Below are 1,007,210 nucleotides of genomic sequence, written 5' to 3' on the forward strand. Positions count from 1 at the left end.
TGATCAGATGCCTATGTTGGGGCTCCTTGGCAGCCGGACAATGGAAACTTCCTTGACCAGCACTCAACTGCCGGCATCCTGAGCTTCTCTTGTGATTACCGGGCCTCCGTAACATCAGGACTTTGCATATGGCCTAGTCACCATATGACACCATGATGTTGTAGGGACCTGGTGATCATAACAGGTGATGTCGGCATTCAAGTGTCGGTCAAGGAAGTTCACACTACCCTGCCATGGAAATCCAATGTGGATGCCAAACAAGGGTCCTGCAAGTCCTTTTGATCATCTTTAATTAGGATGTTTCTTAGATATTTTGGGGGGATGTTATTGATATTGTTATGGGTAGGCTTTTTGTTTTATCATATGGCTAGTGAGGTAGGGAAAGAAGTTCAGTACTAGGTGCCTTTCCCCCCGGTTTCATACCAGCCATGTACTCTGCCAGGTAAAAAGCTAAATTGGGCCATGCATGCCATCATTTGAAACACAACACAGAGCTGTTATGGGGGCCGTGAGTTAGATGTAGATGCTGAATGGTCCACCCATACCTAGCATCTGCCTCCCTTTCTAAGGGTGGTCCTATCTTCCCAGCCTCGGCATCCCTTGTGACCAGATATATCAGCACATTTAGCTAGCAAATAAGAGAGATGTCTTTGTACTGGTTAGCCAAGTCTTCTGACATTTTGGCTATCTTTACTTGTGACTGTGTGTTAACACTAAGACCCCACCTGACCCACAGGTTAAGGCTACTTTCACACTAGCGTCGTACGACGCACGACGAATTGTGTCGTTGCGACGTACCGACGCAAGCAGTGGAAGCGCCGCACAATGGGGGCAGCGGATGCTGTTTTTCAACGCATCCGCTGCCCCATTGTGAGGTGCGGGGAGGCGGGGGCGGAGTTCCGGCCACGCATGCGCGGTCGGAAAAGACGGGCACAACGCACCAAAAAACGTTACATGCAACGTTTTTTTGGTGGCGACGGTCCGACGCAACCGTCGCACGACGGTTGCGACGTGTGGCAATGCGTCGCACTGCATTGCTAATGCAACTCTATGTAGAAAAAACGCATCCTGCAAGCACTTTTGCAGGATGCGTTTTTTCTACAAAACGACGCATAGCGACGTGCAGTGCACGACGCTAGTGTGAAAGTAGTGTGAAAGTCCACTCCATGCCTGGCATAAGTCTTCAATGATTTGCCCATACTTAATGGCCTTTGGTCTGCCCTTGATGGGGTAAATATAATATGATGATATCATCTAACTTCTCCTATCTTCTTGTTTTATTGATTTTTAACCTTTACTACAGTCAATTACACACATCTTAAACCAGTTTTCAATATTTTTTGTCTTAATGTCTACCATACCGTGCACTCCCAGGATAATTGTGATATACTGTTTACATAGTGCAGTCTGTACGGCAATCGGCCTTTATGGTGCAGGGATTTATGGCTTGTTCTTCTCATGCACGGCCCATCCCATAAAGGTAAAGTCATAGGAAGTAAAGTATTTTGTGTGGGTGAGACATGTAGGACACAGATCATGTGCCGATCTGAGTAATGCCGAGTCACACACAGCCTTCTGCACCAATACGTCACTTTTTTATGGAGTACAGTACTGATTTTTTTTGCCCTATGAAATGAAAACTATATTTGAAGCAGCTCCATGGGACACAATGAAAAAAATCTGACCCGCTATTTTTTACATAAAATCTGATAAATGAGAACTTGCATGCTGCACTGAGTGAATGGTTTTCTTTACGCTAAGTAGCTGTCTGCTAAATCTGCTGGATTTGATAAAAGTGGACAATCGTGTTTCTGGTTCTATAATCGTGTAATGTGTGTGGCATAATTGCCACAATTTGGGGCATTAAACTCCCTACCAAACCCTTGATCCTTCTAGGAATTCCCCCATGCCAGAATGGCCACTTTGGGGAGTGTTTACACAAGCCCTGTCCCCTTTCGGCCAAGGTGTCCAGAGAAATCCACTCTGGTTGCAAAGTATGGAGTGGGGGTCTCCTGACTCTCCTCAAACAACAGAATGAGAAAAAGAAGGGTCAGGCTTAATTTCAACATGATTGATCTTTTTGTCCACAACTGGAATAAGCGGAGGTCTCTGGCAGAAGCTTTCTTCCCGAATGAGCATTTCTGTCCCGAGCTTCCTAAGGATAAGGGCCACCTGATTTTCATGGAGAATCTACTGAATATAAAATATACTTGCCAACTTTTATTGTGGAACTTCTGGCAAGATTTATTAGTGCTGGCCAATTATACCCCAGGCCGTGCCCCTTTATTCTTTTCCTGTTTCTCGATCCTAAATTAGCAAATTGGGGGGCTCCTTCAGACAATAGAGCAACCAGAAACTGCAGCAGCGCTGGGAGAGTTGGCAACTCTCCCCAAGAGTCAAGAAGGTCCTCCTATTTTCAATGAGCCTCCTGGCGTTCCAAGAAACAAAGACATGAATATCCTTAATGAGGCTTAAGGATAGAGGGACTTGGCTTTGGTATTGATGGAGGGGGGTTATTTTTGATTTTTCTGGACACGCTCTTTCACCTTTCATTGCTTAGGAGTACTGGTGCCTCCAGCCATCAGGCATTCTCAAAACAGTTCAGTTTCTTGCACACTATTTTGTTGTGCTTTTTCAATGCCAGCACTGGTGAAAATTAAGGGGTCATCTTAGCGCTTGATGATTGGTACCAGTAATCAGGAAGAACCACCATCTTAACGACCCTGATCTGTATGAAGAATCATACAGCTTGCGCCTTTTGAGGTCTTCTAGTGTGGATTTTGAAGTGTGTTAATGATCATTATCCCTTTGTAGAAGCCATCCTCTTTTCAACTTCAGCTTTTTTACAGATGGTGTTATGTTTGCATCAAGAATTTGTTCAAATTTCATTCAATCCATTCTTACACCTGTAAAATGTTCCCAGTGACAGTGGCTGCAACACAACCTAAAAGCATGATTGATTCATCCCATGCTTAACCTCTTTCTGACCTCGGACGGATAGTACGTCCGAGGTCAGATACCGCGCTTTGATGCAGGGCTCCGGCGGTGAGCCCGCATCAAAGCCGGGACATGTCAGCTGTTTTGAACAGCTGACATGTGCCCGCAATAGCGGCGGGTGAAATCGTTAAATGCCGCTGTCAAACGCTGACAGCGGCATTTAACGGGTGCTTCCTGCCGGGCGGCCGGAAATGAGCGCATCGCCAACCCCCATCACATGATCGGGGGTCAGCGATGCGTCAGAATGGTAACCATAGAGGTTAAGTCACCCCCTTTTCACCCCATTCAAAATAAATCAATAAAAAAAAATCAAACCTACACATATTTGGTATTGCCGCGTTCAGAATCGCCCGATCTATCAAAAAAAAAAGCATTAACCTGACAGCTAAACGGCGTAGCGAGAAAAAAAATCAAAACGCCAGAATTACTTTTTTTGGTCGTCGTGACATTGCATTAAAATGCAATAACGGGCGATCAAAAGAACGTATCTACACCAAAATGGTATCATTAAAAACTCCAGCTCAGCATGCAAAAAATAAGCCCTCACCCGACCACAGATCATGAAAATGGAGACGCTACAGGTATCGGAAAATGGCGCAATTTTTTTTTTTTTTTTAAGCAAAGTTTGGAATTTTTTTTCACTACCTAGATAAAAGAGAACCTATACATATTTGGTGTCTATGAACTCGTAATGACCTGGAGAATCATAATGGCAGGTCAGTTTTAGCATTTAGTGAACCTAGTAAAAAAGCCAATCAAAAAACAAGTGTGGGATTGCACTTTTTTTGCAATTTCACCGCACTTAGAATTTTTTGTTCCCGTTTTCTAGTACACGTCATGCTAAAACCAATGATGTCGTTCAAAAGTACAACTTGTTTCGCAAAAAATAAGCCCTCACATGGCCATATTGACGGAAAAATAAAAAAGTTATGGCTCTGGGAAGAAGGGGAGCAAAAAACGAACACGGAAAAATGGAAAATCCCAAGGTCATGAAGGGGTTAATGGTTGGTGAGATGTTCTTTTCTTGAAATTATATGCCTTTTTTTCTCCACACATGCCAGTGATCATTGTGGCCAAAGAATTCTGTTTTAACCTCATCAGTACACAGCACTTGTTTCTAAAATGCATCAGGCTTATTTAGATGTTCTTTTGCATACTTCTGATGTTGAATTTTATGGTGAATGACGCAGGAGAGGTTTTCTTCTGATGACTCTTCCATGAAGGCCATATTTGTGGAGGTGTCTCTGAACAGTAGAACAATGTACCACAACTCGAATCTGCTAAATCTTTCTGAAGGTGTTTTGCAGTCAAGCAGGGATTCTAATTTGCCTCTCTAGCAATCCTACAAGCAGCTCTCACTGAAACTTTGCTTGGTCTTCTAGACCTTATCTTGACCACCATTGTTCCTGTTAGCTGCCATTTTATAATTATATTTCGAACTGAGGAAAGGACAACTTGAAAACACTTTGCTATCTTCTTATGGCCTTCCCCTGCCTTGTGGGCCTCAACCATTTTCATTTTCAGAGTACTAGAGAGCTGCTTAGAAGAACCCATGGCTGCTCTTCTTTGTCACAAGGTTATAGGTGGCTGGGTTTTTATAAAGCTGGGAAATCTGCATCACCCGGCCTTTCCTAACGATGATGGTAAACAAGCCATAACCCTAACAGACTAATTAAGGTCTGAAACCTTGGTCAAAGTTATCTGACACGCAAATCTCCAAGGGTGCCCACACTTTGGTAATTCCCTTTTTGTAATTTTTAAAATGCAAAAAGTTACAATATATTTTCTTTTTTGCCTAAAATAAGTAGCGTAGCTACTGGGGGGGCAGAGGGGGCCATTGCCCCAGGCCCAGTCACCTGAAGGGGCCCACCGGGAGATCCACTGCCGAGTCTGAGGTGTCAGGGAGAGAGCAGCACAATGCCGGCTGCAGAGCCTCCCTCCGTGCAGAGTGCAGTGTGGTCTCACCCGAGGAATCTCTTCCGGGCTGGCAGCAGCAGCTGCTGTTCCTTTCTGGCTGTGCAGTGTGTGACTGTGTGCACGCTTGGTTTGGCTGAGGCACGCTGGGTCCTAGTGCCCTCCTTGCATCTATCTGGACACTTCCTGGTTCTCCTCACTGTCTGCCTGAAAACTTCATCAGTAAGTGGGGATGGAATTTATTAGAGTAATTCGATTTAGGCATATCATGGTCACTGTGGGGGTGAATGTGAGAGGATTGTGGTATTGTAGGGGCTGAAGTGGGAGAGGAGGACAGGGCACTGTTGGTAAATGTGAAACAATGGGGGTTATTGTGGGTGTGCAGGGGGACAGGGCACTGTGGGGGTGAATGAGAGAGGATGGTGGTATTGTGGGAGGGGGACAGGGCACTGTGGGGGTGAATGAGAGGATGGTGGTATTGTGGGAGGGGGACAGGGTACTGGGGGTGAATGGAAGAGTTTGAGGGTATTGTGAGGGCTGGGTGAGGGGGCACTGGGGGACTGATTATTATTATACTGTTTAATGTTATGAGATATTCACTCCATCATATGTGAGGGTATGTGTCCTCGAGGTGTATTGGCAGCACTTTGGACCGCCCAAAGCGCTGCCACCTGTTGTACGCGCGGTGATTCTGCATATATTCATTGAACACAGGTGGATTCACCGCATCCTATTAATAGAATGCTTTATTTATCTTGTGGAGACAGAGCATCTCCACAAGATAAATAGACACGCTGCTGTCTAGAAAGACGCGCTACATGTCCGGTTACGCATGTCTGCCACCTGCGTCTATGTACGCATAGTGGAGATGGGATTTCATAAAATCCCCTCCACTATGCTGTAACATCTGGAAGCTGCGGTTTCCCCAGCAAAAACCCAAGCAATACGCCCCTTGGAAACATACCCTAAGGGCTCATTTCCACATGCGAGGCACACGTCCGTATCTCGCATGTGGAAACCAAGCTCTGGTGCCGGCACTTGGGAGCGGAGCGTGCGGACGCATAGGAACACATGGAGCCGCACGCTCCGCTCTGGAGTGCCGGCCCCACAGCTTGGTTTCCACATGCGAGATACGGACGTGTGCCTCGCATGTGGAAATGAGCCCTTATAGTTGCTGTCTTGGGGGCTGGAGATGGGGAGGTCGGGGGCTTTTTATTATTGCGAGCTGGGTCTTTTATAAGTATTAGTAAAAATCAAGCATAGCAAAGAAGGTTAATATTACTATAACAAGGATAAGTATTAACATAAGGGCGCAGACAGACACTGTATAACTCATGCGACGATCGCATTGCAATCCTCGGACTGGCCCTGACACCTCTCCTGACATAAGCTTGACAGCGTGATAAATTACTATGCAACTGTCAGCCTCAGGTCAGGAGAGCCGACAGTCAGTCCGAGGATTGCGATGCGATCATCACATGAGAAATACGTCCGTCTGTCTGCCCCCTAAGGGTATGACTCCACGATCAGGATGGCCGGCGGTATCGCCGCAGCGGCGAAGCCGCTCGGTGCTAAGCCCCGCCCCCTTTCTGGGACGCGATCATGCCGGATGTGTTAACTCTTCACATCCGGGATGATCGCGCTCTCCCATAGGGCCCTGTGATATGCCTTGCGGGGACGCTGCGTCCCCGCAAGGTGTATGGACATGCTGCGATCTGAAAAGACGTGCAGCATGTCCGTAGTCGCAGGGCCGCCGCGTGCGGGTTTCCACGCATAGTGGACACGGGGTTTCATAAAATCCCCTCCACTATGCTGGAACATCTGGACGCTGCTTGTTTGACGCTGCAGCTCTGCGCAGCGTCAAAAAAGCAGCGTTTCCTGACCGTGGAAACATACCCTGACAAGTATAACAATACAGTAACCACGGGCTGCATTCTATGTTATAAGAATACATTGCTTACAATTAAATTATTAAAGGCAACCTGTCACCCCCCCCCCCCCCAGGGCCTATTAAGGTAATAGAGCCCCACCTTCAGCAGCACTAAGGCTGCATTCTGTGAATGTGGCTCTTATGTTTTTGATCCCTAATAACCCTGAAATGTTCACTTTTATAAATTGAATGCCATACCTGTATTGAGTCTGGGGGGTACGTCTTTTGTCCCTGGACACAACCGCCTCCCAGCCGTCCATCATCCCACCGAGCGCCGATGCCTGGGCTCTGATTTTTCGGGGATGCGCTGTGTGCGCTGCCCTGGAACTCACATCAGCTGATGTACTGATATCGCGCCCTCATGTAGCGGAGGACCGAGATCCCGCCCCACAGTGTGGTATGATTTATTCACACTGCGGGGCTGGGAATCTGGCGCTGTGCACAGGTGCGATCACTTACATCACTTGACATAAGTTCCAGGGCAGCACGCACTGCACATGCCCGAGAAATAATTGCAGAGCGTCAGTGACGGCACAAGACAGAAAGGAGGCGGTGCTCGGTGGGATGATGAACGGCTGCGAGGCGGCTGAGTCAGGGGGAGAAAACGTACCCCCCGGACTCAATTCAGGTATGGCGCACAATTTATAAAAGTGAATATTTCAGCGTTATTAGGGATAAAAACATAAGAGCCACCTTCACAGAATGCAGCCTTAGTGCTGAAGAAGGTAGCTCTTTTTACCTTAATAGGCCCTGGGGGGGTGACAGGTTCCCTTTAAGTTATTAAAGGCTTGGGATAATTGTCTGCAGTCACTCTACAGACTGCCAAATCATGATGGGGTGCACCTGCCGTCATGAGACCCCAAGACCACTGGTGTGATCAGGTGGTCATGCGACCACGTTTGCTATTTGCACGTGTTGACTAGACAAGTTTGACTTCTCTCAATAGAAGAAAATCGTCACATGACCTCCTGCTCTCATCAGCGATGCTGGGGCCATTATTACTGTACATAGGGGACTCCTAAATATTAAGTAGGCACTTATGAAGCATTGAAGCCTAACTACTGGGTGGCAGATAGTGATTAAACTTAAAAAGAAAAAAAGCGATGACAAATGGTCACACACAATACATGGAGATACTATAAACTTTATTGGTAATATATAACAACATTAAGAACAGGTGAAAGGAGGGAAGGTAGTAGCAGCACAGAAACCACTGTTAAAGAGTTAACAGGAAGGGCGCCACCAGAAATAACAGTCCTCCAGGCTTATATATTATCAGAGTAGAAAAAATAAGCAAAAGTAGGAAAACCAAATAGTAAAAAACTGAATAAACCACAAAATAATAATAACTGGATCCTACTGCAGGCAGGAATACCGAGCAAATAGCAACCGTTCACAGCATATGAGATAGGTAAATACAAGGGCCGCTGTATTGCTATCCTAATTATAGTCCCATGGCCTATCAAACAAACATAATAAATACTATTAAAGCAGGGTACCCACCGCACGGAGGACTGTAGTACTGGAGGCGCGCTTCCACCCCAACGCGCGTTTCGGCGATCACACCTTCATCAGACTGCCAAATCATGATGGGGTGCACCTGCCGTCATGAGACCCCAAGACCACTGGTGTGATCAGGCGGTCATGCGACCACGTTTGCTATTTGCACGTGTTGACTAGACAAGTTTGACTTCTCTCAATAGAAGAAAATCGTCACATGACCTCCTGCTCTCATCAGCGATGCTGGGGCCATTATTACTGTACATAGGGGACTCCTAAATATTAAGTAGGCACTTATGAAGCATTGAAGCCTAACTACTGGGTGGCAGATAGTGCTGTACCGGCTGTCAGTCTGTCCCGGGGCATCAGTTACAGCCGCCACTCTCTATACACAGAGCGGTGACTGAAAAATGTTGAAGTAATAGTATACACAGTTTGTCAGTCTGGGCCAGGTGGAAAAGATGGGAAAAGTGAATGGCTCCACCGGAAAGAACGTCCTCTGTAAGTCACCATCTATAACTGTACTGTGATCTCTCTATGTCATGCAGGACTGGTATCTACCACTATATGGTATTACCGTATGGCGGTAATATCAGTGCTGGTTATTGTATAGAGATTTATTTTCAATAACAGTGCGGTCATCTCCTGAGGTTCCCCTATACCCACTGTAGTTATGGAGTGCCCCCACCGCCGCAGGGCCGAGGGGCACCCGGTACCGGGCCTCTGTGTCTCAGTCCTGGGGTTGTCACGGTGGCTAGGCCCGGTCCGTGACCCTGCTGAGGGGCGTCCAGTGAAAGTTGAGAATGTGATGATGTTATGGTGCGGTGCAGGTCGCGGTAAATAACGAGGACACCAGGTTGCAGTCTCTTTACTGAAGGCTTCAGGATCCTCAGTCCGGAATACGGTCAACCGGGCTACCGGAGTCCGGCCGGTCCGATGGCACCTCCAGAGTTCCCTTTGCAGGTGGAAATCTGTGCCTACCTTCTAGCGCTTGTGTGTTGCAGTCCTTCCCTGCTGTGCTTACGGGATAGTCCCCACAACTGTTGTGTCTGTTTCTGAAGTTCCCTCACAACTCGATGATGATGTTCTTCTTCGTCCCCCCAGATGATATAGCTAGGACGCACCCGTATGACGGGTAGGCTCGGAGCTCTTCCGGGACCCTAGAGTCGCCCCTCTCCAAATGTTGCCCCCTGTGTCTGCTTAGGTGATTTTGGGTGAGACAGCCCGCCTAGAACTGACTGTCCTGCTGTAGGTTTGAAGTAAGGCCTGGAGCTCAATACTTCCTCGGCGTTTCCGGCCACCGGCTACGCGCCTCAGTAGGATGTTGCCTCGTCTTACAGCACGACTCCTACTGGTGTTTCTCCTTGTTGCCTTGATCTCGTTTCTCACTCAGCACAACAAACCTTGCTTCTTGTCCTTTCTTCGGGTACCGCCGCGATGAAGTGCAGGCGTGGTCCCGTAACGTTCTTTCTGTTCGCTAGGCCTCTGTCAGGATCCCACCCCTGACAGGGACCCCTCCGAATCTTCCCCTGCAACACCCTCTGCCACAGGATGTTGCCTGGTTCCAACCCAGTCAGCTTCTGTCTAACTTTCTATCCAACCCCCAGTTTTACCAGATTGTGAGGCGTGGCCTAATACATAGCACCCTTAGCTCCCCCTGGAGGCCAGACTGTGAAGTGTATTGGTGTCTGTCATACCTGGTCAGGTGAACTCCTTCAGTGCCATCAGACGTACCATAGCCCCCCTTAGCGGCAGAGCATCAGTACTGCAACGACCAGGACTCTGGGGCGCTGCACTTACAATCATGGTTCCCTGGTTAAGGGCCACAGGTGGACACAGACAGAAAAGGGCCCATGTGCAAGAACAATATATGGGCCCTTTGCAGCCCAAGAACTTCTAAAAATACAAAATTGCACCTAATTTAGAGGTAGAAATGGGCCCCCTTAACTCTTGGGCCCATGTGCTGCCGCATAGTTTGCACTAATGATATGTCCGCCTGTTAGGGGCCCACTCACATGTTTCGCCCCCCCTGAGCTGAACCCCTAGCTGCGCCTCTGCCTAAAATACAAAGTAAATTTGACATCTGTAACTTTAGGCCTTTTAGAGATCATTTCATCTATAATTTGCTTAAATGTTCACAATAGCAGTAATTTTGACCAGGTTGCCAAAACTTTTACATGCCATTATAAGCAAAGCATAATAAATAAATATAGGGTAATTGCATTCCCAGAATTTATTATATAGAGCCCATATTTTTGCAAACAGACTTTAGAGCTTTCTATACTTTGCTGCTTCGTAGTGTTCAAAAATTTTAGATTGAGCCCATAAACAGAAAATTATTGCCAGTGACCAGAGTGTCTTTTTTTTCACTACAAATAGTGAATTATTTTGCCCATTTTGTGCCTATGGTCAGATAATTACCCTATTAAAAAGTTGTCATCGCTTGTAATAGGCTGCCCTCTGTTGACAACAGGTGGAAAAACAGGTATTGTCTCATGGACATCAGTAGTTTTTCGATAACCTCAGGTTTGGCCTCTGGCAGAACAAAGATTCTGGAGACTTGGAAGGGAGGAATCAGGTATAGTAAGTATATTTAACACTTAAGTCGCCAAATATATCAGCTACAGATCATTAAACCACAATATCCTACAATGGTTATTATCTTTCAGCTTAAAAGAGGACCAATAAAAAATAAAAACAATAAACTTGCCATTTTATTACTTGTTGTAAATGCCAGGTTCTCCTGAATCCAACAATGTTTTTCTTGTGTTCCTGCACCTCTCCTTTCCTGAGATATGGCCCATTCTTCCCAGTATATAAATCTAGTTCTTTTATCCAAGTGGGCGTAGTCCTCAATTATTCTGTGGGCGTTGTCTTGGTGACCTCACCCAGTTGGATAAAAAGACTAAATTTATGTACAGGGAAGAAGGGGCCATATCTCGGGAATGGAAAGGCGCATGAACAAGAGAAAAACAGCACCGAATTCAGGAGAACAGCTGCATTTTCAGCAGATAAAAAATGTTACATATTCAAGGCAAGTGACAGTTCCTCTTTAAGTCACCCTAGACCATCAGGATTCTATCATTAACCTCTAAACCACCCAAGACCACTAAAAATATTACCGTTTACCCCTTAGCCACCACAGACCATTAATTATACTATCATTCATCTTTAAGGCACTATATAGAATGCAGTCATAGCAGCTCGCACCTGTTCACACTTGCTTTAGGCTTCTTTCACACTAGCGTCGGGCTCGGCCCGTCGCCGTGCGTCGGGCCGAGGTCCCCGACGCTAGCGTTGTCCCTGCCGCACAACGGGGGCAGCGGATGCATTTTTCCAGCGCATCCGCTGCCCCATTGTGAGGTGTGGGGAAGTGCGGGGAGGTGGGGGCGGAGTTCCGGCCGCGCATGCGCGGTCGGAAAAAGCGGACCGTCGTGAGCAAAAAACGTTACATGTAGCGTTTTTTGCTCCCGACGGTCCGCCACTGCACGACGCATTCGTCGCACGACGGGTGCGACGTGTAGCAATCCGTCACAATGCGTCGCTTCATGTTAATCAATGGCGAAAAAACGCATCCTGCAAACACTTTTGCAGGATGCGTTTTTTCGGCAAAACGACGCATTGTGACGGAATGCAGTTAACGCTATCTGGTCAGTTTTTAGTTTTTTAAAGGTATAAGATATAAAACACATAGGAAGGTGAGTATATTGGGGAGGCACTTTTTTGGCATCTTTGCTGTGAAAAACAACAATCACAGCCCTGTCGACATGGGACAGATACCCATTTTTCGAGTAATTAAAAAATGTATCCGGGTCACATGACCTGATAAATAATGATCATGACGCTAGTGTAAGGAGAAGGAACGACCGGGCGTACCTTTTCCGTGACGGATCCGGAACTGTCGAGGCTGTCACCCATGTTACACGGGGGAAAGCTTAAAATCCTGGACCGACCTTTGCACTAAGTGACAGGGGGCGCGGCTAAGCTTAAAAAGACAGAGCGCGTGGGAAACAGGGCAGACTTGGCGGGAACATGAAACGCGCAGGAGGTCAGTGTGAGTGCTCCAATCTCTGAGCATGGGGATGGAGCAGGCCCAAGCCATAAGGACCCCAGTTACTCACACAGAGTCTGCCAACAGAGACCCATGAAGTGCCCGCTGACACCAGTGACCGGTAGTAACAGGATCTCCCGTCAGGGCATAGGCACACGCGCGCTGAGACAGAGAAACCGGGTGACCCGCTGTGAACGGAAACCTGATTCACCCATAAGCAGCTGCCGAGTAACGTTCATCTCCAGCAGTGATAAAGACTGTATCCGTCCCTGCACTTCAGCTTCTGGACCCAGGACCCCCGTCAGGACAACGAGGATCCACCACCGCCACCATCAGGAACTGGAACGCCATTTTCTTCAGGACCACGCCGGACCCTTCATGCACCACAGTCTTGGTGCCACCACTTGAACCCAGGAGTCCACGCTCTGTCGTCGTCGGACTGATAAGTTTAACGCTACTGAACTTTCCCCTTAAATCCATCGCACCTATCTTATCCCAGTTTGTATATCCCTGTCCATTCCCGTTTTGTTGCTCTATCTTCTCCCTGCCTGGAGTATTCCCTGTCAAAAGTAAACCTCACGTTAACCCTTGCTCTGCCTCCTGTCCGTTACTGCAACCTGCTCGCTCTAGAATGACCAGTGCTTTCTTCTATTGTATGGAGCTATGGTATCAGATTGCTCTACGTCAGCCTGGACACGTACATACTTTCTACTGGCTGCTCACCGGCAAGACACCAACAAGTGTCAGTCTGTGCCCAGGAATTTTTGGCAGTGTGCACTGGGGCTAGACAAAAACAGTAGTTTTACAAGACACACGAGTAACCCATTGTGATCAGTCTGGCACATGTTCTAATTATTTATGTGGAAACGATTAAGCGGCAGGCTGGAGGGGTTCAAGACCTTTCCCTGAAATATACGTTTATTGTGTGTTTGATGCTTGGATTGAAGGAAATACTGTATATTTACAATAGGTTTTTGTTATAATATACTTTTTTTAAATGTTCAACTTTTATTCATTTTTATGTGACTGTGCTTAAAAAAACTTGAAATCTTTCAGTTTTCGTACTGGTCACTAGAGCAGTAGCAATGTGCCAATGCTTCTTGTTTTGTGTAGCTCACTTGTCTGCTGTGCTGTATAGACTGGATAGGATGAGTAGAGTCATCTCAACAGGAATAGCGAGGTCTATTGTACTCTTGGAGGTCTACATAAAGCAGGACAGCAGCACTATACATGACACAGCCCGATACGGCTCTGCATACAGCTCCCCTTTCAGGCCTTATATAACTTGTATCCTGTATTTTTCACTATTTTTTTCCTGTACAGGCTCTGTCTCTATTTTTTTTGTTGCTTCTAAGCTAGTGGATCGGGCACAATCTGGCGAATTTTGAAAAAAACGGATCCTTTTTTTTTCCGCCGGATCCATTTTTTTCTCATAAACTTGTATTAGTGCCGGATTGCTCCAGATGACCTTACGTTTCGTCCGGTTTTCACCGGATCCGGCAAAAATGGCGTTTCCGCCATCTGGAAAAAATGTACACAGTAACGTTTTTTGTCTCCGGCGAAAAAAGCCGGAAGCGCCGGATCTGGCGCTTCTGGCTTTTTGCTAGAATGGAAGCCTATGGGAGCCGGAATGTGCCGGATCCGGAAAATGACGGATTCCGGCGCTGGATTCCGTTTTTTTAAACTGAACATGCTCCAATTTTTTTTAAATCCAATTATCTGGATATGCTAGTCGGATCTGTTGAAAAAAACGGATCCGTTGCATCAGTTTTTCACAATCTGCGACGGATCCGTTTTTTTCAATATTCGACGGATTGTGCCTGAAGGCAAAAACCTGCTGTGTGAAAATAGCCTTAATGGCCACAGGGAGCCCATGGGGCAACCCAAATTGGACTATTGCTGTGAGGGTCTCAAATTTCTAAGTATGTCCCCGCCATCAATGTTTATTAGCCGGCAGCATTTTCCGCATAATCCAGAAACATGGAAATCTTGCAGTGAACACAGTAGTAAATGTCCTCCTGACCAGCTCCCTCTTAGGTTGGTTTCTAGGTGTAGCTTTGCCCGCTTAGCCAAGAACTGAGCAAGAACTTATCAATCTTTTGTCCTACCGCAGAAAGAGCACAGGGGAGAGGCTCCTGCTGCAGCCACACAGGACAGTGAGGTATATAGCTGATCTCCTGAGACACAGGGAAGACTTCTTTAGATGTAAGACAAAATAGGATCAAAGAAGAAGAGGAGATTAAGTGATAAATTACTTGGATATTGTTTAATTATTGTGTAATTTCTGTGGTTTTTGTTCTTTTTAGCCCTTGAAGGTGAATGTGAATGAAGGCTGTGTGGGTGTCCCTATAAAACAGAATGCTCTGTGATGACATACATACGATTCCTAAAGCCACATGCGTATGGAAAAGTATTTATTGCCTGGGGCATTTACTTTGCATCACGCCCTCCATGATATATTCTCTCTAACATGCGATGCACAACCTGACTGAAGAATAACGTACCGCATGAAACGATCCCTTGTACGAGCCTGGATTACACAATGAGAGTTACCTCACATGGTCTCCAGGCCACCGCCAAGCCTGACTCCGATTCTCCATCTTCCTCCCCCTGATCCTACTGTATTTTACACTCAAGGTCACTGCAGGTAAAACTAGAAGAAAATCACATACAGATCCTATGAGTTCAGACTCCCCCATGGTGACGCCTCTTGATCTGTTGCCCACCTAAAAACTTTTCGAAGCAAAAAAATAAAAAAACAAGATTCATTGCCAGTAAAGCTTATCTTTTCTGAGAGGGAGTCCAGCTTTGGTTCAGTAATCGCGTGAGGAAATTATGGCTACATAAAACTGTGCTTGTAAAGTCATCACAGGCATATATATCCAGAAACTACTGTCTTAAGGCTCATCCGCACGCCCGAGCACATCGGTCCGAGGTTGGACCGCTAATGCAGAGATTGGCCTCAGCTCTCCTGCCTCGAGCAGGACAGCCTCATAGAAATATATGAAGCTATCACACTTGGCTTGGGAGACCGCGGCAAGACCATGCATTAGTGGTCTGATCTCGGACTGATGTGCATGGGCGTGCGGATGAGCCTTAAGACAGTAATTTCTGTATATACTGTACATGCATATATATATATATATATATATATATATATCGTCTGGGATTAATACCACTTTGAGTATTTTTTTTTCATGATATTTTGTTGGCTGCAAAGCTCCAGCTGAGAAAAAGACTATGTTTGAAATCACGGTTATCCACTCATCCTTAGTAGTCATATTATATAGTACACACGTAAAGGGGTTGTCCAGTCTAAAATGAAAAGTCTGCAGTCATTCTGTGTGACTGCAGACTTGTGGATCCTCCCACCGCACACACTGTATGCCGCAAGGATTCGCCGCTGTTTGCCCTGAGAACGGCGGTCAAGTATTAAGAATGGCCCATAAACCCAGGCCCTTTCTCCACCCTCGGTAACAAGTCCTATCTGCCTCGGATAGCCAACTTTTGAGTGAGGTTTGCATAAATCCCATCCACTTTTGGTCTAGGAGTACCAGGAAATTTGGGATAGTTGAGAAATATGCATACGAAACCATGGCATATCGACTATAAGTCCGATATCCGATCATTGAGGGACTGATCAAACTCTTTGAATACTATCAGCTGAGCCATTACCATCCTAATCACCACTGTTATTTTTTGGCCTTTTGTTTCCTTTATCACATACAGAGGGATTTGTCCAGGGTGCAGATCTGCTGGGGCACCAACATGATACTTTGCCTTGACCAAATACAAAGCTGGAGGCAACAAGTTGAAGCTTGGGTAAAAGAAAGGCTAGATCCAACTCTTCATCGGTTTGGTTCACTTCAGTTGTACCTTCGCCAAACAGACATTGATGTTGGATTTAATTCATATACCAAAATGAGCTGGTGCGAAACCATTCACTGGTTCATCGACCACATCAGTATTCTGTTGGCACTAGATAGGAGCCAAGAGAACCATTTCCTACCTGACGGCATCTCGTTCTCCTCTATTGATTGGCCAGCCTGCCATAATGTCATCATCGCGCCAGTGCAGCTGATCAAAAGAAGAGTCGCAGATGTCGGGAGGTAGAAGGTGGTTCACAGATGGACCAATTCACACCAACTCTAGTACCAAGAGTCTTATAAATTATCAGATTTTACCAGTATGTCGGAAACTCTTTTATTACATGGCAGACTCGCAGTCAATAGGAGACCTGGACAGCTCATGTCAATTCTCAGCTCAAGCCATCAAATATTATCTAGGCCCGAGAAGTCACAGACTGGCAGTGCAAAGCTTGTCCGGTTAAAGAATAATCCCATTGATTTTCCCTAAATAAATATCAGCACTTCCTTATTGGAGAGTCGCCGCAGTCTCTCCGCTGTGTCTCCTACTGAGCGGCTCTAGGTGTGTGTGACGCCCGGCCATTTTTATCATCACCTGATCCTAGGTGAGATCATTTTGTGCCAAGAGTAGATATTCCCATTCACCAACAATGCTTGGATTTAGTGAAGTAATGCACGTCATTGTGAATATTTTTGTATTTTTTTGTTTGAAAGCTCTTTATTTATTTTACTTGAGAGGTGGTTATTATTAATTAATTGAACGTTTTTCCTGCAGGGTCAAAACTACAGCCCAATACAGAAAATAATGCATCCCACTACTTGAATGAGTAATGTAAAAAACACAGCATACAGCTGTCACATCTCAACCAGAACCTGCTCCTGCGACTTCTGCTTCTGTCGACAGGCGCCGCTATATTCCCTCTGTGGGTGCCGCTGGTGATAGAAATGTCAGAACCAAAAAGCTCTGAATGGCAGGCTTTGTCCAACCACTAAGGTTAGAGTGGCTGGGACCTGTAGTGCCATCCAGTCTGGCAGTATGGGTGTGTGTGTTACCAGATGGAGTTATCAGTTCCTTGCTCCAGCCAGTTGGAAAGCACCATGCCCTACTAAAGCTTCCAGCTTACTGCTGGAAGCTGCTATTTGTGTTTTCCTAGCTGGATGTGTGTCTTCTGCTCCTGTTTTGTTTAGTGCATTCCTGTTTTGACCCCGGCTTGTTTCTGACTATTCTAATGGATTCTTATTCTGTCCTTGGTGTGACGTCTCAACTCTGACCCCGCCTGGGGACCATTCCTACCTCTGGACAGCAGCCCTTCTTTGGTAGCATTCCACTGGCTCCTATTGTAAAACTAATCCCGGTACAATGATTAAAATTATTGGGATTTCTATGGAGTCTGCCAGATGGAGTGGCTTGTGCCAAGTCTGTCTGAGAAAGCCTTTTAAGCCTGTGGCCTCAGGCAGACATTACAGCAGATAGCTCTTTAGCTCCCCCCAGAGGCAGCAAGTAAGCCCAAATTGTCCAATTTAAAAAGCACCTTTTTGTTTCAATTAAGCTGGATAAGTTAATAGTCCAAGCAAAGAATATTTGTAATGCGCCTTATTACAGGAAAATGCTTCTGTTTCCACTTATCTCATCTCCATTTAACTCTTGATTCCTGCACTGAACACCACTGGTAAAATTATCTTCAAAGAGGAAGAGATGGATTTATAGTATTAGATCATTGAGAGATTAGGTTACAGCTACTGCCTTTAGTAGTCTATGGACAGGAAAGAGGAGAAGCAGCTGTAAAGAGACAAAAATGCACAGAGATGATGTTGCAGCTTGCAGTAACCGTCCTAGCTTACCCCAGTGCTGGAGCCACAGCTACACTGCTCAGTACTGCTGTATTATGTCCTCCATACTGATGTTTGTGTGCGTGAGAGAGACTAAGATGGGGAGCAGGATCTCTATGTATGAAAGACATTGTAGCAGTTACTAGCAGTTAATAAAGCATGATATCACCAATACTGAACTACAGGTTCGGAATCTAACAATCCATCGTTAGGCTGCAGCTCCAATGCAACTCCCTATCTAGAGATTTGATCTTGTGTAAGATTTGATTTTTGCCCATGACTTATCACTGGGAAGCACTGGCTTTTAGTTCATCTCAGACGCACCTCTCGCAGATATGCTTTGCACAGACTGCTGATTTTAAAGAATGCCATGTAATGCTCCATTTCCCCTCCAGGGGCACTATAGGAAAACTGCACACCTTCACTCAGGATCCCCCACAGATAATAGCTGATAACTGGGATGCCCACCCGTGGGACTTGCTGACCAGATTAGCATCCTTTCTTACAAAAGGGAACAGTCCAAATGGGCATGGTTTTGAATACAATTATTTTCTTGGGGTCCCATTAAGCATTGTGGCTGTGCACTGGTGACGACATTACCACTAATTGCCATGCTGCATCTGTATTTGCAACTTGAAAATGTGTAATAGCAGCTTTTAAGGAGATTTCCTAGGAAACACAAGGGGCCCGATTTATTGGGATCGGTGCTGTAAATGCACATCGTAATGAAGCGGCGTTTTGAAGACATTTTTTAAAAAGCGCACTCCACTTAATGAATTTGGCGAATCTTCTCATCAGAAATGCTACTTACATTTTAGCCAAAATGTAACATGTTCAACTAATACACCTTTTTGCAACAGACTTGGAGTGCTGCCTCCTTCCTCCAGTATTTCTGCTCTGGTACTGTGGTCAGTCTGGGACTATCCACCACGGGACGCTCACCCTGATTAATGTCTCACAAGTCAGGACTTTTGTACTGCTACCTTTCTGAAATCAGAAGACCCCGCGCCCTTGAGGTATGTATTAAGACGGCAAAACGCGGATGTGTGAATCCGGCCTTAGAAGCACAGTATGAGCACAATGTAAGAACCCCCCTTAAGACATGACATGTAGCCCCTAGTGCACTCATACCACATGCATAAAGTGCAAATATATATACAAAAGACTGACCCGTATGGTGCAGTATAGTCCGATAGACCTCTGGGTGGATATACACTTATTATTCCCTCCGGGTGGACATATACTTATTATTCCCTCCGGTTGGACATATTCTTATTATTCCCTCCAGGTGGACATATACTTATTATTCCCTCCGGGTGGACATATCCTTATTATTCCCTCCGGGTGGACATATCCTTATTATTTCCTCCGGGTGGACATATACTTATTATTCCCTCCGGGTGGACATATCCTTATTATTCCCTCCGGGTGGCCATACACTTATTATTCCCTCCGGGTGGACATATCCTTATTATTTCCTCCGGGTGGACATATACTTATTATTCCCTCCGGGTGGACATATCCTTATTATTCCCTCCAGGTGGCCATATCCTTATTATTCCCTCCGGGTAGACATATCCTTATTATTCCCTCCGGGTGGCCATACACTTATTATTCCCTCCGGGTGGACATATCCTTATTATTCCCTCCGGGTGGACATACACTTATTATTCCCTCCGGGTGGACATACACTTATTATTCCCTCCGGGTGGACATATCCTTATTATTCCCTCCGGGTGGCCATATCCTTATTATTCCCTCCGGGTAGACATATCCTTATTATTCCCTCCGGGTGGCCATACACTTATTATTCCCTCCGGGTGGACATATCCTTATTATTCCCTCCGGGTGGACATACACTTATTATTACCTCCGGGTGGACATATACTTATTATTCCCTCCAGGTGGACATATACTAATTATTCCCTCCTGGTGGACAGACACTTATTATTCCCTCCGGGTGGACATACACTTATTATTCCCTCCGGGTGGACATACACTTATTATTACCTCCTGGAGGACATATCCTTATTATTCCCTCCGGGTGGACATATACTAATTATTCCCTCTGGGTGGACATATACTAATTATTCCCTCCGGGTGGACATATCCTTATTCCCTCTGGGTGGACATATACTTATTATTCCCTCCTGAATTAGGTCAGTTTACATCTAAAGTATCCTTGGGACCATAGGTACATTTCGATATGCAGGACTCCATTACTCCAGTGCTTGACTTGCGACACAACAATCCACGAGGCCCGGTTGCCTACAACCTCACGGCCTCCGTGACGGTATAAAGGCCTCCTCTGCAATCCCGTCCTGATATGAGCTACTTTATCTGCAGTTGCATAACTTTTCCCGCGGGTATGACGGATACTGATGACTTTGTGTAAAGATTACCTTATTTGCAGCTTCGGAGCGTAAAACGAATTCCCCCCTTCCGGAGGCGATCAACTCCAAAATCTCCCATAATAAAGTGATATTAGGATCCTCATTGGAAAAGTTTCGGAGCGGTGGCTGCTTCTGTAGCAATGAGCTGTTTTCGCAGTGAGAGTTTGTCAGCGTCTGTTATCTCTCGCCTTGGCTGGGTTATGGATTGTTGGTGAAAATCTTTGCCTGGTACAGTTGTGTTCTCTCTTTGCTTTCCAGGCCAGGAATTTTTCATTGAATAATTTTTAACTAAGGCTTTTGGGAGGGGAGCCGGGGTCTTCCTACAGTCACCGCTCAGCTATGTAGGGAGAACCTGTGAAAGATCCTTTAACTTTCTAAAGTTAGCTTCTGAAATAAAGCTAATCATCCCCCCCCTCCTGGAGGGTAATCTGCAGCAGATATCAGACCCCCATGTAGGTAAATAATATGTGTGTTTAGTTGTCATGAGCCTCAATTTGCTGTGATCTGTAGTTCCACTGCAGGTACATATAGATAGTATAGTTCAATGCATTTTAATTTCAATTTTATATACTCATAATATAAAAATGTATCATTTAGGCTGAGTTCACACGAGCTTATACAAAAATTCTACAAATTTAATCCAGAAAATTCAAGCAATTTTTGTTTCTCATTTGTTATCTCTGTGCCATCCGCTGTTATACAGCAGCAGTTATTAAAGGGAAACTCTTTTTGCTGTGTAATCCGTGAGACCCTGATTCCAACGATGGGTCACTTACTCGGCTGCTTGTTGTAGTTTCAATAAAATCAGTGTTTTATCAGCAGGAGATTATTATCACTAGAGGACTAGTTGTCTCGTGCCATGTAGTCCTCCTGCTCTGTATAACCACGCCCCTGTCACTTATTGGCAGCTAAGGTGTATGGGGCGGGGTTATGCAGACTAAATATTTTAGAGAACTGAGCAGAGAAAACAGTGATTTTATCAAAACTACATCAAACAGCCCAATAAGTCATACATCGTTGGAATCAGGATCTCTGTCCCTACATTATGCTGCTCTCAGATTGCATTGAAAAACCTGGTGACAGATTCCCTTTAAAAATTTACAAGACTAAATACAGTTTCCTATGTTAAAAAATTGCAATGTATTTGTAGAAATCAGATATTATACTGTGGCTCTGTATGGACCTATAGACGTCAACAGGAAAGTCTCATCCATTTCACGGGAAAAAAAATGAGTGTAATCTATGATTCTTTAATCGTAGTCAGATTGCATTTTTTGGGGGGAAGGCAATTCAATTGCACCGTAGTTGCCACCATTTCTGGGGATAATTAAGTCCCACTGCAACCCTCCTAGATCACTGAACTTACCTTGACTTTCTACTTTGGGTTAGGAAAATCAAGGGGTAACTTGAGACAGTTGACAAGTATGCTGAACCTTGTGAGAACACACTCAAGGTTTATGTTGAAAACCTTGTATTAATAACTAGAGATCAGCAATTTGATTTGATGAAAATCTAATTTGTGCCATATTTTTAGAAATTGGCTGAACCAGGCAAATTCAAACAATTTGTCAAAATTGCTGACAAAATTTGACAAATCGAAAAAGATTGTATCAGCCAGTAAAGGCTCACATGACATCGGACAGGTGGCTTCTCCAACTGCCACATCACATGGTACAGTGTAGCCAAACATAAAGGATTATGATAGCCTGTATAAAAGCCCAGGCAGGAAATACAGCGGCCATTTCGTGGTGAATCTGAATAGTGAGAAGACATCACGGCTCACAACTTAGCTATAGACATAAGGAGAGAAAGACATAAAGCACTGAGGGAACTGTACGGATAGAGTGCGACAACACAACAGTTAAGAACAGTTACCATCTGTTTACCTGTAGGTTTATATGGTGAGGTCACTTTTTTATTAGTAAGGCTGAGTTTGAATAAAGAACTTGAAATGAGTTGGATGCAGTCCTAGGAGGCCAAAGAGTGTTACGTGGCTTTTCTGCTCTCTGCTCCTAAGCACTCAGCCCCCCGCTCTGCAACATTACTGAGTTGGGGCTGGATGTAATACACCTGGGAAAATTGGGCTGGATTTTAAACAATGAGAGAAATGGGGCAGGATGGTATACACCAAGGAAAATGGGTCTGGAGGTTATATATTGGGGCAATGGGGTTGGATGTTATACACTGGGGGAAATGGGGCTGGATGTTATATACCGGGGGAAATGGGGCAGGATGTTATACACTGGGGGGAAATGAGGTAGGTTGTTATACACCAGGGAAAATGGGGCTGGAGGTTATATATTGGAGGCAATGGGGCTAGATGTTATACACCGGGGGGAAATGAGGCAAGTTGTTATACACCAGGGGAAATGAGGCAAGTTGTTATACACCAGGGGAAATGGAGCCAGATGTTATCCACCAGGGGAAATGGGGCAGGTTGTTATACACCGGGGGAAATGGGGTGGGATGTTATACACCAGGGACAATGGGACAGAAAGAAAAACCTAAATTCAATCATTGTGTGCTGTGTACAATATTTCAGAGCAAAAAAAATGCATGAACCCCCCCAACAATGTGTCGCCTCACACAGTCTGCACCTGAAGCGCAGGTCATCAAAATGAGATTAGTGGATTTCCAACTTCCGGCAGCCCCAGCTGATACTTAGTGCTTAGCCCTCTCCTACAAGATATCACCACACTCTATCCCATAGTGTAATAATTATAGGGGATAACTCAGGAGACTCTTTGCATGGAACAAGACAACTACAGGACACAGTTTTATAAGTGGTAAAGTCTATATTATCACACGGTGATTCAAACAGGTGCAGAGAGAAACTCAAGTCCACAACACTTGGTGTAAATATTAAACGCAGCTTAGCAGTCTATAGGAAACTTCAGAGGAAAATGCAATCACGCAGAAAGTCTATGAAGCACAATTATTCTTGAGGATACTTGACACGAATAAGTCCTTATTTTAGTCCAAACACAGATAGATATGCTTATAAGGCAGTTCAAATAATATCTTAGCTCAACCAGGGAGGCCTGGGTAAAAGTCTCAGGTTTTTGCAGAGCAGCAACAGCTTACATGTCCAGCAAATGCAGATGGAAGTAAACATGAGCAGCAGATGAAGGAGGATTACTGGAAACTGGTGTATGCAGCAGGAACTCAGAGCAGAGTAGCAGGATCACCACACAGGTTCACAGGAGCAGGTATATAGCCAGGGAGTCACCAGAGTCAGGAGCTGGATGCAAGGCAGAATACTCTAGCACAGACTGAAGGCTGGGGTGGAGTTTTATAGCAGGAAGACACAGTGCACATGTGACCAAAGACGCCATCTTGGAAAAGGGCAGTAATGCACAAAAGGTAATAAAAATGTTCAGAGTCCTTACACATAGCCAGCACCAGGCTACCCCTATAACTGACACCAAGAAGACTTTTATTCCTTTGTCCAGTCTGACCATCACATATACAATGGCATCTCAGGGCGCTCACACCCGTCCTCCAACAGTCCTGTAAAATAAAACACATTCATTGCAACATAACAGCATAATCAGTAACATTCAAGAGTTCATGCTGTTTGCTCTTCAAAGATGAAAATGCTGGGGAAAGCAAGAAAACCAAGGGAAAAGTAGCCAATGTATGGCCTCCTGGTTACTGCATTAATGCATGGTGGACGCTGCTACAGAGCAGCTTACAATTCTGTTGCACACATATGTGTCCTAGATGGTGGACTCCCTCTATGATGTCCGTTACAATGGATCGGCAGTGTGCCCGCTCGACTGCTGCTCCATTCATTTCCTATGGGGCTACGGTAAAAAAAAAAAAAATCGGACTTGTGTCATCCGTCGTCTTGACCGATAGGGCTCATCCCCATGTTATTCTATGAGGCCGTGCATGAGTTGGTCCAAGGAAAAAAATTGCAGCAGCACTAGTTGCATCCAATTAGCGGATTAGCACTCGGCCATTCATGTCTATCGGTCTGTGAAAAGAATCGGAGTGACTTTGGATGGCATCAGAGTGTGGTGCAATTTTCATGGACTGACAGAATGGACAAGGTGGAAAAATTGTTCTTCGACATCTGAGAAAATCGGATCACAATCTGATCAGAATATGATTAGAGAAAAATGGTTGTCCGACCGTAGCCTTATTCCAAGTAAGTGTGCCATTTTTTTTTAACACAAGCCCTAATTTAAAGGGATCAGACTTCCTTTAATACGTCATACAACTTTATTTACATTTGTGTGAGCAGGTATCAGGATGCAGTAATGGTCGGATGCAGAACAAGGGTTAACGGGTTTTTAACGGAACAGCGTTACTCCACGCAGGGAGAGGGTAAATGAGGGAGATAAGGATACTAAAACGGTGTTTGGTGGACGTAAGTATAGGAGGCGCAATAGAGGGTTGAGGAAAGTACAAAGGTATCAAACTTATCAGTCCGGCAGTGTTGAGGATCAGTCTCTATGAAGATAGCAGTGGCGTTCCGGCCTGAACACTTGAAGAATCTGGCGGCATCCTGGTCGGAGATGAGTCCTGGGTTCTGGTGTCGGCGAGGGTCCTGGAATGTCCTTTCGTGGGTCCTGGTTCCACGATGGGTCACGATGCTGAGAGGACAGTCCTTTCTTTTTAAGCGTCATCACAACGCTAATACGGGCGGGAGAGTCTACGTACGACGGCCGCACTCGATTTACGGTCAGGATCTCGAGTCTCGAACGGCGCCCCCTGTGGTCTGGCCATGGGGAGGGCTCACACTCCGTGACACTGCGGGAGTGGATGTCAAGTTTCTTAGGAGACGTCTCTTCCTACAGTCTCCGGTAAGTCCGTAGGCCTCTCTGACTTAAGCCCACTGTGTCCTGACTGTTCAGCTTCCCGCCAACCGAGTCCCTGTTCCTGAGTACTGTTCCCCTCTTATACCCTTCACGCCCCCTTATCTCAAGTTCAAAGGTCTGTCCGGGGCACTAAAGTCTCCCCCCTGCAACTTGGGTGACTGCACCGATGGTTCCGGACAAGGCACGCCGAGGCTGGCTCTCCTCCTTACATATGTACTAAATCATAGGTAAAAAAAAATATCCTTGATGCTCCAGGTGTAGATCCCCTGAATCCCACCTGTTCCTTTATACAGGTCCTAATCTTCTACCTACAAAGCTTTAAAAACCAGCTGTCCAATGGCGGCGGTCTGACCCCGGGCTCCTGCGCTTGTTATCGTACTGTTATCATTGCTAGGAGTATGCACAGCACTGGGACGAGCAAACATTTTTACTTGGGGTATTATTAGATGTCAAAGGGCAATCTTAGCATCCTGCAGAGTAAACACAGGCTGAATGCTCGCGGTGTGCATCTGCTTTTTGAACTTTGCTTTTTACTGAAAAACCTAATGAGCGCAGACAATGGCCCCCGAAGAACAGAGGAGTCCGAAAACACTGCACGCTCTGTGCCTGTTGTGTTGTTGGAAACTGACACCAAGCAACGCCGGGGCTGTGGTCTTTGTGCTGTACGTCTGTAATGTCCTCCCAACGTTTATTACATGGCCGCGGTGGATTATAAACCATTCATACAAGTTTGTGCAAACAAGGAGCCAAAAGGAAACTAAAACGGTCACCGCGAGAAAGTGAACAAAACACCTTCACTTTTTAGGGCATCACGAAATCCAGCCCTGAAATGTTCACCTTACTTTACAGCACGCTGTGACATTTCACAGTGAGATTGGGCAACCATCTAATATGTATGGGGGTCTCCCGACTCTCCCCCGATGCATGATTTCATTTTTGGCTCCACCAAGATGGCGCATTACAATAGATTTTACTGCGCAGGTGCCATTTTGCTAGAGAAAAAAATGGCTCCATCAAAATGGCGCCGTGCAGTAGCATCTATTGCTGACAGATGCTACTGCACAGGCGCCACTGCTGGCGCCATTTTGAAACCCCGCCCACAGCATCACCAACAGCCCCGCCCACAGCATCACCCACAGCCCCGCCCACAGCATCAGCCAGTATAATCAGTATAACGACGCCGACCCGACACTGTAGGTTACTGTGCACAATCCTGCTGACAGGATCCCTTTAATCACTTCAAGAACTTGGTCTTCGGTCTGTGTTGCCTCAGGGGTTTAGCGGTCAGCATTACTCTACAAAGAAAATAAACTGACCAGCAGCTGCTAGACAAATTAAAGACATTTAAAGGGGCAGGTTTCTGTGAGCGAATTGTTATAGCAAACACGCTCTGTATGAACCTGGAATGTAGGAATTGCGGATTGCATTACTGCTAGACTTATACATTTGAGGTTCTTAGTGCACATTTTGATCAAACTGTGTGAGCCCATCTGCGACAAGGTGGCATCTTCAGATGACATATACATTAACCAATAGATTTAAAGGGCAGGTGGGAGGGATCCAATATTAATTAAAAAAAACAGCCTTTCTTAGATTGAAGGAGTGCTCTATTAAAGGGAATCTGTCACCAGGTTTTTTCCCCCTAATCTGAGAGCAGAATAATATAGAGACAGAGACCCTGATTCCAGCGGTGTCACTTACTGGGCTCCTTGCTGTAGTGTTGATAAAATCCCTGTTTTATCAGCAGAATATTATCAATAGAGGACTAGGAAACCTGCTGCCTTATAGTCCAACCCTGCCGACAACACTGATTGGCTGCTTCTTGCTTATGCACTATGTACACAGAAAGCAGCCAATCAATGGTGTGGGCGGAGTTACACAGAACTCCGAATTCAGAGAACTGGAAGATCTACAGCAGAGAAAACTGTGATTTTATCCAAACTGCAGCAAGCAGCCCAGTAATTAATATATTACTGGACTCACTGTCTCTGCCCCTACATTGTGCTGCTCTCAGATGGGGTAGATAAAAAGAAAAACAGATCCCCTTTAAGAATCTTCTTTATATTCTTTCCTGAAAGTTTAATATATATATATATATATATATATATATATATATATATATATATATATATATATATACACACATATATATATATATATATATATATATATATATATATATATATATATATATTTCAGGTAGCTAGTAATATATTGATACATCTGCCCATAATAGTTGTCTGAGTGTCATTCTGTTAGAAATGTTTTTCAAAATTTGGGATCTTTTTTTCTAAATCTTTCCAAACAAAGGAAGGAAAAGGTTTGGCGACCCATCACATATCTGACAATTGGTTTCAGCTTCCCTCCGCTTTGCTTGGTCACTAAATTAAGAATATGGATGTCCTCTTGTGCCAAGCCTGGAGTGATGAGACCATCACCCCCCTCCCCCCATACATCCTGGTGACCCCCATACAGTACTTAGCACATATTGGTCACACACATGTCCGTCACTGACAGATAGATGGTTACAAAGATTTATTTGCTTGCTATGCAAAACTAAAATCCTCCTGCTGACGCATTTCAGGTCGATGACTGCCTGCAGCTGTGTGATAGGTATCACAATATTTGTATGAAAACTTGCATTGCTTTTGCAAGTGATCCCGCGTGACGTGTGCCTGGGAGGACTCGGTGTCAGTGCTTTCATATCCTGCTGGATGAAACGCGTGAACTGACAGAACTGTCACCAGCAGAGGCGGCTTATCCCTTGTATGCACAGCGCTAGGTTTATAGAGTTGTCTGAGCCATGCAGAATACTAATGAGATAAAGTTCCTGGAAGTGGCATGACTACAGCACAGAGGAGCTGTAAAAATACTAAAGAATAGAGCTTACGTGATATGATAAAAAATGGAGTCCTTTTTTTACAGAAACAGCGCCCCTTATTTCCGTAGGTTGCATCTGGTATTGCAGGTTATTTATGTTCAAGTGAACAGCTTGCTGCCCATTGATCTGTGGCACCCGACCATCAGTGCTTTCTGCTTGGCAGTGGATCCAAAAAGAGGGCATTGGTCAGGGGCCATCTGGCTGAAACAATTAAAGAGGTTGAAGTTATCAGTTATCCGAAGGATCAGTGATAACTAATAGATTGATGGGGGGGTCTGGTTTCTTAGATCCCCACCAACTATTGGGGCATTTTTTGGTTTTTGGTACTAAAGAGAAACGCTCAACAGCTATAGCGTCCATTTGTTGTTGGGGCACTGTTCTTGGGGGAATTTCTGGCTTGTGTACAATATATTTGGTGGAGGGGTTTTATATGTACTAATTATGGGGCACACGCAACTACTAAGAATGTGGCAACCTTTTGTAGGCAATGTGTGACAATCAGTGTATATGGGAGACAGCCACAGTCACTGTATAAGGGAGCAATCTTTAGTAGTCACTGCCTAACCCCATGTTGGGAGAACATCTCTTGTAGGTCATTTAGTTTTTTACATTTTCCTTAATTTAAAGTTCAGTATCACAACACAGTCTTTAGATCAAAAAAAGTTTTCTTCCACATTATAGAACATTCAAGAGTCTACCCTCGTGTCAGACAGCCTAGCTTCCTAACAGTTAATACTAGGGTAATGCTGATGGTTTCATCAGAAGAACCTGGAACCATAAGTTTTATGAGGACATAGTGCCATGTTTCAACACATCCCAGTTTATTTTCAAAGCTTCAAAACAAAAATAGAGAAATATGAGGCTCTGTTCATACTGTATGTACATGTGTACAAAATACATACAACAATGTATAAGAAGTATATATAAATATTTACAAATGTTCAAATGAGTCTCGGGATGCCTATAGCAAATAACAAGTCCCCTGAGTCTTGCAGTATTATTTGCTGTAAGCATCCCATGGCTCATACATTATGACACCCCACACCGTAATCCTGGAAATTGTACCGGTGTGACGTTCCATCGCAATAGCCTCTTCATTATGTTGCCCATGTGGCCTCCATACGGAGACTGGAGGCTGTAATGGAGGTCTATCCTCTTTAGCGATGACTCCCGCTTTTGTCTTGGATGTAATGATAGCTGGAGATTGGTCCATTAATTATCTAATTAATAGTAGCCAATTGATGTAAGAGCAAGGATTTCTGCACGTGGTGCCCATTTTTTTAATACCAAATTAATTGAGATGTTTAGAAAATGTTTCCATTTTTACATCTTTTGCATATCATTAACATGTCTATCTATCCTGCAATTTCCATAATTCCATGACTTTTCCTTCTTGATTTTGCAGTTTCAATGTTGAGGAGAGTTGAGTTCATCATGCAGCAATGTCCAAGTTTCATCTTGCTGCACTATATCGACCTGGGTCGTCCTAAGCCTACACAGCTCCACCATTACTCAGGTCATGAAGATGATGCTGAGGCAGGTTTAACCCTATACTGACTGTATCACCAACACATTTCAACTTCAGCAAGTCTCAGTAGGGGACGGTTTGCCAATTCCGGACCTTGAGGGGATGCAAGTCTACAATAACATGCAATTAGCGTATACGAAGATGCTCGTATATAGCTTCTCTATTCACCAGCAGAATAATTATGGCTTCGTCTTTAGTTATGAATATTTCTCCTCCTATAGTCTACAGGACATCTGATATCTCCCCATGAGACCAACTAAATAATCCGGCAGCAGACTCGGATCATGTTACTTAAATGGGGCCTCGGACCCCCCAACGGTTGTAATCATTCTCTGATTGTCATCCATATGTCAGACCAGACCTCAGCATTTTATTATGCACAGAACGGGCGATCCAGCCACGGTTTGCAAAAACTATGGAAGCTCTAAATTAATCTGCATGGGCCAATTTGGTCTGAGAATATGAGGGCATCTTTGAATCCAGGAAGTAGGAAAGTCTTGAAGTCCAACCAGAAGTTTTTGATTTCTGAAATAAGATTTACTTTGCCTTCTATCAAGTTGTGTATAGGAAGGTGCTAAGGGTTTTTTCACACCTCGTCATACTTGCCAGCAGTCCTGATTTTTCCTCAGCATATCCATAAAACATCTAGTTGTTTGGAGTTGTTCCTCAGGGGCGGAGCATAAATGTTCTAAAATTTGTTGTGTACCTGTTAGAGGCTGTGATGTCAGGACAGTTATTGACCATTTGGATGGTCGATTATCCCATATAAATGAATGTTCCAGGGAAAACTGAGATGGCGCTTACTACTCAATATCTGCATGCTCATTCGCTGGACACTTACAAAGCGAACCTGAAGATTGCAGCCAGGTATGTTTTCTCTGAAATCTTGCAGTGTTTCACAAAAATGTCCTTAGAAAGGCCGACCAGGGACTACGTGTCTTGGATGACTAGTCCCATCCACGGTAGCTTCTCTCTGCCCAACTCCATGCACTGACAGATCTCTTCCTATGTACACACATAGGAGACACCTGTCAATCAAAGAATTAGGGACTCGCCTGAGACTGGTTAGCCAAGACACGTAGTCCCCCGCCGGCCTTTCAGTCTGCTATTTCTGAAATACCGCAGCATCTCAGAGTAAAATATACCTTGATGAAAATGCGCTACCAGGGTCTGACCCATGATACCCAAGGTTCGGGCAGCATGAAGGTTCACTTTAAGCTTCGTCTTCAGTGTGCCCCAGGTTGGGGTCCATAGGAGACCAATATTCCAGTTTTTAGTGAAAAACATGAAGTATGGTATTATACTGTAGATCGCAGGTTCAAGTTCACTATGGGGACTAAAAAAATACAATGTAAAGTCAAAACAAATGTAAATATTAGGAAAATAAAAAAGCTGAAAAATTCAATTTCCCCATTTCAAAGACAAAACGAAAAAAATACAAATATTATGTACTGCCTCATACATAAAAGTCTGATCTATGAAAAGGTCAAATTAAATAAATAAGGATAAAACTATATAAACAAAAATACAAACCATTTTTTAGTTTCCTCCTCCAACTAAAAAAAAAACAAGCGCCGATATGGTTATGTTGATGGAAAAATAAAAAAAAGTTAGGACTTTTGGAAGAGGAGTATAGAAAAAATGGGGGCACCACGGTCAGTGGGATTCACACCAAGACCTATTAGGAAACCAATATTAAAGTATAGAGGAACAAGGTAGGTCTTATAAATGGGGATCACCACACAAATAAGAGTAGAAAAATAGAACACAGCTTTATTTCAAAATGAATACACATAAGGCAAAACACAAACATTTAAAACCATTTAAAAGAAGGGGAAATACAAAGTAACCCCATGTACACAACAGCCCCTAGTAAGGCAAAAAAGCCCACACATAACTCAAGGGTACAAAGTAAACATGCCCACCAATGAATAGCCTATATAGACAGCATGACCATCAAGTGTATGAAATGAGTGTGGCTAGCCCAAGTACCTGTGCAAATAACAAAACAGATACCACACAGCATAATAGCATACATCCGCTAAGATGAAAAAAAAGGAATGAATAACGCAGTGTTAAATGGTGAAAAATACTCTGTAAAAAGAACACCAAGATATAACTCCTAAATAGACAGACAGGGCTAGTAATGCCACCATACAAGACATATAATAATGTCAAATACACACCCAAAATTAGACCTGGCGACTGGAAAGAATAAGGTGCGAGAGCGGCAAACCTGCCTTAAGTAATAACCCTTCCGTAGCCGGCCATGGGCAGAACCATGTGAGCATGAAGACCCTAATGAGTTAAAGTGCGGGCTATGCGGGAGCCCAACGCGTATCGCCACAAACTTGTGGCTTCGTCAGGGGTAGTAACCGCAATGCCAGCCTGATGCTTAAATAAGAGATAATCAGTATACATTACCATAAACAGCTGTGTCTGAGACAAATTCGCAGCATGCCGAGCCCGGCGTGTGTCCTAGTGCGCATGCGCCGGCGTCTCAGAGCGGAAATGCGTCATCCGCTCAGGGTTGCCTTGACAGCGTGCACGCACTTTTGGAAGAGGGGGAGGAAAAATTTTAAGTTTCAAACACAAAATTTGGCTGCGTCCTCAAAGTTGAACCAGTCACCTGCTATTTACGTGCAGATATAGGGTTAATCTGGGGGTAAATAACATTACACTGATGTCCTACTGCCTTACCGAAAGAGCAGCTACCAGAGGAAAATGAACTTATTTCCTCCCAGGAGCCGACGACTTTCAGCCACGAAAGCTACAAGCGCCGCCAGTGAGCAGCGGTTGTGAGCACATCCCGGCACTGTGATTGACAGCTGGTTGTGCACAGATGCGCTGCAGAGATAGCTGCCAATCAAAGTGACCTAAAACTGCTGCTAACGCCCTCATGACTGACAGATGGAGGCTCCAGGGAGGAACAAGCTTCATTTTCTCCCAGTAGCTGCACTTTCATTAAAGCGGCTGTGCAGCAGTGTAATGTTATTGATCTGTACATTAACCCTATATCTGCTGGAAAATAGCTTTTTCTGATATGACAAGTTCCCATTATGAGAGAGTTGTCCAGGATTAGGAATAAAGGTTTGCTTTGCGTCTAGATCAGCAGTATTGTCAATGGGTTTTGTCCGGCACAGCAACTCCATTCAAGTAATAGGGATAAGCTGCAATAAACTGTAAAATATGTACAGACATATTTGAGACAAGCAGCCGCGGGGACTGGAACACATTTTTCGAGCACGCCGAAGATACTGGGTTAGGACATGAGCATGCTCAGATAACACCTTATCCCAGCACGTTCGCTCATCACTAGCAACTATATATTGCTACCAACTATTGTAATATAAGGAAAGCCTAGCTCTAACAATATATAACAATGCCGTGTATAAATCTGCCAAATTAATGTTTTTATAGATGACTAATGCAAAGTAAAGGGAAGCCTCAGACTATCACGGGAGATTCGAACGCGATCTGGAAAAGATTTACAAGAAGAGCTGTAAATCATAGAATGTAAACACGGCAATTAAATCACTAAATGTAATTACAGGTATTTAATGGTATGGGATATAATGAGGACACACCTTTGGCCATACGGCTGAGGCTGGGGTCACACATGGCGTAAGACAATACGCCACGTATTATACGTCCGTACTACGCGTTCAATACGCCAAAATGTCTCCGTAATCGACTTCCGTAGTTACTGCGTTGCTTAGGTGTGGTCGCGTATTTTGCGCATGTGCTTGTGCGTGTGTAATCCGTATGTGATCCGTATGGCGTATTTATCACGCACCATGACAAAATGGACATTTAACGGTTTTCAGGCCTGCAAATCATTTAAACCATCATTAACCACACTATTTAAGCCCTCTACACCAGGTGTAGCCCTCCCATCTGCCCTATATGTTCTCTAGCATATTTTGGCTGTGTTGCTTTGAGATTACAAACATGTCTGACCCTGTGTATTTAAGCACAACTCAGCGGGTGTTGCTTCACTGGGTGTTGTCTCGTCGCTTTGGCCAGCCATATCAGGTCAATGTGGATCCGCGAAGGAGGAGACAAAGATTGTGGGTACATCCTATATTGTCCCAACGCCAGAGTAAAGGCCATTTCCCGAGACTATATTCAGCTTTGAGGGCACATCCAGACAAGTTTTACCAGTATACTCGTATGTCCATCCGGACTTTTGACATGTTGTTGGAGATCTTACGTCCTGGCCTCACCTTTCAGGACACCTGGATGAGAAAAGCCATCTCTGCTGAGGAGCGTCTGCTCCTAACCTTACGGTAGGTATTCCACATTTGCAAATACGGTTTTTGGTATTTTTGGGGGTTCAAAATGTGTGGTGTCCTACTAGGTTTCATTAACTTCACTTGGACATGAAGCCACAAGCACATATAAAAGAATGTTGTCAAGCTTCAAGTCGATTTAGATTTTCTATTGAAACTTTTTATACTGTAAATAATTGAATAGTAAATGAAATATACACTTGTGCTTATTCCTTTTTTCGTCGTCCTCATGTTTTTTTTTTCCCCTTTTTGTTGTATTGCAGCTTCCTGGCCACAGGCTTGTCCTATGCGGGTCTACACCTGGAGTTTCTGATTGGGCGGTCGACCATTTCAGGCATTGTTAGGACAACCTGTTCCCAAATCTGGCAGAAACTACATGAAGCTGTGTTGCCTGAGCCAAAACAGGACGATTGGATTCAAATCGCCACAGGTTTCAGAAATAATTGTGACTTCCCTAATTGCATTGGAGCTGTGGATGGGAAACATATCAGGGTGCGTAAGCCGCCGAACTCTGGTTCCCAATTCTACAATTACAAGCAGTTTTTCTCTGTAGTTCTGTTAGCAGTTGCTGACAGTAACTACAGGTTTATAATTGTAGACATTGGGGCCTATGGGCGAACTGGAGACTCTAGGGTCTTCAATTCGTCCATAATGGGTCGGCGGCTACGTGACAACCAGTTGAACCTCCCACCACCACAACAACTCCCAGGCTCAAATGCGGAAGCAGTGCCTTTTGTTTTGGTTGGAGATGAGGCCTTCCAACTGTCGAGGCACGTCATGAGGCCTTACCCCAGGCGCAACCTTGACCACCGGCGGAGGGTGTTTAATTTGAGACTTGCCAGGGCACGGAGACTGGTTGAGTGCGCCTTTGGGATTCTTGTTGCCAAATGGCGTGTTCTTCAGTCTGCCATCCAGCTGAGTGAGGCTTCAATCAACGAAGTGATAAAAGCCTGTGTAATTCTACATAATTTCACAAGAATACATGATTGTTCCTCGCCAAATTTTGAAGATAACCTCATGAACAATGTTAGTAGGCCTACCCCATATGTCCCTCCTCCGCGTCGTCCACTTTCTGGTCTTAAAGTTCGTGATATCTTTACAAATTATTTTTTGACTCCTGAAGGTGCTACTCCCTGGCAAGACTATTCCTTTTTGCATGTGTAATTAATTAGCTCTATAAAGTATGTGTTAACCAAGTTTAAAACTCTGTGTGTTGTAATTTATTTTTTCACATATGGTTATCAGCATATCATGTGTGTGTGATTGAAGAATGAATACAGCGCATCCAGACGGTGATTGGTAATAATCAAACGTTTTACTGTATAACTTTTTGAAATGTCTAGGTTATTATTTTGTCCTAACCTTTTTTTTAGCCTAAGAAAGGCCTATTTTTGTTGTCATCCAAAACTTGGTACTACATCCACAATAAACAATGCTCTGTAGGGACAATACAAATGAAAGTTGTGTCTAAAAATCATATTAACAAAAAATTTAAAAAAAAGTTTAAAGAAACATAAAAAAACAAAAAAACAAAAAACAAAAAAATTACAAGTCCTGGTAGGTTGGTGCAGGAGAAGTAGCTTGCTCAGTGTCTGCATCAGGTGGCACTTGTAGGCCCAATTGTCCAGCACCCTGTGCAGATGTTGTAGTGGCCTGAGGGACATTAGCCCAGCTATGATGCTGGGAACTTGGAAGAGTGGGGCGTGGATTTTGGAGATACCCCTGCTGGGGATGACCATATGGCCGGGAATCATAACCCAAACCAAAATGACCATATTGTCCATACCCAGGTTGGGACCAGCCTCCAGCACTGGGTGTGGACAAGTGGCCATATTGGGATGTTTGATGATATCCCGCCATATGTTGCTGAGGTGGCCATTGTGTGTTTGTTGTGGGTTGGGGCTGAGGTGTTGGCTGACGTGGAGGGGGTGCTTCAGATCCTTGTGGAGCTGCCAGGCCTTGTAATCTCTGAGGCCGCAGAACATTTTCAGGTGACATCTGCCACTGTTCAATCATCAGCATGAGATTGTATGGGTTATTTGGGGGGGTGCATGCGTCCACAAGGATCTGAAAACAGCCTCTCACACGAAGCCTTAACTCCCGCTCTATGGACCTTAAGTACTGGGCAAGGCTCCTGGTAAAACCCTCCTCCCCATCATCGTCTCGGACACGTGCCAAATAGCTCATGACCCCAGCATCCACGTTTTGGCGGCTTTGGATCAGCTGTCTTCTGCGGCGTGCACGCTGTGGTCTTACTGCAGCCTGTGGGGATGGATCCAGGGCAACAGTCGGGCTGCTGCTATTTCCAGGGTCATCCTGGCTAGGTGGTGGTGCTGCTGATGATGCTGCGGCGGAAGAGGCAAACTGTGGGTCCTCTTGGTGTGGTATGGATGCAGATGGAGCTGCCTGACCAGATGAGAGGGATCCAGGAGGGATGGAGCCAGAGGGAGCAGCAGATGGACCAGCCACCTCTTCACCTTCACCAACTGGGTCAATGACCAGTTCCGAGTCAGACCCTGTCTCCCTGTCAGTGAGGTTAGACTGAGTTCTGAAAAAGAACAATGTTTTAGGTACAAAATTTTGCCCCAAAAAAATTACACTAAAAAAGATATTAAAAAAATTAATTGAGGTGGTTACTTACGGCCTGAGGTCCATGCTGGGATTCAGAAAGTTGAGCCGGTCAAAATAGATGTATTTCTTTTTTTTGGGAGGTGCCCCGGCTCCACTTCTCTCCCGCTGCTGCCTCTCCCTCCTGTACTGATCGCGGATACTCCGCCACCTTGTTGTAACATCACCCACTGAAACCACAAAAAATACACACATTCATTAGCCCATTAAGCAGAGAGCTCACAAAAGGTGTAACTGACTAGACACATTTAAGTGGAGCATCCAAATAGGCATTTGGGGAGCACATTTAATATAAAATTAAAAAAAAAAGCAAGCAAGGCCACAAGGCCAGAGTCCAATAACCTCCATCACAGAAAGGACAAATAATGGGAAACACTGTGTAGTAAAAGGGCCACCGATTGTAATTATTAATGAAAACCGGTTATCATGTACAACACCATGTATCTACTAGTGGGCTTTCTATTTCCTTCATGAAGATTTCTGCCATTCTTGATGAGAAAATCAAAGTAGTAAGCGCCTGATGATTCCCAATAAAATTACATTTCAAACATGGGTGTACTTACTTATCTGTCGCTGTGCCGCACGTGGCTGCTGGTCATAATGTGGGAAGAGGGCCACACAAACGCTCCTCCATGCTGCCTCTTTTAGTGCCCTGTTGGCATAATTTGGGTCTCTTTGGTCCCAGATGACAGGCCTCTCTTGTACCAAAATGATAAGCATGTCCGCGTTCACAATGTTGGCCATGCTGAATATCACTCCGTGGAGGCATGCAGCAGACTTCCGGGTTCACTGTCTGGCTTTTTCAGCTAATTAGCATGTCTCACCTGCCTGATTGAGGCCTTTGGACGTTTCAGGACATCTGCCAGTAAGTTGCGTATTTCTCGCAAGGCACACGCATGGTCCGTAAGCATTCCGTATTATACGCTCTCCCATAGACTTTCATTGGCGTATTTTTTGCGCGATACGCTGACAAACGCAGCATGCTGCGATTTTCTACGCCCGTACAATGCCGTATATTACGGATCCGTAATATACGCCTGATAGGACTAGACCCATTGAGAAGCATTGTGCCGTATGTAATGCGTGTTTTACGGACGTAGTTTCTGCGCTCTTACGTCCGTAAAACACGCATGTGTGACCCCAGCCTTAGAGCGGGATTTTTTGTTCCTGCAGAGATAAGGGACCCCGCCTGATGATCATTAGACAGCTTTTACTAAGACCCCATCTGTTTCCTGGCTGGGTGCTAATAGAGACACGCGGGTTACCACGTCTTCCATGTAAATCCCGACTTCTATCAATTGTACATGATGTATGAATTGTGCATATGGCGGGTCAATAGAGGAGCTATTTATTAGAAGGTCTGCAAATGATTCCAGTCATTTTCCAGACCATCTAAGACTATGTTCACATGTCCAGTTATCATCCGTTAGAACGGATCTAGCAGCAATCTGTTGGCAAAAAAGTTGGTTAGACACCGGCTAAAAAAAAATGATTCCATCTTGATCATTTTTTTTAACATTCAAGTCTATGGAAAATGGATCCATTAAATAGCCATTAGTGATATAACTTTAATGAATGCAAAGGTGGACAGATTTGATGCTATCTGGGCTCCCTGGGACTATTTCTGAGCTCAAACCAAAAGCTAGGACCTTTTTGGACTACTGTACCCTTTTTCCCACTCTTTCCCACTCCTCCCTCTTACCTAAGCTTCTTAAATAAAAGGGCTGATATTCGCAGAATGGAATACATGACAACTTTAATGAATGGGAAGGTGGACAGATTTGATGCTATCTGGGCTCCCTGGGACTATTTCTGAGCTCAAACCAATAGCTAGGACCTTTTTGGACTACTGTACCCTTTTCCCCACCCTTTAATGTTTGTGTCCTGTCTTCTGTTTGTCAATTGTTAAATAATACATTTTAATATAATAAGTGGATGGGGTTTGGTTTATTACAGCATCAGGTGTAATTAATATATAAAGTTTCTTTATTTGGAACTTGAGTCTTTTATTGTCTTATCTTGCAATATGTTTTGATGCCACTAAAGTGATATGTTTTCCATCAGTTAAACTTTATTGTATCCTATCCTCATTGATTCTCTACTTTGTCTATTTTGCTAAAATCTAAATATTTTGTGTTTATTTTGATTGTTAAAATTGTATAAAACTTAATAAAAATTACAGTTACAAAAAAAAGTCACCCTGTAATGTTTTGTTTCACCTGTAGTGGCGCTGCAGGAGCATGGAACATTTGCTACAGATCACACCTGACCACTGGGGGTGTCGCAGGATTATTTTCAGAGCAATCGACTAAGGGCAAATGCAGATGTCCGGGTAAATCGGTCTGATTTCGGACTGCAATGCACGGACCGGCCACTAGTCTCCCAACCGGAGCATTACAGCTGTCACGATCGGGTCAGGAGACTCATGGCCAGTCCGTGCACTGCAGTCTGAAATCAGACCGATGTGCCCGGACATCTACATTAGCCCTAACAATGGTTTGCCGGAAAAGAATAACCCCTTTATCAACTTCATGCCCAACATCCACGGCAGCTGTGACGACGTTACCAATCCATTTTCCTGCTCTGAGCCTGACTCTGGATGGCCATAAGAGATTCTAGAAAGAAAGAAAAAAAATACATTATTAAAGGGAATCTGTCAGCAGGTTTCTGCTATTTAATCTGAGCGCAGCATAATATAGAGCACTAGATGGTGGCCCGATTCTAACGTATCGGGTATTCTAGAATATGCATGCCCACGTAGTATATTGCCCAGCCACGTAGCATATTGGCCAGTCACGTAGTATATTGCCCAGCCACGTAGTATATTGCACAGTGACGTAGTATATTGCCCAGCCATGTAGTATATTGCCCAGTAACGTAGTATATTGCCCAGTGACGTAGTATACAGCACAGAGCCACGTAGTATATTGCACAGCGACGTAGTATACAGCACAGAGTATATTGCCCAGCCACGTAGCATATTGGCCAGTCAAGCAATATATTGCCCAGCTACGTAGTATATTGCCCAGCCACATAGTATATTGCCCAACCACGTAGTATATTGCCCAGCGACGTAGTATATTGCCCAGCCACGTAGTATATTGCCCAACCACGTAGTATATTGCCCAGTGACATAGTATACAGCACAGAGCCACGTAGTATATTGCCCAGTGACGTAGTATATTGCCCAGTGACGTAGTATATTGCCCAGTGACGTAGTATATTGCCCAGCCACGTATGTCACAGGTTAAAAAATAAACATATACTCACCTTCCAGGGCCCCTTGTAGTCCTGTCGCCTCCTCTCGCAGGCGTGCAGGAAATGTGATGACGTCGCGGTCACATGACTGTGACGTCATGGCAGGTCCTTCTCGCAGACCATCGTTGCCAACCTGCCGCTTGCATGGAGCGGTCACCGGAGCATCGCAAGGAGCGGGAAAGGCGGCGGAAGGTGAGTATATAATGATTATTTATTTTTTTTATTATTTTTAACATTAGATGTTTTTACTATTGACGCTGCATAGGCAGCATCAATAGTAAAAACTTGGTCACACAGGGTTAATAGCGGCGGTAACGGAGTGAGTTACCCGCGGCATAACGCGGTCCGTTACCGCTGGCATTAACCCTGTGTGAGCGGTGACTGGAGGGGAGTATGGAGCGGGTGCCAGGCACTGACTGCAGGGGAGTAGGGAGGGACTAATCGGACTGTGGCCGTCGCTGATTGGTTGCAACAGCCATGACAGGCAGCTGGCGAGTCCAATCAGTGACTTGGATTCCATGACAGACAGACCAATGAATATCCGTGACAGAAAGAAGGACAGAAAGACAGAAGTGACCCTTAGACAATTATATAGTAGATGAGAGCCTGATTCCAGTGATGTGTCACTTACTTGGCTGCTTGCTGCAGTTTCAATACAATCAGTATCTTATCAGCAGCAGATTATCACTGCAGGACTAAGTGTCAGGTGCCAGGCAGTCAAGCTGATCCGTGTAACCTCACCCCCACCACTGATTGGCAGCTTGATGGCAATGCACACAGGAAGCTGCCAATCAGGGGTGTAGGCGGGGTTATACACAACTGCTACAGCAGAGAAAACAGGGATTCTATCAAAACTGCTCCAAGCATCCCAGCAAGTGATAAATCGCTGCAATCAGGGTCTCTGCCCCTACACCATGCTGCTGTCAGACTACATGGCAAAAATCTGGAGACAGATTCCCTTTAAGGTGGTGAGATTAAAATGTTTTCCTTTTGCAATCTTCTGTGTGTTAGGCTACTTCCACACTAGCGTCGTGCACTGCACGTCGCTATGCGTCGCTGCGGCACACCGACGCTAGCTGTGAATGCGCCGCACAACGGGGGCAGCAGATGCAGTTTTCCAACGCATCCGCTGCCCCATTGTGAGGTGCGGGGAGGGGGGGCGGAGTTCGGGCCGAGCATGCGCGGTCGGAAATGCTGCAGACGACGCACCAAAAAACGTTACAAGCAACGTTTTTTGGTGGCGACGGTACGACGCAACACGACGGTTGCGATGTGTGGCAATGCGTCGCACTGCATCGCTAATAAAAGTCTATGGAGAAAAAACGCATCCTGCAAGCACTTTTGCAGGATGCTTTTTATCTGCAAAATGACGCATAGCGACGTGCAGTGCACGACGCTAGTGTGAAAGTAGCTTAGCAGAACTTTTCTCCTATCATTTGCCTTAATCTCTTGAATGATCAAGGCCTGTGTTTATATACTGGACACATTTCAGTTATGTAAACAGTACACATTTTTTTCATAAATCAATGGTACACATGAAAATAAGGAGCTTTGTAATATATCTTATCAGAAAAATCCACGTCTCTCTCCTCCTGGACTGATCATTCACTCTCAAAATTCATGGGTAAAATGTGTCTTCGTTGAATACAGACTTTCCCATTACTGAGATAGGAGATGACAGTTAGTGCTTATAAAGTTCTATGGAGAAATGTAACTGTCTTTATAATCCCTTTCCGACATCGGGAGTAAGGCTGCGGTCACACTAGCAGTATTTGGTCAGTATTTTACATCAGTATTTGTAAGCCAAAACCAGGAGTGGGTGATAAATGCAGAAGTGGTGCATATGTTTCTATTACACTTTTCCTCTAAGGCCGGAGACACACTGGTGCGAGATACGGCCGAGTCTCGCTGGTTAAAAGCAAGCTGTGGCACCGGCATTCCGGAGCGGAGCGTCGGTGCCACAGCTTGCTTTTAACCACCGAGACTCGGCCGTATCTCGCACCAGTGTGTCTCCGGCCTAATTGTTCCACTCCTGATTTTGGCTTAAAAATACTGATGTAAAATACTGACCAAATACTGCTAGTGTGACCGCAGCCTAAGGCCGGCGTCACACATGCGAGTTTTACGGACGTAAGAGCGCAGAAACTACGTCCGTAAAACTCGCATTACATACGGCACAATTATTCTCAATGGGGCTGCTCCTATTAGCCGTATATTATGGTTCAGTATTATACGGCTTTCTAGGCCGTACAAAATCGCAGCATGCTGCGTTTGTCAGCGTATTGCGCAAAAAAATCGCTAATGAAAGTCTATGGGGGCGATAAAAATACGGATTCCACACGGACCAGCAGTGTGACTTGCGAGAAATACGCAGCGGTGTTAGTGAAAAGTCGGTAATTCAATTGCCGGCTTTTCATTTCTCCTGCACAAACCCGACAGGATATGAGACATGGTTTACATACAGTAAACCATCTCATATCCCCTTTTTTTTTTGCATATTCCACACTACTAATGTTAGTAGTGTGTATGTGCAAAATTTCAGCGCTGTAGCTGCTAAAATAAAGGGTTAAATGGCGGAAAAAATTGGCGTGGGCTCCCGCGCAATTTTCTCCGCCAGAATGGTAAAGCCAGTGACTGAGGGCAGATATTAATAGCCAGGAGAGGGTCCATGGTTATTGGCCCCCCGTGGCTAAAAACATCTGCCCCCAGCCACCCCAGAAAAGGCACATCTGGAAGATGCGCCTATTCTGGCACTTGGCCACTCTCTTCTCACTCCCTGTAGCGGTGGGATATGAGGTAATGAAGGGTTAATGTCACCTTGCTATTGTAAGGTGACATTAAGCCAGATTAATAATGGAGAGGCGTTAATTATGACACCTATCCATTATTAATCCAATTGTTGGAAAGGGTTAAAAAACACACACACACATGATTTAAAAGTAGTTTAATGAAATAAACACAGCGGTTGTTGTAATATTTTATTGCTCTCTCAATCCATCAGGAACACCCTCGCTTGGCAAAATAATAAACGCACAAGATACATACCTTCTGATGTCAGATCACGTCCCACGAAGTAATCTATCTGAAGGGGTTAACTAATATTACAGGCAGGAGCCCTGCTAAATGCAGCGGTGCTCGTGCTTGTAATCCCCCGGCGAATGAATGAAATGTAGGTCATTGACCTACATTTCCTTCAGTCGCGGTGATGCGCCCCCTGGTGGATGTCCTCATATGACCTGGAGCGTGGGAAAAAGTTCCCAGGCTGCAGTTCATGAGAACATCCAGCAGGGGCGCCTCACCGCGACTCAATGTAAGTACAGATCCTGCTTTCCTTTCAGCACCCGGGGATTACAGGCACGAGCGAGTGGTTTATCGCAGCTCGTGCCTGTAATATTAGTTAACCCCTTCAGATGGATTACTTCGTGGGACGTGATCTGACATCAGAAGGTATGTATCTTGTGCGTTTATTATTTTGCCAAGCGAGGGCCTGCAAATGGATTGAGAGAGCAATAAATTATTAAAACAACCGCTGTGTTTATTTCATTAAACTACTTTTAAATCATGTGTGTGTGTGTTTTTTAACCCTTTCCAACAATTGGATTAATAATGGATAGGTGTCATAATTGACGCCTCTCCATTATTAATCTGGCTTAATGTCACCTTACAATAGCAAGGTGGCATTAACCCTTCATTACCCCATATCCCACCACTACAGGGAGTGGGAAGAGAGTGGCCAAGTGCCAGAATAGGCGCATCTTCCAGATGTGCCTTTTCTGGGGTGGCTGGGGGCAGATGTTTTTAGCCACGGGGGGGCCAATAACCATGGACCCTCTCCTGGCTATTAATATCTGCCCTCAGTCACTGGCTTTACCATTCTGGCGGAGAAAATTGCGCGGGAGCCCACGCCAATTTTTTCCGCCATTTAACCCATTATTTTAGCAGCTACAGCGCCCAAATTTTGCACATACTCACTACTAACATTAGTAGTGTGAATATACAAAAAAAAGGGGATATGAGATGGTTTACTGTATGTAAACCATGTCTCATATCCTGTCGGGTTTGTGCAGGAGAAATGAAAAGCCGGCAATTGAATTACCGGCTTTTCACAGATATCGCGCTGAATGAAATCTAAATACAGAATATATATATATATGTGTCTCAATGACATATATATATATATATATATATATATATATATATATATATATATATATATATATATATATATATATATATATACTGTATATATGTTTTCCCTAACATTTGAGCACATAAATCCATTAGATGTCGGTTTTGCAAGCCTGCGCGAAAATCTCGCAGTACGGATGCCATACGGATTACATACGGAGGATGCCATGCGCAAAATACGCTGACACACCCTGACTACGGATCAATATTTTGGGAACATTTCTCAGTATTACGGCCGTAGTACGGACGTATAATACGTGGCGTATTGTCTTACGCCAAGTGTGACCCCAGCCTAATAGTACGCCAATGTCGGACTCCCCCTCTTTGGTGCCGGCTCCCACACTGACCCGCACCTTTCCGGGCACATGACAGCTGACATGTGCCCACAACAGCCACGGGTGGAATCTTGATCCACCCACGGCTGTTAACTAGTTAAATGCCACTGTCAATCTGTGACAGCGGGATTTAACTCGCGCTTACCGGAAGCTCGTCACTAAACCTGCTCATCGGTGACCCCGTCACGTGATTGCGGGTCACCGATGGGTTGGCATGACAACCAGAGGTCTCCAGCAGACCTCCATGGTTGTCATAGCCAGATTGCTATGAGCGCCACCCGGTGGTCGGCGCTCATAGCAAGTGAGCATTTCTGCTACACACAGGCGATGTGATTACTGTCTGTGTGTAGTAGGGGCGATTGAAGTACTGCAGCTTCTAGTCTCCCATGGAAACTATTGAAGCATGCAAAAAGTAAAAAAAAACATGTTTTTAATAATATTTTAAAAATTTAAAAAATATAAAAGTTCAAATCACCCCTCTTTCGCCCCATTCAAAATAAAATAATAAAAAAATGAAACCTACACATATTTGGTATCGCCGCGATCAGAATCGACCAATCTCTCAATAAAAAAAGAATTCGCCCAATTGCTAAACGGCGTAACTAGAAAAAAAAAGAAAAACATCAGAATTACGTTTTTTTGGTTGCCGCAACATTGCATTAAAATGCAATAACGGGCGATCAAAAGAACGTATCTGCACCAAAATGGTATCATAAAAACGCCAGCTCGGTGTGCAAAAAATAAGCCCTCACCCGACCCCAGATCACGAAAAATGGAGACGCTACGGGTATCGGAAAATTACGCAATTTTTTTATTTTTTTTAACAAACTTTGGAATTTTTTTTCACCACTTAGATAAAAAAGAACCTAGACATGTTTGGGAAACAAAATGCAAAACCGAAAAAAGCTCCGGGGGTTAAGGGGTTAAGGAGAACTTTCCGCTAAATGACTGCATCTCTAGCTCCTCCCTCTTCCATAGAATTTTAAAAGCACCAACTGTCATCTCCGATCTCGTTAATAAGGGGGATCTGTGATCACTGAATGCAGATTTTACCTATGAATTGGGGGTGAAAGATCCATCCAGGAGGAGAAAAAAGCAGGGTTCTCTGATAACATATATGACAAAGTTGCTTATTTTCATCACGCTAGTGGGGGTGCACGCGTCACAGAAGCAAAGCGTCACGGAAGATAAGCGTCGTGATACCGCAGTTATTTCATGGCACAGAACTAACATCCATCTTCTCTCTTCACACAGGTATAGCTTCCCACCTCTGCTTGCTGTCTCATGTCTCATCTGCTGCAATAGACTCTAATGGTATAGCTTCCCACCTCTGCTTGCTGTCTCATGTCTCATCTGCTGCAATAGACTCTAATGGTATAGCTTCCCACCTCTGCTTGCTGTCTGCTGTCTGTCATCTGCCACTGTACCATCTATCAACTTATTTTAATGTGCCTGCGTAATGTTTGGTATAATTCATTGGTTGTATTGTAGGATGTACTCACTGTTTGATGTATATCCATTACTGTGGCCACTCTAGATACAATCAGGTGAAGGTGTTATAGCATGTTGCCAGCCACAATGCCTTTGATCATTTAACCACCCCCTGGTGTGCTGGCCCCAGCTGCCAAATTATCCCCACCCTGGTCCCACAATCCATCTCTTCTGACCCATCACTGGACTATAAATGTAGAACCATCCTTAGGGGGGCACGCTAGTGGGGGTGCACGCGTCACAGAAGATAAGTGTCGTGATACTGCAGTTATTTCATGGCACAGAACTAACATCCATCTTCTCTCTTCACACAGGTATAGCTTCCCACCTCTGCTTGCTGTCTCATGTCTCATCTGCTGCAATAGACTCTAATGGTATAGCTTCCCACCTCTGCTTGCTGTCTCATGTCTCATCTGCTGCAATAGACTCTAATGGTATAGCTTCCCACCTCTGCTTGCTGTCTGCTGTCATGGGGGGCACGCTAGTGGGGGTGCACGCGTCACAGAAGCAAAGCGTCGTGATACCGCAGTTATTTCATGGCAGTTAGTCAGGTAACCCACACTCTGCTCTCTCTTCTATCCATGTGCTTCATTCCTATCCTCCTATGTTCCCTTGCAATGCACATTCACCGCCCAATCCCCCCTCCACCACGACTCATACACATCAGCTCCTCACTGCTTCCATCTCCCATGTACAGCTCCCATGCACTTCTCACCTTCCTGAAAAACCTCAGCCCATCTTACCCAAACACACTGCACAAAAAAACTTCAAACATTTCAAAACACTACTTGCTTTTTATCTTGTTACTCCTACTGATTTCGGGGGACATATCCCCCAACCCCGGTCCCCCATCCCCTCAACCGCTACCCTACCTCATATCAAAACCATACTAACCTTATTAATATTACTTGCACTCCCTCACCTCTCCCTTTCAATTGTGCCCTTTGGAATCCACGGTCTGTATGTAACAAGCTCCCTTTCCTGCACAACTACTTTGTGAACAACTCTCTGAATCTGTTGGCCCTCACTGAAACCTGGATCCAAGACTCTGACACTGTCTCCCCTGCTGCCATTTCCCACGGTGGCTTACAATTCTCCCATTCCCCAAGACCCACTAACAGACCTGGTGGTGGAGTCGGCATACTCTTGTCCCCCCAATGCACGTTCCAGGTTATACCCCCAGTTCCTTCACTTTCATTCCCTTCTTTTGAGGTCCACACCATCAGGCTCTTCCGTCCCCTCTCCCTCAGAGTAGCGGTCATATACCGGCCCCCAAGCTCACCCACCCACTTTCTGGACCACTTCTCAGCCTGTCTGCCGCACTTCATGTCCTCAGAACTACCAACCCTTATCCTGGGAGACTTCAAAATTCCCATTAACAGCCCCACTTCCACATCTGCATCCCAGCTTCTATCACTAACCACTTCCCTAGGCCTCTCACAGCTCTCAACCTCTGAAACACACAAAGATGGTAACACCCTGGACCTGGTCTTTGCTCGACTCTGTTCAATCTCTTACCTAGATAACTCACCACTTCCCCTCTCTGACCACAACATTCTCTCCTTCACACTCACAACTCCTCGCCCACGCCAGCACCCTCCTACCTACCACACATTCAGAAATCTACATACCATTAACCCTCATACACTTTCAGACTCCTTACACTCATCACTGTCCCCAATCTCCTCTTTTTCATGTCCTGATCTGGCGGTACATCACTACAACGACACTCTTAGAAGCACCCTAGACCAAGTAGCTCCCCTCACCCTCAGAACCTCCAAACACAGAGTGAAACAGCCCTGGCTCACATCGCAAACCCGATTTCTCCAGCGATGCTCCAGGTGTGCTGAACGCTTATGGAGGAAAACTCACACCCCAGAAGACTTCATACACTTAAAATTTATGTTAAGGACCTATAACTCTGCCCTTCACCTTGCCAAACAGACCTACTTCACCACTCTGATCTCATCACTATCCAACAACCCCAAGAAACTTTTTGACACCTTTCACTCCCTCCTCAGGCCAAAAGCACAAGCCCCTATCACAGACATTTGTGCTGATGACCTGGCCTCCCACTTTATAGAGAAAATAGACAATATCCGTCAGGAAATCCGCTCCCAGACACCAAGTGCAATGACTCCCATTCCTCCCTGCATCTCCCCTGGCTCACTCTCCACATTCAATCCCATCACAGAAGAAGAAGTCTCCAAGCTCCTCTCCTCTTCTCTTCCAACTATATGCACCACCGACCCCATTCCCTCACACCTCCTCCAGTCTCTCTCTCCAGTCGTCACAACTCACCTAACTACAATCTTTAATCTCTCCCTCTCCTCTGGCATTTTTCCCTCCTCCTTCAAACACTCTATCATTACTCCATTACTAAAAAAACCCACCCTTGACCCATCATGCGCAAACAACTACAGACCGGTCTCCAATCTCCCCTTCATCTCAAAACTCCTGGAGCGCCTAGTCTACTCCCGCCTTACCCGTTACCTCTCCACTCATTCCCTCCTAGACCCTTCACAGTCCGGGTTCCGCCCCCTACATTCAACAGAAACTGCACTCATCAAGGTGACCAATGACCTTCTGACAGCAAAATGTAACGGTGACCACTCTGCTCATTCTCCTCGATCTTTCTGCAGCTTTCGACACTGTTGACCACCCTCTCCTACTCTCTAGGCTCCAGTCACTAGGCATTAAGGACACTGCTCTCTCCTGGTTCTCTTCCTATCTTTCTGAATGCTCCTTCAGTGTTCTGTTCTCCGGCTCCACTTCATCTCCTCTTCCTCTCACTGTCGGGGTACCTCAGGGCTCAGTCCTTGGCCCCCTTCTCTTCTCCCTCTACACGGCCCCAATTGGACAGACCATCAGCAGATTTGGCTTTCAGTACCATCTTTACGCTGATGACACACAACTATACACGTCAGCCCCTGACCTTACCCCAGCTGTACTACAGAACGCCACTGACTGTCTGTCTGCAGTCTCTAACATCATGTCCGCTCTCTATCTGAAACTCAACCTCTCCAAAACTGAACTACTTCTGCTCCCGCCTTCTACTAGCCTCCCTAAATCTGACATTTCCCTCTCCGTGGGTGGCACCATAATAACGCCTAGGCAGCAGGCACGCTGTCTGGGTGTTATGTTTGACTCCGATCTCTCCTTCACCTCCCACATACAATCTCTTGCCCGCTCGTGCCGCTTACACCTAAAAAACATCTCTAGAATCCGCCCTTTTCTCACCATGGAGACCACAAAAACTCTCACTGTCGCCCTAATCCACTCCCGTCTGGACTACTGCAACGCTCTATTAATTGGCCTCCCCCTCACGTGACTTTCCCCTCTCCAGTCTATCCTTAATGCAGCAGCTAGGGTCGTCCATCTGGCTAATCGTTACTCGGACGTGTCCGCTCTTCGCCAGTCATTACACTGGCTGCCCATTCACTACAGGATACAATTCAAAGTACTTGTTCTCACCCACAAAGCTCTCCACAGTGCGGCACCCCCTTACATCTCCTCCCTCATTTCTGTCTATCGGCCTAGCCGACCGCTGCGCTCTGCAAACGACTTTCGACTAACCTCTGCACTAATCCGTACCTCCCACTCCCGACTCCAAGACTTCTCCCGTGCTGCGCCAATCCTCTGGAATGCTCTACCCCAAGATATTAGGACCATCCACAACTTGCATAGTTTTAGGCGCTCGCTCAAAACTCATTTGTTCAGAGCGGCCTATCACGTTCCCTAATCAGTCATTTTATGTTTGCGTGTGTGTGTGTAGCCCATTCACTACTTCCATCTATCCCCCACCCCCTGAAGATGGCTGGACCATCATTGTAAATACATCATTGTAAATACGCACCTGTACTTTGTATCTCCCCACCTCATTGTAGATTGTAAGCTCTCACGAGCAGGGTCGTCTTATATCGTCTTATTTTGCTTTATTACTGTATTGTTAATATTGTTACCTATGACTGTTGTGTTTGAAACTGTTAAACTGTAAAGCGCTGCGGAATATGTTGGCGCTATATAAATAAAGATTATTATTATTATTAATATATATAACACAGACCTAATAACGAGAAATACAGTTAAAGTTCATTTTTCTATAAAACTCCCCGAGCTCCGGGGTAATTACAGCCAGACAGATAAAAGGCCTGTATTCCGTGTGTGTATTCCGCCGTACGGTCACTCTACACCTGTCGTGCTTTATTCCTGTACCGTCTGATGTAAATGAGAGCGCGTAATGTTCCCCCGGCTGCAGCCTTTGTTCTGCGCCGTCAGCCCGCGGCCCCTAATGATTCCTTTTCATGTGACGTCCTAAGTGTTTTTCCTTTTTAATGCCGAAATGTCAGTTATTGTACGTGTGACATTTTGCGGCCATCTTTTAAGTTAAGATATGGCATTTGACTCAATTATTCTAAAAGCCACCTATCCGGAGCATGAAAGGATGGTCTCTCACTTACATGTGTTGTCTGCCTCTGTCCAAATATCACAATGATAGGCGATCAGAGACAAGCCAGGGAGTCAGTAACGGTCATGAGGGACAGGGAAATGTTTATTGAGACATGATTATCACTGATATTCCTTCCTTGCTAGGCAAATATTCCTCCGGGGAATATCATCCTCGCTATAATTTCTAGCTGGATTTTATAATTCAACTTCTAAGCACATGGCTTATATTTATTTAATACTTTTTCTCCTTTAAAGGGGGCTTATCACTGGAATTTTTCAATTTAAACTGAGTGCCTCTTCCAATTGCCGCTTCCCCACTGATTCTGGAACAGTTTTTCTTTTTCTTCTGTGCCCCTCCGTTCCAAAGTTATGCCCCTTGGTAATAATGATGGAAATTTTCCCTTCGACGAACTGAGCGTGTGCCACGGAACTTCCTCTGTTGACGTTTAGTTTTCCTCCAATCAAAACACAGCCACGCCCACAGAAGTATTCTATGGTTAGATGAAGAGAACATTTCCATCTTCATTATCAAGGGGCATAACTTTGGACCGGAGAGGCGCAGAAAGAAAACAAAAACTGTTCCGGAATCAATAGAGCCATGGCAATTGAAGGAAGAACTGAAAAAATGCATTGAAAGGTTCCCTTTAAATTGTTTAAATGGTTCAGCCTATAGACATTAATACATTAGTAAAGGGCTGGTCTGTTATGTTTTTTATTTTTTCCAAGACTCTATGGGTTTGGGATTGTCATGTATCGGGCAAGCTCTAGAGGACCTGGGATGGTGACCTTTTACATGGACCACTCATTGATTTGGTGTAATGCTCTAATTCTCCTGTGATGGCGCTGCAGAAGAACTGAACACTAGCTGGTTTTCACGGATAGCACTTGCATCTGTAATTGCCTATGATACTGAGGCTGAGAGATGCCCAGAAATCACGGGGAAATGTCTGATTTTTTACAAGGGTCGGTTCAAAATCGGCAAAACAAGTCTATGGGTCAGTGAAAAAAATCAGACAGCACTCGGATGACATCAGAGTGCAGTCTGATTTTCAAGGACTGTCAGAAAGGAAAAGTTGGGGAACTTTTTTTTTTCCATGTATGAAAAACTGACATCTGAATTTTTTTAAATCAGCTTGTACAAGAGACAATAAGGGTAAGTTCACACTGGGCGTTTTTTTTTCTGCAGCAAAATCTAACCTCTTGGCGCGTGTCCTGCCTCCCGTGACGTCCCGGCTTGTGATTGGTCGCGTCGCCCATGTGACCGCGACGCGACCAATCACAAGCCAGAACGTAATTTTAAAAATCCTGAAGGACCTGAAATTACGTCACGGCTTGCTGTGATTGGTCGCGTCGCGGCCACATGGGCGGCACGCGACCAATCACAAGCCGGGACTTCACGGAAGGAAGTAAACTCGCGAATTTTAAGCAAAGAACGCTGCCGGTTCCCTCGGTGAGGTGAGTATAGCAATATTTTTTATTTTAATTCTTTCTTTTACACATTAATATGGATCCCAGGGCCTGAAGGAGAGTTTCCTCTCCTTCAGACCCTGGGAACCATCAGGGATACCGTCCGATACTTGAGTCCCATTGACTTGTATTGGTATCGGGTATCGGTATCGGATTGGATCCGATACTTTGCCGGTATCGGCCGATACTTTCCGATACCGATACTTTCAAGTATCGGACGGTATCGCTCAACACTACTTATGACTACTGTCTATGGTGGAGCTGCTCAGCAGTGTGCAATGTTATACCCACACCTGCAGCAGCCTCTCGTGGCCTGATATGAAAGTGCGCTTAATGAGCATATTTTAACCTATTGCTGCAAGTTCTTTTTCTTTTTTTCGTGTTTTTCCATCCCCGCCTTCCAAGATCCATAACCTTTTTATTCTTCCGTCATCATATCCATTATTAGGGCTTTTTTTTTGTTTGTACTTAAAAATTCCAAGTAAGATGCAATGGTGACAAAAACAGGAATCTGCCATTTGATTCTCCAGATCAGTATAATTATGGGGGGTACTAAACTATTTTTTAATACATATATGTTAGTGGTTCAAAAAATCATATTATATATATATATATATATATATATATATATATATATATATATATATATATATATATATATATATATATATATATATATATATATATATATGTGTATATATATGTGTGTGTGTGTGTGTATATATATATATATATATATTTTATTATTTGCAATATATTACATATTATACATATATAATATAATATATATGTACATACATACATATTTATTTTTATTTTATTTTTTACTTTTTGGGTTAAATAATTTTTACAATTTGATATCTTGGACTTTTGCGGAAGTCGCAATGCCAAATATTTATTTATTTATTTTTAAAACGTCTTTTTGTTTTTGTATTAGAAGTAATTCAAACTTTTATGCTTGTTTGTTCTTTTTTACTTTTTTTTCTGTTTTTTTTTTTTTTATAACAGTATCACTTTTTGCTTTTACTTTTGAGTCAATATGGCAACACATAGAAGAAATAGGAAGCCCGGCCTGTACAAAGAGTCCGCAGGTGGCTGTGACAAAAGCATGCAAAACAACGAAAAATGGCTTCATCTTAAAGGGGTTAAAGGCTCAAGAGACCTTTACCAGAATAAATCTATGGCAGAAGTCTATGTCTAACGCTGTCAGGGCAGGCTGGGAGTTGCAGTTTGACAACAGTTGCAGTGCAGCAGGTTGCTGATCCCTGATCTTTCTCCATCAGTTCAGCTATAACTTTCCACCTCCTTTGCTGCACTTCTCTCCAGTGACCACTAGATGGCACTCATTAGCTTTCAGATGGCTGTACAGTATTATCAGCCATTGGAGGTTTCTTTTTCCAGGTATTCTGCTATTCAGCCTTATGTTTTTGGTGTTTATCCTCATTTTTTCCCCTAAAAGTAGTTTTGCTTTACCATCTGCACTATGTTTTGTCTAATTTAGACAAAAGCCTGAGCTAAATGCGGCTCCGACGTGTTGACATCTGCCTGTAAAGCTGAGAATGCCAAGCAAATGTCATTTTTTCTCCCGCAATAACCTAGCTCCCCAAGGTGTTTGTGTACCCAGACGCGGCACTCGCTACACTCCGGGGCTTAAAGACGGCTGTCGAAAAGAACGGTGGATGTAGCTTCAGCTGCTGTAGCGAAAGCTTGGGAAATAAAAATCCACTGTAGGAGAATTAGGCTGCAAAGATCTGTAGGATCAAAGAGTTTTTTCACCCATAGACATGAATGGGTGGTAAAAAAAAAACGTACCAAAAACGCAGGTATCCGGTTTTGCTGCGTTTCTTATGCCAAAACCTGATTCTATAGAATAGGACTTTTTTTCCAACACTAAACATTATTAGCATGCACAATAGACAAATCTAGTATGCCAAAACCGCAGCAAAAAAGCATCAAAAACGACGCGAAAAACAGAGGAAAAACTCCTTTTTTCCTGCCAAGAGGTTAGATTTTGCTGCAGAAAAAAAAACGCCCAGTGTGAACTTACCCTTATTGTCTCTTGTACAAGCTGATTTAAAAAAATTCAGATGTCAGTTTTTCATACATGGAAAAAAAAAAGTTCCCCAACTTTTCCTTTCTGACAGTCCTTGAAAATCAGACTGCACTCTGATGTCATCCGAGTGCTGTCTGATTTTTTTAACTGACCCATAGACTTGTTTTGCCGATTTTGAACCGACCCTTGTAAAAAATCAGACATTTCTCCGTGATTTCTGGGCATCTCTCAGCCTCAGTATCATAGGCAATTACAGATGCAAGTGCTATCCGTGAAAACCAGCTAGTGTTCAGTTCTTCTGCAGCGCCATCACAGGAGAATTAGAGCATTACACCAAATCAATGAGTGGTCCATGTAAAAGGTCACCATCCCAGGTCCTCTAGAGCTTGCCCGATACATGACAATCCCAAACCCATAGAGTCTTGGAAAAAATAAAAAACATAACAGACCAGCCCTTTACTAATGTATTAATGTCTATAGGCTGAACCATTTAAACAATTTAAAGGGAACCTTTCAATGCATTTTTTCAGTTCTTCCTTCAATTGCCATGGCTCTATTGATTCCGGAACAGTTTTTGTTTTCTTTTTGCGCCTCTCCGGTCCAAAGTTATGCCCCTTGATAATGAAGATGGAAATGTTCTCTTCATCTAACCATAGAATACTTCTGTGGGCGTGGCTGTGTTTTGATTGGAGGAAAACTAAACGTCAACAGAGGAAGTTCCGTGGCACACGCTCAGTTCGTCGAAGGGAAAATTTCCATCATTATTACCAAGGGGCATAACTTTGGAACGGAGGGGCACAGAAGAAAAAGAAAAACTGTTCCAGAATCAGTGGGGAAGCGGCAATTGGAAGAGGCACTCAGTTTAAATTGAAAAATTCCAGTGATAAGCCCCCTTTAAAGGAGAAAAAGTATTAAATAAATATAAGCCATGTGCTTAGAAGTTGAATTATAAAATCCAGCTAGAAATTATAGCGAGGATGATATTCCCCGGAGGAATATTTGCCTAGCAAGGAAGGAATATCAGTGATAATCATGTCTCAATAAACATTTCCCTGTCCCTCATGACCGTTACTGACTCCCTGGCTTGTCTCTGATCGCCTATCATTGTGATATTTGGACAGAGGCAGACAACACATGTAAGTGAGAGACCATCCTTTCATGCTCCGGATAGGTGGCTTTTAGAATAATTGAGTCAAATGCCATATCTTAACTTAAAAGATGGCCGCAAAATGTCACACGTACAATAACTGACATTTCGGCATTAAAAAGGAAAAACACTTAGGACGTCACATGAAAAGGAATCATTAGGGGCCGCGGGCTGACGGCGCAGAACAAAGGCTGCAGCCGGGGGAACATTACGCGCTCTCATTTACATCAGACGGTACAGGAATAAAGCACGACAGGTGTAGAGTGACCGTACGGCGGAATACACACACGGAATACAGGCCTTTTATCTGTCTGGCTGTAATTACCCCGGAGCTCGGGGAGTTTTATAGAAAAATGAACTTTAACTGTATTTCTCGTTATTAGGTCTGTGTCGTATATTGAAATGAATAGGGTTTGCTTTGTCGGCCCCTAAGGTGCGAGATTACGGTCCAGTAGTTGCAGGATAACCTTTTAATATTCAATGAATTGAGGACCTAGGATACTAATGACCTTTCTTTGGGATGGGTCATATCAGCGGAGATCTGACCCACCCCGAACAGATGTAGACAGCACTGCGTAGTGGCCGTTCCCTAGTACTGCGGCTCATCTACTATTGACGTGAAGAGTAGCTGAGCCGCAGTTCTCTACGCAGTGTGCCGCTCTGGCTCTTTAGGCTATGTGCACACGTTGTGGATTTTGCTGTGGATCCGCAGCGGATTTGACGCTGCGGATCCGCAGCAGTTTTCCATGCGGTGTACAGTACAATGTTAACCTATGGAAAACAAAATCCGCAGTGCACATGCTGCGGAAAATTCAGCGCGGAAACAAAGAAGTAGCATGTCACTTCTTTCTGCGGATTCCGCAGCGGTTTTAAACCTGCACCAATAGGAAAGTGCAGTTGAAAACCCGCAGAGGAATCCGCAGAAGAAACCGCGTGAAAATCCGCAGTGAAAACCGCAGTGGTTTTGCACTGCGGATTTTCCAAATCCGCTGCGGAAAAATCCGCAGCAAAGTCCGCAACGTGTGCACATAGCCTTATAGGTATGCATTGCACGGCGAATAAGCCTCCTTACCTTGACAAGCCAGCTGGTATGTCACTCTCCATAAGGAGAAACGTTACCCCTTAGACCCCAGTCCAGAGCCTCTCACCTAGCCGAATCAGTTCTCATGCTTCGCACTGACGAGGGCCAACAGCCCGAAACACCGTGTCTGCGAATTGAGATACTGATTTGGCTTTTATCCTAAGTCATATTGCACGACTCGTTAAAGGGTTGATTGTGACTTGTAGGATCGCTACTTCCAACAGGTGGCGCTATAGAGTTAAGTCCTCTTTTTCTCAGAAGAGGCAATTTGCATAGCCTTATAGTGTTTTTATCAGGCTGCCATTGGAGCCATTTACAGCAGATCGGTGGGGGGTGCTGATTGTCGGACCCCCACCGATCTTACATTGATGACATCCTATTTGCTGACAGTTTGGGATCCAATCACCGGTAGACGGACATGAGCACCTGTGCCCCATCCATTTTCTATAGGACTGCCGGAGATGGCGGAGTACGGTGATGGGAAAGTATGAAGACAGATTTTACCTGTGAATTTGGAATTGTATATATTTATGATCAGTCCAAGAGAAGAAAGGAGCAGATTTCTCTGATAAGATATAATAAAAAGTTGCTTATTTTTATGTGTACTATTGATTTACTTAAAAAAAATTAAAGCAACAGTTACTTTTTAAAGAAAAAGATGCATCTGTAGCATAAACGGCATGTTACTTACTAATAGCATGAGCATACCACTAGGGGGCACTGCAGTAGCACATATTAAGAGACCAGTATTGCATGCCACGGGATTGGCGTATACTAGGGGGCTCATCCAGATTGGTATAAGCTGATTGGTCGATGCATTTCCGCATTTAAAAAAATGCAAATATGATGTCACAGGAGCAGGAAAGACTGCAAAAAAAGGTATATGAAAAAATGCTTTGGAAAAAGAACACAAAAAAAAGACGTCAAAACATAATTCAGCAACAAAGAACCTGACAATCAGCACAGATATGACTTTATCCTCAATCACAAATTTCTATAGTAATAAACTTTGTAGATTATTAAATGAATAAGACGCCGTCTATGTCTGTATATAGAGAATCAAATGTATTGTGCCAAGTACTGCTCATATAAGCGGCCCACCAGAGCATTCCCCGGTTCTCCGGAGGGCCAGTCCGAGCTTGCACCCAGCTCATAGTCACACTATGGGTGCACCGAAGCCCCTCATTTCCATATGGATTAAAAGCTATTTTCACAAGCACAGTACCAATAACAGATCCAGGGTTAGTACGATTTTTATAGGGGTGAAGCCCCCTAAATCACTGAATACTTAAAAGGCATCTTGTGGCTGACAGATTCCCTTTAAACACACAGTGGGCGTCTGTTTTCATGAAATCACTGCTAAACACAGAGAATTTTACGGCACAAAAAAAAACACGGAGGGAAAAGCAGAGCATTTACGCTATTTGGGAACATGACCTTTAAGGTGCAGACTTTAATGGTGGATCCGCATTTTTATAAAGCATATCAGCTTCATGTCAGGTATACAATTGTACAACCATTATACTCCGTGCCAATTACTGCAACGTTAGAAGCAGCGGAGGGCGAAGCGAACAATCCACACTGACAAGGAACGCATCAAAGTGACGGCTCTCACCTGTCTGATCCCATATTCCCCTCTTTTCAGCTCTTTCGGCGTTTTTTTATCTTTACAACGATGCGGCAAAATTCTTTCCAAATGTCTAAAAAAGTGACTGTGAGAAGTGAGAACGGCACCACCCAATACCTCTAGGTACGTTCATGTCAGATATCATGTGCACAATGTGAGCCACCTTCAGAAGAGTTTTGTACTCCCACTGACAATGTCGGAGCGTATATCCGTCCAAAAATAAAAACTTGCCCTCATGTACGGTAAACGTGTGCAGTCATTCTCTTCTCTTTCGTTTCGAGTTTGGCGGTAACCATTTTCAGCCATAAAAGTTTTCAATAAGAGCCAGGATCAGCATGAAGCTGGTAAGTACACCGCCAACTTTCAGGAATCCCTCCTTCTTGTCTGTAATTATGAAGGATCAGTCTTGGCAGCAGGCAGTGGACAGCAGCTCCAAAGGTAAACACACAGTAACCATAACTTTAGAGTAATATCTTACTTTACTGTGGCTATACTGCTATGGTTACTGGCACATTTTAAAGCCTAGAAAGTAGAACTTTAGAGGAATTTTCCACTTTAAATGCAACATGAAAATATATTCGCAGTGGATTTTTTGTTGCTATAGTACATGACAATGCAAGTCACATGTAACTACTTCTCGTGTGTGTGACCAATCTGCTATTTGGTTATTCTTCTAGAACTGTCAGCCTAGAGTCATCGCAAGGTGCAAGCGTTGACCAATAACAACACTTATTACTGAGTCAGTCCAGGGGAAAAAAGACTTTCCAGAAGTTTTGAAGTTCTTGGGCTTAAAGATGGATCCTTTAAGCCCAAGTCCGGGTAGGCACATGGATCTCGGGTATTTATGCAACAAGCTGGAAGGACAGCGAGGAATTGGCACACTCAGGAACAGGACTAATGACGTGCAACCCAGCAGGGATGGAAGCAAGTAAAGCACAGTATGCATAAAGTGGAGCACCCCACTAGGACTAGAATCTCAATTCCAAGACTGGTCTTAAATAGGTCTTGGGAGATGATGACTGATCCACTCCAGGCAACTTGTAAAACCTGATGTGGAGCACAGCAGAGGCAGCGGACCCAGGGGAAGGAAGCGGAGCCCAGAAATACCTGAGATAAGTGTGTAACAGTTCTCATCTATCTCCAGGACGGAATACCTGGGATATGTTCTCATCTAACTCCTGGAACCATAAGTGTTCATTCACTCATCTTCAGAATTTGATGAGGATTTTGTCTCAGATTAACATTTCACTTCCATTGCCCAGGAATATTGTTTCTGTAACCACATTAATGGGCACTGGAAATTTTTCAGGATCGTTATCCTTAGAGCGAGTTTAGAACCCTGAATAACCAAACCATCTTAACTCATTAACGCATATAAGAAAAGATAATACTCTCTTCATTGCTTTTGTTTTACAAGAACCGAGCAATCCAGTGTTTGAAAAATGAGCTACGACACATCAATAGAGCCAGGAAATAGTGATTCATGAACTGAAGACAATGATTAAATCTGCTGTTTACAGCAGTAATAATTAAATTTCATTTCAGATGGCTTAGAATTTTTTACAACTTTATCACAATTTATCTTTATCATAAATGAAATTCATCCAGTCATTGACATATCGAATTGAAGAACATAAACCAACTTTCTGTCACAGATTGCAGTCTCAAAGACACTTTTTCCACTATTTGGATGCCATTCTTCGAGAATGGAAGCTGGATATCATTCCACTGAAAATGACAATAAGGGCACTCCTCGTTAGTCATGGTATCTGGATGGCGCTCCACTCACAATGACAACCGGAGGTCACCTAGGACTCCTAGTCAGAAGCAATGGCTCTCATCTTCTTGCTCACCAAGACTGACAACCAACACTTCTCATTCACAACAGCCGTCCTTCTTCACTCTAGGAAGTAGAGCAATGACCAGACCCTATTGGTGGTGGCATCACCCAGTCCAGAAGTCAATGAAGTGAGGGGACAGGGTCCAGCTGTTAAAGATAAAGGCTGTTAGGGAGAGAAGGGACCAGACCCTATTAGTGGTGGCATCTCCCAAAGAAGAGGTCACAGAAGTGAGGGGACAAGGTCCAGCAGTTAAAGATACAGGCTTGGAAGGAGAACAGTGACCAGACCCTATTGGCAGCAGCATCACCCAGTCCAGAGGTCAGAGCAGTGAGTGGACATAGTCCAGCGGTAAAGGTAGAGGCCAGGGAGGGAGAGCATTGACCAGAACCTATTGGTGGTGGCATATCCAAGAACATAGGTCCGAACAGTGAGGGTACCGGGTCTAGCGAGTAAAGGCAAAGGAAGAAGAGCAATGACCAGTCTCTTGTCGGCAGCATCACCCAGTCCAGAGGTCAGAGCAGTGAGAAGACATTGTCCAGCGGTAATGGTAAAGGCCAGGGAGGGAGAACATTGATCAGAACCATCTTCAAGAACAGAGGTTAAAACAGTGAGGGTACAAGGTCTAGCGATTAAAGGTAAAGGCCGGGGAAGAAGAGCAATGACCAGCCTCTATTGGCGGCAGCATCACCCAGTCCAGAGGTCAGAGCAGTGAGAGGACATTGTCCAGCGGTAAAGGTTGAGGCCAGGGAGGGAGAGCATTGACCAGAACCTATTGGTGGTGGCATATCCAAGAACATAGGTCCGAACAGTGAGGGTACCGGGTCTAGTGAGTAAAGAAGGTAAAGGCAAAGGAAGAAGAGCAATGACCAGTCTCTTGTCGGCAGCATCACCCAGTCCAGAGGTCAGAGCAGTGAGTGGACATAGTCCAGCGGTAAAGGTAAAGGCCAGGGAGGGAGAGCATTGACCAGAACCTATTGGTGGTGGCATATCCAAGAACATAGGTCCGAACAGTGAGGGTACCGGGTCTAGTGAGTAAAGAAGGTAAAGGCAAAGGAAGAAGAGCAATGACCAGTCTCTTGTCGGCAGCATCACCCAGTCCAGAGGTCAGAGCAGTGAGTGGACATAGTCCAGCGGTAATGGTAAAGGCCAGGGAGGGAGAGCATTGATCAGAACCATCTTCAAGAACAGAGGTTAAAACAGTGAGGGTACAAGGTCTAGCTATTAAAGGTAAAGGCCAGGGAAGAAGAGCAATGACCAGCCTCTATTGGCTGCAGCATCACCCAGTCCAGAGGTCAGAGCAGTGAGAGGACATTGTCCAGCGGTAAAGGTTGAGGCCAGGGAGGGAGAGCATTGACCAGAACCTATTGGTGGTGGCTTCTCCAAGAACAGAGGTCAAAACAGTGAGGGTACAAGGTCTAGCGATTAAAGGTAGAGGCCGGGGAAGAAGAGCAGTGACCAGTCTCTATTGGCGGTGGCATCACCCAGCCCAGAAGTCAGAGAACTGAGGGGACAGAGTGCAGCTGTTAAAGGTACATGCTCAGAAGGAGAGAAGAGACGGGACCCTATTAGTGGTGACCTCTCCCAGAACAGAGGTTTCAGAGTCCAGAGGTCAGAGCACTGAGGAGACAGAGTCGAGCAGTTAAAGGTAGAGCCCAGGGAGGGGAAAGCAATGACAAGACCCTATTAGAGGTTGTATCTCCCAGAATAGAGGTCAGAGCAGTGAGTGTACAGGGTCCAGCAATTAAAGGTAATGGATTGGAGGGAGAGAATGGACCAGACCTGGGTAATAATCGTGGCTTCTGCCTCATTGGGCATCTCTGACCAGTAGGAACATATATCTAATCTGTTGCAGTGGCATATAGATATTGGGGGGGGGGTGCAGAGATCACTACACCCCCACTATGCATCTCTGACACTTTGGCATTAGCGCCTGGATAATAGGAAAACGCCATTTTGAAATTTCCTCTGAAAAAATTGCTTTGTGTAGAGTGTTGATCCTAAAAATGATATTGAGCGAAAAGCAAGAGCTTCATTTTCAGAAGGTCCAGCAGCATTTGGTCTCACTTAGACCTTTCTGTAGATTCCTTTTACTTCCTCATCCCGGTTATTATGGGGAAGTGTCTCTGAAGCGTGACATGGCTCCGAGAATATATTCTTCTATTAATGATTGCACATGTTCCCGCTACAGAATATTTCCGTCTATGAGGCATAATTAAAGATTCTTATCAGCTCGCCAACTTCTGCTTTCACCACACATAGCACAAAACGCTCCTTGTTCTTCTGACTCTATACCCTAGAAGACTAAGGAGGAGTAACTAGACCTTTGGTAGTAGTTTTTATATTTCGTTGTCTTTTTAATCGGAAGCAGATCAGTGGGTTTCCAGGTCCTAAGACCCCCAGCCAACGTTTAAAAACTCCCCGAAAAATGCACAACTCTGGGACAGGAGCGCACAGTTACTGCCTGAGCGCAGCGGAGTACAGATCTATAGGCTTTCTATTGTGTCTGTGCGCACTCAGGCAGCAGCTGTGCTCTCCTGTCTCCAAAGGTTTGCACTTGGAGGGGAGTTTTCGAGCAATTGGTGGCGGTCTCAAGAATTGCGGACCAACAACTAGCTATTTCCAGATAAAAGGACATTGAAATGTTAAAAATCATAACATAGGTTTATGGAATCTGTCACCAGGTTTTTGCTACCCAATTTTAAAGTAGCATAATGTAGGGGCAAAGACCCTGATTCCAGTGATGTATCACTTACTGGGCTTCTTGCTGCAGCTTTGATAAAATCCCGGCTTTCTCAGCAGAGCTCTGATTGCTGTGCTCCGTGTAACCCAGCCCACACCACTGATTGGCTGCTTTCTGTGTACATTGTAAATAAGAAGAAAACTGCCAATCAGTGGTGGGGGCGTGGTTAGACTACCTGGCAGCAGGTTTACTAGTCCACTAGTGATAATCTCCTGCTGATAAAACACTTATTTTATTAAAAAAACCAACCACACTATGTACCTAGGTTAGTGACACATCATTGGAATCAGGGTCCCTGTTTGAACATTACGCTGCTCTCAGATTAGGTGGCAAAGACATAGTGATAGATTCCCTTAAAGCAAGGTTTTTAAGACTACTGAAAATGAATGTGCTTATTAAAGAGGAGTAGGGGTCAGATGAATGTCATGCAAAAGTTGGATGGCACAGAGGTGATACATGGTATACAAAGGGCGGGGGTAGAAGTCTTTAAAGGGGTTGTCTGGTCAAAGCCGATAATTCTGCAGTCACTCTGTGTGAATCCCCCACAGAGGACGCACGCACAGGGAGTTGCCGGTCTCAGACTAGGGGACAGAGGGCATGTATGAGTTATACATACCCCCAATTAATAGGCACGGCGTCACTCTCCAAAAACTAGTATGAAGCGACGCGGCACCCACTGGCTGGAGGTGTGTATAACTCATACATACCGTCTGTTCCTGGGTCTGAAACTGACGAATCCCTGCAGCCCACAGTGCATGCTCTGGGGAGATTTAAAAGTCTCCAGTCACACAGCGTGACTGCAGAATTATTGGATTTGCCCGGATAACCCCTTTAATCCGCATTTTCGACTAACATAGCGAATAGGGCACAGCACTGCCAAACTGGGATGTGGCCCATGGGCAAGAGTGGCACTGTTCCGCAGTCTCTTTTTTTTTTGCTTTAGTCAACCCCTCTGGAACAAACCTTCAGTCACTGCATGTGACTCGTGTCGTTATATGTTGTGTAAAAGTTATTGGTCACATGCTTATATATAATAAAAGAAACAATTAGAGACGTCTTATAATGAAATGTGTAAGGAACCTTCTGGTATTACCACTGTTCTTGATTTTTATACTGGGAGAATTCAGAACTTGTCTGTCATTGAGAAACCCTGGGAGAAAATGTGACATTCAGTCCCCCATACGGCATAATAACATGTAAATGAGACCTTCTCCATGACTGCAATTACGGCAGTAATGTTTTTATGTTTACACATTCCCCCGCAGTGCCCAGACACGTCCTCTCTATGGAATTCATTGCTTATGTATCAGATAGCCATTAATTATGCTCCTAATTGAGGCTGTGCTAATAAAGACATGAATAGTTAATTGATCTGCATTTGTCACCAAGAACTTAGCGCATTCACATTTCCTTGCGCTTAAAACAAATCTTTCAGCTTGTTTTTAAAAACCCCTTCCCGACATGTGACGGAATAGTACGTCACATGTCGGGACCCCCGCTTTGATGTGCGCTCCGGCGGTGAGCGCACATCAAAGTCGCGACATGTCAGCTGTTTTTTACAGCTGACATGTGCGCGCAATAGCGGCGGGTGAAATCGCGATCACCCGCCGCTATTAACTAGTTAAATGCCGCTGTCAAACGCAGACAGCGGCATTTAACTACCGCATCCGGCCGTGCGGCCGGATATGAGCGCATCGCCGACCCCCGTCACATGATCGGGGGTCGGCGATGCTCCTCCATTGTAACCATAGAGGTCCTTGAGACCTCTATGGTTACTGATTGCCGGTGGCTGTGAGCGCCCCCCTGTGGTCGGCGCTCACAGCACACCTGCATTTTAGCTACATAACAGCGATCTGATGATCGCTGTTATGTAGCAGAGCCGATCGGGCTGTGCCTGCTTCTAGCCTCCCATGGAGGCTATAGAAGCATGGCAAAAGTAAAAAAAAAAAGTTTTTAAAAATGTGAAAAAAATAAAAAAAATATAAAAGTTTAAATCACCCCCCTTTCGCCCCAATCAAAATAAATCAATAAAAAAAAACCTCAACCTACACATATTTGGTATCGCCGCGTTCAGAATCGCCCGATCTATCAATAAAAAAAAGCATTAACCTGATCGCTAAATGGCGTAATGAGAAAAAAATTCGAAACGCCAGATTTACGTTTTTTTGGTCGCCACGACATTGCATTAAAATGCAATAACGGGCGATCAAAAGAACGTATCTACACCAAAATGCCATCATTAAAAACGCCAGCTCGGCACGCAAAAAATAAGCCCTCACCTGACCCCAGATCACGAAAAATGGAGACGCTACGAGTATCGGAAAATGGCGCAATTTTGTTTTGTTTTGTTTTTTGCAAAGTTTGGAATTTTTTTTCACCACTTAGGTGAAAAATAACCTAGTCATGTTAGGTGTCTATGAACTCGTAGTGACCTGGAGAATCATAATGGCAGGTCAGTTTTAGCATTTAGTGAACCTAGCAAAATAGGCAAGCAAAAAACAAGTGTGGGATTGCACTTTTTTTGCAATTTCACTGCACTTGGAATTTTTTTCCCGTTTTCTAGTACATGACATGCTAAAACCAATTATGTCGTTCAAAAGTACAACTCGTCCCGCAAAAAATAAGCCCTCACATGGCCAAATTGACGGAAAAATAAAAAAGTTATGGCTCTGGGAAGAAGGGGAGCGAAAAACGAAAACGGAAAAACGGAAAAAGCTCCGGGGGTATGGAAGTAATGGTATGGTTTCTTATCCCCTGCTAATAAAAATTAGACTTTTTTTTATATATAGATCTGATGTGCCAGTCAGGGGAAACCTAGTGCAGAAGCCATATGTAAATCAGCCTGGAAGTGAACTGGGGGCAGGAAGAACCGTACAAGTGAACTCACACACCCCCATTGCATTCCCAGGCTGATTTGCATATATATCCTACACTAGATTTCTCATTAGGCCGGGATCACACATACGCGAGATATGGCCAAGTCTGGCAGGTGAAAACCCAGCTCTGACGCCGGCACTCCGGAGCAGAGCATGCAGCCGCACAGCAATACATGGAGCTGCACGCTCCGCTCCAGAGTGCCGGCGCCAGAGCTGGGTTTTCACCTGGGTTTTCACCTTACTCAGTTATCGGAACTCTAGAGAAAAGGCAGCATACCGTACCATCTGTGATCTCTGGACACGTCTCTTCTTCTGTCACCTCTCGGTACCTGATACAACACACCTCTCTGCTCTGGCTCACACACAGGAGCCCATCTTCTAAAAAGCACTAACCCTAAGGAAATACTCCCCTTGGAGACCGGCTCTTTATCTGTTCACCCCCTTCTCTAGGCTACACGCACCTATACTCCATGTGTTTTGGCCTTACTTATAATTAGTGAATGTCTAACAGGGAGTCTGTCAGTGTTATCTGAGCATGCTCTGCTACTAACCAAGTGTATTCAGCGTGCTCGAATAATATGTTCGAGTCCACGCGGCTGCATGTCTAGCGGCTGTTCGACAACCACAACACACGCAGGGATATCCTGTTTGTTAGGCTAGCTCAGTTAGCACCCGAGCATGCTGAGATAACACTTTATCCGAGAACGTTCGCTCATCACTAACAGTTAGATGTCTGGTATATATGTTTTCCAATCTTTAAAAATTTTGAGCTAATGATTTATAATATATGACACAATGCATATCTCCTCTGCTCCTGCCCCCTGGTTCTTCCATTCACTCTCTGTCTCTATAGGGACTGTGTTTCTCATGCTGGGCAGCAGAAAGTGCAGCATCCACCGAGCAACAGAGCAATGTGTCAGTAACAGAGTTATATTCGGACAGGAATCATGTCAACAGTAATCCAGAGTAATCCTGCCCAAAGAAAATAAAGGCAGTGTTATAACAGAGGTGATTTACAGATAAGAAGGATATGATCGTGAAAACGAAAAATTAATTTAAAAAAAATGCGGTACCTTATTTAAAACTACTAGTGAGCATTCAGACACACATTTGAAAACCCCTTTTATGCAATTGGTTTCTACATCGATAGAGGTTATATGACTCTTTCTTTTTCTTGTTCTTGGGATATTGCACCATTGCTCCATGTAATGTGAGAAGTTGAGGTATGATATGGAAGAACAAGGAATAATTCAAGGTATAACAAAAGGCACGGAAGAAAAAGAAGTGCAAGGGCAGCCTCCACCATTGTTCAGCGGATTTCTTTCATTGTGGAGTAAAAATAATATGCTGAATGGATTTTACCCCCCAAAATATAGTATTTTTTTATGTTATACTAGTTTTAAAAAATAAAAGCTTAATAAGAGAAAATGTGATTTGTATCAGCATATTGTGAGGACCTATAATGCGGGTGTATGAGGACTTGCTGTTTGTGGAGTTAAACCCCCCATACACATTAGATGGCCGCTCAACGACAGAGGGTTATCTCACGCATACATAGGAGGGCTCCCTCGGCCAAGCGCCCCTGTGTTGTTTTTGTTAGACTACTGCCAAACATGTCTATCGCCTCCTCATCCTGCTTCATGGACTCCTTTGCCTGAGTCACATAGTATAGAGGCTGTCGATCAAGCAGGAAGAGGCGGCGAATAGAGCTGGAGTGACAGAGGCTTCAGATCTACCATAGCCATTTTCTTATCAGAGTTATTAACCTGGCCTGAACTTTATTCCTCCCGCAGAGTTCCAATTTCAGTCACGGGGACGGCGCCGGCGTGGTTCCAGTCACCGGTCTGAGTATACAGAGTGACAGCTGTAACCGCGCCCTCAGCCCTGACTGATACTCGCTCTGCATTGTGGCCGGCTGTTAGTCAGGGCCTGGGACGCGGTTACAGCTGCTAGTCTGTGACTGAACCCGTGACCGCGCCGCCCCCCGTGACTGAAACCGGAACGCTGCTTTGGGAATAAAGTTCATTTTCTCCCTGCAGCGTTCAGCTTCACAAAGGCGTCGGGCAGGTTTGTAACGCTATAAACCTGCAGATTAGCCCCATATCTGCAGGTTAATAGCATTTTTTCTGGTGACAGGTTCCCTTTAATTCCACCATCTATCAATTGTCTGTGTGTCCCATACACATTAGATTGTCGGACAAACTCATTATTGATGGCTTTGACCAACATTAGGTAAATGTGTATGGGGGGGCTTAAAGGTGTTGCAGACTTGGGGTACAAGTCTTCAGTCACTCTGTGAGACTGCAGACTTGTGAAGCCTAACAGTGCGCACAGTGTGTGCTGTCAGGATTCACCAGTACCAGCGATTTGCATACTTCTGGCCACATGCCGACTAGACATGTCTGGCCTCACACGTTTAGTTGGCATGTGACTGGATGCCGGTACCAGAGAATTCTGCCAGTGCATACACTGCGCCCCTGTGAGGATTGACAAGTCTACAGTGACTGCAGACTTCAACCCCAAGCCTGGACAACCCCTTTTAAGCAGGAGTATTTCTTGTTTTTATTATAATACCATTTGATTGTATTTTTTTGGAAAGGCTAAGTGACCAAAAAACTGAAATTTTCCTTTATGGCGTTCACTTTACAGGATAATTAATGCTATATTTTAAAGGTTTGGACTTTTTAGGGATGCAGTGATTTTAAAAATAAGTTTTTTTCAGATTTTTTTTTTTTTTAGAATTGCCAGAGGGGTACAATGGCACGATAGAAGGCTCGCCCATCTGGCTAATCGTTTAGATGCCACAGTTGCTATAGAACGTTCTATGTAAGAAGTTGACAATGGATGGCGATACGTTACACAAAGGTATAATACCTCGTGCAAATGATGTCAGACCGACTCTAATTGTCATGTGATGACGACGCCTGCTTGAATCTTTGATTGACGGTAATAGCCATGTGAACATACCACAGGTGTTTAGGATTTAGCAGGTAATCTTCCTGGTCGGCTAATTGAGAATAATTAGATGGCTGAAATCAGAGGAAAGTAATGTCACGCTCCAAGCGATTCAAAAAGCCATCATTAATTAGCCATCCTAATAACTGATGCATTTGTCTTATGAATCGCACCGGATTACTTTAGAACGGAGACGTTCAAAACAAAACACATTGGTTTGATAAATCGCCTCCCTGTCAAGATGAGAGAAAATCATTATGAAACCGTTTTGTGCATTACGGAATTATATTATGTGTGACTAATTAATTCCATTGCCTTGTGGTGTTTTTTTCTGCTTGGATTGCAAAAAAGAAAGAAAAAATAGATTTATTTTCTTTGTGAACTTTATTTTGAACATCATGTTAACGGTTTATGAATAGCGATGAGAGAACGTGCTGGGATAAAGTGCTATCTGAGCATGCTCGGGTGCTAACTGAATGACTTCGGAGTGCTCGAATAATATGTTCGAGTCCCCGCGGCTTCATGTCTCGCCGCTGTTTGATAGGCGTAATACATGCAAGGATTGCCTAACAAACACGTAATCCCTGCATGTATTGCAGCTGTCAAATAGCTTGAGAATCCCAGTGTATGCTGGGATAGCCAAACGAATCATCAACAGGGGGCTGAGGCTGCGGTCACTGCGACAGCCTTTATCTCCTCCCTCCAAGGTTGCATTGGTTGAAAATTCCGACATATGCTTAGTGACAGTGCGCTCGCTTTCTCGCTTTCCAGCTCTGATCAAAAGTGAAGAGCTGAGAAGTGAGCGCACTGTTAGTGCATTGTAAGAAGAATACCTAGTGTGCAGGAAATTGGGCCCCTTGTCAAAGGTTTAAAGTGGGGTCCTAAATGCTAACATATTGCACATTACAATAAAACATTTTGGTTGCATTTACATGCTCTGAGTTCAGATAGTTAAATGAGTGCAACAATAGTGAAGTCATTCGACGCTTGTTTCCCGGCCTCTTTGCAGCACCTGAGGAAGAATGTTGGGCACAGAACAATCACTAGTAGATCAATCTGTCCCCATACAGCATCATGTTATCAGTGGTTTAATCCGGTTGATATACAGGATAGCTGTCACACTGAGTGACTGTGTCACGACACAGCTGTCTCCTTTCCTTTCCTGGCCCTAATACTAGGGGGCGACCTAGCTCACCCTTTTCCCAGGGATACTTCAGATGGTGAAGACGCTGGTGCCTCCACCCTTGCCTTATCTCATAAGTTAGCCCTTCGTCTGTCCCCTTCCCCCACCTAGAGAAGCGGGAGTGCTACTGTGCACCACAGTACACCAACCTGACAAACAGGGCAACAAAGACAAGGGGAAGCTGAAATCTCCAGGCAGACAAAATACTCACATATAACAGAGGAATCCACCAGGGTGTCCAGGAAGGGGAAGGATAAGGAATTACCAAGCATACAAACCAAACAACAGTTGCTTTTTACTCCGCCAGCTCTCCTTCTCAAACCAATTTCTCTCCCTCCTGTTGTCATGAAGCAAGTGTTAACACTGACAAGGACCGGACCAATATAATAATAATAGAGCCCAGATTTTATAGGGAAAATGAGTGGCTAACCGAACACAGCTGAACACAGGAATTTCCAACGTGGCCAATTAACCTCTGTTCTGCTGGAAGAAATAAACACATTTAATAAAACGGAGAAGTGCTTCTTCTCAGCGGTGGAGTAGGAGCAACCAGATGCTGCGCTCCTCCAGTTGCGGTAATCCGGTGACAGACTGTCAGGGGCTTATGCATGAGCGCTTGGCCAAATGTCAGGAGGGATCACTGTCATCGATATGTGCTTTCGGCTGACAGCTATATACAAGTGTATGGCCATCTGAAGACTACACCAAGTTTGTACTCGTCACTTTTTACCTTAAAAAATTATATAAAATACCGCCGCATCCTGATCTCGCATCCAGTGCAAATATAACCATGCCATCTGCTATACCGCTCCTAAAAAATATTTTTTCTACAGATTTTTAAAAAATCACCGTAATTGCTGCAAATCTAGACACACCTTATAGATTTACTTTTTGTCACATCAAAGCAACTTCTTCGAAGATTTTCCATTTTATTGTTGAAACTCAGTCAATTATTTTTAAACCCGTAACAATGAGCCGAAGTAATGCATTTATGGAGGTGAAGAAGATCGGCTTTATCCATTATTCAAGAGGAGCATTAAACAGAAAAGTACGGTAATGGCGAGATTTACAAAACAATTTAATCTCTAACTGCACACGGGTGTCAGGGTGGCAGGAAAGTGCTGTATATTACAGAGAGAATATCATTTCTGTAGTTCGCTGATCGAATGTAAAGGGAAATCTCTGCTGTCAAACCGTCCATATTCTCCTAGGAAGGCAGCGGCGTGACAATGCTTGTAATCCCCGGGAAAGAGTAAAAATTCTTAAGAGGAATTTTTTTTTTTTTATTATATTGCATCGAAAATGTAACAACTTGGCAGATAGTCTTTAACATCTTCTGTTATTTTGTCTCTATAGCTCCTATGAAGTTCTATACGTCTCCATGGTAACAGACTACAAATAATCTCTTAATAAATAACATAAATCCCAATTGTTTGAATACCTCAACAGTATATGATAAGACAAGATTTCCCTTGGGTGCATAGGGAAATAAAGGTATATACACTATGATTAAAATTGGAAAGCTTTATTAAATACAATATATAAAAAACATCAGACAGAAATAAACAAATAGGGAACCTATAAAAACCAAGGCAACTATAATGCCAATGGAGCGCCCCCACACCGCCGCAGGGCCTAGGGGTACCCGGAGCCGGGCCTCTGGGTCTCAGTCCTGGGGTTGTCACGGTGGCTGGACCCGGTCCGTGGACCTGTCCGTCAGTGGGGGACGTCCGGTGCAATAAGTGATGATGATGGTGCAGTAACGGTGGTGTAGCGGTGCAGTTGTGGGGTGCAGGTCGCGGTAAATAACGAGGACACCAGGTTGCAGTCTCTTTACCTCTTTACTGGAGATCTCTCAGTCCGCAGTCCAGAATACGGTTCCCCAGGCTGCGCAAGTCCGGTCGGTCCGATGGCACTTCCAGAGTTCTCCTCACAGGTGGAAATCAGTGCCCTCCTTCTTAGCGCTATGTGTTGTAGTCCTTCCCTGCTGTGCTCACGGAAAGTACCCCACAACTGTCGTGTCTGTTTCTTAAGTTCCCTCACAACTCGATTCACTGATGTTCCTCTCGTATTCCATCCCTCCCTGTTATTCAGGTTGGAACGGCACCCGTTTGTCAGGTAGGCCTGGAGTTCTTCCGGGACCCTAGAGACGCCCCTCTCCCGCAATTGCCCCCCAAGACTTCATAGGTGATATGTGGTAGACAGCCTGCCTTAAACTGACTGTCCTGCCGCTGTTTGGAGTATGGCTTGAAGCTGTATGCTATTCCACTCCCTCGGCGTTCCGGCCACCGGTAATGCGCCTCAGTAGGATGTTGCTCCGGTCCTACAGCATGACCCCTACTGGTATTCTCCTTTTTGCTTGATCTCGTTTCTCACTCAGCACAATCTATCTCGCTTCTAGTCCTTTCTTGGGCACCGCCGCTATGCTGAGCAGGCACGGTCCCGTTACGTTCTTTCCAATGCCAAGCCTCTGTCAGGATCCCACCCCTGACAGAGGCCCTACTGTCTCTTCCTCCACAACACCCTCTGCCACAAGGTGTTGCTTCGTTCAATCCAGTCAGCTTTCTCCTCTAACTTCCTGCCTGACCCCCAGTTTACCCACTATGGTGGGGAGTGGCCTAATAAATAGCACCCTTAGCTCCCCCCGGAGGCCCTGCTGTGAAACATATTGGTGTCTGTGATACCTGGTCAGATGAACTCCTTCAGTGCCATCGAACGCACCATGGCTCCCCATAGTGGCGGATCCACAGTACTGCAACGACCAGAACTCTGGGGCGCTGCACTCCCCCCTGGTTAAACACAGTACTCCGGGACTGGGAAGAAAACAACAATACAGGTTAGCAAAAAGACATACAATTTTGTTGAGTGCAAAACAATAAGCATACTTGAACAAGCTTCCCTTTATGGGAGGTGAGGACACTTTAACGTTACAAACATAATTAAATATCATAGCAACAGGCTACAATTAACTCTCATTACCCAACCGGGTATTCTACTAGGTGCAAACATTATTGACCAATAATTTAACTTTGCCTTTAAGGATATACACTCTTAATCCGCTAAAGACCTTCCTATAATCACATTATAAGGTATTTTAACTTTGCATTCTCCTACTTTGAACCTGCAGGACCGCCTGTCCTAACGGCACCAGACCTACTGCCTCTCCTTTCTATTACAGGACCGCCCCGTTCAGCCAGGGCCTACTGCCTTTCGCTACTATACATGGTATAGACATAACATTCCTTTCAATTAGAGAACATTGAGCCAGCTCTATTTGGCTCCTATTAGGACTCACTTTCTAACCCCTACGGGTTCACTCTCTGTCCTTAGTAACGAACGAACTTTCTATGGGGACTCAGGGTTTACCTTCTATCCTCACCTTCATTACTACTTTCTTTACTTTCAACTAAGCAGAACTCTAAATCTACCCCTACGGGCTTTCTGCATCTTTCCTTTTAAAGAACATTATCTAGGTTTCACTCTTTAAACAAATTAAACACACATAACTTTTCTTCATGCAAAACAGTTACATTTCTTTCCAGAGCATCATCATCAGTATTTCTTCACATTTAACTAGTTAAAACACATACAACTTTTCTTGTTCAAACATTATCATTGCATTACTGTTCTAAAACAGTATCTTCTCATAAGTACGCTGTTGGACATCCCCTTTAAAAGAGAATCAAGTCTTTCTGAGGTAGCTCGTCTTCTCAGCCTACCAGTCTTTGCTCAGCAAAGGTTCCAGAACGGTATCTTCGCAAAGAGTCTTTAAATAAAACCAGTAGGAAGCGCCTTTAATAAGGTGCAAACTATTTACAAGAAAGTTTGGATCATGCACTGTTCATGATTTCTCAGTTTGTAAAACTTGTGCAAAACTGGTAGGAAAAGCAAACAATAGGGATCCCGGGTCAACTAAGGGATCCATAAGGAGTTAACCCTGGACGGGTTTAGCAGCAAACAGTTCACAAACAGTTAACTAGAAAACTATTTACATTTTCAGGTTTCCGAGGTTTACTCTTGTTCAGGTGGCTGGGGGTCCGGGCCCCCGGCTGCTGTGGCGCCGGTGCTCGTGGCCCGAACGTGAAGGTGAACTCGGCTGGCCAACTCGGTGGCGGCTACCAGGCGCACCGTTGCGATGGTGACAAGGTCGGGTGCTCCTGGGACCAGGTCCGGAGTGGTGAGTGTCACGGCTCCAGACATACACCGCCGAACGTTCCGTGCATACCACCCAAGCGGGTTCTGGTGGCGGTTGTAGGTCACCTGATCCCCCTTTTTCAACGGTTCTCCACCTCGGCCACAGCAGGGAGTCCTTACGTTACAGTGCGCAACAAAAACATCAGTATCCAATCCCGGCTCATGTATGAGGCCCCATCCCCTCTTTTCATGGTAGGCCAACACAGTTCCCCGCCTGACCGCGTCTCGGTCATCCCATGCCGGAGGGGATTGTTGTACTTTCAATGGACCCATCAACTCGATCTCTTTCCGTCCTTCCCAATGTAGGATCAAGCACTGTCTATATTGCTCCCACGTAAGCACCGCAAGAGTGAATCCGTTCTCCCGGGATCCATCTGTCCCAACCCAGGGGTTGTCCCACCGAAGAACTACCCCATCTGGGCTCACATCCACGGGTTCCCCCATTCTAGTCGGCAGCGGTGGCACCATCCTTCCCAGGGCATCGGGAGGTAATACAATTAACCCCGCCGAGAAGCGTCGACCCTCACTGAGATGGGGGCGGATCGTGGGAGCGGGCCCGTGGGGGGAAGCAGGGGCGCTTTCCGTACCTGCGCCTGACGTGGTTCCATCGATGCCGACCTGGTCCATTAACAAGGGTGCTGGAATCGGCCGCAGCCCGGACCGCGGCTCCTCCGATGCGGTCCTCGAACGCTGTTCCGCTCGCTGTGGTTCCTCCTCCGCTGACTCCGAGGCCAGGATTGGGGGACTCGGCTCCGCTATCTGTTCCACAGGCTTCGGATCCGCCGGCTGTAGAGGACACGGGTCCACCTCTAATGAACGAGGGTAAGCCGGGACTGCTCCTTCCCCATCCCGGCACTCGCTGTTCTTCATCATGATCTGCTGATCGGTGGCAATGCATGCATCTGACTCCGCCATTTCTCCGAGGTCGAGCTTCTCCGTCACCCGCTTCCCGCCGTTGCAAATCAGGGGGTTGTCCTCTGCTTTGGGGCAGGTCATCTCCTTGCAGCCAGAAGCGCAGGGGGCGGTATCCATTTCTCGCGCCATTCTGGTAGTCTCCTCCCATAGCACGCCCTCCTTCCTCGCTGGCGTAGCAATGGCGGCGGCTTTTGGCGGGAACTTCTCTTGGTCAATGGCAATATACAGTCTCTCGATAAAGTACAGTTCAAGCACAATAAATCACAGTCTCTAGGCACACATGACCTGATTCTTCAGGCTTAAGTAGATCCTGTTCGTGACGCCAAGTTGGAGCGCCCCCACACCGCCGCAGGGCCTAGGGGTACCCGGAGCCGGGCCTCTGGGTCTCAGTCCTGGGGTTGTCACGGTGGCTGGACCCAGTCCGTGGCCCTGTCCGTCAGTGGGGGACGTCCGGTGCAATAAGTGATGATGATGGTGCAGTAACGGTGGTGTAGCGGTGCAGTTGTGGGGTGCAGGTCGCGGTAAATAACGAGGACACCAGGTTGCAGTCTCTTTACCTCTTTACTGGAGATCTCTCAGTCCGCAGTCCAGAATACGGTTCCCCAGGCTGCGCAAGTCCGGTCGGTCCGATGGCACTTCCAGAGTTCTCCTCACAGGTGGAAATCAGTGCCCTCCTTCTTAGCGCTATGTGTTGTAGTCCTTCCCTGCTGTGCTCACGGAAAGTACCCCACAACTGTCGTGTCTGTTTCTTAAGTTCCCTCACAACTCGATTCACTGATGTTCCTCTCGTATTCCATCCCTCCCTGTTATTCAGGTTGGAACGGCACCCGTTTGTCAGGTAGGCCTGGAGTTCTTCCGGGACCCTAGAGACGCCCCTCTCCCGCAATTGCCCCCCAAGACTTCATAGGTGATATGTGGTAGACAGCCTGCCTTAAACTGACTGTCCTGCCGCTGTTTGGAGTATGGCTTGAAGCTGTATGCTATTCCACTCCCTCGGCGTTCCGGCCACCGGTAATGCGCCTCAGTAGGATGTTGCTCCGGTCCTACAGCATGACCCCTACTGGTGTTCTCCTTTTTGCTTGATCTCGTTTCTCACTCAGCACAATCTATCTCGCTTCTAGTCCTTTCTTGGGCACCGCCGCTATGCTGAGCAGGCACGGTCCCGTTACGTTCTTTCCAATGCCAAGCCTCTGTCAGGATCCCACCCCTGACAGAGGCCCTACTGTCTCTTCCTCCACAACACCCTCTGCCACAAGGTGTTGCTTCGTTCAATCCAGTCAGCTTTCTCCTCTAACTTCCTGCCTGACCCCCAGTTTACCCACTATGGTGGGGAGTGGCCTAATGAATAGCACCCTTAGCTCCCCCCGGAGGCCCTGCTGTGAAACATATTGGTGTCTGTGATACCTGGTCAGATGAACTCCTTCAGTGCCATCGAACGCACCATGGCTCCCCATAGTGGCGGATCCACAGTACTGCAACGACCAGAACTCTGGGGCGCTGCACCAACACTGCAAGCATACAGTACTATTACATGTGAATGTACAATACGACATCCGAAAAGTACTGAGCCATGGAAACGGTATGTGATTGCAAATGCAATGCCCCGTGTCTATGAATTGGATATAACTGGACTAAATATTGCACTAAAAACAGACCTTTGTCACAAATGGATAAATATAAAGTGCAAGTGTGCTACAGGCTCCTGGTCAGGGAAGTTTATGGGCCACAATACAGGCCTCATATGCCACAAGCATACTGCTATAGTCCTAACCAAAATGAAACAAAATATACATAGAAACAACAGGCTATAAGCGTTTCTGAATGCCGACTTACATGTGAGATGCAAGCGTGCTGAGTCTCTTTGTTGCCACCCCGACAGCGCCGTTTCGCCACTAGGGCTACTAGAAGCCCTAGTGGCGAAACGGCGCTGTCGGGGTGGCAACAAAGATACTCAGCACGCTTGCATCTCACATGTAAGTCGGCATTCAGAAACGCTTATAGCCTGTTGTTTCTATGTATATTTTGTTTCATTTTGGTTAGGACTATAGCAGTATGCTTGTGGCATATGAGGCCTGTATTGTGGCCCATAAACTTCCCTGACCAGGAGCCTGTAGCACACTTGCACTTTATATTTATCCATTTGTGACAAAGGTCTGTTTTTAGTGCAATATTTAGTCCAGTTATATCCAATTCATAGACACGGGGCATTGCATTTGCAATCACATAGCGTTTCCATGGCTCAGTACTTTTCGGATGTCGTATTGTACATTCACATGTAATAGTACTGTATGCTTGCAGTGTTGGCATTATAATTGCCTTGGTTTTTATAGGTTCCCTATTTGTTTATTTCTGTCTGATGTTTTTTATATATTGTATTTAATAAAGCTTTCCAATTTTAATCATAGTGTATATACCTTTATTTCCCTATGCACCCAAGGGAAATCTTGTCTACAAATAATCTCTGTGTAGTCTGGTCCAGTAGTGGTAATTTTTTTTTTAGAGCTCGAGAACTGTGCTCTAAACTTGAGTGCGCTTAAAAAAGTAACGCAAAAAGAACACTGGGATATGGTCAATCGTAGCCCTCTCCAATAGGAGAAAGACCTCCAATAAACCTATCCCCGTCTCTCCAAGCCAGAAAGCCACAGCCAGGGTCAGGGACTAGTAGCCTCCCCTAGCTAAAACCATGGGAGACCCAATCTTGCTTCTACCATCTACTTGGGCTCCAACCCAAGCAAATTAAGAGCCATCTAAGTCAGCTCCCTTCCCGAGAGAGGAGAACCAGTGGTCGGGGGGAGTGGAACCTGATGGCGATACGCTCCCCCCTAGACCTATCAGAAGGGAACTGCATCCTGAGAAATCCTAGTGACAAAGGCACATGTGCAAATGGTGACACACAAGTGATAACAATTAGTTGAATAATGAAGATTTTTCTTTTTCTTCGACCAGGAATTTAAAAATTTCCCACTCTCGTCAAAAGGCCTGGAAAGGCCTGGTTTGTGCTGCAAAAAGAGGTGAAGTGCAGAGCAAATCTGGCAAAACTCTAGTGGGTTTTCCCAAGCCCAATGAGTTAGGCTGCTGTCACACTATCAGTATTTGGTCAGTATTTTACATCAGTATGTGTAAGGCCGGTTTCACACGTCAGTGACTCCGGTACGTGAGGTGACAGTTTGCTGCATAGAAGATCTGAATAATAGTGTTTAAAAGAAAGATCTATCTGTCCGACGCCCTCCCACCCCCTGTGCGCCCCCCCGCTGTTCTGAAAATACTCACCCGCTTCCCTCGTTGGCTGTCGATGCTTCCTGGTCTGGCCGCCCCTTCTACTGTATGCGGTCACGTGGGGCCGCAGATTAGAGTCATGAATATGTGGCTCCACCTCCCATAGGGGTGGAGCCGCCTATTCATGACTGTAAATGAGCGGCCCCACGTGACCGCATACAGGAGAAGATGGGGCCAGACCAGGAATCATCGACAGCCAACGAGGGAAGCGGGTGAGTATTTTCAGAACAGCGGGGGGGGCGCACAGGGGGTGGGAGGGCGCACAGGGGGTGGGAGGGCGGCGGACAGATAGATCTTTATTTTAAACACTATTATTCATATCTTCTATGCAGCAAACGCTGCTGCACAGAAGATATGAATCGCGGCTTCAGCACGCTCCGTGTGGTACCCACTTGGCACACGGGCGGCACACGGGTGCCGCACGTATGGCCTACGTGAGTTCACGGGCACACGGACACGGATAACTCCGGTACCGATTTTTTCCGGTACCGGAATTATCTGGACGTGTGGGACAGCCCTAAGCCAAAACCAGGAGAGGAACAATTAGAGGAAAGGTATAATAGAAACATATGCACCACTTCTGCACTTATCACCCACTCCTGGTTTTGGCTTACAAATACTGATGTAAAATACTGACCAAATACTGCTAGCGTGACAGCAGCCTTAGGCTTCTTTCTCATTTCCGTTGTTTTGTATCCGTCACAATGCATCGTTTTGGGAAAAAAGCGCATCCTGCAAATTTGCCCGCAGGATGCGTTTTTTTCCCCATAGACTCGTATTGCCGACGGATCGCGACGTATGGCCACACGTTGCGTCCGTCGTGCACTGGTTGCGTCGAATTTTAGCGGCCCGTCGTCATGAAAAAATGTTCAAGGGAATGTTTTTCTGTGCGTTGCATCCTGTATTTCCGTCTGCGCATTCCCGGCAGGAAATCTCACTCTCTGACTCTTTCCTGCCTGGGACTGCAGACAGAAATGTGAAAGCAAGCACATCCGTCGGTACGTCGTGCCGACGCTTTGTGACTGGTGACTACCGACAGAAATGTGAAAGTAGCCTTAGGGCACCCCGTAGTCACCACTCCTGGGGCAATACCCAACCTAATGGCTTTTGGTCCTGGAGGGCCAGGGTTTCCACCAGGTGAGTATATGAGTCGCTCGGCGTAGTTCCTAGCTCACTGTGCCCAGTGCATATGATGCATCGATCTACTAGGGCGGCCCAAGCCAAAGTCGCCTTTACAAACAATTTTTGTACTTTGTACAAACAGTAATGAGGCCCTCCTTTTTTCGAGCCAGGAATTTCAGGTTCAGGTTTTTCCTACTAAACGGCCATAATGCTCTTACACGTTGCATGTGTACCAACTTATCCTCCTGCTCGTTTCTTTGCTTGTGTTGTGAAATCCAATGACGGATCGGCATTAAGACAAAAAATCTGTTTTACAGTATTGTCACAGTACAGAATGTTATACTGGTAGGTTTTACAATGTATTCCTGCACGATCCACCGTCCCCTTCATAATAAAGTTTTATTGCAGCACATTATATTCTGACATGTCTGTGCTGTGTACTCCGCTATCGCTTTACAATAGCAGTTACGAAAGTCCAGAATCGCTCACCTTCTTATCGGAGATGTTTCATCACAAGATACAAATCATTTCCTCCGTCTCTGTATGTTTTCACATTTACCTGCTATTAGCACAGACTGACTCATCTTCACGACTACGTGCCCTCATTTACATACGACATACCGGAATTTACACCAACAACGAGCTGAGCCGCTGCGTCATACTAGCCGCATGTTATAGGGCAGAACAAGCCGAGATGATTGATATAAAGTTTTATGGGAAAAGAATCAGCATAACGTTTAGTTTATTCATGTAAGTTAGTGATGAGTGAACATTCTCAGATAAGGTGTTATCTAAGCATGCTCATGTGTCCAAGTCCCCGCGGCTCCATGTCTCATGCTGTTTGACAGCCACAACACATCCAGGGATTGCCTAACAAGCATGTGTTGTGGCTGTCGAACAGCCGCGGAGACTCGAAAATATTATTAGAGCACCCCGATGTCACTCGGTAAGGACCCGAGCATGCTCAGATAACACCTTGTCCCAGCACATTCGCTCAGCATTAATGTATATCCCTGCTCTTTGTATACCTACCCATAGAGCAGAGATTTGTATACAGTGATCGACAGCCTCCCCTTTATGACTGTGCATACAGCGCTGGCACTAACAAAGTAGGACCGCCCACTGGACTCATAGTTATTGTGTAGAAAACACCTTTTAGTGCAGGACCGCCCACTGGACTTAGTTATGGTGGAGAAAACTGATAGTTATTGTGGGGAAAACACCTTTTTGGGTAGGACCACCCACATGACTGATAGTTATTGTGGGGAAAACACCTTTTTGGGTAGGACCACCCACATGACTGATAGTTATTGGGGGAAAACACCTTTTTGGGTAGGACCGCCCACATGACTGATAGTTATTGTGGGGAAAACACCTTTTTGGGTAGGACCACCCACATGACTGATAGTTATTATGGGAAAAACACCTTTTAGTGCAGGACCGCCCACTGGACTTAGTTACTGTGGAGAAAACTGATAGTTATTATGCGGAAAACACCTTTTTGGGTAGGACCACCTACATGACTGATAGTTATTGTGAGGAAAACACCTTTTTGGGTAGGACCGCCCACATGACTGATGGTTATTGTGGGGAAAACACCTTTTTGTGTAGGACCACCCACATAACCGATTGTTACTGTGGGGAAAACACCTTTTTAGGTAGGACCGCCCATATGACTGATATTTATTGTGGGAAAACACCTTTTTGGGTAGGACCTCCCACATGACTGATAGGTATTGTGGGGAAAACACCTTTTTGGGTAGGACTGCCCACATGACTGGTAGTTATTATGGGGAAAACACCTCTTTGTGTAGGACCGCACACATGACTGATAGTTATTATGGGAAAAACACCTTTTTGGGTAGGACCGCCCACATGACTGATAGTTATTATGGGAAAAACACCTTTTTGGGTAGGACCGCCCACATGACTGTTAGTTATTGTGGGGAAAACACCTTTTTGTGTAGGACCACCCACATGACTGATAGTTGTTGTGGGGAAAACACCTTTTTGGTAGGACCGCCCACATGACTGATAGGTATTGTGGGGAAAACACCTTTTTGGGTAGGACCGCCCACATGACTGATAGGTATTGTGGGGAAAACACCTTTTTGGGTAGGACCGCCCACATGACTGGTAGTTATTATGGGGAAAACACCTCTTTGTGTAGGACCGCACACATGACAGATAGTTATTATGGGAAAAACACCTTTTTGGGTAGGACCGCCCACATGACTGATAGGTATTGTGAGGAAAACACCTTTTTGGGCAGGACCGCCCACATGACTGATAGTTATTGTGGGGAAAACACCTTTTTGGGTAGGACCGTCCACATGACTGATAGTTATTGTGGGGAAAACACCTTTTTGGGTAGGACCGCCCACATGACTGATAGATATTGTGAGGAAAACACCTTTTTGGGCAGGACCACCCACATGACTGATAGGTATTATGGGGAAAACACCTTTTTGGGTAGGACCGCCCACATGACTGATAGGTATTGTGAGGAAAACACCTTTTTGGGCAGGACCTCCCACATGACTGATAGTTGTTGTGGGGAAAACACCTTTTTGGTAGGACCGCCCACATGGCTGATAGATATTGTGAGGAAAACACCTTTTTGGGCAGGACCACCCACATGACTGATAGGTATTATGGGGAAAACACCTTTTTGGGTAGGACCGCCCACATGACTGATAGGTATTGTGAGGAAAACACCTTTTTGGGCAGGACCGCCCACATGACTGATAGTTATTGTGGGGAAAACACCTTTTTGGGTAGGACCGCCCATATGACTGATATTTATTGTGGGAAAACACCTTTTTGGGTAGGACCTCCCACATGACTGATAGGTATTGTGGGGAAAACACCTTTTTGGGTAGGACTGCCCACATGACTGGTAGTTATTATGGGGAAAACACCTCTTTGTGTAGGACGCACACATGACTGATAGTTATTATGGGAAAAACACCTTTTTGGGTAGGACCGCCCACATGACTGATAGTTATTATGGGAAAAACACCTTTTTGGGTAGGACCGCCCACATGACTGATAGTTATTGTGGGGAAAACACCTTTTTGTGTAGGACCACCCACATGACTGATAGTTGTTGTGGGGAAAACACCTTTTTGGTAGGACCGCCCACATGACTGATAGGTATTGTGGGGAAAACACCTTTTTGGGTAGGACCGCCCACATGACTGATAGGTATTGTGGGGAAAACACCTTTTTGGGTAGGACCGCCCACATGACTGGTAGTTGTTATGGGGAAAACACCTCTTTGTGTAGGACCGCACACATGACAGATAGTTATTATGGGAAAAACACCTTTTTGGGTAGGACCGCCCACATGACTGATAGGTATTGTGGGGAAAACACCTTTTTGTGTAGGACCACCCACATGACTGATAGGTATTGTGAGGAAAACACCTTTTTGGGCAGGACCGCCCACATGACTGATAGTTATTGTGGGGAAAACACCTTTTTGGGTAGGACCGTCCACATGACTGATAGTTATTGTGGGGAAAACACCTTTTTGGGTAGGACCGCCCACATGACTGATAGATATTGTGAGGAAAACACCTTTTTGGGCAGGACCACCCACATGACTGATAGGTATTATGGGGAAAACACCTTTTTGGGTAGGACCGCCCACATGACTGATAGGTATTGTGAGGAAAACACCTTTTTGGGCAGGACCTCCCACATGACTGATAGTTGTTGTGGGGAAAACACCTTTTTGGTAGGACCGCCCACATGGCTGATAGATATTGTGAGGAAAACACCTTTTTGGGCAGGACCACCCACATGACTGATAGGTATTATGGGGAAAACACCTTTTTGGGTAGGACCGCCCACATGACTGATAGTTATTGTGGGGAAAACACCTTTTTGGGTAGGACCGCCCATATGACTGATATTTATTGTGGGAAAACACCTTTTTGGGTAGGACCTCCCACATGACTGATAGGTATTGTGGGGAAAACACCTTTTTGGGTAGGACTGCCCACATGACTGGTAGTTGTTGTGGGGAAAACACCTTTTTGGTAGGACCGCCCACATGACTGATAGTTATTTTGGGAAAAACACCTTTTTGGGTAGGACCGCCCACATGACTGATAGTTATTATGGGAAAAACACCCTTTTGGGTAGGACCGCCCACATGACTGATAGTTATTGTGGGGAAAACACCTTTTTGTGTAGGACCGCCCACATGACTGATAGATGTTGTGGGGAAAACACTTTCTAGTATAGAACTGACTATTGGTGGGTGCGACCATCCATTTGACTAAGGCCGGCGTCACACTGGCTTATTGCGTCCGATGCGAGATCATCGGATGCAATATGGTAATGACCCTCGGCTCCTGGTCGCAGCAGAGCAGGAGCCGTGTGTCATGCGTCTGTACTCTGATTCTCTCGCACAGGGAGGATCGGAGTCCAGCTGCGGAGGAGGCGGAGAAATGAATTTCTCCATCTCCTCCATTGCTGGGGTCCACTTATAACGCACAGCACTCGGATGATATCCGAGTGGTGTGCGCTGTCTCACTCGCACCCATAGGCTTATATGGCATGCTGCGATTGTCTCGGACCGAGGAAAACGGCTGACAAAAAGTCGGCTGGTGGGAGCTGCCCCATAGCTTAACATTGGTCCGAGTGCCATGTGATTTTTTATCGCAATGCACTCGGCCGTTTAAAACGCCAGTGTGACGCCGCCCTAATAATTATTGTGGGAAAACACCTTTCAAAGTACGACCACCAAGAAAGACAGATAAAAGAGTTGCAAACTCCCTGATGGATTCTCAGTTAGCTCTTTTTACTTCCAACAATGTGCATAGAGGCAATAAGCCTATAATACATGCATATAGGTAAAAAAAATAAATAAATACCCAAAAATGTTGAAAACTTTTAATAACTTTGCAGTAAGCTGCTCAGGCGGTAAAATCACTGCTACAAATCACAGTCGCTATAATTTGGGGACTAATGGAGCATACTGGTTGGGCATGTCCAGTCTATTAAGATTAATGACTTACATTTTAGAGCTTTGCTGCAAGAAGAGGTTGACATTATGTATTGGCTGAACTGGAGCACGGCACGCGGCCAAGGTCGAAATTAAGAGCTGCTCTGGATAGGAGTGTCTGTTTTCGGAGTCCATCGCCGTTACTCATTGACCCCTCCCGTATTTGTTCGTACAGGCCGCGATAGGACACAAGCAAATAAAGCAGTAAATTGGGATAAGGATATAATAATGGAATGTTATCATAACAGATAGTCTACGGAGACGACCGTACAGCATTTCCATTTCCATTTGTGCTAAGATCTAGCAATAGATTGAAAGCGCCAATCAAAAGCGGAGCAAACGATCGACGTGATGCAAAAAAAAAAAAAGACCTTTTTCCGAAGGCTGACGCTCTGCAGACTGGCATTGATAAGGCAAAATGTCAAATAAAGATCTGGAAGTTCATTTGTCTGCGCTGCAAAAATCGAGCATCAGACGTAAAATCTTGTTCTAAGGGCAGAGACAGACTGCCGTATTTCTCGTGCATCGTAAACCTCGCACTGGCTGTCTGCTCTCCTGACCTGAGATTGACAGCTGCATAGTAATCCATCATGCTGCCTTGCTCAGGTCAGGAGAGGTGCCGGCCAGTCCGTGCAGTGCGACGCGATCCTCGCACGAGTTATACGGCAGTCTGTCTCTGCCCTAACAGTGAAAATAGCAGTACGGGCTCATTCAGACATCAGTGGGTCTATCCATATTTTTCACGGTTAGCACTCGCTTCTCTGATAGCCTATGGAGTAGTTCACACGTCCGATTTTTTTCCTAAATGTCCGCACAAAATCATGGAGACATGACACGAATCGGTTCAAACTCGGCAATGAAAGTCTATGGGTCTGTGAAAAACTCAGATGCCATCTGATTTCTGTCCGTTTTTCACAGACTGATAGGTAGGAGAGAGTGGAGAAACTTTTTCCGATTTTTTTTTTTTCATGAACCCATAGACTTTGATCTCAATTTTGATCTGATACTCGTCAATATCGATCAATATCGACGTCTCCTCAATTTCGGACAGCCCCAGAGACTTGAAAAACGCAGATAGAACTCGTCAATGAAAAATGGACGTTTGAATCAGCCCTAAGATGAAGGCCTCATTGAGACGTCCGTTTTTCCCACGTACGAGGAAAACTGACCCATTGTTTTGATCAGAGCTTGGTCTGACTGTCATCAGTTGTTCTCGTACGTGGAGAGAAAAAAAAGTTTCTCCACCTTCTCCTTTCTGACAGTCCGTGAAAATCAGACTGCACTCGGATGTCATCAGAGTGAGATCCGATTTTTTTTTAATGGACACTTGGATCAAAATTGGACATTTCCATGATCAGTCGGCGAAAAATCATAGACATGTGAATGGGCCCTTAGATAAATGATGTTACATCCACATGAAACAAATGCCAAGATGATTCCTTCTGGTCTGCGACACGTGAAGCTGCTGCCACAATGGTGATTGATCCCAGGGCCGCTCGCTCCGACCCTCTGCCTTCATATTTCACATTCCACATGTAACACAATGAGAGGAACTGCCTGCGTGAATATTTGGCCGTATCATCGCCCCGAGACCTGGGTGGGGTCACACCAGAGGCTTTTATTCTTTACAAACTTCTCCGGTTGCGATCATATAAGTATTTCTTCATGGTTGGGAAACATAAAAGGGATATATATGTCAAGCACAAGCCTGTGGAATAAAGAAAAAAAAATGGTGTTACCAAATAAAATATCAAAACAATTAATCCATAAATGTACATTTATTGTTATGCTTATTTATATACGAAAAGGTTAAAAAAAATCTAGCAAAAGCATCCTTAAAATCCATCCATTATTGCTAGAAGCCACAGACGCGTTTCAGACGACTCCGATTCATTGTGTAAGGCTATGTGCACACGTTGCGGATTTTGCTGTGGATCCGCAGCAGTTTTCCATGCGATTTACAGTACCATGTAAACCTATGGAAAACAAAATCCGCAGTGCACATGCTGCGGAAAAAACGCGCGGAAATGCTGAGTTGTATTTTCCACAGCATGTCAATTCTTTGTGCGGATTCCGCAGCGTTTTACACCTGCTCCATAATAGGAATCCACAGGTGTAAAAAAGCAGTGGAATCCGCACAGAAAACGCAGGAATTCTGCAGTAAATCTGCAGGTAAAACGCAGTGGATTTTGTTTGTTTTTTTTAAATCTGCACACGAATCCGCAACGTGGGCACATAGCCTAAGTATGTAGTGTGAAACACGCCTGCGGTTTCTAGCGGTGATGGATGGAGTTTAGAACATGAGAAGAAAAAAGGATTTTCCTGCACTTCTATCCATAAGATCAATCTTTTTATTAGAGATTACTCTAAAAACAGGGGGATCCATCATGAGAATAATATCTTAACGCGTTTCTGGGGTGCGCTACACCCTTAAGGTATGTTTCCACGTTCAGGAAACGCTGCGTTTTTGACGCTGCGTTTGTCCGCAGCGTCAAAAACGCAGCGTCCAGATGTTACAGCATAGTGGAGGGGATTTCATGAAATCACAACTCCACTATGCGTTAAAAAACGCATGCGTTTTTGCCGCGAAAACGCATGCGTGGTGCGTTTTTTCAAAACGCAGCATGTTGCTACAATGAGCAAAACACGCAGGAACACCGCAGGTGACCTGCCAGTGACCTCAGGTGCAGTTTTGGTCAGGATTTTACCTGCATAAAATCCTGACCAAAGCCTGAAGCAAACCTGAACGTGGACACAGGGATTCAATTAACATAGATTTCAAGGATCTTTTATCTGAATTTTTTCCCTTTTTGGATTAGATGACTTGTCACATACTACTGGACGGGATCAGTACATTTGGGAGTACCTTTCCTTGGGTCAGCTGATTACTCTCTTCTGTTTTGGGCTTATTTATATAGGGCCATCATATTCTGCAACACTTTATGGATACTGTCATCTCTGTCCCCATTGGGGGTCACAATCTAGAATCCCTATTAGTATGTCTTTGGAATGTGGGAGGAACAGGAGAACCCGGAGGAAACCCACGCAAACATGGGGAAAACATACAAACTCCTTGTAGATGCTGTCCTTGGTGGGATTTAAACCCAGAACTCAGCGCCTCGAGACAAAAGTTCTACCTACTGAGCCACCCAGAAGCCCAGCGCTGCAAGACAGTAGTGCTACCCACTGAGCCACCCAAGACCGCTGTCGCTCCCTCTCCCATCATTCCCCGCTCTGCCTCGATCTGACACTGCGGGTGCACAATGACGTCATATCATCGCGTACCTGCTGTGTGACCGGGCAGACTGCAGCTACTGAGACCGCAGCCGGGACCATCGCTTGGCAAGAGGAGAGGTGAGGAGAGTGTTTTTTTTTTTTTTTTTAATATATCAATGAGTGATAACTGCATTGTGGGGCAATTGGGAGGGGGGCTGTATTACATTCTAAGGGGGGGCTTTATTACATTCTATGGGGGCTGGCTGCATTACATTCTATTGGGGCTGGCTGCATTACATTGCTGTATTACATTCTATTGGGGGGGCTTTATTACATTCTATGGGGGCTGGCTGCATTACATTGCTGTATTACATTCTATTGGGGGGGCTTTATTACATTCTATGGGGGCTGGCTGCATTAAATTCTATGGGGCTTGGCGGCATTAGGCTGGGGGCTGTATTATATTCTATGAGGGGTGATTGCATCATACTCTATGAGGAGGCTACCTTATATTCTATGGGGAGCTGCTTTATACTATATGAGGAGGGATGTATTGTATTCTATGGAGGGGCTACATTATATTCTATGGGGGGCCGCATTATGCTCTATGAGGAGGCTACCATATATATGCAAGGGCTGCATTATAATATATGAGGGGGCTGCATTATATTCTTTGGGGGTTACATTATACTCAGGTGGCTACAATATATTCTGTGGGGTGGCTGCATTATACTCAGGAGTGGCATCATTATACTATATGTGGGCTGCAGTATACTGTATCAAGGACTATGCGGAATATATTATACTATGTGAAGAACTATGGGGTGCAATATACTATGGGAAGTGAATTGTACTACATGGATAACAATGGCGGGGCATTATACTATATGGAGCACTATGAGGAGTGTATTATACTATTTGGAGGACTGTGGCAGTACATTATACTATATGGAGGACTGGGGAGTGTATTATACTATTTGGAGGACTGAGAAGTGTATTATACCATATGGAAGACTGAGGAGTGTATTTTAATATATGGAGGACTATGAGGAGTGTATTATACTATATGCAGCACTGAGGAGTGTATTATACTATATGGAGGACTGAGGAGTGTATTATACTATTTGGAGGACTGAGAAGTGTATTATACTATATGGAGGACTGAGGAGTGTATTATACTATATGGAGGACTGAGGAGTGTATTATACTATATGGAGGACTGAGGAGTGGATTATACTATATGGAGGACTGAGGAGTGTATTATACTATATGGAGAACTGAGGAGTGTAGTGTATTATACTATATGGAGGACTGAGAAGTGTATTATACTATATGGAGGACTGAGGAGTGGATTATACTATATGGAGGACTGAGGAGTGTATTATACTATATGGAGGACTGAGGAGTGTATTATACTATATGGAGGACTGAGGAGTGTATTATACTATATGGAGTACTGAGGAGTGTATTATACTATATGGAGGACTGAGGAGTGTATTATACTATATGGAAGACTGAGGTGCACATTATAATATATGGAGGACTATGGGGTGTATTATACTAAACAAGCAAAATTATGTCTATTCATCGAGTGATTGGATTGTTTATGTGGGAACAGAAATCCTTGTTCTCAGCAGCACATCGCCGGTGTAAACTGTAGTTGGGCTGCTGATAACATGATACTGTATGGGGACAGATTGATCTAATTGTGATTGTTCTGTCCCCTTCATTCTTTCTCAGTTGGTGTAAAGAGGCCAGGAAACAAGCGTCCAACGACTTCAGTATTGTCAATTACACTTGTTTAGAGGCCTGAGATCAGCGCATGTAAACACAACAGAAATGCTTGGCAGGGAGACCAGGCAAGGATGATGACAGTTGTAGTTAGCACCCGGCTCCTGGGAATAGCGCTAACTCTACTGCTTTTCCCAGCCGCCAGAGCATTTAATTCTGGTATGTGTAATGATTTTTAGGGTTGATGTCAGCTGCTTAATGTCAGCTGCTATCAATCCCTGGTGTAAGTAATGGAGAGGTGTCTATCAGACACCCCCAGTACTAGCCTAGACCTGGCGAGACCCAGTGACTCTGAAGAGCGGTGATGGTAGTAACAATACCGCTCTTCACAGTCGCCGAGCACAGCGGAAGACCTGGAATATCTGAAGAGCGGTGACGTTACTGATGTCACCGCTCTTCAGAGTCACCGGGTCTCGTGCTGCGCAGCGGAACCAAAAGTGGCTGTAGGCAAAGTTTATGGAGCATCAGAATGAGGTTTCACAATCCCTTCATTATCTACAAGATCCAGTTATGTAGGTAAAGTAGCGGCTTTTCTTGGTACTGCAACTAAAAGCAATAAATAGGACCGAGCTGTAATGCTGGATACAGCTGTGATTATATGTTACATAGTCGTGTTACACTCCCCTCACTTCTTGTAACCTACAAGTGTACAAAGATATTATACAGTCACCATGTGACAAGTGGGCCTGTGTAACTTCAAATGCCAGGGCTGAATTTTAGTCCCAGTCCGGCCCTGCTGCAAAGCAACAGTGCAAATCACTGAGCCACCCAGGACCCCAGCTCTGCAAGATGACAGTGATACACACTGAGCCATCATGCTGCCCAACATGAAGGAAAAAAACATCACATCACGAGAACTGCCATTTTCCCATCATTGCCCCTACCGCCAAAACGTACGCCAAATGAACAAAACGTCTTGTGTACCCAAAAATGGCGTCAATAAAACCTATAGCTGCACAGAAACAAACAAAAAAAATCTCACTACTTCTTTGAGGTAAAATAGTAAAAAAAAGGGACAAAAAAAGCATTTTTTTAGTTCAGAATTGTATATTTACCACAGAAATAATAATAAAAGAAACTTCAAACAAGTTTGGTATCGCCATAATCATAGCGCCCTAGAAAATCCCATTGTTGGGTCATTTCTACCTCACAAAGGACGGAAGGAAGAAGGAAGCAAAAAATAATAATGGCTGAATGGCGTTGTTTTTACTATTTCACCACACTTCAGTACATTATATGGTAAAATAAAAGGTGACATTCAAAACTACAACTTGTATTAAAAAAAAAGGACTGTGTTGAAGGAAAGATAAAAAAAAAGTTTTGGCTCTTGGAAAAGGGGAGGAAAAAGTGAGAGTGTAAAAATACAAACACATATATATCATATATATATACATTAGTTATTTATTCGTGTATTTACTTGTGTGCATTTTTCTGTGTGTTACAAGCACGTTTTTCGGAGGAAAAAAAGCGTCGTGGTTTCTTAGCAACGACAATATCGTGCGCGCCGACTAGTTCTTTCTGTCTTAACGCAATGAACCACGGGAATTCGAGTTCTACGCTGCCGTGCAAAAGCCTTCCCTATACAACTTAAAACTACAATTCCCATCGGCCCCCGGGCACGTTCGCCCATTCTCTCTACAAAGGCGGAGAAGAGAATGAAAGCGGCTTTGTTACCTGGCGCGCACACAGGCACAGGTGAGGCGAAGGAGCCGTGCAGGATTCTGGGAGGCGTAGTTTTTCCAGCTTGTCTTTGACGTTGGCGGTTAATGAGGTCTGAAGCTGGCGGAACTACAAGTCCCAGGAGGAGGAAGACTGTAAAGATGAAACGGAGCTTTCAGGTGTGAGGGCTGGGAGTGACTTCTCATTGCGGAGGTAAGAGACAGAAGATGCCGGGCGCTGTCAGCGCGTGGTTTATGTGGGTGTTTTTCTGTTAGGTTTCTCATTACTGGTGTTTGGCTCTGGGGTGATCAGTGGCTGGAAGTTCTCAATCAATAAAACTTTATTAGTCACAGTCTGGACACTGGCACGTTCATATAAAGTGTCATGTTGGCAAAAGTGGTGCAGGTCTTCTCAGACGGTACAGTTACTACAGTAACATCACCGCCCACGTGGTAACGAATAATGGCAGACTTAATACATTTTAGAAGAAAATCACGTGCGATTTGAGGGACCCTGCGCTATGGGGTGGCCTTGTGCGGTGAGGAATCCCTGCACCGTGAGGGGACCCCTGCGCTATGAAGTGACCTTGCGTGGTGAGGAACTTCTGCGCTGAGGGACTCGTGCTTTGTAAGGGACCCCTGCACGGTGAGGGACTCGTACTTTGTAAGGGACCCCTGCGCGGTGAGGGATTCGTGCTTTGTAAGGGACCCCTGCGCGGTGAGGGACTACTGCTTTGTAAGGGACTCCTGCGCGGTGGGGAACACCCTGCGTGGTGAGGGACCCCTGTGCTGTGGGGAACACCCTGTGTGGTGAGGGACTCCTGCTTTGTAAGGGACTCCTGTGCGGTGGGGTACACCCTGTGTGTTGAGGGACTCCTGCTTTGTAAGGGACTCCTGTGCTGTGGGGAACACCCTGTGTGGTGAGGGACTCCTGCTTTGTAAGGGACTCCTGTGCGGTGGGGTACACCCTGTGTGGTGAGGGACTACTGCTTTGTAAGGGACTCCTGCGCGGTGGGGAACACCCTGCGTGGTGAGGGACTCCTGCTTTGTAAGGGACTCCTGTGCGGTGGGGTACACCCTGTGTGTTGAGGGACTCCTGCTTGCAGGGGAACACCCTGCGTGGTGAGGGACTCCTGCTTTGTAAGGGACTCCTGTGCGGTGGGGTACACCCTGTGTGTTGAGGGACTCCTGCTTGCAGGGGAACACCCTGCGTGGTGAGGGACTCCTGCTTTGTAAGGGACTCCTGTGCGGTGGGGTACACCCTGTGTGTTGAGGGACTCCTGCTTTGTAAGGGACTCCTGTGCGGTGGGGTACACCCTGTGTGTTGAGGGACTCCTGCATGGTGGGGAACCCATTGTGCGGTAGAGGACCCTTGCATTGCAGGGAACCCCTGAGCACTGAGTGACTCCTGCTTTGTGAGGGACCCCTGCATGGCGGGATGAACTGTGCAGAGAGGGGCCCTGCAGAGCAGACCCTCGCTGTTCCCTCTGGCTGTGCTTGCTATTGTATTTATCGGCTCTAACATCTGCCAGTTTAGCCATTGCTCGCCGTTGCAGCCCCTGCCTACGTGCGTTGACCCCACCTGCTGCCAGTTTTGACTTCTCTATGGTATGAGAGCCCTCCATCGTGCCTATATGCCCTAATAATAAGACTTCTGCTATAAGAATCCTAGTAAAGTAGAAGCTCTGTCCTTGCTCGCAGGGTCCGCGGATCAGCTGCTTTCCTGTGGGTTTTCCTCACTATTTGGACATGTTGCGAATTGTGGTTGTACAATCCATCGTGTCGTGTCCTAACATTACTTCTCTATACGGGAAACACACAAGGCTCGCAATATCGCGGGTCTATTTCCCGGACCTGTAGGAACTCCCTTTCACTATCATGTGGGTCCTGTCCCCATGGTTTCATGATGAGCAGCCGCAGAAACGATAGTCTACGAAATGCTCCTTTAAGTCTGTTGCCTCTGAAAGTACACGAGCCGGAGAAGTAAACATCACAATTACCATGAATATAATTATTCCTTCTGGGATATGCGGGTCCCGTGAGAAGACGCACACCTGACGAGCCGCATTACCTGAGAACGGGGTCACGGACATACACATAGATATGGGAGCAGTTACAGAGAGATTTTGGGAAAGTGACAACCACAAGTGCTGCCATATTGGTCGTCGCCATTGATACATTTTGAGCATTCAAAGGTGACCACCAGTATGGCTGCATTTCCTCTGTCACTTCTTGGAAAAATTGGTTTGAGCAGCCAAACAAGTCTCCAACCAACAAGGCAGTAAAATGAGGAAATGTTCCCTACGACTCACCGATTCCCCACTGTGACTGTACGATGTGATGCCACCTGCCTGTTCATTGCTGCGGACAGTGTGTGCTGACTACCTGCCCTTACGTGTGGTCACGGCTCTGCTCTGAGGCACAGCTCAATGCCAGAAAGCTCCGGTAACGGTAAAGCCTCCCAGTTTACAGATGCAGATGTCTGTTCTATGCACCACAGAAACCCGACTGATTTCCTCACATCTTTTAGGAAGGAAGTGCACAGTGACAGGACTTCCCGGCACACGTCTCGCGTCACCGAGAGCTTTCCACCAGGTAAATGTTTTTTTGAGATTGTTCAAAATCTGTGCTGCTTTCTCCTTAATGGTTCATAAAACAGCACCAGCCTTAACTTCTAAAGGGTCATTGCTATCTTTAGAAGTTATCATCTATCAGGATAGGTGACAACTGATCAGTGGGGTCCGGTCACTATACTCGGCTGTCTCCAGCAGTCCCATAGAGAAGGAATCCGGCCACCCCTCCATTCAGATGTAGCTGCTCCATAGCCCCATTTTTGGGATCGATGTGGGTCCTAGTGATCTGCCCCTCCACAATTGGCAAGTTATCACCTATCCATAGCATAGGTGATAACTTCTAAACATGGGATTAACCCTTTATCATGTATCAAGGGATAGGAGACCACTTGCTGATGATGCGACGTCAGACCTCTGGGATCCACACCAATCCTGAGGACAAGAGTAGTGTTACCTCTGCCGATAGAATTTGTTGGTGAGATCGGCCAACATTATTTTGTCAGGGAGTGAGGCTTGCTCTCAACTATGTACATATCTGACCTGAAAAAATACGTGTGTTGTTGGGAAAATCAGCATGGTTATCCCATGTTTGTGGTCCACTAGTGGAAAATATACTGAGCGCCATTTTTGTTTTCCTGTATCCTGGTGGCAGAGCTCACAAGGTTCGTCAGCGCGTGTCCTTAGATGTGGAAACAAGCTCGGGCTTTTGTGCTCACCCATGTGTTGTCTTATGGACACATGGATTCTAATCAATATGACCGGCTGTGTCTGGTGGTCCGGCCATTGTCGAGGAAGCTCCAGAAGTTTGGTGTTTTTTTTTTTTTTTGTTTTTTTTTACATATCCATCGGCCTTTACATATTGCTCCACTTCACGTAGTAGGTTCATGTCGGGATGATATCTTGCCGTACCTCCGGTGGAAGGATGGGCCTTGTTCCGGTGCACCGACAGACCGGCGCTGATTAGCCCACAACGTAAAGATCTTTTATTACTTCATATTAAATAGTGTCCGACCAAGCACAGAAGGACACCCTTATGGCCTACGGATATGTTTGATGATCTTCAGGAGCATTTCTTGGCACATTCACCATGGTGTGACTGCTGTCGCTCCTCAGTCGCATCTCTTATTTCTCCTTTCTTGCAATGTCTATCGTATGCTACTTTTACGTATGTGGTTTTTTTTTTTACTGTTCTTTTTATTTTTTTTCCCCACCCTCTCCACTTGGTAAGAGATACACTGTATGCCAATTGCTCAGTAAGCCACAGTTGCTGCCACCGCCCCACCAGGGCTGTCATAACCAGGCCCAGGATTCATAATAGGTGAACATCCCAGGATTCCCATCTTCAGTCTTCTACTTTAATAATAATTATTGTCTGTAAAACCTATTTGACTCTCTTACCTAGTATGCGATTGTCTCATCACCCTAGGGAGCAGGAGTTTACATCTCATTGGGGCAGTTGCACAGGGGCTCAAGGAATAAGGGGGCTCATTACAACCATCGAAACCGCTTCTGCCACAAGTGCAAGATCCGCATGAGCTGTTGAACAACAGAGGGCCCATATACTGTTCTTGCACAGGGCCCTCGTCTTTCTGCCCCTATAGGGAGGGTTAAACATGGCCACCTATCAAGTGGTGGACACACATTGGTTGCCACCTCTGACCAGTCCACCCATGATAGCGATATAGCCGCAGCCCTGACGCTGCTATACTCACTCTGACCCTGTTCAGACGTCCGAGTACAGGATGTGATTTCTGACCCGGCCGTGGGACTCCTGACCTAAAATCTTTACTTTGATCAGCATATACAAGATCAGGAGACCTGCGTCCGATTATGAAATCACTGTTCATATTTGGTCCATGCAAATTGTCTCTTCGAAGAGGACTAGAACTCTAGTGCCACCTATTGGAATCGGAGACCCAATCTAAAAGAGTTGATATTGACTTTTAGGATCGTCGTTTCCAGTAGGTGGCGCTAGAGTTCTAGTCCTCTTCCTCCTGAAGAGACAATTTGCATATTTAAAGGGAACCTGTCACCCCCAAAATCGAGGGTGAGCTAAGGCCACCGCCATCAGGGGCTTATCTACAGCATTCTGTAATGCTGTAGATAAGCCCCCGATGTATCCTAAAAGATAAGAGAAAAAAGGTTAGATTATACTTACCCAGGGGCGGTCCCGGTCCGGTCCGATGGGTGTTGCGGTCCGGTCCGGCGCCTCCCATCTTCATCAGATGATGTCCTCTTCTGGTCTTAACGCTGCGGCTCCGGCACAGGTGTACTTTTGTCTGCTCTGTTGAGGGCAGAGCAAAGTACTGCAGTGCGCAGTCGCCGGGAAAGGTCAGAGAGGCGCAGCACCTGCACGCTGCAGTACTTTGCTCTGCCCTCAACAGAGCAGACAAAAGTACACCTGTGCCGGAGCCGCAGCGTGAAGACCAGAAGAGGACGTCATCCTATGAAGATGGGAGGCGCCGCGACTCCCACCCGATCAGACCGCCCGCCCAGGTGAGTATAATCTAACCTTTTTCTCATCTTTTAGGATACCTTGGGGGCTTATCTACAGCATTACAGAACGCTGTAGATAAGCCCCTGATGGCGGTGGCCTTAGCTCACCCTCGATTTTGGGGGTGACAGGTTCCCTTTAATTTCCCAGAGCAGCATGCATGGCTTATAAGTCTCCTCACTCTAAGGGTATGTGCACACGTATCTGTGAGGGCTGCAGATTTTTCCGCAGCGGATTTGATAAATCCGCAGTGCAAAACCTCTGCATTTTTTCCTGCGGATTTATCGTGGTTTCTATTGCGGATTCCGCTGCGGGTTTTCACCTGCAGATTTCTATTGGAGAAGGTGTAAAACCGCTGTGGATTCCGCACAAAGAATTGACATGCTGCGGAAAATAAACCGCTGCGTTTCTGCGCGTTTTTTTTCCGCAGCATGTGCACTGCGGATTGCATTTCCCATAGGTTTACATGGAACTGTAAATGCATGGGAAACCGCTGCAGACCCGCAGCTGCGGAAACGTAGCAAAATCCGCAGCGTGTGCACATACCCTTACATGTCAGTCTTGGTTTGTCACTCTCCACAAGGAGAAACGTTTCCCTTACATCCCAGTCCAGAGCCTCTCACCTAGCCAAATCACATATACTTTGCTCTGATGAGGGGCAACACTCTGGAACACGGAATCTGCAAATTGAGATTCTGATTGGGCTTTTATCCGAAGTCATATTGCAAGGCTCGTTAAAGGGTTAGGATCACTGCTTCCAGTAGGTGGTGCTATAGAGTTCTTAGTCCTCTTTGAGACAATTTGCATATTTAATTTCCCAGAGGAGCATGCATGGCTTTAAGTCTCCTCACTGTGACATACCAGGCTTGGCTTGTCACTCTCTACAAGGAGAAATGTTACCCCTTAGATCTCATACTTGGTCTGTCAAACAGAAATGTTGGAATTCAGCTCTTCCCAAAAGCCTGAAGGGAGTTTATAGTTCAACTTCTCTCTCATCCGAAGCTTTGGTTACAACCTTGTCCATCCCATGCCGGACAGTGAATGGTCAAAGACCCATAGCAGTGGCGCTGTACAGGGCAAATCCTCCCAATGTGATGTGCATAGACCCTTAATATGGCCCTATATACTGGCAGGGCCACGCCAGCTGCTGGAGACAAGGTAATGCGTGAAATGCTCAAGGATGGATGAAATCGCCAGCACGTTCGGCCGCCCTCGTCTGCGCACTACATAACTCCTCCTCTAGAGGGCAGTAGGAGCACCTGCATTTTTGGACGTTCTGCTGCATATAGTACAGATCACTTTCTGTCCTAAACCATCGAAAACTTTCCCCAGTTTTGCTGCTTTATCCAAACTTTAGCATTAAGAAATCCGTTTTGTATTTAATCGACCTAAGTAAAAATAAAAAAAATTAAAACCAATCCTTAGGTTTTGTAATCTGAAGAGTAGAGGCCGATTGTCTGCAGTGTATCGGCGTGTGCCGGAGGGAGGGCGTCTCTGCGTGATTGCGATGTGTGCAGTCACTACCCAGGCGGCCCATCTCCCTGCCACTTGCTGACAGCGTGCCACCGGGATTTCCACTCCTTATTATCAGCTCTTTTTTTTTTCTTTTTAATACCAGGTCCTTTCATGTGAAACACATCCAGACGCTGAGAGATAACGTCCCTGGTTACATAACAACCCATCCATCCAAGGGAAGAAAAAAAAATATCACCTGTCGGGAAGATGCACAGGTAGAAAAGTTCTTGGCTGTAATTCCAAGGTGAGTAGTTGGTAGTATAGGATGCCACATAGTGCTGGCTTGTGTATACGGTTGCTATAGTGTATGGTTCTGACCCCAGTTTTCTCGTGCTAGGATGGCCATGGCCTGCCTCGTCATCATGGGCAGGTTTATCATGGATTCTGTTGGAGAACCGATCAACTCCTTGGTACGTATGCTGATCATCACGAGTTGCGCATGCACATACACATGGTCTTGAATCTAGGGTGGCCTGACACCTATCTTAGCGGGGGTAAACATTCAGATTGAGAAGGTGCTGTTCTAGTAGTGGACAACTCCCTTTAAGTCTGACACTGAAGCGCTCTACTCAGATATCATGACAAGCGCCATAGACTTTGAATTAAGCTGCAGGACGCTCGGGCAACCTGATGCCCCATTTAACTCTTCTTGGCCACGACCTTGCAGATCGAAGAATGGAGGATACAAGGCTCCTATTCTGGGGATCAGTGGAAGTCCTAGTGGCACCCCTCCCCGAAATAAGTCATCACTTATCCAGTGGATAGGCGATAATTTTATCTGCAGCAAGATGGGACTTGGGTGTGGCGACTGTCTGCAGCAGGATGGGATGCATTCTCTACCTGGATGTGGCGACTGTCTGCAGCAGGATGGGATTCGTTCTCCACCCGGATGTGGCGACTGTCTGCAGCAGAATGGGATTCGTTCTCCACACGGATGTGGCGACTGTCTGCAGCAGGATGGGATTCGTTCTCCACACGGATGTGGCGACTGTCTGCAGCAGAATGGGATTCGTTCTCCACACGGATGTGGCGACTGTCTGCAGCAGAATGGGATTCGTTCTCCACACGGATGTGGCGACTGTCTGCAGCAGAATGGGATTCGTTCTCCACACGGATGTGGCGACTGTCTGCAGCAGGATGGGATTCGTTCTCCACACGGATGTGGCGACTGTCTGCAGCAGAATGGGATTCGTTCTCCACACGGATGTGGCGACTGTCTGCAGCAGGATGGGATTTGTTCTCCACCCGGATGTGGCGACTGTCTGCAGCAGAATGGGATTTGTTCTCCACCCGGATGTGGTGACTGTCTGCAGCAGGATGGGATTCGTTCTCCACCCGGATGTGGCAACTGTCTGCAGCAGGATGGGATTCGTTCTCCACCCGGATGTGGCGACTGTCTGCAGCACTATCTCACCAGAAGTTTCTACGTCCTATGAACCTCCGCTTTACGACTGTGCAGAAGAGTCAAGGAGAAGACAGGCGTGTCACTAGTAAGACCCTCACTCCCTCCCCCCCCCCCCCCCCCCCAACACCTCTGCAATTCCTCCTAAGTGATGGGGGCCTATAGCAGGAAGGTGTAACTCAGGTAACCCGATGCAAACGCCATGTACAGCCAAGTAAACCCCAGTTACGTTGGGTGGAAATGGCACCATGCGGGCTGTGTTGTGTCTTTGCACCTTACTGTGCAATGATGTACAGTAAGGTGAAACGTGACTTGGATCCGTTGCCAGATCTGCCGCAGAAATGCTCTGCCACGTGGAGACACAGCCTCCAGGCTTCTGAACAATATGTCCATTCACTTGTCTTAAGGACATCCCCAAGGTGTAGCTGTAATAATACAGATTTATTAGCAGGTTACTAATAATAGGTTTCTCTTATGTAATGTAACGAGATTCACTTTTAAGGTTCGTTAAGGTCCTTTCGGAGTATAGTTTACATAAACTTGTACTGGAAAAGTGCAAATACTGGAGTGTGAAACCACAATGTAGAGGAACAAAACACAAGAAGCCTGGATAAAAGGGACTGAAGGCTGAACCTCATGCTACAAGTCACACACCGTTTAGAAAATCATCAGACCTCCATGAATATGAATTTCAGGTTGAAATTCATGATTTTTTTTTTTTTTTTTTTTTTTTTTTTAGAATTGATATATTAGTTGTCAATGGAAACCAAAATGATCAAATAATTGAGATCTGGATAACAAATGGCTCCAAGAATCAGTTATTTCTTCACGGCAGCTAATAATCTGGCTCTGTAGGGTGTACGGCCCCCATGGGCCCTTATGCTCTCCTGCTGATGCCTGGGATGTTTCTCATGAGCTGGTGGATGGTGTCCGGGAAGATCGCCAGACCTGGAACTCTGTGGCTCAACTTGGCAGCATCGGATAAACTGATCCATAAATGTGAGGGCCAAACAATGGCGTCAGTGCCGGCATCATCCAGGTTGGTTAATGCCAATCAAGCCACTGGGAGAGCGCCAGTCCCAGTACAGTACATCGTGTCCTCATGGATTCTGACAGTTTGGTGATGGACACCCGTAGTCGCTGCAGATTATTTTGTAGGGCTCTGGTGGTCTTCCTGCCGTTGGGTGATGTCCGGTTCTCCTCATGTAACTACCCATGTCCTGGTGTCTGCTCCATGCTCTTTAGATCGTGGTGGAAGACGCAGCGAACCTTTTGACAGCACTTATGGATGTGCCAACCTGAGGGAGGTGGACAACCTGTGCAGCCTGAGTTGGCTGCAGGTACCATCTTGTGCTACCTGTAATGACTAAAGCCGGCCAGACACATAGGATGGTTAACGGCTGAACGGTGCTTCAGTCATTCGTTCGGCTGACAACCATGTCTCCCATGCTCAGGAGCACTCATTCACCCAAGCACTTTAGGGGCTCATGCCGATAAATGAGATGAAGAAAAGGAAAGTTTATTCACCCCCAAAGGTTCCTAAAGTCCACAGTGGGTTTTTATGCAGCTCGTGGTTGTGGCTGATCAGACCACTATGCTCCAGTGTGTGTGCATTCAGTGTTGGACTGGGGTGCCACCAAGGGCCCATCGGTAACCATCTCCAGGACCCCACTTCTCAGCTACATGTAACTGTGACAAAGGCCTCAATCTCAAATGATAGATGAATATGATGATGCCTTTATCTGCACATAGTGATTCAAGTACTGCTCATCTAAGAGGGTGGTGACCACTCCTGCACAGCGGCCCACCGGAGGATTCTCCTGTTGTCCCGTGGGCCAGTCCAAGGCAGTGTGCACTGCTATTATAAAAACATGGAATCTTTCAGAAGCCGCGCGCTTCTTGTCTGTGCGCCATGACTGGTACATCAGCTCCTGTGAAAGTAACCGTAGGCACTACTATACGTTTGTGGTGCTCAAGTAGGTGCCCAAACCGTACAGAGTTATAGATAAACTTGGCACACATGTGGTCAGATGCAAGTGAATTTAATATAAAGAGAGTACATACAGTATGACGTTTCGGTCATAGATTAGACCTTCATCAATGTACCTCATATGTGTGTCAGGACGAGCGGTGGATACCGCGTCCCACAATCGCTGCACTCGCGATATATCCCTTCAACTGACCCTGGCTTATAGTGGGATTATTCCCCTGTTGACCCAATTAAACCATGAAATACTCTGAGAGGTACATTGATGAAGGTCTAATCTATGACCGAAACATCATACTGTATGTACTCTCTTTATATTAAATTCACTTGCATCTGACCACGTGGTACCTCAGCTCCGTCCATTTGTGGAAACCGCGTCGGGGCGCAACATATGTGCAAATTATTTCTGTAAGGGAGCAGCCATAATTTTATAATCTCATGCAAACGCATAATTAAAAAAAAATCTGTACTTTAGTTTTGCTTTTTCCGCTTTTTATTTGCTTCTTCTGTTTGTTTGTTTTTGGTTTTTTTTCATTTTCATAAATCAGGCCACTAGAGACTTTTGATTAGATCCAGGAGACACCGCTGTAGGTTTCATCAGCCGCTTCTCTCAATGTCTTCTACACCAGACTTGGCGTCGCCTCTTTCGCCATTTAACCCTTTCTCCTCTTTACTTGCATCAGGTCTCCTCCGACTGCTGCAGCGAGCGGCTGATCGTAAACGACTCCTGCCCGGCGGATCAGAGGTGCAGGCCAGGTAATTGTGAGCACGTTGGCTGCCGTCCACTGTGCGCTGCCCGGTAATTGCTGTGGTGTTAATGATGGGCTGATTACATAAGCTGCCATGTGTAGTGTTCATGCAGCTGATCAGCAGATTACAATGCTGCAGTAAATGTGGCTAATGCTGGGATATCCTTCCTCATGGCCTATCCCCATAATGCCTCGTGTTCTGTGCCGTAGCCTCGTGTTCACATTGACTATTGGGTTTTGTCAGTGGCGCTTTGTAGGATGGCAGACAATTCTGCTCCACATGGTACTGCGCTCTGCACTATTATAACATTGATGCTCATTGTAGCGCCACCGCTTGTCTTCAGGTAGAATCTGGTATTGCAGTTCAGATCTTTAGGAATGAATGGTGCAGTGGGGGAGGGAGCTGTTTGTGGAAGGAAGCAGCAATATTTTTTTCTAATTCTGGATGCCCCCCCCATGAGGCTTTCCTCTTTTTTTTTTTTTCCCCCCTTTATATCAGGTTATAAAATGACAATGGCGTCTCCTACTCCGGGATTCCAGAATATAAATAGTGAAGGCTGAGACCTGTTATTCTTCATGTGACCGGACGGTTGTGTCGCCCTAATAGCATCTGTCCTGAGTGCGGGTCACACCCTAAATCCCTCCTGAGCACACAATCTCCAGGGCTCGCTGACTGAGGAGCGGGGTGGGATTCTGCTTGGTATGGTGGGTGTATGCTGAAGAAAAAAAAAAAAACTGGAAACACTGCATATCTTACCACGCAATGTAAATCTTACAGATATATATTATATATATATATATATATATATATATATATATATATATATATATATATATATATATATAATCTCTATCTCATGATATTTGTATTAATATAATATATATTTTATTAATTCAATATATATTTATTAACACAATATATATTATTTATTATTATTAGTTTTTATTATTAATATAATATAAATTTAATAATATAATTTTTTTTTTCCCCTGGAAGGGTGCCACACCTGTCTCGGGATCGTCTCTGTTACTGCATCTCGGCTCGTTAATGAGAACAGGTCTGAGCTGTCAACCCGAAAACAGGCGTGGCGCTGGTTATGGGAGAAAGTAGCCATGTTTTTTTTCAAGCCATGCACGCAATGCTGTATAATAAAACTTTTTTACAATATTTTCACACAGGCTTTATAAAACATGTGACCACAACATTTAAAAAAAAAAAAATAATAATAATAATTTTAATTGAGGCTAAAGTTTACATGGATGGGCTATTTTTGGGGTTTCCTTATGGGATATATATAATTATTTATTTTTGCCCTCCAGGATGTTATCGGGTCTGGACTAATAATGGCAGCGTTTCCTGTTTACAGTGTACTAATGAAAGCGTCTGGGATGCGCCTCTGAACTGGACGGCGTGCAGCGATGGTGAGTGTCTTTGTGAAATACAAAAATATTTATATATATTTTTCTCCACCTTTTAGCCCCAGTCCATCATCGCCCCATGTGTCATCGGGGGCACAGAACGGTTGGTGCAGCTGTTGTATTGTGTAACATGTGGCTGCAGGAGCCGGGCGTCCAGCCAGACGGGAGAGGCGACATTCAGCACCACTGCGTCACTCACTGCCTCCTGCACTCTGACAAGTCGCCTCTCGTCCACCTGACAAAGGAAGCGGACGATGCGTGCAGACCCGGTCACACTGGTTTATCACTGCCTGACTATTCCGACCAGTCACATAAAAATACCAAGGCACGGCTTTAAAAATATTGGAATTTGTGATTTGAAGGCTAAAAGGAGGCAGATTTCTGTACTCGGGCATGAAGCGGTGCCAATCCACAGCTGTGCATGGGTCGTGTCCTGCACCTTAGCCTTATTCATTGGATTTGAATAGGAATCGGCTGCAATACCAGACACAGCCATTGCGCACAAGTGGCGCTAGTCCTGGGTAAAGGCAAACTTTTTTCTTTTTTTTTCTCCCGCTTTACTGTATTTTACGATCACAGAAGTTATCAAAAACCTTGCACTTATGGAATTCAGGTGCAAGACCACTCATAATTCTTCCCCATAAGCCTTACTTCTCTGTGATGGAGAGAAATGTTCACCCTTTGTAATGCAGAGAGTGAACTGTGCAGAACATCCAATTTTTTTTTTTTTTTTTTTAATGGAAGCAGTGTAATACTCTATTTCCCCTGCGGAGGCACTGCAGCTAAATTGATCAGTGGTGGTCCCAGCAGCAGCTCAACACTGATTTTCAAGGCACTCCTCTAACAGTAAAAAAGGATGTGAAGTGCAGAAAACCCTTGTAATAAGGCATCTGCAGCAAGCGGTCGGGCTACTCCACATGCTGCGTGGCGGTCACTGGTGGAGCAATGCGGGTGTAACAGGTGGGGTCGGCACTATTCCTGTATTTTCTGATCATTCGCACATCGGTATTGTCACAATGTTATTGTTTCTAGAAAACGTTTGCATATCTGAGGAACCAGTCCAGGTCGCTTCATGTGAATTCTTGGCGTTTATCCCGTGAGTCACCATGTGTTGTCCTAGCAGTAATGCTGCACGTGTGAGAAATCAACATCACTCAACTCGTGGGCTTTTTTTTTTTTTTTTTTTTTTTTTTTTTAAGGCTTCAGCCATTACTAGATGCAGAAAAATGTCCGAAGTCATCTGTGATTTCAGGCCTTTTTAATGGAGCAGGAAAAATATCGGATAGAAGAAAGATCCAAATCGGGACTCTCAGAGTAGCGGGAAATGCTGTTGTGGGGTTGGGGACCGTCCCGATCACTGCAGCACATTCATAGAGGATGTAGAAGGCTGCAGACTATCCACACGGCAAATAATCACTGCACGAGGACCACGCCATGCCACTGATTGAGTGAAACTTGCAAAATATTTTAACCCATTAGGGATTTTTTTTTTTTTTTTAATATTATTAGATGTGAGGTGACAGTACAGAAAGTAAATAGATTTCCCCTCCCCCTCTCAAATTTACACCTTATATATTTCCTTATATATTAATTTTTTTCAAAATTAATTTAATTATTCTAATGCCATCCGATTCCTGACTTCATTCCAGCATTATTTCTGTTTTGTTTTTACCATGTGTCAGTAACCACTCAAGTATCGGAAATCCACATGAATATCAGCACAACTCCATCTGTTCCTCATCATCTGAGTAAGTGTCCACCATTTGTTTCCTCACTGAATTCCCAATCAGTGTTTTCATGTTTGTTGCTGAATATATAGGTGGGGAGGTTTGGGATGCAAAAAAAGGGATGGTGGACGCGCACCGAGCCATAGACCGCTGAAGTCCATTTTACGCGGGACCATTAACGAGCGCCTATTGACTATATACAAGTCTATCTGATTCTGACCATTTCATCCAACCATTATGTAAAAAAGCATACGTAAACGATAGTCTGCCATCAGCCTTTAAAAAGTATCTGAAAAGTGTTTGCAGTGTTGGATTTCTGTTGTCAGGTGAACTAGATGACTGGCTTGTCGGGGACGATCATTCACGACTTGGAAGGGGTTTTCAGAAAAGTTTGTCGAAAGTAGGAGACCTTGTCAAATTAAAGAGATGCCCATTTATTTATTTAATGGACTTCATGGATGAATGATCTGTAGGAAGATGGATTTTGTACAGGTCTAGAGAGGTCCACCAGGGTCTTCTCTGCCGTTAACTTGATAGTACCGGGCCATCAGTTGCTGGTCGTCTTCTTCGCCTTGTTCCTTCTATTCTTCCCAACATGTTGTCCTTCTCGCTTAAGGTACCGTCACATTTAGCGACGCTGCAGCGATCTAGACAACGATCCCGATCGCTGCAGCGTCGATGTGTGGTCGCTGGAGAGTTGTCACACAGACAGCTCTCCAGCTACCAACGATGCGAAGTCCCCTGGTAACCAGGGTAAACATCAGGTTACTAAGCGCAGGGCCGCGCTTAGTAACCCGATGTTTACCCTGGTTACCAGCGTAAACGTAAAAAAACCAAACACTACATACTCACATTCCGGTGTCTGTCCCCCGGCGCTGTGCTTCTCTGCACTGTGTAAGCGCCCTGCTTTCCGGCCGGCTGGCGCTGACAGTGCAGAGAAGCACAGCGCCGGGGGACACCGGAATGTGAGTATGTAGTTTGGTTTTTTTAACGTTTACGCTGGTAACCAGGGTAAACATCGGGTTACTAAGCGCGGCCCTGCGCTTAGTAACCCGATGTTTACCCTGGTTACCAGTGAAGACATCGCTGGATCGGTGTCACACACACCGATTCAGCGATGTCTACGGGAGATCCAGCAACGAAATAAGGTGCTGGCCTCCTAGCTCCGACCAACGATGGCACAGCAGGATCCTGATCGCTGCTGCCTGTCAAACTCACCGATATCGCTAGCCAGGACGCTGCAACGTCACGGATCGCTAGCGATATCGTTCAGTGTGAAGGTACCTTTAGTTGTCTCAACTTGGTCTGCAGAGATTATCTCCCATCAGATAGTTTCAAAAGCTCACTTCAGCCGATATTAGACGGTAGTTATCACATGCTGTACATGCCAAGTCCACCTCATGGTAGGCCCCATGAGGATCACCGTAGAAGCGTGGAATTCGACAGGTAACTTGCGAACACTCCTTACACTTTGCATTTCACGTCCAACCCATGCATTAAAACAACAAAAAAGAGTTGTTAAAGTGATAACAATTTGCACCTTGTTTACATTGGAAACTTTTTTTTTTTCTCGTGTAGGGTGAATGCATTTGGGGTGTATCATTATTTGGGGCCGTTTAATGGGACAAGAGTCTGGAACGTTCTTGTAGCATGCATCTTAGTGCATACAAGGACACATGGTAGGGTTACATCAGGAGCTTCTACTGGAGAATGGTTTATCTAAGATACTGCCCACTTTCCAAATATAAAAAGGACCGTCACGTATCTTCTTAATGTTATTTTTAGGGCAGACCGCCTCGAATCTGGGGTATGGTCGCCTGATTGATAGTGCTGTTAGTATCAGAGTTGGACACCTATCCCCCATTCACCCACCTCCAAAAGCAGTCTCCCTCCTTCTATATACATGAGTTTCCATATTGTAAAACGTGTCTCTGGACATGATCGTTTCCAGCATCTGCACGTGACCTGGAAGAAGGGAGGCAAAACAAAAAATCCCGGGAACATTGTGCTACTCGGATCACTTGTGAGACCTAATGATTAAACTAAGATCAATACAGTTATCATACTGTGATATGCAAATCAAACGAGGTATAAAGACAAGCTAATGCTGCCACATGTTCAGTGTGCAGCCAAAACAACTCGGATCCTGGGGCTACGATTACGTCACATACTGAAAACGGATGGACCATCGAGATCTCCTCCGAGACCCCCCCCATCCATTACGTAAGAAGCTTCATTTTCTAATACGTCAATCTCGTTGCCTAAATGTTACCGTTTCCTCGACATGAGCAGTTGAATACATATTGCTCTGGTCAGGCATCCAGACCGGTCTCTGGCCGCCAGTCTTCACTTCTTTGTCCTACATCTTTGGCACCTCTTGTACCTTCAAGGCCCCAAAATGTCATAATGTCGTGCTGCAGTACCTCTGATGGGCCTACTAGGTGCCGAGACCAGGGCAGCATGAATAATTTACTTTTCTCTAGTCCTTGCACTATTCCTAATGGACAGTTGGGATGTGTGTAGATGCCCTACAGGGGTCAACTGTGACTGGATAATGCCTTAAATTCTGCAATACCATTGATCGCCCTGCAAATGTTCCTATGGATTGGGGACTACAGACTGTAGGGTAGTAAGTAGAGTGGCATTAAATGGGATGGAATAGTATTTGTCTGCAAAACATGGGGCCATGGTTCCTCGGGTCTGATACCTTGCAGACCCATAGATTTGCACAGGAGATTTGTATATCACATTACTTAGTCTTTGTTCAAAAGTTTCTTCGGGAGAAGGCCTGGGACCGCTAACTGTTGGGCAAAGCACAAATTTGCCTTAAATATGGAGCGTCACCAAAAAGTGGCTATAGTAAATGTAGTCTCGTTGTTCCGTCCAGGTAATCCAGGGGTGGCGGCATCTCTCCTGCTGGGAACGCTCTTCATCAGCCTCTTCCTTGTCCTCTCTGTGGCCTCATTCTTCTACCTCAAACGCTCGCGCATGCTGCCCAAAGTCTTCTACAGAAGGAATAAAGGTATGTGACAAGTGTCAGGTGTGAAAGACGTGTTCTAGTAGATTTTGTATGCGCTATAAAGGTATGCGGCACCCCCAGTTCCTGCGTTTTTACCTCCAATGTCCTCTCCTAAGCAGATATCTTCTGTAACGTAGTGTTCATCCTTGGTATGTAGGGGAACTTCTTATATTAAGGGCGCTGTGCTCCTATGCAACCCCATTTATTAATCCATTGTAATAAAATGAGAATGGTGTTTAATAAAATATATTTTTTATAAAAAAAATATACATATATTTATATTTTATTTATTTTAATATATATTTTTTTTTTATAGATCTGAATAAAAGGTTATACATATTACATAATTTTTAAAAATTAAACCATTTTATTATTATACAATATATTATATATAATTTTTTTTTTTTTTTAATGCAAACCTATATGTATCTATGGTTACATGCTACAAAAACTCATCTGTCGTCATTATTACTCGTTTCCATCGGCCCTTTCTTGTACAGTCTGTCGGGAGTAAGTAGAGTGAAGCTTAATGGGATGGAATAATATTTGACTGCAAATTCCGGCTACATGGGGCATGTTTCTCAGGTCTGACATCTTGCAGACACATAGATTTTGCATAGAAGCTTTAAATACAAAATGACTTAATCTTGGTTCAAAAGTTTCATAGACCTGGTTGGAAGTTATTTTTTTTATGACTTGTATCCTTCAATTTCACCAATTTTTCCCTCGGCAGGCTTGCCTTTAACTTTCAGTGGTCTCTGAGCTAGTGAGTGAAGACTAGTTACTTTGACTCCCACACGCGGGAACCCTTCTCTTTTGTATCCATGTAGCAAATGTTCAGAAGCAGCAGCACCAGGGAGGATAGTAACTGCATTACTGAGCAGTGTAGCTGTGAAATCATCACTAATTTGAGAGAAACCTCTTCCTAGAATGCTGTAGCATGTTTTGTAGCAAATGTTCAGAAGTTGCAGCACCACAGAGGATAGTAATAGCAGTACTGAGCAGTGTAGCTGTGAAATTATCACTAATGTGAGAGAAACCACTTTCTAGAAGGCGCTTTTGTGTGTCTGCCTCTGTTTCTCCCTTCTGTTTAGACTTCCCAGTGTTTTCCTCTTTTGGAGAAGAAGGTGAGCGTTACAATGACATTATTGCAGCATATGCTGTGATGCAGCAGCCTCATCTCCTGTGTTGTGGGGATGTCTGTCACCCTTATTGTAACATATGGGAAAATGGAAGTGACAAATAACATATATCATCTATATCAATCTTTTATTAGGATGTATAACATGACAATCGGAGCAAAGACTGTGTATGGCTGCCTTGTTCTCAAGACGGTCCGTAAAGCCTTGTCGGTGAAGGCTGGGAATAAGATGTAGTTTCATACATCCAGTAAATCCTAGGAACTATTACATCACAGGAATAAGAAAATATATATGCTCGAGTATAAGCCGACCTCCCCCCCCCCCCCCTAATTTTGCCACAAAAAACTGGGAAAACTTATTGACTCGAGTATAAGCCTAGGGTGGAAAATGCAGCAGCTACCGGTGAATTTCAAAAATTAAAAATAGATGCTCCATACCGTTCATTATGGCCCCATAGATGCTCCATATAAAGCTGTGCCATGTATAATGCTCTGCACCGTTCATTATGGCCCCATAGATGCTCCACATAAAGCTGTGCCATATATAATGCTCTGCACCGTTCATTATGGCCCCATAGATGCTCCACATAAAGCTGTGCCATATATAATGCTCTGCACCGTTCATTATGGTCCCATAGATGCTCCATATAAAGCTGTGCCATATATAATGCTCTGCACCGTTCATTATGGCCCCATAGATGCTCCATATAAAGCTGTGCCCCATATATAATGCTCTGCACCGTTCATTATGGCCCGATAGATGCTCCACATAAAGCTGTGCCATATATAATGCTCTGCACCGTTCATTATGGCCCAATAGATGCTCCACATAAAGCTGTGCCATATATAATGCTCTGCACCGTTCATTATGGCCCCATAGATGCTCCACATAAAGCTGTGCCATATATAATGCTCTGCACCGTTCATTATGGCCCCATAGATGCTCCATATAAATCTGTGCCATATATAATGCTGCTGCATTAAAAAAAATGACATACTCACCTCTCTTGCTGCCCACAGCTCCTCAGCGTCCCGTCTCGGCGTCTCTCCGCAGTGACTGTTCAGGCAGAGGGCGGCACGCAGATTAGTACGTCATCGCGCCCTCTGACCTGAACAGTCAGAGCAAGAGGACGGGAAGACGGAGCGGCGCCCGGCGTGTGGAACGTGGACATGTAACTATGGCATACTTACCTGCTCCCGGCGTCCCTGGCTCCTTATCCCAGAAAGCTGGTCTCCGGGTGCCGCAGCCTCTTCCTTTGTCAGCGGTCACCGTTACCGCTGATTAGAGAAATGAATATGCGGCTCCACGCCTATGGGAGTGGAGTCCATATTCATAACTTTAATGAGCAGTCCCACGTGACCGCTGAACAGGGGACGAGCTGCGGCACCGAAGACCGTGGGACGGGCAGGGGGAGCGCCGGGACTAGGTGAGTATGCGACAGTCCTCTCTCCCCCTCACCCGCCGACCCCACCGCCGATCATGACTCGAGTATAAGCCGAGAGGGGCACTTTCAGCCCAAAAATTTGGGCTGAAAATCTCAGCTTATACTTGAGTATATACGGTATATATATTTTGCAGAATTACAAATTATTTTTTTTATATGTATTTTTCTTCTATTTCAGCATCTATCTTACAGCCCAGTGAAATGGTAAGAAGTTTGTGTTTACATATATATTTATATAGCTCTTTGGGAGATGGTTTACTATTCCTTCTAACTTATTGATTTAATTCTTCTACTACTTATGAGCAGAGATCAACAAACCCAAGAGAGACAGAGACCCTTTTACAGCACCAGCATTCGGGTCTCCATTGACTTCTATGGGGTTCAAGTTTTGGTAGAGTTCTGGTACCCGAACCGAACTTTGTTCACATTCGTCCGAACTTTAGTCCATTCACGGCTCCGCTCATCCCTGCTCATGTGTCCAAATATTTCTATACCCCAGCTTTCAACGACTCATTGGCACGACGCTCTGGACTCTGAAGCCCAGAGTTTGCACTTTTTTTTTTTTTACTATCTAATGAACACCTATTATAACAAATATTTGGAGCAATTTTGTTTAAAAAATAAAAAAAAATAAAAAAAATAATAAAAATATATCTGTGTAATGTATGTGTCATTATAGTATGACTTCATTATAAGAATATTTACAGTTTTAATTTACCGTATATACTCGAGTATAAGCCGACCCCCCCCCCTAATTTTGCCACAAAAAACTGGGAAAACTTGTTGACTCGAGTATAAGCCTAGGGTGGAAAATGCAGCAGCTACCTGTAAATGTCAAAAATAAAAATGGATACCAATAAAAGTAAAATTAATTGAGACATCAGTAGGTTAAGTGTTTTTGAATATCCATATTGAATCAGGAGCCCCATATAATGCTCCATACAGTTCATGATGGGCCCCATAAGATGCTCCATACAAAAATATGCCCCAAATAATGCTGCACAAAGGTTAATGATGGCCCCATAAGATGCTCCATACAAAATACGCCCCATATAATGCTCCATATTAAAATATACCCCATATAATGCTGCACAAAGGTTAATAATGGCCCCATAAGATGCTCCATAGAAACATTTGCCCCATATAAGGCTGCATAAAGGTTGATGGCCCAATAAGATACTCCATACATTATGGCCCCATAAGATGCTCCATATATTATAGCCCCATAGGATGCTCCATACATTATGGCCCCATGAGATGCCCCATACATTGTGGCTCCATACATTGTGGCCCCATACATTGTGGCCCCATAAGATGCTCCACACATTTGCCCCATTTGCTGTTGCTGCGATTAAAATAAAAACAATCGCATACTCATCTCTCTTCGCTCAGGCCCCCGGCACTTGCGATAGTCACCTTCCTCGTTCCACGCACCACTCTGTCTTCCATCCTCTGCACTGACTGTTCAGGCAGAGGGCGGCGCGCGCACACTAATCGCGTCATCGCACCCTCTGACTTGAACAGTCACTGCTAGAGGACGGAAGACAGAGCAGCGTGCAGCGGTGGAGCAAGGAAGGTGACTATTGCGCAATGCTCACCTCCCCCGATATACTCACCTGCTCCCGGCGCGGTCCCTGGCAGCGTCTCACTGTCAGATGGTCTCCGGGAGCCGGCAGCATCTTCCTGTGTTCAGCGGTCACGCACCGCTCATTACAGTAATGAATATGCGTGCATATTCATTACTTTAATGAGCGGTACCACGTGACTGCTGAACACAGGAAGAGCTGCCCGGAGACCATGGGACATGCAGGAAAAGCGCCAGGAGCAGGTGAGTATGTGACAGCCGCCGCTCCCCCTCACCCGCCGACACTGACTCGAGTATAAGCCGAGAGGGTCACTTTCAGCCCGAAAAAGTGGGCTGAAAGTCTCGGCTTATACTCGAGTATATACGGTAATTTATTTATTTATTTTTTTTTTTTTCAGGCGTTGATGATCCCAGAACCAAATCGTTCAGGTAACTCCAAAACTATTTTGTGTATCCCAGAAATTGTCACTTGGGGATGTAGAAATTTGTTTGTGTATCTAATTTGCAAAACTTGGATCGGTGTTTTGTAGGGTGAGAAATGGTGTTGAACTATCTTTCTTGGATAAGGTGTTACCTGAGCATGCTCGGGTCCTAACAGTGTCTCCGGCGTGCTCGAATAATATGTTAGAGTCCCCGCAGCTGTTCGACAGCCACAACACATGCAGGGATTGCGTGTTTGTTAGACAATTCCTGCATGTGTTGCGCTTGTCGAACAGCCGTGGGGATTCTAACATATTATTCGAGCACGCCGGAGACACTGTTAGGACCCGAGCATGCTTAGATAACACCGTATCCCAGCACGTTCGCTCAACACTAGTGAAAAATGGCGCTTTGTAACCCTCAGTTTTGCAATTTTTCACAAAAAAAAAAAAAGTTTACATCAAAATACCTGAAACACTAATGGAAACCTAATGTGAAAAGAACCTTTGGTCTTTATAGGACGGAAACCAAGATATGTCAGACGGGAGCGAACGCACAAAGCCTCGTCGGCCCCAGTGATCCTGGATCCTTCTGCCGATATCCAAGTCAGCCATGTATGATGTGAGGTCGGGGAAGGGGACAGCCGGCAATCTTCCAGAATCTCCTCCCTGCGTCACTGTCGAGCAGAAGAAGTGGATAATGAAGTAATGGACTCCGCTGTGAAGAAGCCGAGGAACTGATGACCTCTCTTTAGCAAGTGACTGATATTTTTTCTTTTTTAATTAGCAATATAATTGCACCACGGGGAAACCGTCACTGCTCATCCGATATCCAAAAAAATGAACAATATTCTATTTTTTTATAATGTATTTTTTTTTTTTTTGCACTGAATTTCTATGTAATAGGAGAAACCACAGTCTGGTGTTTTTAATGAATTTCCTTTTTGTTTTTGTATTTTTTAATAGACTACAATGGCTTTAATAAATGAAGGAAAACTTTTTTATTTTGGGGAAGCGCTTGAAGTGTTCAGGGTATGCACACTTATAAAGATGGCGATGGTAAAGCTTTGTTCACACCTTTACATTTTTAAGTAACGCTCAAGGCTTCCACGTCCCCTTTGACATTAAAGGGGTTATTTTTTTTAATTATTATTTGAAGTGGGATTTCATACATGCAGAAGGCAGCACACGTACCCCTATAAGTATGCCCTGCTTGAGCCATTCTCCTCTCCGGTGCTGCCGCTCCGCCGGACCACTCGCCTAACCCTGCAGCCTATCTGTGCTTGTGAAGGCTCCCCTCTGGTCCTGGGGGCACATGGCAGAATTTGCTTTTTTGAAACATTAATAGTGAGAAGCCATGTTTGTAAAAGAAGGAGCGGAAGAGTGGAAAAACCCTTTTAGTGGCTGCTGACTGAAAAGTTGGTTAAATGCTAACATTAAGAATAACTGTTTTTGCAAAAGAAAATCCCAGTCTCTTCATAGGCTGCTGTAGATCTGTATTACATGTAGTAAGGTGAGAAGCTGCAGCTTCATCTCCCTCCTACCCCCCTCTGCCTCCATATATCTTCTTTATGGTTTCACACTAGATACTTTGACAATTCCGGTAATTACTCGTCGCTCCGTGACTACACACAATCCAGTGAGGCCATGTGCCATTGTTATGGCCCCCACTGCCGCTCCAATTAGTGTTCCCGGATTTCTACGTGGAACCTTTATGGGAGCTTATCTGTATGGGAACCAAAACACATCCTCGGGGGTTATCATCCAGATGTATATCTATAGACTTTCAGGCTATTTCAGATGTCCCTGGTGGTCTACAGTAGTGTATGGGTTTATGTCATCCCTAGTGGTCTTTGATAGTTGAGAAGATTAATGGCATCATCTGTGGTGATGTAGAATAGTATGGGTTTAAGGGGTACTCCCGTCTCCAAGATCCTATCCCAGTGTGTAGTAGGTGTAGTAATATTATCAAAGGCCTCCAATTAGAAATGTATGGTTCCCCTGATTCGCTATGTTAGTTATCTCATGTGCAGGGCATAGCAGTAGCTTAGGTATCCATGGTTACGACCACTAACAGCTAATTGTCACTATGGTTGTAACCATGGATACCTAAGCTACTGCAATGGCCTGCAGATGGGGTAACTGACATAGAGAATCAGAAGAACTATACTACATTTATAATTGGAGGTATTTGCTAATATTACTACTACACCTACTACATGTTGGGATAGGATCTTGGATTATGGGAATACCTCTTTAACCCTGGGACTGAAACGTTACGAAATGTTTCTCGTGTATAGTCACCCTACATGTGGCGCTCTGTTGGCCTCCTTTGCACATATCCATGTTCCGGTTCGCCTTTGTTCAAGATGACGGCTACAGCGGCATGGATACCGTGATTGTAAGTCTAACCCGGGCCTTCCTTACCTGTATGATTATATTTACTGGATTACCCATGCCTCTTTATGGCCATGATGGAAGCAGGAGGAATGGAGCGCACCAGGTACGACAACAATGCCTGGGAACTTTATAGTTATAAAACCATTCTTCTACCCCTGACATCAGGTCGTCTAGGGTCTAAGAGGCGCTGCCACAACCTACTTAGTCATTCTTTCTCATGCCCGATCCGATATTGGGAGGTGACTACAAATCGTAAAAGTTAATAGTGATGAGCGAAGGTGCTGGGATAAGTGTTATCTGAGCATGCTCGGGTGCTAACCGAGTGACTTCCGTGTGCTCGAAAAATATGTTCAAGTCCCTGCTCCTACATGTCTCGTGGCTGTTCGACAGGCGCAACACATGCAGGGACTGCCTGCTTCTAACATATTTTTCGAGCACACCGAAGTCACAGGGTTAGCACCCGAGCATGCTCAGATAACACCTTATCACTGCACGTTCGCTCATCACTAATAATTAACCCTTTGATTGTGCACCTTTTTGGTGGAGTGCTCTTAGGACACCTCATTGGAGCTAGACCCTCTAGACTCCATAATCCTCCGCTTCTCTTCCTGCCGGTGCCGACCTTAGAGATCGGTGCCGGGCAGCGACAGAGGGCGCTCCTAGTCCCACAGTCCCGTCAGTTGAAACCCTTTTACCTACAGATTTACTTTGTGCTCGTCGATCATTAAGTCATCGGCCGTGCATCAGCTTTATCGCAATAGTCACACTTGACATCGATAAGTTGGAGTCGGTGCAAAGGTTAAAACGAATCAATCAATGTGGACGTGAGTCTCCTACTAATAACGCCTACCTGCTTTGGCCAGTTTATAACTATTGATTTTTTTTTTTCTCGCTCCTAAATACAGAGTTGATGTTTATTGCTGGTTTCCATAGGTGTGATCATCAGACGGGGCTTTCTGTGCGCTATGGTTAGCATTAAAATGCTGTTCACTTCTATGGGGTTTAAAAGGGAAGGAAAACAAGTCCTCATATTATACACAGCTACCGGTAGGTGATGAAAGGTATATATTGGATGGGGTCCGATCGCCGGGACCCCACGGATTAGCAGAAAGGGATACTTCATCCCTTAAGGCCATGTGCAAATTGAGTCTATTTAAGTAACCTGAACACACTGCCTCATTAGGTCAATGAGGAACTTTGCACAAGTGAGTAGAGCCACGGTTGGGCTGGGATTTGCAGTCCAAGTACCGACTTGTGAATCCACCAATAAGGCGCCCATACATCTTCTAGAAGTATCAGCCAAGTGAGTGTTCACCTAAGGCCACGTTCACACGTTCTGTTTTTTACATCGGTACATCGGAGTCGGTGAAAAATGCAGAAGTGGGGCACTTTCTAGCTGATAATATCTTTGTAAAGCTGGGCTCAGATGGCCGTATTTCATGGTTGGAAAATATTATTATTAATGGCCTTCAGCTTGATTTCGAACAATGGTGACTTGATTGATGAGCGATCTTTAGGAAGATGGATCTTGGTCAACCCTAGAGAGGTCCACCAGGGTCTTCTCCGCCATTATCTTGATAGTATCAAGCCATCGCTTGCTGGTCTTCCTCTTCGCCTTGCACCTTCTATTCTTCTGACCATGATGTCCTTCTCCAGTGATTGCTCGCTTTATATGATGGGTCCAAGCTTAGCTTGGTGATCCTTGCTTCCGGTGACACGTCTGGCTTGATTTGTTCCGATTTATTTGTTCTTTTTGTCATCCAATGTATTGATAACATCCTTCTCCAGCACCACATATCAAAGGCTTCGATTCTTCTGTGTTTTTTTTTATCATCCAAGTATTACGGGTCTGCAATCCAAACTGTTTTGAATTGCTTGAAATTTTGCAAAATTGGCATTTTTAGTAGGATGGACCAAGAATACTCAGCAAGTTCATGAAAAATAACAAACTATTATTTGTTATTATTATTTATATAGCACCATTAATTCCATGGTGTTGTACATGAGAAAGGTGTGAAAATGTGTGTTTATTCAGTATGGTCACATATTTTTTTTTTTTTTTTTGCTACGTAGCCATACTTCTACACTCTTGGAAGTACAGTATGTGTTCACTGTAGGTTTGGCAGTTGCAGCCTGTGAAGTTTCTTCTCCTTGTGTTTTTCTGACCCCAAGTCATAAAATTGATTTTGCAATATAAATGTTGAACTAAATGCAATGTAAAGCTTCTTGGCAAATGGCTCAGATATTTTTATATAGCCTTTGTGTGAGCAGGTGAGGTTCTAATACCTGGGTGGAAGTGACTTCGCCAGCCAATTCTGATAATCCATTTATTTCCTGATGTCACAGCCACTTATGTGAGACTGATGAATAAGTTCTCACCGTCCAAAGACTTGTTATCAAGGCAATGCTTTTATTAATGTAATAAAAATATTTCTGTCTCTAGCCTATGATCAGAACCAGCTAAAATGGAGCTGTGTAGCTGTGAATTCAGCACAGAGGTGAGATAAAAACACTAGAAGGCTGCAGTATGATGTTTCTTTCTGATTTTAGGCAGATGTAACCTTATGTGAGCTAGCATTCTATCCTGATTTTAACTGTGTCGTTTCCAAGTGAATGAAGAGTTCAGGAGGCAGGGCAGGTTAAGAAGTGGCTCATAAGTGGAGAAATGTATTACAAAGTTCCTTTTTTGGTTGGTCCTTTGATATATTCATCTGTTTTTCGCTTAAAAGATTTCTACTGATAAGAACAAACACCTGTTTTGTAGTACAGTGTATTTTGTACATTTTATCTTTTGAGCTTATTGCATGCATCTAACTTGTGTGGTCTCTGCTTTTGATCTGGGATGCACGCTCTGCATCCTTTTCTATCGGCGATATTACATATTGCCCTATTAATCTGCAATCTTTCTGCCTACGGACGTCACAACAGAACTACTTTTTTTTTTTTTCCGTTCTGTGGCGCCCGACTGCTTCCTCCTGCTTAATTACTAATCTCCGAGCCAGGCCATAGCTTTACAGCAGGAAGATTGGCACAGATATTGGAACATTACCAGTCATTATCATTAGAAATGAAGACAGCCTCTAGGCATTTTAAGGGAACCTGTGACATTGAATGTGCAGTTTAATATGTGGGCAAAACTATAAAGCCAGAGATTCTCAATGTTGTATAATTTTACAGAAAACTTTTTTTTTTTTTTGTTCTGTGCTTTGGAGTCCTGTGGGTGGTCCTGCTTGATTAGGACCGTCCACTTTCTGCTCTATTAAAAAAAAAAACTGTCTTTTGTTTTAAACGAACCTGTTGCAATTAACATGAAGAAACAAGAATATAAAGATTTCTCCATTATTATTATTCTAATTGTTCCATGTGCAAAAGACAAAGCGAAGGAAGAACAGAAGGTTCATCCTCCCCAGAAAATACTATACACATGTGCTGAGTCAGTACTGGTGTATGTGGTACTGTTACTGCGGTGGCCACCCTGGGAGTTTAATAGTAGAGCACAATGCCAATGTAAGGCAGAACAAGCAGGAATGATTTATGGGTGTCTGTATTTTGGGACATGACCTTTTAAGTGGTAAAGCAATTCTAGGCCTGACCGTATAGCATATCTCAGGTTTGGCTAACCATTCCATTTTTGAGTCTCTTATGAGATGGATAACATGGTTGATGTGATGCACCCCGAAAACTCTCGGTCGGCACACGAGTATGCTCCGATAACACCCTATAAGAGCACATTCACTCATCACTAGAAGAGACCTTAGCAAATTTTCGGTTGACGATTTGGTCCTCGAATTCCAGTCTTGGTCGCACTTATAAAATTCAAAGGACTATTCGTAAGGATACATTATATTTGCAAGAAAGTGTAAGTGAACTCCTTACCTGAATTTTTGCATTAAGTGTGGTCTGATTCTGTATTCTGAGTCATAACGGTTAGGCAAATACAGTTGAACGAAGTTAAATGGCCAAAAATACTAGTACAGTGAATATCTTTAATTAATCACATAAAGCAAGCCTTCACAGTGTACCGGGGGAAAAAAATAAGCGAACCTCCGTTTTTGGTGTTTAAGCAGAGGAGATCGGCAGTGCGGGGTTTCACAAGTGTTTTGTCGGTAACCAGGCTTTGTGTGTCTTTATGTAATGCTAATTGGATCATGGAATTCGTATGGCTTCCTACACGTGGTGGTAGAGTTTTTCTTACCTTATGGCTGGAAGTAATTCTTACCCCTGACCAGTCTTTCTTTAGAAGAACAGATTTGTCGGTATCCAGGCTTTGTGTGTCTTTACGTAATGCCCATTGGATCTTGGCACACAAAGCCTAGTTACCGACAAATCTGATTCTTCTCAAGAAAGATTGGTCAAGGGGAAGAATCAGATTTGTCGGAAACCAGACTTTGTGTGCCATGATCCAATGGGCATTTCGTAAAGATACACTTAGCCGGGTTACCAACAAATCTGTTCTTCTCAAGAAAGATTGGTCACGGGGAAGAATTACTTCCAGCCATAACGAATGGAAAACTCTACCACAACGTGTAGGAAGGCATTTGAATTCCATGATCCAATGAGCATTACGTAAAGACACACAAAGCCGGGTGGCCGACAAATCTGTTCTTCACAAGAAAGAATGGTCACGGGGAAGAATTACTTCCAGCCATAGCGTATGGAAAACTCTACCACCACCACCATGTGTAGGATGCCTTACGAATGCCTTGTGGATCCATATTTCACGCACTCCTACACTATGAAGGATTTTCTAATCCTAAGACCTTCCCTGAATGTAAGCAATTGACCGAACCTCAACTAGACGACGGGAAGATACAAGCTGAAAGTTCTTCATAAATCTAATCGGTTTCTATAGTGGATGGTATACAGCTTGTTTGTTACTGCCTGAGTATTGATCACTTTTATGTGCGCACAACGAACTTTGTTCCATGATAAATGATAGTTTTGTTTATTATCGATTGTCTTTACATATTTAGGTTATGCAGTAATTGCTACAATCAATCATACTCATATTGTTATGTATAAATCGACCTTAGCGTGAATGTCCATCCTTGAACACTGTTGTTTTTACAGTCTCAATAGAACTTTGTACCTATTGATTTCTTAATATATTTTAGGGTACATTCCCATGTGAAAAAAAAAATTTCCTCTACTGCTTTTTTATGTAAATTTGTCCACCGTTTAGAAAGCGTTTTCCCCTAATCATGGCAGAACTGTGCTTAGATATTTTTATACAGGACTCTTAAGATCTCTGTATTAGACAAAAATTTCAGCAGCCGAAGACACTCGATTAGCACCTGAGCATGCTCGGATAACACCTTATCTGAGAACGTTTGCTCAACACTACTACTAAAAAAAAATAAAAAAAAAATAGTTAAAAAATGGACAGTAAGTGCACACGACGTCTTTTTCAGGTAGAATCCTCGCTGAAAAACTGTTACAAAGAATAAACGACGCACAGTGATGTTGAAAGACTTGCTGCACGTAGCCTCAGTCTTTTGTTTCTTCTTTTAACTTTTAGGCTATGTGCACACGTCAGGATTTTGTCAGGCTTTTTCATCAGGTTTTGTAGCCAAAACCAGGAGTGGGTTTCTAAATGCAGAAGTGGTGCATATGTTTCTATTATACTTTTCCTCTAATTGTTCCACTCCTGGTTTTGGCTACAAATCCTGAGGAAAAATCCTGACAAAATCCTGACGTGTGCACATAGCCTAAGGGTTTGAAAGTTTTACAACTTTAAAAAAAAAAAAAATCTCATTCATGCTTCCCTCCCCTCCAAAGAAAAAAAAATCACCACAAACCATTACCCAGTTATCATATATAAAGGAAATACTGAATATACTTTTAAATGACGTGAAAGTTTGAGATTATTGTTTATTTGCTGTTCTGTTTACTGAAGATTAAAATCTGGGAACATTTCTTATCTGATTGTTCTAGAAATGTTTTTTTTTATAAATTGGAGCCATAGATGAGGCATACAAATGAGCGCCTGAGCTTAAGGGGTGTTTCAGGGTCTCAATATTGGATAGGTTTGGGTCCAAGTCTCGGAACCCTCTTCCCAATGAAAAGTTCTGCATCCTCTCCAGTGCAACCTCTGTCTACTTCGTGGTGGTTGTGAAGGTCCTTGGAGTGTTACCGCAATAGAGTAAACGGGATAGTGCTGTAATACACAGCGCTACTAAAGTGAATGGCATGCAGGTAGCACAGTATACAGAGTGAAGACTCGGCTCCAGCCCTCACACATGCCACTGCTCCTTCGAACTGTTGAGCAGCGTAAGTGTTGAGTCAGACTGCCCACGAATCTCGTATTGATGGCTTAGTCTAAGAAACAAATCCAGTGTTTTTGTTTTTTTTTAACAAAAACCTGTTGTTCAGTGGTGTCGTAAGGTTGCATTAAAACACAGGACGATGTGCTGCCTACTATAGTGAATCCTAAGCTAGCATAAGGGGGTTGTCCACTTCTCGGTCAACTCCTTCTCATTTTCTTTTTTTTTTTTTTTGCATTATTCTACTAGAGGCAAACATATGGACTGAGAACAGGCGCTCCAAGCGTAATACCCTCAATATAAGACACATCAGTCGCTAGAGAATTATATGGGCACAGAATGGAACATCATACTTGTCCACAGCTCATGGTGATTGGATTGTTTAGGTCAATAAAATCTTCATCGGCAGCATATCGGCAAACGAACAAGGGGTTATCTCCTTAGTCGCGTGCGGGATAATCCACCAATGAGTCTGCAAATGAATGCTCGTTCCTGATTTATTGTCTCTTATAAGTGGGCCTCTGTAACTGCCTCTACCAGCGATGATGGATCCACAAAAGTAAAAGTAATTACCCCCTTAATTCTTTAATCCACTGGCCTGAAACTAGCGCATATCCAGAAAGTGCTCATCTCCCTGAGAACTAACGCATCGGGCATTGACCTCCAGATGGTTTTATGCCTCTTGGCTAAATTTTAGTCTTTTCCCCCCCCCCCCCCCCCCTTTATTTCCTTATTACACCAAATAATAAAGCGTTTCCTTGTAAACCCATTCAGATAACTGTTACTTCAGATAATCTTATACAGCAGATGCCACAGATATTTGAGATCTCATACTTATCTTATCAGAGTCTCCTGGCTGAGGCCGCCGATGAGGTACGTGCTCTCTGGGCCCTTTCCCATCAAGGTTGACTTTATGGCTTTTTTTTAAACTTCTTGTGGCATGACAGCTTGTGTCCATATAGAAATTAAAAGGCAGACGTGTATATGTCTTCCAAAACCCCCCTTTTTTTTAATTTTAATTTTTATTTTAATAAAAATATATTAGTGAAAATTCTTCTGCCGCTGTCGCCATTTTCTGAGACCCATAACGCCTTATTTTGTGAGTAGCGAGCTGATTTATTGCTACCATTTTGTGGTAGATTTTACTGTTTAATTGCCTCTCGTTGCACCCACCTACAGAGCTGTGGCAGCTGAAAAACGGTCATGCCAGTAATGTATTTTATTTATTTTTTTCTTGTTACAGCTTTTACATATCGGGTTAATTTATAATTTGAGGCTCTGACTTTTATGGAGGTGGAAATACCATGTGTATCTTTTTTTTTTTTAGAAAAATATTTAGAATTGAGAGTCCTCAGTGGTTGATACCTTTTAATGGCTAACTGAAAAGATGGTAACAAATTGCAAGCTTTCGAGACTACATACGTCTCTTCATCAGGCATAGACTAAAACAAATTCTGAAGAATCACATATTTATGCACAACATAGTATAGAGAAAAAAAAAATAAGGGGGAAAAAAACCATGGATAAGCTAGGTGACATGAAGCAGAATTACCATGGGTGATAAACAGTTACCGTATTTTTCGGACTACAAGATGCACTTTTTCCCCCCCAAAAAAGGGGGAAAAATGGGGGGTGCGTCTAATAGTCGCAATGCAGGCTTACCGTGGCGGCAGAGGTGCGGCGGCAGAGGTGCGGGGATGAGGAGGAACAGTGAGCGGGGTCCCTTTCCCCGGTGAGGTGATGCAGCAGCCCGGTAATGCAGCAGAGCCGGGTGAATCCTGTTGTTACCGGTGGTGGCGGCCGTCTTCCTGAGGCCGCGCGTGCGCAGATGGAGCGCTCTGCTGCCCGGGGCTTCAGGAAAATGGCCGCGGGATGCCGCGCGTGCGCAGATGGGGATCGCGGCGGCCATTTTCCTGAAGCCGAGATGCGAACTCTGCTTCAGGAAAATGGCCGCCGCGATCCCCATCTGCGCACGCGCGGCATCCCGCGGCCATTTTCCTGAAGCCCCGGGCAGCAGAGCGCTCCATCTGCGCACGCGCGGCCTCAGGAAGATGGCCGCCACCACCGGTAACAACAGGATTCACCCGGCTCTGCTGCATTACCGGGCTGCTGCATCACGTCACCGGGGAAAGGGACCCCTCTCACGCCATACCTCTCACTGCTCCTCATCCCAGCACCTGTGCCGGTAACCACTGCTGCAACCCTCCCATGGACACCAGGCCGTGGCGTCGCCCACCTAAGCAGGAAGGGACCCTGCTCAGGTGCACGCCGTACCGCATCACCCCACCTCTGCCGACACCATGCCTCTTGTGACCCTGCTCTGCCACCGCCAGCCCCCAGGTAAGATACTGTAAATTCGGACAATAAGACGGACCCCCATCTTATAAAAAATCTTTTTTTCTGCAATTTTCACCCCAAATTTGGGGTGCGCCTTATGGTCCGATGCGTCTTATAGTCCGAAAAATACGGTACGTCCATAAATATTGGGCCAATTCTTAGATAAGGATTGTTTTATTGTCCTGTGATTAGGGTCTGGTTCTGTTGTGATGACCCCACATGGTCTGATGGGCAAGTTCCTTAGTTAATGTAAAAAGACATAAATCCGTGTGACACATTCATTCCTGCAGTTAGTGTCAAAGGTCGTCATCAGTTTATATTCCCAGACTCTCCTGTCTTTCTGCGATTTTTTTTTTTTTTTTTTTTCCTATCTACATGCAAAAAGGAGAATCTAATTCCCAAAGGACTCTGGATTACAAACCCAATTCTTCATACCTACAACACCCATTATGCACAGAACCTGTGTCACAGGACTTCTGAGAGATTAAGGAATCATCTTTTGCATGTCTGCTACAGCATAAAGAGTAAAGTCCAAGGGCAGTTTGAAACCCTGAGGAAAACACTTACAGAAGACACAGAGCAAAAATTACAACAATATTACAACAAACTACGGACCCATCTAATTCATAACAAGGAAAAGAAACTGCACAGATTGCGCCTCAATTCAGGACTCTATGCAAACAGATACAAAACAAAGCCAAAACCTGACAACTTGGACAACCACTCCATTCCAGGCACAAATAACTGTGTCATTAATCTCTCAGATTATAAACCCAACAAAGTGGAGCGGTCCGTGCTTTCCAGAGGACTCTCATTTTGTCCTACTAAGGCCCTGGATAAAACTGAACTCTGCAGTGATATGGAACATTTTTTCAGGAGACTGCGCATGAGGGAATATTTCAATGATACCGACGATTCAGAACCCACCTGGACTGAAGAAAAAGGGATCCTAACAACAAAGAAAAAGTCAGACTGGACACCTCCACCGGGACGCAACCCTTATTTAGATAACTATATAGACTCCTTCAGACATTTGATAAAATCCACCATCATAGATACTAACAGGAGGCAAGCATCCAACATCAGTGCCCAGGAGGGAAAGGCCATACAGTCTCTGAAAACCAACAAAGAAATCATCATCAAACCTGCTGACAAGGGAGGTGCAATAGTCATGATGAACACATCAGACTACATGAAGGAAGCAAACAGACAACTTATGGACACACGCTACTACAAAAAGTTGGAGTCGGATCCTACATAGGACTATTACAAGGAACTAAACAAGTTAGTATCTTGTCTGCCCGACGTATCCATAAGTGCCAATGACCTGATACCAGAAATTCCAAGAACAGGGACATTCTACAGTACATGCTTCCCAAAATCCACAAATCTGGAAACCCAGGAAGACCAATTATTTCATGTGTGGGCACCCTTACTGAGCAGGTATCTGGATGGGTAGAGGGTATTCTTAAACCCCTGGTAAAAGATACACCCAGCTTCATTCAGGACACAACTGACCTATTGAATAAACTATCAGCAATAGGGTCCTCTACCAGAAGGAACCATCCTGGCCACCATGGATGTGGAATCTTTGTACTCCAATATCCCACACCAGGATGGATTAAATGCCTGCAAATTCTTCCTGGAAAACACAGGGACTGATGAAAATTCTGTGGTGAAACTTATAAAATTCATCCTCACCCACAATTACTTTGAATTTGACAAGAAGATCTATCTACAGGAGACTGGCACAGCAATGGGAAGTAAAATGGCCCCACAGTATGCAAATCTTTTCATGGCCAAGCTTGAAAGCGACTTTTTGTCCATGTCCCACCAGGCCTCTGGCGTACTACCGCTACATTGATGACATTTTAATCATCTGGACGGAGTCTGAGCCACAGCTAAAGACGTTCCATGAATAGTTTAATCAATTTCATCCTACCATCAACTTGACACTCAACTACTCCTGTACTGAAATTAACTTTTTGGACACCATCATTAAGCTGCAGAACAATAAAATAGAGACATCCCTGTATCAGAAGCCAATCGACCATCCAACATACCTTAAATGGGACACTTTCCATCCAAAACACATAAAAAACTCTACTGTCTACAGCCAAGCCATCAGATACAATCGTATATGTTCCAACCCAATGGACAGAGATGAACACCTTGGTCGCCTCAGAAAGACCTTTTTGAATCAGGGCTACCATCCAAGAACAATTGAAAATCAGATCACAAGAGCCACCAGAATATCAAGGAATCACCTGCTACATTACAAAACTAAAGAAGAAAATAGCCGGGTACCTCTAGTAGTTACCTACAATCCAAATCTGGAGGTGCTAAGGGGAGCTGCACAGAAATTACAACCTTTACTGCAAAAACATGCCCGCTTACAATCCATTTTTCCAGACCCCCCACTACTGTGTTTTAGGCAGCCCCCAAATCTAAGAAGCATCATTGTCAAGAGCTCCATGTCCTCTCCAACAGCTGCAGGTACCTTTCCTTGCAACCAGAAAAAATGTAAAACCTGTCCATTTATAATGACCACGGACAAGATAAAGATCCCCAATTCACATCAGGACTACACGATCCCAGGTACTTTCAGCTGCAACACTTCTAATGTGGTGTACCTAATTATTTGTACTAAATGTCCAACTGGGGGTCTGTATGTGGGGGAGACAGGGCAGAAACTGAGAACAAGGATGAACGCTCACCGCCATACAATAAGAGAAAAAAGAATGGATCTACCTGTGGCAATACATTTCTGTCTCCCAAATCATAACATTATGGACATTAAATTACTTGTACTTAAAGGTAACTTCAAATCGCAGAAAGACAGGAGAGTCTGGGAATATAAACTGATGACGACCTTTGACACTCTAACTGCAGGAATGAATGTGTCACACGGATTTATGTCTTTTTACATTAACTAAGGAACTTGCCCATCAGACCATGTGGGGTCATCACAACAGAACCAGACCCTAATCACAGGACAATAAAACAATCCTTATCTAAGAATTGGCCCAATATTAATGGACGTAACTGTTTATCACCCATGGTAATTCTGCTTCATGTCACCTGGCTTATCCATGGTTTTTTTCCCCTCCTTTTTTTTTTTTTTCTATACTATGTTGTGCATAAATATGTGATTCTTCAGAATTTGTTTTAGTCTATGCCTGATGAAGAGACGTATGTAGTCTCGAAAGCTTGCAATTTGTTACCATCTTTTCAGTTAGCCATTAAAAGGTATCAACCACTGAGGACTCTCAATTCTAAATATTTTTCTATCTACTGGCTAACACGGTACCAAGATATATTTCTTTCCTGTATTTTTTTTTTTTATGGAGGTAAGGTGGGGTGATTCAAGTTTATATTTATTTTCATATTTTTAAAACTATTTTTATGACTGTTAATCCTCTTGGGGTACTTAAACTTGCAATTGAATTGCCTGCTTGCTTGTACTTTATACAGCAATAACACAGTATTACAGTATATATGAATATAAGCCACAGGCTTCAGGGAAGCACCGACAGATCTAGGAGTTTTCAGCAGACCTCTGACTGTCATGTCAATCCATCGAAACCCTATTGAGTCAAGTGGGGGTGGGGTGCTTAGATCTGCATTTTCCCAAGGCGTATGCTGTAAATGCCACTGTCTGAAACGGACAATGGCATTTAACATTAACAGCCGTGTATGGAGCTCAGGTCCACCCACAGCTGTAAGAGGCAGATGATGGCTGAATAACAGCCATCATCTGCTGAGAATGATGAGGCTCAGGTACTGAGCCTACATTAAAGAACAAGACCCTGCCTTGGACGTAGAACCTGTCACCTCTCCTGACATTTCTGCCATAGTAAATCCTTGTTTTATTTATAAAAATGTTGTGCTCTTCTGCTGTTGCTCCACCTAGAAATTTATAAATTGCCAATTGGGTGTTACCAGTTCAGGTCATGTTCTTATGCAGTCTGACTCTGTCCATTTGGAGCGGCTGGTATTGGAGTGTATAGGGACACGCCTTTTAGACAAGGGGAATGTTAACAACCCCTTTCATTTCCAAAATGGACTCATCAGGGAGAAGTCAATATGTTCTACCAATAGTTATGTTGTGATAAGCAGCTATGATGGCTGACTAACACACTTGATCGTGTTAGAAGTTTAACCCAGAAGATGGGAGGAAAAAAACCTAATAGTTAAATATAGGAACTGATAAAAAGGTTGAGAAACAACCTAATATTGAGAAAGTGGTGGCTCAGTTGTTGTCTTGCTGCATTTTAGAGGTAACATGTACAGTTGTGCTCAAAAGTTTGCTTTCTTTGCCTTTTTTCAGAGAATATGAATGATAACAAAACATTATCTCCACTCATGGTTGGTGGTTGGGTGAAGCCATTTATTATCAAACTGTGTTTTCTCTATTTAAATCATATTGACAAACTAAAACATCCAAATGACCCTGATCAAAAGTTCACATACCCTGGTGATTTAGGCCTGATAACATGCACAGAAGTTGACACAAATGGGTTTGAATGGCTACTAAAGGTAATATCCTCACCTGTGACCTGTTTGCTTGTAATTAGTGTGTGTGCGCGCGCATAAAATCTGAGTGAATTTCTGGGATCCAAACAGACTCTTGCATCTTTCATCGAGCCACTGACATTTCTGGATTGTGAGTCATGAGGAAAGCAAAAGAATTGTCAATGGATCTACGGGAAAAGCTAGTTGAACTGTATAAAACAGGAAAGGGATACAAAAAGATATCCAAGGAATTGATCATGTCAGTCAGCAGCGTTCAAACTGTGATTAACAAATGGAAAATCAGGGGATCTGATTTTGCCAGGAAAATTGTTCGGGATGCAAAGAAAAACCCACAAATGACATCAGATGAAATACAGGACTCTCTGAAAACTAGCAGTGTGACTGTTTCAAGATAAGGAGGCACTTGAAGAAAAATGGGCTGCATGGTCGAGTCGCCAGAAGAAAGCCATTACTGTGCAAATGCCACAAAGTATCTAGCCTACAATACACATAACAGCACAGAGACAAGCCTCAAAACTTCTGGAACAAGGTAATTGGAATGATGAGACCAAAACTGAGCTTTTTGGCCACAACCATAAACGTTATGTTTGGAGAGAGGTCAACAAGGCATATGCTGAAAGGAACACCATTCCTACTGTCAAGCACGGAGGTGGATCGCTAATGTTTTGGGGATATGTGGGCTAGAAAGGCACAGGAAACTTGGTCAAAGTTGAAGGAAAGATGAGTGCAGCATGTTATCAGCAAATACTGGAGGCAAATTTGAACTCATTGGCTCGGAAGCACTGCATGGGATGTACTTGGCCGTTCCAGCATGAGAATGATCCAAAACACATGGCCAAGTCGATCTGTCATTGGCTACAGCAGAACAGAGTGAAGGTTCTGGAGTGGCCATTACAGTCTACTGACCTCAATATCAATGAGGAACTCTGGGGAGATCTCAAGAGCGCAGTTCATGCTACACAGCCCAGGAATTTACAGGAACTGGAGGTTTTTGCCAAGAAGAGTGGGCAGCTTTACCATCTGAGACAATTTCTCCAAAGGAGATACTCTGATTTGGACTATTCAAAGTAAGTACACCAGCTTCATCAAATCTTAGATCTGTACGTGTCATTTTGTAAAAATTCTTTCTATTGGCATGTTTACGTTCATATCGCAATGCTGCTCTTCTTGTTTTTGTACATACTTTTCACGGTTGCGTAATTTTGAATGCTATGAAAGCCAAAAACTCTCTGTGCCAGCATTATACATGGTAAGGTCGGATAAACTGGTTCTGCATGCAGACAATCACGTACCAGCACATTCCCTTTTGGGAACAGGTTAACGAATCTCATTCTAAAAATACCTTTCTTGATTTCTAAATAGTCAAGGTCAATTAATAGCGAAGAACACAACATCAACCTTAGATTAAAGCACCGTAGATTAGGAAACCATATAATCAGCCGCTTCCAAATATATCATAATTATACAATGGCTTTATTAAATCTACTTCTAAAAATAATTTACAGGGAGACTTGGTGTTAAGTCTTTGTTAACGTTCTATGTGAACCCTTCCCCAAAATGCCATCGTCGCCTGAGGGGTGAGTACACACACACATATATATATATATATATATATATATATATATATATATATATATATATATATATATATATATATATATATATATATATATATATATATATATATATATATATATACACACACTCACTGGCCACTTTATTAGGTACACCTGTCCAACTTCTTGTTAACACTTAATTTCTAATCAGCCAATCACATGGCGGCAACTCAGTGCATTTAGGCATGTAGACATGGTCAAGACAATCTCCTGCAGTTCAAACCGAGCATCAGTATGGGGAAGAAAGGTGATTTGAGTGCCTTTGAACGTGGCATGGTTGTTGGTGCCAGAAGGGCTGGTCTGAGTATTTCAGAAACTGCTGATCTACTGGGATTTTCACGCACAACCATCTCTAGGGTTTACAGAGAATGGTCCGAAAAAGAAAAAAAATCCAGTGAGCGGCAGTTCTGTGGGCGGAAATGCCTTGTTGATGCCAGAGGTCAGAGGAGAATGGGCAGACTGGTTCGAGCTGATAGAAAGGCAACAGTGACTCAAATCGCCACCCGTTACAACCAAGGTAGGCCTAAGAGCATCTCTGAACGCACAGTGCGTCGAACTTTGAGGCAGATGGGCTACAGCAGCAGAAGACCACACCGGGTACCACTCCTTTCAGCTAAGAACAGGAAACTGAGGCTACAATTTGTACAAGCTCATCGAAATTGGACAGTAGAAGATTGGAAAAACGTTGCTTGGTCTGATGAGTCTCGATTTCTGCTGCGACATTCGGATGGTAGGGTCAGAATTTGGCGTAAACAACATGAAAGCATGGATCCATCCTGCCTTGTATGGAGCATCTTTGGGATGTGCAGCCGACAAATCTGCGGCAACTGTGTGATGCCATCATGTCAATATGGACCAAAATCTCTGAGGAATGCTTCCAGCACCTTGTTGAATCTATGCCACGAAGAATTGAGGCAGTTCTGAAGGCAAAAGGGGTCCAACCCGTTACTAGCATGGTGTACCTAATAAAGTGGCCGGTGAGTGTATATATATATATATATATATATATATATATATATATATATATATATATATATATATATATATATATATATATATATATATATATATATATATATATATATATATATATATATAATATATTAATGGTGGCCACCATAGATGTACATGAACTATAGATTCAATGTATCTTTGAGTGTTCGTAGAAGGCGTGTATAGGAACAATCAAGCTACATTTGGAAAGCCATGAAAGCTCTCATGTACACATTATCCTGACTGCTGTGGGGAGGGTTAGAGAGGTTGACCACTACTAGGACAACCCCTTAAACTAAATTTTCGGCCCCGATAAAATAATAAAGTCTATACTCCCCTCCTGTGCTGACGCCATTCTGCGATGTTGGCACTCTCCATGGGGCTGTGAGGCGGTGTTGTGACAGGTGATACAGGCGCCCCTGTCTCCGCCTTTGGACAAATCAAACAGGAAGAGGAAGTCCGGGCTGCAGCTGATCTCGGACTTCCTGTTCAATTCGACAGGAGGCGGGGACAGTGACTCCAGATCTGATTGGGCACCGGGTACAACGTGTCACATATGATTTTGTAATGTAAACACATGGCTGTAATACTGATTACATTGATACCTTTGGTGAAGAAATCCACTTTGCTCTTCTCCTTTTGAAGTTTTCTGCTAATTATATTTCGGTGCACAGGGGCCGGACAGTGCACTCTGTCTCCTCCCTGCCCGTGATTCCCCAGCCCGTTTTGTCTCCAATCTGACAGGTTACTGCTGAGATTTCAGGCAGGTGGAGGGTCTTGGGAATAACGCACAGGGAGAAGAAGACCCGGTGCACCGTAGTCCGATTATTAGAAAACTTCAAACGGTGATTAAAGAAGAACCACAACGCCGATTTCTTCACCAAAAGTATCAATGTGACCATTATTACAGCACTATCACAGCCATGTGTTTACCTTACACAATTGTGCTGACAGGTTCTCTTTAACTGGATGAGCACACTGCAGGTTATGCTTATCTTTACAGTAATGACCCATGAATTCTAGAGTAAACTGAGAAGTATGTGTGATATATACACATGAATGTGCACAGTGCTGGCTGGTATGAGTAAAGCACCTCAGCTGATGACTATTTCTATGTGTGTAATGTACAAAATACCTATTAGTAAGGGAGTCATTGCCAGACACACTTATCCTACTTACTGCCTCATCTCAATGCATCTTCTTGCTAGCAGCAATTAGGACAATGCCTCCATAACATGCCACAACTCTTCAGCAGACTAGGGTAGCGGTGGGATCCAGCAGTTACCCAATGAATTGTCAGTAGAATACAGGCCACCCTTTACAGCAGCCCATATTCTGCCCACAGGAGGAGGATCACTATGCCATCCCAAATGCGAGGAACTTAGGTAACCTTTCTAAGCTCTGCTCATAAAGACTATCCCAAGTTTCCACTGTATGTAGCACACCCCCAGGACGAAATTCCCATTAGACGTGTAGCTGTCCAATGTCCCGTTTGACACTTGCAGCCCTACATCCGGCTCATTTCTCCTAATGGTGCTACTTACACAGAGAGATTAAGGGGAAATGTATCCAGACGGGCATTTCATAGGTCAGTCTCAACCAAAAAGGCCACTTGAGTAAGATGCACCAGATTTATTAATCTTAATAAATCTGGATCAACTTTTGGGTTTTCTGTGCACCAGAAAATAAAGCTTGGCGTAAAGTTTATAGTGCTGTAGATGAATACATCCCTGTCTATCTATGCCTCCCACTTTTTAACAAGGGAAACATTTGTTTTCTTAAAAAAACTTACACAAATACACTAAATTTGAAATTTTACAACTTTACCCCATAGAACTGGTGTAGAGGAAGTGATGAATCTTCTCCCAAAGTTTACATCACCTATTGGTTAGGCTAACTTGGAACCAACAATTTTTTGGTGCACTGCACAGTGTGGCACTTTAAGCCATTCCCCTTTCCCCAAGTCCTGGCCTTTTACATCTAGTCCACACCATTTAGTTAATTGAGTTCAAAATGGTAACAACCAAGCACCCTAAATTTACAGCAATTGGGTTTGAGCTTTAAAGAGGTTGTTTACTACTTGATCATTGATGGACCTATACTTAAGATAGGTCACCAATGTCTGATCGGTCGGGGACAGACACCCGGCGCCCCTGCCGAACAGCTGTTCCCGGTCAATCGGAAATGCTCAGTGTCTTCTGGTAGTGGCCGCCGCCGGATACTGCACATCTGCCTCCTATTCAAATCAATAAGAGGCGGATGTGAAGTATCTGGCCGCGACCACTATCAGAAGACGGAGCAGCTCCGCCACTGAGCTGACGGACACAGACACCGAGAACAGCTGATCGGCGGGGGGGCCGGGTGGCAGACCCCAACCAACCAGACATTGATGACCTATTCTAAGGATGTCATCAATGATAAATTAGTAGACAACCTCTTTAATCCTGCACCATAGTAAACTTACAGCACAGGGTTAAAGCTCCTGTTTCTGCAATCTGGTAGGAGGAGGTCAAGTCTCCATCTGTCAGATCTCCAACTGGAAATCTTGTAAAGAAGACAGACGTGGCTTATTACCACTTCTGCCTTCTCCATTTCACTATGCAGTGAACAGAACCATCAGCATGGTCTATGTTTTCTGTAAGAAATGGGTGTCAGGATATTTCATTTCTGTAGGCTTGGGGTTTTGTTTTTTTTAATGTTTTTTGCTATCTGCAAACAAAATAAAACACATACCGCTGGGGGTGTAACTACAACAGGTGCAGGGATTGTAATCACATCGGGGCCCTGGAGCCTAGGGGGCCCTAAAAGTCCCTTTGCCCTATAAAGACTATTGCTCTTTTGGGGGCCCCATTGGAGCTTTTGCATCGGGGCCCATGAGTTTCAAATTACGCCACTGCATACCGCTGAAATCCGTACCGCTCCCTGTTTGTCCTCATTGGAAGCATACTACAGTCTCTTTTCAATTGCAGTTACAATACAGGGATGGCACCAAGACGCCAATAAAAGTGAGCTATGTGTCAGTCTGTGCCAAAGAGCTGGAGATCCATTATTTCAGCTTGTATAACGTCTTCCTTATCTCCGGCTGATAGCTTTATGTCACATTACACAGTGGCTTCCTCCGCAATACGTTTACGTCAATGTCCCTTGTAAAATTCGTTTTCCTGAAATTTTACAGCCGGTTTCTTGTTTGGAGTATGGCAGATGCCCTACATTGTGCCATCAGTTCATTTTAATGGGCGAGTGAATAAAAAGGCGTCTCGTCTTGAGTTTTTTTTTTTTGCTCCAGCGGCTATCATCTCACGTTCTGTATTCTTTGAATAATCGTAATAACATCTCAGAAAAATGATGTATAACCTTGAATCATATGCTGGATCATTGGCTGCTCTCTGTACAGTTATATGGGTTATTAAAGGGGTGTCGTGTGTCGCGTCATCCTGGGAGATCTGGGGGTAGAAGATCACTACATATTGTGAATCGCAGGTCTTCCATTTAGCCTGTGTGTTTGTGTCCCATATTAAATGGATTTGGTTTCCTTTGGTGCTGAAGAAGTTAACGACCATTTAGATGCTGGTCAGAAACTTGCAGCTCCATTTTCATCTGCTTCTGATCTTGTCATTACCTCTCCCTATAAAACCTGTCTAGACCTTCTGCCTTGCCAGTGAAAGCTTTGCTTCCTTGCTCCTTGTGCTGAATAGAAGTTTGTTGTTACTACTGGAGATTTGTCTTTCTGTGCTGTGTGCTAAAGCTAAGTGACTGAAGTGGAGTTGTTGTAGTAGTGACCTTTAGTTTTCTGTAGTACGTGCACATTTATCTCCTGGTCCCTATTACCATTTGGTTGGTACATTCCTATCCTTCCCTATATACATCTTTACATTTGGTGAGTGTTTGTATGTTTGTTGCTTTCTGTTATCCCTGTTTGTCTTTGTGTCTTGTTTACCCTACATTTCTGTCCCATGCCTCCTGTTGTGGGGGAGGGAACAGATCAGGGGATAACAGAAGCATAGTAAGGTCTGTGACTCAGGCCTCTCTACCTTCAAGAGTACCCCCGAGTCAGAGATAGTTAGGATCCCAGTTTCAGAGACAGTTTGAGGTCCCCCTTCCTTATCGAAGACCGTCATAGCGTGACATGGGGTTAGCTGTGGAGCGCCCCCACGTAAGGGCAATGGGGTACTCAGCACCAGGTCCTTCGGTTCGGTAAGGATGTCACAGTGGCCCGACCCGGTCCGTGGCCCTTTGAGGGACGTCCAATAAAAGGGAAAGTTTGTATGGGATAATGTTCGTGACGCCACCTGTGGTATTCGGTCAGGGTGACCGACGCTGCTTAGGTGATGTGATGGCAGCTAGATGGTATACCTTCCCACAGGTGAAGTGTACCCCCAGGGCTTCCCAGAAAGGTAGATGGTGATGGTGGGTGATGTAAGGTGCAGATAATAACGAGGACACAAGGTTGCAGTCTCTACCTTTTACTGGAGGCTTCAGCATCCACAGTCCAGGGTACAGACCACAGGGTAGGCAGAGTCCGGCCGGTCCGAAGGCAAATCCAGAGTCCCCTTATCCAGGTGGAAATCAGTAGCCTTCCTACTAGCACCTGTGTGTTGTAGTACCTCCCTGCTGAGCTTCCCGGTAAGGTTCTCACAACTCTTGTAGATGTTCTAGATGTTATTTCTTTCTCTCTGTCCCCCAGATGGTGTGGATAGGACAAACCCGTATGACTGATGGCCTGAGGCTTGTTTATAGGGACCCTAGAGATGCCCCGACCCCCACAAGTTGCCACTGTGTCTTCTTAGGTATTAAGGTCGGGCAGCCAACTTGGAATTGACTGTCCTCCCGGTCTCTGAAGTAAAGCGTAGAGACAATTACGCCCACGGTGTTCCAGCCACCGGCTACGCGCCTCAGAAGGAGGCAGCCTATTTAAGGGCAGAACTCCTCCTGGTGTTTTCTCCTTGTGCTGTGACTTCGTTTCTCACCCTCTACAATACAGTTCTCTTCGTGTCCTTTCTTAGGATGCTGCCGCACGTGGGGCAGGTGCAGCTCCGTAGCTTTCTGTCCCGCTAGGCCTCTGTCAGGATCCCACCCCTGACAAGGACCCTCTGTCTGCAGCTCAGATGATCCTCCTTTCCCCCTGTCTGCCTGACAGGTGTTGCCTGGGCAAAGCCCAGCCAGCTTCTCTCTAAGGGTATGTGTCCACGGTCAGTTAACGCTGCGTGTTTGACGCTGCGTGGGGCCACAGCGTCAAACACGCAGCGTCCAGATGTTCCAGCATAGTGGAGGGGATTTTTTGAAATCCCGTGTCCACTATGCGTGGAAACACGCACGCGGCGGCCCTGCGACTCCGGACATGCTGCGCGTCTTTTCAGATCGTCCGTGCGATGATCCCGGATGTGTACAGTTAACACATCCGGCATCATCGCGTCCCAGAAGGGGGCGGGGCTTAGCGCCGAGCGGCTTAGCCGCTCCGACGATACCGCCGGCCATCCTGAACGTGGACACGCACCCTAACTTTCCATCCAGCCCACCAGTTTTACCCTTCTGTGAGGAGTGCCCTAGTAGATAGGAGCAAGGCTCCCCCTGGTGGTCTGGAGTGTGAAGTGTAGTGTATGGTTTGTGATACCTGGTAGGAAGATCTCCTTTATTGCCATCAGACGTAATATCACTCCCCCTGGTGGAAGAATGAATCACTGCAATGACCAGGACTCTGGGGCGCTGCAGCTGCTTTCTGAAAACCGCTTATTTTTTGGATGGATGTAGCTAATACATGGGACCGGTAGAAAAGGACTGTGATCATACAATGAGTGTAAATGAACATATTACTGTAAATTCACCAGTCTGCTATTATCACCTGGATAAACTGAAGTTGAACTTAAAGGGGTTATTACATAATATCCACAGAATAGGTGATAAATGTTTAAACGCGACTCCTAGATCCCCCCCCAAAACATAACAGGACTTCCAAAATCCCCTGTTAGAAAGGAGTATTACAGAGCATGTGCAACCACTGCTCCAATCACTGTCTATGGGAGCGGTGTTCGCACATGCTCATTACTGCTCCATTCACAGAGGGGACTTTGAGACCTCCTGCTCTCCATCTCACAGCCTGCAAACAAGTTATCAAGCCTTTCTACATTTTAATTTTGTCCCGTTATATGGATGGACCAGGTCTGCCAGATCCATGGTTAGGGCTCAGGTAGACGGCTGTATAAATTGGACCACAATTCTCCGACTGACCCTCAGCTCTCCCGAGCGTGACCGCTTCACACATTTCTGTGCAGCAGTCAAGCTTGGGTTGGGAAAGCCACCGGCCAGTCTGTACATTACGTTCCAATCTCGCTCCGATCATATGACTGATTCCTCATGACAAATTCAGACGTCCCTGAAACACTATTTGAAGACTTTTTTTTTTTCTTGGGCGCTAACAGAGTGACTTCGGCATACTCGAAAAATATGTTCGAGTCTCCGTGGCTGCATGTCTTTAACAAATAGGCAATCCCTGCAGGTGCCTGTCGAACAGCCGCGAGACATGCAGCCATGGGGACTCAAACATATTATTCGAGCATGCCGAAGACACTCGGTTAGCACACGAGCATGCTCAGATAACACCTTATCCGAACACGTTCACTCATCACTAGTGATTTTCCTCCATATCCATCCAATGGAGACACCAGCACTCTGATCCTCCCACCCTTGCATTTCTATGCTTTTTCCACTGTCGTAAATGTGCTTTACTGCTCCGTCCCAAACAATGCAATTGGCGCTATATATCCTTATCGTCAATGCCTCCTCCATTGCTGATCTGTAGCTGTAATAAAAATCAGTCACTAGCACAGCCAATAAAGAAGAATCCGGCTCAGGCCGAGGCGGTGCAGTCCTGAACAAAGCACAATATAAGCAAGACAATTTTTTTTTGTCCTTAATGGTTATGATTAAACGAAGTATTAAAAGCTTAAGTGCCATAAACCTACAGATGCGCTAGTATTTTTTCCTTATAATATAATTATATTACATGGAGAATGGATCAAAATTTTATACCGTTCCATTGTTTAAAACTCAAATAAAAACATTAATTACACTAAGTTCTGAAGCACAGACCAGTAATATACATATACAACCGCTATAATATGCTGCAGCATTATTGGTAATTACATTAATAATAATCTTGAATGGAGCTGTGCAAACCTGCTAAACCTCCATCCTGGACTGGCAGCCTTCCTGTGATGTCTATGTTGTACCCAGGGCTGACACCTGGAATTTTGGGGCCCCATATTGGCTACATTTTCAGGCCCCCCTCGAGACTCCACCCAGGCTCCACCCTAGCCCCGCCTCCACCTCTCAAACCTCCCACAGTCCCATCAACCTCTCTTTAATAAACTCCATCTTTTGCACCACATCCTCACCTATCACACATTAACAGTTCCCATCCCCAGATCACATACATAGCCAGCAGCTTTTGTAGACTCTTTTGGCCGGGCTCAACTCTACTGTAACTTATTAAACATTTGTTAAAATATACAATACTCTTTGGGTATATTTTTATTTTTCAATTTTTAAAATGACTAGTATCACATACAAGGAACACATACCACCGCACCATGACCAGATCACATATTACCACCATAGTGACCGAATACTACAATACTCATCATCAATAAAAAAAACCACAATACTAATATCACCATAAGTGACATTGTACATAGGAGCTCTGTATATAGTGTCAGTGTACAAGTAATACAGTGATCACTGGTGACATTGTACACAGGAGCTCTGTATACAGTGTATAATGTACAGGTAATACAGGGATCACCAGTGACGTTATACACAGGAACTCTGTATATAGTGTCAGTGTACAGGTAATACAGGGATCACCAGTGATTTTATACACAGGAGCTCTGTATATAGTGTCAGTGTACAGGTAATACAGGGATCACCAGTGACGTTATACACAGGAGCTCTGTATATAGTGTCAGTATACAGGTAATACAGGGATCACCAGTGACGCTATACACAGCTCTGTATATAGTGTCAGAGTACAGGTAATACAGGGATCACCAGTGACATTATACCCAGGAGCTCTCTCTCTCTCTATCTATCTATATAATTTATATATTATGTCAGTGTACAGGTAGTACAGGGATCACCAGTGACATTATACTCAGGAGCTCTGTATATAGTGTATAGCGTGTAGTGTGCATGAACATCTAATACACTGACTCACCAGTGATGTCTGTAATTGAAGTCCTTCATCTTCGCTTTTCATCTTCATCCAGAACAGACCGCCATCACTTCTTCCAGCCAGGACTCGTCTCTGCAGGAAATAACAGTTATCTAGAGCACCACTTCCAGAGCACATTACTTATTTTATTTTCCAACTTCTACACGCCACCAGATGAAGAAATAAATGGCGACATAGTGTCGCTCTGCATAGCAACAGGACCCCCCATATTGAAAACAGTATTTTCAAAAATAAAATATATCACTGCAATAATAATATCCCTTAATTAGCCCCTAGAGTAATAATATTCCCCATCCTCGCCCCCTTGTGTCTCATTCCTGGCTCCAGCCATATAGTCTCCAATCCTGGCCCCATGATCCTGCACCATGTGTCTCCACCCTGCCCCATGATCCTGCCTCATCTGTCTGCTTCCTGCCCCATCTGTCTCCATCCTGCCCCTGCACCATCTGTCTCCATCCTGCCCCATAATCCTGCACCATCTGTCTCCACCTTGCCCCATGATCCTACACCATGTGTCTCCATCCTGCCCCATGATCCTACACCATGTGTCTCCATCCTCCCCATGATCCTGCAACATGTGTCTCCATCCTGCCCCATGATCCTGCTCAATCTGTCTCCATTCTGCCACGTCTCCATCCTGCTCCATGATCCTGCCCCATGTTTACATCCTGCTCAATGATCCTGCCCAATCTTTCTCCATCCTGCCCCATGTTCCTGCACCATTTGCCTTCATCCTGCCCCATCTGTCTCCATCCTGCCCCATCCTGCACCATGTGTCTCCATCCTGCCGCCCAAACATATTGTGGCTTGCCGCTTTCAATAATAAAAAAAAAAAAAAACTTTCTCCTTATCTGGCCACAGTCCAGTGTCAATGTCCCCTCCATGCATTTCAAGGGCATACTCGCCGGCAAATGACAATGACGTTATGCGATGCGCGTGCTTCCAGCTTCCGATTGGCTGGGCGCTTTTCATTGTGGAACTGTGAAGGCTGCAGGCCATCAACAGCTGGTGATAGGTTACAGAGCTCACATGATATAACAATACCCTGTGCATGCATGCCCAGCGGCTGTTACAAAGTGGTAATCCCTGCATGTGTTGCCTCCATCGAACAGCCGCCAGACGTGCAGATGTGGGGACTCAAACATATTTTTCAAGGACGCCGAAGTCACTCGGTTAGCATCGAAGCATGCACGGATAACACCTTATCTGAGCACGTTCACTCATCAATAGTATAAAGTCATTGATGTTGCCGATGCCTCAAACAGTTTTCCCAAGAGTTGCGGTATAAACTTATGAAATCTTGCAACATTTTTGTGCTAAATTTCTGCTACTTTTGAAAAGTGGGCACAACTAGATCAAATAGGGGTCATGGCCGAATGCAGAAGACAAAAAGCTTAAATTTTCATGCCAACTCTATGCCGTTTAAGCCACTGATAGATGAGGACGATGTCCCCAAAGTCGTCCAAACAGCCTCTACATCTGCACTGTGCACACACCAAGAATCACTTTACAATGGGCAGTGGAAATTATGTAGACGCCAATCCTCGGATCAATTAAATTTACAGGCTGTGTGGATGACGTCAATCAGAAGCAAAGGTACAAAGTTAGCAGGGTGCTGAGAATGGCCTGGAGACACCTACCCGACCACTTGACCCTACTTAAACTGCATGGGACAAATTAAAGAAAACCTTTCATCTTTATATGCATGCCACTAGTTTGGAATATAAAATCCTGATGGCTGGCTCTCTCTAAATGAAATCTGGCGGTAGGATCAACCCTCTAAAGCCGTCTATATGGGTATGTAAGTTATAGGAACTTGAATAAAATAATACATTGATATCTTCAATCCGATCTCTTATTCCTGAAAAATTTCACGTTTTTCTTAATATGTAAGTGAGCTGTTAAGATCTATGGGCTGGACATAGATCTCCCCGAGAATCTGCCTTCAGAGCTTAGAGGAGGTGTTGCTAGTGTGAAACATGTAATGACTGACAGTCCGCTCTCCTGATCTACATGTCTCACACTGGTATAACTTCCTTTTATTTATAATAAGCTCTAGAGGCAGATTCTCGGGGAGATCTATGTCCTGCCCATAGATCTTAACTCATTTACATATTTAAAAAACGTAGATTTCTCTGGAATAAGACATCGGATTGCAGATATCAAGGTATCATTTTATTCAGCTTTCTATGATGTGCAGGACCATATAAACGGCTTAGAAGGGTGGATCCTACTTATAGATTCCATTTAAAGCTGTTTTACCAGTTATATTAGGCGGCAGGTGTGCCATTGATGGCTGGTAGAGAGGTAAAAGGAAAAAAAATGGGGAAGTAAAAGGTTAATAAAGTAGTGGTTCAAGTTTACAAAAAGAAACCTAATAACAGGTTTGTTTTAAGGAGTGCCAATTACCTCTCCTGATATAACAACGAATTGTAAATTTATTCATACATTTCTAGGAGGAATAACAGAGGGATGGCGCTATGCAGGGTTATAAGAAAAGATGCAAAATAATTATTTTATGGGCAAATGCAATGATTGACTGAGACAGACATATCAGGAGAGGTGATGAGTCGGTTGCCTTCATGTCCGTTGTAGAAAGTTGACCATACATAGTAATCATTTTCTAAAATCCTTCCCTTATCTAGGAAAGAAAATCAATTAATAACAAGGACATCTTAACAGCGCCCCAAATAAAGTCCACCTCAATTAGAGTCAAGAATAGCAAAGAGACTCAGCAATGTTTCGTACATTTTCATTTTTGGGACAATATATTTTAAGGGCTGCACATAGTAACAAGAGCACGCAATCCTCAAAAAGAGATGGTAGGAGTGGCTGGTGCTACTGGCAGTACAAGATCAAAGAAGTCATCTTGTTCCAGGAATGTAGCACAGTTGGCTTCCACTTTCCAGATATATATATGTTCCTATTAATTATAAATATACAACACTCCACCCTGATTAATTTATTAGCCTCACAGAATCAGGCTTGTTATTTGGCCGCCATTTTCAGTCTCCTGAACCTCCCGTATTACGTTGCTGTATTTAACATAAATATTTAATAGGCCCGGCAATGCATATATTATTTCTACTATGCAAGGTCCAAAGTGGTCAATATCTTCTCACTAGTGATGAGTGAGTGTACTCGTTGCTCAGGTTTTCCCGAGCACGCTCGGGTGGTCTCCGAGTATTTGTTAGTGTTCGGAGATTTAGTTTTAGTCGCAGCAGCTGCATGATTTGCGACTGTTAGACAGCTTGATTACATGTGGGGATTACCTAGCAACCAGGCAACCCCCACATGTACTCAGGCTGATTAGTAGCTGTAAATCATACAGCTGCGGCAACAAAAACTAAATCTCCGAACACTAACAAATACTCGGAGATGACCCGAGCATGCTCAGGGAAACCCGAGCAACGAGTACACTCGCTCATAACTACTTCTCATGTTTTAGGACCCAGTTATGATACAAATCCCATAAAGGAGCAGTTACTTCAGAGTGGCCTGCACATTGGAAATTCTTTGAGTGCGTAGTCACTGAATTAGATTAACATCCAGTGTTCCTCCATTGCTTGTTGGTGCAAAGTGGAGCTTCTTTTTAGGTTAGTAAACTACCACGTGTGGGCCTCTACAATGGTTGCAAATTGGGGCCCACTACCTATTTACAAAATTACTATCCGGTATTTAAGAGCCAATTGGTTAATGGTAAGCTATCACCAGGTTTCCCAATATAAACTACGGCCACCACCTTTAAGGCCTCTTTTGCCGTATTCTAGTAAGCCGTATGCAAATCTCCAACCCCCTCTGCATAGCACAACAAATAACTATCATTTTATCCCTCATATGGAACGGTCTTGTCCGATGGGTGTCGCTGGTCTTACGTTTGACCTTCTCTGTCGTGGCAAGCACCGTGTACCCACTTGCTTTATGTTGATGACATGTCCTACATCATCCACACAGTGCTCTTGTGCAAAGTACTGTAGTGTGAACGTGGCGGGAGAGGCCAAAGAGAGCAGATGACACGAAAGTAAAGTCGGCACATATGCACTTCAGTACTTTGCTCGGCCCTCAGCCTGCGCAGGAGGATGACTGGGGGTCTCCGTGTGGATGACGTAGCACGTGTAATCCACATGAAGCAAGCAGGAGCATGGTGATTGCAATGAGAGAAGAGGCGGTGCTAAGCAAGACCAGCGACGACCATCCAACCGGACCATATTGTCTTTTTTGTGCCTTGCCTAGGGGATTGGGGGCTTACGAACAGCTTCCTAGAATAATGTAAAAGAGGCCATAAAGGTTGTGGCCAAACTTTATATTGGGAAAACCTCCTGACAAGTTCCCTTTAAGTTGTTGGTGACTATAATTCTAGTGTTGTTTGTATTATTCTTATTTTCTGTAATATATCATCAATGCGCAGGCATGGGTTATTTACTTGCCAACCACAAGTGCTTTTTCTCAGAAAACGTGAGCATTGTGCGGACGGCTTGTTTACGCATCACCACTACACAAATGTTCTTGGCACTTGGCATTTGGTACACGCAGGACGAGTTTCCAACTCTATTCCAGATCCTACCAACAGCAGCCTCAGCTTTACATCTCTGTCAGGTGTCATTGACCTTGAGGAATTCCCATTTTGGTCACCCCTTCGAATGAATTGCATTGTTTTTGTAGCAAACAGAAGATTTTATTGTTTGTCTCCCGGCTGTTGTTGGCCAATTGTCTACTTCGCTTACATCATTTTGTCACCTTTACACCTACTACGTTCCTGTGCTGATAACATACCGGTTATATCCTGCCCCACGAGTCTCATCCACACCGCAGTAAACGCTTCCTGACGTCTCTGCGATTGCTTGGTCACGTGGCTACAATGTGAAGGGCTTGTTTTGAGCTTTCTTGCATTTTTTTTTTCCCCATATTTTTACATTTAGTAATCTCTGAAAATCTAAGCAAACAGCTGACACTTGGCATCTATGATTGAGGTCGGAGAATTGTACCCCGTGCCATGTCCGCACTGTGCTCCGTATTCATCACAATACCCTGAAGTATGACGCATACCCCACTCAATTAAGAAATATATATATATATTGCCCCTTTGAAAATTGAAGATTTCGCACATAGGTACATAACCTAAAAGTCATTTCTCTGAATTATGTGGGGGTTTTTTGTGCTGATTTAATTGAGGATTTCACAGTAAATCTGCAGCAAAATCAACATGTAACGTTCGGATTTAGCTGCGAATGTGCTGCAGAAAAAGCCACAGCAAATGTTACGTGTGAACACCTACACACTTCTACAAAATAAGGAGTAACTATCCTAAGGGGCACAGAAATCCAATAAGATCTTCATTCCTGAAGCCTCTTCGGAGACTTATTGGATATGTTACAAAGAGTGGAGACTCCGGTTTCCCGTCTTTCAGTAGAGGTGTGCCCGGGATGCAGCATCAGATGGCTTGCAATCTTGGCTGGAAGAAATAGCCATCAATTACTACGGAAGTGGAGCACAATTAAAACAAACCAGATCCGGTGCACAGCTTATCTGGTTTCATAATATCTAGAATTTATTATTAAATATTAATATTCATCATACTCCTGATAAGCCAGATTAATCTCTATATTAACATACTACCAACATGCACCAATGACTGAAAGACCTGTGAGATTATATACAATTTCCAATCCTGTTACCCTCAGTGATCAGCTGTAATTTGTGGGGGAACGTGCAGCAAGTGTTCAATATCCAACACTGATTAAATCAATGATTACAAATTTCCTATGGAAATTGTTGGGTTGTCTGCATAATACAAGCGCACGTGCAAACTAAGCTCCTTGCTTAATATTTCAAAAACTAAACTTCTTGTTACACTGAACAAAAGTATAAACTCAACACTCGTTTTTGCTTCCATTTTTCATGAGCTGAACACAACGATCTAAGACTTTTTCTATGGACACAAAAGGCCATTTTCTCTCAAATATTGTTCACAAATTAGTCTAAATCTTTGTTAGTGAGATCTTCTCCTTTGCCAAGATAACCCATCCATCTTTCAGGTGTGGGATATCCAGATGCTGAGTAGGCACATGGTTATTGCACGGTTGGTCCTAAGGCTGTCCACAATCAAAGACCATTCTACAATGTGCAGTTTTACGGTTTCGGGATCATATATCCAGTCTAGGGTTGAGCGACTTTCATTTTTTTAAGATCGAGTCGGGTTTTGTGAAACCCGACTTAGTCCAGAGTCGAGTCGAGTGCAGTCGGCCGATTATCGCTAAAAGTCGGGGATCGACCGAAACACGAAACACAATGCAAGTCAATGGGGAAGCATAGTCGGCAGTGAGTGGAGGCCAGGAAAACACCTACAGTGCCCATTTTAATGCCAAAAACATCCATTCTTGTTTTCTGAAGCTTGTCAATCTTAATTAACTTTATAATAATAGTTGGGCACTGGAAATTGGGGGTCATTTGGCAAAAGTTGTGGGGGGTAGGGCTGGTTCAAGGTTTTAGTGGGCCCAGGAAACGTGGACTACGTCACGGCGGTGGAGCAGGGAGAGGTAAGTATTTCAACGTTGCAAGTGCTGTGATCCTGAGCAAGCGGGGGGGGGGGGGCACTCGTTCGCATTGGCACTGGCACAGGGCCCCTCAAAGTACAGCGATGTGTGTTTGCATGGCGGGGGCGCCTCCCATTAGCAGAGACACTTTTGCGTACTCTGAGGGGCCCTGTGCCAGTGACATCGCCAACGAGTATGCCCCCCCCACCTGATGAAGGAACCTGCACTTTCATCTGCACCTTCCTCTTTGTCCCTGTGTAAGGTGGTATAACATGCGGGAAGGGGAACCTGACTTTCAGCAGGGTCAGATTCTGGCTGTGTAGAGTGCAAGGGGAATGTAGTGGTCTAGGTCAATGTACCAGCAGACTCATCTAGCAGTGGCTGGGCAGTGGGCAGGATGAGGAGGAAACAGATATAGGGCCAAAGAATAAAGTAGGCTAAATGCAGTTCAAAATTGGTAACAGGACTAAACAGGCGGCATTGCTTTGTTGAGTGGAGTAGCAAACCCAGGAGCAGCAGACACTGTTTTAAGGGCCCAAACACACTAATAGGCCAAATGCAGTTTAATATCTGCTACTGTAGGCCAAAAGCCAGAAGGTTGAAGCTCAGCTTTATTCAGTTGAGGACAAACACCACGCAGGGGCAGACACCGTTAGTAGGCCGGAACCAAAGTTGAAGGCCAAATGCAGTTTAATATCTGATACTATAGGCCGAAAGCCAGAAGGTTGAAGCTCAGCTTTTTTTAGTTGAGGACAAACACCAGGGAGGAGCAAACAGAGCTATTAGGCCCCATCCAGCAATTTAAAAAAAAAAAGAAAAAAAAAAAGAGCCAGAAGGTGGAAACTCAGCTTTGTTCAGTGGAGGACAACACCAGGCAGGGGCAGACACCGTTAGTAGGCCCTAAACATTATTATTTTTTTTTTAAATCTTAATCAGGAACAGAAGGTTGAAGCACAGCTTTATTCAGTTGAGGACAACACCAGGGAGGGGCAGACACCGTTAGTAGGCCGGAACCACCAATCTTTTAAAAAACAGCAGTTAATAAGAGCCAGAAGGTTGAAGCACAGCTTTATTCAGTTGAGGACAACACCAGGGAGGGGCAGACACCGTTAGTAGGCCGGAACCACCAATCTTTTAAAAAACAGCAGTTAATAAGAGCCAGAAGGTTGAAGCACAGCTTTATTCAGTTGAGGACAACACCAGGGAGGGGCAGACACCGTTAGTAGGCCCTAAACACCCAATTTCTTTTTTAAAAATCTTAATTTGGAACAGAAGGTTGAAGCACAGCTTTATTCAGTTGAGGACAACACCAGGGAGGGGCAGACACCGTTAGTAGGCCGGAACCACCAATCTTTTAAAAAACAGCAGTTAATAAGAGCCAGAAGGTTGAAGCACAGCTTTATTCAGTTGAGGACAACACCAGGGAGGGGCAGACACCGTTAGTAGGCCCTAAACACCCAATTTCTTTTTTAAAAATCTTAATTTGGAACAGAAGGTTGAAGCACAGCTTTATTCAGTTGAGGACAACACCAGGGAGGGGCAGACACCGTTAGTAGGCCGGAACCACCAATCTTTTAAAAAACAGCAGTTAATAAGAGCCAGAAGGTTGAAGCACAGCTTTGTTCAGTGGAGGACAACACCAGGGAGGGGCAGACACCGTTAGTAGGCCCTAAACACCCAATTTCTTTTTTAAAAATCTTAATTTGGAACAGAAGGTTGAAGCACAGCTTTATTCAGTTGAGGACAACACCTGGGAGGGGCAGACACCGTTAGTAGGCCGGAACCACCAATCTTTTAAAAAACAGCAGTTAATAAGAGCCAGAAGGTTGAAGCACAGCTTTATTCAGTTGAGGACAACACCAGGGAGGGGCAGACACCGTTAGTAGGCCCTAAACACCCAATTTCTTTTTTAAAAATCTTAATTTGGAACAGAAGGTTGAAGCACAGCTTTATTCAGTTGAGGACAACACCAGGGAGGGGCAGACACCGTTAGTAGGCCGGAACCACCAATCTTTTAAAAAACAGCAGTTAATAAGAGCCAGAAGGTTGAAGCACAGCTTTGTTCAGTGGAGGACAACACCAGGCAGGGGCAGACACTGTTAGTAGGCCCTAAACACCCAATTTTTTTTAAAAAAATCTTAATTTGGAACAGAAGGTTGAAGCACAGCTTTATTCAGTTGAGGACAACACCAGGGAGGGGCAGACACCGTTAGTAGGCCGGAACCACCAATCTTTTAAAAAACAGCAGTTAATAAGAGCCAGAAGGTTGAAGCACAGCTTTATTCAGTTGAGGACAACACCAGGGAGGGGCAGACACCGTTAGTAGGCCCTAAACACCCAATTTCTTTTTTAAAAATCTTAATTTGGAACAGAAGGTTGAAGCACAGCTTTATTCAGTTGAGGACAACACCAGGGAGGGGCAGACACCGTTAGTAGGCCGGAACCACCAATCTTTTAAAAACCAGCAGTTAATAAGAGCCAGAAGGTTGAAGCACAGCTTTGTTCAGTGGAGGACAACACCAGGGAGGGGCAGACACCGTTAGTAGGCCCTAAACACCCAATTTCTTTTTTAAAAATCTTAATTTGGAACAGAAGGTTGAAGCACAGCTTTATTCAGTTGAGGACAACACCAGGGAGGGGCAGACACCGTTAGTAGGCCGGAACCACCAATCTTTTAAAAAACAGCAGTTAATAAGAGCCAGAAGGTTGAAGCACAGCTTTGTTCAGTGAAGGACAACACCAGGCAGGGGCAGACACCGTTAGTAGGCCCTAAACACCCAATTTTTTTAAAAAAAATCTTAATTTGGAACAGAAGGTTGAAGCACAGCTTTATTCAGTTGAGGACAACACCAGGGAGGGGCAGACACCGTTAGTAGGCCGTAACCAAAGTTGAAGGCCAAATGCAGTTTAATATCTGATACTATAGGCCGAAAGCCATAAGGTTGAAGCACAGCTTTATTCAGTTGCAGCTTCTTGGCAATAATATAAAGAAGACGCGACAGGACAACACTCGGTGGATGCCATATCTGTGTTTTCAACTGAAAAAAACCTTTCAGTTAACTACTTGCAGGAGAAAGTTTTTGTATCTGGTGGCCAATTTTTGTACTGTACCAGTTTTTTGTTGTATGTGTTTTTGTTTTTAATGTTAAAATGTCTGCATTTGATATCTCTCCAGTATTTTCTTTTTTATAAGCAAAATACTTATTTTTATATTTTCTGATGTTTTATACCGGAGTGTTCCTCGAGACACGCTTATAAAGTGTCTTATATATGTGTTTCTAATGAGTCACATTATATATTTTTTGTAATTGTGGCTCTAAGAGATCTCAAAGATTTCATGGTTTGGAAATGATTGTTATGCCTTTACTGTTATATATAATAAAAACTGAATGGACACGTGTCAGCTCTTCTCAGGTGAAATGTTATCAAGTTCCGTCTGTTGGGCCATTATTCTAGGTCATACCCCCAGATCTGTGAACTGAGCAGTAAGGAAAATTAGCTGGTCTAAGAAGCATATCCATCTTTCCTACTTAAACACTTTCTTCATTGCTACTTAATGTGTTATATTTTAAAGCCATTGCAAGATTTTATAGAAGGAACTGATTGTAATTATCACCATAGGTATCATCACCTTTTAAGGACAGTGGGCAATCATTCAGCACTTTTTTGTAGGCATACATCCTCTCCCCAGCAACCTGTATGCATTTGACATGACATTATTTGTTCCTTTTATTGCATTACTTTCTTCATTGATTCCTTTTGCATAATTTATATGTAGTTTTAGTGCTGGTTTTGTACTCTGAGCTTGTTGCCCTGTGCACAATATTTTAAGACAGACTGAAATGTCAAGTTTGTTCTGTCAAAAGCAGTAGTGTTTCAAAATAGATAAAAAACAACATAAAGACAACATTCTAGAGCTGCTGTTATACTTATAAAGACAGTAAAATGTGATAACAACTATTAGCAGGTCATCTTTAGTATGTAGGTTTGATGAATCGGTGAGTGGTTGTATTGTATTGTGTGTGGTATTGTTATTAGTATTGTGAATTTTATTAAAATGTTTGCCTTCTGATTCAGTGTTTACTTTTCTTAATTTCCAAAATGCATGATTTCTTTGAAGGTTGTGTCTTCTGTCTTTACACACTTCTTTCTTAACCCCTTCCCAACATGCGCCATATATGTACAGTGCTGTGGGATCATATGAGCTCACACAAAGCACTGTCACGATCAAATGTGGGTGTCAACTCAATATGAGAGGTGACACCCTGCTAGCATTGATCGTGGGCGTTTAGCCCCTCTGATGCTGCTGTCAATATGGGGAGAACTACGTCCATGCATAGACTACTGGGGTCTTAACGCCATCACTTAAGAATAAGTATCCTTTGCCCTTGATATCTGAGCTCTTTGATAGACTCTGTAATGCCCCAGCCGTTTTCCAAGACTTTGTGAACGACATCTTCCGGGTGATGCTCACCACCTCGGTCGTAGTCTATCTGGATGATATTCTCATCTACTCTACAGATATTGACTCCAATCAGAGAGATGTTTGCAAAGTTTTTGACCTCTTACGGGCAAACTGAAGTGTGTGTTTGAGCAGGAGTCTATGCCTTTCCTTGGCTATATCATCTCTGACCAGGGATTGGCTATGGATCCTGCCAAGCTACAGGCTGTAATGGACTGGCAAGAACCCCATTCTCTTAAAGCAGTGCAGCGCTTTATGGGGTTCATTAATTACTATCGCCAGTTCATCCCACACTTCTCATCTTTGGTAGCTCCCTTGGTTGCCCTCACCAAGAAGGGAGCAAATCCCAAGTTGTGGTCGGAGGAGGTCTCCAAGGCCCTACTCACTATTAAGTCACACTTCGCTAGTGCTCCCATCCTACATCGCCCCGATGTAGATAAGCCATTTATAATAGAGGTGGATGCCTCATCCGTTGGTGCTGGAGCAGTCCTCTTCCAAAAGGATGCTCAAGGTCGGAAGCATCCTTGCTTCTTCTCCAAGACCTTCTCACCAGCGGAGAGGAATTATTCCATCGTGGACAGGGAGTTGCTAGCCATGAAGTTGGCTTTCTCAGAGTGGAGACACCTCCTAAAGTTTTTACAGACCAAAAAATTTTTGTGTACTAATAGACAGCTGTTATGACTCCAATGGCGAGGGTCTCAGAGGAACGTGGAAGTCTGCAGAATACAAAAATCCAGCTCATAGGGCAGTGGTAACTGGGTTGACCATATATCTACTCCTAACGCCAACACTAGAAGTAGCCGGGGATCATTCCTACGTTGATTCTAGATGACACGCGCCAGCCGGAGAATCTAGCTACCCCTAGTAGAGGAAAACAAAGACCTTTCTTGCCTCCAGAGAAGGGGACCCCAAAGCTGGATAGAAGCCCCCCACAAATAATGACGGTGAGGTAAGAGGAAATGACAAACACAGAAATGAACCAGGTTTAGCACAGAGAGGCCCGCTTACTGATAGCAGAATAAAGAAAGGTAACTTATATGGTCAACAAAAACCCTATCAAAATCCACACTGGAAATTCAAGAACCCCCGAACCGTCTAACGGTCCGGGGGGAGAACACCAGCCCCCTAGAGCTTCCAGCAAAGGTCAGGATATAGATATGGAACAAGCTGGACAAAAATACAAAACCAAAACAAATAGCAAAAAGCAAAAGGCAGACTTAGCTGATATAACTGGAACCAGGATCAGTAGACAAGAGCACAGCAGACTAGCTCTGATAACTACGTTGCCAGGCATTGAACTGAACGTCCAGGGAGCTTATATAGCAACACCCCTAACTAACGACCCAGGTGCGGATAAAAGGAATGACAGAAAAACCAGAGTCAAAAAACTAGTAACCACTAGAGGGAGCAAAAAGCAAATTCACAACAGTACCCCCCCCTTAGTGAGGGGTCACCGAACCCTCACCACGACCACCAGGGCGATCAGGATGAGCGGCATGAAAGGCACGAACTAAATCGGCCGCATGAACATCAGAGGCGACCACCCAGGAATTATCCTCCTGACCATAGCCCTTCCACTTGACCAGGTACTGAAGCCTCCGCCTGGAGAGGCGAGAATCCAAGATCTTCTCCACCACGTACTCCAACTCGCCCTCAACCAACACCGGAGCAGGAGGCTCAGCAGAAGGAACTACAGGCACAATGTACCGCCGCAACAAGGACCTATGAAATACATTGTGAATAGCAAACGACACAGGAAGATCCAGACGAAAAGATACAGGATTAAGGATTTCCAATATCTTGTAAGGCCCAATAAAACGAGGTTTAAATTTGGGAGAGGAGACCTTCATAGGAACAAAGCGGGAAGAAAGCCACACCAAATCCCCAACGCGTAGTCGGGGACCCACACCGCGGCGGCGGTTGGCAAAGCGCTGAGCCTTCTCCTGTGACAACTTCAAGTTGTCCACCACATGATTCCAGATCTGCTGCAACCTATCCACCACAGAATCCACCCCAGGACAGTCAGAAGGCTCCACATGACCCGAAGAAAAGCGAGGATGGAAACCAGAGTTGCAGAAAAAAGGCGAAACCAAGGTGGCGGAACTAGCCCGATTATTAAGGGCAAACTCAGCCAACGGCAAGAATGTCACCCAATCGTCCTGATCAGCAGAGACAAAACACCTCAAATAAGCCTCCAAAGTCTGATTGGTTCGCTCCGTCTGTCCATTAGTCTGAGGATGGAAAGCAGACGAAAACGACAAATCAATGCCCATCCTACTACAAAAGGATCGCCAGAACCTGGAAACGAACTGGGATCCTCTGTCTGACACAATATTCTCAGGGATGCCGTGCAAACGAACCACGTTCTGGAAAAACACAGGAACCAGATCGGAAGAGGAAGGCAGCTTAGGCAAAGGAACCAAATGGACCATCTTGGAGAAGCGATCACATATCACCCAGATAACGGACATGCCCTGAGATAGCGGAAGATCAGAAATGAAATCCATGGAGATATGTGTCCAAGGTCTCTTCGGGACAGGCAAGGGCAAGAGCAAACCGCTGGCACGAGAACAGCAAGGCTTAGCTCGAGCACAAGTCCCACAGGACTGCACAAATGACCGCACATCCCTTGACAAGGAAGGCCACCAAAAGGACCTGGCCACCAGATCTCTGGTGCCAAAAATTCCCGGGTGACCTGCCAACACCGAGGAATGAACCTCGGAAATGACTCTGCTGGTCCACTTATCCGGGACAAACAGTCTGTCAGGTGGACAAGACTCAGGCCTATCAGCCTGAAATCTCTGCAACACACGTCGCAGATCCGGAGAAATAGCTGACAAGATAACTCCATCTTTAAGAATACCAACAGGATCAGCGACTCCAGGAGCATCAGGCACAAAGCTCCTAGAAAGAGCATCGGCCTTCACATTCTTTGAACCTGGTAAATACGAGACAACAAAATCAAAGCGGGAGAAAAACAATGACCAGCGGGCCTGTCTCGGATTAAGGCGTTTAGCAGACTCGAGATACATCAGATTTTTGTGATCAGTCAAGACCACCACACGATGCTTAGCACCCTCGAGCCAATGACGCCACTCCTCAAATGCCCATTTCATGGCCAACAACTCCCGATTGCCCACATCATAATTTCGCTCAGCAGGCGAAAACTTCCTAGAGAAAAAGGCACAAGGTTTCATAACAGAGCAACCAGGGCCTCTCTGCGACAAAACGGCCCCTGCCCCAATCTCCGAAGCATCCACCTCAACCTGAAAGGGAAGTGAGACGTCAGGCTGGCACAAAACAGGCGCCGAAGTAAACCGGCGTTTCAACTCCTGGAAAGCCTCCACGGCAGCAGGAGCCCAGTTAGCTACATCGGAGCCCTTCTTGGTCATATCCGTCAAAGGTTTCACAATGCTAGAAAAATTAGCGATAAAACGACGGTAGAAGTTAGCGAAGCCCAAGAACTTCTGAAGACTCTTAACTGACGAGGGCTGAGTCCAATCAAGAATAGCTCGGACCTTGACTGGGTCCATCTCCACAGCAGAAGGGGAAAAAATGAACCCCAAAAAGGGAACCTTCTGTACACCAAAGAGACACTTTGAGCCCTTGACAAACAAAGAATTTTCACGCAAAATTTTAAAGACCAACCTGACCTGCTCCACATGCGAATCCCAATTATCAGAAAAAACCAAAATATCATCCAGATAAACAATCAAAAATTTATCCAGATACTTCCGGAAAATGTCATGCATAAAGGACTGAAAAACTGAAGGCGCATTGGAGAGCCCAAAAGGCATCACCAAGTACTCAAAATGACCTTCGGGCGTATTGAATGCGGTTTTCCATTCATCACCTTGCTTAATGCGCACAAGGTTGTACGCACCACGAAGGTCTATCTTGGTGAACCACTTGGCACCCTTAATCCGGGCAAACAAGTCAGACAACAGCGGTAAAGGATACTGAAATTTGACAGTGATCTTATTTAAAAGCCGATAATCAATACAAGGTCTCAAAGATCCGTCCTTTTTTGCCACAAAAAAGAATCCCGCACCAAGAGGGGAAGAAGACGGACGAATATGTCCTTTTTCCAGAGACTCCTTGATATATGAACGCATAGCGGTATGTTCAGGTACCGACAGATTAAACAGTCTTCCCTTAGGAAATTTACTGCCTGGGATCAAATCTATAGCACAGTCACAGTCCCTATGAGGAGGCAGTGCACTGGACTCAGACTCACTGAAGACATCCTGATAATCAGACAAATACTCCGGAACTTCCGAAGGCGTAGAAGAAGCAATAGACACAGGCAGGGAATCCTCATGAATACCACGACAGCCCCAACTTGAGACTGACATAGCCTTCCAGTCCAGGACTGGATTATGGGTCTGTAACCATGGCAGCCCTAAAACGACCAAATCATGCATTTTATGTAAAACCAGGAAACGTATCACCTCGCGGTGTTCAGGAGTCATGCACATGGTAACCTGTGTCCAATACTGCGGTTTATTTGCTGCCAATGGTGTAGCATCAATACCCCTAAGAGGAATAGGATTTTCTAATGGTTCAAGAGTAAATCCACAGCGCTTAGCAAATGAGAGATCCATGAGACTCAGGGCAGCACCTGAATCTACAAACGCCATGACAGGATAAGATGACAGTGAGCAAATCAAAGTTACAGACAGAATAAATTTAGGTTGCAAATTACCAACGGTGACAGGACTAACAACCTTAGCTATACGTTTAGAGCATGCTGAGATAACATGTGTAGAATCACCACAGTAGTAGCACAAGCCATTCCGGCGTCTATGAATTTTCCGCTCATTTCTAGTCAGGATTCTATCACATTGCATTAAATCAGGTGTCTGTTCAGACAACACCATGAGGGAATTTGCGGTTTTGCGCTCCCGCAACCGCCGGTCAATTTGAATAGCCAGTGCCATAGTATCATTCAGACCTGTGGGAATGGGAAAACCCACCATAACATTCTTAATGGCTTCAGAAAGGCCATTTCTAAAATTAGCGGCCAGTGCACACTCGTTCCAATGTGTCAGCACGGACCATTTCCGAAATTTTTGGCAATACACTTCAGCCTCGTCCTGCCCCTGAGACATAGACAGCAAGGCCTTTTCTGCCTGAATCTCAAGATTGGGTTCCTCATAAAGTAAACCGAGCGCCAGAAAAAACGCATCAAGATCAGCCAATGCCGGATCTCCTGGCGCCAGCGAAAAAGCCCAATCCTGAGGGTCGCCCCGTAAGAACGAAATAACAATTTTTACTTGCTGAGCAGAATCTCCTGATGAACAGGGTCTCAGGGACAAAAACAATTTACAATTATTCACGAAATTCCTAAACTTAAACCTGTCTCCGGAAAACAGTTCAGGAATCGGTATTTTAGGTTCTGACCTAGGATTTCTGATAACATAGTCTTGTATGCCCTGCACACGAGTAGCCAGCTGGTCCACACTTGTAATCAAGGTCTGGACATTCATGTCTGCAGCAAGCATAGCCACTCTGAGGTAAAGGGGAAGGAGAAAAAAAAAACTCAGAATCTTCTTTCTTATAATCCCTCTTCTGCAATGCATTAAACATTTAATACTGGCCTGGCAAACTGTTATGACTCCAATGGCGAGGGTCTCAGAGGAACGTGGAAGTCTGCAGAATACAAAAATCCAGCTCATAGGGCAGTGGTAACTGGGTTGACCATATATCTACTCCTAACGCCAACACTAGAAGTAGCCGGGGATCATTCCTACGTTGATTCCAGATGACACGCGCCAGCCGGAGAATCTAGCTACCCCTAGTAGAGGAAAACAAAGACCTTTCTTGCCTCCAGAGAAGGGGACCCCAAAGCTGGATAGAAGCCCCCCACAAATAATGACGGTGAGGTAAGAGGAAATGACAAACACAGAAATGAACCAGGTTTAGCACAGAGAGGCCCGCTTACTGATAGCAGAATAAAGAAAGGTAACTTATATGGTCAACAAAAACCCTATCAAAATCCACACTGGAAATTCAAGAACCCCCGAACCGTCTAACGGTCCGGGGGGAGAACACCAGCCCCCTAGAGCTTCCAGCAAAGGTCAGGATATAGATATGGAACAAGCTGGACAAAAATACAAAACCAAAACAAATAGCAAAAAGCAAAAGGCAGACTTAGCTGATATAACTGGAACCAGGATCAGTAGACAAGAGCACAGCAGACTAGCTCTGATAACTACGTTGCCAGGCATTGAACTGAACGTCCAGGGAGCTTATATAGCAACACCCCTAACTAACGACCCAGGTGCGGATAAAAGGAATGACAGAAAAACCAGAGTCAAAAAACTAGTAACCACTAGAGGGAGCAAAAAGCAAATTCACAACAGACAGCCCAGCGGCAAAATTCTCGCCAGGCCAGATGGTCCCTGTTCTTCTCCCGGTTCCATTTCACCCTAACTTTTTTCTCCAGGTTGAAGAACATTCGTGCCGACGCTCTCTCCCGCTCCGTAGTGTCATCAGAGGAGGAGGAGCTTTGGCTTATTGTCCCTTCTGAGAGCCTGAGAACCGTGGCTCCGGATTCACTAGAGTCTGTTCCCCCGGGCAAGACTTTTGTACCATCAAATTTGCGACCAGAGTTTCTCTGTTGGGCTCCTTTGTCCAAGGAGGGTACACATTTCGGGATCAAGAGGACATTTGAGCTTCTGGCGAGAACATACTGGTGGCCGCATATGGCTCGTGACATCGGGGATAATATTCGGGCATGTGTCTCCTGCGCCAAGAATCGGTCTACTCGGCAACGGCCTGCTGGGCTACTTTACCCCCTGCCAGTGGCAGACAGGCCCTGGGAGATGGTCGGGATGGACTTCGTGGTGGGCTTACTTAAGTGTCGTAGCTGCACCGTTATCTGGGTAGTCACCAATCAAAGTACAGCGGTGTGTTTGCACGGCGGGGGCGCCTCCCACCGGTAGCAACACTTTTGCGTACTATGAGGGGCCCTGTGGCAGTGACGTCGCCAACGAGTATTCCTCCCCCCACCTGATGAAGGAACCTGCACCTTCATCTGCACCTTCCTCTTTGTCCCCGTGTAAGGTGGTATTTTATGCGGGAAGGGGGACCTGACTTTCAGCAGGGTCACAATCTTGCAATGTAGCGTGCACGGGGAATGTTGCATTATGGGTCAATGTACCAGCAGACTCATCTATCACTGGCTGGGCAATGGGCAGGATGAGGGGGAAACAGATATGGGCCCAAAGAATAAAGTGGGCTAAATGCAGTTCAAAATTGGTAACAGGACTAAACAGGCGGCATTGCTTTGTTCAGTGGAGTAGCAAACCCAGGAGCAGCAGACACTGTTTTAAGGGCCCAAACACACTAATAGGCCAAATGCAGTTTAATATCTGCTACTGTAGGCCAAAAGCCAGAAGGTTGAAGCTCAGCTTTATACAGTTGAGGACAACACCAGGGAGCGGCAGAAACCGTTAGTAGGCCCTAACCACCATTTTGTTTTTTAAAAAACACTTAATGAGAGCCAGAAGGTTGAAGCTCAGCTGTATTCAGTTGAGGACAACACCAGGGAGGGGCAGAAACCGTTAGTAGGCCCTAAACACCATTTTGTTTTTTTAAAAAAACACCAGTTAATGAGAGGCAGAAGGTTGAAGCTCAGCTGTATTCAGTTGAGGGCAACACCAGGGAGGGGCAGAAACCGTTGGTAGGCCCTAAACACCATTTTGTTTTTTAAAAAAACACCAGTTAATGAGAGGCAGAAGGTTGAAGCTCAGCTGTATTCAGTTGAGGGCAACACCAGGTAGGGGCAGAAACCGTTAGTAGGCCCTAAACACCATTTTTTTTAAAAAAAAAACAGCAGTTAATGAGAGGCAGAAGGTTGAAGCTCAGCTGTATTCAGTTGAGGGCAACACCAGGGAGGGGCAGAAACCATTAGTAGGCCCTAAACACCATTTTTTTTTAAAAAAAACAGCAGTTAATGAGAGGCAGAAGGTTGAAGCTCAGCTGTATTCAGTTGAGGGCAACACCAGGGAGGGGCAGAAACCGTTAGTAGGCCCTAAACACCATTTTTTTTTAAAAAAAACAGCAGTTAATGAGAGGCAGAAGGTTGAAGCTCAGCTGTATTCAGTTGAGGACAACACCAGGGAGGGGCAGACACCGTTAGTAGGCCGGAACCACCATTTTTTTTTAAAAACAGCAGTTAATCAAAGCCAGAAGGTAGAAGCTCAGCTTTATTCAGTTGAGGACAACAGAAGGCAGGGGCAGACACCGTTAGTAGGCCAGAACCACCAATGTGTTTAAAAACTGCAGTTAATCAGAGCCGGAAGGTAGAAGCTCAGCTTTATTCAGTTGAGGACAACAGAAGGCAGGGGCAGACACCGTTAGTAGGCCGGAACCACCAATGTGTTTAAAAACAGCAGTTAATCAGAGCCGGAAGGTAGAAGCTCAGCTTTGACTGCAGACAGAATTAGCAGGCTGTCCCCTGTGTGGACCATGCATCCAATACATTAACCCATTGAGCCACAAAGGACACGTAACCTTCCGTGGCCATGCCTACAGGTCCATGTGTCTGTTGTCAGGTGTACCTTTGTCAGTGTAGGCCTAGTGGAAGGAGGGACCGCAGACAGGCTTCGAAGGCCTAACACAATAAAATGGGCTGGCTGTAGGCACTTTATAATTGGTTCCAGGGTTACACGGGCAGCAGTGGTCTGGTCAGTGGAGGCCTAGTGGAAGGAGGGACCGCAGACAGGCTTCGAAGGCCTAACACAATAAAATGGGCTGGCTGTAGGCACTTTATAATTGGTTCCAGGGTTACACGGGCAGCAGTGGTCTGGTCAGTGGAGGCCTAGTGGAAGGAGGGACCGCAGACAGGCTTCGAAGGCCTAACACAATAAAATGGGCTGGCTGTAGGCACTTTATAATTGGTTCCAGGGTTACACGGGCAGCAGTGGTCTGGTCAGTGGAGGCCTAGTGGAAGGAGGGACCGCAGACAGGCTTCGAAGGCCTAACACAATAAAATGGGCTGGCTGTAGGCACTTTAAAATTGGTTCCAGGGGTACACGGGCAGCAGTGGTCTGGTCAGTGTAGGCCTAGTGGAAGGAGGGACCGCAGACAGGCTTCGAAGGCCTAACACAATAAAATGGGCTGGCTGTAGGCACTTTATAATTGGTTCCAGGGGTACAGGGGCAGCAGAGGTCTGGTCAACGGAGGCCGATTGTAATGAGTGTCTGCCAGTTAGTAGTCAAAAACAACAATTAAATGTGAATGCCTCGCACTAAAACAAAACAAAAACACTAAAGGGTGCAATCATTAGGTTCAGGGGTGGGATCCTCTGCGTTGTTTCAGACCTACTAATTTAGCGCAAAGTATTTACTGTGGTAAATAGAGGACACTGCCCCTGACTATGTTAAGTACCATCATACATGTCAACACAATGGTATTGTCAGTGGCAGGTGTGGAAGGATGTCATCGCATAGACTAAACATTGGTGGAAGTGTGAGAGATAACTGTGGAAGTGGTAGAGCAATGTTTGACCTGGGGGTGGGTGAACTCTCTTGTGGCCGGCGGTACAGGCCCAGGGCCCCTCATGTTACAACAGTGTGTCTGACGTTGGGTGCGCACCACCACCGCCAGAGACACTTTATTGTACTATGAGGGACCCAGTAGCAATGCCGTCGACCAAAAGCGAGCACACCCACCTCTTCAGACAAACAGCAGTCTCACGGGTGCTTGCGCCAATTCGCGATACCACGGCCCCGTGTGGGGAGTTTGGCCATTTAGGGAGGTGTAAACATGTCGTATGCTGGACAATCAGCTGCAGAAAATTAGACATTAGAAAAGTAATTCACAGTAGTCCACAGGCAAGAGCTTTTCATAGGAAAGCTAGGTGTCGGCCGGGCAAGGTGGGGCAAAAGATTTCGAAATCCAGTTGTGGTTCATTTTAATGAATGTTAGATCGTCAACATTTTGGGTAGCCAGACGAGTCCTTTTTTCAGTTAATATTGAACCTGCAGCACTGAATACTCTTTCTGATAGGATACTTGCTGCCGGGCAAGCAAGCTCCTGCAATGCATATTCTGCCAATTCTGGCCAGGTGTCTAATTTTGATGCCCAGTAATCAAATGGGAATGACGGTTGAGGGATAACATCGATAATGGATGAAAAATAGTTAGTAACCATACTGGACAAATGTTGTCGCCTGTCACTTTCAATTGATGCAGCAGTACCTGTCCTGTCTGCGGTCATAGCAAAATCACTCCACAACCTGGTCAGAAAACCCCTCTGTCCAACGCCACTTCTGATGTGTGCACCCCTAACACTCCTAGTCTGCTGCCCCCTGGAGCTCGTGTGAGAACGATCACGTGCGCTGTGTGCTGGGAATGCCTGAAGCAAACGGTCAACAAGAGTTGATTGTTTGGTTGCTAATATTAGTTCCAAGTTCTCATGTGGCATAATATTTCGCAATTTGCCTTTATAGCGTGGATCAAGGAGGCAGGCCAACCAGTAATCGTCATCGTTCATCATTTTCGTAATGCGTGTGTCCCTTTTTAGGATACGTAAGGCATAATCCGCCATGTGGGCCAAAGTTCCAGTTGTCAAATCTCCGGTTGTGATTGGTTGAGGGGCAGTTTCAGGCAAATCTACGTCACTTGTGTCCCTCAAAAAACCAGAACCCGGCCTTGCCACGCAACCAATTTCCAGTGCCCCCGGGAAAGCTTCCGCATTAAAAATATACTCATCCCCATCATCCTCCTCGTCCTCCACCTCCTCTTCACCCGCTACCTCGTCCTGTACACTGCCCTAACCAGACAATGGCTGACTGTCATCAAGGCTTTCCTCTTCCTCTGGTGCAGACGCCTGATCCTTTATGTGCGTCAAACTTTGCATCAGCAGACGCATTAGGGGGATGCTCATGCTTATTATGGCGTTGTCTGCACTAACTAGCCGTGTGCATTCCTCAAAACACTGAAGGACTTGACACATGTCTTGTATCTTCGACCACTGCACACCTGACAACTCCATGTCTGCCATCCTACTGCCTGCCCGTGTATGTGTATCCTCCCACAAAAACATAACAGCCCACCTCTGTTGGCACAGTCTCTGAAGCATGTGCAGTGTTGAGTTCCACCTTGTTGCAACGTCTATGATTAGGCGATGCTGGGGAAGGTTCAAAGACCGCTGATAGGTCTGCATACGGCTGGAGTGTACAGGCGAACGTCGGATATGTGAGCAAAGTCCACGCACTTTGAGGAGCAGGTCGGAGAAACCAGGATAAGTTTTCAATAAGCACTGCACCACCAGGTTTAAGGTGTGAGCCAGGCAAGGAATGTGTTTCAGTTGGGAAAGGGAGATGGCAGCCATGAAATTCCTTCCGTTATCACTCACTACCTTGCCTGCCTCAAGATCTACTGTGCCCAGCCACGACTGCGTTTCTTGTTGCAAGAACTCGGACAGAACTTCCGCGGTGTGTCTGTTGTCGCCCAAACACTTCATAGCCAATACAGCCTGCTGACGCTTGCCAGTAGCTGGCCCATAATGGGACAACTGGTGTGCAACAGTGTCATCTGCCGATGGAGTGGTTGGCCGACTGCGGTCTGTGGAAGAGCTGTAGCTTCTGCAGGAGGACGAGGAGGAGGAGGAGGAGGGGGTGCGAACGCCTACAGCCAACTGTTTCCTAGACCGTGGGCTAGGCACAACTGTCCCGAAATTGATGTCCCCTGTGGACCCTGCATCCACCACATTCACCCAGTGTGCCGTGATGGACACATAACGTCCCTGGCCATGCCTACTGGTCCATGCATCTGTAGTCAGGTGCACCTTTGTACTCACAGATTGCCTGAGTGCATGGACGATGCGCTGTTTAACATGCTGGTGCAGGGCTGGGATGGCTTTTCTGGAAAAAAGTGTCGACTGGGTAGCTCGTATCGTGGTTCAGCGTACTCCATCAGGGCTTTGAAAGCTTCGCTTTCAACTAACCGGTAGGGCATCATCTCTAACGAGATTAGTCTAGCTATGTGGGCGTTAAAACCCTGTGTACGCGGATGCGAGGATAAGTACTTCCTTTTTCTAACCAGAGTCTCATGTAGGGTGAGCTGGACTGGAGAGCTGGAGATCGTGGAACTTTCGGGTGTGCCGGTGTACATGGCAGACTGAGAGACGGTTGGAGACGGTATTGTTTCCGCCGGTGCCCTAGATGCAATATTTCCTCCTACAAAACTGGTGATTCCCTGACCCTGACTGCTTTTGGCTGGCAAAGAAACCTGCACAGATACTGCCGGTGGTGCGGAAAATGGTGGCCTTACAGTGACGGAAGGGATGTTGCGTTGCTGACTAGCTTCATTGGCCGAGGGTGCTACAACCTTAAGGGACGTTTGGTAGTTAGTCCAGGCTTGAAAATGCATGGTGGTTAAGTGTCTATGCATGCAACTAGTATTTAGACTTTTCAGATTCTGACCTCTGCTTAAGCTAGTTGAACATTTTTGACAGATGACTTTGCGCTGATCAATTGGATGTTGTTTAAAAAAATGCCAGACTGCACTCTTCCTAGCATCGGATCCCTTTTCAGGGATTGCAGACTGAGCTTTAACCGGATGGCCACGCTGTCCTCCAACAGGTTTTGGCTTTGACACGCGTTTTGGGCCAGATACGGGCCCGGCCGATGGAACCTGTTGCGATGTTGATGCCTGCTGCGGCCCCTCCTCCACCTCCGCTTCTGAACTACTGCCGCCTGCACCCTGTTCCCCCAATGGCTGCCAATCGGGGTCAACAACTGGGTCATCTATTACCTCCTCTTCGAGCTCGTGTGCAACTTCGTCTGTGTCACTGTGTCGGTCGGTGGTATAGCGTTCGTGGCGGGGCAACATAGTCTCATCAGGGTCTGATTGTGGATCAGTACCCTGAGAGGGCAATGTGGTGGTCTGAGTCAAAGGAGCAGCATAGTACTCTGGCTGTGGCTGTGCATCAGTGCACTCCATGTCAGAATCTACTTGTAATGGGCATGGCCTGTTAAGTGTTTCACTTTCTAAGCCAGGGACGGTATGTGTAAAGAGCTCCATGGAGTAACCCGTTGTGTCGCCTGCTGCATCCTTCTCGCTTGTTGTAGTTTTTGCTGAAGAGGACAAGGAAGCGACTTGTCCCTGACCGTGAACATCCACAAGCGACGCGCTGCTTTTACATTTACCAGTTTCAGAAGAGGAGGCAAAAGAGCTAGAGGCTGAGTCTGCAATGTAAGCCAAAACTTGCTGTTGCTGCTCCGCCTTTAAAAGCGGTTTTCATACTCCCAGAAAAGAGAGCGTTCGAGGCCTTGTGTAGCCAGACGACGAAACTGGCTCCACAGCTCCAGACTTAGGTGGAATATTTTTATCCCCACGACCACCTGATGCTCCACTACCACTACCATCATTACCAGCTGACAATGAACGCCCACGACGACCTCTTGCACCAGACTTCCTCATTGTTTTAAAATCTTAACCAAAGTAACTTTATTTGTTGCTGTCAAACAACTTACACGGTGAGCTATAACTTCAGTATGATTTCAATATCCCTTAACAGGTTGGTGAGACCTCAAGGAAAATCAGTCACAATGTTACACACTCTGTTTTCTGTGGCACCAAATCACAGAGATGCCACACACGCAGGACTGTCACTCAAGCACAAATGTCAATATTAATCTCCCACTGTTTTCTTTTTTTTTTTCTTTTTCAGGGAGACTTTAGAAACAAAATAATAAAAAATTAATAGGCTTTCTATGGCCCACTGAGTGAGAGATGGCACACACAGGAGTCAGGAGTGGCACACAAGCAGAAAGGGCAATATTAATCTCCCACTGTTTTCTTTTTTTTTTCTTTTTCAGGGAGACTTTAGAAACCAAATAATAAAAAATTAATAGGCTTTCTATGGCCCACTGAGTGAGAGATGGCACACACAGGAGTCAGGAGTGGCACACAAGCCCTGACTGAGGCCAATATTTTTCTCCCACCGATTGATGTAGTGTTTTTTTTTTTTTTCAGGTAGATTTTAGAACCCAAATCAAGCAAAAAAATTAATAGGCTTTCTATGGCCCACTGAGTGAGAGATGGCACACACAGGAGTCAGGAGTGGCACACAAGCAGAAAGGGCAATATTAATCTCCCACTGATTGATGTAGTGGTTTTTTTTTCAGGTAGATTTTAGAACCCAAATCAAGCAAAAAAAAAAATAGGCTTTCTATGGCCCACTGAGTGAGAGATGGCACACACAGGAGTCAGGAGTGGCACACAAGCCCTGAGGCCAATATTTTTCTCCCACTGATTGATGTAGTGATTTTTTTTCAGGTAGATTTTAGAACCCAAATCAAGCAAAAAAATTAATAGGCTTTCTATGGCCCACTGAGTGAGAGATGGCACACACAGGAGTCAGGAGTGGCACATAAGCCCTGACTGAGCCCAATATTTTTCTCCCACTGATTGATGTAGTGATTTTTTTTCAGGTAGATTTTAGAACCCAAATCAAGCAAAAAAATGAATAGGCTTTCTATGGCCCACTGAGTGAGAGATGGCACACACAGGAGTCAGGAGTGGCACACAAGCCCTGACTGAGGCCAATATTTTTCTCCCACCGATTGATGTAGTATTTTTTTTCAGGTAGATTTTAGAACCCAAATCAAGCAAAAAAATTAATAGGCTTTCTATGGCCCACTGAGTGAGAGATGGCACACACAGGAGTCAGGAGTGGCTGTTATGACCCCAGTGGACAGGGTCTCAGAGGAACGTGTAAGTCTGCGAGATTCAAAAATCCAGCTCATAGGGCTGTGGTAACTGGGTTGACCAAATAGCTACTCCTAACGCCAACACTAGAAGTAGCCGGGGATCATGCCTACGGTGATCGCTAGATGACTCGCGCCAGCCGGAGAATCTAACTACCCCTAGGAGAAGAAAACAAAGACCTCTCTTGCCTCCAGAGAAAGGGACCCCAAAGCAAGATACAAGCCCCCCACAAATAATAACGGTGAGGTAAGAGGAAATGACAAACACAGAAATGAACCAGGTTCAGCAAAGAGAGGCCAGCTTACTAATAGCAGAATATAGCAAGATAACGTATCTGGTCAACAAAAACCCTATAAAAATCCACGCTGGAGATTCAAGAACCCCCGAACCGTCTAACGGTCCGGGGGGAGAACACCAGCCCCCTAGAGCTTCCAGCAAAGGTCAGGATACAGATTGGAACAAGCTGGACAAAAATACCAAACAAAACAAAAGCAAAAAGCAAGGAAACAGACTTAGCTTGAAATACAGGAACCAGGATCATAGGACAAGAGCACAACAGATTAGCTCTGATTTCAACGATGCCAGGCATTGAACTGAAGGTCCAGGGAGCTTATATAGCAACGCCCCTGAACTAACGGCCCAGGTGAGGATATAGGAAAAGACAGAAGCTCCAGAGTCAAATCACTAATGACCACTAGAGGGAGCAAAAAGCAAAATCACAACAGTACCCCCCCCCTTAGTGAGGGGTCACCGAACCCTCACCACGACCACCAGGGCGATCAGGACGAGCGGTGTGAAAGGAACGAACTAAATCGGCCGCATGAACATCAGAGGCGACCACCCAGGAATTATCTTCCTGACCATAGCCCTTCCACTTGACCAGGTACTGAAGCCTCCGCCTGGAGAGACGAGAATCCAAGATCTTCTCCACCACGTACTCCAACTCGCCCTCGACCAACACCGGAGCAGGAGGCTCAGCAGAAGGAACCACAGGCACAACGTACCGCCGCAACAAGGACCTATGAAACACGTTGTGGATAGCAAACGACACAGGAAGATCCAGGCGAAAGGATACAGGATTAAGGATTTCCAATATCTTGTAAGGACCAATAAAACGAGGTTTAAATTTGGGAGAGGAAACCTTCATAGGAACAAAGCGGGAAGAAAGCCACACCAAATCCCCAACACGTAGTCGGGGACCCACACCGCGGCGGCGGTTTGCAAAGCGCTGAGCCCTCTCCTGTGACAACTTCAAGTTGTCCACCACAAGATTCCAGATCCGCTGCAACCTATCCACCACGGAATCCACCCCAGGGCAGTCAGAAGGTTCCACATGACCCGAAGAAAAACGACGGTGGAAACCAGAGTTGCAGAAAAACGGCGAAACCAAGGTGGCGGAACTAGCCCGATTATTAAGGGCAAACTCAGCCAACGGCAAGAAGGTCACCCAATCGTCCTGATCAGCAGAGACAAAACACCTCAAATAAGCCTCCAAAGTCTGATTAGTTCGCTCCGTCTGTCCATTAGTCTGAGGATGGAAAGCAGACGAAAACGACAAGTCAATGCCCATCCTACTACAAAAGGATCGCCAGAATCTGGAAACGAACTGGGATCCTCTGTCTGACACAATATTCTCAGGGATGCCGTGCAAACGAACCACGTTCTGGAAAAACACAGGAACCAGATCGGAAGAGGAAGGCAGCTTAGGCAAAGGAACCAAATGGACCATCTTGGAGAAGCGATCACATATCACCCAGATAACATACATGCCTTGAGACACCGGAAGATCAGAAATGAAATCCATGGAGATATGTGTCCAAGGTCTCTTAGGGACAGGCAAGGGCAAGAGCAACCCGCTGGCACGAGAACAGCAAGGCTTAGCTCGAGCACAAGTCCCACAGGACTGTACAAATGACCGCACATCCCTAGACAAGGAAGGCCACCAAAAGGATCTGGCCACCAGATCTCTGGTGCCAAAAATTCCTGGGTGACCTGCCAACACCGAGGAATGAACCTCGGAAATGACTCTGCTGGTCCATTTATCAGGCACAAACAGTCTGTCAGGTGGACAAGAATCAGGCCTATCAGCCTGAAATCTCTGCAACACACGTCGCAGATCTGGAGAAATAGCTGACAAGATAATACCATCCTTAAGAATACCAACAGGTTCAGCGACTCCAGGAGCATCAGGCACAAAGCTCCTGGAAAGAGCATCGGCCTTCACATTTTTTGAACCTGGTAAATACGAGACAACAAAGTCAAAACGGGAGAAAAACAATGACCAGCGGGCCTGTCTAGGATTCAGGCGTTTAGCAGACTCGAGATACATCAGATTTTTGTGATCAGTCAAGACCACCACACGATGCTTAGCACCCTCGAGCCAATGACGCCACTCCTCAAATGCCCATTTCATGGCCAACAACTCCCGATTGCCCACATCATAATTTCGCTCCGCAGGCGAAAACTTCCTAGAGAAAAAGGCGCAAGGTCTCATAACAGAGCAACCAGGGCCTCTCTGCGACAAAACGGCCCCTGCTCCAATCTCTGAAGCATCCACCTCAACCTGAAAGGGAAGCGAGACATCAGGCTGGCACAAAACAGGCGCCGAAGTAAACCGACGTTTCAACTCCTGGAAAGCCTCCACGGCAGCAGGAGCCCAATTAACCACATCGGAGCCCTTCTTGGTCATATCCGTCAAAGGTTTCACAATGCTAGAAAAGTTAGCGATAAAACGACGGTAGAAGTTAGCGAAACCCAAGAACTTCTGAAGACTCTTAACTGACGAGGGCTGAGTCCAATCAAGAATAGCTCGGACCTTGACTGGGTCCATCTCCACAGCAGAAGGGGAAAAAATGAACCCCAAAAAGGGAACCTTCTGTACACCAAAAAGACACTTTGAGCCCTTGACAAACAAAGAATTTTCACGCAAAATTTTAAAGACCATCCTGACCTGCTCCACATGCGAGTCCCAATTATCAGAAAAAACCAGAATATCATCCAGATAAACGATCAGAAATTTATCCAGATAGTTCCGGAAAATGTCATGCATAAAGGACTGAAAAACTGAAGGGGCATTAGAGAGCCCAAAAGGCATCACCAAGTACTCAAAATGACCTTCGGGCGTATTGAATGCGGTTTTCCATTCATCCCCTTGCTTAATGCGCACAAGGTTGTACGCACCACGAAGGTCTATCTTGGTAAACCACTTGGCACCTTTAATCCGGGCAAACAAGTCAGACAACAGCGGCAAAGGATACTGAAATTTGACAGTGATCTTATTTAAAAGCCGATAGTCAATACAAGGCCTCAAAGATCCGTCCTTTTTAGCCACAAAAAAGAATCCCGCACCAAGAGGGGAAGAAGACGGACGGATGTGTCCTTTCTCCAGAGACTCCTTGATATATGAACGCATAGCGGTATGTTCAGGTATCGACAGATTAAACAGTCTTCCCTTAGGAAATTTACTGCCTGGAATCAAATCTATTGCACAGTCACATTCCCTATGAGGAGGCAATGCACTGGACCTGGACTCGCTAAAGACATCCTGATAGTCAGACAAATACTCCGGAACTTCCGAAGGCGTAGAAGAAGCAATAGACACAGGCAGGGAATCCTCATGAATACCACGACAGCCCCAACTAGACACTGACATAGCCTTCCAGTCAAGGACTGGATTATGGGTCTGTAACCATGGCAGCCCCAAAACAACCAAATCATGCATTTTATGTAGAACGAGAAAACGTATCACCTCGCGGTGTTCAGGAGTCATGCACATGGTAACCTGTGCCCAATACTGCGGTTTATTTTCTGCTAATGGCGTAGCATCAATACCCCTAAGAGGGATAGGATTTTCTAATGGTTCAAGAATAAAACCACAGCGCTTAGCAAATGAGAGATCCATAAGACTCAGGGCAGCACCTGAATCTACAAACGCCATGACAGGATAAGATGACAGTGAGCAAATCAAAGTTACAGACAGAATAAACTTAGGATGCAAATTACCAACGGTGACAGGACTAACAACCTTAGATATACGTTTAGAGCATGCTGAGATAACATGTGTAGAATCACCACAGTAGTAGCACAAGCCATTCCGGCGTCTATGAATTTTCCTCTCATTTCTAGTCAGGATTCTATCATATTGCATCAAATCAGGTGTCCGTTCAGACAACACCATGAGGGAATTTGCGGTTTTTCTATCACATTGCATCACATCAGGTGTCTGTTCAGACAACAACATGAGGGAATTTGCGGTTTTGCGCTCCCGCAACCGCCGGTCAATTTGAATAGCCAGGGACATGGTATCATTCAGACCTGTGGGAATGGGAAAACCCACCATAACATTCTTAATGGCCTCAGAAAGGCCATTTCTAAAATTAGCGGCCAGTGCACACTCGTTCCAATGTGTCAGCACGGACCATTTCCGAAATTTTTGGCAATACACCTCAGCCTCGTCCTGGCCCTGAGACATAGCCAGCAAGGCTTTCTCTGCCTGAATCTCAAGATTGGGTTCCTCATAAAGTAAACCGAGCGCCAGAAAAAACGCATCAATATCAGCCAATGCCGGATCTCCTGGCGCCAACGAAAAAGCCCAATCTTGAGGGTCACCCCGTAAGAATGAAATAACAATTTTTACTTGTTGAGCAGAGTCTCCAGACGAACAAGGTTTCAGGGACAAAAACAATTTACAATTATTCCTGAAATTCCTAAACTTAAATGGGTCTCCTGAAAACAGTTCAGGAATCGGAATCTTGGGTTCAGACCTAGGATTTCTGGTAACATAATCTTGTATACCCTGCACACGAGCGGCAAGCTGGTCCACACTTGTAATCAAGGTCTGGACATTCATGTCTGCAGCAAGCTTAAGCCACTCTGAGGTAAAGGGGAAAAGAAAAAAAAAAAAAAAAAAAAAAAAATGAGAGAGGGAAAAAAAAAAACTCAAAATTTTCTCTCTTATAATCCCACTTCTGCAATGCATTAAACATTTAATACTGGCCTGGCATACTGTTATGACCCCAGTGGACAGGGTCTCAGAGGAACGTGTAAGTCTGCGAGATTCAAAAATCCAGCTCATAGGGCTGTGGTAACTGGGTTGACCAAATAGCTACTCCTAACGCCAACACTAGAAGTAGCCGGGGATCATGCCTACGGTGATCGCTAGATGACTCGCGCCAGCCGGAGAATCTAACTACCCCTAGGAGAAGAAAACAAAGACCTCTCTTGCCTCCAGAGAAAGGGACCCCAAAGCAAGATACAAGCCCCCCACAAATAATAACGGTGAGGTAAGAGGAAATGACAAACACAGAAATGAACCAGGTTCAGCAAAGAGAGGCCAGCTTACTAATAGCAGAATATAGCAAGATAACTTATCTGGTCAACAAAAACCCTATAAAAATCCACGCTGGAGATTCAAGAACCCCCGAACCGTCTAACGGTCCGGGGGGAGAACACCAGCCCCCTAGAGCTTCCAGCAAAGGTCAGGATACAGATTGGAACAAGCTGGACAAAAATACCAAACAAAACAAAAGCAAAAAGCAAGGAAACAGACTTAGCTTGAAATACAGGAACCAGGATCATAGGACAAGAGCACAACAGATTAGCTCTGATTTCAATGATGCCAGGCATTGAACTGAAGGTCCAGGGAGCTTATATAGCAACGCCCCTGAACTAACGGCCCAGGTGAGGATATAGGAAAAGACAGAAGCTCCAGAGTCAAATCACTAATGACCACTAGAGGGAGCAAAAAGCAAAATCACAACAAGTGGCACACAAGCCCTGACTGAGGCCGATATTTTTCTCCCACCGATTGATGTAGTGTTTTTTTTTCAGGTAGATTTTAGAACCCAAATCAAGCAAAAAAATTAATAGGCTTTCTATGGCCCACTGAGTGAGAGATGGCACACACAGGAGTCAGGAGTGGCACACAAGCCCTGACTGAGGCCAATATTTTTCTCCCACCGATTGATGTAGTGTTTTTTTTTCAGGTAGATTTTAGAACCCAAATCAAGCAAAAAAATTAATAGGCTTTCTATGGCCCACTGAGTGAGAGATGGCACACACAGGAGTCAGGAGTGGCACACAAGCCCTGACTGAGGCCAATATTTTTCTCCCACCGATTGATGTAGTGTTTTTTTTTCAGGTAGATTTTAGAACCCAAATCAAGCAAAAAAATTAATAGGCTTTCTATGGCCCACTGAGTGAGAGATGGCACACACAGGAGTCAGGAGTGGCACACAAGCCCTGACTGAGGCCAATATTTTTCTCCCACCGATTGATGTAGTGTTTTTTTTTCAGGTAGATTTTAGAACCCAAATCAAGCAAAAAAATTAATAGGCTTTCTATGGCCCACTGAGTGAGAGATGGCACACACAGGAGTCAGGAGTGGCACACAAGCCCTGACTGAGGCCAATATTTTTCTCCCACTGATTGATGTAGTGTTTTTTTCAGGTAGATTTTAGAACCCAAATCAAGCAAAAAAATTAATAGGCTTTCTATGGCCCACTGAGTGAGAGATGGCACACACAGGAGTCAGGAGTGGCACACAAGCAGAAAGGGCAATATTAATCTCCTACTGTTTGATTTTTTTTTTTTTTCAGGGAGACTTTAGAAACCAAATAATAAAAAAAACAAAGGCTTTCTATGGCCCACTGAGTGAGAGATGGCACACACAGGAGTCAGGAGTGGCACACAAGCAGAAAGGGCAATATTAATCTCCTACTGTTTGATTATTTTTTTTTTTTCAGGGAGACTTTAGAAACCAAATAATAAAAAAAAAAAAGGCTTTCTATGGCCCACTGAGTGAGAGATGGCACACACAGGAGTCAGGAGTGGCAGACAAGCAGAAAGGGCAATATTAATCTCCTACTGTTTGAATTTTTTTTTTTTTTCAGGGAGACTTTAGAAACCAAATAATAAAAAAAACAAAGGCTTTCTATGGCCCACTGAGTGAGAGATGGCACACACAGGAGTCAGGAGTGGCACACAAGCAGAAAGGGCAATATTAATCTCCTACTGTTTGATTATTTTTTTTTTTTCAGGGAGACTTTAGAAGCCAAATAATAAAAAAAACAAAGGCTTTCTATGGCCCACTGAGTGAGAGATGGCACCAGGGCCGGACTGGCCATTTGGCAATTCTGGCAAATGCCAGAAGGGCCTGACTGGTTGTGGGCTGCCTTGTCTGCAATATGTTAACAGAATGTGTTCTCAAGACATCCATACTGCTAAGAATTGTGATGGAGCACAAAGTCGCTGACTCCATCACTTACTCCAGCAGGCCACGGGGATCATTAGTATAATATTTGTCTTGTAGTAAATCTTACTTTCCTCCATCCAGGGAAATATTAGTATATTGGTGCTTGGGGACGGGGACAACATGGGCCTGTGTGATTTCAAATGCCAGGGCTGAATTTCAGCCCCAGTCCGTACCTGGATGGCACACACAGGAGTCAGGAGTGGCACACAAGCAGAAAGGGCAATATTAATCTCCCACTGTTTTAATTTTTTTTTTTTTTTCAGGGAGACTTTAGAAACCAAATAATAATAAAAAAAAGGCTTTCTATGGCCCACTGAGTGAGAGATGGCACACACAGGGATGGCACTCTAGCAGAAATGCCAATCTTAATCTCCCACAAAAAAAAAACAAAAAAAAAAACAGGGACTGTCCTACAATTACTATCTCCCTGCAGTAATCTCAGCCAGGTATGGCAGGCAGCAATAAGGAGTGGACTGATGCACAAATTAAATAAAAAGTGTGGACAAACAAAAAAGATAGCTGTGCAGAAAGGAAGGAACAAGAGGATTTGTGCTTTGAAAAAAGCAGTTGGTTTGCACAGAGTCGTACACACACAGGCACAGCAACGCAGCTATCAGGGTCAGGGAGCCTTCTAGGGCAGCCCAATGAGCGACAGCGCTGAGGAAAAAAAAATGTAGCTTCCACTGTCCCTGCAAACAAAAGGTGGTGTTGGACAGTGGAAATCGCTACAGCACAAGCGGTTTGCAGCTTTATGTACCCTGCCTATCACTATCCCTGCTTCTGAAGAAGCGGCAGCAACCTCTCCCTACGCTCAGATCAGCAGCAGTAAGATGGCGGTCGGCGGGAACGCCCCTTTATAGCCCCTGTGACGCCGCAGAAAGCAAGCCAATCACTGCAATGCCCTTCTCTAAGATGGTGGGGACTGAGATCTATGTCATCAAGCTGCCCACACTCTGCGTTCACCTTCATTGGCTGAGAAATGGCGCTTTTCGCGTCATTGAAACGCGACTTTGGCGCGAAAGTCGCGTACCGCATGGCCGATGCAACGCTGGGATCGGCTCGGTTTCATGAGACGCCGACTTTGCCAAAAGTCGGCGACTTTTGAAAATGAACGACCCGTTTCGCTCAACCCTAATCCAGTCCGTACCTGGTGCGACCACCATTTGACTCTCGCTGTGCTGGAGTGTTGGAGTGCTGGAGTGTTGGTCCTCTCCTCTTCAATAGCTACTTCAATTAGTTAATATCATCAGAAATTGATATGGATCATTTGCTGCTGGATTTGTTATTCCTTTTGATCATTTCATTGGTAGTCCTTTGGTCAGTAGAAGAAGATATTCTAGTAGAAGGGGCCAGGGCCAAACAGTAGATCTTCTAATAGGCCAATCCAGCTTATGAGGACTACTACGTTGATTAACTTGCGTTGGGTCTGTCCAAACTGAGAAGACTTGTCTTGAAACACCTTGTAACTTAGGTTTTGAAACATGCTATAACTTAGCACTTGGTACTCTTGCTACTCAAGTCATTAAGTCAACTGATGTGCCTGTCCGTCAAAACATCAAACCAAAGTGTGTACTTTGCAGGTTACTAATGAGTTACTCAGCCAACATACATCCTGCACTGTAGATAAGATCAGTACATTAAGTAATATAGGATTATCATTCTAGAAAGCACAACCGCTGGAGCCAAGTATGTACAGTAATGTGTAGGTGCATTATTGGCAAATAACTACGTAACATGTAAATTATATAGCTGGATCACAAGCATGTAGAAGTTATGCAATGGACTCCTGCAATATTACAAACATGCATGACTCTGGGAAAAAGAGAAGAAAAAAATTGAAAGGACAAAAATTAAAATTGGCCCCAGTGTATGGCCCTCATGCTTGTAAATGTAGAGAGTATAAACTTCTCAGTTTCCTGTAAGTTGTACATTTAGTGCTAATGATGGCAGTGGGTGGCACATCTATGGGCCATGACCACACATAAGTCACCTTCATTACCCCCAAGGAGGGCATCTCTAATGACCACCAGCACAGTCCAAACAAGTCAGTGATTGCACATCCGGCAATGAAGCAAGCAAGGCAAACACGGACATCTGTAGGTGTTATCCAGCAATTAATCACTATTAACAAGGAAGGTCGGGGTCAGAAAAGAAGTGTCTTCAAGTCATAGCATGACTCATAAAATAATGTCATGGAGACAATCCTAAAGCATTTTTTAAACATCAATTCTTATTATTCAATTCATATCACAACCTGATAAATCATTAACTTGCCCTGTAGTAATACCCAACACCGGTATATGGCAACTGCACGAGTATTGATCCATTGCCAACAAGCCGGAAAAGGCTTCACTAAGAATTTGATTCATAAGACACTTGTCAGAGTACATTAAAATTCTTCCGTCTTCCTCCACTTTCTAATGACCCACCAATGATTCATCATACATCAGGCAAGTCGTCAACTATACACAACCCCCATCGTGGTAGCATGCGATTGTCAGAAAAGTTTGATTTGCCAACACCCAGCTTTAATGCATTGAGATGAATGGACCATTATGTTTTGTCTAGATGGTGGCCCGATTCTAACGCATCGGGTATTCTAGAATATGTATGTATGTATGTATGTATGTATGTATGTATGTATGTATATAGCAGCCACATAGTATATAGCACAGGCCACGTAGTATATAGGAGTCATGTAGTATATAGCAGACACGCAGTATATAACACAGGGTACGCAGTATATAACACAGGCCACGCAGTATATAACACAGCCCATGCAGTATATAACACAGCCACGCAGTATATAACACTGCCCATGTAGTATATAACACAGCCCACGTAATATATAGCACAGCCCATGCAGTATATAACACAGCCCACATAGTATATAACACTGCCCACATAGTATATAGCAGCCACGCAGTATATAACACAGCCCATGTAATATATAGCACAGCCCACGCAGTATATAACACAGCCCACATAGTATATAACACTGCCCACGTAGTATATAGCAACCACGCAGTATATAACACAGCCCACGTAATATATAGAACAGCCCACGCAGTATATAACAGCCCACATAGTATATAACACAGCCCACACAGTGTATAACACAGCCCATGCAGTATGTAACACTGGCCACCCAATATATAGCAGCCACGCAGTATATAACACAGCCCACGTAGTATATAGCAGTGTGGGCACCATATCCCTGTTAAAAAAAAATTATTAAAATAAAAGATAGTTATATACTCACCCGCCGGCGTCCACCGAAGCTGTCCCAATGCGCGCGCTGCTGCTGCCAGCTTCCGTTCCCAGCGATGCATTGCGAAATTACCCAGATGACTTAGCGGCCTCGCGAGACCGCTAAGTCTTCTGGGTAATTTCGCAATGCATCTCTAGAAACAGAAGCTGGAGGCAGCTGCACGCACATCGGCAGACGACGGAAGGTGAGAATAGCAGGTTTTTGTTTTTTTTAAATTATTTTTAACATTAGATGGTCACACAGGGTTAATAGCAGTGCTAAAGGAGTGCGTTATCCGTGGCATAACGCGGTCTGTTAATGCTGCCATTAACCCTGTGTCAGCGCTGACTGGAGGGGAGTATGGAGCGGGCGTCGGGCACTGACTAGACAAAAGTAGGGAGGGACTAATTCTTGGCCGGGCTGTGCCCATCGCTGATTGGTCGCGGCCTGGCGGCCATTACCAATCAGCGCCGTGGGATTTCCGTTACAGACAGACAGACAGAAATACCCCTTAGACAATTATATATATAGATATCGAAACGCTCCTCTGAAAACATGGTCAACTCAAAAATGGGCTCCAACATGGAGAGATCTGTTTAACTACATTTTTTCAGTAACCAAAAAGTTAACAGAACAGACTTCCATTAACTACAAATAATCATATATGAGGGTGCAGATGTAATGGGGTCCTTGTGAAAAAAACCCATGGCATTTAAGACTCAACTGCAGGTTCACAATGGTTCACCATGTCAGTCGGGAGTCTGCTGAAGGTCACTGTCCTCCCCACCTAGGTGATTCCTGGCTTAGCTGCATTTACTATATGCAGTTATTTAATCGCAAGGTCAATTCACCTGGGGGAGATTAAAATATAAAATGAAAAAGATTGAATAGCCCAAATTAAATAAAAAAAAGTATGTATGTATCACCTTGTCTGTAAAAGTCTGAGCTATCAAGATATAAAACTGCTGCTCAACACGCACAAAACTAAGCTCCATCAAAAGAAAGGAAAGTTAAGTTCAGAAAGTTTTTAAGAAATTAATTTAAAACACTAATCTGATTTTATATATGTTACTGTAAAAGTCAGAAGGACGGTAAAACCTAGGATTTACCGGTCAATCTGGACATTCACCGAGGCTATCGGTAAAAGCTCAAAATGAAAAGTAAAATTGGACTTTTACCGGTGAAGTCTTGGTAAATGTTAACATTTCTCAACAGCGTTGGTAAAAGTCAGAAATATCTGGTGTGAAGATGGAACATCTGACTTTAACCAAGCGCCGTTGGTAAATGTGCACATTTACCACGGCTTCTTGGTAAATGTAGCTGAGAAGGGTGTAATAAAAAGTGTAAGCCACTGCGGGCGAGGAAATGGAGGACAGTGGGAAAGGTGTCTGATTAGGCAGATACGGCGAGGAAATGGAGGACACAGTGTTCAAAGTTCTTATAAATGTAATAAGAGTAAATGGGGAAAATATGGTAATAACAATGAACAAAATCTGAATAAGGCCTTCATCAGAGTCGGAAATTGCGTTTAGTTAACTTTTACAACCATCATCTGCTGGTCAGAGTCAGAATTCTGTGACTCAAAGTTACTTTTACCAACACATGCTGGTAAATGTAAAGATTTACCAAATCGCCCAGGTAAAAGTCCAAAATCGTTCACCAGTAAAAGTCCAATTTTACTTTTCATTTTGAGCTTTTACCGACGGCCTCGGTGAATGTCCAGATTGACCGGTAAATCCTAGGTGTTACCGTCCTTCTGACTTTTACAGTAACATACATTGCTCAAAAAAATAAAGGGAACACTTAAACAACACAGTGGAACTCCAAGTGAATCACACTTCTGTGAAATCAACCTGTCCAGTTATGAAGCAACACTGATTGTGAATGAATTTCTCCTGCTGTTGTGCAAATAGAAAACATAATAAGTAGAAATTATAGGCAATTAGTAAGACAACTCCTATAAAGGAGTGGTTTTGCAGGGGGTGACCACAGACCATTTGTTTGTTTTCATCCTTTTTGGCTGTTGTTTTGGTCACTTTTGCATTTTGTCATTCCTCTCACCCCTACAGATACTATACAGTAGCATGAGGCAGTGTCTACATCCCACGGAAGTTGCTCAGGTAGTGCAGCTCATCCAGGATGGCACGTCAATGCGAGCTGTGGCAAGAAGAGTAGCTGTGTCTGTCAGCACAGTGTCCAGATCATGGAGCAGATATCAGGAGACAAACCAGTATACCAGGAGACGTGGAGGGACCTGTAGGAGGGCAACAAATCTGCAATAGCTACCTGTACCTCCTCCTTTCTGCAAGGAGGAACAGGAGGAGCAGTACACAAAAAAGTTGCACTGTGTAGTGCTAAAGCATGTCAATATGAAATATGAATAGCAATACTGCATCTGGATAGTAGGAAAAAAAAACAGACGCTTAGCCCATAATTTGGCTAATTCATGCATGCCCAGCAGCCAACGCCAAGGTGGTCTCAGATCTGGAGGAGGAACAGTACCAGAGCCCGGTAAAATGACCTCCAGCAGGCCACTAACATCTATGTGTCTGCTCAAATGGTCAGAAACAGAGTCCATGATTGTGGTAAAAGGGCCTGACATCCACAAGTGAGTGTTGTGCTTACACCCCAACACCATGTAGGGCGATTGGCATTTGCCAGAGAAAATGAAGATTGGCAGACTTGATATTGGCTCACTGTGATCTTCACAGATGACAGCAGGTTCACACAGAGTACGAAACAGATGTGACAGAGTCTGGAGATGCCGTGGAGAATGTTCTGCTGCCTGCAACATCCTCCAGCATGACCGGTTTGGCAGTGGGTCAGTAATGGTGTGGGGAGGCATTTCTTTAGAGGGCTGCACCGCCCTCCATGTGCTAACCAGACAGGGATGCCATCAGGGCATTACTGCCCACTGGGCCCGCATCAGGCCCCATCTCTTTTGCTCAATGGGCCCGGGCCCCAGCGGCAGGCGGCTTCTAGCGGTAACTGAACCTGCGTCCAAGACTGGAGACACAGGGGGCAGAATGGAGACACAGGGGGCAGAATGGAGACACGGGCAGAATGGAGACATGGGGCAGAATGAAGACACGGGGCAGAATGGAGACAGATCGGCAGGAATATGGGGCAGGATGAAGATAGATGGGGCAGGATCATGGGACAGATGGTGCAGGATCATGGGGCAGGATGGGGAGATCATACTATGCCGCCCTTACATAGGGATCCTGTGCCCATACTGCGCCGCTCTTACACATAGGGAACCTGTCCCCATACTATGCCGCCCTTACATAGGGAACCCGGCCCCATACTACACCGCCCTTACATAGGGAACCCGTCCCTACTACACCGCCCTTACATAGGGAACCCGTCCCCATACTACGCTGCCCTTACATAGGTAACCCGTCCCCATACTACGCCCTTACATAGGGAACCCATCCCCATACTATGCCGCCCTTACATAGGGAACCCGTCCCCATACTATGCCGCCCTTACATAGGGAACCTGTGCCCATACTATGCCGCCCTGACATAGGGAATCCGTCCCCATACTACGCCACCCTTACATAGGGAACCCGTCCCCATACTATGCCGCCCTTACATAGGGAACCTGTCCCCATACTATGCCGCCCTTACATAGGGAACCTGTGCCCATACTACGCCACCCTTACATAGGGAACCCGTCCCCATACTATGCCGCCCTTACATAGGGAACCTGTGCCCATACTACGACGCCCTTACATAGGGAACCTGCCCCCATACTACGCCACCCTTACATAGGGAACCCGTCACCATACTACGCCGCCCTTACATAGGGAACCCGCCGCCCTTACATAGGGAACCCGTCCCCATACTACGCCGCCCTTACATAGGGAACTCGTCCCCATACTATGCCGCCCTTCCATAGGGAACCTGTCCCCATACTACGCCGCCCTTACATAGGGAACCCGTTCCCATACTATGCCGCCCTTCCATAGGGAACCTGTCCCCATACTACGCTGCCCTTACATAGGGAACCACAGTCTGATTACAGATCCACTTTGAACAGTGTTTTTCGGAAAAATGCCTTTTTTTAACGTATGACACACTCTTCATAAATGTATACAGGACAGTTTTTGCTGTGAATAGCACCGAGTGCAGTCAATATTACATTCTACCTACAGAAGAGGGAAGGTCTGGATTCTCAGAGAAAACAGTTCTATACTATGCCTGAAACAGAAGGTAAACAGGTCGAGGCCATTTTCCGTCACTTAGACGCTTGTATAGAGTGGGGCAGAGGAATAATCACTGGACCAGATTTATTAAAAATGCCACAAAAGAAAAATTGCCTTGGTAGCCAACCAATCACAGCATAGCTTTCATGTTGCCAGAGCAGTTTCAGAAATGAAAGCTGCGCTTTGATTGGTTGCTTTGGACAATTTTTCTTTTAGACACTTTCATGAATTTCTCACAATTTTTCGCACATATGACTGGATACAAATGTGGTCACAAACTACAGACGAAAGTGTTAACATAGCTCTGTGTGAATGTCTGGGGATAGAATTAATGTTCTACTCACACAGGGAAAGTTCCTGACACACATGTCTAAAATATATCCATACCCCCCTTCATTTACTAATAGAGCTTCCTACTGCCTTTCATTAAGCTGGTATATACTGTACCTTAGGCATACCACAAAAGATACTGTTCGGTGTTGTTTGGCATACATTGATGCGTTCCATTAAAAGTATGGGCAGCACGGTGGCTCAGTGATTAGGACTGTACTATGCATAGGGCAGCACGGTGGCACAGTGGTTAGCATCTTGCAGTGCTGGAGTCCTGGGTTCAAATCCCACCAAGGACAACATCTGCAAAGAGTTTGTATGTTCTGTCCGTGTTTGTGTGAGTTTCTTCTGGGTTCTCCGGTTTCCTCCCGCATTCCAAAGACATACTGATAGGGAATGTAGATTGTGAGCCCCAATGGGGACAGCGATGATAATGTGGGCAAACTGTAAAGCGCTGTGGAATATGTTGGCGCTATAAAAAAATTAAGATTATTATTATTAAAGTATACTCCTTAGAGGGGGTTGTCTAGTGAAACAAAGTTATTTCCCATGTACAGGATAGGTGATAGCTTACTGATCGGTGAGGATCTGAGTACTAGGATGCACACTGGTAAAACAGAGATATATTCTCCCACAGAACACTTATAGCGACAAAATGGATCGGCAGGTTGGACGCCAGACTGTGAGGCAGCTGTAAAAAGTCGAGCACAGCGCTTGGCGGCCCGGTCGTGAATACAGCAGCGATCAAGCATGTGCACTACTGCTCGAATCTAACAAGGATAAAATTGCCAAAATAGTGTGACCTATTCATGTGGGTCCCAGCCGTCGGACCCCTATCAATCACTAAGTTACCTCCTAGCCTGTGAATTAGGTGATAACTTGTTTTCACCGGACAATTGATTCAAATCAAGTTTCAAATCTTTCAGACCTTAATGAATTATTTGACCCTTTCCGGTTTCAGGATGTGGTGTCCACACTTACCCCAATTGGTTCCTATAAGCAGTGCAACACTGGTGGTTCTGGACCAAGGGCCAGGCTTACCCTGAAGGGACATAACTACGTGACTATCTGGTTTTCACTAGGTCCTTTAGTGGTGAGGATAGGCTTGGCTGCAGGTAGTCACCAGGTGTCACTCCAGGGCAGTCCCCGGGACTTCAGCAGCTGACCCAAGGGTCAGAGCAGGTATGTGAGGTACTGAGGCACGAGACAGAAGCATAGTCAGATAGATGGAGAGATCAGAATAGACAAGTAGACAAGACGGGTCTATAATATAGGAGACTAATCAGTTACACCTTGACAGGAAGCTTGCCACTCATCCCTATAGCCAGGTGGAAACTCATCAGCAAGAAAGAGACTGTAGCAGTTCTAGAATGTTGCAAGAGGCTGCACAGAGAAATGGACTAACACTGGGAGGAGCAGTGCAGTAACCGCAATGAGTAGAATGGCGCTTCCCCACAGTGCGAGAGACCGGCGTGTCAAGCAGTTGATCTGAACATAAAGATATCAGGCTTGTTCAGATATCCATTTTTCATGGATTGAACACATATCCATTGTAGTCTATGGGGCTGCTCACGTCTATGGTTTACAGTTTTTCTCATACAACAAAAACAGTTGCTACACCAATGCTAAAAATTCCCACAAAGATTGCCTGTAAATCAAAGCCAGCACATAGCATTCTGGAAAATATGTCTACCATTGTTGTGTACTTGCCAACTTTTCACAACGCAAAGTCCTGTAAAAGATACAAAATCTTTCTCAAAATGCAGCGCTACTGGGCAGTTTCTTGAACGGTGTTGATCTGGTGTCTGATCGCACATCCGGAGGATAGGAAAAGGGGTGTACAGAAAAGTGATCTGTAGAAGTGGATGGTGGCTATGAAAAAAATGTCAACAGCCCATTTTGAGCATCACATTTCCACTCCTCCGGGAAGGCCATCACGCAAAGTTGTCAAATGTGCCATGTAGTTGTGATGTAGAGGACCACTGTGCCGTGTTGCTTTCACAAATATGATCTGATTGCTTTGTAACGTGTACATGAGGTCCACCTTGGCAAATATCTGATCCCTGTACCTCCAACCTAAAGGAGCACAAAGGCCTCTCCAACATAGGAAGACTTCAGCGTTATAAGTGATGGTAAGTGAGGGCTTTGTTCAACAGTGGCACAACTTGAAATTCACTGGCCTGAAGGCTAAACCTTCAATATGGCCCCCCAACTATCATGGGTCTTTAATGGTATTGGTTTCTTGTATGGGTCCAAGAGAGCTTTTTGGGCCTTCAACTGCAATTCTTTAACCCACTATACACCCATGGTTACAGACTTTGCAATCAATGCCTCAAATACTAGACAACTGCATACCTGCCATTGTGTAAAGCTCCTAAAATGCCCTGGAGATGGCCTCATATTAGTTTGGTATCATACCCATCACCCAGGGATCATGTAAACCTTCTGATGACCACCACTCTCCAACAACACAATAAGTATTACAAATTTAGAGAGCGAGGAAAGGACTTTGAGACCATGGTGTGATTCTCTTCTAAAGAACATGGAGAGGGGGCAAACAAGCTTAGTCCCTTTTGGCCCAGGAAGTGGTTTTCTTTCTTTTCCTGAAATGTTTTGAAATAATTGGTGTAGCCGTTATGGGTCCCACCATCTGCCTGCTGACGACCTTAGCCTCCAGCCAAAAAAGAAAATAGATATGAAAAATATCCATGTATTGCTACAGCTTACACATCTGACAAGAAGAACAAACATCGCCTTTGTTTTCGGGCTGCACCTTAAGAACTAAATGGACACTCATTAACATACAGAAGAACACAAACAACAAGCTCTCCTCCAATAAGCAAGTCCAGCTTCTTAGAAAGCACATCCTCCGTCACAGGTATGAGAGGAACACCCTCCCTGACTCACCTGGCTCTATGAAGCTACATAAGCACCTGACATTGGAGGAGTTACCAGTCTAGTGCAGTCCAACCTGCACACTGCTGAATGACAGAAGAACTGGCAGGGATTGGAAAGTGAGAAACCACAGCAGAGCAGCAGAGCGCCTGCAGCCTGGCTGAGCAGCTATCCAGCTGTGGGAATACAAACTACACCACTGCAGCACCTGGGGGAAACTTCTGGTAAGTTTAAAAGAAAGTTTTAGAAAAGTAGCCGGGCAGAGACCATCATAGGACGCAAATCTTCATATTGTAAAGTATTACTGGATATGTGGAATCAAAGGTTCTACATTATCTTCAGCTAAGAGACTTGGATGCAGAAGTGACTCCAGTGAGGAACAAGACAGGTTCAGCCTCGGATACTTCTGTATATCTGGACTGTACTAGTTGGAAGCTTCTTTGTACATTCTTTGTTTTTACTTCTATATTACAATCTACAGACATACAGAAAATAAGAAAAATAGTAATCATCAAACTTGGTGATTAAAGTAAAATGTAGGAAACAAAGCGCAGATTTTTAGTAATATATGTACAGTATATAGTACACACACACACACCTATGTTGTAAACCTAATATTGCATTCAACATTTATTTTATACTAACTTATATTTTTCATATATTAAATTATATTTAGAAATATTCAAGAATATACACACATATATAAATATATACACTATTATAGCACTATTTATTCCATGGCGCTTTACGTGTGTTTGTGTATATATATCTCAATATATAGATATAGATACACACACACACACACACACACACACACACACACAATATATATTTACGCATACATATACACACAATTATATACTTACACATAAACACACACACATATATATATATATATATATATATATATATATACACACGCACACACACACACACACACACACACGTTATATATACATACACACTACTTTTATGACTTTTTACTTCTTACATATTACGCCTTTGTAAAACACAAATTTTCACGTTTCACTTTTTGATCTTATTTTCTGAAATGTTTGAAGCTAACATTCTCAAACTCTTCCACAATAATCGATAGCGGGACATATATATATAGGTTTTTAATAGCTTTACTTGTTTGAGATTTCGCCCACGCATCTGGTGTTGATTTCATTCTAGAACTGCCACAAACTTGCCTTGCAAAGAATGACATCTATAGTGATAATCAACAGAATAAATTGACATTGCAGATTTCAAATCTAAAGTGCAGGTCGGATTCTGGAGGAAAGCGGTCCTGTGTGAATCAGACCCTTCTACAATTGCTGTTGACAATGGGCTGCTGCCAGCTGATATGAAACAAGCATTGCACAGTTTAAGGAATATACGTTTATGCTGTGCCTTACTATTCTTCAGTGTATCATACTGCCTCACTTTTTTTTTTTTTTTTTTTTTAAACACTGCCGCCTTTTTTTTGCATCCAGATGAAGATCCACCATTGGATTCAGTTGATTTCCCATACATTTAAATCCACTTGTGGCTTTGACGTGAAAAACTGCAGTGACATTTAAAAAGAACAGTTGTGCAATCGTCATTTAAAGGGCATCTGTTTGGAATGAAAGGTCCTGCGGTACCCTAGATCAGCAATGATGTATGAGTATTATTTGCTGGAATCCACATTCTTCCTCCATGCCGGCATGGTGTCATAATATGTGTACATCATACACAAGGAATGGCAGGACAACAGTTAGTGCAGATTTTCGGAGATGACAGATCTATGCGTTTCTTAGTCATTGTTGCACTAGAGAAGAAGTTGCTTGTCAGAGTTTGTGTATTCTGCTAGCTGATATTTGCGGAGTGTTGTACTCGCCCCTTCGCCAGCGGGAATGTTTCGCCGATCCTATTTAGCACAGTCCATGTGATGTGTGTTTTATTTCTGGGGTGTGTGTGAAGTTTTATCTGAGGTGTGGTACAGTGTATAGATACACATGGGACTGTAATAAATCCTGCCTTGTTTGGGTTCTCTAGGAATGCGCTTCGTATAGTTAGATGGAAAGCTTTTAAAAGTTGCAACGCTATTAAGTTGTGCATCAAGCTGGGCGGTTTTTTATTGATCGGCCCAAATTCACTTAATGAGCCTCGGACAGATCTTTCATGTACAATATATAAATATAGGTAATATACAATGTAAATCTCATCGGAATAAAAAAAATAAAAAGTAGCATACTGACAAGGACCTCATGATGGAAATCCAATGGACCCTTTTAGAGTCAGTGGTGCCCATCGTGTATTGGATCTGGCAATGTCGTTAAGTTTGATGTCTCCATTTCTATAATGAAATCGAAAAATGGAAATTTAAAACCATAATAAACCATAAGTGCAAACTAGGAATCGAGATGTCAAGGACCCCGGTCAACTTGGAGATCGTGTATATACAAACATTACCCGACACCCGTAGAGCGTGGCATGCGGTAGAAGGTGCGCTTGCCTACGTGCCTTATGGGGTCAAAAGTCCCTTTCCCATTCAAGGTACCATTATTCCACATGGTACATTTTTCTTCAAAGTTATGCATCTAGCAATAGACATTGGCAATGACTACAGTAATTATTCCAGTATTCCTATAACTATCAAACAATGAGGACAAAAGGTTAATTTTTACACAATTCGAAACGTTCGTTCCAGATCATCTTCCCATTCAAGAGATGTTGTCGATCATGTTCATTCATCCGATGACTGGATCATTTAGGTCTATATGAATATCAGTTATCGGTAGCATATCACCATGCGAAAGGATGTGCTGCCTATAATATGTAGTGTATCATGATTGTATTAGTGATCCTTCTGTCCCTATACTATTTGGCTCAATCTGTAAGAACTGGGCTATAAAAAAAAGGGACCAATTGACATGTATATAGTTGATCAGTACTCCCAGGTACACGTTAATATGTTCTACTTCTATTATACATCCTGTGGATCAGTGGTGGTCAGGAGACTATGACCTCCACTGATCTCTTTAAAAAAAAAAGTTGCTTTGCTGAGTGGTGTACTGGCTTATAGACTTTCTATTGATCCTTCAATGGTAATCCGCCATCTTGTAAGGTGTGACTTGGTGGATGTGGCCTGTGTTGAGTGGTTGACACAGATTACGCAGGACTCAAAGTCTTCATAGCAGGAGTATAATCACGTAATACCTAATAATACGTAATATAATCAGTGCATGTTCGAGCAGGAGCGATGGAGAAGGGATGGTCAGGTCCGGACTAATCTGGATTGTTTATATATACTCAAAAGTGCAATTAACTTAATAGTTCGGGAGGGTTCCGGTTCAAATCCAGAGCAGCCTTTTGTGTTCATTTTAATTTGGAATTTTTTTAATTGGTCTGTAAAACATTTCAAGTAATATATTATACAGTCCCATCTTATTTTTACAAAAATCTAGTTAAAGAACCATTCCCATAAATTATATATATATATATATATATATATATATATATATATACATACATACATATACACACACACACACACAGTATATATAGCGTGTATATTAATATACTCATCTGCCGCTGCCTTGTCCAGGATCCAGTGCCGGTCTTCTCTTCTCATTAACGGCACCGAACTTCAGACTTTCCAGGTCACTCTATGCGCTATGAATGTGACTGAAGTCTCGTTTATGCCTTGTTCCCACCTTCAGTATTTGGTCAGCATTTCACATCAGTATTTGTAGGTAAAACTAGGAGTGGGTGATAAATCCAGAAATAGTGACGTGTTTCTATTATACTTTTCCTCTGATTGTTCCACTCCTGGTTTTGGCTTACACATACTGATGTAAAATACTGACCAAATACTGAATGTGTGAACGTGCAACTAACAATGTAAGTCTATGATCAATCAGATGCTCAATAGGCTTACATTGTATATAAAAAAAAGAAAAGGGATGTTCTGTCATGCAGGGCACAGCGTGACCCCACTGGAAAAAGGAGACGAACGGCGCTGGATACTGGAGAAGGCGGCAGTATGAGTATATTATTACACTACATTATATGCACATATCTTCCGTAGAACCAGGATGAGATGAGGGATCTGTGTGTTTGGCCGAATTCACACATCCGGGACATACGAGTACGAATTGTGATGTTCCGACCAGTCATAAGTCTCCTGACCGAAACCTAACAGACTTATAAGCTGCCGGCCTTTTCGGACACCACTGGCCGTACTCTGACAGTTTCACGGATGTCTGAATCCGGCCTCTTTAGCTTTGAGCAGAACAGTTCCTTTCAGAAGGACCGGTTGCTATGGCTATACTGCCTAGTTACCAGTCTTTTACAAAAGGGTTTTCTGGCCTTGTGTCACTTGGCAACCAATATGTCAAATTCTTCTTCTTTACACTTAAATTTTAATAATAATCAGTCCGTACTTGTTAACCTTTTAGTTATTTTTAGATTATAAAGCAAGATGAGATGAGGGATCCCAGCGTGTCACGGATGTCTGAATTTGGTGAAACACAGTCCGAGTACGGATCGTGATGTTCAGACCGGCCAGACGTCCCCTGCACCCAACCGAGCAGCCTCATAAGCTGCCGGCCGTACTCCGACAGGGTCTCACAGACATCCAAGTTCGGCCTTAGTCTGGTCGCTATGGCTCCACTGCATAGCAACCAGTCTTTTATATAGGATTATCAGGGTTTGTGTCACTTGGCAGCCAGCGTCATAGCTTCATCTTACGGGAAGGTTTCCTTCGACACATCTTTTTCTTTGTTACGTCACAATAGGTCATTGATTGGCTTTTGCATCCCTTTTTAAGCTCAGGGGCCCATATTATTCTGAGGCTTAGGTGTGTCTTCCCTTATAGGGTTAACTCTAGTCAGTCGGTACTTTAACCATAGCCTCCATTAAAATAAACGTCAAACACACACATACTATCAGCTACCATCAGCTTTTGTGACTGTGGAATGAACATTTCAGAACCAGTTTCGACGAGAAGTCTACTAGTTTCTATTACCGACCGGGTGGCATTCAGCTGGTTTACGAACATATCGAGAATGCCAAAACATCCAATTTAACGGTTACTAATTTTTAAAAGGACTTTCAATTATCATCGTCTCAGTCAAAGTCAATAACACTGACCAGACTGGTTGTAGTCTGCATCCCTAGCCTTGGGCGAGGCAGCGTGGTCGATGGCACCCTATTATAGCCAGCACACAGGGCACGTATGGATGGTGCCAAAAGCGACTATATTTTAGTCTCCATTTCATCTCCCAGTTTACAGAACTCACATATTGTAATCACCGTTCTCATCCAGTCCTGATAATATAACCATTCATTAGAAAATTCATATTACAACCAGCCAGTAGCGTAGCTACTGGGGGGCAGAGGGGGCCATCGCCCCGGGCCTTGTCACATGAAGGGGCCCACTGGGAGCCAGGGCCACTTCTGTGACGAGGCAGAACACCACATAGGAGGAGAGCAGTATAATGTCTGCTCCCATCTGACAAGCTGCACGCTGGCTATTAGCACAGTGGCGGCTGCTGTCTCCCCCCTGCAGTGAATGGTTTCGCCCGTCTGACCTGATCATGAAGCTTTTCCTGGCTGCAGTTTTCTTCACTCTGTGCACGCTGGGATTGGCTCAGGCACGCTGGGTCCTAGTGCCCACACTCTGCATTTCACTCACACTTCCTGGTCCTGCCTGCAAACGTTATCAGTAAGTGCTGGGGATGGGACTTATTAGGTTTATTAAATTCAGGTATGTCACTGTGAGACCGTAGGGGTATTGTGGGGGCGGAAAGTGAGTGAGGGGGGACAGGGTACTGGGGGTGAATGTGAGACCATGGGGGTGTTGTGAGGGCAGAAGGTGGGTGAGGTGGGACAGGGCACTGAGGGGGTGGATGTGAGATGATGGGGTATTGGGGCTGAAGTGGGGGAGGGGAGACAGGGCACTGGGGGCTGAACATTATAATGTTTAGTTATGATATTATATGTGCTCCATCACACGTAATATTTGCTGTCTGGGGAGGCTGGAGATGGAGGGGGGGGGGCTTTTGATACGTACCACCTGGGCCTTTTATGAGTATTAGTATAAAGAGCCTCCATACAGTAACCAAGAGCTGCATCACATTTACAGCACCACTGCAGCATTATTATTTATTTCACTGCTGGAGCGGTGCTGATAATCCGCGTCCCCTGTCTGATACTCACCTTCTGGCGTTTTCATCTGTTTTGTCTCCGCTCGGCTCCGTCTCCTGCAGTTTGTGGCCTGTCCGAGGCTCCAGTGTTTCATGGAGCAGCGCAGAGGTCACTAATCAGTGTGAGTCTATGGGAGCCTTGTTCTGGCCTCGTTCTCACTCTCAGGCCATGTGCACACGGTGCGGATTCGCAGCAGTTTTCCATCTGGTTTACAGTGCGATGTAAACCTATGGAAATCCAAATCCGCAGTGCACATGGTGCGGAAAATACTGCGCGGAAACGCTGCGTTGTATTTTCCGCAGCATGTAAATTCTTTTTGCGGATTCCGCAGCGTTTTACACCTGCTCCTGTATAGGAATCCACAGGTGGTAAAACGCAGGTGAAATCTGCACAAAAAACGCGGTAAATCCGCAACAAGTGCATATAGCCACATAGTGGCCTGTCAGAAGCTGCGCTCACAAGTTTGAGCAGCGACACTGCAGCAGTGCCACAAAATAGTGAATTCGCCGGAGGATGAGTAAATGACCGGGACATCCAAATCATTACAGGGAGCTGTGAGTCCATCATACTGTGTATAAGGGAGCTGCGGGCCCATCATACTGTATATAAGGGAGCTGTGGGCCCATCACACTGTGTATAAGGGAGCTGCGGTCCCATCATACTGTATATAAGGGAGCTGCAGTCCCATCATACTGTGTATAAGGGAGCTGCGGGCCCATCATACTGTGTATAAGGGAGCTGCGGGCCCATCATACTGTGTATAAGGGAGCTGCGGGCCCATCATACTATGTATAAGGGAGCTGCGGGCCCATCATACTGTGTATAAGGAAGCTGCGGGCCCATCATACTGTGTATAAGGGAGCTGTGGGCCCATCATACTGTGTATAAGGGAGCTGCGGGTCCATCATACTGTGTATAAGGAAGCTGCAGGCCCATCATACTGTGTATAAGGGAGCTGCGGGCCCATCATACTGTGTATAGGGGAACTGCGGGGGACATCATACTCTTTGACAGGAGCTGCGGGCCAATCATTCTGTGTATAGGGAACTGTGAAGGCATATTGTGCATATGGGAGCTGTTGGCCCATTACACTGTATATAGGGGAGCTCTGGGGGGCATTATACTTTTTATAGTGGAGTTCTGTCAGCATTATACTGTATATAGGGGAGTAGTGGGATCATACTGTGTAGAGAGGAGCAGTGGGAACATCATACTGTGTAAAGGGGAGCAGTGGGATCATACTGTGTAAAGGGGAGCAGTGGGAACATCATAAGGTGTATAGGGGAGTTTTAGAATCATCATACTGTGTATAGGGAGCTGTGGGGGCCTTATACTGTATATATGGAAGCTTTGAGCTCACCATACTGTGTATAATGCAGCAGTACATGGGGGAACTCAGGGGACATTATTAAATGTTAAGGGGGCACTTAAGCATTATTGTTATAGGGGCACTCAGAGTATTGTGACCATCAAAGTTGCATATGGTCTCAATATGGCGGTAAAGTCAATGTTCTTTTTGTATATAGACTTATTTTCAATAACAGTGCGGTCATATTCTGAGGTTCCCCTATATTCACAATTAGAGTGCGCAACCGTAGCTGTAATCAGGGTTAGCTGGTTAGGGGCCACTCAGATGTTTCGCCCCCCCTAAGTTGAAACCCTAGCTACGCCTCTGCAACCAGCGCATGCCTGGTACCCATTACCGGAGATCTCACCAGCAATTTATTGTGCACAAAGGGTTAACGAAGACCATTAATATGTCTGTAGATCTTACACATTCTGACTATTTTACAGGGCACTTCTTTACACATACCTACCAAATGACCGTCATGTTAGGCCTCGTTCACACGTTCAGTATTTGGTCAGCATTTTAAATCCGTATATGTAAGCCAAAATCTGGAGAGGAACAATCAGAGGAAACATAATAGAAACACATCACCACATCAGTATTTGTAAGCCAAAACCAGGAGTGGGTGGAAAATACAGATGTGAAATACTGACCAAATACTGAGTGTGAACGTGGCCTCAGTGTCCCCAGTGTGAGGGGATAAAAATTGTCAGTTTGGTTCCTTATCCATAAAGTATATTTATTACCAGATAAACTACCAAGTATCACTTAGGAACGTTTTACATAAAAAAAAGAAATTCTGAAGACGAGAACATACAACAAACACCCTCTGCTGGCAAGACTAACACTGGATGGATGAGGGAGACAGAGCGGGAGATATAGAACACCGACAAATGAATTTTGATAGACAGAAAAAAAGATAGATGAGAGCGAGTGATATATATGAGATATACAGACAGGTGCAAATACCATATGAAAAGAAATGTATTGGTCTTAACCACAACCAAAATATTGCTGGGGGACCATGATCAAATATAGGTGGCATCTACAGTATGACTGTGAAATTTATAGCAATGATCTCAATGCAAGGGATCTCTAGGACCCCCTTAGACTCCAGGACCTGGGAGCAATCACAACCTCGTCAAGAGCTATAGTGGTTCCACCTTCTCACCCAAGACCATTTCCATTCGCTACCAATATATCCAGACACGAGAGGCCCAGAAGAGTTAGAGGTTGTTGTGGCCATCATCATGTGACTGTGACCCTCAGGACTCCATTCATCGCTCTGAAGGAACAAGAGCATGTATTCTATATTTGGGGACATGAATGCCCCTTTGTCATCAGATGCTGAGGTCACAGTCTGGACCTGCAGTATGCTCCTCTCCCCCTGCTGATCGTGATGAGGTTGTGTTGAGAGATGCTGAGACACAATAATGAGCGATCACATGAGTGCGCTGACACAAGCACACGCTTCCACATGCCTTTATCCAGGAATCCAATTAATGCTTATGTAAGAAACTCACCGCATTAATAAGCCAAAGATGTCATCCCGCTGAAGACTCATTACACATTCATGATTAAGTTATGCCAGGGTTAAATGGCCGTGCAATGTGCCTAGATACGTGCGCAATGTCAGGCTAACGAGGTGCACGCTCGTGGAATATTAATTTTTGTTCTTGTTCAATGTCATCCTCCCTGCTTCTTCAGGATCTACACCCACATAGCCTGCCAGTTCCTCAATGTCCTCCTCCTTGCTGCTGCTGAATCTACACCCACCTTGCCTATGACAGCTCCTCAATGTCTTCCTCCCTGCTGCTGCTGTATCTACAACCACCTAGCTTATTTGACAGTTCAGGTGACCCTCCTCCCTGCTGAGCTCTCACACTGCTCAGTACAAGCTGCAACTGCCAGTCAGACCAGGTAATTGGAGATTGAATACGCTGGGCCACATAAGCTCTCACGCTTTAGCTAAACTCCTAAAATGCTCACGATTAAAGAATTTGAAAATTTGTCAGAAAATAAGTACACCAAACTCATCAGGACCAAGATCTATTTAATAACATATTCCACTTGCATTGTGAAATATGACAACATGGGTACCACTAAAAGTTTTAATTTCCTTTTTGCAAATTGAGAACCCCACTAATTACAAGAGCGGGGGTCTCAAGTCCCCTTACAACTGGTGTATAGCATATTAGGGGTCCTAGTATCTTTATTCCCATCTGAAGCAATACACAATATAGACGAGGTAGTTGGGTAATGGGACAATTCATAGAGCAGCTCTTCCCAGCCGGCTGTAGCCCTCTGGAGATGCAGCGCTAGAAGCAAGCATTGTGTTCCACACCTTCCATCACGGTAATACGCATCTGACCTCCAGGCACCAGCTAAAAATAAAGACAGATTAAAAGTGACAAAGATTATAAAACCAGCTTACTCCGAGCACGTTGGATATCCCGTGATGAGACGCGCGGTATTATACAGCTCGTATAAACAGCACAATTTAATGACGGCGGATGTAAGAGGAGGACACAAGCCAAGCTGTAACAATATATACTGCACCGTAATGTATAAAATAGGACGTCCATTTGAGAAAATGGTGAAAGTTTTAAAACCACATAAAAAAAAAAAAGAGAAAAAATCCCCATGCAAATCACGATCTTACATTGCACTTCCCCAAGCAGCCGTGGTATCTGTTGTAATATAAGGAGATGATTACTAATTCAAGGAAATCAGTTGCTGGGAAAATACCTGGATGTCGTTTCGTTGGCCATCATGACATTGCATTTTACGGTTTCTATATTTGGACTTGGGGAGTGTAATAATACGACATTAGGTTATACATTTTCCAAACCCCCCCCCCCCCCCATTTACAGCTTGAGCAACGATTCTTTATAAAGGGTAAGGAGCAGTTGAATCATTGTACAACCATGATAGAAGAAGAGGCAGGAACGGGTAGGTTCATGCAGATGTATATTGGAGGCTGGTCATAGACAATAGCTAGATGTCGGGTGGAAGTTTGCTCCTTCTGAACCCCTATACAGATACACACTCAGTTTCCGTGAGCATGCATGTGTTCTCAATGGGAGAGAGGAGAGGAAGGAGCTGCAAAAACAACTCTGAAGCAACATATCTCCCCTGGGTGAAAGGAAAGTCAACAGATGTAATCCTTCTGTGGCTTCGGCCATCTGTTGTGAAGTGGTGAGTCGAGGAGCACCCCATAAACAAAAGTTAATAGTTTTGCGTGGACGACTAATGTGCATAGCCAGATCAACATTTTTCATTGAGGTGGTGAATAGGTGAAAGAATGGTAAGATTCAATTAAGGGGCCGATGGGAATTTAGGCAATAAGGGTGCTTGGTTTCCACCAAGATCATGCCAGCCTTGCTCATGGGTTGTGTTCAGGATTGCGGCTCTTCCCCATTCAAGCCTGAGCCGTAATAAGTAGTGATGAGCGAATGTGCTCGGAAAAGGTGTTATAACTTCGGTGTGCTCGAATAATACGTTAGAAACAGACAATCCCTGCATGTCTTGCAACGGTCATGCAGCCGCGGGGACTTGAACATATTTTTCGAGCACACTGAAGACACTCTTTGCATCCAAGCATGGCTGATAAAACCTTACCCGATCACGCTCCCTCATCACTAGTAATAACAAACCTATCCTATGGTGAAATGTTAGCAGATTTATATTAAAATAAAATTGGGGTAAAACTGTTTAAAATGTTTGAAAAATTTTGTGTAATTCAAAAGTTGTGCAAAAATGTCCACATTTTCCACAAGTCTTTGCCACCTGCACCAGCTTTCTGAAAAGTGGAATAGCTTGGAGGAAAAATAATTTACAGCACAAAATTGGCATAATCAAAATATACGACAGTCCCCAATTGGTATACGTTTGGCATTGGTGGACGGCTTATGAAACATCCCCCTAAAGTGCCGTACTTCATAAAATTATGGCCATTAGGATTAGGTAATTGTGCCACCAGTGAACATCTTTTACATGGTTCTCTTTGTCTTGAACAGGTCCAGCCATGGATACAGGTCCAGAAGTCTGGCATACACAGATGGAGCAAGAGGAAAACGTGGACAGTAGACCCGAGTGCTCCATCTGTTTCACCAGCTATGACAACATATTCAAGACTCCCAAGGTTCTGCAGTGTTCACACACCTTCTGCCTGGAGTGTGTGGCAAGATTGGTGGCTGCACTACCAACAGACAGCCAAAACGACAAGGTCATGTGCCCCTTCTGTCGACAGCCTACCCAAATCCCACAGCAGGGTGTCCCGGGCTTACAAACAAGTAAAGATCTGTTGTCTAACCTACCTCCACATTTACAACATGAAGAGCCAGTTTGGATCGAGGGGACCAAGCTTTGCTATAAGCAGGAGCCACAGTCCGATTCTAATCAAACGAACACGTGCATTTGCGTTGACATTGGGTTGACTAAAAAAGAGGAACCACCAACCCCAGTACCACGGAATGGACTCCATAGATTCTTTTGTGGGTGCAGCGACTGGAAAAGACTCTTACTCATTGCTTTCATGGTGATCATACTGTTCTGCATCCTTTTGTGGCCGGTTCAGTGTATCCTGAAGACTGGAAACCTACGTTGTACCACCGAATCCACACCAACCAAGGTGCCACACTCTTCTTTGCTTGTAACAAAAAGCTTATGGGAGGGACACTAGAAGGACTACGCTCATGTAAGGACTGATATGGGTGGAAATTTGCAAGTCTTCTGTAGACTGTTCTTAACATTGTCCAACAGAGACACCAAACAGAAGACATCATGACTGCATTGTGATCTCCTTTTAGTGCATACTCAAAGGTAGAACTTCTAAAGAAGTTTCGGAACGGTCATAGGCACTTGATGTGACTGTGGGCAGTTGATACATGCAGGTGTCAAAAAAAGTTGGGTTGTGCTTTCAAACATCAGAAAATCAGTATTACTTGAAGGCAATGCACTGACACAAAGTCTGGTCTTTGGCACATGCAAGGGATGGTTTATCAGTGTTCAGAAGTGAAATGTGTCACAGTTTCTACACTATTTAATATGTAAATGAAATCGCATTTATATGGTCTATAGCCATGGTGTAGATCAAATCTTTTTTGCACTATGGGGATTATTAATTCTATTTAAAAACATTAGCCACTGATCAGTGCTAATCGGTGTTGATGTCCGACATACACAACCTGGCCGTACTTCTCCTATTCATCCATACCTTCACAAGGAATATACACAGAAGTATTGATATAATCTCCATGAAAGACAAGGTTTACTCTGGGCTGGATGGTTGAGGGGGCCTTAAGTATTCAGTCTTTACAAATATTGGGTGATGTCAAAGAAGCTGGTCCTACATACCAGATCAGTGTCGAGAAAACCCACCAATTTGTGGCTGGACTGGCTGAACATCTACGGCATGTGGAGGTGCACTGACTGACGGTAGATGTCAGGAAGGATCAAGCCAGCTGGATTCCAACAATCCAGATCTCAAAGGAAATAAGCCATTGCCAGCTGTAGATAACTGTTGGCCGAACGATCGTTTGTCCAGCAGCCACCTTGTCCGAATCTCCCATACACAGGAACATCTGCTCAGCCAAGCGCTTCCTTGTTCTCAGAGAGCCACTGTCAGACATATCTGGCAGCAGCTTATATGTAAAAAACGAAAATCGGACATGTGGGATCCTTAAGCCCCCCAGCCTCCATACACATTAGACCATCATCTGAACCATCAAAATTGGCAGGTTCAGTCAACATTAGCTTAATGTGTAAGGACACCTTCACTCCGTTTTTCCATTACTTAACTCATGAACAAGTTTAGTTGGGGTCAGTAGGAATAGGAGTCAGCTGAAAAGTCTATCTAGACTCTTTCAGGTGGCCATGTCAGCACAATGACTGTTCAAACCAACCACAGGGGCTTGGGTGCACCCTTGTCATAGCCAAACAGTTCAGTGCACCCTCCCAACTACTTGTTTTCATGCTCTCTACCCTCCTTTTCTTTGATTGACAGCTTTGGCTTTAAAGAAGGAGGAAGAGATGTATGAAAGGAACATAGGACTGAAAGTGCACTGAACTGCTTGACCACGACCAGGTGCACCAAGCTTCCTTTAAAGATTATTGCAGCATAATGCTTATGCTGCAATAAGCATTAAGTTTACTTTGGGCAGTGGTTACCTACCACAGTTAACGCAAGCCAGGCATATGAACAATCTCTATGATAGACTGCTTGCTCGGACTCGGAGTTAGGCCATTTAGAAGGATATTACTTATTTTTGCTACATATTGTAAAATATACTATAAAGCCATTGGGCTTCACTATAAAGGATGAGAGTTACTCTACTGACCAATAACCTTTTATAAGCATTCAGTAATCCTATTTAGCCTTTGCCATTTTCTACCATCAGTATCCGCAGACTAATCCCTGAAACTAAATTTCCCAACGGCGGATGTGAAATTACAACACATTTAGGATATAAAAGGCTCGAGTACGAGGTTGGTGTACAGCAGAGGTGGGGGGGAAACCAGTTGGATTTTATTTGCTACAAATAACCTAAAATCGGTGGAATAAAAAAAATCATTAAAGAGAGGAATTGGATTTTTATGCTTCTAAAATGCCAGGTTCCACAGCGAAGCTGAATCAGAAATAATGGACCTGTAAACAAGCATTTACTGCCATCAAGCACATTAAGGGACCGCCGTGGCTTTAAAATAGAGGTCACAGCTCTGAGAGGCGAAAAAGTTTGAGCGTAAAAAAAGGAACGAGTTCATATATTGGTTTAAAATAGTATTTTAAAGAGAACTGATCACTCGCCATAAATATGTAGTTTTGTTACCTGATAAACGCCGCTGTTCTCCGGCTGTGTTTTTCTTTTGTTCCTGCGCCTCTCCATTCCGGAGATATGGCCCTCTCTTCCTTGTATATAAATCTTGTCTTGTTACCAAGTGGGTGTGATCTGCAACTCTTAAAAACCCTGCCCACTTGGCTAAAGACTAGATTTACATACTGGAAAAAGAAGGTCGTCTCTCGGGAACGGAGAGGCGGAGGAAGAAAAGAAAAACATTGCTGGATTCAGGAGAACAGAGGTATTTATACTAAGTAACACATTGAGTAGTTCTAAAAAGTTACAAGTCCTCTTTAAAGGGATTGTCTGGTTTAGGAAGTTATGTTAAAATACCCTATTAAGACATTTTGGGATTATTAGAGTTACATCTTCTAAAGTAGAGAATGTGAAAAAGTAGCTCTCCTTCTGGAAGCGCAACCACGGCCGGAAGCCTAACCACGGCCGGAAGCCTTACCACGGCCGGAAGCCTTACCACGGCCGGAAGCCTTACCACGGCCGGAAGCCTTACCACGGCCGGAAGCCTTACCACGGCCGGAAGCCTTACCACGGCCGGAAGCCTAACCATGTATAGTATCCTAGGGGTAGCTATTGCACAGCGTCTCATTTTAACCTTTCCCCCTGGAACCAGGGCATTGCCTCAAATATAACCAGACATTTCCGTCTGCTGCACTGGACTGAAGGACCCCCACTCCCCCATTGCTTTCTGGCTGCTATACAGTCGGTTGGACTATGGATGAATTTAGGTGGCCTCCTTATGTATTACTTATTCATTCTCTACCACCTGTATTTTTTTTTGCACTGGCTCAATGAAATGTGAAAATTCTTCATGTTTGAGAGCAAATTGAGAAACACAGGGGCTTAAAAATCTGATGATTATACACCGCGGTGTTGACAGAAATTGTTAAATCAGTTTTACATACGGCTGTCATTCTGCCATTATCATGGTTTCTCAGTATTTTGTTTACGACTGTGTATTTTTCCAAGAAAACTAATAAAATATTTCTTCATTGTTTTTATACGAGTCAAGAGTGTGTATGTGCATAAAGGCAAAAAGAGCGAAGAAAGGAGACCCAGCACCTAGTGTGGGGAGATGACCGAAAAGAATGGGGGGCAAACCAGCACAAATCCTCCTGTCACAGACATTAGGAGTATGGAGAGGTTGAAGGTGACGTCCAACTTGGCACAAATTTGTTTGTTTATTTATTTTCTTACTAAATGCAAATTTTAGCAACTTTCTAAGTAGTCTTTATGAAAAAATGTTCAGCCATTTTGCTGCTGCCAGGTGTTAAAGCATTCGGCTAGATAAATGACTTCAGAAAAAGAAATGTTACATATCAGTGTTACTGATCCTCGCTCTGCCAGCTGTCTGCTCTTCACCTCCCTGTTTTCGAGAAAGGAGGACGTAGTAGGGGGTTGTACAGAAGATCTGTAGTGGAGAGGGAAGAAAGTATCTCATGGAGGAAAGCATAGAGAGCAAATAAGAGCAGGATAGAAGCTGTGCTGACAAAATAGTGATGACAGCAAGACATCCAAACTGTATTACTGGGAGAGACACCCCCATAAGAGTGGATCACGCTGAAAACTGAATATCAGGGGTCTGATAATGAAACTTCGTTATTAAAATGGTACAGAGGTAACAAAAAAAAGGTAGTGGGTTTTTTTTTGGGTTTTTTTTTTTTTAAGGTGTCCATAGCCTTTAAAGGAGACCTGTTCCCATCTTATGCTGCTCTCACATATAGAAGCCCAATTTGAGTACACCAAACTAGGGTTCCATTTTAATCTTTGCTATGGTGCTTTTTAAGGACATCCTTCAGAAACAGGTATAGACTGGATTTGAGATGCAATAATTTCCACTCTTTGGGTTTCTCGTTGTCTGCTCCATTTGATCAATCCTCCACTATCTTTAGCTGCCAAGAATGCAATGATCAAGAAAAAAAAATGCCTGCAGATCATCTGGTTGTGGGGTGGAGGGTGAGTGTAGAGACAGTAAAATGGTGACTTCAAGTGAAGCGAATGTCCACTTATGGGGTCTGATTTAATTAAATGCATGCAATTGGGACTAAAGCCTTTTTGCAATTAGGTTTCATTAAAAACGTTGCTTTATTAATGCAGGAAATCAGATCCTGTAAAAGCCATTCAACATTCTTGAGGTCTGTGGTCATAAATCAGCTGAGAGGTGCTCAGAAACAGAAAAAAAAAACCTTACAAACTTCATCAGAACATCATAGCGGCTCACTGACAGATTCTCGGTTAACTCACTTTACAGCCAGCACTAGACAGAGCAGCATCGAAGCAACAGAAGGCAAAAAAGGTAGGAAGAGAAAAAAAAAAATTCAGAAAAATGGACAATCCCTTTAAAACATTTTCCAAGATCTGTACGGTATGGACTAAATTACATTTACCAAGAGAACCTACACTTACCCAATACACCCGCCGTCACTACATCGACGACGTTCTGTCTCATGTCCTCGGCAGGGGATGGCGCAATATAGCCGAGGACAGGGATTGGCCACAGAGGTCATGTGGACAGACATTACTGCAGCAGAGTAAGGAGTGATGGCGCTGTAAGGGTAGCACTTTTATCAGTAGAGTATAGATTCTATTATTTTCAGCCACTTAAAAGGGAGTTTACTAAATGGAGTAAGCAAACTTTCACAAAACTTTTGACAATACTAGAAGTTTTGATCCGTGGGTTTCAGTACAATGAACCTCATCGGTAAATATCAGAAGCATTTAGCTGATAGCGGCTTTTCTTGTAGATAGAAGACGAAACATTTTTTTTTTCATGTAGGACCAACATTTTATTATACATTTTTACAAAACAAAGAGTAAAACAAAGTTGACAAATAAAAATATCTAAAACTCAGTGGCTTCTCGTAGGCACTTAAATAAATACTTTGCCAAAAAACACTGAGGCACAATATTTATAAAAAAAAATAAAAATAAAAATTGTTCGGTCATAATAAGTTACTGTGCATGTGCTCTCCCTCAGAGGTGCGCGCCGCGCTCACGTGTCTCTCGTCATTCACTTGTGTACCTCCGTCTGGAGCCGGCACAGGAGCGAGGCAGGGGTAAGCTGCAGAACTGAGGACAACTCCAGACAGCCATGGCCGGGGAAATGGAGACAAAAAAGTGCAGTCCTGCAAGAGATCGCAAAGCACAAGATTAGGAGGCCCATCCAGAAAGGACTATTTAGCAAGAGGCGAACTAATCTGAAAAGGGTATTCACATCTTAAAGCGAGCAGTCACTATCTTATATTATACTAGCTGTACTACCCGGCTTCGCCCGGGTTAATGACTGCTGTTAGCAAAATAGAATGTGTTAACAAAAATTTATTCTGCACACAAAAACCACAAAACAAATAGATAGAAATGTAATTATTAAAAGGCAAAAACTAAGCAAATAGAAGCATTTCACAACATATATTAGCTTTGTTATACTGAGAATGTCTTTGTTGCCTATATTAACCAATCAGAGCTCAGGTTAATTAACTGTAGCAAAATAGAAGCTGAGCTGTGATTGGTTGCTATTGGCAGCCTGATAAATCCCCAGCCAACAGGAAGCCCTCCCCCCTGGCAGTATATATTAGCTCACACATACACATAATAGACAGGTCATGTGACTGACAGCTGCCGTATTTCCTATATGGTACATTTGTTGCTCTTGTAGTTTGCTTATTAATCAGATTTTTATTTTTGAAGGACAATACCAGACTTGTGTGTGTTTTAGGGCGAGTTTTATGTGTCAAGTTGTGTGTGTTGAGTTGCGTGTGGCGACATGCATGTAGCGACTTTTGTGAGATGAGTTTTGTGTGGCGACATGCGTGTAGCAACATTTTGTGTGTTGAGTTGCATGTGACAGGTTAGTGTAGCAAGTTGTGTGCAGCAAGATTTGTGCATGGCGAGTTTTGCGCGTGGCGAGTTTTATGTGTGGTGCATTTTGAGTATGTGCAAGTTTTGTGTGAGGCAACTTTTGCATGTGGTGCAACTTTTGTACATGTGGCAATTTTTCTGTGTGTGCAAGTTTTGCATGAGGTGAGTTTTCCATGAGGTGAGTTTTGCACGTGTGGCGAGTTTTGCGTGAGCCTAGTTTTGCATATGGCGAGTTTTGCATGTAGCGAGTTTTGAGTGGTGACTTTTGTGTTTCGACTTTTATGTGGCGAGGTTGGTGTGTGTGTGTGGTGAAATGTGTGCTGAGGGTGGTATATGTGTTCAAGCACGTGGTAGTGTGTGGCGCATTTTGTGTTTGTGTTCATATCCCCGTGTGTGGTGAGTATCCCATGTCGGGGCCCCACCTTAGCAACTGTACGGTATATACTCTTTGTCGCCATCGCTCTCATTCTTTAAGTCCTCATTGTTCACATCTGGCAGCTGTCAATTTTCCTCCAACACTTTTCCCTTCACTTTTTCCCCATTATGTAGATAGGAGCAAAATTGTTTGGTGAATTGGAACGCGCGGGGTTAAAATTTCACCTCACAACATAGCCTATGACGCTCTCGGGGTCCAGACGTGTGACTGTGCAAAATTTTGTGGCTGTAGCTGCGACGGTACAGATGCCAATCCCGGACATACACACATACATACATACACACATTCAGCTTTATATATTAGATATACCTGTATGTAATCTCCTGTATATAGTATATACCTGTGTGTCATCTCACCTATATATAGTATATATCTGTGTGTCATCTCCTGTATATAGTATATACCTGTATGTCATCTCCTCCTATACATAGCATATACCTGTGTCATCTCCTCCTGTATATACTATATACCTGTAGGTAATCTGCTCCTGTATATAGTATATACCTGTGTGTCATCTCCTCCTGTATATAGTATATACCTGTATGTCATCTCCTCCTGTATGTAGTATGTACCTGTATGTCATCTCCTCCTCTATATAGTATATACCTGTGTGTCATCTCTCCTGTATATAGTATATATCTGTGTGTCATCTCCTCCTGTATATAGTATATACCTGTGTGTCATCTCCCCTGTAAATAGTATATACCTGTGTGTCATCTCCTGTATATAGTATATAGCTGTATGCCATCTCCTCCTGTATTAGCCCTCGTTCACACGTTATTTGGTCAGTATTTTTACCTCAGTATTTGTAAGCTAAAATGGCAGCCTGATAAATCCCCAGCCAACAGTAAGCCCACCCCCTGGCAGTATATATTAGCTCACACATACACATAATAGACTGGTCATGTGACTGACAGCTGCCGGATTCCTATATGGTACATTTGTTGCTCTTGTAGTTTGTCTGCTTATTAATCAGATTTTTATTTTTGAAGGATACCAGACTTGTGTGTGTTTTAGGGCGAGTTTCGTGTGTCAAGTTGTGTGTGTTGAGTTGCGTGTGGCGACATGCATGTAGGGACTTTTGTGAGATGAGTTTTGTGTGGCGACATGCGTGTAGCAACTTTTTGTGTGTCGAGTTGCATGTGACAGGTTAGTGTAGCAAGTTGTGTGCAGCAAGTTTTGCGCATGGCGAGTTTTGCGCGTGGCGAGTTTTATGTGTGGTGCCTTTTGAGTATGTGCAAGTTTTGTGTGAGGCAACTTTTGCATGTGTTGCAACTTTTGTGCATGTGGCAATTTTTCTGCGTGTGGCAATTTTTCTGCGTGTGCAACTTTTGCGTGTGGCGAGTTTTGCACGTGTGGCGAGTTTTGCATGTGGAGAGTTTTGCGCGTGGCGAGTTTTGAGCGGCGACTTTTGTGTTTCTACTTTTATGTGGCGAGGTTGGTGTATGTGTGGTGAAATGTGCGCTGAGGGTGGTATATGTGTTCGAGCACGTGGTAGTGTGTGGCGCATTTTGTGTGTGTGTTCATATCCCCGTGGTGGTGTGGTGATTATCCCATGTTGGGGCCCCACCTTAGCAACTGTACAGTATATACTCTTTGGTGCCATCGCTGTCATTCTTTAAGTCCCCCTTGTTCACATCTGGCAGCTGTTAATTTGCCTCCAACACTTTTCCTTTCATTTTTTCCCCATTATGTAGATAGGGGCAAAATTGTTTGGTGACTTGGAAAGCGCGGGGTTAAAATTTCACCTCACAATATAGCTTTGACGCTCTCAGGGTCCAGACGTGTGACTGTGCAAAATTTTGTGCCTGTAGCTGCGACGCCTCCAACACTTTTCCTTTCACTTTTTCCCCATTATGTAGATAGGGGCAAAATTGTTTGGTGAATTGGAAAGCGCGGGGTTAAAATTTCACCTCACAACATAGCCTATGACGCTCTCGGGGTCCAGACGTGTGACTGTGCAAAATTTTGTGGCTGTAGCTGCTACGGTTCAGATGCCAATCCCGGACATACATACATACATACATACATACACACACACACACATTCAGCTTTATATATTAGATATAAGATCAGAATACCCCCTTTTAACCTGCCCATACAAATACAGTAGCTATTTGCCACAAATTCTCTGTATATCAGTTATTCCTCCCAGTTCCTATATAAAAGGCACAATGGGCTGATCACAAGCGTTTTCAAGGAGGAAAGGGGGTACAAGTCGGCCGCCGCGGGCGGCAGTCAAGCCGATTTTTTTTATTTAGATGAACCATGGGGCAATAAACAAGGGGTTGCCCAGTAGAGTATAAGCCTTTAATCATGCTCAGACTAGGCAGTGTTAGTCCCCAGTAAGAGAAAGCTTTTTCTGCCAAGATATCCACCAGTTTCTAATTTAATTACTTAAAAGGGAGCAGACATTGTAATTACCAGGGTATCTTTTGCTTCAACAACGAAGGCAAGATTGCCTCCAAGGTGTGTGGACATTTCTATTTTCTGAGGGATCTTAGAGAAATAACAGAAGAGCACATTGGGTGGGGGAGTCCTCGCACCGTGTAAGAGGAATTCACTGAAGCCTATTCATGGGTATGCTGATACTCCAGACCACCACGTAGGCAATACATTATATGCAGATTGGAGCAAAAACTCAAAACAATTTTGATTTTTTTTTTCTTGCAATACCATGCCTGACCAGTTGGTGAGCTGTTAAGACACAAATAGAATATGCTACACTACCATCTAGTGGCAGCAATATGAATAGCAGTAATTCACAACTGTTTAACACCACTATGATGCATATTAGTAACACTGCTGCAAACAAGCAGAATATTTATTAAAAGCAAAATTATAATTCTGTCATTGGTAAAAGGTTTTGTGCAATCATCCTCAACTACTGAACATAACACTATTCAGTCTGTACATGAACAGTAAAGGAGAAGGCTCTTACTCATTTAGTATCAGTGCATCTGGAAAGTCCATGGATTATCTGCCGGCATTACTAGTACTTGATTTGTGCGTGCTCCTAATATTCAGATTCTGATAGACACAGGTGGAATCATCGCTGACTCTGCAAACACAAGAATATGAAATATGCACATTAAAGTCATTATTTTACACCATCTGGTCAGCAGTACGTCTACCAGAAATGGAAAAACCCTCAGCTTCTGTTAGGGGTTACTCACGACCAGATGAGACTAAAGAGCCCATTAGAAGGTGCCCAATGTAGTCAATGGGACTCTCACAGCAAAGGGCTATACCAAACAATGATCCTCATTATCAAACGAAGGGTCCCTATTTTCGAGATCTAAGATTTCCCAACAAGATCTATAACAAAACACCACCTTCATTATATAATAATGTTCTCCCATTTATTGGAAGTGCTCCTCCAGCTACGTAGGACTAATATTGTTAGTCACTGACCTTATCTGAAGATTTTACGTTATATTTTTAGAGCATTGTTGTCTCAATTACACTAGATAAAAACCCTACTCCTTAACCCCTTCATGACCCAGCCTATTTTGACCTTAATGACCTGGCCATTTTTTGCAATTCTGACCAGTGTCCCTTTATGAGGTAATAACTCAGGAACGCTTCAACGGATCCTAGCGATTCTGAGATTGTTTTTTCGTGACATATTGGGCTTCATGATAGTGGTAAATTTAGGTCGATAATTTCTGCGTTTATTTGTGAAAAAAACGGAAATTTGGCGAAAATTTTGAACATTTCGCAATTTTCACAATTTGAATTTTTATTCTGTTAAACCAGAGAGATATGTGACACAAAATGGTTAATAAATAACATTTCCCACATGTCTACTTTACATCAGCACAATTTTGGAAACATATTTTTTGCTAGGAAGTTATAAGGGTTAAAATTTGACCAGTGATTTCTCATTTTTACAATAAAATTTACAAAACCATTTTTTTTTAGGGACCACCTCACATTTGAAGTCAGTTTGAGGGTTCTATATGGCTGAAAATACCCAAAAGTGACACCATTCTAAAAACTGCACCCCTCAAGGTGCTCAAAACCACATTCAAGAAGTTTGTTAACCCTTCAGGTGTTTCACAGCAGCAGAAGCAACATGGAAGGAAACAATGAACATTTAACTTTTTAGTCACAAAAATGATCTTTTAGCAACAATTTTTTTATTTTCCCAAGGGCTAAAGGAGAAACTGGACCACGAAAGTGGTTGTCCAATTTGTCCTGAGTACGCGGACACCTCATATGTGGGGGTAAACCACTGTTTGGGCGCACGGCAGAGCTCGGAAGGGAAGGAGCGCCATTTGACTTTTGAATAAAAAATTGGCTCCAATCTTTAGGGACACCATGTCGCGTTTGGAGAGCCCCTGTGTGCCTAAACATTGGAGCTCCCCCACAAGTGACCCCATTTTGGAAACTACACGCCCTAAGGAACTTTTCTAGATGCATAGTGAGCACTTTAAACCCCCAGGTGCTTCACAAATTGATCCGTAAAAGTGAAAAAGTACTTTTTTTGTTTTTTTTCACAAAAAAATTTTTTAGCCTCAATTTTTTCATTTTCACATGGGCAACAGGATAAAATGGATCCTAAAATTTGTTAGGAAATTTCTCCTGAGTACACCGATACCTCATATGTGGGGGTAAACCACTGTTTGGGCACATGGTAAAGGCCCCGTCTCACATAGCGAGATCGCTGCTGAGTCACAAGTTTTGTGACGCAACAGCGACCTCAGTAGCGATCTCGCTATGTGTGACATGTACCAGCGATCAGGCCCCTGCTGCGAGATCGCTGGTCGTGTCAGAATGGCCTGGACCTTTTTTTGGTCGTTGAGGTCCCGCTGACATCGCTGAATCGGTGTGTGTGACACCGATCCAGCGATGTCTTCACTGGTAACCAGGGTAAACATCGGGTTACTAAGCGCAGGGCCGCGCTTAGTAACCCGATGTTTACCCTGGTTACCAGCGTAAATGTAAAAAAAAAAACAAAAAACAGTACATACTCACCATCTGTTGCCCGTCAGGTCCCTTGGCGTCTGCTTCCTGCTCTGACTGAGCCGCCGTAAAGTGAGAGCACAGCAGTGACGTCACCGCTGCGCTCTGCTCTCACTGTACGGCGGCTCAGTCAGAGCAGGAAGCAGACGCCAAGGGACCTGACGGGCAACAGATGGTGAGTATGTACTGTTTGTTTTTTTACATTTACGCTGGTAACCAGGGTAAACATCGGGTTACTAAGCGCGGCCCTGCGCTTAGTAACCCGATGTTTACCCTGGTTACCCTGGTGCTGCAGGGGGACTTCGGCATCGTTGAAGACAGTTTCAACGATGCCGAAGTCGTTCCCCTGATCGTTGGTCGCTGGAGAGAGCTGTCTGTGTGACAGCTCCCCAGCGACCACACAGCGACGCTGCAGCGATCAGCATCGTTGTCTGTATCGCTGCAGCGTCGCTGTGTGAGACGGGGCCTTTAGGCTCGGAAGGGAAGGAGCGCCATTTGACTTTTTGAATGAAAAATTATCTACATCGTTAGCGGACACCATGTCGCGTTTGGAGAGCCCCTGTGTGCCTAAACATTGGAGCTCCCCCACAAGTGACCCCATTTGGGAAACTAGACCCCCCAAGGAACTTATCTAGATGCATAGTGAGCACTTCTAACCCCCCAGGTGCTTCACAGAAGTTTATAACGCAGAGCCGTGAAAATAAAAAATAATTTTTCTTTCCTCAAAAATGATTTTTTAGCCCGGAGTTTTTTATTTTCCCAAGGGTAACAGGAGAAATTGGACCCCAAATGTTGTTGTCCAGTTTGTCCTTAGTACGCTGATACCCCATATGTGGGGGTAAACCACTGTTTGGGCGCACGGCAGGGCTCGGAAGGGAAGGCACGCCATTTGGCTTTTTGAATGGAAAATTAGCTCCAATCATTAGCAGACACCATGTCGCGTTTGGAGAGCCCCTGATGTGCCTAAACAGTAGAAACTCCCCACAAGTGACCCCATTTTGGAAACTAGACCCCCAAAGAAACTAATCTAGATGTGTGGTGAGCACTTTGAACCCCCAAGTGCTTCACAGAAGTTTATAACGCAGAGCCGTGAAAATAATAAATCAGTTTTCTTTCCTCAAAAATAATTTTTTTTAGCCCGCAATTTTTTATTTTCCCCAAGGGTTACAGGAGAAATTGGACCCCAAAAGTTGTTGTCCAGTTTCTCCTGAGTACGCTGGTACCCCATATGTGGGGGTAAACCACTGTTTGGGCACACGTCGGGGCTCGGAAGGGAGAGAGCACTATTTTACTTTTTCAACGCAAGATTGGCTGGAATCAATGGTGGTGCCATGTTGCGTTTGGAGACCCCCTGATGTGCCTAAACAGTGGAAACCCCTCAATTCTAACTCCAACACTAACCCCAACACACCCCTAACCCTAATCCCAACCCTAACCCCAACACACCCCTAACCCTAGTCTTAACCCTAATTCCAACCCTAAGGCTATGTGCCCACGTTGCGGATTTGTGTGCGGATTTTTCCGCACCGTTTTTGAAACATCTGCAGGTAAAACCGCGGATTTACCGCGGATTTCCAGTGTTTTTTTGTGTGGATTTCACCTGCGGATTCCTTTTATGGAGCAGGTGTAAAACGCTGCGGAATCCGCACAAAGAATTGACATGCTGCGGAAAATACAACGCAGCGTTTCCGTGCTGTATTTTCCGCACCATGGGCACAGCGGATTTGGTTTTCCATAGGTTTACGTGGTACTGTAAACGTAATGGAAAACTGCTACGAATCCGCAGCGACCAATCCGCTGCGGATCCGCAGCCAAATCCGCACCGTATGCACCTAGCCTAATTCCAACCCTAATTCCAACCCTAATTCCAGCCCTAAGTGCAACCCTAGCCCTAAGTGCAACCCTAGCCCTAAGTGCAACCCTAGCCCTAAGTGCAACCCTAGCCCTAAGTGCAACCCTAGCCCTAAGTGCAACCCTAGCCCTAAGTGCAACCCTAGCCCTAAGTGCAACCCTAGCCCTAAGTGCAACCCTAGCCCTAAGTGCAACCCTAGCCCTAAGTGCAATCCTAGCCCTAAGTGCAACCCTAGCCCTAAGTGCAACCCTAGCCCTAAGTGCAAAACAAAAATAAATATATTTTCTGTATTTTATTATTGTCTTTATCTATGGGGGTGATAAGGGGGGGGGGGGTTATTTACTATTTTTTTATTTTGATCGCTGTGATAGAACCTATCACAGCGATCAAAATGTACAGGGAGCGAATCGGCCGATTCGGCGGGCGCACTGCGCATGCGCCTGCCATTTTCAAAGATGGCGGCGCCCATGCGAGAAGACCGAGGACACCGGGACTAGGCAAGTGTGGGGGGGTGCGATCGGACAGCGGGGGGGCGGAGGGGAAGGCGCTTTGGACAGGACGGAGGGGTAGGGAACACTGACGGCGGCTGCAGATCGCCGCCGTCAGTCGGTGGGGGGGCCAGATCGGGGTCTCCAGCCATGGCCGATGCTATTACAGCATCGGCCATGGCTGGATTGTAATATTTCACCAATTTTCATAGGTGAAATATTACAGATTGCTCTGATTGGCTGTTGAAAGTGAAACAGCCAATCAGAGCGATCGTAGCCACGGGGGAGCGAAGCCACCCCCCCTGGGCTGAAGTACCACTCCCCCTGTCCCTGTAGGTCGGGTGAAATTGGAGTTAACCCTTTCACCCGATCTGCAGGAAGGCGATCATTCTGTGACACAGCATATGCGTCACAGGTCGGATTGGCACAGACTTTCATGACGCATACGCTGTGTCACAGGTCGGGAAGGGGTTAAAGGGGGATCCATCTTCAAGTCAAAAGTCTCCAATTTGTGCCCTTCTGTTATTCTCGCTGTTATCCTGAGTATTCTACTCTTTTTAAAATCCGCCATGCCGTTCCAGAGATATGGGCCTTTTAATTAAGTGCTAATTTTTATGGCATTTACAAGGGGGTGTGGCTCACAGGGTAGCTATGCAGAGCAGCCTGAAAACACACCCCCAAAGTTAGTGCGAGCCACGCCCTCTTAGTAAAGACCATAAAAATTAACACCAAATTAAAAGGCCGGTATCTCTGCAACCATACGGTGGAATTTAAAAAGAAAACCAACGCAGTGCTCGGGTCAGCAGCGGGAATAAAATAAGAACAAAAACTGTCCACTTTTGACCTAGTGACAGGTCCCCTTTAAATGGCTTGTTCCCATTTACTAATACTTCGGAAAAGCATTTGTAAGGGATTAAACAACTAAGAGCAGATTTTCCTTCCAGAAAGGTGGACGATGTTCAGTATTGCGGTTCATCAGCATACAAGGGAATCGGCCAAGACTAAAACGGACAAAAGAGGAGTTTCTGCACAAAAACAGATGCCTCTTGAGATGCGGAGCCCATCCCGGATCCTTGCCCGCACTTACCTAGGTTGACTAGGTGCTGCTGCTGAAGGTGCTTTGGCATTCAACTTTGCCCCAATGGGGTAATGAATGTTACTATATTCCCGTTCCATTGTTCTTCCTCGCTGTGTAGGAGAAAAAAAAAAAAAGATACATATAAAAACATATATAGATTTGCCACCTAAAAACCTCGAGAAACCATGAGCATTTAGGTGCCAAATCTGCAGATTATGGCAAGGCCAGTGACTGGAAGGAAAATTAAAGATGGTCTCCTGACACAAGATGGTCAACCATTCTCATCGAAATCTGCAGGTTCGCCATCTAAATGCCGATGGTTTCTCAAAGCTCTTAACAGTGTGTGTAAGGAGGGTTGGGTGGCGGAACTAATGAACTCCTCGCTGGCTCGGTCTACTCCATAACCCTTTAGCACATGTCCCATACCTAAGCCTACATCTGTAGCCACAAGGTGGCGCTCTGCTAGGACATCACAGGAGGCAAATCTTTATCATGGTCAGGTTTTTGGATCTACAGAACACATATATATACATATATATATACATATACATATATATATATATATATATATATATATATACAGTGACAATTTCATACAGCGAGACACGGCAGAAACGCAGCTATAGAAAGTCTTTTCCCAGGTTTCCTGAAGGCGGAGGTCAAAACGAGAGACACCGAAAAGCAGCATTTCCAATGGATGAACGTTTAACCTCCAATATAAAAGAACATAAAAGCCATTTCACACAGTAAATGGCGCCGTTTCCATGAATCCTATACAAGGTTAACGCCAACCAAGTGTCATTCTTATTTACAGAGCTCGGTTGCCGGCGAGGTTTACCGGCCATTTACCTCCATCGATTCCGCTTTTTTGCAAGATACGGCGCTCACCTGCTCGTCCTCCAGATACTTCTTCCTGCTCTCGATATATTTCTGCACGGCCATGTAGATGAATTTATACTGCGCCTCGGTCTGCACCATCCCCGAGCGCTGCTGTCTCACCATCTGAATGGTCTTGGGGATGTCAATGTCACAGTCCAAACCTGGATATGGGGGAAGACATGGGGTAAACGTCATGTGACAAAGTACAGGGGTATTCTATCTTAAAGGGGTGTTCTCAAGTTTGGAAGTTATACTTCCTGACCGCGGGGGGTCCAACCACCGAGACACCCCCCATCAATCCCCAAAACTAGGATTCTGTTCTAGTCACACAGTGATGTTCTGCCTCATATGACTATGCATTTGCTTGCAGCGCCCACTGCAGGTGAAATGTGGCATAACACACAAATGACTAGCCTTCAAAGTAATGCTTAGAATCAGAGGGGACTGGCTTATAAAGGAGGGTCGTGGGCACAGGACCACCCTCTAGCATCCATATACCCAAGTAATATACATACAAATTTATCATTTCTGGAACTACCTTGTCTGTTGATCACGTCGACCAGAAGATCAATAACTATAATGGTTCCGGTGCGACCAATTCCAGCACTGAGAGGAAAGAAATGTAATACGGCATCAGAGGAGAGGACATCCTGACCACCCCTGCCCCATCCGACGACCCATACCTGCAGTGCACAACTATAGGGCCGGAGCCTGGAATACTCTGCTGTGCTGCATTAATTTCTCCTAGGAAGCTCAGAACACCCCCGGGTTCATTCGGGACCCCATGGTCGGGCCAGCTCAAATACTGATAATGCCAGATACGTCTTGGAGGTTCCTCCTAGGAGAGGAAACATTGTGTAAATATTAAAAAAAAGTCTTCATCAGGTTTCTGCATTCAGTTCTCGCAGTTATTTCACAGATGAGATTTTTTTGACACCTTACTGAGGTACAGATAATTGGGGTAACGTTCTCCTGGAGTCACCAAACCCAGACTCATCTATCAGACATAGAAGTGTGATCCGTCACTGCACAGAACATGACTCCTCCAGAGCCCAGTGGTGGTGGCTTTACACTACTCTATCCGACGTTCGGCATTGTGCTTGGTGACGTAAGGCTGCATGCACCTGCTCAGCCATGAAGCTCCCAGCAGGGGGCGCAGTGTTTGTGCTGATGTTACACCAGAGGAGATCTGGACTCTGCAGTTATGGAGTCAGCAGAGCATTGGTGACTTTTCTGCCTTCCAAGGCTCAGCACTTGGCCCGCCGCTCTGTAATATTACGGGGTTTCCAATAGCGCACAGGTGATGGGGGACGAAATGTCATGAACGGACATGCTACCCTCCTATTACAGAACCGTGCTGTATCAGTCAGCTCTGCACCACCAGCCAGGTTAGTAAAGGCAGATGTCATACACCAAGACCTGAGGTTATGCACTGGTGGGTGGGTGGGAGCGAGGGGTCAGAGGTTATGCACTGGTGGGTGGGGGGGCGAGGGGTCAGAGGTTATGCACTGGTGGGTGGGGGGGGGGGGGCGAGGGGTCAAAGGTTATGCACCGGGACTGAAGGAGAAACAGGACTCATCCTAAGCACTGAATTCCTATCACAATTGTCCGTATAGAGTATCACATACATACGGATCCAGCGATGTACTGTGTCCCTCTCATGGAATATCCTTAGGCAGATGTGCCAAGCCAGACATCTTTCTAGCTCTTCTACCTCTTAGACACCAGCCTCCTCAGGTATAAATGATCTTTCTTTTAAATAACATACAATTTGGACTGTGAAATCTTTTAAGCAACAGCGTCGACCCATGTGCTGATGCTCTCCGCGACTCCATGGACATCCTACTGAAGAGGCCAACTGCACAGAGACCCTCTAAGCGTACCAAAGCCAGACTTGACTTTCCTTGTGCCTTTCTGGGGGCAGAACCTTTAGTGTCACAGCCACATTCGCCCTCAGCGGTGGCACAGCGCAATCATTGGAAGCGTGACAGGCTGCAGCCAAAGTCATGATTTAGCCCCAGTCTAAGTGTTCCGTTTCGCAGAGCCCCTGCTCTATCATCCATGGGCGGTGCTCAGCACCCCGACCTCCACCAAGGTATAAAAAAAAAAAAAAAAGTTTTCTACAAGTGCATTTACACTTTATGGGTTAGCACCGGGTACATGTCTAATGGTGCATATTACAGGCTTATATAAAGTGACAGGGTGTGCGTCAATTAGCCTTTACCCATTTCAAAGATTCAGGTTTTTGCTTTGTTTTTACAGAAAAAAAAAATAATAATGGATTTTGATGGTTTCAGTCTACAGTGACATAAGGGTTAACACGCACCTTCTTACAATACGCCAACCCTGGCAGCCCCTTCTACTCCCCCATACCGCTGTAATTACAGAAATATCGGAGCTGTCGGCAGCAGGTCCCGGCTCCTGTGATCTGACGAGAAGCGGACCCAGATGGGTTTATTACCCGATTACACACGGGTGAACGCTGCTACAGAGGAGCTGTCACTATCTGCGATCTCGAGAAAACTGATCAGCTACACGTGTCACAACACTGAACGGAGAACTAGTCATTATGTGCAAATATTTCAAGAAAAATGTAAAAAAATTAAATTAAATCCTAGAAGTGTCAAGTCCGATTTTCATGATGATTTCTCTTCACGTTTACCGAGGCCATAATAAATGTACATTTTCAGCGGTTGAGGTTTTACTCTACCAAGATTGTGGTTTTGCCTTTTTCCTTCATTTACAGGGTTAAAAAAGTGTTTATTGTAGAAGGGATCAAACCATTGCACGTCTACATTCCCCATTAGTGATGAGCGAAGGTGTTATCTGAGCATGCTCGGGTGCTAACCGACTGTCTTTAGCGTACTCGAATAATATGTTCGAGTCCCCTCGGCTGTTCAACAGCCGCAACACATGCAGGGATCGTCTGTTTGTAGGATCACCTTTTACACACTTCTGGTCCAAACCTTTAAATCTCCTGCATAAATGTATGATGAAATAAAAATATTCAGCCAGCCACCACTAGAGGGAGCCCTCTGCATACTGTTTATACACGGAGCTTAATAATAGGTCAGAAAGCAGTAAACTCCCCCTAGTGGTGATTACAGGCAGTCAAAACTTTTTTTCCCAAATAAACAATTATTGCCTGTCCACAGCATCTGATCTCTGTCCACAGCATCTGATCTCAGAGAACAGGGAATAAGTCTTCTTTAATGACTAGAGCATGGAAGAGGAAATGTGTATAGGGCAGACTGAAGCCTCTGAGGGCTGAACTGGTCTATTTCTGCCAGTCTGCGCATGCTCATCCACCACTCCATTCACACAAAAGGAAATAAGTGTTGCACTTTGCAGCATCAATGCTAATAAGCAGCCAGTAAAGTCTTACCCTGTCTGTGTGCGACAGCTGTAATTCTCGCAGAATGTAATCCTTCTCTTCATGCAAGGCCAGGCCCAATACTCGGATGCAGCCATAGTCCTTGGAGCAGTTTTCGTTAGGCCAATAACAAAAACATTTTTTCTGTAATGTCAGAGACACAAGGTTTAGAGGAGGCGTCAAAGGGATGGATGATTGTGTTTGGCTCCCAACTTATTATGCTCCCCCTCCCCCCAAAAAAACAAGCACATTATGGGCCCCAAAAATGTTGATTAAGAGAGGAGCATTCTTCTTGCACTTATGTGAACAGAAGAGGTTTCTGATATAATTTCTAACATTGTGCCTTCAAGTAAGAAAATGGAGGAGCGCGGAGGAGGGAGCGCCGAGAAGGGAGTGCCGAGAAGGGAGCGCCGAGAAGGGAGCGCCGAGAAGGGAGCGCCACTGTTGCAGCAGTAAGTGACCAGCAAGAGAAACAGGCCACTATAGGCCTAGCCATTGTTAAAAGTGGACAATCCCTTTACAGGGCACGGTTCAGCTGTCTGTAACTGAAATGCATGTATCTGGAGACGGATATACTTTGATATTTAGAATAAAAGTGTCCAGTCTTCCGTTATCTGCTTCCTGATCTTCATAGCTATCAGCGGACACAAACTTCCAAAACCGGTGGTTTTATCAAGCCTTTACAGCAGGCCTGCCGTCCCTCCTGACGTCTGTTTTAGACAATACGGATACTGATGATGTAATTAAAATCCTGGAGCCTCTTGATCTTGTTTCTCTGTAAATCTTCCAGGAAACTTACAAAACAAGCTAATAAGTGGGTGTTCCCCGTCCCTGTATCGGTACACAGCGTGACAACGCGTGTGCGGCGCAGAGAAAGGTGGCCGCCGGTTATCGATTTCCAGGAATAACACTGCACCATGTACAATTCTAAGAAGACGCTCCAGCACTGTCATGTCACAGAGAACACGGGTATTTACTAAAAACAGAGTGTCAACCAGCGACGGCCAGACTATGATTATGTCTGTGAGGGGGTGAAGAGGTAATTAATTGTTTATGTTAATGGCTTCTAGATGTTATGTAACAAAGGTCTGAGGAGGAAATCTAGATGTTCTGAAAGAAAAAAAAAACCAAGAAAACCTACACATCAGCACCATAATATCCAGCAATACCAGCCAGGCCCCGGCCACTTACCCTGGAGCGCTCCATCTCTTTGGTAGTCATGACTATAACGTGGGTGTTCTCCTGATAGACCATGGACCAGAAGTCACACACCGTGTTCTGCAGGCATCCCTGAGTGGCTATATACACTTTATAGGGCTGGTTCCCGCGGGTTTCATCCACTGTACTCTATGGATATATACAGATAGGAGAGAAAAGATCGTACACAAACTACTGTACATCAGGAGAAGGTGTAGAAAATGGGAACATGTGGATATTCCAAGAAGGAACAATAAGCAATGAACGGCTACAATCAGAGCACCTGATGAATCGATGGGAAAAAAAAAAATCCAAAAACAGGAGTAAGAGGAGCGGTAAGAGTAACAAGAGGATTACAAAAGATCTATACATATTATATTTTATATACTGATTTAAAATATACTACACCTTTCTAAACCAATCAGGTTTCTTCAGGCATGATCAGTTTGGAAATGGATAGTATGATATATATATATATATATATATATATTCAAAAAAACACACCACAACAAAAGTATGTATGTATGTATGTATGTATGTATGTATGTATGTATGTATGTATGTATATCTCTATCTCAATCTTTAAAAAAGGAGCCGTACCCTCTGTTGAATACTCATCAGCACCTCAGCTACCCTGAATTCCCATAATACAGTAAGTACAGGGCGATGGAGGTTATGACTTGACATTATCGAAGCATTGTCGGTATTGCGGTGCTCACCCTACACATTGCCAGGAGGTGAGCAAGCAATGTACAGTGCTACTTTTTCCATCAATTTCCCGGAATACACCATGGACGGACTTGATTTTTTCCTTCTTGGAAATCTTCCAACAGACCCCTTCTAACCCTGGACAACCCCCTTTAGGACATGGTACATTTACATGAGGACACTTGTATTCTCCATTGATCGTAGTCTACAGCTGGTGGATCTCCTACCCCACCCCCGTTATTTACCTGCTACCCGCGATATTACTTGGAAGGTCGTTACCTTGATGTAGTTGGCATTGATATAATCGGAGCCTGGAATGCTGTCATCTGTATCTCTCAGCGCCACCCTCGTGGTATCAACTGCACAGAAGGCCGAGAAGAAGAAGACGACGAAGTGTTACTTTACTTTTAGGCCTTGTCCCACTTCATATTGTCCCCGTTTGCTCAGCGGGTGACGCAGCGGAGCTGTGACCTTAAGAGAATGCGAAACTGACTGGCGCCCTCTGCAGAAGATACAGGGGATGACCACCTGTATCTGTTCCATGTCCAGGTGATGCTCAGGGGCGGAGCTTTGTCGAGAGGACGGTGCTTATTGATTGCGGCCTATTGCAGGCCAGACAGGGAAGGGGAGAGGCTCCTGCTGCAGTCAGTCATCTTACATATATAACTAGGATTATGTGAGGAAAAGGGAGGCCATGGCAGAGTTCTTAAGACACAGATTTCCTTAAAAAGGGGTTGGATAAGGCTACAGTCCCCTACTATAAAAAACAAGCCATCATACTCACAGGGCAGAATATTCTTGTATCTGTTCTTGCTCTTGTTCTCGGGCCTCTGTCCCTCTTTCCTGGGGTAAAGCAATTTACATTCTTGCTGCTGCAGCATCTGCCCATGGGAAATAAGATTTTCTATTAATACATACTCCCATACAGGCAAATTCTCAGATAATAAGCAACCAATACATCTCCCATCCGCCCCCCCAACGAAAAAACGGAAAATGCTGGCAGCAACATTTCACCTGCCCCTCCCCCATAACATTCATAGCACCTTCAATTTCACAAGGTTTAGCACGTTCGAGGCATTTTCTGACATGTGCCAGGTACTTTTCACGCTATATTTATAGTGCTGTGACATTTCACTGCAACAACAGTTTGATTCGACATCAAATTAGCCAATTCAGTGTCATCACAGTCTGGGCTGGTGCATCAGGAGATGAGAGTTGGAGAATCCCTTTAAATCTTCATGATTAGGCTGGGGTTTTTAGCTCCAAAAGTCTGAGTAAATTAATTTTAACATTTTTATAGTTGTCTGATATCAATTTATTTTTTTTGCAAAGCTCCAATCCCCTGTATAGACAGATGTCAAAGAGAACAAGCTGGTTCTCTGCAACTGCCACTAGAGGGAGCACAAAAGCAACTGCATACAGTGTGACCATTCAGTTCAACGTATACACTATGCAGTCAGCGCCCTCTAGTGGCAGCTGTGGAAAGACGGAATTTTAACCTTTATGTTCCTGATATATAAATAATCGTAAATTAAAACTTATTAGAAAGCAAAATTGAAAGCCTATTTTTTCATTGGTAGGAACAAGACAAAAATTCTGCTGACTGGAGAGTTTTTCTTCATTGTTTACCAGACATCACTCCACACTTGTTGGTGACATTGGCAACTGCAATTCACTTAACACTAGAACTACTGAACTCATGACCCCCACTAGAACTACTGAATGTAGTCATTTTGACTACTGACTTGTTTTCGTTTATTTTTTGAGTTTTATTTGTGCTTATTTATTAATATTTTGAATGTATTATTATTGTGAGATCCAACAGTAATGCTTTGGAATGTTTTTTTTCTGATTTTTCATATTTTTCTACAGGAAATAACAAAAGTAAACTAAGTAAAACAATAATAATGGACGTATAATGTTCGTTCATTTTTGACTGGACCTATAAAAGTCTTGATGTTTTAGCTAATTTATACATTTTTTCGCAGAATTATACTGTATGTGAACATGGTTGATCATAAACAAAAGAAAAATGAAAAAAAAACGTAATTTTTATCGTTTTCGCGTCATAAACCATTACATTGCATTATTGCTATATTCATGCATATTGCCCATTTGCAGATAAAAAAAATTCTTTCTAGCTGTAAACTATAACTAATAACATCAAGCTGTATGCAAATATAGTTTTTCCCCCAAAAAAATTGCTGCTTCACACTATACAGTACAAAATAATCGAATAATATGACAATAAAATGTTGTATCTGCTATATACTTGTATGAGTTTTTTGAGCTCTTATGTCTGCATGTGTTCTCTTTGTCTCTTCAGCTGAAAAGAAAGTAAACTTACTATCCAGACTACTGTCTACTGCTAGGAACACCCTTCTTTAGCATATGAGCCTACAGTATTTCAAACAAGCTCTTTTCAGTTCAGCATTACACAGTATGCATGAGACAGGGATTGGATTATAACCAAATTGGATTATGTTTCCCATGCTTTACACTACACCTCTTCTCTCTGAGGTCAGTGCTATGGTAGGTGACATTGGATAAGGCTACTTTCACACTTGCGTCGTTCGACGCACATCGCTATGCGTCATTTTGGAGAAAAAACACATCCTGCAAAGTAGCCCACAGGATGCGTTTTTTCTCCATAGACTTTCATTAGCGGCGCATTGCGACGGATTGCCACACGTCGCATCCGTCGTGTGACGGAAGCGTCGTGTTTTGGCGGACCGTCGGCACAAAAAAAGTTCCATGTAACTTTTTTGTGCGTTGTGTCGGCCATTTTCGACCATGCACGGCTGAAACTCCACCCCCTCCTTCCCACAACTTACAATGGGGCAGCGGATGCATTGAAAAACTGCATCCGCTGCCCCGTTGTGATTTTATTTCACAGGATGCGTTGGTACGTCGGCCTCACACACTGCAACGGGTCCATACTGACACTAGTGTGAAAGTACCCTAACACAAGGAAAATGTGAAAAGTTGCCATCTGAATTGAACTACATCTATATGAACATCAGGGTAAATAAGATACAGTGAAAAAATTATGCACAAAACTTTACAGTAACATTTAGTGACAAAAGGACAGCACAATATAGTAGGTAGTCAAAATGACTACCTTTAGTAGTTAAGGTAAATTTTGAAAAAAATGCGCAATTTTTTCACCAAAATTATTTATTGTCACAAAATCTTTTTTAACATCCTATTTTAGGAAAAGTCACCGAGTCTCAAGCCGGAATTCCGAAAAATGTAGTCACAGAAGAGAAATAAAAAATGAAAATAGTCAAAATGACTACCAGTAGTTCTAGTGTTAAATGGGACAGATCTGTACTGAAATGCAATACCAGTCACTGCCATTACCAAACATAAGGAGCTATGCTTTGTAAGCAATGGGGCACCACAGCAGTTTTGGTGAATGGAAAGGGTGGGGTGTCCAGTATTGGTCCACCACCCTTCCATCTTAAGAATAGGCCATCAATATTGTTACCCTAGGAAACCAATTTAGTGCTCAATTTTTTGGACCCATTTGGATCATACCAGGTAACAATGCCAAAACATCCAGGAGGCTCCCCAAAAAAGGGAGACCTTCGACTTAAGTTGGCAAAAAAGAAGAGCACTAAAACTCCTGTGGTGAACTATAACTCCCAGCATGCCGTAGGAGTTGCAGGACATACCGGAAGTTCTAGTTCTCCTCAAAGGTAAAAGAATAATGGTCAAACACTTGACATAAATGGTACCTATGCAATCTTTAAAGGGGAACTGTCTGCTGATACAGGCTGTCCGATCCACATGCAGAGTATCAGGTACTGGCCGTACGGCTTCAGCCATGTAGGTTTTACCCTGAAATGCCGCATTTATACAGTCATGGATAAAAGTGTTGGCACCCTTGGAATTGTTCGAGAAAATGAAGTATTTCTCCAAGAAAATTATTGCAGTTTCACAAGAGAAAGAAAAGGCAAGTTGGACATAATTTCACACAAAACACTAAAAATGGGCAGCACAAAATTGTTGGTACCCTCAACTTATTTATTCCAAAGGGCGTGCAACCAAATATTAACTGCAATCAATCCCTTCCTATAACCAACAAGCTTCTTACACCTCAGCTGAAGTTTTGGATGACTGTTCTTTTGCAAACTGCCCCAGGTCTCTTACCGGAAGGCGCCTTCTCCCAACAGCAACAGATCCGGACTCAGTGCTGGTCTGCTGGTCACTTCAGAACTCTCCAGTACTTTGTTTCCATCCATTTCTGGGGTGTTCATGCAGGAAAATTTACTCCAAACATTCTTCAAGAAGTCCCATGACTTAGGAGGCAAACCCAACTGAGCACTACACTGCAACCCAAAATCGTTGGTAATCTTCAGATTTCATGATGTCTTGCACACAGTAAAGTCACCCAGAGGCAGAAGAACAACCCCAAACCATCTTTGGATCTCCACCATATTTGATTGTAGGTACGGTGTTATTTTCTTTGTAGGCCTCATTCTATTTTTGGTAAACCGTAGAATGATGTGCTTTACCAAAAAGCTCTATCTTGGTCTCATCTGTCTAGCAGATGCGTTCCAAGGATTTTGGCTTACATACATTTTGGCAAACAGCAGTTTAGCTCTTTTATGTCTGTCAGCAGTGGAGTCCTCATGGGTCTCCTGCCATAGCGTTTAATTTCATTCACATGTGGACGGTTAGTTCACACTGACACTGATGCACGCTAAGCCTGCAGGACAGCTTGAATTTCTTGGAACAGGAATGGGGCTGCTTATTCATCATCCGGGCTATCCTGCGTTGCAACCTTTTATCAATTTTTCTCTGCCGTCCACATCAAGGGAGATTAGCTACAGTGCCATGGATAGTAAACGTTTTGATTATGTTGCACACCGTGGACAAATATCAAGATCTCTGGAGATGGACTTGTAACCTTTATTGTCGATATTTTTCAAAAATTTTGATTTGAGTTGTCAGACAGTTCTCTTCTCTTCCTGTTCTCCATACTTATTGTGGTACATGCAGACAATGCAAAGATTGAGTCTACGTCTCCCCTTTTTATCTGGTTTCAAGTGTGATTATCATATTTCCTACACGTGTTACTTGCCACAGGCGAGTTTGAACCAGCATCACAGGACTGAAACAAAGTTATTTACCCACAATTTCAGAAAGGTGCCAACAATTGTGTCCGCGTTATTTTTAGGGGTTATGTGTGAAATATCCAATTTGCCCTTTCTCCTTAGGTTTATTTATTTTGCTTGTATTGGAACAGCACAAAAAAAAAAAAAAAAAAAAAAACAGTGCGCCTTTGCAATAATTTTCTGGGAGCAATGCCTCATTTCACTGGAACAATTAAAGGTGCCAACATTTTTGGCCATGATACACACATATATATATATATATATATACATACATACATACATATATACACACACACACACACACACACACACACACACACACATATACATATATACACACACACACACAAATCGATAAAAGGACTGAGATAAAAGTTATATTAGGGACTACAGCAACTCAAAAGAATCTCCAGAAGAGACAAAGTTTTCGTAAATCACCTCAAACTCCTCCCAGAAGCCTTGCTTGGCCTTCTCGGTGTTGTCGGCCATTTTGTTCAGCTCGCGTACTCTAGATTCTATGTTGGCGGCATTGATCCGCGTTGCGTTGAATGGCTGGAAACAAACGACACTCAAACCTTTGTGCATCAGGACAGACACTACATGGCGTAACCATTAATTGTACATCCTCTGTACCTGCTTCAGATGCACCACCGCTCCAGACTTCTCCACCATTGGGTTCTTCTTGTAGTGCTCTAATAGATCGGTCAATGTATCGAAGCGCTCCCCTCCGCCTACATCATATTTACCGTCCGGCTGAAATGTGGAGTCAGATGAGACTGAATCAATAAATCTATGTAAACTACAAACTTAAAAAAAAAAAAAAAAATTAATTTGTAACCTTGTCATTACCTGGAACCGGATCATCACATGAGTGACGCGAGATTTGCGTTCTCCGTTCTCCAGCTTCTCCTCGCTTGTTAGGACGGACAGCACAAAGTCCCCCGGCTTGCTCTGACTTTCCCGTACTAGAAAACTTCCAGGTTTTCCCTTTTCCAGCAAGAGCTTCTCGGCTTCCTTTCCAGAAAGATGCCCATGGTACCACCTAAAAAGTAACAAGAAAATAATAATTAAAAAAAAAAAAAGAGCTGTAAGAATGACCATGACAGTTTATTGAAAATATTCTTGATTCAGCAAAAAGTAGTAAAAAAAAAAAAAAAAAGTGACAAAATTTGAAAGGTCAGAAAATATTAACCCCTTCATGACCCAGCCTATTTTGGCCTTAATGACCTTGCCGTTTTTTGCAATTCTGACCAGTGTCCCTTTATGAGGTAATAACTCCGGAACGCTTCAACGGATCCTAGCGATTCTGAGGTTGTTTTTTCGTGACATATTGGGCTTCATGTTAGTGGTAAATTTAGGTCGATAATTTTTGAGTTTATTTGTGAAAAAAATGGAAATTTGGCAAAAAATTTGAAAATTTCGCAATTTTCACATTTTGAATTTTTATTCTGTTAAACCAGAGAGTTATGTGACACAAAATAGTTAATAAATAATGTTTCCCACATGTCTACTTTACATCAGCACAATTTTGGAAACAATTTTTTTTTTTGCTAGGAAGTTATAAGGGTTAAAATTTGACCAGTGATTTCTCATTTTTACAACAAAATTTACAAAACCATTTTTTTTAGGGACCACCTCACATTTGAAGTCATTTTGAGGGTTCTATATGGCTGAAAATACCCAAAAGTGACACCATTCTAAAAACTGCACCCCTCAAGGTCCTCAAAACCACATTCAAGAAGTTTATTAACCCTTCAGGTGTTTCACAGCAGCAGAAGCAACATGGAAGTAAAAAATGAACATTTAACTTTTTAGTCACAAAAATGATCTTTTAGCAACAATTTTTTTATTTTCCCAGTGGTAAAAGGAGAAACTGGACCACGGACGTTGTTGTCCAATTTGTCCTGAGTACGCTGATACCTCATATGTGGGGGTAAACCACTGTTTGGGCGCACGGCAGGGCTCGGAAGGGAAGGAGCGCCATTTGACTTTTTGAATGAAAAATTGGCTCCAATCTTTAGCGGACACCATGTCACGTTTGGAGAGCCCCCGTGTGCCTAAACATTGGAGCTCCCCCACAAGTGACCCCATTTTGGAAACTAGACCCCCCAAGGAACTTATCTAGAAGCATAGTGAGCACTTTAAACCCCCAGGTGCTTCACAAATTGATCCGTAAAAATGAAAAAGTACTTTTTTTTTTCACAAAAAAATTATTTTAGCCTCAATTTTTTCATTTTCACATGGGCAACAGGATAAAATGGATCCTAAATTTTGTTGGGCAATTTCTCCTGAGTACACCAATACCTCACATGTGGGGGTAAACCACTGTTTGGGCACATGGTAAGGCTCGGAAGGGAAGGAGCGCCATTTGACTTTTTGAATGAAAAATTATCTCCATCGTTAGCGGACACCATGTCACGTTTGGAAAGCCCCTGTGTGCCTAAACATTGGAGCTCCTCCACAAGTGACCCCATTTTGGAAACTAGACCCCCCAAGGAACTCATCTAGAGGCATAGTGAGCACTTTAAACCCCCAGGTGCTTCACAAATTGATCCGCAAAAATGAAAAAGTACTTTTTTTTCACACAAAATTTCTTTTAGCCTCAATTCTTTCATTTTCACATGGGCAACAGGATAAAATGGATCCTAAAATTTGTTGGGCAATTTCTCCTGAGTATGCCGATACCTCATATGTGGGGGTAAACCACTGTTTGGGTGCACGGCAAGGCTCGGAAGGGGAGGCGTGCCATTTGACTTTTTGAATGGAAAATTAGCTCCAATCGTTAGCGGACACCATGTCGCGTTTGGAGAGCCCCTGTGTGCCTAAACATTGGAGCTCCCCTACAAGTGACCCCATTTTGGAAACTAGACCCCCCAAGGAACTTATCTAGATGCATAGTGAGCACTTACAACCCCCAGGTGCTTCACAGAAGTTTATAACGCAGAGCCGTGAAAATAAAAAAATAATTTTTCTTTCCTCAAAAATTATTTTTAGCCCAGAATTTTTTATTTTCCCAAGGATAATAGGAGAAATTGGACCCCAAATGTTGTTGTACAGTTTGTCCTGAGTACGATGATACCCCATATGTGGGGGTAAACCACTGTTTGGGCGCACGGCAGGGCTCGGAAGGGAAGGCACGCCATTTGGCTTTTTGAATGGAAAATTAGCTCCAATCATTAGCGGACACCATGTCGCGTTTGGAGAGCCCCTGTGTGCCTAAACATTAGAGCTCCAGCACAAGTGACCCCATTTTGGAAACTAGACCTCCAAAGGAACTAATCTAGATGTGTGGTGAGCACTTTGAACCCCCAAGTGCTTCACAGAAGTTTATAACGCAGAGCCATGAAAATAAAAAATAATTTTTCTTTTCTCAAAAATGATTTTTTAGCCCACAATTTTTTATTTTCCCAAGGGTAACAGGAGAAATTGGACCCCAAAAGTTGTTGTCCAGTTTCTCCTGAGTACGCTGATACCCCATATGTGGGGGTAAACCACTGTTTGGGCACATGCCGGGGCTCGGAAGGGAAGTAGTGACGTTTTGGAATGCAGACTTTGATGGAATGGTCTGCGGGCATCATGTTACGTTTGCAGAGCCCCTGATATGCCTAAACAGTAGAAACCCCCCACAAGTGACCCCATTTTGGAAACTAGACCCCCCAAGGAACTTATCTAGATGTGTGATGAGCACATTCAACCCCCAAGTGCTTCACAGAAGTTTACAACGCAGAGCCGTGAAAATAAAAAATCATTTTTCTTTCCTCAAAAAAGATGTTTTAGCAAGCAATTTTTTATTTTCACAAGGGTAACAGGAGAAATTGGGCCCCAATGTTTGTTGCCCAGTTTGTTGTGAGTACAGTGATACCCCATATGTGGGGGTAAACCACTGTTTGGGCGCACGTCAGGGCTCGGAAGGGAAGTAGTGACATTTGAAATGCAGACTTTGATGGAATGGTCTGCGGGCGTCACGTTGCATTTGCAGAGCCCCTGATGTGCCTAAACAGTAGAAACACCCCACAAGTGACCCCATTTTGGAAACTAGACCCCCCAAGGAACTTATCTAGATGTGTGGTGAGCACGTTCAACCCCCAAGTGCTTCACAGAAGTTTACAACGCAGAGCCGTGAAAATAAAAAATCATTCTTCTTTCCTCAAAAATTATGTCTTAGCAAGTAATTTTTTATTTTTGCAAGGGTAACAGGAGAAATTGGACCCCAACAGTTGTTGCCCAGTTTGTCCTGAGTACGCTGGTACCCCAAATGTGGGGGTAAACCACTGTTTGGGCACACGTCGGGGCTTGGAAGGGAGGGAGCACCATTTGACTTTTTGAATGCAAGATTGGCTGGAATCAATGGTGGCGCCATGTTGCGTTTGGAGACCCCTGATGTGCCTAAACAGTGGAAACCCCTCATTTCTAACTTCAACACTAACCCCAACACACCCCTAACCCTAATCCCAACTGTAGCCATAACCCTAATCCCAACCCTAACCCCAACACACCCCTAACCACAACCCTAACCCCAACACACCCGTAACCCTAATTCCAACCCTAGCCCTAATTCCAACCCTAACCCTAAGGGTATGTGCCCACGTAGCGGATTCGTGTGAGATTTTTCCGCACGACTTTTGAAAAATCTGCAAGTAAAAGGCACTGCGTTTTACCTGCGGATTTACAGCAGATTTCCAGTGTTTTTTTGTGCGGATTTCACCTGCGGATTCCTATTGAGGAACAGGTGTAAAACGCTGCGGAATCCGCACAAAGAATTGACATGCTGTGGAAAATACAACGCAGCGTTTCTGCACGGAATTTTCCGCATTATGGGCACAGCGGATTTGGTTTTCCATAGGTGTACACGGTACTGTAAACCTGATGGAAAACTGCTACGAATTCGCAGCGGCCAATCCGCTGCGGATCCGCGGCCGATCCGCTGCGGATCCGCGGCCGATCCGCTGCGGATCCGCGGCCGATCCGCTGCGGATCCGCTGCCAAATCCGCACATGCCATAACCCTAACCCTACCCGTAACCCTAACCCTAGTTCTAACCCTAACCCTAACCCTAGTGGAAAAAAAAAATATATATATTTTCTTTATTTTATTATTGTCCCTATCTATGGGGGTGATAAAGGGGGGGGGTTTATTTATTATTTTTTTTATTTTGATCGCTGTGGTAGAACCTACCACAGCGATCAAAATGTACCTGTAAGGAATCTGCCGGCCGGCGGGCGTACTGAGCATGCGCCCGCCATTTTGGAAGATGGCGGCGCCCAGCGAGGAGACGGCCGGACACCGGGAGGATCGGTAAGTATGAAGGGGTGGTGGGGGGGTGGATCTGAGCACAGGGGGGGTGATCGGAGGACGGGGGGAGCGGACAGCAGGACGGGGGAGCGGGCAGGAGCACGGGGCAGCGGAGCACAGGACGGAGGGGACCGGACCACGCACCGGAGCACTGGGGGGGCGATCGGTGGGGTGGGGGGTGGTCACTTCAGGTTTTCCAGCCATGGCCGATGATATTGCAGCATCGGCCATGGCTGGATTGTAATATTTCACCTGTTTTTTAGGTGAAATATTACAAATCGCTCTGATTGGCAGTTTCACTTTCAACAGCCAATCAGAGCGATCGTAGCCACGGGGGGGTGAAGCCACCCCCCCTGGGCTGAAGCACCACTCCCCCTGTCTCTGCAGATCGGGTAAAATGGGAGTTAACCCCTTCACCCGATCTGCAGGGACGCGATCCCTCCATGACGCATACGCTGCGTCATAGGTCGGGAAGGCACAGACTTTCATGACGCAGCGTATGCGTCAAAGGTCGGGAAGGGGTTAAAGATACAGATAAAAAGAGGTCATCAAAAGCCTTGGTCTAGAGAGCCTGACGCCCATTAGATGTATGATCACACAGGATTCATCATTCACAGTAGATATCACAATAACTGATAACACCTCTATATACAGTAGATAACACAGGATCCACCATTGACAATAGGTGATGTCACAGCTCACCTCCTCCTCCTGTACAATGACTGATAACACCTCTATATACAGTAGATAACACAAGATTCATCATTCACAATAGGTGGTCACAGCTCACCTCCTCCTGTACAATGACTGATAACACCTCTATATACAGTAGATAACACAGGATCCACCACTCACAATAGGTGATGTCACAGCTCACCTCCTCCTCCTGTACAATGACTGATAACACCTCTATATACAGTAGATAACACAGGATCCACCATTCACAATAGGTGATGTCACAGCTCACCTCCTCCTCCTGTACAATGACTGATAACACCTCTATATACAGTAGATAATACAGGATCCACCATTCACAACAGGTGATGTCACAGCTCACCTCCTCCTCCTGTACAATGACTGATAACACCTCTATATACAGTAGATAACGCAGGATCCACCATTCACAACAGGTGATGTCACAGCTCACCTCCTCCTGTACAATGACCTCCGCACAGCTCACCTCCACCTCTTCCTGTACAGTGACCTCCGCACAGCTCACAGGGCACACTGACAACATTCTGCCATGGAAGTCAATGATTCAGAGCCTGTTTATTGCTTCCTATAGTCCATGTGCCCTATTTAAAATGCTGCTAACAGAAGTTAAAAGGCAAGATGACTGCCCCATATTCACTTACAAAAAAATAAAACAAATCCTTAATCACAGGATAAAAATGGATGAAGCCCGATAAACAAAATACACAATATGTTTCCTTTAATTTTATATTATGGAATTGCCATTTAACCGATTGCCTAGAAGTAAAATTTCCTCTAAAGCAGTAGATGCACTTATTAATCAATTCAGCATCCATAAACTAAAACCAACGTGAACAACCGCCCCCACAGTTACTAACAGAGCGTAGCACCTTTTTCAATAGAAAATGAACATTTTCACATCCAAATGAATTGTATAACCGGCCTATGTTGCTGGATGCTTTCAATTCCATTAAGTAACGTGCTGCAAATTAATTGAATACAATGACTTTGTAAAAAAAAAATTACAAAAAAAAAAACCATTAAATGCTGTTTATATAATATTCCCCAAGGATGCCAAAAACCGGTGAGTGGATTAAGCCCACGCTGCTCTTACGGGGAAGTCTCTATTGTAACAGAAAATCAAAACAAGCAGAAGTGAAGAACGAGCGGCCGGTAAATCGCTCCCCACGTAATCCGGCAGCAACCGACGAGACTTTCCCCGGATTAACCAGCGGTGCTTCCATTTACCAGAGTGGTTGAACGGCCTTGTTGACGGCCATTTGCGGGTTTTATTATTTGGAGGCATATGATAATGCCGGCGCTTTGGTCTCAATAAATTACAGAAAATGCTGCAGAGGACACACGGCAAGAAAGTCAATCTAACGGCTGCCGTAACATTTCGGAATATGTTGGGGAAATTACTTTGTGGCACATACTACTATTTATTAGTAAGTGCCACAAAATCATAAGTTTTACAGGCTCTCCTCCCCCAGGCTGCACAGTTCTCCTTCTCCTCCCCCAGGCTGCACGGCACCCCAGTGCACAGAATTTAAGCTGATGGAGGAAAATGTGATCAGACCGTTCTATCAGACTTGTAAAGAGAGTTAGTGGACAATATCCTGTGCGGCCGAAAGAATGGAGACATATATCCCAATATGGCGAGTAAGATGATGGTTTATTTCAATGCGTTCCAAGTATATGACAACTTCTTCAGGAAAACCCATCATCTTACTCAGACTGTTCTATCGGCATCTGCAAATTGAAAAAACCCTCTTCATGGGAGAGCAGTTTTTCCATTGGAGGACCAAACCTGTCCCATCAGCCTCCTCCATCCGCAGCATATATATATATATATATATATATATATATATATATATATATATATATATATATATATATATTTATTTTTTTCACAGGAAGCCAGTTCAGTCTGATGAAGGACACGGAGGACAACATTTAAGGCTACTTTCACACTAGCGTTAACTGCAATCCGCCACAATGCGTCGTTTTGCAGAAAAAACACATCCTGCAAAAGTGCTTGCAGGATGCGTTTTTTCTCCATTGACTAACATTAGCGACGCATTGCGACGGATTGCCACACGTCGCAACCGTTGTGAGACGGTTGCGCCATGTTGTGGCGGTCCGCCGGGAGCAAAAAACGTTACATGTAACGTTTTTTGCTCCCGACGGTCCGCTTTTTCTGACAGCGCATGCGCAGCCGGAACTCCGCCCCCACCTCCCCGCACCTCACAATGGGGCAGCGGATGCGCTGGAAAAATGCATCCGCTACCCCCGTTGTGCAGTGGAGACAACGCTAGCATCGGTGACCTCGGCCCGACGCTAGTGTGAAAGTAGCCCAAAACGTATTATTTTCTGGGACTGGCTAATAATTGTTAGTAAGTGCCAGAAAATCACAAGCAAGTGCCACAATATAATGTTACCAACAAATCTATTTAAAAAAAACAAAAAAAACAAACCACACAACTGATTATTACAGTGACAACATTTTAATACTTCAATAAAGGAGATAAGTAAAATCATCTTGATCCAATTTTCATCCATTTTTGGGCCAGAGTTCCATTTTTACCAACGTTTATTTTTTTTTTTCCCCTTTAGATTAAATGAGAAAAAAAACACAAGACTTATTCTACACCAACAATCAAAAGGACATGAATGGCTGTTTGCTGGCCATTTTTATTTTAACACAGACCATGATCTGAATTTTAGTTAGTGACTACGACAAAAAAAAAAAAAGAAAAAAAAAAAAAAAAGGGGGGGGGGGGGGGGGGCGGTGGCAAGTCTTTGTTACAGATATTGTCTGCAAACATTAAACACGCAGAAGGTCCATAATCTGCAATGGGACTGTTTTTGTCAAATTCGGAGCACACTAATGACTGGAGTCACAAATTCCTATTTGATCTTATTGATGGTAACACTATGCCCAAAACTATTGGTCGCCTTGCACATCACACCTGCATGAGCTTGTATCACGTCCGGACTTCCATAGATAGCATTAAGCTACTTATGGGTAGCGGCATTTCTCGGAGGCCCATGACAGCACGACGAGAGGGGGGATCCGCCCATTAGGAACAGGAAACCTACAGATACAAAAGGGCGGCACCTCTCCCCTGCATCAGTTGTATTTCAGAGCCTTGAGAGGACTACCGCGGTTAGTGGCACACAAAAATATACTTTATATACAATTTATATACAAAATTTTAACCAATATATTGGAACTGGGTATCATACGTGAGATATATACAATATAGGAAGTGCAACCCCCACGTGAAATAGGGAGGGAACTAAGGGTGCTGTCATGGGCCTCCGAGAAATGCCGCTACCCGTAAGTAGCTTAATGCTTTACTCGGACTCCCATGACAGCACGACGAGAGAATTACAGAGATGTAACACTACCTTAGGGAGGGACTATAGCTTGCAGCACCCTTAACCCGAAGGCGAGATCAGAGGAGGCCCCTAAATCCAACCTATAGTGTTTAAAGAAGGTGGACGGGGATGACCATGTGGCCGCCTTACATATCTGGTCGATTGATACTCCAGATTTCTCCGCCCAGGATGCGGCCATGGCTCTGGTGGAATGCGCCCTCAGATTCTGCGGAGTCGGACCCCCACCTGCAGTATAAGCCAAAGAGATAGCCTCCCTAATCCACTTCGCTAGTGTGTACTTTGATACCCTGAGTCCCTTTCCAAGATTTTGGAAAGATAAAAATAACGCATTATCTTTCTTCCATGTATCGGTAACAGATGTATTCTAACAGGCATCTCCTAACGTCTAGCGTATGGAGTAGTTCTTCCTTAGGGTTGGAGGGGTTAGGAAGGAAAGATGGTAACACTATCTCCTGTGACCTGTGAAACCGAGATGATACTTTTGGTAAATAGGCCGGGTCCGGTCTGAGGACTACCCTATCTGGCAGAAACTCTGTATAAGGGGAAATTCTGGAGAGAGCTTGTATGTCTCCTACCCTACGGGCAGATGTTATCGCTACCAGAAATGCTGTCTTAAGGCCCCGTCTCACATAGCGAGATCGCTGCTGAGTCACTAGTTTTGTGACGCAACAGCGACCTCAGTAGCGATCTCGCTATGTGTGACACGTACCAGCGACCAGGCCCCTGCTGCGAGATCGCTGGTCGTGTCGGAATGGCCTGGACCTTTTTTTGGTCGTTGAGGTCCCGCTGACATCGCTGAATCGGTGTGTGTGTGACACCGATCCAGCGATGTCTTCACTGGTAACCAGGGTAAACATCGGGTTACTAAGCGCAGGGCCGCGCTTAGTAACCCGATGTTTACACCCTGGTTACCAGCGTAAATGTAAAAAAAAAAAAAAAAACCGTACATACTCACCATCTGATGTCCGTCAGGTCCCTTGCCGTCTGCTTCCTGCTCTGACTGCCGGCCGGAAAGTGAGAGCAGATCACAGCAGTGACGTCACCGCTGCGCTCTGCTCTCACTGTACGGCGGCTCAGTCAGAGCAGGAAGCAGACGGCAAGGGACCTGACGGACACCGAAATGCGAGTATGTAGTGTTTGTTTTTTTTTTGTAACCAGGGTAAACATCGGGTTACTAAGCGTGGCCCTGCGCTTAGTAACCCGATGTTTACCCTGGTTACCCGGGTGCTGCAGGGGGACTTCGGCATCGTTGAAGACAGTTTCAACGATGCCGAAGTCGTTCCCCTGATCGTTGGTCGCTGGAGAGAGCTGTCTGTGTGACAGCTCCCCAGCGACCACACAGCGACTTACCAACGATCACGGCCAGTTCGTATCGCTGGTCGTGATAGTTGGTAAATCGCTATGTGAGACGGGGCCTTTAAGGGATAAGGCCTTAATTGAAGCTGATTGTAATGGTTCAAACGGCTCTAGTCAATGCTGACAGGACTAGATTAAGATCCCAAGGCATAGATCTATCCTTATGTATGGGTCTAGCCCTACTAGAAGCTTTAATGAACCTTGAGATCCAATAATTATTGGCGATGTTACAGGAAAACAAGGCCCCTAGGGCCGAGACTTGTACCTTTAGGGTACTAGTGGATAGATCTAGCTCTAAGCCCCTTTGCAGGAATTCTAAGATCTGTTTTATAGGTATTCCCTCTTCTAAATTAAAATCAGAAGAGGCCAGGAATTTCCGCCAGGTTCTAGCGTAGATTGTTGTCGTAATCTGCTTTCTACTTTTCATAAGGGTTTCAATCAAATTTGGGGAGAACCCTTTGTCCTTCAGTAACGCCCTCTCAAACTCCATGCCGTTAAATGGAGATTCTTTAGCCGATGGCTGATCGGACCCTGGTAGAGTAAATCTGGAATGTCCGGAAGCACCCAGGGGTCTTCCACTGACATGATCCTGAGCCAGGTGAACCAGGCCCTTCTGGGCCAGAATGGGGCAATCAAAATAACTCTTGCCCGATCCTCTCTTATCTTCCTGATTACCAGAGGTATCAGGGCCAGCGGGGGGAACGCATAAGCCAGCCGAAAGTCCCAACTGATCAGAAAGGCGTCTACCGCCAGAGGATTCTCCCTGGGATTTAGGGAACAGAATTTTATTGTCTTTCGATTGTCCCTGGTGGCAAATAAATCCACCTCTGGATGTCCCCATTTGTGGGCAATCTGGTTGAACACGAGACCGTTTAGAGACCACTCCCCTTGTCTCAGGGTGTTGCGGCTTAGAAAGTCCGCTTTCACATTTTCTTTTCCTCTTATATGCAGTGCGGTTAAAGATAGAAAATGGTTTTCCGCAGTCTGGAATAGACGATCTGTCACTCTCATTAGTGATTCGGAATGAGTTCCACCCCGGTGATTTATGTACGCGACCGCCACCTGGTTTTCCGAGAGGATCTTGACGTGGTGACCCTGCAGATATACGAGTAATTTTTTAACTGAAAGTTCAATTGCCATTAACTCTTTTTGGTTGGAGGAGGCTGATGTTAGGGGGTTCCATAGACCCTGAACTATCATGTCATCCATGTGTGCTCCCCAACCTGAAGGGCTAGCGTCTGTCGTTACAATACGTGTCGCCTGTGTCACCCAGGGAACTCCTGCCGATAAATTGTCATTGATTAGCCACCATCTAAGAGATGTCAGTGCTTCTGGACCCAAAGTAATCTGACTTTGCAAGGACCCTTGTAAGATTCTATCATTAACCAGTACCTCGGATTGTAAAGGTCTGGTGTGAAATTGGGCCCAACGGACAGCGGGAATGCACGAGGTTAGAGATCCTAACAGTGACATAGCTTGTCTAAGTGTCATGGATGGATTATCAGTTGCTCTAGACACCTGTTGTTGGATGTGTAACAACTTGTCGGGCGGAAGACAACAGTTGGGTTTCTGAATTTAACAACAGTCCTAAGAATCTCTGTATTTTCTGGGGCTGTAATCGGGATTTTTCATAATTCACAATCCACCCCAGATGCTCAAGTTTGGTTGTGGTTACCTTTAGCTGAGAGAGGCAATGGTCTGCCGAACTCCCAACTATAAGGAAATCATCCAAATAGGGGACAATCAAGATGTCAGACTCTCGTAAGTGCGCCATGACTTCGGCCACTAACTTGGTAAACACCCTAGGAGCCGCTGATAAGCCAAAGGGAAGAGCTCTAAACTGGAAATGACTAATTTGTCCCCCCATTGACACAGCTACCCTCAGGAATCTCTGGAAATCTTCATGTATTGGGACATGATCGTATGCATCCTTTAAATCTACAACTACCATGAAGCAGTGTTTAAACAACATTTTTATTGCTGAACCAATTGATTCCATTTTGAACGATTCATTGGTCAGAAATTTATTAAGGCCTTAGAGATTTATGATCGTTCTAAACGATCCGTCTGGCTTCTTGATCAGAAACAGAGGAGAGTAAAATCCCCTCCCTCTTTCTGATACTTGATTTCAATCAAAACATTCTTGGAGCATAAGTTCGTGACTTCTGCTTCCAAGGCTGCTTGCTCAAGGGGGGAGGAATGTTAAGGGGTTAATTTAAATTTATCTCGAGGCCAGTGATCGAAGTCAAGTCTTAGACCTTTTGCTATAATGCCTTGGACCCATTTACTGTTCGTAATGTCAAACCAAGCTGAGGAGAATGCTGACAGTCTACCCCCTACAGGGATTGCTAGTCATTGGTCCGGTTTTTTCTGTTCTTTCGAGGAACGGCGAAACATATAGCCCGTACCTCTTCCGCGTCTATCCTCCCATCTAAAACTCTCTCTAGAGGGTGAGGATCCGTGTTTTTTCCCGCGACCAAATCTCCTCTTATTGAAGGGCCGGCGGTAGGATGCTGAAGACGGATTAGGAAATTTCTTCTTATCATCCCCCGCCTTTTCCAGCAACTCATCCAGAGTTGGTCCAAAGAGATATTCTCCTTTACACGGGATGGCGCAGAGCTTAGTTCTGGATTGAATGTCGCCTGACCAGCACTTCAACCATAAAGCCCTACGAGCCGCGTTGGAGAGTCCTGCCGCTCTAGCCGCCATCCTGACTGAGTCCACAGATGCGTCTGACAGAAAGGCCGCAGCATTCTGCATTGTTGGTAAAGCCTTCAGAATGGAATCTCTGGAAGCCCCGTCCTTGAGCTGGGACTCTAACTGATCCAGCCAGACCATTAAAGACCTGGCTGTACACGTCGCAGCAACTGCTGGTCTTAGAGATCCCGCCTCCATCTCCCAGGTTCCTTTAAGGAAAGTATCTGCCTTTCTGTCAAGGGGGTCCTTGAGGGTCCCCATATCCTCAAATGGCAATGAGGCTTTCTTTGACGCTTTTGCCACCGCCGCATCCAGCTTAGGGGCTTTATCCCATGTTTCCACAACCGGATCATCAAAAGGGTACCTGCGTTTCAATGCTGGCGGTAAGGAACCCTTTTTCTCGGGTTTCTTCCATTCTCGGAGAATCAAGTCTTGGATCTTTTTGTTCACCGGAAAAGATCTATATTTTTTACGATCCAATCCGCTGAACATCATATCCTGTTTTGAGGGCTGCGGCTTGGGCTCTTCTATACCCATTGTGCCTCTAACAGACTTGACGACTTTGTCAATTCTATCCAGGGGTAGACAGTATCGTCCAGACTCCTCATCTGAAGAAGAGGAGGAAGGACTTGAGTGATAGGCACCCTCTTCTCTTTCTTCCTCCGAAGAATTAGAGTCCAGGGGGGTCCTATGTTTTGAACCTCCCGCTTGGGATAGGGACCGTAGGGATTCCCTTACTTCCAAACGGATCATTTCCTTCAGGTTAGCCGCACTCACAGATTCTTCCGCTACCTAGGGGAGGACAATATAGGTGATAACTACTATCTGACCTAATGTCACTTCCACCCAACCACTCCTGTAGACCTCACCGTCTGTTGTATACAGGGGGCACATAATTTTTTGGGACAAGAATCAGGTAAGGGGACCCCACAGAGGGCACATTCCTTATGCTTTGACTTGTCCGTGCTTTTCTTCCCCGGAATACGAGGGGGTTCTTTCCTAGCCGAAGCTCTGGATCCTTTTGCGGATGAGCTTCTTCGACTGGACTGGTCGCTTCTGTCCTTGTCCTTGGGCTTTTGACGCACCTCATCCAGCAGCTGCTGCTGCTGCTCACCACCACTCTCCATTACGACTTGCGACCAAAAGCAGGGCTCTGCAGTCGTCACCTGCTTAAATCCCCCTTGGATCCGGTCAGCAGATAGGCCAGCGCTACCCTATTGGCTCAGGATACAGCAGGGAGGGCAGGAAACCTTGTGGGAAAAGCCGGCATTCAGGATGCGATGGGCGCCGCCATCTTGGATTGACTGCGCATGCGCAGACACCCGGCGACCCGGAAGCGGCTACTAACTCCGCCCCCTTTCGTCACCGCACCCGGAAATGCTCCAGCACACGCTGAGAGCGGTGCAGGACGCCGGGGACGGACCGCAGCGCTCCGGGTGTTCACCCACACAGTCCTGACGTCGGCACCCCATATTCACCGCACCGCTGCACCACCAATGGGATATACTTACCGGCGCTGATGCTGATGGAGGCAGGAAAATCCTCTGGACTCCGCTCCCTGCTGCGAACGCCACCGCGTGCAGTCCAGCCAGGACCACCGTGGCGTCTCCAGGGTTCTCCGCACCGGCCGAGGTAGGAGACCCCCCCCGCTACCAGATTCGGTCCGGCCGGCCTGGGCTCCTTAAGATCAATCTGTAGGCACCCATCCCTTTAGGAACAGGAAACCAACTGATGCAGGGGAGAGGTGCCGCCCTTTTGTATCTGTAGGTTTCCTGTTCCTAATGGGCGGATCCCCTCTCTCGTCGTGCTGTCATGGGAGTCCGAGTAAATTAAATATTGAGTTAAAAATGAGCTCCCGCTTTTCTGGGAAGGTTTTCTACAACATTTTGGAGACAAATTAGGACATTTTTGCCCCTTCATCCAGAAGAGAGTTTGTGAGGGCAGACACTGATGTTCCAGGAAAGGAGCAGGCTCACAATCTCTATTCTAGGTGTTGGATGGGGTTGAGGTCCACCAATCTGGGCTCTGTTCAGCTAGCTAGTCATTTTCTTTTACACCAAACTCCCCCCAGCTATAGATGTATGTAAAACTTGTCCACTGGGAACAGTAATGGGGAACAGAAAAAAGCCTCTTTCCCAAAAAGTTACAATTGTGTAAAATGTCTAGATAAGCTGGAGGTGGGTCGAAGGGCTTTCATATTATGGAGGACCCCAATTTGCGATGGGGAGATAAAGGGCCACTCAATGCTCCCCCCTGGGATATTAACTATGTAAGATACCTCTTCACAAAAAAAAAAGCAGGGTTTTCAGTGCCAACCGTAGGAATTACCAACCCTAAAAGTCAATATGAACCCTTTTTCAGAGACTTGCCATATGACTTCGGCTTTGAAACTTAAGTCGTGTATGAAGGCTCTTTGGAGAGTCTCCAGAGTTAGTCATTTTGGCCAAAACTCCTACACTTCCATCCTACAAGATCCCTCTATTGAGCTTTACAAACAGAAGCCCTCATTCCACAGTTCGTAAGAGACTTTCCATATCCATCGGCGACTGACCATAAAACAACTCTACTTAAAACGTGTAACATCTAACAATCGTGAGGATTAATTTTTGGAGAACCATGTGTTCCTACTCAGCATGGACTGGGCAGCTGTGTCCTTGCAGACAAAATCTGGAGTAAAAGTTCTTACCATCAAAGGAGACAATTATACAACTAATTACCAACACTCATCAAACCGCAAATCTGAGATGGCCTTCAAGATAGAACATGGTTTCTGGAGCAGGATCTGACGCGAGATCCCAGTCCCTTTGGGCATTTATTCCATGCACATGTCTTGCTTGTACAGGTTTGTGCTCGGGTCCCGTTGTGAAGTCCATGTCGTGCCAAGGGCTCTGCTGCCCCAGAAATACGCTCTTTTACAGGATGGATACAGCAGATGCTGTGATCCTCTGACGAGCCATTTTGATCCTTTTCAACCAGTAAAATCCTATTTTAATCATCAAGCTTGACTCTGTACAATAATGGCACGGAGGACAACAATCCACCACTATAAATACCACCGGAGAGGAAGTGGTAGGATGCTTTTGCCTTTTTACAAGTAGAAAGCCTGTGCATTTTCAGACCTACACGCGTTCAGCCAAGATCAGTCCGGTCTGTAATACGATCACATATGGGAGAAGACGGAAAGACATCCTAAGCCTCTCGAAATCCTGCGCAATGTGTTTACAGCGTGCTAGGCAACAACGCAGGAGGTAAAAAAAAACAAAACAGGGCAAACCAAGAGGGCACTCCAAGAATATAAATTTCTAGTTTATGCAAACTTTTGCAAAATTAAATTTTTTTTGAAATTCTAATCGTTTCCCCATTTTAAAGATCTCTGCATACTCTTAAAGGGAATTTAGACCCCAAATGCACCATTCTTGTCCTCTTCGTCTGCACCGGAAACCACCAGGTAAAGCAAGTTTGCACTGCGATAAGGCTGAGGCTGTGGAGAAGTCACTAAACATGTACACATGATTTGCCATCTCCTTGCTCCTTTTATTTATATATAACATGTTACTTGCCAAACCACCTTTTTGATTGGCATAAATGGGAAGCCACTCCCATAATGAGGAAGGAACCTTCCCTGCCCACGAGGACCTTTGAAACTAGGCGGAATGGTGGTAACATCACCGAGATGTGGAGCACAATGGCGCTGGATGTGGAGGCAAAATGAGCAATTGTAAGGCCATATCATATGATGACTGCAATATATCAAGAGGGTACATATTTTGATGGGAGAAGTTAGAGACCCCAATCTGGGGACAGGTACAGCTGGCGTGATTTCAAATGCCGGAGCTGAATTTTAGGCCCAGTCTGTCCCGGACATGCATAAATATACCCACTGAGCCAAATATATCGCTGCCCCAGGAGATAAAAAGGGCATAAAACTAACTCCGGGTTAATTCACCCGAGAATGCCAAAAAAAAACAGTCATATGAAAAAGTTTGGGCACCCCTATTAATCTTAAGCTTAATGTTATATAAAAATGGTTTTTTTTGTAACAGCTATTTCAGTTTCGTATATCTAATAACTGTTGGACACAGTAATGTTTCTGCCTTGAAATGAGGTTTATTGTACGAACAGAAAATGTGCAATCTGCATTCAAACAAAATTTGACAGGTGCATATGTATGGGCACCCTTATCATTTTCTTGTTTAAAATACTCCTACCTACTTTTTACTGACTTACTAAAGCACTTTTTTTGGTTTTGTAACCTCATTGAGCTTTGAACTTCATAGCCAGGTGTATGCAATCATGAGAAAAGCTACTTAAAGTGGCCACTTGCAAGTTGTTCTCCTGTTTGAATCTCCTCTGAAGAGTGGCATCATGGGCTCCTCAAAACAGATTATTCAACAAAGCTGTTCAGGGGAAGGATACAAAAAGCTGTCTCAGAGATTTAACCTGTCAATTTCCACTGTGAGGAACATAGCAAGGAAATGGAAGAACACAGGTACAGTTCTTGTTAAGGCCAGAAGTGGCAGGTCAAGAAAAACATCAGAAAGGCAGAGAAGAAGAATGGTGCGATCAGTCAAGGACAATCCTCAGACCACCTCCAGAGATCTACAGCATCAACTTGCTGCAGTTGGTGTCACTGTGCATCGGTCAACTATACAACGCACTTTGCACAAGGAGAAGCTGTATGGGAGAGTGATGCGAAAGAAGCAGTTTATGCAAGCACGCCACAAACAGAGTCAGCTGAGGTATGCAAAAGCACATTTGGAGAAGCCAATTTCTTTTTGGAAGAAGGTCCTGTGGACTCATGAAACCAAGATTGAGTTGTTTGGTAATACAAAAAGGCGTTATGCATGGCGGCAAAAAAACTGTGCGTTGTATAGTTGACCGATGCACAGTGACACCATCTGCAGCAAGTTGATGCTGCAGCTCTCTGGAGATGGTCTGAGGATTGTCCTTGACTGATCTCACCATTCTTCTTCTCTGCCTTTCTGATGTTTTTCTTGGCCTGCCACTTCTGGCCTTAACAAGAACTGTACCTGTGTACTTCCATTTCCTTACTATGTTCCTCACAGTGGAAATTGACAGGTTAAATCTCTGAGACAGCTTTTTGTATCCTTCCCCTGAACAACTATGTTGAATCTTTGTTTTCAGATCATTTGACAGTTGTTTTGAGGAGCCCATGATGCCACTCTTCAGAGGAGATTCAAACAGGAGAACAACTTGCAAGTGGCCACTTTAAGTAGCTTTTCTCATGATTGCATACACCTAGCTATGAAGTTCAAAACTCAATGAGGTTACAAAACAAAAAAAAGTGCTTTAGTAAGTCATTAAAAAGTAGGTAGGAGTATTTAAAACAAGAAAATGATAAGGGTGCCCATACTTATGCACCTGTCAAATTTTGTGTGAATGCAGATTGCACATTTTGTTAGTAATGTTTCTGCCTTGAAATGAGGTTTATTGTACTGTGTCCAACAGTTATTAGATATATGAAACTGAAATAGCTGTTGCAAAATAAACCATTTTTATAAAACATTAAGCTTAAGATTAATAGGGGTGCCCAAACTTTTTCATATGACTGTATATAAGTGTAGAACTCTTGTACATCAGGGGAAGATGGAGGAGGATCGCTTTTACATTACTCCATGGGGAAAGCGGAGAAACAATGTGCGGAAATCTGCTGCGCTCAATATTTAACAAGTAAAATTAAATCCTAAGTGACGGCTCTTTCCATCGCACATTTACATTATTTCTACCCAGAAAGCACTCAGAAGCGCATTAAGTCAAAGGTTTCCTCCAGAAATATTATTGACCATTGATCGCCGGGTTCGCGTTGCTCCTTTCTGGCACAATAGGACGGCGTGGTGACGACCACTTCAGGATCAACAACAAGGTTTATTTTATGACTTTCGTGCAATTGTTGTAATGTTTTATTTATTCGTCAGGAAGGGAGAAAAAAATAATTATATACAAAAAAGATGGTGAAAGAGTCAGGGCGTGATGGATGAGTCTCCGGTGAAGACCGCACCATTCGCTCCTGCCGCCAGACAACACGACCAAGGACAATTCACGCCCATACCACCGCAACCTGAAGGCGCTACATAAAAATATAATATAACCCACAGGGGTAAAATCTGAAATGCCGGACATGAGGACTTAACTGAGAACAGGCCATACGATGGAATCTGTTACTGGGACGAGCAAAATCTCAAAATTAAAGATTATCCAGGATTGGGAAATCATAAACACCTTTTTGGATTCAGATTGTGTCTGGTATTGTAACTCAGCTACATTGAAGTAACAAAAAAAAAAAAAATATATAGAGCTGAGATGTAATACCACACACAACCTGTAAACAAGAGTGGCGCTGTTTTGCATTTGCGCTTTTGTTTTATTTTTTACCGCTTTTTAAGAGCCATAACTTTATATATACTTTTCTGCCGACAGCTGTATGACGTCTTGATTTTTACAGGACAATTTGTAGTTTTGAGCAACACCATTGATTTAATCATAAATGTAGTTTAACGTTTTGCAGGGGAAAAAAAAAAAAAAAAAAAAAAAAAAGTCAAGCAAGAAAAAAAACAAAAACAAAAAAAACCTAACAGATAATAGAAAAATAAATAATGAATTAATAAAATAGGGGGGAATAAGTATAGGCAATTGAAATATGGCAAGCCTCTCTTCCCCCCCACCACAACTTTTACAGAACATTACATAATTTGATAAATTACTCTTTACATGTTTGGTGATGCCAAATATGAAATTTGTTTTACTTTTTTTTATATAGAGAATGGAGGGGGAGGGTGAGGGTTGATACACATTAATTAAAATAAAATAAAAATTGAAAAAATATTTTAAAATAAAATGTCACTTTATTCTTCATTACCTCTATGGGACTTGAACCTGCGATCATTTGCATTACGGTATATACTATATTATGCAAAAAAAAAAAAATCTGATTCCAGTTGAAAAATTGCCATTATATTTTCTTTGGCTCACTAGGATATTGGAATGCTTAGTCACAGTACTAGCCCTTTAAATCAACCACATAAATGACGCCTCCTGCGACAATCGGGAGAGTCCGAGGTAGCAGTCACTCTCAGGCATTAGACTGGTTCTCAGTCACCGCTCTCTTCCGCAATGGAAGAATGTGATGCCGATTGGGTTACGACCCAATCACCCGCAGAGATGAGGGCACCATCGGCAGATATCGTGCATGTGACCGGTCATTAGGCTAGGACACAGATACGATACCCGCTGATAGTGAGAACATCTCCTGGCACAGGACCAATACCAGTCATGACCCACAGATGGCAGCAGTGTGGCAGAAGAGCGGCGCCCGCAGCTCTCACCTCTCCGATGTGGGATCCTGCGAGTTCAGCGGGTACTTGAGCTCGATCACGTCTCCGTTCTTCTCTCGCAGAAGACCCTGCTGCTCCGTGTAATACTGCACCAGCTCAGCCAACGTGGCAAACGTTTCTCCTCCGTACAAGTCATAGAAATCACCCGTATTCTGGATTTTAATATGTGTGACTTCATCATGTCTCCTGCAAAAAAAAAAAAAAAAAAAAAAAGTGTCAAACAACAGCAAAGCCTACATTTATTAAGTCCTGCTGCAGCATTCACTCCTATTAACTGATATATAAAAGTAAGAGGCCCATTTTACATTTCAGAGCTGTATTCATAATTCTGCAGGATTCGGTGCCGAGATCTTAAAACCTTGCCAACTGTTTCCCATGAAGTTACAGACATTAAATCAAGCAGCTTCATGAAAAGTGAATCATCCCACAGTATTGTATAGGAATTACTGAGCTGTTAAAGGGAGTGTGTCAGCCCAAACTGACAGTATAAACTAAGCATACAAGCTTCTAGGGTATTCCACCTCTATAAAAATTGTACTTTTATTGCTCTAATCGCTGCCTCCATTCAGCAGATCGTGAAAAATCATCAAATATACCACTTTGGGTATTTGGTGCACCCCGGGTGTAACTAAGAGGCTTGATACATTGTTCTGCCCACTGGATTTGCATAACTCAGCCTCGCTCAGTGGTGAGTGACAGTGCTGGTTCACCTGGAGAGACAAGGTAAAGCAAGTAGATATTGTCAAACACCAAAGAGGGAAGTGGGTCAAGTGAGAAGGGCGCAGGGAGCCTCTTTGTCACACCCAGTGTGCACCAAACACCGTAATTAGCATATTTGAATACTTTACCATCTGTAGATTGGAGGCAGCGATTAAAGTGCTAAAAGTGCCATATTTATAGGAGCTATATCACCTACGAGGCTGTGCGTTTAGTTTATACTGTCAAGTTTGTTTCTTCAAACTCCTTTTAAGGGAGTGGGAAACTGCAGCAAACTTACTTACTGTTTCCAATAACATGTAGCACTGCAACTGCAGATCCTGGCTAGAATATTTGCCAACTTTGAATTAAATAATTAGAATTTTTGGTATGTAGAAAACAGGAAAAAAAACAAACAAGCATATTAGGCCGGCGTCACACTAGGCGTATGAAAATACGGTCCGTTTTTTTACGGCCATAATACGCAGAAATGTTCCCAAAATAGTGATCCGTATGTCATCCGTAGGCAGGGTGTGGCAGCGTAATTTATGCATGTCATCCTCCGTATGTAATCCGTATTGCGATATTTTCTCGCAGACTTGCAAAACTGACATACAATGGATCCATGGCCTCAAATACTCATTAAAATTATATATATACTAGATGGCAGCCCGATTCTAAAGAATCGGGAGTCTAGAATCCATATATACTTTATTTATTCAAATGTAAGAATAATACAATTAATAAATAATAGTAAGAAAGAACAAAAAATGGCTGCACTCACCAGCTCTTGACAATTCTTGACAGTATGGCACATTTCTGATTGGTCGCTCGCGGCAGGCGGCGACCAATCAGAAAAGTGCCGCGCACCACGAAGGCATATATCTTTGTCCACCCTGAGCGGGTGTAGGACGCTGGTGACGTCACTTATCTCCGGACATTATCTCCGGACAAAGCCACGGAAGTTGGCACAAATTGCCGGAAGTAGTATTCTAGGCAATTATATATTAGATTTTAATGTTATCAGTGTTTACCTTTGAACGTTTATATTGTATTGTCCTGTCACCAGCCATGTGTACGATTATCGGCCGAAAGCCTCTCTGGAACCAATAATCACCCCATGTAAAGGTATCTTTATAAGTTAAAGATTCAGAATACTATGACTTTTATCATATCCTGAACAGTCAAGTTTTTTATGAACCGTTAAGGTTTTCTGGTTGAAGTAAAAAAAACTCTGAGTGTTTACAGTTTGAAACCATAAAATGTTGAAAAATTATGTCATTCTTGAGTATATCACTCAATGGTGCTCATAAACGTGTCAAATTTGATCTATAATATACTTTAATATACGTTACTTTAATCTTTAATATACTTAAGAACAGGGCCCCAGACATCACACAGGGGGTCTGAAACACCGCACTGTGCTCTGCCTGGGGCCACTGTGCTCTGCCTGGGGCCACTGTGCTCTGCCTGGGGCCACTGTGCTCTGCCTGGGGCCACTGTGCTCTGCCTGGGGCCACTGTGCTCTGCCTGGGGCCACTGTGCTCTGCCTGGGGCCACTGTGCTCTGCCTGGGGCCACTGTGCACTGCCTGGGGCCACTGTGCTCTGCCTGGGGCCACTGTGCTCTGCCTGGGGCCACTGTGCTCTGCCTGGGGCCACTGTGCTCTGCCTGGGGCCACTGTGCTCTGCCTGGGGCCACTGTGCTCTGCCTGGGGCCACTGTGCTCTGCCTGGGGCCACTGTGCTCTGCCTGGGGCCACTGTGCTCTGCCTGGGGCCACTGTGCTCTGCCTGGGGCCACTGTGCTCTGCCTGGGGCCACTGTGCTCTGCCTGGGGCCACTGTGCTCTGCCTGGGGCCACTGTGCTCTGCCTGGGGCCACTGTGCTCTGCCTGGGGCCACTGTGCTCTGCCTGGGGCCACTGTGCTCTGCCTGGGGCCACTGTGCTCTGCCTGGGGCCACTGTGCTCTGCCTGGGGCCCCATATGCTGCCTGGGGCCACTGTGCTCTGCCTGGGGCCACTGTGCTCTGCCTGGGGCCACTGTGCTCTGCCTGGGGCCACTGTGCTCTGCCTGGGGCCACTGTGCTCTGCCTGGGGCCCCATATGCTGCCTGGGGCCCCTGTGCTCTGCCTGGGTGTAGGACACTGGTGACGTCACTTAGCTCCGGACATTAGCTCCAGACAAAGCCACGGAAGTTGGCACAAATTGCAGGAAGTAGTATTCTAGGCAATTATATATTAGATATATATTGTAGCATGGCTAAAGGGTGTGTAGTCGACGGGAGGTATGTGCCACATAAGTGCCTTGTTGCTGTAATGTAGCACGGAGTATTTCTTTGTTGTATATAACCATGTATATATGTGTGTTCCAGGACCTGTGGGGATGTCAGACCACATGGCTAATCATGTGATGGGTTACTGGGTGTGGTTAGCTCTATATAAGACAGGCAAATGCTTAACACAAGGGACATGTGTGGAGGTGAAACCCTCCTGAGTGTGTTAACGCTACAGGACTGAGCCTGGTGGACTGGACACTGTTTTGCTTTTCCTGAACTTAAGGCTATTTTGTTTGCTGTTATTTTTCCATGTGACGAAAGTCTTATTGAATGTCCTGGGTCAAGTCTGTTGTAAGCCAGCCGGGGAAAATGGAGGAACTGCTGAAACACTTGGTCCAGTTGCAATCACAGCAGGAGCAACGGCAGCAGGTACAGTAAGAGACCAACAGGCTGTTGATGCAGCAGATACAACAGAGCCAGCAGGAGCAACGGCAGAGCCAGCAGGAGCAACAGCAGCAGATGCAACAGAACCAGCAGGAGCAGCTTCTGGCAACCGCCATCCAGGGCAAGACGAGTGCCCCAACCCCAGGTGTGGCTGATGACACCAACGTCCGGAAGACGGTAAGATGCGCATTGCAGAAAATGACCCCCGGGGATGATGTTGAGGCCTTCCTGACGGTGTTTGAGAGGGTCGCTGAGAGGGAAAAACTCCCGCCAGAGCAGTGGGCAGAGGTACTGGCGCCATACCTGACGGGAGAACCCCAGAAGGCGTACTATGATTTGACCTTGCAGGATGCCAAAGAGTATCACAAATTGAAAGTCGAGATTCTTGCACGTTTGGGGGTGACACTGACTGTCAGGGCGCAGAGAGTTCACAGCTGGGCCTATCACCGGGACAAACCGCCTCGCTCTCAAATGTTTGATCTGTTGCACCTGGTCCAGAAATGGCTGCAGCCAGAGTCATGTACACCTGCACAGATGGTGGAACGAGTGATGGATCGGTTTGTGCATTCCCTCCCGAGGTCCATACAGACTTGGGTTGCCCAGTGTGATCCCCAGAATGCCGACGAACTGATCGGACTGGTCGAGAGATACCAAGGGATGGAAGGCTGCTTTGGGAGGCAGCCCGTGCCGTACTGGGGGTCCCAGAAAGCTGCGGAGTCCCAAAAAGGGGTGGCGCGTCCAAGGTCACAAAGGGCGGGGGAGGTGGTGCCCAAGGTCCCTACGGGTGATATTTGCTGGAGGTGCCACGGGCCAGGACATAGCTGCCCGTTGTTCCCAGACCACTGAGCAGATGGACTGCAGCATGGGACGCCGTTGTTCATACTATGCGTATCCAGCCTGCAGTGTGAACTCTCCGCCCAACGAGGGACCTCAAGCGTGTCCCGTAAGGGTGAACGGTCGAGCAGCAACGGCGCTGTTAGACTCAGGGAGCTTAGTGACCCTGGTCCCGGGAAAGGTTGGTGTGCGGTGCATACATGGTGATGCTAAGGACTACCCTTTGGCCAGGGTGGACATTGAAACGGCATGTGGCACTGAGTCCCACATAGTTGGCGTCGTGCAGGACTTGTTGCACCCTATAATTATTGGCCGGGATTTCTGTCTGTTTTGGGATTTGTGGGGAAAAGGTTCTGAGCTCCCTAGCAAGAGTAGGGAACCAGTGAAACCTGGAAGGGTGTCACCACACCCAGAGACAGACAGGTTTCCTTTTTGTGTGCTGGTTGGGGATAAGGAGGAAGTATCCCCTGCATCTGACACTATGGAGTTAGAGGTAACCGGTGAAAATTTTGGGACTGCCCAACATAGGGACCCCACTCTGAGGGAAGCCTTTAATAATGTCACAGTTATTGACGGGGTGGTACAGGAGCCGGGGGCAGACACAAGATTTCCCCATTTTCTGATGAGTGGGGAGTTGTTGTACCGGGTCACGAAAATAAGGGAGGAGTTGGTAGAGCAGTTGCTAGTGCCGGGTCCATATAGACGGAAGGTGTTGGACATGGCCCATTCACACATCTTGGGTGGACACCTAGGGGTGGAAAAAACGCAGGAACGGGTTGTGCAGAGGTTCTATTGGCCTGGGTGTCACCGAGAAATAGTGAACTACTGCAGGTCCTGCCCTACATGTCAGCTAACTGCTCCCACTCCTCATTTCCGGAACCCCCTTGTGCCCCTGCCCATTATTGAGGTGCCGTTCGAGAGAATTGCCATGGTCGGTCCCTTAGTTAAATCAGCCCGGGGCCATCAGTATATATTAGTCATCCTGGACTATGCCACACGCTATCCTGAGGCAATTCCTCTAAGAAATTCTTCCTCGAAGAGTATAGCCCGCGAGTTGGTCCATGTCTTTTCCCGGACAGGTCTGCCAAAGGAGATCCTGACTGACCAGGGGACACCTTTCATGAGCAAAGTGATGAGGGAGTTGTGCAAAGCCCTGAAAATCTCCCAGTTGAGGACCTCGGTGTACCATCCCCAGTCAGATGGCCTTGTTGAGAGATTTAACAAGACACTGAAGAGCATGCTGAGAAAAGCTATAGAGAAAGATGGTAGAGACTGGGATTGTCTCTTACCCTACCTGATGTTTTCCATTCGTGAAGTTCCACAGGCCTCCACAGGATTCTCACCGTTTGAGCTTCTATATGGCCGACATCCACGAGGACTCCTGGATATAGCCAAGGAAACCTGGGAAGCCGAAGTCACGCTTCACAGAAGCGTCATTGAGCATGTGGCCCTGATGCAGCAGAGGATTGCAAAGGTGATGCCTATTGTGAAAGAACACCTACTCCAGGCACAAGAAGCTCAGGCCAGAGTCTACAACCGGTCTGCAAGAGTGAGGCAGTTCAATCCGGGAGACCGAGTTCTTGTGCTAGTTCCGACGGTGGAGAGCAAGTTCTTGGCCAAATGGCAAGGGCCATATGAGGTTGTCGAGAAACTTGGTGAAGTAAATTATAAAATTCACCAACCAGGAAGACGGAAACCATTCCAAGTATACCATGTCAACCTTATCAAGCCTTGGCAAGATAGAGAGCCAACAGTATCTCCATCGTTGTTAAGCAACCCAGAAGGTGAGGTTGGAGCGGTTACTATAGCGGAGACGCTATCGAAGTCCCAGAAACAGCAGTGCCGGGAGTTACTCCAGAAAAACAGGGACCTGTTTTCAGAGTTGCCAGGACACATGAAGGTCATAGAGCACGAGGTCCTAACAGAGCCACATGTGCGGGTGAACGTGAAGCCCTATCGTATTCCTGAGGCTCGTCGAGAAGTTATCTCCAAGGAAGTGGAGCGTATGTTGAAGCTTGGAGTCATTGAGGAATCCAAGAGCGGTTGGTCGAGCCCAATTGTCCTGGTCCCAAAACCTGATGGAGAATGGAGGTTTTGCAACGACTATCGGAAGTTGAATGAGGTCTCCAAGTTTGACGCTTATCCCATGCCCCGCGTTGATGAGCTCATCGAAAGGCTTGGGCACGCCAGATATATATCCACCTTGGACTTGACAAAGGGGTATTGGCAGATCCCCATGGCACAAGAAGCCAAGGAAAAGACGGCCTTTTCGACACCTGATGGATGCTTCCAGTATGTCCGGATGCCGTTTGGCCTACAGGGAGCTCCGGCGACCTTCCAGAGGGCTATGGATAGAGTCCTTGCACCCCATAAGGCTTACGCTGCTGCGTACCTAGATGATATCGTCATCTTTAGCCCGGACTGGGAGAGTCATCTGGAGAAAGTCCAAGCGGTGTTTGATGCTTTAAGAGAGGCGGGGTTTACAATAAACCCGAAGAAGTGTGCCTTGGGTAAGGAAGAAGCTAAATACCTAGGCTATATAGTGGGTCGTGGAGAAATAAAACCCCAAATCAGGAAAGTGGAGGCAATCCAAACATGGCCGAAACCACTCTCCAAAAAGCAAGTTAAAGCCTTTCTGGGAATCGTGGGATATTACAGGAGGTTCATCCCGAACTTCGCCACAGTGGCTGCGCCTCTGACGGATCTGCTAAAGGGGACAAAATCAGTGATGGTTAAATGGTCCGAAGAGACAGACTCAGCCTTCCAAGAGTTGAAAGGGGCTCTATGTAAGCAGCCCGTTCTGATGGCCCCAGACTTTAAGAATTTATTCTTCAGACAGATGCCTCAGATGTTGAGGTAGGAGCAGTCCTTTCCCAAGAGCTACATGGGGAGGAGCATTCTGTCCTCTATCTGAGTAGAAAGCTGTCCTCATCTGAGAAGAACTACTCAGTCGTGGAAAAAGGGTGTTTGGCCATAAAGTGGGCGGTAGACACGTTACGGTACTATCTGCTGGGTCGTAAATTCAGATTGATATCTGACCATGCCCCACTAAGATGGATGAGGGAAACAAAGGGTAGAAATGCTAGGGTCACCCGTTGGTTCTTAGCCCTGCAGGACTTCAGTTTCCATGTGGAACATAGGGCCGGAAAGCTGCACGGTAATGCGGATGCCCTATCAAGAATCCCTTGTTTAGTGGGGAAAAGTGCCAAGCCCCACGGCTTTAGGCAGAGGAGGGAGGTATGTAGCATGGCTAAAGGGTGTGTAGTCGACGGGAGGTATGTGCCACATAAGTGCCTTGTTGCTGTAATGTAGCCCGGAGTATTTCTTTGTTGTATATAACCATGTATATATGTGTGTTCCAGGACCTGTGGGGATGTCAGACCACATGGCTAATCATGTGATGGGTTACTGGGTGTGGTTAGCTCTATATAAGACAGGCAAATGCTTAACACAGGGGACATGTGTGGAGGTGAAACCCTCCTGAGTGTGTTAACGCTACAGGACTGAGCCTGGTGGACTGGACACTGTTTTGCTTTTCCTGAACTTAAGGCTATTTTGTTTGCTGTTATTTTTCCATGTGGTTTATGACGTAATAAACCCTGTGAACTTTAAAGGAACGTGCCTCCTGAGTGTCAGCCGTCGCACCTGAGTGAGTGAAAATATATATTTCAGCGCTGGATTGCAGAAAAGCCAGTAATTCAATTGCCGGCTTTTCCTATCTCCTTCTCAAACCTGACATGATATGGGACGTGGTTTACATACAGTAAACCATCTCATATCCCTTCTTTTATTACATATTCCTCTTTACTAGCCTGGGAAAATATTCTGAAAAGTTCCCAGGCTCGAGTTCATATGAGTTCATCCAGCAGAGGGTGCATCACCACGACTCGAGGCAACTACAGTACATTCCCCTGCATTCTAATCATTCACCAAGTTTTACAGACAGGAGCACAGCTGCATTAGCAGAGCTCCTGGGTGTAAAATGATTTAACCCCTTCAGATGGATTTACAGTGTGGGACAAGACTGAACGACGGAAGGTATGAGATATTGTTGTTTGTTTTGGTTAACTTTATTTCAGGTGACAAAGGTCTTCAGGTGGATTAAGACTATAATAAAATATTAAAACAACGTGTCTATTTCATTAAAATACTTTTTAATAATGTGTGTGTTTTATTAACCATTTCGTACTATTGGATTAACAATGGATAGGTGTCATAATTGACGCCTCTCCATTGTTAACGTGGCTTAATGTCACCTTACAATAGCAAGGTGACATTAACCCTTCATTACCCCATATCCCACCGCTACACGGGAGTGGGAAGAGAGTGGCCAAGTGCCAGAATAGGCGCATCTTCCAGATGTGCCTTTTCTGCTTTTCTGGGGTGGCTGGGGGCAGATGTTTTTAGCCAGGGGGGCCAATAACCATGGACCCTCTCTAGGCTATTAATATCTGCCCTCAGTCACTGGCTTTCCCATTCTGGCGGAGAAAATTGCGCGGGAGCCCACGCCAATTTTTTCCGGGATTTAACCCTTTAATTTAATAGCTAGAGACCCCAAATTTTTCACAGAGACACTTACATTAGTAAAGAGGAATATGTGATAACAGAAGGGATATGAGATGGTTTACTGTATGTCTCATATCCTGTCGGGTTTGTGAAGGAGAAATGAAAAGCCGGCAATTGAATTACCGGCTTTTCTGCTATCTAGTGCCTTGGAGTCATCCATGCCCGCTGCCTTGGAGTCATCCTTGATTCCGAGCTTTCATTCACCCCCCACATCCGATCACTGGCTCGCTCTTCTTATCTGCATCTCAAAAACATTTCCAGAATTCGCCCTTTTCTTACTTTCGACTCTGCAAAAACTCTTACTGTCTCACTTATTCATTCTCGTCTGGACTATTGTAACTCTCTACTAATTGGCCTACCTTTTACCAGACTCTCCCCGCTCCAATCTGTCCTGAATGCTGCTGCCAGGATCATATTCCTCGCCAACCGTTACACCGATGCCTCTACCTTGTGCCAGTCATTACACTGGCTACCCATCCAATCCAGAATCCAGTACAAAACTACTACCCTCATCCACAAAGCACTCCATGGCTCAGCACCACCCTACATCTCCTCTCTGGTCTCAGTCTACCAACCTACCCGTGCCCTCCGCTCTGCTAATGACCTCAGGTTAGCATCCTCAATAATCAGAACCTCCCACTCCCGTCTCCAAGACTTTACACGTGCGGCGCCGATTCTTTGGAATGCACTACCTAGGTTAATACAATTAATCCCCAATCCCCACAGTTTTAAGCGTGCACTAAAAACTCATTTGTTCAGATTGGCCTACCGCCTCAACGCATTAACCTAATTATCCCTGTTTGGCCTATTAATAAAAAACAACAACATAATCACGTTCCTCCATCATGTTCTCATACACTTTATGCAGTTAATAGCCTCTGTGTCTGTACTGTTACATACTTAGGCAGTTAACTGGTTCATGCAGCTTTACATGAACACCCGAGCCTTACACTATGGCTGGTCCAAATAACTAAAGCAATTGTTACCATCCACCTCTTGTGTCTCCCCTTTTCCTCATAGATTGTAAGCTTGCGAGCAGCAGGGCCCTCATTCCTCCTGGTATCTGTTTTGAACTGTGATTTCTGTTATGCTGTAATGTCTGTTGTCTGTATAAGTCCCCTCTATAAGTTGTAAAGCGCTGCGGAATATGTTGGCGCTATATAAATAAAATTATTATTATTATTATTATCTAGTGCTGAATATCAAAAAAAGAAAATCAGCACAGAAGCAAAATAAAAAAGGTGGACTTTATTGCCTGAATGGCGTGGCAATGTTTCGGATACAAAAATCCTTTTTCAAGCAGTGAACACGAGTGAAACAGCCATTTATACAAAACACATACATATCCAATTATAAAATTCATTATGTGTAATATTATAATTATTAATAAACTGTATCCATTAACAGTCCATAAAAAAGTGCATCCATGTGAATATCGGTAACCTTACTAAATTCATTATCAGTGAACATAATAAGGACAAGGACATTGTAACAAATAGATGACAAACTGAGTGACTCAGAGTTTGTCATCTATTTGTTACAATGTCCTCGTTCCTTATGGTATGTCGGTGAGACTACATGTAGTTTTAAGACAAGAATGAACCAACACCGACATACCATAAGGAAGAAACGTATGGATTTGCCGGTTTCCAAGCATTTTGTTTAAAAATCTCACACGGAGAGGGAGTTACGGTTCCGTATTATTGATACGGTACCGATTCAAAGAAGAGGGGGTGATCGTGTGCGTTTATTGAAGAGAAAAGAACTAGAATGGATAAGATTAAATACTTTGAAGCCATATGGCCTTAATGTAGACTTTAAACTCAGCCAGGTTATGTAACTTACAGTGTTAGTTTTATTCTTTCTCCGTATATATTGATTCAAAATTTGTTGAATTTTGGATAAAAATAGTAATTTTCTCTTTCCTTTTTTTCAGGTGTCCCTTCCTTGAACGGAATGAATATTGTTCCCCCAAAAAAATTTTTTGAGTGTCGTGAAGGGACTGATCTCCATATTTCTATATATATATTCCATTTTATGGATTTAATGTTTTTCCATTTTCTGCATCTCTTGATCCTTTGGCCACATATTTATATTCATTATAAGTAAATACATATAAATAACACAAATGTATAAATAAAGAATATTAAATCTTGAATATTGGGAGTAATATTTTTTTGATTTTATTTTAAATATCTCTTTGGGGTTGTGTGTGATTTTGCTAAGGATATGGGTCATGCTGTGTCATTAATTGGATTGAAGAAGGTCTCCATATCCATACTGAGGAATGGGATGCCCTACTTGGAAGTGGGGGGTTCCCAAACCCTTTGACCTATCGGGCTTATGCCCTAGCCCTTTAAATCCGGCGACACACACGCCCTTTTCAGGAATAGAATGAGATTAGAATAATGCCAGAGTTCTTTTTTTGTTTGTTTTTTTGTTAAGTTTATTATTTAGTGGCTGTTGAATCTGGAGATGCAGGACGGATTTTTTTTGTTTAATTTTTATGTAATATTTATGGATATGGAGATCCGTCGCCTGCTGTGGCACTTCTCCCTTTAGCAATATGGCGCCTCGGTCTTCATGGCGGTTCTGCGCAATTGCGCACCTGTGCATTGTGGGTCTTTGACGTGGATGTCATGGACATGCGCAGTTAGCGCAGAAGGACGCCGAGGACCGAGGTGTGCATGGCAGAGTTATGCATGTGTAAGTCTTTTGTAATCATGATTTCGGGGATAGGGACATCTGATTTTTTTAAATTATTAATTGCTCATTAAATATATTTTAAGGAATAGTCACGGTATATGCAACATATGTTCACTGATAATGAATTTAGTAAGGTTACCGATATTCACATGGATGCACTTATTTATGGACTGTTAACGGATAGTTTATTAATAATTATAATATTACACATAATGAATTTTATAATTGGATATGTATGTGTTTTGTATAAATGGCTGTTTGACTCATGTGTTCACTGCTTGAAAAAGGATTTTTGTTTCCGAAACGTCGCCACGCCGTTCAGGCAATAAAGTCCACCTTTTTATTTTGTTTCTGTGCTGTGTATGTGTATAATATATATATATATACACACACACATATACATACATATATACACACATATATACATACACCTGTTCTATGTGTACACATTTATTCCACCTATCCTATTCCGTCAGTGTGATTTTACACACCAGTGTGACGCCGGCCTTATACACAAAAAATACACTTGAGAAAGTATTCACTCCTTTGGCTTTGACTATTTTGTTACATAACCTGTGTTTAAATATGTTTGTAATCCAATTTGTGTGTGACGTATCAGCACTAGTCTAAGTTGGTAACATGAAGTCTAGACAAATTATGCATAGACTAATGTGCGTATGTATTCACCCTTTTGCGATAAAGCCCCTATAATTTTTTGGTGCAAGAAATTCTCTTTGTAAGTCCCATGCTTAGTGACAGGACGTCCACCTGTGTCCGATCCAAGTGTCACACGTCTGACAGTATACACACACCCCATTAATGAAAGGCCAAAGAGGCTGCAACACCAAGAGGTACGACTAACCAAACACCAACATCAAGACCAAGGATATCTCCAAACACCATGAAGACCAAGGAGATCTTCAAACAAGTCAGGGACAAAGTTGTTGAGAAGTACAAGTCAGGGTTGGGTTATTAAAAAAAAAAAAAAAAATCCCAGTAGCCAGTGAACCCCCGGAGCACCATCAAATCCATTGTCATTGAATGGAAAGAACATTGTACCACAACAAATCTGCCAATAGAGGGCGCCCACCAAAACTCAGGATGGGCAAGGAGGGTATTATTCAGAAAGGCAGAACAGAGACCAACAGTAACCCTGAAGGAGCTGCAGAGTTTCCAAGCAGAGATTTGAGAATCTGTCCATACGACCACTATAAGCCATATACTCCATAGATGTGGTCTCTGTGTTAGAGTGGGCAGGAAAAAAAGCCTTTTACCTACACATACAAATTGTAATGCTCATTTTGAACTTGCCAAAAGACATGTGGGATACTCCCCAAATGTATGAAGGAAGGTGCTGTGGTCAGATGAGACCAAAATTGATGTTTTTGGCCACCAAGGTAAACGCTGTCTGGCACCAAACCGATCACCTCAAGAACACCATGCCCACAGTGAAACATGGTGGTGGCAGCATCATGCAGTGGGGATTTTTTTTTTCAGCAGCAGGAACAAAGAAAATGATCCGAGCCGAGGGGGAAGATGGATGATGCGAAATACAGGGATATTCCTGATCAAAACCTGTTTCAGTCTGTCAGTGATTTGAGACTGGGACGGAGGTTCACCTTCAAACAAGGCAATGACCCAAAGGATACTGCTAAGTAATCAAATCATTTAAGGGAAACGTGTAAATGTTTTAGAGCAGCCCAGTCCAAGCCCAGATCTTAATCCAATTGTGAATCGGTGGTCAGACTGGAAGATTACTGTTCACTAGAGGAAACTAACTTGAAGGCACTGGAGCAGTTTTGCCTTGAGAAATGGGCAAAAATCCCCATGACAAGAGGAGGAAAGCTCAGTAACTTATCCAAAGAGACATGCAGCTGTGCTGCAAAAGGAGGTCATGCCAAGTACTAACTTTAGGGGCGAATAGTTATGCACACTAAGCTTCTCAGTTATGTTGTCCCATTTGTGGTTTGCTTCACAATAAAAAGAAAAAAAAACAAAACAATTTGTTAAGAATTGATACATGCAAAAGAAAAGAAAAAGTGAAATTCCAGGTCATGAGGCAGCAAAACACGAAAAGTGCCAAGGGGGGGGGGGGGGAGATGAATACTTTCACAAGCCACTGTATGTACAGTTGTGTGAAAAAGTGTTTGCCCACTTCCCGATTTCCTTTTGCACGTTTGACACTCAAATTTTTCAGATCACCAAACAAATGTAAAATATTAGACAAAGATAAAATGCAATTTTTTAAAAAAGGTATTCAAGAGAAAAAAGAAATCCAAACCTACAGGGTCCTGTGTGAAAAAGCGATGGTTCTCCACGTTTTAAACAAACTACAATTAATTTATCACATCTTTGGGAAGCTCAATTCAAATTCCCTAGCCACATCCAGGCCTGATTACTGCCACACCTGTTCCCAATCAAGAAATCACTTAAACCTGCCTGACAAAGTGAAGTAGACCAAAAGCTCCTCAGACGCTAGATATTATCCCTCACTCCAAAGAAATTATGGAACAAATTAGAACCAAAGTAATTGAGATCGATTAGTCTGGAAAAGGTTATAAAGCCATTTCTAAATCTTTGGGACTCCAGTGAACCACAGTGAGAGCATTTATCCATAAATGACAAAAACAAGGAACAGTGATGAACCTTCCCAAAAGTGACTGGCCAACCAAACTTAACCCAAGAACTCAGATGAATCATCCAAGAGGTCACAAAAAAAAACCCACAATATCCAAAGAACTACAGGCCTCACTTGCCTCAGTTAAAGTCAGTGTTCATGATTCCACCATAATAAAGACTGGGCAATAATGGTCTGCATAGCAGAATTCCAAGACGAAAACCACTGCTGAGCAGTAAGAATATAAAGGCTCCTCTCAGTTTTGCCAGAAAACATCTTGATCCCTAAGACTTGGCAGAATATTCTGTGGACTGACGAGACAAAAGTTGAACTTTTTGGATGGTGTATGTCCTATGACATCTGGCATAGAAGTAACAGTATTTTCATAAAAAACATCATACCAACAGTAAAATATGGTGGTAGTGTGACAGTCTGGGGCTGTTTTGCCTTTTCAGGACCTGGAAGACTTGCAGTGGGAAATGGAACCATGAATTCTGCTGTCAAACAAAAAATCCTGAAGGAGAATGTCCTGATTGTGATCTCAAGCTGAAGCACACTTGGGTTATGCAGCAGAACAAGGATTCCAAACACCAGCAAGTCCAATGCATTTTGTGATTTCTCGTGTTACTCGTTTGTCTAATATTGGCATTGTTTGATCCGATACATTTAAATCTAACAAACATGCAAAAGAATAGGAAATCAGGAAGGGGGAAAGAAAAAAAGTAAAGAAAAAAAGAAGGAAAAAAAAAAAAAAAAAAAAAGAATGTCCCACAACATGTAATGAAATAATGTTAGTAAATATTATAGATTGGTGTTGTCCAGATGCCGCCTGATAAATTAATATTTTATATATTTTTCTACTAATGGTAGAGGATAATCAGTACACGCAGGGTGTGGGTGCCATGAATGATGTAGTAAAAGGGACCACAAAGTGAAGATTATGAAGAAACAACAAAAATCACCTAAAAAGGAGAACAAAACAAAACAATGAAATTGTGTATATAGGACTGAGGCTACTTTCACACTAGCGTCGTGCACTGCACGTCGCTATGCGTCGTTTTGTTGAAAAAACGCATCATGCAAAATTGCTTGCAGGATGCGTTTTTTCTCCATTGACTTACATTAGCGACGCGGTGCGACGCATTGCCACACGTCGCAACAGTCATGCGACGTTGCGTCAGACCGTTGCCACCAAAAAACGTTGCTTGTAACTTTTTGGGTGCGTCGTTCCCGTCTTTTACGACCACACATGCGCGGCCGGAACTCCGCCCCCGCCTCCCCGCACCTCACCGTTGTGCGGCGCATTCACTGCTAGCGTCGGTACGTCGCAATTCGTCGTGCGTCGTCCGACGCTAGTGTGAAAGTAGCCTCAGGATCCAGGGATCTGGAGAAAAGACTTTGTGATCCACCTCAGTCATAGGGAAGAGATACAAGAATTTCCATGGACCAAGTTTCCAGCCTCCTCAAGGAACAACCAATTTTTTTTTTTATTTTTTTTTTGTACTCCGATTATAACAACCATTGGGCTGAACCATAATACCGCAGTTTTAATGTTCAAACATAATAAACTTCAGCAAGGATACGACAGTTCAGCACCTTCGCTTCAGTTTGGTAATTTAGTAAAATTTGCAAGTTTTGTTTTGGTTTTTTTTCAAAGCCCTAAGGGGGGATCACTCGCCAGATTTCTCAATTCTAACTGTGTACCTTAATAAATCTAGACCCGACAAGGATGATTTCCTTGCTTTGGAAATCCATCCATTCAAAATCAGCAGCTAATGAGACAGAGCTCCTGGGTCCCAGTGTGATCAGTCTGCGCCCACCCAGCTTAACTGACAACTGCAGCTTGTACCGAGCACTGAGAGTTCTCAGCAGGAAGGAGGGACACTGAAGAACAATCATTCATGATTGTTAGAGACTGGTATTAAAATTGTCAAAAACGGAATTACACTGCCATTCTGACGTGGATTTTCACAGCAAACACATCAGCTCCATCAGGTCTCAAATGAATGCTTGCAGCGTTAGTAGTGTTGTTGCTATTATAATGAACCCCCAACCCGACAGTTTGCCCCAAGAACTGATCATTTTAGATGTCTAATCAAGTGGGCCCCAAATCCATTAAACTTGGCCACAGTTATGGTTCTACTTAAGTACTGGTCTTTGACAATACAGTATATAAAAATGTGTGATCCAGCTCTTATATCTTCCCTAGTTTTTTTTTATTTATTTATTTTTTTTTAAATTATACTACTTGGTTCTTCAGTTTCTTAAAACCCCAATATAAAACGACTAAGAATAAGCATAAGACATAATGGATATTGCAGAATACAGCTCTGGTTTTAGATCAATCAATATCGTAAATGGCTACACTATTCGCATCTGCCAGAAGAAGAAGTCGGAGAGAGGTCCATGGAGCCATTTATTCTGTAAAAGAAAAAATGGCCAGACATCAAGACTACAACATATACTGGAATCTTAAAAGAAAAGCTTTTTAGAAAAAAAAAAAATAATAAAAATAAGTCTTGGATTCTGGTGATTTTCATTCTCACACTTTTTTGTTCAAAATAGTTGACAAGTACATCAAGTGCAGTGTAATGCGTCTAGGAAATGCCCAGTTTCTCTTGCTTTAACTTTTCATGTAGCAGATTCCTCTTCATCTGTATTCTACCAGTACTATAGGTACAGGAACCTTCATTCCGTCACTTGAGTGTGCATGCCTCTATTTATTCGATTTACATAGTAACAAAAAATAAATAAATAAATAAATAAAGAAAAGGACCTGAATCCATATCCTGTAGAGACAAAGCCCCGCCATACTTCCTTTACCGGCACTTTGGAGTGATTTTTGGGGACCAAGACAACATTTTTGGATAAAAATCAAATAGGATTGGGTCGTCAAACTGCAGGGACCATTCAAAACCATTTGTGCAAAGCAAACAAATCCTGATGAAGGACATGTGTTGGTGACATTGTGTTGGATCATAAATGGAGAGCATGGATGTCCAATTCTCCAAAGGGAACCAGATGAGGAACAAATGTCCCTGATACTGCTTTGGTTACTTATTAATATTTATCGACCCAACCCTACTTTTGTCACTTCATAATCTTGAACAGACGGTCACAAGTTTTGCATCCAATTTCAGGAGCAGCCCTCTTCTATTTCAGCTATTTGGACTTCTGACAGTGGGATCCCTGAATAGTCTTGGTCTGTAAACCGTGCAGAAGTAATATAATATTTCAATTCCTTATATAGTGCCAACATATTCCATAGTGCTGTACAGAGTCACTCAATAGCCCCAGTCAGAAGTGGGGGTTCGCAATCTTTTTTCAAAAATGGGGAGAACATACAAAGTCCAATCGAAAGTTGCTCTTGGTCAGATAGGAACGTCAAAAGTTCGAACCTCTGGGACAACATTGAATGTTATAATTTTTCAACAATATAGTGGAGGTTTGACTGCTGGGACTCCCTCCAGCTCTGAGATATTGCTATTACTGTACTTAAGGGCCTTCAACTCAATCTCGAGCCATTGCGACTATGGATGAACGATCTGTAGAAAGATTTGATTTTGTGGAAGCCTAGGGTTTTCCTCGCAGTTGTCTTGATTGTATCAAGCCATCGAGTTGGTGGTCTTTCTTCTATTCTTCTGACCATGATGTCCTTCTCCAATGATGTGTCCACAGTAGGCAAGTCGTAGGTTGATGACCCTTGCTTCGAGTGACATGTCTGGCTTTGTTACAAAATTGATTTATTCTTCTTACCATCCACGATATGGATAACATCCTGCTCTAGAACCACATATCAAAGGGGTCGATTCTTCTGTCTTGCATCTTTATCATACACGTTTTGCATCAATTTGTTACCCCATAGAAGACAAAACTATGTATGAGCTGTGTCTTTGTCGCCAGTGAATTGTTCTGCGATTTGAAGACATTGTCCCGCGATTTGAGTTTTGATTTGCCTATAGCTATTCTATTGACTTTCGATGTTGTTGCTGCATCTTGAGTGATCATCGAACTTCCAAGATGTTCCACCGAGGTGAAGCGGTGGTTTCGCACATGCGTCATTCATAGGACATTGCTGGAGATAGCCGAGTACCGTACTCTGCATTTCAAATCCCATCCTCAAAACTCAGTAGTGGTCCCAGCGGTCAGATGACCACTGATGAGAAAGTTATACTATTTTTCAATGTTCATAACCTTTCACTCATGCCCCATTTAACATCGCTGATTATGCCAAGAGGATACAGTTAGTGCATTTCTTCCCTAAATCCTAAAAAGGGGTTGTGATCATGAAGACATCACCTGCCCATATACCCTATTGTAGCATACAAGGGGGACCCATACTCTAAAGATCTGGCTCCATGGATTTTTTTGATGACCTGCCCATACAGTTCCTTGACATTGAAATGTACTGAAGAGTTTCCCTGGTAAAACTTATTGTTGGGTAGAAAGATTCATCTAGGGGAAAGAAAAAAGGGTTGGTCATTACAATCTTGACCAACCTTTTGATATGGAGTTGTTCACGTGACGAGCTGCCAACATTTATAGGTAGCGGTAACCAAGTTGTATAACCCATTTGTGTCAGTTATTGAAAATGAACTATATATTAAGGGGGCCCAACAAGCCTTACATAAGAGAAATATTTCCCCTTTAAATCCTTCCGTAACTGGTTGGAATTGTGTAACTTTAGAAGAAAAACCAAGCGCATACAAATGAAATATTAATCCCTTTGTTGAGAACTGCCCAAACCGGTTTGTGGTATGCCCCAGGTTATATATCTTTCACCGATTCATTTCTCTAATCAGACATCACGTTCTCCAAAGCGCCGGCTTAAACAACAAGACATTCTCAAGGTTACAACTTCCTCCGATGGAAACTATGCCCCAGCGTTGCCTTCCGCCACCCACAGAATTCACAACTGGTGATGAAACCAATAAAATGATAATCATTGAATGAGTATTGGGTGTAGCATGAAGACCACCCCTTCAAGAAAACGCCAAGTGATCGGCTTATTTCTGAAGGTACATCTACTAAGTGGTCTAAGGCCACAAGTATCAAAGTACTGTGGTTGGGATTGCTACCTCCACCACCCCCTAATATGAAGACTGCAGTGTCACCAAGTAGAATCCCATCACAAAGAGGCATCCGAAGACTCGAAACCGTTTCCTCAAATGAAACCATCCCAAGTCAACATTAAGTGTCCCAAAGTGTGGTCCTACAAAAGTGGTCCTACACCACCATTAATTCTTCTAAAAAAGCGATTTTAGGCCTGACTGCTTTAGTCAACCATCCCCATAAGTCAGTCAGCAAGCGACATGGCACATGTCTAGCCGCCGTGACATTCATACGTGGAAAATGGCCTCTTACCTCCATCAGTGGTGCTCTCCATGGTAAAATACTGGTCACCTATCCTGCGGTAAAGTGATTAGTTTTTATACCTAAAAATACCCAATTAAAATGGATTGCAATATAAAAAAAAAAAAAAAAAACTACCGTAACTATTTAGGACCTGTTATGACTCCAGTTTTCCATATCATCCACATTAAAAGTAAAATAAAAATGCAATATTCTCATAGGGGGTTGAGTCCTTTTCCTAGGATCTCACACCACCTGTTCTGTACAGAGGGCTTTTCAGCAGCCTCATTATCATCACAGACAGGTTTACAATTAAAACTCTATATATAGGGATCTATAGTTCACAATAAGTGATTTCACAGTTCACATCACCCCCACCTCCCGATTTAGAAGACTTGTATAGAAGCCTTATCTGAGGATTCTCTAATCTGGGCAAACAGGGTCTCAGTCTAGTGTTACTTACGTCCATGTACCCAACAGAAAGGAGTGTTAAGACTCCTTAAAAAAAAAAAAAAGAAAGAAATTCTTGCAATTTCTTTTAAATATAGATATGAAAAGGAAAAAAAAAAAATATTGAAAGATATAAATACATTTAATATAGTTTTTTATGATGGGAAAAACCCAAAAACATAATATATATAAATATAAATATATATATATATATATATATATATATATATATATATATATATATATATATATATATATATATATATATATATATATATATATATATATATATATATACACACACATACATATATATATATATATATATATATATATATATATATATATATATATATATATATATACACATACATACATACATACATATATATACATACATACACACACACACACACACACACACACATACATATATACATACGCATACACACACACCTCCTTTGGTCTCTAATGTAGAATCACATGAGGCAGAATAGAGACATCAGCCCTGTAATTCAGCGTGCGCAATAGTCTTATGGATAAAGATTTTCATTTACTTTCTAAAGATTTTGACTGGACCTAAAATCATGGCTCCTTCATAAATCCTTATAAGAATATAACGGGTATAGATTTAATTTTATTTTTTTCATATTTGGCAGCTTTATCTTTTCCATTATTCTTTCCTGCCTACATAATAAATCTAATGAGCAAAGCTTAATGACACATTATGGAGTACGATTTCATTGTAATAGGATTTCTACTAAAGCTTATCATAGTTATCAGAAGGGCAGAAAAGCGGAATTTTAGTAAGTATATATACCCCCCCACCCCCGCCCCCCCAAAAAAGGACCAAACTGAACATTCACATTACATTCAGCTGGGTGATCAGCTACAAACCACTTACAATGTACTAGTCACATGGCAAACAGATGCTCTGGACATGGCTCGGTGTGTAAATCAGGATTTTATTTATAATAAAAATTGTATTTTTTTAATTTTACAATAAATAAAAAAAAAAAAAAAAAAAAAAAAAAACACACTTAGGCCAAAGTCTAATATTAGACTCCCATTTCTTGTTTTTAACATAGACATTAGCAGCAATAGTCTGATAACACATCTATATACAGATGTCAGTCATTGTACAGGAGGAGGAGGTGAGCTGTGACATCACCTATTGTGAATGGTGAATCCTGTGTTATCTACTGTATATAGAGTTATCAGTCATTGTACAGGGGGAGGAGGTGAGCTGGGACATCACCTATTGTGAATGATGGATCCTGTGTTATCTACTGTATATAGAGGTGTTATCAGTCAGTCTTTGTACAGGAGAGGGAGGAGGTGAGCCGTCACCGCCTATTGTGAATGGCGCTTCACAGGACCCCGAGTCCAGCAGCCATGTCAGTAGTCTGCAGTTGTCAAACAAGAGCCTTGTTAAACGACTCCTGCCTACCGCCATTCCTGGCTCTCCTTGACCAAATTAGGAGCATAGGTTGCCAGAGGGTAGGAGGCAGTTTGTAGGGCTCTGGTTGCACATCAACGAATGACGACACTGGACAATGTCTGGCAAAAAGTATTCACCCACTTCTAGTCGACTGGTGATACTGTACATCAAGAGTTTTTTTTTTTTCCCCCCAAATCTGGTCTCTAATGATTAGCCGGATTACTTACGGTAATGCTCTTTTAATGAGTCCATGACAGCACCCACTGGAGAGATAGGGATCCGCCCCAAGGAACAGGAAACCTACAGAGACATAAAAGGGGGCGGTCCCCCTCTCCTCCTCAGTTTAATTTCAGAGTACCCGGAGGACCGCCAGTGTTAGTCAATCACCACAATGTATCATCAGAATATAAACTTCATAGAAGTAATTACATTGGCTTTTATTAGGGAGGGATGTGACTGGGTGCTGTCATGGACTCATTAAAAGAGCATTACCGTAAGTAATCCGGCTATTTACCCTTCGCCATGACAGCACCCACTGGAGAGATTTCCAGAGACCAACACCTAGGGGGGGACCACCGTGCTGAGGATAGTCCTGCCAAAGTGTAGGTCAGAGTCAGAAGACAGGTCGAGCCTGTAGTGATTATAGAAAGTGGAAGGAGCCAACCAAGTTGCAGCCTTACATATATCTTCGATTGGCACGTTCCCTTTTTCGGCCCAGGAAGAAGCCATGGCTCTGGTGGAATGTGCTTTGATGCCCTCCGGAGGTTCTTCGTTTTTCATGGAATAGGCCAACCGGATAGCGTCTCTTATCCACCTGGATAATGTTGCTCTTGTGACTCCATATCCTTTCTTTTTGCCCTGGAAGGATATGAACAGAGCCCTACTCTGCCTCCAACTACTAGTTTTCTCAATATATTGCAAAACTACTCTCCTGACGTCTAGAGTATGGAATTTTTGTTCTTCAGGAGTAGAGGGATCTTTAAAGAAAGTAGGAAGATGTATCTCCTGTGACCTGTGGAACTTCCCTGCTACCTTAGGAAGGTATAGGGGGTCCGGTTTTAAGATTAGTCTGTCATGAAATGTGAGAAGGTAAGGTTGATCTATCGACAAGGCCTGAATGTCGCTGACTCTTCTAGCCGATGTTAAGGCTACTAAGAAGGCTGTTTTTAACGACAAGTGTTTTAAAGATGCTGTGTCTATAGGCTCAAATGGGGATTCTGTTAGAGAGTCTAAGACTAGATTTAGATCCCACGGAGCTACTCTAGGTATGTGGACAGGAGTAACTCGTTCACAGGCCGTGATGAAGCGGGATACCCATTTATTACCAGCAATATTATGGCCATAGAGGGCACCCAGAGCGGACACCTGGACCTTTAGTGTGTTAACTGACAGACCTAACTCTTTCCCTTTCTGTAGAAATTCTAGTATAGATTTTATTGGGACTTCAGAGGGGTTTGAACTAGTATGGAACTGAAGAAACTTCTTCCATACTTTGGTGTAAATTTTTGTTGTAGATGGTTTCCTGCTAAGCAGGAGTGTATCAATTAGGCCTTTTGAAAACCCCCTGGAATTTAATATCTGCCTTTCAAATTCCAGGCCGTCAGGTGGAGGCTGTCCACCTGAGGGTGGAAGAAAGGTCCCTGGGAGAGAAGGTTTGGGATTGAGGGAAGGACCCAAGGATCCGTCACCGACATCGACCGCAGGCACGAGAACCATGGTCTCTTGGGCCAGAATGGCGCTATTAGTATTATCCTGGCCTGCTCTTCCCTGATTTTCCGTATTACTTGTGGAAGCAGAATTATCGGAGGGAAAGCATACGCCAGCTTGAATTGCCAGGGTGTTTGAAGAGCATCTAGAATGTCCGGGTGATCTGCACGGGACCGAGATGCGAATTTCTGGACTTGTTTGTTTTGTTTTGTAGCGAACAGGTCTATTTGGGGTTTGCCCCATAACAATGTTATCTTGTGGAAAATGTGAGGATTGAGACACCACCATTCTCCTTGATGAAGAGTGTGTCGACTTAGGAAGTCCGCTTGTTGATTGTCCTCTCCTTTGATGTGGACTGCCGAGAGGGACAACAGATGCTTTTCGGCCAGGATTAAGGTACTGTTTGCGGAAGACATTAGAGCGTCTGATCTTGTGCCGCCTTGTTTGTTTAAATACGCCACTGTCGTAGTGTTGTCTGAACAGATTCGGACGTGGCTTCCTCGTAGCTGTGGGAGAAATTGACGCAGTGCATAGTTTACCGCATTCAATTCTTTTAGGTTTGATGAATATAAATCCTCATTCTTATCCCAGGTTCCCTGGCAGAATCTATCTCCCATGTGTGCGCCCCACCCGTGGGGACTAGCGTCCGTAGTTATCGTGTGGGATGGTGATATTACCCAAGGGACACCCCCCGCTAGGTTGTCTTTATTTAGCCACCATTCTAAGGAGGATAAGACTTTCTCGGATAAAGTTATTTTCGATTCAAGGTGCCCCAGAAATTTTCTCTGTTCCCGAAGTATCTGATGTTGTAATGTTCGGGTATGAAGTTGTGCCCACTGAACGGCTGGAGTACAGGAGGAGAGGGATCCTAGCAAGGACATTCCTGCTCTCAGGGACATTTGAGGTTTGTGAATGGCCGCCACAACTTTACCCTCTATAAGAGATATTTTTTCTTGGGGAAGTAGACATTTTTGCTTTATGGAATCTAGACTAAATCCCAAAAATGTCTGAAGAGAAAGTGGGGTGAGTCTGGATTTTTTATAGTTGACGATCCAGCCCAGGCTTTCTAAGGACGAGACAGTGTCAGCTAATCGTTCCGCACACTGAAGGGATGAGTTTCCTACAACTAAAAAATCATCTAAGTAGGGAATGATTAATGTGTCTCTCTGGCGAAGGTAGGCCATTACTTCTAACATTACCTTCGTGAAGATCCTGGGTGCCGTGGAGAGACCGAAGGGCATGGCTGTATACTGGAAATGATGAATCTCCCCCTCAAGAGTTACTGCCACTCTTAAGTATTTTTGATACCTACTATGGATAGGGAGATGGTAGTAGGCATCTTTTAAATCAATGCCGCCCATTCTACAATTTGGAAAAAGGAGCTTAATGGCCGATCTAATAGACTCCATTTTAAACGTATAATTTTTAATAAACGTATTGAGTTTTTTAAGATTTATAATTGTTCGAAATGAACCATCGGGTTTAGGGATTAAAAATAACGGAGAGTAGAACCCTTTACCCTCTTGTCCCTTTGGCACCCTAACTAAAACATTTTTAACTATAAGACTTCTAATTTCCAGTTCAAGGGCCTTCTGTTGCACTGGTGAGGAAAGGGCTGTTAAAATAAAGGAATCATGGGGAATTTGGAGGAATTCTATTTTCATTCCTTCCTTAATAATATTTAGCACCCAGGAACTTGACGTGATTTTTCGCCATTGGGGAAAGAAAAATTTTAACCTGCCCCCTACTGGGGTGTCTGGTGTTTCAGAATTTGTTGTCTCTACGGAAGGGGGGGCCTTTGAACATAGTGCCACCCTGTTTTCCCTCTCTTGTGGCCCATCGTGACGATCTTTCATTTTGTGTTCTTTTCCCGAACGGCCTCTTCCTAAAGGTCTTCCTATAGAAAGGAATTGAGGGGTCAGGGAAGGCTTTTTTCCTCTCTTTTGCTTTTTTGAGGATCTCGTCTAATGCTTTCCCAAACAAAAACTCACCCTCACACGGAATAGCGCAGATCTTAGCCTTTGACTGCGTATCCCCCTTCCAGCTCTTCATCCATAACGCACGTCTGGCATTATTAATTAGACCGGCTGACCTTGCTGCAAGGCGAAGAGAGTCAGCTGAAGCATCGGCCATGAATGCTGCTGCACCTCTAATTAGTGGTATCGCATCCCGCAATTTTTGTCTGGAGACCCCCTGTTCGATTTGTTGATCCAGCTGATCAATCCACACAAGCATGGATCTAGCTGTGCACGTGCTGGCAATTGATGGCTTAAATATGCCCGTGGAAGCCTCCCATGATCGTTTCAGTGACGATTCTGCCTTCCGATCTAAAGGATCAGAAAGTAGGCCCGCATCCTCGACTGGTAGGGCTGACTGTTTTGAGGTGGAGGCGACTGCAGCGTCCACCTTAGGGATTTTAGTCCATGAAATTAACTCCTCATCATTAAAGGGGTACTTCCTTTTGGAGGCTGACGGGAGAAAACCTCTCTGGTCCTGTTTCTCCCACTCCCTCTTTATCAGAGCCTTAACCGCAGGAATTACTGGGAATGCTCTTCTCTTCCTCTCCGCCAACCCTGCAAACATGATGTCTTGTGCAGTTTGGTCGTCTTTTGTATCCTCACAACCTATAGTATTCCTGATGGACTTTACTAGGTTGTCCACCCCATCAAGAGGAAAACAAGCTCGACCCTCAATGTCGGAATGTGTTGAGGAAGAGGATGACGCCTGCGAGGAGTCTGAGTGGATAACGCCTTCCTCCTCGGACTCAGAGCTGGATATAGCCTTTTCTTTCCCGGATTTTTTAGGGGGGGTACTGGCTTGTGAGATGGCCTGTAATTCCTCTCTAATTATGGCCCGTATATCTGTGACCGACATAGATGGACTCTGCATTGTTTCCGCCATACACTGATTGCAGAGTTTTTTGGGGTGGGAATCTGGGAGAGGCTCGTCACATAACGCACATTGCTTGTGCTTAGATTTCTGTCTCTTTTTGGCCTGGGAGAAGAAGACATTTGTGGAAAAGGGTGTCAGCTTTATAGGCAGAGGGGAAATCACACTCACCCAGTGAAGCTGTACGGTACCGAAATAGGAGGCTGCGACTTTCTGGATCTTGAATCCTTGGTCTTACTCCTGTGGCTGGCATCTGAGGACCTTCTGCTGGCTGGCTCACCTGCTGGGTCCACAGTCTTGCCTGGGGACGACATGTTGCATCGCCTGTGCGTTTGCAACTTCCCCCTTTTTATAGGCCAGGATCCGGTCAGTAAGCTTTTTTTTTTTTTTTTTTTTTTTTTCTCTGCAGCGGTGCACTGCGCATGCGCGAAACCGCGCTTTTCCCTCCACCGCTGTGTGAGTGACCCGGAAGTGCTCCTCTACTTCCGGGTCATTCTGGGGATTCTTACACCGCTCCACGCATGTGCGGCCGCCATTATCCCGGCCTGCGCTATGGAGCGGTGTACCGGCTGCCGCTGCAGCTGTGCCGCAGATCCCGGACCCTTTTACCTGGTGGTCCGCGTCTGGAGCCTGTTCAAGCCGCACCTCTGCAGCGCTGCTCCTGTGGAATCGGCGTCATCTCTCCCGGACTCAGCCATCCCACATGCCGGCCAGACGAGGGGGGAGCCGTCTAACGGAATCTCCCCCGACGCTGCATCTGGACTGCATCCCCTGCCGTTCGCGCAGAAACCGCACAGGCGGATGCTCCTAGCCCAGGTATGATTTCTGTAGTCTTCAGAGATCCTGTCCCCTGGGAACAGGAAACCTAAACTGAGGAGGAGAGGGGGACCGCCCCCTTTTATGTCTCTGTAGGTTTCCTGTTCCTTGGGGCGGATCCCTATCTCTCCAGTGGGTGCTGTCATGGCGAAGGGTAAAAATGAGACTGCTGAAAAGTCTCCTGTGAAGAACAGGTGTGTAATATTAACTTTAGTGGTTAGTGTGAATAAGTTTGGTTTGATACAAAAACCTGATTTAAACAATAGGTCCCTTCCTTAGAAGCCGTGAGATCTGATCCATCAAGTCACAAAATAATCACGAAAAATGTAGCAATTTATTTTTTTTTATTCAGGAAAAAACGTTTTGACCATGGCGCTGAGTATTTCTAGTATTTGTGTGTTCACAATGAAGCATTACTCTGGGTCTACAAATCACGGCTTGTAAAGTGTTACTTAGGCAGAGCGCTGGACTTATGTTTGGCTCCCTGCCATCCTCTTCAGCACTTGGATAGATTGGTTAATATTAGACAGCGGGCTGCCAGACTTGTCATCTGCTGTTAAATCCAGGGTTCTGCCAGACACGTCAGCTGCTATTTGATCCTTATTACAAATGATCTTGCAACACCTGGATTGGGTCTCCCCCGACTTATGACTAACTTTCTGTAAAGTAATGAAAGATCTGGATCTATTTACACAGCACATAAAATATAGGGAATAGAGAAAAATAGTCAAATCCCAAAAAGGGACTGCTTTGGTTTTTTGTTTTTTTTTGCAAAAACAGAACCAGTCCAGACTATGATTTTTATTGGATATTGCAGTTCACCTCCATTCGAGTGATTGGGACTGAGCTTCAATACGCGACACAGACTCATGACGCAGACTCGTGAAAAAAAAAAAAAAAGCAATTGTCCAAAAGTCTACGACCGGAGACAAGACGTCCAAGTACGTCAGATGAGCACACTGCATGTATGAAGCGGACCTGGCTCCTGAGCCCATGCCAGATGGTGCTCGCTTGGTCATACAGACAGCACTGAGCCCACCTCTGATCTTAGCAGCCTAACCGCTTAGATGCCACAGTCAATATTGACAGCAGCATCTAAGAGGTTGCAAATAGCAAAAGTGGTCTCTTCTCTTAGCCATCACCCAACATGACTGCAGGGTTCCAATGGAATCATCATGGCATCCAGGGAGGCTAGTAGAGACCACCCTTGATATCAACCAGGTCTGTCGGAGAACGTTGGACGAGACAATGTGGATATCACCAGTCCATTCAGCCTTTCCAGCCCGCGCAACAATTTGAAAGTTGCAGCCAGAACCAAAAGTTTCATTTGTGCCGCATCACTCTAAAATCGAAAGCCTATAAATGAAGTGAAGAAGAAATGACACAAGGTTCAGTACGTGCCACTAAGGGCCAAGCTATTTTTGGGGCTTGGAGAGTCCGTCTGCTCAGAAGCCAGAGCAGCCGTGGTGGTAAAGAAGCCGAGATGTGAGCTTTCCCCCTCACCAAGTCTAAGTTCATTGCTCCGGATGGCATTGCCGGAGGCTTTTGGCATGAAGAGAATCCCTCTTTGTGCCCAGACAAAAGCCGCGATTGTGGAGGACTCTGACATACGCAGACAGTTGCTTTAGTGATGAAGAGGTTAAGGGCACAAAGGGGAATACGACAAGACAGGGAAAGCTTTGTGCAACGTCTGGATTTAGAGGCGGCAAGTTCAGACCACTCGTAATAAAAAAGTCTTAAAGGAACTCGAAATGTGGAAAATGTACAAAAAGGTCCAAGCAAGTCCTCTGCCCGTAGGATCCCAATAAGCCTCAATCCAAAATAGGCAAAATATATATAAACAGGGGCGCAGACTTGTGTCTTCCTGTCCCTTCTTTTAATGTAACGCAACTTCCGGCAGCATGAGCCCATCCACTTCTGTAAAACGAAGCCGGGCATAAGCTCCTCCTTACCATTGGCCCGCTACACTAGAGGGGATGCTGCAATGTCACGTTTGACATTTCTAGGTGTAGGGTACCATGCAGCGGTCAGTCTATCACATACCCATTACAGACCATATTAGAAAAATGCAGATAAAACATGTATTAAGTACTACATATTCACGTATACATGTACTGTGGCACTGTTCACATGCCGGGCTTTCTTTGGGGACCAAGGGTGTGTCAAAAACAGAAGTATTGGGACAAAGATCTTGAATTCAAATTTTTCATTTACTCCCCCCTCACCTCTGTTGCATAATCTCTGACTCCATTGCCCCCCCGGGTGTATATTAGATGTGCTTTTTCTGGGGCGACTGCGGGCTGCTATATTTAGCCCCTTACCAGCCTGAAAATACAACCCCCAGCTGTCTTCTGTAGCTTGGCTGGTTGTCAAAAAAAGTTAAGGGAACCCCCCCCCCCCAACCCTTTTTTTTTTTTTTTAATCATTTATATAATTAAAAAATACATTGTGGGGATTGGACCCCTCTATTTTTCATAACTAGCCATAATCAAGCTGACGGCTGAGGGTTGCAGCCCGCAGCTGTCAGTTTTTGCCATGCTGGTTATCAAAAATAGAAAGCCACATTTAAAAAAAAAAAAAAAAAAAATCTTTTTATAGCGCAGGCACTGGCTGATGAATACTCCCATCAGCCGCGCCTGCTCTCACTGTTATTAAAGGCGTTGGCTGATTGGAGTAATACTCTCAGCCGACAAACTTTTTACCGCCGGTCACAGCTGCTGGCTCATGCTGTCACCTGACAGCATGGGAACCACAGGTCTCTGACAGGCGGTAATCTTCCCATGATCAAAGACCGCATCTTCCGCACTGTCATGCAAATGGCTGCGTAGCAAACTGATGTTTGGGCTCCTCATTCATCTGAATGGGGTCCGAGTTTAGGTAATGTTCTGGTACCCCAATCAAACTTTTTAAGTGTTCGGCTGAACCCGCAGGACTTCAACATCAAGGGGTCCGCCCTATCGGTAGTCATGACATTTCCTCACTCCTGAATTGTCCCTCATCATCTATGAGTGATATTATTAAGAAGTGAAAGGAACTGCAGAGACTCAGCGACAAAGTGGAGACCCTGTAACATTACAGAGTTGGGGGCCGAGTGCTGAAGAGTTGAGGGCAGGAAAGTCACCAACGCTCTGCTAACTTCCTAACTGCAGGGTCCAAACCTTCTCTTGTATTAAACATCAGCCCAAACACTGAGCCCTCACTAGGAGCTTCATACCGAGCAGCTGCTACAGCATTACATCACCAAGCACAATGCTGTGTCGGATGGAGTGGTGTAAAGCCTTCACCACTGGCCTCTGGAGGAAATGTGTTCTGTGCAGTGACGGATCGCACGTCTCTATCTGCGTCTGATCGACTAGTCTGGGTTTAGCGATTTCAGGAGGATGTTACCCCCTAACTGCACTGTGCCCACTATACAGATGGTGGTGGAGGGATAAAGCAATCGGCTGTTATCCAGGAGTCGGCCCCAGCTCCTTAGTCCCAGTGAAGGGAAACCTTAATTCTTCAGCACAAGACATTTTAGACACTTGTAGCTCCCATCTGTGTGGGAACAGTTTGGGGTTCACCCTTTCCTGTTCCCCATGATTGTGCCCAGTGCACAAGGTCCATATAGACATTTAGGAAGGGGAACATGACCGGCAGCACACAGCCTGACCCTCAGCCAAATCCAACACCTCTGGAATGGGATATAATGGAGATTTGGAGATTGTGAGCCTGATCTCTCCAACATTCAGGGTCTCCTCTTACAAATTATCTTCTGGTGAAGGGGCAAAAACTCCAACAGACGCCTCCAAAATCTTACAAAAATCCTTTCCAGAAGAGCGGAGCCGTTCTATCTGCAAGGGACCAATTCCATGTTAACATTTATGGATTTAGGTGGTCAGAAAAGCTCGTATAGGTGCAATTTGCAGGCGTCCCAGTACTTTTTCCCATAGTTGGGCTGATCACAAATGACACCACCCTGAGCTACACGCGTCTATCTAAAAATCCTAAATGTTAAAAGTGTAAATATCTAGTAAAAGCAAAGCCACAAAAGTAAAGTCTGATTAAAAAGTAAATGTCAAGTTAATGACTAAGAGGAAATCTGTAGCGAGATTTTATGTGATACAACCAGAGGTGGCAAAAAACAAAACCTGATACAAGAAGAAGATACCGAAAAACAAACACGGATAACATGTCTGATGAATCAGGGGCTTGTGAGGTCTAATGAACCTGGTCAACTTAGTTTTAGCCATGACTACCAGGAGATATTTCTTGGTAGTTTGCCTTAAGCTGCATTCTGCCAGCACTACATGTGCTGGAACATACCTTTTCCTCAATGGTGAACCTTTAAACATTTTTTCTTTTTCTGTACAGAAAAATGTTCGGCAGTCTCATTATATTTCACTGGAAATCCTGTCTGTGACAACACCTTAGTATAAAATACAGGATCCATCATAGACAACAGGACAAGTCACAGCTCACCTCCTCTGCCTCTATTCCCAATGAGCTTTGCCCAGATTAGAGCATGCTCAGTTTATACTTCTACACAAATAAATAGGATCTGCGAGAGTCTATTGCTTGGAACTTCAATATGAAGAACAAAAGGCAGGAGTCTGATTAATACATTGTAAAAACTAGAGGCCAGTGCAAACATAAATCAGGATTTTTGGTCCTGAGAAATTGATCTAAAATCATAAAGATAAGTAAATGTAAATGCAGACGACCTTTCAGTTGCAGATCTGGGAAAAACATGTAACATCCTGGATTATTCTTATTTGTAGAGTTTACAAAGAAATGGTTAAAAGCTGCATTCTTCAAGTATTAACTGACAGGAAAACCACCCCCGTAAACACACGCGAGGCCGCGCCAAACAGTTGTGTCTGCAGAACGGAGAGGAAATTTATCAACGAAAGATCTACAGAAGAGTCGTACGACTTCCCACAGATACCTGTGCCCTCGTTCCTCCAACATCTCACATGCAACACAATATTTGTCTCGTGAAATTGAATTATTATTTTTTTTTTAATCTTATTTCATACACAAATGGGAACACTGTAAAGCTGTAATTTTTCCAAAATTAAAGTAAAACGCACACAGTCTTATTTTCATTATTCCCCACAATATGGTAAAACTAGTCTGGTGCACAAACCAGTATAGAATGTATAGGAACTGTCCTGATTGTCTATAAACCTGCCATTAACTATCAGCATTCTGCCAGCATTATAGGTGCTGGACTACACCCTCATTTACCAGAACGCATTGCCTCTGCAAATGTATACAATTTAAATTAAATGTTAATAAAAAAAACAGTCTCTAATCTACAGACAATAATTATATAAAATATCTAATTATATTGGTTATTTTAGATTATAGTATCTTAGAAAATGAAAGCATCTTTTTTAACTTTATTTCATTTTAATACACTGGTAGAGAGTGCATGCAGACCAATGGGAGAGTAGTCCAGCACCTATAATGCTGGCAGAATGCTGATTGTAAGTAGCCATCAACTATCAGCATTATAGGTGCTGGACTATTCCTTCACTTCCCAGCATGCATTGCTTGTGCCACTGTATAAAAACAAAATCAAAGTTTAAATGAGGCTCTACAGGAAATTTCCTGAAAATCCCCTCTATAATATACAGCCAAGATATAAATCCTCTATATGTAAAATATATTATCGACAGGATTTTCAGAAAATTATTTTCTGTAGAGCCTCTTTTTTAAACTTTACTTCATTTGTATGTAGAGGAAATGCATGCTGTAAAGCAAGGTAATAGTCCAGCACATAGAATGCTGTCAGAATGAGGATTCTAATATACATATAAATAGAGAGTATTTTCAGAAAGTTATTGGCTGTAGAGCAGTTTGGTTTTTTTTAACCATTTCTTTTTTACACACTGTCAGAGACAATGCATGCTGGAAAGCGAGGGAATAGTCCAGCACCTATAATGCTGGCAGAGTGCTGATAGAATTGATGGCACGTTATAAACGTAATATAACCTTCCTCTTCTCCAGTTCCAGTATCTGCAGCAGGGGTGAACATACCACAGCAGACGGTCAGGATGCCGGGAGCTTAACCCCCATTGATCAGATATTCATGGCCAAAAGCAAATTAATTACATCTACACCCAAATGGATTAAAGTTGGGAAATCCTTATTCCCTTAGGGTACCGTCACACAGTGCCATTTTGATCGCTACGACGGTACGATTCGTGACGTTCTAGCGATATCGTTACGATATCGCAGTGTCTGACACGCAGCAGCGATCAGGGACCCTGCTGAGAATCGTACGTCGTAGCAGATCGTTTGGAACTTTCTTTCGTCGCTTGATCACCCGCTGACATCGCTGGATCGTTGTGTGTGACACCGATCCAGCGATGTGTTCGCTTGTAACCAGGGTAAACATCGGGTAACTAAGCGCAGGGCCACGCTTAGTAACCCGATGTTTACCCTGGTTACCAGCGTAAACGTAAAAAAAAAAAAACAGTACATACTTACATTCCGGTGTCTGTCCTCCGGCGTCTCAGCTTCTCTGCACTGTGAGCGCCGGCCAGCCAGAAAGCGAGCACAGCGGTGACGTCTGACGTCACCGCTGTGCTTTCCGGCCGCTGTGCTTACACAGTGGAGAGAAGCTGAGACGCCGGGGGACAGACACCGGAATGTGAGTATGTACGGTTTGTTTTTTTTACGTTTACGCTGGTAACCAGGGTAAACATCGGGTTACTAAGCGCGGCCCTGCGCTTAGTAACCCGATGTTTACCCTGGTTACCCGGGGACTTCTGCATCGCTCCAGCGCCGTGATTGCAACGTGTGACCGCAGTCTACGACGCTGGAGCGATAATCATACGATCGCTGCGACGTCACGGATCGTGCCGTCGTAGCGATCAAAATGGTACTGTGTGACGGTACCCTTAGTCAAAGAAATCTTTCTTCAGCCTCTTCCTGTGAACATGCTTGTGTAAAATATAAATCTACAAAAACAAGTCTGGACCTAATAAAGGTAGAAACAACCGGAAGACACAAATCTAACGATGATCACACGCGAGGAGCAGGAACTCAGGAGGCGTCCACCATAGACGGGCCGTCAGGGCAGACGAGGTTCCTCGGGGAGATCTGGAGCGATATTTTGAGCGCGGTGAGATGTTCCTCATTTATAAACTTATCTGTTTGGTTAGGAAGTTCACATGTCGTGTAGTCAGTCGGAGGGCATGACGGTGCATGTATTTTAGGAGATAGAGACGTCCCGGAAAGTGCCGAACTAAGCACGTTCTCCAAGATCTGGTGGTGGCCAAGATTAGGTGGAGATCCACAAGCTGCAGACAGGGTGGTGGTCAATGAGGGGAGGTCACGCCTGAATTACACCTGCACGATAAGTGCTTGTGTCCAACACGTATGTATATAGGGATGATATCCACACCCATGTGTAAGGGGCAACACCAAAAGTCAAGGGAGGATCTCAACTGGATTTTCAGGCATATATACATTCTAGATATTTTGTTATATGTAAAAAAAAAAATCTAAATATAATATAATATATACACACACGTATGTATGTGTGTATGTTTGTATGTGTGTATGTGTGTGCTCTTCAATATTGAGGATTGCAGAAAAATAAAAAAAAGGATGATGTTTTCCTTGATTCTTCTTTTTCCATTTTTGTCCCAATAACGAGGGGACTTTTTTTGCGGTGATCCGATGACCAAGTCATGAGAAATGTGGTGTGGAAGACGTATGCAAATTAATCTGGCAGTGCACTGGGGTTTGTCAATGCACTTGTAAGGGTCTAAGTGCACAGACACGCCCCCAGTGCACCTCCAGCCTGCTTAGATTATAAGCTAGATTTCTCCCAGCTGGCACATCGGATCTCAGTAATAAAATAGAAAAAAAAAGGGAGATTTTTTTTTTTTTACTGAGCCAGAAACGCCTACCCAGACATAATACATGCACTTCAAGTTAGAAAATTACTATAAAACCGTATAGACACATTACCTGACAGATAGCGTGAAGTCGCCAGGGTTGCTCTTGCTTGGCCGAGCCAAAAAACTTCCATGTACCCCATGTGTTAGGAGCAGAGTTTCAGCTTCTAATCCATTGATGTTTGGGTGAAACCATCTGGCAAGAAAACAAAAAAAATAATAAAAAAAAATATTAAATATGAATTTATACTATATGACAAATATGCAACCCCCCAAAAATTGTTTCCATAACAAGAGAAGCGAACTGGAAATTAATCAACTCCGGCAGAGGAGAGACATTTGTACACAATATGCAAAATTTTGCAACTTTTTGCACCAGCCACAAACCTTTTGAAAAATTAGGTTCAGAGGGCATCATTGTCAGGGTCGACCGCAACCCAAAAGATTTACTATCATTTAAGTCAGAAACTAACATGAAATAGTGGAATTTTACATCGGCTCATAGCTGGGGGCAGATTCTGGTTTGTTGCACAAAAATGTGGCAAATTTATAAAGGGGTAAAGTTTCACCTTGCGGACAGTGACATGTCAAGCCTGACATGCCAAGGTGAGGAGAGTTACGCCACAATGCTCCTCTGGGAAATATGCAAATTGTCTCTTCAGAGAGGAAGAGGACTAGAACTCTAGGTCCACCTATAGGAAGTAGCAATCCTAACAGTCAATAACGACCCTTTAAACGAGCCTTGTCTCATGACTTAGGATAAAGTCAAATAAGAACTACATGATCCGCTGTAGGGAAAACGCTGAGGTGACACATACAGAAACTACTGACCAAGTAAGAGTGTCAGCGAAAATGGTTATTTTCCATCTGTACTTGAAGATTTCAGTTTCTACGACTTTTTTTTTTACTTTATGCAGGATGCAGACAAAAAACCATGCAAAAAAAGATGTATCTAATACATGAGGTATTTGTCGATATTTTGGCCAAAAAACACGAACTGGAAACCCACGGCAAGGGTCATTTTTATTATGCTGCCTGTAATTCGTCTTATACTTATCAGCCACAGTCTTCATCTTTTATCAGCGTCAGTCCAGTTGGATTTCTGCAGGTTGTGACATGCCAGATCACTCCAATGTGTCTGCTGGGTAATCCAGAGGTCACAACTCAATGGAAGACTAAGACAGAATGAGGCTTTACATAGAGTTTGTGACTTACATCCGACTTCTGGACAGTCAGAAGATGCAGTTACAAGATGGCGGCACAGGGCTGCAGTGGCGCCAAGACGAGCTGAAGACCAGCTGGTAAATATAAAACTAGGGACAGAGAACGCAATTAGTATCACCACTACAGCGCTGAAATAAAAACAATTAACAAAAACTAGAGTGGTGCTTAAACCCAATGTGAACACAGAACAGTAGGAACTTGTGACTCAATCTTCACAGGTGGTGGAGTATGCGGGACAGACATGGAACCTGGGTGCTATGGGGGAAAAGGAGCACCTCTTTGGTCAAGGAATACAGATACAATAGCCTTTAACACCTGCTGGAATCTTATAGTTTTGGATACCATTAGTACAGGTGCATTTTAATAAGGGGCTGTTAATGACAAGAGATCAGAAATTATTGCAAAAAAAAGGAGTTCTAAAAAGCAAGAAACTTGTACTAATCCAGATATTGATGTTCCTTGATAATACTGAAGCTATACAGCAATATAAAATATATACAATTGTAAAAAAATATGGGAAATATGCAGCTGTATGAGAACACCTAGCTCAGCAGGGGGGGGTAAGCCTCCAATGCTGTGAGTGACAGATCTCATACATGGAATCAGCTCCGAGCAGGACAAAGGCTGCTTGCAATATATAGTCATGCTGAAGTTGCCAAAAGAATATTCTAGAAACATGATCCAATAAGGAGTCATGGAGATACTATACGTCCTAGCTGTACCTTGTGTATATTTCCAAGATCCCCAGAACATGACAAATGCCCTTCAGGGGCTCGATCCGTTCTAACACCCCAGGGAGGGGAGATATGTAGAATGGCTAATAGTAACCAGAAAGCCAAGATGTGTTTAGTCTGAATGCATAGCAGGGGCCCAGCCGTATCTGATCACACCAAAACCGCCTCCCTAGGACTGTCCATTGAACAGCTATGACTCATCTTAGGTTTTGGAGTTTTTAGCCGCTAGAAGCAAGGGGAGGGGATTTGGGTTCAGCTCAGAGGACAGGAGGGGAGTGACCCAAAGGGAATAAAAAGCTAATGTAAGGCCATATGGTCCCTCTCTGGTATGCTTGCTGGTCACTTCGAAAGTGGGGGCCGCGACAACATACTGAGAAGAGACCAAGGAGACAGCTGGCAGCCCATGCCCCTTATGGCCCAGTACACACACGGTCAAACATCAACCCGGTAATTGACATGATCCATCTGCTTATATATCTTTTGTCCTACCACTATTATATTTACATATCTGACCATTGTATATGTATAACCATTGTTTATATAGTGTATTGTCTAGTGTGCCCTTAAGATGACTAAATATATAATTTAACCTTAGGATGCTCTATTATCTCGATCTAACAGTCTACACGTCTATCTCTCGGTTTATCTTTCCATGCTACCGGGACTGGTTTCTGGCCTGATACAAGCCTGTTCTGTTATCTGGATTATATCCAACAAGGAACTGGTAGCAGTTATATGGGGCTGGCAGTGTTCTGTTTCACTGGTACTAGTGAAAGGCGTCTTTCAGCCCGTCAGGGTTGTGAGCGAGTGTGGTGCCACATCTGTGACTACGTGGGCCACTTCACTGAAATAAGGGGTGCTCACTTCCTCCATAGTGCCTCCCTGGGCCTGTGTCGATAGGGGGCGTCTGTAAACCTGTGCCAAGCTGACCTTACGTGTCCTCAGGGGGTGCAGAATGTCACATTGGTGGAAGTGAGGAGACCACATTACGTGATCCATCTGATGTAATAGGGACATCAGGTTGAGTGGAGAGGTGCAGGTTCATCACAACAATACAATAATAAAGGTTGTAAACTTCACTCCAGAAAAAATAAATAAGTGCAAACCTAGTATCTCTCCTGCCAGCATGTACAAAGAAAAAAAAAGCAAATCAAGCATCGGAAAAATAAGAAGCTATAAATGCACATCCTACGCAGCTCTCCAGTAGTCATGTGGACAATATGCTGAAGCTTCAATTTTCTATAAAGAGGGACTCTTCAGTCTATCTATTCTTAACTGGTTATATCTTGCTAGTGTTAATAAATGAAAAATATATATTTTTTTTAAATAAAAAGTGCACCCTTCTAAATCCCCCAAACCCTCTACTTTTACTGTATCAAGTCTTGGCTATGCTGACTCTGCTCAATGCACCTCCTACCAAATATCAAAATAATGGAATGATTGCTTTTGGTCTAAGCCAGCAGGAAGATGCATTTCCTAATGTTTTGGAGCGTTCAGACTGTTCTGAACCACCCACGAGAATTCCTAATGCCAGCTCTGTGCAGAAAGCATTGAAAAGCAAGTGTAATATCATCCCTTTAAAGCACCCTATACACTTTAGATAACTATCCATAGTCTTCAAGTACATCCTATGTTTCTCCATGTGGGGAGTGGCAAGCCAAGCATGGCAGAGTGAGGAGACTTATAAGCCATGCATGCTCCTCTGGGAAAATATGTACATTTCAGATTGCACCTTTCAATGGGTAGCGCTAGAATTCCAGTCATCCGTCTCTGAAGAGACAGTTTGCATTTTTAAATTTCCCAGAGATGCATGCATGGCTTATAAGTCTCCTCACTCTGACATGTCAGGCTTGGCTTGTCACTCCCCATACGGAGAGACATAGGATGTCCTTGAAGACTAAGTCATTCGGCTTTAGCTGCCCATGGTCTGGAGCTGCCTTACACCCAAAGGGTGTCCTAGAACACAACAATCTTCGGTGGACAGATATCAAGCACATTCAAATACATTTTTGTGCCTTGTTTTAAGGGGTTGCCAACTTTTACTAATCGAAAACTCCAATTTCAATTGCCCAGCTAGCAGATACAGTACATACTGGCTAACACTGATAGGATGGGCTTCGTAGTAGATGTAGTCCACCAGCTATAGCGTCTTATCTGTTTATCACTTTTAGGGTCAACATTTTGTACTTGTTATACAGCTGCTTCTCACTAAATTAGATCATCATCAAAAAGTTAATTTCAGTTCATCAATACAAAAAAAAGTTAAACTCATTAGTCACTACAAACCGTATTTGTACACTTGCATTTCAAGTGTTTATTTCTGTTAATGTTGATTATGCCTTAGCCAATGAAAACCCAAAATTAATTATCTTAGTAAATTAGAATAATTAACAGAAAACACCTGCAAATGCTCCCGAAGCATTTTAAAAAGGTCCCTTAGTCTGTTTTACAATCATGGGGAAGACTGCCGACTTGACCGATGTCCAGAAGGCAGTCACTGACACTCCACAAGGAGGGTAAGCCACAAAAGGTCAATCAACATTAACAAATAATACACTTGAAATAGATCACTGTAATGACTATATAATATGAGCTTCACTTTTTGTATTGGAAATCTGAAATAAATTAACTTTGATATTCTAATTGCGAGAAACGCTTGTATTTGTGTAATATTTATTTTCTGACTGCTTATGTGCCCTATGGCCAAGTTTTGCATTTTTTCTTAATAAATCAGACCCCCTTTATGGACTCAACGAAAAGCTTGGTGACAAACCCCAAGGGAGATACGGTGGAGGCCATGGTGATCCCCCATTACCATCCGGCTTTACTTGAACAGATACAAAGAAACCACTGGAAAGTTCTTCTAGTCTGCCACCATCGGGACTAGACAATTATCGATAATTCAGAATAATTATCAATCTTGCAGTCATAGAAAAAAACCTCACATTTACATATTGAAATAAAATGCAGAACAAAGATCTGCTGCTACAAAATTCTTTTTTCTTTCTTCTTTTGATTGTTTTCATAAGTCCTAATCCGTTCCCTTTACTTTGTGAAACTCCTTAAAATTGGGGCAGGGGTGGGATCTACCACTAGATTAATAACATATGCAGTTTTCTCTGTGTAAAGAGATCTTTTATACCCGATAAGACTGCTGTCATTACTTAGAATATTGTAGAGCCATTCAGACATGAAGGTTCAAATTAAAAATCAGCACTTGATAAAAAATGCTCCATTTAATATTGGGAAGGAGACCCTTGACAAAAAAAAAAAAAAAAAAAAAGACCCAATACATTTCTACATCCATTCTGGTAATTTGAAATCTAAGTACACCAGCCTCATTAGGTCAAACAAAGCCATTTGCCCATATAAGCAATTTAAGGTCTACCTGTGGCCAGATCTTGCACTTTAAAGTGCTAGTTCACAGTTTTAGACAATGCAAAAATCTATAGTGCTACCACGGGTCCCCTCCTCATCACTACTTGAGATGGCATGTAACATATGCCAGCAATCAGTGGAAGCCACAGGTCATTTGTTCTAGCCTTTATATATAAAAAAAAAAACCCCACAAACTATTTTATAGCTGTATGTTGTTAAATAAAGTTACAATATTTGAAGAACGTCAAATGCCAGGTTAGTAGGAGTGGGATGGTTATTTGAGGGCAGCGGTCAATCAACGTCTGCAGCCTCCACATTCTGTCTGAATATATACAAAAAGTTATTTATTTATACACACACACACACACACACACACACACACACACACACACACACACACACACACACACACACACATAAAAATAAAAAAATAGCATAAATAATATCATCATCATAATACCCCAAAGCCAAACAAGTTTGAGTTAAATCATAATGGAAAATCCCTTAAAACAAAAATTCAAGTTTTACATGTATATCTTACATTATATTATTTTTCACATTATTAATTTATAATGGTTGAAAGGCTGAAAATAGTTACGGTATACTGAAAAAAAAAAAAAAAAAAAATAATTATCTGGACACATCTGCGAGCCTCGGCTCAGCCCGGTTGCAGCCGGATTATACCACAAAGCGAGGGAACAGGATACGTCTTCCATGCTCCGGCCAGAACATTGTGCAGAGCTATAACAATAATGTCTGTGGCCGTGTAACTAAATATGTGCGCGTTCTTCATCACGCCACCACGGACATGTCCGCCCTGCAGACACACACAGATAAATAGAAAGCAGAGTCACATCACAGTGACCCGTGTCATGCTCCAGTCTTGTCACCATGCCAGACCGCACCGGGCCCTGCAGGATGATATAACATCGCGGCTAATTAACGCCAGGCTATTTTGGGTGCAGGCAGCGTGTCAGGGCAGAATTTAGCCCTTGATGGGGCTCGTGCCTCTGATGCTTTGCCAGGGTTATTTTCGCCGCTTGCACATCAGAGAAAGCGAGGCAGAAATAAAACCTCTGTGTGCTGTATTTAGCAGGTCCACAGCTGTGGAGGTTTCTGTGCGTCCCAAGAGCCGTGATGGTTACTGGCAATGATCCAGGACCTCAAACCTCATAGTATGGTCTAAAGCCAAGTGGAGAGCCCCAGGACGGGACATGAAATTAACCAGGAGGATTCTTGCACAAAGAAAAAAAAAAATTAAAATAAAACAAAAAATTGCAAGTCACTGTACACAAACTTGGGCAATTATTGGCTAGCTTCAGTTGAAGAATACTAACTTTATAAAAATAAAGAAGCTTGTATTGAGATAAGAAAAGTAATAACCTTTAAAGATAAGCCAGCCATAAGGTAATTACATTAAAAAAATAACTACATTCCAGAGCATTTACATTATGCGGCTCCAGAGCATTTACATTATGCGGTTCCTCTGTAAATCCTCCTGTCAATAGGATCTAACCATGCAAAGTCTGACATATGTCAGAGTATGGGGACACTACCCATTTACAACGGAGAATGGCAAAGCCTAGTTCCCAATTTATTCATTTTCAGGGGGGACTTGACTTGGCACTGTCCTCCAACTGCTCCTAGAAATAATCTGAAGGCTCATTTGTTCCTATGAAGGATGGTATGAGCGGCCGCCTTTACCTTGGTACCACCTGTCTTGTGTAAACAGATCAGATTGATTTGGAATTTCAACCGATTTCCTCAGATTGTGGCCACTACCGGGATTGTGGAAGTGGGTCCATGTACAAGACTATGTGGACCCTTTTCTGTCCAATAGATCATCATAATGCACAGTTGCACTTGCTTTGGATGTAGTAGTGGCCCTCATACCTCTTGGGCTCCTGGGTGGTTGCACCAATGATATGAGCATGCCTGGGGTACCCTGCCAGTCAATGGTTACACAAGTTATAGGCAGAATTCACTGACAAATGTATGTATTGGTGGCTTCTGGTCTTCTGCTAAAGGAGCTGTCCACAACTGACAGATGACTCATTCTCTGGATAGTTCACGACTATTCGATTGATGGGGGGGGGCCGACCCCTTGCACCTCCGCTGATTAGCAGCTACATGTAAACATACGGAAGATCTTGTAGTGCCCGGTATAGAGCTGTGCTGTTTAGCTCTGTACAACGATGGCATCCAGAAGGTGGTACTGCCGATAGTTGGGGGGGTGCCAAGTCCTTGGGGTCCGACCGAGCGGATATTGATGATCTAGGTCTTTAAAATATATCTTGTGGACAAACCTTCAGCAGGATTTCCCAGTAGATGAAGGATATTGATACACTGGAGCAAAAGTATTAATATATTTCCCCTTATCTACCACAGTTGTAAATGTTGCCACGTGCCATTACGTCGCAAAAACGCTGCCATTTTTTACATTGGCTTACGGATCCTTTAGCTAAAAGCAACTTATTTAAAAAGTTTCAGAAAGGAATGCAGTTGGACAATGTTTTATATTTGAAGATGCAGCAAATTTATCAAACAACTAGATGGTGGCCCGATTCTAACGCATCGGGTATTCTAAAGTATGTATGTATGTATGTATGTATGTATGTATGTATGTATGTATGTATGTATGTATGTATGTATGTATGTATGTATGTATGTAGCGCTGTGAGTGGGGGTTAAATTCCGTGCCAATATCGCTGATTGGTTGCGCCCGGCTGGCCGATCAGCGAAACGTGGTTCAAAACTGGCACCAATTCGCAGCCAGACTGCACCTGTCCCTGATTGGTTGCGGCCAGCTGGGCATGACCAATGACCGAAGCGGTGTTTAAATACCGCGCCAATATCGCTGATTGGTCGCGGCCGGCTGCGACCAATCAGTGAAGCGTGGTTTAAATCCCGCGTCCATTCGCGTCTGGACTGCGTCTGTGATTGGTCGCAGGATGTCAGGGGTTAGGGGGTGCAGGATATAACTCTGCCCACACAGTATATAACACTGCCCACACAGTATATAACACTGCCCACACAGTATATATCAGTCACGCAGTATACAACAGTCCACGTAGTAAAAAGCAGTGCGGGCACCATATCTGTAAAGAAGTAGGAATTAGTCCTACCGGTAAGTATGTTTCCAGGAGTCCCTCCTGACAGCACCACCAGGAGGTTGTCCTTCTTATCCTTGATAGGGACAGGAAACACAGAAGAGGTTAAAAAGCCCCTCCCCACCTCCATCCCTCAGTGATTTTTCCAAGTACCACACCAGGATGGATGCAACTCTATTTTATTGAAATTCCTTCTACACATGTTTATATCACATATCAGACAGGAACTCAAGGGAGGGAATATAAGGGGGTGCTTTCATGATGGACTCCTGGAAACATACTTACCGGTAGGACTAATTCCTACTTTCCAGGACGTCCCTCCTGACAGCACCACCAGGAGAAATACCAAATAACTCATTTTTTAGGGCGGGATCACAGCCTGGAGGACTTTCCTCTCAAATGTAGTCAGTTGATTCACAGTTACATCTAACTTATAATGTCTACAAAAGGTATTTGACCTCAACCATGTTGCAGCTTTGCATATTTGGTCCATAGAAGCCCCAGCGCTTTCTGCCCATGAGGCTGAGATTGCTCTCAACAAATGCGCTTTGAGGCTTTCCGGAGGAGTTCTTCCTGCCAAGATATAGGCTGCCGTGATGGTAGATTTAATCCATCTTGCTAGAGTAGCTTTGGATGCTTTTTTCCCCTTTGTTCTTTCCGGCCATCTGGATGAAGAGGTTAGAGTCAATTCTCCAACTATCTGTAATCTCCAAGTAGTGTAGAATTGTCCTTTTTACATCTAGAGCGTGAATAAACCGCTCCTTGTCATTACTGAAGTTCTGGCAGAACGTAGGCAGAACAATTTCTTGACTTCTGTAGAAGTCTGTAACCACTTTAGGAAGGAACCCGGGATTAAGTTTAAAGGATGATACAGTCATCCTGGACCTTCAAGTATGGATGTTGAATAGAGAAAGATTGGAACTCACCAACGCGACGCAACGTTATTGCCACAAGGAAGAGAGCCTTAAATGTTACGGCTCTTAGGTCTGCTTGAGCTAATGGCTCATAAGGTTCCTTGCAAAGTTCATTTAGCACTAAGTTTAGGTCCCAGGGAGGCACTGAACTGTGAATTGTAGGTCTAAGTCTCTGAAAGGCCTTGACGAACCTCACTATCCATGGATGGGAGGCTAGCTGGAAGTCATAGAAGGAACTGAGGGCCGAGATCTGTACCTTCAGTGTACTAGGCCTTAGTCCTTCATCGAATCCCGATTGGAGAAAGTCTAGAATTTTTGGAATATTTGGACCGTGAGAGACCGATACGGGAACTGTACTCTGAGAACAGAACTTTTTCCATATCTTCCTGTATATTTCGGCAGTTACCGGTTTCCTACTGTTTTGAATAGTAGCAATGACTGGTTCCGAGAGGCCTTTTGATCTTAGGATCTCTTTTTCAGGATCCATGCTGCTAACTGTAGAAGGCCCGGGTTTTGATGGACTAGGGGCCCTTGAGACAGAAGGTCCGGTACCGCTGGTAGATGGATTGGATCCTCCCAGGACATCTTTAGTAGAGGAAACAGCTCCTTTTGGGCCAGTAAGGGGCTATTAAGATAACTGATGTCTGGCTCTCCTGAATCTTCCTCAATACTCTCGGTATTCGGGCAAATGGAGGAAAAGCGTAAGCCAACTTCATGTCCCAGTTCTGAGCCAGTGCATCTATTCCTGATGGCCTGTCTCCTGGGTTTAGTGAGAAGAATCTTTCTGTCTTTGCGTTCTTCCCTGAGGCAAATAGATCTACTTCTGGGAAGCCCCAACGTTGCGTTATTTGGAGGAAGATTTGTTCGTTTAAGGACCATTCTGTAGGACAGTTTCTGTCTGCTTAGGAAGTCGGCTACCTGGTTCTGGGTTCCTTTCAGGTGCACTGCCGTTATTGATCTGACTGTCTGCTCTGCCCAAGAGAATATTGTGTCTGATAGGTCCTGTAAGTGAAGATGCTTTGGACCTCCTTGGTGAAGTAGAAAGGCTACTGTAGTCGAATTGTCTGAAAAGACACGGATGTGTTGGTCTTTTAACCTTCCCTGGAATGCCTTTAAGGCCTCCCAGACTGCCCCGAGTTCTCTAATTCGAAGACCTGCTTTGTACTGATACAGGCCAAGTCCCCTGGGAGTAATTCTCTTCTATGTGGGCTCCCCAGCCACTGTGACTTGCATCTGTAGTGATGTTTACACACGGAGATGTTTTCCAAGGCCTTCCTTTCTCGAGATTTTTTGTTATGGTCCACCATGACAGTTAACCTTTTGTATCTAGGGATAATCGTATTTTGTTGTCCAGGGTTACGTCCCTGCCGTCCCAAAGTGAGAGGATCTCTTGCTGCAGGGGTCTTGAGTAATATTGGCTCCACTGGATGCTGGAAATGCAAGAGGTCATCAAGCCCAATACCCGCATGGCCTTTCTTATGGATGTTTGCTTCTGCTTTTGTAATTTTTGGATTTCTTTCCTGAATGACTCCTGCTTGTGATGTGGGAGGTACGCATATTCCTGAACTGAGTTCCAGGATTACCCCAAGAAATGTTTTTCTTGTTTCGGGTTTGAGGCTTGACTTTTTGAAGTTTATTAGCCATCCTAGCTTTTCCAGGAGTGAAATAGTTGTTGATAAGTTCTCTTCCATCTGTTGTGGAGAGTCTGCTATGAGTAGGATGTCGTCAAGATAAGGGACGGTAAGTATCCCTTTTTCTCTCAAGAACGCCATCACTTCTGCCATGAGTTTGGTGAATACTCTGGGAGCAGACGAGATGCCGAATGGCAGACATGTGAACTGATAGTGCAGAATTTGGCCCTGGTCTTTTATGGCGAATCTAAGATACTGTTGGTGTGAGGCGGAGATGGGAACCTGATAATAGGCACTTTTTAGATCTAATGTGCTCATTACTGATCCTTTCTGGATCAGAGGTATTGCAGATTTGAGGGATTCCATTTTGAATCGTTTGTAAGTAACTGACCGATTCAGAGGTTTTAGGTTTATAATCGTACGGAATTCTCCGCTTGTTTTTTATGGAGAATAGACTCGAATAGTGTCCTCTGAACCTCTGGGCATGGGGTACCAGAATGATGGCTTTTATCTGGATAAGCTCCTGAATATCCTTTAGAAGCCTTTGCTGAACCGATAAAGACTGGGTCTGAGTTAGGCAAAATCTTTTGGGAGGTGTTTGGCTGAACTCTATTTTGTATCCTCGTTCTATCAAACTTAGGATCCATGGGTTCTGAGTGATGTTTTGCCAACCCTGTAGGAAGTACTGAAGCCTTCCCCCGCTAGGTTGGCGTCATTGTTTATTAGTTTTTGATTCTGAAAGGTACCCCTGCCTCTACCACTTTTCGGGTAGCTCCATCTTCCACCCTTCCCTTTCCCTCTATAGTCTTGCCTGGGATGGAAACGAGACCTACGAAAGGACGGCGTGTTTTTTGGTTTTTCTTCTGGGAAACCCTTTTTCTTATCCGCTGCTTTTTCAAGCAATTCGTCCAATACTGGACCGAAGACATGAAGGCCAGAGAAGGGTATTGAACACAGTTTATTCTTTGTCTGTGTATCGCCGGACCATGATCTGAGCCATAGAGCTCTTCTTGCTGCATTAGATAAGGCATTGTTTCTTGCAGCAAACCGCACTGACTCTGCTGAAGCATCGGCCATAAAGTCCGTTGCCATCTTCAGGAGTGGTAAAGATTTTAGGATCTCGTCTCTAGGCGTTTTATTATTAATCTGGGTCTCTAGTTTCTCTACCCACAGAGACATTGACCTGGCAACTGAGGTGGCCGCAATATTGGTCTTCATGATAGCGGCCGAAGCTTCCCAGGCCTTTTTGAGGAGATCTTCAGATCTTTTGTCCATAGGATCTTTGAGACCCGAGGAATCCTCAAAAGGGATGGCGGTCTTTGAGACCTTGGCTACAGGTATATCCACTTTAGGAATGGATTCCCAGATTTTGGTCTCCTCTGGATCAAAGGGCAGACGATATTTGAAATCTCTTGGGACTATCAGTATTTTCCCTACATCACCCCATTCTTCCAAGATCATTTCTTGAATATGGCGATTTACGGGAAACACTCTGCTTCTACGAGCTCTGAGCCCCCCAAACATTTCATCTTGGATTGTAATGGGTTCCGTGGCCTCCTCTACCCTCATGGTATCTGACGGCCTGTAGTAATGTCTCTGTGTGTTCAGAAGAAAATAGATCTCTCTTCTTTTCCTCTGGGAGGATATTTGAAGAGCATTCTCCCTCCATAGAATCGGATACGGAGTAAGCTAAGCTGAAAGCTCCCCTTCTTCTGAACTAAGATCCTGCTCCCACCTAGGTCTCTTAGGGCGGGGAGATTCGACTGGCAACAGCGCTGAAACTGTGGACTGTACTTCCTCTCTGATCATAGTTTTTATACTATCCAGAAGGGAAGCCTGTTCTCCTTTAAGCAGTCCTGCCATACATTTATCACACACTTTCTTCCTATGTCCCTCTGGTAGCCTATTGGAGCACAGAGGGCATTTACTCGTTCTGCGCTTTTGGCCTGACGCTGGGCGCTTGGAAGCCTCCTTATCCTGCAATAGATACAGAGAGGCCCTATAGCTTGTGTTGTAATATGTGATACAGACCCCCTATGTATAACTTACATGATCGGGGGCGAGCTCTGAGGACAGGATCTCTGGACGATCTGCACCCTCCATCTCTCTAGGATCAGTGTGCAGTCAGATGTTCGTGATTAAATAGGAACTCTTACCTGTCTTCAAATCATCTGATTCGTCCTCCTTCTGAGCTCAGCTGCTGGTGATCACTGCGGGTCTCTGACGCCCACTGCTGCTGGGCGGGAATTCTGTTCTTCAGCTGTATGATACAGCCCGACGCCAACTTCCGGCATCCCCGAGGCCACGAGCTGCCCAGGAACGCCACCGGAAGCTCCCATAGGTGGTTACAGCGCCCCGATGACGCGGCGCGCCCCGATGACGCGGCGCGCCCACTGAGCACCGATCCAAGGCACAACCCGGCGCGCTCCCTGGCGTGTGTTGGGAGGATCACCGCCGGTATCCAGGTGCAGCAAAGAGGTGCAGAGCCCTCTGAAGAGGGATGCACCGGAGTCAGGAGCACAGCTCAACCGGCGCTGAGGGACCTCCAGCGGTGTCAGCGCTATTATGCGGAGTCCTGCTCCGCCTGCTCAGAGCCCTCGGGAGAGGGATGAGGCCGCTCCGGGAGCCCTGCTCGACCGGTTATCTGGAATCTTCAGCACGGTAAGCCGTGCCAACTCCTCTGTGTCTGGCCCTGATAGTGACAGGAAAAACACTGAGGGGTGGAGGGGCTATTTAACCTCTTTTGTGTTTCCTGTCCCTATCAAGGATAAGAAGGACAACCTCCTGCTGGTGCTGTCAGGAGGGACGTCCTGGAAAAAAAGAATTAAAATAAAAAATTATATACTCCCCCTCAGGGGTCCACCGAGGCGCGCAAGCTGCCGCCAGCTTCCGTTCCCAGAGATGCATTACGTAATTACCCAGATGACTAAGCAGTCTTGGGAGTATGGAGGGGGCACTGACTGCAGGGGAGTAGGGAGCGGCCATTTCGCGGCCGGACTGTGCCCGTCGCTGATTGGTCACGGCCGGCGGCTGTGACCAATCAGCGACTTAGGATTTCCGTGACATACAGACAGACAGACAGACAGACAGTGCCCCTTAGACGATTATATATAGATGTGCGGCACATATGATTTGCTACAAAATTCCATAGCAATGCAGCCAAAGGAAAGGTGATGTACATTTTTGCCACATGACTCCTGCAGGGTGTATGGAGCAGGGTTACGAGGTGATCAAGCAGCAACCAGAGCTTGCTCCGATCTCTGCAGATTGAAGATTTAAATGTCACCCTCATTCACAGACAACAGAAAATGTCCGAAAACAAACTGGAGAAACAAGCACTGCCAGCAGTCAGCAATGCCCAAGTAAAGCGAGGTGCATTAAATTCATTCCAGGACAAGGAGTTCTGAAAACGTTATGTTCTCGAAATTAGAACAAACTGTTTTCCAAATGCGTCGTCCTGTAACATTTTATGCACCTTATCTGGAAGTTTCAGACTGCTGGCAGCACCCTGGAAGTAGAGGGTTTTCCATATATTCTGTGCTATTATGGTGCAAGTTGAGGATTGGTGCAGCCCTACGAAATACCTACATTAGTGTTGTGCTCAAGTATGCAGAAATATATACAGTATAGACCAAAAGTTTGGACACCTTCTCATTTAAAGATTTTTCTGTATTTTCACGACCATGAAAATTGTACATTCACACTGAAGGCATCAAAACTATGAATTAACACATGTGGAATTATATACTTAACAAAAAAAGTGTGAAACAACTGAAAATATGTCCTATATTCTAGGTTCTTCAAAGTAGCCACCTTTTGCTTTGATGACTGCTTTGCACACTCTTGGCATTCTCTTGATGAGCTTCAAGAGGTAGTCACCGGAAATGGTTTTCACGTCAAAGATGTGCCCTGTCAGGTTTAATATGTGGGATTTCTTGCCTTCTAAATGGGGTTGGGACCATCAGTTCTGTTGAGCAGAAGTCTGGTGGATACACAGCTCATAGTCCTACTGAATAGACTGTTAGACTTTGTATTATGGCAAGAAAAAAAGCAGCTAAGTAAAGAAAAACGAGTGGCCATCATTACTTTAAGAAATGAAGGTCAGTCAGTCCGAAAAATTGGGAAAACTTTTGAAAGTGTCCAAGTGTAGTTGCAAAAACCATCAAGCGCTACAAAGAAACTGGCTCAAATGAGGACTGCCCCAGGAAAGGAAGACCAAGAGTCATCTCTGCTTCTGAGGATAAGTTTATCCCAGTCACCAGCCTCAGAAATCGCAGGTTAACAACAGCTCAGATTAGAGACCAGGTCAATGCCACACAGAGTTCTAGCAGCAGACACATCTCTACAACAACTATTAAGAGGAGACTTTGTGCAGCAGGCCTTCACGGTAAAAAAGGTGCTAGGAAACCACTGCTAAGGACAGGCAACAAGCAGAAGAGACTTGTTTGGGCTAAAGAACACAAGGAATGGACATTAGACCAGTGGAAATCTGTGCTTTGGTCTGATGAGAATAAATTTGAGATCTTTGGTTCCAACCACCATGTCATTGTGCAACGCAGAAAATGTAAACGGATGGACTCTACACATTCCTGGTTCCCATCGTGAAGCATAGAGGAGGAGGTGTGATGGTGTGGGGGTGCTTTGCTGGTGGTGACACTGTTGGGGATTTATTCAAAATTGAAGGCATACTGACCCAGAATGGCTACCACTGCATTTTGAAGTGGCATGCTATTCCATCTGGTTTGCGTTTAGTTGGACCATCATTTATTTTTCAACAGGACAATGACCCCAAACACACCTCCAGGCAGTGTAAGGGCTATTTGACCAAGAAGGAGAGTGATGGGGTGCTACGCCAGATGACCTGGCCTCCACAGTCACCAGACCTGAACCCAATCGAGATGGTTTGGGGTGAGCTGGACCGCAGAGTGAAGGCAAAAGGGCCAACAAGTGCTAAGCATCTCTGGGAACTCCTTCAAGATTGTTGGAAGACCATTTCTGGTGACTACCTCTTGAAGCTCATCAAGAGAATGCCAAGAGGGTGCAAAGCAGTAATCAAAGCAAAAGGTGGCTACTTTGAAGAACCAGAATATAAGACATATTTTCAGTTGTTTCACACTTTTTTGTTAAGTATATAATTCCACATGTGTTACTTCATAGTTTTGATGCCTTCAGTGTGAATTTACAATTTTCATAGTCATGAAAATATAGAAACATTTTTTAATGAGAAGGTGTGTCCAAACTTTCGGTCTGTACTGTATCTCTCCCTCTCTCTCCACACACACACACACACACACACACACACACACACACACCTACTATATAATTGTCTAAGGGTCACTTCCGTCTGTCTGTCCTTCTGTCTGTCTGGGATATTCATTGGTCGCGGTCTCTGTCTGTCATGGAAATTCAAGTCGCTGATTGGTCATGGCTGTTTTGCCGTGACCAATTAGCGACGGGCAGAGTCCGGCGGAAAAATGGCCGCTCCTTCCTCCCTGCAGTCTGTGCCCGCTCCATAATCCCCTCCAGTCAGCACTCACCCAGGGTTAATGGCAGCGCTAACGGACCGCGTTATGCCGCGGTGTAACACACTCCATTAACGCTGCTATTAACCCTGTGTGACCAACTTTTTTACTATTGATGCTGCCTTGCGCGGCATTACGCGGTGTAAGGAAGTCAGTTAATGCTGCCATTAACCCTCTGTGTGACCAACTTTTTACTATTGATGCTGCTTATGCAGGATCAATAGTAAAAACATAATGTTAAAAATAAAACAAATTATATACTCACGCTCCGACGGCCCCCGGATCCAGCCCAGGCCTTTCCCGCTCTTTGCGCACCGCTCCGGTCCCCAGAATGCATTGCGGCAATGACTGGAGATGACATAGCGGTCTTGCGAGACCGCTACATCATCACGTTTTATTGCCGCTTGGGACCGGAGCGGCGAGCGGGAAAGGCCTGGGCTGGATCCAGGGACGAGTATATACCGTAACTTTTTTTTTTTTTAACAGGGATATGGTGCCCACATTGCTATATAGTATGTGGGCTGTGCTATATACACACAGTACGTGGGCTGTGCTATATACACACTACGTGGACAGCCACGAACAATCAGTGACAGGCGCACTCCGGCCGCGAACTGGCAAGGGATTTGAACCACGCTTCGCTAAATGGACACGCCCGGCCAGCCGAATTCTGTGTATTCATTGTATTATTCTAAAATCTTCATAAATAAACTACATACATATTCTAGAATAACTGATGCGTTAGAATCGGGCCACCATCTAGTATACATAACACACACACACTCTCGAGTATAAGCCGAGATTTTCAGCCCAAAAAATGGGCTGAAAGTGGCCCTCTCGGCTTATACTCGAGTCATGGTCGGCGGGTGAGGAGGAGCGACAACTGTCAAATACTCACCTGCTCCCGACGCGGTCTTTCCATGTCCCACGGTCCCCGGCATCTTCTTCCCCTCTTCAGCGGTCACTGGTACCGCTCATTAAAGTAATGAATATGGACTCCACTCCCATAGGGGTGGAATCGCATATTCATTACCGTAATGAGTGGTACCATGTGACCGCTCACTACAGGAAGAAGCTGCCGTGCCCAGAGACCATGGGACATGCAGGGACCGCGCCGGGAGCAGGTGAGTTTCATATTCACCGTTCCACCGACGCTCAGTCTTCCTCTGCAGTGACTGTTCAGGTCAGAGGGCGCGATAACATTAGTGTGCGCGCCGCCCTCTGCCTGAACAGTTACTGCGGAGAGACTGGACGCTGAGGAGCAGCGACGAGAGGAGAGTATGCCATTTTTTTTTCTAGTGCAGCAGCATTACATGTGGCACAATGTTATATGGAGCATCTTATGGGGCCATAAAGAACTGGATGGAGCATTATCTGGCGCATATTATAATATGGAGCATCTTATGGGGCCCATCATGAACTGTATGGAGCATTATATGGGGCGTATTTTAATATGGAGCATCTTATTGGGCCCATCATGAACTGTATGGAGCATTATATGGGGCGTATTTTATTATGGAGCATCTTATGGGGCCCATCATCAACTGTATGGAGCATCTCATTGGGCCATCATGAACTGTATGGAGCATTATATGGGGCTCCTGATTCAATATGGATATTCAAAAACACTTAACCTATTGATGTCTCAATTTTACTTTTATTGGTATCTATTTTTATTTTTGAAATTTACCAGTAGCTGCTGCATTTTCCACCGTAGGCTTATACTTGAGTCATTAAGTTTTCCCAGTTTTTTGTGGCAAAATTAGGGGGGGTCGGCTTATACTCGGGTCAGCTTATACTCTAGTATATACGATTATTAAATTTACACTGAGGAGTTTGATGTAACTACAGTTTGGTACAATTATTACGTTTTGCCATTGAGGGCATTCTGTCGCTCGCTTATTATCTCCATTATTTTACAGTAATGTGTTCATTACTTGAGAATTTGATAACTTCAAGAACGTGTTCAGTGTCAACGAAAAAGGTGGTCGGAAATCCTATTAATTTGTATGGAAATTCCAACCACCTCCTCTTGAGATACATGCGGGTCCCGTTTGCCACGGATGTAGAGGAATAAAAGACAATTCACATAGTGTGCTTACTCACTGCAGAGTGAAAAGTTAGAGAAGATTTTAATAAACTTTTCATTCATTTTCCCCCAACCTCAGCTTTGCACCTTTGGATTTATTGTATTGTACGGTGATTTCTTAGACCAAGTTTCATGGTACAAGGTAAAATTCTATTGGAACATTCTACAAAATGATACATTGTAACAGAGTCAAGATGTTAAAATACAATTCTCTGTAAAAGCGGAAGAGGGGAAAGCCTGAAAATATGCATGTACATTTCCTGGATAACACCAAGTAAGACATACAGGAAGCCTGTACAGAGGTGATTACCTTCAACTGGAACGTAACAAGAATGACAACGCGGCTGCGACTAGGGAGAAAGATCTCGGAGGAAACACAACCAGCTGCATTTCACACCACACACCATATGCTACAAGTTAAAGGGGATCTGTCAGTAGGATCAACCCTCCTAAGCCGTCTATATGGGCATGTAGGTCATAGGAAGATGAAAAAAAGGATACCAAGATATCTGCAATCCGATGTCTTATTCCAGAGAAAGCCACGTTTTTCTTAATATGTAAATGAGCTGTTAAGATCTACGGGCTGGACATAGATCTCCCCGAGAATCTGCCTCCAGAGCTTATTATAAATGAAAGTAGGCGTTACCAGTGTGAGACATGTAGATCAGGAGAGCGGACTGTCAGTCATTAGCTAGTCTACAGCAGTAGCTCAGAGACAACTGAAAACCCAAAGTTAGAGCATGCAGAGGGTAAAAGTGAAGAAAACTATGATAGCATAATGATCAGAAATCGTGGCGTTTCTTGGGTACACGCGACAACGGATTCTAAAAAGATGTTACCGTAATTAAAATCGGGACATAAAAAAGAAAACTTTTTACAGTTTAAAGGGATAATGAGGCATTCAGGATTTTTATTTTGCCTTTTAAATATTTATACAGAGACTATATAAAATCGATTTCTTTTATTGTGGCTTCCATATGACCTTCTGATACTAGTCGTGGTTCAGCTTGTACTGTAGATAGAGTGAAGCAATGGCATGTATGGGTTTAGTGAATAGGAAAAAAAAAAAAAAAAAAAAGATACAAGATTTTTATGCAAAAAAATAGAAAAATAAAAAAAATAAGAAAATAAAATACAAAAGTAAAGTTAAAATGATTACTAAGGCTGTGTGCACACGTTGCAGATTTTTCGCGTTTTTGCTATAAAACGTGAAAAAAACGCGTACATTATGCATCCCATCATTTAGAATGCATTCCGCAATTTTTGTGCACATGATGCATTTTTTCCGGGAAAAAAACGCATCGTGGTAAAAAAAAAACACAGCATGTTAATTTTGCTTTTTTTTTTGCGGATTTCCCACTATTATTGCATTGGGAACCTCTGGAAAAATCAGCAAAAAAAGCGGTAAAAACGCATGCGGATTTCTTGCAGAAAATGTCCTGTTTTGCTCAGGAAATTTCTGCAAGAAATCCTGAACGTATGCACATAGCCTAAATGTCAGAATTGTGTTCAAACGACAACCCTGGGGGCGGCCGCTATCACCTCTTTCCTCCCAGACGCTGCCAATCACGGCTGAGCAGCTAAACTGTCATTGGCTGCATCTGGGATGGAGGAGCAGAAGTACACACCCCTGGAGAAGACTGAAGAAACGCCCAGTTGGACTGCAAGTAGAGATTTCACATACTGCACTCCAAAAGCAACACATGCATAAAAAAAAATAAATAAAAAATCTCCACAATAGGCTGTCCACGAAATTCACACATGCAGTCCGATGTGTGACACGCACCCATAGACTTGTATGGGTGCACATAGTCCGACTCTCAGATGCACCCGCAGCATGCCCATAGCAGAACACCAGTCAGACTGCTATGCGGTAAAACATCGGAAAGCACTCACCCGTGTTAAATGCTATTGGGAGCAAGCTAAGTTAATACTGTCAGACGGAGCTCACTGACTGATTCTTTGTTAACTCATTCCGCAGCCAGCAAGAGACAATGCAGCACAGAGGATATAGAAGGCAAAAGGCTTAATGGAATCTAACTGCAAAAATAATCTGTAGCCCAAAATACATGTATTTAGGAAAAATAAAATCTATACACTATAGCCAGTCGTGCTGATGGTTTGGCAGCCGTCATGTGACCATTTACAGCATGTGACATTCATCGGTGTGTATTTAATAACACTTGTTTAAGTCGCTGACCCACAACTTTAGCTGTTTAATCTGGAAACAACCCTTTGATGTTGTTCGGCCAAATTGGACACGATTCTAAACAGAGACCGGATTGTTTCACCTTCAAAGACGTGACACGCCCGAACACAAGCAGCGGCAAATCGGCTCATTTAGATTAGGAAAACATTAGTGATCTTTTCTGAAGTCAAAATGACATTTTATTAACGCCTGATGCGGCTTTAAAGGGGGATCCCAATTACAAGAAGTCATCACTATAAGCGACAGCTTCTTTAGATTGGTGGGATCTGCATACCATTCCCCTGGTTAATGGGCTGTCACCACACTGACATGTCAGATGTCACAAGGCTAGAACCTTAATGACAGGAGGAATTACAGAGGAACAGCAGAATGTAAATGCTCCGGAACATAAATGTAAATGCTCTGGAATGATTATTTTGTAATGTAAGTATTTTATGTCTGGCTCCTCTTTAAAAATGGTTGTGACTTTTCTCCTCATTACAAGTTTTTTTTTTTTAATTGAATATTCTTCAACTGAAGCTTGGCAATGAGAGATATATATATATATATATATATATATATATATATATATATATATATATATATATATATATATATATATATATATATATATATATATATATATATATATATATATATATATATATATATATATATATATATATATTACACATACACACTACTTTTTTTTTTTCAGCGCGATATAGCATTAAAGCCGGTAATTCAATTGCCAGCTTTTCATTTCTCCTTCCCAAACCCGACCGGATGTGAGACATGGTTTACATACAGTAAGCCATCTCATATCCCTTATTTTTTTGCATATTCCACACTACTAATGTTAGTAGTGTGTATGTGCAAAATTTTGGCGCTGTAGCTGCTAAAATAAAGGGTTAAACGGCGGAAAAAATTGGCGTGGGCTCCCACGCAATTTTCTTTGCCAGAGTGGTAAAGCCAGTGACTGAGGGCAGATATTAATAGCCTAGGGAGGTACCATGGTTATTGGCCCCCCCTGGCTACAAACATCTGCCCCCAGCCACCCCAGAAAAGGCACATCTGGAAGATGTGCCTATTCTGGCACTTGGCCACTCTTCCCACTCCCCTGTAGCGGTGGGATATGGGGTAATGAAGGGTTAATGTCACCTTGCTATTGTAAGGTGACATTAAGCCAGGTTAATAATGGAGAGGCATCAATTATGACACCTATCCCTTATTAATCCAATAGTACGAAATGGTTAATAAAACACACATAATTACAAAGTCCTTTAATGAAATAAAGACACATGTTGTTGTAATATTTTATTAGACTCTTAATCCACCTGAAGACCCTTGTCACCTGGAACAAAATTACTAAAAAACAAACAATATTCCATACCTTCCGTTGTTCTGTCCCACGTTGTAAATCCATCTGAAAGGGTTAACTAACTTTACAAGCAGAAGCCTGTTAATGCAGCCGCCCCTGCCTGTAAAAACCCAGGGAATGAATGGATTGCACGGGACTGACCTGTAGTTACCTTGAGTTGCGGTGAGGCACCCTCTGCTGGATGTCCTCATGAACTGGAGCCTTGGAAAAGTTCCCATGCTAGAGTTCATATGAGGACATCCAGCAGAGGGCGCCTCAACGCGACTCAAGGTAACTATAGGTCAGTCCCGTGCAATCCATTCATTACCTGGGTTTTTACAGGCAGGGGCGGCTGCATTAACAGGCTTCTACTTGTAAAATTAGTTAACCCTTTCAGATGGATTTACAACATGGGACAGAACGACGGAAGGTATGGAATATTGTTTGTTTTTTAGTAATTTTGTTCCAGGTGACAAGGGTCTTCAGGTGGATTAACCCCTTAGTGACAGAGCCAATTTGGTACTTAATGACCGAGCCAATTTTTACAATTCTGACTAGTGTCACTTTAAGAGGTTATAACTCTGGAACGCTTTATCGGATCCCGCTGATTCTGAGATTATTTTTTCGTGACATGTTGTACTTCAAGTTAGTGGTAACATTTCTTCGATATTACTTGCGATTATTTATGAAAAAAATGGAAATTGGCGAAAATTTTTAAAATTTTGCAATTTTCAAACTTTGTATTTTTATGCCCTTAAAATCATAGAGAGATATGTCACAAAAAATAGTTAATAAATAACATTTCTCACATGTCTACTTTACATCAGCACAATTTTGGAAACAATTTTTTTTTTGTTAGGGAGTTATAAGGGTTAAAAGTTGACCAGCAATTTCTCATTTTTACAACACCATGTTTTTTTTAGGGACCACATCACCTTTGAAGTGATTTTGAGGGGTCTATATGATAGAAAATAACCAAGTGTGACACCATTCTAAAAACTGCACCCCTCAAACTGCTCAAAACCACATTCAAGAAGTTTATTAACCCTTTACGTACTTCACAGGAACTACAATGTGGAAGAAAAAAAATGAACATTTAACTTTTTTTTGCAAACATTTTACTTCAGAACCATTTTTTTTAATTTTCACAAGTGTAAAAACAGAAATTTAACCACAAATTTTGTTGTGCAATTTTTCCTGAGTACGCCGATACCCCATATGTGGAGGTAAACCACTGTTTGGGCGCACCGCAGAGCTTGGAATTGAAGGAGCACCGTTTGACTGTTTCAATGCAGAATTGGCTGGAATTGAGATCGGATGCCATGTCGCGTTTGGAGAGCCGCTGATGTGCCTAAACAGTGGAGACCCCCCACATGTGACACCATTTTGGAAACTAGACCCCTTAAGGAACTTATCTAGATGTGTGGTGAGCACTTTAAACCCCCAGGTGCTTCACAGAAGTTTATAACGTAGAGCCGTGAAAATAAAAAAAAATCGCATTTGTTTTCACAAAAATGATTTTTTCGCACACAAATTCTTATTTTCACAAGGGTAACAGGAGAAATTAGACCACAAAAGTTGTTGTGCAATTTCTCCTGAGTACGTCGATACCCCATATGTGGAGGTAAACCACTGTTTGGGCGCACCGCAGAGCTTGGAAGAGAAGGAGTGTCGTTTTACTTTTTCAATGTAGAATTGGCTGGAATTGAGATCGGACGCCATGTCACGTTTGGAGAGCCGCTGATGTGCCTAAACAGTGGAGACCCCCCACATATGACACCATTTTGGAAACTAGACCCCTTAAGGAACTTATCTAGATGTGTGGTGAGCACTTTAAACCCCCAGGTGCTTCACAGAAGTTTATAACGTAGAGCCGTGAAAATAAAAAAATCGCATTTGTTTTCACAAAAATGATTTTTTCGCACACAAATTCTTATTTTCACAAGGGTAACAGGAGAAATTAGACCACAAAAGTTGTTGTGCAATTTCTCCTGAGTACGTCGATACCCCATATGTGGAGGTAAACCACTGTTTGGGCGCACCGCAGAGCTTGGAAGAGAAGGAGTGTCGTTTTACTTTTTCAATGTAGAATTGGCTGGAATTGAGATCGGACGCCATGTCACGTTTGGAGAGCCGCTGATGTGCCTAAACAGTGGAGACCCCCCACATATGACACCATTTTGGAAACTAGACCCCTTAAGGAACTTATCTAGATGTGTGGTGAGCACTTTAAACCCCCAGGTGCTTCACAGAAGTTTATAACGTAGAGTCGTGAAGAAAAAAAAAAAAAAAAAAAAAAAAAAAAAAAAATCGCATTTTTTCTACAAAAATGATCTTTTTGCCTCCAAATTTTTATTTTACCAAGGGTAACAGGAGAAAATGGACCCCAGAAGTTGTTGTACAATTTGTCTTGAGTACGCCGACACCCCATATGTGGGGGTAAACCACTGTTTGGGCGTATGGCTGAGCTCGGAAGCAAAGGAGCGCCATTTGACTTTTCAATGCAAAATTGACTGGAATTGAGATCGGACGCCATGTCGCGTTTGGAGAGCCCCTGATGTGCCTAAACAGTAGAAACCCAAAAAAAGTGACCCCATTTTGGAAACTAGACCCCCCATGGAACTTATCTAGATGTGTAGTGAGAACTTTGAATGCCCAAGTGCATCACAGAAGTTTATAATGCAGAGTCGTGAAAATAAAAAATATTTTTTAACATTAAAGATTTTTTAGCCCCCAAGTTTTTATTTTCACAAGGGTAACAAGAGAAATTGGACCCCAAAAGTTGTTGTCCAATTTGTCCCGAGTATGCTGGTACCCCATATGTGGGGGTAAACCACTGTTTGGGCGCACAGCAGAGCTCGGAAGGGAAGGAGCGCCATTTTGAAATGCAGGCTTTGATAGAATGGTCTGCAGGCGTTATGTTGCGTTTGCAGAGCCACTGATGTGGGGGTTTCTACTGTTTAGGTACAAGTGACCAAATTTTGGAAACTAGACCCCCTAAGGAACTTATCTAGATATGTGGTGAGAACTTTGAATGCTCAAGTGCTTCACTGGAAGTTTATAATGCAGAGTAGTGAAAATAAAAAAATATTTTTTTTTCCCACAAAAAAGATTTTTAGCCCCCCAAGTTTTTATTTTCACAAGGGTAACAAGAGAAATTGGACCCCAAAAGTTATTTTCCAATTTATCCCGAGTACGCTGATGCCCCATATGTGGGGGTAAACCACTGTTTGGGCGCACGGCAGAGCTCAGAAGGGAGGGAGCACCATTTGACTTTTTTAGCGCAAAATTGGCTGTCGTGTTTGGAGACCCCCTGATGTACCTAAACAGTGGAAACCCCCAAATTATAACTCCAACCCTAACTCCAACACACCCCTAACCCTAATCTCAACCCGATCCATAATCCTAATCACAACCCTAACGATAATCACAACCCTAACCCCAAAACAGCCCTAATCTCAACCCTAACCATAACCCTAATCAAAACCCTAAATCCAACACACCCCTAACCCTAATCCCAACCCTAACCCTAATCCAAACCCTAATCCCAAACGTAACCCTAATCCCAAACGTAACCCTAAAATCCCAACCCTAATCCCAACCCTAACCCTAACTTTAGCCCCAACCCTAACCATAACTTTAGCCCCCGTCGTCACAAAAAAAGTTCAATGTAACCTTTTTTTTGTACGTCGCGTCCGCCATTTCCGCGCATGCGTGGCCGTAACTCTGCCCCCTCCTCCCCAGGACATAGACTGGGCAGCGGATGCGTTGAAAGACTGCATCCGCTGCCCACGTTGTGCACAATTTTCACAACGTGCGTCGGTACGTCGGGCCGACACATTGCGACCGCCCCGTACCGACGCAAGTGTGAAAGAAGCCTAAGGCTACTTTCACACTAGCGTCGTACTCGGCCCATCGCAGTGTGTCGGGCCGACGTACCGACGCTAGCGTTGTAAGCGCCGCACAACGGGTGCAGCGGATGCTGTTTTTTCAACGCATCCGCTGCCCCATTGTGAGGTGCGGGGAGGCGGGGGCGGAGTTCCGGCCGCGTATGCGCGGTCGGAAATGGCGGACACGTCGCACAAAAAAGTTACATGTAGCTTTTTTTGTGCCGACGGTCCGCCAAAGCATGATGCATCCGTCGCACGACGGATGCGACGTGTGGCAATGCGTCGCTAATGCAAGCCAATGGAGAAAAAACGCATCCTGCAAGCACTTTTGCAGGATGCGTTTTTTCTCCAACGACGCATTGCGACAGAAGCCAAAAAACGCTAGTGTGAAAGTAGCCTAACCCTAACCCTAGCCCCAACCCTAACCCTAAATTTAGCCCCAACCCTAACCCTAAATTTAGCCCCAACCCTAAATTTAGCCCCAACCCTAAATTTAGCCCCAACCCTAAATTTAGCCCCAACCCTAACCCTAATTTTAGCCCCAACTCGTTTCTCCTGCCGGCCGGCCGGCCGGCCGATGGCAGCAGATGGCGGGCGCACTGCGCATGCGCCCGCCATGAGGAAAAAGCCGGCCGGCAGGAGAAGACAGAAGAGGACCCAGGGACACCGGGTGAGTAGGTTAGGGTCCCCGAATCCCCCTATTTCTCTGTCCTCTGATGTGCGATCACATCAGAGGACAGAGAATTACAGATCGCTTTTTTTTTTTTTGCGGTCGCCGGTAAACTGTTAATTACTGGCGATCGCAAAACAGGGGTCGGTGCAAACCGACCCCGATCATGTTCTTTGGGGTCTCGGCTACCCCTGGCAGCCAAGACCCCAAAGATCTTCCGGGTGCCGGGCGGCGGGCGCACTGCGCGTGCGCCCGCCATTTTTTCCCAGTAAAAAGATGGCGGCGCCCATCGGTAGCAACGAGGAGCACCGGGGGAGATAGGTGAGTATTGGGGGGCTATTGGGGGACATCGGGGACACTATTTCTCTGTCCTCCGATGTGCGATCACATCGGAGGAAAGAGAAATTAAAAGGCAAATTGCGGTTTGTTTGTTTTTGTTGCGACCGCCGGTAAACGGTTAATTACCAGCGATCGCAACTCGGGGATTGGTAAAAACCCCCCGAATCATGTTCTCTGGGGTCTCGGCTACCCTCGGCAACCTAGACCCCAGAGAAAATCCGACTCTGGGGGGCGCTATTCACTTTTTCCACAGCACCGTTAATTAACGGCGCTGTGGTTTAAGTACCCTTAGCGGCCGCCGTTAAAAGGCGTATCGGCGGTCGTTAAGGGGTTAAGAGTCTAATAAAATATTACAACAACATGTGTCTATTTCATTAAAGGACTTTGTAATTGTGTGTTTTATTAACCATTTCGTACTATTGGATTAATAATGGATAGGTGTCATAATTGACGCCTCTCCATTATTAACCTGCCTTAATGTCACCTTACAATAGCAAGGTGACATTAACCCTTCATTACCCCATATCCCACTGCTACAGGGGAGTGGGAAGAGTGGCCAAGTGCCAGAATAGGCACATCTTCCAGATGTGCCTTTTCTGGGGTGGATGGGGGCAGATGTTTTTAGCCACGGGGGGGGCCAATAACCATAGACCCTCTCCTGGCTATTAATATCTGCCCTCAGTCACTGGCTTTACCACTCTGGCAAAGAAAATTGCGCAGGAGCCCACGCCAATTTTTTCCGCTGTTTAACCCTTTATTTTAGCAGCTACAGCGCCAAAATTTTGCACATACACACTAACATTAGTAGTGTGGAATATGCAAAAAAAGGGGGATATGAGATGGTTTACTGTATGTAAACCATGTCTCATATCATGTCGGGTTTGTGAAGGAGAAATGAAAAGCCGGCAATTGAATTACAGACTTTTCACTAACACCGCTGCGTATTTCTCGCAAGTCACACTGCTGGTCCGTGTGTAATCCGTATTTTTCTCGCCCCCAGAGACTTTCATTGGCGTATTTTTTGCGCAATACGGTGACAAACGCAGCATGCTGCGATTTTCTACGGCCGTACAAGACCGTATATTACGGATGCGTAATATACGGCAGATAGGAGCTGCCCCATAGAGATTCATTGGGCCATGTGTAATGCGTATTTTACGGACGTAGTTTATGCGCTCATACGTCCATAAAACTCGCTAGTGTGACGCCGGTCTAATAGGTGGCACTAGAGTTCTAGTCCTCTTCCTCTCTGAAGTGACAAATTGCATATTTAAATTTCCCAGAGGAGCATGCATGGCTTATAAGTCTCCTCACTCTGACATGCCAGGCTTATCACTCTCCAAGGAGAATGGTTACCCGGCTTAGACCAAAATAGAAGATAATCTATCTCTAAATAGGATTAATCGTAGTAAAGACGTATCTGGAACAGCCTCCATGACTAGGCAGAATAAAACTGAGCGAGATGAAACAGATGATTCCTGATGTCAAAATATGCTTCTAGAATGAAGAGGCGGCATGCTACAAAGAAATAAAAAATAAATAAGGGTTGTCCGGAAAAAAAAAAAAAAAAAAATCACCTACCCACACAATAGTTGGTAACATGTTGGTCGATGGGGGTCCGATCGTTGAGACTTGACCCAATTGGGGACGAGTCCCCTTTTCTGCCATGGCGGGGCTCTGTGGTCGGTTCACCTGGTCGCTGCTCCATTAATTCCTTATGGGACTGCCGAGTGCTGCAATCCTTTCCCAGCAGCCTCAGATAATTACTAGAGGTGTGATGGGGCTTCCGACCTGCTGCTCCATTTTGTAAGGGGGATAAAAGTTTACCATATTGGTGCTGATCCTAGCGGTCAGACCCCCACCGATAAGTAGACCATCACCTATGCTTTGGATAAATGATTGATAACCCCTTTAAGTCGCGGTCTTGGTACAACCCCTTTAAGCAATTTATCACCATATTCCGATGATGATCCTGTGATCGAACATGTTTCTAAAACTGGAAATTACAACTGCGGCATACTGGAAGCGGCATCTGCCAGAGCATCACTCCAGCCGCAGCAGAGCCTGTTTCAGGCAGTGACAACCGCCGCGCTGCGCCACTTCCCTGCCTGCACTTGTCTACGGGATTTTAAGCTGTTGACTTTGTACTCTCTGGTGTCCCCATCCTTCACTGGTATGGAACGGCCAGATGCGGTTCTGCAGAGCTTGGAAAGGTAAATCACTTTTCCCTTCAGAACAATTGGAAATTGCAACCACATTTCGGAAGAAAAGGGGGGGGGGGGAACGATTTCCAGGGCTCAGTACTGTAAACTGCAGGTATAAAGCTGTTTTACTACCCGGCAGGGGTCCACAACCCAGGACCCTCCAGCTGCTGTAAAACTATGACATATGTGGCCACCATCATAAAGCATGCAACAGCTGGCAAGCCACTGGCAAAATTGAGGGATGTGCTGCCAACAAAAAATACTGTATGGAAACAATAGATTTCATCGGTATGAAGCATCCCAACTGATCCTGGGGGGTTAGGATATGGTTTTAACTAGTATGTATGCAGGTTTATCCAAGTAGGAAGAATAGAAGAAACTACAATCAAGAAAAAGGAGGATGGGGCATGTCGAATTTTAACATGCCCCATCCTTACCCCAAATTTTCTAGAATTTACAAGGAGTGTTTTAAAAAATACTCGGCACTTTCGGCTAAGGTGTGACATATTTAGTGCGACATTGAGATTGCAGTGACACATTGAATATAATGATTTTATATGGTGTGTTTCCAAAAGGTGTTGAATTGTCTGACACTGGTTGCACCTTACCATAGACTTCAACCCGAGTCGTACACAAAGGCAACTGGGCTGCAATTTTGCTTTTTTTTTTTTTTTTTTTTTTTTTTTTTTTAAATCAGAATTCTAAAATAATCACGTGACAGCAAGTTACACAAAATGTTTTTGTCGTGAGACTTCTTCTCCAAAAACAGCTGGAACCTTGTAAGATTTAAAGAGCCAGCATTGTTTTAATTTTTATTGCACAAATCAAATCGGTCACATGAAAATAAATTTTATAATATATATCTTAGAGTCAGAAATCTGTTTCTTTCCTCTTATTCTCAAAATTCTACTTAAATCCGTATTCAGTGAAGACAGAAGGAATCTTCATAGCAAAAGTCGTCTGCTACACAATGGGGAGGGCGGAGGTGAGAGGAGGAGCGAGAGGCAGAACTCTTCCCTCCGTCCAGGTGTACTATTTATTTATTAAATAAAAGTTCCATCCCAGCAGAGCAGGTTTAGAACACTTGGGCTGTGTGCACACGTTCAGGATTTTTCGTGTTTTTTCGCTATAAAAACACTTTAAAAAAACCGCATATACACTCACCGGCCACTTTATTAGGTACACCTGTCCAACTTCTTGTTAACACTTAATTTCTAATCAGCCAATCACATGGCGGCAACTCAGTGCATTTAGGCATGTAGACATGGTCAAGACAATCTCCTGCAGTTCAAACCGAGCATCAGTATGGGGAAGAAAGGTGATTTGAGTGCCTTTGAACGTGGCATGGTTGTTGGTGCCAGAAGGGCTGGTCTGAGTATTTCAGAAACTGCTGATCTACTGGGATTTTCACGCACAACCATCTCTAGGGTTTACAGAGAATGGTCCGAAAAAGAAAAAAAATCCAGTGAGCGGCAGTTCTGTGGGCGGAAATGCCTTGTTGATGCCAGAGGTCAGAGGAGAATGGGCAGACTGGTTCGGGCTGATAGAAAGGCAACAGTGACTCAAATCGCCACCCGTTACAACCAAGGTAGGCCTAAGAGCATCTCTGAACGCACAGTGCGTCGAACTTTGAGGCAGATGGGCTACAGCAGCAGAAGACCACACCGGGTACCACTCCTTTCAGCTAAGAACAGGAAACTGAGGCTACAATTTGTACAAGCTCATCGAAATTGGACAGTAGAAGATTGGAAAAACGTTGCTTGGTCTGATGAGTCTCGATTTCTGCTGCGACATTCGGATGGTAGGGTCAGAATTTGGCGTAAACATGAAAGCATGGATCCATCCTGCCTTGTATGGAGCATCTTTGGGATGTGCAGCCGACAAATCTGCGGCAACTGTGTGATGCCATCATGTCAATATGGACCAAAATCTCTGAGGAATGCTTCCAGCACCTTGTTGAATCTATGCCACGAAGAATTGAGGCAGTTCTGAAGGCAAAAGGGGGTCCAACCCGTTACTAGCATGGTGTACCTAATAAAGTGGCCGGTGAGTGTATATGCATCCTATCATTTATAGTGCATTCCGCAATTTTTGTGCACATTGCGGTAAAAAACGCAGCATGTTCATTAATTTTGCAGATTTTTCACGTTTTTACCGCTATTTATTGCATTGGTAAAGCTCCGAAAAAAAAAAAAAACGCATGCGGATTTCGTGCAGAAAAAGTCTGGTTTTGTTCAGGAAAATTCTGCCGAAAATCCTGACGTGCGCACATAGCCTTACTGCTGATTTACCCCATATCTGCAAGTCTATACGGTTAGGGGTCTTTTTTCCCCCCTTCTTTCCAGGTGACAGGTTCCCTTTAAATAATCTTACGATTCCAAAATGACAGGAACTGCCCCTGCTCCGTTCTTTAAGGAAATAAAATCAAACATTCCGCAGCAAATTTAAGTTTAGGGGGAATTCAAATATTTACTAAAACAAAAAAAAAAACAAAAAAAGACACCAGGAGAGGTGACCAATTCTTTTCAAAGGGGGTTTTCCTGCATCACAAAAAGACCGGTCACAAGGACAAATGTGGCCGTTTTTGCTTTAAATTTTATCCCTTCTGCTTTTCATTTTTAACCTGCTGTACAGTTCCAGAGAACTGGACATTTTTCTTTGTTTTTATGGTTTTTACAATGAGGCGTGGCTCAGTTTTATGGAGATGAGTCCTTAGACTGCACTAAATAACCCACGAGCCAAACCTCCTTGGTAGTGACCATAAAAATTAGCACCAAGTAGAAAAAAATAAAACAAAAAATAAAAATACAAAAACACTCAGGGGAGCAGAAGGAATAAACTAAAATACCAGCAAGAACTGTCCACTTTTGAACTAGCCTCTGCTTTACATTTTTTTTGTTAAACATGAAATAAGATGCATGTATTTGGGCCAAAATTCATTTTTTTACGGCCATGTTTTATTTAAAAAAAAAAAAAAAAAAATTATATATATATATCTCCACACTATCACGGTTTTAAGCAGATTTGATGCTGCAGATTCGCAGCAGGTTTCCTTGCGGCATACAGTACAATGTAAACCTATGGAAAACCAAATCCGCTGTGCACACGCTACGGAAAATACCACATGGAAACGCGAATCCCCAGGTGTAAAAACGCAGGCAAATTCCACACAAAATCCATGGTAAATCCGCAGGTAAAACGCAGGATCTGAGCGGAAAAATCTGCAAACGAATAGGCAACGTGTGCACATACCCTTAGAAAAGCATGATCACATCAAGTTCATTTTTTTTTTTTTGCTGAGTTTTTGCAGCAGAAACCCTCCAAAAAGCTACAAATTTTGGATTGGAAAGTGGAGTTTCTGCTCAAAAAAACCTATAAAAAACAAACAAACAAAACATCAGTATAGAAGTGTTAAAAGTGTCAAACATTCCCCATCACTGATGGATTCTCAGTTAACCCATTATGCAGCCAGTGCAAAAAAAAAAAAAAGACAAAAAAAGTGCAACATTTTTAAAGAAAACCGAACTGTAAAATATTACACACGTGACTGAAAAAGGATAAAAAAAAAAAATTTGACAATTTGTTAAAAACAAAATTTTTTCCAGACACCACCTTTACATATGGAATTGGCAGTTGTGCAACTCTCATTCTGCAGCACGTGCCCGTACATCATCTTTTACAAAAAAAAAACCCTCTATTTTCTAAACAGTAACAGTCATTCCTACATGTGCTGCGGATTGTTCTGGTCGTCACCGGAGCTAACACTCTAGGTTTCCTTTATTACATATATTTTTAGCAGTTTCTGGCTCTTTCCTCCTGAGCTGGGAGGGATATCCTGTTCACAGGCGTCTTCCCCGCTTCGCTCCCACCCTTTATTGTCCTCTCCTAGCAAAACCAACCTGCAGGAAACCATCGGTTTAATGTTTATTAAAAAAAAAAAAGAAAAAAAGACTTTCACTTAGAAGCGAATATTTGGCTGGGGTAAGGTCAAAGAACGAGGAGGAGGTTCTGAGTGTTCTACATAAGCTAAAAGAAAATGCTAGAAAAGGTGAATGATAAAAAAATGGATTTTGAGAATGGCCAAATGAATGCATCAGTGGCTACTGTCCTATAAAGTGTGGTCAGTATGGACACCAAGTCTTAGGTTCCTCAATAGAATGGGGCTCTAGATAATTTGGTTCCTAAACTTTTAGGAAACAGTAAAAGCCTCGAACCCTGCACATTTATATAGCGAGGCCATGACCCACCGAGCGAGGACCAGTAAATCATGGTGGACACCAAAATTTACTGTTAAGCCACAAGTCTACGTTCTTGGAAGGTTCGTATTTAGATGTCAGTCACCGCCACCATGTATTTACCGGTGCGGGTCTCCTATGACGGCATAAAACAGTTGCCCCAGCTACCATTAAAAGGGAATCTGTTATGTAAAAATGAAATATTTAAGTAAGACTTGTCACTTGCTATAATATATATATATATATATATATATATATATATATATATATATATATATATATATATTTTTTTTTTTTTTACTTGGTATAAATGCCGCCTTTCTGAATCTGGCGAGGTTTTCCTTTTGTCCCTGCGCCTCTCTGTTCTGGAGATATGGCTTCCTCTAGAAATTGAATATTTAAGCAGGATGGGTGTGGTTCTCGTGAAGGCTCCCACAGAAGAGCCGATGACCACACCCACTTAGATACAAAGAAGATTTTTATTAATGAAAGATTTGGGCATACTTGAAGAACAGAGAGGCACAACAACAAGAGAGAAAGACATTGCCAGATTAAGGAGAACATCGACTCATGGATTAGAAGGCCTCGGGCATCTCAGCACTGCAGACGAACCAAACGATCCACTCTCTGCATTATATCTCAAGACCATAAAAAGAGAAGATTAACGCCGTTAGGGCTAGCGGAACGCACCGAGTAAATATAGATATTTATTATTATTAATGCGTTCGCAGCCCGGGGTCCACCGTGCAGGGGAACCTGCTACTGGTAAATGGTGGCACTATTTGGCGGTATAGACTAGCTCTGTTACCTCACAGAGTAGCCGTGAAAGGAAAGCTCTGCGCCCTGTTAGACGTCACAGGAGCACAGGCTAACTGCCCATCAGAGAGCAGTCAGTGGTCATGCATGCACACAATCCCCTCACCGGAGGTTCCGGTATTCTAGGGGCTTATTTCAGTCAGGTCCCTGAATACAATCTCACATAACCACACTGGCACAAAGCACATAACTCAGAAAGATACTAGCGCATGGCCGTGCGGTCATGCGCACCTTTTATAGCTGCAGCAACTACAGGACCTTCCCAGAAGGACCAATGGGAAGCTGCCACAGAACTTGAGCAACTTCAGGACCTTCCTAGAGTACCAATGGGAATAGCTGCAGTACCTGAGCATGTGACCCTTAATCTCCAATGAGAGATCTTACCCTGGGCATGCTCAGAAGGGGAAAAGTAGGACTAGTCCCAAAGGCGTCTGCTCGCCGTTGACCAGTACTGGCTACAATGGCAGAAGCTGGAAAAGCAGCAGTAACCCTTTGCACAGTGTCAGACTGAGCATGACGCTGGGACAGACACCTCCGCTGAGCAGTCTCCACTGCGGTAGGAGAGGAATGGGAGACTGCAGCAGACATGGCCCGAGATTCCCCCTGTGCAGAGGCGGGAACTCAACCTTTAACAAACGCTAACCGATGCCAGAAGTGAAATCTCACTGCAACTGTTCCTATTCGTGGACACTAATTTTTCCTCTTCATCGTACCAAGAGACGCCTCAGCTCCAAATGTGCATAACTAATATATTGTGCTAAAAGCTAATCTAATTTCTTGACTCTGGGACACAAGGAACAATAATATAAAGCTTCTCTTTATAAAAACACAAAACAACTAGGTCATCCTCTTCTTCTTGGAATCAGCGCTACGACCTGTGGTTAAGGCCTTGTTCACACCATCCTTTTTTTTCTGCGGATTTTTCAGGTCCTGATTTGAGAAAACCCGCAGTGCAAAACCGCGGTGGATTTCCTTGCGGTTTTCTGTGCGGTTTCTCCTGCGGGTTTCCAACTGCACTTTCCTATTGGTGCAGGTGGAAAACAGTTGCGGAATCCGCAGAAAGAAGTGACATGCTACTTCTTTTTTTCCACAGAAAATCAGCGCGGATTTTCAGGCGGAAAAAAGGAAAGTGGGCACAGCAGATTTGGTTTTCCATAGGGTAACATTGTACTGTACCCGGCATGGAAAACGTCTGCGGATCCGCAGCAAAAACCGCAGCATGTGAACATAGCCTAAGGCTGGAGACGTGTAGACCGTTGGCCTGAGGTCTGTGATAAAGGTCTAAAATACGACCTCCGATTCAGCAGAGGCGGCCCACTCAGATTGGCAAACACGCGACACTCACCAGTGTCTTATTTTACAGCCGACCTTCAATAATTGTAAATGAGACTTATAAAAGCAAAAAAATAAAAAAATAGTGAGGTTTTCTTTGAAATATTCCAGATGAGAAAACTCCATGGTGAGCCACACGCTTAAAGGGCATCTGTCGGTAGGATGCGCCCTTCTAAGCAGTCTATATGGGCACGTAGGTCATAGGAAAATGAATAAAAGGATACCTTGACAGCATAGAATGTTAGAGTTGGAAGGGATCTTCAGAGTCGTGTCCAACCCCCTGCTCAATGCAGGAATCACTAAACCATCTCACACATCTGTTTGAAGACTTCCATTGAAGGAGAACTCACCACCTCTCATGGCAGCCTATTCCACTCATTGATCACCCTCACTGTCAAAAAGTTTTCTAATAACTAATCTATCTTCTCCCATTCAGTTTCATCCCATTGCTTCTCGTGTTTCCATGTGCAAATGAGAATGATGATCCCTCTACACTGTGACAGATATTTGTAGACAGCTATTAAGTCTCCTCTTCGCCTTTTTTGCAAGCTAAACATTCCTGGATCCTTTAACCGTTCCCTGTAAGACATAGTTTGCAGTCCGCCTCACCATCCTGATAGCTCTTCTCAGAACTTGCTTCAGTTTTTCAATGTCTTAAAATGTGGAACTGGGCACAGTATTCCAGTGTCAGTGTGAGACATGTGATGACTGACATTCTGCTCTCCTGATCTACATGTCTCAAACTTAACACCTCGTTTCAGTTGTAATGAGCTCTGGAGGCAGATTCTCAGGGAGATCTTTGTCCGGCCTATAGATCTTAACAGCTCATTTATACATTAAGAAAAATATGGATTTCTTAAGAACCATTTACCAGATCACAGGCATCATTTTATTCAGCTTTCTATGACCTGCCATGCAGATGGCTAAGGAGTGTTGATAATTAGTGATAACTAGGGATGAGTGTAAGTGTTCGTATCCGGTGTTTTCCGAGCATGCTCGTATCCGGTGTTATCCGAGCATGCTCGTATCCGGTGTTATCCGAGCATGCTCGTATGCTAACCAAGTGACTCCGGCGTGTTTGAATACTAGGCTCTAGTCCCCGCAGCTGCTACATCTCGTTCCTGTTCAACAGCCACAACAGATGCAGGGACTCACTAACAGACAATACTCACATGTGTTGCGGGTGTCCAACAGGAACGAGACGTAGCAGCCGCGGGGACTAGAACATATTATTCCAACACCAAACCACCACGCACCTTACCATTCCAAAGCCCCATTCCCAGAAGCAGCTGCATCTCCACCAACCATCTCTCCTGTGGATTGACGATTGTGTGCAGAGTTGGGAACAATATTTTAACGACTCTTCAGTAAGACGTGAACGAGTTTCATCAGGGTGTCCTTCATCCTTATTTGCATGCTTCAAGCACTATAGTCAAAAAAAGGCTCCAAAACCAAAAAACGAACAAGCTGAGCAGATGGTCGATCTAAACATTTACTCAGAAAAGGACCAAAACCACAAAGATGTCTAAACACAGTCCTCATCATATTTCTAGTGAAATCTTACATTATTTTTTTGCATCCTGTTGCAAAATCAGTGTCCCAATGTGTCAGCGGTGGCCTGTAACACCAATAACCAAGTACATAGCGGGTACAAGACTGACGCACGTGTACCTTAGAGTCACACTACATAAAGTACTAGCAGGAAATGTTTCTGAAGTTTCTGATGGGGATTACAATGTTGATAAACAGGTCATTAAAGTTTATTCTAATAAGGTCACAAGTGCCAAGTGGGAGGTCTTCAGCCAGACAAGCGCTACTAGAATGCGCCCCCCCCCCCCGGTCTCCATCGATGATGCCTCCAAAACCAGGATGTCCAAATAGAGAAAAGTGAACTCCGTGCCCCCTTCCAGTTCCTTTTTTCTGATTTGGGGACGTGCAGACTTTTGGCGTCTGGTGTCTAAATATTATGTGTTCCACATTAATTCTATAATACATAATTTATTTTTTATTTTTTTTTATTTTTTGGGGGGAGGGGAGAATTACTTCATATTAGTCACTGATTGGTATAGTTATAATGATTTATGGTGGCTCTATAGTATGTGGACTATTGCTAGGGTAAAGGCTCAGATGGCAGAAGGGTCCTCGGCAAAAATCAGCAGCCACTTTCAGGAGGGGGTTATTTTCTTATGAAAAACCCCTTTAATGCTGGGTACTGTCAGAAAGCTAAGGCTGAGTAACAGTAGGATTTATCAGACCCTACGCTAAAGGGGTTGGAGAAGGGCAGGATGGATAATCAAACTTCTTTCTAAAACACGCACACTCCCCTTGGAAAAAGCTTAAACGCGAAACGCGCGTCGGGGGTGCCACGGTCACTTAAAAGTACAGTACTTGTTTATCTCCACTTCCATCTTTAAGGTTCCTTATCCCTGTTCCTCACCATCATGCCCCCTTTTCATGAATTGTTTGCTGCACATGTCACAATTAGGCATTAATTGAAAACCTTTTCATTTTGTGGCTGAATCGTGTGGAGGCAATTACTAATATATTGATTAATTATGGGATATGTATAAAGATGTCACAGGCATTGTTATGGGGCTTGATATGTTTTGACAGCTTTACTATGTATGATATATATATAAAAAAAATTGGGGGGGGGGGAAGCTTCATTGCTCCACAAATGTATAAATATATAATTATTATTCTAAATCTAGTAACGGCTCCATTCTTAAAGGTGACGATTCACCTGTAATTTGTGTACCTTTTTTTGGCTTTTGTTTTTGCATATTGTTGTCCCCATATTAACAGATTTTACCTTTAATCTTTTAATATTGTATCAATAAAAATCCTTGTGTAATTTTATGGCATATAGCTTCCCGTTTATTTTTTGACCTACGCTAAAGAGGTTGGACAAGGGCAGGATGGACAAACACACACACAAGCTTGTAAATGGGCTAATGCTAAAAGTTTATTATACTTTTAGTAGGTTTATCGGATGGATAATAAAACTATTGTTCTGAAAAGGAAGAACGTACAGGAATTTGCATAACTAAACAAGCTTTAAAAAAAATAAATAAATAAATAAAAATAAAAACACATTGTAGAGCACCAATTCCTGTGTAAGCAAAAGTCAATTTTGGAAATGTAACTATACTGAAAAGGTCTAAAAATAAATAAATGTAAAGTATTCATGGGGTAAAATTGGTTTCGGAAAAAAAAAAAACCTTGATTGTCAGCAGCGCATAGTCTGGTGTAAACAGGACCTGTGCTGCAGAGATCAATGGCAGCCTATTCGCACTGAGCGATCGGTTACGGACTGCACCGCGTGCATCTGAAGAGGGGGTCGACAACGGTATATGGTCTATTAAATGACCACCGACCTTAATACAAGTTGCCGATCGGTGGATTAGTGCTAGGTTGTGTATCCCGTGCTCCCCAGGTTTCAGGAAATCTGCGACTGTCGAAAATATAACAGTTGTGTATATAAACAGCATAAGCACTTAGTAGATGTTATGGAAGGAGGTTACCACCTCGTGACGTGCTGCACAAAGTATTCTTACCGTGGAGTTTCAATTCCCACACACTATCAGAGTAAAAAAAAAAAAAAGCAGAGTCCGGTATCAGGCGACAGTTTCAACTATAAAGTTTTCTTAGTGCAAATGGTTATACCCAGAAACTGTGTGACAACCACCAAGTGCAAAAAGCTCTAAAACAAGTGAAAAAAAAAGTCTTAAAGCCAAAAAACCGTTGTTTAAAGTTGTCTGAAGCCTACGCTCCTCTTACTGACAAAGTCCTGGGAGTGAAGGATCGGGCGGTTGGAGCCATTTTTCGTCATTCAGAGAAGCCGCTACCGGACAAGTCTGGCAACGGATTACTCCACTCCCACCATTGAGAAAACATTAATGCTTCCTGAGCTTAAATGTTCACCAATTTTGGGGGAGTCAGGAGCGATCACTAAATCTTAGGCTTTGTTCACACAGTGCGTAAAAAGGTTTTTTGTGGTCAAGTTGATCCACCCCAAAACACTTGGAAAACGTATCCTATTTATTTCTTTGAGAAATCCATTTTGCTTCTCCTATAATTAGTATTTTTGGTTTGGAATTACTTGAGTAAAAAAAAAAAAAAAAAAAAAAAAAAAAAAAAAAAAAAAAACACATCACTTTGAAACTGATCCTGTATGAATCTACTCCAAACTAAGCAACGTCCAAAAAAAACAAAAAAGACAAACAAGTTAAAAAAAAAAAAATGCAGAAAAATAAAAATATATGAATAAATATTCCAGACACTCAAAGCAGTTTCTGCTTGAAACAAATTCTTTTTTGGAGTTAAGAGGAAAAAACAAACAAAAAAACACATATGCGAGATAGGATGGATGGAAATGAGCAGCCTCTGCAGACATCAGTCCTCTCTAGTAACTGTGGTACAGGTGGAAGACAGATCGCTGAATTTGGTTAATGTGTTACACGAGCTGGGGCACCCAAAAAAAAAAATCAAATCTGGGACACCACATACCCAAGGTGCTAAAAATGTCACGGCCCTCCCCCCACTCTTACACAAAACGTCTTGTGTATATGCCACATGTCCCAGTTTATTTTTTATTTTAGTTTTTTGGAAGAAACCTACTGAAAAATAAAAATTATATACAAGAGCTGGACTTCATATTATAAAGGGATAATGTCTATAACTGGTGAATTTCCATAAATATGTTTTTGATACTATTTCCCCTGGTGTAAACGCCGCTGTTCTCCTGAATCTGGCAATGTTTTTCGTTAGTTCTTGCGCCTCTCTGTTCCTGAGATATGGCCCCATCTTCCTTGTATATAAATCGTCTTTTTCACCAAGTGGGTGTGATCCGCAACTCCGCTGGCATCTTGGAGTTCACACCCAGTTGGAAAAAATAAAAAATAAATAAGCAAGCAGAGACAATATCTCAGGAACGGAGAGGCGCAGGAACAAAAGAAAAACATCGCCGGATTCAGGAGAACAGCAGCATTTATACCAGGTAACAAATAAATTACTTATTTATGCTAAGTTTGCGTCGAACACTTTATACCGTAAGCACCGATTAACTTTTTCTATCAATAGGTAGAAATTTGCTTGTGTAAACCGGCCTTTAAAACAAGTCCAAGCAGTGTCAATACCATGGCAGCCTGGGAATGAAAAGCCAGGTAAGACGTTATATGATAGGAAAATGATAACATAGGTCTTCCCATGTATCCAGGCTGATGGGACCAACCAAAGCCAGCAGGAGATACTTTCCAGGATGAGAAAGTGGCAGCTCAGTGATGTATGCAGGGCCGGCGGCGGATGAGCAGCTCCACTCCTTCCTCCCACTCGTGCCGAGCTGTAATAACCGTTCTCAAGAGACTGGAGACCACGGCCTCCAGTGTGTGGAGTAAGAAGACTTCCTTCAATTTTATTTTAATCAGGGATGGTCCACCTTTGGCAGCGCTTTAGAAAATTCCTTTAAAACCTAAAAATCTAATCGGTTGGAGGGTTCCCCAGCAGGAGACCCCCATGCTGTGTTCATAAGTTTGATTTTTTTTTTTTTAACGAGGGTTTGGGCGAGTCTACTAGATACTTTAGTGCAATATCGTCTGGTTACAGTGTAGGTCCTACAATGCGCTTAGCTGACCAGCTTACTCTGGGCACAACGACAATAATCCAGACATACTGGGGTCCTCTCCCGTTTCTTAACCAGAGTGGAGTCGGCAGCAGTTAGGCCGGAAGCTTCAAAATTAACTTTCTATTGGAAACCAATTCTTAATACTCGAAAGAAGGGTGAAGCACTGAGTCCTTATAATCCGCTTCCATTATACAGTAACCAACACGTTTCAATCCCTCATTATGGGGTATCTTGCGTTTCAACATAGACACCATAATAAAGGCTTCCAGGAACTACCTCTAAAACGGATTTTAATCAACAAGCTAAGTTCTTTCAAACCTTTACTATGGTGTATAGGATTAGACCAAGAGATACATCCTGCCGTCAGTTAACCAAAGCCTAATGTTTGGGTCTCCAACAGAGGATCTCTGAGGAACCATTGCCATCCATCGTCTGTCCATCTTTGGCTACTACTTGCTGGCACGGACAGAACCTAAAACAGTCAAATCCACTAATTAGAAGGACTGTCCATATAATTTTGGCCACAGTTTTGACTAAACCAAAGCTTAGGAAAGTTAAGTTAACCAAACAAAAGGGTCTCCTCCCACTATCACTTCTCAAAATGAACCCTTCTGCCCTACCCACGACAGGCAATACTACAACCCCTCTGGCTTTGAGCTGAAAGGGTACAGTAAGCCAGTGGCCCGATGGTGCAGATTAGAGATGAGTGACCGTGCTGGGATAAGCGGTTATCTGAGCATGCTCGGGTGCTAACCAAGTGTCTTCAGCGTGCTCGAATACCATGTTCCAGATCCCGCGGCTGCATGTCCCGAGACTGTTAGACAATCCTTGCATGTGTTGCGGCTGTCAAACCACAACGAGACATGCAGCCGCGGGGACTGGAACAGTGTTAGAGAACGCTGAAGACAATCGGTTAGCACCTGAGCATGGCATGATAACACCTTATCTGAACACGATCACCCAACACTAGTGATTGATGGTAGCAAACGGAGGGTCCGCACAGCGCCTAACCCCAAAATCTGCAGAACAGCATAGCCGAGTGCCAGCATATATAACAAGGCAGAATTGAAAAACCCAACGCTGCCACAGAAGTATTACAAGTGCTCGTTATGGAACTGATCATACGGGGTTGGGTAATGTTCACATGTTCAGTAAGATTCAGGAAAAGAGGAGTTGCCGACAACTTTTAGTCCATTATTCACAAACTGATCTCTGCCGGATCCATTTTTTTTCTTTTTAAACATTGGAGTAAATGGATCTGTTAACACGGCATCCGTATTTGTCCATTTCTAACGGATCTGACAAGAAAAAGCCGGATTACTCACCGGTAATGCTCTTTTAATGAGTCCACGACAGCACCCCACATGAGAGAGAGGGATCCGCCCCATAGGAACAGGAAACCTACAGAATAAAAGGAGGCGGTCCCCTCTCCTCCTCAGTTTAGTTTACAGAGTACAAAAAGGGAACCGCAAAAAGCTTTAGTATTAGTTCTTATTCAGCAACATAAATATCTTAAACTCTATACAACCATTATTTGTGAATTTAAAAGGAAGAGCTGTGCATAACTTAGGGAGGGTAGTAAATGGGTGCTGTCGTGGACTCATTAAAAGCATTACCGGTGAGTAATCCGGCTTTTTACCCTTCGCCACGACAGCACCCCACATGAGAGATTTTCAGAGAGTCATTATTTGGGTGGGATTACTGTATTAAGAACAGCTCTACCAAAGGTCAGATCAGAAGATGTAGATAGATCAAGTCTATAATGGTTGTAAAAGGTAGAAGGTGTAGACCAAGTTGCGGCCTTACATATTAAATGGATCGGTACATCTGCTTGTTCCGCCCAGGAGGAAGCCATGGCTCGTGTTGAGTGCGCTTTAATACCCGCTGGAGGAATCTCGCCTTTTGACGTATAGGCCAAGCAGATAGCATCTCTGATCCATCGAGATATGGTAGCTCTCGTGACCCCATGTCCTTTCTTGTGGCCCTGAAAGGAGATAAACAGAGCCCTACTCTCCCTCCATGTCTGACACCTTTCTATATAAGTCAGGATGGCTCTTCTGACATCTAAGGTGTGGAACTTATGCTGTTCTGGAGTTACAGGTGAATCAAAAAAGGAAGGGAGAAATATCTCTTGTGACCTGTGGTAGGTGGACGCTACCTTAGGGAGGTATGAGGGGTCTGGTTTTAGGACTATCCGATCATGGAATATCAGTAAGAAGGGTGAGTCTACTGATAGGGCCTGGATGTCGCTAACCCGTCTAGCTGAGGTTAGGGCTACCAAGAGGGCTACTTTATATGTCAGGATTTTTAAAGGTATTGAATCTAGTGGCTCAAATGGGGAGCTGCTTAAAGCCTCTAGCACTAGATTTAAATCCCACGGAGGTAGACGGGGAATATGGACCGGTTTACTACGTTCACAAGATTTTATGAATCTGGAGATCCACCCATTAGCTGCTATATTGCATCCATATAGGGCTCCTAACGCCGAGACCTGAACTCTTAAGGTATTTACAGATAACCCCAACTCTCGGCCTTTTTGCAAGAACTCTAGAATAGGTGTGACTGGAACTTGCTTAGTGAACGGTACCGTGTAAAAGTCTAAAAATTTATTCCATACCCTACTATAGATTAGGGTGGTAGATCTTTTCCTGCTCAATAAGAGGATGTTTACTAGTTCTGCTGAGAACCCTCTTGAACTTAATAGTTGCCTCTCAAATTCCACGCCGTCAAGTGAAGACCTTTCACTTGCGGGTGGAAAAAGGGGCCCTGGGACAGCAGCTTCTTCATGAGAATCCATGGATCGCATAGGCACATGGTCTGGAGACAAGAGAACCATGGTCTTTTCGGCCAGAATGGTGCAATGAGGATCACTCTTGCTTGTTCCCTCCTGATTTTTCTGATCACTAGAGGAATCAGACATTGGAGGAAAGGCGTATGCCAGCTGGAACCTCCAAGGATGGTGGAGAGAGTCCAACATATCTGGGTGATCCATGGCGTTCAGGGAAGCGAATCTTTCTACTTGCCGGTTGTCTCTTGTGGCAAATAGGTCGATTTGTGGTATTCCCCATGATTCTGTTATCATTTGGAATATGTATTTGCTTAAGGTCCATTCCCCTTGACGTAACTCGTTTCGACTGAGGTAGTCTGCCCTGATGTTCTCTACACCTCTGATGTGCAGGGCTGTTAGGGATGTTAGATGAGTCTCTGCCAGCTGGAAGAGGTCTGCCGCTACGGTCATTAGACTTCCTGACCTTGTACCACCCTGATGGTTCACATATGCCACTGTGGTGGAATTGTCCGAGTAAATCCTTACATTTGCTCCTTGAATCTGCGGAAGAAAATGATTTAAGGCATATTCTACCGCTTTTAACTCCTTCCAATTGGAGGAACACGACAATTCTGCCTGGTCCCAAGTATCTTGGGCCAGACTGTCTTTCATATGTGCTCCCCACCCAATAGGGCTGGCGTCGGTGGTAATTATTTTAGACGGGTCTATTATCCATGGCACACCCTCTGAGAGGTGGTCCATGTCTAGCCACCAGGATAGTGATTCTAAGACATCTTTGGAAAGAGTTATTCTGCTTTCTAGATGTCCGTTTTTTCCCTGAGCCGACAATACCTCATACTGTAATTGAAGAGTATGAAATTGTGCCCATGGTACAGCAGGGATACATGATGATAATGACCCCAGTAAAGACATGCCCTTCCTTAGTGTCATGTAGGGGTTGCGTATTGCGTCTGATACCCTTGATTGTATAGTCAGTTTTTTTCCCTGGGGGAGGAAGCATCTGACTTATGGAGTCTAGCTGGATTCCTAGAAATGTCTGAACGGTTTCTGGATTCAGCCGGGAAGTTGACGATCCAACCTAACTCCTGTAGGGACGAGATCGTATTAGATAGACGAGTTTTACACTGAAGCATAGGGTTTCCCACCACTAGAAAGTCATCTAGGTAGGGTATTATCAAGGTATCTCGTTGACGTAGATGAGCCATCACTTCTAATATCACCTTAGTGAATATGCGGGGAGCCATAGAAAGCCCAAATGGCATTGCAACATACTGAAAGTGACGAACCTGTCCTTCCAGGGTGACTGCTACCCTTAGGTACTTCTGATGTTCGGCATGTATGGGAAGATGATAATAGGCATCCTTTAAGTCTATTCCGGCCATGACACACCTAGGAAACAAGAGTTTTATGGTTGAACTAATGGATTCCATTTTGAAGGTATGATTACGCAGGAAGGCGTTTAATCTCTTGAGAATTATGATGGTTCTAAATGAACCATCAGGCTTATTGATCAAGAATAAAGGGGAATAGAACCCCTTCCCTTCTTGATCCTGGGGAACTTCTATCAGGACTTTTTTAGACAGAAGAGATAGGATCTCAGATTCCAGAGCCCTTTGTTGGTCTTGACCATTTGGAGATGTTACTATAAAGGAATCTCACGGGATTCGGTCAAATTCCAATTTTAGGCCGTATTGCACAATGTCCAGAATCCACTGGCTGGATGTTATTTGTTCCCATCTGGGGAAGAAGAATTTTAATCTGCCGCCCACTTCCTGGTTAGCGGTATTTGCGTTTCGGGTTATGGGACCCGCTAAAAAAAGGCACCTTTTTGCTTCGGGTCCTTCGACTCCCATCGCTCCCTTTGTTCGAACGGCTTGTTCCTGGTAAAGGGGCGTCTTCTGAAGGCTCTCCTGTAAGATGGAAGATATTGGTTAGTGAAGCCTTTTTTCCCCTTTCTCCTGCTTTACTCAGGAGTTCATCCAGCGCTTTTCCGAAAAGGAACTCACCCTGGCAGGGGATCGCACAAAGTTTTGCTTTGGCCTGTGCGTCCCCTTTCCAGTTCTTTAGCCAGAGTGCTCGCCGGGCTGTGTTCACTAGGCCGGCTGACCTGGCTGCTAGGCGTAGCGAATCCACGGAAGCATCAGCCAGGAATGCTACTGCTTCCTTGATTAGAGGGAATTTCGGCAGGATTGACTCTCTCGAAGTTCTACCTCTAATCTGTTCCTCCAGTTGCTCCATCCACACTAGTAGTGACCTCGCAGTGCAGGTACTAGATATGGCGGGCCTGAACGCCCCCGTGTTGGCTTCCCACGACCTTTTTAGTAAAGCTTCTGCTTTACGGTCCAGCAGGTCTGTCAGGACTTTTGAATCCTCCACCGGTAGGACCGACTGTTTGGTTGTGGAGGCTACAGCGGCATCAACCTTCGGCACCTTTGACCAGGTATTTAGCTCCTCGTCGCTGAAGGGATAGCGTCTTTTAGAGGATGATGGTAGAAAACCTCTATTTTGCTTATCCCACTCTTTTTTTACGATTTCTTTAATAGTTTTTATGACGGGGAAGGACCTACGTTTCCTCTGTCCTAACCCCGCGAACATGATGTCCTGAGCCGATTTACTTTCTTTCTCATCTGAGCACCCCATCGTGCTTCTGACAGATTTTATTAAATTGTCCACACTGCTGTTGGGAAGACAAAGTCCCCCTTCAGTCTCGGATGAGCTCGGCTGGGATTCCGCTTCGCCTGAGGATATACGTACATCCTCTGACTGAACTGACTGGAGATTTGGACCTACTAAGCTGACGGGTACTGGTGCTACTTGTCTGCGCCAACCCCTGCATTTCTTCCCGGATTATAGCTCTGACATCTGATGGAGTCATTATATTTTCCTGCCGTAAGGTTTGCATGATACACTCCGAACACAGTTTAACGTAATCATCCGGGAGGGGCTGCGTACATAAAGCACACTCCTTGTGCTTGGACTTGTGTGTCCTTTTCTTAGTCTAGAGGAAGGATACAGGAGGAACATATATCAGCATATAGGAAGAGACTCTTTCAAAAACTCACCCAGTGAAGCTGACAGGTACCGGTTCTGGAGGCGGATTTCGTTTGGTGGTAGAACCCTTTTCTGGAGGTCGACCACCACTCTTTGTGCTGCTCCTAGCGCTTCTCTCCTTGCTGGGAGAACACTGTTGCACTGCGGGCAAGTGCGCATCGTCGGCCGGTGAAGCCATCTTACACACACCGGCCCGACGGTAGCGCTGCATTTTAAAATCTGCCGCCCATTCTCCTGCCTCCCCGGACCAACCCGGAAGTGCTCCAGCGACTTCCGGGTTAGACGCGCCGCTCTCAGTAACCATGCGGCGGCCAGGGATATTAAGCCGGCCGCTGCAGCGCGCGTGTCCTCACGGTGCCGGGCGGACCCACGGTGACCGGACCGTGGATGCTTGGCCAGACGAGGGGGGAGGCTGCAAGCAGGGGCTCCCCCGCCACTGCTTCTGGAACCGCAGCCCCTGCCGTTCCCTCAGATACCGACGCAGGCGGGTGCATGGCCCAGGGATCCTCTTCATCTGTAGGTAAGACAGGTCCCTGTAGGAACAGGAAACCTAAACTGAGGAGGAGAGGGGACCGCCTCCTTTTATTCTGTAGGTTTCCTGTTCCTATGGGGCGGATCCCTCTCTCTCATGTGGGGTGCTGTCGTGGCGAAGGGTAAAAGCACGAGCGCGAAACGGCCGTCGTCTTCTTTCCTCCTCTTGCTCCGTGACCCTCACCAGTCGCCTCTCCACATTGCGCTAATGTCTGTACATTTTGAATAAAGGACATCGTTTCACAGCCATAACTGGGTGAGTGCCACGTTCTTTCCTTCATTTTCTTGGATTTGGATTACTACTATTGTTGAGCACCTCCCAAGGCTGTTGTCGATTGCATGCCCTAAGTGGTTCATAATAGAATCCTGCATCTGAATGTTGCAATGGTGAAAACCCACGCCGCACAACATATCACCGATTTATTTATGACTTGACGTTCCTACGGTGAACTTGCTGTTGTTGAATGTCTGCCTAGTGCCATTCTATCTCCACATTTTGGTTTTTGCTATTAAGAAAAGCCTTTAATTAAGCCATAATAGTATTGTAAGTTGGGAACCCTATAGGTATCACCACCTGACAAAACGGTCACATCAGTGACTTAGAGGGGAAACCCCATTAGGGTTACTAAAGACAAAGGTTCTCTCATCTGTGAGCTAAAGATAAGACGGACACCAGGAAGGAAGACATTGTTCCACACACATTACACTTCCTGTCACCCGTGTATCATTAGAGCACAGGAGTCTTTGAAATGTCCAAAAATTGCTGATAGAAGCACCGCAAATAATGGTTGCACAACAGATCGAGACTCACCAGTAACATAGGAAACCGGCTCTCGACACTTACTGCTCATTTCCATCTTTTTTTTTTTTCATACATCTCTACTAATCATACAGGGATTGTAAAAACTAAATTCTAAAAGCTACTCCAAAAACAACAAGATATCCCATATTCATAGGATAGGAAATATCCTTCTCATTACTTGTGGTCCGACTGCTCCGACGCACGTGCGCGACCTAAACTCCCGTCAGGACTGAGCTGCAGCGCCTCCATCTCAGGATTCCAGAGTCCTGCTTTCAAGGGGTCCCAGAGGTGGGATCCTCAGCAATCACCAGGATATTACGTCACATGGATATATATTTTTTTTTTATTTGAGAAGAATTCTTGAAATAGCGATAATCTCAACAAGTTTTGATTTAATAGTAAACGCAAATATAAGAAACTTAGCAACATATCTGATCAGAGCGATATGCCGCTTTGCTTTTGAGTCACTTCTGCTAGCGCTTCATGAACTGATCATTCACTCAAAAATCCTGTCAAAGGGGTTGTCTGACATTTTTCTAGGCATGCATGGCATTACAACAAACAGTGGCATACTTAACTTCCATTGCCCCTCTAGACGAAGCGCCAGCGGCGCACACTCAGAAGGCATGTATACCTCTGCTTATTGTTTTAAAACTATCCAAAGCTAGAGAAAAAAAAAACCAAACAAAAAAAAAAAAAAAACAGTGATGGGCGACTCGTTTATCATCCATTTTGATCTGAGCGATTAGATTACCGCTGCCTCTTAAAACCTAATGAAAATAGGGAAGGGGAGGATTAGAGTAAGACAAGCAAATAGAAAGCAGCAGAACTCACTAGAGCTGGATTCTCAGCTACACTGCTCAGTATAACTAACGTCCTCCTTGCTGCTGCTTCTAAACATGGCCTACAAGAAGACAGGATTTCTCATGTCCTTCTCTAGTATAATACAGCCTGCAGAGAGGAAAAAACTAGTGAAAAACTCAGTTTACAATCATAAAATGGGAGGAAGAGGAGGTAGTTATTCTGCATGCGCATGCACAACACTTGAAAATCCAAAGAGTCACCTGAAATTCTTTTAATGTCTCCGGGACCCTAAGAAAGTGTGAGCCGAGGTCTATACTAGTGAAGGCAATCGGCCTGTCATACCAACAAGATAAAGTGCAGCCAGGATCAGTTTTTGGAATATACGGTACTTGACCAGCTTGAACCACAAGTATAACAAACGTACCAGTCGTTTTAGCAGTGCTCGTTGTTTAGAACCTTGAAGATATTCCTTCTAAAAAGGAACCATCTGAAATAAAATCGCATACAATAAGACCACTCAGACCGAAGAGTCATTTAAGAACAACTGCTTTAAGAGCACTAAGCGCCCTGACCAGACGCAGAGCGTATCCTTCTAGCCGTTCTGCAGCCAAGACCAGTTTAGCTCTGCAATTAGATTTCCAAGTTGCAGCGCAGCTGCCAAATATTTACCCTGGCATGAGCCAACTCACTTCCAACTATCCAAAGAATATTCAGCCCCGGACAGACAGGGATTCTGCACTCACTGCTGCAGATTTAACCAACTTTACACGCTTACGCTCTATGGGAAAAAAAAAAAAAAAAACCACAAGAACCCTTTGCATCACAGTTATTTACTTGTAACCCTCAAAACTAATGTAGAGAAAAATGTAAAATAAACGATTGTAAAAATAAGGGAATTATTGTAATAGAATTGTCCATATTGCTTTGTAAAATACTTCATTGGAGAGTAAAATGGTATAAAACTTCCTAATATATCATGTAAGAAAGCCGAAGAACTAGTGCAGGGCACAGATATAGGAAGAGCAATCGATAAGATCGCCCTAGAGATAGCAATGCTTTACTGAGACGTTGCAACAGTGGCTCAGTGGTTAACACTACAGAACTGGAGTCCTGGGTCCAAATCCCACCAAGAACACATCTGCAAGGAGTTTCTATGTTCTCCCAGAGTTTCCTCATGGTTTTCCGGTTTCTTCCCACACACTGATAGGGAATGTAGATTGTAAGCCCCGATGGGGGCAGTGAGGATATCTAATATGCTCTGGAATTAATAACGCTATAAAAAGGGAGTAAAAAAATAAATACATTTTTTGCAGGGTCTTGTGGTTTGTAAAAGTTAAGAAAACTTTCTACATTACAATTAAGTTGCTAAGAAAAGAAAAAAAAAAAAAGTCTCAGTGGAACTAAGCCAAGTCAAGAAACACAAAAAAATAAAAAAATGTTCCAACAGGCAACTTCTTATTTATACTTTACTCAATGTTTAATTTGTGCCTTTAAGTTATCTTTACTTTGTTTGCTCCCAAAGAAGAGCAGCAAAACGCGCGTCGGGGCAGAGGGACGCCATTGTATCCGCCAGAATTAGAGAAATACAGGTACAATATACTCCAAAATTGTCATGGATATCTTTACACTTCCAGTTCTTGTTCAACGTTGTCAGCTAGCTGTATAATACTATGTTGAAGTAATGTGTCTAAAGTATATTTTTCAGGCTTTGTCCGTATCTAACCTAACTTGGCATATCAATACAGCAGCTACTCCAATACCCTGTATATTCACCTGTTCTATTTTTATTAACTATGTATGTGCCTGTCTTTTTGCACAACAATTCCCATCACCTTCTGGTATTTGCATTTATCTTTGTCCTGGGTATAGGAAGTGGCATTTTTTTTTTATTGATTTCTCTGGCATGCTTTGAGCAGCATTTACAGTTATCTAGTAACTCCATAGCCTCTCTACCTTAGACTATTTGCAAATATATATTTTTTTATTTGAATTTTGAAGGTGTTGATTCATCTCGTGCGGTTTACCATATAATTACGTCCCTCTTTTTATACCTTTTTTTCTAACACCTTAGTTTGTTCTTATTTCCAATATTAAAAGTAAGTTTCCTATTTCAATTTGTACTTTTTTTTTACCTCGATATTAATTTATTATAGGTAAATTGGGTGATTAATTATTTTGCTCATAGCTCTGGTACTTCCAACTATCAGCCCAGAGGTGGGACTCCCATCTTTCCTCGATTAAAGTCCCCGTCCTACGGTGACCGGAGAGGTAAATGCACGTGCGCAGCTCCCTCCATTTTCTTCTAAAATTCCTGAAACAAGCTTATCCTGTAGATACAAAAACTCAAAGTGTCCATGTTACACATAAATACCAGAACTGAGTTTTCGAAGTCCCTGGAGAAGAAGAAAAATAAAAAAAAAGTGAAGATCTGGACCCCGGTGGCCACGTGCAGAGTTTAACCGGTGAGGAGCTGAAGGATCTACGTGTAGCGCACAGCCCGGGATGTAACGTCCTGTATACGGACAGTGCGGTTCTCTCTTCTATACATTCTTTCCATGTGAGGACAACGGTTTTAGAATGTTCCTACAATAATTTGGCCTGGGGTTCATTATTCTACATCCTCTATACAGAAACTATGCATAAACGTCAAATAGATGTAGAAAAACCTAACATGTTCTCCCAAGTTCCAAGACAAGAGGAGCCATAAAAAAAAAAAAAAACTAAAACCTTCCGCTATGCATGGGGGCATCCAGAATTTTTTTAATTTTGCTCTCCCAGAAAACAAGCAGCTGGCAAAGGCGCCTGGCAGTGGCTTACTCATTTTCTACCATTTAACACATGTAAACCCAGAGAAAACAGCGGGTCTATATGTATGGGGTGGGGACAAAGATAGTTCACTCCCCCACAAATTCTAGGGCTTCATGGGTTATATTTTTGCATCAACATTATTTTGGGAACTTGAATAATCAGTTTTATAATACCCCATGGTAAGAGGACCCCCTTAAGGCAGATGTACCCTTCAACCAGTATAAGGGGCTCACTGGCAGATGACAGGCACAGAATGGCTCCAGTGTCCATGCTGTACATCCCCCCCTACAGATAAAGTCAGTAATCCCCATATTGGTTCACGACCTCTGTATACCAGGTTTACAGATTCTAGGAAATAGGGACAAATCTGTCGACTTTTCCTAATTTCAGTGTCCAGATTCCAACATCACTAAAAAGCTAAGCGGTATTTCCCATAAACCTATGACAAAAATAAATAATCAGCGGAGAGACTGGAGGAAGACAAAAAGTTCCCTTGTGTTTCCCATAAATAAATTGTTTTATGAGGAAAAAAAAAAAAAAGTCTGCACAACTTTTCATCCATAAAATAAGTAAAACAAAAAGAGCAACTGGATCTGCAATAATCAACATAAAAGTCTATTAGAAACGGATACAAAGTTACCGTTCCAAAATGGAAACTTTGCTCTGGGTTTGTATCAATCTTTTTTCACAGGTTCGTATCCCCCCTCCCCCCCACACACATTGGATCCGTTACAAACAGATCCCGTACAGATATCTGATCCAAAGCCAATAAGTGATCTGCTCTGCCCCGTCCAATACCCAGTATATGAATATTTCCCTCACCCAGATACAACGACAACGCTGCCCACCGCGACAGATTGAGTGTGAGTGTGTCACATTATATACATACACACATACATGTAACATAAGCATACACATTGTATATACATGCACACATACATGTAACATAAGCATACACATTGTATATACATGCACACATACATGTAACATAAGCATACACATTGTATATACATACACACGTACATGCAACATAAGCATACACATTGTATATACATGTAACATAAGCATACACATTGTATATACAGACATGTAACATAAGCATACATATTGTATATACACACATACATGTAACATAAGCATACACATTGTATATACACACACATACATGTAACATAAGCACACACATTGTATATACACACACATACATGTAACATAAGCACACACATTGTATATACATACACACAGACATGTAACAGAAGCATACACATTGTATAAACACACGGACATGTAACACACACATATATATATACACACACACACACACACACACAACATAAGTATGCACACAATGGTCCGGCTGTGCTCACCTGCGGGACGTCATGTCAGCAGCCTGCCCGGCCTGGGCAGGAGGCGGCGGTCTCCGTGCTGCGCTCCCCCGGCCGCCCGGCTCGCACTGCTCCGCTCCCTCCTGCAGCCTCGTCAGTCTCATACAGATCCGGTCACCCCCAACCTGCTGCTCCTGTAACTCCGTGCGTCCATGGCTCCTCCCACCGTCACACCCACCGTGACCACAGAGCGCGCCGCAACCCCGCCCACACACCAGAAAAGCACACGCCCTTTAAAATTTGCTGATCAATGGCGCGCTGCGGTGGGCGGGACTCGTGAAGTTCTGCCTGCCTGATTGGCTGCCTGAATGGAGTACGTCAGATTTAGGAGGCGGGTCCTCCATAGAGGCGGGGCTGTGACCCGGCAGCCTTCAGTCCGGCGTTCGCCCGCGGCTTCGGGAGACGTCGCCTGATTTGCTCCTGTATGTGGGAATGCTGTGCTGCGGTAACGTTGGCTTCAGTCACCTTTCCTCACGGTGCAGCCTGCAGGAAACTCCCTCCACCATGTCTTGTCTGTATGTGTTGCGGTACCGCACCAGCACTGTCTGCTCTGAATTGCGTCCTATTGCACGGTGCAGACCTTGCTCCTGTGTCGGTAACACCTGGCAGCAGCACTTTGTGTTGCTCTGTGACTCCTCCTGGGAATGTGGGCAGACATCCTGGTGCCAGTAATAAAACCCTCTGTTGCCCAGTGTGATATTCTCCCCCACAGCTGTACCATATACTGACACACTGCAGAGGTCACGCCGCAGGCCTTGTGCGTTTGCGCTGACGGTGTGGTTTAGGCTACGTTCACACTAGCGTTGTGCGCCGTTGCGTCGGCGACGCAACGCACAATGCACGCAAAAACGCGTCAAAACGCACGCAAAAACGCTGCGTTTTGCGACGCATGCGTCGGTTTTTGCCGAAAATCGGACGCAAGAAAAATGCAACTTGTTGCGTTTTCTTGGTCTGACGCTTGCGGCAAAAAAGACGCATGTGTTGCACAACGCAACAAAAAAAACCGCATGCGTCCCCCATGTTAAGTATAGGGGGCGCATGACGCATGCGTCGCCGCTGCGTCGCCGACGCAAACCCGACGCACATTAGCTTAACGCTAATGTGAACGTAGCCTTACACCGTGCGCACGACGGTTCTTAAAAATGCCGTAAATCGGAGCAGATTGTTCACAAGCGAATACACCGAAGAAAACCCCTAGAATAATAATGAAAATCTGCCCGGAAATGGGGACCGTGACGGACCTGTGTCTGATTCTGGGAGCAGGTGCTGAGCCCGCACTCTACAGGACAATTTGGCAAAATGTATTATAAAAGTCTGGGAATATAAACTGATGATGACCTTTGACTGTCTTAGTGGTGGAATGAATGTGTCGCATGGATTTATGTCTTTTTACATCAACTAAGGAACTTGCCCCTCAGACTATGAGGGGTCATCACAAGAGAGACCCCAATCAGAGGACAATAAAACATTCCTTATCTAAGAACTGGCCCAACATTTATGGACATAACTGTTTATCACTCATGGTAATTCTGCTTCATGCCACCTGTCTTATCCATGTTTTTTTTTTTTTTCTGTGCTATGTTGTGCATAAATATGTGATTCTTCAGAATTTGTATTAGTCTATGCCTGATGAAGACACCTGTGTAGTCTCGAAAGCTTGCAATTTGTTACCATCTTTTCAGTTAGCCATTAAAAGGTATCAGCCACTGAGGACTCTCGATTCTAAACATTTTTATAAAAGGGCAAAATTTGTAATTTCCACACTGGCCACTGAGAATTTTTTTACACATATAATTCTTGTCCTTTCAGGAAGACTTTTCCGGGGTTTCCTTATCATGAGGCAGGGCTGCAACAATTGATAACATTCTATAAACCGCCAATAACAGAGGATCCGCTAATGTCACGGCTGACCCTGCTACCCCTGCCTTTAGATACATCAATACAAAAGATGTGGTCTGAGTGTTTTCACTTGTCAGTGATGCTTGTTTCAGGGTCTGTGCGAAGTGCACAATGGCAGTTCACTCGGTGGCTCAGATCAGCAGTAACGAGCCGTGCACTGTCAGTGTGCATTGTAAGACGAATACCTGGTTTACAGAAACCTACGCCGCCCCCCGATAGGGGTGTCACTTGCTGGGAAATGCTGGTGTCAGCAAGCCGGGTATTAATTTTACAATGACTCCTCACTACTAATCTGAGCTGACGAGAGTGCACTGTCATTGTGCAGGGAGTAACCTAGTCCCTGACAGAGTGTCATTGATGACGTTTCAAGGAGGGGCAGAGGCTGCAGCAGTGACATCAGCCTCTGCCCCCTGATGATGCTTCATTTAAAGGGAACCTGTCAGCAGGATTGTGCTCAGCAAACTACAGACAGTATCAGGTCGGCGCCGTTATACTGATTAATGATACCTTGTTTGAAGAAATCCATCTTGTGGCTGTTATATAATATTGTTGGCTTTGAAAAAAAAATTAAATTCAGCAAAATGGCAGTGGCGCGAGACCCTCCACAGGCTGCCCCATAGCGCCAGAATCTCATTAACTAAAAACTACAATACAGATTAAACAACAGCCACAAGATGGATTTCATCAACCAAGGTATCATTGTAATCTGTATAACGTCGCCGACCTGACACTGTAGGTTACTGTGCGCAATCCTGCTGACGGGAACCCTTTAGTTATCCTAGCATGCACTGGGGATTCTCAAACAAAGCTTCATCAAAAAGAAAATGGGAAATACAAAAAAAAGCAGTTATAGAGAGTAGTGAGGGAATGGCAGGGAATTTTTAATTCCGGTATATTAAAGAATAAATGACTGCATTAAGTAAATGGGGATTTAGGATGAAAATAATTTGTAATTCCGACAACTCCTTTAAAGGGAACCTGTCACCCCAAAATGGAAGTTGAGCTAAGCCCACTGGCATCAGGGGCTTATCTACAGCATTCTGTAATGCATTCTGGAATGCTGTAGATGTATCCTAAAAGATGAGAAAAAGAGGTTAGATTATACTCACCCAGGGGCGGTCCCGCTGCGGCGCCGTCCGATGGGCGTCGCGGTCCGGTCCGGGGCCTCCCATCTTCATACGATGACGTCCTCTTCTTGTAGTCACGCTGCGGTCCGGTCCGGGGCCTCCCATCGTCATAGGATGACGTCCTCTTTTTGTCTTCAGGCTGCGGCTCCGGCGTACTTTGCCCTGTTGAGGGCAGAGCAAAGTACTGCAGTGCGCCGGACCTCTGACCTTTCCCGACACCTGCGCACTGCAGTACTTTGCTCTGCCCTCAACAGACAAAGTACGCCGGAGCCGCAGCCTGAAGACAAAAAGAGGACGTCATCTGATGAAGATAGGAGGCGCCGGACCGCGATGCCCATCGGACCGGACCGCCCCTGGGTGAGTATAATCTAACCTCTTTTTCTTATCTTTCAGGATACATCGGGGGCTTATCCACAGCATTCCAGAATGCTGTAGACAAGCCCCTGATGCCGGTGGGCTTAGCTATCTTCCATTTTGGGGGTGACAGGTTCCCTTTAAAGTTCAAAAAAAGTGGCCAGTGTGAGAATTACAGGATGTCTAAATTTTATTTTTAATACAGAAGATGAAATGGAAAAAAAAGCATAATTGGCAAAAGCTTAAAAACAAGTTGATTTAAACAATGTCATTTTCTGATGACGCATTTCCTTTAAGATGTAATTTGTTGTAATGTTTATCTGAGTGTAGATTTTTTCCATAGTGATATTACAATAGTCACTATCTTCATTTTCCACTTTGCAGACCTTATAATTTTTAAGATCTGGACCCCAGAAGGACGTGTAAGTCTGATTATTTGTACTTATATATATTATTGTTAATTATTATCAATATATTAATATTATCAATTAGTATATTCTAATTATTATATATTTCTTGTGCATTTTACTTCTCTCCCAATCAATCATTGCTTGAGCACAGAACACTGTCCAAAGTTGGAAAAGTCTCTTAACGGGAGCGCTTTCATTTTAAATATTACTAAATTAAAATTTTATCCCTCAAGTCAAAAATATAAACAAAAATAAGAAACCTTATACTATATATCTTATTAGAAAAAATGCCTTGTTCTTCACTCCCTGCCTGCTGCCCTGATCATTCTCTCTGTATTCGGTGATTAAATCCGTATTAAGAAATCCATACACTGAGAGATCAGGTTACATCTGCTGCCCATGGAAGTCTATGAATCAGAAGGGGGCAGTTGCAGAGGGAATAATGCAAAGACATCTAGTACTTGTTCTATCTTGCCACACTGCTGGATTAACAGCTACATTGCTCAGTACTGTTGTATAATGTTTTTCATGACTCTGCTGTTTTATGTGTGTTATGTATGTTAGCAATGAGGGACCGGGATCAGGTCTTCTCTGCAGTACAGACCAAAAGTTTGGACACACCTTCTCATTTAAAGATTTTTCTGTATTGTCATGGCTATGAAAATTGTACATTCACACTGAAGGCATCTAAACTATGAATTCATTTCTTAAAGTAATGATGGCCACTTGTTTTTCTTTACTTAGCTGCTTTTTACTTGCCATAATACAAATTCTAACAGTCTATTCAGTAGGACTATCAAAATGGGACAAGTTGTGTTAAAATGTGAAGAAAACAAGGATGCAATGATCTGGAAATCTCTTCTAGTCATATTGTATTGTACAGATCAGAAGGTGAACATTGGGCACTTTCCAGTTTAGTTGAAAAAAATTAACTAATTTAGAAACTGATGAGAGAAACACATCTAAAAAAAAATGGACCCCGCCATGTCTGCCATCATGTAGCATCTCCTCTTCTAATTGTCTGGGATGTGAGGAGAACAATTTCTGGAGGATCGTTGTCCTATTCTTCTCTGATGTAGGATTCCGGCTGCTCAATAGTCCGGGGTCTTTGATGGATTTTTCGTTTCATAATGTGACAAACATTTCCTATTGGTGAAAGGTCTGGACTGCAGGCGGCCGGTTCATCACCCGAACTCTTCTTCATGCACAGCCATGTTGTTGCGATGGATGCTTTATGTGGTTTAGCATTGTCTTGCTAAAATGTACAAGACCTTCCCTGAAATAGACGTTGTCAGGATGAAGCAGATGTTATTCTAACACCTCAGTATAATGTTCAGCATCAATAGCGCCTTTAATCATGTGTAAACTTCCCCTGCCATAGGCAATAATCCAGACTATCAGAGATGCTGGAACTGTGCACTGTTAACAAGCTGGATGGGTCTCTTCTCTTGAGTCCGAAGATGACGTCCCTGGTTTCTATAAAGAATTTCACATTTTGATCCATCCGACCACAGAACAGTTTTCCACTTTGCCTCAGTCTCCATTTCAAATGAGTTTTGCCCGAGAGAGGACGGCAGTATTTCTGGATTATGTTGATGTATGGATTCTTCTTTGCATGATAGAGGTTTAATTTACACTTGTGGATGACTATACTCACAGACAATGATTTCTGAAAGTATTCCTGAGCCCACGCACTGATTAGCATGACTGAATCATGTGTTTCTAATGCAGTGCCGCCTTAGCGCCTGTAGATTGCGGGTATCCGATATTGACTGTCAGGCTTGTCCCTTGCACACATGGATTTTCTCCAGAATCTCTTGATGATAATATGTACTGTAAATGTTTGGGATAGTCAAAGGGCCCAATTCATCAAGACTGATGTTGCTCACACCGGAGGAACCTTGCTGGAGTCAGACGTGAAGAGGTGCACTCCTTTTTCATGAATCAGGAGCGTCTGACGGGTGGCGTGCACCTCCGTGTACAGTGTCAGGAATCTTACCCCAGTCAAGTACTGGAATGAGATTTCTGGTATACGGAATGATACAGATTGCCATGAATCAGACGAGCTATCGCATTGGGCCCTTTGTGGGAGAAACTTCGGTGAAAATGTCAAGAGAGAATTAAAAAGCCAAAATTTAGCAATTTTTTTATTTTAATTTTTACTCCAAACTTCTGGTGTGAAAGCTTTAATGAATCGAGCACAAAGTCTTTTTACTTTGAGAAACATTTTTCTGTTTTTTTCCCAGTTTTTACACTCAGTTGTTCAAATTGGTGAATCTCCGACCATCTTTGCTTCCAAGAGACTCTGCCTCTCTAACATGCAGCACTCTCTCTTTTGCTTCCTCTCCTGCCGAGGAGATGTGGTATGATCAGAGCATGTCCATGTACAGTCAGAAACAGCCATTACACGGTACACAGCAGGTGCACACTTCTAAGATTATCTTAGAACAGGAACATTGTTTAACACATCCAACTGTGGATCCAACATCTATTTTTATAGGATTATCCCCATCATTATAATGTATACCCCATAATTAGAACTCTAAGGGAGCTTTCTCATTGTGTTCAGTCACCTGTTCCGTGCAAAACGGTATTCGGATGTATGCGCCGACAGCTTGAACATGCGCTCTGCTGTGCATAATTTTTGAGCCTATTGGAGGTGAAAGCCAGACACAATCTACTATATCTGAGTGTCCGCCTCCAATAGGCACACACACCCGAAAATGACGCCCAGCAGAGCTCACACTCGCACTGTCTGCACCACCATCATCTATGGCCCCATCGGCGCATATGTCCGAATCCCATTTTGCAGGTGGCAGGGGAGGACGTATGCCTTGATGGGGCCATTAAACGGGTTCCTAAGCGCAATGTGAAAGCTCTTAACTGATCCAAGACTCTGACTCTGAAATGCTCCTGTGCTCTCAGGTTTTTTTTTCCGGCAGTCGATAATGGAGTATCTCAGAGCCCTTTTCTTGGTATTGGTTTCACCCCCGCCGACCAGAAAGTTATCACCTAAGGATAGTTATTAACTTTCATTGTCGTTGAGAATATCCCTTATCTTCATTATTTAAGGGGCCAATCAGAAGCTTCATTATTCTTTGTGGAGTGGAATGGGGAAAAAACTCACTTCAGCCCTTGTTAATCGTGTTTATGGAATTCATTGTCTGGTGCAAGTGACCCGGTGACTTTATTCTGAAGGTCTGTTCAGTTATGGCAATACCCTGTTTAGACTTTGTTTATGTATTTTAGTTGTTATTTTTTATTTATATATAGTTTTTGCTCTTTTTTTCTACAAAAATAGAATAATAAAAAAATACTGTTAAAATGTGTTTTCTATCATCATTTTTTTTTTATGTGTCTGGGCTTATTTTTTCTGGGGTGGAGCGTTCTGATTTTTTGGGGGGGGTTTTTGTACCAATTCGAGCCGCATTTGACATTTTGAACACCTTTCTGTGTCTAATCTTCACAGGAGGACATAATGTCCGATATTGGGGCATTCAGTAGGCCCGTAGCTGCCAGCATCCTACGATCACCATGATGTGATTGACGGCTTCACCGTATCACACCACTGAGATGCCGGCGTTGTAACTGACCGCGGCATTTAAGGGGTTGGACGTGTTATGTCGGGAAGGGGTCTATGATGCAATTTCTTAGGACTCCTTCATGATATTTTTTTAAATGTTTATTTTAAACTGTATTTTGTTTATTTTATTTTTAATATTCTTTTGTGATTTATTTTACCTTTTTTTTATGTAAGTAGAATAGAGAGACCATATGCCGTCCCTTAAAGTTGCGGATGCCCAATTTTCTACATATTAGAAAGAGAAAGCTGGAGCTGCCAGTGATTTTAGGTTTTAGCGCTGGATTGCTCTACGACTTGGCGAATGATGATAAATGATGAGAGATCACTTTTTAATAGAAGCGATGCTGCATTATCTCCTTCTGTTTGGCCCATTAGGGCGCAACCTGTCAGCTTCCTGCAGAACAGCAATTTATGACAGAAAATCATTGGACTCTATAGAGTTCTCCCGGCGTTTTGACAGACACAAATCTGCTTGCACAACACCGGCGCTCCGACCTCTGCTTTTAACAATTTCTGAATGTGTTACAGGGGAGTTCATTAGGACGTAGAAAATGCCTGGCAGGCAGAAAGGCCGTAACGATTAGCTCCTGAGGTCAGAAAATACAACGTGTGCAGCACGCCCGTCCTGACACCGCGCGCGCTCTGCTCGATGCGCGGACAATGCGGGATCTCCTGCTGCGACGCTCTGCTTACTTACCCTTGTATTTTTTTTTTCTTTCCGTTTTTGCGCTTTAGTTAAATCCTCCTCTTATTCTAAAAGCCATATTTTATTATTATTATTTTTTTCCCGTCGACATACCCCTGTTTTTTGCGAGATTAATTTTAGATGTGAATGGCGTCCCTCAATTTACCACTTAATGCTCGAAAAGATGAGAGCAAAAATTCCGATTGTGATGAAAAAAAAAGCAATTCTACCATTGTTTTTTTTTTTTCTGTAGTTTAGTTTTTACAGCTTTCATTGTATAACTTTCCCGGTAATGTCATTTACCAGACAACATGTAGATTTTTTTTATGGGAGGTTCAGCGAATTAAAAAATGTACATTCTCTTGTTTTTTTTCCCCCCTTTACATTATTTATTATTCAATTTAATTCCTTTATATTTCGATAGATGGTTCATCTATGGATGTGGCGATGCCAAATTATATTTATTCTTTATAATGCTTTATTTTTTATTTTGGAAAAGGGGAGTGATTCAAATTTTTATTTTTTATTTTTTTTTAGTCCCCTTTGGGGAATTGAACCTGCAGGCGCTTGATTGTTTATTCCACATCCGGCAACACTACAGTCTTTGTCTATATAGCAAAAATTATGTTCTTCTATGAAGTCCAGCCTTTCTTCACAGGAGTACCAAGACGGTAGCCATGGGGGGCCTTCAGCTGGCACCCAGCTGCCATGGCAACCAATTGGCATCCCACCTCAGGGGATAGACCGATAGGTCCCTGAAATGGCACAATACCAAAATTGTGCTCCTTAAATGCTGCTGTCTGAGATTGACTGCGGCGATAAAGGGTTAAACAGCAAAGTCGTCTGCGAGCAGTATAATACAGACAGCATCTCTTGTGTTTGGCCCACGCCATACAATGACACACCACTTGTGACATTTGTGTACATCAGAATGGTCTGCAAAGGGATCTTTAATGATTTGAAGGCAAAACATGTGGGTGATAAAACTGCTATGTTTTCAGAGAAAATCCATTGTCCAATATGTGTTTTTAAGCATTTTTGGTATAAGCCTTGTGCACCTCAGACATCATTGTAGGAAATAGCTAAGTACTTCCCTGCCAGGACCTTCTTTCTTAATGAAATCATTGTAGGACTACATCTCTACTTGAATGGGATTGAGAGAGAATACCAGACACTGAATCAGTGGTCAATTAATATAGTAACCGCCTGAAAACAGACAAGAGTCCTTCCAGGTCAGCCTAATGTCCTACAGTGTTGATCTTGAGGAATACAAGATGCCATATTCTTCATCTTATGGCAAAAAAAATTACTTCTCATCTCCTATTGTTGCACTAAGGGCTCATACCCATCAACGTGAAAAAAACGGTTACATTTTGGTTGAGAAAAGTGGGATGAGTGTCATGCAAGTGCCACGCGAGTATAATCCGATTTTTAACACTTAGTATCCGATTTACATGCAAATGTGATCCAATTGTAATGCGATTTTAAAATGAGTGTTTACATAGGGCAATTCTCTGTCTTTTATACAGTTTTCAAAGGAAATATTTTTCAATATATACCGTATATGGCGAGAGAGATTAGATATACAAAAAGATCTATATAAATATGTGAGTGAGATATATAAACGGTGTATGTGTAGTTTGTGTAGTTTACTGTACTTTTTTTTTTAAGTAAATACCGTATATACTCGAGTATAAGCCGACCCCCCTAATTTTGCCACAAAAAACTGGGAAAACTTAATGACTCGAGCATAAGCCTAGGTAGGGTGGGAAATGCAGCAGCTACTGGTAAATGTCAAAAGTAAAAAATAGATACCAATAAAAGTAAAATTAATTGAGACATCAGTAGGTTAAGTGTTTTTGAATATTGATATTGAATCAAGAGCCCCATATAATGCTCCATAAAGTTTATGATGGGCCCCATAAGATGCTCCATATTAAAATATGCCCCACATAATCCTGCATAAAGGTTAATAATGGCCCCATAAGATGCTCCATAGACACATTTGCCCCATATAGTGCTGCACAAACGTTGATTATGGCCCCATAAGATGCTCCATAAAGATATTTGCCCCATTCAGTGCTGCACAAACGTTAATTATGGCCCCATAAGATACTCCATATAGACACTTGCCCCATATAATGCTGTTAATTATGGCCCCATAAGATGCTGCATACAGATATTTGCCCCATTTGCTGTTGCTGCCATAAAAAAGAAAAAAAATCACATAACTCTCGTCGCTCAGGCCCCCGGCACTTGCTATATTCACCTTTCCTCGTTCCGGTGCCGCTCCGTCTTCAGCATCTTCTGCACAGATGTTCAGGCAGAGGGCACGCACTAACCACATCATCGCGCTCTGACCTGAGCGTCACTGCAGAAAACGCTGAAGACGGAGCGGCGGCCGGAACGAGGAGAGGTGAATATCGTGCAGCGCTCCCCTTCCCCATTATACTCACCTGCTCCTGGCGCGGTCCCTGCAGGTCCCTAGTTCCCCCGACGCCGCAGCTACTTCCTGTATTGAGCGGTCACCGTTACCACTCATTACAGTAATGAATATGCATATTCATTACTGTAATGAGCGGTACCATGTGACCGCGCCGGGAGCAGGTGAGTATAATTAGACAGCCCCCGCTCCCCCTCCACTGCCGACCCCTGGGTATGAGTATAAGCCGAGAGGGGGACTTTCAGCCCCAAAAAATGGGCTGAAAATCTCGGCTTATACTCGAGTATATACGGTAAATTCCTTTTGGGGAAAAAAATGGTGTGGATCCTCTGACATTTTACTAACCAGTAGAGGGAAAGCTTACAGCTGGGGGCTGATGTTTATAACCTGGGAAGAGAGTAATACCCATGTAGCTATTAATATCAGCTCACAACTGTATACTTATCCTTTCCTTTTTTTTTAAATGGGGGAAACCCCCAAAAAATGATGTAGGGTCCCCCTATAGTAACCAGCAAAGGCTTGACAGACAGCTGCGGGCTGATATTAATAGACTAGGAAGGAAGAGGCTATGGATATTTGCGCCGCCCCAGACTAAAAACATCAGCTCTCAGCCGCCCCATAAATGGCGCATCCATAAGATGCGCCAGTTCTGGCACTTAACCTTGCTCTTCTCACTTGCCCTGGAGGGTTGGCAAATGGGGTGATATTTGGGGGCATTGATGTAATCTTTGTATTGTCAGGTGACATCAAGCCCAGAGGTTAGTAATGGAGAGGCGACTAAAAGACGCCCCCATTACTAACTCCATAGTCATATTGTATAAAAAAACACCCAGAATAAAGTCACTTAATTGAAATAATGACACAGACTCCTTTAATGAATATAAATTAAACCAAACCAAGATGGTGCAAAATTACAGAGTTTCACACTTCTTCTGATTCACTGGATTAAGAGCAGCTGTGAATTCAGAGCTTCCAGGGCCGACTAGCCCACCTGTGGCATGCACAGAGATGAGGTAATGACAAGCTTAGGAAGATGACAGTCCATTGAGGTACAAGGCAAGTTGACCAGAGGGTCACAACCTGCCCTCTCCGAACATCTCCATGGAGCCAGGCATTCCTGGCCCCCACAAACGTATCCAGGCAACCGGTGGGTCCAAATCCTGACTACCCCAAACATGTATCCATGCAATCGTGATGGTTAATGGAGCAGATCTGTATTCTTTCAGCCGGGGCCGTGGGCCCTAAGCTGGCATACTGTAGAATGACAAATCTGTGTCCCTCGTGATAGAGCCATGATGTCTTGGCTGCTCTTCTGTAGAGAGTCTCTGGTTCTTTTGGCTGTCTAGATATCTTGGCCGAATCTCTGTATATGGAAGTATGTATACTTTTTATAGTTAACAAATGTCCTTCAAGCCAGCATTCACAGGTAAAGGGGAAGAGTGGTGATGAGACCAACTCGCATTGTTAAATTATGTAATCTGTTTGCATAGTTTTTCCTCCTCTGTTTTGCAGGTCAGCAAACTAGCTGGCCTGGATAATGTGTAATCAGCATATCTGCAAACATCACTAGTCATCCAAGATAACCTCACAATATGTTACATCAAATGTCAACTTACAAGTCAATATTTCTGGCTTGTACAGAAAAAAGTGTTTTCTTGACCAACCAGAAAGAAACACATACATTAAAAAGTTAACATATAGATAACAGTCTATTCCTCCTGGCTTGCTGAAAAGAGGCATCTGGTTAATTAAGATACAATGCTGTGTCATCACAATGAGTATTAGAATAACTCCTGGAATTTCTGTGGTGGGTAACCCCTGTCTATTGTGTCTTCTATTTTTGAAGCCTTGATAAAAGAAAATTCCAAGAACGTCTGGATAATCTGAGCTGCTTACGTCACATTTAGGGTCCAGACTAAAAAAAACTAAAAAAATAATTTTGGAATCACTCATTGGATGTTAAAAATGATAATCAAATAAAAAAAATTCCAATTAGTACATTATTTCTCATTGTTGTTTTTTTATTGAATCCTGAATGATTAGATATGTAGAACTCTCTAGTGGTAAACATTGGGAATGATTTGCTAAAACTGATGCAATGTTTGTCAAACGAGATTTGTTACACTCCCATTTCCTTTCCAATCACTTTCTGATTCCTTGTTGATTATGTAAAAAAAAAGAGTCTAAAAACGCATCATAAATTACGCGTCAAATATAGTTTTTTGGCCCAAGTCAAATGGGTTAACAAATACTTTGATATTAGTTCCTTGTTCTTAGAATAGGTCAATATCAGATTGGTGCAGCGGCAGACACTTGGTGCCACCAACCGATCAGCTGTCAGATGTACACAGTGTACAGGGCAGAACATCGCAGCTCTATCTTCTGGTTAGTGGCCATTCCCGGGTACTGCAGATCAGCTTTTCTGTATGTAAATCCTATTTTATTTTGCCGTTTCTTTAATATACAAGCATTGGTGATGACTCATTAAGACTGGCGTAGGGCATGGCAAACAATTTTCATGACGCATTACTTCAGCCATTTCAAGACTATTTTTCCTCATTTATAAAAATATCACAATGTATTCAAAGCAGCCAGCTACTTTTTTTTTACATTTATTCCCATTTTTTTTATAGGAACTGTAAGGCTATGTCCCAAATGCCAAATTCTCAGCAAATTTTCAACAGTGTAAGTGCCTTAATGAAATCTGCAAAGTTAAATACTGCAATGTAGAAGGTGCAGCTTTTACACACGTCACCCTATACATTGACATCCGCATAATAACATGACATGCTGTATATTTCAAAACAGAATTTTTTCCATGGGTGGAAGACCCATCTACAAGTGCCTTGCGAAAGTATTCGGCACCCTTGAACTTTTCATCCTTTTCCCACATATCATACTTCAAACATAAAGATAACAAATGTAATTTTTTGGTGAAGAATCGACAACAAGTGGAACACAATTGTGAAGGTGAGCTAAATTTATTGGTTATTTTAAATTTTTGTGGAAATTCAAAATCTGAAAAGTGGGGCGTGCAATATTATTCGGCCCCTTTACTTTCAGTGCAGCAAACTCACTCCAGAAGTTCATTGTGGACCTCTGAATGATCCAATGTCCTAAATGCCTGTAATAATTATAGGGGATAACTCAGGAGACTCTTTTCGTGGAACAAGACAACTACAGGACACAGTTTTATAAGTGGTAAAGTCTATATTATCACACACTGATTCAAACAGGTGCAGAGAGAAACTCAAGTCCACAACACTTGGTGTAAATATTAAATGCAGCTTAGCAGTCTATAGGAAACTTCAGAGGAAAATGCAATCACGCAGAAAGTCTATGAAGCACAATTATTCTTGAGGATACTTGACACGAATAAGTCCTTGCTTAGTCCAAAACACAGATAGCTATGCTTATAAGGCAGTTCAAATAATATCTTAGCTCAACCAGGGAGGCCTGGGTAATAGTCTCAGGTTCTTGCAGAGCAGAAACAGCTTACATGTCCAGCAAATGCAGATGGAAGTAAACACGAGCAGCAGATGAAGGAGGATTACTGGAACTGGTGTATGAAGCAGGTACTCAGAGCAGAGTAGCAGGATAACCGCACAGGTTCACAGGAGCAGGTATATAGCCAGGGAGTCACCAGAGGTCAGGAGCTGGATGCAAGGCAGAATACTCTAGCACAGACTGAAGGCTGGGGTGGAGTTTTATAGCAGGAAGACACAGTGCACATGAGACCAAAGACGCCATCTTGGAAAAGGGCAGTAATGCACAAAAGGTAATAAAAAATGTTCAGAGTCCTGACATTACTCCCTCCTTAGAAGCGGCCTCAGGACGATCCTGGACCTGGTTTCTCAGGGAATCTTTGATGAAAACGAGAAATGTTCTTTTGGGCATTGATGTTTTCCACAGGTTCCCAAGAGTCTTCCTCAGGGGGATATCCCTGCCATCTTATCAGATATTGGAGCCGATTCCAGCGAATCCTGGAATCAACAATTTCCTCCACCACAAATTGTTCTTGCCCATCAATTACCACAGGCTGCGGAGGTGGCACAACACGTCCCTGGAAGGTATTAGGAGATACAGGCTTTAGTAAAGATACATGAAAAACTGGGTGTACCTTCATAGTCCTAGGCAGCTTCAGCCGGCTTGCCACAGAGCTCACAATACCGTTGATCTTGAAAGGGCCAATGAATTTCTGTCCAAGTTTTTGTGAAGGAACGTTTAACTTCAGATTCTTAGTTTCTAACCACACGGAATCTCCAACCTTGATCATGGGTGCAGGTTTACGGAATCTATCAGCCGATCTCTTATAACGTTCTTGAGCTGTGGTCAGGGATTCCTTCAGAACCTCCAGATTTTGCCTCATCGCAGTCAGCCTTTCCTCCACTGCCGGAACCGGAGAATTAATTGGAGACCTAGGTAAGATACACGGATGATAACCCAGATTGGCAAAGAAAGGTGTAAATTTAGTGGAGGCGCTCTGAGAATTGTTATATGAAAATTCGGCTAACGGCAGCAACTCCAACCAATCATCCTGGAGATGGCTGACATAGCATCTTAGATATTGCTCCAGCGTCTGGTTGGTACGCTCAGTCTGACCATTTGTCTGGGGATGGTAAGCGGAAGAGAGACAGACATTAATATTGAGTGCAGAGCAAAACCCCTTCCAGAATCTTGAAGTGAACTGCACTCCACAGTCAGAGATGATCTCATCCGGAACCCCATGCAACCGAAAGACATTCTGTATAACCAAGTTCACTGTATGTGCATGGAACAAAATGAGCAGCTTTAGTCAGGCGATCAACTACCACCATGATTGTATTCATGCCCCCGATGTAGGCAGCTCCACAATAAAGTCCATTGATATAGACCCCCAAGGGCGGGACAGAACAGGTAATGGTTGTAGAAGACCCGTAGGTGCCACATAAGGAATCTTGTAACGAGCACATACCTCCCAAGAGAGAACATAGTCCTTGGTATCCTTCAGGCAAGTTGGCCACCAGAAGAATCGGCTCAGGAACTCTTGTGTCTTCTGTACCCCCCTGTGACCAGCCAACTTGGAGTCATGTACCAACTTGAGGATCTGCAGACGGACGACCTCAGGGACGTAGATACATCGAACTCTGAACCACATGCCACCCTTAAAGACAAGATTAATATCCACAGGTGGATTGGCCAGAAATACATCACCGTCATAGGCCTCCCTGCACTCCTTCCACAAGTCCTGATCATGGATAACTCCGATGAAATTGGCATCAGATAGAATGGTCTTGGACGGGGCTCCAGGTACGGAATCCGCAGCATGGATTCGGGATAAGGCATCAGCCTTCCCATTACGAGAACCTGGACAGTATGAGATAACAAAGTTAAATTGATTTAAAAATAAGTTCCAACGAGCTTGATGAGGAGAAAGACATCTGGCGGATCTAAGGAACTCTAAATTGCCATGGTCAGTTAGCACTATGATCTGTTGTGCAGCTCCTTGCAGATGATGCCTCCATTCTTTGAAAGCCGCAATAATAGCCAGCAATTCCTTGTCTCCCACGTCGAAATTCTTCTCTGCTGAGGTTAGTCTACGGGAAAAGAAAGCACAAGGATGTAGCAGACCCTTCTCTCCAGTTCTTTGGGAGAGAATAGCCCCCAAAGCATTATGAGAAGCATCCACCTCCACAATGAAAGAAAGTGTTGGATCTGGGTGTATCAACAGCGGTGCTGATGTGAAACAGATCTTAAGCCGATCAAAAGCTTCTTGAGCCTGTGATGACCACTTAAAGGGCTTTTCCTTCTTTGTCAAGGAAGTAACGGGACGGACAATATCAGAAAAATTTCGAATGAAGCGTCTGTAGAAATTTGCAAAACCAATAAAACGTTGGACCTCCTTAACGTTCTTGGGTACCGGCCAGTCAAGGATAGCCTGAATCTTACCAGATTCCATGTTCAGCCCCTGGGGAGAGATGATATAAGCTAAGAACTGTATCTCAGAACGATGGAACTCGCATTTCTCTGGCTTAATATACAGATGGTTCTCTTTCAGAAGTCTTAAAACAGTTTTCACATGTTCTTCATGTTCCTGTAGAGAGTCAGAAAAGATTAGTATATCGTCCAAATAGATCACTACAAACTGGTCCAACAAATCTCTGAAAATGTCATTAGCAAGGTGTTGAAACGTTGCAGGGGCGTTACAAAGCCCGAAGGGCATCACAAGAGATTCAAAGTGTCCATACTGGCATCTGAATGCTGTCTTCCACTCATCCCCTGGACGAATACGCACCAAATTATAAGCCCCACGAAGATCCAGTTTAGAGAACACCTTAGCATGGCGGACTCTTTCCAGTAATTTGGGAATCAGAGGCAAAGGGTAACAGTTTCGTACGGTTATCTTATTGAGTTCCCGATAGTCAACACAGGGTCTCAGGGTCCCATCCTTCTTCTTTACAAAAAAGATAGGTGCCCCTGCTGGTGAGGAAGAAGGACGTATGAAGCCTTTGGCCAGATTTTCATCAATAAACTCATTAAAGGCTTGAAGCTCAGGTGCCACCAAAGGGTATACGTTACCAAAAGGAATAGCTGCCCCAGGAAGCAACTCAATGGGACAGTCATAATGCCTGTGTGGAGGAAGCTGATCTGCATTCTTCTTGTCACAGATGTCAGAGAACTCTTTATATGCTGGAGGTAAAGAAAATACCTGTACACGTGGTTCCATAGCCGTGGACTCGGACAGCTTCTGTTAACGCTGAGTTGCTCCTTGTTGGAAAGATAATCTCCTTTGTCTCCCAGTTGATAATTGGGTTCTGAGAACGCAACCAAGGAATGCCTAAAATCACAGGAAAATGAGGAGAAGAAATTAGCAAGAAAGAAAGTTGCACCTGATGATTAGGCTCCAACAAAATTTCAAGGGGTACGGTCTCCTGATCCACAGGCCCAGAGATTAAAGGTGACCCATCCACTATTTCCATGGTAATTGGAGAGGCTCTTTGCTGAAGTTCAATACCATGTTCCTTGGCAAATGCGATATCCATGAAATTGCCACCTGCACCAGAGTCAATCATAGCTGCACTGGAAATCCACTGTCCTGAACACAGGATCTTAATAGGGAGAGAACAGTGAGAGTTCTTTTCCTTAAGCTCCTTGGGGGATGAAGTCATAGAAAGTGAATGGAATACAGCGTTTAAAGGCAGGCTACATTCAGAGATGTCAGATTCATCATCACAGTTGTCATACTCCCCTACTGCTGCTAGCACCTTGTTAGGCCGTCTAGGACACTTAGGACAATTGATCAAAAAGTGGTCAGACTGGCCGCAGTAGAAACATAGACTTTCACGAAGGTGATGCTCCTGGCGCTCATTGATCTCGCGCCTCTGACCGGAATCAATTTGCATGGGCACCTCCTCCACCTCCCGAGATGTTTTACCTGCAGGCTCTTTGGAAGGAAGGGAAAAGTTAGAAATACGATTATATGCAGCAAACTTCTCCTGCCTACGCTCAGTAAGGCGAATGTCAATGCGCACACAATGCTGTATAAATGTCTCTAGCTCTTGTGGTGACTCAGAGCGAGCTAGTTCATCTTTTACAATACTAGACAGACCCCTTTTAAAAATAGGCAATTGTGCATAACTGTCCCAATTGGTATCTACCGCTAATCTCCTGAATTCCGTAGCATACTCAATATCAGAACGTTTTGCCTGGTGTAAAGACAATAAAGCAGATTCAGCAGTTGCACGGCGATTAAGATCATAAAACATTAATGCCATAGTGGCCAAGAAATCATCCAAGTTATTTAACCGTGGGTCACGAGACTCAATCATCGGATTCGCCCAGGCGAGTGCTCGTGCGGTCAGCAGCATTATTACACATAATACTTTGGATCTATCATTAGGAAAACGGTCAGCATGCACATCAAAATATAGCATACATTGATTCACAAAGCCACAAAATTTTTCGCGATCACCATTAAATCTGTTTGGGGGCAACTTAGGTGGGCTAGCTGGTGGCGGTTGCCCAGAGGGAAAAGTCGCTTGTGCAGCTATTTGCAAGCTTATGTCCTGAAAAGCCCGTCCATAGTGGGACTCTATGCCAGCAAGTTTGTTTTCCTGGGCTGCCATGCGGGTACTTAAGTCCTGCAAAGTCTGTGCAAACACTTGTTGATTGTGGTCAAAGCTGCCAAACTTCTTTTGCAGACCTTCCACATCTTTCTGCGGTGATCTAATTATGGAAAACACCTGCTCTAGTCTGCTTTCTGCAGTCATTGTTCCAACAGTCTCCTTTTTTTTTAGGCTAGAGTATCCTGTAATAATTATCGGGGATCACTCAGGAGACTCTTTTCGTGGAACAAGACAACTACAGGACACAGTTTTATAAGTGGTAAAGTCTATATTATCACAAAGTGATTCAAACAGTTGCGGAGACAAACTCAAGTCCACAACACTTGGTGTAAATATTAACTGCAGCTTAGCAGTCTATAGGAAACTTCAGAGGAAAATGCAATCACGCAGAAAGTCTATGAAGCACAATTATTCTTGAGGATACTTGACACGAATAAGTCCTTGCTTAGTCCAAAACACAGATAGATATGCTTATAAGGCAGTTCAAATAATATCTTAGCTCAACCAGGGAGGTCTCGGTAATAGTCTCAGGTTCTTGCAGAGCAGAAACAGCTTACATGTCCAGCAAATGCAGATGGAAGTAAACACGAGCAGCAGATGAAGGAGGATTACTGGAACTGGTGTATGAAGCAGGAACTCAGAGCAGAGTAAGCAGGATAACCCCACAGGTTCACAGGAGCAGGTACAGTCATATGAAAAAGTTTGGGCACCCCTATTAATCTTAAGCTTAATGTTTTATAAAAATTGTTTTTTTTGCAACAGCTATTTCAGTTTCATATATCTAATAACTGTTGGACACAGTAATGTTTCTGCCTGGAAATGAGGTTTATTGTACTAACAGAAAATGTGCAATCTGCATTCAAACAAAATTTGACAGGTGCATAAGTATGGGCACCCTTATCATTTTCTTGTTTTAAATACTCCTACTTACTTTTTACTGACTTACTAAAGCACTTTTTTTGGTTTTGTAACCTCATTGAGCTTTGAACTTCATTGCCAGGTGTATGCAATCATGAGAAAAGCTACTTAAAGTAGCCACTTGCAAGTTGTTCTCCTGTTTGAATCTCCTCTGAAGAGTGGCATGATGGGCTCCTCAAAACAACTGTCAAATGATCTGAAATCAAAGATTATTCAACATAGTTGTTCAGGGGAAGGATACAAAAAGCTGTCTCAGAGATTTAACCTGTCAGTTTCCACTGTGAGGAACATAGTAAGGAAATGGAAGAACACAGGTACAGTTCTTGTTAAGGCCAGAAGTGGCAGGCCAAGAAAAACATCAGAAAGGCAGAGAAGAATAATGGTGAGATCAGTCAAGGACAATCCTCAGACCACCTCCAGAGAGCTGCAGCATCAACTTGCTGCAGATGGTGTCACTGTGCATCTGTCAACTATACAACGCACTGTGTTTTTTTGCCGCCATGCATAATGCCTTTTTGTATGACCAAACAACTCAATCTTGGTGTCATCAGTCCACAGGACCTTCTTCCAAAAAGAAATTGGCTTCTCCACATGTGCTTTTGCATACCTCAGCCGACTGTTTGTGGCGTGCTTGCAGAAACGGCTTCTTTCGCATCACTCTCCCATACAGCTTCTCCTTGTGCAAAGTGCGTTGTATAGTTGACCGATGCACAGTGACACCATCTGCAGCAAGTTGATGCTGCAGCTCTCTGGAGGTGGTCTGAGGATTGTCCTTGACTGATCTCACCATTCTTCTTCTCTGCCTTTCTGATGTTTTTCTTGGCCTGCTACTTGTGGCCTTAACAAGAACTGTACCTGTGTTCTTCCATTTCCTTACTATGTTCCTCACAGTGGAAAGTGACAGGTTAAATCTCTGAGACAGCTTTTTGTATCCTTCCCCTGAGCAACTATGTTGAATAATCTTTGTTTTCAGATCATTTGACAGTTGTTTTGAGGAGCCCATGATGCCACTCGTCAGAGGAGATTCAAACAGGAGAACAACTTGCAAGTGGCCGCTTTAAGTAGCTTTTCTCATGATTGCATACACCTGGCTATGAGGTTCAAAGCTCAATGAGGATAAAAAACCAAAAAAAGTGCTTTAGTAAGTCAGTAAAAAGTAGGTAGGAGTATTTTAAACAAGAAACTGATAAGGGTGCCCATACTTATGCACCTGTCAAATTTTGTTTGAATGCAGATTGCACATTTTCTGTTAGCACAATAAACCTCATTTCAAGGCAGAAACATTACTGTGTCCAACAGTTATTAGATATATGAAACTGAAATAGCTGTTGCAAAAAAAAAACAATTTTCATAAAACATTAAGCTTAAGATTAATAGGGGTGCCCAAACTTTTTCATATGACTGTATATAGCCAGGGAGTCACCAGAGGTCAGGAGCTGGATGCAAGGCAGAATACTCTAGCACAGACTGAAGGCTGGGGTGGAGTTTTATAGCAGGAAGACACAGTGCACATGAAACCAAAGACGCCATCTTGGAAAAGGGCAGTAATGCACAAAAGGTAATAAAAAATGTTCAGAGTCCTGACAATGTCTAATGATGATAAATATAATCCACCTGTGTGTAATCAAGTCTCCGTATAAATGCACCTGCTCTGTGATAGTCTCAGGGTTCTTTTTGAAGCACAGAGAGCATCATGAAGACCAAGGAACACAACAGGCAGGTCCTTGATACTGTTGTGGAGAAGTTTAAAGCAGGATTTGACCACAAAATGATTTCCAAAACTTTAAACATCCCAAGGAGCACTGTGCAAGCGATCTTATTGAAGTGGAAGGAGCGTCACACCACTGCAAATCTACCAAGACCCAGCCGTCCCTCTAAACTTTCATCTCAAACAAGGAGAAGACTGATCAGAGATGCAGCCAATAGGCCCATGATCACTCTGGATGAACTGCAGAGATCTACAGCTGAGGTGGGATAGCCTGTCCATAAGACAACAACCAGTCCTACACTGCACAAATCTGGCCTTTATGGGAGAGTGGCACGAAGAAAGCCATTTCTCAAAGATATCTATAAAAAGTGTTGTTTAAAGTTTGCAACAAGCCACCTGGGAGACTCACCAAACATGTGGAAGGAGGTGCTCTGGTCAGATGAAACCAAAATCAAACTTTTTGGCAACAATGCCAAACGATATGTTTGGCGTAAAGGCAACACAGCTCATCACCCTGAACACACCATCCCCACTGTCAAACATGGTGGTGGCAGCATCATGGTTTGGGCCTGCTTTTCTTCAGCAGGGACAGGGAAGATAGTTAAAATTGATGGGAAGATGGATGGAGCCAAATACAGGACCATTCTTGAAGAAAACCTGTTGGAGTCTGCAAAAGACCTGAGACTGGGACGGAGATTTGTCTTCCAACAAGACAATGATTACATAACATAAAGCAAAATCTACAATGGAATGGTTCACAAATAAACGTATATAGGTGTTAGAATGGCCAGACCTCAATCCAATCGAGAATCTGTGGAAAGAGCTGAAAACTGCTGTTCACAAACGATCTCCATCACACCTCACTGAGCTCGAGCTGTTTGCCAAGGAAGAATGAGCAAGAATTTCAGTCTCTCAATGTACAAAACTGATTAGAGACAGACCCCAAGGGACTTGCAGCTGTAAGCGCAGCAAAAGGTGGCGCAACAAAGAATTAAATTAAAGGGGCCGAATAATATTGCACGCCCCACTTTTCAGGATTTGAATTTCCACAAAAATTTAAAATAACCAATAAATTTCATTCAACTTCACAATTGTGTTCCACTTGTTGTTGATTCTTCACCAAAAATTTGCATTTCGTATCTTTGTTTGAAGCATGATATGTGGGAAAAGGTTGAAAAGTTCAAGGGGGACGAATACTTTCGCAAGGCACTGTATATAGTCATTTTTTTCACTCTATTGGTTGAAAAAACAATGGGGGAAAAAAGTTTTATTTTTTGCATTTTTTTATTGCTCAAAGTGCCACTAAAGTATGTTTTTAGTTGCATTACCTGTCACAGGCATATTGCAACGGAGAGTGGTCAGAATAGTGCGGCGTCTGGTTACTTGAACTCCTGCACTTGTTAGAACTCCGTCACCATTTTATTAAATAGTGCAGGTTTTTCCTTGCTCTGCAATTGCAATGGTTTCCCTTCTGGTATACAGTACAGACCAAAGGTTTGGACACACCTTCCCATTTAAAGATTTTTCTGCATTTTCATGACTATGAAAATTGTACATTCACACTGAAGGCATCAAAACTATGAATTAGCACATGTGGAATTATATACTTAAAAAAAAATTTGTGTAACAACTGAAAATGTCTTATATTCTAGGTTCTTCAAAATAGCTACCTTTTGCTTTGATGACTGCTTTGTACACTCTTGGCATTCTCTTGATAAGCTTCAAGAGATAGTTACCGGAAATGGTCTTCCAACAATCTTGAAGGATTTCCCAGAGATGCTTAGCACTTGTTGGCCCTTTTGCCTTCACTCTGCGGTCCAGCTCACCCCAAACCATCTCGATTGGGTTCAGGTCTGGTGACAGTGGAGGCCAGGTCAAATAGCACCTAACACAGCCTGGAGGTGTGTTTGAGGTCATTGTTCAGTTGATAAATAAATGATGGTCCAACTAAACACAAACCGGATGGAATAGCATGTCGCTGCAAGATGCTGTGGTAGCCATGCTGGTTCAGTATGACATAAATTTTGAATAAATCCCCAACAGTGTCACCAGCAAAGCACCCCTACACCATCACACCACCTCTTCCATGCTTCACGGTGGGAACCAGGCAAGTAGAGTCGATCCGTTCACCTTTTCTGCATCGCACAAAGACACGGTGGTTGGAACCAAAGATCTCAAATTTGGACTCATCAGACCAAAGCACAGATTTCCACTGGTCTAATGTCCATTCCTTGTGTTCTTTAGCCCAAACAAGTCTCTTATGCTTGTTGCCTGTCCTTAGCAGTCGTTTCCTAGCATCTATTTTAACATGAAGGCCTGCTGCACAAAGTCTCCTCTTAACAGTTGTTGAAGATATGTGTCTGCTGCTAGAACTCTGTGTGGCATTGACGTGGACTCTAATCTGAGCTGCTGTTAACCTGTGATTTCTGAGATTGGTGACTCGGAAAAACGTACCCTCAGAAGCAGAGGTGACTCTTGGTCTTCCTTTCCTGGGGCGGTCCTCATGTGAGCCAGTTTCTTTGTAGCGCTTGATGGTTTTTGCCACTGCACTTGGGGAAACTTTCAAAGTTTGCCCAATTTTTCAAACTGACTGACCTTCATTTCTTAAAGTAATGATGGCCACTCGTTTTTCTTTACTTAGCTGCTTTATTCTTGCCATAATACAAATTCTAACAGTCTGTTCAGTAGGACTATCAGCTGTGTATCCACCAGACTTCTGCTCAACACAACTGATGGTCCCAACCCCATTTATAAGGCAAGAATTCCCACATATTAAACCTGACAGGGCACATCTTTGACGTGAAAACCATTTCCGGTGACTACCTCTTGAAGCTCATCAAGAGAATGCCAAGAGTGTGCAAAGCAGTCATCAAAGAAAAAGGTGGCTACTTTGAAGAACCTAGATTATAAGATATATTTTCAGTTGTTTCACACTTTTTTGTTAAGTATATAATTCCACATGTGTTAATTCATAGTTTTGATGCCTTCAGTGTGAATTTACAATATTCATAGTCATGAAAATACAGAAAAATCTTTAAATGAGAAGTAGAAAGTTCAGTGTTTGGAGTTGGCGGTTGGAGAGTCTTTCTGGAGACTGCTTCACGGAGCTGGATTGTGTGTTTATACTTAACCTTTCACAATTTTTTTCCCATTCTGTTGTTTTGTGATTGTATTTGTGTAATTGTAGTTTTCTTTTATCCCTGTCTGATTAGTGTTTTCCCATACACTTAGGTCCCTCACCTCCCTGGGAGGGATCAGCTAAGGGTTAAGTTAGGAGCATAACTAGGTACGAAACCCTGGGTTCTCCACCATCGGGTACTCCAGGGGAAAGAGAGAGACTAGGGGTCTAGATAAAGACACCTCTATTTTTGGGTGGGTCAGGGGTCAATAGAGCCTAGGGCTGAGTCTACAGAGGAACCCATGCAGTTGGGGCAATGACTCATGTTACCGGTCCTCCTATAGTTCGGTGCAGCAACTGTGTTTTTTCTGTGGTAAGCAGGCTCATTTTGTTGGCACTTGTCCATCTACACATAACTGCAAACAGCTGCCAGAAAGCCATGGTTGATGACCAGTCCTTGTCGTAATACCTATCTGATGTTGAGGATGTGTTATCAGAACAGGGATGTCCAGAACTTCCTCATCATCATCATCATCATCCTTATGACTGCACCATTAATTTAATTCCTGGAACCTAATTGCCTAAGAGCAGGTTTTATATTATTTCAAATCCAGAGAGGCAGGCCATGAAGGACTATAACTGAGAAAGTTTTGCTAAGGGTCATATCAGGCCTTGTCTCTCTTTGCAGCAGGGTTTTTCTTTAAAAAAAAAAGACTGGGGGTTACGCCCTTGCCTGGATTTTTGTGAAAAAATTTGGATCACATTTCAGGAATCTTATCTTCACCCTCTCATTCCTGACCTCTTGGAGCTGAGTGATTTTCTAAACCGGACCTCAGGGGGTCATATCATCCGTATAAAGGAAGGAGAGTAGTGGAAGACTGCTTTTAATACACCAGAGGGACACTACAAAAACCTTGTAATGCTATTTGGGTTGACTAATGTTTTCGCCATTTTTCAGTACTTTATAAATGACATTTTTTGTCGTCTGGCAGGTAGATTTGTGGTAGTCCATCTGCACGACATACTGATTTATTCGCCGGACCTCGAGTCACATCTGATACATACCAGCCAGGTCTTACAAATATTTAGGGACAATAAATTATATGTATGTTTTCGGTACAGGAGATCTTTTTTCTGGGATATTCCTTATCGTCCACCAGTTTTCGCATAGATCCAGCAAAAGTCCGGGTGGTACTGGAATGGGATCTTCCTTAAGACTTAAAAGCTTTATTTTTGGGGTTTGCCAATTATTGGCATAAGTTCATTAAGAACTTTTCGCTAGTGGCCAAACCACTGACTGATATGACCAAGAAAGAGATGGACTTTTTTTAAATGGTCCAGTCTGGCCAGTGAGGCATTTGCTACTTTAAAGAGATGTTTTGCTTCTGCGATGATTCTTATACAGCCTGACATCACTGAGCAATTCATTGTAGAGGTTGACACGTCAGAGGTGAGGGTTGGGGCTGAATTGTCTCAGGGTTTGTCTCCAAGTAAAAGGTATCCGTGTTACATACTGTCGTCCGCTGAGTGAAACTATGACATTGGTAATAGGGAACTCTTGGCAATAAAGTGAGCCTTTGAGGAGTGGCATCGTTTTTTGGAAGGGGCAGTTCATCCGGTCATGGATCATAAAAAATCTTTTGTATTTGGAATCTGCCAAATGTCTGACACCTATATAGGCAAGATTGTCTTTGTTTTTTTACCAGATTCAACATTTATGTGACTTATAGGCCAGGGGATAAGAACTTTAAGACAGATGCTTTATCTTGTTGTTTTCGGGGGAGGAAGTAATTTTGAGCTGGTTCCTATATTACAGAAATGTTTAGTTATTGCTACTAAATGTTCTGATCTGGAGAAGGAGGTCATAGAGGCTCAAGGCAATACCCCTGCTGCCTGTTCTTCAGGTAAATGTTCGTCCCGGTGAACCCCCTTCTTAAAATTATGAGTGAACATCATGATTAGGTCTATGATGCACCAGTATGTTTGGGAATATGTAGCTGCCTGCAGTACTTGTGCATGTTCTAAGACCTCCACATACTCGTCTGTCCCGAGCTCTTCAACCTTTGGCGATTCCATGTAGGCCATGGACTCATTTGTGCGTAGATTTCATCACCATTCTACCCATATCAGCAGGAAACACTGTAATATTGGAGGTGGTGGATAGATACAGCAAGAAGGCTCATTTAATTGCTTTACCAAATGCCAAGACTTTGGCGCAAATTTTTACTAAAGAAATAGTGAAATTACATAAGTTTCCATGTGATATTGTTTCCGACCAGGAGGTTCAAATTATTTCCAAATTTTGCAAAGTATTTTGTGCTTGCTTAGGGATTCCTCTTTCATTTTCATGTACCTTTCATTCATAGTCTAATGGGCAAACTGAACGAGTAAACCAGAATCTTGAAACATATGTTAGATGCTTTGTGTCCTAGAATCAGGAGGACTGGGTTTTTTTATTTAGCTCTAAATGAGTTTGCTGTGAATAACCGTTGTCATTAATCTATTGGTAAGTCCCTGTTATTGGGGGAATATGGTTTTCATCCACAATTCTGCTCCTTCAATAGGAATCGTCCTTAAGGAGTACCTGAGGAGAAACTGTTTTATTTGTCTATTACATCAACGTGGAAAGGTTTTCCTAATAATTTGAGAAAGATGAGATCCAAATATGAGTATGGCTGATCGAAGACGCTTGGTGGGTCCGGACCTGTGTGTTGGTGATTTGGTGTGTTTGTCCTCAAAGATCATTAAGTTGAAGGTTCCTTTGTGTAAACTGGGACCCAGATTCATCGGCTCCTATAAATTAGTTGCCGTTGTTAATCCTGTAGCTTTTTGCCTTGCTTTGCCACCCACTTTTAAGATTTATAATGTGTTTCAACAATCACTTCTCTACCACCTTCCCCAGTCATTGTTGATTGGAATTTGCAATTCCAGATAGCGAAGATTATTGATTCTCTCTTGGTACACCGGTCTCTTGAATTCTTGGAATGGATACGGTCCTGAGAAGAGAATGTGGGTACCAGGGTCTGACGTTCATGCGATCAGATTGGTTCAACCCTGATTCTATGCTTCTTTAGGTTCCTCTTAGGAGGGGGGTACTGTCACGGGGAAACTGCAATAGAGAGGGGACAGAAGACTGTGGCGTCTGGTTGCACAAACTCCTGCACTTATTTGAACTGCTTCACTATCTTATTAAACAGTGCAAGTTTACCTTGCTCTGTCATGGCAAGGGTTAATAAGTTCAGTTGATCTCCTGGAGCTCTCCATCCTGAATTGCCACAGCTGTTCTGTGTTTGCCACTCCCATCTGGTATATGCTTGTCACTTGAGAGTTAGCAGTGATAATTCTACTTCCTGGTTTGGTGGTGAAGGAGAAAATTCAGTGTTTGGAGTTGGCGGTTGGAGAGTTTTTCTGGAGATTGCTGCGTGGAGTTGATTTTTAAATTCATCCTTATTCCCTCACATTTGGTTTCCCCTTCCTATACCTCCCCTATTTCCCACTCTATTGTTTTGTGAGTGTATTTGTATGATTGTAGTTTTGTTTTATCCCTGTCTGTTTACCCCTGTCTGTATGGTTAGTGTTTTCTTGTACAATTCAGCGCCTCACCTCCCTGGGTAGGGGAGTAATCAAATAAGGGTTAAGAGCTTAGCTAGGTACAAGACCCCAGCGTCTACACCATGCGGGGTAACCAGGGGACAGGGATAGACTTGGGTGCCCTAGTTCAAGGGATCAGGTAGGTGCCCAGAGTCCCTTGTCACTACGTGACATTACCTTTTTTTTGTTACTCCCATTTTTATGTTTATATTATATTTTTATATATTTTTTACTATAAAGAACCATTAATTCCATGATGCTGTACATGTGAAGAAGGTTTACACTCATAAAACATATATGTAAAATATAAGTACAATAAACATAAGCTCACAGTGACAGACTGGTACAGCGGGGGAGAGGACCCTTCCATCTTTGGCTTACAATATGCAGGGTAAGCGAGACAGAGACAGTAAGTCATGGGGTTGCAGCAGCTCCAGTGTTGGTGAGGTTGCTCATCTGAGGGCGGCTCGTTGGGTTACTCATCGGAGCACGGCTCGTTGGGTTGCTCATTGGAGGGCGGCTCGTTGGGTTGCTCATCAGAGGATGGCTTGTTGGGTTCTCATTGGCAGGTGGGCTCGTTGGGGTGCTCATCGGAGGGTGGCTCGTTGGGGTGCTCATCGGAGGGTGGCTCGTTGGGTTGCTCATCGGATGGTAGGCTTGTTGGGTTGCTCATCAGAGGGTGGGCTCGTTGGGTTGCCCATTATCATCATTGTTTTACATTTTCTCTGAAAATCGTAGTCATTTATATTTCCTTTTAGAGAAATACTTAGTGAGTCCGTAGACCAGTGAGCATGCTAATAGAGTGTTCAGAGAATTGCCTCTGTATGCAGATCAATAAGACTTGGTTACTGTAAGAAATCAAAATCTGCTTGCAACCTTTGCATTCACTCCTTAGTTTTTAAAGGTCAAATGCGCTAATGTGTCACGCTCCATATATAATCCTGTACGTGGCAAGCTTGTAAAGCAAAAAGCACGTCAAAATTCATCATATTAGAAACCGGCGTATTGTCAAGTGGTCAAATTGATGAGAACAAAACAGGAATATCTTCTTCGCGCTTGTGTCATGTATCAGACCATTGTCCGGCATTGGCGTAAACTGGATTGAAAGGTCACAATGACTTTATTATATTTTATTCGGCTTTCAGGACAAAGTAAATGCCTGCACTCTTAGCCTTAATGCTCATTAACTATATTAACTTTCTAGACTAACCGCAATGCTGACTTTATCAATGATTAATTTCTGCATCTAGTACCAGGAAAATCCCGAGAACGCTGATATGTATAGTAATGGGTTTTGTTCGCACAACCATCATAGCTTTGATTCCTAAAAAGGCAAAAAACCTCAGCATCAAAATGATAGAGAACAAAGATTTTGTTGCAATAAGTAATTATTTTATCAAGTCATAAAATAATTTGTGCTGGTTAGATATGCAATGTAATGGATACAGCGGCAAGAAGACCTAGTGACAAAGTGCGAGCAAGATGTAACAGTGATTGCAGCAATGGTACTACTAGCTACCAGAAATTCACAGACCCCTATGGAAAAAAATGTGAGCAGACAGGGATTTACCTGAGGATGCTGTGTGAGGGTCCGTGCTGCTTAAGATGTTGTAGTGCATAAATTCTTGTTGGCTTGTTCCTGCAGGGTTAGCCAGACGCAGTGGTTGTTGCTGCCTACAGCCGTGTCTTAGGCTGTAAAGCTTAGGGAAGTTGAAGCGCTGTCCCGGCCAGTGACAGGCGCTAGTGTACAGAGTCCGGCGGTGCTCGTGCAAGCGTATGCGTGCTTGCAGGACCTTCAGGACCTGCGTGATGTTCGTGGTTACATGGTATGATGCGGCTGAGTACGGTGAGCAAGTGGGACCAAATCCTACGCCTTTCGGAAATCTATCAGTTTCCTTCTTCAGGGATGGTCCTTGTTGCATAGTGGTCAGTTTTATATCCAAGATGGCATCAATCATTCAAATGTAAAGAGTTCAATTTCATTATTTAGTCCTCTTGGTCTCAGTGTGTCAAACTGAAATATCCACCTGCTTTCAGCTCTTGACATTTTCTTTATTAAGTCACCTTTGCGCCAATGTTGCTTTATAGTTTGAATGCCTATTACATCAATGCCCTTTAATGAACCCCCGTGTGTTGTTGCAAAATGTCTTGAAAGGGGGTTATCATCAAACTTTTTTCTAATATTACACAAGTGTTCATTGATTCTTTTATTCATGGGTCGTTTGGTTCTTCCTACGTACAACTTATTGCAGGGGCATCGAGTGGCATAAATAACCCCTTGGGAACTGCAAGTGATAAAATCAGTGATTAGATATTTTTTTATCGCTTTTAGGCTATGTGCACACGATGCAGATTTTGGTGTGTTTCCTCTGTGTTTTTGGCCACACGGATTTGCATCAAATCCGCAGTGTAGTGCACAGCAAATGTTAGCCTATGTGAAATTGACATTTGTTGTGCACATGCTGCGGAAAAAAACGCATGGAATTGCGGCTTTTTTTCCCGCAGCATGTCAATTCTTTTGGCGGATATGCAGCGTTTCTGCACCCATTGACTTCCATTGTGTCAGGCACATCCACAGCAAACCCGCAGATGTAAAAAAGATCTGCGGTTTTGCTGCAGACGAAACGTTGCAGAGCGGGAGGAGAGAAGTGTGTGGGCGGAGTCTGGGCGGAGCTATGTGCGTGTGTGTATGTGTTCCAGTGTCTGCGTGAATGTGGGTGTGTGTGTGTGTCTGTGTAGGCATCCATTGTCTGATAGGGCTACTGCTCCCATCCGGCAATGAATGCTTACAGTGACAGCATTGCCGATAATGGAAAAGTAGTACCATCAGACAATGGCTGTGTTCAGTAGTAAAAAAAACAACAACATACAGTACATACACATAACATATAACATAGAGTACATGTTTACCAATCACCTAGTCCCCGAAGCCCTCCATTCTCCTGTAATAGAAATGACATAATAAACCAACCTATACTTACCTTTCCGCTGTAGTCCAGTTAATAACGAGTGTCCCACGACGATCTCCCGTGTAGAACAGTGACATCGGGTGATGTCAGCGCTCTACAGGGGCCCTGCAATGAACTGACAGCGGGGGTAATCCTCTGCGATATATCCCTCCACTGCTGCCGGGAGAGAGGTCACTTATGCTCATTCTCTCGCCGGAAACACTGATTGTAGATACAGTTTGATATAATTTTTTGCACTCCAATATGCACCTTGTCACGCTCACGCTCTGACTGGTGGGCGTGAGCTCGGGGGGTTTGTGGCCCCCTTTGTGCCACAAACCAGACTACCCTGGAAGGGGCGTGACTATGACAGCTGCCTGGGTTTTCACTGGATCCTCTGATGGTGAGGTCAGGCTTGTGCAGCAGGCAGCTGCCAGGTGCTACTCCAGGGTGGTGTCTTGCTGTGGCAGCTGATCGCACTTGGAGAACAGGAACACAAGGACAGGTGCGGGCATCAGGCAGGACTGGCAGAAGAGCACGGCTGAATCTCAGACGAGTAGGCTAGCACAGCTGAGACACAGGGCTGGCAGAGACACAGCAGAGAACACAAAACATAACCCAGCACTCAACTTAGCGGTGATGAAAATAAGAGGATTTTATTCATCCAATATAAGCCAAACGTTTCGGTCCCTAACCGGGACCTTCATCAATGACTGTAAAAATATGTACAAACATATACAGTGAATAACAGTAAATAAACAAAAACAAAGTATATACAAAATTGTATCAAACAAGATATATCAGGTATGCGCTATTTAGAAAGGTACTGTGGCAAATAACTGAAGCAAAAAGGCATAATCATAAGAAGGAAGACATATACTATACTGGTCAAACCACATAAGCTGTGAACATACCGTATGAAGGAAGAGGCGTGATAATATATGGCTGTGCTCGCCTATAATGGAGATAACGGTTACGGTGTATTATGAGAGGCCAGAGTGTGAGGCCAAAAATGAAAGTAGAAGACAAGGCTGTAAGGGCTGGGACTTACCAAAAAAATGCAGTGAATATGACTGAGATGAATAGAGGACTAAGCCTGTGTGAAAGATATAGCGTAGATTAGAGGGATGTCCACATATGTATATCTGCGCTGTGTCACAGAGGACTGCGTAGCGCCAGAAAGTGAAAAAAGATAGTAGCCGAGTGTGTACGGGGTTACCTGTGTCCAGATGGCCGCGGCATCCACCGCTGTATTGAAGGCACAGGTAACCCCGTACACACTCGGCTACTATCTTTTTTCACTTTCTGGCGCTACGCAGTCCTCTGTGACACAGCGCAGATATACATATGTGGACATCCCTCTAATCTACGCTATATCTTTCACACAGGCTTAGTCCTCTATTCATCTCAGTCATATTCACTGCATTTTTTTGGTAAGTCCCAGCCCTTACAGCCTTGTCTTCTACTCTCATTTTTGGCCTCACACTCTGGCCTCTCATAATACACCGTAACCGTTATCTCCATTATAGGCGAGCACAGCCATATATTATCACGCCTCTTCCTTCATACGGTATGTTCACAGCTTATGTGGTTTGACCAGTATAGTATATGTCTTCCTTCTTATGATTATGCCTTTTTGCTTCAGTTATTTGCCACAGTACCTTTCTAAATAGCGCATACCTGATATATCTTGTTTGATACAATTTTGTATATACTTTGTTTTTGTTTATTTACTGTTATTCACTGTATATGTTTGTACATATTTTTACAGTCATTGATGAAGGTCCCGGTTAGGGACCGAAACGTTTGGCTTATATTGGATGAATAAAATCCTCTTATTTTCATCACCGCTAAGTTGAGTGCTGGGTTATGTTTTGATTGTTGTTATGGTTTGGGAACCTACCCAGGCACCACTACGTTAGTTGTGCACATGACGTTCGTACCACAGCAGAGAACACAGGCCTGGCAGGCATGGCAGAGAACACAGGGCTGGCAGGCACGGCAGAGAACACAGGGCTGGCAGGCATGGCAGAGAACACAGGGCTGGCAGGCATGGCAGAGAACACAGGGCTGGCAGGCACAACAGAGAACACAGGGCTGGAAGGCACGACAGACGCAGGGCTGGCAAACGACAGAGACGCAGGGCTGGCAAACGACAGAGACACAGGGCTGGCAGGAACGACAGAAACACAGCGCTGGCAGGAACCACAGAGACACAGGGCTGGTTGGTGTGGTGTATGAAGGAACAGGTAGGGACCTGTTCACACTGAAGGTGCAGGTAAGGAAACAAGCAGAAAGGAAAGAAGTATGAAGGAACAGGTTGGGACCTGTTCACACAGGAGATGCAGGTACGGAAACAAGCCAGAAGGAAAAGAGAATGAAGAAACAGGTTGGGACCTGTTCACACAGAAAGAGAAGTGCAAGGCTGCAGATAGGAGCAGAAGAGAAGCAAGAGATAGCGTAGCAACAAAAGCTAAGCAGAGCAGAACTGCAAGGAATGCGGAGAGGAGCTGCAGCAAGAGATTTCTGCAGAAGCTAAGCAGAGCGGAGCCACAAGGAATGTGGAGAGGAGCTGCAGCAAGAGATTTCTGCAGCAGCAAAGCAGAGCGGAGCCACAAGGAATGCGGAAAGGAGCTGCAGCAAGAGATTTCTGCAGCAGCAGAAGCTAAGCAGAGTGGAAAAGAGCAGAACCGCAGGAGTGCGTAGCAGAGGTAAAGCCACAAAGGTACAGAGCAGGCAGAGCCGCAAGAGTGTGGAGCATAAGCAGACTGAGAACACAAGAAAAGACACCACAACACGGAAGGAAGCCACAGACAAGGAGACCGAGATAAGACTAAGTTCAGACAAGGAACAAGAAAAAGACAAGAAACAAGAACTAAGACACAGGGACCAGGATATTCTGCCTCCTGGAGGGTGGAAAACAAAATCAAGACAAGGCAAGGAGAAAAGCCTCCAGAGAGGGAGTAACACAGAGCAAGGCCTGGCAAACTCAGAAGCTAAGCACAAACTGAGCTAACACATTGCACAGGCCCAGTCTTCTGGGTGGAGCTGCACTCAATACTGGAGGCCTCTTGGTAATTGGTCAGGAACACATTAGACAGGTGCACCTGATTCCTATAAGAACCAGAGAGTTCAGGCACCGCCCCTCTATGCACACAGCCAGGAAGCGTGCAGAGAGCAGAGGAACAGAATATGGAGCTGGTGAGAAACAGAAACCGCAACATGACCTGGAGCAGTGGATAAGATAGTGTGAAAGATGAGAGGCCATGCCGTGATGCCAGCAGAGTTATTACACACCTTATATATGTAAACACTATGATGGTTTTTATATTTACTGCAATGTAATTTTGTATACACTTCTCTATAAAAACGCGAAAAAAACGCATACATTATGCATCTCATCATTTAGAATGCATTCCGCAATTTTTGTGCACATGATGCGTTTTTTTCCGCGAAAAAAACACATCGTGGTAAAAAACGCAGCATGTTCATTAATTTTGCGGATTTTTTGTGGATTTCCCACTATATTATTGCATTGGGAACCTCCGGAAAAATCAGCAAAAAAAACGTACCAAAAACGCGGTAAAAACATGAGAAAAACGCATGCGGATTTCTTGCAGAAAATGTCCGGTTTTGTTCAGGAAATTTCTGCAAGAAATCCTGAACGTGTGCACATAGCCTTACACTGTGCTTGACAAAGACCGTGATGTGAGGTCGAATTTTTCCTTGAACTGGAGTGCTGCCTGATTTTTTTTCCATTTATATTTTGCGTTGGACAACTGCATTATTCAGGAAGTATGGCACCCAAAATCTGCTTAAGTTTGTGCTGCTATCTGTCTTTTCTATATATCTATAGATAGATAGATAGATAGATAGATCTATAGATAGATAGATCTATAGATAGATAGATCTTTAGATAGATAGATCTATAGATAGATAGATAGATAGATAGATCTATAGATAGATAGATCTATAGATAGATAGATAGATCTATAGATAGATAGATAGATAAATCTATAGATAGATAGATCTATATAGATAAATCTGCAACGTGTGCACATAATAAACATAACGCACCAGCCCATTTCCTTAAGTTACGGATGGGCCACACTCCAAACTAGATATAAACATATTGACCGTAAAGTTATTAAACTATACTCAGTCACAAAGTGTTTAATAAAAAAAGAAACCTTTATTCACATATAAACAATACAAACCATTAAAATCAGTGCCTCAAAATCAGAACAAACTTTCATAGCAAGGTAAGCGAAGGGAGCCACAGGTATTCAGATACAATTATCCAGGATTGCTACTATTTATCAAAATGTCATTAATCAGTAGATAAAAATTTCCTTGTAGTAAATACCAGACTTCTCAAATGACACCGCAAAATTGCTGCTACATATATATTCATAGATATTCATAAAGGGTACATAATCATTAAATAACCCTGAACATTTCATATGGTATATGCTCCAAGTTTTAAAGTGACAGTGCAAAAATATCCCTATAGGGTCAATGAATGGCAATACAAAAATAGTACCTATTGGGTCAAATCTCATACAGGTGTAACAATAATTTGTGAGTAATCAAAAACTAAATTATTAACCCAGAAAGAGGTATGCCCACATCCCGAGACCAAACCCCACCACTAGATAATCAGAGTGGGACCACCAAGTATTGGACATTTATCCGCGTATCATTACCACAAACTGCGTCTCTAGAACACAGGGCAAAAACCCCAACATTAAACAAGACCACAAAACATTGCACCTTCCATCAAGCTCATAAATGTCACGACTGACACGTAACAGAAAACTGTAAGCAATCCACTAGGCACATATTACCTGGATGAATCCGCTGCTCCCCTGCCTCGTGGCACGCTAAACCTTGATTACCCCGACTCGCGTTTCGCATCTGCTTCCTCCTGGGGGCGTGTCTGAGGTCAAGCATAGTAGGATATTTGAAGTCCGATCTAACCAGTCGGTTTCCTTAAACGGGGATATCCCAGGCACGTCATGCGGAAACAACATCCACTTATCCACCAATAAAGTGCAGTGCTGGGGGCTATCCCCGGCGCGTCACCCGGAGGCCGGCCCCCTTGATCACCATAGCCACTCCCAACTGCCGTGCATCATACATGGCCGAGCCGTCAGCCACACGGGGCGGAGATCCACCACCTCAACAGGAGTTTAAACGCCAATCATCATAGGGGGAACCACACCTCCAAACACAATCCCCACTGTAATCACAGGAGCGCAAAGATAATAAACGACTCCTCCTCACCACCGCCTCACAGGGCATTCCCTGCAAAGAGCGCCATGCTGATAAGTAAAGCATGACACAAACCGAGACGGGGGAGTATAAACACAAATACGTGTGGAGACCCATGACAGGAGTGTAAAAATGATGGTCAGATCGTTCCCGACACCATCTCTCTGGATTCCCCACATGATGTACCACGCCTATAAACAGTACCTAACACAAACCGGGAAACAAGGAATGTAATAATAAATCATAAATCTTGTGGGGACCATACAAAAACCGGGGTATGCCAAAGCAACACCCGAACCTGGATCACACAATGGGTTAGTGAGGAGCATCTGGGACCCCCCCTGCAGGATGGGGTGCCAAACAACACCATCACCTCCTGTGCGATCCAGAGAAGTGTGCTCCAGCATAATACAAACCCCCGTCCCCGCAAAAGAAAAAGAACACCCCCACTCAAAATACATACCAATATACAAGTACCGGGATAAGGATCGCTTCAATCTCGTATGGTGCAAAAGCAAAGATGGTAGTTCAAGCAACCCCCTAATGGAAGGTCACCACTAAGCCCGAAACAAGCGGATGTGCGGGGCTAACACCGTAGTGGCTAATCGCCAAAAAACAGCCCCCACCGACCGCATAGAACAAACATCCGATTCTTACGCAAAGGAGTGATAGAACTAAGTCCATTGCTTATTTGGGAGTAGTCCTTAGGCCAAGATGGCATGCATTGTCCAGCAAGGTTCGGACCAATATCTGATGGTTCCCTCTCACGCAACTCAGTCCGCCATTCTAAGTCAAACGAATCCCTTATATATTCAATTCAATTTGTCCAATATGGACCAGTGCCCAGTGGCTAATTATTTCTTAATGCACAGATTCATCCACAATTATAGATAGCAAAAAATCCATTATATCTTTTGTTTGAAGTAGTAGACTGGGAGACGTCACTTGACTGATGACAACTTCATTCAAAGTAATAGAGTAGAAGACACCACTTGACGGATGACAGCCTCCTAATATTGTCTCCGAATCGCATCCCCTGGTTGATGGTTCCTTGGTGTATACAACCCCAAAATGCAAGTATGAGAACCTGAGGAATAATAAAGAAAAATTAAAAACAATCTAAAGCCCTGAAAAAAACCTGCACCCAAGACACAAAGTAAAACCTTTAAAACGACCGACCACACAACCACCTATATATATATATATATATATATATATATATATATATATATATATATATATATATATATACAGTTAGGTCCATATATATTTGGACAGTGACAACATTTTTCTAATTTTGGTTATAGACATTACCACAATGAATTTTAAACATAACAATTCAGATGCAGTTGAAGTTCAGACTTTCAGCTTTCATTTGAGGGTATCCACATTAAAATTGGATGAAGGGTTTAGGAGTTTCAGCTCCTTAACATGTGCCACCCTGTTTTTAAAGGGACCAAAAGTAATTGGACAATTGACTCCAAGGCTATTTCATGGACAGGTGTGGGCAATCCCTTCGCTATGTCATTCTCAATTAAGCAGATAAAAGGCCTGGAGTTGATTTGAGGTGTGGTGCTTGCATTTGGAAGGTTTTGCTGTGAAGTAAACATGTGGTCAAAGGAGCTCTCCATGCAGGTGAAACAAGCCATCCTTAAGCTGCGAAAACAGGAAAAAACCCATCCGAGAAATTGCTACAATATTAGGAGTGGCAAAATCTACAGTTTGGTCCATCGTGAGAAAGAAAGAAAGCACTGGTGAACTCATCAATGCAAAAAAATCTGGGCGCCCACTGAAGACAACAGTGGTGGATGATCGCAGAATAATCTCCATGGTGAAGAGAAACCCCTTCACAACAGCCAACTAAGTGACCAACACTCTCCAGGAGGTAGGCGTATCAATATCCAAATCTACCATAAAGAGAAGACTGCATGAAAGTAAATATAGAGGGTTCACTGCACGGTGCAAGCCACTCATAAGCATCAAGAATATAAAGGCTAGATTGCACTTTGCTAAAAAACATCTAAAAAAGCCAGCACAGTTCTGGAAGAACATTCTTTGGACAGATGAAACCAAGATCAACCTCTACCAGAATGATGGAAAGAGAAAAGTATGGGGAAGGTGTGGTACAGCTCATGATCCAAAGCATACCACATCATCTGTAAAACACGGCGGAGGCAGTGTGATGGCTTGGGCATGCATGACTGCCAGTGGCACTGGGTCACTAGTGTTTATTGATGATGTGACACAGGACAGAAGCAGCCAAATGAATTCTGAGGTATTCGGAGACATACTGTGTGCTCAGATCCAGCCAAATGCAGCCATACTGATAGGTCGTCATTTCATACTACAGAAGGACAATGACCCAAAACATAAAGCCAAAGCAACCCAGGAGTTTATTAAAGCAAAGAAGTGGAATATTCTTGAATGGCAAAGTCAGTCACCTGATCTCAACCCAATTGAGCATGCATTTCACTTGTTAAAGACTAAACTTCAGACAGAAAGGCCCACAAACAAACAGCAACTGAAAACCACCGCAGTGAAGGCCTGGCAGAGCATCAAAAAGGAGGAAACACAGCGTCTGGTGATGTCCATGAGTTCAAGACTTCAGGCAGTCATTGCCAACAAAGGGTTTTCAACCAAGTACTAGAACTACTTTTGGTCCCTTTAAAAACAGGGTGGTACATTTTAAGGAGCTGAAACTCCTAAACCCTTCATCCAATTTTAAGGTGGATACCCTCAAATGAAAGCTGAAAGTCTGAACATCAACTGCATCTGAATTGTTTTGTTTAAAATTCATTGTGGTAATGTCTATAACCAAAATTAGAAAAATGTTGTCTCTGTCCAAATATATATGGACCTAACTGTATATATACACACAAGTACCCTAGAAGTAAGCCCAACATCATCACAAAAAGGATCCAAGACCCAAATTCTCATTTAATCCCTGCGGGGCCAGGGTACCTAGCCGATAGATCCATCGGCTCTCAATCTGAGCCAAAGTTTTCCCCAGATCTCCTCCTCTGGGGCCCATACTCACAAGGTCTATACCCTTCACGCTCATAAAACAGGGGTTACAGTCATGGAATTTTTTGTAGTGCCTCGGGATTGTCTTAAGACTCGAGATATCATCTACCATTTTGTCTCTCTCGATATCCAAGACGTGTTCCCGGACACGAACCCTTAATTCCCTAGTGGTGAGGCCGATGTATACCTTTCCACATGGGCAGGTAGAATGGTAAATCACCCCCTTGGATGTGCATGAGATAAATTTCCTAATTTCGAAGGTTTCGGACCCATCAAAATTAGCAAACTTCTTAGTTCTAACACAATTGGCGCAAGCCTTGCAGCGGCCACGCGGAAAGAAACCCATCAGATCATTACCACAGCCTTTTTCCTTAATTGGCTCATAATGGCTATGTACCAAAATGTCACGGATATTCCTTGACCTTTTTGCTACTATGGCCGGCTTCGGGGGTAGGATTTGCTTCAGAACTGGATCAGTATGTAAAACGGCCCAGTGTTTTTCCACAATCTGCCTAAATTCAAACCATTTGCTGTGGTAACCCGTGATCAGTCGTACCTGATCCTTGTTGTCCTTAGTCGTCCTTGGATTGTTCTTATAAAGTAAGGCATTTCTAGGCGTATTCTTCGCTCTCACTAACCCCCGGCCATAGTAGCAAAAAGGCATTTGACATTTTGACGTTTAAACTCCTGTTGAGGTGGCGGATCTCCGCCCCGTGTGGCTGACGGCTCGGCCGTGTATGATGCACGGCAGTTGGGAGTGGCTATGGTGATCAAGGGGGGCGCCCTCCGGGTGACGCGCCAGGGCTAGCTTTATTGGTGAATAAGTGGATGTTGTTTCCGCATGACGTGCCTAGGATATCCCCGTTTAAGGAAACCGATTGGTTAGATCGGACTTCAAATATCCTACTATGCTTGACCTCAGACATGCCCCCCAGAGGAAGCAGATGCGAAACACGGGTCGGGGTAATCAAGGTTTAGCGTGCCACGAGGCAGGGGAGCAGCGGATTCATCCAGGTAATATGTACCTAGTGGATTGCTTACAGTTTTCTGTTACGTGTCAGGCGTGACATTTATGAGCTTGATGGAAGGTGCAATGTTTTGTGGTCTTGTTTAATGGAATTTGATGTTGGGGTTTTTGCCCTGTGTTCTAGAGACGCAATTTGTGGTAGTGATACGCGGATAAATGTGCAATACTTGGTGGTCCCACTCTGATTATCTAGTGGTGGGGTTTGGTCTCGGGATGTGGGCATACCTCTTTCTGGATTAATAATTTAGTTTTTGATTACTCACAAATTATTGTTAAACCTGTATGGGATTTGACCCAATAGGTACTATTTTTGTATTGCCATTCATTGACCCTATAGGGATATTTTTGCACTGTCACTTTAAAACTTGGAGCATATACCATATGAAATGTTCAGGGTTATTTAATGATTATGTACCCTTTATGAATATCTATGAATACATATGTAGCAGCAATTTTGCGGTGTCATTTGAGAAGTCTGGTATTTGCTACAAGGAAATTTTTACCTAGTGATTAATGAAATTTTGATAAATAGCAGCAATCCTGGATAATTGTATCTGAATACCTGTGGCTCCCTTCGCTTACCTTGCTATGAAAGTTTGTTCTGATTTTGAGGCACTGATTTTAATGGTTTGTATTGTTTATATGTGAATAAAGGTTTCTTTTTTTATTAAACACTTCGTGACTGAGTATAGTTTAATAACTTTACGGTCAATATGTTTATAATGTGTGCATATACCCTAATTAATCACGGACTTTTTCTTTATATTTAAAGTTTTGCACATCTTGCATTTACATCTTACATCTTACATCTTGCAAAGGAAAAAAACCTTTCAGATATTGTTTGTAATATCGCTGTTGTTTTTGTATATAAGGTTCTCGTATTGATGGGGCGATTATACTGTATTCCCCAAATTAATGACCTTTTTAGAAATAAATCAAGGGTGGTTTGATAACTTTTCCCCAATGGTTTTATCATCTTTTAGGATATCCCAATGTTTTTTAACAATATTCTTTACTATGTGAACATTAGCATTGTATTGGGTAATAATGGGGACCTTGATATCCTTGTCATCTATTGTTTGGTCTATTTTTCTATTGTTAGAAAGAAGCTCAGATCTAGGGATCAGTTTTACATTATTTTTAGCTTCCAAAATAAGATTATAGTTATAACCTTCATCTAAAAATTTAGTTGTGAGGGCATTGGCTCTCTTGTCAAGCATTTTTGGGCTAGAACAATTTATGTGAGCCCTCATAAACTGGCTACGGGGAACATTAATTAGCCAGCTAGGTAAATAGCAACTGTTCATGGATATGTAGCTATTGGAATCCATTGGTTTGATATAAGTGCATGTTTTTATTTTTCTGTCTTCAATATACAGGGTGGTCCAAAAGTAGGTGGACAATATGTGTAATAGGGTTATGAAGGGGGAGTGTTATGATCCGGTGACCTTGGAGCCGCATGAGAGACTTTCTCAGGAGTAGGTGGTACCTGTACTGACCGCAAACCCTAAACTAACACCGCAACTAGAAGTAGCCGTGGGATGTACCTAACACGTCCTAGACACCTCGACACAGCCGGAGGACTAAATACCCCTATAGATGGAAATGGGAATTCTATCTTGCCTCAGAGCAGAACCCCAAAGGATAGGCAGCCCCCCACAAATATTGACTGTGAGTATAAGAGGAAAAACACACGCAGGCAGAAAAACAGGATTTAGCAAAAGAGGCACTTCTAGCTAAATAGAAAAGGATAGGACAGAATTCTAAGCGGTCAGTATTAAAATCCTAAAAATATCCACAGCAGATAATACAAATATTCTACATCTAACTAAAGACATAGAAAGTATATCTGCATCTCCTGAGAATCTAGCATGACTGAAAAATCCAAACAAAGTCTAAGCTGGACAAAAACACAATGAATTGCACTGAATTGCAAAGCACACTGCATGTGTGCACAGAGACAAAAAAACAGACACTTATCTTAGCTGAATTGGCAGCAGGGCATGAGGAGCCAGAGAGAGATGCAATCCCTCCAAGTACAATGGACAACTGGCATGGACTCATGGATCCTGCACACCTAAATACCCAATAGAGCTGCAATCAGCAGAAACACCTGCCCGGATTACAACCCCAAGACAACTGCACTACCACCAACAACCACCGGAGGGAGCCCAAGAGCAGAATTCACAACAGTACCCCCCTGAAGAGGGGTCACCGAACCCTCACCAGAGCCCCCAGGCCGATCAGGACGAGCCAGATGAAAGGCACGGACCAAATCAGCAGCATGGACATCAGAGGCAAAATCCCAAGAATTATCCTCCTGGCCATAACCCTTCCATTTGACAAGGTTCTGAAGCCTCCGCCTCGAAAAGCGAGAATCCAAAATCTTCTCAACCACATACTCCAACTCCCCATCAACCAACACAGGAGCAGGAGGATCAACCGAGGGAACAACGGGCACCACATATTTCCGCAATAAAGATCTATGGAAAACATTATGGATGGCAAAAGAGGCCGGAAGGGCGAAACGAAAAGATACCGGATTGATAATCTCAGAAATCCTATAAGGACCAATAAACCGAGGCTTAAACTTAGGGGAAGAAACCTTCATAGGAACATGACGGGAAGACAACCAGACCAAATCCCCAACTCGAAGCCGGGAACCAACACACCGACGACGGTTAGCAAAACGCTGAGCCTCTTCCTGAGACAACACCAAATTGTCCACCACATGAGCCCAAATCTGCTGCAACCTGTCAACCACAGAATCCACACCAGGACAATCAGAAGGTTCAACTTGCCCCGAAGAAAAACGAGGATGAAAACCAAAATTACAAAAGAAGGGCGAAACCAAGGTAGCCGAACTAGCCCGATTATTAAGGGCAAACTCGGCCAATGGCAAGAAAGCCACCCAATCATCCTGATCAGCAGACACAAAGCATCTCAAATAAGTTTCCAAAGTCTGATTAGTTCGCTCGGTCTGGCCATTTGTCTGAGGATGAAATGCGGAAGAAAAAGACAAATCAATGCCCAGCCTAGCACAAAAGGCCTGCCAAAACCTAGAAACAAACTGGGAACTTCTGTCGGACACAATATTCTCCAGAATACCATGCAAACGAACCACATGCTGAAAAAACACCGGAACCAAATCAGAAGAGGAAGGCAATTTAGGCAAAGGCACCAAATGAACCATCTTAGAAAACCGGTCACAAACCACCCAGATAACCGACATCCTCTGGGAAACCGGAAGATCTGAAATAAAATCCATAGAAATATGTGTCCAGGGCCTCTCAGGGACCGGCAAAGGCAAAAGCAACCCACTAGCACGGGAACAACAAGGCTTGGCCCGCACGCAAGTCCCACAGGACTGCACAAAAGAACGCACATCACGCGACAAAGAAGGCCACCAAAAGGACCTACCAACCAAATCTCTGGTACCAAAAATACCAGGATGACCAGCCAACACAGAACAGTGAACCTCAGAAATCACTCTACTAGTCCATCTATCAGGAACAAACAGTTTCCCCACAGGACAGCGGTCTGGTTTGTCAGCCTGAAATTCCTGCAGAACCCGTCGCAAATCAGGGGAAATGGCAGAAAGGACCACCCCTTCCTTCAGAATGCCGACCGGCTCAAATACCTCAGGAGAATCAGGCAAAAAACTCCTAGAGAGGGCATCAGCCTTAACATTCTTAGAACCCGGACGATACGAGACCACAAAATCAAAACGGGAGAAAAACAGGGACCATCGAGCCTGTCTAGGATTCAGCCACTTGGCAGATTCGAGGTGAATCAGATTTTTATGATCGGTCAAGACCACAATACGGTGCTTGGCTCCCTCAAGCTAATGTCGCCATTCCTCAAACGCCCACTTCATAGCCAACAACTCCCGATTGCCGACATCATAATTACGCTCAGCAGGCGAAAACTTACGGGAAAAGAAGGCACACGGTTTCATCAAGGAACCATCAGAATTCCTCTGAGACAAAACGGCCCCTGCCCCAATCTCAGAAGCGTCAACCTCAACCTGAAACGGAAGAGAAACATCTGGCTGATGCAACACCGGGGCAGAAGTAAATCGGCGTTTAAGCTCCTGAAAGGCAGAGACAGCCACAGGGGACCAATTCGTTACATCAGCGCCTTTCTTCGTCAAATCGGTCAGAGGTTTAACCACACTGGAAAAGTTAGCAATGAAACGGCGATAAAAATTAGCAAAGCCCAAAAATTTCTGAAGGCTCTTCACAGATGTGGGTTGAATCCAATCATGAATGGCCTGAACCTTAACCGGATCCATCTCTATAGATGAGGGAGAAAAAATAAAGCCCAAAAAAGAAACCTTCTGCACTCCAAAGAGACACTTAGACCCCTTCACAAACAAAGCATTATCACGAAGGATCTGAAATACCATCCTGACCTGTTTCACATGAGACTCCCAATCATCGGAAAAAATTAAGATGTCATCCAAATATACAATCATAAATTTATCAAGATAATTCCGGAAGATATCATGCATGAAGGACTGAAAAACAGATGGAGCATTAGAGAGCCCGAATGGCATCACAAGGTATTCAAAATGGCCTTCTGGCGTATTAAACGCAGTTTTCCATTCGTCACCCTGCTTAATACGAACAAGATTATATGTCCCCCGAAGGTCAATTTTAGTAAACCAACTAGCCCCCTTAATCCTGGCAAACAAATCGGAAAGCAAAGGTAAAGGGTATTGAAACTTGACCGTGATCTTATTCAAGAGGCGATAATCAATACAGGGTCTCAAGGAGCCATCCTTCTTGGCAACAAAAAAAAATCCCGCTCCCAATGGTGAAGAAGATGGCCAAATATGCCCTTTCTCCAAAGACTCCTTAACATAACTCCGCATGGCGGTATTTTCCGGCACAGACAGGTTGAAAAGTCGGCCCTTAGGAAACTTACAGCCTGGAATCAAGTCAATAGCACAATCACAGTCCCTATGCGGTGGAAGGGAACTGGACTTGGGCTCATCGAATACATCCTGAAAATCAGACAAAAACTCTGGAACTTCAGAAGAGGAGGAAGAGGAGATTGACATCACAGGAACGTCATTATGAACCCCCTGACAACCCCAACTAGTCACAGACATAGACTTCCAATCCAACACAGGATTATGTATCTGCAACCATGGAAAACCCAGCACAATAGCATCATGCAAATTATGCAACACCAGAAAACGACAATCTTCCTGATGGGCTGGCGCCATGCACATGGTCACCTGTGTCCAAAACTGGGGTTTATTTTTAGCCAAAGGTGTAGCATCAATGCCCCTTAAAGGAATAGGGTTCTGCAAAGACTGCAAGGGGAAACCACAACGCCTGGCAAATTCAAAGTCCATTAAGTTCAAAGCGGCGCCTGAATCCACAAACGCCATGACAGAAAATGACGACAATGAGCAGATCAAGGTCACAGATAACAGAAATTTAGGTTGTACAGTTCTGAACTAGCGATTCTCTTTGTACGCTTTGGGCAGACTGAAATGACATGAGAAGCATCGCCACAATAAAAACACAACCTATTCTGACGTCTGAATCCTTGTTGTTCCGTTCTAGACAGAATCCTATCACACTGCATAGGCTCAGGCATCTGCTCTGAGGACAACACCACAGCGCGCACAGTTCAGCTCTCCCGCAAGCGCCGATCAATCTGAATGGCCAGAGACATAGAATCACTCAGACCAACAGGCGTGGGAAACCCCACCATAACATCTTTAACAGATTCAGAAAGACCCTTTCTGAAAATTGCCGCCAAAGCATCCTCATTCCATTTAGTCAGCACAGTCCATTTTCTAAATTTCTGACAATACAATTCTGCCGCTTCTTGACCCTGAGACAGGGCCAACAAGGTCTTCTCCGCTTGATCCACAGAATTTGGTTCATCATATAATAATCCTAGAGCCTGAAAAAAGGCATCTACATTAAGCAAGGCCGGGTTCCCAGATTCCAGGGAAAATGCCCAATCCTGAGGGTCACCAGGCAGCAGGGAGATGACAATTTTAACCTGCTGAATGGGATCACCAGAGGAACGAGGCTTCAGATCAAAAAACAGTTTACAATTGTTTTTAAAACTCAAAAATTTGGACCTGTCCCCAAAAAAACAAATCAGGAGTAGGAATCCTAGGTTCTGAAAGCGGAGCCTGAACAATATAATCAGAAATACCCTGTACATTAGCAGCAAGCTAGTCTATACGAGAAACCAATCCCTGAACATCCATGCTAGCACAAGACTCCTCAGTCACCCAGAGGAAAAGAGGGAAGAAAAGACAAAGCAGGCTACAGAAAAAAAATGTCTCTTTCTTCCCTTCTTCTGAGATGCATTTAACTCATTGTTGGCCAGTTGTACTGTTATGATCCGGTGACCTTGGGGCCGCATGAGAGACTTTCTCAGGAGTAGGTGGTACCTGTACTGACCGCAAACCCTAAACTAACACCGCAACTAGAAGTAGCCGTGGGATGTACCTAACACGTCCTAGACACCTTGACACAGCCGGAGGACTAAATACCCCTATAGATGGAAATGGGAATTCTATCTTGCCTCAGAGCAGAACCCCAAAGGATAGGCAGCCCCCCACAAATATTGACTGTGAGTATAAGAGGAAAAACACACGCAGGCAGAAAAACAGGATTTAGCAAAAGAGGCACTTCTAGCTAAATAGAAAAGGATAGGACAGAATTCTAAGCGGTCAGTATTAAAATCCTAAAAATATCCACAGCAGATAATACAAATATTCTACATCTAACTAAAGACATAGAAAGTATATCTGCATCTCCTGAGAATCCAGCATGACTGAAAAATCCAAACAAAGTCTAAGCTGGGCAAAAACACAATGAATTGCACTGAATTGCAAAGCACACTGCATGTGTGCACAGAGACAAAAAACCAGACACTTATCTTAGCTGAATTGGCAGCAGGGCATGAGGAGCCAGAGAGAGATGCAATCCCTCCAAGTACAATGGACAACTGGCATGGACTCATGGAGCCTGCACACCAAAATACCTAATAGAGCTGCAATCAGCAGACACACCTGCCCGGATTACAACCCCAAGACAACTGCACTACCACCAACAACCACCGGAGGGAGCCCAAGAGCAGAATTCACAACAGGGGAGATTTATCAAACATGTTTTTTGGGGTTCAAAGTTCTCACCACACATCTAGATAAGTTCTTGGGGGGTCTAGTTTCCAAAATGGGGTCACTTGTGGGGGGTTTCTACTGTTTAGGTACATCAGGGGCTTTGCAAACGCAACATGATGCCCGCAGACCATTCCATCAAAATCTGCATTCCAAAACGTCACTACTTATCTTACGAGCTCTGCCATGCACCCAAACAGTGGTTTACCCCTATATATGGGGTATTGGAGTACTCAGGACAAACTGGACAACAACTTTTGTGGTCCACTTTCTCCTTTTACCCTTTGGAAAATAAAAAAATTGTTGCTAAAAGATCATTTTTGTGACTAAAAAGTTAAATGTTCATTTTTTTCTTCAATGTTGCATCTGCTGCTGTGAAACACCTGAAGGGTTAATAAACTTCTTGAATGTGGTTTTGAGCACCTTAAGGGGTGCAGTTTATAGAATGGTGTCACTTTTGGGTATTTTCAGCCATAAAGAACCCTTAAATTGACTTCAAATATGAGGTGTCCTGTTGTGAATTCCGTTCTTGAACTCCCTCCTGTGGTCATGAATGATACTTCGGCGAGTTCTGTCCATGGACTCCCTCTGGTGGCTGTGAGTGGAACTGCTGGTTCTGAAGTTGCTTCCTCAGCTGCCCCTTTTGCGGCTGGGTTGGCTTCTCTATTTAACTCCACTCAGATCGTTACTCCATGCCAGCTGTCAATGTATTAGCACTGGTTCAGATCTCTCTCGGATCTTTCTGATGACCTGTCTACTCCAGCAGAAGCTAAGTCCCTGCTTAGTTCATTTGTTGTTCATGTGTACTGAATATATTTCTTAGTACTTGCTAAGTTCTAGTCCAGCTTGCTAACATGATATTGCCTTGCTAGCTGGAAGCTCTGGGTTGCAGAGTGGCACCTCCGCACCGTGAGTCAGTGCGGGGGTCTTTTTGCACACTCTGCGTGGCTTTTTGTAGTTTTTTGTGCTGACCACATAGATCTCTTTCCTATCCTCAGTCTATCTAGTAAGTCTGGCCTCCTTTGCTGAAAACTGTTTCATCCCTGTGTTTGTGACTTTCCTTTTAACTCACAGTTAATATATGTGGGGGGCTGCCTTTACCTTTGGGGAATTTTCTCTGAGGCAAGGTAAGGCTTATTTTCCTATCTTTAGGGGTAGTTAGCTCTTAGGCTGTGAAGAGGCGTCTAGGGAGAGTTAGGTACGCTCCACAGCTATTTCTAGTGTGTGTGTTATAGGATTAGGATTTGCGGTCAGCAGAGTTCCCACTTCCCAGAGCTCGTCCTGTCTTCTAGTTTAACCATCAGGTCATTCCAGGTGCACCTAACCACCAGGTCCATAACAGTGTCCCTAAAAAAATGGTTTTGTAAATGTTGTTGTAAAAATGAGAAGTTGCTGGTCAACTTTTAACCCTTATAACTTCCTAACCTAAAAAAATTTGTTTCCAAAATTGTACTGATGTAAAGTAGACATGTGGGAAATGTTATTTATTAACTATTTTGTGTCACATAACTCTCTGGTTTAACAGAATAAAAATTCTAAATAAATAATAATAAATCAAAATAAATGTTATTTTTTTTCTGTTCACCTACTTTTGGACCACCCTATATATGTTCAGATCAAGGAAATGTATTTTCTCCAAACTAGTCGTAGAAGTAAAATGTAAATAAAATACATTTTTATTAATATCAACTAGAAATGCTGATAGTGATTTTTGACTACTAGATAAATGCTGCCAGAGGACCAGATTCAGGCGCAGCTCACCATCGGGCTAGATGTGAATGTCTTCCCATCTACCCATATTTAGATTGGCGTAGCTGGGCACAAATTTGGTCCCCATGGCAGTCCCCTATTTTTGGGTGAAGTAGTCTGCTACGTATTTATATGAGTTATGTGTTAGTATAAGCAACATATACTCTTTCATAAAATCCACTTGCGTGGTGGAGAATATTTTTAGTTTTGTTTAAGAAGTATCCTGCTGCATCAGTAGTGTATAGGGATGTGATATCCAGAGTTTCTAGGATGTAGTGATCTTGCCATTGTATGTTGTTCAAAAGTTGAAGAACATGTTTACGGTCTTTTAAGTAGGCTGAAAGTTCTGGTACAAAATCTTGTAGATGGCAGTCTACGTACCGAGATAGATTGGAAGTAAGGCATTTTATAACAGAAATTATAGGTCTGCCTGTTTTTTTTTTAAGGTCTTTGTGGATTTTAGGCAAATAATAAAACATTTCTGTTTTAGGGTGTGGGGAGTTGATAAAATCATGTTCTTGTTTATTTAAAACCATCTTTTAGTCCTTTAGTAACTCGATTTCTTATTTCCTTTATAAATGTTGCTGAGGGATCACCATTTAATTTTTGATGTTTTGGTATCCCCCATTAACCGTAATGCCTCTTGATTATATTGAGCATAGCTCAAGATCACAATGCCACCACCTTTATCAGCGGGGCGTATTATGATACTATGATTGTATAATTGCTGTATAGCTTTTCTTTCCTGGTTAGTGAGATTGTATCTAATATTAGTGCCTTTTTATCACTAACTTTTTTCAAGTCGTCAAGTACGTTTTTCTGGAAGGAATCAAACACTTCCAAATACTCTTTTAATGGATGAAAAGTAGATTTACTACGTGGATTCATGTGGTTGAATTGTTATTGATGGTGGTCTTGAATGAGTGTTGGTAGTTGTCGGTCTTCAATAGAACTTTTTTTGATATAATACTTTTTAATCGAAAGTTTTCTCATAAATTGTTTTATGCCAATGAAGACTTGAAATTTGTTAAATTTTGTAGCAGGGGCATATTTTAGACCTTTACTTAGTAGCATTCCTTCATTGTTTTTTAGCGTATATTTGCGTAAATTAAAGATGGTTTGTCCTTCAGTATTTACTTTTTGAAGTTCTTTTTTTGTGTGATTTTCCCGCCCCTGGAGCGTTTCTTCTTGGGCCTAACTGAAAAAACGATGAATTAATTGACTTTCTTCTTTTTTGAGAATGATTAGGAGAGAGATTTAATGGTGATTTTTCTCTCGTTTTTTCTGAGTTGTTTGTGACTAATCTTTCATGGGTAGTTGTTGGAGATTCAGTTAAGACCTCTAGTGCTTCAAATCTATTTTGTGTAAAAGTAGGCATAGGAGCACTATCTGTTGTTTTAGAATTTAATTTTGTATTAATTGAGCTGATGGTGGACCGTCACTATTAGATAAAGTATGTGGTGTCTCTTTTTGTCTACAGGAGGCTAAATGTTGTAGAGATGTCTCTCTAGATCTACAAGAGGGTAGATTTTGTAAAGATGTCTCTTTTGGTCTACATAGGGGTAAAGGTGACACTTCATTGTCCAATGTGGGGTGTATAGAGAAGTCGTCTCCAGATATTTCTACGGGTTTGGGGCTGTCTTCAATCTCATCTATTAGCTCAAAAATAGGTTTTTCATTTCTTTTATGACGCTATGCAACAAGGACCATCCCTGAAGAAGGAAACCGACAGATTTCCGAAATGCATAGAATTTGGTCTGAACATATATATTGAAGAAAGAAAAATAAAAACATGCACTTATATCAAACCAACGGATGGGGTGCTATGCCAGATGACCTGGCCTCCACAGTCACCAGACCTGAACCCAATCGAGATGGTTTGGGGTGAGATGGACCGCAGAGTGAAGGTAAAAGGGCCAACAAGTGCTAAGCATCTCTGGGAATTCCTTCAAGATTGTTGGAAGACCATTTCCAGGGACTACCTCTTGAAGCTCATCAAGAGAATGCCAAGAGTGTGCAAAGCAGTCATCAAAGCAAAAGGTGGCTACTTTGAAGAACCTAGAATATAAGACATATTTTCTGTTGTTTCACACTTTTTAAAGTATATAATTCCACATGTGTTAATTCATAGTTTGTAAATTCACTCTGAAGGCACCAATTTTCATAGTCATGAAAATTCAGAAAAATATTTAAATGAGAAGGTGTGTCCAAACTTTTGCTCTGAACTGTACTTGCAAATACCGCGGCTGTGGCGGTGCGGCGGGGCTCTGTGGTGTGGTTGTGGTGGTGTGCTCGGCCGGCATTTCGTCAAAGCCCAGAACATGGCCTCTGGGAACATGGCTGCTGGGCCGACAACGGCGCATGCTCAGATTCAGATCTCGTCCCGAGATCTCGGGATGACATCTCGTTGCCGAGATTTGAATCTGAGCATGCACTGCCCCTGGTGGCCATCTTTCCAGAGCCCATGTTCCCGGAGGCCACCGCAACATGGCAGCAACGGATGTGCGGGGGCCTCCGTGCTTTGACGAAATGCAAGCGGAGCCCCCACGGAGCACAGAGAGCCGCTGCCACTGTCCCGGAGCACAGCCCGCCACCACCACACCACAGAGCCCGTGCATTTGATTATTCTTTAAGTTATCGGCGGTATAACTGTTTTTAAAAGAAGACTTACAATAAAGGTGAAGTTTTAACTTCTATCAAGCTGGAGTTGACTTTTTCTTATGCTTGGCTTCATTTGGACACATCCCTGACTAGGGTGGCTCCATACTCCAAAGAGTGCCTGGAAACCACTTTGAGCTGACTTTTCCAATTTCCCCTCCCTTGCTTGCATAATTTTACTATTGGTATGATGTTCCTTTTCTGAAACACTGCTACTTTTACACCAGATGTAATGGGACATACACCTTCCAAAAAGTTCAACTTAAGTCTTGTCAGTCCACAGAGTATTCTCCCAAAAGTCTTGGGGATCATTAAGATGCTTTTTGGCAAAACTGAGATGAGCCTTTATGTTCTTATTGCTCAGCAGTGGTTTTCGTCTTGGAACTCTGCCATGCAGGCCATTTTTGCCCAGTCTCTTTCTTATGGTGGAGACATGAACACTAACCTTAAAGCAAACCTGTCTGCAGTTTTGGCCGATATAAGATGCGGCATTATGGAATGCTGTAGATAAGCCCTGAAATGCAGTGGCCGTATCTATAGCGGACAAAAATGCTGACATGTTCCCTTTAAGTGAGGCCTGCAGTTCTTTGGATGTTATTGTGGGGTCTTTTGTGGCCTGTTGGATGAGTCGTCGCTGCGCTCTTGGGGTAATTTTGGTTGGCTGGCCTCTCCTGGGAAGGTTCACCACTGATCCATGTTTTCGCCATTTGTGGATAATGGCTCTCACTGGAGTCCCAAAGCTTGAGAAATGGCTTTATGACCTTTTCTCGACTGATAGATCTCAATTACTTTGTTTCTCATTTGTTGCAGAATTTATTTAATTGTGGCATGATGACTAGATTTTGAGGAGCTTTTAGCCTACTTCACTCTCTTTGGCAGGTCCTATTTAAGTGATTTCTTGATTGAGAACACGTGTGGCAGTAATCAGGCTTGCCTGTGGCTGCTGAATTTGAACTCCGCTTTCCAAACATGTACAGTTAACCCTCCGTCAGGGGCAACTGATCTGACTGGCGCAGCTCACTTAGTTTCATTTCTCTATTTTCAGTGGTTTGTCTGGGAAACACCATCCTCCCAGTACCTTCCTTACTTTAACCCCTTTCTGACATCTGACGTACTATCCCGTCGAGGTGGGGTGGGCCCGTATGACCACCGACGGGATAGTACGTCATACGCGATCGGCCGCGCTCACGGGGGGAGCATGGCCGATCGCGGCCGGGTGTCAGCTGCATATCGCAGCTGACATCCGGCACTATGTGCCAGGAGCGGTCACGGACCGCCCCCGGCACATTAACCCCCGGCACACCACGATCAAACATGATCGCGGTGTACCGGCGGTATAGGGAAGCATCGCGCAGGGAGGGGGCTCCCTGCGGGCTTCCCTGAGACCCCCAGAGCAACGCGATGTGATCGCGTTGCTCCGAGGGTCTCCTACCTCCCTCCTCGCCGCAGGTCCCGGATCCAAGATGGCCGCGGCATCCGGGTCCTGCAGGGAGGGAGGTGGCTTACCGAGTGCCTGCTCAGAGCAGGCGCTGGTAAGCCTGCAGCCCTGCACATCTGTAATGTCCCCCCCTGGGACAAAGTAAAAAAGTTAAAAAAAAATTCTCCACGTGTGTAAAAAAAAAAAATCCTAAATAAATAAAAAAAAATATATATTTATTATTCCCATAAATACATTTCTTTAGCTAAATAATAAAAAAAAACAATAAAAGTACACATATTTAGTATCGCCGCGTCCGTAACGACCCAACCTATAAAACTGCCCCACTAGTTAACCCCTTCAGTAAACAACGTAAGAAAAAAAAACAAAAAACAACGCTTTATTATCATACCGCCGAACAAAAAGTGGAATAACACGGGATCAAAAAGACTGATATAAATGGTACCGCTGAAAACGTCATCTTGTCCCGCAAAAAACGAGCCGCCATACAGCATCATCAGCAAAAAAATAAAAAAGTTATAGTCCTGAGAATAACGCGATACCAAAATAATTATTTTTTCTATAAAATAGTTTTTATCGTATAAAAGCGCCAAAACATAAAAAAAATGATATAAATGAGATATCGCTGTAATCGTACTGACCCGACGAATAAAACTGCTTTATCAATTTTGCCAAACGCGGAACGGTATAAACGCCTCCCCCAAAAGAAATTCATGAATAGCTGGTTTTTGATCACTCTGCCTCACAAAAATCGGAATAAAAAGCGATCAAAAAATGTCACGTGTCCGAAAATGTTACCAATAAAAACGTCAACTCGTCCCACAAAAAAAAAAATCTCACATGACTCTGGACTCAAATATGGAAAAATTATAGCTCTCAAAATGTGGTAACGCAAAAAATATTTTTTGCAATGAAAAGCGTCTTTCAGTGTGTGACGGCTGCCAATCATAAAAATCCGCTAAAAAACCCGCTATAAAAGTAAATCAAACCCCCCTTCATCACCCCCTTAGTTAGGGAAAAATAAAAAAATAAAAAAATGTATTTATTTCCATTTTCCCATTAGGGTTAGGGTTAGGGCTAGAGTTAGGACTAGAGTTAGGGTTAGGGTGAGGGCAAGGGTTAGGGCTAGGGTTAGGGCTAGGGGTAGGGTTAGGGCTAGGGTTGGGGCTAGGGTTAGGGCTAGGGTTAGGGTTAGGGTTGGGGCTAGGGTTAGGGCTAGGGTTAGGGCTAGGGTTGGGGCTAGGGTTAGGGCTAGGGTTGGGGTTAGGGCTAGGGTTGGGGCTAGGGTTAGGGCTAGGGTTGGGGCTAGGGTTGGGGCTAGGGTTAGGGCTAGGGTTAGGGTTAGGGCTAGTGTTACGGCTAGTGTTAGGGCTAGTGATAGGGCTAGGGTTATTGCTAGGGTTAGGGCTAGGGTTGGGGCTAGGGTTGGGGCTACAGTTAGGGTTGGGGCTAAAGATAGCGCTAGGGTTTGGATTACATTTACGGTTGGGAATAGGGTTGGGTGTGTCTGGGTTAGAGGAGTGGTTAGGGTTACTGTTGGGATTAGGGTAAGGGGTGTGTTTGGATTAGGGTTTCAGTTATAATTGGGGGGTTTCCACTGGTTAGGCACATCAGGGGCTCTCCAAACGGGACATGGCATCCGATCTGAATTCCAGCCAATTCTGCGTTGAAAAAGGAAAACAGTGCTCCTTCCCTTCAGAGCTCTCCCGTGTGCCCAAACAGGGGTTTACCCCAACATATGGGGTATCAGCGTACTCAGGACAAATTGGACATTATCTTTTGGGGTCCAATTTCTCCTGCTACCCTTGGGAAAATACAAAACTGGGGGCCAAAAAATAAGTTTTGTGGGAAAAAAAGGATTTTTTATTTTCACGGCTCTGCGTTGTAAACTGTAGTGAAACACTTGGGGGTTCAAAGTTCTCACAACACATCTAGATAAGTTCCTTGGGGGGTCTAGTTTCCGATATGGGGTCACTTGTGGGGGGTTTGTACTGTTTGGGTACATCAGGGGCTCTGCAAATGCAACGTGACGCCTGCAGACCAATCCATTTAAGTCTGCATTCCAAATGGCGCTCCTTCCCTTCCGAGCTCTGTCATGCGCCCAAACAGTGGTTCCCCCCCACATATGGGGTATCAGCGTACTCAGTACAAATTGGACAACAACTTTTGGCGTCCAATTTATCCTGATACCCTTCTGAAAATACAAAACTAGGGGCTAAAAAATCATTTTTGTGAAAAAAAAAAAGAATTTTTATTTTCACGGCTCTGCGTTATAAACTGTAGTGAAACACTTGGGGGTTCAAAGTTCTCACAACACATCTAGATAAGTTCCTTGGGGGGTCTAGTTTCCAATATGGGGTCACTTGTGGGGGGTTTGTACTGTTTGGGTACATCAGGGGCTCTGCAAATGCAACGTGACGTCTGCAGACCAATCCATTTAAGTCTGCATTCCAAATGGCGCTCTTTCCCTTCCAAGCTCTGTCATGCGCCCAAACAGTGGTTCCCCCCCACTTATGGGGTATCAGCATACTCAGGACAAATTGGACAACAACTTTTGGGGTCCAATTTATCCTGATACCCTTGTGAAAATACAAAACTGGGGGCTAAAAAATCATTTTTGTGAAAAAAAAAAGAATTTTTATTTTCACGGCTCTGCGTTATAAACTGTAGTGAAACACTTGGGGGTTCAAAGCTCTCAAAACATATCTAGATAAGTTCCTTAGGGGGTCTACTTTCCAAAATGGTGTCACTTGTGGGGGTTTTTAATGTTTAGGCACATCAAGGGCTCTCCAAACGCAACATGGCATCCCGTCTTAATTCCAGTCAATTTTGCATTGAAAAGTAAAATAGCGCTCCTTCCCTTCCGAGCTCTGCTATGCGCCCAAACAGTGGTTTACCCCCACATATGGGGTATCGTCGTACTCAGGACAAATTGCACAACAACTTTTGTAGTCTAATTTCTTCTCTTACCCTTGGGGAAATAAAAAAATGGGGGCGAAAAGATCATTTTTGTGAAAAAATATGATTTTTTATTTTTACGGCTCTGCATTATAAACTTCTGTGAAGCACTTGTTAGGTCAAAGTGCTCAACACACATCTAGATAAGTTCCTTAAGGGGTCTACTTTCTAAAATGGTGTCACTTGTGGGGGGTTTCAATGTTTAGGCACATCAGGGGCTCTCCAAACGCAACATGGCGTCCCATCTCAATTCCAGTCAATTTTGCATTGAAAAGTCAAATGGCACTCCTTCCCTTCCGAGCTCTGCCCTGCGCCCAAACAATGGTTTACACCCACATATGGGGTATCAGCGTACTCAGGACAAATTGCACAACAATTTTTGGGGTCCAACTTCTTCTCTTACCCTTGGGAAAATAGAAAATTGGGGGCGAAAAGATCATTTTTGTGAAAAAATATGATTTTTTATTTTTATGGCTCTGCATTATAAACTTCTGTGAAGCACTTGTTGGGTCAAAGTGCTCACCACACATCTAGATAAGTTCCTTAGGGGGTCTACTTTCCAAAATGGTGTCACTTGTGAGGGGTTTCAATGTTTAGGCACATCAAGGGCTCTCCAAATGCAACATTGCGTCCCATCTCAATTCCAGTCAATTTTGCATTGAAAAGTCAAATGGCGCTCCTTTCCTTCCGAGCTCTGCCATGCGCCCAAACAGTGGTTTACCCCCACATATGGGGTATCAGCGTACTCAGGACAAATTGTACAACAAATTTTGGGGTCTATTTTCTCCTGTTACCCTTGGTAAAATAAAACAAATTGGAGCTGAAATAAATTTTGTGTGAAAAAAAGTTAAATGTTCATTTTTATTTAAACATTCCAAAAATTCCTGTGAAACACCTGAAGGGTTAATAAACTTCTTGAAAGTGGTTTTGAGTACCTTGAGGGGTGCAGTTTTTAGAATGGTGTCACACTTGGGTATTTTCTATCATATAGACCCCTCAAAATGACTTCAAATGAGATGTGGTCCCTAAAAATAAATGGTGTTGTAAAAATGAGAAATTGCTGGTCAACTTTTAACCTTTATAACTCCGTCACAAAAAAAAATTTTGGTTCCAAGTAGACATGTGGGAAATGTTACTTATTAAATATTTTGCGTGACATATGTCTGTGATTTAAGGGCATAAAAATTCAAAGTTGGAAAATTGCGAAATTTTCAAAATTTTCGCCAAATATTCATTTTTTTCACAAATAAATGCAAGTTATACCGAAGAAATGTTACCACTATCATGAAGTACAATATGTCACGAGAAAACAATGTCAGAATCGCCAAGATCCGTTGAAGCGTTCCAGAGTTATAACCTCATAAAGGGACAGTGGTCAGAATTGTAAAAATTGGCCCGGTCATTAACGTGCAAACCACCCTTGGGGGTGAAGGGGTTAAAGGCTGTGTGAAACCTGAGAAGCCTCTTGTGCTGCAGAGCTGCAGGAGATCAGATATCAGTGTTTTGGCTTCTCAGGCTCATTGCCCCTGAACGCGTCACACATTTGACGATCAGAATTTGCTGTTTTTATTCATCCCAATTGTTTTTTTAGCTTGTTTTATGAATAGCTAGTGCTAAATTTGTGGATTTGTCATAAAAGGTTTTGTTAGAAATAAGATTGTGCTTCTCAGGCACATTGCGCCCTAACACATTCTCTCTCTTGCTTCAGCTTTTCTTCTGAAATGGCGAGGAGAATATTTGACTTGTCCAATGCCCTTCATGTTGAGCAAGTGCAAAATATACTGATTGATGATGAGACAGACCCCTTACAGCAAGAAGATTTAGGGGAAGAAAGTGACATTGCTTCAGAAGATGATGTGGAAGAATGTCCAGATGTGTCTGATACAGATCAAGATGGAGAGAGTGAGGAGGATGCTCAAGACATAGAAACATATTACTTTTCTGGTTATTAAACATTTTTTTTACACCTGATTATATGTATTCGCATTTATTACATTCCTATTAAGGTAACTGATCACTTTTAGAGCATTGAAATTTTTTAAAAAGGAAAATATAGCCAATTTTCTAGCCTGTGCCGGACAGGCGCAATGCCCCTAAACTCGTTATGAAACATATTGCCCCTGACGGAGGGTTAATTCGTTTTAAAGGGGGGATCCGTTTCATTTAAATACTTCATTTTGTGTTTAATTGTGTTATCTTTTCTTAATGTTTAAATTTGTTTGGTGATCTGAAACATTTAAGTTTGACCAACATGCAAAAGAATAGGAAACCAGGAAGGGGGCAAACACTTTTTTCACACAACTGTGTATGTGCATGTAGATGTAGCTCTTTCAAAGACAACTCCAGCAATACCTTTACATGGCCAATCCGTTCCTGCGTTACTGAGAAATCAGTGTTGGAATTTTAAATGCAAATGAGGCTGAAGGGCTATGGTAGATCTGATACATCTGCCACTCCAGCTCTATTCCCCACCCAGAGCTGCCGCCTCCTACTTGACTGATGGCTCCTTTGACTGAAGTTATATATTCGGTGTAATTTCAGATAAAGGAGCCGTCAGTTACACTGCATAGATGCCCACAGCTTTTGGTACTGATCGCTGCAGCACATGCAGCGAAGCATTACGTCCTGATTCTGGCCAGCGCCAGCATCAGGACTTTTCTTGTGGGTGGAGTTAATGATCTTTGTACTCCCATCTGTCTGATGAAATTAGCAGACTCATTATCTCCTGTGTGCTGTGTATATATACCAGTGCAAGTGTCTTCTATGTGATGGCTATACACCAGCCCTAGTGTTTCCTATGTAATCTATATCCTCCAACCCCAGTGTCTTATGCAATGTATATTCTCCAGTCCCAGAGTTTAGTATGTGATGTATATACACCAGTCCCAGTATCTCCTATGTGATGTATATGCACTAGCCACAGTGTCTCCTATGTAATGTATATGCCCAGTCCAAGTGTCTACTATATAATATATGCAGCTCCAATGTCTCCTATGTGATGTATGTACAACAGACCCAGAGATAAGTAACCATTGTATACCTCGCTTTGCTTTACACATTTTTTGTTACAAATACACTGCCCTGTTCAATTTGTTTATTTATATAACAAATAGTCATATTATCTAATCTATTTTTTATCCTGCTGTGATCGATCCTACAGGGGGAGGGGTGTGTCGCCTTTACTCACTTCTGAGGAGGGGAGAGAATGACCCAGCAGGGATCGGCACTCTGGCGCCACCACTTACCGTAGGTCAGTCAGGAAACTGCATCGAGGGCAAATAGTCGCCAGAGAGGCTTCCCTTATAGATTCGAGTTATTGAGGAGCTCACATTGAGGAGGGATATATATATATGTAAACCTCCTGGCTGTCACTGTCAGAGTTCCTCTCTAACACAGTACGGTATGCTGCCATCAGTTCCTTGTTAGATATAAGCTCCGTCCAGCAACAGGCTTATATCGGGTGAGAAACCAACCCCGGGTAGCGTATAATAACCAACTGAGCATGGGGATTCGTTAATCGAGCTAAAAGAGCAGCCAAGGATTACGTTTCTATTTAACCCCTTCATGATCGGAGCTTTTTTCATTTTTCGCTCCCCTCCTTCCCAGAGCCATAACTTTTTTATGGCCATGTTAGGGCTTATTTTTTGCGGGACGAGTTGTACTTTTCAACAACACCATTGGTTTTATGATTTCTTGTACTAGAAAACGGGAAAAAAATTCCAAGTACGGTGAAATTGCAAAAAAAGTGCAATCCCACACTTGTTCTTTGTTTGGCTTTTTCTACTAGGTACACTAAATGCTAAAACTGCCATTATGATTCTTCAGGTCATTACGAGTTCATAGAAGCCAAAGATGTCTAGGTTCTTTTTCACCTAAGTCAGTGTTCCCCAACTCCGGTCCTCAAAAGCCACCAACAGGTCATGTTTTCAGGATTTCCTTAGTATTGCACAGGTGATTGAATGCTTGCCTGTCCAGGTGATGCAATTATCACCTGTGCAATACTAAGGAAATCCTGCAAACATGACCTGTTGGTGGCTCTTGAGGACCGGAGTTGGGGAACACTGACCTAAGTGGTGAAAAAAAATTGCGCCATTTTCCGATACCCGTAGCGTCTCCATTTTTTGTGATTCTCGGGTTGGGTGAGGGCTTATTTTTTGTGTGCCGCGCTGACTTTTTAATGATACCATTTTAGCGCAGATACGTTCTTTTGATCGCCCATTATTGCATTTTAATGCAATGCCGCGGCGACCAAAAAAAATACCGTAATTCTGCCTTTTTGACTTTTTTTATTGCTACGCTGTTTAGCAATCAAGTTAATCCTGTTTTTATTGATGGAGCGGGCGATTCTGGATGCGGCAGTACCAAATATGTGTTTGATTTTATTTTACTGTTTTATTTTGAATGGGGCAAAAGGGGGGTACAGTCAGGAGTGTAGTACAAGGGTAGGATACAGATAGATTACAATTACCGTGTTATATAGCATGTGACCACAGGGAGATGCTGATGAATCACAGGTCCAAATCTTTGTTACGTGATTCTCTGGTCGCGTTAGCTAACGGGCCTCCTGCCAGTAGAAAAAAGCTGAGTCCAAAATGAATAGCTACCTATTATCCCCTAGGCTGCTCCCTCCCACATGCTGTGCCAACCCCTGGGCTGTGCAGCCTCTCTCCTTCTATATCTGAGAGCATGGTTTTCCGTCCTGAACCGTGGATGCCCATAATTTTCCGCCTGAAGATCTAAATGGGATGGCGGTGGCACCACTGGGTTCTGCTGGATTTTATCTGTGCAGGGAGACCAAATACAGCTACTGTATTCAGTTTCTGGTAGATATGCTTTATAACTCAATAACACAGAGTTCTAGAGGTGGCTGCATGGTGTGGGTTTGTGGGGAAAGGAATGCAGATTCCGATTATGTGCTCGGCTAGGTTCAGAGATATTGCATTATTTTATTATAGGTCATTTTCTAGATTCAATATCTCAGAGCCTTGTGCTGTTGAGCCTGGGGTCTGCGGTGCCAAGAAAGTGCAAAGCAGTCATCAAAGCAAAATGAGGCTACTTTGAAGAACCTAGAATATAGGACATAATTTCAGTTGTTTCACACTTTTTTGTTAAGTATATAATTCCACATGTGTTAATTCATAGTTGGGATGCCTTCAGTGTGAATGTACAATTTTCACAGTCATGAAAATACAGAAAAATCTGTGTCCAAACTTTTGGTCTGTACTGTATGTATGGCTGTGTATACATGTATGGGCGTATGTATGTATGTATATATATATATATATATATATATATATATATATATATATATATATATATATATATATATATATATATATAGTGGGTACAGAAAGTATTCAGACCCCTTTACATTTTTCACTCTTTGTTACATTGCAGCCATTTGGTAAATTCAAAAAAGTTGCTTTTTTTTCCTCATTAATTTACACTCTGCACTCCATCTTGACTGGAAAAAACCAGAAATGTAGTACCCTATTTTCCGGCGTATAAGACTACTTTTTAACCCCTGAAAATCGTCTCAAAAGTCGGGTCATCTTATACGCCGGGTACGGCGTGTGTAGGGAGCGGTCCTGGATGGTTCCCAGGGTCTGGAGAAGAGGAGACTCTCCTTCAGGCCCTGGGATCCATATTCATGTAAAAAAAAAAGAATAAAAATAAAAAATATGGACATACTTACCCTCCGACGGCCCCCGGCTTTCAGCAGTGCAAGCGGCGGCCTCCATTCCTAAGGATGAATTGCGCGAAGGACGGAAATGGCATCGCAGTTGCATGACCGCGACGTCATCTCAGGTACTTCGCTCAATGCATCCTTAGGAACGGAGGCCACCACTTGCACCGCTGAGAGCCGGGAGCCGTCGAAGGGTAAGGCTAGGGTCACATTGCGTTATGTGACCGCGTTTAACGGACTACGTTACACCGCGGCATAACGCGGTGTTAACGTAGTCCATTAACGCCGCCATAGCCTGTAATAGTGAGCGCGTCGCTAGCGCCCGCCCACATTGGGCGGGCGCTAGCGATGTCGCGTCATTTGAGTGACGGACCTCGGACGCTGCTTGCAGCGTCCGCGGCGCGCCCGAGGTCCGTTCCTCGCTAGTGCAGATCGGGGATCTGCGCTAGCGGGGACGCCGAACGCGGACCCTAGGGAAGCATTGCGTTAGCGCAACCCGCTAGCGCTATGCGCTTAACGGATTGCCCTAACGCAATGTGACCCTAGCCTAAGAATATCCATATTTTTTATTTTTATTCTTTTTTTTACATGAATATGGATCCCAGGGCATGAAGGAGAGTCTCCTCTCCTCCAGACCCTGGGAACCATCCGGACCGCACACGCCGTATGGAACGACTGGGCGTATAAGGCTGGTTTCACACTTGCGTTTTGATCTGCATGCGTTTTTGAAAAAACGCATGTGGTGAAAAAACGCATGTAATCGCGGCAAAACGCCGCGTTTTTTAGACGCATGCGGGTTTTTTTGTTTTTTTTTTCCCCCATGAAAAAATCAACTAGAAAATCCACTAATAGTAGAATTAGCTAGGGTTAGGGTTAGGGGTAGCTTTTTATTAGAAGAATGTCCTGGTCACCCTAACCCTACCCCTAACCCCTAAACGTAACTGAAATACGTGGCACTGAAATACGTGGCACTGAAATACGTGGCACTGAAATACGTGATACGTGGCACTGAAATACGTGGCACTGAAATACATGGTACGTGGCACTGAATACGTGGTACGTGGCACTGAAATACGTGGTACGTGGCACTGAATACGTGGTACGTGGCACTGAATACGTGGTACGTGGCACTGAAATACGTGGCACTGAATACGTGATACGTGGCACTGAAATACGTGGCACTGAAATACGTGGTACGTGGCACTGAAATACGTGGTACGTGGCACTGAAATACGTGGTACGTGGCACTGAAATACGTGGTACGTGGCACTGAATACGTGGTACGTGGCACTGAATACGTGGTACGTGGCACTGAAATACGTGGCACTGAAATACGTGGTACGTGGCACTGAAATACATGGTACGTGGCACTGAAATACGTGGTACGTGGCACTGAAATACGTGGTACGTGGCACTTAAATACGTGGCACTATGACTGTCAGAAAATGTTCATTAAACGGTTAGGGGTGAGGTTAGGGGTAGAGTTAGGGTATGTTTCCACTGTCAGGATGGCCGGCGGTATCGCCGCAGCGGCGAAGCCGCTCGGCGCTAAGCCCCGCCCCCTTTCTGGGACGCGATCATGCCGGATGTGTTAACTCTTCACATCCGGGATGATCGCTCTCTCCCATAGCGCCCTGTGATATGCCTTGCGTCCCCGCAAGGTGAACGGACATGCTGCGATCTGAAAAGACGCGCAGCATGTCCGTAGTCGCAGGGCCGCCGCGTGCGGGTTTCCACGCATAGTGGAGACGGGATTTCATAAAATCCCCTCCACTATGCTGGAACATCTGGACGCTGCTTGTTTGACGCTGCAGCTCTGCGCAGCGTCAAAAAAGCAGCGTTTCCTGACCGTGGAAACATACCCTTAGGGTTAGGGTTTGGATCCCTTTATCACCTTGATGGTGGTGGGTGGCTTTTCAGTCTGTTTTCTGGGTTTTTTCTATAAAAACGCATGCGTTTTTAACGCAAACAAACGCATGTGCTTAAAAACGCATGCGTTTACATAGACAGCAATGCATTTTTTTGCCGCGAAAAAAACGCATGCGTTTTTTCGCGGCAAAAAAAACGCGCAAAAAATACTACAGGTTGCATTTTTGAAAAAGAACGCATGCAGAAAAAAAACACATGCGTTTGAAAACGCGACCAAACGCGTACAAAAAAACGCATGCGTTTTCAATGTTAAATAGAGGGGGAAAAAACGCATGCGTTTTTTGTGCAAAAAACGCTGCAGACAAAAACGCAAGTGTGAAACCAGCCTAAGATGACCCCCGTCTTATACGGCGAGTATATCCCAAACCCCATATTTTATATGGAAAAGTTGGGGGTCGTCTTATACGCCCAGTCCTCTTATACACCAGAAAATACAGTAATTTTTGCAAATTTATTAAAAAAGAAAAACTGAAATATCACATGGTCATAAGTATTCAGACCCTTTGCTCAATATTGAGTAGAAGCACCCTTTTGAGCTAGTGCAGCCATGAGTCCTGGATTTGGGGATCCTCCGCCATTCTTCCTTGCAGATCCTCTCCAGTTCCGTCAGGTTGGATGGTGAACGTTGGTGGACAGCCATTTTCTCAATTAGGTTTAGGTCAGGGCTCTGGCTGGGCCAGTCAAGAATGGTCTCAGAGTTGTTCTGAAGCCACTACTTTGTTATTTTCGCTGTGTGCTTAGGGTCATTGTCTTGTTGGAAGGTGAACCTTCGGCCAATTCTGAGGTCCAGAGCACTCTGGAAGAGGTTTTCATCCAGGATATCTCTGTACTTGGCTGCATTCATGTTTCCTTCAATGACAACCAGTCGTCCTGTCCCTGTAGCTGAAAAACACCCGCATAGCATGATCCTGCCACCACCGTTTTTCACTGTTGGGATTGCATTGGGCAGGTGATGAGCAGTGCCTGTTTTTTCCACAAATGCCGCTTAGAATTAGCACTAAAAAGGTCTATTTTCATCTCATCAGACCAGAGAATCTTGTTTCTCATTGTCTGGGAGTCCTTCATGTTTTTTTAGCAAACTATATCCAGGCTTTCATATGTTTTGCACTGAGGAGAGGCTTCCGTCGAGCCACTCTGCCATAAAGGCCTGACCGGTGGAGGGCTGCAGTGATAGTAGACTCTTTAGAACTTTCTCCCATCTCCCTATTGCATCTCTGGAGCTCAGCCACAGTGATCTTGGGGTTCATCTTTACCTCTCTAACCAAAGCTCTTCTCCCACCATTGCTCAGTTTGGTTGAATGGCCAGGTCTAGGAAGACTTCTGGAGGTCCCAAACTTCTTCCATTTAATGATTATGGAGGACACTGTGCTTTTAAGAACCTTGAGTACTGCAGAAATTCTGTTGTAACCTTGGCCAGATCTGTGTCTTGCCACAATTCTGTCTCTGAGCTCCTTGGCCAGTTTGTTTTTTTTTTACCTCATGATTCTCATTTGGTCTGACATGCACTGTGAGCTGTGAGGTCTTATATAGACAGGTGTGTGCCTTTCCAAATCAAGTCCTATCAGTTTAAATAAACACAGCTGGACTCCAATGAAGGAGTAGAACCATCTCAAGGAGGATCACAAGGAAATGTGACTTAAATATGAGTGTCTCAGCAAAGTGTCTGAACACTTATGACCATGTGATATTTCAGTTTTTCTTTTTTATTAAATTTGCAAAAATTTCTACATTTCTTCTTTTTTTCTGTCAATTTTTATCGTAGGTACATTTCAACTGCGAGAGACAGAATCTAAAAATAAAAAACAGAAAATCACATTGTATGATTTTTAAATAATGAAATTGCATGAAATAAGTATTTGATCACCTACCAACCAGCAAGAATTCTGGCTCTCACAGCTTCTGTAAGAAGCCTCCTACTCTGCACTCATTACCTGTGTATTAATTGCACCTGTTTAAACTGATTATCTGTTAAAAAAAAAAAAAAGACACTTGTGTACACACTCAATCACACTTCAACCTCTCCACCCTGGCCAAGACCACAGAGCTTTCTGAGGACAAAAGGGACAAAATTGCAGACCTGCACAAGGCTGGGATGGGCTACAGGACAATAGACAAGCAAGCAGCTTGGTGAGAAGGCAACAACTGTTGGCACAATTATTAGAAAAAGGCAGAAACACAAGATTCCTCATTCTTCATCAGTGTGGGGCTCTATGCAAGATCTCGCCTCGTGAGGTAAGGATGATTCTGAGAAATGCCAGGAATCAACCCAAATCTGCATGGGAGGACCTGGTCAATGACCTGAAGAGAGCTGGGACCACAGTCTCAAACATTACTATTAGTCACACACTATGCCGTCATGGATTACAATCCTGGAGGTCACGCAATCACATGTCCAGGCCCGTTTGAAATTCGCCAATGACCATCTAGATGATCCAGAGGAGGCATGGGAGAAGGTCATGTGGTCAGATGAGACCAAAATAGAACTTTTTGGTATCAACTCCACTCGCCGTGTTTGGAGAAAGAAGGATGAGGACAACACCAACAAAACCTTCCCAACTGTGAAGCATGGTTGGGAAACACCATACTTTGAGGGTGCTTTTCTGCAAATATGACATTACGACTGAACCGTATTGAAGGGAGGATGGTAGGGGTCATGTATCGCCAAATTTTGGCCAATAACCTCCTCTCAGTAAGAGCATTGAAGATGGATCGTGGCTGGGGACCCAAAACACACAGCCAGGACAACTAAGGAATGGCTCTGTAAGAAGCATTTCAAAGTCCTGGAGTGGCCTAGCCAGTCTCCAGACGAGAACCAAATAGAAAATCTTAACAGGAAGCTGAAACTCAATGTTGCCCAACAACAACCCCAAAACCTGAAAGATCTGGAGACGATCCGTATGGAGGAGTGGGCCAAAATCCCTGCTGCAGTGTGTGCAAACTTATTCAAGAACTACAGGAAACATCTGACCTCTGTAATTGCAAACAAAGGTTTGTGTACAAAATATTAAATTCTGTTTTACTATTGTATTAACTACTTATTTCATGCAATAAAATGCAAATTATTCATGTAAAAATCATCAATGTGTTTGTTTTTTTTGGATTCTGTCTCACAGTTGAACTGTACTTACGATAAAAATTACAGACCTCTCATTCTTTGTAGGTTGGAAAACTTGCAAAATCGGCAGTGTATCAAATACTTATTTTCCCCACTGCATGTATGTACGTGTATATATCTATCTATATAATCGTCTAAGGGGTACTTCCGTCTGTCTGTCTGTAATGGAAATCCTGCATCGCTGATTGGTTATGGCCAGCAGGCCGCGACCAATCAGTGACAGGCTTAGTCCGTCCGCGAATTGGCCCCTCCCTACTCTCCTCCAGTCAGTGCCCCCTCCGTACTCCCCTCGAGTCAGTGCCAGTGTGTCGCCCCATCCCGGACCAACTTTTTACTATTCATGCTGCCTATGCAGCATCAATAGTAAAAAGATATAATGTTAAAAATAATGAAAAAAAGACAAAATTGTGCTATTCTCACCTTCCGCCGTCCACCGATGCGTGCGATGCTGTCGCCAGCTTCCGTTTCCAGTGATGCATTGCAAAATTACCCAGATGACTTAGCGGTCTCGCATGTCATAATTTTGGGTAATTTTGCAATGTATCACTGGGAGCAGAAGCTGGCGGCAGCATCGCGCGCATCGGGACAGCTTCGTTGGACGCCAGAGGGTGAGTATATAACTATTTTTTATTTTAATTTTTTTTTTTAAACAGGGATATGGTGCCCACGCTGCTATATACTACATGGGCTGGGTTATATACTGCGTGGGCTGTGTTATATACTGCGTGGCCTGTGTTATGTACTATGTGGGCTGTGTCATATACTACGTGGGATGTGCTATTTATTACGTGGGCTGTGCTATATACTGCCTGGCTGCTATATACTACGTGGGTAGTGTTATATACTGCGTGGCCTGTGTTATATACTACGTGGCCTGTGTTATATACTACGTGGCCTGTGTTATATACTGCGTGGGCTGTGCTATATATTACATGGGCTGTGCTATATATTACGTGGGCTGTGTTATATACAACGTGGCTGCTATATACAATGTGGCTGCTATATACTACGTGGCTGCTACTGTATATACTGCCTGGCTGCGATATACTACGTGGGCTGTGTTATATACTGCATGGCCTGTGTTATATACTACGTGGGCTGTGTTATATACTATGTGGGCTGTGCTATATACCACGTGAGTTGTGTTATATACTACGTGGAATGTGCTATATACTACATGGGCTGTGCTATATATTACGTGGGCTGTGTTATATACTGCCTGGCTGCTATATACTACATGGGCAGTGTTATATACTACGTGGCCTGTGTTATATACTGCGTGATCTGTGCTATATATTGCATGGGCTGTGCTATATATTACGTGGGCTGTGTTATATACAACGTGGCTGCTATATACTACGTGGGCTGTGTTATATACTGCGTGGCCTGTGTTATATACTATGTGGGCTGTGTTATATACTACGTGGGCTGTGCTATATATTACGTAGGCTGTGTTATATACTGCCTGGCTGCTATATACTACGTGGGCAGTGTTATATATTACGTGGCCTGTGTTATATACTGCGTGAGCTGTGTTATATATTACGTGGGCTGTGCTATATATTACGTGGGCTGTGTTATATACTACGTGGCTGCTATATACTATGTGGCTGTGCTATATACTACATGGCTGTCTGTGTTACGTGGGCTGTGCTATATACTACGTGGCTGTGCTAATACTACATGGCTGTGCTATATACTACGTAGCTGTGTTATATACTACGTGGCTGTGCTATATACTGCGTGGCTGTGCTAAGCGCGACGTACATACATACATCCATATTCTAGAATACCCCATGCGTTTGAATCGGGCCACCATCTAGTATATATATATATATATATATATATATATATATATATATATAACACTGCTAAATAGACCTCCGTGGGGACTTGAACATGCAATCCCGTGCTCTGATGTGTGGGACCTGATGAACTGAGGTATACGGCAGACACTCTGGTCATTGTTGGCCTACAGACACTGCGATGGTGCCGATATAGTTACATCCATTTGCAGGAAGGGATGAATATTCCCAGTTTTCCTCAGATCTGCTTGTACCCTGCTAGATATGTTTCACCTATTATTAGTAGCACATGATCGGTGGAGACCCTGCTAAGTATGATGCATTAGGACCCTTCACATTATACCTCTGTACTGGTTTTAGGACCTCTGTAAATTATAGGATTTTTTGTTCCCGTCTTAACATAAGCTAAAATTTAATTTGATCTGATACTGAACGCAGTGAAATTGATCTTTCATACTTAGGATCCTATATACTGGGATTTCCGCAGCTCGTCCTTGAGTCTTGTCAAGGCTTTCTTGATTTGGAAGAAGAGAACATTATAAATTGTTTTCTTGTGATATTCTAGGAAATACATTAATATTCTGTAACAGATCATATGGCAATAAATGTTCTAGTAAGTGATAAATTATTTTGTACAGTGGAAGAAGTCCAGAGGTATCGTTACAGGGAATGTGTCATCATAAAATTACCTGTTACTCAAATTAGGATTATGTTAAATATACATTTTCAGATATTTTTCATTTTTCTTATCGCTGTTTGTATCCGAGGTATAAAACTCGTTTGGGTATAGGGTCCGAACATAGAAAAAAATGTACCGTAATTTGATGACCCACATTCTTAGCAGGATGAGATGACATTTTTAGTGCTACCTTTTTTTTAAAAAAGATTTTTTACGTGTTATTTGTTTAAAGGGAATCTGTCACCTCCTGGGATGTTTTTACTCAGTAATATGGGCATACAGGTGATAAAATGGATAAATAGTCCTACCTGTATGCCCATATCTGCAGTCTTGATATGCCGAAGAAGAACAATGAAGCCCATGCCCATATCAGGGTAGAAAAGGTAAGTATAATGGTGCGATTGCAGGGTGCAGGTGCGGGATTCCAGGGGCCACCACTACCCATCACAGGGCAGTGCAACTCTGATGGGAGGGGGGGCGCTGCGAAAGGTTAATTAACATAAACCAATAAAAGATTACTTATGCACATCAAGACTGCAGGTATGGGCATACAGGTAGAATGGATTAAATGGTCCTGTCAACTGTATGCCCATATTAATAGGTAAAAACGTCCCACGGGTGACAGATTCCCTTTGTTTTAAATGGCATTCATTGTATGGGTTATGGTACAGTTTTATACTATAGCTTGGATCAATACAGATGTGGCTATCACAAATGTGCACTTGTTTTGTTTACTTTAGTTTGTGCATAAAACATTTTTAGTGGCAAAATAATTTTTCCCGAATTTTTATTTTACAATTTTTTTTTCTTGTCCTCCAATTGGTCTAATATAATAGTATTTTCTTACAGTTAGCACCTTATTGTAATTCTGGCCAACATTTTGCAGTAATGTCTCCCATCCTGGTCCCCATCTTGTAATTATATCCCTATCTTGTAGTAATATCCTCCATCCTGGTCTCCATATTGTAGTAATATCCTCCATCCTGGTCTCCATATTGTAGTAATATCCTCCATGCTAATCCCATTATACCAGCCGTGTCCCCCTTCCTTGTCCCCATATAGGAGCCATGATCCACTTTGTGCCGCTATTCACATTACACATTTTAAAAAATCCTTCTCGCTTTCCTCCGCTCCCTCGGCGAACAGCGTCCTCTTCCACAGTCGGGACAGCGAATGGCAGTGACATCATACGCTGCCAGCAGACCAACATCCACTGCTGGCCTCTGATTGGCCGGTGTCTGCTATTGGTTTTGCAGCACAGAAATCTGGTCTCTGCACATTCCGTTGGTGGCCCCCAGTACCGGGCTACATCATTACAGGAGCTCATGTGCCTGCGGGCCACATCAAACAGCCTGAGGGACCACATGCTGGTCGTATGTTTGAAACCCCTGATATGTACAGAAAATAAAAACAAATTTATGGTATAGAAGCGTTTTCTGAGCATGCTCTAATCTGAGCAAAAGTCATTGTGCAGAGAAGTGGATAGTTAAGCTATGATATGACCTATTGTAAATGGTGGATCCTGCATTATCTACTGTATATAGAGGTGTTATCAGTCATTGTACAGGAGGAGGAGGTGAGCTGGGACATCACCTATTGTGAATGGTGGCTCCTGAGTTATCTACTGTATATAGAGTTGTTATCAGTCATTGTACAGGAGGAGGAGGTTCCCTGTGACATCACCTATTGTGAATGGTGGCTCCTGCGTTATCTACTGTATATAGAGGTGTTATCAGTCATTGTACAGGAGGAGGAGGTGAGCTGTGACATCACCTATTGTGAATGGTGGGTCCTGTGTTATTATTTATTTATATAGCACCATTGATTCCATGGTGCTGTACATGAGAAGGGGTTACATACAAATTACAGATATCACTTATAGTAAGCAAACTAACAATGACAGACTGATACAAAGGGGCGAGGACCCTGCCCTTGCGGGCTTACATTCTACAGGATTATGGGAAGGAGCCAATAGGTTGAGGGTTGCAGCATCTCCGGTGATGGTGAGGCGGTAGCTCCCGTAGTGATGAGGAGGCAGTGGGGTCATTGCAGGCTGTAAGCTTTCTTGAAGAGGTGGGTTTTCAGATTCCATCTGAAGGATCTGAATGTGGTTGATAGTCAGACGTGTTGGGGCACAGAATTCCAGAGGATGGGGGATATTATGGAGAAGTCTTGGAGGCGATTAGGTAAGGAGCGAATAAGTGTGGAGGAGAGAAGGAGGTCTTGGGAGGAGCGGAGATTACGTGAGGAAGATATCGGGAGATTAGTTCAGAGATTTAGGAGGAGACAGGTTATGGATGGCTTCATAGGTCAGTACTAGTAATTTGAATTAGATATGCTGAGGGAATGGGAGCCAGTGAAGAGATTTTTAGAGGGGAGGAGTAGCGAGGAGAAAAATGAATTAGTCGGGCAGCAGAGTTAAGGATGGACTGGAGTGGTGTGAGAGTGTTAGCAAGGAGGCCACAGAAAAAGATGTTGCAGTAGTTGAGGCAGGAGATGATGAGGGCATGCACAAGCATTTTACTAGATTGAGGGTTGAGGAAAGAACGGATTCTGGAAATGTTTTTGAGCTGGAGGCGACAGGAGGTGTAAAGAGCTTGGATGTGCTGTTTGAAGGACGGGGCAGAGTCAAGGGCTACTCCGAGGCAGCGGACTTCTGGTATGGAGGAAAGCGAGATGTCATTTATTGTGATAGATAGATCAGGTAAGGAAGGTCTGTGACATGGAGGAAAGATGATGAGTTCATATTTGTCCACATTGAGTTTGAAGAAGCGAGAGGAGAAGGAGGGATATGGCTTATAGACACTCCGGGATTCTGGTCAGCAGAAAGGTGATGTCTGGGCCAGAAAGGTAGATATGAATGTCATCAGCATAAAGGTGGTACTGGAATCCATGTGACTTTGAGTTGTCCCAGGATAAGTGTATAGATTGAGAAGAGTAGGGGTCCTATAACAGAGCCTTGAGGTACTCCAACAGAGAGACGGTGGGATGAGGAGGTAGTGTGGGAGTGGGAGACGCTGAATGTGCAGTTAGAAAGGTATGAGGAGATCCAGGATAGGGCGAGGTCTTAGATGCCGAAGGAAGAGAGGATCTGTAGTAGGAGGCAGTGGTCAACTGTGTCAAAAGCAGAGGACAGGGCTAGAAGGAGGATTATAGAGTATTGTCTGTTAGCTTTGGCTGTAAGTAGGTCATTAGTAATTTTGGTCAGGGCAGTCTCAGTGGAATGATGGGACCGGAAACCAGATTGTAGATTTTCAAAGAACAAGTTAGATGAGAGGTGGGAGGAAAGTTCAGCGTGAACGTGCTGCTCTAGTAGCTTGGAAGTGAATGGGAGCAGCGATATTGGGAGATAGCTGGACATAGCGGTTGGGTCAAGGGTTGGCATTTTAAGGATAGGCGTGATTTTGTGGCATGTTTGAAAGCAGAAGGGAAAGTTCCAGAAATTAATGATAGGTTGAAGAGATGGGTTAGTGATGGGTTTAGTGTGGTGGTGAGGTTGGGGAAGAGGTGGGATGGGGTCTAGTGCACAAGTGGTGAGGTGTGATTTGAAGAGGAGACAATTAAGCTCCCCTTCAGTGATGTTGGAGAGGGAGGTTATGGTGGAAAGGGCATTGGTCTGGTATACAAAGCGGTTGTGATGGTTGAACAATAAAGACTTGCCTTGTTTGGTCAATCTGATTTTTAAAGTGTGTGGTAAAGTCCTCAGCAGAGATGAGGGAGGTTGGAGGGGGCAGTTTTGGGCAGAGGAGGGAGTTAAAAGTTTTGAATAACTGTTTGGGGTTGTAGGATAAGGAAGATATGAGGGTTGTGAAGTAGGCCTCTTTAGCAGAGGTGAGGGTAGATTTGAAAGCGAGTATTGCTTGTTTAAGTGCAGTGAAATCACCCTGCAAATTTGTTTTCTTCCAATGCCAGTCCCCAACCCTGGACCCTTGCCAAAGCTTTTTAGTGATGTTATTGTGCCAGGGTTGTCTATTGATACTTTGCACTCTGCCTTGAACGAGAGGGGCGACCGTGTCATTAGCTGATGCGAGAGTGGCATTGTAAAAAGCAGTGGCACTGTCTGTGTCATGGAGTGAGGATATGGATGTCAGTGGTAGGATAGAGTCATAGAGCGTGTGAGTGTCTAGGTGTGCGAGGTTTCTGCGGGGTGCGCATGTTGCTGGACATGGGTGACATGAGAGGAGGACAGGGATGAGAAAGTGAGTAGATGGTGGTCGGCTAGAGGGAGAAGGGAGGTTGTGAAGTTAGATAGAGAGCAGACGGGTGAAGATCAGGTCTAATGTATGTCCATTTGTGTGGGATGCTGAGGAGGACCACTGAGTAAGTCCAAAAGATGAAGTAAGAGACAGGAGTTTGGAGGCTGTTGACTGGAGGGTATCAGTAGGGATGTGGAAGTCAACCATGATGATAGTAGGAATGTCAGTGGAAACAAAGTGAAAGAGACAGGTAGAGAATTGGTCAATAAAGGCAGTGGCCAGGCCCCGAGGTCGGTATATGACTGCCAATTGGAGGTTGGAGGAAGAGTAGATTTCTGACAGAGTGGACTTTAAAAGAGGGGAGGATAAGGGAGGGTAGAGGTGGGATTGGGTCAAAGGTGCAGTTAGAAGACAGGAGAAGACCAACTCCTCCACCATGTTTGTTGCCGGGGCAAGGAGTGTGAGTGAAGTGGAGGCCACCGTAACACAGTACAGCAGGGGAGGCGGTGTCAGAGGCACACAGCCATGTTTCTGTGAGGCCGAGGAAGGCAAGATTGCAAGAGAAAAAGAGGTCATGAATCACATGAAGCTTATTGCAGATGGAACGGGCATTCTAGAGTCCTCCAGAGAGAGGGAGCAGGTGGGTGGGCGTCAAGGGCTTAAATACTACTGTCCCTGCTGTCCTCTGTAGCTCACTTGTCGTCATCTTCATCATCATCTTCTTCTTTGTTCCTATTCATAATCTGGAAAAGAAAAACAAGCTTTCCTGCTTTATTGGGTCCCAACCGATTTCTCAATTTAGAATGAATGAGTCCAAAGGAAGAGAATATTCTTTCAACGCCCGCAGAAGAAGCTACTGCTGTTAAAAGTGAAATCATTACTTGAACAGTCTCTAAATCCAAGCGCTTAAGTGACTTCCACCAGTTTACTGGTGTGACCTTCCTTAAAATATCTTCAGCAAACATATTTCTTGAATGGTTCCCCCTTAGCTCTGAAGTTTATTATAGTTGGCATTAAAGATGGATGATTGCTGGATACCCATGTCATAGCTAACTCCTCTTCCTCAGCAATTAGGTTTTGACCCTGATATTGGATATTGACAATATTTGCCAAAAAATGAGCTAGAGTCAGTGCTTGTCCCATTCGTTTGTTTACTGCTTGTAATTTAATTCTGTCCATGTGTAGTTCTGTTTTTAAGTGTTCACTCAGTTCCTTCCAAATTTCAACAGCATCCGCAATAAAACAGCTATTTTTCTGTATTTTGTTTAAAGCTTGAGAGATGGGTTTCAGGAAGCTCAGCATATGTTCAACATTTCTCTTAAGCCCAATGTTGAGGATTTTGGCCGTGACAGTGCCATCTATTTTATCTCGATTTTCTTCACAAAGTGTCATCAGAATAGGCCAGTTTTTGATATACTGCTCAAAACAGTCCACCACAGAGTTCCATCCAACATCTTGTGGGAGCGTTAGCTTGGTTCCACCCATCCTTTTCAGAGCTGCTGCAGCAAAATGATTATTACGGAAGTATTTAGCAATTTCAACAACATTAGCCTTTATTTCTGGAACACTTAAGTCTTTGGCTAAGAGGTGCAGCAAATGAGCACTGCAACCATATGTTATTAGCAGCTTTGTATTCCCTCCCTGCTCTTCTAAATCTCTTCTCATCTTGGATACGTTTGCAGCATTGTCAGTGACCAAACTGCGTACTAGACATTTGAATTTTTGTTCACATGTCCTTATAGCTTTTACTGCCACTTCTTGTAAGTATTCTGCTGTGTGTGCATTTCCTGACGTATCAGTTGTTTGTGCAAGGAAGACTTTACCTTCTTCTGTTGTTATACAAGCACATACAATAGGATCATTGTAAATCATTCAGCTGCTTCGACAAAAACTAAATCTCCGAGCACTCACAAATACTCGGAGACCACCCGAGTGTGCTCGAGGAGACCCGAGCAGCAATGCTATTCACTCATCACTAGATATGATAGCAAATTTGCAGCACAGTGATTGGTTGCGCTTGACCACTTTTTTTGTTTTTACATAGTGCTGGAATTGCTGTGGATAGCCAGAAAGTTGCAAAATACTTTACACAGATACCTCTTGCACCAATTTTTGTGACTCTTTCAATCTGGAAAACCATCATAGAGTTAGTATAAATTCCGTTTAAAGGGAATCTTTTGGCTTTTGTTTTCTATGTCATTTGAAAGCAACATATGTGGGCAGAGACCCCGATTCCAGGGATTTGTCACTTGCTCAGCAGTTTGCAGTAGTTTCAGCACAAATCAGATTATCATTAGAGGACTAGGTGTCGTGTGCCAAGCAGTCAGCCTAATCTTTGTAACCCCCACCTACATCACTGATTGGCAGCTTGCTGTGGTGTGGGTGGAGTTATATACAGATCAGCATTTGAGCACCGCTACATTTATACCATAGGAAAAAGGGATTATATAAAAACTGCGCAAAGTAGCCCAGTAAGGGACCCATTGCTAGAATCAGGCTCTCTGACCCTGCATCATACTTCTATCAGATTCCATATCAGAAACCTGCTGACAGATTCCCTTTAATTATATTATTATTACTATTATTATGCATTTTTATAGCGCCATTTATTCCATGGCGCTTTACATGTGAAAACGGGGCAAATATAGACAAATACATTAAACATGAGCAAAAAACAAGGCACACGGGTACATAAGGAGGGAGGACCCTGCCCTCGAGGGCTCACAGTCTGCAGGGGATGGGTGATGAAACACTAGGAGAGGGTAGGGCAGGTTGTGTGGCGGTTCAGTAAGTTCAGGATCACTGCAGGCTGTAGGCTTGTCGGAAGAGGTGAGTCTTCAGGTTCTTTTTGAAGGTTTCTATGGTAGGCGAGAGTCTGATGTGTTGGGGTAGAGAGTTCCAGAGTATGGGGGAAGCACGGGAGAAGTCTTGGATGCGGTTGTGGGAAGAAGAGATGAGAGAGGAGTAGAGAAGGAGGTCTTGAGAGGATCAGAGGTTGCGTGTAGGTAGGTACCGGGAGACCATGTCACAGATGTATGGAGGAGACAGGTTGTGGATGGCTTTGTATGTCATTGTGAGGGTTTTGTACTGGAGTTTTTTGTCGATAGGAAGCCAGTGAAGGGCTTGACATAGGGGAGAGGCTGGGGAATAGCGGGGAGACAGGTAGATTAGTCGGGCAGCAGAGTGTAGGATGGATTGGAGTGGTGCCAGAGTGCTAGAGGGGAGGCCAGAGAATAGGAGGTTGCAGTAGTCGAGCCGGGAGATGATAAGGGCATTCACTAGCATTTTTGCTTTGTCGCGGTCAAGGAATGCGCGGGTCCGGGAAATATTTTTGAGTTTGAATGTTGCATTAAGTATCAGTCATGCAACTAAATTCTATGTAATTGTTGAACATGCCAGGTCCATCAGAGCTGGCACCATTCCTACTGATGTCTTTCATTTGTAGGTCACAGGTGGGTTTCCCAGGCTGAGGACCCTCCTTTTAGAGTTGGCAACACTTTTAACCAACATACTTGCTTCGTATTTGACGTTAATAAGTGGAATTCATCCGTCTTCTCTGAATCTGTAGTTACTACAAGTATCATAAGCCCAATAGTAGTAAAAGGATTATTCTGGTTAGCAGGACTTGATAAATCTGCAGATATGTGGTGTAGGCTGTGTAATGGTCTTTTCTGCACCCCTATTGGACGGGTAGTGGACAGCCTCATTGATGCGACAGCCTTGATGTGAGCCTCGCATGCTTATATTGTGAAGGCAACCTCAGTTTAAAAAAAAGAAAAAAATAGGGCATAAATAAATGCAATACCCCATAAAATTTAGGGTTCTATTTTCATGTACCACCAGAAATCCAACCTCAATTTTTTGCCATACCTTCACACAAAAAAAAAAATCAAAATTTTAGCTTTTTGTATTTCTAATTTTTTAAACTTTGCCCTTAGAAATTTTCCAGTGTGCCCGTAGTTTAATTTCACTTTGCAGATAAAGTTGTGTGTCACTAAGGAATAACGTACGACTTGTATCCTGCATTTTTACCAATTTTCAACCGCTAATTTTCAGTTGTCTCTGAGATAGTGGGAGGATACGAACTGATACGATGTCTCCTGTACACAGTGCACTCAGAGACACCAGGGATTTCTGCTCTCCTGTCTTTATGAGTGAAGAAAAGTTGGAAAAACAATAGCTCAATAGGGTCTTATCCGGTGTGTAAGGGGGGACTCGGGGTGCTGGGTTTTGCTTTCCTGATGGAGTTGTGTGAAACATAAAAACTCAAACAGCTTGAAAATGTCTGCTGCTGCAGACCCGCGAGGCTATACCTGTGCTGGTTATTATCAGTGCATTTCAAATTCAACAAACTTCTTCATCAGGACAAACCTGATGAAAAAGTTTAACTTTGAAACGCATTTACAGTAAACCGCACATAAATAACCTTTGTCTCCTGGTATCTTTGGCCGTGCAGTGAACCCCATTTCTCCATTGTTTCTTCTTTTGTCTTTATGTAGCACAGGGCCATAAGCAGCGTGGAGAACATTATACATACATACTGTCCAGTGTAGCTATAAATCCAGCTCTGGGATGAGATAAACACACAAAAGGGGCTATAACCCGATCCACAAGTGAGCTCCTTTGTCTTGAGCAAGATGATTTGGAGATGTTTTTTCAGAATGAATGATTAGTTCAAGAGTAAAAAATGGTGCAAATCGATTTGCAGGACCTGGTCCAACAGCCGCTTAAAGTAATCTATGGTCGTTGGATGGGAACCCTTTGAATTGCCACTTACGTGGCACCATGTGCGGCTCCTCTTTTGATTAGCTAGCCTGACACAATGTAATGAGTCATGGTGTGACGCACATGTGATGTGTCATGGCAGGCCAGGTAATCGAGAGATGAGCCACGGATACCAGCAAGTGCAGCGGCCACAGATAACTGATGATTCTCAAGAGTCCTGCAAATAAATTTGCACCAACTCTATTCAGGAGGCAGTGGGAGTGAAAAAGAAGTGGCCCATAAGTGAAGAAAGAAGAATAATTATGTGTGAGATATATGGCAAAGTTTACTTTTCATTATCGACTTATGAAAAGTTTGAAAAATTTGAAACGACAGTAACCGTTTGAGATTATGGATGGAAAGGTCATTTGTGGGCAACTTCATGAGACCGTAGAGTCCTAGTCAAAAAACTGCTAAGATTTATTTTGTGTGTTGCTTACAGCAAACCGTCTTTATAAACGTCACCTGTTAAATTTGCTGAAATTAAAAAATTTTATTTACTCTTAATCTTCCAAATAATGCAGACAGTCAAAAAAAAAGACTATTATTATTTTTTAAATAGTTTGACTTTATTTTGTGGTGATTGGACAAAAGACAAGTAATAAAGTTAGTAATGGTTATAACATGCTGTACTGTATACTGTGCACAGTCTTCCGAGACTCCTACAGCAGATCACAGCGGATTCACTACCCTAGAATTGTGATGTATTGACAGACATAAATAAAAAAAAAAATCAATTTTGTACATTATGGATATAAATGCTAGTAAACAAAATTAAAAAAAAAGTAACAAATGTAAGTGCACACAAATGTCAATTTTATGCCTGGTAAGATGGTGAATGGTCATATATATGGCTGTAGAGAACACAGGACGGGCTTGTCTAATAATCTTCTACAGCTCCAGTGGTCAACGTCAAAGCTCGTGGCTCTTCTTCTACAAGTCACATGTCCCTCATTTGATGACCACTGGCTGTCCTTGAAGTTGTCCACCATTCTTGTATGGAGTCTATTTTTTATCCATGGTAGTGGCATAAGTCCATTTTGCACAATCTTCACCAGTCTTGATTTTAAAATTGTATTTTGACCGAGGAAAGGAATTTGTAAAACCACAAATAGTTCTGTATTGGAATGAAATGCAAAAAAAAATGACCTGTAACCTATTGACTAAGGTCACTGCAAACAAAATGGGTAAACTAAAGCATAAAAATGATGCGTAGAATATGTTAACATCTGAAAGCATGGTCATTTACTCTCAAAAACTCTGGCGTGACTATCACATCACCATCTGAAAGACTAAAAGCTATGTCTAACTAGTATCATCAAAGGGCATATTCTGTGGTTTCTAAGCAGGGGCACCATTGTGCTGTGCCCCGTTCTTTGTTCTCTGGCACATTTTGAGTAGCGTACGACAAGCCCTCGGTAATACATAGCTTACCCCACCATTCTCTTCCTAAGGTAAAGTGAACTGTCCTTATCCTGACACAAGAAACAAGTCCCATACACAGTCAATTCCATTTGTATGCACATTGGCAGTCCGCAAAGGTTGACTTCTGGTCCTTACTATAATGCCCTTTAGGCCGGGATCACACATGCGAGAAATATGGCCGAGTCTCGCATGGTAATACCCGGTATTGCCGCCGTCTCTCTGGAGCGGAGCGTGCGGCTCCATGTATTGCTGTGCGGCCGCACTCTCCGCTCCTGAGTGACGGCGGCAATGCCGGGTATTATCATGCGAGTCTCGGATGTATTTCTCGCATGTGTGATCCCGGCCTTATACCTCCAGTGGGGAAAAAAAGTTTGTAAATACTTTTGGTCTCTTTTGGAATAGCACCAATGAAAAATAAAAAAGGTTTCAGTATGCGGTAGTTTGTTTTAATGCAATAAGTGTCAAAGTGTCTCTCTGCTTCCATGTCAGGTGGACATGGCCACCTGCTGCAATTTAGAACAAAAATCTGGATTTTTGGTCTATCTTAGGAATCTTTCTCTTTTGAGAGGCCAAACTGTGGAAAAACATTGTATAGCTCTTCCAATACAAGTGTTATTTCACAGTCATAAAAATGTATTCAAAGAATAAAAGAAAGCCTAAGATGTCTCGATGCCTAGGAAGAGGCACACTGCTTCTGTTTCTCCAAAAAATAAAAAAAATAAAGAAAGCTCAAGCATTGTGCATACAAGAGGAATTTACTGCATTTTAATGGGTATATATTTCAGACTAGAACACAGGGTAGATTTGCAGACAAGCTAGGGAGAAGGATCAGGCGCACAGAACAGACACGCACAAGATTAAGATCTCATCAACCTAACCCTCATCGAAAACGGAGAAAAAAAAATGTATCTACAGAAATAAATCTATGTTACCGGATACAATGTCATCTTCCCATTTCAAGTACTATATGACAGTAGGGACTGAAGGAGACTGCACCTATGTCTACGTCAAGAGGGAAGAACCTATGTCACCCCCTAAAAGGCTTTGAAAATTGGTATACACCAATAACTGTCCAGACATGATAAGTCTACATAGGAGAACACCACTCCTGGAAGCTAAAATTAAGTTTTACATTTGTTTAACCCTACTTTTATGGGTTGCGTAATTTAGTCGATGTGCAGTAGTAATGTAATATAAAACCTAGTGGTCACTACCGTTATTTGGAAGCCATTCTTTTATGCCACATTTATGGCATCAGATGGGTTTAGGTGCCTTCATTGTCATGGTCTCTAAAATAATTGTTAATTCCTAGATCATTATTGCTATCATTCAAGAAGGAAACAAAGGCATTCCCAACATTAGGGAGAGCAGCAGTAAGAAGACTGGGACTGTGTGTGTTACCTGGTAGGCAAGGAGTTATCTACGTAGTGAAATGGATGACAGTGAAGCTCTACTGGTGAAATGTATATTTGTCTGTACGCGAGTAAAAATGAAATTAACGATCCTAAATAAAAAAAATGTACATTTTGACATAATGTACATATGATAAAGAACCTCCATCCAGATATGTTACTTTATATTCAGCATGAGTGATGTGAAATGTGCAATTTATATCGAATACGTATCCCTGGAGTTGAATGATGGAAAATCTGTCAGCAGTCCCAACTTAAGAAGACAAATTATATCCCGGATCAAAAATGGGATGTCAAAACGTTTGGTTGTTATTTTATTGCCCTAAATAAAACCCTTCTGAACATTATCAAACGATGCTGGATGTAAATTGGTTAAGAATAAGGGTTAAACAAATGTTAACAGAGTGAAAAAAATGGTAATTGTAAATTCATCTAAAAAATAAAAAAAATTAATAAAAGTAATAATAATAAAAAAAAAACTCCTCCAGCATTTTTATAAACACCCTGTCCTAGAAGGGATTACGTTTTTTTCCTTAGCATTAGAATTCTGGATAAGCCAAGGAAATTACTAAACGACTTTACTGGACCAAATAAACCAACAACCACCTTCCAGGTCGAATGTACAAATGGAATTGGAGGACATGAAATTACTCTCCTCCACCTTCCTCCCCTCTACTTCTGCTGTGAGAAAAAGAACATGGACAACTCACGGTCACAACCACAAAGAAAACAAAAAAACAAGGAATGTGAGACCAAAAGGTTTTATAATGGAAATCCATGGGGGGAGAATAATATTGATGAGATATGGGGAGTTGACGGGTAGGGGGTTTAGGAATCATTCAGACCTTTCAAAACAGAGGAACAATGTAGAAGAAGGCCACATTTTTACACCAGAGACTCCAAACCTCCTTCTCTTTCTTTAAGATCATGTCTCAGGCATGCAAGGCAGTCAGCAGCAGGGACATCCATCGAAATCTCATAACACAGGTATCTCTCACAATGAGCGTGTATGGCCCAAGCACCACAAATGACAAGAAGAGGTCAAAACGCATGCACTCATACACACCAAGGCAACAACACTGCAACCTGCAACTGTCAGGATGGGTCAGTGGAAAGACGAATGCAACCAACCGCTTATGAATGTGGGTCAGCACTTCAATACAAAATTCTGCTTCATCTCCCCCCTGTAATCCCTGATTTGTCTTGAATAAGGCCCTTATGAGGTGCATGGTCCTCACGTATTACCTGCAAATAACAAACTCTGTTACATAAAATTGTGCCCACCCATGGGGATTTTGGTCTGGTTGCATCATCGGAAGTCACACACGTCCACACATCTACAGACATTGCCTTCTCCTTCCTCCCCCCACACACAAAATATAAAAAGCAATAAGTTTACAAAAATAGAAAATAATTACAGCAGTGGATGGCGGGGAGAGGAGGGAAAGGGAGCCGGCCAGAAAGGAGGAAGATAAGTTGGTCTTGGATTATTTGGCTGAGCAGTATAATATTGGGGGATTATTCAGTGCATCTTCCACCAGGTGCAGCTCTTGTTGGTCAATAAGAACGTCCTTCACGCATCCTATGAAGCCAGTGTTGTACGCCTTGGGTAGTTTGTATGAGACGCTCAGTTTTTCTATTCCACCTGTAGGTAGAGAAAAATACAACAAAGTTAGACTATTAAAGGGGTTGTCTGAAATGCCTCATCGGAATGGAATGCCGGAAGCGCATGAGCAGCATTGCTCCATCCAATGTCCGAGACAGCCGAGTACAGTGCTCGGTTATCTCCATCAGTCTCGTAGACAACAAATGGAGCTATGTGATAACTTGCCAAAATAGGACAACCCAACATAGATGTTCCGTTGTAGAAAAACCACCATAAAATGTATTCATCGCTACATCTAAATAGGGAGCAGCCATAAAAATAGGATCTGAACCAATGGTTTTTGTCAGCACAGATGGCCTAAGGCTACTCTATACAAGTTTTTTGAGGCGTTCAACCACTACAAGTGGTTTAAGTGGAGACCACTTTTTTGAGGGAGTTTTTATTTTCCTGAAGCGTTTTGGAAGAATTTTTCTTCCCTTCAGTGTTTTTTTTTTTTGCAGCCATTTTCTTTGGCAGTGCATAGATTGGACCATATTCCATCATGAAATGACATGCACTCCTTTTTGTCCCCCCCCACCAATTGTTTGGGGAAAAAACCCTCAATAGCTCCTTGTATGTAAAGTGGATGGATTTTGGAATGAGGCAAATTTTCTGAAATAACTCAAAGTGAATGCAGCCTAAGGCCAGGCATGTCCAGTAATCATCCGTGATAACGGATCCAGCAGCAATCCGTTGACAAGGATTCGCTTTTTGCTAACTGGATTAATTGGAAGAGAACTATTTAAAGGATCTGTTTGCCATAGGCTTCAATGTTAACAAAACCGGATCCAGTTGAAATCTAAATATGTTTAAACGGACAAAAAAGTTGCGTGTGCACAACCTTGTTTGTCAAATGGATTGCTGCTGTATCCGTTCTAAGGGATGATTACTGGACATGTGAACATAGCCTAAGACAAGGTAGCATAACCTCAAACTAAGTGAGCCGAGAATAGTGCTGTATAATTGTGGCACTGCTTTTCTGAAGTCTCGTTAGCCAATTAGGAGTATATGCCGAACGTGTCCTGTGGCCACCATAATCCCAGTGTTGGCTAAAAAAAAAGTCTACTTTGGGCCGGTATGAGTAGATTGCCGTTGGAAGCATAAAATGGAGATATGTTGGCGTCTAATTCCGCTACCTAGAGTCTGTATGTTATTAACTAGTTCATGTTGCCTCAGTTACCTCAATGTCTACGCAGACCAGGTCGGAAAGCCCCTCTTTTTATATGAAGATCATGAAATGGCGTGGATCATTCAGGCTTGCCCTGACTTGATGGAACATGAGTAGAAGAACACTGGACAGGATTAGCTATCCTCTCATCTCAATTACCACTTGGCCGTTCCACTCGAATTATTGCAGTCTACTGAGCCGCGCACGACATTAAATATAGAGATACAAAAGCTTTTAGCACAACATCAATTATCTGCTCTGCTTTCTTCCATATGAAGCGCATGGCATACAGGATCTGTTCCTGCCATTTTTTTTTCTCTGCATTTTCAAATTTTTGTCGAGGCATCTGTGCTTTTATTTATCAGGGCGTGTGAGAACGGAGTAATCTTGGCCGTCCAGCTGTTGCTAAGCGGCAGCTTCTACGACGCTCAGACTCATTTTCCTTTTATTCGGAGACACAAATGGTGCTGATCTGTCAGCTTTTCACTACAAACATAATTTGTGTCTCCTGTGCATGTAGTGTGTGATCGTGAGAAAAAAAACCCCACATCACTCGACCAATGGGGGTGAATGTAAAAACAGTCAAAATGAGCTTAAGAAAAATCAGCACCTTTCACGGTCTATTAGAACGTCTAAAACTCTGTACCAATTGATTTATTAAAGGGGTATTCCCATCTTATAAAGTGAAGACCTATTGCTAGGACTACATTAATCTTGAAAATAAAAGGACATCAGCCATCCTCCTTTCTAAAGATGCACATACACCTTAGATGACTGTCGGCCGAATGAACCCTTTCTTGACTACTCCGAACTAAGCGTTCAAGTATTGTCAATGAAAAAATGGGAGAAAGCCACTGTCAGACACTTTTGGCGGCAACTTATCTATTGTAGAAACAGATGTCTTCAGCATTTCAATTTACATATGCCAATCCTTCTCTCCCTCTGTTATAGTCTATTAGAGGAGACTCTCATGAGGCTCCCTTTAGATGGTTGTCAGATCTCGCCGACATTGATGTGTAACCTTTAGTTTTCCCTCAAGAGGTACACCAGGCCTCCTGGTTGTGCAGGGACCGCTAGCTGGTCGTATTCAGTAGAAATGGTGTCTAGGGTACCGTGGTGCGTGGCAAGGGTATGTTGGTGCATAGCAAGGGTATATTGGTGCATAGCAAGGGTACATCTGTGCATGGCAAGGATACCATGGTGTATGATTAGGATGCTGCAGTGCAGATAATAATAGCAATGAGCATGCAGGGATAAATTGATGGCAGGTAACAGAGTTTGGATGACCATTGATCACAATGTGCTTGGATATCTTAGCAATTTACATACAATGGATATAACCATTTCAAGAGAACCTGGCTGTCCTCGTTACGCTACAGCAGCGGTTGGGGACAGATTTTTTTTTTCCAATAACATGTTTTATATGCATTACTAATGCTGCATCTTTGAAGAATGAACTTGTATTCTGTAGCGTCCCATATGCAGTTGCAGTAGGACGAATGCAGAGGAAAATCTCTTCCCACCACACTAGTCATAGGGTGGATCTTCTAATGACACCCTGGATGAGTGATTAAGATCTGATATCAAATATCTCATGTCCAAGGCTTCCACAATCAAGATCTGTAAGATTGTGGCAGCTCCTTTTTAAAGAAGCGTCAGTCAACCGCTTCAATAATTTTGCAACATTTTACAATTGTACATGTGAATGAACTAATACGTACCCAACCAGAGGGCACCATCTGTATCCAGTTGTTTTGCACCAAGTGGAGATGATCCAAAGACTGGAGCCTCATTGCCAACTTGTAGAATGCCATCCCTGTTATTTCTGCAAAATATGACATACACAACATGAAGAGACATGAAGTAACCTTATAATAAGACATTTTATGAAGTGTAGCAATGACCAGAAGACCGGGACCACAATTAAAGGACAATGTCAATGATGTTGTTAAATTTATACTACATTAGGGTTAACTTACACCCCCAATGCGGCATCTCAAATTCCTCTTGTATCCGCCAATCTCTTGGTGCATTCACACAACCGCCACCTGACCCCAATGTTTTTACAATTTCTGCAATGGCACAGTACATTGTGTCCCTCATACTCCAGCCTTGGCATGTGAAGCATCCAGAGAGCTCAGAGCCCCAGTGATTTCCTCCCCCCATGGGCGGCAGCCATCCAAAACCATGGCTTACCAGTCCCCATAGAGAGTCCTGTCCTCCATGGAATGTAATGTGAGTACAAATCCTACATCACCTATCCCCTTACATACCAAATAGAAGAAACCCTTATATGTACCCAAGCATAAAGATTACGCCAGGTTTTTGATTGTCTTGATCATCTTTACAGTAATCATCTCAAATTAGTTGACCAGTCTTATCCACTCCTTTTGAGATAGTCCTGGATATCCTTAGTTTATACAATCTGGAAAACCCTTGATTAAGGCTGGCAAACTATTTTTTCCCATTATTCATCATTGAACTGTATTAAATGATTTCCCATAGGTCTGTAGGTTAGCAGGTGAGACAACATTGTGCACACACAGGAACAAATTCATGTCTTCTTCACCTCAATGACGAGTAGCATGGTGTTAGTAGCAATAGAGAGAACAGTCCAAAGGAATGCCCTGGAATCCGGAGCAGGCCAGCCCTTGCACGCCTATGTTAGCTTCTCCACCCGTTTGCCATTCTGCAGATGCCTCACTCTATTCTTATCCCAGGGGGCAGTGAAGGGCATAATGTTCAGAGATAATTCCAGGCATATGCTTACTTGACCCAGTGCACCCATTTCCACGTCGACTAACCAATACGAGAAGTCTACTATGATTGTTTGAGGTTAAATTTCGATGAACTTTAAACAGCCTTTTTCCATTGACCATTTTGAGTCCTTCCCACTCATTTTTTTTGTTCACATGAATGCTTCTAACATTTTGTTTTACCACATCTTACCTCAGTGCTTTAATGCGAATCCACTGATTGGTGTTAACTGGTACTGTAGAGCGGAGGACAACCGGCTTAGATCCTAGATCATAGGTCATCTGAACATATCCTCCTACCACAGCAAGAGCGATGTAGTCGGAGCGTTCTGTTCCTTTTCCACTCCATAGGATGAGACCCTGAGTGGCTTCAGTCTTGATACTCAACTCAAACTGGTTGGTTAGGAGGGCCTTCTCACTGTAGGAAGAAACCACAATCAGTATTCACGTATCCTATGTGTATAGAGCAAGTTGAGGCCTCCACTTGCCTTGGGTACAACAAGATCATTAGACCTAAAACTGTGAATCCTTTACAGGATATCTATAGAGGACTTACCCGTGTATCCATGTTTGGAGGCCTCGCATGGCCCATGTAGCATGTTTGTAAGTTATCCCTCGCCTCGAGCATTATCATTGTGAAATAGATTTACAATCTTTGGTTTGTCAAACACTAAGAGCCCAGATTCATTTGGACGATCAATCATTTCATATGAATAATTGATTTTTAAAATGGTTAATTCATCATGTTACAGAATGTCATTTTCTTACTGCCAATGAATGATTGGGTGTGATGGCACCCACTAAACAATTTAGGGGCTAACATTACAGAATTCCCCATAGTTCTGCCTCAAGAAAAGACGATTAGACGTCAAAGATTGGGGGGTGGCTTCTTCTAATCACCTAAATGGCATTTGGGGTAAGGGGTGTATTTTTTATTTATTTATTTTTTAGGTGTGCCCATTACCTTAGCTTTGGTAAAATACTATAGAAAACTTCTGCCCGGTGAAACAATGAATATACGTACAATATCGATACTGAATCACATCACAAGTACCAACCACCGAGAGCACATTGACAAGACAACGACACAATATCACAAAACGCCTCCACTTTCCATATTTAGGGCTCGCTGGTATATGTATAGTTAGGGGATACTTCTTATGACGGAATTAGCAAAACTTCTGGATTCTTTCACCCACACAGCAACAGCTGAGAAGACAGGGGAAGTTCCCCAAGGGAAAAACCAGGTTGGGTGATAAGGACAGTGGGTTCATATACTATTACAGTTCCTGTTATGAGAACTTACATTTTTTTTCTTTAAGTCTCACTGTCACCATTGTGTCTTAGAGTGAGAAGGGAACATATACAAGTTAGGCTCAAAGTAACAAGATGAAATCTCTCTGAGTGAACCTGCACCAAGAAGGAGATCACACTGATTTGTGCAATGGAGCTTTCGGTCTTCTCTGCTTATATACCGACGTCTGATGTATTAAATAATGATGATTATTTCGCCGACAGCTTTTTTTTTTTCCAGTCTCTGCCATACACATGCACACTCAGCTTGGCTGAGCGCGCCTTCACTTTTGTAAGAGAGAGTAGAATAAGCCGATGTCTAGAGGCAGTTTATCTCCTATGAGGACAATAGTGGTTTTTCACTTTCAGCAAAGTGGACCCCAAACGGTTGCAGGCATGTAAAGGAATACTGGATGCTTCAGAGATGACGTCCATCAACGATGCAGCCAATCACTGAACTCAATGATAGTGTGGAGCCATGATGCACGCTGTCAACATGATAGCACCACCTCAGTCAACACATAGAAAAGGGAGGAAGGGAGCAGTGTTGGACTGGGCAGGCAAGGGCCCACCAGTAACCAACTCCAAGGGATCCACTTTTTAACTACATGCAAATGTGACATTATCCTCAATCACAAGTTTATAACAATGAACTGGGTAGATGGGTAAATGAATAAGATGTTGTCTTTGTTTGAAAAAGTGGCCCACCATCCTCTTATATGAGCAGTTCTTGGCACAATATACGTGAATCACTAAGTATAAAGGGGCCCACTGGAGGATTCTCCTGTGGGTCAGTCCAAACCTGAAAAGGCGTGAGGAACTAAGTATTTCAGGTTCACTTTGGTAAAAGTGAAAAACCCATTAAGCAGTGGAATCATTTATCATAGCACACAAAATTTTCAGCCGGTCCTATGATGACTTTTTTTTTTTCATAAAGTCTATGGAGGGCTTAAAAGTTTTTACAAGTTGAAGAGTGAACCAGAAAAGATAGGGGTTAATATACATTATGTAATTAAGTCAATTCTTAAAGTGTTTTAATTGCCCATGGCCATGGGAAGCTTGTCCATCATCAAAGACATGGAAGTAAACTTGCTCATAATGATAAAACTTGACCAAAATCAGTGTTTCCCTTAAGAAACCTTGGGGTTTCCATTCAGTTTAAACAGCAAGAGTTGCTAATGGCTTGATATGTGGGCGTTCACAAAGGTTCACAAAATGCATTACACCAGCACAACTGACCTAATATGCCAAGTTAGCAGAATCAGGTGATATTATAGCAAAAGGTCAACAGATATCTCCTGATGTCTGTAGGTAAAACACAGTTTAATACCAGTTGTGCACTCTGAATATGATTTATAATATTTTTATATATATATATATATATATATATATATATATATATATATATATATATATATATATATATATACTGAATGCGAAAATGGGACTCTGAAATGTCCCAGTAGAATAGAGCGGTACCTTTGCCTGCTCCCTACAGCTTCATTCATTGTCCATTGTACTGCAGGAGATAGCCAGGCACTGTACTCTAACAGATCAATTCAGAGAACCATTCTCATTCTCAGTTTGTTAAGGGTCCAAATAGTCGTAGTCCTCCCCATCAATAAACACATAGTCGTCACACTATTGGATAGTGGATGCACTACGCAACGGGCCGGGCTTACCCTTGAGGGATGAGACTAAGCGGAAGCGGCTACCTGGTTCTTTACTAGAGTCTATGATGGTGAAGTTAGGCTTGTGTTGCAGATAGCCACCAGGTACCACTCCAAGGCAGTCCACGGTGCTGCAACAGCTGACAACAAGGGTCAAGGACACAGGTACGGACTCGGAGTGTCAAGCAGGACAGAATCAGGATCTCTGGCAAAATGGATACTGGATGGTTTCAGGTTCGCATGCAAATTCAGACTGGTTGGGTTCAGGTAGAGGATTAGGTTCTAGCAGGGCGGGTTCAGTATTACAGGACAGACTCTAGTATTGGGTAGCAGAACAGGAACCTGACAACGAACTTGTAGGTACACAACTAACTAGATACTGGAGTTGCCCAGGCACCTCTCTACAGGGGTGGGTGCCTTAAATACCTGATGCCTCCCAGCTGTAAGCTGGGGACACCACCAGAATTTGCACGCTGCCCCTTTAAGAAGCGGGGAGCACGCACCAGAGCAGAGGGCGCAGCTGAGCTAGCGTGGTGGTAAGCTTGTCGGCATCTCTGCTGAGGGGAGAGAGAGGAACCAACATGCAGGGACGCCAGCGTTGCAGTTACCACCTAAGCTGCAGATAGATAATTTCCTGAGTTTGGAATAAGCCCTTAAATGGTTTTGGCCATTAAGTTTTATTGCTTTTAACAATTGTACATCTCAATTGTCCCCCATAACTAGTGGTCTCATTTTGTTTAATTTAATCTACAGCGTGCACAGCTAGGAAAAAACATGGTACATCTTACAGCAAATACAAAAAGCAGTGACAGACAAAGCAGGAAACGGAGGTACTTACCTAGGGTCATCGGGATTGTCCACTGGACCAAGACTTTAGAAGCAGAAAGAAAGTGGGAGGCATGCAGTAAGCAGCAGCAGGAAAAGTGCAGAAAATTCATTTATAGCATCAAACACAATACAGCAAGATCCTTCCCCTTCCCATAGCAGCCGTAATTTAATGTTAAATTCCAAAAATGCATTATTTAGAGCTGTTAATTCCTGGCTGATTAGAAAAGTCAGCAAGCCAAGCTAAAACCAACGTGAAGACCCTTTCAAAAGTATTGATAATTGGCTTAACCAGCGTTAATAATCAGGCTTGTTCCCGATCATTGCCCTGTGTAAATGTGCCACTGTCCAGCTGATGAGCGAACATAACCTTTGATCATTGGCTGATTGGATCGTTTATGCGGAAAATATCATCCATCGGCGGCACATCACGGAGGATGTGCTGCCAGCACTATGCAGTGCATGGAGACACAACAAATGTAATAATCCCCATACAGTCTCCTTACAGTTTATGTCCATCAGTGTAAAAGGTGCACGTTGTGGATAGCTTTAGAAGCCACCACCTGATTAAATGCATTAATATAATTTTTGAATAATATAAATGCTTTACACGCGTTATCAAGTTTTGCCAGTTTTTAATAGTAGATTTCCAAGAAACTCTGAAACTTTTATTTTTCCCTTACAGCAGACTTTGAATCATGACTGAGCTCTGTGCTCCCCCAGCCGCTGTCTATCATTCTGCATTCAGAACTATTACAGTCATTTTTAAAAACATTATTTTATTACTTTGTAGAAAAAGGAGCACTATAGGGGATATGTGTCAAAATGACTCCATTGGGCAGAAGAAAAATGGATCTTGCCTTTATTTTGTGCCGGAGGCACTAGAAGACTCACTAATCTTGTTTGTTACATTTGACTTGCCTCTCAGGGATAGAAGTTAATGGCTGGACTCATCAGTCCATCATCTCCTGCATTATGTGATCTCTGCAGTTGATAAATCTCTAAAGGCATTAAAAAAATTAAACTGATAAGGTCTATAGATGAGTCATCATAATCCTAATTCATTGTAGAAGCACGGGCAAAGCATCACACCTCCGAAAATCCCTCTGTGTGTATCGGTGCTAAGTATTTTCTTGTCTGCTCTGAGGTCTGATTAACTTTAGGGACTTGTCAGGGATCTGGTTATATTTTTGGTTGGCTGATATTGAATACATTTTGGCTGATTTGGGGCTCTTAATTAAAGGGGATTTCCCACAAACAAAGTTAATTTTAAAGTTGATTTCCATACATCTTGGAATAAAAATAAGTTCCACAATTGGATGTGTTTAAAAAAAATGTTCTTGTGCTGAGATAATCTTATAAATGTGCATCTGCTGTGTAATGTGTAAAAGCTGTGTCTGACCATGCAGGAACATGGTCTGGTCATACCACATCTCCTGTCCAGGGGAGGAAGCAAAAGAGTATATAGTCATTGCAGCAGGGGATCGCAGCTGATTATTTTTTTATGAGATAAAGCACTTTCACTTCTTGGTTTAAAAAAAATGTTTTAGCTGAAAGAATTATTTGCGAACCCCTGCTGTAATGTCTGTTTAGATTTGGCTTCTTCCCCTTCCCATGAGCTGTGGTATGTGCTGACTGTGAATTGGAGCAGCTCTGCATGGTCAGACACAGCATTACACAGTACACATCAGGGGCACATTTTAAAGATTATCTTAGCACAGGAACATTTTTTCAATACATCCAATTGTGGAACTTATTATTTATTCAAAGATCTATTGATTAAAATTTATTTTGCTCGTGGGACAACTCCTTTAAACGATATAGACACCTTTTTTAAACGATATAGGCACAGCTGCATAGAAATATATGAAGCGTCAGGCTTTGGTCGGCAGAGCAACCGGCCAGTCCGTGCATTGCGTTCCGATCTTGCCTCGATTTTTATGGCCATCTGTCCATGCCTTCATGTGGATCAATATGGAAAATCAGTTTAGTACAACTACTTTATATTATACAACCCTTTACATCAAATTACAATATTAAAATGTGCGCAGATTTAGAATACACACATGCACCCGGCGATATCCTTGTTGTAAGGATCAGCACCATAGTCTAATTTTATCCAAATGCATACATCTTTTTCCTCTTGTATTCTCACCTGCTCCACCACATGGCTTGTTCTTCCCAAGAAGCACCACATGTAGAGGAGATTATAGAGCTTTATGGAGACACCATAGGTGGCATACGGAGCGCTCACCCATCTACACTGCGTGCAGAATTATTAGGCAAGTTGTATTTTGATCACATGATCCTTTTTATACATGTTGTCCTACTCCAAGCTGTTCAGGCTTGAGAGCCAACTACCAATTAAGTAAATCAGGTAATGTGCATCTCTGTAATGAGGAGGGGTGTTGTCTAGTGACATCAACACCCTATATAAGGTGTGCTTAATTATTAGGCAACTTCCTTTCCTTTGGTAAATTGGGTCAGAAGAGAGCTTTGATGGGCTCTGAAAAGTCCAGAATTGTGAGATGTCTTGCAGAGGGATGCAGCAGTGTTGAAATTGCCAAACTTTTGAAGCGTGATCACCGAACAATCAAGCGTTTCATGGCAAATAGCCAACAGGGTCACAAGAAGCGTGTTGGGCAAAAGAGGCGCAAAATAACTGCCCATGAATTGAGGAAAATCAAGCGTGAAGCTGCAAAGATGCCATTTGCCACCAGTTGTGCCATATTTCAGAGATGCAACGTTACTGGAGTATCAAAAAGCACAAGGTGTGCAATACTGAGGGACATGGCCAAGGTAAGGAAGGCTGAAAAACGACCACCTTTGTGCAAGAAACATAAGATAAAACGTCAAGACTGGGCCAAGAAATATCTTAAGACTGACTTTTCAAAGGTTTTATGGACTGATGAAATGAGTGACTCTTGATGGGCCAGAGGCTGGATCAGTAAAGAGCAGAGAGCTCCACTCCGACTCAGACGCCAGCAAGGTGGAGGTGGGGTACTGGTATGGGCTGGTATCATCAAAGATGAACTTGTGGGACCTTTTCGGGTTGAGGATGGAGTGAAGCTCAACTCCCAGACCTACTGCCAGTTTCTGGAAGACAACTTCTTCAAGCAGTGGTACAGGAAGACGTCAGATCATTCAAGAAAAACATGATTTTCATGCAAGACAATGCTCCATCACATGCCTCCAACTACTCCACAGCGTGGCTGGCCAGTAAAGGTCTCAAAGAAGAAAAAATAATGACATGGCCCCCTTGTTCACCTGATCTGAACCCCATAGAGAACCTGTGGTCCCTCATAAAATGTGAGATCTACAGGGAGGGAAAACAGTCCACCTCTCGGAACAGTGTCTGGGAGGCTGTGGTGGCTGCTGCACGTGATGTTAATCGTAAACAGATCAAGCAACTGACAGAATCTATGGATGGAGGCTGTTGAGTGTCATCATAAAGAAAGGTGGCTATATTGGTCACTAATTTTTTGGGTTTTGTTTTTGCATGTCAGAAATGTTTATTTCTAACTTTTGTGCAGTTATATTGGTTTACCTGGTGAAAAAAAACAAGTGAGATGGGAATATATTTGGTTTTTATTAAGTTGCCTAATAATTCTGCACAGTAATAGTTGCCTGCACAAACAGATATCCTCCTAAGATAGCCAAATCTTAAAAAAAAACCACTCCAACTTCCAAAAATATTAAGCTTTGATATTTATGAGTCTTTTGGGTTGATTGAGAACATAGTTGTTGATCAATAATAAAAATAATCCTCTGAAATACAACTTGCCTAATAATTCTGCACGCAGTGTATACTATAAAATTAAAGGGGCTCCAAGTGCCAATTTTACAGGAGGTGCACATGCGACTTTGCCATGTGAATGTCACGGACCCTACTATAGTGTGGATTAAAATTGTGCTAGAAAACTAGGATGTTTCCAGGGTTTAGACTTAACGTAGTCGAGAGGTTGGCCAAAACTAACCAAGAGCACAGAGGGCATTCAGTGCATATTCTCAATGATGGCCACGGGTGCAGAACCTAACAAACCATCAGTACTACAGTAGGTTGTTAGTTTGCCGCTCTCTACTATAAACCTTCTGCCAAGGCATTTTGTGACTCCTACTCAACAATCTGCTGTGATTGCAGCACCCGTCATCCGGTGATAGATTCATATTGTATTGTCCTAATAGAAGCCATATTCTCTTTTAAACATTGAGGACCCTTTTACAGCTATTCAAAAAGTTTACAAAGACAAAATACACAGACTTCCCTATAGAAAGACAAGGACACGAGATAATCTCCATTATTACGCCGCTGGACTTCTTGTCCGTGATAATGGGTTGTATTGTCCCGTTCACTAGGTGACGCCATACACTTAAGATGATGACAGTGATTCACACGAGCGGAAGAATCGATGGATGCGCTGAATGTAACAGGGAGATGACAAAGATTTGGGGATACGGGGGCGGTCTATGTATCGGCTTCATTTTCATGAACATTGATAACAATAGTGGCCAACAATGGATTTGATAACAGCGATGAGGAATGAATGAGAGACGTATTCTCACATCTGCAGGCAATGATCAAGCTCACAGTGATGGAACAGGCAAAATGTCGAAAAACACCCGAAGTGAAGCGTGGATTGGGCAGGTGTGGACATTTTACTTACTCAGGTATCTCATTAGTCAGGTGGCTTGAAAACAAGGAAACAACATGGACACATATAAGACAGAAGACAGACGTGTGAAACAGACTGACATCTACTTGCACATTAAAGGGAATACCATCACTTACTGATCGTGTAAAGTTCTAGTACCGCTTCAGTTATATTACTACCTGTAGCTTCTAAAAAGTATCCAACACAAAAAAGTCTCCCAATTATCTCCAGATGCAAAGAGAGAATGAATTTCCATTATTTATTTTATATATATAAATATATTATTTATTTTTGGGTTGGTTTTTTTTGCACATGCCATTGGTATCTGATCAAAGAGCAAAAATGCCGCTTTAATAAAATATCTATGAACATGTATTACCCCCTTTTTCACATCCATAACCACCAGCATTTTTATGTTGGCTGAGCATGCATACATGTTAAAGGGGTTGTCCAGGTTTGGGGCTCAAAGTCTGCAGTCACTCTGTGACTGCAGACTTGCGGATCCTCACATTGCGCGCTGTCAGGATTTTTCACGCCGCGAGAAGCGGGTGGACATGTGATTGCAAGTATGCGATTTGCATAGTTCCTGCCACATTCTAACTAGATGTTTCCGGCCTTACTCAACTCACTTGTATTGATCAAAGCTGCGCATGTCTAGTTGGCATGTGATTGCATGTATGCAGTTCGCATTCTTACGGTCACGCAGTCGCCAGCTCCCACCACCAGAGAATCCTGACAATGGCCAGTGTGTGCACTGTGAGGATTCACAAGTCTGCAGTTACATAGAATGACTGCAGAATACAGTCCCAAGCCTGGACAATTCCTTTACTGCTTGATAAAACTCTATTGGAGTTACAGAAACAACACATTTTGCAAAGGTAAAATCCACCATAATATCTGCAGCATAAATTGGCATGCTGCTAATTTTAAATCTGCAGCGTCGGCAATTTGTGCTGCGTTTTTTTTCTGTAACATCTGCATGAGATTAGTTAAAATCTTCATTCTTGATGCTCGTACTTTAAAATACATTGGATTATCTGTCTTTGTGCCTTTATGGACGTGCCATTAAAGTGCTGCAGTTAGTGGACACCATGACTTGGATATTTAGAGCATAAAAGTTACTTAATGGTCATTTAAAAGAAAAATTCACAAAAACAAAACGCAAAAAAATAAAAGTAATGTACAGATATATTCCCTTTAATGGTTCAGTCCGGGAGGCAGCACATACTGTGTGGCATATGTTGCAGTGCGCAGCAAATGATCACAACGTGGTTCTAGACAAGTACGGATGTAAAAATAAAACAAAAAGATTTTCCACGGTGATGTCTATGACATCGTTTTCTCAATTCTCTCCTTACCACCATGTAAAACTTACTACTTGAACAGATCCAAAGTCTTAATATGCAGCTATGAATTCTGCTGTTTGCCATCATGTATGAACCCTCCTAAAGTTATGTACAAAACACCTATATTCATGAAGGGTATAAAATATAGGAACACTCCAGCAATTCCCTGGAGATTGTTGGGAATCACATGCCTTTGTATTTTTTCTGTTCTCACAGTCAGAAAACTAAATCTGAGAAACTTCAAAGTTGGAATGGTTTGTACTCTAACAACACCTATCCTACTTAATATCCGATATGTTCCTCTAGGCCAGGAGCTAAGCTATTTGTGGCTAGTGAGATCTAAAATGCTTATTTCAATTGCGATTTGCTTGTTTGGCTTTATAGAAACTGATCTAAAATATGAGGCAAGTCTACAAGAGCTGCGGACCCTTTTATAAAACGCTGATTCCCAGAAATATCAGATTTTTGTGGGCCGATTCTATGGCTGTGGGGCCTGGTAATTCCCGAAGTAAAGGCTGCAATTAAAGAAATCAAGAATCCAACAGGATGTAATTCCTTGTGTTTTTCTTAAAATAACATGCATGTTAATGGAACAGTTGAGGTATTGAACAATGGTTCTTCCATGTTTATGGCAACCCCAGGGAGAGATGTACCTTTTGGTCACTGCATTGTGATATTCCAGGTAAGTCTTGCCATCAAAGGACACAGCTTCAGAGTCTCCTGCTGCCTTTTCAATGGTAACTGTGGAAAAAATGACACCCAATAATTGATATCAGATAAATGTAACCGTGGAATAAAAGTACAATATGTAAAGGGGTTTCCAGGATTGTAATATTAATTGTCTATCCTTAGGCCCTCAATAACTGGTAGGTGACTCAAGGCATCCCCGCCGATCGTGCTCTGGCACCGCGCCATTCATTTTACTGTTGCTTTTGCCTGGTATTGAATTTGCAGATCAGAATTTAAGAGTTACATAACATAACATCCGACCCCATTGCCACCCCCAGTGTATAATATCTGACCCCATTACCACCCCCAGTGAATAACATCATCCGACCCCATTACCACCCCCAGAGCATAACATCTGACCCCATCGCCACCCCAGTGCATAACATCCGACCCCATTGCCACCCCCAGTGTATAATATCTGACCCCATTACCACCTCCAGTGCATAACATCATCCGACCCCATTTCCACCCCCAGTGCATAACATCTGATCCCATTACCACCCCCAGTGCATAACATCCATCCTCATTACCACCCCAGTGCATAACATCCGACCCCATTGTCCCACGGTGTATTAAATCCTGCCCTATTTACCCACATTCTATAACAACCGTCCGTTGTGAAGGAATGACTGGTATTAATGAGCTCCCTGATAGCAGCCACCGGGGTAAGTCCGTTCATGACATTTCTTCCCCTGAATCTTCCCCCTCATCTATGAGTGATATTATTGAGAAGTGGAAGGAACCACAGCAACTCAGCCACAAAATAACCCCCCCGTAATATTACAGAGCGGGGGGCCGAGTGCTAAGGAGCAGAGGGCAGAAAAGTCACCACTGTTCTGCTGACTCCATAGCTGCAGGGTCCAGACCTCCTCTGTTATAACATCAGCACAAACACTGTGCCCCCGCTGGAAGCTTCATGGCCGAGCGGCTGTATGTAGCCGTACATCACCAAGCACAATGCTAAGCCTTGGATGGAGTAGGCACCATCACTAGACTCTGGAGCAGTGAAAACATGTTCTATGGAGTGACGGATCACGAGTCTGGGTTTGGCAAATTCCAGGAGAAAGTTACCTGCCTGTCTGTATTGCATCAGCTGTAAAGTTTGATGGAGGAGGGATGAAACTATGGGGTTGTGTTTCAGGGGCTAGTACTTGTAGTGCAGGGAGATATTAATACTTCAGCGTAAGACATTATAAACAGCTTTGTGAGAACAGTTTGGGGAAGGCCCTTGATTGTTCTGAGTCACAAGGTCCATACAGACATGGTTGGGGGAGTTTGGTGGGTAGAAAATGACCGATCGGACCTCAACCCCATACAACACATTTGGGATGAACTAGAATAGAGATTGTGAGTCGAGCCTCCGACATCAGGGTCTGACCTCACAAATGCTCTTCTGGATGAAAGGGCAAAAATTCCCACAGAAGCCTCCAAAATCTGTAGAAAACCTTCCCATAAGAGTGGGAGCCGTTCTATCTGAAACGGGAGATCAGCTCCATATTAATGTCTATGGAATCAGAACGGGACATCATAAAAGCTCGAGTAGGAGTTATGTGTAGTATCCCAGGACTTCGGTCCATTTACTATAGGTCAGCTATCTGCATTATATTTCCCGCTCTGCTTAATATTATTATATTTAAGTGCTAGTTTATTTTCTAGGCAAATTCTCCATTTATAGTTTTTTTTTCTTTCCACACAATCCTTTCATAGAACATTTGACAATAAAAACATCTGTTTATTCCACATTTTAAATGCTAACTTTGATCTGTTCTGTATCACAAAAGCATGACCCAAACAGGAGCGGAGTCTAATAAAAGACGTCCTGCTCCGCTATTCACGGACTGCAAATATAACAAGAAACCTCATCATGTCAATCGCTCGCTGCTGCCCCGGCCCACAAAAGCCATTCACCGCGTGATATCGGAGCCGAACACACATTTCATCTTTAGGAAAAGAAACTGCAAACCAACAGCGTTGTCCTCTATTACGAGAGCCAAGCAGTTTACTCACAGGCAATTAAGATCTGTGAGTGGCGATACGTATTACGGAGGGAAATCTACTTCGTGTGCAGAAATTGGTAACGTTCTGGACTACCTAAACGCAAGGTCAAACGTACCAGCAGAAAAAAAGCTAATATTAAGGGTAAATTAATCCCATCCATATGTCCTATAAGGGCACATGGACGCCATAAAATTGGACCTCTGTGATCCAGAACATAAATCTGCTTCAGCCCTAGTGCACCACCTGGTATTACACAACCGGCCAGACATGTGAGTGGTCTATTATGTTACATTTTCCCTGTGGAAAATGCTGGTTACCCCATAATAATAGCTGATCACCAGTGTCAAAAATGTCAGACCCCCACCGGCTTTATTATCACAACACATGTAGGCCCCCATACACAATAGATAAAAGTAGTCTGAACCCAGTGATTTCAGCAGGATCACCCCCCGACAGATGATTTGGAGGAGATAAGCATCCCTCCAGTCATTGTATAGGAGGAGCAGAGATGTGACATCACCTGTTGTGAATGAGGGATCCTGTGTTATCTACTGTATATAGAGGTGTTATCAGTCCTTGTACAGGAGGAGGAGGTGAGCTGTGATATCACCTATTGTGAAAGGTGGATCCTGTGTTATCTACTGTATATAGAGGTGTTATCAGTCATTGAGGAGGAGGTGAGCGGTGACATCACCTATTGTGAATGGTGGATCCTGAGTCATCTACTGTAGAGGTGTTCTCAGTCTTTGTACAGGAGGAGGAGGAGGTGAGCTGTGACATCACCTATTGTGAATGGTGGATCCTGTGTTATCTACTGTATATAGAGGTGTTATCAGTCATTGTACAGGAGGATAAGGTGAGGTGTGAAATCACCTATTGTGAATGGTGGATCCTGTGTTATCTACTGTATATAGGGGTGTTATCAGTCATTGTACAGGAGGAGGAGGAGATGAGCTGTGACATCACCTATTGTGAATAATGGAGCCTGTGTTATCTACTGTATATAGAGGTGTTATCAGTCATTGAGAAGGAGGAGGAGGTGAGCTGTGACATCACCTATTGGGAATGATGGATCCTGTGTTATCTACTGTATATAGAGGTGGTCTCAGTCTTTGTACAGGAGGAGGAGGTGAGCTGTGACATCACCTATTGTGAATGATGGATCCTGTGTTATCTACTGTATATAGAGGTGTTATCAGTCCTTGTACAGGAGGAGGAGGTGAGCTGTGACATCACCTATTGTGAATGATGGATCCTGTGTTATTTACTGTATATAGAGGTGCTATCAGTCCTTGTACAGGAGGAGGAGGTGAGCTGTGACATATCCTATTGTGATTGGAGGATCCGGTGTTATCTACTGTATATTGAGGTGTTGTCAGTCTTTGTACAGGAGGAGGAGGTGGTGAGCTGTGACATCACCTATTGTGAATGATGGATCCTCTGTTATCTACTGTATATAGAGGTGTTATCAGTCATTGTACAGGAGGAGGAGGTGAGCTGTGACATCACCTATTGTGAATGATGGATCCTGTGTTATCTACTGTATATAGAGGTGTTATCAGTCCTTGTACAGGAGGAGGAGGTGAGCTGTGACATCACCTATTGTGAATGATGGATCCTGTGTTATTTACTGTATATAGAGGTGCTATCAGTCCTTGTACAGGAGGAGGAGGTGAGCTGTGACATATCCTATTGTGATTGGAGGATCCGGTGTTATCTACTGTATATAGAGGTGTTGTCAGTCTTTGTACAGGAGGAGGAGGTGGTGAGCTGTGACATCACCTATTGTGAATGATGGATCCTCTGTTATCTACTGTATATAGAGGTGTTATCAGTCATTGTACAGGAGGAGGAGGTGAGCTGTGACATCACCTATTGTGAATGATGGATCCTGTGTTATCTACTGTATATAGAGGTGTTATCAGTCCTTGTACAGGAGGAGGAGGTGAGCTGTGACATCACCTATTGTGAATGATGGATCCTGTGTTATTTACTGTATATAGAGGTGCTATCAGTCCTTGTACAGGAGGAGGAGGTGAGCTGTGACATATCCTATTGTGATTGGAGGATCCGGTGTTATCTACTGTATATAGAGGTGTTGTCAGTCTTTGTACAGGAGGAGGAGGTGGTGAGCTGTGACATCACCTATTGTGAATGATGGATCCTCTGTTATCTACTGTATATAGAGGTGTTCTCAGTCATTGTACAGGAGGAGGAGGTGAGCTGTGACATCACCTAGTGTGAATGGTGGATCCTGTGTCATCTACTGTATATAGAGGTGTTCTCAGTCTTTGTACAGGAGGAGGAGGTGAGCTGTGACATCACCTATTGTGAATGGTGGATCCTGTGTCATCTACTGTATAGAGAGGTGTTCTCAGTCTTTGTACAGGAGGAGGAGGTGGTGAGCTGTGACATCACCTATTGTGAATGATGGATCCTCTGTTATCTACTGTATATAGAGTGTTATGACCCCAATGGCAGAGGGTCTCAGAAATAAATACTAAGTCTGCAAACACAAAAAAACAGCTCATAGGGCAGTGGTAACTGGGCTGACCGTATATCTAATCCTAGCACCACAAATAGCAGCAGCCGGGGAACGTGCCTACGTTGGTTCTAGACGTCTCGCGCCAGCCAGAGAACTAACTAACCCTAGAAGGGAAAAGATAGACCTTTCTTGCCTCCAGAGAAAAGACCCCAAAAGTTGGATACAAGCCCCCAACAAATAATAACGGTGAGGTAAGAAGAAAAGACAAACGTAAGAATGAACTAGGTATTTAGCAAAGAGAGGCCCACTGACTAATAGCAGAATATAGTAAGATGACTTATACGGTCAGCAAAAACCCTATCAAAATTTCCACGCTGGATATTCAAGAACCCCCGAACCGTCTAACGGCCCGGGGGGAGAATACCAGCCCCCTAGAGCTTCCAGCAAAATCAGGAATCACATTTAGTACAAGCTGGACAAAAAATAAGAGCAATACAAATAACCAAAAAACAAGGAAGCAGGACTTAGCTTAATTTTGCACGAACCAGGACCAGCAGACAGGAGCAAACAGAAAGGACTGATTACAATGATGCCAGGCACCAGACTAAGAATTCAGGAAGTTCATATAGCAACACCCCTGGACTAACGACCCAGGTGGGTGCCAAACTGAGGAAAGACAAGCCCAGAGTCATATCACTAGTGACCACAAGAGGGAGCCAAAAAAGTCTAATTCACAACAGTACCCCCCCTTTAAGGAGGGGTCACCGAACCCTCACCAAGACCACCAGGGCGATCAGGATGAGCAGCGTGAAAGGCACAAACTAAATCGGCCGCATGCACATCAGAGGCAACCACCCAGGAATTATCCTCCTGACCATAGCCCTTCCACTTGACCAGATACTGAAGCCTCCGCCTGGAGAGACGAGAATCCAAGATCTTCTCCACCACGTACTCCAACTCGCCCTCAACCAACACCGGAGCAGGAGGCTCAACAGAAGGAACCACAGGTACAACGTACCGCCGCAACAAAGACCTATGGAACACGTTGTGAATGGCAAACGACACCGGAAGATCCAAGCGAAAGGACACAGGATTAAGGATTTCCAATATCTTGTAAGGACCGATGAAGCGAGGCTTAAATTTAGGAGAGGAGACCTTCATAGGAACAAATCGAGAAGACAGCCATACCAAATCCCCAACACGAAGTCGGGGACCCATACCGCGGCGGCGGTTGGCAAAACGCTGAGCCTTCTCCTGTGACAACTTTAAGTTGTCCACCACATGATTCCAAATCTGCTGCAACCTATCCACCACAGAATCTACCCCAGGACAGTCAGAAGGCTCCACATGTCCCGAGGAAAAACGAGGATGGAAACCAGAGTTGCAGAAAAATGGCGAAACCAAAGTAGCGGAACTAGCCCGATTATTAAGGGCAAACTCAGCCAACGGCATGAAGGTCACCCAATCATCCTGATCTGCAGAAACAAAACACCTCAAATAAGCCTCCAGAGTCTGATTAGTTCGCTCCGTTTGTCTATTAGTCTGAGGATGAAAGGCAGACGAAAACAACAAATCAATGCCCATCTTAGCACAAAAGGATCGCCAGAACCTGGAAACAAACTGGGATCCTCTGTCAGACACGATATTCTCAGGAATGCCGTGTAAACGAACCACATTCTGAAAGAACAAAGGGACCAGATCGGAAGAGGAAGGCAGCTTAGGCAAAGATACCAAATGGACCATCTTGGAAAAGCGATCACATACCACCCAGATGACAGACATGCCCTGAGACACTGGAAGATCTGAAATGAAATCCATGGAAATGTGTGTCCAAGGCCTCTTCGGGACAGGCAAGGGCAAGAGCAACCCGCTGGCACGAGAACAGCAAGGCTTAGCTCGAGCACAAGTCCCACAGGACTGCACAAATGACCGCACATCCCATGACAAGGAAGGCCACCAAAAGGACCTAGCCACCAAATCTCTGGTGCCAAAAATTCCCGGATGCCCTGCCAACACCGAGGAATGAACCTCGGAAATGACTCTGCTGGTCCACTTATCAGGAACAAACAGTCTGTCAGGTGGACAAGAGTCAGGTCTACCAGCCTGAAATCTCTGCAACACACGTCGCAAATCCGGAGAAATGGCTGACAAGATTACTCCCTCTTTAAGAATACCAACTGGTTCTGCGACTCCAGGAGAGTCAGGCACAAAGCTCCTTGAAAGAGCATCAGCCTTTACATTCTTTGAACCTGGTAAATACGAGACCACAAAGTCAAAACAGGAGAAAAACAATGACCAACGGGCCTGTCTAGGATTCAGGCGTTTAGCAGACTCGAGATACATCAGATTTTTGTGATCAGTCAAGACCACCACACGATGCTTAGCACCCTCGAGCCAATGACGCCACTCCTCAAATGCCCACTTCATGGCCAGCAACTCCCGATTGCCAACATCATAATTCCGCTCAGCAGGCGAAAACTTCCTAGAGAAAAAAGCACATGGTCTCATTACAGAGCAACCAGGGCCTCTCTGCGACAAAACGGCCCCTGCCCCAATCTCAGAAGCATCCACTTCAACCTGAAAGGGAAGTGAGACATCAGGCTGGCACAAAACAGGCGCTGAAGTAAACCGGCGCTTCAACTCTTGGAAAGCTTCCACGGCTGCAGGAGCCCAGTTAGCAACATCAGAACCTTTCTTGGTCATATCCGTCAAAGGTTTAACAACGCCAGAAAAATTAGCGATAAAACGACGGTAGTAGTTAGCAAAACCCAAGAACTTCTGAAGACTCTTAACTGACGTGGGTTGAGTCCAATCATGAATAGCTCGGACCTTGACTGGGTCCATCTCCACCGCAGAAGGGGAAAAAATAAAACCCAAAAAGGGAACCTTCTGTACTCCAAAGAGACACTTTGAGCCCTTAACAAACAAAGCATTCTCACGCAAGACCTGAAACACCATCCTGACCTGCTCTACATGCGAGTCCCAATCATCAGAAAAAAACAGAATATCATCCAGATAAACAATCATAAATTTATCCAGATACTTCCGGAAAATATCATGCATAAAGGACTGAAACACTGAAGGAGCATTAGAGAGCCTGAAAGGCATCACCAAGTACTCAAAATGACCTTCGGGCGTATTAAATGCAGTTTTCCATTCATCTCCTTGCTTAATGCGCACAAGGTTGTACGCACCACGAAGATCTATCTTGGTGAACCACTTGGCACCTTTAATCCGGGCAAACAAGTCCGACAACAGAGGCAAAGGATACTGAAATTTAACAGTGATTTTATTCAGAAGCCGATAGTCAATACAAGGTCTCAAAGATCCGTCCTTCTTGGCCACAAAAAAGAATCCCGCACCAAGAGGGGAAGAGGATGGACGGATATGCCCCTTCTCCAGAGATTCCTTGATATACGAAAGCATTGCGGTATGCTCAGGTACAGACAGATTAAATAGTCTTCCCTTAGGAAATTTACTACCTGGAATCAAATCTATAGCGCAGTCACAGTCCCTATGAGGAGGCAGAGCACTGGACCTGAACTCGCTGAATGCATCCTGAAAATCAGACAAATACTCAGGAACTTCCGAAGGAGTAGAGGAAGCAATAGACACCGGCGGGGAATCACCATGAATTCCCTGACAGCCCCAACTTGACACAGACATTGCCTTCCAATCCAAGACTGGATTATGGGTCTGTAACCATGGCAGACCCAAAACGACCAAATCATGCATTTTATGCAGAACAAGAAAACGAATCACCTCCCGATGTTCAGGAGTCATGCACATGGTTACCTGTGTCCAAAACTGCGGTTTATTTTCCGCCAATGGCGTAGCATCAATACCCCTAAGAGGGATAGGATTTACCAACGGCTCAAGAACAAAACCACAGCGCTTGGCAAATGACAGATCCATAAGACTCAGGGCAGCACCTGAATCCACAAACGCCATAACAGGGTAGGAAGACAATGAGCAAATTAAAGTCACAGACAAAATAAATTTAGGTTGCAAATTACCAATGGCGACAGGACTAACAACCCTTGTTAGGCGTTTAGAGCATGCTGATATAACATGTGTAGAATCACCACAGTAAAAACACAACCCATTCTGACGTCTATGTTTTTTCCGTTCATTTCTAGTCTGAATTCTACCACATTGCATTAAATCAGGTGTTTGTTCAGACAACACCACAAGAGGATTAGCGGCTTTGCGCTCCCGCAAACGCCGGTCAATTTGAATAGCCAGCGCCATGGAATCATTCAGACTTGTAGGAATGGAGAAACCCACCATCACATTCTTAATGGCTTCAGAAAGGCCATTTCTGAAATTTGCGGCCAGAGCACACTCATTCCACTGAGTAAGCACGGACCATTTCCGAAATTTTTGGCAATACACTTCAGCTTCATCCTGGCCCTGAGAAATAGCCAGCAAGGCTTTTTCTGCCTGAATTTCAAGATTGGGTTCCTCGTAAAGCAATCCGAGCGCCAGAAAAAACGCATCAATATTTGCCAATGCCGGATCTCCTGGCGCTAGCGAGAAGGCCCAATCCTGAGGGTCGCCCCGTAAAAAAGAAATAACAATTTTAACTTGCTGAGCTGAGTCTCCAGATGAACGGGGTCTCAGAGATAGAAACAATTTACAATTATTCCTGAAATTCCTAAACTTAAATCGGTCTCCAGAGAACAGTTCAGGAATAGGTATTTTAGGTTCAGACATAGGACTACTGGTAACAAAATCTTGTATGCCCTGCACACGAGCAGCAAGCTGGTCCACACTTGTAATCAAGGTCTGGACATTCATGTCTGCAGCAAGCTCAAGCCACTCAGAGGTAAAGGGGAGGAAGGAAGAAAGAGAGGAAAAAAAAACCAAAAAAAACTCAGAATTTCCTTTCTTATAATCCCACTTCTGCAATGCATTAAACATTCAACTTTGGCCTGGCATACTGTTATGACCCCAATGGCAGAGGGTCTCAGAAATAAATACTAAGTCTGCAAACACAAAAAACCAGCTCATAGGGCAGTGGTAACTGGGCTGACCGTATATCTAATCCTAGCACCACAAATAGCAGCAGCCGGGGAACGTGCCTACGTTGGTTCTAGACGTCTCGCGCCAGCCGGAGAACTAACTAACCCTAGAAGGGAAAAGATAGACCTTTCTTGCCTCCAGAGAAAAGACCCCAAAAGTTGGATACAAGCCCCCAACAAATAATAACGGTGAGGTAAGAAGAAAAGACAAACGTAAGAATGAACTAGGTATTTAGCAAAGAGAGGCCCACTGACTAATAGCAGAATATAGTAAGATGACTTATACGGTCAGCAAAAACCCTATCAAAATTTCCACGCTGGATATTCAAGAACCCCCGAACCGTCTAACGGCCCGGGGGGAGAATACCAGCCCCCTAGAGCTTCCAGCAAAATCAGGAATCACATTTAGTACAAGCTGGACAAAAAATAAGAGCAATACAAATAACCAAAAAACAAGGAAGCAGGACTTAGCTTAATTTTGCACGAACCAGGACCAGCAGACAGGAGCAAACAGAAAGGACTGATTACAACGATGCCAGGCACCAGACTAAGAATTCAGGAAGTTCATATAGCAACACCCCTGGACTAACGACCCAGGTGGGTGCCAAACTGAGGAAAGACAAGCCCAGAGTCATATCACTAGTGACCACAAGAGGGAGCCAAAAAAGTCTAATTCACAACAATAGAGGTGTTATCAGTCATTGTACAGGAGGAGGAGGTGAGCTGTGACATCACCTAGTGTGAATGGTGGATCCTATGTCATCTACTGTATATAGAGGTGTTCTCAGTCATTGATGAGGAGGAGGTGAGCTGTGACATCACCTATTGTGAATGATGGATCCTGTGTTATCTACTGTATATAGAGGTGTTCTCAGTCTTTGTACAGGAGGAGGAGGTGAGCTGTGACATCACCTATTGTGAATGGTGGATCCTGTGTCATCTACTGTATAGAGAGGTGTTATCAGTCATTGAGGAGGATGAGGTGAGCTGTGACATCACCTATTGTGAATGATGGATCCTGTGTTATCTACTGTATATAGAGGTGTTATCAGTCATTGAGGAGGAGGTGAGCTGTGATATCACCTATTGTGAATGATGGATCCTGTGTTATCTACTGTATATAGAGGTGTTATCAGTCATTGAGGAGGAGGTGACCTGTGATATCACCTATTGTGAATGGTGGATCCTGTGTCATCTACTGTATATAGAGGTGTTCTCAGTCTTTGTACAGGAGGAGGAGGAGGTGAGCTGTGACATCACCTATTGGGAATGATGGATCCTGTGTTATTTACTGTATATAGAGGTGTTATCAGTCCTTGTACAGGAGGAGGAGGTGAGCTGTGACATCACCTATTGTGAATGGTGGATCCTGTTATCTACTGTATATAGAGGTGTTATCAGTCCTTGTACTGGAGGAGGAGGTGAGCTTTGACATCACCTATTGTGAATGGTGGATCCTGTGTTATCTACTGTATATAGGGGTGTTATCAGTCATTGTACAGGAGGAGGAGGTGAACTGTGTCATCTATTGTGAATGGTGGATCCTGTGTTACAGTTGTGGCCAAAAGTATTGACACTCCTGCAATTCTGTCAGATAATACTCAGTTTCTTCCTGAAAATGATTGCAATCACACATTTTTTGGTATTATTATCTTCATTTAATTTGTCTTCAATTAAAAAACACAAAAGAGAATGAAGCAAAAAGCAAAACATTGATCATTTCACACAAAACCCCAAAAATGGGCCAGACAAAAGTATTGGTACCCTCAGCCTAATACTTGGTTGCACAACCTTTAGCCAAAATAACTGTGACCAACCGCTTCCGGTAACCATCAGTGAGTTTCTTACAATGCTCTGCTGGAATTTTAGACCATTCTTCTTTGGCAAACTGCTCCAGGTCCCTGATATTTGAAGGGTGCCTTCTCCAAACTGCCATTTTTAGATCTCTCCACAGGTGTTCTATGGGATTCAGGTCTGGACTCATTGCTGGCCACCTTAGAAGTCTCCAGTGCTTTCTCTCAAACCATTTTCTAGTGCTTTTTGAAGTGTGTTTTGGGTCATTGTCCTGCTGGAAGACCCATAACCTCTGAGGGAGACCCAGCTTTCTCACACTGGGCCTTACATTATGCTGCAAAATTTGTTGGTAGTCTTCAGACTTCATAATGCCATGCACACGGTCAAGCAGTCCAGTGCCAGAGGCAGCAAAGCAACCCCAAAACATCAGGGAACCTCCGCCATGTTTGACTGTAGGGACCGTGTTCTTTTCTTTGAATACCTCTTTTTTTCTCCTGTAAACTCTATGTTGATGCCTTTGCCCAAAAAGCTCTACTTTTGCCTCATCTGACCAGAGAACATTCTTCCAAAACTTTTAAGCTTTTTCAGGTAAGTTTTGGCAAACTCCAGCCTGGCTTTTTTATGTCTCGGGGTAAGAAGTGGGGTCTTCCTGGGTCTCCTACCATACAGTCCCTTTTCATTCAGACGCCGTCGGATAGTAGGGGTTGACATTGTTGTACCCTCGGACTGCAGGGCAGCTTGAACTTGTTTGGATGTTAGTCGAGGTTCTTTATCCAACATCCGCACAATCTTGCGTTTTAATCTCTTGTCAATTTTTCTTTTCCGTCCACATCTAGGGAGGTTAGCCACAGTGCCATGGGCTTTAAACTTCTTGATGATACTGCGCACGGTAGACACAGGAACATTCAGGTCTTTGGAGATGGACTTGTAGCCTTGAGAATGCTCATGCTTCCTCACAATTTGGTTTCTCAAGTCCTCAGACAGTTCTTTGGTCTTCTTTCTTTTCTCCATGCTTAATGTGGTACACACAAGGACACAGGACAGAGGTTGAGTCAACTTTAATCCATGTCAACTGGCTGCAAGTGTGATTTAGTTATTGCCAACACCTGTTAGGTGCCACAGGTAAGTTACAGGTGCTGTTAATTACAGAAATTAGAGAAGCATCACATGATTTTTTCGAACAGTGCCAATACTTTTGTCCACCCCCTTTTTTATGTTTGGTGTGGAATTATATCCAATTTGGCTTTAGGATAATTCTTTTTGTGTTTTTTCATTTAAGACAAATTAAGTGAAGATAATAATAACAAAGAATTTATGTTTGCAATCATTTTCAGGAAGAAACTGAGTATTATCTGACAGAATTGCAGGGATGTCAATACTTTTGGCCACAACTGTATCTACTTTATATAGCGGTGTTATCAGTCATTGTACAGGAGGAGGAGGTGAGCTGTGACATCACCTATTGTGAATAATAGATCCTGTTATCTACTGTATATAGAGGTGTTATCAGTCATTGTACAGGAGGAGAAGGTGAGCTGTGACATCTATTGTGAATGGTGGATCCTGTGTTATCTACTGTATATAGGGGTGTTATCAGTCATTGTACAGGAGGAGGTGAGCTGTGACATCACCTATTGTGATTGGAGGATCCTATGTTATCTACTGTATATAGAGGTGTTCTCAGTCTTTGTATAGGAGGAGGAGGAGGTGAGCTGTGACATCACCTATTGTGAATGATGGATCCTGTGTTATCTACTGTATATAGAGGTGTTATCAGTCCTTGTACAGGAGGAGGAGGTGAGTTGTGACATCACCTATTGTGAATGATGGATCCTGTGTTATCTACTGTATATAGAGGTGTTATCAGTCATTGTACAGGACGAGGAGGTGAGCTGTGACATCTGTGGAGAAACGGGGTCAGTGGGTGCTCTCGTCAGCTAGCCCGGCTGTCTTTAGCAAGACTGCATGGACCACGGCTCATACCGCTGAACGCCCGCTCTATCTCCTCGTGGGCAATACACTACACAGACAACACAGGGTTAAGGTAAAACAGTGTGGCAATACTTTATTGAACCACAACACACAATAGCAAACAGAACAATCCCACCATGGCTGCAATTGTTTGGTTACATGGCCGCATATAAAAGATCACTGCGTCTCCATGTATTTCCAGTATGACATGATGTCAGAGCTCCCAGGGTCACATGGGCGCATATAAAAGATCACTGCGTCTCCATGTATTTCCAGTATGACATGATGTCAGAGCTCCCAGGGTCGCTACTCCATCTGTGGATGAACACACAGAGAAGGGGTAACGACAAGCATAGGGAGATGACCAAGAACTGTCCATGGAGTCCATACAAGGTCCAAAGCCAGTTGACACGAGAGTCACCACCTGGCTTATCTGACCATCTCCATGGAACCAGGCGACCAGCGGGTCCCAACCCTGGCTTTCTCCAAACATATCCATGGTTCAGAGATGGTCACTGGATCAGATCTGTGTCCTTCCAACCGGAGCCGAAAACCCCTAGGTTGTATCCTATAGAATCCTATATCAGTATCTCTCATGATGGTGCCATGATGAATTGGCTGCAGTCCTTTCTCTTGTCTGTTGGGTGGTTTGCAGAATGTCTGGGTGGTTTGCAGAATGTCTGGCTGATAGCTCTGTGTTACTTCAGACACCCAGGATGTGATCTCTTGAGTCTTTTTATACCCAAGGAATGTAAGCTATTTTTAGAATTACCCAGGATCTTTCAGTCCAACATCAAGATAAGGTAAACAATGGTGTGCATATAAGCACACATCAATAAACAAAGCTTAACACACTCAATGTACAGTCACTATTACAGACTTAAGGTACCGTCACACTGAGCAACTTTACAACGAGAACGACAACGATCCGTGACGTTGCAGCGTCCTGGTTAGCGATCTCGTTGTGTTTGACACACAGCGGCGATCTGGATCCCGCTGTGATATCGCTGGTCGGGGCTAGAAGTCCAGAACTTTATTTGGTCGTCAGGTCGGCGTGTATCGTCGTGTTTGACAGCAAAAGCAACAATGCTAGCAATGTTTTACATGGAGCTAACGACCTGTGAGAACGAAAAGTGAGTCACCGTTACGTCACAGGATCGCTCCTGCATCGTTCTGGAGCTGCTGTGTTTAACGTCTCTACAGCGACCTAAACAGCGACGCTGCAGCGATCGGCTCGTTGTCTATATCGCTGCAGCATCGCTAAGTGTGACGGTACCTTTACACAGTATGTTAGATAGTATATCAGTTGGCAAGTCTGTCTTCTTGACCCACCAGACATAAACACTTAAATTCACAAGCCAATATACAGATAAAAAGCCAGTTCTTTTGGTTTTTGCAAAAACATAGTTGTCTGGGAAGTTAAGATACAATCTGGTTTCTTCACAACATCTATTGTGAATGGTGGATCCTGTGTTATCTACTGTATATAGGGGTGTTATCAGTCATTGTACAGGAGGAGGAGGTGAGCTGTGACATCACTTATTGTGATTAGAGGATCCTGTGTTATCTACTGTATATAGAGGTGTTACCAGTCATTGCACAGGAGGAGGAGGTGAGCTGTGACATCACCTATTGTAAATGGTGGATCCTGTGTTATCTACTGTATATAGAGGTGTTATCAGCTGGACATCACCTATTATTATTAGTGGACATTGTTATCAGCTGTGTGTAGAGGTGTTACCGGTCATCCTAATTCTGCCTCTGATTATAAGAAAACAGATTCCCCTATTCCTCCATATAGAGGAACGCTTGGCTCGACTGAGTGTTCTCTTGTTCTGTAGAAGAGAGACGCTACCATAATTATCTTCCAACCGAACAAAAGGATCGGGCTATTGAACTCCATAACATGACATAATCTGCCCGGGGACAGCTGGAAGGCCCCCATGCATAAGTTTGACCAACTTATCTAATGTATATGGGGCCTTTAGACATAGCGATATGTAAGGCATAGTGATGAGCGAGTATACTCGTTACTCGAGATTTCCCGAGCACGCTCGGGTGTCCTCCGAGTATTTTTTAGTGCTCAGAGATTTAGTTTTCATTGCCGCAGGTGAATGATTTACATGTGTTAGCCAGCTTGATTACATGTGGGGATTCCCTAGCAACCAGGCAACCCCCATATGTACTTATGTTGGCTAGTAGCTGTAAATTATGCAGCATGCTAGGGAAATCTCAAGCAACGAGTATACTCGCTCATCACTAGTAAGGTATAACATGGTATGGCAGACATCTTTCAGGGCATCTCAATAATCTCATAGAAGAAGAACATAACGTTTCTCTCCTTTACGACTACATATCCATTTTGGATCAGATAGACTCTAAGTTTAGTGCCCCATCAAAAGCGAGTACAGCATGATCGTGTCAGGATCATGTCAAGTTGGATTTCAAGCATACCTGCTCTTCTAAACGCCCTACACCCTTATTACTTGCTGAAATTCCTATCTGATATCCAAGTCAGAGCTGCTCACAGCTGCTGTGTCATGGACGGCTGAGTATTATTAATATGAGTTTATATTTATAAATCGGGCGCTGTGTGTGCCGCCGGGGTGCCGGAGGGGTCAGCAGCACAGCTGGGGAGGGAATGGGCTGTGGAAGTACTCGAAGACGTTGGAAATGTTATCCGCATGGTTGTCATGGGGGAAAGAAAAGGTGAAGGGGTCGGACGGTGGAATTAGAAGAGTAGGACACCGTAGGTAGGAGCCAATCTGCACCGCTGAATCCTCTGGGACTGCGGGAGGTGAAAGTATTATGCGGAGGAAAGCTTAGATTTGATCTTTCTGACAGTCCTTTTCATTTATCGATTTTTTTTCCCCATCTCCTGTTCAGTGAGCTGCGAAGTGTAAGAATCCTGAGGATGAATCATTATCATCGCGTACAAATGTGAAACTATATATGTGGAAAAATAGAAGGTGACGGTAGACGGGAAGCACTTGGCCTGGCTGCTTTGCACACTGTTCTATCATTGTGCCTAAGTTTTAATATGGTCTATGGGGGAAATAATGATGGCTCACTGTATTACTTAATCAGAAATGCAGCGTTGTAGCTTCAGTGTAGGTAATAAACCCATAAAGACCATATTACATTGTATTTATAGTGCTTATCTTATAATTTCTAAAAATTGGCATGTGCGTATGTACTCGCCCCTTTTGTTATGAAGCCCCTAAACTGGTGCAAGGAATTCCATTCATGAGTCACAGGCTTAAGGTACCGTCACATTTAGCGACGCTGCAGCGATCTAGACAACGATGCCGATCGCTGCAGCGTCGCTGTGTGGTCGCTGGAGAGCTGTCACACAGACAGCTCTCCAGCGACCAACAATGCCGAAGTCCCCGGGTAACCAGGGTAAACATCGGGTTACTAAGCGCAGGGCCGCGCTTAGTAACCCGATGTTTACCCTGGTTACCAGTGTAAATGTAAAAAAAAAAAAACAGTACATACTTACATTCCGGTGTCTGTCGCGTCCGCTTCCCTGCACTGTGTAAGCGCCGGCCTTAAAGCAGAGCGGTGACGTCACCGCTGTGCTTTGCTTTACGGCCGGCACTGACACATTCAGTGCAGGAAGCTCTGAGCAGCAGCGCGGACGCCGGGGGACGTGACAGACATCAGAAGGTGAGTATGTACTGTTTTTTTTTTTACTTTTACAATGGTAACCAGGGTAAATATCGGGTTACTAAGCGCGGCCCTGCGCTTAGTAACCCGATGTTTACCCTGGTTACCAGTGAAGATATCGCTGGATCGGTGTCACACACACCGATCCAGCGATGACAGCGGGTGATCCAGCGACGAAATAAAGTTCTGGACTTCTAGCTCCGACCAACGATATCACAGCAGGATCCTGATCGCTGCTGCGTGTCAAACACAACGATATCGCTATCCAGGATGCTGCAACGTCACGGATCGCTATCGTTATCGTTGTTAAGTTGTTCAGTGTGAAGGTACCTTTAGTGACAGGACGTCCCCCTATGTGCAATCTAAGGGTCGCATGTTTGTCAGTATATACACATTCTTACTGAAAGGTCACAGAGGCTGCATCATCTTTATCAAGAGGCACCACTAACCAAACAACACCAGGAAGACCAAGAAGATCTCCAAACACCATGAAGACCAAGGAGATCTCCAAACAACAGCATGAAGACCAAGTAGATTTCCAAATAACACCATGAAGACCAAGGAGATCTCCAAATAAATCAGGCACAAAGTTGTTGAGAAGTACACGTCAGGGTTGAGTTATAAAAAAATATCACAATCTCCGATGATCCACCAGATCACCATCAAATGGGAAGAACATGATACCACAACAAACCTGCCAAGTGAGGACTGGCAACAAAACTCTCAGCCTGGACAAGGAGGGCATTAATCAGAGAGGCAGCACGGACACCAAAAGGTAACCCTGAAGGAGCTGCAGAGTTCCCAAGCAGAGACTGGAGTATCTGTCCATACAACCACAATAAGCTGTACACTCTGTAGAGTGTTCTCACATTGGAAACGAAAAACGCTAATGTGACCCCGGCATTAGTCTGACTTACAGCTTGTGTTCTCATCAACAGCTGCATTCATAATTGTGTTTGACTCAGAGCTGTAATCTCCCAACATTCCTTGTTTCTTAACCTGCACTCGTGTTTTACAAATGAATTTTACAAATGAAGAAGTGCAGTTTTTACACCAGGCACTATACACTGATCTGCTGTAGGAAGAACTAGGGTGTGAACTAGCAGCAAGAGCAATGGAGCCCATTTTGTACCCATTCTACGTTTTTGTACAATATGATCACTAGAGTTGGCATAAATCCATTCGCAGGACCTGATGCAATGGCCACATTAGTAATCTGTAGTCACTGGACAGACACCCTTAGAACTGCCTTTTATCTCCAAGCATTCGCGGCTCTTCTTTTGATTACCCGGCTTGACGTGATGTCACATGTGTGTCACACAAGGAGGTGGCTAATGAAGAAAGGAAGCGCGGATGCGGTCAGGTCGGAAGCGGTTCTAAGAACTCCCGGCCACAAATTACGGATGCAGCCAAGGATCCTGCAATCTATTCGCACCAACTCTAGCGCTCATCTTAACACAACAAAGGCAGCCCTCTCATCAGTCTTAACCTTGTTCAGTGAAGTCACTACATTTCTATAAAACCATATTGCCTGTAAAACTGGTGAACTTGCCTTTCTCACAATGGCCTCCTGAGAATCCTCTCTGGCAGATACACTCGAAGCTCTCTTTCTGTGGTGAGCAGAGTCCACCATTTTGGCAAGGATTTGGTTTGTGGGTACATGGATGCCCATTATATGGAGAGATTTCAATGGCATTTTGAATGTTTTCTTCTCTCAGTACAGGAAGACCCTTAATGGAAATCTGCAAAAAGCAAATATGGTTGGAACAGACATAATTTGCTTGATTTATTATTTCCTTTGCTTTCTTGTTCTACAGAACCCATAATACTTCCAAAATCTGACACTGAACACTTCAATCACAGATGAAAAATGGACATAAATTAAATGTTATAAAAAGCGATTTAGCAAGGTTTTGGAGTATGCGTACACAAGGAGAACATACAAATTCCATGCAGAATTAATTGGGTCTGATTCAAACTAGAGAATAAGTGTCCATGAAGACTGGCCTCCAGCATCAATGAGAAAATGTAAAAATATAACTTACTGTACAGTTAAAAACATGGTGAGATAAAGCTAAAAAAAGACTAAGGATCCATGACCTTACGCGTTTCAGGTTAGCAGGCCTTATTCATAGCTGTTGGTAAACTCGAAACGCGAAGCTCATAGATCCTTAATCTTTTGCTTTTTCTCACCATGTTTTTAATTGCACAGTTAAAGTTATGTTAACATTTTCTCATTGTGCTGGAGCCCAATGCTCACGAGCCCTTCTTAAATTACTGACCTGGATACCAGCCTGGTGTGTTCCTACAGTCCCTGCACCATAAAGTAACCAAACAAGGTCTACCAGGGTAGAGTACCTCCTGATGAAACCGCAGGTGGCAGTGAAACGTGCGTCGAGGTGTGCAGCAATTGGTCTTTTATGTCCATTTTAGTCACAGGTAACAATTCATTATAGGTTCCATAGTTTGCATATGCTACAACTATATAGCAACACACATATATCTATGTGGTCCTTTTGTGACATGTGTTTTTATGTAGATGTAGACTATTATAGCAACTATATTTATCTTGTATTGACCAGTTCATATGGGTCGGTAATATGTGTCTGTTATTACTGCCTTAGGATATATGTTATACATTTTTGGCATTACAGTACTTATATATCTTTTATACCTTGTACCCATATGATATATTGGGACTATTGCTTCATTGTTTCTGTATTGATGTCCATACTATGTTGTGATTTTATGATGACAGTTTTTACTGGTATCTTACCTGTATTCTATATATCTTAATAAAATTGATTTGATATTTTTTATATATCTGGATCATAGTATTACTTCACTCTCCGCCTCCCACACATACACTCACCGGCCACTTTATTAGGTACACCATGCTAGTAACGGGTTGGACCCCCTTTTGCCTTCAGAACTGCCTCAATTCTTCGTGGCATAGATTCAACAAGGTGCTGGAAGCATTCCTCAGAGATTTTGGTCCATATTGACATGATGGCATCACACAGTTGCCGCAGATTTGTCGGCTGCACATCCCAAAGATGCTCCATACAAGGCAGGATGGATCCATGCTTTCATGTTGTTTACGCCAAATTCTGACCCTACCATCCGAATGTCGCAGCAGAAATCGAGACTCATCAGACCAAGCAACGTTTTTCCAATCTTCTACTGTCCAATTTCGATGAGCTTGTACAAATTGTAGCCTCAGTTTCCTGTTCTTAGCTGAAAGGAGTGGTACCCGGTGTGGTCTTCTGCTGCTGTAGCCCATCTGCCTCAAAGTTCGACGCACTGTGCGTTCAGAGATGCTCTTAGGCCTACCTTGGTTGTAACGGGTGGCGATTTGAGTCACTGTTGCCTTTCTATCAGCTCGAACCAGTCTGCCCATTCTCCTCTGACCTCTGGCATCAACAAGGCATTTCCGCCCACAGAACTGCCGCTCACTGGATTTTTTTTCTTTTTCGGACCATTCTCTGTAAACCCTAGAGATGGTTGTGCGTGAAAATCCCAGTAGATCAGCAGTTTCTGAAATACTCAGACCAGCCCTTCTGGCACCAACAACCATGCCACGTTCAAAGGCACTCAAATCACCTTTCTTCCCCATACTGATGCTCGGTTTGAACTGCAGGAGATTGTCTTGACCATGTCTACATGCCTAAATGCACTGAGTTGCCGCCATGTGATTGGCTGATTAGAAATTAAGTGTTAACAAGAAGTTGGACAGGTGTACCTAATAAAGTGGCCAGTGAGTGTACACACTCAGCCTGGGCGAGCATGCATGTCTTCTGAGTAGGTAGTCGATTCCAGATTCGAGCAGCAGCTTCTTTCCCCAATGAACAGAGGGATTACAACTGCCCGATCTTTATCCCCCCAACATTTGCCATCAAAGGAGTAGACTATGAAATGGTTGGCCAGTTACACTGGTTCAGTCAACAAATATCTAACGTACAAGTCCAGCTTAAGTGGCGAGGTGTTGCAAGTCGGAAGTGGTGGTCACTCAACCACTGACACAATGGCGTCATCGGTACAACTTCTTACCTTCTGGATGGCTCCTTCAAAGCTGGTTGATATGGCTGCAGCTCGAGCCAATTTGCTAAAGTCCGGTGATCCCCCTACGTAAAGGGACTCCTTTAGGTTTAGAGCAGTGTGCGGAGCCTAGAAGAAAGATTAAAAGGAGGCATCACAATGTGGGCACCGACTGTCTTTATTATTAATGATGACTAATGGGATGCTCTCAACCTTTGCAAATGCTTTCCTATCCGATACCGCCATGGAAGGAAGCCAGATCTGGGATTCCAATAAAATGTCCCCTAACTCTTTATACTGCCTATTTTTGCTATAGTCCTCCTTATATTCTCCTGGGTGGTAATCTGCTTCTGAACATCAGCCATTAGTATGCTAGAGGGCACTCTGATCTTGCCGTATCACAGGAAATAATGGAAAGCGAGTTCAATGTATTTATAATGTATACCTGCTGAGCCTTACGATGCTATGACAGAGTTATATGCAATTTTACCCTGAGGACACCATCCCCAAAAAAATCCCGGCAGCAATCATCTGCACTTTTTATTGTATCTAGGACGCCCTCTGCTGGCCATGTGTAGGCTGCGGGATTTCTCGAAAAATTCAGATAGTTTAATCTACAAAAAAAAGTCAAAGATACACAAAAACTTTGTGTCCTTAACCCCAAATTAACCACATAAGCCATAATTCCTTCTAGATGTTCGTCCTTCACCTCCCGCTATTACGGAGAGTGCAGACGTGTACTTGTTAAGCTCTATCGTGCCACAATATAAGCTGCTATTCCCTAAATAACAAAGACCCCCCTCCACCCTCCCATCGATTTAAAAGTCTACATTAATTAGTACTTGATGCTCGCGGGAGTTATGAGATGGATGGCAGGAAATTATTGGAAAAATGCTCAGTACGATGAAAAGAAATTGAAAGAGAAAAAAAAAGACATTAAAACAAGGAGAGGAGAAAAAGGCACCAAAAGCTGGGACGTAATCTAGTCTAAGGGTGATTAACTGAAATGGAGGGTACACATGGGACGTGGGATGAAACACATGTGCTTATCTTTACCTTACGGGATTTCTGAAATCCAGAGAGTGCAACAATAGCAAAGACGAGAGAGAAGAGGAAAAGGGGGAGAAAAGAAGTCATCAGTGGGTTGTAAAAGCTTTGGCGTGCAGGGCGGCTGACGTCATCCATCCACAATACAAAGTTTTTTCAGCAAGCGTTAGAAAATAGTCTGCGTGTAGCGGCGGTCCCTACAGTGCACTGAGCGGCAATTAAAGCATCAGTCCATGTTAGAAGCCAGAGACAACTGCTTAACTCAAACAATGCACTCGGCTTTTCTCTTAATTGTGTGGCCCGGTGCCAAACGCTACTTGCCATTCTGTTGGGTGATTTTACGTCAATTACAATGCTCTTTTTTTTTATTTACTGGAAACGTCTTGCCTTCCCATAGATCACTGTCACTTCAATAAGACGGGAAGCTGACATGGAGAGGAACGGCTCTTTGTCAGCGGACGTCAATGGCAATAGATTTGTGAGCTCTAAATAACGCAATAGATCAACGTTTCAATTTCAAAGAACATTCCCAATGTAATGAAGCTCAAAAAACAGACAATGCTGTGCTGCTCAATACGTCTAGCCGTTTACTTAGGCTCTGATCATGGGTTGTTACTATAATTTTCACCATAAAAAGAGTCCAATCTGTAAAAAAAAAAAAATATTAGGAATGCTCCAGAAACCAAGTTAAACTCCATGGGATCCATCGGAATTTGGAAACAGATCCAGTATGGCTGTCATGGACCTGGTGAGAGCAAAGCCTTACATGATAATTATACAGGCATGGCTACTGGTCAGGGCAGGAGCGGACACAGACAGAAGAGAGCTTCTGCACAAGAACAATATATGGGGCTCTTTTCAGTCCAATAAGTCATCATAATGCGCAATTCCACCTGCTTTGAAGTTAGAAGTGGGGGGCATAACTTCTTGGGCCCATGTGCCACCACACAGGTTACAGTAATGGTATGTCCGCCTCTAAACCAGTGGCCATTGTATCTACATACTATACAGAGCGTAGATGAATCTCCAGTGGTTTGCAAAAATATTTACCCTCTATGGCTTTTTACCTATTTTGTATTATTACAACCTGTGTTTACATATTTTTGTAATCTGATTTGTGTTTGATGCATTAGCACTAAGTAGTTTAAGTTGGTGAAGTGGGAAAAATAATGGCATAAATTTACTTAATGTTTTTCGGCAGCCGGAACATGGAAGATGGATGGTGCGAAATACAGGGATATTCTTGAGCAAAACCTGTTTCAGTCTGTCAGTGATTTGAGACTGGGACGGAGGTTCACCTTCCAACAAGACAATGACCCAAGCATACTGCTAAAGCCACTCTCGAGTGGTTCAAGGTGAAACATGTAAATATTTTGGAGTGGCCTAGTAAAAGCCCAAGACTTAATCCAATGGAGAATCTGTGGACTGACTGGAAGATTGCTGTTCACCAGGGAAAACCATCTAACATGAAGGAGCTGGAGCAGATTTGCTTTGAGAAATGTCCAAAAATCAGAGTGGCAAGATGTGGAAATCTCATAGAGACTTAGCCAAGGCGACTTGCAGCTGTAATTACTGCAGAAGGAGGCTCTACAAAGTAATGACTTTAGGGGGATGAACAGTTATGCACACTGAAATTTCTGTTATTTTGTCCTATTTGTTGTTTGCTTCACAACAAAAAGAAAATCAAATGTTCCCATTTGTAGACACGTTCTTTACAGGAATTAATGCAAACCATCAAAAAAAAAAAACAGTGGAGGTAGCAAAATTAGAAAAATGCCAAGGAGGTGAATACTTTAGCAAGCTACTGTATATTTTGTGTTATTTCATGGGTGCGACTCTTGCTTAGGAGTCTGGTTATATATCCTAATGCCTCCTACATGTGGGCTGAGCCTACAAAAGTTCTAGTTTCCTGTGGAAAAATGTTTAGAATTGAGAGTCCTCAGTGGTTGATACCTTTTAATGGCTAACTGAAAAGATGGTAACAAATTGCAAGCTTTCGAGACTACACAGGTCTCTTCATCAGGCATAGACTAATACAAATTCTGAAGAATCACATATTTATCCACAACATAGCATAGAAAAAAAAAAAAAAAAACATGGATAAGACAGGTGGCATGAAGCAGAATTACCATGAGTGATAAACAGTTATGTCCATAAATGTTGGGCCAGTTCTTAGATAAGGAATGTTTTATTGTCCTCTGATTGGGGTCTCTGTTGTGATGACCCCTCATAGTCTGAGGGGCAAGTTCCTTAGTTGATGTAAAAAGACATAAATCCATGCAACACATTCATTCCACCACTAAGGCTACGTTCACATTTGCGTTGTGCGCCGCAGCGTCGGCGACGCAACGCACAACGCAAATGTGAACGCGTGCACAACGCAGCGTTTTGTGACGCATGTGTCCTTTTTTTGCTTGATTTTGGACGCACAAAAAATGCAACTTGCTGCGTCCTGTGCGCCCTGACGCGTGCGCCGCAGTGACGCATGCGTCACAAAACGCAAGTGCAACGCATGTCCATGCGCCCCCATGTTAAATATAGGGGTGCAAGACGCATGCGTCGCCGCAGCGGCGCCCGACGCTGCGTCGCACAACGCTAATGTGAACGTAGCCTAAGACAGTCAAAGGTCGTCATCAGTTTATATTCCCAGACTCTTCTGTCTGTCTGTAGTTTCCTGTGAGAACTTTCCTAAAGTTTTTGAAACTTAAAAACTAAAATTTGTAAATGTTGTGTTTGTTTTCTATTGAGTTACTAAACAATGGATCACAAAATATCGGAGATGGTCATAGAAGGAGGCAAATATGTGCTCCAAATGACTCAGAGGAATACACAATGCCAGCACCACCTGAGGCTTGAGGGGCCCTTGTGGCGTAGACACACTGATGCTGATGTTTAGCATATAAATGTTTTCAGTAACAATAGATGCGCAGATAATCGGCTTTCTGTTTATATCTAATACGACACTGACGTGATAGAACGTCATCACCACATACAGGGAAATCTCCCTAGAAAACGCCCTGCAGGAAGACTTATTCAGATGAGATTCCCTGTGATCGGACTTTCCATGCCACCATATATTCTCATAGTGTCAATTGCTTCTTTAAAGTATACAATTCAATAAAGCAGCGGTGTTTTAAAAAGTGTATTTGATATGTATCACAGGTGTTGATGTATATTATGGGTATTGTATGCTTTATTAGATGCTGTATTATCATATGTGTACAGTATCTATGCTGTATTAGATGTATATTTCTATTACGTGTGTATAGTATATGCTGTATTATATGTATCTATGCTGTATTAGATGTGTACTATCTCTATACATGCTGCATGCCACATTCCTGTGCACCACTACACTGGTTGGTCGGAAGACTGTCTCAAGACAACGAGGCTCTGACATTCTCCTCTGAAATCAAGCGGTGACTGCACCATTCACGATTTATGGAGCCTAGTCCCTATGATAACACTTCTTGATTTTAACCCCAGAGCATATGTATTATTTGCTTTGGATTCTGCAAGGACCATTACAGATTAGCCTCATCATGTGAACCTGCTGGCACATCCGCGGCATAAATCGGACATGTATGAAGAGAAGCCCATGGCTTCTGTGCTCAGTGATGGTTTCAGGTGATTTCTATGTAGCACGATGTGATGATGGCAGCGCTCATACTCAGCCTGACGCATCCTCTGCCTGCAATGCTCAGCGAGGAGCCTCATCTCTTACCGGTGACTCCCCTGTGACCTGCTCCTTGTTATTGATGCGCATCAAGCCCTTCCTGCCGCTGCGCTCCAGGGTAACGCTAATCCACGTGTTAAGAGGAAGTTTTTCTTTGCTCCTAGAATATAAATTATGGATATTAGATCTTCGCAGATACATACAATGCAGCGTGTAGGAGCAAAATATGAATTTAACATGAAGCAAGATGGAAATGTAATTTATTTTGGTACAAAAATGTTGGTGATTTTGTTTTTTTAGTTAATCAAGACGGCCACACACATTAGATTACCATCAACCTTAGCGGTGGGTTTCGTCTCTATGGATGCTATGTATGGGGTGTCCTGACTCTTCCACAATGCCACATGGCATTAAAAGCAAAATTAGTTAATATTCGGTCAGTATTTACCTGTTATTTCGATACGTACATTCACTATACACATCCCTAAGCCCCCAAGACAGGCTAGCTAGCTTTTGCAATTGTTAGACCCCCCATACACCATTACATAGTCTTGCAATGCATGCAATGTTTGGCCCACTTAGGGCCTTCGTCAAGCCATACACAGAGCAAATAACATGCAATGTTTCGGCCACACATGGCCTTTGCCAAGCCATAATTAAATAGAAGTGTACACTTCATAAAGGCCCTATGTGGGTAAAAAAAATTGCATGCTATTTGCTCTATGTATGCTGTAACCAATAAAGTGATTAATCGTAGGAGAACATCTGTTGCCTTGGATTTTAGACCTTTTACATTTTAGCTAGCTTTTAATCTAGCGATGATTCTGCCGGCAGCTATCATGTCCAACTTTCCTATACACAGGAACGTATGATCTCTATAACATCTCATCTCTTAGAGAACAAAAGGATTGTGAGTCTGAAATTGGACATGTCTGATTCTTATCTCCCCGACATCCTCTATGAGAGTAAAACTGTGAGCCCCCTATATGCATTAGGCTCTCAAGCAAACCAGTCAATGTCAGCGAGATTGGGAGACATCATTCGGATGTTAGTGGGTTTATATACGAGCCGAATGTAAATATTAGTCATGCTGCTGCCCATATTATGTCAGCAATCCCTTCAATAACTTCCTACTGATCTAAATCTTCCAATGCTTCGCCTCTGTTTCTAGTCCTCAGAATGTCCATAAAACGAATCCCACCCAGAGTCTCTGTGCCAGGAGGAGAATACTGTATGTACACGGCGTAGTCATATTAAGTCATTTATGCTTTAGAATATACACATAAAAGCAGTCAGTCTATCCCTCCCACGTCATTCTGGCTTCTCGGGGGGACTGAATTGTTCTGTTCGAGAACTGTTTGCGTTTTGAATATAATGCGAGATTATTACGTGCAGGAAACTTTTCAGACATAATTCTGCAATTACTGTTACATATATTCTTTGGACTTTTTGTGCTAATGAGTACTTGATTATAATAATTTCAGTGATTACATGTGTCAATTGTTTTGCCTGTTCCTTTCTTTGCTTCCCTAATTACCTAAGGCAATTGCTAGTCAAGAGCATTAGCACCGGGAACTTTGTGCCTTGGATTACTACCTCTCCCCAAAAATTCTCACCACTATAATAAAAGAGATGTTATTAAAAATGAAGCTGAAAACTCTCCTAGTTGAGGACAGGTGATAAAAATAGTCTATAACCTACTTAATGACAGCTGCTCCTTTGCCAAGATCGTATCGATATTCCAGGTGTCCGTCGTGTAAGGCCAAAGATACAAAGTCGCCTTTGCCATCTGTTTTTTGCCCATTGTAAAACAGAAGACCATTGGGGTTGCTGGCAAGGAAGACGACTTCCATAGCAAGTTTGTCCCTGAAGAAGAAAACATAGGTTATGTTAACATTTACGTTATTGGTTTTGTTTTTAGCCTATCTACAATAAGTTTGCTAATATTAACTATTATTAAAGGCCTTCAGCTCGATCTCTAGCCGTGGTGACTTGATGGACGAATGATCTGGAGGAAGATCGATCTTATGCAAACCTAGATAGGTCCAACAAGGTATTTTCCGCAGTTAACTTAATAAGAGCAAGCCATCAGGTTGCTGGTCTTCCTCTTCACCTTATTTCTTCTATACTTCTGACCATGATGTCCTTCTCCAGTGATTACTCCCTTAAAATGTGTCCAAGGTAGGCAAGTCGCAGCTTTTTACTGATCCTTTCTTTGGATGACATGTCTGGTTTCATTTGTTCCAAAATTGATTTGTTTGTTCTTCTTGCCATTCATGGTATTGATAACATCCTTCTCCAGCACCACATTTCGAAGGCGTTGATTCTTTTTTCTTTATCATCCAGGTTACGCATCAGTATTTTACCACAGAAAAGACCAAACTATGTACGAGCCGTGTCTTCATCGCCAGTAAAATGTTCCTCGATTATTTGAAGACCTTGTCCAGTGACTTAATTGTTGATTTGCCATTAGCTATTCTATTGACTTCCGATGTCGTTGCTGCATCTTGAGTGATCATCGATCCGAGTAGGTTGAAGTCCTTTACAATTTCCAGTTCGTCACCATTCATCTCAAATGTGTCCCGGTCGTACCTGGCAGTAGTCAATATCTTTGTTTTTAATTTTGAGTAGCAGTCCCATATGCAAGCTTTTCATCTTGACACTCCGTAATATGTCCTTCATTCCATCTATGCTTGTTGCTTTTAGTGTTGTATCGTCTGCGTATTTAAGATTGTTGATGATTCATCCAGCAATTTTGATTCCTTCTTTTTCAGCAAGTCCAGCCTTCCTGAAAAACAGCTTCTGCATTGAAATTGAAGAGAAATAGTGACAGGATGCAGCCTTGTCTGATGCCTCGCTCTGCTTTGAACCATGAAGTGTTGGAATGTTTTGTTCGGTCTGTTAGTTCTTGGTCGATGTAAAGGTTCCTTATGAGGCTGATCAGATGGTTCGGGACATCCATTTCCTTTATGGTATTCCAAAGTTTCTAGTAATCAACACAGTCGAAGGCTTTGCTGTAGTCAGTGAAGCAAAAATAGATCTCCTTGTTGTATTATCTGCCCTTTTCCACCATCCATCTTATGTTAGTAATCACATCTCTTATTCCTCTGTCTTTTCTGAAACCTTCGTGTCCCCCTCAGCTCTTTGTCAATGTAAGGCTGTAACCGTTTTTGTAGATTTTTCATTAGTATCTTGTTAAACATCTCAATATTACAATTTGCAAATATACACATTTTTTTCCCCTATGATCTGTTGAGCTGTTCAGCTGTGATCGATGAGGAAATTGAGCAACAAGTGTTTGATTTTTCTACAGTGCCACCACAGGCTAAATAAAGTATTACACAGAAGTCAATAAAGTCAGTGGACTGTTTCTGCAATCTATAAACCCTCCTGGGTTTCTCCAGAAGGAAAGTATCCACTGCAGAGACAAAAGCACTGACAGCAAAATAAAAAACAAAACAAAGTCTAAAGGCACTTACGTTATATCAGTGGCAAATGTCTGAAGTCCTTTCAGTTCCAAATAGGAGTAGCCATTAAAATGAGGTAGGAAAGGAAGGTTTAGATCCTGGTCACTGACTATAAAAAAAGAGAAAAAAAACCATAAAATAAGTACAGCTGCCATTGACAAATGGTCCAAAACCTTCCGGTATAACCCGCTGCTGCACCATATGATGAGACTTCACATGGTACATGCAGGAATGAGCATCTGCAGATGCAAAGGTTGGCTGCCGTCCAAGCATTGCGGGGTGCTTGTGTGCAATGTCTTATATATGTTCAGTGTTTGTGCCGTCAAGAGGTGTGCTATCAAACTTGACAGTTTCGCTAATCCGGTGTGATTATGTTCCGGCTCATACTCCGTGTCGTTATTTACCCATGCAAAGCCGAGCGAGATAGCGTGACACTCAGTCTATTAAAATCAACATAAAGTTAAGCTCTATATCAATATGTTTCTCCAGCCCAGAAATAGATCCACAAATGATTTATACAGAGTCGTCCTCCCTTACCTTTTCCTCTTAGCTAAATTTATGGAAAGTTACTAATCTTCTGTTTTTAGGAGTGCACCAATCCCCAGACTCCCAGCGTGCAGGGGATGGGGGCAATAAAATCCTGAAGGTTGACAGTTTGGATCAGTGCTGGTCCAATTTGTGCCATCTCCCATGTTGCAAGCAGAGGCAGTTTGTCTTTGCAGTATCAGAGGAGCACAGAGAGACTGAACCTGGCCGGATGCAGTGGTTATGTCAGCTTCAGAGCAGCGCCACCAAGCTCTATCACAGAGCTTGCCGCTCGTGCTCTATGCATAGAAAGCTGGCCCCCTCTGATAGACTGCAGAGGTGGTAGGTAACCTAGACTACAAGCAGTAAACTATAGAATTAAAAATCCCTCCAATCTTGTAAACGGAGGGGATTTTTAATAAGATGTAAATTGCAAATTTGCTTGTTTATAATTAGAAGTACTTTGTAATTTTACCTATTTATACAAATGATAAAACCCCTTTAAAAGGTGGACCGTACTTATCGGTATATGAACCTAAGGCCGGTGTCACACTTGCAACTGCAATGCGAGAAATTCCCACGAGTTTCGCTGGCGGTTCGGACTGGAGTGTGTGGCTGCATGCATAGGTCCGAACCGCCAGCGGCAGTGCCGGGTATTGAGGCGAGAGACTCGCGCGAGTTTCTCGCATTGCAATTGCAAGTGTGACCCCAGCCTAAATGTAACTATCTTGTACTTAAGATCCTTAATAACTTACTCTTTTCACAGAATTCGCCTTCTCTGCCCATTGGGCATTCACACTTGGCTCCACCTTCTGGCAGCACCAGACAAATTGCTGACACATGGCAGGGGTTGGGGTCGCATGGGTTTCGTTCGTCTGCACATGTAGGTCCTAAAACCACAGAAAATCGTGAACGTTACGTCAAGAGATTAGAAAGTCAATGAGTGGAGATGAAGTTTATGCTAGTAATGTAGAATAAAGAATCATAAAGTAAAAGGTGTTTTCCAAGCTTACTATATTAATAGCCTATCCGTCAGATTGTTGAGGGTCCAGGCATTTCTGGAGTTGAAAACAGCTGATCAGTAAGGCTGCTGGTGTGGGACCCCCATCCATCCCACAACTAGGTCATCAATAGCTTAACCCTGGAAAACACCTTTAAGTGTATTCATTATGTATTGACTTGCTGTGAACATTTTATGAAGTCTTGTGTTTAATTGTTTTTTCTAATTTTCACACAAGAGAAAAGGGGTGTAGGACTCTCCAAAGACCTGTCCTGTGTTTAATACGGTGTAGTTCTTACTTCTAGATGCCAAGTTTTCAGAAAAGAGCAAGAACACAAAATGCCCCAGTTACTTTTGGGAGTGCGCCTGGGGGCAGAGGGGTCATCCTGTCAACATTGAAGGGTCATCCTAAAAGTGTGATCCAGATGCTTAATAAAATTATAAGACAGATATTCTGTATAGGGTCATCTTGCGAGGCCATAAACTGGCCTGATTGAGGTTTTCTAAACCCTTAATGGTCAATTCGAGACTGAACGGTCACATCCATTGAGGTTTGGTTTGTTAAAGAATGGGAGAATCACAGACTAAAATATTGTAATGTTAACAAATGGCCAAACTGGACATTTTTATTTATGCTCGATTGCTGACCACTGTCAAGAATGGGAAGATGTCTTACAATAACACACTCACTACAGGTGAACTGAAATATCCCAATGTACATCTCCAATGGATGCCATGGTGTAAGCCTTCAGTGTCATTTGTTGCACATAGGCATGTATATTAAAAAAGGTATACAGTTAACTATGCTACTCTGTACAATTGAAAAAAATGCCAACAAAAGACGTTAAATTAATGGTACCCAGTGGATGCATTTAGGTTATACCGAGAGCTTTTTGAATAGAACCTTAATCCGGTTTCTTAACTGTACATTAAATACAGACCATGCTCATATCGGAAGCCCCAGCCGGATCACCATGTCTCCTGACCTGATCTAAGTGCTTCATACATGCCTATGAGGCAGTTAACTCAGGTCAGGAGACCGAGTGATTTGGCCGGGTCTTCCAATCAGAGCACGATCCGTGTTTCACAATGTAAAACTGGCCGCTGTGTATAACCAGATATAACACCCACTCTTCTAATGTCTACGAGATGCCGTCAGTGGATTACCTGTATAGCCGTGTAGGCACTGACAGTGGAACATTCCTGCTTCTTTTATTTGGCACAAAGCCTCATTATGACAAGGGTTGGGTTGGCATGGATTATTCCCACATTCACCCACACCACTTCCGTACAAGACATCTGCTCCATCCTCCTGTAAGGTGTAGATCTGATTGTTCACATCAAGAATTCGAATGCAACCTTTGAGACCGGTCGACACAGACGTCCGTTCCGCCACCCTGCATGAAGAAGGCGTGTTATATAAATGACATCTCAGCTTCTTTGCACTTTCCTGACAGGCCAGAGAGTCTCTTGGCAGTCAAGCGGTTATGACATAAATCTCAACAATTTCAAGAACAGCTAAAAAAAACAGCAGTAGAAGAATAGTATTGGAAATTCAAATAGGCGTCTCAAATAGCCATGCAGCAGGGTGCATCATCTCATTCCTTGTGTGCCAAGTTTACTGCGGGCTAAAATACTTTATTATTCATATATATGGAACAGTAATAACCTCACAGCCTCCAGTCATTTTTCTTGCAGGCATCAGGTAGGTGGTGTGCTATAGTGCAAGCTGCAGATCTCAGGAGCAGTAGATCGATTATCATATTCTATACATACAGGAGTATGATCACTGCTGTCATTGTGGCGGCATCATCAGATCTGATACCTAAAGCATCATTTACCGTACACTCATTTGTCCTAAGGAAATGTTCTAGCTCCCGGCTCTTGAGCGTAGGTTGGCTGGTGATCACTTCTGTCACATTTAGGAGTAGATCCAGTGTCAGACTTGTCTTGACATGTCAATGATCTCTCACACATTCTGTGCAAAAAATTATGTAATTGTAGCATTTAACCGACAAGAAGTAAAAATATAGGAGCTTGTATCAAGCTTTAAGGTTGTCACCAATCCACTGGACAGAACTAATGCATCACCCACAGATTCCAAAAACAGAGCCATGTCTGAAAGAGAGTCACTAGTCCAAGAGCTGAACTGTTACATCCAATGTCTAAGGGACTGCCGTCAGATTTACTGGTGTGTCTCATAGACAATGAGTATTGCATAATGGTGAGCATGCTTGAGCACCCCTCCATTCAGACAGGGATCAGATTCATGTTCTAGAGATCAGTGGGGGGCCCAGTGGTTGTACCTACAAATATGTGATAACTTTAAACCCTTGTAAAGCCTTTTTACATCTTCCCATCCCAGGACGTAATAGTGTGTCATAGGGAGTGTGTTGGTGTATCCTGAGCTCCACCGGGGACAGATTCCAGCCGGTAACTGTTTCTAACAGCAGTGATTGGGGCTATCTCAGATTGCTTTTATTTAGCCAATTAAATGCTGAAAATCTCTGACAGTGGCATTTGAGTGAATCCTGGTGGGGGATTTTTTTTCCCGGCACCCTTGTTTGATTCTGTTGAATTGCTGGTTGCCTTTCCTGTGCTGAAGGCCCCCATCATTGCCACCTCAGTGCTCCTATTCATAGGAAATTGTTATTTGTACTATGCAGTTAGGAAATATACACATATCAGTCCTAAAGAAAGTAAAGTACCGAAGACATATTAGCATAAAGGTGCTGCACAAATAAAGCTACAGAGACTCTCAATGCATGTTTTACTCCTGACTAAGCTCTTAACTGCTGAAACGCGCGTCAAGGCTCTCTGTAACTTTTCTTTGTGATCACAATTCTATTTCTTAATTCCTATTTTGTTATATTTTCTTTTTAAGATTGATCCAAGTGACCAATTTAATAAAATTTATATTTTATACTGTTGATAATGTTTTGTGTGGTATTGGTTTGTTTGTTTATTTTGGTTATCCCACGCAAGTGGGGGTGCACGCAAGCGTCCCAGAAGGAAAGCGTCACGAAGATAAGTGTCGTGATACAGCAGTTATTTCATGGCACAGAACTAACATCCATCTTCTCTCTTCACACAGGTATACACTCCCTCTGCTTGCTGTCTCCTGCAATACATTCAAATGGTGCAACTTCCTACCTCTGATAGCTGTCTCATCTGCTGCAATAGACTCTAATGGTATACACTCCCTCTGCTTGCTGTCTCTTGCAATACATTTAAATGGTGCAACTTCCTACCTCTGATAGCTGTCTCATCTGCTGCAATAGACTCTAATGGTATACACTCCCTCTGCTTGCTGTCTCCTGCAATACATTCAAATGGTGCAACTTCCTACCTCTGATAGCTGTCTCATCTGCTGCAATAGACTCTAATGGTATACACTCCCTCTGCTTGCTGTCTCCTGTCATCTGCCACTCTAGCATCTAGCAACATATTTTAATGTGCCTGCATAATGATTGGTATAATTCATTTGTTGCATTGTACGTTTTACTCACTGTTTGATGTATACCCATGACTGTGGTCACTCTAGATATTATCTTGGTTAAGCTGTTATAGCATATAGATGTTGCCAGCCACAATGTGTTTGATCATTTAATCACCCCCTGGTGTGCTGGCCCCAACTGCCAAATTATCCCCACCCTGGTCCCACAATCCATCTCTTCTGACCCAGCAGTCTGGACTATAAATTTAGAAACATCCTTAGGGGTGCACGCAAGTGGGGGTGCACGCAAGCGTCACGAAGATAAGCGTCATGATACAGCAGTTATTTCATGGCAGTTAGTCAGGGCAGGAGTCAGGTAACCCACACTCTGTTCTCCCTTCTATCCATGTGCTTTATTCCTATCCTCCTATGCTCCCTTGCAATCCACATTCACCGCCCAATCCCCCCTCCACCACGACTCATATACATCAGCTCCTCTCTCCTTCCCTCTCCCATGTACAGCTCCCATGCACTTCTCAAATTCCTGAAAAACCTCAGCCCATCTTGCCCAAACACACTGCACAAAAAAACTTAATACACTTCCAAAAACTACTTGCTTTTTATCTTCCTACTCCTATTGATTTCGGGGGACATCTCCCCCGGCCCCCATCCCCCAACCTCAACCGCTACCCTACCTCATATCAAAACCATACTAACCTTATTAATATTACTTGCACTCCCTCATCTCTCTCTTTCAATTGTGCCCTTTGGAATCCACGGTCTGTATGTAACAAGCTTCCTTTCCTGCACAACTACTTTCTGAACAACTCTCTGAATCTGTTGGCCCTCACTGAAACCTGGATCCAGGACTCTGACACTGTCTCCCCTGCTGCCATTTCCCATGGTGGCTTACAATTCTCCCATTCCCCAAGACCCACAAACAGACCTGGTGGTGGAGTCGGCATACTCTTGTCCCCACCATCAGGTGGTCCACACCATCAGGCTCTTTCGTCCCCTCTCCCTCAGAGTAGCGGTCATATACCGGCCCCCAGGCTCACCCACCCACTTCCTGGACCATTTCTCTGCCTGGCTGCCGCACTTCATGTCCTCAGAACTCCCAACCCTTATCCTGGGAGACTTCAACATCCCCATTAACAGCCCCACTTTCACATCTGCATCCCAGCTTCTATCACTAACCACTTCTCTAGGCCTCTCACAGCTCTCAACCTCTGAAAAACATAAAGACGGTAACACCCTGCACCTGGTCTTTGTCCGGCTCTTTTCAACCGCCTACCTAGATAACTCACCGCTTTCCCTCTCTGACCACAACATTCTATCCTTCACAATTCCTCGCCCACCCCAGCACTCTCCTACCTACCACACATACAGAAATCTACATGCCATTAACCCTCATACACTTTCAGACTCCCTACACTCATCGTTGTCCCCAATCTCTTCTTTTTCCTGTCCTGATCTGGCTTTACATAACTACAACGACACTCTTAGAAGCACCCTAGACCAAGTAGCTCCCCTCACCCTCAGAACCTCCAAACACAGAGTGAAACAGCCCTGGCTCACATCGCAAACCCAATTCCTCCAGCGATGCTCTAGGAGTGCTGAACGCTTATGGAGGAAAACACGCACACCAGAAGACTTCATACACTTCAAATTTATGTTAAGGACCTATAACTCTGCCCTTCACCTCGCCAAACAGTCCTACTACACCACCCTGATCTCCTCACTATCCAACAACCCCAATAAACTTTTTAACACCTTTCACTCCCTCCTCAGGCCAAAAGCACAAGACCCTATCACAGACATTTGTGCTGATGATCTGGCTTCCCACTTTATAGAGAAAGTAGACAATATTCATCATGAAATCCGTTCCTTGACACCAAGTGCAATGACTCCCATCCCTCCCTACATCTCCCCTGGCTCACTCTCCACATTCGATCCCATCACAGAAGAAGTCTCCAAGCTCCTCTCTTCTTCTCGTCCGACTACATGCACTACCGACCACATTCCATCTCATCTCCAATCTCTCTCTCCAGTCGTCACAACTCAACTAACTACAATCTTTAATCTCTCCCTCTCCTCTGGCATTTTCCCCTCCTCCTTCAAACACTCTACCATTACTCCATTACTAAAAAAACCCACCCTCGACCCATCCTGCACAAACAACTACAGACCGGTCTCCAATCTCCCCTTCATCTCAAGACTCTTGGAGCGCCTTATCTACTCCCGCCTTACCCGTTATCTCTCCACTCACTCCCTCCTAGACCCTTCACAGTCCGATTTCCGCCCCCTACATTCGACAGAAACTGTACTCATCAAGGTGACCAATGACCTTCTGACAGCAAAATGTAACGGTGACCACTCTCTGCTCATTCTCCTCGACCTTTCTGCAGCTTTTGACACGGTTGACCACCCTCTCCTACTCTCTAGGCTCCAGTCACTAGGCATTAAGGACACTCCTCTTTCCTGGTTCTCCTCCTACCTTTCTGACCGCTCCTTCAGTGTTCTGTTCTCTGGCTTCACTTCATCTCCTCTTCCTCTCACTGTTGGGGTACCTCAGGGCTCTGTCCTTGCCCCCCTTCTCTTCTCCCTCTACACAGCCCCAATTGAACAGACCATCAGCAGATTTGGCTTTCAGTACCATCTTTATATTGATGACACACAACTATACACGTCATTCCCTGACCTTACCCCCGCTGTACTACAGAACACCACTAACTGTCTGTCTGCAGTCTCCAACATCATGTCCGCTCTCTATCTGAAGCTCAACCTCTCCAAAACTGAACTTCTTCTGCTCCTGCCTTCTACTAACCTCCCTAAATCTGACATTTTCCTCTCCGTGGGTGGCACCATAATAACGCCCCGGCAGCAGGCACGCTGTCTGGGTGTTATGTTTGACTCCGATCTCTCCTTCACCTCCCACATACAATCTCTTGCCCACTCGTGCTGCTTACACCTAAAGAACATCTCTAGAATCCGCCCTTTTCTCACCATAGAGACAACAAAAACCCTCACTGTCGCCCTAATCCACTCCCGCCTGGACTACTGCAATGCTCTATTAATTGGCCTCCCCCTTACTCGACTTTCCCCTCTCCAGTCTATCCTTAATGCAGCAGCCAGGGTTGTCTATCTAGCTAATCGTTACTCAGATGCATCCGCTCTTCGCCAGTCATTACACTGGCTGCCCATTCATTACAGGATACAATTCAAAGCACTTGTTCTCACCCACAAAGCTCTCCACAGTGCGGCACCCCCTTCCATCTTCTACTCCCTCATTTCTGTCTATCGGCCTAGCCGACCGCTGCTCTCTGCAAATGACTTTCGACTAACCTCTGCACTAATCCGTACCTCCCACTCCCGACCCAAGACTTCTCCCATGCTGCGCCAATCCTCTGGAATGCTCTACCCTTAAGATATTAGGACCATCCACAACTTGCATAGTTTTAGGCGCTCCCTCAAAACACATTGTTCAGAGTGGCCTACCACATTAACTAATCAAAGTCATTTTATGTTTGTGTGTGTGTAGCCCATTCACTATCTCCATCTATCCCCCACCCCCTAAAGATGGCTGGACCATCATTGTAAATACATCATTGTAAATACACATCCGTGCTTTGTATCTCCGCCACCTCATTGTAGATTGTAAGCTCTCACGAGCAGGGTCGTCTTATTTTGCTTTATTATTGTATTGTTAACGTTGTTACCTATGACTGTTGTGTTTGAAACTGTTAAACTGTAAAGCAGGGGTCCCCAACCTGTAGCTCGGGAGCCACATGTGGCTCGCGATCCCATGAATTGTGGCTCGCGGCTGTCTGTGAGCTTGGTGAATTAGCTCCAGTTATAGCAAACAGGTATGAAGAGCACATCTGAAAATTGAGAATTTTGTGAGCAGCCCTGCACAGAAGAGCAGATCTGGACACACATATACTGGTCTTAGGGGTTTTGAGATGATTTAAGTATGGTACGAGGAGGTGTTTGAAGCTGGATGTGACAGTGTCTTGGGAGTGCTTTATAGGAGAATACTGAATGGGGTATTGTAGGAACCCCTGGATCTTTGTATACTGCTTTAGGGTGGTTGATTTTTGTGGAAAAGCTTTGGTTGCCATTATGCCTGTAATGGGGCTTTGGTTACCATTATTGTGAGGGGGCGAGAACTGAATGTGGCTTGCGACCCTCTCTCAAAGCTGGATGTGACTCACGACCCTCTGTCAGAGCTGAATGTGGCTCTCAAGGTCAAAAACGTTGGGGATCTCTGCTGTAAAGAGCTGCAGAATATGTTGGCGCTATATAAATAAAGATTATTATTATTATTATTATTATCCTGTGTTGTTTTTTTGACAGTGGAATATAGGTTTGCTAAAACTACAAACCAGGCTACTTACATCTACGTTGACAAATTTTAAAAAAAGTTGTGGCTCTTGGAAGATGAGATAAAAACTAAGTTAAAAAATTTAAGTTTGGCTGCATCATTAAGGGGTTAAACATACTTTGCAGAGCCCTGGCATGAGCAGTGAGGAAAACCACACGTCGAATATGAAATGTTATCTCATTCCAACAAATACGTACACATTCATCTGGTCTTCAGGAGCTCCACCAATGAACAGGTCAGTGTCTAGGTTAAGACCATCTGTACCTGATGGACTCTCTCCATTCACATGTGCTTCTCCGTCCACAGACAACATACCGCTACGCCGGTTACGGTTTACCACGAGCTGGTGCCATTTGCCCGGTTCCACAGGCACTTTACTAGTAATTATTCCAGTTCCAGACCCAGTATTAAACCTGACAAAAAACACAAAAACAAGGCTTAGACTTGGGATTCAGTTTGAGGACACAGTGGAATGGGAAGCATAGAAAATCCGAATGAGATATTGTAGCATGTGACGGTAGACTTTACCGTACAGTGCACAGTACAGTGGTAGCGTCATTTTAACATGGGAGAATAAAATAAAAAGCTGAATCACAAGGATGGTTTATCCACCTACCTAAGCTCGACAAATCCGTTCACCACCGCCAAAGAGATAAAATCCTTTCCTCGAACCTGACCATTGTACATAAGAAGACCGTTCTGCTCCGAAGAGCGGAACTCCATGGCTATGCGTACAGTGTGATAAGCCTTCATCATCTTAAATGCCAGGTAAGACTTGCCTCCGAATCCAGGAATAAAGTAATGAATATCTACAAAAGGAATGTTCGCAGGTGAATATGTTGTTCTGTACGCATTAAAAACATAAAGGAGTATTTAGTAAGGTTGTGTCAGCCGGCTTCTGCTATTCATTGGTGACCACCACTTGTACTGTTTTTAGGTCCTCTGTTTTTTTTGTACATTTGTGTTATGTCTACTTTGTGGGGAAGTCACCTACACATGTCAGTTTAAAGGGAACCTATCACCTCCCCAGGGCCTATTAAAGGGAATCGGTCACCTACTTTTCTTATATAAGCTTCGGCCACTGCCATTAGGGGCTTATCTACAGCATTCTGTAATGCTCTAGATAAGCCCCCCATGTAACCTGAAAGATAAGAAAAACAAGTTATATTATACTTACCTGGGGGGGCGGTCCGGTCCGATGGACGTTGCGGTTTGGGTCCGGTGCCTCCCATCTTCATACGATGACGTCCTCTTCCTTGCTTCTGTCGTGGCTCCTGCGCAGGTGTACTTTATCTGCCCTGTTGAGGGCAGCGTAAAGTACTGCAGTGTGCAGGCGCTGGGCTTCTCGGACCTTTTTTGGCACCTGCGCACTGCAGTACTTTGCCCTCAACAGGGCAGATGAAGTACACCTGCGCAGGAGCCGCGACAAAAGCAAGGAAGAGGACGTCATCGCATGAAGGTGGGAGGCGCTGGACCCAGACCGCGACGTCCATCGGACCGGACTGCCCCCCTCCAGGTGAGTATAATATAACTTGTTTTTCTTATCTTTCAGGTTACATTGGGGGCTTATCTAGGGCATTACAGAATGCTGTAGATAAGCCCCTAATGGTGGTGGCCAAAGCTTATATACGAAAAAGTAGGTGACAGATTCTCTTTAAGGTACAAGAGCCACCTTCTGCAGCAATAAGGCTGCATTCTGTGAAGGTGGCTCTTATGTGTTTGATCCCTAATAACGCTGAAATATTCACTTTTATAAATTGTGCGCCATACCTGTATTGAGTCCGGGGGGGGTACGTTTTCTCTCCCTGACTCAGCCGCCTCGCAGCCGTCCATCATCCCCTCAGTGCACCGCCTCCTTTGTGTTTCCTCACGCCACCGTCGCCTGTGCGGTGCTCTGATTTTTCGGGCATGCGCCGTGTGCGCTGCCCTGGAACTCACATCAGCTGATGTACTGATCTCGAGCCTGCATGTAGCGGAGCCCCGAGATCCCGCCCTGCAGTGTTATGATTTATTCACACTGCGGGGCTGGGAATCTGGCGCTGTGCGCAGGCGCGATCTACTTACATCACTTGATTTAAGTTCCAGGGCAGCGTGCACGGCGCATGCCCGAGAAATAATTGCAGAGCGCAGACGCCGGTGACGGCACAAGACAGAAAGGAGGTGGCGCCCGGTGGGATGATGGACGGCTGTGAGGCGGCTGAGTCGGGGAGAAAACGTACCCCCTGGACTCAATTACAGGTATGGCGCGAAATTTATAAAAGTGAATATTTCAGCATTCCTAGGGATACTAAACATAAGAGCCACCTTCACAGATTGCAGCCTTAGTGCTGCAGAAGGTGGCTCTTTTACCTTAATAGGCCCTGGGGGGGTGACAGGTTCCCTTTAAAGGGGGTCTCTCATCCCCAAAAATCAATATTAAACAATCTAAAAAGTGATATAGAGGACTTAGCCCCTATAAAAATCAAGCTGGTAATACTGTGCTTGAGGAAAATACGCTTAATTTGCATGCAAATAAGGGGGCTTTGGTGCACCATTGGTGTGACAGAGTTTGGTGCACTGTTATGCTTCTTCATATTGCATATTGAGTGCTTCTCCCCCCTTCTGGATGACATAGACTGAGCACTGTCTGAACTCAGCCAGGAAATACATGCATGCGCACTAACACTGCTTGAACCTAGCCGCTTGTGCATGTTTTCAGCGCCTGGCTCTTCTCTGCGGATGCTGCTCCCTACATGGCCGGGAGTCTTTAGTGTAGCAAGTGGCATTTGAAAAGAAGAGCTAATGAGGAGAATGTGCCTGCCAACACTATGTGTGGCCGGGCTCAAGCAGTGTCAGTGCACATGCGCAAACATGCAGATTTGAGTTCAGACAGCGCTCACTCTTGGAAGCAAGCACTGTTAATCAGAATTCGGGGAAAGGATTTCAATGGGCAAAATGAGGGGGTGTAATTGTATGGTGAACATAAGGCCACTCCAAGGGTGCACCGAAGCTCCCTCTTTTTGCACGCAAATTAAAAGCATTTTTCTCAAGCACTGTACTATTAACACAGTGCTGGTGTGATTTTTATAGGGGCTAAGCCCCCTATATCACTATATAGATTGTGGGTGGGGGACAGACTCCCTTTAAACCATTGGTATATCTGATTTTTGTTATGGAGACATTCGCCCCCTCAGCAATCAAAATATGACGTTATATTCTTGCTATAGCACTGGCGGACACAGACAGAAAAGGGCCCCTGTACAAGAACAAAATATGGGCCTTTTGCAGACCAACAGCTCTTAAAATGCAAAAATGCACCTGCTTTGAAGGTAAAAATGGGCCCCCTACATCTTGGGCCCCTGTGCGGTCTATTATTTGGAATAATAAGTCACTGAATTAGTTTGGATTAACAATACTTTGTACATGTTTTAAAGACTAATTCATAACCTATTACCGTACTTGATTTTTTTATTTATTTTTAATATTAATGTTAGACCGAGGCAAGGACGACAATTCCCCATACTGAATTATTACTGCATAGTTTTAGAAGCAGAGATTTGTGAAAGATTACGAAAACATTTGCCTCTTTTGCATTTTAATAAAGTCGTGCATAACACATCTCTCATATCCTTTATGCAGGGGAAAAAAAGCCGTAATCTTACTATGGAAATCTCATAATATTAACACATTGTTTGTATAGGGCTTCAAAAATACTGATAATAATATTACAAAACTCAAAGACATTAAAACCATTCATTGGTCTTTTGGTCTAATATTAGGTTGCTTTTATGGATTCAATGAAGATATTTGCACATACAGTTATATGAAAACGTTTGGGCACCCCTATTAACCTTAAGCTTAATGTTTTATAAAAATTGTTTTTTTTGCAACAGCTATTTCAGTTTCATATATCTAATAACTGTTGGACACAGTAATGTTTCTGCCTTGAAATGAGGTTTATTGTACTAACAGAAAATGTGCAATCTGCATTCAAACAAAATTTGACAGGTGCATAAGTATGGGCACCCTTATCATTTTCTTGTTTTAAATACTCCTACCTACTTTTTACTGACTTACTAAAGCACTTTTTTTGGTTTTGTAACCTCATTGAGCTTTGAACTTCATAGCCAGGTGTATGCAATCATGAGAAGAGCTACTTACTTAAAGTGGCCACTTGCAGGTTGTTCTCCTGTTTGAATCTCCTCTGAAGAGTGGCATCATGGGCTCCTCAAAACAGATTATTGAACATAGTTGTTCAGGGGAAGGATACAAAAAGCTGTCTCAGAGATTTAACCTGTCAATTTCCACTGTGAGGAACATAGTAAGGAAATGGAAGAACACAGGTACAGTTCTTGTTAAGGCCAGAAGTGGCAGGCCAAGAAAAACATCAGAAAGGCAGAGAAGAATGGTGAGATCAGTCAAGGACAATCTTCAGACCACCTCCAGAGAGCTACAACAGGAGTGTGGGAACCACAGAAAAACACGACCAAAAAGTCTTAAATAGTACACAAGAAAATGTATTATTCCATTAAAAAACAGTTTAAAAATACTAATACAGGACACAATGGAACCAGGTGGAAAGAATGTGCATACAGCAAGCAAAGTGTATTGACAAATATATAAATAGATCTGAATGTGATCTTGTTTCCTGGTCTGCACATCAAGGTTTTGCACGGTTGCACTTTGCTTGCTGTATGCACATTCTTTCCATCTGGTTCCATTGTGTCCTGTATTAGTATTTTTCAACTGTTTTTTTATGGAATAATAAATTTTCTTGTGTACTATTTAAGACTTTTTGATCGTGTTTTTCTGTGGTTCCCACACTCCTGTTGTAGTATTTGGTGATGACTAGTCGATAGTAAGTCCTATGAGAAACAACTAATAACAAATGATGAGCAATCAGTGACAAATATGTTGTTATATACCACTTTTTTCTTTCTAACCTCCAGAGAGCTGCAGCATCAACTTGCTGCAGATGGTGTCACTGTGCATCGGTCAACTATACAACGCCCTTTGCACAAGGAGAAGCTGTATGGGAGAGTGATGCGAAAGAAGCCGTTTCTGCAAGCACGCCACAAACAGAGTCGGCTGAGGTATGCAAAAGCACATTTGGAGAAGCCAATTTCTTTTTGGAAGAAGGTCCTGTGGACTGATGAAACCAAGATTGAGTTGTTTGGTCATACAAAAAGGCGTTATGCATGGCGGCAAAAAAAAAACAGCATTCCAAGCAAAACACTTGCTACCCACAGTAAAATTTGGTGGAGGTTCCATCATGCTTTGGGGCTGCGTGGCCAATGCCCGCACTGGGAATCTTGTTAAAGTTGAGGGACGCATGGATTCCTCTCAGTATCAGCAGATTCTTGACAATAATGTTCATGAATCAGTGACAAAGTTGAAGTTACACAGGGGTTGGATCTTTCAGCAAGACAATGATCCAAAACACCGCTCCAAATCTACTTGGGCATTCATGCAGAGGAACAATTACACTGTTCTGGAATGGCCATCCCAGTCCCCAGACCTGAATATCATTGAACATCTGTGGGATCATTTGAAGAAGGCTGTCCATGCTCGGCGACCATCAAACTTAACTGAACTGGAATTGTTTTGTAAAGAGGAATGGTCAAAAATACCTTCATCCAGGATCCAGGAACTCATTAAAAGCTACAGGAAGCGACTAGAGGCTGTTATTTTTGCAAAAGGAGGGTCTACTAAATATTAATGTCACTTTTCTGGTGAGGTGCCCATACTTATGCCCCTGTCAAATTTTGTTTGAATGCAGATGGCACATTTTCTGTTAGTACAATAAACCTCATTTCAAGGCAGAAACATTACTGTGTCCAACAGTTATTAGATATATGAAACTGAAATAGCTGTTGCAAAAAAACCAATTTTTATAAAACATTAAGCTTAAGATTAATAGGGGTGCCCAAACTTTTTCATATAACTGTAACTTGTCTGTTTTCTAGGGTAAAAACAAATTACAAGCTTATTATATTAGCGGCCTGCATCTAATACTACTAGCTGACCATTTTTGCTGGATTGGTTTTAACCAGAAGTAATAGTAGCAGAGTATATGGTGCCGTTTGACTATCTTCTGTTAATGTATTCCTTAATGGGATGTCAGATTTTAAAGGGAATCCTGTCACCTCTAAAAGCACTATTTACCTGTAGATATGGGGTAAATCTACAGATTAATAGCGTCACAATGCTGTCCAACCGCCTTACTAATGGGGTGGCTACTGGGTAAAAATGAACTTATTTCCTCTTGGGAGCCGCCGGCTTTCAGTCGTGATATATACTGTAAGTGGCGGCTGAAAACACCCTGACACTTTGATTGACAGCCAGCTCTGCAGCACATCTGTGCACAGCAAGCTGTCACTCATAATGTTGGGGCCTGTTTACAGCTGGCACTCAGAGTATAGTGAATGATGACTGATGTTGCTCCCTGTGATGACTGAAAGCTGGCAGCATCTGAAAGTAATAAGTCAATTTTCTGCAGATAGTTGCATTTTTAGTACAGTTGGCCGCACAGCATTGGAATCCTATTTACCTGCAGATTAACCCTATATCTAAAAGGTAAATAGTGTTTTCCGAATTTACAGGTTCCCTTTAAAACAACAACAAAAAAAACACACTATTCCTCTCTCCAGTCCCCAACTTATTTTGGCACAGAAGATCCCATCAGCCTTTGTTTAATGGTGGCAGATACATTACTGCTCCAGCCAATTCGTGGTCTTGACTGTCATAGGTTGAAATACTGGCATCATGGCTCTCATCGCCAAATGTTTTTGCCACTAGTATGGTATAGGCCTGCTGAGACCACTTGTTGGCTGCAATCGTCATGTGTCGGCCACTGCTGTAGCATCTGTACTGGATTGAGGTGGGGTATTAGAAAGTCGAGAACTGGGTTTTTTTGGTACTATATTTGCTACGTTTTGTTTTTTGTTTTCAAATTTCATAGCAAATCACTAGGATAAACAACAGTATTATGATCAGTGGGTGTTCAACCTCATGGACCCTGCTGTTCACAAAACTACTGAATAATTGGCTATTCCCTGTACAGTGGGGCTCCAATACTTTCCAATTGATTGGTCAGTGGCAGATATTGTAATTATATATGTTAATTTACAACTACTCATCAGTAGTAAAAAGAAAACGGGAGACCAAAGAGCCGTTGGCTGTATACCATCAAGAATGACATGGGAATAAATATCAACCAATTAAAAGAACCTGTGGATAACCGGGTAGCATGGAGAGATCTGGTCTACAAGTATCCAAGGGTCAGACACAACTGTATGGATAGCATCAAATATTGACTACAGCAAGAAAACCCCTTTCAGCATCCCCTTTACTAGACCTTTGTACTTACTTTTTTCACAGACCGCTCCACCCTTTCCTGCTGGGCAGCTGCAAGTAAATTCCTTTCCATCATCCTCACAGGTGCCACCATGCATGCATGGATGGGAATCGCAGGGTCGGGTTGGTTTCTTAGCAGGTAGAGGACCACGGGATGGTTTCCGTCTTGGTGTAGGTGGTGCAGTAGTCATTGGCCTCTTGGTGGTAGTAATTGGCCTTCTAGTAGTCATTCTCAGTGTAGTGGCTGGGTGTTGTAGGAGTGGAACAGGAGTGGTCTTCACAGTTGTTGTTAATTTCGGTGTTGTAGTGGCCACGTTTGTGGTAGGCAGAACTGGCATTGTGGTTGCTGCTGCTGTGCTGGTCGTTGCCATGATGCTGGTAGTTGCTGCTGTTGTTGTAGTCGTTGTGACCATAGCGGGAACCCAGTCTAAGTAAAAAAAAAATCATAACTTATTAAGATTTATTAAGTCATTAAGGACAGATCTATACACATTTGATGATTGACCGGTCAATCTGAAATCAGTAGGTTCAACCAACTTGATTCCATGGGCATAGACACCATTAGACTCAACTGTTCTACAGACTCAAAGCTTGGAATGCTAACTTTGTAAGACACTTTTTCTCTGTGTATTTCCATAATGGATTGGGCCAATGGTCATGCTAAAGACGTCTCTTTCCCTACACAACATTCATTTTTTAAGGCCTCAGTTACCATTTCTACCTGCATATTTCTGTTTCTAATATTCAGTCTTTAAGCTCTTGTTTAGGAAAAATAAAGAGACTAAATCAAGAGATAAATTAGATAAAATTAGGAATACAAATAAAGAAGGGAATATTATACTAAATCTTGTTTGTATTTCATTTCATCTCTGTGATATCCCTTTTACAAAGTAGTTTCCTGTCCTGGCCCAGTACAACAGAAGGCGGGAATACCACCAGTGGAGCATTTCCCAACCATTCTAAGATGTTAGAGTTGTATCTGCATTGTCATTTCCATCACAAAAGGGGTTAATGAGAATACAAGAGGATTGTAAATTTGCAGTTGCATGGCCAAACTCCTATCTCAGTGTGCCGTTATTTCTCTGGACACCATAGCTTGACCTTTCCATTGGAAAGTATTTCAGCCGGCACTGGCCAACATCTCATCAGTGAGATTAATGTCTCTATATGCATTCATTTGTTAAGAGCCAAGGGACAAAATATCACGTCTACAATGAGAAACGGAAAGTGCAAATATTGACATTTCGACATTATGAGGGTTCGAGAGTTAAGAAGAAAGCAGAACAATGTACCAGGGATCTCACCAAAGTCCAAAAACTTCACGTTGTCCTGAATCGGCTTCTTGACTGTGATTGCCTTCTTCTTGGCGCTCTTGAGTCTTGCCAGTAAAGCTTTCTGCACGTCCAAAGCAGTTAAGCTCGTTGCTATATTAGAGAAGAGGAATCAGTGTGGCCCAACTGTATTATACCAACATTAAACATCAGAGAGCGCTCCCAATTACCTCATATACATGCACCAGCTGCCCAACGCAAAGTGAGAACATACTGTAATGCTGCACTTGTGGTGGAACGGCTCCCTGAGGACTATCCGCGCCGTGACGGAGAGATTAGAGCTAGCCAACATTACGCCTCTCCTGTTCTAGAACATGCTTATTTTTTTCGCAGTCAAAATAATTTCCCTCTACGAAAACCAAGATATCCTAAATATTTAGCCAAGCGATGAAATGTTACATCTTCTCACCCTACGATCAACACATACTATTTAGTTACGATAAAACGTCCTCCTGATGTAGATGTCTCAGTCTAATCAGACCCCAACTGAGTGAGGTTTTCTCTTTGATAGGAAGATAAACCGTATAAGTGATAAAGTGTTGTTAGAACACGACCTTTTGTGCTACATGTACTTTCTATACTTTTTTGCATTGTTTTTATTTATTTTTTTCATATCACAGTATTTCTTATAAATAAAAAATAAATTAGAAATCTTGCAATTTTCACACTGACCACTATGGTTTTTTAGACTCTGCTTCCTGTCCTTTCAGAAAGAGTTTACAGCAGTTTCCTTATAATCAGAGGCAGGATTACAATGACAGGTAACACCTCTATACACAGCTGATAACACAGGGTCCACCAATTATGATAGACGATGTAACCGCTCCCCTTCCCTTCATCATGACCTATGCCCACGCTCATTAGATGCCTCAATACAAAAGATAGGGTCATTGCTGCTCATGTACATGTATTGTTTCCTGAAACAACAGGAAGTTAGATGCTAAAACTTCCCCATTGGCCAGTGTGAAAATTACATGATTTCTAGTTTTTATTTTTAGCATAAAATTGTGACATGGGAAAAAAAATAATTGCCAAAATTAAAAAAAAAAAAAAAAATATATATATATATATATATATATATATATATATATATATATATATATATATATATATACACAGTACAGAGCAAAAGTTTGGACACACCTTCTCATTTAAAGATTTTTCTGTATTTTCATGACTATGAAAATTGTACATTCACACTGAAGGCATCAAAACTATGAAATAACACATGTGGAATTGTATTCTTAACAAAAAAGTGTGAAACAACTGAAAATATGTCCTATATTCTAGGTTCTTCAAAGTAGCCACCTTTTGCTTTGATGACTGCTTTGCACACTCTTGGCATTCTCTTGATGAACTTCAAGAGGTAGTCACCGGGAATGGTTTTCACTTCACAGGTGTGCCCTGTCAGGTTTAATAAGTGGGATTTCTTGCCTTATAAATAGGGTTGGGACCGTCAGTTGTGTTGTGCAGAAGTCTGGTGGATACACAGCTGATAGTCCTACTGAATAGACTTTTAGAATTTGTATTATGGCAAGAAAAAAGTAGCTAAGTAAAGAAAAACGAGTGGCCATCATTACTTTAAGAAATTAAGGTCAGTCTGAAAAATTGGGAAAACTTTGAAAGTGTCCCCAAGTGCAGTTGCAAAAACCATCAAGCGCTACAAAGAAACTGGCTCACATGAGGACTGCCCCAGGAAAGGAAGACCAAGAGTCACCTCTGCTTCTGAGGATGTTTATCTGAGTCACCAGCCTCAGAAATCGCAGGTTAACAGCAGCTCAGATTAGAGACCAGGTCAATGCCACACAGAGTTCTAGCAGCAGACACATCTCTACAACATCTGTTAAGAGCAGACTTTGTGCAGCAGGCCTTCATGGTAAAATAGCTGTTAGGAAACCACTGGTAAGGACAGGCAACAAGCAGAAGAGACTTGTTTGGGCTGAAGAACACAAGGAATGGACATTAGACCAGTGGAAATCTGCGCTTTGGTCTGATGAGTCCATATTTGAGATCTTTGGTTCCAACCAACGTGTATTTGTGCGACGCAGAAAAGGTGAACGGATGGACTCTACATGCCTGGTTCCCACCGTGAAGCATGGAGGAGGAGATGTGATGGTGTGGGGGTGCTTTGCTGGTGACACTGTTGGGGATTTATTCAAAACTGAAGGCATAATGAATCAGCATGGCTACCACATCTTGCAGCGGCATGTTATTCCATCCGGTTTGCGTTTAGTTGGAGCATCATTTATTTTTCACCAGGACAATGACCCCAAACACACCTCCAGGCTGTGTAAGGGCTATTTGAACAAGAAGGAGAGTGATGGGGTGCTGCGCCAGATGACCTGGCCTCCAGTCACCAGACCTGAACCCAATAGAGATGGTTTGGGGTGAGCTGGACCGCAGGGTGAAGGCAAAAGGGCCAACAAGTGCTAAGCATCTCTGGGAACTCCTTCAAGATTGTTGGAAGACCATTCCTGGTGACTACCTCTTGAAGCTCATCAAGAGAATGCCAAGAGTGTGCAAAGCAGTCATCAAAGCAAAAGGTGGCTACTTTGAAGAACCTAGAATATAAGACATAATTTCAGTTGTTTCACACTTTTTTGTTAAGTATATAATTCCACATGTGTTAATTCATAGTTTTGATGCCTTCAGTGTGAATGTACAATTTTCATAGTCATGAAATTACAGAAAAATCTTTAAATGAGAAGGTGTGTCCATACTTTTGGTCTGTATATATTTAAAATAAAAATCTGATTTAAACAATAGGTTATTTTTTTGATGACACATTCTTTTTAAAAAGGCCAATATCTACTACACTTACAGTACATCCCACTATATGCTAATATGTCAGACTCGCAGGAATTGAGCACCAAGAGAAATTGGTGAACCGCAGATTCCCTAACCCTACCACAGTATATCAATGTGCAATATATATATATATATATATATATATATATATATATATATATATATATATATATATATATAATCTATTCTTACTCTTCATATGCTTGTCAGCCATACCAGATGGCATTTCTGCATTGGAGTTGGGCAGAGAATAAATGTATACAAGAGATACGCAATATGAATAATACAACAATATTATATTTAAAGGGGTTGTACATATTGATATATTACAGGTCCTCCTCCATTTTTCAGACTGTGCAGCATTCCTGTTCTCGTAATAGACTCCTGATAGGAAGATCATGTGACCAGACCTGTCCATCAGCCTCCTCCAATAGAAAAACAGCTTATAGCATATGTGCTATGATTGTCATTGGAGAAGACTGATGGACAGGTCTGGTCACGGGAACCTCCATCAGCAGCAATTGGGAAAACAGGAGATCTTTGAAGGAGGTCACAATACTAAGTGCAGGAGGAGAACCAGCAAAACATACAGAAGTAACGTGGTATGTACCGTGAGATGGAAAATAAAGTGGACAACCCCTCTAAATATGATAAAAACAATTATCCCGGTATAATATAGATATCAGTATCTAAAATAACAAACCTGGATCAAAATGAGCCTCCACAATGGCTCTGATGGAGTTGCTTGGCCCCAGGTCCCGTACACGGATGCTTCTGAAGTCCCTCTTCACTTCTGAATTTCGGAGAAGATTATCCAACTAGAGGAATGAGGAGACAGGATTGCCATTAATTGAGCAGGACATCTAATGTAATAATCCACGTAAGAAACTGGCCATGAATTCCAAGTGCATGCATTAAGGATTATAGGAGTAGTAGTTCTGTAAGGGATACCATATTAAGACTCTTTTTTTTAGCTTCTACAAAGGAGTATGTTCTTTCCTTGACCTGTTCTTGGAGAACAGAATTACAAGTAAGACAATTTGAGAAACTGGTATGATTTCCATAAAATGTTCACTGCCTCCCTGCTAAGGGAACAAGAAGCAAATTGAGTACAATTCAGTTCTTTCTCCTTTGGCACTGGGAAAATTGCAAAAATACCCCCAAAATAACTCAGGCATTAACTAATGTGTTTTTTCTCTCGCCATCATGTTCTGATGTTCACAACAGTACAGAAAAGACAGAGTTCAGATGACATTATGTTTGACGGAAAGACAAAAAATGCCGTCGACGCTAATACATAATACTAATATGTGTGTTTCTATCAGAGATGAACAAAAAGATTAGCAGGACCCTGGTCTAATGGCCATGTAAGTAATCTGTGGACAACAGGACCTGGAAACCTCCTGTTATGATGGATATATCATTGGTGCAACCTGTGCAGACGTTCAGGGACCAAGAGGTAAAAGGGCCACTGCCACATCCTAAAAAGATGTAATTGTGCATTATGATGATCTGTGTGACGGCAAAGGTCCCATATACTATTCTTGCACAGGGGCCCTCCTCTGTGTCCACCACTGATTACCGGCACCACGTCTGTCATTGTTACAGCTGGACACATGAAATTTCTCTGCGCCTACTAATCAAAAGAGATACTGAAAGGTGCCTGGCCGCTGTACTGAAAGCATGGCTAATAGGAGAAAATTAACTTTATTTTTCCCAGGAGCCACCAGCTTTAAGTCATAAAAGGCGTGCCGATGTGGCTATGGTCACCACTCACAGCACTGTAAGCAGAGATTGTTGGCAGGCCTCTGTACTTGGACAAAAGCCAGCTTTGCACTTATTCAGCAGTGACTGTAGCCATGCTGACGCGCTTGTGTGACTGAAAGCCGGCAGCTCCTGGCAGGAATAAAGTTAATTTTCTCCCCGAAGTCGGGCATCTTTCTAACACTATGAACCTGCAGATAAACAGCATTTAAGGTCTCCCCATGAGGAAGCGGCGCGTGTACGCCGCGAAACGCGCATCGGGGCTATCCACCGGCGGGATCCCTTCTCCTCTTTCCCCCCCCCTGCATGGGTAAGCATGGTGTTCACATTTTGTGCATCTGTGTCGGGGCCATTTAATACGATATATTAGTGCACTTGCCTCAAACTTTATTTGCTGGTTACTGACACAGTCATCTCATTCCTGTTTCCCTCACTTCCCATGTGCTTACTACTCTCTGCTATGTAGTGTTTATTGCCCATACTGCTGCATTGGACCCCTTTTGGTTATAGGGGTCACTATATAGGGTTAATTGCTTACTACTGTAAATGTCTCCACTGTGCATAGCGTTGGGGCGGATTGGTTTTGGGGCCGTTTTCTTTCCCCTTTTATGTAGTGCTGTGGAATGCTTAGCATTAGCATCTATGTCCTGATTTTTTATATTGTGAATTAATAAAGATTCTTTTTATATATTTGTACTTCTGGCTCCTGGTTCTCCCTTTTTTTAGATAAACAGCATTGTCTGGTGTGAGTGATTGCCTTTACCTATCAAGTTTGGGCAACCCGTTTAAAAGGGAACCTGTTACACCAGACAATGCTGTTTATCCAGGAGCTGCCACCGGCTTTCAGTCACACAGGCGTGCCAACTCGGCTACAATCACTGCTGTATAAGTGAAAAGCTGGCTTTTGTTCAAGTACAGAGGTGTGAAAACAGTCGCTGCTTACAGTGCTGTGACTAGGGACTATAGCCGCATCGGCACACCTCTTATGACTTAAAGCTGGCGGCACCTGGGAGGAATAAAGTTTGTTTTCTCCCAGAAGCTGGGCATATTTCTAACGCCATTAACTTGCAGACAAACAGCATTGGCTGATGTGACAGGTTCCCTTTACAGGTTTGCCCAAACTTGATAAGTAATTGGCTATTGATAAGACTGGTGATAAAATCGTTGGGGACCCCCACCAATCCAGAGAAAGGGGCTCCAAAGTGCTGCATCTGAGCAAGCAATGGCACAGCTCTACTCTATCTTTGAGACAGCTGATCACAGCCCTGGTCTATATCTGGAGGTCCCAAGGTCAATCAGTGGAGCCTTGGGTCACTGGTTTGCCTAGCGTGAGCACGTTAAGCTCAGGCAAGTTAGCACTGTCAATCACCAGTGAGGTGGGGACATGCAAAGCCAGTGTGCTGAATGGTGCACTGAGCCTCCTGGTCGCACCCAGGGTGAAACCAGCATATTCAACCTTTAGTTTCTACAGAACGTAGGCAGCGATTAGACCGCTAATGGTGCAATATTTATAAGTGCAGTATCCTCTATAAAACTGTGTTTAGTTTATACTGTCAATTTGGGCTGAAACGCTCCCTTTACGTGTGTGCACCCACTAGCTTTCAGATGCCCAAAGACGTAGCTTCTTCTTAATGTAAAAATATTGATTCCAAGGTAAGACATCTATCAATTTAGCTGCCTATATCAATCAGGCAAAATTCATATGCATGAGGCACTAGCATAGCTCGTCTTTCAGCAGTCAGTATTCTCATTAGCCCACAAAGAGGTTTTATAATTGACGGGCGCGCTTTATATTTCACATCTCAAAAGAGATATTGAAATTAACTTTAGAAATACCGAAAGGGCATCACATTTCTTTTGAGATTAGCAGAAAGCCCTATTATCACGATAGTTAGTCGCTCACCTCCTGTTCCTTTTCTTAGACCCGTTTAGAAATGCATGAGACATTTAATCCAGAAATGGAATCTGGCTGCTGACAGCTGCGGTGTACGAGAAGAGACACCGGTGTGACCCCGCCGAGGCTGTCGGCTCTATAGACTTGGCTGCCTCGCATGCCATCCATCCCAATAAATTTTATGTACAATAAATTGATTTGGATATACATAAAAGAAAAATCTGATAAAAAGCAAAAGCCAAACGAACGGACTTCCTCCGGAAAAATAAATTGCGCTGTCGTTGTGCTCCTGAAGATTTATGAATGTTAAGGTCATTTTCATGTGTAAGATAAAATCACATTACTTGACAAGTGCCCGGATTCAAGAGGTTGCATGGGAACATGGCACTTTTGCTGTTCTGACATTTCAAAATGGCTTTTAAGTCAATCACTCGGTAGATACAAGAGATATGTGAAAATAATAAATAAAATTATTGTTAGGGACGTAAACTAGAGCAATAGCAGACTAATGAATGCATCTCGTATTCATTAATTCTCTAGTTATGCTGGTTTCTGTGGAAACAAAATATTAATACACGTAGAGGAATAAAAGGATGGATCCTGATGATCCTCTTATAAATTCCCTTCTGTCTTGCAATATGGAACACGGCTTATATAAGAGTTAAGAAAAAGAAAAAAAAAACTATCAACCACTACAGGGTTAAATCGACAGGTTACTTCATTATATAACATCTCGTTACAATGCAACAACTCCCACTGACATTAATTCGAGGAGCATTCCTGTTTGGACCTGTTTTACTTTTATAGGTGGCCCAATAATTTATAATGTGGTTTCTGTGCCTGACAGATTAACATCAAGGCCAGATTCACATGTCCAGTTGTTGTTGGGCACGGCCTGGCCATGGGTCTTTTGACCTGAACTTGACAGTCTAAAAAAATGCCTATAAGGAAGTAGTCAAACAGCTGTATAGATCGGACCAAGATCGGAGCACAGTGCATAGACTGGCCGGCGGCTCCCCCGACCCAAGGTAGACATCTTCTTGTATTTCTATGTGTCTTCCACGCTCTGGTAGGGAGAGCCGCCGGCCAGTCTGAAAGTTGCGTTCCGATCTCAGTCTGATTTATACACCCTAAAGCTATTGAGGTTTGGTTGGGAAATGTGTAGCCGGTCTGCGTTACACGGATGTGTGAATAGAACCTGACACTGCACATAGGTAAGGCTCTGGTCACATCTTTACCATGGCATCTATTCATAGCAAAAGTCACAATGCTGCATGGAATAGGTGATACAAGGATGCAAATGGTGCCCAGTTGCTGAACTTGTTGGTTACGCACCCCCCTCTGAGGCATATTATCTTAAGTTTTCATCTCTATCATCTGTCTCTCATTTTAAGGATATGTACACAAAGTTTTTCTAAGGAGTTTTTGGAGTGCAAACTCTCCAAAAGCCTCCCGAAAACTGCTTCAAAAACTCTTGGAGAACTCTTCCCATTCATTTCTATGGCCAATCCATTCTGGTGTTCATATGATGAGTTTTATACAGATTTTTTTTTTTCTCTGAAGAGGTTTTGAAAAACTCACGGTGGGAAAAAAAAATGTGCATGTCACTTGTTCAAAGCATATCCTGAAGGAACTCTCTCCAAACTAGCCACTACACTGTCCAATCAAAAAACTTCTGGAAAAAAAAAATTGTCAAAAACTCTTCAAAACCCATTAAGCAAACTAATTGGGAAAAGAAAACTTTTCCAAGGCCTCCTTAAAAAAGAGAGTTTCTTGAAACAGTTTATCTTTGAAAACTCATGCTTTTTGAACTCCTGAAAAAAATCTCAAGAGAAAAACTAGCCTAATTCTCGCTCTTTCAGAAGCTGGAAGGACTTGATCTTTTCCAGGCTCCTGCCTCTCCCTGCAACCCACTAACATGCTCTTCAGGGGTGGTCCAAGTATTGGTCCAGTCTCATTCCAGGTCTTACTCTCTCATGCGTTCACTCATGAGTACTCCTCAGCCTGATCTACAGATACGACAGGGCAACGCTTCCGCCATCTGACGCAGGGCAAAGATAACTGTCTCCTTTGATTGACACCTCCTCTTTCTCCATGATGATAAATTTGTCATCTCCTACTCTATGTGCCAGTGGATGACCGGACATATAAGCTGGTAAGTGGGTAAGCATGAATGCTTGCAGTGCACAGTAATGTACACAGTGTTGGACTGGGGGTGCCAAGGGGACCACCAGTGACTTTTTTTCTGGGGGCTTACTGTTCAGCTAGATGGATTATTTCCTGACCCTTTTTTACAAATTTGCCTATGCGTCTATATAAAAATAATGTGGGTAGTTTTTTAAATGAATAATAAGGAGCTTTCTCTCCCTGTACAAGTTGCATAAAGTCTACTGTGCCAATTACTGCTTCACAAGGGCCCACCGGGGGATTCACCTGTCCTCCTGCAGGCCAGTTCATATATGATAGCGGGAACAGATTTCCAAGGAACAATGTGCTGGCAGCTGGTCAAACTTGACAAACAATGGTTGGAGAAAGTTAACGGACCACCCCATATACATAAGTCAAGTCTCGGTGGGTTATATAATGAGAAAAGCAAGTCTGTCTCTTCCAAGAAAACCATTTATATGGCGGTAATTGACATCTATGCTGCGCACATTGGATTATCGGAGGATGACAGTAACAGGCATGAAGAAAAACCCTAAGAAATGATGAACTCTTTCACTCTCCTGTGGTCAATGGTCTACGGCAGCAGCAGCCCCCGCCCCAACATATTAACAGACCATACAGGACAATGAATATTTGAGCATGTTCAGCTAGCGCATCTGTCGGCTTGGTTCCTTTATGCCGCGCTAAGTGCATTTTCCATCTCCTGTTATAATCTCCCTCTTTCTAGTATGGATAACTACCACATTGGAAATCAATGCTGATGCTAATTTTCTCGTTCACATCCTCCAATATATCACAAGTTTAGTAGGACCAAAGCTGGGGATTGTGTGAATGCAGAAAAAAAGATGTGGGAGTGGAGAGAAAGAGAAAAATGTGGAAAGAGCGAGATTAAGAACGGCTATAACAATGGCACTGTGCATTTTCTATTCGATACACAGATAACATAGAAATAGCAGGGGATGGCTTAACTCCTTGTGTGCAAGAAAAGTGATTTCAAGGATGAGTTATACCAGCAATGTACTAAGGGGATGTGCAGAAAATGATGCGAGGTCTGAAAACTTAGGACTAAAAAGTAAGACTACAAATAGGGGTAAGCAAGAATACTCCGGAATGTAATAAAATAATTAATGGGATACTGTAGCCCCCTACTATAAATTATAGGAATATTCTGCTGCAGGGTAGGAGTACCGTATATTATAGAATATGGTATATTGCCCCAGAGGCAGCAGAACATTTATGGGGGAGTGAAAAGGCAAGACTGACTTTGAAAGAAAAATCCAGCATCAGCAGGAAATTAGGTTAAGTATATTAAAACATGATTTTATTAGCAACATAGTTAAAAAAGGGAAAAATTAAAAATGAAAATATACAAAGAGAATAAAAGGACATGGGTCTATGCGTTTCGAGTGGTTATGCTCGAAACGCATACATCTGTGTCCTTTAATTCTCTTTGTATGTTTTCCTTTTTAATTTTTCCCTTTTTTTTCACTGTGTTGCTAATAAAATAGTGTTCTAATATACTTACCTCATTTCCTGCGGATGCTGGATTTTTCCATTTTGCTGCTATACACCCAGAAGTGAGAGCCTCCATGCACCAAACCTCCAGTCAAGGCATTTTTCAATAATGGTGAGCAGATATACAACTCTTCTATTTTTTGTTACTAACTTTGAAGGGGTTGTCCTATAGACATTACTAGGGGGTACAGCAGTGGGACAGGCACCGATTGGCAGTACTGGCACTAAACCCCTTCAGAATGGAGCAAAAGTACACATGCTCAACCCCCAAAGGGCTGCCGAGTGCTGTGCTCCCCTGCACATAGCAGGGACAACCCTTTCAAGGAAGCACTGGTTGCACATGCTCAGTAATGCTTCATTCACACAGGAGACTTTGGGCCTCCATTCTAGGAATCAGTTAGCAGACCAGCAATCTGAGGCTTCTTTCACACTTCCGTCGGTAGTCGCCCGTCACAAAGCGTCGGCGTGACGTACCGATGGAAGTGTTTGCTTTCACATTTCCGTCTGCGTTGTCGGGCAGGAAAGAGTCAGAGAGAGACATTTCCTGCCGGGCATGCGCAGACGGGAAAACTGTGATGCGACGTACAAAAAAACACTCCCTTGAATGTTTTTCTGTGACGACGGTCCGCCAAAACCCGACGCAATCCAGTGCACGACGGACGCAATGTGTGGCCATACGTCGCGATCCGTCGGCAATACAAGTCTATGGGAAAATGCAGGCTCCTGCAAATTTTCAAAAATCGACAGATTGCGACGTGACACAAAAGACGGAAATGTGAAAGTAGCCTAATTTATCACCTCTCCTGTGTGGACATGTAATAAATAAATCTTTATATGACCAGCCCTTTAAATATCTTCATTAACAAATATCAAACTTCAGCTCTTTCATGTTATCCTTTTTTCAAAATGTTTCTGCCTTAACTGGTGTGTATATTCCAGGGGGTGTCAAAGGGGTTGTCCAGTTGCACTACAGTTTATTGATGATCTATCTGATAGATCATCAATATATGACTGGTAGGGGTCCAACACCCTTCACCGATAATCTGTTTTTAGTTCTCGATGTGTTCAGATGAAAAAAAGAGCAGCACAGCACGGCTCTGTTCTTTGTGGCGGTTTCCAGCTCCTATTGAAAGGAGTAGGAGCGGTGCTGCAGTGCTGGGGAATGGCCACTACACAGAGCGCTGAGCTCTACCGTTCTGGCTCTATATGCTGTATCATCCAACCACCGCCAGAGCTAAAAGATGGGTCATCAATTTAATAAGCCTAGGCAATCCCATTAAGGATCCGAGATGAAGCTCCTTCAGACAAGGAAGTGTCATACATTGTGTCTTTGCTGCATTTTTTTTTCTGCAGGCAAAACCTGCTCTCTTGGCAGTAAAGAACCTTCTTCCTAAAAAGGAGTTTTGCTGCATTTTATTGTCTCTTGGTGCACCCCCCCCCCCAAAAAAAAAAAAAAACATGATGCAACTTCCTAAGGTTTTTGCACCAAAAACGCACCAAACCTGACACCTGCATTTTTGGCTGCGTTTTTGCACTTATTCATTGCTTTCTATGGGTGAAAATACACTGCAAAAACGTAAAATGAAGTGACATGCTGCAGTTTGCAAAAACGCAGCAGTTTTCCAATTCAGTCGGAAAAAAAAAACCAATGTGTGTGCATGAGATTTCTGAATTCTCAAACTAAGCTTAAAATTTAAAACGCAGCAAAAATGTAACGAGTCAACGTAGCCTTACCTAGGAAAAGAGAAATTGTGGAAAGTTTAGGTAGGACGTGTGGAAGTATTGGGGTCTGCAGCGCCGTGCAACATCGGCTCCAATGTCAGATCCAGAGCTTGTTTTATGGGTAATCAATACTCTCTGTGCTCAGTATCCACTAATATTGCAGATATCAATATTAATTAAAACTCTCCATTGATGCGGTTCATAATAAAGATAAATCAGACCAATACATAATAATAAAGGAAATAATACAAGTACAACTATTTTGGTAAAAAAATAATGATGACAGCCATCCGTGATTGAGGATTATTACTAGCAGAACATCAAATGCCACTCGTCAGCCAGCAGGGGGCGCTTCCATCCCATCGCATTATCCGAGCTGTTGCAGGACATGTTCACATACAGAAATCAGCTCATTATTACATTATTTTACCATATGCATTTCTAGCTGGCGCACAGCGCACAGCTTCATTGATTTACCAAAAGATAAAGGAAAGTAAAAGAACAATCAGCACATAAAGCAAAACATCACAGGAGTAATGAAACAGATGGGGGATAAGCCCAGAGACAAGTTTTTCTTCTGCGCCTTTTGGCAAAGACTTCTTAGAAGGGATTCTAAAATATTATCTCTTATGACCGCGCAGCCTCAAATCCCTTATCTGCTCTTCAGTAGGCAATGGTGCTGCTTCCTCAGCTATCAGTAAAAAAAGATGAGAAGAACAGAAATGTACCGGTGATGTTGAAGAGAAGGAGAAAAGCTAGGAAGTCATGCTTAGAGATCGGATCTAAAAGCCCATATAACTAGTATAAAAAGTTAGAGCTGTCGTGCAATGATGTGAGATTTTGTCGTTTGGTTCTTCGGAGCCCCAACAGCCACATCTTCCACATTTCCAAGAGTGCAAAGGAGTTATCCTGTGGATAGGTGATAACAGCTAGGACTTTTTTGATCCTCGATGGGCACTTTTATCCCCATTAGAATCGAGAGGCAGATCAGATGACCAACCATTGCTCCATTCATTCTCTAAGGGGTTGCCGGAAAAAGGCTAGGGCAGCTCCGTGGGATATTATTACAGTGGTGGTAGAACATGCGCACTGCTGTAAAAAAAAAAAAGTTCACTGCCAATCGGAGAGGGTCCCACTTGTTGACCAAGTTATCACCCCATCCAATGGATAGATGAGAGAGAGAGAGAACACTTTTTCCCGGATTTGAAAATCCTTCCGGGCATGCTCAGAGGGGAAAAACGTGATACGTCGCTGGATTCCTGTGTGTGACGGTCAGCGACGGATCCATAGGCTTCCATTATAGCCGACAACGGGCAGCGCAGGATGCGTCGCTGACCGATTTTACGACGTGCAGAAAAAACATTCCTCTGAATGTTTTCTCCGCACGACGGACCGCTATTTTCCGACGGATCCAGTGCGGGATCCTCAAAAATCAACGGATTGTGACGGAAGCCGAAAGACGGAAGTGTGAAAGAGGCCTTATCCTTAAGGTAGTCTCTGTATAACTCAGAAGGGAATCGCAATGCAACACTAGGACTGACTGGTGGCTCTGCCGACCCGAGCGTGACAGCAGCATCTTAATACATATACAAAAAGAAAACGTCAGTAGTTTGTTACACATACGGCCACTCGATCATTGTCTATTTAAACTGGAGAAAAACGAGTCATATTTAGCCTAGATATATATAAAAAATCCTTTATTGAAATTGTGGGACCAATAAAAAATCTTTTTCACATAAATATGCACATAATATATAATGAATGGTAATTCACAAGGTTAATGTAAGGTGACTAATCATAAGGTGCAAAAGCATCTTAATACATGTTGTCACACTCAGTTTGGGAGAGCCGACGGCCAGTCCAAAGATTGTGCTGAGATCCTCGTCCATGTTATACTACCGTCTGACTCTTCCCTTAGGATAGGCCTTCAATATGAGATCGGTTTGACACTCAGCACACGGGTCACCAACAGCTGAATCCCCTAGTGGTTTGAGCCGAAAAACCCCACCTCAGCTCCTATACGGCATGGGACCTGATGGTCATCTCAGCCACATGGCAGCTGCTACATGGGACCCTGCCCTTAAAGGCATGACTTCTAGGGGTTCCTTGAGGATAGGCCTAGGAAACAGTGCTAAAACCGTTGCATTGCCTTTGCTTGAAAGCCACGTCTTAGCCAAATGGTGGACTCTACCCTCAAAACATGTACCTACAAGAAACACTATGCTGATCTATAAGAAAAGATCCTAAGAGAACATAATGGAGTTTACTGTAGTTTTCTGGACAGTTTATGAATTCTTCCGGCAGACCAGAAGTGCAGCTAAGTGCTCGTTTTCCTGGTGTAAAAGTTTCACTTTGGGCGCCTTCAACCACATGACACCTACCGTTGTCACAAAGACTCAATCATCTACTGCCTAAAATTACACACATTTCCACAAATGGAAACATCTCTGACCTGCTAATCTAAAGCTGCACCATACATTGCAAATAAAAAAAAGTCATCCACCTCAGCCAATCTACTACTGCTTTGGTGGGACAGCCTCAATAGTTAATAGAATCTCAACCTAGTCTTGGATAACCCCTTTTAAACAAAAGGCTGAATAGCAACAGCATTTGCCTTGTCCAGCTTCTTCTCTAGTGCACTCCTAGCCAGTGCAGACATGGAAATAATATAAAATAGTCCAGATAATGTGCTACGGCAGGAATATTTAGAAATAATGATGGGTGATCAAAAGTCCCAAATTTTTGTGATCAGGACTCTTATGCAAAAATAGAAAAATGTAAAATCATTTTCATGACTTTTAAAATAATTTAGGTCAATGTTATATTGACGTCTATCGACTTTTAAGCTTTTGTCCCAACTGAAAAAACTGTTTATATTCCTGTTTAGGGCACAACTACGGAGGATTCCTGTGTAACCATCCCCTGATCTCCATGGTGGCTCTCATAGTAAAGGGATTGACTTAGATGATTCAACCCCATTAAGAGAAGTTCATTGCTTTGCTTATGCGCCATTTTTATCCCATGTAATAATAAAGTAATACCGCCATCTAATCCCATCTTCTATTCTTTTCTACCAATAATGATATACATATGGATAATATAGGCGACATTACCATATTCTGACCCTTTACGCCGAGCTTTCGTAAGCTTTTCACACACGTGTCTGAAATTTAATTACAGAAATTCCATGTTCAGACTTAAAGTAAATATATGGATTCTATAAAAAAACAAATTGCTAATAAATTGGTCTCAAATTGGAGATGTAAAATAGTGAAGGAAAGAAAAAGGTGAACTTTACTTTCAAATGTCAAAAGCAGAATTATTTCACTTTTTTTCAGCTGCCACCGCGTCTTGGCTTAACAAGATGTTAATTAAATTATGCCCTTTGCGATCTGACAAGGTTGTGAGCGGAGAGACTGTTATTTTGGTTCTCATTGTATTCTAAGCTGTTGGCCTTTTCTTTGCAAACATGGCCCAAGTGGAGTTTAATCAACACATTACAACGTCTAGAATGTCACTGTCAGATCCGGTTCCTCCTTCCAAGAGCAGAACTAAGTAAAGATCTGCAGTGAAGCCTTTATGACGTCTGTGAGCTCCTATAGGGTATTTGGGCAGGTGGCGGCCAATGGAACGTCATCATCGGAAAGGGAAAAAACCCTTTACGGGGAACTTGTCAGGTGGTTTTTATGCCTCAAACTAATGTCATCTGTGTAAAGTCGCTGAAATGTTGATTAATTCCATTACCCTTGTTTTAGAAATCCTTGTCTTTGAGCAATTTTTTTGTGCAAATAAGCCGCAAGTGCAGCCAACTGGGACACGGCATTTGCGGCTCTCCTGCCCTCTCTCTTCCTTTCCCCATCTACCGCCTGCCTCAGGTCACTCTTGCTTTTCCCGCCAGAGATCTTTCGTCATTCGGTGGGGCGGTGCATGCACAGTAAGGTCCTGATGAGAACCGGATTATCGATCTGCTCATGCACCGTCCCATGGAATGACCTGTGGGAGATCTCGGGTGGGAAAGGCAGAGTCATCTGTCAGTCATTGTCATGTCCATTTTTTTTCTGGCCACATAAAACGAGACATGTCCTACTTTGGTCCGATTTGCTAACCGAACTCGCCCAATTCAACTCTGTGCGCCATCAACTATTCACTAACCAGATGTTAAAAGAGGCTTGGGAAATGACACATGGATGGACCAACCAAAAACAGATGAAAAATGGACCAGCACACAAATGAAAAACAGTTAATTTTTGCTGACATATAACAACACAGATGTGTGACTAAGGACTAAAGATGCTCATCAAGGAAAACTTCCCATAAAATGTAGTCCTTGCATCCTCATTTTTTGCCGGATGTAAAATGGGTTCAGGGCTCTCATTGAAAATACCCAACTATGGAGACTTATTTAGTGCTCCACGGAAACAATATGCAAAGTAACTCATACCAGTCACACCAGAGACCCATCTGTCGACAGCTTGGTTTTGGGCTTTTTGACCCTCATCGTTTGGTAGAATGTGACGCTTAGAGAAAACTCAGAAGGCGGGGTATTGGCTCTCATTAACGTAAAACGTGCTGTAATATCCACAAGTAAATTATATTTATTATGAATGGATGCCAAAATTCAGGGTAAAAATTTCCATGCTTGATGGGCATCACTGCATCAAGACCATGACACACCGAGAAATTTTCCAAGTTAGGAAAAACACACAAGGCAAACTCTACTGAAGCGCAGTGGAATTACAATATCAACATGCCAAACACTATATGAGATTATACTGTCGAGTAATATTAGGGCATAATAACATTGTCAAACTATAGAAATGTATAATGGAGTATGATGGTGTGCACTCAGTCAATTTAGAGCGAGGTGCTAGTGTCACGGACTGAAAAGTCCCAGTAATCAGATTGTTTGGAAGACACTGCACACTCTAGTGGTAGTTAATGCAAGATAGTATGAGTTTATTATACAATACTCAATATAAGAAACCCATGGGAGCACATCTACAAACATTGGATAAGCGATTCAAATATCATAACATGACGTTTCGACTCTCCCGAGTCTTAATCATACCATTGCTTGGTATGGTGGTAATGTTACGCACATATAGGCAACTCCTAAGTTGTGGATGTATGGGTAGTACTAATCGCTTTTTAGGTTATGCCCAAGCCAACGGCTGTACGCTGCCCTGTGTGTGGGACCTGGGTGAAGACACTTGAAAAGCGGCGCTCCCGCGCCTTGCAGATTCACCCAGGTCCCACACACAGGGCAGCGTACAGCCGTTGGCTTGGGCATAACCTAAAAAGCGATTAGTACTACCCATACATCCACAACTTAGGAGTTGCCTATATGTGCGTAACATTACCACCATACCAAGCGATGGTATGATTAAGACTCGGGAGAGTCGAAACGTCATGTTATGATATTTGAATCGCTTATCCAATGTTTGTAGATGTGCTCCCATGTGTTTCTTATATTGAGTATTGTATAATAAACTCATACTATCTTGCATTAACTACCACTAGAGTGTGCAGTGTCTTCCAAACAAACTATAGAAATGCACAGTAAAACACCCAGCAATATCAATATTCAGCAGTGAAGCCATTCTCAGTAACGCTCAACAGCACCTTGTCGAGAGTCCCTGCCAGCAGCTGGTTAGAAGCTAATTGGATGTACCCATATAATATGCCTGAGCGAAAACTACTGTCTGCCTGACTACTAATCCAGCTTTGAAGTTTTCGATTATGTAGCCTGTGCCATTATGGCAGTCACACTGTGTGGAATTTTCCATTTCTCTGAAAATTAAACCTGAAAATTTATAGGAAGGCAATTGGTCCTACAGAAATCATCTCCTTCGTATCAAGGGCTTCTATACTCATCCATGCCGGTACACCTCCTCACACTATTTTACCTTTTAGATGTAGGATTAGTCTATATTAAACCCATTTATGTGAACAGCCTTGAATTCGATGATTCACTTCTCGACAGTAATTTTACATCAAGAGAAACTTACCGCATTTTCAATGCTTCTGGCCGTCTCGCCAAACAGCTCGGACTTGTAGTCAGACATCTCAGGGGTGTAGAAGACCTCTTGACCTTCCAGCTCCTCAACAATGAGAACGCCTTCAAATGTTTTTGTTTCTGGAGGGAAATAAGAGAAGGATACATATACAAATTAATGGTGCAATGATAGGCTAGCATCAAATTTCCAGCTATTGCCTACTGCTTTTCCCTAGGCCCATGTGACAGGTGAGACGTTTTATGACCAGTGTCTGGTGCAGGGTTAGTAGCATGACACAAGGCTGAACCATGGAAGGTTAGTAATTGATTTACAGTGGGGATGTATATGTAGCGCCATCCTGTTATAATACATCACTTTACCAGCCAGGACAACTTCCCTTTAGAAGCGGCTTAATACGGACCCTGTACTAGGTGGGCAATAAAGAAAAAAAAGAACAAGAATAGGCAGTTATGAGGACGAAATAGTCAGAAAAATTAGACAATTACACCCAAAAGTTAAAAATTAAATATAGAATTATTATTTTTTTATTAATTCTACATTCAATATTTCCTGGTCAAATCCCCTTGTCGTCATCATCGTCTTGCACCATGCAAGGAGGTCCACACTAATCGTCTCCTACAAGGAAGGAGAAACAGGCACTAAACCCTACTAGCTGTTGCATATAGATGTTTACCAGTTGTAATTTTTGTTACTTTTTATGTTTTTTTTTTTTTTTTTTTAAGAAATAAACAAAAAATATTTTACATATGTGGGTGATTACCTTTATTGAATAAAATTGCACTAAGCTGAAGTCTGCAATCTTCATTCCTACATTCATTTTTAGACCTCTCGATAACCAATTTGTTGCCTGATCCAAGAATCAGACATTTTTCTTCTGGGAGCGTTTCTCTCAGTAATATAGGCTGGACGTAAGCTATTCGTTTATCAATCAGCACAGCTTCTATCCTGCATTTATTTCCCCTCCATGTGTTTTTTTCCTATTTTTCAACTCTTCATAAAAGTTTAGATACTTATTCCCCTCTCCGATCTATGTACAACCCCTTCCCTCTCTCTGCTGCTATATCTAACACTGAGACAAGAGAGGGGAGAATCGGAAAGCTATGACAACCAAGAGCAATACTTTTGATGGATTTGTAACATTTTTGCAAAGATAAAGACTTGGATATCCTCGGCAGTAACAAAATGGTAGAATATTTTTAAAAGTAGACTATTTAGCAAGTTGCATTTAGGAACCAAAGGATTCATTTAAAAAATTATGTGGTTTTAGAAATGTCAATACAACGAGGTATATTGGTATCCTGGTGTAACCTTACAATGCAGAGCTACATCTTATTTCCTACAGTATATAGAGAAAACTAAAATCCAAAAATTGCGAAACTTGCATTTGAATTCTTGAAATTAACAAGATAACCATTAATGCTTTTTTAAAAAGATGCGTCTTTTTTTGGGGGGAAGGGGGTTATATTTCAAGTGGTTTTCCCATAAGAATATTAGGTTGTCATAACGGGTCACATATGCTCTTTACATGACAGAGCCAAGAGCTGCTATCCGACTACAAATAGCCGCCTGGAGTGACGGAGGCTGGGATCAGTCAACCTCCAAAACGCCTCCATATATTAGGATTTGTCTTTAATGACACAATCCTTTAAGCACAGTATAGAAAAAAGTGACTAACTAATAACTTGATGCCAGGATTATCCAAAAACCACTCTGTTGGCAGCTACTAAAAGCTTTGAATATTAACAAGCAGTTCCCTGAGATATTTTCTGTTTCTTAAGAATTGTAAAACCAAAACAAAATGTCTAAATGTTCTCACATATATAACAAGCCAATATTATCATAAGAGGTCACTTACTTGGACAGTTTGTGCCATCTGTATCAATGGCTGGTGTCTTCCCATCAGAGCAACACCCTAGAGGAGTATTGTAGCAGCTCGCTCTTTCCATGACTGGGGTAGTGTCAAGGTCCTTGCCCTCCTCACCTTCTTCTTGCTGCTCATCTCCCCCCTCAAATCCATCCTCTGTAACAAAAAAAAGCATAGGAGAATAAATGAAATAACCTGTTGAAGTTTAACATTGTACCTGGACACCCTCTCAAGAATGAAAAAAAGACTTTAAGACTTGTCTACATACTTGACGGCTCATTTCCGCTTAATTCCTGATCTCCGCTCACTTCCAGGTCTTCATCTCCACTGCCGCTTCCAGATTCATCGTATGTTTGAGTTGTAGCGGGGCGCCTAGTGGGTACGGTTACTCCTGGTCTTACTGTGGAGGTGCGGACGTGTGGCTGTGTCACCGGCCTGTGAGTGCTGGTGTAACGCTTTCGAGGACTTTCAGTCTCCAAAACTAATGGGTAAGGGTCAACCTTTTTGCTGGGATGCCGAGCTTTTGGGGTTGTCGGTGTAGGCAATGATCGGCCAATGGGTGGTGCTGGGGTTCCAGAGGGGGCTAGCGTTTGAAGATTGGCAACGGTGATGGTTTCTTAAGTATAAAAAAAAAACAGGAGAAAAAATTAAGCTGCAGTATAGATTTTTCTGATCCACTTATTTGTACCGATGCAATAAATACACATTTATTTTCTAATAATGCTCCATAATAAAAATGTGAATCATTATTTTGCAAAACTTACAAATATTTTTGCACATTTTTATTAAGTGCCATAACGTCAAAAAGGATGGTGTAATAGGACAACACTAACAGATTATTATCTGGCCGAGAAAAAGAAAATCAGAAAAACATGATACCTTGACAGGGTCCGGTGTTCTTTACTGTAATGGCCCGACCTTGTCTGCAAGCAATTGTTTTCAGCTGACACCAGTCTCCATAGGTCACTCCATCAGAGCCGCAGACCTACAGCAAAGTAACACAGGCATCTGAGCAATATGCTGGATATTGTCAACTGGGACATAAATGATAAGTGAAAAAGCATCATTAAAGATCACAGATATTGAAGCGCTGAAACAAGGGCTATATGTGCCTAATGACTAATCTCAAGCCACCGTGAGTGACGTCAAATGGCTCACCAGGGACTAATGTATTATTCAGGCAGGCTATAGTGGAAGAAGGAGACTTGTTTCCGGTAATACCTACATTGTACAATTTGTTTCTGGTAACTTTTCTGAATAGACTATTGTGTGTAGACATGAGTAATATTTCTGGTCATATATGACTTGTATCCTGCAATTTTCTCCTCTACAGCCTCTTTTTCTAATCTTCAGTTGTCTCTTAGCTAGTGGGTGGAAAAAAGTTGCTATGTTCCCCTGTCCCTACTCTTCCATGTTTATCTGAGCCAACCTTTCCATCTGCCCTTTTCTTTCCTGATCATTCCCCTCTACCTTTGCTAATTCAATTTTCCTTCCACATCCTTTTCCTCTTACCCTAACCCTTTTTTCCCCTCTTGATTCTTCTTTGGATATAACTTCTTACTTACTTGTTTAATTGAACAAGTTTTAGGTCACTTTGTTTATTTTTTTTATCGCTCAGTTTATTGACTATAACTATAATCCCCTCCCCCAAAATTGTTGACAAATCCCCCAAATAAAAAGAAGACTGTTGAAAGTAGCTGCTATTATGTCTTTTAGACATAGCACAAACTGACACGAGGGATTTCTGCTCTCCTGTTTCTATGTAGCATATGTTCAGAAGCAGCAGAAGCATGAAGGACATTATACAGCAGTACTGAGCAGTGTAGATGTGAGTCCATCACTGAGGTCAAAATGAAACAAACACTTAAAATCAGAATTACAATCTATGTCTTTCTTCCTCTCCCAATCTCAATTCTGCATCCCAACACCTTGCTGTATCACTTAATAGGGAGCTCATTATTATCGTCATTATGTGTGACATTTAGCCTGTCTTGAGCAAGAAGGAATTTCCACTCTCCTGTCTCTATGTCACACATGTTCAGAAGCAGCAGCACTGAGGACATCAAAGAGCCGTATTAAGCAGTATAGCTGCGAGTCCAGCACAGAGATTAAATTAAGCACTTAAAATCAGAAGGATAATCTGTGTCTTTCTGCTTCTCTCTCATCTGCTATCTCCCAGCACTTTTCCATAGCACATAATAGGTCACTGTATCCGTCATTATTTGAGCAATCTAGCTGCTCTTGACCAATATGGAATTCCTGCCTCTAAGTTACACATGTTGAGAAGTAGCAGCACGGAGGACATCAAGCAGCAGTATTAAGCAGTGTAACTGTGATTCCGGCACTGAGAAATGAAACACTTAAAATCAGGACAATCTGTCTTTCTGTCTCTCTCATGCTCGGCATCCCAATACCTTTTCATAGCCCTTAATAGGCAGCTGTGTAGATATCCCTAATTGTTCGTACAATCTGTCTGGTCTTGAGCAAGATAGAATTTAGCAGTTTTCATAGTGAATAATGAATTAAGGATGTGGAGGTAGATAAGAAATGGCTCATAAGTGGAGAAAGACGCATATTACACAGATATGATACACTACAAAGTTTATTATCCTTGCTTATACCATTGATCTATAAAAAGTCATGTATTGCGAGTTTACTGCACACAGCAATACGGTTTAATAATGAAAAAATAGAATTAAAATACAATTTTCAATATGAAAGATTAGATTTAAAATATTAATATTGCAGATTCAATATTAACACACACATATTTATTATCATGTATAATCAATATAATGATGCATAACTGTATGAATAACACCCCTTCATAAATTTCCTAAAAACTCCAATAAGAAAAAAATAAAGGTATATTTACTCAGTGATGTACAAATCATTAAATCCATGCAATGTTAAGGTCAACTGGAGAAATCAAATATTCATGCAATGATATGTGCAGAGGGCCTTTTTGTGTCTCCACGTTGGATATGGCCTCACACTGTGTGGTTTTCTGAATAGGATGTGCTCTGAATGTAGGTCAAGTGTTTCCGAGTTGATATAATCAGCCTGTGAAATCGGTAGGTTTCCCCCGTGCGTCCATCTGGCTTTAGCAGTGCAGAGGATTTCTAAGCTTAGACATTTCGGCAATGAATGAAGAGAGGCCCTACGACCCTACATTTTTGGAGAAAGTCTAAAGCAAATCTAAAATTGACTGCTGTGGGTATTTCTCTGGGAATTTAGTTTAGGGTCAAAGTCTAACCCATAAAAAAAAACAAAAATAGATATTTTGCCTTACAATATAATTGGCTTCCTCTAATGCACCTTTATGCCATGTCTACAGAGAAAAAGGCAACCGTGTCTTCAGAACATTCCAAACACTAACGATGAGTGAGATAGACATAAAAGTTCTCAGTGAATTAACATTCAGATTATCACCATAGAATGCTATTGATCAAGGGATTCTTGGAGGAGGACAGAAGGTAGATCTGCCACTTTTACAAGGGGTTGGACCATTTCCTTCATGCTCAACGATGCTGGTCAGAGAGGCCAACAGTAGTGGGTCACGATATAGGATATAGGAAGCCCCTGGGAGATAAATTAGAACCTAAAGAAAATCTAAAGGCCCCCATACACATTACATGATAGTCAGCTGAAGATGTCAATTTTGGCTGGACCGGTTGACCATAAGGGCCTTCAACTCTGGCCGACAGGAGATGTCAGAGGAAAGAAGGATCAAGCAGTTGGAATTTTAGTTCTCAGAGGTTTGAGATATCTGGCCAAAACTTGCTCCTCTATCCCAAGATGACTGTTCCTGTATATGCGGGAGTTGGGAGAAATAGCTGCAGGCCAAACTTACATTCGGCCAAGAATTATGTCATGTATATGGCCAGATTTACTTTAAGTAAATGGGGAACTTGCACTTATATTTTGTGAATACAATAAACAATGAGGCTTACCTTTGTTAGATTCGATTCTGGGCACAGAGGCGATGGACACTCACAATGGGCAGTACCTCCAACTACTACACAGGTTGCCCCGAACTGGCATTGAATATCCCTGCAAGATTTAGGAGCTGATGGATCTGGGCAAAAGAAAATTAGAAAATTATATTTTAGTTCCAATGATTTAGTGACAAGTTATTCAACTTTCGATCTGACAAAATATAAGCCATCTAGATTCTAAAAACAATGTAGGATTTCTAAGGCATTAAAGGAAACAGGTCACCAGAAAATACTCTATTAACCTGCAGATACGGGGTTAATCTACAGGTTAATAGTGTTATTAACCTGTCCGGAGGCTGCACTTATCCAAAAGCTACGGGGAGAAAATTATTTTTATTCCCCATGGCAGTGTTCCAGTTTCAGTCACCGTTCTGAGTTTACAGAATACCGACTGTGACTGTGCCCCCTAACTGACAGCCGGCCCCAATGCAGAGCCAGTTGATTTTCTCCCTGCAGTGTTCAGCAGACTGGTCAGACCTTTAAAGGGAATCTGTCAGCACATTTTTGCGATGCAATCTCACAGCACATTATTTTTATTCCCCATGGCAGTGTTCCAGTTTCAGTCACGGGGTGGTGCCAGAACTGGATCAGTCACCGCTCTGAGTATACAGAGCACTGCCTGTAACCGTGCCCCGATCCTAACTGACAGCTGGCCCCAATGCAGAGCCAGTTGATTTTCTCCCTGCAGTGTTCAGCAGACTGGTCAGACCTTTAAAGAGAATCTGTCAGCACGTTTTTGCGATGTAATCTGACAGCAGCATAATTAAGGGACAGAGACCCTGATTATAGCGATGTATCATTAAGCTTACTTGGTGCAGTAGTTGTGATTAAATCACAGTCTTCTCTGCTGCAGGTCTAGCAGAGCTCAAAATACTGAGCTGTGTATGACCCCGCCCACACCACTGATTGGCTGCTTTCTGTGTGCACAGAGAGAAAGTAGGGAATTAGTGGTGGGGGCGTAGTTACACAGAGAAGTTGACTAGTAGGCATGGGACACCTAGTCCTGCAGTGAATCTCCTGCTGATAAACCAGTGATTTTATTGGAATAGCTAACACAAAGACCAGTGATAAGTGACATATCGCTGGAATCAGGGTCTCAGACCCTACATCATGCTGCTTACAGATTACATAGCAAAAACCTGCTGACAGAGTACCTTTAAATGCAATTAACCCTAGGTAAAGGAGGACTAATTGTTTGGCCACCTGGGAAGAGACTAAGAGACCATGGCTTGACAGTCAATACATGATAATCATCTGGGATATTTATCGTATATCAACAGGATAAACAATAAATGTCCAATGCATTTATCTTAAGAAACGGCCACAGAGGGGCGCTCATAAATGAAGAAAGAGAATGTGAGCTCCTATGGAAAAAGTGGTACACATGCAGCCATCGGGGCACCATTCTGGAGATAGCGGAGGGTCCCTGGGTGAAAGGCGCATCCATTGAACATCTTTGACGTTTCTTCCATATTTGCTATAAATGCCTCAAATGGGAGAACTCTATAAATGTAGCTCAGGTGTATAACACCTATTGTGATGGCAAATATTGTACAAAAACACAGTCTGTCCCTAATTTAAGTGTTTTATACTATAATTTTCTTAATCAATACTGAAGATTATTAGATCTCTATGATGATAAAAAATCTATTACGGTATTGACAAATCTGGCATTATTTTACTTATGCAAAATGAGAAGTAAATCGCCCGCAATAAAACTCCTGTGGACTGTGTGCCTTTAAATATGACTACAGATGAGACAATCAATATCGACAGAAGACAGATAGGGTAATGAGCTGCCCATGTGGACCGATCAATTGTAAAATGTTGTCAGCCTTCATTTTGTTGTGTTTCCACGCTCGCTCAAATCTGTTTTCATTCTCCTTTAGTCACTCAAGAAGGTAAATTATTATTGATTGTGCCGGCGCTCAATACAAAATCTGGAAAAAAGGTTTCTGCTTGTGCTTCACCTGCCGAAGCAACTGTGACACAGAACATAAATATGTCCGGATCAAGACTTGGGAAAAAGAATTCGGTTATATAACGGCCGTATCCATGCTGTGCTATGATAGCAATTGTCGTCTCAAACACATGATGGCTGTAGACGTTTCAAACACGTGGTGGCGGTAGATGTCTCAATCAAGTGGTGGTAGACGTCTCAAATACATGGCGGCGCTACACGTCTCAAACACGCGGTGGCATTAGACTTCTCAAACACGTGGCGGTAGAGGTCTCAAACACGTGGTGGCGGTTGACGTCTCACACATGTGCTGGTAGACGTCTCAAACACAAGGTGGCGTTACACGTCTCAAACACACAGTGGCGTTCGACATCTCAAACACGTGGCGGTAGAGGTCTCAAACATGTGGCGGTAGAGGTCTCAAACACGTGGCGGTGGACGTCTCAAATACGTGGTGGCGGTAGACGTCTCAAACACGTGGTGGTGGTAGACGACTCAAACACATGGAGGCGGTAGAAATCTCAAACACATGGTGGCCATAGATATCTCAAACACATGATGGTGGTAGACGTCTCAAACACGTGGTGGTGGTAGACATTTCGAACACATGATGGTGGTAGACAACTCAAACACATCTTCAAAAAATAATAAAAAACGGTTTCATCCAAAAGCCACCAACACAGATGTCCTTACCTTTCTCGCAGCCACTCAGGCCAGGTTTACTTCCGTCTGGGCACTGACTGCACTTCAAACCAGAGATTCCCGTCTTACATGAGCACAGACCAGTCATCTGCTCGCAGTCATCACGCACGGCTCCAGCCTGATCACAGTGACATGCTGCAAAATGGAAGCAAACCATGTGGATAACTATCGTCTAGGAATCTCCATACATGCTCTGTCTTATAGGGTATCATATAGGCGTTTAAAAAAGTCACATGTAATTCAGTGTGCAGCAAATTTAAAAAAATTGGGGCAAATTTGCTCTTCTCAGGTGGCACAAAATGCACCAAATTTTGCCCCAACTTGGTGCATCTCATTTCAGACCTATTCATCATATGCCTCAAACACTTTTTGCAGCGCTCTTACAAGGAATGTGGCTTAATGAAGTGGTGTGTGGCATGGCCTTAATGGCGCGTAGCTAACAATTTGAAAACATTCTCCAAATTGTCCCGAAATTGTGCATAAAAAATAATTGATCCAAGATTTGGTTTGAAATTTGACAGATATGTCTAAAAATGTTCCAGTAGATTAAAGTTCACATTTTCCTAGCTCATTAATCTTGCATTTATTACCCCTTTAGTACAGGAGCACAGACACATGAGCGCATCTATACACTATGTTCCAAATTATTATGCAAATGACATTTTTCTCTGATTGTCCTAAATGGTCGGTGCAAATGACAGTCAGTCTAATAAAAGTCATCACCCGTTAGCGTATACATTGAATTTTATTGAAGAAACCTCAGAATGATAACAGTTTAATCTCTCAAATGAATAAAAACTCAAAATGCACTGTTCCAAATTATTATGCACAGTAGGATTTCTAAACATTTGATATGTTTTAAAGAACTGAAAATGCTCATTTGTGGAATTTACAGCATTATGAGGTCACATTCACAGAACAAAAAAGCTATTTAACTCCAAAACATCCCAACAGGAACCCGTCTTTGATATCAGCCTCACAATTCTTGCATCCATTGAACTTGTGAGTTTTTGGAGAGTTTCTGCTTGTATTTCTTTGCATGAAGTCAGAATAGCCTCCCAGAGCTGCTGTTTTGATGTGAACTGCCTCCCACCCTCATAGATCTTTTGCTTGATGATAATCCACAGGTTCTCTATAGGGTTGAGGTCAGGGGAAGATGGTGGCCACACCATGAGTTTATCTCCTTTTATGCCCATAGCAGCCAATGACTCAGATGTATTCTTTGCAGCATGACAGCATGAGATAGTGCATTGCATTGCATGAAGATGCTTCTGCTCCTGAAGGCACATTTTTGCTTTTTATACCATGGAAGAAAGTTGTCAGTCAGAAACTCTATACATTTTGCAGAGGTCATTTTCACACCTTCAGGAACCTTAAAGGGCCCTACCAGCTGTTCTGGACCAAAACATGACTCCTCAACCTCCTTGCTGACGTCGCAGCCTTGTTGGGACATGGTGGCCATCCACCAACCATCCACTACTCCATCCATCTGGACCATCCGGGGTTGCTCGACACTCATCAGTAAACAAGACTGCTTGAAAAATAGTCTTCATGTATGTCTGGGCCCATTGCAACCATTTCTGCTTGTGATCACTGTTTAGGGGTGGCCGAATAGTAGGTTTATGCACCAAAGCAAGCCTTTGAAGGATCCTACACCTTGAGGTTTGAGGGACTCCAGAGGCACCAGCAACTTCAAATAACTTTTTGCTGCTTTGTAATGGTATTTTGGCAGCTGCTCTCTTAATTCAATGAATTTATCTGGCAGAAACCTTCCTCAATATGCCTTTATCTGCATGAACTCTGTTTCAATCATAAATCTCTTCATAGTATGATGATCACTCCAAAGTTTTCATGAAATATCTAATGTTTTCAAACCTTGTCCAAGGCATTGCACTATTTAACACTGTTTAGCAGCAGAGAGATCCTTTTTATTTCCTATATTGCTTAAAACCTGTGGCCTGCTTAATAATGTGGAACATCATTTTTAAGTAGTTTTCCTTTAATTAGAATTAACTGGAAAACTAATTATCACATGTATTTAAGATTGATTTCAGTGATCCCCTGAGCCCTGGGATACAATACCATCCATGAGTTTATATGAAAAACAAAATGATTAAATCTTTATGACACTTAAATCCAATTTGCATAATAATTTGGAACACAGTGTATATGTAATTGTCCAAGGGGTACTTCCGTCTTTCTGTCTGCAACTTCCGTCACGGAAATCCCACGTCGCTGATTGGTCTCGCCAGCTGCCTGTCATGGCTGCCGTGACCAATCAGCGACGGGCACAGTCCGATTAGTCCCTCCCTACTGCCCTGCAGTCAGTGACCGGCGCCCGCTCCATACTCCCTGCAGTCAGTGCCCGGCGCCCGCTCCATACTCCCCTCACCGCTCACACAGGGTTAAATCCCAGTGGTAACGTACCGCGCTATGCCGCGGGTAACGTTACCGCTGCTATTAACCCTGTGTGTCCCCAACTTTTTACTATTGATGCTGCCTATGCAGCATCAATAGTAAAAAAATCTAATGTTAAAAATAATAATAAAAAAAAAAACCTGCTATACTCACCCTCCGTAGTCCGACGATGCGCTCGCGCCTTCCGCCAGCTTCCGGTCCCAGAGATGCATTGCGAAATTACCCAGAAGACTTAGCGGTCTCGCGAGACCGCTAAGTCTTCTGGGTAATTTCGCAATGCATCCTGGGAACGGAAGATGGCGGAAGGCGTGAGCGCATCGTCGGGTGAGTATGTAACTATTTTTTATTTTTAACAGGGATATGGTGCCCACACTGCTAAATACTGCGTGGGCTGCGTTATATACTACATGGCTGCTATATACTACGTGGGCAGTACTATATACTACATGGCTGCTATATACTACGTGGGCAGTACTATATACTACATAGCTGTTATAAGCTACGTGGGCAGTACTATATACAGTTATATGATAAAGTTTTAAAGTTTGGGCACCCCTATTAATCTTAAGCTTAATGTTTTATAAAAATTGTTTTTTTTTCAACAGCTATTTCAGTTTCATATATCTAATAACTGATGGAGACAGTAATGTTTCTGCCTTGAAATGAGTTTTTTTTTGTGCTAACGGAAAATGTGCAATCTGCATTCACACAAAATTTGACAGGTGCATAAGTATGGGCATCTTTTATCATTTTCTTGTTTTAAATACTCCTACCTACTTTTTACTGACTTACTAAAGCACTTTTTGTTTTGTTTTCTAACCTCATTGAGCTTTGAACTTCATATCCAGGTGTATGCAATCATGAGAAGAGCTACTTAAAGTGGCCACTTGCAAGTTGTTCTCCTGTTTGAATCTCCTCTGAAGAGTGGCATCATGGGCTCCTCAAAACAGATTATTCAACATAGTTGTTCAGGGGAAGGATACAAAAAGCTGTCTCAGAGATTTAACCTCTCAATTTCCACTGTGTGGAACATAGTAAGGAAATGGAAGAACACAGGTACAGTTCTTGTTAAGGCCAGAAGTGGCAGGCCAAGAAAAACATCAGAAAGGCAGAGAAGAAGAATGGTGAGATCAGTCAAGGACAATCCTCAGACCACCTCGAGAGAGCTGCAGCATCAACTTGCTGCAGATGGTGTCACTGTGCATCAGTCAACTATACAACGCACTTTGCACAAGAAGAAGCTGTATGGGAGAGTGATGCGAAAGAAGCCGTTTCTGCAAGCACGCCACAAACAGAGTCGGCTGAGGTATGCAACAGCACATTTGGAGAAGCCAATTTCTTTTTGGAAGAAGGTCCTGTGGACTGATGAAACCAAGATTGAGTTGTTTGGTCATACAAAAAGGCATTATGCATGGCGGCCAAAAAACACAGCATTCCAAGAAAAACACTTGCTACCCACAGTAAAATTTGGTGGAGGTTCCATCATGCTTTGGGGCTGTGTGGCCAATGCCGGCACCGGGAATCTTGTTAAAGTTGAGGGACGCATGGATTCCTCTCAGTATCAGCAGATTCTTGACAATAATGTTCATGAATCAGTGACAAAGTTGAAGTTACGCAGGGGATGGATCTTTCAGCAAGACAATGATCCAAAACACCGCTCCAAATCTACTCAGGCAGTCCTCGGACTAAGGGCACACTTGTTGCTCGAAACGCGTCCAGTCAGGTGCTGGTTGCTCTCTGTTACCCACCATGCTGGTCATGTCTCAGCAGCATTTTAATGTGAACTAATAAAGTTTCTACATTTTATTCCTGGAGCTGGATCCACATCTTCTTTCTCTACATGTTGACCAGTGTTGTGGCAGCAACACTTTGTTTCCGTGCTCGGACTGATACTTACCACATCGCACAGATGAACTAAGGGTGAGCTGAAATATACCTTTTTTTTCAGTACTATATACTACATGGCTGCTATATACTACGTGGGCAGTACTATATACAGTACTACATGGCTGCTATATACTATGTGGGCAGTACTTATAATAAATTAGAACAGAGCCACATATATGTACAAATCTGGACAGAAACAACTCCCGTACAATATATCAACATACGGAAAAAGGAGTCCAACTGCTGTCACTTATAGTTTTGATAAAAGGTAAATGTTTATTTTGATAACATCAAGTTTTTAGGCTATCAAACCTGACTTAACAAAAGATAAAATCACAGTATAACAAAGGTACGGGTAACAAACTACCCCACACATCACCAAAATTGTACAGCTGAAGGGTGCAGGTTCACTATTTTAGTAGGAGCATTAATAGTGGTATAGTTAAGTAATAACACTCTCAACCATATAAAGGATTCGTTCAGAGTAACCATAAACAAACAGTCGATGACTGCACCTTACCCATGTGAGCCGTGGTGTGTGTGTGGAGTATGGCAGCCCCTACACGTGTTTCGCGTAGGCTTCTTCCGGGGGCCGTACTATGTGTGTCCAACAATTTAGGATTTATAGGTCTTCAGCACCTGAGACTAATCATAATGGGACTCCATATGCGGCGCATGCGCACGTGACGTCAGCGCCGGAACTAGCGTCACAGCGGGCACTCCGGGACAGGCGAGAGGCCAGGGAGCCATAACCATGGCAACCCTGACACAGACACAAAGCCCAATGGACGCCGGCTGCGACGCACCGTCACGCCGACGTCACGGTCATGCGCACAGGGTCCAGCGCTTGTAAGAACTAACCGGGAGCAGCTTATATACTACGGCAGTGTGCATGAATAGTAAGCTGACAATGTGCAATAAGTGCCTCATATTGTGCGATCTCATATACCTCCGCCACTACAAGCAGTATATGATAAAATTGTATAAAGTGCATAAAGGCATATTTTGAACACCATTATAAAAACAAAATTAATACATACCAAACAAAACCTAAAATACAATACTATGTGTCAGTATATTAAACAAATTTTTTTATATAGTGCATAATTAGGGAGTCCATAAACTTCAGTGAGGTACACCACAGTGTAGGAAGTAAGAAGATAGCTCCCGTTTTAGTAGACCTATCAGGTGCTCAAGTATCCGTAATTCAATAGACACGTCCCGTTATGATGAACTAGAATACAAATAATTAAAAACATAATTAGAATAAAAATATAAAAGGACACACAAACACATACTGGTGGGACCTAAATCAAGATATACCCAGTAATATTATAGAAAAGGGGCAAAACTAATCTGCTCGTTTAGTCCATAAGGGACCAATGTATTGAGGACAGAGATCCACCTGCATTCACGCTGAAAAAGGACGCGTTTGATGTTACCTCCTCTAATGCCCGCATGGACCTTGTCTATGCCGCATATTCTCAGGTCATTAGGGTTACAATTATGTTTTTCCCTAAAATGCCTAGGGATAGTTTTTAAATTTTCCACTTCTTTTTCCTCCCTCGCGGCTATAATCTCCCTCACATGTTCACGTGTCCTTATGCGCAGTTCCCTGGTTGTCAGGCCTATGTAAATGAGTTCACACGTGTATTTTGCGTAATAAATTACGAATGTGCTCTTACAAGAGATATATTCCCTAATTTTAAATTCTTGTGCCCCATCAGAGGAAACAAATGATGTAGCTCTTTGGTGGTTTTTGCATGCTAGACACTCATTGCACGGAAAAAATCCAACCCTAGATGTTTTAATTCCAAATATCCCGGGAGATTTTGCCACATAGTGGCTTTTTACCAATATATCGCGAAGATTTTTACTCCGTCTAGCCATCATCAGTGGTCTTACCGGAAGGTGCTGATTGAGGGTAGGGTCCGTTGTCAGGATCCCCCAGTGTTTTGATAGGATAGATCTAATATCCTCCCAATTTGAGTTAAAAGTAGAGATAAACCTCGTCACTCCTTGTTGATCTGTTTTCCCACTCCTATCTCTGGATGCATGGTGGCAATTATCCTGGGATAGCAGTGAGGTCCTATCAGCGTCTGCTGTATCCACGCTCCCTGAATCTCTCCCCAAGGTCCAACGCTTGGCGCTCCTAGGTTGGTACCGCTTCATAGACGACATCTTTTTTATTTGGGAAGGGTCGGTATCTGATTTGGATTTATTTGTTTCTGGGTTGAACCGCAACGACTACAACATCAGACTCACATACACATGTCATCACACTGAAATCTCCTTTTTAGATCTTAGGATACAGGTGCAGCCTGATGGTTGTCTTGGTATGGATGTATATCGCAAGGAGACATCCGTAAACGCCTTATTGCATGCATCTTCTGCACATGCTGGGTCAACCATCAGGGCTGTACCTGTAGGACAATTTTTACGCATGAGGAGAATATGCACTTCTGATGAGGGTTTTGAGCGCCAAGCGTTGGACCTTGGGGAGAGATTCAGGGAGCGTGGATACAGCAGACGCTGTATCAAAAAAGGTTACAAAAGAGCTAAACACACTGATAGGACCTCACTGCTATCCCAGGATAATTGCCACCATGCATCCAGAGATAGGAGTGGGAAAACAGATCAACAAGGAGTGACGAGGTTTATCTCTACTTTTAACTCAAATTGGGAGGATATTAGATCTATCCTATCAAAACACTGGGGGATCCTGACAACGGACCCTACCCTCAATCAGCACCTTCCGGTAAGACCACTGATGACGGCTAGACGGAGTAAAAATCTTCGCGATATATTGGTAAAAAGCCACTATGTGGCAAAATCTCCCGGGATATTTGGAATTAAAACATCTAGGGTTGGATTTTTTCCGTGCAATGAGTGTCTAGCATGCAAAAACCACCAAAGAGCTACATCATTTGTTTCCTCTGATGGGGCACAAGAATTTAAAATTAGGGAATATATCTCTTGTAAGAGCACATTCGTAATTTATTACGCAAAATGCACGTGTGAACTCATTTACATAGGCCTGACAACCAGGGAACTGCGCATAAGGACACGTGAACATGTGAGGGAGATTATAGCCGCGAGGGAGGAAAAAGAAGTGGAAAATTTAAAAACTATCCCTAGGCATTTTAGGGAAAAACATAATTGTAACCCTAATGACCTGAGAATATGCGGCATAGACAAGGTCCATGCGGGCATTAGAGGAGGTAACATCAAACGCGTCCTTTTTCAGCGTGAATGCAGGTGGATCTCTGTCCTCAATACATTGGTCCCTTATGGACTAAACGAGCAGATTAGTTTTGCCCCTTTTCTATAATATTACTGGGTATATCTTGATTTAGGTCCCACCAGTATGTGTTTGTGTGTCCTTTTATATTTTTATTCTAATTATGTTTTTAATTATTTGTATTCTAGTTCATCATAACGGGACGTGTCTATTGAATTACGGATACTTGAGCACCTGATAGGTCTACTAAAACGGGAGCTATCTTCTTACTTCCTACACTGTGGTGTACCTCACTGAAGTTTATGGACTCCCTAATTATGCACTATATAAAAAAATTTGTTTAATATACTGACACATAGTATTGTATTTTAGGTTTTGTTTGGTATGTATTAATTTTGTTTTTATAATGGTGTTCAAAATATGCCTTTATGCACTTTATACAATTTTATCATATACTGCTTGTAGTGGCGGAGGTATATGAGATCGCACAACATGAGGCACTTATTGCACATTGTCACCTTACTATTCATGCACACTGCCGTAGTATATAAGCTGCTCCCGGTTAGTTCTTACAAGCGCTGGACCCTGTGCGCATGACCGTGACGTCGGCGTGACGGTGCGTCGCAGCCGGCGTCCATTGGGCTGTGTGTCTGTGTCAGGGTTGCCATGGTTATGGCTCCCTGGCCTCTCGCCTGTCCCGGAGTGCCCGCTGTGACGCTAGTTCCGGCGCTGACGTCACGTGCGCATGCGCCGCATATGGAGTCCCATTATGATTAGTCTCAGGTGCTGAAGACCTATAAATCCTAAATTGTTGGACACACATAGTACGGCCCCCGGAAGAAGCCTACGCGAAACACGTGTAGGGGCTGCCATACTCCACACACACACCACGGCTCACATGGGTAAGGTGCAGTCATCGACTGTTTGTTTATGGTTACTCTGAACGAATCCTTTATATGGTTGAGAGTGTTATTACTTAACTATACCACTATTAATGCTCCTACTAAAATAGTGAACCTGCACCCTTCAGCTGTACAATTTTGGTGATGTGTGGGGTAGTTTGTTACCCGTACCTTTGTTATACTGTGATTTTATCTTTTGTTAAGTCAGGTTTGATAGCCTAAACACTTGTTGTTATCAAAATAAACATTTACCTTTTATCAAAACTATAAGTGACAGCAGTTGGACTCCTTTTTCCGTATGTTGATATATGTGGGCAGTACTATATACTACATGGCTGCTATATACTACGTGGGCAGTACTATATACTACATGGCTGCTATATACTACGTGGGCAGTGTTAGATACTGCGTGGGCACTGCTATATACTACATGGCTGCTATATACTACGTGGCCAGTGTTACATACTATGTGGCCTGTGTTTTGTACTGCATGGGCTGTGCTATATATTGCGTGGCCTGTGTTATATACTACGTCGCCTGAGTTATATACTACGTGGCTGCTATATACTGCGTGGCCTGTGTTATATAGTACGTGGGCTGGGTTATATACTGTTTGGGCTGTGTTATATATTGCGTGGCCTGTATTAACGCATCGGTTACTCTACAATATGTATGTATGTATATAGCACATACTATATAGCACAGGCCACGTACTATCTGTCTGCTATATACTACATGGCTCCTATATACTATGTGGCCTGTGCTATATACTATGTGGCTGCTATATACATGCTTATTTGCATTGATTGTTCAAGAATTTCTGGACAGTTGGCAAACCTAGCGAGTGGTCGCACCAGAGAAAACAAAGGGCTGTGAGTGCATGCGCTCTGTCAATCCCGCATTGAGCTCTCTCTTCAGAAAGAACTCGCTTCGGGCAAGGCAGTGCTGTCAATCAACATAGAGGGAGGCAAAATCTGGGGTAGGAATGGTTCACTGAGCGGCTTGGCAGCACCAAGGACCTTAATTAGTGTACTAGATTAAAGAGGATTTTCAGTAGAATTGACAGACAGTTTACAGTACAATGTTTTTTTTATAGGCAAGTCCCCTACATAGCTACACATGTTTTGGGACTAACAAACACCCTATAAGGGGAATGTCAGTAATCCAAATGCTATGCAGAATATGGTGTCCATTCAGGATGCATAAGGCTAATTTTTTCATATCCATCATCTCTACGAATCCTAGATTTTGGCAGCATATGCAGCACAGTACAATGACCCCTCGAACTCTTGTCTACCTGCTCAGTTGTTTTTACAGTGATCTTCAGCATTTCAATTTTCATGATCCGTTGGAAAAAAACAATGGGGAAAAATCACATTCCCAGTTGCCTATATTTCTTCAGCCTACATTAAACTCAGTTCTGAGCGATTTGGTACTAACACCTAAACCCCCTAAACCCAGCGAGATTTTCATTCTATGCTTAGCCAATCAAACCTTACAAACAGTCATTTCTATTCCAAAGTCTATGAAGACAATGCGAAGGAGCGTCAGCATTTTGGATACAATGTGCTATTTATGTAATGCCTGCGGTTTGCTTGATAAGTAATAATGGCTTTGGTGGCCATTAGACTGGCATTGGATTAAAAACCTGAAGGATGTAATGACATGTATGCTATTTAGATAAGCTGTACGGTGGTCACCACTCAGCTATCTCCTCGCCTGCAGCTCTTGTCATTTTTTCAACCTGGCTCATTATGCCTGTCATGCTGCCAAACTGACAGACTCTTGGCTTCCATTACATAACTGACAAGTGGCTGCCCGTAGGGTGGATATGACCCACAAGGCTTTGCTGGACATCGCAGCGGGACGCTTCTGCGTTTATATCACTCCCTTGTGTTCTCTTTAATGTTCAGACAAGGAGCAACAAAGAAGCCCTGTCTTGATACAACACAATGCCGAATATGATGGGGTCCCCTTATGCTATTGACGGGGTTGGAGTTGGTGAACGCCCCCATGCAGTCATCCATCACACCTAAGCCGACTCTTCATTTTGTAATTTAGTATCATGCCTTCAGCTTTGTGCTTGGATCAATCCTTGCCTCAGGCTCTCACAACCCAGTGGGAATCACAGGTTCTGCAAATCTATTCCAAAATGGTTTGCTCTGTCCAACAATCGCTCTTTACCGTGAAATTTAAACACTTCGTCTCCTGACTCTGTAATGGATAATTTACCGAATGAACATGTGACTGTTTTATTATCAGAAGATAAAGTACTACAACTCTACATTTGCAAATGCTATAAACACTTGAACATGGAAAAAAAACATGAATAAAAAAAATACAAAGGAAACAAACATGAAAAATACCGACATCAGAAGCTGTGTAGTTGGAGGAATAATACAGAATGCTATATGCAATCTGAGTTAGGAAGAGGTTGCGTAGGACCACATAGTTTTCTAATTTTCTATTATAGTTCCTCATAGCAATGAGGTTACATGGAGCCTTATAACAATAAGAAGTCCAGACCTCATTCTCAGTCAACTGGTGATAAGAGATGTCATCAGGGCCCTTCTCTATGAATTGACCTCCAAGGCTACACCAACATTAGGTATGATGTATACAATGGGTGGACACAGACGGCTGAAGGCCCCCGAGTAAGAACAGTACGTGGACCTGGACCCCCTGCTCTCCAATCACTTATACTTATTGGTAGAGTTGGTGTTCATTGACTTGCCCCACCCAGTCCATCGGCCATGTCAGTAATTTATGGCCACTGGACAGAAGCCCTGAGAACTGCTGTTTCCTGATGGCATCTGTTAAGATACAAACTTGGAGGGAAAGTGGATATGAATCCGCGCTGCCATAGGTGCATTATACGATGAGAGACCAAAATAGTATTGTTGTGGTTTTTATTTGTCAACGCGTTTCGAGGTGTTCATACCTCTGCATCAGGTGAAGGCTGATGAATAGGTATGAACACCAGGAAATGCGTTGACAAATAGAAACCACAACCATACTATTTTGGTCTCTCATCGTATATTGCACCTCTGGCAGAGTGGATTCATATCCACTTTCCCTCCAAGTTTGTATCTTAGCGCATTGGTGGATGTGCAGAAGCCTATTGCAACAAGATAACACAGGGGTTGTGACTGTCATCAAGTGAGCAAATCCTGTTTTCACTTTTCCCCTGTAAAATGGATAAGACCCTGCACTCATTCCAGCTTTTACATTATTCGTGATGGCATCTGTGACTTTTCTTTTGATTAGCCGGCAGCCTGGGATGATGCACATGTGATGTCATGTCAGGCCGGCTAATCAAAAGTAGAGCCACAGTTGCTGTCAGATAAGAAGTGCTTCTTCCGCGCCTATCCTTGCGGACATAGATTTCTGATGTGGCAGACATCAATTCTCGCCAACTCTGCTCATTAGCTCATCTGAGAAACAGCGGGTATCGTAATCCTAAGGCTGTGTACCCACATTGCGTTTTATGCGTTCCTGCCGCATTTTTGCCTGGGATGACGTTGCGGTCACTCGACCGTGATGTCACAAAGGTCCTTCGCGCAAAGCATCCCTGGGAACGGAAAGTATCGGGAGCGCCGCTGAGAAGATCGGGGCCGTCGGAAGGTGAGAATAACCTTTTTTTTTTATTATTATTTTTAACATTTAACATCTTTTACTATTGATGCGGCATAGGCAGTAAAAAGTTGGTCACACTTGTCAAGCACTATGCTTGACACGTGTGACCAACCTGTCACTTTTCCAAGCGATGCTTCAAATCGTTTGGAAAATGCAAGCATTCTGCAAGCTAAAAATGCTTGCAAAACGCTTGTGAATTCCGCGTGCGTTTTACCCGTGGCAGGGAGTTGCGGAAATGCTGCAGACATTTCCGCAGCATTTCTGCAACGTGGGCACATAGCCTTAAAGCTACTAGGGTAGCATTGGACCCCATTATCTTTGTGCAGATGCACAGGTTGTATATATGTCATACAGACACAGTTATTAGTGATGGGGGAATGTGCTCAGTTAAGGTGCTCTAAAAATATGTTCATCTCCCCATGTCTGTATGTCTCGCGGCTGTTCAACAGCAGCAACACATGCAGGGATTATCTAACAAACAGGAAATCTGCTCTCACCTCTGCTCAACAGGCCTATTTCACAACCCTCATATCTTCCCTATCCTACAACCCCAAACACTTATTCAAAAACTTTAACTCCCTCCTCCCCCCACTGCCCCCTCCAACCTCCCTCATCTCTGCTGAGGACTTTGCCACACACTTTAAAAATAAGATCGACCAAATGAGGCAGGTCTTCATTGTTCAACCACCACAACCCCTTTGTATACCAGACCAATGCCCAAACTCTATAACCTCCCTATCCAACATCACTGAAGGGGGCTTAATTGTCTCCTCTCCAAATCGCACCTCACCACCTGTGCGCTAGACCTCATCCCACCTCCTCCCCAACCTCAACACCACTCTTATTCCATCCCTAACCCACCTTTTCAACCTATCACTAACTTCTGGCACCTTTCCTTCTGCTTTCAAACATGCCACAATCACGCCTATCCTTAAAAAGCCAACCCTCGATCCAACAGCTATGTCCAGCTATCGCCCAATATCGCTGCTCCCATTCGCTTCCAAACTCCTGGAGCAGCATGTCCACGCTGAACTTTCCTCCCACCTCTCATCTAACTTGCTCTTTGACAATCTACAATCTGGTTTCCGCCCCCATCACTCAACTGAGACAGCCCTGACCAAAATCACCAACGACCTACTTACAGCCAAAGCTAACGGACAATACTCTGTACGCCTCCTTCTAGACCTGTCCTTTGCTTTCGACACAGTTGACCACTGCCTCCTACTACAGATCCTCTCCTCCTTTGGCATCAAAGACCTCACCCTATCCTGGATCGTCTCATACCTTTCCAACCGCACATTCAGCGTCTCTCACACTACCTCCTCATCCCACCCTCTCTCTGTTGGAGTCCCCCAAGGCTCTGTTCTAGGACCCCTACTCTTCTCAATCTATACACTTGGCCTGGGACAACTCATAAAGTCTCATGGATTCCAGTACCACCTTTATGCTGAGGACACTCAGATCTACCTTTCTGGCCCAGACATCTCCTCTCTGCTGTCCATAATCCCGGAGTGTCTATCAGCCATATCCTCCTTCATCTCCTCTCGCTTCCTAAAACTCAATGTGGACAAATCTGAACTCATCATCTTTCCTCCATCTCATAGATCTTCCTTACCTGACCTATCTATCGCAATTAACGACATCCGACTATCAACCACATTTGGATCCTTCAGGCGGAACCAGAAAACCCACCTCTTCAGGAAAGCCTACAGCCTGCACTGACCCCACTGCCTCCTCACCACTACTGAAGCTACTGCCTCACCATCACTGGAGCTCCTGCAACCCTCAACCTATTGTCTGTAATTTGTTTGTAACCCCTCCTCATGCACAGCACCATGGAATCAATGGTGCTATATAAATTAATAATAATAATGTGTTGCGGCTGTCCAACAGTCTTGAAACATGAGGTCGCGGGGATTTGAACATATTTTTCAAGCATGCCGAAGTCACTCGGTTAGCACATGAGCATGCTCGGACAATGCTTTATCCGAGCATGTTCGCTTAACACTTTTGTACCGATGCCCTATGTCTTTGCTGCAGATTTATGTTAGGTATTGCATATGCCGCGTCCTGGAAGCGGAAGGGTCACAAGTTGGAAATCTCTCCCCCAGCTAAAGAGAGTAAATCTAGTAAAAATCACAGTAATGCCCTGCAATTATCAGCTTTGATGCCTTAGCCGAAACCCTTTGTGCTGCTGCTAACATTAGTTTTTACCCTCTCCTTCAAATATCCATGATTTTCTTAACATATTTCGCGCTATTCTTATAGATTTAGCTTTTTACATTGTAATAAATTAATACTGAATCTAGAATTTTTCAGCCTAATTCCTTCCAATGTTGCAACGATATTATCGTTTCTGGGTTGCACTCACGTGTACAGCCGCTTTTCTTATCCGTCACAATTCCTCGGAAATTCCAGAAGCCGGGCTCGCATCGGTCGCACTTCAGCCCACCTACTCCAGGTTTACAGGAGCACTGGCCGGTGGTGGGATCACAAGTGCCCCCGTAGGAACCGTGCACGTTACACTGGCAGCTGCCTGGAGGAAAAAGCAGAATGAATCTGTGTCAATGACCTGTAAGACGTTCGTGTCATTTTAATTATCCGTTTCACTGCCAAACTGGAACTCCAGCTGGCAGCCAAAGGTAAGAAGACACAAAGTTATGCTCTATGTAGTGAGACATTAAATCTTTTAAGTAGTTCCATATGGCATACTCCGCTGCCAGTGTGTCATTGTGTGCGGCCATGCGAGGGACGGTAATAAAAAGGGCACGAGTCCCTGCAGTGAAGAACGTCCTAGGACGCCATATCGGGGATATATTCGAGCGACGTTATTTAACCTTGTCCGTTCACGGCGAGAGATTTATGGTTACAATCCAGTCCTCTTTTATTATAGTTTGGAACGATCACTTATCATGACTGTTTGCGCTGCACCCCACGGTGTTAAATACCGGGTGAGTCGCATGAGGCAAAGACGTCAACTCGTGGCAATAACAGACCATGATTCCGCCTCTTCTTTCTATTTAGTTATTCTGGTTATTTATCACAGTAAGTGATTAAGTAAATGAGCAAATATTTCCCCAGGACCAGTCAAGCCGCCAGCGAAGACTCGAAATGTTATCACCTACGTGCAAAATGATGACTTATTTGCAAAAAACGCTGCCCGTGATTCATAGCAGGATCTAAGCCCTTGCCATTGACAATAAATGGTTAATCAGTTGGAGGCTACGCTGACGACACAGTGAGCAATATGTCACCGTGTATTTTCCTGCATTTAGATCACTACTATTAATAACCCTCGCACGGTAACATAGCAGGTGACAACATGGGGCGAGAACAGCTGGCACGGGATGCAGCCATTTCCATCTGTAGAGGTGCGGAGAAAAAAAAAAAAGAATGAAAGATGGCAAGATGAATTCCTAGGATTCGCCGTGACTTTGGAACGAGTGAATTAATCTTCAGGCGACTTCTAGAAACATCTCGTGTGGAGTGGGTTTGGGTCTCCGTTCACAGCCGGCAAAAGTGCACCGACGCTAAGAATATGGAGCGGTAGATGGATTAAGCTTGCCATATTGCCCTCTCTTTCCAAATGCAGGGATAACGGAGATAGCAGCTGTCTGAAGCCCAAACTAACAGGTGCTAGGTGCACTGGCTGACATTTCCAGAAAGCTACTGGGGGCGAGGGTTGTGAGGGATGGAACATTTCTTGCATTATATAGTGGATTTTCTCCACGCAGGAACATGGCCCCTAAAACCGAATGTGCACAGGCGCCTCCGTGTGTGATTTCAGCAGACGGGAACTTTGGTATATTTATAGAAATAATGAAGATCTCACACTTTGCAATGTATCCAGGGAGCACAGATCTAGGGTGCTGCTTCATCCAGCCGAATTCTCACATCTAAGGGCTGCCCTATCGCCTCGCATGTGATACAGACGGCGCACAGTGGAAATTATTTCTGAGAGGTCGACGTTTTGGAGAGATTTGAAACGAACACGTCAATGTTTTTGTTCGTCTTATTCACTTTGTCAGATATAGCAGGGCATACGCAATGTGAGCCCCATAGTCACTGATCGCTCTGCCAAATGTCACCTTTTTTTTTTATTATTAAAGGATTCCCATCTTCACAAATGGGTATTGTTGGATAATGCTTGTAAATAAAAACATTTTTTGCAATTTACTACTTATTAAATTTTTATCTGTTAAAATATTAATATGTTTCTTTTGTTCATATTTTGTAGCTTTGGAGATCGACCACCCAAGATAGACAGAAGAACATGTGTAGAACTTACAAGTAACGATGAGCGAATGTGCTTGGATAAGGTGTTATCCGAGCACACTTGTGCCCTAATCTTTTCGGTGTGTTCGAGTCCCCGCAGCTGCATGTCTCGCGGCTGTTCAACAATCGCAACACATGCAAGGAATGCCTGCTTGTTAGGCCGGTTTCACACGTCAGTGGCTCCGGTACGTGAGGTGACAGTTTCCTCACGTACCGGAGACACTGACACACGTAGACCCATAAAAATCAATGCACCTGTTCAGATGTCATTGATTTTTTGCGGACCGTGTCTCCGTGTGCCAAACACGGAGACATGTCAGTGTTCGTGGGAGCGCACGGATTACACGGACCCAATAGAGTCAATGGGTCCGTGTAAAACACGGACCTCACACGGACGTTCTCCGTCTGGGGTCCGTGTGCGTGCAGGAGACAGTGCTACAGTAAGCGCTGTCCCCCCCACATGGTGCTGAAGTCGCGATTCATATGTTCCCTGCAGCAGCGTTTGCTGCAGAGAAAATATGAATAATAGTGTTTAAAATAAAGATCTATGTGTCCGCCGCCCCCCCACCCCCTGTGCGCCCCCCCGCTGTCCTGAAAATACTCACCCGCTCCCACGTTGGCTGTCACTCCTTCCTCTCTGCCCCGCGCCTCCTACTGTATGCGGTCACGTGGGGCCGCTCATTTACAATCATGAATAGTCGGCTCCGCCCCTATGGGAGGTGGAGCCACATATTCATGACTGTAAATGATCGGCCCCACGTGACCGCATACACTAGAAGCCGCGGCCAGACCAGGAAGCAGCGAGGGAGGCGGGTAAGTATTTTCAGAACAGCGGGAGGGCGCCCAGGGGGTGGGGAGGCGCACAGGGGGTGGGGGGGCGGCGGACACATAGATCTTTATTTTAAACACTGTTATTCATATTTTCTCTGCAGCAAATGCTGCTGCAGGGAACATATGAATCGCAGCTTCAGCACGATGCAGGGTACCACACGCGTGGGTACCACACGCTCCGTGTGGTACCCACTCGCCATACGGGCGGCACACGTGTGCCGCACGTATGGCCTACGTGAGTTCCCAGGCACACGGACACGGATAACTCCGGTACCGATTTATTCCGGTACCAGAATTATCTGGACGTGTGGGACAGCCCTTAGGCAATCCCTGCATGTGTTGTGGCTGTCGTACAGCTGCGAGACATGCAGCCGTTGCAACTTGAGCATTTTTTTTTTAGCACAACGAAAATACTCATTTAGGGCATGAGAAGGCTCGGAGAACACCTTATCCAAGCACACGCACTCATCACTACTTACAAGGTTTTTTCTTTCAAGCTTCTAAGTTTTGCAGCTAGCCAAGATGGCTGGCATGCGCTGTTATCTCCTAATCCTGGCCTGCTGTAGTGTAGTGCTTACAGTAGTGGTCGGTCTCCTAGGCAACAAACTCTAAATAAAAGAAACGTGTTAATATCACGAGAACAACTACAAACTTTAATAAACAGTAAACTGCAAAAGCGCTCGCTTTTTTTTTAAAGCACAATCCAATAATATCCATCTTTGAAGGTGGGAGTAAACCTTTAATGCAAGCCATAAGTTCAATATCTTATGCAGAAATGCATTTTTTACAGTTGAGCTCTAAATCCCCTTCTCTTCCTTAAAAAAGTCAAAGAACTAAATGATAAAAATCTAGATGCATCATGCCATCATTAGGGGGAGCTAACAGCATATATACTTTCAGAACTACACTGTGTGCAGAATTATTAGGCAAGTTGTATTTTAGAGGATTTTTTTATCGATCAACAACTATGTTCTCAATCAACCCAAAAGACTCAATAAATATCAAAGCTTAATATTTTTGGAAGTTGGAGTAGGGTTTTTTTTGTGATTTGGCTATCTTAGGAGGATATCTGTTTGTGCAGGTAACTATTACTGTGCAGAATTATTAGGCAACTTAATAAAAACCAAATATATTCCCATCTCACTTGTTTATTTTCACCAGGTAAACCAATATACCTGCACAAAATTTAGAAATAAACATCTCTGACATGCAAAAACAACCCCCCCAAAATTAGTGACCAATATAGCCACCTTTCTTTATGATGACACTCAACAGCCTTCCATCCATAGATTCTGTCAGTTGCTTGATCTGTTTATGATCAACATCACGTGCAGCAGCCACCACAGCCTCCCAGACACTGCTCCGAGAGGTGGCCTGTTTTCCCTCCCTGTAGATCTCACATTTTATGAGGGACCCCAGGTTCTCTATGGGGTTCAGATCAGGTGAACAAGGGGACCATGTCATTATTCTTTCTTCTTTGAGACCTTTACTGGCCAGCCACGCTGTGGAGTAGTTGGAGGAATGTGATGGAGCATTGTCTTGCATGAAAATCATGTTTTTCTTGAACGATACCGACTTCTTCCTGTACCGCTGCTTGAAGAAGTTGTCTTCCAGAAACTGGCAGTAGGTCTGGGAGTTGAGCTTCACGCTATCCTCAACCCGAAAGGTCCCACAAGTTCATCTTTGATGATACCAGCCCATACCAGTACCCCACCTCCACCTTGCTGGCGTCTGAGTCGGAGTGGAGCTCTCTGCCCTTTACTGATCCAGCCTCTGGCCCATCAAGAGTCACTCTCATTTCATCAGTCCATAAAACCTTTGAAAAGTCAGTCTTAAGATATTTTTTGGCCCAGTCTATATGTTTTATCTTATGTTTCTTGTTCAAAGGTGGTCGTTTTTCAGCCTTCCTTACCTTGGCCATGTCCCTGAGTATTGCACACCTTGTGCTTTTTGTTACTCCAGTAACATTGCAGCTCTGAAATATGGCAAAACTGGTAGCAAATGGCATCTTGGCAGCTTCACGCTTGATTTTCCTCAATTCATGGGCAGTTATTTTGCGCCTTTTTTTCATAACACGCTTCTTGCTACCCTGTTGGCTATTTGCCATGAAACGCTTGATTGTTCAGTGATCACGCTTCAAAAGTTTGACAATTTCAAGACTGCTGCATCCCTCTGAAAGACGTCTCACAATTTTGGACTTTTCAAAGCTCGTCAAATCTCTCTTCTGACCTATTTTGCCAAAGGAAAGGAAGTTGCCTAATAATTAAGCACACCTTATATAGGGTTTTGATGTCATTAGACAACACCCCTCCTCATTACAGAGATGCACATCACCTGATTTACTTAATTGGCAGTTGGCTCTCAAGCCTGAACAGCTTTAAGTAGGAAAACATGTATAAAAAAGTATCATATGATCAAAATACAACTTGCCTAATAATTCTGCACACAGTATAGTAAAGAACTCCACGGATTCTGGAAGAAGATGAAGTCCTCCTCCTCTTCTCAAGTCTCAAGGAGTCACATGGTCTTTCTCTTTGATAGCCCTTATCGCAACTTTCTGAACACCATATTTTTTTTTAATATTAAGAGAGGAGACATGCTTTAACAGGAATCTGTCAGCATAAAATGACTGTTCAAACCAACCACAGGCTCTTGGTGCACCTATGGCTTGGCCAAACAGTTCGGTGAACCTTCCCACCTACTTGTTTCCCATCTATCTCCCCCAATTGTTTGTTTGACAGTTCTGGCTTTAAAGATGCCAGATATAGAAAGGTGCACTGAATTGTTTGGCCACACGAAGGGTGCACAAAACACCAGAGTGTGGTCTGAACAGTCATTTTTTGCTCACAGACTCCTCTATACACCAGTCCTTGTATGAAAGTGAATGATGATCGGTAGGAAAGCAGTGATCCTGGACTGAACAGATCTGGGATAGGGATGTAACTTCTGAGCTTGGGTTGAGGGCCTATTACAGGGAGCAGCTCCCTTGTTGGAGAGCATTAGAGTCAACTGTCTGCTTACTTTTGGGTCAGGAGCTGTTTAGACGGGGAATCTGAGCAGTCACTTCCACCACAACCTTCCAGCCCCTATCCCTTCCCTTTGTTCTTGTGCTACTGGTCGTCCTCAATGATCAGTTGGATGAAACTCACTTGGAGATTCACCAAAAGCCTCGTGAAGCTGAAGGATCAGTGATCAGTCTGAGCGCCTACAAGGCAAGTGCTGGCAACTTGCAGCTTTTGTCTCCCTGGCTTTTGTAAAGAGACATTACATCTAAAGTGCAACCTCCATGTTCTGTGCTGTTCATAACTGCAAAATATTCTACAACGGGATATCTGGCAGTGAAGCTGGTCATAAGTGTTGGTACTGGGCAAAGTTCTCATGATTACGCATTAAAATGGTTGATGGAAATGTGTTAACGTGTGGTTTCACAGTTCTATCGTCTTCAATACTATTTTTTCATGGCAACAACATATGCCATTGACGTTCTGCTTCAGATCTTTCCACTTCAACGTATTCCTGTATTTGCTTAACTTTAGAGTCCATATTTATAGGACACAAAGGTGACAGTCCTTTTAGTGGCTGCAATAGAATCAGTTTATTCTGGCCCTTGGGCAACACAGTCCCATAGGGCCCCTCTTCACATTAGATTTTTTCCTCCTAGCCTGCCAAAAACTATCATTTTATTTTTCAGACAGTAGAATCGTATGAAGGCTTTATTGTTGAGCTGCAGTTCTTATCAGAAACATTTTCTTGTTCTCGTTTTATTCCTTATTTTTGGCAAGTGACCAAAACCAGCAATTCTACTATCACTTTTTTTTCGTGTTTATTTCGGTGCTCACAGCATATTATGATATTTTTCTTCGTTCAGTTAATTATACATGCAACCATTCCAAATATGTAAATTTTTCTATTTTTATTTTATTTATGTTTGCTTGAAAACAGGGTGCAAAATGATCTTTTGAAGATTTAAAAAAATTGTTATAATTTTTATTGGCACTTGATCCAAATCCTGGGAAATTGTACTATATTGTAAAATGACCAATTTGCTATGAAGCCTAACCACAGGTGTACAAACATGCAGACACAGGGGCATTTAGTAGTCTTCACGGCTACTCTGACAATGCCATGGGCACCCTGCATTTGTGCTGCAGGTAGCTGATGTGATAAAAAAGGACATCTTCCCCCATTTCCAACCTCTTAAACGCCACTGTCAAGATTGACCGAGGTATCTAAGAAGTTAAACTGGCTGCTGTGATGAGGACTAGCAATTTGACCCACATGCTGGCTTGTATAATGCACCAACAAAACTCACAAAACTTAAAAAAAAAAAAAAAATGGTCTGCACTCAAAAAAAGAGAAGTACTGGGTGAGGAGTAGGCTGTTAACCCAATTAATGCATGTAAGGCTACATTCACATTTGCGTTGTCGACGCAACGCACAACGCATGTCAAACGCATACACAACGCAGCGTTTTTTGATGCATGCGTTGTCCTATACAATTGAAGATCCAAAACGCCCCCCAAAAAATACATTTAGTCAAAAGGCGCATGCGTCAAAAAACACGGCTCAACGCAGGCCCTATGCGTTTTTCATAGACACTAATGTGTTCTTTGGCGCATTTACGACGCAGGTGCGTTGCATGCGTTTTTCTTCGCAAATCTGACGCATCAAAACTGCAACCTGTAGCGTCGTCCGCGCCCTGTCTGGCGCGCAAAAAAAAGCATGCGTCATACAACGCATGACAACGCATACCGGCGCATGTCCATGCGCCCCCCCATGTTAAAGATAGGGGCGCATGACGCATGCATCGGTATGCGTCGACGACGCTGCGCCCAACAACGCAAATGTGAACGTAGCCTAAAAGATATCCACCACACTCTCAAAGGCATCAATTGTGAGGTGGTTATGGTCAATAATGTATATTCATAGATGTGAGATAAATCCAATCCAATAGAACAGAAGTGACACTTTAATATAAGATGTTTCGCCCCATCCCAGGTCTTTGTCAGGAGTCGCTGAGTCTGAACATAATAGCTCTTTGTATGTTATAGTGTGCATTGTATACAATGTTCTAGAATGCTGGTTCAAAGTCACGCATAAGTAAGAAGGTGCATCATGCGCCATTACAGGAAGTCTCAGAGAGTCCTGACAAAGACCCACGATGGGTCAAAATGTCTTATTTTAAAGTGTCGCTTCTGTTCTACTGGATCTATCTCTGTACTATTGAATTTACTTTACATCTCAGTATATACATTACTGAATAAAATCACCTTGCAATTGATGCCTTTGAGAGAGCGGTGGATATCTTCTGCTATGCATGTACTGCAAATTTCATCTTTGGAAACCTGGATTGAATATGCCCCCGAAGCTGGATTTGCCAGGTGCTGTTACTGGACTTGCTAGTACTGGTAGTCGAGTCCTTTTCGAAGAGTTAAGAATCACTTTTTAAACATCACTTATTACACGAGAAGACAAATAATAAGTGCATCTTACTTGGGCATCCAGCCAGACCAACTCCAAGGGCAGCGGTGACATTGTCGGGACAGCAGCCATACACCGTGTGAATGCAATGCGGGACCACAGGAGGAACGCTAGTGGAGGCAGCTGTCAAGAAAAAAAATGTTTAAAAAATGGGATGAGGGCACCGAGGTTGAAAGCACCACAGGAGATACATTTCCTTGCAATAATCCGCTCTCAAGGCTCATTTCACTCTCGGTGGCAGATCTATGTGACAGAACTCAGAATGCCTGGGATAACACATGGCGATGTGAAAGCAAAATACACAAAGCGCATTTTCACATTAAAATGATGAAGCTGCTGCAATTTCACTAAATCAAAATGCCCTGCGAGAGATTGAGGTGATTGTGTGTTACAGGCAGGGAGAGGAGAATCTGGATGATTATAGGGAACTGATTAAGAAGACGTCCAAAGCGAACGTACGACGTAAGTGGAGAATTATAGATCAGTCCCTTCAGTAAACATAGATCTATTTAGGATTCGTTATAACGTGGGCTTTGATTTCTGTCAAATAAGAGGGTGGGCGTAATTATGTTAAAGTACTACCATCATATCGCCGTCCTGAAAGCCTCCATTCGGTGGACTGAACGGATACACATGACTGTCAATTATCTAGAAGTCCTCGTTTCATAAATATTCATGAACTTCTCAATAATCATTGGAGGGATAGGATATTGACAGGCCTTAATCTTATAGATGCGGGACTGTAAAATGGCCACCATAACCCAACGCTGTACTATGGGGGTATATCCTGAGATGTATAGCGTAACAGAATGCGAACCAGGGTGATTAAGACATAAGTGATGGATTCGTCGGATTCTTTATGCATCGCCAGACGAGCGCTACCAGGAGGATGTAACAATAATGAGGCAGATCATTGTCTTTAATCATCCGTATTGTCGTTAGGTATTCAGGATGGGGAGATGGCGCTTTTCTCATTTGCATAGCAGTGGAAGACCGGTGAATGCTTCAAACCAAAGTAAAAGTATGGAAGAATTACAAGGCAATGTCTATGTAATAGGCATGTGTATAGCAGGGCATAAAAAATACATCTTAAGGCGTCCGTGCACTATCATTATATGGAGTTGACTATTTTTCATAGCCGAGTACCTGATGCGAATGGAGCAAGCACTCAATTTAACCTTATTAAAGTGATTGTCTAAAGTTCTAGAACCTGCCATCAGGTCAGAAGTGTCCAGTTTTACCTCTTCTTTTATTGCATGTGATCCCCCGAGTTTGCAGTTTTTCATTTTTTTAACATCCGTCATATGGTTCCAGAGATATGGGCCTTTTTATTTGTGGCTAATTGTTATGGCCTTTACTAAGTAGGTGTGGCATGCAGAGCAGCCTAAAGACACACCCCTGAGGATCCAGTGAGCCCCTTTGTAAAGCCCATACACTTTAGCTTTAAGCAAATGTCCAAATCTCAGGAACCAAAGGCAGATTTAAATGAAAAATATTAAATATTCAGGAGAGCAGCGGGAAAAAAATAAACGCCGAGACTGTGCACTTTTGACCTGGTGACAAGTCCTGTTTATGTGTTCTCAGCCTGAATAGGATGATAACTATTCAATATTATACAACAATTGGACTCCGTACTGTCATCCTGAGGCAAATGGCGCCAGATGACCGACTTGAAAAAAAATAAAAATAGAAGATTTCGCAGTTTTCTGTCGGGAGTGGTTGTTATGTGGATGACACCCCTTGGGAATAATGGCAGCTTTCTAGAAATAAGGTATTTAATTTGGAAAAATAAAGAGTACTTAATATTTACAGAAAGGTAAGGTTGGACGCACCTAACTACCCCTCATCTGTGAGAAGCAGTACACAGTGAATCCAGTCTATGCAATCCTCTGTGAGTTAAATACTGTAACAGTGCAAATCTCTTTCCTGTCTTGATACAGGAAAGATATATATCTTTGTACTTTGTTAGCCGGTAGATAGAAAAATATTTAGAATTGAGTTGAGGACTGAGGACTCTCAATTCTGAATATTTTTCCTGTCTTGACCATTTGTTACAATGTGTCTGTTAAGGTAGGAGGGAGAGTGCAGTCTGCTTAGCTGTCAAGGCATTACCTAGCGGTTCATCTCAATGGCGGTTCATCTGAATATTTTGTTATATATCCTTTGTTGGCAATGACGGAGGTCAAACATTTTCTGTAAGTCTTCACAAGGTTGGCACACACTGTTGGTTGTATGTTGGCCCATTCCTCTAGAGCAGTGATGTTTTGGGCCTGTCGCTGGGCAACACGGAATTTCAACTCGGAGTTATAACCTCATAAAGTGACAGTGGTCAGAATTCTAAAAATTGGCCTGGTCATTAACGTACAAACCACGTTCGGGGTTAAAGGAGTTAAAAAGGAAATTAGTTATAGTTTTAATTCTTAATAATGGCTGACATAATTATTACAAATAGTTGTTGAGGCTTTTACTTTTACAAGTTTGTTTAATTATTACGTCTGGTTGATAGGATTAGAGTTGGTGGAAACATTATGTGTAGTAGATTAAACTATTATTCATGGTTAGTGAGAATTTAATTTGTATTACATGGCTATTATAAAGGGATATGATTTATGGTTGGGGAGATGAATGTTATTTGTAGTTGGAGGAACTATTGCGCATAATTACAATTTATATTTATTACATGTAGCTGGGATCACTTGTCACATGTTCATACAGTACAAGGCAAGAGAGAAGAATTTTACATTTACGGTATCTGTAATGCGGCTCCTGGAATTGGACTCTTTGTCCTGGTCGTTCTGTAATTTACAGCCAGGAAGGAGTCCATGATTATATGTTAGGACATGTAAAGTATGAAGTTGGAGTCTATGATTGCCTGCGTAAAGCTGTTTTAACCTTCTCTCGATTGCACCACGTCAATGTAACATCCGGCTTTATTCGAAATGTGCTGCGGCCCGAGAATATGTGAACTTCTCATTTGCACAATGTTAAAAAAAATAAATAAATCTGATTTTACTTTGATGAAATCCGTTCCCTGTGTTGTCGTAAAATGCTGCCATTAACAAAAGATTTTTTTTTCAGTACGCGCCAGAGGTTACAGCTGACTGATGATTTTGACCTAGTAAATTATTGGCGCACAGTTGCCAATTGACTGAATGCACATCATAAATTTTAATGAATTAATCTCACCAAAACTGTATGCATCAAAGATCCATTAAAAAAAGACATTTTCTAGCACAAATTGAGTTTAATCTAAATCACAATGCAAGTGCTTAATATAAAGGACCATGTGTACGGTCCTTTTCTGTAGTGTGATGAAGCACTGCATCACAATGAAGGTTTTATGGTCTGTAGACCCCGCACAGTGGCGTGCAAAGGAGAGAGATGGGTTCCCATTATGGTGCCCGGGCATTGTCCTTTCCATGACTCTTGGACCAATATTTCATCCCTTGCTAACAATGGAGTTCCTCTATAAGTTTTCACAACCCAAAAGTAAAGGATGTGGAGCCCAACCATATCTAGTACCCCATTAAGTCACATGCTCACTATAATTTGTGTGCCCTTGCTTGCAGAAACTATGAGGGAGAGAATGTGCCCCCCACTAAATGAACAAATAATTCCACAATTGCCCTTGTAACTAGGCAAACTGTGGTGCAGGGTTGGGTTTGTGGGGGGGGGGGGCATGTCCAAATCTTTCACCAGGGCCCATCGGGCTCTAGTTACACCACTGAGACCACCAAATATTCCAATGTGATTTTTTGAAAAAGTGAAATGGTGCAAGGAAACTTTGTCTGCACTTTGCCACGAGACTTTCAGTCACTGTAGAACTTAAATACTGAGTTTCATGTTTAAAGACTTCTTGCGCAAATAAGCCTCTCATCTGCTTACTATCATTTGTCAGCTGTATGACAATAATCCAAATCCTGCAGTCAATTCTGTGCCAAGAGATTTGGCTCATGAATCTGCAAAGCTTGTAAATGGTCAGAGATCTTATCGCAGATCAGAAGAAATCAAGAGGAAAAAAAAAAACCCAGTAGGGAAGGGATTAGTGGAAACTGAAAATTATAATAATCCTGTCTCTCACCTCTGCAGGGACCTTGTCCAGCCACGTATAGGTCTTGACGCCTTTCACAGCGAGTTTTCTTTAATTCGCAGTCATTAGAATAAGTTATACCATCCGAGCCACACACCTATGAAAGATACAGTAGAGGAGCGACCCATGACTATGTATGGCGGCATCTTGGTCCGTTCACTACCACAATTCATTATACTGGATTATTCAGCTTTAAACCACATACATATAGCGATGCTCTACTATAAAAGAAACTGATATCCAAGGGGAGATCATTCTGATTTAACACTATCTAATGGGAAATTCCTGAGCAAGGGGTGGAATGAATTGGCAAATTCCCATTAAACTTCCATTCTCGTCTCTCCATGGTGGTGTTGGAACCATGCTACAAATTAGGACCGATTATTATTAATATAGAAATGTAGTGGACTATAGGATCTTCTGCAACGCCTTTCCGTTGAATGCTTACCAGGTTTCTCAGCACAGCATGGCAGGTAAAATCACAGATGCAGCGATCATCCTCAGCATCTTCATCCCACGAGCCGCCGTATCTCCTACAACGATCTTGTTCACATTCGCTGTCCTCACCAGACCCTGATCCAGCAGCTCCAGATCCACATTCTAGAAGAGAGAACAATGCAAGTGAAGATTGACTTTCCATACAACTGGACAGCATTGACTCTTCCATGTGGAAAACATTTAATCCACCGAATTCTTAATTCCGCTCCAAAAGAGAAAACCCCATGACACTGGTCAGAGGAGTCAGATGATGAAAACACCAAATAATATAGACGTGTTGAGATACAATAAAAAAGAGTCTCATTAGTATTTGGAGGACCGTTAAGAAAAAGGAGAAAGGGACAGTGGTCGTGGTAAGCAATCTAAAAAATTTTTTTTTTTTACCTGGTTGAGCAAAAATAACAAAAATATTATAGGACACACCGTGGAAATTGTCACCTACAACTAAGCATGCTGCTACAGATTGCAAGAGCAGATTGGGTTTAAGCAGATCTCCGGCCCATGTAAGTCATTCTTCTATCCTACAGTTATTCTTAGGGCTAGATTATAGGAACGGCAATGTGGGCAATTGCCCAGATCCTCTGCTGAATGGGGTCCTAAGAACCCCTATACACGCCTTTATTTCTTGTTCAGTTTTTCTGATCCCAACCAGATGTGCAGAACCAGTTATCCAGTGGGTACAGGGGAGCTTTTTATATGGATATGTCTATATTTTACCCATGAAAGAGTGAAGAGGAGGCCATTAAAGTCTAAGGGAATTGGTTTGTCTTAATTCCTACAATATTTTAGTGGAGAAGGCCATGTGCATGCACCAATATCTCTCCTACAGTAAGTATGAATGTGATTGGGGTCCCATCTTATATGACCCCCTATAACCTTAACGGGAATGTACACTACTGGGGACTTTTTTTTTTTTTACTTAACCCCTTCATGACTCAGCCTATTTTGGCCTTAATGACCTGGCCGTTTTTTGCAATTCTGACCAGTGTCCCTTTATGAGGTAATAACTCAGGAACGCTTCAACGGATCCTAGCGATTCTGAGATTGTTTTTTCGTGACATATTGGGCTTCATGTTAGTGGTAAATTTAGGTCGATAATTTCTGAGTTTATTTGTGAAAAAATCAGAAATTTGGCGAAAATTTTGAAAATGTTGCAATTTTCACATTTTGAATTTTTATTCTGTTAAACCAGAGAGTTATGTTACATAAAATAGTTAATAAATAACATTTCCCACATGTCTACTTTACATCAGCACAATTTTGGAAACAATTTTTTTTTTTTGCTAGGAAGTTATAAGGGTTAAAATTTGACCAGTGATTTCTCATTTTTACAACAAAATTTACAAAACCATTTTTTTTAGGGACCACCTCACATTTGAAGTCTTTTTGAGGGTTCTATATGGCTGAAAATACCCAAAAGTGACACCATTCTAAAAACTGCACCCCTCAAGGTGCTCAAAACCACATTCAAGAAGTTTATTAACCCTTCAGGTGTTTCACAGCAGCAGAAGCAACATGGAAGTAAAAAATGAACATCTAACTTTTTAGTCACAAAAATGATCTTTTAGCAACATTTTTTTTATTTTCCCAAGGGTAAAAGGAGAAACTGGACCACGAACGATGTTGTCCAATTTGTCCTGAGTACGCTGATACCTCATATGTGGGGGTAAACCACTGTTTGGGCGCACGGCAGGGCTCGGAAGGAAAGGAGCGCCATTTGACTTTTTGAATGAAAAATTGGCTCCAATCTTTAGCGGACACCATGTCGCGTTTGGAGAGCCCCCGTGTGCCTAAACATTGGAGCTCCCCCACAAGTGACCCCATTTTGGAAACTAGACCCCCCAAGGAACTTATCTAGAAGCATAGTGAGCACTTTAAACCCCCAGGTGCTTCACAAATTGATCCGTAAAAATGAAAAAGTACTTTTGTTTCACCAAAAAATTATTTTAGCCTCAATTTTTTTCATTTTCACATGGGCAACAGGATAAAATGGATCCTAAAATTTGTTGGACAATTTCACCTGAGTACACCGATACCTCACATGTGGGGGTAAACCACTGTTTGGGCACATGGTAAGGCTCGGAAGGGAAGGAGCGCCATTTGACGTTTTGAATGAAAAATTATCTCCATCGATAGCGGACACCATGTCACGTTTGGAGAGCCCCTGTGTGCCTAAACATTGGAGCTCGCCCACAAGTGACCCCATTTTGGAAACTAGACCCCCCAAGGAACTTATCTAGAAGCATAGTGAGCACTTTAAACCCTCAGGTGCTTCACAAATTGATCCGTAAAAATGAAAAAGTACTTTTTTTTCACACAAAATTTCTTTTAGCCTCAATTTTTTCATTTTCACATGGGCAACAGGATAAAATAGATCCTAAAATTTGTTGGACAATTTCTCCTGAGTACACCGATACCTCACATGTGGGGGTAAACCACTGTTTGGGCACATGGTAAGGCTCGGAAGGGAAGGAGCGCCATTTGACTTTTTGAATGGAAAATTAGCTCCAATCGTTAGTGGACACCATGTCGTGTTTGGAGAGCCCCTGTGTGCCTAAACATTGGAGCTCCCCTACAAGTGACCCCATTTTGGAAACTAGACCCCCAAGGAACTTATCTAGATGCATAGTGAGCACTTAAAACCCCCAGGTGCTTCACAGAAGTTTATAACGCAGAGCCGTGAAAATAAAAAATAATTTTTCTTTCCTCAAAAATGATTTTTAGCCCGGAATTTTTTATTTTCCCAAGGGTAATAGGAGAAATTGGACCCCAAATGTTGTTGTCCAGTTTGTCCTGAGTACGATGATACCCCATATGTGGGGGTAAACCACTGTTTGGGCGCACGGCAGGGCTCGGAGGGGAAGGCACGCCATTTGGCTTTTTGAATGGAAAATTAGCTCCAATCATTAGCGGACACCATGTCGCGTTTGGAGAGCCCTTGTGTGCCTAAACATTGGAGCTCCCCCACAAGTGACCCTATTTTGGAAACTAGACCTCCCAAGGAACTAATCTAGATGTGTGGTGAGCACTTTGAACTCCCAAGAAGTTTATAACGCAGAGCCATGAAAATAAAAAATAATTTTTCTTTTCTCAAAAATTATTTTTTAGCCCACAATTTTTTATTTTCCCAAGGGTAACAAGAGAAAATGGATGCCAAAAGTTGTTGTCCAGTTTCTCCCGAGTACGCTGATACCCCATATGTGGGGGTAAACCAATGTTTTGGCACACGTCGGGGTTCGGAAGGGAAGTAGTGACGTTTTGAAATGCAGACTTTGATGGAATGCTCTGCGGGCGTCAGGTTGCGTTTGCAGAGCCCCTGATGTGCCTAAACAGTAGGAACTCCCCACAAGTGACCCCATTTTGGAAACTAGACCCCCAAGGGAACTTTTCTAGATGTGTGGTGAGCACTTTGAACCCCCAAGTGCTTCACAGAAGTTTATAACGCAGAGCCGTGAAAATAATAAATGTATTTCCTTTCCTCAAAAATATTTTTTAGCCCAGAATTTTTTAATTTTCCCAAGGGTAACAGGAGAAATTTGACCCCAAAAGTTGTTGTCCAGTTTCTCCTGAGTACGATGATACCCCATATGTGGGGGTAAACCACTGTTTGGGCACATGCCGGGGCTCGGAAGGGAAGTAGTGACGTTTTGGAATGCAGACTTTGATGGAATGGTCTGCGGGCATCATGTTACGTTTGCAGAGCCCCTGATGTGCCTAAACAGTAGAAACACCCCACAAGTGACCCCATTTTGGAAACTAGACCCTCCAAGGAACTTATCTAGATGGGTGGTGAGCACATTCAACCACCAAGAGCTTCACAGAAGTTTACAACGCAGAGCCGTGAAAATAAATAATCATTTTTCTTTCCTCAAAAAAGATGTTTTAGCAAGCAATTTTTTATTTTCCCAAGGGTAACAGGAGAAATTTGACCCCAAACGTTGTTGTCCTGTTTCTCCTGAGTACGCTGATACCCCATATGTGGGGGTAAACCACTGTTTGGGCGCACGTCAGGGCTCGGAAGGGAAGTAGTGACATTTGAAATGCAGACTTTGATGGAATGGTCTGCGGGCGTCATGTTGCATTTGCAGAGCCCCTGATGTGCCTAAACAGTAGAAACACCCCACAAGTGACCCCATTTTGGAAACTAGACCCCCCAAGGAACTTATCTAGATGTGTGGTGAGCACTTTCAACCCCCAAGTGTTTCACAGAAGTTTATAACGCAGAGCCGTGAAAATAAAAAATAATTGTTCTTTCCTCAAAAATTATGTTTTAGCAAGTAATTTTTTATTTTTGCAAGGGTAACAGGAGAAATTGGACCCCAATAGTTGTTGCCCAGTTTGTCCTGAGTACACTGATACCCCATATGTGGGGGTAAACCACTGTTTGGGCGCACGTCGGGGCTTGGAAGGGAGGGAGCACCATTTGACTTTTTGAACGCAAGATTGGCTGGAATCAATGGTGGCGCCATGTTTCGTTTGTAGACCCCTGATGTGCCTAAACAGTTGAAACCCCTCAATTCTAACTTCAACGCTAACCCCAACACACCCCTAACCCTAATCCCAACTGTAGCCATAACTAGTGTTGAGCATTCCGATACTGCAAGTATCGGGTATCGGCCGATACTTGCTGTATCGGAATTCCGATACCAAGATCCGATATTTTTGTGATATCGGGTATCGGTATCGAAACAACATTAATGTAAAAATGTGTAAAAGAGAGAATTAAAATAAAAAATATTGCTATACTCACCTCTCCGACGCAGCCTGCACCTTACCGAAGGAAGCGGCAGCGTTCTTTGTTTAAAATTCGCGCTTTTCTTTCCTTTACGTGAGTCCCGGCTTGTGATTGGTTGCGTGCCGCCCATGTGACCGGGACGCAACCAATCACAGCAAGCCGTGACGTAATTTCAGGTCCTTCAGGATTTTAAAATTACGTTCCGGCGTTGTGATTGGTTGCGTCGCAGTCACATGGGAGACGCAACCAATCACAGCAAGCCGTGACGTAATTTCAGGTCCTTAAGGATTTTAAAATTACGTCCCGGCTTTGTGATTGGTTGCGTCGCAGTCACATGGGAGACGCAACCAATCACAAGCCGTGACGTCACGGGAGGCTGGACACGCGCGCATTTTAAAATGGGCGCGTGTCCAGCCTCCCGTGACGTCCCGGCTTGTGATTGGTTGCGCCGCGATCAACCAATCACAAGCCGGGAGGCTGGACACGCGCCCATTTTAAAATTTTAAAATGCGCGCGTGTCCAGCCTCCCGGCTTGTGATTGGTTGACCGCGGCGCAACCAATCACAAGCCGGGACGTCACGGGAGGCTGGACACGCGCCCATTTTAAAAAGCGCGCGTGTCCAGCCTCCCGTGACGTCACGGCTTGTGATTGGTTAATGGCGGCCATGTTGCCGGGACGCGGACCAATCACAGCAAGCCGTGACGTAATTTCGTCACGGCTTGCTGTGATTGGTCCGCGTCCCGGCAACATGGGCGCCGTGACCAATCATAAGCCGGGACGTCACTGGAGGCTGGACACGCGCGCTTTTTAAAATAGGCACGTGTCCAGCCTCCCGTGACGTCCCGGCTTGTGATTGGTTAATGGCGGCCATGTTGCCGGGACGCGGACCAATCACAGCAAGCCGTGACGTAATTTCGTCACGGCTTGCTGTGATTGGTCCGCGTCCCGGCAACATGGCCGCCCTGACCAATCACAAGCCGGGACTTCACGTAACCAAGTAAAAGCGCAAATTTTAAACAAACAACGCTGCCGGTTCCCTCGCTGAGGTCCAGGCTGCGTCGGACAGGTGAGTATAGCGATATTTTTAATTTTAATTCTTTCTTTTACACATTTATATGGATCCCAGGGCCTGAAGGAGAGTTTCCTCTCCTTCAGACCCTGGGAACCATCAGGAATACCGTCCGATACTTGAGTCCCATTGACTTGTATTGGCATCGGGTATCGGTATCGGATTGGATCCGATACTTTGCCGGTATCGGCCGATACTTTCCGATACCGATACTTTCAAGTATCGGACGGTATCGCTCAACACTAGCCATAACCCTAATCACAACCCTAACCCCAACACACCCCTAACCACAACCCTAACCCCAACACAGCCGTAACCCTAATCCCAACCCTAATCCTAACCCTAATCCTAACCCTAACCCTAATCCCAACCCTAACCACAACTGTAACCCCAACACACCCCTAACCCTATCCGTAACCCTAACCACAAGCCTAATCTTAACCCTATTTCCAACCCTAGCCCTAATTCCAACCCTAACTCTAATTCCAACCCTAACCCTAAGGCTATGTGCCCACGTTGCGGATTCGTGTGAGATTTTTCCGCACGATTTTTGAAAAATCTGCAGGTAAAAGGCACTGCGTTTTACCTGCGGATTTACAGCGGATTGCCAGTGTTTTTTTGTGCGGATTTCACCTGCGGATTCCTATTGAGGAACAGGTGTAAAACGCTGCGGAATTCGCACAAAGAATTGACATGCTGCGGAAAATACAACGCAGCGATTCCGCACGGAATTTTCCGCACCATGGGCACAGCGGATTTGGTTTTCCATAGGTTTACATGGTACTGTAAACCTCATGGAAAACTGCTACGAATTCGCAGCGGCCAATCCGCTGCGGATCCGCGGCCAATCCGCTGCGCATCCGCAGCCAATCCGCTGCGGATCCGCAGCCAAATCCGCACTGTGTGCACATGCCCTAACCCTAACCCTACCCCTAACCCTACCCCTACCCCTAATTCTAACCCTAACCCTAGTGGAAAAAGAAAAAAAAATATTTTTTTTTTTTTTATTATTGTCCCTACCTATGGGGGTGATAAAGGGGGGGGATTATTTATTATTTTTTTATTTTGATCGCTGTGATAGAACCTATCACAGCGATCAAAATGTACTTGTATCGAATCTGCCGGCCGGCAGATTCGGCGGGCGCACTGCGCATGCGCCCGCCATTTTGGAAGATGGCGGCGCCCATGGAGAAGACGGACGGGCACCGGGAGCCTCGGTAAGTATAAGGGGGGGAGATCGGGGCACGGGGGGGCGTCGGAGCACAGGGGGGTGGCATAGGAGCACGGGGGGAGCGGACAGGAGGACGGGGGAGCGGAGCACAGGACGGAGGGGACTACGGGACAGATCGGTGGCTTGGGGGGGCGATCAGTGGGGTGGGGGGGCTCACATCAGGGTTTCCAGCCATGGCCGATGATATTGCAGCATCGGCCATGGCTGGATTGTAATATTTCACCAGTTTTTTAGGTGAAATATTACAAATCGCTCTGATTGGCAGTTTCACTTTCAACAGCCAATCAGAGCGATCGTAGCCACGGGGGGGTGAAGCCACCCCCCCTGGGCTGAAGTACCACTCCCCCGGTCCCTGCAGATCGGGTGAAATTGGAGTTAACCCTTTCACCAGATCTGCAGGGACGCGATCACTCCATGACGCCACATAGGCTTCATGGGTCGGATTGGCACGGGTTTTCATGACGCCTACGTGGCATCATGGGTCGGGAAGGGGTTAAATGCATGTATTTGGGGCTCAAAATTATTTTCGCAATTGGGTTCCATTAAAAACGTTGTACCGTTTGCCTGTGTGTTGTACTATCTATTGCTGGCTATGGAATGAGTTAACCTTCATTGTCATTGATCTTCTTCTGGGAGAATTTTTAGATCTTTTAGGCTACGTTCACACGATCCGTTTTTCACTGCGGATTTTTCCGGTCCTTTTTCGGGGAAATCCGCAGTGGAAAACGGCGGTGCTTCTCTCGGCGGATTTGTGTCCTTTTTCTTCTGCGGATTCCACTGCGGGTTTCCAACTGCAGTTTCCTATTGGTGCTGTTGGAAACCCGCAGCGGAATCCGCTGAAAGAATTGACATGGTACTTCTTTTTTCCGTTGGCAAATCCGCGCGGATTTTCCAGCGAAAAAAAGGATCGTCGGCACAGCGGGTTTTGTTTTCCATAGGGTAACATTGTACTGTACCCTGCATGGAAAACGGCTGCGGATCCGTAGCTGCAATTCCGCTACGGATCCGCAGCAAAAAACGGATCGTGTGAACGTAGCCTTAATCTGTTTTTTTTCTAAGCGCCTCTTAGCTGATTTATGACGACAGACCACATCAAAGTTGAATGTTCAAGAAAAAAAATAACCTATAAAAGTCAATTGGTGCAAAATGTAATGACACCACATTTCATAAATACATGCATTTATTTTTTTTAAAAAAAAGTCCTTAAAAGATTGATGATAACCCCATTAATTCAATCCGTGGTTTTCTGCTGTCTTATTTTGTGCCTACTTGGATAAATTCACAAGGTAAAGGCATTCATAAACCGAGGTGAGCAATTAAAAAGTCTTGCTCTTAGCCTTTCCATTATTGCAATAGTGGCAGGTCTAAGACATGGCAAGACATGTAAGAAATGTAATAGTAGACCTTGAACAAATACATAGAAAATTGCACTAATCGAAGCTTTGAAATCATTGAGCTGATGTAGTGACCAATTGTCTCAATCGGAGCCATCCGCCGAGCACAACCCTTAATTATAAATAAATAGGCGCATTCATGCTCTTCGCCCCTCGCGATGAACGACTCAGACCCGTCACAACGGCTCTTTCAGTAAATGTAACGCTGTTATTGTTGGCCTCTTTTCAAAACCCTTCTTCATTTGCTATTAAAATAAGTAACTTTTAGTGGAAGTGGAACCTGTAGACAATACAAGAAAAAGTCATCTAAAGTCAATGGGTAATGAGTTCCTAGCATGAGAAACACTATTAAATAAGCGTCAGGTCTGCAAGCATCTTCACGACCGGGAGAAAAATATCGCTTTTCTGCTGTCAGTCTACATGAATAGCACACAATAGGGTAAAATCCTTTTTTTTTTCATTAACACAAAATTTTTATTCTCAAAGTGTACGATGAGAGTCTTAACCCCCGACCCATTCATTGACCTCTTTCATTTATTACCCCGACAATGAAAGTATAATTCACAAAGCAGAAGAGTTAAGGGCGACATCAACGGACATCCGGACCTGTAGTGAGGGAACATGTATTTTTCTATGGCAGCTTGTAATATATATGCCTATTCAACGTGTCTGAAAAGAAGCAACTGAACTCAAAGAAAATGACTAAATATCTGGCAGGAACAATATGAGTCAAGTAGTCCTAGAAATCATGAACATCACACTAAAGGTGGCCGTACATTAGGTTGGTGTAGACCCAACACAGAATTTTCGTTAGGATCATCCAACCATCTAGGGTTTATAGGACAGATAAAAATGGATCAGGCATGTTTCATTTCAATATGGCCAATCCTTTTGTTCTTGTGGGACATAGATCGCACTCACAGCAGTCTTCAGGGTAGAGAGGATTTGCTTTTGGCCAAATGAGCGTGTAAAAAGTATGTCCAGAATAAGGACATGAAAACAGCTCCAGCCCATACACCCATTGGAGCATATTAATGAGCCGGAGAGGTCCTAGAAACACTCCTCCATAGGGCACAGTAAAAATCTTTAAAGGCAGAGCAGCTCCCATTTCGGCCATATGGTTGCCCATTTATTTAAAGAAGCACTTCTATCAAAATTTTCATGCTCTTAAGTCATCATATTATATAGCACTGTGTACTTACAATTGCTCATTTTGCCTTTCTACCCAGCTAATTCTTCTCTTTTCCATTAGGTTTATGACATCAAATGATTAAAAACGGATTAGCTGAATCCTTCTAAGCTCTATGTAGAAACAGGAGGTCTCTTTTCCCTGCATGAGTCATGACTGCAAAAGTCCCTGGCAGAGGGAGGAGGGAGCAGCTGGGTCAGGAGGTGAAGAGGGGAATGACTCATGCAGGGAAAAAAACTTCCTGTTTCTACATAGAATAGAGAAAAGAGAAGAATTAGCTGGGTAGAAAGGGAAAATGAGCAATTGTAAGTACACAATGCTATATAATATGATGACTGCAATATACTAGAGGATACAAATTTTGATGGCAGTAGGAGGGCTTCTTTAACCTTACAGGGAATCTGTCAAAAGGTTTTTGCTATTTGATATGAGAGCAGCATGATGTAGGGGAAGAGACCATGATTCCAGCGATGTGTTACTTACTAATCTGCTTGGTGCAGCTTTGATAAAATTATTGTTTTCTCTGCTGCAAATCTACCAGTTTTCTAAATGCTGAGCTCTGTGCGACTCCGCCCACACCAGTGATTGACAGCTCCCCATGTATACTGTTCATTAAGAAAAAGCTGCCAATCAGTGTGGGGGGTGTGGTTATACAGAGCAGAAGGACTAGGAGCACAAGACAATTAGTCCTGTAGTGATAATCTCCTGCTGATTAAACTCTGATATTATTGAAACATCATCACATAGCCTAGTAAGTGACCCATCACTAGAATCAGGGTCTTAGCCCCCTATATCATGGTACTCTCAGATTACAAGGAAAAATCTTGCTGACAGATTCCCTTTAAAATAATATTGTATTTAATTACTGTTCTGGAAAAGGAACAAAAAAAACTTCTGAGAATGAAGAAATTACAGACAAAATGAGCAAACTACATGGTCCATTTGGACGTCGCCTGTCATCAGCATTCACATTGACGCCAGGGGTTTACGGCATAAGCAGAAGCGCTGAGAACTCCTAATTAACAAAGCTACTTGAACGGATGTGCTGATTGTGTAGAAAAATCTCCACGACGCCATGGGTATTTTCAAAGCGTACTGTTACCTATAATAATAATTAGAGAAGTAGAGATCGTAAGATACAACGGGAGGAAATATTCTGGGACATGAGAATCCGATATTGCGAGGATGTGAAGTGTGAAATTAAAGCGTCACTGTATCAATCCTCCCTGGTCTATTTACGCAAAACGATCACCAGTTATCAGGAGATGAAAGCAAGGGATGCCGATAAAAGTCTGTCTTTCAAGTCTTCTCTAAGCCAGCAGCCTCGTCTTCTTTATACCCCCATCCGGCCCCACTATACTCTGTTCCTGCACATCCCCAGCTTCATCCAAGCCATGCTGCGCTAATGAACTCATGGTAATTACACTTGCGCTGAATATGAGACGGGATATTAAAGGCAGCGCTCATAACCGATCACCCGAAAGCCGGAATCACCCTCCGAGCGTTGCTAGGAGACCAGTCAAATATACCCTTATTATCTGGCACTGTGCGGCTCTCCGGAGAAAGACGGAGCAGATCTACGGGATCGAAATGTTCATCCTCGTCACTTTCCAACACGCCGCAGAATACAACAGAGAGATTACACCAAAATCATCATCTCTCCGTCACCCAATGGAGGCTGTTACGATGAACATATTGGGTCAATGTTTGCTTTCAGAAGAGTGCAGAGACCTAAAATACACAGTCGTTTACTTTCATCGAAAAGGCAGGATTTTCTATTTCCTAGGTCTACCAGATGTGCTGAAATGTACAGACTTAGTCATTTTGTCGCCTTCAAAAAGTACTAAAAATACAGATCTGTTCGAAGTGATTCCGAGGAAGGAATTGAAGGATATCGTGTTAACACTATCCGTGTCTTCCTCTATGTCAGAAATAAAACTGGTATTTCAACTTTTTGATTTCTGTACATGGGCTAGCTATGATACGTATTATTCTGTACTGTCTGGATTAATTTTTCATGCTGTATACACAGAATAATTTTGACATAGTATGCCTACATTAAAGCCCAACTTACACATTAGGTACCTGTCGACCAAACAATGGTTTGGTCAATTCTTCAGCTGGCAGCCGTCTTGGCAAAAACAGAAGAGCCCATTTTGTAGAGGTCTCCTGCGTTTTCTATATATCTGGGATGACCAAAGGATCGGCAACATGAAATCAGACATGCTGGATCCTTACCTACCCTGACCATCTGTCCAGGGTCTTTTGAATCTGTCAATATTGGGGAATTCAGGCGACAAGTCAGTACAGACAGTCAGATCATGCAGGCTATTTGGGGCATGTAGGGTGGTCAACCTCGTCTACCTATTCCCCTTGGTATTGTGAACCTATGTAGGACCCCCACCACCACAGACATTACAACTCTTGCAAGTAAGGAATGGGCCAACCATCTCCCAGGATGGAGACCCTTATATTCGTTGCTATGCTGTCCCCTCTCTTCTCTCTTCTAACAGCAGACTATGCTATTGTGCCCAGTATGAAAGAAAGATACATACCTCCAGAAAAAAATAGGTCAAACAGAGTCCAAATTTGCAGTCTTTGAACTCACTATACTCAATGGCTCCCTCTGAACCCCTTTTTATGGCCTTCAGAAAGTAGCTCCCTTGCAGACCACAAGAGAGACCTCAACATAGTGATCAACTGAGCCAAGCGTGCTTGTGTAATGGCGCAGTCAGACGGCCGTGTAAATCAGACCGGGATGGAATACAGTGCACGTACTGTCCGGATGCTCTCCCGACCCAAGTGTTACTGCTGCATAGCAATATATGACGCTGACACGCTCAGGTCGGAAGCGTTGCCGGCCAGTTCCTGCACTGCGTTCTGATCTCAGTCCAATTTACACGGCCGTCTGACTGCGCCCTAAGGGTGAAGGTTCAGGTCAAAAGATGGCTGAATTTGTTGAACCCTACAGTGAGTGAGAGACACTACAGCATTTCCATAATGTACCACTATTAGGAAATTTTCTTCAGCGTTGCTCGTGCTTGTTAAAAAGCTAAAGTTCCCCTTGCACAGTAGACTAAAGTCTCCGATAATGATGGGATTGGGCAATGTGCATGGGGGTCCGGATTCTCCTCTGACAGGTGATATTGGGGCAGTATAAAATTAATTGACTGACACTTTTGTTCTCTGGGAGATAAGCCCCTACCAGAGCTGTTTGGCAGCACCTTTCTCCCCTTAAAATCAAGCTGAACTATTGTTATGCCAACAACTAGCTAATGTGTATTGAGACCTTAAAATAAACCACAAAAATGGAAAATAAATATGGTTTTATGAAAGAAAAAAATGGTTAAAAGTTTTGTTTTCCATCATCAGCTCACTAGTCAACTAATCTTCAGGGTCTTCAGCTCCAGCATTGATCTTAAAAGCCATCAATCTGCTGTAATGTGCTGGTAATCACCCCTAATAACCCTCAAGAAGTCAAAGACATGACTGTCGTTTATACCTCGGGCCTGGGAAGGACTGTAATTGACACTTCATGAAGAGCACAAGCAGTAGACACAAAAAAGGATGTTTGCCAATGTCTCTTTCTCTGGGGATGAGGTTCGGAGCTGGCGATGATAGCGTCATTCTCTTCAACAATATGAACAGGAATAGATGTCCTTCCAAGTGACTCATATTCAGGTGCTACCTCACAGGTGCCGCATAAACAACAGCTGCCCAAACCTCTTCTCGCCTGTGCCCACCTTCCCGTGCCAAACAAATGCATTATAAATGGCTAGCTGAGCAGAAGAGAGAAGTGCACAGTCACTTTTACAAACCAAAGCTTGCGTATTTACAGAACATCATGTACATTTTGAAGAGAAAAAGGAAAAAAACTAATGGTTTCAAGGTGGAGTTAATTTGCCAATCTCAATAAGTGGACTTGACTGCACCCTTACATTGCCTGGAATCAAATGCAAAATGAAAATATGAAAATAATATATATCAGTCTTTAGAGTTGGTGCAAATGTATTTGCAAATCCCATTCCATTAGCCATGAGAATTTTCTTTGGCCATTGGATCAGGATAGTGAGGACCGCCTCTTATCCGGAGGCATCTGTGGCTCTTCTTCTGATTATCACACCTTAACGATTAAGTCGGGCCAGGGAAGGTAATCAATAGAAGAGGCAGGGATGCCGGAAGGTAAAAGTCAGTACTCCCTCTTCCATGCAGCGATCACAGACCGCTGTTGTGGCCGATAAAATGAGATGAGCAAATCAATTCACACCAGCTTGGTCAGATATTGATTTCTATGACAGCAAACGTTAACGGGGTGATCCATACTTCTATTCACTTTAATAGGAGTTGAGCTGAAGTTATTGGTAACATCCACTATGCAGTGTCCAGAATTGTCTAGTTCCGGCTCTATTTACGGTTTAAATCCCGCTGGTACAGAAAATAGCTGATCGATGGGGTTGCGGGTATCAAATTCCCCCACCAATCTGATATTAAAGACCTATCCTAAGGACAATGTTATTGTCCTGTCACATAGCCACTGATCGGCTGCAGACTCCTCTATTCCATTAGAACAGATTTTTATTCTGCCGGAATGCTGAAAGGCTTGCAGCCGATCAAGAGCCATGTGACATAATGTCACATGACAACCTGGACAGATGGCGGGGAGATAGCAGGAGCGACACCGATCCAGTAGGTATGCACTTTTTTATTTCCTGCAGACTGCAGCTATTAAGAAGGGATTATCAGCGGACAACGCCTTTAACAAACCCCTATCACTCCTGTTCCAAAGACGTCAAGCTCTCACATCGGTCTCCATATTTCCTGCTTGGTCTGAGCATTTGACTGCTGCAGCCAATCACTGCCCAGAGTGGTGAAATGCTTTGGTCACAAGTTTGACCAGACTAAACAGGAAGTATGGAGTTTGGTAGAGACACGAGAGTCGGAGAAGAAGAATCATAGAGGGTGAGAGTAGGGCAAGTATTGCTTTATTTGCATTAGCATTGTTTTTTTTAACTCACCCCTTAGTGACCACCAATATGTCTTTTTTACTGACCTGAGATAAGAGAACACCATTCCCCGACAGATGAAAATGCAGAAGCTGTCAGCTGTACACTATAGATGATACCCTGCTGCATCAGCCACGATCGGAGTTGGCTCCGACCATGGCTGTTTAACTCCTCAGATGCTGCTGCCGACAGTAACTGCAGTATCTAGATGGTTAACAGAGTGTGGGGTCTTCCTCTTTAACCCCATCAGCACCTTGAGATCATGATTGTGTGGTCATGATGGCTGTCAGGTCATGTCATGGCCTTCGAGTATGCTGGATATAGTGACCTGGTTAGAAGTTAAGGTGGTCAAAATAACATTTTTCATTCCTGCCATTCCACTTTTCATTAATTCCTGAAGAGCATCTGTAAGGTTACCTGACAGCAGTTTTTAATATGTTGAGGGGTGTTGCTTTTACAAAAGTATCACTTTAAGTGGTCTACCAATATATAGGACCTCCAAAGTCACTTCAAAACTGAATAGGTCCCTAAAAAAATCTTTTGTAAATTTCCTTAAAAAAAAAAAAAAAAATACTACTACATTTTTAAACCTTCTAACATCCTAACAAGGTAAAAGGACCTTTGACAAACGGTGCTGATGTAAAGCAGACTTAAGGTTAATGTTATTTACTATCTAATTTGTGTGGCATGACGATCTAGATCAAAGGGATAATCATTCAAAATTTGAAAATTGCTAATTTGTTTTTCATTTTTGTCACTTTTTTGATCGTCAGACTTTTTTATAAATAAAAGCAAAACCTATCCACCTAAATTTACCATTAACATAAAGTACAACGTGTCATGAAAAAACAGTCTGAGATTCATTAGGATATGTTGAAACAGTCCAGAGTTAAAGCTGTATAGAGCGACATGTGAGATTTGAAAAAAAATTGCATTAGTCATTATGTCGTTAAATCGGAATTAGACGACCCCTTTAATGAAGAAGACGCTGCGATGGCCGTTACTTTTCCAATATCACCCAGTGTCTTAATTTAAAATAGGACGCATAATGTCATGGGATGGGTAGATTTCAAGCCTGACACGTCTACAATAACCTTTTCAGCGGTTTCATTTGTGGTTATTAATACCTAATCTGTAAAAAAAAAAAATAAATGTAAAAACATAATTTCTCCAGAAATTATTACAATTCTACAGAGTGTCTGGTATATGAACAGTTCTGCAAATTCCAGCAAGTTTCCTTTGCGTGCAGCTGAGCTCCATCGAGTAGTATTGATGTGTCAGCACACCAGAAACAGAAGCCAGCGGTGCTGTAATCCTCCTATTATCCGCACACCTGCACCATCTTCCCAACTAAAACTCATTATAAAATTAGAAAATTCAGAGATCACGAGGATGAGGCTTGTGATGCATCCGGGATGTGAAAAGAATATGGAATAAGAGGATTATGTAACGTACAGCGGAAGATTGAGCGACAAGCAAGTAAACTTCTAATCATTCCGGCCAAATAAATGACATTTGAAATCTGAACCAAGTTTTTCTAGATCTCCAAAAACTAGAGAGGGTTGTACGCCAAAGATACAGATAGGAATTGTATAGTGTCAATGAGCAACTGAGCAAAAAAAACAAACAAAAAGCAAAGACGTTCCACCAGTTTAGTTCAATTCTCAGAGATTCAATGAATGGGTCTGTGATAATGAATGGGTTTCAAACATCCATGTGCCGTACGTTTCGAAGATGAAAGTACCTCTGTTGTTTATGTGTGTATATTTCTATGTTTGTTATTTCCTTTATCCCTGTTCGTATTACCTTGTTAGTCCAGTTGGTGTATTATGGTACTCTACTACTCCGCTCTTCCCTGGGTGGAAGAAGGGTACAGACTGAGGGCGGATTCAGGAGCTAAGGCAAGGTATGTGGCCCCGGCATCTTCACCATCAGAAGTAATCCAGGGAACAGAGCAAGCTAGGGCGCAACTAGCGTTAGGGACAGGGAAGGAGCTTGGTCAGAGTCGTGACACGGAGCTTGGTTAAAATGCAGTATACAAGTCATACAATTACCAGAAATGGTATTATTCCTCATTTATTCCTACCAACTTAGTCTGAAAATGTACTTAAGTAAACTTTAAAAACTGCACCAAATTGGCCCTGGTGAAAATACACCCTAAAATCATGGGTGGTATTAATCACTGGTGCATGCATAATTTTTTCCCTTGCTTACTTCTACTTGATTCTAAAGCAGAGACAATCTTGTGGAGTGTGACTAAATCTGACCTCACTCCGAAAACCCATGATAGATTTTGTATTCCTCCCTTTCTAATAGAAAACTAACAACAGGAAATTCAGATGGGAAATTGAATTACCGTCTTCACAGGACCCAGCTCGAGAAACATCTATTTTCTTCTTCTGCTTGCAGGATGCAGCTTGTAGTGCGCACCGGTTGTCATAAGTGACTCCATCGCTGCCGCACACTGGTAGGTACGGCTGGCGCTCACAAGGCTGGCAGACGCACTGGTTGTTTACACACTTCGCACCAAAGCCACAGATGGTGTTTCCACAAGTCTCTGAAATACAATGAGACAGAAAGCAAAAAAAATACATAAGATTCACTACTAGGAGAAGATGCTGCTAAATTTTCCATCATTTGGTAAAGCAAGATCAAGTTTCATCATGAATGGTGGATTTCTGGTTTACAAAACAGAGATTTTTTCTATGGAATCTGAGAGAAGCATTATGTAGGGGCAGAGACCCTGATTCCAGTGATGTGTCACTTACTGGACTCCATGGTGCAATTTTGATAAAATCGAGATAAAATCCCGATTTTTCGTGTAGTAGATGTAGCAGTGCTCAGAATGCTGAGCTGTGTATAACCCCACCCACACCACTGAATGGGAACTCTACTCCACATTGTCAGCAAGCTGCCAATCAGTGGTGGGGGCAGGGTTACATAGAGTAGCTGGACTGCCTGGCACATGACACCTAGTCCTGCAGTGACAATCTGCTGCTGATTAAACATTGATTGTACTGAAACTACACCAGGCAGCTGAGCAAGTGACACATCACTGGAATCAGGATCTCTGCCCCTACATTATGCTGCTCTCAGATTAATTAGCAAAAACCTGATGACAGATTCCCTTTAAATACACAGAGTACCAGGTCACCTACTATGGGCCATTGACAGAACAAAGTCTTCGCTAAGGATTATTTTACATGAGGCAACGATTCTATTTAATTCTCAATCATTTCATTTAAATTCCGTAAAGGTGACTTAATATGGGCCAATTTGTGATATAACAAGTTGATCAGTGCTATCTTTTAATTAGGGCCCCTTAACATACGGAAATACAAATTTTTCTGTTGCATGTCAATGCAGCACATCCTCCATTTACATAAAGAGATTTAGAGCTCGCATAAACAATCCTTTCAGCCAATGATCAAGAGTTTTAGTGATTGGTGGCATATCTTTATGGACCAATGATCAGGAACAATTGCTCTAATTACCGGCCCCTCTGAAAAGGTTATTCCCATCATCATAAATGTATATTGTCGGAGAGTCCAACTTTACCATTCATTACATTTACATCCGTTCTTGAGATATTAACTCCTTTTTTTTGTTTTGTTTATAGCTTGTTGTCTAGGAGACCGACCACCACTGAGAAGCTTGTAAGCAATACGCTAAAGCTGTCAAGGATTAGGAGATGTCAGTGGAACACCCGCCAGAGCCGTGGGGTACTTGGTACTGGGTCTGGTACTTAAAGGGATGTGTCACGGCGGCGGCGGCCCGGTCCGTGGCCCTGGGCGCCCATGCTAAAGGGAAGGTCTTTAAAGGGGTTAGTTGAATAATAAAAGTTCGTGACGCCACCTGTGGTATTCGGTCAGGAGTGACCGATGCTGCTTAAAGGGGTCCGCTGGGGTGATGTTATTGCAGCTGGGATGGTATGGCTTCCCACAGGTGAACCTGAGTCCCCAGGCCTGATGTAGTAGGGACAGGTGGTAGGTGGTGTGGAAACAAATGGAGGACACAGGGTTGCAGTCTCTTTACCGATTTACTGTATGATTCAGGAAGCCACAATCCAGGGTACCGGATCACAGGTGCTAGTGGTAGTCCGGCCGGCTTAGAAGTGTCTCAGGAATCCCCCTAACCAGGTGGGGTTGGAAACCTTCCTTCTAGCGCTCTTTTGTTGTAGTCCCTTGCTGCCTTAGGCCTCACACAAGGTCCTCACATTCTTTCTGTCCCCCTTTAGGTAGGACACTAATCCGTATGACAGGTAACTCGAGTCTTTTTACAGGATCTCTATCACAACCAGGGCTTTATTTGCTACTGTGTCCTCAGGTGTCAATGGTGGACAGGAAACTTACAATCAACTGTCCGCCGGTTTCTGCTGTGGGGCATGAATTTATTCTCACAACCTTGGACTTCAGGCTACCGGTATATGCGCTCAGCGTGGAGGAAGTTCAGTCTCAACTTCTCTCTCCAGCTCTTCAAATCGCCTTTGCTTCTTCCTCCTTTCAACCAAATTACAATTTTCTCTGCTCTCTTTTTCCTTCCCAGGAGCTGCAGAATCACTCATCTGCACGACCCCAGCTTTCCTTCCTCACTCCTCGCTCTCTTCTCACCAGCTGACTATCTCTCCCCAACTGCCTAGCAACGGCCTAGCAACTGACTCCTCCTCCCGACCAGAGAGAGCAGCTCCTTGAAGTCGGGTGCAGAGCTCCCCCTTCTGGCCTGGAGTTAGAACGGTGTTGTATGTGCTGAATACCTGTTAATGGGATCCTTCCTTGCTTCCAAGCGTGAGATCACTCTCCCCGTGAGGAAAGCAATGACACTGTAACAAACGGTTACCTGGGGTGTTACATCAGCGCAGTCCAGCGATCCTGGCCAACTTCTAAACCGTGCTTGCAAGCTCAATAGAAAAGAGTTTGAAAGCACAGCGCGTGCTCTGCTGTCTAGCAGCGGTGGTCAGTCTTCAAGGTATCAGGCAGGAAAGAAAAGAAAAGCGCCGATATCTCAAGAACGGCTGAAAATTTTAATAAGCAGTAAATTGCAAAATTGCTTGCGTTTACAAGCCTTATTCGAATCCGACAATACCCATCCATGAGGATGTAAAGTAACTGTATAAACATGCCTGCCCTGCTCTAGATTCAGCAACTAATACAGAGTTTTGTGTATTAAAACTAGTTTGGGCAAACAGTGAGTGATCGTACTGAAGCTTTTATTCTTCACCGAAGTTCTAGACAATAGCTCCACTTATTTGTTGGTGTAAGAGGCTATAAAAGAATTCCAGAGATTTTTTTAATAAGACACAGACAGCCTACAGATCACCAGTAGGCTGGCATTATACAAAGAAAGTATGAGCAAAGTCATGGGTGGAAGCTAACGGCACACAAACTCACAGATTTTAAAATGATTTTATTAAGAATTCTATTTATTTATTTATAAGCATCAAGCTTCAAAAGTACCAACATAGTATTCACTGCACCATCGGTAAACCTACATGAATATAGTTAGGTCGGGCATAAAGTTACTAAAGGAGTTGTCCCCTTTCAGAAAACTTTTCCCTATATGTCCATTTCATTGGAAAAACAAATAAATCCTGTGCTTTACCGGGGTCCACTGCAGCGTGTCCGTCATTTGGCTGAAGAGGTGACACCATGATGGCGTTGCTGCAACCACTCCCTGAACTCAGCGGCTCATGCCAGCTACAAGAGCAGAGTCGCTGTGCTCAGTGATTGATTGGCTGCAGAGACATCAACATAATGTCACCGCTGCAGCCAAATAACAGAGACAGAAGCAGCGGTGCACTAGACCGGGGGATGGAGAGTAAAGAGCAGTTTATTAATTTTTAGCAAAGAGTCAGATTAAAAAAACATTAGAATTTATTTAGATATCATAAAACGCTAGCGGTTCCTCCAGTGGTCTCCAACCAACGCGTTTCGGCTACGCTTTACTCATGGTTAAGGCATAGTCGAAACGCATTGGTTGGAGACCACTGGAGGAACCGCTAGCGTTTTATGATATCTAAATAAATTCTGAAGTTTTATCCATCTGATTCTTCACTGGAGATTTTTTTCTTTGCTGTCCTGGTCCTGGTTGGCTCCATGTGAACACTTACACAGCTTCATTACAACGTGGATCTGGTGAGCTGACTCTCCTATTTCCCTTATCCCTTACATTTTTGTTAATTTTTGCTTTTGTTTTTCAACAATCCATTCATATAGGGAACGTTTTCTCAAAGAAGACAACGTCTTTGAGGCATTTTGACATTATGGAGGGGGAGTAAATGGTTTGAAGCCAGTGAGAGTGAAGACCCACTGTAAAGGTAGCCCATATGCTATGGGGAATATAAGTGGCTGTGCAAATTGCTCTGCGAAAATAACATTTGATTGCAGTGTGTTAGGGAAGAAATAGCCACAGCCTCATTTTTTACAAAGTCTTTGTCCAGAAGGTACAGCTCCATTAAATGGCACTTTGCCAATAATCTGTTGGAATGGCGCCTTCACCTTTGGAAGAATACAGATTCCCCGCGATTATTAAGCACATAATATCGAGACTTCTTTAACTCCAAAGTGCAGCCATTTCTCCAAAGAAAAGAAGAGGACACCAACAAGGGGTCATTATGAGGTGTTGATCCCATGAATTTAGGCTATCCTGACCACGAGGTCCCTTTAAATCACCAATGTTTCTAAGTATTTCGGGCATAATAAAGTTTCATTACTTTTATTTTTGAGCCTCTAGGAGTAACGACCGAGGCTCGAATCATTCACCATAATAAATGACATGACGGTCCCATCACAGGTACTGTGCTGTAAATGAAGAAAGTCTTTATCGAGCTCCGCATGCAATAGATGAAAAGAAAACTATTGCTGGTTGAATCGCCGACAGCTTCATCTAGTGAATGCCGACTCCTCGTAAACAACAACGTTATTTTTACTACATCCCCGGAGGACATTTGTAAAGTATGACTAAGAAATTCATTAAAAAAAAATTGTGAAAAATGGAAAATTGCAGGTCTTGATAACATTTCACGCTAATGTCCCCTGTAATTCACTGCTACTCACATGGTGTCTGGCAAGTCTAGAAACTAGAGTAATTTGCCGGCGACAGTCAGTCCAATTCTTTGATTGGTTGTGTTCTCCTTTTTCTCCTATTTATAAGGTATGGGCACTTACATTACTCTAACGCCGAGACTATGAAGATTAATGCCGCATCCATGTCTGCCCCTTCCACAGCTGAGAGGTTTAAAAATAAATGTGGAAGAAATGCTCTCGGCTCGGTTTTGCATTATTTTTACCTATTGCGAAGAAAGTGAAATCTCAGAATGTACGAGTGTTTGATGCTGGAGAAAAATCACAAAATAAAGTCCTGGGGCTAGATGTCCTGTCTGCCAAGAAGAAGTCTGTCCTATCTTCAGTTGAACTTTCAGAGAAGCGGTCATCAAAAAATGACCCAGTGTATGAATCACGTTTTTGTGTCACATGTATTTTTTTCATTTGGCAATTTTTTTTTATCATATCTTTATAAAAAAAAAAAATTTTTTTGTGGTTTTCACACTGGCCACTGGGGCTTCTTTTTGACTCCTACTTCCTGGAAGAGTTTTCTGCAGACTCCTTATCATCAGAGGCAGGATTACAATGACAGATTACATATCTATACACAGGATCCATCAATCACAATAGGAGATGTCACAGGTCCTCTTCCAATGACCTTTGCACATGCTCATTAGATGCAAAAGATAGGGGAGGAGTTTGAACATTGTGGCTAATGTACAAGTGCAGTAGTCTAAAAAAAATGCCCCAGTGGCCAGTGTGAAAATTTCAAGATTTCTATTATTTTTTTTATTTCTAATAAATATTGTGATAAGTAAAAAACAAATTGCCAAAAATTAAAAAAATTAACACAAAAACCTGATTTAAACAATAAGTATTTTTCTAATGATTGCAATCTATGGAGAGGTTTTCTTTAATTAGACATTTGACAGAAGGTCTCAAAAAAAGGTCGGCCCCATTGACATTCCCCAAAGTCTTGACAGATAAACATATATGGAATCAGTCTAGGAAAATTTAGCGGTGGGAAACAGCATGTATGTCTCTGAGGAGCCGAGTACAGAAGTTGAAGATCTGCATCATTCACATTCTCCAGCTTTATGGTACAATTGCAAATAACAATAATGGTCTCCTAAGAAGCACGGAGATCTGGTGTTGTTACCTACATACAGCAGTTCATGTTTCTTGGCAAACATCTATATTCTGGCCATGTTCAGTGTCCACAAATAATAATGGCAATCAAGTAATTTTTTTGCACTGCAGTCTGATAGACATAGATATTTGGAAAGATATTGTATATTTACCCATTTATAGACTAGTGTACAAACTACTGCAGGGTATAATCACAACACAAGTGAATGGCAATGTGACACCTACTGGTTATTACGGTTACTGCAATTTTTAATTTCACTTTCTTTGAACAATATGTTTCCATAGAGGGCGACTTCAGACATTTCCGCTTTCTAAGCAAAAAAAAAAAAAAAACTACAAAGGCTTGTGTGCTTAAGGGAACATTCCCTTTCATCAGATCAAAATAGACATTTTTTTTATTAGATTTTGATCTAATGAATGGGAATATTCCCAAAAATGCGGAAACTCAATAAATGCACTTTTTCTTATTTGTTCCAGATCATCACGGATATACATATGTGTCCTTTATCTTTCCTTGTGTTCAACATGAAATCTTGAAAAAAAACAAATATTCACGCTACCCTGTCAGGAGATTTTTCTGCTATACGTTACACAATCCAAGAACAAAACAAGAAACTACAGCAAAACCAAAGAAATGAGCATAAGTTAGCCTAATTGTAAAGGGTAAGAGCACGTTCACATGTCAGGCTCTATTCACATTGAGGTCCGTTGATACATAGTGAGGTTTTAATACTTTAGACAGGACCGTCCCAACTGGGTACACCTTGTTGCAATGGGATGGCTTTTACACAGTTTTGATCAAAATACTGATAACTTAGAGTCCCATGTTTACAAGGAAGGTCGTACTCGACCATGGGCCTTAGAGGGAGACCGGCATGATACGGTTAAAGCGGGAATTATAGGGAGCTGATGTTTTGCTGGGAGTGTCAGGTTTAAATGGGAATGGAGGAGGGAATGTTGTAGTCATCAAGGGGTGGAGACATCATGGAAGGAGGAGTAGGATTTATAAGGGACAGCTATTTGGGTTTGGGTAGCCATTTTAGGTTACCAGCAACCAGAAAGGATCTCCCATCCGTCCTCTATTATTATGTTCTGAAAATGGGTTATGGGTCACAGTAATGTTGAATTGTTGTTAATTTGTCTGCTTTGTTTAATTATGTATTGATTATATATAATTTTTGCCATAGCAGCAGGCATGGGGTGGTCCTCGAAGTTGGTGGATTTGGTTAATGGTGGATCGTGGGGGGCAGGAGAATCTCAGGAGGTTATGGAACCCCCTAGGTGGAATTAAGTGGTGATGGGTGTTAAATCCTGGGGAAGGGATTAAAGGGCCCTTGGATTGTTTTTTTTTTTTAGTTTATTGGCCAGATTGTTTAATTGGTGCCTCCGAGCTGGTGCATATAAGAAGGAGGTAAGATGCAATCTGGATGTACTTCGAAACACATTAACAAATGGACACCAATTACTTGGATTATTGTCTTCTCATCAGTCTTCGAGGGTAACCCGGAGATGTCTCGGGGACCTACTAATCAGAAGAGGCGCCGGGGATGCCGATAGGTAGGATGAGATTTTCAGGCCTATCGGTGTGGCTGCTGGACAAGGTCCAGCTGCTCCTTTTTTGCTCAACTCTACTATATGTCTTGGTGTGGCCACCCAGGAGTTGCGAGGAGAGTAGTGTGTGTACTAACATGTCGTGCTAATGTATTGAATTTGTTTAATGAGAACTTGGGGGGTCCTTAATCAAATTTAGGAAAAAGTTAATTTTTTAAAATTGATAATAATATAATAATCTAGTGCACTCATAGAGGACATAATTTTGGCCATAAGTAATTCTCATAACCCCCTACTGGTTATCCTTTCATTTTATCAGGGGAGCACTTTTTTTTTCTTTTTTTTAGAGGGGGCATCAATGTCAATGTACCAGAAACTACTGTCACAGATACCCCATCTACTTACTGCAGTCTCCCTGTGCCGCCACCTGCAGGTTAATCTGCTGTGTGCACGCTCGTACATGGAGCTCGCATTCACTGCCGTAGGTGTTGCCATCGGTGCCGCACACAGGTTGAGCCGAGGGTACACATTCCGTAGGGCACACGCATCGTCCAGTCTCGGCCTCGCAGATGGCTCCGAACTGACATTTTTTGCAACGATCTGCAATAAAGAACATCACAAAGGGTCAGAATAAAAAGCTCGAAATGCCGCCACTCTGCTTTCCAGCTGCGTTTTGTATGTCACTCGTCTGTCCTCCAAAGATAGCTTGGATGCACCTGCACCCACTTTAATTAATTGACCTGCCACCCTGCAGTGATACATCAGATGCTGTTAACTCAACAGCCTGTCCTTGGGCATTCTGACAAGGTCAGAGGGTAGAAAAGGGACAAATGCATTAAAAAAAAAATGTAGCGTTCATTGTAATGTGGGTGACTAATTTACTTCATCAAATCCTGTCTGAAATGCACCTCTCGGGGGGGGGGGGAAATGTCACATCTCATGCGAATTGTAAAAAGGAATGGGCGAGGGAATTTTAATACATCATTCCGCTGCTGCGTTTAGATTTTGTACAAGACTCGGCAAGTCAGCAACCACGCCATTTGCAAAAGTTTAATTCTCGCTCGGTTCTCAACTGAATTCTAACTTTTGCCCCAAGCAAATATGTTCCGGCTTTCAATAACATTTTTTTTTTATTGTAATTGAAAATACAATTCATTTATGAAAATATTAATTTAGTTCATCGCATCGTGAAGCAAAAACGTTTATAGAGTCTGAAAAGGAAGACGTAAAGAAATAAGTACAAAGCGGGAACGCTCCAGATATTGTATCATCGCTGTCCAATACATCAAGACATCCAGTATCCAAAGTATATCACAGAAATGTAAAGATATATTGCTGTTCACTAAATGCTATAACTGACCTGCCATTATGATTCTCCAGGTCATTATGAGTTCATATACACCAGATATGTCTAGGTTCTTTTTTATCTAAGCAATGGAAAAAATTCCAAAGTTTGTTATATATATAAAATAAAAATTGCGCCATTTTCCGATACCCGTAGCGTCTCCATTTTTTTGTGATCTGGGGCGGGGTGAGGGCATATTTTTGCGTGCCGAGCTGACGTTTTTAATGGTACTATTTTAGTGCATATATGATCTTTTGATCGCCCGTTATTGCATTTTAACCGCAGCTGTTGTGGGCACATGTCAGCTGTATAGATCAGCTGACATGTGCCCGGAAGGGTGCGGGGTCAGCACCGAAGCCCGCACCAAACAGGGGGAGTCCAATGTGGGCGTATTATTACACTCAACGTCGGAAAGGGGTTAAGACAAAACTTAATCTAAACAATAGGTAATTTTTCCACTTTGATGCATGGAAATTATTGGTGATTTTTGTATAACGACTAATGCATAATACCATGCGACGACTCCTTAATACAGCTCCTATAAAAGTTTATGGGACGTAAGTGCACATCTCTATGCATCTCATTTCATACAATGTCATGTGTCATGTTCCAATAAATGTCGTATTACAGAATTGTTGCTTCCAGGGCAGAATATCTCTGTAGTACAGCAGGACATAACGACTCACATTATTTTGTAACTCTCATGTCTCAACACTTTGTGGAAATGTATAAATTTTGAAATACACAGCATGTCTATTCCTTATAGAGGACATTATTCCATATTTCACCCTTTATGTAAAGAGTGAAATTGAGGGCTAATCTGAAACAAAATCTGCATGTAACAAAGCAGATTTTTGGGTGGATTCACTGCAGCTTTCCTTATGTATCCACTCCGTGTGCAGATACTCAAATATATGTTCTATTACAATAGATTCCATCCTAATGGGCACAACTGATTATCTTGACATCACACGTACACTCACCGGCCACTTTATTAGGTACACCATGCTAGTAACGGGTTGGACCCCTTTTGCCTTGAGAACTGCCTCAATTCTTCGTGGCATAGATTCAACAAGGTGCTGGAAGCATTCCTCAGAGATTTTGGTCCATATTGACATGATGGCATCACACAGTTGCCGCAGATTTGTCGGCTGCACATCCCAAAGATGCTCCATACAAGGCAGGATGGATCCATGCTTTCATGTTGTTTACGCCAAATTCTGACCCTACCATCCGAATGTCGCAGCAGAAATCGAGACTCATCAGACCAAGCAACGTTTTTCCAATCTTCTACTGTCCAATTTCGATGAGCTTGTGCAAATTGTAGCCTCAGTTTCCTGTTCTTAGCTGAAAGGAGTGGTACCCGGTGTGGTCTTCTGCTGCTGTAGCCCATCTGCCTCAAAATTCGACGCACTGTGCGTTCAGAGATGCTCTTAGGCCTACCTTGGTTGTAACGGGTGGCGATTTGAGTCACTGTTGCCTTTCTATCAGCTCGAACCAGTCTGCCCATTCTCCTCTGACCTCTGGCATCAACAAGGCATTTCCGCCCACAGAACTGCCGCTCACTGGATTTTTTTTCTTTTTCGGACCATTCTCTGTAAACCCTAGAGATGGTTGTGCGTGAAAATCCCAGTAGATCAGCAGTTTCTGAAATACTCAGACCAGCCCTTCTGGCACCAACAACCATGCCACGTTCAAAGGCACTCAAATCACCTTTCTTCCCCATACTGATGCTCGGTTTGAACTGCAGGAGATTGTCTTGACCATGTCTACATGCCTAAATGCACTGAGTTGCCGCCATGTGATTGGCTGATTAGAAATTAAGTGTTAACAAGAAGTTGGACAGGTGTACCTAATAAAGTGGCCAGTGAGTGTATGTACTATGCAGAGTATGTCTATTCATTGGTATGTGTAATTTGGTTTATATGGGATCCAAGGGTAATGTTTCTCCTTGAAGACTGACATGTCAAGCCTGACATGTCAAGGTGAGGAGACTTTTAAACCGCAATGCTCCTCTGGGAAATATGCAGATTGTCTCTAGAACTCTAGTGCCAACTGTAGGAAGTAGCAATCTTAAAAGTCATTATCCAGCAAGCCTTGCCACATGACTTAGGATAAAAGCCAAAAAGAAAACCTCAATTAGCAGACACTGTTTCGGAGTACTGACCCTCATCAGTGAAAAGTGTGAGATCTGGTTTGGCTGGGTGAGAGGCATCTGACCGGGGTCCAAGGGGAAACCTTTCTCCTTGCGGAGAGTGACCTTCCAAGCCTGACATGCCAAAGTGAGAAGACTTTTAAGTCATGCATGCTCCTCTGGGAAATATGCAAATTGTTTCTTCAGAGAGGGAGAGGACTAGAACTCTCTGCAAGAAGAAACATTTTGAAAGCCCAAGCCAGATGAACCGGACATGTGGTCAGAATGCCAGACAGCTGAAACTGTGTCAGGGAAAGAGGTAATTTGGGGTGGGGGGGTTGTGGGCAGTAGAAACATTACAAAGACTGCCTTAATGCGTCTCTCAAAAATCTGAGCGTCGACATCAGCAAATGGGAGGAGCTTGCTTTCGGCTGTCCAGCTTGGATAGGCAGGATCACCCCAGGAGCACGTGCATCTGATGGCACGAGAATACTTGAGGCAAAAAAAAAAAGCGGTCTGTGCACAAGGCAAATGCAGTATCTACTGTCCTGACTACATCTACTTACTTATGTCCCATATGTCCGCGAGCCTTCAGGACCCAGATTGGCCTGATCAGTAACCTCCCGATCCACAGCCACTGATCCTCCTTTATATCCTGAACTCATGGTCATCTTCGACTAACGAATGACGAATGGCAAGGGTGTTCAGGATAGAGGATATTACACCAGGAAGGAGCCCAAGATTTAGGAATGGAGGGGCCACATTATACCAGGATGGAGGACATTTTTAACAGGAAGAGGCCCAGGATGGGGGATATTATAACAGGAAGGGGCCTAGAATGATAGGCATTTTTACAGGATGGGGGACATTATAAAAAGGTGCCATGATGGGGAAATTATTACCCGTATGTCTTTATAGGATTTTGAATGCTACAAAGGCCCTTACATCTGACGAACATGGGAGGGGGGCTTCAGTAACAGTTTTGCACTAGGACCCATAGGACTCTAGATACGCCACTGATTACTGCCCACCTCTCCAGTCTACAGGAATGAATGCAGCACTTGCTAGCTCTGTCCAATAGAGCTTGTAAGCTATTCTAAGAAGCTTGCCGGATCCGACAGTCTACAGTGTCCCTGTGCTAATCCAATGCCGCAGGGGCAAAGATGCATCTATTTGCAGAATTGGATAGAGCACAATTCAGGCCAGTGGTGAGTTCATGATGCTGTTTCTGACTCTAAATCATCCAGAGCGCACAGCTACCAGACAAGCATGAAGCCAGGGAGCGGTGGGCTCCTGAAGACAGAACTTGCAACAAAGCAAATTAAGAAAACAAAAAACTTCTTGAAATTGCCAATTGGCTACCGGAATATGCAGGATTTCATATTCCCACATAAGCAGTCGCAAAAAGAACTATCCCGCTTATCGAAATGACTCATAATGCATTCACTGATAAGACAGAATAAGCAGGAGAGGTACTGGATCATACAGATTGAAAATGACAGCTAGGTAATGTGCACAGACAGGCAATACAAACTGCCCAAATTGCTTATCAGACTGGGGAAAAGTGCTATGATAAACATGCGTGTGCCCGGAGAGTGTGTATGGTTTACGATGATGCACCGAATCACCGAGGCTTGTGAGAAGGGACAAAGCCAGGAGCCTCCAAAGCTAATAACAGTGCACAGTCTCTGACCTGTCGCTCCCTGACGCTCAGCACTTTCATTACTTGCAACAAGGAGCAAACTCCAAGACCTCATCATTTTACCAGGACCCAGAATCCCATCTAGCAATAAAACAATACCATGCGGGAAGCAAACTATTAACCCTTTCACTCTGCAGTAGAAGATGTTCATGAATTCAGATTTGGAGGCAAACAACTAGAAATCTAATTTTGGGTAAAAGTAGGCAGATTTAAAGGCCCCTGTACATATCAGATACCTGTCAACTGTTTGGCCGCCAGCTAGCCCCTCCAAACACAGGAAAGCGCAATTCGACTGAGGCTCCCATTTTCCCTACTAGAGAGCAGCTGCCAGGCTCCTCCGATGATGGCTTATCTACCGAATAATCAAGGGGATCAACATTGATAATCCAACAATGCCCTGACATCATAGTCAGATGGCCCCCATACACATTCGACTGTCAGCCAATCTCGCTGATATTGGTGGGTTCAGATGACTTATGTGTATGGCGGCCTTAAGATTTAAGCAGAAGAACTTGCTGAAGTCCCAAACCGACCACTGCAGAAGATACTGGATATAAAAATGATAATTCTGCAAAATAATAGGAGGCAAAGAGGAGAAGTCAGAGTTTTAGTGTCATATTATGCCACCTCAACCCTCTCCAGCATCTGCTTAATCCCAGATCTCATCCTATGCACCATCCCCATGGATTGGAACAGTTCTCCTCAATTTGGGGTTTACTTGCTTACAATTGAAATTGTCTCTTCCGAAAGGAAGAGGACTAGAACTCTAGTGCCACTAGAGTTCTAGTACTCTTCCTCTATGAAGAGACAATTTCCATATTTCCCAGAGGAACATTGTGGCTTTAAGTCTCCTCATCTCAGCATGCTTAACATGTCACTCTCCGCAAGGAGAAACGATACTTCTTGGATCATGCTTACTATCAAAACATTGAATGGTTCTAGGAGAAGCTTTCCAAAATTCCCACCATTAAAAATGGGGGAGAGGGTCAATCAAAACAAGGTCCCTTTTTTCCATAGGCACCATCACTGAAGATAAAGAAGCTTCCTATATGGCATGTACACCATTATTATGAATCTTTCCAATCCTTTAAAGAATAACCTTCATATCTTAGAAGCATAGTATCCTAAATAGGTCATTGATCTCCATTTCTAAGGCATGCTGCACATACATAGCAGGGCTGGATAATTTTTAGACAGTATCAATATAAATAATCTTATTTTTTGGGTTGTTTATATTATATTCTAGGAAGGTTCTTTTTGTTGGCTACTAAAAAAAAGTCCACTTAATTACTGGACTGGTATAAATATATTTTTTTCCACCCCTTGTATATGGTGTTAAACTGGCCATACATAGAGGACTATGATCATCAGGAATGGTCAACCGTCCATCAGATCGTTCATATGAGCAAATCAGATCATTAAAATTCCAGACTTAACTAGCAGAGTAGAAGAAAAAAAATTAAAAATGAACATACTACAACATAATGGGTTTCAGAAAGGATTATTGATGGCATTCAGCCACACAACTTGCCTTTGTTTAGCTAACAAATGCCAAAATAAATCCATCTTGACACATCACATTTGTAGCAAAGCAAACATTCGAGCAATCGTTCCCCTATCATTTCCAAACAATATGGTCAAATGGGGCATTTCAATTTACTTTTATCTCCTCTGAAGCCGATTTATTAAGCAGTTTATGACAATCTTTTGGTATAAAAATTGCTTCAAGTGTTGCAAAATTTTAGAGCAAATTGTAGAGGCATTTTTTTTAGTCTTTTCTATTTTTAAGTTAGCAAAATTTGAAGGGAAGGAGAATGGACTGGCGCACCCAAGAAAGTCAGTATAATTTATCCTACAAAAGTGGGGTAAATTTCTGATAGTAATGTGTGCCAGTCCTTGACATTTTTCGTGGTTGGATACATTGCATTTGATAGAAGCACCAAATATATTAACAGGCGCAGTCTGTCTGTGTGTATCTCTTTAAGCAAATCCATCTACTGTATCCCTGGATAGTTATGAATACTGTACAGCTTGCAGCATCTTAACTCATGATTAATTATTTACACCCTGTGCCTGTGGCTATGTATTGTAAGACACTCATATATACACACAGACACATTTCAGTAAATTAGGAAACACCCCACATTGACCTATAAACGTGGACCATTCCCTCTAAATCTCACAGCGCTCATACTAGGGATTGTGCCCTTTGCTGACTGTACTAACAATTTTTGATGATATCTTCTACTTTCTCTGGAGATTTGCAGGCGTGTTTGTGTGCATCTCGATAAATATATTTCATGCATAGAAAGATGGAAAAGCATAAAGCCTTATTAAATCTTGACCCTCTGCTGTTACTTAGAGAGGATCTGTCACCAGATTTCTCAGTACAAATTGCATACGTTATTACTTAGATAGCGTAAACCTGATAAGGCTGGTGTAGCTACTGTGAATAATCTGATATTAGGATGAGTGTAACTAAAAAGTGAGAGAGGTCACAAGTCCTAGTGTACCCAGTCTCCACCAAAAGTCCTAGTGTATCCAGTCTCTGCCAACCCAGCCAGACTGAAAGCTGCAGCTTGTACTGGACATTGCGAGATCTCAGCAGCGACAGGTAGGAGGGACACTGAGAAGCATTCAATTAGGCAAGTTGGGCAGAGAATCAGGAGGCGCAGGGAAGAGAGACACTGAGGAACTGTCAATCATTTAAGGTGGGTGAAGATATCGCAGGGAGGAGAACACTAAGGAGCTATCAATCATTTAAGGTGGGCAAAGATACTGCAGGGAGGAGAACACTGAGAAGCTGTCAATCATTTAAGTTGGGCAAAGGTACTGCAGGCAGGAGGACACCGAGGAGCTGTCAATCATTTAGGGTGGGCGAAGATTCCTTAGAGTGGAGAACACTGAGGAGCTGTCAATCATTTAAGGTGGGCGAAGATAAGGCAGGGAGTAGAACACTGAGGAGCTGTCAATCATTTAAGGTGGGCGAAGATACTGCAGAGAGCATAACACTGAGGAGCTGTCAATCATTTCAGGTGGTCGAAGATAAGGCAGGGAGAGCTGTCAATCATTAAAGAAGGGCGAAGATTCTGTACGGGAGAGAACACTGAGGAGAAGTCAATCATTTAAGGTGGGTGAAGATTACATAGGGGAGAACACTGACTAGCTGTCAAACATTTAAGGTGGGCGAAGATTCCTTAGGGGGGAGAACTCTGAAGAGCTGGCAAACATTTAAGGTGGGTGAAGATTCCTCAGGGAGGAGAACACTGAGGAGCTGTCAAACTTTTAAGATGAGCGAAGATACCACAGAGAGGAGAACACTGAGGAGCTGTCAATCATTAAAGATGGGCAAAGATTCCGTACGGGAGAGAACACTGAGGAGAAGTCAATCTTTTAAGGTGGGTGAAGATTACATAGGGGAGAGCACTGTGGATCTGTCAAACATTTAAGGGGAAGGCGAAGATTTCTTATGGGGGAGAACACTGAGGAGCTGTCAAACATTTAAGGTGGGCGAAGATTCCTTAGGGGGAGAACACTCCTTAGGGGGGAGAACACTGAGGAGCTGTCAATCATTTAAGGTGGGCGGAGATTACATAGGGGGAGAACACTACGGATCTGTCAAACATTTAAGGGGGGGCAAAGATTCCTTAGGGGGGAGAACACTGACGAGCTGTCAATCATTTAAGGTGGGTGAAGATACTGCAGAGAGGAAAACACCGAGGAGTTGTCAATCATTTAAGGTGGGTGAAAATACTGCAGAGAGGAGAACACTGAGGAGTTGTCAATCATTTAAGGTGGGCGAAGATAAGGCAGAGAATAGAACACTGAGGAGCTGTCAATCATTTAAGAAGGGCAAAGATTCCGTACTGGAGAAAACACTGAGGAGCTGTCAATCATTTAAGGTGGGCGAAGATACTGCAGGGTGGAGATCACTGAGGAACTGACAATCAGGTTAGGTGGACAGAGATTTGGCAGCAGCAAAAAGGAGGGATGCTAAGGATCTGCAAATAAGGTTAGGTGGGGAGAAATTGAGTCAACTTAAAAAAAGGAATGTACAGCCATTCTGAAACTGATTTTAAAGTAAGTACACCAGCCTCATCAGTTATAAAAGATCTACCTAATAATGTATGCAGTTTTATGTGAATTCTGCTGACAGACCCCATGTAATCATATGCATTTGGTATTGCTACTGGAATAAATTGAGGTCTTCTACACCCGTAGGCTCAATATATGGATTAATAGACATGGCATATGAAGCTCAGATGATTTCCCTTACCACAGGGCCCCTTGTGTTTAATAGCGATTTCCTTCTTAAGTGCACAAGCCGTAGACTCCAATTCACATGGATTGCCGTAAGTGCGCGAATCGCTGCCGCAGACAGGGTCATAAACGCTCTGGCACAATTGCTGGCATTCGCAGACTGGCTGCTGGTTTTTCACAACACATGATGCTCTGAAACTGCATTCCATGTTCAGGCAAGGACTGGGAGCATGAAGATCTGTAAGAGATAGAGAAAGACATTGGTCAGTTTATGGATGCGCTATACAAAGGCTCGTGCGGAAAGCACATATACAAGCGCTCCCTGAGCTGCAAGCAGGGCAAGCGGGGAGGAAGTATTGCATGCTAGTCATACTCTGCCCCCTAGAGGAGGGAAGGGAACGTCAAGCTGATTGAGCACGTGTAACCCGCCAGCACTACTGCCATTCTGGATAGAATAAAAGCTGTAATATACAGATACAAACACCATCACAAAATTGTGAGCACTCACAGAATTTGGCTTTCGACCACTCCATAGCTTTACATGAATCAATAATGCAAAGTTTTTTGTTATAAAATACGAGACGGATGTTTTTAATATTGCACATGTTAGAAAATGGATTTCTTTTAGCAAATCCTGTGAGTGCTACAATAATTCAAATTTTAGTGGACACCTGGTGGCATGCCCTTCTTGAAATGTGCAGAGCCTGAATTACGTTGCTACAAGTCAAATACAATGGCTGTTTTTGGTAGCTAGTTTCTAAAATGCTGCTTTTAAGTCCAACATGATTGCAGGGTTACGGAGGAGGAAGCCAATGACTGGAACTTGCAATGGGTAAAGGAGGCTACAAATCAGCGTCATACTTGTCCGGAGCTTTGTCTTATCGTAAGTGACTTATTCTCCTTCCCCACCGGCCAGGAGCTGTGGTTTGTGCCGACCATCAACTGGGGCAGCTCTGCATGGTCGGATACAGGCATTACACAGTAACACAGCATGGGCATATTTATAAGATTATCCCAGCACAGGAACAATTTTTTAACATATCCAATTATGGAACTTATTATTATTTCAAGGTCTATTAGTTAAAAATGTACTTTAGTCGAGGGACAACCACTTTAAAGTTGTGTTTCAAAAAGTATTTTTTTATTCCAAACTAGATAGAATAAGGTTCCAGTTCATTTAAATAGTGCGCACATCACTTTTTTCTGCATGTTTTTTTAAGACACAACATAAAAAAGTGCCAAATTGTTCGCTTTTTTAGCTTGGTTTTTGATTTGCCTTAGGATAGTTTTTTGCCGAGGTAATAAGTCTAAAACATACCTTTGGCTACACCCATTATTATAATTCAAAGGGCATAAAAAAATCAGAAAAAAAACACATTAAAAACTGCATCAAAATCACTTGCTCTTTCAAAAGTCATTTTTTTCCAAAGCATTTTGGATTCTTCTGAAAGAAAAATCCAATTATGAAAAACGTGCGTGAACGTACCCATAGGCATAAAATATATGATCTTTTAAATGGAACAGAACTGAAGCCAAGTTCAAAGAGTAGACTTACTTTTCGTGACCTTATACTAAAATTCAGGAGAACTGCACAACCAGCAATTCCCAAACAGAGTAGATAAATAGCAGGAGTGTTCCGTGATTTACACTCCCTTTGCCAATCTGTCAGTAGACTTCACGAAAGAACCTACATACAGTTGTAAATAGCTCTCATAGACCTGAAAAGACTGACTTTGAAGATCCACATCAGAATTGGTGTGTAATCCTAATATTACGATGAGCCTTTTAGAAGTCCAGCTAAAGCTTGTGAAATGCTCATTCTATTATCAGGCAGGTAACCTTTCAGGAGCATTATCTCGGAATTCTGACTTGTTTTCAATTAAAGTACACCAGGCTCCATCAGGTCTAAGAGATCTATTTATTGATGTATGCAAATTGTATTACCAAATCTGGTGACAGATCCACCTTAAGGGTAGGTTCACATGGCCGATTTCTCCAAATAAGAGGGAAACGGACCAATTACTTTGATCAAACTTTGATCAGAGTGGCATCAGTTTTTCTGACAGTCCGTGAAAATCAGACCATGCTTGGATGTCATCTGAGTGTGGTCCGATTTTTTTCTACAGACCCATAGACTTGCATTGCTGATTTTGATCCGACTCCTTGGATAAAAATTGGACCGGTCTTTGCCGAGTAAAAAAAGTCAGACGCGCATAGTCCTATAGAATATCATAGCTATGAGTGCTATATGGATAGTGCTAGATTGAGAAAATCGTCAGTGTGCATGACACCTAAAATGGATTACAGTACCATACAGAAAACAGAGGGGGTCTTACCAAAATGGGACCTCTATTAGGGTTCCAGACTTTGTTACAGAGGACTGACAGGCGTACAGAAAGTGGCACAGCCTTCGACCAACTCACCCTACCTTACACTGGTTTTTGACATCCGTTAGCAAAAATGATGGGGCCAACCTAGGCCGGGCTCTATATGTCTAGGGGCCCATAAATGCTACATGGTATATTTTTTAGTACATAAAAATATGGAAAAATATGATCAGAGCTTTGCCCCATTGCAAGGTACACAGGCTGATTATATGGGTAAAATGGACATTTGTGCAGCATTTTTAGACAATAGGACCAAAAAAATAGTGTTAGTGACATATAAGCAAACATATAAGTCAATCAAAAAGCAGCGCTGGATCCAGAATAGAAGGAAGCAAAGCTCAGGGGGTCACATCCAATGTTCAGGATATGTGTGCCCACCACATGGCACCGAACACCACGACTACCTGCATGTACTGCCATCTTCCTTGTGCCATCTGTGCCCAAGCTGAACCCACCTTCCTGTTCTGATCCGGAGCAACACAAGTCAAACACGTCAACACAGAATAAGCCGCGTTACCCCAGACTACGCCAAGCCGATAACCGAGTCCTCGACGAACCATAGATCTTGTCTTACAGAGAGTAATTGCCGCCTTTTCCCTCATGACTTGACCTATTTATACAGCGCTTTTGTTATTATTACTACAGGGCGGTTTTCTAGAAATATACGCCATTCCGGGCAACACAGAGTTAAAAGCAGCCTGCAAAAACCCTGACAAGTTTATGAAAAATAACATCTGTTATTGTTTCATTTCTTCACTTTGCAAACAGTTTTTTTTTTCCTCACAGAAAGTGTAGTCTGAAATTAACGCTATTGTGAGGTTTTGCTTTTTTTTCCCCCTCTCCTTATCCGCGGAGATCCTGGTTTCCATAGCGATATTAGTGGTTGTAGGCCTTTGCTTCTAAATGTAAATTTTTGCAATGCTTAGAAATTGAAATACAGCAGATCAAAAAGCCTCACAATGCGACATCATGAGAATTCTTATGTCGGCTTCATAAAGTGCTCGCTTTTCAACCATTTGGAATATCTATTATTCGGGAAAACATGTTGTGGTTTCTGTTTTGTTTTTTATTTTTTTTTCAATGTGCTGGTTTTATCGTTACTTCTTATACACTTTCATTTGCATGGGTTTTCTGTTTTGGGAGAAATTTCCTCTTAAAATAATGCTTCAGCCAGGCACATAGAGAAAAGGGGTGAAAGAGAAAAGGAGAAACAGGAGAGAAAGGAGAGAAAGAAAGGAAGGAAGGGAGGAAGGGAGGAAGGGATGGAAAGGAAGGAAATGTAAGGCAGGAAGGAAGGACGGAAAGAAGGTAAGAAGGAAATGTAAGGAGGGAAGGAAAGAAAGAAAGAAAGAAAGAAAGAAAGAAAGAAAGAAAGAAAGAAAGAGTAAAGAAGGAAGGAAAGTAAAGAGGGAAGATAAAAAAAATGAAAGAATTATGGAAAGAAAAATAGGAAGAAATAGAAGGAAATAAATGAAAATAAAAAATGAACAAAAATAAAGAACAAATTAAAGAAAGAAGGAAAGGACAAAAGAAAAAACAAACCAAGAAGGAAAGAAAAAAGAAAGTGAGAAAGATGGAAACAAATAGAAGAGAAGAGACAAGGAAGGAAAGAGAAAGAATGAACACATGAACTAATAAATGAAAAAATAAACGAAGGCAGAGAGGAAGGAAGAAAGGAAAGAAAGAAGGAGAGAAAGAAGGAAAGAAAAGAAAAAAGAAAAGTAAAAAAAACCCCAAGGAAATAAATAAATAAAAGAAATAAAGAAGGGAAAAAAACAATGAAAGAAAGAAGGAAATTAAGAGAAGAAAAATAGAAAAAGAAATGAGGAAAGAGAAAAAATGAACTAACGAAAGAAAGTAAGAAAGAAACAAACAAAAAACTGTATATTATTATGCAAAAAAATAGGAAAAGACAAGGGGAGAGCCACTTACAGAGCTGTAAGTCACCAAGATAAAACCCTTAAAAGCCTGCCACTTGACCTCCTCATTGCTTAAAGCAGTGCGCTCCTAATGATAGTTCGGTTCAGATGCAGTGCGGCTCCGCTGGTGTGAACTGTTCGCTTCTCCAATGTTGCATCAGATGATGCTTTGGCTCGGCCGCATTGGGAGCGGCTCTGCATCTAACCCCATCCAGCGATTCGGCCAGCATCGGAGCTGGACTTGCAACTGTATAGAAACAGCTTCCAAGAGCGTGCTCCTTGCCTAGGAAACCAGCCACCTCTGGTAGACTTCACAGGTGGACGGTGTCCTAGGCAACAAGAAGTACACTACAAAATTAAAGATCTCTCTATTTTTCATTATACAAGTACGTGGTACTTTTAACCAATCATGATGACAAAATCCTTTAAAGAAGGAATTGTTTGAAGCCACTGAGACCATTTAGTCCAGGCTTTCTTATATGGCTGTCGCCCTCATCATCCAGCCAATATTCATATTGGAAATAAGTATTGATTTGCCGCAGCACCTTACGGAAATGAGAAATACTCCAGGATTTTCAGGGACGTGCAAAAGTCCTATGTGCAGCCCTGCGGCAGATCAGAACGCCTCAGAATGCGACACGATGAGAATTCTTATCGCGGCTTCATAAAGTGCTGGATTTTAAGCCTTTTGGAGAACACGTTGCAGGTTCTGTTGCTCGTGGCCCACAATTTGCTTTTTCAGAAGCTGACATCATTTTCATGCTTTTTTTGTAGCATTTCCTTTTAAATATCATACTTCCAGCCAAGCAAGTTTTGCTATATAATTAAAGATGACTGCACCCGGTGTATAAGCGCAGGCGCTCGCTTCCATCTAGTACAAATGGTGTGTCTAATGAACAGGGGCCGGTGCTCCTTTAATCTTTTATGGCAGCTCTAGTTGTGCATGCAAAAAAGCTTTACATACAATATATATGAGACATAGGCAAGGTAGATTTATCGGGTACTATTTCTGATGTTATTACAACCGTATATTATAAATGACAAATGCTTTCCCTCGCTGCAAAGGCCATTGCAACCTGTGCCACCTTTTCGCAAACCAATAAGCTCAGCAGAGAAATCTTGCCAGGCTTCGTATCGCAAAGCAACACTCTGGGACGGGTGCGGATAATGGAAATCTGTTATTCTGTCACATTTCTTCATGATGCGATTACAAACTGGGTTTGGATTTAAGAATGCGTTGTGAAAAACGCAGCACGTGAATCACTACACGGATTCTACGCAACGAATGGCGGTATTTAGTCATTTTGCCATCTTTTAGCGGTGATACAATGGGATTTTTCCCATCGAAACAAAATGGGATTTTTCCCCATCGAAACAAAACAGCACATACTATATACTGTATAAACTATGCTCCTCAGCATTGAAATTGCAATAGCAAGAAGGGAAAGTTGTGGAGTTATGGAATTCAAAGGATCGCTAGACAAGTTAATGATCTGCAAATGATGATCTTGATTTATCAGGATGGAGTATGAGTGCCACGTGCACAAATCCGCGCATTTAAAGCCTTGGCTGCTATCAGTGAGGTTATTAATGGTTAGATTGTGATATGGAAAAAAAACCTTTTTTCATACATTTAATACAAAATGCTAAACTAAACACTATTTGATTTTCTGATGACACATTCCCTTTAAAGCGTTCAAATCTATAGGGTGAATTCACATATGCCAAATCTAATGGGGCTTTTACTAGAGAATTTGCCGGGTAAAATTCAGTCATAAATTACAGTAAAAGGCAAGTGGATGAGATTTTCCTAAAGCCATGTTCCCACGTAGCATAAACTGCATGGCAAAAAAACACAGATTTTATGTTTAATTTTATCAGTGCATGATCTGTGAGCAGCCATTTCTCAGAGAAAAGGAAAACCATTGCAAGGCTCGTGAGGATGCTAGGATAGTGGAGAAGAAAGTAAGAAGGATTTAGAGATTTTCCTACAACCCTTCAATATATTTAGACTGCTGATGCACAAAGGATGTAGATGTAGCTAATGGGGATGGAGGAATGGCTACCGGGAATGAAGAAGTGGCTACAAGGGATGAAGAAGTAGATACTGGGGATGAAGAAATGGATACAGGGGATGAAGCGGTGGCTACCGGGTATAGGAAAGTGGGTACCAGAAATGTAGAGGTGGCTACCGAGGATGAACAAGTGGCTACCAGGTATGAAGAGGTGGCTACCGGGGATGGAGAAGTGGCTACCAGGTATGGAGAGGTGGCTACCGGGGATGGAGAAGTGGATACCGGAAATGTAGAAGTAGCTACTGGGGAGTAATAAGTGGCTACCAGGGATGGAGTGGTAGCTAATGGGGATTGAGAAGTAGCTACCGGGGGCAGAGAGATAGTTACCGGGGATGGAAGGATAGCTACTGGGGACAGAGAGGTAGCTACGGCTGATAGAGAGGTGGCTACTGTACATGGCAGGATAGCTTCTGGGGATGGAGAGGAGGCTACCGAGGATGGAGAGGAGGTTACCGAGGATGGAGAGGAGGCTACCTGGGATGGAGAGGTGGCTAATGAGGATGGAGAGATGGCTAATGAGGATGGAGAGGTGGCTACCGGGGATGGAGAGGTGGCTACCGGGGATGGACACGTGGCTACCAGGGATGGACACGTGGCTACCGGGGATGGGCAGGTGGCTACCGGAGATGGAGAGGAGGCTACCGGGTATGGAGAGGAGATGACCGAGAGTGGAGACGTGGCTACTGGGGATGGAGAGGAGGCTACCAAGGGTGGAGAGGTGGCTACTGGGGATAGAGAGGTGGATATCGGGCATGGAGAGGAGGCTACTGAGGATGGAGAGGTGGCTACTAGGGATGGAGAGGAGGCTACTGGGATGGAGACGTGGCTACTGGGGATGGAGAGGTGGCAGTCAAACGAGGTCTTGGGATACCACTATTAGAAATAGCAAATAATACAGATTTTGTTGTGAGGCACAGGGGTTTAAAATTATGACTGTTCACTTCTGATAATCAATTAAAAGAAGTTGTACTGCTCACATTTCCAATTGTTATCTGTAATTAATCCAGGATTTAAAAAAAATCCTATACTGGATCATTTTATTTTGTTTTTTACAGTAAAAAAAAACAGATCCAAAAGCAGAAATAACTAATGGACAAGTGAATAGAGTTTTAGCAGAATCCTTATATTCTGCAAAGTAAATCCAAAAGCCGACAAGCAAAATAAATCCTGCAGAGGATACTCCCATCCATCTTTAAGATTTAGGTTATCAGATAACTATGTACGGTAAGTATAGGGAGTGAAAATAGCAGCAAAGGAGGGAGTCTGAGCCACACATCCAGCTGCTGAAACCTCTGTTCAGCCATGTACTGCGCTAACAGCCCGGGAACAATCCTCAGACTCGTGTAATTCTGCAGGCAAAACTGAAAGTCAATATTTCCTTTTTACATATTCTCTCCAGCTGCTCTCCAAGAACATAATAGAGCAACATTCGACTGTTCCCTACAGGAAAAAATACTAATAGCAATTAACTGAACTGGAGCACGACTTTTACTGCACAGTGTCATTGCAAGAGCGGTGTAACTACCTGTAATGAATGGGAGCCCATTAGAGCTTCTTTGTTCCCCAAGTGTTTCAGATGAACTGAAGTCTTACATTCCATACAAACTGCACTTCCAATATATAAAGAAGGAGCTTTTCCTGGATAATTGACAAGTCTTAAATTCTGGAGAAAAAACCCATATACTTAATTATCTGCTGGAACAGTGACCTACTGATACCAAAGCCTTATCTCTACTATTGTGATTGGTGTCTGATGTTTCAGGACAACAATACAGTGTTCTAAATTTTGGAGTTGATGATGTAAAAGTTCTTTGCCTCCCTGTATATTGTGCAGAACCAAGAACTACGGCATATAAGGGAATTGCTTGTAGCTGTCATTTCAGGCGACTTCAGAATGTCATGTGTGTGTTTATGAAGAATAACACTATTTCTGGCCATTATATGACTTGTAATCTGCATTTTTCATTAGCTTTCCCTTCTGCAGAGTCTAATTATCAGTTGTCTCCGAGCTAGTGAATGGAGACTAGCTGCTGTGATATCTCCCATATACAACACTCACACATCAGAGTTTCCTGCTCTATGTAGCACACCCTCAGAAGCACCAGCAGCATGGAGGACCGTGCCACAGAACTAAGCAGTATTGCTGTGAATCCAGCTTTACAGGGAGATAAACCACTTAATGGAAAGCAGCAGCATAGCTTTGTGTTTCTCTGATTCTGTCACTCTGCACCTCCTTTTTTCCTCCCATCATTCTCCTTGGCTGATTTTTAGTACAACTTCATTATAGCAAAGTAGTGATCTGTGACTGTAGCTTGACTACAGTGTCTGTGTGGAATCTGCAGTAGTCTGAGAAACACCTCCTGTCTCTGCATTGCTTTAATTATCAGTTCTCTTTGACCTTGTGGGTAGAGACTAGCAGCTGTGATATCTGCCATATACAGCACTCACAGATATGAGGTATCCCTGCTCACCTGTTTTAATGTACCACCTGTTCAGATTTAGCAGCAGCATGGAGAACATCATACAGCAGCACTAAGCAGTATAGCTGTGAATCCAACTCTATATGGAGAAAAACCACATACTGAAAAGCAGCAAAAGCAGCAGCATAGGTCTGTGTGACTCTGATTCTCTCACTCTGCCCCACCACTCCCCCTTTTCCTCATATCGTGCTCCTTGGCTGCTATTTAGTACAACTTCATTAGAGCAGTGTGCTGATCTGTGACTACAGTTGAGCTACAGCCAGGTTCTATGGGGGGGTCTGTAGTAGTCTGAGACACTCCTCCTCTCTACGCGTTGGTTTGGGTTGCTGCTCTCACCAACATGACTGTCCACTGAGCATAAAAACAAGCCTCACAGTCTCAACTGAAAGTGAGTAACGCACCAATCAAAAAAACATGAACATCAAGTAACTGGAGCAAATATACTCAAGCAAATTAGTTTTGTAGTTGATTCAGATGTCCATTTCTTTGGCAAAAAAAAGGAAGAAAAAAAAAGTTTTTTTTCAGTGAGATAGATAAAGTTTTCACCCGATTTTGGTCTGAGCGGCATCCATTTTATTTGCATGCAAGAGAAAAAACATTCCAATCTTCTCCCTCATTAAACAGTTAACAACAGACTGCATCAGATGAGTGATTTTGAACCGTAAATCAGATTAAAATGGACATGTTTTTGTGTTTTGATTTTTTTCTTATGGACAATTGGTCTTCCGAAAAAAACACGTAAGCAGCCCCCTAGATGGAACATGTTCGATTTGCGGAAAAAAACAAAGCACGCACCTAAAAAAACAGATGTCCGTTTTTTAGGGGACCATAATACAGGTGATATTTGTTAAGAATTAGTGATGAGCGAACATGTTCGGATAAGGTATTATCTGAACATGCTCGGATAAGGTATTATCTGAACATGCTCGGATAAGGTATTATCCGAGCATGCTCGGGTGGTAACCGAATGACTTAGGCATGCTCAAATATGTTTGAGTCCCCGCACCTACATGTATAGCGGCTGTTCAACAACCGCAACATATGCCGGGATTGCCTAACAAATCAGGCAATGCTTGCATGTGTTGCGGGGTGGGGACTCACAGTGAAGACACTCGGATAGCACCCGAGCATGCTCAGATAACACCTTATTCGATCACGTTTGCTCCTCACTATTAAGAATCTGAGGTCCTCTAACTGATGAACCACAGGAAATCCTTACTTCTGTAATAAGGGTGCAAAAACCTCACTTTAGCTAATGTAATACTTTTTTAGAGGATTGCTCCAAAACTTTTATATTGTAGATCTATCCTCTGGAGAAGTCATCGGTATGAAATCAGTGGGGATCCAATCAGCACCATCAGCTTCCACAGAACATGAGTGGATCTGCAGTACTCGGCAGTGACCACTACACAGTTGATGGAATTGTGCAGTTCAGCTCCACAACTGCAGTTACTGCCAATGAGAAAAGTTGATTGTTAGGGGAGCAGTGGGTCTCCACCTCCCGATCTTATATTGTAAACCTATCCTGAGGATATTAAAGTAGTGGAGAAACACTTTATGTAAGAAGAGTGTAGAATTATACTTCTACTCAAATTTTACAGAGCATTCTGGTATCAAATTCATAATAAAGCAACACAAGCAATGTATACAAATAATCTAATGTAGAAAGATGTATTTATGGTAAACTCACATATGAAGCAAAACTAACAACATCTGCCCCCTATTCTCTTAATCTAATATGAGGAATGTGTTAGATGAGGAGTGCTCCAGGACCTGAAGCCCACCAGAAGGTGTTCATTGCATTGCTTTATAGGCATCCATCATAGTCACAGAATGCCGGCTGATTATGGAGCACATATGGCACACACTCACCTGTTCTTATTTTTTTACAGATTCCTACTCCTGTCCTTCTCGTGGCTCTGATGGATGGATGTGTATAGATAAATGTGCCCTGTGACATGAGCAATACACATCCTACACATCATTACGTTATATCAGCATATTGTATTTGAACAGTATATATTATATATAACCCTGTAAAGCTATGTACTGACTCTCGGAAAGTGTGCATATGGACCGACAGACAGCTGCTGCATTAACTAGAAGCAGAAATAGACTTTACAAAACATCACTAAAAATATCTTCAGGTGGGAAGAAAGCGTTCCAGGTATGCTATGCGGTACTGTTCTGTTGATGAACGCAATCGTAGCATATGTGCATGAGGGTGTGCATTAGCATTTTATCAAGGTGTGAAAGGGAAGGAAAAATATGGGATAAGCACAGGTGCTGGAGTCCTGCTAATGGGGTGTCAATACAGTATTCTCATTTGGAGGTGTTGGACCCATTATTTGTGTGTTTTGCTGAGCGGAAACTCGACCACATATGGAAATCTGCTTATATCTGAGCATTAGAGAAATGGCTAGCACAGCCTCCCAGCTTGCATCACTCAATATCCCTGGCAGGTCGGTATTTCTGACAAATGCAGATCTAAAGCATACACTTTAATAAATATCTTCAAAGCTGGAAGTAGAGCAGCTTTGTAAACGTACTGCATTTTTTACTGATCCAAAGTTTGTATAAAAGACTAGAGCTAAAGCAGCAGAATTAGAGCAGAACTAGAGCAGAGCTAGAGCAGAGCTAGATAAAAGCTACAGAGGTGCTAGAGGAGAACTAGAGGAAAGCTACAGAGGAGCTAGAGGAGAACTAGAGCAGAACTACAGCAGAGCTACAGAAGAGCTAGAGAAGAGCTACAACAGAGCTAGAGGAAAGCTACAGAGGTGCTAGAGGAGAACTAGAGCAGAACTACAGCAGAGATACAGAAGAGCTAGAGGAGAACTAGAGCAGAGCTAGAGGAAAGCTACAGAGGAGCTAGAGCATAGCTACAGCAGAGCTAGAGCAGAGCTACAAAAGAGTTAGAGCAGAACTACAGCAGAGCTAGAGGAACGCTACAGATGAGCTAGAGGAGAACTAGAGCAGAACTACAGAAGAGCCACAGAAGAGCTAGAGCAGAACTACAGCAGAGCTAGAGGAAAGCTACAGATGAGCTAGAGGAGAACTAGAGCAGAACTACAGAAGATCCACAGAAGAGCTAGAGCAGAACTAGGGCAGCGCTACAGCAGAGCTAGATCAGAGCTACAGAACAGTTTGAGCAGAGCTAGAGTAAAAGTAAAGCTACAGCAGAGCTAGAGCACTAGAGAAGAAGTAGAGCAGTGCTAGAGCAGAGCTAAAACAAAGCTACAGAAGAGATAGAGCAAAGCTACAGCAGAATTAGAGCAGAGCCAGGACTCCTGAGATTCTTCAGTTACTTTAAAGAGCTCGAAATAAAAATTTGCATTCTTGGAGACATAGTCTTTATATCAGGCATTGGTCAGTAATCAAGAAAAGTAAGCATGTTTTTAGCATTATTATTTTTTGAAGACGAAATGGGCCAGATTTAGACATTCTTCAAGCACCCATGACCATTTTGTATGCCTAAAAAATAATATTTCCTTCATCTATGTGATGGTACATTTTTCAGCAGTCTGGGTTTCACATGTCCATTTTTACCATGTGTTCACTGTTTTTGTTTTGTTCTTTTTTTTGTCATTAATTCAATCACTTGAACAGGTAAGTATTACATGTTCCTGGTATTCCTTCATATGTATCAATGATTCTACATGCAGTCAGTGGAAAAAGACTGATGTGTGAAACAATGCCAGAACGGAGGAATGAAATGCACCAAAGAACTTGTGCAAATGCAATAACTATATTTATGTCTTTTAGATGTGTTTTGTTCTTTGCTAGGCAATTTTCAAAAGTGTCAGATTACAAATAATGCGCACCAATTTTTTTCGCACAAAATAATGGGGTAAATTAAGCCAACCCTTCTTTTCTGAAAATCCAGCCTTGAGCTGGCGTAAGGAGGAGATAAGTGTCTAAAGGTACCTTCACACTAAACAACTTTCCAACGAGAACGACAACGATCCGTGAAGTTGCAGCGTCCTGGATAGCGATCTCATTGAGTTTGACACGCAGCAGCGATCTGGATCCCGCTGTTATATCGCTGGTCGGAGCTAGAAGTCCAGAACTTTATTTGGTCGCTAGATCGGCGTGTATCGTCGTGTTTGACAGCAAAAGCAACGATGTCAGCAATGTTTTTACATGGAGCGTGAACGATAAGTGAGTCGCCGTTACGTCACTGGATCGATCCTGCATCGTTCTGGAGCTGCTGTGTTTGACGTCTCTACAGCGCTCTAACAGCGACGCTCCAGCGATCTAGTTTAGGTCGGATCGTTGTCTATATCGCTGGAGCGTCGCTTAGTGTAACGGTACCTTAACTTATAGCATTTAGTGTAAGAACAGGTTGCCTAAATATTAGATATTATTAGTACATTTCCCCTATTTTTTCTAGGGAAAAACAATGTTTGTAGCACCGAGCTTTATGGAGCGCCAAATGCTGGTGTATGGAGCGCACAAATTTTCTAAGGCTACATATTTAAAGCTGTCAACTCTATGGGACTCCTGTTCTGAAAGGAGATTGAGTTTATGTAAAAGCAGCCCAAAAGTAAATGATGTGGTAGTAGTAGGTGACGTTACCTATGAGCAAAGGCAGACATATCATTAGTGCAACCTGTGTGGCCTCACAGGGGCCCAAAAGGTAGAAGGGCCCATTTCAACCCCCAAAGAAGTTGAAATTGTGCATTAAGATGAGCTATTAGGCTACAAAGGGCCCAAATGCTGATCTTGCCTAGGAGCCCTCTTCTAACTGTCTGCCAGTGCCAGTAAGGATGGAGGCGAAGTTTGGAATAGGGCTTAACCTTCCCCAGGAATGTTGTCAACTTTCCTATATTATTGATTTATGCATTTTTGCAGCCTTCTGTATATTGCTCTGTCATGTGTATGTCAAGGATGTGTCAGAGGCTGCAGACTGTTGCATTGTATCTCTCTGCAGAAGATCTCAGCAGTTTGCTTTGCAGACTTCTGCCTAGTCCTTCTGATGCTAGGACCCAGTGACCACCTCCCCCGGCTCTAATGGTCACACCTGGATCTGTGTGTTTATAAATCCCAACTTGCTGTTGGGAGTTGTGGGTGATATTTTCTATTGTCACTTCCCTGTTGAGGCTTGGAGCTGCAGCAGCTAGCTAGCATCCTCTTTGGAGTTGAAGGACAATGGTTTTTCTCTCGGAGACTACTCAAGCTAAGTTTCCCCTTGTTTTGTGCATCCTAGCTGTCTTTGTTGTTAGTGGGGTTCGACCAGCATTCTCCCCTTCCTTCCCTAAGCAGGGATTACAGTTAGGATCTGGCAGGGACAAGGTTACCCTGCTCGGCGATAGGTGCGAAACCTATTTAGGGTCTCTTAGGGCAGACAGGGTGATGTTAGTTCTGCCTAGGGTTCTCCATTCCCCACTTCCCTAGAGTTGGGCCCCCCCTTCCCCTTATCCCTTTGTGTTGCACTTAGTCTGTCCTACACTGTGTGTGACAGTGTATTTGTGCGAGTCCGTACCGGAAAAATATAAGCTGCAAGATGAGTAGGTAATATACCTGCCCCAATGGACTGTCTAGTGTCAAGTCATGATTTCATTCATAGCCCTCAAATAATAAAAGCTCTAACAGCTCATATGGCTTATTTTTCCAACTTTAACATACACTATCCAATACTTCAATTCCTATGAAACAACAGGAGTTGAAGACTGCACAATTGCCATCCAAGTGCAGACATGCATGTTGACATATGCAGCCGAGTATGGGTGGTTATGAGGAAGGTTCTTCTGAGAGCTTAGCTCTTTTGCAACAGTATAGAATATATATTTTTTTTTTTAAGAAATTCAGATTTTTATAAGAGGATTTTAAGAGGATTTTTCTTTTGCAAAGCACCAATACATAAACAGGCAACAAGCACAGAACGAATTAGCACAAACAAGTGGATTAAGGAAGGAGCTAAAAGGTTGGTGGAAGCCCAAGCTGCACCAGTGCAAAAGCCTGGAAGTGAGCTCAGAAAAGCACAGGGATTTTCGACCACACTAATTAATGAGAGCAAGCTGTGGATGGAGAAGAGTGGGGAGGAGAAATGAGTGTCTGGAGGAAGACAAGTGGTTTAGACAGCAGACCTCAGACTGAAGACCTCACAGACAGACAGAGGAAAGCAACCAAGTTGTTCATCCATCCTTACGCCCCAGAGCCTTGGCTGAAAAGAAAGACACAAAATACAGGGAGAGGGGAGCACACATGGAGAAAATAATGTCTTAGATTGAGCAGAAAGTCAGCCAATTATGTGGGGGGGCATCCAAAGCAATAACCTGTGTCTATAAGCACCTACCCAGATCCCTCCCCATATTTTCAAGGAAAAGTAACAGCTGTGGGTTCTTCTTGGACAGCATTAAAAGTATAGGCCAGCCGAATGTCTAGAAACAGGAAAAAAGGAGCGTATATCCAATGTAGCAAGGGAGAGAATGGGATAAGGCTTCATTAGCAAAGTTAACACCACTTAGTTTTGTCTTAATGAGAACTAGAAGTCCTCGGTCAGTTCCACACCTTGTCTGGTCACCAGCTGAAATTTACCCACTGTACAACTTTTCTATGAGGGAGAGACAGAGACAGAGAGAAGAAAGCAAGACATTAGGAAGAATGAGAGAAGACACACATATCAATGTTTTCTTGGAATTGCACAGGAAAAGGTCAAAGAACATCGACACATGTCAGGATGCAGAACCTTAATGAAGATGGAGATATGGGAACACATGGAGAAGCAAAGGAAATGAAGAGCACCTCCCACACTTCCTCCTAAAAATTCCCTCCCGCCAACACGTTTGTGCACTTTTATGGAAGGAAAGCTCATTGTCGCCCCAATTGGAAAATTGATAAAACAGGAACATGATAGAGATTGGGAAACCTTACCTTCATATACGGATAGACATTGTGAGAATTGCACATATAGCATAGGGGAGGTGGTCAGGGGTATGTACTCACCGCAAGGACCTTTGTGTTTCATTGGAATGGCTGTTTTCTGGATGCACTCAGCTCTTTGCCGCTCGCAATCATTGGCATAAGTGCGGCTGTCCCGGCCGCAGACAGGCTTGTAGGCACCGTCACAAATAACGCGGTCACAGGAGCAGCGTGTGACTCCTCGACGATTAAGGCACACAGAATTGTGCTTACATTCATCCTTGCACTTATCTACAAAAAAAGGAAAAAGTTAACTTCACATTGTTTTATAAACGTTTTAGCACATTATGTAAAGGGTCTACCATCTTAACACTTCTTCACCACTGCATCTCTAAATGGTAGGACTTGGATTGTGACCAATATCCTTTAAGCCCAACAGCATTCTTGTTTTTTGAGGATCCAAATATGTTTTTACAACTGTTCACAATGTTAAGACCAAGAATACAAAGAAGCGGGAGTAGAGTAGGTGCAAATTGATTTGCAAAACCCGGCCCAGCTGCCACCTTTTAAAACATGTGGCTTATGGATGGGAGCCCTGAGATCCGCTTCCTGACTCACTGTATCCACGGTTCTCCTTTTGGTTAGCTGGTCTGGCATAATGTTACTGTTGCGGCATGACGCACATGTGGCATTGCACCAGGCCAACTATTTAAAAGATGCAGTCAAGTAAGGGATGATACTCACGGCTCCTGCCCAGCGGTCACAGATCATGGGAATCACGGATAGACCAGTTCCTAATAATTAATTAGCATAAACTCTAATTGGGAGCGTTTAGGAAAAAGTACGGTAAATCATAGTTTGAAGGGTTTTGGCCATCCCTTGTACTTTAGAAGAGCCCAAATGATATTCTAATCAAAGGATCATCACTACCAATCAGCTGTGATCTGTAGGGGAATCAGGCAATAATGATTTATTTCTCCTACAATGCCATTATGGAGGAAAATAGAGCACTGAGCAGTTTTTTTCTGTAAAATCACAAGGCAGTCCATGTAATGTGTGATTGTTCTAGTTCCTTTGGAGTGAGACACCTTTTCTATCTGCTGTCTGCTTTAGCTAATTAGTGAGGGTCCTGAAGATGGGTCTTTAGTTTCGGGGTTATCGTTAGCTGCATGATAACAAACATGGTAGAGGCACATTTTAAAGGGGCTACCGAGCAAATCTTACTTTCACATCGGGAGGTGAGGGATGAGCGAGGCACGCCGCCCATACAGGAGACACAACAGTCACTTTACGATACAACGTCATCAGAACCTCTAACCACCTGATGTGGAAGTGCGAATTGCTAGAGAAACTTCCTGTTTTACCCCTGCCCCTTTGACTACAAACATGGTTTATTTCAACGGCAGTCTGTCCTCACCCAAGAACTCTTTGTATAGGGATGGGAATCTACCATCTATATATAGATTTATATTGCATAATGTAGCAATATATAATGCTAATGTAAAGGATTACTAACAGAAATGAGCAAACCCTAACTGTAAAAAGTTCGGGGTTCATACTGGACAAGTCCAGTGCTGGAAGTCCATTTTACAGTTCGAGAGAGAGAGATTATCCAAGTCATTTCTGCGTATGTATTATCAATAGTTTAATCAATTTCATATACAGGTTAAGATAGTCCATCTAAGAGGGTCTCCACAGAAGAACGTCCTGTATTGTGCGGTGATGCTTTGCATTCTTCTTTTTGGCATTCTAAAAGCACACTTACTGTCGCACAAATCGATGGTAAAGTGCCAACACAGACTTCTATTTAAATGTTTCCCGACTGCATAAGTGTCATTTCACTCTAAGAACATTTTCTTTGTGTTAGAAACGCTTCTATTCAGATGGTGACAGTGTCAGGAAGACATTGATTTACTGCTTAAGACTGCAGTGTTATACAGACTTTTCTACGGTATTGTGTAACAAAAAATGGCACCATTTTCCAAAAGATGCTTAAAAAATATTTTTTTTTTTGCCACACCCTGGATGTGCTGTTCACAAGCTCAAATTACATTAACCCCACCCTCCCCCTTCACCTCCGAGCCTGTGACCTTCCTGACCAGGCCAAATTGTACAATTCTGTCCAATATCACTTTACGAGGTAACAACTCTGGAACATGTATAATAGTGATTCTGAGATTGTTTTTTCGTGACACATTGTACTTTATGGTAGTGGCAAATTTAGGTCGATAGTCTTTGGGTTTATTTGTCAAAATATCAAAATTTTTGCGAAAATTTTGAAAATTTTGCAATCTTCAAAATTGTTGTTTTTACGCCCTTAACCCAGATCATTATATCACACAAAATACTTAATAAATAACATTTCCCACATGTCTACGTTACATCAGTGTCATTTTTTTTTAAACACTTTTTTTTTGTTAGGAAATTAGAAGGGTTAAAATTTGACCAGCAATTTCTAATTTTTCCAAACAAATTTACAAAACCAATTTTTTTTTAGGAATCACATCACAATTGAAGTGACTTTAAGGGGCCTATATGACAGAAAATACCCAAAAGAGACATTATTTTAAAAACTTCACTCCTCCACAGGTTCAAAACCACATTCAAGAAGTTAGTTAACCCTTCAGGTGCATCACAGGAATTTTAATGCAATGCGGAAGAAAAAAAATTTAAATTCAACTTTTGCCCACAAAAATATTGCTTTACCACCAAATTTGGCATTGCACAAGGGTAACAAGAGAAAATGGACCATACAGTTTGTTGTTTGATTTCTCCTGAGTACTCCAATAACCCATAAGTGGTGGAAAAGTAATGCTTGGATGCACGGCAGGGGCTTAGAAGGCAAGGAGCACTTGGGTCTAAACAGTGGAACTTTTTATTGACTTGGGTCTAAACAGTGGAAACCCCCAAAATGAACCTATTTTGGAAACTACACCCCTCAAGGAACTTATCTAGTGGTACAGTGAGCAACTTAAACCCACAGTGGCCTCAAGAACTTTATAACGTTGAGCAGTAAAAATGGAAAAATACATTTTTTCTGCAAAAATGTTGATTCATACCCATTTTTTTAATTTTCACAAGGGTAACAGAAAAAAACGGACCCCAACATTTGTTGTGCAAATTCTCCTGAGTACACCGACATGCCATATGTGGCAAGGCTTGGAAGGGAAGGAGTGCCAATTGAATTCTCGAGTGCAAGCAATTTGGCTGGAGCAGATTGCGGATGCCATGTAAAATTTGAATAGCCCCTTACATGCCAAAACAGCAGAAACCCCCACAAGTGACCCCATTTTGGAAACTACACCTCTTGGGGAATTCATCTATTCGTATAATATACATCTTTAAGCCTCAGGCGATTCACAAAATTGTGTAACATTGGGCTGAGTAAATGGAAAATTGCCAGTTTTTAAACTAAAATGTTGATTTGGCCTAAAGTTTTTAATATTCAAAAGTGATAATAGGAGAAATTTAATGGTTCAATTTGTTACGCAATTTCTCCTCAGTACACCAATACTTCACATGGTAAATAAAAACCTACTTTTGAGGCACAGTGCAAAGCTCATCGGGATTTCCATCTACATCTCCAATTGACGTGATTCAGATGAAACCCCCCAGGGATCCAGTCACTATAATGAGGCAGCAGACTGGACTCGGTCTGGCCTCTGTTCAGCGGTCTTCTTTTCAGCAGTGCTCACAACTGTGGTCAATTGCAATAGTATGTACACCTAAAAAGGACAACGCAGGATCATAGGCCAGACGGCGTCCACAGTGCCTCCATCTGTCTCATTATAGGGAATCTTCCTCCAGGGGTTCTGTGTGAATCATTTATTTCAGAGATTTACATGGAAACCCCGGTACAAGCGCTCAGCGCAGAATAAATGTGCGCCGTCTTACTGCAATCTTTGGGAGGAAAAATTAACAAATCAACAGCAGGTGAAGAATTGGTTTTATTTATTTTTTTATGTCGTTCCTCATGTGGTATAAAGGATTACACGACTATATTCTTCAGGTCGGTGCGATTACAGCGATACTAAGATTGAAAGAAATTCATAAGAAATGTGAATATAAGTCAACAAATTAATGCAAAATCTTCACCTGGATTAAGAGCCTTAGGGTACGTTCCCATGGTCAGTAAACGCTGCGGGTTGGACGCTGCGTACATCTGCAGCATCCAAGTGTTATAGCATAGTAGATGGGATTTCAAGAAATCCCATGTCCACTATCCGACGCCCGCGGATCACTGGCGAGAAGGACATGTGGTGCGTCTTTCCAGACTGCAGCATGTCAATTTATCTTCCGGAGACTCGCGTCTCCGCAAGATAAATTTCAGCTGTACAATGTATTGGATGCCGCGATTCCACACGGTTCAATGAACACATGCGGAATCACCTGCATTCAAAAGTCGGCAGTGTTTTGGACGCTGTAGACATGTGCTGCGTCCAAAGTGCTGCCAATTACTGACGGTGTGCACCTGTCCATGCCTCTTCTTTGCACCCTGCTCATAGTTTTATTATCAAGGAGCTAAGTGTGTTGATCTTACCCTGAGCCTGGCACTGTCCTGAGCGCACTTTCATCAGCTCTATTCCTCGAATGCTTCCATTCCTGGTCATCATACACTCATTGTCATAGGTTACGCCATCATCAGCGCACACAGGTTCCCTCCGGGCAGGACAGTTTTCTGGCCTTGAGAGCATTTCCAGTTTGCGGGTGCGTGGGTGTACCCTGCACACCCGATTCATGTCATTTAGGGCATTCTTACATGGGTCTAGAAATACAGAGTAAATATTAACAGGTTACTAATGTAAACCAAACCTTTTTCAACAACTTTCTATATATTAGAAGTCCTGGATGGTGGCATGCAAAGAATACATGGCACACCTGGTAAGGACTTGGCTCTCTTTTAGAATGTGATATTTTCCAAAGAAAAAAGACTAAAAGGCTTATCATCTGTTTTCTCCTTCAAACACTTTCTATGACCCTGAGGCCCGTTTTCCATGCTCTTCTTTGCCTACAACACAGTTCCTTAGAAGAGGAACCATAGGGATCAAGACTAATGATGAGTGAATATGCCTGGATAAGGTGTTATTCTCGTGTGCTAACCAAGTGACTTTGACATGCTCAAAAAATATGTTCAATTCCCTGCGGCTGCATATCTCACGGCTGTTCGACACATGCAGGGATTGGTTGTTTGTTAGGTAATCCCCGCATGTGTTTTGGCTGTCTAACAGCTGCGAGACATGCAGGTGTGATAACTCAAACATATTATTTGAGCACATCGAAGTCACCAAGCACCTGAGCATGCTTGGATAACACCTTATCCCGGTACATTCGCTCATCACTAATGAAGAGTAGACCAAACGCGTTATGAAGCTTCCCTCCATGAGCTTTATGGTCTTAGGTAGAGGAACAGGAAGGATATTTATCTAAAGAGCATATACATACAGTATATGTATAGGTAAGCTTAAAAAAATTAAAAGTCCAATAGATCTAATGGCTTGTAGATGCAACTTCATGTAGATGCAACACATACCCATATTCTGAAATAAAGGGGCTGGACAACCAAGATTGAGTATTCAGATCTTGGATGGACATCTGGGTGCTCAGTAGTAAAAGGCCGAACGGTGGCTACTGGTCATCGCTGGTCACACATATATTTGGACTATTGGAAATGTCCTGTACTTCTTTGGCATACAACTATTTTCTACAGGTCTGAATTGAATTGATGAGCGCACAAAACCAGAATTTCCTGACCCAGATACTCGCACAAACGACACACAGTGAGTATATTTAGCTTTCGCTTACAATGGCTCGGTGTTCTTAGATATTAATCTAGATACACAATACACACACTTTGAAGGATGAAATTCACTACACAGTATATTGGTATAACTGTCTTGAGGGAATATAAGCAAAAAATATGCCCTAAATGAGATACAGTCAATTCACTCGGAGCAGACAGTTGGCTTTTCCCAGCAGAAATCCATCACCTGTGAGCAATTTGCCAATTATTTCTTCTTTTATTAGTCTGTTATATCCAGGCGTATAACTCACAGGAAGCCTGCCATTTATTATTATTATATGATAACATATCTATATCACCATTTATGTATATGAATATCTCTTTGTCACGTTTTGGATACATAGGTAATTTGGCCTTTGACATCCTCAGCTTGCTCGGGTACAATTCATCCCTAGCGCCTGTGTATATTGTGTGTTATTATTGCGCCTGGTAATTGCTCTGTATTTATTATTATTTATAACGGTAATAGTACATAGGTTTTAATGAAGCTGGGATTTAGGGATTCATGTTCTCTACTTGACGGAGGTCCCTTCGCCTGTATTCCTGCGTATATTGTTATTATTATGAATCTTTGCTCTTCCAGGAGAGGATTTACCCTAATCATAAATACGCTTCATTATAAGAGTAGCGAGACGGACTGGTAGGTACCGGAGGAATGTGAGCGCACAGAGGTCATTACAATAGGCGTCACTATACGTGTGTGTGTGTGTGTGTATATATACTGTATATATATGTGTATGTGTGTGTGTGTGTATGTATATGTGTGTGTGTGTATAGATATATGTGTGTGTGTGTGTGTGTGTATATATGATATATGTGTATGTGTGTGTGTGTGTATGGTGCTGGCTAAGCGACAAAGAATTCTGTTCGGTTCCTCCGAGTGTTTTAAAATCACCCACCCAAAAATCAATGCAATTACAGAACAAAGCCTTGTGTTGGTGTATTTGTGAATATCTTGTATTTACAAATTATGACTTTTACAAAGTGGCTTTTTATGAAGCATCATGTGAACCATGTTCCATACAGTATATATACTTCCCTCCATACACATTAGACCAATGTCAGCCAAACCCACCGATATCGTCAAGGTCGGATAACAGATTTATGTGTATGGGGGCCTCCAGACACCTCCCGATAGATAATGTTAGGGGGGAGAAGGATCCGGCTTGTTGGATTTGTTCCCCAGTAGATAAGCCCTAGTAGAGGAGTCTGGCAGAAACTCCATCATGGAGAACATTGGAGAGCTCGGCCAAGCCAAGTATTTCTGTATATGGTAGCTTCAAGGGAGACAGGGATCAGTTGAAAAGTTATTTGGACGACAGCTATGATGGCCATAAAGGGTTGTCCAAAGATATTTATTTTGATGACCTTTTTACAGGATATAATAGCAGGTCTGTGGGGGCACATGGTGTTGGACCCCCACCAATCTGCTATTTTTTACCTTGGCTTTTGTTGTGTGTTGCTTGCTTGTTAGCGGCTACTCCAGGACAGCTACTGTTCTAGTGAATATAATTTCTACTGCAGGTACTGGCAACAGATGGCAGTGGCCACTAAACTTTGAACTGAGCCATTGACCACAGCTCCATTCAAAGTGTTTACCTATGGCTTCCACCAGAGCAAAAAAACAGCTGATCGGTGGGGGCAATGGGTGTCGGATCACCTCCGATCTGCTATCGATTACCTATTTTGTGAATCGCTCACCAAACACCTATGCCTAGACAATCCTTTTAAGAAATTGATGATGTCCTTAAAACACGCTACCTACAGTATATTATAATGATGATGATTAGATATTCAGCATCCCCACCATACTGCCGTTACTTGAAGATGTGGCCAGAAGTTGTTCTCAGAGTACGCTGTTAGAGCACCAAGCTATTTTCAGGTGCTGCAACTCAGCTACCATTGGAGTAAATATGATCTGAGCTACAGTACTGTAGAAGGGCAGCACAGTGGCTCAGTGGTTAGCACTGCAGCCTTGCAGCGCTGGGGTCCTGGGTTCAACTCCCACCAAAGACAACACCTTCAAGGAGTTTGTACTTTCTCCCCGTGTTTACATGGATTTCCTCCGGGTACTACGGTTTCCTCCCACACTCTAAAGACATACTGATAGGGAGTGTAGATTGTGAGCCCCATCGGGGACAGTGATCCAAGTATCAGCTAAGTGGCAGAAGTGGCCATTTGTGGGACCTCCATTAACTTGATCAATAGAATACTATGTAAAGTTATAGTTTATTATATTCACAGGAAAAAGTAAAGTAATTCTAGGATAATACTATAACAAATGAAATTAAAGTAATTTTGTATTTATTTTATCTATATATATAATTGTCTAAGGGGTACTTCCGTCTTTCTGTCGGCAACTTCCGTCACGGAAATCCCACGTCGCTGATTGGTCTCGCCAGCTGCCTGTCATGGCTGCCGCGACCAATCAGTGATGGGCACAGTCCGATTAGTCCCTCCCTACTCCCCTGCAGTCAGTGCCCGACGCCCGCTCCATACTCCCCTCCCGTCAGTCAGTCACCGCTCACACAGGGTTAATGCCAGCGGTAACGGACCGCGTTATGCAGCGGGTTACGCACTCCGTTACCGCCGCTATTAACCCTGTGTCACCAATTTTTTACTATTTATGCTGCCTATGCAGCATCAATAGTAAAAATATCTAATGTTAAAAATAATAAAAAAACCAAAAAACTTGCTATTCTCACCTTCCGTAGTCCGACGATGCGCTCGCGCCTGCAGGTTCTGGTGCTAAGGATGCTATGCGAGAAGGACTTGCCATGATGTCACGGTCGTGTGACCGCGACGTCATCACAGGTCCTGCGCTCATACCAACCCTGGAACCGGAAGCTGACGCGTTCACCGCACACAGGCGACAGGACTACAAGGGGCCCTCGGAAGGGGAGTATATGTTTATTTTTTAACCTGTGACATACGTGGCTGGGCAATATACTACGTAGCTGGGCAATATACTACGTGACTGGCCAATATACTACGTGGCTGGGCAATATACTACGTGGATCTGTGCTGTATACTACGTGGCTGTGCAATATACTACGTGGCTCTGTGCTGTATACTATGTCACTGGGCAATATACTACGTAACTGGGCAATATACTACGTGGCTGGGCAATATACTACGTGGCTGGGGAATATACTATGTCACTGGGCAATATACTACGTGCCTGGGCAATATACTACGTGGCTGGGCAATATACTACGTAACTGGGCAATATACTACGTGGCTGGGCAATATACTACGTGACTGGGCAATATACTACGTGGCTGGGCAATATACTATGTGACTGGGCAATATACTACGTGGGCTGTGCAATATACTACGTGGCTGGGCAATATACTACGTGACTGGGCAATATACTACGTGACTGGGCAATATACTACGTGGGCTGTGCATTATACTATGTGGCTGGGCAATATACTACGTGACTGGGCAATACACTACGTGGCTGGGCAATACACTACGTGACTGGGCAATATACTATGTGGCTGGGCAATATACTACGTGGGCTGTGCAATATACTACGTGGACATGCATATTCTAGAATACCCGATGCGTTAGAATCGGGCAACCATCTAGTATGATATAATATACTTTATATTACTACTCACCACATTGCCCCTCAAACTTCTTGTAGAGGTTCTCCTGATTGTCGCAGGCCTGCTTGTTCAGTGTACATTCGTTCCGGTAGTCTTTTCCATCACTGCCACAGACCACATTCTCTGGCATGCCAGCACAGGTGGTTGGGCAGACACACTTTGCAGTTTGCCCATCTGCCGAGCGTACACAGGTGCTTCCATAGCTGCAGGACACAGATGAACAAGGGTCCCTGGAACCTGCAAATGAAAAAACCCAGAATGACAATTAGTACATGACAATGCAATTTTAATTATACTAACACAATATCAAGACACAGTAGGAAGCCCTACAGCTATGAAGCCATAGGTTCATCTCACGCCGTTCCCTACTTTGTGTGTTCTCCATCCAAAATACCAAAACTATATAGCTTTTAATAAAATTAATTGCAGTGAAAGCGCCTGATGTAGGGAAATTGGAAGTGAACCCCACTAGGGGATAAGCATTGATGTGAGCAAATATATAATGCATAATGCAGAAACCCCAGGGATGAGTGCCAATGCAATCAGAAGCCATTGACTAAAAAACACAGTGTTGTAATCAGTAAGGTGAGCTGTAGGGAAGCATTTTACATCAAGGATCACTGCCGAGAAATCACTGGGGCATCAGGCTAGTAAAAGATGGAAGGTGAGAGGTTGGATAATGTGATAGCCACAAAGACGCATTCGCCATCTGTTTATAGTTGAATACAGTAAAACCTCATTTTTATGGCTACACAAAAATGTTCTTCTAGGAAGGGGTGCTATCTTTTCAACAAGGTGGTCTTTTGATGAAGCTTCACTGTATTTATGACTGTCATTAGAAGCAAAAAATATAATTCCTTAGGATTACATGGATATATCTACTTGTGAGTATTGTGGAGGTTTCCAATGAGTCATATGATCTACAGAATACAACAGAAACTTATCTTACTCACCCACAAAGCTTTCCATGGTGTTGCACTGCTCTACATCTGCTCCCTCATTCGTCTACTACCCTACCAATCATATCTCCTCCCTCATTTCTGTCTACCACCCTACTCATCCTATCCACAGTGCTGAGCCACCTACATCTTCTCCCTCATCATTGTTTACCATCCTACTTGTCTTTTCCTCAGTCCCACTCCGCCTAACATATACTCCTCCTCTGTCTACTACCCCACCAGTCCTCTCCACAGTGCAACACTACCCTACATCTCCTCCTCATCTATGTCTACCACCCTACTTGTCCTCACCACAATACTACACGTACCTCCATCTGCTCCCTCATCGCTGTCTACCTCCCTACCAACTCTCTCCAGTGCTGCACCACCCTATAACTCCTCCCTCATCGCTGTCTACCACACTACCCATCCTCTTTGAAGAGCTGCACTGCCCTACATCTCCTCTCTCATCTCTGTCTACCACCCTGCCCGTCCTCCCCATACACTTGTGTGGAGCGAGGCCGTGCCCTGACTAGTGACGTGGCTGTCCAGTAGGCGTGGCCAACTAGAGGGCGTGGTCTCACTCTATACAAGTGTATGGAGTGAGGCTGCACCCACTTTATGGGCTCTGGCCGGGCGTATGTATACCATATACATACCCTCCATTCCCAGGTCTGAAACCTGTGAAATCTCGCAGTGCACAGTGAGTGTGCTGGGGGAGGGATTCATAAGTCTTCAGTCTCAGAGTGACTACAGACTTATTGATTTGGACCAGACAACCCCTTTAAGGACAGCCAGGGCTACGTGGAACTTGAATGTGATGTTTGCCATTCCATAGGAGATGGGATTAATGGTCCATTTGAATCTGGATGATACAGGAGTTAATTTTGCAGCTAACCAGAGCCTAGTCAGAGGAGGTTTCTGCCTTTCAGTACAGAAACATTAAGGCATTAACACTATTTATCTGGTCAGGGATTTGCATTGAAAAGAGGCAGTACATAATGCATCTCCTCTGGAGCTATGGAAGAGCCGGAAGCCCTTTTTCTTTATGGATCCCGCTTGGATTTTTGAAGTGTAACAGAAATTTAGAAGTGCAAAAGAAGCAACCCATTTATTGAATATGTAATCAAGATACGGCATTGGGGAAGACTAAAAAAAGACCATATTTTATACATTACAACTGGAATCGGTATAACTAAAAAGGGAAGGCCATGTGTTATACATTTGCTAAGGGAAATGCAAAGTGCCCATATACTGCGCATTATTATCCAGGATCAGTATAAGCAAGGGATCAGGGATCCATGGAATGCAACTGTGAGGAAGGCACTGCACGGGCAGTAATAGTATGGCTGCACATTATAGTATATGTATGGCCAGGGAGCTGTAGAATTCAGAAAGGAAAGAGGCCATTTGTTATATATCCCATTAGAGAGATGTAAAAACAGAGAGGAGGTAGAAGAAGCAATGTATAACATAGCTAATCACGGGGCTGTGCGGCAAAGAGTGGATCCGGCATCCGATCCAACAACTATATAGATTGTTGTTATAATTCTTTCGGGAATATTGCTGGCACTAATACTGTAGCCGAAGATGTGCAAATCATATATGAATTAGGATAAGGAAATGCAATGGTCCCTCAGCCGATAAGTCTCAAACAACAGGCGTCTTACCACAAGGTCCTTTGCTGATTACTTTGATTCTTCTCTGCTGGTTGCATTGGGCTCTTTCAAGTTCACACTCATTGCTGTAGGTGGAGTAGTCAGAGCCACAGACGGGGGCTACCAATGATGGGCAAGCAGTCTTCTTGCAGACACAGGTTGCCTGAGATGGGTCAGTACTGCTCTTTTCACACACGGCACCAAATCCACAAAGCATTCCTCGGCATGCTAGAACATAGAAAGATAGCAATTAGGATTCTGGTGGTCATAAGAAATGAAAATGCCAACTACTGGTTAATAGTGTTCATACTGCACCCAATACTAAAAAATGTGTGTTTTTTTTAGAAGCTCGGCAACCATAATTCAATACATTTTGAACCTCCACTTTACAGGTCCTTTTGGAATAAAGGAACCATTAAGAAAGGTTAGCTAAATGGTTATGTTATCTTCCGGATCATATGATTAAACAATAAGATATAACTAATTACAAAGAATTAAAATGGTGACTATTAGACAAAGGTGGACATATCATTGGTGCAACCTGTGCAACTACCACCTCCAAAGCTGGTGGAATTGTCTGTTATGATGAGCTCTCGGGCTGCAAATGTTCCCGTATATTGGTCTTGTACCGGGGGCCCACTTCTATCTCTGTCTGACAGTGATATCAGAAATGGTTAACTGTAATCTACCTGTCCAAATAAACCAAGGGTAGTATAGCAAAGCAATACATTAATAATATATTTGGAAGTGATTACCGGAAACAATCATGTGATGGTGGAGCACAGCTTTAATGACAGACACTCTCTCATTAGTCAAGGTATATAATGACCATCTTCCACTGTGCACAATGGGAGGCAGGAGGTGACATGTTAGGACTCGGAGCCATGAGCTCAGACCGCCACAGGGTCCTACTGGACTTAATTAACAGTGGCATGCTCATCTAAGGCATTGCTGTGCCTTGAATCTCCAGCAGAGCTTGTTTTTATAAGTACCCAACACTTGTATGAATATAGATTTGTTGGAGGATTCTTCCATAACATGCTGTCAAGAGGAAAATACTGCTCAAGATTATGGCGAATTACAAGAGGAAGCCTGAACTAATATTTGCTAGAATAAGAACATCATGACTCCAAGAGGCATTTCCACTATCAGGATGTCAATAAGGTCTTCAGGGATATTCAGATATTGATTTTTATATCAACTGGTCAGAGGTCAACCGACCAGCTGTGCAAGCTCTAAATCTTCCTGCTGCAAACACAATGAAGTGTCTACAAAAGTGGCTCCTAAACCACCAGTGCCAGCTGTGTTACTCCACACAAAGATATTTAACCTAAGCTAACCATAGCCATTACTTATTTTGTTGGCAGTTCTGAGCTGAATGTGTAAGTTAATGAGGGATCAAGAGTGATAACTTCTGTCTACACGACATTTGCTGGCTATCTTATGTCTAATAGCAGCATGGAAATAGTCAATCTGAAATGACTTGGTTTAACTAGCATCTATCATTCTTGTCCAACAGATGCTGGATTTCCAAAGGAGACTACCAGTTAAAAAAAAATACATTATGGAGATAGCTGTCTCCTGCTCCATCTCATTCAGCTCCAACGGTGCTACACCCAGTAGCTCTGTAATAGTATTCATAAACCAAGAAGTTAAAAGGGCTGTTCCATTTTACATGGTCTGTTGTCTTAAGGTTTGATCTGTATGTAAATAACAAAACCAGCTTCAAATACCCACTGCTGATCCGGCAAAACCCCACCACCTCTCCCTGCCGGTCTTGTTGACATGGTGGAACTGTTCACATCAAGCCTACAACACTTGTCCGCTGCAGTCAATCCATGGCTTCAATGTTCTTGGGTAGTGTACCATGGCATGACCACTGATCGCAGTGATTAGCTGCAGTGGTCATAATATCAATACCGGCAAGAAGCATCTGAGAGGCAGCACTGGATTGTCAATTGATGCATAAGGGTGGTATAGTCATTTGCAAATAGATTGAGGCTTATGTTAAAGGGGGTATTCTGGCTTCAATGTTCTTGTATCTAAAGCAGTTCGGTAGAGCATAAGATTTAAAGCAATATTTTAAAATGTGAATATTAACATGAAGCAATGCAGATTCTGGGTTTGCAATCTCAGGGGCCTCCTGAAATAGCTCTTGAACCACACAAACCTAACCACAAGCCAATCTCTGGACCAACTGTCCTTGAGGTTTTGCATTTCATGACTTTCAATTCCTGGGTTAATAAGATGTCCCTTGTTTTCATCACGTCAAGAAGAAGGTTGATTAAGACAGGCACTTGTTAGGCTGGATCTCAATCATCCAGAGTGGTGTCTATGAATAAGACATCATCAAAACTAGATGACTTGGAGACACAAGTGCTTCCCGCTCACTGGAAAGCTCTGATGATCCTTTATTTCTCAGATAGTAGGGTGGAGAAAGCCTGGGATCGTAGCAGACATATGATGCTTAGCTATGCCATCAAAATGTCCACAAGCACTTACAGGAGGCTCTGCCGCCTCTCATAAATAACAAGCTTCTATTAGGAGGTACCAGAGTATTACATACAGTAAATTCTCCATCCTAATGGGAATGAGACAATAAGTAGCAAGCGGGCCAATTATTTTATGGAACTATATATATATATATATATATATATATGTATATATACCGTATATATATATATATATATATTATTTTTTTTTTCAATATAAACTATTCAGGTGCTATTCATATAACTACTCATTTTTATGAAGAAAATTCCAGCAACATATTTCACCACAACCCTTAGGCTACTTTCACATTTGCGTTAGAATCCGCAGCGTTTAATCCGCAAACGCAAGTACAGGAAAAACGCATAAAAGCGAGTACAAATGCAGCGGTTTTTAGGCGCATGAGTAAACGCATGTGGCTTTAAAACGCTGCATTTACATGCTTTTTTATGCGTTTTTTTAATGCGTTTGCATTTTAGTGCGCATGGTGTAAAATTTTACAGGAGAAAAAACTAGATAACCAGACCCCGCCAATGGGACTACAGAGGGCTTGTATTAAGGGATCTCTATGTATAGACCCTCGGACTGCTGAAATCTTAACAGTGTGCTACTGTATCCTGTGTCATGATGGATCTTCACATGGATAGCTTTTAATTCTACCTGGATATAAGCATCAAGCTTTTTATTGCCTGTGCGTTTGCTTGGGAGCAACACCGAAACCGTGAAAGACGGAGGACAATAAAACACAGCAAAAACATCGGATCGCAGTCGGACTGAAAATATTGGCCATGTGCACAAGCCCTAAGGGCACTTTCACATGGCGCTCAGGGACTCGTTTGGTGACCCCATCAAGGTTTACCTCTAAACCTCGTTTTGCTTCAACGGGGCCACAGACTGTAGTGATGCCGACAGAGCACGTGCGCTCTGACGTGCATCATTTTGGGAGTGCATGCCTACTGGAGACATAAACTCAGACCTAATAGTACAGTCCTGAAAATGATGCACTTCGGAGAACACGTTCGCTCTGTCGACACCATCACAGTCTATGGCACCGTTGGCACATACGTCCTAACTAGGAATGAGAGAATATACTTGTTACTCGAAATTTCACGAGCACGCTCGGGGGTCCTCCGAGTATTTTTTAGTGCTCAGAGACTTGGTTTTCCTTGCAGCAGCTGAATGATTTACATCTGTTAGCCAGCTTGATTACACGTGGGGATTCCTTAGCAACCAGGCAACCCCCACTTATGCTGGCTAACAGATGTAAATCATTCAGCTGCGGCGATGAAAACTAAATCTCTGAGCACTTACAAATACTCGGAGGACACCCAAGCATGCTCTGGAAATCTCGAGCAACAAGTATACTCGCTCATCACAAATCCTAACCCCTTTTTTGCGGGGGTTTGGACGTAAGCCCCAAAGGGGCCACCGAACAGATGCCAGGACAGAATATGAAAGCACCCTAACAATCATTTATCAGGCTGTTGAGTTCAGGTTAGGAAACCAGCAGTCGGTGTGGACAATTGTGGTGCAAACTGGAACTGTATAATTTGGATGTGTGAAACAGGTAGGGTAATATTTTACATATATGTGTTTGTTCATAGCAAAACCGCCATTTGAAATAGTTAAATGACTTTTAGAGAATGGCAAACTGGGCAAGTGCCATGGATCCCCATTTCTTTGTTTTATTGGGATCCCTTGAGGAACATGGGAATGGCTATGTGCACACGGAATCTTTTTATAGTGTTTTCGGAGCAGAAACTGAGTAGATTCTTCAAGACTTTGAGCGGAAACTCTCAAAGTCATCTTCCAAATCTCAAAGTTGCTCAGTTTCTACTCCAAAAATTTGTAGAAAAAAGCCGGATTACTCACCGGTAATGCTCTTTTAATGAGTCCACGACAGCACCCCACATGAGAGAGAGGGATCCGCCCATAGGAACAGGAAACCTACAGAATAAAAGGAGGCGGTCCCCTCTCCTCCTCAGTTTAGTTTATGCGGCGCCCCCGCACCGCCGAAGGGCCGAGGGGTACCCGGAGCCGGGCCTCTAGTTCTCAGTCTCGGGGTTGTCACGGTGGCTAGACCCGGTCCGTGGCCCTGTCCGTCAGTGGGGGACGTCCGGTGTAATAGGTGGTAGAAATGATAGCGATGGAGCGGTACGGTTGTGGGGTGTAAGTCGCGGTAAATAACGAGGACACCAGGTTGCAGTCTCTTTACCTCTTTACTGGGGATCTCTGAGTCCTCAGTCCAGAACACGGTTCACCAGGCTACGCAAGTCCGGCCGGTCCAATGGCACCTCCAGAGTTCTCCTCTCAGGTGGAAATCTGTGCCTTCCTTCTAGCGCTATGTGTTGTAGTCCTTCCCTGCTGTGCTCACGGAAAGTAACCCCACAACGGTTGTGTCTGTTTCTTAAGTTCCTTCACAACTCGATTTGATGTTCCTCTGTAATCCACCCCTTCCCTGTATTCAGGTTGGAATGGCACCCGTTTGTCAGGTAGGCCTGGAGTTCTTCCGGGACCCTAGAGTCGCCCCTCTCCCGCAATTGCCCCCCAAGACTTCATAGGTGATATGTGGTAGACAGCCCGCCTGAGACCGACTGTCCTGCCGCTGTTTGGAGTATGGCTTGAAGCTGTATTCTAATCCACTCCCTCGGCGTTCCGGCCACCGGTATTGCGCCTCAGCAGGGTGCTGCCTCTTTCAACAAAACCCCTGCTGGTATTCTCCTTCTGCTTGATCTCGTTTCTCACTCAGCACAATCTATCTCGCTTCTAGTCCTTTCTTGAGTCCCGCCGCTTCCAGGAGCCTGCGCGGACCCGTTACGTTCTTTCAATGCCAAGCCTCTGCCAGGATCCCACCCCTGGCAGAGACCCTACAGTCTCTCCCTTCACAACACCCCCTGCCACAGGGTGTTGCTCCGTTCAATCCCGTCAGCGTTCTGTTCTAACTTCCTGCCTGACCCCCAGTTTACCCACTATGGTGGGGAGTGGCCTAATGAATAGCACCCTTAGCTCCCCCCGGAGGCCCAGCTGTGAAACATATTGGTGTCTGTGATACCTGATTGGAGGAACTCCTTCGGTGCCATCGAACGTACCATGGCTCCCCTTAGCGGCGAAGCCACAGCACTGCAACGACCAGGACTCTGGGGCGCTGCACTCCCCCCTGGTTAAACACAGTACTCCGGGACTGGGAAGAAAAACAACAATACAGATTAGCAAAAAGACATACAATTTTGTTGAGTGCAAAACGATAAGTATACTTGAACAGGCTTCCCTTTATGGGAGGTGAGGACACTTTTAACGTTACAAACATGGTCAACATTATAAATTACAGGCTATGCATAACTCCTGTTACCCAACCGGGTATTCTACTTAGTGCAAATTCTGGAACAATAAATTAACATTGCCTTTAAGAAACATACACTCTTAGTTTACCAAAGGCCTTCCTATAATCACATTACAGGGTAAGGTAACTTCACATTCTCCTACTTTGAACCTGCAGGACCGCCTGTCCCTATGGCACCAGACCTACTGCCTCTCCTTTCTTTTACAGGACCGCCCCGTTCAGCCAGGGCCTACTGCCTTTCGCTACTATACATAGTATAGACATAACATTCCTTTCGTTTAAAGAACTCTGAGCCCGCTCTACTCGGCTCCTTTAAGGACTCACTCTCTAACCCCTACGGGTTTGCCTTCTGTCCTTAGTAACAAAGTAACTTTCTATGGGGACGCAGGGTTGACCTTCTATCCTCACCTTCATCATTACTTCCTTACTTTCAGCTATGCAGATCTCTATCTCTACCCCTACGGGCTCTCTGCATCTTTTCTTTCTGCAAAACATTATTTAGATTTCACATTTCAACAAATTCAACACATATAACTTAGCATGTAAAACAGTTACATTTCTTTTTCAAGCTTCATTATCACATTACTGTTCTGCAACAGTATCTTTCTCAAGTTCAATTTCACACATCCCCTTTAAGAGGGGACCAAGTCTTTCTAAGGTAGCTCGTCTTCTCAGCCTACCAGCCCACGCAAAGGTTCCGGTATGGTATCTTCGCAAAGTGTCTTTGGCTCAAACCAATAGGGCAAATATCTTCGCAAAGTGTCTTTGGCTAAAACCAGTAGGGAGCACCTTTAAGAAGGTGCAAACTATTTACAAAAGAAAGTTCGAATCATGCACAGTCCATGATTTCTGCAGTTTGTGTAACTTGGTGCAAAAACTTCAAGAAAAAGAAAAACAAACAAAGGGGATCCCGGGTCAACAAAGGGATCCATTAACCCTGGACAGGTTTAGCAGCCATTCAAAAGAACAAACAGTAACTATTTACATTTTCATGGTATCGAGGTTTATTCTTCTTCTGGTGGCTTGGGTTCTTGAACCCCGGTCACTGCAGCGCCAGCATCCGCGGTTCGAACATGCAGATGAACCCGACTGGCCAATTCCGGGGCTGCGACTAGGCGTACCGTTGCGATGGTGACAAGTTCGGGTGCCCCCGGGACCAGGTCTGGGGCTGCAGGTGCCGCAGGTCCAGACATACACCGCCGAACATTCCGTGCATACCACCCAAGTGGGTTCAAGTGGCGGCTGTAGGTCACAGGATCCCCCTTCTGTAACGGTTCTCCGCTTCGGCCACAACAGGGAGCCCTCACGTTACAATGCGCAACGAAAACATCAGTATCCAGTCCCGGCTCGTGTATGAGGCCCCACCCCCTTTTTACATGGTAGGCCAACACAGTGCCCTGCCTTACCGCGTCTCTGTCATCCCATGCCGGGGGGGGGTTGTTGTACTTTCGATGGGCCCATCGACTCAGCTCCTTTCCGTCCTTTCCACTGCAGAATTAAGCACTGTCTATATTGCTCCCATGTAAGCACCGCAAGGGTGGACCCGTTCTCCCGGGATCCATCTGCTCTAAACCAGGGGGTGTCCCACCGAAGAACTACTCCATCTAAGCTCACATCCACGGGCTTCCCCACTCCGGTCGACAGCGGTGGCACCATCCTCCCCAGATCATCGGGGGATAGCACCATTAGCCCTGCCGAGATAAGTCGCTCCCTACTGAGATGGAGGTGGGTCATAGAAGCGGGCTCGTGAAGGGGAGCAGGGACGTCGGCCATACCTGCGCCTAATGTGGTTCCATCGGTGTCGCTCTGGTCCGTTAACGAGGACGCTGGAGTCGGCTGCAGCCCGGACCGGGGCTCCTCCAATGGGATGCTCGGACTCCGCTCCGCTTGCTGTGGTTCCTCCTCCTCTAACTCCGAGGTCGGGATTGGTGGACGTAGCTTCGCTGTCGGATCCGCAGGCTTCCGGTCCATCTCCGGTGAAGAAAGGCAGGCCTGAACCGCTTCTTCCTCGCTCAGGCACTCGCCGTTCGTCATCGCCACCTGATAGTCGCTGGCAGTGCATGCACCTAACTCCGCCATTTCTCTGAGGTCGGGCTTCTCCGTCACCAGCCTCTCGCCGTTGCATATCAAGGGGTGTTTCTCTTCTGCTTTGGGGCAGGTCATTCCTCTGCAGCCAGAAGTGCAGGGGGCGGTAGCCATTTCTCGCGCCACACTGGGAGTCTCCGCCCATAACACGCCCTCCTTCCCCTTGGGTGTAGCAATGGCGGCGCCTTTTGGCGGGAACTTTTGGCGGCTAATGGCGCAGCACAGTCTTACAATAAAGTACAGTCCAAGCACAACAAATCACAGTCTCTAGGCACACATGACCTGATTCTTCAGGCTTAAGTAGATCCTGTTCGTGACGCCAAGCCTGCGGCGCCCCCGCACCGCCGAAGGGCCGAGGGGTACCCAGGGCCGGGCCTCTAGTTCTCAGTCTCGGGGTTGTCACGGTGGCTAGACCCGGTCCGTGGCCCTGTCCGTCAGTGGGGGACGTCCGGTGTAATAGGTGGTAGAAATGATAGCGATGGAGCGGTACGGTTGTGGGGTGTAAGTCGCGGTAAATAACGAGGACACCAGGTTGCAGTCTCTTTACCTCTTTACTGGGGATCTCTGAGTCCTCAGTCCAGAACACGGTTCACCAGGCTACGCAAGTCCGGCCGGTCCAATGGCACCTCCAGAGTTCTCCTCTCAGGTGGAAATCTGTGCCTTCCTTCTAGCGCTATGTGTTGTAGTCCTTCCCTGCTGTGCTCACGGAAAGTAACCCCACAACGGTTGTGTCTGTTTCTTAAGTTCCCTCACAACTCGATTTGATGTTCCTCTGTAATCCACCCCTTCCCTGTATTCAGGTTGGAATGGCACCCGTTTGTCAGGTAGGCCTGGAGTTCTTCCGGGACCCTAGAGTCGCCCCTCTCCCGCAATTGCCCCCCAAGACTTCATAGGTGATATGTGGTAGACAGCCCGCCTGAGACCGACTGTCCTGCCGCTGTTTGGAGTATGGCTTGAAGCTGTATTCTAATCCACTCCCTTGGCGTTCCGGCCACCGGTATTGCGCCTCAGCAGGGTGCTGCCTCTTTCAACAAAACCCCTGCTGGTATTCTCCTTCTGCTTGATCTCGTTTCTCACTCAGCACAATCTATCTCGCTTCTAGTCCTTTCTTGAGTCCCGCCGCTTCCAGGAGCCTGCGCGGACCCGTTACGTTCTTTCAATGCCAAGCCTCTGCCAGGATCCCACCCCTGGCAGAGACCCTACAGTCTCTCCCTTCACAACACCCCCTGCCACAGGGTGTTGCTCCGTTCAATCCCGTCAGCGTTCTGTTCTAACTTCCTGCCTGACCCCCAGTTTACCCACTATGGTGGGGAGTGGCCTAATGAATAGCACCCTTAGCTCCCCCCGGAGGCCCAGCTGTGAAACATATTGGTGTCTGTGATACCTGATTGGAGGAACTCCTTCGGTGCCATCGAACGTACCATGGCTCCCCTTAGCGGCGAAGCCACAGCACTGCAACGACCAGGACTCTGGGGCGCTGCATTTACAGAGTATAAAAAGGGAACCGCAAAAGCTTTAGTATTAATTCTTATTCAGCAAAATATCTTAAAAACTCTATACAACCATTATTTGTGAATCTAAAGAAAGAGCTGTGCATAATCAGGGAGGGTTGTAAATGGGTGCTGTCGTGGACTCATTAAAAGAGCATTACCGGTGAGTAATCCGGCTTTTTACCCTTCGCCACGACAGCACCCCACATGAGAGACTTTCAGAGAGTCATTACTCGGGTGGGATTACTGTACTAAGCACAGCTCTACCAAAGGTCAAATCAGAAGATGAAGATAGATCAAGTCTATAATGGTTGTAAAAGGTAGAAGGTGTAGACCAAGTTGCGGCCTTACATATTAGATGGATCGGGACATCCGCTTGTTCCGCCCAGGAGGAAGCCATGGCTCGTGTTGAGTGCGCTTTAATACCCACTGGAGGAATCTCGCCTTTTGATGTATAGGCCAAGCAGATAGCATCTCTGATCCATCGAGATATGGTAGCTCTCGTGACCCCATGTCCTTTCTTGTGGCCCTGAAAGGAGATAAACAGAGCCCTACTCTCCCTCCATGTTTGACACCTTTCTATATAAGTCAGGATGGCTCTTCTGACATCTAAGGTGTGGAACTTATGTTGTTCAGGGGTTACAGGAGAATCAAAAAAGGAAGGGAGAAATATTTCCTGTGACCTGTGGTAGGTGGATGCTACCTTAGGGAGGTATGAGGGGTCTGGTTTTAGGACTATTCGATCATGGAATATCAGTAAGAATGGTGGGTCTACTGATAGGGCCTGGATGTCGCTAACACGTCTGGCTGAGGTCAGGGCTACCAAGAGGGCTACTTTATATGTGAGGACATTTAGAGGTATAGAATCTAGAGGCTCAAATGGGGAGCTGGTTAAGGCTTCTAGCACTAGATTTAAATCCCACGGAGGTAGACGGGGAATATGTACCGGGTTACTTCGTTCACAAGACTTAATGAATCTGGAGACCCATCTATCAGCGGCTATATTATATCCATATAGGGCTCCTAACGCTGATATCTGGACTCTTAAGGTGTTCACTGATAATCCTAATTCTCTACCTTTTTGTAGGAACTCTAGAATAGGTGTTATCGGAACCTGATTAGTGAATGGTACTGTATGAAATTCTAAGAATTTTTTCCAAACCCTGCTATATATCAGGGTGGTAGATCTTTTCCTACTTAGTAGCAGGGTATTTACTAGCTGTTCTGAAAAACCCCTTGAGCTTAGTAACTGCCGCTCAAGTTCCACGCCGTCAAGTGAAGCCCTTTCACTTGCGGGTGGAAAAACGGCCCCTGGAACAGTAGTTCCCTGTCCAACGGAAGAATCCATGGATCGGATAGACACATGCTTTGGAGGCAGGAGAACCACGGCCTCTTTGGCCAGAAGGGTGCAATGAGGACCACCCTTGCACGTTCCCTCCTGATCTTCCTGATCACTAGCGGAATTAGAGACATTGGAGGAAAGGCGTAAGCCAGTCTGAAGTCCCAAGGATGATGTAGGGAGTCCAGCATGTCTGGATGATCCATGGAGTTCAGGGAAGCGAATCTTTCTACTTGCCTGTTGCCTCTTGTGGCAAATAGATCTATCTGAGGCACTCCCCATGCTCTTGTTATTAGTCTGAACACGGTTCTGTTTAAGGACCATTCTCCCTGGCGCAGCCTGTTTCGACTGAGGTAGTCCGCTTTGGTATTTTCTACTCCTCTGATGTGTAGGGCTGTTAGGGATGTAAGATGAGTCTCTGCAAACTGGAAGATCTCCCCTGCGATGGTCATTAGATTTCCTGACCGTGTACCGCCCTGACGGTTTACATAGGCCACTGTGGTGGAGTTGTCTGAGAAAACTCTTACATCTGCTCCTTGAATCTGTGGAAGAAAATAATTTAAGGCTTTTCCTACTGCTGTTAATTCTTTCCAATTTGACGAACATGATGATTCTGCCTGATTCCAGGTATCCTGGACTATGTCATCTTCCATATGCGCACCCCATCCCGTAGGGCTGGCGTCTGTAGTGATTATTTTGGATGGATCTACTATCCACGGTACACCCCCTGAAAGGTGTCCCATATCTAGCCACCAGGCTAGAGATTCTATGACATCTCTAGAGAGAGTTAGTTTACTCTCTAGGTGTCCTTTCCGTCTCTGGGCTGACAGTACTTCGTACTGTAATTGGCGGGTATGGAATTGAGCCCATGGTACAGCCGGGATACATGAGGACAATGATCCTAGTAAGGACATAGCCTTTCTCAGTGTCATGTAGGGGTTTTTTATTGCTTCTGACACCTTTGACTGTACAGTCATTTTCTTAGCATGCGGGAGGAAGCTTTTTTGACTTACGGAGTCTAGCTGGATCCCTAGAAACATTTGAGTAGTGTCTGGATTCAGTCTGGACTTTTCAAAGTTGATAATCCAACCCAACTCCTGCAGGGATGAGATTGTGTTAGACAACCGCAATTTACATTGAGCCACAGAATTCCCTATCACTAAAAAGTCATCCAGGTAGGGTATTATTAAAGTGTCCCATTGGCGCAAATGAGCCATTACCTCTAACATCACTTTTGTAAAAATGCGGGGGGCCATAGAAAGCCCAAATGGCATTGCTACGTATTGGAAGTGACGAACCTGTCCCTTCAGGATGACCGCTACTCTTAGATACTGCTGGTGTTCGGCATGTATAGGAAGGTGATAGTAAGCATCTTTTAGGTCTATCCCGGCCATGACACACCTAGGAAACAAAAGCTTGATGGTAGAACTAATGGATTCCATTTTGAAAGTGTGGTTACGCAAAAAGGAATTTAGTTTTTTGAGGTTTATGATGGTTCTAAATGAACCATCTGGCTTATTGATCAAGAATAAAGGGGAATAGAACCCCCTCCCTTCTTGATCTCGTGGAACCTCTATCAATACTTTTTTAGATAGAAGCGACAGGATCTCTGATTCCAGAGCTTCTTGTTGTTGTTGACCTCTTGGAGATGTTACAATAAAAGAATCCCAAGGGATCCTATCAAATTCTAATCTCAATCCGTTTCCAATAATGTCCAGAATCCAAGGACTAGATGTTATCAACTTCCATTTATCAAAGAAATATTTCAATCTACCGCCCACTTCATAATTAACGGTACTTATTACGTTTTTGGTTATAGGATCCGGAAAACAGAGCACCTCTTTGTTTTGGATCCTTTGCTTCCCAGCGCTCCCTTTGTTCAGTAGGTTTATTCCTGGTGAAGGGGCGCCTCCTGAAAGCTCTCCTGTAAGAGGGAAGGTACTGGTTAGGGAAGCCTTTCTTTCGCTCTCCTGCCTTATTTAAGAGCTCGTCCAGAGTTTTTCCAAATAGGAACTCACCCTGGCAGGGGATCGCACAAAGTTTTGCCTTGGCCTGTGCGTCCCCTTTCCAATTTTTCAACCAGAGTGCTCGCCGGGCTGTGTTTACTAGGCCGGCTGACCTGGCTGTTAGACGTAGCGAATCCACCGACGCATCGGCTAGAAATGCTACTGCATCTTTCATTAGAGGGATTTTCGACAGAATTGTATTTCTCGAAGCTCCACTCTTAATTTGTTCCTCCAGCTGCTCTGTCCATACTAGCAGTGACCTTGCAGTACAGGTGCTAGATATGGCTGGTCTGAATGCCCCCGTATTAGCCTCCCATGACCTCTTAAGTAAGGCTTCTGCTTTTCGGTCTAACGGATCAGTTAGAGTCCCTGAGTCCTCCACAGGCAAGACCGACTGTTTAGAAGTTGAAGCCACTGCCGCATCAACTTTTGGTATCTTTTGCCAGGAATTAAGTTCTTCGTCACTGAAGGGGTAGCGTCTTTTAGCAGAGGATGGCAAGAATCCTCTAGTATGTTGTTTTTCCCACTCTTTTTTAACCAGCTCCTTAATTGTGGGTATGGCGGGGAAGGACCTTCGTTTTCTCTGTCCTAACCCCGCGAACATGATGTCCTGCGCTGACTTCTTTGCCTTCTCATCTGGGCACCCCATCGTGCTCCTGACGGCTTTAATTAAATTGTCTACACTACTATTTGGTAGACAAAGCCCTCCTTCATATTCCGATGAACTTGGCTGGGACTCCTCTTCATCAGAGGATTTTTGTACTACCTCTGACTCCGAGCTTACTGGAGATCGGGACCTGCTAGGCTGACGGGTACTGGTGCTACTTGTATGGGCCAGACCTTGCATCTCTTCACGAATTATGGCTCTAACGTCAGACGGAGTCATTACGTTTTCTTGCCGTAAGGTCAATACGATGCACTCTGCACATAACCTCTTAGTATATGAGTCCGGGAGGGGTTGTAAACATAAGGCACATTCTTTGTGTTTGGTTTTATGTGTCCTTTTCTTAGTCTAGAGGAAGGGGATATAGGAGGAACATATATCAGCATATGGGAAGAGACTCTTTTAAAACTCACCCAGTGAAGCTGACAGGTACCGGTTCTGGAGGCGGATTCTTAGCTGAAAGACTTTTCTGTTTGGTGGCAGATCGCTTTTCCTGGGATCGATCTCCACTTCTGGTGCTGCTCCTGGCGCTTGTCTCCTTACTGGGAGACTGCTCTGTTGCAGACAAGTGCGCTACATCGGCCGGTGAAGCCATACTTACACACACCGGCCGACGCTAGCGCTGCACTTTTAAATCTGGCGCCGAATCTCCTGCCTCCCCGGACCCAACCCGGAAGTGCTCCAGCGGCTTCCGGGTTAGACGCGCCGCTCCTCCTTACCATGCGGCGGCTGCTGGATAAGAAGCCGGCCGCTGAGCGCGCGCGTCCTCATGGATCCGGGCGGCCCAGCGGCACCGAACCCGGACCATGGCGATGATCAGACGAGGGGGGAGGCTGCAAACAGTGGCTCCCCCGCCGCTGCCTCTGGTACCGCAGCCCCTGCCGTTCCACCAGAGACCGACGCAGGCGGGTGCATGGCCCCAGGAATCCTTGAACTGTAGGTACTTCGGGTTCCCCATAGAAACAGGAAACCTAAACTGAGGAGGAGAGGGGACCGCCTCCTTTTATTCTGTAGGTTTCCTGTTCCTATGGGCGGATCCCTCTCTCTCATGTGGGGTGCTGTCGTGGCGAAGAGTAAAACTTTGTGTGCACATAGCCAGTTATTGGAAAAATACTACTCTCTAGTTCCGCTAGTTTTATATGGTACACTGCATCAAAGCTTTATTTAACAATGTAAGGCAGTATTAGTCTTCGTTCACACATCAAATTTAATTTGACAGCTAGCCCTGAAGCTGAAATCCGAGGTTGGCATTTGAGTCCTACCATGGATTTTCCATGGATGTGCTGTGAGCGTGCAAGAGATCTACACAAGGATTAGCCCTATTGTCATTTAATAAGTCTAATTCTCACTGGGGCTAATGCTACTTTTATTTTTCCATGGCACTGGTAAAAGTCCAGGTGGAAATTTTCCTCTAGCATTTGATATGAAGATACAATTTGCATATTTAATTTCTCAGAGGAGCATGCATGGCTTTTACATCTTCTCACTTTGACATGCCAGGCTTGGCTTGTCACTCTCCTCAAGGAGAAATGTTACCCCTTAGACTTCAGTCCAGAGCCTCTCACCTAGCCAAATCAGATCTCATACTTTGCACTGATGAGGAGGCAACACCCCAAAACACCATGTCTGCAAATTGAGATTCTGGTTTGGCTTTTATCGCAAGTCATATTGCAAGGCTTGTTAAAGAGTCAGTATTGACTTGTTCTTATTTGACTTTATTAAGTCATATGACAAGGCTCGTTAGAGGGTTGATATTAACTTTTAGGATTGCTACTTCCAATAGGCGGCGCTAGAGTTCTAGCGCTCTTCCTCTCTCAAGATACCATTTGCATATTTAATTTCCCAGAAGAGCATTGCATGGCTTATAAGTCTCCTCACTCTGACATGTTAGGTTTGGGGCTTGTCATACTCCGCAAGTAGAAACGTTACCCTTTAGAATCGCTAGCATTTGGAAACCCTATTTACATGCATAAGACTTGGATGGTTCAGTACATAACCTGTGCCACAAGCCTTTTGAAATCAATGGGAAAAAAAACTCCCAAGCACAAGAAGATTAGTGAATAAGGGGGAGAATCATGCTGCCTTTTTGGATGATGCCATTTATTTATTAACCTTAGAGAATCAATGTAATAGAAGTCATTATCATTCATGAATTCAGGTGCAGATTATTATTATTATACATTTTTATAGCGCCATTTATTCCATGGCGCTTTACATGTGAATACAGGGCAAATATAGTCAAATACATTAAACATGAGCAAAAAACTAGGCACGCAGGCACATAAGGAGGAAGGACCCTGGCTGTGAGGGCTCACAGTCTGCAGGCATATCCGATATATATATAGAGGAATTAATAAAAAATAATGTTACACTGTCCCTTTAACTATTTTATTCACTTGGAAGGTATAGATTAGTTCCCATCACTACTGAATCTGTAACTGAAATCACAAGTTTGCAAGACGCAGCCCCTGGCTTTGACACTATCGCTCCGATGAATCTAAAGAAAGTTAATTTATTCCATTTCAGAAACTGGCAACAAATTAAGCTGCTAGCGCTTAACAACGGTGATACATTGTGCCTGTAAAGTAGAAGCTCCCAACACAAGTAACATCGGAGACAAGCGGCTGCGAGAATGAACCCATTACCCCAACCTCTCGCATCTGGTGCGGCATCACAATGCTAATTATCGGGAACTCATTTGGTAGGCAAGTGGCCCATATTGAGGCGTCCTGGGCTTGTTACAAAACTGAGTGATCTAATGTGAAGCACAGGCGCATTAACATGTCAATGTGTAAATGAACATCTTCTCCGCTCTCTACAGCAAGCAGCAAACTGAACAGGGGTGGAAGGTATCTTAAGCTAAGTTATTAGACTAAAAGGAGCTCAAGATGCCAGAATGCATGAAACTAAGCAAGCACTCAGGGAATTAAAGAAGAGCGGAATATATGAGTTCAGCTCTAAGATGTGTCTTACCTTCCCTCCTTCCATTAGGCAATAAAAGCTGCGAGGGATGCAAATTAGATAAGAGTGCTATCACACTCGGGCTCGGACTGGCCCACAGCAGAACAGGAGAATCCTCTGGTGGATCCCCACGCAGGAATGTTAACCACCCTGTCACAATACACTTGATTCACCATATACAAAGGCGTCATCTTATAAATCTAAAAATCTACCAATTTATTGCTATAGAATTTTGTGAAAGAGGATAAAGTCATATTTGCATGCAGCTGAAAAGTGGGGCCCTGGAGTTCATGTTACTGGTTGGCCCTTGACACCCCAATCCGACACTGGCACAAGAGGAAAGACCCATTAAAAAAAAGTTTGCATTCTTTCCTATTAATCCAAAAAGTCTAGCGCCCGCTGGTGATTAGGCTGGGAAAAAAGGATCTACGATTATGCAATCCTTCTAGATTGTGTAACAAAAGTTTGATAGATTTAACTATAAGGATATGGTCACCTTAAGTTTTCGTTGTTGGATTTTGAAGCAGATCCACACGAAAATCTACATCCAAAACCACTTCAAATGTTTTTTGATAACTCTTTTATGTGGATTTTGGAGAGAATCCGCTTCAAAATCCTCGTGCGTGAACACACTTTAAGGTTAGGTTCCATTGAGTTTTTTTTTTTTTTTTTACAAAATTCTTTAAGAGCAGATTCGTTTTAAATGGCTGTGTGCATACCAAGTCTTTTTGCTGAGCTTTTTGAGCAGAAACAGAGCCAGAACTCTACCGATGCTCCTTATAAATGCAAAACTTATCAAAAACTCTGAGTTTCTGCTCAGTTTCTACTCCAGAACCTCAGCAAAAAGACTCCGTGTACATACAGCCAAAATCGTCTTCAAAAACTACTTCAAAAATTTTGGAAAACTCTACTTACTCCTTTATATGGATAATCATTTTTTTGCTCCTATGAGGGTTTTTTAGTGCATTTTTTTAGGTTTTGAAAAATGTCTGGTGGAAAAAAAAGTGTATGTCACTTCTTTGAAGTGGACCCTGATGGAATAAACTATAACTAGGCAATGTTCAATCAAAAGGCTGCAAGTATCCTAGAACTCTTCAAAATCAATTCAAGAAAAGCTTCAGGAAAAGAAAACTTTCAAAAATTCCACAAAAATTGAGGATCTTTTGGACGCCATTTCCAGTTGAAAAACTCAGTGTTTGAGGTATTAAAAAAAACCATGTGAACATAACATCAATGTGCAAGAGCAAAAAGCTATGAGCTGCTGATCCCACTTGACCAGAATGACTGCATAATCCTTTGTTTTCTTGTCCGATATTAAAATGAGAATTGTATTAGTCCAGCTCTAGCTCATGAGAATACCACGATTATACAACCATTCTGACATGGATTGCAATGTAAGTAAACCAGCTCCATCAGGTCTCAGTGATCTATTTATTAAGATATGCAGCTTGTACATTGAAACAAACAGTCAGATCTGCTTTTAAAGTCATTGGAGTAAACCACCTTCCATGCATCAACCTCAAAGTGTATTATTTGCATTTCAGATTTATTAAAATCACCACATTTACTTCTAACAATCAAGAAACCTAAATGGAGAACTCGAGATGATAAGTGAAGTCTGCTACTTAGGAAAGGAAAATGTGCAAATATTCAGCACTTTTCCAAGTGATTATACAAAGGCTGAGTTATCCACAGCAAGGCAAATCTGCACACAAATGTAACATGTTTTTCCCTTTTGCATTTTTCTAAATAATGGATGGAGCATAGTAAAACGGGTCACTCACGGCTACACCCTATGTGACAAATTTACTTTAATGTACACCAGAAAACTTTAAAAACTTGTAGCTGAAATCTACACTAGTTCATAGCTGGTGGAGATTTAATTCTCTGGTGCATGGGCAGCCAAAAATGTGCCAAATTTATTAGGAGGTGTGCGTTTCTTAATTAATTTGGTGCTCCCAGCTCCAGAAAGATTTCACTTTATGAAGATTGCCGCATGTAACTCCAGTCTTGATTAATTCCCTCAAAAGTGATGATTTTCAGTAAAAAGCAAAAGTGTTTTTTTTATTCAAGAGTGTTTTTTTTTCTGCATGTATCATTTGTGGAATTTACTGCAGATATTTGGTAAAATCACAGAAGGGAGACATCTGATCTCACCATTATTGGTGTTAAACATCTGCTGATGGCAGGATGTCTGTCCCAATGATCAAGTTCTGGCATTCTTGCACCTGAGTCCCTGCTTCTACAGACATGCTGTAAGATCCTAGCAGGAGTATAAGGCCGGGGTCACACTTGCGAGTGTGATGCAAGAAACTCGTGCGATGCAAGAAACTCGTGCAAATCTCTTGCATTGATACATGCCACTGCCGCCAGCACTCGGACCGGAGTGTGTGGCTGCATGTATTTCTATGCAGCCGCGCGCTCCTGTCCGGTACCGTGTATTGATGTGCGAGTTTCTCGCATCACACTCGCAAGTGTAACTATAATAGATGCAGGGGTTGCAGTTAGACCCGGGTCCCGGAGCTTAAAGGGTCCAAATGGTCACTATGGGCCATATTAGAAAACCAATAATAATATAGACCCATGATAGTTGGGGGCAATATTGGGGCCTTTGAGCTTACTAGGTACCAGGTGTGACATAACAGTTGTGAACTGTCCCAGTTTTCCTGTGCCTTTCTGGTTTAAAGGGGGGCTGGGCTAATGTACACTCTGCCTAAAAGTGGGTATAGGAAAGATAAGAGGCATTCTCAGGAGGACCTGAATTTGGATACTGAACTGAAACGTACCCGTAAATATTGGCAATTATGTGACTGATTGCCACTTCTGCACCCTCTATTCTTATACCCCTGTAGTATTATTACTCCAATTGATAAAAGGGTTCATTTTGTATATACGACAAATATAATATGGAAAATGTGGTGGATAAGTTCTAATTAAAAGCCCCTATACACTGGATTTTAAGAATGCATATTCCCAATTATTATCACGATAGCATAAAACTTCCAAAATGCCCAATCTCTAACTGATTTGGATCCATTATGCAGGCCCCAAAATAAAAGCTTTCGGAAGCACATCCTTCGAAACAAGGATCTTTTGGTACCTTTACAGTTTGCATTGGTAAAGGCCTATGTAAAGCCTTAAACAAGCGCCGGATAACTTATATTGTCAATCAGCGAGTGTTACAAGCAGAAATCTACATGTGTAAACCCAACTTTTTGATGGTGCCAAACGATACTGGAGAATCTTTCTATACTTGCTCAGAAAGCATTACCCCCAACGTGTACCTTAGCACTTAGCAATAGACATTTCAGAGTTTAAGGTTACTACAGATAAGTTTTAAATAAACTTTTTTTGCATGACATGTAAATTTGGTTCATATTATGTAACCTCAGCCGCAACTTATGTGGTTTCCTGCAACTATCCTCTTTTCGAACATGGAACTCTAGTTGAGCGCTGCCCACAGACATGGATAAGACAACCTCCCCCAGACCAAACCTGACAAATAAGGAAGCGGCTGGATGCTTTTAGATACATATAGCATCTCTTTTGTATGCAAGAGTTAATGACACAATGCTAAATCTTTAGTGTGGCAGAGGCAGGAGAGCTGGAGTGGATATAATACAGGAGCCTTGAGCTGAGCAGTATGCAAATCCACTGATCACACATCCTCAGGCTCGGGCTATCCTCCCCCTCCTAGATACAGAAACACCTCTATCACAGGCAGACTATGCTAATGTGACCCAGCTAATCCATAAGGCCTGCTCATTGCCCTGACCAAAGGACAAGTATATGGGGAAATAAAAGCTGCTAGCAATGGGGAGATTATGAGACTTCGCTCAGAAGGAGAGCAAGGAAGGGAAGGAAAATAGATAGAAAGCCAAACAAAGGAGGAGAACGTGAGGGTGCAGAAATCAATGTGAGAGAAGAGTGTCACCAAAATGAAATATCTCTAAGCAGCCAATAGATTATAGAAAATCATGTGTGCGCTGCAATGTCTACATATACAGAGGATTTCTCCTCAAGATGCAAATACAGCTAAAGGGAACAATTGCACCCACCACCGAGGACTGGGGGTTGAAGTATTGGAATACCATGTAAGACCCTCTCGGAAACCTCTCATCCACAGTGCCCCAATAATCACCAATGCGACCCTTCCAATATGTCACATCGGAGGTTGTCAGTCAGAACCACCCCTTAAACCCGTTATACACAGATGACTACTGGTCGAACCATCTTTTGGTTGGCAGTCATCTCTAATGGCTCTCCAATACACAGGACCACCTCATGTCTTCTCCATGAAGGAGCCACCATCAATGTCTGTCGGTGGCTTATCTCCAGGAGATCAAAAGGATTGGAATTCCAAAATTGGGAATGCCGGATCGTTAACTTTACTGACAATTGTCCGGGGCCCCCATCCACATTAGACTGTCAGCCAAACGCATTGATATCAGTGGGTTTAGCCAATATTAGTCTACTGTTATGGTTGGCATTAAACAAGTTCTTTCCTACATACTCATAAGTCTCAAGCCCAGAGATCGGTGGGCTTACAATCAATTGTCAATGGATTTGGGGAAAACCAATCATCTAGAGACAGTATGGTTAGTGGCTAAATTTTATTTAAATGAATATATTTTGGATTTAAAAATTATTTAGGATTATTGGGTTTAGTTAAAAAAAATTTGCACTGTGTGTTTTCTATAACTTCTGTGTTTCGTGGCCTATTGCTGGCTGCAGACTAATTTAACTACAAATACACTAGTGAGCTCATTATGAAAAGTGTCTGTAAGTGCACTTTCACATTGCGTTCGTGGGTCCCATTGGGGCATACACCCGAACCCTCTTATACAAAACGGGATTCGGACTTATGCGCCAACAGGGTCATAGACTATATTGGTGACAACAGAGAGAACGTGCGCTCTGATGGGCATCATTCTCGGGAGTGTACGCCTAGGCGGACACTCAGATATAGTAAACGGATTCTGAGTATCTGCCTCAAGTAGGCGTATACACTTGAAAACAATGCACGTCAGACAGCACGTTCTCTCTCCCGTCACAATTACAGTCTATGGCCCCGTCGTCAAATACATTTGAACCACGTTTTTTTTTTGGGGGGGGGGGGGGGATTCGGATGTATGCCTCGACGGGACCCACGAATACAATGTGAAAGCACCCTTACTCTTCAGTCTCCTCTAAAAACTCCTAAAAACGAATTAATGATTGTATCAACATTTATCTCTCCTTTAATGTACTTTATGGGCATAAAACAGCTGGAAAAAAAGAGATTAAAAAAGTTAAAGTCCCCCACATACATTAGACTGAAGTTGTCCAACTCCGTAGAAATCAACAGGCCGGCCAACAATCTAAAGTGTCTGGGCGTCTTGCAAATCTCCTGCAGGTGATTAAAGGAGAGAGAAGGATCCACCATGTCCAATTTCAGACTGCCGATCCTATTGTTTTTGAGCCGCCCCCAGTGGCGTCTGGCAGTGGCTCTCTGGCACAAAATACAGGAGCATTGGAGGAGTTGGGAGATAGTTTTAAAAAAATTTTTTGTATGAGATTCATCCATTGTGAATTGGGGGCAAATAAGGCTAAAGTCACACATCTATTGCACACATTCTTTTGCTGACAATGGACAGCACACAATAGAGTTTCATTAATCTGTATAGACACAAATGGATCTATGCATCTCAAAGCAACTCCAATTTTCATCCATCCATGGATAATCCATTAACATGGATGAAAAAAAAGACATCTTTTGTATTTCAGAATTCCATTCATGTTTCATCCTTTTTTCACCAATCCATTGTGTAGAGTCAATGGAGAAAAAAGTATATACAGTTTATGCCTCCTTCAGTTTTAAAAACAATTTTTTTAGTGAAAAATAGTTGCAAATATTAAATTTAGCCCGAAATATACATGCATTTAAGAAAAAAAAATGACCCTGAAGGTGCCTATATCCGTTAAGGAGGACCCATTTGCGATAATATCTTTGTTTCTCATGAACTATCATATAGGTTTTGCTGTTCTTCCTCCTAAAAAAAAAAGACAAATAAAATGACAGCTGGTTGTTACCAGTTGGGGGTGTGTCCATACACAATCAAACACCGACCAGTCAGAGCTGAAGGGTTGGGACACACCCTTTGGACAAGATGAATGGTAACACCCTGTTGGCTATTTAATCATACATTTCTAGGAGGAATAAGAGAGAAAAGGAACACAGTTTTAAAAAAGAATGGTTAGTTGAGAGAGAACAAGAGTACTGAATAAAATGGAGAGGTCAGAAGAGCTAACAAATAGGGATGAGCGAATGTGCTGGGATAAGGTGTTATCTGAGCATGCTCAGGTGCTAACAGCGTGTCTTCGGCGTGCTAGAAAAATATACTTGAGTCCTCGCGGCTGCATGTCTCATGTCTATTCGACAGCTGCAATATATGCAGGGAATGTCTAACAAACTTGCAATTCCTGCATGTTTTGTGGCTGTAGAACAGGTGTGAGCCATGCAGGGGCGGGGACTGGAACATATTTTTTGAGCATGTCGAAGACACTCCATGAGCACCAGAGCATGCTCAGATAATACCTTATCCCAGCACGTTCGCTCCTCACTACTAAAGAGTCCTCTTTTAGCATTATTTATCTATTCCTGGACTCAACTCATCCTTCATAATCTCCAAATGACCCTACTTGAATAATACATGTATCTGAGCTATGCAATCAAAATAAGAACATCATTTTACATACAAACACAAAAAAAGAGCGGCATGTCCTAGAGTTTTACAGTATCATTCCCGTTCGCCGGGAGGTGAACACAAAGCAATTTACTCAAGGTCACAGGCAGCTGTCACTGAAACCAAACCTGATTAACCTGCATCTACAGATATTAGGAGGCCGGCCTTTGTGACATCTCGCGCTGATTGCCGGGTCACAGAACCTGAGCCAAATAAGACTAGCAGCCTCATTTAGCAGCCGAACACGCACCTTCGAGGGAGTGCATTCAGATACACGGATATATTATTATATTGATAGAATGTCATCAGAGAAAGCACAGCTTTCACTAAAGGCACATGAAATTATGATGTCATAAACACAACAAGCAAAGTCAGAAGATGCTCGAGGTGAATCTATTAGGTTCTTTATGGCTTAATATATCTTCATTATTATCTGGGGCTTCTGCATATAGAGCATGTATTAAGAGAAACTCATAGGTGCCCAAAATGGAAGTTTACAGTAACTTGTGAAAAGAATCATAAAAGTAAAAAGTAAGCTGGCGTTATATGCAGCATTATTCCAAATTAAAGTGCAATATTAAGCAAAAATAATAGCACTACATTCAAAATATTTCCATACAGTTTTATAATAGCACCATAGGATGAGTAAAGAATAACATTTACATTAAATATGAGCCCCACAGTGTAGGTTAGGCTTCTTTTTCAATCACATTGGTTATTTTCATTGTTCTGCTAAGTCATAGGAAATACTGAAAGTATCATATCCCTGACAGCCCCCGAAAGACTTCTTGATTGTAATGGGATCTGTCAGGTTTCCATTATGCCCTATTTTGTCCATCTGATATCTTGCAATGGAAACTCCTGAGGAAGCTTCTGACCCAGATCTAAACAGAGCCTAAAGGCACCCATACATAGTAGATGGAAGTAGTCCAAAAGTCACTGGACTGGGCAACCATCTGATATGTTTAGGGGGCTTCCCAACTCTCACCCAAAAAATGATGTCAAGGGAGAGAAGGTTCAGGCAGTTGGAATTTCAGAACCCAATCTTTCTGTTTTCAAGAGTCTGGCAGATACTTTTTCTCTCTCCCAGCTTAACACATGAATTCTGGGCCTAACTGAGTGTTCCAATGTATAAGGTAGGTGGGACAGATAGTGGTCTGCCAAAAGAATATTAGTTTATTAAACAGCTATTTAATGTGTATTGTCAGCTTAAGTAGTGTTCAGTTATCATCCATTTGTAATGGAATCACTATTAAAGAAAATCATGGATCTGTTACAAATGGAGCAAAAAAAGAATGCACACTTTGGTTTCTGTTTTGCATCCATTTTTGTTCCTTTTGTATCAGATTTGTTTTTGTAGAGGCGTCTCTGTTACCTCTAGTTTTTGGTCATACTCCTTGCTTAAATAGGGCCTGTCACCAGGTCAGAAGTAACCAGTTATTGCTCTCATTTTATTCCAGCTGCTCCCCTGAATTTTCCGATTTATATACTTCTTAAATCTTCCATTAAGTTCCAGAGATACAGGCCTTTTTATTTACTGCTAAATGTTATGGTCTTGCAATGATACTATAGTTAGAAATCCTGGGGCTAGGGGCTCCTTCCCTATCCATAAAGTTAGGGGCGCCCTAACTACCCTTGCTCCCTGGATTACTTCTAATGATAAAGATGCCGGGGCTACGAACCTTGCTGAGCTCCTGAAGTGGCCATTATCTACCGACCCCCCACCAACCCCCACCTAGGAAAGAAGGGAGAAATGAAAATAAGTATACACAAACCAGACTGACAAGGGAGAACAAACAGGGATAAATGAAAATAGCAACCATACAAATATGCACTCACAAATAACAGAGCAGAACACCGGGAAGTAAAAGGAAGGAACAACCCAATAGGTGAGGATTAGAAAATTCAAACAGACTAAACACTACACAACAGTCACTAGATCACCACTCAAAATGCCTCCTCAACAAACACCTTCAACTCCACACCAAGCAGTTTAGAACTAACACTGACAATTCAGATTGCCAGAGGCGAGAATACCTGAGGGGAGTGGCCAACACTGAACAACTGAGATCCTCAAAGCAAGCAAACTTCAGACTCTAAACTGAACAGATTTAAACAGAAACCCGCACCATTTAATATGATGGAGAACTGCTTTTAATTAGTACAGGGGCATATAGAATCAGACACCGTGGTCTTCTGGCCCCTATCCATCTCTGTAAACCCGTGACAAGTCTTTACAAGTGGGTGTGGCTCACAGGGTAAATATACAGGCACATCCCTAGAGGACCCTGTGAGCCACACCCCGTTCGATAAAGACCAGAAAATGTTGCACTAAAAATGGCCACATCTCTGGAACCGTATGGTGAATTTAAGAACAATAAAAACTGGAATACTCAGGGGACTAGCAGGAGTAAAATCAGCACAAAAATGGTCCATTTTTGATCTGGTGGCTGGTCCTTTCATCCTTAGATTTCAATGTTAACAAAACAGATCCAGTTGCTATCCATTTTTTTTTGCAGGGAAAAAAATTATTGTGCAGACTACGTTCCATGATCCAGCTAAAAAATGGATTGCAGCTCAACTGCAGTCAAATGGATGAAACTTAAGGTTATTTCAGTCCCCAATCAAATGATTATATCCTGTACTGGATCATTTTATTCACATTCTTGTCATCCCAAAATGAATCCCAAAACAGAAATAACTACTGGATGTGTGAAAATAGACTTAGTTGTACGTGAATGGAGACCTGCCAATTGTAAAGTCAATGTTGCATTTGTCATTTTCTTCTATATTGTAAGGAGATTCTATCCATATTACTGCTTCTCAACAAAAATCCCTCTATATATACTTTTGCTAGCTTAATCCGAGCATCTAATTTTCTTAGTACACGGTTATGTGGGTGGCAACTAATTTAATGATATTGCATTACTTTTTGTTCTTGTCTTACTGGGTTTTGTGCTGTAAAAAACAGAAAATTTCATACTGAGAGTGTACAAAAGAGTTAATATAATTTCTTGAAGATCGCTTGCCCACTTCTTCATCCCACATAACACACACCTGGATGGGCTGACATGATAAGGACTGCAGATTGCTGGTTCAACCATAAATTAGAATGAAAGCCAAGAATGGAAGAAAAGGTGCGTACTCATTAGCACTTCAATGCTGTGAATCTTTGTAGACAGGCCAGCAGATCTGAATCAGCAACCTCTCATCTATAATAACACTCTGGTCGCAATATACCACTGTGTAACCTCTCTACAGGCTTTTCCGTGAACATCATCGCTGTTTGGACAAATGTTCTATGAAAGGTGAGACAATTAGAAACAAACTCATCTTTTGAAGCTTTTACAGCAAATGTTGTCATATTAGACCACTGAAAACTCCCAGTACCCTGGTAAGCATGGAAGACACCACATTGACTAGAGCATGACTGGAGTCTCTACCTGGGTATGTTCCCTGATTGCTCTGCACAAGGGGATCGATAGGCTATTTTTCTTATTTACAGTATTTAGACGTAAAACTTTTGCATCAAGTGAAGGAATATTTAGCTGAATATCTCTAAAATATTTTGGCAAACTTTTTCCTCGAACTTATGACAAACTTCAATGAAGTCCTATATGTTCCCCATATCGTGTAACCCAGAACATCTCTAAAAGTGTTGGAACAATTAATCATTTGTCTAATATCTTTGGCTCATTAAAAAATATGTATTGATCTCCTAATGTGCTACGTGAATATACAAACTATAAGGGGAGTCCAACATGTCATGGCTTTTCAGATCTTCATAACTGACCCACAGTCTGGAGATAAAAAGGTCTACTGTAACTGTGTCCCCGCATGGTTTCTCTGCCATCTCCATACAGGGCACCAACATACTCACCGCCACGGATGCAGCAACATCCTTGCACTCCTCCTCACCCTTCCTCTGTGCACGTCTCCTGGCATCATGTTGAGTGTGCACAAACTCTCCTGCTCTTAAAAGGGGTAGTGTGTGCATAATTAATTGCCCCCAGCCAATGACTGGAAGGCATTTAGTAAATGAGTTCACCATCAAGATGTCTCCCAGCCAATAGCTAGGAGGCATCTTGTATAAAAGGCACCCTCCCCAATAGGGAGGTGCCTGAGCAACCCCTATGGTTAGTTTGTTAGTGGTGATGGTATGTGCTACTGTATGTTGCCAGGTCATCTATACTTAGTCAATTATAATCATACCCTATCCTGTAATGTCCCGGTAGTCCTATATAGTTTAAGGTCACTCTAAAGCTGCGTCTGCGATACCTGAAGCCCTTGGCAGAATAGGCAGCACCTGAACCGTTTCCCGCAACCTGTGTGTCTGTAGTACCAATTAGCTGTCCTGTCTGCTAGCCAGAGCTGCACAGTCTGTTCTTGTCCCAAGTCTAGGACTCTCCATCAGTAAACTGGGGTCAGCTGTTACTACCAGACAATGCCCTGGACTGGCCCCCTTCAGCTACCTGCCGCACAAGCCTGAACTTAGCACCAGAGGCTCCAGTGAACACCAAGGTAGCTACTTAGTTATGCCTCACTTGGACAAGTCTGGTCCATGACACAGTGGGTCCACGATCCCCATGCGTCACCTGCGAGCGTGACAACTACCCATGTTTCCAGCCTTACAGCTAGCACCTTTGATTGGTATTTTCAGATTTTAAAGGCCAAATAAAGTTAATGATCCAGTATATCTTATACATCAATTGTCTAATGAGGTTAAAGAACATCTGTGGATGTAGAATGTAGGCAAGGTCTAACATTACCGCACTGCAATTCTCTTTATAGAACCTGAAGAAAGATCCTTATCAGAGGTAGAAGAACGTGGGACACCGGACAAAAAAAAATCCAATTTGCATACTAACTGGAGAGGCATAGTGCTCTACTTCGATCTTCTGAAGATCGGAGCAACAGATCAGAACACCTGAAAACTCTGATGATTTTTTTCCTCAATTGTCCAGTCTCGTAGAAGATTGTCATGCTGACCTTATTTGTGACAGGCCACCTACAGGAGAGGGGGGGAATCATTCAAAAGTTTGCTAAAGGGTCGTGGATCTTCTAGTTACACCCATTGCACCAATATATTTAAAACAATGCTGTTTGGATTCTAAAATTGGATCATACAACCTGTCCAACTCTACTCGGAAATGAGTAATGAAGTTTTGAGGATGGTTTGAAAAGATAAATTCCCACCAAAGTCTTTTCATTTTGGTTGGATTTTTTCTTAAAAAGTGCATGAAAAGAATACTGTACGCAGATGCTGTTGTCTGAGCTTATTTATCAGTTGCTTAAACTTATCAAACATAACCCAACAATTACTTTAATCTTCTTGAGCAATGGATTGCATAGACTGGAACTGTGAATGGACCAAGAAGATTAAACATAAATTCATCTGTAAGCTCACAGAAGTCTCAGCCTTATTCCAATGTTTATCGGCTTTTTCTTATCTGCCGGGTAACACCGTGTTTTCCCTACCAGGAGAGAGATAATTATCATATTAATGAAGCTGTATTTTATTTTCAATTTACTTTGCCATTTACTTTTTTTTTCTTTTTCACATAGGAATAAGAGTAGTAAAAAACAAATAAATGGAAGCATCAAACAACTGAGAGGGGGGCAGAAAAGGATGTGATGGGGAACCGTGAAAAGATAATAAGAGAAAAGGAGGATTTCGTAGCTCAAGAGCAGAGATAAAACCATGATTCATTGATGCCAACCTACCTCCTGCAGGTTGAGATGGAAAAGGGAAAATAATAATCAACAGCATTGCCCTTTGAAGGATGATTAGATGCTGAAATAAAATCTCATGAAGTCGTGCAGACATTTTTTAGAGACCACTGCTGTCAGGAGATGCCAAATACAAAGCAAAAACATAATAAGTAAAGAGTAACAATTTTAAAAATTTCCTTCATACGTTTATGCACACTTCTAGTCTGCAATGACCAAAAAGAGCAAATGTTGTACTGAATTATGAATTTGCAATCTGCTGATGGACTAAGATACCCCAAAAACAAGAAGCAGATAGTCCCTAATTGACAAAAACTATGGTAAAACATAGAGGCATAACTAGTGGAATGCTAGCAGGACTTCTTCAACTAGAATTTAGGCCAACAAGGTATGCTTTCTTAGCCAGGATATTTACCGTAGATATATGACTAGTATAGGAGAATTTTTTTTAATCCTGAAGGCATCAGTCCCACAATATTAAACACAATAATCCTATCTACTTTTGACCTGATAAGTTAACTAACTTATTACTGTTGACTATTGCCTTCCAAACCGTTTGCCTGAGAGTGTAATATATATCCTGAAGATACCGTTACCCAGATGTCAACCAGAATTGTCCTACCCACCTTGGTACTACACCACACCATCCAATAAGATTAAATATTGAATAGAATTTTTAATTTGGAAACTATCTATTAACTAGGATCCCATTCAGTTTTCCAAAACAGATGATTAGGGTGGATTTCAGCTCTCCCTGGTTTTACTTCTGCCCTACCAGGGCTGGTATTAGGGGCAGGCAGACCAGGCAGCTGCCTAGGGCCCCCGATCCTCCAGGGGCCCCCAGCCAGTGGCATGCCACTATTAGTGGCATACCACATGGCCGCTGTGGGGCCCGGCAATAAAAGGGGCCCAGCACCGCCCCCTAATCGCTCATTCAACTTATCGGCATCATAGACACCGATTCGGTTGAAAGTAGTGATGGAAGAGAGAGTCAGATGATTTTCCCTCTCCCATCACTCCCCTCTGCTTGTGACTCAGTGGGTTCGCGATGATGTCACTTCATCATGCGCCAAGCTGTGCCAGCAGTGGAGCCAATGAGACCAGAGCAGAGCCTGGAGCAAAGCAGGGAACAAGGAGGAGGGGTGAGGATTGTGTGTGTGAATGTATGCTTTATACTGTGTGTGTCTGCACTATACTGTGTGTTGGGGGTCTGCACTATACTTTTTGTTGGGGAAGTTGCACTGTACTGTGTGTTGGGGGGAGCTGCACTGTACTCTGTGTTGAGGGGAGTTGCACTATACTGTGTGTTGGGAGGAGCTGCACTATACTGTGTGTGGGGGGCTACGCTATACTGTGTGTTGGGGAGCTGCATTACACTGTATGTTGGGGGAGATGGACTGTACTGTGTTGGGGGAGCTGCACTGTACTGTGTGTTGGGGTTCTGCACCATACTGTATTTTGGGGAGCTGCACCATACCGTGTGTTGGGGAGCTGCATCGTACTGTGTTGGGGGAGCTGCACTGTACTGTGTGTTGGAGGAGCTGCACTGTACTGTGTGTTGGGGAGCTGCACCATACCGTGTGTTGGGGGAGCTGCATCATACTGTGTTGGGGGAGCTGCACTGTACTGTGTGTTGAGAGGAGCTGCACTACATTGTGTGTTGGGGAGCTGTACTATACTGTGTGTGGGGGGGCTGTTCTGTACTGTGTGAGTTTGGGGGATGCATTATACTTTCTGTGTGGGGGCTGCATTATACAGTGTGTGTGGGGGGTTGCATTACACTGTGTGTGGGGGGCTGCATTATACTGTGTGTGGGGGCTGCATTATACTGTGTGTGGGGGCTGCATTATACTATGTGTGTGGGGAGGGACTGCATTATACTATGTGTGTGGAGAGGCGCTGCATTATACTGTGTGTGGAGAGAAACTGCACTATACTGTGAGTGGGGGGCTACACTATACTGTGTGTTGGGGAGCTGCATTACACTGTATGTTGGGGGAGATGGACTGTACTGTGTTGGGGGAGCTGCACTGTACTGTGTGTTGGGGTTCTGCACCATACTGTATTTTGGGGAGCTGCACCATACCGTGTGTTGGGGAGCTGCATCGTACTGTGTTGGGGGAGCTGCACTGTACTGTGTGTTGGAGGAGCTGCACTGTACTGTGTGTTGGGGAGCTGCACCATACCGTGTGTTGGGGGAGCTGCATCATACTGTGTTGGGGGAGCTGCACTGTACTGTGTGTTGAGAGGAGCTGCACTACATTGTGTGTTGGGGAGCTGTACTATACTGTGTGTGGGGGGGGCTGTTCTGTACTGTGTGAGTTTGGGGGATGCATTATACTTTCTGTGTGGGGGCTGCATTATACAGTGTGTGGGGGGGTTGCATTACACTGTGTGTGGGGGGCTGCATTATACTGTGTGTGGGGGCTGCATTATACTGTGTGTGGGGGCTGCATTATACTGTGAGTGGGGAGGGACTGCATTATACTATGTGTGTGGGGAGGCGCTGCATTATACTGTGTGTGGAGAGAAACTGCACTATACTGTGAGTGGGGGGCTGCATTATACTGTGTGTGTGGGGGCTGCATTATACTGTGTGTGTGGGGGCTGCATTATACTGTGTGTGGGGGGCTGCATTATACTGTGTGTGGGGGCTGCATTATACTGTGAGTGGGGAGGGACTGCATTATACTATGTGTGTGGGGAGGCGCTGCACTATACTGTGAGTGGGGGGCTGCATTATACTGTGTGTGTGGGGGCTGCATTATACTGTGTGTGGGGGGCTGCATTATACTGTGTGTGGGGGGCTGCATTATACTGTGTGTGGGGGGCTGCATTATACTGCATGCATGGGGGGCTGCTTTATACTGTGTATGTGTGGGGGGCTGCATTATACTGTGTGTGTGGGGGGCTGCATTATACTGTGTGTGTGGCTGCAGTATACTCTGAAGGGGGCTGTAGTATACTCTATCAAGGACCATAAGGAGTGCACTATACTATATGTACTATATGGGACCTGCATTATACTGTATTGAGGACTATCTGTCCCCATCATTCTTCCTCAGTCGGTGTCAAGAAACTCGGGAACAAGTGTTGAACAACTCTATTATTGTCGATCATGCTCGATTAATGGCCTGAACTCTGCACCTGTAAATACAACCAAAATATTTGTGTGATGTGGAATATGTGAGCATTTGGGGCCCCACTTTAAACTTTTGCCCAGGGTCCCACATTCTCTAAACCCGGCCCTGCCCCTACCTCATTGACCAATGAACCAAAAAGGTTTAACTGAATTAAGATTTTGGAAACTATCGATTGACTGGAATGCAGCTCACTTTTCCAAAACAGATGACTAAGTTAGACCTCAACTCTACTCTCGTTGGTTCACATAAACCATGGAATATGCCCCATATGGTAGGTGCTGGGATGGTGTCAAAGAACCAGTCTGAGGCTAGGCTCACGCCAGCATATTTTCCCTAAACCGAAAGATTTGGGCCAATTATGCTAATTACACTCTAGTCCAACTCTGATCTGAGTTTATCAGTGAAATTCAATATTCTCAGATGAGGAGAAAAATGGAAAAAAAATCTCCATCTTCTCCGTTCTGTCAGTCTGTGAAAATGTTTTCCACAAACTCATTGTCTTGCATAGCCGAGTGCGATCCGAATCTCGTATCAAACTCGGGCAAGCTGCAAGAAAAAAAAATCGGACATGTGCATGGCCCCATAGAATAACATTGATCCGAGTGTGGTCTGATGTTTTGTCAGATCGCACTTGGACATAAAATACGGTCATGTGCACGAGCATTCATTAGCATAATCAGACCGATTTTCTTGTATGAGAGAAAATACTGTCGTGTTACCCTAGCCTTAGCCAGAGTTTTTAATTACAGAGCTGGTAGGTACATGAATCTTTGAGATGGGTGAAATAAAGTCTGCCTGCAACAGTGAAAAATTCATCCTGACGGCACCACTACCCAGCTGTCAACCACAATTGTCCCACAATTTTGCCCTCTTACGTTCACATTGATTACTTTTGGCTACTTCTTTTCAAATCTTCAAATCTTCTATCCAACTTTCAGATAATTCGAGATAAATAATGCCACAATGTTCTCCTTTTTTGCATTTCCACGTGATTAGCATACACATAGGTTTGTGCAGTCATTAACTAGCTAGCTACATCCCTTTGACTTCTCCTACTCTGTTGCTCTTTGACAGAAATAATTGTAATTTTGCATAATGAAAATCATTTCCAGAGGCACTTCTACTGACGTACAGCAGCGGCCCCTCCATCCGCAACTTCTGCAGTACAAATAAATGATGCAAAACATTGTCCGGAACGGAGTTGTGACCTGAATACACTTGTGTGAACAAGATGCGGTGACCAGGTCAACACTTTGTAATGAGGTTACAGGTTGGCTGTTAAGGAGAGCAATTGTGTCAACATCTTGACATATCTATGACCTCCCCAGCCACGTATTATTGCTTGTTGGGCAAAAATGTCACTGCTTGCTCTGCTGAAAAGTACATAAAGTTGATAGCTATCTAGAATTACTGATGGCCAGCCATGAGACCTTTCTGAGCATTAATGTCACGGAAGTTTGTAAAGTTGTGTTTGGGAATAAATTGCATTGCTTTAGGACATGAATTTCTGGGAGTTTTACATTATATATGATTTAAACCTTCGAGAAAAGCCCCGCTCGCAGACATCCCTGCTAAAGGCTGTTATTGAGGATCTGTTTAGAGAATATATCACAATACATCAACAAAACATTCATACCAAGAGACATTAGGTGGCATATGTCTTCCCTTCTCCAGAAATATGATGGAATTCCAAATTCAATAAAGGGGTCCCCTAATCATTGCCATAATTTATGGCCACCATACCATCTCTCTGTTTGCAAGAACTATTACATTGATTTAAAGGGAACTTGTCATCAGTTTTTTACAATATAAACAACCTTTTATTACACTTGTACCATAGTCCATCAACCTGTATATAAACCACTAACTCCCTGGGAATATCCCCAAAAATATCTTTCATAAGTCTCCCATGCTGTATGCTAATGAGCACAGATCGGTCCTCTGGGCCTCTTCTTTCTGCAGAATCACCATCCATCTGCCTTGATTGATATGGATGAACCATCCTACGTCATCCACAGATCACTTTAAATCTTGCCCCTACTTAGTTTGACAGGTGCACTTTTCCCTGCTCTACTAAAAGCAGAGCAAGGTCATGTAATGCACGTGCGCCGACGTCACTTCAAGTTAATAGGTTACGGCGCACTACAAGACTTTGCTCTGCCATATGTAGGGTGCCTGAACTGGACTGTGCTTTTTTGCGCAGGTTTAAGATTCTCAGAGATCTGTAGCTGATGTAGGATGCATCATCCAAATCAATCAAGTCAGGAGGACTCTGCCGATAAGAAAGGCGCAGACTACAGACCTGTAGTGCCCATTGGAACTTACCGTGCTAGGGATGGAGAATTATAACTGTGTTTTACTGTGCTAGGGATATGTAGATTAAGTTATAGGCTTATATACATCTTAATGGTCTGTGGTAATAGAGTAGGGCAATGTGCTCCTGAAGCTTTAAAGTTAGGACAGGTAGGATGATCATGCCGTTGGTCCCAACTGAACGTTCATTCAGAATGCTAGCAAAGGCAGACAAAGCAAACAAAAGTATCCAGCCATTTGGCAATAAAACTTTACCAGTTTATCAGCATGACTTAAGATCAAAGCACATTAAAAATATTGCGTGAAGGCAAAAACTGATATGATTAGGTCATAGAACTGTCCTTCATCATGGCACACAGGGGTTCGGGATGATTGCATCCCTTATCTGATCATCTTTAGAGCAACACGAACGGGCTCTAAAACATAGAACCTGTTAGTGCAAGCTCCTTACCTAGAAATGTATTCATAAGCACTATCCAACAATCAGGGAAAGATAGAATCCAGCTCACCCATATGCATTGTATGAAGATCCAGAGCAAAGGAAGCATCCATACCTTGGACGAGAGTGATTGCAAAAAAAGGAAAAATCCAGCTCCGCGAAAATCCAAAAAATCCCAAAACTCTTCTTTATTGGTGTGAATAGAAAACACTCCAGTCGGTGAATTAAAATGCCATGGTATTGGATAAAACAACAAGTTTCAGGTAGGAAAACCCTTAATCATGTTACCATGATTAAGGGTTTCATAACCTGAAAGAGTTGTTTATTCACTACCTTGGCATTTTAATTTACTGACTGGAGTGTTTTCTATTCACACCAATAGAGAAGAGTTTTGGGATTTTCGTGAAGATGGATTTTTTTTCATTACTATCCAACAATACCCACTTATCAGGATGGAAATAACCCTTTAAAGACTTGCTGGCACGCGCCTCCACAAAATACTTGATTAGAGTCCTTGCTACTGTAGAACTTTTAGCAAAAATGGATTATAAAAGTGAACAAAATCCCTCATGGCTCAACTGAAAAGTGGATTCATATTTGCACCAACATATGCAAAGGCATTTCAGACATATTCTATTCCTCTGCAGGTTCTAGCATTGCGATATCATTTGATTTTATTCACACACTGTGGTTTTATATCAACTAGAATTCCTCTCGGAGTAAATGATCCGGTAACAAAGGATCCCACTCCCTGTATCTCATATAGAAGCCTAATTCAAATCTAATTGAAGTAAATGTGTTCCCATTAGCCAATGCCCCTGCTGCACGTATCTATGGAGGAGTGAGAAAATGCAACCAAATATTTTCCGCCTATAATTGAAGGTTTGGCATGATGGTGAAGTCATTAATCCATTTACCGTGGAAAAAGCCCAGGCTAGGATTATGAAACCTTGCTTGCAACTAGATCTGCCAAAAAGCCCTGTTATTGTTGTGAGGGGGCTGAGGGGCAGCACTTTAGCGGTAATGATAGCTGACTATCCAGTAGAAGACATAACAGGCGCATGGCCCAGAAAGGGTTCATTTTCTTCTTCCATTAAATTACTAGCATCTAGAACCACACTAAAACTGTCACTCGCTTCAGGTCCCAAGAGACAACGCAGGATTTATATAAACATCCTCTTCACATCTTTATAACTGCTTCTGCCCTACCCCCAAAGGCCTTTCCACAGAAGCGCCTTTTTTTTCTAATCAAACCAGAAATTCATAAATCTGTAAAAAAAAAAATAAATTGTGCAAGGAAACATCAAAGGATACTTTATGGGATTTTTCTTCCCATTGCGGGCATTTTTATTTTACCTTAATTGTTGCTTACAAATATTGATGAGGTTTGTCACTTTGTGGGTTTTTATTAGGGGGAAGCGTACGTGTGTGTGTGTGATTTGCAAAATTGTTAGAGCCAAATAATGCATATTAAATGAGATCTAAAAAAGCGGCATCAAAGCATAGCCAACATGTATTAACATACATAAGAACGCACATCTAAACATACACATTGGGTATCAATTGCATTACAGTGCATATGTGTATTGTATTATATACATCTTGTGTGCACGTGTATTGCACATGTGTTACAAAATATGATTTAGGCATTTATGTTTTTTATTAAATTGGGCATATATAACTAAATGTGTTATCATTAGTGATGAGCGAACGTGCTCGGATAAGATATTATCTGAGCATGCTCGGGCGCTAACTGAGTGTCTTCGGCGTGCTCAAATAATATGTTCGAGTCCCTGCGGCTGCATGTCTAACAAACAGGCAATCCTTGAATGTGTTGCGGCTGTCGAACAGCTGAAAGACATGCAGGAGCAGTGACTGGCTTGCTTCTTCCCTCCTGTTCCTCCAATCTTTTCTTCCATCTTCACTCTTTGGCCATGTTCACACGTTCAGTTTTTGGTCAGTATTCTAACATCAGTGTTTGTAAGCCAAAACCAGGAGTGGGTGATAAATGCAGAAGTGGTGACGTGATTCTATTATATTTTTCCTCTGATTGTTCCACTCCTGATTTTGGTTTTTCAAGTACTGATGTAAAATACTGACCAAATACTGAATATATGAACGTGGCCTTAGGCACAGACTAGACCATAAGTTATGTCAGGCGACTCCTAGTGAGTACCGAAGAGGGAATAAGACTGAGGATGGAAGAGAAGACTGGAATCGGTGAAAGGAAGTGAGCTAGTAGAGGGCAAGGGTGGGAAATTGCGCATCACCCAAACAGTTGAGGGATGAGGCGAGTATATTTATTACTTTTCAACCCCTCCGTTTAGTATACTTTGGAGGTCTGGAGACGTCAGAACATGATAAATTCAAAGAGTATACAACAGAAAGACGAGAACGGCGCACATAGGGTTAGAATGTCAAGGCTGTAAGAAAGACAAGACTGATAGAAGGATTACCTTAGATGGTTGTGCTATAAAGGGGATAACTCCGGTGATGGCGTAGATCTAAATGTAGCTCGTAGTGATGGGATAAGGTGTTCTCTGAACATGCTCGGGTGCTAATTGAGTGACTTCGGCGTGCTCGAAAAATATGTTCGAGTCCCCACAGCTGCATGTCTCACAGCATGTTCGGTCATTACTAGTAGCCAATACTCGGTAAAATGATGCAAGGAGTCCAATAAGGCTTCAAAGAAGTTTGGAAGTGTATGTAGATACCCCACACAAAAGACACTATTGTAGGCACGGATTACCAGCTGATGATGTACAGGATGAGTTGAAACCCTTTATTGACAAGGTCTCTGAGGGTATACACTTCCAAACTGCTTTGAAGAACTTGATTGGTATGAAATAAATTCATCACAAAACGAGTTTCTCAGCCTAATTCAAGACAATAATTATCTGTAATTATTACTGTGTGCAGTATTATATACAGTGCCTACAAGTAGTATTCAACCCCCTGCAGATTTAGCAGGTTTAATAAGATGCAAATAAGTTAGAGCCTTCAAACTTCAAACAAGAGCAGGATTTATTAACAGATGCATAAATCTTACAAACCAAAAAGTTTTGTTGCTCAGTTAAATTTTTATAAATTTTAAACATAAAAGTGTGGGTCAATTATTATTCAACCCCTAGGTTTAATATTTTGTGGAATAACCTTTGTTTGCAATTACAGCTAATAATCGTCTTTTATAAGACCTGATCAGGCCGGCACAGGTCTCTGGAGTTATCTTGGCCCACTCCTCCATGCAGATCTTCTCCAAGTTATCTAGGTTATTTGGGTGTCTCATGTGGACTTTAATCTTGAGCTCCTTCCACAAGTTTTCAATTGGGTTAAGGTCAGGAGACTGACTAGGCCACTGCAACTCCTTGATTTTTTGCCTCTTGAACCAGGCTTTGGTTTTCTTGGCTGTGTGCTTTGGGTCGTTGTCTTGTTGGAAGATGAAATGACGACCCATCTTAAGATCCTTGATGGAGGAGCGGAGGTTCTTGGCCAAAATCTCCAGGTAGGCCGTGCTATCCATCTTCCCATGGATGCGGACCAGATGGCCAGGCCCCTTGGCTGAGAAACAGCCCCACAGCATGATGCTGCCACCACCATGCTTGACTGTAGGGATGGTATTCTTGGGGTCGTATGCAGTGCCATCCAGTCTCCAAACGTCGTGTGTGGTTGGCACCAAAGATCTCGATCTTGGTCTCATCAGACCAGAGAACCTTGAACCAGTCAGTCTCAGAGTCCTCCAAGTGATCATGAGCAAACTGTAGACGAGCCTTGACATGACGCTTTGAAAGTAAAGGTACCTTACGGGCTCGTCTGGAACGGAGACCATTGCGGCGGAGTACGTTACTTATGGTATTGACTGAAACCAATGTCCCCACTGCCATGAGATCTTCCCGGAGCTCCTTCCTTGTTGTCCTTGGGTTAGCCTTGACTCTTCGGACAAGCCTGGCCTCGGCACGGGAGGAAACTTTCAAAGGCTGTCCAGGCCGTGGAAGGCTAACAGTAGTTCCATAAGCCTTCCACTTCCGGATGATGCTCCCAACAGTGGAGACAGGTAGGCCCAACTCCTTGGAAAGGGTTTTGTACCCCTTGCCAGCCTTGTGACCCTCCACGATCTTGTCTCTGATGGCCTTGGAATGCTCCTTTGTCTTTCTCATGTTGACCATGTATGAGTGCTGTTCACAAGTTTGGGGAGGGTCTTAAATAGTCAGAAAAGGCTGGAAAAAGAGATAATTAATCCAAACATGTGAAGCTCATTGTTCTTTGTGCCTGAACTACTTCTTAATACTTTAGGGGAACCAAACAGAATTCTGGTGGGTTGAGGGGTTGAATAATAAATGACCCTCTGAAAAGACTTTTCACAATTTAAAAAAAAATAAACAAAGAAATAACATTCTTTTTTGCTGCAGTGCATTTCACACTTCCAGGCTGATCTACAGTCCAAATGTCACAATGCCAAGTTAATTCCAAATGTGTAAACCTGCTAAATCTGCAGGGGGTTGAATACTACTTGTAGGCACTGTATATATTTAAATTTTTTATATTAGTACATATTGAATTATGTCCTTATAAAAGTAACCAATGTTTTATTTTTTTTTATGCATCAATAATGCACATGAAAGTAATAAATGTTGTAATCTATCTTATCAGAAAAATCTGCTTTTTTCCCCTCCTGGACTGATCTTTCATTTTCAATTCATGAGTAAAATCTGTGTTCAGTGAATATAAATTTTCCATTACTGAGATGGAAGGTGACAGTTGGTGCTGGGAAGATTCTATGTAGAGGGGAGGAGTTAGCAGGAGGGAGGAGCTAGAGGGATGGATTGTTTTATGTGCATAAATGATATATGCACTGTGGCTCAGTGGTTAGCACTGCAGCTCTGGGGTCCTGGGTTCAAATCACACCAAGGACAACATCTACAAGGAGTTTGTATGTTCTCCCTGTGTTTATGTGGGTTTCCTCCAGTTTCCTCCCACACTCCACAGAAATACTGATAGGGAATGCGAATTATGTATATAATTGATAATAGAAACATATCATTTCGTGTGTGCATTGCATTGTCTAATATAGGAGCATGTATTGTACTGCCTCTATTGTTTTAGATTACATGCGTGAGTGTTTCCACTCTAAAAATCCCTATTTTTGTTCTAGTTATGTTATTGCATGTTAAACTAATACACATCTTAATTTAACAACCTTCCTTGATTTGCAGAGCTATTATAAGCTTTGTAAAGGTAAGCCAGCATGTTACCATCTGTATGATGATTTGGCCTCTACGGGCAGTATTTCATGGGCCTCCGTGGCTCATATTTCACTACAAAATATGCAGATAAATGAGGTTCCTTGGGAAACATGATTCATATTCATATGCTTTACCGAGCATTTATGGCAAATAAAGTGAACATTAACTCTACTTACACATCCCTTTGTTTGACACACAACACGAGCTGAGCCTTTGGCAAAAGATAACGGTTCTGATTAAACACATATTATGTGATAAAGAGACAAAGGGTGTAGAAATAAAATAGTAAGTGTTACAATCAAAGGGTTTGTATCACCTCCATAAGAAATCAGTAGGAAGCTGTTTATTAAACCTCATAAATGATTGCTCAAAAATCTATAGCCTCCAGCGCCATGAACTCGCTATGAAAGAAAAAAGTTTTCTATAACCACATAGATGAATAATATTCTGCTTGACACAGTGGGAACAAAGCCAACAAATTTTATTTTACTGTAATAATATATTCATAACTAATTTACAGAATGTGTCACATGACAGCTGTAGTCAATTGGCGCTAAATGTCAACAGCTGCATTTGTATTGCCTTTTACCTCCCTTACAAAAAGAATCAATGCCTTGACACAGAGTATATGTTTGATATAAGCAGCTTCTAATACAGAACTATATACATCTATTGAGATCCTTTCAGGAGTCTTGGAACTGTTGGGAGTCTCCCGCTTCTACTATTATCTAGTTTCTAGTCTACCAATCCCTATTTTGCTTCATTTCCAGCACTATTCCATTGTTTATTTATTTTACACCCCCTGAAGATGCATTTGTGAAACATGCGTCGGCTGTATGGTGGGTGAACGATTGTATTGCTCTCAAACTTCAAGCATTTGTGGAATTGGCCGTTTATCAGGGTGATCTTACTTGGTCCACAATGATCACTATTATCTACTTTTTCTTTTCCCTGTGATTCATTACCATTCTTGCTGGCAATTTTTGTTTTGATAATATATGCAACTTTTTTGTGGTTCCCTAGCCTTATATTACATTATACAAATTTCTGCATTTAATATTTATATGTAATCATCATTTTTTGGCTCATTCAACATTTATTTTCATGTGCCCCATCCTATGTCATATTGCAGAGATATTCTCAAAAAGCCTTGTCAGCCTTTTGACTAAGATCAAGTGTAGTATCTTTCAAAAAGGTGGGTTTGGCCTACGCTACCCTATTATATTTATAAGTTATGTACACTGGGTTTGGTGCACTTGTTAGTACGCAAGGTGGCTTGTATAGTCATTGGATGGAAAGCATGGCTCCCTCCGGATCAACGCCATTAGGTAAGTTTGAAGTCCCGAGGCGTGAATGAAGTGCACCAGGAGTGGTGACCCTGGGGTGCCATAATTCACTTGGATTGGGAACCCCACTGGAAATTCGTCACTTTGCACTTGCACTTTAATTTTTCACACTTCGTTGAGCACACATTCCTAATCCGGGCCTTCTGGTAAGGCAGTTTTACACTGAGAACGCTATTTATTTAATATTTTTTTACTGTGTCTTGTCTATTTTTGCTTGTGTGCCCTTCACAAGGACATCTCGGGATGCAATTCCCTTATGGGTTCCCTCCTGAACGGTCTGGGGGGATGGAGTGTGTGGCCATATGGTTTAGCTTCCCCCTGTACAACCCTTGGATCTCCTTCAGAGGTGAGGAACAGTGGATGGCTCCCAGTTCTTGCTTTGGTGGGAACACAGTCAGATGATGGTTCCAAGATAGGATCTCCTCTGGCTTTGGCTAGAGGAGGCCATTTGTCCCTGACGTTTGCTGTGACCTTCTGGCTCAGAGGGATGGAGAATGGTTTTGACAGCCTTTCTCCTTTCTGAGTGGGGTGCGATTGACAGCATCCCTGTGCATTGTTTTGTTGTGGCACCATTCACAATTTCAGAGAACTTGGGTGAAAAGAGCACGAATCTCAGGCCTTCAATTAAAAAAAAAAATCTGATGGGACATGGCTCAACATTTGCTAACTGTAGGTGTGAGGAGGTACAATAAAATCCTATAAACTTCTGTGGGTGCCATATTATGGCTCCAAACAATTCTTGCATGGAGCTGTATAATGGACATACTGCATTGAATGCATTAGGTTTAAATCTCACTCATCTTGGATCTTCGATCTCGGTTACATAAATGTATAGCAAAATGTCTCACATTTTTTAATTTTATCAAGGCTGTTTTTGGATGCAGCACATTTTTTAACGAGCTGTCTTTAAATTCTAAGTTTTTCTTCTCTGCAGGTGTGCTGCTAAGAATGTCTCGAAGAAAGAGAACTGGTTTGAAAAATGAGTTACAGCCAGAAAGAATGGGGGGGGGGGGGTACGAGGAACACTGGGAGCCATGTAGGCTGGGGATATTTGTATAACATCCATGGTGCGCTGCATCATTAAGATGCCAATCAAGATCATTACGACTGCATCCAGAGAAGACACACCATTTGTTTTAGCTGTCAGTAACAAGGGAGAAATCCAGGATATCAGTGTTATCATTGCATATTAAGTTTTGCTGCATTCAAAACTAACCAAAAACTTACAAGTAACATAAGAAAGCAACAAGCCTTTTTCTTTAGGCTTCAATCACCAAAATATTCCATACATACAACTGTGTATGGTACATACATTCAATAATTGTATAAAATACATACACACATTCATACAATGCTTGTCCTAAGTCATATGACTCGTTAAAGGGTCAATATTGACTTGTAGGATTGCTATTTCCAATAGGTGGCGCTATAAAGTTCTAGTCCACTTCCTCCCTGAAGAGGTAATTTTCACATACAACACATGCACACATGCATACATTTGTATACGTTTCTACAATCGTATACAGTACATAAAGACACTCATGCATACAACTGTATATAATACATACAAATACACATACTTTTTTAAGGTATTCATGGTTGGATCAATTAGAAAGCGCATCAAATTGTCCAAGCTTGCAGAATTCCAATACTCATACAATGTTTCAAATTGTCTCTGTCCAACAGGAAACCATTCTAAAATATTTTAGTTAACATTGCTGTAAAATTTTCTCACAATAGCCACTTACGGGTATTGTGCATACGTCCTATGTCATACTGAAAAATCTGCTGCAAATACTGATGCATTGGCAGGAAGAACGCAGCATAATACATGAGTGAGTTTTTGACGCGTTTTTGATGCATTTTCCCCATTCATTAGTATGGGTGAAATGTGCAGCAAAAACGCGGAAATAATTGACATGTTCCAGATTTAAGGAAAAAATAAGCAACGTGAGCATAAGATTTCAGGGATCTTATTCACTTTGCTGGCATCAGGATTCCCTACGGGTTTTAAGACAAATCTGAGCAGAAAAACAAGACAAAAATGTGACAAAACCACAATGTGTGCACAGTCCTCAGCTGTCTCCCAATGCTCAGGAAAGGTTAATTATTAGCGATGAGCCAATGTTCTTGGATCAGGTTTTATCGGAGCATGTTCGTGTGCCAACCAAGTGACTTCCACATCCTCGAAAAATATGTTCAAGTCCCCTCGTCTGCATGTTTGCCTAACAAACAAAAACTCCCTGCATGTGTTGCAGCTGTCGAACAGTTTGATGTGTCACAGGACCCTCTTCCCACTGGAAAAAATAAAGTTGGATCCAAAATGGCTGACTTCAAAATGGCCACTATGGTCACCACCCATCTTGAAAAGTTTTCTCCCTCCCATATACTAATGTGCCACAAACAGGAAGTTGATATCACCAACCATTACCATTTTATTTAGGTGTATCCATGTATATGGCCCACCCTATATATTTATTTGTTCACAGTACCTATTTCTGCTCACTATGACCTAAATAGTTTGCCTTTATTGCACCCTCCTGACATTGAGGTGTCAAAAGGGTCGTGATCGGTGGTTTTTAATATAAATTACTTCTACAGTGCTCCTTTATTGTCCTTGTGAGCATTACTTTCACTCTTGTGCAATCCATCACCATCCTGAGCCTCACCTATCTCTGGGTTTCTTATAAGACATTTGTCACAAGCTGAGATATTGAAGTTCTTTTAGTAATGAAGACAGCAAAAGAATACAACATTGAAACATAAATGTGATCATACATTAAAAAGAAAACCTGCAGTATTGCGTTCTTGAGGTTCACCACCCAATCCCCTAGAGACAATGGCTATCACAGTTATCAGCATCTAGAGAGAGGAATCAGACAATTTTCGAGGTTCTTGCCCAGAATAGCACATTTTCATAAATCCAATCTAACTTTGATGATTAAGGCAGCCTTTCCCTGAGTGAAGCTTGTTCCAAATGAGGGAAACTTGACAATCTGGGGCATATGTGTTTTGATTACAACCATACTTGTAGATTTATTATGAATAGCTAAAAAGCTGTAGAGAAGCACAATTCTGCTAAAGACAATATTGCGCAACAGTGTGAATGAGATGTCAACATGTATGTTTTACAGGACATCTGAAATACAAGATAAGATGCACAAAACTGGTTGTATAAGATAAGACAAAGTAGCCAAGCACTGAGTTTATTATCTAGATACACATTCAACATCCAGTATTACTGGAGGAGGAAGACTATTAGCCATCATGGCCTTCTCCCACTAGCTGAGATCCCAAGATGCTTGAACAGGATTCTATTAATTATTTAGACAGCTCCAGCAACCCAGTTTTGTTACTTTCTCATGTGAAGGTAGAACAAGGAGGGAGGGAACAATTGGACAAGGAGGAAAAAAAAAAGATGAAATCGATGCCACCTCCATGTTAGAAAGAAAGGATGAGCGGAGATGAAATAAATTGGATATACACATGTATTTTTGAAATAATGTGTTCTGCTCAGGAATACAATGTAGCGTGTTATGATATTTCGTGCTTTGAAATATATTCAGATCCAAGTTGCATACAATCCCTGCTGACAGAAATACATTATTATTTTTAAAAAATGACTGCAGAAGAGTCTAAAATGTCCATGTTTTACAAATCAAACACAACGATGAAAAGCAAAATCCCATATACTTATTGTAGATCCATACGTCCTAATTAATGCAATTAGAGAGGAGCAAAATGATTTGCAGCACCCTGGTCCAGTATCCAATTCGGGAGCCAGTGACCGCCAGATCGGAGATCTGCAAACCTCGTTCTACCTGCCAATATCCCAGATGATTTTTTGATTTGTAGGTCTGGTGCAATGTCACGCATGTGTCACACTGGAACTACTAATCAAAACAGGGATTTTTGCAAGTAAGACATTTTGCAGGGCTCTGGTCTAGCAGCCATGGACTACCGACATTACCGCTGAACCAGTGTCATGTAAATCCTTTATATCAACTCTATTTGCATTGGCTCTATGGCTCTTACAGAGAATCTGACAGGTGATACATGCTGCCAACGGTATGGTGGCGATACATGCTGCCCTCGGCACAGTGGCTAAAAGATGCTACCCACAGTACAGTGGTCAACACATGCCTCCCATGGTACAGTGGCAGATACATGTGCAGCGCCCCAGAGTCCTGGTCGTTGCAGTACTGTCGCTCCGCCACTAAGGGGAGTGATGGTATGTCTGATGGCACTAAAGGAGTTCACCTGACCAGGTATCACAGACACACATTACACTTCACACTCCGGCCGCCAGGGGGAGCAAAAGGCCCTATCTACTAGGCCACTCCTCACACTTGGGTAAAACTGGGGGCTGGATAGGAAGTTAGAAAAGAGTAGCTGGGAAGAGCTTGAGAGAGGACCTGTCAGGGGTGGGATCCTGGCAGAGCCCTAGAAAAAAGGACAGATCGTTACGGAGCCGTGCCTGTGCCTTACAGCGGCAGACTCCTAAGAGAGGATAAGGCTACTTTCACACTAGCGTTAACTGCAATACGTCGCAAATGCGTCGTTTTGCCGAAAATACGCATCCAGCAAAAGTTCTTGCTGGATACGTTTTTTCGTCATAGACTAACATTAGCGACGCATTTGCGACGCATTGCAAAACGTCGCGTCCGTTTTGCGACGCTTGGGCGTGTGGTAGCGGACCGTCGGGAGAAAAAAACGTTACATGTAATGTTTTTTGCTCCCGACGGTCCGCTTTTTCCGACCGCGCATGCGCGGCCGGAACTCCACCCCCACCTCCCCGCACTTCCCCGCACCTCACAATGGGGCAGCGGATGCGTGGGAAAAGTGCATCCGCTGCCCCCGTTGTGCGACGGAGACCACGCTAGCGTCGGGAACAGCGGCCCGACGCACAGCGACGGGTTGTTCCCGACGCTAGTGTGAAAGTAGCCTAAGAAGCGAGGTTTAGTGTGGAGAAGTGAGAAACGGGAACACAGCACAAAGGAGATAGAACCAGAAGGAGTCGTGCCTCAAGATCAGCAACATCCTTCTGAGGCGCGTAACCGGCAGCCGGAACACCAAGAAAGTAAGAGACTCCACGTATTACTTTGAACTACGGTCGGGCAGTCAACTTTAGGTTGGCTGTCTCACCTTTACACCTAACGAAGACAACGGAGGCAATTGTGGGAGAGGGGCGTCTCTAGGGTCCCTATAAAATAACTCCAGGCCTACCCGTCATATGGGTGCGTCCTAGCCATATCATCTGGGGGACGAAGAGAGAAATAACATCAGAAACATACACGACAGTTGTGAGGACTATCCCGTGGTGCTCAGCAGGGAAGTACTACAACACCCAGGCGCTAGTAGGTAGGCACTGATTTCAACCTGCAAAGGGAACTCTGGATGTGCCTTCGGACCGGCCGGTCTCAGCCAGCCCTGTTAGCAGTGCTCTGGATTGCGGATCCCGAAGCCTTCAGTAAAGAGGTAAAGAGACTGCAACCCTGTGTCCTCGTTATTCATCGCACCTTGCACTGCACACCATCATCACACCTTTCATTGGACGCCCCTTAGAAGGGTCACGGACCGGGTCTAGCCACCGTGACAACCCCAAGACCGAGACAGAGAGGCCCGGTACTGAGTACCCCATGGCCCTGCGTCTGGGGGCCCTCCACATGCTTCTCACGGTACAGTGGCAGATACATGCTTCTCACGGTACAGTGGCAGATACATGCATCTCACGGTACAGTGGCCGATACATGCTTCTCATGGTACAGTGGCAGATACATGCTTCTCACGGTACAGTGGCAGATACATGCTTCTCACGGTACAATGGCCGATACATGCTTCTCACGGTACAGTGGCTGATACATGCTTCTCACGGTACAGTGGGCGACACATGCCTCCCATGGTACAGTGGCCGATACATGCTTCTCATGGTACAGTGGCAGATACAGGCTTGTCATGGTTCAATGGCCGATACATGCTTCTCACAATACAGTGGCCAATACAGGCTTCCCACGGTACAGTGGCCGATACATGCTGCCCAGGGTATAGTGGCCAATACATGCCTCCCACGGTACAGCGACTGATACATACTGCCCATGGTACAGTGGCCGATACATGCTGCCCACGGTACAGTGACCAATACAGGCTTCCCACTGTACAGTGGCCAATACATGCTGCGCACTGTACAGTGGCCGATACATGCTGCCACTGTACAGTGGCTGATACATGCTGCCCACGGTACAGTGACCAATATAGGCTTCCCACGGTACAGTGGCGGATACATGCTGCCCACTGTACAGTGGCCGATACATGCTGCCCACTGTACAGTGGCCGATACATGCAGCCCACTGTACAGTGGCCGATACATGCAGCCCACTGTACAGTGGCCGATACATGCTTCCCACAGAACAGTGGCCAATACATGCCGCCCACGTTACAGTGGCTGATGCATGTTGGCCATGGTACAGTGGCTGGCTGATACATGCTTCCCACTGTACAGTGAACAATACACCTTGCCAAAGTATCACTTGTCAAGTTGACTTTAACAATTTGAGAATGCACCATAGAGGCAGATCATGTGTCTACTATGGGGTCCTTAGAGAGAGGGAGCAATCTCTAGTTTGTTTACACTGATGACATCATTAAATGACATGAAAACAGCAGAAGGAGGTTTATTCACCAATGCTCACCGAGCTGGGAAACATGGATAACATAAACTTTGACTTCTTTATATTGTTGGAGTTCTGCTTCTATTGCTATTTTTGTGGATTTTTGAAAACTCCAGAGTGAGGATCCTGGTAGAGTTTGCGCCTATCCATTTGTGAACTTTCGAGTTACTGTTCTGTCTCAAATTTAGAATTTTTCTGTGCAGTTAATTTCCTTATTTAATAACATGGCACGTATCAAGGGTGACATTACCATACTGTTATGGAGATCAATCATTATCGGTCACATAGTATTAGAGAAGTTGGATATGTATCACCAACACAAATTAAGAATTTTCTGTAAGAGGAAGGAAAAGGTGGCTGTGGTCCAGTGTAGGATTATAGATTCTGCTAGAATAGGTTATGACTTTTCCAGCAGCAACCTGTTGGGTTATCACAGCTAAAGGAGGAACTGAGAAGTGCACAAGAGGAGGCGAGGAGGGTGCGAACGACCGAATTCATTTGCAGTAATCATCTCACTCACTATGAGTTCTACATGTGACATATTAAACACAATAGTTGAAGAATTCCAGAAGTATTTCCAGAAATAGTGATGTAATATATTCATTAACTAGTTACAGCAGTCTACCAAGTAAAATATCTACATAGAACACGTTTTTTAACCTTGATAAAGGAATAAAATCCATCCCACCAGTGCCAAGGTGTACCCAGTTGTGACGGTCCTAATAAAACTGGGAGTATAGCAACTCATAGCCCCGCCTGATGCAACTAATACATCGGGTAAGGGAATGGTCACATTGTACAGTCTCCCCACTTTCGCCGATGTGATGTTCCGCACGCCCTGGGAATACGTAATGTCAGCATAGCACAGTTTTGCACAGACAACTCCTGTCCACATCGCACAAGGAAGCAAGGGGAGTGAGAGAGCGTGGCCCATGCAACGGCTGGTGTGGTACAACACCCGTTTACAACCCTAACAGACTAAAGGACTCATTTCACTAGCACGAGTGAAACAGGGCCTTTTCCTGGTAGAACTGCCACCAGTTCCTCATTAGGCTATGTGCACATGTCCGGAATTGCCGCAGAAATTTCTGCGGCAATTCTGGAACTCCATGCCACGGGAAAACCGCATGCGGAACTGGCATGCGTTTTCCCGCTAAACACTAGCATTTTACAAGCGTAATTAGCTTGGAGAATGCTAGAGATCTGTAGCATCGCTTGGAAAACTGATTGACAGGTTGGTCACACTTGACAAACATAGTGTTTGACAAGTGTGACCAACTTTTTACTATTGATGCTGCCTATTTTTTATTTTAATTCTTTTTTTTTTTTAACAATTATATGGCTCTTGCGGATCAAGATAAAAGAGCAGCTCAGGGTTAAATTGGATATTTAATCGCCTTAAGTGCACACTAGACAATACACTATATACACGATGGATAAACATATATGGTAGTCAGATATGCAAATACGGGTGGTAGTACAATAAGTGTAAGCAGATGAAACAAAAGTCAGCTGCTGGCATGATGTTTGGTCTTGATGCTGGCAGCCACCTGGGAGGTGTGGGGTGTCAGCATTTTATACTTTATTTCAACACGCTACACAGCGTAACCTCCCTTAGAAGTGAACAAAAGGCCACAGCCTCACACTGGCAGTTAATCCCTTGGTCGGTCACTCCCCTTTCCCACCCCCCGGGATGGTCCTAGTTTCCCTCCCCATGGCTCTGGTAGCTGAAATACCAAAACCTACGATGGATCATAACTTCTCTTCAGAAGGTCATAGGGTGACGGTTTTGGTGTCATCATAGTTGGGCCGCGTTACACTTGAATACCAAACATGGCTTCACTACCTGGCTTCTACTAGCTGTTCTACATATCTCCCCACTCCAGGGTGCTAGAACAGATCGAGACCCAGGCAGGCGTTCAGCCTGTTCCTGAGATCTTGAAAATGTAACCAGTATAGGACTGGGATGCATAATAACTACATAACTCCTTATAAAATAATGGCTCTAGTATGTCTGGGGAGGCTTCCTTGAAGCAGTTAAGCAGCTTTTGCTCCCAGCAGGGGTTCATCCTGCCAGAAAGGAATGGTACCAGCTAGGCTGCTGAGAGTGTGAACTTTTTCACTTGGAGCTGTTAAAGCTGGACCACCTGCTAAACCAGGCGTCCGGGTCTCATCTTCATACGGATAGTATACAGTTGATTGGCATGTAATTATATCTCCCTTAATCTTCAAAAAAACCTTACCATGTGTCAAAAATGACCTCAATTTGAATAAGGGCCAAGCAGGACTTGGGCCCAACTATGGACACCCAGTTGGGCAATACATTTATATACCTTCCCATTGCTGGGTGTCCATAGTTGGGCCCCGGTCCTGCTCAGTCCGTATTCACACCGATTTCATTTTTGACAAATGGTAAGATTTTAGTACTAGAGCTTAGGACCGTCCCGACTGGGTAAACCTTGGCACTGGAGAAGTGACTTTTATGCTTTTTTCTAAAGAAAAAACAATGTTTATTAAGTACCCTACATTATTTATATGAACTATTGCTTTTTACTTATTGATAGCAGGGTATATGTTCATTTTGTTTCTCTTTTAGGTTTTGACCACAGACAGACATATGGAGTGTCTTGGACTCCCAAATACGGACCTGGAGGGGTTCATGCACATGGATCTGCGGTGTACACGAGAGACAAGAAAAAACAGAGTCATCAGATCTCATTACACCAATAGTTTGAAGGAATCAATTAATAGTATAAGCAACCATGTTTCCAAGTCCATCTTTAGGAATATGGTCTGTCTTGGTGGAGGACAGAGATATAGACAGCCCCTGTGCAAGAATAGCATATGGGCTCTTTGCAGTCAATGAGTCCTGTCTATGACAGAGGCTGCTTGCTGTGTTGGAGGTGGTAGTGGCCCCCTTACCTTTTGGGCCCCTGTGCAGTTGCACAGGTTGCACAGGTTGCACCATTGGTCTGTCCACCTTTGGTCTGTCTTTGTCAAAGTAAAAAATAACATAAATGCATTCTGCCATCTCATAAAATATATGTTTGGTCAGACCAAACAGTGAAAAACTGTGCATTTGTCATCTGTTGGCAAAGAAGTAGATTAGATGCATTAATAAGTAATTGCACTAAAATATATAATAATTATCATTGTAGAAAGCTAGCCTGCCATTAAATATTCTTCATATTTTAGGTTCATTCATTCTATCTTATTCTGTATTAAACTGCAAATAATCTCTGGTAGGAGTGGTAGCACTAGTTGAATATTGATAAAGGCATAATCCCATTCTTCGACATATCAGCTATTATTGCAAAACCATTGCCTACTGCATTCATGGCACAATTTTCCATAGGGTATGAGGAGAACGGCAGCTACAAGGAGCCTTATAAGTCGATCATTGAGTATTTATGTGTCAAACCTTCTAAAACTATTTAAAAACTTCTTATGGTTTTATTTATTTAATGGGGTCATCCACTGGAGCTGTAGAATATTCCTGATTCCTATTGAGTGACATAAATTTGTCAGAAAATTCAAAGAAGATTCATTATTAGCATTTAGTCAGTTTTGTATAATTACTTTTTTCATAGACTGTTTCAATCAATTTGCCATGGATGACTAAAAATGTCCATCACTCAATGCTACATTGTATCCTGCAGTTTCTCGAACAAACAGCTGCCGATAAGAAATGCCTAACTGCTATGTATTGTACATAAACATTCAGAAAAAAAACTCACATTTCAGCTACGTCACAAAAAGGTTTTTCTTACTACCATGATGACATTTTTCCCTTTTAGCCGCCAGGGCTATACTTTAAAAAAAATCATAGGAATTATTTCCTTATTCTCCATAATTTAAAAACAAATTAGTCATGCTCAAATAAACTTTTTTTTATTCTACCTAAACAGGTACATATTTTTTTTTACACAGAGCATGCTATTAACAATATGTTACATGAATAGGTAACCACTAGACTTTTAGAGATTATTGCCTGCAATAATCATTTGGTCTCTTTAAAGGGTTGATTTAACATACAAAGTAATTTTCATCTTAAATCCCTGCCTATTTAATGCCATGATCTAAAGTATTTTCTAATATACCTCAATTAAAAATTCTGTACTGTTAGCTAACTACACAATCTAACTGCTTTTTCTCCTCCCCTTCCTTTTTTGATGACACTTTGAGAATCCCAGTGCATGCTGGGAAACCCAAACAAAGCATCATCAGGGGGCAGAGGATGTGGGGTTACTGCTGCAGCCTTTGCCTTTCTCCGAAGTGAAGCACCATCAGTGACGCTCATTTTAGGGGCTGAGCTAGTTCTTGCAAGATGTGCACTGTGTGATGTGCACAATGACAGTGCGCTCTCTCGCAGGCTCACCTCAGCACTAATGACCCAGCAGGAGAGCACACTGTCAGTGCTCCATGTCAGAATACCTGGCATGCAGAGACCAGCGCCGACCCTGCTAGTGACGTTACTTGCAGAAGTGGAGCTGGTCTCTGCACTCCAGATAGTCTTAGAACACACACTAACAGTACTCTCCAGTTCCGGCTCATTACTGCAGATCTGAGCCAGCAACAGAGAGGGCAAAGTCACTGTGTACATTGCACAGGGACTACCCCAGCCCCTAAAACGAGTGTTACTGATGCTTCATTTCAGGGAGGGAGCAGAGGCTGCGTCAGTGATGGAGGCCTCTGCCCCCTGATGACGCTCCTTTTTTAATTCAAGTATATTAGAAAATGGTTTAGATTATTGCATCAAATAAGAATTTAAGACAAAAATTACTTTGTATGTCAGACCACCACTTTAAGCAGAACCAGTATTTCCCCCACTGTGCAATGCATACAAGGCAAAGACTGTACAGCTATACTGTTACTGGTTGGTGGTCTCCTATAATAATATCAAACATATAAAAAGCTACAAAAATATAGCGGTAGAAAAAGACCTTAGCTTTCATGTCTACCATGTCCAGGATATGCACAGATGCTGTCAGTTTGTTTTAGTCTTTACTTGTTAATCCTGGACTTCTGCACTTGGGAGATTTAGGTTCTCAGAACAGATGTCCAACCAAGTGCATTATAGTCTCAAATGACCGGCAAAAGATCATGTCAAGCTCTTTAAGATTTCATTTTGCCCACATTAAACATAAATTGGGGTTTCAAAGTTTTATTACAAAATTTTGCAAATTTGTATTTGAATCAGCAGAAGAGTAGGAATTGCAATAGGACAGTCCTATCTATTTCTATCTCCCTATCCTATGTAGGCTAAAGGGGTTGTTCGATCCCAATCGATAAATCTGCAGTCACTCTGTGTGACCGCAGACTTATGAATCTCTCCAGGGCATGCACTGTGGGCATTCGCTGGTTTCTGAGCAGTGACCGAAGGGTATGTATGAGTTATACATAGTCCCGTCTAGTAGGCTTGGCCTCCCTCCATACACTTGTATAGAGTGAGGCCATGCCCTGACTAGAGATGCAGCCATTCAGTGGGCATGGTCAACTAGAGGGTGCCCACTGGACGAACTCTGGCCATGAGTATACATAATGCATAAATACCCTCCGGCCCTGGCTCAAACACCGGCCAATCCCTGCAGCACACAGTGGTGTGCTGGGAAATTCATAAGTTTGCAGTCACACAGAGTGACTGCAGACTTATCAATTTGGACACGATAACCCCATTAAATTATTAAGAGGACTTTAAGATAAAATATATTTTCATTAGCCTCCACTTTTGGAGCATTGAAGAGTATATGGTAAGATAAATCTTGGAGAAAGATTGGTTTAGACCTAATTCTCACATCAGTATTTGGTCAGCAGTTATTTTAAATCAATATGTAAAAACCAAAATCAGGAGTGAAAATAATAATAATAAAAAAATATATCACATATCTTCGGTGTTTTGGATGAACTCTCTTGCTTCCTTTTTTTCTTAAACTTCCTGATGAAAGAGCTGTTTTAACTGCCTTGCTCATGCACTTAGAATAGCTGGTTTGAACCGCAGATTTAACAAATATCCTTACAATTATTATTATTTATTATTATAGCGCCATTTATTCCATATTTATTCCATGGCGTGTTACATGTGATGTGAGTTTCTCAGCGCCTCTCTCCCATACTGAGAGATTAATTACAAACTCCCTCCATGTCAAAGCATGACAAAGACAAACAAAGAAGCTCACATAGGAATAAGAATATTTGCTTGATATTCAGTTCAAAACAGCTACTCTCAGTGCTTGAACAAGGCAGTAAAAACACTTGTTTCAGCATAGATTTTAGAAGAATGCAAGTTAAAGTAATGCAGTACATTTCAAAGACTGATACCTTTTCAAGGGCAAAGACTGATCAATAATTAAATACAAAAGTTTAGTTACTCTTTAATCATTTTTTGTATTGACATGCTTGTTCAGTAAATTCCAAAGAAAGTACCTTATATTAATGATGACTTTCCTGTGAATATGCCAAAATTGGCAGGACCAGTCAATAGTTATCTACTAAACTTCTATAAGCTAACATTTCATGGCATCGTGGCGCTATCCAAAAAATCATCTCCAAAAGATCTAGGGAATGTTAAGTTGGTTAAGGCCAAAAAAATAGAAGTCTTGTACAAATGACTTGTTATTTTGATTCCCTAATTTATTAGATGAATATTTATAAGCTAACAATGACAATCATTTTTACAACACCTATGTGAAGACTTGAGTGACAAGATATGTTTTATACACTAGATGCTAAACATGTCACTTTCCCTTTGTTGGAAACATTTCATCGAAGAAGTGGGCTTGCCGATATTGAGCGCCCAAAACAGTAACCCGAGAGCACCACAGGATCCACACAAGTCCCTCACCAGCTGGATGAAAATAACCCTTCTATATTTTCCCTGCCGGCATGAACAGATGGAAGGGCAAGGCAGGAAAGCACTTTGGAGATCCGGTTACCTCTAACATCAAGCTGGCAATCTTTATCTTAAAAATTATGAAAGAACAAATGTAAATCCTTTAATCTTTTCCACTGACTGGATATAGTGAATATTTTTAATTTTCCTTAAGTGCTGAAAAAAAGTACCATATATATCTCTCAATATGCTTAGTAATGAGTAGCTTGTACATGAGGATTGAGTGGCCAGATGCCTGGTGTGGAATGACTGTAGACAGCTGGAGCGAGATCTCCTAGGAATGTAAACAAAGGGATGGGATGTCCTTGCCTTCCTAGAAGAACACAATCCACTGAAATCAGCAATCAGGAATTTCATCCCATCTCAAAATGAAATCTTTTACAATGTTCAGAGACAACAGGAAAAGATTACACAGAGAAAACAAATCTTGTTGAAGTCATTTTACCATACTTTGGCTTCCCTTTTTTTATTTTTTGCTTCCTTTTAACATGGTGTTTTGAGGAATCTTAATAAAATATCTCAGTATTCTCACTACAATGCACAACTAGTGGAAAACAAGAAAAGCAATATATTCCTGTTGTTAAAAATATCAAATTGGTCTCACATGGAATGTTGCATTACACTTAATGTAGTTGCTTAGGACACATTCTTGCCGTGAGATCACAAGAGGCTATTTTAGAAAATAAATTGGCAAAGTTATTGCCCAAAAAACTGCCTACTTTTTTGCGCCTATGTAAAAATTATGTTGAAAAAGTAGATATTGTGGTTTCTGGTGTTTTATTTTACATTCTTTTGAACCCCATAGATAGCATGGTGGCTCAGTGGTTAGCACTATAATTTTGCAAAGCAGGGGTCCTGGATTCATATCCATCCCACCAAGGGCAATATCTGCAAGGAGTTTGTATGTTCTCTCCGAGAGGGGTACTCATGGTTATATATACCACAGAATTGTCATGACTGTCAGAGGCCATGGGTTCAAAAAGGCTACCTCAGTCAAACTTGGTGCAAGCCACTCCATCCGGCAGATCCCAGAGGAACACCGATCACGCTTTAACCCCTGTACAGGAATCTGGTCTTACACTGGGATACAGTGGATTGCTTTCATGAAAGGGCTGCAGTCCAGAAGAGCAAATCAGAGTTAGGAAGGGTCGTCAAGTGGGGGTCAAAGCCAAGTGGTCACATCAGGGACAAAATCATAAAGTTAACAGGTAGTCAAAATTAACAACAAGGTCAGAAAACAGGAATAATCAAAACAACAAACAGGAGCACAAAAGTATATATCAAGATAGCAATGTTATTGACTGGAAGTGAAGTAAGAGCTTCAGGGGTTTAAATAGCTGACTGCCTCGGTCAGGGCCCAGGAGTGGTCAAAACCTAGACAAACATTAAGTCCATAGCTCCCGTATAAAGCAGCACCCAATGTCCCAGGGAAAAAATAGGACTGTCGCTGTCATGCTTCACAAGCAATAAAGGCAAACTGGCGCCCAGTGATCAAAGCGGAAACATAAGAGGCACGAATCGACACAGATGTTACAAGAACAAGCTGATAAAGTTGATATATGGAAATGAAGTCCAAGATCGGGTTAAACCCATTCACATTCGGGATGGGGAATGTGACCCTAAACAATGTACTTTAGCTCTTTTCCCATAAATGAAATAGAATGTCAATAGCAATGAACAAGTAATGTGTGATAGTGTGTACAGGAGTTGGAAGCCATTTTACATTTTTGGTACCAGTTGTGGGTTCCATTGCTTTCCATAGTTATTGTAAGGGAGTCCAAAGATAGCAGTTACATCAGGACCCTGGTGTCTAAAGGGTCCATTGGTCCTATTTTTTTACAATATTAAAAATGGCACAAAAGCTGGAGGTCACGTTACGTATTTTGAACCATGGCCCAGGATCCCAGTTACAACGCTGAATAAGAATAATACCATAGAGAAACGTGTATGTAACAGAAGCCAACAACTCTGTATTCTAGTCGCTCACGCGTATAAAAAGAGCTGAATGAGATCAAATATAAAGACAGTAATAAGTGCTGAGTGCACGGTTTAAGAATGGCAATAACACTTGCAAAAATATATCACCTGTCATGGGGGAACAGGCAAAACAGGAAAGAGCTAGCGGTAAAAGTTATAAACGCATATGTAAAAATCCTTATACCGGCTCCCTATACAGAGGCTGTATTTGTATTTATTAGGTCATTTATGGCAAGCGGCAGCCATTATCATTCATTTCACGCAAGCAAGCCCCAAAAAAGGTTATTTGCCTTGTCCTTCAATGGGATAATTGAGAGGAAGTCTGTGGTACATAGGAAAATAATCTTGCCCCCCTAAGTCCTCTGTATAGATCCTCTCTGCATGTGATTATTAAATGACAGCAAACGTGTTCAAAACCAAAGTAAATTGAGACTGGTGGGAAAAGCAACATGCATTGACAATTAAAGACAAATTAGCAAAAAAGAGAATCTTTAAAGCAGCGGGGAAACTAAATGACAGAGTAAGAAAACATTTTAGCAAAAATAACTGAGGACAGCAGAATTAATAATGTAGGTGCATAAAGTGCTGGCAGATATCATCATGTAAACAACAACGCCAAAAAATTCTAAATTTTAGCAATTTACAAGAAACTAAAGAGTAGCCCAAGTTCAAACTACTTATGTCTGGTTCCCATTTTGGCCCAATTGAAACCACATATGAATGATGGGGCTGAGACTCCTGCACACCTCACCCCTCCACCATGTAGAAAAGAAGAGCAATCAAACTCCTGAAAAGCCATTTAATTGAAGAATAGAAGGTGGCAGAACCGCCAAAGACTGATCTAGGGTGAACAGAAAAGATTAAGGATGTCCCATTCAGAACAGGCAGTGCAAAATAAAAAGACAAAGTCTCCTAAGGGACACATGAAATCAGGAAGAGTCTAGTGGATACAAAACGTGATGTCCTTCATGTGTCTCATTTGTGCTTCACAGTAGCATTTCTTTGTTCCTTATTCATACTTAGCTTTTGAAAAGTCTTGTATAAAAGACTTAGATCTTTTTCTTAAAAATTGAAAATACCTGCACTTAACATAACTCCTCTGTGGTCAATGTGTCTTTTAAGTAACTAACTCTTAGGAAGCCTTAACGCATTTTGATTTTTTGTGTCTACGTAATTTAGCACTCATTGTGTGATGCTACATTCAACCTTGAGGTCACATGAAATGATGTGCCCATTTGTCTGCCATGAAAGAACTCCATAACTGCCCCAGCTTTGTAATGTACACCGTACAAGTATTTAGTTCTCAACTGATGAGCTTTCTCAGGTGATGGAGGATACATTTATATATGTTTACACTAGTGACGAGCGAATGTGCTCGGATAAGGTGTTATTCGAGCATGCTCGTGTACTAACTGGGTGACTTCGCGTGCATGAATAATATGTTTGAGGTCCCGCGCCTGCACGTCTTGCGGCTGTTTGACAGCCGCAATACATACATGGATTGTCTAACAAACAGGCAATCCCTGCATGTGTTGCGGCTGTCGAACAGCCAAGAGACTTGCAACCGCAGGGACTCAAACATATTTTTCGAGCACGCCAAAGTTACTCGGTTATCATAAGAGCATGCTCGGATAACACCTTATCTGAATATGTTCGCTCATCACTAGTTTCTCCAATATAGACTTCACAACAATCTATATACAACTCTTAATATCTTCTAAACATGCAGAAATGCACATTGAGTCCATTGTGAGAAAAGCATAATACAAACGTCTGTTGTAAACACAAAGAGGCATCTCTTTCAGATCCATGGACTTGATGCAAACTTTGGATCGTGGTCTCTAAACTACTACTGGCTACATAGGTTGGATTTACATGGGTCATGTTTGTTGAAAGACTCTTCTACAGGGAAAATCTGAAATGTCACATATTTATTAAGTTGTGAAAATTCCAAATACTAGTTGAGGAAACTAAAAAAAAAAGCAGTATCCTTACCCCATTAATCTCCTGTAACAGGAATTTCATACTTTTCCTATGAAGTCAATGGGGAAAATCTGTTACTCCTAAAACTCTGCAATGTAGATCAATTTCTGTGTGAAATAGTTATGAAGCATGTTGATGAGATACGTTTGAAATGTCATTCACATGTATGGTTCTTCAAACCATTGCATGTAAAATCTTCAAATTTTCTGTTCCATATGGAATAAAATTATTGCACTTGTGTCTTCTTATGCGTCATAAGGCCTTTCTGGGTCCTTCTTCGGGCAGCAAGTCTCAGATCTTGCACTTTTCTTTCAGCTATATTTGGATTTTGCTCTTCATTTTAAGCAGAAAGATTATTTAAATGGAAAACTGTAAGCATTACAACAAAGGATTGTCTCATTTTCCACTTTGGATGTTCACTTCAATGGATGCGCTATTCTGCCACAAGCCGAGCTTTATCACATTTCTTCAGTGGATAAGCATGGCTAGAATCACTATTTAATGAAACTTTTTAATTAAAATGAATGTTACACATTGTTGTCACTTATGCAGTGAATAAATAGAAATTGGATCCATTTCTGTTTTGGATAATTTTTGGACTAGTGAACAGCATACAGTTGCGACTGCAATTTAGTAAAATGTTTTTACTGTTATGGCAGGGAGTGCAGACATTTTTTGCCATGGATGTTTGTTTGTGAAAGTGACGTCACTGAGAGCTAGTTACAGGGCAAAATTTTCATGGCTGTCAGTATAAATTGGCCAGTATGTTGAAAATCTAGCTATGCAAATTTAGCCAGCCATAGACCGATGCTCCATCATATTAGACTGTTGACATCTGTCAGTGCTTGCTCAAAGATTTACCATATAATTATCAGAATTTATGAGTAGCATCAATATAGAACTAGACAGAAAAATTGGGATTCTATGGCAGCTATCCAAATCGGGCATAGATATACCATATGTTCAATCTATGCAGTCATAAAGGGAACCTGCAGAAAAGGGATTCAACACCTATCTTAAAATAATAGTGCTCCCTACACTCGACTAGGTCATATGTAAAGAGCTATGATATGTAAAGTCTAAGATTTCTCTCGCGCATCACCCCTACTCTGTAACTCTCTACCACAACATATCAGACTTTCACCTACCATCGAAACCCTTAAAAAGAACCTGAAGACCTACCTCTTCCGGCAAGCCTACAACCTGCAGTAACCACCGATCGACCAAACCGCTGCATGACCAGTTCTACCCTGACCTATTGTATCCTCACCCATCCCTTGTAGACTGTGAGCCCTCGCGGGCAGGGTCCTCTCTCCTCCTGTACCAGTCGGTGACTTGTATTGTTCATGATTATTGTACTTGTTTTTATTATGTATACCCCTCCTCACATGTAAAGCGCCATGGAATAAATGGTGCTATAATAATAAATAATAATAATAGCTATGCTTATTTTGATCTATCTCTCATAATTATTGAATGACTACAGCATCAAAAATTTGCAGCCATGAAGAAGGTGTTGAATGTCTATCACCTATTATAAAATTAGTAGCACAAAAAAAAGGGATGAGAAAAACTTCATTTTTAAAATCTACCCATAACTCAATTCTCTGTTCCCAGATAGGTTTGTGTGAGCCATGACCACAAATTCTGGTGGCATACTTTTAACAGAACCTCCAGAAAAACTTATGTGACACATGTGGGAAAGATATTTCTTAACTAGTATTTTTTAGAATTGTTTCATAAGCTGCAGACTTTAGATACCTTTAAGATTTTACACTTATGTGCTTCTTGAAAAGGTTATTCATATCTTGAGAATATGGTCATAAGTTTAAAATACTTGTAAAAGTAAGCAAGTTTCCAATTTAATGTTCAATAAAATTTTGTGCCATTCTCTTGATAAATACAATTTTTTTTTGTTGTTGTTTTTTACAGCTCCTTGTGTAGGGGATCGGCAAGCAATGAAGTCTAGAAGCAGCAGTCGCATATGCTTAGTGCTGATAAGTAGAGATGGAAGTTTGGGTTTGGGTATGCTACCTGAACTTTTTTCCAAAGTGCAGTTCAGGGACCAGAACTTTACCTGAACTTCAACCAGAACTGGATCCCCATTGAAAACAACGACAACTCAAACTTTTCAGCTGGAAAATGCTCTCACTCTCCTCCTGGACTTCCCGGGAACTCCGAACAGTGTAATGGACTTCCGGGAGAAGTCCGGTAGTACAACAACCTTATAAGTTAGGGTTCGCTCATCTCTATTTACAAGCTCTTTTCAATTAAGCTTGTAAGAGCGACAATGAAGCTGGCTGTGATTTCTGGAGTGCACTGTTAACTTCCAATCCTGGTTAGCTCAAATGCCACTAGACTTCCGATGCTGCAAGGAAAAAGGTGTTCCACATGGTATAATCGAGAGAGCACAGTTTAAGCCAACGGTGAAACAATGCTGCTCCGAATTGTCAATCAAGCAGAAGCCCACCACCCCCAGCAGTCAGAAAGTCAGTTGGCTGGGGAGTAGTCTGCTCCTGAAACAAGAAGATGAAACAACACTTAAAGGTTATGGAGAACTAGCTCTATTCATGAGTGATTCATGCCTTGTCTCTTGGTAGTTGATAACCGTTTATAAGTAAGTGGGAGGGCAAAAAAAGGAAACACAGTCTCACCTCAGTGTAGGATTTGACCTTCGCCATATCAAATGCTGAAATGTTTTATTAATACACATATATTTGCATAATCCTCTCCCTTCATTCAGTAAAGCAGGTTTTTCTGTCAGTAAACAGTGTGAGTAAGTTAATACCATGAACGGATCTGTCTTGCTATTGCATTTACCAGGTGATTCTGACATTGTTTTCTCATGACATATTGTACTTCATGATAGTCATAACATTTCTTTGATATTACCTGCGTTTATTTGTGAAAAAAATGGAAATTTAGCGAAAATTTTGAAAATTTCGCAATTTTCCAACTTTGAATTTTTATGCAATTAAATCACAGAGATATCTCACACAAAATACTTAATAAGTAACATTTCCCACATGTCTAGTTTACATCAGCACAATTTTGGAACCAAAAGTTTTTTTTGTTAGGGAGTTATAAGGGTTAAAAGTTGACCAGCAATTTCTCATTTTTACAACACCATTTTTTTTAGGGACCACATCTCATTTGAAGTCATTTTGAGGGGTCTATATGATAGAAAATAACCAAGTGTGACACCATTCTAAAAACTGCACCCCTCAAGATGCTCAAAACCACATTCAAGAAGTTTATTAACCCTTCAGGTGTTTCACAGGAATTTTTGGAATGTTTAAATAAAAATGAACATTTAACTTTTTTTCACAAAAAATTTACTTCAGCTCCAATTTATTTTATTTTACCAAGGGTAACAGGAGAAAATGGACCCCAAAAGTTGTTGTACAATTTGTCCTGAGTATGCCGATACCACATATGTGGGGGTAAACCACTGTTTGGGCGCATGACAGAGCTCGGAAGCGAAGGAGCGCCATTTGACTTTTCAATGCAAAATTGACTGGAATTGAGATGGGATGCATGTTGCATTTGGAGAGCCCCTGATGTGCCTAAACATTGAAACACCCCCACAAGTGACACCATTTTGGTAAGTAGACCCCCTAAGGAACTTATCTAGATGTGTGGTGAGCACTTTGACCAATTAAGTGATTCACAGAAGTTTATAATGCAGAGCCGTAAAAACAAAAAATCATATTTTTTCACAAAAATGATCTTTTTGCCCCCAAGTTTTTATTTTCCCAAGGGTAAGAGAAGAAATTGGACCCCAAAAGTTGTGTACAATTTGTCCTGAGTACACTGATACCCCATATGTGGGGGTAAACCACTGTTTTGAGCATGGGAGAGCTCGGAAGGGAAGGAGCGCAGTTTGACTTTTCAATGCAAAATTGACAGGAATTGAGATGGGACGCCATGTTGCGTTTGCAGAGCCCCTAATGTACCTAAACAGTAGAAACCCCCCACAAGTGACCCCATATAGGAAACTAGACCCCCAAGGAACTTATCTAGATGTGTTGTGAGAACTTTGAACCCCCAAGTGTTTCACTACAGATTATAATGCAGAGCCGTGAAAATAAAAAAATCCTATTTTTTTCCACAAAAATTATTTTGTAGCCCCCCGTTTTCTATTTTCCCAAGGGTAACTGGAGAAATTGGACCCCAACATTTGTTGACCAATGTATCCCGAGTATGCTGATACCCCATATGTTGGGGTAAACCCCTGTTTGGGTGCACAGCAGAGCTCGGAAGGGAAGGAGCACTGTTTTACTTTTTCAACACAGAATTGGCTGGAATTGAGATCGGACACCATGTCGCATTTGGAGAGCCCCTGATGTGCCTAAACAGTGGAAACCCACCAATTATTACTGAAACCCTAATCCAAACACATCCCTAACCCTAATCCCAATGGTAACCCTAACCACACCCCTAACCCTGACACACCCCTAACCCTAATCCCAACCCTATTCCCAACTGTAAATGCCAAACCCTAACTTTAGCCCCAACCCTAACCTTAACTTTAGCCCCAACCCTAACTGTAGCCTTAACCCTAGCCCCAACCCTAACCCTAACCCTAGCCCTAACTGGAAAATGGAAATAAATAAATGTTTTAAATTTTTTAATTTTTCCCTAACTAAGGGGGTGATGAAGGCTGGTTTGATTTACTTTTATAGTGTTTTTTTAGCGGATTTTTATGATTGGCAGCCGTCACACACTGAAAGACGCTTTTTATTGCAAAAAATATTTTTTGCGCTACCACATTTTGAGAGCTATAATTTTTCCATATATTGGTCCACAGAGTCATGTGAGGTCTTGTTTTTTGCGGGACGAGTTGACGTTTTTATTGGTAACATTTTCGGGCACGTGACATTTTTTGATCGCTTTTTATTCCTATTTTTGTGAGGCAGAATGACCAAAAACCAGCTATTCATGAATTTCTTTTGGGGGAGGAGTTTATACCGTTCCGCGTTTGGTAAAATGGATAAAGCAGTTTTATTCTTCGGGTTAGTATGATTACAGCGATACCTCATTTATATCATTTTTTATGTTTTGGCCCTTTTATATGATAAAAACTATTTTATAGAAAAAAATAATTATTTTTGCATCGCTTTATTCTGAGGACTGTAACTTTTTTATTTTTGTCTTTGATGACGCTGTATGGCGGCTCGTTTTTTGCGGGACAAGATGACGTTTTCAGCGGTACCATGGTTATTTATATCCGTCTTTTTGATCGTGTTATTCCACTTTTTGTTTGGAGGTATGAAACATGATCGCGTTGCTCCGGGGGTCTCAGGGAAGCACGCAGGGAGCCCCCTCCCTGCGCGATGCTTCCCTATACTGCCAGAACACTGCGATCATGTTTGATCGCAGTGTGCCGGCGGTTAGTGTGCCAGGGGCAGTCCGTGACCACTCCTGGCACATAGTGCCAGATGTCAGCTGCGATAGTCAGCTGACACCCGGCCCGATCGCATATGACATACTATCCAAGTGGGGTGGTCATACGGGCCCACCCCACCTCGACGGGATAGTATATCTAATGTCAGAAAGGGGTTAATGGACACAGAATGGTTAGATTTCGGCAAGACAAAGTTTTGTCACCTGGTCATATAATGCACCCAATCCTAGTTTACATCCTCAGCTGTGCTCAGTAAATGATCAGTTAATTAGTGTGTGTTTATAAAAAGAAACCCAGCACCCCAGACCTTCACTTGAACTGTAACTTGAGCTCTGACAACATGCCAAAAATCCACCCTGCGACCAAAGCCTGGATTATCAAGAGGCTGAAGACCAGATCCACTGCAGAGGTGGCTGGCACCTTTAATGTGTCTTAGCGTCAAGTACAAAGAATTAAAAAAGATTTGAAGAGACTGGGGATGTGTTTGACAAGCCCAGGTCCGGCAGACCTCGCAAGACAACTACTCAGGAGGAATGTTTGTTGGTTAGAAAATCCAAAGCTAGCCTCTCTTTCACTGCAGCAGAGCTCCAACAGGCCTGATCACCTCAAGTCCCTGTGTCAACTAGAACAGTTTGTAGGATTCTGTCTCGAAATGGCCTCCATGGTCGAATCAGTGCCCAGAAGCCAGCACTAAACAAAAGGCAAATAAAAAACCGTGTGGCATTTGCAAAGTCCCACAGCCTGCTAAACAGATGGACGTTGGAAAAGTAACAGAAGGTGGATTTCTCTGATGAATCTTCAGTAGAATTACACCACAGCCGTCGCAAATACTCTAGGAGACCTACTGGAGCCCATATGGATCCAAAATACACCCAGAAAACAGTTAAATTTGGTGGTGGAAAGATCATGGTCTGGGGTTACATTCAGTATAGGGGTGTGCGAAACATTTGCACGGTAGAAGGCAATATCAATAGCCTAAAATATCAAGAAGTATTAGCTATTTTTTATATTCCAAATCATAAAAGGGGTCAAATTCTGCAGCAGGATGGTGCTCCATCTCATACATCCATCTCTACAATAAAGTTCCTCCAGGCAAAAAAAGATCAAGGACTGGCCAGCCCAGTCTCCAGACATGATCATCATTGAGCATGTTTGGGTTAGGATAAAAGAGGAAGCTTGGAAGACAAAACCAAAGAATCTAGATGAACTCTGGAAGGCATGTAAGACTGCATTCTTTGCTATTCCTGATGACTTAATTAATAAATTGTTTGAATCATTGTTGAACCACATGGATGCAGTCCTTCAAGCTCATGGAAGTCACACAAAATATTAAATATGACTCTAATGGCACCACAACTTAATTCACCAATGTTATGCAACATATATTTGTATTTTAAGTTAATTATTTGTTTGAATATCACATTACTTTCTGTGGGCATCAAAACTTTTGTCTTGCCAAAATCTGTCCATTCTGTGTCCATTAACTGATCAATATTTCTGCATTGATGACAATTTATTTTCTTAACCTAAACCACATTTCGGAGGGTTTCAGCTTTCAAAAGAATAATTTATACAACCAATGGATGAATTTAACGTCAGGTTATAAGCTTTTATTTACATAACATGGATAAGCGACATAACTTCTGTCAGGGAGTGTATGTGGTCTTATAATAGTGTACACACAGATTTGTTCAGTTGTGCAATATAACTCATTTTTAAATCAGTCCCATTTTGCATATATCACCTCATAAAAGTTGCTACTCCAGGTTCTATTTAACCTTCAGTGTCCATTAAAACTGATGTGCCATAGTTCCAGGGCTCCTGGTTGACCACGTACAGTGCACGGTCTTTTAGATGTACAGCGCTGGCAAAAATTAAGAGACCACTGCAAAATGTTCAGTTTGTCTGGTTTTTCTCTTTATAGGTATATTTTGAGTAAAATGTAAATTTTTCTTTTAATTCTATAATCTTCTGACAACATGTCTCCGAATTTCCAAGCAATACATTTTGCATTTATTTTCTGAAAATGAGAAATGATCAAAATAGCAAAAAATGCATTGCTTGCAGACCTCAAATAATGCAAAAAAACCCCCCAAAAAACAGTTCATAATAATTTAGAAACAAAAATACTAATGTTTTAACTCAGGAAGAGTTCAGAAATCAATATTTTGTGGAATAACCATGATTTTTCATCACAGCTTTCATGCGTCTTGGCATGCTTGCCACCAGTCGTTCACACTGCTTCTGTCTCAAAAATTTAAGTTCTTCTTTGCTTAATGGCTTGTGACTATCCATCATCCTCTTGATTACATTCCAGAGGTTTTAATTGGGGTTCAGGTTTGGAGATTGGGCTGCCCATGACAGGGTTTTGATGTGGTGGTCTCTTAATTTTTGTCAGAGCTGTATTTCTGATCACATAGCTCTACCCCCACCTTTGACTTAGACAATTCTACCTGTATAATACACTCTATGCTTTTAGTCACTGTGTACACCTGCACATTAGACTATCAGTCTGATTTTATCTTCTTCCATCTACAACAGAATAACCGACTGTGTGATTTCACATAATTGTTAGCTGGTTTCTCGCAGAGCTCAACTCTCCTGCACTCCTCCACAACACAGCTTGTATTTACCAGGCAGTGCAGAGAGGAGTTTCTTGCCTGCAGAAGACAGATCAATGATGTGAAACTGCAAATGCTGCTTTTGTTGATATACAGTTGTGTGAAAAAGTGTTTGCCCCCTTCCTGGTTTCCTATTCTTTTGAATGTTTGTCACACTTAAATGTTTCAGCTCAGCAATCAAATTTAAATATTAGACAGAGATAACACAGGTAAACACAAAATGCAGTTTTTAAATGAAGGTCTTCTTTATTAGGTAAAAAAGAAATCCAAGCCTACAGGGCCCCTAGCCACACACAGGCCTTATTACTGCCACACCTGTTCTCAATCAAGAAATCATTTAAAAAGGACCTGCCTGACAAAGTGAAGTAGACCAAAACATCCTCAAAAGCAAGGCATAATGCCGCAATCCAAAGAAATTCTGGGACAAATGACAAAGTAATTGAGATCCATCAGTCTGGAAAAGGCTATAAAGCCATTTCTAAAGCTTTGGGACTCAAGCGAACGACAGTGAGAGCTATCTACAAATGACAAAAACATGGAACAGTGGTGAATAGTGTTGAGCATTCCGATACCGCAAGTATCGGGTATCGGCCGATACTTGCGGTATCGGAATTCCGATACCGAGATCCGATACTTTTGTGGTATCGGGAATCGGTATCGGATCCATATTACTGTGTAAAATAAAGAATTAAAATAAAAAATATTGATATACTCACCTCTCCGGAGGCCCCTGGACATCACCGCTGGTAACCGGCAGCCTTCTTTGCTTAAAATGAGCGCGTTTAGGGCCTTCCATGACGTCACGGCTTCTGATTGGTCGTGTGCTGCTCATGTGACCGCCACGCGACCAATCACAAGCCGTGACGTCATGGAAGGCCCTAAACTCCTCATTCTAGGAATTTAGGACCTGAGAATGACGTCGCGGTCACATGAGCGACACGCAACCAATCAGAAGCCGTGACGTCATGGAAGGCCCTAAACGCGCTCATTTTAAGCAAAGAAGGCTGCCGGTTACCAGCGGTGATGTCCAGGGGCCTCAGGAGAGGTGAGTATATCAATATTTTTTATTTTAATTCTTTATTTTACACAGTAATATGGATCCCAGGGCCTGAAGGAGAGTTTCCTCTCCTTCAGACCCTGGGAACCATCAGGATACCTTCCGATACTTGGTGTCCCATTGACTTGTATTGGTATCGGGTATCGGTATCTGCGATATCCGATACTTTTCGGGTATCGGCCGATACTATCCGATACTTTCAAGTATCGGACGGTATCGCTGAACACTAGTGGTGAACCTTCTCCGGAGTGACCGGTCGACCAAAATTACCCCAAAAGTGCAGCGGTGATTCATTCAAGAGGTCACAAAAGACCCCACAACAACATCCAAAGAACTGCAGGCCTCAGTTAAGGTCAGTGTTTATGACTCCACTATGAGAAAGAGACCGGGCAAAAATGTCCTGCATGGCAGAGTTCCAAGAAGAAAACCACTGTTGAGCAATAAGAACATAAAGGCGTGTCTCAGTTTTGCCAGAAAGCAATAAGATCACAATTTTATCTGCATTGGATTTGGGAGCTGGACACTTTTTTTCCTTGAACTTTTAATTCATACTTTTGTCATTTTTACAATGTGTGAACAGACAGTGGGGTGCACTTATCTTATTGTTATCCTCTTGGGATATCTGAGTGGACTACCTCTTTATAGTTGCATCCATGTCACAAGTACACTAAATGGGTGAGAAATTCTACACTTGGATTAATTTGATGATAACGTAGAGAGATGGGGCACATATGAGAAGGAGGAGGGGCATTGCAGCACTGAGGAGAAAAAGGGTGCTGATGGAAAATGTAGTTTTAGCAGATAAGAATAGGCCTGTCCATTCAGCTCTGTGAAGCTGAATGCACAGAGTTGCACATAGAAATTAAAAAAGATGCAAAGGTACAAGAAAAAACTTTATGCTGAGGCTTATGCTGTATATTATGAATAAAGTATGCATTTATTGTGCTATGTGAACAATAATGCAATTATGGGAATAAACCAGTAAAATTATATTAGTCATAAAAATCTTTATCTGAGTTATTGTGAATTATTATGACATTGATGGACAGTCATGAGCTGGGGTCTGTAAGTTTTTTAGTACTGGTCAGTGGTCACACATTTCTGTAACTCTATGATACTTTGGAGACATTTCAATAAAGTAAAGATGGCATGTAATTCTGCTTTACTTACAAGGATTTAGAGAATCTATAAGCCCCCGTGCACATTAGATAACTGTCAGCCGAGTAATTATTGGGCCGACAGTTCTCTCATTCCTGACTCCACCATACACAGAAATGGTTGGTTTGACCGAGCATTCCTGCATTCTCTGGGAGAATCTTCTGCAATCAGCTTTTCTCAGTTTCGAGTAAAAGGATTGGTCTTTGAAATTCCAGTGGCCAAATCCTACTCTCCCCGACATAACTTCGGTTTTCGGTGCTTTAGTCTGTGTATGGGGACCATAAAATCAGCCACACCGACATTTAGTCATAAGACCAAGTTATACAACCCTTACATTCTCGAAATCACTGCGGTTAATTTTTACATATTCTCATAACCTCCATTTTTAATTTTTCTATCTATTTTTCCTAATTATTTCATTTCAAAAGCCAACATGATGAAACTGTAAAATTGTATTGAACCGTGGGACATTAAGGGAACACAATCTACTGCAGCCAATGGCACTACCATTCTCAGTAGACTTTTTCTTAAAAGAGGACTTTTAGTCCCTCTGGCATAATTAAAGCCATCTTCAGCACTGCTTTCATATGATAGAAACAATCTTCAAAGAGAAACGGAGGTGGGAGGGTATATAGGACAGAGCGGTCTCTCCCTGTGCATCAAGGCCCATGCTTCGTCTCCCGAGGAGAACATAAAAAGCGACGAGCAGGGAGATGGTTATGGAAGAGATTGGATGGACAGTGAGGAAGAGGAGGATTCTGTGTGAACAAGAAAAAGGTCAACATGAATTGTGCATGAGCCAGAGGTGTATGTTACCATGGAAACTAAACCAGGCCCTGGGTGCTGCACACACAATCTGACAGCCTGTAAATTAACTGTATGTCCCCAATAAAAAAAAAAAGAGCAGCTCACATCAACTGTTACCCAAACAGTGATCATAAACAACAGCAATAGAAATTATAGCAATAAATAAAAATCTTGAATGCGGACATTAGTAGATCCCAAACACGGGAAAGTGGGTCTAATAAAAAATAAGAAATAATCAGTAATATTGTATGCTTTATAGTGGTGAGAGAATGTGCTGGGATACACGGATATTACATACTTGGTAATGTGTTTTTTCATGAGACATGATGGCACCACGAGAGAGGGGATCTGCCCATCAAGGACAGGAAACCTTCAAGATAAAAGGGGCGGCTCCTCTCTCCACATCAGTTGTTTTACAGAGTACGAGAGGAACTCCGCTGGTTAGTGTACACATAAATAATACATCCTATATGGTTCTATTCACCGATACCCCAGGGAGTGTATAATACAAATAATGCTAATAATGCACCCAACTAATGACGTGATCAAAAGGGTGGGAATATAAGGGTACCGTCATGTCTCATGAAAAAACACATTACCAAGTATGTAATATCCGTGTTTTTCCATCATACATGACGGCACCACGAGAGCATTACAGAGATTTGTATTCTCTTTTAGGAAGGGATCACTGCTTGTAACACTCTTCTCCCAAATGTGAGATCAGAGGTAGCAGATAGGTCTAGCCTATAATGTTTAAAAAATGTAGACGGAGAGGACCAAGTGGCCGCCTTACAGATTTGGTCGATCGTAGCATCTGCTCTCTCCGCCCACGACGTCGTCATGGCCCTCGCGTCCCGCAATGCTGCCCCCATACCTTGCTTCACCTGGAGAAAACACCATGCTGCTCCTTGCAGGTACCATCCGTCTTCGGGGAATGGGGAGGGGAGGGTTGCTTTGTGCTCAACAGGGAGTATTGCATACCCCGAGGAGCCCTAAATGCCCAGGCACCAATGTGCTTCACAGGCTGCATGGCCACCATAAGTCAACAGGGAGGGGCACATTAGTGTGGCCTCTGTGGACTTAAACAGCAGGTAGAATTTCTTGCGGGTACAGGGAGGTTACACTGCCGTGGCCTCCGAGGCCCCTATCTTCACCCAGTCGTTCGCCTCACGGGCGGTGGCCATGCTTCGCTCAGGGGGGCATGGAATACATGGACCCCGAGGCGACTACCGGTACCTGGTGATGGGTGCAGCAGACAAGCGCCTGCCCAAATCCACCCGACCCAGGCCCAGGCATCCTCTTCTGTCTTCATCAGAAGTCTTCATTTTGTGGGTTCCCCGTCAAGGACAGGAAACCAACTGATGTGGAGAGAGGAGCCGCACCTTTTATCTTGAAGGTTTCCTGTCCTTGATGGGCGGATCCCCTCTCTCGTGGTGCCGTTATGTATGATGGAAAAAAGGTGTTATCCAAGCACGCTTGTGTACTAGTAGAGCATTTTCGGCATGCTCGAAAAATATGTCTGAGTCACCGCAACTGCATGTCTCGCGGCTGTTCGACAGCTGTAACACATGCATGGATAACCTGTTCATTAGGCAATCTCTGCAAGTTTCGAACAGCCGTGAGACATGCAGCCGCAGGGACTCGAACATATTATTCAAGTACGTCAAAGATACTCTGTTAGCACAGGAGCACACTCAGATAACACGTTATCTGAGCATGTTCGCTCATCATTAATGCTTTATTATATAATTTTAACAATGCATTCAAAACTGATCTACTAGCCCTCATAAAGGGGATGCAAAGAAAAGTATTGCATTTTTCATTTTCTATAGGTATATAGGGAAAAAACGTCATGTCAATCAGCAAGTCTGGGTAATCATCATTTTCATCATCTTTAATTGCTTTGCTCCTTCTTGGTTCCTCTCCATTAGGCCTCATTCAGACGTCAATAATTTCCATGTAAAAGAAAAACAAACCGATTATTCCGATCAAACTTTGATCAGAGTTTGGTACAACTTTCATTAGTTTTTCTCATATGTGGATAGGAAAAAACAAACAAACAAAAAAAAACCTGTATCCTCCTCCATTCTGACAGTCCATGGAAATCAAACTGCACTCGGATGTCATTTCAGTGCAGGCCGATTTTTTCATGTATCCATAGTCTTGCATTGACACTTGGATCAAAATTTCATGTCTCCAATATTTTCCACAGAGCAGTTGGTCTTAGGTGAAAAAAAAATTGGACATGTGTACAGCCCCATAGACTATCAAAGGTACAAGTGCTGTTCGTGAAAATCACAGATAGCACTTGTACTCAGAAGCTGGACGTGTGAACGAGCCCTTAGGCTGGATTCTCATGTGGTGGCCAATGGGCAGCAGCATGATTCGCGGCAGAAAACAATGCCGCAAATGACTGCATCTTCATCAAAAGCAAAACTAAAGTAAAACACATTAGCATCACCTGCAAATCCTATGCAATTTGGGGTAAACTATTTCCAGTTCTCAGCCACATGCCATTCAACTGTCCCGTGACCATAAAGTGAGAAGCTAGCTCTAACTTGTGACTGCAACTCCTGCATTGTTTAAAGAAGTTGTACCCTCTTCTTTTTTTCAGGCACGTAGCACTACTCTACCTCGCCGGTTTCCTGCTTGCCGGAGTGTAGTGCATCAATGTGTGTCTGATGCAGCTTTGCCTCTGCATTGTTGGAGGGGTACTGAAGCTGCCAGACTGTTAGAGCTGCACTTGCAAACAGTTTAGTATAGCTAGCAAGAGTGGACACCTTGACTAGGAATCTGCACCCTACATAGACCACAGAGGTGGCTGATAACCTGGTCAACAAGTACACTACAGATTAAAAATCTTTTTTTTGAGAATTGATAGGAATTTTAATAAGAGGCTAATTTCAAAGATGCTTGCTTTTACAAGCACTTTGCAATTTTACCCAAATCAGAAGTTGAGACAACCCCTTTAAAATGGATTTGGAGGTGTTCTTATATCCACATCCAGTCATATTAGTTGCTCATCTGTCTACTGTTGATGTTTTACAATTCAGCTCTTTCTTCAGAAGAACAAGCCTGCCACATCTTAAAGGGGTTCTCCAAGAAATGTACTAAAATAATTAAATAAATTATACACATTTAAATATTAAACACATTTTCTAAATACCTTTATATTACAAAAATGTATGCTTTATCTAGTGAACTCTGTCAGGATACAAAGTTGGCAGCTACCATCAATCACAAGCCGTCCTAGATTTCAGAGAACACGCTGTAGGAGTAGGAACAAATCTTAGAAAACTGTTTAATATTTAAATGTGTATATTTATTTTTTTGTATTACATTTCTGGGAGAACCCTTTTAAGAAGGATTTTGGGCATGGAGAGGTAGTGTTAGAGCAAGGATAGGGGTTATTGCAGTTTTAGGGCTGGTTTAGATGAGCATATTATCGGTAGGTGTGTGACATGGACAGCACGTGGTGCTCACATGGCCAATTTTCCACTCGGAAAAATGGTATGCATGCAAAAATTCACAGCATGCAGTACTTTGCTCAGTTTTAAGGAACAGAATAATGCATGCACTATAAAAGGCAGTTCTGGCACCCATTCGAATTGTAGACAACCACACTAAGCTGCACATGGAGTCAATCACATCTGCGAATTGCGGACATGACTATTTACAAAATAGCCATTATGAACCTGGCCTTACTCAACGTTCATAGTAAGGATCTGTTTACAAATGTGTCAGTGGTTCTGATGTAATTGGAAATCGTGGCTCAGTACTGTCAGATAAAAAACACCGGGGTACTTGATGAACCACACAGACTTTGACTATACATTTCACTTAGGTGTGTTTCATTTTGATGGGAAAAATAGTACATCTTCTTTCGCCAGTGTTCCAGAACTCTAGTCTTCAAAAGCTACCAAAAGATCACCTGGGCAATTCCATCACCTGAGCAATGCTAAGGGAATCTGGAAAACATGAGCTGCGTATGACTCTTGAGGATTAGAGTTGGGGAACACTGACATATGCGGATGTGTTCAATTTGCTTAAACAATTAGTGTTTTGTCAGACACTTTATACAATTGGGGCACTTTTTCTTTTTGGTTTTGGGTCTTAAAAGTAATTTATTGATGACCAAATTCAAAGGACGAAGGGCAAATATTTCTTTGAGACCAGTAGAGGTTCCTCCATCTTACTAATTTGCGTAGGAAGTGAAGTAACCAGTCATTTTTAAGGTATCAAAACAGTAGAACAGTAAAAATTAAAGTCTGTTAAATACATTGCAAAAAAGGTCTATAAATCTAGTAAAAAAAATACATTAGGAAGGCTGTGAACAATCTCGGTGGGCACGGTTCATTCTATTTAGTGTGATTGTTTCAATATCTGTGAGATATAGGTTAACAGACACCAAAGCAATCAGAGAATGACATTTAAATTAATACATATCATCGGTAGGATGTGAGTAAGCTGCATTTCATTGAAATTGATCTACCCATCCTAACGAAATTCTCAGTGTATGTGGTTTGTACAACATTTGCTTTATTGGAATGGCATCATGCCTGTTTGCAGTGTGGTCTTACGCTGCCTGTCCTGTCGGATTCTTGCTGAATGGTCAATTTTACCTGTGCATCTGTGGTGTTATGCAATTTTATATATATATATATATATATATATATATATATATATATATATATATATATATATATATATATATATACGATTTGAATATATTTCAAGAATATCTATCATTCTAATTTTACTTTTTATGCATAAATCAGTAGTACATGTCCATAAACAAAACTATTAATATGTTTTATTAGGGAAGAGTGGTTTCTAACTCCCTTTTCAGAAGCCTAAAGCTGGCCATACATGGCTGTTGGCTGAACAATGGTTTTGCCGATAGTCATCTCAACTGACTCTCACCATACACAAGAGCGCTCATTCAGCCAAGTACCCCTGTGTTCCCTATGAGAAAGCCGCCAACTGACATGTCGGCTGGTGGTTTATCTAAAGGAGAACAATGTGATTGGCAGTCCAAAATTGCGATTGACATCTTTACTGACCATCAGTTGGCCATCGCCCCATACATTTTAGACAGTCAGTTAAACCCAATGAAAATTATGTGCAAAGGTGTGTATACCCTTTAATGATCAGATTGCTACTTTTTATATATTATATATATATATATGGTGTTGCTTTTTTCCTTTTTCTATCAAGTCAATTACAGATGAGAGAATTTATTCATGGGACCTTGGTCCAGTGACCAGTCGAGTATGCTGTGGTCGGTGGACGGGAGCCCTGTGGACCGCCGACTATCTGCCGTTATCTCCAGCTCCACTTTTGATTAGCCTTCCTGCCACAAAGTAAGTATTTCAACATGACACACACAACATAGTTCCAGGATAGATAAGCCAAAGAGGAGCGGGGGATGTAGACGAGTAAGATGTGGTTTTCAGGGCTCCTGTCCGCCGGCCACGGAATCCTGACCTAACCGATGGACCGATTTGCTCGTATCTATAGTCAATTTTTAAAGCAGAGATAAATGAATTGTAATTGTTAACATTTTCTCTAACAGAATATCTGAAATAAAAGCTAAAGCTTGACAGATTTGTAACAAAGAAAATCCATCTTTTAATTGTGCTTACCACAAATCATAAATGGGTATTAAAAAGATGGATTCTTGTCTACAAGTTCTTTTCCGGGAACATCATTAGAGATGACAAACTGAAGAAAACAGGGCAATGCTGACATTATTCTGTGTCAAATGGTTTGAAAGGATTGGAGGTGTATTAATATTTCATGACGAGAGTCCCATTCTGCTCTCTGGCTGTTCCTTTGCTGTATGACTCCTTTGCAGCACATGTACAGGCTCTGACAGGCTCCGCTCACGGAATCTCGCTCACATTTAATTAGAATCTCTATTGGTTGCTTCCGAAAAAGTTTCCACACCAAAATCAATAATTTAATTAGAAAACTGGGCCTATAAAAATCATTAGAGATGCAGGCGACGTCATTCGAGGAGGCGCGTGCACGCGTGCGTTGGCACAATCCCATTAGCTCCCTGTTGTGAAATCGCCCAACCTGAACCAACCTCCTTCTCTTCTCTAACAATGTCTAATCTCAGGATAGATTTCAAATCAGGAGGAAAAAAAAAGTCCTGGAGTTAGTCGAGATAAGAACTTATTGACAAGCAAAGTCCTCCGAGGCAGCGCTGCTGGGCACAATGCATTTGACTGAAAGAAGCATGTCCTTCCCTTTCGGCAATTTAGAAGGGCATGGAAGTGAACAGCACTGAACAGGCAAAGCGACTAATGACAGTGATTAATGCTTTCTTTAAAATGTACAATGCGGGGCATTTTGCCAGGGAGAAATTGAATTTCTTTAACCTTTCCAGAAGTAGGCAACCTGTGGCTCTCCAGCTATTGTTAAACCGCAACTTCCAGTATAATCTGACAGCAATGAATTTGTGGTTTAATTTACACCTGTATCCACACGTTGTGAAATTGTATTTGCGTGAATGTAAATAGCATTTTCACAGACACTTTGTAATGTCAGTTCTGGCTCAAGGCAGACAGCGGCAAGTCTAATAGAATCAGAGAGCCAGTCTACATGTGAGGTTTTGTTTTGTTAATGGAAACCACAGGGGTGTGGATATTTTGGCCAATAATACAATATTCCTGACCACTTAATATAAAAGAAAACAATTTGCGGGATAAATGATAAAATATAGATGTATTCATAGAGTATTTAACTGTTCTTGAAGACCTAAGTTCTAACATATTGTTCTTTCTAATTTCTTAATGGGGTTGTCCACTTTATGGAAAAAAGCATATTTTACTTAAATGAATGTAATAGGAGCTAAAAAAAATAGAGTTTCATTTAAAATGTTGAATATTTTGCCTTCTATAGACTCTGCGTTACACTGTCTATCATTAGCTGCAGAATGAGTTGACTTAGGCCTCTTTCACACTTCCGTCTTTTCTCTCCCATCGAAATCTGTCGAGTTTTGAAAAAACAGGATCCTGCAAATTTTTCTGCAGGATCCTGTTTTTTCCCATAGACTTGTATTAGCGATGGATTGTGAGGGATGGCCATCCGTTTCATCCATCGTGCACTGGATTCGTCGGAAAATAGTGGTCTGTCATGCGGAGAAAACGTTCAGAGGAACGTTTTTTCTGCACGTCTGAAAATCGCTCAGTGACACTCCTGCGCTGTCCGTCATTGGCTACAATGGAAGCCTATGAACGTAGGATCTGTCGCTGACCGTCAAACACAGGAATCCAGCGACGTATCCCATTTTTTCATTCTGACCATGCCCGGGAGGATTTTTTTATACCTGACAATGCAGACAGGAACTCCTTCAACGCATCCGTCATAACACTGGATGCCTTGCACACGTTGTCCCCTATTTTCAAAACATCAGTCGATACATCACTTCACTGCATTGTGATGCACCCCGAACGACGGAAGTGTGAAAGAAGCTTTAGAATCCTTCAGTCAGCTCGCTATGACAGTCAGGCTGGGACTTTGTATCCATTAGGTCTGTTTTTTTCTGCAATCTTCTATGACCACAGACCACATCAAAATTGAATATGCAGGTAAATAAAGAGCCTGTCAAAGCCAGTGAAAATTTTTTAATGAAACTCAATTGAAATAACCATTTTTAGCCCTAAATACATGCATTTACGCATTAAAAATATGTCCCCAAAAGGTGGAAAACCTCTTCAATAATTGTTTATACTGGTTGAAAAATGTTTTTTGACCAAAATGCTCCAAATCCCATGCACAGTTGAAATGTTCAAGACATATAGATGCCTATGGCCACCACTAGAGGAGGCTTAGGAAATAACCGCATGTTTTAGCATTTTACAGGGGTTATCCAGGACTATTGTGGGTTTTTTGGTATGGGGCCTAAAAGCTAACAGGCAGGTAATTACTAACTAGTTGTCTGTTCACCCGATATCGGCTCAGAGCAGTCACCGATTGAACCTGCTGGCAATTCACCTGCTCCATGTCAACAGAGGAGCGCTTCTTCATCCAGTTTGCTCTGTAGGTGGCATGATTGTCAACATCATGCTGATTGATAGAGAGCTCCCCACAGTTAGGCAGTGGAGAACCGACTGTCAGTCAGCATGATGTCAGCAGTCACGCCCCATCAACAGAGCAGAGTGGAAGAAAAGCTGCATGAAGTCAGCGGAAGCCGCAGAATTTCCGTCAGGAGCAGTTTGTGACCGCTCTGTATCTGCAGAAATTGTCATCAGGCAAAACAGGCAGGTAGGCAGCAATTACTTGCCCGTTAGTTTTTAGGTCCATAGTTAAAAAAATGTAATACTTCTGGACAACCCTTTTAAAAGGAACATATCACAATGAACCTGCAGTCTATTCTATTGCAGCATGTTGTAGGGCATGATGAGCTGAACAGACTGATATATAGTTTTGTCTGAAAAGATTTAGTACAACTAGTAATTTTTCATTGAACCTTCTAAATTTAGGAGTCCAGTGGATGGCTCTACTCACTGATTGACAGCTATCCCTGTGTGCTTTCCATTGTGTGGAAGGCTGTAAATCACTGATTAAGACCACCCATTGGATACATAGGCCCACAGAGAACAGAAATTAAAATGGGCACGTGATAAGTTATGTTGAATGTTTTGCCCTCCCCCCCCAAAAGAAAAAAAACCCCTATATATTATTGCTCCATTCTAACAGGGTGTTTTAGAGCCACATTATTAGGATTGGTAGGGGTCCCATGGATCATCAAGTTATCTATTCTGTGGATTGGATATCTTTGCCTAGTTAGATAAAACCTTTAAATGTCTAAATCATATAGGTCTTAAGCTAAGGGAGAAGGGATACCATGTAGTCTCACCTTGAGTGTGACTATCATGGTGTGCCTCTGTTTTTATAAAGGGGCTATTCAGTTGTTGCTGCTGTCTTAGGTAGGAATCACGCCTATCACACATTGTTGGGAGAACCCTGAGAATGTCTTCCTCATTTCTGCCACCTATATGAAAAGTTGACAAATAACAAGCTTTCGAGATTACAGAAGTTGCTTCATCAGGTATGATTGATTCTGAACAGTGAAAGAAAATAGGATACAACAAGGGATGAGCAGACCTGTGAAAGTTTAGGTTGTGGTACCCGACCTGGACTTTAGTCCATAGTTCAATTCGGGCACCAGAACTGTACCAAAACTTTAACCAGAACCTCATTGAAAACAATGCAGACCCGAACTTTGGGTCTAGAAAAAATCTCAATCTCTATCTTGTCCTGGACTTCCCCTGGAACTCCGAACATTAAAACGGACTTCTGGGAGAAGTCCGTGTTTGGAGCTTTGCACCAGACACTGTTCGGTACGAACCCTAACATTTAAATTCGGGTTCACTCATCTCTAGATACAATACCTAAGACATCTTGATCTTTGAATTTTTCATTGTTTTTGCTATTTGTAATTTGCCAGTTTTATAGTTTTAATAACTGTTTATGTAATTTCAGAAGGAAGTTAAGGGGTACTTGGGAAAAGTATTTAAAGGGAACCTGTCACCACGTTTTTGGAAGATGGGATAAAAATAGCGTTAAATAGGGGCAGAGGTGGGCGTTACATTAGTGTGTTTGTTATGCGTTTATTACCCACCTAAGTTGCCGAAATACCTTTGCAAAGTCTCCGTTTTCGCCTGTCAATCAGGCTGGTCTGGTCAAAAGGGCGTGTTGTCTTCCCCCAGATTTTGCGTAGTTTTCCGTTGGTGGCGTAGTGGTGTGCGCATGCCCGAGGTCCCGAATCCTCTGCCAGGGATTCGCGCTGTTCGTTATTTCATTGGTGATCGGTGGGCGCGGCCATCTTCCTTTGGCCGCGCGTGCGCAGAAGCGGCGCTCTGCTGGCCGCGGCTTCAGGAAAATGGCCGCCGCGATATCCATCTGTGCATCCCGCGGCCATTTTCCTGAAGCCGCGGCCAGCAGAGCGCCGCTTCTGCGCACGCGCGGCCAAAGGAAGATGGCCGCGCCCACCGATCACCAATGAAATAACGAACAGCGCGCTCTTTTAAATCCCCTGGCAGAGGATTCGGGACCTTGGGCATGCGCACACCACTACGCCACCAACGGAAAACTACGCAAAATCTGGGGGAAGACAACACGCCCTTTTGACCAGACCAGCCTGATTGACAGGCGAAAACGGAGACTTTGCAAAGGTATTTCGGCAACTTAGGTGGGTAATAAACGCATAACAAACACACTAATGTAACGCCCACCTCTGCCCCTATTTAACGCTATTTTTATCCCATCTTCCAAAAACGTGGTGACAGGTTCCCTTTAATAAGCAGACTTTTAAGGTGGAAGTGTTGATGGAAAATTCTGAATAAGGGCTCGCACAGGCGACCGTAATAATAATAACGGGAGGAGTGGTATCTGACGTTTTGACCGATAGCACTTATCCCCATGTTGTGTTCTATGGGGCCGTGCACATCTGATTTTTTTCCTTGGACAGAGTCGGTCCTGGGAAAAAAAATTGCTTCATGCTCAAGTTTGATCTGATATTCAGATTGCACTCGGCCATGCAACTCAGTCAGTCTGTGGGAACCCACTGGACTGCACTCAGATGACAGAATGGAGAAGATGGAGACATTTTTTTCTCATCATCTCCTCATCTGAGAGAAAGAAGATCACAGTATAAACACACTCTGATCAGAGTGTAATTAGCATAATCTGCCCGATTCTCTCAGATGAGAAAAAATTCAGTGGTGTGACAATAGCCTTACTCCGCGCTATGTTACATGTATATAACGTTCTAGAATTCAGTACCTTAGTAAGGAAAATCCCTATAAATGAGTAAATTAAAGTCATCTCAGTTTTTCCTTTTCCATATTATGTTTACCCTACAATAATAGCAAGTAATATTTCTTACAGAAAGAGGTAATGGTGCTTTCAATGATGTCGCAGGACCTACGAGTGGCAATATTTAACCCACTGAAACGTGCTCTGCACAAGGAAAGAGTTTGCCTTATAAAATATTAACACACTTCCTTTCATTGCAGCTATCCTACACAGAATGAGATAAGCTGAGTTCAATTCGGTTGTCTACTCTGTTTTCCAACAACGTGGAGACATGACATCTCTGTTGCATGCAATATTTAAACGGCTTTTTTTATACAAAGGGAACACACTACAAAACACATTATTAGGAGGCAGGAGGACGGCACTACTTGGATAACAGATCTTTTCACCAGTCGAACTACACTGTGAAATTTGTTTCATACCTATTCCAATTACGGTAAAAGCAAAACTACTTTTTGAAAAAAAAAAACATCCTGAAATGATCCAATTTCTTAGTCTAAAAGTCATTCTGTTTTCAAAGGAAAGAAGAATTGGGCCAAGGATCGTTAGTAAATGGGTCAGTGCAATGGGAATCATCTTTTTCTATTTAAAGCAATCCTTTTCATAGTCTATTTGCTTTGAGTAAAGCTGATTTACATTCACATTGTAGCACCTTCTCTAATTACTGCTGGCCATATTTAGATGAGTTGTCCAAGATTTTAACATTGATGGCCTATATTTAGGATAGGTCATCAATGTCTGATTGGTGGGGGTGCGACATCCGCAACAACCGCCAATCAGCTGCTCCTATTGTCGGTGAAGGTCAAAACTGCTCAGTTCAGGAGCTGCTCAGCACAGCTCCGTCAATGGAATGGTAGCCACGGCCGGGTACTGCACATCCACTTCCTATTGATTTGAGTAGGTGGAGGGTGTGCAGTGCCCGGCCACGCCCACTATACAGTTGATGGAGCTGTGCAGCTCCATAATTGAGCAGTTCCAGCCGCCGACACCAGGAACAGTTGATCAGCAAGGGTGTTGGGTGTCCCACTCCCACCAATCACACACTGATGACCTATCCTATTGAGAGGCCATCAATGTTAAAGTTACGGACAAGCACTTTAATAAGAACAGGGTGCACAGTCTGCAGTATATGCTAAGGTAGAGCACTTACAATCTACCATTACATCACATTTGACACTATAAATTGCTAACTACTTTATGTAGAGCTCTAAGGGTACCGTCACACAGTCCCATTTTCATCGCTACGACGGCACGATTCGTGACGTTGCAGCGTCGTATAAGTATCGCTCCAGCGTCGTATACTGCGGTCAAATATACAGAAAATAGCCGCACTCAAGTCTTGGAAATGTGAAGATTTTTCTTTTGTTTTTATTCAAGTGTACAGGCACCATCAAGTGATTTTTACATAGATAACAAGTGGTTGCGGACCATAAGGTAGGGTGACGTTTCGACCTGGCACGGTCTTTTTCAAACCCCACTGCAATAATAAATACAACGTATAAGTGTGCTGTACATATTTACATGTGCATAGAAAAACATGCAATTCATAAAGACAAAACAAAACACAAATTTCCTAAATCAAGCTACAAAATGTATAAATAAAAAAACTACATGAAAATTATATACAGGAAATATACATATGTATGCCCACAGTTTGTAACTACAGATACATCTATGTCCAAGGACAATGAATCATGGCATAGATAAAAGAGAGGGTGGAGATAACCTGAAACCAGGTTCTGTATGGAGACTATTCAAAAAGAACATTCCTAAACTGAGAGCTCGTATTGGGCTGGAAATAAGCAAAAAACAAATGAATGCAGGGAACATCAAAAAAGGCAAAAAAAAGGACAAAAGAAACCAAAAACGACACTGTTCAAGACGCCAAAGTGATATACTGACCTTAAGTAAGAGGAATGGTATAGAAGAAAAGGAAATAAGGAGGAGAGTCCCCAAGGACTAGGGAAAAACAGAGAGGATGCGGTTAAATATATGGTACATTGAATAACAAGGAAGCAAAGGGTATACAAGCACAAAGGTGCAGTTTTTACCAGCTCACGGTCGACTCCAGGAATAAGGTGTCCGTCTTATTGGTGGTGCAGTGGCTGTAATGAGCGCTGTCAGCGTTTTTAAGTACACCGCTGTTGCGGTCATATCCGGTGTGCTGACGTGCACCTGTGTGGTGAAAGCGAGGTCTGCTCCGCAGAGCGGCGTGCGTGTCAGACTGGCGCATGCGCAGTAATCGCTAGATTAGGAGAGAGATATTATGGCAGCGCCTATAGTGCAAGAGGGCCTGGAGCATGCGCAGTGTGCTTTGAGGAGACTGAACCAAGTAGCGCTAGTGCAGGGGGAGCAAATGGTGGCGGCTGTCAGGGGGCTGAGAAACCTATTACGCCTGGGGGGCCTCACTTGTCCTGCTCGTGTAAGGGGAGCAAATGGTAGCGGCGATCAGGGGGCTGGGAAACCTAGCGTTAGATGCAGGGTAAACTTTTATGCATGAAGGGCTTCTCCTGTCATATAGGGGCTACAAGTAGCGCCAATAAGGGAGTGTCCTCCTAAGGGAGAGAGAAGGGGGATATAAGTGTAACCTATGGTAGGGAGAATTCACACTTGGGGGTCATGATCATGGTGTTATGAAAGGAATGAGATTAGGGATGCATATTCCGTCAGAGTACAAAACTCCTTAAATGAAAATTAAATGAAAATGAATGAGAAAAAATTAATAAAATTATTTAAAATGAAGGGGAAATGAAAAAAATAATGAATAAAGTGAAAAAAATGGAAAGAAATGAAAAAATGATGAGAAAATGAATAGGAAATAATAAAAATAAATATAAAATATAAAATAAGAAAAAATGGAAAATATACCCTACCTTATGGTCCGCAACCACTTGTTATCTATGTAAAAATCACTTGATGGTGCCTGTACACTTGAATAAAAACAAAAGAAAAATCTTCACATTTCCAAGACTTGAGTGCGGCTATTTTCTGTATATTTGACGTTGGATGTCTAGCCAGCACCTTCTTCATTGAACTCTACAGTGTGCCCATTATATTTTCTTCTCGACACGGTACTCTATGTTGATGGTTGCACCTGTTTCCTGATGTCTACCAACACTTTTGCCTTCGATGAAGTAACAGCATCTAATATTCTATCCAAAGTCACAAACTCTAGCGAATTTCTACGGATACCTGCACAAGATATCAGAAGTAAGGATTATGAAAAAGAACGCCGAAGACTGATGTCGTATGATCTACATTCCATCACCTTGGCAGAGTACCACAAGCTGAGCCGCATCCCGAGGGGCCTTCGTTGTAATCTACGTCCTACATTATTCGCGGATAAACCCGACTACTGCGAAAGGTACAAACAGATTCTAAATAAGTGCTCATTGGACCTTATCCTCCTCACTATTGAAACCCTCCAGACGGCGATACTTGAGACAGAAACCAAGGTTAAATCAATAGAAGAACAACTTTGCTCTACCATCTCTAACACGGAGTGGCAGAACCTGAAGACTAAGACAGATAAAATCATAGAGGACAATCGGAAACTACTTCAGGAAAAGAAGAGGAACAAATTCTATAGGGACTCAGAAGACTACAGATTGGAACGAGTCTATAAATGGACCGAATCCACGAATTTTGGTCAAGGTCGAGGATATCATTCCTCAAGGCGACCCGGCTCCTTCAGCTCCGACAGCAGTGGGTCTTCACATCAGGGTCGTTTTTTAGGAAACAGACCATCTGGAAGAGGCAATCCGAGACAACGTGGAGGAGACCGATTAGGAGGTCCAAACATAAATCCAACCGACCGCATAATGACGAGATCACAGGTAGGAACACAAAGTCTGTAATAAATATATTCTCCTATACCCTAAATCCCGTTGAACTGGCAGTCTTACAAAAGGGTCTCTCATTCTGCCCAACCCCCCCATGGGACAGTTTTAAGCTGGAGCAAGACTAAGGCCATGTGCACACGTTCAGGATTGTTAGCGTTTTTTTCGCGTTTTTTCGCTATAAAAACGTGATAAAAACGCGAAAAAAAACGCTTACATAAGCCTCCTATTATTTACAGGGTATTCCGCATTTTTGGTGCAAATGTTGCGATTTTTTCCGCGAAAAAATCGCATAGCGGAAAAAAAAGCAACATGTTCATTAAAAATGCGGAATTGCAGGGATTCCGCACACCTAGGGGTCCATTGATCTGCTTACTTCCCGCACGGGGCTGTGCACACCATGCGGGAAGTAAGCAGATTATATGCGGTTGGTACCCAGGGTGGAGGAGAGGAGACTCTCCTCCACGCACTGGGCACCATATAAGTGGTCAAAAAATAAGAAATAAAATAATAAACAGTCCTATACTCACCCTCGATGTCTTGCCGCCTCCTCGCACGCTGCCGTTCGGTTTCTGTACCTGGTGTGCGCTGAAGGACCTCGCCGAATGACGTCACTGTCCTGTGATTGGTCGTGAGCGGTCATGTGACCGCTCACGTGACCGTGACGTCACGGGAGGTCCTGTGCGCACAGACCAGCTATACGGAACGGACGCCGGTGAGATGTCTGGGTGAGTATAAGCATTTTTTTATTTTTTTTATTATTTTTAAACATTCTATCTTTTACTATAGAGGCTGCATAGGCAGCATCTATAGTAAAAAGTTGGTCACACTTGTCAAACGCTATGTTTGACAAGTGTGACCAACCTGTCAGTCAGTTTTCCAAGCGATGCTACAGATCGCAGGGAAAACTTTAGCATTCTGCAAGCTAATTACGCTTGCAGAATGCTAAAAAAACGCGAAAAAAACGGAAAAAAAACGCAAAAAAAAAAATGCGGATTTCTTGCAGAAAATTTCCGGTTTTCTTCAGGAATTTTCTGCAAGAAATCTGCAACGTGTGCACATACCCTTACAATACTTTTACCGCAGCATCAGGTTGAAAACACATTTTGGTTTACAAAATAACCCCTTTAGTAGACCCTCCTCCACTGACAATAGTCGTAGCCCAGATCTATCGATCTCCTCTCTGGGGCTCTATAACAAGAGCTCGTTTCGTCCACCTTGCACATACCATGCAACAGAGGCAGTGATTGACTTAATTCAAAGGGACACTCATGACTTACTCTCGAAACAGCAAAAAGGAGGCTTTCCCACTAAACATAATACTACACCCATGGAGAAACAGGCTATTGAATCCTTACGTACCAACAGGTCTATAGTTATAAAACCAGCAGACAAGGGTGGGGCCATAGTAATTATGAATCGTCACGATTACATTAAAGAAATAAATAACCAACTAGCCGATACATCCACCTATCAGAAGTTATCACATGACCCCACCCCCAATATCAAATCTAAAATTAATGGAATTCTTGAAAAATACCTCTCTAACAACTGTATAGATCAGAAAACGGCCACGTTTCTAACAAATCCATGCCCAACGATACCGGTTTTTTATGTGCTTCCAAAGGTCCATAAATCCTTATCGAATCCCCCGGGCCGCCCCATTGTGGCATCAACAAATTCCATCCTCTCTCCCTTGTCCATTTTTCTGGAAAAATGTCTTACTCCATTTGTCAAAAAGACCAAATCATTTGTCCTCGACACGGGTCATTTCATCGGCATAACCAAACAGATCTCCACCCTATCACCACAGTGCCTCCTGGCAACTCTGGATGTCAAAAGCCTTTATACGGCGATTAAACATGACTTGGGCTTGGAGGCAGTAGCCAACCTTCTGCAGACCTCTGACTTAGGCCCACAAGCACAACAGCTTATATTAGATCTCCTCTCCACTGTCCTCAGAGAGAATTTTTTTCTGTTCGGTGACCAGTTTTTCCTACAAACCTGCGGTACGGCCATGGGGTCCAACGTGGCACCAGCGTATGCCAACATTTACATGGACACCTTCGAGAACGAATATATATACAACAATGCCCTCTTTAAGTTACACTCTAAATGCTGGCTCCGTTACATAGATGATGTTTTTTGTCTATGGGACGGACCAGCAGACACCTTCTCTCTTTTCGTATCGCAGGTCAACGGGATCAGACCGGAGTTACAATTTACACCCAACTGGGACACCAACAAGATCCCATTCCTGGACACCCTGGTCATAAAAAATGAACAAGGTGGTCTGGATACTGATATTTATACAAAGCCTACCGACTCCAATAACCTGCTCTTATTCTCAAGCTGCCATCCTAAATCTACACGTGAGAGCCTCCCATACTCCCAATTTCGCAGGGTGACCAATATCGTGTCGAACACCGGTTTAACGGAGTCCCGATTGGATGACATGGTAAAAAAATTTAGAGACAGAAATTATCCCGATAAGATCCTTCAAAAAGAAAAAACAAGGGCCCTGGAGTATCTTCCCTCTAGACCACGATCCCCTAAACAGGAACGAATTCCGTTCATACACACGCACCATCCCACTATGCCCTTGATCTATAAGACCATTAATAAACACTGGCCCCTACTCAAGGAGGCCTATCCACAGGTAGCTGCGTTTCAAGCTCCAGCACTGATGTGCAAGCGCAGACCAAGGAACTTTAGGGACAACCTGGTAAAGGCCGACATCGGAAGCTTCGTTAAACAATCAAAACAACAATTCCTTGGAACCCAAAGGACAGGCACATTCCCCTGTTTAGGATGTGCCTGTTGCGCCAACTTAATTAAATCAAGTGAGTTTACACATCCACACACGGGTAAGAGGTTCAACATCAAGGGATTTTACACCTGTGAAACTAACTTTGTTGTGTACTTGATCAAGTGCCCCTGTGGTCTCATGTACGTGGGAGAGACCATACAACATGTGCGTGACAGGATCTCCAGCCATAAATCTACTATTAGACTCAAGAAAACCTGGCTGCCGCTCCCCCATCACTTTGTCTCAGCCAACCATTCCGTATCCCAACTTCGTTACCAGGTAATAGAAAGAGTGGAACGCCCAAGACGGGGCGGTGACCATATAAAACTTCTCAAGGAACGAGAATCATTCTGGATCTATACATTGCAGACTTTGGCCCCCAAGGGCCTAAATAGGGAACTGGACTTCACCTTTTAGAATAATACTGGTCTAATGTATACTAATTGTCTTGTGTCTCATTCGGTATATGTCACTGTATCAAGACTGCCTCTCTAATCATTTTCCTGCTTCTTCCCCCCCCCCCCCTTCTTTCTAGACCTCGTAGGGAGGAAAATACAGGGAAATCCAATGTTTTTTCACCATAATCCACTACTCCTGGTAAGTTTACCATGGTCTATGATTTTTTATTTTATTTTTATTTTTATTTTTTTTAATAATTTATTAGTTTTTTATTTTTATCTTTATTTTTATTTTATTTTTATTTTTATTTTTATATTTATTTTTATTTATTTTTTTCATTTTTCATTTTTTATCTTTTATTTTTTATTTTTTATTTTTATTTTTATTTTTTATTTTTTATTTATTCTTTATTTTTATTTTATTTTAATTTTATTATTATTTTCATTATCATTATCATTATTTTATTTTACATATATTTTCCATTTTTTCTTATTTTATATTTTATATTTATTTTTATTTTTATTATTTCCTATTCATTTTCTCATCATTTTTTCATTTCTTTCCATTTTTTTCACTTTATTCATTATTTTTTTCATTTCCCCTTCATTTTAAATAATTTTATTAATTTTTTCTCATTCATTTTCATTTAATTTTCATTTAAGGAGTTTTGTACTCTGACGGAATATGCATCCCTAATCTCATTCCTTTCATAACAACATGATCATGACCCCCAAGTGTGAATTCTCCCTACCATAGGTTACACTTATATCCCCCTTCTCTCTCCCTTAGGAGGACACTCCCTTATTGGCGCTACTTGTAGCCCCTATATGACAGGAGAAGCCCTTCATGCATAAAAGTTTACCCTGCATCTAACGCTAGGTTTCCCAGCCCCCTGATCGCCGCTACCATTTGCTCCCCTTACACGAGCAGGACAAGTGAGGCCCCCCAGGCGTAATAGGTTTCTCAGCCCCCTGACAGCCGCCACCATTTGCTCCCCCTGCACTAGCGCTACTTGGTTCAGTCTCCTCAAAGCACACTGCGCATGCTCCAGGCCCTCTTGCACTATAGGCGCTGCCATAATATCTCTCTCCTAATCTAGCGATTACTGCGCATGCGCCAGTCTGACACGCACGCCGCTCTGCGGAGCAGACCTCGCTTTCACCACACAGGTGCACGTCAGCACACCGGATATGACCGCAACAGCGGTGTACTTAAAAACGCTGACAGCGCTCATTACAGCCACTGCACCACCAATAAGACGGACACCTTATTCCTGGAGTCGACCGTGAGCTGGTAAAAACTGCACCTTTGTGCTTGTATACCCTTTGCTTCCTTGTTATTCAATGTACCATATATTTAACCGCATCCTCTCTGTTTTTCCCTAGTCCTTGGGGACTCTCCTCCTTATTTCCTTTTCTTCTATACCATTCCTCTTACTTAAGGTCAGTATATCACTTTGGCGTCTTGAACAGTGTCGTTTTTGGTTTCTTTTGTCCTTTTTTTTGCCTTTTTTGATGTTCCCTGCATTCATTTGTTTTTTGCTTATTTCCAGCCCAATACGAGCTCTCAGTTTAGGAATGTTCTTTTTTAATAGTCTCCATACAGAACCTGGTTTCAGGTTATCTCCACCCTCTCTTTTATCTATGCCATGATTCATTGTCCTTGGACATAGATGTATCCGTAGTTACAAACTGTGGGCATACATATGTATATTTCCTGTATATAATTTTCATGTAGTTTTTTTATTTATACATTTTGTAGCTTGATTTAGGAAATTTGTGTTTTGTTTTGTCTTTATGAATTGCATGTTTTTCTATGCACATGTAAATATGTACAGCACACTTATACGTTGTATTTATTATTGCAGTGGGGTTTGAAAAAGACCGTGCCAGGTCGAAACGTCACCCTACCTTATGGTCCGCAACCACTTGTTATCTATGTAAAAATCACTTGATGGTGCCTGTACACTTGAATAAAAACAAAAGAAAAATCTTCACATTTCCAAGACTTGAGTGCGGCTATTTTCTGTATATTTGACGTTGGATGTCTAGCCAGCACCTTCTTCATTGAACTCTACAGTGTGCCCATTATATTTTCTTCTCAACACGTATACTGCGGTCACACGTTGCAATACACGGCGCTGGAGCGATAATTTCATGACGTATTTGCGATGTAGAAGCCATTGGTTACTGTGCGCACATCGTATACAACCTGTGTCACACAATGCAATCATGCCGCCACAGCGGGACACTAGACGACGAAAGAAAGTTTCAAACGATCTGCTACGACGTACGATTCTCAGCGGGGATCCGGATCGCAGTAGCGTGTCAGACACAGCGATATCGTAAATGCATCGCTGGAACGTCACAAATCGTGCCGTTGTAGCGATCAAAATTGCACTGTGTGACGGTACCCTTAGACCTGACTAGGCCGGTGGGCTTATTTTAATAATCTATACCAGAAAAGCTGCATGATACTTTCTAAATATGTAACCTTGATCTTCCACCATGCGTCCTTCCTCCCTGCTGACTCTCCATGCCAAGTTATTATGCAAGGTTAACATGCAATGAATTTCCTTTCCAAATTTCCTTAAGCCTTTTCCTTAAGCACCTCAGAGTAAACCCAGAGTCCATTCCTTATATTTTCCCTTTTCCATTATTCTTTTGCCCTCATTTCCATTAATGAGCTCTTCGGTGTCCCTCCTCCCTTCTTGAGGTCTCACACTGCTCAGTAAAAGCTGCAGCTTTCAACCAGGCTGGGAGAGTGGAGACTGAATATATTTGGACTCATTAGCACATGGCCATGGACTCATAAAACGTTCATCTTAATATCACGATTATACTGTCATTCTGATATGGGTTATGAAAGTAAGCACACCAGCCCTATCAGGTGTAAAAGATTGATTTATTAATGTATGCAGTTTGTATTGTGTGACACATCTTCTTTTAAGGTCTACATTAAGGTCTTTTTCAATTTCCACACTCTGGAAGGAATGTTTTTGATAGGTACTTATGCTAATATAAAATAGATATAATTAATTTGCTAACAGCATCATTACAACTTGCATTTCTCTCCATGAAGCCATATCTAAACCCCCTAAGGACACATAATTTTGCAGATGTACTGAATTTGTTCACTGGTAATTGTCATGGTAGATCAGATACTAGTCTGATCCGCAGACCTGATGCACAATCATTTTCTATTTGCTCGGCTGTCAGGCAAAGAAGAACCTGAAATGTTTCCTAAAGTTTTGACTTCTAATTTTGCACATTTAATCCCTTCCATGAATATGGCAGAGCACAGAGCAGGCAGATACTCTCCAGCCTAATTGATTGCACATCCATTTATCTCTCAGGGTCTATTTATAGTGTAGCTTCCGAGCGGCTGAAAGTATGTGTTGTATTTCTAGTCACACATATAGATAGGTACTAATTTAGTCTCCTGCAGTTAATTACTGGTAAACAGTGAGGATGGACCGTCTATTTTTAAAACTATGAAAAAGCTGCAAATGCAAATCTAATAAATTCACAAAATGCTAAAAATGATTTGGTCTTGAAATAACAAATATCACATTAACATATTTGTGTACAGCAAAAGCTACAGCAGGTGTCGGCAAGCATTTTCAAGGTGTTGTAACACAGTACAGTCCACCTGCTTCTGCCCCCGCGAGAATGCATGAAAATAGCTGCTCTACTTTTTCACTTTAGACTTCAGAGGTGCACGTGTCAACCAGAGAAGTCAATAGCCACACCTTTATGTACTCTTGCAAATAGTTTCTTCGAATAAAAAGAGGACCTGAAACCTAGCGCCACCTATTGGAAGCAGAAATCCTAAAAGTCAATATTAACTCTTTAACGAGTCTTGCTACATGACTTAGAATAAAAGCCAAACCAGAATCTCAATTGCAGACACGTGTTTTGGGGTTTTGCCACTCCTCGGTGCAAAGCAGGAGATCGTGTTTGGGGGTTTTGCCACTACTCAGTGCAAAGCAGGAGATCTGATTTAGCTGGATGAGAGGCCTCTAAGTGAGGTCTAAGGGGTAATGTTTCTGCCTAAGGAAAGAGACACGCCTGAGAAGCCAGTGTAAGAAGGTTTATAGGCAGTGCAATGCTTCCCTGGGACGTTAAACATCAAAAGCCATGCTGGGGATCCCAGAAGGTAAGAGATTTGCAAGCATCCCGTCCAACGGTCAGAGACCACTGACAAGTCCCATGAATTGAGCCACCCATCCCTAGAGCAAAGAGTAACATCATATCAAGAAAATGTCAGCTTCTCCATACAATGGATTTCCTTTTGAACTTTTACCTAAGGACCTCAGATAAAATTCAGGGAATGGTCTTTTCATCCTTCTAAGGGCAACCTCTCCATCTTTCTTTTCCATTAGTTTACATTCAGAAATCCTATAATCCTTTAAAGCCACCACTTTCATTTGGATGTGTGAAATACAGTTGGGCACTACCGATGAGTGAGCGTGCTCGGATAAGGTGTTATTTTCTGAGCATGCTTGGGTGCTTACAGAGTGTCTTCGGCATGCTCGAATAATATGTTTAAGTCCCCGCGCTGCATGTTTCGTGGCTAAGAGCCACAACACATGCAACCGCAGGGTCTCGAACATATTATTCGAGCATACAGAAGACACTCTGTTAGCACCGGAGCATGCTCTGATAACACCTTACCCCGGCACGTACGCTCATCACTATTAGACATGCATTAGTATATGGATTTAGTGCACCAATGTTGCGACTCTAAAAAAAAAAAATGTTTCCTAGTCACCCCTATAAAGCCTTGTGAACCCTCTATATAATCAATTAACTGAGAATATCTAGAGTTACCACATGGGTGGATGCCTGTGGCAAGCGTAAAGACAGAAATTGGTTATTTAAACCTCTTTCCTCCAGTGATTTATAAATTAACATTTCAACACATTCAGCTATGCACGGAGGCTTAAATCTGAAGGCCTTACAAAAATGTCCCCAGTTATGGGAGATAATGAGGAGCGCTGTGAATGGGGAGCGCCAATCTCTTACTGTATGCGATGGGAATCTACTAATCCCTGGGGCTGTTACAGAGTGAATTCCTTCTCTATATCTCCCAGAAACATACATTATTATGGATCTGGGTTACAGCGCTGCCACTTTTCCTCCACGTGCACAACACTGTTAATCCTAAAAAAAAATGACTGTGAAATGCAATAAATGGTGAGAGAAAATATTTGCATAAATGTAAATTAACAAATGAAACATATGTCATGCCCTACTGTTGCAATACTGCCGTATTGAAGAACAGCACGATATGACATATTACGAAGTTAAAGCTCCAAATATCATCAGATATAACAATCAAATCGGCCAATGCCGACATGATATGTTAACAAATGACAACCCCCCCGTGTGCTGAGCTAACGCTCCCATGAATGTTATAGTAAAGACAAGAAATATTACTGCTACAGTATTGGTTAAAACTGCGGTTCTTAAAAGCAGTGCATGACTTTCTGCATTGCATGGACTATAGAAGAGGTTGTCCAGCTTTGAAGGCAATTAATTTTTTTTCTCACTTGCATTCTGGGGCTAAAAATCATTTTTGCAATTGGGTTTCATAAAATTTTTGCACCGCTTCTTTACTTTTGTGTTGCGCTGTCAACTGCTGTCTGCAAAATGTGCTGAGAATCAGTCAGTCAGCTCATTCTGATGGTCTGATATGGAGTTTGTAACAATTATCTGTTTTTTTCTCAGCTCGTCTCAGCTAATTATGACCACAGACCACAAATTGCTGGAAAACAAAGAGCCTGTAAAACCTAAAAGGTGAAACTTTTTTAATTGCAAAAATGATTTTTTACCCAAATACTTACCGTACCTCTAAGATAAAAAAAATATTCTAAATATATATATCCCCAAGCAAAAATAGAGGCCGCACTCCAAGGTAAAAAAATATGAGTGGTTTATTGACCCATTGTGATGGCGACGTTTCGTTCCAAGTGAGGAACTTTATCAGGCTTGGAACGAAACGTTGCCATCACAATGTGTCAATAAACCACTCATATTTTTTTACCTTGGAGTGCCGCCTCTATTTTTGCTTGGATATTACTAAGGTTTGGAATTGCCTGAGGGGCTTTGCACCCACTATTTAAATTTTTGCTATTGCTGCACTATTCTGTATTTTTATACATTATATATCCCCCAAAGTTAGACAGCCCCTTAAAATGGTTTTCCAGGACCTAAACATTGATGACCTATCCTTAAATATGTTTCTAAACGTTCTCATTTCCAAAAATTCTGATCATTGTTTTCCCAGACACAGCATTTTGACCAGCATTGATACATTATATTAAAGTTGTAAATCAGGAGCTATGGAGTTGTGGCTATTAGGGTATGCTTAGGGTACCGTCACACAGTGCAATTTTGATCTCTACGACGGCACGATCCGTGACGTCGCAGCGATCGTATGATTATCGCTCCAGCGTCGTAGACTGCGGTCACACGTTGCAATCACGGCGCTGGAGCGATGCCAAAGTCCCCGGGTAACCAGGGTAAACATCGGGTAACTAAGCGCAGGGCCGCGCTTAGTAACCCGATGTTTACCGTGGTTACCAGCGTAAAAGTAAAAAAAAACAAACCGTACATGCTCACCATCTGATGTCCGTCCGGTCCCTTGCCGTCCGCTTCCTGCTCTGACAGATCCGGCCGTACAGTGAGAGCAGAGTGCAGCGGTGACGTCACCGCTGTGATCTGCTCTCACTTTCCGGCCGGCAGACAGTCAGAGCGGGAAGCGGACGGCAAGGGACCGGACGGACATCAGATGGTGAGCATTTACGGTTTGTTTTTTTTTACTTTTACGCTGGTAACCACGGTAAACATCGGGTTACTAAGCGCGGCCCTGCGCTTAGTTACCCGATGTTTACCCTGGTTACCAGCGAACGCATCGCTGGATCGCTGTCACACACAACGATCCAGCGATGTCAGCGGGTGATCAAGCGACGAAAGAAAGTTCCAAACGATCTGCTACGACGTACGATTCTCAGCAGGGTCCCTGATCGCTGCTGCGTGTCAGACACTGCGATATCGTAACGATATCGCTAGAACGTCACGAATCGTACCATCGTAGCGATCAAAATTGCACTGTGTGACGGTACCCTTAGAGTTAAAGTTTTGCAACAGTTGAAGAGCACATATGTCCTAACTTAAAGGTCCAATCCTAGTAAGTCTTAGCATAAGAAACCTATAACTTATATAGCACCATTATATTTCTCGGCGCCTTACAAACATTATAATTACTGTTCCCATTGGGATCACAATCTAGATTCCCTATCAGGCAAACATGGGGAGAACATGCAAACTCCTTGTAGATGTTGTCCTTGGTGGGATTTGATCTCGATAGAACTGGTGTTGGGTCCCACTCTACATTCCCTGGGAAGCAATAACTTTTAGGGATTCTGAAAAATAGTCATAAAGGTAAATTGGTCTATACTTGTTGGATGTAAGGAAAATTGATGAATTTAAAGGGGTATTCCTAATACAAAAATGTGTGACATATCTTCATCTAATGCCATGTCGAGACAAAAAAAAGATAGCGGTCCCACAGCCACATAAAGGATCAGGAATCCTATACTAACGCTTCTGTCAAGGCAAGAGAGGACCCTGGCAGAAAACAATAAAGAGGTGGCCGATCATGTGTGTAGCCCTCTATATTCACTTCTATGGAAGTTATGGAATCAGTAAAGTAGCCATGCACTGGATATGCCATAAATGTCTGCGTAGGGAACACAAGAAGCAGGTATTTAATTGGATTCTTAATTTTGGGCCACTTTGCTTACATGCATGTAAATAACTAGGATATGGTCTATGTAGGGATGTCTGTACCTGCATTTAGGAATTAGGTACTTTGTGTGAAAAGCCTATTAAAACACAATAATGCTCATTTCAGGTATGGCTGTAACCTTATGGGACATAAAATTTTATGGCCAAGTGATTCATTTTCAAATATATGCTTCAAAGAAGCCAAAGACACCATACAATGGCCATATAATGGCTACCAGTACATACCAGATGTAGAGACATATAGACAATATATCTTGACTTTCAAGGGCTGCATTATAAGTTCATCAAACTGTATAAAATCAGATTAGTCACAGCTTTTTATTTCTTCAAGGAAAAGTCAGGTGAAGACATTTTTGAAAACACGAAGCTAGAAAAAAAACACAGTTGTGCTGCTTAATAATTTAAACACCATAATCTGACAGCAGAACCTCAGAGAGTTTCCATTCTGAACCAATTTCGTGAAGAATTAAACTTTCATCCTTAACCTAAACTTCTTTATCCCACGTGATCCGTGTGTTCTGTCTCTCCTCTTGAGCAGTCACAGTGTAACATGAATCTTTGTCTCTGTGACCCCATATGTCTCTGGTTTAGTTCTTTTAGGGCAAGCAGGAAAAACTCAACGGGGCCCAAGGCCATGAACAGGACGGATTAAAGCTGTGAATGGATCAATGCTCCACGCTAGGTGCTAAAATACAATCAATTTCTAACTGCTTGCCTCTGCCTGCACAGGATAAGAAGGTTAGAAGAGGGGAGGGCGAGTGACAGGGCACATTACAAGCGCTGAGATAACAGCGTTTATGATCCCTTGCCTAGGAAGACTGCATCCATTCTTGTGCAGCACAAGACTGAAGGGAGAAATAAGGAAAGGTTTAAGGTAATGAGGATAGTAAGAATATAAACGTGTGAGGAAGATCACAAAACAGAACATTTTGTGATAACAATTGCACATCTGAATGTAGTGAATATGAGAAAAAGGCCTTTTAAAGAGCTTTTAAAAAAAAAAACATATCCAAGGGTGGAAGCTGTGGCCGCAACATTATATGACTTGGCAAAGAACTCAGTGAAAGTGTAAGTTGAATTTAGACAAGAGTGCTCATTCCTAACGATATGCCCGTGTAGGCATTCCGACAATCACCCAAGAAACGATCAAAATGCTTGTTCTTCGAGTGATCAGATAACTGCTTTTTTTGTTGTTGTTGCCATCATAAATTATTGACAGAGCATCACATCGTGTAAAGGGGGAATGTGCTTCCGACAACATGATGTATATCGGGACAGAATGATTGTATCTACATATTTACAACTGTTCTGTTTTCGGTAGCCTGTGTAAACAGGTAAGTAAATGAGTGATGAACTTCTTGCATAAAGTTGACCATTACTCATTAACATGTGGAGATCTTCCCATCTAAATGCACCATAAGAGTATGTGAACATTCAGGCCCATTCATCAAAGCAATTTAATCAGAATTCTGGTGTAAATTATTTTGAAAACTCGCACAATTTTTGAGAAAACATTTTGTAACTTTTGGTATTTTCATGACCGTTTCTCCAAGCTCTATCAGAATGAACAGAACTAGGTCAGGACAGGATTGCAACACCACAGCGTGCATTATTCACGACGAGCTATGGCATTCCTTATGCCAGAAATCTTACTCTAGTCAGGCGCTCGACAGACGTGCACCTCCTAATGAATCAGGAGTCTCACTCTAGCATGCCTCTTTATTAAGAACAGTGTGAACACTACCGGTATTGAAGAATCGGGGCCTTAGTTTTTCTTTTAACCACTCTATGATTTGCAAAACTCTGAAATGGTTAACAGGCATAAAACTAAAGATGTGCAAAGCACTGTCGTTTTGACATTGCAGGGAACCATGTTAAATTTATGGGGTGCTTTTTTTAGGCAGATTTTGGGTGGAATTCGCCTAAATAAGACGTTTTGTGGCCAAACTTGAGTTTATGCTCAATTTCTGCTTTAAAAACTCACCAAAAAGATTCAGTGGGCACATACCCTTACTCTACAATCACTAACTTTAAGACATCAGCAGTGCCATACTGTGCTGATCTTCCCAGTCTATGGGTCATCTCAGCCACTTTCCAAAAACCACTTTCTGTGATATAAAGAATATGTGTTACTGAGTGCGACTGGCCAATAAGACCACTTTTGATGTGGGCCCTTTGTTACCACATTGTAAAGACAATATTTATTTCCTCTACTTGCTTATATAGTGCCAATAATTCCACACCGCTGTACAAACATCATCATCACTGTCCCCATTGGGTCTCACAATCTAATCTCCCTATCAGTAGATCTTTGGAGTGTGGGAGGAAATCGGAGAACCAGGAGGAAACCCATGCAATCACAATGAGAACATACCAACTTCTTGCATATGTTGTCCTTGATGTTTGATCTCAGGTCTCATATGTTTCTAACCCTCATCATTGCAAATTTGAAGCTGCCAAACACAAAGTTGCAGCCCACGCCAAGAATAACCACCCAAGAGTAGTTGCAATCAGCCATTTGTAGTCTGCATAGGAAGTAACTGGTTTGCACATCTATTTACCAACACTACCAACACATGTTATTTCCTATACAGCCTTCTAGATACTGTAACATAGAGTTGCTTAGAGAATCATGTCTGATGCAATCTTCATTGATGATTGCACATGGACAGCATACATCTTCGGACTGGCAATGACGGTTACTATTGGTTAAGATGCCGACATCTTAGATAGCTATGGGTCAAATACTTGTTTGGCTGACATCCATCTCATCCACTCTCCATGTTTATAAACATGCATGTTTGGTCAGCCATGTGGGCATGAATTTTCAATGGGAAGAGGGGAATAGGTCATTGCCAGGCACTGATAATGTGGGAGAATAAAAGGATCAAGCTTCGAAATGTAACATGCCTGATCCATCTTCCCTTGACACCATCAATTAGGGAAGAGTTGATGGCAAAATTGTTGAGTTCAGGTAACACTTCTAAAATACTTATGGGGGTTTTAAGACTATGTTAATTTTGCTTTATTACTTTTAATACTTTTGCCATCTTTTAACAAATTTTAATGCATTGCCTCAATGACATCAACTACAATTAACAAAATTGAGGGCTGAAACCATTGTTGAATATCTTAATCAGTCACAATATCAGAAGACTTTGCTGTTCTAGAGGAAGGTATCAGAATGTGTGCAGACATACAGTCATGGCCAAAAGTATTGACACCCCTGCAATTCTGTCAGATAATACTCAGTTTCTTCCTGAAAATGACTGCAAACACAAATTCTTTGGTATTATTATCTTCATTTAATTTGTCTTAAATGAAGAAACACAAAAAGAATTGTCCTAAAGCCAAATTAGATATAATTCCACACCAAACATAAAAAAGGGGGTGGACAAAAGTATTGGCACCTTTTGAAAAATCATGTGATGCTTCTCTAATTTGTGTAATTAACAGCACCTGTAACTTACCTGTGGCACCTAACAGGTGTTGGCAATAACTAAATCACACTTGCAGCCAGCTGACATGGATTAAAGTTGACTCAACCTCTGTCCTGTGTCCTTGTGTGTACCACATTGAGCATGGAGAAAAGAAAGAAGACCAAAGAACTGTCTGAGGACTTGAGAAATCAAATTGTGAGGAAGCATGAGCAATCTCAAGGCTACAAGTCCATCTCCAAAGACCTGAATGTTCCTGTTTCTACCGTGCACAGTGTCATCAAGAAGTTTAAAGCCCATGGCACTGTAGCTAATCTCCCTAGATGTGGACGGAAAAGAAAAATTGACAAGAGATTTCAACGCAAGATTGTGCGGATGTTGGATAAAGAACCACGACTAACATCCAAACAAGTTCAAGCTGCCCTGCAGTCCGAGGGTACAACAGTGTCAACCCGTACTATCTGTTGGCGTCTGAATGAAAAGGGACTGTATGGTAGGAGACCCAGGAAGACCCCACTTCTTACCCCGAGACATAAAAAAGCCAGGCTAGAGTTTGCCAAAACTTACCTGAAAAAGCCTAAAACGTTTTGGAAGAATGTTCTCTGGTTAGATGAGACAAAAGTAGAGCTTTTTGGGCAAAGGCATCAACATAGAGTTTACAGGAGAAAAAAAGAGGCATTCAAAGAAAAGAACACGGTCCCTACAGTCAAACATGGCGGAGGTTCCCTGATGTTTTGGGGTTGCTTTGCTGCCTCTGGCACTGGACTGCTTGACCGTGTGCATGGCATTATGAAGTCTGAAGACTACCAACAAATTTTGCAGCATAATGTAAGGCCCAGTGTGAGAAAGCTGGGTCTCCCTCAGAGGTCATGGGTCTTCCAGCAGGACAATGACCTAAAACACACTTCAAAAAGCACTAGACATTTGAAAATGGTTTGAGAGAAAGCACTGGAGACTTCTAAGGTGGCCAGCAATGAGTCCAGACCTGAATCCCATAGAACACCTGTGGAGAGATCTAAAAATGGCAGTTTGGAGAAGGCACCCTTCAAATATCAGGGACCTGGAGCAGTTTGCCAAAGAAGAATGGTCTAAAATTCGAGCAGAGCATTGTAAGAAACTCATTGATGGTTACCGGAAGCGGTTGGTCGCAGTAAGGGTACCGTTACACAAAACGATTTACCAACGATCATGACCAGCGATACGACCTGGCTGTGATCGTTGGTAAGTCGTTGTGTGGTCGCTGGAGAGCTGTCACACAGACAGCTCTCCAGCGACCAACGATGCCGAAGTCCCCGGGTAACCAGGGTAAACATCGGGTTACTAAGCGCAGGGCCGCGCTTAGTAACCCAATGTTTACCCTGGTTACCATCGTAAATGTAAAAAAAAACCAAACAGTACATACTCACATTCCGGTGTCCGTCAGGTCCCTCGCCGTCTGCTTCCCGCTCTGACTGAGTGCCGGCCGTAAAGTGAAAGCATAGCACAGCGGTGACGTCACCGCTGTGCTCTGCTTTTACTTTCCGGCCGGCAGTCAGTCAGTGCGGGAAGCAGACGGCGAGGGACCTGACGGACACCGGAATGTGAGTATGTACTGTTTTTTTTTTTAACATTTGCGATGGTAACCAGGGTAAACATCGGGTTACTAAGCGTGGCCCTGCGCTTAGTAACCCGATGTTTACCCTGGTTACAAGCGAATGCATCGCTGGATCGGTGTAACACACACCGATCCAGCGATGACAGCGGGAGATCCAGCGACGAAATAAAGTTCCAAACGATCTGCTACGACGTACGATTCTCAGCGGGGTCCCTGATCGCTGCTGCGTGTCAGACACAGCGATATCGTATGGATATCGCTGGAACGTCACGGATCGTGCTGTCGTAGCGACAAAAGTGCCACTGTGAGACGGTACCCTTATTTTGGCTAAAGGTTGTGCAACCAAGTATTAGGCTGAGGGTGCCAATACTTTTCTCTGGCCCATTTTTGTGTGAAATGATCAATGTTTTGCTTTTTGCTTCATTCTCTTTTGTGTTTTTTCATTTAAGACAAATTAAATGAAGATAATAATACCAAAGAATTTGTGTTTGCAATCATTTAAGTATGATTGAGTATAATCTGACAGAATTGCAGGGGTGTCAATACTTTTGGCCATGACTGTAGGTCTTTTTCAAGCAGAGTGATTGTCACTGAAGCACAAGTGGCAGTAGACAGAGCGGAGAGAATAGTTACTAGTGAAAGCTATCATCAATGGGAAAGCAGCAATTTACACTCATTGTGCCCTGGGTTTGCATTCACAAAAGCATCTGTATAATGGAGACTGCATCATGTGTGTGGAAATATACCAGTAGAAAACACGTCGACCGCACATTTTATGATGATGAAATCAATACGGTAATTAGGATGGAGACTAGGTTAGTCATAAACTATCATGGCTGTATGCAGAGGTATGCACAAAAATATGTCTTCCAATCTATACCAATGCAGGATTATGGCACATCTAGGATTTTATTCACCTGGTGCAAAGATTTAAAAGTACTTTCACATGGCAGAAGAAGTGCTCATAAAATTGCTCATTCCCAATCACTGGACCTTGCAAACATGCCACAATCAGCCACCAAATGAGAAAATCGCTTGGCCGTCAGCTGACTGGACTGTATAGACGGTCCTGAAATTATCATGGCAGCACATCTATCTCTGCAAACATCAAATCTGCTGCTGACAATATCCAAATTGTAATAACTATCATTGGGTCTTCATTCAGCTTGCATTAGCCCATGTAAATGGGGCCCTAAACTTGTTAGATCAATGATTGGTGCTGGTTATGAGCAGACGTCTGGTAATGTAACCCTACCAGTAGTTTTCTGCCCTTGCACCTCATTGCCCCATTATGACACCCACCATCATGAGCATTACCCTCTCAGGGATCACTTGAGAATAACAATAAATGTATTTTAATGGACATACAACAAGCCACAAAGCAGAATAAAATCAATTAAAAACCATTTTCCCCTGAGGAAGCCATAACTGTGTGGTGATACACATGGGGTCTGGACCCTTTCCAATCCCCTTTGACATGCACAGATCTTGATAGTGTTTTGCAATAATGGACTACTAAGTTCCTTAACCACCATGTATGGTACAAAGGGGCCAGACCCCACGTGTATCGCCACACAGATAGGGCTTCCTCAGGGGAAAATGATTTTAATTTGATTTTATTCTGTTTTGTAGATTCTTGTATATTCAATAAAAATACATTTATTATTATTATCGGGTGATTCCTGTTTTTTCCATACCTCTTGTTCTTTTGTTCTGTAGAAAACACTTAAAATAAGGAATTATTTGCTTTATTCTATGATATTTGACAATATTGCCTCATTATTACAGTGCTATTGTTCTCTTAATAAAACTTGACTTAATAAAAAAAGCATTAATGAAGTAGAGGAGTAGAAGAAAACGTAAGAGAAGTAACAGGACTGTAAACTAAACTGTAGAAATAATAGACCTTATGATGGTCCATTATGTGTAAAGTTGGCTCTGCAATGTCTTTTTACACTTCTACTGTAGATACAAATCGCTTATTCGACAGGACATTTTTGTTATCTAGGGATTTAGGGAAAGGACATATTGACAAAGATATATAGGCTCACCAGTATCATTCCATTTCATCTTAACAGCCAAGAATTCTTTTAATTAATGCCACACATCATCCCAACAGGGTAGGTCATAAACCTTAGGTTTCTTTAACTCTTCAAGACTTATTGCTTTTTAGCAACAGGCTGATGGTAATTAAAACAGAGTCTATGTTGTAGTGTACTTGAAGCATCCATTCATTTTGTGCTTCATGTAGCTTTAATTAACTAAATAAACCAACCGATTCTCCCCTTCGGCATTCAGAGGCACGTTGCTCTACAGCGCTGCCAACTTTATATAATGCTCTTTGCATGTTGCCATAGTGTAAGTCAGCATATGAAAACCACTCATAGCCTAAAACTCTTCACCATATAATAATCAGAAAAGATTTTATCCAGTCCAGGTAGCTTAGTGAAGTCTTCCATTGATGCCCAAGGTCCAAAGACTAAAGTCACAATGCAATTTCAATGCAACTGGAAAAGTATAACTCATTACCGTAACTTTCCATAAAAGTTCATGGAAAAGTTGTGGCTTCAGGGATAAGAAAAACAATTTTATTTTTACCTTTAGCTTCTTTTGCACTTTTTTTTTTTTTTTTGCAAAATGTTGCATGCGCTTTTAAAATGTTGCAGGCAACTCTACAGTATAAGCAAAAAAAGTTTGCCGCACAAATAAATCACTTGTGGAGCAGAAATGGAGTACATCTGTGCAAACATGTTTGTGACTCTTTAGGAAGTCACAATTTATATGTCCACCGCATACATAGGGAAAACAAAAACCACGCTTACAATGGTGAACATAAAAGGAAAAACAGGCAAAAACATAAGATAAACTAAAAAAACAAACAAAATAAAAGCATTTTGAGCCTCTCAAAAAGATGCAAAACCCCCAAAACACTAGGCAAAAAAGGTGCAAAAGCAATACTGGGCAAAAAATGTGTTTTCTATTCTCATGAAGATGCATTGAAGGAATTTGTGGCAAAAGTGTGCATATTAGAGCATGTTTTATTTATAAACAAATGATAAGTGTATTCATGTTATAGTTTTGTTTATTTAAATTATTTATTTTATTTTTTGGGCTGTGTCAAATAATTGAAAATGGTGATCCTGGAAGTAGAAGAATTTGGAGCAAGTACTATATATTGGCACCATCCTGCCTCCCTAAAAAATAAATTGAAGGAGGTAATTCAATATTACAATAAGGAGTAATAGTAGCATACACTAAAGTAGAGAATAACTATGGCAAGAATGATGGCTATGCAAAATGTCACATAGTAGATATAATTCATTTTACACTTTAGCAAATCCTTTAACACACACCCGGCTTGACCCGTCATCATTAGGTTGGATTAGTGCATGTTGCACAAGGAGCATATCTACCACATCCACAAACCGTGAAGGATGCATTACATACAGAATACTAATGCAAGAATGTAGAAGAGCTCCGATCCTTTTGAACTCATCTGTTTCCTCCATCAGCATATCTCACATAACAGAAGTCTGAAAATCATATTGTGCCACCAATCATCATTAAAGTGGGCACCGTCATAACAATAGACATAAAATATGCAATAAAGTACAATATACTGATCCATCTTACCTGGACCTTCCACTGCAGCTTTATTAAAAAATAAGGTAGAATTACTATCTATGCATATATGTTGCATATCATAAAATCTGCAGATATAAACCCAATACATTCATACATTTTCTGAAATTGTAATTACAAAAAAGGGAAAATTATATTACTCAAATTATAAACATTCATGAAAATATCAGACCCTAAACAATAATATGAAATTAATATAGGAGAATAGAAGCACTGACATGTTCTTGTTGGCGTCATTCATTTTTAGTATCAGTTGCATCCACAGACATTACTTGAAAATGGAAAACTTACAGAATGAGTCCTGATGGTAAAACACAATTGGATATGAACTGGTTATTAATATTACTCACAGGAAAGAGCAAGACAAAGCTCATCTGTAACATATGCTGGTAGTTTTACCTACAAGTTATCAAACCCCAATCGGTCATCTTAAGCACTAATTTCTGCATCTGTTTGTATCCCTTTCCTGTTTTATACAGTTAAACTACCTTTTCCCGTAGATCGGTTGACAGTTCTTTTGCTTTCCCCATGACTCACAAACCAGACCCATCAATGGCTGGATGAAAGATGCAAGAGTCTGGATCCCAGAAACTCGCTCTGCTTTTATGCACACACACTGATTACAAGCAAACCGGTCACAGGTGAGGATGCTACCTTTAGTAGCCATTCAAACCCATTTGTGTCAACTTCTGTGCATGTTATCAGGCCAAAATCACCAGGGTATGTGAACTTTTGATCATGGTCATTTGGATGTTTATTTTTTTCATTATGATTTTAAAAGAGAAAACACAGTAGTTTGACAATAAATGGCTTCACCCAACCACTAACCATGAGTGGAGAAAAAGTTTCGGTGTTATCATTCATATTCTCTGAAAAAAGGACAAGAAAGCAAAAATTTTGCCAGGGTATATAAACTTTTGAACACAACTGTAGCTGTTGGCCAAATTCTCCCATCCATCAGCCAGGTTAGTAATCTGTGACTGCTGGATACGAGCTCTGTGAAGCTCCTTACCTCCCAGCATTCCTGGCTCTTCTAATTAGGAAGAACTGGTGCAACGTAGTGTATGCATCATGTTGCAATGATAATGTTGGATCAGCCAACGACAGAAGAGCTGGGAATGTCGGGAGGTAAGGAGATTTGCTGAGTTCCCATTCAGCTGTCATAGATTACTGACCTGGACTTGAGTCCTACGAATTGATTCTCCCATCAATAATCAACAGCTTTGTCTCCCAAAAACTCAACAACACATGAACGTTCTGCTCGGCTTAGCATTAATGAGTTTTCAATAAGGATAGCTAATGGTAGTAGTTTCTCATTTTAAAATAAAAATGGTCTGGCATTCTATTTTCAAATGCACAATCCTTACCTTCCCAACATCATCGGGAGAAATCGTCGCACTTGGCAGACTTTTAAAAAAATGTTTATGGGGGTTTTCAGTACTATCTAGTCAACCTTTGTGGCTTGTAAGAAACTAATGCAGAGGGGATCCCAAAGTTAAGGTTACCAAATTTCAATTTCTAATAGGATGAAAAGTTGAACTGCAATTAGTCCTCATACAAGGGATCCAAGGGCATATACAGTACAGACCAAAAGTTTGGACACACCTTCTTATTTAAAGAATGACTATTGTATTTTCATGACTATGAAAATTGTACATTCACACTGAAGGCATCAAAACTATGAATTAACACATGTGGAATTATATACTTAACAAAAAAATGTGAAACAACTGAAATTATGTCTTATATTCTAGGTTCTTCAAAGTAGCCACCTTTTGCTTTGATGACTGCTTTGCACACTCTTGGCATTGCCTTGATGAGCTTCAAGAGGTAGTCACTGGGAATGGTCTTCCAACAATCTTGAAGGAGTTCCAAGAGATGCTTAGCACTTGTTGGTCCTTTTGCCTTCACTCCGCGGTCCAGCTCACCCCAAACCATCTCGATTGGGTTCAGGTCTGGTGACTGTGGAGGCCAAGTCATCTGGCGTAGCACCCCATCACTCTCCTTCTTGGTCAAATAGCCCTTACACATCCTGGAGGTGTGTTTGGGGTCATTGTCCTGTTGAAAAATAAATTATGGTCCAACTAAACGGATGGAATAGCATGCCGCTGCAAGATGCTGTGGTAGCCATGCTGGTTCAGTATACCTTCAATTTTGAATAAATCCCCAACAGTGTCACCAGCAAAGCACCCCCACACCATCACACCTCCTCCTCAATGCTTCACGGTGGGAACAAGGCATGTAGAGTTCATCCGTTCACCTTTTCTGCGTCGAACAAAGACACGGTGGTTGGAACCAAAGATCTCAAATTTGGACTAATCACACCAAAGCACAGATTTCCACTGGTCTAATGTCCATTCCTTGAGTTCTTTAGTCCAAACAAGTCTCTTCTGCTTGTTGCCTGTCCTTAGCAGTGGTTTCCTAGCAGCTATTTTACCATGAAGGCCTGCTGCACAAAGTCTCCTCTTAACAGTTGTTGTAGAGATGTGTCTGCTGCTAGAACTCTGTGTGGCATTGACCTGGTCTCTAATCTGAGCTGCTGTTAACCTGAGATTTCTGAGGCTGGTGACTCGGATAAACTTATCCTCAGAAGCAGAGGTGACTCTTGGTCTTCCTTTCCTGGGGCAGTCCTCATGTGAGCCAGTTTTTTTGTAGCGTTTGATGCTTTTTGCCAATGCAGTTGGGGACACTTTCAAAGTTTTCCTAATTTTCCGGACTGACTGACCTTCCTTTCTTAAAGTAATGATGGCCACTCGTTTTTCTTTACTTAGCTGCTTTTTTCTTGCCATAATACAAATTCCAACAGTATATTCAGTCGGACTATCAGCTGTGTATCCACCAGACTTCTGCACAACACAACTGATGGTCCCAAACCCATTTATAAGACAAGAAATCCCACTTATTAAACCTGACAGGGCACACCTGTGAATTGAAAACCATTTCCGGTGACTACCTCTTGAAGCTCATCAAGAGAATGCCAAGAGTGTGCAAAGCAGTCATCAAAGCAAAAAGTGGCTACTTTGAAAAACCTAGAATATAAGACATAATTTCAGTTGTTTCACACTTTTTTGTTAAGTATATAATTTCACATGTGTTAATTCATAGTTTTGATGCCTTCAGTGTGAATGTACAATTTTCATAGTCATGAAAATACTGAAAAATCTTTAAATGAGAAGGTGTGTCCCAACTTTTGGTCTGTACTGTATGCTCATCCAGTAGCTATGGGGACCAGAATCCAGTCCAATAATTACCAAATAAGTTTGTGAAGTATTATTTCAGATATCAGAAAAGTCATCCTAAATCCAGATAGTTAGGGATGTGAAATAGAAGGGGTCCAACATAAAAAAACAACAGCTCACCACACTTGTAATGGCTTCATCTAGCGTGCTTGGCAACTTGAGCAGATTGAGTCAATATAATTAAGAAAGAGAAAAGCTGGCACTTTGTCCTTCTTGAGAAAACTGCATATTTATTGTATCGTTATTCCATAAGTGCTAAAATCACTGAACGAGATCCTTACATACCCTACGAGTTTCAGAAGTAAACTTCCTTATTCATCATAAGGGAGTTTCACGAATATGAAAGTTTAGTTCTGAAATGCGTCAGATGTTTGAGGATCAGTATTCACTGGGTTTAGCATGTATGGAATAAAGTTTCCATAAACACAGAATTTTCTCAAGAAGGATGTCTTTTCTCTTACTCTCTTACATTGAAATAGAAAGGGGCCCCATTCTCATCTTGGCTGTATAGTCAATGAAGGGATGGTAAAACAATGGGACCAAAAGGGCACTATTCCCTTTAGTTGTCAGAATGAGATGATGTCACGAACCAGTACCCAATTATGGTGCTCCATTTTTTCGATGCAATTCTACAAGTTGTATTATTGCACAAACAGTAATGAAGTGACATTCGCAAAGCTGAAAATGAAGGGATACACTGAAGTTAACAGCCACATTATATTACTTCATTTCCAAACTCTTCACGCCTATCAATCCAAAAACAAAAATGCTGTTTTGCATGAGCCTCCTATGACAGAAGAAGGATAAAGAAGAAACATGTGGAGATGAATAACAGCTGACATGAAATGTCTTTTGATACATAGTCAATATTCCACTGTGACATCTTTGTAATTACAGTACAATGTTATATGGCACTTTCCAATTGACAAGTGCTTTACAATTATACTTCAGCAACACTCGTATAGCCACTTCTGCCAATTCAAAACCACCTCCAGCTGGGAAACTGGGACAAAGTACAGTACGCTTAGGAGGTTGAGGATTAGGAGCACGCAACAGAACCTGTTCTCTGATTCTAGGATAAAACAAGCTGGAACAAAATGCAACGGTCTTATTTTAGGAACATGGAAAGAACCTAAGACAACATCAAATACCGTTCTTATGCCTCATGGGGAACAGTGCCAGCAACAAATCCTCTATAGCGGCTGCTAGAGCTAAGGCAGAAAGATATATTAACAGCTTCTAAGTGATGAAACACTACTGGTAAGACAAGTATTGGACAATCACATCTAACAAAGCACTTGTTGAAGTTTTCTTAGTAACTGTGTGTCAAATTGAAGTAGAAGACCCTTTATGTTTGTGACAAGGAATAAAAAAGACACTCTTTATAGATGAATTAAGGTTCCCAAAAACAATTTTTATCCACAAAACATAATGTTCCTGATAGCCACAAGGGGAAGCTACAAAAGCACAAATTTCATATTCCCTGTGTTGATCCTGTAAACTCAGTAGAAAATAAATAGCATTTGTTTTACAAGTTTTTTGGCATAAAAAAATCACAAAATTTGATACAATGCATAATTGTGGAAAAATGTAGCTGCATCTATTTTGTAAAAACAAAAACATCTAGGGCTTAGGAAAAGAGGAGTATCTAACTGCTACTCATCTTGCCAAAATATCAATTTATGGCACACCAATAGCCCAAGAATGCACAAAATTTAATAAGAGGCGTGTAGCTCTTAATAAATCTGGAGTTTCTTGCTCTAACAGGCTTTTCAGTCTTCATAAATCCCTCCTTCCCACATGTATCTTTCTGTGACCCATGAACATGGTACTATTCAGACTGCTTCAATAACTATTGCTAAACTTCCAAAAAAGGGAATATTTTTCAATATAACGAATAGTCAATATACCGTAAATAGGGATGGGTGAACCAGTGGAAGTTTGGGTTCGGGTACCCCACCCTAATTTTATTTCAAAGTTCGGTTCGGGTATCAGAACAGTACACGAACTTCAACGAGAACCTGAGCCCCATTGAAAATAAAGATTACCCAAACTGGGAAAGGGAAAAAAATTATCTTTCTCTCTCTGGTCTTACCACAGAACTCCGAACATTGGTACGGACTTCCGGGGAAAGTCTGTCTTTGGCACACTCTACAGTAACTATACGAAACGAACGCTGAACTCGTAAGTGTTGGGTTTGCCCATCTCTAGTTGTAAACAAACATTTCTAAGTAGTACTCCATTAAGCATAAGCTATTACAACCATATTTACAACCTGGTTACCTCCTCGATCACAGAAATGTCATTAGCTGTCCCGGTATTAGCATTTCCTCCATCTGTTCTTTGCACCAGGAGTTTCCATTCCAAAGACTCTCATACACATTAGATAAAATTCGACTGGACTCTTTTTGGTGGGGGCAGTTGACTATCTCCCAATGCTAGGTGTATTTCAATGGCCTATACCTTTGTTCTTCCCGGAGATAATCCAATGCAAGAAGAGTCTGACAATGGCTGTCTTATAGAGGACACAAGAGCGCTCTGCCGCCCCGACAGTTACTGTGTATGGAGCAGTCAGGAGAGAAAATGGTCTACCGATTCATCATTCAGCCTACAGCTATCTAATCTGTATTGGTGTCTTAAGATAATGGAAACAGGTAATGACAGGATAAAGGCTACATGTCTCTGGAAATTATAAGCTGGGAAAACTGGTGCACAATATATGAAATGTTGGCATCTTTGGAAACCAATGACATTCTTCTCCTGTTTAGAAAAAGACATAGCTGATTTGTCTTGATCTACTCTAAAATTGCATTCTCTTAAAAGCCCATGTGGAAGATCTATACTGACGGATGCTTAATTCAATATGACTAAACAGCAAGTTCTGAAGGGATCAATGGTAATTACAGAATATTCATGGGAAAAAAAGCAGTAATTGGCCAGAGTGATGTGGCGTGAATCATGAGGTATGTGAGTGGTACATAAGGGATTGTACTTGCCAAGGAAATGTAAGAAGCTGTAAAAGAAAAGACCATGCCGAAACAATATAATACAAAGCCACAACAAAGATAAGTCTATATGAAATGTAACTAATATCAAAAGGTACAAAGCCTACGCCAGGTCTCTCTACAACTGTACAGTATGTGCATTCACTGAATTAAAAACCTGCCCTTCTCACCTATGGAAATCGGTTCGGAGGAAGTGGGTAGTTAGCTGGCATTAATTTACAAATCACAGCAATCTATAAGAAGATTTAGGAATCCGTAGGTAGCTTGTTTTTCACCTGTGTCTAATTTTACTGTCAACTTATGTGAAGGTCAATGTAAAATGCATTACTAATGCATTAGAGAAGAGAATCAATGAGCGCATTGCCAGCAGTGAACCAGAAGAGAAGGAAGTGCAACGGCTAAAACTCTGCTGTAGAAGAAAGTAACAGATGATTCAGCGAAAGTGGCTGGCGGAGAGATAGATTTAACGATGGCGGCTTTTCAAAAAGTCCCACGAGTGAAAGGAGAGAATAGTTCTAAACCTGACAACTAAACATGATATTAATGTGGCCGATTACAAGTTTATAAAAACTATTGTTTTTCCCCAAATTTTGACAAATATTAAAATAAAAAAATCTAAATTTATTCTGGGTTATCAAATGCAAAAAAATGTGGACATATCATGGAAACTAATCTAGATGCTACCTTCACTTTTTGAGGTGCCTTAAAAATAGAAGCTGGGATCTAATTGGTTGATGATCAACTCCACCACTTGTTAATTCCAGCTTTGTTAGTTTTGGTCGCCTTTGTTAACCCATTATCTACCAATGTCCTTTTTTTGGGACGCCTAATCTTTAGCTTCTAGCAACTAAGATTTTATAATTTTTATAATCAGGTCTAATTTTTTTGTGTTATGTTTGTAAAATAAATGTTTACAAAATAGGAAATCATGTCATTGTCATTTTTAATTGAATATTGGGACGCCCTTTTCTGAAAAATCTTTACTTGAAAAATTTTTTAAAATTATGTTTCTGATTCATTAGGACCCAAATCATTAAAAATCTGTCATTAAAAAAAAAAAAAGAAAATTGCTAATTTGGCAAGTAATGGTTTAAAGCCTTGCTCAACCGTAGTGTAGTTTTTTAAGTTGCGAATTAAACTCTCAAGCTCGGACATCTTTATTCTAGGAGTTATTTTTACACATTTCAAGCAGCTTGGATGTACTAATATCTACAATACTTCATAAAAAAAGAAAGTCACTAGTCCAGAAAGTAATATTTCCTGTAGAGTTAAGGAGGTACTGAATCACTGTTGGGTAAATCCACCAACAGATATGGAAATAGAATTGTAGGCCAATAAGGTATTGACCAGCATTGTGACAAAAATTTTGCCTTTGGCACAGTTTGTTTTTAATGGCCTTGACAGCAGCTGCCTGGCATTGGTTGCTGAAAATAAGTCTGGATCATTGGACAGGGAACAGGAACTAATTACAAATTCTGACATGTATTTCCAATGGATATTCAGAACATTTTGGAAGAAATGAATGAGAATGCAATCATCGTAATGAAAATTTATGAAAAATATTGCAATGTAATTAATGTAATTAGTACATAACCATATATCTTTAACAAATCTAGCACATACGTGTTCTTCTTTCTACGATACCTTTAAATGACCTTTAATTAGGACTGTGTGATTCAAAGCTGTAATATAATATAATTGCTTATTCCTTATACGTAAAATTCCAATTCTGAATTTCACTGGAAAATGACCTGCTCACATATGTGCTATTTTTGCGCTTTTCTTAAATCCATTATGTGGGTCGTTATACACATCAAAATTGATTAACGGTCGGTGAAATTACTAAGGGACATAATAATGGGACTTAGGCTATGTTCACACGATCCTTTTTTTGATCCTTTTTTTTTCAGGTCCTTTTTCCATGCAGGGTACAGTCCAATGTTACTCTATGGAAAACAAAAACCGCTGTGCCCACAATCCTTTTTTTCTCAGGCAAATCCGCGAGGATTTGCCTGCAGAAAAAAAGAAGTACCATGTCACTTCTTTCTGCGGATTCAGCTCCTGTTTTCAACAGGCACCAATAGGAAAGTGCTGTTGAAAACCCGCAGAGGAATCTGCAGAAGAAACTGCAGGAAAATCAGCAGTGCAGTTTTGCACTGCGGGTTTTCCAAATCAGGACCTGAAAAAAAAAAGGATAAAAAAAAGGATCAAAAAAAGGATCGTGTGAACATGGCCTTAAAATGGGTGCAATAATACAATGAGCTCTGGAACAATAATGTTGGTGTCAATGATACCTAAACTAATGGTTATGATCAACAGGCATGAATACTTTGGAAGATTTGTCAGGCTGAGTAACATAAGATAACCTGATAATCTAAAACATAACTCACAGAGAGAGACATTGACATGCAAAATTTTATGCAAAAATGGCCATATATTTGCAAATGAGGAACCAAAGGAAGTGCTGGGACCCTACCGATTCAAAAAAATGAAGGTGCTAAAGTGCATGATTAAAATGTAGGACTCAGTGCACATGAGCAATAACAGTCTTAATCATTGTCTATTGCAATTCCAAAGGTGTCTAAGCACAGAGGTCATAGAACTGGAGAAACAAATGAATTATTCTGCGCTGCCATGGTGAAAAATAAATGAAGGATGCCAAGTGTTTTTATTCATCAATGCATTTTAAAGTATGTAACATCTTCATCAGGACAGATCACAAACAGCACAGAGGTCGGCTATCTCCAGTAATCCCCTAGACCAGTGCTCCCTAATTCCGGTCCTCAACAACAGGTCATGTATACAGGATTTCCTTAGTATTGCACAGGTGATGGAGTTCTTGCCTTTCCAGGTAGTGTAATTATCACCTGGGCGATACTAAGAAATCCTGAAAACATGACCTTTGCATTGGGAAATGGGCCAAAGCAAAAGTTTGGGCACCCTGCATGGTTAGTATCTAGTAGCATCCCCTTTTGCAAGTAGCACAGCTTTTAAATGCTTTTTGTAGCCAGACAAGAGTCTTTCAATTCTTGTTTGAGGAATTTTCAAAGTTATCTCCAAGGGTGCCCAAAATTTTTCATTACTAACAAACTTTACTTCCTCGCTATCACTAAAACCTGGCTCACCCCCTCTGACACAGCCTCTCCAGCTGCACTTTCGTATGGTGGATTCCACCTTTCCCCCACCCCAACCCCAGCAGCAAGCATTGTTTTCTCCTGTCAGATATGTGCTCCTTCAACCAAATCCCACTACCACCCTCCATTACTCTCCCTTCTTTTGAGGTGCAATTTGGTGCATCTACTCCCCCTCCAACTGGCAGTCTTTTACTGCCCCCCAGGAATAGCGACCACCTGTTTCGACCACTTCACCATCTGGCTACTTCATTTCCTTTCCGCTGATATCTCCACTATTGTCATGGGTAACTTCAACATCCCCATTAACATTTCCCACTCAACTGTCTCTAAGCATCTCTCCTTTCCTCCATCAGTCTTGTTCATTGGTCTTCTGCAGCTACTAACAAAGATGGCCACACACTGGACCTCATCTTCACCCACCTCTGTTTCCTATCTAACGTCTCCAACTCACCTCTTCCTCTTTCCGACCACAACCTACTTGCATTCTCTTCCCTTCCCTCTCCAAGTCCACAAGCCCAACTCCAAAAACTTGCACACCCCTCAGAAATCTCAAACACCTCGACCTACACGCACTCTCTGAATCCCTTCTCCCTCTTACAGACATAAGTTCATTACACAATGCAGGTGCTGATCCCTCTTTATATAACCCCACAATAGCTGCATGTATCGATTTGGTCACCCCCTCACACATACCAAAGCTCGCACAATCAACAGGCAATCCTGGCAAAACAGCCTGACTAAAGTACTAAGGCCTATTTCCAGGGTTGCTGAGCAGAGATGGAAAAGGTCCCATTTCAATGAGCAATTCATCACATTCAAACAGTCCCACACTACTTTCAATTCCACTCTCACTGCAGCAAAACAAACATACTTCTCATCACTCATATCCTCCGTCTCATAACCCTAAATAGCTATTAAACACTTTCAATTCTCTCCTCCATCCTCCTGCTCCCCCTTCCCCTCCGCTCATCTCAGCTGAAGAGTTTTCCTCATTCTTCAAGCAGAAGATTGACAACATAAGACAAAGTTTTTGCCTAAAATCTCCACAGTCCCTCCTCATAACTACTCAACCCTCGTCCTCCAAAACCAGCTTCTTCGCCATTGCAGAAGATCAACTTTCCTCTCCAAATCACATCTCACCACCTGTGAACTTGACCCAATCCCATGCCACCTCATCCCAAACTTCACTACAGTCTTCATCTCAACCCTAACCCATCTCTTCAACCTGTCACTAACCTGTATCTTTCCCTCATGCTTCAAACATGCCTCGATCACACCCATCCTCAAAAAGCTCTCCCTTGACCCATCTTTTCTGTCCAGATATTGCCCCATATCACTTCTCCCCTATGCCTCAAAACTGTTGGAACAACATGACCATTTTGATCTGTCCTCCCACCTCTCCTCCTGCTCCCTCTTTGACAGCTTGCAATCTGGCTTCCGACCCCACCATTTCACTGAAACTGCCCCTACTAAAGTTACCAATGACCTACTACCTGCCAAATACAAGCGACACTACTCCATCCTGCTCCTCCTCCTGGACCTGTCATCTGCCTTCGGCACAGTGGATCATTCAAACTTACTACAGATTCTCTCATCTCTTGGCATGACAGACATGGCTCTATCCTGGATCTATTCATACCTAAAAGACCAGATATTCAGCATCCCCCACTCACACACCACCTCCTCATCTCGCCCACTATCTCTTGATGCCCCCCAAGGTTCAGTTCTAGAACCCCTGCTCTTATCCATCCACACTTTTGGCCAAGGACAGCTCAGTTTTCAGTATCATCTCTATGCTGATGACACACAGATCTACATCTGTGGAGAAGATATCAGTTCCTTACTAACCAGAATCCCACAATATCTGTCCGCTATTTCATCTGTCTTCTCTGCTAGACAGACATGGGTCAAACAGAATTCATCATCTAGTATAGGAAGATACACCAGCGCTGCCTGACAAAAATCACTAAGCTGCAGGAACCAGGACAGAAAGGGGCTAATACTGTCAATAAAACAATGTAAGAGTAAAAACGTATGGATCCGCGCTAAAGTGATACTAGGTCAGCAAAGATACACCGATAAGTGTACCGAAATGTCTGATAGGTGCTCCGCTAGCTAAATGCACAGTGTGTCAATCATAGATGTTGCAGGGGTAAAGGGAGTATGTGTCGCAGGGATCCCTGATGAAGAAGGACGCTGTTCCTTCGAAACGCGTCGGTAGTTTGGTCTCTGCGTTACCCCGTACTTCCCACGAGCTCAGTGACGTCACGCGCTGAGCCCTTGCCAGCGAGCTCCCTCCTCTACTCCTTTCCCGCTCGTATCCAGGGACGCTACCGGCCGGAGCTGTCCCTGGCTCTACGCAGCTTCTGCATCACACGCTACTCTGCAGTTACCCTTCCCTGCTCGCTCGTGTGCCAGCTTGCACACTCACCCGACGGACCCTGCTATCTCATCCGGATGTCACCCTTCACCATACATTGAGTCTTCATCAAACACGGTGAGTCCGCCATTACTTCACTGTTTTGTCCCTCTGGGTACCCACGTACCTCTGGTCCCAGTTGTATTTTGATTCTGTATAGGTGGGTCCACAGCGTCTGGTGCACTGTGCTGCGACACATACTCCCTTTACCCCTGCAACATCTATGATTGACACACTGTGCATTTAGCTAGCGGAGCACCTATCAGACATTTCGGTACACTTATCGGTGTATCTTTGCTGACCTAGTATCACTTTAGCGCGGATCCATACGTTTTTACTCTTAGAATTCATCATCTTTCCATAATCTCACTCAACCCCCCAACAGACTTATCCATCAAAGTCAATGGCTGCCCATTCTCTCAGTCCCGCAAGCTTGCTGCCTTAGAGTAACTCTTGACTTTGATCTGTCCTTCAAACCACACATCCAAGCCCTTTCCACTTCTTGCTGACTCCAAATCAAAAATATCTCCCAGACCCGAACATTCCTCAACCAAGATTCTGCAAAAACACTAGTGCATGCATGCATCATCTCCTGCCTCGACTATTGCAACCTCCTGCTTTGTGGCCTCCCCTCCAATCTATTCTAAATTCCGCTGCCTGACTAATACACGTGTCCCCCACGCTATTCTCCGGCCTCTCCCCTCTGTCAATCTCTGCACTGGCTCCTCAATTCCCAGAGACTCCAATTCAAAATCCTAATTTTGGCATACAAAGCCATCCACAACCTGTTTCCTCCATACATCTGTCACCTCGTCTACCATTACTTACCTGCACGCAACCTCCGATCCTCACAAGATTTCCTTCTCTGTTCCCCTCTTATCTCCTCTTCCCACAATCACATACAAGACTTTTCCTGTGCTTCCCTCTACTCTGGAATTATCTACCCCAACATATTAGACTCTCACGTACCGTGGAAATCTTCAAAAGGAACCTGAACACCTTCCTCTTCCGACAAGCGTACAACCAACAGTAGTCCATGTTCCACCAAACTGCTGCATAACCAGCTCTCCCCTTACCTACAGTATTCTCACCACTCCCTTGTAGACTGAGCCCTTGCAGGTAGGTTCCCCATCTCCTCCTGTACCAGTTAGTGACTCGTTTTGTTCAAGATTACTGTACTTGTTTTTGTTTTTTCACCCCTTTTCAAATATAAAGCGTCATGGAATAAACGGCACCATAAATAATAATAATAATCTTTAACTTTAGCACTTTTAGAGATAATTTCATTTTCATCTTGCTTAACTGTTCACAATAACAGTAATTTTCACCAGGGGTGCAAAAACTTTTACATGCAACTGTACAGTAATTCTCCCTTAAATGGGTGCTCCTGTGTTCTCTATAAGGGCTTGTGTATATGATCAATTTTCTCATCCAAGTGCTATCTGTGGTTTTCTATGGGGCTGTGCACAAGTGTGATTTTTTTCCTCCAACTAAGTGGTCAACGGAAAAACACATGATACTGTAGGCCAAACCAATCAATATTTGTGGGTTCATCTGACAGTCTAATGTGCATGGAGGTCTGTAGAATGGCATTATACATGTACAGTATGTCAATTTACACATGAAATTATGCTAAAAATACAGTGTAGAGAAAGCTGGAGAAAAAGCAGTGCAAATAGGGTCTTATCCAACAACTTAGTTTAAAAACAGACTATTTTAACCTGATCCATTAAAACAGCGTTGGTCAGCTGCTGTGACTCTATGGGTCGTTGGACTGATTTTAGATATGGGATGGAGGATTTGTGGAATTGTTCCATGCTGCTGAGGACTGAAGACACCAGATGCCAGGAAATAATATCCAACGCGTTATTCGATGCGTTTCGAAGTACAACACACTTCTTCAGGAATTAACTGCATAGGCTCTGTGGTTAGTTCCTGAAGAAAAACTGTGTTGTACTTCGAATAAAACCACATGATATCAGATGCCAGGAAATAGTATCATGCAGTTTTATTAAACACATTTCGAAGTACAACAAACTTCTTCAGAAACTAACCACATAGCCTATGTAGTTACTTCCTGAAGAAGTGTGTTGTACTTCAAAACGCATAGAATAAACTGCATGATACTATTTGCTGGCATCTGATGTCTTCAATCCTCAGAAGCACATAACAATTCCATAAATCCTCCATCCTAAAGCTAAAAATACTGAAAATTCCAACTTAATGTGAGCAGAGCACACTGTAGATAGTTCAGCATTTCTGCTTTTCAGACTAGCAAATATCGGGATTATTAAGCTCTGGTTGATCTGAGCATTGCTTGCTGAACTTATCTGTCAGTGGTTGCACTTTGGAAGATCAGTTTAATCTCATCTGCCTCCTGAGGACTGAACGGCCTCCCCCGCCCAGCAGCACACGTAAGCCACAGTCGGGAGTGATTTCTCTTTCCTGTTATGCTTAATTAAACCACCTTAAAATGGTTTCTGTAGCTAAATCTATACAAACCAGCCAAACAAATAGATCAATATAAAATGATGTGGCAAGAAAAATGATGCACTGCTAAAGAACTGTACCACGCACTGTTGTCAATAAGGGGTCTATATGAAATATCTGACTTACATAGTTAATGAGGCTGCAAAGTGACTATTGCTGCCATGGGAAGGCACTGTACTTCATCGCATGTGCAAACTAATGGGCCTGTTCTATGATGATCGAGACATGCATCAGCTGACTGTAGCAAAATGTCACGCTGTCACCAGATCAAATCATGTAAATCATGTAAATGCAAGATTCTAGCAACACATCAGGCCTCACTAGATATTACAAAGAAACTATTAAAATGTTGCCTGGTCCCAAGATCCTGATCATCAAAAACAAAAACAGCAGGGGCTAATTTCAAGAATTGCTTCCCTTCACTTTAATAGGAGATCAACTGCAGTACCAGAAAATGGCCACTGCACAGTGTATGGTGATATAGTTTATCTTCAGCAGCTGCTCAACCGGTTTACAGCACGGTGGTGCAGTCAGGCGTCACACCAATAGCCATCTGATATTGACCTGAACTTATGGATAGGTCATCAATATCAAGGTCCTGACAACCCCCCAAAATTATGAATATTTACTGGACCACAGGTATGTTAAACAGCAAAAATGGGGAATCTTTCTGTATATCATAGATGCTAAATAATGCCCCAATTCTCCTATACCCTAAAAGAACCTGAAGACCTACCTCTTCCGACAAGCCTACAACCTGCAGTAACCACCAATCGACCAAATCACTGCATGACCAGCTCTACCATCACCTACTGTATCTTTATCCATCCCTTGTAAATTGTGAGCCCTTGCGGGCAGGGTCCTCTCTCCTACTGTAACATTTGACTTGTATTGTTTAAGATGATTGTACTTGTTTTTACTATGTATACCCCTCCTCACATGCAAAGAGCCATTGAGTAAATGGCGCTATAATAATAAATAATAATAATAATACCCACTACCTGCCAACCCAAATACTAAAAGCAGATAGGATGTTTGACTCCTTCGTAGTAAGGGCATAGTGAAGATACTTGGACAAGATGCAACAGGTAATTCTTGGCCCATGTAGGATTTTAGGTGACCATACATATTAGATAGCTTGTTTGGTAAACAGTTATTTCTTGCTTAATCTTGACTGAGATTTCTAGAGTTTTCATTGGGGAGAGCAGATTATGTAGCTGTCAGACATTTCTGGAAGTAATTTATCTTCCAATAGAATAAAGGATTCAGCCTAGAGATGAGCAAACAAATTCAAAACAATTTGAATTTGATTTTACATTTCAAACACAAATTTAGATTCCAAAATTTTTTACAATTTGATTTGCTTGAATCACCAAAATGCAAGACTGCTCATGGCCATTTCGATTGATTTTTTTTTAGGGTTGAGGAGGGGTTAAAATAATAAAAAAAGGACACTTATCTTGCCCATTTACCAATCCTTGCAACGCAGCTCCAAATCAGTTTTTGTTTTGGCTTACTTCCTCCCTCAGGACTTCTTGTTCATCTTTATTCTTCAGTATCTCCAATGCTGGAGGTGGCAAACAGTGATGAAGAATAAAGACAGAGGGAGGAAGCAAAACACCGGAAGACTAGGCGGAAAGCTGCAGCACTAGGACAAGTTAGTATGATATAGTTTTATTATTTAGCTTCTACACGTATTAATTATTAAAGCAATTAGATTTGCACCAAATAAATTCAACACAAATTGATTTCCTGGATGAATTTGAGGAAATTTGGAGATCCAAATTTTGAAAGATTTACTCTTTTATCTCTAGGTTGGGCATGTCTACATTCAACAGTTCCAACTTTCTCTTAATGTGTATGATCATCAGCTGTTCTTCGTTGCCAAATGTAAAAAACATTTGTTGTGAACACAACATTGTGGGTTATAGTTAAATTAATGACAATATGTACATCTGGTGGAGGAAGGTTGAACTTGATGGACCAAGGTCTTTTTTCAGCTTATGTAGCTATGTTGTAAAAGGTATTTCCTAGATTGAAAATACTCTTCAAATGTATTATGATTAAGTTTTTCTTGTAAAAATCATAGAAAAATCAAAGCATATCTTGATATCAGTCTGGCACTGAATACAAGCTAAACAGTGCATGTAAGGACACAGCGCAGAACTAACAAAATTAGCAATGCTCTACAAGGAAGACTGTCACAATCAGTCAGCCATCAATAAAAGTATTGTATCATAATGTGCTGCTCATACTTCATGGAAAAATGAAGAATTATCTATATTAACCATTTTGTAAAAACTTATATAGAGAGTATAGCCTAAAAGAAAATATTCAATATAACCTTGGAATTTATTGATTTCAATCCCTGCTCATACAAATCCAGCAGGAGATTCAACTCAGGGATTGAGTATTTTTGTTAAAGGGCACCTGTCACCCCGTTTTTTCAGTATGAGATAAAAATACTGTTAAATAGGGCCTGAGCTGTGCATTACAACAGTGTATTTTGTGGACCCCGATTCCCCACCAATGCTGCCGAAATACGTTACCAAAGTAGCCGTTTTCGCCTGTCAATCAGGCTGGTCTGGTCAAAAGGGCGTGGGGTCTTCCCCCAGATCTTGCTTAGTTTTCCGTTGGTGGCGTAGTGGTTTGTGCATGCCCAAGGTCCCGAATCCACTGCACAGGGGAGTTAAAAGAGCGCGATGTGCACTATTTCATTGGTGATCGAACTCTGCTTCAGGAAAATGGCCGCCGCGATCTCCATCTGCGCATGCGCGGCATCCCGCGGCCATTTTCCTGAAGCCGTGGCCAGCAGTGCGCCGCTTCTGCGCACGCGCGGCCAAAGGAAGATGGCCGCCCCCACCGATCACCAATGAAATAGTGCACATCGCGCTCTTTTAACTCCCCTGTGCAGTGGATTCGGGACCTTGGGCATGCGCAAACCACTACGCCACCAACGGAAAACTAAGCAAGATCTGGGGGAAGACACCACGCCCTTTTGACCAGACCAGCCTGATTGACAGGCGAAAACGGCTACTTTGGTAACGTATTTTGGCAGCATAGGTGGGGAATCGGGGTCCACAAAATACACTGTTGTAATGCACAGCTCAGGCCCTATTTAACAGTATTTTTATCTCATACTGAAAAAACGGGGTGACAGGTGCCCTTTAAAATTGCAAGATCTCTCCATAAGATGCAAAATCTTATATAACAGTAAAACTGGCGTTGAGGATGATGGTACCCTGCTTTGCCTACCGGGATATAACAACTTGGAAGTTTGGATTTGGGTTTTGCCAGAAAGTTGGGTCATCTTAGACAGCGCTTAATCAATGTGAGGATGGTTTGTACATAAGACATTTTCAATCAGTGTCCCTACTGGCCACCAGTCCAATAGTGTGTCCTCAACAGCCTCATATGGATATATGATGATTTCCTTAATAAAAGGCAGCAACACACAGAAGATAGGTCCTCTTTAAAGGGTCATTACATCTTCATAGATGATATTGTTGGACAGTACTTGTAAAAACGAAGCACTTTTTGCAGTTTACCGCTTATTAAAATTTGCATCTGTTCTTGAGATATTAACTGTGGTCTAGCTTGTAAGCACTGCACTGAAGCTGTCCAGTATTCAGAATTAACAACATGCTCCAGGGATCCTGGCCAGCTTTAAAACACCAGTTATAATTTCAGTAGAAAAGAGCTTGCAAGCACTGTGCAGTTTAACCCCTTAGTGACAGAGCCAATTTGGTACTTAATGACCGAGCCAATTTTTACAATTCTGACCACTGTCACTTTATGAGGTTATAACTCTGGAACGCTTGATCTGATCCCGCTGATTCTGAGATTGTTTTTTCGTGACATATTGTACTTCAAGTTAATGGTAACACTTCTTCGATATTACTTGCGATTATTTATGAAAAAAACGGAAATATGGCGAAAATTTTTAAAATTTTGCAATTTTCAAACTTTGTATTTTTATGCCCTTAAATCAGAGAGATATGTCACGAAAAATAGTTAATAAATAACATTTACCACATGTCCACTTTACATCAGCACAATTTTGGAAACAAAATTTTTTTTTGTTAGGGAGTTATAAGGGTTAAAAGTTGACCAGCAATTTCTCATTTTTACAACACCATGTTTTTTTTAGGGACCACATCACCTTTGAAGTCATTTTGAGGGGTCTATATGATAGAAAATAACCAAGTGTGACACCATTCTAAAAACTGCACCCCTCAAGCTGCTCAAAACCACATTCAAGAAGTTTATTAACCCTTTACGTACTTCACAGGAACTGAAACAATGTGGAAGGAAAAAATGAACATTTAACTTTTTTCTGCAAACATTTTACTTCAGAACCATTTTTTTAAATTTTCCCAAGTGTAAAAACAGAAATGTAACCACAAATTTTGTTGTGCAATTTCTCCTGAGTACGCTGATACCCCCAAGTGCTTCACAGAAGTTTATAACGTAGAGCCATGAAAATAAAAAATCGCATTTGTTTTCACAAAAATGATTTTTTCGCCCACAAATTCTTATTTTCACAAGGGTAACAGGAGAAATTAGACCACAAAAGTTGTTGTGCAATTTCTCCTGAGTACGTCGATACCCCATATGTGGGGGTAAACCACTGTTTGGGCGCACCGCAGAGCTTGGAAGTGAAGGAGCACTGTTTGACTTTTTCAATGCAGAATTGGCTGGAATTGAGATCGGATGCCATGTCGCGTTTGGAGAGCCCCTGATGTGCCTAAACAGTGGAAACCCCCCACAAGTGATACCATTTTGGAAACTAGACCCCTTAAGGAACTTATCTAGATGTGTGGTGAGCACTTTGAACCCCCAAGTGCTTCACAGAAGTTTATAACGTAGAGCCGTGAAAATAAAAAATCGCATTTTTTCTACAAAAATGATCTTTTTGCCCCCAAATTGTTATTTTCACAAGGGTAACAGGAGAAATTAGACCACAAAAGTTGTTGTGCAATTTCTCCTGAGTACGTCGATACCCCATATGTGGGGGTAAACCACTGTTTGGGCGCACCGCAGAGCTTGGAAGAGAAGGAGTGTCGTTTTACTTTTTCAATGTAGAATTAGCTGGAATTGAGATCGGACGCCATGTCACGTTTGGAGAGCCCCTGATGTGCCTAAACAGTGGAAACCGCCCACAAATGACACCATTTTGGAAACTAGACCCCTTAAGGAACTTATCTAGATGTGTGGTGAGCACTTTAAACCCCCAGGTGCTTCACAGAAGTTTATAACGTAGAGCCGTGAAAATAAAAAAAATCGCATTTTTTCTACAAAAATGATTTTTTGCCTCGAAATTTTTATTTTACCAAGGGTAACAGGAGAAAATGGACCCCAGAAGTTGTTGTACCAAGCGGTGGATGCCGTGTCTGGAGGATCGCCCTTCTCTCCCCCATCGGCACTGTTCGGCTCACAGGTGCTTCATGTCATCTGGTGGATATCTATCCACCATGAATATATTCTACTAAAGTGACAACTACTCTTCCCATTAGTGCCCTATAGAGCTACTACATTTGTATATTTACTTATAGACCTCATCTCCTCTCTATTTTTGCCTGGCCCCACTGGCCCACACTGGCACGTGACTGATGAAAGTCCAGAAAGGACTGAAACGTTTTGAGTGCTACAAATAAAACGTTTTTCACGTTTACTGAAGTTGAGTTTTGGAATGCAGACTTTGATAGAATTGTCTGCTGGCGTTATGTTGCGTTTGCAGACCCCTAATGTACCTAAACAGTAGAAACCCCCAACAAGTGACCCCATTTTGGAAAATAGACCCCCCCAAGGAACTTATCTAGATATGTGGTGAGAACTTTGAATGCCCAAGTGCTTCACAGAAGTTTATAATGCAGAGTAGTGAAAATAAAAAATATATTTTTTTCCCACAAAAAAGATTTTTAGCCCCCAAATTTTTATTTTCACAAGGGTAACAAGAGAAATTGGACCCCAAAAGTTGTTGTCCAATTTGTCCTGAGTATGCTGGTACCCAATATGTGGGGGTAAACCACTGTTTGGGCACACGGCAGAGCTCGGAAGGGAAGGAGCGCCATTTTGGAATGCAGGCTTTGATAGAATGGTCTGCGGGCGTCATGTTGCGTTTGCAGAGCCACTGATGTACCTAAACAGTAGAAACCCCCCACAAGTGACCCCATTTTGGAAACTAGACCCCCCAAGGAACTTATCTAGATATGTGGTGAGAACTTTGAGTGCCCAAGTGCTTCACAGAAGTTTATAATGCAGAGTAGTGAAAATAGAAAATATTTTTTTTTCCACAAAAAAGATTTTTTAGCCCCCAAGTTTTTATTTTCACAAGGGTAACAAGAGAAATTGGACACCAATATTTGTTCCCCAATATGTGGGGGTAAACCACTGTTTGGGCACACGGCAGAGCTCGGAAGAGAAGGAGCGCCATTTTGGAATTCAGACTTTGATAGAATTGTCTGTGGGTGTTATGTTGCGTTTGCAGAGCCCCTGATGTACCTAAACAGTAGAAACCCCCCACAAGTGACCAAATTTTGGAAACTAGACCCCCTAAGGAACTTATCTAGATATGTGGTGAGAACTTTGAATGCTCAAGTGCTTCACAGAAGTTTATAATGCAGAGTAGTGAAAATAAAAAAATATTTTTTTCCCACAAAAGATTTTTAGCCCCCAAGTTTTTATTTTCACAAGGGTAACAGGAGAAATTGGACCCCAAAAGTTGTTGTCCAATTTATCCAGAGTATGCTGATGCCCCATATGTGGGGGTAAACCACTGTTTGGGCGCACGGCAGAGCTCAGAAGGGAGGGAGCACCATTTGACTTTTTTAGCGCAAAATTGTCTGTCGTGTTTGGAGACCCCCTGATGTACCTAAACAGTGGAAACCCCCCAATTCTAACTCCAACCCTAACTCCAACACACCCCTAACCCTAATCTCAACCCGATTCATAATCCTAATCACAACCCTAACGATAATCACAACCCTAACCCCAAAACAGCCCTAATCTCAACTCTAACCATAACCCTAATCAAAACCCTAAATCCAACACACCCCTAACCCTAATCTCAACCCTAACCTCAAACCTAACCCGAATCCCAATACACCCCTAACCCTAATCCCAACCCTAACCTTAACCTTAATCCCAAACGTAACCCTAATCCCAACCGTAACCCTAATACCAACCCTAATCCAAACCCTAACCCTAATCCCAACTCTATCCCTAACTTTAGCCCCAACCCTAATTTTAGCCCCAACCCTAGCCCTAACCCTAACTTTAGCCCCAATCCTAACCCTAAATTTAACCCTAACCCTAGCCCTAACTTTAGCCCCAACCCTAACCCTAAGGCTACTTTCACACTTGCGTCGTGTGGCATCCGTCACAATCCGTCGTTCTGGACAAAAAACGGATCCTGCAAATGTGCCCACAGGATGCCTTTTTTGCCCATAGACTTGTATTACCGACGGATGGCCACACGTCGCGTCCATCGTGCACTGGATCCGTTGTGTTTTGGCGGACCGTCGTCACAAAAAAAGTTCAATGTAACCTTTTTTTTGTACGTCGCATCCGCCATTTCCGCGCATGCGTGGCCGTAACTCTGCCCCCTCCTCCCCAAGACATAGACTGGGCAGCGGATGCGTTGAAAAACTGCATCCACTGCCCACGTTGTGCACAATTTTCACAACGTGCGTCGGTACGTCGGGCTGACGCATTGCGACCGCCCCGTACCGACGCAAGTGTGAAAGAAGCCTAAGGCTACTTTCACACTAGCGTCGTACTCGGCCCATCGCAGTGTGTCGGGCCGACGTACCGACGCTAGCGTTGTAAGCGCCGCACAACGGGTGCAGAGTATGCTGTTTTTTCAACGCATCCGCTGCCCCATTGTGAGGTGCGGGGAGGCAGGGGCGGAGTTCCAGCCGCGCATGCGTGGTCGGAAATGGTGGACACGTCGCACAAAAAAAGTTACATGTAGCTTTTTTTGTGCCGACGGTCCGCCAAAGCACGACGCATCCGTCGCACGACGGATGCGACGTGTGGCAATCCGTCGCAATGTGTCGCTAATGCAAGTCAATGGAGAAAAAAACGCATCCTGCAAGCACTTTTGCAGGATGCGTTTTTTCTCCAACGACGCATTGCGACGGAAGCCAAAAAACGCTAGGGTGAAAGTAGCCTAACCCTAACCCTAGCCCTAACCCTAAATTTAGCCCCAACCCTAGCCCTAACCCTAGCCCTAGCCCTAACCCTAGCCCTAACCCTAACACTAGCCCTAACCCTAGCCCTAACCCTAACCCTAATTTTAGCCCCAACTCGTCTCTCCTGCCGGCCGGCAGATGGCAGCAGATGGCAGGCGCACTGCGCATGCGCCCGCCATTTTCTTTGCAGAGGAAGAAGCCGGCCGGCAAGAGGAGACGCAGGAAGACCCGGGGACACCGGGTGAGTATGATAGGGTCCCCGAATCCCCCTATTTCTCTGTACTCTGATGTGCGATCACATCAGAGGACAGAGAATTACAGATCGCTTTTTTTTTTGCGGTCGCCGGTAAACAGTTAATTACCAGCGATTGCAAAACAGGGGTCGGTAAAAAGCGACCCCGATCATGTTCTTTGGGGTCTCGGCTACCCCCAGCAGCCAAGACCCAAAGATCTTCCGGGTGTCGGGCGGCAGGCGCACTGCGCTTGCGCCCGCCATTTTTTCCCGGAAAAAAGATGGCGGCGCCCATCGGGAGCCACAAGGAGCACCGGGGGAGATAGGTGAGTATTGGGGGGCTATTGGGGGCCATCGGGGACACTATTTCTCTGTCCTCCGATGTGCGATCACATTAATTACCGGCGATCGCAACTCGGGGGTCGGTAAAACCCCCCCGAATCATGTTCTCTGGGGTCTCAGCTACCCTCGGCAACCGAGACCCCAGAGAAAATCCGACTCTGGGAGGCGCTATTCACTTTTTCCACAGCGCCGTTAATTAACGGCGCTGTGGTTTAAGTACCCTTAACTGCCGCCGTTAAAAGGCGTATCGGCGGTCGTTAAGGGGTTAACAGTGGTGGTCAGTCTCCAAGGCAATGAGTTGTCAACAAAGTAAAAGTGTTAATATATCTCAAGAATGACTTAAAATGTAAACAAGAAATAAATTAAAAAATTGCTTATATGTCCAAGCACTATCTGTCAGGACTCTGAACATTTTTTATTACCTTTTGTGCATTACTGCCCTTTTCCAAGATGGCGTCTTTGGTCTCATGTGCACTGTGTCTTCCTGCTATAAAACTCCACCCCAGCCTTCAGTCTGTGCTAGAGTATTCTGCCTTGCATCCAGCTCCTGACTCTGGTGACTCCCTGGCTATATACCTGCTCCTGTGAACCTGTGGGGTTATCCTGCTACTCTGCTCTGAGTTCCTGCTGCATACACCAGTTTCCAGTAATACTCCTTCATCTACTGCTCGTGTTTACTTCCATCTGATTTTGCTGGACATGTAAGCTGTTTCTGCTCTGCAAGAACCTGAGACTATTACCCAGGCCTCCCTGGTTGAGCTAAGATATTATTTGAACTGCCTTATAAGCATATCTATCTGTGTTTTGGACTAAGCAAGGACTTATTCGTGTCAAGTATCCTCAAGAATAATTGTGCTTCATAGACTTTCTGCATGATTGCATTTTCCTCTGAAGTTTCCTATAGACTGCTAAGCTGCATTTAATATTTACTCCAAGTGATGTGGACTTGAGTTTCTCTCTGCACCTGTTTGAATCACCGTGTGATAATATAGACTTTACCACTTATAAAACTGTGCCCTGTAGTTGTCTTGTTCCATGCAAAGAGTCTCTTGAGTTATCCCCTATAATTATTACAGGATGCTCTAGCCTAAAAAAAAAAGAAGGAGACTGCTGGAACAATGACTGCAGGAAGCAGACTAGAGCAGGTGTTTTCCATAATTAGATCACTGCAGAAAGATGTGGAAGGTCTGCAAAAGAAGTTTGGAAGCTTTGAACACAATCAACAAGTGTTTGAACAGACTTTGCAGGACTTAAGCACCTGCATGGCAGCCCAGGAAAACAAACTTGCTGGCATAGAGTCCCAGTATGGATGGGCTTTTCAGAACATAAACACGCAAATAGCTGCACAAGCGACTTTTCCCTCTGGGCAACCGCCACCAGCTAGCCCACCTAAGTTGCCCCCATTCAGATTTAAAGGTGATCGCAACAAATTTCATGGCTTTGTGAATCAATGTATGCTATATTTTGATGTGCATGCTGACCATTTTCCTAATGATAGATCCAAAGTATTGTGTGTAATAATGCTGCTGACCGCACGAGCGCTCGCCTGGGTGAATCCGATGATTGAGTCTCGTGACCCACGGTTAAATAACTTGGATGATTTCTTGGCCGCTATGGCATTAATGTTTGATGATCCTAATCGCCGTGCAACCGCTGAATCTACTTTATTGTCTTTACGCCAGGCAAAACGTTCTGTTATTGAGTATGCTACTGAATTCAGGAGATTAGCGGTAGATACCAATTGGGACAGTTATGCACAATTGCCTATTTTTAAAAGGGGTCTGTCTAGTATTGTAAAAGATGAACTAGCTCGCTCTGAGTCACCACAAGAGCTAGAGACATTTATACAGCATTGTGTGCGCATTGACATTCGCCTTACTGAGCGTAGGCAGGAGAAGTTTGCTGCATATAACCGTATTTCTAACTTTTCCCTTCCTTCCAAAGAGCCTGCAGGTAAAACATCTCGGGAGGTGGAGGAGGTGCCCATACAAATTGATTCCGTTCAGAGGCGTGAGATCAATGAGCGCCGGGAGCATCGCCTTCGTGAAAGTCTATGTTTCTACTGCGGCCAGTCTGACCACTTCTTGATCAATTGTACTAAGTGTCCTAGACGGCCTAACAAGGTGCTAGCAGCAGTAGGAGAGTATGACAACTGTGATGATGAATCTGACATCTCTGAATGTAGCCTGCCTTTAAACGCTGTATTCCATTCACTTTCTATGACTTCACCACCCCAAGGAGCTTAAGGAAAAGAACTCTCACTGTTCTCTCCCTATTAAGATCCTGTGTTCAGGACAGTGGATTTCCAGTGCAGCTATGATTGACTCTGGTGCAGGTGGCAATTTCATGGATATCGCATTTGCCAAGGAACATGGTATTGAAATTCAGCAAAGAACCTCTCCAATTACCATGGAAACAGTGGATGGGTCACCTTTAATCTCTGGGCCTGTGGATCATGAGACCGTAGCCCTTGAAATTTTGTTGGAGCCTAATCATCAGGAGCAACTTTCTTTCTTGCTAATTTCTTCTCATTTTCCTGTGATTTTAGGCATTCCTTGGTTGCGTTCTCAGAACCCAATTATCAACTGGGAGACCAAGGAGATTATCTTTCCAACAAGGAGCAACTCAGCGTTAACAGAAGCTGTCCCTGAGTCCACGGCTACGGAACCACATGTACAGTTATTTTCTTTACCTCCAGCATATAAAGAGTTCTCTGACATCTGTGACAAGAATGCAGATCTGCTTCCTCCAAACAGGCATTATGACTGTCCCATTGAGTTGCTTCCTGGGGCAGCTATTCCTTTTGGTAACGTATACCCTTTGGCGGCACCTGAGCTTCAAGCCTTAAAGGAGTATATTGATGAAAATCTGGCCAAAGGCTTCATACGTCCTTCTTCCTCACCAGCAGGGGCACCTATCTTTTTAGTAAAGAAGAAGGATGGGACCCTGAGACCCTGTGTTGTCTATCGGGAACTCAATAAGGTAACCGTACGAAACCGTTACCCTTTGCCTCTGATTCCCGAATTACTGGAAAGAGTCCGCCATGCTAAGGTGTTCTCTAAACTGGATCTTCGTGGGGCTTATAATTTGGTGCGTATTCGTCCAGGGGATGAGTGGAAGACAGCCTTCAGATGCCGGTATGGACACTTTGAATCTCTTGTGAGGCCCTTCGGGCTTTGTAACGCCCCTGCAAAGTTTCAACACCTTGCTAATGACATTTTTAGAGATTTGTTGGACCAGTTTGTAGTGATCTATTTGGATGATATACTAATCTTTTCTGACTCTCTACAGGAACATGAAGAACATGTCAAAACTGTTTTAAGACGTCTGAAAGAGAACCATCTGCATATTAACCCCTTTCTGACCTCGGACGGGATAGTATGTCCGAGGTCAGAAGCCCCTCTTTGATGCGGGCTCCAGCGGTGAGCCCGCATCAAAGCTGGGAAATGTCAGCTGTTTTGAACAGCTGACATGTGCCCGCAATAGGCGCGGGCAGAATCTCGATCTGCCCGCACCTATTAACTAGTTAAATGCCGCTGTCAAACACAGACAGCGGCATTTAACTACCGCATCCAGCCGGGCAGCCGGAAATGACGTCATCGCCGACCCCGTCACATGATCGGAGGTCGGCGATGCTTCAGTATTGTAACCATAGAGGTCCTTGAGACCTCTATGGTTACAGATCCCCGGCAGCTGTGAGCGCCACCCTGTGGTCGGCGCTCACAGCACACCTGATTTTCTGCTACATAGCAGCGAACAGCAGATCGCTGCTATGTAGCAGAGCCGATCGTGCTGTGCCTGCTTCTAGCCTCCCATGGAGGCTATTGAAACAAGGCAAAAGTAAAAAAAAAAGTTAAAAAAATGTGAAAAAAATAAAAAAAATTATAAAAGTTTAAATCACCCCCCTTTCGCCCCAATCAAAAAAAAACAATAAAAAAAATCAAACCTACACATATTTGGTATCGCTGCGTTCAGAATCGCCCGATCTATCAATAAAAAAAGCATTAACCTGATCGCTAAACAGCGTAGCGAGAAAAAAATTCGAAATGCCAGAATTACGTTTTTTTGGTCGCCGCGACATTGCATTAAAATGCAATAACGGGCGATCAAAAAAACGTATCTGCACCAAAATGCTATCATTAAAAACGCCAGCTCGGCACGCAAAAAATAAGCCATCAACCGACCCCAGATCATGAAAAATGGAAACGCTACATGTATCGGAAAATGGCGCAATTTTTTTTTTTTTAGCAAAGTTTGGAATTTTTTTTCACCACTTAGGTAAAAAATAACCTAGTCATGTTAGGTGTCTATGAACTCGTAATGACCTGGAAAATCATAATGGAAGGTCAGTTTTAGCATTTAGTGAACCTAGCAAAAAGCCAAACAAAAAACAAGTGTGGGACTGCACTTTTTTTGCAATTTCACTGCACTTGGGATTTTTGTCCCGTTTTCTAGTACACAACATGGTAAAACCAATGATGTCGTTCAAAAGTACAACTCGTCCCGCAAAAAAATAAGCCCTCACATGGCCAAATTGACGGAGAAATAAAAAAGTTATGCTCTGGGAAGGAGGGGAGTGAAAAACGAACACGGAAAAACGAAAAATCCCAAGGTCATGAAGGGGTTAAGCTGGAGAAATGCGAGTTCCATCGTTCTGAGATACAGTTCTTAGGTTATATCATCTCTCCCCAGGGGCTGAACATGGAACCTGGTAAGATTCAGGCTATCCTTGACTGGCCGGTACCCAAGAACGTTAAGGAGGTCCAACGTTTTATTGGTTTTGCAAATTTCTACAGACGCTTCATTCGAAATTTTTCTGATATTGTCCGTCCCATTACTTCCTTGACAAAGAAGGAAAAGCCCTTTAAGTGGTCATCACAGACTCAAAAAGCTTTTGATCGGCTTAAGATCTGTTTCACATCAGCACCGCTGTTGATATACCCAGATCCAACACTTTCTTTCTTTGTGGAGGTGGACGCTTCTGATAATGCTTTGGGGGCTATTCTCTCCCAAAGAACTGGAAAGAAGGGTCTGCTACATCCTTGTGCTTTCTTTTCCCGTAGACTAACCTCAGCAGAGAAGAATTACGATGTGGGAGACAAGGAATTGCTGGCTATTATTGCGGCTTTCAAAGAATGGAGGCATCATCTGCAAGGAGCTGCACAACAGATCATAGTGCTAACTGACCAACGCAATTTAGAGTTCCTTAGATCCGCTAGATGTCTTTCTCCTCATCAGGCTCGTTGGAACTTATTTTTAAATCAATTTAACTTTGTTATCTCATACCGTCCAGGTCCTCGTAATGGGAAGGCTGATGCTTTATCCCGAATCCATGCTGCGGATTCCGTACCTGGAGCCCCGTCCAAGACCATTCTATCTGATGCCAATTTCATCGGAGTTATCCATGATCAGGACTTGTGGAAGGAGTGCAGGGAGGCCTATGACGGTGATGTATTTCTGGCAAACCCACCTGTGGATATTAATCTTGTCTTTAAGGGTGGCATGTGGTTCAGAGATCGACGTATTTACGTCCCTGAGGTCGTCCATCTGCAGATCCTCAAGTTGGTACATGACTCCAAGTTGGCTGGTCACAGGGGGGTACAGAAGACACAAGAGTTCCTGAGCCAATTCTTCTGGTGGCCAACTTGCCTGAAGGATACCAAGGACTATGTTCTCTCTTGCGAGGTATGTGCTCGTTACAAGACTCCTCATGTGGCACCTACGGGTCTTCTACAACCATTACCTGTTCCGTCCTGCCCTTGGGCATCTATTTCAATGGACTTTATTGTGGAGCTGCCTACATCGGGGGCATGAATACAATCATGGTGGTAGTTGATCGCTTGACTAAAGCTGCTCATTTTGTTCCGTGCACCAGCCTCCCCTCAGCTAAAGATACAGTGAACTTGGTTATACAGAATGTCTTTCGGTTGCATGGGGTTCCGGATGAGATCATATCTGACCATGGAGTACAGTTCACCTCAAGATTCTGGAAGGGGTTTTGCTCTGCACTCAATATTAATGTCTGTCTCTCTTCCGCTTACCATCCCCAGACAAATGGTCAGACTGAGTGTACCAACCAGACGCTGGAACAATATCTAAGATGCTATGTCAGCCATCTCCAGGATGATTGGTTGGAGTTGCTGCTGTTAGCCGAATTTTCATATAACAATTCTCAGAGCGCCTCCACTAAATTTACACCTTTCTATGCCAATCTGGGTTATCATCCGTGTATCTTACCTAGGTCTCCAATTAATTCTCTGGTTCCGGCAGTGGAGGAAAGGATGACTGCGATGAGGCAAAATCTGGAGGTTCTGAAGGAATCCCTGACCACAGCTCAAGAACGTTATAAGAGATTGGCTGATAGATTCCGTAAACCTGCACCCATGTTCAAGGTAGGAGATTCCGTGTGGTTAGCAACTAAGAATCTGAAGTTAAACGTTCCTTCACAAAAACTTCACAAAAACTTGGACAGAAATTCATTGGCCCTTTCAAGATCAACGGTATTGTGAGCTCTGTGGCCTGCCGGCTGAAGCTGCCTAGGACTATGAAGGTTCACACAGTTTTTCATGTATCTTTACTAAAGCCTGTATCTCCTAATACCTTCCAGGGACGCGTTGTGCCACCTCCGCAGCCTGTGGTGATTGATGGGCAAGAACAATTTGTGGTGGAGGAAATTGTTGATTCCAGGATTCGCAGGAATCGGCTCCAATATCTGATAAGGTGGCAGGGATATCCCCCTGAGGAAGACTCTTGGGAACCTGTGGAAAACATCAATTCCCAACAGAAGATTTCTCGTTTTCATCAGAGATTCCCTGAGAAACCAGGTCCAGGATCATCCTGAGGCCGCTTCTAAGGAGGGAGTAGTGTCAGGACTCTGAACATTTTTTATTACCTTTTGTGCATTACTGCCTTTTTCCAAGATGGCGTCTTTGGTCTCATGTGCACTGTGTCTTCCTGCTATAAAACTCCACCCCAGCCTTCAGACTGTGCTAGAGTATTCTGCCTTGCATCCAGCTCCTGACCTCTGGTGACTCCCTGGCTATATACCTGCTCCTGTGAACCTGTGGGGTTATCCTGCTACTCTGCTCTGAGTTCCTGCTGCATACACCAGTTTCCAGTAATCCTCCTTCATCTGCTGCTCGTGTTTACTTCCATCTGCTTTTGCTGGACATGTAAGCTGTTTCTGCTCTGCAAGAACCTGAGACTATTACCCAGGCCTCCCTGGTTGAGCTAAGATATTATTTTAACTGCCTTATAAGCATATCTATCTGTGTTGTGGACTAAGCAAGGACTTATTCGTGTCAAGTCTCCTCAAGAATAATTGTGCTTCATAGACTTTCTGTGTGATTGCATTTTCCTCTGAAGTTTTCTATAGACTGCTAAGCTGCATTTAATATTTACTCCAAGTGTTGTGGACTTGAGTTTCTCTCTGCACCTGTTTGAATCACCGTGTGATAATATAGACTTTACCACTTATAAAACTGTGTCCTGTAGTTGTCTTGCTCCACGCAAAGAGTCTCCTGAATTATCCCCTATAATTATTACACTATCCAACAATGCCAATATGTAAAGATGGGAATCGCCCTTTAAGAGGTCACTCATGGAAGCTTTGGTGTGCCACTTCTCGGAAAACAACTTTAACTAAGCAATATAAAAGGCTGCATAGCTGGATTCTAAAATCCAATCTTGATATACTAGCAAATATCCAACACCATTTTCTTTAAATCTCCTTTGTGGGTCAGGGACTAAATAGATGCTATGCACTACACGGGCCATGTGGCTACTCATGCAATAAATCCTCCAATCGCTAACATTAGGTATATCCGGGACTTTCTGAAAAACAAAAAATATGCCTTAGCACTAACAGGTTGGTAGTAGCTACTTACCTGGTTGTTATGCCCAGCGCTGTTCTTCCCTGACACAGACCGCTGCTGCCGGGGATTCAGCTGGCTCTGCTGACGTCATGTTGACAGTCCGGAGGCTTCTTTTCTGCTCTGCTCTGATGGCACTTCCAACATCATTCCAATTGACTTCCGGTTCCCCAAGTTAGGCTACATAAATCCATCTGTCAATCAAAATTATGTTGGAAGTCCCGCACTGTCAATAGAGCAGAGCGGAAAAGAAGACTCCGCTCTGTTCACTTGAAGTCAGCAGAGGCCGCTGAATCCCCGGCAGGAGAGGTCTGTTAATGTTTAGGCACATTTTTCTTTCAGAAAGTCCAAGATATACCTTTTAAGGGAGCATCCACTTACATTTATCTCTAGCATGAGCAGAAGCAATGATCTATTTTAACATGTATCAGGGAACAGCGATTTGAAAATGTGAATTCTCTGCAAGTAATCTAGAAGCTGGCAGAAAGGAAAAGCATTGAACGCTTTCATTTCGCAAGGGTAGAAAAGAGATAAGAAAGCTACTGAAGGATTCAAATCATCTTTTTTTTCAAAGCTAGAAGTCTTTTTGAGCCATAGAAAGAGTATGTATTATTATAGCATGTATAGGAAAACTTTCATGCTGCTTCCATGAAAGGTACAACCCCCCATAAAGGTAGTGTTCCCAGGGACTAATAAGGCTTTTTAGAAGTCCAAAGTACAAAGTCTTTTTAAAATAATAGATTTTGTTCCCATTCTTTTTTATTTTATTTCATTATTTTATTTCTGCAGTCGAAGCTTCATTGGAAGGGATCAAGGATGTATAATTGGTACGGATTTTTCTGTGTCAGTTTCCAGCTAGGGCTCAGACACGGTATTTTAAGACTGAAAAAAGCTGGTGGGGAGAAAAAGAAGTCTGACAACAGAGAACAAAGTTTATCTGGCAAAAGTTCTAGAAAGTACAAGCGGCACAGATTCAGAACATGAAGTCTGAAAGAATCCCAAAGGAAATTTATTGCTTTCTTTGCACCTAGTGAGAGCAAGCCTGTGGGTCAAGGATAACAAACGTGACTGTTGTGGAAGGACGGGTGTCAGGCTAAGACTGGCAGGGGAGACAAATGAGTGTTCTAAAATGAGAAAGTACAAAAAGTGAAGTTATGTTTCTGTTGAGAATCAAGTAGAGGTTAAACCTGCAGTAATAGTCTTCTACAATGACATTCACTCTCATGGTTCACGATTAGAACAAAGGGACTGCAAATCGACAGGTATCCCAGCTTCTGCCCAATAATGCTGCATTTACACATTCATGGGACACATATACCGTAAACACATCAGTTTCAGTCTCAGAGTATGTCCTATACTCATCCATTTTGTGGATCAAACACAAGTCATTAAATGGAGTCTATGAGTAGGGTCAAGCCTCCTAAGCCATCTATATGGCCATGGCCACCAGAGCTGCTGCAACCCTCAACCTACTGTCTCCTTCCCCACCATCCTTTAGAATGTAAGCCCGCAAGGGCAGGGTCCTCGCCCCTCTCTATCAGTCTGTAATTGTTAGTTTGCATACTGTAAGTGATATCTGTAATTTGTATGTAACCCCTTCTCATGTACAGCACCATGGAATCAATGGTGCTATATAAATAAATAATAATAGTAATGTAGGTTATAGGAAGCTGAATAAAATGATACCTTGATATCTGCGATCCGATGTCTTATTCTAGAGAAATCCACGTTTTTCTTAATGTGTAAATAACATGTTAAGATCTATGGGCCGAACATAGATCTCCTCAAGAATCTGCCTCCAAAGATTATTATAAATGAAAAGGGATGTTACCAGTGTTACTAGTCCTGATCTACATGTCTCACACTGGTAACACCCCCTTTAATTTAAAATAAACTTTGTAGGCAGATTTTCAGGGAGATCTATGTCCGGCCAATAGATCTTAACAGCTCATTTACATATTAGGAAAAATGTGGATTTCTTGGGAATAAAATATAAGATTACAGATATCAAGGTATCATTTTATTCAGCTACCTGACCTACATGCCCATATAGATGGCTTAGCAGGGTTGATCCTACTGATAGATTCCCTTCAAAGCCTATGTGGATCTGTGTAGAACGGATGACAGACAGAAGAAATACTTTGTACTTCAGAGTTCCATCTGAGTTTCATCCATTTTTAAGTAATACACTGTTATGTGTCAATGGATAAAATAAAGTTCAAAGAGTCTACTTGCTTCAGTGACAAAAACAAGTAAAAAAAAAAAATTAGGATGACATCTAAAAAAAAAGTTGCGCTTCTCTCGGATGGTAACACATGGATATGTGAAGCTAACCCTACAGCTGTAATACTAGACATAGCCCAAAGAAAAAACTGGTGCTATTTCTTAAATTAAAAAAATAATCCTTTTCCCAATTCCCAACACTCAGGTCCTCTAATTGTATAAAGTTTGACCCCATAATAAAATAATTCAGTTTGTCTTCACTTTAGTAGGTCAAAATTACAAAATATGAAAAAGATGGAAAAAAAATTGAGGACATGTTTTTCCGAATAGATACAACATAAATGAATGAATTTAACACTACTAAAACAAAAGTGGATATGCTGAGCTCAGACGATGCAGCCTAAGCCCCTTCCTGTTCTTTATTGTTCTTATGTTTTGGCACTGGAAGGAGGGGAAGAAAAGGAATAGATGAGAATTGAAAATCAAGCACATTCTTATTGTTTCCTGCACATTTTGGTTTATGGGAACAAGACAGCGCAATAGGGTTTCATCCAAAAACCAGTCACAGTCATAAATTGGTAATGTTCACCTGGTCCAGTTGTGTGATACACAACATTTAACTTCTTCACGGCATCCACCATATTTGTACGGTGCATGTCGGAAGCAGGTGTATGGAGTGGGCTCGTGCAGCAATCCCACGCCCATACCCGGCTGATGATAGCTGTGTATTACAGCCAGGACCTGCCGCTAATAATCGTGGGTGGAGCAGTGCTCTGCCTGCGATTGTTAACTTGTTAAGTGCCGCGGTCAATCTCTGACAAAACAGCATTTAACACGTGCAGTGCGATTGTGTCATTAACTCTGCCTATCGGCGTGCCCGTGACATGATTGCGGGTCGACAATGGGTTGTCATGACAGTCGAGGTCAGCTGATGATCCTGTCTGTGAAACCCTGTCTGTGACCGAGCTTCAAAGGAGACCGTGATTTTTTGCTGTATGCAGTGATGCTGAGGCCTCGCTGTATATAGCACAAGCGATCAGATGACCACATTTTCAAGTCCCCTAAGGGGGTAACAAGAACAGGAAAAGTAAAAAAAAAAGTTCAAATCACCCTCCTTTCCCCCATCAAAAATAAAGGTATTTTAAAAAATACACATATGGTATCACTGTTTTTAGAAATGTCCACTCCACCAAAAATATAAAAACAATTAATCCAATTGGTAAATTCTATGAATGGAAAAAATTCAAGAACATCAAAATTACATTTTTTTTTGTTGCCGCAATTCCACAAAAAATGCTATAACAAGAGATCAAAAAGTCAAATCTTTTCCAAAATGGCTCTAATAAAATGTATATTGGTAATTTTTTTTCGCCACTAAAATAATGAAAAACCGAACATGTTGGGTATCGCCGTAATTGTATTGATGAGGGGAATCATATTGCATGGTCAATTTTACCACAAAATGTACACCATGAAAACAATTCCCAAACAACAATGTCAGAATTTGTTCACGATTTCACCGCACTTAGAATTTTTTTCTCATTTTCGAGTACACTATGTGATAAAATGAATGGTGTCATTCAAAAGAAGATCATTGTGGTTTGTCCTGATGAGGAGGTATGATATCGTTGAAACGCAGTAACAAATCCGCATCCATACAGCATCTGGCCTCCTACTGTATATTGGATCCTCGGCAGCACAGATTTTATATCCACTTTCATTTTTAAGTGTGCTTACTATTTTTTTGGTGGATCTACAGCAGCTGTCTTTGTTTAAAAGCAAATAAAGTGGTTGTGACACAACTCCCCCAGTTGAGCAAATCAAGTTTTACCCTTTCATTTGTGATCCGGATAAGACCCTATTGCACTTATTGTCATTTCAGTTTTTATCTAAACCACATTCAAAAGTACAACTTGTCTTGCAAAAATCAAGCCCTCATATATCTATGTGGACATAAAAATAAAAGAGTTATGGCTCTGGGAAGAAGGGGAGAAAAAACGGAAACACAAATACAGAAATTGGCTGCAGAGTAAAGGGGTTAAAGGTAGATCTCAGCTTTGCCAGCACCACAGGTTAAGAAACCAACTTAATATCAGATTGGAGAAAGGCAAGGCGGGTGCACTGAGCTGCTGGGGAGGATCCAAACAAATATTCAGTAAGACAAGGAATGCGGTGTATTTTCAAGGTGTTTCAAGCTTATTTTCAAGGCATTTCGAAGTCATCCAACTTCTTCATCAGGAAATTAAATGTTGTGGTTCTTCCTGATGAAGAAGTTGGATGACTTCGAGACATATTTAAAATAAACCGCAGTTCTACTATTCTTTTTTTATTGAATTTTCATTTGGATCCTCACCAGCAGCACACAACACCCCTCTTCATTTTCTCCTATCGGATAAAATGTTATCACATGGTTTGTGCTGTACTAGTTTTAATTTAATTGCTCAAAATAAATTCTCATTGATATTGTTTGAGGCAAGAATATAGATATCAGTCGAGTAAGGGCAATAGGTGATTTTTTTAATAGATCGTGTGTAGGAGGTGAATATAGATTGCAGAGTAGAAGTCAAGGTAAGACCAGGTTACGGAAAAAAAAAACATAAATAAGTGGAATATTAAGATAATTAAATTCTGTCTGGCTGTTCTGACATTTCTCAGCAGTACATCAGGGGGGATTAATTACTGGGCCAGTGGTGTGATGACAAGCGCTATTAATGCTCTACCCAAGTTGGGAGGGGCACGCGAGCTGCCATTTCATAAATCAATGTTTTGCTGAAGAAGAGAGAAGTTTTCTAGGCATCCACCTTGTTTGTTTATAAAAGCAGCATTATTCCTAATTAATGAGGCCGTCGCGGCGGATTGTCAAGCCTTCTGTTTTCTGGCTCTAAGGCTGACGGCATGGGAGAATGGCTGGAATATTTTTTATATCTTCCTATGGGTCTCCAACACTGAAATCATTGTTTTCTATTCTTTCCTTTTAAGATGGTTAAAGAAAAAAAAATTATGAGAAATCAGAAAGATTTCTTTATCAGACTCTCATTTACGCATGAAAAATTTTTCAGCCTGCTTGTTGGTGGTCATGTAAATGAGGAATGCATCAATGGAGATAGCATGAACTTCTGACTCTGTGTCATGGCATGTGACATTATACAATGAATTGCGTTGGAGGTAATGATTGTTAATGTGATATCCCAATTACCAGGACATAATTTTTAGGGACACAGCAGAGGACATTGATAAATACGTGATGAAAAAATGATGGCAACTAAACACATTTTAAATTCTGTCGAGAACAGTTCCAAATTTTTTTTTTATCCTGTATGACATTCTTCATCTGAAAGTCCCAATACGATGAAGTGAAAACCATTATTAGACATCACAGAGCGTTATTATTATGGTATCAGATTAAATGGAAGGTCACGCTGGGCTTGAAGCCTCATGTATGTGATTATATTGACATACAGTTTAAATACGGAGATAAGTGTGGATATGGGGATTGTTGTGCCCAATTTACCTCCATATTTGTATCCGCACTGATTGTTTTACACTCTATTGTGTTTTATTTTAAATATATGTTCTCCTACTGCTCAGCAGCCAATATAGATCATTACCAAATCCGATGATTTGTCTGTTTTCACTTGGATAGAAAAGACGGTAATCTGCACAAGCCCCAAGCCAAAATCAGAAGTGGGTTAAAAAATGGAGAACAGGTGCAAATCTTTCTGCAATAGTCTCCTGGTTTGGGTTTAGAAATATTGATCCAAAATACTGCAATTTAGAAGAAGTCTTAAAGAAGATACATCAAAAAGACAATACCCTCTGTAAACAAAGGAATCATGGCCATCAGCTGCAATGGACAGACTAAGATTTTTTATGGTCATACACTTGCCCTGTGGCAGTCAGAGGAGGAGAAATGCTTGGTATGACATCCCTTGCTGACCGTTTACATGAATGACCTTCTTTGTACTAGGGGCCTCTTTTAATCAGTAGCTCCCTTCTTTGGCTCATAAAAATGGATCCTGAGTGTGAAAATCCTAACTGGGCATATAAACATAGGTTAATAATCTTGTGACCATTCAATGTCATCCCCCAACCATTTTCAAAGGTTTTCTAGTAAGGCCAGTTTAAGATGTCAGTTTTATGTCTCATATGTAAAAAATAGTGGGTTATTTTGCTACTTACAGTGTGCTAGACTAATTTTTTTTTTTGCAATCTTTGTAGTATTCGTTTTGGTAAAGTGTAAAAAAGGGTTGCTCAAATTACACAAGTTGTTGTTTTTTTTTAAAAGTATAAACAGCTTTAGGAAACTTCCCTCTTTGGGGAGTTTTGAAGAGGCTCTATAATCTATGCACACATTGTCTCTTTAAAATGGATTACACACAGAACCTGCCCAAAAAAGTACTAAAAAATGCCTGAGAGAATTAACATGCAATGTAAAAATGACTTGCTATGCATATGTTCAGTCTTTCTGAACTTCTTTTAACCCCCTTCAGGCTTCCAAAACGGCAAGGTAGATAAATGAAGAGACCTGACATGTGATGATCAAACATGCTCAGATAAGGTGTTATCCGAACATGCTTGGGTGCTAATTGAGCGACTTCAGCATGCTTGAATAACATGTTCAAGTCCTAGCATCTACATGACTTGTGGCTGCATGTATCACGGCTGTTTAAAACCTGCAACATACAGGGATTGCCTAACAAACATGTCGAACAGCTGCGATATATGCAGCCGCAAGGACTCAAACATATTTTTCAAGCACGTAGAAGAGACTCGGTTAGCACACAAGCATGCTCGGATATCACCTTATCAGAACACATTCACTCATCACTAGACCTGAACATCTCAAAACTTACACTTGGAAGCTGCTCACTATTTATACATACAATTTAAAAAAAAAAAAAGCAAGTGGCAAAACGGTCACAAAGGACGAAGACTGGAAAAACTCAATGGGTAAACTGGTATCAAAAATATACTATATGCACGTATCCATAAAGAGTTTTGGAAGAGTTTTAGAAAATATTTTTTCCTTATGCATTTTGTTGCATCTCTTTGATTGGACAGTGCCTTTTTTGGAAAAGTTTCCTTCAGGATCTGCTTTAAAGAAGCGATATACACTTTTTTTTTCACCAGACATTTTTCAAAACTTTTACAGGGGAAGAACATTGGACTCTCAGGAGCAGCAGGAAGAATGGAGTGGAACCCAGCAGGGATGGAAGCAAGTAAAAGCACAGTGTGCAAAGAATGTGGCACACACCATAGAGGTCTGGAGTCTCAATCCCAAAACACAGATGTTGTGTCAGTAGGCCTTAAATATGTCTAAGGCTTGCGTCACACTAGAAAGTTTTACGGACGTATGAGAGGTGCAAAAACTATGCATTGCACACGGACCAATGATTCTCTATGGGGCAGCTCCTATCTGCCGTATATTTCTCAGCTGTATTTTACGGGCGTAGAAAATCGCAGCATGCTCCATTTGTCAGCGTATCGCGCAAAAAATCCACCAATGACAATCTATGGGGGTGAGAAAAATACGGACTACACATGGACCATCAGTGTGACTTGCGAGAAATACGCCCTGGTGTTCTAGAGAAAAGCCGGCAGGCAATTCAGTGCGGTGTACAGGAAAATCACACTGACAGGTTAGAATAGAATAGATCAAATAAATATCTACACATAGAATAGGTATATATCAGTGAGACACATATATATATTTATATTTAATACAGCGCTAGATAGCATAAAAGCCGGTAATTCAATTGCCGGCTTTTTCTTTCTCCTTCACAAACCCGACAGGATATGAGACATGGTTTACATACAGTAAACCATTTCATATCCCTTTTTTTGCATATTCTTCACTACTAATGTTAGTAGAGTCTGTGTGCAACATTTGGGGGCTCTAGCTGTTAAAATAAAGGGTTAATTCACGGAAAAAAATGGCGTGGGCTCCCACGTAATTTTCTCCGCCAGAGTGGGAAAGACAGTGACTGAGGGCAGATATTAATAGCCTAGAGAGGGTCCATGGTTATTGGCCCCCCCGGCTAAAAACATCTGCCCCAAGCCACCCCAGAAAAGGCACATCTGTAAGATGAGCCTATTCTGCACTTTTCCTCTCTCTTTCCTCTTCCCTGTAGCGGAGGGATTTGGGGTAATAAAGGGTTAATGTCACCTTGCTAATGTAAGGTGAAATTAAGCCTGGTTAATAATGGAGAGATGTCAATAAGACACCTATCCAATTATTAATCCAATAGTAGTAAATGGTTAATAAAACACACACACATTAGGAAAAAGTATTTTATTGAAATAAAGACACAGGATGTTGTAATAGTTTATTATACTCTTAATCTAAATGACGACCCTCATTCTGTAAAAGAAAAAAAAGAAAAATGCAACAATATCCCATACCTTTCCGGCGCTCAGTCACGTCCCACGCTGTAAATCCATCTGAAGGGGTTAAAAAAATTTACAGCCAGGAGCCTGCTAATGCAGCTGTGCTCCTGGCTGTAAAATCTGGGGAATGAATGGAAAGCAGGGGAACGTAGCATCGTAGACTTGTGGTGATGCGCCCCTTGCTGGTATAAACTCATATGAACTCTAGCGTGGGAATTTTTCTGAATATTTTCTCACGCTAGAGTTCATATGAGTTTATACGGATGACATACGGATCACTATTTTGGGATTATTTCTGCGTATTATGCCTGTAAAATACGGACCGTATTTCCCTACATTGAGTGTGACGCCTGCCTAAGGAGATGATGTAATTGATCCAATCCAGCTGGGCAACCCGACATGGAATACAACAAAGAGCAGCAAACCCAGGGAAAGGAAGTGGAGCACGTGATAGTTGTGTAACAGAGGATTTTAGAGTGGATTTGCTAAAAAAAATCCTCCAAAACCTCATTGCACACTTAGCAAACAAAGGGAATCATCCTGAGGATCATGTATGATTTCTTAGGCTATTTATATGGTAACTGCGAAGACTATAAACCCTGTGTGGGTCCCCCCAGCTCATGGGAAAGAAGGGCTCCATCCTGACATAGGTCCACAGTCTTTTTGGTAGCCGCCAAGAATTTGCCACTACTCCCCTACTACATGCACCTCCTTGGGCATAACAATGAAAGAAGTCGCTATTTACCTGCTTAAAATAATATTTTAATACAGTGTAAATATGCATCTTTTTTCAAAAACCCAACTTGACCACAAGTGTCAGTCTTCAAAAGCACAGCTATGATCTTGTTGAGCCTGCAAATACTCTGATGTCGGTGATAAAACCTACCACTGTGTATAAAAGACCCCTAAATAAGAACACAGAGCAGCAATCTCCTCTGTTATAATGGCTTAGAACATGTTAAAAACATCGCTTCCCCAGGTGGTTGACAGAAAGTCCTGACTTGTCAACTTGCTCTTTCAGAAGAAAAATGTTTTGTATTTGAGTTCTGATTTCCTTTGATTTGCAGAAGATGCTAACATTAGACAAGGCAGCCGGCTCACTATGTCCACCTCATGCCACTTTGGTTGCGATGAGCAGGTGTGGCAGCTCCGCTGATTGACCTCCATGGTGAAAATCCTTGTGTCTTTACGACATCATTTAATTTGCACCTGGTCTGGTGAGGAGAATTTTAAAGCAGCCATTCTAAATTAAAAACAAATGTCTGGAAATTGAAAGCTAATTCAGAACAGGTGCATTTTACTGCACATGCAAGATGCAAAACCAATTTAAATAAATCAGTTAATGGAGATGCCTACTGTATAATACATCTACAAATTACATTACAGGGGAACTCTAAAAGGAAAACACCAGCAAATACGGATTCATACTGTGAACAATATTAATTAAAAAAAAACTAAATGGCCTGATTGTGGATGGACTAAATATGTGCCAAATTCATTGCGAGAAATGCACCTCTCAAATTGTCTATCTTATTGAAGCAGATTTTGAAATAGAAATTACAGTCTTGATAAATTAGCCCCTAAAGCTCCTACACACTTAAAGAGGTTGGCCAGGAATTTGACATTAATGCACTATCCTTAGGATAGAACCCGTAACTTCTCTGGCATATGTCAGCTGATTTCATCAGATGACATGTGCCCTTAACAGACGTGGGTGGAGTCGTGATCCACCTATGGCTGTTAACATGTTAAATGTGTTGTTAATCTTTGACAGCGGCATTTAACATGATCGTGTGGAAGGATGTCCCAATCCTCACCCATCGGCGCCCATGTCACATGACTGCGGGTTGACAATGGGTTGGCATGACAACTCTGAGTCTGCAGTACACCCCTGTGGTTGTCATCACCAAACTTCTATGAGCGCCGCCCAGTGGCCGGCATTCATAGCTGATGAGCATTTTATGCACACACAGCTGTTGAAGCCCTGCTGTGTGTAGCACAAGCGATCAGAAGATCCCTGCTTCAAATCTTCTATGGAGACTATTGAAGCCAGTAAAAAGTAAAACAAAATATTTTAAAAAAATAAAATAAAAAGCACACACATTTGGTATTGCTGCATTTAGAATCGCCCAATCTATCAATATATCAAAATAATTAATCAGGGCAGTATGCAGCGTAATGAGAAAAAAAAATCAAACAGCTAGAATTACTTTTTTGGTAACAACTTTGAATTAAAATGCAATAAAGGGAGATTAAGAGATCGATCAAACGTACACCAAAATGGTATCAATAAACATGTCAGATTGGCAAGCAAAAATTAGCCCTCACCCAGCCCCAGATCACGCAGAATGCCAACTTTTTTCTTTTTACAAACATAGGATTTTATTCCACCACTTAACCCCTTCGTGACATGCGCAGTACTAGAACGGCGCATGTAACATTTGACAGCGTTTTGTACAGCTGACATGTGCCCACAATAGCTGCGGGTGGAATCGCGATTCACCTGCTGCTATTAACTAGTTAAATGCCACTGTCAAACGCTGACAGTGGCATTTAACAAGAGCTCCTGACCGTGCGGCCGGAAGTACGTGCATCGCTGACCCCCGTCACGCGATCGGGAGTCAGCGATGCGTCGGCATGACAACCAGAGGTCTCTTGAAGACCTCTATGGTTGTTGATGCCAGATTGCTGTGAGCGCCACCCTGTGGTCGGTGCTCATAGCAATGCAGCAATTTTACTACATAGGAGTGATCTGAGCTTCGCTCCTATGCAGTAGAGCCGATCGGGTTATGCCAGTTTGTAGCCTCCCATGGAGGCTATTGAAGCATGGCAAAAGTAAAAAAAAAATGTTTTACAAGATATAAAAAAAAAAAAAAAATATATAAAAGTTTAAATCACCCCCATTTTGCCTCATTCAAAATAAAACAAGTAAAAAAAAAAAATCAAACCTACACATATTTGGTATCGCCGCGTTCAGAATTGCCCGATCTATCAAGAGATTAACCTGATCTCTAAACGGCGTAGCAAAAAAAAATCAAAATGCCAGAATTACGTTTTATTGGTGGCTGTGTCATTGCATTAAAATGCAATAACTGGCGATCAAAAGAATTTATCTGCACCAAAATGGCATCATTAAAAACGTCAGCTTGGCATGCAAAAAGTAAGCCCTCAAGCAACCCTAGATCCCAAAAATTGGAGACGCTACAGGTATCAAAAAATGGAGCAATTCCTTTTTCTGTAGCAAAGTTTGGAATTTTTTTTCACCACTTAGCTAAAAAAGAAACTAGACATGTTAGGTGTCTATGAACTCGTAATGACCTGGAGAACCATAATGGCAGTTCAATTTTAGCACTTAGTGAACCTAGCAAAAATGCCAAACAAAAAATAAGTGTGGGATTGCACTTTTTTTGCAGTGTCACCACACTTGGAATTTTGCTCCTGTTTTCAAGTAAACCAATAGTGTCGTTCAAAAGTACAACTTGTCCCACAAAAAATAAGCCCTCACATGGCCATATTGACAGAAAAATAAAAAAGTTATGGCTCTGGGAAGGAGGGTAGTGAAAAACAAAAACGCAAAAACGAAAAAGGGCTGCGACTTGAAGGGGTTAAATAACAAATAACCTATACATGTTTGGTATCTACAAACTTGTAATGACTTGGAGGATTATAATGGCCAGTCAGTTTTTCCATTTAGTGAACATGGTATATAAAAAAAAAAAAAAAAAAAACAGCTGTGGAATTGCACTTTTTTGCAATTTGATGCAATTTGATTTTTTTCCCCCGTTTTCCAGTACACTACAATCCCTGGCAAAAATTATGGAATCACCAGCCTTGGAGGATGTTCATGCAGTTGTTTAATTTTGTAGAAACAAAGCAGATCACAAACATGGCACAAAACTAAAATCATTTCAAATGGCAACTTTCTGGCTTTAAGTAACACTAAAAGAAATCAAGAACAAAAAATGTGGTAGTCAGTAATGGTTACTTTTTTTCAACCAAGCATAGGGGAAAAATTATGGAATCACTCAATTCTGAGGAAAAAAATATGGAAAAATAAAAAACAAACAAAAAAACACTCCAACATATCACTAGTATTTTGTTGCACCACCTCTGGCTTTTATAACAGCTTGCAGTCTCTGAGGCATGGACTGAATGAGTGTCAAACAGTACTCTTCATCAATCTGGCTCCAACTTTCTCTGATTGCTGTTGCCAGATCAGCTTTGCAGGTTGGAGCCTTGTCATGGACCATTTTCTTCAACTTCCACCAAAGATTTTTAATTGGATTGAGATCTGGACTATTTGCAGGCCATGACATTGACCTTATGTGTCTATGCTTTCACAGTTTTTGCTCTATGGCAGGATGCATTATCATCTTGAAAAATGGTTTCATCATCTTCAAACATCCTTTCAATTGATGGGATAAGAAAAGTGTCCAAAACATCAACATAAACTTGTGCATTTATTGAAGTTGTAATGACAGCCATCTCCCCAGAGCCTTTACCTGACATGCAGCCCCATATCATCAATGACTGTGGAAATTTGCATGTTCTCTTCAGACAGTCATCTTTATAAATCTAATTGGAATGGCACCAAACAAACGTTCCAGTATCATCACCTTGCCCAATGCAGATTTGTGATTCATCACTGAATATGGCTTTCATGCAGTCATCCAGTCCACAACTGCTTTTCCTTTGCCCATTGTAACCTTGTCTTTTTCTGTTTAAGTATTAATGATGGCTTTTGTTTAGCTTTTCTGTATGTAAATCCCATTTCTTTAGGCGATTTCTTACAGATCGGTCACAGACGATGACTCCAGCTTCCACCCATTCGTACCTCATTTGTTTTGTTGTGCATTTCCTGTTTTGAAGACATATTGCTTTAAGTTTTCGGTCTTGACGCTTTGATGTCTTCCTTGGTCTACCAGTATGTTTGCCTTTAACAACCGTCCCATGATGTTTGTATTTGGTCCAGATTTTAGACACAGCTGACTGTGAACAACCAACATCTTTTGCAACATTGCGTGATGATTTACCCCCTTTTAAGAGTTTGATCCTCTCCTTTGTTTCAATTGACATCTATCATGTTGGAGCAATGATTCATGTCAGTCCACTTGGTGCAACAGCTCTCGAATGTGTGATCACTCCTTTTTAAATGCAGACTAACGAGCAGATCTAATTTGATTCCATAATTTTTTCCTCAGAATTGAGTGATTCCATAATTTTTCCCCTATGCTTGGTTAAAAACAGTAACCATTACTAACACATTTTTTGTTCTTGATTTCTTTTAGTGTTTCTTAAATCTAGAAAGTTGCCATTTGAAATTACTTTAGTTTTGTGCCGTGTCTGTGATCTGCTTTTTTTCTACAAAATTAAACAACTGAATGAACATCCTCCAAGGCTGGTGATTCCATAATTTTTGCCTGGGGTTGTATATGGTAAAACCAATAGTGTTGTTCTAAGTACAACTCATCCAGAAAAAAACAAGCCCTCACTTGGCAATATTTATGGAAGAATATAAAGGTTATGGCTCTGGGAAGAATGGGAGCAAAAACCGAAAACTCAAAACCATAAAACCTCAAAGTGGTGAAGATGTTAAGGTTCCCATACACACTATATAAAAGTTGTCTGAACCTTCTTATTTGGGCAATTTTGACCCCAGCTAAGTGTATGGGGTCTCCTGACTTATACTGGGTAATGCAAGGGTCAAGCAGATGGAATGCAATTGTCATATCCTTTAATTTGGAGGGGAGATAAGATGATGTCTGTGGCTCTCTTGTAGAGAAAAAAGGAGCATTCGGAGGAGCCTTCCTGCATGCACGAGTCTGGAGAAATAGATGTCAGCTGAATGATCATTTAGTCGACAGCAATCTAATGTAAATTGCCAGATTTACCCTAAAAGATGCTGCCTATTCTTTAGGATATAGTCAGATGGCTATATAAATAGGACGAAAATCGGAACACAATGCTTGGACTCCCGATGCGAACGTGACAGCTTCATGTATTTCTATGCAGCTGAGATGCACGAGTCGGGAGAGTCTCCAGCTAGTCCAAGCATTACGTTCCGCTCTCCGTCCAATTTATATGGTTGTCTGACTGCGCCCTAACTTGAATTACACTACAGTCAGCTTGTCCATTACCCGACAACCAGATTGAATTCCTCTTCAAAATTATGTGCACAAGTTGCAGATTTGGTGCGTTTTTGATGCGTTTTTCTGCGTAGATTTATGACAAAACCTGATGCCAGGAAAGTGAATTAGAAACCTAAAATGTCATACACACATTGAGTATTTTTAACTTGCAGATTTGGTGCAGAAAATAATCCGCAGTATGTCAATTCCCTGTGCATTTTTTAACAATTGACCACTCAAATCAGTCAAAAATGTAGACTGTGAGCCCTTGCGGGCAGGGTCCTCTCTCCTCCTGTACTTGTGTGTGCATTGCTTTACTCATGTTTACTGTACTTGTCTATATTTGCCCTGTTCACATGTAAAGCGCCATGGAATAAATGGTGCTACTTAAATGTATAATAATAATAATAATAATAAATGCACCAAAAACATGGCAAAAAGATTAATTTTTGCAGCTACGTTTTTCCTGCCAAGAGATGCAGAAATTTTACTCAACGTGTGTTCCTAGTCTTATAATGATTCCTTCTTACCAAAGAGTGTGCTGTAAGAGTGCGCTGCTTTTAGTACTACTATTGCTGTTGGTAGTAGTAGTACTGTTACCTTTGTACCACCATTGCAATCCAATGTATTAGATCCAAACAACACATATAAACATGGCACATTTGTATCTCTAAAAGTGGTCATTATGTAAGACAAACATTTAGGATCAATTTAAGGGAAATAGTAAGTTAATAATCCCAATTTAAGCATTTACACAAAGCAAACTGTAATGAGGAAAGAATTGGAGATGGCCGTCTTCTAGTTACTCTAATAACAGAGATTGCAGTAAATTTTCAAAGTCATTTAACAGCAGAGAGAAACTCTCACTAAACGATGAAATTTTCTAATTATCTCAGACAGCAATGCCTCCATTTGCTCAATAGCCGACCTGACTGGTGAAGAGATACTGCCAGAAAGAGTATGCAAATAAATGTCAAAGTCCTGCAATCGCGAATGATGGTACAAGTGTTCATAATGCCAAGGACAATGTGGCATGAACTAGAAAACGATTACTTTTATATCATTTTATATCATTTTAATTCAACCTACTGCATAATATCCCCTGAAAACATTTCTACCTGCAGTTCACATTGAGCCAACCAGCACGTGGTCTTTCATAATTCAGCTTGATTTCTTACCTGCCAAAATATTGGTACTTGTAATAGCCTACGGCAATTATATAAAGAAGGGCAGCTCAGAATGGCCCTATAACATAGCACTAGAGCATAGAATTAGGGAGAAATTATGGTCATAAAGACTTTTTATTTATGCTGCATAACATTAAGCTATGAAATTAAAAGGGTTGTCAAACTCTTACCAATATGTTTTTTGGGGTGTACGGGCATGACAGAGGATGTTTCGGACTCTTAACCCTAATGGAAAAAATGAGGAGCTACTAACAAAGTAAATATCTGGAGAACTCAGCCTGGTCACTTACTACAATATTTCCCATTCCCTAAAGACATGACTGGTCCCCACGCTAGGGTACATTCAGACAACCATAGAAATAGGTTCAAAATCGGATTGCAAGGCACGGACTGGCCGGCATGTCTCCTGAACCAAGCATGACTGCTGCATAGAAATATATTAAGCTGTCTTGCTCAGTTAGGGAGTCCTGCCGGCCAGTCCGTGCATTGAGGTCCGATCTCATGCCAATTTATATGGATTACTGAGTGAACCCTCAGAAGAGAAGTCCACTGGGATCAGCACTACCAAGACATATACGATCTATTAGGCATATATGCAGCTCAAAATAAGAGGACTGTCATGGCCGAGCTTTTCAGTACACCTTCTCATCTACTTGTTTTCCATCTATCTCTGCCCTTTTCTGGCTCCTATAAAGCCAAAGCTGTCAATCAAAGAAGAGAAGGGTGGCAATAGATATAAAACAAGTGGAATAGTGTGCTGAACTGCTTGACCACACCAATGAACAATCACCTGTGCTTTGCTTGTACAGTCATTTTGTACTGACTGACTCCCATTAGTTTAGGGTCACGCAAGCATATTTTGTCTCATCTGAGAAAATCAGTCCAATTATGCATAGCATAGTGTGATCTGATTTTCTCAGATAAGAAGAAGAAAAAAAACCTCACCATATTCTCCATTCTGTCAGTCCGTGAACATCGGACTGCACTCAGATGTCATTTGAATGTAGTCCGATTTTTCCATGGACTCCTTGACTTGCATGGTCGAGTGCGATCCGAATATTGGATGCAAATCTTGAATGTTGGAATATTTTTCCTTGGACAGACTGTCCGAGGTAAAAATCAGACATGTGCATGGCCCCTTAGAATAACACTGGCCCGAGCACGTTCCAATGTTTTGTCGGATCACACTCATACCAAAATATGGGCATCTAAATTAGCCCTTAAAGAGTATTTAATGCTTGCTTCACGTTATATCTTTCCATGATTAAATTTTGACAGGCATGTGCTCCATGTCAACACTATCTCACCTCCAATGGAGCAAGGAGGAAAGGATGAGAGCTTGAAGAAGTTGCCTTCTACTTGGACAACTTCTTGTCATTCCCCTCGTTTGGCCCCCCATAAAATAATAAAGCTTATACTCACCTCCCGCGCTGGCACGGTTCCAGTGGTGTCAGCACTCATTCTCCTGGGGCTTCTGTGCTGCTGTTATAAGATGTGAAGCTGGCGCCCAATCAGCGCTGGCATCACTGTCTCTACCTCCTGTCAAACAGAGCAGGAAGAGGAAGTCAGGGCCGCAGCTGCAGCCTGGACTTCCTTTTCATATTTGATTCATCCGAAGTGATTGGTTGCCTGCATCACATGTCATAACAACTGCACAAGAGCCCCAGAACCATAAGTGCCAACACCGAGGTAACAACGCCAACACGGAAGGTGAGTACAGGCTTTATTATTTTACGGAGGCCAAACAGATTGATCAAGAAGGGGTGGTCAGAGTAGTGGACAACCCCTTTAAATAAAACAGTAGGCTCATCCAGGGCCGCCATCAGGGCATGACAGCCATGACTGGCGTATGGGGCCCAGTGAGCAGAGGGGGCCCGCATCGGGCCCCGTCTCATCTGCTCACCGGGCCCCCCCTGCAGGCGCTGCAGCACACTATTGACGTACGGGCCCGTGCCCGCACGTCAATAGTTAACAGCGGCCGCCAGCCAGTCGGAGCCTGGCAGCTGACTTGAGCGGCCGCAGTGCGCAGCCGCAGTCGCACTTCGCCGGCGTCTGACGTCATTGTCAGCCGCCGGCGAGTGCGTCCTTCACCTGCGTGGAGGAAGAGAGCTTTGTCCGCCGCAGGAGCATGGCAAGGTAAGAACTCTTTTTTTTTCTTTGAGCGCGGCGATCCAGGGGGGGGCCGGGGCAGAGATGCTGGACACAGGGGCAGAGATGCTGGACACAGGGGCAGTATGCTGGACACAGGGGCAGAGATGCTGGACACAGGGGCAGAGATGCTGGACACAGGGGCAGAGATGCTGGACACAGGGGCAGAATGCTGGACATAGGGGCAGAATGCTGGACGCAGGGGCAGAATGCTGGACGCAGGGGCAGAATGCTGGACGCAGGGGCAGTATGCTGGACGCAGGGGCAGTATGCTGGATGCAGGGGCAGTATGCTGGATGCAGGGGCAGTATGCTGGACGCAGGGGCAGAGATGCTGGACACAGGGGAAGAGATGCTGGACACAGGGGCAGAGATGCTGGACATAGGGGCAGAGATGCTGGACACAGGGGCAGAGATGCTGGACACAGGGGCAGAGATGCTGGACACAGGGGCAGAGATGCTGGACACAGGGGCAGAGATGCTGGACACAGGGGCAGAGATGCTGGACACAGGGGCAGAGATGCTGGACACAGGGGCAGAATGCTGGACACAGGAGCAGTATGCTGGACGCAGGGGCAGTATGCTGGACGCAGGGGCAGTATGCTGGACGCAGGGGCAGAGATGCTGGACGCAGGGGCAGTATGCTGGACACAGGGGCAGTATGCTGGACACAGGGGCAGTATGCTGGACACAGGGGCAGAGATGCTGGACACAGGGGCAGTATGCTGGACACAGGGGCAGTATGCTGGACACAGGGGCAGTATGCTGGACACAGGGGCAGTATGCTGGACACAGGGGCAGAGATGCTGGACACAGGGGCAGAAAGCTGGACACGGGCATTATGCTGGACACAGGGGCAGAGATGCTGGACACAGGGGCAGAGATGCTGGACACAGGGGCAGAGATGCTGGACACAGGGGCAGAGATGCTGGACACAGGGGCAGAGATGCTGGACACAGGGGCAGAATGCTGGACGCAGGGGCAGAATGCTGGACGCAGGGGCAGTATGCTGGACGCAGGGGCAGTATGCTGGACGCAGGGGCAGTATGCTGGACGCAGGAGCAGTATGCTGGACACAGGGGCAGCATGCTGGACACAGGGGCAGAATGCTGGACACAGGGGCAGAATGCTGGACACAGGGGCAGAATGCTGGACACAGGGGCAGAATGCTGGACACAGGGGCAGAATGCTGGACGCAGGGGCAGAATGCTGGACGCAGGGGCAGTATGCTGGACGCAGGGGCAGTATGCTGGACGCAGGGGCAGAGATGCTGGACGCAGGGGCAGTATGCTGGACGCAGGGGCAGTATGCTGGACGCAGGGGCAGTATGCTGGACGCAGGGGCAGTATGCTGGACGCAGGGGCAGAATGCTGGACACAGGGGCAGAATGCTGGACACAGGGGCAGAATGCTGGACACAGGGGCAGAATGCTGGACACAGGGGCAGAATGCTGGACACAGGGGCAGAAAGCTGATATGGGGTATGATGAAAGACATGGGGGCATGACTGGAGACAGATGGGGAAGGATTGGAGACAGATGGGGCAGAATGGAGACACAGGAGGCATGATTGGAGACAAGTGGCAGGATTGCAGACATGGGGGCATGATTGTAGACACTGGGGCAGGATTGGAGACAGATTGTGCAGGATCATGGGGCAGGATGGATATGATGGAGACAGATGGGTCAGGATGGGGAGATCATATGGGGCAGAATGGATACTCATGAGGGCAGGATGGGAGAACATATGGCTGACGCCAGGAATGAGAGACACGTTGGCCAGGATGGGGAATATTATTACCATAGGGACTAATTTAGGGATATTATTACTGCAGTGATGTATTTATTTTATTTTTTGAGGATACTGTTTTAAATGAGGGGGCGGTCCTGTTACTGTGTAGAGTGACACTATGTCGCCTCTTTTTCTTCATGTGGTGTAATGTAGAAGTTGGGAAAAATTAAGTAATGTGTTCTGCAAGCGGAGCTCGAGATAACTGTGTTATTTCCTGCAGAGACAAGTCCTGGCTGGATGAAGTGATGGCGGTCTGTGCTGGATGAAAGATGAAGGACTTCACCTAGAGACGTCACTGGTGAGTCAGTGTTACCTATACACTGACACTATACACTGTATACTATATACAGAGGTCCTGTATACAATGTCACCGGTGATCACTGTATTACCTCTACACAGACACTGCATACTAAGTACAGATCTCCTGTGAATACTGGCACTTATGGTGATAGTATGGTGCTTTTTTTTTTTTTTTTTTTTATTACTGATCAGAATTGTAGTATTCAGTCACTATGTGGTGGTAATATGTGGTCTGGTCATGGTGCGGTGGTATTTGTTCCTTGTATGTGATATTATTGGTCATTTTAAAAATTGAAAAATAAATAAATCTTTATTTTTATATAGCGCTAACGTATTCCGCAGCGCTTTACAGTTTTGCACACATCATCATAAATAAAAATATACTTAAATTGTATTGCATATTTTAACAAATATTTAGTAGGTTATAGTAGAGTAGGGCCTGGCCAAAAGTGTCTACCGTGTTATGGTGGCGGCTTAAAAAATCTTTTGGCCAAAACAAAAGCTGCCGGCTATATGTGTGATCTGGTGATGGGAACTGTTAATGTGTGATAGGTGAGAAGTGGAGTTTTTTCAAGAGAGAGCGGTGGGACTGTGGACAGTTTGAGGGGTGGAGCATGGAGGCGGGGCTGGGGTGGAGCCTGGGCGGAGTCTCAAGGGGGCCCCGAAAATTTTGCCAGTATGGGGCCCCGAAATTTCTAGTGGCAGCCCTGGGCTCATCAAATAAAAGTATGAGTGGTAATGTTTTAAAATAAAGACACCATTTTTAACTACAACTGTGGTTTGAGGCCTCAGACAACCCAAGTCATTTTGCGTTTTGTAAAAGAAAAAAACAATGTGAGGATTTTCGAATTTATCTTTAAGACCTGCACTGTATTAGTGGTTGAATGGGTCCTCTGTGTCTCTACAAGCAATCTGCTCAGTTATTATTCATCCCATATCGATATAATGAAGCCATTATATAAGGCTCTCTTCCATAAATGTGCTATAATCATTTGTCACCGGTAACACAATTAGGTTTTTGCCAGTATTTTGGAGCATTATGTGTTACTATGAAATAGGCCATACAATATATCTCTCCTTAAAATGTTGAAAGAGGTTTGTCAGCACTTGCTGAAACAATAACAGTCCAGACTGTAAATTACCCCAACCCCCCCCCAAAAAAAACAGAATCATAATATCTCCCTAAGGAGCATCCCGGCACACAAGTGATATAGAATCGTAGACAATCACTAGGGAACGTCTACCAACAGGAGCACTGAGAAACGCCTATCATCACTCTGAAGATAGCAGTATAGAGGGATAGAGCTCAGCTCTTCTGGGATGATTATTTGGAGTAAATTCATCTCAAGGATAATTGGTAAAATAAATCAATCCCAGGTGAACCAGTGCCTCCCTGTTTGCAAAGTACAAGTCATTACTGGCTGGTACGGCACTGAAAATCTACCACCATCATGGTAACAATTTTATGTTTGGTCACTTAGTGAATGCCTTAAAGTGCTAGTATAATCCATGCAAACAACCAAGACCAAATTCTGCATCGAATCAAAAGGAACATGTGCAGTTTTTTAATTGTTTTGGAAAGACATTATGCAGAATTGCTTCATATAAAGCTTTACTTTTTTAAAGAGACCAAAAGAATGTGCTTCTTGAAATAATTTATCATGAATAGGAAAATCAACTCTTAAAAGTCTCCGAAAAGACCTTATTTCTAGAGATGAGCCACCTCCCTAGTGTTCGGGTTTGGTTCGGTTCATCGAACAGGGAGGTTTTCGACGAACTGATCGTCGAACCCAATTGAAACCAATGGCAGGCAAACACAAACACATACAAACACATGGAAATCACATAGAAAACACCTTAAAAGGTGTCCAAAAGCTGACAAACTGCTCAGAAGACACAACAAACACATGGAAAAGTCACAACTACATATAGTCATGCAAAAAGAAAAGAGGTGGAGGAGTAAAAGGAGGAGGAGACACAGATATAGGCATGTCATGCCCTTCTAAAATCAAGAAAGGCTGGAGTAAAAATCTAAACTCACTCTACCAACACCCAGACGTCTTGACAAAAAAAATGAAAAAAGAAATATCTTTAGGTAGAATGGCGGCGGGTCCATTCAGAACACTTTCCTTAGAAGACGTAGTGGTACCCCCGTTGGGAGTTGTGCCAAAAAAGGAACCCAATACATTCAGACTAATCCACCATTTGTCATATCCAAGGGGCAGGTCAGTAAACGACAACATCAACGCGGAACCTCCTTTGACGAGGCAATCAGGCGGGTCAAGAAGTTGGGAAGGGGCACCCTAATGGCCAAAACAGACATTGAGAGGGCGTTCCGGTTACTACCTGTGCCTCCGAATAGTGTCCTCCCATTGGGCGGCTTCTGTCAAGGAGCATACTACATAGATCGCTGTTTGCCCATGGGGTGCTCCATTTCCTGCTCACTATTTGAGGCGTTTAGTTGCTTCCTCGAATGTGTCATCATGGACGTTTGTAAGGCGGCACATATTATCCATTACCTCGACGACTTCTTATGCCTGGGCCCAAAAGATTTGCCACAGTGTGAAAACATGCAGTAGTCCACCTGTGAGAAGGAGAGAGCTGGAGGGAGAGTGGACACCCAGAGCCGAGGGGTTAGATTGAGAAAGAAAGAAGGCGGTGTAGCTTGCTTCATGGGTGGGGTACTCTGCTGAGTAGCAGAAATTGCTACTAGGCCCAAAAGGATTTCCTGGGCCAGATGCCGTTAAAAAATAGTAGTTAGGTAAACAGGCGGTGTAGCTTGCTTCATGGGTGGGGTACACTGCTGAGTAGCACTAAATTCTACTAGGTCCAAAAGGATTTCCTGGGCTAGATGCCGTTACAAAATAGTAGTTAGGTAAACAGGCGGTGTAGCTTGCTTCATGGGTGGGGTACACTGCTGAGTAGCACCAAATTCTACTAGGCCCAAAAGGATTTCCTGGGCCAGATGCCGTTAAAAATAGTACTTAGGTAAACAGGTGGTGTAGCTTGCTTCATGGGTGGGGTACGCTACTGAGTAGCACTAAATTCTACTAGGCCCAAATGGATTTCCTGGGCTAGATGCCGTTACAAAATAGTAGTTAGGTAAACAGTTAGGTAAACAGGCGGTGTAGCTTGCTTCATGGGTGAAGTACGCTGCTGAGTAGCACCAAACACTACTAGGCCCAAAAGGATTTCCTGGGCCAGATGCTGTTAAAAATAGTACTTAGGTAAACAGGCGGTGGGTGGCTGGGCTACTCTGCTGACTAGCAGACACTGAAGCTTTGGAGCAGACCTCTGAATCCCAGGCCATAGTATGAGTAAACAACTCTGCAGACGATCCCACCCACCTGGAAATGACGATGGCAACATCATGTAAAACTCAGCAAGGGGACTAAATAAAAGAGTCTCCATTTTTTCAAAAAATTCGGCCACTGACACCACTTAAGTGGCATCAATTTCGCTAGAGTTTTTTTTTAAACGGTTGGTGAGGTGATTTTCAAAAATCATCAAGCTTTTAGTCTACCCAAGATGACACAGGGGTAGAAAAGTCCTTGCGGATCAGGATTTGTTCATCTTCTGTAGTCTGTCTACATTGTCACTGGACAGCCGCGTGCGCTTATCTGTCAGCACACAACCAGCTGCGCTGAATACACGTTCAGAGAGAATGCTGGCTGCGGGGCACGACAAGATCTCCAAGGCGCGAGTGGCGAGCTCAGGCCATTTTTCAAGATTGGAAGCCCAAAATGAGCAAGGGTCCAGTTCCACAGTCATGGCATCAATGTTAACTTGGAGATACTCTTATACCATCCTCTCTAGGCGTCAGACTTCTTGTCTCCTGTGGCTTTGCAAAGGATGGTCTAAAAAAATCTTGAAACGATTGGAAAAAATTGCTGTTACCACCAGATACGATGTTACTGTTACGGTTAGAGTGATGACTCGATAGTCCCACGGTTGGCAAGTTAGAACTCAGAGATTGACTATGTGCACCACTGGTGTTTTGTGGAAAAGCAGATGTTAGATTCTGTAACAGTCTCTGCTGATACTCCTGCATGCGTGAATCCCTTTCTATGGCAGGAATTATTTCGCCAAATTTGCTTTTGTACCGGGAATCTAAGAGTGTGGCAACCCAGTAGTCTGCATTAATTCGGATTCTGACAATCCGAGGGTCATGTTGCAGGTAGTGCAGCAAGAAGGCACTCATGTGTCTTGCGCATCCAGGAGGACCAAGTCCTTGTTGTCATGGTGGTGGCGAGGTGAGAATGATGCTTCCTTCATCTGCCCACTCCCCCAACCTCGCACAACAGAAATTTGATCAAGACTCTGATGAGTCTTCCATGCCCAGCGCCAGTTCATCCTCCACTTCTTCCTCACCTCCTGCACGTTCCTCAACAGCTTGGCTGCTACCATGCGCCCTCGGTATTCCCTCTCCCCCAGCCTCCAATGCCAGCCGCCTTGGTGCTGCCAACCTTCCTGACCTTGGAGATATGATCCCTTCCGCATACGACTCCTCCTGTTCCTCCTCCTCCTCTTGTTCCACTACCTGACTCCGAAAACTGTGTAAGGTGTGCTCCAGCATGTAAATCACCGAAATGGTCATGCTGATAATGGCATCGCCAGCACTAAACATCTTCGTTGCTATTTCAAAACTGTGCAGAAGGGTGCATAGGTCCCTGATCTGAGACCACTCCTGCAGCGTGAGCTGCACCACCTCCACCTCTTGAGCTCATTGGCCCAGGCTATACGTCATAACGTATTGCACCAGGGTTCGTCGGACAGTGCAGACACTGCTCCTAGGCCCAAAACTATTAACTGGATTAGATGCAGTAAAAATTGAGATACACAGGCGGTATAGCTTGTTTCACAGGCTGGCTACTCTGCTGACGTGCAGACACTGCTCCTAGGCCCTAAACTATTAACTGGATTAGATGCAGTGAAAATTGAGATACACAGACGGTATAGTTTGTTTCACAGGCGGGCTACTCTGCTGACATGCAGACACTGCTCCTAGGCCCAAAACTATTAACTGGATTAGATACAGTGAAAATAGAGATACACAGGCGGTGTAGTTAGTTTCACAGGTGGGCTACTGTGCTGACATGCAGACACTGCTCTTAGGCCCAAAACTATTAACTGGATTAGATGCAGTGAAAATTGAGATACACAGGCGGTGTAGCTAGCTTCACAGGCGGGCTACTCTGCTGACGTGCAGACACTGCTACTAAGCCCAAAACCCCAAAACGATTTACTGGGTTAGATGCAGCAAAAATTGAGATACACAGGCGGTGTAGCTAGCTTCACAGGCGGGCTACTCTGCTGACGTGCAGACACTGCTGCTAAGCCCAAAACCCCAAAATGATTTACTGGGTTAGATGCAGTAAAAATTGAGATACACGGTGTAGGTGATAGTCATCTGAGTAGCCCGCCTGTGAAGCTAGTCACAGGCGGGCTACTCAGATGACTATCAGACAATGCTACTAGCCCAAAAGGATTGGCTGAGCTAGATTACACCAAATGCTGTGACTAAGGGTACTGTCACACTCTGCAACTTTCCAACGATCACGACCAGCGATACGACCTGGCCGTGATCGTTGGTAAGTCGTTGTGTGGTCGCTGGGGAGCTGTCACACAGACCGCTCTACAGCGACCAACGATGCCGAAGGCCCCGGGTAACCAGGGTAAACATCGGGTTACTAAGCGCAGGGCCGCGCTTAGTAACCCGATGTTTACCCTGGTTACCATCGTAAAAGTGAAAAAAACAAACCATACATACTCACATTCCGGTGTCCGTCAGGTCCCTTGCCGTCTGCTTCCCGCACTGACTGTGAGTGCCGCCGTAAAGTGAAAGCAGAGCACAGCGGTGACGTCACCGCTGTGCTCTGCTCTTACTTTCCGGCCGGCAGTCAGTCAGAGCGGGAAGCAGACTGCGAGGCACCTGACGGACACCGGAATGTGAGTATGTACGGTTTGTTTTTTTCACTTTTACGATGGTAACCAGGGTAAACATCGGGTTACTAAGTGCGGTCCTGCGCTTAGTAACCCGATATTTACCCTGGTTACAAGCGAACGCATCGTTGGATCGGTGTCACACACACCGATCCAACGATGACAGCAGGAGATCCAGCGACGAAAGAAAGTTCCAAACGATCTGCTACGACGTACGATTCTCAGCAGGGTCCCTGATCGCTGCTGCGTGTCAGACACAGCGATATCGTATGGATATCGCTGGAACGTCACGGATCGTACCGTCGTAGAGACAAAAGTGCCACTGTGAGACAGTACCCTAACACTTGCACAGCACTGGCTCAGAACTGCCTGGCAAACAGTGCTATGAACTGCTGTAACCTACCCTGAAAAGGACTGATATTACAACTAGTCCCAACTCCTCCCGACTCCCTAAACCTATCTCTCTGACAATTCGCTCCAAAAAAACACTCTTAGTCTGTATAGCACCCACAGCAGCAGCGGTGCAGTCTAACACTAAGCTGCAGCAGTGAGGAAATGGTGGCGACGGGGCAAATGGCTGGTTTTTATAGGGCAAGGACATGTGACATGCACAGCCAATGACACATGCCCTTGCTTGTGTGCATCACATGCACATTGCTGTGTGTGTGTGTGCGCACTGCTGATAGGCTGAGAGACTGCACCGCCCCTCTGTAAATGCGGGAAAGAAAAAAAGGAGATCGGCGTTATTTCAGCACAGATCTATCATACTGCCCCCCCCCCGCCCACTGTACACTGAAACAGTCCATTAACAATGATAAACAGTTTTAATGTGCAAATCAAGCTAGGCTTTTGGTGAATGAACAGTTATCGAACAGAAACTCGAACAGCCGAATTTTAAGCAAATTGTTCGGGTTCGTCGAACAACTCGCGAACACCGCCCAAAACAGCTCGAATTTGAAATTGGCGAACAGTTCGACTCGAACACCGCTCATCTCTACTTATTTCTAAAATACAGATCAGTAAAATCAAATAAACCCTTTAAAAAAAATATTTTTTACATTTGTGACATTAGGGCCAGAGTTAGTTTCCAACGCTGTAGACTAAGTAAGCCTATAAATGTTAAGCTCAACATTCACAGCAGATAGCCACTGCCAAACTCTTTCGACTCCCCCCTACACATACAGGAATGCTCAGCTTTGCCGACATGGTAGCTGCCAAATTTCTCTGGTTGCAGATTATCTCTCAAAGAACAAAATAATCAGCCGATATGCTGCATCCTTCTCTTCTCAAACATCATCTGTTGGGGAGAGCCTTAGAATAGACTGCTGCCCAATCTCACCAATATCAGGGCGTTTGGCCAACATCAATCTAAGGCATTTAGGGGCTTTTAGAGTTGGCATAGCTTGCAAATTTTGGCGTGTCCCGCCAACCATCTATTGTGGTATGGAAATCTTCAGAATCTCTTCTGTAAAAGGGTGTGACAAAGGATAAGAATCTCCAGTGCTGTGCGGCATTTGTGTATGAGTGCTGAAATCTACTGTCCAAAAGTGACCCAGCGGAACCAATCAGAAGAGTGAGAGTTTCAGGAGGGACGAGTTTAGATGGAGCACCAGGTCAGATGACCTCAATGACACAGTTCCCTGGTATAAGAGGCCAGCACGTCAAAACAATAGCAGATTTGGTGCCAATAGAAGGGATGGTCAGGATGTATTTTGAGGAGGATGGTGAGGCCGGGTTGCCAGGCCATGACAGGTAGCTTGAACCAGAGGGATTGTAGCGTACCTGGAAGCAGAACCCAGACAGCACCAGACAAGTTCCAGAACCCAGACAACGTCTGTCAAGGCCCAAAGACCCGATATGGGACAGGCAAGTTCCAGAACGAGACTATGCAGGTCAAGGCCTGAAGACCAGACTTGAGCTGGTCAAGATGCAAAGCCCAGACAATGGCACTCAAGAGTCTAGGACTAGTCATCATCCCACCGGGTATGAGAGACATTTGGCAGAGACTTTTTTTTTTATATATTTTTTAAAATATAGTGCGAGATTAATCGCTCAGTATTCAATCAAGCAAAATCTGACAACCTTGCAGGATGAGGAAGTGGTAAGAATTAAGTAATAGATCAAATTAGAAAATTACTAGCTTTGAATTTAATTAATGTACTATGCAAAGTGAATCAAAACTATATTTTAAAACTCAAAACAAAAGCCAAAAAAAATCATCATCAACTTTTCTCGATTAATTCTAACTAGAACTTTAAGCAGCCATGTTACTTTCCTCACAGGCTTCAGAAGAGATTTCCTTATTGTCAGATGAGAAGTAAATGGCTCTCTGGTTAGAAAAGTAATAAGGAGAATGGTTACTTTAATGATACTGCTTTTTGTCTCATTTGTAGGGCCCATAATAGGTAACTTTATCACTACTGGGAATAATTGATTTGACTTTAATTTGAAAAAAGAATGAAAAACAAATGGTTCTTTAAAATCAATAGAGTCATCCAATTTCATTAATTTATTTCATTGCTCAAATCTATGTTCATTCTTAAACACAATTACATACCAGCTCTCAATCATCCCACCATATGCTGCAAACATCCTACAAACCTTTTAATGGCATTGCATTAGCATATAGAATTTAATTAGCAAATGCATGCATACCATTATCATATTAAGTCACATGTGTAGGCATTTTGGAAAATGGTGCTCATAGGCATTCAAGAAGACTTCTGTGTTAATACTGTAAGCTACTATATGTATACAACGTAGACTGGTCCACGGAAGTACCAAAAAATTCTCAGGTAGGCCATGGTTTTGACATATTCATAAGCTCAAGCCATAACACAACAGTGCTTCAACTGCTCTTCAGAAAACCATCTCATCAGAACGTGACTCATTTGCCGCTGCAATCTATATTTATATATTGTAGGTTGATTTACAATAGTCAGAATTATATAATAAGACCTCAATGTGTCATGACAACATGGGCATGTTGATGTTCCGCATGGCTTGATATTGGAACACCTTAATTATTTATTCTGGGAACCAAAGGGTCTCCAGCCTAAGACTTCATTCTGAGGTCAGTAATATATATCTTATATATTGGTGCGTGAACATGCTCGGATAAGGTGGTATCTGAGCATGCTCGTGTGCTAATATAGTGTCTTGTTGAACAGCTGCAAGACATGCAACCGTGGGGACTCGAACATATTTTTCAAGGACGTCGGAAACACTCGGTTAGCACATGAGCATGCTTGGGTAACAGCTTATCCGAGCACCTTTACTCACCACTTATATATACCTATTGAACTATAAAAGATAATTTACATTGTCCGTCGCTCGGCAGCATCGTGGCTTCTGTTATAAATGGAAACCACAACTCTGAAAAGAATGAAAGAATTGTGCTACTCACCATCATGTAACGTGGATTTTGGAGGATCAAAAAGGCTGCCTGGTTTATCTGAAAAGCAAGTAAAAAAGTATTCATAATTATAATACATTTTACAAACAAAATATTTTAAAAAAAGGCTTCTACATGAACCAAATACATATATAGACTGTAGAGAATTCACACAATCCCAGTGAACATGCTATATTTTTAAGAGCTACAGTGTAGTGGGGATTGAGGTGCATATGCCCTAGGTGCTCACAGAAAAGCCCTTCATCACACTAAGGGAAAATCGGCCAAATATCCTGATTTGGGCTGGACAGGTCAACCATCTTATGCTATGAAGACTTCCTGACTGGCCCCAGTCAAGCCAAATTTTAACATTGCTGGGTTCAAACAACCGTAATTTCTCCATCTGACAAAAATGGTCCAATTATGCTAGTCAGACTCTAATCAGAGGTTGATCACCGTTTTTTTCGGCGTTGAAGAGTAAAAAAAAAAAGTTTCTTTGCCTAATCCATATGTTCAGTCTGTGAAAATCAACTGCATTCTGATGTCATCCAAGTGTGGTCCGAATTTTTCGGTCGAATCTATAGACGTGCCATCCAAATCGTCCACACTACAATTTTTTTTTTTATCAGAGCACTTGATCCGAGGAAAAAAAATTGAACAAGTGCATGGCCTTATTGAATAACATTAGTACAAGTGCGATCTATTTTTTTGACGGACAGCACTTGGACCGTATATACGGTCGTCTTTACGTGCCCTAATAGTAAGAATGGCTAAGTCAAAAGAAACCATTCAAAACTTGGAAAATTGCCCGTTTTTCTGCAAGACTAAAAAAAAAATCAGTGTTCTTTTCTGTGTTTAAAGCTCCTCAGCAGGAGATACTTTAGCAAACATTCTATTTTAAGCCATGCTAGTGGGTATCTGAAGTCCAACTGGTCAGCCAGCAGGGGTGAAGCAGGAGAAAGAAATAATATGTTTATGCGTGAAATCTAAATTGGTGGGCAGTCACACCAGCAAAACAGTCTCATACAATAAGGCTGATTAGAAGGGAAAAAAAAGAATAATAATGTACTGTGTTGCAGAAATATCAGCACTTAATATCTCGGAGTGACATTACCGCAAGACACCGCTGATCTGTGAACCAAGATAGGCATTGAGGTTAGTAAAAATAAATAAATAGAAAATAAAAAAAATCAGTGTTCAACAAAGCAGTAGGATATCTTCACTATTCCATATTTCATCAGAACCTTTGAAAATTCTAAGTGAGGTATGCACTACCTACTGTGCAAAAAAATGGAAATCTTAGGATGGACTGCTGGTTTAATCAGTCTGACTTGGACTGATCCTATGTAAAGCAGTGGAGTAAGAAAAAAATACAACTTATTTGCATATTCAGAATTTTCTGTATTCGCTGTAAAGAGATATGGAAAATCTTCTATCAGGGTAGGGTGGGGGTAAGCTAGGCATTGTGCCAGTGCACAGTCACTATTATTATGATCGAATGATTATTGAAGGCAGGAGGAAAATAAATATTTCTGGCAGATATTAATCAGCTATTTAAGAAGTTATTTGCCAGCCAGGAGGGGAGATAATGGTGATATCATTTTTTAATTGTGTTCTTTTCCAAGCTGCAAACAAGGATTCAGATTTTTTTTTATAGTCTAGTTCAGAAATGAAACCTTCATTTCACAACTAACTCTCAATGGAACACAATATTTTGTCTCTGTTTTGTGTCTATAGAAAATGGAGCTACAATTTCCATTATGTGATGCTTATGTTTCGTTCAGAGTTTCGTATTCAGAAATGAGAGGTAATGACGAATGCATTATTAATGCACTTATTTCCCAGCATTGCGTTACCTTCCGTTCTATGGAAGGTAATACTATTTTGTCTTGTGACATATCAGTTCAATGCGACTCCTGGAAGTCCCTCGTTGGAGAGGGATAGGCTTGTAACTGGCAAACTAGATGATGGGTCACAACAAATAAAACATTGATGGGTTTTGCTGTTCTCTTGGGCACAGTACCCAAGACAAGTGAACTTATATTTTACTTTGTCTTCATATGAAGAACTGAAAATAAAGATAGATCCAACTCAAGTTCAGTCCACTAGATTTGTTTCCTAACTTAATGTTTAAAGGGAATCTGTCACCAGATTTTCTGAAAGCAGCATGATGTAGGGGCAGAGACCTGGATTCCAGCTATATCTCACTCACTTAAAGGGAACCTGTCACCCCCAAAATCTAAGGTGAGTTAAGCCCACCAGCATCAGGGGCTTATCTACAGCATTCTGGAATGCTGTAGATAAGCCCCCAATGTATCCTAAAGGATGAGAAAAAGAGGTTAGATTATACTCACCCAGGGGCGGTCCCGGTCTGGTCCAATGGGTGTCATGGTCCGGTCCGATGGGTGTCATGGTCCGGTCCGATGGGTGTCATGGTCCGGTCCGGTGCCTCCTATCTTCATCAGATGACGTTCTCTTCTTGTCTTCACGCTGCGGCTCCAGTGTACTTTGTCTGCCCTGTTGAGGGCAAAGTACTGCAGTGCGCAGGCGCCGGGCCTCTCTGACCTATCCTGGCGCCTGCGCACTGCAGTACTTTGCGCTGCCCTCAACAGGGCAGACAAATTACGCCTGCGCCGGAGCCGCGGCATGAAGACCAGAAGAGGACGTCATTGTAAGAAGATGGAAGACCGGACCGCCCACCGCAACGGGACCGCCCCTGGGTGAGTATAATCTAACCTCTTTTTCTCATCTTTCAGGATACATTGAGGCTTATCTACAGCATTTCAGAATGCTGTAGATAAGCCCCTGATGCTGGTGGGCTTAGCTCACCCTCAGTTTTGGGGGTGACAGGTTCCCTTTAATAGGCTGTCTGCTGCAGTTTTGAAAAAAAACTTGTTTTATCTGCAGCAGATCTAGCAGTTCTCTGAATGCGGAGCTCTGTATAACCCCACCCACATCACTGATTGGCAGTTTTCTGCCTTTGCACAGTGTACAAATTCTGCCAATCAGTGGTGGAGCGCGCTTATAGCTAGCAGGAAGATTACATGGCAGTAAGTTTTCTAGTCCTCTTAGGATAATCTCCTGCTGATAAAACAGTGATTTTATCAAAACCCAGTAAGTGATACATCACTGAATTCAGGGTCTTTTCCTTCATTATGCTGCTCTCAGATTTGGTGGCAAAAACCTGGTGACAGATTCCCGTTAAGAAGGTTTGGGATTTCTCTGATTTGGACAAGAGAAGGCCCTTGGCAATAATCTGATCACAAAATGTACATTTACATAGACCCACAGTGAGCAGCTATAATTTGTGGGGAAACGTGACAATAAGCGTTCAATTTCCCTACAGCACCACAACAGGAAAAATTAGGTATTACACTGCGTAAATTAATATGATTTTTTTTGTAATTCAGGGCAGGGCAAGTTCTGGGGTTTTGCAATCACTCTCTACTGATGATACAGAATATGAGACCCCCCACTTCACTTGTTTAATTCAGAATTCTAATATCAGGTATATAAAAATGGATTTTTATTTTTTTATTTGGATAACCAAAATTTAATTAAAGAGTAGCCTTCTAGTGGGAAGTTTAAAAAAAAAAATACTGACCAAATACTGAACGTGGCCTAAGGGTGGATATGGTATAGAGCTTTGTCTTGCAGCCAAAATAATGGGAAAATGTGCAGGATTTATTTACAAGATGAGAAGATTGATTTGCTCATAAACAAATTTGCTTTGAATTTCATAAAAATTTCAGAATCGCCAGAATTATTATTTTTTTGGGTTTGTTTTACGATTTATCAAAAATGGCGGTCTTCACTGGTTGTTCTTCAGCGCTATTTGCTGCCTCTAGTGCTGACTAGACTTCACTACATCATGACATTGCAGAACAAGGAGGTAACATGTCATCTCATAATGTTATGAGGCCTAATCAGTGGCGGAGATGCGAAAAAGCCCTCAAGACTAATCTGTGCCAGAGGGAGCTAGCTGTGTGGCAAGACAGGAGAGGCCTAAGGAGAGGTATTACATATTTTATCTTTTTTTAACCTTACATTATGTTTGGACGTCTGGAGAAACCTCAGATCATAGTAAATGTCTTTAAATGGCAAATTCAATTTGCATCAATTAAAATTGAATTTCCCGGCCACATTAGAGTGAATCTGCCCATTCTCTCCTGCCTACTGGCCACTGCCACTTACTGCTACACTGTTGTTCCCGGGAAAACAAAAACAATTGAAAAAAATGTGCTTCTTTATATTTGTTTTCCCAAATCACAAAGTTTTGGAACAATCTGTAGATTTTATTCTATGTTTCGGAAAACCCCTTTAAGTTCCCACCATCTAGGAGATACAAGGGTCTCCTTTCTCATTGGGAAACAATGCACCTGGATGAGATGCCTTAATAATAGGATCTAAGGGGTAAAGTTTCTCCTTGTGGAGAGTGACATGCCAGGTCAGGCATGCCAGTATGAGAAGACTTAAATGCCTTGCACGCACCTCTGGGAAATTAAATATGCAAATTGTCTCTTCAAAGGGGCTTGAACTCTAGTGCCACCTATTGGAATTAGCAGGACTCTATTGTCACCTCTCTCTCTGAAGAGACAATTTGCCTCAATAAAATGCACGCATTCCCCCCCTCGTAGACCAAGTCTTACAGCACGAGACTGCCTTGTCGGAAAGAGATCTGTGACTATTTTGGAAAACTTCTCTGGCAAATCCATTTTTATTTTATGCAACAAGTGTTTTTTTTCCTGTATCTCTAAGGATATTATTGTACAGTAGAAGCAAAGATTGCCAAGAGACTGCTACGGTGAGGATCGTGATTATGGAGAGCTAAGTGCTTGTTTGCTTAAGTAACCCGTACTATTAGATTTCCTACCGACAATAGCACGGGCATGAATATAACTGTCGTACAAAATGTGCATCTGTACAAAATGTGAGCTAAATTATTATGTAAACTACATAACCATGTACCGTATATTATACATATGATTATGCAGATAAGGAACGAGTGCGATACTTTGGAAAAAAAAATAATTTTCAGGTACCTATTTATGGAATTACAATATATAAGAAGAGTCACGTTCGCTGGTCCTATCGGACCAGACGTCCAAACCGCCAATAATACAGGATCTGGATGTATGCGCTAATGGGGCCATAGACTGTAATGGTGACGGCAGAGTGAAAGTGCGCTCTGACATGCATCATTTTCAGGAGTGTACGCCTACCGGAGGCAGAACCAACACACTACTATGTTTGAGTGTCCGCCTCATGTAGGCGTACACTCCTGAAAATGATGCATGTCAGAGCGTACTTTCGCTCTACCATCATCATTACAATCTATGGCCCCGTCAGCGCATACGTCCGGATTCCGTTTTGCAGGTGTTTGTTCTTAAGTACCAACGAATGTGACCCTAGATGCAATGTGAAAGCACCCTTAAGAAACTTAACTATTAGGTAGTGTCTCCCAATCTGGAAGACCCAGCACATATTCATACACTACATAAATTGTCTATATATCCTGAAGAGAACCTACGTAGTTATAAATGGTTGAAAAAAAATACAAGTTCAACCTTTCTCCACCAATTCTATATTCTCTCTCTCTCAATTATTTATAACCCCAATGCCACCGATCATGAGAAGAGAATGTAGCCCTTTTATAAATGCTAATATAATATCTGCCATTACTACGTCTTGAGGTAGGGAATTCCACAGTCCGACTGCTCTAACTGTAAAGAACCCTTTCCTATTTAGCTGCCAGAATCGCCTTTCCTCCACTTGATGCGTCTTGGATGAGTAGTACAAGATGCATTACGCTAGACTGACAGCCTTCTCCCCTTACGTACAAGGAAAGACCTGTCAGTCTAGGGAAGAGAGGCTGGGAGAAGTAGCCGGGGACTGGCCTTGGACCTAGTTATTCTAGTTGCATAATATCTCACATGCTTTATAGTGATGAGCGAATATACTCGTTACTCGAGATTTCCCGAGCACGCTCGGGTGTCCTCCGAGCATTTTTTAGTGCTCGGAGATTTAGTTTTTCTTGCTGCAGCTGAATGATTTACATCTGATAGCCAGCAGAAGTACATGTGGGGGTTGCCTGGTTGCTAGGGAATCCCCACATGTACTTATGCTGGCTAACAGATGTAAATCATTCAGCTGAGGCAAGAAAAACTAAATCTCTGAGCACTAAAAAATACTCGGAGGACTCCCGAGCATGCTCGAGAAATCTCGAGTAATGAGTATATTCGCTCATCACTAATGCTTTGCAAAATATATTTTCCCTGAAACGCTGCAGCATTTCAGAGTAAATCATACATGGTTGCAATAACACAGCCACACTGATTAATTCTGCCTCCGTTTCAGACAATGAGAATCTCCTGAAATGTTCTCATTAAGAAGCACTGTGTAGTGCTTCATTTACTCTGGAGGGGTGCTGCAGGGAAACTGGACACTTCCTTATGGACTCTTGGAATACTTGTATCACACTGATATCTTCTCCATTTTCACAAAGAAGATGCTGGGTATCATTGGAATATGTCATCAGGTTTTTGCCACCCAGTTGGACAGCAGAACAATGTAGAGACAAGGACCCTGATTTCAGCGATTTTAACGATAACTTTGCTACCTTCTGTAGTTTTTATAAAATCTGCATTTTATCAGGAGGACATTATTACTAGAGGACTAGTAAACCTGATGCCAAGTTGTGCTCCGTATTCATGAGCTCTTTATAAGCCTGCTCCCACCAATAATTGGCTGCTTTCCGTGTACACTGTGCATAGGCAGAAAGCTGTCAATCTGTGGTATGGGCGGGGCTATATAGAGCTCAGCAGTCAGCAGATCTGCAGATGATAAACAGTGATCCTATCAAAACTACAGCAAGCAGCTCAGTAAGTGATACATCCATGGAATCAGGATCTCTGCACCTACAGCAGATGGTAACAGATTCCGTTTAAAAGGTAATGATTGATATTATACTTTGCTTTTTTATGGATTTCATCAATAGCTGATCAAAATCAAAAAATAAATAAGATATAAAAAGATAAATTGTGTTTATAGATGGGGTCACCCCTTACGTTCTCACAATACACAATACCGGACCTCTTTATTTTGAACAATGACTATGAGGAGAGAAGATTTACTAAGCAATGATACATCTATCACATCAAGAACACAAATCTAAATCTTTAATTGTTTTACATGCTGCTGATCCCTCCTTGTACATTTTTGTAGGAGGTTTGGACCCACTTCTATTTGCCAGACCATACAATCCATTAAAAGCTCTTTGTTCTGGAGGACTGCTGGCGTGGATAGAAATCAATGGATACCTACTGACTTTAAATGCACATTAGTTTTGTGTTCCAACAGAGATAATAGCCGATCTCAAGACGTCCCAAAAGCACAAGCACCAGTAATCAGCTTGATGTTGGGGGACTGACAAAACGAAAAGGGGTTTTCCAAATCAAACAACCTCATTAAAGCACAGTCTACATGAAAACCTGCGAAGTGAAGAATCCAAGCCGGAAAGTATCAGACATATAAGTATATAAGCTTGTTTGCTCCAAATCATTGAGCACATCTGAGCATAACTAGATGGTTTATCACAAGTGGAAACAATTCAGTTTTGTTAGGCTCAGTTTCTCAGCTCACCCAAGAGAAGTGCACTCTATGCCAGCTATGGTCTTGTTGCACACAATACTTAAAAACCATTGAATATTGATCCAATTTTGAGTTTTATTCATAGGGACTTCAACCTATCAATCGCTACATCAGTCCACACATTTATATAGCCATTTGGATCCTTCTATGTTTACATATCATTTCAGATAAGTTCTGAACATCTTTAGAAAAGAATCTCCGAGGGAAATCTTATGTAAATCCCAGAATATAGGAGGAACAATGCCAATGCCTTGAACAAGATCACAATTCTATCTGCATGTCAGATCCCTTGAATCCAATAGGGAATAGATCCTAGTGCTTTCATTTAGTATATTGAGTGGGCGACCCACAGTATTGTATTCGATGAGGGCAAAAAAGGGTTAGGGTACCGTCACACATTGAAATTTTCATCGCTGCGACGGCACGATTCGTGACGTCGCAGCGTCGTATACGCTTAGTAACCCGATGTTTACCCTGGTTACCAGCGTAAACGTAAAAAAACAAACCGTACATACTCACCCGTCGGTGTCCTTCAGGTCCCTTGCCGTCTGCTTCCTGCTCTGAGTGCAGCCGTACAGTGAGAGCAGATCGCAGCACCGCTGTGATCTGCTCTCACTTTCCGGCCGGCACTCAGAGCAGGAAGCAGACGGCAAGGGACCTGAAGGACACCGACGGGTGAGTATGTACGGTTTGTTTTTTTACTTTTACGCTGGTAACCACGGTAAACATCGGGTTACTAAGCGCGGCCCTGCGCTTAGTTACCCGATGTTTACCCTGGTTACAAGCGAAGACATCGCTGGATCGCTGTCACACACAACGATCCAGCGATGTCAGCGGGTGATCAAGCGACGAAAGAAAGTTCCAAACGATCTGCTACGACGTACGATTCTCAGCAGGGTGTCTGATCGCAGTAGCGTGTCAGACACAGCGATATCGTAACGATATCGCTAGAACGTCACGAATCGTAACGTCGTAGCGATGGAAATTTCAATGTGTGACGGTACCCTTACGTAAATCTTTCTGTGTGCAATGTTGTGCTAATTCAATTACTAAAAAGCTGCAATTTTGGCTTCTTTATGACTTAAGTGTCATTTTAGCTTGAAATATTAATAGTAAACATAAAAACATAAGATTATCAACTTAATTAAGTCCTTATTTAGGAAGAATTTTAAATAAAAGGAGTGAGGAGAATATTTTATGGATTCAAATGACATAACCAGATGTTTCCCCTAATAATGAAGTATAAAATGAGGTACCAGAAGTATTTATGCTTCTTGGACTTGACTACCCCAGTCTCAGACAGTTAGGCAATCTAGGAATATAGTGAGACACTTCCATTGTGAAGAGTCAGTCACACAAAATGTGGTTCCTGAAAGGCTACATCGACAGAAAGCAAGCTAACATTATTCAATTAATGGAATGCCTTTAAGATCTCATGGTGCATCGGGCGAAAGAAACTAGGTCAGTAAACCAAGGGCATAAGCACCTCCCATGCAAAGCTCAAATCCTGCCACTTGGGGGGGAAAAACCATGATGGGTTTAATGAGTAGGATTCATACGTCTCTGCACACACAAACACACACAACCCATGAACAGTTTCCAAGAGAGGCAGGCAATGAATGAGTAATGATTTATGTCACCCTGGAGTATCGGTCTCATTCACTCCCACATAAGCCTGCATTACACAATGCTTGATAGATCATAGAATGGTTGATGGGGTTTTGGCACTGGCCACACCTACAGTTATTGAGGAAGAGAAGAACGGCAAATCCAAGCGTTGAAGTAGCAAGTAGAATGAGACAAATGTTACATGGGATCATGAAGTAGCGGACCACCAGAGAGACTTTGTGTTGGTAGATCCGGTCCCGCTCAGAAGCTGGCGCAGGGTAGTGGCAGCCAGTCATGGCAAAGTCTCTTCGGGGTCTATCTATGGTCTCCACAAAGCTTTCTCCCAATCCAGTTTTACATCCTCCTTCTAACAGTCATGTCTATTTCAAATAAATAATGCATCTGCTGCATATCTACAAAGAAAAAACATCCACAAGTAACCATTTCCCAGTTAGGACACCATGGTAGACTCAGACTGTTGTCACCAAGAGTAAAGCCACGTGTGGTCAAGAAGAGCAATAATTTCCTTCCGGCAATCCTCAAGTCCCAAACATAAGTGGTTCTCAAAAACTTTGGATTGTGTGAGGTTTAAGAATCCCATTCCAGAAATGCAAAAAAGAAATTGGCTAGATCCAACGGTAACTGTAAATCAGAAATGCATCCAGGTAATAGACAAAATTGAAGTAAATCCTTGCTGCATTTGTTGAGATCCTGCTTGAACATTTACAGAACAGACAATATCTCTCGAAGTTCTCTTGTAAAAACCTTGCATTTTAGATATGATTGTCCGTTCCAGCTGCAGGCAGAACAAAAATCCATTCAAAGACGTGAGAATAGAAAGGGTGTAAGGAAGTACCGTGGTACCTTCACTCCTAGATGAGATGGTGAGATTTCCACCGTCTGCTGATCAATCTCAGCACAGAGGAATTAAACCTTAAACTTCACCTACTCCAAGAAGCATGGAATTAATAAGAGCTTAAAAGTCCCTTTCCTTTTGCAGCGTGAAAGTTCCTTGTCAATACTTCTCGTTTCTTCATTCCCAGGCAGTCCATTTTATCAGCAACACACAAATGCTATCCTTCTTCCGATGAAATACACTGCCACTTTATTTTCACTCCCCCATTCGCCTCCTCTCTCAAACACAAGAAGAGGCGCCCACCCCCTCCGTTAGTGTCACCCCCACTTCTTTCAACACCAGCACAGTTTCGTCACTGCGTTCTTCAGTGGTCTTCTCAGGCAGCTTAACAACCATCTCTCAATATCTACCGTCAATGGAAATAAAAAAAAAAAAAATAGAAAAAAAAGAGAGAGTTCAGGCTCCCGTGGATCATCAAATGCCGGTTCTTGCGAAAGAACGTTCATCCATTCATCAGCCAGGCAGGCACAGAAAATTAAGAGAGAAAGAAGCGAGGGGCAATGTCTTGCAGGAGGAGGGCTGGAAGATAACTAGAGTCTCATCGGAAAAATGTATGATAAAGGACCGCCGCTTGCAGCTAAATGCAAGCTCACAATTGCAACATGCCGTGCGAATAGAGGCAAGTTTCTGTATAGGTAAATATGGTCTCACCTGCAGTGCTTCTCCTCAATACTGTGGACTCCTCTGTATGGTCATTCCATATATATGATCCTTCTCTGAATTCACTTGATTTTGTTCCAAGATAGTTGCAAGATATATGGGATCTCCAGGACTTTGCAAATTGATTCTCTTTCTCAGTATCCAAAAAAGGCTGATGCAGGATGTTCAATGTTCAGATTATCTTTCTGGAAGCAAAGTGCTTGGATAGCAAGGTGGTTAGATTCCAGACATGTCCACTACTCCCACCAACGGCAAGACTGTTAGTGCGTGGGGACTCCAGTTGGTGTTAGACTTTACCCGGTGTTGTTCAGAGAACTAGCTCTCTCTATAAAGCTGGAAAATTGTGGGCGACTGAAGCAAAGACAGAGCTGGATACACTACAGTACTAGACAAAGAGTAAAGGCTTTAGGGAATTCTCTTCGCAGCCTCCTCAGGGTCCCTGCATGTGCATACAAAAGCAAAATGAGAGGAGGGGGGTTGAGCTGCTCAGTGACAGAGGGCGGAGGGGGGCACTGCTTCAGCAATGCTTTCCCCTCACACAACGTGCTCCAGCCACCGGTCACAGAGTGTATACCATGCAAATATAGGGGCTGATAAGTGCAAACTACACAAACTCCACCAACGTCGGTAACAGCATGACGTCGAAAGCTCCAACCCGGCGCCACATACTTTTTTTAATTCGTGTGATATATCCTAATAATCAAGCGCAACTCCATTCACAAAATGTCAATGTCCACAGTATCTGTCCATTTTTTTTTAATGAGCTCCATTCATTTTTGAGGCACCACTTATAATAACCCTTTCTGTGCTGCAATATCGATTTCTCCATAAAATTTCAAGAGTTTGTGTAGTATTTATGTCTTAAGAGATGACACAATTGTATTTTAGCCACCGCTCACTTTACTATTAATTAGTGAATACAATACTGACGTGAATACTTTTATGCCCAATGATGACAAAAGTATTCTCAGAGTGATACATTTATTGGCTAGCCAAAAAATAATATATCTTTTTGCAAATATGGTTTTGGTTAGCCAATAAAGGTATCACTCAGAGAATACTTTAGTCATCATTGGGCATTTCTTATTGTACATTGAATACAATACTAAAAGACATATATGTAAGCAATATTGAAGAACATCATAATATAAATTATTTTCAGGATCCCTCCAAAGATTTCCAAATTGGACTTCAAATTCTGGAAAACCTATTTTTTCAGCATTCAATTCCACTCATAATAGTGTATTATTTCTCATTATACTAAACAAACAACCTAAGAGGCTTATGGTGCCTATGTACATTAGATATCTATTTGCCGACAGCTATTTTTCCCAACATTTTGCACTGTAATACTTGGCACCGGGAATATACTCCAACGTTCTCTATGAAAAAATTCACTACTGAGGAGTCTGGCTGTGACATTCTCCCCACTGAACAAAAGGATAGGTGCTTGAAATTCCAATGGTTGGGTCCTTCTCTCCACTAATACATAAAAAGTAAGCTGACAGCACTCACTAAGTTAGGACGCCCGCTCTTGATCCAAGGAAAACATTCAGAAAATGGCAGTAATCAATAGGAAGAACAGCATCCAATCCATTTGAAAAGGTTGAAAAAAAGAGCTTTATTCTGCCATGATACAATACGACGTTTCGACCAGTAGTAGGTCTTTGTCAATACATGCAAAGACCTACTACTGGTCAAAATGTCATATCGTATCATGGCGGAATAAAGCTCTTTTTTTCAACCTTTTCACCTGGATTGGACGTTGTTCTTACTTCCTTTTGATTGCTTCTCTTACTGATGTCATCTGTCAGGAGAAAGTCAGGAGGCCCCCATGGACATTAGACTGTCAATGGGTGTGGACAACTTTAAGGATATATATTGCAAATCCAGAGTAAAAGATTCCAGATTTTATTGAAGTGCATTAAAATAGAGATAACATCAGAAAAAGCACTGATTCTCAAGTAGAACTACATGTTTCTGGTGCGTACAGTTAATGTATAGACAACTTTAGTTAACGTGCATGGGAGCCTTGACAATCAAGGAATACTATCTTCGGTATGGCAGAGCTCTTTGTATTCCCACCACCACAATTGTAACCAAATATCAATAATGATGTATAAATATATTACTTTTAGCAGGGAAATAGACTACAAAGGTTTCCCCTTGATTTACATTTGATTTCTACAAATTCTTTATACTTAATTTGTAATTTTGTAAGGCTTTAGGCTTAATATTGTCCCCCAATATATACCAGTTAATGGATAAAAGCATGACATTTGCGGTAGTGTGGAAACACAATTTCCAGATTTGCCATAATCTGTAGATTCCAATTTCATGTTGTCACAATTGAATAAAAAATATAAGACAAACCACAGCTGTGATATGGGCACATTTTTATTGCGCCTCGAGTTAGTATTTGACCCATGAAGCATGGATTAAAGAGGATGGCCTATAAACATTTATCACCTATTCACAAAATAGTGTATAAATAAGAAAGCAAAAGTAGCTAGATTTGAAGCATATTATATGGCAAGATTCATATACACAAAATTATTAAGTTCTTCGCTGATCGGCGTTTAACAGCCTGTTTACACAGGCAGATCTCTCTTAACCATGCTCACTAAATGATGTGGGATAGACCATGCAGTTTGCATTGGCTGTGATTATTCTCAGCAGCTTAAGTCCTTTTTACATGCACTGTCAAAAACCATGATCTTTTCTACATCACAAAAAAATCATTTCACCTGACGAACAAGCATTTTCGATGATTATCAGACGGCAAAATCCTAGGAATGCTCATTCACAATAATCTTGCAGTATAAATGGATTCTCAGAATAGGTCATCAATACAGACTGGTGGTGGTCTGGCACCCAACCGATTAGCTTCTAATGGATGTAAGCAGTGAATAAGATGGCACCATGTGCAGTTCATCTCTGTTCAATGTTTCTTTCTGGCCATCATTGGAGTGAAAAGCTGATTAGAGTGGGTATCAAGTTTCGGAGCACCACAAATCTGATATTACTATATGTCTCAAGAATCCCTTTTAAAATGGAACGTTTTAAAATATGGTTCCAAAATGAAAGAATTCTCTACAGTATCCGATCAGATTGCTTCTTTAATTTCCAAAATAGACTCTACAAAAATCTCCTTGTTTGGTACGGTCAACTGATCTACTGTTTGTAGTTTTCGATAAAGCTCATCCCTAATATGTAGAATAGGTAACATATCTACTAGTGATGAGCGAACGTGCTCAGATAAGGTATTATCCGAGCATGCTCTGGTGCCAACAGATTGTCTTCGGAGTGCTCAAAAAGTATGTTCATGCCCCCACGGCTGCATGTCTCGCAGCTGTTAGACAGCGGCAACACTTGGAGGGATTGCCTGTTTGTTAGACAACCCCTGCATGTGTTGCGCCTGTCGAACAGCTGAGAGTCATGCAGTCGTGAGAACTTGAACGCACTTTTTGAGCACTCCGAAGACCCGCTGTTGGCACCAGAGCATGCTCGGATAACTCCTTTTCTGAGCACGCTCACTCATCACTAATATCTACGTTACAATTATTAAATCACAATGACTAAAGCGATGAACTCTCCAAACCACAGCCTGACATTTGAAACTCATAATTAACGTGAAAGCCTAAACAGACCGAATCGGACATTAGCCTTTACTTATTGGTTTGACCTTTTTTTGGCTGAAATGATTTTGATCAGCTGGTGGAATTAGTGAATGGAAAAAAAATTAATTGATCCCTTTAATCAACTAAAACCTTGGGTCCAATTAATAGATTGTCTCATATTGATTGAAAAGACGTTTGTGTCAGTTTAATTTTGCAAACACTCAGCTAAACAACCCTGGTAAGAAAATTTCTTGCACAAATGTGACATTTAATAGGGGACCCTACAGATCCATTATCTTACATGAAAACAGATCCTCCTGCCCCAGCAGGGACCTGTAAAATAAAGACTGCTGTGTGCGGACAATTAAATGGCACAGATAAGTGTTCATCTTATCTCCGCTCGCTATGTACATGCATACTAGACATGCACGCTCAGTAAAAAGCAAATCCTCCACATACTGGTGAATGGAATGGGAGGGGGAAGAAATGTAGGAACACAATGGAGCCTATTACCCACTATCTGTTTGCATGACTGCTGCAACATTCAGTGCCAGGAACCATGTCATTATCAGCTGGGCTGGGAGAGCTGAGTGTATATCAGGGTAGTATATACTTCCCCATCTCCATTGGAGTCCATTCAAGAGGTGGGGGTCGTGGATACATTGTGAAAAGACCCCACATAATTCATGCCGTTTACTCAGATTTTGCACTTTCTTCCATCATTACGAAGACATTTTTCAACAATGACCCAAGGGGAAATCTCATTTTAATCTCTAAATGGCTAAAAAGCTGTCAAATTTCCAATTTCCTTCGATACCTTATACTCCTTGTATATCTCAATTGACAGAATTTAGCAATCAAGTACTTAGGAGAATGGGATCTATAATTACTTTCATGAAGGAGAGTGGGAGTTGTAGTAAAAACAGCTGAACTAGAAAACATTTGCAGAAGGTTTCATTATTATCCATTTGTTAAGGGCAGCACGGTGGCTCAGTGGTTAGCACTGCAGCCTTGCAGCGCTGGGGTCCTGGGTTCAAATTTCACCAAGGACAACATCTGAAAGGAGTTTGTATGTTCTCCCCGTGTTTGGGTGGGTTTCCTCCAGGTTCTCTGGTTTCCTCCCACATTCCAAAGATGTGGGCCTCATCTGAGACAGCGATGATAATGTGTGCAAACTGTAAAGTGCTGCGGAATATGTTAGCGCTATATAAAAACAAAGATTATTATTATATGGATGAATAAGGTTCTGGTGGCCTATAATAAGTCAATGGCTCAAACATTCAAGTCACGGCTCATCAAAGACTATGGGTGAAAAAAATATTGTTTATATTGCCAAGCTGAATTTATAATCTACAACATAAATAAGGGGCTTTACTATACGTAAAAAAATTGATAACTAATTATTAGAATTGGCCAATAATTTGTGATTGGTGGGAGTTCGACTACCAAGACCCCAACAGATCAGTAGTATGGAGGGCTAACAGCACTCACCCTTTAATGTTTGTTCAACCACACCACCTTGTAGACACGAGCGTACACAGCTTAGACCTAGTCAAGCATGTAGCCTATTTCAATATGAAGTAGGTATACTAATAATAATATCAGCAAGTACCTCCAATTATAAATGTAGTGTAGTTCTTCTGATTCGCTATGATGCTTACATCATGTGCAGGGCATTGCAGTAGCTTATATATCCATGGTTATGACCACTAACTAACACTATATCAGTGGTTGTAACCATGGATGCGTAAGATACTGAAATGCCCTGCACATGGGATAAGCGATATAGCTAATCAGAAGAACTATACTACATTTTTAAGTGGAGGTATCTGTTAATATTATACTTCCTATATATTGTTATAGGATTTTGGACACTGGACATGGGAATACCCCTTTAAGCCATAAAACTTGAGCACCTTTAGGCCGGTTTCACATGTCAGTGGCTCTGGTACATGTGGTGAGTTTCCTCACGTACCGGAGACACTGACACACGTAGACACATTAAAATAAATGTGTCTTTGCAGTTGTCAGCGTGTTTTCACGGACCGTGTGTCCGTGTGCAAAACACAGAGACATGTCAGTGTTCGTGGGAGCGCACAGACCCATTAAAGTCAATGGGTGCGTGTAAACACGTACCGCACACGGATGCCGTCCGTGTGCTGTCCGTGTACTTTTTTTAAAGTCATAGGGTTTAAATTGAAACAAACTGTTTCAATACACGGACAGCACACGGATGATAAACACGGATAGCACACAGATGACACACGGATGGCCTACGTGCACACACGGATAGCTCTGGGACCGTTTCTTCCGGTACCGGAAAAATCTGGATGTGTGAGACTGGCCTTACATATAGAGATATCTGACCTGATGTCTAATCAGACCAACAACAATCTAAAATGGTAGGTAAATGGCTAGTTGATCTAACTGAAACTCATTAAACAGAAAACTGATCGGTTATGCTTCAAATTTGCCTGCCCATCAAGATTTTAGCAATTAACTGAATCTATTCTCAATATATGGAATATAAAACATTTTATTTTAGGGTGATAATTAGAGATGGATTGATTTGCAGAACTTCAGTCCATTGGCCAGGTCAGTAGTCTTTGACCGTCGGATGAGAATCTCCTCAGTCTCTTATTTTCCGGGATCCCCAACATGGCTTTTGATTAGCCAGTATAACGTCATCATTTCAGTGTGACGCATAGATGATATCACACCGGCCCAACTAATCAAAAGCTACACCAGGGATCCCGGAATGTAAGAGATTCGCGAGTCTCCCATCCAACAGGCAGAGACTATTGACCTCGCCGATGGACCAGCATCCCGCAAACAGACCAGCATCCCGCAAATAGATTCACCCATCTCTAGTAATAATCACTAGTGATGAGTGAATGTGCTCAGATAAGGGGTTACCGAGCATGCTCGTGTGCTAACCGAGTGTCTTCAGAGTGGTCGAAAAATGTTTGAGATTCCGCGGTTGCATGTCTTGCAGCTGTTCGACAGCCGCTACACATTCATGGATTGCCTGTTTTTCAGGCAATCCCTGCATGTATTGCAGCAGTCGAACAGTCACGAGACATGCAGCCGTGGTGACTCAAAAATATTTTTCGAGCACGCCTAAATCACTCGATTAGCACATGAGCATGTTCGGATAACACCTTATACCAGCACGTTCTCTCATCACTAATAACGACAGATGAGGAGGATTACAATAGGTTCTATTCTAATAAAACTAAATCATCACCTATGAGGCCGTATTTACACTGACCAATTATCGAGAATAAGCGTTCCTAGGAAAACTCGTTATCTGATAATCTGGCAATGTAAATAGGCTGCCAATTCCCCCAAAGAAATAGCAAAACGCATGTTCATCGGATGAAATTGTCTTTTGGCTTGCATAATATTCATTGTTTTTTGTGATATCTTTTTATATACATTTAAAATATAATTAATACAGTGAACAAGAGGATTTTGAATGATGGTCTATAAATGTGCCCAATATGATTCTAAGTAAAAGAGGAAGAAAAAATTAAAAATTTTTCTTGTATGCAAAAAAATTCAAGCTTCAACTATTCATTAGACAGTATAAAACAGGGAGCACTAGGGTGTCACAAGGATGACGTCCTGAAGCTATAGAGTTTTTTTCATGGTCCCATTCAATTAAATGATTGAGTTTGACCTGTAAATCAGATCAAAAATGGACATCTCTGCTTTTCATATTTTTTTTCACATGAACATAGAATGAAAATTTGTGAAAATTACTGATAGAACAAATATTACAAAAACTGATGTGTGAATGAGGCCTCATCTGGGATCACTTTGCTTTGATCCCTCCATATGCTTGCAATATGAGAGGGGTATATTTACAGATGGTGTTATTTGTTTCTGCATTGTTTACGCGTCCTCTATGAATTTACATGCACACCTACATGTTTGTTATATACATATATTACAGCTGTGCACATTAAAGTGTCATTCTACCAGTTCACACAAATATTATGATAATCAATCCCTTCCTCTGTCCTAGACATTCTTATTAGGCTATGTGCACACGTTCTGGTTTTTTCACTTTTTTTCACGTTTTTTCGCGATAAAAACGCTCTAAAAACTCATTAAAAACACACACATTATGCATTCTATCATTTAGAATGCATTCTGCATGTTTTGTACACATGGTGCATTTGTTTCCGCGAAAAAAACGCATCGCGGTAAAAAAAGCAGCATGTTCATTAATTTTGAGGATTTTCGTTTTTCCCGCGATTCTATGCATTTGGAAAAACGCACAAAAAACACACAAAAAAAGCGTCAAAAATGCGGTAAAATAGCGGTAAAAACGCATGCGGATTTCTGGCAGAAATGTCCGTTTTTTGTCAGGAAAATTTCTGCCAGAAATCCTGACGTGTGCACATAGCCTTAACATCACTGATGGCAGAGCTGCTTTGTTCAGTATCTTAGTGACACAGACAATACTCCAGTCTCCATATATTTCACCCATAGAGCCCGCAGAGTTGAGGTCAATAACCATTCCAATTGCTATACATGAGTTAAAACTCTCCCCATGCATAGACACAAATGCTCGCCGTGCAAGGACTCGAAGAAACTTGTGGTGCAAGGACTCACAAACATACACCATGCAAGGACTTACAAACTTTTGCAGTGTAAAGATTCATTAACCTTCTTGGCTCAGGAGCTCAGCAGACCCTTGTGGCTGAAGGGCTTGTAAACCCTCGAGGATCAAGGGCTTGCAAACCCTGGAGGCACATGGGCTTGCAAACCCTGAAGGCACATGGGCTCGCAAACCCTGGAGGCACAAGGGCTCACAAACCCTCAAGGCATGAGGACTCACAAAAACTCAAGGCATATGTACTCACAAAACCTTGAGACACAAGAGCTCACAAACACCCATGATACAAGGGCTTGTAAACCTTCATAGTGCAAGGGCTCACATACCCTGATGGCACAAGATCTTGCAAATCACCATTGAGTAAGGGAATGCAAAATCCTGCGGCACAAGGGCTTGCAAAACCTTTCAGCACAAGAACTTGCCAAACCTTGTGAGTCAAGGTCTCAAAGCCTTGCATTGAATGGACTCTCAAAACCTTGTGACTCAAGGGCTCATAAACTCTTGTGGCTCAAGGACTCACAAACCCTCGAGGCACAAAGACTTGCAAACCCTCGAGGCACAAAGACTCGCAAACCCTCAAGGCACAAGGGATCACAAATCCTCGAGGCACAAGGGCTCGCAAACCATCGAGGCACACGGTCTCCCAAACCCTCAAGGCATAAGGACTCGCAAACCCTCAAGGCACAAAGGCTCACAACCCCTTGGGGTGCAAGAGCTCACAAACACCCATGATACAAGAGCTTGTAAACCTTCACGGTGCAAGGGCTCACAAACCCTGATGGCTTGCAAATCATCATTGAGCAAGGGAATGCAAAATCCGGTGGCGCAAGGACTTGCAAAACCTTGCAGCGCAAGAACTCACCAAACCTTGTGCCTCAAGGTCTCACAAAGCCTTGCTTTGAAAAGACTCACAAAACCTTGTGGCTCAAGGGCTTATAAACTCTTGCAGCCCAAGGACTCGCAAACCCTTGCGAAAAAGGACTCGCCAAGCCTTGTGGCAAAAAGGCTCGCAAACCCTCACAGTGCAAGGACTGTTATGCTGCTGTTGCTGTGCCAAGCTTCATAAAGAGTTAAGATAGTTCCGATTCTAACAGCAGCTTTCAAGTGAGGAACAAATCTCACAGACTCCAGTCACATAGGAGCTGCTGATCAGCTGTCACACTGTAATAACTTGTGCCAGAATTTATAGATAAGGGAAAGGAGGTGTGAGTGAGATTTTGGTGCCTGTGAAAAGCGGGCGTTGATAACTAGAGTTCTTTATCAAACCACAGGGTCACATAGCACGTGAGCAATGGCATCTCCACTATTCCCAACTCTCTGTACTCCCTATGCACAAAGCTATGCATGTTTCCTTCATACACAATAATAAATCTCATGCCTATTGCTATGTGCCTCATGAACAATATTAGGCCTCCTATCCTCCTGTAAACACAATGAGCTGCATTTGTCAAAACTCAGTAAAAGAAAAACTTTGTTGACCTTAGCCACCAATATGAGCTCAAATTTAATTTCTTAAACTGCTTGGATAAAATATAAGCTGCAATCTGATGAGCGACAGTTTTATTTTTCAATAGTTGATAAAAATCTGCCCCAATGGCCTCATCCTGTTCTGTACAATGACTAGGTTACTTCCAGCTTCTTGTACACAAGATTAGTAATGTCTTCAACCTCCCTCACAAGTCATTTTTTATGTATTACTCTTTCTTTTATAGCACCATTATATTCCGCAGCGCTTTAAGTCACTGTTCCCATTGGGGCTCACAATCTAAATTCCCTATCACTATGTCTTTGGAATGTGAGAGGAAATCAGAGAACCTGGAGGAAACCCACACAAACACGGAGAGAACATACAAACTCCTTGCAAATGTTGTCCTTGGTGGGATCTGAACCCAGGACCCCAGAGCTTCTCCAACCTCCAGGTCTAGAGTTTATGAGTACACCTCGTAACATACAACCTAAACAGTGGGTGTCTAGGGTTCAACATGTCTTGCTAATTGCTTAAAATGAGTTTACCTCAAATCTAACACTTTTTTTTCTCCTTTTATGTATTTTGGTCTTACAATTTTTAATTTTTTTTAATTGGTTTTAATTAAAAAAAATTGCAACGTCAGGCTTTTAAAAGGGGTATTCTCATCTCCAAGATCCTATCCCAACATGTAGCAAGTGTAATAATTATAATATTAGCAAATATCTACAATTAGAAATGTAGTATAGTTCTTCTGATTAGGTATGTCACTTATCCCCATGTGCAGGGCATTGCAGTAGCTTAGGTATCCATGGTTACGACTACTCACATAGTGACCTAGGCTACTGAAATGTCCTGCACATGGGATAAGCAACACAGAGAATCAGAAAAACTATAATACATTTCTAATTGGAGGTATTTACTAATATTATTATTATTACACCTACTACATATTGGGATAGGATGTTTGAGATGGGAATACCCATTTACGACTCAATTTCTCTGCATAGTACTGGCTGCAGAATGTGATTAACTAAGAATCTGTCAGTGGGCTGGTACCGACATGTAGTTTGTAATTCATATCTGTCTATTACTGAGCTCAGAGCCGGCCCGAGATTACGGCGCCCTAGGCGAAACTATTTTGTTGCGCCCCTACTACTTTTAACATACCTCCCAACTTTTGAAGATGGGAAAGAGGGACAAAGCGTGCCGCGGCAAATTTTAGGCCATGCCTCTGACCACACCCATTCATAACTAGCCACACCCATATCCAAGTCCCAACCACACCCATTTAGTACTGCTGATCACACTGTTTCATAAAGAATAATTATAAACAAAAAAATATGGCCACAGTGCTCCATACTGTATAATGGCCACACATGATGCTCCATACTGTATAATGGCCACACATGATGCTCCATACTGTATAATGGCCACACATGATGCTCCATACTGTATAATGGCCACACATGATGCTCCATACTGTATAATGGCCACACATGATGCTCTATACCGTATAATGGCCACACATGATGCTCCATACTGTATAATGGCCACACATGATGCTCCATACTGTATAATGGCCACACATGATGCTCCATACTGTATAATGGCCACACATGATGCTCCATACTGTATATTGGCCGCACATGATACTTCGTACTGTATAATGGCCACACATGATGCTCCATACTGTATAATGGCCACACATGATGCTCCATACTGTATAATGGCCACACATGATACTTCGTACTGTATAATGGCCACACATAGCTACTCCTACACACGTGGCTGTGCTCCATACACACGTGCTCCTCTCCATACACCTCGTACACACGCGGCTCCGCTCCGTACACCTCGTACACATTCAGCTCCGCTCCATACACCTTTTGCCTTTTGAAAAGATTTTTTATAATTTTTTCTATTTTTTCTCTGGCGCCCCCTTAGGGTTGGCGCCCTAGGAGGCCGCCTAGTTCGCCTATACGCTTGGGCCGGCCCTGACTGAGCTTTTTTTCAGCTGATTTGTGACTATACTCCACCTCAAAAGGAGAGCGGAGCTTCTATTTGGTCATAAATTAGCAGATAATCTACTATATAATTGTCTAAGGGTCACTTCCGTCTTTCTGTCTGTCCGTCTTTCTTTCTGTCAAGGATATTCATTGGTCGCGGCCTCTGTCTGTCATGGAATCCAAGTCGCTGATTGGTCTCGCCAGCTGCCTATCATGGCTGCCGCAACCAATCAGCGACGGCCACAGTCCGATTAGTCCCTCCCTACTCCCCTGCAGTCAGTGCCCGGTGCCCGCTCCATACTCCCTGCAGTCACGGCTCACACAGGGTTAATGCCGGTGGTAACGGACCGCATTAAGCCGCGGGTAACTCACTCCGTTACCGCCGCTATTGACCCTGTGTGACCAAGTTTTTACTATCGATGCTGCCTATGCAGCCTCAATAGTAAAAACATTTTATGTTAAAAAAAATTTAAAAAAATTAAAAATCATTATATACTCACCTTCCGCCTCCTTTCCCGCTCCTTGCGATGCTCCAGTGACCGGTCCATGCAAGCGGCAGGTTCTGGTGCTAAGGATGGTATGCGACAAGGACCTGCCATGACGTCATGGTCATGTGACCGCGATGTCATCACAGGTCCTGCGCGCCTGCACGAGAAGGACCTGCCGTGACGTCACGGTCATGTGACCGCGACGTCATCACACCCTGGGACTGGAAGCTGCCGCCTGCACCGGTGACAGAACTACAAGGGTACCCTCGGAAGGTGAGTATATGTTTATTTTTATTTTTTTACCTGTGACATACGTGGCTGGGCAATATACTATGTAGCTGGGCAATATACTATGTGACTGGCCAATATAGTACGTGGCTGAGCAATATACTACGTGGCTCTGTGCTGTATACTACATCGCTGTGCAATATACTACGTGGCTCTGTGCTGTATACTACGTAACTGGGAAATATACTACATGGTTGGGCAATATACTACGTCACTGGGCAATATACTACATAGCTGGGCAATATACTACGTGACTGGGCAATATACTATGTGGCTGGGCAATATACTACGTGGCTCTGTTCTGTATACTACGTCGCTGCGCAATATACTACGTGGCTCTGTGCTGTATATTACGAAACTGGGCAATATACTATGTCACTGGGCAATATACTATGTGGCTGGGCAATATACTACGTCACTGGGCAATATGCTATGTAACTGGGCAATATACTACGTCACTGGGCAATATACTATGTAACTGGGCAATATACTACGTGGCTGGGCAATATACAGTACTATGTCACTGGGCAATATACTACGCAGCTGGGCAATATACTACGCGACTGGCCAATATACTACGTGGCTGGGCAATATACTACGTGGCTCTGTGCTGTATACTGCGTGGCTGGGCAATATACTACGTGGCTCTGTGCTGTATACTACGTAACTGGGCAATATACTACATCACTGGGCAATATACTACGTCACTGGGCAATATACTACATCACTGGGCAATATACTATGTCACTGGGCAATATACTATGTGGCTGGGCAATATACTACGTCACTGGGCAATATACTACGTCACTGGGCAATATACTACGTAACTGGGCAATATACTACGTCACTGGGCAATATACTATGTAACTGGGCAATATACTACGTGGCTGGGCAATATACAGTACTATGTCACTGGGCAATATACTACGCAGCTGGGCAATATACTACGCGACTGGCCAATATACTACGTGGCTGGGCAATATACTACGTGGCTCTGTGCTGTATACTGCGTGGCTGGGCAATATACTATGTGGCTCTGTGCTGTATACTACGTAACTGGGCAATATACTACATCACTGGGCAATATACTACGTCACTGGGCAATATACTAGGTCACTGGGCAATATACTACGTCACTGGGCAATATACTACGCGACTGGCCAATATACTACGTGGCTGGGCAATATGCTACGTGGCTCTGTGCTATATACTACGTCGCTGTGCAATATACTACGTGGCTCTGTGCTGTATACTACATCGCTGTGCAATATACTACGTGGCTCTGTGCTGTATACTACGTAACTGGGCAATATACTACATCACTGGGCAATATACTACGTCACTGGGCAATATACTATGTAACTGGGCGATATACTACGTGGCTGGGCAATATACTACTTGGACATGCATATTCTAGAATACCCGATGCGTTAGAATTGGGCCACCATCTAGTAGCTTAATAAAAGACAGATAAAAGAGTTACAAACTACCTGTCAGAGTGGGAGCACTGGCAACTGTGAAAAACTCATTCTGCTGCTGAGCTCACAGATTGGCTGCAGCGCTGTCAACATGTCAGTTCTGCAGACAATAACAGACACCAGGAGCATCGGCAGAGACTCTCTGCTGGACCCGGGGAGGGAGAGTAAAGCATTGTTTGTTTTTAAACAAATTGCAGCAAGGCAACAGTGATTTTCCAAAACCAGAAAACACCTTTAAATTTAGAAAGAAAGTGGAAGGTTGATTGGAGTTCTAATCTGAAAGTTAATTTAACAACTTACTACATAAAAGGAATGTATATAAAGAGCTGTATGTAGAATTATGGAACTATGGTGAAGACGTAAGTATTAAAGCAAATGAATGTGGAAGAGACATGGAAATAAATAAATGCCCATACATCAAAAGAGTAGCCGACAGCACAACCGATAAAGGGATGCCCGTCCTAGTTCAACTGGACCCAAATGGAAAAGTACATACCAGAAGAAAAAGTGAAGGACAGCATCCAATCCAGGTGAAATGTAGAAAAATCTTTATTGTGCCAGATGCAACGTTTCAACCATAGAAGGCATAGAATGCTTGAAAAAGACCTTCTATGGTTGAAACGTTGCATCTGGCACAATAAAGATTTTTCTACATTTCACCTGGATTGGATGCTGTCCTTCACTTTTTCTTATGGAAATAAATGCATCACAACAAGAATAAAAAAATTGGGAAAACTCCTTTGGCTACGATAAATGCGTAGCTATGGAGGAAATGACTTTATTTTCGGAATAAACATTATAATAATGTGAGTGCCCCTTAGTGGTCCTGTTGTGTTTTGCAACATTGTAGCTGAGAAATTAAAAGCAATTAAACATCTGGATTTGGGAGTGCTGATCCGCTCCTGTGACTATTATGGGGAACCTTTGTACTACAAATGTGCTGAACTACATTTACCATTATTCCACAGCTGGCTGAAGTTTATGGAGCAACTGCTTCTCAGACTATCAGAGTTTTCTTGCAGATATATGGATGGAAATAAAGTTAGATTTTTTTTTTTTACCTAAAAACGGGAACAAATTTACTTTATCCCCCCTACCTTTACCCTTTTCATGCATCAACCTTCAGCCCCCCACCAGACAAACTTTGCAGAAATGGTGGACTCAACTTTCCATCATAACCTGCCTATATTAGAAAGGTAATGGAATATATTCCTAAATAAGTTGGTTGACCGCAAGAAAATATGTAATAGCTCAATATTCTTTTGCCAATGACACCATGAGCAACCATATATGTGCTGTATGAGAGCCAATCATAAAGCGCTTGTATAATGGCACGATCTGTCACTGTGCCTCTGCTATGCCCACTTCTAGTACACTTCCCTTATATCACAACATATGCATCACATATTTTCATACCACTACATTGGTTGTAATTAGTGATGAATGCAAGTGCTCATTACTCGACTTTGTCGAGGGTGATCGGTTGTGCACAGAGTATCGCAGGTGATCGAGTGACATGCACGAGTCCCTGCGGCTACAGGTTTTGCAGCTGTTACACAGCCGTAAAACATGCAGAATTTCCTGAGTATGTCAGGCAATCAATGCATATTTTGTGGCTGTGTAACAGTCGCAAAACATGCGGCCGCTCTAGTTCGCATGAGCACCCACGATTCTCAGTGCACACCCAATGCAAACTTGAGTAGCGAGCACTTTTGCTCATCACTACTTGTAATCCTTTTTGCCTTATAATTAGTACAGAAATGCATTGAGCTTTCTAGGAACAAAATGAATTATCTCTAGCTAACAGTTCTGTGTCATACCCCATGGCTCCCTAAAGAGATTACTTCCTGGGCTCTGGGACTTGGATGTAGCTAAAATCCATCATGTATGCATCAGAGCATTTTATCTGCACCAGCTGAGCCCCCTATAAAAGATCAAATGGCAAAGCCCCATCCAATCTTTATAAACCAGAGTGGCCATATTGTCATTGTCTATTACTCGGGAAGACGTGGTTCTCCGTGCTCTCGTATTGTGGATCAATGTTGACGAGATAACCCAATGATAGCACCACACCTTACGGCACAGATTATGAATGCCATGCAGAAATCTCTCGTTTTGACAGCAAGAAGGAATCTTAAGAGCATCTTAGTTGGTGCAATTTAATTAGTTTTATAACAAGGGTGAAGTAATTTAATTTACATTCACCGGTTATTTCTCAAGAGAGAAAACGGGACAATTCAGCTGTAAAGTAAGACCTTCTTGTAATGTTTCTACAGCTCCAGGGGCCGGTAATGTATTGTTCTGCTATGTAACACAAAAGCTAAAAATGAAGTCGTTCACTAATTGCCATCGTCTACATTATCACCATTCTTCTATAGCTCCAAGTAGGTGTTTTGTTCTTAAAGGGAACCTGTCACCAGGTTTGACCAATATGAGATACCGCCACCACCATTTCAGCCCTGATATACAGCATTCTATAATGCCAAGACAAGAAAAAGAGCTTTTATTACACTCAACTGCAGAGCAGTCCGGTCTGATGGGCGTTGCTCTTCTTGTCATCCACAGTGTACCCAGCATTGCGCTCCTGTGCAGGTGTATTAGTCTGCCCTGTTGAGGGCACAGCAAAATACTGTTGTGCGCAGGAACCAGGAAAGGTCAAAGACCCCAGGGCCTGCGCACTGCAGTACTTTGCTCTGCCCTCAACAGGGCAGAGTATTCCTGCGCAGGAGCATAGTGCAGGGGACACTGTGTGGATGACATAGGGACATGTCACCCATATGAACCAAGAAGAAGGATGGCATTGCAAGAATAAGTGAGGTGCCAGATCAAGACCAGCGACACCCCTCAGTCGAACCACCCCACAGGTGAATACAATAAAAGCTCTTTTTCCTCTCTAACAGGTTGGGTTGGGTGCAGAGATACAGAATGCTGTTTATCATCCCTGAAAGGTGGTGGTCGTATCTCATATCGGCAAAACCTGATGACAGGTTTGTTTTAAGTAGATTGAAATAGTGTGAATATTGTTCCAAAATTGCTTTAAAAATAAATCCAGCCTTGATGAAAAATAAAAAAAATCCACTCCTGGTTTTGGTGCAAACAACCAATCTCCTACATAAACTATTGATTAGTTTTAAAAAGCAGTTTGCTGGGATCCCCAGGGAGAAGACGAAGAAATACTCAATTAGGAAACCAGCTTTTCTGTGCAATGTAGTGGGTGAGCTTATGTACTATGCTTTGTGAAGCTTGCAAGGAAAGAACAAAAAAAATCATGTTAAAGCTTCCAAAGTGGCAGGAGGGCACTTGTGACATATAGTAGCCATAGACGGAGGTGAAAAGAACATGGTTTAAAATAGAATGGGGGTTGTGTGATGGCCCACAGGGAATAGTAGCAGAGCTCACAATTAATTATCAAGAGTGTCAAGAGTTGCTAGGTGTTGGTAACCGCATATCTTCTCATGGGGTGTCATCACAAGAATCACAGAAGATTTCTGTGCATTTCAATGGAGGGTAAATAAATGTGTTCATTTGGATTTAGCAGTCAAATTTATTCCTTCTGATTTCAACATTTGTGGGTCTGAGGACATTCAATACTTCTAAACTGCTAAGATTTAACTCAAAACCAATTGCTCAGAAAAGGTTCTCTACTGAAATACACAACAGATTGTTCCAGTAGAACATTCTGCTATTGCCAATTTCTCAGGTATGTTCTTGGCAGGTTCTTACAACCACCTGCTCACACCGTATGACCTGCAGGGACTGCTGGATTCAATGCATGTTGCAAACAATTGCAGCCACTATTGTGCTCTTCCGAGTCTATAGCACATTGATTTGTGAGGAATAGTGATGGGAAGTATTGGTTGGGGGTTGGTGATGGAAATAATAAGCACAGTTCCGTCACTATGGAGATGCTCCGGGTCAACTCTTGAAAAAATAATGAAGTCACAACATTTTCGCATAATTGACAAGTTGTGAAAAACAAATGGTAGCCAAATATTCATTCCCAAGATCAATCTTGTCATTCATATGTTGGGAATCTCCTGGCAACATTGAACCCTTTAGTATTAAGTGTTTGGGAACTGCTCTAGCGGGTCGAAAAAAAAATCTAGAGAAGAAGCATGAACAAATGATGAATCAACGCCAACAATGGACATTTTTTTTGTATATTTGAGCCTTCTAAGTCTTAGAGAATATATAATAAAAATGACCTAATGTTTGTCAGGCTTCTGAGACGCAGTTATTTTTTTTACAATTACGGTATATCATGTTTATTCATATACATTATACAAAATTAGTAATCTTGACATATTCACACTGGGTTTCTTTTTTAGATTTTGAACCCCTACTTCCTGACCTTTCAGGAAGTTTTCAGCAGACTTCTTATTATCAGAGGCAATATTACAATGACATGTTATACCTCTATACACAGATGATAAAGGATCCACTATTCACAGTATGCAATGTTACAGTACCCCCTTCCTTTACAATGACCTTTGTATACGCTCATGAGAAGCTTCAATACATAGCAACTCATTGCTGCTAATCAGTGCTGGCTCCAGGTTTTTGAGGGCCCCGGGCAAAAGAGTCTCAGTGGGCCCCTTTAACACATACCACGATTCATGATGCACAGATACAGCAGAGAAATATAGGTATAGTACAATGCTAGATTTCTGTCATGATCTCTGCAGGCAGAGATCATAGCAAGCCTATAGAGGGACAAGCTCTCGGAAGACGGAACTATACTGACCATGAACTAAGCCTGCCGCGCAACTAGAAATAGCCAGGTAGCATTTCCTATTTATTGCTAGATGCCCAGCTCTGGCCTAAGACCTAAATAACTAGCAGAGGGAAATATAAGACCTGGCTCACCTCTAGAGAAATATTCCAAAGAAGACAGTAGCCCCCCACATATAATGACGGTGAGTTCAGATGAAACAACAAACGCAGCAGGAAAATAGTCTTTAGCAAATTTGAGGTCCGCTTACTAGATAGCAGAAGACAGATAGTATACTTTCATGGTCAGCAGAAAAACACTAACAAAACACCATCCAGAGATTACCTTAAACTCTGGCATTAACTCATAACACCAGAGTAGCAATCCCTGATCAACGAGAGCTTTCCAGACACAGTAACAAAACTTCAGCTGTGAACTGGAACAAATAGGCAAAACGAAACATGGACAAAAGTCCAACTTATCTAGTAGTTGTCAGAAGCAGGAACAAGCACTGAGAGGCATCAGATAACATTGTTGACCGGCAAGAAACCACCAGAGAAATGAGCTTAAATAGCGACACCCACTACTGATGGAAACAGGTGAAACAGGAAAGAGGATGACAAGTCCAATTCCACAAGCGGCCACCGGGGGAGCCCAGAATCCAAATTCACAACAGTACCCCCCCCTCAAGGAGGGGGCACCGAACCCTCACCAGATCCACCAGGGCGACCAGGATGAGCCCTATGGAAGGCACGAACAAGATCAGAAGCATGAACATCAGATGCATTGACCCAAGAATTATCCTCCTGGCCGTAACCCTTCCAATTGACCAGATACTGGAGTCTCCGTCTGGAAACACGAGAGTCCAAAATTTTCTCCACAACGTACTCCAACTCACCCTCCAATCCTATCGCCTGGCCAGGTAGTTAGAGCAGAAACCTGGAACCGCATGGCAGACCTGTCAATGCAGAAGAATGTACCTCAGAGATGACTCTACTGGTCCAATCATCCGGAACAAACAGTCTATCAGGCGGACAACGATCCGGTCTATCCGCCTGAAACTCTTGCAAGGACCGCCGCAGATCAGGAGAAACGGCCGACAAAATTACTCCCTCCCTAAGGATACCTGTGGGTTCAGCATTACCAGGAGAGTCCGGGTCAAAACTCCTAGAAAGGGCATCTGCCTTAACATTCTTAGAACCCGGTAGGTATGACACCACAAAATTAAAGCGAGAAAAAAATAAAGACCAGCGCGCCTGTCTAGGATTCAGGCGCCTGGCAGTCTCAAGATAAATCAAATTTTTGTGGTCAGTCAATACCACCACCTGATGCTTAGCCCCCTCTAGCCAATGGCGCCACTCCTCAAACGCCCACTTCATGGCCAAAAGCTCCCTATTCCCAACATCATAATTCCGCTCTGCGGGCGAAAATTTGCGAGAAAAGAAGGCACAAGGCCTAATGACGGAGCAGTCGGAACCTTTCTGCGACAACACTGCCCCAGCTCCGATCTCCGAAGCGTCAACCTCAACCTGAAAAGGCAGATTCACATCAGGCTGACGTAACACAGGGGCAGAGGCAAAACGGTGCTTAAGCTCCTGAAAGGCCTCTACAGCATGAGGGGACCAATTAGCAACATCAGCGCCATGTCTGGTCAAATCAGTGAGTGGTTTAACGACATCCGAAAAACCAGCAATAAATCGGCGGTAAAAGTTGGCAAAGCCCAAAAATCTCTGAAGACCCTTAAGAGAGGAGGGCTGAGTCCAGTCACAAATAGCTTGCACCTTGACGGGATCCATCTCAATGGAAGAGGGAGAAAAAATATACCCCAAAAAGGAAATTTTCTGGACCCCAAAAACGCACTTAGACCCCTTCACACATAAAGAATTAGACCGCAGAACCTGAAAAACTCTCCTGACCTGCTGGACATGAGAGTCCCAGTCATCAGAAAAAATCAGAATATCATCCAGATATATTATCATAAATTTATCCAGAAAATCGCGGAAAATATCATGCATAAAAGACTGGAAAACTGAAGGGGCATTAGAAAGACCAAAAGGCATGACCAAATACTCAAAGTGGCCCTCGGGCGTATTAAATGCGGTCTTCCACTCATCCCCCTGCCTGATCCGCACCAAATTATACGCCCCACGAAGATCAATTTTAGAGAACCACTTAGCACCCTCTATACGAGCAAACAAATCAGTAAGCAATGGCAAAGGGTATTGGTACTTAACAGTGATCTTATTCAGAAGCCGATAATCAATACATGGTCTCAAAGAGCCGTCCTTTTTTGAGACAAAGAAAAACCCAGCTCCCAAGGGAGAAGAAGATGGACGAATATGTCCCTTTTCCAAAGACTCCTTTATATATTCCCGCATAGCAGCATGTTCCGGCACAGACAGATTAAACAAACGACCCTTTGGATATTTGCAACCCGGTATCAAATCTATGGCACAATCGCACTCACGGTGCGGAGGTAACGACCCAAGCTTGGGTTCGTCAAAGACGTCTTGATAATCAGAGAGGAACTCAGGGACTTCAGAGGGAATGGACGACGAAATAGAAACCAAAGGTAAGTCCCCATGAATACCCTTACATCCCCAGCTCAACACAGACATTGCTCTCCAGTCCAAGACTGGATTGTGAGACTGCAACCATGGCAATCCCAGTACCAAATCGTCATGTAAATTATACAGCACCAGGAAACGAATAATCTCCTGGTGATCCGGATTGATACGCATGGTTACTTGTGTCCAGTATTGTGGTTTATTATTAGCCAATGGGGTGGAGTCAATCCCCTTCAGAGGAATAAGAGTCTCCAAAGGCTCTAAATCAAAACCACAACGATTGGCAAAGGACCAATCCATAAGACTCAGAGCGGCGCCAGAGTCAACATAGGCGTCCGTGGCAATGGATGACAAAGAGCAAATCAGGGTTACAGACAAAATAAACTTAGACTGAATGGTGCCAATGGAAACAGACTTATCAAGCTTCTTTGTACGCCTAGAGCATGCTGATATAACATGAGTAGAATCCCCACAATAGAAGCACAATCCATTCTTCCGTCTAAAATTCTGTCGCTCGCTCCTGGACAGAATTCTATCACACTGCATACTTTCTGGCGTCTTTTCCATAGACACCGCCAGATGGTGCACCGGTTTGCGCTCCCGCAGACGCCTATCAATCTGAATAGCCATTGTCATGGACTCATTCAGACCTGCAGGCACAGGGAACCCCACCATAACATCCTTAACGGCATCAGAGAGACCTTCTCTGAAAGTTGCCGCCAAGGCGCACTCATTCCACTGAGTAAGCACAGACCATTTACGGAATTTTTGGCAGTAAACCTCAGCTTCGTCTTGCCCCTGAGATAGTGCCATCAAAGTTTTTTCTGCCTGAAGTTCCAAATGAGGTTCCTCATAAAGCAAGCCCAAGGCCAGAAAAAACGCATCCACATCGCGCAACGCAGGATCCCCTGCTGGCAATGAGAAGGCCCAATCTTGAGGGTCACCCCTGAGCAAGGAAATCACAATCCTAACCTGCTGAGCAGGGTCTCCAGCTGAACGAGACTTCAGGGACAAATAAAGCTTACAATTATTTCGGAAATTCTGGAAGCTAGCTCTATTCCCTGTGAAGAACTCCGGCAAAGGAATTCTCGGCTCAGATACTGGAGCATGTACCACAAAATCTTGTAAATTTTGTACTTTCGTGATGAGATTATTCAAACCCGCAGTTACACTCTGAAGATCCATTATTGTCAGGTGCACACAGAGCCATACAGAGATTAGGAGGAGAGAGAGAAAAAAGACTGCAGCAAGACAAACTGGAGGAAAAAAAAAAAAAAAAAAAATTCCAGCAGACTTCTTATAACTCTCCTTTCTCAACCTGGGTCTTTAACACTTTATTGGCCGGTCAAACTGTCATGATCTCTGCAGGCAGAGATCATAGCAAGCCTATAGAGGGACAAGCTCTCGGAAGACGGAACTATACTGACCATGAACTAAGCCTGCCGCGCAACTAGAAATAGCCAGGTAGCATTTCCTATTTATTGCTAGATGCCCAGCTCTGGCCTAAGACCTAAATAACTAGCAGAGGGAAATATAAGACCTGGCTCACCTCTAGAGAAATATTCCAAAGAAGACAGTAGCCCCCCACATATAATGACGGTGAGTTCAGATGAAACAACAAACGCAGCAGGAAAATAGTCTTTAGCAAATTTGAGGTCCGCTTACTAGATAGCAGAAGACAGATAGTATACTTTCATGGTCAGCAGAAAAACACTAACAAAACACCATCCAGAGATTACCTTAAACTCTGGCATTAACTCATAACACCAGAGTAGCAATCCCTGATCAACGAGAGCTTTCCAGACACAGTAACAAAACTTCAGCTGTGAACTGGAACAAATAGGCAAAACGAAACATGGACAAAAGTCCAACTTATCTAGTAGTTGTCAGAAGCAGGAACAAGCACTGAGAGGCATCAGATAACATTGTTGACCGGCAAGAAACCACCAGAGAAATGAGCTTAAATAGCGACACCCACTACTGATGGAAACAGGTGAAACAGGAAAGAGGATGACAAGTCCAATTCCACAAGCGGCCACCGGGGGAGCCCAGAATCCAAATTCACAACAGATTTCACTTCTTACATGAGTGATAGCTATTGTAAATTCTACAATATCATACAGCAGAGGGGCTTTATATAAGTCAACCCCTTATATGCCAATTTTTGTGACCTACTCCCTCTTCCTCAGTTACCAGTAGGCATTTTATTGTTAGCTGAACTTGCTGCAAAGAAAAAACTGCATACATTGAATATGACAATTTTTTAATGGAAAACTTTTTCAAGTAATCATTAGAAAGTATTAACGTAGAACATTTGTAAAAGTGCAAAATGGGTAGCATATAGCAGTCACGTAGTATATAGCACAGCCACATAGTATATAGCACAGCCACGCAGTATATAGCACAGCCCACATAGTATATAACACAGCCATGTAGTATATAACACAGCCACATAGTATATAACACAGCCCATGTAGTATATAACACAGCCCATGTAGCATTTAACACAGCCACATAGTATATAGCACAGCCACGTAGTATATAACACAGCCCACATAGTATATAACACAGCCCACATAGTATATAACACAGCCCACATAGTATATAACACAGCCCACATAGTATATAACACAGCCCATAGTATATAGCACAGCCACATAGCATATAACACAGCCACGTAGTATATAACATAGCCCACATAGCATATAACACAGCCCACATAGTATACAGCACAGCTACGTAGCATATAACACAGCCCATGTAGTATATAGCACAGCCATGTAGCATATAACAGCCATGTAGTATATAACACAGCCCATATAGCATATAGCAAAGCCATGTAGTATATAGCACAGCCCGCATCCCCCCCGAGAATGACCCACAGTCCAGTACTCACTGTTATAGTAAAAAAAACACACTCCTCACGTCTCCTCATACCCACGCTGCTCCCTGCTCCTGTCTCAGCGAGTGTGTGAGTGAGCGATGACATCATCGCGTACCCGCAGTGTCAGAGGTAGAGCGTGGAATGATGGGAGAGGGAGCATCAGCTGACTTTCTCTCCTCCATCATTGCTTTGAACTGTACCGGCAGACGCCGGTATAGTTCAATGTGGAGGGGGAGTCGGCGCTGGCGGCAGGCGGGCCCCCCTGCCTCACAGAGGCCCCATAGTGGCTGCGTGATGTGCCGCTAGCTGAGGGCCCCTGGGGGAGCGGGGCCCCTAGGCAGCTCCCTGCCCCTAACGCTGGCCCTGTCTGCAGGGGCCCCCCGGAGTCTCAGTGTACCATAACGTGAATGGGTCTCCCATCTTGCCAGGGCCCCAGCACTTGCCCGGGTGCTGACACCGACCCTGATGCTAATGTACATGAGAATTTCCTAAAACAAAAAGTAGAAGACTAAATAAAAGCCCTAGTGGTCATACTGCAAATTGCAAGATTTCAAATTTAAAAAAAAAAAAATTGGCAAATTTTCCCCCCAAAATAAATTTTTTAACATATAATTTATTTGTCAGAAATACCCGATTTAGACAATAAGCCATTTTCGGATGACACATTCCCTTTAAAGACAATTTCTACTATGAAACTCTGTTTTTGGCAACTGTATGGATTCAGACCCAGGGATGAGATATAAAAGTACTTACTATGTATTTATTCTGATCCCTACAGCTGCCATTTATATTGCAGACCTATTATTGATTTCTTTAAAGCGATGAATGTGGGGGGTTTCAACCTAACACAATAACTATGGGGGTTTTAAAAGACAATTTAGAAAGCCTTTACGGATATGGAAACAACCCATCTATGATGTAAGAAATTAATTTTCAGTTACAGAAGTTTGGGCAACAAATGTGTCTGATATGCATTTACTCTATTTTATAGTAAATTAAAACTAAAATCAGGGATGGAACAATGAGTTGGGGACATCAAGTTTGGTTAAAGGTTTTCCATTTTTTTACTTTTAGATATTGTCTGCATTTAGTATTCCTTCCACTTAGGAAAGTACCTAACAGAGTAATTTAATTTTCAATGTAAAACTAGATGTATAACTGATTAATTTCCATTCAAGAACAGAGAAGTGTGTACGGTCTTTTATTGCAGCCATTTTTAACCAGGGATAAACTTTGCTGATAAAAATTCATTTAAACTTTCTATTTCTCCTAAACGCCATTGTACGAATGCCCCTTACCAAATGAATGATGAGCCAAAAATAACAGAAAGATGAAGACTTATCACAATAGAATAGATTCACACATCCCATTCCATTGGCCAAGACAGTGGTCTGTCGAAAACTTATTGGAGCGGGAGTAGGCTACTGTAAATGCTTATAGTGGTATACTTTGACTTTTCTCTTCCATTGTAATAATGAAAAGGTATATTATATATTGTATAAGATAACGTTACACTAACCATTGGACAGATTTATGTAAACTATCGAAAAATAAAACTGTCTCTCACACACATACTGTCACGTTAGACCGGCTAATCAAAGAAGAGCCACGGATGGTGGCAAGTAAGGGGTGGTACTCCTGCTCCCATGCGGCTGCCATAGACCAATGGAATGGGATGTACAAATAAAGTCACACCAACTCTACTTTGGAAATTTATTTTCTCCTTTATTTTGTGAGAAATGTGATAGCTACGGCTTTACTATGAACATAATTAATCTGATATAAAGATAGCCATATAGGCTTTTACTTTATACACTTCTTGAAAATATCATTGCAAGCAGTGGATCTATTTTATCTACATGGGCAGCATGGTGGTGCAGTGGTTAGAACAGCAGTCTTGCAGCGCTGGAATCCTGGACAACATCCGCAAAGAGTTTGTATGTTCTCTCCATGTTGGCGTGGGTTTCCTCCAGCTTCTCCGGTTTCCTCCCACATTCCAAAGACATACTGATAGGGAATTTAGATTGCGAGCCCCAATGGGGACAGCTATGATAATGTGTGCAACCTGTAAAGCGCTGCGGAATATGTTAGCGCTATATAAAAATAAAGATTATTATTATTACATGGATGCCTTAATATGACTTAAGCTGTCAATTCCCCTGCTTTACAAGAGAAGTAAAATAATGTAAAACACAAATTAATGAAAACGACTGCCGAGTGACAAATATTCTCCAAATTGTAATGATATATCACTGCCAAGCTGACAATGTGATTCATTAGCAATGGAGCGTGGTGCTTTTACAGTTCCGCCTATACAACATAGTGCAAACACTACCATCTACCTAGCTTTATTTATTTTTTACCCAATTCTGCCTTTAAAAGAAAGGTTCAATTCTAGAACAATTTTCTCCTTACTGTTAAAACATAACTAAAATAGAAAAAAATGAAGCAACTTTGTAAATATATTAATTAGAATAGTTGTACTAAAAAATATTTCCTTTTTTTGCATCTAAAGCATTAAGAAAGATTTATATGTCTCCATATAGAAGGAAGCGTAATTTCACGCCTTCTCTAAACTTGTTATAGATACTTTTCAAGTTATTAGGAGGCTATTATCGAATGGATGGCAATATGACTACAAAGGCTTTGTTTGCAGTCTGTTACCATGGATACACAGAGGAGAGACTCCCCCGAAATTTGTTTTTGGCAGATTTGATTCAGGCTGAATAAAATTCAGTCAGAATCGTATCTGCCCCAAAAAGACACTAGGTATACTATGAGGTTTCATTAGAGAATAACAAGCTGAGAGCCGGGAAGATGGTTTTCTTTTTACAATTACCTCTCCTAGGCTTGACAACGCTCTCGGATACATTTTCTTTGTGGTCTTTCGGCACGGACTGTGCCTATGTGTACACGTAATGCCTAAAATATGAGGCCTAGTTAATCTTGGAAGCAAAGAAAAAAGACAGAGGAAGAGAGACCAAAGAGAGGACCTATCTAATGAAAGCGGAGGAAGGATAGGCGAGTGGGAGGATAGATGAGTCTAGGAGAGATAAGTTTATTTTTTAAGCCCTTCCTGGCTCTACAAAGGATCCAAAAATATGGAAGCTGGCTGGCCACTATTTTGATGGATTGTTGCAAACTGAATCCTGAAAAATTTGGATTTTGGCAAATCAAATCACTGATAGTCTGCAGTATTTTTTCAGAGTCAAGTTCTGCTCTCACATAATACTGAAGGCTGCAGCAAATCAGCAGTAACCGATTGGCTGCAGCAGTCATGTGAAATAATGTCATGTGGCCACTGGGGAATAGGAATATCACTGGTCTAGTAGGGAAGAATGAAGTAGTTTTATTTTATGGACTTGGCCACCAAGTCCACTAATGGAAAACCCCTCTAAATTTTCAATCTGACTTACAAAAATAAGCCTACAGTCGAAATGTAGAAAGTATACCACCAGGATTTGTGATTTCATGTAAGAAGTGAACTATAAATTCATGTGTCTTACTTCGACATGAATTTTGCTCCCCAGGTATGACATTTCCTTTAGCTTACTGTCCCTTTATGTCATAACTGGCGCCTTCACCAAGTGTGTGTTCCTTGGTCAGTATAATGACTGGATTGATCAATGTGTAATACTCTCCCTCCTCCCGTCTTCCTCAGCTCCAGATGGCACTTAACTTTCAAATCCATATCTCTCTGCATTTCCAGCTCGCTCCAGAGGTGGGCCATTTTTTTTCCAAGCCTTTAAATCTCCTAGGGTTGTAGAAACCTAAATTAATAATAATTACCCAAGAAAGGAATAAAGCAGGTGGAGAGAGTTGCTTGCTGGAGGCAGCTGCCTCTGCTGCTAGAGTGCTTGGAAATAAACACACTAGAGACGCTTATAGGAAGAAAATTGAAAGGAGGGGATACCATCGACGACGAGCACATTAAATGTTCAGGAGACTAATTCACATCCCATGCCTGACAGTGAAAAAAAAATACAAACTCCCAACAGGGCCAAAAACAGTACTTAGAGCACAATGGACCAAATAAACAGATCATTTTTTGGTGGTGGAATCTCATTCGTAGACTTTTATAAAAAGCAATAACAAAATGTGAGCATAAATGAATATATTGTATAAATCAATATTTTTTAGAAAAAAAAATGAAAGTGTGGTCTGTCACAGCCTAGATATAAGGTCTGGAACAACCCATTAATGCAAATTTACTGACACTGTCAAACTGTAACATCATGGACGATCATCTATTCTGATGGCCAACTGTAGTCCTCACGATCGACCAAAAGATAATATATTACACACTTCTTTAGTATTGCACAAGTGAAAGAACCTGTGGCAATTCCTGATGCCTTGATAATAATCCCATTACCTATGCAATACTAAGGAAATCAAGATCTTTTAGTGAGGGCTATCAGGACTGGAGTGTGGGAAACCTTTGATCTACGGCATAAAATGGGCATATTGGCACTGAACTTGATCAGGATCGGGAGCAAACAGTTCTCCCACGATCTGACCGGCTTCAGTGCAATGCTTATAAGCTCAATAGGAAAGGCTTTGTAAGTACTACACATGGTCGTAGTAGACAAACACTGGTAGAGTGCAGCGGTGGCCAACAAGCTGGAAATGATCTAAAAAATATCAGTGCATTTGGGGGAAAAGACTAGGGAATTATGTAGTAAACTGCAAAACTACTTGTGTTTATGAACACAACCAAACAATACCCATCAATAAGGATTCAGGGCAACGTGGCAATATAAGGGTTTAATTGCATAGGGAATCTCTCTTCAGTCTTCTATGGGGTGTCCAGGTTTACAATTATTACATAAAAAAAGATTCGTTTTTTTTCTTCGAAAAACAATGTAATTCTTATATATGTCAAGTGCCTGTCCATGCCTTACTTGAATACGGAGGTGCTGGAAAACCTGACAGAACCTATTGAAAAGAATGGTGCTGTTTCTGGGGAAACAAAGGACCCTTTGATCTAATCCTGCACAAATCCACTTTAATAATCATCACATATTTCATATATTATAAGATCTAAGAAAATATAACTTAAAGAAGCACTCCCATCAAACTTTTTATGCTCCTAATATATTGTAATCATATTATATAGCACTGTGTACTTACAATTGCTCATTTTGCATTTATACCTAGATAATTTTTCTATTTTCCATTAGGTCTATGACATCACAAGATAAAAAACAGACTAGCGGAATCATTCCAAGCTCTATGTAGAAACAGGAAGTTTCTTTTCCCTGCATGAGTCACCCTTCTCTTCAACTCCTGACCCAGCTGCTCCACTCCTCCACACTACCAGGGACTTTGCAGTGATGTAGAATTGTAGTTCTAATGATGACTCATGCAGGCAAAAAAAACTTCCTGTGTTTACATAGAGATTAGAAGTGTTCAGCTAGTCAGTATTTCATTACGTGATGTCATAGATATAATGGAAAATAGAATTAACTGGGTAGAAAAGAAAAATGAGCAATTGTAAATACACAGCGTTATATAATATGACGACTGCAATATATTAACAGGATACAAATTTTGATGGAAGTGCTTCTTTAAGCCTCATTCAGACATCCATTTTTTCATGCAAGTGAAAAAAGATCTATTTCCATCAGTGTTTTGTATCAGAGTTTCATAATTGTTTGGGCATTTTGTCCATTTTTTTACCATCAGTGATTAGTGATGTAGAAAAAAAAATGTCAAAGCTTCTGCTGCCATCCGTGTTCTGCCTGTGTTTTTCATGGACCTAAAGACTTATGGGTGATTTTGATCGGTGCCTTGGATAAAAAAATTAATATGTCTTCTTTTTGTGGACCGAGCGGCCACCGGACACAATAACAGCCACACACTGTAACGTGGATGTGTTCTATGCATGTTTTCCATGCATAGAACACATAGGTGAAAAAAGGTGCTTGAATGAGACCTGAGAAATATTTGTCTAATGGAAGGAAAATGCTCATGGTACTTTATGTACAAGTCATCTGACTTGTGTTATCTTTCGATGACTCCCATCTATGTATAACATTGATGCCTCTTAGAGGGCTGACAACTTGTGTTGATTTTCCATGCACAGGAGATAATAATGTGAAGGCAAAATAAAAATGAAGTGTCAAATCTGGAAATATCAGGAGCAACATGAGACACTAAAAAGGAGAAAAGAGGAGGGGGCTTTCATATCTATAAATATACAAGTCGGGAGCGGTGCCATGGCGCGCGCTGCGATGGCAGGCTGGAAGGAGGAGAGAAGATGCCAATTAACGAGATGAGGAGTAATTGGTGTTTGCTAGCAAATGTTTTCAAACTGCAAACAAAACCTAAATACAAACACATGCCAGTCGTAGCTGCGAAGAGAAACTTAAAAAATACTTTTAATCCTGGCTCAGATGTATTTCACCGTCCCTTGTATGTGCGCGGTGCACAGACGCTGCTGGCTAATTGATATATATCTGAGACTACACAGTATGAGAGCTTTGTGCCGCTGTCCCTCCTCCCTCCCTTAAAGGTTTATGGCGCACCGATTTACTTGACAATAATGGTATCTGAATGGGAGGGAGTGAAGGAGATCCCGCTCTGGATTCTAATTATTTTCATTTAACACTTGGCAGAGCACTGCACTTAACCCCTGCTGAGAATAGACCGGAGAGAAGATGGAGCAGCAAAACAAGGAAATAAAAAAAAAAGAATTGAGAAATACGGGAGTAATTCCATGTTATTACACCGGGACGCAATGTGTTGCAATCTCTAAGGATGGATTGAGCCGCATGGAGTGTGGAGTGATAACAAGATCTCCTCCATTTCTGCAAAACATCTATCTGAAGGAAGCACATTGGAAGTAATGAATTAGCTAATATAATGTTATTATTGTAATCGTTCCCTTTGGTTTTCCGAAACTAGTGACACTGCCTAGGGAAATTCAAGACCGGGCCAGCCTAATACCTGACACAGACTGTAGAATACCAAAGATTGCAGTCCATAGTATGTTGATGAGAACACAAAAGAAATTTCCTGAGCCAACAGATAACTAGTGTTGGAAGCAGGGCAGTGGAGTCAGAGTTGGAGTTGTTGTCGTTATAAAATAGACCGACTCCTCTAATATATATCATAAATTGGGTACAGTAGTACAATGCAGGATGCACTGTAAATGTTTTTGTAAGAATTGGTAAAGTTATGAAATCTTCTATAAATGATTGATCTAAGTATCTCAGCTTTTAGTTGAGATTAATCTGTGCTGTAGGTTATGAACATGCTCTGGAGTCAGAGTCGGTGGCTTTGCTTACCGACTTCACAGCCCTGGTTGGAAGACCCCCTTAAGCTACCATAGCAGCTGATACTGTGCTATGCCTAGTGCAGGAGTGGTGGTGACGGTGCGTGGCACAGGGATTCAAAGAATACCCAAGAGAAAAAGTCATGCACCATTCCTTTAATCACCGAGCTTGGGTATTTCAGTGTTCCTTTAAATATTAGGCTAAGGTCACACGACCGTATGTTCTCCATCCGAAAAAAATAGTCTGATTATGCTAATCAGGCTCTGATCAGAGTTTGATCAGAGTGGGATCTGTTTTTCTGAGATATGTAGAATAAAAAAAATAAATCTCCACATATTCTCCATTCTGTCAGTCTGCAAAAGCAGACCAACTATGGGTCCATTGAAGAAAAAAAATCAAACCGCACTCTGATGACATCAGTGTCATCCTTCTGGAGTCCCAATTTTTTCATGGACTCACAGACTTGAATGGCTGAGTGCGATCCAATTATCGGAGGCAATTCATGCATGCTGCATCTGGTCCAAAGAAAAAATTGGACATGTGCATGACCTCACTGAATAACTGCTCCAACGTTTCGACAGATCGCACTCAAACCAAATCTACAGTCGTCTCAATGAGCCCTTACACCGACGCCAATCATAATAGTTACAGGGGGATTCTGCTACAAGAATGAGTCTTAGAGGTGAGAGGCAATGTCTGCAAAGGTCACTTAAGGGAAACCGATCACCTTCACAAACACTATTTACCTGCACATTTAGGATAATCTGTAGATAAATAACGTTTAAATCCTGACTGACTTCCTTACCAGAGCAGCAGCTACAGGGAGAAAAGGAAATTTTATTCTCTCTGAATCTGAAAGCAAGGCCACGCTACTCTATAACCATTTCATATGCCTGAGGGAGACTTGACTTTAGCTAATGCTATATTCACACATTTATTTCAGTTCCAACAATCCATCGAAAATATCAAAATACTGTTCATCTCTCAGGTGTCATCTCTCTCACCTAGTTTGGATCTGCACTATTTTCCATTGACACTCAATAAAATTGAATTTGCCTGAATCCAAATTTTTATTTTTTAAGATTTGCTTTATGTAACTCCAGCAAAATGTCATCCAAACATTATTTTCCTGCCTTACACATCCAAGAGCGGTGAAAAAAAAAGATATTCACCCAGCTCTCACTTGATGTGCAGTGTTCATTGTGTCTTATTTCCAGTATGGCGGTCTTCTTTAGTTTGGTGTCTTTCTCCACCTCTTGGTATCATTGGTGCGGACTATGATGTAGGAACGTTCATCATCGCTATTCCGGCTTCACACAGTGAAATGATGTGGGGCTTAGTAGTCTGTGTCAAAGATAATAGGAGCTAAAAGAAGACACAGCGCCGGACAGTAGAGAAGGCAACAATGGATCAATGAAGACTGGGTGAGAATAAGTTTTCATTTTACGTATGGTTTAATGCTCTGGGCAAACCTCAAATCAATAAAAATTGCAATGAATTTGTATAAATTAAAATTTCCTGACTGATCAGCAAAAAAAAAAAATGAGAACAGGACAAGCACTTAGAAAAATGAAGGAAGACCTCACATTTTGCCTTTTTTTTCTATGAAAGAAATGCAGCTAGTTTAACATAATGGACATATGGATCCGTTAAAGGAAAAAAAAAAAAAAAGAAAAGATGTTAGAATATAGCCTAAGGGCATGATTCATCATTTGGGGAGGATTGTCGATTTTAGCACTAAATTCTTCGAAATGGTCCAAGTGGTTCATGAATTTTTTTGCAAAAGCAAAAATGCTGTTTATTTCTGTCTTTTGCCTTTTGGTGTCTTTTTAGACCAAAAAAAAAGTTGTTTCGCTAAAATGTTGTAAAGTTTGTGCAAAAAATGTAGGCCTACTTAAAATCATTCTAAGGGGGTGGGTTGACTGGAGAGCAACTGCGCAAAAATCTTTAAAAAAAAAACCCTGGTGAAGATGGCAAAAAACAAAACAAAACAGTAAAACACAAAAAGATACAAAGTAGAAGAGAAATTTGGCATATATCTCAAACAAGCTAAAAACTAGACAAACAAAGGTGCAAATGCAATTATAAATCAGGCACTAAGTGAGTTCTGTCTGGCAAATGGCAATTTACTCATCAGGGTGCCGCTGGTTGGTCACTGAGTTACTAATGTAATGAATTGCTAATTAAATGAGCAGAACGCAGAAGCAAAATGACGAGTATGGTAAATCATGTCCAAGTCGTGAATTAATTCATTTCACCAAATTATACAATCGGATTCGTAATAATAAAAAAAAAATGTAATGGAGCAGAGATCCCAACGTTATTGTCTACTTCAAGCGGTATTGTCCCCGCTGGTGCCAGCAGCTCCGCTAGCTCCTTTTCTCCTACAAAGCCATTTACACCTTGGAAGGGATGATTCCCACATTAGTAATAAGGCCTCGCTCACACTGCCCTATAACACGGCTGAGTGCTATGTGATGTTTTATCGGATAGCACTTGGCCTGATGTTATACTATGGGGCAGAACAGAACTGTGATTATTTTCTCATGTCGATTCAGCAGCATGCTGCGGGTGCATCCGAAAATTGGATAACGCACACCCATACAAATCTGTGGGTGTATGTAAAACATTGGACTGCACTGAGATGTCATCAGAGTGTAGTTCAACATCTGCAGACAATGGAGAAGATGGAGAAATTAAGTTCTCCATCTTCTCCACAGCTGTGATACGATTCTATCATGTGAGCGAATTGGATCACACTCAGAGGACACTGACATTTCCAGCCACTTGTTTTTTCCATCAATGGAGGAGTTATTTTGTTATTACCTTTAACTGAATGCTATCAGCTCACACATATTCAACAGCCTAAAGAAATACAATAATTTCTCCTCCGCCGCCAACACTATAATAGTATGATTCATTTCAGAACAAATATTATTTAATTGCCAAGAAAAACACTGCATGGCAGAATATCAAGGCCTGAAAGACTCAGGCCGTCTAATTTTGAGGTCTGACAGTGAAGAACAAATACCATAAATATTGAGCACTATATAAATATGTTACACAGATATAATACAGCCCTGATAAGTCTTATGGGTGATGCCATACCTCCATATGTCCATAAAGAAAAACAAAAAAAACACATAAATCAGGCCACATATGGTGGCACACAGAGGTCTGCATTTATAAAAGAGGTGGTCCAGGACTTATCAATTCCTCACCTTTCCATGTAATAGGTCATCAATATGAGGTCTATGTAGGTCCAACGCCCTCACATCCACCGATGAGCTCCCAGCAATCAGTAGGTAAAGTACGTTGCTGCTATGTTCCACCGACTTCATTGCTGCTGGAACAGATTTCAGATGATCCCTGGGGTGCTGAATGTCAGACCCCCATTGATTTCATATCGATGGACCTATGTTAGTGAGTCGCCCGCAAGGGCTGTGGGGTACTCGGTACCGGGTCCGGTGTTCACAGGGGGATGTCATGGTGGATGCGACTCGGTCCGTGGCCCAGGACGCCCATGTAAAAGGGAAAGGTCTTTAAAGGGAATAAAGTTTATGTTTGTAACGCCACCTGTGGTATTCGGTCAGAGTGACCGATGCTGCTTTAAGGGGTCCGCTGGGGTGATGTTATGGCAGCTAGATGGTATACCTTCCCACAGGTGAAGTATATTCCCAGGGCTTCCCAGTGTGTAGATGGTAGAATGGTGAGAGGTGCAGTAAGGAACGAGGACACAGGTTTGCAGTTTCTTTACCTCATTTACTGAAGACATCAGCAGCCACAGTTCAAGGCACTGGATCACAGGGCAGGTAGAGTCTGGCTAGTTTGGAGGCACATCCAGAGTCCCCTTATCCAGGTGGAGAATAGAAGCCTTCCTTTGCGCTGTAGTCCCTTACTGCTAGAAGCTTCACATAAAGGTCCTCACAGATGTTATCTTTCTCTCTGTCCCCCGGATAGGATAGGACAAAACCCGTATGACTGGTGACTTGAGCCTGTTTATAGGGTCTCTTAGATGACCCGGCTTGGGAGGGTGTCACCGTGCCTCCTGGGTGTTGGGTCGGACAGGGAACTTGAAGTTCAGCTGTCCTGCCGGTCTCTGATGTAAGGCGTGGAGATCCTTACAACCTCAGTGTTCCGGCTACCAGATTTCTGCGCCTCAGAAGGAGGCAGCCTGCTCAGGGCTGGACCCCTTCTGGTATCCTCTCCTGTGCTTCCTCTCCTGCACACTCACTGCAATCAGTTCGGCTTTCTAAAATGTCTCTTTCCGGGAGCTGCAGCTTTGTGGCATGCATAGCTCCGTAAACCCTCTGTCCTCCTCAGACTGATGTCTGGAACTCACTAACTTTACCTACAGACTACCAGTTATATATATGGGGAGTCACCTAGTAAATAGGATCAAAAGCTCCCCCTGGTGACCTGGAGTGTGAACGTGTTGCATGTTTGTGGTACCTGGTTACAGTTATCCTTTCTTGCCTCCAAACGTAGCATCACTCTCCCTGTGAGGAAAGCGACATTACTGTGACGACCAGGACCCTGGGGCGCCGCACTAGGGCTAAGTCATTAATTGTTAAGTCCTGGACAACCCCTATAAGCAGTTTACACCAGTTTTTGCACAAAGTCAAAATGCAAATATTACGCTCATCTTACACAATGATTAACAAATATCTAGAGATAGCTTTATGCCAAAATTTGCACCATTTTCTATGCACAAGAGAAGTGTAGGTTTCATTTTCTGATATTACAAGTCTAAAAATGCCCAAAACATATTAAAGAAGTTTTTCCATTTCAGAAAACGCTTTCCAGCTGCAGCTTCTTTTATAAAGACATATCAACTTTTCTTTACTCATCATCACTGGGTCCAGTGATAAAAATAACAGACACTAAGGGAAGCGTCAACAGCACTGGAGCCAATAACTGACCTCAATGATCAGCTTCAGTGATATCAGCATTGCACATAAGTGACCCAGAGAGTAGCAGTGAAGACTCAGCATTGGACCAGGGGATGGAGAGTAAGGCTCTTTTTGTTTTTTAAATAAATTGCAAACAGGGGACATGGTTTTTCTGTAAAACCTCTTTAAGTACATGCACCCTCTGCTAAATTTGGCACAACTTACTGCACTGTATCGTGATCATGTGTGCCCAAGGGAATAAATCGCTCCATTGCCTATGTATCTTACAATGTATTCACCACTGTCTGATATTGGAGAATTTACAGCTATTTTATCATGGGATGATTGCTATATGTTGGCTTACAGCATAACAAAGGCATCCTGTAACTCTGGAGATGGTGCGAACTACAAGTCTAAGCATGGCCTGAGTTCATGTAATCGCACAATGTTGGAAATGTAACTAGATTTTCTGCACATTGTTTGGAAGGAAAAGGAAAAAAATTCAAAAATGACTAAAATATGAAAATATCTACAAACCCCTGTGGAGCTCTAGAGAATATATTACCTGCTCTCTGATTAATCAGCGCATTAGCATGTAGTAATCCTTACATGATTCAGCGCAGTCATTTAGGCAATGATTGTAAAAGTACATTTTACTTGGAATCCAATGGTGCTTCTGATGAGTAGCTCACTGCTTGGAATAATTGAGTATTTTCGGCTGTATGCTGTGGGACAGTGATTCCTCTCCCTGCACAGCATGTCTATGAATTCTATGAGAAAAGCAGAATTTCACCTTTGACTGCTACTTTGCAGGAACACCTGCTCTACACTATTCTGGTACAATGGTGACCTCTGCTGGTTGATTTGTAGTAGGCAGGTCTGATGCTATTTGAGGACAACTTCAAGGGATTGCGGCGGTAACACCCTTGAGAATGAGAGAGCGCATATATAATCAATAGCTCCGTAATGCAGGATTTACAGCTTACTGCAAACATATTCTTAGTGATTACATACACAAAACCAGTAATGGAACAAGTATGAGAGTCTAGATACGAGTACTTCTCTGCATATGTTCTAGCCGGGGCCACCATGTGGCTCCCACATATATGTGGCATTACATTAAAGGTTTATTCAAATCTTAGCAAATTCTCATCTATCCATGTGATAGCTAAGCATTAGAAATCGTACCACTGGGATTCCCACTGATCCCCCCCAAAAAACAAAAGCAGCATTGGGAAAAACACTTTAATATTTATTAAGTCTAGCTATATACATTTGGGTGAGGGCAAGTGCATAGTTGGCTTGCTGGCACCTCTCCATTGAGCAAATGGGATGGAAGCTGAAGGGAAATGTATAAAGTGTGCAGTCAAACGGCTGTATAATTCGGTCCGAGATCAGAAAGCAGTGCATGGATTGGCCAGTGGCTCTCCCAACCCAAGCATGACAAACTCACATATTTCTACGTAGCGGTCATGTTTCGGGTCCATAAAGCTGTCGGACAGTCCGTACACTGCATTCTGATCTCAGTCTGACTGCGCTGTAATTCTAAGAATGCTACTGGTAAAGAAGTAGGGGTGTCCCAAAACTCCTGCCTTGGACACGAAAAGATCTTGCCCTAGTAGAAATGGGCAAACCCGAACAGTAAAGTCCATTGTCCGTAACGAACACCGAACATGGACTTCACCAGGAAGTCCATGTTACTGTTCGAGTTCGGACCCCCGAGCACCGGGTGTTTGTCTATCATGTGCATGACATCGGGGCAAACACTGCTTCTGATCGGTGGTAAAATCATTACCGCCGGTCAGAGATCCACAGTTCCAACACTGTCAGATGACAGCGTGAGCCCACAGCTGTGATCGGAGGTAAAACGTTTACCTCCGGTCACTGGCGTTGGCTGATGGGACTACTGCTCCCATAAGCCGATGCCTGCTGCAGCTAATAAGTGAGAGCAGGCAGCGGCTGATGGAGTATTCATCAGCCGGCACCTGCGCTCTGCATAAATAATTAAAAAAAGAAAAAACGCGGTGTGGGTTCCCTTGTATTTTTGATAACCAGCCAGGCAATACTCACAGCTGGGGGCTGTATCCATCAGCTGTCAGCTTCAGAAAGGCTAGTTATGCTGAAATACACCACCTCAGATCCTTCTCTTAACCCAGACATCATACGTCAGGAGAGAGTAACATATTAGATTGCTATTCGATAGTGATGAGAAAACATGCTTGGATAAGCTATTATCTGAGCATGCTCGGATGCTAACAATGTCTTGAGCATGTTCAAATATATGTTCGAGACCCCATGCCTGCATGTATTGCGGCTGTTCGACATCTGAAACACATGTAGGGACTGCCCAACAGCTGCAAGACATTCAGCCGTGGAGACGTGAACATATTATTTGAGCACGCCAAGGTCACTCTGTTAGCACCCGAGCATGCGCAGATAACACCTTATTCCCAGCATGTTCGCTCATCAGTACTCTTCGATCCAATTGGTAACAGCAGGTTTGACTGATTTTGGTCTAACATGCATGAAAAAACCTGAAATTAGTGTAGTTGGGTGCAATAGCATAGGTCGCTTGTTTTAATGAACCCTCAGCTAATCATCAATTCATTAAAATACATTTATTTCATTCCTGTAACAGGACTTTCAGTTCTCCCCTATCTGAGGTCCTCAGACGATTCAGCCATTGCTACAGAACACTTTACAATGGAGGAAATATAATTGGTTTTGAAAGCTGAATTTTGCTACAGTTGGAGTCGATTACTGCAGACGGCTCCGCGCGAGGTGACCTGATGGGATTGGCATTTTAGAGGCACAGAACATATTGACATACACAAACAGCAAATATAAAGTCACCGTCACCCCATAACTGTATCCTGCCCATTGTTTCCTGACTGCAGGTAATGGCCGTCTATTTGAGGAGTAGTTTAGGAAAACGTTCTGAATTTTTACATTGTAGGAGGTAAATTCTCCAACTGTGTTTTTTATCAGGATAGACTTCTTTGTCATTGTTTAACCACAGTGCTGGTACAAAGAACGCAAAGTAAAAGTACAATAGCTCCTTTACTCGCAGTTCAATATTAAAGTCTAATGATGTAGTCACGGGGCAAAGTTGTCTGCTCCCGCGGGTTCTGCATAATAGCCTTCTTTATCCTGCATGGGCCGCCATATGGAGCCTCCTTTATAAACTGTATATATTATATATTGTAAGCAACAAGTCAAGCTTTAAAATTGGCTTTGTACTTTTTTTTAGAAAAAAAAGAAATATTTAGCTAAAGCTACATCTGGTAATTTGTACGGCAGATGTTACAAGAACGAGCACAGTGCCACTTCATGAAGAGTACTTGGTAAAATGACAATGCACAGTGGCCACATTTATCAAAATGGCATTATCGTAGTCAATTTCTAAATCAGAAAGGTTATTTGGTGAAAACAAGACATCACCTATCATGTAAATGATAGCGTGTAGTGATGAGCGAACGTGCTGGGATAAGGGGTTATCTGAGCATGCTCAGGTGCTAACCGAGTGACTTCAGTGGGCTTGAAAAAATATATTCGAGCCCCCGCAGCTGCATGTATCATGGCTATTCAACAGCTGCAACACATGCAGGGATTACCTGTTTGTTAGAAAATCCCTGCATGTGTTGTGGCTGTCAAACAGCCATGAGACATGCAGCCGTGGGGACTTGTACATATTATTCAAGCACAGTGAAGTCACTCTGTTAGCACCTGAGCATGATCGGTAACCTTAATCTGAGCATGTTCTCCCATCACTAATAGCTTATTAACCATGGTGTTCGACCTCACGGATTTGGCAGGTCGGTGAATTTTTATCCCTGTTGGAATGGAGTTACAGAGTACATGCTCAATCGACTAACTATGGGGCTGCTGAATACTACTCTCCCCACTTATTGAATTAATGGACTGGCGTTCAGACATTCAACTTGCTACACCATTCTAGCTGGGAATAAAAGCGCCCAGTTTTGGCTAAAAGTTCCCAGTTCTGTCCATCAGGGCAGGTCCCAGCGGTTACACTCCCACCCATCTGTGTAAAGTGACAAATTTCTGAATGGAAATGCTTTTGTTTGATAAATCCATCACCAATGGAGATCATTGCTAATAACTTTTACACTGGCTAAAAGGACGGCACTTTTTCTACACTATGGCCTCTTTGCAGCAGACCTGGACTTTTTTCATCATGATTTAGGAAATTGTTTGCTAATTTTTAAAACTACTGAACATAAATAAATACATTTGAATACAAACTAAAGCTGTGCATTTGCACTCACCGACCATGTTCATTAAATGACCACCAATCAGCTCTATAGAAGCCGATCAGCAGTCGATGAATGATCCGTTTAGAATTCTATGTGCAGAAAACAACCATTAATATGATTGCTTTCTGCAGATACAATATCATCATTATCGGCAGCACATCACCTGTTTACACTGGACAATGTGCTGCCAATAACAATGATTTTAATGCTGACATGAACAATTCAACCACCAGGTGAATCAGTGACTCTTCTTTTGACTAGCCAGCCTAGCACAAGTCCACTTTACGGTGATGCACATGTGACGCAACGCAACACTGAATAATCAAAGGAAGACTCGCCAGATAGGTAGTGGTTCTTAGGACTCCCCTTCGGCAGCCATTACTGAAGATGCCGATGGACTGGGTCCTGAGAATTGATTTACATCATCTTTAGTTCTCATGGACACCATAGTGTGCCATTTAGGCAGCCCCTGGGCCAGTGTATGTTTGTTTACCTTTTATTATTATTTTATTATTATAAAATACCTTTTATTATGCTCTACTTGAAAAACTAGCAGACTGCGCCTTCATACCCAATTAGCCACAGACATAAAAGGATAGAACTTGGCTAACAGTGGTTTATGGACACATAACTGTATAGTGCGGCACGTTGGCTCAGCGGTTAGCACAGCAGCCTTGCAGTGCTGGGGTCCTGGGATCAAACCCCACCCTGGACAACATCTGCAAGGAGTTTGTATGTTCTCCCCGTTTTTGCATGGGTTTCCTCCGGGCACTCCAGTTTCCTCCCACACTCCAAAAACATACTGATAGGGAATTTAGATTGTGAGTCCCATTGGGGACAGCAATGATAATGTGTGCAAACTGTAAAGCGCTGCGGAATATGTTAGCGCTATATAAAAAAATAAAAATAAAGATTAATAAAGATAGTGTGCTGTTGCCTACACTGTTATTTTTCGATAGGAGATCTGACCATTTATTTAATGAACCACCAGAATGAACAGAACTAGAAAAAAATCAAATGTTTTCATCTTTTCAGCATGAATGGTCTTGCAATCACATCTCAGGTGGAATAATTATGGCTATTCATACACTTGAACTCAAAGAACTCAAGTACATTTGCAACTTGTCTCCATCCTTCCAAAACAAACGCCAGGTAAAATTGCCCGTACATTTTTATTCCGTTGTGTCTTCTCATTGTGCGCTCAGCAGTAATCACATTCCCGTACCTATCGTGAGGCCTCCACGCTCCATCCATGATAATGATACTTTTGGAGAAGAAAATAAGTCAACTAAAACAAACACAAAAGTAGAGATTTCACTCCCGGCCGGGTAGACGAGTCTCTCGCACAGTATCCTAATAAATATTTAATGAAGGGGAAAACAGGAAGAAAAAATTCCAGCAAGTGAATTTTGGTTCTTCATGTTTCTATAGAGGCGCTAAACATTTCTCTTTGATGACTCCGCTCCCTTATCCGCTGCCAATTTCTGTGAATAGAACCCCAAGCTTTCCTGACTGCATGTTTTGCTTTTCAAAGAGTCTGATGACACCCAAGCCGTCCACAATGTATTATTTAAATATCTGTGGGCATAATCCATTATTTTCTACACAAGAGAACATTCATATTTAATGACGTCCACAAAAGGTAACGACGTCACAGGCAACAGGTCTTTTATTTTCTCTCCCTGGGCTCCCGTCCTTTAGAAAGCGCAAGAGAGGATAATTATAGTTGGTATCTCTTCTCCACAAGTTTAAGTCCATGAATAAAGCATTAGTCTATTGTCATTCACGATATCAAGGTTAACAGAGCGTACCGAGGACATTGCGATTCACCAACTGCAGCTTGTGATCATTTTATGGGGTGGCCTACAAAAGGCGATGTCCTACACTTGCCATGCCTATATCATTTCTATCAATTTACATATAATGCATCTCAATCAATGAGGTATCCCCTCAGTTGTAAGACAAATTTTGGCAGAAATGATTTACCTGCCTTACAGGGCTTGTCCAGTCTCTACAGTCATGGACAAAAATTTTGAGAATGAGACAAATATTAATTTTTCCAAAGTCTACTGCTTCATTTTTTCTAATGGCAATTTGCATATACTCCTGAATGTCAGAGTGATCAGCTTAACAGCAATTACTGTACTTGCAAAGTCAATATTTGCCCAGAAAATGAACTTTAACCCCCAAAACACATTTCAACATCATTGCAGTCCTGCCTTAAAAGGAGCAGCTAACATCGTTTTAGTGATTGATCCATTAACACAGGTGTGGGTGTTGATGAGGACAGGGCTGGCGATCAATCAGTCATGATTAAGTAAGAATGACATCACTGGACACTTTAAAAGGAGGCTGGTGCTTGGTATCATTGTTTCTCTTCAGTTAACCATGGTTATCTCTAAAGAAACACGTGCAGCCATCATTGCACTGCACAAAAATGGCCTAACAGGGAAGAGTATCGCAGCTACAAAGATTGCACCTCAGTCAACAATCTATCGCATCATCAAGAACTTCAAGGAGAGAGCTTCCATTGTTGTCAAAAAGGCTCCAGGGTGCCCAAGAAAGACCAGCAAGCGCCAGGACCATATCTTAAAACTGTTTCAGCTGCGGGATCGGACTACCAGCAGTGCCGAGCTTGCTCAGGAATGGCAGCAGGCTGGTGTGAGTGCTTCTGCACGCACTGTGAGGCAGAGACACTTTGAGCAAGGCCTGGTTTCAAGGAGGGCAGCAAAGAAGCCACTTCTCTCCAGAAAAAACAGGGACCGACTGATATTCTGCAAAAGGTACAGGGAGTGGACTGCTGAGGACTGGGGCAAAGTCATTTTCTCTGATGAATCCCCTTTTCGATTGTTTGGCACATCTGGAAAACAGCTAACTCGGAGAAGAAGAGGTGAGCGCTACCACCAGTCTTGTCTCATGCCAACTGTAAAGCATCCTGAAACCATTCATGTGTGGGGTTGCTTCTCAGCCAAGGGAATCGGCTCACTCACAGTCTTGCCTAAAAACACAGCCATGAATAAAGAATGGTACCAGAATGTCCTCCAAGAGCAACTTCTCCCAACCGTCCAAGAGCAGTTTGGCGCCCAACAATGCCTTTTCCAGCATGATGGAGCACCTTGCTATAAAGCAAAGGTGATAACTAAATGGCTCATGGAACAAAACATAGAGATTTTGGGTCCATGGCCTGGAAACTCCCCAGATCTTAATCCCATTGAGAACTTGTGGTCAATCATCAAGAGACGAGTGGACAAACAAAAACCAACAAATTCTGGCAAAATGCAAGCATTGATTATGCAAGAATGGACTGCTATCAGTCAGGATTTGGTCCAGAAGTTGATTGAGAGCATGCCAGGGAGAATTGCAGAGGTCTTGAAGAAGAAGGGTCAACACTGCAAATATCGACTTGCTGCATTAACTCATTCAAACTGTCAATATAACCTATTGGTACTCATAATATGATTGCAATTATATTTCTGTATGTGATATAAACATCAGACAAACACTAATAAAAACCAGAGGGCAGCAGATCATGTGAAAATATAATTTTGGTGTCATTCTCAAAACTTTTGGCCATGACTGTACACAAAATTGAAAAGCAAGGAGAGTGATTTAAAAAAAAATAAAATCAGGCATACTAATCAGCTTTGCCCCCCCATAGTTTCAGAGCAGGCAACATTAATGGTTTGCATCGGAATTGGAAGTAATAGCACTCCGCTATTTGGTAATCTGACTTCTTAGGTTTATGATTGGCTGTGGCAGTCTGATAATGCATCATCAGATGTGGCTCTATCATCTGACCGTTGGAGGAAAATCTCAGGTCTTGCTGTTTGTATCTTTTAATAATAGATTTTTGCTCCCTGTGTTGGTGCAGAGCACTTGAGTGGCATTGACTGGATCTGTGGGATTTCAGCTGGTGAGTATGCACTTGTGCAGAGGCTTGGCAACCCATTGATGCAACAGAGGTTTAACAACAATACAGTCTCCTTTTGTCTTTCTAATGTCATATTATGCGCTGGCTTTGTTGGGCTTAAAAAGCATTATTAAACATGTAAGTTAGTGTGCCCTGTGTCAAGAGATTCGATACACCATTCTGCTCCTGCAATTAGCATGAACTGCTGCATCCCTGTGTTTTACTCTGAAATCTGTGATGGAACCTTGGGTTTATGACATAGTTTTGCAATTTAAACTGCTGCAATTCTGCACTCACTGGCTTTAGCCATTATATTTAATACAACAGTAGCACTGCTGCAAAAATTTACAACTGCATCTTTAAGGTGGTCATCTACCTGTGGCCTTGGGGTTAGAAGCAATGTCGATCATGGACAGCACACGGAAGGCATCTGTTTGTTGCCATGCACAGACCCATAGACTTGTATGGGAAATTTTGATCTATAATGTGGACCAAAAACGGACATGATTTTTAAGGACTTTGAATTCACATTTTGTGAGAAAAAGACATCTAAATAAGGCCTTAAGGAGGTTATTCTGGAGCTTATTTTTTTCCCTATGGGGCTAAGCAGTTACCAGCAGTTAGTTGATAATGGCTCACCTGTTATGACCTGGTATGATCTCTACCAGCTCAGGCAGCTATTCTCCTGCTTCCTTTGACCTCATGTCACTAAAGCAGCTCTTTCTCTTAGGCTATGCTCTGTTAATGGGCATCACTTTAGGCGCCATGCTTATTGACAGCCAGCTCCCAGCAGTTAGGCAGTGGGGAGTCGGCTGTAAATCAGCATAATGTCAGCAGTGACACCATGATGACAGAGCACGGTGGAAGAGAAGTAACTACTCTTTAGACATCATGTCACAGAAAGTAGGAAAATCACCAGCAGGAGGTGTCCGTGACTGCTCTGAGCTGGTAGAGATTGTCGCAGCTCATAATAGGCAGGTAGTTAGCAACTACATGTCGATAAGTGTTTAGTCCCACAGTGAAAAGAACAACAGTCCGTTAATATGTTTTTTGTTTAGGCTTCAGAAGCTTGAAAAAAATTCATTATATAGCCGCGGGAAATCCCTCTGGACTTTATGTCAGTATTACTTTTTGGTCGGTACTATAGATAGATTTCATCTAACTGTGGAAAACCATGAGGGAAATGATAAATGGGATCTTACAGGAGGAAACATAGATTAAATTCACCTTAAAGTTGATTGCGGTCATTAAGAAAGCTCTTCACTAAATTACAAATCCTTCAGCAGCCTTCCACTCAAGTGCACCCAAGAAATTGGCACTAATTGTGTTCTTGACATCCTTGACTATAATCTTCATCACACATGAGACATGGTACATTCAAAAGAACACTTGCACTTGAGGGAAGGTTTGATCTACAACCGACAACCAACAACAGCCATTTGAGAATATATAGGTGTGTAAGTAGTAAGAGCTGATGTTTGAACATTAATGATGAGCGAACGTGCTTTTTTTTCCAGCTGAAAAGTTTGGGTCCTCATTGTTTTCAATATGGTTCAGGTTCTGGTTCAACTTTGGGCAAAGTTCTGATCCCCAAACCAAACTTTGGAAAAATGTTTGGGTAGGGTACCAGAACCCAAACTTCCACTGGTCCACTCATCTATAATCATAAGGGCTTATTCACACATCAGTATTTGCATCCGTGTTTGTCTACCAAAGCCAGGATTGGAACTTACGAAAAAAAACTATAATTGAAAGATTACCACCTGTTCTGTGGCTTGGAGACACTCATGGCTTTGGCATCCAAAACTGATGAAATATTGATCAAAATTACTGATGTGTGAATTAAGCTTAATGCATGAACATCTCTGCTGATCAGGTAGTGTTCAGTTTAGTAGTAGTGATGAGCGAGTATACTCATTGCTCGAGTTTTCCCAGGCACGCTCGGGTGGTCTCCGAGTATTTGTTAGTGCTCAGAGATTTAGTTTTAGTCACCACAGCTGCATGTTTGCGGCTGCTAGAAAGCTTGTTTACATGTGGGGATTCCCTAGCAACCAGGCAACCCCCACATGTACTCAGGCTGTCCAGCAGTCGTAAATCATGCAGCTGTGTCAACAAAAACTAAATCTCCGAGCACTAATAAATACTTGGAGACCACCCGAGCAACGAGCATGCTCGCTCATCACTATTTAGTAGTGCTACTCATCTAAATGTACTGTACATCACAGCTCTTGTACACAAGCTCTGTTTTTTTTCTAGGAATAGATGAAAAATATTTTATAATAAGGAGGGTTTACTACAGGTTAGATGCTCATGTACAGTATATACTTTAAAATATGCAATAAAAATCATGTTTTGTAATGTGAAAGGTAAATCTGCTACAAAACCTCTACCAGATTTTATTGTGGATTTGTGACCAGATCTGCGGAGGAAATTCCTCACTGTTTGAATATGGCCCTAAGGTACTTTGCTCTCCCAACCATTATAGATTAACCGAGCATGTTCGTGTGCTAACCAACTGAATTCGGTGTGCTCGAATAATATGTTCGAGTCCCTGCGGCTGCATGTCTCGTGGCTGTTAGACAGTAGCCACACATTTCTGTTTGTTAAGCAATCCATGCATGTGTTGTGGCTGTCCAACAGCTGCGAGACATGCAGCCTCGGGGACTCAAACATATTTTTCGAGTATGCCGAAGTCACTCGCTTAATACTTTTGCTCATCACTAATCGTGATCCATCATTTGCAAAATGAAGATGAGCACAGATGAGTCGACACATTTAATGCTACACGAAACTGATGGGGAGGTAAAGAATGAGCATGAGAGATGAAGGGTGGCAGCCCATTACTTACCAGCACTAAGCCTCCTGTGCTCTACAGAAAGCAGGTGAAGAAGAAGAGAAGAAAAAGAGTTATTCATATAACATACATTGATAGCAGAAGAACACATACATCACATCTCAGATCCATGAGCCAGCGGCAGATTGCAGAATATTATTTCTTTCTATTATGCCCAAAGTAAATCAGTGGAGTATTGCAAAATCAGATGTTAGCGGTCACTTTCCAGCAGGTATCCAATGGTCATTGAAGAGACTGTAATTGTTTTTATGTATTCATGTTGTAATAATAGTTTTTAATTCTGCTCATTCACTACTGGATGATGAACGAACAGGGTTTCTAATGAAAATCTGCATAAAAAGTTGAATAACTCCAAAAGACTTTAAAGGGAACCTGTCAGCAGGATTGTGCTCAGTAACCTACAGACAATGTCAGGTCAGCACCATTATACTGATTACACTGATACCTTGGTTGATGAAATCCATCTTGTGGTTGTTGTTTAATCTTCATTTTCAGTTTTCAGTTAATGATATGCTCGTGCTTTGAGGCAGCCTGTGGAGGGGGGTTATGTGGTGCTCTGCTTAGCTAGTCATACTGATGGCTTATTACAGGTCACTAATCCCTTACTGACCTGACCCCTATTTTACATACTGAATATAACATGTTTTTTTTAAAAAAATTCACATTCAGCAGGCAGATGGCGGCAGCGCCTGCACTGTAGCATGATCGAATCTATAATGCCCATGTAATTATTTTATTTGGCAATATACATGTATTCAGGAAAAAAATTCTCTCAAAATGAACTGATAAATGCTACTGCGTAGGTGCCACCAGCGTCATTTTGCTAGAGGAAAAAAAATGTCTCCACCAAGATGGCGCCAGTGGCGCCTGCGCAGTAACACCTATCAGGCTGGTGCCATTTTAAGAGAGAATTTTTTTTCTCTGAAAACATGTATACTGCCAAATAAAATAATTAGACGGACATTATAAATGCAATTATGCTACAGCGCAGGCGCCACCGCCTGCCTGCTGAATGTGATTTTTTTTCAAAACATATTATATTCAGTATGTAAAATAGGGGGCAGGTCACTGAGGGATTAGTAACCGGTCATAAGCCATACAGATGAATATGTAAGCAGAGCACCATATAAAGCCCCGCCAGCCCACAGTCCCGCCCCAGAGCACAAGAATACATTAACTGAAAACTGAAAATAAAGATTACACAATGACAAGACAGATTTCATCAACTCAAGTATCATTGTAATTGGTATAATGGCGCCAATGTGACACTGTCTGTATGTTACTGTGCACAATCTTGCTGACAGATTCACTTTAAAGGGAATCTGTCACCCCTGGATGATTTTGAGCTATTACTATGGGCATATGGGCATATAGGTAACTGAATGGTTAAACCAGTCTTACCCTTATGTCTTATAGCTGCAGTGTAGATATTGAAAAATTAATTCAAAATCTTTTATGTTAATGATTTCTTCCAGGCTGTGGGGTGTGCAGTACCTGGAAGAAATCCCTGCCTTCTGTCTTCATTATAATGGTATCCCCCTCCCATGAGAGTCACACTTACCTGTTTGGCGCTGTAATTCCCATGCATGCGCCATGCATGCGCATGGTTATGCGACCCATGTCCGCCCTGGTATGGGCAGAGGCTGCATTGATCTTCTGCGCAGGGGAGGAAGATCAATGCACACACAGATCATCCAGGGGGTGACAGATTCCCTTTAAATAGGTAATTGCAATAAAGTCACTTCACACAACTTACGTTAACGGGAAATGTCACTTTTAGTAAAAAATCTTGTGAAGCAGAGTAAAGTAAAGCAATTTTTCAGGCCCTTTTTTTTTCATACCCTAAAAAATAAAGCCCTGATGTACAAGGTGGTTACAGAATGATAAAGTTTGATAAGTAAAAGCAGAACCCATATCCTGTTATACTGACCTGAAAGAACAAATGGAAATTTCTGAATATAAAACCAAGAAACTACCAAAGTCCCTGTTGAGATTCCTTGGACACATCTTTACTTGTTCTTACTGCCATTTCCCTAAATTACTCAAAATCCTATTTAGAAGCATTTTCTGATCATATGTTTTATTATTGTGTAACTGAATCCTTCCTTCCTGATTCTGTTTTGCCCAATGAAAGCTTTATACTTGTGTGAAGTATGTGGGAAAAACATCCACATTGATGCTTCCAACAAATACAAGGGTCCAAGTTTATTACTATGTGACTATTCAATCTTGCTGCTTTGGATCATACTGCTTCGCCCACCTTCCTCTCCTTAATGTTTCCAGAATAAGGGTCAAATTAGGACAGCCAAATGTATTTTCAAGATACTATAATTCTGATAAAATGTTCTGCTTTTGAAAATCATAAATTGAACCTATACAGATAATAACTTATTGATCGGGGGATCTGACCGCTAGGACCTGTACTGATTGGCAAAACCAGAAACATTTATCCCCGCAGAAAATGAGCAGCAGTGCACATGTACAACCACAGCTCCTTTTATTCCCTATTAGGCTGCAGAGTAATTCCATAAAGCACTGCTTATTAAAATTTTAAGTCGTTCTTGAGATATTAACAGTTTTCTTTTATCAGCTTGTTGCCTTGGAGACCGACCACCGCTCCTAGACAGCAGTACGTGCACAGTGCTTACCATCTCTTTTCTTAACTCGCAATCACAGGTTTAAAACTTGACAGGCATGCTAATGCCACTTAAACCCAGCTAGTTTCAGGACCGTGCATACAAGCAATGCAGCAAAAGGTGGTCGGTCTCCTAGGTTACAAGCTTTAAACAAAAGAAAAGTGTTAATATGTCAAGAATGGCTACAAATTTTAATAAGTGGTAAATTGCAAAAATGCTTGTTTTTACAAGTACTATACAAATATATCCATGTTTGAAGAATGGGAATAGCACTTTAAAATTGATTTACCCAAGGGAAGCTTTACCTAGCCTTGAATTCCCCTTCAGCAATCAAAATGTAGTGGTCCACAACAGCATTGAAATAAATAGCCATCAATGCAAAAAAGGATGGCTCGACTCTGCCAAAATAAAACTTGCTAGCAGAGAGCTGCTCTTTTTCTGGCTTATAAAAGTAGGAAAGGATTGCCTCCTTCATGGCATCTCAATAGGATAGGGGTTATTTTCATGAGACAACCTCTTTGGCTGACTGGTTGAATGAATAATAACAGAATAGTCAGGTGTAGGGATGAGCAGACCCGTGGAAGTTCGGGTTCTGGTACACGACGCAAACTTTAGTTCAAAGTTTGGTTCGAGTACCAGAACTGTACCTGAACTTGAACCAGAAACTGAACTCCTTTGAAATCAATGGGGACCTGAATTTTGGAGCAGGAAAAGTTTCTCTCTCTCATCCCTAGACATCCTCTGGAACTCCGTACAGTAACACGAACATCCAGGATAAGTCCATGTTCAGAATTTATCACCGGACAGTAATTGTCCAGTACGAACCCTTAACTTTTAAGTTTGGGTTCGCTCGTCTTTAGCCATTTACATTAGTACAACGTTTAGATTTTATGATATGCCAAAATAAAAGTGACTGTCTCTGATGAGGAGTCACATTGCATGGACCCACAAGCTGTGAGTTGAGATAGTCCAGGAATCAGAGGTCAAAAGTCAGGAGGTTACATCATAAACAGAGGGAAGAGACAAATGCATAGTCAGGTCATTGTCCGAGGTTAAAATACCAGGATAGCAGATCAGAGCAAAGGGGTTAAACAGACAAAGGGTCAGAATGAGGTCAAATGTCAGGCAGCGAGATAGATCAATGAGCAAAATACAAGGCACAGAGGAACAAACCACACTTAGCTGTCAGCCATAGCTTCAGCTATCTGGAACTGCCAGCTCAGTTCGTTAAATAGCTGAGTAATTATGGAACCTCAGTAACAGATGAGAGCTCAGCAACTCCTGGTCTAAGGCTAAGTTCACATTAGCGTTTCTGTGCACAGCGTATCATCTGCATGCGCAAACACATGCCAAAACGCATACAAAGCATGCTTACCTCTGTGAATCATTTTGCGCATGATGCAAACAAAAATGCTGCGTGTGCATGCATTTAAATGCATTTTGCCATGCGTTTGCGTTTTTTATGCACATGGTGGAGGCGGTGACATCATTTTATGGACATTCGCAGTCTAAAGTATGCATGCATATCGAACGCATTCATAAGCATGTCATTGCGTACTAATGCGTTCCCATAGACACTAATGCATTTTTTTGATGCAATCATCCGCATGCAGACGTTCGTGCAATATTTGATGCTTCAAAAAAATGCAACATGTTGCGCTTGCCGGACCCCGCCGCACTCCTCAAAACGACGCATGCGTACGCATCTGCAAGCGAACGCATGCAAAAACATGCCCCTGCATACACAATGTTAAAGATATGTATGCATGACGCATGCGAATCGATGTGGATCGTACGCTGCACACACAGATGCAAATGTGAACCGGGCCTTAGCTTGGATGTCTGAGTTGTCAATTAAAACAGACAGCACAGCATGTCCCTGCACCAGATTGAACCAAGCTGTCAATCACTGCACAGACAGCTCAGCACTGAGACATGGAATCGTTGCACTGTCCTTTTAAACAGACTCCAGTTGCTTCCTAGTATGGCTCATATTATAAGAACCTTAGATCACACTAAATTCACATGATCATGAGTAATTATGTTCTCACACATGAAGCAAGTGAGGCAAGCTCCACTCATATTCTCATGATTATAGAATCCCACTGGTTTCAAAGCTGAATATGTTGAAAGCTCAAACCAATGTCCCATAGGAAAAGGAAGAAGCACTTGCCAAAGAACACAATTCCCCAGACACTGACACTTCTAATAGCTTTATTTGGAAGTTTAAATGAATGAAATAGTTTTACATGTAAACCAAACAAGACTTCCTTTTCATGGTCACAAAAAAAAGAGCAGCATATAACTGACTACTGGAAACAAGTGACTCTGACCTAAAGCCCTGAAATGACTCCAGTCCACTTTGATGGTCTATGCTACAAAATACAAAAAAAATTCTGTATTAAAACAAATACATAAGTGTTATGATTTTGGAAAACTAAAAAAAATGTAAATAAACAATTTTTTTTTGTTCCTTATTTCATAGCCATTTTAGGGAGATAAGTTCCATAAGGAGGCAATGCAAAAAGTGGCCCGCAATTTTATTTTTCATGCAACAAGCAGTAGTAAATGAGTTTGTGTAGCACTTTTGTAGCAGCTTGTTGGTTGTGGAATCAAACCATGGTTTCTCCATCATATTGCTGTTGCCATTTGCACTTTGGTTTTGAAGTACTCAAATGATAAATTAGTAGAGGAGGTCCCTCATTTAAAAGGTTACTCTCCTGTCTTTGGGATTGTATCACACGCCTGCCTGATTGACAGTTCAGGTCCACGGGATGGTCGAGCATCTGGTCCAAACTGTGATGCAGCAAGTAGAGGCAGTTTTATCTCTGCAGCAGCGGAGGAGTGAATGGCACAGAAGCATGTGGAATCCAGTGATCCAACCAGCTTTAGAGGAGTATTCATAAGGCTCTATAGTACAGAGCTTGCCTAAGAAACCGGCCATCGTCGAAAGAGATAGGAAACTAGCAATAAGCTATAGAATTATATAAACAAAAATCCATCCTTTATGGAGAACAGAGAGCATGTTTAATAAGAGGTACTTTGAAAAGTTGCTCGGATTTACAAGCATTTTGCAATTTTACCCAGTTATGATGAGACCTCTTTAAAAAGACCCTCAACAAGTAGAGGTAACGAAAGAACGTTTCTCCCTCCATACATTACAGAAACAGTGAATTATTTGAAATGAAAACTTGCTTTGATGTTTCACCAAAGATTACAACACAAAGGAGGCACATAGGTAGGAAACTTAGATCAGTAACCCCTCATAGTTAAAAAAAAAGATTGTACAAAGAAAATAATCCCTACAAAGAGAGTTTCATATTTTTTCTTGCATAGCACTTTCATATCCGCACCCTGCTTCTCCTCAGTGCTGCAGACCACTCCCTAATTCCCTTTCCGGTGTGCTCTTGACAAGCCACACTTCTCTGAGTTGATGACTCAAATCTGTGCTAAAAGACATGTCGGCTCTGTCATGCTACACTCAGCTGCATCCAACAGACATTTGACATATCATAAAGCTAATCTAATACTCTTCTGTGCAGTGTATAACCTTGTACAGAACCCTGCCAGCCAGATGTTATCTTCTTTGTTTTTTCATCATTGTTCTGTTAGTTGGATTCCAACAGAGATCAACTGTTCTGCATATTGCTCTAAAGGTACCTTCACACGAAGCGACGCTGCAGCGATAGCGACAACGATGCCGATCGCTGCAGCGTCGCTGTTTGATCGCTGGGGAGCTGTCACACAGACCGCTCTCCAGCGACCAACTATGCCGAGGTCCCCGGGTAACCAGGGTAAACATCGGGTTGCTAAGCGCAGGGCCGCGCTTAGTAACCCGATGTTTACCCTGGTTACCAGCGTAAAAGTAAAAAAAAACAAACAGTACATACTCACCTGCGCGTCCCCCAGCGTCTGCTTCCTGACACTGACTGAGCTCCGGCCCTAACAGCACAGCGGTGACGTCACCGCTGTGCTTTCACTTTCACTTTAGGGCCGGCGCTCAGTTAAGTGTCAGGAAGCAGACGCTGGGGGACGCGCAGGAGAGCATGTACTGTTTGTTTTTTTTACTTTTACGCTGGTAACCAGGGTAAACATCGGGTTACTAAGCGCGGCCCTGCGCTTGGTAACCCGATGTTTACCCTGGTTACCAGTGTAAAATATCGCTGGTATCGTTGCTTTTGCTTTCAAACACAACGATACACGGCGATCGGACGACCAAATAAAGTTCTGGACTTTATTCAGCGACCAGCGACATCACAGCAGGATCCTGATCGCTGCTGCGTGTCAAACGAAACGATATCGCTAGCGAGGACGCTGCAACGTCACGGATCGCTAGCGATATCGTTACAAAGTCATTTCGTGTGAAGGTACCTTAAGTGCAAAAGGGTGCTTTTAATAACTAGGCAGTGCAAAGCTAAGACACTAGGAGGGCTGAGCTGTATTTGATTCCTGCAGCAGACAGATCAGTGATATGAAACTGGAAATGCCGCTATGTTGATGCATATAGCAGAGGATTATTTTCTCCATATGCATCAATAGATTAGATGCAGCATTTGCAGCTTCATATCACTAATCTTACTTCTGCAGGCATCAAAACAGCTTAGCCCTGCTTATCTCAGCTGTGTCATTATTACAAGCTACATTGTGCAGGCAGAGCAGAGCACAGGACAGTTGAGCTCCGCTGGAAACCACCCAATAGAGCAATTATGTAAAATCACACAGGCATCTATACTAATATAGCTGGAGGATGATGAAATCAACCAAACTCCTGTCCAGGAATAGAGGTTGCGTACGAGCAAAAAATGTACTCTAGAAGTAAAATGCACAATCAGTGATGGAGGCACAGCAGGAGCGTATTGAGAGAGACTACATTGTGCATGATTGACCAGGAGCACTAGGACTACAGCACAACAGAACCAATGGTATTCAAAGGGTAAATAGAGTCTTTGAGCCTAGAGGAGCATTTTTGGGCATGATGTGTGCAAAATAAGGCAGATTTAAAAATGAGTAATTTTGGCATAATTGACTGAGTTCATTACTATAAGGCTATGTGCCCAAGTTGCAGAATCAAAGCAGAATTCTCTGCTTCAATTCTGCATACCCTTGGCAGGAAAAATGCATGTGGATATAGACGCAGTTTAGACGCGTTTTTACTGAGTATTTACCATGTTTTCCATGCATTTTTCACGCAGATTTCAAGCGGATTTCGAATGCATGTCTATGGGTGCGGAATTGTTGTGATTCCGCAAAAATAATGAACATGCTGCATGTTTTACCGCGATGTGTTTCTGCCGCTGAAAAAAAACGCATCATGGGCACATCAATTGCGGAATGCATTAGAAATTAATGGGATGCTGTTTGTAAGCATTTTTTTAAGTGTTTCCGCAGCAAAAACGCTTAAAAAATGCAACGTGGGCACATAGCATAAGACGACATTTGGGAATAAACCTTTAAATGGGTCTTTCTAGCAGTATTGTAGATGGGAGACATGATATTGCCAGCAGTTCTTTATAGCAAGAAAGCGTGAAATACATTTCTGTTTAAGGATGGAAGATAGACCAAGGCGGTTTGGACCATATTCGTAAAAAGAGTATACTCTATTTATTCATTTTTCTATGAAATTACAAATGGTTATCACAAGCTTTGTTATCAGGAATTATTTATAAACTTTATACATAGAAATAAACTATATAAAAAAATAAGTAATGAACACTGACAATAATAATTCTAATATAGATAGATAGATAGATAGATAGATAGATAGATAGATAGATAGATAGATAGATAGATGCAAAGAATAATTATAGAACACTGACAATATTAATTCTAATAAAAATACCCAATGTCCTCGGCTTTCATGGAATTGCGTTTTTCATGGCGGTAATCACTCACTGGCAATTAATGTCCACATTTTAAAGAGTATCATAGCAACTGGGCCTTTCATGTAGTGAATTTGCACTTGCTCGGGAGGCTTACCATTGGACGTTACCGCATAAAGCCACAGACAATGGCAGCCTCCTACAAGATGCATTGCACAGAATAATTCCATTAACCTTAAAAAGTAGCAGAAACAGGAGAAAGGAGCAGAGAAGAGAAATATCGAGTGTGATGTGCGCAGCAGGAGTCTGGGAATTCACCCACTTGCTTTATCCAAGCTTCTTGGCGATTACCATATTTCCTTAAACTGTCCATGATTTCTTCCCAGATGACTTGATTTCATTTTTCACTTGGGTGAAGTCAAATAGTGCAATTAGCATAGTAAGCATGGATGAATTCTGATGGATTATCTTCAAACTTCTCCTCCCCACCTGTGAAGTCTATGGAAATGTGCATTGTTTATACTGATAGATGATGGCATGGGTACTGATGACAACTGCTGGACAGTCACACTAAGAACCACTGCACAAAACTGGTAGCAATAAGAAAATCACAGAATCCTAGAATGTTAGAGTTGGAAGGGACCTCCAGGGTCATCATATCCAACCCCTAGCTCAATGCAGGATTCCCTAAGCCATCTCAGACAGATGTCTGTCCAGCCTCTGTTTGAAGACTTACATTGAAGGAAAACTCACCACCTCCTGTGGCAGCCTGTTCCACTCATTGATCAACCGGTCAAAATGTGTTTTTCTAATATGCATATAGAATCCTAATCATCACAATCATCTTTTAGTATACAGTGCAGAGAAAGAAATAAGTATTCGTGATTCTTCAGAAATTTGGTGCCTTTTGCAGTATTTGTTAAGCCCTGAAAACTTAGCGCTGGCAGATAAAGAAATCCCGTAGAAGTTAAAATGGTTGTCCATGACTTTTACACTGACGGTACATCCTTATGATAGGTCATCAATGTCTGAACTGTGGAGGTGCGACACCCAGCACCTCCGCTGATCAACTGTTCCCAGTGAAGCAATGGCCAGAACTACTCAGTTATGGAGCCACACAGTCAGCTACATCGACTGTATAGTGGCAGCAGCTGGGTACTGCATATCTGCCACCTAGTCAAATAAATATGGGGTGGATGTGCAGGATGTGGCCACAGTCATTATTTAATCGAAGGAGCTGTGCCGTGCAGCTCTGCAACTCAGTAGTTCCAACCGCCGAAAACCCCCGGGAAAAGCTAGTCGGTGGAGGTGCCTGGTTTTGCACTCCCACAGTCAGACATTGATGACCTATCCTAAGTATAAGCTATCAATGTGTAAAATAATTCTGGACAACCCTTTTTAATGTAATTTTAAACTGCAAATCTGCAATACATATTCTCTCTTTGAAAGAAAACCGAGTCTTAAAAATATATCTGGATTTTAGACTACACAAAATATGGATCACAGCCTTCTCTAAAGACATCAATACAGACAGAAATATGCAACTTTGCCTTTAACTTTCAGATTATCAGAAAGGAGGATACAGAACTGTATGTTCTGCATACAATTCCATATAATTGTATTACTTATCCATTGATGCCTATGGTAACTAAACCTATTCATCTAACCTATTTAACTAGTTATTCATTTTACTTTGCTAACAAGAATTATCATTTTAGTAAGAGATTAAAAAGACTTTATTCAAGACCACAATAAGACAAGTTTTAGTATTACAATTTACAATTGAAATTGTTAGTTGGCTAAATGTAGATATATCTGCAATGCTCATGTTTACCACTAGGTGGCACTAATTTGTATAAGAAAGAAGTAAGATGAGAAGTAAAACTTCTAGCAGGGGAAACAGATAAGAGTAAAAATGACACATCCATGGGAGTACTGGAGTCTGATCAGAGCAAGACAGATAACAGGGACATATTCTGCCTGTAATAAGGTTGCATAGTTGGGATGTAAAACCTGTGTGTATATTTGGTGATCTGAATGCTATGTCAACTACCAGCATCAGTGTAGAGCACATTGCATCTATCAGAACATACAATTATTCTTAGCAGCGTGTGGCTGAATAAATCATCTTATTGAAGTGCAGCCTCATTTTTTTAATTATATTCTTAGGAGTTTACAAGTAGAATATATTTCATATAAAGAGCAACTTGATTTATTCAATTAATGGCATTGTCATTTACAAAATAATCATCTACCAACTATGAAAACTAAAGTACACACTCCTCACTGTCTGAAGACAGTGTGCTTCTTTAATGGGCACATCACTATAGCAAGAGAACGTTCTGTCACGGGAAAAAAGAGGTGATGCTCAGTGTTATCTGAGCATGCTCATGTGCTAACCGAGTGCCTGTCGAACAGCCGCAAGACATGCAGTCACAGGGACTTGAACATATTTTTCGAGCATGCCGAAGACACTCGGTTAACACATGAGCATGCTCAGATAACACCTTATCCGAGCACATTCGCTCATTACTACTGATTACCTTTTGCCTTTATCCATCCCTTTCGGACACAGCAGGTGTTTTTTATTTGTTATCTAGCTTGTCCTATCACGCTGCAGGTGCTACTAGTTAAACCTCTGCCTGCTGGTCTCCTCTGCTGGTGATACACTTTAGTGAATTCTGCTTGGAGTTCTAGTCGTACTTCCGAGTATCTAGGTCAGTCAGTTAAGTTATTTCTTATGCTGTACTCTCTCTCGATTCCTTAGGAGGTATGTAATACACTCAATGGCCTTTTAGGGAGCCAGGTTGGAGTTTTCTTCTCTAATTTTACCTTTAGAGTTTATCCAGGTCGCGTTGAAGCCACTAGATACTATAGACAGTATAAGAACCAGGTTGGGTTTGTGCAGTTTTTTCTTAGTTAAATCCTTTTTTCCCTGTATTTACTACCATGTGTGCATAGCAGCCTTCCACAGAAGTCCTTTTATGTCTGTGTTATACTATCATTAATATTTCGTAAAGCCTAGCCTTGGTATCCTCTAACTTGTGCTGCACTCCCAGGGGTCCAGGAAGCTAAGACAGTTAACATTGAAGTTTCAGCCTCTATGTATAATGGAAGCTTCAACATTGTGACAGATCAATTGCACAGTGGACAGCAACAGCACCCATGGGCCTCACTCACTTATAACGTCTTATGGATTCATCACGGTGCTTGTTATTTTACTGGAAAAATCAGCCCAAAACTTGACCTACTCGTCAAACACTTTCGAGCTGAGCACCAATACAGATGCGAACAGATGCCTAAAATACACACCTACTTTTTCGAAATACCTTTATTAGTTAATCTCCTTCCTTTGAAAAATTGTATAGAAAATCTTTTTCAGGAACAATAAAAATTGGTTACAGTGCCACTTATTGGTCACAAACATAAGTGCAAACGGATAGCAATTAATACATTGGATTTCGGGTTTGACACGCCATTGCAGCTCCAAATTTAACTGTAAAACTACAGGGGTTACAGTGGATATAGTTATGCCTAGGCCCTTTTGCCTATGTAGCCCAAAAGTTCCTCTGCCCAATATGAAGACACAAGTTCCATAAATGATGCACGATAGCTGTAGGAACCTTTTATTTTTTTGTTTGGGCCCAAGAGATTCAGATGACACCTCTGAGAAAGGGTTTAAATAGACCGCAGAAAAGCAAAAAACTGACCAATTTCCATTAGTGTTTTGGATCAGATTTTCATTAAAATTTGGTCATTGTGTTGGTCGTTAGTACCAAAGTTTCATTTCTTCTTTTGGTACGAGACGTTTTCGCAAGCCTTTCATAGCAAACAAACATGAAAATCAGGCCGCACGAAGATGCTAGCATTGTGCTGTCTAATGCAAGTCTCTATTCACATTTGACAGAATGGGTGCAAATGACCACTGCTGCGCAGGCGGACTGGCAAAGGCTGCTGCGCTTGCAGACTGGCATCAACTGCTGCCAGGCAGAAGCAGCATCAGCTGCTTGGCAGGCAGAGTAGCATCGACTGTGGCGCAGGCAGAGTGGCATCGACTGCTGGGCAGGCGGGAGTGGCATCGACTGCTGGGCAGGCGGGAGTGGCATCGACTGCTGGGCAGGCGGGAGTGGCATTGACTGCTGGGCAGGCGGGAGTGGCATTGACTGCTGGGCAGGCAGAGTGGCATTGACTGCTGGGCAGGGGGGAGTGGCATCGACTGCTGGGCAGGCGGGAGTGGCATCGACTGCTGGGCAGGCGGGAGTGGCATCGACTGCTGGGCAGGCGGGAGTGGCATCGACTGCTGGGCAGGCGAGAGTGGCATCGACTGCTGTGCAGGCAGAGGGGCATCGACTGCTCCTCAGGAAGAAAGGCAACTACTGCTGCACACGAGAAGCAGCAACCACTGCTTCCCAGGTGGACTGGCAATCACTGCTGCACAGCCAGACTGTTTACCGCTGCACAAAATTTGTAGCAATAACCATACTTTGGTATATAGTGCAGAGGAAGAAATACATATTTGGGATTCTCAAAAAATGTGGTGCATTGGAGAAGCATTTGCCGAGCCCTGAAAACATACTGCTGGCAAATAAAGAAATCTCACATCTGTATGCTACCCATAGAAGTTAATGAAATCTAGAACCACAGCTCTGGGATATATATCCTTTTTATGGAAGTTAGTAAGATCTTATCATATCTGGATTTTGTACTTGATGAAATATGGATCACAGTCTTCCCTAAGGACATCAGTGCAGCCTGAAATATGCAACTTTGTGGACTTTTATAGGAAGGAAGTTTAGAGACACATACGCGCCACATATACTTCCATGGACCCATAGACTTACACTGGAGGGTATGATCCATGATTTAAAACTTAACCAGACATGACTCCTTTATTTATGAATGCTCTGTCAGCAAACATTAACATATAAATAGCCCCATAGATTATATTTGTGTTCTATATGTGAAAATCACTGATGTCTGAATGAGGTCCTAGGTAATAATTGCATATTGCCTGCCCTGCAGATTCCCAGATCTATAAAACATTCCTACTATCAGACCCGACTATTCCTCTTGATTAAAAGCTTTTACGACTCAGGTAGACAACTGTATTTTTGCGGTCTGAGAGCCATCTGACAAAACATCGAATCGCACTTGAACCAATGTTATTTTATGGTGCCAATTTTTTTTTCCTCAGACTGCATTTGTCCGAGGAAAAACTCTCAGCATGCATGATTGATATCCGTAAATCGTATCGCACTCGTTCATGCAAGTCAATGGTTCTGTAAGAAAAAATAATCAGACTGCTCTCGGATGACATCTGAGTGCGGTCAGATTTTCATGGACTGACACAATGGAGAATTTTTTTACCATCTTCTCTTCATCAGAGAAAATTGGATCAAACTCTGAGCATACTCTGATCAGAGTGTGCTTACCATAATCAGACCGATTTTCTCAGATTAGAGAATACATGGTCATGTGATCCAGCCTAATAAGAATCCAAACTATTGTCAGTGACGTCATTATATCATTACATGAGAAATATATTTAGAAGGATTTTTATAACCTAGTTCAAAATTTTCTAGAAAAAGAAAAATGCCAGTCACTGACTCACATTTCAAGTCACTATCTATTGATGCTCTATCTGAGCTAGGACAATAACCGCAATGCCCCCTGAGGGCACAGGGCCAAGTGTTCTCATTTACAAAGAAAGACAAATCAAATTCTTTCATATATAAATAAATAACATTTTTTTTCCCTTAAAGCCATCAATCCCCCTTAAACTTTTGACAGATTTCATTAACTGAAGCCATCCATTGTATGACTAACTAGACAGGCTAATTAAAATCACGTATGAAGAAGTGATGCACGCCGGTTCCCACACAGACATGTACGGGGCAAGATGTCTCCCCACCAGGCCACAAAGATCTAAAGTAACACCAGCAAAGACACGAGGAACAAAACCATCAATCTTTCAGAAAAATCGACCAGCAAAGCTTAGCGTAAGTTCTAATGGACAAAAAAGCGCATCCATCTTCAGACTCCGAGGCTGTGATCTGCAGAGAACATTATGGAGAAGACTGAAAGCTCAACCATATTGTCCTATTCTAGGAACATGTTCCGAAGGTCAGCGATAAGCTATGCACTGATTGAGTATTGTGGATCATCGTCATCCACATCTCTTCATTTGTTCCACTTGAATAGAGTCTATTCCATCTATCATTTCCATGTATTATGGGAAAGGGTACATCAAAGCTTCAACTCTGTTTACTACGCAAGTGTTTAAACGGCAATAACCTAATATTTTATTCTAGTTAATGAAACTGGAAGCTTTTCATATTACAAAGAAAATGTCCTTTAGACTTAAAGAGGTCCTGTCACTTATCATAAGTCTATCTCTATTTTTACCTGGTGTAAATGCCATTGTTCTCCTGAATCTGGGGTTGTATTTCTTTTGTTTCTGCGCCTTTACATTCCTGATATATGGCCTCCTCCTCTTTGAATATATACATCTTGTATTTTAGCCACCTGGGTGTGGTCCTCAAATAGACACTCACAAGAAAAGATTGAGGACTACGCCCATTTTGCTAAAATTACTAGATTTATATACAGGCAAGATGAGGCCATATCTCAGGAATGGAAAGCAGCAGGAAGGAAAGAAAAACAATGCCAGATTCAGGAGAACAGAAGGATTTATACTGCATTAAAAAATTACATATTTAGGGAAAGTAGTAAGTCCTCTTGATGAGCAGGTGTACACTACTCAATGTTGACCGACAGACCTGCAATACCGAAATCTTTGCCTACGAATGGTAAAACATTCCTTATATTAAAGGATCACTATTTCAAGAGTTAGTTTAATGAAAGCAAAACACTTTTTTAAATTGAAAATGGTCAGGGTCCTGATACAGCTGTCTTAGAAAAAATGTGTTATTAGTGGCTGGATACTCAAATATGCAGCCTCGTAAGACATTATTAGTGGCCTTTCACATTAGAATAGTTCTAACATGCATAGGCATTTGCTAAGGCGAAAGAAGTATCGGGCATGTTGAATTTAAACATGCCCAATCCTTTACTTTTAAAGGAGGGGGAGATAGCAATACACAAACATTTACAGGAATAGTTTGGGGATTTTTTTTAGTTAAAGGGGTCATAGAAAGTTCATTTTCCATACTCTAGAGATTACACAGCTCTATTAGTGATGAGTGAACATGCTCGGATAAGGTGTTATCTGACCATGCTTGGGTGCAAGCAGAGTGACTTTGGCATGTTTGAAAAATATGTTTGAGTCCCCACGGCTGCATGTCTCATGGCTGTTCGACAGCCACAACACATGCAGGGATTGCCTAACAAACAGACAATTGATGCATGTGTTGCGGCTGTTGAATAGCTGCGATACTTACAGGTGCAGGGACTTGAACATTTTTCGAGCACCTGGAGGTCACTCTGTTAGCACATGAGCATGCTCAGAAAACACCTAATTCGAGGACGTTCGCTCATCACTATTCTCTATACAAATCCTTGGTCCCTGATTGTAATCAATAAGGGAAATGCAGAGATTGCAGGCTTGTGTAGAGAAAAACTGACGTCAGACATGTTAATTGATTCTAAGTGATATAGAACTAATAAAATTGATGAGTAAAAATAAAATGTTTGATTTAAAGCCTGAATATTTTATTTCTGTAAGATGCAAACAAACTTTAATTTCAAAGATCCAATTTGCTTTCCTTATCTGCTAAGACTATTCTTTACTTACATATACTGTCTGCTTACCCAGAGCAGAAATATCTTTCCCTTTTCCTCACTGAAAGATTACAGGAACTAAATAATCTGCGGCTAAACCCTGAGGTCTGATCTTCTCCACAATCCCAACTGAAAACATATGCCACATCGGAAATGTCTCATTATGAGCAGACGCTCCAGTGAAGGGAAATCGAAGAGCTTTCTCCAGAGTAAACTTATGCAGCCTTCTAATATACACCATGTTCCAAATTATTATGCAAATGACATTTTTCCCGGATTTTCCTAAATGGCCGTTGCAAATGACAGTCAGTCTAATAAAAGTCATCACCCGTTAGATTATACATCGAATTTTATTGAAGAAACCTCCCAATGGATAACAGTATAATCTCCAAAAAGAATAAAAACTCAAAACGCACTGTTCCAAATTATTAGGCACAGTAGAATTTCTAAACATTTGATATGTTTTAAAGAACTGAAAATGCTCATTTGTGGAATTTGCAGCATTAGGAGGTCACATTCACTGAACAAAAAGCTATTTAACTCCAAAACATCCTAACAGGCCAAGATACATGTTAACATAAGACCCTTCTTTGATATCACCTTCACAATTCTTGCATCCATTGAACTTGTGAGTTTTTGGAGAGTTTCTGCTTGTATTTCTTTGCATGAAGTCAGAATAGCCTCCCAGAGCTGCTGTTTTGATGTGAACTGCCTCCCACCCTCATAGAACTTTTGCTTGATGATACTCCATAGGTTCTCTATAGGGTTGAGGTCAGGGGAATATGGTGGCCACACCATGAGTTTATCTCCTTTCATGCCCATATCAGCCAATGACTCAGAGGTATTCTTTGCAGCATGAGATGGGGCATTGTCAGCATGAAGATGATTTTGCTCCTGAAGGCACGTTTCTGCTTTTTATACCATGGAAGAAAGTTGTCAGTCAGAAACTCTTTATACTTTGTAGAGGTCATTTTCACACCTTCGGGAACCTTAATGGGCCCTACCAGCTGTTTCCTCATGTTTCTGGCCCAAAACATGACTCCTCCACGTCCTTGCTGACGTTGCAGCCTTGTTGGGACATGGTGGCCATCCACCAACCATCCACTACTCCATCCATCTGGACCGTCCAGAGTTGCTCGACGCTCATCAGTAAACAAGACTGTTTGAAAATTAGTCTTCATGTATGTGTGGGCCCACTGCAACCGTTTCTGCTTGTGAACACTGTTTAAGGGTGGCCGAATAGTAGGTTTATGCACCACAGCAAGTCTTTGAAGGATCCTACACCTTGAGGTTCGAGGGACTCCAGAGGCACCAGCAGCTTCAAATAACTATGTTCTGCTTTGTAATGGCTTTTTAGCAGCTGCTCTCTTAATCCAATGAATTTGCCTGGCAGAAACCTTCCTCATTCTGCCTTTATCAGAACAAACACGTCTGTGCTCAGAATCAGCCACAAATCTCTTAAGGTACCTTCACACGAAACGACATTATAACGATATCGCTAGCAATCCGTGACGTTGCAGCGTCCTCGCTAGCGATATCGTTTCGTTTGACACGCAGCAGCGATCAGGATCCTGCTGTGATGTCGCTGGTCGCTGAATAAAGTCCAGAACTTTATTTGGTCGTCCGATCGCTGTGTATCGTTGTGTTTGAAAGCAAAAGCAACGATACCAGCGATATTTTACACTGGTAACCAGGGTAAACATCGGGTTACTAAGCGCAGGGCCGCGCTTAGTTACCCGATGTTTACCCTGGTTACTAGCGTAAAATGTAAAAAAAACAAACAGCACATACTCACATTGCGTCCCCTGCAGTCTGCTTCCTCCTCTGACTCAGCGCCGCAAAGTGAAAGTGAAAGCAGCACAGCGGTGACGTCACCGCTCTGCTCTCACTGTACGGCGCTCAGTCAGTCAGGAAGTGGACGCAGGGGGACGTGAATGTAAGTATGTGCTGTTTGTTTTTTTTAGATTTTACGCTGGTAACCAGGGTAAACATCGGGTTACTAAGCGCGGCCCTGCGCTTAGTTACCCGATGTTTACCCTGGTTACCAGGGGACCTCGGCATAGTTGATCGCTGGAGAGCGGTCTGTGTGACAGCTCTCCAGCGACCAAACAGCGACGCTGCAGCGATCGACATCGTTGTCGCTATCGCTGCAGCGTCGCTTCGTGTGAAGGTACCTTTAACAGTACGATGATCAGGCTTAAGTTTTCGTGAAATATCTAATGTTTTCATACCTTGTCCAACGCATTGCACTATTTAACGCTTTTCAGCAGCAGAGAGATCCTTTTATTTCCCATATTGCTCGAAACCTGTGGCCTGCTTAATAATGTGGAAAATAATTTTTAAGTAGTTTTACTTTAATTAGAATCACCTGGAAAACTAATTATCACATGTCTTTAAGATTGATTTCAGTGATCCATAGAGCCCTGAGACACAATACCATCCACGAGTTTATTTGAAAAACAAAACAATTAAATCTTTAAGACTCTTAAATCCAATTTGCATAATAATTTGGAACACATTGTACTTTGAATTTCAATTCGTCAGAATGATCAAGATCTCTGCTTGCTGTGAATGAATGTGAACATTCTAATATACATGAAAAAACCATAAACCTTTAGGGTTTGTGCACTCAGCATCTATTAGACGTCAGAGCATTCTCAGAGTTTTCCAAGGTGAATACGCTTGAAGAAAATGCTGGCGGTATTTTTCTTAAAGCTTCTTCATGGTTGTTATACTCTTCAATTTTGTAGCAGATCTGCTAAATATTTGCAGCATTCTTTGTGTGCAAAGAAAACAGCGTTTTATAGTCCCGGCATAATGAATGCAATTTTCAAAATTTCATTTGCATAATGAATTTTTGTTTTTCTTGCATTTTTAAAGGGAACCTGTCACCTGAATTTGGCGGGAGCGGTTTTGGGTCATATGGGCGGGGTTTTCAGGTGTTTGATTCACCCTTTCCTTACCCACTGGCTGCATGCTGGCCGCAATATTGGATTGAAGTTCATTCTCTGTCCTCCGGAGTACACGCCAGTGCAAGGCAATATTTAATTTCCCAGAGGAGCATTGCTCGGCGAATAAGCCTCCTTACCTTGACAAGCCAGAGATGGTATGTCACTCTCCATAAGGAGAAACGATACCCCTTAGACCCCAGTCCAGAGCCTCTCACCTAGCCAAATCAGTTCTCATGCTTCGCACTGACGAGGGCCAACAGCCCGAAACACCGTCTGCGAATTGAGATACTGATTTGGCTTTTATCCTAAGTCATATTGCACGACTCGTTAGAGGGTTGATTGTGACTTGTAGGATCGCTACTTCCAACAGGTGGCGCTATAGAGTTAAGTCCTCTTTTTCTCAGAAGAGGCAATTTGCATATGAGAAAAACCTGAAATTTTCTGCAAGAAATCTGCAAGAAATCTGTATGCGTTTTTGCCGCGTTTTTTTCCAGGCATTTCCCAATGCATTTTATAGTGGGAAATCCGCAAAAAAAAACCAAAATTAATGAACATGTTGCGTTCTTTATCGTGATGCGTTTTTTTCGCGGAAAAAAACGCATCATGTGCACAAAAATTGCAGAATTCATTCTAAATGATGGGATGCATATTGTATGCCTTTTTTTGCGGTTTTATAGCGTTTCAAATCACAGATGACTAGGACCTGCCTTACCATTTGCAGAATTGCATGTGTTCTAAAAACACATTTTGTTAATGTAAACCAAACCAATCGATTTCGGTAACATCAACCAATCTAATGTGTGAGGTTAACTCCCAAAATATTGGGAGAAATCTGGATCAGCGACCTGTGACCTGATCCTACTCAGACTGCGAAACACAGGTATGTGAATCTGGCCCAAGAATTAATGTACATGGGCAGATGTACCACTCATAGAGATGGTTTCTTTTCTCTTCTCTTGTACATTATACGTGATTGTTGCCAGCACATGAGGTGTTATCAGAGCATGCTCAGGTGCTAACAAAGTGTCTTCAGCATGCTCGAAAAATGTTTGATTCCTGCACCTGCATGTCTTACGGCTGTTCGACAGCCTCAACACATGCATGGATTGCCTGTTTGTTAGGCAAAACCTGCATGTGTTTTGTGCAGGAAAGGGGACTCGAATATATTATTCAAACACGCCAAAGATGCTGTATTAGCACTCGAGCATGCTTGGATAATATCTTAACAGAGTACATTCACTCATCACTAATGAACTATTTTTACACTTGCATAAAAAGATACTAAGAACAAGCATTTTTAATTTGTGGTTTGACCACTAGGCATAATTACATTATTATTGCGCTATTTCACCGACCGATGAAGAATCTCTGCCAAGGTGTAGAGAAGTATGAAAGTTCCAACATGAAACAGAGAAGAGGTCCAATTGATGACTTTAAAAAATTATTTGGTAGCTGCCTTTCATGATACCATATCACCTAGCAAATGTTTTAAAGGGTTTTTCTGAACAAATCTAAATTACTGCAATGCCTCTGTTGCACAGATAACTGAATGACAATGTGCACACTGCCAGAATTCCACACTTTTGTTTGAGTGGTTGTCACATGACTAGAAGTGTGTCAATTAGATTATCTTCTCTCAATAGAATGCTGAGAAAAGCAGGAAGTCTGAATGTGGTCACTTCTCCATTTGCCTTCCACTGGACACGCTAAATTACTTACTGAATATTCCCCCAAGGAGACAGGATAAAAAGTTGGCCATGCTGTCCCAATACATTTGTACAGCTACTAAGTCTCTGATAGCCAAAGGTTGGAAACCAACAGCACCCCCATCATCTAGATTTAGATGGGCGCCTGAAGGAAGTCCACTCACTAGAGCTCCTTACAACCTCCCTCAACACCCTGGACAAATTTGCCCAGACCTGGGACCCCTAGGATGTCTATGATGTCACAACCAACTTCCTTGACTCCTGATAAAGTCATGACCATAAGGCATGTTCATATATTCAGTATTTTACATCAGTATTTGTAAGCCAAAACCAGAAGTGGGTGATAAATACAGAAGTGGTGACATGTTTCTATTATACCTTTCCTCTGGTTGTTCCACTCCTGGTTTTGGCTTACAAATACTGATGTAAAATACTGAACAAATACTGAACGTGTGAATGTGGCCTAACACCTTCCTCCTTGATATCTTTTGTTCAAAACCTCCCCCTGTATCTTATGCCTTGTCTTGTGGCATGTACCCCCTTTTAATTGTTTTTTTCTCTTCTTATTAAGCATTGATTTGAACATCTTATTGACAGTTCAAAACATTGGTCATTAACCTGAATTTTCAACAATATGTCAAAGTTTCCTGGATTCTTGATCACAAAAATGATTGAGCAGTTGAAGTAGAACCACATGCCTATAAAATAAATTCTACTTGCTTACTGAAGAAACTCAACTCTCAAAACAGTTTAATCCTGATACTCAAAAACACAACAGGACTGACAAACTCAACAAGTGTTCTGAGCGGTAACAATATATGTCTACATAACAAGTGGAAATTTCCGGCTGGCGCTGGTGATAAATAAAATATACGCTATATATTTGTTCACATAACAAATACACAAAGCTCTGCTTCATCTTTTATTCAGGAGGCTTAGAGGCGACCTGGCTCCAGCTCTCGTTGCTTTCCAAATCTGTCCCTAGACCATAGGGCATACATGACAGATTATTTGCAAATGTTACCTGTGCCGCACATTACTGTTCACAGAAAATAAGTTTATTTTCCATTCATATTGTTAGATAGAAATAGCCTTAAAACTTTTAGTTTATGCTTTAGTAGATTTCATTACCTCAGAAGTGTATTATTGTATAACCTTGATGTATAGGAGTCTTCCACTGTAAATTTTCTATACATACATAGCCTGATTGATCTGTTTTGCACACCAGGCTTGATGAAGACTGCACTAGCGTAAGAGGTGTCTGTCGCAACTGAACCAAGACCTTCTACTACAACGCCTCCTTTTGTTGCTGAAGCCGCCTTATTCATTCTGTGGGCGGCGATGGTTATAGAAAAGACGATGGAACCAAAAGTTCCAAACGCCGCAGGCTCTGTCCAGCACTTAGATTTGGGTCTTTGGGACCTGCAGTGCCATCCAGTCTGGAATTGTTTTTGTACTGTCTAGCTGGATCAATATAGGGTGTTTCCCATGCACCACTGGATGTCCTATGGTAGCTCAAATCTGGATACAGTTATGGTATTTCAAAAATGTACGAGTAATCTTGCAAATATTAAAGTACAATAAAAGCCTGAGAAGACTTGTTATATCAAACTTCTAGCCGAAAGATTGCAAACTAAGATTCACAATTCTAAAACCAAGAAGACACAATTCTATAACTGCATCTATATAGTGAAATAATATTCTCCACACTTAGTACTAATAAACCTCAATGAGCTCCTTGTGCCAGACGGAGTTAATAGACATCGGCAGTGGGTGCTGTGAGACTATTTTTCATAACTAAAAGATGCAAATTACCGCCCAAATTCTAACTACACATTACACAAACAAATTGTTGGTTGAGGAAGTGTTTTCTTATAGTGTGCTTTTCTTACAAATTACATAATTATTCTGTGACATGAGACATTTAGAGACACATAAGACTAAACTGGATGAACAGCAGTGGGCTATACAGACCACAGGCTGGGCATGGTGAGACTTTATAAATGCAGACTATTATTCTCACTTAATGTATACAGAAATAAATACAACTTTGAGTATAAATTACAGAGCAATTAGGTTCCTGCAAAACACGTGCAGACAATAGCAGCCAGTCATTTTCTCTAATTGGTTGCAGCGCATTCGAGAGCCAGCTGACATATTTATTGAGAAGTTGTGGGTTATGCTGAGGTGTTTATCCAGTTTAGTGTCTACTGGTTGTGATTATTCTGTGTTGAATATGGATATCGTCTACAGGACTTCTGAACCTACATTATACCATCCTTATAATATAGTATGACTAGAACTATTCATAAACGCCTTCAAGGCAGTTACCGGAGTGGAAGATAAGAAAAACAATACAGCATTTAGGTTAGTATTTGCAGAACTACTGCTGCACATTGTGGTAGTAATGTCATTCTAAGAAATCCTATGTACACGTTGCTGAGAATATCTATAACATGAATCAACCAGTGCTAAAGGTTACATTTAAATTAACGCTACAGATGTCACAGTGAATTTTAGCCTTTGTAATAGGTAGATTTCAGCATCTCCGTAAAAACAATTTTGGCAATTATTGCTGCCAATTTTACAATGTAAGAGAAGCTCCTATCATGGCGGACTTGGCTTGTTCATGCATTGAAAAACTGTCCACATTTGAATGGTGGCATGGTAAATGGCAATTACACAAATCTAATCCTGGCAATAAGGACTACCACGTTCCCCATGTGTTCTGTCCATATTATTCACGGGTAGAACATGTACCTATTATAATCTATGGGACTCTTCACGTGTCCATGTTGTATACAGGTTGTGTGTCCACAGAAAAAAAAATCACAGAGACATGGCCGTTTTTAATCATCACCCACAAAATTCTAAGGGTCTGTGAATAATCACAGAAAGCACATGGAAGGAATCAGTGTCCAGTCCATTTTTTATTACGAGTTTGAGTTTTTTTTCTATCGCCACACAAGAAAGTACTGGTGGTAGAGACATTTATTATGCCCGGATTAAAAACTGATGCAGCACACTGCTGAAAATCAGTTGATTTTTTCTCATGTACGCAAAAAAAATGCGAACATCTCTATAAGGCGTCAGTTCAAGTAATAACAGCCAGACTTGCTACGATCAGATGATTTCTAGATTGGTATGATCGAGTTGTACGTGCCATATATCTGTTATAAAACACATTAAAATGTTGAAAACGTTTTGCGTCTTCTGGTGTTTTTACATCAATCTCTGCCAGCGTGCCAAAGTTGGTGGAACTATTCTAGTCAGGGCATGCTAAAGCCTGTGCAGCAAATTTATCAAAATTGACACCATATTACTGGTGTAAATTTTGCCAGAAATAAAAATTTTTTGTGGCAACACGTGGCAGTTGTAAGATGCGCCTAAATGATCAAAAGGTATGTGCACACCATGTCTTTTTCAGGCAACTTCTGCTTGGAAACAGGGTAAAAACAGCTACAAAAAATGAACGTAATGCACAGCTACGTATATAAAAACAACATTGCTGTGCTTGTGTTCCGTCTTTTGTCACTTCTTTTAACTGCTTCGAGGTTCAAAAGTCAGGAAGTGGTTAAAAGAAGTAGGTGGGTGGCTTCCAAGCCCGATATTTAAAGTTTACATTGAAAATAAAAGGCATTTTAAAAATGTTGACTAAAAAAAGCCAACAAAGATGTCTTAGGAAAAACACTGCTTTCATTTTCCAAAAGCGTCTTTGCCTTGGAAAACTCGTCGGGTGTGCCGTTGTCTAAAATACATCATGTGCTTCTTAATGAAATAGTTATATCTTACTCCAGTGATCCCTTCATTGAAGAGGTTGTCTGGGACGTTGATAGCCTATCCCTAAGATAGGTCATCAATGTCTGATTGGTGGGGGGTGGATAGTCCACAGAACTGGAACTGATCAGTTATGGACGCCGCCCGAAACCAGCTGATTGGAGAAGATGGCGGCTGTTGCACCTCCACTGAACTATTCTAAGGATAATAATAATAATAATAGCCTTCAATGTTAAAGTCCTGAAAAACCCTTTTAAAACTGGAGTTCAAAACATCAATCTTAATTAATCGAGCCCTAAGTTTTGAGAAACATTAGATCTGTAGAGGTTTTCAGCCACTAAGTGACCAAGAATTATCTCATTCACTGACAGCAAATAGAAATCTTGAGAAACTGAAACAAAAGATATATTGGGAAGCTGGACAGCAACCTGTTTAACAATAATATCCCTCTGCATACATCAAACTTACACATATCTTTTAGAAGAAAGACAATATTGAAAAAATCTAAAAAATTATCATGAAAGAGCTATAAACCCAGGCATACTATGTAAGTTTGACTGATTCTCCCCCCTCACTGTGAAAGTGACACATGGTGCAGTTTACCCTTCACTTTCTAATATTTGTTTTACGGATTGCTACTAAACTTCCTAGACTTCTTGTATTCTTGTCACTCAATTCAGCATCTGATTAACACTCCAATGACCTGAGGATGAAGCATCTGATGGGAGGAGGAGAAATGACAAGGAAAGTGTCACCACCAGTAAAGAAAACATTATACAAGCAGAAGACCCTGTATAAAGTTCTATTCACACCAAGTCTAAGAACATGCTCTGTTTGAAATGTGCCTGGTGATAGTAGTCCCTTCTTTTTTCCTTCCATGTTTCCCTCATTTTTATGATCATGAATGTTGATTAATTAAAAAAAAGCAAAAAATTTTTTGGGACATTTCATTTTATGTTGGAATAAATAAATCATTGGTTTTATCCATTATGTTCCGGAAGCTGGATAATTTCTTCCTTCTTCACATAAAGTTTTTCTACATGTAAGGCTATAGTCACATGTTGTGTTGTGGTCGCATTTCATTTTTTTCTGCAAGCAAAACATGCTCTCTTGGCAGTAAAGAAGCTCCTTACAAAAATCAGGTTTTGCTGTGGTTTTGTTGCATTTTTGTTGTCTCTTGTGCATGCTGATATAGTGCAACCCCATAAAAAAAATCATAATCTAACTTCTTTATGTTTTTTTGCTCTGAAAATGCAGCAAAATCTGATACCTGCATTTTTTTGCACTTACCCATTTCGTTCTATGAGTGAAAAAATTATACAAAACGATGAAAGAATTGACATGCTGTAGTTTGCCAAAAAGCAGTTTTCCAGATCAGTCAGGAAAAAACCCAATGTGTGTACATGAGATTTCTAAAATCTCATAACTATTGATGGTACATTAAAATGCAGCTTAAAATTTGCATAAAAGCAGCAATAAAACAGCCTAATTGTGAATCCCTATAAAACCCACATTCCTTTAGGCACAGACATAATTGATGTTGAGGCGTAAAGACAAGCCAAAATAGAATAAGTTAACTATTGATAGCAATATCACTTCTGACGTTCTAGCTGTGAAGTTGTGGTTTAATACAGATAGTCAATCATTACTAATGCATTTGGAAAAATGCTGCCAGTTAGTTTAGAATCTGACAAGACATGTAAGTATTTAGTCATCTTGATGGAGAACAGGAGCACAAACAAGCATGTCGACTGAGCTCAGGATGGGAAACACATGTCCCCATGTCTCGATCTGGAAGACAAGACTGTAAGTGATGTACTGTAGGCCTGGCAAATATTATGAGAAAGTGGATTCCTTTACCAAGTTTGACTTAGATGGAGCCAACAGAGGGTAACATGGAGGTGGCAATAGGATTTCACGAGAAGCACTCTACTAGCAGTGTGCTATCAATTCACATGTGCCATGAACTTTTCTCACTCTCACTATGGTGGAGCAGATGCCAAGCTACAGATCCTAAAATCTTGTCATTCACACCATGTCCTTTAAAGTGCTGAACTGTCTAATAGAAAATATTGTACATCCGTCCGTGCTTGTATTGTACAATGTAAAATAGTACAATAGCAATAAACCTGAGTCTTCCATAGACTTCAGCTGCCCAACATCAAAGGGCACACTTCCTTTGGTTCCGATTCTCACTTTAGTTCTCTTTTTCCCATTATTTGTCTGGTGCTTGATAGCTGCCCATTTATTTCCATCTGCTGCAGGAAAGAAGGCCACTTTCTCTTCTTTTGTTGCGCTGTTTTAAGAAACGGCAAACCCTGCATAAATTCATCAGCTATGTGGAAGGGGGAAGGGGCAAATATTTAACTCCAGTCGACCCATATAGGAGACAGTGACTCCATCTGTGCTAGCTATACAGCAGGGTTTCTCAAACTTTTTCTGCTTGGACCACACAAGACAGAGCATGATGAACTCTCATCATCCATATTGCTGCAGCCATAGAAAGAACTGTAAAGAAAATGATCAATTCTATGAAAACTCTCTGCTGAGACCAGCTTCAATATTGGTATACAAGGAAGTACAGAATGATCGGGAATTGGTGATTGGGCAGGGGGAAATTCAGTTCTAATCCTTTTTCCTACTGCACTGCTTTGAGATATTTCATTGTATACAGATCTCGGCAAAAATAGTATTGAAGAGGACTGTCTAACATTTGTCATGGCATCCATCAACCTCTTGGGATCTGGAAGCAAAACTACCATAACCTACTTTTTTATCATTGCTGTTAAAAATACTTTATGCAACACTTTATAAGACCCTCTAAAGTCAATCAGATATGTTGTGACTCATCAGTATTAGTGATGAGTGAAAGTGATTGGATAAGGTGTTATCTGAGCATGCTCGGGTGCTAACCGAGTGTCTTCGGTGTGCTTGAAAAACAAGTTTGAGTCACTGCGGCTGCATGTCTCGTGGCTGCTGGACAGCAACAACACATGCAGGGATTGCCTAACAAACAGGTACCGTATATACTCGAGTATAAGCTGAGATTTTCAGCCTACTTTTTTAGGCTGAAAGTTCCCCTCTCGGCTTATACTCGAGTCATGTCCCAGGAGGTCAGTGGGGGAGGGGTGCGGCGGCTGTCACATCATACTCGCCTCCTTCTGGCGCAGTCTCTGCATGTCCCTGATTCTCAGATGGTCTCTGGCGCATGCAGCTCTTCCTATGCTTAGCGGTCACGTGGTACCGCTCATTAAAGTAATGAATATGGACACGACTCCACTCCCATAGGCGTGGAGTGCATATTTAATGAGCGGTACCATGTGACCACTCAGCACTGGAAGGAGATGCCGGCCCCGGGACGACAGAGAAGCAGGGATGTGTAGAGACCGCACCAGGAGGGTGAGTATGAGAGGGAGGGTGAGTCATGCATATTCACCTGTCCCCGTTCCACCGCCGGGCTGTCTTCCGCATCCTCTGGCTGTGACATTCAGGTCAGAGGGCGCGATAACCTGTTTAGTGGGCGCCCTCTGCCTGAACAATCACTGCAGAGACCCAGAAGACACAGCGGCGCTGGAATGTGGTCAGGTGAATATCGCAAGTGCCGGGGGATTTGAGCCAGCGGCGACACCGGCATCTTGCCCCCATAGCGTGCCAGTGTCCCTGCCTGCTCAGGACACCGGCACCTGGCACCCAAAGACGAGAGGTGAGTCATTTTTTTAGTGCAGCTCATGGGGCATATTATTCTATGGAGCATCTTATGGGGCCATCAACCTTTATGGAGCAGCATATGGGGCATATTATTCTATGGAGCATCTTATGGGGCCATCATTAACCTTTTATGCAGCATTATATTTGGCATATTTTTTGTATGGAGCATCTTATGGGGCCCATCATTAACCTTTGTGCAGCATTATATGGGGAATATTTTTTGTATGGAGCATTTTTATTTTTGAAATTTGCCAGTAGCTGCTGTATTTCCCACCCTAGGCTTATACTTGAATCAATAAGATTTCCCAGTTTTTTGTGGCAAAATTAGGGGTCTCGGCTTATACTCGGGTCGGCTTATACTCGAGTATATATGGTAATCCCTTTAGGTGTTGTGGCTGTCGAACAGCTACGAGACATGCAACCTCAGGGACTCGAACATATTTTTCGAGCACACTGAAGACACTCAGTTAGCACCCAAGCATCTTCAGGTAACACCTTATCTGAGAACATTCACTTATCACTACTTAGTATCCATTGGAAATCAAATTTAGCACATAGCTCAAGGTTGTGCTATAAAAATGGAAGTTTTGATACTACTGTGAACATGGTCTGATGCATATGTGCTTTCGTCTTTACATCTAGGGAAAAATCCATCAAATAATAGACTTAATCCCAATTGCACCATTTTAAAGACATATGGTCTTTTTGCTGGTGTCAAGTAATGGGCAAGTGTGCACAGCACTGCTGAATCGAGTATCGAGCACTAAAGAGAGAGACACACAAACACACTGGGTTTCATCAGTTCGCAAGTCAGGAGCCTCCGGAAAAATTGCTTGAGTTCCCTATTCACTTCAATTTTTACCACTACTCAAGTTTAGTATGCCTGAACATCAAACGTGCTTGATTAGAGTATCGAGCACTCGAGTTTTTCACTGCTCAATCCTCAATACTGGTGTCCCATTTGCGATGCTTACAAAAAAAGACTTAAAGTCAACAAGTCATATTATTTTACATCATAGTGTGTCCATCTCCTAAACCAGCGACCATTGTAAATATTTTTCAGGCTGCCGCACATGATCTTCATTATTGCTCAAGCTCCCTATACTTTTTAGATGGCTGTTGGCCAGCAGCTATCTTGACTGACTCCTCCATACACAGAACTCACTAGTCTGAGCTCTCCTATGTTCTATGAGGATCAACTGTGAGGTTCTTGTGGCGGCAACAAGGACAAAATGATTGGCAGTCTAAAATTAGACAAGTCAGATCTTTGACATTGGTGAAGATCTGGTGACCTCCACATGCATTAGTCTGTTGGCTCGATCCATCCATATCAGTGGGTTCAGGAGACATTAGTGTGTTTTGGGCCCCTTACTCATTGAACAGATTAATTTTTTGCTAAGTTTTAATCACTTGCAGAATGTTTTTTTCTTAAAACCTTGGGTCACCTCTGGCTTAACCCTGGTGACCTTTCCTTATATTCCACCTGTCCTTCCCCCATGGAAAACACACTGATCCATTGTTTGCATTTGCGTAGTAACGTTGATCAAAGTGAAAGAAGACACACACACACACACACACACACACACACACACACACACGATAAAGATCTGAAAGGTTACTGTAACAAACTGGCACATGGCACTCTCCCAGAGGATGTTATCAATTACATCTGTTTACCCCTCACAGGCTGATAACTAGCTTTATGACTGCCCAGGAAACCGTGTCATTCTTCCACAGCAGCTGTAATGTGTCCACACATGGGACTGTGTGCGCACTTGTATGTCCTATATATACATCCGTGCTTGTATTTAGTCCAAATTATGTCTGAATTTAGCGGCCCATAGACCTAAAATACCTGATGACTCCCCAGGAACAGGAAATGATCTGTTCTCAGACAAAAGATAAGCCATTGCTACCCAAACTGTATCCTTCATTATTCTGTATTCAAAAAGACACTTTTCTCCCTGTTGTGTGGGGGGAGGAACAATTTTTCAACAAACCGATCATGTTATAAAATCAGTATCACTAGATGATCCATATTCCATTGCCTGAAAAATATACAGTTGTGGCCAAAAGTATTGACACCCTTGCAATTCTGTCAGATAATACTCAGTTTCTTCCTGAAAATGATTGCAAACACAAATTCTTTGGTATTATTATCTTCTTTAATTTGTCTTAAATGAAAAAACACAAAAGAGAATGAAGCAACAAGCAAAACATTGATCATTTCACACAAAACTCCAAAAATGGGCCAGAGAAAAGTATTGGCACCCTCAGCCCAATACTTGGTTGCACAACCTTTAGCCAAAATAACTGCGACCAACTGCTTCCGGTAACCAGGGCCGTATTTAGGGTTTCTGCTGCCCTAGGCACTTTTAGTGCTGCCCCCCTCCCCCTTTGGTGAGTATGACACTATCGGCAGTGACTTTAGCAAGAATCGCTGATGTGAAAGTCGCCTTTTGCCGCAAATCTGGCAGTTTTTCTGCATGTGCGGTGTAACGGATCACTTACGGCAACACTGCGTTCGGCCTCATTCATTCCCTATGGGATTTGCGGCACTTATGATCTGGCAAATGCGGTACCATACCTCCCAACTTTTAAAGAAGGGAAGGAGATAAAGTGTGCGGCACGCGTAGCGTAGCCACGCCTCTGACCACACCCATTTCACAACTAGTCACACCCATATCCACGTCCCAACCACAGCCATTTAGCACTGCTTATCACACTGTTTTATATACAATAATTATAAACGAAAAAATATGGCCACAGTGCTCCATACTGTATAACAGCCACGCATGATGCTCCATACTGTATAACGGCCACACATGATGCTCCATACTGTATAACGGCCACACATGATGCTCCATACTGTATAACGGCCACACATGATGCTCCATACTGTATAATGGCCACACATGATGCTCCATACTGTATAACGACCACACATGATGCTCCATACTGTACAATGGCCACACATGATGCTCAATACTGAACAATGGCCACACATGATGCTCAATACTGTATAATGGCCACACAGTTCTCCATGATACTGTATAATGACCCCCCTCCTGTATGCATGGCTCATATTCCCCCCTGTATGCATGGCTCATATTCACCCCCCCGTATGCATGGCTCATATTCACCCCCCCCGTATACATGGCTCATATTCACCCCCCCCGTATGCATGGCTCATATTCACCCCCCCTGTATGCATGGCTCATATTCACCCCCCCGTGTGCATGGCTCATATTCACCCCCCCCCTGTGTGCATGGCTCATATTCACCCCCCCCCTGTGTGCATGGCTCATCTCCCCCTCCCTCCCTGTATGCATGGTGGCTCTGGCTTATCTCCCATCCCCCCCTGTATGTGTGGCTCATCTCCCATCCCCCCCTGTATGCATGCATGCATGGTGGCATTGGTGGCTCTGGCTCGTCATCTCCCATCCCCCATGCGTGGCTCATCAACAGCCTGCCCCGCCGCTCCCCATCTATCTTGTTGCTGCCGCCTGCCGGGCTCCCCGATCCTCCTCCTTCATCCTCCCCCTTCATCCTCCCCGGCTCCCCCCGTCCCTGGCTGTCATCATACTCACCTGGCTGTGTCACCTCACACCGCGCACGGCGCGCAGAAGAACGGGATCCTCCACCTCTGTGCTGTGTCCCGGCGCAGCACCCTCGTCGTCCTGTCTGAGCGGTCAGGTGGTACCGCTGATTTAAGGTCATGACATTAATCAGCGGTACCATGTGATCGCTCACACAGCGAGGGTGCAGTAACTGAGAGCAGACCAGGCGTCGCTGGAGCAGGTGAGGTGAGTATGCATCAATCATAGTGTGTATGGGCAAGGAGGCAGCGGCGGGGGCGGCGGTGGCGGCGAGGGGGGAGGGGCTTAAGCCTTTAGGTGACCCCGGCCGGACCGGACATTGCATAAAAAAAAAAAAAAGCACACACACCTGCTCAGGTGCCGCTCCCCCGCATGGCCCCGCCCTAGGCACGTGCCCTCAAGTGCCTAGTGGCAAATACGGCCCTGCCGGTAACCATGAATGAGTTACTAACAGTGCTCTGCAGGAATTTTAGATCATTCTTCTTTGGCAAACTGCTCCAGGTCCCTGATATTTGAAGGGTGCCTTCTCCAATCTGCCATTTTTAGATCTCTCCACAGGTGTTCTATGGGATTCAGGTCTGGACTCATTGCTGGCCACCTTAGAAGTCTCCAGTGCTTTCTCTCAAACCATTTTCTAGTGCTTTTTGAAGTATGTTTTGGGTCATTGTCCTGCTGAAAGACACATGACCTCTGAGGGAGACCCAGCTTTCTCACACTGGGCCCTACATTATGCTGCAAAAGTTGTTGGTAGTCTTCAGACTTCATAATGCCATGCACATGGTCAAGCAGTCCAGTGCCAGATGCAGCAAAGCAACCCCAAAACATCAGGGAACCTCCGCCATGCTTGACTGTAGGGACCGTGTTCTTTTCTTTGAATGCCTCTTTTTTTCTCCTGTAAACTATATGTTGATGCCTTTGCCCAAAAAGCTCTACTTTTGTCTCATCTGATCAGAGAACATTCTTCCAAAACGTTTTAGGCTTTTTCAGGTAAGTTTTGGCAAACTCCAGCCTGGCTTTTCTATGTCTCGGGGTAAGAAGTGGGGTCTTCCTGGGTCTCCTACCATACAGTCCCTTTTCATTCAGATGCCGACGGATAGTACTGGTTGATTCTGTTGTACCCTCGGACTGCAGGGCAGCTTGAACTTGTTTGGATGTTAGTCGAGGTTCTTTATCCAACATCCGCACAATCTTGCGTAGAAATCTCTTGTCAATTTTTCTTTTCCGTCCACATCTAGGGAGGTTAGCCACAGTGCCATGGGCTTTAAACTTCTTGATGACACTGCGCACGGTAGACACAGGAACATTCAGGTCTCTGGAGATGGACTTGTAGCCTTGAGATTGCTCATGCTTCCTCACAATTTGGTTTCTCAAGTCCTCAGACAGTTCTTTGGTCTTCTTTCTTTTCTCCATTCTCAATGTGGTACACACAAGGACACAGGAGAGGTTGAATCAACTTTAATCCATGTCAGCTGGCTGCAAGTGTGATTTAGTTATTGCCGACACCTGTTAGGTGCCACAGGTAAGTTACAGGTGCTGTTAATTACACAAATTAGAGAAGCATCACATGATTTTTCGAACAGTGCCAATACTTTTGTCCACCCCCTTTTTGATGTTTGGTGTGGAATTATATCCAATTTGGCTTTAGCACAATTCTTTTTGTGTTTTTTCATTTAAGACAAATTAAATGAAGATAATAATACCAAAGAATTTGTGTTTGCAATCATTTTCAGGAAGAAACTGAGTATTATCTGACAGAATTGCAGGGGTGTCAATAATTTTGGCCACAACAGTAATTGGTAACTTAATTTCTGTTTTAATTATTTTATTTTACTCACTAAGGCTGGTTTCACACTTGTGTTTGGCTGGTCTGCATATGGCTGCGTACATCCTCCCTTAAGCTCCGCCTACACTCCGCCTACTTCTGCATGCGTCCTGCGTACCTATCTTTAACATTGGGTAAGCAGGGACATGTGTTTTATGTGGATGCGTACAACGCATGTCCCTGCGTGCCCAATATAAAAGATAGGTATGCAGGATGGCGCAGGATGCATGTGGAAGAAGGCGGAGCATAAGCCGAGCTTAAGGGAGGATGTACTTAGCCATACACAGACCAGCCAAATGCAAGTGTGAAACTAGCCTTATAGCCATTAATTCTGCAGCGCTTTACAGATATCACTGTCTTCATTGGGGCTTACAATCTACATTCCCTATCAGTATGTCTATAAAGTGTGGGAAGACACCAGAGAACCTGGAGGAAACCCACGTAAAGACAGGGAGAAGATACAAACTCCTTACAGATGTTGTCTTTGGTGGGATTTGAACCCAGGACCAAAGCTCTGCAAAGCAACAGTGCTACCCACTGAGCCACAATACACTGCTAACCACTGAACCACAGTGCTAATTATTATTGCGTCCAGACTCTCCTTTGACAGATGATATTGGGGGAAAAGAAAGATCCAGTCTGTTAAATTTCAATGTCCAAATTTTTTACTTGACGCAGAGATAAATCACTTCCAGAAGACTCTGGCAGCAGTTCTCTCAGAGAACACAGGAATGCGAAGGCAAACTTAGTGTTCCGGTGTCTGGAAGAGTCTAGAGAGATAGCTGTGTGGCTCACATAAGTGCTTCCTAAAACTATGTTTAGACTCATACAGTTCTCTCCACAAAGTCCTACTTTGGGGTTTCTTTTGATGGAGACAATGTCTGGCAGTATATATTTTTTTCAGATGTGCAGAAATTATGAGGTAGACCTTGTTGTGTGCATATGTCTGAAGATGACTACTGCCAGGATAGAAGTCAGACTGGTTCACTGTATAAGGCCAATGTCACACTTGCGTGTGCAATGCGAGGAACTGCACGAGTCTCTCGCATCAATACCTGGCACTGCCACTGGCACTTGGGACCGGAGTGTGCGGCTGCATGTATTTCTATGTTGCTGAACCCTCCATTCCCAAGTGCTGGAGGTAGTGCCGGGTATTGATGCGAGAGACTCATGTAAGTTTCTCGCATTGCACTTACAAATGTAACCCCGGCCTCACAGTGAAACTAGCCTAACATTGAAAGCTTGGACTGGGTTCAAAAACCTTTAGCCAAACAGGGGCCGAGGTGTGGCCGGCATGCAGCTGATAATGCCAACATGCAGGTTGGTGCGGATTATAATTGCAGTTAAATGTAGTTTTATTCTTAATAGCAAAAGCATGGTGACAGATCTCCTTTAATTTGAGAGCAGCATAATAAAAGGGGCAGAGATGTGCCACTTACTGGCCTGCTTGCTGTAATTTTTATAAAATCACTGTATAATCAGGAGTAAACCTGCTGCCATGTAGTTCTCCATAGTCATGAGTTCTGTGTAACTCCGCTCTCACCAGTGATTGGCATCTTTCTGCCTATGCAGTGTACACAGCTGTCAATCACTGGTGAGGGTGGGGTTATACAGAGCTAAAAATTCAGAGATCTGCAGCAGAGAAAATAGTGATTTTATCAAAACTGCAGTAGACAGCACAGTAAGTGATACATCGCAAGAATCAGCATCTCTTCTACATCGTGGTGCTCTCAGATGGGGCAGCAAAAATCTAGTGAAATATTCCATTTATGGCTATGTTCACACATTGCATTTTTGCTGTGGGTTTTTCTGCAGGCAAAACTTGCTCTCTTGGCAGTAAAGGTACTTACAAAAAGCAGGTTTTGCTGCGTTTTTTGCTGTTTTCCTGAGTATTTGCTGCTTTTTTTGCTGCATTTGTTGTCTCTGGTGCATGCTGATAAAGTTTAGTACCCTCCCAAAAAAATGATGAAACTTCCTTAGGTTTTTGCCCCAAAAGACCCTGACACTTGCGTTTTTTTTGCTGCATTGTTGGCCTTACCGATTGCTTTGTATGGGTGAAAAAATGCTGCGAAAATGCTGAAAGAAGTGACATGCTGCAGTTTGCAAAAACACAGACATTTTCCAACTCAATCAGAAAAAAAACAATATGTGTGCATGAAATATTGGACATCTTATTGCTTTTGCTCGTACTGTAAAAAGCAGCTTAAAATTTGCATACAAAACAGCAAAAATGCAACGTGTGAACAGAGACGTACAGCTACAATTGTTCAGTAAAAGGCAGTTTTTATCTACTGTTAATTATTATGCTTTCAAGTACAAATTGTCACGGTTTTTGGCAACAATGCAGTCTCTAGTTGTCTGCAGTGCAGCAGCAAAGTGGGAACCAAGTCTGAGTGTATTTCATGAGCTGCATCTTCACCGTCCTTTTTTGCTCATTTTACTACTATATAGCTAGAGCCGATCATGTCCTTTATAAAGTAGTTGCAGTTACATAGCATTAGCAATTTTTTACATAAAAGTATCAGCCATATAAATGATGAGTCCCAGCAGCATAAATATATATAAAATACTGCCCAGTTACCCTACATTTGGCTGTCTTTGTTGATACACTCTGACAGTCTGATTTGCGTTTTGCATAGAGCAAATGCTTTTGAGACTGCCATGAGCGCTCCACAGGTAATGCATTAAACTGTACAGCATGCAGATTCTGTCACTTCCCACCGCTCCAATAAAACGCACAGTCCTGTAGGGTAAAGGCTTTCCTGCTACACTGATACATTTATATCTTGATGGCTCTCATTATACATGCCTCAAGAGCTTAACTGTAGCCTTAGAAGGCGTTTTACAAAAACATAAACCTAGAATTAATGCTAATGAGAAGATTCAGATTCAACAAAAATCATATGCTGTATAACATAAGTTCTAGATATAAAATTAATAATACGTATAATAAAATATACAAGGTATAATGCAAAACAAACAAGATCGGGTTCATACGAGTGTACGAAAAATCGTCCATTTTCATCCAGTAAAAACGAATGATTTTCATTCCATCCGTGTGTCCATTTATTCATCTGTATGGCGTCCGTATTTATTAGCATTTAGTGAAATTTATAAATCAAAATACAAATTTCCTGTTATAACTGCAATGTATCTATCAAATTTGGATGCATCATGAATGATTCGCACTATTTTGCACTTCCAGTAAACTTGAATAATGGAGTTGCATCCAAAATATGGAAGAGACAAGCACATGTTGAGTTTTTTTTCACACGGACACATGGTCCGTGTGAAAAAGTGCTCGTCTGAACAGCCCTATTTAATAAACATTGGTCAGTGTGCTATCTGATTGTAACACGGACCTCACAAGTGTGTATAATGCACTGGCCTAAACGAGCCTTGACAGTGAAATGAAGGTTAACACTTAAGGTACCTTCACACGAAACGACATCGCTAGCGATCCGTGACGTTGCAGCGTCCTCGCTAGCGATATCGTTTCGTTTGACACGCAGCAGCGATCAGGATCCTGCTGTGATGTCGCTGGTCGCTGAATAAAGTCCAGAACTTTATTTGGTCGTCCGATCGCTGTGTATCGTTGTGTTTGAAAGCAAAAGCAACGATACCAGCGATGTTTTACACTGGTAACCAGGGTAAACATCGGGTTACCAAGCGCAGGGCCGCGCTTAGTAACCCGATGTTTACCCTGGTTACCAGCGTAAAAGTAAAAAAAACAAACAGTACATGCTCACCTGCGCGTCCCCCAGCCTCTGCTTCCTGACACTGACTGAGCGCCGGCCCTAAAGTGAAAGTGAAAGCACAGCGGTGACGTCACCGCTCTGCTGTTAGGGCCGGAGCTCAGTCAGTGTCAGGAAGCGGACGCTGGGGGACGCGCAGGTGAGCATGTACTGTTTGTTTTTTTTACTTTTACGCTGGTAACCAGGGTAAACATCGGGTTACTAAGCGCGGCCCTGCGCTTAGCAACCCGATGTTTACCCTGGTTACCCGGGGGCCTCGGCATCGTTGGTCGCTGGAGAGCGGTCTGTGTGACAGCTCTCCAGCGATCAAACAGCGACGCTGCAGCGATCGGCATCGTTGTCGCTATCGCTGCAGCGTCGCTTCGTGTGAAGGTATCTTTACTGAAATAAAAAAAAATCCGGCAAACTAAAATCATGTCATAGCCTGAACGAGGGGTAGGCTGTGTAGGAAGCTGCCTATTGCACAATAGATAAAGGGCAATTTATGAATTAAAAAAATCAATCTTGTTCTGTCCCTGTTGAATGGTATTGTTTCAGGGAAAGCTGAATGACAACCAAAATGACTACTGTATAACTCTGATACTCTTGTAATTAGTCAACGAATGTCTCACGACACAGCTAGGCAGCCGGTTATATATTTTAATATATTTAAGGACTTAATTTGTTGACTTCTTTTTACAAGATGCTAAAAAAATAAACACGGGGCGAACATACAAACTCCTTGCAGTTGATGTCCTTATTTTCTTCTAAAAAAATCATTTAAAGCGAACCTGTCATCAGGATTTTCATCAGTAGACTACAGAGAGTGTCTGGTTGGCACCCTTATACTGACTGAAATGATTCCTATGATGAAGAAATCTGTCTTGTGGTTGTTTACCCATTGCAGTTTGGTGGGCGGCTCTTGAGCAGATTGAGAGCATTGCTTGCAGATAGGTGCAACTGCTAGAGCAAAAAATGTTTTGCCTCCAGCAAAATGTCGCCCTTAGCATCTATCGACTAGTGATAGACCACACTATAAACTCCGCAAGCACAGCATTTAAGATAGGAGGCAAGTTACTGTGACCCGTCATTTAAGCCTGAATGATGATGATGCCAGAATACAAAAAAATCCCTGCCCACAGGCCCCACAGGAGCTCAATCATCTCATGAACTGAAAACTGCAAACAAAGATTAAACAACAACCACAAGACTGATTTCTTCAACCCAGCTATCATTGTAATCAGTATAACAGAGTCAACCTGACAGTATCTGGTTTACTGAGCACAATCCTGATGACAGATTCGCTTTAAGCTTTATTTGTTAAACCAATGATGGCTCTCGGTTCTTTTGGGTGGTTTCAGTGTTTTATTTTTATATAAAAATGGTGTTTTTCTGGCTTTTTTTGCAGTTAAGACATTTTTGCATTCTTCACTACACTAGTGTTTTAACATGCCCTATAAGAGACGCATATAAATGTCAAAGAGCACGTCCTCACTTTGTCACTTAGCCTCCACCTTGGCTCATCCCGGTTATTAGCCTCATTTGTAAAAGGAGAAATAAAACCCTGTCTAATAATGTCACTCCCCTGAAGGCAGAGAAAATCAATGGCAAAGTGTTCTGCAGGGGATTCCAGGGGATTGAAGGACATCATGAAAAGCTAACATTATCACAGACAGATGCCGCGCTGAAGGCTTGTATCTCGGTCATGTCACTCCACTTAACACATGCAGCACAAGATGGGAATCTTATCTCCATGATATATAAAAAATACCATTAATGCATGATAACTGCTAGACTCCAACTTCTGGATTAAGGCCCATTCAGACAAGCCAATAATTGGAAAAGAGCCTTCATTAGAGGACTCGTTTGAGTATTAGCTTGTGTAAACATGCTGGAAATCATCCAATGTAAGGGCTTGTGCACACGAATGTATAACTTGGACATGTTTTTGACAGATAGCACTGATCACCATGTTATTCTATGGGGTTGGGCACATATACTGTATGATTTTTTTCTTCAAACCAAGTCGGTCCAAGGAAAAAAATTGCAGCATACACAATTGATCTCTGAGAATAGAATGATACTTGCCCATTCAACTCTATGGGTCTGTGTAAATGAAAAAAACAAACAGACAATATAGAGAAACTTCATTTTCTCCTCTCCACCTGAGAGAATTGATTCACACAATGATCACATTCTGTTCATAGTGTGATTACCACTAGCATAATAATGCCGATTTTCTCGGAGGTGGTGAAAATGGTCATTTGACAGTAACTTAACAGCAAAATACTCGTTCGCTGGGTGGTCATTGTTGGCATTGAAATCGTTATCAGCAGCAAATCTTTCTGTATAAACAGGCGATGTGCTGTCAATAATTATGATATTCTATGTGCGCTGAACGATTGTGCTAATGATCATTCTGTGGGTATAGAATTCTGGTTGGTCCTTCTAAACTGGCGATTAAACAGCCTCCAATGGGCTTGTATGTAAAATACTGGTGTTCCTGTAATGCTGCATGTTGGCTAGTGTAAATACATCTTTACTTGCAGTGGTATGTATAAGTTTGGGCACCCCTGGTCAAAATTACAGTTATTGTCAACCAGTATTTTGAACAGGGGTGCCCAAACTTTTATATGCCACTGTATATCCCTCATTACAATTTTAAAGATGTACATTAGTCTTCTTTCATATGTCTATCAAAAAGGGGGTGGGAGTTCATCAGATTGGGACGTACTAAGCCAATATCTACAGTATATTACTATATATTAAAATATTAATGTCAATTTGAGGAGACAACAATGGAAAACAAAATTATAGACAAAAATTAGATTTTTTTTTTCTAAACCGATCAATTCCTCTTGGAAATAAGCTTTTCTTTGGGTAGCGACAAACAACTTATGATGCATGTCTTTGTGGCTGAGTGATGAGGATCCGAGCAAATCTGACAACTGAGTGCTCAAGATAAAGTTGTTATGTCAACAAAGGTCTAAGACATAATAATATTCCATGTTCCGCGGCCTCTGCACTGCTGTCTAAGGAGACCACGAACTCCACTTCCTATGTTTTGCATCAACAGTACCTTCTTTTTCTAGTACAAAGAGCTTTTGCTCGCTATACAATGGCTGAACACAGAATTGTTTTTTGAGAAAAAATGTATTTAAATTTTTCTTAAACTGGAAAATTTGATAGCGACATGCATTTGTAGCAGTGCAGTACAGGATAGCTGGCTACATCCCTCTTAAAAAAATCTGTCAGAAGGATCTCACATCCCAAACTGTCTATATGTACATGTAGCGCTTTCAACTACAAGTCCAGCAGTACCTTTATATGGCCATTATGCATCTCCGTTAGAGAAATCAGAGCTTGAATTGATATGCAACTGAAACTGACGAGCTATGTCACTCCAGATCTATTACTCGCCCAGAGCCGCCTTCTCCGGTTTGACTTGAGGCTCCTCTGCCTGAAGTCACACAGCATAGAGGCTGTCAGTCAAGCAGGTGAAGGTGGCACTGAGCGGGGAATAGAGCTGGAGTGACAGAGGCTTCAGATCTACAGCCAAATTTGCTAATCAATGATGAGGCAAGATCTTAATCTGGCATGTTTCACCACCGGTGCCATTTTTCCCAGAAGCCTGCCAGAAGATCAATCTGTGCATGCGACATTAACTGAACCATTTTATTGAATGTGATCTGAATATCAGGTCAAACTTAGGCAAGCTGCAATTTTTTTCATTGGTCTGACTCGGTCCCACAGAACAATATTGGTCCTAGTGCGATCTCATGTTTTGTTGTATCGCACTCGGACCAAAAATATGGTTATAGGCATATATAAGGAGGTGAATTTCTGGCCAGGAGACCCATGCCCAGTCCAATCATCATGAACAACACTTGGACGATATGTAACGGATGTCTCAATTTGGCCTTATAAGGGAGGTGCCCACATCAAATTTTTTGGCAGGCGCCTCGACCAGCCATAATTAGGTCCTGGGCAGATGAAAAGTGCCAAAGCAGGAAGAAAAAAAGAAAAGTGCAACTGCAGGTCAGATCTTGTTGTTACAATAATCACATAAGGTGCAAAGAAATTTTTATTTTTTTTAATAATTCTATTTGTTATTACAATACATTTATGAACCTTATAAATGTGGTTATAACAATCTTAGAAACATGACAATGACTGCAAAATCCCAGAGCTGCGCACATTTCTCGCAGCTGTGTCAGATGTATAGATTTCAGAATTGCAAGTTATATTGAGGGGATGCATAGTTTGGGTAATTCACAAAAATGTGGCATCTCAATTAATTTTACACGCTCTTCCCCCACATTTCCCATGATTTTATCATTGTCAAGCTGCACATATTATGGCTTTGTGTAATTATTTTGCTATAACCCTACCAGCCCAGAGGTGTAAATAAAAGACTGCATATCGACACTGGCAAATCATTTATTAAGCACCAACACAATGTTGGCTTAACCATTTCAAGAGAATTTTTTTGTTTTTGTGCTTTCGTTTTATAATTTATCCATCATTTTTGGGGTTTTTGTTGAATTTCTTGTTGGCAAAATTACCTAGTATCATTATTCTTCAGATCATTACAATAACAGTGAAATCAGATATACTTTAAAAAAAAAATATTTTTGTGGCTTAACAAAATTCTGAATCTTGTAAGAAAAACATTTTCTGAGACCCATAAGTATATTTTTCCACGGATGGAGCTTTGTAAGGGATTAATTTTTGGGTTCCGAGCTGACATTTTTATTGATACTATATGGGATATATAAGATTATTTAATCTCTTTTTATGTTATTTTGGGGGGGGAAGTTCAGCAACTGAAAAACAGCAGTTCTGGTGTTTCAACTTTTTTTTAGCATTTAATACACAATTAAATATAAAATGTATATTTTGATAGACAGGATTTTTACAGAAATACAATTTTTTTTTTTTACATTATTTGTTTTTATTTTTTATCCGAGTAAACGGGGATGATTTAAAGGGGTTGTCCATTACTAGGACAAGCCCTTCTCGATCTAAAGGTTTAGCCCTGATCAAACAAAAAAGCCTGTATTCACTTCCCTTTCTGGCGATGTTCCAGGGGTGTCGGCACTCACGGTCCTGGGACACTCGTGCAGTTGCATGACACGTGCTGCCTGGAGCTCAATCAGCTCTAGCATCACTGTCTCCACCATTGTAAAAATTGAACATGAAGAGGAAGTCAGAGATCAGCTGCAGCCCTGACTTCCCTTCATGTTCAATTAAAGAGAAGGCAGAGACAGTGACGCCAACATTGATTGGGCGCTGGACTCACGTGTCACAACAACCGTACGAGAGTCGCAGGACAGCGAGTGCCGACGCCGCTGGAACGGCAAGGAGTATAAGCTTTTTTATTTTATCGTGTGCCAAACATTTAGATCGAGAAGGGATTGTCCTAGTAGTGGACAACCCCATTAAGCATATATATCAAAATAAAGATTAAAAAAAAGATATAATTTTTTTAACTTCATTTTGATTTCTTTTGTTTAATTTGATAGAATTTCTTTTAACAATGCAATTCAAGCGTATTTCTCATTCTCTGCAGCCACCGGCACAAACCATGGTTACAAGATGGAAGTGATTTTCAGAATGCAGCGCTAATTTTGACTTTCATGATAATCTACCCATATGACAATTTCTTTGGCACCACGAACACTCATTCTCTTGTGAATACCACAGCTAGAAGTGGTTTGTAGTGATCTGCCACGTGTTGCTGGCCATAGGAGCTAATGAAGAGATTTGCCATTTAGCCTTGCTGACACTCTTCATAGAAGGATTGCTCCCAGTAGAGCAATCATTGAGAAAGAATGAGCTATCCCAACTAGACAACTCCCCGTCCAATTATCTTCTTGGCTGAAGTGTTGAGAATAGGATCTTTCAGGGCTGAAGCTATCAGGTTTTAAGACTTCTACATTTTAAGGCTACTTTCACACTACCGTTGTTTGCTGTCCGTCGCAATGCGTCGTTTTGGAGAAAAAACGCATCCTGCAAAGTTGCCCGCAGGATGTGTTTTTCCTCCATAGACTTTCATTAGTGACGCATTGCGACGGATTGCAACACGTCGCATCCGTCATGCGATGGATGCGTCGTGCTTTGGCGGACCGTCGGCACAAAAAAAGTTCCATGTAATGTTTTTTGTGCGTCGGGTCCACCATTTTCGACCGCGCATGCGTGGCCGAAACTCCGCCCCCTCCTCCCCGGAACTCACAATGGGCAGCGAATGCGCTGAAAAACTGCATCCGCTGCTCACGTTGTGCTACATTAACACACTGTCCATCGGTACGTCGGGCCGACGGTTTGCGATGGCCCATACAGACGGACTAGTGTGAAAGTAGCCTAAGGGGTCACGATTTTTGACTACTGCCTTTTACAGCTCCTCTAGTTATGTTTTTACTGCTTTTCTGTCATGGTTCTCAAAAGTTATATGAGGCTACAAAAACATGGTTGCTTTCTCTGAGACATCATTGCTCTTGCTCATGAAATGCATCAAAGGGATTGTCCTCCTTTGGGGATATATTTTAATTGCTTAAAATCCATATATTCGGGCAATCATGTCTGGAATTGGATGTCACTAAAAATGTTGCACCTTTTGGCTTCCATAGCCTCTGTGTTGTACTGTCTATTGAAAGCTGCAGAAAGAGTTAACTGAGAATCCATCAATGAGCTCCTTCTGATAGTCTAATGGGAGAGTTTGTAACTTTTTCTGAGCTCCTTCCAGCTAATTTATTACCAAACACCAGATTGAAGTTGGATGTGCAGGGAAACAACTACAATTTTTTAATATTTCCAATTGCAAAAACATTTTTTAGTCCAAAATACATAGATTTAAGTAAAAACAAAAAAGGCGGTCAACCCCTTTATGTATAGCAGATACACCCCATGTTGTCGAATGGGGCTTAGTTACAATCCCAAACACAGCCTACAGTGGGAGTTTTTTTTTATTCTCTTTTTACGTTTTTTGCTGTCTCAAACAACTTTTTTTAATCTTCAAATCTATGGTAAATGAGTAAATTTATGTATAGGATTAATCTTAAGGAGTAGAAAAAAATAAAAATCAAAGAACGACCACTTTGCTCTTTTCTGCACAGACACAACTAATTTGCATTAAAGCTGTAGTAAGTTGATCTACATCTAAAACAGGAAAACCTCATTAATGTAAAATTCATTGTGTCCAAATGTTTGTTCCATGCATAACAAACTTGGTAGGAACTTCTTCAAAGTTCACAATCGCTTAGTCACCAGCTCTATCCTCCCGATACACCAAAATAAAGATCAAAGTTCTAAGGAGGTGACTGTGTTCTTAAGTCACAGAACCGATTCTCTGTGAAAATTAGTACTACGTTGGCATGAGAGCAGTGGCCCAGGCCCACGTCCACGTCCAAACACCCTTGTAAATGTAAGATGGTTTAATATTAACCTTTAGCAATATTAAAAAAAAGTACCGAGCTTCTATAGTAATATTTCTTAAAGGAGTAAAGGGCCTTACAAGTTTTTTTTTTTCTATTTTATCATATTAACACCTATCTAAAAGTTGACTGCTGGGACCACCAACAATGTCAAGAATAGAATTTTCAAGTGTCTCATTTAATTGGAGCCATGGCTGAACATGTGTGACCATGCTCTACTGTTGCATTGCCAAAGCTTAAAGGTTTATTCCCAAAATAGATAGTTATGAACTTATTCTTAGGGGACCTCCAGCAACTCCAAAAATGGGGTTCTGAAATCCAAGAATCAGGCTCTGCAGCCCCGTATCATCAATGATGGAAATAGGTGAGCAATGTACTCCAAGAAAGATCCCACTAGGACCAAGTAAAGCCCCTTTCCATCTCTCCTATATTCCATACAGCCATACATACCTCCTCATATGTACTGTTAACAACAATATAGGTGATGGATTATGTCACTATATCTATGGGCAAGTGCAATAGCTATATATTATGTGCCAATATTTAACTTGACATACTGACATCAATGACAATACATAATATAGATACTATTTCTTACCCAAACAGGATAAAGTTATTTATACTTAACTTTAACAAATAAATATCTACCGGTCCTGTGGTATGTATTACTCAATGTGAGCATCATGTATTAATTTTACATCTATATGTATAGTCAATGCTATATCCTTGCACTTTTTTTCTATTTCTTATCTTTGCTTGGGGATTCTGCGCTAATTGTTTTACCTCTTTTCTAACACTCCCTTTTAGGGATTGCATAATGGTTTTATATTAATTGAGCGTGATTTCTCTTCTTTGTTGCCACTATATACCCGATTACTATAACGGTATTGTTATCTCATACCACTGACCTTTTTTGGGTTTCCTTATTGATTTGGTGTATTTTCCGTTTGGTCTAAAAGATGTATCCATGCAGACATACATCTATCTATGATGAGGGTCACACTGGTGAGGAATTACGTACAGATATACATTTTATCTGCTTGTCCTTTACAATTGTTTAATATATTGGATAGTCCCATAGGTGATGAATGGTGAAGAAACTTTGCATGGACACCTCTCCTACATTCAAGATGGGACTATGCAGAGCAGTGTTTTTGAAATCGCTTAGGGTCCCAGCAGTCAGATCCATGCAGATAGGAGATCGCTTACTATTTTGGGAATAACACTCTTATTAGTTGTTAGGAATCCAAGGGGTAACTTTCCCCTTGTGGAGAGTGACATGCCAAGCCTGGCATGCCAATGTGGATCCCGGTTCACGCCCCGTCACCCAGCCAAACCAGATCTCACACTTTGCACTGATGGGGCGGCACCTCAAAACAGTATCTGCAAATTAAGATTCTGGTTTGGCTTTTATCCCAAGTCATTTGGCGAGGGTCGTTAAAGGGTCGATATTGACTTTTAGGATTGCTACTTACAATAGGTAGTGCTAGAGTTCTAGTCCTCTTAGCCCTCTTTCACACTTCAGTCTTTTTGTTTCCGTCAAAATCCGTTGTTTTGTGAAAAAAACGGATCCAGCAAATGTTGCTGCTGGATCGTTTTTTTCTCATAGACTTGTATTAGTGACGGATTGCCTTCCATTTCATCCGTCGTTTGACGGATCTGTCGTAAATTCTGTGTCTGTCACCCGGAGACAACGGACATAGTAACATTTTTTGTGGACGTCGAAAAATCGGACAGCGGCGGATCATGCGCTGTCCGTCGTTGACTATAATGGATGCCTATGGACGCAGGATCCTTCGCTGTCCGTCAAAAGACAGAATCCAGTAACTGAGCATGCCTGGAAGAATTTCTAATTCCTGTAATATGCAAATTGCCTCTTCTGAGAAAAAGAGGACTTAACTCTATAGCGCCACCTGTTGGAAGCAGCGATCCTACAAGTTACAATCAACCCTTTAACAAGTCGTGCAATATGACTTAGGATAAAAGCCAAATCAGTATCTCAATTCGCAGACACGGTGTTTCGGGCTGTTGGCCCTTTTCAGTGCGAAGCATGAGAACTGATTTGGCTAGGTGAGAGGCTCTGGACTGGGGTCTAAGGGGTAACGTTTCTCCTTATGGAGAGTGACATACCAGCTGGCTTGTCAAGGTAAGGAGGCTTATTAATTTAACCCATTTTTCCATTAAGGGAAAAAATCTCTCTCTCACTCCAGAATTTTGTTCATTTAAATTATGGCAGCAACTGCTTTGACGAATCCGTCAAAAAAACGGATGCAGTGCATCAGTTTTTTTACAATCTACACGGGATCCGTCTTTTGAACACTTCGACGGATTGTGACGGATTCTAAAAAAACTCGTGTGAAAGAGGCCTTACTCTATGAAGAGGCAATTTGTATTGCTAGATAGGGGTAACCGTTCAAATGGCAGTATGGTGGCTCAGTGTTTACCACTGTAGTTTTACAGCACGGCGGTCCTGGGTTCAAATCCCACCAAGGTTGACACTGCAAGGAGTTTGTATGTTCTCCCCATGTTTGCGTGGGTTTTCTACGGGTTCTCAGGTTTCCTCCCACACTCCAAATACACATTGAAAGGGAATTTAGAGTGCGAGCCTCAATGGGGAAAGTGATGTCTGTAAAGTCATGTCATAGCCCCCCCCACACACATTAGGTAGCTATTGTGAGCATTGTTTGGCCAAAAGCCATCTCTCCCGTCTCCCCCAAACAGAGGAATATTCGGCTTGGCATTTTGGTTTTCCCGTTATACACCCTGGAAATGTGTAAGTAAAAGGACAACTTGGTGTTTTCATTCCCCTCATCAATATGGCATGACAATCAATGTTGATGGGGTCAGACTGTGTAAGGACAAGGGCAAAGAAAAAAAACATTTGTTACTTTCATCATACAATTCCAGGAAGAATAACAAAGGAATAGCAAAACTGAGTTCTAAGAAAAGATGCTCCATCAGTTTATCCTTTGGGGACTATAAGTTTTTACTCTAACAGGCATGATGGAAGAGCTATTAGCTCATCTTTAGTGTTATTATAACGCATAAAACTACATACAATCCACAGATAAGCACATACATATTTATGGAAGGTCCCAGATGTAGAGACATTGGAGAGATTATGAGGACTCACACTTTTCGGACATCCCATGAAGGATCCTGAAGAACGCACTAATCAATCTCTCCCCAGCCAGTAATGGCTGATAACATGAAACACTAGCACATATTTAACCATTACAGTCACTGTAGGTAGGACTGAGTTTACATTCAAAAAACATTTCCACCATATATCTTCCTAACAAAAATGTCTGAAAGTTACTGAAATCTATACAATAGTGATTTAGAATGAAGAAATCCACCACACAAAATGCACAAGTGTAAACTACATGCTTTGCCCGGGAAATTACAGAAGCCAGACGCGCATTTAAATACAATCGACAGGAAAGTTTCAAGCAAAAATAATCTGCATTATTTCACAATGCGTGAAACCATAAAGGCTTAACCTTCCAAATGACCTTTGCATTCCATTCCGGGTGGTAAAGGAACAGGCAGCATCTTTTTTTTAAGAAGATCTAAATGGCTCAGATGTTGAAGGTGCAAAATGAGTGCAAAAAATTCAAAATAAACATAATATACAATTAGCATTTAGAACAAAAATGTAAAAGGGCATCAAATAAGTTTTCAACGTTTAAGAGTCCCCTTTATATAGGCAGTGAAAGTTGGCATCCTATTGGCTCATTAAAAGAACGAGTAATGAGGAAATGAACTACAGGTATTGTTTATATCAGGTTTGTGTGTGATTTTATTTTTATTTCAGGTAATGTATTATAAAAAAAAGTTAGAAATACTTTAATGTTCACACTGGGCTTTTTAAAGGCCCCGTCTCACATAGCGAGATCGCTAGCGAGATCGCTGCTGAGTCACAAGTTTTGTGACGCAACAGCGACCTCAGTAGCGATCTCGCTATGTGTGACACGTACCAGCGATCAGGCCCCTGCTGCGAGATCGCTGGTCGTGTCAGAATGGCCTGGACCTTTTTTTGGTCGTTGAGGCCCCGCTGACATTGCTGAATCGGTGTGTGTGACACCGATCCAGCGATGTCTTCACTGGTAACCAGGGTAAACATCGGGTTACTAAGCGCAGGGCCGCGCTTAGTAACCCGATGTTTACCCTGGTTACCAGCGTAAATGTAAAAAAAAAAAAACAGTACATACTCGCCTTCTGATGTCCGTCAGGTCCCTTGCCGTCTGCTTCCTGCTCTCACTGACTGCCGGCCGTACAGTGAGAAGTGAGAGCACAGCAGTGACGTCACCGCTGCGCTCTGCTCTCACTGTACGGCGGCTCAGTCAGAGCGGGAAGCAGACGGCGAGGGACCTGGACACCGAAAGGCGAGTATGTAGTGTTTGTTTTTTTTGGTAACCAGGGTAAACATCGGGTTACTAAGCGCGGCCCTGCGCTTAGTAACCCGATGTTTACCCTGGTTACCCGGGTGCTGCAGGGGGACTTCGGCATCGTTGAAGACAGTTTCAACGATGCCGAAGTCGTTCCCCTGATCGTTGGTCGCTGGGGAGAGCGGTCTGTGTGACAGCTCCCCAGCGACCACACAGCGACTTACCAACGATCACGGCCAGGTCATATCGCTGGTCGTGATCGTTGGTAAATCGCTTAGTGAGACGGGGCCTTAAGACTTTTCTTGCTGCTTCAGGAAATCTACAAGTACATTAGCTGCAATGAAGAGTGACCCTATCTTTTGTATTGAAGCATTTAATGAACATGTGCAAAGGTCAATGTGAAAGAAATGGAAATGTGATTGGTGGATCCTGTATTATCGGTGGTGTATAAGTAAGGTGTTACCTGTTAGTGTAATCCTGCCTCTTTTGATAAAGAGCCTGTTGAAAAATGTTCCTGAAAGTACAGGAAGTAAGAGTATAAAAAACCCCCGTGGCCAGAAAAAAATTGCAATATTACTAAGGCTGTGTGCACACGATGCGGAATTACTGCAGATCCGCAGCTGATTTTTCAGCACAGAAAAGCTGCAGTTCCGCAAAGTGATTTACAGTACAATGTCAGTCAATGGAAAAAAAAAGTTGTGCTAATGGTGCGGAAAAATCCGCATGAAAACCGCTGTGGAACAAAAGAAGTAGCATGCTACTTCTTTTGTGCGGAACTGCAGCGTTTCTGACCCCTTCCATAATAGAAATCCGCAGGGGTAAAAAACGCAGAAACTCCGCACAAAATCCGCATTAAAAATGCACAAAATCTGCATAAAATCCGTGGCAAATCTGCACCTGCATTTTCTGCCAGGAGATGCGGATTTTGTGCGGAAAATTCTGCACCCCAATCCGCAACGTGTGCACATAGCTTAATATTGTTTTCTAATAAAGATTGTGAAAAAACATTGCCAAAAAGGTAAAAATAAAAAACAAAACCACTGTCTATTGATGCATTCCCTTAAAGTTACAGGATGTAAGAACTTCTTGTTTGATCACATACATCCTGTAGTTTTTAATTAAGGGTATGTGCAAATATTGTGTAAAATTTCTGCATGATTTCCGCATCTACAAAAACACAGCTACAAAAATGCCCTTTTTAGGTGCGTTTTTGCTCTGACTTTTTGACTGATTTGAGTGGAGTGGTAAAAAACGCAGGGCAAAAAAGCACAGATAATTTACATCCTGCAGATTACTTCCTGCACCAAATCTGCAAGTCAAAAAAAGCAATGTGTGCATGACACTTCAGGTTTATCATTCACTTTGCTGGCATCAGGATTGCTTCAAGTTTTTCTAGAAAATCTGCATGGCAAAAACGCACCAAATCTGCAATGTGTGCACAAGCCCTACTGTTTAATTCACAGTTTGATGTTCTTGGGATATACTTTGCGCTGTAGATTTCTTGTGACATTAGATACAAATAGATGGAAGCACTCACCTTCCACACACGATTCCACCTCTTCAAGGTTTCTTAGTGTTATTCTCATGAGACTGGAATTTAACATTAGTTCATTGCGGTGAAGAGGCCACATGTATCGGGGGGCAGGATTGACAAAGAAAATTCTTGTATCTCCAGTGGATACCTGGTTGTCACATATCGTGGGATCTCCAAAACCTCCAACCATCACTTTGTTTCCTCCATCCAGTAGGATCTCATTGGTTACAATTTCTCTGCCCTTTAGATATCGCCATACTCTAATCTAACAAAGAGATTAAAGAAGATTAGTGTGAATGTAGACATCATATCCCCCTAAGATCATATTATTAATGTATCAATTAGTCTTGCAAAATAAAAATATTGAGCAAAAAAAATAGCTGTTGAGGAGCTCAGAAAAAGATAAAAGGTTTGGAAATAGTGATGAGCGAGCATACTCTGATAAGGTGTTATCCGAGCACATTCGTGTCCTAATCGAGTATTTTCGGCGTGGTAAAAAAAAAACCGCTCGAGTTCCCACGGCTGCATGTCTCGTGGCTGTTCGATAGCCTCTACACATGCAGGGATTGCCTGTTTGTTAGGGAATCCTTGTCGAACAGCCACGGTGACATAAGCATTTTTTTGAGCACACCGAAAATACTCGATTAGATCACGAGTGAATGACCAAAAGAGAATTCTAAATGCCATAAATATTTGGTGTGACTGCTCTGTCTTAATCACTTATTCTACACACATGGTCAAAATTGTTGGTACCCGTCATTTAATTACAGAAAAACCCACATTGGTCACAAAAATAACTTGAATCTGACAAAAGTAATAATAAAAGATCTATGAAACTGGACAAATGAAAGTCAGACATTGCTTTTCAACCATGCTTCCAAAGAATAAAAAAAAAAAAAAAAAAAAAAAAACTCATGAAATAGGCCTGGCTAGAAATGATGGTATCCCTGAAAATAATGTGACAAAAGGGACATGTTAAATCAAGGTGTGTCCACTAACTAGCATCACAGGTGTCTACAATCTTGGAATCAGTGAGTGGGCCTGTATATAGGGCTACAGATACTCACTGTGCTGTTTGGTGACATGGTGTGTATCACACTCAACATGGACCAGGGGAAGCGAAGGAAAGAATGGTCTCAGGAGAGTAGAATGAAAATTATAGACTAACATATTAAAGGTAAAATTATAAGACCATCTCCAAGCAGCTTGATGTTCCGGTGACTACAGTTGCACATATTATTCAGAAATTTAAAATCCATTGGACTGTAACCAACCTCCCCGGAAGTGGCCGCAGGAGGAAAATTGATGACAAATCAAAGAGACGGATAATACAAATGGTAACAAAAGAGCCCAGAAAAAAATTCACAACAGATTTAAGTTGAATTTTAAGTTCAAGGAACATCAGTGTCAGATCACACCATCTGTCATTGTATGAACCAAAGTAGACTTCATGGGAGACGACCAAGGAGGACACCATTGTTGAAAAAAAAAAATCATAAAAAAGCCACATGTTGACAAGCCACAAAGCTTCTGGGAGAATGTCCTATGGACAGATGAGACAAAAATGGAACTTTTTGGCAAGACAAATCAGCTCTATGTTCACAGATGGAAAAATGAAGCATATCAAGAAAAGAACACTCCCTACTGTGAAACATGGAGGAGGCTCTGTTATGTTCTGGGCTGATTTGCTGCATCTGGCACAGGTTGTCTAGAACCTGTGCAGGGTACAATGAAATCTCAAGACTATCAAGGGATTCTAGACAGAAATTTGCTGCTCAGTGTCAGAAAGCTTGGTATCAGTCGCAGGTCGTGGGTGTTGAAACAGGATAATGACCCAAAACACACAGCTAAAAATACCCAAGAGTGGCTAAGAGGAAAACATTGGACTATTCTGAAGTAGTCTTCTACGAGCCCTGACCTAAATCCTATTGAGCATCTTTGGAAAGAGCTGACACATGCTGTCTGGAAAAAGGAACCTTCAAATACGAGACAACTGGAGAATTTGCTCTTAAGGGGTGGGCCAAAATACCTGTCAAGAGTTGCAGAAGTTTCATTGAGTTACAGGAATTGTTTGATTGCAGTGATTACCTCAAAAGGTTGTACAACAAAATATTAAGTTTAAGTGTACCATCATTTCTGTCCAGACCGATTTCATGAGTTTTATTTTTTTTAAATTCTGTGGAAGCATGCTTGAAAAGCAATGTTCTTTTTCGTATTTTTTTTTATTACTACTGTAGCGCCCCTACTGCCGCAGGGCCGAGGGGTACTCGGTACCGGGCCTCTGAGTCTCTGCTCTGGGGTTGTCACGGTGGCTAGACCCGGTCCGTGACCCTGCTGAGGGGCGCCCAATGAAAGGTGTGGGTGGTGATGCTGTAGTGGTGCGGTGCAGGTCGCAGTAAATAACGAGGACACCAGGTTGCAGTCTCTTTACCTCTTTACTGAAGGCTTCAGGATCCTCGGTCCTAATACGGTTAACCGGGCTGTGGGAGTCCGGCCGGTCCGATGGCACCTCCAGAGTTCCCTTTGCAGGTGGAAATCTGTGCCTACCTTCTAGCGCTTGTGTGTTGTGGTCCTCCCCTGCTGTGCTTACGGGATAGTCCCCACAACTGTTGTGTCTGTTTCTGAAGTTCCCTCACAACTCGATTATGATGTTCTTCTTCGTCCCCCAGATGATATGGCTAGGACGCACCCATATGACGGGTAGGCTTGGAGCTCTTCCTGGACCCTAGTGTCGCCCCTCTCCTGTTGTTGCCCCCTATGTCTTCTTAGGTGATTTGGGTGAGACAGCCCGCCTATAACTGACTGTCCTGCCGTAGGTTTGAAGTTAGGCCTGGAGCTCTATACTTCCTCGGCGTTCCGGCCACCGGCTGCGCGCCTCAGTAGGATGTTGCCTCGTCTTACAGCACGACTCCTACTGGTGTTTCTCCTTGTTGCGTTGATCTCGTTTCTCACTCAGCACAATAAACCTCGCTTCTTGTCCTTTCTTAGGGTACCGCCGCGATCAGGTGCAGGCGCGGTCCCGTAACGTTCTCTGTTCCCTAGGCCTCTGTCAGGATCCCACCCCTGACAGGGACCCCCCTGAATCTTCCCCTGCAACACCCTCTTCCACAGGATGTTGCCTGGTTCCAACCCAGTCAGCTTCTAACTTCCTATCCAACCCCCAGTTTTACCAGATTGTGAGGAGTGGCCTAATACATAGCACCCTTAGCTCCCCCTGGAGGCCAGACTGTGAAGTGTATTGGTGTCTGTGATACCTGGTCAGGTGAACTCCTTCAGTGCCATCAGACGTACCATAGCCCCCCTTAGCGGCGGAGCATCAGTACTGCAACAACCAGGACTCTGGGGCGCTGCACTACGTTTGTCAGATTCAAGTTATTTCTGTGACCATTGTGGGTTTTTCTGTCATTAAGCGAGGAATACCACAATTTTGACCACGTGTGTAGGTACACTTATAGTTTCTGAAGGAACTCCAAAGGCAAGTTGTTTAAACATCTTGGAGAACTACAGATCTTCTGAGAATGTCGCTTGTGCAGATCCCTTTGTCTCATGCAATCTAAAGACAGACTGGATGAGGTTGAGATCATGGCTCTGTTGTCTGTGAAGGGTCATATCACTTCCAAGACTCCTTGCTCTTCTTTACATTGAAGATAGTATCTTGGAGGTGTCTAGTCTCCAAATTTATTCTGCCGCAAGTCAACAGCCCCAAACATTCAATCAATGTCAGTAAGAACTATCTTCAACGTAAAGAACAAGATTTCTTGGAAGAGATGATCTGGCCCCACAGATCCCTGATCTCAACATCATCCAGTCTGTGGAGCAAAAGTCTGAATAGTACAAAAAGTATAAACTTATTGCAAAAACTTCATCATGACAATCATATTAATCCATTTAACATAAAAATAGGAACAGTACAAGAGACACACTAGGACAGAGATCAGGTAGAGAGCACCGTATGCAACCCTATTATAACATGGTGTTACATTAGTAAAGGGCATAGTGCAATCCTATAGTATGGAGGGAAAGAATGAGGTAATAGGGTGGTAGATGTATATAGTAATATCTAGAGCAGAAGTGCCTCACCTTAATAAGACCACCCAATATCCTGTAAATTTGTACCCACAGTAAGGTTTATGGTGTCACACGCAATGCATAGCCCCCTGAGGAAGCCAACGTGAAAAGTGCGTTGGGGCTGTGTGGTGTGTGACCCGATACACCTTACTATGTGTAAGAATTTACAGGATATTGGGTGGTCTTATTAGGTTGGGGCACTTATGCTCTAGATACTACTATTACTACCACATACATCTACCACCCTATTACCTCATTCTTTCTCTCCATACTATAGGATTGCACTATGCATATTACTATGTAACACCATGATATAATAGGGTTGCACACGCTGCCCTCTACTTGATCTCTGTCCTAATGTGTCTCTTGTACTGTTCCTATTTTTATGTTACATGGATTAAGATGATTGCCATGGTGATGTTTTTGTAATAAATGTATACTTTATACTACTCTTCGGACTTTTTCTGTGGGTGTATATGGTGAGAAAACCACTAAGAAATTTTGGTACTTTCTGACTACAGACCACTGCACTGTTACGACGCACAGCCAAAACTGCTGCTAGTCCATTTTATTAGCAGGTCAGAGCAAGAATTACATGAAATAGCCCATTTATTACAATCATGATCAAGTCAGTTTGGATAAATGCATCTGGCCTTCCCTCATTTCTAGGCCAAGGACATGGGATTGTGAAGTTCTGTCCTCTGAGGCTGTGAACATTTCTTATTTATAAAGTTATACTTAGAGTTTGATACAGACAGCGTAAGACTGAAGAAGAGTTAAATGGCGTCAGAAAACGGGCAAAAAACAATATAAATAATAAAGGACAATAACAATGTATAAAGAATAAGGATAACAAAACTTTCAGACTGCTTACAAACATTCTTTTTTTTGTTGTATATGCTAATGACATATTTGACATCTAAAAGTAAAAAACTTGGCCCCTTTGCAAATAAACTTGAGAAAAACTGATTTGTGAACACAACTCCTATGTAGACCTTTGGATCGCCATAAGCACACACAGTAAAGAAATCTAGAATATATTTTATTTGTAGTCAGATGTAACTCAGCAAAAAAGAGGGGAAATGTATGAGTATAAGGGGTGTGTGTAAAACTATACTGACCATCGGAATCTGCCCCCGTTCCAGCAGTTGTTCGGACTGTCTCAGCAGGGCTAAAAGTGATGACCAATCCTTTGACCCTGCAGCCAATCGGTTGCGTTAGTGGTCAAAACACTGCTGGTCGGGTAGTAATCATTTCCAGTCTAGCAAGATACGGTAAGTATGGGGTGCTACTTTTTATGTCTTGCTTCATCCCTACCCTCTTGTAAAATTTAGGGATGGTACAGATGACTGTAGATTCTTTAATTTGAGAGAATTGGCCCAATTATGCAAATGACACACTGACCAGAGTTTGATCAGTGTCAGCATAGCAGAGATCTGATTCTCTCAGTTGAGGAGATGGAGAACAAGAATTCTCCATTGTGTCAGCGCATGGAAATCAGACCGCACTCTGATGTCATCGAAATAAAGTCTGATTTCCATACATTCACTGACTTGTATGGTTGGGTGCGACCCAAATATTGGATCAAACTCGAATACGCAAAGATTTTTTCACTGGATTGACTCTGTACGAGGAAAAAATTGGACATATGCACCATTCCAGACATTGTTCTGATTGCGATCTGTTGTTTCGTCAGATCGCACTAGGAATAATAGTACAGTCATTTGCATGAGCCCTTAAATAGAGCTGATAACCCATTTTAGCTGATTAGTTGATTTCTTTTTTATTATTACTACATGGTGGCCCGATTCTAATGCATCTAGAATACGTATGTATGTATATAGCACAGGCCACGACATATTCTTGATTACCCGATGCGTTAATACAGGCCACGCAGTATATAACAGTGCCCACATAGTATATAACACTGCCCACGTAGTATATAGCAGCCATGCAGTATATAACACAGCCCACACAGTATATAACACAGCCCACATAGTATATAACACTGCCCACGTAGTATATAGCAGCCATGCAGTATATAACGCAGCCCACACAGTATATAACATTGCCCACACAGTATATAACACTGCCCATGTAGTATATAACACAGCCCACGCAGTATATAACACAGCCCACGTAGTATACAGCAGTGTGGGCACCATATCTCTGTTAACAAAAATAATTAATAAAAGTTATATACTCACCCGCCGGGGTCCAGCGAAGCTGTGTCCATGCGCGCGTGCCTGCCGCCAGCTTCCATTCCCAGGATGCACTGCGAAATTATCCAGATGACATAGCGGTCTCGCGAGACCGCTAAGTCTTCTGGGTAATTTCGCAATGCATCTCTGGGAACGGAAGCTGGCAGCAGGCGCGCGCGGCGGAAGACGGAAGGTGAGAATAGCAGGTTTTTTGGTTTTTTATTATTTTTAACATTAGATCTTTTTACTATTGATGCTGCATAGGCAGCATCAACAGTAAAAAGTTGGTCACACAGGGTTAATAGCGGCGTTAACCGAGTGCGTTAACCACGGCATAACGCGGTCCGTTAAAGCTGTCATTAACCCTGTGTGAGCGCTGACTGGACGGGAGTATGGAACGGGCGCCGGGCACTGACTGGATGGGAGTAGGGAGGGACTAATTCTCGGCAGGACTATGCCCGTCGCTGTTTGGTCGCAGCAGCCAGGACAGGCAGCTGGCAAGACCAATCAGCGACGCGGGATTTCCATGACGAAAGTTGCAGACAGAAAGACGGAAGTACCCCTTAGACAATTATATATATAGATTTTTAGTGCACTGAGGCAATACAAATGAGGTGTATGCAAAATGTAATTCCCCTTTCAACAAAAGATCTTGCTTGCACCGGAGTATAAAAAAGTATTTCTGTACCTTTAAGAAGTCAGGATGAAGATTGAATACTTCAAAGACATGGTTTTAAATATCCAAAATAAACATATGACACTTAACCCACACTCCAAAATTACACTTACAAAATGGGTTTAGTACAAAACTCTTAAAAACCCAACAAAAAATGTGGGCACTATTAGACAGATCAAAGTGTAATATACAAAAAAAAGTGAGGTGGGGGTCAACAATTTTCTTCTAGAAATGTTGGCAGGTTTGACAAAAGATCACAGTGCTATTGCAACCATCACTGAGCTAATGTTTGCACTCTGTAAATAGTGTTTTGTGTTCTGTTCGCCTGGTATAAATGACCTCCACAGTGGGGAAAAACAACCTTTCACTGAATTATACTTTCTCAACTTTGGCATAAGACCTTGAGGAATACAACTGCCAAAAAATGAAACAAAAAAAAAAAAAGAAAAGACTGTACTGAGGCTATGTTCCCATGGCCACTAATAATCCGTTACAATGGATCCAGCAGCAATGCATTAGCAAAAAAGTGCAGACACAACTTTTTAGTCCGTTTTTAAAAAACTGATCTCTGCTGAATTCGAAAGTCTATGGAAAATGGATCTATTAATTAACCATTCATTTTCTTCCATTTGTAATGGATCCAGTAAGTATAAAATAGATCTATTACAAATGAAAGAAAAACGGATGGCTAATTAACAGATCCACTTTCCATAGACCTCAATGTTAAAAAAGTGGATCCAGCAGAGTTTAGTTTCTTTAAAAGTGGACTAAAAAGTTGTGCCTTCACAACTTTCTTGCTATCGGATTGCTGCCAGATCCATTGGAACGGATCATTACTGGACATGAGCATAGCCTAAATTGAATTCTCTTTAAGATAAGAAAATAAAAATAAATTGCAGTAAGGTATATAACGCTGCTGTGAAGCAAAAAGCTGTTTTTTTTTTTTTTCAAAAATGTCCTCGTCTTCCATCATTGTAACTTTAAGATAAGCTTTAAACAGAAAATGGCCTACTATATAAATGAGGTTTTTACCTTTCCCAACCTGTGACGCAGCGTATGCGTCATGAAATATGATGCATATGCATCATGGCGGGATCGCGTTCTTGTGGGTCGCGGGGGTCATTGAAATGTCACGCAACCTGCAGGTACGTGAAGACCTGTACTTGAGCCCAAGGGGGTGGCTTTGCGCCCCTGTGGCTACGATCACTCTGGTGACCTGTCACCACCTCCCAGATCTGATTGGAGCTATCGTCCATGTGACGCTATCCCTTCAATCAGATGTGGAGGGGCAGTATAACTATGGCTTCCCTCGCTCTTCTTCTGAAGAGCGAGATGCCCTGCCGCCGCCGTGATATGCCGCGGCGGCTCGGTATTCGCTCCCCTCTGCTGCCCTCCATTCCCCCGCCGTCCAATTCCACCCCCCACCTCCGCTCCCTCCCCCCTGGCCCAGTGATCACCAACTGCCCCGGTGTTCTCCCCGCCAGTGCCTTGCTTCTGCTAGCCAGCTGGTATAAGGCCCCCTGCTGCTGCCGGTGCTCACCGGGGCAGGGGGTTATCACTAGGGCAGGAAGGTTATCACTGGGGCAGGGGGGTTATCACCGGGGCAGGGGGGGGATCAGGTTGATGTGTGGTGTCATATAGTCAGGATGGTGTGTGTGGCGTAGTGTATGTGTGGCAGGGCCGGCGTCAGCACCAGGCGCACCTGGGCAAGTGCCGGGGCCCTGGCGAGACAGGGGGGCCCACTCATGCTGTCTGGGATACAGCCAGGGCCGGCGTTAGGGGCCCCCCAGCCTCTACAGCAGAAGCTCCACTGATAATCATAATCAGTGAAGCTTCTGATGTAGAGACTGGTTGAGGACCTGTAGTGACATCACGATCATGTGACCTGCCATGTGACCGTGATGTCACCACAGGCCATGTATTCATAGGCCAGTGCACCGTCCTCCTGTCCTCCTGCACGGAGCTTCTGAGGGGAGGGAGAGCTAAGACCTGGGCGGCACCTACATACCAGAGCTGTGATGTGAGGTACCATAAGTCGTGCAGCACCCTTTGTGTGTGCTGCTCCTGTGATGATGGCTCCTGTCAGCTCCTCCTGCTCTTGTCGGCAGTCCCAGCAGAGGAGAGGGCAGGGAGGTGTCTGCTGGGACAGTGCTGCTGGGAGCAGGAGGAGCTGCAGCTGATACTGTGCAACATCTCATTCCCTACAGCATAAAGCAATGTATGTGAGGTGTGTGTATATTGTGTGGTATGTGTAATGTGCGCTGCAGGTGAGCTATGTGTATGTGTTTATATGAATCACATGTATCAAATGAGCATTTGTTGTGCAGCATGTGTGTGCCATGTATGTATGTATGTGTGTGTGCCATGTATGTATGTGTGTTCCATGTATGTATGTGTCGTGTGTTCCATGTATGTATGTGTCGTGTGTGCCATGTATGTATGTGTTGTGTGTGCCATGTATGTATGTGTATGCCATGTATGTATGTATGTGTCGTATGTGCCATGTATGTATGTGTCAGGTGTGCCATGTATGTATGTGTGTGCCATGTATGTATGTGTGTGCCATGTATGTATGTGTGTTCCATATACGTATGTTCCATGTACTGTATGTACGTGTGTGCCATGTACATGTACTGTATGTACGTGTGTGCCATGTACATGTACTGTATGTATGTGTGTGCCATGTACATGTACTGTATGTATGTACCATGTATATGTGTGTACCATGTACGTGTGTGCGATATGTACATGTACTGTATGTATGTGTGTGCGCCGTGTATATGTACTGTTTGTATGTGTGTGCCATGTATGTATGTGTGTGCCATGTATGTATGTGTGTGCCATGTATGTATGTGTGTTCCATATACGTATGTTCCATGTACTGTATGTACGTGTGTGCCATGTACATGTACTGTATGTACGTGTGTGCCATGTACATGTACTGTATGTATGTGTGTGCCATGTACATGTACTGTATGTATGTACCATGTATATGTGTGTACCATGTACGTGTGTGCGATATGTACATGTACTGTATGTATGTGTGTGCGCCGTGTATATGTACTGTTTGTAAGTGTGTGCCATGTATGTATGTGTGTGCCATGTATGTATGTGTGTTCCATATACGTATGTTCCATGTACTGTATGTACGTGTGTGCCATGTACATGTACTGTATATACGTGTGTGCCATGTACATGTACTGTATGTATGTACCATGTATATGTGTGTACCATGTACGTGTGTGCGATATGTACATGTACTGTATGTATGTGTGTGCGCCGTGTATATGTACTGTTTGTATGTGTGTGCCATGTACATGTGTGTGTCATGTACATGTACTGTATGTATACCTTTTTGCACATGTCACTTATTGGGGTCAGTCATCAGCACTACAAATCGACAGTGAATTCAAAACAATGGGACAACGAATACTGATGTGTTGTGATGCTGCAGCCTGCAACCCATTTTGCCCTTTACAAATGTTCTACGTTAATACTTTCTAATGTTTACTTTAAGGCTGTGTGCACACATTCAGGATTTTTTGCGTTTTTTCTCTGTAAAAACGCAAAAAAGCGCATACATTAAGCATCCTATTATTAGAATGCAATTAGAATTTTTGTGCACATGCTGCGGTTTTTTTCTGCGGCGGAATCGCATTCTGGAAAAAAACGCAGCATGTTCATTCTTTGTGCGGAATCGCAGGGATTCCGCACACATAGGAAAGCATTGATCCGCTTACTTTCCGCATGTGGCTATGCGGATCATGTGCGGTTGGTACCCAGGGTGGAGGAGAGGAGACTTTCCTCCAGGCCCTGGGAACCATATAATTGTTAGGAAAAAAAAGAATTAAAATAAAAAATCATGATATTCTCACCTTCCAGCGTCCCCGACAGCCTTCCCGCTCCTCGTGATGCTTCCATTCCCAATAATGCATTGCGAAAATGACCTGTGATGACGTCGGTCTCGCGAGACTTCTACTTCATCTGGGGTCATTGTTGCAATGCATTATTGGGACCGGAGCATCGCGAGGAGCAGGAAGGCTGTCGGGGATAGGCAGCATCAATAGTAAAAAGTTGGTCACACTTGTCAAACAATGTTTGACAAGTGTGACCAACCTGTCAATCAGTTTTCCAAGCGATGCTACAGATCGCTTGGAAAACGCTAGCATTCCGCAAGCTAATTACGCTTGTAAAACGCTAGTGTTTAGCGGGAAAAATGCATGCCAATTCCGCATGCGATATACCCGCAGCAGGAGTTGCGGAATTGCCGTGGAAATTTCCGCAGCAATTCTGCAACATGTGCACTTAGCCGAAAAAGTTTTCCACAAAAATTGGCATATAAGGGGTTGACTTACATAAAGCCCCTCTGCTGTATGGTATTGTAGAATTTACAATAGCTATCACTCATGTAAGAAGTGAAATCTGGCATTGTACTATACCTATATTTCTCTGCTGTATCTGTGATTCATGAATTGTGGTATGTGTTAAAGGGGGGGCCCAGTGAGACTCTTTCGTCCGGGGCCCTCAAAAACCTGGAGCCGGCCCTGATGTGTGGTATAGTACACGTCAGGTTGGTGTACATGTGGTGTAGTATACACCACACACACCAACCCGACATGTACTACACCACACATACACTATGCCACACACACCAACCTGACATACGGTACATCAGGTTGGTGTGTGGTATGGTGTATATCAGGTTGGTGTGTGTTGTAGTGTACGTCAGGTTTTGTGTGTGTGGTGTATATTGCACGACACATATCAACCTGACATACACTACACTATACCACACCACACACCAACCTTGACGTACACTACACCACGCACCAACCTGACGTACACTACACCACACCACACACCAAAATGGCATACACTACACCACACACCAACCTGACGTAGTGTATGTCAGGTTGGTATGTGGTGTATGTCAGGATGGTGTGTGTGGTGTATACTACACCAGACACACCAACCTGACGTACACTACACACACACACCAACCTGACGTAGTGTATGTTAGGTTGGTGTGTGGTGTGGTGTATGTCAGGTTGGTGTGTGGTGTGTAGTGAACACCACCTATACCAACCTGACATATACTACACCACACACACCAACCTGACGTACACTACACCACACCACACACCAACCTAGCATACACTACACCACACACCAACCTGACGTAGTGTATGTCAGATTGGTATGTGGTGTATGTCAGGATGGTGTGTGTGGTTTATACTACACCACACACACCAACCTGACGTACACTACACCACACCACACACCAACCTGGCATACACTACACCACACACCAACCTGACGTAGTGTATGTCAGGTTGGTATGTAGTGTGTGTCAGGATGGTATGTGTTATGATCCTAGTGGCAAGGATCGCAGGTCGGACTAGCTAAGTAACTGAACAGACTACTAGCTCTGGGGAAGTGGTAACTAGATTGACCGCAACCTGATCCTATCCGCAAACAACTATAGGCAGCCGTGGAACGTTACCTAAAAATCCTAGACGTCTCGTCACGGCCTGAGAAACTGACTATTCCTGGAGGGAAAGTAAGTCCTCACTTGCCTCAGTGGAATGACCCCAAAGATATAGAATAGCCCCCCACAAATATTAACGGTGAGTTAAGGGGAAAGCACAAACGCAGAGATGAAATCAGATTTAGCAAATGAGGCCCGCTAATACTAGATAGCAGAAAATAGGAAGGAAACTGTGCGGTCAATAAAAAACCCTATTCAAAATATCCACGCAGAGATTGCTCGAGCCCCCGCACCAACTAACGGTGCGGGGGAAGCAACTCCGTACCCCAGAGCTTACCAGCAAAAAGAAATCACATGTTAGCAAGCTGGACTAGACTCATCATACACAGAAATCATATTGCAGACAGATGAGCAAAAAATATTCAAACAGAACTTAGCTTATCCTGAAGAGGCAGAAAACGAGATAATCAGGAGTAATCAGAATAGCACTGAATACATTGTCAGCCGGCAACAAGTGGAAGTGAAGCAGAGCTAAATAGGAGCCTCCCTGGTGAATAACGAGGCAGCTGATCCAGCAGACCCGCAGGATAATAAACCAAACCACCAGGGGGAGCCAAAAAACCAAAGTCACACAATACCATCTGTGACCACAAGAGGGAGCCTGAAAACGGAGTTCACAACAGGTATGTGTGGTGTATACTACACCACACACACCAACCTGACGTACACTACACCACACCACACCACACACCAACCTGGCATACACTACACCACACACATAAACATGATGTAGTGTATGTTAGGTTGGTGTGTGGTGGGGTGTATGTCAGGTTGGTGTGTGTGGTGTAGTAAACACCACACACACCAACCTGACATATACTACACCACACACACCAACCTGACGTATAAACACCACACCACACACCAACCTGGCATACACTACACCACACACACCAACATGACGTAGTGTATGTTAGGTTGGTGTGGTGTACATCAGGTTGATTTGTGTGGTGTAGTAAACACCACACACACCAACCTGACATACCCTACACACCACACATTAACTTGACATACACTACACCACAAATGCCAACATGACATAGTGTATGTTAGGTTGGTGTGTGGTGTGGTGTAGTGTACATCAGGTTGATGTGTGTAGTGTAGTAGACACCACACACCAACCTGACATATACTACACACACCAACCTGACATACACTGCACCACATCATACACCAACCTGACATACACTACATACTTTCCATACGCAACATGGTGTCTGCTAACAATTGGCGCTAATTTTCCTTTCAAAACATCAAATGGCGCTCCTTCCCTTCCGAGCCCTGCCATGGTTTATGACCACATATGAGGTATTGGAGTACTCAGGAGAAATTGCCCAACAAATTTTTGGATCTATATTATCCTGTTGGCCATGTGAAAATGAAAAAATTGAAGCTAAAAGAAAATTTGTGAAAAAAGTACTTTTTCATTTTTACAGATTTGTGAAGCACCTGGGGGTTCAAAGTGCTTATTATGTATCTACTGTACATAAGTTCCTTGGGGGGGTGTAGTTTCCAAAATGGGGTCACTTGTGGGGGAGCGCCAAGGTTTAGGGACACAGGGGCTCTCCATACGCGACATGGTGTCCGCTAACAATTGCAGCCAATTTTCCATTTAAAAAGTCAAATGGCGCTCCTTAGCTTCTGTGCCCTGCCGTGCACCCAAACAGTGATTTATGACCACATATGACATATCAGTGTACTCAGGAGAAATTGCCCAAAAAATTTCAGGATCTACAGTATTTTTTTTTCCTGTTGGCCATGTGAAAATGAAAAAATTGAGGCTAAAAGAAAATTTTTGTTGGAAAAATTAAAATGTCCACTTTTTCCTTCCACGTTGCTTTAGTACCTGTGAAGCACCTAAAGGGTTAATAATCTTCTTGAATGTAGTTTTGAGTAGCTTGAGGGGTGCAGTTTTTGGAATGGTATCACTTTGGGGTGTATTCTGTCATGTAGGTCCCTCAAAGGGACTTCAAATGTGATGTGGTCACAAAAAAAATGGTTTTGTAAATTTTGCTGTAAAAAAATGAGAAATTGCTGATAAACTTTGAACCCTTATAACTTCCTAACAAAATTTTTGTTTTCCAAAAATTGTGCTGATTTAAAGTAGACATGTGGGAAATGTTATGTATTAACTTTTTTGTGTCACATAGGTCTCTGGTTTAACAGAATAAAAATTAAACATTTGAAAACTGCGCAATTTTCCAAATTTTTGTTAAATTTCCGATTTTTTCACGAACGCAAAAATTATCATCCTAAATTTACCATTAACATGAGGCCCAATATGTCACGAAAAAAAAAAACATTCTCAGAATTCTAGGATCAGGAAGCGTTCCTGAGTTATTACCTTATAAAGGGACACTGGTCAGAATTGCAAAAAATTGCCAGGTCATTATGGTCAAAATAGGCTGGGTCATGAAGGGGTTAAATATATTTTTAAAAAGATTTAACTTTTTTTTTTTTCATTTTCCATATCATAGTATTAAAAAATAGAAATCTTGAAATATTCACACAGGTTGCAAGCTATTCCAAACTCATTCTTCTTAATGTTTCAGGAAATCCACATGAAGGTTTGCAGTAATAGATGGACTCTGACCCTATCTTTTGTATTGAAGCATCAAATGAGCATGTGTAAAGGTTATTGTGAAAGGAGGGGAAGCAAGCTCAGCTATGACATCACCTATTTTGATTGGTGGATGATGTGTTATCACTTGTATATTAACATTCTACCTGTCTTTCCCTGTGATGATGAGACTTCTGAAAAGTCCTCTGTAAAGAACAGGATGGATGCATGACATTAAAATAGTCTCAGCAGCTAATGTGAATATTGCAATATTTCAAAGTACTTTTTAAATACAAATCAAACTATCATAATTGCCAAAATGAAAAATATACATTTTACAGAAAAGAATTTCAACAATGGGTCATTTCCTGAAGTGACAATTGGTTTTCTATTTGGTTTTTGGCACAGCCACTTTTCGCAAGCCAAGACAGCTAACAAACCAATGTGGGTAACCACTGTGGTCCCCAAAGATATGCCCCTATTTTCTAGCTAGGAAATGGTAAGTGAGCAATATGGTAGCAAGGATAAAATGGAATGCTTTTTAAGGAGGGAGCTTTTTGATGGGAGCACTCAAAAATCATAATCTCAGCACATAACTGGTGTATGTCTTCTGAGATCTAGAAAAGGTAGGTGGTAAATAGTGATACGCAAACAGGCTCGGATAAGGTGTTACAGGGCATGCTCGGGTGCTATCCGAGTGAATTCAGCATGCTTGAAAGATATGTTGGCGACCCCGCGGCTGCATGTCTCGTGGCTGTTCGACAGATGCAACACATGCAGGAATTCTCTAACAAACAATCCCTGCATGTTTTGTGGCTGCTGAACAGCCGCGAGACATGAAGCTGTGCAGACACATTTTCGAGCACGCCGAAGACACTCGATTAGCACTCAAGCAAGCTCGGATAACACTATCAGAGCACGATCACTCATCACTAGTAGCAAACCCTTTGGGGGCCATAAGAGCAATGTCTACTGAAGGATAAAACAAAGATGTATCTTTATTGGTAATTGTTTCATTAATTTTTGTTTTTGTTAAAGCGTTTCTCCCAAAGTCAATTTCCTCCATTGTATGGGCTTGGTAATCAGGGTTGACTAAAATGGTGGAGCAGTCAAAAAAGATGTCTGGTAATGTGCCTAATTCAAGAAGAAAATTTAGCATCTGTTTTTATGATTACTTGGAAATTCTAGGAGCTAAATATGCTAATTGTAAAGGTAGCTATATGCCTTCAAAAGTTGTCATATGTTCACTGACTCGGCGGAGGCATATCTTCCACGGGAACAAAGATAAGATATTCAAATCCAACATGCTTTTTCACCTTTTGTGACTCAGCATGATGAGTATCTGCACAGTTTGTGCCATTTTCTCTCCTTGCCCTAATACCCATGAGATACAGGGAGAGGTTGGAAAAAGTTTAATAGAGAATAACTACAAACCTACAGTATTTATAATCCATTCATATACCATCTTTTAGAATACTGTGGGGTATAAAATGAAAGGCTGAACATGGCTTCTCTAGCTTTCACAAGACATTTAAGGCACAGGTGTCCTGTTTTTGACAGGTACTCAAGGTCTGAATGGAAGTGGAATCTTTGCTGCACCTATAGTTATGGCCCATTTGGATCAGCCAATAATAGGGAGACAAGCATTCTCAGGAATACCCATTCCAAACTATTGGCAAGTCTAAAACCGGCACTCAACAAATGAGCAAAAAGCTCATGCATTAGGTGCAAACATTTTTAAGCTGCCTTAAATATAAATCATTATTGATAGCACATCCACTGATGGAAACAGGAAATTGTGATGCCGAAAACTCGATATTCGAATGGCAGGGAATGATTGTATTAATGACCATTACATGCAGTAGATCTTTTGATGGCTGTGTCACCAAGCCATTGAATGACTAACTACAGGCTTGTATGTAGGCAATCAGCAGTCGCATAACAAGCAGACAGCACATTGAAATGAGGAATTACTCCTATAATCAGTAGCACTAAACAAAAAATACACATTGATAAATCTATATCTCCTCGGTGCTTACCTCTATATGTCTTATTGGGTACTTGCATATACCGTGGGGGAAATAAGTATTTGATCCCTTGCTGATTTTGTAAGTTTGCCTACTGACAAAGACATCAACAGTCTATAATTTTAGGGTAGGTTAATTTTAACATAGAGAGACAGAATATCAAAAATAAAATCCATAAAATCACACTGTATAAAGCATACAAATTTATTAGCATTTTGCAGTGAGAAATAAGTATTTGAACCCTCTGGCAAACAAGACTTAATACTTGGTGGCAAAACCCTTGCTGGCAAGCACAGAAGTCAGACGTTTTTGTAGCTGATGATGTTTGCGCACATGTCAGGAGGATTTTGGTGCCCTCCTCTCTGCAGATCATCTCTAAACCATTAAGATTTTGAGGCTGTCACTTGGCAACTCAGAGCTTCAACTCCCTCCATAAGTTTTCTATGGGTTTAAGGTCTGGAGACTTGCTAGGCCATTCCATGACCTTAATGTGCTTCTTTTTGAGCCACTCCTTTGTTGCCTTGACTGTGTTCTTTGGGTCATAAATAAATCTAATTCACCGCACACTCGAAATGAATTATGCGTAACGTGCAAATAACATGTGGATTTATTCTAAATCTGAGAGCATAACAGAATAAAGCAGCTCATGCGATTATATACAACGTTTCGGCTCCACCGGAGCCTTTATCACGTAATCGCTGTGAAACAAAGCAAACATATATACAGTCAGTTATATACAAAAAAGATATAAGAGTAAACATAAATAATACTAAAAGGTAAAACATCGTCCTAGTGTTAACAAAGTTTACAGTAGCGTCTAGCGGACACTAGTTATGCATAACGGCAGCAGAAATATTAGAACCGTCACAGGGATAAATCGAATGGAGGATGTAGATGGACATTGAAACAGGTATGGAACACTCCATGTAGGGGCCATCTAAGGTATATGACAGTTAGGAAAACATTGGTAATAACATTAATAGTAATGATAGTAACAATAGTACTGGTACGAGGACGCCTCTCAAGACAAAATCAAAGAAAGACAGTGCGTACAATCTCAAGTACAGGTAGACAATGTATAGTCGGTAATTACCTTATCTCAATAAGTGGAAAGCATGCGGAGGAGTGAGAGGAAAAAAGTTCCAGTGACACTGTGAATATTAGCAGTAAGACATAGTTAGTATATGATTGGTAAGGAAAGACGTGCTACATAATTGAAGGGAAGGTACCTAGTTGTAATATATACGTCTGTATGCTGCTGGTAGTGGCCAGGTGAGGTCACTCTGTAAATAGAGATGGAAATATATGCATATGTATACAAAGTGAAGATAATCAGGGGATGGTAGCGGTTAGCCTAGCAGAGGTTTACCTGCTGGTGTAGCTGGGGTAAGCGGCGCTCCTGCGCCTTGCTTATATTCGGCGTGTGCCATGGCTACCAATGGCCCTGTTATATACCGGACCGCATCACCGTACCGGAAGTGCGTGTGCGGACCGGATATGACGTATCGCTGTTGATATGTCCTTACTGCGCATGCGCCGGTGTTTCTCTGGTAACGCTAGTGTTGTATTACAATGCGCTGGGTGACATGGTCGTAGTGCGCAGGCGCTGGCGGCGCCGGACAGTGGGAAAGCACTGTATGTCATACGAGGCTGTGTTGGAGGCAAATGAAGGAAGGGTGATATTGCCAAAGCTGAAGTACTATGGCGATGGCCTGAAAAAAGTGTTTATGCTGGAGGTTATGGTCATTACCAAAATGATATATTGTGGAGGGGAGAACATTAAGGGGGAGAGAGAGGGGCAAACTCACCTAGTGACACAGAGAATTAGCGGGTCTGTAAGGTAAAAGAGGAGAAAAGAAAATGATTAATCAATGCTCATGACAGCCAATCAATCTCCCTATTGAGCCCTTTGGGAGTAAGGGTATCTAATTTGTGTATCCAGAATGTTTCACGTGCTTTGAGTAGTTTGATATGGTCCCCCCCTCTTCTTGGGCGGGGGACATGCTCAATTACCTGGAATTTGAGTTGGGCCACTGTATGTCTAAGTCTAGCGAAATGGTCTGGAAGGGGAAGCCATGTCTTGCCACAACTGATTGTAGACTTGTGGCTGGCAATCCGATCTTTAATGTGTTGTGTGGTCTCACCCACGTAGAGGAGTCCACATGGGCATTTCACCAAGTAGACAACAAAATTCGAGTTGCATGTGAAAAAACCGCGTACTGGGTAGGTTCTGCCAGTTCTGGGATGGGTTATATTGTCTGTCTTGATAATATTAGAACAGGCTGCGCAGTTTAAGCACGGAAAAGTGCCATTGCGTCGTGTTGCCAGAAGTCTCTGCGTGTTGTTAGGGCGTGCGCTGCCCACATCTGCTCTGACCAACCTGTCTTTAATGTTGGAGGGTCTCTTCCTACACATCAGTGCTGGTTCACTGAAAGGGGGGATCCCGGGATAGGCTTTTTCAAGTAAAGGCCAATGCTTCTTGATGATCGAATATACTTTTGGCATGAGCGGGTGAAACGTATGCACAAAAGGGATCCTCTCCTTTTTAATCACTCGAGGAGGGGGGGATGGAGGTGCTATGGAGCGTGCTTTCTCTTGATGGAGGAGTCCCGAGGGGTAACCCCTCGATCGAAATTTTTGTGCCATGTTGTCCAATCTGTCATTCAGGGTACTGAAGTCTGAGACAATACGTGTCACTCTGTCAAATTGTGATCGTGGTAGGCCATCTTTCATATTTCGTGGATGGCAGCTGGTGTAATGGAGGAGACTGTTGCAGTCTGTAGGTTTGCAGTAGATGTCCGTAGAGAGGCGTCCCTCTCTGTCTTTAAGAACCATGGTGTCCAGGAATGGTACGGACTCCGTACTATGATGGATGGTGAACTGGAGCTCTGAAAAAATGGAATTTAGGTAGGAATGAAAGGAACCAAGGTCGTCGTGGGTACCTGTCCAGATAAAAAATACATCATCAATGTAGCGATGATATCCCGAAACCTGTTGCAGAAACCAGTGGTTGTTGAATATGTAGGTAATCTCGAAGAAATTCATAAAAGCATTTGCGTAAGCCGGCGCAACGTTCGAGCCCATCGCAGTCCCGCACTTCTGGATGTAGAATGCGTCTTCAAATAGAAAATAGTTCTCATAGAGAACCAGATGGAGCAGGTCAAGGCAAAATTGAATGGCTTCCCCCGATAGGGAAGACTGGTACAATAGATATTTGGTGGCCTCAATGCCTTTGGTGTGCTGAATTGAGGTGTAAAGGCTATTGACATCCATAGTGACAAGGATGCTGTCTGGTGGTATCGTGCCCAGTTGTTTGATAACTTTGAGGAAATGGCCTGTGTCAAGGAGGAAGGATTGCGTCAGTTTAACTAGTGGTGTCATAATCTTCTCTAAGAATAGAGAGAGGGGGGACAGAATCGAGTCCGTAGAGGCAACTATAGGTCTGCCTGGGGGATTTTGTAGTGATTTGTGGATTTTTGGTAAAATGTAAAAAACTGGTGTAACCGGGTGTGGATTAACCAGAAAAGTCGCTGTTTTTTTGTCAATGATGTGACGTATCAGATATGTGTCGACGACTCTACGGATTTTGTTGCTAATCATAGCAACTGGATCCCTCGGTATAACACCGTAGGTGTTACTGTCAGACAGTTGTCGGGTTACTTCTTGCATGTATTGAGTACGGTTCATCACCACAATGGCTCCCCCTTTGTCTGCAGGTTTGAAAATAATCGACTTATTAGTATGTAAAGAGGAAAGAGCTTGTTTCTCAGTGAGAGATAGATTTGAGTGGATAGGGAACAGACCAAGTCGTTGTTGATGTGAAAGAGAGTCCACTTCCCGGTCTACCAGAGAGATAAAGGTTTCGGTAGCGTGGTACGTGCGAGGTGGACAGAAGTTACTGCGGTTGTGAAGGCCGAGAGTGGAAATAGACAATTCAGGTATCATATCATCACCCAATACGGGTGTATCGTGACGGGTGATGTCGGTATTAAGTCCAAAATGGGTTTTGAGTCTAACTGTCCGATAAAATCGTTCCAGATCCTTTTTCAATTGACAAGAGTCCCAGGAGGGTGTCGGGCAAAAAGACAATCCTTTTTGCAGGACCATAAGTTCTGCAGGGGAAAGTAAATGATCTGAGATATTGACCACTAGGTTTGGTGCCTCACCTGTGATCTGGTGGTCATACGTTCGCCGGGATCGCCTTGTCGGTCTCCTTGTTGGTGTCCCCCTCTGCGGTTTTTGGATAAAAAACGCTGTCGTCCGGACTGTGTTGAAGAGTCGCTCTCTGAGCTGTATGAGCCGTTTCTGCGTTGAAATCTCGGTCGGCGCCAGGTGGTGGTAGAAGAGCCGGTCCATTTATATACTTGGTTATTCGTGTAGTCGTCGGAGTCCCTCTGAAATTTTTGTCGCTTGCGTTCTTGCAGGACCTTCTGATGTTCGGCGAGGGCCTTGTCAGTTTTTGTTTTTAAGGCAGTCCACTCGGCCGAGGAAAGAGTGGTAGATAGTTGTAACTCTATGGACTGGATATTCTGTCTGGTCTCAGTGATGGCTTTCTGAAGGTGTTCTATGGTAAGTACTATGATGTCAAGAGAGCATTTATTAAGGATCTTCTTGAATTTTTCGCAATATTCTGGATTATCCGAGAATATGGTAGGCTGGAGGTTGCACCTGAGCCCCCTGGGAATTTTGTTCTGTCTATAATATTCCGCTAGGGTAGTGCAATGGAGATCGTAAGAAATAAGCCTACGTCTCTCCTTCTCAAAATCCCTGGTCCTCAGTTCATGCACTGGGGTTTTAAGGAATTCATTAGAGCTTGTCACTTGGGACAATATGTTGGAGCTAGTGGTCAGATCGTACGCAAAAGTGTCAGTAGACATTAGTATTTTGCGTTGGGGAGGACAGGACTGGTGCTTCCGTCAATATAGATAAGTAAAAGTAGAGTTTTGACGTGCACTCAGTCAATAGAGGAGTGAGGTGCCGGTGTAAAGGGACAGTCAGTCCCAGACGGTAAATAAATCTAATTCACCGCACACTCGAAATGAATTATGCGTAACGTGCAAATAACATGTGGATTTATTCTAAATCTGAGAACATAACAGAATAAAGCAGCTCATGCGATTATATACAACGTTTTTTGTATATAACTGACTGTATATATGTTTGCTTTGTTTCACAGCGATTACGTGATAAAGGCTCCGGTGGAGCCGAAACGTTGTATATAATCGCATGAGCTGCTTTATTCTGTTATGCTCTCAGATTTAGAATAAATCCACATGTTATTTGCACGTTACGCATAATTCATTTCGAGTGTGCGGTGAATTAGATTTATTTACCGTCTGGGACTGACTGTCCCTTTACACCGGCACCTCACTCCTCTATTGACTGAGTGCACGTCAAAACTCTACTTTTACTTTTTCTTTGGGTCATAGGCAGCATTTCTCTTCCTTCAAACATGGTGAGTTGAGTTAATGCCAAATAGCTGAATTTTTGTCTCATCTAATCACAGCACCTTCTCTCAATCACTCACAGAATCATCCAGGTGTTCATTGGCAAACTTCTGATGAGCCGGCACATGTGCCTTCTTGTGCAGGGGGACCTTGCGGGCGCTGCAAGATTTTAAACCTTTACGGCGTAATATGTTACCAATGGATTTCTTGGTGACTGGTCCCAGCTGCCTTGAGATCATTAACAAGTTCCCCTGTAGTTTTAGGCTCATTTCTCACCTTACTCATGATCAATGATACCCCACAAGATGAGATTTTGCATGGTGCCCCAAATCGATGTTGATTGAGTCATTTTGTATTTCTTCCATTTTATTACCATTGCACCAACAGTTGTCTCTTTCTCACCCAGCATCTTACTTATGGTTTTGCATCCCATTCCTGCTTTGTGCAGGTCTATGATCTTGTCTCCAACATCCTTAGAAAGCTCTTCGGTCTTGCCCATGTTGTAGAGTCTGACTGATTAATTGAGTCTGTGAACAGGAGTCTTTTACTAAGGTGACTATGTAAGTCAGCTGTCCTTAATGCAGGTAACAAGTTGATTGGGAGCGTTTAACTGGGCTAAAGGAGCCAGAACTCTTAATGGTTTGTAGGGGATCAAATACCGTATACACTCGAGTATAAGCTGAGAAATTCAGCCCATTTTTTTAGGCTGAAATTGTCCCTCTCGGCTTATACTCGAGTCATACCCAGGGGTCGGCAGGGGAGGTGGAGTGGCAGCTGTCTATGCATACTCACCTGCTCCTGGTGCAGTCCCTGGTTCCCCAGCACCGGCAGCTTCTTCCTGTAGTGAGCGGTCACATGGTTCCACTGATTACAGTAATAAATATGGACCCCACTCCACTCCCATAGGGGTGGAGCCGCATATTCATTACTGTAATCAGCGGTACCATGTGACCGCTCACTACAGGAACTGCCGGCGCCGGGGAAGCAGGGACCGCACCATGAGCAGGTAAGTGTAAGCAGTACGCGATATTCACCTGCTCCCCGTTCCATCGCTGCGTCTTCTGCATCCTCTGCACTGATGCTCAGGTAAGAGGGCGCGGTGACACGATTAGTGCGCTCCGCAATCTGCCTGAGCAGTCAGTGCAGTTGACGGGGAATGTAGCGGCAGCTGGCGGTGGTGGAACGGGGAGCAGGTGAGTATAGCAAGTGCCGGGGGCCTGAGCGACGAGAGGTATGTGATTTTTTTTTATCGCAACAGCATATGGGGCAAATGACTGTATGGAGCATCTCATGGGGCCATAATCAGCATTTATGGAGCATTACATGGGGCAAATGACTGTATGGAGCATCTTATGGGGCCATAATCAGCATTTATGGAGCATTACATGGGGCAAATGACTGTATGGAGCATCTCATGGGACCATAATCCACATTTGTGCAGCATTATATGGGGCAAATGTCTGTATGTAGCATCTTATGGGGTCATAATCCGCATTTGTGGAGCATTATATAGGGCAAATGTCTGTATGGAGTATCTTATGGGGTCATAATCCGCATTTGTGGAGCATTATATGGGGCAAATGTCTGTATGGAGCATCTTATGGGGCCATAATCAGCATTTGTACAGCAGTATATGGGGTGTATTTTGTATGGAGCATCTTATGGGGCCCATCATGAACTGTATGGAGTATTACATGGGGCTCCTGATTCAATATGGATATTCAAAAACACTTAACCTACTAATGTCTCAATTAATTTTACTTTTATTGGTATCTATTTTTATTTTTGACATTTACCAGTAGCTGCTGCATTTTCTACCCTAGGCTTATACTCGAGTCATTAAGCTTTCCCAGTAATTTGTGGCAAAATTAGGGGTCTCGGCTTATACGCGGGTCGGCTTATACTGAAGTATATACGGTACTTATTTCTCATGGCAAAAGGCAAATAAATGTATATAATTTATACAATGTGATTTTTCTCAATTTTATTTTTGACATTCTATCTCTCAATATTAAAATTAACCAACCCTTAAAATTATAGACTGTTCATGTCTTTGTCAGTGGCCAAACTTACAAAATCAGCAAGGGATCAAATACTTATTTCCCCTACAGTATATATACAGCTATGGCAAAAATTAAGAGACCACCACATGAAAACTCTGTCATGGGCCGCCCAATCTCCAGACCTGAACCCCATTGAAAATCTCTGGAATGTAATCAATATAATGATGGATAGTCAAAAGCCATCAAACAAAACTGATTAAAGTTTTGTACCAGAAGCAGTGTGAAAGACAGAATGGTGGAAAGCATGCCAAGATGCATTAAAGCTGTGATTAAAAATCATGGTTATTCGCAAAATATTGATTTCTGAACTCTTCCTGAGTTAAAACATTAGCATTGTTGTTTCTAAATGATTATGAACGTGTTTTCTTTGCATTATTTCAGGTCTGAAAGCTCTTTTTTTTCTTTAATTTTGACCATTTCTCCTTTTCAGAAAAAAATACAAAATTTATTGCCTGGAAATTTGGAGACATTTTATCAGAAGTTAATAGAATAAATGAACAATTTACATTTTACTCAAAAATATACCTATAAGGCCAGGATCACACTTGCTAGAAACTCGCACGAGTCTCGCATCTCAATACTCGGTACTGCTGCTGGCACTCGGACCGGAGCACTCAGCTACATAGTAATACATGCAGCCGCACGCTGCGGTCCCGAGTGCCGGCGGCAGTGCCGCAAATTGAGATGCGAGACTTGTGCGAGTTTCTCGCAAGTGTGATCCCAGCCTAAAGAGAAAAATCAGACAAACTGAACATTTTGCAGTGGTCCCTTAATTTTTGCAAGAGAAAATAAATATATATATATATATACACAGTACAGACCAAAAGTTTGGACACACCTTCTCATCTAAAGATTTTTCTGTATTTTCATGACTGTGAAAATTGTACATTCACACTGAAGGCATCAAAAGTATGAATTAACACATGTGGAGTTATATACTTAACAAAAAAGTGTGAAAAAACTGAAATTATGTCTTATATTCTAGGTTCTTCAAAGTAGCCACCTTTTGCTTTGATGACTGCTTTGCACACTCTTGGCATTCTCTTGATGATCTTCAAGAGGTAGTCACGGGAATGGTCTTCCAACAATCTTGAAGGAGTTCCCAGAGATGCTTAGCACTTGTTGGCCTTTTTGCCTTCTCTCTGCGGTCCAGCTCATCCCAAACCATCTCGATTGGGTTCAGGTCTGGTGACTGTGGAGGCCAGGTCATCTGGCGTAGCACCCCATCACTCTCCTTCTTGGTCAAATAGCCCTTACAAAGCCTGGAGGTGTTTGGGGTCATTGTCCTGTTGAAAAATAAATGATGGTAAAACTAAACGCAAACTGGATGGAATAGCATGCAGCTACAAGATGTTGTGGTAGCCATGCTGGTTCAGTATGCCTTCAATTTTGAATAAATCCCCAACAGTGTCACTAGCAAAGCACCCACACACCACCTCCTCCATGCTTCACGGTGGGAGCCAGGCATGTAGAGTCCATCCGTTCACCTTTTCTGCGTTGCACAAAGACACAGTGATTGGAACCAAAGATCTCAAATTTGGACTCATCAGACCAAAGCACAGATTTCCACTGGTCTAATGTCCATTCCTTGTGTTCTTTAGCCCAAACAAGTCTCTTCTGCTTGTTGCCTGTCCTTAGCAGTGGTTTCCTAGCAGATATTTTACCATGAACGCCTGCTGCACAAAGTCTCCTCTTAACAGTTGTTGAAGAGATGTGTTTGCTGCTAGAACTCTGTGTGGCATTGACCTGGTCTCTAATCTGAGCTGCTGTTAACCTGTGATTTCTGAGGCTGGTGACTCGGATAAACTTATCCTCAGAAGCAGAGGTGACTCTTGGTCTTCCTTTCCTGGGGCGGTCCTCATGTGAGTCAGTTTCTTTGTAGCGCATGATGGTTTTTGCCACTGCACTTGGGGACACGTTCAAAGTTTTCCCAATTTTTCGGACTGACTGACCTTCATTTCTTAAAGTAATGATGGCCACTCATTTTTCTTTATTTAGCTGCTTTTTTCTTGCCATAATACAAATTCTAACAGTCCATTCAGTAGGACTATCAGCTGTGTATCCACCAGACTTCTGCACAACACAACTGATGGTCCCAACCCCATTTATAAGGCAAGAAATCCCACTTATTATACCTGACAGGTCACACCTGTGAAATGAAAACCATTTGCGGTGACTACCTCTTGAAGCTCATCAAGAGAATACCAAGAGTGTGCAAAGCAGTCATCAAAGCAAAAGGTGGCTACTTTGAAGAACCTAGAATATAAGACATAATTTCAGTTGTTTCACACTTTTTTGTTAAGTATATAATTCCACATGTGTTAATTCATAGTTTTGATGCCTTCAGTGTGAATGTACAATTTTCATAGTCCTGAAAATACAGAAAAATCTTTAAATGAGGTGTGTCCAAACTTGGTCTGTACTGTATATTATATTAATATTCGTATTCTGACAATCAATTATATTGTAGCTTAGAAGACATTGATATGAAAAATATGCAAACTCCAACTTTATGATCAAAGTTCTGCCAAACAAAAGGGCCAACTACCTAGCAGAAGTAGATACCAGTGCTAAAAAGAGTACAAATCTGACCTGTGTGTCCTATGCAGCTTCCTTGAGCTGCAGAAATTGTGTAGCTAACAATAAATTAATATTATGATAGGATGTCTACTGATGAACAGAAGCTGTAATGTAGCCCAGGCAGTCCTGTGGCCAAGCTATGGGTACAGCAAATGGCTTACCTATAACTTCCATCCTGTACCTATACTTGTAACAATTGGCAAGTGCAGGAATAGCAAGTTCTAGAGAAACCACTAGTGGTTCCGGTGGCTTGGCCTTACATGCCATTAATGGGCAACAAGATATCATCCCTTCTGCAACGGTGATGAGCGGTTTTGATGAGGTTATGACCTCATATACCTGAAGAGTTGCGTTTATGATTGGTATGTGTCAGAAATGTGTCCTATTCTAACGATGAGGACAAATATTCTATTTCCTTTAGATTGTGCACATTTCTCAGCAAGAATCGGTAACATCATGAGCACCATGTTCTTCACTGATGCTGAAGTAAATGCTGTAGAATAACTTTTAATGACTTATTGAACAAGCTTACATCAATTCTTAAAAGGCATGGTCCTCCATTGTGACTGCAGAATGATGCCAAATACCACACCCACAAGCGGGGTTGAATGGTTTGCGGGTAACACTTCACTCATTTGCAGTGCAGGTGGACACGGCTTTCAGCGCCTTAGGTTAATACCTTCAAACCTTCTTTATTCAACTGACTAATGATTGGGCGGACTAACTGATAAGGATGTAGCCTAAAGGTACCTTCACACTAAACGACTTTGCAACGAGAACGACAGCGATCCGTGACGTTGCAGCGTCCTGGATAGCGATATCGTTGTGTTTGACACGCAGCAGCGATCTGGATCCTGCTGTGATATCGCTGGTCGTTGCTGAAAGTCCAGAACTTTATTTGGTCGTCAGATTGGCGTGTATCGTCGTGTTTGACAGCAAAAGCAACGATGCCAGCAATGTTTTACAATGGTAACCAGGGTAAATATCGGGTTACTAAGCGCAGGACCGCGCTTAGTAACCCGATATTTACCCTGGTTACCATTGTAAAAGTAAAAAAAAAAACACTACATACTCACCCTCTGATGTCTGTCACGTCCCCCGGCGTCCGTGCTGCTGCTCAGAGCTTCCTGCACTGAATGTGTCAGTGCCGGCCGTAAAGCAAAGCACAGCGGTGACGTCACCGCTGTGCTTTAGGGCCGGCGCTTACACAGTGCAGGGAAGCTGAAGGTGAGGGACGCGACAGACACGGCAATGTAAGTATGTACTGTTTGGGTTTTTTTACATTTACACTGGTAACCAGGGTAAACATCGGGTTACTAAGCGCGGCCCTGCGCTTAGTAACCCGATGTTTACCCTGGTTACCCGGGGACTTCGGCATCGTTGGTCGCTGAGAGATGTCTGTGTGACAGCTCTCCAGCGACCACACAGCGACGCTGCAGCGATCGGCATCGTTGTCGATATCGCTGCAGCGTCGCTTAGTGTGAAGGTACCTTTAGATACATAACACACAACAGCTGCCTACCTACAATTACCATAAAGGCAATCTGCTTCATTCAGTCTATTAACCTTTACTCTTCGTTACATTTATCATTGTCTCTACTCTTAATTTTCTTTCACTTCCACTCTCTTAACTCTGGAATGTCAAGTATCTGCTTAGTAAATGTTGTACTCTAACCAGATGCAACATCTGACCACACACCACCAAAGTAAAACACAATCCAGACCCATAAGGAACATGATCACCAGCTGAACATAATAGGATAACAGATGCCCCATGATGTCCTAACTCCACTGCAATAACATCTATCAATATTGATATAATGGCAAGCGATAGCTATAGATATCTGCACAAACTAATCTGTCATTCCTTATAGAAATTGTGAACACTTCTAACCACCTCCATTCACATTAGACTAAAGTTGGCTGAACCCACCAATATCAGTGGGATTTCCCAATAGCCTAATATGTATGAGGGTCATCCACCTATTCCAAAACAGAGGGTGGACTGGGTTCCTAGGCATCAAGTCATTTCCATCATGGGTAAGCAACTTTGCTATTAAGGGCACTTTTTTCTTTTTGTGAGTGGTATACGGTCACTGTGGCAGTCTCAGGAAATTTACTATGAACTGGGTGGTTCTATTATATGGTGGTCAGCATTACTGGACTATATAAAATTTAAACCTGTTATTAATACATGTGGCTGACATTATATATAATTGCATACATTTTCAGTGCCTTGCATTAATACCATGATGATGTTTATTATTAATACTCTCTCTTATGCCTTGGACCCATGTGCTTTTTACTAGGGTCTTTTTCCTTGTTTGTACTTCAATTCATACACTTTTTGCATTTTTTCATTATATGCAATAAAGTATTTCTTATCTGACTTTATTGTGTATAGAACTCCAATTTTTGTTTGTTTCCAGATGATGTTGGGTGAGTGAAGGATCATCATGTTGGAATTCCAATGGTGGATCCTTTTGCTTGCACCAAGGTAACTTATAGAGCCAAGTGCTCATAGAGAAAACAGGAAAGCTGGACTCGGGGGGGGGGGGGGGAGATAACCGTCGGCTGAACTATTCGTCCAACTATTATTTTTTGTGGATGGGGACCTTTAAGCTATGACAGAGATTGCCATTCATTCTACCACAGCAAGATTATAGGATAAGTGATAATCTAAGGTTTTTCTTAATGGGACACTCTACTAAAGTTGTCTGACATTTTGTTGAGACACAACAGAAGCCAATGTTCGTAGGTATCCATCAGCTGAAACGTCTAATGCCCTGAGGCATAACTTTAAACTTCTTGGCCTCCATATAAAATCTGAACAGAGACCCTGGACTACTAAATATACATTTACAGTAATGTCCAGAAGAAGCAGAGAGGATAATATTGGGCACAGTTAAGGCTCTTCTTTACCGAATATTACAATGGCTACAAAACTCACACAGAAAAGACCGTCCCAATGAAATGGGTGACATTTCCAAAGTAATATGACCACTTCCTAACCAAGGATGTAAATCTATTACTCCTATGGCACTTTTGCTCTGGTATCAAGTTGAGGCCCTAGTATACAAACCTCACAGTTTCTTCACTTTCTGGTAATTCTCAGTTATTGAAAAGTACAATAATCGGTTTCTAAAAAATTTAGAAAACAGTTTCAAAGGTCCAATTAGATGAGTTGGTAATTGGGAATGAGCAGTCATCAGAATTTTTATTCGCAAATAATCAGTTTATGTAAACATGTCGAGAGTCACCCAACAAATGAGTAAACCGCTATTTCATGGGGTGATTGGATCATTCATATTGGCATTAAAACCATTGTTGTCGGCAGCACACCATCTTGTGTAAACGGGAGATGTACTGCTGATAACTATAACATTTCATGTGGACAGAATGGTCATATATAATCATTCTGTCTGCGAAGAGTATTGGTTGGCCTATCTACAAAGGCAACTAAATGACCTCCGATCGACTTCTACACAGCCGACTGACAGTGATTTACCAACTGTGGACGGCATGTGTAAATATACCTTAAGGACTCATTCACATGTCCATGTACATCAGCCCAAATTCAGGCCACAATGCACAAACTGGTTGCATCTCTGCCAACCATAGAGTGATAGCCTTATAGAAATATATGAAGCTGTCATAATACGGCTCGTAGCCAGTCCCTGCATTAGAGGCCCGATCTCGGACGAAAGTACATGAAAGTCTGAATGAGCCTAAGACTGCACAAGATTCCTTTTTGTTACTTAAAATAACTTACATCATAGATTGTCATATACTGCAGGGGTCCATGGAGGTGGCTAAGTGAGATCTGCTTTCAAAGCAATTTACATCAGTCGTGAGATTCAATATACCAGATATTCCACTTCAAAGATTTTTTAAGTTAACACGTCTGCTTATCTTCTTTGAAAAACTTGATGACAGCCAAAACCCTTAATTAAGGTCTAATTTGTCCCCTAGCCTGGCACTCATTAGAATACTCAGCAGCCATTAAATCCATTCAGATTTCCTATTGATTTCTCCCACATTAGTGACATGAGGAAACTTGTTTGCAAAGCAATAAATCTTTTTTTTTCCAGCTGCTAAAATCTTCAAAATGGCAAGCATGCACAGACACATTCCTTCATTGCTGCAATGGGTCCGCAGTAATCTTTCAGACATGAGTTCTGAACTGATCAAGAATCTCCACTACAGTCTTAAAACCCCAAAAGAGGGGAAAAAAAATGCCGCCCAAGGCCAGCCTTGAGAATTCAATAACTGCAAATGTTCAAAATACAAAGCTGCTGAAATAGATGTATTTACCAAATGGCTACTTGTCTATAAAGTTCCGAAACCCTAATAACAGACTGTAGGCTTCCTTCTGGGAAGATATGACAGACAGAAATCTTTTAAACTTAAATGTTCAGTTGGCTAAAAATATCAAAATTACACGCTTCTGTGCAGAATCACAACAGAAAACACATGTTCATGCTGCTGGTAAGTGCTCGGCGAGTTTATAAATGCTGTTAAAGAGGCATGGAACAAGTATACGATTGTACGGTAGGACTTTTATCCTCAAAGAATGGAAAAGGCTAAGCTGGGAGGGAGAGAGTTAAACGCAAATACGTCTTGAAGGAGCGGCAAGGAGGTGAGGCCACCTTTGAACTACGGTATTTGGAAGATATATGACAATACCAATCTGGAACTAAACATATCATAAACCACAGGGGGTGAAATGATACAGCATGATATATGGTATTATCCGTGCTCACAATGCCACTAAAACATGGCTCTTCTGTTGGATTCTTGTCACTTCTCCGGATTAAAGTAATTTACATTTAGGTTATATTTTACTATCTTTCTTGCTGTAGTCCGTTTCCTATTCTCTGCACCTGCTTGAGCAAACTTTTTGCTTTCTTGCTAAGTAACTATTGATAACAATGAAAAAGCCCTGAGGGTCAAAAGAAACTTTAGGTTTTCCCCATGTTCCCAGGACTGGAGACGTGATCTTAGTGCCGCCACATAATCATCAAACGCCATTCCTTCTGAGCCTCAGGCCACACGTAAATTAAACCAAGGTCTGCCCAGTGAAAACAATGTAAAAAGTATCCACAATATCTGATACATTACATAGGAAGGCATTATGGTTAACTTCTTCACTGCTGCAACGAGGATGCCACCAGTTTGGCCATGAGATAAGAATGGGGTTATTCTATTACATCAATGGCAGACAAAGCAACAAGTGATTTATCTCCTTGTATAAATATTTACACATATGTAACACGTAATACATAGTGTAACATACTTGTGGATGGGCCGGTAGCCATGTGCCCTTCTTTAATCGGTTAATGTGACTGCTGTCACAGACAATTGGTGCACAGGCTACCGGTTTGGAGTCATGATGCTTTGAAATCTAATCACTCAATGAAGCCATTTTACTAGTTTTGTGAAGTTTGAATGCCCTGGCCCCTCTTGAGCCTTAGTACTAGACGGTCCCCATCTTTTACCTTGCTCTATACCATGTGCCCTTATTTAATTGGTTAATGTGGCTGCTGTCACAGACAATTGGCGCACAGGCTACCCGCTTGCAGTCATGATGCTTTGTAATCTAATCGCTCAAAGATGCCATTTTACTAGTTTTGTGAAGTTTGAATGCCCTGGCCCCTCCTGAGCCTTAGTACTAAACGGTCCCCCGCTTTTACCTTGCAGGAGTAGGTGTGGTGCACAGGGTCCACATTTAGAATCTCCTCCACTGTCCCGGTGAGCACAATATTTGCCTCCTCTTCTCTCTTTTCCAACTCTCTCTCAGGACAATGTCCCTTGCTGTTCCCCAGAAGCGCAGCCACCAGTACTGCTAAAGTCCACAGAGGCATGGCTGAAGCCCTCCACCTTCTCCCCATGTCCAGAGGGAAGGGTGCATCCAAGGCAAAGGAGACCAGAGGAGGAGAAGGCGAGGGCAGCTCACCAAAAAATGCACTAATACAAGGGCTTCCCTCTGGCTCTGCTGCTGTAACAGCAAGGAAAACCTTTCCACTTAGAGAGAAAAGACAAACCCACTCAGGAGGAGGGGGAGGGGGAGGGAGGAGATATTAGTGCTACTCTGCAAAGGGAGTGATGTGAGGTCTTCTTCACAAGGGCTGAGGGGGATTTGCATGCAATCTGAATTGCTGATCAGCACAAGGGGGTGGTAGTGGTGGCCCTGTTCTCCCTTTCTGACTATATCTGATTCCGGTTTCCTTAATGCATAGCTCTTAGGGGAAAAGTATAGCAAAACGCCACCTCCAGGAAATGCGGCTCAAATCAGGTTAATGGATAATCAGGAGCACAACGTGATCTGCCTGTTAAAGGTACACATGCAACAATGCCGTTGTTGCAAGTGAAGCCTTTTCTGAATATGTTGGCTTAGATCCCAGCGCTCAGGGGACTGCATTGGGAGGAAGAATAGTAAGGAAGGGCACTCTGTATCTGCACTGCAGGCATGCATTCAATAGGGAGGATGCTGGATTTACAAGCATCCTAACTCTTCAACTCTACAGTGTTTTTCAAAAAATGTGCAATATTGCAAACTGTGATCAGACTAAACATCTAAAGATTGTTTGTACTGAGTCTGTATTTTCTTTAATTTCCTCCCACATTCTAAAAACATATTTAGATTACTTGAATTATTTTTCCATGGTATTGGTCTTAAGGTGCCCAAACACATTAGATGACTGGCCGACCATCTATTGTGTAGAGGGATTCTTGACTTTACTGACAGATGATGTTGGGGAAAGAAGGATCAGGCACTGAAAATCCAAATTGTTTATAGTTTTATTTTCCGTAGAAATAATCCACTGGTTTAGGAAGTTTCTTTCTCCTGTCTCCCAGTTGAAAATACATGAACGTTTGGCCAAGAACTCATGTCTGTGGCAGAGTCAGGAGAGGTAGCTGTCTGCTGGGCAAATGTCATCTCATATCTTCACAATCATTTCTCCAGACACCCCCACAGACAAGAACATTTGGCATTATATGTTCTCTATGGGGTCAGAGGAAATAATTTCTTCCAGGCTCCCATGGTCTTGGCCTTTTTTAGGATAAGACAGAAAGATTGGGCATTTAAATTTTTATGAATTCGACAGGATGAGACAGTCAACTGATGTGTATGTAGACCTGATGACTCTCCCCTAACCGATGATTTTGGGATAGAGTTGCGAGGTCCCATACACACTGCATGATCCTGACATCAAATGTTTATGGAGGCCTTTACTGTGTACAAATGATTCAAAATAAACCACCGGAAAGGGGATAGCTGAGATACAGCCACATCCAACCTTCCAGACACTTTTGATTTTGCAGATGATGATAATCATAATAGTGAGAAACACCCCTTGAATAGAAGGGAAGCTTCAGTCCAACGATATTTCTTCCCATGAACTTTTTAGATCACCATAGTATTTTTCAATCAAGAATCTTTACGTGGGGACACATGCCCCATTGTGTATAATTACAAAGACCTTGGAAACACAAAGTGAAATTTAGTAAGGGATCCACTACAGAGGAATGGACAAAACAAATGTAAGGAACAAATAGGTTTTGGAAATGTACAAAAAAGTGTTCTATGTTTGACTTACCAACAGTGCAGTGCAGCCATATGGATAATCAGCAATGCTGCTCTAATCATATAATAAAGACACTGGTCTGGATTCAACATGCCAGTTTTTAAGTATTTCTCAGCCAAAAAAAGTCCTGCCAGTCAAAAACCTGAAAATTGGAAAGTTATAAATAAGAAATATGCCCCCTACTGGACATTACAGGAGGCAGCATACAGATTAACATAGAGCTATACTGCCCTAGGCAAGGGGTGGAGCCAGATGGCCAGGAGGGCAGAGATCACTTCAGGTAATACTTTTCTGGATGGAGAAGTCAAGTGACAGATGAGAATAGACAAAAAAATGAAACTTTTTGTTTATGCCTAGATTCAGAAGTTACAGCCACAACCGAGCACCTACATATGAGAGGTCCAAAGGCTTCAGTGACACGAGCAGAAATACGTAGTTACCATGATGTAATCCAGATATATAGCGTAATGATTCTATTTAAAATAGATGTTTTCATAAATAAATACAAAAAAATTAAGCACTCAAAATTTCAATGCAAAGTCAAGACTTTATTAACCTATAGATGTGACGATGTTTTGACTCTATGCCAATGAGCATTTCTCAAGCATGAAAAAAATGGTTGTGTATAGAGCCGAAACGTCCATCTATGGGCTGATGAAAGTCAGAATTTGCATTGAAATTTGTAATGTTGATTTCTTTGTGGATACATGTTGTAAAAGTTTCTAGTAAGAAGCCCCATTACACAGGGAGACTGGTGCCGATTTCATTTTTAGATAGATATTAGATACTGATAATAGACAGATAATAGAAAAGTATGAGATAGATGATAAATATATTGATTATAGGCAGATGATAGGATAATAGATAACATATATAAATAGAAGTATTTAGGCTTAAAAGATAGTAAACTTTATTACAAAAATATATAAAATAGTACAAATATATTTCAAAAAAGTGATTTTAAAACCGGATGATGTGCCGGATCAATAGCGCCACCTATACCCCAATAGTATATAATACATAGTGAGAGAAAGGTATGTGTTCCAAATATAAGGTATTTATATCCAGACCAAGTGGTCAAAATGTACCAGTGTACAACAGGAACAACACTCACCAAAAAGTAGATGGGGAAGGTCGCACTAGGTCGCATCCAAGAGCGCCCCAACGTACGTTTCGCTTTTTCAGTATGCCAGCTTTATCAAGGGGATAGCTCTATATCCCTGCAAGGACCTTATATATCCCATTGGTGGTGATTGTAAGGCCGGTCACATGTTGTGAACCGGCCAATCACTCCAGCATAAGCGGCGTGTGCGCGTTGTGAGCCGCAGGTCCCGCACCGGCCATCGGCATCAGGCATAACTGCGCATGCGCAGGAAGATAGATTCACTGCGCAGCTGCAGAAAGCCTAGAGACGCCGAGGCCGGGGAAGGAGCCACCGCATCAACAGCGCGCACGCGCGCGGCTGGATAGGATTAACCCACACAGCTCCCCACAGCATCTAGCCACCGATACAACGTATGTGTACCTAAACGCCCATAGAAAACAAAACGTCCATCATTTATGTTCTGCTTGTCGTCAGAAGAGATCCTCTTTTCATCAGATGATGTATGTGTCTTAATAAGAATAAAGGTGCCATTTGCATCAGGCGCATGCACGGGAGACTTTGGGGTCCGAGTAGAGACACGTCAAAATATGTCTGGGATACGTTGATTCATGCATAAATCCATGAAAACTAAAGAAATAATGAAAAAGAAAAAGTTAAAAACATAAAGAGCAATAAAAGGATCCGATTATATGATCCAAAAGGTGCATAATGATGTCAAAAAGGGGTAAGACAAATGAGCCCCAGAATACGGTACTATATTATAGAAAGGACGAGAAGCTTAGTGCCTCATAAAGCCCATTGGGCACCAAGGTGTTGAGGCGAACTATCCAGTTCGCCTCGCGTTGGGCTAAGAATTTTTTATAATTTCCACCCCTCACTCCAAGGTGAAGGCTTTCGATCCCCCTGACCCGAAGAGACCCCGCGTCACAATTGTGAAATGTCCTAAAGTGACGCGGGATAGTCTTCAGCTCAGAGGGATCGACCAGCGTCCCAGCCGCGCGAATGTCTCGAACGTGCTCCCGCACCCTAATTCTGAGCTCCCTAGAAGTGAGGCCTATATATATGCGGGGACAGGCACATGTGGCGTAATATACATTACTTGTGCCACACGTGATGTGCTGTCTAATCTGAAATTGTTTAAGGCCATCTGATGTATCAAAAGTAGAGATGAGTTCGACATTCGCGCAGGCCAGGCAGTGGCCACACTGAAAACACCCAAGGAGGGGTCCCCGAGTGCCAAAAATGTTTTGAATAGGTGGAACATAATGACTCCTAACCAGGAGGTTACCTAAATTGGGTGCCCTCCTGGCGGTCATAGCGGGAAAATCTCCCAGGCTAGCCCCCAGGGCGGGCTCTGTCTTCAAAATAGACCAGTGTTTCTTCAGGATGCCTCTGATGTTTTGCCATTCATGATTATATGTACCAATGAATCTAATGGTATCATCACTGGTATTTGTCTTTCTTCTCTTAGTTGTATATAGTAGGTCACTACGCCGAGTTTTTCTGGCCCTATCAAAGCCACGCTTAACACTCCTGCGGCTATAGCCGCGTGCTAAAAAACGAGACTGCAAATCTGCGGCTCGGTTCTGAAATTTCTGGTCGGATGAACAGATCCGTCTCATCCTTAGGAACTGTCCGACCGGGACAGCTCTGATGGTGGCAGGACTATGTGCCGAATCTGCACGAATCAAGGCATTGACAGAAGTAGGTTTGCGAAAGACGTCAGTCTGGATGTATCGAGCAGCGTCGACCTCCAGAGTGACGTCTAAAAAGTCAATCCGGGAAGAATGATACTGGTAAGTTTGATATTAAACGGATTCGTGTTCAGTTGAAGCATGAAATCCTCGAGCTGCCGCGGTGTCCCCGCCCACATGAAAAAAATATCATCAATGTACCGAAGCCAGCACAGCACATGGTCAGCGGCCGCCGTGCCCTCATCGCCAAACAAGGATCTCTCCCAAAAACCAAGGAAGAGATTAGCGTACGAGGGCGCACAGGCCGCACCCATGGCTGTGCCGCGCTTCTGCAACATGTGCTGGTCCCTGCATATATATAGGCCTCACTTCTAGGGAGCTCAGAATTAGGGTGCGGGAGCACGTGCGAGACATTCGCGCGGCTGGGACGCTGGTCGATCCCTCTGAGCTGAAGACTATCCCGCGTCACTTTAGGACATTTCACAATTGTGACGCGGGGTCTCTTCGGGTCAGGAGGATCGAAAGCCTTCACCTTGGAGTGAGGGGTGGAAATTATAAAAAATTCTTAGCCCAACGAAAGGCGAACTGGATAGTTCGCCTCAACACCATGGTGCCCAATGGGCTTAATGAGGCACTAAGCTTCTCGTCCTTTCTATAATATAGTACCGTATTCTGGGGCTCATTTGTCTTACCCCTTTTTGACATCATTATGCACCTTTTGGATCATATAATCGGATCCTTTTATTGCTCTTTATGTTTTTAACTTTTTCTTTTTCACTATTTCTTTAGTTTTCATGGATTTATGCATGAATCAACGTATCCCAGACATATTTTGACGTGTCTCTACTCGGACCCCAAAGTCTCCCGTGCATGCGCCTGATGCAAATGGCACCTTTATTCTTATTAAGACACATACATCATCTGATGAAAAGAGGATCTCTTCTGACGACAAGCAGAACATAAATGATGGACGTTTTGTTTTCTATGGGCGTTTAGGTACACATACGTTGTATCGGTGGCTAGATGCTGTGGGGAGCTGTGTGGGTTAATCCTATCCAGCCGCGCGCGTGCGCGCTGTTGATGCGGTGGCTCCTTCCCCGGCCTCGGCGTCTCTAGGCTTTCTGCAGCTGCGCAGTGAATCTATCTTCCTGCGCATGCGCAGTTATGCCTGACGCCGATGGCCGGTGCGGGACCTGCGGCTCACAGCGCGCACGCGCCGCTTATGCTGGAGTGATTGGCCGGTTCACAACATGTGACCGGCCTTACAATCACCACCAATGGGATATATAAGGTCCTTGCAGGGATATAGAGCTATCCCCTTGATAAAGCTGGCATACTGAAAAAGCGAAACGTACGTTGGGGCGCTCTTGGATGCGACCTAGTGCCACCTTCCCCATCTACTTTTTGGTGAGTGTTGTTCCTGTTGTACACTGGTACATTTTGACCACTTGGTCTGCATATAAATACCTTATATTTGGAACACATACCTTTCTCTCACTATGTATTATATACTATTGGGGTATAGGTGGCGCTATTGATCCGGCACATCATCCGGTTTTAAAATCACTTTTTTGAAATATATTTGTACTATTTTATATATTTTTGTAATAAAGTTTACTATCTTTTAACCCTAAATACTCCTGTTTCCTCCGATCCTTCATGTCTATATGGAGTGGGGTAATCTTGTTCCCTATGGCATTATTGTACGCAATTTCTGAAACATAATGTGGTTGTCTGGTATTTTGGTTATATATATATAAATAGAAAATTGATGATAGATAATAGAAAGATATTTTAAATTAGCATTGGATTCCACATATCCTTTAAAGGAAACCTGTCACCCCCCCAGGCGTTTTTAACTAGAAGAGCCACCTTGTGCAGCAGTAATGCTGCATTCTGACAAGGTGGCTCTTTTAGTTCTGGGTGCTGTAACTGCCGAAATATTTTCTTCCGTCAAGGAGGCAGGCCTTTCCCCCCTGCTTCAGACGCCGCACAGCCGTCAGTCATATTTTCTTGGCGCTGGGCGCCGCCTCCTCACCGGTTTTGAAATCTGCTGGCATCTTTTCTTCTGCTTTGGGCAGGCGCGGTGAGTGCTGCCCATCCGTCCTCATATGCAGTCTAGCTGACTGCGCCTGTGCGGCTGCCCTGCCTGTGAATCCCAGCCCCGCAGAGTCTTGATTTATTCACATTGCGGGGCTGGGATTCACATGCAGGGCGGCCGCACAGGCGCTGGCAGATTTCAAAACAGCGGTGAGGAGGCGGCGCCCGGCACCAAGAAGACATGACTGATGGCTGTGCGGAGTCTGAAGCAGGGGGGAAAGGCCTGCCTCCTTGACGGAAGAAAAGGTATTTTGGACAAATAACAAAACTGATTATTTCGGCAGTTACAGCACCCAGAACTAAAAGAGCCACCTTGTCAGAATGCAGCATTACTGCTGCACAAGGTGGCGCTTTTAGTTAAAAACGCCTGGGGGGTGACAGGTTCCCTTTAATTTGTAGGCTTTTGGCCCAGGAGAGGCACGTTTGAGAGAAATGTACGCCTAGTCAAGGTTGCGGGCACACATGAATTTGCCAATTTGTTTGCAAAGTACCGTATATACTCGAGTACAAGCCGACCCCCCTAATTTTGCCACAAAAAACTGGGAAAACTTAATGACTCGAGTATAAGCCTAGGGTGGGAAATGCAGCAGCTACTGGTAAATTTCAAAAATAAAGATACCAATAAAAGTAAAATTAATTGAGACATCAGTAGGTTAAGTGTTTTTGAATATCCATATTGAATCAGGAGCCCCATATAATGCTCCATACAGTTCATGATGGCCCAATGAGATGCTCCATACAGTTCATGATGGCCCTATAATATGCTCCATATACAAATATGCCCCATATAATGCTCCATGCAGTTCATTATGGCCCCATAAGATGCTCCATATACAAATGTGCCACATGTAATGCTCCATGCAGTTCATTATGGCCCCATAGATGCTCCATATAACAATGTACCACATGTAATGCTCCATACATTTCATTAAGGCCCCATAGATGCTCCACATAACAATGTGCCACATATAATGCTCCATGCAGTTTATTATGGCCCCATAGATGCTCCATATAACAATGTGCCACATCTAATGCCCCATGCAGTTCATTATGGCCCCATAGATGCTCCATATAACAATGAGCCACATATAATGCTCCATGCAGTTCATTATGGCCCCATAGATGCTCCATATAACAATGTGCCACATGTAATGCCCCATGCAGTCCATTATGGCCCCATAGATGCTCCATATAACAATGTGCCACATGTAATGCCCCATGCAGTTCATTGTGGCCCCATAGATGCTCCATATAACAATGTTCCACATGTAATGCCCCATGCAGTTCATTATGGCCCCATACATGCTCCATATAACAATGTGCCACATGTAATGCCCCATGCAGTTCTCTATGGCCCCAACTTCTGCTCTATAAATCAATGTGCCATATATAATGCTGCTGGTGCAATAAAAAAAAAATTACATACTCACCTGTCGTCGCTGCTACTCAGCGTCCCGTCTCTTCGCACTGACTGTTCAGGCAGAGGGCAGCGCGCGCACTAATAAGTCATTGCGCCCTCTGACCTGAACAGTCACTGCAGAGGACGCACGGATGACTGAGCGGTGCCGACGCTGGAACGAGGGATAGGTGAATATGAAATACTCACCTGCTCCCGGCGAGGTCCCTGCTTCTCCCAGACAGATGGTCTCCGGGCGCGGCAGATTCTTCCTCTGTCAGCGTTCACTGGTACTGCTCATTACAGGACTGAATATGTGGCTTCACCCCTATGGGAGTGGAGTCCATATTCATTACTTTAATGAGCGGTACCACGTGACCGCTGAACAGAGGAAGGTGCCGGTGCCGGAGACCATGGGACATGCAGGGACCGCATCAGGAGCGCCAGGAGCAGGTGAGTATGTGACAGTCGTTGCTCCCATCAGAGAAATCCACCTTCTGCCACTTTTCCAGCATCCATCTGTTTAGCAGGCTGTGGGACTTTGCAAATGCCACACGGTTTTTTATTTGCCTTTTGTTTAGTGTTAGCTTCTGGGCACCGATTCGACCATGGAGGCCATTTTGAGACAGAATCCTACAAACTGTTCTAGTTGACACAGGGACTTGAGGCGACCAGGCCTGTTGGAGCTCTGCTGCAGTGGAAGAGGGGCTTGCTTTGGATTTTCTAACCAACAAACGTTCCTCCTGAGCAGTTGTTTTGCGGGGTCTGCCGGACCTGGGCTTGTCAAACACATGTTTGCGTGGGTTTCCTCCGGGTACTCCGGTTTCCTCCCACATTCCAAAGACATACTGATAGGGAATTTAGATTGTGAGCCCCATCGGGGACAGCGATGGTAATGTGTGCAAAACTGTAAAGCGCTGCGGAATATGTTAGCGCTATAGAAAAATAAAGATTATTATTATTATTATTAAAGGTGCCAGCCATCTCTGCAGTAGATCTGGTCTTCAGTCTCTTGATAATCCAGGCTTTGGTCGCAAGGGTTGATTTTTGGCATGCTGTCAGAGCTCAAGTTGCAGTTCAAGTGAAGGTCTGAGGTCCTGGGTTTCTTTTTATACACACACGCTAATTAATCAATCATTTACTGAGCACAGGTGAGGATGTAAACTAGGATTGGGTGCATTATATGACCAGATGACATTTTTGTCTTGCCAAAATCTGACCATTCTGTGTCCATTAACTGATCAATATTTCTGCATTGATGCCAATTTATTTTTTTAACCTAAACCACATTTCAGAGGGTTTCAGCTTTCAAAAGAATAATTTATACAACCAATGGAGGAATTTAACATCAGGTTATAAGCTTTTATTTACATAACATAGATAAGCGACATAACTTCTGTCAGGGAGTGTATCTTAAAACATACAGAGTGCTGCTGTAGATAGATAGATAATAGAAGTAATAGATAACATATACTATAGAAAGACAACAGGAAGATAGTAGGTGGAAACAAATATAGATAGATTGATAAGCAGCACATACACAATCAGGGTTGCCAACTGCTAAGAATACCTGCTGTGGACGCAATCATCCTCCGGTTTGCAGACTGCTCTGCTGGTCTGTCCGCGCTAGGGGCGGAGCAAGCACGCACTTGGCAGTGCCTCGTTGTGAGTGATGTGGGAACATAGAACGCCGTGCTTCCCACTTGTTTCATGGCCCAGGAGACATGGGATGCTGTGTCTCAGTTGTCAGACAACGCAGGACGCCAATAGTAGGAATGCGTGTACTCTGCTGTACAGATGAGCAGAGTGCCTCACCGGACATGACTGGGAGGAAGCATCACCTGATTGTTATCCTTAGATTTGGGCTGGCTATTTAAGGTCTGCTTCTAATCCAGTTCAGTGCTGTTTATTCAGTTCCTTTACGTAGTGGTACGATGAGTGCTTCTTGGTTGGGTTCTGGTTGCTGCTCAGCAGTTGCTCATGGTCGTTATTGGTTATTCTTTATTAGCTATTATCTCTGGGTTTCCCTTTGGTTTTCATGCTGCTAACTTTGAATTAACTCCTGCACCTTATGCCACATCATTCACATCACCAGTTGCTAGCTATCCTGCGACAGCAGTCTGGGAAGGGTTCTGAAAAGCCCCTCTGCCCTTTCAGAGTGGGTGAAGAATATCCTTAAGGACTTGCCAGGCAGCGGTGGCGTGCGCGAATTCCATCTCTGACTGCACTTTTGCTGGTCCGATGAGATTCACTACAGAGTAGTTATTCTCGCATATAACACCAACTGTCCAGAAATTCCTGGATAGTCCATAAAAAATAAGGGCATTTTTTTCACTGTCCTTAAAAGAACTTTGATCCGTCCTTGATTTTTTTTTTAAGCTGAACAGACTTGTACAGATTTTTATTACTGTATTTATCACTCTTTTACAATTCACAGCGAATGCAGAAAATGTCTTCATATAGGATTTATGGTCTGGAGACATGTATCACTTATAATCTTAAGGATTCATTATTGGATTTATTATTATGGTATTATTATTATGGTATTTATTATTATGGTATTATCTAAAATACCATTAAAAAAGTTGGACAGTCCATGATTTTTTGTGAAGCTGTACAGAAAAACTAAAAAATTAACTTGGCAACCCTGTACATGATGACAAACATTACAATCTGTAGGCTTTTCCTCGTTAGTATAGTGGTAAGTACACCAGCCTATCACTCAGGAAACAAGGTCTCGATCCACAGAGACTTGCTGTAATCATGACATTGGAACATTTAAAAACAGGTTAAGGAGCAAACTATATTTTATAAGAAAGTAATCACATAAACAAATACGTACAATGTGACATTACTTCGGAAGAGGAGTAGAAATATCTGAAAATAAATTAATTTTACTGAAAGTGAATGGTTGCAGAAGTTTCCAGCCGATGTGGCTCAGATATGAACAATAACTGAATTAGGATTTCTGGGATCAACTACATCCATCCTAAAATAAAAATAAAGGGAACAATATAAGGGAAGACTAGAGGGAATATGTATTTTTTTTCGGCTGTCAATTTTTCTACCATGTGTCAGAATCAGACAATGATCAACTGCCCTATGCATCAGAGATGGCATATTGGGTAAAATAACATGGACCTCAACTGCAAAAAAACAGAGGTGTCAGATTGGTAATTCCCTCTTAATCCAGCATGAGACAGACTGATCGCAGACTAATAGGCTTTCACAAGTTAGTTTAGTAATACCAAGCAGGTGTTCGCTCCTTTTCATGTCAATTTAATTCATCCTCTGATCTTGTAGCAAAATCCACTTACTGCCTAAAAAAAATGTGCTAATCTAAATATGTGAATAAATCATAGATGGTAAACGTACATCTTCTTAGGGTTCCTTACATAGTCTAAGGCCAAAGAAATGAGCAGGAGCATAAGTTGGTATACGTGCAACGCATAAGAACACATTCACACTGTGGCCAATTAACAGGTAAAAAGCAAGAAAAAGACAACAGAAGCATAAACATTATAGTAAATATTTATACATGTAAATAACATAGGGTACTAAATTATCACTATATTGATCAAAAAGTGTAAAATCCATCTCACCGCGACAAGGTGTATCCAGTCGGGGCAGTCCAATCCTGTCTCTAGTATCAAAATCTTACCTTGTGTCAGTCAACCTCCATGCGAATGAGGGCATAGCAGGACAAGGCCCAACTGTTCAGACATGTCCATGGGAAGCTATATAGATGAGATGTCTAGGTCAGAAAGGGGGAGTCTCACCTCTGTTTGTACAAAGTACACAAAAACTACAGCAAAATAAAAGAAATGAGCCAGAACAATAGTTGGAATACGTACAACACATTAATGCACGCTCACACTGTGATCAATTCAGAGACAAAACCCAAGAAAAAACAAAATGATAACATACTCTATATTAATTAAACCGTAATAATACATGTAAATTACATAAAGTACTTTGTTAACACACTATTTTGTTCAAAAAATCATAAAAGCCATCCCACTACTAAAAGGTGTATCCATTCGGCAAGATCTTATCCTGTCTCTAGTATTAAAACCTTACCTTATGGCAGCAGACCTTAATGTGAATAAAGGAACAGCAGGACAGGGGCCGACTGTTCAGACACTTGTCCATGGGAAGCTAAACAGATGAAGTGTCCTGCTCTGCCCTTATTTACATTGAGGTCGGCTGACACAAGGTAAGGTTTTAATGCTAGAGACAGGATAGGAACGTCCCGACTGGTACACCTTGTAGTGGTAGCATTGCTTCTTCTCTTTTTAATTAAAATAGTGTTAGCCAAGTACCCTATATTACTTATATGCACTATTATAAATCTCTGGGGATTTATTCTGATGGAATATAGGCTGAACTGGATAGACAAATGACTTTTTTTGGCCTTGCTAACTATGTTACCATTTACTTATTATAGGGTATATGCTCATTTTGTTTATATTCCTTACATAGTGCACCATTGACATGTGCATGGATTACAGACATTTTTATTTTATATGAATTTCTATATACACTTTTTCCCTCTTCCAGTAGTAGATACACTTAATGTAAACCTTTACTTTTGTTTTGCACTTGCTAATTTACAATATTTCATTACCTGTCTTTACATCAGCAAAGTCTTTGCACACATAGTTACACGTTACACAGTGGGATAAAACAAAGTCCACCAAACTCAACCATTTTTTTTTTTTTTTACTGAGGAAGCATGCGGTTTACTGCCATGACAATCCTACAAGTATTGGTACCAATACTTGTAGGATTGTCATGGCAGTAAACCGCATGCTTCCTCAGCGCTTCTCTGCTCACTGTGCCGTTTCTCCTCGCATAAGGCCGTCCCGCTGAGTCTGCTTCTTGCACCACTGCTGCATGTGCATAAGTAAGTAGTATGAGCCAAGAGACAAAATATATGGAGATCAGATATTATATAAAAAAGAAATATATAAAAAGGAGAGACAATATATGAGTAAAAAGAATTCTTTATTAAATATATTTGATAAAAAAATGGCACTACAACGTGTGCCTGTACTTGGAGAATATACTAATTATGTGCTATAAGAACAATTATCTGAATATATAGAAAAATATTTTTAATAATATAATAAAACTATAGCACAAGAGAGAGCGGACACAAAAAAGGAAAAATGAAAGACAATTGTATAGTATAACAAACCAATTAATCACTTGGACCATAATGTGTACAGCCATGCATATAGAGGCACACATATGTGTGCAGAGCAACCAAAAATTCAATAGTGTATATAGCTGTACACTCAGGGGCATATATAAGTGTGCAAACAAAATAGTGTGAACTAAATGTAGATATATGTACAAAAATATATATATCTATTTATATAAGTGATCATGTGTAACAAGATATAAAAAAAATATATATATATATATATACACACAGACCTATATATGTGTGCAAATTACCACAAAAAAAAGTGCATACGTGCAAAAATATTTTTTATATATATGTGCCAACAGCTACCAGATTTGGCAAAATTCACTTGGGTTAAATACTATGTGTTCACCGCACATGTGATAAATGCCAGGCTCCAAGTGAAAAATTATTTATAATATTAAGATGTATAATATATACCTTTAGGGGTCCGTTCCTCCAAGCACAGCGCACCCCGACGCGCGTTTCGGATACAATTCCCTGACGAAGGATTGTATCAGAAACGCGCGTCGGGGTGCGCTGTGCTTGGAGGAACGGACCCCTAAAGGTATATATTATACATCTTATTATTATAAATAATTCTTCACTTGGAGCCTGGCGTTTATCACATGTGCGGTGAACACATAGTATTTAACCCATGTGAATTTTGCCAAATCTGGTAGCTGTTGGCACATATATATATAAATAATATTTTTGCACGTATGCACCTTTTTTTTGTGGTAATTTGCACACATATATAGGTCTGTGTATATATATATATATCTTTTTACTCATATATTAATTGTCTCTCCTTTTTATATATTTCTTATTTATATAATATCTGATCTCCATATATTTGGTCTCTTGGCTCGTACTCCGTATTCCGAATGGTCTGCCATTCATGTCCTGTGGCGGCCATATTTAACTTCGCTATTTGCTATATAATTGTAATTTGATTTGAAGTGTTTGGTATTATAGTTAAATTTTTGGTCGGCTATTTTTTGCTGCATTTGCATGTGGCATTTATTTAGACTTAGGGAAGCTTAGCTGGTCTCTGCAGGAATGTAACCCTGCTGTGTCCTGCAGAAATCAGGTTCCCCGGCCTATCCCATGCCAGCAAGGCCTTTATTAGCCAGCTCCTCTTACCACTTTTCGACTTAACGTTGGTTCCTAGTCAGCCCATCTGCTAACGTCCCATTTATTTGTGTTTGTATTTTGACTCTCTCGTTTTTGACCCGGTTTGTTTTCTCATCCCAACTGACCTCTCTGCTTCTGACCTCAGCTACATTTACTGATCTTATGCTGCATGCATCGACCTCAGACCGTCTGACTATGCCTAGCTCTCTTGCCCATCTGTACCCCATTAACTATGCCTCTGACCCTCCGGTGAGCTGCTGAGGATCCGGGGACTGCTCTCGAATGGTACCTGACTACCAGAGGCAAAGCCTTTCCCCCCTATCAGGGGCTCTAATCAATACCTGGTAGTCACTTAGATACTCCGCTCTATGGTAAGTCCGACCCGTGGCACAGTGGGTGCACACCCACCAGCGTTACAGACTGTCTTAAATGTATATCTTTACGCTGATCACTCCATGCAGGTTTCAGTTTAACTTTTGCTAAACAGAGCAATTCAGTATAATGGGGTGCTGTCCCCGTCAGCGCCATTTTACTGAATGGCTCCATCAATGGTTGAGTTGATCAGACTAGTTTGGATTTTTCAGGAATTTTTGAAGCTATTCACTAAAAATAAAAACCCTTTGAAAAACTCTGTATGCACATAACCAAAGTGAAATCATTTGTCCTGGACTGCAGCTCAGTGTAATATATAAGACGGAAGGGACATGACAGTGAAGGTTGTATTGCTTCTACAGAACAATTATCGATCCCAGTCAGGTTGATGAATTAACTTTTAGTTTACTTTTGCTACTTTCCCTGTAAACCAGAAATACATCATCTATATGAGTTTTACAGATCAATGGCTGCTGTCATTCAAAGCAGAAACTTCATCTAAACTCTTCCAGATCTGTCCATCCACAAATTTACTGCATTTCCCTTGAGCATAATGGTTTCTGGCCGCTGGGAAGAGACGATATTAGACATTGACTATAGATATGGAAATGTTTGTATGGTTTAGACCCAAAGGATTCAGACCAGTGGTGATGTCACTAAGGTTAGAGCTTCCATAAAAAAATTAAAAAAAATCAGATGCAAGAATGGGCATGCAGGTCGTAGAACGTTGAATAAAATAATACCTTGATATCTGTGATCCGATGTCTTATTTCAGAGAAATCCACGTTTTTCTTATATGTAAATGAGCTGTTAAGATATATGGGCCGTACGTAGAGCTCCCCGAGAATCTGCCTACAGAGATTATTATAAATGAAAGGGGGCGTTACCAGGGTGAGACATGTAATGACTGACAGCTTGGTCTCCTAATCTACATGTCTACATGTTGGATAGTTACCGACAGAAGTCTAATGCGTATGGGCAGCTTCAAAAGTATCTTTAAGGCTGCAGTTAGATGTTGACTTTGGTCACGCAGTCAAAGATTGCTCTGTGTAGCTGCTACACTGCAGCGTAATGGGGAATGGGCTTGTGCAGCGCCCCAGAGTTCTGGTCGTTGCAGTACTGTGGCTCTGCCACTAAGGGGAGCCATGGTACGTTCGATGGCACTGAAGGAGTTCCTCCAATCAGGTATCACAGACACCAATATGTTTCACAGCAGGGCCTCCGGGGGGAGCTAAGGGTGCTATTCATTAGGCCACTCCCCACCATAGTGGGTAAACTGGGGGTCAGGCAGAAAGTTAGAAGAGAACGCTGACGGGATTGAACAGAGCAACACCCTGTGGCAGAGGGTGTTGTGAAGGGAGAGACTGTAGGGTCTCTGCCAGGGGTGGGATCCTGGCAGAGGCTTGGCATTGAGAGAACGTAACAGGACCGTGCCTGCTCAGCTTAGCGGCGGTGCCCAAGAAAGGACTAGAAGCGAGGCAGATTGTGCTGAGTGAGAAACGAGATCAAGCAGAAGGAGAATACCAGCAGGGGTTTTGTTGAAAGAGGCAGCACCCTGCTGAGGCGCAATACCGGTGGCCGGAACGCCGAGGGAGTGGATTAGAATACAGCTTCAAGCCATACTCCAAACAGCGGCAGGACAGTCGGTCTCAGGCGGGCTGTCTACCACATATCACCTATGAAGTCTTGGGGGGCAATTGCGGGAGAGGGGCGTCTCTAGGGTCCCGGAAGAACTCCAGGCCTACCTGACAAACGGGTGCCATTCCAACCTGAATACAGGGAAGGGGTGGATTACAGAGGAACATCAAATCGAGTTGTGAGGGAACTTAAGAAACAGACACAACCGTTGTGGGGTCACTTTCCGTGAGCACAGCAGGGAAGGACTACAACACATAGCGCTAGAAGGAAGGCACAGATCTCCACCTGAGAGGAGGACTCTGGAGGTGCTATTGGACGGGCTGGACTTGCGTAGCCTGGTGAACCGTGTTCTGGACTGAGGACTCAGAGATCTCCAGTAAAGAGGTAAAGAGACTGCAACCTGGTGTCCTTGTTATTTACTGCGACCTGCACCGCTACACCACCATTAGCATCACTTATTTCACCGGACGTCCCCCACTGACGGACAGGGCCACGGACCGGGTCTAGCCACCGTGACAACCCCAGGACTGAGACCTAGAGGCCCGGCTCCGGGTACCCCTCGGCCCTGCGGCGGTGTGGGGGCGCGCCGCACCTTGGCGTCACGAACAGGATCTACTTAAGCCTGAAGAATCAGGTCATGTGTGCCTAGAGACTGTGATTTACTGTGCTTGAACTGTACTTTATTGAGAGGACTGTGTGTTGTGCTATTTGCCGCCAAAATCCGCCGCCATTGCAGCGCTGAGGAGAGCGCAGGAAGAGAAGAGGGGCGTGGAGTGGGCGTAGATAAGCTGGAGAGCGCGAAGAATAATGGCCGCCCAGTCTAAGTATTTCTGCACGGTGAGGACGTGTCCGTCAGCAGCAGAGATCCGCCTCCTAATCCTTAATGGGGGGCGGAGGCAGAGAAAACGAAACTGCTCACGAAGGAGAGAGCGGGAAAAAGACCAGGAAGCGACCCACGTGGAGGACGCTATGGCCTGCAGCTCCGAACCCGACAGCGGGGTTGAAGTAGAAGCCTCCCCTGACTACCCGGATGAGCCCAGCAGCCTGTCTTCCGTGGATAACACCAGATTCTTGAGAGCCGAGATGGAGGACTTATATAACCAGCTCCTCCAACTGAACGTGAAGATCCAGGCCCCGCACCCGGTGGTGCCGGCAGAGGGTTTTCGGACATCGGAGCTCTCACTGGAAGGACCAGCGGGACCTGTCGCGGAAAGTGGATCCGTACCAGTGGGTGAGTCCGCCGATCCTGCCCCGCCAGCCGAGGGTGTGTTAGTGGGCCCCGTAGCAGCACCACCTCTCCCGGGAACCCATAGACTTCAGCGTCTGTTACCCTGGGAGGAAGCCACGGGCATGGAACATCGTATGCGAGCCCCAATCACTCCTACCCCCTTACCGTGTGAGGTTAGTGCGGAGCGCACGGTGTGTCGCTGGGTGAACCCTGGATCCAATCTTATGGGGTTCCCCGGGGTGGAAACCCAGAAGGGAGAAATGGTACAGGCCCTAAGCTGGGAAGAGTACCAGATCCAGCTAGAACAACGGTGGCGGGAGGAGGAGAAGACACATCAGGCTAGACGGGAGGCCTACCATCAAAAAGATTTGGCGGTCAAGGACCGGGCCCGTAAGGACCCCACCACTCACCAGGCCCCGCGCAGGCAGGGCATCGTCACCACCTTTAAACTCCAAGGAGGCTGGGGTTTCATCAAAGAGCCGGGGCTATATGCGGAGGTCTTTGTTAACCGACGGGATGTCGAGTCACACCTTAGAGAGGGTCACCCCGATCGAGACCTCTATCCGGGGGACAGTGTTACTTACACCCGGCATTTTGGGGAAAAGGGGTGGTTCGCCCTGAACGTCTACAAGAAGGAGAAACCAGCCCCTGTAGCCAAAGTGCCACCGTGTGATCGACCTGTAACCACCCTGGTCGCCCCCACCTGCCCGACCACAGAACTTGCGATCAGCCGCCCGATCGCCGTAACCACCGTAGTGGCTAAAGAGGTTCCTTTTCGGGTGATCAATGTCCCTGATGCACCGGCACAGAGGGAAGTGGGGACACAGACCTTTATCGCCGCGCACGACCTGGTCGTGCAACAGACCCGAACCCATGGGGTGTATCTGGCCGCGGGGGTGGACCTGAAACCTGAATTACAGGGGTCCGCCCGCCAGGTGGCACCTCATGGAAACTTCTGAAAGAAGAGTAAGATTGCTTTATAAAAATGTAAATAGTTTTCCTTTAACTGTTCCTGATTGTTTGTTGCTAAACCCGTCCAGGGTAAACTTTAAAAGGTGACCCCTTTGTTGACCCGGGGTCACTATTGCTGTTTCCTTGAAGTTTTGCACAAAAGTTACACAAACTGTGAAATCATGGACTGTGCATGATTCGAACTTCCTTGTAAATAGTTGCACCTTCTTAAGGGTGCCTCCTACTGGTTTTAGTTAAAAGACACTTTGCGAAGATGCCATTCCGGAGCCTTTGCGTGGACTGGTAGGCTGAGAAGACGAGCTACCTCAGAAAGGCTTGGTCCCCTCTTAAAGGGGATGCGTGGAATTGAACTTGAAAGCGATACTGTTTTAGAACGGTAACATGATGATGCTTTGAGAAAAAGGATGTAACTGTTTTACATGAAAAGTTATATGTGTTTAAATTGTTTGAATTGTGAAATCTGAAAATAATGTTTTGTGAAAGGAAAAGATGCAGAGAGCCCGCAGGGGTAGAAGTAGAGATCTGCGTAGTTGAAAGTAAAGAAGTAATGATGAAGGTGAGGATAGAAGGTGAACCCTGCGTCCCCATAGAAAGTTACTTTGTTACTAAGGACAGAAAGCGAACCCGTAGGGGTTGGAGAGTGAGTCCTTAAAGGAGCCGAGTAGAGCTGGCTCAGAGTTCTTTAAACGAAAGGAATGTTATGTCTATACTATGTATAGTAGCGAAAGGCAGTAGGCTCTGGCTGAACGGGGCGGTCCTGTAAAAGAAAGGAGAGGCAGTAGGTCTGGTGCCATAGGGACAGGCGGTCCTGCAGGTTCAAAGTAGGAGAATGTGAAGTTACCCTACCCTGTAATGTGATTATAGGAAGGCCTTTGGTAAACTAAGAGTGTATGTTTCTTAAAGGCAATGTTAATTTATTGTTCCAGAATTTGCACTAAGTAGAATACCCGGTTGGGTAACAGGAGTTATGCATAGCCTGTAATTTATAATGTTGACTATGTTTGTAACGTTAAAAGTGTCCTTACCTCCCATAAAGGGAAGCCTGTTCAAGTATACTTATTGTTTTGCACTCACAAAATTGTATGTCTGTTTACTAATCTGTATTGTTGTTTTTCTTCCCAGTCCCGGAGTACTGTGTTTAACCAGGGGGGAGTGCAGCGCCCCAGAGTTCTGGTCGTTGCAGTACTGTGGCTCTGCCACTAAGGGGAGCCATGGTACGTTCGATGGCACTGAAGGAGTTCCTCCAATCAGGTATCAGACACCAATATGTTTCACAGCAGGGCCTCCGGGGGGAGCTAAGGGTGCTATTCATTAGGCCACTCCCCACCATAGTGGGTAAACTGGGGGTCAGGCAGAAAGTTAGAAGAGAACGCTGACGGGATTGAACAGAGCAACACCCTGTGGCAGAGGGTGTTGTGAAGGGAGAGACTGTAGGGTCTCTGCCAGGGGTGGGATCCTGGCAGAGGCTTGGCATTGAGAGAACGTAACGGGACCGTGCCTGCTCAGCTTAGCGGCGGTGCCCAAGAAAGGACTAGAAGCGAGGCAGATTGTGCTGAGTGAGAAACGAGATCAAGCAGAAGGAGAATACCAGCAGGGGTTTTGTTGAAAGAGGCAGCACCCTGCTGAGGCGCAATACCGGTGGCCGGAACGCCGAGGGAGTGGATTAGAATACAGCTTCAAGCCATACTCCAAACAGCGGCAGGACAGTCGGTCTCAGGCGGGCTGTCTACCACATATCACCTATGAAGTCTTGGGGGGCAATTGCGGGAGAGGGGCGTCTCTAGGGTCCCGGAAGAACTCCAGGCCTACCTGACAAACGGGTGCCATTCCAACCTGAATACAGGGAAGGGGTGGATTACAGAGGAACATCAAATCGAGTTGTGAGGGAACTTAAGAAACAGACACAACCGTTGTGGGGTCACTTTCCGTGAGCACAGCAGGGAAGGACTACAACACATAGCGCTAGAAGGAAGGCACAGATCTCCACCTGAGAGGAGGACTCTGGAGGTGCCATTGGACCGGCTGGACTTGCGTAGCCTGGTGAACCGTGTTCTGGACTGAGGACTCAGAGATCTCCAGTAAAGAGGTAAAGAGACTGCAACCTGGTGTCCTTGTTATTTACTGCGACCTGCACCCCCACAACTGCACCGCTACACCACCATTAGCATCACTTATTTCACCGGACGTCCCCCACTGACGGACAGGGCCACGGACCGGGTCTAGCCACCGTGACAACCCCAGGACTGAGACCTAGAGGCCCGGCTCCGGGTACCCCTCGGCCCTGCGGCGGTGTGGGGGCGCGCCGCACTTGCATTGCATCACAAGTAAGTCACAAAAAATCCAACTAATGTTGACACTTTTTGCAAATTGCTTGTCACTGTTGTGGAAGCCTAGGAGTCTCAATGCAACCGAGTTCACCTGCATTACGCTGCAATGTAGCATTTGCACTGAGTGGTCTTTGTTGATGTCAAAGCCGCTGTGTGGCTCTAGTCTAGAGGATTGATTCATGTATGAACAGGCGTTATTTTGTTCTGCTCACATCTGTCGTGTTAAAAAGAGGTTGTAACTTTTTTTCGGCTGGAACAAACTGCTCCCCTGCTTGAGTGACAGTTCAGACAAGCAGCATTGCAGCACCACAGGTCCGAAGTGTGCGCTTTCTTATGATGCTGCCTCTGCAGCGCAGAAGGAGTGCAGTTGTACTGAAGCTAGCTAGATTGAGAGCTAACTGGTGTTCCAGCGATCCAGTAAACTTCAGAGCAGTTTTTACAAGCTCTATTGAACCACCGATATACTCTGAGCAACAGTGGCAGTAACCTAGGCAATTAAAAGCAAACAAAATGAAAAATCACTTTGTTCTTTACAACTGAGAGGATTTTTAATAACAAGTACATTTCAAAGTCTCTCATTTTTACAAATACTGCCCATTAAAGGGATTGTCTGGTCTTAGGCTACCAGTCTGCAATCACTCTATGTGACTTGTGAATCCTTACATCTTGTGCTTGCTGCGCTTTGAGGATTCTAAGTCACGGAGCAGCCATGTGAGTGCAATTATACAATCTGCACATGTCTAGTCGGCACGAAACCACATGTATGCTAAATCACATACTTGCAATCATACGCACGCCAGTCACAACTCCGGCACTGGAGAATCTTCACAGTGCACAGTGCGCACAATATGAGGATTCACAAGTCTGCAGTCACATAAAGTGAATGAAGGCTTGTAGCCTAAAGCCGGGCAACCCTTTTAAATATGCTGGACCTATGGTCTTGGTACATAAGAAGTCTATATCAATGTAATGTTGTGTTTCTACTGTCCACATTGCTGTATAATGTTCATTTCTCTGCATGTAATTACTTCACTGATCAGTATGGATGTTAGTGCAACCTATTATCTGACTGTCTCAAGATTTCCAAATAACTAATGTATTAATGCAATTGTCGTGGGCGCAGAGCAGGCTGTAATGCAGATATCAATATAACACGCTGACCCTCATTTACAATTCAACCTGTGCATTAGCCAGGGCTGAATAAATACTCAAACCATTCTAGCACGTTTTCTCTAACGTCCCCACTGTCCCCACTTTCAAGCAGGTGTAAAATTAATAAATTGTTCTAAGTACGAGGTATCACTTAGAAATCGTTACGCCGGTGTCATTTAATGCTGCAGCTCTAATAGGAAATGGTGATGAATATTAATCTTCATTACTGGAAACGGAGAAGAAAGGTAATGCTCTGACAGTCTCAACCACCAGGGATCGACCGCCGTGGCCACGGTCTGGCTATGGGGTCAGCTGGCTGGTGGCCGGGATGTCATCTCTTCCAACACGTCAAGGACCATCAGAGCCACAGAACTGGAGCAGGGGTAGATTCCAGTGGTAAATATTGCTGGTTTATCCATACCAGAAAAACACTGATAGTAAAAAAGGACACACAGATAACACACACCGATGGAACACTCCTATGACACTGGTACTGTTTTTTTATGTACATGTTTTATACAGACGTGTGAAGAAGGCCTAAGGCCATGTTCATACATTCAGAATTTGGTCAGTATAAGTAAGCCAAAACCAGGAGAGGAACAATCAGAGGAAAAGCATAATAGATACACGTTATCACTTCTGTTTTTATCACCCACTCCTGGTTTTGACTTACAAATACTGATGTGAAATACTGACCAAATACTGAACGTGTGAACAAGGCCTTAGGTCTTCTTCACACGTCTGTATAAAACATGTACATAAAAAAAACAGTACCAGTGTCATCGGAGTGTTCCATCGTTGTGTCATCCGTTTTTACCATCAGTGTATTTCTGGTATGGATAAAGAAAGAAACAGATGACAAAGCTTTTCCTATACTTTACAAAGTTAAAGGGAACCTGTCACCCCCAAAATCGAGGGTGATGTAAGCCCACCAGCATCAGGGGCTTATCTACAGCATTCTGGAATGCTGTAGATAAGCCCCCGCTGTATCCTAAAAGATGAGAAAAAGAGGTTAGATTATACTCACCCAGGGGCGGTCGCGGTCCGGTCCGGCGCTTCCTATCTTCATCAGATGATGTCCTCTTCTGGTCTTCACGCTGCGGCTCCAGCGCAGGCGTACTTTGTCTGCCCTGTTGAAGGCAGAGCAAAGTACTGCAGCGCGCAGGCGCTGGGCCTCTCTGACCTTTCCCGGCGCCTGTGCACTGCAGTACTTTGCTCTGCCCTCAACAGGGCAGACAAAGTACGCCTGCGCCGGAGCCACAGCGTGAAGACCAGAAGAGGACGTCATCGTAAGAAGATGGGAGGCCCCGGACCGCGATGCCCATCGGATCGGACCGCCCAGGTGAGTATAATATAACCTCTTTTTCTCATCTTTTAGGTTACATCGGGGGCTTATCTACAGCATTCCAGAATGCTGTAGATAAGCCCCTAATGCCGGTGGGCTTAGCTCACCTTCAATTTTGGGGGTGACAGGTTCCCTTTAAACACATACAGCACAGAGATGGCACGCGGACCATACGCTGAAGCCATCCGTTTCCTGTGCGTATTTTTCATGGACCCATAGACTTGTGCAGCGCCCCAGAGTCCTGGTCGTTGCAGTGCTGTGGCTCCGCCGCTATGGGGAGCTATGGTACGTCTGATGGCACTGAAGGAGTTCATCTGATCAGGTATCACAGACACCAATACATTTCACAGTCGGGCCTCCGGGGGGAGCTAAGGGTTCTATTCACTAGGCCACTCCCCACCATTGTGGGTAAACTGGGGGTCAGGCAGGAAGTTAGTGGAGAAAGCTGACTGGGTTGGAACCAGGCAACACCTTGTGGCAGAGGGTGTTGTGGGGGAAGATACAGTAGTGTCTCTGTCAGGGGTGGGATCCTGACAGAGGCTTGGCAACTTGAGCGAACGTAACGGGACCGTGCCTGCTCAGGATAGCGGCGGTGCCCAAGGAAGGATCAGAAGCAAGATAGATTGTGCTGAGTGAGAAACGAGATCAAAGCAATAAGGAGAATACCAGTAGGAGTCGTGCTGTAAGACCGAGGCAACATCCTACTGAGGCGCACAACCGGTGGCCGGAACGCCGAGAGAGTATCACAATATTCAGCTTCAAGCAATACTCTAAACAGCGGCAGGACAGTCAGTCTAAGGCGGGCTGTCTCACTTAAATCACCTATGCAGTCTTGGGGGGCAACTTGTGGAGAGGGGCGACTCTAGGGTCCCGGAAGAGCTCCGAGCCTACCCGTCAAACGGGTGCCGTCCCAACCAGAACATCAGGGAGGGACGGAGGATTAGCAGAACATCATCTAATCGAGTTGTGAGGGAACTTAAGAAACAGACACAACAGTTGTGGGGACTTTCTGTAAGCACAGCAGGGAAGGACCGCAACACATAGCTCTAGAGGGAAGGCACAGATTTCCACCTGTGAAGAGAACTCTGGAGGTGCCATTGGACCGGCCGGACTTGCGCAGCCTGGTGAACCGTATTCTGGACTGAGGACCCAGAGATCTTCAGTAAAGAGGTAAAGAGACTGCAACCTGGTGTCCTCATTATTTACTGCACTGCACCACTAACATTCATTTATCCACATCATTCACTGTGCGCCCCTCAGCAGGGTCACGGACCAGGGCCTAGCCACCGTGACAACCCCAGAGCAGAGACTCAGAGGCCCGGTACCGGGTACCCCTCGGCCCTGCGGCGGTGGGGGCGCTGCAAAACTTGGCGTCACGAACAGGATCTACTTAAGCCTGAAGAATCAGGTCATGTGTGCCTTGGAACTGTGATTTATTATACTTGGAACTGTGATTTATTGTGCTTGGACTGTACTTTATTGCAACGACTGTGCTGCGCTATTTACCGCCAAAATCCGCCACCATTACAGCGCTGAGGAGAGCGCAGGAAGAGAAGAGGGGCGTGGAGTAGGCGTGGACAAGCTGGAGAGCGCGAATGACAATGGCCGCCCAGTCTAAATATTTCTGTGTCCTGAGGACGTGTCCGTCAACAGCCGAGGTCCGCCTCCTGATCCTGTTTGGAGGGTGGAGACCATGGAGACGGGGCCGCCCACGAAAGAGACCGCGGGAAGAGGACACTGGAGGAAAAACGAAAATGGCGACGCCGGAGACCCCGCATGGGAATGATCGGACTCGGAGAGAGGCCGAACAGCCCGATGCAGCCCAAGATACGCCGTCACTGCGGGATCTGACCCTTGCAGAGCCAACGATGGGCCAATCTCCTAGGCCGCTGTCAGAGGAGTGTGTGGCCGCAGCTGAGGCCCGGCGGATGGCTTACCGCATGGAAGCCGAAGCCCGTGTGATCTCTCGGCTGGGCCAGCCTACGGAGGTCCGCCTGTCTCCAGTGTCCCCTGCCTCCTTCATCCAGGCCGCGGCAGAGTGTGAGCTGCGCGCGTCGGGCCTGAGGATCCTGCCGGAGGCCGAACATCTGCGGCGCCTCATGGCAATGTGGCGGGACAGACCTCAGCCTGCCGCCCAGGTGGATCTAACCCGTGTGGACGAAACCCCACCGTCTCACTGGGGTGTGGTGGTCTCCTTCAACTCCCGACATGGGAAGGGAGTTATACAAGAGATCGGGGAGCCGCTGCAGGTCCGCGTTGACCGTGAGGAGGTCGAGCCCTCTGGAGGAGGGTATGACGCCGACCTGGAGCCTGGAGATGCCGTGACCTACACCCGATGGAGGAGAGAAGCGGGTGGAACAGGCTGGGTAGCTCGGGGTATCCAGCGGTGCGTCGCCCTGCAGGCTGCTGCCGGAACGCCAGAGGACGAGCCTTCTGCAGGGAAGATGCCGGAGCCCGTCCCCGCGGAACCCCAGGAGGTCCAGGTTCACCGCGTGCCTCTGGGTCGCGCTCGCCCACAAGCAAGGAGGGCATCCCGGCGAGGGATCCTGTCGCTGCTGGAGCCAGGACCGGCCCTTGCCACACCAAGGCGACCCGTTGGCCGGGTGAGGCCTGGAAGAAGACCACCCCCCACATTACAAGATGAGTAAGCAGGAATGCTTTAAAATATGTATATAGTTTCTTAACTGTTTGTCCGTTTCCTGTTTTGCTGCTGAACCCGTTCAGGGTTAACTTTTAAAGGGATCCCTTTGTTGACCCGGGATCCCTATTGTTTTGTTTGTTTTTCTAAGTTTTTTTTTTTTTTTTGCACAAGTTTCCAGAACTGCCGCAATCATGAACAGTGCATGATACAAACTTTTTGTAAATAGTTTGCACCTTAATAAAGGTGCTCCCTACTGGTTTTACTTCAAAAAGGACTCTTTGTGAAGATACCACACTGGAACCTTCGCTGAGTACGGACTGGTAGCTTGAGAAGATATGCTACCTCATAGAGACTTGGTCCCCTCTTAAAGGGGATGTTCATGTGTTGCACGTAAGAGAATAGTATTGCTTTAAGACTGAGAGATAGCAATAATGTTTTGATAAAGAGAAAGTGATGATAATGTTTGCGTGAGAAAGTTATATGTATCCAACTAGTTAATTGTAGAGAAATGCTGATGATGTTCCCTGAAAGAAAGTGAAAGCTAGAAGAAGGATGCAGTAGGCCCGTAGGGGTGGATGTAGTGTCCAGCATACATGTCAGTAAGAAAAATAATGAGAAAGTTAAATGTTCTATAGAAAATGTTTGATAATGTTGATAGATAATGAGGATAGAAGGTAAACCCTGAGTCCTCATAGGAGTCATGTAGAGATGGCTCGGTGCTCTTAAACTGAAAGTAATGTTATGTTCTATACTGTGTATAGTAGTTGAAAAGACAGAAGGCTCGGGCTGAAAGGAGCGGTCCTGTAAGAAAGGAGAGGCAGTAGGTCTGGTGCCGTTAGGACAGGCGGTCCTGCAGATTTAAAGAAGGAGAATGTAAAAGTTAAATTGCCTTATAATGTGATTATAAGAAGGTCTTTAGCGGATTCAGAGTGTACATCCTTAAAGGCGATGTTAAGTTATTGTTCAAAAGTTTGTACTAGTAGAATACCCGGTTGGGTAAGAAAAGTTATTTATAGCATGTTGCTATGATATTTAACTATGTTTGTAACGTTCAAGTGTCCTCACCTCCCATAAAGGGAAGCTCTGTTTAAATATACTTATTGTTATTGCACTCAACAAAACTGTATGTCTTTTTGCTAACTTGTATTGTTGTTTTCTTCTCAGTCCCGGAGTACTGTGTTTAACCAGGGGGGAGTGCAGCGCCCCAGAGTCCTGGTCGTTGCAGTGCTGTGGCTCCGCCGCTATGGGGAGCTATGGTACGTCTGATGGCACTGAAGGAGTTCATCTGATCAGGTATCACAGACACCAATACATTTCACAGTCGGGCCTCCGGGGGGAGCTAAGGGTTCTATTCACTAGGCCACTCCCCACCATTGTGGGTAAACTGGGGGTCAGGCAGGAAGTTAGTGGAGAAAGCTGACTGGGTTGGAACCAGGCAACACCTTGTGGCAGAGGGTGTTGTGGGGGAAGATACAGTAGGGTCTCTGTCAGCGGTGGGATCCTGACAGAGGCTTGGCAACTTGAGCGAACGTAACGGGACCGTGCCTGCTCAGGATAGCGGCGGTGCCCAAGGAAGGATCAGAAGCGAGATAGATTGTGCTGAGTGAGAAACGAGATCAAAGCAATAAGGAGAATACCAGTAGGAGTCGTGCTGTAAGACCGAGGCAACATCCTCCTGAGGCGCACAACCGGTGGCCGGAACGCCGAGAGAGTATCACAATATTCAGCTTCAAGCAATACTCTAAACAGCGGCAGGACAGTCAGTCTAAGGCGGGCTGTCTCACTTAAATCACCTATGCAGTCTTGGGGGGCAACTTGTGGAGAGGGGCGACTCTAGGGTCCCGGAAGAGCTCTGAGCCTACCCGTCAAACGGGTGCCGTCCCAACCAGAACATCAGGGAGGGACGGAGGATTAGCAGAACATCATCTAATCGAGTTGTGAGGGAACTTAAGAAACAGACACAACAGTTGTGGGGACTTTCTGTAAGCACAGCAGGGAAGGACCGCAACACATAGCGCTAGAGGGAAGGCACAGATTTCCACCTGTGAAGAGAACTCTGGAGGTGCCATTGGACCGGCCGGACTTGCGCAGCCTGGTGAACCGTATTCTGGACTGAGGACCCAGAGATCTTCAGTAAAGAGGTAAAGAGACTGCAACCTGGTGTCCTCATTATTTACTGCACTGCACCACTAACATTCATTTATCCACATCATTCACTGTGCGCCCCTCGGCAGGGTCACGGACCGGGGCCTAGCCACCGTGACAACCCCAGAGCAGAGACTCAGAGGCCCGGTACCGGGTACCCCTCGGCCTGCGGCGGTGGGGGTGCTGCACTTGTACTGGCCCTTACCATCTGTGCTGCTGGAAAAAAACAGCACCATAGGTTATAATAGGAAGGTGTGGGATCCACGAAAAAAAAAAACGGATACCAAACATAGAGGAAACTGTCAGCTCACAATGACTGTTAAAACCAAGCACAGGTGCTCGGTGCACCCTCAAACAGTTCAGTTCACGATCCCACTTACTTAATTTCCATTTATCTCGCCCTCTTCTTCCATGATTGACAGATCTGGCTTTATAACAGCGGTGGAGACGGTGTGAAGGAAGAGGGAAAAGTGCTGACCCTTGTTTAAAAAAGTGCCAAAGACAAGTTCTGGATTTGCCCAGAGCAATCAATCAGGTTGATGCTTCCACATCAGCATTGCAGATCCTGAATGAGTCATGGGAGTTAGCAGTGATTAAATGTGTATTAGGATAATATGACAGCGCCCTATGGGGAAGACGTCAACGTAAAGAAGGATCCGGCATGTTGGATTTGGTACATTCACATTTCCCAGTGAAATCAACACCCATAATGGAAAAAGAAGTATGGGGGACCAGACTGCAGTTTCGTCTGCATTCTCCATGGCATAAAATCATTTTTAGAACTGACAGATCTTTCTTATATTGTTCACAAGCTACAATTAAAGGTTAGAAAAAAAAGTTTGTGTTAGCATATGGCAAAAGAATTGTACGACATTAAAGGTCACTTGTTCCTGACATTTTTGCCTATTTTCGTCTTTATTTTGATTTTAAACAATAGTAAAAAACACACCTGGGAAACACGTAAGTCATCATGGAGGAAACCATCAACAAGCAGCCACTGACTGATTTATTATTCTTACTGTATCTCCTTTATTCTTCATTGTGCTCTGCTGTGCGGCCATAAACTTACATAAGGTATTAATCCCTTAAAGAGCATTTGTCAGTGGGTTTTTGCAACCTCATCTGACAGCAGCATGATATAGGCAAAGAGAAGCTGAATCCAAAGATGTAGCACTTACATTACTGGGTACAGCCGTTCTCACGCAATCAGAGTTTTTAGATTTAGCAATGAAGCAGAGCTGAGAAAGATAACCCCGCCCAGGCCACAGATGACCCCATCCACACCACAGCTAATCCCGCTCAAACCAGGCGCTCTATGTACAAAGTAAGCTGCCTATCACAGGAGGGGGCGTGTTGGATAAAGATACCCACAACCAGTTAGGGTACCGTCTCACGATTTACCAACGATCACGACCAGCGATACGACCTGGCCGTGATCGTTGGTAAGTGGTTGTGTGGTCGCTGGGGAGCTGTCACACAGTCAGCTCTCCAGCGACCAACGATGCCGAAGGCCCCGGGTAACCAGGGTAAACATCGGGTTACTAAGCGCAGGGCCGCGCTTAGTAACCCGATGTTTACCGTGGTTACCAGCGTAAAAGTAAAAAAAAACAAACAGTACATACTCACATTCCGGTGTCTGTCCCCCGGCGTTCTGCTTCTCTCCACTGTGTCTGTGCCAGCCGGAAAGCACAGCGGTGACGTCACCGCTGTGCTCGCTTTCCGGCCGGCGCTCACAGTGCAGAGAAGCAGAACGCCGGGGGACAGACACCGGAATGTAAGTATGTACTGTTTGTTTTTTTTTACTTTTACGCTGGTAACCACGGTAAACATCGGGTTACTAAGCGCGGCCCTGCGCTTAGTAACCCGATGTTTACCCTGGTTACAAGCGAACGCATCGCTGGATCGGTGTCACACACAACGATCCAGCGATGACAGCGGGAGATCCAGCGACGAAAGAAAGTTCCAAACAATCTGCTATGACGTACGATTCTCAGCAGGGTCCCTGATCGCTGCTGCGTGTCAGACACAGCGATATCGTATGGATATCGCTGGAACGTCACGGATCGTACCGTCGTAGCGACAAAAGTGCCACTGTGAGACGGTACCCTAAAGGCCCCGTCTCACTTAGCGACGCTAAAGCGATCCCGACAACGATACGACCTGTCAGGGATCGTTGTTGCGTCGCTATGTGGTCGCTGGTGAGATGTCAAACAGTGAGATCTTCCAACGATCGCAGCTGCGATCTCACTGTTTGACATCTCACCAGCGACCTGCAGCGATCTGTACAACGATGTCACATGGGAGCTATTATGACGATTCAGTGTCTGAGTCGTCAACGAGGTCGTTGTTAAGGTGTCAAACACAGCAATGTGTGCTACCCAGCGGGACCTCAACGATCAAAAAACGGCCCAGGCCATTCCGACACGACCAGCGATCTCACAGCAGGGGCCTGGTCGCTGCTACGTGTCACACATAGCGAGATCGCTATTAAGGTCACTGTTGCGTCACAAAACTTGTGACTCAGCAGCGATCTCGCTAAGTGAGACGGGGCCTTTAAGGCCCCGTCTCACACAGCGACGCTGCAGCGATACAGACAACGATGCTGATCGCTGCAGCGTCGCTGTGTGGTCGCTGTGTGGTCGCTGGGGAGCTGTCACACAGACAGCTCTCTCCAGCGACCAACGATCAGGGGAACGACTTCGGCATCGTTGAAACTGTCTTCAACGATGCCGAAGTCCCCCTGCAGCACCCGGGTAACCAGGGTAAACATCGGGTTACTAAGCGCAGGGCCGCGCTTAGTAACCCGATGTTTACCCTGGTTACCAGCGTAAATGTAAAAAAAAAAAAAACAGTACATACTCACCATCTGTTGCCCGTCAGGTCCCTTGGCGTCTGCTTCCTGCTCTGACCGAGCCGCCGTACAGTGAGAGCAGAGCGCAGCGGTGACGTCACTGCTGTGATCTGCTCTCACTTTGCGGCGCTCAGTCAGAGCAGGAAGCAGACGGCAAGGGACCTGACGGGCAACAGATGGTGAGTATGTAGTGTTTGTTTTTTTTTACATTTACGCTGGTAACCAGGGTAAACATCGGGTTACTAAGCGCGGCCCTGCGCTTAGTAACCCGATGTTTACCCTGGTTACCAGTGAAGACATCGCTGGATCGGTGTCACACACACCGATTCAGCGATGTCAGCGGGACCTCAACGACCAAAAAAAGGTCCAGGCCATTCTGACACGACCAGCGATCTCGCAGCAGGGGCCTGATCGCTGGTACGTGTCACACATAGCGAGATCGCTACTGAGGTCGCTGTTGCGTCACAAAACTTGTGACTCAGCAGCGATCTCGCTATGTGAGACGGGGCCTTTAGTCACAGCAATGATAAGCTACAGGTGCTAAAACAATCATTGGAAGCAAACAAAACCTCAGAGCTTGATAAGAGAGGCATCACTGAAACCTATTTTTTTTACACCTACCTCATGACATTTTCATATTTCATCTAAAAAATCTGCTGACAGATTCCCACATGGCTCAGCCGTAGTTCATCGAATCTGATGTAGTTCAGAAATGGATACTTGAAAAACATAAAAAGAAAGAAATAAGTACAAGAGAAAGTCCCTCGTTCACCAATTTATTAGCAAAAATGTTCCCACGCAGCTACCATGTAGTCCACATTCACCAAATCCAGCTCCAGCGTCTGTCTTGGCAAGTCCTTCTCGCGCAGGCGCGCAGGGCCTGTGATGATGTCGCGGTCACATGACTGTGACATCATGGCAGGTCCTTCTCTCGCAGGGCCTGTGATGACGTCTCGGTCACATTACCGTGACGTCATGGCAGGTCCTTGTTGCACACCAACCTTAGCACCGGAACCTGCCGCTTGCATGGACCGGTCACCGGAGTGTCGGAAAGGCGGAAGGTGAGTATATAATGATTTGTTATTTTTTTTATTATTATTTTTAACATTAGATGTTTTTATTATTGAGGCTGCATAGGCAGCCTCAATAGTAAAAACTTGGTCACACAGGGTTAATAGGGGCGGTAACGGAGTGAGTTACCCACGGCATAACGCGGTCCGATACCGCTGGCATTAACCCTGTGTGAGCCGTGACTGCGGGGAGTATGGAGCGGGCGCCGGGCACTGACTGCAGGGGAGTAGGGACTAATCGGACTGTGCCCGTCACTGATTGGTCGCGGCAGCCATGACAGGCAGCTGGCGAGACCAATCAGCAAATGAATATCCGTGACGGAAGTTGCCGACAGAAAGACGGAAGTACCCCTTAGACAATTATATATATAGATGAGGGGGACCACATGTTCTTTTTCATTTATATATTTATTAGGTTAATACATCTACAGAAAACTACACACGCAAAGCACTAATTATATATCTCAGATATTTATATAGCTATCCATCTCTATTCATGCACATCTTTAACACCTAAACATCTGTCATTTCTATTCTGCATTCTATTACGGCACGTGTTATGGATGGGGCACACGTTATGTCATCCATGTGCACATGTGCGGGACGTATTGGCATCCATGCTGCCAGAAAAAACGGACATATCGACTTGTGGATCACTTGGACATGTGAGCGGCCCCATAGATTATAACGGATGTGCATGTGTAAGGTTCTCCGGTATGTGTGAAAACTGTCACCAAACATAGGAGAGATACTGATATGTGAAGGGGGCCTGAGTGGGCATAAAAAGACAGTTGTCAGTCACTGATCGGACCGCCCACCGGACTGAAAATCACAGAAGAAGCAGAGGTGTTAATGAATTAAACAAAGTCTATAATCAATCGTTTCCCAGAAAACTATATATATATATATATATATATATATATATATATATATATATATCACAGCCCCCTGACGAAGCCCACGCGAAACGCGAGTAGGGGTACACTTGCGGCGGACATTGCAGCTATGGATAAGAAAAACTATTTGCACATAATACTTTGAGTGGGTGCCATGGGATGATGTAACTAATATTACACGCTATTATATGTCACTTTGACTATAACAGCATACTCATGGTTATCCCTATTACGGGTATGAGCATACAAAATTGTACTTGAAGCACTGGCACTTTATTAGATTTGACCTTATCTTGCCTCGCCATTTTGTCTGTCTGCACGTGGTTTGCTGCACTTGAGTCCTCAATTCAAAAGAGCTTGTGTCCTGATATGACTATGTTGTATTTTTGTTTCAGTGCCTTATATGTATATTTTCAATAAAAAATTATTATGATTCTACTCTTTGGTGGATTTTGGCACTCCAATTTCTTTTTGTTTAAAACATTGCTGGGAGTGGTTCCATGGCTAATGCATGTGGTGGCTGGGTTATTTAGGCCTGTGGTCACCTGCATTCATGTTAATACTGTCCTACTGTATATATATATATATATATATATATATATATATATATATATATATATATATACACACACACATACAGTGTGTATATATATATATATATATATATATATATATATATATATATATATATATATATATATAGATATATATAATCTCCACTTGGCACTTCCTGCTCTACAACATTTTGCCTACAGATAGGACTGCATTTTCATAGTGAGAAGTTCCCCTTAAAATTGATAGAGTATCCTTTAGATGGCTGACTTCCATCCTGAGCAACAGGGCCATAGCACACAATACGACTACCATACTCTTGTAGCTCACCCTGGTACTGCAGACTGACCACAAACATCAACATGATATACTATTATGTCAACTTGGAATATATGCATATCAAGAAGCAGTCAAAATGAGTATACAAACGTGCAAAACTTTATTTCATAATAACAGGCGTAAAACATAGCGAATGGGAAATCCCCTGCGTCAATCCCAGCACATACAAAAGGACAAGTAAAGGTGCATATGATTATCTTTTTTTTTTTTTTTTTTTACGCCTGTTATTATGAAATAAAGTTTTGCACGTTTGTATACTCTGAACATTTTGACTGCTTCTTGATATGAATATATTCCTAACGAATTTGCAGTTTTTCAAATACGGTCCTACTCTGTCCTATTATTACTGTGGTTAAATAACCTATACTATGAAGTAACGGATAATAATAGACGGATTCATGTATTCCATTGGCTATTTATTATTACGTCAACTTGTGGAAACAGTATAGTTATAATGATGTAATAGTAGGTCATCGTTTATCCGTTACCTCTTACTTCAACACTGAAAGTGACTAGTGCCAGTGTTACCACCCCACCCATCTGTTGAGATGCGTTAATGATTGGCATGTATCCGGTCCATGTCCTAGTCTGATGAGCAGGAAAAGTGCTCGATACCTGCCAATTGTGCATGCGTCTCAGTAGGCATGTAGGGTCATAACAGCATGAGCACCAATGTCATTGGCCACATTGTATTTCATAGTCACTGGACCAGAGCCCCATGAACTTCCTCCTACTGCCGACATGCCTGGTACAACATAATGCATGTATCATACTGCAATGATGACATCATGCTGGTTAATTAGAAGAGGCACCACGAAATGTCAGCAAGGGTAATAGGTGGATTGCAGGTCTCTGGTCCGGCTCCACTGACGATCAACGCGCTGTTGGATCAGGGTCCTGTGAATCTTTTTGCTCAGCTCTAATATGAATCTCCACCATTCCCTGCAGGTTCTGACAACTGGAAGCCACAGATCACAATTATGTAAAGTGTTTCTGTCTAACCAGATCTTTACTAAATGTGTTACCGAAGCGTTTATTTGACAGATTTATTTAAGCTACGTCCACAGTTGTCAGATTTTAGGCTTAATTATCCATTGCTCCAGGGAAGAAGCTATTAAAGAAATCTATTTTTTCTTGATGCTTTCAGGTCCGCAGTTTTTGCAAAGTCATAATTAAAGTTCTAGCAGGTGAAGATGCCGTGGTAAGGAGATGATGATAATTGGTGGGGGTTTCTCTTCTGAAGTTACCTCCTGATGCGCCAAAGCACGAGACATGGTTATGTAAGAGTATTGTGGGCAGATATTGTCATTTTCGGTGTATTCTTCTCTAACACGGGGGGTAGCAATCAGCAGTGTATTGTGTGCCATGTCCTAACAAGATGTACATAATGTACTGGTCCAGTAACTGCACCACCACTGTGCCAAGCAGAGCCCACAGAAATAGACCCACTCTGGACCAAACAACGCATACAAAGTCCCACTCCATATTTTTAGCAACCTTATAACGCTCAGCCCAATGATTCCTCCACAGTATGCGCCTCCCGCGCAGTGAATCCGCAGCAGGATGGCACCCCCAAACACTGAATCACCTACAGCAGGGGTGGGGAAAATTAGGCTCGCGGGCAGCCCTTTATGACTTTTTATCCAACCCACAAGCAGATTACTGGAGACCACAGTGCTTGGGCCGGCAGCTGTATTTTGACGGCGGCCAGCCCATTAATTTCGTCTTGCTCTGTGAGAACAGGCACGCAGTGTTCACTACTGGACACGGAAGTGCGTGCAATGAAAAATGATGTCCTGACACCAGTGTCAGGACTTACTTTGCGAGCGGAGTTAGCAAGCAATTTGTTCGGCCTCGAACGATAGTATAAATATCCAAATGGTCCTTGGCAGAAAAAAATATTTCCTCCCCTGACCTACAGTATGAGCCCCTCATGAAGTAAATCCCACCAGTATAAGCCTCCCACGCAGTGAATCTACAGCAGTATGGTATCCCCACAAACTAAATCACCTACAGTATGATTCCTCATGAAGTAAATCCCCACAGTATGAGCTCCCCGCGCACTGAATCCCCCACTTAACTATAAGCCCCTCATACAGTCAATCTTCCTTAGTATGAGCCCCCAATTGTTACTCCTCCACAGTATGAACCCACGGTTCAGTGATTCTACCATAAAATGAGCCCCTCATATAGTGTATCCTCCCACAGTATGAGCCCCTCATATAGTGTATCCTCCACAGTATGAGCCCCTCATAATGTCAATCCCCACAGTATGAGCCCCTCATATAGTCTATCCCCCACAGTATGAGCCCCTCATATAGTCTATCCTCCCACAGTGTGAGCCCCTCATACAGTGTATCCTCCCACAGTGTGAGCCCCTCATATAGTGTATCCTCCCACAGTGTGAGCCCCTCATATAGTGTATCCTCCCACAGTGTGAGCTCCTCATATAGTGTATCCTCCCACAGTGTGAGCTCCTCATATAGTGTATCCTCCCACAGTATGAGCCCCTCATATAGTGTATCCTCCCACAGTGTGAGCCCCTCATATAGTGTATCCTCCCACAGTATGAGCCCCTCATATAGTGTATCTTCCGCAGTATGAGCCCCCTGCCTGTGTTCTGGTGTTTTTTTGCTTAGTATAGTGGAGGTTTTTCCTCTAATGGTGTTTTTTTAGATTAGGACTGCCAAGATACAAGGACCCTTGACGTGGGTTGGCAGCTTAAATATTGTGGCCATAATATCAACCAATACCTTGCATACATTGTTATGTTTTTGGTGCACTGTATATTTTTCCAGGGTGCTTCTGGGCCCTAGATGGCTCTGTACACTGTGGCCTCTGTTCACACAGGATGCATCATGGTTAGCCCGCCATATATATGGCGTCATTAATAGGCTTTGCACCATATACTTTGCAGTCCTGTGTGAACATGCCACATACAGACTATTTTTTGCACGGGTGCTCCAAGCGGCCAATTCCTGATTGTAGGTTGGCTGCATAGGTATTATTTGCACCTGTGTATTTGCTATCTCTACTTGGGCCTGGTGCACCCTGGTTAGTGCAATTGTTGGAGGCCTTGAACAGGTAAGCATCTCTGCCTGTGTTCTGGTGTTTTTTTGCTTAGTATAGTGGAGGTTTTTCCTCTAATGGTGTTTTTATAGTGTATCCTCCACAGTATGAGCCCCTCATATAGTGTATCCTCCACAGTATGAGCCCCTCATATAGTCTTATCTCCACACTATGAGCCCCTCATATAGTGTATCCTCCGCAGTATGAGCCCCTCATATAGTGTATCCTCCACAGTATGAGCCCCTCATATAGTCTATCCTCCACAGTATGAGCCCCTCACATAGTGTATCCTCCACAGTATGAGCCCCTCATATAGTCTTATCTCCACAATATGAGCCCTCATGTCAATCCCCACAATATGAGCCCCTTATATAGTCTATCCTCCACAGTATGAGCCCCTCATATAGTCTATCCTCCACAGTATGAGCCCCTCATATAGTCTATCCTCCACAGTATGAGCCCCTCATATAGTGTATCCTCCGCAGTATGAGCCCCTCATATAGTGTATCCTCCGCAGTATGAGCCCCTCATATAGTCTATCCTCCACAGTATGAGCCCCTCATATAGTGTATCCTCCCACAGTATGAGCCCTTCATGTAGTCTATTCCCCACAGTATGAGCCCCTCTGTATCCCCCACAGTAAATATAACATATTAGCCATGAGATATAACCTCTTCCTCCTCCTTTCATTGCTCGGCACAGGCCGGTACCTGATAGGACTGTGCTGCTAGATGCCTGTGAGCGCCATTATCACAGTACACACTGACAGAACCACTGTGCTGCCACCATAATCTACAGAACAGACTCATGCTCCATATGGAAAGCTTCCCACCTTCTTCACTTTCTCTCCTGTTTTGTCAGCAGTCAGCACTCGTCCTGCTCCATGTGACACCAGCATCTATCCAGAAAACTACATTTCCCAGGAGCCCCTCTCTCTCGTGCTGTGCTGCAGGTGTGATCATGCTGCTACTCACTGACTTCTTGTGGAAAGTATCCTGCAAAGGCTGAAAATCATCCTCCTCCTCATCCTCATCCTCATCCTCATCCTCATCCTCATCCTCCATACTGTGGATTCAGGAACTGCACCAAAGATCAATTTCCAAATTATTTTTTTTTGCAGTATAATTATAAGATTTGGTTAACCCCTTATTGTCATGTGCAGGGCCGGTTTTAGGCAAAGTGGGGCCCTAGGCCATACCTCCCAACCGTCCCGATTTCAGCGGGACAGTCCCGCTTTGGCACCGGGGTCCCGCTGTCCCGCTTCGGGCATTTAAAATCCCGAATTTGCGGCCGCCGGTGAAGCCCCGCCCACTTCCGGGACGTAGAGAGAGCCAGCCTGTTTTTTTTTTTTTTTTTTATAAAAGCTGCCTCCTGACCGCCCGCGCAACACCCCCCCCCCCCTCCCGCCCCCTGTGCGGCGCTGCCACGCTGAAGGAGAGAGCCTGCAGCAATCAAGAAGAAAGGTCAGCGATTCACTACCTCTGGCTGTGTGTGCACGGAGCTCCGGCTTCTGCTCTTAGCTGCTATCCCGGCAGAGAAGGAGAGACGGGGGAGGTGCCGGGATAGTGCAGAGCTGTGAGCAGGAGACTGAAGACTTCAGCAGAGAGCTGCACATGGACATCAGCCGCCCCTGCATCACAGAGGAGATTGTGTGTGTGTGATGTGTGTGATGGCTGCGTGTGTGTGTGTGATGGCTGCGTGTGTGTGTGTGATGGCTGCGTGTGTGTGTGTGATGGCTGCGTGTGTGTGTGTGATGGCTGCGTGTGTGTGTGATGGCTGCGTGTGTGTGTGATGGCTGCGTGTGTGTGTGTGTGATGGCTGCGTGTGTGTGTGTGATGGCTGGGTGTGTGTGTGTGATGGCTGCGTGTGTGTGTGTGATGGCTGCGTGTGTGTGTGTGATGGCTGCGTGTGTGTGTGTGATGGCTGCGTGTGTGTGTGATGGCTGCGTGTGTGATGGCTGCATGTGTGATGGCTGCGCGTGTGTGTGTGTGTGTGTGATGGCTGCGTGTGTGTGTGTGATGGCTGTGTGTGTGTGATGGCTGCGTGTGTGTGTGTGTGTGATGGCTGCGTGTGTGTGATGGCTGCGTGTGTGTGATGGCTGTGTGTGTGTGTGTGATGGCTGTGTGTGTGTGTGTGATGGCTGCGTGTGTGTGATGGCTGTGTGTGTGTGATGGCTGTGTGTGTGTGATGGCTGCGTGTGTGTGTGTGTGTGTGAATGATGGCTGCGTGTGTGTGTGTGTGTGTGATGTCTGCGTGTGTGTGATGGCTGCGTGTGTGTGTGTGTGTGTGATGGCTGCGTGTGTGTGTGTGTGTGTGTGATGGCTGCGTGTGTGTGTGTGATGGCTGCGTGTGTGTGTGTGATGGCTGCGTGTGTGTGTGTGATGGCTGCGTGTGTGTGTGATGGCTGCGTGTGTGTGTGATGGCTGCGTGTGTGTGTGATGGCTGCGTGTGTGATGCATTTGTGTCAAAGCTGCATGTGTTTGTGAGCTGCGTGCGTGTGAGCTGCGTGCCTGTGTGTGAGCTGCGTGCCTGTATGTCATTATACAGTCTGGAGCATCATGTGCGGTCATTATACAGTCTGGAGCATCATGTGCGGTCATTATACAGTCTGGAGCATCATGTGCGGTCATTATACAGTCTGGAGCATCATGTGCGGTCATTATACAGTCTGGAGCATCATGTGCGGTCATTATACAGTATGGAGCATCATGTGCGGTCATTATACAGTATGGAGCATCATGTGGGGTCATTATACAGTATCATACTGTATAATGACCCCACATGATGCTCCATACTGTATAATGACCGCACATGATGCTCCATACTGTATAATGACCGCACATGATGCTCCATACTGTATGACCGCAAATGATGCTCCATACTGTATAATGACCGCACATGATGCTCCAGACTGTATAATGACCGCACATGATGCTCCAGACTGTATAATGACCGCACATGATGCTCCAGACTGTATAATGACCGCACATGATGCTCCAGACTGTATAATGACCGCACATGATGCTCCATACTGTATGGAGCATCATGTGCGGTCATTATACAGTCTGGAGCATCATGTGCGGTCATTATACAGTCTGGAGCATCATGTGCGGTCATTATACAGTCTGGAGCATCATGTGCGGTCATTATACAGTCTGGAGCATCATGTGCGGTCATTATACAGTATGGAGCATCATTTGCGGTCATACAGTATGGAGCATCATTTGCGGTCATACAGTATGGAGCATCATGTGCGGTCATTATACAGTATGGAGCATCATGTGCGGTCATTATACAGTATGGAGCATCATGTGGGGTCATTATACAGTATGGAGCATCATGTGCGGTCATTATACAGTCTGGAGCATCATGTGCGGTCATTATACAGTATGGAGCATTATTTGCGGTCATACAGTATGGAGCATCATGTGCGGTCATTATACAGTATGGAGCATCATGTGCGGCCATTATACAGTATGGAGCATCATGTAGGGTCATTATACAGTATGGAGCATCATGTGCGGTCATTATACAGTATGGAGCATCATGTGTGTTCATTATACAGTATGGAGCATCATGTGGGGTCATTATACAGTATGGAGCATCATGTGCGGTCATTATACAGTATGGAGCATCATGTGTGGCCATTATACAGTATGGGGCACTGTGTGGCCATATTTTTTTGTTTATAATTATTGTATATGAAACAGTGTGATCGGCAGTGCTAAATGGGTGTGGTTGGGATGTGGATATGGGTGTGACTAATTATGAATGGGTGTGGTCAGAGGCGTGGCCTAAAATTTGCCGCGGCGCGCAAAGCGCGCCGCAAACTTTGTCCCTCTTTCCCATCTTCAAAAGTTGGGAGGTATGCCCTAGGCAAAAGTTTAAAATGGGGCCCCAAATGCTAACATATTGCACCAACAGAAACATTTTGGTTGTAGCTACATGCGCTGATTTCAGGCCACTAAACGAGCGTGATCAACAATATTGAAGTCATTCGCCACTTGTTTCCAGCCTCTTTACACTGGCTGGGGACAGAATGATCACTAGTAAATCAATCTGTCCCCATACAGTATCATCTTAGCAGAATATCTGCAGTTTTAACTGGGCGATGTGCTGATGAGAACAATGATTTTTGTTCCGGCATATACTGTACATACATACACCGTACATACACACAGATACACATACCGTACATACACAGACATACACCTTACATGCATACACACATACAGTTATATACACAGATAGTATACACATACCGTACATACATATACCATACATACACACAAATACACATACCGTACATACACAGACATACACCTTACATGCATACACACATACAGTTATATACACAGATAGTATACACATACCGTACATACATATACCATACATACACACAAATACACATACATACACCGTACGTACACACAGATACACATACAAATACAGTATATGCAAACACATACATATACCATACATACACACAGATACACATACATATACCATCATACATACACATACCGTACATACACACATGCATATACCGTACATTCACACAAATGCCGTACACACATATACCGTACATACACACAGATACACACACATATACCGTACATACACAGATACAGTTATATACATATAGTACACACATACCGTACATACATATAAAATACACCCAAATGCACATACCGTACATACATACATATACCGTACATGCATACACACACATATACCGAACATACAGATACAAATACACGTACCGTACATACACACATACAGTATATACACATACCGTACACACATATACATACACATATACTGTATGTACATGCACATAAACATACATATATACCATATATCCATACAAATTTATTTCACATACACAGATACACACATACTGTACATGCATACACACACAGCCATACAACTATACCATACATACACACATATACTGTACATACACAGATACACACACAGAAACATACACATAGATACACACAGATGCACACATACATATACAAGCATATACATACATACATACTAATCTTGTATAGGTGATCAGATGAGCCCTGTAGGTCAGTTCAGCTGGAGAAGGCTGCAGACCCACCCCACTGTGGGGGATGGGGCACAGAGCAGACAGCACCTGATGATAAATTCTCAGTAAGGGAGGAAAAGACTCAAATTCAAAAAGTTCCATGACTAAAATTATAAAGAGATAAGTTATAAAGAGCACTATAACTGCACATTACTTTTCAGGTCACTTCACAGCATACATTTTGCTGCCGTGCTGCCCCTGCAGTGAGCTCCTCCCCCATCTCTTCTCTGTGAGGAGACGCTGCAGCCTGCTCTGAACAGAACAGTGGAGGGAGCAGAAGACCCCCTGTAAGTCCTGGGAGCAGAAGACCCCCTGTAAGTCCTGCTCTTCCTCCACTGCTGTCTCTATGTGCTGTGCAGCCGGGGCCCCTGACTGTAGGTGAGCACTCACCATTAGGACACGCCATGCAGGAGGACAGACGGCAGCCAGTGAGCGCTCTCCTCAGTCTGGTCACTGTGAGGTAAGGAAAGCGTTCATTGGCCAGCGTCTCTCCCTGCGTGACACGCCCCCTTTTTGATCTCCTGCACTTCGTGCCCCGCTCTCTCCCCAGCACCCGGTGTTCCATGATTACAGGAGGGAGTGAGAGGGGCCCGACCCTGCATGATACCGGGCCTGCCTGCAGGGGCCCCCCTCCACCTCTGGGCCCTGGAGCAGTGCCATCAACAGTATGTCTGCCCCTGGCTGGGGGCCCCTAGGGCAGCGGGGGCCCCAGGCAGCTGCCTAGTCTGCCTGCCCCTAACGCCGGCCCTGGTCATGTGCATTTTGTTTTTTTTCCTCCCCTTGTTCCGAGAGCCAGAACTTTTATTTTTCAGCCATATGATGACTTGTTTTTTTTTTTTAAGGGGCAAGTTGTAGTTTTGAATAACGCCATTCATTTTATTAACAATGTACAGAAATGGGGAAAATATTCCAAATGAAAGGACGAACGAAAAGTGCAATTCTGCCATTATTTTTTGGGCATAGTTTTCACTGCGATCACCGTGAGGTAAAAATCAGCTGCCAACGTGATTCTCTGGGTCAGTCCGATGACGGAGATACCAAAAGTTTGAGGCAAAAAAAAATGTCTAAATTTAAAAATAAGTGTTTGTGTCGCCATTTTATGCTACCTGCATTTTTTTGTATTTTTACGGGCATGGAGCTGAGTGAAGGCTTGGGGTTTTTTTTGTGTGTGCCAGGAGATTGCATTTTTTATTGATACCATTTTGGGGTAAATATGGCATTTTGATTGTTTTTTATTATCTTTTTGGGGGGGAAAGAGCATCAAAATGTCAATTCTGGTTTTTCGTTTTTTTTTCTTTTGGCCGATTAATTTATTCTAAATAATTTTATATATTTTGATAGATCGGGGACTTGAACCCGCGATTGATCAATCGCTTATACTATCTACTTTAAGGCCATGTTCACACTTTGCGGGTGACCTCTGCGGGTTCTCCCGCAGCGGATTTGATAAATCTGCAGGGCAAAACCGCTGCGGTTATCCCTGCAGATTTATCGCGGTTTGTTCCGCGGTTTCCGCTGCGGGATTACTCCTATACTATTGATGCTGCATATGCAGCAATATGCAGCATCAATAGTAATGTTAAAATAAAAAAAAAGTTTATATACTCACCCTCTGATGTCTCGATCTCCTCGGCGCTGCACCCTGCGGTCCAGCTCCAAAGATGATGTGCGAGAAGGACCCTTCGTGACGTCACGGTCATGTGACCGCGACGTCATGGTCATGTGACCGCGACGTCACCGCAGGTCCTGTTCGCACAGCAACTCTGACCGGCCGGCCGCGTGCAGCGCTGAGAGGTGAGTATAACATGATTTTTTATTTTAATTCTTTTTTTTACCCCAAATATGGTTCCCAGGGCCTGGAGGAGAGTCTCCTCTCCTCCACCCCGGGTACCACCCGCACATTATCCGCTTACTTCCCGCAACGTGGGCACAGCCCCATGCGGGAAGTTAGCGGTTCAATGCATTTCTATGTGTGCAGAATCGCAGCGATTCTGCACAAAGAAGTGACATGCTGCGGGTTGTAAACCGCTGCGTTTCTGCGCGGTTTTTCCTGCAGCATGTGCACAGCGGTTTGCGGTTTCCATAGGGTTTACATGTAAATGTAAACGCAATGGAAACTGCTGCGGACCCGCAGCATCAAAATCGCCGTGGTTCCGCGGTAAAAACCGCAAAGTGTGAACATGGCCTAATACTACTGTGTTGTAATATATAGAGAAATTTTGATAGGGGCCAAGTCCCCTGTATGACTGTACTAGGAGTTTAATTAGAGTTTTGGGGGTGACAGACCCCCTTTAAATACCTGTGTTAGAAATTGGCAGCAGCATTTAAAGAGTTAAACTGTAGTGATCAGAGTGCGCTCCGGCCGCTTGTGTAACTGCAGCACCTATGGCGGTTTCATATTTTCTTTAGTGATCTATGATGAAAATATCATTAAGTCCGGTTTCACATTAGCGTTTCTGTGCACAGTGTAGCCCTGCGCATAGATCTGCATGCATCTTGCATACCTATATGTAAAGGGAACCTGTCATCCCCAAAATCGAAGGTGAGCTAAGCCCACCAGCATCAGGGGCTTATCTACAGCCTTCTGTAATGCTGCAGATAAGCGCTCGATGTATCCTGAAAGATGAGAAAAAGAGGTTAGATTTTACCTGGGCGGGCGGTTCGATCCGATGGGCATCGCGGTCCGGTCCGGGGCCTCCCATCTTCTTAGGATGACGTCCTCTTCTTGTCTTCATGCTGCGGCTCTGGCGCAGGCGTACTTTGTCTGCCCCGTTGCGGGCAGAGCAAAGTACTGCAGTGTGAAGGCGATGGGCCTCTCTGACCTTCCCGGCGCCTACTCTGCCCTCAACAGGACAGACAAAGTATGCCTGTGCCGGAGCCGCAGCGTGAAGACAAGAAGAGGACGTCATCGTAAGAAGATAGGAGGCCCTGGACCGGACGGCGATGCCTATCGGACCGGACCGCAGCGGGACCGCCCCTGGGTGAGTATTATATAACCTCTTTTTCTCATCTTTCAGGATACATCGGGGGCTTATCTACAGCTTTCCAGTGTAATAATTATAGAGGATAACTCAGGAGACTCTTTGCATGGAACAAGACAACTACAGGACACAGTTTTATAAGTGGTAAAGTCTATATTATCACACGGTGATTCAAACAGGTGCAGAGAGAAACTCAAGTCCACAACACTTGGTGTAAATATTAAACGCAGCTTAGCAGTCTATAGGGAACTTCAGAGGAAAATGCGATCATGCAGAAAGTCTATGAAGCACAATTATTCTTGAGGATACTTGACACAAATAAGTTCTTGCTTAGTCCAAAACACAGATAGATATGCTTATAAGGCAGTTCAAATAATATCTTAGCTCAACCAGGGAGGCCTGGGTAATAGTCTCAGGTTTTTGCAGAGCAGCAACAGCTTACATGTCCAGCAAATGCAGATGGAAGTAAACACGAGCAGCAGATGAAGGAGGATTACTGGAAACTGGTGTATGCAGCAGGAACTCAGAGCAGAGTAGCAGGATCACCACACAGGTTCACAGGAGCAGGTATACAGCCAGGGAGTAATCAGAGTCAGGAGCTGGATGCAAGGCAGAATACTCTAGCACAGACTGAAGGCTGGGGTGGAGTTTTATAGCAGGAAGACACAGTGCACATGAGACCAAAGACACCATCTTGGAAAAGGGCAGTAATGCATAAAAGGTAAAAAAAATGTTCAGAGTCCTGACATCCAGAATGCTGTAGATAAGCCCCTGATTCCGGTGGGTTTAGCTCACCTTCGATTTTGGGGGTGACAGGTTCCCTTTAACATTGTTTACTCAGGGTCATGGGTTGAATGCGGATGCATCCCCGTACGTCGTTTTGACATGCCCACCGAATGCATTATAAAGTCTGCTACTTACCCATACTGTGGTAAAGATGGAACACCCCACACAGCCTTGACGCGCGTTTCTCTACCACTTTTTCAATGGGAGGTGCACTATGCATTGTAGAGAGCTATCCAGTTCCTGTCAATCAGCTGTTTAGAAATTAGAGCCCCGCTGATGCGATATTGATAACCTATACAGTACTAACGGTAAGAAATATTAAAGTCCTAAAAAAACATAATAATAGAGGAACATTAATGACATTGTGGTTATCTTTAAGTAATGCTCCTATTGTGTCACTGAAGATGGAATATGCAGCTTTAATATTCTTCCTTGCTGGAATTTCCAAAGTTGTTAACTCCAGGTGGACGCATATTGCTAAGCTATCCATCAACATTACTTACTAAAGTAACCTGAGAAGAGGTGAACTGACAAAGGGACTAAAGGACGTAAAGAAATGTTAGAGGGATATCTCTATTTTTCTTACTATCGGAGCTCATGCACATTGCCTAGATGTGTGCATGGACACTGCATGATATAGATCGGACATTGTTTATCCCCTAGGACAACTACATCATCTCATTTTACTTTAGGAGACATTCTTCCATGCACGATATGTCGTAGATTGATGTTAAATATTCATCTTACAGTTATTACTTTCAAATACTGAGCTCCTATGACTCTAAATGAGATCCCAAAAATGCCCTGAATGCAAATGTCTTGATTTCTAGCACTTGTTATGTACAAAGGGAGCCGATTACCCTGTGAAATGGCGTTTCTATATTAGCTCCATTTTAAATAATCTGGAGTCAAACATTTGCATAAAGTAGTATAAATATTTGCATAATACAACATTTTTTCCTTTCAACTGGCAAAAAAATCAAATGTTCACACCTAATTTAGCAGGACTTCAGATTCCCCAAACATGTTGCATTTTTAGGCTATATTTGCTAGTCCTGCTTTACTTTAGCTGAATTTTTTGGCACATTTTTTTTTACAAAGGTGACAAAAAGGAAGCAGAAAAAAAAGGAGAATGGGTTAGCATGGATTTACAGAATAGATTTTTTATATTATAATATTGATAGGACATTGCCAGTGTAACAATGCAAATCTCCAACAGGGCCTCCAACCAATAAAAAATCTCCAACAGTGCCTCCTCCAATGCAAAATCTCCCAACAGAGCCTCTGCCCAATGCAACATCTCCCAACAGAGAGTTATGTCCCCATATGAGGCGAATGGAGGTGTGGTTGACTATTAAGGGTTGTGAGAGAGATTCGTACCTTCAGTTTTCCTTGATGTGAGGCAGACCGGACCAATGCTGTTCAGCGTCCGGAGAGATGATGCACACCAGGGATTGTGCAATCCAGACTTGTTTATTTGAAATCTGGACATACAGCGTAGGATGGTATACAGTAACTTCTCCAGTGTTGAGTCAGGTACAGCAAGTGAGCAGCAAGAGGTCGAAAGACTGATGCCTTTCTAAGCCCAGTTCAAGCGTGTCCTCTCACAACAGCATGAAACTAAAAATGAAAATGGCTGCCAGGGGAAGAGAAGACTTGACCCCTGAACTGAAAGTGGAAGACATGCCCACAAGAATTAATTAATAACAAGCTGCCATATGGAAAAAGGCTATTGGGTGGCAGCAGAGCAGAAATGTAAGAACATACATAGCATGAAAACACATAAAACTAAAAAACATAACTCACACAGAACAGCACACTCCCCGTCTGAAATTCCGTAAGGGATTTCACTATATTAATGTCCTTGAAATAAAGTCCAACAAACTCGAAAAAGAAACCAAACATGCATGTAATGCAATAATAACAACTTCGAACAAGATTAATGAATGTCTTTACGTCAGTTCCTGAGATAATCCAAAGGAAACTCATCTTCAGATCAGAGAAGCCGCACTAGGCCAAACTAACTACCCAACTGTAATCCAATGGGCAAGTACTAGTGCAGTGTTCTGTTCATAGTTTATCCTACCGGAATGTCCTTGATTGGTAGTACCAATACGAGCACGTGGATTGGCCTTTGAAATGTCTTAGGTTCACCATTCCTAAGGACCTTCAGCTCTACCTTCCGGACCTTACAGTCTTCACTAGGGAAAGTCTTTGTAATGATTCCCATAGGCCAGTCGATCCTTTGAGCTTGTTGTTCCTTCATTAACACAATGTCTCCTTCTTTCAAGTTCGGTTTACTCTGTCGCCATTTTCTTCTTCCTTGCAGAACCACAAGATACTCCTTTCTCCACCGGTTCCAGAAGTAATCGGCCAGGTACTGTACGCGTTTCCACTGCTTCTGGTAGGAGTTTGCGTGAGTAAACTCTCCACTGACTGTTAGCGGGATCCTTATCTTGTGGGTAAGAAGAGTACCCAGCGTAAGAATGGTTAGCATTTTAGGATCCATTGACACTGGGACAAGGGGTCTTGAGTTGATTATGGCAGAAACTTCAGCCAGAAGAGTAAGCAAGGTCTCATGCGTAAGTCTTGAAGAGTTCATGTCCATAAGCATAGAGTTCAAGATGTTGCGTAAGATCCCGATCATCCTTTCCCAAGAACTTCCCATGTGACAACTATGCTGAAGATTGAAGATCCGGGTGCAACCTCTTTCTGCCAGTTGATCCCGAATTGGCTTGAAGTCGATATCCAGCTCATGCTGTATAAAGTCTGCGAGTTCTACTGCAAGCTCGGTCCCACAGAGTTCAAGCCTGGGAATAGTGTAGTCAGGCTTGGGAGCCAACTTAGCCTTGCCGAAAACGAACCCAACATGATCTCGATTGTCGGATCCCATCACCGTCAGGTAGGCAACATCTGCAATGGCCTCTGTGGATGCATCCGAGAACACATGGAGTTCCGTCCTAGTGCTAGCAGCAAGTGAGATTCCAGCGTAGCATCTCCGTATATGGATTTTATCCAAGGCACACAAAGACTGCTTCCAGGCTTCCCATTTTGGTTCCTTATCAGGAGGGAGCGGGGCATCCCAGTCCTTGACGGTTTCGGAAAGCTGTCTCGGAAGGGATTTACCTTGTATGGTAATTGGTGCTACGAATCCCAGTGGGTTGTATAGGCTATTTACCACTGACAGGACACCACATCTAGTGAATGGTTTGTCTGCACAGTTGATTTGGAAACCAAAAGTGTCGGCTGACAGGTTCCACGGACGGTCTGGTCCCAGGTCTATGTCCTTGAATCCAGGTGCGTGGTCACTTGGCTCAAAGGCTCTCATGACAGCCAGGCTGTTTGAAGCAATTTTGTGCAGTCTAAGCTTAGCTCGGTACAGCATATGTTGGGTCCTTTGAAGTAGGTTGATTGCCGCTTCTTCTGTAGGTAGAGATTTTAGTCCATCATCTACGTAGAAGTCTTTCTCTACAAAGTCTCTGGTGTCTGTTCCATACTCGCACTCTCCTTCTAGTGCGGTTCTCCACAGGCCATATGTTGCCACTGCGGGTGAAGGGCTTTTCCCAAATACGTGCACCCACATGCGATACTCCACCATCTCTTTGCTGGGGTCATTGTCCTTGTACCACAGGAACCTGAGGAAATTCCTGTGGTCTTCTTTGACTATGAAACAGTGGAACATCTGTTCAATGTCGGCAGTAATGGCAATGGGATCTTTCCTGAACCTCATCAACACTCCTACTAAGTTGTTTGTCAGATTAGGACCTGTGAGGAGGACATCATTAAGAGATACGCCTTGATGTTTGGCGCTTGAATCGAAGACAACTCTAATTTGCTTAGGTTTCCGCGGGTGATATACTCCAAATGAGGGCAAATACCAGCACTCCTTGTTTTCCTTTAAGGGAGGCACTGGCTCTGCATGGTTGTTATGGAATATTTTGCCCATAAAGGTGACAATGTGTTCTTTCATCTCCGGTTTATTGCTTAGTGTGCACTGGAGAGAGTTGAATCTGGACAAGGCTTGTTCACGATTGTTCAGGAGCCTTACCCTGGTAGCTCGGAAGGGTAAGGGAAAAACCCAGTGATTAGTCTTGTCCTTAAGGAATTCATTGTCCATTATCCTGACAAATTCCTTGTCTTCCATAGACGGGGCTACTTTATTAAAACAAAAGAAAGTCAAAACCGCACCCTTTCATATATAGATTGAAGGTCTCAGCGGACACAAGGGCACACGTTTTTGTGCTTTGTTGGGCTACTTTGTTGTCATCCTTAGTGGTACGAAACACTGATCTTCCCAAGTCGTCTGCATAGGGAGAAGGGATAATATCAGGCATCAATCTGGAGGCTTTTTCTTCACCTCATAGTGATGAAGACATGGTTTGCTGAAAGTAGTGTGCCCGTCCCAGCGTACGTAGGTCTTAAAGGAATAGACTCCTGTTCGGTCCAAGCATACATTTCCTATGACTACCCACCCCAAGTCAAGTCTCTGGGCGTAGGGGACATAGTCAGGACCATTACATTGTTGACGGACCTTATGTATCTTTAAATGATCTCTGCCGAGCAGAAGTAGGATTTCGGCGTCTGTGTCCAAAGGTGGGATAACGCTGGCTAGGTGCCAAGTGTGGTTGGTGGAATGCAGCTTCTGGGGTAGGAATCTCGTCTCTTTGGTTGGGTATTTGATCGCATTCGATTAGCGTAGGTAGGGTAATTTCTGCTTCTCCATTGACAGGAGAAGCAATGAAACCTTGTGCTCTTCTGCCGCTAGTCTCTATGCGCCCCGAGCAAGTATTCAGAGTGTAGGGCGTTGCTGGTCCCTTGATTCTAAAGGCTCCAAAGAACTTAGGTCCAGCTAGGGATCGATTGCTCTGATCGTCAATGATGGCAAACATTTTTACTACCTTCTCTGGTTGCCCTTCTGGATAAGCTCTGATTAGGCACATCCTGGCACAGCATTTAGCACTTTGATTCTCCCCACATACCTCTGAGCATGAGCAGGAAACAGCTGGTGGACTTGGCGTGATTCTGTGGCTCCCCGCCATGGCTTGTAGTGGGACTAGAGGTAACTGCGACTGCTGGATCACTGGTGGCTGAGGCTGGGTGCAAGGCTGATGGGTGTCTGTCGCTATGACACTCTTCACACTTAATGGCAGATTTACAGTCCTTGGCCATGTGTTTTGATGAAGCGCAGCACTTGAAACATGCCCCAAGTTCGCTGAGGATTTTCTTGCGTCCTGCATGGTTTTGGACCTGAAGCCTCTACATTTGTTCAGTGAGTGGGTTTTTTTGTGAATGGGACACTCACAATTGAAAGACTTATCCCTCAACAGAATAGTGTACCGTTTATCGGCATGTACTGCAGGTGATGGCAGGTTAGTCTTTCTGACGCTTCCACTGTTCCTCGAGTCCTTGCGTCTATGTGTGATGCTTTCATACCTTAATGACAGTGTTGCTGGAGCTGCAGTGTTAAGGTACCGTCACACTAAGCGACTTTGCAGCGAGAACGACGACGATCCGTGACGTTGCAGCGTCCTGGATAGCGATCTCGTTGTGTTTGACACGCAGCAGCGATCTGGATCCCGCTGTGATATCGCTGGTCAGAGCTAGAAGTCCAGAACTTTATTTAGTCGCTGATCACCCGCTGTCATCGCTGGATCGGTGTGTGTGACACCGATCCAGTGATCTGTTCACTTGTAACCAGGGTAAATATCGGGTTACTAAGCGCAGGGCCGCGCTTAGTAACCCAATATTTACCCTGGTTACCATTGTAAAAGTAAAAAAAAAACACTACATACTCACCTTCTGATGTCTGTCACGTCCCCCGCCGGCGGCTTCCCTGCACTGAATGTGTCAGCGCCGGCCAGCCGTAAAGCAGAGCACAGCGGTGACGTCACCGCTGCTGCCGGCACTGACACATTCAGTCAGTGCAGGAAGCTCTCGGCAGCAGTGCGTAACCCTGTGGACGCCGGGGGACGTGACAGACATCAGAAGGTGAGTATGTAGTGTTTTTTTTTAACTTTTACAATGGTAACCAGGGTAAATATCGGGTTACTAAGCGCGGCCCTGCGCTTAGTAACCCGATGTTTACCCTGGTTACCCGGGTGCTGCAGGGGGACTTCGGCATCGTTGAAGACAGTTTCAACGATGCCGAAGTCGTTCCCCTGATCGTTGGTCGCTGGAGAGAGCTGTCTGTGTGACAGCTCCCCAGCGACCACACAACGACTTACCAACGATCGCATCGCTGGTCGTGATCGTTGGTAAGTCGTTTAGTGTAACGGAACCCTTAGTCTCCAGGAAGTCGAGGCTAGGATCGTTCCTCATTTAGGCCTGTTCGTCAGTGAACTTGCAGATCTGAGTGAACAGAGGAAAGGTGACATCATGTGACCTTTTATACCTGGAGACGCACACTGCCCACTTCTCTTGCAGACTGTGTGGCAGCTTTGAGAAGATTGGGTTCACCCCATGGGCAGTGCCCAGGTAGCACAGTCCAGACAGACGAGGGTCTCTTTTATCAAGCTCCAGCTTCATAAGCTGATCACTTAAGTCCAGAAGTTTGTGGGCTTCCTTAAGGTTGATCCGTGGAACGTTCTGCAGTCTCTTGAATAGGGACTTTTCTATGCCTTCAGCACTGCCGTAGGTTCTTTTGAGTCTCTGCCAGGCTGCAGCAAGACCTGCTTCGGCCTGCCCCACATATGCAGTCTGTCACGCCGCCACCTCTGCCGCCGGTCACGCCGCCTCCTCTGCCGCTTTCCGCACCCGCTTATACTTACCTGTTTCCAGCGTACCGGCATGGCTCTCCTGCAGCGTCCTCTCTCCAGCGCTCGCTCCTGACCTCTGCTGGTCGTCCGGTGCGTGCTCACGTCAGGTTCTCTTCTGCGCGCGCACACCTCTAACCTCTTCTGGCTCCTTCTGTCTGGTCCTCTCTATCGTCCTGGAGGACCATCTTCACCCGGAAGTAAGGCGCAGTGTTTCTATTTCTTCCTCTCTGCATCTCTCCCCTGTGCCTGATGATCACTTGTGTCTCTCAAGTGCTCCTGACCGCCCGTGTGTTCAGTGCATCTGCTGTTCTCTTATTCTGTGCTCTGCTTTCTCTCTGCAGAACCTCACAGTACTCGACAGTCCTGGCAGTTCCTGTGTTCCCGCAGTCCCAGTCGCTCTGCAGTTCCTTGTGTCCCTGCAGTCCCCGTCGCTCTTCTGTTTCTGTGCTCCCGCAATCCCGGTGTCTCTGCAGCCCCTGTGCTTCTGCAGTCCCTGTCTCCCTGCTGTCCCTGTATCTCCCCTGAACTCCTGTAGTCCTGTCTCCCAGCGGTCCCAGTGTCTCTACAGTCCTGAGTCCCTGTGTACTCCGTCCGTCTCCAATGCCTACTGCATTTTGAATTATCTCCGCTTCTCTATCCCACCGACCGAGCTAAGGTAGCTTTTGTTGTTTCCCATTTGGAGGGTGAGGCTCTGGCGTGGGTTAATCCCCTCTGGGAACGAGACGATCCGCTAGTTACTCAACTCGCCCCTTTTTTATATAACTTTCGCAAGGTATTTGATGAACCTGGTCGCCTGGTCTCAACCACAGAGTCTCTCTTCAACTTTCACCAGGGTACTCTTTCCGTAGCCCAGTACGCCATTCATTTTTGGACGCTGTCCTCAGATTTAGGCTGGAACAACAAGGCTTTGGTTGGTGCGTTCTGGCGTGGGTTGTCCTCTTGGATAAAGGATGAGTTGGCGGGTCGAGATACTCCCACCTCCCTGGATGATCTAATCTCTCTGGCTATACGCATAGATTTGCGCTTTCAAGAGCGCTCTCGCGAGATTGTCAGAGAGAGGAGACCCCTTCGTCTGCCTACTCCCACTCGAGGGTCTTCTTTTTCCCCAGTCACTCCGGCTGCTTCTACACCTTCGCCTGAACCCATGCAGGTTGATCGCCTCCAGTCTGCCGAGCAACGCCGCAAGGAGAGACTCGCACAGGGTCTTTGTTTTTATTGCGGCAGTGGCTCACATCTTCTACGTTCCTGTCCTCTGAAGCCGGGAAACGCCTCCGCCTAGGACAGGTAAGAGAGGTCTTACTAGGTAACGATGATTCCTCTCCTCCCCTGACTCTGTCCGTTATTTTACATTTGGGTTCCTGTCGTTTTTCTCTTGACGCTTATATTGATTCAGGAGCTGCTGGAAACTTTGTTCAACTTAAAGTAGTAAACAGACTTGGGATACCTGTTAGACCTTTGGAGACTCCTAGATATATAGCTTCTGTCGATGGTCAGCTTTTGCGGTAGACTGTCAACTTGGTTACGGAGGAGGTTGAACTTCAGATTGGAGCCCTACACGTGAGAAATTGTTTTTTTTTTCTTGTCCTCTTTGTCTCATTCTTTCCTTTTGGGTCTTCCTTGGCTAAGAAATCACGAGCCCACCCTGGACTGGCGTACGGGTGACATTTTATGTTGGGGACAGTCTTGTCAGAATAGGTGCCTGCTCGCCGTCATGCCTACTGGTGCCTCTCGATCCGCTCCGGAATCTGTGGATCTTCCGTCGGCTTATCGCTCTTTTTCGGATGTGTTTAATAAGAAGGAGGCAGAGATCCTACCACCGCATCGCCCTTATGACTGTCCAATTGATTTGGTTCCTGGTTCTACTCCCCTTAGAGGTCGTATTTATCCTCTGTCGCCTACTGAGACTCAAGCCATGACCGAGTACATCAACGAAAATCTGGCCAGAGGTTTTATTCGGAAGTCTTCACCAGCAGGAGCTGGGGTTTTTTTTGTTAAGAAGAAGGATGGTTCCCTTCGTCCATGCATTGACTACCGGGGTCTCAATTCCATCACGATCAAAAACAAGTACCCACTTCCTCTTATTCCTGAACTTTTTGATCATTTGCGTGGGGCACGAATTTTCACCAAATTAGATCTTCATGGGGCCTATAATTTGGTCCTTATCCGCTCTGGAGATGAGTGGAAGACTGCGTTCAACACCAGGGACGGTCATTACGAATATTTGGTTATGCCCTTCGGGTTATGCAGTGCCCCCGCAGTCTGCCAGGAGTTGGTGAATGACGTTTTTCGGGATCTTCTTTACACCTGTGTAGTGGTGTACCTGGACGATATTCTCGTGTTTTCACCAGATCTGTCTGCCCACAGGAGGGATGTTCGGCAAGTACTTCTGCGTTTGAGAGAGAATCGGCTTTATGCAAAACTTGAGAAGTGCGTCTTCGAACAGTCATCTCTACCTTTCCTGGGTTTCATAATTTCCGATGCTGGTCTGCGTATGGATCTGGAAAAGGTCTCCGCTGTGCTAAACTGGTCACGTCCTCATGGAGTTAAAGCAATTCAGCGGTTTCTCTGATTCGCCAACTATTATCGGCGGTTTATCCCTCACTTCTCCTTATCGGCTCCCATCTCCTCCATGATTCGTAAGGGTGCCAACCCTCACCTTTGGTCCTCTGAAGCCAAAGAGGCTTTCCAATCTCTCAAGCAAGCCTTTGCCTCCGCGCCAATTCTTCAACGTCCAGTAGCCAGTAAACCCTTCGTCCTTGCAGTTGATGCTTCTGCCGTCGGAGCCGGAGCTGTGCTCTCTCAAAGATCTTCTTCTGGTCACCTTGTGCCTTGTGGCTTTTTCTCCAAGATTTTTTCTCCCCCTGAAAATAATTATTCCATCGGAGATAAGGAGCTATTGGCCATTAAATTGGCACTGGAAGAGTAGCGGTATCTCTTAGAGGGAGCCTTACATCGTTTTGTGATGTACACGGATCACAAGAATCTGGCTTACATTCGTTCGGCGCAAAGACTGAATCCGCGACAGGCCAGATGAGCCTTGTTCTTCCTCAGGTTCGATTTTGAACTTCGTTTTCTGCCTGGCAATAAAAACTCCAAGGCTGACGCTCTGTCCAGGTCGTTTCTTGTGGAGGATATTGAGGAGAGGCCTGTGCACATCATAGATCTTGCCAGAATCATCACAGTCGCCCCGGTCTCTCTCTCATCTTTGCCTCCAGGTAAAACCTTCTGTCATGCCCTCAGCTGCAGGTCCGGTCTCTGCTGCGAAGGAAGACCGGCACCTTTCACGCAGCTCCACTGGTACTACTCACCCTGTCCGTGGCTCCAGACGATCAGCGGCTCCTTTCTCTGCTAAGAACCTGCATCCTCTTGGCAGGTCTCCTGGAAATGCTCTTAGGAGGCGCGCCCCGCTTCCTGCACATACTTAAAACAGCAGAGCACCTGTTCTCTTTTACGGCTCTCTGTGCTATGATGCTCTGTGCATAAAAGGCATCCTCCCATTATGGGAGGTGCCTGGGCAATGTGTTCATTCTATTGTTTGTGGCCTTCTGCTCAGGCCACACTCTGCTGTGCTCTGCTCTGCAAAGTGTAGTTTATTACTTTTGGTTTTCTAATCCCTCTGTCTTCTCAGTATCCTCCGCTGGCAGTTCGCTGTTCTGGATCCTTCTGGACTCTCTGGTTTCCACTCCAGGCTGACTAAGCTGCTCCTCACAGAACCATCCAGATATTGCTGCCGGCTGGATCAGCCTTTCCGAAACTACACAGAGCTTCCAGGATTCTCTTCACTGATAGAGCCTGAATTCCACCGTCTTGTTAATACGGTCTGTACGGGTCGTCCCTTTGGTCCGGGTACTGCAGCATGTAGGCCATCTGGTGTTGTGACGGGGGAATCCCTTGCCCGGTGCTCCACTGCGTGGTTCAGTGTTGTGGTCCAGAGGGTTCTTCTCTCAGGCACCTCTTTCTGTTTGTTTAAGCTTCATTTAAATAAATACCTTTGCTTTTGGGAAGCACATTCTCCTGTCTCTTGTGTACTGGGTATACAGCTACCACTGCTCCATCAGTGGTCTAGTGAGTCCACTATATTTCCCCATGCCCTGTGGGCGTAATAGTTTGCCCAGGCCATGGACTCCGCTGATACCCGATACTCAGTCCAGAGAGAGCTGGCTACGCTTTGTCAGAGCCAGGATAAGCTAGTTGCCTTCATGCAAACTCTGGATACCCGCTTATCTACTCTACAGGCTGCCGAGTCCACCCACGTGACCCAGCTAGCAGAGCTCCATCTGGAAATCAATCGCCAACATGAGACGCAGACCCGCTTGTTGGACTACATGACCTCTGTGGATGACCAGTTAACTAAGGTACAGCATCCAACGGTTGAGCCCACCATGAGACCCTGCCTTCGTCTCTGCAAGCCTCCTCGTTACTATGGTGACCCCAAGTTGTGCAGAGGATTTCTTAACCTATGCTTGCTGCATTTTCATTTTTTGCCTCAGCATTTTCAGACAGACATGGCCAAGGTGGCTTTCCTTGCCTCTCATCTGGAGGGAGAGACTTTAGCTTGGTTTAACCCCCTAATGGAGCGGAATGATCCCATCGTGTCTGATCTGCAGGTATTCTTGCAAGTTATTTGACGAGCTTGGTCGTGCCACATCTGCCATGGAGTCTCTCTTCAATTTGCGACAGGGCTCTCTTTCGGTCGGTCAGTATGCCATCCGTTTCAGCACCCTAGCTTTGGAGCTCCAGTGGACCAATGAGCCTCTGGTCGGAGCATTCCGGCGAGGGCTATCTGGAAGAATCAAGGATGAGTTGGCAGTCAGTGACCTACCCGAGACTCTGGATGATCTCCTATCCCTTGCCATTCGGATTGACCTGCGTCTTCAGGAGCGCTCCAGAGAGGATCTTCGAGAAGCAATTTCCACATCCAGTATTTTCTTCACCGAAACCTCGGTTTCCGACTTGTCATGCTCTGGTCTCTGGGGATGGACCCATGGAGCTGGATCGCGTAAAGGTGAAGAGGAATCTGCAGGAGCAGATGCCCGCTAGAAATCCGTATTATTACGGCGGATGCTCCGCTCCCAGGCAATGCAGTGGAACTGAGAGGCCGGAAGAACTCTTCCACCTAGGACAGGTAAGGGAGGCCTCCCTAGGTGAGAATGATTCCTCTCCTCCACTAACTATATCCATACAGGTGATCTTCGGAAAGGTGCGGTTCTCCGAGACGGCCTATCTGGACTCTGGGTCTGGTGGAAATTTCATTCAGGAAACTGTGGCCAGGCGGTTCGGGATCCCAATCGTTCCTCTGCAGCGGACCCAGCGCATTATGTCTGTAGACGGAAGACCCCTGAAGGATTCCATTCTTGGCATCACCGAGGAGGTGGAACTTCAAATTGGAGCACTCCACAGGGAGAAGATTTCTTTCTATGTGTTACCGAATCTTTCTCCACCATTTCTACTAGGTCTTCCGTGGCTGCGCCTCCATGAACCTGTCCTGGATTGGCTGTCTGGGGATATCCTTCGTTGGGGTCAGTCCTGTTTCGATCACTGCCTCAAACTGGTTCGGCCTGGTTCTATCCCACGGCCTCCTGCAGCTTTTCCCGGGTTACCTTGTGCCTACTGGTCCTTCACAGATGTGTTTGACAAGAAGGAAGCCGAGACTCTTCCTCCTCACAGGCCTTACGATTGTCCCATCGATCTTTTTCCTGGATCTACTCCGCCTCGAGGTAGGATCTACCCTTTTTCTCCCACTGAGACTCAAGCCATGACCTAGTACATCAAGGAGAATTTGGCTCGAGGGTTTATCCAGAAGTCCTCCTCTCCGGCTGGAGCTGGCTTCTTCTTTGTCAAGAAGAAAGATGGATCTCTTCGCCCGTGCATCGACTATCGTGGTCTCAACCTAATAACTATAAAGAATAGATATCCTCTTCCCTTAATTCCAGAGCTTTTTGATCGTCTTCGAGGTTCCCGGATTTTCACCAAGTTGGATCTCCATGGGGCTTACAACCTCATCAGGATATGATCTGGGGATGAGTGGAAAACTGCCTTCAACACACGAAATGGTCACTATGAATATCGGGTGATGCCCTTTGGGTTAAGCAATGCACCCGCCATCTTCCAAGAGTTTGTCAATGACGTATTCCGTGACCTGCTCTATGTTTGTGTGGTGGTGTATCTGGACGACATCCTGGTGTTTTCTCCCGACTTACCAAGTCACAGGAGGAATGTTCGTCTTGTTCTTCAACGATTGAGCGAGAATCGTCTATATGCAAAGTTTGAGAAATATCCGTTTGAACAGAGGTCTTTACCCTTTCTTGGCTACATCATTTCTGATACAGGTCTCGAGATGGATCCAGAGAAGGTCTCCGCCGTGCTTAAGTGGCCCCGACCTGTGGGAATCAAGGCCATTCAGCGGTTCCTGGGATTCGCCAACTATTATCGGCAATTCATCTCTCACTTCTCCTCTTTGGTAAGTCCACTCACTGCCTTGACCTATAAAGGTGCCAAACCTAAGGATTGGAGCCCTGAGACCGAGTCAGCTTTCACCTCCCTCAAACAAGCTTTCTCAACCGCACCAGCCCTGCACAGACCAATGATCAACAGTTTTTCCTTGAAGTGGACGCTTCGTCATCTGGAGTCGGAGCGGTCCTCACACAAAAACTGCCTACCGGTAAGATGGTGACCTGTGGTTTCTTCTCTAAGGAATTCTCGCCCTGTGAACGTAACTACTCAATTGGGGATAGAGAGTTACTGGCAATTAAGCTCGCCTTAGAGGAATGGCGATATCTGCTTGAAGGCGCAGTTCATCCAGTCATCATCTACACTGATCATAAATATCTGGCCTATCATCAGTCTGCTCAAAGACTCAACCCTCGCCAGGCTCGTTGGTCTTTATTTTTTGCTCAGTTCAATTTCTCTCTCCATTTCCGTCCTGCAGAAAAAAATATCAAAGCTGATGCGCTTTCCAGGTCCTTCCTATCAGACGACCTTGAAGAGGAGCCTCAGCATATCACTGAACCATCCAAGATGATCACGGTGGCTCCAGTCAGGCTGTCGCAGTCCCCTCCCGGTAAGACCCTTGCAACTGAAAGAGACAAGAAGAGAGTTCTACACTGGGGTCATTCTTCTAAGCTTGCCAGACACGCCGGTCAAAAGAAGACCTTACAATTAATATCTCGACACTGCTGGTGGCCCACCTTGCGCCAAGATGTTTTGGATTTCGTTGCAGCCTGTCCCTCCTGTGCTTGTAATAAAACACCCAAGAAACTGCCAGCCAGTTGCCTCCTCCCGCTACCGATTCCGTCTGCTCCTTGGCAACACATTGCCATGGAATCATCACAGATCTGCCAGCATCGTCCGGTTGTACAGTAATCTGGGTTGTTGTGGACCGGTTCTCCAAGATGGGACACTTCACTCCGCTATCTGGTCTCCCTTCTGCTCCTAAACTCGCAGAGCTCTTCATTCTGCATGTCCTTCGGCTTCACGGACTTCCACTCCACATTGTCTCCGACAGAGGAGTTCAATTTGTCTCCCGATTCTGGCGGTCCCTCTGTAAGCTGTTGGAGGTCACCATGGACTTCTCCTCGGCCTATCACCCACAATCTAATGGCCAAGTGGAGAGAGTGAATCAAGTCCTCACCCACTATTTGCGACACTTCGTGAATGGTCACCACAGCGACTGGGCCGACCTGCTGCCGTGGGCGGAGTTTTCTTACAACAATCATGTTGGTGAGTCTTCCTCTAACTCCCCGTTTTTCATTGTTTATGGACAGCATCCTAGGATCCCGAATCCATTGCTTCTTGCCTCCGGCAATCCTGCGGCTGACTCCCTGGCCAAGGACTTCACAAAGGTCTGGACAGAGACCAGGACCTCACTGGAGAAGGCATCGGTTCAAACCAAGGAGCATGCGGATAAGAGACGTCTGGATCCACCACCTTTTCAACCGGAGATAAGGTATGGCTGTCTTCTAGGCACATCCATCTTAAGGTCCCTTCTTATAAGCTGGCCCCTCGTTTCATCGGTCCCTTTGAAGTGCTCCACCGGATCAATGATGTGTGCTATCGTTTGAAGTTGCCTGCCTCCTTACGGATCCATAACTCCTTCCATGTCTCCCTGCTGAAGCCAGTTGTTCTCAGTCGCTTTACCCAGGATCCAGGTAATTTTCCTCCTCCTGTCTGTTCCGAGGATGTCTATGAGGTAAAGGACATATTGGCCATTAAGAAAAGAGGGGGCAGGTCGCTCTTTCTGGTTGATTGGAAGGGATATGGTCCTGAGGAGAGATCCTGGGAGCCTGAGGAGAACATTAATGCCCCGGTCCTTCTTAGAAAGTTCCTGGCAGGTTTGAGGAAGGGGGGGCGTAAGGGGGAGGGTACTGTCATGCCCTCAGCTGCAGGTCCGGTCTCTGCTGTGAAGGGAGACCGGCACCTTTCATGCAGCTCCACTGGTACTACTCACCCTGTCCTAGGCTCCAGACGATCAGCGGCTCCTTTCTCTGCTAAGAACCTGCATCCTCTTGGCAGGTCTCCTGGAAATGCTCTTAGGAGGCGCGCCCCGCTTTCCAGGGCCGGACTGGCCATCGGGCACTTCTGGCAAATGCCAGAAGGGCCGGTGCCAGTAGTGGGCCGCTGCACTGTTTCCCCCCCTCCCCCCCCGCCAGTGCCGCCGCCGCCGCCGCATTTAACTATACCGGCGTCTATGACGCCGGTATAGTTCAATGCAATGATGGAGGAGAGAGCGTCTACAGACGCCCCCTCTCCCATCATTCCCCGCTCTGCCTCTGACACTGCGGGTGCGCGATGACGTCATATCATCGCGCACCTGCTGTGTCCCGGGAAGACTGCAGCCGCCGAGACAGGAGCCAGGAGCCAGGAGCAGCGCGCAGCGCGGGCAAAAGGAAAGGTGAGGAGAGTGTTTTTTTTTTTTTAACTGGACTGTGGGGCCATTATCGGGGGGGGTGATGAGATGTGGACTCTGCTGTATATACCCCTGTGTGGGCTCTGCTATATACACCCCTGTGTGGGCTCTGCTGTATACACCCCTGTGTGGTCTCTGCTGTATACTGTGTGGGCTCTGCTGTATACTGTGTGGGCTCTGCTGTATATACCCCTGTGTGGGCTCTGCTGTATACTGTGTGGGCTCTGCTGTATATACCCCTGTGTGGGCTCTGCTGTATATACCCCTGTGTGGGCTCTGCTGTATATACCCCTGTGTGGGCTCTGCTGTATATACCCCTGTGTGGGCTCTGCTGTATATACCCCTGTGTGGGCTCTGCTGTATATACCCCTGTGTGGGCTCTGCTGTATATACCCCTGTGTGGGCTCTGCTGTATATACCCCTGTGTGGGCTCTGCTGTATATACCCCTGTGTGGGCTCTGCTGTATATACCCCTGTGTGGGCTGGGCTGTATATACCCCTGTGCTGTGCTGTATATACCCCTGTGTGGGCTTGGCTGTATATACCCCTGTGTGGGCTTGGCTGTATATACCCCTGTGTGGGCTGGGCTGTATATACCCCTGTGGGGGCTGGGCTGTATATACCCCTGTGCGGGCTGGGCTGTATATACCCCTGTGCGGGCTGTGCTCTATATACCCCTGTGCGGGCTGTGCTCTATATACCCCTGTGCGGGCTGTGCTCTATATACCCCTGTGCGGGCTGTGCTCTATATACCCCTGTGCGGGCTGTGCTCTATATACCCCTGTGCGGGCTGTGCTCTATATACCCCTGTGCGGGCTGTGCTCTATATACCCCTGTGCGGGCTGTGCTCTATATACCCCTGTGCGGGCTGTGCTCTATATACCCCTGTGCGGGCTGTGCTCTATATACCCCTGTGCGGGCTGTGCTCTATATACCCCTGTGCGGGCTGTGCTCTATATACCCCTGTGCGGGCTGTGCTCTATATACCCCTGTGCGGGCTGTGCTCTATATACCCCTGTGCGGGCTGTGCTGTATACTACGCGGGCTGTGCTATATTATGCAGGCTGTGCTATATACTATGCAAGTTGTGCTATATACTATGCGGGCTTTGCTATATACTATAGGGGGTATATTATATTCTATGGGGGAGGCCATGTTATATACTATGTGGCTGTGTTATATACTATTGGGGGTATATTATATTCTGTAGGGGAGGCTGTGTTATACTATGGGGGTATATTATATTCTATGGGGGAGGCTGTCTTATACTATGGGGGGCTGCATTATATATTATGGGGAGGTGGGCTGTATTATATTCTATGGGGGGCTGTATTAGATTTTATGAGGGATGATTGCATCATACTCTGATGGGGCTGCATTATATTCTATGGGGAGGTGGGCTGTATTCTTTTCTATTTGGGGCTACATTAAATTCTATGGGGGGGCTGTATTATATATATATTCTATGAGGGGTGATTTCATCATACTCTATTGGGGGGGCTGCATTATATTCTATGGGGGGTTACATTATACTCTGTAGGGTGGTGGCTGCATTATACTGTATGTGGGCTGCATTATACTGTATCGAGGACTATGGGGAATACGTTATACTATATGAAGAACTATGGGGTGCATTATACTATGGGAAGTGAATTGTACTACATGGATGACTATGGCGGTGCATTATACTATATGGAGCACTATGAGGAGTGTATTATGCTCTGTGGAGGACTGAGCAGTGTATTTTAATATATGGAGGACTATGGTGCACATTATAATATATGGAGGACTATAGGGTATATTTTACTAAACAAGTAAAATGCTGCATATTCAGATTGTTTTTGCCGGAACAAAAATCATTGTTCTCAGCAGCACATCGCCAGCATAAACTGTAGATGTGCTGCTGTTAACTTGATACTGTATGGTGATCTGTTAGTGATCGTTCTGTCCCATCATTCTGTCTCAGACGGTGGAAAGAGGCCGGGAAACAAGCGTTGAACAACTTCAGTATGGTCGATCAAACTCATTTAGCGGCCTGAGATCAGCGCATGTAAGTAAATACAACCGAAATGCTTTTGTGTGATGTGCAATATGTTAGCATTTGGGGCCCCATTTTAAACTTTGCCTAGGGCCCCACTTTGGGCCTGTGTAGCTTCAAATGCCAGGGCTGAATTTTAGTCCCAGTCCGGCCCTGCCGCTTTCTGCACATACTTAAAACAGCAGAGCACCTGTTCTCTATTAAGGCTCTCTGTGCTATGATGCTCTGTGCATAAAAGGCATCCTCCCATTATGGGAGGTGCCTGGGCAATGTGTTCATTCTATTGTTTGTGGCCTTCTGCTCAGGCTACACTCTGCTGTGCTCTGAACTGCAAAGTGTAGTTTATTACTTTTGGTTTTCTAATCCCTCTGTCTTCTCAGTATCCTCCGTGGCAGTTCCCTGTTCTGGATCCTTCTGGACTCTCCGGTTTCCACTCCAGGCTGACTAAGCTGCTCCTCACAGAACCATCCAGATATTGCTGCCGGCTGGATCAGCCTTTCCGAAACTACACAGAGCTTCCAGGATTCTCTTCACTGATAGAGCCTGAATTCCACCGTCTTGTTAATACGATTTGTACGGGTCGTCCCTCTGGTCCAGGTACTGTGGCATGTAGGCCATCTGGTGTTGTGACGGGGGAATCCCTGTATAGGGGTACACCTTGCCCGGTGCTCCACTATGTTGTTCAGTGTTGTGGTCCAGAGGGTTCTTCTCTCAGGCACCTCTTTCTGTTTCTTTAAGCTTCATTTAAATAAATACCTTTGCTTTTTGGAAGCACATTCTCCTGTCTCTTGTGTACTGGGTATACAGCTACCACTGCTCCATCAGTGGTCTAGTAAGTCCACTATATTTCCCCACGCCCTGTGGGCGTAACACCTTCGCCGCCGAGGGGAAAAGGAGATGCGTCTTACTTTGGGGTCATGCTTCCAAACTGGCTGGACATGTTGGTTTTAAGAAGACCTTCCGTTTGATTTCTCGCTACTACTGGTGGCCTACCCTGTCTAAAGACGTCTGGAGTTTTGTCGTCTCTTGTCCTTCTTGTGCCAGGAATAAGATTCCCAGACAATTGCTTTCCGGACTTCTACACCCTCTGCCGGTGCCTTCTTCTCCATGGCAACATTTATCTATGGATTTCATTACAGATTTGCCTCGTTCCTCTGGTTGCTCCTTTATCTTTGTGGTCATGGATCGCTTTTCTAAAATGGCTCATTTCATCGCTCTCTCTTGTTTACCTTCTGCTCCAGAATTGGCAAAGATTTTTGTTCGTCATGTTTTTTGTCTTCATGGTCTTCCTCAACATATTGTCTCTGATCGTGGAGCTCAATTCATCGCCCGATTCTGGAGATCCCTCTGTAAGTCTATGAACATCTCGCTTGACTTCTCCTCGGCCTACCATCCACAATCCAGCGGCCAAGTGGAACGTACTAATCAGACGTTAATGACCTATCTCCGTCATTTCACCAATGCCCATCAGAATGACTGGTTGGATTTACTCCCATGGGCCGAATTCTCCTACAATAACCATCCCAGTGAATCTTCTAGCAAGTCTCCATTTTTTTATCGTCTTTGGTCAACATCCTCGTCTTCCTCTACCGGTTCCACCTGTCTCTGCTGTACCAGCGACTGATCTTCTGTCTAGAGAGTTCTTCAGGGTCTGGCAGGAGACTAAGTCCGCTCTTGAGTTAGCTCAATCTAGGATGAAGAGACATGTCGATAAAAGGCATTTAGATCCTCCCATATTTCATCCTGGGGATAAGGTCTGGGTCTCTTCTAAGTTTATTTGCCTTAAAATACCTTCACATAAACTGGGTCCCCGTTACATCGGTCCTTTCGAGGTTTTGACTCGCATTAATGATGTTTCTTATAAGCTCAAATTACCTGCCTCTCTTCGTATTTCTAATTCTTTTCATGTGTCTCTCCTCAAACCAGCAGTGTTTAATCAGTTTCATGCTTCTCCTCTTTCTTCTCCTTCGCCTGTTTCTGCGAATGATATCTTTGAGGTTAGGGACATTCTTGCTATGAAAAGATGCAGGGGAAAAACTTTGTTTTTGGTTGACTGGAAGGGTTTTGGTCCTGAGGAGAGGTCCTGGGAGCCCCGGGAGAATATTCAGGCTCCTCGAATTTTGTCCAGGTTTCTCTCTAGCCTTAGAAAGAGGGGAGGTAAAGATGGGGGTACTGTCACGCTGCCTCCTCTGCCACCGGTCACGCCGCCTCCTTTGCCGCCTTCCGCCCCCGCTTATACTTACCTGTTCCCGGCGTCCTGGCGCGGCTCTCCTGCAGCATCCTCTCTCCAGCGCTCGCTCCTGACCTCTGCTGGTCGTCGGGTGCGCGCGCACGTCAGGTTCTCTTCTGCGCGCACGCACCTCTAACCTCTTCTGGCTCCTTCTGTCCGGTCCTCTCTATCGTCCTGGAGGACCCTCTTCACCCGGAAGTAAGGCGCAGCGTTTCTATTTCTTCCTCTCTGCATCTCTCCACTGTGCCTGATGATCACTTGTGTCTCTCAAGTGCTCCTGACCGCACGTGTGTTCAGTGCATCTGCTGTTCTCTTATTCCGTGCTCTGCTTTCTCTCCGCAGGACCTCACAGTACTCGACAGTCCTGGCAGTTCCTGAGTTCTCGCAGTCCCAGTCGCTCTGCAGTTCCTTGTGTCCCTGCAGTCCCCGTTGCTCTTCTTTTTCTGTGCTCCCGCAATCCCGGTGTCTCTGCAGCCCCTGTGCTTCTGCAGTCCCTGTCTCCCTGCGGTCCCTGTATCTCCCCTGTACTCCTGTAGTCCCTGTCTCCCAGCGGTCCCAGTGTCTCTACAGTTTCTGTGTACTCCGTCTGTCCTTTGTCTCTTCCGTTCCCGCCAGTCTTAGTTATTCTGCTACTCCTCACGATCCTGACTCACTGTTCTCTTCTTCCCTTTTTCTCGCCTTGGTCCCTCCGGCTCCCATGGCGATAGTCCCTCACGGTCTTGCCCATAACTCTCCCTGTATAGGGGGAGGTCTATCTGGTCAGCTCGCCCATGGGGGGATAGCCGTCACGGTCTAGTGGGTCCACTCTTTCTACCATTGAATCCTCATACAGTCCTAAGACTCTTGATATGGTTTGTGGATTCGGGACCCAACCATTTTACCATGAGGTCGAGCTCCTGCTCCGCGGATAGGTTGAGATCAGCCATGGAGGCATTGAAGGTTGCCTTCCAGGCTCTGTAGTTCTCTGCATGGTTGTCGTATTTTGAGAGGCTAGTGTTGATTAGCTCCCTGCTCACCATGAACCCGGCAAACTCGGACATGTCTGATCCTTCACTCCTTGTTACCGTATTAGCTTATGGTGCCCCTCGGGCATATAAGCTGTGTGGCGTAGAAGGCTGAATTGTTCCAGGGTAGAATGATGTCGCTGCAGGGTTGAGCTGTGGTTTAACCTCTGGAGATTCCCATGACTGCTGCTTGAACTGTGGAGGCAGGCTGGAGTGTGCCTTGCGGTCATTTTGCGGTGATGACTGCTCCTGAAGGGTTGCATCATGGCGTTGGTCTTGGGTCTCTGTAGGGGCTGTGGGCAATACTAGCACCATAGGTTGGGCTGACATGGATGTTTCCGCAATGTTGGGTTGAACATCGCTAGAGAAGGTGTGCGCTGCAGGTATCTGTTTCTGCATGTAGTCGCTGGTATGAACAGCTGGGTCGTCTTCTTCCTGTGGTGGCAGGCAAATCGGGTCGAGGCTATGCTTTAATGCTTGCTTGAGTATTTTTACTTCGACTAATGCGATTTCTTCCTCCATTTCTGTTTGAAGAATCTTTGCTTTAGCCTCTGCTTCTGTTTGAAGAATCTTTGCTTTAGCCTCTGCTTCTGTTTTCTTTTCTGTGTATGAACGTCTTAGTTTGGACCGCTCTGCGTTTCAACGGGCCTCTAGAATTCTGTTGCTGAGGGCTGAAGTTCTTGAGTAGGATGATTTGTATGACCGAACAGAGTGTTTAGAAGAGGCTGACCTGTACGATCTAGTTTCTTGCAGATGGGCAATACGAAGCTCCGCTTTATCTTTGGTGTCTTGCACGGCGGCATCCCTTTCTCTGTCTGTGGAATCTGCCTTGCTTAACTCTGATAGGGCTTCGTCGATTTTAGAGTCTTTTAGGAATTCAGCATACTTTGCGAACAGTCTCTTGTATCTGCCGTGGGCCACATCTAGCTGTCTTATAGTGTCCTGTAAACTCGCTGCATCACCTTTGTGGCGTTGGACGCTTGATATGAGGGAGGCAACTTGTTCCCATAGGTCGTCCAGATTGTCAGTGAACTCATCCCTTGTGAAACGGTAATTCTCGAGGACCTTTAGTGTCGGCTTAAGGGAGCGTACTGGTCGTGCATCTGGGTCTGCTGCGGAAGCGGGCTCTGCTTCCCGGTCTTCACAATGGACCGTATCAGGTTGTATTTGCTCTATTTCAGCATTGGGGAACTGCGTAAGGTCCTTTTCAGCCATTTTGATTTAAGGTGTGCTATCTCTTTAAGAAGCTGAACTTTTGAATTGGGGGCTGGAAATCGTGGTGCAGCTTAGTTGCGACCCCCTGATAAGATTCCCAAGGTGTTTTTGGAGAATTGTGGGGTTCTGCAGTCCGACGATCTGCAGCGATATGCACATAGTCTTTATGCACAATGCGGTCTGAGGTGATGCTGCAGGAGATTTCTTAGCAGAGCAGGGCTGCAGTATTGAGCAGGCAGAGCGTGGGCACATGGATAGGGATATAAGGATGATTCTGGCTGGGCTTCAAGGCAGTCTTTTGACTGTTCTGTCCCCATATGAGGCGAATGGAGGTGTGGTTGACTATTAAGGGTTGTGAGAGAGATTCGTACCTTCAGTTTTCCTCAATGTGAGGCAAACAGGACCAATGCTGTTCAGCGTCCGGAGAGATGATGCACGCCAGGGATTGTGCAATCCAGACTTGTTTATTTGAAATCTGGACATACAGCGTAGGATGGTATACAGTAACTTCTCCAGAGTTGAGTCAGGTACAGCAAGTGAGCAGCAAGAATGAACAGCAAGAGGTTGAAAGACTGATGCCTTCCTAAGCCTGGTTCAAGCATGTCCTCTCACAACAGCATGAAACTAAAAATGAAAATGGCTGCCAGAGGAAGAGAAGACTTGACCCCTGAACTGGAAGTGGAAGACATGCCCACAAGAATTAATTCATAACAAGTTGCCATATGGAAAAAGGCCATTGGGTGGCAGCAGAGCAGAAATGTAAGAACATACATAGCATGAAAACACATAAAACTGAAGAACATAACTTACACGGAACAGCACACAGAGCCTCTGCCCAATGTAAAATCTCCCAACAGAGCCTCTGCCCAATGCAATATTTCCAACAGGGCATCCGCCCAATGCAAAACCTCCAACTAGGCTCCACCCAATGCACAATTTCCAACAGTGACTCTGCCTAATGCAAAATCTCCAATAGGGCCTCTGCACTATTGCACTATGCAAAATCTCCAACAGAGCCTCCGCCCAATGGAAAATCTCCAACAGGGCCTCTGCCCAATGCAAAATCTCCAACAGTGTCTCCCCCCCAATGCAAAATCCCCAACAGAGCCTCTGCCCAATGCAAAATCTCCAACATTGCCTTCTTCCAATGAAAAATCTTCAATAGGGCCTCCGCCCAATGCAAAATCTCCAACAGGGCCTCCGCCCTATGCAAAATCTCCAACCGGGCCTCCCCCAATGCAATATTTCCAACAGGGCCTCCAGTTATCATGTGCTATTGAAGTATTGGTCTTCTCATATGAGCCAGAGAGTCATATGGGCTCCACAGGCATCAGTGCCCAGGTGCAACTGCAGCCTCTGCACCCCCTATAATTACTCCCCTAGAGATGAGCCATCAAAGTGACATGCGGCTTTCCTAGCACCACTGTTGTGACATTAAGAGGAGATATTAACCAGGCAGTGAGCCCCAGAGACTTCAAGGGAACCAGATAGTGAATACATGCTGCCTGAACCACGAGCAGCATATATCAGTCTGTTAAGCTCACTATGTGATTTAGACCCACTAAGCCCATGTCAGGGTGGGTATGCGATCCCCTGTAGTTGGCAGAATGGCCTTTGGGGAGCAACAAGGCACAATCAGCAGTATGTGAGACAGCAAGAAGGATGAATGCAGCAAAATCAGTAGGGCAGCAGGGATTCCAGCAAAAAACACAGTGTGCACATTAACTAAGGTCTAGTGATTATCGAGCAGTAAAAAGCTTGAGTGCTCGGTATTTGAAGGGAGCAGGTCGGACGCTCGGATGGGCTCGACTTAAGTATCGACTATAATGGAAATCTAACAAAAGCATTTTTCCAGAAGACCCTAACAGGAGGGCTGAAAAAGTCAGGAGGCAGGAAAATCGCTAAAATGGATGGAAACAGTGCTTAACTGGAATGGGAAACGCATGGGTAAGATGCCTGGATGCATCTCTGTGTCCCAGGTTGCTGCTGGGAACAATGTTGTCAGAGAATTACTCCACTTTTACAGACTGACAATAAAACATACAAAACCGAAGATATAATGGATTTTACGGGGAAAAAATGTTAACGTGGGTTGAGAAGAACAACTAGTAATCAGGTTTGCCAAAAATGCATATAACGCGAGGGCCACTGGAAAGGCAGGAGGACATAAAGTTAGCCATGCGTACCAGACTCTGGAAGGCAACATTTCCCTGTCTCCTCCAGGAGGTCGACTCTCCATCTCTTCCTTCCCCTCTTCTCCTTTTTAGCCCATTCACGCTGAACAGAAGCTGGTGTGCGTTGTACCATCTGCAGCACAGGCATCCATCTCCTCTTCTTCCTCCCGAGTCTCCTTATCCTCATTATCACCCAATCTGCCCTGAAAAGATGAGATGAGGTTTGGCTGGGTAGTATCACCCTGTGAACTTTCTTCCTCATCTCCTCCATTTCAACCTGGTCCAGGGCCGTATTTGCCACTAGGCACGTGAGGGCACGTGCCTAGGGCGGGTACAATGCAGGGGCCGGCACCTGAGCAAGGTTCGGTTGTTTTTTTGTTTTTTTTTTAAAGCTGGGTCACCTCCCGACCGACCCCGCCCCAACGCCACATGCCCCCCCACCTCCCCCTGGCCGCCCGCCTCCCACCTGCCTCCCACCCGCCCTCCTTGAAGATGATACTCACCCTGCTCCAGCGATGCCTGTCTCGGCTTCTGCAGCGCTCCTGAATGAGCGGTCACGTGGTACCGCTCATTAAGATCATGAATATGTGCATATTCATGACTTTAATGAGCGGTATCACCTGACCGCTATCGCAGGAAGAAGGTGCAGCTCCGGCAGCAGCCGGGACAGCCAGAGGGACGTCGCGGCCGCGCAGTGAGGAACAGGTAAGTATGAGGGATGGGGGGGACAGGGGAGGGGGGATGAAGGAGGATGGTAAGCCACGCCATTCAAGATGGGGGGGTGGAGAGATGAGCCATGCATACGGGGGGGTGGAGAGATGAGCCATGCATACAGGGGGGTGGAATATGAGCCATGCATACAGGGGGGGATGGGGTGGAGAGGTGAGCCATGCATACAGGGGGGGTGGAGAGATGAGCCATGCATACAGGGGGGGTGGAATATGAGCCATGCATACAGGGGGGGTGGAGAGATGAGCCATGCATACAGGAGGGGTGGAGAGATGAGCCATGCATACAGGGGGAGGTGGAATATGAGCCATGCATACAGGGGGGTGAATATGAGCCATGCATTTAGGGGGGGTGAATATGAGCCATGCATACAGGGGGGGTGAATATGAGCCATGCATACGGGGGGGAGTATGAGCCATGCATACAGGGAGGGGAATATGAGCCATGCATACAGGGGGGTCATTATACAGTATGGAGAACTGTGTGTGGCCATTATACAGTATTGAGCATCATGTGTGGCCATCATACAGTATAGAGCATCATGTGTGGCCTTTATACAGTATGGAGCATCATGTGTGGCCGTTATACAGTATGGAGCATCATGTGTGGCCATTATACAGTATTGAGCATCATGTGTGGCCGTTATACAGTATGGAGCATCATGTGTGGCCAATGGCCATTATACAGTATGGAGCATCATGTGTGGCCAATGGCCATTATACAGTATGGAGCATCATGTGTGGCCATTATACAGTATGGAGCATCATGTGTGGCCGTTATACAGTATGGAGCATAATCTGTGGCCAATGGCCATTATACAGTATTGAGCATCATGTGTGGCCGTTATACAGTATGGAGCATCATGTGTGGCCATTATACAGTATTGAGCATCATTTGTGGCCATTATACAGTATGGAGCATCATGTGTGGCCATTATACAGTATGGAGCACTGTGGCCATATTTTTTCGTTTATAATTATTGTATATAAAACAGTGTGATCAGCAGTGCTAAATGGCTGTGGTTGGGACGTGGATATGGGTGTGACTAGTTGTGAAATGGGTGTGGTCAGAGGCGTGGCCTAAAATTTGCCGCAGCGCGCTATGCACGCCGCACACTTTATACCTCCTTCCCTTCTTCAAAAGTAGGGAGGTATGGTACCGCATTTGCCAGATCATGGCAAGTGCCACAGATCCCATAGGGAATGAATGAGGCCGAACGCAGTGTTGCTGTAAGTGATCCATTACGCTGCACATGCAGAAAAACTGCCGGATCTGATGCAAAAGGCGACTTTCACATCAGCGATTCTTGCTAAAGTCACTGCCGATAGTGTCATACTCACAAAAGGGGGAGGCAGCACTGAAAGTGCCTAGGGCAGCAGAAGCCCTAAATACGGCCCTGACCTGGTCCACATGCAAAACTTCCTCTTTAATTGTGAGCAGTGAGCATTTGAGTAGAAACAGAAGCAGGATTGTTATTCTGATTTTGGCGACATCACCTCTCACCATCTTGGCTAATTCTTCAACGTTTTGTTGAACCTCACAGATGTCAGACATCCATACCCACTTGTTGATTGTTATGTGTAGAGGCTGACCAGAATAACGACGGGCATGTTGTAGCTGGTATTCTACTACTATCCTCTGCTGCTCACAAAGTCTTGACATCATGTGCAATGTAGAGTCCCAGTGTATGGTTACACTGCACACCAGTGCACACCGGTGCTTGCGAATATGCAACAACAGATGTAGGGCAGAAGGCATCCACTGATTGTGGACCCAGGCCTTCTGCCCACCTAGTAGGGAGGTTTGATGATATGTGCCTGGTCAGGTTGGCAGTGGTCATCCTCCTGCTGATCTTGGTACGGCACAGGTTACAAATGACCGTTCTTTTATCGTCCACACTTTCTTTAAAATAGTGCCAGACTGGGGAACACCTAACCCTTGGCTTGGGAACTTGCCACATGTGGGTGCTCTGGGCAACAGTAGCCCGCCTTCTCCCTCTGGCCACCTCACTGTTACGGTGCTGCTAATCACTTTTCTCTCTGCGCTGCAGTCCTTGCTCTACATGGCACCTTCCCAGGTTGGGTCAGTAACTTTATCGTCCACCACCTCGTCTTCGGTCCTCTTGATTTGTTGACTTAATATTACTTGCTGGCAACTGTGTCTCATCATCATCTACCTCTTGAGACACTAATTTCCATCATCTTCTTCTGAACGTGGCTGCTCAAATATTTGCAAAAAAGCTGAGGAGAAAAAAATATAGCATAAAATAGGGTCTTATCTTGTTGATAAATAACAAGAATCATATTGTTATATGCTGACCTTATCCAGGATTATACAGCTGCTTCCGGTCCATGGGTGATATTACCAAAAAAGTAAATAAAACATGGAGAGTTTGTGGTTCCTATCTGTGCTGACGGTTTGTAAAGAGACTGCAAATGCCAGGGTATTATAGAAAATGTTTTCTTTTTATTTTTCTATGGGTTTCGAAGTATAACCCACTTCTTATTCAGGAAATAAAAAAATCTTGGATCACTTGTTTCCTGGGACTCGTCATGGTGGGAGGAAGCAGAATCGGTGTGAGGGTTATGTGGTCCAGACTCTTGCCTAGTGAGACTGGACTGTGTGGAAGACAGGGTGGTGTGGCAAACATACTGGAAGCATTATCTGTCATCCAACTGACCACCTGTTCGCACTGTTCTGGCTTGAATAGTGGTGCCCCGCACCCCCCTGTAAAGTGGGACAGGAAGCTAGATTTCATGGATGAGCGTGTTTGTTGTGCCCCTGCAACAGTCACAGTTTGACCTGGCCCATGAACTCTGCGTGCACCATCAGCAGCAAGCCCACTTACCTGTCCCTTACTGCACAAATTGCGCATTTTAAATTAAGTGTATAATATATACCTGCAAACTTTCTGGTTTAAATAGGGAGCAGAAAATACGTAGCCCTGAAAAGGACTTTTGTTGTTAGGTTGCAGCAGCAGTGTACCTATAGACAGGGCTGCCACTAGGAATTTCAGGGCCCCATACTGGCAAAATTTTCAGGGCCCCCTTGAAACTCTGCCCAGGCTCCACCCTAGCCCCAACTCCGCCCCTCAAACCTTCCACAGTCCCACCACCCTCACGTGGAAAAACGCCACTTCTGTAGCACGTCCTCACCAATCACACATTAACAGTTCCCATCACCAGATCACATACATAGCCAGCAGCTTTTGTTTTGGCCAAAAGATTTTTTAATCCGCCACCGCAACAAGGTAGACTCTTTTGGCTGGGCTCTACTCTACTGTACATTATTAAACATTTGTTAAAATATCCAATACAATTTTAGGTATATTTTTATTTACTTTTCAATTTTTAAAATGACCAATAATATCACATGCAAGGGACAAATACCACCGCACCTTGACCGAATCACATATTACCACCACAGGGTGACCAACAATACCACATACAAGGAACAAATACCACCACGCCATGACCAGACTGCATATTACCACCACATAAAGACCAAATATACCACATAAAAGGAACAAATACTGCACACTATGACCAGACCACATATTACCACCACATAGTGACCGAATACTACAATACTGATCATTGATAAAAAAAACCCCACAATGCTAATGCCATTATACACAGGAGATCTGTACTTAGTATACAGTGTTCGTGTACAGGTAATACAGTGATCACCAGTGACTTTATACACGGGCGCTCTATATACTGCATATAGTGTCAGTGTACAGGTAATACTTTGATCACCAGTGACATTATACACAGTAGCTTTGTATACAGTGTCAGTGTACAGGTAATACAGTGATCACTAGTGACATTATACACAGGAGCTCTGTATATAGTGTAAGTGTACAGGTAACACACTGACTCACCGGTGACGTCTCTAGTTGAAGTCCTTCATCTTCACTTATCTTTATCCAGTTCAGACCGCCATCACTTCTTCCAGCCCAGACTCGTCTCTGCAGAAAATAACTATCTAGAGCACATTCCCCAATTTTTCCCCAACCTCTACACTACGCCAGATGAAGAAAAAAAGCGACTGTGTCGCCCTGCACAGTAAGCGGACTTCTCCCCACACCGAAAACAGTATCCTCAAAAATAATATCATTTAATTGGCCCCAACAGTAATAATATTCCACTTTCTGGACCCCACGTGTCCTCCCATTCTGCCTGATGTCTCTCCATACTGCCCCTATGTCTCTCCATAATGCCCCCATAGTCATCTATAATAGTATAATGAAGCCCCACAGTGGTATAATGCACCCCATAGTATAATGCACCCCATAGTAGTATAATGCATCCTCATAGTAGTATAATGCAGCTCCATAGTATAATGCAGCCTCAGAGTAGTATAATGCAGCCCCATAGTTTTATAATGCACCCCATAATGTAATGCACCCCATAGTATAATGCACCCCATAGTAGTATAATGCATCCTCATAGTAGTATAATGCAGCTCCATAGTATAATGCAGCCTCAGAGTAGTATAATGCAGCCCCATAGTTTTATAATGCACCCCATAATGTAATGCACCCCTATAGATGTATAATGCACCCCATAGTAGTATAATGCAGCTCCATAGTATAATGCAGCCTCATAGTAGTATAATGCAGCTCCATAGTATAATGCAGCATCATAGTAGTATAATGCAGCTCCATAGTATAATACACCTAATAGTATAATGTACCCCCATAGAGGTATAATGCACCCGCAAAGTGGTATAATGCACCCTATAGGGGTATAATGCACCCCCATAGTGGTATAATGCACCCGCATAGTAGTATACCGCACCCCCATAGTGATATGATGCACTGCCATAGGGGTATAATGCACCCTCATAATGGTCTAATGCACCCCCATAGGGCTACAATGCACCTGATAGTGCGGATTTACAAAAAAAATTAAAAAGTTTCTCCTTAACTGGCCGAGATCCAGCGCTTGATACATCTGAGGCGCGGACCTTCGTTCCGGCGTATTACAGTGATGTCATACGCTGGCGACGTGCCCACTTACGTCAATTGCCGGCCTGTGATTGGCTGGTGGCTGTTAACTGTTGCTGTGCAGGAGGAATTTCCCACACTGTAACAAATTCTAACTGCACGGGCAGTTACTGAGCCAGCAGAGTACTGCACTGGAGCCCGCTAAGCAGAGGAAAGGGGGCCTGCTGCGGGCCCCCTCTTCTCATCGGGCCCCGTATGCCACTAAGGGCAGTAATGCTCTGATGGTGGCCCTGCCTATAGAAGGACTGTAAAGCAATAAACCCTGCCTATATGCCTCTAATCCAAAACTATCCCTCCTCCACCAACTATCCCTACACTAAATGCAGGTAACAGTGGGTTTACTAGATAAAGCACAGTCTGTACCTCTGAAAGGGACTTTTGTTTTAATGGTGCAGCAGCGTTATACAAGTACTACAAAAGCAATTAAACCCTGCTTATATGCCTGCTTTAATCTAAGCTGTCCCACCTAGATCAACTCTCCCTAAACTGCTTCCCGAGGAGAGTGTACGAGCACTTGCATCACTGGGTCTTATATAAAGACCCGATGACTCGATGAACCAGCCATTCACAGTAATGCCAGTAGCCAACATGGCTATGGTATTACCGGGTATGGCAGGCAATTCCGGATGTTTATTGGATGTCTAACAGCTGCGAAACATACGGGGTGGAGGCTCCAGCATGGTGCTCAAGCACCCGTGATACTTAATCGAGTAACGAGCATACCCAAGCACCGTGATGCTCGATCAAGTATCGTGCAGTGGTGAGCAAGCTCGCCCATCACTAGTAAGGTTTTGAACAACAATCTGAAGACGTGCAGGTCACACATATTCTAAAGGGAGAACACTGTATAATGTTTCCTATTAGTCGATTCCCTGACACCTCGTTTTCTTACATAATGCACAGTGGACCTTGCTTGTGTTTCTCCTTTAATAAGGCCTTTCAGAGCTATAACAAGTAATTTCCATAGAATTAAATGTACAGTCCCAAGCACAAGTATGACCACCAGTCCATAGAAGTAAGTAGAGAATGTGGTGGACAGGAATTTTTGAAATGGAGATTGCCAGACTCCTGTTATAGATATAGATGCCACCACTGCGGTTCCATTTGAGGACATGCCATAAATGTCAAAGTGGGGAACACTTTTATTGCATATGCCTGAAGATGGACACTTCCTAGTTCATAATCATAGTATACACGTATTAGTATTTATGTGGTAACAGACGATAAAGAAACAAGACAGAAGAAGAATCAACGCCTTCAAATAGTGGTGCTGAAGAAGGATGTTATTAATACCATTGAACAAACAAATGAATTTTGGAACAAATCAAGCCAGACATGTCACTCAACGCAAAGATCACCAAGCTATGATTTGCCTACTTTGGACACATCATACGAAGAGAGCATTCACTGGACAAGGATATCATGGTTGAAAACAGAAGGAATGAGGAGAAGAGGAAGACCAGCAATCTGGTGGCTTGATACAATCAAGATAATAGTGGAGAAGACCCTGGTGGACCTTTCTAAGCTTGCACAAGATCATAGTTCCTACAGATCGTTCATCCATCAAGTCGCAATGGCTCAAGATCGAGCCGAAGGTCGTTAAAAGAAAAAAAATACTAATCCTAACCTAACCCTTCCTGTGGTCTAAACAATAAGAAATGTATTTTGTGGTTAGAAAAGATGAACAGCATATCTAATAATCTTCTGATGACTTTCTTTCTATGTCTAGGGCCCAACTTTGCCTCCATTAGGAGTACAAGTACATAAAGTCTCTTTACAATTTACCAAGCAGCCGAAAAAGTGAGAAATGATCATTACAACATTAATACATATAGTTCTTTTTGTAGGTTAAGTGCAAGAAATTTGGACTTTCTGGGTAATGCAGAATATTTTTATTGAAGGATAGAGGAAGATTAAAGGTCTAATATGTATTTCATCTCAGAAAGCAAGAAGAACTTGCGAAATATGATTGAAAAGCTTTGAAGTTCTAACACCTATTCTCTAATTAAAGAACTCCATAGGATAAGGGGACGCTTCACGCCAGGACTGGCAATGCTCTCGCTTTCACATCATACATTTCAGCTGATCTTCTTGGTGCAGTCCCAGCTCTATCAGCGAGATCATCTGAGCAGAAATCACATCCAATTTCTCCTCTGAATTTATCACCGGGAAGACAGGATTAATTACGAAAGAGAAGAAAATGCTTACTCAGAAGATCAATTCAGGCCTCGAATACTAACGTCGTCAAAGATTAATAACGCTAAAACAAGCCATAGCCTCCGCCAATGTATGGGAATGGATTTGTGAGATGTATTCACTGAAGTGAACGTGAGCTCATCTTTATTAAACATCATTATGCAGAAAATTAAATAGACTTCCTAATACAAAATATCATGAAAGAGGACGTAGACTGGCAGTCCCCAACCAGTGACTTGTGAGCTAAATGTGACTTGTGACATCCAACTGATTTTCTTACTTGGCTTCTTATTCCAAGTAATTTGGCAAGATTCTTTAAAGAATTACTACTTCCAGTAAGTGCTACTTCCGTTCCAGTCAACTTCCACTCTGAAGGGGCTGTTTTCATATGTACTGGCCATTTGCAGTGACGTAGGGTAACCAAACAGTGCCAATTTAGAATGATATTAGAATGATATTAGACATTGGACAATTAAATGTGAAGAAATCATGAATTGTTGAAACATCTACATATATAAGAGGCATCGTGATTAGGGTTGAGCGAAACGGGTCGGCAATTTTCAGAACTCGCCGACTTTTGGCAAAGTCGGGTTTCATGAAACCCGACCCGACCCCTGTGTGGGGTCGGCCATGAAGTCGGCGATCTTCTGAATCTGGAATTGGAATTCCGATACCGATTCCCGATATGTTTAAGATATCGGGAATTGGTATCGGAATTCAGATTTAAGTGTAAAATAAAGAATTAAAATAAAAAATATCGCTATACTTACCCTCTGATGCGCCCTGGTACTAAGCGGGAACCTTCCTTCCTTAGAATCAGCCTTCCAGGACCTTGCAGTGACGTCGCGGTGACGTCACCGAAGGTCCTGGAAGGGCTGATTCTTAGGAAGGAAGGCTGCCGGAAAGAAGCAGGGCGCGTCCGAGGGTGAGTATATACCTAATAGGAATATACTCACCCTCGGCTTCTTTCCGGCAGCCTTCCTTCCTAAGAATCAGCCCTTCCAGGACCTTCAGTGACGTCACGGTGACGTCGCGGCTTGTGATTGGTCGCGCGAGCGGTCACATGGGCGGCCGCGCGACCAATCACAAGCCGCGACGTCACCGCGACGTCACCGCAAGGTCCTGGAAGGCTGATTCTAAGGAAGGAAGGTTCCCGCTTAGTACCAGGGCACATCAGAGGGTAAGTATGGCGATATTTTTTATTTTAATTCTTTATTTTACACTTAAATATGGATCCCAGGGCCTGAAGGAGAGTTTCCGCTCCTTCAGACCCTGGGAACCATTGGAAACCCAATGCACTGCATTGGGTTTCGAGTTTCGGCCGACCCCGACCCCGACTTTTTTATAGGATCGGCCGATTTCACTCGACCCGACTTTTGAAAAAGTCGCGTTTCGTGAAACCCGACCCGATCCTATAAATGTAAAGGTCGCTCAACCCTAATCGTGATTACTCGCTAATCCCGCCCCCTGCACAGTAGCTCCACCCCACCACATCACCACACATAATCCCACCCCCACCCCATTACCACACACAATCCCGCCCCCCACCACATTACCACACACAATCCCGCCCCCCACCACATCACCACACATAATACCGCCCCCCCACCACATTACCACACACAATCCCGCCCCCACCACATCACCACACATAATCCCGCCCCCCCACCACATTACCACACACAATCCCGCCCCCCACCACATCACCACACATAATCCCGCCCCCCCACCACATTACTACACACAATCCCGCCCCCCACCACATTACCACACATAATCCGCACCACATCATCACACACAATCCCGCCCCCCACCACTTCACCACACATAATCCTGCCCCCCCACCACATTACCACACACAATCCCGCCCCCACCGCATTACCACACACAATCCCGCCCCCCACCACATCACCACACATAATCCCGCCCCCCCACCACATTACTACACACAATCCCGCCCCCCACCACATTACCACACATAATCCGCACCACATCATCACACACAATCCCGCCCCCACCACATCACCACACATAATCCCGCCCCCCCACCACATTACCACACACAATCCCGCCCCCCACCACATTACAACACATAATCCCGCCCCCCACCACATTACCACACATAATCCGCACCACATCAACACACACAATCCCACCCCCCACCACTTCACCACACATAATCCTGCCCCCCCACCACATTACCACACACAATCCCGCCCCCACCGCATTACCACACACAATCCCGCCCCCCACATCACCACACACAATCCGCACCACATCACCACACACAATCCCGCCCCCGACAAATCCCGCCCCCCACCACATCACTACACATAATCCCGCCCCCCCACCACATCACCACACATAATCTCACCCCACCACATTACCACACATAATCCCGCCCCCACCATATCACCACACATAATCCCGCCACCCCACCACATTACTACACATAATCTCGCTCCCCACCACATTACCACAGATAATCCCACCCCCCCATCATATTACTACACATAATCCCGCCCCCCACCACATCACCACACATAATCCCACCCCCCACAAATCCAGCCCCCCCACCACATCACCACACATAATCCCGACCCTTCAACACATCACCACAAATAATCCCACCCCCCAACACATCACCACACAATCCCGAACCCCCAACACATCACCACATAATCCCGCCCCCCACCGCATTACTACACTAAATCCCGCCCCCACCACATCACCACACACAATTCCAAACCCCACCACATCACCACACATAATCCCGCCCCCCACGACATCACCACACATAATCCCGCCCCCCACCACATTACCACACATAATCCTGCCCCCCCACCACATTACTACACATAATCCCGACAGCCACCACATTACGACAGATAATCCCGCCCCACACAACATCACCACACATAATCCCGCCACTCCACCACATTACTACACATAATCCCGCCCCCCACCACATTACCACACATAATCCCGCCCCCCACCACATCACACACAATCCCGCCCCCACCACATCACCACACATAATCACACCCCCCACAAATCCCGCCCCCGTACCACATCACCACACAAAATTCCGCCCCCCAACCACATCACCACACATAATCCCGCCCCCCACCACATCACCACACATAATCCTGCCCCTTCAACACATCACCACACATAATCCCACCCCCCAACACATCACCACACATAATCCCACCCCCCACCCCATTATCACACATAATCCCGCCCCCCACCACATTACCACAGATAATTCCACCCCCCACCACATTACCACACATAATCCTGCCCCCACCACATCACCACACATAATCCCACCCCCGACCACATCACCACAGATAATCCCACCCCCCACTCCATTACCACACATAATCCCGCCCCCCACCACATCACCACACATAATCCTGCCCCTTCAACACATCACCACACATAATCCCGCCCCCCACCACATCACCACACATTATCCCGCCCCCACCACATTACTACACATATTCCCGCCCCCCACCACATTACCACAGATAATCCCACCCCCCACCACATTACCACACATAATCCTGCCCCCCACATCACCACACATAATCCCGCCCCCAACACATTACCACACATAATCCTGCCCCCTACCCCATTACCACACATAATCCCACCCCCCACCACATCACCACACATAATACCACCTCCCACCACATTACCACACATAATCCCGCCCCCCACCACATTACCACACATAATCCCGCCCCCCACCACATTACCACACATAATCTCGCCCCCCACCACATTACCACACATAATCCCGCCCCCCACATTACCACACATAATCCCACCCCCCCAACACATTACTACAGATAATCCCGCCCCCCCACCACATTACCACACATAATCCCACCCCCCACCACATTACCACACATACTCCCGCCCCCCACAACATCACCACACATAATCCAGGCCACCCACCGCATTACCACACATAATCCCGCTCCCCACCACATTACCACACATAATCCCGCTCCCCACCACATTACCACACATAATCCCGCCCCCCACCACAACACCACACATAATCCCGCCCGCATACCACATCACCACACATAATCCCGCCCCCCACCACATCACCCCACATAATCCCGCCCCCCACCACATTACCACACATAACCCCGCCCCCCCACCACATTACTACACATAATCCCGACAGCCACCACATTACCACAGATAATCCCGCCCCCCACAACATCACCACACATAATCCCACCACTCCACCACATTACTACACATAATCCCGCCCCCCCACCACAATACCACAGATAATCCCACCCCCCACCATATGACCACACATAATCCTGCCCCCCACCACATTACCACACATAATCCCGCCCCCCCACCACATCACACACAATCCCGCCCCCCACCACATCACCACACATAATCCCACCCCCCAAAAATCCCGCCCCCCCACACCACATCACCACACAAAATCCCGCCCCCCAACCACATCACCACACATAATCCCGCCCCCCACCACATCACCACACATAATCCTGCCCCTTCAACACATCACCACACATAATTCCGCCCCCAACACATCACCACACATAATCCCACCCCCCACCCCATTATCACACATAATCCCGCCCTTCCACCACATCACCACAAATTATCCCGCCCCCCACCACATTACCACAGATAATCCCACCCCCACCACATTACCACACATAATCCTGCCCCCACCACATCACCACACATAATCCCGCCCTCAACACATTACCACACATAATCCCGCCCCCCACCACATCATCACAGATAATCCCACCCCCCACCCCATTACCACACATAATCCCGCCCCCCACCACATCACCACATCACCACACACAATACCGTCCCCCACCACATTACCACACATAATCCTGCCCCTTCAACACATCACCACACATAATCCTGCCCCCCCACCACATCACCACACATTATCCCGCCCCCACCACATTACTACACATAATCCCACCCCCCACATTACCACACATAATCCCACCCCCCCAACACATTACTACAGATAATCCCGCCCCCCACCACATCACTACACATAATCCCACCCCCACCACATTACCACACATAATCCCGCCCCCCACCACATCACCACACATAATCCAGGCCACCCACCACATTACCACACATAATCCCGCTCCCCACCACATTACCACACATAATCCCGCCCCCACCACAACACCACACATAATCCCGCCCGCATACCACATCACCACAAATAATCCTGCCCACCCACCACATCACCACACATAATCCCGCCCCCACCACATCATCACACATAATCCCGCCCCCTAACACATCACCACATATAATCCCGCCCCCCCACCACATCACCACACATTATCCCCCCACCACATCACCACACATTATCCCGCCCCCCCACCACATTACTACACATAATCCCGCCCTCCACCACATTACCACACATAATCCCGCTCCCCACCACATTACCACACATAATCCCGCCCCCACCACAACACCACACATAATCCCGCCCGCATACCACATCACCACAAATAATCCTGCCCACCCACCACATCACCACACATAATCCCGCCCCCCACCACATCATCACACATAATCCCGCCCCCTAACACATCACCACATTTAATCCCGCCCCCCCACCACATCACCACACATTATCCCCCCCACCACATCACCACACATTATCCCGCCCCCCCACCACATTACTACACATAATCCCGCCCTCCACCACATTACCACAGATAATCCCACCCCCCACCACATTACCACATAATCCTGCCCCCCACCACATTACCACACATAATCCCGCCCCCACCACATTACCACACATAATCCCGCCCCCCACCACATCACCACATATAATCCCGCCCCCCACCACATAACCACACATAATCCCGCCCCCCACCACATTACCACACATAATCCCACCCCCACGACATTACCACCCATAATCCCGCCCCCCATCACATTACCACACATAATCCCGCCCCCCACATTACCACACATAATCCCGCCCCACCACATTACTACAGATAATCCCGCCCCTCCACCACATTACCACACATAATCCCACCCCCCACCACATTTCCACACATAATCACGCCCCCACCACATCACCACACATAATCCAGGCCACCCACCGCCTTACCACACATAATCCCGCTCCCCACCACATTACCACACATAATCCCGCCCCCCACCACATTACCACACATAATCCTGCCCCCCACCACATTACCACACATAATCCCACCCCCACCACATTACCACACATAATCCCACCCCCCACCACATCACCACACATAATCCCGCCCCCCACCATATCACCACACATAATCCCGCCCCCCACCACATTACCACACATAATCCTGCCCCCACCACATTACCACACATAATCCCGCCCCCCACCATATTACCACACATAATCCCGCCCCCCACCACATTACCACACATAATCCCGCCCCCCACATTACCACACATAATCCCGCCCCCACCACATTACTACAGATAATCCCACCCCCCCACCACATTACCACACATAATCCCACCCCCACCACATTTCCACACATAATCACGCCCCCCACCACATCACCACACATAATCCAGGCCAACTAACGCCTTACCACACATAATCCCGCTCCCCACCACATTACCACACATAATCCCACCCCCACCACAACACCACACATAATCCCGCCCGCATACCACATCACCACAAATAATCCCGCCCCCACACCACATCACAACACATAATCCCGTCCCCCACCACATTACCACACATAATATTGCCCCCCCACCACATTACCACACATAATCCCGCCAGCCACCACATTACCACAGATAATTTCGCCCCCCCACCACATTACCACACATAATCCCGCCCCTCACCACATTAACACAGATAATCCCGCCCCCCCACCACATTACCACACACAATCCAGCCCCCCACCACATTGCCACACATAATCCTGCCCTCAATACATCACCACATATAATAGAGGCCCCCCACCACATCACCACACATAATCCAGGCCCCCCCACCACATTACCACACATAATCCCGCCCCCCACCACATTACCACACATAATCACGCCCCCACCACATCACCACACAATCCCGCCCCCCAACACATCACCACACATAATCCCGCCCCCCCACCACATCACAACACATAATCCCTCCCTCCAGCACATTACCACACATAATCCCCCCCACCACATTACCACACATAATCCCGCCCCCACCACATTACCACAGATAATCCAGGCCCCCCACCGCATTACCAGACATAATCCCGCTCCCCACCACATTACCACACATAATCCCGCCCCCCACCACAACACCACACATAATCCTGCCCGCATACCACATCACCACAAATAATCCTGCCCGCCCACCACATCACCATACATAATCCCACCCCCCACCACATCACCACACATAATCCCGCCCCCCAACACATCACCACACATAATACCGCCCCCCCACCACATCACAACATATAATCCCGCCCCCCACCACATTACCACACATAATCCTGCCCACCCACCACATTACCACACATAATCCCGCCAGCCACCACATTACCACAGATAATTTCGACCCCCACCACATTACCACACATAATCCCGCCCCCCACCACATTACCACAGATAATCCCGCCCCCACCACATTACCACAGATAATCCCGCCCCCCCACCACATTACCACACACAATCCAGCCCCCCCACCACATTGCCACACATAATCCCGCCCCCCAATACATCACCACACATAATAGAGGCCCCCCACCACATCACCACACATAATCCAGGCCCCCCACCACATTACCACACATAATCCCGCCCCCCCACCACATTACCACACATAATGCCGCCCCCCACCACATCACCACACACAATCCCGCCCCCCAACACATCACCACACATAATCCCACCCCCACCACATCACAACACATAATCTCTTCCCCCACCACATTACCACACATAATCCCCCCACCACATTACCACACATAATCCCGCCCCCCACCACATCACCACACACAATCCCACCCACCCACCACATCACCACACATAATACCGCCCCCCACCCCATTACCACACATAATCCCACCCCCCAACGCATCACCACACTATTGTTATTAACTTAATTTTAAGTCAATTTACCACCTGCGTAAGTGCTATTGATTGTTGTCATTATTTACTTTAGTTTAACCCCTTCCCGACCCATGACGCCACATAGGCGTCATGAAAACCCGTGCCAATCCGACCCATGACGCCTATGTGGCGTCATGGAATGATCGCGTCCCTGCAGATCGGGTGAAGGGGTTAACTCCTATTTTACCCGATCTGCAGGGAGAGGGGGAGTGGTACTTCAGCCCAGGGGGGGTGGCTTCACCCCCCCGTGGCTACGATCGCTCTGATTGGCTGTTGAAAGTGAAACTGCCAATCAGAGCGATTTGTAATATTTCACCTAAAAAACTGGTGAAATATTACAATCCAGCCATGGCCGATGCTGCAATATCATCGGCCATGGCTGGAAACACTAATGTGACCCCCCCCCACCCCACCGATCGCCCCCCCAGTGCTCCGTTAGTCCTCCGGTCCCCTCCGTCCGCCTGCCGGCTCCCCCGTCCTGCTGTCCGCTCCCCCGTCCTCCTGCCCGCTCCCCCCCTGCTCCTATGTCACCCCCCCGTGCTCCGACGCCCCCCCCGTGCCCCGATCTCCCCCCCCTTATACTTACCGAGGCTCCCGGTCCCCGTCCGCCTCCATCATGGGCGCCGCCATCTTCCAAAATGGCGGGCGCATGCTCAGTGCGCCCGCCGGCCGGCAGATTCATTAGAGGTACATTTTGATCGCTGTGGTAGGTTCTATCACAGCGATCAAAATAAAAAAATAATAAATAAACCCCCCCCATTTATCACCCCCATAGGTAGGGACAATAATAAAATAAAGAAAATATTTTTTTTTCTTTTTCCACTAGGGTTAGGGTTAGAACTAGGGTTAGAACTAGGGGTAGGGTTAGGGGTAGGGTTAGGGTTACGGGTAGGGTTAGGGTTAGGGGTAGGGTTATGGCATGTGCACACAGAGCGGATCGGCCGCGGATCCGCAGCGGATTGGCCGCGGATCCGCAGCGGATCGGCAGCGGATCCGCCGCGGATCGGCCGCGGATCCGCAGCGGATCGGCCGCGGATCCGCAGCGGATCCGCCGCGGATCCGCAGCGGATCGGCAGCGGATCGGCAGCGGATTGGCAGCGGATCCGCAGCGGATCCGCAGCGGATTGGCAGCGGATCCGCAGCGGATCCGCAGCGGATCGGCAGCGGATTGGCAGCGGATCCGCAGCGGATTGGCAGCGGATCCGCAGCGGATTGGCAGCGGATCCGCAGCGGATCCGCAGCGGATCGGCCGCGGATCCGCAGCGGATCCGCAGCGGATCGGCCGCGGATCCGCAGCGGATTGGCAGCGGATTGGCCGCGGATTGGCAGCGGATTGGCCGCGGATCCGCAGCGGATTGGCCGCTGCGAATTCGAAGCAGTTTTCCATCAGGTTTACAGTACCATGTACACCTAAGGAAAACCAAATCCGCTGTGCCCATGGTGCGGAAAATTCCGTGCAGAAACGCTGCGTTGTATTTTCCGCAGCATGTCAATTCTTTGTGCGGATTCCGCAGCGTTTTACACCTGTTCCTCAATAGGAATCCGCAGGTGAAATCTGCACAAAAAAACACTGGAAATCTGCTGTAAATCCGCAGGTAAAACGCAGTGCCTTTTACCTGCAGATTTTTCAAAAATCATGAGGAAAAATCTCACACGAATCCGCAACGTGGGCACATAGCCTTAGGGTTAGGGTTGGAATTAGAGTTAGGGTTGGAATTAGGGCTAGAGTTTGAAATAGGGTTAAGATTAGGCTTGTGGTTAGGGTTACGGATAGGGTTAGGGGTGTGTTGGGGTTACAGTTGTGGTTAGGGTTGGGATTAGGGTTACGGTTGGGATTAGGGTTAGGATTAGGGTTGGAATTAGGGTTACGGGTGTGTTGCGGTTAGGGTTGTGGTTAGGGGTGTGTTGGGGTTAAGGTTGTGATTAGGGTTATGGCTACAGTTGGGATTAGGATTAGGGGTGTGTTGGGGTTAGTGTTGAAGTTAGAATTGAGGGGTTTCCACTGTTTAGGCACATCAGGGGTCTCCAAACGCAACATGGCGCCACCATTGATTCCAGCCAATCTTGCGTTCAAAAAGTCAAATGGTGCTCCCGCCCTTCCAAGCCCCGACGTGCGCCCAAACAGTGGTTTACCCCCACATTTGGGGTACCAGCGTACTCAGGACAAACTGGGCAACAACTGCTGGGGTCTAATTTCTCCTGTTACCCTTGCAAAAATAAAAAATTACTTGCTAAAACATAATTTTTGAGGAAAGAACAATTATTTTTTATTTTCACGGCTCTGCGTTATAAACTTCTGTGAAGCATTTGGGGGTTGAAAGTGCTCACCACACATCTAGATAAGTTCCTTCGGGGGTCTAGTTTCCAAAATGGGGTCACTTGTGGGGTGTTTCTACTGTTTAGGTACATCAGGGGCTCTGCAAATGCAATGTGACGCCCGCAGACCATTCCATCAAAGTCTGCATTTCAAATGTCACTACTTCCCTTCCGAGCCCTGATGTGTGCCCAAACAGTGGTTTACCCCCACATATGGGGTATCAGCGTACTCACAACAAACTGGGCAACAAATATTGGGGTCCAAATTCTCCTGTTACCCTTGTGAAAATAAAAAATTGCTTGCTAAAACATCTTTTTTGAGGAAAGAAAAATGATTTTTTATTTTCACGGCTCTGCGTTGTAAACTTCTGTGAAGCACTTGGGGGTTGAACGTGCTCACCACACATCTAGATAAGTTCCTTGGGGGGTCTAGTTTCCAAAATGGGGTCACTTGTGGGGGGTTTCTACTGTTTAGGCATATCAGGGGCTCTGCAAACGCAACCTGACGCCCGCAGAGCATTCCATCAAAGTCTGCATTTCAAAACGTCACTACTTCCCTTCCGAACCCCGACGTGTGCCAAAACAGTGGTTTACCCCCACATATGGGGTATCAGCGTACTCACAACAAACTGGGCAACAAATATTGGGGTCCAAATTCTCCTGTTACCCTTGTGAAAATAAAAAATTGCTTGCTAAAACATCTTTTTTGAGGAAAGAAAAATGATTTTTTATTTTCACGGCTCTGCGTTGTAAACTTCTGTGAAGCACTTGGGGGTTGAACGTGCTCACCACACATCTAGATAAGTTCCTTGGGGGGTCTAGTTTCCAAAATGGGGTCACTTGTGGGGGGTTTCTACTGTTTAGGCATATCAGGGGCTCTGCAAACGCAACCTGACGCCCGCAGAGCATTCCATCAAAGTCTGCATTTCAAAACGTCACTACTTCCCTTCCGAACCCCGACGTGTGCCAAAACAGTGGTTTACCCCCACATATGGGGTATCAGCGTACTCAGGAGAAACTGGACAACAACTTTTGGGGTCCAATTTCTCCTGTTACTCTTGCAAAAATAAAAAAATTCTGGGCTAAAAAAATATTTTTGAGGAAAGGAAACACATTTTTTATTTTCACGGCTCTGCGTTATAAACTTCTGTGAAGCACTTGGGGGTTCAAAGTGCTCACTACACATCTAGATAAGTTCCCTTGGGGGTCTAGTTTCCAAAATGGGGTCAATTGTGGGGAGTTCCTACTGTTTAGGCACATCAGGGGCTCTGCAAACGCAACCTGACGCCCGCAGAGCATTCCATCAAAGTCTGCATTTCAAAACGTCACTACTTCCCTTCCGAACCCTGACGTGTGCCAAAACAGTGGTTTACCCCCACATATGGGGTATCAGCGTACTCAGGAGAAACTGGACAACAACTTTTGGGGTCCAATTTCTCCTGTTACCCTTGGGAAAATAAAAAATTGTGGGCTAAAAAATCATTTTTGAGAAAAGAAAAATTATTTTTTATTTTCATGGCTCTGCGTTATAAACTTCTGTGAAGCACTTGGGGGTTCAAAGTGCTCACCACACATCTAGATTAGTTCCTTGGGAGGTCTAGTTTCCAAAATGGGGTCACTTGTGCGGGAGCTCCAATGTTTAGGCACACAGGGGCTCTCCAAACGCGACATGGTGTCCGCTAATGATTGGAGCTAATTTTCCATTCAAAAAGCCAAATGGCATGCCTTCCCTTCCGAGCCCTGCCGTGCGCCCAAACAGTGGTTTACCCCCACATATGGGGTATCATCGTACTCAGAACAAACTGGACAAAAACATTTGGGGTCCAATTTCTCCTATTACCCTTGGGAAAATAAAAAATTCTGGGCTAAAAATCATTTTTGAGGAAAGAAAAATTATTTTTTTATTTTCACGGCTCTGCGTTATAAACTTCTGTGAAGCACCTGGGGGTTATAAGTGCTCACTATGCATCTAGATAAGTTTCTTGGGGGGTCTAGTTTCCAAAATGGGGTCACTTGTAGGGGAGCTCCAATGTTTAGGCACACAGGGGCTCTCCAAACGCGACATGGTGTCCGCTAACGATTGGAGCTAATTTTCCATTCAAAAAGTCAAATGGCACGCCTCCCCTTCCGAGCCTTGCCGTGCACCCAAACAGTGGTTTACCCCCACATATGAGGTATCGGCATACTCAGGAGAAATTGCCCAACAAATTTTAGGATCCATTTTATCCTGTTGCCCATGTGAAAATGAAAGAATTGAGGCTAAAAGAAATTTTGTGTGAAAAAAAAGTACTTTTTCATTTTTGCGGATCAATTTGTGAAGCACCTGGGGGTTTGAAGTGCTCACTATGCCTCTGGATGAGTTCCTTGGGGGGTCTAGTTTCCAAAATGGGGTCACTTGTGGAGGAGCTCCAATGTTTAGGCACACAGGAGCTTTCCAAACGCGACATGGTGTCCGCTAACGATGGAGATAATTTTCCATTCAAAAAGTCAAATGGCGCTCCTTCCCTTCCGAGCCTTACCATGTGCCCAAACAGTGGTTTACCCCCACATGTGAGGTATTGGTGTACTCAGGAGAAATTGCCCAACAAAATTTAGGATCCATTTTATCCTGTTGCCCATGTGAAAATGAAAAAATTGAGGCTAAAATAATTTTTTTGTGAAAAAAAAGTACTTTTTCATTTTTACGGATCAATTTGTGAAGCACCTGGGGGTTTAAAGTGCTCACTATGCTTCTAGATAAGTTCCTTGGGGGGTCTAGTTTCCAAAATGTGGTCACTTGTGGGGGAGCTCCAATGTTTAGGCACACGGGGGCTCTCCAAACGCGACATGGTGTCCGCTAAAGATTGGAGCCAATTTTTCATTAAAAAAGTCAAATGGCGCTCCTTCCCTTCCGAGCCCTGCCGTGCGCCCAAACAGTGGTTTACCCCCACATATGAGGTATCAGCGTACTCAGGACAAATTGGACAACAACGTCCGTGGTCCAGTTTCTCCTTTTACCCTTGGGAAAATAAAAAAATTGTTGCTAAAAGATCATTTTTGTGACTAAAAAGTTAAATGTTCATTTTTTACTTCCATGTTGCTTCTGCTGCTGTGAAACACCTGAAGGGTTAATAAACTTCTTGAATGTGGTTTTGAGCACCTTGAGGGGTGCAGTTTTTAGAATGGTGTCACTTTTGGGTATTTTCAGCCATATAGAACCCTCAAAATGACTTCAAATGTGAGGTGGTCCCTAAAAAAAATGGTTTTGTAAATTTTGTTGTAAAAATGAGAAATCACTGGTCAAATTTTAACCCTTATAACTTCCTAGCAAAAAAAAAAATTGTTTCCAAAATTGTGCTGATGTAAAGTAGACATGTGGGAAACGTTATTTATTAACTATTTTGTGTCACATAACTCTCTGGTTTAACAGAATAAAAATTCAAAATGTGAAAATTGCGAAATTTTCAAATTTTTTGCCACATTTCCGTTTTTTTCACAAATAAACTCAAAAATTATCGACCTAAATTTACCACTAACATGAAGCCCAATATGTCACGAAAAAACAATCTCAGAATCGCTAGGATCCGTTGAAGCGTTCCTGAGTTATTACCTCATAAAGGGACACTGGTCAGAATTGCAAAAAACGGCAAGGTCATTAAGGCCAAAATAGGCTGGGTCATGAAGGGGTTAATCACCAGCAGTGTTAATTAGATAGCAATGAGCATGCCGAGCGTTAGCTGGCTGGAAACATCTAGTATTTAATATGTGTCTTCTCCAATTTTCAGTTTAACGTTCCTCTCAAGCATGGACGGACATACCGCATGTGCAGCCGGTGCGACTGCACCTGGGCCCGGAGGTGGAGGGGGTCCCCTGCAGGGTGACTAATAATGAGGGCAATCTGGCCTGTTTATTCGGCCCCAAGGCCAGATTGCCCTCATGTGCAGTGGGCAGGGAGTGATCCCTGTAGCTCCGCTGCCTACAAGAGAAAATAGCGATGGAGCGGAACTGCAGGGATGTAATCGTTCAGCGACTGCCTGTGCCTGAGAGAGGAGGCTGCCGACGGTGATGCTTCAGCTGTGGGAAAGCGTGCAGAGAGGTGAGAGGTGCTGTGTGTGTGTTTTGTTGTATGTATGTGTGTTGTGTGTGTGTGTAGAGATGAGTGGTGGTGTGTATGTGTGCATGCATGTGTAGCACTGCGGGGGAATGTGCAGAGAGGTGAGTGGTGCTGTGTGCGTATTTGTGTGTAGGTGGAGGAGAGGGCAATGATGGGGTAATGGGGAGAAGACAATGATGGGGTGATGGAGAGGGCAATGATGGGGTGGTGAGGGAGGAGGAAATGATGGAAGTGGTGGAAAGGGCAAGGATGGGGATGGTGGGACAGGAGGAACTTATGGACTTGGTGGAATGGTCAATCATTGTGATGGGGAGAGGGCAATGATTGTAGGTGGTGGAAAGGGCAATAATGGGATGGTGGCGAAAAAAGTAATGATGGAGGTGGTGGAAAGAACAATGATGGGGGAGAATGCAATGATGGTGGTGGTGGAAAGGGCAATAATGGAGGTGGTGGAATGGACAATGATGGGGTGGGGGAGAGGACAATAATGGGATGTGGAAGGAGGAGGACAATGAGGGGTGTGGGAGATTGGGATGGGAGGAAGGGGGAATTATAATGGACTTAGGAACAGGGGGAGGTGAAGGAAGACACTATTATCACTTATGACAACACTGTCCTTTTGTATATACTGTACTTGTAATGTCTAATACAGACCCTTAGTATATACTGTACATACTTATGTATAACACAGTCCCTTAATATATAGTGTACTCACTAATTCTGTATAACACAATCTTTAGTTACATAGTTTCCTCTTTTATTGTGTATAACATTGTTCCTTATTATGGACCATCCTCTCTAGTTATATATGATGCCATCCCTTATTATATAGCTTCCTCTGCTGTTATGTACAGTGCTGTCTCTTACATAGTGTATTGTTGTTAATTTTGTTATTCACAGCGCCCTCTTTTATTACATAGTCCCCTTTCTTTTTAGATATAAAATGACTGCAGATGGAGGAGCTGGTTACCAGATGACCAGTCCATCAGCTCCTCCATTAGAAAAGAAGCTATCATATGCTCCATCAGCCATCATTGCATTATACATCTAACAAGACAGGACGGTATGTAATAAAAAAAAGAGCTCTATATAATCCAATATGTAAGGGACGGTACTGTACATAACAAAAGAGGGCACTGTATAATAAGTGACGGCAATATACATAATAAAGGAGACTGTGTATATATATATACAGGCATGTGTGTGTGGCTATATATATATACAGTATATATATATATATATACAGGGTGGGCCATTTATATGGATACACCTAAATGAAATGGGAATGGTTGGTGATATTAACTTCCTGCTTGTGGCACATTAGTATATGGGAGGGGGAAAACTTTTCAAAAAGGGTGGTGACCATGGCGTCCAGTTTGAAGTTGGCCATTTTGGATCCAACTTAATTTTTTTCAATGGGAAGAGGGTCACACATCAAATATATTGAGAATTTCAGAAGAAAAACAATGGTGTACTTGGTTTTAATGTAACTTTATTCTTTCATGAGTTATTTACAATTTTATGACCACTTATAAAATGTGTTCAAAGTGCTGCCCATTGTGTTAGATTGTCAATGCAACCATCTTCTCCCACTCTTGACACACTGATAGCAACACCACAGAAGAAATGCTAGCACAGGTTTCCAGTATCGGTTGTTTCAGATACTGAATATCTTGTATCTTCACAGCATAGACAATTGCCTTCAGATGACCCCAAAGATAAAAGCCTAAGTAAGTGGGTCAGATCGGGAGACCTTGGTGGCCATTCAACTAGCCCATGACAACCAATCCACTTTCCAGGAAACTGTTCATGTAGGAATGCTCGGACCTGACACGCATAATGTGGTGGTGCACCATCAAAGTTTTTTCTACTATATATATATATATATATATATATATATATATATATATATATATATATATATATAGTACAGACCAAAAGTTTGGACACACCTTCTCATTTAAAGATTTTTCTGTATTTTCATGACTATGAAAATTGTAAATTCACACTGAAGGCATCAAAACTATGAATTAACACATGTGGAATTATATACTTAACAAAAAAATGTGAAACAACTGAAAATACGTCTTATATTCTAGGTTCTTCAAAGTAGCCACCTTTTGCTTTGATGACTGCTTTGCACACTCTTGGCATTCTCTTGATCAGCTTCAAGAGATAGTCACCGGTAATGGTTTTCACTTCACAGGCGTGCCCTGTCAGGTTTAATAAGTGGGATTTCTTGCCTTATAAATGGTGTTGGGACCATCAGTTGTGTTGTGCAGAAGTCTGGTGGATACGCAGCTTACAGTCCTACTGAATAGACTGTTAGAATTTGTATTATGGCAAGAAAAAAGCAGCTAAGTAAAGAAAAACGAGTGGCCATCATTACTTTAAGAAATGAAGGTCAGTCAGTCTGAAAAATTAGGAAAACTTTGAAAGTGTCCCCAAGTGCAGTTGCAAAAACCATCAAGCGCTACAAAGAAACTGGCTCACATGAGGACCACCCCAGGAAAGGAAGACCAAGAGTCACCTCTGCTTCTGAGGATAAGTTTATCCGAGTCACCAGCCTCAGAAATCGCAGGTTAACAGCAGCTCAGATTAGAGACCAGGTCAATGCCACACAGAGTTCTAGCAGCAGACACATCTCTACAACAACTGTTAAGAGGAGACTTTGTGCAGCATGCCTTCATGGTAAAATAGCTGCTAGGAAACCACTGCTAAGGACAGGCAACAAGCAGAAGAGACTTGTTTGGGCTAAAGAACACAAGGAATGGACATTAGACCAGTGGAAATCTGTGCTTTGGCCTGATGAGTCCAAATTTGAGATCTTTGGTTCCAACCACCGTGTCTTTGTGCGACGCAGAAAAGGTGAACGGATGGACTCTACATGCCTAGTTCCCACCGTGAAGTGTGGAGGAGGAGGTGTGATGATGTGGGGGTGCTTTGCTAGTGACACTGTTGGGGATTTATTCAAAATTTAAGGCATACTGAACCAGCATGGCTACCACAGCATTTGCAGCGGCATGCTATTCCATCCGGTTTGCGCTTAGTTGGACCATCATTTATTTTTCAATAGGACAATGACCCCAAACACACCTCCAGGCTGTGTAAGGGCTATTTGACCAAGAATGAGAGTGATGGAGTGCTACGCCAGATGACCTGGCCTCCACAGTCACCAGACCTGAACCCAATCGAGATGGTTTGGGGTGAGCTGGACCGCAGAGTGAAGGCAAAAGGGCCAACAAGTGCTAAGTATTTCTGGGAACTCGTTCAAGATTGTTGGAAGACCATTCCCGGTGACTACCTCTTGAAGCTCATCAAGAGAATGCCAAGAGTGTGCAAAGCAGCAAAGCAGTCATCAAAGCAAAAGGTGGCTACTTTGAAGAACCTCGAATATAAGACATATTTTCAGTTGTTTCACACTTCTTTGTTAAGTATATAATTCCACATGTGTTCATTCATAGTTTTGAAACCTTCAGTGTAAATTTACAATTTTCATAGTCATGAAAATACAGAAAAATCTTTACATGAGAAGGCGTGTCCAAACTTTTGGTCTGTACTATATATATATATATATATATATATATATATATATATATATATATATATATATATATATATAGCTTTGTCGTAATAGAAGGAAGGGGGCCCAGACACATTTCTTGCACAGGGGCCCCAAGCTGTCAGTGTCCGCCCCTGCCCAAGGGTTGGGGAACTTTGAAGTAATCAGAAGGCATAGCATGCCAGGATTAAAGGGGATGCTCTAATTTGATATCCCGACACCATCAGCCATAGTCTTGTAGACATAACAGAGGGTCCCTGAAGTTTACCAGTTCAAACAGCTAGGGTAGAGAAATAAGTGCAGCAACAAAGTTTGAACAAAGTAACTTAACCATTAAGGCCGGCGTCACACTAGGCGTATGAAAATACGGTCCGTTTTTTACGGCCGTATTACACAGAAATGTTCCCAAAATAGTGATCCGTATGTCATCCGTAGGCAGGGTGTGGCAGCGTATTTTGTGCTTGTAAACCTCCGTATGTAATCCGTATGGCATCCGTACGGCGAGATTTTCTCGCCGGCTTGCAAAACGGACATACAATGGATCCATGGGCTGAAATGTTCATGAAAACATATATACAGTCTATATATATATATATATATATATCCGTGAGACGCATATATGTATATATATACATATGTTAGGCCGCTAGATAGCAGAAAAGCCGGTAATTCAATTGCCATCTTTTGCTATCTCCTTCCCAAACCCGACTTGATATGAGGCATGGTTTACATACAGTAAACCTTTTCATATCCCTTTTTTTTTGCATATTCCTCACTACTAATGTTAGTAGTGTGTGTGTGCAAAATTTTGGGGCTCTAGCTGTTAAAATAAAGGGTTAAATCGCTGAAAAACCTGGTGTGGGCTCCCACGCAATTTTCTCCGCCAGAGTGGGAAAGCCAGTGACTGAGGGCAGATATTAATATCCTAGAGAGGGGCCATGGTTATAGGACCTCCCCTGGCTAAAAACATCTGCCCCCAGCCACCCCAGAAAAGGCACATCTGGAGGATGCGCCTATTCTGGCATTTAGCCTCTCTTCCCACTCCCCTATAGTGGTGGGATGTGGGGTAATAAAGGGTTAATGTCACCTTGCTTTTGTAAGGTGACATTAAGCCAGGTTAATAATGGAGAGGTGTCAATAAGACACCTATCCATTATTAATCCAATAGTATTAAATGGTTAATAAAACACACACACATTATGAGAAAAGTATTTTAATGAAATAAAGACACAGGGTGTTGTAATAGTTTATTATACTCTCATTCCAATTGAAGATCCTTGTCACCTGAAACAAAGTTAAAATAAAAAAACAACAATCTCCCATACCTTCTGTTGTTTAGTCTTGTCCCACACTGTAAATCCATCTGAAGTGGTTAAATAATTTTACAGCCTGGAGCCTGCTAATGCAGCTGTGCTCCTGACTGTAAAATCTGGGGAATGAATGGAAGCAGGGGAACATAGCTACCTAGACTTGCGGAGCTGCGCCCCCTGCTGGCATAACCTCATATGAACTGACTGACAGAAGGTATGGCATATTGTTGTTTTTTTATTTTAACTTTGTTTCAGTTGACAAGGGTCTTCAATTGGATTGAGAGTATAATAAACTATTACAACACCATGTGTCTTTATTTCATTAAAAAAAATTTTTTTCATAATGTGTGTGTGTGTTTTATTAACCATTTACTACTATTGGATTAATAATGGATAGGTGTCTTAATTGACACCTCTCCATTATTAACCTTGCTTAATGTCACCTTACAATAGCAAGGTGACATTAACCCTTTATTAACCCATATCCCACCTCTACACGGGAGTGGGAAGAGAGAGGCTAAGTGCCAGAATAGGCGCATCTTCCAGATGTGCCTTTTCTGAGGTGGCTGGGGCAGATGTTTTTAGCCGGGGGGGCAATAACCATGGTCCCTCTCTAGGTTATTAATATCTGCCCTCGGTCACTGGCTTTACCACTCTGGTGGAGAAAATTGCGCGGGAGCCCACGCCAAGTTTTTCCATGATTTATCCCTTTATTTAAACAGCTAGAGCCCCCAAATTTAACACACATACACTTCTAACATTAGTAAAGAGGAATATGTAAAAAAAGAAGGGATATGAAATGGTTTACTGTATGTCTCATATCCTGTCAGGTTTGTGAAGGAGATAGCAAAAGCCGGCAATTGAATTACCGGCTTTTAAGCTATCTTGCGCTGTATTAAACATAAATGTATATGTATATATATATATATATATATATATATATATATATATATATATATACATATATATATATATATATATATATATATATATATATATATATATGTGTCTCAATGACATATATATATCTATATATATACCTATACTATGTGTAGACATTTATTCTATCTATTCTGTTTTAACATGTCAGTGTGATTTTACTGTACACCGCACTGAATTGCCGGCTTTTCTATAGAACACCGCTGTGTATTTCTCGCAAGTCACACGCATGGTCCATGTGCATTCCGTATTTTTCTCGCCCCCATAGACTTTCATTGGCGTATTTTTTGTGCAATACGCTGACAAACGCAGCATGCTGTGATTTTCTACGGCTGTACAATACCCTATAATATGGATGCGTAAAATATGGCAGATAGGAGCTGCCCCATAGAGAATCATTGGCCCGTGTGCAATGCGTATTTTCTGCGCCTCTCATACGTCTGTAAAACTCGCTAGTGTGATGCCGGCCTAATAGTCAGCTATCAGCCAAAAACTGAAGGTTCTTCCTCCAGAAGTGGCCTTACGTCATCACAAACAGGAACGCTTGGCTTGGCCAAACTTCTATGTTTGTTGCAATAATCATTTTGATAAGCAACTGCTTGACATCAAAGCTAATCTTCGCTCCGTTTTTCTTAGTCTGGTGCCTAGATTTATGAAATCATCTTCCTAGACCTTTCAAAGCCCATGAGGACACACACCTGTGTCGATTGTTATTCAAGACTCTAGCTTTGTGCTTAACCTGCTTTCATGCCTGCATATTTCACTTGATCTGTCCTGCTGCCACCAAGACTCGTATGTCTCTTATGACCCCTATGTCTGCCATGTCCTTACCCCCATGTGCTATCGTGCCAGCAGCACCAACACCCGGAGTCCGTGTACCGACACTTACAATTTACGACAATTTGTCTTTTGTTTTTACTGATGGTTTGTCAGAGTTGTTCTTGTAAACTTTAGAATGCTGGTCAAAATGAGGAAACCAGAATTAAGATGAAATTCTGGGCATAATTAGAAAGCTCTGTAGACACATAAGATGATACCAGCACTGAACACTTTAAACGGTTGTTTATCCCTATAATTTTTTTGCTGCAAATAGCCGACAATTGTATAAAACAGCGAAAGGACTAAAGCTCATCTGCACCACGTTTATACAGGCATGTTGCACTTCTGATGCACACAGAACTATCGGTAACAGATCATTTTATGCGCATGTCATTGTTCTCGGCAGCACATCTCTAGTTTCCAAATTTGCAATTTTTGTTTTGAGATTGAATGTAATTGTATTGTATATTATACTGTATATATCCAGGAAAATGTATAAAGAGAAAAACTGTGAAAGGAAGAAATATGAACAGGGTCTTCCATGTGAGAAAATTCAATGATCAGTCTGGGTTGCTCCTCGACAATCACTTCATAAGTAATTATATTGGGCTGTCATTCTTATAACATTTCCACTGGAGATTTGCCAAATACACCAAATAAAGTATAAATTATTCAAGGGGCAGTCTCCTAAATCTGGAACAATCTGTCCTACATCCAAATCACTTACTTTGAGTAAATAAATGAGAACAAAATGAAGCAGCACCATCATTTCTGGAAACATAACTCCTAGATCATCCTGCTTTTGTTTCTTAGAGTTGAAATTTTAACCATAAACTTCCTCATTATTAATATCTAAAATAACCAAAAGGTATGAACTGGAATATAAACTGGTGTGCATGCAGCATGTAAGGGCACGTTCACACTGGCGACTAAACAGAAAAAAACAGAAACATGATGATTAAATACCCTACAGTAAATAAGTAAATAGCATAGTGCATGAAAATAATATTCGGTATTTAGGCAACATGTTTTTTGATTAGAAAAGAATGTGATCCCGCCTTGTCACGGGGACCGTAATTGGGACAGTCCTAACTCTAATATTAAAAACTCTACCATTTGTCAAGTGACGTGCATGTAAATAAGGGCTTAGAGGGACTGAGCCCAACTAGTGGAACCACAACCAAGGGAGACCAGATCAGTAATGTTCATATCCCAGTTCATACCTTTTGTCTGTTTGCATCATGTGTATATAAAGGTGTGGCAGGCCAGCCTTTCTTTTGAGCTGGGCATTATTATATCAGAAAGGGTGCAGCAACACACTGCGTTGCATACACTAGTGACCAGTCTGGACTGGTATTCTATGTGCTCTACCGTATGGAGGGCGAGAACGCAGACAGTTCCTTTACTCCTTCCATTATGGAGATTCTGCCATTGCTGAAAACCTGCCAGATCTAAGTAGGATGCAAGGTTGGCATTTAAAAAGGAAAAAACTGTTTCACTTGCACCATCTCTCCCTCCATTAGCAGTCCCCTATACACTGTAGTGACAAGCCTTTGTGCTCCAGTCCATTCACTGTAGTAGCCAGCACAGGTGATGATGACCATACTAGTATCGATGAGCTTTCTACTGCAGTTCAACCCATTCAAGTGAAATGGTAGAGTTATTGAGCTATGGTACAGGACCAAGCCTCATTGGCATAGACAGTACTGCAGTGAAGGGTTTTAAATCTTGGAAAGTCCCTTTAATAAATTAAAAAATAAACAAAAAAACACTATTCCTGAGATGCAAAAATGGTTGGCCACAATCCCTGCAACACAAAAAATGATGCTATAGCAGAGATGAGTTCCAGCACTTAATCACTATTCCTCTAGAAATAACTTTTGACATTTGGAATTGGAGATAAAGATGGTTGGGCCAAGCTCTAAGCTTCTCTCTCCTATGGCATGTATTCTACTGTGATTTGCAAAAAATCACAACACAAAATGCATTTAACCAGAACATGTGTTGCTACATAATGCGGGCTCACTGGGTTAGGTGGATCCTCTAAGCCCAAAGTTTATGTAGGCACACGGGCTATGGGTATCCGTGCTGCAGGCAGGTGCACCCTGGAAACCGCAGGCAGAAACATACAAAGGCAAACTAACAGTCTTAATGAAGTCCTGGAACCTGCTAATGGACAGGAGATGTCCTGGAAGCCACAGGCAGACATGAAGCAGGGTTACTGGAACCACAGTCAAACAGATGAAGTCCTGAAGACCACTGACCGGAAGCAGGTTTGCTGGAAGCTGCAGAAAGAGAGGTGAAGTCCTGGAAACCACTGGCAGGTAGTGGAGTCACAGGAAGTCCTGGAGATCACTGACAGGTACTGTGAACAGACAAAAGAGTCACTTACAAGTTTTAATACCACAGACCAGGTGTGTATCTTGGTAGGACTTATAAAGGCCTAGGAAATATAACACATGGGAGCATAAGAAAGTCCAGGGGACTGGGGTTAGGGAAGCAAAGCACAGTCCCGGGACAGAAGAAATATTGGATCCAGTTGGATTAAACACCTAGGGTGGGCTGCACTGCTGGAGTAAATTCATTCTTCAACAATGATGATGATAATAACATTTTTTATTCACACGCAGTTCAACACTGTACTGGCATCTTGATTAAGTAAATAGCTTTTTTCCACCTGATCAAAACGCTGGTAAGGTGTTGAAACGTGCATAAAAAAACATTATAATCATCACTGTTGAAGAATCGGTTTACTCCAGTAGCGCAGCCCACCCTACGTGGATCCAACTGGATCCAATATTTCATCCACTAGCTACGGAGCAGCAGCAGCTGTTATTCTTCATCCCTAGAGAGGGGTTGTGTCTGTCACATCCACCAGGTGAGTGCAGCGCCCCAGAGTTCTGGTCGTTGCAGTACTGTGGATCCGCCACTATGGGGAGCCATGGTGCGTTCGATGGCACTGAAGGAGTTCATCTGACCAGGTATCACAGACACCAATATGTTTCACAGCAGGGCCTCCGGGGGGAGCTAAGGGTGCTATTCATTAGGCCACTCCCCACCATAGTGGGTAAACTGGGGGTCAGGCAGGAAGTTAGAGGAGAAAGCTGACTGGATTGAACGAAGCAACACCTTGTGGCAGAGGGTGTTGTGGAGGAAGAGACAGTAGGGTCTCTGTCAGGGGTGGGATCCTGACAGAGGCTTGGCATTGGAAAGAACGTAACGGGACCGTGCCTGCTCAGCATAGCGGCGGTGCCCAAGAAAGGACTAGAAGCGAGATAGATTGTGCTGAGTGAGAAACGAGATCAAGCAAAAAGGAGAATACCAGTAGGGGTCATGCTGTAGGACCGGAGCAACATCCTACTGAGGCGCATTACCGGTGGCCGGAACGCCGAGGGAGTGGAATAGCATACAGCTTCAAGCCATACTCCAAACAGCGGCAGGGCAGTCAGTTTAAGGCGGGCTGTCTACCACATATCACCTATGAAGTCTTGGGGGGCAATTGCGGGAGAGGGGCGTCTCTAGGGTCCCGGAAGAACTCCAGGCCTACCTGACAAACGGGTGCCGTTCCAACCTGAATAACAGGGAGGGATGGAATACGAGAAGAACATCAGTGAATCGAGTTGTGAGGGAACTTAAGAAACAGACACGACAGTTGTGGGGTACTTTCCGTGAGCACAGCAGGGAAGGACTACAACACATAGCGCTAAGAAGGAGGGCACTGATTTCCACCTGTGAGGAGAACTCTGGAAGTGCCATCGGACCGACCGGACTTGCGCAGCCTGGTGAACCGTATTCTGGACTGCGGACTGAGAGATCTCCAGTAAAGAGGTAAAGAGACTGCAACCTGGTGTCCTCGTTATTTACCGCGACCTGCACCCCACAACTGCACCGCTACACCACCGTTACTGCACCATCATCATCACTTATTGCACCGGACGTCCCCCACTGACGGACAGGGCCACGGACCGGGTCTAGCCACCGTGACAACCCCAGGACTGAGACCCAGAGGCCCGGCTCCGGGTACCCCTAGGCCCTGCGGCGGTGTGGGGGCGCTCCATGAGCATAACCAGCACTTACCCACACTCCATCTATGGGGTATCACCCTATTGTGCGCTCTGCTCCCTACATCAATACTTATTTATTCTTTACTGAGAAAGCCGAGCATGAAATTCAGACCAAATGTCTTAATCCACTTACATTCCTGGTACTCAGTTAAATCATTATAAATGTTACTTACTTACTGTGGAATGTCAACCATTTCACAGATCTTGGCGTTATCTGCTCAAATATTTTCCACTCGACTCTGATACAACTAATAAATGTATGACCTGATAGGCTGACATGTCAGGTGGCTGATGTTTATATTGTGGATTTATATTGGATCTAAGCTGAATTTTACTATTTGCATTAGGTATAAGGCATAACATTTCTGCTTGTGGAGAGTGACATACCGGCTCTGGCATGCCAATGTAAGGAGGCTTGTTCGCCGTGCAGTACTCCTCTGGGAAATTAAATATGCAAATTGCCTCTTCAGAGAGGAAGAAGACTAAAACTCTATAGCGCCACCTGTTGGAAGCAGCAATTCTTCATGTCACTACAGACTTTTTAGCGAGCCTTGAAATATGAAATGATACCTCTTAGACCTCAGTCCAGAGCCTCTCACTTAGCCAAATCTGATCTTATACTTTGCACTGATGAGGGGCAATACCCCGAAACACCGTGTCTGCAAATTGAGATTCTGATTTGGCTTTTATCCTAAGTCAAATTGCAAGGATCGTTAGAGGGTCGATATTGACAGTTAGGATCACTGCTTCCAACAGGTGGCTATAGAGTTCTAGTCCTCTTTCTCTCTGAAGAGGCAATTTGCATACTATTTGCTTTAGGCAATGAAGGAGTCTGTAAACTTGTGGTTTGTGCCATGTGGTGCTCTGCCCAGGCTGTTTCATCTACTTAACATAGCTCTATCTCCACTGCTTATGTGTAAGTGTAATGTATTTATCTGTGTAATATGTATCTGTGTAATGCATACAGTATATATTTGTGTATTCTGCATAAATAATAATATGCTAAATATTTGCAAGCGATATTTATGTATGAGTTAGCCAAGATGATTGTCTATAAAATGATGGTAGTCTCATGTTGAAAGCAGTAGTGGATGGTGAGATATGGAGCCTGAAAATCAAAAGTTCAAAACATTGTTACCCTTTTGCTCATCACTGTATATGTGTAATTTTTATTCATATTTTGTATAATGTCTGTGAGTTTAATGTTTTCTATCTGTGTAGTATGTACTGTATGTAATAAATGTGTGTGTAATGTGTATGGTGAAGCTACATAATAAGCCTTTGTATGTTTTTTTTCATTCTGTAAAGCGGTAAGTCATTTTTTTGTGATTTATTGGGAAATCACAAAGAAATCTGGTCATTTTGGCTTTCACTGGCCCAGTAAAAGTCTTTTTTGTGTGGTGTAAAATAATATAGGAGATTACACTAATCTGTACAAAGGTATACAGTAAAATAAAGTATTCCACACAATATGTGTTTTGTATAATTGGACCCTACTAGTGATGTTTCCAACTATATGTCAATAGAGTGGCACACTCTTCTGCTGAGAGATCTACCTGACAAATTCTCTGGGTGTAGGCTCCGAACTTGATGTTAGCAAAGTCATTTGTATCTTACCAGGAATGGCAAACCAGCTTCATTACCCTGTAAGAATTACCATTTAGCATCAGAGACAATCACATGCCCACTACCTTTCCCTGATCTCCAATCTCCCACCCCTGTACGTTTTGACCAAATAGGTTTGGTATAAAGTTAGTCATATGCCTCAGATTTTAGACACTTTCCAAATGTACCGTATATACTCGAGTATAAGCCGACCCGAGTATTAGCCGACCACCTAATTTTGCAACAAAAAACTGGGAAAACTTATTGACTCGAGTATAAGCCTAGGGTGGAAAATGCAGCAGCTACCGGTAAATGTCAAAAGTAAAAATAGATACCAATAAAAGTAAAATTAATTGAGGCATCAGTAGGTTAAGTGTTTTTGAATATCCATATTGAATCAGGAGCCGCATATAATGCTCCATGCAGTTCATTATGGCCCCATAAGATGCCCCATATAATGCTCCATGCAGTTCTTTATGGCCCCATAGATGCCCCATATAATGCTCCATGCAGTTCTTTATGGCCCCATAGATGCCCCATATAATGCTCCATGCAGTTCTTTATGACCCCATAGATGCCCCATATAATGCTCCATGCAGTTCATTATGGCCCCATAGATGCTCCATATAACATTGTGCCACATGTAATGCTGCTGCTGCACTAAAAGAAAAAAAGACATACTCACCTCTCTTGCTAACCGCTGCTCCTCTGCGTCCCGTCTCTCTGCAGTGACTGTTCAGGCAGAGGGTGGCGTGCACACTAATATGTCACCGCGCCCTCTGACCTGAACAGTCACTGCAGAGGACACGGAAGACGGAGCGTCGGTGGAACGCTGAAAGGTGAATATGACATACTCACCTGCTCCCAGCGCTCCTGACATGGTCCCTGCATGTCCCACGGTCTTCGGGCACCGGCAGCTTCTTCCTGTAGTGGACGATCACATGGGACCGCTCATTACAGTAATGAATATGCGGCTCCACCCCTATGGAAGTAGAGTCCATATTCATTACTTTAATGAGTGGTACCAGTGACCGCTGAACAGGGGAAGAAGCTGCCGTGCCCGAAGACCGTGGGACATGCAGGGACCGTGTCAGGAGCGCCGGGAGCAGGTGAGTATTTGACAGTCGTTGCTCCCTCTCACCCGCCAACCATGACTCGAGTATAAGCTGAGAGGGGCACTTTCAGCCCATTTTTTGGGTCTGAAAATCTCGGCTAATACTCAAGTATATACGGTATTTGCCAGATATGATTGATCTATGAAGGCTGATATTCAATTATTGTCATCTAATGGTCCTCAAATCGAACATTTCAGTGGCTACGAAGATGGCTTGTACATAGTTTGATCTTTTCTGTGGTAACATACAGATGTGAAACCTGGACGATAAAGAACCAAGACAGAAAAAAAAATTGACGCCTTCAAAATATTCTTCTGGAGAAAGATGTTATCAATACCATGGATGGCAAGAAGAACAAGTAAATCAATTTTGGAATGAACAATTCAAGCCAGACATGTAACTCAAAGCAAAGATCACCAAGCTATGTCTTGCCTACTTTGGACACATCATACGAAGGTAGCAATCACTGGAGAAGGACATCAATAGAATAGCTGGAACAAGGCGAAGAGGAAGACCAGCAACCCGATGGCTTGATACCATCAAGATAACAGTGGGGAAGACTCTGATGGACCTATATAGGTTTGCATAAGATCGATCTTCCTACAGATCATTCATCCATCATGTTGCCGTGGCTCAAGATCGAGTCAAAGGCCATATAAAAAAAAACAGCAAACCAATGGCTGTAAACTACAGCAGGCAGGACGCAGGCAGTTACAACAGTCCGACTTAATGGACCAAGCTCAATATCTCATCATACTTACTTGAACTAAAAATGACTGAAGCTTTATCTAAATAAAGTACCATGCTAAAAGTGCATGCACCAAGCTCTGCAAAGATTATGATGGTAAATGGCGAGACAAGACCAACTGGCTTATAGCTACTTTAACCCCTTCATGACCTTGGGATTTTCCGTTTTTCCGTGTTCGTTTTTCACTCCCCTCCTTCCCAGAGCCATAACTTTTTTATTTTTCCGTAAATTTGGCCATGTGAGGGCTTATTTTTTGCGGGACGAGTTGTACTTTTGAACGACATCATGGGTTTTAGCATGTTGGGTACTAGAAAACGGGAAAAAAATTCCAAGTGCGGTGAAATTGCAAAAAAAGTGCAATCTCACACTTGTTTTTTGTTTGGCTTTTTTGCTAGGTTCACTAAATGCTAAAACTGACCTGCCATTATGATTCTCCAGGTCATTACGAGTTCATAGACACCTAACATGACTAGGTTCTTTTTTACCTAAGTGGTGAAAAAAAATTCCAAACTTTGCTAAAAAAAAAAAAAAAAAAAAATTGCGCCATTTTCCGATACTCGTAGCGTCTCCATTTTTCATGATCTGCTGTCGGTTGAGTGCTTATTTTTTGCGTGCCGAGCTGACGTTTTTAATGATAGCATTTTGGTGCAGATACGTTCTTTTGATCGCCCGTTATTGCATTTTAATGCAATGTCGCGGCGACCAAAAAAACGTAATTCTGGCGTTTCGAATTTTTTTCTCACTACGCCGTTTAGCGATCAGGTTAATGCTTTTTTTTATTGATAGATCGGGCGATTCTGAACGCGGCGATACCAAATATGTGTAGGTGTGATTTTTTTTATTGATTTATTTTGATTGGGGCTAAAGGGGGGTGATTTAAACTTTTATATTTTTTTAATTTTTTTCAACTTTTTTTTTTTACTTTTGCCATGCTTCAATAGCCTCCATGGGAGGCTAGAAGCAGGCACAGCGCGATCGCCTCTGCTACATAGCAGCGATCTGCTGTTCGCTGCTATGTAGCAGAAAATCAGGTGTGCTGTGAGCGCCGACCACAGGGTGGCGCTCACAGCTGCCGGAGATCAGTAACCATAGAGGTCCCAAGGACCTCTATGGTTACTATTCTGAAGCATCGACGACCTCCGATCATGTGACGGGGGTCGGCGATGCCATTATTTCCGGCCGCCAGGCCGGATGCGGTAGTTAAATGCCGCTGTCTGCGTTTGACAGCGGCATTTAACTAGTTAATAGGCGCGGGCAGATCGCGATTCTGCCCGCACCTATTACGGGCACATGTCAGCTGTTCAAAACAGCTGACATGTCCCAGCTTTGATGCGGGCTCACCGCCGGAGCCCGCATCAAAGCGGGGCTTTTGACCTCGGACGTACTATCCCATCCGAGGTCAGAAAGGGGTTAAAAGCAAAAATGTAACACATTGTCTTCTGTGAGACAATACCAATGACCCTTCTGGATAATCTGAGTCTTCTCCACCCCATTCTAGTCTTCTTTGTTTCCACCAGCATCAATTCAGTTTAGAGCAATTATGTCAAAGAATTCTATGTGATTGTTTTGACTGGGTAACTAAGATTAAGAGCACTCTTCTTTCAAGTTTAATTATATGACATGACAAGAACCTAACATCAGTGCAGGTACTGAAATGTCAAGATGCTTTGCTTTTCTAAGCTATCATTTCATCCTAACTCCTCTTCTCTGTGGTCCTTATGCTTCTGTATTACATTGGTAGGGCTCCTACTCACTTGCGAGCAACTCGGATGAGTCTCGCATGTTAAAACCCGGCTCTGCTGCCGGCACTCAGATCAGAGCGTGCGGCCGTATAGGAATACATGCAGCCGCACGCTCCGCTCCTGAGAGACGGGTGCAGTGCCGGGTACTGCTGTGCGAGACTCATCTGAGTCTCGCGCAAGTGAGTAGGAGCCCGTACAAAGACAATAGTATTCTGACAGCCTCAAGCGCACCTATGAGTTTCAGGTATAATGCACAGGGGTATTCCGACTTCTTCAAATTTGGGCCAAGGAGGATATTACTTAATCTAGAGAAATACATATTACTTACCTAATAAATCTGCAACCATTATAGCACCACTCCTCCTATGCTGCCCCACTGTACTGTTCTGCAGCAATGATGTCGTTCAACACCTACATGACTGTTAAAGCCAACCACCAGCCTAAGCAGTCATTTGCTGTGCAATGAAACATCATAGATGCTAGCAGGTACATGAATAAATGTAGAGAGGGGAGCTAAGGTTTTCACTCACATTAGTGCAAAGTTTGCCAAATCACCCCATTTCGGGCCCAATATCTAATGGGGACCTCCCAACTCTTTCCTGACAGATGAAGGTAGGAGAAGACTTAAGCATCTTGAATTTCAATGTCACTTTGGTTTTGTAAAGAAAGTAAGCAGCCACCAAAGATGTCGGACTGCAACTTATTCCTCTCCCCACAGAAAATAAATGCACATTAAGATGGGGGATGGAAGATCAGGAGTAAAAAGCTGACTGACAAACGAGTGTCCCGCTTACAGACTTTGAAGGCATATGGTCACCTAAAGCCACTAGTATTCACTTTCGGTAGTGGATTACTTCTGCTGAACAGCTATTAAATGTCTATGGCCATTTTAAGAAAAACATATAATCTGTGTCCTTCTTTAGTATTGGAAATTTGCAATAGATTATTGCTCTGGCTCATATTACAATTACTACTACAGCTGTGGACTCAAGGGCATACGTACCTTAAGTTTGTAAGTAAGGCAATGTGAGCAAACAATGTCAAAAATATGTAAAGTATTGGTAGATACCCAGCATGGGAAACACAATACAACAATGCCCATGATGTCTGTCCGACTGACTGACCAAGAACATTTTTCTCAGAAACAAGGCCCCAAAGCATTTTCTACTACACAAAATCTTATGGGCTGCTTGAGCTCTAAAAAAATGAGGAACCAATATATCTGAAAAGACTTTCTAGGAAGTCAATACAATTTCTTATGTGAAAATACCATAATCTATTTGTAGTTATAGAAGTGAAGCATTTGCTTGGGGTAATTAATGGGATTATAATGCTTGTCTTATGTTAGGGTTTGCGGAACGCACCAAATATATTTATTGATGTGATTGGTGCGTTCTCAACCCGGGATCCACCGTGCAGGAAATATCCTGCCGCTAAGTAAATGGCGGCTCTATATGGCGGTATTAACCAGCTCTGTTAGCTTCACAGAGCGGCTGAGAAAGCAAAGCTCTGTGCCCTGTTAACTCTCACAGAGACACAGGCTAACTACCCAGAAGAGAGCAGTCAGTGGTCATGCATGCACACAACACTCCTTGCCGGAGGTGCCAGCATTCTAGGGGCTTATTTCAGCCGGGTCCCTGAATACTCTCATACACAATCTCCTCGCCGGAGGTGCCAGCATTCTAGGGGCTTATTTCAGCCGGGTCCCTGAACACAATCACGCATATGACCACAGTGGCGCAAAGCATGTAACTTTAGAAGATACTAGCGCATGGCTGTGCGGACATGCGAGCCTTAAATAACTGCAGCACGTACAGGACCTTAAAGAAGAGGACCAATGAGAGATTGCCACTGAGTCTGCGTACCTACCTGAACTTCCTAGAAAGACCAATAGACTTGGCTGCAGAACCTGAACATGTGACCCTTGATCTCCACTGAGAGATCTTACCCTGGGCATGCTCAGTGTGTGCAAAGCAGGACTTAGTCCCAGAAAAGCCTGTTCGCCGTAGATCAGTGCAGGGTACAATAGCAGAGCCTGGAGAGGCAGCAAAAACCCTTTGCATTGAATCAGACTCAGTGAGACGCTGGGACCGACGTCTCCGCTGAGCAGGCTCCACTGCGGCCGATGGAGAATGGGAGACCGCAGCAGAGACGGATCGAGATTCCCCCTGTGCAGCAGAGGAAACTCGACTCCTAACATTACCCCCCCTCCTAGGGCCCCCCTCCTTGAGCCTCGCTACGCTCAAAAGCTGCAATGAGCAGCGGAGCCCGAATGTGCTCCACAGGCTCCCAGGTTCTATCCTCTGGGCCGTGACCTTTCCAATCCACCAGATAAAATTTCTTTCCACGTACCACCTTGCACCCCACGATAGCATTCACCTCAAACTCATCCGTGGATGAACCCGATGTCCCAGCAGATGACTCAGAAAACCGGGACAAATGAACGGGCTTTAAGAGGGAAACGTGAAAGGTATCGGTGATACCAAGGCGTGGAGGAATAGCCAAACGGTAGACCACAGGGTTCACCTGTTCCAGAACCTTGAACGGGCCAATGTAGCGAGGGGCAAACTTAGTGGACTCAACTCGCAGCCTGATGTTACGGGCGGAGAGCCACACTAAGTCACCAGGAGCAAAGGTCGGAGCGGGGCGCCGGTGTGTATCAGCCGAGACCCTCATTCTCTCCTTGGAGGCCGGGATGGCATCCTGTGTGCGGTCCCAGATGTCACGTGCCTCCACCGCCCAGTCTGCCACCCTAGAATTGGTGGATGACACGGGCATGGGCATAGGGACACGCGGATGCTGGCCGTAATTAAGGAGAAAAGGAGTCTGAACAGTGGAATCGGCTACGGCGTTATTCAAGACAAATTCTGCCCAAGGTAGCAAAGATGCCCAGTCATCCTGCCTAGCAGAGACAAAATATCATAAGTATGTTACCAGAGTCTGATTGGTTCTCTCTACCAACCCATTCGTCTCGGGATGATATGCA

General features: G+C 43.4%; 6 protein-coding genes and 2 long non-coding RNA genes across 27 annotated transcripts; 4 read left to right on the forward strand and 4 right to left on the reverse strand.

Annotated features, from left to right (window-relative positions):
* Positions 1 to 33,358: 33,358 nt before the first annotated feature.
* LOC143764442 (uncharacterized) lies at positions 33,359 to 37,131 on the reverse strand. Its single transcript, XM_077249999.1, has 2 exons — positions 36,650 to 37,131; positions 33,359 to 36,556 (listed from the first exon to the last, which is right to left on the reverse strand). Exons 1-2 carry the CDS (start codon positions 36,829 to 36,831, stop codon positions 35,554 to 35,556), a joined length of 1,185 nt encoding a protein of 394 aa, XP_077106114.1. The 5' UTR covers positions 36,832 to 37,131; the 3' UTR covers positions 33,359 to 35,553.
* A 53,366-nt stretch (positions 37,132 to 90,497) lies between these two features.
* C4H1orf159 (chromosome 4 C1orf159 homolog) lies at positions 90,498 to 113,005 on the forward strand. Of its 3 annotated transcripts, XM_077250002.1 has the most exons (11): positions 90,498 to 90,730; positions 93,047 to 93,111; positions 97,202 to 97,342; positions 97,436 to 97,508; positions 101,171 to 101,243; positions 102,557 to 102,658; positions 104,338 to 104,403; positions 107,270 to 107,404; positions 110,166 to 110,191; positions 111,971 to 112,001; positions 112,512 to 113,005. In XM_077250002.1, the coding sequence occupies exons 4-11, from the start codon at positions 97,437 to 97,439 to the stop codon at positions 112,610 to 112,612; spliced, it is 606 nt and encodes a 201-aa protein (XP_077106117.1). In that variant the 5' UTR covers positions 90,498 to 90,730; positions 93,047 to 93,111; positions 97,202 to 97,342; position 97,436; the 3' UTR covers positions 112,613 to 113,005. The 3 variants fall into 3 exon arrangements, with proteins under 3 accessions (XP_077106117.1, XP_077106116.1, XP_077106115.1); XM_077250001.1 differs by lacking the exon at positions 93,047 to 93,111; XM_077250000.1 differs by lacking the exons at positions 90,498 to 90,730; positions 93,047 to 93,111 and adding an exon at positions 90,731 to 90,773.
* A 69,054-nt stretch (positions 113,006 to 182,059) lies between these two features.
* On the forward strand, positions 182,060 to 197,385 carry RNF223 (ring finger protein 223). Of its 2 annotated transcripts, none has more exons than XM_077250004.1 (2): positions 182,060 to 182,245; positions 193,566 to 197,385. In XM_077250004.1, exon 2 carries the CDS (start codon positions 193,574 to 193,576, stop codon positions 194,228 to 194,230), a length of 657 nt encoding a protein of 218 aa, XP_077106119.1. In that variant the 5' UTR covers positions 182,060 to 182,245; positions 193,566 to 193,573; the 3' UTR covers positions 194,231 to 197,385. The 2 variants fall into 2 exon arrangements, with proteins under 2 accessions (XP_077106119.1, XP_077106120.1); XM_077250005.1 differs by lacking the exon at positions 182,060 to 182,245 and adding an exon at positions 187,605 to 187,716.
* On the reverse strand, positions 182,359 to 187,395 carry LOC143768823 (uncharacterized). The gene is made up of 3 exons (XR_013214051.1): positions 187,292 to 187,395; positions 184,247 to 184,344; positions 182,359 to 182,496 (listed from the first exon to the last, which is right to left on the reverse strand). It is a non-coding gene; the product is annotated as an uncharacterized LOC143768823 (long non-coding RNA).
* A 1,784-nt stretch (positions 197,386 to 199,169) lies between the features above and the next one.
* Positions 199,170 to 329,452, reverse strand: LOC143764445 (tyrosine-protein phosphatase non-receptor type 11-like). Its single transcript, XM_077250006.1, has 16 exons — positions 329,252 to 329,452; positions 275,915 to 276,037; positions 241,147 to 241,341; positions 221,210 to 221,402; positions 220,994 to 221,113; positions 220,799 to 220,912; positions 216,022 to 216,118; positions 215,517 to 215,596; positions 214,524 to 214,679; positions 213,345 to 213,476; positions 210,643 to 210,797; positions 210,498 to 210,565; positions 209,969 to 210,120; positions 209,090 to 209,190; positions 203,636 to 203,755; positions 199,170 to 199,525 (listed from the first exon to the last, which is right to left on the reverse strand). Exons 1-15 carry the CDS (start codon positions 329,371 to 329,373, stop codon positions 203,671 to 203,673), a joined length of 1,893 nt encoding a protein of 630 aa, XP_077106121.1. The 5' UTR covers positions 329,374 to 329,452; the 3' UTR covers positions 199,170 to 199,525; positions 203,636 to 203,670.
* A 220-nt stretch (positions 329,453 to 329,672) lies between these two features.
* Positions 329,673 to 387,416, forward strand: LOC143764449 (uncharacterized). 2 transcript variants are annotated; one of them, XR_013213197.1, is made up of 3 exons: positions 329,673 to 329,714; positions 333,034 to 333,071; positions 387,154 to 387,416. It is a non-coding gene; the product is annotated as an uncharacterized LOC143764449 (long non-coding RNA). The 2 variants fall into 2 exon arrangements; XR_013213198.1 differs by having other exon boundaries at positions 329,677 to 329,691.
* Positions 387,417 to 408,163: 20,747 nt separating this feature from the next.
* Positions 408,164 to 895,851, reverse strand: AGRN (agrin). 16 transcript variants are annotated; one of them, XR_013213195.1, is made up of 41 exons: positions 895,484 to 895,851; positions 862,624 to 862,885; positions 811,765 to 811,785; positions 753,605 to 753,652; positions 693,158 to 693,175; positions 588,937 to 589,152; positions 586,341 to 586,565; positions 581,455 to 581,679; positions 576,999 to 577,205; positions 561,209 to 561,430; positions 552,157 to 552,351; positions 544,368 to 544,568; positions 527,340 to 527,491; positions 526,883 to 526,988; positions 522,814 to 522,924; positions 514,586 to 514,750; positions 500,122 to 500,265; positions 497,424 to 497,548; positions 494,350 to 494,455; positions 493,739 to 494,086; positions 493,462 to 493,626; positions 491,598 to 491,725; positions 477,232 to 477,346; positions 473,682 to 473,813; positions 472,403 to 472,816; positions 465,671 to 465,863; positions 465,252 to 465,467; positions 458,402 to 458,631; positions 456,990 to 457,124; positions 455,722 to 455,818; positions 453,944 to 454,108; positions 452,291 to 452,402; positions 448,576 to 448,587; positions 447,532 to 447,648; positions 445,034 to 445,223; positions 426,465 to 426,552; positions 419,827 to 419,859; positions 416,219 to 416,443; positions 414,991 to 415,094; positions 411,875 to 412,101; positions 408,164 to 408,736 (listed from the first exon to the last, which is right to left on the reverse strand). XR_013213195.1 is itself a non-coding variant. In XM_077250008.1 (40 exons), exons 1-40 carry the CDS (start codon positions 895,679 to 895,681, stop codon positions 411,944 to 411,946), a joined length of 6,312 nt encoding a protein of 2,103 aa, XP_077106123.1. In that variant the 5' UTR covers positions 895,682 to 895,848; the 3' UTR covers positions 408,164 to 411,943. The 16 variants fall into 16 exon arrangements, 14 of the variants coding, with proteins under 14 accessions (XP_077106123.1, XP_077106133.1, XP_077106124.1 ...); XR_013213196.1 differs by lacking the exon at positions 419,827 to 419,859 and having other exon boundaries at positions 895,484 to 895,845; XM_077250008.1 differs by having other exon boundaries at positions 408,164 to 412,101; positions 473,694 to 473,813; positions 895,484 to 895,848.
* LOC143764448 (uncharacterized) lies at positions 672,543 to 676,852 on the forward strand. Its single transcript, XM_077250022.1, has 2 exons — positions 672,543 to 673,468; positions 676,816 to 676,852. Exons 1-2 carry the CDS (start codon positions 672,737 to 672,739, stop codon positions 676,822 to 676,824), a joined length of 741 nt encoding a protein of 246 aa, XP_077106137.1. The 5' UTR covers positions 672,543 to 672,736; the 3' UTR covers positions 676,825 to 676,852.
* Positions 895,852 to 1,007,210: the final 111,359 nt, after the last annotated feature.

This window comes from Ranitomeya variabilis, chromosome 4 (genome assembly GCF_051348905.1).
Source record: "Ranitomeya variabilis isolate aRanVar5 chromosome 4, aRanVar5.hap1, whole genome shotgun sequence".
In the NCBI taxonomy this organism is placed as follows: domain Eukaryota; kingdom Metazoa; phylum Chordata; class Amphibia; order Anura; family Dendrobatidae; genus Ranitomeya; species Ranitomeya variabilis.

Bases quoted from the DNA above. Each gene is read 5' to 3' on its own strand.
- LOC143764442 (XM_077249999.1), bottom strand. From the start codon at position 36,831: ATGTGTGTATTTTTTGTGGTTTCAGTGGGTGATGTTACAACAAGGTGG. The intron at 36,557-36,649 runs GTAAGTAACCAC...GTTCTTTTTCAG, and splicing joins CCCAGCATGGACCTCAGGCC to AACTCAGTCTAACCTCACTG.
- C4H1orf159 (XM_077250000.1), top strand. From the start codon at position 90,745: ATGCCGGGCGCTGTCAGCGCGTGGTTTAT. The intron at 97,509-101,170 runs GTACGTATGCTG...TACTTGCATCAG, and splicing joins GAGAACCGATCAACTCCTTG to GTCTCCTCCGACTGCTGCAG. The intron at 107,405-110,165 runs GTATGTGACAAG...CTTCTATTTCAG, and splicing joins CTTCTACAGAAGGAATAAAG to CATCTATCTTACAGCCCAGT.
- RNF223 (XM_077250004.1), top strand. From the start codon at position 193,574: ATGGATACAGGTCCAGAAGTCTGGCATACACAGATGGAGCAAGAGGAA.
- LOC143764445 (XM_077250006.1), bottom strand. From the start codon at position 329,373: ATGAGACTGACGAGGCTGCAGGAGGGAGCGGAGCAGTGCGAGCCGGGC. The intron at 215,597-216,021 runs GTGAGTATGATG...CCTTCTGTGCAG, and splicing joins ATACAAGAATATTCTGCCCT to TTGATACCACGAGGGTGGCG. The intron at 210,798-213,344 runs GTAAGACTTTAC...TTCCTCTCCTAG, and splicing joins AGCTGTCGCACACAGACAGG to GAGGAACCTCCAAGACGTAT.
- LOC143764448 (XM_077250022.1), top strand. From the start codon at position 672,737: ATGTCTACCAACACTTTTGCCTTCGATGAAGTAACAGCATCTAATATT.
- AGRN (XM_077250018.1), bottom strand. From the start codon at position 895,681: ATGGGGAGAAGGTGGAGGGCTTCAGCCATGCCTCTGTGGACTTTAGCA. The intron at 457,125-458,401 runs GTAATCCACTGA...CTGTGGTTTTAG, and splicing joins GTGCCTACACGGCTATACAG to GACCTACATGTGCAGACGAA. The intron at 419,860-426,464 runs GTACATCTCTCC...CTGCTTCTAAAG, and splicing joins CACAATGCAGTGACCAAAAG to TCTTGGTCCAGTGGACAATC.